At 36.1% G+C, this 1127143-nt stretch overlaps 3 protein-coding genes across 3 annotated transcripts; 1 reads left to right on the forward strand and 2 right to left on the reverse strand.

The window, feature by feature from the left end:
- Positions 1 to 32329: 32329 nt before the first annotated feature.
- LOC145669841 (uncharacterized) lies at positions 32330 to 32872 on the reverse strand. The gene has a single exon (XM_081738188.1). The coding sequence runs from the start codon at positions 32870 to 32872 to the stop codon at positions 32330 to 32332; it is 543 nt and encodes a 180-aa protein (XP_081594314.1).
- Positions 32873 to 156459: 123587 nt separating this feature from the next.
- CARPA (Carbonic anhydrase-related protein A) lies at positions 156460 to 955818 on the reverse strand. Its single transcript, XM_081737978.1, has 10 exons — positions 955087 to 955818; positions 895413 to 895460; positions 616374 to 616510; positions 576867 to 577058; positions 515732 to 515827; positions 497808 to 497874; positions 309666 to 309820; positions 252589 to 252720; positions 206963 to 207005; positions 156460 to 159958 (listed from the first exon to the last, which is right to left on the reverse strand). The coding sequence occupies exons 1-10, from the start codon at positions 955142 to 955144 to the stop codon at positions 159912 to 159914; spliced, it is 975 nt and encodes a 324-aa protein (XP_081594104.1). The 5' UTR covers positions 955145 to 955818; the 3' UTR covers positions 156460 to 159911.
- A 67925-nt stretch (positions 955819 to 1023743) lies between these two features.
- Positions 1023744 to 1025546, forward strand: LOC145669843 (uncharacterized). Its single transcript, XM_081738189.1, has one exon. The coding sequence runs from the start codon at positions 1023744 to 1023746 to the stop codon at positions 1025544 to 1025546; it is 1803 nt and encodes a 600-aa protein (XP_081594315.1).
- The last annotated feature ends 101597 nt before the right edge of the window (positions 1025547 to 1127143 follow it).

The following is a 1127143-nucleotide window of genomic DNA, read 5'->3' on the forward strand; positions in this document are numbered from 1 at the left end:
GTTTTATTATTTCAACGTTATCCATCCATATCAAGCGGTATAGTTTGATTTATCGGCGCTCGGGGGAGAGCTAATTTTGTCAAATGCCCCAAAAAGTAGTGAGTTACCTAATCCCAGTACATAATTTTAATTCTACTTGGAAAATGAAGTGAAATCTCTCAGTTAAATGTTCCAGGATTATGATATTTAGGCTAAGGGAGATGGATGATTAAGGCAAGCGAATCATGATGGAAGAAGTGATGGAACCAAATTGTAGAAGGAAACGGAAGTATCCCGAGAAAATCTATGAATACGGTATTGTCCACTGAAAACTTACTTGTCCAGGGACCCAGGGGCGGATCAAGGACGGACTTCTGGGGGGCGGTGTGTTGTAATACTGCTACTTAGAGCTACTTTTAAGAGCTCCAAACTCTGGGATGGGTTTTATTTATATATAAAATTAAAAAAAGGTTCGTTCTCTGGGGAGGGGGGGGGGCGATCGCCCCGATCGTCACCCTGGATCCGCCACTGCGGGGACCGAATCAAGGACCCCATACATCAGAGGTAAGCGCTCTACCACTGAGCCACAGTGCCCCTTTAACGCTATAAGGTGAATTAATTATCAGCTAAGACAAAACCCGACGTATACAGGTAATTAAATCCATTTATTTACTTTTCAATATCCCAGAGTACCTTTTTTATCTATACTTGCAAGTGTAAAGTTTACAGTAGTTCCAAACGAATTTTACGCGCTTCCCGAGCAGAAAGCTGTGAAATCACATCACCAAAATCAATTCCAACTACCAATCCAATTTCAATCTACAAAATTACCAAAATTAGTCAGCCTCGTCTGAGCTACCAGAGATCTTAAGTAATACTTAATTAGCTTTAAATTATAGAACTTGCCTTCACAACTTAACAATCTCAATCGCCAAATAAAGAATTCGTAACATTATGGCAATACGTGGAACAAAAGTACCTATGTTAAACTGTTAGGTAACTTGTAAACATTCAAGAAGACCCTCCTGCATAATATTTCCTTATTATGAGCAGACAGTGAAATTCCGCAAAAGTTTCCCCTTCACTTAAACAATCTTCCTTCTTTACATCATCTAGCACATTACGCTACACGTTAGCACTCGTATTTCAGTATTCAAATACTTTGATGGTGCCAAGAAGCAAAATCGGTTACACATTTCATTAATTTGTTGGGATCATGTAGAGTTGTGTTATCTAGGAGTATACAAATTTGTCTTCAAGTTCCTGTTCGTATGAGAATCCTGTATCTGCAGACTTACTGCCGTGAATTCATTTCTTTTTTCCTGTACTGCGTGGGCTAAGCTCGGTGTCCAGGTCCTCGTTATTACTATTCTTACACTTGAATCTGCCATCTAAAGGTTATCTCTATTCTTCAGTAAGTCTAGTGCATGGATTTTTGACGCACAATCGCAAACACTCAACCGTTTTGTTTGCAAGTGCAGCTGTATATCATTAATTTTCCCAAACACCCCACTCAAAGACCCTATAACACAAAATGCGAATGACTGCATTGTAGTGAGCAATAAGGAGACATGGGACAAATACCACGTTTTCTGTTGCATTTGTTGCCATTTGTTCTAACACTTTCAGAATTTGGGTTCAAGTTGTTCTTTTTCAACTTAACTGCATCGTGTCGTGCACTGCAGCGGGTTTCAATCAAGCGCTTCAATCCTTGCACTGTAATAGTAGTAATAACAGTCCATCTATGGAATGACAATGAGTAAAGAAAAGCATGCTCCAGTGTTAAAAATGTGTGATAGAATCAACCGCAACAGAGGCAGTATGTACAGCGACCAAATTTTTGGAGCGATTCGTTAAAACTACGAACTGTGCTCTAGGATTCACCTTCCTAATGTGTTGTTGAACTTAAGTGTGCATACCTGCCCTCAACAGCAGCATTCCGCGTGCTTGGTCTCTATGACTCAGAATGTCCAATCCATTTCTTTTCATCTTGTCCAGAATTAATGTCATCAGATCTTCTATATTCCTAATCATTATTACAACAAAATCGACGAAAGATTGCACAACTTCCACTTTTGTGCCATCCATTTTCACATACTGCAAAACTAAACTAATGTAATCCTTGTGGGAAAATCGGGCGTACTGTCAAAAATGATAGAGAAATACTTTGCTCCCTCAACTTGCTGATAATCTTGCTCTGCACTTGCTCCCTCCCCCTAGTAATAAATTCATTCAAATTGTCCGAAGACAAGGAGAAAACTTTCATCTTTTCCATCCTGACCTTTGTAAGTTGTTCACACATGACTAGATCGCAGTTTTCCAAGATACTTAATAGTTTGATAAACGTTTCTGCAAGTGATAGCCTCTCCAACACTTTCACGATAACTCCGAATAGCTAAGTTCTGTTTAGCCTTAATCTGGTTACGTCAAGCACTTGTGTAAGAATATCACTCTACTTTCTCTCTTATGTTGAACTAGTATTTTGTGCTTCACCTTCGGTTTGTCATCTTGACTCGGATTTCCAAGGGGACGCGGTGGCTCAGTGGTAGAGCGTTCACCTCTGGTGCTTGGGGTCCCGGGTTCGATCCCAGCCCCCGCCAAGTGAACTTTGTGGTGGACAAACGCCGTGCTCGTGGGTTTTCTCGGGGTTCTCCCGTTTCTTCCCACTTTCTTCATTCCACCATTTCACTCATCTCTCATCATTACCGTCTCCTTTAACCTAACCGGCATAATCGTGGGACGTAAAACTCAAAGATTTCATTTTTCATTTTTTTCGGATTTCCAAACTTTTCCATCACTCAGAGCCATGGCCTGCCACTTTTATATTAATTTCCACCAGTTACTGAAACCGTCAGTCGAGCTAAACGGAGATTGGTGATGCTTACGAGCGATAACAAATTGCAATAAAAGCAGGACAGAACAAATTTTGAAGAAGAGTAAACCAATAACGAGCTCAGAAATTGCCTTTGGCTTTGAATCTTCTCGAAGATCACCTATCGGCGAAATCACAATCAAAAGTTGAATTAGGATAGAGTCTTGACGAAAAAGTAGCACTCTCAGGTTATCATTAATTTGTGGTCTATCTTTCACCACATCTTTTAAGTGAACAATAGCTCCTAGTGAGCAGCTTAATGTTCTGAGTCATCTGAGCGTGAGCGACTATCATTTGAGAATAGGGTTCTTTGATAATAGTTCTGAGATTGAAATTCTTCCTTGAGTTCATTTCTTTCTTGCAGTAAGCGTATTTCATCAAGATACTTCTAAGATACTTGAAATTATCGACATGTACAAGTTATTGTTCTACCCTGACATATAATGGCAAATTTCCACGAGATATTCACATGACTTTCGATTTTCCGATGTTGATTTCCATTCCATATAGTTTTCCAATATCAACTATTTTGTCAATCATCTCTTGTAGTACTTCGGTTCTAGCTATAATATCAGTATTATCTCCATACCTGATCTTGTTAGCGATCTTCAGTCCAATCTTGACATCCCCAATTCCCATTAACAATTCATTCATTAAATGTTCACTGTAAGTGTGGAATATTTGGGGCGATATACTACATCCTTGTCTGAGTAGTATATCGACCAATTTCTCACTGTTGGTTTTCCTTCATTCAAAGATAACTTCACTCGTGCCCTATGTACAGGTTTCGAATGAGTCGTCGGTCTCTCCAGTTGACGTCGATTTCTGTAAGTAGTTTCAGAAGTTTGGTCCAATATACCCAGTCGAAAGCTTTTTGTCAATCGATGAAACAGAAATAAAACTCTTCCTTTATGTCAAGAACTCGTTCTGATGTAATTCGCACCAACCTAATATCATCTCTGGTGCCTCTTCCTTTTTGGAATCCAAATTGATCTTATTCCAACATCTCTTTTATCTTACTTTCCTTTCAGTACATTCACAATAATCTTTCCAGTGTGGGAAATGGGGTTAATGGTTCTATGATCGCTGCACTTCTTTCTTCTTGGGTAATGCAATCATTGTAACATTAAGAAAATTCTTTGGCCATTTTCCACTCAGGTAGATCTTGTTAATAATGGAAGTCAGTACTTTCCTTGCATTGTTTCCTAATTCCTTGAGCAGATCTACTGGTATGTCGTCATCTCCAGTAGCCTTCGTACTTTGCATGTATTTGATGGCTTGTATTACTTCACTTTTCAATATACTGGATTCGTTTTCTTCATCATCCACTTCTTCCTCTGCTTGGATCGCAATATCTTTTGATCATACAGATCTTTTATGTATTCGATCCAAAGTCTAAGGATTCTTTGATAGCCATTGACTACATGACTTTGATGATCTTATATTCTAAGCGTTAATATAAGTTTGTTAGTTTTCCCTCCTAATTCTTCTGGTTTCTGATACATCAGATCATATCTGCCGCACCGTTTAAGTTCCATTATTTCTTCATATACAAAGTATTTGTCCCATGTACTTTTTTGTCTTTGTTCGTCTCTCTTCTCAATTCCTCATTCAATATTCTGTATTCTTTGATGTCCGTACTTTTCGTCTTTCTGCGTTCCTTCATATTCTTAAGCATCGCTTCAGTTATCCATGTTTTTCTCGGTACTCTTTACATCCTGTCAATGTTAATGAAAGTACCGAAAAGATTGTAATATAAGCTGATGGAGATGCGAGATGAAGTGAGGTGCACATGACCACACTAAACAACACAAAGGACTGTCAGAAAGATGAATGCGGTTATCTTCTGCCTAGGGGCTACTCAAGGTTAATGAGGACGGGTTGGATCCAGTTACTAAAGCATGGAATCACTGTTCACAATATGATGAAAAATCATGAGGAACATAAACATGCAATTGATATTCGTCGAAGAGTTGAAGATTCAGGTCTGGTAGTACAGTGTAGCAGTATAATGTAAATAGAATGTGAAGTGGGGTATAATGGTATCATACGGGAGACGAGTGAAGTGCAGGATGATACATCGTTTCATAGAGAAGTAGTTGATGCTTCGTGTAGCGTTGAGTGGTAAATTTTGCATGGAGCAAAACATGAAATCAAAGACTATAGGTCAGGGGTCGGACTTAGAAAAGAGATATGGAAGGCAACCTGAAAAGCTTCATATTATTTGCAAGTTATGCTGTTTTGCTTTGTAATATTTCATAATAAATGTGAGAATTGGGAAGTCTATACTAAGAAATCATCAGACATAACTATATGGAAAGGAAAAAATCATGTCCATATAAAAAACTTTCAGTAAAATAAATGAAGTAGCATATAATTGAATTATTGCTCTTTTTAAGTAATAAAGAACACCAAGACCTTATATTTATTTCCTCAAGGGCAACATAATATGATGAATGTGTCCCCGTTGAAATTTCTAGGTGTAGTAAATACCATGAAATAAGTCTTTTAGTTGAAGACAAACATCCATATATATTGTAACCTCCATTTAGAACGAAAAACAATCACAAGAAACAAAGCAATGGTCGTTTATTTTCTTTCCTCTTCGTGCATCATTTCCTATATCATGTATTTTTCCCTTTATGTATTGTGCTCACTGTTTATCTGTGGCTTCTTTTCTCTGATTTACGGTTGTTATTTTTTCTCTCTTCCTTTGCCTTTCTTGCAGATGGTTTTATGTCTCGCTGTGTCTTGGTTCTTGGAAAGCAAAGAAACCCACTATATGCTGTCCGCCATTTTGACGTCATTGGTCTCATAACCCAACGTGACACTGTTTACTTTGTTTGTACTCTGTAGCTAAGGAAAACACGGATCACTTATATCTTAACGTTATATAATTATTTTGTTTCGAAAACTTAAGAGAAAGAGTTTGAAAAAAAAAAAAAACATTCTCTCACGAGAAACAAAAACACGCTCGCACATGTACTGCTTCTCGTATTCTTTTGCGTTAAAGAAAAAATATACACACTTTTCAAAACTCTATTACCTCCATTAGAAAATGAATAAACATAATAATTATCTTGTTTCCGGCTATGCTTGACATCAAGCTTTGACATTTTCCACGTAGCACAGTATTCCCTCCATTCAAATATGAAAAAAAAAAACATGATTATTATCTTGTTTCCGGCTATTACTTGACAGCAAGCTTTGAAAGTTTCCATATAGTACAGTATTCCCTCTATTGTAATATGAATAAACATGATTATTATCTTGTTTACGGCTATTACTTGACAGCAAGCTTTGAAAGCTTCCATGTAGCACAGTATTCCCTCCATTAGAATATGAATAAACATTATTATCTTGTTTACGGCTACTAATTGACAGCAAGCTTTCAATGTTTCCCTGTAGCACAGTATTCCCTCCATTGGATTATGAATTAACATGATTATTATCTTGTTTCCGACTATTTTGTTTCGAAAACTTAAGAAAAAGCGTTTGAAAAAAATATTTTCTCACGAGAAACAAAAACACGCACGCATATGTACTGCTTCTCGTATTCTTTTGCGTTAAAGAAAAAATATACACACTTTTCAAAACTCTATTCCCTCCATTAGAAAATGAATAAACATAATAATTATCTTGTTTCCGGCTATGCTTGACAGCAAGCTTTGACATTTTCCACGTAGCACAGTATTCCCTCCATTCGAATATGAAAAAAAAAAACATGATTATTATCTTGTTTCCGGCTATTACTTGACAGCAAGCTTTGAAAGTTTCCATATAGTACAGTATTCCCTCTATTGTAATATGAATAAACATGATTATTATCTTGTTTACGGCTATTACTTGACAGCAAGCTTTGAAAGCTTCCATGTAGCACAGTATTCCCTCCATTAGAATATGAATAAACATTATTATCTTGTTTACGGCTACTAATTGACAGCAAGCTTTCAATGTTTCCCTGTAGCACAGTATTCCCTCCGTTGGAATATGAATTAACATGATTATTATCTTGTTTCCGATTATTTTGTTTCGAAAACTTAAGAAAAAGCGTTTGAAAAAAAATATTTTCTCACGAGAAACAAAAACACGCACGCACATGTACTGCTTCTCGTATTCTTTTGCGTTAAAGAAAAAATATACACACTTTTCAAAACTCTATTCCCTCCATTGGAAAATGAATAAACATAATAATTATCTTGTTTCGGGCTATGCTTGACAGAAGGCTTTAAAATTTTCCATGTAGCACAGTATTCCCTCCATTGGAATATGAAAACACGTGATTATTATCTTGTTTGCGGCTATTACTTGACAGCAAGCTTTGAAAGCTTCCATGTAGCAGAGTCCCCCCCCCCCCGTTGTAATATGAATAAACATGATTATTATCTTGTTTCTGACTATTAGTTGACAGCAAGCTTTGATAGCTTCCATGTAACACAAACCAAACAGTTTCTCTTTTATATTATTATTCCATTAATTTCAACTTGTACTTTCGATGTAATATATATAAAAATGAAATGTTTTAGTTTTGCATCCCAGAATTATGCCCTTCATGCTAAAGAAGAAGAATTGTTTATGAAAAGAATGATAACGAAAAACTGTTGAGGAAAAACGGGAGAATCTCAAGACAAACTCAAGGACAGGATGATGTTCTTACTTGACATGGGAACCAGGGCCGGATTTCCCAATAGGCCTAGTAGGCTCGGGCCTATGGGCGCAAGCTCCAAGGGGGCGCACGGCCGAGAAAAAAATTAAAAAATATCTAGAAATAAAAATAAATAGCCATAACTTAACATATAGGCCTGATATATTTTTTTAATAAAAGGTTTTAGGAAAGTAACTTTAAGCAGACTAGGGGCCGGAAAATATTATTGGGCCTAGGGGCGCCAAAATGCTAAATCCGGCCCTGATGGGAACAAACCAGGAACCTCTAGCATCGGGGATTAGAGGTCTACCCTTGCGTCACCTACATTCTTAATTCGCTTCAGAAAATGAAATGAAATATTTCAGTTCAACGTACCACGACTATGCCCTTTAGGCTAAGGGAGAAGTTAATTAAAGGAGCAGTTCAAGTTAAAAACAATTTTGGTGCAATAGAAAGAGTAACAAAAAGTAAGACACCCGTATGTTTTATATCTTGATAGGCCGTCTCGTTCAGCTTCTACAGGCATTTGTTTTTGATGAATCGTAAATGCTGACGTCACAGGTGGGATACGCGAGAAACCCAATGTGAGTCAGCAACCTCCCTTGTACGTAGCTGATAAACCTTTAATAGTGCATTGGATTTAATATATTGTGTTTTGTATTTGTTAGTAGTCTTGCTCTGTGTTGAATTCTTGAGGTACGTTTTAGTTAGTTGTTTTTCTTACAGCTTAATATAAAAAAGAGTAGAGAGAGAGAGAGCAGTAATTACGTTTGTTGTGCAAAACAGTGTTTCTTCCAGACATGTTTTTAGGGTGGCACTGTCTCCCAGAGCTCTGAGAGATTCCCCCGGAGGAGACCAAAATAATACGTCTATAATAAATATAATAGTATTGTGTAAAAATAATGTGCCTCTCCGAATACGAAATGTTCCCCCGGATTTTTTTCTGAAAGAAACACGTGTAAAAACACGTGTTAGTACAGCGCGTGCTGTCTGTAAAGTGAAGTAGAAATGCCTAACACCTGCTGTGTTTTCGGTTGTAATTCTTGTGCAATTAAAGCTGAGGACATAAAGTATCTTTGTTTACGTTTCCAAGTCGTGAGAAATCTCCAGATCGATATAAATTATGGCTCAAGAAAATCAACAGCAAAAAAATGTAACAAATAAAATCATTCGTGTTCCAAACATCTTGAAGAGCCTGCCTTTAAGTTTACAGAAGTCAAGTTTACTGAAAGAAAAGTTAATGCCAGTGGTGGATCTAGACTGAAGCCGGGGTCCTAGGCCCCCAGTTTTTGAGTGACAAGATTGATTTAAGCTGTTATTTAGATATTTTTGAAAGTTTTTAGTAAACATGATATACCTATCATAGTCTGGGTTCTGACTCCCCCCCCCTGAATTTTACCGTCTAGATCCACTTCTGGCTAATGCCAGGATAATTATTTACACGCAAACTGAGAAAGAATGCTGTTCCAAGTATATTATTGAAAGGTTTAAAATCCGAGCCATTGAACAAGTATCAATCTATGTCCAGTTATCAACGTACAAATATCGTATAAGACGCAATTGACGGTTGTAGTCAAGGCGAGGCGTTAGAGGGTAATAGAGACGATGTCACTCATGATTCTGAAGATACTGCTTTAGATATAAGCTATAAAATGTGAATTAGGGAGTGAAATATACCGGCTTGTAGAAGGACTCAGTGACGATGACTGTTCCTCAAGAAATTGATTCATCGTTTAATTTCTCTGTATCATGTGACAATGATGATGAAACGGATGATGAGAGTTGTTCCGCGCACAGCTATGCGAATGAAAGAAATTTAACCGGTAAAGTGTTTTTCATATTCTGGCAAACTTTACAGATGTTATTTCAGTTTTGCTTCATATGTTGCGCTCCTGTACATACGTTGAAGCACAAAATTATAAGGTCAGCGTTAAAAATTGCAACAAAACGCGAAAATGAACATACTTATGTTTGGGAATCAGAAGAATGATCAAAGAAAAGGTACTTAGGTGTTGCAGCAATCTCGTCCGCCATCTATTTACATTATATGGGTTTCGATTTTTTTAAAGCTCTGAACTTATGCTTTATAGAATACGTATTATAATATTATAAAAACGTTTGTACAGCCCACCATCAGATATCATTTTCTACATGCAGATGATATTTGTAAGTCTTTGCAATCAGTACTGGAAAAGGAAACCGCACTTACAACGTGCCACCGCACCTCTCACAAACGAAATGCTTGGCACTGTGTAGTATGTAAGCCTGCTCTCGCTCCTTGACCACCAATGACGTCATCACAAATTCTTTCTTCCTCTGTTACTCGCTAACGACTGAACGTATCGCGATCAAATAAACACCATTCCTTTTAGAATTTTCAACTCTACAAATGGAAATAAATTGTAAAAAATGCATTTCTAAGTCGAACTGCTCCTTTAAAGCTGGTAAATGATGATGGAAGAATTGGTGGAACGAGACTATGGGAGGAAACGGGAGTATCCCGAGGGAACTCATGCACGATGTTGTCTACCATTTGTCTGGGGATCGAATCGGGAATCCTCGCCCCCTATCTCTCTACCACAGAGCCACCATGAGCCTTGATTCACTTTAGAGTTTACCACAATTAAAATTTCACATTAGGGAAAAAAAACATTTTAGATGCAGTTAAAAAGAGGAACAGAAATTAGTAAGGACAGTCGCTATGAAGATACTTTATCGTGAGAGATGTGATAGAAGAAACGGTGGAAGTAGAAAGAGCGAAGGGCGGAAGTGGATGGACGATATTAAAACAGGAAATTCCTACGTCAAGACGAAGAGGATAGCTGAGAACCGTGTTGCATAGATGCTTCTAATTTTCTATTAAGACTACATATGATGTGAAACCGTTTTCTAAGAAGTTTGATATATCAAAAATACTTCGTATTTACTATGTTTGTCTGTGTGTCCATGCAGGAGAGACAAAATCGTAAGAACTATGTGATAGATTCCCATCAATTTTGACCAGGATTTACAGGAGAAAAACTTGGAAAGACAGTGCGATAATGTGTAATTCATCCAGGTGATCCCAAGATACAAACAACCAAAAATCGATTCCGAATGTATTGCTACGGAAGTAATTATCAATATGATCCTTGCTTGGTAGATTACCCGCAGTGCAATGCTGATGAGATTAACGGGTTGGTATAAAGCTCAGGATATAAAATACTAATTGTTCTTGAAATACAATGCTAAAATTAAAACTAGATGATTCTCCACTCGACAAATCTAAAGATTTAATTGTTTTCAATTTTCAATATTCATCCATTCTAAAGTATGTTTCATCTAATTTGAGTTAAAACGCTATGCATATTCAAGCCTAGGCTTCGTAAAATTTAACTTATTAAAAAGCCCCATCACGGCGAAATTAAAACACCATTAATTTTACAGTAATTATGTGATATCTTCAAACAAATAAAAGATAATCGAAAAGTGGAACAAGAGCTCGCTAGACAACATTATTTTACATGAGATACCGTTGTCACGACTCACTTATCTTTTTTCAATTTCCAGCCATTTAGAAAATCGGCATTTATTTTCGCGTTTCTAAATGGATGCAAACTGAAAGCTACTAGGTGAGTCGTGATAACGGTACCTCATTCAAAATAATATTGTATAGCTTGCTGGTGTTCCACATTTCGATTATCTTTTATCTATTTGAAGGTATCACGTAATTACTTAAAATTAGCGGTATTTTAATTTTGCACCGATTATATCTCTTAAGGAGTTTGCTTTGCCAAAAACCAAGTCAAACTTCTTGACACTGCTATTTGTTTTCACCCGTACATCTGATTTTCATTACGACACTTTTCCCGGAAATAATATCTTATCTGTTAGTAACGGGTGATTCCTCAAATTTGACGCTGAATATGATTCAGTATAAAAATGACAAATGAAACAATATTTTCTGAAATGTTATTTTATTACAGGCTCTCGTACACAATCAAGTAAAAGAAATAACATAGAAATGAATTCTTGTAATGCGTCGACCCTGATCTAATTTTCTAGGTACACTATTTGCCATCCTCTGTCTGAGATCCAAGTCTACTTTTCAAACAATATTGTTTTTATTTTTGGCTTCCCCCATTCTGGTACCCAAGCCCCTTACGAGTTGACCAAAATGTTTCAACTGACCGAAGCTCCGGAGTACAAGGTGAATTAACTTGCTTAGCAACAAAAGTTATATTTTCATCGGTTAAATATAATGTCACTGATTTCGCTTGAGGCAAGACTGGCCAAAAGACATAATTATCATCGCAATGGTCCATTTCGATAAACGAAAAAAGTCGTTTCTTAATGCAATCATTTTGGTATACTTCTTAATTGATTGTCATTCGCGAGGGTTAGAAAAACGGTTGTAAAATCTCAGCAGATGAAACGGCTACCCATACCAGGATTACTTTTCTCAAATTTGCTATTTCTTTTTACGTTTAACTTCTTCAGGGTTGTGTGCTATAAACGGTCGTGTAAAATCCTACGTTTGCATTATTATTCAAATACTTGAAACTAAAATAACTTCCGTTATCGAGAATAAATTTCTTTCCACTAACTGTTTCCATCAAATGTCTGCATCTTGGTTGAAGTTCTTGCTGCTTCTCACTTCTCCCCGGAACTTGTATTTTTCTCCTGTATTTCATTTGACATTTGTTCTTAAGAATTTTTATTATATAATACTGGCTACATTTCAATGTTTTGTTTAACATTGTTGTCGATTTTCCAGCTTTGTTGTTGACTTATTGCTTCAATCGACGAATGTTGGCTTTGTTCATTACAACTGGTTTCCGACCAGATCCTGATTTCCGATTGGGTGATATTCCCTTTCCCCAACGACGAATATAGCGTTATATAGTTGTTTTAGGCACACTTTCTTGTTTAAAATGATCTACGATAACACATTCCCTATATTAGTATGATTATCACAAAAGTGTACACTTGAGAAATCAATCCTTTATAATTCGTGATGCCATATCCTTCTTATAAATTACTTCACTCCAACCAAAATCCGTGTAATTAAAGATGATGGACTAAGCTAACCATCTGTAACGTAAAAGAGGGCATTCAACTGATATTAGCAAATCATGTAATAGGTAATCATTACTACCACATTTTAGGAATGACTCATTATTGTTTCTCTTTCAACTTTTGCTAACATTTCCTACTAGTCTTTTATATCCTACTCACTACTGTCTACTATACCCGTATATCTAGACATTGAAAACTTCCAATTACTCATATCCATTCTTCAATAACTTCTAAGTTCATTCTCGAAAGTTCATTTCACCTAGAAAGTCAGGAACATTTGGTACGACAAACGAGTTGACGGTTTAGAAGCGTTCATACAGCAAAGTATCTTCACACTGTTCTCTGTTCTACGCGACTTCTCTTTCTGATATAAAGAGAAGTCGTGGATGAACTAATGAATGAATTAATAACAGTAAACAATACAGAAATTTTGTTATTGAAGTAGTGTAAGCCAATAGATGATGTACAAATACTACAAAACTGATTTGTACCATCTTCAATATATAGAACGCTGAAACGCTATCCAGTTGGATCCCATAGGGAAGGTAAGACACACCTAAAAGAGGGTTACTATATGTCAGAATTTATGAGGACATGTCCGCATTTTGAAAGTACAAATTTCCACCCGAATACATTTTTCCGAAATTTCCTGATTTGTCAGAATTTTCTAATCTCAAGTGTATTATATTTCTAAACTAATGTAGTCTATCATCAGCTAGTTAAGGGGTCAACCTCTTCTGACATAAATAGAGTTCCATGTTTTTCCTTGATATATTACTATCCTATTTATTAAATGTATATAAATCTCACTCAGAGGGGGCAATTGTTCCCCTTGAAGCAATAAATGATGCTCCTGTCTATCGTATTGGTAATGAAGAATGAAGAAGTTAGTTAAGTTGGCATTACAATTGTTCTTGAAGTGCACCACGTCGCCTTCTTTATTCCATTCCTTTCGTATTTCTCATTCCAGCTCTTTCTGCTCAGCTTTACACCGTGATTCTATTTCTTATTACTGTGCTTATTATATACTTATAGAATGTCAACCAGTTAAATAAGATAGTACATTCTAAATAGTTACTGTTTATAAGAACGAATGATCCAAATTGAATAGTGTCTGGATTTTGACATTTAATATGGCAACCCTAGCCTGGAAGGATTCATAAAAGTTGCATCCATAGCGTGTTATCGGTTTCCTTGAGAGGGTGAAATGGTGTCAATAGTCTGCATTATTACTCTGGGATGCAACAAATGCCGTACATAAAATTGGGCATTCAAACAACTTATGGTAACTTTTGCACTAATACAACCAGCAACTTATTGAAAATCATATGGAGTTGGTGCTGTTCTATAATGCATTGTCGAATGTGCTCAATGAGATTTAAATCAGGTGAGCAGGCTGATTATATCACCCTACCTGGTTCTCCTAAAGGTAGTCATGTACCATGGCTTCTCGATGAGGACGTTAAGATAAATTCACCCGTGAAAAACCTCCATTTGGTGTAGGATAACTTCTTGATATTTGTGGGCGAAAAGAAATTCCTGTTGAAATACGTGTAATCATGTACAATTTCCAAACATGCTCTCACCCTTTACATGAGTGACCCTTAATTCTTGATCATAATGATCCATTCCCGAATGTCGAGGTGCTGCAGTGAATTACAGATTAGAACATGGCGAGATTCACGTTGTACACTAAACTTGTACTCGTCTCTGAAAAATATATAACTTCACTATTCTTGTGTTCAGCCTTAGTGTGTTGTACACCCGTGTCACCAGATCTGAGAAGCGAGACCCAGGTGTTCGGTAACCGGACCATTACTGGTACCGTGATCAAGAAATGTGGTTATTTTCAAGATGAGCAAGTACCTACTAGCTCCAAGATTGTATGGGATATAGATCTGTTCCTTAAAGTGGGGTCCAAACCACATAGATTCTGTATTACTACAGATTAATTAGATATTAGGTAACCCGCGAGGAGCCTTTCTTTCACACGAGTAGAGAGTCACACTAGCCATTCAATTTTGAATGGACACCATACACTCTCCCTTTCCTGTCATGAAATGCTCTTGGTGATCATGGTTCTGGGTTCGATTCCTGATGAAGTATTGATTTCACAGAGATACATTAGTATCGTCAGGTAGTAGGGAAGCGACTTGATTTAACTTAGGGAAACAGAATTAGCATTAATGACTGGGAAACGGTTTTGCTCACCATACATCTAACTAATAGCCTTCCATGCATTGTGCTATACCACTAAAGACGATGGTACAGTACGCGGCAAAACAAACAGTACTGAAATTCGCGTATGGATGGCGCACAGATGCAACGTGGTATGAGCTGTGAGCGCCACACGTGTGCTCAGTCGTGTGTGGACTAGCGTAGTGTGCAATTGGCGCAAAGATAATGTTACTTACAACAGAGGAGAAGGTGTTCGTTCACGAGCATTATTTCCGCTCATACGGTGTGGATCAGCATCAATCTCTCGGGACACGGGAAATTAAGCGATGTCCAAACTCTCGTGGGCAGAAGGACAAGTAACTCAGTTGTAATGTGGGCTGTAGCCCTCTTCTTGCTCCATCCATCGTTATTGTAACGACAGATTTTTGGTGCGGCAAAAACCACACAAATGATGCAAGAATTGAACAATAATCAACTGTCGATCGATGTAGCGATCAAAGTACACATGGCTTTCATCACTGAACCATATGTTACTGATGAATACTTCATGTTCGTATGCCATAGCTCCAGAGCAATACAGTAGACGTGGGCGCTCATCTCCTCCAGTGAGATGCTGATCCATACCGTATGAGCGGAAATAGTGCTCGTGAATGAACACTTTCTCCTCTGTTGTAAGTAACATTATCTTTGCACCAATTACACACTACGCTAGTCCACACACGACTGAGCACACGTGTGGCGCTCACAGTTTATACCACGTTGCATCTGTGCGCCATCCATACGCGAATTTCAGTACTGTTTGTGTTGCCGCATACTGTATATCTACCATTATTTGTAACGAGTTTAGTTACCAAAACTCCTTTATATCTCCCCTTTCCACATCGATGTGAACCATTTCATGAATCACCATTAATTTTTGTCAGGATCATGGGCGCCCGAAGAGTTTTCTAGGAGGGCTCAAATCCCTGTTTGCTATATTACGTTTGGTATTTGTTTTTATCTGTATTAAGAAAATCTTAAGAAATTTAATACATTTTTGTGAGCAAGGGAAGGGCTGGAGCCCCATCCTTCCCTCCTCTTCGGGCGCCCATCATCAGGATGTAGGGAGTCAAACGTTAGGGGTCGCGTTCATTGATGAAGGTGATATCTCAACTAGAAGTAATAGATAACAGCCATTTCTTGTATTTACACAGACCATTATAGAGCAAAAACGGTAATAGATAGCGAGAATCGGTTTCCTGAAATCTATTCAACGCCCCAAGAATATATATCATCTCTATTCTTAACTGTCTACTTCGTGACGGAAGCAAACAGCCTCGCTGCTGATATTTTCATTAAACTTTAAGTGATATAAATCTACTACAGCTTCCAGCTTCACTCCTACCATATCAGTGCCAAACGTAGTGCTGTCCTTTGTCCAGATGTTACTGGAAGAATCTTCCATTGGTTGTGAAGACGAAACCCTTACTAGCCAAAGTCAGTTCCTACTGTCATCGGTGATCCACATTTATTAACAGTTAACCCTATTTACCCAGCTTCTTGGAGTCCTATAAACGCAGCAACAGACTGGCTTGATTGTGTGTATACAGCAATTACAACTGAAACCGAATCCTCTGATGAGATGATATCATGGGCAGCTTACTACTCCAAAGGACGTTAACCATAGTATGCCAAATTCCCAATTCACATTACTACCTTTACTATAGGTAGCCGTTCATTCTCCAGTGATGGTTCGACATGCCATGGATATTGTTCCGTCAGTAGTTTCACATCTTAATCCTCACCAGACACTAGTTATTACAGGTGATCAGCCAGAATATCCTCTGATGAAATAAGTGCAATGGAAATATTCAGAGAAGTATGGAGAAGACAACATTTTGGTAATGATGGGAAGGCTTCATATTGAAAAGGCTACCACTAGTACTATTGAAACTTAGTTAGAAGGACCAGAATGGGATCAGATATTAGTCAAGGCTGATGTCACTACATCAGGGAGGGCTGAATTTCTCCTGAAAACCTATCATGTTAAAGGAACTAAATATGCTCGTCAAGTGTCAGCAGCTGCTCTATATATTCTTCGGCGAGAAGTGTATAGTCATTACTGTGAAGCCTATCTAGTGATCAAGATATTGCATTTGATGAATAATGTAATAACAGAATAGGCGAATCGTCACAGTTCGAGTTTTGCAATACAATACTAGAACTTGAAATCTTGTTGCTTCAGTTTGTGAATAGTGTACAGCTGGCAAATTTCAGTCTGTTCCTTGACACTCTTCTTCAGGTTTGTCCGGGTTCTTTGCCTGTGACCATGTTCACTATGTCGGTTGGGTTCCAGTATCCATATAGAATCTTCTTGAATTGACAACTAGACATCCACAAGTGTACTCAAAGTTTCAGAGAGGTTATTTCTGAAGTAGAAAAAGGGAGAGAGAGCTTTTCCACATATCGCAGAGATAATGTACATGAATAAAATAATAAAATCGTGAAAACAGATTGTAGTGTTGTAGGTATGTTTGATAAACCTTCTTCCCTTCTGAAATGGATGCTGACTGGCCCAGAAATCGCAGGTTTTATTTATGACTACGAACAAGAGGCTTTTTAATTGATAAGACGGGTGGATACAGAGCACAGGGAAAATACACACGTGTTAGATTTGCGACTCCAAAAGTACTTGTCAGATGTACTAGAGCAATTTCGTGAACATATATCCCCCTAGACCCCCTGGATACGGGCCTAGGTCTAAGATAAGGCAGACCTGGCTATACCTGGAAGACCAGGGTCTAAGAAGGTATATATGAGGATTTTAGGAGAAATTGAATTCAAATTATGTAAAATATTGTATATTCATAAAAAATACATATAATAATACACGTAACAATAAGAAACACATATTCATAAAGATACATGGGGCCCACATGAGCATTAGGGGGCTCTGCGGCCCCCCAGGATCGGCGCCCTTCGTTAAAATCAAAACAGAATGTCGTTAACGTTGACATTTAATATACCAATTCAGTTGTTAGTCTTCGTTGCTGAGCTTGCAAATTCGCGCTGTAAATCGTAACACAGAAAATTCAAGGAAATCGAATAGCAACTTTGAATAGAGAAACAACTTTGAAAGACAGACTAGGTTACTTGTAATTCAACCGTTTGTCAAACTTTTGTTGAAAAAAAAGTTGAAGCCTACTAAGAAAGTGCTGTTTGATGTTGTTTTGTCTTAGAACTGTATCTAACAGAAGACGTCACTAATATTCTCTTGAGGATAACTCAGAGAATATCAAACTGACATACTCTTGTTAGTCGTAGTTTTCACAAGAAAGCTAACTTGTGCATCTTTCTTTTACTTCCAATTCTCTTGCTTTTTTTTTTTCGACTTAATTTATCTACTTCTTTCCTGCTATTTACTAACGTTAAAAGTGTTTTCCCTCCGTGACTGGTGTTGTTCATTCACCTTGATGGGGACTGCCAAGTGAGAGAAATAGCTTTTTCCTCCGCAATGCCAATGTCGGGATCAATTTTGACTGTCACCAGGGCTTTCCCTTGAGGAACGCCTAAACCACGGGCGTGACAGACACTCTCGTTTACCACTAAGGACCTCTGGGAGCTAAAGATCAATGTTGGAACTGACAGATTTGAAAGCCAGCGTTTCGCTTCAATAAAGACACACAAGACACATTGTCTTCGTTTTTTCACAGCCTTTTTTTTAGTGTTTTGTGTCTATTTTTTACAAACTCGGTGGTTGTTTAAGTAGAAGTTTCAAAAATAAGAGTAAATTCTGAAAGAAGAAAATATCGAAGCTATTTGTTAAATCTTATAGTGTATTATACACACACACACACACACACACATACATATATATATATATATATATATATATATATATATATATATATATATATATATATATATATATATATATATATATATATATATATTCGTTTGTAAACATTGTTATACCAAGAAATACCTAGGTACGTGTGCAGAATAAAATTGGTACCACAGATTCTATACAAATATGATTATAATTTCTGAATTGTAAATCACCACTAAACTTTATAAAACAGTATTGGGAGTAGCACTACGTTCACCAATCAGAGTGTTGTTTTATAGAATCAGAGAGAATTCGGGTAGGTTCTCTTGTAAATGCTACCGGAACAACACTTTGTATGCCAGTCCATAAGACTTCGAAATCATAGATAGACACCGTCTTGAGGTCTACCCTCATATCGTTATCCCTCAATTCCACTCACTATGAAAGTAAATGCGTGAGATTGAGGGTAAAGTTGAGGAATTTAAGAAGGCGTGATGTACAGGGGTGCTAAGTTTCCGTGAGGGTGATAGTGAATAGATGTGAGGCTGAGGGCGAGCGAAGTTGAAGGCAAGTTTGTGATTTCAAGCTAGGTTTTGTAAAGTTTAGAGAAAACTCTCATCCAGGAAGAATACTGTTCGCTAAGGACCAGTTATGACCAGCTTCCTAACCAACCATATTTAAAACATGTTGATCCGTTATATGTCAGGTAAACGTGCAGACTAGGGAGCAACCTGTATCCTCTTGTCCTCAAAGAAGGTTGGCACATCTCGAGATACGTGTTGCCGCAGATCACTCTGTTGAAATATTGCGGCCGGAGTTGTCTGAAGGAGGGTTTTTGGACTCGGCCTTAAGTGCTTTCCACCGTAGTAGTTACTGGTGAAGTTACTGAAATGAATAACTTCTAAAACTACGTATTGTAATCACTAGTATGCGCTCTATACCATCGCATCTGCTGCTCACCATGTCATTTAACAATGTACCCTAGCAGACTTTGCCATTATTTGCATGACAGCTATTATGTTCACACGCTCATTTAGCACAAATTCATGCTTACAGTTATTCCAGTATTCAACATATACAATCATATGGTCGACACAGATAAATCTACATCATTACCAATCTCCAGCGTTAAGCTAAGACTCTTTATAGTCCTCTGCATGCCCTTACTTACAAGATATTTGTAATTTCGTTCAGTGAGCACATTTAAGCAAACCTGTTTGAACGTAATTTTTAAACAATAAGTTTGATCTTTGCTTGCCCACACTTCACCACCTCGGAGCGCAGAGAGTTTGTCTTGGAGATCGGGACCATTCCTCTCCCGAAATCCCGACTTCTCTGTAAATTTAGTCTAATTTTAAGAACGTTTTTATATCTTTTAATATAACTTGAGTTGAGTGGATTTTGAGTTTAACGTCCCTTTCAGCAGCGAGACTATATGAGACGGGACCTACTGATTAACGTGGAATCTGAACCACATGAGCTCCCGCCGGGAATCGAACCCCTTCATATAATTTATCCTCATGTTAAATTTGCACCCCTTCCATAATAAATTCTTGTGTACGTCGTACGTGTCTGGCTGCGTGAACAGGCCTCTTGTGGTACTACTCAGAGATTAGTTTAAAAAGAATATGTGAGCTATATATATCTATATATATATATATATCTATATATATCTATATATATCTATATCTATATATATATATATATATATATATATATATATATATATATATATATATATATATATATATATATATATATATAGATATAGATATAGATATATATATATATATATATATATATATATATATATATCAAAATAATATTTTAACAGCAAAGCCCTGCTCTTTTGGCAAGATGAAGTGTGTTTCCATATGTGTCGTAGAGGAGTGTACAGACAAAAGTATCATTATTGTTGTCCACTGACTGGGAAAATGAGTATCAAAATAACCGTAACATGTCCAACAGAAAATCCCGAATCTCTAGTGAGGTTTAGTACCAGGTGTTGACATGTATTTGTCTTAAGTGTCTCCTAGTTAGGACCCCCTTTCTTCTTTCATGTGCACGTTAAAACAATAATATTTTGAAAACATGTCTAGCCCTTAAAGGATCTTATGGTACAATTTGTACCATACGGGTGTATCATGGTACATTGCGTTATATCTCTCCTATTTGAGCTCTTTCCTCCGGTTTTTTGTTTTTGTTTTGTTTTTCAAGTTCAGAGGCATTGTAGAAGACGTTACATATGGTTTCACACCTTCCTGCGTCGAGACATAGAAGGTGATGACGTCCTAAATTTAAACAATATGTTTTCTTTTATTAAGACTATGTTCATCATTTTTTTTGCACGTAGAAGATTGAAATTTTTTACGAATATTCAGTCCACCGAGTAGTATTTACCAGATTTTTTTCGGATTTTTGCGTTAGCAGAATGGGGGTCCAGGGGGCAAAGAGGTAATAAAAGGGATTTTTTTACCCAAAAATCCCTTTTTCACTATTTTTACGCCTCAGATACATGATGGAGACACGTAAATGGTATCTGAAAGGCAGTTCTATTCTGAAGAGAATGATGTGCAAACCATGGTCCTAGGGTAATTACGGATGTCTCAGGGAAATTTTACAAAATATCCTTCTGTATGGGGGAATATGTGACATTGTCGGTATACTTTTTTGGAGGGCTTACTTTTCCACCTAGAAGATTGAAATTGTGCACAAACATTCAATCTAACTAGTGGTATTTATCAGATTTTTTCAGATCTCTGCGTTAAAACAGGGGGTCCAGAGGGGCAAAATTTTGGAAAAAAGAGTATTTCAGCCCCAAAATCCTTTCTTCGAGATTTTCCCGCCTCAGAAACATGATAGAGACAAGTGAGTCTTACCGTCTGAAAGGCAGTTCTATTCTGAAGAGAATAATAGGCGAACCATGATCCTAGGATACTTAGGGATGTCTCAGCGAATTTTTATCAAAATATCCTTCTGTATAGGTGAATATGGGGTATTGTCAGTATATATATATATATATATATATTTTTTTTTTTTTTTTTTTTTTGAGGGCTTAGTTTTGCAGCTAGAAGATTGAAATCGTGCACAAAAATTCAGTCCACCGAGTAGTATTTAACAGAGTTCTTTCAGATCTCTGCGTTAAAACAGAGGGGTTCAGAGGGGCAAAAAGTTGTAAAAATGGATATTTTTACCCAAAAATCCTTTTCTTAGGGATGTTCCCGCCTTAGATACGTGATGGAGACATGTGAATGGTACCGCCTGAAAGGCAGTTCTATTCTGAAGAGAATGATTGGCGGATTATAATCCTAGGGTAAATAGAGGTGTCTCAGGAATTTTTTTTTACCTGAGATCAGGATCTTTTGCGGTAATTTGGGGCATTGTGGGGATTCTTGATAAAATTTCTTCCGCCCTTACTATTGAAGATAGAAACTTGAAATTTGGCACACACATTCAGTCTAGCAAGTAGTATTTGTCAGATTCTTTGAGATCTCCAAGTTCACACAGAGCCGTTCCAGAGGGACGCAAAGTGTGAAAAAAGTGTTTTCCCCGAAATTTTCCCTTTGACTTAACTTTTCCCCTCCTGGTATATGGTATGGGCATATAAGTGATACCATTTGAAAGCTTGCTCCATTCTAAAGAGAATGAGGTGTGAACCATGATCGTAGCATAAATAGCAACGATGCAGTAGCTGCTTGACTGAAAGTCTAAAAAAATGCCCAAAAAACCCAAAATCCTAAAAGGGCTAGCGACAAATAAGGTTCAAGAAGTTAAGTTAAACTTCTAGTTTACCGTGTTATGCACGGAAGCTAAAGGAGATGGTGATGATAATAACGAGTAAAATGGAAGAATAAAGAAACTGCAAGGAAACTGGAAAACTAATAGAAAATCTATTCACGTAATGCTTTTATACAGGGATATACGAAAGAAATTATTCAGACGAAGTTCAAAATTTTGGGGGAAAAGAGTTAAATCAGATATGAGGATGAATTATATTAAAATTTGTACAAACATCCTTAAATTTTCGTCCATGAGCTTCCACGTCGCAAATGGACTCAAACAAGGAGATGCGTTGTCGCCATTATTATTTAACTTTGTGCTGGAATACGCCATAAGGAAAATCAAAGATAGCAACCAGGGCCTAGAGCTGAACGGCATTCACCAGGTTATGGCATATGCTGATGATGTAAATTTAATAGGGGATGATAGGAGAACAGTAGAAATAAATGCAGAGATCTTATTAAACGCTTGCAGGGACATTGGTTTAGAAGTAAATGCAGAGAAAACTAAATACATGGAAGTGTGTCGGGACCGTAATACGGCAAATTGTGGAGGCGTTAAAATATTAAATAATACTTTTGATAAAGTGGATACTTTCAAATATTTAGGATCAATATTAACAGACGAAAATCATATTCACGAAGAAATTAAATGTCGACTAAAAGCAGGGAATTCGTGTTACTATTCGGTTCAAAATCTCTTGTCGTCGCGAATTCTGTCGAGGAATTTGAAGCTTAAAATATATAAAACGATAATCATGCCTGTTGTTCTGTATGGTTGCGAAACATGGTCGCTTACTCTGAGGGAAGAACATAGACTGAAAGTATTTGAGAACAGGATCCTGAGAAGAATATTCGGACCCAAGAGGAACGAGAATGGAGAATGGCGGAAGCTCCATAACGAGGAACTACATAGTTTATACGGTTTACCCAACATTGTTAGGGTCGTCAAGTCTAGGAGGCTTAGGTGGGCAGGTCATGTAGCTAGAATGGAAGAAAGTAGAAACGCTTTCAAAGTCTTGACTGGTAGACCCATAGGAAAACGACCATTAGGAAGACCTAGGCGCAGATGGGAGGACAATATTAAGATGGATCTCGCAGAGATAGGAATACAAAGTAGAAACTGGATGCAATTAGCTAAGGATAGAAGTCAGTGGAGAGCTTTTGTGAACGCGGCACTGAACCTCCGGGTTCCATAGGCCATAGAGTTAGTTAGTTAGTTACAAACATCCTTAAAATTAAACTAAATTTACAATGAAGTCGAGATTTCGGTGGGGTCTGGATCCCCAGAATCCTCTTCCTCCGCACTTCCTTGTTGTCCACCTCAAAGTCTACTTGACAGGAGCTGGGATCAAATACGGGACCCAACGTATCAGATGTGAGCGCTTTAAATCGTTTTTTAAGAAAAAGCTCTGACTCCTGTTATCTCTTCTTATTACTGTTCAGGACTAACAGGCTGAACAGGGACACAAAGACAAAAACATCGAGGACACCCACTGGAACCAGCAGTGGGTTTCACCTCACGATCATCAGCCTAACGTCTCACGTCGTTTGGCTACATCCATCGGATATAACCAATCTACTGAGGCCTCCTGCTCAATAAGTTATAATTCAAATAGCCCGTAAGTCCACATGCAGTAAACACGAGTCTGCCTTTCCTCTTAAAGTTATTATTTTATTTTATTTATTTATTTATCTTGAAACGGGAAAGAATTTTCATCCCATATAAATGCACTGAACTTAATTTGCCTTATTAGTTCTGCGGAAATCGAACACAAGAATAACTAACAAGCAAATGGGTTTCGTTTCACATTACGAAACTACGAGTATTCGCAAGAGACAAAATTTGAGGGTGTAACATCACATCCTTCTAAGTTCTTGGAAGACGAAGTATGGATGTGTACAAGGAGGAAAAATTGTATATAGTTTATTAATATTTCTATTTATATTAATATTGTTAAGATTTGTCATTAGTTAAAATGATTAGTTCACTTTATAAAAAAAGAAGAAAAGATAAAAGTACTTAAAAATTTAAAAGGAGTATGGAAGGAGGAATTGACTTTAAACTTTTGTGCTATGACAACTAGAGAAAAAAAAAGCTTCGCGCGCGATCGTTCGAGGGGCGTGGCTTGTCTCGTCGATTCTACCTGGCTCGGTGACTCCTGGTTACGTTATCTAGTTCCTTGTGGTCAGCGGGAGATGGTGGAGTTGTTGGCTGTTGCATGTTCTCGGCTTAGATTGTGTGTGGAGTAGGCATGTTGTTGAATACGTCTACGTGGGCAAATCAGAGTTCCGTGCCGGAAAAGTTAATATTGATATATATTATTTTTGAATTAAGTGGGTTAAAATATTACGTATTGTGGTGCAAGTTCAAAGTATTTCAAGAAGAAATTGGAATAGAAAAAGGTTGCTTTAGTGCATGTGGAAATTTACATAGTCAGAGAGGGAAAGTGAGTATTGAAAGTAATACCTCATTTCGCTCTATTATGCGAAGTCAGAGAGTGAGTTTAGTATATAATTTGTGTTTATTTCCTCACTCATTATCTTTCTGGAATATTTCTTTTTCAAAAAAAGAAATTTATTGAGGAAAGAGAAAATTTGTAGTGCTGGGCAATTCTTATTAGAGTCTGAAGCGATTGCTGGTTAGACCTCTTTGCTTCTGGCTATCCAAAGATTTGTCCAATAGTGGAACTCTGTAATAACGTGATCCGATGTTTGAATTGGTCAGAACCTCGAAAGTTTGAAGAGCAAAATTTCTGGCACAGAACAAAGAATTGCTAACGTGGTTAGTCTCTCGTTAGTCAAATAGGCCAATTGCCCAACGAGAGGAAGGAAGCCCGTAGGTAAACCATTAAGTATTCTGAAAATTGGGTGAGTGCTACTCTAATTTCTATATATAGTAGTTGTGTTTCGTTGAAAGTGTGGATTGTGCGGTTGTGAGTAGTTTCGTCTCCAAAGGGATTAAACTCGCGGACCTTTGCTTTCCACTAATAATAAAATTCCTCCCAGATTTATGTGGCGATTATTATTTTCTACTTTAGTCGGAAACATCGAACTAAGACTTGAACCACCTGCGGATCCAGTATTTCAGTTAATTAAGTATTTTCTTTACAGCTACTTGACTATATATTCAAAAGGGGTGAGAGATTAGCTATTTTTTCTCGAAACACGAATATACTTGATTTTTTCTCGAAAGTTGTCATTAGCTTTAAATTTAATAATTTTGATCTAGAAATATTAGTTTGCGATCTATCTGATTAATAACAATTTGAAATTGTTGAAAATATTGTCAGAAATTTTATTCAGAAGAAATTTCAATTTTTGAAGGAAATTGAATTTGAGTAGTAGATATTCATAAAAATGAACATGAGATTTATTATCATTAAAAGTCGAGTTTTTTGTGAGAATATTAATTATTGATTATCGATTCTTTGAATAATATAATTGAAAGTTGAATTCAGAAGAAGATTTGATACTGCTATTAAAGTTAAAATTGAATTTTTTGGAAAATACTCAAATTAATTGACGGAGAAATAGTTGTTATGATAGTTATCTATTGCACGTTTAATCCGAGTGTATATGCACTATCCTAACGATTTAGTTCATATACACCACCCTCCATTGTTAATAAAGTTGTTATATTTAAAATTGAAACATTGTGTACATGTTTATTCAGTTTGTGTTTGATATGTTTACCTTCCTTGAAAGAGAAATATTGGATCTGCAATTCCTGCCTGTACTTTCTGAGTAGAATACGCGATACGGCTCGACTCCGCGCTTCCAAGCCCTCTCTGCCAGGCTTTGTTGGAGCCCAGATTGACAGTTTGTTTAATTTTTGTTTTTCTTTTTTAATAAACTCTCAATATGGTTTCGATTAGGCGAGGCTAGGTGGAAGGGGGCGTTACAATTCACAAGGAACTAGATAACGTCTTATGATATTAAGTTTATTTAGTTTTTCCGCCTTAAAAGAGAGTAGGGTTATGGCAGTGTTATACTTAGAGAATATTCTACATTTTCATTCCATTGAGGAATATAAAGTTAAAAGAATAGGAAATATAATTAATTTAGATAATACTAAATTAGATTGTTATAATTTATCTTTAACTTTATTATTCTAGATAAAAACTTTGTTGAGTATTCACTTTCCTTCAACTTTATCATTCCATTGAAATTTATTATTGAATTTAAAGATAAGATTGTAAATGTTTTGGAGTTTTGAATGCTTTAAATTGAATTTGTTAGTAGGTTTTCACCTTTTAAATTGTTGGTTAATACTTTCCTCCAACTTTCGCATTCCACACAAAATTTTGTAATATTGTCAGAATTTAACATATTGAATGTTAGTTAAGTATATTTACTTAGCATTGAACTTCGAAAATAATTTTTCCTATTTGAGGTTAGTTAGTCTTTTCCTCCTACATTCTAATTCCACCAAAACTAATTTTTTATTTGTATTTTTGAACATAATTATGAATGTTATTTAATCATTTGATGATTAATATGAGAGACTTTCTATTTTGTTTGGTTAAATGTTCAAGTTACAATTTTACTCCAACATAGTCATTCTGCTCAGTGTTAATAATAATAACGAACTTCTATAAATTGAATGATTTTGAATTCTTTAGCGTTTTTGGACATAAATTGAAAGGTATTGAGGAATTATTTCCCGAATACTTATAAAAATATATCCCAACTCCGTTTGTGTTGTTTTGAATTGTGGATCATTTGTTGGTCGATCATTATTGTGGTTTATGAATAATTTCAGATCTCTTCCAAGAATTTCGTATCCATTTCTAGTTTATGTTCCTAGTAGTATTAGTAATTTAGTATCTTTGTATGATTATTTATAAGTATTATTTATATATTGTGCTGTTTTGCTTGATTTATTATTGTGATATGGAAAACTTTCGAAGTGAACGTGACTACATTAGCATAGATATACCAGACTCTGAATTTGTTACTATTGATGCAACAGGTCACCCTATTTTAAATTCAAATTTCGGCTCATTAAATATGAGTTTAACGTCGCCAATGCAAAATAATACACGTGTTAGATTTTTCCTACACCAGTTAGGAATAATTTAGATTCGTCAGTAAATAGTTCAGCGTGGACTTATGGTTTTAGTCGGATAGCCAATCCTCCTAGCATGAATTGTTTGAGACCTGACTATAGGGTTACATTTAATAAACCGCCTTTAAGAAGAGAGATGGGGACTTCTCCTCCTAATTTAAATTCTTCTAATGATATTAGATCTCGGAATAGATACCTAGAGTTGGGAAATTATTATAGTAGAGTTTCCAATATACTCAGTTCGACTCCAAGAGTGGGAATGAATAATATACATGCAGGTAATGTCAATTTCGGTCCAAGTTTTAGAAATCTTGATGGTAGAAACATGGATAGGGGAGTGCAATCTAATTAGAATTTAGATGATCATCATTTAGAAGTGAATTCTGAACATGAATTGATGTTAAAACATACCCATGCGAGATCATTAACATATTTGGAAAATAGATTTATGAGTATTAATAACGTAAATAGAAATGATAGCTTACAGATTTTTGAATTATTGTTCAAGAGAGAAGAAATTTTAATGGAAAGCAGCTATTCATTTAATATGATTTTATCAGTTCTTATTCCAAAATGTGATGGAGTTGTATTAAGACCAGTTACATCGGCGTTACATGATCATTTAGATATTAATGTTTTTAAGAATAACTTGTTATCTAGGTTTGTTACTCCAACCATTGTTCATTCTTTAGTGAGTGACAGAGTCTATAGGAAGCAAAGGCTATCGGAATTAATGAATGAATATGTAAAATCAGTAATGATCTCAATGAATGTTCTAGGTTTAAACATGGAAGAATGTGAATTGGTTAGAATAATATTGATGGGAATGAACCCGAATCAGAGAAATAGGATGCTAGGAAGTTACTTTCCTAATAACAGATTAGGAGAAATTAGACATAGCCGAAAGATTTATTATGAGTACTCGCGAAAAATCGAATATAATAGAGCAATGGGATTGAAAAGTAAAAATCAAATGGTGCTGTCAAATAGTAAGTCAAAAGTGGGTGAATATAATCAGAGATATCATAATATTTCCACTAACAATGTAAAACCGAATCGATTGAATGGAAGTTCTGAGGTCTCGATACCCTCAGGATTCTCGAAGTATAGTAATAGAGATCGTTCTGAAGTAATGGGAAAGAAAGTTAACCAGAAAATTCCGTCCGAGATGGATGAATTAGTAGCGACTTTCGTTATTGGCAAGATTAATAATATTTTAACCAGTGTTTGTGTGGACGGTGGTTCTAGTTTTAATCTTGTCACAAGATCTTTGGTTCGTCGAAGTGGTGCCGAACAACATATACGTACTGTTGAAGAAAAACAGTTAATGCCCCTTCGGGATTACATTTCTCTACGGGAGAAGAAATAACGTTGAACGTCAACTTATCCGGATATTTCCAAATTGTGAATTTTCGAGTGGTAGAGCAACTCCCATGTGAATGTTTATTGGAAATGCCATTCCTTAGATCAACATCTGCTGTTTTGGACTATGAGAACCATGTCTTAGTTTTGAACGGTGGAAGGAAAAGAGTGCGATTAACCTTTCAGAAGAACTTGTTTAAAGGTGGATTCAGATCTGTGGATTCGCAAGACCAGCGACAATTTGAAAGAAGATCAGCGGGAAAGAAATCAGTAAATCAGAATTCGGCGAGTGTCTCTTCGATCTTTATTAGAACGGATCACAATTCTTATGGATATTGTGATAGGGGGAATTCAATGTGAACTAGAACTGCATAATTTAGATCTGATTCTTACCATTGAAGTGCCTAATTCATCACAGTTATTAGAACTGAAGAATTGGATTGAATGTGATCTGTTAAGAACTTCTAACACCAAGGAAACTCCAGTGAATATAGTAGTGATAAGTTAAGGTCTCCCAGTGTGAATAGTGAAGAACTTAAACCAGAAATAATTCCAGCTACTCAATCTGAGGAAATTCCTAGTAAATCAACTTGTGTCGACATGGCTATGATTTCGACTGATGGAAATGGTGGGAATTTAATAAAAACTCAACCAGAAGAATTTGAACAGTAGATATCTATAAAAAACAACAAAGTTAAAGAGAAGAGCGACAGGGTTGATCAATCTTCGAGTTTTTCGAAAAAGAAGATTTCCTCAAAGAAATCTAGGAAGAAGAAGATAAAGAAGAAGAAGAGTACAGATCGTGTGAATAAGGATGATAGTCAGAGATCCAAGGTTGATAACATCAATGAAAATATTCCTTCTGCATCTAAGTTAAGGTCAAGACAACATCAAAGTTCATCTGAGGCATCAGATGTGGATATTGAACAAGCGGAAAATTTCTATAAGCTTGTGAATAGGAATAAAAAGTATTTTAATAAGGATACTCAACAGGGGGAAACCATATGTAAACGATCTCTACAGGTTAAAAACCCGTTGAACACACAGGGGGAAAAATCAGATGAAGAAGACTGGAGATATCGCGATCAGGAAGTTATTTCATTCATAGATTCGATTAATAATGAATATTCAGATGTTATCACACAACGAGTAGGGTGCATTAAAGATTTCACTGGTCACATTTATCTAATAGAAAATAAACCCTTTAAACAGAATCCGTTTCCAATCCCTAAAGGAACGGAAAAGATTTTTGATGAACAGATTCGAGAGTTGGTAGATCAGGGAATATTAGAGGAAGTAGACCATTCAAACTACGCTAGTAGTTGCTTCCTGGTTAAGAACAAAAATAATACTTATAGAATTGTCGGGAATTGCGTTAAGGCTAATTCTTTAATTGTTAATGATACTTTTCCTGCTCCAAACCTGGAGGAATGTTTTGCAGGGTTATCAGGGAAGAAATTTTATTCACGCATAGATTTACGCCGTGCGAACAATCAAATTAAATTGGACGATAACTCAAGGGACATAACAACTATAGTTACTCCTAAAGGTTTATATCGTTATACGCGAGTGCCAGTTGGTATTAAAACTGGAAGTAACTTATTAACTCGTGTTATGAAGAAAATGTTGGGAGATTTGGAAAAGGAAGGAGTAAAAACTATTTCGGTGATGTATTAGTATTTTCGGATACTATTGAGGAACATAAAGATACGATAAGAAAGGTTTTTGATAGATTTAGAGAATTCAATGTAACGGTCTCGCCTGACAAATGTTTGTTTTTTATACTAAGATTAATTACTTAGGTTATGTGGTATCAGGGGACCAAATGGAAATTGATCCGAAAAGGGTATAAGCAATCGAGAATATTCCTCCACCAAGGAATCGTATTGGTCTTATGAAAATACTCGGGCTTTTTAGTTACTATTGTAAATTCGCGCCTGAAATGCAAGAACTAATGGGACCATTAAGTGAACTTAAGTCTGTCAATAAGAAATTTGAATGGAATTTAGAACATCAAAAGATTCTTGACAACTTGAAGTGTATACTGGTGGAGAATGTTGTGTTAAAAACTCCTGACCTTAACAAGCATTTTATACTGAATCTGGATGGCTCAGAAAAAGTATTGCTGGGTGTTTGCAACAAGAGAACAGCAACGGGGAGTATCAACCCGTTGCGTTCTTCAGTAAGAAACTGTCTGAAGCTGATAAACACCGCAGCATTTATGAAATTGAGTTTATTAGTTTAGTCAAGACGATTGCTCGATTCCGACATTACTTGGTTAAGGAATTTGATGTACTAACCGACAATAAAGCTCTAACATGGATTCTTAGTAATTCAAAGAGACTATTGAAATATGGGCCATTAGTCGAGACCCTTTGTCAATTTGATTTTAAAATTAAACATGTTAGATCTTACGATAACTTAGTGGCTGATACATTGACAAGGGTGTACGATCCCTTTGAATTTCGCATTATAGATGGGCCTATGGGAATAGCTGCCTTTAACGAAAATTTAAGGTTAGCTCATATGTAGAGACTTCCATTAATAAAAGAACCTATCGATGAATTGCAAAGAGAAGACTCTGAACTCAAATATATTATTGAGAAAATTGAGAAGTCTGAGTCAGTTTCAGGCTATATCCTGAATAAGAGAATTTTGATGAAAAAGACGAATTCAGTAAACAACCCGTATAAGATAGTTATTCCCAAGAATCTAAGAAATGTGCTAATTGAGTATTATCATAATGATAAACTGGTTGGCGGACATTCTGGCATTTTTCGAACTTTAAAGAAACTGTATAAGAAATTTACTTGGGAAAATATGAAACAAGAAGGTACGGAGTTTGTTCGATGCTGTCATCGATGTCAATTGACGAAAGAGGAGAATAAAAAGAAGATGGGGCACTTAATCTCCAAATATAATAAGAGAATAGGTTCTCACTAAATGATTGACATCATAGGAATATTACCCACCTCTAAAGGATTTAAATATTTACTCATTGGAGTAGATAATGCTAGTAGGTTTGTGGTGTTAGAGAAATTAAGAACTTTGACCTCAGCATCAATTACCGAAAGATTAATGTATATGTTTATAAACAAGCCACATTGTCTTGATACTTAGTCTTCCTTTTCAAGCGCTGCTATCGGCTGAAGGAATTCCACTCTCTTTCGTCATCCGTAGAGCAATGTTGCCGCACTTCGGAACGTGAATCTTGCGGTAAGTGCAGAACGTGCGAATTCTGTACGATAGTTTCTTGGTATGTGTTCTTAAGCTTACAAATTGAGCTTTTCTAGTGCATATAAAGGAACAATGATTATAACTCTACAAATCTACATAGAATAGTTTTGAAACGTAGCTCTGAGCATTACCCAGGAAACACCACGTGGAGGTGGCTACGCGTAGTTTCCCTCGCGGATGGTATTTACATATATACATAATATTTACAAAACGAAATATCACGGGGAGTTTTATTTAGGGGCAGGCCCCCTCGCTGACTGCCATCTGAAACCACAGGTTATTTACATAAATAAATACAAACACAATACAATTACTGATTGATAATATGGCTAATGTTAGATTAATGACTTGGTGACGGTGGGAAAGGGATAACGCCACTTACGCCTCCTTCTTCACTGTCTGAGTTATCTCTTTCCGAAGAAGACAAACTATCGTCACTGTCAGTCACTTCGATGACTAGCCTTTCAACTTCCTGCTCCATGAGACCATCTCTTTCCCAATATTCTAGTTCATTCTTTTGTACATGTTCGCAAGATTTTTTCCACTCTTCCACTGTAACGGATGAAACTACATCCCGAGTTATGCCCTCTATTTTCGAAGCAGACTTCTCCAAGTTCCGTTCGGCAATTCTTTTCTTTATTATCCCCCAAATGAGTTCAATGGGTGATAAATCACAATGATATGGCGGAAGCCTCAGAACCTCATGTCCATGTTCTTTCAAAATATTGTCCACAACGTATTCTGGCCCTGAATAGTTACTTTTCACCAAACACAATAACTCACTTTTAGTTAATTCATTATCGAATGGCACATTATTAGCACGCAGCCATTCTTGAATTTCGTGCTTTCGAGAAGCTGTTGTCGGTGGTTTGTTCAAAACCATGCTATGGTACGAGGCATTGTCCATACATACGACACTGTGGGGGGCAAATTTGGTATGAGTTGTTCTCTTAACCACTTAAGAAAATTCTCTCCGTTCATCTCATTGTGATAATCGCCACTTTTGGTTTTAGCTTTAAATATGAGAAACGCGCCTTGAACGAAGCCTGTTTCACCTCCCGCGTGCACAATTATCCACCTTTGGCCAACACTTTCACAGGTAAACACACCATCAACCCCCTCCCCTTGCCAACATTTGGCTACTGCACAGTTCTGATGAACAAAAGTTTCATCAAAATAAAATACTGGTACGTTCGCTTTCCTGTACGCTCTAATTTTTCTGAGATAGTGCGCCCTTTTTGCTTGAATGTCATTCCTTTCGATTAAAAAATGTCTGCGGTTTTTACATTTCACAAATCGAAACCCTATTTCGTGAAGAATTTTTCTAAGCGTTTCGCGCTCCCCATTAAATTTATTTTCACGTTTTAGTACAGCAAGTAATCTTGTTACTGTAGGAAACACCCTTCTTACGGTATAGAACTCGTGAACCAATCGCCGTAAACCACACTTGTCCATATCGTCGAGAGTAATTTTGGGGGGCTTTCCTTGCGTTGTTTTGCCGGGAGTGGACAATTCGCTTTCATTTATTTCTGCATCATGAGATTCTTTCTTTATCCTCTTGATAGTTGCGAGAGATTTTCCAGTAGCAGCAGCTGCTCTCTCCGTTGCTTATTCTATAGGAAACATCCAATGGCCTAATCGTTTCTCCTCTTCACAAAATTTGATCACCTGACTTATTAATTTTCTCCCCTCACTGTGAACAACGGGTTTCTTCTCAGTCATCTTTTTTGACAACTGAGTAAAACTGAAAAGTGACTCTTTTGTTAAATCTGGCAACAGCGTAGACGGCTGTAAGGTTCTCTCGCTCAGCAACAGCTCAACCCTTATTGGCTCAACGCGTGGGTGTGTCGAAGGTGTGAGTTTTAGTTCGCATTTTTGCCACGGCTCAAGACATATTGGCTGCATAATAGTAGGATGGATTTTCCTGAGGCTATATCTACTGACAATGCTTCAGTGTTTATTTCTGAGCATTTCAGGAAGTTTATGTTTGGACTTGGTATAAAGCATATAAAGTTAAGTTCATATCATCCAGAAGGAAACATTGCTGAGCGTTTCATCAAAACCTTGAAGGCCTCAATTCGTGCTTATTTTTCAGATAAGCAACACCTTTGGTCTAGTCTTATTCCCGATTTACAATATACATTAACTATAAGCGAGCATTCTGGCTTAAAGATGGCTCCAATCGAAATCTTTTACGGACGTCCTACTAACAGTCCTTTGGAGAATCGATGGGACATCACAGAGTCAGATATAGGGGGTAAAAAACCCATGAGCTCTGGTTAAATGCCATGCAGAACATGGAGAAATCGTGGAATAAAAGAAAGAAGTTAATGTTTCAAAGGAGAAGGGAAGTATCTTTCGGAATCGGAGAGAAGGTATTAATACGTTCCCATGTTAAATCATCTTTAAAAGATAAAATTGCTAAGTCTCTTAGTGATAAATGGCTTGGTCCATTTCTACTCGGTTCTTAACCCCAAGTACTGTCTTAGAAATGATTTAGATTCATTTCGAAGAAGTCATGTATCGGAATTAAAGGTATATCGAGAACCTAGAAATTTAAATTAATAGTAAGAGAGAAGGAAGAGATATGAAATTAGATAAATTTTTGGTAAGGAAATTATTGAGTAAAAAAACTATTAGTCATTTATTTTATTGTTGTTATTTAATCTTGTATATATTTTGTATATAGTTTTTGTTATTAAGATATTTTCTTTGAAATTACTTTCAGGGCCATGAAAATTTGAAAATAGTAATTATACAGCTAGAGAACTCTACTTTTTGTAAATAGATTGTAAATCGTAATTTGTAAATAATTATATATATTTTTAGATTAAACAATTTGAATTAAAGTCATTGTATATAAGTGTTTAATTAATTCTATTTGTAAATATGTTGTTTGATTAATAGTATGTTTTTTCTATTTTTTAGATTTCCAGCAAAAAATATAGCTTGTTGCATATTTTTTTTATTCAAAGGAGAAGCGGTTGTAACATCACATCCTTCTAAGTTCTTGGAAGACGAAGTATGGATGTGTGCAAGGAGGAAAAATTGTATATAGTTTATTAATATTTCTATTTATATTAATATTATTAAGATTTTTCATTAGTTAAAATGATTAGTTCACTTTATAAAAAAAGAAGAAAAGATAAAAGTACTTAAAAATTTAAAAGCAGTATGGAAGGAGGAATTGACTTTAAACTTTTGTGCTATGACAACTAGAGAGAAAAAAAGAGCTTTGGGCGCGATCGTTTGAGGGGCGTGGCTTGTCTCGTCGATTCTACCTGGCTCGGTGACTCCTGGTTACGTTATCTAGTTCCTTGTTTCAGCCGGAGATGGTGGAGATCTTGGCTGTTGCGTGTTCTCGGCTTAGATTGTGTGTGGAGTAGGACATGTTGTTGAATACGTCTACGTGGGCAAATCAGAGTTCCGTGCCGGAAAAGTTAATATTGATATATATTATTTTTGAATTAAGTGGGTTAAAATATTACGTATTGTGGTGCAAGTTCAAAGTATTTCAAGAAGAAATTGGAATAGAAAAAGGTTGCTTTAGTGCATGTGGAAATTTACAGTCAGAGAGGGAAAGTGAGTATTGAAAGTAGTCCCTCATTTCGCTCTATTATGCGAAGTCAGAGAGTGAGTTTAGTATATAATTTGTGTTTATTTCCTCACTCATTATCTTTCTGGAATATTTCTTTTTTCAAAAAAAGAAATTTATTGAGGAAAGAGAAAATTTGTAGTGCTGGGCAATTCTTATTAGAGTCTGAAGCGATTGCTGGTTAGACCTCTTTGCTTCTGGCTATCCAAAGATTTGTCCAATAGTGAAACTCTGTAATAACGTGATCCGATGTTTGAATTGGTCAGAACCTCGAAAGTTTGAAGAGCAAAATTTCTGGCACAGAACAAAGAATTGCTAACGTGGTTAGTCTTTCGTTAGTCAAAGAGGCCAATTGCCCAACGAGAGGAAGGAAGCCCGTAGGTAAGCCATTAAGTATTCTGAAAATTGGGTGAGTGCTACTCTAATTTCTATATATAGTAGTTGTGTTTCGTTGAAAGTGTGGATTGTGCGGTTGTGAGTAGTTTCGTCTCCAAAGGGATTAAACTCGCGTTAATTAAGTATTTTCTTTACAGCTACTTGACTATATATTCAAAAGGGGTGAGAGATTAGCTATTTTTTCTCGAAACACGAATATACTTGATTTTTTCTCGAAAGTTGTCATTAGCTTTAAATTTAATAATTTTGATCTAGAAATATTAGTTTGCGATCTATTTGATTAATAACAATTTGAAATTGTTGAAAATATTGTCAGAAATTTTATTCAGAAGAAATTTCAATTTATGAAGGAAATTGAATTTGAGTAGTAGATATTCATAAAAATGAACATGAGATTTATTATCATTAAAAGTCGAGTTTTTTTGTGAGAATATTAATTATTGATTATCGATTCTTTGAATAATATAATTGAAAGTTGAATTCAGAAGAAGATTTGATACTGCTATTAAAGTTAAAATTGAATTTTTTGGAAAATACTCAAATTAATTGACGGAGAAATAGTTGTTATGATAGTTGTCTATTGCACGTTTAATCCGAGTGTATATGCGCTATCCTAACGATTTAGTTCATATACACCACCCTCCATTGTTAATAAAGTTGTTATATTTAAAATTGAAACATTGTGTACATGTTTATTCAGTTTGTGTTTGATATGTTTACCTTCCTTGAAAGAGAAATATTGGATCTGCAATTCCTGCCTGTACTTTCTGAGTAGATTACGCGATACGGCTCGACTCCGCGCTCCCAAGACCTCTCTGCCAGGCTTTGTTGTTTGAGCCGAGATTGACAGTTTGTTTAATTTTTGTTTTTCTTTTTTAATAAACTCTCAATATGGTTTCGATTAGGCGAGGCTAGGTGGAAGGGGGCGTTACAGAGGCTGTCTTGTCTCAAAAATCTGCTGTAAAAGTGATATTTCGAGTGGAAAAATGTATATTTCTGTTTTGGAAGAGCATATGGCTCGACTCGATTCGAATTTTGTCAGGAAAATTTGGTCTCGTCTCCTCTCAATTCTTGAAAGAGGGGTAAACTGTGGCTCAGAGATAGTGCTTATCTTATGTACATGGGGTTCCTGGTTGGATTCCTGACCATGTGAGTTTGTGGTGGAGAACATCGTGCCAAGGGTTTTCTCCGGATACTTCAGTTTCCTTACACTTTCTAGTTCCTCTAGCTCTTCCATCAGCATTCATTTGCTTTCATCACCGTTTCCCTTAGAATAAAAGATATAATTGTAGGACGTTAAACTGATCGATTTAATTTGATTTAAATTTGTATCGATTCCCGACAAGCTTTAATTTGGCTCTCTCTTCGATTTTTTCTCCTTCTGTTTCATAAATTTATGTATATAAGTTTGTTCCCTAATTAAAAAGAAATCTAGAAGATATCACAATTCTTTCCTTGTGAAGCGTCTAAGAAAACTTTGGCATAACAACATTTAAATCATATTCATTACATTTGACAATGTTTTTGTTACAGAAGCACTGACACCTAACATATATATATATATATATATATATATATATATATATAGATAGATAGATAGATAGATAGATAGATAGATAGATAGATAGATAGATAGAGATATACATAGATAGCAGTGGCGTATTTACGATTTTGTCCCGGGGGACTTTGCTAACTTTCGAGCAGAGTTTGCCTGAAAATGTGAAAATTCTGCAAGATATTTCATATACTTCACAATAGTAAGTAATATTTCGGGGGAGCTTTTAAGCACGGAAGCCCCCTAAATACGCCACGGATAGATAGATAGATAGATAGATAGGTAGATAGATAGATGGATGGATAGATATATAGGTAGATAGATATATAGATAGATATATAGATTGATTGATTGATTTTGATGTGCTAAATATAAGAGGCCTAATAACTGCGAAATTAAAATACCGCTAATTTTACAGTAATTATATCTACAAATAGATCGAAATGTGGAACAAAAGCGCGCTAGACAATATTATTTTGTATGAGGTACCGTTATCACGAGTTATGTAGTAGCTTTCCTTTCGCAGCCATTTAGAAACGCGCAAAAATAAATGTCGATTTTCTAAATGGCTGCAAATCGGAAACAAATAAGTGAGTCGTGATTACGGTATCTCATGGAAAATAATATTGTCTAGAGAGCTCTTGTTCCACTTTTTGATTACCTTTTATCTATTTGAAGATATCACATAATTACTGTAAAATTAGTGGTATTTTAATTTCGTCGTGATGTGGCGTTTTAAATAATTCGTCAGATTTCTCCCATTGGGCTCCAGTGTTATGTAATTTACATGTTTCACTTGTATGTTTATAACTAATTTTACACAACGCTACAAGTTCCCAGCAGATAACAGGCCAAACAAGGTGTATATGAAAGCAGTTACATCCATACATTATCATAGTACGTAACTTGACTATATCTCGATAAACGCAATATTTAATGTGCTAAATCAGGGTATAAAAGATCTACATCTTTTATAGTAAGTGGTTCGTAATTCATTATTACACAATTTTTGAGAATTTTTCTTAATTCTTTGTGTTCTAGTTTTTATAAAGTGACTGAAGCAATCTTGTTAATTATAATTTGTCTCACTCATTATTTGCACTAGAATCTCGAATAATTAATTACATTGTAAAATTGCGTTATCATTTAAAAAATAACTTCTCGTAGAGCAGTTATTGTACACTCCGCATCAAAACAATTGCGACAGCTAACGCTGTGCAGTTAAGCCACCCAATATACACCTTCTTATCCCATAATCGTATCAGATAAAGAGACCCTCTCTCTCTCCTCCTTCCTTCTCTAAAATAATAAAATTAGCTAACATGAGCGCAATTCTAATTTCAAATACACATGTATTAGCTTTGATAAAATGAAATAACAAAAAAGAGACGAAACAAGATTCATAGGTTGATGTAGATATAAACTAAAACACACAATGAAAACTTGAAACCAATGGATGTCTATTACACAGAGAACAAAAATGAGGCAGAGGGAGTGGGGGAGGGAGAGAGCAGAGAGAAGAAAAAAGAAAACGGAGAATACATAAAACTGTGGAGTTCAAAAGTAGTAAGAAAATAACCTAACATTATAAAGTTCCGTTTCTAGAAATCCAACAGTAATATGGAAATAGTGTTTGTTTTTACATATCTTTTTCAGAACTATTTGAATACATAGAGGATGCTTTAAACAATCATTATGTCATTTTCATAATGGATAGCATGCTCAATTTCCTGTAGAACTGTATATCTCCGAGACACATCTAGGATAATGTCGAAAGTTTAACACATATGCTTTGTTTCCGCGTGGTTTGATTGCAAATTCGGTAGTGTTTATTGGACGTATTCATCCAAAATACATTATCATATACCCATTAGATAGCGTTGGTCATGTCCTCCATTTCAGACTAAAAACGCAAACTGAACAAAAACAAAAAAGAAAAAAAGAAAAAGAAAGAAAGAAAGAAAGAAAGAAAGAAAGAAAGAAAGAAAAAATTGAAGAGTGCTATTTTACTGCTAAATTTCTATCAGAAATACCCTATATAAAAAGTCCAAACTGTATCGTAATGAAACGTTAATGGAAACAAATTTTGTGTCGAACTAGTATAAATAAAATTTTGTTTTAAAATATCGAAAGAGGTTACCATTTTCTATTCTTTTCCGAAGATGTATCTTTTCCGAATACTCAACATCTGTCCCGGATAAAACGTAATTTGCACAGATAGAATAAACACGCAAAGGGCTCAAACGGATCATCGTGTTAGTCGGATGATGTAGACCACCACTGCGTCGAGGATTCAAATCCGTAGTGACCTCGTAATTCGACTCGATAGCCCAGAGGATAAAAAGTGATTTTACTTATTCCCTTGCATTTAAACAGTATTTCTGTCAGAAATGATCAGGACTGGGCATGTTATCCCTAGGGCACAAAAAACACGACGCCGAACAGTTAATTAGATTCTTCAGATCAGGTATATCGAACTCTTGCTCTGTTTTAACTTTGGAACATGAAGTGCATGTGAGAGAGAGAGGGGAACAACTTCAAGAAAGAGAGAGAGGGAGGACGGATATAAATATGAAACATACCTATCATTCTAGTATATGATGTAGAATGCACACACTGTTTACTCGAATTATCGTCAGTGATGCTTTGTAGGTTCTCCATCACAAGATAAATTTCTGTTTGCAGCCATTATTTTATGCGAAAATTCATACTACCTTATGGGGATTTGAACCAAGAATAGAAGCACTCTATCAGTACACCACCAATTGATGTTGCCTAACTTCGTTTAGCAAATGGTGTAGAGTTTCTTTCTGATTACGATATCATGAAAATTGTATACTGCAGACCAATGATGTCTTTGAAATGACCTGGTAATTCCCTTGCCATTTCCCCACCAACATTTGTAAATCGTTTCTATTATAATACATGTGTTTACTTCCACATTCTTACGTATTGTTTGTCCAGTATGATAAACCGATTCTTCACAATCACTTTCAAAAAAAATAATTTTGGTGTGAACAGTATTTGAACCTATGTTAGATAACTGTATTATTCTTAACGCCAATACGTTACCCCTACACAATTCAACCACCTGAAATATCAAGCCAATTATTACTTACTTTAGCCCTGATCTTTGGAACGAACAAAAGTGCACAACGGGGCCGCGGTGGCTCAGTGGTAGAGCGTTCACCTCTGGTGCTAGAGGTCTCGGGTTCAAACCTTGCTCCCGCCAAATGAACTTTGTGGTGGACAAACACCGTGTGCGTGGGTTTTCTCGGGGTTCTCCCGTTTCCTCCCACTTTCTTCATTTCACCATTTTCATTCATTACTCATTATCACCGTCTCCTTTAGCCTAACCGGTATAACCGTGGGACGTAAACTCAAAATTTCATTTCATTTTCAAAAGTGCACAACGAAATTGATTTATTCGACGGCCTAGAGAGAAATTAATGACCACTAATAAAGGAAAAACATACAATCCAGGAGAAAATAGAGAAATAAAACATATTTTGCAGCAATTTCGCCTGCAAATTCAAATTACGTGAATAATAATAATAATGTTTGAAATATGTTTATTGGAAGCAAAAAGTATTACAGCCACAGTTACACCGAAGGAATAAAAAGTAATGTTTCTACAAGCTTAGGGCGCATGCAAATAGAATTAACAACATACAACTGTTTATACAAAAAAAAGATAAAATGGATAAAATACTAGTTCAGTAAAATAACATAAAAACATGCAGTATCTGTTACAAACTGGGAAATACAAAAATAACAATAGTAAAAAAAATAAATAAGCATAATTAACATGCATATGGAAAAGGTATACCATATAGGAAAAGTATAGAGTGCAAAAATTCAAAAACAGATTATTATTGGCCATGTAGTTGTAATAGTTTACAAAATATTAAAAGAAAGAAAAATGTTCAAAAAGACACTATGTAGCTGCTATTACAAATTGGAAATCAATATTTCAAAATTAAACACATCAAGTAAAATACATTGAATCATAAAGCTAGTAATAATGACGAAAATAAAATAAGCATAAAAATTTCTTATGACACAAATAAAAATCCATGACCAAGTTTTTTAAAAAAGGTGCAGTATACGTAGTAAGGAAGGAATTAAGCATAGAAGAAAAGAAAAGATGATAGGAAAATAAAAGACAAGATAATAATTAAAAGAAACCTAACAAAAGATAAAAAGATCCTTAAAATGGCACCTTACAAACTTTACAAAATGACTTCCAGAAATATAATAAAAATAAACATGTGTATCTGTTCAAAATTAAAAAGGTTCTTACAATTTGATTAAAAAATACAATATATATATATAAAACAAATTTATACAGTACTTGGTGAAAATACAAACAAAATTAAGACAATCAGTTCAAGCCTAAAAATATTGAGACATTTCATAGTTTTTTTAATTTAAAAAATAGTTTATGCACCTTCTTGAAACTCTTATGAAAGAAGTCAAGAACCGGAAAAAGTTTTCAGTTGTTTCTATACTTTTACAGATTGAAGATCTAATTAGATACTTAATAATAAATGGAACAAATTTCCTAATGTTTCTGTAAGGAATTTTTAAATGGAAAAAGTTCTTCAGAACAAAACGAGCACGCAGAATAACATGAAAAAAATTCAAGTCAAAGAGCCGACGCCTGTCAGACAGAAGGGTAAGATTAAAATCCACCCTTATGTCTGACCTTATGTTGATAAGTTTTGTAATTAATAATAATAATAATAATAATAATAATAATAATAATAATAATAATAATAATAATAATAATAATAATAATAATAATAATTAATATTTTCATTCAGAATATAGTTGTCTATTATTATTATTATTATTATTATTATTATTTGCGTACTTTTGAACTTGCACGACGAAATTACAGCAAAGTATGCTTTATTTCTCTATTTTGTCCTGAATTGTATGGTTCTCCTTTATCAGTGAGCATCTATCTGTGCAAATTACGTTATATCCGGAAGAGATTAAATGAATGTTGAGTGTTCGGAACAGATACATCTTCGGAAAAGACTAGAAAATGGTAACCTCTTTGGGTATTTGAAAACAAAATTTTATTTATACTAGTTACACAAAATTTGTTTCCGTCCTATAATTCAATGTGTTTTATTCATGTTGAAATTTAAAACATGCTACATCTATGAGGAACATAAACTTTTCCTTTCGAACATTTGTAACTTTTCATTACGAAACAGTTTGGACTTTTTATATAGGGTATTTCTGATAAAATTTAGCAGTAAAATAGCACTCTTCAATTTTCTCTTTCTTTCTTTCTTTCTTTTTCTTTTCTTTCTTTTCTTTTTTTGTTTTTTGTTCAGTTTGCATCTTTAGTCTGAAATGGAGGACATGACCAACGCTATCTAATGGGTATATGATAATGTATTTTGGATGAATACGTCCAATAAACACTACCGAATTTGCAATCAAACCACGCGGAAACAAAGCATGGTGTTAAACTTTCGACATTATCCTAGATGTGTCTCGGAGATGTACAGTTCTACAGGAATTTGAGCATGCTATCCATTATGAAAATGACATAATGATTGTTTAAAGCATCCTCTATGTATTCAAATAGTTCTGAAAAAGATATGTAAAAACAAACATTATTTCCATATTACTGTTGGATTTCTAGAAACGGAACTTTATAATGTTAGGTAATTTTTTTACTACGTTTGAATTCCACAGTTTTATGTATTCTCCGTTTTCTTTTTTCTTCTCTCTGCTCTCTCCCTCCCCCACTCCCTCTGCCTCATTTTTGTTCTCTGTGTAATAGATATCCATTGATTTCAAGTTTTCATTGTGTGTTTTAGTTTATATCTACATCAACCTATGAATCTTGTTTCGTCTCTTTTTTGTTATTTCATTTTATCAAAGCTAATACATGTGTGTTTGAAATTAGAATTGCGTTCATGTTGTTAGCTAATTTTATTATTTTAGAGAAGAAAGGAGAAGAGAGAGAGGGTCTCTTTACCTGACACGATTATGGAATAAGAAGGTGTATGTAGGGTGGCCTAACTGCACTGCGTTATCTGTCGCAATTTTTTTGATGCGGAGTGTACAAACGGTGACGAAGTATAGCACACATTCTTTCGAGAACGGTGCAAGTACTCTCTTTAGAAGATTGACAAATGGATTTTTAGTTCTTTTGGAGGGTTTTGCATATTCTATATTTCTGCTTGACCCACGAAAGGCTTGCTTTTCTGAAGTCACTGACCACGATTCATGCATCGTAAACAGAGACTTTGCATCTGCAAACAAAGAGAAACACTCAGGACCAGCACCAACTGAAATGGAGCCACAACTAGAACCTGTGCCAAGAATCGCAAAACTTCCGGTTCTTCTCAAAATTCCGACGGCTTTCCTCCTCGAGATCGGGACCGTTCACAGTCCTCTGTTCATCCGTCATATGGTCTTCAAAGTCCAAGAAAGGCTGTAGTATCTACAGGCACACGACCAATATCCAGTAAGTCTTCTGTCGCACTTATGGAAGGAGTCGCTTCCTCTTCTGGAATTATCACTCTTCCAGTGCCAGACTGGATATGTTGGCTACTTTGCCATCACCAAGGGTCCGAAGCCCGAGGGGCCCCGCAGGGATCACAAGGCGGAAGACCTGTAGGCCTTGGTTGAATTTTCGCTATCGCAAATGCTTTCTTGAGTCTTCCTACAAAAATGGTTTGCAGAAGCCTAAGTTCGTCTTTCCGAAAAATATTTCTCGGGCCCCCTTACGCATATCAGTATAGCTCCGTGATCCACTAAAACTTCATCGTTAGCAAAGGCCCCCTGTAGTTCGTAATGTTGAGTTTATATACATATGGGTGAAGGACCTTTAAGAACCTTCGCCAAGAGCCCTCAACTTGGCCAGTCTGACACTGCATTCTCTTTACTCAGATCGAATCAAGCTTACATAACGTTAAGCCATTTTATATGAAGCTGCTACAATATTAGGCTCGCCTGGACTTGCACCAACTCATTAAAACTCAAAAAGGCATCATTTTTAAAACTACAAGTCCAAATCTATACCACCATAATTTTTATAAAGTCGGTCCAGCCATGTTTCGCACCAATGGAAAAGTACAATTGCTGTCATTCACGAGTAACAAAACACCACCTCCACCCAAGTGTACGTCGCTGTTTTCAGTCGTGGTCTGTGATGTCGATCCTACGATCATTGAGGAAGAAATGCTAGATGAACTAAAGATAAGCTACCATCACTCAGTTGAATCTTCTCGAACACTAGCACCTCTCTCTTTACGTTGCGAGAATTGCCTAACTTATATCTCCCATCCAACTAATAAGTGTACTCCTCCAAGTGTATGTTCTCTTTCCAAAAAATAGCATAAACTCAAGAACTGTACATTCATTAATCAGCCTTCTGTGTGCAGCACCTTCAATAGCAATCATCCTATTTACTCTTACCATTGTAAAAGTAATCCTAAATTTCTATTTCACAAACCTAAAACAGTTGTTGTACCCCGTCTCCACACGTATCCCTCTTCAACCAATGTGTCAACAGAATTTCAAGTCTCTCTTCTACCTCCTCCCACCGTGGAAAACACATTACAGTTTCTTCCATTAGTACCCCAAAATCTGTTTCCACTTCAGCGTGATTTTATCCTTGCGCATGCTACTAAAGCAGCATATGACATTTTTCAGATTCATATGTCAGTCACATATTCCAACCTTTATTCAGATTTCCATTTTCAGTAGAATCTGCCAGTCAAGAACAAAATGGACAGGAACAGCAACAGAAGAAACATCAATTTGCTATATATTAATATCAGATTGCTTAAAACTAATACGGTTTTGCTCCGTACCATCGCATCACTACATCAAGTCGATTACAGTACACTCAATGAATCCTTAAAAGCATCAGATCGCTTTTATTTTCCAGATTACTATCTATTTCTTTCTGATCTACCTCAAAATAATGTTCGTAGTGGAGCCACTATTGTTATCAAACACTTACTACTTCATAACACAGTATCCTGATCAATATTCTAAACACGTGATCACAACAGTTTATTTTCCGGGCACTTACTTTGACTTTGGCAACTATTTATGTTCGATCCACTCAACTTTTACCATATCGTTTTCTTACATACTTCGATCTCAATTGTAAAACTTACATTATTTTAGGCGACAAAAAGTACCATTCTAGAACAGCATCACAGCAACAGCATTTTCAGGACTTTCTGCAAAACAATCAAACCTCTAGCATACCTCTTTCAAATCATACTCGACGTGAGAGTAATACCACACCGGATGTTGTAATAGACAGTAATAATCTATTAACTAAAACCAATGTAGATGTACTCGGCTCTCTGGGTAGTGATCACTTGCCTATCCTTAGAGGGTACTCGGCTCTGTGCATAGCAGTCACTTCCTATCCTTCTTACAATCTTACCATCTGCCATTCATACAACAGAACCACAATTTTCTAGCGTAATATATAATTTCGTTAAAGCTGACTGGAACAAATATCATCTCTACATCTCCGACCAGCTTCAATCTAGTAACAATACTATCGCATCCTTAGATGACATAGACAGGTTATCTGCATCTTTAAGTAACATTTTCATCGATGCAATCGAATATGCAATTCGAGGGGGAAAACTTTGCACACTACTCGCCTTAGTTTAAATACCCACTCTCTCACACTTCTTCACCACTCTAACAACTATCTAGAAGGATGCATAAGGATGCACGACCTGCCATTTCTTACTGCTTCATCACAAATTCCAATGCATGATTAACCATTACATCATCGTACGGAAATGGTTGGATTGGAGAGCTTCTTGCAGCCAATTATACAATGAAACACTCTACTAAATTCTGGAATTTATTCCAACGTCTTATTCATCAGAAGTGCGGCTCACCACACTGTCGATTTCATGTTGATGGAACTCTATCTACCGCTGATACAGACAAAGCAACAGCTTTCGCTAATCATTTTGAGAATGTCTTCACCCCTCATTATACTCCGCTGTTTATTCACCTGTCTCATCGACACATTAGCAGAATTGGCAATCCTGAACGACCATTATTCACACCATCCATAGATAATCACCATGACCCAACCCAACCGATCACTACTCCAATCATCAGTACTGATACCGTTGAAGCTCTCCGTAATCGCCAAAACACAGCTTCTGAGGTTGGTTCTATCAGTTATAACTAACTTCACCAGGCACTGACAGATTTTTATATTATCCTTGCTATGATATATACGACTATACTTACTACCGGTTTTATTCTATTCCCTGAAAGCTTGCTAAAATCGTACTTTTCTTAAAACCCAATAAAGACCCTACTAACATTGGCTCCTATCAGCCAATCACTCTTAACGATGTATTCTGCAAAATACTGGAACTAATTTTGGTAAAGCGATTCCGTTCTTGCCTCCTTGCTAACTCTACTTTACCTTCAACACAAGCAGGCTTTTAAACGTCATACTACACTATAGACCAATTGTTAAAATTGTCGAGCTATCTTGTTAGCCATTGCCATCTGTCCTTATTTCCTTTGATATTGATAGCGCACTGGACAGTTTGGCACCAAGGATTTCTCTTCAAATTATTTCACATTCTACCATTATCGTAGGTTAGGTTTGTAGCCAACTTTCTTCGTAACCGGTCGGTTCTCATACAAATAAACCAAAAACAATCCCATCAGTTCATTCTACAGGCCGGAGTTCCTAAGGTTCTGTTTCCTCACCATGCTATACATTCTATACGTTGTTGACATGTCAAAACCAGAACGGCCTATTTATGCATTTCAGTTTCCTCATGTTACAGCATATCTTGCTTTATGCTCCTCAGTAAATGAACGCAGTATTACAACAAGCAATAGATAAACTCATCAGTTGGTACTTAAAATGGATACTGAAATTAAATCCATCGGAAACTCAAATTATTTGTACTTAAACGAAAGACATACTGCCTAACACAAAATCCAGACCATTTGCATCTTAAATTCCTAGGTTCGCCAATACCCTTACAAAATAGCATGATCTTCATTGGTATTCAAACTCGAACATTACTCCACGATATCCAACATTTGAAAGTTGCTTGAATATAAAAGAGTTGGTTACATAGTAATATTTCGCCAGCATCGTCAAAACCTTTCTTCGTAACTACAGAGCTGAAAACTGTGAAGTAATTGTAAGAGAACTTCTACAAACCTACAAGGAAATGCCGTACGTCTCTCAAAATTCATTTTTGACACTCTTACCTCGACTTCTATCCTACTAATCTCGGAGCTGTCAGTGTTGAGCATGGGGAAAGTTTTCACCAAGAATTGGCAACCATCGAAAGTCTTTATGTGAGCAGAAATAACTCTAGGAAGCTAACAGATTATTGGTGGAATATAAGAAGGGACCTTCCTAATACAACATACCGCAGAAGTTCAACAAAGAGTACATTTTAGATGAGTATACCTAATATATAATACGCTATATTGCAATCCGATAGGCGTTGTGGATTGAAGTGTGTGTTACTCAAAACTGAGTCCGATAGAAAGAAACTGAAAACAAATTTCAAATGAATGGAAAAAAATCAATAACGAACAGATTTTAATTCTCCTGTTCAAATTTGTTCCCTAGTTTTATTAGAACATGTCGTCTAATGACTTGTGTATTTTTGAACGTTGATAAATGATATTCGTTGTGTTTGTACAATCATTTAATCAATTCATAGTTTTTCTACTATGAATTATGTAACCCTAAAATTGAGTTTGAGATATAAGACTTGAGTAAGTGTTGCCCAGGAGACTCATGAAAGGGCTTATCCGAAATTGCCTAACGACTAGACTGTGTCACGTGATCGGTTCAAGTCATGTTGCGTGCTAAATCGAGATTAGAGATTTCAAATCCAGATGTGAGATATTCCAAGCACGTAACCTCCTCATGGAGCGCCCTGGGTAATTCAGAGAAGATTCATCTACTTTATCATTATTGTTGATTTTACTCAAACAACTTGACTTTTGACAAGGTTCTATCCATATTTTCCAAACGTTGTAATGTGCGTTAAGTATTAAAATTCAAATACCGCAACGTCACTGGCCGAGGAAGTTTCGATTATAATATAACAAAAGCTAAGAATGGTTGAACTTGTCAACTCGAAGGTTCATTTAACTCGAAGTGGCAACACAGCTGTGAGATAGATTGTAGTGAATCATTCATCTCAAGAAGCTTACAATCCTTCGATGTAGTCTCCGTCAGCCTGTTGAACCCTTCGCCAGATGTCTGGTAACGGTTAAATACCTATCAAAGCCCCACTTTGTGAGAGGGTGTTGACAGTGCGCCCTATGACACAAACAATGCTGGGGATATCTCTGAAACGTTTGCCCCTGAAAGGTTCTTTCATTTTTGGAAAAAGATCAAAATCACAGGGACTCATATCCGGGAAGTATGGCGGGTGCTTCAGTACCTCCCAATCCCATCGTCGTTACAGTACAGCCAACCCCCTGTACTGGATTGGCTGTATGGCATCTGGCATTGTAGTGTAGGAGAATTGGCCCAGACTCCAGGATGCGTGGACGTTTTCGCCGAAATGCTGGTCGCAAATGGTGACTGAGGTATGAAGCATAGTATACAGCATTGACGGTAACGCTCGGTGGAACTTGATGTGACAGGATAATGCCTTCGTGGTCGTATGACATTATCATCATCACCTTCACGTTTGCTGGCTCTTGCTTAAGCTTTTTCGGTCGTGGAGTTCCTGGGTGATGGCATTCACTTGACTGACGTTTCAATTCAGACTCGTAGGATCTTCCCCACGTTTCATCACTTGCAATAATACGGTGCAAAAAGTCCACCTTGGAACGTTGAAGGTGTAGACGCGCACGTTTCCACCTATGCCATTTTTGTACCTCGGTCAGAGCATGTTGTTCCCATCTGGCTGCAATTTTCCACATGTCATGATCTTGTGTTATCATGCGGAACACTGATTCGGAAGAAATGTTCAGCTTCTGCGCCAATTCACTACAAGTCCAGTGGCGATCATCGTCAAGCAGTGTCCGTAGTCATGCAAAATGAATTTCGTCAGTAACCGTTCGCATATGCCCTCTAACATGCATTTTGTCTGTTGACTGTCGTCTCGCCTGAAATGCTGCAACCCATCTCACCACTGTCCGATACGATAGAGCAAATTCGTCACAGGCCTCTAATAATCCTCCGTGAATAGTCCTAGCATTTCGCCCTCGTGTTACCTGAAATTTGTTAAACACACGCTGTTCTGCCCGCGTGATCATTGCGTTAGGGTACTTCACACCAATCATTTTAACAATGTCTACTCGTCACATACATCGTATTATGGGCCTGCAGCAGCGTTGAACTGACTCGTACATACACCTATGGCACACAATATGTTCGTAATTTGTCTCCTGCCCACACGATTCTTCAATGGGTGAAATGAGAAAACAAATTTCTAAATAATGCTATATATAATTCTTTCCCCCCCCCCAAAAAAAAAATGCAACAAATTACAATATTCTAGCTAGTGCAAAGATAAGTGGTCGAACATACAACTTCAATTTGATTTTCTAATCATAAACTATATCTTCAGTTATTAATGCCGTTCTAATTATGTGGCTTCTAACTGACTGAAGTTAAGCAAGCTCTCTTAGAATATAAGTTCTATCATGAATTCTGGAATCAACGTACATTTGTTTAAACAACCTATTAAACCACTTATTTCAAGAAAATTATGTAAGCATTAAAACTCATCCAATAGAATTTATAACTGGCACCTACCACATTTTCAAATAGTTGTATTTTTTACATTCTCGAAAAATTGTTTAAACGTAATTGCCTTATACAAAACTTTGAATGTACTTTTCACTAACTCAGTATCACTTTCTTGCGACCAGTTTGATTTCAGCTTCACAAGTGTAGCATAGAACACGTGACGGAAAATTCGAACAACTCCGCTTCCATTTATTGCCACTACGGCGCTGTAATCAGAGTATTTCCCTGATATTTGTACAATTCTATGCGCTTACTTTCTTTTTAATAATTATTTTGACAAACCATTATAACATCCCACACATCGTTTATAAGCGCTTCGTTATATATATGAGATAGCTGGACGACTTCAATTTTTTTCACTGAATTTTCTATTGACTTCACTGTTCTTATCTTGTGATGTTTTACTATGTTCCATCCATTTTAGAACAATTTGCTTTCATAATAAAGAATCTGCATAGTTTCCCCTAATTTCAACTGAATTTTCTCTCCCTCTTTTGGTTTCTGAGGTAAGTGGAGGAACTATTTGTTTTTCATTGATTTTCCGTTGCTGCTTTTTTGACTAGGACAATGTGCTTTTAAAATATAAAAGCCACATAGTTTATTCTACATTTGAGATTAATTTCAGCCATCTCCTACTTTTGGTTTTTGGGACAATAGGGGGCGCAGTGGCCCAGTGGTAGAGCGTTCAGCTCCGGTGCTTGGGGTACCTGGTTCGATCCCAGCTCGCGCCGTGTGGACTTTGTGGTGGACAAACACCGTGCTCGTGGGTTTTCTCGGGGTTCTCCCGTTTCCTCCCACTTTCTACATTCCACCATTTCACTCATCTCTCATCATCACCGTCTTCTTTAGCCTCACCGGCATAACCGTGGGACGTAAAACTTAAAGATTTTTTTGGGGGGGGACAACTGGAGGAATTATTTGTTCTTTTAATGATTTTCTATTGACATTTATGTTAAGATTTAGTACTTCTTTTTGACAATGTTCCATAAATTTCAGGATAATTTGCTTTTGGAATATAGAATCTACATATCTCTTATATACTTAAGCTAAAATTCAGCAATTTTCATCTTTTTGATTTTCAGATAAGTGAAGGAATTATTTGTTTGTCATTGATTTTCGATTGACATTAATGTTACAGTATCTTCTTTTCTTTGGACTATGTTTCATCCATTTTAGGACAATTTACTTTCAAAACAGAGAATCTACATCGTCTCTTCTAAATTTAAGCAGAATTTCAAACATCTCCCCCAAAGTTGGTTCACATCATTGCAACCTGATGGGCCCTTTCTCATCTCGTCTCGATTTCAAAAGTGTACTTTTCGTTTGGTTTCCCAGACGAGACGAGAACGTGAGTAACACTATTGACGATAAATATTGAAATTGGAAGTAGTAAAGTTTCGCTACTTCCGGCTTCTAAGAGAAGAATTAGAGTCGAGATTGAATTTATCATTGAAACACTAAATTCATATAAACAAAAACGTGCCTTCGCGTCTATTTGTGTGTAAGATAGACCGGCATCAATGCTGTGGATACCTACAAACATTTCATGTAATAACAGTAACAATAATTGGGCTAGTAGAGACATCGTCAAGGATTAATCAATTTATAGTAACACGGACTGTTCACTTCAACAACGAACGCAAATATATTTTATTATCAAATGTTCATGTTACTAATTTAATGTGTCAAGACATTATCCTTCTTCATTGTGAAATATTTTCACATGGCCAAATGTACATAGGTTCAAATAGTATAATAGGGGGCATGGTGAGTTAGTGGTACAGTGCTTACCTCTGGCACTTGAAGTCCCTGGTTCCATCCTTGGCCAAATAAGCTTGTGGTGAACAACATCGTACCCGTGGGTTTTCTCGGAGAACTTCCGTTTCCTTCTATATTATCATTCCACCATTTTTTCCAACATCATTCATTTTATTTAATCATCATCTCCCTTACCCTAAAGGGGATAAACTGAATGATTTTCAAATAGCAGGAGAACAATAACAACCTCTGAACACTTATTTACCTCAATGAAACACATGCCAAACCTCAATGAAACACATGCCAAACCTCAATGAAACACATGCCAAACTTTATTGAAACACATGCCAAACTTCAATGAAACACATGCCAAACCTCAATGAAACACATGCCAAACCTCAATGAAACATATGCCAAACCTCAATGAAACATATGCCAAACCTCAATGAAACATATACCAAACTTTAATGAAACACATGCCAAAAATCAATGAAAGAAGAAGAGTATATTCAAATCTCGGTCGGACCCTTCTAAGTTCACTCCGAAGTAGAAAAAAAAATATATCTACTTAAAATTTTTGAATTTGGAACTTTGTGTTATTTCTTGAATAACTTACGTAATGTCTATATCTATGTGAAAACGAATTGTTAAACGTCCTGAAACTTAGTACCCGCCAACTGAAACGACTGTCACTCTGTTTCCCATGCATCTGATTGATTTACCTTCACAGTCCATTCTAATATGTATATACAACTTGTACTTCATACGGCTAGATGTCGAGTTACTGAAAAAAAAAAACATGGCAAATCACTGTAGATATTTGATCAAAAAGAATTCATTGGCTTGAAGTGTAAATGGGGACCGATGAAAAGGGAGTGCGTGTCGCATGGATGAATTTGTAGTAGAGTTTTTATTTTATATAATTGTTACACAATTTACAATATTACATTTGAATGTGTAACTACTAACAGCACTTGCTTTTAATAATGAAAGATACAATTTATTAATAACGAACAAGGAAGTTCCAAGATGGAAACTTCTAGAAGGAGCCAAACGTTGTTTCAATGGAAAGACTATTGAAAGAAATACAAGTTCTACATTAATTACAAATATTATTCCAAATCTGTTCTGTTACAAACATAATCATGCAAGGAACAATTTTAACATTAATTATTTTGTGATGGTGATAAAGTGCTATATTTATGTCATATGTTAATTCTTAAACTCATAACAAATATCATAAAATGACATTCTTATATTATGGACAATAATATTACATGACAGTCGCCATCGTGAACAATTAATTGGGGAGTTCTATGTAATAAGGGCCCATGATGGAAAACCATGTTTTGAGAAAATTGCGTGTGTACATTGTAAACATATATGATATAATTTTTATTTAACGTTTGTATCGTCATCCGCAAAAAAAGTTCACATATACTGTAACTTCCACATTTTCATTAATAACTCAGTTTTCTTAATATATTATCGCTTCTTTGAGCATTCCTTAACAAAGCAGTGTAGTAATGAATAATTACTTATGATTTTTGTGAAAAAATAAAGCAAAATAAGAAAATTATAAGCAAAAAACTGTGATTGTTATGAAACTTTAGTCTGTCAGATAATTACGCGAAGAATATCCCGAGGGAAATTAACTCCATACAGTGCACAGGTATTAGGAGCACTCACAAATACGCAAAATTGAAGGAACAGAAAATAATGTATTTTTGAGATGAGCATACAATTCACACTTCACGTGAGGTTCCAATATGGGAAATCAATCAATATCTTCAGTTGAAATTACTGAAAAAAACAGAAAATGGCTATTTAAAACTCCAAGTGTAAACCTGCGCTTGGAGCGAGTCTATTTCTAATATCAGAACGCGTTATTTCGTAACATGCCTGCGTGGCCAAGCGGGTTTAGCAATGCTGTTGAAATTCTAGAACCGAAGGGTGGCAATTCGAGCCTGAGTGCGGAACGCTTTTTTATTCAATATAGTGAAATATTTTTTAAAATATAAATGTCTAGTTTGAAGTGCTAAAAAACACAAGATCAGATGAACAATCACTTTTCAAAGCTCAGTCACATTTATTCACTATGTTGATCAATTAGGCTATATACGAAGACACTAAAATGTGGAACGTTAACGATCCTTATTAACGTTAATACCACATCCGTTATAATGAGAACAGATTTGTGATCTGAATACCAACCCTAAACCATACGTCCAAATTGAAAATTATTCATGTTCTTGATACCTATTGCAACACTCAGTTGTAATATAGAGAGTGAGAGTGCGAAAGAGAGAGATAAAATACTGTATACAGGGTGCGGAAAAATTCCCGGAACAGTCCAATATCTCGCGAAGTATAAATATCACCAAAACAAAAATAACACATGTTAAATAGTTTTAAAGAAGCTATCCAATGATAGAAAACGCAATCACCTATCCCTACCTCCTTGGGGACTACGGGGGATAACTTTAAAATTTTAAATGGGAACCCCTATTTCTTATTTCATATGTGGATTCTCCAGAAAAAGTGATAGTGATTTGATCAAAAATTGAAAACAGTGTGTGCGAAGATGAAGTTACATGGAAGACAATATCGATGATTGTTTTGCAAAGTAGCTTTATGAAGTAATTCTTAGTAGAAATAGTAGGGTTATTTACAACAAAAATAAGTCATTTTTGTCACCATTTGTATTTTTTTGCAAATTAATAAATATGGACAAATGCATTATTTTATGGAAGTTAAAATGTATGAATTCGTTATGTGGGTAAAAAAATCACATAAAAATTTTACTCTGCGTGGGAATCGAACTCACGACCTTTCATGCCGCAGTCCCTTACGCTAACCGCATGGCCCAGAGCTCGACACTGAGAGGCCACATTTTCATAAAGATTTGCCGCCTCCATTTTTTATGTGTCGATTCAAGTGCTATCCGTGAAGGCACTGTTTTCAATTTTGGGTCAAATCACTGTTACTTATTCTGAAGTATCCAAATGTGCAACAAAATATGGGGATTTCCATTTAAAATTTTAAAGTTACCCCCCGTGTGGGAATGGAGGGTTGCGTTTGGTATCATTGGATAGATTTTTCAAAACTGTTTAACACGTGTTATTTTTGTTTTGCTGATCTGTATATTTCGCGAGATATTGGACCGTTCCGGGACTTTCCCCGCACCCTGTATAAGCTTGTATTTTTAATTAAAACAGTTAGTGTAAATCATCATCTGGATTTTTATAAAGTGAATGAAACAATCATATAGAAAATGTATACAGTTTAAAATTGAATTAAATTGCAATTCCAGAATCTGTAACATTATACATTTCTTATTTATTTACATCGAATGTTAACTTATTGTATAGTTTATAGCATGAGTATCAGCTGATATGTAATACAAAATTATCTATAAATTGAATTTAAATAGGAAATGATATAGTTGCTATAAGAACAAGTTTATGAAAATGAACTGTATAATAATGGTTGTATTTGAAACAGAGTTTGCGTAATGGAGTAAATATTTACACCGCCAGCTTTGCAATACTGTGCGGTTTAAATTGTCAATCTCATCAATATTACTTATTTCGCTTGAATGTTTATGGAATTTAGTATAGCATTATGAAACATTCAACAACTGATCTAGTAGTGAAACATATTTAACCCTTCGTTAGTGAGGCACGGTCTCAGATTCCGGGTGGTGGTCATTTGTTGTTTACTTTTTTTTTCGGGACATGTGTCGGAGTTGAACCTCTTAGTATTTTTAGGGCAATAATTGAAATGATCATAGTTGTATAGTGATAAAGGTGATGGTAATATAATGCAACCATTTTTAGCTTTAATAAGGAGAAAGAATTCATAGGAGAACAAAAGAAAAAAACGGTGTCTGAGACCAGCCTCACTAAAGATGTTTCAGAAATTCACCTCACTTACGAAGGGTTAATAAGATTACCGCACATTACGGTAGATTCCGAGATCGCTCCCAGCTCTCCGAGCACTTGATAATATTTTATTATTATATCAGATAAAATATTATGTGGAAGAGCTAAATTAAATTAGAAAATGAAATGAAATATTTAACATCTCACTATTACGCCCTTTAGGCGGGAAGATTCTAGATTGCTGGTCCTCACATAGAGAAGAATTTGGATTAGTAACCAGTTTGGTTCTTTTCTTTATCAAATCTCAATACACAATTCATATAGTAATGTCGAGCAAGCGATAGCGAGTGAAGGCAGGTTAACCAGATTGATTGCTTTCTTCATCACCACTCAATTGGTATACGGACCAGTGTTCTAGAATCCTGCTATTTTAGGCTAAGGGAGAAGATAATTAAAGTAAGAAAAATGATATAAGAATTGGTGAAATGAGAAAGTGGAAGGAAAAGGAAATGCTTTGAGAAAAGTCACGGACATAATGTTGTCCACCACAAGCTTACTTGGACGGAATAAAACCAGAGACCGCATGCACCAAAGGTAAGCGCTCTACCAGTGAACCATAAATTAAATAAGAAAGATAAGTAGTAGGCATTTTATAATTGAATATTGTATGTAAGAAACTTATTGTCCATAAAGATTCTTTCTCTTCAAGCTTTTGTAATTGATGTTGCAAATTGTCCGATGCTTTGCAATGCGGGTCAAAGGAATAAGTGCATATTTTCGGGATAGTATCGTCTGCCCCTTGCTGCTATTGGCGGTATAAAATTAGTGTTGAGTTGATTTTTAGTTTCTTGTTCCTTTTGTTATGTGAATATAGACTAGACCAAATTTTTTTACTGGTGTTCATTTCAGGATCACTCGGTAGCATGTTTTTAGTGGAGGAATGTTACGTGAATATAGATTACACCAAGTCACAAATATTTTGACAAAGATATACATTTTTATTACACAAATAGTTTCTGCTTTTCCTTTTACTGCAAATGTTTATTTCTAATAGTGATTTTTATTCTTATTGTATCCGTGAATACACATTCAAGATTTTTTTTAAAAAAAATAAGTTGTTTAATAAGGCACTGAAAAGTGTTGGATTTTGTAACACTCTAACACTTAAAAACATAATACTGAGTGATCCTGAAATGGACACCAATAATTAATTTTGGTCTAGTCTATATTCACGTAACACTTTCAACAGCGAGGCTATATGAAACGTGGGCTTACTAATTAACGTGGAATAAAAATAAAAAAGTCTAGTGGCTAGCGTGAGTGTTTTTGGTTCTTGTAGTCTCGGGTTCGATTCCCGGTAAGGGTCGATTCAGGTTAAATTTTCAGGGAAGTTTATGGGAAAAACGTTAAAAAATATAATTGCAAAAGTCTGATGCCAGTGTTTTGTAAGCTATTGACAAAATAATAGAAAGACAGGAAAGAAATTCTCTTGAGAACTGAAAGTGAACAATGTTTTCGCGTTTATGCTTAATTTGCTACTAGCGCTATACACAAAATTATTAGACACAAAATTCGCTACTTCACGGTTGATAACATGGTAAATGCTAGGTATTGTTAAACATTAAACGTAACACCTCAATTTTATATCAATAAATAACTTAAATAAATAAATAACAAGACAGAACAATACTATTAACCTATATTTGCATAGTATATAAATTAAAAACACGTTGTTTATCATAACGAAAAATGGCTGAACAGTTTGAAATGAATTTTATTAACATAGTTAACACCTACCTCGGACTGGGTGGTTGTCACGCCATTTTTATTGAAATGCGTATCCAAACAGAAGAGAGGGGGTTAAAATGTATGCCAAAAATAGAATCTCTCACGTTTGTGAGATGAAATATGATACATAAATTCCTTATTTAAAACGAGTGTGCGCGTGTCCGACCGTGTTTAGAAATTTCGGTACTTCTTTAGAAGAGGGACAATTTGTATCGTTTTTGCTCAATATTTAAGAATGATGACATCGAGATTGTGTCTTGTCTTCACAGCAAAACGGATGAAGCACTTGAAATTATCTTTTAAATATACGGTATTTAGCATTTGGTCCAGTCGGATTCATTAACACATATGTCGTAAGAGGAACAGATGGATATAAACACCTTATTTTAAAATATGTGAGCCCATCTCCCGTTGTCCTTAAAAATCCACTTTTGAGGGGGAAATGGGGCAAGTTCCAAATAAGGCGGTCAATATGTAAAAGTGACGTCGTGTTTGTCTGTCCGATCATCACGGGAAATCAAATCAGCCGTTTGAAATAAATATTTGAATACATTTAGTACTTGGAAGAAAATGGTTAGCTGACGTTCACTAGAAACTTGACAAAACTTCGATACAAATTAGAGGATAGTCAGCTATGCCTAAATCTAATATTGTAGGTGGAAGTGAAAACGACGAACGAAGTAACAGCGGATTAAAATTTAGCATTAGAAATCATTGAAAAACAGAATGTGATGCGCGAAAACGAGAAAAAAAGAAAAGGAAAAACGTAACGTTGCCGACGACAACACACTGGATAGTGCTTATCGAAAAACCCATAAACGCTATTCATTAGCTCATTCTTCACGGTTTGGATTGCAAGAAATAAAACTGTTTCTTCGTGCTAATACGCCTCTCAAAACGAAATGTTATATTTCTGCAAAATTTGTTTTTCTCACATGACTGGATATTTTTTAAAAAAAATTCTATTGTGCTGAAGAAAACAAAACCATATGACAAGCTGTATTTGATCTGAAGACCCCATAATCTTTACTACATGTTGTTATTCATTACATCAGCGAGACGTTGTTTGCAATGACACTGATACATTGAGTGGTTTGTTCGAGAAAGTTGCTTGTCTCGGTTTTGTTTACTCTTTAGGTTTTTCGTAGAATACATGAAAAGGAAATACATTTTTCGCTTAGATATCCAGGAATCCTGTTTTAACTGATCAGAAAACAGCAATCTACTGGTGAAATGATATGGGGTAATGTGTAGCATTTTGTTTTCACGCCATCGATAGCAGCAAGGGGCACATGAATTACATAAAAAGGGAGTGTGTTGTTATGAACTACTAATATCTTTTTCAAAAAAAAATCTACGTGTTACTTCGTAGCTCAGGGGATAAATGAGAGATTACAATACACAAGTTCGCACGATCGAGTCTTGTCCACTGCTATTATGTTTTTTTTTATTTTCATTGTTTAACGGTGAAAGTGACGTAGATACATTTTCATTGGCATTCAAAAAAAAGAATGGAAGGGAATACGTAGCCCTGAAAAGGGCTGTTTATATATAAGTGTCTAATAGGAGGTCCAATGACCTTCTACATCGATGACTGCCTGGAGCCTTCTGGGCATGCTTTCGGTAAGTCTGCGGAGAAAGCGTTCACTACGGGAGACTTTCTCCCAGCTGTTTTCAACGATTTCCCATAGTTGATGGAGGCGGGTTAGGCCAGTTCTCCTTCATCACCCTTTTGACCTCTGCCCATACTGTCTCAATTATGTTCATATTGGCTCCACGCGGTGGCCAATCTAGGACCTCTAAATCAGCCTGCTGCGAGAGCCAATTTTGAACTAATTGACACATATGAACCGGAGACCTGTCGTGCTGAAACTGGACTACTCCATCGGGGTAAATAAAACGCACAGATGGCAACATAACATCCCGAAGGATATGTAAATATTGCTCACCTGTAAGACGCCCCTCTACCCTATGGAGTACTCCAAGACACTGTGATGTCATGAAACCCAAGCAGATACAGATACGCGTCCACAGTGACGTTTGTGGGAAACGTATCTGGGATCATGCCTGGAGCCTCTCGGACGATACATGACTACTGGGCCATTATTTGAGGAAGAAAATGTGCATTCGTCTGTGAAGACAACATGTCTCCAATCACGGTTCACATTTTCTTCCGCAAACTGAAGCCGTCGTCTTATATGCTCTTCCGAAAGGAATTCTTTCACCGCAGCACGACCGGCGTGAAGATTAGCTTCCCTAAGACGCCGTACAGCAGTATCTCGAGAGCCTGGAAAAGCTGATGCGTGTCGAAGTTGTCTGGCGGTCATGTTGGGATCAAGTCGCGCAGCAGCAACAAGCTTCGCATCCTGCTCAGGTATCGTCACACGACGCCTACCACTACCTCGGCGCCGCATAGTTTCTCCAGTCTCTCGAAAACGCTTTATCCACTTCTGTGCTGTTCTTGGTAAAACTCCACACCTTTCAGCGGCTTGTCAAGCGCAATAGCCTTCTTACACTAAAGCAAGAACACGCTCTTTTCTATTCTAAGCCATTTCTGACTTCTACCCTTTTCACGAGTTGCACGTTGAATGAGCACCCCTTTTAGTTGAAGCTATTAAACGACATGCGCAGTTGGTTGCTCCAAGAGCTAGTAAGATCGTAGTTTTTATTTGCTAAGAGGCAGAAAACACGTTATTTCGATATATGTTGTTTGACTACAAGGGAGCACTTCACAACTGATTACTGAGTGATAAGATCTGTGGTATTCTGTTCAACTTTCCTTTAGGCAATTGTAAACGTAATAGACAATATTTGTCTGACCTTGTCAGTGCCTGAGGTAGAAGACAAAATCAATGAAAATGTTTTCAACATAACATTTTCGATTTATGTTTATCTCCTATCCGTTTCTGTTACGATTGCCTCCTTTAGAAATATCAGCTCTCTTTTTTTTGGCCCGTATAAGGAAATGCTATTGCGTTGATATTTTTGGCAAAATTAACACTTTCAAATAAAGCTAAACAAGCATATGTTTCACAGACAAAACAATATGTAAAGTTCTACTTTCCAGTTAGGCAACATTCCTTCAAAAAATTGCAACTATAGTTTGCATTTCAAGTAATAGGGTAAATGTGCCAGTAGTCGACCATTTAAGGAGATTTTCAACTTTCTTAAAGTATAAAAAAATCATTTTTTACTAATAACTTTTACTGCATATGTCATTAGAAAGAACAGTGCTTAAATTTTACGTTTGTGTAACTCGCATAGGAAATCTTTTATAAATAATTACACAAGAAAAACAAAATACCAGAAACCCTGAAAAAAACAGTAGTCGGCCTATGAAAACCAAAGGTCAGCCATTACTTTAACTAGTACTCAGCCACACTATAGAATTGACTTTTTTAATGGAATTTTAGAGATCAATTCCTCAGTAGCAAATTAAGTGACAAATATATTGCACTCAGAGTTCCTACAAAGAAAAACTACGTGGAAAACAGGCCCGCAACTAGAGGGAGCTAGGGGGCCTGGCCCTCCTAAACTTTTCGTAGCCCCTCCAGACCTCAACACAAAAAACACAATTTAGATATGTGTAAGAGATTTTTAATGACTTGCCCCCCCTAACATATCTATGCCCCCCAAACCTCTGTGGCTAGAAGCAGGCCTGGTGGAAAATATATTGCGATACAGGAAAAAATACTTCTTGTATGATATTTACCATAAACTAAGAAAAGTGTGCCTCGGCCTAGACTAGCCTATTTAAAACTAATATATAGGCCTATTTATATTTACATTTATATTTACATTGATATTTATATTTAGCTATGACATTAACCCTTTAATATGAAGTTCATTAAGCACATTCAGGACACATAAGCACTTGTTTAGCAGGTTCCTCGTACGATAATTCACTGAGGCACGTGCATTTTAAGTGGTACCAGTGATCACAAAAGTGACACCCAATATATTTAAGTGATCGTTCTCAATATCACTTATGAATTCTTCTTCAGGCCTTAGACGGCATTTCAACAACTTCTTGCGTCTCGTCTTTTTAACTAATAGTGCTACTTGGCTTGACAGTCGTTTTCTTTTTGTTTGACTTAAAATTTTTCCTTTCTTTTGTATTCTCTCCCTTTTTCATTTTAGACATTCCTCTTTTAGTTTTCTTTTCTTTTCATTCTTTGCCATCTGATAATTTCTCCATGCTTGGGAGGATACTGCACTTTGAACTTTTTCTCTGGGCACATGTTTGGTAGTTTTGTTTTTGATTGAAGCTAGCCAGAAAAGATGCTAATCAAAGCCAGATGATATGGAAGTATTTTACGAAGGTTTTCTTTGAATTTCTTCTGAGATCATATGAAGTTATTTCTGGCTCTACTGACTGTAGAAAAACAGAAGCAGACCTTTCACCTTGCGTCGCTTCAGTACAAGATGCCCTAACGGATATGTTGTTTTCCTGTTTTGAGTCAGACGTAACGTCTATTTCTGATATCGAAGATATATTTGTAGGCTCTAGACGGCCAATTTCTAAACTTTGGTATGTTCCAGGACTAAGACATCGAGCATTTCACTAGCAAGTATCTACTGATAGCAGATCGATCCTCTTCGGACAGAACAATAGCCTTATATGTGTTCATTAGTATAGAATAAGAAGACTCTTTGGATAGAGTATCCTCAACGCACCTGATTGCAAAAACATCTGACACTGAGTCTATTCCAGTAGATGTCTTTGGACTGGTTGAAAGAAACGCTAAATCACGCGTTCTTAAACTGTTAGACATATTTTCCTCACGCTCACAGTGAGTTAGAATGTAAATATTTATGATTATTCTGTATTGTTTCGGCAATCAGGCAACTCTAGGAACAGAGCAGATAAGAACAGATAATAATAATAATAATAATAATAATAATAATAATAATAATAATAATAATAATAATAATAGTTGAAGAGCAATTGCAGTCTTGGAATTAAAAACGTGGAGAAACGCGACATTGTGCGGAGTAATTTTAAAAAATAAATCAATTAGATATGGATAACCCTTACTTCCTCATAGCTACCTTAGATTAAAAGACTAAGCTATGATCAGGGTCAAGGGCGTCGATCCTGCTAGGGCCGGGGGGCCCGGGACCCCAAAGCCTATGTAGGGCGTATGCTTAGGGTAAAATAAATACTCATTACCTGTCCTTTTTAAATTTTAGAGAAATAATTCAGACCAGCCATAAATCCTTAACCTTTTTCCCCTCAGTTCTAGAAAAATACAAGAATTGAAATGGTTACAATACCAGACTGATATTAAAGTACGGGACAAAAATAAACGACCAACATCGTCATAACTTTTAAAGGCATTTTCGATCGTTTAATTTTGTCCCGTACTTTATAACTGTATTATACTTGTATGATGCAATTAGTGACATCATAACAGTTACTTTTTCATTAAATCGTTAGAAAAGTCTTCTACGTATTAGTTAAGTGTCTTAGTTATATGTCATGTGTCATTTAAATTGAATGAATGATAAGTGGATGACTACTGGAGTATATGTATCCAGTAGTCGTCTGTTGAAAGTAATGGGGGGCTGACCATTGGAAATTGAAGTGAAGAGTCATTTCCAGTAGTCAGCCCCTAATGGCTGACTACCGGAAAACGTTATCAAAAATGTAACTTGTAGTCAGCCCCTCTTATTTCTACGCAATATCTTGTTTTGTATCATAAACCACGAATTTTTAATAAGCTACGATACATTCATGCATAGAAGAAAGCAATAACTCGTACTATTTTACAATAATATAATTTTAACTTAACTTTGAAGTAAAGCTTCTTCCTTATTTGTTTATTAACAAAATGCGCACTTTGCTCACTTGCATCAGCAGACCTCAAATGATAATTTTTCTTTTCTGCCACGAGGAGTCACACCAGGCCAGAACAAATGAGGTTGAATACTGGAGCTCTGATTTAAGTTGTAGTTGATTATTTGTTTGATAACACGCTACTGTATGTTTATTTAATATGCTTTTTACTGAAAAATGGCTGACTACTGGAGACGGCTGACTTTAGGCACACTTACCCTCCTAACTAACTAACTAATTCTATGGCCTATGGAACCCGGAGGTTCAATGCCGCATTCACAAAAGCTCTCCACTGACTTCTATCCTTAGCTAACTGGATCCAGTTTCTACTTTGTATTCCTATTTCTGCGAGATCCATCTTAATATTGTCCTCCCATCTGCGCCTAGGTCTTCCTAATTATAAGCTCAAGTAATAAGTAACATAATAATAATAATAATAATAATAATAATAATAATAATAATAATAATAATAATAATAATAATAATAATAATAATAATAATAATAATAATAATATCTTAGTATCAAACTTTAAGCGATTTTTATATGATGCATATATTCATGAAAATAGTCACTACTTGTTATGTACTCATTTTGTGTTCCCCTAGGGTTACTAGGAATTGAAATCAGGATCTCTGACTGTGCAGTCCAGTATGCTAACTGTATGACCACAGAGCACGGATCTGACAAAAAACATTTTCATAACGTTTTGCTACCCCTCCTTTTCCCGTATCGATTAAAGTGCCATTCGTGAAGGAATTGTTCACTTTTTTCTGGAGAATCGAAATGTCCAATAAGAAATGGGGGTCCCACTTTAAAATTTTAAAGTTACCCCTACCGCCAAAGGGAATGAGGATAGCGGATTTTGTTTGGTATAATTGAACTATACATATAAAGCAGAAACATATATTCTCATTTTGGGCGTGTGTTTTCAATTTCATATTAACTTAGAAATCTATTTGAACTTTGGTAGTTCTAGCATTTCCATAGCGTCATCTTCGTATACAAACAGATGGTGAATAAAAGTGCCAGAGGTTTGAAAGCTGGCAGTTTATCTGATTTTGTTTTTATAACCAATTCAAATGTTAAAAATGTAACGTTGTATTTAGAAAAAAATAAAATATCCTTATATTGAAAGAAAACCGGACTGGAACCGAACCGTCAATCATTACTGTAATTTCAAGCGCCTCGCTAAACCCACTTATTTTCTTCTTAATTTACGTCGCGAAAGGCGGCCCCGAAGTTCACTTACCAAAGTCTACTTTCCCCTTATCAGTACTTTCTGTATATTTCCTACTCGGTTATACACGTTTTACAGTAACCTTGAATGATAGGGACACAAACACAGACACGTCGAAAACATTGAAAATTCCAAAAGTTCTCCCACCGGGAATCAAACCCGGTACCCTGTACACCACAGACACACATGCTAGCCACTAGACCACACAGCCAAGTTATAAAGCCAGCGCGTTTTAATAATTCTACTGGAAATGCACGAGATATGCACTTGTAATACATTGAGTGATTTATTCGAGAGAGGCAAAGCACTTTACTTTGAATTCATTTCTTGGTTTCGTTTCTACTGCGTTTATTCTTTGTATTTTTCGTACACTACTTGAAAAAGCAAATACATTTTTCGCTACGGTGTCCAGAAATACTATTTTAACTGATCATAAAACAGAAATCTTTCGGTGAAATAATATGGGGTAATGTGTGCTATTCTAGTTTCATACCAAGTTCCTTCGTAGCTAAGCGGTTAACATACGTACCTTTGACGTAAGAGACCCGGTTCGATTCCCGGTGTGAGCTCATGTGGTTCGATTTCACGCTAATCAGTAGGTAAACGTCTCATATAACCTCGATGCTGAAAGGGATGTTAAAATCAACTCAACATTATTTTATACCATCAATTGAAGCAAAAGGTAGACGATACTATCCTGTTAAAAACATGCATTTATTTCATTGGCACATATTACAAAGCATCGGACTATTTGCGACACTTCAAGAAAAAGATGCTTTATGAATATTAAGTCGCTTCAAGCGTTCAAATCGCTTTATAAAAATCCAGATTATGAATTGCAATAACTTTTTACGTTGTAATTAAAATTACAGCATATATTGTTTTCTATCTCTCTCACATACTTTCTCTCTCTCTCTCTTTCTTTCTCTATATATACACACCTGTATATTACAATAGGTATCAGAACATGAATAATTTTCATTTTGGACGTGTGATTTAAGGTTGGTATTCAAATCAGAAAGTTGTTCCCATTATAACAATGTTAACGTTCCTCATTTTAGTGTCTTCGTATATAAATGATGACAGGGTGAACAAATGTAACAGGCTTTGAAACGTGATAGTTCATCTGATTTTTTTGTCAAGCACTTCAGAGCAGAACTTTATATTTAAAGAAATGTTTCCATATGTTGAAAAAAATCAAAACCGCCGGGAGACAGATTCGAACTGCCACCCTCCGATGCTAGACTTTCAAGAACACTACTAAACACGCTTGACCACCGAGACAATTCATGAAAGATTATGTTGTAATAATGCTCATATATCGCTCCAAGCGCACGTTCACACCTGAAGTTTTAAATAGTCATTTTCTCCCTATATTAGTAATTTCAACTGAAGATATTGACTGATTTTGCATATTGGAACTGTGCATGAATTGTGAATTGCATATTAAACGCAGAAATACGTAGTTGACTCTTCAGTTCATGTTTCTGTTCAATAGCTTCACATGTTAGTGAGTGTTTCCTAATGCCTGTGTCATTTTCCCTCTTTTTTCCCACGGGATATTCTTCGTGTAATTATTTGACACACTAAGGTTTCATAAGATTAAAGGTTTTTTGCTTATAATTTTCTTATTTTGCTTTATTTTTTCCCTAAAATAATAAATAATTATGCATTATTACACTGCTTTGTTAAGGAAAGCACAAAGAAGCGATAATATAGTAAGAAAAGCGAGTTATTAATGAAAATATGAAAGTTACAGTATATGCGAACTTTTTTTTGCGGATGAGGATACATGTGTGCCGTACAAGAGAAACATAGATTTATTTTTTTCTTCTACAAAATACAAAGAAACTAACAGTTTGTTTCAATATAAGATAAATATGAATGTTTTAAAAAGGCTTTTTAGAGCCTTATTAGGGAGAACGACTTTGCAGAATTCTTGTGTATATGTATCGCAATAGTCGTATGATACACTTCGATTTTTGGCGGAAGCTCATGTGGTTTACCAAGCAACAGCATTTGAATACGTCTACAGAAAACGGACGAACTCCGTGCGACTCGTTCTTTAGCTGGATTCGATTGCAATGCTTAACTTCCTAACATTGTATCTGCAAGATTTACGTCACAGTCCGTTCGAGTAAAGTACTTAATCGGCATGTACGCACCAGTGTATGCATCACCAGCTAGAATACTACCTGATAGTTTGAAAGAAAGTCCTACACAGGACTGAATCTTGAAAGGATGTAGAGTTGCTGATGGTTTACGTTTGATTATAGTTGTGAATCCATTCTTCTACTGTTTGATAACAGGTGCCCCATGTTTTACCATAAAAGGATAGGAATGTTTTCGACTTGCTTTCAGCACTTCCATGTACCTGTACTTGTCTAGGGTAAGCACTTTCTGATCCTTGGACACTTTCAGGCAGCACAAACAAACTTTCCTATCACACTGGTTACAAGAGTGATCTCTGACAAGAAATATATGTTCCACTATAACACCAAATTTCATGGTAATCCAGAAGCAAAATGTTTCCATGAGGATATTTGACTGTTTCTTCTGTTTTTTGGGATTATATTCGAAATCGTGCTACACACTGCGACAGTTCAACTCTGTTCAAACAACTACATAACCAACATATCTGAAGCAGATTCTCGCTTTCGCCTCACGACGACCTCTATTCCTTCATTGTAGCAACATCAAGACTTATGGTATCGGAATGAAATTTTGCAGATGTATAGAATTAATAACAAAGAATTAAAAAGTGAAATCACACTAAAAAGTTCTATGTCAGTATGGGTCCCTATTACATAGAACTCTTCAATAATATTATATGCAATTTGTAGTGATATTGTTAACCGGATTTACAGTCAGCAACTGTACCTAAACCTTGTAAAAGTAATAAATAAATAAATAAATAAATAAATAAATAAATATTTGTACTTGCACATAAAACGTGCATTGGTTACCTACAACAGTATTTAAATTAAGTTTATTAAATTGACATTCAGAATTGTTTTTAATGTTTAATAGTAAAAATTGAGGACAAGTTAACATTAGCAAATTGCCAAACATATTAGAATTTGAGACATCTTCCTTTTAGTGGGTTGTAGAACGAGTCCACACTCCTCTTGCCCCTGCACTGAAAACTCTACAGCCAATCAAGAAGTGAAAGTTTTATTGTATATTAACTAACTAACTAACTCTATGGCCTATGGAACCCGGAGGTTCAATGCCGCGTTCACAAAAGCTCTCCACTGATTTCTATCCTTAGCCAATTAGATTCAGTTTCTACTTTGTATTCCTATTTCTGCTAAATCCATCTTAATATTGTCCTCCCATCTGCGCCTAGGTCTTCCTAATGGTCGTCTCCCGGTTGGTATTCCAATTAAGATTTTGAAAGTGCTTCTATTTTCTTCCATCTTGGCTACATGAACTGCCCACCTGAGCCTCCTAGATTTGATGACCCTAACAATGTTGGGTAAGAGGTATAAATTATGTAGTTCCTCGTTATGAAGTTTCCGCCAATTCCCTTCCCGTTCCTCTTGGGTCCGAATATTCGTCTCAGGATCTTGTTCTTAAATACTTTCAATCTACGTTCTTTCTTACGAGTAAGCGACCATATTTCGCATCCATACAAAACAACAGGCATGATTACCGTTTTACATATTTCAAGCTTCAAATTCCTCGACAGAATTCGCGTCGACAGGAGAATTTGAACTGAATATTAACACACATCCCCTTCTTTCAGTCGACATTTAATCTCGTCGTGAATATGGTTTTTGTCTGTTAATACTGATCCTAGACACTTGAAAGTATCCACTTTATCAAAAGTATTATTCGATATTTTAACGCACCCATAATTTGCCGTATTACGATTCCGACGAACTTCCATGTATTATTTAGAATAATTATATTGCAGTTGCTATGTGATTTCAACACACAATAGATCAGATTAATTACAAACTGTTTTCAATATAATTCTATATCTTTGAATAAACAAGAGTCTTATCTCCAATACTCTTTATTTTATTAACCTTTAAAATATGAAAGTTGTAGTGGGTCACTCCGTATTTTCTTGAGACACTGTATCTCTATCAAGAAACCATTTTGCATTACTCAATATCGCTTCTGTCAATGACGATGTACAGTGAAACCGGAAATAGAATATTTCTACCTGAAATAAAAATAGGAAGATGAAAACGGATATGGAACACATTCTTGGGATTCTTAATCTACGTCAGAATAAACAAAATTGAAAAACGTTTGATTTTACTTGAAAATTCAAAAAAAAAAAAATACTTGTAATATGTGTTGTTATAGATGTTACACCTAGGATAAATTTCCTTTTGTAACTGTCGGGAAGTTGGTTTTATTGGTTGATGGGATAAATTGAAGTTTACCGTTCCTTTCAGCAGCGAGTCTGTATGGGACATGGACCTTTAACTTAATGTGAGATCCTTACCTCTGGTGCACGGAGTCCCTGGTTTGATCCCAAAGTAAGTTTGTGGTGGACAACCTCGTGTCCGTGGGTTTTTACATAGTACTCCCGTTTCCTCCCACTTTCTCATTCCATAAATTATTCCATCATCATTAACTTGCCTAAATTTCTCTCCCTTCGGTTAACAGACAAATCGTCCAACTTTAAACTGAAAGATTTCATTTCATCTACATTTTAACGTGAGATCCGTACCACGTGAGGTTTCACAGGGAATCGAACCTGGGTCTTCCACGTAGGCTCTAGTTGCACCTTGTTTCATCTTGTTTATGCTTTTATATAGTTCGAAATGCTTTGCTAGAGACAACAGCTACGACAACAACAATAACAAATGCATTTGCAGTGTAGTGAGTTGACATTTCATGAAACATAAACATGGCTGTATATTGCGATTGGTGAATTGGTTGTTTAGCATTACAAGCGTTTTGATTGAAGGTATTAGTATGACGTAGAGAAAACATATCAGGCAAGAAATGAAACAATAAGTAGAAAAAAAAAACAAATCTCTGAACAGAAAAATGGCACTTGCTACTTCCCCAATACAATTTAAACGAATCGTGTGTTCTTACATTCTGAGAGGTTTTTTTTTTTTCAACTATTTTATATTTTTGGTTTTGCGGTAAATTATGTGAAAGGAACGATAACGAAACGACAAGTGTACAACCATGAGAGAGGAACGTGAGAGAATCTTCATCGTCCTGGATTGAATGACGTTTGGAATCGGTTTATACGTATATGTGTATGTGTTCCTCCTTGAATTCTCTCGACCTCAGTCTCAGTTTAGTTATCTCTATCTTTCTCTGAGCCTCAGGTCGAAACCTTCCCTTCATTCTCCGGTGATAAATTTGATTTTCGTTCGTTCGAAGAAGACGAACGAACAAAACTTGCAGTCCTCTCTGCTCTAGCCGTCGCTCAAACAAGGAGCGAGTCTTTACCTCTTCCAAGAAGGAAAGAAAATAAACTAGAAGAGTAGAGAGAAGAGTTTGTAAGCCTGAAGAGGAAAGAGAAAACGCGAAGGAAGAGCCCCCAAACAACAGGGAAGAGAATTACAAAGATCTGATGCCAAAAAGGAGGAAGATAAATGGGGTATTAGAGAGAAAAAGAAGAAAAATCTAGTGGTCAAGTTGACAGTCATTTGATAACGACTAAAGTTTGGCCTCAGGGCGCCCTAGAAATAAAAATTTCTTCTTTCTTTTCTTCCTAAAAAAAGCAGGATATAAATAACCTCCAAATAACCTCCATGTCAGAACCCTAGAGAAGCCTGTTTGTTTGCAACATTCACATCCATTAAAGTATAGCAGGAAATGTGAAGTTAGTTGAGCTATGTTCACGCACCACCCTTCATGGAAAGCAAACAGTACTTTTCTATCAAATAGCATCCATCATTTATTTTATTTTGTTTTGTTTCAAATACATATTCAAGATAGATGTTCTGAATTGATGTGTGATGAAAGCTAGCTAAGTGGTGGGCGGATACTAAAAAAATTCAACACTCTCATTTCATTTTAAGTTAAATATATCCTGAATATAGCTTCAACCTCCAAGTCAGTAGTCAGAGAGGGATTAGAGAAGAAGAGAGGGATAAGAGGGCGCACCGCCCCATTTTATTTTTTGTCCCCCTACAGGCATCACAGTAATAATTATTTTTATACCGCTTTAATACAGAATACGTATAGTAGAAAATGTTTAAATTCACTCCTGTCAGGACTAGATATAAAATTGTTGAGATTTTATCAACTTAAATTAAATTTACAGTTTTTTTTACTCATTTCTGCATAAAATGACATGGTTGTTGCTAGATGCACCAAATATGTATTATAACACACTAAAAATAGTAATTGAATTAAATTATGTAATATCCTTTTTATGTTGATGAATCTTCGAATTATTATATTTGAGCATTTGTCAGTATTGTATATCGTTTGGAAATCTGTAGCTCTGTTTAAATAGATAATTAAACAATTTAGTAGTGTTTGTTGATACCTTTGCCACTTGAATAAATATGTGTTTATGGCAATGTATTGTTTCGAAGAGACTATAATTAGCTTTCCTGTCCCAAAGTCACTAAAGTAGTTACAAAGTGTAGTATTTCTTTTAGTAGGACTGGTAGACATAACTAAATGATATAAAACTAGTTAATATAGTTTTCGAGTTATCAAGATAACAACTTCATTGGAATTACATTTCGCAAAATATTGATGCTCCCTTTTTACCTACCGAGCAAAGATCTCTTTGGTATTTTATCGTTAACAATAAATACGGAACGCAAGACAGACTATATCAGCTCGGTAATCTGTGTAACTACTGTCATAATATAGATACTCTTGAGCATCGCTTACAATATTGTACAGAGATTCAACATATATGGAACAAATTTAGTACACTCATAAGTAAGATTTGTCATTCTTCCCCATCTCATATTACTGCTACTGATGTTCTGATATATCCAGATTTTAACTATTTTCCTAAAGCGAAAAATAACAGCGTAGTTTGGCATATACGCTTCTTTATGTGCTCACCACACATCGACATTATCATGCGTATTTGTCTTATTTACGGTACCATTTGCAGAAAATGAATGTGCAGTATAAACAACACTTCGCAAATTATTTTGTAGTTTTAGCTTCATAATAATTGTGTAAACTTTTCAGATTTGTTAACAGTTTTTTTTAATCAACTTGTATTGCTTTTATAACTGTTCAATGTACACTCATGTCCAAAATGATTGTCGCATATCTATAATTGCCTTATTGTAAGAATATAATTTGATAATGATTTTGCAGGGTACTTTTAATACTGATACTATGTGTATAATCAGGAAATGTATATTTGTAGTAAATTTCATAGAAAAAGAATTATAAATACGAAAATTAGAATAAGTAAAACAAAATGTTGCTGAATGGATAAGAAAGTTTTATTTTCGTTTTATTGTTCTTATTTACTGCTCTTTTGACATGAAATTTGCCACATACATGACTTTGCTGATTATACACATACTAACATTGTAAGAAATACCGGGAGAATTCGTTATCAAATTATATTCTTACAACAACATATATATATAGACATGCGACAATAATTTTGGTCATGAGTGTACATGTGATAGAACTGTTGATATTTTTTTTTTAAAATAAAGATGGCTCAGCGGCAGAGTACTTACCTGCGGTACGTAGGGTCCTTGGTTTGATCTCCGGCTAAGTAAGTTTGTGGTGCACATTGTGTTCGTGTGCTTTCTGGGATACTATCGTTTCTTCTTACATTCTAGTTCCACCGATTCCTCCATTATCATTCATTCATCTCCCTTAGCCTAAAGAGTATAATCGTGGGACGTTAAACTGAAATATTTCTTTCATTTCAGGAGACCCAGTTCCTTTTTCTTCAGATATTAATACTTTAGAGAAGCTTTTCCAGACTTTTATGGACAAAGTTGATACTCTACTACAGCAAACTGTGAAATCTTTTAGCAGCAAAATGGAAAACATGAAAAATTTGGTGCACAAAGATATAATTTTGCAGTAGTGTTGTAAACAGGAAAAAAAAGTTCGTATTTTTTTTTCAGAAATTCACGTTTTTTTAGAAAAAACATTGCCTCTCGTTTTTTTTCCACCAAATTTCGTTTTTTTTTCGAATACCATATTTTACAGGCTATAAGACGCACTTTTTATCTCGAAGAATTGCCTCCAATATTCATTTTGAATTACCAAGTACTACAAACCCTTTAAATTCCAAAATTAATTTTGAAACACCCTGTATTTCCCAGCACACACTATTGGAAGTAAGATGTGAAAAGGTAAGATTTTTTTTCTTATGAAATTGTTGTTCACAACAACGAGACTATTACTAGGCGAGACTATAACTATTCCTACTAGAGCACAACACGAGTTACTAGTGCAAAAATGTAATCAAATGTTCAATAATCGCACATTTTTGCTCGTATAGTTATAAAGAAACAAAGGATTTGTAAACTACGAGGTCTTCGATTCAAGTTCTGCTGATTATTTCACTTATCTGCAGCATAAATCAATAAATAATATTTACTAGAAAAAACAGACATTTGAAAAAAAAAACATGAAAAAGAACGATGTTTTTATTGAAAAACCTAGACAGAAAAAGAAAGCGTTTTTTTACAACACTACTTCGCAAGCAAATACAGAGCATAGAAAAAGTAAAATTTTCGAATTCCGAATGGAATTAGCTGATCATATCTCTTAAGATAGAGGTTGTAATTCCGAAACCTTTCATGAAGAAGCACCATCAAACTTCCCCAGGTATCATAACACTGAAAATGTATACCCTGTTGTAATTGAAATCAGGTATTGTTGTAGGTGCAATATAAATGCAGTATTGTCATCTCATACGTTGGAAGGTGAATTATCTAGCATTGAGAGAGACAATTATCAAATTGAAATTTCATATAACGTATCTGTTCTACTAAATGGTAATACATTTATAAATAAGAAATTTCAGTTCTGTTCTTAAGATAGGAAGATTCTGGATACCTTAAATTCTCTAGATGTTTCGGATCAGTTTAGCGGAAGGCGGAAAATTATGGAACATGATACACAACTTAATTCTCCTTATCTGGATCAATAAAAAATTGCCACAAGAGTGGAAAGAATCAATCATTGTCCCAATTCACAAGAAAGCCAACAAAACTGGTTATAATAAATATCGGGGCATTTCTCTTCTGTCACCATTCTATAACATCCTCTCAAACATTATATTACCAAGATTTATTCCATATGGAGATGAAACTGTTGGAGATTATCGGTATAGATTTAGGCGAAATCAACTAATTGTCGACCAAATATTTACCATTTGACAAATACTCAAAAGGAATTGGTGTTCAATACATCAGTACTGGTACATCAATTATTTATTGATTTTAAAAGGGCCTACGGCCTATTAGAACGGAAACATGGTACAACATTCTTAAACAATACGAAATACTGAGAAAGGTACTTAGAATTATTAAGATGCATTTAAATAAATCCCAAAGTAATGTACAAGTAGGAAAATTCTTGTTCAAGAGCTTTCACGTCGACAACGGCCTCAAACAATGAAATGCTTTGTCGCCATTATTATCAACTTTGTTCTGGAATACAATATAAAGAATCAAAGATAGCAACCAGACCCAGAGCTGAATGGTGGTGATGGTATAAATATGATATGGAATGATACAAGAACAACAGAAAGAAATACAGAAATCCCTAGAAATGATTCCTAGGATATTGGATTAGAAGTGAATGTAGAGAAAACTAAATACATAAAAGTTTGCCGGGAACGGAATGCTGTAAATTATGGACGCGTCAAAATATCAAAAAATATTTTCGGCAAAATGGACACTTTTAAATATCTAGGGTCAATATTAACATACCATAATCATATCCAAGAGAAAATTAAATATCGACCAAAAGCAGAGAATTCGTGGTATTATTCAGTTCAAAATCTTTTGTCGTCGCAAATTTTGTCAAGAAATTTGTAGCTTAAAATACATAAAACGACAATCATTACTGTTATGCTGTATAGATGCAAACCATGGTCGCTAATTCTGAGGTAAGAAATCAGAGTGAAAGTATCTAAGAATAAAATCTCAGATCGAATATTCGGACGCAAGAGGAACGGGAATGGAAACTGAAGGAAACTTCATAAAGAGGAACTGCATATTTTACACCGTTTACCAAACATTGTTAGGATCATCAAATCTAGGAGGTTCAAGTGGGCAGGTCATGTAGGCAGAATGGAAGAAAGTAGGAACGCTTACAGAGTTTTAACTGGAAGTCTAATGGGAAAACGACCATTAAGAAGAACTAGCGCAGATGGGAGGAAAATATTAAGATGGAGCTCACAGCATAGGCACATAAAGTAGAAACTGGATCCAAATGACTAGGAACAGAAGTCAATGGAGAGCATTTGTGAACACGGCATTGAACCTCTGAGTTCCACAGACCATAGAGTTAGTTAAATGTTAAAATAAGTGCAGTGCCTTATGTACCCTTGCTAGCGAAACTTTTCGATGGCTGTACTTTTGGTGGCTTTCAAATGTAGAACTTTTTGACTTTGGAAATATAGCATGGGGATAAGAAAAAATATCTGACCTGTAATTGATTTTATATTTCAAGAAACTGAAGATGATACTCATAAATGTTATTTATGGGTTTTCCGATGCTCTATAGATGGCAGCTTGAATAATGAATTTATCACAATGTGTCCACTTTGCTATAGAACGAAGAAATTTATACAGGGATGTGTTTTTCCTTATAAAGATTTTATCTCACATAAAATTAGATTTAAACATGAATTTAAGAAGGCAAGAAGTGTTAGCAGTAGCTAATTTACGTGTCGTTCAATTGAAAATCTGCTATGGAGAAAATATATTTACAAGAATGGGTGAACAAGAACTGGATAATAATTCAATAGGATCTATATAAATCTTCCGCATGTTTGTATGGAAGAATTGGAAAGCAATCTATTTCCACGGAGATGACAATAATTTATTAGATATAGTACAAAGACTAAATGCCTTACCGTCTGAAAAGTGGATTAATATGCTACTTTCCCCTGCTGCTATTGCCATTTCGAGTAGAGCATTCAGTTAAATGGTGACGCAATGGTAGATGCTCGAGTTATTCCTTCGAGCATTCCGAGATACAACTCTACCTTAAGTTTCAAGCAACTTTCCTATCCAACGACCTTAACATTTGATTAACTCGATTTACTAGCGAAAGTAATAGTGAAATTAGGATTAGCTTTACTAATTAGATTTCTGCTATTTCGGGAGCTGTGACCATATTGGTCAATCAGCATAAGGGATGACGTCCATCCGCGAGCGCACTACAATGAGGATTTGAGATAAAAGGATATGGCCTGGAAGTATTATGTAAGGTACCATCCTAGGATTTGCCTAGTGTGAATAAGGGAAACCCATGAAAACTTCACTCACGATTGCTGCTCGGAAAAAGATTGTAAACTTTCTCCAGTGGAGAGCCTCTACTTGAAATCGAACCCAGATCCGCTTGCACCAAAAGCGAGAGCATTAGCGGCTACCATACGTGGAGCCACTAATATTGAAATTAAAGGTGTCTACAGTACAGGCAGAGCGTTGTTTCACTTGAAGCAGATAGGTATTGACATTTTGTTATGTGCTTATACCAATGTCTAGCAGGTCTGAAATATTTGTACCTGGAAGTGGCAATCTTGTTAATACTCTGATGGTGGAGCCGCGAGAAATTCTTAGGTCAATTGCTCAGCAACGTCATGTTAGGGTCGTGTCTTTATAAAGCATCGAGTTGTGTTTGCCAGTGGAAGTCATCAATCTGTCTGGCTGTGTTCATTACAGTTAGATAAGTAACAAGTTCAGTGGATGGCATTTTCATTTACCATCAATATAGGATTAACCTCGAATCTTTCGTATATATTATTTAATAATTTAATGTTTTTAATTGTATTTTCACGCATTTTGTAACTTATCGCCGTCAGGATAACTTGTCCATATTTTCTTTGCATTTTCTTATTTTATAGTCACAATTGTAATTAATTTAGATGCGACCGTGTTATATAATGGAAGAAGGTATACAGGGTTTGGTCAAAATCTAAAACGTTTGCAAAAGTGTGAAAACCATACCTAGTATAGTATGGGGCCTCCTTTTGCGTCCAAAACAGGTTGGATCCGACGTGGAATGGACGTATACAGCTCCTGAACCGTGATGTGTCAAATTTTGTACCATTGTTCCTCCAAAGCATGCTCCAGTTCCTTAATGGATGCTGGTGGAGAGTAATGAGACTAAACACGTCTTTCTAACTCAGACCACAATGGCTCAATGATGTTCAGATCTGGTGATTGTGGGACCCAGGGGAGGGGTGATAGCTCCTGGTCATGCTCCTCAAACCATGATTTCACCGTTTTGCAATGTGACAGGGTGCCAAATCATCTTGGTAGATGCCATCACAGTCACGGAACAATATTTGGGTCATGGGTAGAACATAGTCCCCCCAAATGACCTCATATGCCTTAGCATTCATCATTCCATGGAGGGCTATGATGGGACCTACAGAAAACCACGATATCACTGCCCAGACTGTAACAGAACCACCCCCATGCTTAACAGTTGGGAGTAGACAGTCTGTATCATAGGCCTGCGACGGAGTTCTCCATACGTAAAAACGACCGGTTGTTGGAAACAAGGTGAAGGTCGATTCATCGGACCACATTACGTGTTTCCACTGCTCATAAGTCCACACCTTGTGGTCCTTGCACCACTGGATACGCCTCTTCGCATTTACTGCTGTGACCAGGTGTTTGGCGATAGCGGCCCTGCCATAAATTTTCATTTTATGGAGTTCCCGTTGCAGTGTTTTCAATGAAACCGGGTTCTGTAGTCCGTAATCGAGTTCAGACGTAATTTTCATTGCAGTGATCTTCTATTTAGCTGCTACAATCCGTTTTAATGCCCTCCGCTTCCTATCTGAGAGGATTGTCTTTCGACCACTGTTGTGCTTTGCAGACGTCGTTTGCTCATGAATTGTGTATGGCCTCGTGACATTGTACACAGTGCCTTTCGATACCCCCAGAATGTTCGCCACTGTTGCCAGTGAAGCTCCAACCAGACGGGCACCAACGATCATGCCTCTTTGGAAGTCTGTTCGGTTGCCCATTTTACCGCACCACTTTTACACCACGTCACAGGTGAACTGGTTACTGCTGATGGAAGAGGAAAGGTCGACACATTGAAAACAGAAAACGATCGGCAACCGCAACACGTGTTGTACACTGGAGGGCCAAACTTACGTGTCCTGCATGAAGTGTTTTTAGATTTTTTGTCTTTCCCCTGTATGCCATACCCTCATTATGTAATACTTAATAGATATCCTATTCATACGTGTATATTAAATTTGTGAATTAATATATACCTAATAGTAACGCTCTATGCCCACATAATATAATATAATTTAAATATAATTTAATGAATAAAGGCAAAATACTCAACAGAGAAAGTAAGCATAACCATTTATGTATATATAAATATTTATTTTTAAAAAATTGGATAAATATCACAGAGAAATATATTTATTTATATACTTAATACTGTACATTTTGCAACTTGAAATGTGATATCCAAAGTATATTTAGTTTATTTAAACGTTTTTAAAGAATAATGTTATGTAGAGGAATGTTAACTAGGCATTACTGCTGTATCAACGGACCACACGAAACTCGAGAAAATAAAGGAATATTTAGTTTCTTCCCCAACATACCAGGTTGTGACCCTGGACCACTTGGTAGTTATTATGGTACGAAATACAGTGTGGACGTATGGCATAGAAACTAGTGCATGAACACGAACCAACTTGTGCTAGGTGGCCACTAAAAATCACGAATGCTATCTAACAGAGTCAGGGCAGGAACGCAGCAGGAGAGCCTGTAACGAGGGGCGTTCCAAATTTATGTTCGCTTGTTTAGTAGAACATGACATTCAAACAATTTCAACAAATGACATTCCTTACTTTTTTATAACTCGATAAATCTCAAACACGATATAACACAATCTTGTCATTTACGCGCCATTTTCACACTGCCTTTCTCATAAATCATAAGTGTACCTCTCCGTCAAATAGTGCCTTCCTCCTCCACATATATGCCGCTTACATGAAAAACAACTAATAACAAGTATTTTCTTAACTTTAACTATTCCCTTCACCTTACTTTCATATTTTTCCCTCAAAAACCAAAATAAATTCTCCAATTAATTTCATAAGTTTTCTGAAATTGGTACGGCGATACAGCAGTTAACCCTTTAACCATTATTGGTTCTTCACAGAGATTAATGTTAGTATTTTTCTTTCGCACTCCATATACAACGATAATGGTAGATGGCATAGAAGAACGGCGACAACGACACTAATTACAACGTCATCAGATTTTGTCGGTAGTTAAGCAAGGAATAACAATTATTCCGTTGTTTTTAAATATATGAAAATGTATATATAGAATAATATCTGTAAAACAGGAAAACGGCAATAAAATTATTACATGTGTCCTAATATACGTATATATGAAATAAGAATCTTCTAGTGCGTATCAGGTAATTTGTAACGAATCGTAGAATAATAATTGTGTGCAAAACAAAGCAATTTTGTTACATATTGTCGATGCCAAATTTGGTCTCTCCTTTCTTCCCCCCCCTCCCCCCCAAAAAAATCATGGACGAAACCTATGCCTTAAAATCCATCAATGGGAACCCGTGAATCCAGCACCGTGAATCAAATCGGGGGGAGATGTACTTAAATAAAGAGTGTGAGGGTTATGTTTAGCAGAAGGGGTCCAGAAGCACGTAGGAAAATCAAAATTTACAGGATAAATGCAATATGCAAGTACTTAGACCTAACATTACGTAACCAAACCTAACCTAAGCTAACCTGAACTAATTTAAACTAACCTAATATTAGTAGAAATAAGCGAAATTCTATCAGTTTTTTGAAAACAAAAATGTGCTGGATCCCTACACTAACATAATCTAACATAAACTGACCTAACCTGACCTAAACTAACCTAAACTAGCCTAACCTAACTTAAATTAACCTAATGTGAACAGAAATGACCTAACTTGTAACATTCTTTAGAAACAATTGCTGGACCCGTTCTGCTAAATATAAGACAAGTATGAACCCGGACTAATATCCCAAAACCAACAGTACTAGAACGAGTCGCACTGGCACAAGCCGTAACTCGTCTTATCTCTTTGCTGACTGGACAATTCTTTCTCCACTGAGGGCGGGTTGAATATCTTCTTCCAGTGCGATTCAGGAGTAAGTAAAATAAGTAGTTAAGGGAACTTGGAAATGAGGGCGGGTGAGTTGTGAAACTGACTACATCACCTTCGGTATGTTTCGTGGTCGAATAAGCTTTTTTTCTATTATACCCTTCCACCCCTTGGCGAATTTCGAATCTGCAGAACGTTGCGGTGCAAGGATGTTTCTGCGTATAAAATATTTGTTAAGGATTACGTTCGAAGTGCTTGCGTGGTGCGTGTGGTGTGTATTATGTAGACTAATCTAATAGGAGCAATTCTTGCTTTCTTAAATGTAAGTTTTACTATTAGTAATAATGGAAATTACACTATAGACTTTCTTGAAATTTAGTGGAAACCTAGGTTTCATCTCTGGAAAAATTAGTATACAAGAGTCTACGAAATTCTTTCGGGGGGGGGGGAGGAGGAAGACTCTATCTTAGAAAGGGCTCTGGAATTTTTGTTGTTGATGATGTTCATTTGGAGTATTGCGTCTCTTTCAGCTGCGAGGCTATATGAGACATGACCTACTGTTTAAAGTGGTATCGAAACCACACGATTTTCCTTCGGGAATCGAACTCAGGTCTCCCACGAAAAAGGTGTGTAAGCTAACCGCTTAGCCACGAAGGAGCTCTCTGGAATTCTCAAGATATATGAATTCTGTAATTGCCTCTTAAAGCAAGTAACTCAAAAAAGTAGCAATATGAGGAGTGAATTTCTATCTTTTATATTATGAATAGTTATAATTAATATAATAAAAGTAGGATACAATTGTTTCTTAATGTGGTAGAGTTGGTAATTAGTAAAATAATTATAAAAATATTAGTTAGCCGTCAAGTACATTTACCAGCGCTTACGACCAGTTGAAAATGTTAGGTTCGGTGATTGTTACTATCAGTGTCCTATACTATTACTAACAATAATAACAGATATATTACTAATGTAGAAAAGCTACTGTTACTAAAGTTATAGAAATGATAAAAATAATTTTGCATATGAAAACATTATATGTTTGTATTGTGATCAGTAAAACATCAACGTGTATAAAGAAGACTGTTACATAGTGTATGAATAAAAACTAGTTGTAGCTAGAAATAACTGAATAGGAATCTATTAGAGTGTATTTATACAGCTTAACCCGGTACTGCATCTTGTTCCATATGTGGAACATACTAGGTTTTGTTTAATTCCATCTAGAGAGGTAAGCGCTTTTCTTCCTGATTGAATATAATGACATATATGGGTTATTCCTACTGGGCTGTGGTATGTATGTCAACTAGTTGTCAATCATAGAGTTTTCCCTGCACAAAAAGTCCATTGTTCCGCTGTGAGCTCTGTGTCCATATGTATACATGTTTAGTATTTTTTTTAAATTTTGTTAACTGTTGACTGTTACTAAAAGCAAAATTATTAGCTTGAATAGTGAACTCTGCTGAATTAGTTCCGAGTCATTGAGTAATATTCATCACTTAAACTGCTCCTGTGACGTAATTGGTTTGTCCCATTTTTGTCACACTATGCAATTAGCATTTATTTGAAAAACAAACGAATAACATGGACCTACATACATTTTATGGATGTAAAAGTATTTTCCGGAGAACTATGGGAACGATATTTCTACAAACGATAGTTTGCTGGACAATGATCAACTGCAAGGAGACGCAACCAGTGTGGAACCTGTTACAGAACGTAGTGATATGGGCGATTCAGATCATTCCCGATCTGAAGACAGAAGACGCATTTTGTGAAAACACAAAAATCTTTCAGAAACAACCCACTTAAACAGATTTTTCCGGTGCTATACAGTTGTCTGAATCTATTAGTGAACCTAGAAGTTCTTTTGATTTTTTTTTATTTTACACCTGCACTCATCCAACTAATCGTTGGCCAAACCCGCATTTACAGAAAAGACATGAAAAGCCAATTGATTTATCTACATCTGATGTCGAAATGTCTTTGGGTTCTCTTGTTTGGATGTCTATTTTCAAATTGCTACGAACACGTTTGTATTGGAATATTCATCACAACATTCCACAAGTTGCATGCCTAATGCCCTTGAACCGCTGGGAGGAAATAAAAAAAAATAGCATTTCAACGATAATTCCACGCAAGTATCCCTAGTTTATGACAAGAAGCATAAAATAAACCCATTATTAGAATACATCAAAGGACAATGTTTGAAAGTTCCAATGAAGGAGAGTTTATCTGTTGATGAACAAATCTATGCATACAAAGAAAGAAGTTCGCAAAAACAATACAACATAAAAAGCTAAATCGTTCAGGTTATAACTGTACGTCTTTTCTGGTGTAAGTGGTCTTCCTTACAACTTCGAACTTTACAGTAGTAATGAGAATGTGCCCGTTTCTACTCGTCTGGATTGTGGTTCTTCAGGAAATGTGGTGGTCAGACTGAGTTACTATATCTGTTCCGAGAAATGTCAATCATAAGATATATTTTGACAACTATTTCAATAGTATTGATCTACAAAGTTATCTCGCCAAAAACAGCATTCATAGTGTAGGTATAGTTCGAATAAATCGTGTTTCTGTATGCAATCTAATAAGTGAGAACGATAGCAAGTACAAAGGCATGGGTTCGTATAATGAAGCCACTGCAGTGATAGATGGAAAAGGAATATCATGTGTACATTGGTACGACAAGAAGCCAGTAAATTTGATATCTACATTTGTTGGGAGTCAACCCGTAGAAGAGTGTAGAAAATGGTTTTCTTCAGAAAAGACATTCAAAGGGATTGATTGTCCCAGCATAGTTTTGGTTTACAACAAGCATATAGGAATGGGTTGATTTACTGGATTCAGTATTGTCGTTGTACAAAATAAGAATTTGTTCAAGAAAATGATATTTGCGATTTTTCACGCACATGTTACATTTCTCTGTCGTTTCCGGGTGGCTTTTTTTTTTTTTTTTTTTTTTTATCGCCGGGTGATGATTCAGCAAGGCAGACACTTAACTGAAATGCTGAAGTTGCTTCATTTCGTAACAAAAATTGCAGAGTCTCTTGTACTTTATAGGAAGACAAACGGAAAGAAAGGGTCTAGTCGTCCAAAAAAGAGACATGGAAGCACAGTTGGAAGCAAAGAGACACAAAGGATCAGCAGTAAGAGTATCAGTTTCGAGTGTAAAGCTGATACCATTGGACATTGGCTAGAAGTAAGTGATGAACGCCAAAGGATCAAGAAACCAAAATGTTACAGAAAATCAACTGCACAATATATGAAATGCACCGTGCATTTGTGTTTGAACAAAGAGAACAATTTTCTTCTTAGAATTTCACACTACATAGTGATTATTCTGAATTATTTTTCACTAGTGAATGTGTGACTAGTCATTCTTATATTTTGCTATGTAGCATTTACTGTGTATAAACACAATTGGCATATATGGCTAAAATTTTCACACTATTTATTGTTTATGGGAGGTACAAGTTTGTGTTCAATATACAGTAGTTTTAAGGTACTCATTGCATATTGCTCCATATATGGCACATAGTGGTAACGTGAAATCAAAAGTACACAAATTATTTCATTGTAATTTCCTCGATCTCCACTGCAAAAGTGAATAAAATTTCCAAGTAGATTTTTTTTTTTAAATTTCATTTTCGTAATTCATGCAGTATCGGGTTAATATGATGGTCTCAATAGGGTCCTTCATGCAAAATCTTGTAATTGTTTGCACAGGACACTTTTGGGGTGAGGGGGAGTTGTATCAATCACACTGTTTTGGCATTCGGGATATGAGTGGTATGTGGTGCGGATCTTGGAACCTTAGGTGAACGAATAGTTTAGTAAAATGCTTGCAATAATCAGTTCGATGTTTTATAGCTGTTTGTATTAGATATTCTTATTATGTAAGCGTCTGCTTGTCAGCTCGTCGATTTGAAGGGACGAATCTCACTCTCAGTTCTGGGAGCATTTCTCTCTCTCTCTCTCTCTCTCTCTCTCTCTCTCTGTAGGCATATATATACAGAGAGCGGGAGAGAGAGTAACTTTCAAACTGAGGGTGGTTTTCATCTCAGAGGGGGATGATCGGCAAAAGTGCATAGAAATTTTGCGGCATTTCTGATGTGATGGTCTCTGGAATAGGCATATTTGTCAAGAAATTTGCCTATTGTAGGGATTCACATGTGCGAAATTCGGGAAAATTTTGATTTTCCAATCGCCGTCCTTTGATACGTACCCCTGATTAGATATATTTGCTTTCTCGTTTTCATTGTTTCACTTCTCTAATAAATGTCACTGGAACTGTTACCTCGTTTTCACTTAAAAAATTAAATGGGTAATACGCACTCTTTTACCACTTCTCATGTGCTGTATGCATTATTAATAAATAAAAAATACTCCTGTGAGCGGATTCGTACTGATGTCCTTTGGATTTATAATTTAACATCTTAACCACTACACCAATATTGCTGCTTCATAAATGTTCAGTTGTTGGCATATCTTTTCGCATTTGTGTTTTATGTTTCAACTTCGACAACTTTTACTCTTTTTTCTTCGTTTTCTTAAGTGCGCGTTATCAACTCGACTGAAGAGGAGTTCAGTGATATTAATATTAAATAATTAAATTAAAGCTATTTAAAATCTACTTTCTTTTTTCTAATGTTTTCTACTCGCTCACGATTATGGCAAATTTTAATGTATGTGGTACGAAGAAAGCCGTGTAACGTGGTTTCCTGTCACCACGGCATGGCGCGTCCTCAGGTTGCGGATCGAGGAGAAGGCCTCTAGATATAGAGGTTAGCTGCGAATATACTGAATAAGCAGTCGCGGACAGACGACTAGGAGTGGTCCTCCAGCTTGGGGGTTTGGGTAAGGCTAACACCCTCATCCTGTAAAAAAAGGTACTTGCTCAGAAACATTCACAAAAGCCTCGGACAAGGACTGATAACTTGGCACGACATCAGCAAAAGAAAATGGACATGAGATTTGGAACATGGAATATTAGAAGTCTTTATAGGGCAGGCGCGTTAAAATCTGTAACGAGTGAGTTAGAGAAATACAGGATGGACTTAGTAGGAGTTCAGGAAGTTAGGTGGGAAGGAAATGGATCTGAGAATTCCGGAAATTTTACGTTCTTTTACGGGGAAGGAAATAAAAATCACCAGTTAGGAACAGGGTTTTTCGTTCACAAACGAATATTACCAGCAATTAAACGGGTTGAATTTGTTACTGACAGACTTTCTTTTATTACTCTTAAGGGACGGTGGTGTGATATTATTGTTTTAAATGTACATGCTCCAACTGAAGATAAGGGTGACGATATAAAAGATAGTTTTTACGAAGAAGTGGAACGGATATTTGACCAACTCCCGCGATACCATATGAAGATTCTATTAGGGGATTTCAATGCGAAGGTAGGACGAGAGGATATTTTCAAACCGATTATAGGGAACGAAAGTTTGCATAAGGAAAGTAATGACAACGGTGTTAGACTCGTGAACTTTGCAACATCCAAAAACCTAATCGTGAAGAGTACAAAATTCCCACATCGCGACGTTCATAAATACACTTGGACATCACCAGACGGAAAAACACATAATCAAATTGATCACGTTTTAGTAGATAGAAGAAGACAATCTAGCATAATTGACGTCCGATCGTTTAGAGGGGCTGATTGTGACACTGATCACTACCTGGTAGCAGCGATAATACGGGAGAGATTATCGTTGAATAAATGTAATACTCAATGTCCGAAAACGGAGAGATTTAATTTAAAGAAATTAGAAGAGAGCAGGTAAGAGAGGAATACCAGATTGAAGTTTCGAATAGATTCTCGGTTTTACAAGACTCGGAGTGCACTAGTGTTGAGGATACTTGGATTGAAATTAGAGATAGCATTAAAAGTTCAGCAATAGACAAATTGGGACACGCGGAAATACGTAGGAACAAACCATGGTTCGACCAAGAATGCATTAAACTAGTAGAGAAGAGAAAACAGGCAAAATTACGGTGGCTACAAAATGCGAATGAAATAACTACACAAAATTTCGCAGATATCAGGCGGGAAACTTCCAAAACTTTTAGAACAAAGAAACGGGATTTTTTGAAAGCTAAAATTAAGGAACTTGGAGATAATAGTAAAAATAAAAATATTCGGGACATGTATAAGAGGATCAGCGAATTTAAGAAAGGCTATCAACCTCGTGCTTATATATTAAAGAAATCTGACGGAACAGTTCTCACTGATACGGATAGCCTCTTAAATAGATGGAAAGATTTCTTTGACGATTTGCTGAACACGCAGCCAAAAACTAATGTGCGTGGAGAAAAGGAGATACACACCGCAGAACCGTATATTCCAGAACCCAATCGAATAGAAGTGGAAACCGCTATAAAGAAATTAAAGAAACACAAATCTCCGGGTGTAGATGAAATTCCGGCTGAGTTAATTTTAGCTGGAGGCGAAAAATTGTGGAACAAGATACACAAACTCATTCTCCTTATCTGGAACAAGGAAGAATTGCCACAAGAGTGGAAAGAGTCAATCATTGTTCCAATTCACAAGAAAGGCGACAAAACTGACTGTAATAATTATCGAGGCATTTCTCTTCTGTCAACATTCTATAAAATCCTTTCAAATATTCTGTTAGCAAGATTGACCCCATACGCAGATGAAATTATTGGAGATTATCAGTGCGGATTTAGACGAAATCGATCAACTATCGACCAAATATTTACCATTCGCCAAATACTCGAAAAGAAGTGGGAATACAATACCCCGGTACATCAACTATTTATTGATTTTAGAAAGGCTTACGACTCGGTTAGGAGAGAAACATTATACAACGTTCTTACAGAGCTTGGAATACCGAGAAAGCTAATTAGATTAATTAAGATATGTTTAAGTGAATCCGAAAGTAAAGTCCGGGTAGGAAAATTTTTGTCCGCGAGCTTCCACGTCGAAAATGGCCTGAAACAAGGAGATGCGTTGTCGCCATTATTATTTAACTTTGTGCTGGAATACGCCATAAGGAAAATCAAAGATAGCAACCAGGGCCTAGAGTTGAACGGCATTCACCAGGTTATGGCATATGCTGATGATGTAAATTTAATAGGGGATGATAGGAGAACAGTAGAAATAAATGCAGAGATATTATTAAACGCTTGCAGGGACCTGGGTTTAGAAGTAAATGCAGAGAAAACTAAATACATGGAAGTGCGTCGGGACCGTAATACGGCAAATTGTGGAGGCGTTAAAATATTAAATAATACTTTTGATAAAGTGGATACTTTCAAATATTTAGGATCAATATTAACAGACGAAAATCATATTCACGAAGAAATTAAATGTCGACTAAAAGCAGGGAATTCGTGTTACTATTCGGTTCAAAATCTCTTGTCGTCGCGAGTTCTGTCGAGGAATTTGAAGCTTAAAATATATAAAACGATAATCATGCCTGTTGTTCTGTATGGTTGCGAAACATGGTCGCTTACTCTGAGGGAAGAACATAGACTGAAAGTATTTGAGAACAGGATCCTGAGAAGAATATTCGGACCCAAGAGGAACGAGAATGGGGAATGGCGGAAGCTTCATAACGAGGAACTACATAGTTTATACGGTTTACCCAACATTGTTAGGGTCGTCAAGTCTAGGAGGCTTAGGTGGGCAGGTCATGTAGCTAAAATGGAATAAAGTAGAAACGCTTTCAAAGTCTTGACTGGTAGACCCATAGGAAAACGACCATTAGGAAGACCTAGGCGCAGATGGGAGGATAATATTAAGATGGATCTCGCAGAGATAGGAATACAAAGTAGAAACTGGATCCAATTAGCTAAGGATAGAAGTGAGTGGAGAGCTTTTGTGAACGCGGCACTGAACCTCCGGGTTCCATAGGCCATAGAGTTAGTTAGTTAGTTTGGTACGAAGAAAGAACTCGAAAGTATGGAGAATACATTATATAACTTATTTGCTGAACTCTTATGTCGGGTTGAATTTAGAGATTCTGCGAAGATCGTTTCTTTGACAACGACTGTACAATACTTACTTTTTGTAATAAATAATTTTAAAAAGAACTCCGTAATAATAAAATCACAACTGGAGTGAATTTCGTGTGTATATATAAATATAAAAAACATAAATTGGTATTACTGGATTGAAGGTACAAAAGGCTAATGGAGGAGGGATATTTGAGATCTCCTGAGTACGACACTACCCTCGAAAGCTTATAAGACACATATTCGGTTACGTTTCGGTTAGGATCTTCCATTTATCACGCTGTGAAAAATCTCGATAACATTTTAACGGAATCCAACCCCAGTTACATCGTCCCAATAGCTTTTAAATTTGCAAATTTCCTGCATGTAAGTAATATCTATTAGGAGGGTTGCCAATTTAGCCACTTTGTCGCTAAATCTGGTTATTTTGAGAACATGGTAGCCACAAATTTACGAAAAAACCACTATTGGTTTTTCTAAGCATATACTTTCTGCTTTTAACCATTTCTAGACATTTTCTGACTTCAGCCACTGTTTCCTGAAATTGGATTCATTCTTAATGGTAGCATTCTAACCTTTGCTGCTAGAATTGACCCTCTAAAAGATAGCATTAATGATCCCTTTCCATATTTTGGTTACACAGTATACACCGTAGAATGAGCTCAAAAGCTACAAGTTAGCAGTAGACGTTGAGAAAAATCTTTGGAGAAGACTTGTAAGTTTCAGCACAACACTCATTGAAGAAATTCAGAATATACTTGCTGATAATATAGACACCCTTTAGAACATGTCGGTTTTCAGTGTCAATGAGAATTTGAAACCAGTGAAGACAATATCGATAAAATTGGTAATCAGTGGCGAACCTAAATGTCATGAAATGGGTAAATAAATCTTCAACTGAAGAATTTTTGCAAAAGGTAAATCAGTATACAGATACTACAGGAGAAAGTCTATTTTCGTTAGCATTCTTTTTTCATACTAACGCAAGCACATTCAAACGCGAGAGTACGTATTCAATCAAGTGAATATAGTGAAACAGATTCAGGAACAGATTGAAACTAATAATACTTTCTTCAATTTTAAGAGTAAGATTTGGGTCGCTCCGTGTGCGAAACTGTTATTTTTCTATACGAAATTTCAGCCACAGTTTTGCAACTAGTAGGAACAAAAGCAGCCCGGTATAAGTAACGGAGACAAAAGGAGCTTCGCTTCAACCTCAAGATGATGATGATGATATTTAGTGTATTTCTGTTAGCAGGGTTTTCTTTAATTTTAATTTTGTTATTGTAGGAATGGAATTTATTTAGCTTTGTCTCAGCGTAGAAGCTTGGTTTTCTGCCCAACCATTTCTAGCCATTTTTAGCTATTGGCTTTAGCCACTTTTTGTGTGTTGGTAACACTATCTATTAGTGTCAATTAGTGCCGAAGGTAGCGGCATCATTAACATTATAGTTTCCTAGTGGGAATTAGTGTGGTTTACTGAATGTTCTCACTTACAAATAGATTATTTTTCTTACAGTTACAGTAGGCCGTCGATAATCCGAACGCCAAAAATCTGTAACTTCAACATTCCGAACACGGTCCCTAGAAGCTAGTGACAGTACACTAATTCAATTTTCTTTGTATGAAGTCAGTGTTTTTACCAAAGCTGATTCATATGTAATTGTTTGTCATATATATTTTTGTTTTTATTTTTCCTTAGGCCTATACAAGTTAAAAAATGAAATGAAATCTTTAAGTTTTATGTCCCACGATTATGCCGGTTAGGCTAAAGGAGACGGTGTTGATGAGAGATGAGTGAAATGGTGGAATGAAGAAAGTGAAAGGAAACGGAGAACCCCGAGAAAACCCACTAGCACGGTGTTTGTCCATCACAAAGTCCACACGGCGGGAGCTGGGATCGAACCCGCGACCCAAAGCACCGGAGGGGAACACCCTACCACTGAGCCACCGCGCCCCCTATATACAAGTTAAGTTTTAAGTGTGAGTCACAAGAATAGTGTAATTTAGTATACGAGCAGGTTCATCAGAAACATTAAATTAAGTAGCCCTAGGTACGGTATTGTAATTACTGTATGTACTATATAATCATGGTATCGATAAAAGAGCATACCGTACAGTATATTTAAGCGTAAATAGCATTTTCTTGGTCATTTCCGAAAATCCGAACTACCGTGGTCCCAATTAGTTCGGATTTTCAACTTCCTACTGTATTATATTTAGCATTTTGTTCAACTTAAGACTAAGAGTTTTAAAATATCAATAATCTGTTGTATTTTGCAGTATATTAGAACGTGAAGGATCATTCATGGAACAGGGCTCATAGATAAATTTGGTACTTCTATTAACTACTCAGGCATCTTTCGGGAATTTGCCGGGCCTGAAAAGATGCCAATTGATTGCATATAGGCCCTCAGCGCCCATGACCTGCAAATTACAAAGAGGAAAGGAACCTGAGGTAGATACCATTAAGGTAAACAACCTTCAAAGCTTCCTTTTCATAGAGGGTCTTCTTCCAGGGCGCTGTTCCCCTTCCCTCTGTTGCCTCTAAGTAATCTTAACAGCCAAGTTACAAACTAGCATATTACGAAAATTCATACTAGCTCTTAAATATGTGTTATACTCCTATTCCTAGTTACGTTTTTAGCCTCAACGCAACTAGAAAAAAAAAATGGGGAAACAAAAATACCAGTACTTACCCGAATCGAGCGACCACACTGTTTTTGACCGTACCGCACAAATAAAAAGTAACTTAATTAATTCTTAGCAACAGTTTGATTGTTGAATTTTTACAGAAAGAAATAACAATGATAATCTTAAATGTTAAAAAATTAAAATATTGAAAAACTTCCTTCTATTGCCAAATTTTCAATTTAAATAAATTTAATTGTTAATGTTCATTAGGTTTAACCTATATTTGGAAAGTTATTTTCCTAAGTAATTCAATAACATAAAGATAGGTAAATGGAAGGTACAATCACTGATAAAAGTAGTTGAATCACTGACTCCTATAAATCCATTCAGTCGGATCCAATACGTTTGCTAGTATCATAAACGAATAATTACAAACTGTTTTCAACACCATATTATATTTTACAGTAAACAAAGGGAGGCTCGGTGGCTCAGTGATAGAGCGTTCACCTCCGGTGATGGGATCCCTGGTTCGATCCCAGCTTGCGCCGTGTGGATGTTGTGGTGAACAAATACCGTACTCGTGGATTTTCTAGGGTTTCCCCCACTTTCTTCATTTCATTTATTTCTCATCATCACCGTCTTCTTTAGCCTAACCGACATATTCGTGGGACGTAAAACTGAAAGATTTATTTTTTTTTTACAGTAATCAAATTTTTATCTGCAATTCTTTTTGTTTTATAAGCCTTTCAAATGTGAGAGGTTATTGTGGATCAGTCTGTACCTTTTGAAATGACAATATTGTAACTCTTGTAGAAATTAGTGAACAATGTTTACGTCGTTCTTTTATAAATACCGTGTATGATATCAATTTCCGCCGGAGGAAGGTGCCAAACTCTTTCGTATTGCACTTTAGAATCCCCTTTATATAAAAATGGTGTGGAAAGAGAAACTAGATCACAATTAATAAATAGAGCTAGCACAATAACGTGGCATAGTGTGTCGTAGAAAAATGAGAGTAATATGGAGTATAGGTAAAGTTAGAATTAAGTAATAACAGTAATATGAAACATGACATAAAACGTATTGCCCACTTATGGGTCAAAATCATCATCATCATAGATATCCTACAATTATTGTCAGGTCACTTGCTGCAACTGAGAACCTTCCATGCTCCAAAGTCTTCCAATAACCTCTTCGTCTTCACATATGATTTTTCCGTTTTGATATCATTCATCAATTTCAGTCCTCTTCGCTCTCTCACCGTTTAGCATGTCCCTCATGATATAATTTATTCTTAGCCAATGTTCTAACCTCTTTCCTTTCCTCTTTTTCATGATATCTAAATTTATTTTCTCCTCCACCATTTCTAATACCCTCTTATTTGTTTTACGCTCGATCCAGCTAATTATCTTCATTATTCTTCATATCCACATTTAAAGAGTTTCCAGTTGTTTTTCATCATTTTTGCGTAAAGTCCATGGTTTTGCTCCATATAGCACAATACTCTACACAAGGCCTTTTATGAATCTTTTTCTCGACTCTTTATTCAAGATCCTACAAAATAGACTTTTCTTTCTCCTAAAGGCTTCTTTCACCATTCCTATCCTTGCTTTTATTTCACATTCACACTTATATCATCAGTAATAATACTACCCAGGTATAGAAAACGGTTCACTTCTATTTTCTCCCTTTCTACTTCTATATTTCGCACGACTTCTTTCTAATGAACATGGTTCTTGTCCTGATAACCCTTATTTTGCATCCCATATTCTTCACAGCCCTTCCTCGTTTTCTAACCTTTTATTGATTTACTTTTTAGATCCTGCAACATGTATCATGTCATATGCAAATTGCATACACTTAATCATTCTACCTCTTACCGAAATGTCGTCTTCATCATGTAGGCTCTTTTTCACTATCTCTTTTAGATAGATATTAAATATACATCATTTATTGAGTACACATTCATTGATTGATTGATCCTTCAGGTAATAATTCATCCTCTTCTGTTCATGTACTAAAGAATACCAGCAGAAATCTGACTCCTGTAATGAACTTTTTTGCAGCATCTACCAAAGAAATCTTACGGTTTGTTAGTGCTGCGGACAATGTGAATATTGTTATAACGTATATAAGAGATATATTTACCCAGAATAACACTTGTTATTATGTCCTTCCCGTTAGCTCCACTGGAACTTCTTCCGACTCCATGGTCACTGGCGTTGTCTCAGCGGAACATGACATTTTATTCCAGCTCTTTCATGACCTGTGTACGGTGTACGTCGTGAGATGTGTTCTGTGCGACCCGAGTGGTTGTGAAAGAGCACTGACTTCTCTTTGTATTCCCTTTCTAATACCCTTGTTTGGCGATATATTTATTAGAAGTGGAACATCATTGACTTTTTTCTCTCCTTGTGAACGCTACGTTAGTATTTGAATTATTAATCATAGCATTTTTCCGAGTTATCACCATTCGTAATAATTTTCAAAAAGTTATCAATGTTCCTAATTCTCTTCATTCACATGAGCGGATGTGTAAGAATTTAAATTTGAGTTAATTGATGTCTTCAGTGTAGAACTTGACTTTGCCCGAAAGTTTCTGTATATTAAGCTTTCTAATGCATGTCTGTGCGAAATGATCGTCACGGATCGTTACGGTATTGGGTAATAAATGGGCGATGAAGATGCTCCTTACGAATTACCAATCGAATCAGCTTTCCGCATGTTCACACTGGTGAAAATGTAGACACTGGAAATATTAGATAATCAAATACTACAAATGTTCGGCCAGTATAATGAAATTATTTCCATTGAAGAAGGAAAATATGAAACATGACATTTTTACTTGGTTCGAATTGGTCAGAAGCTCTTGAAAATAACCTTCAAATAGAATATCCTTTCATATATAACAATTATTGTCTTTCTGTGACGAATTCTGGGCAATCTGAAACGTGTTCGAAATGAAACAGTGAAAACCATCTTATCTCCAAGTGTCACCAACACCAGGTCAAGCAAGTTCACCCTCTCAGGAATTCATCCTCCATCGTTGATAACGGTTTATGTAAATGCCAGAAGGCATCCCTGAAATTTACGAGGGCACAATATCTAAAAAAAAATATAGCGAATTCATTCTGTTACTACAAAAAACTTTTTTCTGAAGTCTGAGATATCAGTGTTGAGTATGTTTCTTCTGCAACAATTTCACCCCTCACCCTACCTCAAGCAGTATATATTTTTTCCTCAACGGTTGTACATGACTATTCTAATATTCCCATTGCACATTGATTGATTGATTAATCCTTCAGGTAATAATTCATCCTCTTCTGTTCATGTACTAAAGAATACCAACAGAAATCTGACTCCTGTAATGAACTTTTTTGCAGGATCTACCAAAGAAATCTTACGGTTTGTTAGTGCTGCGGACAATGTGAATATTGCTCTAACATATTTAAGAGATATATTTACCCAGGATAACACTTGTTATCATGTTCTTCCCTTTAGCTCCACTGGAACTTCTTCCGACTCCATGGTCATTGGCGTTATATCAGCGGAACCTACTTTCCCGGAAGTTACAAGATCATCTTCTGCACCATCTGATCGAGAATGAAGAAAACGCAAATTGCGACACGATCTTGGTAAGATGTTGTATGCTAATTGGGGTAACATAACTGACAATATATTGTCGAGGATGCAAGTGTCGAGGATGTGTTACACTTGCATCATAGTGACCCAGTCTCTTTTACCGGTCTCCGAAAATCTACAATGAATAGTGTTTGTTTGATTTTGGCTTGTGTTAGTTATTATTCACGCCAAGATGATATATACCTGTATGTTTTTCATTGTCCCTATTGACAGTGTTTTCATAACATTCTATTCGATTCTTTTATGATGTTTCCTGTCAAATTTGCAATATTAATGACGTACCTTCTAAGATAACAAAAGCTGCTTTGGTGGATTTGACATATGCTCATTTGCTAGGTGTAGTATTTTTACAAGAAGTAAAATTTTCTACTCTCTGATTTCAGTGTCAGTACGTATCTGTTGCTAATGCTACTCTTTCCCAACTGAGAATAGTCTCATTTTTTCGAGTGGATTTGGCAATTGGCACTGTATTTTCAGATCTGGAAGGTCGACTGACGACATCGAATTTAGAACAATATACATTTACCAATATATACACACTTTCTCACAATAATGAGAAAGCAATCCGAATCATTTCTTGCTACCGATTTTTCTCGTTGCTTTAGATGATAGTGTTTCGATCTTTTAAAAGTTGTTTGATTTCTTTTGGTATATATATATAATGTTTTAGCCTGTTCACTTAGGCTATTGAATAATTAATTTAATTTAAATGAATTTTGATTTATTGATGGTTGCAATTACAAAATTAACAAATAGTATAGTGGCCACAAGTGAATATATTATCTCCTTACGGGATACCGATTTCGATACCCAATCCACAGCTCATAGAACGGAGAAAAGGGAGAATGAATTACACTATTGTCTCCAGTTCTATGCTTCAAAAAAGGTCTGATCCTTGATCGTTTTGAAGTGAAGTGACGAGATGAGAAGAGGCGCAATGAGAGAGAGAGAGATGACCCCGCTGCTCCCAACCAGCTTCTTTATTTAAAAGTTTATCTTTGCTTTTTTCCTTTTGTTAATTTTTAAAAACCACTTTGATAGTCATTTATCCAAAGGTGAGGTGTTAGCATGCGGGGTCAGGTTTTATTCAGTTGCCTACTGATTTTCGTTTGTTGATAGTCATTTACTATCTTAAAATGTTTTTAACACTTAAATAAAAAAAATCGTTCGTTCTTCCTGGCGGCTACGTAACAATAATATCGATCTTATCATCTGCGTAGAATTTTGATAGATGTCTTATTACGTAAGATTCTGATCCTAATCGTAGTTTCTAGCCTTCTAGATGCCGTTATTATTTGAATGACTGGTAATTAGACTCTCCCTTGATTTTAAGTAAAGCTTTGTTATAAATACACACTTACATTTTACTTCACATTTAGCAAGTTTGTTACATATTAGTATGTGTTTCGCTAATTCTTGTTATTGAATAGGTGGACAAAAGGAATCTTTGATTAGATATCAGAGGACAAGGAGAGACCTAAGAAACGTGTGATTTAATCAAGAAGCATTAGATTAACACGAAAAAGAATTGCCTAAAATAGATGATTGTACAGAAGGGTTCGGGAGACGTCTATTAAACAGTGGATTGACAGTGATTCACTGTTTCCAGAATATAATCCATACTTTGAGTCGCTCTACTTTTTAATTCACCTTTGGCAAACCATCTTTGACACCTTCACCTTGACCAATTTATTAGGAATTATTGTCAGTTTGCTTCATTAATTCTTTCTTATACTTAACATCTCGTGTTTATATTATAGATTGGTTGATTAGTAGGCTTAAAGTTTAACGTCCCCTTCAGCACTGGGGCTCTATGAAATACAGGTCTACAGCTTAATATATGTGAGATAACACCCACATGAGGTCCCAGCGGGAATCGAACACAGTGACCCACAGTCACCATGTAGCCACCAGGAAGTTCTGTAAGGTAAATGGGGAAATCAGAAATAATTATGACAATAATAGTCAATTTACTCGTGTTATACAAACTTCACTTTTAATGTTATATGGGACACGGTGGCTCAGTAGTAGAACCTTAACTCTGGTGCATGGAATCCTTGGTTTGATCCCCGGCAAGTAAGTTTGTGGTGGACAAAATCATGTCCGTGGGTTTTCTGGGGGTACTCCCATCTCCTCCCACATTTCATCCCACCAATTATTCCATCATCATTCCCTTACCTTAATCATCCATCTCCCTTAGCCTAAAGAGTAATCATAAGAAGTTAACCTGAAAGATTTCATTTCATTTGTTTCTTTTAAATCTTTTACCAGATTCTCCCTGAATTTTCTAAAAGAACTTCAGACCTTCGTCAGAGTTAAAAAGCGTATATTGATGACGTCATCGAGCACTTCCCTGATTGGTACTAATTTACACGATGAATTGAAGGCAATGAGACTCAGTAATAAACTGAACATTTAGAAGGAGGAAATATAGGGATATTTTTTATAAGTAAGTAAGTTTGTGGTGGTCAACATCGTGTCCGTGAGTTTTCTGGGGGTACTCCCATCTCCTCCCACATTTCATCCCACCAATTATTCCATCATCATTCCCTTACCTTAATCATCCATTTCCCTTAGCCTAAAGAGTAATCATAAGAAGTTAACCTGAAAGATTTCATTTCATTTGTTTCTTTTAAATCTTTTACCGGATTCTCTCTGAATTTTCTAAATGAACTTCAGAACTTTCTTCAGAGTTAAAAAGCGTATATTGATGACGTCAGGGAGCACTTCCCTGATTGGTACTAATTTACACGATGAATTGAAGGCAATGAGACTCAGTAATAAACTGAACATTTAGATGGAGGAAATATAGGGATATTTTTATCCATGGTGCATATGCAGTTGAGTTCTTATAGAACTGTAATCACTTCGACTATTCTGGGATTTTCTACGCTTCAGGATTTTATTGAACAATGCATAATCTGTTATTTAAATTATAAAAAAAAAGTCAAGAGTATTACTCTGACGGAATCCAGAAATCTGGTATATTGATTCGAAAATCTTGGTTGAACCTTACCTTTAGTTTATATAGGTGAATTTTCGCAGATTTCGAAGCGATTCTTTAAGTTCACACGATATTGCTTATGAAAAAGAATTAAAATGAAATAAACTGAAATATTTCAGTTTAACGTCTTACCATTATGCCCTTTTAGGTTAAGGAAGACGGGTGGTAAAGGCAAGTGAATGATGATGATGGAAAAATTAATCAAATGGGAACATGAGAGGAAAGGGAATCGTACCAGGGATCCTATGCAACAAAGGTAAGCGCTCTACCACTGGCCCACCGTGCTCCCTTCTAGAAAGAACTAAAATGACAGAATTTGAGATGGATCTATTTGAGATGAGAGGTTCGGTGAGACCGAATGATTCGTAAGCATCACAGGTAAATGAACAAATGTGATCGTTTACACATCGTCGTTTGAAGATGTGAACCCTCGTATGACCACATCTTTTGCAGTTTTGAGGTTTTCGCATGAACCTGCTGAGAAAGCAATAACCCATGTTCTAGCAAACCCTCGTGGGTCACAAGACATCGATTGCTGAGAAACAATCGATTACATCGTTCGCTTGCATATCGATGGTTGGCAACTTCAGGTGATACCTCGTATGCCAGTGAATTCAACGTATTATAGCCATATGTCCTGTGATGAGAGCAGCTGTATCAGTGTGTTTTTAAAGGATAAAACATCTTTTATAAGGCCTGAAATGTTAATATTTTGACTTTTTTCCGTCTTCTGAAAAACTAAAAAATTGCTCATACGAGGTATCACATTTTCAACAACGATATGTAAACCAGCCAGGTTACTGAAGAATACGTTTTAATTACTGAAGAATTAAAAAAAATACACAATCGTTTCAAAGTAAGACACTAAAACTATACTTTACTGTAATAATTATTACACAGTTGACGCATATATATATATATATATATATATATATATATATATATATATATATATATATATATATATATATATATATATATGAAATATATTATTCCTTTACTCAAAGAAATCGTAAACAATTCGTTTATTTCGTATTGAAAAAAATAATTATTACATAACAATCTGTTCTTTCGTTTCATGTAATGTATTCTGTCAGAAATCATCACAGAAATGAACAAGTTCCTATTAATTCTAATGTAATAACAGTAAATTCCAGCCCAAATTTTTGTGTGGGATGGAAAAACCTTTGTTCACAGAGTTCCTGTTGCAATGATGCCAGGTCCTAGATCCTCTGTTTCGCTTTACCGCGAGTAAGTAGAGGTACCAACTTATGACAATGACCCGATCGAAGAGTGTAATGATTACATGGGGAAACTGCATGAATTATTGTTAGACTTATGATCATAAATACTTAGTGATTCCAAAAGTTATCAACGAGCTGAAAAGGGATAACACGTAAAACGTTTACTTGTCCTTATATCATCTGAATTATCTAAAATAAAGTTTAGGTTTTCATTTGATATTCTGTTTTCATTTCATAGTACATAGCTTATTTCGAGAAATCGTATACTTCGTATCAGTAATTTTCAATTTAGTTTAACAAAAAAGCACGTATTAACTAAATCTTTTTCCTCATCTTCACAGCGATTAGTGGATTCGAAAGAAAGTCTTGATACAGTAATTTGTTTTAAAATTTTTCCTTTTGACACTACACCGCGGACCTTATTCTAAGAATTGTTATTAATAGGGCCCGGATAATTATTTAATTACATATTTTTGTAGGGGTTATATTTTTATACCAAATCAGTGTAATAATGTCATTTGTGACCCATAGTGCCTAAAAACACCTATTTGAAAGTACATATATTTACATATTTTACACTTATGTACATATAATTACATATTTTACTCATGAGCACATAATTTTACATATTTCTTGATATTTTCATGTTTTGTAGGGATTTTTCATACAAAAGCTGTTCAACAATAGACTTTGAAAAGAAGAAAACAGCCGCCTCTCTTTGAATTTAAAGTGCTTGCTTTATTTTTAATTTTTATTATTTATTTATTTATTGTTTCACTGCGTTACACCCTTTTAAAATAGTATTGAAGCGTAGTTTGGCGGATTGGTAGGGAGAGTTGGACACAACCGTGTTTGATTAGCAATCGTACACTCTCGGTCACGGTAGTAGCGCTCACATCCTTACGTGAGATTAATAATTCAATCGAATTACTATCACGACGCGATTTTACGATTGCCTATCGTGTTGTTGTCGCAAACTCGCCCCACTAATATTTTCCTTCTTCGAAAAATATTAAATCAGATGGGGAAGTTTGCATTCATTGGTAACACTTAACTCTTGATTGACAAAAGTGAAGCGCCTGCCGTCACAACGCATGCTGTAGGGAAAGTGTGAGCTAGGAGTTCGACAGTGGCTGTTACAGTGAGTGCCTCGTGGCTGGTGGTGCTCCGTGAGGAAGGAGATTAAGTGGGCCCTGTGATACACCTACAATAACTTACACTTTCTGTTCCATTTACACGTACATACATTCCCTTCTTTTTTACACTCTTTCTATTTTCATTTTATACTTCCCACTTTCCTCTACTTTTTTGTCCTGTTCACCTTTTCGCCCTCTTTCCCTGTCTGAACTTCTTTCCCGATTTTGACTTTTTCCTGATTTTGACTTTTTCCCCGACTTGTTCCTTTTCCCAATTGTGTCCTGTATTTTATTCTATTTTGCTTTTGAATCATAAATCTTCTGTTTGAGGTACACATTTGACTATTTTGCATTAGTAGAACATATGGCTAGTGAGCCGGTGCACCTAGCTATTTGACCGGTAATGGTATACGACAAGACAAGTGTGAGCTATTTTATCGAATATTTAATCTCCTGTGCTGTCAGCAAATTCTGTTTCCAAGATGCCAAATGACAAAACCCCGTTGTCAATAAGACTTAAGCATTTCACGGAAGAGTTTGAGCATTTTTCCACCGATGGAAAAGTGCTTTATTGCCAGGTTTGTGAGAAGGGTGTCTCATGCGCTCAACGTTCCCAAGTTGTGCAACACATCCACATCACGCCATCAGACCCGAGCTTCAAAACCTAAACCACAAAAGCAGTTGCTAGTAACTGAATATCAAGCTCAAAGTAGTCCAGGGCCACGGAAATCTCAGTTTTCAAGTGATCTGTGCCGTGCTATGGTATGTGCTGATATTCCTATTTGGAAACTAAACAATACAGTACTTCGTGAATTTCTGCAACAATACACACACGAAACAGTTCCAGATGAATCAGAAAGCATTACGTGCCTGATTTATATGTAGAAACAATGAACTCTATTCGTGGGGAAATCGGTGATGGTCCTATTTGGGTGTCAATTGACGAAAGAACTGATGTAGAGGGGCGACATGTTGGTAATGTTGTAATAGGTTTGTTGAAAGATAATGAAGTCAGCAAGCCTATCCTGTTAACTAGTGATTTGTTGCCGCGATGCAACCATCAAGCCATTGCAAAACTCTTTAATGATGCTATGGGACTTATGTGGCCTGATGGTATCAAGCATAACAATGTCTTCCTTCTAGTGACTGATGCAGCACCGTACATGTGCAAAGCCACAGAAGCTTTGCAAGTATTGTATCCGAAACTGTTACATCTAACTTGCCTTGCCCACGCATTTCATCGTGTTGCAGAATTTGTTCGTTCTAGATTTTCACATGTGGATGTATTAATTTCAAATACAAAGAAGGTATTTTTGAAGGCTCCCAGTAGAGTTGAGAAATTTAAAGAACTGTTCCCTGAACTACCTCTTCCTCCTCAGCCGGTACTAACGAGGTGGGGAAGCTGGATTGATGCTGTGTGTTACTATGCTACGAACTTTGATGCAGTGAAACAAGTGTTACAACATTTTGATTCTGAAGATGCATCTTCCATAGAAATAGCGAAACAAATGTTTGATGACGGGAAGTTAAGCATGATATTGCCTACATTCAGAGCAATTTTTCGCGTCTCAGTAGTACTATTGAATCCTTGGAGAAATCATCATCTAGCCTTTCAGACAATCTTAAAATTGTTCGCTCAACAGTTGTTTCTCTGGTAGGTGTGAAAGGATCGGTTCGGGATGCAGTGAATACGAAGATGGCTTTCGTTTTGGAGAAAAATCCAGGCTATAAGACAATCTGTGCTATTAGTGGAGTGTTAATTGAAGCTAAATCCGATGTCGTGGCTATTGAATACACACCTGTTGATTTGTGCAAGTTCCTCTGCACCAATTACTTCGTGTGATGTTGAACGATCGTTTAGTCAATACAAAGCTCTGTTGCGTGATAACAGGAGAGGTTTTGTGTTTGAAAATTTGAAACACATTTCCGTTCCTTACTGTTACGGAGATCGTCTGTTGAAATAGTGAAAAGACTAATTGAGAATGTTTTGTTCTTCACGATATTTTTTACTAAAATGTTTTGAGTGTGTAAGGTACGGGAAGGTCCTATAACGCTGGACGCCCATTAGAAGTACAATGGCACAAAGTTTTCGTAAAAATTCCTTCCTAAATAAGGTTAATTAAGATTAATTAGAGAGGTTAGGCTATGTTAGGTTAGGTTAGTATCCTTGTACAGGTAGGTGGGCCAGTGTTCTAGAATTCTTCAGTAATGTACAGTTGAACGATCTTTGGATGATTCCTGAAAAGTATAAATATGCAGCAAGACTTTGTGTGGAGTGAAACGACCATTTAGTGCATAAAAACTCTTTTTTTTTTTACAAGATAAGTTTTCTGATTGAAATTTTGAAACTCATTCTGTTTCTTTGTGTTGCGGAGATCATGCTGGAAAAGTAACAGGTAGTAAACATTGCAATTGAATAAATATTGTATTTACCACATTAAATGTAGAAAACGTGATAGAAAATGCTGGTATTTTCATTTTACATATTTTGCTCTTTTCGAAGGGTTTTATATTTTTGAGATTTTATGTGCATATATATGTACATATTTTCATTGTTTTTAGTACATAATTATCCGGGCCCTAGTTATTAAAGAATTCTAATTTGCTCTAATACAAAAGCAATTCTAATTGACTTTCATCGTGCTATATCTTCACGCTGCATAGACAATTCGCAAAATCTCTTCTTTATCACTTTCAATTTAGTATAGTAAAATCTCTTATTTTTTCCTTCTTTATGACGGGTAGCTATTTCGAAAAGAAGTGTGCTTTTTTTTCGATTTACACTTCTGTCAATAAAGGTAACCCATTTACATCAACGTCTGTTATTGAGAAAATTTTAAATGGAAATAGGTCTTCGTTTTATTAAGAGTCAAACATTTTATCATGCATATCAATATACTAATTATTGCTCAGTTTAGATCAAGAAATACGTAATAAGCTTTTGGTATATTAGGATCGGTTTTGAATAATTACGTAATATTGTTGATACATTAGAGATTATATACAGAGATAAGAACGGCTCCAGTACTATTGCTGTCACAAATACCTGAACAGATGCATTCCAATTTACACCTAACATTACCCAATGTTACACGTAATATCAGCAATCCAAGTTACACCTACAAAAACGAAAGTTTCGAGACATTTTCCTCGTTGAGAATGGTCTATTTGACCTATTTCTGAGTTCAAGAACAAATCATGACTATCTCAGTTAATGATCGTCTCTTAATACATGTCTTAGTATCTGGACTAGTCTTACCTGAAAGGTTTTCAACTAATGAAATGCAACAGTGACTTGACACCTACTCTACCGTTACAAGCGCTGCTATCGGCTGAAAGAATTCAACTCCCTTTCGTCATCTGCTATCTCGCTTAACAACAGCTGAACCCTTATTGGCTCAACATGTAGGTGTGTCGAGGGACTGGGCTTTAGTTTGCATTTTTACCACGGATCAAGACATTTTGACAGCACTATAGCAAACAAATTTTGGGCAGTATGAAGCTGATGGTCGACGTACAGAAGTGGTTTTCTGCTCAGGTGGTCTCGGTTGAAATTTTTTAACGTGCTTCAATTTCAGTTGCATTCCATACTCAGTGTGATATGGAAGATTTTGGAAAAAAAAAGAGACCTTCGAAGGACTAGAGTTACGGAATTGGAGTTGGTTCATGAATGGAGACAAAGATTTACAAACTTATTTCTTTCAATTGTTCCAGATTTGATATTTTCAGTTAATTTCATCCATTTTCTAACACATTTATTATCAGTGTTTTTCTCCTTTCTTCTTCATATTCCCAATATTTATTGAATGATCATGATTGGAGATTGTTTTTCCAGTGGACGACTTAAGAAATAACGTCACGCGTTGTCTAATATTTTCAGGTAATCGGTTAACATTTATTCCATAGAGTCTCAGAATTTTTTCACACGCATAATTCATTTTTTTACACTTCTGAAAATCATCCCACGGTTTTGGCAACTTGACAAAAACAAAGAAAAAAAACAGCCATGTAATTTGTAGTCTTTAAAATTATATCTGATGTCTGTATACACGGACCGTAAGCGCATCTCATTTTGAGAAAAATTATATACAATTGCATATTCAATAACCCATTGACGTTCGAGCTGGCTTCAATGTTTGTTCAAATAGCTTATTGCCTACCCCCACAATGCTTTGTGCCGCCCGCATCTCGAAATTTTTCCATTCCAACATTCTTGTAAGTTTGGAAGCAGAGCACTACGGTCAGTGTGGCAACATAGCCTGGTACTGTATGATCAGCGGGGATGAAGATTTCCTTGTTATAAAAGTTACTGTGTTCTACTTGTCTCCCTTTTTAATCAACAGAACATGTGTATTAAGTTTAATAAGTTCATTTCGATTTTTTTTTAAACAACTTCAGGTGTACACAATTGGATGGCGAACTGGGTCTAGGGGTACGCGAGAGAAAGGTTAAATAGCACTACTGATACATAGTACTCATTGGACAACACATTCCTAATAACAAAGATTAATCTAAAAATTTAGTAAGTTATTCGTACATTAATTTCACAGCAAAAGTCTGCTTCAGTGCTCCACAGGTTTACCAAATGCCGCCTCTTGGTTGAAATGTTACGTGTAAATTGGGATTGCATCTCACCAGGCTGTGATGAAAACCGTAAAAGTACTGGACATGACCTAATGGATAAATGAAAAATTAAATGAAATCTTTCAGTTTAACGTCCTACGATTATGCCCTTTAGGTTAAGGGAGACGAGTGAATGATGATGGAAGAATTAGTGGAATGAGAAAGTGGAAGGAAACAAGAGTACCCCTGAAAAACTCACGGACACGATGTCGCCCACTACAAACTTATTTGGTCGGGGATCGAACCAAGGAGTCCATACACCAGAGGGGAACGTTCTACCACTGAGCCACCATGGGCCCTCTACCAAATGGAGTTAAAGTAGACAGGAGGAGATATTTTTGCTGCTGTCTGTACTAGTGAACCCAGATGAGTCGTTTGGATGGGTAGATGGGCGAGGTTCGATTCTTAAAGGACACAAATTTGCTCGAAATATTAGGCCTTATGCAGAGTCGTTCTGATGCGTTATTGGAACCATACTAAAGAGTTTGACTAACATATGTTTCCTGCAGTAGTCAGGCCTTTAGTACGATGCTAATCATACTAAAAGCCTGACTACTGAAGGAAACATATGTTAGTCGAACTCTTTCGCATGGCACTAATAACGCGTCAAAAAAACTCTGCATAATGCCCATTGACTTTTAGATGATTTGCTGAGTTTTTGTTTGTAGCTATCATACGATAAATACTATTATCACACCTAATACTAATTAATTAAAATATGGTTCTAAATAGAACAGCAGATCAATAAAAGTAGTAGGATATATCTTACATGTTTCTATCATCTCTATTTACTATGCTAAAATTCTATACAATTGAAAAGAAAAAATAGTTCGAAAACTGTAACGTAAACAAGTAGCAGTGCTGTAGTGTACACTACGTGTAAATGTTTGGTTTGAGACAATGTACTCAGCATGAAAAAATCTTTCAGTTAACATCGCACGCATTTAGTAAACCAAACTTTCTTAAAAATTTCAAAATGCTCCTGACTCATATGCAACCACATTAGCAGCTAAGATACGGGTGTTGCATAACACACAAGGGGAATTTGCTTCATCGATTGGTATAGGCCTGCTATCCCATAGGATACATGAGCAGCCGATTTTTGACTGTCCATCAGGGTACATCGAATTTTATTTTATTTTATTTTTTTAAAAAAACCAGCTTACCCTTAGTGTATATATATTTCAAAATAATCTGACTATAACGTGTGAAAAATCGCAGGTCGTTTGGTCAATTTCTTCAAGTGCCATCATTAGCCTGAAACTTCAAAAAAAAAAAAAAAAAAAAGTTACGCAATATTATTTTTCATTATAATAATACTGTTAGAAATGCCTATATTTTAAATAAAAAACAACTCATCTTGATCGATCAAGTTATTCAGGTACCACGTATGGTTTAAAATTTGAACAAATTCCCCAATAAGTTATGTTTTCTATTCCTTTTTAAAATTAAGTTTCAATGTTTCTGTTTGTTGTGAACGGCTAATTAAAGAAGAAACAAATCTTTTGCATCCTTAACTCTTCGCTCGATGGAAATAACCCAGAACTGGCTACAGATGTTGTAGAGGGGGTTGCACTTTGCGATTCGCTAATTCATATAAACTAATATTGTATGTGGTAGTGCACTTTCATATTAAAATTCTCTGGTCTTGTGCGGTGGCTCAGTGGTAGAGCGTTCACCTCTAGTTCCTGGGACCCTGGTTTTATCGCAGCTCGCGCCGTGTGGATTTTGTGGTGGAAAAACATGGGTTTTCTCGGGTTTCTCCAGTTTCCCCTACTTTCTTCATTCCACCATTTCATTCGTTTCTCATCTTTACCGTCTCCTTTAGCCTCAGCGGCATAACCATGGAACGTAAAGTCAAAGATTTCATTTCATTTCATTTTCTTTTGCCTTGATTTCTTTCTTTTTTGTGGATGTTAAGTTCTAGCATGTTCTCTCTCGATTGTAGTATTCACAGAATAAATCTATGTCGTGCCTCTTGCCCATATACCGCTGATGCCGTCTCTATCACCAACTTTACCATTCTTTTTACAGCATGAGTGCGACAGGGTAATGATGTAAAAGAGTCATCAGTGTATAGAACAGCCTTCACTTTTTTTCTTTTTAGCTTCTCCAAGACCAAGTTTTTAGTCAGTGATGACTCCCTCAGCACGTATGTTAATCAACTAAACACACCAGCATAGTTTGTCGCATCGAAGTTGAAATAATGGGTCGATGGCGCATTCGTCACAAATTAGTTTGACGATACATTCGAATTAGTTCCAATTTCGAGATTCATAATCTGTCAGCCATTTATTACTCTCGTAAAATCAGCTTTCAAATTTCAACTATGTGTGCGTGTTTCATTTTTCTCCTCCTAATACTAGTAAACTTTGTCTTATGAGGTCTAACTTCTTTCTAGTATGTCATGTTTCGTCAACGCACGAAATAATAAACAATATTTTGCAACGGCTCAACATAATTCAGGATTAAAGCTTCTCTATGATTTACCAGTATTGAGAAAGTATTTTCTTAAAAAAAAAAAAGTTAATACTACGAGCTTATATAAGAGGATAGAGTACTGTAAATATTAGCCAACCCATATTTACAAAATGACCAATATACAAAAAAAGCACGCATTCAGTATTGCCACTTTAATTGCACTAAGATCAGCATGTCTCAACATATAAAGTATAATGTCCGAGCTGAAGTACGTTACTCCGAGAAAGCATAATGTTACGCTATAATGCGGGGAGTTAGCTGAACGTGCGTTAAAGCAAATAACAATACTTGTATTTTTTCTATTTTACATATGCTAAAGCAGAATATTGAAATAGGAAAATCGGTTCCGAAGTATTCCTCAGTTCTCATAATACAAAATCTAAGATTAGACTTTTGTAACAATGCTACAAAGTCTGCTAATATTGTCATTAGTTATTCGCTTTTCTCACACATACTCAGTTTATTCGCGCAGGAAAACTGTACCTAGAAAATAAATCAGAGTTCATATTTTATATTTAAAAAAAAAACAGACTTAAATATAAATTTAAATGCAACTTTATGCTGCGTTAACTTGAGAATATCGAAAGAAGAGCTCTAAACTTACACAACCCCTTAGGTACGATATTAGCAAGCTGTACTTAGGTTTTCCCAAGAGTTCATTTCACTTGACACAGTAAGAGATGTAGATAACTGAATGAAAAAAATAATTTATATGTTATATATTCTTTTACCTTTATTGTAGTAGCAAGAGTTTATCCTAAAGTTCTGTCTAAAACGTCACATTACGAGAAATCAGTCACCTCCAGTTTTCAACAAGGCACATTCAAATCCTCTTTCGAACTTCGGGAGACCGCAGTTCCTTTGCCTTGCTTCCCTTATCTATTATATGCAGAATATCTCTTTATTCACAGTCCAGTTGTTAACTTGGTGTAATGATGGAACGTATATAAGCAAAGGGGAAAGCAAGTGGAGATTGCATGTAAAATGTAAGAAACATTTGTGGGATTGTAATATATTACAGAGGAGAAGAAAAAAAAACAAAGAAACGACAGGGTGATATAATACACTAAATATTAAATAAATTAAGGAAAACAATAAATAGTGTACTATACTTGGTAGAGATGGAGTGGGTCGTGGGTCAACAGGACGTAACCCACTGCGATTCATCACACACCATGACCCACTGTAACCCACCAACCCACCATGGCTCACCGAACCATCAACCCACACTGCTTAGTGCATTGTAAAAAGCATCTAGTGAACACTGGTGAATTTGTCTACGTTTTACTTTCGAGGTCTCCATATTTCTTCGTTTTTCATTTGTTTCTTATCTGAGGTAAGTTTATCTAAGTGGAAAAAAACCTTCAGGTACTTTCGATATTGATATTTGAAATTGTAATAATAGCAATAAGACTTACTACTTGGTTTTCGAGACAGTCAAATTTTCCACTTTTTTTTTTTCATACTTTAATCTACTTTACCTTGACTTGAAACATTCAAATTTTATCCTATTTTCCACTCATAAATGTCTGTAATTCAACAAGGAACCAATTATGTATGATAATTAAATTGAAATCCACCGTAATATGGACCATGACAAACACTTTACCATTTTAAGGTAAAAGTCAGATCCACTGCTATTGTAACAGAGCAGTGCTTAAGTAATTGACCATAGAAGTTCAAACTCCGATTAGTGATAATTTCACAGCCTTGTTTTATTACAAATGTAAACTCTTTAGTCAGATTAGAGGAGGGCGTAGATCATGTTGATGACAATGGGTCTTGTTAGGCGTGGGTCAGAGTGCGTCATGGTGGATGGTGTGTCATGGTTTGTCTTCAGTCAGAGTGGGTTACAATCGGTCGTGGGTCCAGTGGGTCGTAGGTCAGGTGGGTAGTGAGTCAGTGGGTGATAGTCAAGTCTCATTCACCCAAGACCCATGAAATTCCATTCCCATCTCTGATACTTGGTGGGTCATCTGCTCTTGTTAACTACATTAGACGCCGCCACTAAAACAAACTTGTGGAATGCAATAATTTGTAACTTAGCCGTTAAAAGCTCTATTTAAAGGCCTCGAAAGAGCACCGAGGTAAATGGAAGTTGTACAAGAGTTGCCAATCCATTCTCTAATCTAGAATAAAATGACCAATGAAAAACGCTGAAACAGATGATTAGCCAATCAGGACATCGGAGCCAATCAGTCCCTATATCATCAGTTATATTAATTTCAATTTACTTTGGAGCCGCGGTGGCTCAGTAGCCATTCTACACGCGTAACGTAGAATATATATAAAATCTAATAACATTCATTGCATGAAAAAGTTCACAAAGAACATGGCTCGCTATAAATAATACCAACTTCCCCTTCACTGCCAGGAGTACGCGGTGGCTCAGTGGTAGAGCGTTCACCTCTGGTGCTTGGGGTCCCGGGTTCGATCCCAGCTCCCGCCAAGTGAACTTTGTGGTGGACAAACACCGGGTGTGTGGGTTTTCTCGTGGTTCTCCCGTTTCCTCTCACTGTCTTCATTCCATCATTTCATTCATTTCTCATAATCACCGTCTCCTTTAGCCTAGCCGGCATAACCGTGGGACGTAAAACAAAGATTTCATTTCATTTCCATTTACTTTGGCCAGCACTGAACAACTGTACCCTCTACTGAATTAATGTTTAATTAACTATGTATATACTCAATCGGAATACGATGTTAATAACTTAATTCATTTTACAGCGAAACGATGAACTATAGTAAAAATTCTGTGAACATATTATATTACCATCCGGTTTATTTATTTTTTCTCTGAAAAAGTTCAGAGCTGTAGATAGGTAGAAGTGCATGAAATTTAGGTTGCGTGTAACCTAACAAACAACACAGAAAGGCATAAGTTCCATTCAAAATATTCTCGTTTCTCTTCATGCCTAACACTTATGTCAAAACAAGTCTGACCAATCAGTTTTATAAAAGGAGTCCTTGTCTTTTTCTTTATGAGGGTTCGTCCATTTCATCTAACCCTTGACTTTCTTGATAGCGCCATCTTTATCTTTGGTTGTGTCACGAAAGAAGACACAGAAAGAGCAGTTGGCGTCTTTTGACTGAGAATACGCCTTTCAAGTGAGCCATTTGTTCCTTTTTAGAACCGCAGCCGGAGAGTACATCAGCACATTAGGGTGACCGGTGGGTGGTAAAAAAAAAAAAAAAAAAAAAATCCTGTGTCGTGTTGTGCAATGGGTGTGGCGGTGGAAAAGATTCTCGTGGCTTGATACATGCTACTCCAAACATAAAACTCTCTCATAAGGTTTCTGTGTAAAAGTGTGTGTGTGCGTTAGGGAATGTCTACTGTGTCTTGAGCTAAGAAGCAGTAGATAGAATGGTGGAACGGGATTAATGTACTTGAGTTCCTGATCCGGATTCATTATTTTGGAGCTACTTCAGATCTCTTTCTGTCCTGTTTATTGTGTACTTAAAAACATCATTCAACACTCTGAATAAAAGAAACTACACAACCAGGGGCGGACCGAGGGTCAGGCGACTGCTCGGGGCGCCACAGTCAGGGGGGGGGTCCAAAACGAGCCTTTAAAAAAATAAACTTTAAAACGTGTTTTCTACTGATTTTTCTGTTTATATTTTTGTAAAGTAGTATCAATTACATCATCTTTTTCCATTTTACAATGGAAGAAGAGAGTTTCATATTTCTAGGGAAGATATATCGACAAATGGAGACATGGCATGTAGAAGAAAAAATGAAATCTTTAAGTTATACGTCCCACGCTTATGATGATGGTGATGATTAGAGATGAGTGAAATGGCGGAATGAAGAAAGTGGAAGGAAACGGAAGAAGAACGAGAAAACCCACGATCACGCTGTTTGTCCACCACAAAGTCCACACGGCGCGAGCTGGGATCGAACTAGGGACCCCAAGCACCGGAGGTGAACGCTCTACCACTGAGCCACCACGACTTCCTGGCAGTGAAGGGGGAGTTGGTATTATTTATAGCGAGCCATGTTCTTTATGAACGTTTTCATGCAATGAATGTTATTAGATTTTATATACGTTACGCTTGTAGAATGGCTCCTGATATTATTGATATAACAAAGCAATTTACAATACAGCAGAATCATGTTACCAATAGTAGTATTCAATATGTGCTGTTCGATATTGTTTTTGTTTATACATGTCGGTACATGAATAATAATAATAAAAACAATATAATTGATACCATATGTATATTTTTAAGTACTAAATATATTTATATGATGTATTTGAGTATTAATTTTTGTTTGGAAAAATGGGTTTTACCCACAAAAACCCAAACATTGTTCAAGTAAGAATTTTTGAACAAAACTTTCATGGTTCACTAAATGAGGGTCTTAGATAACAAAAATGTCCAAAAAAATGTTTTTGAATGAATTGGAAACCCAATGTGACACCTGTGACTCAGCGAGGAACAGACGTAGTTTACAACTTTAATTTAGTAAGTGAACAATTACTATTTTACCAGAGTAATTACTGACCCTTCTAGATACATGAAAAATAAATTATTAGGGAGTTAAATACTTGCTTATCATAGGAATAAATAAAATGTATCCGGAAGCTGAAAGGCGCTCGAGAACTCCATGAGCCACATGCAGCTACTGACAAGAAAAGTTGAATAAAATTGCTAAAACCTGAAGAAAAGGAACGAAACAAAGCTTGCTACAGAGGTTTATGTGTGGCTTATAAAGTAAAATGGGTATTTGAGTAAACGATTGAAACTAACTTTATAAGGTCAACAGGAAATCAATGTGACACCTGTGATACACTGGGGATTTGTGGGTTAAAGTATTAAGATCACTTTAATAAAATGTAAAATATAGGCGAGGACTAAATGAGAACTAAAAGTTATTTGCCCGGGGTGAATATTTTGTCTTGGTCCGCCTCGTACAACAGCCGCTTAAGCTTCCGATAACCCCGGATTTGCATAAGCATATACTTTAAACGTAAACGTAAGTCTAATACAGCCTGTCCCATAATTATGTATGTGATGTTTGAAAGACTGTGGTAAAGAAACTAGCAACATAACCTGAACATAAACACATTACTCTCACACCTTTCCTTACAAGAGTTTTTAATCTCTCTTCTCCATGGCATGGTCCACCAGGCCCGTAGCCAGCCCAAAAATGTAGGGGGGGCCCGATCCAACCATACGATAGTTCATCACCATATTATAGTTCTTTTGCAAGCCTACTATAAAACTTTTAGGGGGCCAGCAAAAATTTAGGGGGGCCCGGCCCCCCTAGACCCCCATTGTATACGGGCCTGCCTACCAATGTGACATCCAAATCGATACATGCCTGGAGACGAAGAGCAACGTTGTCAGAAACAGCTTGAAACACTCATAATGGTATCTTGTGGAACTCTTCTGTGATAGCTTCCCGTAGTTCGACCACATTGCGTATGTGATGTTGATACACTTTGTCCTTTAAAACATTTCATAAGAAAAACGCCAGGTGGTGTCAAATCGGGAGATCGAATACAAACGCACACTCTGTTCCAGAGACAGCCATTGCTCCATTCTGTCTAGCATACTCTAACGGTTATCCCCAGTGACCGTTACTCCCACTCTCAGGCTACACAGTGTTGCCATATCGAAACTTTTTGTCCAGAATTATAAATACTAGAGTCAAACATCATATATGCACATAATTATGGGCCACCCTGTATTTAAACACGACAACTTTGCCGCCATGTGTCAGAGATCCCCTTGCGTGTAAACAGTTTGACCACAGAAGGATGGGAATCTGTGAGATACGGCAAATTATATATATCGAATCATAATTCTTGAAATGGAGACACAAAATGACAATTTGTAATAGATATTGCATAGTATAGAAAAAAAAAGTGTGAAAGATTATGGAAGATGAAATAACATATTAATTTTGTTTGAAAGATACACACATATGAGCAGAGCAGGATCTAGAGGGGTGCACGAGCATCCAGCTTCTTGTAAATATACACTATCTAAAGTGAGAAGCTAGCAGTTGGAAATAGCAACACTTTCCGAAACGTTCTTCATTATGTTCCTGTTTGGGGTTTAAAAGAAAGCATAGTTTTTGTCAAAGCAATAGTTTAAGTCGATTTTCTGAAGATTGAAGGTAAAGAAGTAACCAAGCAAGACAATATTCCCCATTCACACCACAGATACCTAAAGGCATTAACAACAATCAAATCTAATTCAAATGTAGTAGTAATTTATGCACCTCCCGTCAAAAGATCCTGAATTCGGCTCTGCATACGAGTTCAATACAGAGACAGAAATTCATAAGAAAAACAATAGTTTTGTAGTTCTTTTTGCCTTGTTGATATGTTAACATTTTAAGTAGCAAAAATATTTTTGCTTGATCCTTTTGTTTTAAATTTATATTGGATTATATTTTTCATCTATTTTTCGTTATCACTTTAGCATTTCCTCGAAAGTTTCGTGACACACAAGACGAATGTTGCGACACACCGGTTGAGAGCCACTGTTTTAGAGCATATTATGATCGACTTTATTAACTACCAGAGAAGCTACTTCAAACTGAGATCATTATATTACTTCCCTGTACTTTGAAACACAAAATTTGTTTCTGACTTCCAGTGAAAACAGATGGGACGTCTTTTCAAGCACTGCCATATCCTAAGGCCAAAGAGACGAGTTAATAAATTGTCCTTTGCTTATCATGTCGTGAAATCGCAAGAATATTTTTAGTGATAACCTTTTTCCTCATTTCCCTTCAGCTTAGGAACAAATAACATCCTCTCTGAGATGTCAATATATCCTCAAAGAGAAGCAGTAATATTTATTTAAGATTTTTAATAAATCAACTGCAGAAAGAACGGCAAAGAAATAAATGAATAATTTCATTAAGAAAACAGAACTGAGTGTGTTGTCTATATTAAGCGAGATAAGTCTTATTTTGTCAATCGGAGAGAAGACGTATTTTCCTTGAAAATTTTCCTTATATATTTTAGTTCTTTTAATAAGAGGTGTTTTGAGAAATGCTTCGAACTTAAATAAGTTTTCTTAATATTCAGGTCCTCAAAAAGTGCTAAAATGCAGGAACTAATTCATCTACGCTAATAAGTAACTATTAAATTTCAATTATTATAAAGCAAAGAGTTTAAGAATCTGCCTGTGTCTAACTGTACGTAATTGATAAAGTTTCATTACTATTATATACAGTGGTGCCCACCCCCTCTCATGTCCATGATGCACCCCCCTCAATTGTCTATCCGTAGGTGTTCTTCCATGAAAAAATCTTTTCGATTAATTTTTACACCCCCTCAAACATATTTATATAAATTTTTAACCCCCCAATATTTCAATGACGCAGTTTGCGTCATAGCCCCCTTTGTGGGCACCCCTGTTATATACGAGGATGAGTCAGAAAGTCTTACCTGCAAGGTGATATCTTTATTTGTGTTCGACAGATAGCACCAATCAGTAGTATCAGTAGAAAGCTTGCAAGGTTAGCTACAAATGGTGGTATTAGTTTTCAACATGTCCCCATTACGAGCAACACACTTACGAGTAACAAACAAAGTTTTTTATGCCGTCGACGAAGAATTGTGGTAGAATGCTGGCGACACCATTGCTGAACTGGTGCTACCACCTTCGCGTCACAACTGTAGCGTGAGACCTTAAGAGGCTTCATCCCGGCGAAATTAAAGTACCGCTAATTTTACAGTAATTATATGATATCTTCAAATAGATAAAAGATAATCGAAATATGGAACAAGAGCACCCTAGACAATATTATTTTCCGAGAGGTACCGTTATCACATGTCACCTAGTGGCTTTCCGTTTTCAGCCGTTTAGAAACGCGAAAATAAAATGCCGATTTTCAAAATGGCTCGAAATCGAAAGCAGATAAGTGAGTTGTGATAACGGTATCTCATGTAAAATGATATTGTCTAGGGCGCTCTTGTTCCACATTTCGACTATCTTTTATCTATTTGAAGATATCACATAATTACTGTAAAATTATCGGTATTTTAATTTCGCCGGGATGAGGTCTCTTAAGGTTATCCTCAAGTTTGCGAAAGAGCCAAAAGTCGCAGGGCGCAAGATCCGGAACGGCAGGATGAGGCAGAATGTCAACAAACACTTTGTCAGCAGATTGGATACCTTTGAATCTTTTGGAGAAGGAGAGAACATGTGGCGATACTCCACCGACTGACATTTCTTTTCCGGGTTGTAATAGTGTATGCACGACTCGTCGCCGGCGATGAATATCCCTTGGTCAGAAATTCAATGTCATCCCCTGTTTCAACCGGATGTCACCACTAGTTGCCATGAATTGTTTCATTACTCTGGAACGAGAAGAGATAGGAAGGTGAAACAAGTGGCATTCTATAGCTGAAACATCTATACATTAACGATAAACATTTCAGAATGTTTGCAGCATTATTGGCCAAGCAGTGGGCTTGGAGGCATTACTTTCTGAATCACCCTCGTACATTAAAAAAAGTTAAATTTTGTGCGTAGCCAAAACATGTTAAGTTGGTTTTGAGTTTAACGTCCCTTTCTGCAGCTATAGTATATGAGACGGGACGTACTGATTAACGTGGAATCCGAACCACGTGAGCTCCCACCGGGAATCAAACCCGGGTCTCCCACGCCAAAGTCGCATACGTTAACCGTTTAGTCACGAAGAAGCTTAGAATAGAGTAAAGAATATATGTAAAAATTATAATAATTAATTTTTTTTCTAAATTGGATATTTTTCTCATAATGTGTCTGAGGAAGGCTATGTTACATAGCCGAAACTGTAACACAAATATATAATCTTAATATATATGGAGTTCTATTAGCAATTTTCCAAATCTGCAATGAAAAATTTACAAGCCGTGAAACAAACTTTCAGTCTACTTACACCTGCAATACTCCGCAGAATGTCGCACTGAATCTGGCGGCCTATTACCCTTTGCCAGACTGATCCTTTGGCCACTTAATGTTTCCTATCTCAATAAAACTTCTCGCAAGCATTGTTATTCATGTCATTCAGTTCTTTCCGTGTAGTTATTTACGTAACTTTAGTGGTTTGTTTCTTATTTTCAGTTGGTAATGGAACTTTGTTGACACCCTGTACCTGTTTAAGTTGGCCACTTTCCAATGAAATAAATTGTGATCATCCTAGAAATGTTACACTTTCTAAATTTGCGTTCATATTTGTTTCACGTTTGAAAACAAAAGTCATACTAATAAAGGAATGGATTTCCGCAATGTAAAATAAAAATCCTTTGCTCCTTTGCATAGCATTAGGCATAGTAGTTCAAGAACTAAAATCACAGTTCCAATGAGTTCATTGGAATCGGAATTGTAGTCATTACCAAATGAATCAATGCTGTCCAAGACGACGGCTCCCTCTTTCGAACTCGCCACTTGTAATCTGTATCACGGGGAGCTATCCACTTGGTTGAGCAGCGTGAAAAGAGAGAAAATTCTGTCTCGAAACCGAAAAACCTCTCACTAGACCAGTACCGAACACTTTCTTTCCTTCCAAGCTGTTTGGCTTCCCAAAGCGAACGCCGCGTCGCCAACTGACCATCAAGAAGTTTCTCCTCTTCTCTCACACCCTCTGGTGCGTCAGATGAGACTGTATTTTTTCTTCTTCGGTATTGTCCTTTGTCCTTTTCTTTATCGTTTTTTCTTTTGTTTGTCTGTTTCTTTCGGAGGCTAAAAGATTAGACAGAGAAGAGACTGGCTGTTTACTCAATTGATCAGCGCCCCTTACTCGCGTCTTCCAACATTTTGCGTAAGGATTACATAGGCAACTATGTTGTGTATCTTTCTTCACTGTTCTTTTGTTTTTGGTTCTTCGTTTTACGAGGCTCTTTTGTTTTCGTTCTCAACCTTTTTTTCATTTATCTTTCTCCTGTCTCTTTCTTTGTTTTATATTTGCTGTTTCTTCTTATTTGTAATTTGGGTCTTGTTATTTTAGTTGGCTAGTTTCTCAAGCTCTGCTTTGCCATCATAGAAAAAAGTATCACCAGGTTCAGGAATAATACCAAAAGCAAACTACATATATGGTATTTCAATATTTGAACAGTATCCATACATGCAAACATGTACACTAGAACTTTTGTAACAATTTCCCAAAAAATACAACCATAGAAAATGAAATATTTTTAGTTTTACCTCCTTTGGTTGTGCAGTGTAGGCTAAAGGGGACGGTAATAATGAGAAATTAATGAAATAGTGGAATGAAGAAAGTGAGATTAAACGGGAGAACCCCCAGAAAACCCATGTACACGGTGTTTATCCACCATAAAATTCACTTGGAGTGAGCTGGGATCGAACTAAGGACCCTACACAGTTCCAGTAGGAGCTTGTGTCGGAGTCACTGAAGAGATGGTACTTGGTGCCAAGGTTGTTTCTGGGGGTACTAAAGGATTGAATGGGTATATGCCAGTATCTTGAAAAGCAGATATTGCATTCTGAGGTGTGACAGCTTTAACCCAGACAGTAACGCCATTACATCCATCGCGTTCGGCATTATTGCAGCCACACAGCACAAAGAACATACCATCGTTCCACTGCTCTCTACTAACACATTGACCCATGTAAACACAGTTGATATACTTGTTATTAACCATTGTGTTTTATAAAACAAATACAGTTTAAATTCCTATACATTACGAGCTTGTAGTGATATTAATATAAAGGACTTCAAAAACTTTACTTGGGTTTTCTGTTCTCAATTTTCTGGTCTGAATTGATAATATAAAAACTACACAGCACACACGATACACCACAGGAAATCAAATCACGCGCGAAAGCAACAGATATGCCCCCCATGCATTAGGATAGTGCAGAGTGCTACCACGTGCTTAGTTTATGTGCTGTAAACAGTTGAAAAAGAAACGGCGTTATTGTATCCCTGGCGTTATTGTAGCTAGTTACCCTATACTTTATCATTGCAGGCTGAGTTCGCTGTTGCCATGCCACATCAATAGTCTAGACTGGCTTTCTGATATCGTGATTGTCGAGCAGCTCGTCTGGGCCCGTCCGTCACGGCACGATATGGCAAGCGTAGATCAGTTTAGTTGAAAGGTTCGTTATATTTGCACACAAGCGAAAAGCTCCTTCGTCTGGGAATGAATGAATATTGATAACAATGGCTTCTGGTCGGAATAACTTTGAGTACGTAGAATACAGGAAAGATTATCGAGAGTTATCGCAATGGCAGTATTTTTCTGCTGGAGAAACAAGATCCGTCAGCAAAATGTAAAAAGTGTAGTTCCATCATTAAAAGAACTGGTGGATCAACGAAAGGCATACATACTCACTTGAAGTCCAAACACAACATTTCTTTGCTAAAAAGCAAAAGGGACAGAAGAAGAAAGCAACAGTGCGAATAGAGCAGATGGAATATCCAGCCCAAGTACCAGTCAGCAACCAACAAAGAAAAGTAAAATAGAAAATTACTTCATTAGCACAAACGAAAGAAGCCTGTCAGCTACTTTGGCAAGAATGACTGCGCGTGACGGTGTGTCTTTTCGTGTATTCTGTACATCAACGGATCTTCGACTCGCTCTCGTCAATATGAGTTTTCGCAAAGAATTACCTAAAACACCGAACACTATCCAAAAGATAGTCATAACCTACGCCGAAAGAGTTCGTACAGGTGTGATTTCCTAGATTAAAGGAAAAATTGCCCGGAAAGATAAATTTTCTTTGACTTTTGATGAATGAACTTCAACGCGTAATCTGCGTTACGTATTAACGTACATTTTGAAGTGAAGCAGATGTGGAAATTAAGGCTTGTTAGTGTGATGGGTTCATAGCCTTCAGAAAAGTATGTAGCTTTGCTAAGCAAAAAAACTTGAAGAATAGAATCTATCTCTTAACAGAGATACTGAATGCATCACGACTGATGGGGCAAGTTTGATGGTTAAAGTTAGCAAAATAATTAGCACAAAGTAGCAACTGTATTTTTTCCATGGAATACATCTTGGAGTGATGGATGTTTTGTATTTCTCCAAAATACCAAAATTTGAGTCAAGAAAGCAGATGAAGATATTTCCAATCCCCTACGTGGAACTTCAGTAGCAGATGTTGAACCTCAAGCGGATGATGAAATGGAACGTGATGAAACTGAAACTGTAAATGAAGACGGTTTAATTCTATCAGAGGAGCCCCATCCAGCTCTCCAGCAAGTGAACTGTGATTTATTTACCTTACGTGGAAACCTAAATCCATTAATTTAAAAATTTAAAAAAATAGTAAATCTATTCAGGAAGTCACCAGCCAAAAATGATGTGCTTCAAAATCATGTAACCCAACAGTTTGACAAGGAATTTACACTCCTTGTAGACACTAGAACAAGGTGGAAGAATTTGGTTACTATGATTCAACGTTTCTTAGATATATTGCCATGCATCCAGAAAGCTTTAATTGATCTGAAAGCTACGAAGAACATTATACCAATAGAGAGTGACAATTTCAGCGTAACAGAAGAGGATGGACAGCTCCTACGACAGTTACTCTGTGCTTTGGAAACGGTAAAATTTACACTAGAGGCACTATGCAGAGCAGATGCTAACATACTCCCAGCAGATGCAGCTTTGAAGTTAATGCTGAGAAAACTGAAGGACCGGGACTCAGGCATAGCTAATATGCTTTACCAAGCTTTAGGTATTCGCATTATACAGCGTAGATGTATATTTAGTGATGTATTGCAGTGCTTACATAATCCGGAAATCGTCTCAAAGAAAAAGAGTCTATAAGAGGTTGACGGAGTGTTCACAATCTCAACAATGGCATCTACTCGTACCTTCTTGAAATCTTTCCTCAGCTGTATTGTAGCAGGCAAACTGGATGAGGAACAACACCGCTCAGAAACACCACTTGAAATCATTGAAAATGAACTGAAAGACAACGTGGACAATGAATGTGAGGATGAGAAACTTAAACCTGCTTCGTTGTGTGATAAACTTAATTTGTCAATTCAACAGAGCATTCCTTCCATTCCAACAGCAAACGTACAACGTGTGAACATCATGAGCCTACTGAGACGGGTCTCTTTTTAAGACTAGTAGATCACGTGATAAACTTCTGAAGATTACGTATCACAGCTTACTGACTGTCCGTCCTTCAAGCGTGGAATCAGAAAGAACGTTCTCTGTAACAGGTTTATTTTGTACGAAACTCCGTTCTCGTATAAACGATAAAACATTGGATTGTCGCTATTTCCTGCGAGAATTTTACAAAAAATACAGGTGTTTAAGCAAAAGATTCCAGCGATAGTGTTTGAGCGATATTTTAATTGTAACAACTGCTCATTTATTGCTTTTCTTTCTAATGGAAAACATTTCATTTTTGTTACTCTAAAACTGTTGACTTTGACACACTTGGCCTTACAAGAATAAAATCATTTCAAAATTATTTATGTTATTCATATTTTAGTCACGAAAAAATACAATCATTTTCATTGTAGGTATGTGTTTGTTAATACCAACAAAAATGTAAGAATTTTTTTATTTTAAAATTTTAATAAGGTTGTTCGTACAATTAAGTGTATTCTTCTTACTGAAGAGCTTGTCCTTTCTCCGTTCTAATTATTTTTCATTGGATATGCATAACCATTTTTCATCTGTCTATGCGTCACATATAAACCCTGTTTTGTAAGTACGCTGCTGTAAAAGCGAAAGAAGAGACAGAAAAATAAATTATATAATTAGCTTGAAAGATCGGAATGGCGATCCCGGGATTAGAGAACCCAGTCCCGAAATCCCGAGATTGTAAAATCCATTTGGGATTACATTCCCTAGCTGTTAGTTACGGTCAGAATGATGACTGTTGGTTCGAATTAAAGCTAAAATTCTTCCCAGAGGTAATGAGAATGGTGACTAGGTTCGAACGAGAACAAATGATCAAGTAATAGCGACATTTCAGTGATAGGTCAAAATGATGACTACAAGTTCAAATAACTATCTTTAGAGAGTTTCAACGTGATGGAAAAGATCCCGATGAGGATTGAGAAGCTATGCAGTTTCTTTATTTGTTTTAATTTTTTAAAGGAAAATTATTAAAACTATTTTCTTGATTACTCTTACATGACGTTAATGAATAATTATTTAGAGACATATCCTGAGGTATAATTTGCATTATTCGTTATGATCTTCAGTATTTCTTCTGTCTTTAAAACGCTTGTAATAAAATGTTATTTGGTAGCCTAATTGTTTTTCGAATTTATTTATCAATGCAAAACTTTGATGGTATTAGTCATTCATGCAGAAGAAATAATTTATGTAGTGTGATTAGTTTTTTGCATACCCCAAAGTCAAAATCCATTGTTGTAACATATCAACAACCGTGAGATAGTCGGAACATCAGTGAATAAAAGAGTAAAACACTTCGGATATACACCCATCCCCGTACAAGTACGTAAAAAAGTTGGAAACTTGTAAATAATAGCAATAATAACAGAGGGATAGGAAAATTAACTAATTGTAAATGCACTTGAATATGTTCCTTTCTACACGATTATATTAGCAGCGGCCCCACGTGACCTAGTCGCTAACGGTCTCGCCTTTGGTATGAATGTTCTCGCGTTTTCGAGTGAGATATTTTCTGAGTTGTCTTGGTTCGCTCCAGGAAAACACCGAGATGGCAACTAACATGAAGGAAACTTGCTCTCCATCCTTCTCCACTCCCTCGGGGTAATGTGATAACCGAGGAACATCATCCTTTATACGTGACAGGCTAGAATGATAGTCGATGCCAAAAGGCCGAAAATCGAATATTTAACGACACTTTTTGACGTTAGGCATATAGGCAGCACAGCTAACATCTATTAGCAAAACTTCACTATTAGGAATAAGGGTGACGCAATGACAAGTTTGTCTTTTAGTAGAGTTTTTCTATTTCAAGTGTTCCCTGCAGACGCTGCTGTGGATGTGCATTTTCCATACTTCCGTTGATAGAAGGGGGACAAGTTACTGTGGCTGACATGCTTCAATAGTTGGGTGCGGACATGTTTGCAACATTGAGTTGCTTCACAGTCTTGCTGTGCCCTGTCTTGTTAGTCATTGTAAGTAGCTGATAACCCTCTCTCGCCAAGACCAAATGACTGAAAGACAAATTGGCAACACAGCTGAGGTTTTTGACTTCTTTCCCCAAAGGAAAGGGAAGAGCTCCTCCGTAAGAGAGTGGCGTAGGTGAGGACGAAATATATTTCACATATTTTCCAAGGGCACACTTGAAATAGGGAGGCTCTAATAAGAATTACAACCTCTCATTTTCCCCTCCTATTGGTTGAATTTCCAAAAGATCCTTCCTTAGTAGTGCCTTTTGTAACAAAACATAAAACTAACCAAATTTCAAGTCTCTATCTTGAGCAGTTGAGACAAGGCGTTGAGCAGTTAGTCTGTCAGGACTACGTAATCTTGTTTACATCCAAAAGCAGCAGATAATACATGTACAAAATTACTCAACAATTTGTGGTCCCACGGATTAATGTACCACAAGAGAAATGAAAACTCAAGCACGCACTACATGTATTCAGCTCATTTTCTTTCATTATAAAAGAAAACCTAATATTTTTTGAAATTAAAACTTTGTTTTCCTAACTGTCTTGTTGGATATTTACATGATGACTGCAAGTTGTAAGTTTATTTGTCTAGAACAAATATGCAATCGTATGTTTTTGCTCTGGGCTGGAGTTTTTGAAGATTTCCCTAGCCTTACTTTGTTAAAAACCTTTGTGACGAGTCTTGTGCAAATTGCCTCCTACAAAGTTATTAGACCAAAGAGGAAGTAATCAACCACAAACAGTAAAGGCAATGAGAAAATGTTTCCATAGCAACTTCATCTCTTTTGACTTCATCGTTTCAATCTCAGTTCTGTCTTGTTTTATTTACCTGGCGTTATGCTTTCCTGCTTTCTTTCTTTCCATCCTTAAAATGAAAATTATGAAAGATAGACGTCAGTTTCTCAATCAAAATGGTTCTTTCTTTCTTTCTTCCTTTCGTTGCCGTAATTAAGGTCATAAATAAGTCTTCCGCTGATGACGGAGACCTCCAAAGTTTTAATAACGTAACAACCGATTTGTTGTAGGTTTCTTTCTCCAGTTTGAAGTTACCAATAGTAAGTGACGACAAAGATGTGCGTATTCAGCAGATGATTATATCCAGGAGAAAGGTATAAATCAACATCAGTGATCAGAAATTTTGGAAATTGAATTAGAGTAATTTATCTTCTGAAAACTAGTTATTTTCAAAACTTCTGTTTGGCTCACTGTGCATTATTTGCTAAAATCGTGCCTAAGTAAAAATGATAAGGTAAAAGTACCTGTGGTCATCATTGCACCACTAGTCATCGTTTACGCACTAAAATCTTTAAAACAAGAAAAACACATGAGATTAAAATTTCAATTACACGCTGCTAGAGTAAGTTTGTTTTATCGTGGCACACTTCTTGCAAGTGCACTTGGTTGGCTTTTAAAGATTTTCCTCTAACACTCACATAAACGTTTTAATCCAATAGCCATCTTATTGGCTTTGTCGTGTAGGTGATGTTAGTTGCCAGCCAGCTGATCGAATGAGGTCATTGCTATTTAGCGGGTACTTGAAGTACTTAGTTGCCACATGCGAACAAGTGTGTTAACAATGATTTGTGAGTGGTGTGGTGTTTTGCTGTGTTTCCTAGCGTATTGTAACTCACAACTTAACCATGGCATGGCAAAAGCGTGTTGCAGACAGATCCATCCTTTAGGCGGGAAGCGTGCCAAGATAAATCAAACGTACTCTAGCTTCGTTACACACTTTGTCACAATGTCACGTAAGGTGCAACAACAGAATACTTGGTGGAGGAATGCTTTTGGGAAAAGTAGCGAAGTGTGTGATGAAACAACGTATAGGAGAGAGAGTTCACTTGTGTAAAAGCGTAAGCAAATCAGGTATGTTTTTGGTCACTTATCAATTGCGATACTATAGTTTTTATTAATCTGAATGAGTGAAGCTTAGATTCAATATCCGTAGAATACTATGTCGTGCCAGATTTTATATCTATGACCAATTTTATTCGTTAATGGGTGTGGTGACTACTAGATCGCATTTTACTTATATGTACTAGAGTTCGCCGCACCTGACAATTACTGGGTCATACCGTGTATATTAAAAGAACTAATAGCCGTCACGAGAATAAACCACTTTCGCCTGCTTTATTAAAACTGTGAACCTTTCTCTCTCGCTAGTTCAATTTTGGGATGAATATTTTGTTTCTCCTTAAGCGGCTATTCGACTTTCAATTCTAACTTCAATGTCAGATATAGAAAAGATCAATGTGTCTTTCCAACTATGGTACAGATTCGAAAGATTCACGTTGCTCACAGAAGAGACAAAAGAGCAATTTTTCAACCTTGAAACGACGACTACTGATCCTTTTACACTAATTGTTTATATGTAACTTCCGTCTTTTAAAAAGTTTGTTCACCAACTAACTTGCGTTTACGCAAATACTAATAATCAAAACTGGAGGTAAAACTTGCTAAATATGGCACTGTTCGAATGGTAAACGGTAACAACTGTCTGTAGTACATATACTGTGTTCATATTGATTACTTACTAATTGTATTGTAAACTTGTTCGTAGCTAGAGCAAATTATACAAGGGAACATTTTTTACTAATAAATTTTATTTTTTATTAAAAACAATGTAATACAAAATTACTTTAATATAAATAAACTACTAATAACTGATTAAAGAAAGGTATCTCAAGGCCCGAGCAGCCAAGAAAAAGATCTGTATAGAGCTCTGAGGAAGCTAAGTAGAGTGGATTTAAGATCCCCAATATTCCCTGCAAGCAGAGAAAAGTTTAAAAAAGCCACTAAGATCCACACAAACTGGGTGGCTGAAATTAAAAGTCCCACAGAATTCCAAGCAAACTAAGTGAGCAAGATAGGTGAACTCAAACTCCAAGCAAGCTAAAGACTTTGGGTTAAATTCCTCTCAAAGCCCCAGGCAAGCTCAGAAGTGGATTTGACCAGCCAAAAGCTAATCCTCTGGAGTTTTATAGCTGCTGCAGTGTAACGGTGGCACTAGTGGTCTTTCTTCGTTACATAACTAACGGAGTCGCTGGTAATTCCTGTCGTTTGTTACTATAGTAGTTCATAGTAAAACGCACATGGTGTTGTTTGTAAGTATAAACACGTATTAGGTGTTTCTAAATAGACCTACCTGCGGAATATTGCAATATTGTGCTTACCGTGGAATAAAAATTTGTGGATTTTATATAAACTATTTTATATTTTTTTATATATTTTATAAATTTGTGGATGTTACTAGCTGAAATACTAGTACTTCGCACAGGAAGAATAGGTGTATGGGAAACATTGTAATTCCCTTCCCTCTTTAGGATACGCATTTTAATGAAAGTAAAATCTCATAACATACTCTATTTTTGGCATAAATTTTTTGAAACATCCTACTCTCATAAAATTCAAGTTTTAATAAAAGTAACATTATAAAGACTGCGCCAATATTAGAAATATGAATAGAGTTAAGAACTAAATCTTTAGACAATATTAGATTTGTGAGTGGAACGTATAAACTGTAACTGTGCCACAATAATTAACTTACGTTCACAACGGAGTACCTCAACGTTTATAAGAGTATGCTTCAAGTTCTGGGTTTTAACACACTATTTACTCTAGAGATATTTATTACTCACTACTTGCATATTCTACAATAGAGTTTCCCTTATCAATCCTCCGGACATATTAGCTCCAAACAAATCGTTACATATTAACCTAATTTGAGATAGAGATTCCACCAATGAGAGAACATAAGAAATTCTTTGAGTCCTAATCCATCTTGACCCAATACAATCCAATATTTATTACTCCGACAGCGTTATAATTTGTTTGCACAAACTATATCCTAACAACGATTTATCAATATAAATGCATGTGCCAGTGTTCCGTAGCACTTTGTGTCCATAGCCTTGTAGCTTCATTCCAAAAAATTCAGTAAGAGTGAAATTAAGAGGGGATTCCATGGGGCCCAAATCTCCTTGAATTTTTTCCACTCTTAGAGTAAGGAAAATACTGTCTATAATATTAAATAATAAATAATCATTTTCAGATTAATTTTTAAATTTTGGTAAAAGACGGACACTTTCGCCCTGAATAAAATTTTACTCTATGTCTCTGCTTCTGTTCTTCCTTTATACGAATGTTCGATGAAATTAATATACGTAATTCAATCAGAAAATGTATTCAAGTCCCATATTTTCATTTTATTAAACTTTATTGTCTAAAGAGAACATCGATTTCATATTCCAATAGGACTCCAAAAGTATAATTTCATCATACAATCATTTTCTCTGAATGCTATAAGATTTTTCGCTGTCGTATTAACGTGTTTTTTATTCTTTCTTTCAGTTATGCTATTATACGGAGGCTTCTGTATTTTCTCTTTTTTCCTTTTATTGTTGATAAATAGACTAGTATCTTATAAATCTGCGGGGGGAGGGGAGGGGTGGCCGCCAGTAGTAGAGTGCGCTTAAGTCGTGAAAGGCAGTGCCGCTCTGATATCATCTAGAAAATTTATTACTCCGACAGCGTTAACATAAATTCTGGGAAAGATTTCTCATCCACCCAACTGCGAAAGGAGAACCCATCGAAGCTCTTGGAGATAAATTGTTTTTAAGGAACCCCCTCCCCCTTGCTTTACTCTTCCCCTTTTCGTAACCAAGATTTTTTCCCGTTCTTTTTCGTTTTTTTTTTTTTTGTTTCTCTCCCCCGCACGCATTCTTGGTGGCATCAGTGTGGGATGGGGGTGGGGTGGGGTGAAAGGATACCATTACGTAAAAAGGAAGAGCCCTTTTTTAGGTAAGTATATGAGCTATAATGTTTCCAAGGAGGCGAAGCCGTCTCTTCAAGAAAAGTTCGTAAACAATCTTTAAAAAAATATAGAGAGAGTTTCTCTTCTACTTTGCTCCACAAAAATGCGTTACTTATATTTTTAAATTGTCTTGTTACTCGTGCATAGTTTCTTAAAAGCTAGCTCTTTCAGTTAACTATTTTGACACTTGTATCGACGACAGGTTTGGTAACCTTTGTGCTCCACAGATTTTTACCACTTCGTGGAAACACCGAATGCAGTTTTCATATTTCCGTATCTTAGTTCACTATGAGCGGGTGTTAATTTTGGGTCATTTTTTGCTTTTTTACTTTGTACAAGGCACAGTTGGCCTATCAATGTATCTGTTTCTCATGGTGTTAAGTCTGTTAGTTTCAGAGTTGTTGCAGTTCTATAAAGGCGAGTGTCCATTAAGATATTCACATTTTGCTTTCGTTTTTTTCTTCTTCTCAAAAACTATATTTTGTGACATCCGTCCTAGTGAACTAAGTTGTTATGTTTGTTACAACTCTTCCTGTCACTGTTTATTGCCACTATGTTTTGATTTATTGTTCTACAAATTATGTGTAGTTATTTTGGCTCATAACCAATAGTTCTTTCACTGAAAACATCTACAATTCCTTTCTTTTCGTGTAGTAATAATTTGACTGAAAAATCATACAGTGTGGCAAGTAACAATAGATACCGACTTCTCACTGCTGCCAAGGCATATAAGTTGTTCATATTCGTGAGTCTTGTGTGTGACTTTGGGAACATTTATAGGAATTTCTAACTCGACTGGTCTCCAACGTAGTGTGTGACGCGTCTTAGTGTAGACTGGTTTTCTGATATCTCGTCGCAGTCTCAACAATAGAACGTATAGTGAAAATAAAGTTATGTACGTGCTTAGGACAAACTCCAACGAAACGATTAAGATGTTGAAGAAGGCAATTACCAATCTTGTTGCCATGTTTTTAATAACATAGGAGGATCAATGCCGATAGGAAGTCTGGAAAGTGTAATGAGTGTTAATGTTCAAGTTGCTCTGTTAGATTGATTAAAATAATCCTTTTGTACCAACGAAATCCAAATCCCATTATAGTATCAGACCTAGTGGTAATAGACAAGCTGACTTGCCAAATAACAAAGGAAGGCTTAAAGAAACGGAAAACGTTGTGCACGATTTGTGTCATATTTCTTTACCTTAAGAGCAGAAACTGAAAATTGTGCATCCTTGCCAGGGATTGATGGCTGCTGCTGAAGGATAGCCAAATTTCCTCCAGAACATCATTACAGAACGCCTGTCTTCCTCGTACTACACAAAGGAACAAGGCAAAAGCGCTGAATGCAAGATCCCTGATTTTCTCTAACATCCAAAAATTTGCCAATCCAAACTATAAATTAAGATTCGCGTTATCATTTCCTTTACGACAGTAAAGAAATTGTTCACCTGGAAATGTTTTCCTAGAGGTCAAACTTCTATTACGAGGACCTTGTATGTGCAAGTTTTGAAATCTTTGCTGCGAAACATCACACTCGTTGGACCGCAGTACCGGAATGTCCTTTTTTGAGTTTCACGTCCCATGATTATGCATTGAGGCTAACAGAGCCGGTAATGCTGAGATGAATGATAATGGTGCAATGATGAAAGTAGGAGAACTCACACTGTGTTTGTTCAGCACAAGAACCACTAGGCGGAAGCTGGAATCGAACCATGGACTCCACAAAACAAAGATAAACGCTCTACCACTGAGCCATCGTGGCCCCACTGGAAAGTCCTGAACTGGAAATTGTTGCGTAGCAATGCCTCAGTATATAATGAACTGATTACACTGTTCAACAAATTTTGATCGAAAGTGTGTAAATTCTTTGAAATTACGATTTTTACATTCATTTAAGCATAATATGAAAGGAAATGATAATAGAAGAATTTTCTTAGCTCACGTTGTGAAAAAAAAACGCTCTTCTACAACAGTAGCTGTATATATACACATGTATTAATATTTATAGAACATTTAAGCAAAATCCTTGTAAAATCTACATTTCACTTTTTTTTAACCTACTTCACTGTGATGTGATAATCTGGGGAGTTAAGAAGTACCCTAACATATAGCTTTCTATACCCTTGTATTTCCTTTTTCAAAATTGCGCAAATACCACTTTCACAGCGATACAGAAAATAAAGTAACCGTGGTCAAGTTAAACATTAACAATTCCGTAATAAAAATCAGTATTAACATCAAAACATGAAAAATATGTACAAATACCTTTTTGTGCAAGAAGTACACTGCAATGTAGACAAAAGTTTCAAGTGATCCCTTGTACAGGATTATGTTTATTTTATTTTGAGCGTCTTCGCTTGGCTTGCCTTTTGTAGGTTACATCTGGAGCATCCCTTGCAATAGTCCAACAGTAGTCGGCCAATATGTTAGAACTCCACTTTCCCTCATATCTCTTCTCCATGGCTGCAATACCTTGATGGAAACGCTCACCATGTTCGTCACTTACTGCTCCACAATCTTCGGGAAAGAAGTCTAGATGTGAATGAAGAAAGTGGAGTTTCAGAGACATATTGCAACCAAGATTTTCGTAGCACAATAACAACTTTGCTACCAGTTGTTTGTAATTTGTTGCTCGGTGTCTTCCCAAGAACTGTGAACAAACACTCTTCAAGCTTTCCCACGCAGCTTTCTCCTCACCTTGGAGAATTTCGTCGAACTTGTGATCTTTGAATAGTTGCATAATCTGTGGCCCTATGAAAACACCCTCTTTAACTTTGGCATCACTTAATCGAGGGAATTGTCCTCTTAGGTACTTATAGGCCTCATCCTCTTGGTTCATGCTCTTAACAAAACTTTTCATTAGACCTAATTTAATATGTAGAGGGGGAAGCAAAATTCGGTTACGATCTACCAGTGGTTCATGCTGCACATTTTTCACTCCCGACTGAAGAGTTTCTCTGGTACTCCAATAACTTTTGCGGTAATGAGATCCACGATCTCTACTGTTCCATTCACATATAAAGCAACAATACTTTGTATACCCTAACTGCATACCTAGCAACAGTGCTATTACTTTAAGGTCACCACAAATGAGCCACTAAAAATCGTAATATTTAATGGCTTGAAGTAAACGTTTCAAGTTTTCATAAGATTCCTTCATATGAACTGCGTAACCTACAGGAATTGAAGGAAGTTCATTTTCAATATGTAAAAGCACTGACTTTAAACTCACCTTGGACGAATCTATAAAGAGCCTCCACTCCGTAGGTTCGTAATTAATTTTAAGTGCCTTCATAAGACCATTTACATCTGTACATGCCATAAGTGTGTCTTCCATAGTAAAAAATGAAGTGAACATCTTCTCCCTATTCCGATACACTGAAATATTTACTTTTTCGTGCAATAAATTCCATTGCTTTAAGCGTGACGCTAAAATTTCGGCTTTGCTTTTCGAGAGGTCCAAGTCTCTGATTAGATCATTTAGTTCCTCTTGAGTAAGTCTATGTGGTTTCCATGGAGGTTCTTCTACAACAAACGTAGGGTCCTTCGAAGTACTTGATTCAGGAGCTTCAACTTCTTGATCATCATCAGAAAAAAGATCGTGTTCTTTAGGTGGGTCAGGAACAGGTAGTCCTTCTCCATGTGGAACAAGGCGCATTGCAGAAGGAATGTTAGGATAGATCAAGGCCCGCTTCTTCTTCGTGGAAATTCCCTTCTTGACGGAAGGAACCATAAAAAATAACAGTCTCTGATGTGGTCGCTTGGCTCCCTCCAAATCATGGGCACTGCAAAAGGCATTGAGCGCACCTTCCCATTAATCCAATTTCTTAGATTGCTGGCACAAGTGTTACACACAATGTGGGGTGCCCAAGATTTATCTTGGTCTCCAATTTTACAACCAAAGTAATATTGATAGGCTTTTCTTATTAGTGGTGTTATAGTCTGCTTTTGTGAGGAAAATGTCACTTCCCCACACACGTAGCAGAAGCTATACGCACTGTTTACACAATTTCGCGGCATTTTTGTTTATTGAAATCCTCAAAATGTCACTTGAAATAGTTCCGACAACTATTTAAAAATATACATTCGAAATACCAGTATTTTTGCGTACTTGTAGTTGTATTTTTATGTCCTGCACTACACAAACGTCACACCAAAAACGCTGATAACTGCACTAAACCTGTCTTTTCTAACAATAGCAGAACACTACTGAGATAAGGAACACAATGAAACCAAGCGTTCATAAAGTTTCTCTAGTGTTGCCGGATCAGTGTAACATTTTACCCCAAACGAAGCGAATATATTTATTTTTAAAGCGTTATTATTAGACATGCCTGTAAAACGAAAAGTAGAGCTAATATTCGAAAATAACTTTCAAATTCGTGATCAGCACCACAAAATCAATAAGAATTAGCTGATTTTGTTCAATTTACATTTTCGTTGTTGAACAGTGTTATTTGTTCTTGAATTTCTTTCCTAAATATGTTTGTATTATCACAACCCGCATACTCGCTAGACTTGTCCCCCTATGATTACTTTCTTTGCTAAAATTAAAGGCGCTGCTGAAGGAATACTTCCTTGACGATATTTCCAGTATTAAGAAAACAGTGGCAGAAATCTTGAACATCATTATAACCCAGGGCTTACAAAATTCATTGAATGACTTATTGGATACTGAAAAGTTTTGTGAAAAAGGAGGCTTTTACTTTGAATAAACCTAAAAAAATTGATTCCACTTATTAATGGATTTTTTTTACAGATTTAGTCTCTTTTCCTAATTCGCACTGTTTATACGATGTTGTGGGTCGAGTTTGCAGCCACAGTCAATCATGTGATAAGGTATCAAGAGTAGATACACAAGTGCAAATTCAGTTGTTGTTTCATAGGAATGCATGTATCAACCATAGTATAGATGTATATGACAAGTTTTAACATGACTAACTATAATTTTTATTAGATATAAGGCAATCGAATACCTATATGGAGTATGGTAATAGGTGAGAATCATTATGAGAATTCTTTATGAGAATCATTGTACATCTAGCTTGAAACTAACATGATGAGTTGTAGTGTTCTTGTTAACACTTGACTGCACTAGACACAAAAAATGAACAAAAAATAGAATAGAAAAGCTTTACAGACCACTTCAGTTCATAAGTCCTTCCCACTGGTTCTATAACGTTTCAATATTTCAGTGAAAAATAAAACACTATGAAAATATATTCTCTATCACATAACTGGGGGGCGCGGTGGCTCAGTGGTAGAGCGTTCACCTCTGGTGCTTGGGGTCCCGGGTTCGATCCCAGCCCCCGCCAAGTGAACTTTGTGGTGGACAAACACCGTGCTCGTGGGTTTTCTCGGGGTTCTCCCGTTTCCTCCCACTTTCTTCATTCCACCATTTCACTCATCTCTCATCATCACCGTCTCCTTTAGTCTAACCGGCATAACCGTGGGACGTAAAACTCACAGATTTCATTTCATTTCTATCACATAACACACTAAAATGAGTAATTTGCGGGAATTAATATCCTAAAAATGATCGAGATGAAACGTGAGTGCAATATGTTATGTATGATATGTGGTCTCACTCAGACGGTTGTGCTGTGTGAAATGGTTTTTGTGTTAGTAGATTTTATTAATATCGGTTATTTCAATCGGAGAGGAAACTAGGTTAGTTGAAATTTTAAATAACAAGGCACATAGGTACCATTAGCATATTAGCAAGGATATCAGGATATTTGCGGTACAATGAGAAAACAAGTTTTTCTGGGACATTTGTGGTAATGGTCAAAACTTTTCCTTAGACAGTGGGAATTTGCTGTACACACAGTGGAAACGTGTGTACATTCTGAAAACAGGTGACGAGGCAAAATTTCTGCTAGCAGATGACACCACAGAAGAAACAAGAATGTTTGTATTTTACCTGCGAAGAGACGACAGTATGCACCTGATCATGTTTTTGATGGACGAAACTTTTAAGTGTTGTAGTCTCTACCTACCACTACCCAAGTGCCTACTTGGAAAGACACCTGCCAAGAATGACAGAATATCTATTATGAGGATAATGCACTATGTCTTGACATCTTGCCAATATCATAATGAAATGCTTAATGTGGGTATTTCTCAGTATCAGTTTCACGTCAGTAATTAGCACGGTTTTAATACAGCGTTAATGTTTATGTTTACAAATAAATTTGTTTTTTTGTATTTTCTCGAAAACTACACATGAGGTTTTGCACCTACGTATTACAATTTGTTTAGCCTAAGAAGATCTATTGATTGGTAAGAATTATGTGTATTACCTTTGGACACTTTTTCGCTAAATGATAATGATATTGCAGTATTTGTATTAATATGATACTATAAACAAAACTGTGGACAACAAAGGGTTAACATTATGTATGCATACATAACTGAAAGCCTTGTCTAAATATCTGTTGTGAAACACTGAACCACCAACAAAACCATAGGACTCAGAGATTCCATGAATATGATGTGTTTTTCTTTCACAAGATGCAAACACATTAGCTCTTGTTCATCTAACTTATTAACTACATGAAGCTGAATATTTAACGAGGAATTAATTTTCATTTATGCCATTTAATGCATATAAACAAGTATGCGTTTTAGCTAATAGCTGATTCAGATATGGCAACAAAAGTAAAACCTAAAGAGGCGCAAAAAGATCGCAGTGTAAACAAAGTATGGTGTTTCTAGAAGCCTATTTCGCCAACGCTAACGCGATAAACATCGTATCGCTTATGGGATTAATCATGTCTCTCCCAACTAGAACAAAGTTTTTCCAACCCTGCTGTCGTAATCCACTGTGAATTCCGTTATTGAATTGGCCGAACGCTAGAGGGAATGGAAACTCGCTGCTAAAATGAGCGGATGAGTCAATTAAGCACCGACATTGAAAAGAGTCTACGTGACAGCTATGCGATTACTTGTGCATAATGAATTGAACGAGATTATGTAAGTGATGCCACCATTTCGCGGAGACATACAGAGATTTCTGGAATTCTTTTATTCATTTCATGTCAATTTTCAACGATTCTAAAGTAAATTCTATGCCTGTAGGATCTCACATGTTCAACGTTGCAGAAACAAAAATTGTTCATTGTCAATTCTAAAGTAACTTTTGTGGCTTTAAGATCTTACATGTTGAACGTTGCAGAAACCAAATCCTGTTCATTGATAAGCCTAAAGTAACTTTATGGCTTTAATATCTCACATTTGGAACGTTGCAGAAATCAAAGCCTGTTTATTGTCAATTCTAAAGTAACTTTATTCTTTAAGATCTCACATGTTCAATGTGGCAGAAACCAAAGCCTGTTCATTGTCAATTCTAAAGTATATTTATATCTTTAAGATCTCACATGTTGAATGATGCAGAAACCAAAATCTGTTCATTGACAAGCCTAAAGTAACTATATGGCCTTAAGATCTCACATGTTGAACGTTGCAGAAACGAAAGCCTGTTCATTGTCAATTCTAAAGTAACTTTATGGCTTTAAGATCTCACATGTTCAACGTTACAGGAACAAAGGCCTGTTCATTGACGAATCGAATGTAACCTTATGGCTTTAAGATTTCACATGCTAACGTTGCAGAAACCATTTCCTGTTCATTGTCAATTCTAAAGTATCTTTATGGCTTTAAGATCTCACATGTTAACGTTGCAGAAACCAAAGCCTGTTCACTGTCAGTTCTAAAGTATATTTATGGCTTTAAGATCTTACATGTTGAACGTTGCAGAAACCAAAGCCTGTTCATTGTCAATTCCAAAGTAACTTTATGACTTTAAGATCTCACGCGTTGAACGTTGCAGAAACCAAAGCCTGTTCATTGTCAATTCTAAGGTAACTTTATGGCTTTGAGATCTCACGCGTTGAACGTTGCAGAAACCAAAGCCTGTTCATTGTCAATTCTAAGGTAACTTTATGGCTTTGAGATCTCACATATTCACAGTTACAGAAACCAAAGCCTGTTCATTGAGAAGTCCAAAGTAACCTTATGGATTTAAAATCTCACTTGTTCAACTTTGCAGAAACCAAAGCCTGTTCATTGGATATTATCTGTTGGACAATTATGTGTTGATCCAGACAAGTTGTTATTATCCGATATTTGATATTCTGTATTACTATGAGAAATATAGGATTTCGAATTCTTTTGGATATTAATGGACTATGCCAGTTGAGGAAAATTTGAACTTGGCTTAATTTCTTATAAATAATTTCGATTTATTTTTTTCTTCATCTTGTTTTGTCTTCTTCGATGTCTTATCATCATTATCATATTTGTCGTCGTAGGTATTATGTCAATATTGGCAGGTCATTTGCCGCAACTGAGAAGCTTCCATGATCCAAGGACATTAGCTAACCTCTTTGCCTTCACGTACGATTTTTCTGTTTTGATATTGTCCATTGATTGTAGTTTCCTTCGCCCCCTCACTCTCTTTCCTGCCATCATACCCTCTACCATGTCCCTCATTTATGCAGTTCCTTCTTAACCAATGTCTCAGTCAGTTTCTCCTTTTCTTCTTAGTAACGTCTAAAATTGCTCTTTTCTCCTCCACCACTTCTAACACCCTCTCGTTCGTTTCCCGCTCGACCCAACTAATTCTCGCCATTGTTCTCTATACCCATATTCGAAAGCTTGCAGTCCTTTTTCATCATTTGTCTTGTAATTTACCTATATTCTTTGTCTTTTTGTGTATTTATATACTTCTTTACATTTAGAATTGCTAATGTATTATTGTAATTTGTTCTAGGGGAAGGTGTTGTACCTTTGAAACAATGTACCTTTGAACATCTGTGCTTTTCTCGAATTCAGAGCTATCTAGGTGCAGTGATTAAAATTCGTTTGAAAGATTAAATTTTCGAAAAAGCACTACAAACGCGTTTGGCTGTTGTTTACTGAGTGTTGTACCGAGTAATGTTCCTTTTAATTTTTCACCCCCAAAACGAATATTTTTTGTAACTACCTTTTGAGTTTTGTGCTCTTCGGTTTTCGCAACTTGTGATATTTATTTGTCCAAACTTGAGGTAGAATCATTGGTGAATACAGTAATATTTTTAGTTTTAACATCTGTTCAATATTTAAGCTACTGAAGAACTTTTTTTTCGTAGAACTCTTGTACCTATAAACATTAATGCATCGTGTACCTTTGAACGATAAATAATACTGTTTAAAGCTACACAATGTAAGTAGTTAAAACAATTTATATATTTTATATAGGTTAGGTTAGGATATAAAGTTATTAATTATAATTTTAAGTAATTTCTATATATTCGCTTATTGTATAACATAATGTTAAGAGTTGTATATGCTCAACTTTATTGTTCACAAGTTTTTGTTAGAACTTCTCTTCAATTTTTAATTTAATTAATAAAATTTCAATTCTGGGGAACTTTTAATAGCGAAACCTTTTATTGCAATTTATAACTGTTAATATTTACGGCTTCTTTTTATACTATTGCCTCAGAAACGTTGTAATTATCACTTTGTTCAAAGGTACAAGAGGGTCTGTTCAATGGTACACGACCATAATGTACCTGTGAACAAAACGGATATTCTCTTGTTATATTCTATAAAAGCTACTGTAATTATGTAACACGTTTAAAAATCATCCTATCTGATAGCAAAGAGATTGCACTTCAAATATACGACAAAATTGGGGGAAAAGTACTGAATATTAGCACCAACATTTCAAAGTCTCTAAAAGTGTTCACAGGTACAACGCCTTCCCCTACGTTTATTGTATTTTAATCTTCCTTTTCATAAATAATAAATATACCCTACTTTCTATTATCTTCTTCATTCCAATTCCGTCCTTCCTAAAGGTACTTTCCACTAAATTAGACTCCCTGAGTACAGTACTTGAAGACCTATCCATTAGTCTGGTGGTTTTGAGCTTCAGGGATATAACGGAGTGTATATGGAAGTATACAGCTTATTCGTACCTAATATTTGTTTTCTATAGTAAAGGTATATTGACTTTAATTTTATTAGACAACGAGCGTATATATACGATGCATTTAATGAAACGGTTGATGGTATATGTAGTGCCAGTACTTGTGGCTTTTTTGACAGAGTTTTGCTATTTCTTAATTCAGATTGTCCGCTATTTCACATCTGTGGGACAACACCGACAAACGTACATCTTCACTGGAGATTAAAATCGGGAAGGGCGAATAGCAAAAATCATACGCCGCGAAATAATCCACACACACACCACGCACAACGCGCATTCCATCCATATAATCAAATCGGTCCAACTAATTTTGTAGTGCATGGGGTCCCTGGTTCAATCCCAGCTCGGGCCAAGTGAACAAACACCGTGTGCGTGGGTTTTCTCGGGGGTTATCCTCCCATTTTATTCATTCCACCATTCAATTCATTTCTTATCAGCACTGTCTCTTTTAGCCTCGCCAGCATAATCATTGGACGTAAAACTTCATTTCATTTTAATTTTGAAGTAGAGGTAACGGTGGTAATTAAATGTTGTTCTATATAATTGAAGTTTATCCCCGAACCCCACTTTTTTTAGTTTTAGTGAATAATTCAAAAGACAATGAAGATTATCAAAAAATGTGTGAAACAAGCCAGCTACTATTAATGAAACGCTATTAAACAAACTAATAACTGCTTTCCAAAATATTTTCCTTTGTGTCCAAATTTGTGTCCATGGTTTTATGAAGTCATGATTGTTGGGTATACCAAAATTTATACGCTATACGAAACGTTCTTGAAAAACAATTTTTTAAGTTCACATAATAGCGTTTGGAAGGTACGATCTGTCTTACATTCCAGTTTCTTTTTCTTTTAATTCTTCATTGTTTTGTAGTAATAAGCTTAGTCAAGACCAAGGATGTTATAAATAGAGGATCTGCCCATATGTATCTCATCCTATCAAATCGATGAAGCTAAAAACAACCGAGCATCGGAACATCTGATTGGCTACTCTCGTTTCCACCATCAGCTGATTGGATACTTTCGTTTCCGCCATGACTGTTGGCTGAAAACATTGAGATTCTATTGGGACGAGTGGGCAGAGCAGGGGTGGCGAAACTGTGACGTATGGCTTCAGGATTTTGTTGTAAGGGCAGATCCTCTATTTTATAAGATCCTTGGTCAAGACGCTTTACAATGAAACTTATCTTACAAGTAGGGAATACGATATCAGGACTCGAGTTGCCCAATAAGAGTTATATATCCTTAAAGAACAACAAGTAGTTAGTTAATTACCAAGTTACTAGCTGCAGTCCGCCAATAAGGAAAAAGTGATGGGACTTCAAAGGTAACATGAGAGTCCATGACAAATACAAGAGAAAATAGCATTTCTCCCGTTTGTATTTAGGAAGGCGAGATGGCGATTCAAATGACATATTAAAGCCACACAGTGAATGTGGAGAGCAGAAAGGATCCAATGATTCAAACAAAACCAGTTTGTATACACGACTCCAAAATTGCATTACCACCTGCAATTCTCCTTTTTCTGCAATAGTAGGAAACCCAAACAGCAAGATCGTTGGGCTGGTTGAGAATTAGAAAGGCGTTGAGCAAACCCTCAATTTTGTTACAAATATATCAATGTAGCAAACTGCAAACAGGGAGTAAAATAAAGTGTTAAGAAAGACAGTTTTATTATTGTGAGGGAAATGGATGACATAAAAAGTTATAAAATGATCTTCCTTAAGCAGTTCAAACAAGATGAATGGTAAGAAATAGACATCAAAGGAAAGCAGTTTCTTTCCTTTTTGAGAAACAAATTCGTAAAAAAAAGCTACATAATGTAAAGGTTTAATATAAACGCCTAAAAGCACAACAACAGACATCCACAAGAAACGGAAAGAGAGACAAACACAGACTAAGGGACACCATTGGCGTAGCAGACTTGCGGGTCACCCATTCAAGATAAAGAGATGGGACCCTAGTTGTACACCAAATTATAATAATAATAATAATAATAATAATAATAATAATAATAATAATAATAATAATAATAATAATAATAATAATAATAATAATAATAATAATCGCCCCTCAAGATCGATATCGAAAATTTAGAATATGGATACATCCATGTTGATATATTTGCGATATCGAATGTTGATATGTGTCAATATCGACATTGATATATCGACATATTGCAAAAGGCGTAGATCTGAGAAATGATGCTTGAAATATATTGCAATCAATAACCACAATCTAAATTTGTTCTTGCATTTCTGTACCTAAGGCTAAGGGGGAAGAGGATGAACCCGAACAAACGTTTTAAGATAAGAGAAAAGTGTTAAAATAAAAGTAGTTATACTTCCCCCTTAATAGAAATCTATTACTATTTATCTTTTACTTCTGTTTCTGATTGTCATCAGAAATCAGCGACAGTACACATACTTTACATACTATAGAAATATACTCTACTTTTTCACAATTAAGCAAATCGGAAGATGAAATTCCCGTAATATTAAAGTGTAATGTTATACAAAATAATCATAAGTTATTGTTTTTATTCCTGTCAGTAATTTTGACACAGACTCAAAACTACAAGACTAAAAGAACTAGAAATGAGAGATTTAATTCCTTTTTCTCTCACACTAAAAGACTTCTGAATTTTGCAGAGATTGACACTTTTTAAAATATACGTCCCCTATCCGGGCTAATTCTGTCTACCGGGGTCTCGACGTAATCGGTACTGGAAAGATTAAAGTTTGTCGAATCTCAGATCTCGCCAGTTTGTTAAAAGATATTTCACATTTTATGTTGTTATTTCGTCGTTACAAAAACATTTCTGGTTGACTCTATTCATGGCGAATTACTTAACTTATGCACTCCGCATAAAGAAAAGCGATAGCTAACACCTTGCAGCTAGGCCTATCCAATATACATCTTCTTATCCCATAATCGTGTCTGGTAGAGAGACGCCCTCTCTCTACTCCTTTTTTCTCTCCCATATTAAAATCAGCAACAACATGAGCACAATTCTAATTTCAAAATATACATGTGTTATTGTCAATAAAATGAAAGAATAAAATAAGACGAAACGACATTCATAAGTTGATGTAGGGAAAAACTTAAGCATATCTCAATGGAAAATTGAAACCAATAGATATATGTTAGAGGTACGACAGTGAGAGAAAATGAGATAGAAGAAGAAAATGAAAAGAGAGCATAGAAAAAAATTTTGGATTTAAACGTAGTAAGAAAAGAAACTAACATTATAAAGTTCGGTTTCCAGAAATCTAACAGCAGTATGTCAATTAATATTTCATGATATTTAATTCGGTATTTATCTTTTGTGTTGCACGTAATTTAGCAAGTAATATTATTACAAAAACTTAACACAACATTTTTATTTATGGCTATTATTGTCTCTCTTTCCTGGAAGCCCTATTTTAATTCTGAAACAATCACACAGCTTTTCTTTCTAATAAACCAGAAGAGCTTCAAGATTACATTTAGAGTAATTATTTAAAACAAAATATGTTATAAATCTCGTTTCTTGGACTCTTTCAAGACGTAAGCAAGCGATATTTTTACAATAATATACATTTTAAAAATAATAATAAATTATATTATATACTGGCCGTATTTAAAGCAAATGTTTCCTACAAGATAGCAAAGAAGACTAAAAAAATATGCAAATATTTGCAGCAAATCGTCAATGGTAACAGCATTTATGTAGCGAGCCGGCCAGAACTTCAGGGGACTGGACCTGGAGCAGGCCCCACTGGTAGGAATTTTAGAGTTTGATATTAGAAACATAACTTTAATCGCTTGCGTTGAAGAAAATAGCTCTTACTAATAATCGCTTATTCGATCTCACAATTGACTACGATGTCCATAAAGCAAATCACATGTGACAAATACAATAAAAGTGATTTAGATGAGTTCTTTAAGAGACACACCGATTAGATTGGACCTGAACAAAGGAGCGGTGTGATTTATGTTTGTAAGGTCAGAGGTTAATGCCTAGACAATGGTTCTACAGATCAATTTAAGAGCGGCGCTATAGAGTATCGAACCCGGATGTAAGTCAAATACAGAATAACAATAACAGAAGACTTGGAAATTACTTGTTCGCTATATTCATAGGGAATTAAACACATAATATATTGGTATAGCTAATCAGGCCACTCAGGTGGCGATAGGAGTCATCAACGAGTCTCGTGCAAAATAAAGGAGAGGATTTCAAACAGATTCCGCTATCACAGGTCATATCAAAAGGGCGGACGGAACAACAATATATGAATGCGCCTTCGTCATAATAGAGAGGGTTCGAGCAAATGGGCAAGTGATAAAATACGGTAAACTAGGCAAAGGTCAAAGATTAGATTACAACAATATGATTGAAAAAACGCAAGGATAGGGTGACGATAACGTTCAGGTGGAAATCACTATTAGGAAACACATGATACACATTAAGAGGTACTTTCCTACCGAAGCCCTGCTAAACAAATCACTAGTATCGCAGAATACAAGCTGCGAGGAAAATCACAACACGTTATTATCGTAGAAGGAATTAACTCACACACTGACATTCGGTTGTTGAAGAAAGAAGACCGGCTGTGACAATTCGTAGTCCCAGCGGAATGGCTAAATGATTATTAGCTTCTTACCTGAAGATTGATGAGGCGGAGACATCACCTGCAGGCTTCTTAGTCGAGGTAGTACAACGGTGTTAAGTTACCAAGAAGATGTCCTTCTGTCAAAAAAGTTATCTCTGGACATCAACAAAACTCTGACAACACTCGACAGCTTTCCAGAGGCGACTCTCAGGAACGGCCCGAGGAAAGGCGGCTTATTAATAGGCTCGCAGCGTGTAACATAAGATGGAGGCGTCACCAATGATTTTAACATACTATGGTTTGGGATTTGAAGGGCGGTCTGTATGAGGAATGATAAGGTCAACAACAGTAAATGTTTTGCATAAAGATTTAGTCCACAGGTTTCTTGAAATCAACAATTTCGATATAGGTGTGGTATTTGGGTAGACATCAAAATCGACACAGTGAAAATTTATAGACGCTCACAAGTGAACAGTGCAGATATAAATTACTTAATTTGTAAGCTAGTTCAAAGTGCGTAGGGCGACAGTTGACAAAAAAAAAAAAAAAAAAAAAAACGGTCCTCTGAATGGACCAGAGGTAATTAAAGTATTTACAGCCCAGCGAGAATCAGAATTTCAATTAACGTATATTAACATAGTATAAGCTGTCACAATTCTCTAGTATTCACAAAGTAATTCACAGTAATGTCTTGCAGTAATATTCAATCAGTTAATCGCTTGGCGGGCGAGAGGGGTCCAAGAACAAATAAATAAGTCACTATACATTCAGGTCAGACAAAAGAGACAAATTTTACTTCTCCGTCTAGACATAAAAAAATGAAGTATCTTAACTCTGTGAAAATTGCAGATTGCGCGTGGAGGGCTCTAACAAGGGTAGAGAGGGAGATTATAAATCGAAATGGAAGATGGTTTATGTACCAATCAAAACCCCTACTGACGGCTATTACAAAACTGTAATAGAATTTTCGGAATGCATATACTGTGCGAGATATATGAATATACAGGGTGTCCAGAAAATCCGGTTCTACCCCTAGAAATCGCAAACGATGAGGCAGATGCCATAACAGGAAAACAAGTGTATTTTAAATGCGCTAAATAAAGGGTATGTTTTCTCTGATTTATCGATAGCTTTTAACAACTCTGTGACTAAATAACAGTATGTGGAGTTCTCATAGAAAATGCTGTTCATGAAAGGAAAAGAAAATTAAATTTTAGTTTAGGGTCCCACGTTTATGCGCGCTAGACTAAAGGAGACGGGTGATTGATGAAAGAAAATGAGTACAAAAAATGGTTGAAAATGAAAAAGAAATCTTTGAGTTTTACGTCCCACGTTTATGCCGGCTAGGATAAAGGAGACGGTGATGATGAGAAATGAATGAAATGGTGGAATGAAGAAAGTGAGAACCGAGAAAACCCACGCGCACCGTGTATGTCCACCACAAGGTTCACTTGGCGCAAGTTGGGATCGAAATAGAGCCCGCATGCACCAGAGGTGAACACTCTACCACTAAGTCACTGCAGCCCGAAATAATTGGTTGAATGAGAATATGAAGAGAAAGGGAGAACCCAAGAACACGATGTTATCTACAACCAATTCGCATTTCCTGGAATCGAACCAGAGGTTAGTGGTCTACCATCGAACTACTGTAATAGTGATTGATTACGTCGCTTTACCTCATTCGGAAACTTCATCGTATAAAGAGCGCAAAACGCTACTCAAGTGAGTTTCGAATCACTCTAGGAAATAGAATCCGGTGTAGTTGCCCAATATTTAGCATAAGCATCGGGAAATGATATGGCAGTTGACTGCCATCTCAGTTTGAATCTGTAAGTTGTACAACTGAAAGTAAAAAGTGTTTTGCATTCCTGTTTTCTTTGATCTAGTAACAGTTTAAAAAAAACTATCCTTGAATCTTGAATACACAAATACTTAAAATAATAATAATCATCATCATCATAGGCATTCTGCCCTTATTGGCAGTCATTTGCAGCAATTGAGGTCCTCCCCTAACCTCTTTCTCTTCATGTATGATCTTTCTGTTTTTATATCATCCATTAATTGTAGTCTCCTTCGCCTCTCCCTCTCTTTCCCGCCACCAAATCCTCTAGAACGTCCCTCATGATACAATTTCTTCTTAGGCAATCTCCCAACCAGTTTCTCTTCCTCTTCTGAACAATATCTAAAAGTGTTCTTTTCTCACCCACCATTTGAAACACCCACTCATTCGTTTTCCGCTCGACCCAACTAATTCTTTACATTCTTCTCCACACCCACATTTCGAAGACTTCCAGTTGATTTTCATCACTTTTACGTAATGTGCACGTTTCTGCCCCATACAGTGCAAAACTCCACACGAAGCATTTTATGAATCTTTTTTTTCTCAACTCTCTATTCAATGTCTCACAAAACAGACTTTTCTTCCTCCTAAAGGCTTCTTTCGCCATTCCTATTCTTGCTTTTATTTCACGTTCGCATTTCATGTCATCACTAAGAATACTACCCAGATATCTAAAACTATTCACTTGTTCTACTTGCTCCCCTCCCTCTTTTATATTTGACACAGACCTTTTCGTTCCAATCACCATGGTTTTTGTCTTTCTAACATTTATTTTCATCCCATATTCTTCAAATCCCATCTTCAGGTTTTCTAACATTTTATTGATTTTCTTTCCAGATTCTTCAACAAGCGCCATATCGTCTGCAAATCTTATGCATCTAATCATTCTACCTTCTACCGAAATGCCGTCATCATCATGTAAACTCTTTTTCATTATCTCTTCTAGATAGATATTAAATAGTGTTGGCGAGAGGCAGCATCCTTGTCGAACTCCCCTTCCAATTGCACTCTCTTCCGTCAGTTTTTCCCCTATCCTAACACTTAGTTTTTGGTTTATGTATAAGATTCTTATGAGTCTGCGATCTTTCCATTTCAACCCTATCTTTTTTAGAACTCCCAATAACAATTACCAATTCACGCGGTTAAAAGCCTTTTCTAGATCAATAAACACAACATACTCCTCTTTCCCTTTTTCTATAAATCTTTCACCGATGGCCCTTAATAATCCAATAGCATTTCTCCTCAACTTCTTCATTTGTTCTTCCGTATAACCTTCTGTTCAGTATTCGGAGCAAAATTTTAGCTGTATGAGATATTAGATTAAGAGTTTTATAATCCTCACATCTCTTTGGGTTCGATTTCTCAGCCATCGGTATAATGATCATCTTCAGGAAGTCTTTTAGCTACTTCCCTATTTCATGTATTTCATTGCATAGTCGGAACAATTCTTTCTTTACCTTGTCTCCTATATTTTTAATGAATTCGATTGGTATGTTATCTATCCCGGTTGCCTTTCCATTCCTAATCTCGGATATAGCCTTTTCAAACTTATCCCGAAGAATACTAAATCCTTTATCATCCTCGCCTACTTCATTTTCCACTTCAACATTTAGGCTACACGGTCTATCCCTACTCTCATATAAGTCTTCAACGTATTCTTTCCATCTTCCCATGACCTCATTTCTCTCGCTGACTACCTTCCCATTCTTATTTTCTACTGACATCGTAATACTCCCTTTGTTCCTTCGAAATTCCATATATTTCAACTCCTTATACATTTCCTCATATTTCCCAACTCTTTCTAATTCTTCTGTTCCCACATTTTCTTTTGTAAAACTCTTCCCTCGCTCTGTCTGTTTTTCTTCGTAATTCATTATTTAACTTTCTGTACATCTTTCTGCCCTCTTCTGTAGCAACCTGTTTCCATGTCTTCCTTTCCCTCATTTTCTGCAACATCTGCTCTGTAACCCATGGTTTCTTAGCCGTTTTGTGTTCGCGGTAACATACTGCTTCTTCTGCAGCCCGCTGTAAGCAAAGTGTAATCTATTCCCACCGTGCATTACTATCTGCGTCTATTCTTTCCTCGTTTGAATATTTTTCTTCTAATTTTTCACAGAAAAGATTTCTTATTTCCTCGTTTTTCAATTTCTCAGTATTCAACACTTTGTTATCTACTTTTCTTCTGTCTACATTTTTAAGTTGAATATCTACTTCAGCCAGCACAAGATTATGACCAGAGAAAATATCAGCCCCGGGAATGGTCTTTGCGTTCTTTAAGCTATTTCGATACCTGATCTGAGTCATAACATAGTCTATCTGATATCTTCCGCCGTCTGTTGGTGGTTTCCATGTATATCTTCTCTTGTGCTGATTGAACTAAGTGTTCCCAATTACTAGTGCACGGCAAAAGGGGCCCATTTAAGTTTCGTAATTCCGCTTTGCAGGTTTTTATATAATTTCACACTTTTTCCTCAATTTATAAAATGCACACTACTTTAGCATTAGATGAAAAAGAGTGGAACACGCTATAGACTGTGAAGTCTACTCAAATGATTTATCACCTCTTTGCTGCAATAACCTTAAGTTTCGGAACAATAATGAAGGAAAAGATTGCGTGAAATTTCAACTTAGAATGAATTAGCTCAAGTTTGCTAGTAGTGTTGCGTATTTGTTTACATCCCTACTCTGTTATACTATATCTCACTTTTCTTTTTACGAGAGCAATGACTAATCGAGCATTCAAGGTCAATATAAGGACATACTGTACTAAAATGTCGAACATCATCTCTAAAATTAGGTAAAATGTACAAAAAATGACTTCGGGAAGAACAGGAAGGTCTGTATTGCTAAGGTCTACATCATGGTTGTGTCCCTGCTGCTCTGAATTGTCTTTACCTTCTCTTCAAATGTATGATTTAAAATGTAAATAATAAATGTATAACATACAACATAATATAAAGAGAAATATATGTATTTATAACTAAGAAGTAAAAAATAATTAAAACAAAGTTGAATCACAGTTTTTTAAAAAACAATCATATTTGAAAGGAAAATACTTCTAAAACCATTTTCCATTTATACCTGGCTAAAAAGAAGTGAGGAATGCTAATCTAGAGTGCCACTTTTCATTTCTTCGAACCCGAAAACTATGAATTTGACATCAATATTTTTCGCATTCAATTACTTTTACGTGCCACCCGTCCCATTAGACGATAGGTTTCAGTCACTCACCCTCTACCACCGGTATATTGTGCAGATGGTAATTTATTCCTATACTAAATTCATCTGAAATTCCTCCAGGGGTCCATGTTGCATCATACGGTTCACTGTACGTTTTTCTGAGTCAAACTTCCTAATATATATATAACAGTAACAATGGAATATTATATTACCGCTCGACTGTCGTTGTTCAAAAAGTCATAATGATATAACTTAGAGAAATGCATTAAAGGAACGTTGTGGAATTTCATGTCAAAATTTAAACATCTTAAGTTAAAGAAAAGCGTGTAATAACAAATCACGTATTTGAAAATAATTCCGCCATAAACTATCTCCAACTACATTACGATCAAAGATAACTTCTGGAATGCACAGTATGAGCGTAGCTAAAACAAAACAACAACAACAACGGGCGGGATTCGAATCTAGGACCATCCACGAAGGAGTCCTTTACACTAACCGGTCACCTAACAAGCACAAACACCCTACGTTTTAAAGTTATGTGTTTGCACCCAAGTGGCATATTCATGCGAATTTCCATTGTTTTTTTAAACTTTTACTTTTCAAAACTCTAACATGTTTGCGAAGATTTTTTTCATTTTCCATTAGAGCTTCGCACAAGGTGAATTACGTCCGAATATTTGACATTATTTCAACTCAATTAACATAGTAGTACCAAACTTTTATTGCCTTAAAACGTGTTCCTGAACAAGATGAAGTTCGTTATGCAACCTGTAACTAAGCTATATGAAATATCGAATAGAGGTCTCCATGGCTGAATGCATAAAGTGATGGTTTGATACTTAAAAGGTTTGTGGTTCGAAACCTGTCTCGGAAGCTCAAGATTTGTTAAATTCTTAATCCCACAGATCTTAAGACCTTTCTCTGCCTTCACAATCATCCGATGCTCTAAAAAGAGTTCTCCTACGTAATTTGGAACTGATTAATGTGATCCTCCCAGTTTAGAACCTTTCTTTAATCTGTTAAATAAAATGATAATTTTTGTCATAATATGGATGCTGTCCGATAATTTTTTCCCAATTCTAAACTTTCACATGTAATTCATCCCTCTCTGTCTCCATATTTGAATATATCTCTCTCAATGTCGTCCGGTATGGGCTCATATGACTTGAGATCAAACTTTTGACTCTTGAAACCAAGTTTAAGCTCTCTAGCAATGTGTTAGAGTAACTCCATAGGCTTGTTGCTGAAAGCAGTGTCATTGTAGATTTTATATGGGGGGGGGGTTATCCGCCGACATAAGATTTTCACTTTTCTATTACTGTATTACTATACATTTGATCAAACAATACGTATTTATGAAGCTCAAGGGAGGGGGAATTACACCCTCCTATCCTGTCAAAATGACACCCCTGGAACATTTGCTTGCAATTACTGAAAGGAAATGAAATGAATCATTGAGTAACACTCATTTCTATCAGTAGATATTTTAGAGCTGTGTGCGTCCATTACAGACTTTAGGAAGCACAAAACCTACTGCCGTTATTGGCTATTTCCATAGATTTCTTAGGGAGCATCTTACTAGCTTGCAGTCTTTAAAGAAGGGAATTAATGAAGCTAAAGGTCCTTATGAAGCTCTGGGAACACTGTGTGACGTTTTTAAAATTTAGGCTCTTAAAATATTTCAGAACAAACGAATGGAAAAGACTGTTTTAAAGCTATAACGTTGTAAACTTGATTTCTGTTTCTTTTTCAGCTGAATGGAAAGAGTGTACTACGTCTCACACGCTGTTTTGAACAAGGAGAGGTGGAGGAGGAGTTGGATTCAATGCTAGAAGCAACTCATCGATTGAGACAGGTATTTGTAGATGCATAAGAAAACGGGGCAAGAGTTTGTTTTTAATTTGGACTTAGAGTCTATGTAAAGATTTCTATGTCGCGAACTGTACAAACTGACCCCTTAGCAAATAAAGTTTGGTTGATCATTGATGAGTAATACAGTATCAGTATTACTACATGAAAGCCTTGTGTTCACATGCGAGTTTCTGTGTTACTAATAGCGCATGATGTATAGTACTGGGACAACACCGTGGCCTGTTCCTAATTCTGCGTTACCTCGTTCATCTACTTAGTTCTTTAACACTGCTGCGTAGTTATTTTCACATCGTTATATTACACAGTCGTCTAAGTTAATACTGTTCAACATCAAGTCTGTGCCAAAGAGGTAACACCGGACCTATGATAATCGCAGCAACGAATCCTTGGTGATGATATAACATACTAAAATGATAGCCATTCTGGGATCAATGGCTAGTAAAATTCAGTTTTATTAGCAGTCATTTTTGCTATGTAGTTACGCAGATATAAATATTTAAAATAGGGTTGTTCTTTTTGAAATACGCTGTATTTTTGTACGTATAGTTTAACTAACCCGTTGTAGGTAAAAATATAGATATCATGCATCCATTCCAAAAAGAGGGGAATCCCAGGGTATTTTGGCTATTATTCGACAGATGATGTTTCTTCAAAAGCTTTCATATCATTTCTATGTATCTGAAAATATTAGCTGTATCTGAAAGTACACAGCTAAAATTCATCAATGCCGTACTCAGAATTTCTTCAAGAGGGTTTCAAGCTCTCAAGTCCACATATTTTCAGGATCTCTGTATACACAGGGTGCCCATAAAGCTCCTTTACGCCTGCAAATATTACATCTCTTCATTAATAATACATGCAGTTATTTGTCCAAAATATCTGTATGTGCTCCTTCATTGTCCCTGTACAGCTTGATACTCCTCCATATCTTATTAGTCATCCAGTTTAATAGCTTGAGCGTCACATCCTTTCTCAATTTCTTGATTTAAAAAAATATGTTTTTCCTTTGTATATATTGTGTTCCTATTCCTAGAGTTCCGATAAGTAGCATATTCATTTGAGAACGAAACGGACTTCCAAGCAAGAACGGTGAAGAAGACCTCCAGACAGACACTGGATGCTCTCTGCTGAACTTTTAATTATCGTCGATTAGTTCATCGATGGCCATTGGCCAGAATGTGCGCAGGCCTAAGCCCATTTTCATATGTAGCTGCATTGTGTTCCTTGCAATTCCAAGTTGTGCAGAACGTTTTTGGTCGACTTGCAGGATGAGTGCAATAATATCTGCTCATGTTCCCTTGATGGACTGCCAGAACGAGGGCCATCTAAAACACTTCTCACGAGGGGAACCTATCCAACTGTAACTCTGACTTCGAGTCAAGACTATGGCCGTTGGATACCTTGTCCCAAAAGAACATAACAAGAAAAGGGATATATCCTCGATCTCAACCGTTACGGAGATATAAGCGTGAGAAGTTAGAAACTGAGCTCCATATTATACATTACAAATTCACATTCCGAGTCAGATTTTTCAAAAACAGTAGGGTAAGGAAACTCAGCGAATAGATATCAAATTAGTGTGGGGAGCCCAGCACTTTTTGAATGAAAAATTTGTGTTCCCGGTTCACTCGAAGGGATCCAGACGGGGTCCAACTCAAAATTTGCAAATGGAACCGTGGGTCAAGTAGCATATTGTATTAAAGCTATTGTTAAATAAAAGAAAATAGAACAAATCTCAACTCTCTACGATAACCTTATGCAAACGGGCAACTGGTCAAAATGTCAATACAATCTACATCAGAAAATGACACAGGGTTGCGATTGGCAATGCATCCTTTCTCTTCTAGGACACGAAATCCAATGGTCATGGTCATTTTATGGTCCATTGGTCAAACGAAGTCACATTTTTACTTGGATAAGGTCCGTTGTGCGACTCTGAGAGAGACTCTGCAGCAATTTGCTGTACTTCAATACCTTACACTTTTAAACGTGTTTTCTGTTTTGTTATTGTCGTAACTTAACGGATTTAGAAGCGTGGTCATAGATTTTCTGATGTAGGTTGTATTGACATTTTGACTAGTTGCCCGTTTGCGCAGGGTTATCGTAGAGAGTTGAGATTTGTTATATCTTCTTTTATTTAACAATAGCTTTAATACAATATGCTACTTGACCCTCGGTTCCATTTGCAAATTTTGAGTTGGACCCCGCCTGGGACCCTGCGAGTGTCCCGGGGATATAAATTTTTCATTCAAAAGGTCCTGGCTTCCCACACTAATTTGATATGTATTCGCTGAGTTTCCTTACCCGACCGTTTCCGAAAAGTCTGACCTGGAATCTGACTTTGTAATGTATAGTATGGAGCTCAATTTCTAACTTCTCACGCTTATATCTCCGCAACGGTTGAGATCGAGGATGTATCTCTTTTCGTGTTATGTTCTTCCGGAATAAGGTATCCAACGGCCATAGTGTCGACTCGAAGTCAGAGTTACACTTGGATAGGTTACCTCGTCAGACGAACAGCTTTCTTCTCCCACGTGATCGAAGTCTAACGACTTGTTGAGGTTGTCACCATTCACGAAACCTATCCATCACCTGCGGCATATTTTCGTTGTTATGCTTTCGTTCATGGTCCTGCACACTTACCACTAACCGCTCCTTCAAAGTGAAGTAACTAGTATCTGTTGTTGTTCACTAAACACGGAAAGGCGAAACAATGAACTGGTCAATGTTCAGACTTTATTGGCCCTCTCCGCGGACAGTCACGTGGCAGTTACTCAGAAATCACGTGCTATTCACGTGAGGTGCACTGTTGCCATATCAATTATCAGGATGAGAGGTTTAATCCTTGAATGTCTTAATATTTTACATTGTTACTCATATTTAGTTCGCGTCTAAAGGGATTTTCCGGACACACGTTTATCTTAAGGTGCTAATAAAATATTTCTTTTATATTACCTTGTTGAAGGGGCTGAAAACAAACAAACAAACAAAAAAAGACTACGTACACCACTACTTAAGCAAGGTTACGTATTTTTTATGCTGAAAATCTGAAGATTATTAGTACACATTTAAAATCTTACCTGGCATAGACAAGCATGCATTGCTTCTTGAAGGTTAAATGTGTCGTTTATCACCATCACATATAGAATTTATTATTTGTATACCTCACGTTAAACGGAGACACTTGAACAATGTGTGTTTAGTTTTTCCATTCTAAATTCAGAAGTATATGGTGACACCTGTTGCTACAAACAAGAATTACAACCCTATGATACTTTTTTCCCAAATATGAAAACACATTATTCTATTGCATTATTAGTCCTATTCAAGGGCGCCGATTTCTCTGTAAATTTTGGGGGGGCCCATTCAGATGTGGATGTCATATATGAGAATTTTAAAACAAATTGCATTCAAATTATGCCAAATATTGTATATTCATAAATACAATGTGGGGGCCCACATGAGCTTTGAGAGGGGCGGCCCCCCAGGATCGGTGCCCTTGGCCCTATTATGAACAAAGATTATTAGCCCTATAGTTTACATCATGGCCTTCGTGGAATACAAGATAAGAACTGTTAAGTGTTTGCAGGGGAAAGTGGAGTGGGACCACTCACCTCTCTACAGCAGTTACTGTACTTACATCGTGAGTGTAACTAATACTAACAACCAACACCTACCAGTATAAGCCAGCGTGCTGAAATAATCACAAGCAGAGCAAATGTTGTGACTGTGATACACACACCCTCATATACAAATATTTTGTAATTAATTTTTATAAAATTGTGATAAACAAAAGTGAAAGGTTAGAGAAAGGTTTATTAACCTATTTTTTCATATTTGATATTGCCCATCCTTACTCTTCATTTTGAATTTATTATCAGATAAACAATAGCTGTTGTACATGAGATAAAAATGAAAGAACTAAGTATGGTGAGTATTGGGCAATTACGCTCAGTGTGAACGGAATTATTCTACATGTATTCCGGGCACCATTTCTCTATCACTTATGCTGAGTGAAATTAGATAATAAAAATAGGCTTTTCAGAAAAATAAGAGTGTTCAGTTTGGAAATTCATTTGGTGATTGCATCAATGATTATGTTTGTTTATTGTATGGAGAATTCGTAAAATATAACGAGCTTTGGTTCTGATGTGAGAAATGTTTAAAGTGGACACACGCCAAATACATTAGGGTTTTTAATTACTACATATATATATATATATATATATATATATATATATATATATATATATATATATATATATAAAACATACTACATATATATATATATATATATATATATATATATATATATATATATATATATATATATATATATAAAACATACTACATATATATATATATAACTTCTATTTTTGACCAAACTATTGTACTATATAAAGTATTGTGTTAAACCATAGTAATGAATTGTGTAAAATTCATACTTTTATAGTATGTTACCTATTTGTGTGAGAATAGTATTTCAGTTAACTTTTCCTGGTTGATCTTAAAATAAAACTACAAATTTAATGGAGCAGGCCTCGTCAAATATTTCCGCAGCCAGAATAGGAAGTTTTATCTGTCTACTTTCAATTGAAATAAAGATCTTTGTTGGTCAAAAGAAGAGTCAAATTAGGCTAATTTACCTATGGATAATAATACAGGGCTTTTCAAAGAGAAATGCGAAGCTAGTTTCTTTCCATGTACTTTCACGGGATAATACTTCGAGTTTTATATGGGCGAGTAATCACTACGCCTAGGTTTCTAAAAATTCTTTAGACAATGTTTTTCATATAAGGTTATTGTTTGTTTACCAGCAAAGTTACAACATAGTTGTATTAATGTGAGTAACCTGGAATTAAAGTTTCATTAAAACAAGAATGAAATTTGTAAACTGAGGGAAATTTAAACTTAGAAAATTTCCTTCGAGTAATTTCAATTCTTTTCTTACATACTTTATAAATTTCATTTTCCTGATACTTAGAATTTAGCTATACTCTGTCTAATTTTGTATGTATATATTTCTATACATTTGATATTTCTAACGCTAAAATTGTAATTTGAACTGTGTATATTGTAATTTTTCTTACTTCATCAATACAAAAATGAGCAGAATAACACTGTTCTACAAAAAAATAAAAAAACGTTCTATTTCTGGGTAACAAAATAGTGATTCTGAAAGGATTTTCACTCCTGAATTCAAATCTGATTTTAGGTGTTCTGCATCAGGGATAGTTTTGGAGTAGTCAGCACGTAATGTTTGTGTTTGTAAAGCATTACTATATATTGTTGACACTATATATTACATAGAATTGTAGGTATGCGAAACAGCTGTCGACCGTACATAATGGTTTACTTTTTTTCTTTTGTACTGAGTGTCTCTCTTGTCTCTAATGATATACCAGCAATAGTCTGCCAGCATGGTAGGCATCCACTTCCCTTAATAGCGTTTTTCAATGGTGAATATATCTTTATGAAATATTTCTCCGTGTTCATCGGAAATGCCACAGCAATTAATGGAGAAGTAATCCAGATGTGAGTCCATGATATGCACCTTCAAGGACATTTTGCACCCTAAATCCTGATAAGCTGCAAGCATTTCATCCTCCATCTCCTTGTATTTAGAGTCCCGTCTTCTCCCAAGGAAGAAAACTCATCCATGCGTGCTTTTCTTTCTCCGTGAGACATGCCTCAAAACCTCTATATTTCTGCAGTTCTCGTATCTGTGGACCTACAAACACGCCCTCTCTTATTTTTGCAGCTGACAGTCGTGGAAATTTGTCAGCAAGATATGCAAAAACTGGCCCATTTGGATCCATTGCCTTCACAGGCTGTTTAATAAATCCAAGTTTTATATGTAGGGGTGGAACAAGAACATTTCTACGATCTATAAGACTGTCCCGTTGCACATTCTTTTCACCAACTGTCCAATTACTTTTAGGCCACGCCTTTTTCACATAGTGGGAACTTCTTTCCCGACTATCCCATTCACACAAAAAGCATGCATACTTCGTGTAACCTTGTTGCATCCCTAATAATAATGCTATTACCTTGAAGTCACAACACAACTTCCACTCATGTTCACTGTTCTTAATTAAGGTCAATATCTTTCTCAAAATTTCATAACTCTCTTTGGTAAAAGTTGCATATGCAACTGGGATTGAAGGCAGTTTATTCCCGATATGCAGCAATACACCTTTTAAGCTATTCTTCGAAGCATCCAAAAATAATCTCCATTCACCAGCTTCGTATGTTATGTGCAAGGCTGTCATTAATCCATGAACATCATTGCAGAATATCACGGAACTATCACTGGCAAAATAAGACACAAAAGCACGTTCTCTGTTCCTGAAGGATATGTTGGTTGTTTCGTGGAGAAGGTTATATTCCTGTAACCTGGAGCTTAACAATTCTGCTTTTTGTTTACTGAGTCCTAAGTCTCGCACTAAATCATTTAAATTACCCTGCTGTAATACACGTGGCATGGGCGTACTCGTGCTTTGATAGGGGGATCCCTTCTTTTTTCCGGAGAAGATGTAAGTTCTCTAGTGCTACTTCCTTCACTATCACTCATCTCTTCTATATCTGTGGACCTTGAGGGAACTGGTAAAGCTTCAGAATGTGCCACAGGTCGTCTTGCCGACGGCAGATCCGAATAAACAACACGTTTCTTTGGTTTGTTGTTCGTGAATCCCTGAATTTTGGTTAAGCAGAAATAACAGTGTGTCAAATGGTCCCTTGGTTCTCTCCAAACCATCGGTACAGCAAATAATAAAACATTTTTTCCTTGCCACCACTTAATTAATTTACAATAATACGTAACACAACAAATATTAGGTGACCACTTCTTATCAAAATCACTAGCTCCGACGCCAAAATAATGCCCCCTTAATGATGGGTGTGATTTTCTTCCTGTTCCTCACGAAGGTGAACTCGCCACAAACATAACAGAAGTTGTTAGCTGCGTACTTACAACCACGAGTGCGAGGCATTTTTTTCACTTAAACAAAATGAATCCACAGCATTCAGTTTACATACAGTAAGTAGTACTAACGCCCGATAAAACACCAGATTCACACGCTCAGTTTAACTCAAAAACTACTTCCAACATCACATTGCAACAACAAAACACTGTCGGGCAAGTTTTGCCAACCTCTGAAAAATGAAAGCTGTCAATGTTGCAAGGTCTTACTTTCCAAATTCCCTTTTGTCACCATATACTGTGTTTGGCATGTATATGAATATATGTAGTACATGAATGCTTGAATTACTCTTAAACTATCCCTGACGGATCAAATCGGATGTCTCATTTGAACTTCCATGTCACATTCCTTTCATAGTACAAAATTTCATTTCAGAAATACAACCCTTGTAAAGCAATGTAATTATTGAAATCAGAAAATGGTTATGTTACATTTAAAAGTTTATGTATCAGATTTGGTTTTACATTATTTTATTTATATATCAGTGCTCTCTTAGTTAATATTAGTGAGCGTAATTAACTAACTGATGGGACAATTGTACTCAAACGCAAATTTTATGTTATGAAATATGGTAGGTCACCTAATAAAAATAGAACAAGAAGCGAAAAAATAATTTATAGAATTATACTAGCACCACTCTTTGAAAATCAGATTATATTAGTATCTACTGTGTATAACGTTTTAATTGCTTGTTCGCAGTGCCGGATTTAGGTTTGGTGGGGCCCTTTATGTACGTACCCAGATGAACGTAGGCACCCTACATACAGAAATGAAGAAACTAGTGTTACTTTATGAAGCAAAGAGTCTACACAACACAAAGGATTGTTGCTATATTTAGATTTTATTTATTGTTTTCCGTATATTTTGGAAATGTACATCCAGTTTTCGCCTTTAATTTATGGGTCCATGGGTACTATAGCTTGTTTACCTTATACGTAACTCCGGCACTGCTTGTTCTAAAAATAGTACCCATGGGCCCTAAAAGAATCTACTGGTTAAAGTAAAACGAAAGTGTAAAATAATGGTATACTCTCCGGAGTCTTCTACAGATGCTGAGGTCATCCAAAACTTTCACTTCGACTTTCCTACGTAGTCACCTTTTTTCGTTCTCCACAACATGTCAAGAGAGTCCGAGGGATACATAATTGAAAGAAATGAGTGAAATTTATCTAAGATTTGTAAGTACTACAATGTAAATGATTTGTGTCTAGTCTCGCTGACAAATAATAACAGTTGAATGAGGTATACAATATATTGAAAAATAAAGTAAGAGAGCGGCACAGAACGGTTCAGACATGCGGGATAATTAATTATGGAAGGCTCAGGTTTGCATGGAGGAACAATTATTCATTTAGTGAAATTACAGAAAGAATGTTTCAGAAATTCACGAAAGTCTCTTTATATCCCTTCTAGACGACTATAGTGTCATAGTAAAAAAAAAAAACTGTAAATAATGAATTATATATTGTTAACAATGTTTGTTCTTACCTAACCCCTTCATATATATATACGAGGTGTGATAAAAAAATACAGTGAATAATTTTATTAGAAACTAAGTAATAAGCTTACATGGAATTTGATTTAATCACCTGAAAAGTACTGTCCTTCGCTAGCAATGCACTTGAACTCGCAACGTTGAATCCATGACTGAAAGCATTTCTGAAAGGCTTCCTTTAGAAAGGCGTTCAGCTACTCTATCGTGGCCCTCTTAACGTCAGAAATAGTGTCAAAACGTTTCATTAAACACGGTTTTAAATTTTGGAAAGAGCCAGAAGTCGTATGGTGCTACATGTGGAGAGCACAGCAAATGTGGACAGACGGAAATATTTTTTCTGCCCAAAACTCACGGATCAAAAGCAAGATGTGACAAGGTGCGTTTCCGTAGTGAAGAAGGAACACATTTGTCCATTTAATCGGCGGTTAAGTGCTTTTCACGGACACATACGAGATGTTTCGTTCTTCGAAAGCTCTCGAATAGTCATTCGGCTGTTTGAACAAATCGAATAGTCATTCGGCTGTTTGAACAAATCGAATAGTCATTCGGCTGTTTGAACAAATCGAATAGTCATTCGGCTGTTTGAACAAATCGAATAGTCATTCGGCTGTTTGAACAAATCGAATAGTCATTCGGCTGTTTGAACAAATCGAATAGTCATTCGGCTGTTTGAACAAATCATTTGTGCCACGTTTAGCACGTTTTCATCTATTGTTGACGTCGAAGGACGACTCGATTGTTGTTCGTTTTCAACCGACTCCTTGCCGCTTTTGAATCGCTTATACCACTTGCAAACAATCTTCAATGTCACCACTTGATTGTCATACTCTGATTCTGACATTTCTTGAGCTTCTTTGATACTTTGTAGCAGCTTAGATCAAAACTTGGCGCGCGACAGACACTCTTAACACGTCCTCGCTCTTTTGTCTCTGGAAGCCAACCAACATACAGTGTTCGTAGATTTTCTTTAGAAAATTTCCCTCGACTGACACAAAATTTTCCCTTTTCTAATCAAATTTTCCCTAGTATGTTGAGATTCCAATTCCTATGCCACAAGTTATGTGATTAAGATTAATTTTCCTATACTAATGAAAGTGCCAACCTAATTTACCTAATTTCTTTCATTTATTTGATTTTGGCTTGTATCTTTTTACGTTTTCAATTCACTTTTATTAAACAAAAATACACAAATATATCCAACCCACAATAATTTGCATAATTGAGGCAAATTATGATACTCTGAACAAACACACACGAAACTAACACAAACTACTGCTATTGTTTTGCTTTATATCTGAAGAACAAAGAAACATTTACGCATTTATGTTGATCAAGCTGTCAGCGCGAGAATTTCCCTGGATTTTTCGTGTTTTATCTAAAAAATTCCCTTTTTCCCTTTTCTAAATTTACTTATGAAATTTCCCTAGATTAGGGAAATTTCCCTCAAACTACGAACACTGCTAATATATCACAACTCGTTCAAATTCGACACCGACTTTACAAAAGGTTTGGGCTACTGTGCTTACTAGTTGAAATGCATGCAACATCGATAGATGACAATATGCAACTACATTCACCGCACGTTTTGATCACACCTTGTTACTTGATAGGACATAAAAATAAATTTTAAAGAGCCAGAAAGATCAGTTACTTTCCAAACTATTATGCCAATAATGATTATCCAAGCAATGAGTTAAAACATTAATGGCATTTCAGACATGGACTGAAACAGCTGAACCAATCTGGTAGAGCAAAAGGCAAGAAACATTTAATAAAATATCAATCTGAGTTGAGATGATTTTGAGTTTAACGTCCCCTTCAGCAGCGAGGCTAAAAAGAAAAATAACCAAAGGGAACTCGGCAAGAAACATTAATAAAATATAACAATTTGATTGTTTTGAGGTTAAACATCCCCTAGTCTCGCCTTCATTTGCATCCATGAGTAAAAGTGGTAGCACAGGATTAAACTACAGAATAAAAATCAACTGAGGCATTTTTGTATATACCTTTGCAGTTCTATTAAAAATAAACAGAACAGTTACACAATAAATTCATTTAAAAGCACTGGAGAAGGCGACAATCATATTGCTTACTTATGTCTCTTTTTATCTACTAGTTAGTCCTGGTTTAGTTTTCTTCTTTTAATTTTAGTGAACTATCCATATTTTGTTTATCTTCAAAGCTGAAATTGACACAATAGAATATTGTCCACTTTTGCTTTTAAATGTGTAATGGATTTATTACTTAGATATAGCAGGGTATATATTTATTTTTCATAGATATCTAGATATATATGTTGGTCACATGTGCTGGAAGCAAGTTGTATAATCCACTAGAATCAACATTATGTCATGCTTACTGCGTTTTAATTTTATAAAGTGCTTGTGCTCAAAAAATCATATATATATTTTTTTAAACATTTGTTTCGAATTTCCCCTTTTTACAATACAACTACTAAATCTCCGTTTAATTTCGTGTTGGTATATTGGACTACTTTTTCGGGGAGGATTTAAACATAACACTGCAATACACTTTTTTTTTTCAATTTTCTTGTAGTAATAAAACACTTCATACCTTTTTTATCTTATAATTCAACTATCAGTCTATATTAAAACACATTTTTAAATAGATTTTTTTTTACAGTACACACGTTTAGATATACGTACTTTCATTGTTCATGCTTGGTTTTCAACTTTACAGGTGTGGACGTTCAGAGCATATTTATATATCAAGAAGGGTCCACTAGAAAACAAGATAGCACTGAGGCGCCACTAGCGACATCCAATCACATTTGTCACAGCAACATTAGCGATAACCAATAATTTTCTTTGTTTGTGAATCCTGTCACAATACATAAAATTAACGCACAGACACACGCTAGATTTATCATATCTCTCACTCACATAAAGTCACGCAAACATATGCACTAATATCCTATATCATTTTATATATATAACTTTGATATATTTATATACATAGTATGCTAAATGCTCATGTATCCCAAAATAGCAATTATTATTAATAATAATTCGTTACATTTATTATGATTTCTTTTCTTTGCCAAGGAGGAACTGATTTTGTTTCTTTCTAACTTAATTAACAAAAGACAGGAAGTTGTCTTTTTCAGTTATGTTTATTACTATTATTATTATTATTATTTTCTGCCCAGTTTGATCGCTGGAGGGAATGAATGTTAACACTTCTCCGAGTATTGCTTGTGCCACGTGGGGGCGTCCCTGAGTCATGCATGGTTCAAGATGGTCCACCGAAGAAAAGTCACTGTAGTAGGGGTGACTTATCGGCTGCCTCGTTCCACGTGTTTGCTGAAAACAAGAGAGAAAAAACAAGCCATTAAATTACTGATTCAAATAACACAATTACATTCATAATACAAGCCCTATTCAGAAAAAGATGTGTAGAAAATATAAAATAGTTATATGTTGGTTATTTTGTGGTGACATTCTAGAGTTAATCATAGCTGGAGCTGGCACGCATGCATCATGCACACGACGCAAGGAAATAGTGAAACAAGATGACAGAATCCTTATAGAGTTGTTCCAAGCGGTCATAGTGGTCATTAGATTTCTGTTGAATGAAGCGTGGGAACGATAGAAATTCGTCGTCACATGGCAGTTTGTTCAATACCGTGATATCTGTATGAGTAGAACAAAAGTTTATGAGCGGGCTGACAAGTTCAAAGAGGGAATAACAAATAATCTTGAAGATACTCCTAGTCTAGATCGTTCTTTCATTGCATTCACGGAAAGGAAGTTTGCTAAAATATAACACTTGTAACCAAAAAGCTCACGTTCACACTTTACTAAATGTCACTACGTCATGAAAGATATGGTGGCCTATAGGGCTTCGAGTTCGTCTGAAAAACATGAATAAATTTAACCGTTCTCAATCTTAGTGTGTTCGTGTCTCTATTGAATCTAATAGTAATATAAATAAATTACCAATGATCAGATAACTTTCGCTTTGCTGTATATAATGGACTCTGTGTCGTATATACGGTTCTTAAATAGCACATTCCTTCTAAATTGACATTTCAGAACTATCGCGCTCTTGGAACAACATATAAGCTCTTTACAAATTAACCATCATGACTCCTTATAGGTTTGCTGTTGTAGGCTCCAGATATTTAAGCATTTCCAACAGGAAACAAACACAAAAGTCAGTAAATCAGAAATTAAAAATATGCATATATAATAGTCAACGAGATACAACAAACATCAAAAGTACTAGATAACTGTATGAGCATTTGCGTGTAATTACTGAGAAAGAAAGTAAGTTAATTATTGAAAAAACACTAATTTCTTTTAGTGGTTCTTAAGTAAATAAGTTCAACACAGAACCAGAGGCGTAGCTAGGCTTCATATGCTGTCTAGAGATAAAACTCTGATTTTATACTAAAGGTTCGTATTTTTAATGCACGATATGACCATACGAATGTTATTTTGTATGTTTGAGGTTTTGGGTCCGTATTACAAACTTTGGACTCCGGAATACCTAGTTCCGTTATTGACAATTTCTATAAATTTCGCCAAGAGCATCCTTCTTGGTTGATGTGATTTGCAGTCCTTGAAGAAAGGAAACATGCAAAAATAAAGACATTTTTAAAGCTAAGTGAATATTTTGTGGCAAAAGTTTTATTTATTCTTTAAAAATGCATTTACGAGTAAACGAATGAAACAGACATCTTGAGACGAACACAACTGGTAAAAATTGTTGGCTCTTTTAAAAGATTTTTCTGTTCCTTTTCAGCAAGAAGATATGAAAAGGAACCTAGTACCTTTATGTGAAATCTTAACTAGATGCGCACCCAAGAGTAATTGAATCAGGGTCCCTATACCGGAGGCGAGTAAACTAAACTCTACCCACGGTGGAACGAAACATTTTTCTTTAATGACCCAGAACGAATTTGTTACCAAACTGTCTAAGTTTATCACCCTTGATACAAATGAAGCAATTTAGACAAATTTAGAAGCGATTTTTCACTCGTATCTTTGATTATATATATACATTCATTTAGTAACTGTGGACAACAACTTAAGCTTCTTCTTTACTGTACTGTATATTCCAGGTAACATTGTTTTTAGAGAACAAATCTGCTTTGTTCGGAAATAGCTTTTGAATCGTGACAGAATCATTTTACACTTAGTTAAGTGTAAGTCTGATGGACATATTGCAATACTCGATTCAGAAATCGCTCCAGGCGAATTTCTCTTTGAATGGAAGGAGTATAGTACAGCATAGCAAAAATGAACTGATGAAGACTACTTTAGATAAGGTAAGGGGAGAGGGAGAGGAATTGAAACCATACGTAATTATTCACTCGATGACGTAAGTCGGGCTACCTATACACCTGCAAAACAACGTATTTTATTAATTTCTATGACAGTCTTGTATCATTTTTTGTGGCGCACTCTGTACCATGTAAATGCCTAAACATGTTTCATTTGCTCTACAAATTGTGTCTATGGTTGTAGATTTTCTGACAAATACACAAACAAGTTACATACATATCCACGATGTGCAGATTTTTCCCACGGCAAGTGGTTAGGTAACTCATGTCTAGTATGTTTAAGTATGCTTCCACTCTCGATGCTGCCATGTTCTGTGCTTTATATAGTACGTTAATGTAATTATTTATCTTTCTGCATACTATTTTTACTTTCTTTCATTGTTTGCATTCATATTTATCTTCAAATAATATTGGGGGCCACGGTAACTCAGTGGTAGAGTGCTTATCTTTAGTGCGCGGGTCCCTAGTTCGATCGCCTCCGTTTGCGCTTGTGTAAAAAATAGCCAGGAAGAGCGACGTCAGTTCTGTGGCGCTGTGTGCAATAGTTCAATAGATAGTGAGCAGTAGATGGAGATGGTTGTGTTCCAGGCAAGGGCGCCGATTTTTCTGTAAATTGGGGGAGGGGGCATTCAGGTGCAGAAGGCATATATGAGGATTTTAATAGAAATTGCATTCAAGTTATGCCAAATATTATATATATTCATAAATAAAATTAGGGGGGCCCACATGATCTTTGGGGGGACCTGGGCCCTCTTGGCCGCCCTAGAATTGGCGCCCTTGGTTCCAGGACGCTCAAATAGAAAAACCCCGCCAAATATGAAGTGCGTGCAGTAACACAATTTCTAAGTGCGAAGAAACTTTTTGCAGCTGCGATTCATCGGGAATTGTGTGATGTTTACGGACCAAACGTAATGAGTGAGAGTGTCATACGTAGATGGTGTCACCTGTTTAAAGATAGACGAACTGACGTGTACGATGCGGAAAGAAGTGAGTGCCCAGCAATGAAGTCGTGCAGGCAATGAACTCGGCTGCACCTCTCTTGAAGCACATGATACAGTGGTTTTAATCACACTGCTTCGACAGTGAAAATGTGATTCACGATGTTTTAGTATGTGGCTTCATTCCCAGACGGGAGATTTACTTGCAAAAGGAATTTCAAACGTTGTAGAACAATATGACAGGTGCTTCAATTTGAGTGGTGAATATACTGAAAGGTAACGTAATGTTGTACGTTTCTACAGTGTATAATAAAAGTTATGTATCTGCAAGTGTACGTCTTTGACAACGAAACGGCGGCTTTTTCCGCATTGTCCTCGTATTTGCAGAGAGAGAAATACTGTGATAGGAAATTGTTCCTAAAATTTGTCTTATATTAGCCATTTTTCTCTTACATTTCCCTTTCATCCCTTCCGTAAAATGGCCCCTAAATTGTATATCGGCCTCCAATCTCTCTTTTTCGTTCCTTCGTCTTCTTTGGAAATGAAAGCGGTCCTGGGACGACTAGCACACGTGCGAACATAGTACAATCTTTTAATTCTTGCTGCATGATCCTAAAAAGTATTAGGAAGCAAGTTTCTATAGAAGAAAATCTACTTACTTAACCCCAAAGTCTAAATACTATCATTTGACTACCCTTTGCACTATTCAATGGACCTTTGTAAGAGATTAGTAATTTTATAAAAAATCTGGGAACTTTCACTAGCGAAATCAATTTAACACTAATTACTATGATTACATAATTAATGCTATTCAATCTTTGCTAATACTAATCTCCTTTACGTATGAAGGCAATTGCAATACGTATATAATTAATCAATAAATATACTATATACGCGTGTGTATCAGTAATTCGATTTAATTATATAGGTGTAGAAGCCTGAAGTATTAATGATTGACGAATAATCCGAATCACATGCTATATAGTTAATACTTATTCTTACATAGTTACTCGTATATTTTGATGTTGAAGACAAAAGTACGAAATTAAATACAATACGAGGTATGTCCAAAAAGAAACCGAACGTTATAAATATAAGGGTAATTGTCGTTCCTGGAAGTTATTCAGGTTTATTCTTCTCGTCTTAGGATACCCATGGAATAGAATTTGGACTTAATTGCCTTCGTATGTGTCACTATTCATCCCAATGACTATGAAAACTATGAATTAGATACTAATACCGGTCGTTTTCAATTTTTATATAGTAAACCCCCCTTCCCAGCCCCGACAAGTACAGATGGAGGCTGAACTTGGATTTAAGCGTCATCGAAAGTATCACTATTCATCTCAATGACCAATAAACAAATTAATTGCACACTAAAATCGGTCGTTTTCGATTATTTTAAGACATTACTCTATTCCTACCATTACCCTTCCTTCCCCAAACTGAAGGGGGATGAATGTTGACTTCAACAGCAACGGGAGAATAACTATTCATCTCAACGATTCCGAGGGACCGCGGTGGCTGGGTGGTAGAGTGTTCACCTCTGGTGCTTGGAGTCCCTCGTTCGATCCCAGCTCGCGTCAAGTGAATTTTGTGGTGGACAAACACCCTGTGGGTGAGTTTTCTCGGGGTTCTCCCATTTCCTCCCACTTTCTTAATTCCAGCATTTCATTCATTTCTCATCATCACTGTCTCCTTTACCCTCGCCGACATAGCCGTGGGACGTAAAACTCAAAGATTTCAACGCTTCCGAAAACTATCAATGGCACTCTAGCAACGGTCGTTTCAGAATGCTTTTCCAAGTTACACCATTTCTTCTCCGTAACGTAAATGTCCTGGAAACTTAAGCTAGACCAGTTTAGACTCATGTATTAAAAATATTAAAATGCGGGCAACGGTTTAGCAGGAGTTAAATGTCAAACATCTTAACACTCATTTATGTGCATTGAGATTGGTGTAAAAAAAAGAGCGTTTCTCAATAATGTAGTAAATTAATATTTTACGCTACAGTATACTGAAGTTTTGTCAATTATAAAGGGGGTTCTACAAAAAACGCAACTTTTAAAATGCCCGCCATTCCTGTTCTAGTAAGTTGGCAGCACTGAACGTTACATAATTTCATCTCTTGTAATTAGTAGTCACGGAACAGCAAATAGTGCATGATCATCATCTGTTTTCTGTACGGATAGGAACTATATGGACATGTTACGACAGAGGATCTCTGGCCAAGTGAGTTTTCGCAACGGTAACGTGAATTGGCCAGCCACATTTTGTGATTCGATACCATGTGATTTCTTTCTGTGGGAGTGTTTGATATCTCGTGTGTACGCCAACAAACCACGACCACTTCCAGATCTCACGACCAAGATTCAATGTGTAATTTCAGACATAGGGGTGCAAGTATGCCAAAAAGTTATGAAAAAGTTCATCGAAAGAACGAGAGTATGCCTACAGAGTTGTAGAGTGTATTTGAGTAATATCATATTTCATACATAATCACAGGTAGCATACACTGCAAAAATATGTAAATAAGTAATATGTAGTAAATTGCTTAATTTTATCAATAACTAAATGTGTATTCTATTATACACTACTAACTTTAAAAATAATATTAACTGACTTCAACAAAAGTGTTGAAACGTAGAAAATAGTAAAAGTGCTAAGAATCAGAAAACAATAGTAACGCATTGATTAAAAGCAGAAAATACTTCATTGCCTTTATCTATATGTAAGAAAAATAAGCATATGGCAAGACAAACCAATGTCTAATACGGAATTAGTTTCGTTGGTAATTTTATGAAGCATTAATTTACTTGGCATGGCAGAAACTTCAATTCGTTTTTTTATAGATAAAGGTAATCAATTATTTTCTGCTTTTAAGAGCTTTATTATTATTATTTTCTACTTTTAAGTACTTTATCATTTTCTTCCTTTTAATGCTTTTGCTGAAGTCAATTAAAAATTGTTTTTTCTAGTAGAAAATAGTAAAAGCGCTAAAAGGCAGAAAACAATAATAGTAAAGCTATTAAAAGCAGAAAATACTTCATTGCCATTACCTATAGAAAAATTGAAACCTGTGCCAAGCGAAACAAATGTCTAATATGCAATAGAATTAGTCTTGATGGTAATTTTATGAGATATTAATTTGTTTGGCTTGACAAAAACTTCAATTTTTATATAGATAATAGTAATGAATTATATTTTTTTTTGCTTTTAAGCGCATTATTATTATTATTATTATTATTATTATTATTATTATTATTATTATTTTCTACTTTTTAGCATTTTATTTTCTATTTTTTTAGTGCTTTTGCTGAAGTCTGTTAATATTGTTTAGCAGCAGTAGATTAATATTGAAACCGGAAATCGTAGTGGTTTTCTACCACTTCCGATCTTACAAGTAACACTTCGCTCCTTTGAATCTGGAATGGCGGAATGCGACACATATCCTGAAAGAGTCTGTCCTAAATAAGATGCATATGGATTGTCAGTGTCAGTGAGCAATGCGTTTGGGAGTTATGGGCTTGTAAAGTTAACATAAGAATCCACAGGAAATATGTGTAGATATTTTCTTGTTAACTTGAATATAGTGTAACGCTGTAGATGAAGTCGTGTCACAAGAGTCTGAAGTACCAGGGTGATCCCAATATGGATACCAGTTACCTTCGGCCGCATATGGAAAAAAGAAATCAAAAAGAAATAGAACGAAATAAAAATAACCTTAAATCCCCAGATATTGATTTCAAGAAGAAGTTGATTTCTGGAGAATTTACAGGAAAGATTCTACCATTTGATGCACACTTCTTCAGGCAGTACAAGTCATTTACCTGCTACGTAACTGACACACTGGTATTCATAAGTGATGTGAACATCTGCCACCGTGACCACTTCCTGGTATTAAAATCGTTCACGATCCATCAGTTCAGCGCTTCCAGGTTCAGAAACTTGATTAAATATTTCCAACGTGCCTTCAACAACAATCCTTTGATTTAAACAACATTCAGTCTTGATATCTGTTTGAATTCTATCTTCCACTTGCCTCGCGTGTTTTATAGATACTATGGTTACTGTGTAGTATATTACATAAGGTTAGCAGAAAGAGACGTCAAGGAAATGCCTAGACGTTATATTTCCTATGGATTCTTATAACTTTACAGACCCATACTCTCCTGAAATCATTGCTGACTGACGCTGGGAATCTGCATCGTAATTAGGACTAGCTCTTTCAGGATATATGTCGCATTCCGCTATTCCGGAATCATAAGAGGGAAGTGTTTACTTAGTAGAGAATTAAGGATCTGGATTAAACGTATTCTCGGAACGCTTAATACATTCTAGAAAATCACTTCTCGCTATCTACTAACTTTATAACGAGTAGTGGTTGATTTCTAAAACTTCTGGTTTGAATTTTACCTCTATCAACGAATTTGTTACGTAACTTTGAACCATTTACATCTTCACCAGAAGAATTTATGATACACCATCAAGTACTTGTTGAGGTTATTCTTTATTTACTTGACGGACACACAAAAAGACAGGATAAATTTATAAAGTAGTTTTGGAAAACCAAACTGTTTGAAAATAAGAAATAGGAACGTGGAAGTTATAATCGTGTAGTTGACAACATATTTACATTCAAATCGGATTGTACGGTTTCAATCACCAGCATATCTTCTTTTACTTAAGTTGGGGAACGGGTCTATTCACCTTTATTTTCACTCGAGGACTCTTCCCAATATCGAGATACGTTTTACAATAACTATTGCGTTAAGTACATCACGATTTCAAAACGAATAATTAATTAGTTCTTAAACAAATTCTTTAAGTACTTTGAGCTCCTCCGTGGCTAAGCGGTTAGCGTAGGCGCCTTTGGCGCGGGAGACCCGGGTTCGATTTCCGGTGGGAGCTCATGTGGTTCGGATTCCACGTTAATCAGTAGATCCCACGTCTCATATAGCCTCGCTGCTGAAAATGGACGTTAAACTCAAAATCAACTCAACTCTTTAAGTACTTTATCTGCTACAGTGAGACAGTGGTAGAAGCTTACCTCTGGTAATTTGGGGTCTTTGCTTCGATCCCCAGCCAACTACAATTGTGGTGAACAATAGCATGTTCGTGTGTTTTCCCGGGATACTGCTGTTTCCAACCATATTATCATTTCACAAAGTCTTCCATCATCATCCACTTGCCTTAATCATTTGTTTCCCTTAGTCTAAAGGTCATAATCGTGGGACGTTAAACTCAAAGATTATATTTTTCCTTAATACTCCGAATCAAAAATAATAAAGAAAAAATGGCGTTTTGAGTTAAGTTGATCGGTTTGATAAAGTAATATTCTTAAGCCATATTTAATAATACCCTCAACGAAGCAAGTCTTCTATGATCTTTCGAAGAATGGAAGTAATTAGGATTACCAAATGACAGACTCTAAAAAAAAAATAAAAATTAAAAAAAAAACTCGCTGTTGGATTTCAATAAAATATTTATATTGCTCGCTAAATCTGTTAATGGCAAAGCGAGAAGCAGCAGCATCATTTTACAATTTGATTGGGAAGGTGAGAGTTCTCCATGGATAGGAAGTAGCATTTCATGTATTTTCATGAATATAATACAATACTGTTGAATAAAATAGTTTTCCCTTAAAATTAGACAATTGCCACCGAAATAACGCCCATGTCAAGAAAATATTATTTAAAATGAGACATTTCAACTATTCTAGTTAATTTTAATTTTAGTTAAGCCTTCGTTACGAGTTTTTTTCTTTTTTACTGACATTTTAAGTTCATTAATTACTTTTACTAGGATCAATTACCCGCTTCGCTGGGCTAAATTAAGAAAAAATAGTAATTGTTGAGTTAGTTAGTCACTTTTTACTATTACTAAAGCTCTCATTGATATCAGTCACTCTCGATTACTTTTATATATCTCCTTCCCCCCTAAGTTTCGGGTCTGAATTTGGATGTAAACGGGATCGGAAGTGTCACTGTTTTTCTCAGCGACTCCCAAAACTATGGATTCGACACTAATATTGGTCATTTTCGACAATTTGAAATATGTCCTTCCCCTCCTCCTCCCCGAAGTTGCATCGTCAAAGTGCTAAGATAAACACCATATTAGGTCTGAATCTCATCTATGTTGAAAATTTGATCGACATTCTTCAGATGGTTTAAGAGTGATGAAGTCACAAAGACAATCACTTACATTTTCATTTTTTAACTAGCATATATTACCCGCTTCGCTGGGTTGAAATGAAAATTTAAATGCACAACTCCATATCTCATGTGTTTAATACCCGTGAAATATGCTTGCAGTAAATGTTAACATTATATCGCCTGTCATTTATGTTAACCCGCCGAGTGACACGGTCATGCGGGTTGCATATAAATACGTTTATTTTTACCTATGATGAACTAACAAAGGATTTGTACGTTATGGACACTTGAATGGTCAATTATCTCAAGACACTGGTAATTAAAAATTAAAGTGATATGATAAAAACCATCTAGGGTCCAAATCCTAATAACCCCCCAAAAATAAAAGAAATTGGTTCAGCCGTATTAGCGTGATGAGGGAACAAAGGATTTGTACGTTCTCTTTTATATATAAGATACGCCTCCCCCGTCCCCCTCCCTCCCCTACGTTGCACTGTCAAAGTGAAATGATGAAAATCATTCGAGGACCAAACCTCATCTGTGTTGAAAATTTCATTGAGATCGGTCGGATAGTTCAACAAATTCTTAAGTTTTATTTCTTTTTATATCCCTCCCCTCTCCCTAAGTTCTACAAAGTGAAATGATAAAAAAAAAAAATAATAAACTTCGCTGGCTCAAACCTCATCTATGTTGAAAATTTGATCGAAATCGCTCGGGCGATTCAAGAGTTATTAACTCAAAAACATAGTCAATTTCATTTATATATATATATATATATATCGATTTCTAGCTCCCCACCTTCCCCTTCCCTACGTTGCTCTGTCAAAATGAAAAAATAAAAAGACATCCAGGTTCGAACCTCATCTATGTTGAAAATTTGATCAAGATTGGTCGTTTGGTTCAACAGTTATTAAGTTTTGTTTATTTTTTTTATATTTCCTCGTCCTCCCTTTCTCCTAAGTTTTAAAGACAAAGTGAATAGATTGAAAGATTCCCAGGCCAAAAGCCCATCTACGTTAAAAATTTGATCGAGATCGGTCGAGTAGTTCAAGAGTCACAAACATAGTCACTTTCAATTTTATAATATAACATAAGCGTTTACAAAACCAAATCCGGAAATATTAAAAATCTTATTTATTACGAATGTCAAAATTAATACGATCGTCTATGCCCCAGAAAAATAGCCCATTTCCCCACTTTCTGGGAACTCACCCTGACCATTTTTAGGACTCAAAAAAGAGAACGTCTTGGAAGGGCTGAAAATGAAATTGCAGAACTAAGGCAAGGATTATTAATGAACATAATCTGATCAGGCTACATTACTAAGAACACAAGCCCAGGATGGCGGTGGCGTAAGCAAACTTCGGTGCAGAACCGACTAAAGTTCTTCCTATAGTATGTTCACATCTTCATGAGATTGTAATATTTTTTCCTTCTGTTTTCTTTTTCTTCCTTGATATTTTACTGAGGGAACTCCGTCCTCTCGCGTTCTCTTTCATTTCCACCACTGGTTTCTGGTAAACCTAGAAGCAATGTATACAGAGTGGAAGAAGGACTAGTTTGAAGCGAAAGTTTTATTATAGAAGTTAAAACTAATGTAGATATATGCACATCAGGGGTGCATTCACACGATGGATACAAGGAGCCCGGACCCATCAAATCTTTCTAATCTATTATATAAAAGAGAACGCACAAATCCTTTGTTCCCTCATCACGCTAATACGGCTGAACCAATTTCTTTTATTTTTGGGGGGTTATTAGGATTTGGACCCTAGATGGTTTTTATCATATCACTTTAATTTTTAATTACCAGTGTCTTGAGATAATTGACCATTCAAGTGTCCATAACGTACAAATCCTTTGTTAGTTCATCATAGGTAAAAATAAACGTATTTATATGCAACCCGCATTACCGTGTCACTCGGCGGGTTAACATAAATGACAGGCGATATAATGTTAACATTTACTGCAATCTACTATGGTTTTTATCATATCACTTGAAAGCGAAAAAGTAAAAATTATCTAAGTAACAAAGTTTATTGCGTTCCGGGGTGACCGCAGCGAAGCGGGGCGGGTTAACATAAATGACAGGCGATATAATGTTAACATTTACTGCAATCTTCTATGGTTTTTATCATATCACTTGAAAGCGAAAAAGTAAAAATTATCTAAGTAACAAAGTTTATTGCGTTCCGGGGTGACCGCAGCGAAGCGGGGTGAACGCTGCTAGTTTTCTTAATAAAATTATATCTGTTTAACAGGGAAACGATTGATGTAGCGTGAAAATTTAATCTTATACTTCATCTGTACTCATTTTTTTGTAAAATCAACCTAGTTCTGTCATTTTTTCTGAAAACATAGGTGAAAGTATTCTACAATTACTTACCGTCTTTTCGTGTACGTCTTTGTTTAATACTATATAGACGTAGTGACTTCAAGTATTGGACTCGCCCAACAAAAATTCCTTGGTATGCGCCTGATCCATATTAATACATCTTTTTACGGATTTTTAATTTCAAAAAATCTTTGCTAACGGTGGATAAAATTGGAAAAGTTGATGAAAAGAGAACATCTTCCGTAATCGTTCTGCAAAGTGCTGTTAATTGGTGGCTTCCTTCAGGAAAGTATCAAAACCGTTAAGGAACAAATAACTAACTAGGAAAAATTCTGTTTAGTTGATTTTTTATGTATGTTTTATTTTAAAATCTTATAATGAATGTGAAATGTTATTTTATGCTTAAGGACATAGCCCAGTTCTGAGTGAAAGTAGTCATGAATTATTAGTAATAAGACTAAATGAGTAACAAGTCATTTAGTTCCCATTTTAGAGTAGTATTCCACGGACAGACTAGTGCTTTTATCCTGAGCATTATACTAACCAGCTAATCTCAACAGCGTTGCTGGTAGTCTATCAAACAATTATGGTATTCATAGTTAGTTCCATACATAAAGGAGACGGTGATGATGAGAAACTAATGGAATGGTGGAATGAATAAAGTGTGAGGAAACGAGAGAATCCCGTGAAAACCTACGCACACATTGTTTATCCACAAGGTTTACTGGGCGCGAGCTGAGATCGAACCAGGGACTCCATGCACCAGAGGTGAGCGCTCTACCACTGAGCCACCGCGGCCCAATATTTATCTTAAAGGTGATAGATATCAAATCATAGGAATCAGGAATAAAGGATTTACAAATATTACATTAGAAACTATTTTTGAAATCATTTTTATTATATGATAAATATGCTATACCTATATCGGAATTTCTTAATCTGGAGGACGAGATTTTTAGGGAGGTCTTAAGAGGAATACATCGCAGTCGTGAACGGAGGTAGAGACGTAAATGCAATTATCTCTTAGTAGCGGAAATGTATACGATAATCGTGCCAGTTGTGCTGTATGGTTGCGACACATGGTCGCTTTCTTTGAGAGAAGAACGGCAGACTGAATGCAGAGTAAAATCCTGAGACGAAGATTCAGACCCAAGAAGAACGGAAATGGGAATGGTGGAAACTTCATAACGAGGAACTACATACTTTATACCGGTTACCAAACATTGTTAGCGTCACCAAATTTAGGGGGCTCAGGTAGGAAGGTCATATAACGAGAATGGAAGAAAGCAGGAAGTTTTAACCGGAAATAAAATCGGAAAACGACCATTAGGAAGAATTGAGTGCAAATGGGAAGACAATATTAAAATACATCTTGCAGAAATAGGAATACAAACTAGAAAGTGGATTCAGTTGGCCAAGAACAGAAGTCAATGGAGAGGTTTTGTGAACGCGGCATTGAATCTCCGAGTTCCATAGGCCATAGAGTTAGAGGAGAAAAGTATATGTATTTTCTAAGATTATTTTCAATTTCTTATTTTGATAGGCATAAATATTAAACAAATAAAGAAACCAGCAATAATAATAATAATAATAATAATAATAATAATAATAATAATAATAATAATAATAATAATAATAATAATAATAATAATAATAATAATAATAATAATAAAGCTTATTGCAAACTGAAAATTACTTATGTGATCCGCAGGTAAGAGGATGTGGTAAAAGAAGGTCGTGACATGAAGTAAGTTGGGGAAGTGTGTGTTAAATAATTTTATCTACAGATATGATTTGGATCGGATCCTATATTTCATGTCTCCTAACATTTTTATCTGTTAGTTTCAGGAAAAGTTTATATATCGTATATATATAATCTTCAGGAAATTTTCGATGTTTAACTGTGCTAAGATGTTTGGCATTACTGGTTTAAGAGGCCTAATCACTGCGAAATTAAGATACCGCTAATTTTACAGTGATTATGTGATATCTTCAAATAGATAAAATATAATCGAAATGTGGAACAAGAGCGCGCTAGACAATATTATTTTGCATGAGGTACTGTTATCATGAGTCACCTAGTAACTTTTCGTTTGCAGCCATTTAGAAACGCGAAAATAAATGCCGTTTTTCTAAATGGCTGGAAATCGAAAGCAGATAAGTGTGTTGTAATAACGGTATCTCATGTAAAATAATTTTGTTTAGCGAGCTCTTGTTTCATTTTTTGATTATCATTTATCTATTTGAAGATATCACATAATTACTGTAAAATTAGCGGTATTTTAATTTTTCCGTTATGAAACCTCTTAAATGCCAAGCGAGAATTCTAAAACTCCTTTCCCGGCTGCACTGGATACGTGAAAACCGTTTAAAATATGAACACTGAAGTTTTTTTTTTTTTTTTTTTTTTTTTGAAAAGAAAAGCTACACAAGACAGTAACTTCCTATTTCTGGCTAGTTTTTAATTACTAATTTACGTATTTGGTCAATTTTCTTCTTATATTGTTAATTACAGAGTAGTTCTTGGAAAAATTTAAATTTACTACCGTCTACTTAAAAGAAAATCATAATTACTTGTATTTCCCCGAAGGTAAAAGGCCTAGTTGAAGATTTGCATTGAGTAAGCATGTTAGATAATGTTAGATAGCAGTTAGCGTGTACGTTCGCTATATATCACAAGTTTATCGTAGGAGGATTCAAAATGGAGGCATCTTTTGACGTAAAACAACGACCAATAATTACTATGTTCGCATTTTATCTCTCGGCCTTTCTCCTTGTTCTCAATTACGACGATAACAATCAAAATGAGAATTGTTTCGGTGCAACTCCACCAAAACTCTTCTCCACGGTTCAACTACATTTGAAAAGCACACAACAATGGCCTTGCTTTGGTTTTAACAATAGTCGTTACCAGTTAATCGGTCAATTCCAGATTAAGGAGTCTCATATTGTTTAACTATATATTATGTCTCTTGTACCAACTAGTCGGACGGTATTTTCCAATAAAGTCTATTATTGCTTCCTTTTTCGTTTGACCTTATTTCGATTGTTTCTTTTTCAGCTGTAAAATTAATATAATTTCTCGATATTCTGCTTTTAAAATTACATCTCTATGCAATTCATTTTAAATCAACTTTGCAAACCATGTATGGTACTTATACTGAATCCCAACTGCGAATAAACGTTTAAGGCCTTATGCAGAGTCGTTCTGCAGCTTGATTAGTGCCATACTAAAGAGCTCGATTAGCATATGTTTCCAGCAGTAGTCAGGCTTTTAGTATGACGCTAATCATACGTCAAAACGACTCTGTATAACGTCCTTAGTGTTTACTTATAGAATTTATTCTATGTCAGTGTTCGTAGGTTTCCTGAAGAGAATTTCCCTCGTCTGACATAAAATTTTCCCTTTTCTTATCGGACTTTCCCTAGTTTGTTGAGTGTCCAATTCCTATTACAGAAATTATGTGATAAGATTAATTTAGCTACATTAAACGAAGTGCCAACATTTGCTTTTTTGCTCTATTTCTTTTACTCTTACCTTCACTTTTCTATTTTTTACAAAACAACACCCAGTCAAGAATGGGTATAAATTATGCTAATTTGAACACATACACACGTATTATTGCTATTGTATTGATTCATTTATGAAGAACAAAGGAAAGTTTAAACAATTTTGTTGGAGAACCAATATAATAGTACATGCGCGAGAAATTCTCCGGATTTTTACGTTTCATCAAAAAAGATTTTTCCCTTTTTTGCTAAATTTATTTACGAATTTCCCAAGAGTACAGAAATTTCTCTCAAAATATGAACACTACTATGTAAGTAGCTTCATTCGCGAATATTTCTGTCGAAATGATCGAGTTGTGGAAATGCTAATGTGTTCAATATTAATAAATAAAAAAAAACCATTCACATATCATTCCCGCTCGTCTAGTTGGATCACGATCTCCCAGATTGGGTTAAATGTGGGAGAATCTTGAATGCATTACAACAGTGTTTTATCCAGACATGTTAGGGGGGATTTCTCCCTATAAAAATTTGCATATATTTTTTTAGTTCAACGTCCCACGATTAAGCACCGAGTCAAAGGGAGACAGTGATGATGAGATGGAATGACTGAAGTGGGAAGAAAAGGGAGAACTCCGAGAAAATCCACGCACACGCGATGTTTGTTTACTACAAAGATCTCTGGCAGATGTTGAAATTGATCCAGGGACTCCACGGAGTAGAAGTGAGCGCTGTACCACCTAGCCGTGGTGACCCCGAAGATATATGTGTAGCACGTAGGTGATAAATATGGTTTCTCTCCGGAGCTTTAGATTCCCTCCGAAATCAAGAAGACTGGATAAAGGACTGTATTACGGTAGTTTGGATTCCTTTTTAAATTGTAAGAGTACGAGTTCTAAAACCTCCATGCTAAAAACAAGTACGTGTTAAACTACAAGAAATAAAAAGAACAAATACTATTTACCTGACTAAAGTGGAATACCCTAACTTGGTTGATTTTCATGTAGTTTTTCAAAGTTTCTTTATTAAAATAAAATATTCCTTTGATGGTAAAACATTTACAAACCTGAAATCAAGAGTGTGATGACTAAAACTTGTTAACCGAAATGACATAATTACACTGCATTCATATAAATTACAATTTAATTATGTAATTATAAGATCAAAGAAAAACTATTGTCCAGGAACTATTCTTATCAGAGTATATACACCTCATCCAGTTCCTTTCCAGGAGGTAAAGTGCCAAGGACCGACGAGACGTTACCACGTTGGATAGAAACAGATATGCGCTGCATTAGATAAGATGTTTTTCAAAGTATTTTAGGTACAGAGAAGACCAGAGGCAATGAAACTGGAGTCCAGAAGGGAGAAAACTGAAAAACAAGTAAAACATAGTAAGGTTATAGCAGCGGTTCTTAAATTCTGTGATTCTGAATTCCTATTTGGCATGATACACATATGTGACCTCAGCAGTTACGGTGGATTAGGGCAAGAGATACAGCAGGACCCTTCGCCGGATACTCGACATAATATCAAAAAATACTGATGAGGCGACGTATTTTACAGTAATTTAAATCCTGGCTGTGAGAGCCAAACTTGAGGCGAGACATTTTAGAATAATTAGAATTCTGGCTGTGTACGCCAAATTTGAAGCGAAACATCTTAGGCTACGGGAAGCCAGCTTGAAAAAAAACTATTTATCTTAAAACGTATCCGTAGCCGACGTTAAGGGAAAAGGAAAGGAAAGAAAAGAGAGAAAAAAAATTGGGTCGCCGATATTCTTCCTTTCTTTACGCTGTAATTATAGACCAGTAAACACAACGCTACTTAACTCCAGATTCTTGTACACTAATGGCATCGTCGATGTTGAGGAAGAAGAGATAAAAAAAAATCATTCAAGACAACACCATATATCTTGCAACTCTGTTTATTTAACTTTCCTTGTAATAACGTATAATACTAGACTCTCATTAACATTTATGATCATGGATCGCTAGATTCAAATAAAAAAAAAATTCTTTGCATTCCGTTTAAAATTCTCAAACCTTTAATGCCAACACAACTCAAAGATGAGTAACAGTAGGGGTTGAACAGTATTGTAATAACAATGAAAGAGTTGTTTACCATTTAACTAAACATTAGCACAAAATCCTCGGTAGGCTACTTCACCACAGAAAAAAAAAGGAAATTTACCAATTACATTACTGCTCGTAAATATCTTATTGCAGAGAGAGAGTAGACCTACGGCTGTGTCGATTGACCTTCCCCCTTTAAGTTATAACGAAATACTTTGGATAGATTAATAATTACCTGCACCTTGGGCAGAAAGTGCTCATACATAAGCAATATACTTAATAGAATGTTAATTTAATAACAACAAAAGAAGAATGTTTTTAATACATGTAAAAAAATATATTATGGGATAGTGTGTGATGTTTTTAGTTGCTATGTAATTGTTTTATGGATACCTAATCATCACGTCTGTGTGCATGACAGTTTGAATGAAAATATATTAAAAAGTGTATCAACTAATAAACCATTTAGTACCGTTCATCGACTTTATAATTCTTATAGAAAAGGTGAGAATAATAGTATATATAATTATTAAAGATATTTTTACATGCAAACAATTGCTACCACTCGAAATTCATATATCAACGATCGAACCAGGTTGACGACTACCCCTTGGTGAGTCGTTATAAAAATTTTGGTGCCGGAACCCGGGATTAGCTAAAAATTTTGGTTTACCTCACCCGGGAATTGCTGTAAATTCATATCCCGAAGCAAAGTAAGGGTGAATTTACTTTTGTAATAAAGTTAATGAACACAAATTTCACAAGACTGAGAAGTGGTAAAATAATTATAAGAAAAATGAACGGTGAGGCAATAGGAAATGAATCCACTGATGGTGATAACGGTGAAAATAGTGTAGCACCAGGAATGACATTCGAAGAACGAATCTTGCTAGCCTTACAGCGGCAAGAACAATGTCGAAAGGACGATTTTGAAGCCATGAAACAAAATTTGGTCGAATTAAAGCAGACGATAGAACATAAGTCTGAAGAATCTAACAAGCAATACGAGGAGTTAAGGCAGACGATAGAGCGTAAGTCCGAAGAATCTAACAAGCAATATGAGGAATTAAGTAGACGAATGGAACAGAAGTCAGATGAAACGAAACAGTCAATTGTCCAGGCGATGAATGACATCACCTCGCAGTTCGAGGAAAAGTTAAAAAGAATATCCGAGGATTGTCAGGATAAGCACAGCCACCAAATCCAAGAAATCAGTGGTGTAAAAAAGGATTTAGAAGTAATAGAATCTTCTGTTCAACAGCAAAAGATTCAGGTCATCAATAATTCTAACAACATACGTGCAAATACGCAATTGATAGCTACTCTACAGGAAGAAATTAGAACGCTACAAGTTAAGGACAACACATACCACAATAATATGGGTAGTGATCACTTGGAGTTTCCCCACTCACCAGAAATGACTTCGCCTTCACCTGTGTCTGATGAGGATATTATTTTGGAAGAAATTCATCCGAAGAGGACAGATGGGCGGAAAAGGGATGGTGTAACGACACATCACGTCATGGATAGGAATTGTCACCTACTAAGTACACGGAATGATAAAAGAAAGGTAAAGTTAAGTGTTAAGATGAGTGAAATACGGGCTATGAGTAAATTCAGTGGTAAATGTAATGAGAACGCTACTTCTTTCCTGGAAAAATTTCAGGACGAATGCAATATAATGTGTATAGATAGATCACAATATATGAAATTAATCCCTCATGTATTACTCCCACCATGTTCTTTATGGTTTAAAGCCGTACGTGATCACATCAATACTTATGAGGAATTCAAAGCAGCGCTGATTGCGAATTATGAACATGACTTTTTGCTTGCAAATCGAGATGCCACCATTAGAAATCAACATTTCAATCCTCGTTTGCACAAATCTGTTGTTGAGTTTGTTGTAAATACATACAACGAATTAAAAGTCGTTAATCCATTACAATCGGAATCTAGAATAATAGCATCGATTCGAAATTTGCTCCCATTTAAGTTACAACAGATCTTGTTTTCTACACAGTGTATGAGTTTCAACCATTTATTAATGCTTGTCCAATGCTATGAAACTCAATACCATGCTATGAGTCAACAAGCAGGAGTAGGTAAAAATAAGAATAATTCAGATCATTTTGTACCTGTTCGGAATCTAAATATCCGTAGTGTGAACGATTCGGAACATAACCTAAGCCGAGTAAATTCTAGCAATCAAAACGAGCAAAATAGGCAAAGTTACGTAGGGAATACGCCTAACCTAATTAATCGTAGCAATCCTTATGTTAGATCATATAATCAAAATAGGTTTAAAAATAGACGGAATGTATGGCGAAATTCCAGGAATACAACAAACTACGTGGATAGACGTAATTGGAGGTCAAGAGATGGCACTTCGTATCAAAATCAGAATCACGATGAAATACATGTACAACATATTGTGGAACCTAATCATGATTGTGCAGTACAATGTACTTTATTAGAATCATATGCAAGTATGAATGTAAGCTGATTACCGTTAATGAAATTAGGTTAAACCCATATCAGTTATAGATTCTTGTGAACTTTTATTTTTAAGTTTATGTGTTAATATCGATAATGAAAACAATTCTTATAACTTCGCTATACAGACAATATGAGGAATTATAATTCGATTCATAATTGATTAAAAACAAAGATTATTTATATTAGATTGACTTGTGTTGAAAACTTAACTGCCAAAGATTATGTTAAGTATAAGATTCATTCTATTAAATTAATTATTCAACGACTATCTTGAATGAAATTCTTCTATATTTTGATGCCTTATTGATCCAATGTTTATTTTAAAATATCACCTAATATAATTATTATATAATGCGCCCTGGATAATGGTAACTCATGTTTGTTTCTTACGATTTTGACTTCGCACCCTTCAAAGATTAAATAAATGGGCGACGACATTTTAATAATAAAATATAATAATAATGTAATGAATGATAATGAAATAAATATAATTAATGTAATAAAAGATAAGTATTAATGAAGTGAAAGATTTGTTATAAATGTATCTATATCTATGATATGTAATGAAGATACATACGAGGGGCGATCAAAATGTGATGAACATATGTAATGTAAGACCATTATTGTAAACGGACCAGTGATTCTTGAAGATAAAAGCCAAGATCGCTTATGACTTTTATATTCAGTCCAATTGTCGGGCGACATTTTATATAACGAAATACTTTGGATAGATTAATAATTACCTGCACCTTGGGCAGAAAGTGCTCATACATAAGCAATATACTTAATAGAATGTTAATTTAATAATAACAAAAGAAGAATGTTTTTAATACATGTAAAAAAATATATTATGGGATAGTGTGTGATGTTTTTAGTTGCTATGTAATTGTTTTATGGATACCTAATCATCACGTCTGTGTGCATGACAGTTTGAATGAAAATATATTAAAAAGTGTATCAACTAATAAACCATTTAGTACCGTTCATCGACTTTATAATTCTTATAGAAAAGGTGAGAATAATAGTATATATAATTATTAAAGATATTTTTACATGCAAACAATTGCTACCACTCGAAATTCATATATCAACGATCGAACCACGTTGACGACTACCCCTTGGTGAGTCGTTATAAAGTACATAACATCTCCACTTTGTCCGCATCCAACTGTTAAGAGGACATTTCCCTCAACATAATTTACAATTAACAGCGGCGGTAATAACAATACACACTGTAGAACATTACGGGGAATACCTGACCAGCCAGTGAAATTAAACTCAACTCCTGACACTTTCGCATTGAAGTACGAGCGGTATCGTACACCCACCGTCATAGCGCGCCTCACTGAACTAGTGAGCAACATTATAGCTAAAACATGACATGAAGACAACTCGAGGATTTAACACAGATTTTCGTGGTGTGGCGACTTAATACTTGGATTGTAAACTATATATATATTTATGTAAATATTAATAGCCAATACGGAATACCCGCTACTAGACAGACATAAACTAGCCATCGCTAATCAATCTTTACTTTGTCAAATGAAGTACCTGAGAAATAAACAATACGGAATGCCCGCTACTAGACGAACATGAGCTAGATGGTAGCGAGTAATACGTTATACATCTAAACAACTCTAGGAAATGATTTATTCAAAGCAAGAAAGAAACGGTGTTGATATCAGACTACCCCGCCGGCGTATGATTCGACTTACTGGATAGAGACTCACCTTTGTTTACTCGGACATGTTACTGACGAGACTCATTTTAGACAATATTATAGACATTGTGAATTGACGCAAATAATATATGAATACACTGTAAACCGAGAATTATTGAATGTATATTGTTGTTTACTTATAAGCGATCTGTATCAATAGAATGAACACATAAAGATATTAATTGACATTAGATATTGTGATCGAAAACGATTTGGACGGATTATAAACGGTGGACAAATTCCTTTCACAACTTGCTGGACGATGGCAGTTCCTTCACAGGACGGAATAGAGAATAATAGACATGATTACCTAGGTAACAGTGACCAAAGCTCACCCGACTGGTTCCCTGCTTCACAAGTGGACAACACTGGTCCCCCCGGACCAGTACATCGGGCTCCATTCGGGACGACATTCTAGGGTGGCAACCGGTTCAAAGGACTTCTTCGACATCTCTCCATGTAACAAGTGCAACCATAACCTCGGCGCAGGTTGATCAAACGATGACCCCTCCTTGGTTAATAGCAAGGATATACATTCCACTGCTATCTCCACCAGGTAGACAAAAAGGAATCACTGCAAAGCTGCCACAACACTGTTGGTAAGTGAATAGGCGACGAATAACTCAAGAAACTTCAACAAAATTTGAATGAGAACCGTTTGTCCATTGGCAGTCCAGGAACGTTTAAATTCCACAGAAGCAGGTATAACCAATAACTGGTGACATGGGATGGAGTCCCTTATTAAAGAATTCGATGACACAAAATCACTCCACCCGAAGACAAGATTACACGCAATTCAATGCAGTTCAATAAGACAAACTTGAAAGGATCACTAGACTTTAACTCTCATCACAACAGTGATTAACGAGTATTGCACCAATCAAAGTAATACGTCAGACACACACACGCCGAGCAAGTTTTAGATGAATCCTCTATAATTTCGACATATTCATTCCTCCAACATAATGTTTAACCACAGCCATACTTAAGAGGGCACTGACAATAAAAACACAATCGTTTACTGCATAATTCGCAGGAAATTTTATGTCCAAAAACACGGACACTCTCACTCACATGCTTCTCACTACACCTCCGCCATGTTTTCTATTACAAAGCAGCTAAGTAAAAGGGGGGGCACGCTCCACGGCCTGCTCGCTCCTGATTGGTCGCTCCATACTGCGCATCAGAGCGTAGAATGGAAACGACAACTTTAATAATAATGTATATATGACTGAGTGGAAATAAAAATTATCTATGTAAACATTTATATACTTACGTTTATAATTAATCTCTCTGTTTAAACGAAACACGAAAATCAAAAATTATTTCGAACAGTCAGAGCTATTCTCAAAAGCCGCTCAACGCAAAACATAGATATACAAAGAAAAGTAGCACGCTACAACTACACACACTAGTCCAATTGTCGACCATCTTGAATCCTTCACGAGAGCCGAGAATTGAGAAAATATAAAATAAATAACATTAACTAAGAGCTGATTAGACATTTCCGCAAATATTCTCTTTGAGAAAATGTAACGCTCAAAGAGGAACGTTACATCCACCCAGAGGACAGAAAAAAAATTTCCTTTTTTTTAACACCCTATTTATTATTAGTTAGAAGTTATTTATATGGATAATTCCGAAGAAGTTCATCTCTCCGTTCTTTGGAGCAGTTGAATTTCTTCAAGTTATGGAAATTTTGCGTTCCCACACTTTCCCCAGTGAGGGTATGCAAAATCGCTGAGTTTTTCAGGACCTTTCTGGCTAAGAAAGGGCCCGAAAAACATTTCATATATTTAGCAGATTCTCCTTTAATTGAAGAGGAAAGATGGTGAAGTTTTACCATTACTAGGTCTCCTTCTTCTAACTTAACCTCCTTTCCTGTTCGTTTCAAAGATTTCTTAGGTTTATTAGTAACTTTAGGATACAATGTAATATGACGATCTTGGGTAGGTGTCTTCTCTAGAACACCAGGCCAATGAAAATTCTTTTTAAATGCTTCAATAGCAGAATAAGATAAAAATAGCTCTGCAGGCGTACAATCAATACTGCTACATAACGAATAATTAAGGAGTTCCTGACATCGCTTCAGTACAGTACTCCACTTAGAATGATTACTATGACACTCCAAACGAATAATTCGGTTGAGTTCTTTATGGCTCCTTTCCGCCAAGCCATTCGAAGAAGGGGAATAACTAGACGTTAATATTGATTTCATATTATGCTCCTTACAATAGTCCTGCCAGAGGCGCGAAACGAACTGTAAACCTTTGTCCGAGACAATGGCATTAGGATAGGGAAACAAATAGAAATAATTCTTTTCCAACACTGAAATTATACCTTTAACATGAGCAGTCTTTAGAGGAAAGAAACAAACAAACCTAGAATAAATATCAATAATAGATAAAATATAATAATAACCATTACTAACTGGGAGCCTCCCAACGAGGTCTTCCGCTAAGCGGTCGTGAGGTCGGCTCGCTTCTATATGAATTTCTTCTTTAAGTATTACTTGATTGGCGAACTTTGTCTCAGCACAATCAAGACAATCTCTTATATACTGTCGAACTGACAATCTTTGTTTCTTCCAGTAAAATAAAGAACGACATAAAGACATACATTTCCTAGCTCCAAAATGACCACGTGAATGGACTATTCCGATTATTTCTTTTACTAACTCTTGAGGAATAACCAAAAGCCATTGGTTCGAATTCTTATGTTTGAAATATAACAAACCTTGATAACAAGTGACATGTTCTGGAGAACTATCCAATAAAGAAGAATAACTTAAGAGCCCTCACTACTTCTCGAGCATGTCAGATTTCAGTGTTCTGGGAGCGGGGAGAAGGGTAGTGTAGGTGTGGCCATTCGTCTGTCAGTCAAACTCGTCCTGTAGTGTTTCCACTTTGCATTAAATATCGTTATCGGTACTTAAACATTTTCCTCTTGTTTTCTCATTTGTTAGGAAAATTCTACCACATTCTCATAGGTGACGTATTCACACAAAAGATACTACAAATTCCTTACTGTTCTTCTTGCAGATTTCGTACAGAACGTTAACTTTCTTGTCGAATTATTTTTTTTCCTTTAGACAATTCTTTCATATCAGATATGGTAACCTTGAAATTAGTTCTCATCAATAAAACGTGTAAATTTCGGTTATAAGTTTTCTTTAAAACTTTTCACTGCTTGAAAACAATCATAGTGAACCTTCCTGACATCCCTACAGACACTGATCTCAGCATAAACGATGAATCCTATACTTCTGGGACAGTTTACTGCAATACTTCCGCGATGCTTGAATGACAATGAAGTTGCATTGTAGTCGACTTCGAAACTACCCTGTACTCTGCAACAGCGCTAGAGATATGAATAAGCGACATACCACACACACACAAATACACACACACACACTCACAACGTGTGAACACAGGTTCTTCTTAGAAACGCGCGCGCAGACTTTTGATACCTGCCGGACAGATAGTAAAATTATTCCCGCACTCCACAGTCCATTGACACGGTTTCCAGCTGTGGAGGAGACCTTTCAGTTTGTCAAAAAGATGAAGGGACTTCATAATGAGAACTGCTATGTTGCGTTTCCTGAAGATTTGTTTTTTTATACTCCCATTGTAAGAAAGCATATGCCCTATGCAATTTCAGAAACGTATATCACAATACTTCACACGCAAAAAATGCTAATACAGTGGCGTCACTAAAATATTTTGTTTGGGGGGCTGAAGATCTTTTGGGAGGCATACTCTCCAACAACCCAAAAACTCTGTTTAGTATTTTAGAATCATCTTCAATCAAGCACACAATGAAATTCGCTTTTGGGCGAGGGAAGGGGGGGGGAGAATATTGTTGCTGCTCTACGCTTTCATATTTTTGTTATCATAGTCATGTTTATTTGTTTCACTTTTATCGTTGCGGAAATGCACATTCTTGTACTTCATCGATTCATTCAGATACGAGGGTCACTACGAAAGTTTTGAGATACACATTGTTGTGGCACAGTATTTGAATTCCAACAATTGCGTTCGGTAGTGGTATCCAGAGCGAAGAAGCGAAGCAAGTTTCAACTCGCCTCGCTTATCGGCAGGGCCGTATCGCCTTCACTTGTTTGTTGATGTGAGCAGTATTTGGCTGTCTAGAATGAAGCTCGAAAGGGATCATTTTCGGGCAATGATCCTTTACGATTTTAAAAGTGGTTTGAACGAGACACAAAGCCTTGCCCGTTTGCAGGGGGAATTTGGGTACCTTGCTCCTTCCCGTGCTACAATTTTTCGGTGGTTTGGTGAATTCAGAAGAGGCCGGACATCGTTTAAAGATGAAGAGAGAGCTGGACGTCCGGCAACAGCTGTGTCAGATGAAAACATTGCCGGTGTGGAACAAATGATTCGAGAAAATCCTCGAACAACTTTCAAGAACATCGAATCTACAGTGAACACTGGATCGCCAGCAGTAACAAAAATTCTTCATGATCATCTTCGGCTCAGGAAGGTTTCATCTCGTTGGGTACCTCACACTTTGACTGAACACCAGAAGCGCATGCGTGTGGAATGGTGTGAAGAAATGCTTGCAAGATTTGATGGAGGCAATTCTCGACGCGTCTCTGACATTGTTACTGGTGATGAGACTTGGATCTATCAATTGACCCTGAAAATAAACGCCAGTCTACAGTTTGGATCTTTCCAGACAAAAATTCACCCACGAAAGTGAAGCGACCGCGAAGTGTGGGAAAGAAGATGGTCGCAACTTTCTTTTCCAAATCTGGCCATGCTGCAACTGTTCCACTTGAAGAACAAATGACTGTTAATGCTCAGTGGTACACCACTGTTTGCTTAACAAAAGTGTTCCAGAAGCTTCGGGAACGGCGTCCAAGAACTGGATTTCGTGGGATCCTGCTTCATCATGACAACGCGTCCGCACACACGGCCAACATCACAATTCAGTTTTTAGAATCTGCGGAGGTCAAACTTATGACTCATCCACCGTATAGCCCTGACCTGGCCCCGTGTGATTTTTTTCTATTCCCCAGGATCAAAGATCGCATGCGTGGCAAGAGATTTTGCAGCCCTGAAGAAGCTGTAGTGGCTTACGGGAATGAACTTTCAACATTTGAAGAAAAAGACTGGCAACACTGCTTCCAAAAGTGGTTTTCGAGAATGCAAAAGTGTGTACAGTGTAATGGTGAATACTTTGAGAAAATGTAAGTGTTAAATTGATTTTAAGTATGTAAGTTATTTCACATCTCAAAACTTTCGTAGTGACCTTCGTATAATCACGCAATTTTTTTCTTTCTTCATTTCCTTCTTTCCTTGATAGTTATTTTTCTTAAAAATACTTCATGAAAAACTTCTTTCTCAGCAATCTTATTTTTATATTCGACTTCTCACCTGCCTGAAATAGTAATACAATAAGATAAAAATAGGCAATAATAAATAACATATAAAATTTCTTAAAAGTTATCCATCTAAAATTTGCCGCATGAGATAGTTTATAGTTGAGACCTCACCTTGCGGAAACTAAGAAGTAAAGGAATGAGAAGTTCAGTTCACATAATATTTCCAAGTGAGAAATACGATAGAAAAGCATAATTACGTCCAGTGGCGTATTTACGATTTTGTTTCGGAAGGGGCTTTCCTAACTTTCGGGTGGGGCTTTGCCTGGAAATGTGAAAATTCTGCAAGATATTTCAGTTATTTTATTATAGTAAGATTTCAGGGGGGGAGGTTAAGCCCGGAAGTCCCCCTAAATACGCCACTGATTACGTCATAATCATAATAGCTATCGCTTTTCTCAGCTAAATCTAACACATCAACAAGTATCTGTAGTCGCTCGCCGAAGACTGAACTTCACATTGAGAACTCTATACAGAACGCGTTGCTGTTTGTTGAAGCAAAAAGAAGACAACCCAATATATCATGAGTCTACTGATGGCGTGTTAGAATCTTACTTTTGAAATAAATTTCTCAGTATATAACGTATTTTCAGCGTGAGATTTGGGAGGGGAGCTTGGAAGAAATTTCTGGGCTTTAACCCCCCAAATAAGGCCTAGTGACGCCACTGTACATATAGTCGTCTTCTGAAAATCAAAACGAAATTAGGTAAGTAAATATGTATATTTTTAAATAAAGTGCTTACATACTGAACTTGCATATAATAAAAAAGTCTCATATCACAGAAACAGACACTTTGTATTGGGTCCATTATTTCCCTTAAATGACTACATAGTAAACAACAAGATGAAAAAAAAAAGACACATGCTCAAATTGGTTATATTTACATATTATCCATACACTGAATAACTTACGTTTCGATTCTGTTTCTTTTCCCATCCCCTCTCTCTTTTGCAGGTACCGTAAGACACGGTTACTTTGCACAAGATTTAAGGAATTTTAAAGAAAATCGCATGTAACTTAGAAACGTAATGATTTAGAACACTGTATTTTAAACATATTATAGCTAGATATGTGTGGAAAACATTCGTATAAGTTCATTAGTAAACATTCAGTATGACCATAGTTACTAAAGTATAAACTTTGGTGAAAAGTAACCCATAGTTGGGGTCACTTTGCACAACATACAAAAAAAGTATGTTAACATACGAATATAACGTTTCTGTGCAATGTTTTCCCTTCAGAATTTATACATTTTACTTTCTACACAAAAGTGCATACAGTTTACAAATATTGATATTAGAACGAGGGTACTGGTATCGATACTAAGTATGAATTACCAATATTTGTGAAGAACATTATGTATTTTCTGGTACCGGCACAGGGACTACATTCTAATAGTTCAGCATATGTCCCACATAAATGCCAACTCAGGAACAGAAAAAAATCCCCGTGAACTGATTTGCCTGGGTTATTCCTTATACCCAAGAATATCATCCCAACCGTAATTAGTGGAAGATTTACGGAGTTTGAGACTTTCAGGCTGAAGTCCACCCTAATTGCATGATTTCTTTTTCAAAAAATCTAATGCTAATCATCGAGCCGTTGACAACCCTAAACTCGGGCCGAGCAGCTATGAACGTGTTTGGCCGACGCTCTATGAGTTTTAACAATTTTTGGCTCAAGCCCGAATACTTGTTCCTCCGGAACTCAAACCCAGAACCTCGTGACCGATGTCCTTGCCTCCTGAAGACTCCTCGAAGACCGAGATCGACAGTCAACTAGTTTTAAGTATTTCAGTCCAAACAGCCGACCTTTCATGGTTATACACAATGTTATAATAATAATAATAATAATAATAATAATAATAATAATAATAATAATAATAATAACAATAATAATAATAATAATAATAATAATAATAATAATTAGTAATAGTAGTAGTAGTAGTAGTAGTAGTAGTAGTAGTAGTACTAGTAGTAGTAGTAGTAGTATAATCATCATCATCATCATCATTGATAAAACTAGTTAACAAATTTAAACTTTTTGTTTGTTACATGAGAAAAATCACCTGATCTTAGAGGAACTTTTTGCGCTGAATTCGAATATGCACTCGGTTTCTCTCCATCACGTACAGTTTTCCCGTAACAGAGGGATTTTCGGGAAATTCCCTCAAAAATTTCCCTTTTTCAGATATTTTATTCCCCTAGCTCCTGTCCCCTTACATATAGTAACATAGAAATTATACCTAAGTATACCTTGATTTATATTTAATAAACCCTAAAGGTTTCGTAAAAATCGCTTTGTTCTTTCTAGAGAAATAAATATATTTGTATGTATACTGTGTGCACTGTTTATTGCACCTGATAGTAATGCTTTCAGATCTCCTGAGTTGGGGTAAAAACGATTTGCTTTATTACTACAAACACAGACATAAAAATGAATATTTACAATAGTCAACAACACACTTGTGTTGCTCTCTGTAAATTAGAAACGTGTATAAAAATAGAATGTACTTCCAACGTATATTTTTTTAAACGTACAGTATATGTATATCTTAATACATATATATACAATTCTCCAAGTTTTTTTCGTTTTGTCCTGACCTAGTCCGTGATTTGCACCTGACAAAACAAGAGGCGGAACTTCTGGGATCAAGGCTCCAGCAGTGGAACTTATTGGATGCAGAAACGAACATATCAGTGTACAGGAAAAGGCATGTTCAATTTTCAAGCTATTTCTCAATGCAAGATAATGTGTGCGTATGTACGGATATAAATGGGTTGATGGCGGAGCTAGGAATTCCTTACGTTCCAGAAGAATGGGGGTTATTTATCGACGCGTCAAAGGTCAGTCTTAAAGCTGTCCTTTTACATAATGGAAATAAAAAACCTTCTATACCACTTGCGCACTCAGTGAAGATTAAGGAATCCTATGACACCATGTCAACTTTGCTAAATCTTATAAATTACAAGGACCATTGTTGGCAAATATGTTGTGATCTCAAGGTAGTTGGTATTTTATTAGGACTGCAGTGCGGTTACACGAAGTACCAATGTTTTTTATGTTTATGGGATAGCCGAGCTGATGACAAACATTATGAAGTGAAGGAATGGGAACCTAGAGTGAATTACGTACCTGGAGAATGCAACGTCAAATACGCTCCTTTGGTAGATCCTAATAAGATATTACTACCGCCACTTCATATCAAGTTAGGACTTATGAAAAACTTTGTCAAAGCCATGGACACATCTGGTGAAGGTTTCAAGTATTTGCGAGATAAGTTCCCTAACCTGAGTGATGCTAAGATTTCAGCGGGAGTGTTTATTGGTCCCCAAATTAGGAAATTAATGCTTGATGATAGCTTTGACAGCAAGTTAAACAGTGCTGAGCTAGCTGCCTGGACAGCATTTAAGTGTGTTGTGCGCAACTTTCTGGGCAATAACAAAGCTGAGAGTTACACAGAAATCGTACAGGACATGATACAGAAATACAAAGAGTTGGGTTGTAGGATGTCTTTAAAAATCCACTTTTTGCACTCCCACCTCAGCTTCTTTCCTGCTATATAATGGAAGTTTCATATATTGTGATAGTTTTGATTGTCTTTTCATGACCTTTTGGTACATTTGTATTATTGTTTATTGTAAATTGTCACACTTGTAAATTATATTGTATTATATTTTATATATGTTTTTGTGGTAATAAAGCAAAACGTTTTACCTCAACTTAAGAGATCTGAAAGCATTACTATAAGGTGCAATAAACAGTACACACAGTATACATACAAACATATTTATTTCTCTAGAAAGAATAAAGCGATTATTACGAAACTTGGAGGGTTTGTTAAATATAAATCAAGGTATACTTAGGTATAATTTCTATGTTAGTATATGCAAGGGGACAAGATCTTGGGGTGTAAAATAAACGAAAAGGGAAATTTTTGAGGGATTTTCCCGAAAATCCCTCTGTTACGGGAAAATCGTACGTGATGGAGAAAAACCGAGTGCATATTCGAATTCAGCGCAAAAAGTTCCTTTAAGAACAGGTATTTCCTTTAATGTATCAAAACCTTTGTTAACTAGTGTAATTATACTGTCTATGTAGGATATTTGAAGAGAGTACTTGGAACTACACAGGGTGTAGCTCAAATTGGCTCGTTTTGGCTCGACTCGACTCGAAACTTGACCCAAATTCGAGTCGAGTTGGAACAAATTTTTCGAGCCGAGTTTTCGAGTCGACCTCAAAGATATCTGTTTCAAGTTGAGTCGAGTTTCAAAGAAAACTCGCTCGTGCCCATCCCTAAGTATTACAGTCTTCATTGATAAATCAGTGGCCACCCCTAGAAACCTGGAACGGTGAAACGGATGTCAAATCAGGGAGTTTCTGGGGCAAACTTCTAATCTCCATACGTTGTTATTTATCATTATACCCATTATTACAATTTTGGCCTATTATGATTTGAAGCTAATTGAACTTTCATTCTCATTTGTGAAAATTGTATTATATGGAATATGATTACTTATCATCATTAACAGAAGATGGGCAAATATGGTTTTTCAGAGAGAAATGGAAAGTTTCGTCAATAGGGACTGTTGCTGCCCTGATATTTCTGCTTTACTCTAGCAGAATTATAATCATTGATAATATTACCTCTGCCTTATATTAGCATGTTTCATAGTAAAATATATAATACTAAAAATATGCAAAATACAAGTCAATTACATACTATACAGTGACCCTGGTGGAATGAGTGGTTACGCTCGTCGCATTCTAATCAGTGCTTGGGTTCAATTCCCTGTGGGACACAAGTGGCTCGTGTCTCACGTTAAACTATAGATCCCGTCCTTTGGACGTCATCATAATCCCATAGAAGATAATGGCAAACCACCATGGGCTCACCTTGCCAAGAGATATTCGGGTTAAAGACCTACTTTCGGGCAGAACACTCATCATCATATAATGTTCATCGTTAGTTGTCTCCATTTTTTAAGTTCCGTTTTCTTTCTACATCACTTCAAGTGCAAGACTTTTTTTTTTTGCGCTAGTAACCTCACCTTACGATACGTACAAGTAAAGTGAGACATCCACCAAAAACAAACAAAAAAAGAAAGAAAGAAAGAAAGAAAGAAAGGAAAAGAAATAAATAGCTGCAGGCACGTGTAATGTTAGATGCGTGGTATTCGCAAAAAAAAAAAAAAAAAGTTTTTAGTATTTGTTGCCAGGGTAACTCTATTATCACTGGCATGGTACTGTAACTTATCATTTAATATTAGCAATGTCCGTTGACAAATACTAGCCCGGTTTCTGAAATGATGTTCGGGAAGAGAAACCGAAGTCAAATAGCAGTAATAGGTGAAACAATACCAAGAATGTATCTGCAGCACACCAACAAAATGTACTCAAAATTATAGCCTATTTGTGAGGTCCTAGAAAGGATAATGACTCCAGCTTTCTGAATTTCTCGTAACCTTCTTTAGACCACCTGATTTTCTAGTCAGTAAAGTGTTTTTCCTTTGATTTTCCCTCAGTGATTTCGGTTGCTACTTTGCCACAGAACCGAGAATATTCAGGGCCGGCGAGAGGGGAGGGCAGGAGGGGCCAGAGCCCTGGGGCCCGAGGCCCCAAAGGGAGCCCGGCGGCCGAGGATAAAGAATTACTAAATGTTGTATATTTTTACTCAGTTCGCTTCCAATCAGTGCGCTCTTTGTGTAACAATTTTTGTGTACTGTGGTCTTGCAAAGAAATGACAGATGACAGAGCCAAGAACAAGCAGCTTCACTAGTCCAACGATACCCAAAAGATTTAGGAGATGATCTTTCTGATGAACTGCATAGCCTGAAATTGATATATTCGGCCAATTTTGGTGGGAAAACGCTTTCACCATGGGATCTCCTAAATAACATCAAAACTTTGAATCTAGAAACTTTATTTCCAAATCTGACAGTGACCCTTCGTAAATTCGCCACAATCCCTGCTACCGTTGCTAGTGCAGAGCGCTCTTTCCCTCCGTTAAATAGAGTAAAAAATGTTTTACTCCCTACAATGTGTCAAGACAGATTATCAAGCTAAGGCTTGTTGGCAGTGGAGACAGAACTTATCAAGTGTACCAAACTGGATGCTCTCATTGATGAATTCGCCCTGAAAAAGGCCAAAAAGGGAATTTTGTTGTAACTATACGTAGAAAAGAATAAATTGTAACTGTAACAGTTGTCTAGTAGTAATACATATAATAAATTTCTCCTACAGGCAATTACTATTAATATCATATTATTAATCACACTATAATTAACTTGAGCAATATTTCATTGAAGTAACTAAATTAGACCTAATGCCTCATGTCTCTAGTTAAGGAAGACTAACTGCATAGCTTACTTCTATATAATTATTTATAGCAATAATTTGTGCAAAGATTTCATAGTACAGGGTAGGTTGGATGGTTGAGAACATTTACTTTCTCAGCTTTTATTAACTATTTAATATGTTCTTTTTGTATTTCCTTCACAAATTAGTGTGTTTGAGCATTAGGGGAGAACTTTTGCTATTACAAATAGATAAGTTACTTTTTTCTATATTTTGATACCATTATATTTAAATATATAATTTTTTTATTCATTTTAGTTTTGAAGCCTTCAAAAATCTTAGAACCAACAAGTATAGGGTCTAACCAAAATCATAAATAGTGAATTAATTTTTTTTTTTTATTAGCGAACAGTGAACATAGGCTAGGTTCAGAGTTCTTATTATTCACTTATTTGGAGATAGCAATACTGTTTAACATGTAAATTAAACGCATTAATGGCCTAATAAAGAGTTCAAAATAAGTCTTAATGTTCATTTTAGTTTACCTCCGTCCAAAGTGGTAAGTACGTAAAAAGTCATTTAAGGGGCCCGGGATTGCTCAGCCTCTGGGCCCGCGACCGCTCTCGCCGGCCCTCAGAATATTTATAAAACAAGAATGCCCTTCTGATAAGGATTGTGAACAGGGACGTACTCAGGGGGTGGGTCCTGGGGGTCCGGATCCCCCTGAAATTTCGACTTTTGTATAAATTTAGCCTAAGTTTAGGGGCAATTTTAGGAATTTTGATATAAAATACTCTCATTTTGAGTTTGGACCCCCACCCCGAAATAAATTCCTACATACGGTACGCTACTGATTGTGAATTATGCCACCACCCCCGCCTACTTTACAATTTGCTTTCAAGCTCTTTACTTCTTTCGCATAGGCAAAGTATCAAAATACTTATAGTCTTTACTGATGAGTGATAAACATAACAGTGATATACTTGATAAAAGAAAGACAGAATTTTTATGCTGAAGACGTCCAGTTGATAGAAAAGCCATCAACATTTAGGGTATTCGGTGCACTAAATTACAAATCAAAATCTTAAACTAACAACTTATCTAAAAATTTAATTAAAAATCTACCCAAGTAATGAATGAAAAATTAAGAAGAAAATTTTGTCAATAGTTTCAAAATTTACAAATGACATTTAACTTTGTTCGTTCCCTCCAGGCAGCTAAATTTTCGACTCGATTTTTCTTCCTTCTTGCAGAAAGATAAAGGCCGCTCTTCTTCCTTTTCTGAGATGGCATTTTCCTAACGATTACTTTCTTCAAAGCTGCACAAACACAGTGCGGAAGCAAAACAAAAACACACTATGCGTTCGCCCTGGAATTCGGAGATTACAAACCTACCAACAGAGGAAAGGATTCCCTAACGTGACATAAGCAAGCAGCCGATTTCGAACGAACTGAACTCGTATTTCGCGCCTCCAAGAAGTTGAGTGAGGCAGACTGCAAGGAATAGTATCACTCCGCGCTGACGTCAGAAAGTGGGTGGGTCTATGCTTGCAGCAAACACCGCCTATGCTGGCTAGATTTTTTTTAACGTACCATTTTCTTTTTTACGTAATAGTTTTGTTAATATGCATTCAAAATAGATTTTGATTTCAGGAACGTTTAGCAAAAGGTACAATCTACAAATCCCTGTTTTTACTTTTTCTTTTACGCAACAATTTGTTTCTCTGTTGAAGATTAATTGATAGACAAGCTGTCAATTCGATATTTTATTAATACTTTTATTAATTAAAGTTATTTTACCATGCTTATTGGCTTAAAGAACTACAGACAACTGTTACATACAATTTAATCTATCTAACAAAAAAAAGAGCACAACGATATCTCACATGATAAGAGAATTAGAGCGAAAATAGATTACCATGGATTTAAATGGCAATAGCGAACTTGGACAGAATGCAATAACTCCTCTTAATACAGAAGTCGTCATACTGCTGCTTTTCCCTGACTTTCTCCAGGTTGAAAAGAGACGAATCTTGAACAGACAAGAAATTGACATGATACTCTTCTAACTTAGAAGGCACTTCCGGTGGATTCCTACTCAATGTGTCCGCTACAAAATTTAAACTTCCAGGACAATGCTCGAAAACAAGGTCGAACCTTTGTAATTTGAGAAGCATACGAGTCGTCCTAGTATCTAAGTTCTTCATAGAAAAAGAACGAGTGACAGCAGCATTATCTGTATGAATATACGTGGTTCTTCCAACAATATATTGTGAAAAACGTTCACACAGAAACAAAACAGAGCAATTCCAACTGAAAAGAAGACAATGAAAGTTCGTGAGGTTTAACTCTACGACTAGCGTAGGCAATGACATTTGGATGATCGAACCCATCAGGGTACTGTGCCAGAAAACCAGCCAAATTCTCTGAACAAGCATCCGAATGAATGTGGAACGGCAAATTGAAATCTGGTTGCCCCAACGCAGGTGGATTACTGACGATTTCCCGCAATTTATAAAAGAGATCCAAAACTTCAGGAGTGAGTTTGTACTTAACATCCTTCTTAATGAGATCGTACAATGCAGAAGTAAGAGTTGAATAATTGGGAATAAACCGCTGTCGCCATCCCAATAATCCTAGAAATTGACGCATTTTTTCTTGGTTTTTGGGATGGGATAGCATCGGATTGGCTCATTATGACGTGGGTCAACTTTAACAGTCTGACTACTAATGACATGTCCCAGGAAGTTCACTTCCGTCAGAAGGAAGCAACACTTCCGGAAATTTAGGGAAAAATTTCCACGCTCGAAAATTTCGAACACACGCTCCAAATGGGCGAAGTGTTCGTCTAGAGAAGTACTAGATATTAAAATATCATCCAGGAATAAAGTGACAAAATCTTTAGTACTTTGGTCGAAATAGCTATGCATGACGCTCTGGAAAATGGCGGGCGCACTCTTGATTCCTTGAGGCAAGACCAACATTACGTACTGGCGTCCTTTATAAACGAAACTCGTACAGGGGTATGACGAAGGATGGAGACCTACGCCATAGTATCCTGACGAACAGTCAAACTTTGAAAAATATTGCGCTTTCGCCACACGGTTCAATATATCACCTATTGGTTCCACTTGAGCCTTAGGAGCCCGGACACGGTGGTTCAGTAGCCGAAAATCGATTACAGGCCTAACAGCACCAGACGCCTTGCAAACACAATGCATAGGGTTCCGGTACGGTGAGGTCTGTTCACGGGCTATGCCTAATTCAATCCATTTTTGCAATTCTGCCTCAAATTCCATTTCCATGGATTTTGGCACAGAATAATACGGTCCTACAACAGGTTCTTCGTCAGTTAATTCTATCTTGTACAAAGGCGTTCGTATCCTACGAGGATACTCGCAGAAAATATTACGATATCGAAGTAACAAATTATATAAACGTTGTTTAACGTTAGTATCTAAATCTTCTCGAGATGAGATGTAGTCCTGAATTTCAGTTTCCGAAAGGTTAGATTCAGGAACTATATGCACATCTGACACAGAAAGAACGGCTGAATTTTCTACTGGAGGAGGAATCTCTAAAATGTTAACATCAGAACACAAAAGTTCGGAAGGAAGTAATTCCTGCTTATCGAATGGCCATTCAGTCTTCCCGATCTCAACCCTGTTTGAAGACAAAGCTACCATAAGAATACTAGGTCGATTAGTCGGAATTACGACATGACTACCAGCATTATCACGCAATCTGATTTCCTTTCTCTCCCTGTCGATAACAGCTTTAAATTTGTCTAAAAATGGACAACCCAAAATAAGATCAGTTCGAAGATACTTTATAACAAACAACGGAATATCAAACAAATGACCCTGAATATTTAAACTAAATATCTGGACACCTTGAACTGAGAATTTTTCTGTACCGGCAAAGGCACCCAATGACAAACCAGTATATGGTCGCAATTTAGCAGATGAGAATTTTAATTTCAACTGTTTCCAAATATTCCAGTCCAAAAGGCATAAATCTGATCCACAGTCAATAGTACAGGTTAATTGGACTCCGCCAATGTTTCCTTTGACAACAGGGGAAGGAGAAAAATAATAGTCGGGCTTTTCTTTTTCTTCATCCTCCTCAACTACAAAGTTTACGTTAAATGACATAGCATTACTGCTCTCGTTATTGTTTACATCTCCAGATAATGACTCGACTAAGACATAAGTTTTGACGTTAGTTTCTGAATCATTATCTACGGGGACTGGAGAAATACAGCAGTCGTTTCCCCCCGTGTTCGGAAAAGACTGCAACCTTAGTTTTCCGAAGTAGATGAAGGTTGATCTTCCCTCGGATTGGAAGATGCTTCATCTCGTCTCCTATCATTATTTTGATATCTCCCGTTACGTCCTCGATTTCTCCCACGATAACGGTTTCTACCATTTCCTCGATATCGATTATTATACTGATAATTATTACTATTACTATTATTGTTATTGTTTCTATTTTCAGTCTGAGCATAGCTTAAAAATTCAGTTTGACAGCTACTGTCAACATGTTCTGAATTACGATTAATAATTTTAGCTTGCTTAGCGAATACTTTCTTTGTCGGAGGCCTAACTTCATGTATAGAAGTATCCTCAATCCCAGATAATAATGCTACTTTACTCATTAATTCGTCAACACTGTTATATTGCTGAACAGATAGCAAACGCATATCTCTAGGCGGTAAACAATTCAAAATTAATTCCACAAGTTCCGAAGTACTCGGGGTTTCACATATATTATAATAACTTTCAACTACAAACCAAACGTAGTCTAATAATGAAGCGAACTTCGTCTTATCATAGCGCAAAGATTGCAACGACTTCTTCTGTGCACGCTCTATCTGAGGCGAACAATACTGATTCTTAAAAAGACGCACAAAGTCTTGATAAGTTTTGATTTCGGGAGCTACTGAACTATACCAAGCAAACGCGGCTCGCACCATACAATGTTCTACGACCTGTAGTTTGTCTCCATCAGAAAGTGAATACATACTTAAACATTTCTCAAGATCCCTCAAAAACTTCCTTGGGGCTCCAGGTTTGATATCCCCAGAATATGAAGGAAAAGATTGTAAATCTTTCTGCTTAATCGCAAAAGGCAATGAATTTGGTGCTGTACCACTGAAGGTAGCAACACTGTTTCGCGGTACCGGATTATTCGGCACAATGGTAGTGTGAAAGACACTAGGATCATAACTAGGCTTCAAATAGCTAGTATTAAACACCGGTGGGTTATTCCCAACATGAGAAGTGATCCCTCTCGACATTGACCATGTGACAGTGTCAGTAGTACGAGTACTATTACTTACATTATTACTGTAATAAACAGAAGAATTAACATTTGGAAAAGTATTTAAAGCACTGGCAATCACTTTAGTTTCACTAGGACTAGCTGGAAACTCATATCTAATATCTGGTTCTGATTGCACAAACACAGGTTTACTTAAATAACTAACAGAACTAGTAACAGACGCATTGCATTCAGCAGACGTACTAACAATAGTATTAACAGGCAAATTATCCCTTGACTCAGGAAACGACACAAGAGAATTTTCACTAGTACAAGGACGTTTACAGGGGACACCTTCTTTACTCAGGCTCCCGCACTCAACTGACGTAAATTTCGGTTTCTGCAATTTATCCACTTTATTAGTTAGGGTTAACACTTCAGCAAAAAGTTTAGATTGACTAGTATTACACCCCTCTAATTCAATTTTTACTTCCTCATTTTCATTTTCAAGTTTCTTTATTCTATCAAAAACAACCTTTAATGCTTTATGATGAGATTCAGCCTCATTTTCTATAGAATCAACACGAGATTCCACAGAGTCAATACACAACTTATTATTTTCAACTTCCGTTTTCACAGTTTCTAATTGCGCTTGCAAATCCTTTTGATTAACAGTTAAAGAACTACAAAGGTTTTCTACACTACCTATTCTTTCATCAATTTTGTTAATTGTAGTGGAGAGGCTATGTACATTTTCAACAATGCACTCCTGAATTCTAGCATTGTTAGCTTCGTTACTCTCTTTAACTTTCTGCTCAACGCTTTCTAGTTTACTTTCTATTTTGCTGTTAATATTAGCATTGCTTTATTCTATCTTCCTATTAGTATTAGCATTACTTTCTTCTATCTTACTCAATACAAGAGCAAACATTTCAGCAAGTTCAATCATCCGCTCCGTCCCTTTTTCGCTACCTTGCGGGGACTTAGGCGAAGAAAAATGTTTGGGAGGTGATTCATTCTCACGCTCCGACACTTCAGGAGAAGTATGTACGTCACATTTAGGACAAACCCAAACAAAAGAATCTGAGCTAACAGCTTCGAAAACACTAGAAGTATTCTTTAACTTAACACAAACAAAATGTGACCATTCGTGACACCTGTCACAAGATATAGCACGTTTCTTATCAGAGTCAATTTGTTCCGCGGCAGCAAGAGGCTCGCTACAACAAACGCAAATAATATCATCTCCATTAGGAGGAAGATTACTCGACTCAGCCGACATCCTACTTACTTACTTAACTCTTAATAAACATAGACATATGTGAGCTCTATCCAGTATATCTCATCAACACCAACGCGACAGTCCCTATCACTCGTTTCTTCCCGCATAACACAACAACAACCAAATAGTGTAACATTTTTAAATAATAAAATAATCCTACAGCTGGGTCGCCAAACTTGAGGCGACGTATTTTACAGTAATTTAAATCCTGGCTGTGAGAGCCAAACTTGAGGCGAGACATTTTAGAATAATTAGAATTCTGGCTGTGTACGCCAAATTTGAAGCGAAACATCCTAGGCTACGGGAAGCCAGCTTGAAAAAAAAACTATTTATCTTAAAACGTATCCGTAGCCGACGTTAAGGGAAAAGGAAAGGAAAGAAAAGAGAGAAAAAAAATTTGGGTCGCCGATATTCTTCCTTTCTTTACGCTGTAATTATAGACCAGTAAACACAACGCTACTTAACTCCAGATTCTTGTACACTAATGGCATCGTCGATGTTGAGGAAGAAGAGATAAAAAAATAATTCAGGACAACACCATATATCTTGCAACTCTGTTTATTTAACTTTCCTTGTAATAACGTATAATACTAGACTCTCATTAACATTTATGATCATGGATCGCTAGATTCAAATAAAAAAATTCTTTGCATTCCGTTTAAAATTCTCAAACCTTTAATGCCAACACAACTCAAAGATGAGTAATAGTAGGGGTTGAACAGTATAGTAATAACAATGAAAGAGTTGTTTACCATTTAACTAAACATTAGCACAAAATCCTCGGTAGGCTACTTCACCACAGAAAAAAAAAGGAAATTTACCAATTACATTACTGCTCGTAAATATCTTATTGCAGAGAGAGAGTAGACCTACGGCTGTGTCGATTGACCTTCCCCCTTTAAGTACATAACATCTCCACTTTGTCCGCATCCAACTGTTAAGAGGACATTTCCCTCAACATAATTTACAATTAACAGCGGCGGTAATAACAATACACACTGTAGAACATTACGGGGAATACATGACCAGCCAGTGAAATTAAACTCAACTCCTGACACTTTCGCATTGAAGTACGAGCGGTATCGTACACCCACCGTCTTAGCGCGCCTCACTGAACTAGTGAGCAACATTATAGCTAAAACATGACATGAAGACAACTCGAGGATTTAACACAGATTTTCGTGGTGTGGCGACTTAATACTTGGATTGTAAACTATATATATATTTATGTAAATATTAATAGCCAATACGGAATACCCGCTACTAGACAGACATAAACTAGCCATCGCTAATCAATCTTTACTTTGTCAAATGAAGTACCTGAGAAATAAACAATACGGAATGCCCGCTACTAGACGAACATGAGCTAGATGGTAGCGAGTAATACGTTATACATCTAAACAACTCTAGGAAATGATTTATTCAAAGCAAGAAAGAAACGGTGTTGATATCAGACTACCCCGCCGGCGTATGATTCGACTTACTGGATAGAGACTCACCTTTGTTTACTCGGACATGTTACTGACGAGACTCATTTTAGACAATATTATAGACATTGTGAATTGACGCAAATAATATATGAATACACTGAAAACCGAGAATTATTGAATGTATATTGTTGTTTACTTATGAGCGATCTGTATCAATAGAATGAACACATAAAGATATTAATTGACATTAGATATTGTGATCGAAAACGATTTGGACGGATTATAAACGGTGGACAAATTCCTTTCACAACTTCCTGGACGATGTCAGTTCCTTCACAGGACGGAATAGAGAATAATAGACATGATTACCTGGGTAACAGTGACCAAAGCTCACCCGACTGGTTCCCTGCTTCACAAGTGGACAACACTGGTCCCCCCGGACCAGTACATCGGGCTCCATTCGGGACGACATTCTAGGGTGGCAACCGGTTCAAAGGACTTCTTCGACATTTCTCCATGTAACAAGTGCAACCATAACCTCGGCGCAGGTTGATCAAACGATGACCCCTCCTTGGTTAATAGCAAGGACATACATTCCACTACTATCTCCACCAGGTAGACAAAAAGGAATCACTGCAAAGCTGCCACAACACTGTTGGTAAGTGAATAGGCGACGAATCACTCAAGAAACTTCAACAAAATTTGAATGATTTTTTTCGTCATGGATTCTAATCGTTGGCTGAGCAATAATAAAACTGTTTAGGTACAGCTGAAGACTACTTTGGCTAACAAACGTACGGACATTTCAATCGCATTGAACAAACATTTACACACTATATTCATGTATGCTTGTTGATACGCCGCTTGTTGATCTTTTTTATATTCAGTCTTATTTGTGATAAGCCACTCGCTGCCCAAGTTTTTTTTAAAGAAATACATAATTTCACATGCAACTAAACATTTGATTGTTTTCGGAGTTTATAAAGTAACTAAAGATATGCTACATTGACTTGATCTCTAGTCTTCCGTAGCAAGGGCTGCTAACGACTGAAGGAATTCCACTCGCTTTCTCTCGCTTAGCAACAGCTGAATCATTATTGGCTCAACGCGTGGGTGTGTGAGGGTGTGAGCTTTAGTTCGCATTTTTGCCACGGCTCAAGACATTTTGGCAGCACAATAGTAATTGCATTTATATTAAAAATGAACTGCTAGGTTGTGATAATTGAGAACTAAACTTCAAAACTTGCCTTCTGTATAAATTAGATTAAATGTAGGTATTGTGGCATATTATAAATGAGAAAGCTGTTTGTCATAAGCTGAATCTGGATATAGTACGACATTCTATATCGTTCATAATAAGTTATGAAAACAGAACTATATATTTTGGAAAAACACATGCGAGAATGAATTATATATTATTTTTAATTATTTATTTGAAACAATGCAATATCATAATTTCGGTTTCTAAGATGCTACAATGGACAATGAATACTACTCTATAGCTATATGTAACTGGGTCAAGTTAATGATTTTTATACGAAGGTAATTAAACACGCTAATGGGTTTTATACCTATTCCGTGTTCAGCGTAAGCTCTAAACTCCGATAAACAAAATATTTGTATCCTTCCGCTTGTCAGAAATACGATTGGTTAATGATGTATCACTCCCATTCCCCACGGGGAGGAGCAAATTATACACGTGCATTTTGAGAATACTGTCTCGTGTTGTCTACATACTTACAGTAACAACAGAAAAAAAAGATAAAAACTCGAAAGATTAAAAAGTATATATTTTAATTTCGCTGGTAAACAATTGTTGCTTAGTGAGTAAAGGTTTACCTTGTTGATGTTTCACCACAACACTCGCTGAACCGGGATTCATGTCAGCCATCTGTCAGACTTAAAAGCAGAACACGCCTTCGCAGTTGAATTGGCGCCATAATTACTGAGCATGCTTAGTGTTTATTTCTATTGTTTCACTAACCACACTCCATTGCAGTTTTATTAGATAATCCATATTATATTTCTGTCATTTATAATAATGTAGCAGTTTTATATGGAGCTTCATAGCAAAAATAATAATCAAATATGAATTATTTTGCGGAGGAGTAGAAGCGTCGGTAGGCCAAAAGCAAATCAGCGAGTTTTAGTTTCACGTGACTTTGTTTATCGCAGTTTAGAGCTTACGCCGAGCAGGGTTTAGGTGTTGATTTATTTTCTTTCGTTTATGTGTCCGAAAAATTTTCTTGTTACTGAGACTAAGAAGCAATTTTTCGTGAGTAAGTCTTATAAGCCAACTCTCCTAAAGGCTTTCAATATGCTCAAATTACGTTTTCGGTTTTGTTTGTCTCAAATCGCATTTTTAAAAAATATTTCAACATTTTCTTTAAGAGTTTTCATCCCGGCGAAATTAAAGTACAGCTAATTTTACAGTAATTATGTGATATCTTCAAATAGATAAAAGATAATCGAAATGTGGAACAAGAGCGCCCTAGACAATGTTATTGTACATGAGATACCGTTATCACGACTCACTTATCTGCTTTCGATTTCGAGCCATTTTGAAAATCGGCATTTATTTTCGCGTTTCTAAACAGGTGAAAACGGAAAGCCACTAGGTGACTTGTGATAACGGTACCTCACGCAAAATAATATTGTCTAAGGCGCTCTTGTTCCATATTTCAATTATCTTTTATCTATTTGAAGATATCACATAATTACTGTAAAATTAGCGGTATTTTAATTTCGCTGGGATGAAGACTCTTAATATATCCCTCTCTTTTCTTTTTTCTTGTATTTCATAATAATTTGTTGCCTATTTCTGTTATCAAAAGTGATTCTCAGTCATTATACATTTTTTAAATAAGTATATAGTGACAACAAGGAGGTAGCCTATGTACTATGTTGGAGGCAAATATATTGGTAGATAATTATGTTCTAAATAGCATAGAAAACAAAGTTGACTTGTTTCCTGGTAAGGGGACGTTACAGTGCAATTGAAGGGCACCAAAACTCACTAATACACTGAGTATTTATATGGATACAAGGGTAAAAGTTAAGGGGAACACGGGAGGACGCCGTTACCCCACTTCCAAAAACATACAGGGTGTTTCAAAACAACTCCGACAACGTGTGGGAGATGATTCCTGACACCACGATAAGACAAAAAGTATAGACTAACCTGGGTGCACAAATGGTTCCTTTCGGAGTTATAGGCTGCCGAAAACATGAAATACAAAGGTCTATAACTCCAGAACTATGGGACCTACCGTAGTCGGGTCAAGAGTTCACTTAGGAACTAGTATGTGCCTTATCCAAAAATCCATGTTTCAGAATCCTGCAGTACTTCTGCAACAACTTTTATAGAGGTAGTTGGTAAGTACTTCAAATTATATGCCCGTAGCCAAGTTCCGAGGGGCAAATAAATAAGCTTTAGCAATAACAAAATACATAAGTGGGTCGTTTCCGACCCGGGGGAGGTTAAATCGGTAATTTTTTTCTGGGATTTTCTGTAAATGGACAAGAGCCGTTTTGGAACTGGAAGACTCATGTGATCCGATAAAGGGCGAACATCATCATCACTCCGAGGATCTACGAGGACTCATGAGGATAGGATATACGTAAAAGACGCTGCAGCACCTTCGAAGGCATGATTCTCCATTGGGACTGATCACCCTATCTACATTCTCTCGGCTGAACTGGACCTTGGAAATTACCTTACTTTCTCTTGACTTTGACTGAGGCCTGAGAAGTCCTTATCACAGTGTCCTGGGTACATCTGGGCAGTGAGATTTATTACCACTCTCTTGGTTACGTCTGGATCTTGAGAGAAACCTAATCCTTTTTACTTGTCTGCGTCTAGGTCCTAAGAATTCCTATCACTCTCTTGGCTACGTCCGGAACCTGAGAGAAACCTAATCATTTTCTCTTGGTTGCGTCTAAGTCTTGAGAATTCCCACCACACTTTTGGTTGTGTCTGGGCTCAGGGACAACCCTAATCGCCTAGTTCCAAATTAAAGAACTTAATTGTACTACACTATATCATGGTAAAGTTTTATAATAAAACGGCTGTGGGAGAAAGCCCAATTCCCTGATACCATCATTTGTCTCTACCGGCCTGCTTTCCGCAGAAGTTTACAGTATTTTCTATTTTTAAATATTCATTTATCATGAAATATATGCTTCACTTAATTTGAGCTTGGGTTTAATTTAATATGTTACGGAGTTCAGTATACAGAAAGCCTAACCAACACTTTCACGTAGTATACACGTTAGGATTAGGAATTAGATTTCCGGGCTTTCGGCATATATGGCCAAGTTAGCCCGTCACTAGGATTAGGATTAGGAATTAGATTTCCGGGCTTTCAGCATCTATGGCCAAGTTAGCCCGTCACTAGGATTAGGATTAGGAATTAGATTTCCGGGCTTTCGGCATCTTTGGTCATGTTAGCCCGTCACTAGGATTAGGATTAGGAATTAGATTTCCGGGTTTTCGGCATCTATGGCCATGTTACCCCATCACTAGGATTAGGATTAGGAATTAGATTTCCGGGCTTTCGGCATCAATGCCATGTTAGTCTGTCACTAGGATTAGGATTAGGAATTAGATTTCCGGGCTTTCGGCATCTATGGCGATGTTAGCCCGTCACTAGGATTAGGATTAGGAATTAGGTTTCCGGGCTTTCGGCATTTATGGCCATGTTAGCTCGTCACTAGGATTAGGATTAGGAATTAGATTTCCGGGCTTTCGGCATCTATGGCCATGTTAGCCCGTCACGTATAGGGTATGACGTCCCTCGGCAAGCACACTATCCAAGGAAAGGGAAGGAAGAAAAGATCGGGGAAGGAAGAAAAGATCGGGGAAGGAAGGAAGCGACCTGGGACCTGTATGGTAGATACCACCCCGGCATTTGCCTGATGTGAAGGAGGAAAACCCAGGAAAACCTCACTCACTATGGCTGGCCTTACACAAACTGTTACAATGTCACATGTTAGTTTGTACATGATAAAGATTGCTATAACGAGTTTCAGTAGTAAACAAAAAAATATTATAATTTACATGTGTATTGTACAGTGTGACTATTCTACTAATATACTTGATAATGAAATTAAATAAAATTTAGTTTGAAATGTGGATCTCCGGCTATACTAGCAAGGACTACCAGCACAAGGAGAACTCTCAAGGAGAACAGCAACATATGTGACAGAGACTACATAAAATTATCAAAAACATATAACATACGGAAAAGTAGGTCTTTAAAAGGAATTCGTTGTAACCAGTATTTCTTTCAGAAAGAGTGTTCCGGAGGGGCACACTGAGTAGTCGGAGGGACATTTCTGGTATTACTCTATTTATCACTATATTATAGATTTATTATTCTGATCTCTACCGAGGGATACTCTCAGAGCTCCGCGGGACTCTGCCTCCCCCCCCCAAAAAAAAAACGTCTCGAAGAAACACCGGGTGTAACAAAATTCTTTTATACGAGGCGCATCAAGAAAACAACTTTACCAAAGGCCTTGAACAGAAACAAAACACAATTGAATGGAAACATTGTAACAGATACAGGATGTGTTTAGCTATTTTTCAACATTTGTTATACTTGTTTATACCAGCGGGTCCAACTTGTTTATACCTGTGTCACAGAACAGTGTCATGGAACCACTGTTTAACAACCTCCTCGCCTCGTATATTTACCCTATTCGTGCGTGTCCCGGAAGACAAAAAAACATGTGCCCTTTCGTCCTAAAGGCAAAAAACCTTAAGAATTACTTGATGGATAACCACGAATCTTCGTTAGGATGTAGAATTCCAAAAATAAGGAATCGCAGTCGTTGATAGAGGTGATCATCTACCGGAAGTGGTAGAAATAAACCATTTCCATTTCATTAGCATATTGCAGCAATGGTAACAGACAATGAAAATTGGTTTCGTGGAACCGATTAAGCGACCCCAGAATACATTGATTTCCATCCTCAACTCTCTACTAAAACCGGAAATGATAGAAATCAGCTATAATTTCCGGTTTCAATGTTGATTTATTTGGAGCAAAAACGATAAGAAAGAACAAGGAGAGTTATTATTGATTTTGTAATCTAAGTGAAACTTACCTTTATAATACATTTCTTTATACATTCCCGGACAATTTTTCCCCTGAAACGAGAAAAAAGAATATCTTTTTATAAAAACCATAATTCAATAGCAATAATAGATAGTTCACACAGATTTGTAGAATAAAGTCGCTGATAAACAATACTAGGTTCACTATAGCCTATAAACTTATTATCTTTCCTTACTGAATTATAGTCGGTCATTAAGCTGCGTGACACTACGGCACACTGATTTACTGCTTGAGTTCCTGATACAGATACTTTTACAGAAAATTGTACATCATTTGAAATATATGGTAACTTAACTCTAAAACAACAGAGTAAAACTATCTTACTATTGTGGTACAGTATAATGAAAGGTAATAACTAGGTACTTGTTATCTGATAATGATAAATTTAAATAGCCTAACGAAATAATGAAAGAATTGAGTGTTCAGTACTTCAATTGTGTAGTTATGTGTTCTGATTTGAAGATGCAAGATAGCTGATTCCTAGTTCAAAGAACTGTGTGATAAAACAAATGCAACAGAAGTTTCTACATTTTAGTAGAAATCACCACTGCTATAATCATTTGTTGCTTAGCAAATATTAAAAATGACACAAAAGCATTGTTTTACAAAGAACTAACAATATTTTGTTGATTGTTCGTTACATGAGACAGATTCTTGGATAAGAAGCACGTCTGTAATTTGTTTTTTTACTATGTACTTAAGAGATCGAAGTGCCATTAGCCAATCAGGATTATGAATAGCTTGGTGATCACCTCCGTAACTTAGTTTTCTTTCTGGAGGGGGAGGGCAAGCATTAATACGCTTATTTAGGCCTCTTAGAAAAAGTTTTCTAATTCTTGAGCGCCCTTTCCTTCTTTCCCTTACTTTTTGTGAGCCCCCGGAGCCTGTGGACCCAAATGCACGGCAAGGTCTGCCGGGCCGTTAGTTATGCCGCTGGGCTCTTTCCATACATGACATTAATTAAGAGGACAATATTGATAAACCTCAAAACCATACGAATAAATATTATTTCTAGGGCCTCTAATAGTAGACATTTTTTTACGGAAATGGGCTCACGACTCATTTTTGTTTTATTTACCTTTTGAGTTGGGTTGATTGTGAGTTTAATGTCTCGTTCAGCAGCGAGGCTATATGAGACGTGGACCTACTTATTCACGTGGAATCCGAACCACATGAGCTCCCGCCGGATTATTTACCTTTTTGTACAGTTTTGTTTATGTAATGTAGTGAACTTGTTTGATGCTTCATTTATAATTTCATGTTTGTATCGTATATGGAGTAAGAAAATTTAGTCTTCAAATGGGCGCCCCTCGAACGGCGAGGAGCTTCCATGGGGGCAGCTGCCCCCTGCCTCCCGTAAGTTACGGTTTTGTTGGCGATACAAATCTGTTTCATTCGTTTTCGTTAGAAGTGGAATCCGGGAGGGTACGGGAAAATGGTCAGAACGTCCAATAGCCAAAACGACCAGAACATTAAATCACCCACAATCAGAATACACACGACTACATTCAGGATACCTAATTTCCAAGACGATCAGAGCATTCACATAAACAGTCAGAATGCCGAAAGACATAACGGTCAACGCATCCACATAAATAGTCAGAATACAAAAAAGCTAAAACGCTCAATTATCAAAACACACTTTAGGCACTTAAGCACATATTGTTTTAGGAGATGTAAACATTTTGTATACATATTATACTGTAATATGGGCAGTTTATTCTTCCATAATATCTCGTTAAAGTAGGGATTAATACTCAGAAACCTACTTTTGTGTACGACACTTAACCCAGCCCTAACTGTGCAGTTGTCAAGACTATTTAAGGGCATAATGACTTTGATTAGCATCTTCCGATGACTCTTGGCATCCTAATCCTTGCGTACTATTCATTTAGAACTTTTCTATTTCAAGTGTGCACTCGGAAAATGTGTGAAACAGAGTTTGGTCCTACTCCGCCGCCATCTTACTTAGGACACCTTCCTTTGCTATGTGGAAAGAAGTGAGTGACTTCGGCTCTGTTGTCAAATGCCATTCAGTTGTATTGTCTTGGCGAGTGAAGATCGTGGGCTACTTAGAATGGCTAGCAGGTCAGTGCACAGCGAATACGGTGAAATATTTCAATATGGAAATCCTGTCCTCAACCAAGTATTGAAGGATCTCGCCCACAGTAACTTGTTCTTCCTCGTTGGAGGGAGGTACGGGAAAACATAGTGACAGCAGGGCCAGCAGGGGCATATTTAAAATAGAAAGACTCTACCATCGCTCACTAACATTCCCTCTGGGTTAGGAAACAAGCGTTCTCGTGCAAACACACCTAACAAAATGGTAATCCACTAGATCTTTTCTATTTCAAGTGTGCCCTTGCTGGTGCTGCTGTTGATGGGTGTTTTTTTTTTTTTTTTTTGTACGTCTCTCGCAAAACGAGGGATAAGTTGCCGTGGCGGAGATCTTTCAATTGTTGGATGCGAAAGTGTTGCCACAATGATATTGTTTCACAGACTTCGCTGTGCACTGTCTTGGTAGCCATTCTAAATAGCCTACGAACTTCGCTCGTCAAGACCAAACAACAGAATGACAAATTGGAGGCCCAGCCAAGGTCTTTCACTTTTTCCCCCTGAGCAAAAGGAGGGTTTCCTCCGTATGATGAGGGTGGGGCCGAAATATGTTTCACATATTTTCCGAGACCAAACTTGAAGTAAAAATGCTCTAACAATATTGTCAAAAAAAAAGTCATTGATAAACAGATGTTGTAGCGATGTAACGTATATTACTCCGCTCTCAGACCGAAATTGTCTCCATAATATTGATCGTAAACTCGTTTACTTTACAGCGACATTTGTGTTATGAGCAGAATGTAGATAGGTCCGTCCATATTTAGGTCTGAAAGAATACTTTTCATTAGGAAAAAATTGCCAGTCGTAAACTCATCTCATTTTCTTGTCCAATTAAACTGAAACGCATTTTGCTTCTTATTTCCTCATCTTTTCGTTTCTACTGATTCTTAAGGCTCTATCTGTAAAAGTAATCAAGTGAAACCTTTCGATTTCACCCATCATCGTTCTCATGATCATTAGAGGAAACAAATATATATATATATACGTACGAAGATGTCAGGCTTTTCCGAGCCAAAACACGGAGAAAATATACCCAACTTCAAAAAGAAAATGAATGTAGATTTTTTTTTTCTTTTTTGTCAGTTATACTTCCGTTTGGAATTTCTTTCCCGAAAGTTAAAAAGAAACCTTTGGGAACAGATAGACTATTTCGTCTTTTTTTTTTTCTGATTTCCTTTCCTTTTTGTATGGTTGAACCTCAAGAACACTATAAACATCGTCAACTCACAGACTCAAAAAGTTTACTGAAAGATTTGCTTTGAGTTTTACTTAAAAAAAAGAAAGAGAGAGAGAAAGAGAGAGAGAGAGAGATGGAAAGTCCTTTGATATAGAGACAGTTTGCACACGCTTACTTGAGTGGAATAATAACTGATTAGGATCTGCTTTTTTGGAAAACCATACGCATAAAAAGGGGGAAATATAAGGAGTAATATAAGAAGACTACATATGAATGATATAGGAGCTTAAGAAAAAACCGTTTAATGACGCTTGTATGGTATCAAAAACAGCCTATTATGCAGATATGTTACGTCTTCGATGTTTCTCTCGATAATGCAAAGGGCAAGAACAAACAAAAAAGAACCGTGATTCTTTTACAGGAATATGACCGTTATTGCTTACTCTCAATTTCTTGGAGCGAAGGTTCTCTTCACGCAACTTTGGCATTCGTTTATGCGGATATTCCTCCGAGACGCTTGAACTATTCTTAACCTAATTTGACACGGTGATTCGAGAGTGCGCGTAAAGTGTTGCAAAAGGCACATGTCCCAATCGGACATACCGTTGATGAATAATTCTTAAGCACGGCTCACCTGCTGACAGTACACAGTTGCATTGATGCTCTAATCAGCTGGTAGCAGTTCCCGATGCACGATGCCGCGAGCAGTCCACCAAACACAAAGAAGGACCTTCTTTTGGTGCAGTGCTGGTTTCGGCTGTTTTGGAACGGTCCAGGGGATGCTAACTAGTGATGACGGTGCCGTGGAGCTTCGTACAGGACCCACTTCCCATCACATGTCAACATCCTGTCTAGAAATGGCTACTTCCTCGGACGAGACAGCAAAGAAACACAGGTGTCTGCTCGCGTTGCCTTCTGATCCGGAATCAAATCATATGGGACCCATCGACCCAACTTGTAGTGCTTCCCAAGTTGATGGAAGTGATGCTGAATAGTTTCTCCACTCACACTGAATTGTAGTCCCAGTTCCTCACATGTATGGCCACTGCCTGCCTCAATTGCTGCCTGAACTACTTCTTTTTGTACATATGTTGGTCTTCCGGTACGTAGCGCGTCTTCGACTGTTTGGACACCGTCCTTAAACTTGTTAAACCATCGCTGCACTGTCCGCGTAGTCATGACACTCTCACCAAAGGCTTAGCAGATCTTCTGCCCCGCCGCAGCTATGTTTGACCCCAGTTTGAACTCGTACGCCATACATGCCCCCTTATGACGCTGTGTGGAGATCCTTATGTTCACTCCGCCCTTACGTAAGTTCACGGTGTAACTGAACTGTCACAACCAGGTAATATGTTGGATATACCCATACCAACAACTGACCATCGCCTTATCTCCATTCGCATTCAACTCACGGTGTGAGGGCCAATTGAGCCGACCTCCACAAAAAGCGACAGAACTTTCTTGGTTACCTTTATAATATAGACAATGTACGTTTGAATACTATATAAATCTCCATAAGAGAAACACTACATACTTTACATCGGCAGGGGCATCCATAGAACTTCATCAAAGAGACCTACGGCACTCAAGCTCATATCGCTTCAGGATTCGCGCAATTTTTGTACACATATCACAATATGGCCAATGTGGGGCTGTCAAATTATTCGAATATTCCTAATTCGAATAATTTTATTTGTTTTATTCAAATATACGTATATTGATTGTGATGTGTCAATAAATATTAGACTATAGTTATTAGAAACAAATGCAAGACTTTGTGTGAAAACTGTTGGACGTTCTTCCGTATAGGATTTATTACTGAAGTAACAATAATATTCTCCATTATATCAGCTTTGCCTATTTACACTATAATAAAAATAAACTAATCTCTAACGAAAGCAAACCAATTTATTATTATAAAACAAATATATTGTGACAGTTTCGTCAATTATCTACTTGGCTTCATTAGTGAGTGTCTGTTGAAGCTAAGTGATTAGTTGGCGAATGTTTTCTCAGCGTTTAGTTTATTTTTGTTCAAGTAACAGCCTATGATTTCTAAGAGAAAAGTGAAAGAACATAGGGCCATGTTTTTAGATCTTTCCAGGAAGAAGTTGTATAAATATACTGTAGTTAGATACTTCACTAACTGCAAATTTGAGTACATCATCATCATAGGTGTTCTGCCTTTATTGGCAGGTCACTTGTCGCAGCTGAGAAGCTTCCATGCTCCACGGTCCTCCGCTAACTTCTTTGTCTTCGCGTATGATCTTTCTGTTTTTATATCATCCATTAATTGTAGTCTCCTTCGCCCCCTCCCTCTCTTTCCCGACACCATACCCTCTAGGACGTCCCTCATGATACAATCTCTTCTTAGGCAATGTCCCAACCAGTTTCTCTTCCTCTTCCTAATAATATCTAAAAGTGTTCTTTTCTCACCCACCATTTCTAACACTCTCTCATTCGTTTTGCGATCGACCCAACTAATTCTTTCCATTCTTCTCCACACCCACATTTCGAAGGCTTCCAGTCGATTTTCATCATCTTTACGTAATGTAAACGTTTCCGCCCCATACAGTACAACACTCCACACGAAGCATTTTATGAGTCTTTTTCTCAACTCTTTCTTCAAGGTCCCACAAAACACTTTTCTTCCTCCTAAAGGCTTCTTTCGCCATTCCTATCGTTGCTTTTATTTCACGTTCGCACTTCATGTTATTACTAAGAATACTACCCAGATATCGAAAACTATTCACTTGTTCTATTTTCTCCCCTCCTACTTTAATTTGAGTACGGAAATCTAATATTAATATCGTATTTAACACTAATGATAAATTCTTACACCGTGTATTGTTAGGAGCAAAAGGAACAGAAGTTCCAATATGATTCTCGGCAGGAGTAAAAGTAGATCTGAAAAGATTGGGGAACGCAAGACGTCACGCAATCACTCATGCCTATCTTTGCCCATTGTATTTTTTAGTAAATGGAGGGATGCCATAGCTTTTTTTTTTTTTTTTTTTTTTGGAAATGCAGGAACGACATCCCCCTCACTTTTACCTCTGATTCTGGGGCGAAATACGAGACCTCATTTAAAATTTTAGGATTTTCTGCTCATTGTTACTATGAACCAAGACGACAGTTTCTTTTTTCAACTTGAGCTGTTTGTTGCAGTAGCGTCATTTAAGATTTCATCAGGGGCAGGGGCAAGATTGTCCACCGATATAGGAGTTTCTCATTTTTTAAAAAATGTATTATGTGTGTATACAATTTATTATGTGTCTCAAACTCAGCAGGTGGGGGCAATTGCCCCTCCTACTGTTTCCTTTAACTGATGTCCCTTGTATGCTTCTGTGCTTATTGACTTGACAACAATTCCTTACGTTGCTGAAGGAGGAAAGGTTTTTAGTAATTTCTTGTTGTCACAAATTGAATTATTTTGTCGGAAGCAACTGTTGATATATTGTGTTAATACAGTATGATTGCACTTTTACGTACTTTTTGTTTTTTAATGAACATTCAAGATAGTTTTGTCTTCTTCAACCATACATATGTTATATTCATTTGATATAAATCATCTGAATTTATTCGTAACTGATTGATTTGTAACTTTCAGAAGCTTTTAAAATTACACTAAACTATGCTAGATGTTAAACACAATTTTAAATGATTTTGTTTCTATGTCGTACACTAACCCTCACACTACCTACGTACTTTTTAGTAAAGGAATGACAACCAAGGGGGAGTCATTTTGTACTCATTTGTTGACAAATATCTTTCTTAAGAGTCTGTATCACTGCGAAATTAAAATACCGCTAATTTTACAGTAATTATGTGATATCTTCAAATAGATAAAAAAAAAAATAATCGAAAAGTGGATCAAGACCTTCCTAGGCGATGTTATTTTGCATGAGGTACCGTTATCACGAGTCACCTACTAGCTTTTCGTTTGCTGTTATTTAGAAACGCGAAAATAAATGCCGATTTTCTAAATGTCTGGAAATCGAAAGCAGATAAATGAGTCGTGATAACGGTATCTCACGCAAAATAATACTGTCTAGGGAGGTCTTGTTGCACATTTCGATTATATTTTATCTATTTGAAGATATCACATAATTACTGTAAAATTAGCGGTATTTTAATTTCACAGTGATGAAGCCTCTTAAAAGAAACAAATTAGAAACTCTTACAAAAAAATCTACAGTGATTGGAGGGAACAGTACAGGAAATAAGACTCACAGGGCCTTATGCACAGACGTTCTGATGTGTGATTAGTGCCATACTAAAGAGTTCGACTAACATATGTTTGCTGCAGTAGTCGTCACGTCTTTAGTATGACACTAGTCGTTCGTCAAAACGACTCTGCATAAGGTGGACAGCTATTTATTATACTGCCATCTAGGAGTAACTGTTCTAAATGTCAGTCACATTTATCAACGGCGAGGCGGGAGGTACTTTGTGCCCACAGCAACTTAAAATAGCAAATTTATGAGACACATTCCGTCTTATGCAGAGTCGATTTGACGTATGATTAACATTATACTAAAGCTCTGACTACTGCAGGACATATATGTTAGTCGGACTCTTTAGTATGGCGCTAATCACGCGTCAGAACGACTCTGCATAAGGCCCACTAAGTTCAATTCTCACCACCATAAGGCATATGGTTTAGCTAAACATGCTGAGTAATGACATTTTTTTTACAATTTTAAAGAAACGATTAGAAGAGAAACGATTACAAAAAACATACTGCGGTGGGCATAAAGTATATCCTCTACCCCGTTGGAGTGCGAGGGTTAAAGAAAATTCGTATCTCATAATAATTGCATTTGTGAGTAAGAAACTACGAATGTAAGGTGAACTTAAGTTAGCCCTAAACTTATGTTATAAAAGAACATAATATTGTCTTATATTTGTAGCTATTGGCCTGTGTGGGGATCAAAGCTGGATGGCATATGATCATATGTTAACCAGTAGCGGTGCATTTTATATTTTCATGATTATGATTACTCTCAACATAATTATTTACTAAACAACAATAGAAATGATTTTTAAAAAGCTGCTTTGAATCTATAAAGTAACTGCATTTTGGTCTTGGCATATTTTATAAGACTGTCAAATCCTAAAAATGTAAATTTTTGTAAATGTGAAGAATGACGTATGTCTTTCTGAGAGTATAGTGATGACATGTAGCGAAAAATGCACATGAACACGCGTGTCTGTTAAAATTAACGGAAACACTTCCCTGCGGATGACACATATCTTGTCATTGTACAGTTGGAAGAATCAGGATCGCATGAATATTACAGTACTCCCCTGTAGTGGAAGACCAGGGGAGGACATGCGAAGCATATATACATATATATCGGAGATTTTCACCACGAATGTAGGACGTCTTTTTTTTTCTTTCGTATCGTCTCCGCCAACAAAACAATTAATTCCACCATGAAAATCACCACAACAGCAGACAACAGCGAGTCAGCTACACTCAACGTATACCAAATATCCAAGGTACGTACGTATAGCGAGCGATTTTAAACCCAAGCCCATCAGCGGCAGGCGCGACGCGAGCTGTAGCAAGGAAGGATGGTCCCTCCCCGTTTTTCCATTATCTCTTCGAAAAGTACCTTATCATCAAGTCTAGTGCCCCGTAACGAATGAGATAATATATTTGGATAATCTCATTCCATTAGAGGACTTCCATGAGCCCAGAAAGAGAGAAATGAGAGAAGCGGGAAAACGGGAAATAGAAAATTGTATTTGTGTGTGTGTGTGAGTGTGGTTTGTAGGTTGGAACAGGAACCGGAAGTGGTGAGGTAGTTTGTTGGTAGAAGGATGAGGAGGTAGGGGGATTGGATATAGAACAAAATGAACGTGATACACACTACAAAGTACAAGAAGAAAAACTGCATACAATTTCCCGCTATCCCCCTCATCTACGCTACATCTTCTATTCCCCCCCGCCCTCTTTCCAACCACCCTTAGCTCATTTTATTTTAAAAAGAAGAAAACGAAAATTGGTTTTCATTAATGGAAGTTTTCAACTAGCAGGAAGGATATTGCAACAATAGATCATCCAATTGTTCGGAGTTGATCTTATACTAAACATTATCTACGGTAGTAGATTTCAAAATGAAAGAAGAAAAGGAAAAAGCAAATATTTTTGAATCCATTTTGGTATAACGCCGAAAAAATGTTTTTCATTATGAATAACAAACATTTATATTTGTTGCCTGGTTCTCACTTTATAATATTGATATGATACGACGGAAAATTATTTACTCCAACCATTAAAAAAATATGTTTTATATTTCAGCGCACTTTATACACTTAAACATATGTAATACTCTTATTACATCACCAGTAATGGGAATACACTCCTAAACTTGGGTCGAAGAACCCGAATAATTTAGAGCCGCTGTGGCTTATTGATAGAGGTTCATCTCCGGTGTATGGAGTCCCTGGTTCGATCCCAGCTCGCGCCAAGTGAACTTTGTGGTGGACACACACCATGTGCGTGGGTTTCTTCGGGGTTCTCCCGTTTTCTCCCACTTTCTTCATTCCACCATTTTATTCATTTCTCATCATACCGTCTCCTTTAGCATATCCGGCATAACATGGGACGTAAAACTTAAAAAAATTCGTTTCATTTTCCAAATATTTTACTCCTGATATGAGTTACACCAGCATGCAGAATCAATTGTAGGTTAGCGTTCTGAATTACGCCTACATACGATGATGATTTTAGAGGTGGCCTGGGGAAAATATCCTATAACGATACGTGTATTTTTCTACTTGAATTTCAACATCTTTGGGCAGAATGTGCTTCAAATTGATGCACAAGCTATCTAAGAAAAGGAAGAAGAAATATATAGAAAGAAAAGGTCATATAAATGTAATTGTTGTGCTGTTGATATACGTTGAAATGAAATTAAATGAAATCTTTGAGTTTTACGCCCCACGGTTATGCCGGTTAGGCTAAAGGAGACGGTGATGATGAGTAATGAATGAAATGGTGGAATGAAGAAAGTGGGAGGAAACAGGATAACCCTGAGGAAACCCACGCACACGGTGTTTGTCCACCACAAAGGTCACTTGGCTGGGGCTGAGATGAACGCGGGACCCCAAGCACTAGAGGTGAACGCTCTACCACTGTGCCACCGCGGCCCCTTGATATACGTTGGTGTTTTATGTTAAAATAGAGATTCATTGTCATAGCAACGAAATATAACTATAATATAATTCCAGAACCATATTCCTTCAACTACTAAATTCTCACTCAGGTCATATCTGCTATGTATTTTCCCCACTTCGCCTAGTTCTCATTTCGCCTCTTATTAGCTGTGATTTAAAATAAAAGTCGCATTCGTTGTTTTAGAAGAACGTAGACTGAAAGTATTTGAGAAGAAGATTCTGAGACGAATATTCCGACTCGAGAGGAACAGGAATGGAGAATGAAGGAAATTCCATAACAAGGAATTGCATAATTTATATTGTTTACCAAATATTGTTATGGTCATCAAGTTTTGGAGGCTCAGGTGAACAGATCATGTAGCCAGAATGGAAGAAAGTACGAACACTTTCAAAGTTTTAACTGGAAGTTTAATCGGAAAACGAGCATTTGTAAGACCTAGGCGCAGATGGGAGGACAATATTTAGATGGATCTCCTAGAAATAAGAATACAAAGTAGAAACTGGATCCGGTTGGCTAAGGACAGAAATCAATGGAGAGCTATAGTGAAAGCTGTATTGAACCTCCCGCCTCCATAACCATAGAGTTATTACTTAGATAGGCAAAATGCAAATTAGAATTTGGCCTAACTCTCATTCTGCCAAACAATATTTCACACATATATACAGAAATTCTAATAGTGTTTCAAATCAGCACGGAAAATTTAAACTTCAGTTCCTTCCGATGATATATTCAGCTCAGAAATTTTGCGTAGTAACGTTAAGATGTTATAATTGAAAGAAAACGTTAGTCCGTTGCCATAGAAACCGCCGTTTCCAGGGCAACAGATAATGTCACGGTTAGCCAATATTGAAAGAAAACGTAAACGAAAAAAAAGGAAGATAAAAGAGCTAATGTAGAGGAGAGAAGTCGCTAAAAAATTAATTCTCTTTAACGAGGACGATTTACGAAATATCATCTATTAATTGAAGTCATGATTATTTTCCAATACAGTAAATTTCAATAAACTTTCTTGTTATCGTTAATTACTCCATATCGGACTCCCGAAGAAAACTCATCGAAACAACTTATTGACCGTGCAAATAGCGACTACTCTGTCATGACTCCGTTTTCTTTCATTCAGAAATAGGAAAGAAAGAAAAGAAAGTAGAAGGGTAAAAGAAGGAGGTAGGAAAAGAAGAAAGAAAAGAAATAGGGTATTTTAATGAGAAACAGATTACTGGATAATTCCGGAAATATAGTAAAAGGTCGGGAAAGTCGTTGAAAGATGAATCATTCTAAATGTTATTAACGACTAATCAATTTTGGAATGCTTCGGAATAGACACATGTTCCCTCATACCACCCAGACCTAGCTCCAGGCACCACGATCGTGGGGTTGCCCAGACCTAGACCTGGAAATGAGAAAAGTGAAATTTAATTCTTTGTACTGTTATTCCAACCGGTAATTGATTACCATCCAGCATCTGGACTCTGTTCTCTAGGATCGACCACACATATGAATTAGCCAAGAAAAAAAAAATCAAACTTATCAACTCAATATAACTTTATGTATCGTATCAATAAAAGTCTCAACTTCCTGGAAGAAAGATGTCGTATTTAGGCTCATCCTGCTATTTTTGTTTCACTCCTAGAGCCGATTTAAACCATTAGTGACGGTCCTTCATGACCTAGGTTATTTACCTTAACACATATATTAAAACACGACACATATATTATAGATGTTAATACAACAAATGATATCACTAAAATTACTTATATTAAATCTATCATGCATTCACACGCTCACTCACTCAGGACAGTGTATATATGGTTAAAGGAAACCAACTAACTACAAAGATACAAATAATTTATTACATCCATAGTGAAAAGAAAAGACAAACAAATAATTATGAAGAAAATATTAAAAGCACAAGTTCTTGGTTATATATCAATAGAATACAAAGAGTTATATTTTAGTAAATTTTTATATATTCAATCATATTGACAAATGAAAAAGAAAGAAAAAAAAATAATTACATGTATCATATCTTAGGCATGCTAAAGCCAAATTATGATTTGCGACATACGCAAATAAGACACTTATTTCACTTTAAAAAAAAAAATTGGACAAAGAGGAAAGAAAAAAAAACCTTTTGGTGGATTAGAGCTTATATGAGTCTCTACCTCACATTGGGTAATAAGATATTAATGATTCTGAGCGTTCAAATCACAAATCACGCACTACTCGTAGTGTCCAGAACATTTCGCTCCATTTAACTTCGTTCGTGTTTATATATATCTCTATATGTATATATATATCTATTGGTTTACAAAACCATTCGTCGTCTATACTTGGTTTATAACTTTTAACAGTTTATATCTGCAATCGCACACTGCTACGTCTATACCCATTTAGGGATTTCGAAAAATCACTATCGCTAGAGGACGTTTCTCCTCTTAGACGGTCCATTTCCAAACTTATTAATTGAATAGTTTTAAGTTATTTATGCAACACTGGGACATGTCATGAGGCCTTTCCTTAGGATCACTTTCGTATATATTTGTATATGATTCGGATTTTAAAAAACGATCTCCCGCAGGTGTACGGAGTATGAAGGTTTAAATTGAGGAAAAAAAAACTGGTCAAGTCACAGGATACATATGAAGGTGAGAAGGATTCAAGGTACACTTTCCACAATGGTTTTTGGGTTGGTAGTTCAAGGATAATATGCGTTATGAAATGAGTTACGTTTAGACCTGCCGTTACTTTCCAATACATGCCATTACATAATTACATAAGGTATCATTTACATTTATTCAACAGAAAAGGAAAATTACTTGAGTGCACGGCGGTATTCTTAATAAAATCTACATTCTTTACATTCGTCGGAGAACTTACTAGTAAACTATAGCAACCAATACACGTTTAGGGGGACAGACACGAGCGCTCTTACATATATTCATAATACATTTAATATCATACTTTTACTTTAAAATCATATTCACATACTAATTACATATACATCTCGACGTATTCATTTCTCTATATATATATATATTTATTATAAGTGCGCACACATTTAAATTAATCACCCCAATAATAAAATTTTTACAAGGTTGCAAACATTGTCCAAAAACAAATGACTTCCGACATTACATATGAAAAAAGAAAATCGCTTTTCTACCTGATACCGCGCATCTATAAATTTTTCACTTTTATATAATCAATTCGTGTTTAAATCATGAAGGAAAAAAAAACTTTGGAAGGCAGGCACGTAACACAGAGCATTTCTAAAGATATAACTAGATAAACCAAAATACAATTTCTGGGCCCAGGTTAACTACAAAGTAATCGAAAACCAAAACAGAAAGGAAAGTGACCAACGGATTACAAAAAAAAAAACTTAAGAGGAACGACGGTGAAAGAACGTAATCGAAGTGTCGTCAAATACTAAGTCTTTGTTCATTTCAGCGATAGGTCAAAATGTGATGGAAGACCCAATCACTATCTACTTTATCCATGAATCGTGTCTTGCAACGTCTCAGCTGGTAATTTCAGATCAGAGTTGTACGTTAAATAAATCGTAAGTAACAAGTTCAAAATCTTGGGGGGGGGAAGGTTGAAAATTTGAAAAACAAAATCTTGAAGTAATGAAGACAGAGAGAGGGATAGAGAAGAAGGAAGACGAAGAATAGGGGCGCCAAAGACTTAAGTGATAAATAACTAACGCTACAAAGATAGAAGTCGAATTTCGCTCTCAACAAAATCCATAGCCAAAATATTCTTAACATGCCAAAAAGGGTGGTCTACTCAAATACGTAGACTCAATGGGCGCCCTGCTGCCAAGGATGCAAGTTCTGTGTCCATCAGATCCCAATCCCACAAGAGTTTGCTTGTAAGATTGAAATCCGATCCCCGTATCCGGCCCAGACCAGCAGGATAAAAGGAGAGGGGGAAAGGGACCAGGTAACTGCGTCCCCAATTTTGAAATCTCTAAGTAAAAAAATATATATTCGACCCCTTAGAAAAACTAAGAAGGTTCGAGGACAGTAATGAAACTAGAATAGAAGTATTATCTAAGATATCCCTAACTAATGATTTGCCGAAATAAAAAAATTAAATAAACTGAATTTTGGATCGGTGATTTCTATTGCCAAACCTCACCGATAGCTACCCTGCGCAGACACGCCACAGTCTGGGATGTCGTTAATTTCCCTCGTCTAATTAAACTAAGAAAAGAAATGAAAATACTTAAAGGGACTAGGGGTCGACATCCGGGTACGCGAAAATAAATTTCAATAATTAATTGTTTTGATTCTGTAACCCTGTCAGAGCTGTCGCCTCCATGAACATTGTAAGCTAGCCTGAGTAGGTAACGTGAAGGAAAAAAAATCTCACGGAGCAGGATATTCTATTTTAAAACCGACCAGAAGATATGATTCACTACAGCCCTGTTGTATAACTACTATTGTCTTTTCATAATTTATTATTCAATATGTCTAGTCAACGATTATATGATGCTACCCCTTCTATCAGACGGTATTCCTATGGTTGATTACTATTATAACACATAAAACTACAAAGTATTACCGTAGTCCGACTATATATCGCCCTCCGGTCCGCGTGATATCATGGTGCAGGGGTCAGAACCTGAGATGTTTGTAGCTACACGTATCTATTCAATATATATATATATATCAACACGCGGCGAAGTATTCACTGGGCTACTATATCTTTAACTATATGGGTGTTCTATCTTCTATATTCATTTACTACAATATTCATATACTTATTAATATTCATATAATATTCATATAATCATTCTTTTCATTTACTACGACGCTATATTTTACAAACACCCTATTTCCTCTATCTACGCCCAGCCTATTTACACATTTCATCATAACACTTTAAAATCTATAGTCACTACAAACATTTCCCATTCCGATCACCGCACGACAACCTCACTCGAACCCAAGACTCTTTCATCCCACACACAATACTATGTAATACTCGGTAGCTTTATTAAGAAGAAAGAAAAAATATCCTACGTACGTTCACTGAAAATAGAATTATCTGCGATAATGTTTAATGTTTATGAAATTCTGCAGCAACAATGTACTTCTGCAGCCACGAAGAAAAATGAACATCTAATATAATTCCAAAGCGAAGAACTAGCATCATATCGCCCGACTTCTGTTAAGAAATTACGGATAGTTTATTTATTTAAATATTTCGATTTCTAGACTAGGCAGAGTGTTGAAATTTTCAGAATATATTAATTTTGGGGCACTTGACCTAACTGTACATTCATATGAGCTGTGAATTATACCTTCTAGGTTTTATTTCGGAAAGAAAGGTCAATTTCATGAAAACTAAATCACTAAGTACCTCGACAGAAGAATGGCGGTTAGTACTGACTTTTGACACTAGGGCTAGCGACGATATAATCAACCCTTGAACAACGGAATGTGACCTTGTACACGGAATTATTATACTATATTACGTTCACTTAATGACGGAGTAATAAAAATTTATCGCATAGTAAATACTACACTGTCCGTATTTAATTATCTCACACACTCTTTCATCACTTAACTACCACTACCACTGATACTACATTACAAATATACACATACTACTTAAACTACAAGACACATCATGCCAATACACACCAATTATCACTATCATTAATACATGTTGTACTGATAAATACACACAGAAAACATTCATATTTTACCATTTTAAATCGGCTCTATGAAAGGAAAAGGAAAGAAAGGGACAGGGCCAACTGGCCCTTGTTTTCACTGAATCACATTCTTTACTTAACCTGTTTAATCAATGCCCTGAGGGGACATATCGAAGTATTAGCTAACAATAGGACCCCTGCCCTGAAGGGGCAGGAACCCGGAACAAACTACATGTTCAACTCATCCCGCTGGAAGCCGTACTCCCAATTTGGGAGTCAGATAGGAGCCCTTACTGATAATTCACACGTGCATTGTGATTACTATTCTAACTACAAAGAAATTAAATACCGCCATGTTATTACTAAATAAGTACAAAAGAAATCACATTTACTACATACACAAACACAAACGGCAGTGGGGCAGGCCTAACGTAACTCTAAAAGGAGTAATTTTCAGGATGAGAATATTTTAAGGGAGAAACACTACTCTTCCGAAACCGTTTATAGATTTTTTCTTTCTAAGAACAACTAGCAAACTGATGCACTTCACAGAACCTGTCCACCACTAATTATATCAGCAAAACATGGCGTTACCGAGTTGACTTCCTATTTCTGCTCTACAGTTCAGTTTTTACTACGAAATTTAACAGTTCATGGCTCCTCGAGACTTCCAGAGAATTTAGATATTAATAACATCACAATATTACCTTTATTTGTAGTTTCTCTCACTCCTTTCGACTTTTAAGTTAGACGAACAAAAACCAGTGTCTTCAGTAGCACTTTCCGGCGTGGAATGGAATAATTGCGCCCTAATATCATAGCGTGGGTTTATCATCCAATCAAAACTAAGCATTTTGGCGGTGGGGCTTTGAAACGAATAAAATTTGGTAAAATCTGGATCAAACTAGATTTTAGAAGGACCTAGGTATCTAAAAGAGAGGTGAAGGGTGGTCCTGAAAATTCTGTCGAATTTTAGATTGGTTATTTGATCTGGAAAGTTCCGTCCAATAGTGGATCTATATTTTCGGATAGCACTGACACCGTAAGAATTGTAATAATCCATTTACATATACATATGCAAGACTTATAACTAATTTAAAATATAAATAAAGATATTGATTCCCAAAACTATAATTCCTAATAAATTTTTTTTACAGTTTTCCATGTTAATTTGAAATAGAATAATAAACAATATTACGAATTATATGAACAGCCAGAAATTTTTTGTTAAACGTCAGGTACAGTCGGTGCAAAAAATTTCGGGCACCCTCCTATTAAGAACATAATATCATTAGACTGTAATGGCATATTACAGTTCCCCGGCGTCGTTAAAAAAAAATTTTGTTTGAATAACAAAATTTTGTTGAATAGAATTAACATGTATTAATACTAATAAACTAACTACTCACTCATACTCTCATACACTCAAATGAGACAGTGTAACATTCACTTTGGGTATTGAGATAGAAGTTCCCGTTTTTTGTCCTCGGTACAGTTGAAAATCTTAAGATTCTGGAAATTGTGAGTTCCGATACTTTCACCTTTTAGATTGTGTAATACAGCGCAATTTTTCAATAATTTAACTGCTAAAAACGGGCCGGTATAGACTTTCATCCATTTTGCTGACTCATGCTTTATAAGTGAGGATAAGTTATGCAGTTTCAACATTACTAATTGCCCTTCTTGCAGATTTATAGCGTTTGACGACTGTTTAGCATGACTTTTTAATTTTACCTCTACTTCAGCGTATCGGAAACGGTTATCTATGGAATCTAACTCTTTGGGCCATGGGAACACTTTCCTATAGCTATCAACGGCAGAATAACTAAGAAAGCGTTCCGCAGGCGTACAGCCAATACTGGAACAATATGAATTGTTCAGAAGGTCCTGAATTTTAACTAAGTACTTGTGCCAAGTGGTTTGATCCTCATGACACCATAATCTAACTAATCTATTGAGTTCTTTATGGCTACGTTCTGTAATGCCGTTAGCCTGCGGGGAATAACTGGAAGTTTTCTTATGTTTAATTTTATATTTGTTACAAAAGTCCTGCCATAACTTAGATTGGAACTGTGGTCCTTTATCGGATAAGAATTCCTGTGGGTAAGGCAATAGATGAAAGTATCGTCTCTCTAATACTGTGATTATTTCCTTAGTATGAGCCTTTTTCAGTGGAAGGAAAGTAACGAAACGAGAATAGATATCTGTTAGAGATAAAATATAATAATATCCCTGACTGGGTGGCAATTTTCCAATAAGGTCCACCCCCAGAGTCTCATGGGGTACGGTGGCTTGAATATGATATTCCTGCTTAGCTATAGCACGGTTTGTAAACTTTGTTTCGGCACATTCTATGCAATTTCGTATGAAGTTTTTAATCGTGGTTTTTTGATTCTTCCAATAAAATATAGCTCGACAAAAACGATAACACTTCTGAACTCCAAAGTGACCGGTAGAATGGACAACACTGATAATTTGGGGTATACAACTCTGCGATATCACTAAGAGCCATTTCTGAATACGCAAAGGTTTAATATAAATTAACCCACAGTACATTGTTACTCTGTCCAGATTACGGTTGTTTTCATATTGCTTTAACAGGTTCTTACATAATTCGTCTGTTATTTGATTTTCTCGAATAAAGTCTAGATTAATATCAACATCCTGCGTTTTGGTTAAAAAATGAACATAATGTGTTTCGGGCTCAAGCAATACCTCAGGTGGGTATCTACTAATTGTGTCGGCTACAAAATTTTCTCTGCCTGGACAGTGTTGAAAAATTAAATCAAATTTCTGCAGTTTCAATAGAATGCGGGTGGTTCGTGGCTCAAGGTTCTTTTGGGTGAATGCATGTGTGACTGCCGCGTTATCTGTATGGACATAAGTAGTACGACCCATGATATACTGCTCAAAATGTTCACAGAGGAACAGGACTGACAGGAGTTCCAGCTGAGATATTGAAAGAGACAACTCATAGGGTTTCACCCGTCGACTGGCATATCCAATGACGTTAGGATTATCTTTATCTGAAGGATATTGTGCAAGTAGGCCAGCCAAATTTTCCATGCATGCATCACTATGGATGTGAAAAGGCAAGGAGAAATCTGGCTGACTTAATGCAGGTGGATTACTAAGAAGAGTTCTCAGTTTATTGAACGTTTCCAAGGCTTCGTTATTCAGTACGAATTTCTGATCCTTTTTCAGGAGTTGATACAGATTAGCAGTGAGACCAGAAAAGTTTGGGATGAATTTTCGCCTCCATCCTATAAGCCCTAAAAACTTCTGTAATGCTTTCTTGGATTTCGGGACTGGAAAACAACGAATTGGCTCATTGAGTCGAAAGTCAACCCTTATTGTTCTGCCACTAATTATATGTCCTAAAAATTTGATTTCCCGTGCAAAGAACTTACATTTTTTGAAATTTAATGAAAAATTTGCTTGTTTAAAGATTTCGAAAGTTCTCTCTAAATGAGCCAAATGCTCTTCTTCAGTAGTTGATTTTACTAGAACATCGTCTAAGTACAAAATAACAAAAGAACGGGTTGAGTCATTAAAGAATTTTGTCATTACCGATTGAAATACAGCAGGACTACTTTTCAACCCCTGTGGCAGAACAGTAAGGCAATATTGTCTTCCCTTGTACACAAAACTAGTGCATTGGTAAGAGTCTGGGTGTAAACTGATCCCATAATACGCACTTGACGCGTCAAACGACGAAAGCCACATTGCCTGCGAAACACGGTGTAGTAACTCATTGATAGGTTCTACCTGCACCTGTGGAGATATAATTTTTGAGTTGGTAGCCCTCAGATCTAAAACTGGACGTACACCGCCAGAGGCCTTCCGGACGACATGAATAGGATTTCGATATGGAGACATTTGTTCTATTGCTATCCCCAACCGTAACCATTTATTCAACTCTGCTTCAAACTCAGGTTGTATAGCCTGAGGGACGGAATAACATGGTCCAACAACTGGTTCTTCATCCTTCAACTGTATTTTATAGGGAGGCGCGTTAACGCGGCGTGGGTACTCAGAGAAAAGAGAACGGTACTTTATTAATAATTTCCGAAGACCTGATTTAATCGGTGATGGTAAGTCATCCCGAGTGGCAATATATGAATCAATCTCTTGTTCCGAGACATTGCATTCGGTGCCCAGGAGTGGATCCAGCTGATCTCCCCTGTTAACCCCTCCCTTGTGGAGAGGTGTCACTGCACAGGCAGCTTGACAATTTAAACTGGGGTCAAGCATGGGTTGATCCACCACCGGCCATCCTGATTCACCGATCGCAATCTCTTCTACTGGTAATTTCACTAGCATTATGTTTGGTCGATCCGTAGGAACGATAACAGTGTTTCCTAAACTATCTTTCATTCTAATCTCTTTCTTTTCCCGGTCAATGATACAATGAAATTTGTCTAGAAACGGACATCCCAGTATTAGGTCCGTTCGCAAATATTTTATGACGAAGATGGCTATTTCGAATATATGATTTTGTATGTTTAGGTTAAAATTTTGAACGCCCTGAACCGAAAAACTTTCTTTTCCAGCGAAAGCGCCAAGTGTAAGGCCCGTGTATGGTCTCAATTTAGCGGATGGAAACCGTTGCTTTAATTTTTTCCACACCTCCCAGTCCATTAGGCAGAGCTCCGAGCCACTATCTATTGTAGCGACAAGTTCAACGCCGCCGATACTTCCTCGTAGGCTGGGAGAGGTAGAAAAATAGCGTTCTTCATTTGAAGCAAAGGGTTCCTCATCTATAACAAATTTTATAACAAATTGTAACGAGTCCCGAAATGATAAATTTTGTGTCCACAAATTAGATTTACATTCATGGTCAGTCTGATTTTTCAAAATAATGGGGTATATTTTCCCGCAACTATCCTCCCCCATTTCACCAGGTAGTTGCGGAATTAGTTTGTCGATTTGACAGCGGTCTCGCGACTATCAATCCCTCGAGTGGCTAGAATTCCATTTCCGCCATTAGTTGGTATTTGCGAAGGGGCAGAATTCTGAGATCTACTTGCACAGTTATTGTTAACATTGCCGTTTTGACCAGTACCGTTTTCTCTTCTCCGGTACGCCCCGTTAAAGTTCCTCCTATTATCGTCCCTATTCGGGTTCGATTCCCCCATTGTGCGGTCATAGGGGCGATAACCCCGGCGATTGTTAAACATCGGTCGGTTACGAAACAGACGTCGACCGTTATATTGATTGCTTTCTGAGCCATTCCCACTCGGATAGCGAGATCCAGCTTGGGTGTAACTCAGAAAGTCCGTTTGGCAACTAGCCGTTGCCTTGCTTTTCACGGGTTTCACAACTTTTGCTTGTCGGGCGAAATACCTCTTTGGTGGGCCTCCAGTTTCTTTCCCACACAGGGCAGCTAGGCGTGACGTAACTTCTCGCACCGTTTGGCATAAGTGGGAAGCAATAGCCCGCGACTCATCTGGTGGAAGAGCGTTCACTATTATGTCTACTAGCTCGGCTTGCGATGGATTTTCTGCAATCTGATAGTACAGTTCGATGATCTTCCAAGCATAGTCCAAAAGGGACCCATACTTGGCTCGATCATATCTTAAAGATTGGAGGTTGCGTTTCTGAAGCCTCTCTATATGTTCGTTGCAGTATTCTTCCTTAAAAAGGATCAGAAAATCATCAAACGTATGAATTCTATATTTAATAGAAGCAAACCATGCGCCTGATGCTGCAATTAAAAGTTTTTCAACTATTTGTAAACGTTCTCTATCGGTCAGCCGATACATTTCTAAACACTGCTGCAATCTACGCAGAAAAACACGAGGCTGTCCATTGGTAATATTCCCGTCAAAAGTGGGAAAACGTTCGATGTCCCTCAGCGAAACCTTGGAACCCATACTAACATAAGCAGGGGAATAGTTACTGGGAATTAACATATTATCCTGCACAATCGGAGTCGTCACCGGATTTACCACCGACGACGTCGTAGCGGTGTTATAATTACCCATGTAAGTGAAAGGGATTTTGTTGGTCGTATTGAATATGTTGGGCTCCATCCCCGGACCAATCGCACCCATGAACAACGACTCAGAATTGCACCCATCTCCTCTTCCCGGCAATATGCTATGTGATTGTATACCTCCATGTAAGGAGGGAGCACTCACGCTAGTGACCGTAGTCGTCACAACACTCGACTGATTCGGCACACTATTGGAATTGAACCACGACTTTGGTTCTGACCGATGCATGGGGTAGTGCGTCGCAATATCCCGTGCATCAACTGACACTAAATTTTCTTTTCCTGCGCTACAGGTAGTCGTTATAGCAGGTAATATTTCTGAGGAATCGCTACCGGGGAAAGGATAGGTTACCTCTGATTTTTCGCGACTAGATTTTGTCATTTCTTTTTGAATATTTGCTATCTCGTTTTGAATTTTCGAAATTTTCTTGTCAGTTACTTCCAGTTTGGTTTGCAATGATAAGTCTGACAAGGTTGACTTTAAACTATCAATTTCGGCCTGCTGTGTTTCTAATTTATTGTTGATTTTACACAATTTAGTATCCATTTGTTCGATTTCAGAATGTACATGATCTAATTTACCCTCAGTCTCCTGCTGAAATTGCTTTAGGGACTGTTGAGCCTCGCATCTGACCAAATCGATGTCAGTAGACGTTTGCTCCCTCAATTTGTTTATTGAGGAAGCAAAGTCTACACATATATTATCTATTTTGTGAGTTAATACCTCAAATCGAGCTTCTGTTTCTCGGTTCGAGGCATCTATTTTTTCATTCATTTCCCGGCTATTCTTATTCATTTCGCGTCTCATTTCCTGGCTGTTTTCATTTATTTCGCGTCTCATTTCCAGGCTATTTTCGTTCATTTCGCGTCTCATTTCCTGTAGCATTTGTTGCAACGAAAGGAGGAGAGCGTCATTATTAGACGACCCAGTCTTCCTTTGCTTCTCTTTGGGTTTATCACCACTTGGATCCCCATCTCTTTCATCATCATCGAGGTCAGATAACGCCACTGGAGATATTTGGCCTCGGTTCTTCGGGGTACTATACCCTCGCTCACCATCCGAATCGGGATGTTCATTTTCTATTTCAGAGGATAAACTCATGGGTTCACGCGACTGGTGGAGCTTCCCCTCACATTCTTTGCAGTATTTAACTATTTCACCAGCCCGGACCTTTTCTGCGTTTTCAGCAGTATCCTCTAAATTAATACAACTGAAATGGATCCATTTCAGCCCACATTCGTGACACCTCACTAGCCTACGAGAGACGCGAGCTCTTTTCTCACTACTTTCTAAAGTACATTGTGTACATGAGACTTCCGCGTTCTCGTGTGATACTACTTCCCTATTGGTTGCCATAGTTTCCATATAAAAAGACACAATATAAACATATGCAATTATATCCTTATAAACTAACAATACTTATTAATCAAGTACTATTCATAAATTAAGGGACTCCTATCTAATTCCCTCCTTGGGTCAACTTCCAGCATTTTTAAATTTTAGAAGTCACTTTAGCAAATTCCTTCATTTCCCCCTTTCTCCAGAGAGAGACAAAGATAGCAGAACAGCCAATGACTATAATTATTTAATCCCACTGTAACTTTTTAATTATGCACCTTTTGTGGCCAAGTCAATATGTGCTCGATCCTAAACAGTGTTTAATAAATAATTTCAGATTCGTTACCAGGGAAAACAATTGTTTCCATGGTAACTGTCCTGTGTCAACGGTCGCCAATTTTTGAAAGAAAACGTTAGTCCGTTGCCATAGAAACCGCCGTTTCCAGGGCAACAGATAATGTCACGGTTAGCCAATATTGAAAGAAAACGTAAACGAAAAAAAGGAAGATAAAAGAGCTAATGTAGAGGAGAGAAGTCGCTAAAAAATTAATTCTCTTTAACGAGGACGATTTACGAAATATCATCTATTAATTGAAGTCATGATTATTTTCCAATACAGTAAATTTCAATAAACTTTCTTGTTATCGTTAATTACTCCATATCGGACTCCCGAAGAAAACTCATCGAAACAACTTATTGACCGTGCAAATAGCGACTACTCTGTCATGACTCCGTTTTCTTTCATTCAGAAATAGGAAAGAAAGAAAAGAAAGTAGAAGGGTAAAAGAAGGAGGTAGGAAAAGAAGAAAGAAAAGAAATAGGGTATTTTAATGAGAAACAGATTACTGGATAATTCCGGAAATATAGTAAAAGGTCGGGAAAGTCGTTGAAAGATGAATCATTCTAAATGTTATTAACGACTAATCAATTTTGGAATGCTTCGGAATAGACACATGTTCCCTCATACCACCCAGACCTAGCTCCAGGCACCACGATCGTGGGGTTGCCCAGACCTAGACCTGGAAATGAGAAAAGTGAAATTTAATTCTTTGTACTGTTATTCCAACCGGTAATTGATTACCATCCAGCATCTGGACTCTGTTCTCTAGGATCGACCACACATATGAATTAGCCAAGAAAAAAAAATCAAACTTATCAACTCAATATAACTTTATGTATCGTATCAATAAAAGTCTCAACTTCCTGGAAGAAAGATGTCGTATTTAGGCTCATCCTGCTATTTTTGTTTCACTCCTAGAGCCGATTTAAACCATTAGTGACGGTCCTTCATGACCTAGGTTATTTACCTTAACACATATATTAAAACACGACACATATATTATAGATGTTAATACAACAAATGATATCACTAAAATTACTTATATTAAATCTATCATGCATTCACACGCTCACTCACTCAGGACAGTGTATATATGGTTAAAGGAAACCAACTAACTACAAAGATACAAATAATTTATTACATCCATAGTGAAAAGAAAAGACAAACAAATAATTATGAAGAAAATATTAAAAGCACAAGTTCTTGGTTATATATCAATAGAATACAAAGAGTTATATTTTAGTAAATTTTTATATATTCAATCATATTGACAAATGAAAAAGAAAGAAAAAAATAATTACATGTATCATATCTTAGGCATGCTAAAGCCAAATTATGATTTGCGACATACGCAAATAAGACACTTATTTCACTTTAAAAAAAATTGGACAAAGAGGAAAGAAAAAAAAACCTTTTGGTGGATTAGAGCTTATATGAGTCTCTACCTCACATTGGGTAATAAGATATTAATGATTCTGAGCGTTCAAATCACAAATCACGCACTACTCGTAGTGTCCAGAACATTTCGCTCCATTTAACTTCGTTCGTGTTTATATATATCTCTATATGTATATATATATCTATTGGTTTACAAAACCATTCGTCGTCTATACTTGGTTTATAACTTTTAACAGTTTATATCTGCAATCGCACACTGCTACGTCTATACCCATTTAGGGATTTCGAAAAATCACTATCGCTAGAGGACGTTTCTCCTCTTAGACGGTCCATTTCCAAACTTATTAATTGAATAGTTTTAAGTTATTTATGCAACACTGGGACATGTCATGAGGCCTTTCCTTAGGATCACTTTCGTATATATTTGTATATGATTCGGATTTTAAAAAACGATCTCCCGCAGGTGTACGGAGTATGAAGGTTTAAATTGAGGAAAAAAAACTGGTCAAGTCACAGGATACATATGAAGGTGAGAAGGATTCAAGGTACACTTTCCACAATGGTTTTTGGGTTGGTAGTTCAAGGATAATATGCGTTATGAAATGAGTTACGTTTAGACCTGCCGTTACTTTCCAATACATGCCATTACATAATTACATAAGGTATCATTTACATTTATTCAACAGAAAAGGAAAATTACTTGAGTGCACGGCGGTATTCTTAATAAAATCTACATTCTTTACATTCGTCGGAGAACTTACTAGTAAACTATAGCAACCAATACACGTTTAGGGGGACAGACACGAGCGCTCTTACATATATTCATAATACATTTAATATCATACTTTTACTTTAAAATCATATTCACATACTAATTACATATACATCTCGACGTATTCATTTCTCTCTATATATATATATTTATTATAAGTGCGCACACATTTAAATTAATCACCCCAATAATAAAATTTTTACAAGGTTGCAAACATTGTCCAAAAACAAATGACTTCCGACATTACATATGAAAAAAGAAAATCGCTTTTCTACCTGATACCGCGCATCTATAAATTTTTCACTTTTATATAATCAATTCGTGTTTAAATCATGAAGGAAAAAAAAACTTTGGAAGGCAGGCACGTAACACAGAGCATTTCTAAAGATATAACTAGATAAACCAAAATACAATTTCTTGGCCCAGGTTAACTACAAAGTAATCGAAAACCAAAACAGAAAGGAAAGTGACCAACGGATTACAAAAAAAAAAAAAAACTTAAGAGGAACGACGGTGAAAGAACGTAATCGAAGTGTCGTCAAATACTAAGTCTTTGTTCATTTCAGCGATAGGTCAAAATGTGATGGAAGACCCAATCACTATCTACTTTATCCATGAATCGTGTCTTGCAACGTCTCAGCTGGTAATTTCAGATCAGAGTTGTACGTTAAATAAATCGTAAGTAACAAGTTCAAAATCTTGGGGGGGGGAAGGTTGAAAATTTGAAAAAAAAATCTTGAAGTAATGAAGACAGAGAGAGGGATAGAGAAGAAGGAAGACGAAGAATAGGGGCGCCAAAGACTTAAGTGATAAATAACTAACGCTACAAAGATAGAAGTCGAATTTCGCTCTCAACAAAATCCATAGCCAAAATATTCTTAACATGCCAAAAAGGGTGGTCTACTCAAATACGTAGACTCAAGGGGCGCCCTGCTGCCAAGGATGCAAGTTCTGTGTCCATCAGATCCCAATCCCACAAGAGTTTGCTTGTAAGATTGAAATCCGATCCCCGTATCCGGCCCAGACCAGCAGGATAAAAGGAGAGGGGGAAAGGGACCAGGTAACTGCGTCCCCAATTTTGAAATCTCTAAGTAAAAAAATATATATTCGACCCCTTAGAAAAACTAAGAAGGTTCGAGGACAGTAATGAAACTAGAATAGAAGTATTATCTAAGATATCCGTAACTAATGATTTGCCGAAATAAAAAAAATTAAATAAACTGAATTTTGGATCGGTGATTTCTATTGCCAAACCTCACCGATAGCTACCCTGCGCAGACACGCCACAGTCTGGGATGTCGTTAATTTCCCTCGTCTAATTAAACTAAGAAAAGAAATGAAAATACTTAAAGGGACTAGGGGTCGACATCCGGGTACGCGAAAATAAATTTCAATAATTAATTGTTTTGATTCTGTAACCCTGTCAGAGCTGTCGCCTCCATGAACATTGTAAGCTAGCCTGAGTAGGTAACGTGAAGGAAAAAAAAATCTCACGGAGCAGGATATTCTATTTTAAAACCGACCAGAAGATATGATTCACTACAGCCCTGTTGTATAACTACTATTGTCTTTTCATAATTTATTATTCAATATGTCTAGTCAACGATTATATGATGCTACCCCTTCTATCAGACGGTATTCCTATGGTTGATTACTATTATAACACATAAAACTACAAAGTATTACCGTAGTCCGACTATATATCGCCCTCCGGTCCGCGTGATATCATGGTGCAGGGGTCAGAACCTGAGATGTTTGTAGCTACACGTATCTATTCAATATATATATATATATCAACACGCGGCGAAGTATTCACTGGGCTACTATATCTTTAACTATATGGGTGTTCTATCTTCTATATTCATTTACTACAATATTCATATACTTATTAATATTCATATAATATTCATATAATCATTCTTTTCATTTACTACGACGCTATATTTTACAAACACCCTATTTCCTCTATCTACGCCCAGCCTATTTACACATTTCATCATAACACTTTAAAATCTATAGTCACTACAAACATTTCCCATTCCGATCACCGCACGACAACCTCACTCGAACCCAAGACTCTTTCATCCCACACACAATACTATGTAATACTCGGTAGCTTTATTAAGAAGAAAGAAAAAATATCCTACGTACGTTCACTGAAAATAGAATTATCTGCGATAATGTTTAATGTTTATGAAATTCTGCAGCAACAATGTACTTCTGCAGCCACGAAGAAAAATGAACATCTAATATAATTCCAAAGCGAAGAACTAGCATCATATCGCCCGACTTCTGTTAAGAAATTACGGATAGTTTATTTATTTAAATATTTCGATTTCTAGACTAGGCAGAGTGTTGAAATTTTCAGAATATATTAATTTTGGGGCACTTGACCTAACTGTACATTCATATGAGCTGTGAATTATACCTTCTAGGTTTTATTTCGGAAAGAAAGGTCAATTTCATGAAAACTAAATCACTAAGTACCTCGACAGAAGAATGGCGGTTAGTACTGACTTTTGACACTAGGGCTAGCGACGATATAATCAACCCTTGAACAACGGAATGTGACCTTGTACACGGAATTATTATACTATATTACGTTCACTTAATGACGGAGTAATAAAAATTTATCGCATAGTAAATACTACACTGTCCGTATTTAATTATCTCACACACTCTTTCATCACTTAACTACCACTACCACTGATACTACATTACAAATATACACATACTACTTAAACTACAAGACACATCATGCCAATACACACCAATTATCACTATCATTAATACATGTTGTACTGATAAATACACACAGAAAACATTCATATTTTACCATTTTAAATCGGCTCTATGAAAGGAAAAGGAAAGAAAGGGACAGGGCCAACTGGCCCTTGTTTTCACTGAATCACATTCTTTACTTAACCTGTTTAATCAATGCCCTGAGGGGACATATCGAAGTATTAGCTAACAATAGGACCCCTGCCCTGAAGGGGCAGGAACCCGGAACAAACTACATGTTCAACTCATCCCGCTGGAAGCCGTACTCCCAATTTGGGAGTCAGATAGGAGCCCTTACTGATAATTCACACGTGCATTGTGATTACTATTCTAACTACAAAGAAATTAAATACCGCCATGTTATTACTAAATAAGTACAAAAGAAATCACATTTACTACATACACAAACACAAACGGCAGTGGGGCAGGCCTAACGTAACTCTAAAAGGAGTAATTTTCAGGATGAGAATATTTTAAGGGAGAAACACTACTCTTCCGAAACCGTTTATAGATTTTTTCTTTCTAAGAACAACTAGCAAACTGATGCACTTCACAGAACCTGTCCACCACTAATTATATCAGCAAAACATGGCGTTACCGAGTTGACTTCCTATTTCTGCTCTACAGTTCAGTTTTTACTACGAAATTTAACAGTTCATGGCTCCTCGAGACTTCCAGAGAATTTAGATATTAATAACATCACAATATTACCTTTATTTGTAGTTTCTCTCACTCCTTTCGACTTTTAAGTTAGACGAACAAAAACCAGTGTCTTCAGTAGCACTTTCCGGCGTGGAATGGAATAATTGCGCCCTAATATCATAGCGTGGGTTTATCATCCAATCAAAACTAAGCATTTTGGCGGTGGGGCTTTGAAACGAATAAAATTTGGTAAAATCTGGATCAAACTAGATTTTAGAAGGACCTAGGTATCTAAAAGAGAGGTGAAGGGTGGTCCTGAAAATTCTGTCGAATTTTAGATTGGTTATTTGATCTGGAAAGTTCCGTCCAATAGTGGATCTATATTTTCGGATAGCACTGACACCGTAAGAATTGTAATAATCCATTTACATATACATATGCAAGACTTATAACTAATTTAAAATATAAATAAAGATATTGATTCCCAAAACTATAATTCGTAATAATTTTTTTTACAGTTTTCCATGTTAATTTCAAATAGAATAATAAACAACATTACGAATTATATGAACAGCCAGAAATTTTTTGTTAAACGTCAGGTACAGTCGGTGCAAAAAATTTCGGGCACCCTCCTATTAAGAACATAATATCATTAGACTGTAATGGCATATTACATAATAGAGTTATTATATTTTTCAGCTAAAAATTTCATGTTAGAAACTCCTACTTCTCTTTATCTCATAATACTTTTCATGTTACACAACGCTATTCTCCTAATTTTAACTTCGTATATTGTATTACATCTGCAATCATATGTAAATTATGCTTTTGTGAATATGGAAGATTTGGTTATACATCGGAAACCTAAGCTGCAAACATTCTAACAATTATGTCGTATATTTTTCTCCCCTTCATCATAGTCCACTCAATAAAGGTTTTGTGTCGGGACTAATTAGTAACAAGCTGAATTTTTCAGGAACATTAGACCACATAATAAGGGGTATTTTGTGAAAAGTCCCCACTCCTCCCCCTCTTGCTTTCCTCTCTACCCCCTTAACCCGTTTAGACTCTTGCAGTTTTTGAGGAAAATTTTGATTTTCAGTTAGGTAGCTACTACTTCAGTACTATTCGTCCGAGTATCATAGATTATACGTCATTCTTTTCAGAATAAAACATGCTTTCGAATGGTATCATGGGCATGTTTACATAATGTACAAAGGAAGGGAGATTTGAGGTAAAATAGAGAGCTTTCCCTCCAAAAATTCCTTTTTTGAAGTTTAGTGCCCTTTAGAGCAATTCTGGCTACAGGTATCTGAATATAATGTACCCTGCAAAATACTATGGTTTATATGTAATGTGTGTTCCAAGTTTTATTGTAGTATCTAGAATAGTTACGACGGAAAAATATTTCTCAATCCTACTTGACTATACCGTATTTCATATATAAATGAGGAAAAGTGGGACATATATATAAAATAAAAGTTTCCAAACATATTAATATACATCTAAGTATCATGGTTAACGCTTAGTTCTTTTCAGAATGGAACAAGACTTTAAGTAACCATGCGCATGTGTTTATAATGTACAAAAGAAATGTGTTTTGGGATAAATATGAAAATTTCCCTCCAAAAATCCCTTTTTTGAAATTTGAGGACCCCTGAAGCGGTACCGGGTACAGGTGTCTGAATATAATCTACGTTGAAAAATATTATTGTCTATACATAACGTGTATGCCAAATTTCGTTGCAATATCTAGAAGAATTATGAGGAGAAAAAATATTTCTTAATTCTATTTGATAATACAAATTAGATATTTTCAGAGAATCGAATGCAGTAACAACACTCTTACCCTTCTAATATACCACGCAAATATGACAAACGGAACGAAATATAACTTACATTTAAAATATATACATGTATATACATTATTAATATGCATATAATTTAGTATTTTATTTATAACTATTATATACAAATTTATTGTTACTATATTTAATTGCTTTTTACTTGTATTATCTCTAATTAATATGGTCAATTTTGGTTCGGAGAATTGTTTCTAACTTAGGTTAGGGCCGTTCCATTATCCATCACCTATGGACCCGCCATGTCTTGTACTGGCAACAGTCGATAGCTGCTTAACAGTGCGAAATAATGCACTTCATACTGTAATAACACCACTCCACCCAAAACACATCAAATATAGAAAGTAGAACCAAATATTCTACTTTCTACAATATTACTACACATCTTATACAATCAATGTTTACATGTTGACTGATAATATTCAATTCAGCTCTCAGTCCAATCTGGTTAAAACAAAATGCTATACTGTTCACACTCGTCATGATTAAAGTCTATGACATCATCAGAGGCAGCAGAATTATCGTAAGGAAGTCCATTACAGTGTCCACACATGGCGGAACAATCTAACTCTACATTTAGTTGGCGCAAGATTATTCTCAGCTGCGAGAAACGAGACGAAGATCACCAGGTGCAAAAGTCTTAGAGCTTGGTATTGGTATTAAAGATTTCCTTTAACATGTTCCATCTTCACAATAATCGTCAAAAATGACAGTGACATTTCTTCCGTGTGTGTTTTCGAGGTGATTAAATGCCCAGCCTGACGGGTAGTATTGCAGAGAAATAATACACTCGAGGCTATATGTTGACAGATAGCACACTGTTATAATGGGATATGGGCAGAATTTATTCTCATTTTAATAGGACATGATTGTGGGTACCCCAGTAATAGATACGTCAATACGCAGACGCAATACTTGTCGGATGCGCCCGTTCCTGTGTAATGAAGGTGTACAAGGAGTGGGAAGAAAATTGGGTAACGGTCTCCAAGTGATGGAACTAGGGACGTACGAAAGTTTAAAACGTGGAGCGAGTGTCGCGTCAAACGTCTCGTGACAGCCAAACGAACCATCAGTGTCTAGGGGCTACGTGACCAATACAATGGTGGATGCACAACACTCATATCCCACGCAACTATACGGCATACACTGACACGCATGCAGTTCCACAGCAGATTACACAATTCTCACCAGTCCTCACTACTCGTTACCACAGACTTTGTCGTGCCTAGGCACATGAACACGCTAATTGGATCATGAATGATATCAAAAGGGTGTGTTGGTCTGATAAATCACTATTTGTGCTACTCCTTTTGGACAGGTGTGCAAGCTGTAGATTCCTCGTGCATGGTGCGTACTGTACGGGCGGTTGTATGGTTTGGGGATAATTCTGTTGGCATGGACTGGGATCATCGGTGTATATGGACCACGAGACATCCGTTATGTACCTGCAGGTTTTAGAAAATCACGTACACCCTATAATGCAACACTTCTACTTACATGACGACATCTTCCAGGACGGCAATGCAAGGTACCACCAAGCCAGGCCTGCACTTGCTTGGCTTAAGGAACATTTTATGAACATTTTACGGAGCCGTAGCATATGAATTGGCTCCCTATCTCATCGGATCTTAATCCTATAGAACATTTATGGGATGTTGCGGAACGAGCTCTTCGCACTATGACTCCTGCACCAACATCTGTGGGCTCATTGTGGAATGCCATCTGGAATATATGGTACCAGATCCCCGTGACACGTATCAGCAACTACCAGAATCCATGCTACGCCGTGTTCAGTCCGTCCTCTGAGCAAAAGTGGACCAACAAATTAGGTAGGTGGTCGTAATTCAGTGAATACTTAATGTAGTTGCTACAGTTTTGAATAACATTTCCATAAGTACAAGGAACATAATAAATAAAAAATGCTCTATCAATCACTACAACTGATTTCATTTTCTACTTTGATCAACGGCAATACTGCTATAATCTATGTGGTTGGACACTATTTCGAATTTCTCATTATGGTAGTCATAAATCAACTCTATCCTGGCTGCGACTGTAATCCTACAAGCATAAAAGGTTGAGGGAAAATAGATATTGTGAAGATTGGGCTGTAAGAGATCTTGCTTGTTGAAGTTCACTTAAGAAAGATCTGTGTTTCTCTTTTTGGTTGGAAAGTACTCTCGGATAGTTGTGATGTTAATAAGAGACTCAATTGGAATTCTTTTAACTGTTATCCGACACAGATACCTGGCGTGACACAATGAATCCCTCCCATAGAACGAAAAGTGTCTTTGTTATCAAGACTTCACACATTTGCGTCAACACTATCAAAAATATGTTGGTGAAATCCACCTGAATGAATAGCTGGGGAGCCAGCGTTAATGTTTGATATCAGGTAGATTGTGGCTTCATGGTAAGATTTTCAAACTCCCATTGATGAAATATGTTTATGAAGTGTTTCGAACCGTTTAATCGATGTAGATTTAGAACAAGGCTTGTCTACATGGGTGACAGAAACGATCTAGGTCTTACCGCAAATACGAGAGCGTGATTTATAACAACGCAATTACTTTCAGCTTTCTGGAATTCACTTGAAATTGTTATTTTGTAACTTGTGATATAAAAATGTCAAGACTTTTTGAGGTAAGATTTTTCTCCCCTGAATTAATCATGTTCTTAAAATTTGCACTTTTTTAATACTCTTTCTCCTTAACTTTTCGTACACATCGCCTTTTCTTTGTACAATAGCTTCATGAATAGAATGTACACAATTTTTTACAACTACACTGTCTACGTTAAGTTCATTTCCACAAATTACACAAATGAAATCAAAATTATTCTTTGTCTTTTTATATTAATGTTGCTCAAGTAGCTTGGAACAATATGAAATGACTACATTTTTGACAAAGTAATATTATACTGAGTTAAGTTTCATTAATCAAAATGATATGGAAATACAAGTTTAAAATTAGGAGCATTACTTTCTACTTTCTACTTTCTGTTAGTAATTACGGTAAGTGATATTGACAAAAAGAAATAGTAATTTTGACAGCTCGAAAATGATTAAATATTGTATAATCAGAAAACGTTAAATAAAGAGTTACGCATTTTAAGTTCAGTGTTTGAAATCAAACACATTTGTTTTTTTGTCAAGGCATATTATATATTTTATACTTTTTCTAAAAAAAAAAATGACTGAATAATCATGTAGTGATTAAACCTTTCTCAATGTTTGCCTTTCACTTGAAAACTGCTATTTTGCAATTGAACCTAACGTAAAATTGACTGTAGATTTTTTAAACACAAAAATCTAAATTGATTATGAGCATGTAAATAAAATGTTACGCTCTTCTTAAAGAGAACTAATCAATATACTAAAGTAATAGTAATATATGCTTACATTTCAAATTATAAACCAAAAATCTTACACAAAAATGAACCTACTAGTTACTCGTTAAGTATTTCTTACTTTTACTGCACAAAATCACTTGGCATATACAAACTTCATAAATCTCTCACTGTAACTGACGCATGAAGGTAGACAGTATCAAAGCCAGATTATAGCGCGCGCCTAAGAGTCCTGACAGAATGACTTTTCCGCATCTGCAGTCATTTGGTAAGAACTCTCTGGACATCGTTTCCATTCCTATAAACCTATTAATGCGTATATCATTCTGAAGCTAGTAAAACAAGCTAAAAGTTTTATTTGAAACATTTTGTTACAGCGTTATCACGTTTTTTGGTAATATAACAAAAATGTTGAACATTATATTGAAAAATCTACTTTCTCAGGAATTTGTTTCAATAGCGCCATATATACTTACTTTAGCTCAAAGTACATAAGGACATAATTTAAAGAACGTAATGTGAGGAACCTAATTTTAAAAAAATTATATTGATACAAGCTGGCGTAATCGAGTTACTGACATTTTAATGTAGGTATGCAAATTTGCATGTTTAAGGCCATGCGGGGGGGGAAGCAAGAGGGGGAGGGTTGAGGACTTCTGAGGAAATAGTCCCCTTATGATATTGTAATAACTGGCAAAGTTTCAGCTTGTTACTAATTAGTCCCGACAAAAGCTTATATTTTGGTTTTATTGACTGGACTATCATGACAATACATTTACATTTACAATTTTAATAGTTTATGCTATTTATTTGACCAAGTAGGTTAAGAGCTAAAATTGATATTTTCACGATTAAGATCGCTGCTTGTTTGTGGTATAGAAGGCTTTTCGTCATAGATTTTCTTCTATATCAACTGGGATATCTGATTTGCAGATGACTCCAAACAAGAAGATTAAAATCAATACTACTGCAAATAGAGTGAAATTAGTAGCAAAAACTATATTGTGTGTATCGCCGCCGATCATTCACAATTAGCCCTCTGTTGCTGAAGGGCTGTGTGCTTTAATAAACGGGGACTAACCATCATTTCTATGTCTACTGCTGAAAATCTCTCATTAACACACAACTACTTGACATCATTTCTATGTCTGTTGCTGGAGGGCTGTGTGTTTTTAACACATGAACACTAGCCATCTTTGCTATGTCTGTTGCTGAGGGGCTGTGTGTTTATTATACGACGACTGGCCATCATTTCTATGTCTGTTGCAGAAAAGTTGTGTGTTTTTACACAATTATTAGCCATCATTTCTACGTCTGTAACAGAAGAGCTGTGTGTTTATTACATGATCACTAACCAACATTTTTATTATTATTATTATTATTGAACGGCTGCGTATTTATCATATACAACTCACACATATACGTTTTGAGATACGGCTTATTTGTTTATGCTGGAAACTAACTGATACGTTTATAATGGATTCTTTAACGTACTGTTTGTTAGTTCTTGTGTTTGAAATAATTTATTACAATTATTTGAAAAAACATATAAATAAGCCTATATTTAAAATAGTTAATAGTTTCAATTAGCATATTTGATTTCGTCAACAAACCTTCCACTACCGCTTTTTAAGTATAAATGTAAGAACAGAAACTCTGTCAGATTTTCTATGCAGCAAGCATTTTCTCTTCAATACTGTCGTTAAGGAAAGTGATAATATGACCAAATGTAAATAATTCGAATTTCGTCTAAAATGGTGGATTGTGAATGACAACTGATAAAATATTAGGCGAATTGACATGTAAATCATCTCTGATTGTGTTCAACACGGGTTACTAATATGTTTGCAATACTACAAACACTTCCACTTGCCATATTGAAAGTTGCCCCTTCTCCTAGGGGAGAAATCTAAAATTACCACTGCTTGCAAAGGATAGAATCATTGTCATTAAAGCGATAAGTAGTCATTGAATTACAATTAGGAATTATATTTCTGAGGTTTCGGCATACTTGACCATATTAGCCTGTCACGTATATGGGATAACGTCCCTCGGCGATAAAACTACTCGAGAAAGTGAGGAAGGAAAAAATTGCCTGGGTCTTTTATGTTAGGTATCATCCCGGCATTTGTCTGGTGAAAATGAGGAAAATTCTCACTAATGATGGTTGGCACAAAAAGGCTTTTTATAACTTTCCGACCGAGTATCATAACCGGGAATCGAAAACAGGTGTAGTTGTTGAAAATACGCCATTTTGTCACTCATACAGTGGTAGATTTTAAATAAGTGAAACTATGGCATACAACGAGAAGCTTACATGGGCTCGTGAGTTTGGACATCTCTGCTCTAAACTACACCAGAACTTGAATCCAGTGCATTTGGCAGGTGAGCATTCTAAAATGCAGGATAGATCTAGTGCAGTTGATAGATGAGCATTCCAAAATGCAGGGTAGATCTAGTGCAGATGATAGATGAGCATTCCAAAATGCAGGATGGATCTAGTGCACTTGACAGATGAGCAAACCGAAATGCAGAATGGGTCTAGTGTAGTTGACAGATGAGCAAACCGAAATGCAGGATAGATCTAGTGTACTTGCCAGATGAGTATACTGAAATGGAGGATGGATCTAGTACAGTTGGAAGGTGAGCATACCAAAATGTAGGATAGATCTAGTGTATTTGCCAGATGAGCATACTAAAATGCAGGATGGATCTACTGCGTTTACAGATAAAGATACCATCATGTAAGTTGAATCTTGTAAGTTGGCAGATGAACCTGCATCCATAATGAAATTTGAATCTACAGTGCAATTAGCAGGTGAAACCATTATGCATGATTAATCTAATGCAGTGAGGAGATGAACATATCATCCATAATGCAACATTAATTTAGTGCAGTTGGTAGATGAACACACTATGATGCAAGTTGAATCTAGCGCAATTGCCAGATGCATATACTATCATGTAAGATGAACTTAGCGCAGTTGCCAGGTGAATATACTCTTATACAAGATGAACCTAGTGTAATTGACAGATAAACACAATATCACGCAAGATGATTTTAGCGCAGTTGACAGGCAAACATACCGCCATGAAAGATAGTACACAGAAGAGGCCCTTCCATAGCACACTATCTCGAATTAAATAAAAAACTTAATTATTATGGGACCATGCCGACACATCAAAAGGAAAAATGAAAAATGAAATCTTTGAGTTTTACGTCCCACGATTATGCCGGCTAGGCTAAAGGAGACGGTGATGATGAGTAATGAGTGAAATGGTGGAATGAAGAAAGTGGGAGGAAACGGGAGAATCCCGAGAAAACCCACGAGCACGGTGCTTGTCCACCACAAAGTTCACTTGGCGGGAGCAGCGTTTGAACCCGAGACCCCCATGAACCAGAGGTGAACGCTCTACCACTTCTTTTTCTTTTTAAAACTTCCTTACTTATTTTCTACTTCCCCCACTTTTCAGTACTACTAGACTCGACAGGGACACAAACACAGAAAGATCGAGGACAGTTAAAATTCCACCCTTGCTCTTCAGAGGGACTCGAATCTCCAATGGGTTTCACTTCACGATCATCAGCCTAACGCCCCAGACCACTCGGCTACACCCACCGGCCAAACTGAGTCACCGCGGCCCCAACATCAAAAGAAGAAATCAGTAAACATTTAACTATAGGGAAGTCAAGAACTAAATTAATGAATAATCGTATGGACATTTCGTTGAATTGTATTAAAATAATTACCATTCTCGGAGTGCAATAGTTGGAATTTTGATACCAAATCGTGAACCACTATAACTCGAGAATTGCGATTGTAGACATTGATTAAATTTGTGTTCCGGAGCTCAAACACTCATGGGTAATTTTCAATGGAGATTCAAAACTAATTGATTTTCCGTTGAAATTCCATTTTTGAAGAGAAAGTTAGATAAACTAGTGTTACCCTTACCAGTGAATATAAGCTACTTAATTAGAGGATGCAACCTTGAAACTATGCTAACACTCTATCGAGTAGTTTTTTTTTTCAGTCCTGTGCGCTATTAATATTTTCATTGTAATATTTGGCATGGTATTAAATATGCAGCACTGTTATATTAATATTTTTTTCTGTTTCTTTCCTCTGGCCAATATTGCTGAAGAGATTTGAAAGAAAGAAACAAAATCCCAAATGTTTAATTTTGTTCGATACAAATATTAGGTATTTCTCTTTTTTAAAAAAGTGCAATTTCATTTCCATCCGAAAATGGAGGGAGGCAGCAGAAGGATATATATATATATACAGTGGCGGATCCAAGATATGATCATGGGAGGGGTTAAACTATACTTTGCTGCTTTATCCAGTGTAAAACAGGATTGAAGTCCATTTTATCCAGTGTATAACTGAGAGTCAATGGAGGGACTATAGCCCCTATAGACCCCTCTTGGATCCGCCCATATATATATGTTGAAATGAAGCGCAGGTAACAGAACACAAGAATATATGATGTTAGTTGTGACGATAGTGTTAATATTCTGCTATGGAGCTACCCAGAGTAGACTTAAACAGTTGGAGCCCTGTTAGTTAGAAAACAAAGGAGAGCATTCATGAAATTATGTACAATGGATGAATGGATGGCTACAATATAAACAACGGCAAGGATTATAGCGAGCGGTGGACAGATCATATTCATGGATAGCAAGAAATTGATCTAAAAGTGAATAAGTGTAACGTGTTGGAGCTGGAGTCTGATCTAAGAGTTTATGGAGAATTGGATGAACGATTCTTTTTCGTTTCTTTTTTTAATAAATTTAGTTCATTTTTTCAGTAGCCTTTGCCTCCTTTGGTTGTCCTTTATGGTTCTGAGGGGATCCCTAGTTTTGGAACCACTGGTCTATTAGATCGCTAAGAACGCAGAATACGAGACTTTGTTATTTATTTTGTAAGTACCGAATCGTCAGCATGATGCATCAATTTAAAAAAAAAAAAAAACAAATAAGTATCGACACCTACCATTGTGATAATCACGGTATTCGTGCATATTTAGTGAATATAGCATGTGTTGTGTATTCTAAATACTTCTCTACAAGAAAGAGATGATGAAGAACGCGTCGTATCTTGTTATTCAACAGTAGGAAAAAAAAACACAATTTGAAATTCATACAATGTTTGTCATTATAAAGCAACACTTTGTAACCCTAATCCTGCATCCATTGACTTGATGAAACACAAGAAGCGAGGAAAAAGAGAAAAGAAGAAAATGCTGAATGAAGAATAAAGAAGGTGCAGACGGAAAATTTATTCAGAATTTAGTGTGGTTGTGTGTCAGTTGCTTGTTGACTTGTGCATGGGATGGGGTTGTAATGCTTACTTTGCATGCTGAGAATGTGATTAATAGCGAAAGAAGGGTTGGAGAGAAAATCTTTCTCTTCTCTTCATGCTTTTTTCTCTTTTCTCAGGAATAAAAGGAAGGAATTGTTGGCGTTGTAATTGAAACAATGACTACGCGTAAAGCTTTCTCTGCAGTGCTGCCAATTTAATGGTTTTCCCTCCGAATATGCTCGTTTTCAACAAAGAAACCCATTTTAACCTAACACTACACTCATGCCGTTAGTCTGACATCATGCTAACTTGTTCTTACACTCACAATATAATTGCGATATCACGCTGACATCACTCAACTTCATGCTCTCAACACTCTTTCTGTATTACGCTCATTCAACTTCATTCTCACATCATTTCAACATCACGCTCACTCGATCTCACGATCGTATCATTAGCCTGACATCACCATCACTCGATCTAACGCTCACGTAATTATTTGGACGTCACACTCACTCAACTTAAATTCGAAACATCATTACAACATCACGCTCGCGTGACCTCACACTCATATCATTTCAACATTATGCTCACATTGTTTAGACATCATGCTCAGTTAATCTTACCCACACAACACCCTTTCGACATCACGCTCACTCGACTCTATACTCACAACGTCCTTTAAACATCACGCTCACTCGATTTTACTCTCACATTACTAGTTTGACATCAGGTTCAATCGATCTCATGCTGACATCATTAATTTGACATGATGCTGACTACACCTCAGATTCACAATATCCTTTGAACACCACGCTCAACTAATCTCATACTAATAACATCATTTCAATATCACGCTCATATAATTTCAACATCATGTTTACACGACATTTCATTCACAAGATCATTGTGATATATCACTTTATTCGCCCTCAAGCTCACGTCAATATTTCAACATCATGCTCACTTAACCTCATGTTCACAACACTCTTTCGACATTACGCTCACTGGACTTCACGCCTGTATCATCCTTTCAACATCACGCTCCTCGAAATCACGATCCTATCATCAGTCTGATATCACACTCACTGGATTTCATACTCACATTATTATTTCAATACCACACTCACTCGTTCTGATATTCAGAGCATTTCAACATCACGCACACCCGACCTCACAATATCATTGTGATATCACTCAACGGTGCCCACATTGACCTACCCTCACTGATATATGCAGTCTTGTTCACCAATCGTATCCCGATCCTCTCTCTTTTCGAAGAAACAACAGTAAATGAGACGGGACTATTCAAATACTATCCAGAGATATTAAAATACGCGAGATGTCACAGTTACTAATAGAAAACACTCCCACAAACTAAACACACCACAGTTACTAATAGAAAACACTCCCACAAACTAAACACACTGAAGCTGTTATTTCTATTTACCAGAGCTATGAAGATATTATTTCCCGTCAATAATCTTGACGTGCTGTAACTTTTCGTCTTCTTAACGCTACCAATGTGTATTCCAACTGCATTTTTGCAGTGCACCCATGCATCTAACAGCAGTTAATTCTGAACTCTGCACTGCAGTCATGAACTGCAGTCGGGATCCATACTGATGGTGTTAAGAAGACGAAAAGTTACATCAAGGTTAGTGACAAAAAATAGTAAACTTCTTCATAAGACTGGAAAATAGAAATATCAGCTTCAACAGATGTAGTTTATAGGAATACACTGTACACATCAGTTTAGAGGATGCCAATTGACTAGAAAGGGAAATCTTATAAGCCCAAAATAAGTTACTTTGTATGTAATTTGAAATATCCACTGATACTAATAACAATAGGTATGTGAAGATCTTAATGCACATCATGTACGTATTTAAGCCCAATGAATTCTCGTTGAAGGTTACTTGTGTATATAAGTGAAATACTGGAAACTTTACTCTGCATTAAGGAATGATTGAGTATTGTAATTACATTGAGCGGCCGTGGTGGCTCAATGATAGAGCGTTGACCTCTGGTGCATATGGTCCTTGGTGCGATCCGAGCTCACGCCAAGTGAGCTTTGTGGTGGATAAACACCGTATGCGAGGGTTTTCTCGGAGATTTCCCGTTTCCTTCCACTTTCTCCACTCCACCATTTCATTCAGTTCTCATCATCGCCGTCTCCTTTAGCCTAGTTGGCGTAATCGTGGGACATAAAACTCAAAGATTTCATTTCATTTTCATTTTTTAGTTACATTGAGACGTATTCCATACGTTCTATCAGTCAACATATTTATATTGTTTATAATCATGTACTAGAATTTCTAATAAACCAATTTTGCTCTTCATTTTCATAACTAGAAGATCACGTCCGTGGGTTTTCACAGAGAACTCCCGTTTCCTTCCACATGCTCATCCCATCAATTTTTCATCATTATTTAATTGCCTTAATCACGTATCCTTTAGCCTAACGAGCGTAATCATGGAACGTTAAACTAGAATATTTCATTTCATTTTTGTCCTATCTAGAGAGCTTTTTAGTGTATTCTGCTGATTTTTAAGTATTTTAGCTGGGTGAGAAATGTAGTAATGTGTTGGCAACACTGTTCCTCTATTTCGGGAGACAAGAAAGCTTCCCACGGGAAACAGACAATTGACTGACATTTCGTCTGCACGCTATTCTGACTCCTTATAACAAGCTTTCTTCCACTGCATAAATGGTGACACGTGATGTAGGAATCTCTACAATAACATCACTATATATATATATATATATATATATATATATATATATATATATATTATATATATATATATATATATATATATATATATATATATATATATATATATATATATATATATATATATATATATATATATATATGAGCTGAAATATTATAAAATGAGAGCACAATGTTTACACAGAAAATGTAAATGTTCGGTCCTCCTATAAACATACTCTAATAAAGCAATCAGCAACACGTTTATAACAGCATTAATTGTTTAAAGTCCTGTCGGCATCATACATGATCATTTTGCATTGAGATCCCTCGAACTCACATCTTTCAATAAAGCTAGGGTTCACTACCTTCAATGGAGACGTGCACATTAGCTTTGAACTAGTTGAGCTTAATTGCGATCGCGCCTACTTGTGCTTGGGCTTACTGCCCTCGGTGAAGCTCGGGATCATTCGCTAATTCAGTTTGACTCACACCTACTTGGGCTTGAGCTCATTACCCTTAGCGTGGCTTACATTCACTCGGGTTCACTAACGTCAATTTGGCTCAACCTCACTAGAGTTTCTGGCTCATTACACTTAGCATGAATCGCGCTTGTATGGATTCTTTTTCACTAACTTTCATTGGCTTCATGTTCACCTGGATTCGGGTTCATTACCCTAAGCTGAGCTCACGCTTACCTAGGCTCGGGTTCGTTGACCTCAAATACGCTCACGTTGTTTAGGCTTGGGCTAAGGCTTATTAATCTCAATTGCGCTCACGCACACTTGAGCACGGGCTCACTAATATCAATTGGGTTCACGTTCCTTTGGGCTCGAGCTGAGGCTTAAGCTCAATTGGGCTCACGTTCACTTGGGCTTGAGCTAACTAATATCAATTGGACTCACATTTACCTGCCTTCGAGCTCACTAATATCAGTAGAGCTCGGTCTCACTACCCTTAGTGGGGATTGGGCTCACTCAGTACGAGTTCGTTAACTCCAATTTGGTTCACACTCACTCGGGTTCAAGCTCACTGCTCTTGACGAGGATCGCGTTTACTCGTGCTCAAGTTGGATAACTTCAATTGGGATTTGGCGTAACACCATTAGCGGAGCTTGCGCTCATTCGGGCTCGGGATCATTGCCCTTAACAGGGCTGGCGTTCAGTCGGGATCGGGTTTCTATCCTGAATTGGGCTCGCGGTCACTTAAGCTCAGACTCATAACCCTTAGTGGAGCTTGTGTTTACTCTGGCTCGGGTTCACTGACCTCAATTATAGTCGTGCTCAACAAACTCGTTGCGGGGCTTGCGTTTATTCAGGATCAGGTTCACGCTTACTTGCACTCAAGCACTCCCCTTAACAGGGATCCCCGTTTGGACATACTAATGGCAATTAAATTCACGATCACTAAGCATCGTGCTCATTCGGACTGACGATCGCTAATTTCGTTTGGTTTTGAGCTCATTCTAAGGTGGATCACTACCCGCAAGTGAGTACATATTTAAGCTTATTCCCTTAACTACTGCGCAATGAAACGTTATATATTATAAGTATTGTACAATAAGATAGTGTTTCAGCTACAGCACAAGACAATGACTCATTTGGTTGTGTCCCCTGATATCGAAAAATGTAACAAATAAAAGAAAATACTTGATTCGTTTTACAATGAGCGCACAAGATGGCACTTGCTCTTAGATCTTACTAGAAGTGCTCTGTTTTATGAAATATTTATTTGTGCGAGTAAAGTATTTTAAAGTAACAATCTTATTACGAAACAGGTATATTGTTAGACCGTTTTTTGTGTTATGTTTCATGTTTTATTTAAATATTAATTTACATTTAAGGAAATAGATTTTGAGACAAAACTTGCGCAAAACGCCATAATGCGTTATTGCCAAATTTGTACGTTTACTGTAGTAGTCAGAATAAGAATATTCCTGAATTCTCGCGTTGTATTTCGAGAAGCGAGATTGCGGTAAGTGTCGAAAATTAATTTCTCCAGCAAGTATCCAAGTAGAATTCCACGATTACTTCCTTTATTATCTTGGCATCAGTAAACACTCGACACTATCTGGCAACGCCGCACTATTCAATCAGCGTTTAGCATAGCACCGAGAACACCTCGTGATCCACTCGGTCTCATGTTCAGTTACTGAGCCCCAGCCCAGTTAAGTGCGAGTGATCTCTCTCTGGTCGGCACACATAAAACTGTCTTCTGTCTTTTAAGAAGATTTTTCAATTTCCGATTACATAGCCCAAATAAAATTTGAACAGTATACAAATTATTTCTTGCATATCTTTGAATTTTAATGTTTACAAATTCTACTTGTTTTACAAACCATTTTATACCTGAATCTAAAACTGAGCCAAACTAAAATATATCTATATAGAAACAAACAAACCTGAATATGGAAATGTACTGATGAAATAATCAGTTACACATAAAATATGTTTTCTTACGTTGCAAGGACTAACGCAAACGGTTTGATGTGAAGTATGATATCAGTGACTGCAAGCAAAACGGTCATCCAACGGCCAGACTACATTAACAATCAATCGTTTACGATATTTTTTTTTACTCTGTCGTAAAATGATTGATCAAACATGAATCAGTAAAAGTTTTTAAGATAAACATAATCTTCTGTATGTGTTACTTACTCCTTTACTGCTAAAATCTATTACACATAATCTTTTGTATGTGTTACTTACCACTTTACTGCTAAAATCTATTGCACATAATCTTTTGTATGTGTTACTTACCCCTTTACTGCTAAAATCTATTAAACATAATCTTTTGTATGTGTTTCTTACTCCTTTACTGCTAAAATCTATTAAATATAATCTTTTGTATGTGTTACTTACCCCTTTACTGCTAAAATCTATTAAGCATAATCTTTTGTATGTGTTACTTACCCCTTTACTGCTAAAATCTATTAAACATAATCTTTTGTATGTGTTACTTACCCCTTTACTGCTAAAATCTATATTAGTTCGAACTGTTCGATGATAAAGATTTTGAATTGGTCTGGAATTATTTCCTAAAGGCCTCTTCGGAGTGTCCTGTGAACCTTGCATCAGTTTTCTTAGAGCATAAAGCTAAAAATAAAATATATATATATATATAAATCAGACATATTGTTGATCAATATTACTTTAATAATAACAATAGCAATGGCAATGATAATACCACTTTTAAATTTCTGGAATTTGAAGTAAACTTAAAGAAGAATTATTTTTTGGGGAGGGATACACATTTATTTTATACCGAGAAGATTAATTTTATAATATTTTACCCTGTGGTAAAATTGGATCTGACAAGGTAGGAGAACGCATGACGTCACGCTATCCCCGTCCCTATCTTCGCCCGTTGTAATTTGTTTCAGGAAGTAGGGGATGCAATCGATATTTTGTGGAAGTGGGTTAACGACATTTCCCCCGCGATCGCTCTCACTTTTACCCCTGATTTTCACAACATTCAGTGATGTAGTTAAGTTGGATCCATGCGAGGATCGAAACTAAAGGTTAAATTTTAAAAAATCGAAACTTTTGAAAGTAAAATTGCAATTTTCACATCAATTTTTAACACTGACAAAGATTTGTTCTCCCCAGATGATTATAATGTGTCTCGAAGGGCAGGCGTAGCCACCGGAATGAGTTCTCCTGTCTTGAATCCCCTCTGGTATCTTCACTGAGCTATGGTGGTAGCAGTGATAAAACTACAGTATAGTGCAAAAATCCTGTATAAATGGAAAAATTACACGATATCTTCAACATGAGGAGAAAATACACTTTACTTTGGCGAAGGGAGAAGATTTGAACATATTTATTGGGAGATCTCGGTTCTATTCCCAGTGGGATCTTATGTAGTTCGGATGCCACGTTAATCAGTAGGTTAACGTCTCATATAGCGTTGCTGCTGAAAGGGACATTAAACTCAACTCAACTCAAATTCAAATTCAACTTACTCATCTACAATTAGGTGATTTGTCTGCCAACAGCAAAGTTGAAATGTCCCTTGAGAATATGTTTTATATAAAGTGTTTGAACCCCTTCCTTTCTGTAGGATACACATGGGGGATAAATTTTCGATTTAAACACCATCAGAAGCGTCACTATTCATCTCATAAGTTGGAGAGTAACACTGAACATTTTCCATTATCACCCTCTTCCTACCCCAGCTAACATCAGTGGGACTGAACTTAGACTTTGATGACGTTAGGAGTGTTACTAATAGACTTAGCAACCTCAAAAATTATGGATTGTGCACTAATATAGATTGGTTTCTGTTATTTTTAGATGTCACCTCTCATGCCTTTTCCTTCCCTTGCCAAAAAATTTACTAAAACCTAAGTTGAGTTGATTTTGAGTTTAACGTCCCGTTCAGCAGCGAGGCTATATGAGACGTGGACCTACTGATTAACGTGGAATCCGAACCACATGAGCTCCCGCCGAGAATCGAACCCGGGTCTCCCACGCCAAAAACCTAAGTTAGATCAGGGTTCATTTATTCACCGAAAATCATTAAAATTTGTGACGCGGTTTAGAAGGAGTCTGCATTCAAACATATTTTCACGTGTCATACTCCTCACCCTTTACCCATTGCCCAAAAGTGTTAAGAACTCAAAGTAGTCCAAGATACACTCATGTACCAAAAAGAACCGAAATTAGTGTAGCTACGAGGATATCGCGGATAAGTATAGTTAAATTAATTGTATATACATAGAAGATGACCCTTTACCTCTCCTTAAAACGGGATTTAAAAAAAAAACGCTGGGACACGAGTTCTATTCGTTTATAAGAAGAGTTAATGTGCTTAGTTTCCTCTTTCTAAATTGAGAGGATTGTGAGATTCTAAATTTTTTGCATAAATTTTGAAACCCCGCTCCCTCCCTTAGGATACGCATTTTGACCAACGAAATATAACAAAAGCCCAACTCTGGCTAGGGTCTAGTTATATACCGGAAAACATTGAAATCGGTAGAGCAGTATAGGAAGTGTTCGTGGACGAACATCGTTACATTAATTTTTGTATATAGAGAGGATGTTCTCATTACCCCCATTAAAACGGGAATTTTCAGAAACGCGGGTTCTTTTATTTTAAATGAGCATGTATTTACCAAGTTTAATCATTTTAAATTGAGGAGATCGTCAGATGCTTGATTTTTCCCATAAAGTTTGAAGCCCGCTTTCACCTTCCGATGAGCATTTTGATCAAAATAATATGATTTATAAAAAAGGAGTCACAAATCATCAAAATCAGTCCAGCAGTTTATGAGTATTAAGGAATAACCATCGTTACATTCATTATTATATGCATAGGTTTATAAATAGACATAATATATCTGGTCATCATCTCATTCAACTTCATTCATGCATGGTGGTCAATGTCGCCAGGTATTGTAAAATGCAATCTGACATCGTGATACGATTGCAATTAGTTCTGACAATGTCAAGCGCAAAATGAAATAATATTTTATTAGTTTCTCCAATGTTCTTTGAGTTTGGACTATCCGATAGTAGTGCTAGTAATACTAATAGCGACACTAGTGAAAGCCAGTTCAACACTAATCCAACCAACTAATAGACAGTGATTCACTCTGTTCAAAGTACATCCAATATACTAAATTTTGGAGATCTCCGACGAAAATTTCTGGGTGTATGCCTGTTAGTATTTATTGACGTCTAGCAAAGCACGCATTTCCAATTTCACTTATTATATTATTAACTCTTTGGCCCATAGAACCAGAAGATTTAATGTCGTATTCATAAAAAATCTCCAGTGACTTCTGTCCCTAGCCACCTGGATCCATCTTGTATTATGTACTTTCTATTTTTGTAAGATCCATCTCAATATTGTCCCCCCATTTACGCCTAGGCCTTCCTAATGGATTTTTTTTTCGATTGGATTTCTAGTTAAAAGCGTTACTATTTTCTTCCATACAGTCCACATAGCCTGTCCACCTGAGCCTCCTCGACTTAATGACTGTAAGAATATTAGGAAAACGGTATAAATTATGTAATTCCTCGTTATGAAGTTTCCGCCATTCGCCATTACCGTCTCTCTTGGATTCGAATACTTGCTCCAGGGTTTTATTTTTAGTTTCAGTCTGAGTTTGATATCAACTTCTATTGCAAACAAATTGGCAGAGACAACAATGGCAGATGAGATAGTAATTTCTTCCACAACCGTTTCATTATAAAATTTCTCTATGTTGCAGTATGATAACAATTTCTAAAGATAATGTGAAGACTAAGTGAAGTCCCTTAATTTGGTAGTTTATAATTAGGAATGTCCCAGAGTCAATTGCAACCAAGGGATAGGATCGAGAGAACTTCAGATCCCATTCGCAGACAAGAACTGGGTGTATAGTGTCTCTCAGGGCTCAGTTGCAGCCAGGAGGGTGGTAAGAATTCTCAGGGCTCAGACGTATCCAAGAGTGAGGTAGAAAATCTCAGGGCCCAGATGCACCCAAGAGAGAGGTAGAAAATCTTGGGGCTCAGATGCATCCAAGAGAGGGGTAGAAATTCTCAGGACCCAGACGTATCCAAGAGTAAGGTAGGAAATATCTGGGCCCAGACGCATCCAAGAGAGAGGTAGAATATCTCAGGGTCTAGATGCAGCCAAGAGAGAGGTAGGAAATCTCAGGACCCAGACGCATCCAAGTAAGGTATTCTGAGGACCCAGCGTAGCTAAGAGAAGGCAGGTAAGGTGACCAGTTCCAGATTAGACTGATGCCTTTGCAGATTATATCCTTCTTATACATCGAATCCTTGAGAGTCCTCGTAAAACCTTGGGGTGGTGATAACGTTCGACCTTTTTCGGATCATAAGTTCATTGGTGACATCCGTCGTCTGCTTCGTTGTTGTTGTTGTTGAGCAGATGATATTACAATATGTTCTAAGGTTCAAATTGTTCGACAAAATTCACGAAGTTTAAAATATTCTATAGTTAATAACACTGCAAATTCCCTGCTGTCAGTCAACTTTTAATTTCTTTGTGGACACAGTTTTGGTCTGTTATCGCTGTCCCTAATATTTGAAAATATTTACTTTCTCGAAAGTATTATTTGATATTATAAAGAATTCATAAATTGCACTAGTACGGTCATGGAGAATTTTTATTTACAGTAGATCCGGATTCGTGAACACTTTGGCTTATGAACACGTTTTTGGATTTTTTTTTTCTCATTCGGATTACAAACAATACTCGGATTCGCTATACGAGCGTGTACACACGCCTGTACTGGCATGCGCCAAGCAGTGCTTTTTGCTTTGCCGTAAACTACACGTGTACCTAGGTATATCTGTCAGGGCTCGATGTTCAGAAACCAGTTTCTATTCTTTTCTTCAATTTTCGTGATATTTAGCACTCATATTCTTTTTTTAAAAAAATATATAATGCTTCTTATTTGCTTCTTAAAAAAATAGGATTTTTCCTTCTATCCTCCTCATTGCAGTAAAGCGCTTATTTTCTTAAAGAATACATGCAGTATTATGTTCTCGTGGCTAGAATTGGTTTATCTAAACTTCAATCGGAGTAATTCCAGGTTACGAACAGCATTGCAGAACGGATTAAGCTCGTAACTCTACGATCCACTGCACTGAGAAGAATCGGTTATCCGGACAGCGTTATATTGAACAAATATATGGATATCCATATGTTTATTACCGAAATCTGTATTGAACGTACGTTATCCATATACTACATACGTACTCCCTTTTTTTCCCCGCTTAGATGTTACATCATGCCGCTGCAGGAAGTCTGACATCTAACAGTCTTCTGTATAGAAGGGCCCCTGCTAGGAAGAATACGAGGGCCCCTGCTATTTGTCCTGTATATGGACGATCTCTACTCTCACCTATCAGTTAATCCTAATGGCCTTTTGCTTTTTGCTGACGATTGCAATTATATGGAGGAATATCACGTTTCCATGACACAATTGCTCTACAGGAAGACATAAATTATCTTGTAGACTCGTGTGAAATGTGGCAATTGAAACTTAACAGTAAGAAATGAGACGGTATTACAATTACTCTGAAAAAGTCTCCTGTTCCCTCCAAATACCATATTAACGATTCCCCTATAACACATTCTGCCAGTCATAATGATCTTGGTGTCATCTTTGATTCGAAACTCTCGTTCTCTGACCACTTCTCCTCAATAGTTAAGAAATCAATGCGTATGCTGGGGCTTCTTTACCGATTCACTGAACTACGTACTTTGGCATCATTAACAACATTCTATAAAACTCTAATAGCATCCAAGATCGAATACTGCTCTTCCATATGGGCCATGGCCGCACCTACACATCTCTCTAGACTTGAGTCTGTTCTCAATTTCTTTATTGCAATAGTACGTTTTCGTGTTCCCGCACTTCGAATATTACCTAAGGAGGAAATTTTGCGATATCTTAATATCCAGATGCCGGAAGTACGCAGAAATAACTCTGATTTGAAGTTTCTTCATAAGATTGTAAATGGGAACCTGAGATCAGAAACCCTAATTCAACAACTATCCTTACATGTCCCTTCCCGCAAAACCCGGAATACCCACCTATTCCATCTTGCACGCCCTAGGTTGACAATTATACAGAGGTTTTTTTTTTCCACCGAGTACCCAATTATTATAATAATCCAACAAGTGAGGTGGACATTTTTTTCGAGCTACCCAGTGTTTGAAAGAGGAATAAAACGCGTGCTGGCTAAATAATATTACTTGTGCACTCTTTGTTAATACTATTGATGTTACTGTTGTTGTTTATTTTTTTTTAAATTCTTTTTCTTTTTTTCCCGCTTGTTGACATTTCCCTGTGTAAAATGGCAGAATTATGCTGTATCTGGGAATTTCTTCAATAAATAAATAAATATTACATGCGTCTAGGTATGTTACATACGCCAGCTATATGTTAAATACGTCCATCTGTATATGAGATCCTTACCATGTATACACTCATACGGAAAGTACGTATAGATAGAACACATACGGAAAGTATTATAAAACATATTTGCTGCAGGATGTTATGTATAGCAGTAAAGTCCAAAAAGTACAGGATTTACCCATGTAACCTACATTATACGTACGCCACACACGTTTTTTTTCTTTGTATATAATTAGTTTCTTCTGTATTTGCTTGTAATAAGTCTATGTCTCTGCTGGCGTTTAATAAAAATCTCTCAATTTCTTTCTATTTTCCTCATATCTTCTATAAGATGGACATCTTCTGAATAAGTCATATAACCTGGTGAGTGGCATTCAGTTCTAAGCCCTGTATACTATCTTTAATTTTCCTTATAGCGTAACAGGAAGTTCTCCCACGTGTTATTGTGGGCAATATTTTGCTTTCTTCTTTCTGGTCCTTTCACATAGAATTCGTCTTGATTCGAAGTTTCACACAAAATTTCAACCTCTCGTGTGGACTGCTTATGCAAATACTCTCATTCTTTCTTTTTTTTTCATGCTGGGTCAAACTTTAAAAACGTTGAAACCCATGGTAATTTTGAAAACTCTAAACACCAGATGTCATGCCTCTAATAAAGTTAATTTTTGAACTTTTTTTTTCTCCCGGACGGACAGCCACACCAACAGATAAGGTAAATATACAGAGTGACTCAAAAGTAGGTAATACACATCAACATATATAAAGCATACAGTCTTGTATACCTACTTTTGGGCCACTCTGTATAAAAGGGTTTTTGGTAAACTAAACTTTTAATTAAATAAATACGATTTAATTTTCAGGAAGTAATCTAAATGTAAAGAAATCTGAGGGAAAAAAATTAGTAAAATGAAACAACTAAATTACCAATTCATTTGCAAGAAAATTAAGAAATAATCCTCCACATAAATCAAAGATTTGAAAAGCAAACAAACAAACAAAAAAAATGCTTCAGGTATTCAAAATGCAACGTCCTTAAATAAAACAAACAAAATAATTAAACAAGAAAGGTAGAAGCCATCTATTAAACAACACGTCATTGTAGGAAACGTTGGTTGTCAGAAGATGGCTTCCAATTGAACCTATAATTTCTATTTAATACAGGAGAATGTTTCCTGTAAATTTTTCTTTGATCCAGATCTGAGACATTTAAACAGATCCAATAACCGGTTTAATTAACGTTAAAGGAATAAAATATATATAATGTTATGATGTAATGATTCAAACAACAGTTCATTAGCAGACAAATTACCTACTCGTATAAAGGAAGATAAAATTAGAAACAGGAAAATATTACTATGTTGTTATAAATTTTGCTTTGTTTCTTCTAAACACGTGCAGCTAGAAAAAACGAAGTTTAAAATAATTAATGCTTGAAATGTTATTTCCTACAAGATTGCTACATCAATGGGAAACCTAACATTCATACGATCATCTGTCTACCATACGTACATTGCACTGCCTGAAGCTGTAATTACGTTACGTTACATTCACTTGTTATATTTCCCCCGTACAGTTGTAGGCCATATTTCGATTGATGAAAATCCTTTTATAAAACTCCCCAGATTCTCTACCAGTATGTAGTTTGTTTTCAAATGATCATATCGACTTAACTACACACGGACTTGAATCTGTTTTCGTGTTTATTTTTCTTTTTTATAATTATCTAAAACATGTTCATGTTTATTTCTTTTGTTACGTACGGTTCTCTTTGAAGGTACACTTTTAAACCAACATACACACGTATATATGCCTGCGTATAACCTATTTGAGGTCCTTCGTGGCTATATGGTTAAGCTATGCTCCTTTGATACGGGAGCCCCGGATTTGATTCCCGTCGCGGTAGGAATCTAGTTAAGCTATGGGACCACATCTAAAGTCTTTGTGCTGAAAGAGACATTCAACTCCAGTTTACAACGATGATATGTATCTACATGAATCTACTTCCTTTAGCATATTTAATATGTTGGGCAAAAATCCTATTGCTTCTCGTAACAGCTACCAATTCGAAGAAGAAACGTTATAAAATGTCACGAATAATCTTGATTTGAAAATGTTTTATCTTGCTGTCGCTAGAGGTAAATGTTCGATTATTCGTAGTAGTCTGGTTGCTATGGTAACAGCTTTCGTTACCAGGAATTTGTTTGTAAATAATTATTAACACTGCGATAGGCGCATGTGTATGTTGTGCACAATTAGTCGCGTGGGTAATAGGTGTCACCCACCCATTAAAATTTATAATAATAATAACTAAAATCATCTTTAAATGAAGAATCTTCCATTTATTTGATAAAATGTTAATTACAGGTTATAATTTTGGTTGTTTACACCGTTTTACTGAATATAATGGACTTTTGTTTCATGACTATTAGACAGATTTCAAGCATGTTACACAAATGTCTTTGATATGTTCTCCACACATCCGTTTCTTGCATTTCATGCATCACTTCCTTGTAGTTTTCTGGACGGAGCTTGATGATTTCTTAAGGTCGGCCATTCTATCTTCCTCAACACCAAGTAACATTCGGAGTGGTGTTCCTAATTTCAACTTGAACTTGGGAAATACAGTACAGGCGTTGCGTCTCAGGTTTAACAATTTTCCAGGTGACATCCTCCAAAACATGACCTTCGTGACAATTTGAGGTGAACTTGTATTGAATTTCAGGATTCAAAGTGCATTAATTGCACATATCGTTAGAAGATCCAAAAACATCACCATGGACCATCCTGTTCCGACTTCAGTGTTGTGGTCAATTGCACTCATGTGATAAATTTCATAATTACTTTCATGAAAACACTCCTCTTCAAGACACTGCAGAACAATATTGTTATATCTTGTCTACGATTAGCTACTAATAGATTTTGGTCTACACAGAGAAAAATCCGTTCTCCGGACAGCGGTATATTGTACAAATATAAGGAATCCTCTTGCTTACTACAGAAATCAGTATGGGGCATACGTTATACATACGCACTACCCTTGGATGTTACATCATGCCGTTGCAAGGTGTCTGATATCTAATAGTCTTCCTTATACTACATACATATATTCTGAATGTATGTTATCTTCGTCAGCTATATGTTATATACGTCTATTTGTATGTGAGATCCTGACCGCCCATATTGTTTCATACGGAAAATACGTATAGATGGAACACTTATACGGAAAGTATTATAAAACATGCGTTTTCAGACAGGGCCGTCGCGTGGCTTGAAAGCGCCCTGGGCGAGAATTCTCAGGCCCACCCAGTGTGTTATGAAAATAACTAGAGTTCATTCTCTACTCCTACATTTAAATACGGAATGTAAGATTATAATGTATGCTAAAAGAAGTTGGTATTATGTCAATTTTTCAAAAGTGAATGCCTTTTGTATTTGAAAACATAAAAAGTTAATGAAAACATAGTTTTGAATGAGTGAAATCGAGTGCTTTTCTTGTTTATTTTGAACTTGACACACATCAACATAGTAATAGCATAGAATATACAAATACCTAGGTATTAAATTCCAAGATTAAAAAAAAAACTCTCCAAAGAGGGCTGGAGAGGGTTCCAGTTGAATAATTCTAGACGATGTTTTACATTACCGGTAATTCTCAAGTTCGATACTCTATCGGGAGTCCCTCAAGGATCTAATTTAGCTCCTCTGTTGTTTCTTCTTGTTATTAATGATATTCCTCTGTGTATTAAAACCTCCCAACTTCTTGTTTTTGCCGACAATCTCAAATTATACTCCAAAGTAAGCAGTGGCGTAGATAGCACTTCGACAAGGGGGGGGATATGTCAGGAAACTGAGGAAGGGCACACACACACACACACACACACATATATATATATATATATATATATATATATATATATATATATATATATATATATATATATATAAACTAATTAACAATTATTAATTAATTAACAGTTCATAGCTGATTTTATGGGAGAAATATTGATCAATAAATGAAGTTTCTTCCTACGTGTATATCTATAGAAAGACATAAACAATTCAAAGTTTCCAAAAACAAAAAAATATAATTAATTCTTGCTATTACATACTAATATTAAATTTGAACCCAAAAATACAAACCTACATACCTGTATTTGAATCTAGTGGGCTTGTATTTCAGCTCTCGCTGCTCAAATGTCCCGATTCCATGCACACGATAAAATATCAAATTATTTAATAGTCTTGTAAACGTTAAATTTACGACTTTAAAATCTTTGTTTATATTTGTACTGTCTATCAAACGTTTATAATATATATATGATCTATTCATACTATTCGCACAATTATTTACATTGCTTCGAAAAAAAAAAGTAGTCACAATTACACAGAATATCACATCACAAAACAAACTCGAGACGACGCTTTTTCTTTGCTAGTTCATCTATCACTTCAGCACTCGACAGTGGTATGTCATGATGAAGGGAAAGAGCTGCTAGTCCATTTAGCCTTGTCTGAGACGTGGAATTTCTTACGTAGGTTTTCAGGCGCTTGAGAGTGGAAAAGGTTCTTTCCGGGGTGGAAGTAGACACAGGTAGAGTACATAAGATCTGCAGTAGCTTATGTATGTTAGGAAAGCTCCTGCTGTCACATTTTTCCAGTGCTTCAATGGCAGTACGGGGATTACATCCTACATTTGCCAATCTAGTTTTCCAGAGTCTCAGTTCTCCATATGAATCTCTATCCACAAAAGGAGAATAAAATGCAGCCAGATCTTCGAACTTCTCGCACTCAATTTCCATGTCGTCATTACTGAATAGGCACATAAAGGCTCTGAAAATGTTCTCGTGTTTTAAGAATCGTTCTTTTAACTGATTTGAAAAGTGATCCAAGAAAGGAATAAACATATTCACTCTAAAAAAATCTTCAACTGAATTTGTTTTATGGTTTGATCTGTTTCTCTGAAGCATAGAAACCCTCCTCATTTTCTCCTCTACACCCAAACTTTCAGCTACTTTCTGCGCCTTATTGTATATTCTTTTGAACACCTTCTCAGAATCTCCTCTGATTCTATCAAATTCTTCCACAATGTTTTGTGCGTTATTTACGGCTTCCGCAAGATCGATGTTTTCTGACTGCAAAAATTTGCATAACGGCAAGCCATAGCTAAAAACGAAATCAATTGTGTATAAAGACAGAAGAAACTCGAAGTCTAAAGAGTTAACGACAAGCCTTGCGTCCGTACCTGTAGAATCACTCCACGTGGATATCTCCTCCAATGCCTCAAATACAAATTCAATCAATTCTATGAAATCGTGAACTGCTTCGAATTTTCCTGTCCACCTGACAACACTAAGTCTTTTCAATGATTTTGCATTTGGTGGTATATCTGCCTTCTCTATCATTTTGTTTAAAATAGATTTTCTCTTTGGTGAACTGAAAAATTCGTACATTTTCTCCACTACTCCTAAACAGCTTTTTATTGGTAAAATTTCACTACTTTTCGTAACCGCTAAATTTAGAGAATGAGCTGCGCAATGTACATAAACTGCCAAAGGATATTTTTTCCTTATTAACGCTTGAACACCCTTATATTGACCGGACATATTTGCGGCACCGTCATATCCTTGTCCGAGCAAATATTCACAATTTATGCCGAAGTCTTTTAAACTTGTCAAAATTATTTCCGCTAAGTCGTTACCTGTAAGTGATTCAACTTTAACGAATTGGAGAAAATCTTCTCGTACAGATCCATTTTCAACATATCTTGCACAAAGAGCCAACTGCTCTACATTTGTGATATCCGTTGTTTCATCAGCCAATAACGAAAAGCATTTTGCAGCATTAACTCGCGAAACAACTTTCTTCAATATGAGTTGATTGCAGCACTCAATAATTTCATTCTGAATTGTTGGACTTGTGTATTTATTTCTTTCTCCTGGTGCCTCTAAAAATTCTCGAAAATCATTGTCTCCCTGTGCTCGGTATTTTAAAATGGCGCGAAATTTCCCCATTTTAGTATAATCGCTTGTTTCATTTACATCTAATTTGCCATGATCACGATGTCCTCGTAAAGCAATTTCTTCCCTTCCACACAAAATAATAGCATCTACAATAGGTGCGAGACCTTTGCGGTTTTTTTGTACTTTCTTAGTCCTGTCCCTGTTGAAGACTTCAATTACATTCCCCGAATTATTCTTCATTACCTTCAAAAAATCTTCTGCCTTCCCCACACTATCTATATGATATTTCGTGTTTCTATGTTCCCTGAATGTTTCTTTTGCTTTTTTCCAATTATCAAACTTTATTTTGACAAGTTGCCCCAAAGGTTGCCCACCACATCCTCCCAAATGTGAAAATATCACACAGTACTTACAGTATGCTCCTTGATGCACTTCTGAGTAGGCTAACCAATTAAATTCCTCCAGCCACTGATGTCTAAATCGAAGTTTCCTTTCCTTAAATTTCTCCAAAAGAGGAAACTTGTAATCTTTACACGGAACGCACACATTTTCAAGCGCCCGAATTTTCTCTTCATCACTTAACTTCCTATTCACGAAACATGAAATGTCGCTTACAAGTTGTATAGCTTGTGAACCAGGAGCGCTAACACCAGCATTTTGCATATTTTCAATAATATTTGCATTCGCACTCGTTACACGCCTTTTTTTCACATCACTTCTATTCTCTTCTCCATCTTCAATAACTATTCGTTTACGCGTAAAAAAAGTTGTCAATTTGCTTTGCGACATTTTACGTGAACGCAAGATTTCACACTCCGCGCACAACAGCTTGCCCGGCAAACTAAGTTTTCGAGTTTTTACCTCGATTTCAACAAAACCCTTGTCTACCTCGAATAAAAATTGAGTAACAGCTTTCCTTTCCTTTCACCCTTCCGAGTAGGCGAGCGCAATCTCATTGTTGGTGAACGAAGCCAACCACGTCTTTCGACTGACCACCCATTGAAAGTATTTATTGCCTTTGCACATATAAAAAAAAACAACCCTCCTGTCGTTGTAAAAAGAGACGTTTTAACAGAACTTTGGAAAATATTAGTCTCCACAGAAATGAGCAACTGTTTTTGTTCGGTATTTTTTTTATACATAAAGTGTTAAAAAATGAACATTCTTTTCCTCTCGAGGAAAATACTTCGCAGAGAAACATTTGCGTGTTATAATTCTCTGAGATAGAAATGAAGTATATTACCAAATATGATTAGTGATGTCGTTTCATTTATAATAAGATGAATTTATGCCGGGGAAGAAGGATAATTTATGAATCACAAAGAAAGCATCAAAAGTTACCATGATCAAATTTAGCGGCGGTATTTGGAAAAAGTGAAAAGGCTTTGACGCAGTCAATTTCGATTTCAGAAAAGTAGAAATTTGAAATATTTATTTCAAATGCCTATCGACTTGCAAAGAATTTGCTTCTATAAATATCTGACTATGTAATTGATATAGGATTAATTTCACCATCAATTCCTTTCTACAATGTTGTGTGCGTACGGGGTATTTCTTAGAGAACGAAACCCTTCCATTAATTTGAACGCATTTTTGTACTGAGCAACATATATATTGAATTTTTCAAACAAAATGTTAAGATCAGATATAACAATTTTGACTGAGTTAAAGGTTCAAGGGGGGGATATATCCCCCTTATCCCCCCTCCTTATCTACGCCACTGAAAGTAAGTACAATTGATGACTGAGTGAAATTTCAATAGGATCTATAGAGAGTTCAAATATTGTGTGATAAGAATATATTAGTCCTAAATGTGTCCAAATGTAACTCTGTATCTTTCGTGAAGAAAGAAAATCCAATTAACTTTACCTATACAATCAGTGGCACTTCCTTGCCTACTCCGCAAATACTATCAAAGATCTAGGAGTTATATTTGATACTAAATTAATCTTTGCTCAACACGTTGACGCAATAACGAGTATTGCATATAGAAACCTAGGTTTAATTTATAGGATAGTGCATGATTTCTACGAAGAATTAACATTTATAGGTTATATTTTTCGTATGTGAGGTCAAAATTATAATACTGTTGTATTGTTTGGACACCAAATGTCACTAAATACTTTGATGCAATAAAAATATACAGTTTATTTTTTTTAAAAATGCTTGCATACAAGAAAACCGGCTTCTACACAAAGTATGTTCACTATGAAGACTTGGTAACAACTTCTCCTTTCTTCTAATGTTTGAAAATGAAATGTGTTTTTGATTTGTTGTTCTTACATAAATTATTAAATGGTAAAATTGACTGTCCAGAATTAGTTCTTGAAGAAGAGCAAACACTGGAACATTCTATTGAAGAAAAACAAGAACTAACCTATTACATAAGTCTTCTCTGTGGAGAATATGTGCTTCTTATAACAAAACGATTAGATTTCGGGTACATGTATTTAGTAATGTCCGAAAACAAGTTCAAAATAATTGTCAGACAATAACTTCTGCATAATTAAACGACGTATATATGTGTATGTATAATAATGTATGTTAGATAATTATGTAGACGACACTATAACTAGGCATTAAGCTATTGTGTTGTCCTTACGAAATAAATAAATAAATAAATAAATTTTACTTAGCCGTAGCCTGATAATTATTAAAATATCTAAATTAACACTATTTTTTTTAAAAAAAAAATATTTACCAAAATAATCTGAATTCTATGAATTTTCTATATTTGTCTTCCTGGCGCCCCCTTTGGTCGCAGCGCCCGGGGCAATCGCCCCGCCCACGCGACGGCCCTGTTTTAAGTTATACGTCCGCTACACGTTAAGTCCAAAAACTACAGGAATTAACCTACCTTTTTAAGTAGGCCACCTACAATTTTTTTTAGCAGTGTAAATTATTCGTAAGTAATAGTAAGGGGGATTTCCTCTTTGCTTTTATTTTTTATAATATAATTTTTGTGTTAGTGAAAGATGTGGGCTTAGAGGTAGTCATCATTAATAATTTTGTTATAACTTATTTGATTTGTATAATTATATTTTATTACATTTAATTTGATATTGTATTTTTATCTTGAATTATCTTGGATAATTTATAATGGTGTTATTAGTATACTATGTGAGAGTAAGCAGAGGGATTCGGCATTTTTTTTCTCGGACTCGGCGTGAAAAGGCTTAAATGTTTTAAGAGGACGATAAAACCCTGTAGATCTTTATATTTAAATAATAATTTTTATTATTGATGATGATTATATTTATTGATTAACTATTACGTTGGGGCGACGAGAAGATAAATAAACCCTTTTCTCGGTGATTACGTTTATGTACTTTTATCTTTCACTAGTGTTTACTAGACTAGACTTTAAAAAGTCTCGGATAACTTTTTTTTTTTTTTTTTTTTGAAAATTCCTATCGACAAGAGAGATTGCGACCTCGATGTTGGATTAAGATTTTATCTAGGTGCAGAAGCTTAGTATATAGATCTGTTCGACCTTTGAAATCTTACATGATCTGAGTTCAGATCGGTGTGACCCGGATCGGTTTCTATCCTTTAATTAGAATAGTACTTTAGTACGAAATCACCAAGTTCTAATAACATTTATTGTTTAAGAATAAAAATAATTGTGAATTACTTTGCCAGATAAGTGCATTAGATTTAGGATCTAATAATGGGTATATTAACCCAGGTAATAGTATATTAACCTAGGTAATAGTATATTATGATTATTTTATGGATGTTATTTCTTATTTGATTTTGATAATTTATGTTTTGGTTGGTGTTTGATCTTGCTTGAGCGGAGGGTTTTAGGTTGTATTCAGATTCGTCGAGGTCCTAATAAGGTGGGGATTTGTGGTTTACCACAACCTTTTGTGGATGCAATTAAGTTATTTACTAAGGAGCAAGTTTTTCCTACTATATCTAATTATTATCCCTATTATCTAGCTCCTGTTTTTAGATTATTTTTGTCTTTTGTTAGTGTGATTAAAAATTCCTTATTTAAGTATTATGTTGACCTTTTCTTTTGTTTGTTGTTTTTCTTTGGCTGATCTAAGTCCTCGTATTTTTTGTCAGGAGGTTTGCGAGCAGTTGCGCAGACTATTTCTTATGAAGTTAATTTGGCTTTAATTTTATTATCCTTTGTGTTTTTGGCTGAGAGATAGAGATTGTTGAATTTCGGTTGCTTTCAAGAGGAATTATGATTTTTTATGGGTTACATTTCCTTTGGAATTAATATGATTTCCTTCTTGTTTAGCAGAAACTAATCGAACTCCTTTTGATTTTGTTGAGGGGGGGGGGTCTGAACTTGTTTCGGGATTTAATATTGAGTATATAATTCCGTATATAATTCCACACCTTTGGCTTCACATACCGTACGCTACTTGGAATTTGTATGTGGAGCATAACGGAAAGAAGCAGGAATACGTATCCCCTTCAAAGGCTTCGATACAACACCCAAATTTATAATTCATTCCACGAATTTACTATTCTGCCCTAATTTGTCACTCTGCCCTTCAAATGCACTTTTCTCCTCCAAATGTACCATTCTCCTTCAAATTTACCATTCTTCTCTCCAAATATACCTTTCTCCTCCCAAATTTACTATTCTTATCTCCAAATGTACCTTTCTGTCTCCCAATTTATCATTCTGCTCTCCAAATATACCTTTCTCCCCCGAAATTTACCAAGGCTGTTTCATCCTTATGGTAGCAATTTGCAGTCGCCACCAGAGGTGCTAGTTTCGCGTCAGCAACTTGACGCACGCAGTACGGAGTAGCCAGACACTTGTGTACAAGCCGTACAGAGGAGAGACGTGTGTGAGCAGAATGCCGCCGAAAATCGACCCTCTTGGGAGGGCTACATCGTAACACTTTCTGATATAAGCTACAGCTATAGCCGAATGAGAACACATGCAAGAAGAAAGGTTTCACAGTGTCTGATAAGGGAATTAATGCAGCCATCCATGACAATGCAAACCCAGAGTAACCATTGCCATGCGTCGTCAAAAGGGGCAAAAGAAGCAACCGGCTCCACAACGCAGTCAAGATGTCATTGCCAAGGTCCGCCGGTTTGTGACCCAGGAGAATCCACCCACCCAACGTGACATGGCGAGGCGTGTTGGACGGTCAACTGCAACTGTACACCGAATAATACGCGACAATTTGGGACTCAGAAGTGTACACAAGTGGCGGGTCCATGTTCTGAGCCAACGCACATCGCAGAACGGCGGGTGGAATGCAAAAGGCTGTATGAAGGTTATCTGGCAGGTGACAAATGGCGTTATGTGATCACCTTAGATGAAGTATGGGTCTATTTGACAGGATCCCAGCAGATGCGTGCAATTTACTACCGCCGCAGTGATGGAACCGATCATGCAAAGTGGGTTCGCTCCTGCAAGGAGAGTTTTCCAAAGGGATTTATGGTAGTGACGGGTTTCTGTGCAAAAGGGAAGCTTCCGATACACCGGGTGTCATCAAATGTCTAGTTGAATGCAGCGTATTATATCGAGCATGTACTGGAACCCATCTATCGCCAACATATCCCGGCTTTGTATGGGAATGACACTGACAGAGTGTTCATCCACTAGGACAAGGCCAGCAGCCAAACGAACGGTGGCCTACATGACACGTATAGAACAGGAGACAGGTGTAAAGGCTATCTCATTTCGAGAAATCCCCGTCAAGTCACCAGATGCATCCCCTATGGACTTCTGTGCTTTCGGCCTCTTCAAACGGAACATCAATAAGCGGCGTCCGTCCACACTTGTCCTTTGGAAAGTGTGCAAGGAGGAGTGGGCGAAATTGGATCAGGCAGTGCTCAATAGAGGTCTCCTTCTGTGGAAACTACGATGTCGTGTAATCGTTCACCAACGGGGCTCTCACATCGAACATGATCGCTGGTGGAAAGGGGGTTTTATGTCCTAGGGCACGGGTCTGTACTTCACTACCATAAGGCTGAAACAGTCTTCTGTATAATAAGTTTAGTTAATGCAGAGTGTACCTTATATGGAAAATTCTAAGCGTGTAAGTGTCGTAAAACTATATTATCTATATCTTTTACAACCATCTCGTTCATATAAAGCTTAATGTTTATTTTGTTAGTTCCGTATATAATTCAACACCGTTTGCTTCATATAGTAGGCTACTTAGAATTTGTATCTGAACTCTAACGGAAAGGAGCAGGAGTTCGTATCCCCCATCAAAAGCCTGGATACAACTTCTAAATTTAAAATCTCTCCACAAATTTACTATTCTATCCTAAAATGTATTTTCTTCAAGGGCGCCGATCCTGAGGTGGCCTGGGCCTCCTTATTGTATTTATGGGTATACAATATTTGGCATAATTTGAGTGCAATTTGTCCTAAAATCTTCATATATATATCTATCTTCTGCATCTGAATGGACCCCCCTAAATTTACATAGGAATCGGCACCCTTGTTTTTCTTTCCCTAAATTTACCATTCTGCCCTCCAAATGTACCATTATTCTCGATAAATTTACCATTCTCTCCATAAATTACCATTGTGTCCTCGAATTTACTATTCCACCCTCCAAATATACTTTTATTCTTCCTGAATTTGCTATTCTCTCCATAAATTTACCATTGCGCTCCCATATTTACCATTCTGCCCTCCAAATGTATCTTTATTCTCCCTAAAGTTAGTATTTTCTCTATAAATTTACCATTGTACCCCCAAAATGTACCTATCTCCCCGAAATTTACCATTCCACTCTTCAAATATACCTTTATTCTCCCTAAATTTACCATTATTCAGTTTTATTATACCATTTTTAACGAAGAATTGTTTTAAAACACGCTTATGGGCATCCCCTCGGAAGAGCGAGCTTCAAATTTAAAGTTTCTTAGAAGCTCTTTAAGTTAAACAACAGTAACAGCCCAGCTGAATTCCAAGTTGCATATTTCTCAGGCCATATATATTGTTTTCTGTAAATATTCTTCCCGTGCAAGTAACGGATACTTCTGCTAGTTATCTATAAAAACAAATTATTACATGTTAACATAATGTTAGCAATTCATTTTCAGATGTGTGTTCTTTCCCCTCTTTTTCGATATTCAATTTCTATATAGAAACTCTACCACAGATAAAGTACACTTTCCTTTCAAACTCATCCTCTATATTTGTTTGTGACACTTCCTGCTGCAAAAGGGGGATGTAACGAAGAGAGGGAAAAAAAAGAGAAGTTGTCTGGTTGTAAAAATGGGTCGACACAGCGGCGGCGAGAGAGCAGCCGTAAAGTATATCACACTAATGTGACGTCGGGATGCTCCACGAGGGGTAATGTGGAACACCACTAGCACCGCCGTCAGCAGGGCCTCATCTTCTGAAGTGCCTCGTCTCGACGGAACGCTTGTTACAAAGAGTCGACTCGGCTTCACGATGCCAGCGCCAAGTTATGTCCGATGCCACCAGGATTACCACCTACTACGTTCGTCTTGGTTCTTTTGCGTCGGCAGGGTTTCCAATTGCGCCAAAAGTTACCGTAGAAATTAATAGTGATACAGACCGTAAAAGCAAGAGAAGGATGCATAAACTTCCAAGTTGTATTTAAATTTCCTTTACTTTCCTCGGCTAATTTGAACTTTAACCAATAGAAATAATTGGTCAGCGTTATATCTTTAACAAGTAGCGGTGTCACAGTGTACACCACTTGAAAGAGTTGGTTCTATTGGAATATTCTTTCCTTTCCTCAGCTAATTTGAACTTTAACTAGTAGGGATAATTGGTCAGCATTATATCTTTAACAAGGATTGGAAGCAAATCAATGGAATACAGCTAACCTGATACTATCAATGCTTTTCATATTACAAAGGAGCAAAGTGTATTTCTTTCGAAGCGTGTCACGTAAAGATATGTAAAGTGAGTGGTATATGGAGCATTTAAGTACACAGAATATGAGTGTGCACTTAAGAAGATCCTGTTTGGCAAACCATGGAAACAAGAACTTTCAAGTTTCCAGTTTTCACCCACTATCTCCACCCGCACCCCCACACAAATATGTAATAATCTAAGTACAGTTTATATCATACTAATTTTCTAGAAGTTTAACGTCAATTGCGAAGGAGTAATTTGGCGGCTCACCGGCACAGCGCTCACCTCTGGTGTGTAGAATCCCTTGTTTGATCCAAGCTCGCATCTATTTCCTCCAACTTCCTCCCTTTCAACATTTCATTCTTTATCATCATCACCTTCTCCCTTATACGCGAAGCATAAGCGAGGAACATTAACCCCTTCGGGATCCTATGGTACAATTTGTACCATATGCACTTTTCATGGTACATTGCGTTATTTCTCTTCTATTTGAGCTTTTTTGTCCGTTTTTTTTTTTTTTTTGTTTTCCAAGTCCAGAGGCCTTGCAGAAGACATTACGTATGGTTTCAGACCGTCCTGCGTCCAGACATAGGAGGTGATGACGTCATAAGTCAAAAATTTCTTTTCTCATTTTCTAAGCGTATGTTCAATATTTTTTGACGGGCTTATTTTTCTACGTAGAAGATTGAAATTTTGCACAAACATTCAGTCCACGGAGTAGTATGTACCAGATTTTTTGTTCCGATGTCAGTGCTAAAACAGGGGGGAACCATAGGGGCAAAGGGGTAAAAATAGGGATTTTTTAACCCCAAAAATCCCGTTTTTCGTCATTTTCCCGCCTTACATACATGATAGGACCACGTGAGTCATACCGTCTGAAAGGCAGTTCCATTCTGAAGAGAACGACAGTCGAATTATTATCCTAGGGTAATTAGGGATGTCTCAGGGAATTTTTAAAAAATATACTTCTATATAGGGTAATATGGGGCATTGTCGGTGTATATATTTTTGGCGGGCTTATTTTTGAACGTAGAAGATTGAAATTTTGCACAAACATTCAGTCCACGGAGTAGTATTTACCAAATTTTTTGTTCCGATGTCAGGGCTAAAACAGGGGGGAACCAGAAGGGGGAAGGGGTAAAAATAGGGATTTTTTACCCCAAAAATCCCGTTTTTCGTCATTTTCCCGCCTTACATACATGATAGGACCACGTGAGTCATACCGTCTGAAAGGCAGTTCCATTCTGAAGAGAACGCCGGTCCAATTATTATTCTAGGTTAATTAGGGCCGTCTCAGTGAATTTTTATCCAAATATACTTCTGTATAGGGTAAAAGTGGGGCATGGTAGGGAAATTTTTTCTGGCGGGCCTATTTTTTCACGTAGAATATTGAAATTTTGCACAAACATTCAGTCCACCGAGTAGTATTTACCAGAAGTTTTTTTCCGATGTCTGCGTAAAAACAGGGGGGTCCAGAGGGGCAAAATTTGAAAAAAGGGAAAATTTGCCCCCAAAAATCCCTTTTGTCAGGAATTTCCCGCCTTAGATACATGATGGAGACATGTGAATGGTACCGCCTGAAAGACAGTTCTATTCTGAAGAGAATGATTGGCGGATTATAGTCCTAGGGTAATTAGGGATGTCTCAGGATTTTTTCCCCTGAGATCATAGTGTTTTATGCTACTTTGGGGCATTGTGGGAATTTTTGATAAAAATTCTCCCGCCCTTACTATTCAAGATAGAAACTTGAAATTTGGCACACACATTCAGTATACCAAGTACTATTTATCAGATTTTTTTTGATGGCTACGATCACACAGGGGGGTCCAGGGGGGCCAAAGTTCGAGAAAAAAAATTCCCTTCGAAATTTTCACTTTGACATTTTTTTCCCGCTTCTGGCATATGGTATGAGCATGCAAGTGGTACCATTCGAAAGCCAGCTCTATTCTGAAGAGAATGAGGTATGAACCATGATCTTAGGATAAATAGTGACAATAGAGTAGCTGCTTGACTGAAAGTCTAAAAAATAGCCCAAAAAGCCAGGATCCGGAAAGGGTTAAACTCAGAAAAAACAAGCACGAAATAAGCCAATGGAGAAAGGGGAATGACGACTCGGTAGCAAAGTGTTCCCCTATAACGCAAGAATCCTAATTTGATCCTTGTCAATGCGGAATTGGTTCGATTTCAGCCCCAAGGAATGGGTCAACATTCATACAAGTGATGCATTTATTTTCATTTGTGAAATGTGAAAATTTCGAAAATTGCATCATCACTCAAAACTACTCTCTGAATTGAAAGCATTATTCAATATGATTACAGGTTATCCCGTACAGATATACGTATATATTTTATGTCGCTGTCCATTGGATATAATCAAACATTGAACCATTTAGATTGTGGCAGCGATGCCCGCAGGATTTTTTTCCGAAGGTGAGGAGGAGAGCAAACGACGAACATACAAGCATAGTCTCGAACATGTACACACGTTGATCATGCGTGCACGTAATACATTATATAAAACTATGAATATTTTCATGAATAAAACAGTTAATATTTTCATGAATGAGACAATGAATATTTCCATGAATAAAACAATGAATATTTTCATGAATAAAATTGAATATTTTCATGAACAAAACAATGAATATTTTCATAAATAAGACGATGCATATTTTCATGATTTAAAACAATGAATATTTTTCTCACATATCCTTATTAAATACAGAAAAATAAATTATAATACCAAAGTATTTAACATAAATATTAAGTACTATAGTATGTGAGAACAAATCAATATGTTTGAGATAAATTTCCAAGAACTGAACACACTTCAAAGTCCCAGAGGGCAAGTGCGGGCTGCTAACTTAATTGTCGTGTATGAACAAAAAATAAACATGAAAGAAAATTTAATATTATATTCTTCCTCAGAGAGTGTCTGAGGAACGATATGTTAGATATCCGAAACCGTTACATATTATAGTTTAAAATACAGTGGGTTTGAAGCTTTGGTCAATGTTTCTTTTGTTAAAATAATCCCATAAAATAATCCCATGGATAGTCTTGCTAACGTTATTTCTTGCCATATAAAGCACTGGCCACGGCTCAGCTTAGAAAAGAGCAAGGCTACAGTATTATGGTAGTGCAGTATATTTATTATTATTATTATTATTATTATTATTATTATTATTATTATTATTATTATTATTATTATTATTATTATTATTATTAATTTTACATGAGGTTGTTCTGATCTTTTTTGAACAGTAATTTGGGAAAAATTTCAAAGGATATAATTAATTAACGTAATTTAGTAAGTTTTAGAGAAAAGTAGAAAATTAACATTACTCTGTTGCGAAAGCCTCGGAAGCAAAATTAATAACCTCCCTATCTACTAAAACCAGTAAAATATATTTAAAAAATATATATCGTCAAAGTCTATTGCAATGCAAGGACATAAAATCCGCAACAATATCAAGGTGACCTGTATTGACACTGTGAACATTGAGGCAAGCGATTGATGGTAGAACATGCACTAAGAGAGTTATCAAAGCGTCCAATCACCAGAAGAGCAATAGCTTTTGTATGCTATGGACGAAAGCAAATCAATATAAGGCTCAAAGGTCAATGCTATAAAAGATAGTCAAAGATAAAAGCGTCATTGATTACAAGATTCGACCCTATGCAAATACGTCAAGAAATACGCGAGTTTATTAAGACAGTTTAAAAAAAACAAACAATAAGATTTGTTACGATTGCGATTTTTTTTTTTTTTTTTTTTTTTTATGTTTACGTATCCGTATAGGATGTGTGATTACGAGCACGTCACAAAGAAGTGAAAGGATACTGACAGACATACAGTTTAATGGTCTGTTAATAAACAGATAACTGATATGGGGTAATAATGAATTTAATCAGGATGATAGTGACAATTCAACCGTAAAACGAAAACACCACAAAAAGTTAACAGTACTCTAAAAACAAGTAAAATTTATTTTATATCAAGAAACTAATTAGTTAAAAAAGTATAAAAGTTTCATTAGCGACAGTCGATATCCTTATTTATGTTTTCTTTGTTTTCACCATCTCTTTGGATCTTGTTTGTAATGTAACCTTAAAAAAGAATATTATGAAAATAGAGAGTATATTTGAAAGATAGATTATTAATTAAACAGAGCAACTAGTTGCTTAGCTAAACAAAAGTCAGACATTCTTATTAATCATAATTTAAAATTGATACTTATATTTCATTGCGCTAATCGTAACTACACAGATAAACAACGCTATCTCTTAGAGCATATATCGCATGACCCCATTCCCATTTTTAACTTTCTGGGTGAGATTAAAAATGGCGGGCAGCAAGATGGCGGCCGTTCACCATACACGCTCTATAAAAGTTCCCCCTTTGACCTAACATGTCACTACAATTACCAATTCCGGCTTTCATTTATCAGGGGGTGGTAAAGGACTTCTGACTCATCCTGTATTTCTGTTCTATCCATGAAATTAGTATTTAAACCAACAGTAGTAGTAAATTTTAACCACTTTAAGGTTTTCGTGGAGTATTATGGATGGTGATGGCACATTCCCTTGAAATGTTGAATCGATAGCAAAGAAATGCTTGTCACTGACTATTACTATTTCTGTTCTATGGCGATCAACGTTGAAACCGAAAATGGTTGATTTCCTACCACTTCCTGTTTGATTAGAGGTTTAACAGACAGCGATTTTTCTGGGGGGGGGGAGAAAGCATTAATACATGTATTTGGGCCCCCTAGAAAAGTTGTTTTTTTATAATTCTTAGCCCTTCTTTCCACCTCTCTTACTTTATATGGGCACCCTGGAGGCTGTGGGCCCTCCCGCACGGCAAGGTCTGCGGAGCCGTTAGTTACGCCCCTGGGCCCGTCCCATACATGACAAATTAATTAAAGGAACAATATTGACAAATCTCAAAGCCATACGAATATTATTTCTAGGGTCCCCATAGTAGACATTTTTTTACTGAAATAGGCCTACGACTCATTTTTGTGTGCTGTTTTGTTTATGTATTATAGTGAAACTGTTCGATGCTTCATTTATAATTTCATGTTCGTATCGTATATCGAGTAAGAAAATTTTGTTTTAAAATGGACCCCCCTTGAACGGCGGCGAGCTTCCCTGGGAGGCAGTTGCCCCTGCTCCCCCACAAGTTTCGGTCCTGTTAACAGAGGAGATGGATCCTATTCTTGGGGCTCTCAATCGATTCCAAAAATAAACGCTAATCGATGTCTATTACCGTTTTGCTCTATTGATACTAATACTGAAACCGTAGGTAATAGTGAATGGCTGTTGTCTGAGTTACTGAAAAACACACACACACACACACACACACACTTACATAACATTCAATTGTCATTTTTTTTTTTTTACACTAGTTGATCAACAATATATAATTTCTATAGCCAAAGTTTTTATAATTTGTATTTATGGCTTGTGATTGATCATGGCAATGTCGGAAGACCACACCGACATACTATGCGGTCTGAATTTCACCAAGAACATTCACTTAGAGTAAAAGGGTCTAGTACAAAACATCAATGACGTATATGGTCAGGGTGTTACGGATGTGCGGAGGAGGTAGAGATGGTTCATTTCAGCAGGGGGACATCAACCTCACCAACAACCCACGAAAAGGGAGGCAACGATGTCCTGGGAATAGTTGTCTGAGCAAATCCCATGCAAACTTATTAAGAAATAGCCAGCAAACTGCATGACACCCATTCGACCGTTGATGATAATATTCAGGACTTCGGGTACGTGTTAAAACCCGGTAAATGAATACCTTATGCGTTAATACCTCATCAGAAACAACACCGAATGGACGTCTGCAGTTTCTTTGTCACACATCAAAGACGTGAGCCATTCGTAGGCAGAATGATGACAAGGCATAAAAAGGGGGTCCTCTAACATAACATTATACGAAATCATCAATGGACCTAAAGGGGGCCACAGGAACTGCTGAAACACGACCTCCTGTCCCCTGCAAAGTGACGTCGAGTAATGGTAGGACATCCATGGCATAATCTATTTTGAACCCTTGCTACGTAACCAGACAATCGATGCAGATGTCTGTCAGCATCTTGAATACCTATGGACTGTATTGTTGGAGAAACATTCTGCTCTGGTCTTTGCAAGGGTGTGTTCATCTACAGTGATAACGTGTATCCACATATGACAACAAAGACGTGTGCTAAGATCGAGGAATATGACTGTAGAACATTTCCACACTACATTTACCATCAATACCCGTTGAGAGGGAAGAAGTTAAGAAAACGAACTTTGGCGAGTGGCTTTATGAACAAGTTTGCAACATTTAAGGCAAGAGAAAGTACGTAATTTTGTATGAAAAAAATGATAGTAATATTAAAAGGTAAAATAATGCTGAGGTTTATTCAAATCTTTGAAATTTTCAGATGTAAAACTATTGCGCTACACCAAATACAGGGTGGAAGGAAACTCCACTGAGAAATTTTCGAAGGTGGTTCCTTATATGAAATGAAAGAAAAAAGTTCTAATAAATATGGGTCGAAAAACGTCTCCTTTCAGAGTTATGAACTGCCGGAAATTCACGTTTTGGAACACCCTGCTTTAGAAACTATTGGACCTAGCCCAAGTGGTTTAAGGAATTACACAGAGAAACTAGTATGCACTCTATCTAAACATCCATGTTTTACCATCCTCCGTTATCGGTGAAAGGAACTGTAAAAAGGAAGTTGAGGTATAGGGATACTCCTTTAAGTACTAATGGTGCTTTCGTTTCGCTGGTACTCGTGAACTCTGAAACATGGATATTTAGACAGAACGCATACTAGTGCCTGTGTAATTCCTTAAACCGCTTGGGCTAGATCCAATAGTTTCAAAGGGAGGGCGTTTCGAAACGTGATTTTTCGAATTTCCGGCCGTTCATAACTCTGAAAGGAGACGTTTTTTAATCCATGTTCATTAGAACGTCTTTCTTTCATTTCATATAAGGAATCACCTACCAAAGTTTTTCGGTGGAGTTACCTTCCACCCAGTATAACTTTTGAACAATTAAGTTTTCTTTTACAACCAAATTAAAATGGTATTAGCAAAGAAGTACAAAGGAAAGATAGAACTAAAATATAAATTGAGAGTAAAAATAAAATGGGTACAATTTCGATACTTGCCCTAGACGCTATTAATGCTAGATACACCACTGGCTTAATGTTCTATATCTTTTCAAATGTCACGTTTACTGTCCATTCCACCAAGTGTCATGCTCCTTGCACTAGACGGTGAAAGATAAATATATTTCTTTGACTTTTTTAATCCTATATAGTTGGCAATGCTGCGTTAGATCTTCAGTAAAAGGAAGAGAGAGAGAGAGACAGAGGCTTAGAAAGAGACTAATATAAAAGTGGAAACACGCTTATCGATACAGAGGGAAAGAAACGGGACGGGGGTAGAAAGAAAACGAGTGAATATATACTAGGTATATCTTTCTAGATTCTTAGAACTTGATCATCTACTTTTACCCCTGTAGCTACCCGCACCTCACAGACATCACCTCTAAAATCGAAAAGAAGTGAAGAAACTCATTGCATCGATTGCTTTATATATATATATATATATATATATATATATATATATATATATATATATATATATATATATATCCGTACGTTTCAAAGCCACATTTGGAAGCTTCGGTTTTTTTCATTTTAAAAAGAACTAGTCTAAAAGGTAGTGATAAAATAATGTGAAGAACACTAGGCTCTGGAACAGCTATAACACGAGCTCTTCGCGCCATCTGCTAAGCATTAAATAAACTAAATGTATACTACGAGAGAAAACGAACTAGGGTTAGGTTAACCTCTTCACTGATAGAGCGGTGGATTATGGGAAAGAAAAGATGGCGATGACCTTAAGAAATACGTAACGTATATATAATGGAAATCTGTGCAGCGTTCGATGACGTGGATATAAAACACTCCGTTTTGTAGCAGAAAATGTAATAAACAATAAAGTTTTCTTTGTGTTTCAGACATTTTGCTGTATTCTTAAAGAAGGAAAAAGGAGTGAAGTGGAAAGAGTTTTGTACACTGTTCAAAAACTACCAGCAACATAAATTCACAGAAGGATTACTTTTTAAAGGTCCATAAATCAGATCCATAAGGACAAACATTCAGAAAATATATGTAGCAACTAAAATACGTGGACACAATATTGTGTTATTTGAAGAGTCTACCAACGTTACAACGGGACAAAGTCCATATCAGAAAGGTTTGTTCTACATAAACTTGCAACAGAAAACAGAAAAAACGGTATTAACGATATTGTGAAAAGTCGCATGAAGTAAAACATTTTGTTACATAATGTAGCAATTATTTACTACTCATATATATATATATATATATATATATATATATATATATATATATATATATATATATATATATATATATATATATATATATATATATATATATATATATAAGTTTATCATTGTGAAAAATTCACACGAAATGAATTTTCTCGTTGATTAGGGTATAAAATATTTTCACGAAATTAAATTATTGAATTGAAAATATTTTATACGGTCTGTAATTTGAATTAAGACATTTTTTTGTAACAATTCATTTTAAATTAAATATGTTGATAATTATGCATTAGGGTCCTTGGTTCGATCCCAGCTCGCACCAAGTAAGCTTTGTGGTAGACAAACACCGTGTGCGTGGGTTTTCTCGGGCTTCTCCCGTTTCGCTCCACTTTCTTCATTTCACCATTCCATTCATTTCTCATCCTGGCCGTCTCCTTTAGCCTAGCCGGCATAAATGTGGGAGGTAAAACTTAAAGATTTCATTTCAATTATGCATTAAATCATAAAAATTTTAACGTACATGAGTCTGTTGATCATTTACAATTTGCATAAAATCAAAACTATTTGTAACTAAAAAAATATATATTTTGATATTCTATCTATGTTTTATTTATTTAATTTAGAACTTGATTTTAACTCTAGAATTTTATTTTATGTTTCAAACGCACTCCCTGCTTTTTATCCTCAGATTCATGCTAATTTGAGGAATTATAGTATAATTTTGTCACTTTTCTTTTTATAATTTTGTGCTTCAAAATGAAACAATCAAATACTTTCACAATTTACAGTTACATTCAAATTTATAATATATCTATCTTCTTCTTCTTCTTCTTCTTCTTCTTCTTCTTCTTATTATTATTATTATTATTATTATTATTATTATTATTAGTAGTAGTAGTAGTAGTAGTAGTAGTAGTAGTAGTAGTAGTAGTAGTAGTAGTAGTAGTAGTAGTAGTAGTAGTAGTAAGTAGTAGTAGTAGTATAAGTATTGCGGTAAAACATTCCAAATATCACTTCACTTCTAACTTTTCTCTCTGTTCAATCTGCTGTCACGTTCTCGTAATTTTGGTTTCATTATTTCTCTTTACACTCTCTTATACCCATGAGTGGATGTGCATATAACCGATGCATTTTCAAACAAAATATTATGCTATTCTTCTAGTACACTTTACACTAATGCTGACTGTTCCGGTTGCTTTAATCGTATATATCTTCACATTTGGATTTTATTGTTCGTCCTGTTTGTCCAACATAAAATTACATTAGGTCACATTCACATAGGATTGAATAAAGATGTGGGTGTCTAATCTTTCGTGTACTTTTACGAAACATATATGAACAATATTAAGTTTTTGTGTAAGTGTAATTTTCAATTTCGAGAATCATAGAATAATTTGCAAGAAGTTACACTTTTTTTTATAACACTTTGATCATGATCCCTCAATACACGAAATCTTAAGAATGTTAAAAATTATTTAATAATTCATATTAAAATAAACAAGGTAATCAGTGAAATTAATTGTTCTGAGAATGATCCAACAGTGACGACGAGGTTAAAATGTTTTACTGTATGTGAAGGACTAACTGGTATTCATGTAAACTTAATTGGACTTAATTAAAATATAACCAACTCTCATAAATTGAAACTAATGTTGAAATTATGTAACGATTCTCTTTAAGATATTCATTTATCATCTTGATAATGATTTAACAATTCACAAGAATTGAAAGCATGTGAATAAATATATATAGTAATTTGCGCTATGTGAATCATATTAGGCTCATAATATACGTATTGATCACGATGAAAACGATAATCATGCCTGTTGTTCTGTATGGTTGCGCAACATGGTCGCTTACTCTGAGGGAAGAACATAGGCTGAAAGTATTTGACAACAAGATCCTGAGACAAATATTCGGATCCAAGAGGAACGGGAATGGGGAATGGCGGAAATTTCATAACGAGGAATTCCATAATTTATACGGTTTACCAAACATTGTTAGGGTCATCAAGTCTAGGAGGCTCAGGTGAGCACGTCATGTACTCAGGATGGAAAAAAGTAGGAACGCTTTCAAAGTCTTAACTGGAAAACCAATCGGAAAACGACCATTACGAAGACCTAGATGCAGGTAAGAGGACAATATTAAGATGGATCTCGCAGAAATAGGAATACAAAGTAGGAACTGGATTCAGTTGGCTAAGTATAGAAGTCAGCTTTCGTCAACGCGTCATTGAACCCCGGGGTTTCGTAGGCCATAGAGTTAGTTAGTTAGTATATATTATGTATTGAACTGATTTATAGTTTATGTCGACAGTACTGTCCAATTTGAGCGTTCAGTGCACAAGGAAATCTAGTCCACTTTTAGTTATTTTGAATAGATTTCATCATTAATAGCACAATCTGAATCTCCTTTAAACTTAAAAAGAGTCATGTCCAGATTTGAAATTAACTCTTTGAATACGAAAAAAACAGCACAAACTTTTCAATGTTCTTAACTAATTTTCAACGATTCCAAACAGTTTGGGTAATTGGACCTGATTCCCCACCTTAATTATCATTATTTTATTTCATTATGTTAAAAATATAAGAATTTAGACAGAAATCTTTCGAACAGAGAGTATACTGTACATAATCATGAAGCTTAATTAAAACTTTTAGAATAGTATAATCATTAAGGTTTGGATTTTCGGATACTTGTATATTTTATTTTAACATGATATTGATATGTGTCATAATATGTATCCGTCACAGCTATTTTAGAACTGAAATAACCAAGTTTTATAGTGCATATAACGTTTATTGTGAAGGTATAGTGCATGTTTGGAGGTTACTGTCACTGCATATAAAAAAACATAAGTTATAGAATTAGTACACTTGCCACTTTATAAAACCATTCATAAAATAAAGTCATAGTGTTAGGATTGTGATACCAAAAATGGAGTCTTTCCAAAGCAAAAGTCCTCCTCAAACCAGGGGCGGATCCAGGACCGACTTCTGGGGGGGGGGGGGCGGTGGGCTGTCATACTGCTACTTTAAAAGCTCCAAACGCTTGGATGGGTTCACTCGCGATGAAACTTTGTCAATTGATAGGGTATATGTGAACTGAAAAGATGTGTTAAAGAAGTATTTAAACTTTTGTTTCTCAGTACGGAAAGTTATTTGGATCTCTCTCTCTCTCTCTCTCTCTCTCTCTCTCTCTCTCTATATATATATATATATATATATATATATATATATATATATATATATTAGATATAAATAGATAGATAGATCCTAATAACTCACTGAAAGATGTTTGTCAGCCGTCTCTCTGAGATCAAATAATAATGAAAGCTGATGATAAAGTTGCATCAATGTGTGCTGATAAGTAACAATCAGAACAAATTGACTCTAGAGATAGGATAAAGTGACAGGTTATTGTGGGCCATACCAGTATAACAGCGTTATGCACTCGCCTCTATGCAAATGCCTACTGTAAGTACAACGTTGAAATTTCCACTCAATTTCCACCACTAATGATTGAACCAGTACATTCGATAAATGAATAATTATTTGGAGAGCGTGTACTTTGACTTTATATTCAACTTCTGCATCTTTTGTCTTTCTCATTAAAATTTCGACGAGCGTGTGCCCTTAAGAACGTTGCGACAGTTAGCAAAGGCATAGTAGTAAATCTGGCCATGGCCAAGAACAGGCTCACCTCGCCATAGCTAGGGTCAGTTTGTATTTATATAGATTCTTCTGATTTACTCATGTCGTAATTAAATTTTGTCAGTGTTACCTCCAATTTACATTGGAATATTCTCCATTGGGCTATTGTCGGGAATTTGCACAATTAAAACAAACATAAATACAGGTAGTTTATTGTTCTTTAATGTCACTCATAAATAGCTTTGATGTGACCCTTTCCAGCTGTATTAACAAATTACAGGAAATGGTGCATGTATGTTTATATGTAGTCATAATAATCGATACAATTGTCTATGGAATAAGTTCCATCAGAAAAAATGATTAAACAGATCTAAAGTGAAATTCAACAGTTATGTGCAGAACAACTGAACGTCTAACATCTTCAAAAATTCTGAAAATAAGAATAAATCTTGTGTCTCACAACTATGCCCTGCAGACTAAGTGAGTTGAATAATTAATGAAAGTGGCTGATTATGAAAAATAGTGGAATGAAAATGCGGAAGAAAAGGTAACACCGAGAAAATCCACGAATGCAATATTGAGTACTAGAACAAGGAATCCCTTGTACCAGAAATGGGTGCTCTGCCTCCCCTTACTTTTTTAAAAATAAAAACTTCCTTAATTCAGTGCATGCCTGTGTCCACGGGGGGGACTAGGATGCTGGGTTTCCTAAATTTTTAATACCCCCCAAAATTTTCAAGATAGGCATGCAAAATATGGTGTTGAACTATAATATGGTTGGATCTCTCCCCTATCTTCTACCGGCCCCCCTCCTACCTTTCTGGGGGTTACTACGGGCCTGATTCGATGTTTTCTTATTTATTTTCAGACGACAATAGGAGAGAACAAAGTATGGTGCACATGAAAAAAATCAAATGTGGGATTTCATTATTCCTACACTACATGCCAAGAAAAAGTAATTTTTGAGCGTCTGTCCGTCTGTTCGTCTGTCCAGTCTGTGCGTACGAAATTTTTAACTTACGGCTCTCATTAATTCTCTAGGGCTGTTTTCTTTTAATTTTCTTCCTAGCCCCGTACTGAAGGGTGAATATGAAAAATTGTTATTTTCTTAAAAATGTGTCAAACGATATTTTGTTTGTTTGATTGTTTTTAATATTTCACATTTCAATATTGCATTAATACCCCAATACTGTAGTGTAAGTCATTTCTTTGGGCAAAACGCAGAAAAAGAATTTTCTTTCGGGTGTGATTTATGCTCCCGACTTTTTTCAGAAAAAACTTAATCGATTTGTTCATGTTTCATTAATAACACGACAATACGAGATAAGTGATTTCTCATGAAACAATCCATAAAGGGTACTTTACTCTTAGAGTGAGGGGCCGCGGTGGCTCAGCAGTACAGCGTTCACCTCTGGTGCTTGAGGTCCCGGGTTCGATTCCAGCCCCCGCCAAGTGAACTTTGTGGTGGACAAACACCGTGTGTATGGGTTTTCTCGGGTTCTCCCGTTTCCTCCCACTTTCATCATTCCACCATACATTCATTACTCATCATCACCGTCTCCTTTAGCCTAACCGGCATAACCATGGGACGTAAAACTCAAAGATTCCATTCCATACTCTTAGGATGAGTTTCTTTTCGGACGTTTTTCTGGTCATATTTTGAACAAGGACTCATCATATTTTCATAAAGAACCCATTTTCATCATAACGTTTCGTGCATTACTTGTTGTGAAAATATTCATAAGGTTCTGTTTTCTTTTGTGGGTCAGCTTTTTTTTTTCGGAAGAAGTTTCGTGAAAACGGTTTATAATTTTGTGTTTGTTTCACAAATGAATAATTCCGTAATAATATTGTGATTTAGTTTAAGGAATGTGTGCGTGAAAGTTTAGTGAGGTGGCGGTGATCTGTACCTTTTATTACACTTTTAGGGCTATCGGACTCGACAGAGACTCAAACACAGAAATTTCGAGAACAGTTAAAGATTCGACCTAGGTCTTCAGAGGGACTCAAACTACCAATACATGTTCAACTTATGATTATTAGCCTAAGACTCACTCAGACTGATTGACTACACTATTGCGTTACCGAAGTCCCTCTTCGAAATCTCTGTTCACACACACTTAACATAGTATGTTTGGACACATATGCTTAGAAAAGAGCTTCGGAAGGAACGGTGCAATTCTACCCTACAACACGTGTATAGAGATTCTGAAGAGGAATTAGTATTAAAACAAATTCGTCGAACTGAATGACAACTACAATTTGCTCAAGTAAAGATTCTACGAGTATCCTGAAACGTCCAATATTAATACCCATATTTTGGAGTGGCTCCGTAACAATCTTCGGGTTACACATCTATTACCGATTAGGTTTAAATCTATGTCCTTAGTGGTTCCATTCTAAAGTTCCACAATATCATTAACCGTTTTGGGAATTTAAATTTTTAAGGTATATTGCAGACTTTTATTCAAACAGCTACTGCAGCATCACTATTAGGGGGGCGCGGTGGCTCAGTGGTAGAGCGTTCAACTCCGGTGCTTAGGGTCCCTGGTTCGATCCCAGCTCGCGCCGTGTGGACTTTGTGGTGGCCAACACTGCGCTCGTGGGGTTTCTCGGGGTTCTCCCGTTTCCTCCCACTTTCTTCATTCCACCATTTCATTCATTTCTCATTATCATAGTCTCCTTTAGCCTAACCGGCATAACCGTGGGACGTAAAACTTAAAGCTTTCATTTCAGTTTTTCACTATTAGGGCTCGGGCCTAAATGCTAAAATGTATTTCTGACTCAGGTCGGATTTCACAGTATAAATTTAAGGGCCGGGCCGGGCCCGGGCTAAAAATTCCGACCCATGCAGACCTCTATTATAATATACAGAAAAGAATCAAAACAGTGTTTAACTTTCCTAGTGCAGTGTAATACCTAACACTCCGATATGAACAATTCTTGCATATTACAGCAACCGAGACTACTCGCTTAGCTGAGATCATGCTAAGAAATGTACCCAGTAACTATCAAATATAAAATCAAGCAACGAACAAAAATGTTGATACTAACTAACTAATGCAATGGTCTATAAAATTTGGAGGTTCATTTACAAAAACTCAAGACTAACCTCTTTCCTTAGACGATTGGATCAGTATCTACTTTGTAGTCCTGCTTCTGCGATGTCAATCTTAATATTGATCTCCAATTTGCTCTCAGGTCTTCATAATGGACATTTTCCTTTGGGTTTCCAGTCAAAATTTGGAAAGCGTATTTATTTTTTTTTCCATTCTGGCTACATGACCTGCCCTCAAAAGTCTTCTGCAGTGGAGGACCCTAACAAGGTTTAGTAAACAGCAGGCCCGAAACCAGCCACAGAGTTTTTTTTGGGGGGGGCATGAATATGTTAGGGGGGCCAAGTCATCAAAAATTCTCTTGCAAATATCTAAATTATGTTTTTGTGTTGGGGTCTGGAGAGGCCACGAAAAGTTTAGGGGGACCAGGCCCCCTCTAGTTGCGGGCCTGGTAAATAGTATAAGTTATGCACTTCCTTCATCATGAAGTTTCCACTAATCTCCATTCCAGTCTGTCTTGGTTTTTTTAAATAAAAATCGTTGATTTAAATCGAATTCCTAAATAAATTAATTTAAAATGAAAATAAGTAAAATCCCGTTTCTGTTCTGTTATTTCGATTATGGAAGTTAATAATCATAATACAATGAGACTCAAATGTACAGTATAGTATGAAAACAAGTGTCATGCAGAGGATGATTACGGAAAATCCCGTTTTGAACAGGTAACGGAGCAATCCTTCCTTCTTCTTTTCGTAAAATTGGGTTTGGGCTTTAAAATCGTTAACTATTCCAACGGGGAAATCACCATTGACATTTAAGACGAAAATTCTTTTTTGTGCGTGTCTGTTTGTTTGTCCTCAGATAATAGGGCGTATTTAGAAGGGTCCTATCCCCCTTTTTTTGTTAATTTTATAACTTTAGGCGAAATTTATGTATTTCATGCCACAAGCTGGTTCTGAGTTTTTAAAAATAGACCCCTGCCAAATATCAGTAACTTTTGTGAAAAAAAAAAGTGTCTTTTTGATAAACGTTGCTGTACTTTTTCCTTAATGCTTGACCTTTTAAATTATATCACCTATTTTTAGGTGATATGGTAGAATCTTCATTATTCAATTTAAAAAGTACCAATAAGGCATTTTACTTCGTTTTCTGTAAGGCTGGAGGCATTTTAGAACACGTTACATATGCTTTCACGCAGGGTTGGCTGGTTTAAACCATGCAAAAAACGAAAAATGTTTGTAAAAGTGTAAGTTTTTGAAAATCTTCAACACACACATTAGTGGGTTATCGCATGTCACTCCCGCATATTATTCCTATTATATTCAAATTTAAATTCCCCATTCATTACTCAAAGAAATTAGCCCTATACTACAAAAGCAACTTTTTTGTAAGGTTATGAATGTTTCTTTTGTCATTTTTTTAATAGTTTGTTATTATTGTTATGCAATTGCAATCAAAGGAAAATTCTAAATATTGTATCGTTTTAGTAATGTTTACTATTGATAATATACATCAAAATATCGTACTTTGGGGAAGGGGGGTCATACAAACCCCCCGAGAGGCATTTACTGAAATCAGAAATATCTTTGGTATCTATTTATGTATAAATGGGTCAGAGCCAAAGTCGACTCAAATAATTCTTATTTTTATTAACTTTTCTTACTGATATGAAAATTACGTCGTTGTATTTCTTTAACTTGGACTAATCAAAGTCGTAGTGAACTAATTTGGAATAAATTAGTTCTGTACTCTGCAGTATTTTGAAACTGTCCATATGTAATTCTGTATAATGGTTTCAATTGTGCAACTGTTTATCTTTTTGTCCTTCTGAAATGACTCTTGACAATTAGACAATTATATTAAAAGTATGTAAAGATCAGTACAACGTATCAGGAGTCCTTCGTGAGTGAGTCGACAGACGTATCGCATTTGTGGCCAATTAGTCAAGTTTTCAAGTTCAAATGGAGGACAATTTGTTTCGGGTGTAAGAGACGAGAAACGGTTTGGACTCCGCTTTAAGCTTATGTGATCCGTTCCAGCACAACCCGGTTGTTGCATAATAACACCAAAGTGAAACAAACTTATTTCTGTTCATATGTGTTATAAATACATAGAGTAAATTATTTAATTAAAAAAAACTGGTTTAAACCAAAAAAACAGGTTTAAACAAAAAAAAATGATTTTTTTTCAATAAAAACCATGGTTTTTACCTACCCTGCCACGCCTTTCTGCGTTGAGGCATAGTGTGTGATGATGTCATAAATTTAAAAAGATATTTTTTGTTATGGGTGTTATTATTATTATTATTATTTGGCGGGTTATATTTTGCATTCAGAAGACTGAAATTTTGCACACTCGTTCAGTGCACCCCTTAATAATTTTCAGATGTTTTCAGATCTCTGCGTGGAAACAGCGGGGTCCAGAGGGGCAAAAATGTTTAAAAAAGGATATTTTTAACAAAAAATAGCTTTTTTCGTGATTTTCCCGTCTCAGATGAAGACATATGAATTGTTCCGTTTGAAAGGCTGTTCTATTCTGAAGAAAATGATGTACGTACTATGCTCCTAGGATAAATAGGGATGTCTCAGGAAACTGTTACCTGAGATCCTGTTTTATACGGAAATCTGGGGTATTTGGGGAATATTATTTTTCACGGGCTTACTTTTGCACCTGCAAGATTGAAATTTTGCACATTTACTCAGTGCACCCCTCAGTATTTTTCAGATTTGTTTCAGATCTCTGCCTTAAAACAGGGGAAGGGGGCCACAGAGGTATTTTTTTTAAAGACATTTTTAACAGAAAATTCCTTTTTTCGTGATTTACCCGCCCCAGATACATGATGGAGACATTTGAAGGGTACTGTTTGAAAATTTGTTTTATTCTGAAGAGAATAATGTACAAATCATGATCTTAGAATAAATAGAGATGTCTGAGGAAATTTTTATATTAAATCCGGGTCATCTGGGGAATGTTCTTAGCTCATCTGGGGGTCATTGTGGGAATGTTCTTAGCTCATTGTTAAATAGTTTCCTCACTCTTACTACTCAAAAGAGAAGCTTGAAATTTTGTACACACATTTAGTACACCCCTTAGCATTTCCCAGTTGATTTTGAGATCCGTGCTGTAACACAGGGGTATCCAGAGAGGACCAAATTTAAAAAAAAAAAGTTTAAAAAAATGCCGATTACTCTCAAAATTTCCCGCTTCAGGGACATGATAAGGAAATGTGAATGCTACCGTTTAGATAGCTGTTCTATTCTAAAGAGAGTGATGCATGTACCATGATCCCAGGATAAATAGGGATGGTGATGTAGCTGCTTGACTGAAAGTCTATAATTTACCTTTAAAAAGAGCCATAATTTAAAAGAGTTAAGAACCATTGTTTGGGATTGATATAGGTTAACGATTGGGAATAATTCAAAATTCAACCCCAATACTTTCACTTAAATGGCATAATTAGCATTTAATACTAATTCCTAATGCTTTATCTTCAATTCGCGACTTGTATTATACCAGGAGAAAGATTTGATTTAAATCAAAAAAATCGATTTAAATCAAAAAAATCAACAAAAATGATTTTTATTTAAAAAATCATGATTTTTTCCCACCCTGGTTCAAATATTCGCCTCGCTAGTTTTATCTCCAATACTTTCAGGCTGGGTTTTTCAATGAAAGTACGAAAATTCTCGCGACCATATAAGCTTAATAATCGTTTTTTATATACCGGTATATTTAAATATATTTAAATCTTTAAATACTTCGTCAAAATTCGCGAAGGTAAAATATTTTAGATTTAGTAATAACACTAACATCCTGCTTTCAGTCGACATTTAATTTCTTGGTGGATATGGTTTTGATCTGGTGATTTTGATACCAGATATTCGAAAGTAAACACAGAACATATAGAATCCAAATAGCTTGCACGAATTTAGTAAAGAATGAAGGAAATAGGAATGTCATTATTATTGCATGTATCTTTTCAATCGTATCACATAAAATTTGGTATGTGGGGTTTTCTCATATACAGAATACGAGTATGTCATTGATTTCAACCTGGAGGGATTGAAAACAAACTCGGCATTTGGAATCAGAGATTGTACGATAATAGACGAAATAAAGTACAAAATTCACTCGTACAAACTTAGGAATTGAGCTCCTCGTGGCTAAGTACCGGTAGTTAGAATACGTACCTTTGGCGTGGAAGACCCGGGTTCGATTCCCAGCAGGAACTCATACTTTTCGGATTCCACATTAGTCAGTACGTTCCGTATCATACAGCCTCGCTGCTGAAAGAGACGTCAAACTCAACTCAACCCAAAATTAGGAATTTCCCTCTCCGAAGTGATGAGAAAAGTAGAATTTACCTATAGTTACATGTTTTTCTCTACGAGCCGTTTGGAGCGTTCAATAAGTACTAAGCCTAACATATGACATAAGAAGTAGATGAATGTTTGAAAGTGTTAACTCAGATTTCTACGTAATTCCCCTGATCTCAAACCACATTAGACTTCGAGTGTTGCCAGGATCCGTAAAGATTGCATAAAGTTACAAGGGTCAGTGATCTTAATCTCTGGATTCAAAGTTCAGTACTAAATACACATCAGCAGCAACGAAAATAATAAACTCGAATTCTTATAAATGCATACAGTGAATTACAAATAAACTGATAAAACTTTACAAATTAAGTTTCACATCCTCGTCGGATAAGTATAATTTTCTTCTTTTTCTTTGTTACGCTTCTGGATTAGGTGAAATAACAGGAGTTAAAATTCTTTTTCCTGATACTTCAACGCCCTCTCTGATGTAATAAGATATCGATATCAACTGCTAAATCACAGCCAGCATTTATTTAAGATAGAATGAAAAAAGAAAAGAAAAAGAAACAGTTGAGAATGCTCCGAGAGCATTACCAGAACGAACTTTAAAACAAAATTCTTATTAACTTCTACAGGCTTCATACCAACTATTCTAATACTTTATTATTATACACCTTAAACAATTCTTGTAATATATCTATCCATTTGTAATAGCCTTTAGTACTAAACTTTTTCCACATGTTTTGTTGAAGAGTTCTGTTAAAACGTTCTATAATATGTTGTTTTACGAAGACAACAAACATTACAAATGGATTTAGCAGATATGCAAAATATTGCAGAGTATAATATTATTTAATTATTACAAGTATGTATAATGTTTTGTTGACATTTTTTTACGTTGTACATATTGTGTTCAGTTAAAAAACAAAGATTCTAAAATTGTAAAGCAATAATCAAAATTTAATAATAATAATAATAATAATAAGATGCCTTGTTTTACATACACATTCAGGAAGTGGATTTTATAATCAACATGTTAAACGGCTGTTTAAAGAATATGAAATTAATCATTATAGTTCCTAAAATGGAGAGTTTAAAAATTTTAAAATCTACAAAATATAATCTCCCCCATGACTTTTGGTTCCCGAGATATGGCTCCTTAAATTTCGCGAAATCCGAACTTTTTTGTCCAGTATCTCCGGCACGGTGGCCAGTTTGCTAGTGGTCACCGGTGCTATTTGGTATCAAAATGTTCACCACTCTCTTAGGTATTGATCAAAGCCAATATGACCTCTCTATGACTTACGGTTCCCGAGATATAGCTCCTTAAATCTCCTGAAATCGGAACTTTTTTGGCCAGTATCTCGGGAATGGTAAAAGTTATGCAAAAAGTTCCAATACTTTCTCAGATAGTTTTTGGTGCCCTATACAATGGAAGGTTCAAAATTTGAAAAATTCGTAAATAATAGACAGACAGACAGACACACACACACACACACACACAGAGAGAGAGAGAGAGAGACAGAGAGAGAGAGAGAGAGAGAGAGAGAGAGAGAGAATGCAGTATCGAACTTTTTAAGTTCGTTGGAAACCAAAGGGAAATAATAGCATTGACTGTACAGAAGCCTATTGGGTTGAATAGCGACTAAAAGAAAGAAAGAAAGAAAAAGGGAAAAAACAACAATCGATATTGAATGGCGACTTTTAAATGAGTATATGTGTGTTAGTAGAAGTTAATAATCGTTTGCGATTAGCGGCGAAGAATTCGCTATTAATTTTCTTTGAGAATCATAACTATTCAGAACTTGCTATAAATTTACCACCATCACCACCACCATCATTAATATAATAATAATAATAATAATAATAATAATAATAATAATAATAATAATAATAATAATAATAATAATAATAATAATAATAATAATAATAATATAATCTTTTTACCATATACCTAGTACACTATGTGATCAAAAGTATCCGGACACCCCCCAAAACATACGTTTTTCATATTAGGTGCATTGTGCTGTCACCTACTACCAGGTACGCATTATTAGCGATCTCAGGAAGCGAGTCCACAAGGTTTTGCAGGTATGTCACATCCAGTTGAAACCACTCGTTCAGGATTTGATCGCGCAAATCCACCAAACTGCTTGGATGCCGATTTCGGTTTTACCCGCTGTTCCAACATGTCCCACAGATTCTCGATGGGGTTCAAGTCTGGTGACTTTGCAGGTCAATCTAGATGGAAGAGGGTTCGGGAGTGTTCATCATACCACGCACAAATTGTTCCAGTCCTATGAACGTTGCTGTTGTCGTCTTGAAAAATAGGAGTCTCCACAGCATACTCATCATGAAGATGTTGACTGAAAGACAACACTTACTAATCCAGAATGTTAAAATACACATGCTGGTTCATTGTAGTGGTGACCTCAGTAAGTGGGCCCAATTCATGATAAGAAAAACACCCCTAAAACATCACAGACCCACCTCCGGCTTGAACATGCCGTTGCACACATTCAGGATGAAAGGCTTCGTGTGGTCTTCGGTGCACTCGACTACGTGCGTCATTGGAATACAAGCAAAAACGTGATTCGTCAGACCACATTACCTTCCGCCAGTCAGCTACTGTCTACGTTTGGTGATTTCTGGCCCATTGAAGACGCGCAGCTTTATGTGCCTGTGTGAGCAATGGCCCCTTGCGAGGTGCCCGACTCCAAATGTTCAATGCATGCAGTTCCCGTCGTAATGTTCTTTCGCTAACAGGTTGGGATGGACCTGCATTCACTGTCTGCAGCAATTCCTGTCGGGTTTGGAACCGATTTTCATTCACAAGCCGAGAAACGCGTCTCTGGTCCCTTTCAGTCATGATATTCTTCCGACTACAATTCTGACGCCGTGTTTCGTGGCCACGTGTATGACACCACTGCTTGTACACGCGTTGAACAGTTCGCTGCGAAACACCAACAAATCCAGCAACTTCCCTCACCGTATGGCCATGGGCACGGCTAAACACGATTGCCCTTTTTGCCACTTTGCTACATCCTTACTTTTACCCATTTTGACGGACACTGTCCACTTGCAACACACTTGTCTCACTGACTGAAGCTGCCTTATGGTTCCGTAGAGGCAATGCGCACACAGTTGTGCACGTGACTCGACTGCTGCGCCATCTGTACAGGCTTTACGATTCATCTTTCCTTCTGCACAAGGGTGACTAATTTTTTGTCCAGTGAGTGTACTTTTCACGTTGATTTATCTTTTTTTCGTTTCTTTTTGTTTCATCCTTCCTTAATATTTTTCATTTCTGGATCCGAAGGGGGGGGTCCGGACCCACCCCTTGGCTACGTGCCTGATCACAGTAAGCTTACTCCAGATACTTTTATTACATACAGGCACCAAGACCATATTAAAAAAATCGATAGGTGGAAGTAGAATCACTATTAAATGTATTGATTCCAAATGCCACTAAAATGATTTTGCGTTAATTGAGGTAAGCTTATCACTAGAGAGCGGATTTTAACGTGCAGCACCTTTTCAAAAAATGTAGTTGTTAAACAACCAAAGTTCAAAATATGTATTTCTGGGCATAAAACGAATTGAAATGAACCCACTTTGTTACACCTTTTTCGCGAATGTTGCTCCTTTTTTTGCTAAATTAATAAAATTTCCCCCCTTTTAAATTTCTTTTAGTCTTCAGCACTTTTGTTGTCCCTCTTTTTTATTTATTTTTTTTAATTTGAACATAACAATATGTTTTATTTTCAATCTGGTTTGCACATAATGTTCCATAAATTTAGACGCAATCTTGACGGATTTGCTAGGGACAAATTTGAACTGAATTTGCGAAACAATCAGGACGTAGAAACCTTTGCAACGTCAATTGAACTTCTCGCCCATGTGCTTACAAGATATGCAACACAGGTTTTCGTTGATGTCGAGAGAGGGTTCTCCTCATACAAGGATCTCCTGAGCTCCAAGCACCAGTAACTAATATTGGAAAACATAGAAATGTTGTGCATATTCAAGTATAACCAGTTTCTGAAAACCCAGTAGTATGTAACAGTCTCTCAAACCACAATATTGGTAAATTAATGTTTTTTTAAACACCTAGTTGGTTTTCACCACAATTTTATTACAAGAATATTCAATGTTGTACGAGTGTGAGATTAAATAAAACAGTTTTGTAATTTATGTCAAATGTTTAACCCTTAAGGGATCCGATGGTACAATTTGTACCATACTGGTGTTTCATGGTACATTGCGTTATAACTCTTCTATTTGAGCTTTTTCGTCCGTTTTTTTTATTGTTGATGTTTTTCAAGTCTAATGACATTGTAGAAGACCTTACGTATGGTTTCACACCTTCCTGCGTCCCGACATAGGAGGCGATTACGTCATAATTTTACAATGTATATTTTCTCTTATTAAGCCTATGTTCATTATTTTTTGGCGGGCTTATTTTGACGTAGAAGATTGAAATTTTGCATAAAAATTCAGTCCACACAGTAGTATTTACAAGATTTTTCAGATTTCTGCGTTAAAACAGGGGGGATCCAGAGGGGCAAAGAGTTGAAAAAAAGGATATTTTTAACAAAAAAATCGCTTTCTTCAGGATTTTCCCGCCTTAGATACTTGAGGAAGACAAGTGAGTCATACCATCTGAAAGGCAGTTCTATTCTGAAGAGAATGATGGGCGAAACATGACCCTAGGATAATAGGGATGTCTCAGGGAATTTTTAACAAAATATACTTCTGTATAGGAGAATATTGGACATTTTCGGTATTATTTTTTTGGCGAGCTTATTTTTGCACGTAGAAGATTGAAATTGTGCACAAACATTCAGTCCATCGAGTAGTATTTACCAGATTTTTTCAGATTTTTCCGTTAAAACACGGGGGTTCAGAGGGGAAAAAGTTGAAAAAAGGGATATTTAGACTAAAAATTCCTTTCTTTGGGATTTTCCCACCTTAGATACATGATGGAGACACGTGAGTCATACCGTCTGAAAGGCAGTTCTATTCTGAAGAGAATGATGGGCGAAACATGACCCTAGGGTAATTAGGGATGTCTCAGGAATTTTTTTACCTGAGATCTTGGTCTTTTGCGGTAATTTGGGGCATTGTGCGGATTCTCGATAAAATTTCTCCCGCCCTAAGTATTCAAGATAGAAACTTGAATTTTGGCACACTCATTTAGTCTACCAAGTACTATTTATCAGATATTTGTGAGATCTCTACGTTCACACAGGGCCGCTCGAGAGTGGCCCAAAGTGTGAAAAAATTCCCTCCAAAATTTTCCCTTTGACATCAATTTTCCCTCTTGTGATATATGATATGGGCATGCAAATAGTACCATTTCAAAACCAGCTTCATTCTGAAAAGAATGAGATAAGAATTATGATCCTAAGATAAATAGTGACGATGCACTAGCTGCTTGACTGAAAGTCTAAAAAATACCTCAAAAACCCCGGATCCCTTAAGGGTTAAAGCCAAGTTTTTAAAACAATATTTGCTGGGGTAACGAATAAAGAATGTTCAAGTAACTGTACACTATAGCACTTAATAAAGATATCCTATTAGCACTGTTTTTGCACCTTTTTGAATGATTTTCAGCGCCTTTTATTTTCTTTTTCCTACCACATTTATGCACCTTAAAATCCGGTCTCTACTTATTACATTTATAATTAAAAAAATCTTGGAGTGACCAGTATGGTTCCTCGAAAGTGGCCTTGCCCTCTGCCTATGCCTCCAGGTGATGCAACTGCAGCCAATAATATAGAAGAATATTGCAATTAAGTTACATTTTATGTCTGTTAGAAATCATAAGCTTTGAAGTAGAAATGATATTGAACGGAAAATTTAATACAGTCTGTGGAGTAATAAACTTGCAAAATTCATTACCACCACTAATGCCAGTAGCGGTTTCATTATTACCTTTTTTCCCTGTACTTATTTCTTTCCATTACAACCATAACAAAAACTGCTAGAAGGAATTTTTTAAAAAAATAAATAAAAATATATACTTTTTTCATCTTTCTAAAAAATTAAATCACTTGTCCCTAAAAATAATATCTCCAAGCACATATTCCTAGTTACCGTGTATCCTAGTATCATCACAAGAGTTTCATAAATACAGCACAGAATGGGTGTTAGATTTTTAGTTCTACACAAGTCATTGATTACTTTTGTTATCATTCCACTTTATTTTTAAACTCAAATTCCTTTATTTTTTTTACAAAGGTGAGTCACAAATCTTGCTATATTCTGGTATACAGCATACCTATATTTATTATAGTAACCGGTGCGGCAGTCAAACGAGCGATTTGGCAACTCTAGAAATAGAAAGTTACGTTAGGGATAAGAAAACGAGAGTGGTGCCATCTGAACAATAAACCTTTGCTATTGACCCTAATATTATCATTATTTAGAATCATCGGGCCTTATTTATTTATTTATTTATTTATTTATTTATTTTTTTGAAGACTATCACAACAATACTGGTACTGTGAATACAGAACGTTATGTTCACATGTTGAACCATCTCCTAGTGCCATAACTTGCTGATCTTCCTGTAACTGCAAACACATTCTTCCAACAAGACGGGGCCACATGCCATATCTGCGCTACAAAACATCTTTCCTGGTCATCTCATTCTCCAAGAACGGGGACATTTGATGGACTCCAGGATCCCCTGGTCTTTCAGCGTGTGAGTTCTTCCTTTGGAGTCATTTGAAATCCGAGATCTTCTGGTGTGTCCTACCACACACCATCCAGGAATGAAAGTATCGAATTCCAATGACAGTATTGCAAGATGTGATGTTTAACTTCCGTAAAATACCTGGATTGAGTGTGAAGGAAAATGGGGCGTGATATCATTTTTAAGTGATGGACATTTTGTACCGTTACAAGTCTGTGCAAGATGTACATATTGTTCAGAAACATTCCTTACAAATTGCAAGCCTTGTAAATTCATGTTGTATTTCTTTTATATCACTGTGAATAAATTTGTGTCGCTGGTAGAGGTTTCAAAATCGCCCGTTTCACTGCCGCACCTGTTACAATGAAAGCAAGGTGAAAGCAGATTAACATTCTAAACCCCTCGTGTTGGACTGTCTGCAGCTATCTTCCTGCCAGTTGCTCGATTGCACGTTTTGTCCTTAGACACAGAAAAATCCATTATCCGGACAGTGGTATATTGTACAAATACACGGAATCCTTACATTTACTACAGAAATCAATACGGAGTATACGTTATCCACATTATACGTCATCTTTTCTGCTTAGATATTACATCATGCCGTTGCAGGATGTCTGACATCTAACAGTCTTCCATCTATCACATACCTATATAAATGTTACAAACGTCAGCTATATGTTACATACGTCCATCTGTATGTGAGATTCTGCCCGCCTATATACAGGTCTCCCGTACGTTCAAAAAGTACGTTTATTCAGAACACTTACACGGAAAGTACTGTACGTTAAATCCAAAAATTACAGAATTTACGCATGTAATCTACGTTTTTACGTACGCCACATGTGTTTTTTTCTCAGTGGATGCAAATAAGCCAGTGAATCCTGTTTACAGGTCCTGCTGGTTCGTGAAGCAATGTGATATCAGGAAGTGCGCCATGGAACAAAGTCCAAAGTCCGAAATAGGTAGTAATCCAAAGGGACAAGGTCAGGATTATATGACAGATGTGCATCAGTTGGACGTCATCAATTTCCGGAATTTTTGGTTGCGTTTCTCGAACCGAATGTAGTTTTGCGTTATCCTATTGCAACAGGGTGCGCTTTCGGTTCAACAATGAATAATATATTTTGACTTACTATGACTGTTCAGAATAAAGGCCGACATTGATGATACGATCATTAGGAACAAACTAATACTGAATTATGCCCTCGTAGTTCCATCATACACGGAATACAACTTTATGCTTGAAAACCACCCTGTTTGACGACCGGCAATTGATATGTAAACCCAACTAGATAGAGACAATAAATACATAATTGTATATTAAGACCGTCTGACTAAATTTTGTATTGCTCCTTTCCTCAAAATTAAAATGTGATGGAGAGGTCGCGTAAATTGGCTTGATATATTTTCCGACATTTGGACCATTATGGTCAACGATAATGGTAGGGAGTTGGTTAATAATTTTCTTGAAGAAACTTTTACATTACTTTTAGATATATTATCTAATTTGCAGCAAGAGAAAGATTTAGAAGAAATTATAAATGTAATCACATACAGCAATTTTACAATTATGTATCAGTACAGTTCAAAGCAATTATATCAACGATTCAAAAAAATCCGATTCAACCTGCTCTGGGAAATTTCAGAAAAGGTTTTACAAGAGAGATAAATAAACCAAAATTATCTTTTTTTCCGCCTCAACCATTGGTTGGTGGGCAACATGTAAACTTTAAAACTTTTTTCTCTCTTGGGAGAACTGTTTTATATTCTGATGAAGTCCCTTCTTCATAACTGAATCTAGATATTCTATCCTTGGTCTTCCTCTTCCTGGTTTTCTTTCTGCCTTTCCCTCTATCAGCACGGTGATCCAATCAGAGTGCCGAATAAAATGGCCAAGTATGTTGTTTCTTCTTTTTCCTAATATCTTCATGATCTGTCGTCCTTCATTAACTTCTTTTAGTACGTCTTCGCTCCTTTTCCTTTCGGTTCGTGGTATGAGCAGCATTTTGCGCCAACACCACATTTCAAATGCTTCCAGCTGGATATTTCAGCTTTTCTCAATGTCCACGTCTGTGATCCGTACAGCACCACGCTCCATACCAGTGGCTTAATAAATCGTTTACGAACGTCCAGCGACACATTTCTTGATGTTAGTAGTCCTCTTTTCTTATTGAATGCTTGTTTAGCCTGCGCTATTCTGTAACTTACGTCTTTTTCACTTCTTCCGTCCAATGATATTACACTACCTAGATAGGGGAACGTCTTAGTAACAACAAAACTTCTAGCGAACATTAGTCTAGTGCAGCAGACATAGAAAAAGAAGAAAATGAATAATGAAACTCGTGTACCAGCTGACTTTGGACAAAATATAACTACTCCCATTCGAGGGTTGATAAGGCCAAAGGTTATTTCCATAATGTACTAGTTGTTGTTTAAGCAGGAGCGAAGATAGCTTATACAAACTTTGGACAAAGAAAGGTATCTTTGCTGCATTCAATATCGGGATTTGATCTATGTTAAGTACATTTCATCAGCACCTCTAATGTACATATTCAATATGTGTTGTCATTCACATCTTCAGCTACTCTTTCTGCAGTTGGATCTGAGCAAAGATTGTTAAATGCAACTCCACAAGATACTGTGGAGGAAAAATGTGTTTTTACAAAACATTTAAGTTGCGTGATGTATACAAAATGTCATAAGAGCAGGGGTAAAAGTGGACCTGAAAAAGTAGGAGGATGCTTGACATTATTTTGGAAGCAGGGGAACGACATTCGTCAGCGTTGCCCCTCGATTTTACTCCTGCATAAGAGTATTTCATACGAAAATAAATAATTAACTACAATTATCTTTGCCTCTCAAATTCCAAATGTAGTGGCTAATTGTCATTTCAAATTTGTTCTTTTCTAGTACTTATAAATACTATTGTGAAAAATACTCTTACAAATTGAAAAGTTTTATCGACTTTTGTATCATACAAATATTGAAACATACGATACACTCATAATTTGTCAGAATTAAAAAATAAAAGCCCATCAGAGCAGAAGGTTTATTTATTGAGCTGAGCGAAGCGAAGCTCTTATACTCGGGTTAGCCGTTTGGTTGTCCGCGAACCCCTTCTAGACCGTTTGGCCGATCTCAACCAAACTTAGCACGCTGATAGAGTATTTCGTGCTGAGTGACAACATAGGTCGAAATCAAAAATCCGATGTACCATCGAGGAATAATGACCGAAAAACGCTTCCTTCTAGACCGTTTGGCCGATCTCAACCAAACTTAGCACGCTGATAGAGTATGTCGTGCTGAGTGACAACATAGGTCGAAATCAAAAATCCGATGTACCATCGAGGAATAATGAACGAAAAACGCTTCCTACTAGACCGTTTGGCCGATCTGAAGAAAACTTAGCACGCTGATAGAGTATGTCGTGTTGAGTGACAACATAGGTCGAAATCAAAAATCCGATGTACCATCGAGGAATAATCACCGAAAAACGCTTGCATAGACTTAACATGGGGAAAAAGTTTTCACGCGATTTTTTTTGTCAACAATTAAAAATGGCATTTATTATTGCATAATGGCCAGGAATGATTACGTAGTTTAAGCTCGCTCAGCTCATTTCATTGCAATCGGGTACATCCATTGCATTCCTAGTATACACTCTGATTAACTGTATCTATTTTTTACTTTCGAGTGACGAAAGAAGAGAAGAAAAATGAAATATTTGAGTTTTACGTCCCACAATTATGCCAGCTTTACTAAAGGAGGCGGTGATGTTGAGAAATGAAGGAAATGGTAAAATAAAGAAAATGGGAGGAAATGGGAGAGCCCCGAGCAAACCCATGTACACGGTGTTTGTCCACCAGAAAGTTCATATAGTGCGAGCTGGGATCGAACCAAGCAACCCATGTATTAGAGGTGAATACTCTACCACTGAGCCGGAGCTCCTTCGTGGATAAGCGGTAAGCGTACGCGCCTCTGGCGTGGGAGACCTGGGTTCGACTCCCGGCGGGAGCTCATGTGGTTCGGATTCCAAATTAATCAGTAGGTCCCGTCTCATATAGCCTCGCTGCTTAAAGGGATGTTAAACTCAAACTCAACTCAACTCTACCTCTGAGCCACCGCGGCCCAGGAGAGAAGAAAATATGGTGATCGTAGGAAAAAAATCAATTTCAAGATTTCAACGAGTTTACACTTTCATGACCCATAGTTTCAAAAAAAAAAAAAAAAAAAAAATCTGACATCTTAGGGCGCTGAATCATATTAAAAACTGATTTCCCGTTATTTTCTAGCTTTTAATCTATGTTGATTAATGTTCAATCAGGAAATTGTAGTTTCGTCCACGTCCAACTGCAATGTAAAGGTTAGAAAAGATATCGTAACTAAACTTGGGGATATCAAAATTCACTTTCGTCATTTGCATACTTTGAGATACAGCTCATCGTAATGTTTGACAATGTAGTGACAATAATTATGTCGGTCATTCAGTGTAATATTACGGAATAAAATTGTAAGGTGTACAATCCCATTTTATCTTATTTATACTCTGCAGGCTTTGGTAATAATTTAAATTTTAAGTATAGTGATATGAGTGTCAGTGTGTCCGTGACACACTGATATGAGTGAGAGAGTATGTCCGTCTCTAGCAACGAAGAACGACATATGATTTAGTGTATTAATATTTTGTTGATTTTCACAAAAACTGCGCATCAATCTTTCCTCTCAAGGATCACAGTTTGTTCAGTTTTATGTCACCTGTCAATTGATATAACTTACATGTATGTTTGAACAATGCCATTTTAAGATTGGAATTTGAAAATTAGTCGTAAGTTTGGACTAATATCTAATTAACCATTCTATGTAATGTAGTCCTAATAGTGTCAGAATGAATAGTTTACTTCAGTACCTGTTGTGTCTTAACGGGTGGCATGGTTAACGTTCAGGTCAAGAATGCCATAGCCAAAGAAGCATTCAAAAAAAAAAAATCACTCGTAACTACCAGGCTTAAGATTGGGCTTAGGAAGAAGTTGGTCGAGTGCTATACATGAAGTATTGAACTATAGCGTTCAGAATCTTGGAGGAAGATAAATTTGGATTCCGGAAAGGAAAAAGCACCATAGATGCTATTGGGCTGTTGAGAATTATGTATATCAGAATGAATTCTTGACGAAATGAAAGAGTTGAGTTTGTGTTTCATCGGCTGGTAGAAAGCCTTCGATCAGGTTAATTCGGCAAAACTTCTGAAAGTACTGAAAGAAGTATTGGTTAACTGGAGAAGATAGACGACTTATTCACAACGTTACATAGAACATTGAGTGAAGTTGTGCTTGACTGAATGAGAAACCAATAGTGTGGAGATCGGAGGAGAGTCAGACAAAGATGTAGTATGTCGCCCCAATTATTCAACATTTACAGTGAATGTTTAATGAAGGAAGCATTAATGGGAACTGGAGACTTCAAGAGTGGAGGGCAGATCATTAACAAGATCATGTATGCAGATGATACGGTTATAATAGCTAAGACCGAAGAAGGACTACAGGAGATGATTGACAAAATAGTTGACACTGGAAAACTATATGGAACGGAAATTAACATCGAAAAGTCGAAAGTCATGAGAATGTCCCGTGGAAACACGCCCTTACGGATCAGAGTAAAACAAAGAGAACTTGAAGAGGTCGATCTGGGAAGTATTTTGACGAGAGACGCTTACTGCACCAAAGAGATCAGGTCAAGAATTGCCATAGCTGAAGCATTCAACAAAAAAAGATCACTCTTCAGTAGCAGGCTCAATATTGGACTTAAGAAGAAGTTGGTCAAGTGCTATATATGGAGCATTGGACTTTATGGTTCAGAGACTTGGGTATTACGGAAGTTAGAGAAGAAATATTTACAGAGCTTCAAAATGTGGTATTGAAGGAAAATGAAGAAGATAAAATGGACAGAGACAGGAACAAATGAAGATGTTTTAAAACTGATAGGAGAGAAGAGGACGTTTTTAGCCAATATCCGTTGTAGGAAGGACAATTGGATTGAACACATCTTGCAAAAACATTGTCTTCTTCATACCGTTATAGAAGAAAAGATGGAAGGAAAGCGAGGAATAGGCAGAAGAAGGACATGATTGATAACTTAAAAAATATAAGGAATATTGGGAGTTAAAAGAGGAAGATAAAGATCGAGAAAAGTGAAAGAAAGATCTACAGGTTCAAACGTAGATGAAAAAGACTCAGTAGTTGCACGACCTATTAAAAGACAGAATAATTAGTAATAATAATAATAATGTTTACCATACAGCATTAACTTTCGGCTATATGATATACATATTGTAGAATTGTTAGTAAATCTTAAGGAAGCAAACATAATAGCGGTTTATTATTATTATTATTATTATTATTATTATTATTATTATTATTATTATTATTATTATTATTATTATTATTATTATTATTATTATGCATTTTTAAATTTCTAATGTACATGTAGCCTAAAGTAGAATGCAGTTTTAATTTTTACTTGAGAGATTAAAATCCCACATGCACCTGCTATTTACCTTCATGACATATATCGAAAACAGTTGCTGAAAACTGACTTTGCGTGGCTAGTAAATGACACATTGAAACCCCAACTCTATGGTTCTCTGCACAAACCAAATAAACCGTTAAGTTTTATTCCGAAAAAAAAATCATGGAGCAGTTCAATAGCTGTGACCACTTTTTCTTCAATAGTTTATTACGCTGAAATTTCGGTTTTTCCCTACCGCACATGATTGTGGTTGTTTGTGAATGTAGTTTTAAAAAGTCAAGGATATGTGACAGAAATCGCTGTCCTTTACTCTCAAACCACCCATTCTAACAAACTAGACCATTTAACAACTGATTGCAAAGGGCGATTTTACTCGTAAAGCACGAGGTATTAACACTTTTTTTTTTTGACTAATAAGTTTTTCTTACTTACTGAAAGCATGGTTCATTAGTAGTATAAGGATTCTAAACATTTGGATTGGTTTTCTAAAGCGGTTTGTTTACTAATGTATAAAGTGTGATTATACAGGGTGTTGCAAGATAATGGCAAATTGAGTTGTGCAAGCTCACCAGCAATTCGTGGGAAATTCACAAACTGCAAATTAATGTTAAGTGCATTTGAATGTCAATATGTTCATATTGATTTTGTCGTACATCTTTCTGAGTTAGAAAGCCATTTAATTCTACACAAGCAGTAGTATGTAGTTGATGGAGGGATATTTTTTGACAAGATTTTTCAAAAATGCGGATATGTACACTCATGTCTAAAATGATTGCCGCATATCTATAATTGTCTTCTTGTAAGAATATTTATTGTTCTTATTTACGGTTCTTTTGACATGAAATTTGCCACATACATGTCTTCGCCGATTATAGACATACTAACATTATAAGAAATACCAGGCACATTCGTTACCAAATTATATTCCTACAACAACATATTCAAAGACATGCGACAATAATTTTGGACATGAGTGTACACATACACGCAGAAAAAAATACCTTTTACTCTAGATGTGTGCTACGTTAAACTGGTAACTTGCAGATCAACTATGAGATAGTATTAAATACCATGCAGTGGACGTAAAGAACAACCGTCTACTGGACACGTGCCTACACACGACCATAGGAAATATACTGCCATCTTGAGAGTATGGAGATTTACTTATTAACTGTACTTACAGCAGAACAATAAGTATAAGAGAAAAAATCAGTATTGGGAGGTGGGATCGAACCAGGGACCCCACTGAGCCATCGCGGCTCACAATTATGGAAGTGAAGAAGCAAGTAGTTATAAGCGAACAGTTTATTTGTCGTAGGATAGAATAAAAATTACTTTCTAAGGAAACTCGGTGCTGTAAAGTGTATAATTCATATCTAAAACGCCAATAGCCTTATAATAGAACTGTGAATATCAAGAAAGAAAGAAAAAAAAAAGGCAACAGGTAAATATCAAAGGTGACCGCAGTGCCTAAGTCAATCACACAACCACAGTTGAAAGTGGCATATTCTGTACTGATAACAGCCAGAAAGAGTGGGAGCAGAGGCAACTGCCTATAGGCTACTGATGTTAAAAATACCACACACGTCACAATAGGGGTTTATGTAAAGAACAGGTGTTTCCCACGTTTTTCTGCCGAATCACGTTTTCTCGTCCCTTATAAATCTATCTGTATGTGTCAAGTTTTGTAGTAAGATCCATTCTCCGTAGATAAGTCCTCCTCGTAAGTATATCCTCTGTACGAATAGAATACAGTAAAGTACCGCAAACTCGGCACTCGATAATACGGTCAGAGACCCGACAACTCAGCACTCGATAACCCTTCTTTAGCCTCCATGCCTTCATAAAGCACGTACTTTTCCTTTGTTAAGGGTAATTGGGCAGTTCATTCTCTGTTCTATTCTCAAGGAACCAATACAGACAATAACAGTACTGTATTTTCTGAGAAAACATCCGTACTTATTCTTTTTTAATCAAAGGTGCGATAGTTTTCAGGACTCAAGTGTACTGCTTAAAAAAACTCGCATATAGTGCATCAGTATGTTGGGAGGTCCTAGGGTGTTGGATACATAAAACGTACGATTCAAAGTGATTTCAGCAAAAGATTCTACGTAAAACACTCGTGTAAAACTATTTTCGTCAGTCAATCAGGAGACACGATTTCCCTCCGTTTATATTGAGCCAGTGAGAACAATTTTCATCTTGTTGTAAAATATACTAACGTAATAAAAATAAGGAAACTAGGGGGATCAGCGGTTCAGTACTCACCTCTGGTGCAGGGATCCCTAGTTCGATTCTAGATCATAATAACTTGTGGTGGGCAACATTATATCCATAAGATTTCTCCGGGTTCTCCTATTTCCTCCTACATTCTCATTGTACTAATTATTTCATATCACTTTCATGTACTATCGTATCTTTTCCTAAACGGCATAAACATAATACTTGAAACTTGGAATTTCATTTCATTGCATTCATTTGTAATAAAATAATTACAACCTTTAAAAGACATTCAAACAAGTGTTTTAGAAAACAAGAGTAAACTTTAGCACAAAAGAATACTGCGCACATTTTCTTTCGATGATCTTTGTAAATATCACTATTTTGGAACGAAAAAATGAAATGAAATCTTTGAGTTTTACGTCCCACGATTATGCTGGTTAGGCTAAAGGAGACGGTGGTGATGAGTAATGAATGAAAAATGGTGGAATGAAGAAAGTGGGAGGAAACGGGAGAACCCCGAGAAAACCCCACGCACACGTTGTTTGTCCACAACAAAGTTCACTTGGCGAGGGCTAGGATCGAACCCGGGACCCCAAGCACCAGAGGTGAACGCTCTACCACTGAGCCACCGCGGTCCTCGTATTTTGGAACGAATATTCAGGCATTGCAACTACATACACCTATATCAACCTTGGAAAAACATGTAGGAGAATATTTTGTTACTTACTATTGTATTATTGTAATATATTATAAATAAGATGGCATTATATATATGTGCATAAATGTGCAAGAAATAACTAAAAATCAATAAAACCTTTTTTCTTTTCTTTCTTGGCGGGAGCTTATGTGGTTCGGATTCCACGGTAAGTTTTAGGTCCACGTTTCATATAGCCTCGCTGGTGAACGGGACGATATGCTCAAATCCATTCTTTTTCCTCTTTACATGCAGTAGATAGTATTATAGGACTTTGCACTATGTCATACGGAGGTGAAGTTCATTTTTTCTGTAAAAAACATAACAAAGGTATGTTAAAACTTAATGTAAAGCTTGGCGTTTGCTTCTATTTGCTATAAAAGAATGCAAAATACCACCACGGCTTATTGAATACTTTTCGTGGCATGGTCTTGCATTCGGTTCCTGATGGAGTACACTCACTTTTTTAAAAAAATAAAATTAAAACTGTAGATACTCTCTTATATAGACTGGGCTCTAGAAAAGGAAGTTAGAGTATAAATGACTATTTATGTACACAACTGACATCAATTTCCGGTAGGTAAATGAAGCTATCATTACTATTGGCTAATAATTATTATTGTGATTAGGATTTGAGAAAGAAATGTTATAGGGATTGAGAATGAGCTAGTCTAATCTCTAGATTGAATAATAAGTAGTTTCATGAAATTTCTGATATATTTGTCTCTTATATGTATAAATACTATAATATAAAGGCCTACGGCTCTGGTGGCCTAATATATTATATGAGCATTTGTGTACTATATAAATAAAAATATTATGATGGCAGTTAATAAAACCTAATTTTTATTGGAATGTGCTAGGCTAATAGTCTATATATTTATGATATCTATATATTAAAATGCTGAGTTTATATGTTTGTGGACGTTTATTTATTTGTAACCAATTATTTTGCAACGATATCTCGGAAACCATAAACTCTAGAAAGATGATGTTTTCACTGATCGATTGAAAATTTTGTGTAGATTGTCCAGTTCTAACTGAATATTTTTTTAAATGTCGTTATCTCTTTATTACATTTTAAGATGTACATTGCAAGTATTGTTTTTTTTTTTTTTTTAAATAAAGCATCATATTCTACGAGTTATACATTCCAACACCACACATTTGAATACGGGATTAATATTTCTCTCCGGCGTTAATTATGTAGCCAAATGATAATGAAAAACGAAGGACAACCGTTTCTCCAGTCTAAGACGAATCTTTATTGTTTGGAGTGTTTTGCGCAATGAACACCATATATCACTGACATTAGAATTAATTGTGTGTGTAATGTATTTTCTTATTACATACTGCACGCAAGAAGAAAGAAAACAGTGATCATACATGCATGAGAACTCTAGTCGCAAGTAGGCTCAAATCTCGCAAACAGTGCGAGATATTGAAAAAATCTCCCCTTTATGATACCCCCTTGCCAGTTTCTATGCTCTGTGTCTGTAAAGAGACATGTACAGATGTTGTGAGGAATGGCAAGAAGACTCATGTTCATATGTGAATGATGTACTGTATAGAGAGCACAGGTTCAGCTAGTCCTAAATATTAAATTACATATTCACTGTGGATTTTATTTTATCTTTAAATTGGAAGACTATGATTGAGTACATACTCTGAGATAGGGTACATTAAACAATATTACCACAACGAACATTTGGATCTTTTTAAATAAACTAACAGTTACTTTTCAATGAGTCCTCGTACTTCCAAATTATACGAAACGGGTATTAAGATTTGTGAATACAAAAAGATGTACATAAGAAAACCATAACTTACCTCTTGGTAGCTAATGTATATAGGTTTATTCATTATAATCCAGACAGTACTTTCCCAGCATCCTGGATGCGTTGTTGACCCTTCATACGTCATGTAATAAGACGTATCAGGAAACAAGGTACTTAGGGATAGATGGCGGACTGGAGTGGATAAACCTAAAACAGAACGAGAAGGCACCATATATTAGAAGAAAAGTCTCATTTAATGTAAACAGTTTAGAGAAATCTGATATTAATAACATAGTCTACCAATACACTTATATGATTGAAAGTGCATAAATTTTATACAGGGTGGAACACAAGCAAATAGACGATTTAAATTTGGCGCCAGACCGGTATCTTTGTAGACGGTACGGTAATACACACATCACTGGGTAAAGCAGTCTTAAGTTGTTATGCAGCGTTGGTCGGAAGAGCATCGAGCCTTCCCTGTGGAAACGTTCTTCAAAAACGAAGTTTCCGCTACTATAACGCAGCGAGTGTTTCGACGACATTTTGAGCTTGGAAATAATGGGAAGATCTCAATACACCAAGCAATATTGAATCGTATCCTACAACTGAGGTTTAGTGCAGCGTTTATCAATCGCTGTGTCTCGACACATTGGTATGTTGCAAATACATGTCAGGTGTCTCACGAGATTTTTAATGTCTCCTAAGATCTGTGGCAAAGAAATTATATTTGTAAGAAAATAAAAATTTATCGCCAATCGGCTTGATTTCACACTTGTCTTCCAAGTTTGTAAAACTTGTATTTCACAGTCGTTCCATAATAACAAAAATGTATTATATATACATTTATATGTTTGCATTTTGCATCTAGTAAAAAAAAATTCACACATAGGGGTTTCGTGAAAGTTTGAAACGTGCTTTGGTTATCCCAAAGGAAAAAAAAATGTTGAGAAACGCTGATCGAGTATATCCATTGCCAACAAGAAGTCTCCTATCAAAATCGAACTGTACGACGTAGAATGGTGCAAGCTTTTCAATGTACGGTCCCCATCTTTTCTTTGCTGGAGATTTTCACATGTTCCGGAAATCACGAAGTTTATTTATTTATTTTCGGTCTTTGCTGGAGATTTTCACATGTTCCGGAAATCACGAAGTTTATTTATTTATTTTTGGTCTTTTGCAATAATTTCCTGCAAAATTCATTCCGTTGTTTCGAAGCATAAGGAAGGAATTATTGCATCATTTAAATATTAAACGTGTGTTATTTTGAATTATCATATAAGATGTGTCGAATTGTTCTAGGGATTATCTTCATCCCGGAGAAATTAAAATACCGCTAATTTTACAGTAATTATGTGATATCTTCAAATAGATAAAAGATAATCGAAATGTGGAACAAGAGCGCCCTAGACAATATTATTTTACATGAGACACCGTTATCACGCACTTATCTGCTTTCGATTTCGAGCCATTTTGAAAATCGGAATTTATTTTCACGTTTCTAAACACCTGAAAACGGAAAGCCACTAGGTGACTTGTGATAACGGTCCCTCACGCAAAATAATATTGTCTAGGGCGCTCTTGTTCCATATTTCAATTATCTTTTATCTATTTGAAGATATCACATAATTACTGTAAAATTACCGGTATTTTAATTTCGCCGGGATGAAGACACTTAAGAATAAGGTGGTTGAGTTGCAAAAGCATAATGCATATAGATTTCCAAATAGCGTATTTTTTAGTACGAGGTAAGAAAGATTGTGTAGCAAAAAAAAAAAAAAAAATCTAGGTTACGGGTTAAGTTATACAATGCTTCCATAATTTGAAACTTTAGTGTAGAGAAATACTTATGCCAATTAGAGTCAATTGAAGTGAAATTTGTGCGTTATTAACAGTTTGAATTGTGGCACCTTACTATATCAAATGTCCTCTGATCTTGGGTGTATTTGTTAGTTTTTTTTATTTTTAATTTTGAGCTCTTATTTGTTAAAGTTCCGTAATGAAATTTTGTCCGTCATTTCTTTTCATTTTGACAAGCAGCTTTCAACAAATATAAATGTATTTATTGAATAGCATTTTAAAAAATTAAAATATTGTGTAGGTAATCAAAATATGAATTAAGTATAAATTTATATTCTTACGAGATAGTTGAATTACCAATTAATCTTATATTGATGCTTGTGATTATTTGTATACTTAACAGTGTGTGTTCCTTTAGGTGGCAACAGTGTCCAAGTTGCTTAACGTTTCTCAGCTGTTTTTGACAGGGTGTGTGGCATATATTTTAATCACGCTTGATCGTAGCCATAGGAGCTAGAGACACGGTTCTGATTGGTTGAAGTTAACCGTTTTTTGCCACGTAGCAAACATATAGCACAAATCAAACGCCAGCTACTGTCGGCAGTCCTGAACGAGCATGCTAGTACATGGGCTAATAATTAAAATCGCTTCTGTCGTGGGTTCGAACCCGGGCCTAGGAAAGATTTTTATTTTTTTTTTAAATATTCATACTTTTATCATTAAAATAAGATATAAATAATACTCATTTGCTCTTATACGTAATATGGAATGCATAAAAAGTTATTTACTCCGTTACGAAACAAAGCTGAGCGTTAGCGAGCGAATAAGGTTAGAAGCCCCGCAGGGCTTGTTTTGTTCCATCTTTACCCCCAAGATAATAACACGTGACATTACCACGTACTCGTTGGTGCAACTTTCATGTAAATCTAACCTCACCCGCTTCCAAGTGACCAACTTAAGACAGGTAACGCGTGGAAAGATATATGTGGGTGTGTAGAGACTACAATTATAGTTTTTGGTGGACCATAAATCATGGTCGAAGATCATACAATATACATCGAACAATCAGCCATCGTATCGCAAACAGTTACAACTAAAGACCTAGTGAATACGTTCATTTTTTTGTAATATTATTGTGTGCAAATTGAACTTATAATTACCTAAATATATTACATTTTACATTAGCTGCACTCGTGTGGTGATACGAATCAAACATCATTACAATTCATTACGAATATTGTTTCTAGCATTTTCATTTTATTTAGTCAAAATATTTCAAATATACACATTTAAATTGTACAATTGGTATAGGGCAGGATCGACGTGTAAATATGTAAATGTTCTAACATTGTTTAAAAGTCGTTTCTGTGTCGAAATACTCATTGGACACATCAGAAGGCCAGGTACATTTTAAACACTCTTAGGACAGTTTCTGTTTACTACTGTTAGGAGATATTCTAAACATTTTTTGTCCAGTGATAGAACATTTCAGGATAGTTTTGGACATGCTAAACCGTGACTAAAATTATTTTGTTAAAATTGCCCAAATTACGTTCAAACACTGATTTAGTTTTTGGTAGTATAATACATTACACTACTAAATATTTGAGAACGACTTTCAGACACAGTTATGACACTTTAGACATTGCCGACTCTCTTTGAACTTCCTCGGATGACACATATTCACCTCCTTTTGGATACTGTATTTTCCAAATATGTCCAAATTTATTTGCAGAATGTGACCTAACTTTGTATTCGAAGTGTTTTCCGAGAAGTGTTTTAAATATGTCAAACTAGTCAATGTTTTCTTTAAGAATTAACGCTTTCTGGACACCCGAATCATATTTTTAAACACTATTTTATCAATTTTCTTCTCAAACAAACTGTTCTAAAAGTGTTTAAATAATGGTTTATATTTTACAGTGAAATCGCGTTCAATCACTGGTTTATTTTATGACAGTGTAATAGAGTACTAGCTGTAATCAGTACTTTAAACGGGTAAATTTTAGAAAGTAGAAATCTTACGTTATGTTTTAGTCTAAGGTTAAATAAACACGTACAGTCTACTGATCTAGGCAATGTACTAGGATGTTGTAAAGTAGGATAATGTTTAAAAATATGAATTTGACCACGTAAAAGTATGCCATAAACCGCATTTCATTCAAACATTAAGCATTGGAAGAAGTCGTCCTACAAGAATTAAAAAAATCTATTCTAAAACTCTGGAAAATAGGAAGCTTATATTATGTTTTAATCTAAGGGTAAATAAACACGTATATCCTACTTATCTAGGCAATGTACTGGCATGTTGTAAAGTAAGATAATGTTTAAAAATGTGAATTTGACCACGTAAAAGTATGCCATAAACCGCATTCCATTCAAACATTGAGCATTGGAAGAAATCGTCCTACAAGAATAGGAAATTTCTATTCCAAAACTGGAATCGTTTGTGAAGAAGACAATTGAATGAATAAATGCTCTATTTTCTTCTGTTAAATGAACGCTGCAAAGTACAAAGACTTCATCAACACAGATGTTATCTCGCTGCCTCTTGTTCTCCTTTTCTCATTATTTCTCCTTTCCCTCTCTCATTTTCTCTTGTTTTGCCTCTCGAGATATTTCTCACTCTGTTTGAAGGATAGAACGAAACCAAAGAAAGCAAAAATATGCTTCCTCATTTCTCTCTCCCTGTATATGTTGACTTCTCTCATCTGTTTTCGTCTTTGTATTAAGACTTAACATTCCAATTAACAATGGTCGTATTTCTTAATGAGTCAAATATAAAAGCAACTTTAATGGAGTAATGTTATCTGGTTTCTTACTATGGTGCTGTAAATTTTCTCACTAACGTGTTATGCGTGCGCACATTCAGATTAAGGAGCCCTCCTTCCCTCATCCTCCACAAAGATTCGTCAGATCTGACCCGTTTTAAACTATGGCTTTTTAAAAGTAAATTATACACTTTCAGTTAAGCAGCTACAGCATCACCTCTCTTTATCATAGGATCATGATATGTACCTCATTCTTTTCAAAATAGAACAGCCTTTCAAACGAGTACCATTTGCGTTTCCCTATGATGTTTCTAAAACGGAAAATGTTTAGAGAAAGTGGGATTTTTTCTGAAATTCTTTTTATCAAATTTTGAGCCCCTCTGAATCTCCACTGTGTTAAATCACATATCTCAAAATCAACTACAAAATACTAAGGGTTACATTAACTGCGTGTACAAAATTTAAAGCTTCTATTTTGAATAGTAAGAGCGGAAAAATATTTACAAATGAGCTAAGAACATCCCCACAATGCCCCAGATGACCAAGATGTAATATAAAAATTTCCTGAGACATTCCTATTCATTCTAGGATCATGGTTAATACATCATTTCTTTGGAATAGAACAGCCTTTTAAATAGTACCACTCGCATGTCTTCATCATATATCTGAGGCGGGAAAATCGCGAAAGAGGGATTTTTGTTAAATATATCCTTTTTTCTACCGTTTTGTCCCTCTGAACCCCTGTCTTAACGCAGATCTGAAACAAATCTGGAAAACACTAAGGGTGCACTGAATGAGTGCAAAATTTCCATCTTCTAGTTCAAAAGTAAGCCCGCCAAAAACTAAAAATAGGCATAACAATGATTTAAGTTATGAAGTCATCATACTCTATTGCTTGACGCAGAAACCCGTGAAAGCATGCGTAACGTATTCTAGTATGTCTCCAGGCTTGAGAAAACAAAAAACGGTTGAGAGCCTTAATGGTACATTTTTAATCGAATAGTAAAGACTCTACCCTATCACCTAAAAATAGGAGATATAATTTTAAAAGGTTTCTTAAGAAACTATATACTTATCACTATGATTTTAGTCCTTTCACTAAACTAGTAGCTAGGACTCACCTTTAGTGCACAGGATTAACGGTTCCATTTCATCTAAAAAAAATCTTCAAATTAAAAAGTACAGTATTATGGTGGTTCGGATTCCACATTAAACTAGGTGCACATCTCATATGGTCTCGGTGCCGAAAGTGATGAATGAACTTCAATCTAAAAGACCAATTATCAATAGTGAACTGTGAAAAACAGGAAAATCTTACGTGGATTATTTTTTTTTTTCAAGATACATTCACGCTATGCAAAACCACATTGATTAAAGTTTATTTGTAATGAGTTTAAATTGAATTTACTTATCAGAAAAATGTAGAATAATACTCGTATACAAGTTTAAATATCTATATACTAAAAGGTTAGGTTTATATGTTTGTCTCCAAAGAAACGTTTATATATTTGTCTCCAATTTTTCAACAATGAGATCTCGAAAGCCACAAGTGCTAGAAACGTACCGTTTTCGCTGATCGATTCAAAAGTTTTTGTAGATTGTGCAGTTCTAATTGAATATTTAAAATAAACGTGGCCTTTATTTTTTTAATTACATTTTTAGGGTTACAGTGCAAGTATTGGAATTTTATAAAAAGGATCATATAGCTGTATACAGGGATTATATATCTCTCAGGCGTTTGTTTCATGGCCAAATGATATTGAAAAGCAAAGGATAAGGACCCTCTGCAATAAGAAGGTAATTGAAAAATGAGGTTTTGAGTTAAAAAGCTTATAAACTTAAAGTGCAACCTGCAAGATGCAAATGAATTGTGTTTTTCTCACTACAGATGCTTTGTATACGCACTACAGGCGACGGAGAAGGAACGTAAATTTTCTCTTTTATGCCTCTACTGCCTCTTTTATGTTTTACCAGAAATCGAGGTAACTCGACTTACCTTGTTATTGCAGCGGACCCTTCAATTTCTCAAGGCAAAGATGAATCTTTATTGTTTGGAGTGTTCTGCTTAAGGAACACTATATATTACTGACATTATAATTAATTATTTATGTGATATATTTGCTTATTATATACTGCATGTAAGAAGAAAGAAAGCACTGATCATACATGAATTAGAAACTCCAACCGAAAGAAGGCTCAATCTTGCAAACGGTGCGAGATATTGAAAAATTAATCGAAAAAATCTCAACTTTATGGTATTCCTTGTCGATTTGTATCAAGACATCTTTCACTTGTGTCTGTAAAGGGACATGTAGAGATGTTGTGGTGACAAGAAGATTCATTCTCATATGTGAATGATGCGCTACCGGTATGTAGAGAGCGCAAGTTCAGCTACTGATGCAAAAAAAAATTAATAAACTATTAGATATATGCATATGACTTGCGGGATTTTTGGACAAATGAAACACTTTTGGATTATCTATTAAACGAACAAACATCACACAAAATATTGTCTATTGTTGGCTACAACCTTTGTCCATGTTTCAGATAAACTACAGTTCAAATCGAGTAGTTGTTCTTGGGAGTGGCTTGCAAAAAGTGTCTGACCAGGTTTCAATAGCTCTTGATCCCGTCAGATGTAGAGTAAAGCCTTCGAAACAAGGATATTGCATTTCGGTTGAGATATAATAACTGGACTGCATCAATTAATGATCATCTCGGTTTTAGATTGTCAAAATAAACCTGCTTTTCATCGCCAGTAACAACGCTGTAACTTACAAGGCAGGGTAACCAGGTGTAACACGCCGATTGTAATAAGATTGCACAGACATAGAGAATATCGAAAAAGAAGAGACACGTATATATACCGGCCAACAAGCGCATTGAAGGGGTCAAATAGGGGCATAAAAATGTGGTCAAAATGAGATTATGTGGAATATAGCGAGAACAAAGAAATATTGGAAAAGGTTAAATGTCCTAAATACTACCCATAGTCGAAGCAAGGCAATGAAGTAGAATACACCCATGCGAAGAAAGCAGAACATCCGGAATGGACCAATCGCGTGTACAACATTGTCGCAATGTGTTACGGAAATGAGTGAAAAGGGTGGTAAGGAGCAGAAAGAAAGAAGGAACAAAAACAGAAGATACGTGGGTTTGCTTTGGGTGCATATGTTGCCCCTATAGGAAAGAGACGCAGATTCATCTCAATGCACGAAGATGGGATAACACGCAGGAAGGATGCTAACGCCGTTCGTATAGACAGCCAGCGAGACAGTACTGCGTAGTGGGTTGCATATATCGCATAATGGAAAGAATGATGACATGGATGTTGGAAACGAAAATGTGTGTAAACACAAGTAACACAAAAACAAAAATGCTGCTATTACTGTTATGGTGTAGGTGTATTTACGTAGTGATGTAATGTTAATACTCATGCGTGGTACTGATATTACTGTTACTGTTTATCTTAGTATGTAGACCATCTGCTATTACATTCTACTGTGCAATGAATTACTGTTCCCATTACGCGAATATGCAACCCACTGCGCGGTACTGTCTCGCTGGCTGCCTATTCGAGTGGCGTTTGCATCCTGTCTGCGTGTTATCGTATCTTCGTACATTGAGATGAATCTGCGTCTCTTTCGCATACGGGCAACATATGCACCCAAAACAAAAACACGGATGTTCTGCTTTCTTCGCATGGGCGTATTCTACTTCACTGCCTTGCTTCGACTTCTTTCCGTTAACTAATATGGGACTCATTTTTCTTCCTCTTGGATTTTTCTTAAGACATATAGACAATTGTCTACTGGATTATCTCGTAACGATTCTGTAAATTATTTTTGCATTTGAGACGACTCTTCATTCAGTAAGACATCCAATTCGACATCTTCGGACGGGGATTTCCCATTTTCTTTGTTCTTAACACTGTTCTCGCCATCTATGGATCGTTTAAACCAGCGTTCATATATTTGCTGACTGATGGAACATGTTTGCTGAAGGTTTCCACAAGCGTATGATTGGCTTCAGTAGAACTTATAAAATAGAAAGAAAATAGAAATAGAAAGAAAAGATATAGTAAAGTAAAAACTTTCCGTAAATGACGTTTCTCCCGAACAAACGTGAACATTCTCACAGCGAAAACAAAACACGTTTTTGATATCCTAGTCAAATGACTTATATAGCGTGATTTGAAGCTGGTATCTCTGCCTCTTTACTACAAGTGTTACCAAATTAAACAAAAATGATCGTGTAAGAAATAAAGCCATTTAACAGCAATTCCGCAAGTCATATACAAACATCAAATCAATACTCGTGTAAATAAAAATGAAAGTGACTATGTTTGTGATTTAATAACTCTTGAACCATTCGATCGCTCTCGCTCAAATTTTCAACATAGATGAGGTTCAGGACTGGGATGGATTTCATCATTTTGCTTTGACGGTGCAACTTAGGAGAGGCGGAAATATATAAAAGTGACCGAAAATGACCGATATTAGTGCCAAATTCATAGTTTTCGGGGTCGCTGAGATTAGTAGTGACACTTCCGGTGCTGTTTATATCCAAATTCAGCCCCGCAACATGAGGGAAGGGTGATATATATATATACAGGGCTGGATTTAGGGGGGTGCAAAGATGCACGTGCACTCCCCGCCTTCGTTGTAAATATACACTACCTAAAATAAGAAGCTTAGTTGTGAGTTTTCCAAAATCAATACAGTAGTTTAAGTCAATTTTCTGAAGGTTGAAGGTAAAAAAATTCATCGAGAGCAAACACACAGCATTTCTAAAGAAATTCTTCATTCACATCACAGATGTCTAAAAGAATTTTAAAAACTCCAATTTAATTCAAATGCACTGGTAGTTATTGGTGCACCCCACCTCAGAGAATCCTGGATCTAGCCCTGTATATATATAAATGATGGAAAACGACCGATATCAGGGAGAGCTTCAGTAATAGTAAAAAGAGACTGAATAACGGAACATATTACTATTTTTTCTTATTTTAATTCAGCAAAAAGGGCAATTGACATTAGCAAATAATAAAGAAAATGCTGGTTTAAACATACTCATACATAAATTTAGAAAACTTGAATTGTAAATTAATAAAGAAATATTTCAGTTTTACGTCCTACGTATATGTCAAATAAGTGAAAGAAGACGGATGATCAGTGAGAATAAACCATTATGAAAGAGAGTGAGAAACAAGAATGTGGGAGAAAACGGGAGATCCACCACAAACACAAGGATTCCTCGCACCAGGTGTGAACAAGGTATATAAAATAACAGATAGCTCAAGTTCGCGTTTAGTGTTGTCATTGGCTCCCTGTCCGTGACGTCTTGTGGAGGAACTTTTGCCCATCTTGAAACAGTGTAATTGCGTATCTATGCAGTGTTTCAGTTGTTCTCTTGAGAGATGCCAAGCGACACCCAAGGATGTTATAAAATAGAGGATCTGCTCATATGTATCTTCATCCTATTAAGTGATGAATGACCGTCATTTATGTTGGCTCAAAACATTGCGATCCTCATATGTAGACATGTAGTATGTCTGTTGTTTATTTTTATTTAAGTCGTTGCTTTAGATGGATATTGTACAATGATTACATGTTGCACGTATGGGTGTACAAATAGGAGTGAGAAGAAATTACCCGAAATAACCTTCCACAACTAAGAAAATCACCAATCATAGGATACGTACGGCGGTGACGTATGGCTTCGCGTTTTGTAGTACGGGCAGATCTTCTATTTTATAATATCTTTGGCAATACGTCCACGTGACGTCACCGACCGCAAAGTATCCTGGGAAAATGAGAACAGAAAGGCTGAATCGGGAGTCCATTTGAGATGTGAACGCACTTGCACTGAGTCAACGTGCCCTTTTGAATATTTTGAGACTTGGAAAATCCTTAGAATATTAGTCGCTACGAATATAGCAAATGTTTCTTTTTTCGCTAAGCATTAAAACATCAAATAAGAAACAAAAGTTTATAAAGATCTTTTGAATCTACAAAATACCTTTTTATGTTTTAGACATTTAGTAGAGAAACGATCAAGGTATAAATAAGGAAACGAAGATACAAGAAAAAAAGAAGAAAAACAAGGAATAATAAACAAAAAAATAATATGAAGAAAAGAAAGAAAGTAAAATAGTTTGTTTTTATTTGGCTTTTTCACAGCCGTGTGAGAGCAAAGCACGATTCTTCAGTTTTTTGAAGTGACTGACTGAATGAAGGCAAGAAAGATGAAATAAGATCATTTGTAGTCTAGTCTAGAGAAGAAGAGACACAACACGCTGTTGTAAAAGGGGCGTCGCTACATTTCTATTATCAACTGACAGTATGAAGCTGAATCTCGTAACGCTGAAGAAGAAGGGGTTGCAAAGGTTTCTCCCCTATCTCCCCTTCACCTTTTAGAAATCCCTTAAGTTTTCCTTCATCATTCTCTTAACCCTCTAACTTCTTCCCATTTCTCTCTTCGTTTCTAGAAAAAAGAGAAAAACAAGAAGAAGAAAAGAAATGCAGAAGAAGTACAGGGAATAAGTATTCTGCGGAGAACGATATTTTTTGAGTGGAGACAAACAGCTACTGAACTTCAGACGGGTTATTATTTTCTCATGTCGCTATATTTTATGTGTTTTAAATTACTCAAAGCGATTTTTTCCCTCTTTTCCGCCTACCTCCACTTTTTTTATTAACCGTATGTTTTTTTTACCGCTGTTTAAAAAAAAGTGGAAAAGGTAAACCTGGAGAAGGAAAAAAGTATGGGCAGATAAAAAGAAAGGGAAGTTACTAAATTCAGCATTTATATTTACTCTTACAGAGATAAAAGAACCGAACTGAAGTATATTTTACGAAAAAGATACGGTACGTTATGTACGAGAGCGTTTATTTATTGACAAAGTTGAGGAAATGTTTCCTGATAAAAAAAAAGAACTAAGCGACCTTTATTTCTTTTTAAATTATAAATATTCGTGTAATGTTAATATATACTCAACACTGTATTTAACCAGTAAATACTGCCTCTTATATATATAAATTCCCATTGGATAATATACAGAAGTTTTATAATAGAATAAACAGTTAATTCTGCTGTAAAATGTAAAGCCTAAATATGCTGATGTTAATTAGATATGCAAGTAAACGTAAACGCAAAATATGTAAATGATTATGAACAACTAATGTAAGTAGTTACTTTGTGTCTTTTATTGCCATAAATGATAATACAGGCTGTTTCTAAGTTACGTAAAGAACTGTTCTATATATACATACAGTATGCGGCAAAACAAACAGTACTGAAGTCACATGGTTGACATTTAAATATATCAACATCGTTGTACAACATAAAGAAGTATAAGAAACGTTCTCAAATGGGTATCCATGAAACGTTACTCAACACATATTATAAATTTAAGAGGAATCGCGTCTGTACATCATGTGTTTAAAATGTTGGTCATTGCGTCAGATATATTCTTCCTGTAGATTGATGAACATGTTAATGAAAACTGGAGTTGCTAGAAGAACAAAACAAACCACTGAATCTTCTTTCTTAAGAGCCTTCATCCCGGCGGAATTAAAATACCGCTAATTTTAAAGTAATCATGCGATATCTTCAAATAGATAAAAGATAATCAAAATGTGGAACAAGAGCGCCCTAGACAATATTATTTTACATGAGAAACCGTTATCACGAGACTCACTTATCTGCTTTCGATTTCGAGACATTTTGAAAATCGGCATTTATTTTCGTGTTTCGAAACAGCTGAAAACGGAAAGCCACTAGGTGACTTGTGATAACGGTACCTCACGCAAAATAATATTGTCTAGGGCGCTCTTGTTCCATATTTCAATTATCTTTTATCTATTTGAAAATATCACATAATTACTGTAAAATTAGCGGTATTTTAATTTCGCCGGAATGAAGACTCTTAACTCCGGTATAGTCGCAATCTGTTCGGAAAATTGCTTCCTTCTGCATACCTCACATGTAGGCGTCTGATGTCGTGAGGTAAGGCGAGTGGGAAGGATATGGAAAATCAGATTCACGGGAAATCAACCGATGTCCAAACTATTGGGAACAAACGGACAGGTGACTCACTTGCAGTGTGAACAGTAGATCCGCCTTGGTGCATCCATTGTTGTTATAACGACAGATTTTTGGAACGGCAAAAACCACGCAAACCATGCAAGAATGGGTCAATCAACCAGGGCCGTAAATTGTGGGAGAGCAGGGGGGAAACTGCCCTCCACGGAAGCTCCCCGCCATTGGAGGGAGCCCACTTTAAGACAAAATTGTCTTATTCTATATACGATACAAACATGAAATTATAAATGAAGCATCAAACAGGTTCACTGCATTACTTAATAATAAACGATACAGCACATAAAAGGTGAATAAAACAAAAATAAGTCGTAGCCCATTTCAGTCTACTATTAGGGGTCCTAAAAACGATATTTACTTGCATGGCTTTGAGATTTTTCGATATTGTCACCTTAATTAACTTGTCATATATAGAACGAGCCTAGGGGCGTGCGGGAGGGCCCACAAGCTCGGAGGGCCCAAAAAAGTAAGAGAAAGATGGAAAGAAGGAGCATTTTTTCGAATTTTGCGGAGGGTCTAAAACAACATTTTCCAGGAGGCCCAAATATTAATGCTTGCTCTTCCAGGAAAAATCAAAGTTATGGCGCTATAATCAACTGTTCATTGATGTAGCACTTAGGGTACACAGCTGAATTCTACGCCAAGCTCTCGCAGATGTTTTGCGGAGATACTCCGGAGTCAAGAGGGTGAAGGCGTGTTTCACAGCTGCTGGTAATTCCTGCGTTGTGTGATATCGAGTGTTTCTTACTTGTTGCTTTATGAAATCCCAGAGAGCATTGTCTGGTGTCCTCAAATCGGGACTTCTTGGAGACCAGGCAAAGGGAGCTGGTGAACATCAATTAAGGGTACGCCCACTTCCGGATCACCCTGTATTTGATTGTACATTAGGCCGAAATCGGTAAAACTGAATTTCAATATTGTATGTGAATCGTTGGATTGATATATATCTTAAAGACAAGGAGTATCCATGGAAAAACACACTTAAAGTGTGCTCGAAGCCTTCCAGCTTATAACGCCGCAGGAGCTGAAACTCCGTGAGTAGGAAGACACGGAGGCGTATCGAGCCCTACAAAAATAATGGAGGTGCTCATACGGACGCATTGAACACGTAACTATATTATTAAGTATTATTAATGTAGTGATGAAATAAGAGCAGGTGTAAAGAGACTTTCTGGTCACTGTATAATGGTACTAGCACTGGTCATTGCTGCTACCTCTGAAGAAGTTGGCTGGCCCACTGTCTCGAAATTAATTATTAAATAGATCATGATTTTTTAAAATCCTAAAATTCCGCGATACACCGGTTGGGAACCAATGATACAATGGCAAATTAGTTCGTTTGTTTCATAAGATTGAGATACGTTTTCAACAAGCTCTGTGCACATACAAAATATGGTTTATGTACGGGACTTATTTGTTCTGTATTGACGAAAAATCCTCTTCTCCTATATAAGAAAAATGTTACCAGTACTGAAGAACAATTGTGAACAGCACTGTTAATGAATTTGTGGCCCCTTGTGACTGTGGCTTAAGGGAAGTCGAATACCGGCAAAGGCTTATGTGACCACATGAAGCATTAGAAGTATTACAGTTGTTGACATTTCCTTGCAAAACACAGGCATTAACACTGTAGTTCTGCCTCCATGGGAGTAAAAGGCAAGGGGAGGGGGACAAGGAGGTGATAGTGATTTCTCTCCCCCTCTGTCTCTCATATCACCTTCTCTCAACTGCCTTCCTTGTCTTTCGGTTGCCTTTCCATTCTATCTCTAAAGCATCGACAAAAGACTACCTTTATTGTCAGTATATATATATATATATATATATATATATATATATATATATATATATATATACTGAAACGTGAAGTTAACTATGTTTCTACCCTTTTCTACTCCATTGAAACTTTTTGGAGACATCCACGATCAAGGTGGCTTCGTTTACAGAACCAACTTATACCTTAATTAAAGTTAATCCGGATTAGATTGTACATTACCAACGATAAGTTCAGCGTTTGTGTATGTGTGCTGTTCCATTGAGTGTATTCGGGTCTTGGTTTCATTCTGTTCAGAATATTCTGATCCTCTTGTTCATAATATAATACAAAACCACAAGATTTGAAGAATGGTTTGATTTGTTTAAATAATAACGAGAATGTTTTGAAATATTATATTGAATTATGCATAGAGTATGAACACATCGGCAGGTTGATTCGATTATATTTTTAATAAAACATATCGATAATCTCCGAAATGGTTTGGTATCACGTATATATATATATATATATATATATATATATATATATATATATATTCGTATAGACTATTTTTTGTCCCTTGCCCTTGAAGAAATCACCTTCTGAAGTGTGGACATACTTTTAGCAAACTATCTTGTATTAAAGCAGTGATCACCAAACCATCAGTCGCGAGCAACTAGTAGCTCACGCGGACATTTTCGGTAGATCGTGTTAACGTTCCGGTTGGCTAACCTTGATTCCTCCATTGAGCTGACGCTAACAACAGGAGGCGCTGACAATAACTGTTTCTTTCTTCCGCGCAACTGGCATTGCCAGCTTCATCTCACAGTTGATTGTAAACGCGTGGGATTGCGTACGTGATGTTTTTCGTATGTACATTAGACATTTGCTATGTTTTTCGTGTGTATATTAAACATTTGCTATGTTTTTCGTATGTATATTAGACATTTGCTATGTTTTTCGTGTGTATATTAGACATTTGCTATGTTTTTCGTGTGTATATTAGACATTTGCTATGTTTTTTGTGTGTATATTAGACATTTGCTAACTTGGATAGTTTGATTTCATATTCACTAGAAATTTAAGCTTATATTCAATAAACAAATGTAAGATTTTTTTAAAAAAAGTTGGCAGTTCATTTGGTTGGTAGCTCACAATAGGATTTAAAAATTATATGGTAGCTCAGATGCTTTTTAAGTTGGCGACCACTGTAATAAAGCATTATATTTAGCTATTTTTAAGCAAAATGTTGGAGTAACAGCGGTTTGTACAGGCTTGCATACCAGTCAATAGTATTATATCAACTATTAATTAATCATTTTCAGGTAAAAGTTAAAACTCGATTTTATTTTCACCAGTGGCGGATGTAGGCCAGGGCCGGAGGGGCCTAGACTCCACAGTGTTTTGAGTAACAAAAATAACTTAAGCTAATATTTATATATTTTTGAAAGTTTATAATAAACTCATGATATACCTACCATAATCTGGGTTCTGGCTGCCCGACCCCTTCCTCAGGTTTTTACCTTGTAGCTCCGCCACTGTTTTTCATCTTGTTTTGAAGGATATGGAAAGAATAGTTTTCTGTCAGAGAATTTGTAATAAAACTTATAATATTCTCATGTAATGATGAGTGCGAATTGGCCTGATGTGATGACGACAAAGTTTCTTTTCTTATCTAAGAAACTATCTAACGGCGTAGAGTGTACGTCGGATCACTCGTGGAAATAAATCCCTTTGTGGGTTACTCGATCTGAACAATCTCAGCGAAATTCCTAGTAGAAAACATTCACTAATTTTAAAGAAGTCAGTTGTTACGGATTCGTCACGCTTCACGTTGATCGGTCACTAAGAGCTCTTGAAAGTCTCATAAGTCCCAGGACCCCGACCTACATACCGGTAGTCAACCCAAAAATGTAAGGGGGGTGTTTGGGGCCCGATCCAACCATATTATAGTTCATTACCATATTATAGTACATTTGCAAGCCAACTGTGAAAAGTTTAGGGGTAGCAGAAATTTAGGGGACCCGGCCCCTTAGACCCCTATGGATACGGGCCTGCCGAACCAGTGTTAGTACTTTTCCATAAGATTCCCTCAAATTACTCAGAATTTTCCCTATTTTATCAAATTTTTCCTAATTTTTTGAGTGTCCAATTTCTAAGACAGATGTTATGTGATAATATTAATTTAGCTATATTGAAAGACGTGCCAACCACATTTGTTTTATTCATATTTTGATTCTATTTTTTATAACTTTATCCTTCCCTTCTACAAAAAAAAAAAAAAAAAAAACACAAAAATACACAATCCAAAAATGGGTATAAATTATGATACTTTGAAAACACACACACACACACACACACACACATGGTAAAATTGGATCTGAAAAGATAGGGAGATGCATGACGTCAAGAATTCCCCGAGCCTATCTTTGCCCATTGTAATTTTTTTTGAACGTGGGTGACGGCACAGATATTTTCTGGAAGTGGGGGACGACGTCACTTTTAACCGTGCACACACAAAAAATATTGCTATTGTATTGGTTTATTTATGAAAAAGAAGGAAAATATTAAGGACATATTGGTCAATCAATCAGCGTGAGAATTTCTCTGGGATTTTAACTTTTTATTGAAAAATTCCTCTTCCCCCCCCCTTTTTTTTTTTTTTTGCAAAATTTACCTACGAAATTTCCCTAGATTAGGGAAATTTTCTTTAAACTACGAACACTGCTCCGAACAAGTAGTGAGGCTCATGATTTATAATCATCGTAAAGTTGAGAGACAGTGGGTCTACACTCTAAGTTTGGCTTGGGTATTATTCACTTACTTAATAATAGTTAATTACCAACTTTATCATTTGTCGAAAAAACGTCATATACAAGAACTCGCAGATATATGAACTGAATTTCTGAATTGATAAGGAACCGAGAACTCGTATTAAGTTGTTATAAGTGCCCACAAAGGAGATAATCATGTTCACTTCATAAAAAGTTAGTTAGAGAATGTCACCTAAAATACTTAAGGCAGTACAGAGACAAACACACATCTACACAGAGATACTTTAAATTAACGCGTTAAACAAACACTCAAAATAGAAGCTTGTGTACCTATTCATGTGTATGCTTTCCTTCATATTTGGTTTACAAACAGTCAATTGATAAAATTCAGTTGTCTCTACGCTACAGCTATTTCAAATCTTTCGGAAAACTTACGCAACAACACCTCAGAACGTACGCTACCACATGGGATGAATTTCACAACACTTTAGAAGTTTCTACTCGAAGAAATCTAATGAACCTAAGACCGGTGACCGTACTGCCCAAAGATTATCGTTTCCGCATTCTGTAAACTCTTAAGGGAAATTTGAAGCAAGGAAACTATGTAGTATATGATATCATTTAACTGAGTACTAATAAATTAGATTTTGTTCGAGGATTCTTACAGACCTCTGCTGGAATTGCCAACTAAGTTTTTTTTTCCAAGTTGATTAAGAATCACAGTGTTATCCCTAATAGACGTAAGTGTGTAAGTAACAATTGTCAGTTAGATCCATGGGTAGCACATTTACCAATATTCCATTAAACTGATGGGGAAAAAGATTTATTAGAGCACATATGTAAACATCTTACATTGATTCCATAAATCACTTTAAAGTTCGAATTTGTCAAGTAGTGTCACTGATCACATCATCTCTTTTGGAAAATGCATTCCGTGTTCAAAAGTACTGATGGAACATATGCCGATGGGTATATATAACGCTATTAATCACGACAAAAAAAGTACTTGATTTGATTTGATTTAATTTTCAGTTTAGCATCCCTTTCAGCAGCGAGGCTGTATGAAACTGGAGCTACAACTTAACGTTACTCCGAATCATATGAGCTCTGACGGGAATCGAACGCGGGTCAACCACGCCAAAGGCGCATCCGCTAAGAGGGTCTGCTTGACCTGGGCCCCCATTTTGTTTCGCTAATTTTTAATAATCCAAGACGATACAAATGAAACAAATTACGGTACAATCCGGTACAAAAAAGGTCTTTCAAATGAGTCAATTAAATCGATCCTAGGACATTGTGGGGGGGAATCTGCATGAACTTGGCCCTAACTTTGTTTTCTTAATTTCTCATACTGCAGTACAGTACAAGCAAAAATATTTGCGGTACAAACCAGTACAAACGAAGTACTTTCTATTGATATACGGAAATCGTTTGTACCGAGAGATGGGGGGCCTGGTTCACAAGGGCCTAGGAAAGTTATAATTTTACTAAGAGCTATAGCCTCCCCCCTTGACGCTCAGGTATACACTGGATAAAATGGGCTTCAATCCTGCTTTACACTGGATAAAACGGTAAAATATGGTTTAGCCCCTCCCTTGATCATATCCTGGATCCGCCCCTATATATATATATATATATATATATATATATATATATATAGGGTGACTGGTAATTCGATGCATTCCTTGCAAGGGGATATTCTACAATTATTTTGGAATACTGGAATATTTTCACCTGTATGAACTAGGGATCGAAAATCAATAGTTTCTGAGTAATTTGCACATGTGTGATTTCTTTGAAATTTGCCGGCTAACGAGAGGTGCACGAGAAAGTTCTATCCTGACCCACTTCTACATATCGTAGAGCATTGAAACTTGTCGTGTGTTATTCTGTTTACCTATGTTGGTCATGTGGTAATCTACAGGTCGTAACTCTGCACCATTGCTGTGTTATAGGTCCGAACGTGAAGTAAGGTGTAGTGGTCCAAAATCCATTACTGCACCTCAGAAAGCAGCGTGACAACTTCGCAGAAGTACTTGCCCCTAGGAAATGACTGCATAGTTGGGAAGAAGTGGGATGAAAATAGTGTGTGGTCAAGAGAAAACGCGAACTATGGCGGATATCATACGCAGGTTCGTGCATCTGTCAGGCCAAGATTTTCGAGCAGTGAACGGGTGCGTTGTTTTCTAGGAGGTGAATATCTTTTCCTAGCATGCCACGCTCTGGGATTTCATAGAATCCAGCAACGCACGCAGAAGTGAGGCATAATATATCCTGGTAATTGTGGTATACTTTGCTTGCAATGCACGTAGTAATACCCCATGCTGATCCCAATGAACGTGATCATTTTGGTCGCTCAGTTTTGAACACGGGCTTAATTTGGTGTTGGCACGTTGGCACGCTTACACTGGTTTGACTAGGTTTTCCCTGGATTTCTTCACTCCTATCAGACCAAGGCCAAGATGATATCTTCTAGAAGGACAGCGCCATTCCTTCCGAAATCCTAGACCCACCTAAAGGACCGATGTGACCACAAAGTTGGAGGTCCGAACCCTTTCTTGAGACATTTTCTTGCATAAATACATAAAAAAGAAAGAAAGAGAGATATAGCAATCTAATACACCGACGTACCACTACCAAAGGAAGTCCGTGTTCAACTCTGGCCGACCAAAAATGATAATCACTTTTATTTGGGATCAGCATGGGGTATTACTGCTTCTTTCCAAGCAAACGGTGCCACAATTACCAGGAAATACTAAGCCTTACTTCTGCATGCGTTGCAGGATTCTATGAAATCCCAGAGCGTGGCATCCTGACGAAAGGTGTCCGCCTCCTAGAAAACAACGCACCCGTTCACTGCTCGAAAACGTTGGCCGGACCACACAGCATTTTCATCCCACTTCTTCCCAACTATGCAGTCATTTCCTAGGAGCAAGTACGTCTGCGATGTTGCCACGCTGCTTTCTGAGGTGCAGTAATGGATTTTAGACCACTACACCTTACTTCACGTTCGGACCTATAACACAGCAACGGTGCAGAGTTACGAGCTGTACATTACCACATGACCTACATAGGTCCACAGGATTACACATGCAAAATTTTAGCGCTCTACGATATGTAGAAGTGGATCAGGATAAAACTTTCTCGCGCACCTCTCGTTAGCCGGCGAACTTCAAAGAAATCATGTATGTGCAAATTACTCAGAAACTATTGATTTTCGACCCCCTGTTCATATAGGTAAAAAGGTTCCAAAATACTTGTAGAATATCCCCTTGGAAGGAATGCATCGAATTACTAGTCACCCTGTATATATATATATATATATATATATATATATATATATATATATATATATATATATATATATATATATATATGAAGAAAAAGACCGATACTAGTATCGAATCCATAGTTTTCGGGGTTGCTGAGATGAACAGTAACATTTCCGATGCCGTTTATATCCAAATGTAGCCTCCATTAGTATTCCTAAAGAGAAATGATGACACGTAAACATAATTGAAAAAAAAAACGATATTAGTTCCGTATTCATGGTTTTTGAGGTTCCTAAGTAGATTGGTGACAGGTTTGGTATCCTAAATGCCCAAAATGAAACTTATTCCCCCCGTGGGAAGAACAGGTATTGTTCAGTAGTGTATAAACACGTATTCTAGCAGAAATTGTTTAGCAAACCATCCAAATTCGTTGGTGGACAATGATTCAAGTCTTACTAATTATATATAAGGATTGAGATGTATATAGGGTCTACATAAAACTATAGTAAATGAGAGAAAATGAAAGTCAATTCTCAAGAAAAAGGAATTTTGTTTCTGAAAAAAATTAAGTTTGGAAGGAAGAGAAACGGAAACATTTGTATGAAAAGTAGTGTCCTTAATTTCCCGTTTTAATTAATTTATACACGTGTTAATTTACTATTTAGCCAAAATTCACTAGTGAAATCCTCACACTTAAACAATAATAAAAAAAAGTCCATATCAACATAAGGCGAAAAGCGCGTTATTTCGAAGTTACGAGATGCCGAAATCGAAAAAATTGTAATTTTGAGGCTGCCTAGCTTTAAAACTATGGGAGATATCAAATTATGTCAAAGAACTATTAGATAAAGTAGTACATTCTCTATGTACATACCTAAGTTTGAGAGTTGGGTTGTATCGGCGCACATGATTTTAGGGAGAGAGGTGGAAGAGCGGAACCTATATAGCAGTCTCTCTATAATAAGTCCGTTTCGCCGATACTTCCCAACTCTGAAACATGGTTATTTAGATACACACTGTACTAGTTCCTGTCAGCGGCGTAGCGTAAGGGAACGCCTGTATGCCCGGCATCCCCTGTTAATAAGAAAAAACTACGTATTTCATTATATTTATAAATTGTTTGCTTATAATTATCACAATTATTTCCACTGTAATCTTGTGGATGCGCTCTCTCGCTTTACTTTGGCAAGCGGAACCTACGCATGCGCATCACTCAGATGCACATTTTCTGTCTTTCCTCTTGTTGTATGCTATGTTCCTCGGGCATCCAGGCCTACTGCAAGCATCGGGGTTTTCGTCTGCTTTCTGTCGAATGCGCATGCCCAACTACTCCCCGCCATCCCTTTGCAACCCAACATTTGCTTTAGATATAAGCTGGCGTATGCTCAAGTACTGCCAACTCTATATATTTTGAACTAAGCTATGGTTTCTGTATAGAACGTACGAGCGCTGTCAAGGAAATAGAACAAAACATAAATAGTTAGTTCAACGCCATTATGAAGCATGTCACTTATGTAAGTGATAGTATAAAAATAGTTATGCTTTAATCGTAATTAAATGCATCGTAATTGTAATAGTAGGCTAATTAAAGGCAAACTAATAATCTACATCATAAATACATATCATGTCCCAGAATGTAGCCAGATATTCTTTGAGAGGACTCACATACACAAGCGTAACTATAATGCATTCTGTAGAATCACGGTCACCGATTCGGTAGGCCACCCTCTGCCCTTCACAAAGTTTACTTGTGCTTTTTCGTATCTGGATATCTGACAATGAAGTAGATACACAGAAATAGGCCCCCAGAGTTGCTTTAAGTGCTTTCTATTTGTATCTTCATGTGGTATAAACACTCAGGCCCATATTCACGAACGGGCACCTGAGGTCCGGACCCAAGATGACAAATTTCTAGGGATGACATTAAAAAAAAAAAGAAGAAGAAGAAAGAAAGAAAGAAAGAAAGAAAGAAAGAAAGAAAGAAAGAAAGAAAGAGATTGAGGTATGGTATGCGGAGAAAGAAGCTGCCCACGAGAAATAAATAAAGGGGATTATACTGAAAACAATATTTATACAAAAGTGGAGCCGGTTTTTCTCGTCACAATGCTAGTGGCAGAAAAGGAGCTGAGACAAGTGCTTATTGGCGTCTAACGTAAACTACTCATTTGCTACTGTATGCCCCACCAGGCGTACAATTACGAGAGCCTGGGCCCCTAAATGTTTTGGCCTCCTAATTATTAAGAGTAGTTATTGATAAAAGAGATCCAGAATTGTGACGATTGGACCCCCTAGCATATTTGTGCCTCTCTCCTAAACTTTAATGGCTGGGTGCGGGCCTTAATGAGCAGACTCAGCCTGTTAATCTTCTATTTGTGTTGTGTAATCGTATGGGATGGTTGCAAATTATGCCGTGCTAAATATAAAACTTCTGCAAGTTGTTTAATGAACATGGCTTTACACTCCTTTCTTGTGATAAATTATTGGCTCACCTCTCCCTGGCTATGCCCTTGTCTTCTGTACTAGATTTATGCTTTTGATTAGCAACATTGATCGTTGGTGGTCAAGAAAAATTGGCGGTATATATATATATATATATATATATATATATATATATATATATATATATATATATATATATATATATATATATATATATATATATATTTGCGTTGTGATTTGAAATGAATATTTGTTTTATTTTTTTACTGTAGTATGAAGAAAATTACATTTATAACTAAGAGACAAAGCTGTGGAAAGTGTTCGGCTGCTACAAGGTATAGTACCTTACTAACTTTTAGCAAATGATGACTACGATAACAGTACCAGACACAAATTTAATTAATTTTTTTGTTAACAACTACCATATCTCGGTTGACTTACGAGCAGCGCTGCTCTCTGAAAGGGATACGACCTACCCCAAAGCTTTCCATAAAAACGACAACTGGCAATCAGTCGCAAATATTTCAGTCTTCGTGGTATGATGATAGGTTTTCTTGGCTTTCTGGATGTTCTGTAGGGAATAAAATGTTATGTTTCGTCTGCATTATGTTTGGGGCAAAGGTGTCGGAGTGGTGTTCAAACCGTATTTCTGATTTGGGTAATTTCATGAAGAAAGCTCTAAAACATGAGTCATCGAAACAACATTTGCTGCATAGTGAATATTTTCACTTGTTAAGGAAAATACACATTGAACATGCATTGCATTGTATTGTATTATATCAGACAAGTGACTAACTTTGGCATCCCCATTTCGGAATAACACGCTACGCTACTGGTTCCTCTAATATTTCTTTAGCCGCCTTTGATATATCTCATAGTTTTCGAGCTAGGCATCCTCAAAGTTACAATTTTCTCGATTTCGGCATCCCGTAACTTTGAAACAACGCGTTTTTCGCCCTATCTTCATATGGACTTCTTTTACTGTTTAGGTGTAAGGATTACACCAAAGAATTTTGGCTACATAATAAATGAACACCCTGTATAAAGGGATAGCACCTGTTAAGGCAGTACTATAGGGTCTATACATGTAAGTTCTAGTATTAATAACAATGGCGAAGAATTGCTTTCATTTAACTTCAGTGTTACTAGTCAGAAGGTAAAGGAATGACCGCCTGGGGCACAGTTCACATCGACATGAAAATCCGCGGTAAAATCTGGATTAAATTGCTTTAACGTAGTGTTATAATGTGTCACTCGAGAGAGTGTGGGAGAATGGCATTCTGGGACGCACGAGAAACTTTAGAGCTAAACTTAGAATTGCTAAAACTAGTAAAAGATATCGAGTTAATGAAAAACATACAAGTTGCTGCAATTGTAATAATTAATTATGTAGTCTTAAGCGTTTCAACAGTTTGTGTTTCTTTTCTCTCCTTGCTGTTTACATATTGTTGTTTGTATGTTAGAGAAACGTTTTACAAGTTTTCTTTTAGATTGGTATCTACTTTATTATTCAGAATGTAGCTACTATGCAGTCATCCTACTCTCATTCCCTTCGAAAGTAAGTTTATCATGTTTTCGTTTTAAACATATAGTGATACTAGTACCTTCTCATACCTAAGAAAAAGGGACCGCGGTGGCTCAGTGGTAGAGCGTTCGCCTCTGGTGTATGGGGTCCCTGATTTGATTCCACTTCGCGCCAAGTAAACTTTGTGATGGACTAACACTGTGTGTGGGTTTTCTTGGGGTTCTCCCGTTTCCTTCCACTATCTTCATTGCACTATTAGATTCATTTCTCATCATCACCATCTCCTTTAGTCTAGCCGGCATAACCGTAGGACGTAAAACTCAAAGATTTCATTATTTTCATACTTAAAAAAACAGTAATGATTAAAATTGCCTTAATTTTATATTGATAGAAGAAAGTATACGCATATACCAGCTTTTGAATAATGTAGGTCAACGAGATTTTTTAAAAAGTAATACAACTATATATACACTTTTAGCATTTGTATAATCTATTATTCTATTAAATTTTATCATCTACTGGCACCGGTTTAATTTGATGCTTACTACTACGGATGTTGTAATGCTCCTATACTTCAACGGACTTTAACGATATCATCTATGGACTTGGCAACCGCCACTATACTAAGTACTGTTGTTCTAAACTTATTCGCTATAGCTACTCTACATTTTTGTACACTCATGCTCAAAATTATTGTCTAATGTCTATAAATATGTTGTTGTAGGAATATAATTTGATAACGAATTCGCTCGGTATTTCTTATAATGTTAGTATGTGTATAATCGGCAAAGACATATATGTGGCAAAGTTCATGTCAATAGAGCATCAAATAAGAACAATAAAACGAAAATAAAACTTTCTTGTTTATTTAGCAACATTTTGTTTTACTCATTCTAATTTTCGTATTTATAATTCTTTTCCCATGACATTTACCACAAATATACGTTTCTCGATTATACACATAATATCAGCTTTAAAAGTACCTGCAAAATCATTATAAAATTATATTCTTACAAGAAGACAGTTATAGATATGCGACAATCATTTTGGACATGGGTGTACAACGAATATTCCCATTCATAATTTGGTCGGAATTTATAACTATTTGCCAACTCAATTAGCTAGGCTACAAAATAACCAGATTGTGTTTTTCTGGAGTTGAGAAAGGAATCATTGATGTTTTTCCATATAGCGAACTAAAAGTGCTTTAAGGCGATATGGTGATGTTGTAATGAAGAAGCGAAAATATCGTCAGTCAACGTTGTTGACCAAGCCAATTTCAATCGGATCCTTTGCTAACAAGGCATACAGTATATCACTGAAGTGAGTGTATTTGTAACCCCATGGAAACACGTGTATTGGCATCTCCAGGTCTAAGCAGTAGAAATAGGCATTAATGATAGCGGCTGTGATCGAAATTTCTGTTCATAGAAAAGCTTGGTACAAAAAGAGTGAACGTGCTTATACCTCTAAATGTAACAAGGCTATATCACCTTCACGTGCTGGCAGGTACAGTTGATTATCGGCCACAACGCTTGACTGGTTAATTGTTTACTTTTTAAATGACAAACATGTAGAAAGCCAAGTGCTTTAGAAATAAATTTCTACTAAGAATGGCCATGTTTCTCTGTTTATGAGTTATAAGAAATGTGTCAATTTTATTAGCTGTAATATATTAAAAATGCTCTACGAAATGGTTATTATTGAACACCATTTACCAAGAATTTTGACAGACTGTACTACGCCATAGTAACTACTACATTAGGGCGTGTAGATTTCTTCAATTTTCAAAATCCTAAAATGAGGGGTGATAAAAAGTTGAGACCTGACATTGTATTTCGAAGCATATATTTACAAATTCGATATAATGTTGTTTTGCTAGGTAAATATCAGTCCAAACTTTTGTCATTTTCGTTCTTTCTTTTTTTCTTTTTCTTTTACAAATTTACTTTTGTTGTTCATAGATGGCGCAAGCGTTTTTTTTATTTATTGAGCAGTAATACATGCTTGTTAAGATTAGTTTTATCTATTTGCACATTGCTGAATTACAGTTTTAACATTATGTCAGATTTATATTCTACAATCATTAAATTAGATACATTTTCAATTTTAAACGGGTGCTAAATTTTCACATTTATTATATAATAACTCCAAGGGTATAAGATTGAGAGCTTCAAATTTGAGTGTGTAAACTTTTTCAACTAGTCCTTATATTAGTGCTTATAGTCAACTAGGGTGGTTTCTTCATGTTTCTTTACAATGACTTCTAAGTTAAAAACAAAACGTAATACATTTACACATAGGAGTAATTTGATTGGAACCGACAGAGAATTGTTACCCTCTGAACTTCCCGTCATTAAGCTATGTTGTCATGCAGAGCATTTGGTATGGTGTCGGCTTGCGTGCCACAGCTGCCATATCTACCGCCGCCCTTATGGATGTTGGCTTGATGACCGACAAAGACCAAAGGCTTGTGATTGATCACAATAAAGTGAAGAGAGCACAAGAAAAAATAATGAAATCCGTGGACCAAGAATTTGATGAGTTCTGACAGCAAGGTATAATCGACTGCATCTTTGACGGCCGTGAAGATATTACGAACGTTATGTTGGTAGCAGAAAATTCAAATCACCAGTTCCCTGGGATTATATGAGAACAACACTATTCTGTTTACAGCGAGCCAGTTGGACGCTACCTTTTTCATTTCACTTCTCAGAAAGATTGTGACAATAAAAAGCAAGCTGAAACTTTAATCTTGAAGATTTTAGAAGGGCATTAATAAGATCTTACAAGCAATTAGAGGTGATTTTACTAACGTCAACACTGGTTGGGAAGGTCGTACTATGCATTGGGTAGAAGTCAAACTCAGTCGTAAGCTAAATTGGTTAGTGTGTGCTCTTCACACCAGCGTGTTGGTTACCTTTGCGACACTTGATCACAACACTGGATGGCATAATTTTGTCTAGCAATCAGTGGAAAGGTACTATTGGAGATATGCTAGACGCAGTTACTGAACTTGAAATCGATCCTTCATAGCAAAAAATCCCAATTGGAGAGTCTCTTATTGAACTGAGAGAAAATATCGTAAAAGATTTATCTACAGATCAAACATACGGATATCAGATTACACAAGCCATTCTCACTGGAAAACGTCCATGGGATCTGGCGCTTCTTGAAATTGGTCCAGTCAGTCATTCTAGATGGTTGACTACAGGAAATAGACTGCGTCGTTTGTGGGTCTTTAAACACGAACTTAACGTCAAATATCTCATAAATCTTAGGCGGATAGTGAAATACTTTGTTGGTGTCTATTACCCTGCTGGTTCAACATCAAAGTAAGCATTGCTGGGAAAAAGGGCCACGCTACATCTTATTTCAACTGCTGTGACTTAATATGCGGAAGAAGATTGTTGTGGATTCTGTACTTCAAAAGATATTTATTTAACTTGAGAAATGAGGCAGTACAAGGAAATCTCTCTGTACGTCCAAGGAAAACAACTACCCCAATGCCTCCTTCGTGCTAGAGATGATCGAGTGGTCTAAAGGTGTTTATGAACCTCCCTTGACATGCAAACTTTCAACAGTAGTAGTAGTAGTAGTAGTAGTAGTAGTAGTAGTAGTAGTAGTAGTAGTAGTAGTAAAGAAATTTGTAGTCCACAGTGGCCAAATCACGCTCAATCTATAGCAAGGTGTATGAAACAAGTCACAGAGGCAGCAGCAAAAGTCTATACGCATGAGAAACGTGAGGGGTACATGATAGTTTAAGAAGCAAGTCCACAGATGATGTCCGAAAATGAATCAAAACAGGACATAATGAAACTTGTTTTGTGAATAATTTGTGCGTTAATAGTATTCCTTACTTGTTGATGTTCCTTAAATACATCTGTATTAAGTAAAACAAGGATAGCTTTATCCCAAAATGTAACACAACTGTAGCATATATAGACCTATAGTTATACTATAGTAGTACGTAAGAAGTATATTAACTGTATAATGCAGCAGTTACAAAATAATTCATTATAATTGAAAATTAGTAGTTTGTCAATGTGGTTGAGTAAGGTATTTTTAAAAATCAATGAAAAATGTGTTTTTCAAGATTTGTAACAGAAGCTACACACTTCAAACATGGAGAATGTTACATGTTTTTACTAAAACAATTATAAAGTACAATAGTACGTAATCAAAATAATGCTTTCTGTTTTTAGTAACTGCAATGCGATAATATAAAGTCTAAATACAGTATTTCAGTACGTATGTCTATGTATGCAGAAATTTTATTGATATGTTTGATGATTATTAGTTGATGATTATCTAGCATTATTAATATGTTTGATGATTAGTAAAATGTTTGATACGGAAAAATAATTTATTTTATAGCATTGCATGGCATTTTCGAAAGTATTTCAGTATGAAATTCCGAAAACTGCTCTTGTGTTATATTCAAATTTTGATTTACCTAGCCAGAATTTCTTTAATCACAAAACTAAGTACGGATTTGAATTTTTCATACCTAAAAACATACTTTTGAGACCCCTCATCATGAAAAATTGCAAAAAGTATATTTCACCCTAAAAAGTGACACACCCTACTACTACATGAAGGAGTGTATTATTGGTGAATACACAAATTTTTATTTTGCTCTCATTGAGATGCTTGTTGATATAAGGTTAACAAACGTTGTAAACGATTCATGTTTGCAGGATTTTGTATAATAATAATAATAATAATAATAATAATAATAATAATAATAATAATAATAATAATAATAATAATAATAATAATAATAATAACGTGAGTCATCCAGGTATGATTGTAAAGCTATTTTGGTATTGTAGACACCGAGACTAAACTTTGAGCCGCCTAAATAAGTAGGGAGAGTGACAAGCAGAATGATAGATTTTACATTCAGTCATCTTGCAAAAGTACCATTATTGCTTACTTGGTTACTTAAGCTACCATCAAATTTTTGTCAATCTATGCGCGTAACTTCCTCGTACAAACATTTCTCTACGACTTTGAATCAGTGTTTCTTCCAGACACGTTTTTTTTTCTTTTGGGAGGGGGCTCACTGCCCCCTCGAGCTTTGAGAGTGCCCTCCTGGAGGAGACCAAAACAATACGTTTATAATATAATAATTAATAGAATAGTATCAGCAGTGTCCCCTTCCCCCCCCCCCCTCGCGAACATTGTTTCTGAAAGAAACACTGCACTGAGAAAAAAAATTGTAGGTGGCGTACTTAAAAAGATAGGTTACATGCGTAATTCCTGTAGTTTTTGGACTTAACGTACAACAGACGTATAACTGAAAACGCATGTTTTATAATACTTTCTATATAAGTGTTCCATCTATACGTACTTTCCGTATGAAACAATGTAGGCAGTCAGGATCTCACATACAAATGGATGTATATAACATATAGCTGACGATGGTAACATAAGTATATGCATGTGATATACGGAAAACTGTTAGATGTCAGACATCCTGCAACGGCGTGATGTAACATCTAAGGGCAGTGCCTATGTAGCATACGGATAACGTATGCTCCGTTCTGATTTCTATAGTAAGCAAGAGGATACCGTATATTTGTACAATATACCGCTGTCCGGAGAACGGATTTTTCTCTGTGTGCTTTAAATAGATATTGATCTTAATTCTATCAAAGGTTTTAAAGTAGTTAGTGGCTAAAAAAGCAGTAGTTTCGTGTTTTTAGAAATGAAATCCTTAAGATTTGTTAAAGTCGTTTAGATAGAATTGTTTTGGCTAATACGATATTGATGGTAAGTTAACAGTTTGTCACTAAATACTTTCATTCTTCTAATAACACAGCGCATTATATTTTTTTCGAAAATCTGTACGCAGGAGCGAAATAGACATTAAATCATTAACACTAGAAATGCGAGAATATTTAGATACTAAAATTATAATATATGAGCGGAGTGATTCGCCTAGAACAAGATTCTGCCAATACTCGTTGAAAATGTTTTTAAGAAAATGTGCTTACAAGTATATACAAAGTAATGTATAATTTTAAAGGAAGGAAGTTAATCCCTACCTTTACTGTACTACTCTCGTGACAATGATGAGTTTACTAGACTTGAGCGCAACTTGCACATGACATTCTGCCCTCTCCCCCCCCCCCCAAAAAGAAAAGAATATTAAGTACTGGCGAAGAATCCACCCAATGAAGCGCCTGGCAAAGCAATGAAAATATAACATTTCAAGCAGTATGAAGAAATTATATTGACTGCGCTTTCGAACATTTTTTCTTTACCGATTTGGGATCGGAATATTCTCTTGCGATTGGTTAACAAAAATCGTTCGTTTTCTATATTATCTACACTAGTATACACATGAAAAACAGAACGAAAAAGTACGGAAAGAACATATATATATATATATATATTTATTATCATAAAACGTATATGTATACTGTATATGCAATCATCGGATATTCAGCAATATATTTGGAGAAAAACGAAAGAGAGGAAAAAATTGGAGGTTTGTTCAGCATGAAAAGAGTGGGAGCGATTTTGCATGAACATACGAGCAAATATTTGCCATGTCAACATATACTTGTTTGAAAACTTCCTGAGGTATTTTTTTTTTTTTTTATCCTGTTGAACGTTTGGGGTGGGATGAAGGGCAGTGAATTTAAGAGCAGGATGTAGTGGTTACAAAATTGTCATCTACTTTTCCCCTAGAGTTACGTATTCATCAGAAGTTGCTTAATATAGAATAAATGTTGGCTGTAATCGATTACTGATGGAAGTATGTCAGTATATACATTTATATACATATACACATAAATATATATTGGAGGATATTTTTTCTTTAACATTTATTTAATGCCCAGAAAGGTCTATGTTATTACGTGTACGAGTACTACTAATACTCGGGAAAATTATCTGATAAAAAAGTCCAAAGATCTATAAATTTGAACGTATACCAGTGGCGGGTGGGAATAAAATTGCCTAGAGAGGAGCATTGGAGAGAAAAGAAGTGCTTAGAACTAATAGAACTAAGACAGAATATTTACATTGTCCTTTCAAGAAAAATGTAATAGAGAATACAAGAATACGACTGGACGAGAAAGAAATGGTAATGAGGAAGAAATTCAAGTACTTGGGATCAAGTTTGCAGGAAAATGCAGGAATGGAAGCAGATGTAAACAGCAGAATTGGCAGCGGTTGGATGAAGTGGAGACAAGCGGCAGGAATGTTGTGTGACCGTAAGGTACCAATACGCCTTAAAGAAAAAGTTTACGAAACGGTAGTGAGACCTGCTTTATTATACGAAGCTGAATGTTAGACGAAGAAGAAAAGAGGGGGAACAGAAGTAGCACGTTGCGGAGGAGAAGATGCTGTAGTGGATGTGTGAAGTGACACAGAAGGACAAATTTAAGAACGAAGAGATTCGGGGAACAGTAAAGGTAAGACCGGTAGTAGAAAAACTGCAAGAAAATAGACTGAGATGGTTTCGGCATGTAAGAAGACCTTTGGAATACGTAGCTCACCGAGTACATGCTGTAGAAGTGAGTGGAGAACGTGACCCAAGGCCGGCCAAAGAAGTAGTGAGAAGATTGTGTAAAGGACGATATGGTACAATGTGGTGTCACAGTGGATATGACACAAGATAGAAACAGGTGGAGGACATAAATCCGAAAAGGCGACCCCAGCTAACTGGGAAATAGATTTAGAAGAAGAAGAAACAGTAGGAAAAGGAGATAACTGTATATAAAGGGAGAAGTTCTGACTGATCCATGCCATGGCCAATCTCTTAAGCTACAAACTTAAAATTTTGACAGAGATAATGAAATCATTTGTGATGTAAATTGATCTAAAATACCATTAAGAGAAGATTTAAAAAAAAAAAAAAAAAAAAAAACGAGAAAAAGGAGAGAAATAAGCGTGGCAATTATTGCGATAAAATATCCATATCTCCGAATCTATGGAAGGTAGGAATATGAAATTTTGTATATGGACTTCCCATTTAAAGTAATTAGACATGTTGAATATAGTTGTTACCGAGCAATCAGCCAAGTGAATTCTACGTCGTCCTACGTTTCGAGAACCAACAACATTGTTCTCATCTTCAGGGTAGGCTGTCAGAAGCCTTTACTATATAGGTGCTGGCAGGGAGGGAGCGGAATTTGATTGGTCAATGATGACGTCGAATCAACCATAGCCCAATCAAATTCCGATCGTTTTCCTGCCAACATCTATATAATAAAGGCTTCTGTTTTCGGTATCTTATTTTTTATCCTGAAGACGAGAACAATGTTGTCGATTCTCTTAACGTTGGACGACGTAGAATTCACCTGGCTGATTACCCGAGAATAGCTATATTCATCACGACACCAGGAAAGCTTCAATTCTTATTTCAATTAGACATATTGTTCAGAGTATTTTGTATGTGTCTTCTTGGAGGGAATGGGAAAGGGTACGGTGACAATTATTATGATAAGATGGAAATATCTCAAAGTCTGTTAAGGTTACAGACATGAAATTTAGTATATAGACTTTTCGTTCGAGATAATCGAGGAGCGTTATTTGATATGTTCTCTAGAAGAGACGAAAATAATAAGAGGAATAAGGGACGGAAGTTACTGTTGTAATAAGATAGCAATATCACGAAACTGGTTAAGATTAGGGACATGAAAATAGGTATTTAGGCATTGCTTTTAAAATAACTAAAGACGAGTTTAAGCGTTTTTGATGCTTTCCTTAGAAGGGAAGAAAAACACAAAGACAAAAGGCAGGGATTACAATTGTTGTAATAAGATGGTCATATCACGAAATCCCCTACAATTAGACACACGTTAGGGATATTAAAGTTGGTATATAAACTCATCATTTAAAACAAGTGATCATTCGTTACAGCGTCTACAGAAATTCGGTTTTAACGAAAGTAGTTAGCAATTTCTATTTTTTTCTCTCAATGTATAAAAATGACTTCGAGATCGTCACTCTCAACATCACGCAAAAATGGGTGAATAATTTGTAGTAAGTTTTATAACCCAGTTAGATCATAGCTCGAAAACGTTGCTTTTTATCATTTCACTTTGACATGCTTATTGTAAGGTGAAAATGGGTTTAAATTTTTCGCAAAGATTAATGCCATAAATGCATTCTTGTCGTGCAAAGAACATAAGCAAAGACTGAAATACTAGGTGCGAGGTCGTACGCTGATCAAACGAGTTGGTATACTTCCGAGAGAAAAGTAGCACAGAAACCATACAGGGTCAATCCATGCAAAGTGATCGAGAAAAAAGAAAAATTGCCACTCAACCATCTCCAAAAAATCTATTTTTTTCATGTATGTTTATACTATAACAGCGTACTTCAAAAACACAATTAATTATTTTTCAAAACATCTCGTAGCGACGCAGCTTCTGCCGCCATTTTGCGTTTTCTCGATTTCAGGCACTTACGTTGTTTTGAATATCTCATCATGTATTTGTCCTAGTAAATTGAAAATTGCTGGGCGTGTCCAATTTGTGCAGAGCTAAAACTGTCCTCTTAACAATTTTTTTTTTTTTTTGCCTAAAAGCACTTGAAAGGGGTGAAATCCGGACCTACAATAGCAACATTTTTGGACATTGAAGACATGTTTGGGAAGAGGAAGAAACTGATGTAGAGGTCTAAAATTTTGTATACGTGTAGTTCGGGTTCATAAGTTTATACTCAAAAATTTGCAGACCTGTAGCTGCTCGCAAAGGCCAGAAAAAATATCGTAAAATTGGGAAATTATGTCAATTTGCCATACTTCACTGTCCAATATCTCCAATGAGCCTGGATAATAAAATCTGAAATTTTGAGAATCATTACTCCTTTCACATACCATAACACACAATAAAGCGCGTTTTGTGTTTTTGAGCAGAAGGGGGTCAAAGTATTAAGGAATGACGTGTTTTGTTCACAAATTCAACTGGAAATTTACTATTGTGAAGTAAAATAATGTAGAATGAATGGCTAGTCCAGCTAAGGCTCTCAAGCTCCTTTCTTTCCTCTAGGTGTGACTCACTGTGTTATCACCCACAGGAACACTGGTGAAGAATGCCGCAGTAGAAGTATTCACCTAAAATCTCCGCAGATGTTCTGAAGGCTGCAATGAGCTGAAGGGCACCGTGTAAAACACCTTTCTCTTTCATCTTGGTCGATTATAAAGAAAGACATTGGCTCTATCTACAAGAAATTACACTATATATGATTCGAGTATATTTCCAATGACTCCAATACTGATAAATTTTCTTCATCATGTTCCTACAATCAGTTTTCCCAGTTTTTATACTATAAATCATGTCACGCTAAAACATATTTGAGATTTAAGATTTTGGTGAACCAGTGCTGCCCAGAGGATTCGTGAAATTTCTCATAGTAAGACGAGAAATTTCTCCTCACCTGGGTAACACTTGTTACATGAAAGTGGGAAACCTTAACTTATAATCTGATCCACTTCTCGATTTTTTTTTTAAATAACAAGTGCCTTTCACTGAAGGTTGAAACCGAGACCACGCGCACATAGAAAACACCTTGGCTATTGAGTAAATTAATTAGTTTTGGATGTACTTTACCATTCCTTTTCAGTACGGTACTTAAATCTACGGTTTACAGTGGAAATTTAATGCGTTTAAATTTTAAGGCTTTCCCACTGGGAATGGAACCCAGGACCCCTTGCACCAAAGTCGTGCGTCATAACCTAGTATGGTAATACGTGGAACAGTCGCATCAAGTGGTATGTGTGTAAGTTTGTGTAGAGGAAACAATTTGCAATACGGAATAATTAAACGTTACATACTGTATAATTAGGGCCGGCGCTAGGCAATTTGTCGCCCCGTGGAATAGCATTATTTGCCGCACTGTTCGATAGCATCGTTTGAAATCCCCTCCTTCTGTAGAAAGAACACATTTTAAAAGCCACAATTTTAAGTAACATTAACTTGTCATAATTTTGGGAACTTGAATAAATATAATAATATTTTTCGGCCAGGTCTATAATGGTTTATTCGAAGCTTTGTAGCATTAACACTTCTGGGGAAAAACAAAACCAGTACCTGGCCTCTTTGGAAGACATTTAATTATTATTTACCATGTATTTACCACCTTGTATTTACTCAAGCTAGCATCTGCTTTGTAGTTTCGCATTGCATTGTATGATATTAATTGTCCACGCAACCATAAACTAATGCAACGTAAACATAATTTAGAATTAATAGATGGGTCATATTAGTAAACTTAACATAATCAGGAAATCAGATTCCAACAAGAGATACTGTATTTATTTTAAATACTATATTTTTAGTATATTTCAATTGTATAAGAATATAATTTATGCCTTTCTTTAGGCCCTATAAAACTTGGCGCCCTGTCCAAATGCACGTGCTGAATACGTGATAGAGCTGTCCCTGCATATAATTAAATTAATAGAATAAATAGGGAATGTAAGAGAGAGGATAACTCATTGCATTTTTGGGAGGTGGGGACAAATACCTAGGTATACTTCGAAAGTACTTGTTATGTGTCTCCCCAAATCACAAAAGTTCATGTTTAAATAGCTTTCGATGTTGTGTTTATGTCACTATTAGAAGAATGAAGTACCAGCCTTACAAGAAAACAATAAAAAATACATACGGTCTTTCTACTTAACAATCGCTTTTTACATACACAGTAAAAAATAGACAATCCTTTCCAGTAAATAGACGATTTATTAAATTAGCAACGAACAATGCATTCAACTTCTAGCGCTAGGAAAATTTGATTTTCTAGATTTCTCGAAAACTATGCAACATATTATACTCTAAATAATATCTCATTTTATTCCGGCCGATAACATGTATCGATTTAATACATGCCCCATGGTTTGACAGTCTTATATAAAGGTAACCAAGAAAGTTCTGTTCTTTTTGTGGAGGTCTGTGTTCAACTAGCCCTCACACCGTGAGTTGAATGCGAATGGAGATAAGACGAAGGTTATTTGTTGATGTGGGTATATCCAACATACTACCTGGTTGTGACAGTTCAGTTACACCGTGAACTTGCGTAAGGACATATTGAACATGGGACCTCCACAAAGTGTAATAAGGGCATGTATGCTATACAAATTCAAACTGGAGTCAAACGCCGATGCACCGGGGCGGAATATATGCCAGGCCTTTGGTGAGGGTGTGGTGACTACACGGACAATGCAGCAAGTGGTTTAACAAGTTTAAGGACGGTGACAAAACACTCGAAGACGCACCGTGTGCCGGAAGACCAATACATGTACAAGATGAAGTTCTTCAGGCAGCGTTTGAGGCGAACAGTGACCAGGATGAACAAGGAGTTGTCATGTGATGAGAATTGGATCGTGTACGTCTCCGGCGCCGTCATCATTGGTTAGCATCCCATGAACCGGCTCCAAAATAGCCGAAACCAGCACTGCACCAGATGAAGGTCCTCCTGTGTGTTTGATGGACTACTCGCGGCTTTAGGGATGGGCACGAGTCGAGATAATTGTGTCGAGTCGAGACGAGTTTGAAAAATGGCTCGCTTGTTTAGCTCATTTTAACTCCTTTTGAAATCATTGCCTGATTAGATTGGAAAGCGAAAGCTATGAGAAATGTAAGTAGTAATGTGGAATATTTTAGTGTTGCTCACGAGGTAAGACATTGTTCCCCTCGCCTCGTCTCGATTAACAAGACGACAATGGATTTTTATAACGAGACAGCCTCAAATGTCGTGAGCACTAACATAAGTATATACTGTGGTTCTCACCACTAAGGCTGAGACCTGCACAGTGAAAGTTTTGAGCCGAAGCAGAAGCCCAACCCGTGTACGGATGTTAAACGTCTTAGCTCGGTTCAACTGAGCGAACAGCTCGAGCCGGCTTGGTTGAGATGAGGCACCAACTCGGCTCAGTTGAGCAATCGTCTCGAGCCGGCTCGGTTGGGGTGAGCCATCAGCTCGGTTTGTTACGGCTCGTGTCGGTTTGGGTAGGTGAGCTGTTGGGTCGGCTCGATAGGGAATGAGCTGTGAGCCGAGCCGCTCGAGCCGTTAAGAACTCTGAACCCGGACCAAGCAGTTTTGAACATGTATGACCGGCGCCCTCTAACTTTTAACGATGTCTGGTTCGAGTCCGGATATTTGATACTTCGGAACTCAAACCCAGAACCTCGTGAGCGATGTCCTTGCCTCCTAGACTTCACGACTACCGAGGTCAGCAGTCAACTAGTTTTTAGTATTCAGATACACACCACCCATCTTTTATGTTTATAGGGCCGCGGTGTTAGAGCGTTCACCTCTGGTGCTTGGGGTCCAGGGTTCGATCCCAGCCCCCACCAAGTGAACTTTGTGGTGGACCGTGTACATGGGTTTTCTCGGGGTTCTCCTGTTTCCTTCCACTTTCTTCATTCCACCATTTCATTTATTACTCATCATCACCGTCTCCTTTAGCCTAACCGGCATAACCGTGGAACGTAAAACTCAAAGATTTCATTTTTATGTTTATACACAGTGTTGTTATAATAATAATAATAATAATAATAATAATAATAATAATAATAATAATAATAATAATAATAATAATAATAATGTTATAGTTGTAGCAGTTGTATCATTGATAATAATTATATTGTCTATGTAGGATACTTGAAGAAAGTACTTGAAACTACACACAGCATTTGCTCATTTTGGCTCGACTCGACTCGAAATTCGAGTCTAGTTTCGAGTCGAGTTGGAGGTAATTTTTCGAGCTGAGTTCTCGAGTCGAACTCAAAGATGTCTGTTTCTAGTAGAGTCAAGTTCCAATGAAAACTCGCTCAAACTCGCTCGTGTCCATTCCTATGCGGCTGTTTGCATCGGAAGCTGCTATCAGCTGGTCAGAGCATAAATGCAGCCGTGTTTAAGAAAAACAAAACTCTGGAGCCACCACTTCTGAAACGCAAAGGGGTTCTCTTACAGGACAACGCTAAGCCCCACGTGGCCTGATAGACCCGGAACACCATTCTACGCCTTGGATGGGAAACATTATTGTATCCGCCATATTCCCAGGACATTGCACCGTCCGATTATTACCTGTTCCATTCCTTGAACAATCACCTTAAAGGACCCCAGTTCAAATCTCTTGTAGAGGTGCAAAATGCACTTGATGCCTTCTTCGCTTCACGGCATTCCAGTTCTACCGCGATGGAATCCATGGCCTTCAAGAACGTTGGCAGAAGATCGTCGACACTGATATCGGTGATTTTCGATCATTCTTAAATATCTTCCTCTCCTCTTCCCCTAAGTTGCAGGGTCAAACTGGTATGATAAAACCATCCCAGACCTGAACCTCATCAATATTGAAAATTTGTGAGATTGGTATGGTGGTTCAAGAGTTATTAAATCACAAACATAGTTACTTTCATTTTTATTTATCGTAGATAGAAATGAAAGCTTTAAGTGTTACGTCGCATTGTTATGATGACTAAGGTAATGAAATGGTGATGATAGTAATGAATGCAATGGGGGAATGAATAAATTGGGAGGAAATTGGAGAACCCCGAGAAAACCCATGAACACGTTGTTTGTCCACCACAAAGTCCACTTGGCGCGGGCTGGGATCGAACCAGGGACCCCAAGTACCATAGCTGAACTCTCTACCATTGAGCCCCCGCGGTCCCAGAAGATGGATCGATTACTGAATACAGGTGATTATTGAAATTGAAAAAAAAAATCTCAATTTAATGAGAAAGAGAAAAGGAAAATTCACGTATACATAATACGAGATATTAGCAAGCCTACATGTAATTATGTCTTAGCGTGTTTTAACTTTTTTTGCCTGAGAAAGAGCTTAAGAAAATCTAAATGAAAGAAGAAAACGAAATTAAACTTCCGTTTCAAATGAACACGTGACACATTCTCTCTCTCTCTCTCTCTCTCTTTACGTCTTTCTTTCCAATCAAGCCGATATTTTGGTCGACAGAACATGACATCTTCAGGCAAAAAAATACATACTTTTTTTTTTTTTTTGCATAATTTCGCAACAGAACCCTAGTTAACGCATATTACTGAAACATTGATTCTTGCGATTTTTGACGGCCGATTTTCTGTAGTGTATACACACACTGGTTTGTTTCGAAACAGAAACCCCCAAAAAAACATGAGACACACTTTTGCATGACATAACAAACAAATATTTGCCGTGTCAACATGCACTTGTTTTCAACTTTTGCAAACCGTTTGAAGGGAAAGAGAGAGAGAGAGAGAGAGAGAGAGAGGAAAAAAGTTACGGGGAAGAGGGAAGCAGAGCAGGGAGAGAAATTTTGCGGTCATGAAATCGTCCTCATACCGATTCTCTCTCACCGTGTCGGTTTCTCGTAACACTGACGGGTTCTATATCTGACATTGCTTAAAATGTGGATTATGCCTCGTAGCTACTGACAGTAAAGAGATTCCTATTTTTGTGATACACACAGAATGGTATTGGGGGGGAAGGTTCCACCCCATCCTCCCTACTCATTGTCTGACTGACTACCCTTTCTCCTCCTTCCCACCCTCTATTTGGCTTTGAATTATTCATGTGTGCTAGATCGATCAAAAGCTTTTTATAATCATGAATGCTTGTCATTAATATCAGATTCAATATCGAACGGCAAAGTTTCATTAATAGTTTGACGGGTCCCTATACAATACATGGATTGTTTTCTTCTCACATTCTCATATAATTCCACTAGTTTTTTTCAAAATACGCACTCGTACGTACAAATACTTGTCAACAATAATTAATATCAGTTTCACCTGAAATGTATTTCAAGTTACACGAGCTGTTTCGACTATTGGTTCTGTCACGCTGTCTGAAAAGTATAACACAGGACATAGCATAATAGCTCAAGTGGCACAGGTATAAGAATTGAGAAGTGTTGCGCAGGAGATAAGAGTCACGCAAAAGCGTAGTGAAAGTGAGGCCTCGTCTCAGAAAATACCTTTCTTTCTATTTGAAGATGTGTCTCTCTCGTCTCATATGTAGTGTTGCCCATGAGGCGAAAAATTTCACGAGAGTGCACGACAATCTCAGATCTCTAACTGTTTTAATGTCACATGATTCATAGCATCATAGCAACATAGGTTGGTGGGCAACATGGAAATTTTAAAACTTTTCTCTCCCTTGGGAGAGCTTTTTTTTTTTTTTTTTTACTTTGATAAGGTCTCTTCTTTGTAACTGCGTCTAGATATTCTATCCTTAGTCTTCCTCTTCCTGGTTTTCCTTTTTCCTTCCACATGGTGATCCAATCGGAATGCTGAATAAGATGGCCAAGCATGTTGTTTCTTCTTTTTCCTATTATCTTCATGATCTATCGTCGTTCATTAGCTTCCTTTAGTACGTCTTTGCTCCTTTTCCTTTCGGTCCATGATCTGGGTAGCATTCTCCGCCAACACCACATTTCAAATGGTTCCAGCTTGGATATTTCAGCTTTTCTCAATGTCTATGTCTTTGATCCAGCCAGCTCCATACCAGGGCCTTAATAAATCGTTTTCGAACGCCAAAGACACTTTTTATTGTGTTAGGAGTCCTCTTTTCCTATTGAATGCTTGCTTAATCAGTTCAAGGACAATCATAGCATAAAAATTATAAATTCACGAAATGATTGTAGGAACACAATGAAAGGGCCTCTATCAACATTTATAGATACGTAAGTCATCACAGATATACTTAAATATGATTTGCATGTTGTTATATCACACCATGACTACTTCTTCTTATGACGCGGAAGATTCTATTAACTTCTAGATAAAATGAAGAAACAGTTAGGGCATAAATTGTGTGCCCAAAACTTAGGAAACGAGAAAAAAAATTCGAAGCGAAACGAGGAGAGCTTTCGTCGAGAGTCATCATCATCACAGGTATTCTGCCCTTACTGGCAGGTCACTTGCAGCAGCCAAGAAGCTTTCATGCTCCACGGTCCTCTGCTAACCTCTTCGTCTTCACGTATGATCTTTCTGTTTTTATATCATCCATTAATTTTAGTCTCCTTCGCCCTCTGCCTCTCTTTCCCGCCACCATACCCTCTATGACGTCCCTCATGATGCAATTTCTTCTTAGGCAATGTCCCAACCAGTTTCTCTTCCTCTTCTTAATATTATCTATAAGTGTTCTTTTCTCCCCCACCATTTCTAACACCCTCTCATTCGTTTTCCGCTCGACCCAACTAATTCTTTCCATTCTTCTGCACACCCACATTTCGAAGGCTTCCAGTCGTTTTTCATCACTTTTACGTAATGTCCACGTTTGCGCCCCATACAGTATAACACTCCATACGAAGCATTTTGTGAGTCTTTTTCTGAACTCTTTCTTCAAGATCCCAAAAAACAGACTTTTCTTCCTCCTAAAGGCTTCTTTCGCCATTCCTATCTTTGCTTTTATTTCACGTACGCACTTCATGTCATTACTAAGAATACTACCCAGATATCAAAAACTATTCACTTGTTCTATTTTCTCCCCTCCCACTTTTATATTTGACACAGACCTCTTCGTTCCAATCACCATGGCTTTTGTCGAGAGTCGAGATGACATTAAGAATGATTCTTCGAGAATCGAGACGAGACAAAACTTATGAAAAAACAATCCATGACAAGGCGAGAAAACCTTATTTGTCATCTCGCCTATCTTCGTGGGCAACGCTGGTTTGAACATACAGCACTATATTGGACAACATGCTCATGGGACACGCAAAGGTCCCATAGCGTTCTGGGAAAATCAGGCTAGCAGTAAGAATTTTAAGGATTCCGGAAACGTCCGCGTAGTTTTCTTTGGTTTTCAATTACATTTTTTTTGGCGTTCGAAAGCTTCACTGCTAATATCTTGCAAAGATCCCAGAAATGTCTCACAGCGATCTGGCTGAAAATTCCATTTCCGGGACATAAGCTAACATCTGGATTTCCACAGCAAAATTGAGCCTTCCTATGGTTATCCGAAATTCCGATAACCTGGGGTTTTACGTCCTTTAGACAGATAAAGGATGTTTTTGGCAGTGAACATATTTAACCCTTCAAAGGTTAATGAAGGGGCATTGGACAGCATAATTCTATGTAGCTTTTCTGTTTGAAGACCACCTAGGACGTGAACCTTTAAGTTAATGAGGTTTCAAATCAGAAGTATTTTCACTACGAATCGAACCCTTACAGAGGACACAAATGATAATCTTTATGTTATAAAGAATTCATAGATCTTTTAAATTAGATTTATAGCATTCAGAGATATTATATCGTCGCATGAGAACAAGAAGAACGTAACTCCAATTTCGTAGGTTCACAGGCAAGAGGACAAAAATATTATTTTCTTAGATTTTTTTTTTAAGATGGTAATTGAGCTACATTACAACAGATGATCGACAAAGAGAACAGATGGCGTTACGTTTCATTTATACCAAGTGAGTCTTTCAATATTATGTCCAAACACTAAGAAAACGAAAACTAAATTTTTGGAGTTACGTTCTTCTCGTTCTCATGCGACGATATATGGTGTGTTCAGTGCAAAACGGATTCAAGTCTACTTTTTTCCTTATTTTGGACATACTTCATATTTAAGATCCCTGTCTGAAGCTTCTTTAAAAGCTTTAAAATATTATTGTCAAGGTAATGTAGTAGACGCAGAACATAGATAATGCAGATACCTTTTATAATGTTTTTTTTTTTTTAATGTTAACTTTCCCATGTTCCTAAGCATATCGCACAAATGATATAACGTAACTTTTATGCTTTGAATGCTCCATACGAGATAACAAAATTTACGTCTAAGGACAGACGTCGACACTCACAAGAAACGTCGAGACTCAACAAGGATCGGCTTAAGTGATGTCGAGCTGCGTTTGCGATAGATCTTTTAAGTTGAAAACATTAAAAGAATGAAATTTACAATATATATTTCCCACTTTCCTAATAGCATGAAAGTTAAAAAAAAATCAGAATGGACTGCTTTAAGCACGTTGTATATTCATGATCTACATATTTCTATGGAAATTGAAATGAAATATTTCAGTTTAACGTCCCACGATTATCCCCCTTTAGGCTAAGGGAGGTGGATGATTAAGGCAAGTGAATGATGGTAGAATAATTGGTGGAATGAAAAGTGGGAGGAAACGGGAGTACCCCAAGAAAACCCATGGGCACGATGTTGTCCGCCACAAACTTACTTGGACAGGATCGAATTATTTCTATAGAGTTAGTTTATCATATCAGCTGTACTTAGCCTGTCCGTCAGTCCAGAAGATAAAAAAAAGTCTCGAAAATTAGTACTTAATGGATCACCATTAGGTTTGGCCAGGATATAGAGGACCAATCGAGTTCGTTCGTGATCTATCACTCGGAAGTGGTAGAAATGAACCATTTCCGGTTTTACCATTGGTCACTGTAGAGTAAACACTGTGATTGGTAGTGAAAAGCGGTTTCGTGTAACCGATTAAACTTCTATAGACTACAACTCATCTTTATCCTTAACTTTCTACTAAAACTGGAAGGTATAGAAATCAACTACAACTTCCGGTTTTAATATTGATCTACACTGAGAGAAAAAAATGCATGTGACGTACGTAAAATCGTATATTACATTTGTAAATCCTGTAGTTTTTGGACTTAACGTACAGCAAACGTATAACTGAAAACGCATGTTTTATAATACTTTCTGCATAAGTATTCCAATTCCATCTGTACGTACTTTCCGTATGAAACAATATAGGCTATCAGGATCTCACATGCAAATGGACGTATTTTCTATATAACATATAGCTTAAGAAGGTAACACACAGGGCCGGATTTAGGGGGTGCACCGATTCACGTGCACCCTCCTCCCCCCTCTTCGTTGTAAGTATGCACTATCTAAAATGATAAGTTAGCAGTGAAAATAACAACACTTTCCGAAATTTTCTTCCGTCATGTTTCCTTTTGGGGCTTAAAAGTAAGCAGAGCTATGCAAAAGCAATAGTTTAAGTCGATTTTCTAGAGGTTGAAGCAAGAGGATTCACCAAGCAAAACAATATTACTTATTCACCATAGATGCCTAAAGTCATTAAAAAAAATCAAATTTAATTCAAATGTAGTAGTAGTAATTTCTTTTTAGCCATTGTATCCTACCGAGTACCTCACCTCCGAACACTTCCAAAAAATGACGTTTTAACATTTCTCAATATCAAACCTCCCCTAGTGAGAAACAAAATTTCTGACCTAATATTTTTGCATAAAATTGTTAATGGCCATATATCATGTGAACAGTTATTGAGTCAGATCAATTTTCGCGTACTCGCTAGTACAACACGGTCTAGTAATCTCTTTTACACTCGAGCTGCAAGAGTTAATATTGTCCAAAGGTCATTTCTAAATCGAATTGTTAGCACGTATAATCAGTTACCAGAAAGTGTAGACGTTTTTTCAAATGAGCATACCTTCAGATCATCTATAAATAAACTATCTTTGTAATGTTGCCATTGTACTGTACCATCTTGATTTCAAATTGTTCTTCTATTGCTGTTACAAATTGTTAAAATGTTTCAGTGTAAAATGGCCTAGTGCTGTATCTGAAACCTGTTATAAATAAATAAATAAAAAGTATGTCAGTTGTTATTTTTTTTTTCTCAAAAATGACTCGAAAGATTCTTTTTCATATTTAGTAACTAAATATTTCATTCATAACCTTTTAATGTTGCATAATATCCACAATTGGTAGTTTATTTTTGGGGTGAATTTTCTTCTTACGAAGTTTCTCAAAAAGGTCATAATTTTTGCCAGTGTTTCAAAAATAAATGTTTCAGTAGTAACTATAGTACACCTTGATTGTTTCAAGTAATTGGAGTAAGAAAATTTAATACAGTGTCCCATACCTTTTATTTATACCGGTGGAATAGATTATCTAATTATTTATATATTTATATGTAAAAAATACACTGCTATATAGCAGAGTGTATCGTGGGTATTTATACGTAAAAACAGACTGTTATATATCAGACTGTTGTATCTATTCTTATTATCTATTTATTTATATCTTTATATGCAAATACACCCAGATCGTATTTATGTATTTATTTGTAAAAATACATTGTAATATTCCAGATTGTATGTATGTATTTATATGTAAAAATACAGTGTTGTATACCAGATTTTATTCATATATTTATACTATCTAAAACATAGGCCGATATATATATGATTGTACTTATATATTATTATTTGTCTTCTATTAACAGGGAAGCACATACTGCTAAAAATGACTCCATACTTCTTATTACGACGCACATACTATTTGTAAAATTAATTTTGGTTTAAATAATTGATACTTTAAAAAAATCATCTGATTTAAATACTGATTGAGACATATTTGGTCCTAATTATTCAATTATATTGAAATAATTATATATTATGTATTCCTCCTACGGATGAAACGAAAACAAATACTCTCTCGTAAAGACAGTATTAAGGATGAAGCGATTTAATATCCTTCAATAATAGGCAACCAACATTTCTTTGTTGCTTCGTGGGTTGTATAGATGCTAGGATGTTTATATTTTAAACGGTTGATTGATTAGTTACTTTTGGGATTTAGTGTCCCGTACAACAGCGAGGCTATATGAGACGTAGACTGGTCTGAAGATGTTAACAGGTTGTCTACATTAACAAACTCAGCCGAGATAATAGCTCCAGATATCTATTTAAAAAAAATAGAATTCAAAAATTTGTTCATTCAAGAGTTATCGTGCGGAGTAACATGTATAACAACGTACTACTATCAGTACAATATAATAAATTAAATTAATTGTAAATTAACGTTCTATGGTTATACCCTGTATGCTGAAGAAGAAGGATGTTACAATTGAAAGGGGAATGCTTGTGGAATTATTTTTCTGTGTGATTCCACCGGGAATCGAACCCAGAACCAGTGTACTAAAGGCGTATATGCAAGTCACTAAACCAGTGAGGACGGTTTACAGTCTTACAAGCTCCACTGCGTGAAACTAATAAAGAAACAACGAAAACAAAGAAAAGAGCCTTTAGGAAGAAGGGTGTATTTCAACTAACGTTAAATAAAGAATTATGAGAGAATAAGGAATTGTTATTTATTATGGAGGATTGTAGTATAGAATCAGAAAATTGGTTACTATACAATCATCATCCTGATCATAGATATTGCTCGATTGTTGGAAGATCATTTGGTACAAACTTCCATGCAACATTGTAATCAGCTAACTTTGTCTTCACACAAGACTTTTCTGTTTTAATGCCGTCCACCATGTGTTGCCTCTTCAGAAAGCCTATCGACAAGATTTTGTCGTATTAAGTTTGTGTGTCCCACTATAGAGCCCAATGGAAAATTTACATTTTGATTTGCGTAAAGTTCTTTTTATGGGGGGGGGGGTAAAGTTCCTGTGGCTGCCTCCTGTATGTATTGCTAATCGAACTACAATGATCTTGCGCACCACAAATTAGGACTCCATTATCGAATCATGAATTGAGAATTAAGGAGCTCGGATTACCAAAACGTCCTTTAAATATAGAGCTCTGTGTATCCATGTGTCCATGTGTAGATTCAGCGTCCGTAAAACAGGTTTCATCGCTGACCGTATCCCTCTCTTACAACCGGGAGTTCTTCTACTACTTCCGGTTTTACACTGAGAAAGATTCGTTATCCGACCAGGAATATAGTATACAAATATACGGAATCTTTATGTTTACTACGGCAATCAATACGGAGTACACGTTATCCATATGCTACATACTTTTTCCGCTTGGATGTTATATCATGCCTTTGCAGGATGTATGACATCTTACAGTCATTCGTATATTACATACCGGTACATATGTCACGTACGTATGTTACATACGTCAGCTATATGTTACATGCGTCCATCTGTATATAAGATCCTGACCACCTATATACAGTTCCTTCGTTTGTACGCAAAGTATGTTTATTCAGAACACTTATACGGAAAGTACGTAAAAAATATACTTTTTCAATTATACGTTTGCTGTACGTTAAGTCCAAAAACTACAAGATTTACACATGTAACCTACACTTTTACTTACGCCACATATGCTTTTTTTTCTCTCAGTGTAGTATCGAATTCGCATAGTTGCAAAGTCTACCGTAGTTTCGCAATAAGAAACGAAACGATTAGTTGTTCTAATTTCCGTCAACCAAGATTATAAACTCTGTCACTGCCTCTGTACCGTATCATCTATCCATTATACAAAGTCAGAAAACAGTTTTTTAAGAGTATAGTGTCCGCACTACAAAGAAGTTTGAGAACCATTAACCTAAACCATTATGTATATGGAAACTTCAAAAGAAAAAAAGCATAATAAATATTACAAACCGTACTCCATAAACTTTTTTTTTTTTGTGCCTTTACTTCTTGTCCTTTCTCCCTTGTTTCCAATTTGCGCGCGTGGACCAAATCTCCCTAATAGTTCTCTGATGGCTCACAATATCCCGAATTATACGAGGAGATCAATAAACGGAAGGTAGGGGGCTTATTCCCTCTATCCATATGCAGTCCCAAAGCGTACACAACAGTTATAAATGTTTTACTAAATCCAGCCTCACAACCACACAACCAACAAGATTAACTGCTCGATATTAAACACTCAATTGCTGAACAAATAATTGGATGCGCTTGAATCAGTCAAGAACCTCCATAACAGGTGCACGGTTGTTTATTTTTTTTTAAAGTAAATTAGAACACAGTATATAATTTAAACAAATTAATAATGCAACAGATTGTTTATTGTTGAAATACGCAGGGGTTTTACGAGCCTAAAATAACTTCTATTCTGCAAAAGCCAAGCATAGGATCACACGATAAAAATTGCTTTAAAAGTACTCTAAATGTTTTATTTGTCCTTTCTTTCCTGTCATTCAAAGGTTTTCAACCTAGAGCACGTGTATCCTTATGGGTATTCGCCGGACAGTCCAGATCACTGTTTCTTTCAGAATGCATGTGTCAGGGGTCACTATAAAACTATGTATTAGCAAACCCTACAGCTATAGTGCTGCCAAAATGTCTTGAGCCGTGGCAAAAATGCGAACTAAAGCTCACACACACACGTTAAGCCAATAAGGCTTCAGCTGTTGCTAAGCGAGAGAGCCATGCAGACGTCTACGCCAAAGGGAGTGGAATTCTTTCGCAGCCGATAGCAGCGCTTAGAACGGAAGACTAGGTGTCAAGTCAATGTGGCATATCTATAGTTGTCTTACAGTTTTCTGAAGTACGCGTTATAAGACGTTGAATTGTCACTTATCTGTTAAAGCTTGGCATTTACTGACACAAGGTACCACCTAATCCCTAAATATATATGTATAGAAAAAGTAATATTTTCAGCACGACCTTTAGAACACTTGTAAAGTAGCAATATTATAATGTTTATTTATTTTATTGTATTCTGAAACTATTTAGCTCCCATTGCTGGTACTATTTTGGTACGTATTAACCTTATCTCCTCCAGGAGGGGCACTCTCAGAGCTCCGGGGATGTACTGTAGCCAAAAAGCATGCTTGAAAGAAACATTGGTTCAGATGTATGCAGAAAATAATTGGTTAACGATAAGAGAAAGGAATTTTCACCTTTGCTTTACTGTATAAACAGTTTTTGATAAAACAATTTTAATGGTAAATAATTTAGTACTGATATACAGTAACTAAATCAGAAACAGTTTACATCTGGTATTATCAACTTGTCCACCAATTATCATACATGGATTAATTCACCAACTACTTCTAACATTTTAAAAACATTTATTTATAGCTGTTTTGGTGGGTTGGGTGAATTAAGACTGAAGATACATAATTTTGATTTATCTAAAGATGATTACTATCTATGAATAGATTTATCAATGGGTGCAAAAAGAGAAAAGATTGCGAACCATTGGTATAGGTACACTGAGAAAAACCGGTGTCCAGACACTGGTATATTGTTCAAGTACACGGAAGCCATACGTTTACTACGGAAATCTGTACGGAGCATACGTTATCCATATGCTATATACGCACTGCCTTTTTTTCCGCTTAGATGTCACATCATGCTGCTGCAGGATATCTGACATCTAACAGTCTTCCGTATATTACATACGTATACGTATGTCACTTACGTCAGCTATATGTTATATACGTCCATTTGTATGTGAGATCCTGACTGCTTATACACATTTCTTTGTTTCATACAGAAAGTACATATAGATGGAACACTTATATGGAAAGTATTATAAAACATACGTTTCCAGTTATGTGTTTGCTGAAGGATGTTACGTAGGGTTATACGTTAAGTCCAAAAACTACAGGATTTACGCATGTAACCTACGTTTCTATGTACGTCACACACGTTTTTCTTTCTCTGTGTAATATTAAATATTTATACACTCACCTACCATGTTAACCAACTAAAAGAAGACATTAACGGTCCGATGTTGCCGATTGTCAATAATTTCCTTTACTATATCTGTAATCGCTAATATTAACAAATATATTACGAAAGAGAAAGTAACAATATAGTACTGAACTTATAATCAAACACGCTATCCAATCTGACAGTATAAAATACCTGGTATACTGTAAATATACTGTATACCATAGTACAATAAATCCAACACTATTATTTTAAAGCAAATCAGCTGCTCCGGATTCGTCCGTTGCTTTCGAAGTCTGTCAAATCGAAGGTCGTAAAATCAAGGAATTAGTGTATAGAGTTACATTTGAATATTCCGATTTAAGAAGGAAATGAGTCCAAAATTCAAAGACTTGAGAAATCGAAAAAACTGTACAGGAGGTAGAGTTTTCATTTAATAACCACCAAATTTGTAAAGGAACTTGAAAAATTCCTGTTAAGGTATATATTAGTACTTGAGGTACAATATAATGTATATCTACCAAGAACGTGTCTGTATAGGGTTAAAAAAAAGAGTACTGGATTTATTTATTTCTTAAACCTTAGGGAGTGTTTCCAGGGTAAACATAATAAATAATGTCTACAATGAGATATAAACTTATATTGTCGTTGTTTACAACACGAAAGTGAAAAACGGAATGAATAAGACAAAATGTGAAAATAAGATGAAACTGAAACAGCAAAGAAAGTCAGTCATTTTCACCGGTTGACCTTCATCGTGGTGAAAAGTTGTAGGCCAAGTAACCAATGAACTTGCAACAAATTGCGTAACCTGTAGTGACAGACTCATACTGTTTATGTTAGTATTTTGAAACGGAAAAGATTTCAGATTTATCAATTGATTTCGTGCATTTTTTGAAATAGTTGGCGCACCAGTTCTTAAAGTCCAATTTGTTTTCGGACTATATACCCGTTACAGAGTAACAGCTATTTTCCGTACTTCTGATTATCTGATTATATTCCTCAGGTGAGTATATTATCCTTCGTCCTGTATTATTATTATTATTATTATTATTATTATTATTATTATTATTATTATTATTATTATTATTATTATTATTATTATTATTATTATTATTGTTGTTGTTGTTGTTGTTGTTGTTATTGTGCAGTGCCAAAGTTAATGTCACACTACAAGAATGTATGTTCATGAATGGGGACGTAACCTACTGTGTATTATCTGAAAGCGTCCAGTTGATACTGAAGTTATGAGAAGAGGCATCCACGTACTATTCTGATCTTGGATGCTTCATGCGTTGCTCAAAACATGTAACTCTTTCACAATAGGGTTGATCTGATGCATTTTTTATCCACGAAAGAATGCAAACTTCATTAGGCCCCCGCTCTCGAAGACTTTCGTGATATGTGTGAAATTCGGCTGAATCAGTTTTCAGAAGTACTCAAATTGGCTTCGATTCTATCGGGCTTTGGCAATACTGTGGAATTTGATACTTTAGAGTGTTTCGGTATCAAAGGAAGAAGATGAGCTTGCTTTAACGGTTGGGCACCGACAATGTAGAGGAGTTGCTCCCATCCCTAGGTGTAACTGGGAGATCGGCTTCGGCCTTTCGCAAATTTGGGTATTTCATTCATTACCATTGGTTAGGAGACTTATGAGATACATTTTCAGACTATCAATCTTCCGAATGAACAACTACCTTAAGATTGTGTTTCTACGGGTCGGTCTAAAGGTATTGGGTACCAATCTCCAAGGGAAGCTATTGTCCCTCCACAAGAGAGAGTAAATGTAGTGGACACTTCATTAAATATATCACCGCCATCCTTGGGTGGGAAGCTATAAAGTCATAAACTACAAGGTATCTACAACAGTAAAGTTCGGGTTCAATACGCGGAAGTAGTATGGAAATCATTCATTGCATCGCATTTGCACTCGTGTTGAGCTAAAAGCAAGACTTAATGAGGCATATATTTAATAGTTTTAAAGTCTACCGTATACTTACCTTAAAAAATGAAATGAAATCTTTAAATTTTACGTCCCATGGTTATGCCGGCTAGGCTAAAGGAGACGGTCATGATGAGATATGAATGAAATGGTGGAATTAAGAAAGTGGAAGGAAACGGAAGAACCCCTAGGAAACCCACGCACACGGTGTTTGTCCACCGCAACGTTCACTTGGGGCGAGCTGGGATGGAACTAAGGTTCACATGCACCAGAAGTAAGCGTCCTACCACTGAGCCACCGCGGCCCTATGCTCACCTTAAATTTACGAACGAACGAGCGTATATTGGGATAGATACACTATATTTTTTTAAAAGGTCGAACGTACGCCTACCAAAAATTCTAGTATTACATTAGGAGTTAAGAGTAAACCAGACTGAGCGAGAATAGATAAGATTGTTAACGGTAACGGAAGCAAAATTGTTTAAGTTTCCATTCAGAAACCTAAATACACGTTTCAATTTAGTATACTGTATTTTGAGAAAAATTTTGAAATACATTTCGATATATCGGTTCTACTCACAAAACCGAAAACAAATATGATATTACATTTTCAAAAGATGTCATCGTCATGGTTTGAAAACATCTTTCGCTCAAGATCGTTACAAATTGCGAACGATGTCGAGAAATTGTGAGGTAATAGGTCAAGGAAACCATCTACAGCAACAAAAGGTCGGTTTTGTCAAAGATGTTATAAAATAGAGAATCTGCCCATAGGTATCTTCATCCTATTAACTCAATGAAGCCAAAAGCCAATAGAGCATCGGCACATATACACTCGTTGATTGGATACTCTCGTTTCCGCCACGCGATATTATTGGGCGGAATAGAAGTGGCGAAACTGTGATGTATTGCTTTACGATTTTGTTGTATAAACAGATCCTCTATTTTATAACATCTTTTGGTTTTGTAACAAAAGATTTCAGTTTTGTCTGATATTTCTTCTCCATTTCGGTTCCTTCCTGTTCTGCTTAATGACCTTCCAGCACTTTGTAACACAATTTTTATCTAATATTATCTTTAGGCAGAAGATGAATTAATCTTCTGCCTAATTCCTGTTCTGCGTAACGTCCCCTCCAGCACTTTGTAACGCATTTCCGATTTAATCTTATATTTAGGCAGAACAGGAATTCCTGTTCTGCCTAATTCACGCAAAAAGAGATATTTAGATTTAAGGGAAATTTAATACTAATTATTTTCCCGACAATTCAGTTGCTTTCGGGACCTCTTGACTTTCTTATATCGTTTCAGCTTCTTTGAAATTAAATTAGCAATCATAGATCGCTAGGTAGGTTCGGATAAAGGATCTAATAAATATTATACTGTTCCTCGCTAATTTTTTATCAGAAATTAGTTTATAATTGCGTGCTCGGAATACTTTATCTACGGAAAATCAGTTCCGGTTCCGAAATCGAAACTCACGTCAGTGAAATAAATTTATCCTTATCGGTTCCGTTCCGCTAATAATCCTGGTAAAGATTATAGTATCTTTGCTTCTCAGTCAGGAGGTTTCGGATTCACATCCCGTAGACAGCAACCTCTGCTGTGGTTTCTCCAAAGTTTTACTATCAATTGCATACTATGATAGTAACTTGATAGAAAATATATAGATGATGACTAACATTCTTCAGAGATTTCCTTCCTGTTCCCAATCTTTATGTTTTCAGTGTAAAATATCAGAGATTTCTTTCCTGGTTCCAATCTTTATGTTTTCAGTGTAAAATACCTTTTGATGACTGTATCAGGAACTATCTTAAATGTTATACGCTTCAGAACTAACAGTCTCTCCCATAAAGCAAGGAAAGAATCTTGACTTCAGTAAAAGGATGTAGACAACAAAAAGGAACGAAAGATAAAAAAGGAAAGTCTAAATTAATCTTAGTGACGTTATGGTCTTTCAGGAAAGAAGTAATAAAGTCCCTGGGAGCCATAAATATTTGACAGAGACAAGCAGCCTTATATTTTATTCGTCTAGAAATGCTGACAAACTTTCCGACGATCAAAAGCCATACTTGGAAGCTCAAGATCGTATTTTACTTTCCTCTTAAGGACAAATATATATATATGAAGTGATGCTTTCTTATCCACAGTTCAAGTTCACTTCTTTTCTTCCTTTAAGGGATTTGTGGAAACTTGGTTGCGGTTTTGAAAGACAAAACTCTATTTTCCTTTACTTCTTGAATTTCGGGATGGAAAAATTAAAACAGCCTGACTGAAAAATAAACAAAATATCTAGTTTTAGTTGCCATTATTATGACCTATAGGCGGAAGGGAACTCATAATTATTAAAAGTGATTGCTTAAATGAGAATGTAGAAGAAATTCGGAAAACCGGATACGTACCGGTTATTGCCAATTTTCTTCACTATCGCTCAGCATTTATACAAATTAATCAAGCACAGTCCCACAGCCAGAGTTCCGCAAGGCTCTGTTCTGTCTCCACTACTCTATATTTCTACACGTAGCTGATATGCCCCAACCTCCACCACCAATCTATTCTTTACAGTTTGCAGATTACACCTCGCTCATTACCTGTACGAACTTCAACACAAGAAGTATATCGGCGTACAACTATCCCTACTCTTTTACAGCGTATCTACCGCCACTGCTGTCGCTACATTCAACACCGTATCAACGCCACTTACCCGATCCTTCATGAACTATTAGATGAGACTCTAACTGTACCATTTTACGCATATTCACCAGTCGATCATCTTGCACTCCATGAACCTGATTAGGCCATTATTTCTCTACAACCCAGATCGTATCGTTTATCATCAGCATCCATATATCTATTGCGCATATTGTACTATTCTCACTAACAGAGCTCCCATTGTCTCAACCAGCCCTGACTAGCCTCAGAGCAGAAGATTAACACCCTGTCTCAGATAACATCATGTGTCTTTATGTTATGTGAACAGCACTTCATTGTTACCATTACATCTCTCACCGCATTCTTATGCATTAATGGCAATAAATAAATAATTCCTGATACCCACTCCTAATACCCTTTTACTACACTTAAATTGATATCACTGGCCCAAGGGAAGGTGTTACCTTTTGTGTCCCACTGTCTATTAATGGAAATGAATCTGCATTATAAAAAGGAGAAAAACCGGGAAACAACAAGAAACCACGAAAACAGTGGTGTTCACCACAAACTCACATCGCACCAGCGGCGCAAATCTGTCTTCTTTATTGGGAGGGGGGTAAGAGTGTTCTCATAATCTTTTTTTTTTTGTTTGTTTGTTTTTCGATGTCCAAAATATTTATGAAGTTGATAAACAATGTTGTGGAGGATCAGAGGAGAAGAGGTGTCTTGAACGTTGAGAGGCGGGAAAATTTGAGGCTTATTCTGGGGGACATCAATTTCATCTCACGTTCCTTTGTGGCAATCGGACAAAAATCATCAAATGTCTCCCCCAAAACACATTTCAAATCAGGTTATTGGGGGGACAGTCCCCCTCAGTTCCAAGATTGGAGGAGACATGTCCCCCTCATCCGATTGGAGGGATTTGCGGTAGTGTATCACACCAGGGGTCTCTAGCACATGAGATAATAATTTCAAAAATGACAAACCGTGTCCTATTTCACAATTAAGTTTATTTTAGAATTGCATGATTTATAGCTTTTATTTTCCTTAATAACCTTGATTCTTTATTGAAACAGGGCCCTCAGACTAATACTTTTTCTTCACTGGAGTTTCACTTCCCTTTCCAGTCCCGCGAAAGGCTATTTTGAGACATGGACCTCAGTTTATGATGGAAACCTAACCACCGTAATACTTTCATTTTTTAAATGGTCTACCAGAACTCGAACCCGGGACAAAGTGTTCAAAAGACGAATGTGTTGACCAACAAAGGCTATAGAACCGTTAGAATTTAGAGGGCATTTAAACTAAGGAAATAGTAGCTTTGCACTAATTGAAGAAATACCTGAAAGGCCCGAGCCTCACACGGGAGAAATAGGTTTGTGGGAAGAATTTGAAAGTTATATTGAACCCTCTTTTCCATCATATGAAACGTATTTGAATAAAAATCCCAACTTGACACAAATGTTATGTTCAAAAATGCATTTCGAACGGTGCAGCACTTATACTTTGTAAAAAAGAAAACACTTCGTCTTCCTCTTAGGGTAGGAATATGAATCAAAATTAAATAAAAACCCAGGTCGACCTAAGTGTTAACTATTTCATTTTAAATGGTTCAAACATTTCCTCACTTTCACTATTTTATGGATACTAAATGGGAGATTAAGAAATAGTAAAAAAAAAAAAAAAAAAAAAAATAGACCCGCTTACCATCTGGATGCGGAAGTTCCCAAAGCGTTGGAAAACCTTACAACTTATTTTAATAATGCCTTTATATACAGCGTTTCATCTTCCTTATATGAGAAGCTTGTGAGATACTATATTTTTTGTGTATATTTTTCATAGGCTTGGTCCTTTCTTCCTTTAGGATACATGTCTTAACGAAAATGACTATATATATATATACACGAGGGTTGGGGCAAAAGTCATGGCAACTATTTTTTTTTTTCTTGCAGATATGTGAGCGGATCACAAACTTCTATGTGTCGTGTGGAAGTTCTGCAGGCATAGTGTGTATTCAGAACAACAGATGGCTCTGTGATAACTGGTAGTAGCACAACGAGGGCTGTGAAATCAGTCAGTTGGTGAGTGTGATGCGAGATGGAAGTAACCCGTGTTGAGCAGCGCGCTTACATCAAAATAGCTATTCTCAGAGGGAAAAATGCGATGGAATGTCACAGTGAATTAGTGGAAGTCCTTGGGAATAATGATCTACTATACCGGACAGTAGCACGGTGGGTAGGAAAGTTTCAGCAAGGACGTGTGTCAACCAGTGATGAGCAACGTTCGGGACGACTTGTCAGTGTGGGGACCGACGTGGCACATGCCGTCATCGAGCAGCTCCTGGATGAAGACGATGGACGCTACTGGGGTTGGCGGAGGCAAGTGCCATCGAGAAACGCACCATCCACAGGATATTGCGTAATGAGCTCCAACTGCGCAAAATCGCACCCAATGGTACCGCATGCAATGACGAAAGTTCAAAGGTGGATGCGCTATGCAATATGTTCCGACCACCTTGGACGCTGGCAACAGGACGGCGATCAATTCCTGTCACGAATTAGCGCCATCGATGAATTTTGGGCCAGGGCATACGAACCAGAACTGAAACGTCAGTCCGCGGTTTGGCGACATGCTGGATCACCGAGGACGCAGAAGTTCCGTCAGAATCCGTCCCCAGTCAAATTGATGGTGATCGTTGCGTATGACGTCAGGGGTGTCATTGTTTGCACTTTGTTCCACATGGCAGAAAAGTGACCGCACAGTACTACAGGGACTTCCTGGTGCGACAGGCACGACATGTCGTTCGGGAAAACGTCCGAATCTTGTGGACAGTGCAATAATTCTGCACGACAATGCAAAACCACATAAAGCAGAGTGTGTAGGGCAGCTACTGTGACGTTGGGGATGGGAAGAATTGGAGCACCCACTGTACTCTCCTGACATTTCGCCCTGTGACTTTGATCTCATTCGAAAGATTAAGGAACCACTACGTGGTAGGCGGTTTGCAACACGCGAGGACATTGTTAATGCTGTGTGCGAACAGGTGACAGATTCACACAGGATGCGGCAAATGATGAGACGGATGATATTCAGCGCCTCCCACATCGTTAGCAGCGAGTGGTGCAAGTAGCAGGGGACTACTTTGAGGGTTTTTAGGCCCAGGTTTGTCATGTCAACTGTATGCGTACTTTGTTGTCATTTTTTTGCACCGTGAAGGTCATATTGCCCTGTATACTACCGTAATAAATTAGTGAATTATGATATTTCAGTGCTATAAATTATTCACAAATGTAGTTAACACTTTGTTCTTTCGTCTGTATATGTCACATTTTCCAACCGGACTGGTATCTTCAAGAAAAAAAAAATAGTTGCCATGACTTTTGCCCCAACCCTTGTATATATATATATATATATATATATATATATATATAACGATTGGACTCCAGTACTAACTAACTACAGTATCTTCAAAAATTCATTTCTAGCGGTTTAATGGTATTCCCGTGATAAGGAAATGTACAACTTTAATGTCAATTTCACATATTGAAAATAAAGAGAATTGAGTTGAGTTGATTTTAGTTTAGCGTTGCTTTCAGTAGCGAGGCTATATGAGACAGGACCTACTGATTAACGTGGAATCCGAACCACATGAGCTCCCGCCGGGAATCGAACCCGGATCTTCCACGCCAAAGGCGTGTACGCTAATCGCTTAGCCACGAGGGAGCTCGAAAATAAAAGAAAATTGCCTCCTTCCACACCTTAAAAGAGATCCCAGAAGCGATTCAGCAAGTATTCACTTGTTTTAAATGAGAAATTTATATAGCAACTTTCATCTTAAAAGCACGAAGACATCTATTTTAAACAGTCCTTCCCTTGGCATATGTGTTTTAATTAAAGTGACGTGATAAAAGTCCGCATCAAGAACTCTGTTATTTTCAAAAGTTCATTTTAAACGGTTCAGACGTTATGCTGTGACGATGAGATAAACTACGTTGATTTGAAAGTGGAGGGAAAAAAATTGGAAATGGCCTCAATTGTTCCCTTTAAAAGCGAGACTTTTGAAAACCCTAGGAAACATTTCCGATTATTTTTAATGAGGAGTTTGTATAGCAAGTGTAATTTTCATGGCCTGAGGAGTTCCCATAAGATGCTTCTATTTTTAACATAAATTTTGAAATCCTCTTTCCTTTCCTTGAGATACGCATTGTAATTAAAAATGACATGATAAAAGCTCAGTTCATCATCATCATAAGTATTCTGCCATTATTGGCAGGTTACTTGCCATAACTGAGAAGCTTCCATGTTTCACGGTCTTCAGCTAACCTCTTCGTCTTCACGTATGATTCTTCTGTTGTGATATCGTCTATTAATTGTAACCTCCTTCGCCCCCTCCCTCTCTTTCCTGTCACCATCCCTTCTAGCACGTCCCTATGGTACAGTTCCTTCTCAGCCAATGTGCTAATCAGTTTCTCTTCCTCTTTTTAATGATATTATATGTTCAAAAATTCAATTCAAACCATTTAGTCTTTTTCTTCCTTTTCGTCATAATGTAACAGACAAGATATTTATCATTTTTATAAAATGTTAAATAGCATACGTTTCGTTCTACGCATGCGAAGAATAAGGTCTAATGAATGCTACATTTATGCTGTTTTCTGTGCGGCTTTTAATGGTATACTTCGTTAATTATCGGCAAACTTCTTTCGGGTCGAGCGATTAAAGATAGAGAGGCGGCGGGAGCTTGTCTTGTTCTTCATCAGTTCCTCTTTCTGTGTCAAATATTAAGAAATACATAAACGTGTACTCTGTATTTTAAAAAGAAAATCTAAACACCAAATGTCATTTTCTTAAAGCATTGGGACTCCAAGATATGGACATCTTAATACAGTCCGTGTGTACACCATGTTTCAAAAAGAATTTCCTGATTTTGGACGGTAATAATTACGGAACCTGGGGCGTGCCGGCAAGGAAATGAATGTTGTTTGAATGGGCCTAGAGTTCGATAAATAGCCATTAGAGGTTAGTCAATGCGTCTTCTCAGTTTGCAGTCAGTCAGAAGTATGATGGCATCCGCTCAAAAGAAGGCGTTTTCTGTGTTGCAGTTTGCAAAGATTGAGTTAATGATTTCGGTCCAGTGTGCTTTTCGTCGGCGTTTTAGCGTTGATCAGCTTGTGTTCATCCGCCCTTTACCTCATGACATACAAGAAGTGAAGAACAGAATAACAGCCGCCATAACTGCTGTATACACAGATACATTGAGTAAAGTTTATGACAAATTTAGCTATCGTCTAGATGTTGTTCGTCCTGCTGCTCGTGGTCACATGGAGCATTTGTAATAATATAGCTAAAAACGTGAAGATTCTGTGAGTATTTTGCAATTTATTCCGTTTTTGCTTTTATCAATAAATATGGACTTTTAAAATCAGGTCATTCTTTTTGAAACACCCTGTAAATGCAATCCTTACCCTTTTTCTTCCCGTTCCTCTTCTTCCTTTCTAGTTCAAATATCGAGAAACACTGAAATACGTGTTTAATTTTAAATGAAAAATCAGAATACCTAATCGATTGCATTATTGTGAAATAAATACGTCTCCTTAAGAAGGTTTTTAGTTATTATTTTCGTTTCAAATTATGTTACAAGGCCAATAGTATGCTTCAAGAATAGACTTGGTATTTAAAACGGGTTCTTAACCACTTTTTTTTTCAACGTACTGTTACTAGATTCCATCCTACGACTACCACACAGACATGATTCGCTACTGAACGATATTTTTAATTTTGAGCTTTGACAACACTGCAACTTGGAAATTCAGTGAACGTCCATCAACTAAATACTGGGTGGCGTAATGTGGGTTTACGAATTAAGTTGCATTGGTCAATTTTCCACAATTCTCAATTTGTGTTGAGGAAGGTTGCGCTCACATGTTTATCGTGGTTAAATAGCACTCAAATAGGTTTTCTTAGTTAATTAGTCATGAAATCTAACAGACAACAAACAAGAGTACAGCTTAAATTAATAACTAATTTTGTAAGTTTAGTAGTCTCTTTTTCTTTCAGCTATAATATTCATACAATTACAACTTACGAAATATTATGACCGTGAAATGGAAAATATATTTAATTCAATGCAGTATGAGTAATTCAATAAAGACTCATTTTACGCTAAACGTTATTAATGAGCTCAATTTTAAGGTGGATCACTAGGTGCTCTCGGTGCTATGATAAACACTGCTTGAATAGTGCGGCGTTGCAAGGTAGTGTCGAGTGTTTACTGCTGCCAGATAATAAAGAAAGTAATCATGGAATTCTGCGTGGATACTTACTGAAGAAATTAGTTTTCGACCCTTACCGCAATTCACAGCTAAGTTCCGCTTCTCGAACTGCAACGCTAGAATCCAGGAATTAAATGTACAAATTTGGCAACAACGCATTGTGGCGTTCTGCGCAAGTTTCGTCTCAAAATCTATTTCCTTAAATGTAAATTAATATTTAAATAAAATGTGAAACATAACACGAAAAACGGTCAAACAATATATCTATTTCATCATAAGATCGTTACTTTAAAATACTTTACACATACAAATAAACATTTCATAAAACTGAGCACTTCTAGTCAGATCTAACAGCAAGTGACATCTTGTGTGCTCATTGTGAAACGAATCAAGTATTTTCTTTTATTTGTTACTTTTTTCGACATCAGAAGCCGCAACCAAATGAATCAGTGTCTTGTATTGTAGCTGAAACGTAACTCTATCTTATAGTACAAGAATTATAATATGTAACATTTCATTGCGCAATAATTAAGGGAATGGGCTAAAATATGTAATGACTTCCGGATAGTGATCCACCTTAAAGGTCAGTAAGTCATAAATCATGATTTGCGTGAAATTGTTCTTCGTTTTCGATTTGACGCCTGATTACTTTATATTCCTTTATTACCATATACGAGGTGTGTTAGAAAAATAATGAAATGACAGTGAATTTAATTATGTTTATTAAACAAGGTCACCCCTTTCAGAATAGTCACTTTGGGCAGTTATATGGTGATGGAGGCGTTGTTCCCATTCTTCATAACAGTGCTGGAAGCCTTCTGCTGGAATATTTTCCATCTCGTTGGTTATGCTCTTCTGGATAATACCCAAAGTATGGAAATGGCGCCCTTTTAAGTGTTTTTGAGCAAGTGGGATAAAAAGAAGGGACAAGGACTAAGATCCGGCAACTAAAAAATTCTGATTACTTCTCATCCCTCACACAGGATAGCTGGCCTTAGAAAGCTCTTTTTCGACGGAGTGTCTCCACCAGGAATTGAACCCGAGACTGCTCGCATTAAAGGCGAGAGCGTTAGTAACTACGATACGTGGGACCACTCCATCAAATACTTCTTGAGGTATTGGGTCCTAGACAAACACATGGACACACAGAATAAATATGATCTATTCATTATAAAGGAGCTTTTGGTAAACCAATTCCTTAAAAAATAATTCATTTTAACAATCCAGATTAGAACTCATTGCTCATTACCCGTATACTAAGAAGCTCTACTATCTGAGAAGCACTTAATCCTGTACTCCTCAAAGTTACTTTAAACTTTACACAGACGTAGTTACTGAGGTGTCTTTCCGTACCCAAAAGGGATTAAAGTGTCCCTACGCGTAGTTAAAATGGAATTGTTATACATTGAAGTTTTTCTTATCCGTATGGTAAAGTTTCAACGATATTTTACGACTGTAAAAAGATATTAATTCTACAGACATAAGTATAAGATTTAGAATTCTATTTGAACTTAAATAAAATATAAACAGAAAGCTTAAGTACCGTCATTTCAATTTAACAAGCAAAAAGACCGATGTGTTGCTTGTAAACTAATTTACTGGAAACTGTAACTTAAATGTATATTTTTGAAACATCTGGCTATGTTTTTCTCAAAACAAATTAAAACGCTGCACAAGTTTGTGTTAGATTTAATACTTTTGTTGAAGTACCGTATGTTTAGTTATTCTGAGCAAGCTTAGGATTAACAATACAACTTCTACATGCAATGGAAGCTTTAAACTGAAACTTATGTACTTTTCTAGTTACGACCTTGTGCAATTGCTAGTTTTAAAATTATTTTTCCCTTCTTTGCTTTTAACATATGTGCTTGAGAGAGTAGAGTAGGAAAAGTACTATAAATGCATGTGTAGGACAAGAGAAAAGGCTGCTTTTGTATATCTAAATGTATACATTCATATAATTTAGTATAAATAAACTCTGCGAAGTATTTTTTCCGTACCCAGAAAAACATTGCTTAAAAACGAGAGACAGATAGAAGCAAAAACGTTAATAGATTGAGGTTCTGTAAATCAATGTTGCCAGCAGAACAAAAGAATTTTCCACCAAAATAGCAATTAAAGTTTAAAAAAATCAAATAAAGACAAAGCGAAAGGACTACAATTAAATTATTTATTATTATTATTATAATCATCATCACAACTCGAATACTAAACAGAACTCAGTCGTGGCCAAGCGGTTAGTGTACGCGCCTTTGGCGTGGGAGACCCGGGTTCGATTCCCGGCGAGAGCTCATCTGGTTCAGATTCTACGTTAATCAGTAAGTTCCGCCTTATATAGCCTAGCTGCTGAGAGGAAGGTTAAACTCAAAATCAACTCAACTCAACTCGAACACTAAACAGAAGGTTACATGGAAAGATAAAAAAAATCTTTAAGTTTTACGTCCTACGGTCATGCCGGTTAGGCTAAAGGAGACGGTGATGATGAGAGATGAGTGAAATGGTGGAATGAAAAAAGTGGGAGTAAACGGGAAAACCCCGAGAAAACCTATGAGCACGGTGTTTGTCCGCCACAAAGTCCACACGTCGCAAGATGGGATCGAACCAGGGACCCCAAGCACCGGAGGTGAACGCTCTCCCACTGAGCCACCGCGCCCCCCATGAAATTAAGAAGTTGAGGAGGAACAGTTGGGTTTAGTTTTAGGAGGGGCAAGGGTACAAGAGATACTATTGGCCTATTAATAGTAATCTGTGAAACATTTGTAGAAGAAAAGAATAGAATGTATATTTTGCTCATTGATCTAAAAAAAATACTTCTGACCAGCAAAGATAGGGATATGGAAAAAAGGACAGGTAGAATGTAATTAGAAAGAGGAATACGTCCAGAATTCGCTTATCAACGTTATTTAATATATACAAGGTGTTTCAAAACAACACTGACAACGTTTGGGAAGTGACACCTGACACCAAGATAAGACGAAAAGTATAGACCAACCTGAGTGCACTTCCTTTCGGAGTTATAGGCTACCGAAAACATGAAAAAATGAACTTTAAAGGTCCGTTGCTCCGAAACTATAGGACCTCCCGTGGTCGGGTCAAAATTTCATTTAGGAACTAATATGTGCTATCCAAAAATACATGTTTCAGAATCCTAAGGTACTCACGCAACAATTCTTATGGAGGCAGTTTTGCTACGACCATATAACTGAAGTACTCACCAACTACCTTTATAAAAATTGTTGCGAAAGAACAGCAGGATTCTGAAACATGGATATTTGGATAGGGCACATACTAGTTCCTAAGGGAAGTCTTGAGCCGACTACAATAAGTCCCATAGTTTTGGAGCTATGAACCTCAAAGTTCATTTGTTCATGTTTTTGAAAGCCTATAACTCCGAAAGGAAGTATTTGTGCACCCAGGTTGGACTATACTTTTTGTCTTACCTTGGTGTCAGGAATCACTTCCCAAACGTTGTCGGTGTTGTTTTGAAACACCCTGTATCTTGAGAAGATTATGATAGATGGTCTTCATAACGAAGACACTATATAGGTACGAATAAAATGATTAGGTGTATGCTGTTTTCAGATTGCATTGCTTGTTGCGAAATTTGAAAAGAAGATTAATAGAACGTTTTTTAAAAATTTGGAAAAGCTACGAAGCATATGGGATGAAAATAAACATTAAAAAAGGCAACAGCAATGCAGATTTGAACGAAACTACTACGGTTTACTTTTGATCGGTATTCAATATAAAAGTAGGAGGGAAGGAATGAGAACAAGTAACTAGTTTTCGATATCTAGGTAGTATAATTATTGGGGGCATAAATGCGATGGAAATAAGTACAAGGATAGGAATGATGTAAGAAGTTACTAAGAAGAAGAAAAGTCTATTTTGTGCAGTAAATCGTTAAGAAAAAGTCATATAATATTTTGTAGAGAGTATCGTATGGGGCAGGAACAGGAACATCAAACAAAAGCAATGACAAAAGACGGAGGTTTTTGAAATGTGGGTGAGGAAAATGAAACTAAATGAAGTGAAATCTTTAAATTTTACGTCCCACACTTATGCCGGCTAGTCTAAAGAAGACGATGATGATGAGAAATCAAGTGGAATGAAGAAAGTGGGAGGAAAGTGAGAACGCCGAGAAAATCCACGTACACGGTGCTTGTCCGTCACAAAATTCACTTGGCGCGACATGGGATCGAACCAAGAACCGCAAGCACCAGAGGTGAACGCTCTACCACTGAACCACCGCGGCCTCGAGATAATTGGTCGGATTGAACAGATATCAAAACAGGAAGTGTTAGAAATAGTATGTGAGAAATAAACAAAGTTAGATATAATTGAAAAGAAGATGAAGAGATATTGCTTGAAGCGTTGGTTGATCAGGAAACATATCATGAAAGGATGTACTTGAAGGTGTGAGAACAGGAAAAATATTTGAGGGAAACAGAAAGAAGGTACAACGATTGATTGATGATATTAAAACAGAAAATTCCCACGTGAAAACGAAGAGGTTAGGTGAAGAGCGAGTTTCTAAGTTTGCGACAAGTGGCCTACCAAACCATTGGTTTTACTAATGGTAAAATACCTATGATGATAATATTTTCTTCTTTTCTGTTGCCGCTCGACAGTAAAAATGCGGAAAATTTATTCAATCTGTCTTAGGCAAAATTATGGAACAATTTACTGTCAAGTTTCAACACAACACTCGTACTTTATCATGTTAAAACACACTAACGAAGCGAGCAATTCCTGGTTGTTTTCTTCAAGATCGATCATATGCCCCTCTAAAGTATGAAACCAGTTCTACTTCAAAGTGAAACGGGTTGACTAAGATGGCTGTTGAAGATAGTTTAAAACGTGTTGAAGCAAAATAATATTGATTTTTTGCGGAAAAAAGGAATTGCAGTGTCCACAAATTTCATCCCAAGACATAAGTTTGTGGTGGACAGCATCATGTCCGAGGGTTTCTCGGATTTCTTTCCTTTAATCCAACATTCTTATTCAATCTATCCTTCTTTAGTCTAAACAGCGTAACAGACTGGAAGGTTAAAATAACGATTTCACTTCCCTTATTTTTCTTTTAGATGTTTCCCTGTCAAGTTACTGTATACGTTATATCCTGATACTATAGAAAGTTATGTACTATTACTCACAACCTATACACGGTACTGTCGTTATGATTATTATTATTATTATGAGTGGCGTATTTAAGGGAGGCTTTCGGGCTTAAGCCCCCCCCCGAAATCTTACTTACTATAGTAAAGGAAATGAAATATCTTGCAGAATTTTCACATTTCCAGGCAAAGCCCCTCCAGAAAGTTACCAAAGCCCCCCCGAAACAAATCGTAAATACGCCACTGATTATTATAATTATCATTATTTTAATAATAAAATGTATGAACCTCTATTCTGGAAGATGGATGTCCATATTCTTATTTCAAGTAGAATTACGAAATATAAAAATGAATACTATTTGTTTATGTGAACTCTTTCCTGTAAAAACTAAGAATAAGAACATAGCCTATATGGTACTTACGAGTTTCATATTGAATTTGCATTAGTAATTATATTTCTGGGAATTTTGCATATATGACCTTTTAAGCCCGTCACGTATAAGAGATAACGACCCTTGATGATCTCACTACTCGAGAAAGTCTGAAAGGAAGAATGTGGCATAGTATATTTATACAAAGTATTAAGTACCATCGTGGTTTTTGGCTGATGCGAATGAAGGAAACTCAGGAATAAAAGACTCACTCAGGATGGAAGACCTAATAAAAGCTTTTTACATTATTTTTACAGAGTGTCCCTACCGAGAATCGAATCTAGAACAGCTCACATCAAAGGTGAGACCATTATCGACTAGCTACACGGATTCACAATGTGAAACGAAAAATCACTTATTTAAAGAAAGGCACTGTCGTGTATAGCCAATTATTCGATGTATGTGACAATGTTAAGCTTAGATTCTAAGATACAAGATTTTTCTTTTAAATTGCATCTCAAGAGACATGATTTTCTTTTTCGTTAAAAATCGAAGTTCCTGCTTCACGAATACGAATCTACGGAAACCATTGTAACGAAGAGGAAGAAGACGTTAAAATAAAGAATATGAGAGCGCTAAGATGCAGAAAATAATAATGATAAAAATAATGCACTAAAGTAGGAAATAAGGACTTAAAAGTCACTATTATTATTTATTTATTTATTTATTTATTTATTTTTTAAAGTCTGTCTCAAGTTAAACCAATGAGTGTCACTATAGTCTCACAACTAGTCACTGACTGGCTCCGCTAGGAAGATGGATGATTAAGTCAAGTGAATAATGATGGAAAAATTGGTGGAATGAGAATATAGGAGGAAATGGGAGTATCTTGAGAAACTCCACGGACATGATGTCTACCACAAGCTTACTTGGTCGGGGGCCGAACCAGTAAGCTCACACACCAGACGTAAACGCACTATCACTGATTCACCATGCCCCCAACCATGAGAAAGCATAGTTTTTCAAATAAGCAAAATCGATGTACCTATATCGAAATTATTCGTGAACATATGTACAGTATATTTGAGTACGAGCCGAGTTGATTGGTTAGATTCAGGCCTATCAAACGAGCAAGCTTGATTCACCTACCTCGAAGTTATTTGTGAATCTATCTACAATATATTTAAATACGAATCGAGTTGATGGGTGAGATTGAGGCTTATCAAACAAACAAAATCGATGTAACTTTTTCGAAGTCATTCGTGAACATACCGACAATATATTTAAATACGAGCCAAGTTGATTGGTTAGATTGGAGCTTATCAAACAAGCAAAATTGACTCCAACTATCTCGAAGTTATTCGTGAACATACGTACAATATGAGAAATATGAGTCAAGTTGATTGGTTGGGTTCGGGCGTATCAAACAAGCAAAATCGATGCACCTATCTTGAACTTATTCAAGCACATACCTACAATATATATATTAAAATACGAGTCAAAGTTGATTGGTTGAATTGATGCTTATTATCACTTTCAGCACTGCTGCTATATACAGATCAGTATCTACGCACGGAGCACAGGAGATCCGGATCCAGGGTGGCAAATTTCCAGGGACGGCATATTAAACGGAACTCGAGGAAGAAATAGCCTATCCACAAAAGAGAAATTAAAGATATATTTATACTGAAAACAATGTTAGTACGATAGCGCGAACGAGTTTGTTGTTACGACGCTATTGGCGATAGAAGGAGCTGACGTTGTTGCTTGTTGGCTGACAGTGTAATTAGTAGATTAGTTTTGTAGCCAATATAAGTGGACGCGGATGTATTGTTTAGGCTATGTTGAATACGATCAAAAGAAAGGAGAGGTGTAAACCTTTCTTGGACCCAGGAGCGTAGAGTACCTAAATACTAGACTGGCTACATTAACATCAAATTAGCATTGTGAGCTGTCCCAAATTAGGCAGGACATTACGAATTTAAAGAAAAATTTTCAGCGTGCCTAATCATGCCTAAGAGGGTGCATCTATGACTGTACGCTAAACTATTCAAAACACTTATAAAAGATGTGACAGAAATTCCTAATTTCGTTTATACGTTTTGATTCACGTTATGTACCTATAAATATCGAGATAACGACATGAGTTTTACGCTAAAATATTCTGTTGTCGGGAGTGAAGTCAGTGCTAATGATATTATTCTTTGACCGGTTCAATGGTTCATAATTCCTACTCAACAAGTGCCAATGATGTTATTCTTTCACCGGTTCAATGGTTCTTAGTGTCTGTTTAACTAACTTAAATGATGTTACACTTTGACCGGTTCAATGGTTCATAATGCCTGTTGAACTAACGGCCAATGATGTTATTCTTTGGCCGGTTTAATGGTTACTAATGCCTGTTCAACTAACTGCTTTTGATGTTATTTTTTGACCGGTTCAGTGGTTTATAATGCCTGTTCATCGAACTGTCAATGATGTTATTCTTTGACCTGTTCAATGGTTTATAATGTTTGTTAATCTGTCAATGATGTTATTCTTTGAACGGTTCAGTGGTTTATAATTCCTGTTCATCTGTCAATTATGTTATTCTTTGACGGGTTCAGTGGTTTATAATGTCTGTTCATCTAAATGTCAATAATGTTATTCTTTGACCGGTTCAGTGGTTTATAATTCCTGTTCATCTAACTGTCAATGATGCTATTCTTTGACCGGTTCAGTGATTTATAATGCCTGTTAATGAAAATGTCAATGATGTTATTCTTTCACCGGTTCAATGGTTCTTAGTGTCTGTTTAACTAACTTAAATGATGTTACACTTTGACCGGTTCAATAGTTCATAATGCCTGTTGAACTAACGGCCAATGATGTTATTCTTTGGCCGGTTTAATGGTTACTAATGCCTGCTCAACTAACTGCTTTTGATGTTATTTTTTGACCGGTTCAGTGGTTTATAATGCCTGTTCATCGAACTGTCAATGATGTTATTCTTTGACCTGTTCAATGGTTTATAATGTTTGTTAATCTGTCAATGATGTTATTCTTTGAACGGTTCAGTGGTTTATAATTCCTGTTCATCTGTCAATTATGTTATTCTTTGACGGGTTCAGTGGTTTATAATGTCTGTTCATCTAAATGTCAATAATGTTATTCTTTGACCGGTTCAGTGGTTTATAATTCCTGTTCATCTAACTGTCAATGATGCTATTCTTTGACCGGTTCAGTGATTTATAATGCCTGTTAATGAAAATGTCAATGATGTTATTCTTTGATCGGTTCAGTGGTTTATAATGTCTGTTTATCTATATGGCAATGATGTTATTCTTTGACCGGTTTAGTAGTTTATAATGTCTGTTCATCTAAATGTCAATGATGTTATTCTTTGGCTGGTTTAATGGTTAGTAATGCCTATTCAACAAACTGCTAATTATGTTATTTTTTGACCGGTTCAATGGTTTATAATGTCTATTAATCTAAATGCCACTGATGTTATTCTTTGAACGGTTCAATGGTTTATAATGCCTGTTCATCAAACTGTCAATGATGTTATTCTTGGACCGGTTCAGTGGTTTATAATTCCTGTTCATCTAACTACCAATGACGTTATTCTTTGACCGGTTCAGTGATTTATAATGTCTATTAATCTAAATGTCAATGATGTTATTCTTTGACCGATTCAATGGTTTATAATGCCTGTTCATCTAAATGTCAATGATGTTATTCTTTGACCGGTTCAATGGTTTATAATGTTTGTTCATCTGTCAATGATGTTATTCTTTGAACGGTTCAATGGTTTATAATGCCTGTTCATCAAACTGTCAATGATGCTATTCTTGGACCGGTTCAGTGGTTTATAATTCCTGTTCATCTAACTACCAATGACGTTATTCTTTGACCGGTTCAGTGATTTATAATGTCTATTAATCTAAATGTCAATGACGTTATTCTTTGACCGGTTCAGTGATTTATAATGTCTATTAATCTAAATGTCAATGATGTTATTCTTTGCCCGATTCAATGGTTTGTAATGCTTGTTTAAGAAACAGCTCTAACGCGACAAGTTTCCTGTTTCTTGTGTTTTTTGTTTAAAATTTCATTGTAATGTTCATTCATGAATGTATATATTTCTCGCTATTATTTGTCTACACGTACACATTTGAGTACAAAGAACCGGCAAGCTCGACATGTTCGATTTATGTGTTCTGTTTAAGGATTGACAAAAAATGGGAACCCTACGTGGGATTCGAATGAGTTCCTACTGGAAATTGAACCTGGGTCTTCCACACACAAAACACGTAAGCTAACTATATAGCCACGAGGGAGCAAGAGTTGAATTGAGAACAACAATTTTTTTTTAATCAGTTAAAAATCACCAGATTTTGGTGGGAAAAGTAGTCAATTGGTAATCTTGATGTTTGATTACAAAACCAGGAAAATCGAAAATAAAACAGAAACAAAGCAAAAAGAAATAAAAAAGAGTGTGAGAACGGTGCAATGGAGGCGGAGAAGTATAGCAGGGATAGAAAATGCGAAAACGGGAACTGTTAAACCACGTTGTTTTCAAGAGAAGCATACGACAATAACATTTCTACCTAATTGTGGTGTTCGTTAATCACGGAGCGGTAGACGAAGAATTACCAGACAAAGAGAGAGAGGGGAGAAAAAAGTAGAAAGAAAATCAAAACGAAAAACAGAATAAATATACGGGAAAAGGAAACAAAAAGAAAAGATTAAACAAACAATAGGGTAGCTTGTTGATATGCAAAAGCTATTTCTTTTTTTTTCTTTCCTTTGTTGTTTTGTTCCGCAAAGGTTAACTAATCGATTAAATGTAGTTCTTTCTTTGTCATTGTTCATTGGCTGAAAAATTGCTCTACATTTAAACTTAATGAATCTTTAAAAAAAAAAAAATGTTTTCATTTTAAATCTAGGTATTGATCCAGATAATAGTTTTGCTATTTGAAGTATAAATGTAATGTTTTTTAGAGGATTTTTTATTTCATTCGCGGCTGATTGCTTATATATATAATATTGGCTGTCTTGAGAAAATTTTCGTTTACTGGACATCAAAGCTAACTGGCATAGTCTCGCTTCTTAGGGTTGATGTTGCCTCAAAAAGTGGACAACCTGAACGTGGTTAGTTCACATAAAATTGAGCGATTCGGAGTTCGAATTGAATAATTTTGGTTACTTTTAAGCATTTATTAAGCTTAGTTATTCAAGTTTTGGTTGCGTCGGTACATGTAATTTTTGTAGTCTAACATCAGTAATACATCACATTTAAAACAAAAAAAATCAAATATAATTGTCAATATAATTATGGCATACACAAAATATACTTGAAAAATAAGTCTTACCAGCTTTGAGGAGGCTGGTAATGTATCGTAATGCCTATATACTTTTACCGGACCTAGATGTATTATTTAGTTGGAAGATATAGCTGAGGATAAAGCACTGTTAGCTGTGATCTTGAAAATATACTTTTGTGGGCCTTCAGCAGTTATGATAAGTTCAGTAAATTTTCCTGCCTTCAAGTCTTCAGCAAATTCCGCGCACGACAGATCGATATCAAAGCGAATTATAAACTCTGTTTTAACCATGTTCACCGACAAAAGATTCCTTCCGTCACTCGAAAATAATCTGAATAGAACAGAGAATAGGACCAGTAAGAGGATAAAATACCGGAAATTGAATGTCAGGTTTTTGAGGTCGTACCGGATACTGGACAAGGAGGTCAAAACCGAATTGTACGGTAAAATATCAGACGGTTTGCAAACCCAATTCTGACTTCTATCTAAAAGACATGTACTTTAACTGTGTTTTATTTGTTTCTTTGAATTGGGAGTTTTGCGTCCCTTTCAGAACCTTGTCTACGTGAGATATAGACTTACACTTAGATCCACCATAATGAGTTCAAATGCCTAAGTTCTCTGACAAATCCAGGTGAGTCCTTTAGCCACTAGACTGGGAGCGCACCCACGGAAGGGTCCAACCGGGCCCGAACCCCTCCCTAAAAACTTAACAACTCAACATCCATTAGTACAGTTTCTCAATAAAACTATATTTGTTTAACAAGGAAATATTTGACGTAGTACGAAAATTTGATATTACACGTCATTTTTGCTCCTTCTCTTACAAAAATAATCTAGTTCTGTCATTTCCTTCTGAAAATATTTTACAACTATTTATAATCCTTTCGAGTGCAGAAAAATAGCTGTTCAATACTATATAAACGTAGTAGCTTCCAGCTTTGTCCCCCTTAGAATCAATCCTTTGCCTTCTTTGGAATCGCTCTTTCTTCCCCTTAGAATCAGTCGGTTGCCCTTCTTAGAATCGGCCTTTTGTCCCCTTTAGAATCGGTCTTTTGCCCCTTAGAATCGATCCTTTCCTCGTCTCATAATCGATTTTTTACTCGCCTTAGAATCAGTCTTTTGCCCCTTAGAATCGATCCTTTTCTCGTCTCATAATCGATCGAACGAGGGCTCTCCTTCTTTTGTCCCCTTAGAATCGATCATTTTCTCCAATTAGAATGGATCTTTTTTCCCCTTAGAAAGGGTCTTTTGTTCCCTTAGAGTCGGTCGTTTGCCCTCTTTAGAATCAGTCTTTTGCCCTTTAAAAATTGATATTTTGCTTCCCTTTAGAATCAGTCTTTGGCTTTCTTGAAATTGTAATTTTGCACCCATCAGAATTGATCATTTGCTTCCAGTAGAATCGATTTTTCCCTCCTTACATTCTGTCTTTTACCCTACAATTGGTCTTTTGCCCTCCTTACAATCGGTCTTTGCTCCTCTTAGAATTGTTTTTTATCTTCTTTGAGTTGATCTCTTGCCCCCTTGGAATTGGTCTCTTGTCTCCCTTAGAAACAATTTTTTTGCCCTCCTTAGAATCGATCTTTTGCCCTTCTCAGAATCAGTCTTTTGCTCCCTTTATAATTGGTCTTTGACCCTCCGTGAAATTGGTCTTTTGCTCCCTTTAGAATCGATCTTTGGCCCTCCTTAGAATTGATTTACCCCCTTACAATCCGTCTTTTGCCTCTCTTAGAATCGGTTTTTTGCTCCCCTTTAGAATCGGTCTTTTGCCCTCCTTAGAATCGATATTTTGCCCTCCTGGGAATCGTTCTTTTGTGCTCCTGAGAATTGGTATTTTGCTTCCCTTAAGCCAGGTTGTCATTTTACAAAAATGTAGCAGTCATTAAAAATCTTGATACCCGATCTTTCTATTTACTGTTTACACATTACAACTTCCTGAAAGCAAGAAAGTTATCTCCATCCACGCTGCCCTGCACCCTAGTGAACAAATAGTGAACCTCCTCATTAAAAACGTGTATTTTGGCGCACTTCCCTCCCTGTCCAAAAGAATCCGTTGTTTCCGAAGCGACGAAACTTTTTTTTTTTTTTAATGTCAGCGGGAGGTCAATAGCAGGTGGCAAGCAAGACAGGCGCAGAAAGTTGCACATGGTTTGACTTCTTGCAATGTCCCTTTCAAGACTATGTTTACATGGAGAAATATAGTCTGGTTGCAAGATTTTTTTTTTTACGACAGCTACAAGATTCTTGTAAAATGACAACCTGGCTTTAGAGTCAGATTTTTGCTCTTCTTGGAATCAAGTTTTAGCCCCCATTAGAATCTATCTTTTCTTCTCCTCAGAATCGGTCTTTTGCCCTCCTTGGAATCGGTCTATTTCTACTTGAAATCGATGTTTTCCATCCTCAGAATCAGTGTTTTGCCCGTGTTCCCCGTAGAATCTGTATTTTGCTCCCTTGGAAAAAAATCCTACGGGGGTCCATGTCTATTATTAACCGCAACGTGTTTTGTGATCTTAATAATATCATAATTAAAACCTAGACAATGGTATATTTTAGTATCAGTTTCATCTTGATAGGTGGCGCAGTCGCAGTTTAGGGACGGATAAAGGGGGACCGATCGGGGCGATCGTCCCCTCAGAAGAGGAAACTTTCTTATTTTATATAAAAATGAAACCCATCCCCGAGTGTGGAGCTCTTAACAGTAGCTCTAAGTAGCAGTATTACAACTCACTACCCTCCCTCCCCCCCAGAAGTCAGTTCTGGATACGTCCCTGGCGTAGCTAACGTTCACTATCAATTTTCTTGTTAAATACCAAAAATATTATAGTATTTAAGAAACAACTCACGAAATAGGTGCAAAGCGTAGTAGAAGCCCTTAATTTGAATTTTTCAAATTCATTCCTGATCTTTGTTTACATCATGACGTTTTAACTAAAGAATTTTATAGAGTATGGTAATAGTTATAACACTGGCAACGCTGCACGACACCGAAAATGCACTGCTGAGTACCATGTTAATTTTACTCAGCAAACAAAGAATCATCGTGTGAGAATTACAGAGAAGAGATCGCGGAACAGAGGAAGCAAAAGAGAGAGAGAGATGGAACGCGCGAACAAAAGACTCATTGCGGGAGCTTTGCCAACAAAGCAATAGAACTAATGGATGGAGGGGTTAAATGGTAGTTGAATAATAGGGTGTCTCATTGTTGCAATGTGTCAGTCAATTGTCAAAGCAGCATACACTTGTTTTTAGAGTCTACGCGGATAGAATAGGGAGTGGTAGAGTCGTTAATGCACAACTGGACAAGTAGATCTCAACTCTTGTCAGCTTTTCATCATTCCCGTTAAACACCTGTCAGCCCCATTTACTCCCAACACAACAATAATCACTCGCCTTTTAAAATGATTTCTCCCGAATGCTAAAACGATCATTATCAGGCTCCATCAACGAGAAAACATATCCATGTGTATATAGCTAATAAAAACACAATAGACAATGCATGCGAATTAAACATAAAGCTGATTTTATCTGCCAATTTTATGAGATAATCATTACTGTCTACCGGGACAAATTATAGGGGAAATAATTTATTAGCGTCACAAATACAAAAAAAAAATGTATTAATTTAATTTATTTCCTGAAAATTAGGTAAGATCTCCGAAGGTAAAATATCTTCTAGTTAATATTCAAGCAATTAAATTGTACCAAAATTACACTAAGAAAAATACGTTCTCCGGACAGCGGCATATTGTACAAATATACGGGATCCTCTTGCGTACTACAGAAATCAGTACGGTGCATACGTTATCCGTATGCTACATAGGCACTGCCCTTAGATTTTACATCATGCCCTTGCGGAAAACTGTTGGATGTATGACATCTAACAGTTTTCCGTATATCACATACTTATACTTATGTTACATTCCTTAGCTTTATCTTATATACGTCCTGAGATCCTGGCCGTCTATGTTGTTTCATACGAAAAGTACGTATAGATGGAACACTTATTCAGAAAGTATTATAAAACATGCATTTTCAGTTATACGTCTGCTGTACGTTAAGTCCAAAAACTACAGGAATTACACATGTAACCTACCTTTTTAGGTACGCCACCTACAATATTTTTCTCACTGTAATAAGCCACAAATTATTGTAATATTCAATTTTCGTATTTCCTGAATGTGCCTAGGACACTTGCAGTGTTGCGATCCGCGGTGGCTTAGTGGGCCGCGGTGTACGTCTCTGATGCTTACGATCCTTCGTTTGACTCTACTTCTGGGCAAGCAGGCTCTGTGGTAGACAAACACCATGTGTGTGACTTTTCTCGTGATTTTCTCATTTTTCCTACTTTCTTCATTCCACCATTTCTTTTGTTATCATCACCACCGTTTCCCTTAATCTTGAAGAATAATCATAGAAATGAAATCTTTCAGCCCGGGACAGCTCGCACCTATATCGGCTAGACTAAAGTAGACGTTGACGAGAAATGAAAGCAATGGTGGAATGAAGAAATTGGAAGGAAACGGTAGAATCCCGAGAAAACAACGCAGACGGTGTTTGTCCACCACAAATCTCACTTGACGCGAACTGGGATCGAACCAGAAACCCCAGGCACCAGAGATGAACGCTCTACTAGTGAGTCACCGTGCCCCTAGAATATCAGTACTTTACAAAGGATTTCTATACTATATTAAAAGAATAATACGGGACACTTTTCCATCACAATTAGATGGCATAATGAAGGGGTACTTAGACCTTAAATTTTCTTTAGCATTTTGAAAGCATATGGAATAATAAAAGTAATTTTGACTCATACTAAATCAGTGCCGTATCAAGTAAGCGGTGGTTAGTTATGACCGTGTCACGAGTGTCACTAATCTCGCAACGTGAGATAAGTGCAAATTGGTATGTCATTTTTATGAAGATAGTTAACGATCTTGACAATTACGTTATTTTAGATTTAAGAATGAGAACTCTTCCACAAATCCACAAATTATGAGACAATCCAGGGTCCTGACAAAATTGTCCAGGACGCAGGACTGTCCCGTAATTTGTGGATCTGAGTTTAGCGTTCTCATTCTCAAACTCGTAAGAAAGGATTACATCGTAAAACACGGGATATATACATATGAAGAGGGGCGCAATTACGAGGAGTCCACCAGACCGAACACCTCAAAACTTCCTAACTCAACATATATTTCTACACTTTCCCAATAAAAGTATATTTGTTTAACAGGAAAATGATTGACGTAGCGCGAAAATTTGATTTTACACTTCATTTATACTCTTTCTCTTATAAAAACAATCTGGTTCTATCATTTTGTTTTGAAAATATAGGTGGAAGTATTTTACGGAGCAGGACGTTTCGGCGCAGACATTTAGGCGCAAGACATTTGGGCTCAAATCCGCATACCTGAATAGTTAATCTACTTAAATAGGTTTTAATGTATTTCGTAAGTAGAACTCGGACGTCTATGCACTAAAACCCTTGAAAATAGGCAGTAATATCACAAACATGAACGAATAGCTGCACAACTTATAATTTAAATAAAATTAAAAAGGTGAAATTTGATCCAGATTTTCTTTAAAAAAAAGGTATCTTCAAAAACTTGTTTCTAGACTACATACAGAACTATCGTAACTAACAAATTCAAAATAAAAAAGGTCATTATTTTAGACTAAATGCAAATTGTCATTAATAAATGAAGACTGCAGGGGAACAAGAACGCAAATCATTTTTGTATAACTTTACACAATTGACCCGTTTTCAATTGACTTACTCTTTCTTCTCTTGTGAGAAAAATCTTTAGAACTAAATGTCTTAGTTATTAACCTTCTTCTTACTGAAATATTTAGTGCATGCAAACGACACCTTTCAGGTTACATAATTCTGCTGTTAACACATTTTCGATCATTTCTTGACTTATTTAATTTTTTCTCCTGCGGTCTTCACATGTAAAAAAACAACAGAATGCAAACAACAAAAATTCTAGGCCGTATGCAAATTATTAACACGTGCAAAATATACAATTCAAAAACATTGCAACTTTAGATCAAATGCAAATTATTGTGAAACAGTATTTGGCAGTTTTTTTCTCTCCCAAAGAACCATACATGATTCCCGAAGAACCATCACTCATTTCTAGTGACCTGTGGTTCACTCGCTCATTCAAAAGAACCGTTCAGAAGATTCGGCTCATTCGCGAATGGCATAATCACTGCTTGGGCTGCCATTTTTCGAAAGCAAAATGTACATACACCTCATACAGCTAATCCAAAGGAAATGTAGGAGTGGAAATGTACCAAAAGTTTACTTTAATAATGTAAATTTTTCCAATGAAGAGGGAGTTCATATTTCTCTAGTTGATAAATAAGAATTTAAAGCATGTAGACTGTGTATCATTATAATACATATGATAAAATGTCTATTCAAGTTTTTCTATATAGTTTTTTTCTTATAGTGATCGATGGAATTTTCCAGAGCCTTGTGTCGGTTGGTCGCATTCAAAAGACTCTTTTTGTGGATTTCTAAGTGAAAATAAAATTAAGTAAACTAAAAAGGAGAAGGGTCTTCGACCATATAAAAGGATGCCTCTAGGAGCATAGGGGGCTGAATGACTATCCCTGTTAGAACCGTTCTACGTTGTTGAAAAATCCTGCTCACTTTTAATTTTCCTATCTGTAGGGAAAGGTCTGAATGATGACCGACGATAGAGAATAAATAATTTGTCTGGGGCCTGAGTGATGGCCTTACAATTTCTGATTTTATAAGGATATAAGTAATGACTGGCCTCAGTGATGGCGAGAGCAAGCTATGAGTGATTTATTTAGGTCTGATTGATGACTGAGTTTGATAACATTTAGCTAGCCAGGTGATAAGCTTGAATGTTAGCTTATTAGGATAAGTGATTCCCATTATCTTCTAGTTAAGAGAAGTAGGTTATATTATTTTTAAAACTCACAGACAGAAAACACTTTGCTTCTTATAGGTTATGTTAGGCTAGAGAAGCCTGAGTGATGATCTTCTCTTTAGAGAAAGAGAATCACTCTTTGGGCTAAGTGATGTTCATTGACAACAGGGTCTCTTGCATTTGTAGACTAAAAGGTGTAGTTAGGGTTTCGTGATAGCAGTAGGCGTCAGACAAAACTGTGAGAGAGTGACGGATCGATGGAGAAATGAAATGAAATCTGTGAGTTTTACGTCCCACGATAATGCCGGTTAGGATAAAGGACACGGTGATGATAAGTAATGAATGAACTGGTGGAATGAAGAAAGTGGGAGGAAACGGGAGAACCCAGAGAAAACCCACGCACACGGTGTTTGTCCACCACAAAGTTCATTTGGCGGGGGCTGGGGTCGAATCCAGGACCCCTAGCACCAGAGGTGAACGCTCGGGAGCCACCACGGCCCCCGGATCGATGGAGTCTGACTAAATACATTTGTAGGAGTCTGTTGGTCTGAGTGATGATCATCGGACTTAAGGGATAGGGCTCTGAAGTGATCGATTTCCGGATTTATTTTATTTTTACCTTAAGAAAATTCGTCGAATCACTTCTATTTAATTTATTTCCTGAATAAATATTTATTTACTAGGATACGACTAATTTTTCATTGAGAATAAGACAACCCATAATATTGTTGTAAATTTTATTATTTGTTTGTGTTTTATTATGATTGGATTCCCTTAGAGAGCCGATACAGTCAGGAAGGTGCGAATCACAACAAAGCAATACCTGAACTTCTTTTTGATTCACAGAGTACCATACACCGAAATGAAAATGAAAAATGAAATGAAATCTTGAGTTTTACGTCCCACGGTTATGTCGGTTAGGCTAAAGGAGACGGTGATTATGAGAGATGAGTGAAATGGTGGAATGAAGAAAGTGGGAGGAAACGGGAGAACCCCGAGAAAACCCACGAGCACGGTGTTTGTCCACCACAAAGTTCACTTGGCGGAGGCTGGGATCGAACCCGGGACCACAAGCACCAGAGGTGAACGCTCTACCACTGAGCCACCGCGCCCCCTACCATACACCGAGGACTCGAAAACAAACTACTTGTACAGTAGTGATCCCGTGCCGAATGCTGTAACAGACACTTCAATTAAGCATTGCTTTCCGTTTATCCTTATTTCTTAATATAAAAAATAGAGTTAATTTTTAGTCCCATTTAAAATTCTAAATCAAACCATTTAGATATAATCCTCTTGTAAATCCTCTTCTTTTACATGCTTTGAATATAATGTGAGAAGTAATAAGTGTGAATAAGTAGAAGTGTGAAGAAGAAGTGTGAATAAGTAAGAAGCAATCCTTAATATTTTTTAATTCAGTTCACCGCATTGCTAAGTGTTCTGGGGTACTCCAAAACTAACTACTTGTACAGTAGTGATCCCGTGCCGAATGATGTAACAGACACTTCAGTTAAGCATTGTTTTCCGTTTATCCTTATTTCTTAATATAAAAATTATAGTTATTTTTTAGTTCCGTTTGTCTCCTCACTACAAAATTCTAAATTAAACTATTTAAATGTAGTCCTTTGTCAATCAACCCTTTTTTATACGTTTTCGAAATAATGTGAAGGCAAGCAAGAAGCAATCCTTAACTTTTTTTATTCACAGTTCACCGCATTGCTAGCTGCTTGTGGAGTAACCATGTGCCAAATGCTTCAAAGGATAATTCACTTAAGTATTGTTTTCCGCTTACCCTTATTTTTATAAAACAATCTAGTTCATTTTTTAGTTTAATTTATTAATACACCCTTTTTGTCATTAACAGTAATGATTGTAAAGTAAAACAGTTTCTTCATAGGTGTTCGTAATAAGATGAGACTATTCTTCAAACGGTTATGGATTATACGGGATGTTATCAACATAGCTTATCAAAATACGCTGCTGTCCAAAAAGATAGCAGAATCCAAGTCCACATTGACCACGTGAAAAAGGTGTGCAAGGGAAGAAGAAAACACACAACACACAGTCCCAACACGAAGCTAAAAAAAAAAAAAAAAAAAAACGAAGCCTTTTTGAGTGAAGCCCTCTCAAACTACTTTTCTGGATTCGCCACTGTTCATAATTTCGTATTGTTTCCAATAAGAAATTCATTCCGGTCTCTACCTAAATTGAGAATCCAAAATGTTCCAGTAGTAATAATTTCCTATCTAAGCGGTATTTTGAACCTGTGCAAAGTAACCCCGAATAGAGGCTGAAACCGCCTTCTCCCAGTTTTACTTTCTTATGACTAAAACGTTTCAAATTTCAATTTCAACTATTGCATCAAAGTCCCATTATACACTGAAATGTTCTACGAAACTGACTTAACTTTGACGCAAATTCTTGTCCGTGATATCTTTCAAATTTTGTCGGCCTTTACAGAGATTGCTTCTCATACCTTCACAACAACGAACCCTCCCGGTAATTAGAACTGATGATAATGACCAACATTATAGCCAAAATACAGTTAGATGTTCTATCTTACGGTGGCAGTTGAAACTTTCTCTTTAGTGTTCATGGTTTGACCAACAGAGGACTGTGAAACTCTTTTCATATTTTGTGCAAAGTAGCCCCTGATGTCTTACGGTATACCAAATTTCATGTCTCTAACGTTAAAGGATTTCGAGACGTGATCTTCCTTTTACATAGCAATTATAACCCCACCATTTTTCTTCTTGCTTTCTTTTTCCCTTTTAGAGGAAATGTTTTTTAAAAAGTAAACTATGAATCTAGTATTTTAAATAGAAAGTCGATATACCAAATTTCATTTCTCTAACTTCACAGATTCAGAGATATGGACGTTTTACTAAATACTTGACACTCTTATTTCCCTCCTTCCCGTGCCGAATTTCCAAAAGTCCTTTTTAAGTGGTATTTTAACTCACGGATTCTATGCACTTTCAAAATGTCAAATTTCTAGCTTAAGCGGTTTGGCCTGAGCGCTGATTAGTCAGAGAGAACTTTTTTTAATCAGTGGCGGATCTAGAAGTTAAAAACTGGGGATAGACGGAACCCAGACTAATAATATCGTAAATTTACTATAAATGTTCAAAAATACATATATAATTAATGACTAAAATTATTTGTGTCATTCAAAAAACTGGGGGGACCTAGGCCCCCTGGCCTCGGACTAGGTTCGCCTCTGTCTTTTACATACCAAGGTTTAATCGTTCAAATACAATTATTCTTCGTCTGTTTTAAAGATTATGAACAGGTGCTGGTACTTTTATCTTTTGGACTAGTCAACCGAACCAGAAAGGCAGGCATATATGTAACAAATAAACATATATATAGGCTATACATATATAATTTACATTGGACACATTTTATCATATTATGTATTACATGATACAGAGTCTACATGTTTTAAATTGCCACTTTATTTTTAGCAAGTAGAGAAATATGAACTCCTTCTTCACTAACTAACTCACTAACTCTATGGCCTATGGAACCCGAAGGTTCAATGCCGCATTCACAAAAGCTCTCCACTGACTTCTATCCTTAGTCAACTGGACCCAGTTTCTACTTTGTATTCCAATCTCTGCGAGATCCATCTTAATATTGTCCTCCCATCTGCACCTAGGTCTTCCTAATGGTCGTTTTCCGATTGGTCTTCCAGTCAAGACTTTGAAAGCGTTTCTACTTTCTTCCATTCTAGCTACATGACCTGCCCATCTAAGCTTCCTAGACTTGACGACCCTAACAACGTTGGGTAAACCATATAACTTATGTAGTTCCTCGTTATGAAGTTTCCGCCATTCCCCATTCCCGTTCCTCTTGGGTCCGAATATTCGTGTCAGGATCTTGTTCTCAAATACTTTCAGTCTATATTCTTCCCTCAGAGTAAGCGACCATGTTTCGCAACCATACAGAACAACAGGCATGATTATCGTTTTGTATTTTAAGCTTCAAATTCCCCGACAGTATTCGCGACGACAAGAGATTTTGAACCGAATAGTAACCCGAATTTCCTGCTTTTAATCGACATTTAATTTCTTCGTGAATATGATTTTCCTCTGTTAATATTGTTAAACCTGTACTAGTAACTGTTTAATATGTATAAGACTTTACTTCCATAATAACTTTTATTACGACACTATTCATACATATTAATTCCACATAACATAATATTTGACCAATACTTTACTCAGTACTCTTTTTTATATAAGTAACCTCCTTACAACTCAATCATCTACAAACCTCTACGACAAGATCCTTGTTTAAAAATCACCAACCAAAACATTCACCTAACAACGACTTTTTCTTTCTTTACAACTAGTATCTTATTATTCTTTAAACACTTTTATCCCGAGCTACTCCCAACAATCCTCCCGCGTAGGATAAAATTCTGTTTATGTAAAATTCTGTAACATAAAAAAATATGAATCTGAAGAATTTTCAGTGTTGCTATCCATAGAAATTACAGTGTTGTCAGAAAAAAACAACACCCCTAAAAAAAGTTAATACCGACTAGAGGAATAATCTCAACTGCATTTGGTTCCATATCATGTTTTGGTTTCTTGTGAACTACTTTTTAAATAATAGGTGTATTTAGTTAGTAATAAACAAAATAGTTTTAACATAGAGTTATTGAAACTAAATAATAATGTTATTTAAAAAGTAGTTCACAAGAAACCAAAACAACATGATACGTAACCAAATGCAGTTGAGATCGTTCCTCTAGTCGCTGTCTTAAAATAGATTTTAGGGGCGTTGTTTTTTCTGGCAACACTGTAATTTCTATGGATGGCAACACTGGCAATCCTTTAGGTTCATATTTTCTGTTATAGGATAACATTATCTATGATTATAGTAAGTTGCAATGCATTATCTACTTTCACTTAGGAATAAACAAGCAAAAGGAAAATGATAAATTTTATACTATTTTTAGTAAGTCAGGTTCTTAAGGAAAATGAACTTTTGGTACATTTCCACTTCTACATTTCCTTTGGATTAGCTGTATGAGGTGTATGTACATTTTGCTTTCGAAAGATGGAAGCCCAAGTAGTGATTATGCCATTCACGAATAAGCCGAATCTTCGAACGGCTCTTTTGAATGGTCAAGTGAACCGAAGTTCACTAGAAATAAGTGATGGTTCTTCGGGAATCATGTATGGTTCTTTGGGAGAACAAAATCTGCCAAATACTCTTTCACAATAATTTGCATTTGATCCAGAGGTAAAAGTGAGGGACAACGCGGGGTACGTCGTCCCCCCCACTTCCAAAAAATTATCTATGGTGTCCAGTGATGAGCAAATGCAAGACCAAGACCAAGACCCGGGTGGTCTTGGTCTTGGTCTTGCACTGGAACTCTTGGTCTTGCACACACAGTCTTGGTTTTGGTCTTGGTCTTGCTTGCAAGAGTCTTGCAAGTCTTGCATTTAAGAAATCTTGTCCTTCTCATAGGCAAATTTTACTCTGGATATAAGGAATAATAAATTCTACAATGCGCCAATAGTAACATAAATACAATGTACGTTTCTAAAACTAATATGGTTTACCTTCACGTAAGTATGATGATAGTGTACAACATAGGCGATTTTTTTTTGAACGGGTACCCATGCTTCACTACTTATAAGATAAATCAAAACGTTCCGTAATCTTTTTATATTTTTTAACAGATCCAATACTCCACTGGTTCCCAAACTGAGGAGGCTACCCTAAGATGCTTGAAAGAAAATTAAGATGGCAAAGATTACTGAGAAACCATGAATTGCAAAATTACTTTTACACTCAGATTTTTTTCTTTTCAACCACGATTAGTTAATCCTTGTATTGAACAAACTTCCAATTAAATATTGAGATTTTGTTTTACTGATTCCAATATGTACTCTATGGGGCAGAAACATTACTCAAAAGCGATGAAAAAATTGGAGGCTTTCTAAACGTGGGCATGGAGTAAAAAGGAGAGAATTAGTTGGGTTGAACAAAAAACGAATAAGGTGTTAGAAACAGTCACAGTAGGGGAAAAAAGAAGACTTTTAGATGTAATTAGGAGGAGGAAGAGGAACTGGTTGGGATATTGGCTGAGGAGAAAATGTATTATGAGGGACGAGCTAGAGGGTATGGTGGAAGGAAAGAGAGGGAGGGGGCGAAGGAGACTATAATTGAAGCAAGGTATTAAAACAGAAAATCGCTACGTCATGACGAAGAGACTAGCTGAGGACCACCGTACATCGAAGCATCTCAGTTGCAGCAAGTGACCAGCTAATAATTGCAGAATAGCTATGATGATGATGATGATTATATGTTTAGTAATATTGGCCAAAAAGAGAGAAAAAATTAAAAGAATAATGATTATAATCAAACCTCTTAATATTTTAGAATAATGTGAGTAAAAACTGAAAACGACTAAAGTGTCTATGTCTATTGTGTAATCTCAATTTATATAATAACTTTTGACCTATATTAGAAATACAAAATAGCGGCATCAAACTCCAAGTTATTTGAAATAACTGTATAAAAAATCACTCGAACTTGTGAATATGAATTATTTATTGTAGTATTATGTTATATCGTTCAATCCCCGATGTGCTGTATACCTAGAAGGCTAAAAAGTTTTATTGATAAACAATTATTCGGTCTATAAGCTTCCGTCCTTCAAATGAAGCTTGCGGTCACATGCACGAATTTTTTTTTATCAATGTCATGAAAATGTTATTTCGATATTAATTTTATAAGCACACATTATGTAAAATTTCCAACAGATGCTTGAGCTTCGGAGCCAAGGCCATACCGATGTAGTCTTCACCTATCGTGTACGGAATTACCGATGTTCAGTACTACATTTCCCCTTAGTTTTGAAAGAAGAACACCATTAATAGCTATGTTTTGAAATGAAATGAAATATCTAGTTTAACGTTCCACGTCTATGCATCGAGGCTAAGCGAGACGGCGATGGTGATAATGAGCGAAATGGTGGAATGAAGAAAATAGGACGAAATGGAAAAATCTCGAGATAACCCACGCACATGGTGTTTGTCCAACAAGAAAGCTCTCATGGCCTAAGCTGGGATCGAACCAGGAACCCCATGCACCAGAGGTGAACGATTTACCACTGAGCTACTAGTTTTATTGTTCCTGTGCTTGTCTTTATACAAAAAGTGTACAAGAACCAGACTGACTCCTAGGAGTACAATATAATACAATACAATACAATATGTCTTACATACAAGAAAAGGAAATTGTAAAGTATAACAATAATCGCGAAAAATAAAAAAAATAAAATAAAAACGAAAAGATAAACCTACATCATGAGTTGTAGCTTTTTTTTTTTTTTTAACGAGAAGGAAGGAGATTACTGCAACACCACTTCTAAAAACCTACTAAAATACTGCCTGTCCAACTCGGGGGAAAAGAGCTTTCGGCGAGTGCGTTTTAAAAAATCCAAGTAGGTGCGAGCATCCAGCAAAGATACATGGCGATGGATATACACAATTGTACACACCAGTAGAAAAAGCACAGCGTGGTGTTTGGTCTGTGGAAAATAACGAAAATCCGGAAACAAAACATAGGATACTGTGAACTGGTGTGGAGGTCGACGACAAATTCGTCCTAAGAAGGACGTGAGACAGTTCCAGATAGCTGGAGCACCCACACACTGATCGAACCGGTGGGATAGTGTATCTTCTTTGGCGCATCGAGAACACAGTGGGTCAGGAACACGTTTCAGCTCAAATAAACGAGCGCGCGTAGGCACCAACTGATGCACCACTTGAAACCATTCAACCTGAAGGTATGAAGGTAATACCGGGGCAGAGATATTGGCCCATACCTGTGACCACGTAGTCTGAGGATATCGGTGAGGAATTCGGAGAATAATCTGATCGTTAGTCAACGAGAGAAGGAAGTTATACAAAGTGCGAGAATTGTATCCCGTAGGGCAGAGAACCACACCACTGTATGTCCAATAACGTATTAGTGAAGTAATGTACGCCGGACAACAATCAGCAAAGTTAATAAACGGGGGGCTCACAGGTAATTCATAACTAGGCCAAAAACATCGTATCCATTGCTGTGTGAAGGATTCGTTAATAGCAACTGCAGCATAGAAATCGAGCATAAACAGAGTTTGACATTTCAATCTGAGATGTACTAGACCCAGCCCTCCCTGTGAACGGGGAAGATAGAGTCCTGCACGTGGGATACGAAAATAGAAGCCACGCCATATATTCCATAGGAATAAGGAGTCGAACCGCTTAGCGAACAATTCCGGTAAGGGAAAAATTCGAGCCCGATACCACAGCTTAGGTGCAATGTAAATATTGATAGAGTGAATACGATGAATTAAATGAAGGCGACGGAAACGCTGAGAAAACAAAAGCTGGCGAATTTGTAACAACAACGGGGACCAAATCTCCTCGAAAAGGGGAGTAGGTTGTGACGTAAACGGGATACCTAAGATCTTCAAGGAAGTGACGTGGGGTACACACGGCACCCCAGGCTTGTTAGCAGGTAAATGAAAACCATTGAACTGTAATAGGTTAGTTTTCTGTACATTATACTGTAATCCGGAACAAAGTGCAAAACGTTGCAACACTGCAAAAACCCGCGCCATACGAACAGGATCCACGCCGGTGATGGTGACGTCATCCGCATACCCGAATATATTTTGATGCAAGAAACGGGAGGGTCCAGGGGGGTGCAGGGTGGCCAACTGTCGAAGTAAAGGATCTAATGCGAGTGCAAAAAGTATTGTTGACAAAGAACATCCTTGCCTTAATCCACGTTTCAGCGGAATAAGAGGGGACAGGTGTCCGTTAATCTGTATACGGAAATTGGCCGTGGTATATAAATTGTTAATGACTGTGCGGAAGGCTAAAGGAAACCTCCAGGCTTCCAGCACCTGCAACAAAAAACTGTGATCTAAACTGTCGTACGCTTTTTCTAAATCTACAGCTAATGCGCCCACAGGCACCTGCCGAAAATGAAAATAAGCAAAAATATCGCGCAAAGAGCGAAGAGTATAGGAAAGGTTATGCGTAGCATGGAGTGCTGCCTGATAAGGACTAATGTAGTGACGGATGATTGGTCGAAGTCGGGCTGTAAGCACTTTAGTGAACAACTTCAGATCGACGGGCAATAAAGAAATAGGTCGATAGTCCTGAACATAATGCGCTGCGCGGGATTTCGGAATGACGACTAAGATAGCGGTATTACGACCCACTGCTTCGCCTCGTAACCAAGCATTGAATAAAGCGGTAAGAGAGGGACTGAGGTGAGACCAATACTGTTTATAAAACTGGATATTTAATCCGTCTTCTCCGGGGGCACTACGGCCCTTTGCCCGCCTGAGGACTGCGAAAATTTCTTCCGCACTAATGGGATTGATCAATGTCTGACACTCGTCATCCGTGAGATGGTGAGATAACGTGGACAAAAACTCCGGGGCATATGAGTAGTCTATGGGACGCGCACGTGCAAAGTCTGTATAGTAACGAATTCTTGTAAAATTTGCGAACAATTAGTAGTAGTAGTGCCATCTCCCAGAATGAGAGAATGAATGGCGGTGGAACGCCGTTGTCGCAAAATCCTATCAACATGATAAATAGTTATAGTCTCCTCCGGAAAGCGATGATAAAAGTCTTCCGACAAATACGCACTAATCGACGTGTGGGAGTAAATAGTTTTCAATCGGTGTTTGATACCGTTAATACAAGCCAGGTTCTCCAGCGAAGGCGGAGCATTCCAAAAGTCACAGAGAGCTGGATATAAAAATTCATGTAAATAGTGGTCGTCTTTCCTCGCGACCCGCCCTTGCCATTGAAAAAAACTGCGTAATTTAGGTTTACAATACAAATTCCACCAGGAAATAACAGAGGGGTAGTACCGCTGCATGCTGCACCAATAAGGTAAGCGACGCGAGAATTCCTCTACAACCTGCGGGCGAGACATGATGTCATTATTAATCTTCCAATAGGAAGGGCCCCGGGCCGGTGGTAGCAAGAAAGGCATTTTAAAGGCTATTTCAATCGCGGCATGATCGGACAGCGCCACCGGAATTGTATTTTGTTGTTTCACCGCAGTGCATAAACTCTCTGAAATGTAAGCTCGGTCGATTCTACTCTTCGTCGTAGTAGTGCAGTGGGTGAATACATGCTTAGAGTTTGACACAACTAAAGCGTCTTTTAACTTTAGGACACGAATAAGCTCTGACAGAGTAGGACAAGGTGTGGTAGGCGTCAGAGAATCTCGGGGATCAAAAATGGCATTGAAATCTCCGGCAATTATACAATGAGGAATTCCCGGAGGAAGTAAAGAAGGAATGGTAGTTGCATAAAACTCATTCCTCTCTTTTGCACGTGTAAAGCCAGAATGACCATATAATGCTATAAAACAAATGTTCTGAATATAACAACGTATAGTCCTTCCTTCAGGGGCTAACACAACACGATCATAACTCAGACCCTTTCGCACCAAAATCGCAACCCCAGTCTCTTGGTCGCGGTTAATAATAACTTGATAATTGGTAAGAAAATCCAAAGATATAAACAGAGAACTTATTTCTTGTAGAAAACAAACGTCTGGTCGGCGGCTTTCGATGAACTGTTTTAGAAGGGCCTTATTATGATCGGAACTGATTCTATGAATATTGAGTGATATTAACTTAAATGAATTTACTGTTAACATTAGAAAATCACTTAAAAAGAAAACTATAACAAAAAGAAAAAAGTACTTACAAAGGTGAAAGGGATTCTTTCCCATGAACACTAGTAAAGTGACGCATTTTGAGACGAATAGAAAACAAACCGAGTGAACTTTCCTGTACGAACACAAACACTATCACTGCCAAATACATCATAACATACAATGTGGACGAAGCCCTGGAAAGCAGGTGTGAAGGTCAATAGCGAAGAGTAAACACACCACGCCTCAGGGCAATTCTGAATCAGATATTGCCCGATGTTGTGATCGTAATTCTCGTGGCTCAGCTTGGTCTATCCCTCGTGTAACATCAAGGGCACACTGTTCTTTCTTTCGTGTAGACGTTCGAGTAACTTTCCTTCTTTTTTGTTGTGAAGAAAAATCAGCTTGCACAGAAGTAACAGTATGTTCAGCTGAAGACGGGACATTATTGTCTTGCACTTCAGACGAAGAACCAGACGGAACTGTTAACACTTCCTGCTCCGACGGACGAGTCGAGTCAAGTTCCATGACATTCACCGGCGTATTCTGTAAAGGCGGGGGTCGCAGTTTCACTTCAGAATCTTCCATAACTAGGGCATTATTTGTTAGAGATGAATTCACTTGGGGTGTTCGTACTAACACTAGAAACTCGTTGGTATCAGTCAATGACGGCAAGCCTGAGGAACTCTGATCAGGGGCCCGGGGGGCAGTGACAGAGAGCGAAGGCGAGCCAGAAGAGGGAAAAGAGCGATGCACTTTGCCAATCTCCGTCATGTGTAGAGACGTCTGTTCAGGGGCGGCCGTAGTTGGTTTTGCGTTCTTCAAAGGGCACGTGGCAATCGTGTGAAAATTACTCTGACATCTGAAACAAGTAATAGGCTGCCCTTCATAAGACACACTCACCTTACAACCGTGCACTATGATACGGGACGGTATATGCTTATGTATTTCCATATGAACAATACGTACGCCACTGTCTATGCCTGGGGGAAAAGGGGCACTCCATAGTTGTGGTTCCACTTTGCGCACTTTACCATAACTTTTGAAATGATCTTCTAGGAATGATAACGGTAATTCAAGAGGAAAGTCATATATACGCACCAACCGAATGGGGTCATCAGCGGGGACGATCCTTACTGTGCTTGTTTCCCCAGACACATGCGTGAAATCTACAGACGAAGGAGCTGTTGCTGCGAAATGTTCATAGGCTTGTAAATCTTTAAACTTAATATATATGCTATATGATTCCGCATGTAACTGGAGCGCACAAATGTTGTCGAAGATACGAGGAAACTTATTTTCCAACCACTGATATACTTGACTAGCATTAGGTTTGACATTTCTATATCTTCGGTCAAATATTAATTGAAATTGTAAGTCCTTCTTATATTCCATACTACCACAAGCTATTTAAACTGCAAAACACTGTACACACAGGGTGAGATTCACCGAGCACACTAAAGCACAAAACTTGTGGAAGAAGCACAAGTCTTCTCAACTAACGTATGAGTAGCGATATCAGGCACTCCAATGGGACCAATACTACTCACGATGTGAACAGCTCGAGACAACGAGCTCAACGAGCTACCGCGGACATAACATATTTTAGTTTACTTTTCGATTATCCGCTCCTTATGGACACAACTATTCTTCGTATTTTTGCATAGTTTGCACAACCCATAGGGATGCTCCCCACTTCGCGCAACAACTTCGAAGTACGCATGAAATTTACTTTTTGCGTTCACCACTTGCGTTTTTGATTTTGCAACTTTATTCTTACGCTTTACGAAAACTTTATGTATAGTACTATCATTGCTACTATCGTCTTGTGGTACAAAACTACTACCATCACTTAATGACACATTTGTTAAATCATTATCAGTATTTTTTTGAGAACACAATCTTGGAATCCAAGATGTTAATTATAAAAATCAATGCACTTGTTTCGAAGCTAAAAAGGATTAGGTATGTCTGTTCAGTATTGAATGAGAAAGACTTTCAATTTCACATTCAGTTCCTTACTTGGAAGGGCGGCTTTAGGATTTTAGTTTTGGGTAGGCCCGCTCCCTCATTTATGGATACATATACATATTTGATTGATTAATGACAGTAAGAAGTCACTTTTACAGTAGTGGTTGATGCTATTTGTTAAATATTTACCATTAGTATAAATAGTGGAAAATATTTTTATTCTTTATTGTATCTGCCTACCCGCTAAAGCCGCCACTGGTTACTCGACGTTTGTGGCGTTTCCTGAGCAGACTGCCTGAAACAACTGAAGGGTGAAAAACAAATCCTTGTTTTGCTATATTTATCCCAGGATGAGCCGACAAACTTTACCAGCTCGAAGGTCAAAGGTATAAGTTTACCCCAGATAACACACACCCGTAGAATAGTGTCTAATTTTCCAGTAAGTAATCCTCATTGTTTAAAAACGCGGAAATGCGTCGTAATCCAGCACCAATGACACATTTCTTAGATTAGAATGACACCAGTGTGGCTTCAAAACGAGTAATAACTACAGAAAACGCGACCAACCGATTCAGAAAACGACATACTGTAGTTATATGGTACAAGAGCAGATCGACTCACACGGATTGCATAAACTATGTACTGGGAACACATTACTCCAACGGCATTCTTTCTGAAGCCAAGAAATTCAAGTGAAAGATGTCAGTGGCGTATTAAAGGGGGTGGCTTCCGGGCTTAACCCCCCCCCCCGAAACCTCACTTAGTATAGTGGATAAATGAAATATCTTGCAGAATTTTCACATTTCCAGGCAAAGCCCCCCACCGAAAGTTGGCAAAGCCCCTCCCGAAACAAATTGGGAAATACGCCACTGAAAGATGTAATGATTTCTCCCCTTCCTTTTTACATTCTATACATAAAATAATGTAGTACCGGTACTTGTGCAAGACTTGTGCAAGAGACTTGGTCTTGGTCTTGCATCGGGGGGATTCGCGCTCTTGGTCTTGCATCGGGGGGATTCGCGGTCTTGGTCTTGGTCTTGCATGAAAGACTCTTGCAAAAACTGCAAGACCAAGACTCTTGCGCTCATCACTAATGGCGTCCATCCAATTCCTAATAAAATTAAAGTGGGAAAAGATAGGCACAGGGAACGGTGTGACGTCATGCGTCCGACCTTTTCAGATCCACTGCTACCTCTGATTTGATCTAAAGTTGCAATCTTTTTGAATTGTATATGTTGCATGTGTTAAGAATTCGCATACGGCCTAAAATTTTTTTGTTTGCCTTATGCTCTTCTTTTACATGGGAAAACGGCAGCCTAAAAGGTGTAATTTCCATGGACTAAATTCCACAGTAAGAAGAAGGTTAATAACTAAGAAATTTGATGCTTAAGATTTTGCCTACAAGGGAAGAAGGAGGTAAGTCAGTTGAAAACAGAGCAATTGTGTAAAGTTACAAAAAAAAAAAGAAAAAAGAAAAAAAAGAAAACTGATTTGCGTCCTTGTTCCCCTGTAGTCTACATTTATTAATCACAATTTGCATTTAGTCTAAAATATTGACCTTCTTTTTTATTTTGAATTTGTTAGTTACGATAGTTCTGTATGTTGTTTCCAAACTCATACCCCGTCTCCCGGTTGTAAACAGATACGTGAACCATTAATGTGTTGGTATGAACGGATTCTTAATAGTGAGCAAACCGCTCAATGATGCTTAAAGAAGTGAACCGTTTTGAACCCTAGTATAGAAACTGAATGCATTACTTTGACAGAAATCCTAATTTGTGGTTCCTATCCCACATTAGGTTCGAAATCATATGGTCTCAATGCTTTAAAACGAAGTGAAAAATTTAATGAATTACTAATCAAGAAGCTAGGATCTTCTCCGTACTTCCTTAACCTGTAATAATAATAATAATAATATATTTTTAAAAAAATCTGAACAATGAACAATGAACTGACAACCATTGTTGTTATTAGCAACACCAACATTGTTGTTCGTTTCCAGGAAAAAGAATCCACTTTTTTAAGGGCTGTGTTAAAGAACCAACGTAATAGCTTATATCAGTTTGTATCCTAACTTCACATTGGTAGCTTGTTATATAAATGGTGGCCTGGATAATATGTAAAATGTCCCACTTTTGCACTTCAGAAAATTACCAAAGAACAGTTTGTTTAAAAAAATTAGAAATTTCTTAAATATCAGTTCGATTAGACAAAATATTTTGATAGCTATGTAGATAACATCCTCAATAATACATGACCGCTAGAAGGCTAGTCTTATCTTATTTCGAACACCTATGAATTAACTGTTTTATTTTAAAATCATTACTGTTAGTGAGAAGAAGGGTGTATTAATAAATAAAACTAAAAAATGAACTAGATTGTTTTATAAAAATAAAGATAAGCGGAAAACAATAATTAAGTGAAATATCCTTTGAAGCATTTGCACGGGTTACTCCGCAAGTAGTTCGTTTTGGAGTACGTCGGAACAGCTAGCAATGCGGTGAATTGTGAATTTAAAAAAAAAATAAGGATTGCTTCTTGCTTGTCTTCAAATCATGTAAAAAAAAAAAGGGATTGACAAATGACTATATTTAATTTTAAAGTAAGGAGACAAATGGGACTAAAAATTAACTATATTTCTTTTATAAAATGTAGGATAAGCGGAAAACATTGCTTAAGTATTCTTTGAAGCATTTGGCACGGGGTGTCTCTACAAGCAGTTTGTTTTAGAGTGCCTCGGAACAGCTAGCAAGGCGGTGAATTGTGAATAAAAAGTTAAGGTTTGTTTCTTGCTTGTCCTCACATTGTTTCGAAAGCATTTTAAAAACAACAACAACAACAACAACAGTATTTACAAGAGACTATATCTAAATGGTTTAATTTAGAATTTTAAAGTAAGGAGACAAATTGGACTAAAAATTAACTATATTTGTTTTATAAAATGAAGGATAAGCGGAAAACATTGCTTATGTATCCTTTGAAGCATTTGGCACGGGGTGTCTCTACAAGCAGTTTGTTTTAGAGTGCCTCGGAACAGCTAGCAAGGCGGTGAATTGTGAATAAAAAGTTAAGGTTTGTTTCTTGCTTGTCCTCACATTGTTTCGAAAGCATTTTAAAAAAAAAACAACAACAACAACAACAGTATTTACAAGAGACTATATCTAAATAGTTTAATTTAGAATTTTAAAGTAAGGACACAAATGGGACTAAAAAGTAACTATATTTGTTTTATAAAATGAAGGATAAGCGGGAAACATTGCTTAAGTATCCTTTGAAGCATTTGGCACGAGGTGCCTCTACAAGCAGTTTAGAGGTGTTTTAGAGTGATTCGGAACCACTAGCAAGGCGGTGAATTGTGAATAAAAAGTTAAGGTTTGTTTCTTGCTTGTCCTCACATTGTTTCGAAAGCATGTAAAAAACAAGAACAACAGGATTTACAAGAGACTATATCTAAATGGTTTAATTTAGAATTTTAAAGTAAGGACACAAATGGGACTAAAAAGTAACTATATTTGTTTTATAAAATGAAGGATAAGCGGAAAACATTGCTTAAGTATCCTTTGAAGCATTTGGCACGGGGTGTCTCTACAAGCAGTTTAGAGGTGTTTTAGAGTGCCTCGGAACAGCTAGCAAGGCGGTGAATTGTGAATAAAAAGTTAAGGTTTGTTTCTTGCTTGTCCTCATATTGTTTCGAAAGAATGTAAAAAAACAACAACAGGATTTACAAGACACTATATCTACATGGTTTAATTTAGAATTTTAAAGTAAGGACACAAATGGGACTAAAATTTAACTATATTTGTTTTATAAAATGAAGGATAAGCGGAGAACATTGCTTAAGTATCCTTTGAAGCATTTGGCACGGGGTGTCTCTACAAGCAGTTTAGAGGTGTTTTAGAGTGCCTCGGAATAGCTAGCAAGGCGGTGAATTGTGAATAAAAAGTTAAAGTTTGTTTCTTGCTTGTCCTCACATTGTTTGGAAAGCATGCAAAAAAAAAAAAAAAAAAACAACAACAACAACAACAGGATTTAAAAGAGACTATATTTAAATGGTTTAATTTAGAATTTTAAAGTAAGGACACAAATGGGACTAAAAAGTAACTATATTTGTTTTATAAAATGAAGGATAAGCGGAAAACATTGCTTAAGTATCCTTTGAAGCATTTGGCACGAGGTGCCTCTACAAGCAGTTTAGAGGTGTTTTAGAGTGATTCGGAACCACTAGCAAGGCGGTGAATTGTGAATAAAAAGTTAAGGTTTGTTTCTTGCTTGTCCTCACATTGTTCCGAAAGCATGTAAAAAAACAACAACAACAGGATTTACAAGAGACTATATCTAAATGGTTTAATTTAGAATTTTAAAGTAAGGACACAAATGGGACTAAAAAGTAACTATATTTGTTTTATAAAATGAAGGATAAGCGGAAAACATTGCTTAAGTATCCTTTGAAGCATTTGGCACGAGGTGCCTCTACAAGCAGTTTAGAGGTGTTTTAGAGTGATTCGGAACCACTAGCAAGGCGGTGAATTGTGAATAAAAAGTTAAGGTTTGTTTCTTGCTTGTCCTCACATTGTTCCGAAAGCATGTAAAAAAACAACAACAACAGGATTTACAAGAGACTATATCTAAATGGTTTAATTTAGAATTTTAAAGTAAGGACACAAATGGGACTAAAATTTAACTATATTTGTTTTATAAAATGAAGGATAAGCGGAAAATATTGCTTAAGTATCCTTTGAAGCATTTGGCACGGGGTGTCTCTACAAGCAGTTTAGAGGTGTTTTATAGTGCCTTGGAACAGCTAGCAAGGCGGTGAACTGTGAATAAAAAGTTAAGGTTTGTTTCTTGCTTGTCCTCACATTGTTTCGAAAGCATGTAAAAAAAAACAACAATAGGATTTACAAGAGACTATATCTAAGTGGTTTAATTTAGAATTTTAAAGTAAGGAGACAAATGGGACTAAAAATTAACTAGATCGTTTTATAAAAATAAGGATAAATAGAAAACAATGATTAAGTGAAGTGTCCTACACGGCATTCAGCACGAGGTTGCTCTATAAGCGTGATGTTTAAAGAAGTGAACCGTCTCGAATCCTAGTATAGGATATGTACTTCTCTGACAGAAATCCTAATTTGTGGTTCTTATCCCGCATTAGGTTAGAACTCATATGGCCTCAATGCTTTAAGAAAAAGTGTAAAATTTAATAAATTACTAATCAAAAAGCTAGGATCTTCTCCGTGCTGCATAACATGTAATAATAATAATTAAATTATTTAAGAAAAACTATATGAAAAATGAATAGACAGCCATTGTTGCTATATTAGCAATACCAACATTGTTGTTCGTTACCAGCGAAAAGAATCCACTTTTTTAAGAGCTGTGTTAAAGAACCAACATGATAGCTTATATCAGTTTGTATCCGACCTTCATATTGGTAGCTTGTTATATCAATGGTGGCCTAGATAATATGTAAGCTTTCCCAAATTTGCACTTTGAAAAATTACAGAAGGACAGTTTTCTTTTTTTTAAAAAAAAAAAAATAGAAATGGTTTCTAAAAATCAGTTCGTTTAGACAAAATATTTTGATAAGCTATGTTGATAACATTCTGAATAATACTTAACCGTTTAAAGACTAGTCTCATCCTATTACGAACACCTATGAAGGAACTGTTTTATTTTAGAATCATTACTATTAATGAGAAGAAAAGTGTATAAATAAAACTAAAAAATGAACTAGATTGTTTTATAAAAATAGGGATAAGCGGAAAACAATGCTTAAATGAAGTATCCTCTGAAGCATTTGGCACGGGGTTACTCCACAAGGAGTTCGTTTTGGAGTGCCTCGGAACAGCTAGCAATGCGGTGAACTGTGAGTAAAAAGAAGTTAAGGATTGCTTCTTGCTTGCCCTCACGTTATTTCGAAAGCATGTAAAAAAGAGGATTTACAAGAGACTATATTTAAATGGTTTAATTTAGAATTTTAAAATAAGGAGGCAAAGGGAAGTAAAAAATAAAATAATATATAGAAAATCAGGATGAGTGGTAAACAAGTAGGCAACAACAAGCAAGCTTAAGTGAAGAGTGTGTTACAGTATTCGGCACGAAGTTACTCCACAAGCAGTATGTTTTGGAGTACTTCGGTGCAGCTACTAATGCGGTGAACTGAATTAAAAAATATTAAGGATTGCTTCTTGCTTGCCCTCACAGTATTTCGAAAGGATGTACAAAAGGATTGACAAAAGACTATATTTAAATAGTTTAATTTAGAATTTTACGAGTAATGAGACAATTCGAGAATTAATAAATAAAACTAAAAATTAACTGGATTAACTTATAAGTATTGTAAATGTCTTAGACAGCCAGTGATGAAACGGCCTGGCCAACCTGGACAAATCCGTGACCCTGTGTCACTCGGAGACTACGAAACATCTTCATAAACATGAAAAGTATGTATGAGACTGGAACTGTAATTCGAAAAACACGATTCTTTCCCTAGGAAATCGATACCGCGCTTTAAACTGTGTATCACAACATTGCACTGAAAGATAACAACAACGTGTCTGAGAGTAAACACATGGGAGTAACGAAAGAAAATCTACAGGATTTGTTACACTGTAAAATTTGTCCTGTAGAATATGAGAGAAAAGGCTGAGTCCAAACAGTATCTATTGAATATTTGTGCAGATGTCTTCAAAACCACTTCTGGTGATGGTTCAAAACGACTTTGTTGTCAGGTCAGTCAACCATGCCTGACTTTGCCCATAAATCAAATTTCAAAGTACGTTCACTTAAAATTGAGATTTGACTAGAGACATTACATTTAAATATCGACAAATTAAGATAAAAATTATCGTAGAAACGTGAATTTTTCCACATTCCGGCAAATTTTAGAGCACATGCGCAACTGGAAGACATAAACCGATTTTATATCCATAGACTCTTAAATAAGACTACTTCAAAAGGTAGCGAACCCAGTACTTTGAATCCGAGATCACAGGAAACGTCATTGATCCATCACTGATGGACCCAGAGAGAGTTTACATTCTCTCTCTTAACAATTTCCCTCCTAGACCGAACACGGCTTAGAATAATTTAATCGGTAAGTCTAAAATACCTATTTCCAGGGAAGGGCTTGTAAAACATTTAAAAAATAAAAAAAAACACTTATGGACGAATACAATGATGTCGTTCTCTGGTAATCTGATGCAGTTGCTATTTTGTATTCTGCTAGAATATGTTATATATATATTTTCTATATATATATATATATATATATATATATATATATATATATATATATATATATATATATATATATATATATATATATATATATATATATATATATATATTTGCACTGTTTTATACGTCGAAGTTAAGGTTACATGAAGCGTTATCTACCACCTAAACACGATACAAAATTCAAAGACTATAGTTTGCAGTATGAGTTAGTACTTATAAAATATGAGTTTGATTTGCGTCAAAATATCCCTTGTTAATGACAAAAGCTTTGAAGCTCGGATGGTCACAAAGTTCCGGTTCTAGGGGAACCAGTTCGAACCTGGATCCGAAAACCCGGTTCCAGACGCGGATCTTAGGAAATGGTTCCAGACCTAGATACGAAAACCCGGTTTCGAAACCGGACATTTGGAACCGGTTCCTGACCTGGATCCAAAAGTCCCTTAAAGACCCGTAAAGGAAACACAAAGTTCACCTTCAAAATACTGCAAAGAGGACCATGCGCTTGTGTCCTCCACGCCCAGACACGCTTGTGCCCCCAGAAAGAAATTTTTGGTCCATCTGTTGGTGTTTAGCGAATGAGTTTGCCAGTTATCCAGTTTGTTTAGCTAAATGAGACAAGCGGCCGCCGCCTGGACGCCTGCCTGTCGCTTCCACCATTTATATCTTGCACACTGTTCACAGCCTACCAGCAGCTCGGGTTTAGCGTAGGGATGATGGCCACAAAGTTCCGGTTCCAGCGGCGGTTCTTGGATATCCAATTTCCAGAACCGGTTCCAGACCTGGATCCGAAAAACCCGGTTTCGGGACCGGATCCCTTCAGAGGTGAAAACCGGTTGCACCAGGAACTGGTTCCGGTCATCCCTAATTTGAAGTTCCGGAACGCACCTACTCAAAACATTTGTGGTTTTTCGCCGTTGTCAATTGCGTTTCTACATACTTTCACAGTACCATTTTCAAGCCAATTCTGTACAAAACTAGTCGTTGTGTCACTTGAAAATATCTCTGAAATCGTAATCTGTTTTAGGTAGCAGCTAGTATCTATTGTTGTATTCTGGACCCCTTATAAACTTTCAATTACGGTTTTATCAATATGTATAAATTAGCAAATGTTCACACGTGATGCTTGGAGAAAATTTTTTGAGTTCTTTCTTATAAATTTTTCATGTACAATTTGTCTGTATTCGAGGCTTCGGACGGAATTTAAAAGTCTTCTATGACCATATCTTAGTGAAGCACCCAAATCACTTTTTTCTTTCACTCTACCTCAGACATCTAAAGCTGGTGAAACACGTGCTTCATTATTTCAAATTAAAAGACCAAATTTTAAATTGTATGTCGCTAACCTTAAGGGATTCCGAGACACAGACATTTTAATAATTTCTACTCCCATTAAGTTTCGTTCTCCTCTAGAACAGATATCAGAGAACGCTGAATAAATTATTTTAGATGAAACGCCTAACAAGAAAATTCATCTCTCTAACCTTTCGGAATTCAGAGATACGGACATTTGGGCGAAATGAACGGCTAGCACATCTTCCATGTCCGCGTAGTGTTATCATAATCTTACCAGCTGATGGTTGACTATATTTCTTAACTTATGGTGATCGTAGGTGTTTCCAAACCATGCTCGCAGCCATACTCTCTGGTTCGTGATGATGTACCCAAGTTTCATTTACAGTAACGATTTATTGTAAAAATCCATTTTCTTTGCGGCGATAACGGTCCAAATGTTTTACGAGAGATGTCCAACCTTTGTGCCCTTTGCTGCACTGACAATTCTTTCGGGACTCACCTTGCCCATATTTTCCGAAATTTTAGCCTGTCACGTAAGATGGAATACGCTGAACCATGATTGATATGTAAATTATGGGCGATTTCATCCGATGTGATTCCTCTGTTTTACATTACCACACCCTCAACGACTTTCAAATTGTTCTCAGTCGTTGACGTCGATGGCCTGCCCGATCTTTCCTCGAAACATAAAGAAGTTCTTCCCTGTTTGAAATGCTCTATCTTGCTTCGCGATAAACAGCTGTCACCATACTGCGCTTGCATTCGACGAATAATTTCCATAGGTTTAACACCTTCTGCAAACAAACAGCGAATCTGCCTTTGATTCCACTGGTAAAGCAAAAATTCATGGCGCAGGTTGACAATGGAGTTGCCATGTTTAACAGTCTGCTACACTCCAACGAAGTTGCATAGGAGTATTGCAGACGACACTAACTTAGTGCTGTATATTAGCAGTGTTACAAAACCCTAGTGCGAGAAATAGCGTCTCTTTACTTTTTGCTAGCCTCATCTCGTATTTCTTCCCACTGCTTTTATTCCCTTCCAGAACAGCTATCGAAAACCGCTGAAACTAATTTTTAAGTATTTCAAATGAAAAGTCAAAATAACAAATTCAATGTCTTTAGTCTTAAGGGATTTTAAGATATGGACACATTTCTTATAATGATTTCTACCGTTATCCTCCACATTGATTTTCAGAAAAAAAAATCTTTCCTTAGTGGTAACCATACATCACAAATCCTATGTAGTGTCCAAATCTTAAGTTCCCAGCTTCCTAGCTTAAGCAGTTCGGTCTGGACGTTGATCAGTCAGTTTTTGAATACGTAATTAACATCGGCGCAAATCTGTCTTCAACATTTGGGGGGACGGATAAGACCGTTCCCATATTATATATATATATATATATATATATATATACAGTGGTCGAAGAGTGAGACGGTATGCGGTGGTATGCCACACCGCCTCTGGTTTTTCAGTAATGAGGACATATCGTCTCTAGTTTTTCAGTGATCAAGACAATATTTAAATAGTCGGTATGTTGAGTCAAAATCATAATGAAACATACCGCCTCTGTTTTTTTCCACTTCGAACACTGTATATATATATATATATATATATATATATATATATATATATATATATATATATATATATATATATATATATATATATATATATATATATATATATGTGTGTGTGTGTGTGTGTGTGTGTGTATGTATGTATGTATGTAAGCGATGTTCAAAATATGTATGAAGTTGAAAAACAATGCTGTGAAGAATCAGGGGACAGAATTGTCTTCAGTGGCGTATTCAGGAGGCTATCGGGCTCAAGCTCCCCCTGAAATAAATCTGTTAGGTTTTCGCATTCCACGTACAACAATAATCCTTCTAACCATTTCTAAGAATGTCATTAACTTTACATTTTCTTATGCTATTTATTCAGAAATAACACTGTATTTCCCAAATTTCATTCAAGTAAGAACTGCGTCCTTTTGTTCTTTCTTTCGTCCTTTCTACTTTTCTGTTCCTTTTTCTTAACGTTACTTTCGTTCATTTCGTCTATCATACTTTATCGACCATTGTCAGTTGTGATTCAAGTCGGCCGTCATCAGTAACACCAAAACTAAGAGGAGTTGATAAGCGAAACTGGTGTTCCACACCAACTTGCGCGGATATCAACATGACAGGACTTTAGTTATTATGGCAAAGGAAAAATTATATCGTTTAATTATTTTTAAAAGAAGGAAATGTTTGAATTTAAAAAAAATCAAAACGGGGGAATAATTAGCCGTGAAATTAGGAAGGCCAAGAGGATGCTTCCTTTTTCTTGTATGAATAGAATAAAGTGTTAGATTCACTTCTAAATTTTTGTATCATATCACATAGGATTTATCGGTCTGCAATTCTTGCCATTATAACTTCAATTTATGATAAATTAAAATATATTTAATTCTCAAACTTAGGTGGGCAATTGCCCACTTCCTTCCTTGTGTTGGGCACAGCCCCTCGAAACAAAATCCTAAATACGCCATTGGTTGTCTTCAATATTGGGAGCTGGGCACATTTGAGGCTTATTCTAGAGAAGGGAGATGAAATTCATATTACGGTTGATGAATCTGATCAACTGTTGTAGAGTATATTATATATTAGGCGATGTAGATGAAGTAGTAGTACATATCAGTATTACAAATCACTGCCGTGAACACATTCTGAAACCTGAATACATGCATATTTATAATTGGTATGTTTCTAATTAGGCATCCACAAAGATCCACGTTAAAATTGTTTTATAATAATATAAATAATGACTTCCCCAAAACTATGAAGAAAGAATATCAATTATGTATGACGCAACAATACTCTTTGAGCAAAATGATGATAATCTCAATCAAGGACGCCGATTTCTCTGTAACTTTGTGGGGGGGGGGCATTCATAAAAAAAATGCATAAAACAATACATATAACAAGAGAAAATACATATAAAAATACATATTCATAAAAATACAGGGGGTCCACGTGAGCTTTTGGGGGGGCCTCCGACTTCCCAGGATCGGCCCCCTTGAGCTCAATAACATTAAAGGAATCGTTACAGAAATCTAACGCATGTCATATACTCTTTAGTTAACAGATGTAACCTTAAGATTTGGGAGAAAATATTCCAGCAATTGAATTCTTTTCTTTGCTTACGAAGCATCCAATCTCAAAAGAAAAATTGGGACACGCGGAAATACGTAGCAACAAACCATGGTCCGAACGAACAGAAAAGAGAAAACAAGCAAAATTACGTTGGCTACAAAATCCGAATGAAATAACCACACAAAATTTCGTAGACATCAGGCGGGAAACTTCCAAAACTTTTAGAACAAAGAAAAGCGATTTTTTGAAAACTAAAATTTAGGAACTTGAAGATAATAGAAAAATAAAAACATTCGGGACATGTATAAAGGGATCAATGAATTTTAGAAAGGCTATCAACCTTGTGCTTATATTAAAGAAAGCTGATGGAACAGTTCTTACTGATACAGATAGCATTTTTAAAAGATGGAAAGATTTCTTTAACGATTTGCTTAACACTCAGCAAAAACTAATGTGCGTGGAGAAAGGGAGATACACACCGCAGAAACGTATATTCCAGAACCGAAATGAATAGAAGTAGAAATCGCTATAAAGAAATTAAAGAAACACAAATATCCGGGTGTAAACGAAATTCCGGCTGAGTTAATTTTAGCTGGAGGCGAAAAATTGTGGAACAAGATGCACAAACTCATTCCCATTATCTACAACAAGGAAGAATTGCCACAAGAGTGGAAAGAATCAATCATTGTTCCAATTCACAAGAAAGGCGACAAAACTGACTTATCGAGGCATCTTTCCTCTGTCAACATCCTATAAAATCCTTTCAAACATTCTATTAGCATGATTGACCCCATACGCAGATGAAATGATTGAAGATTATCAGTGTGGATTTAGACGAAATCGATCAACTATCGACCAAATATTTACCATTCGCCAAATACTCGAAAAGAAGTGGGAATACAGTAGCCCGGTACATCAACTATTTATTGATTTTAGAAAGGCTTACGACTCGGTTAGGAGAGAAACATTGTACAACGTTCTTACAGAATTTGGAATACCGAAAAAGCTAATTAGATCTATTAAGCCATGTTTAAATGAATCCCAAAGTAAAGTCCGGGTAGGAAAATTTTTGGCCACGAGCTTTCACGTCGAGAATGGCCTGAAACAAGGAGATGCGTTGTCGCTATTATTAATTTTGTGCTGGAATACGCTATAAGGAAAATCGAAGATAGCAACCAGGGCCTAGAATTGAACGGTATTCACCAGGTTATGGCATATGCTGATGATGTAAATTTAATAGGGAATGACAGAAGAATAATAGAAAGAAATGCACAGATCTTATTAAACGCTTGCAGGGGCATGGGTTTAGAAGCAAATGCAGAGAAAACTAAATACATGGAAGTGCGTCGGAACCGTAATACGATAAATTATGGATGGGTTAAAATATTAAATAATTCTTTTGATAAAGTAGATACTTTCAAATATCTAGGATCAATATTAACAGACGAAAATCATATTCACGAAGAAATTAAATGTCGACTAAAAGCAGGGAATTCGTGTTACTATTCGGTTCAAATCTCATGTCGTCGCAAATTCTGTCGAGGCATTTGAAGCCTAAAATATAGAAAACGATAATCATACCTGTTGTTCTGTATGGTTGCGAAACATGGTCACTTAGTCTAAAGGAAGAACATAGACTGAAAGTATTTGAGAACAAGATCGTGAGACGAATATTTGGACGACCCAAGAGGAACGGGAATGGAGAATGGCGGAACTTCATAACGAGGAACTACATAATTTATACGGTTTACCAAACATTGTTAGGGTCATCAAGTCTAGGAGGCTTAGGTGGGCAGGTCATGTAGCCAGGATGGAAGAAAGTAGGATCGCTTTCAAAGTGTTAGCGGTAAGACCAATCGGAAAACGACCATTAGGAAGACCTAGGCGCATATGGGAAGACAATATTAAGATGGACCTCCCAAAAATAGGAATACAAAGTAGAAACTGGATCCAGTTGACTAAGGATAGAAGTCAGTGAAGAGCTTTTGTGAACGCGGCATTAAACCTCCGGGTTCCATAGGCTATAGAGTTAGTTAGCTTACGAAGCATGAGTAAATGCCTAGGCTGATACTGCAAATAGATTAAATTCCCATTTACTGAAAAGATGGGTTCTACTGACATTGAATAGCCTGTATATTCTTTGTGTGCTAGGGCCTAGGGGAGAAAAGGAGAGAAGATTTAATATCAGGTTACGTCACGCACAGTCGCACGCCTTCATTTTTATTAAAAATGAAAAAGTCAAGAGAAACAAATTTCATCTCACTTTCCTTTGTTGCAATCGGACACAAATCATCACACTTTTCTGCAAAAAGCACTTTTCAAATCGGATTATTGGGAGAACATCCAGTTCCAATGTTGGGGGGACATGTCTCCCCATTTCCCCGGAAATTGTGCCCGTACCTACAGCTGAGACAATTTTTCAGCATGAGGAGAGGGGTATATCCTCCTCTGGCATCACAGGCGTGCGCAACGTGGGTGCCATGGGTGCCTTGGCACCCCCATTAGACAAACTTTTTTTTATGTAGAATTATTACAAACTGAGAAGAGATTACGTGTTAATTACTTCCCGTCTGCATGTGTGCCGTGCGTCGCCGACGTAGCGTCGGATGCAATGATGCTATCTTTTCTTAGGGGAAAGGGGGGGGGAGGACGACATTCCATATGGTAGTACGGTACTTTAGATCTGGCACCCACATTCCCAATGTCCTGCGCACGCTAGTGTCTGGCATTATTGCAATTTGTGCCCAAGTAGTGGAAGTGGAATTAATACATATTGATGAGACTACTAAACGCACTACAGCACGAAGTTCAGTTTGAAATACTACAGATTACGATTCTTTTTTAAAAATGGAAAAGCCAAGAGAAATCAATTTCATCTTACATTCCTTTGTGGCAGTAGGACACAAATCATCAAGCTAATCCCAAAAAGCACTTTTTAAGTCAGATTATTGGGGGGGACTGTCCCCCCAGGTCCAACATTGGGGGGACATGTCCCCCTCGTCCCCCCGGGATTTGCGCCAGTGGTAATTAACTAAAGATAACATGGGAAAATAATAAGGCAATATGAGTGAGAAATGAATAGCATCAAGTACCTTTGCATTATCAACGGAGTTGTAAACAAAGTATTTGCACCTTTATTATTACGCATTTTGAAATGTCCTTGTTTGTTCTTTATTTCACCTCAGAACAAAGGGAAAACGTATATTTTCAAGTTTTAATAGAAGCACTGTAAACCTTAATATTATTGTATAAAATAACCAAGATCAAAATTGGTTCTAGGTTAGAAAGAATGATTGGTAAGCTTTTTTATTATAAAACAATCTAAACAAGTGTAAGTGCTTTCAAACTGTTGAAGGGAAGAAAAAGAACGCTGTTTTGTGAGTCCACAATGTTGTTTACCGCAAAGCAATTTTTAGGGATTCAGTTTATCCTAGTTAAATGTTATCACTTTTCTTTTTCCACAAAGAACCTTTGTAGATTCAACTTTAAAGTTTCATGTCATGTTTTAAATTCTACATGAAAAAAAAGTGTTTTTCTAAGTAATTGAATTTGTTTTATTTTTCATATCTTTATTCAAATACTGTTCTTTGATTTTTGGCAGAAAGAAAATTTTACGGTCATTATTTTAGAATCTTAATTGTGCACAGATTATAACGTCAGAGAGAAAGAGAGAGAGAATCTTCACCTTCACTGTCAGAAGAACGTGTCCATTTAGAAGTTACTTACTTTAAGTTACTACCTTTCATCTGAAGAAATCACGGGCATATCGAGAATTGCAATTAAGTTAAAAGATAGTCATGAAAACTAGTAATAATGCATCCCTTCAAATGCAAGAGTAAAAGTGTCAATATTAAAAACATATTTGTTATTAGCGTAACAATGTGAAAGAGAAATAAGTGAGAAATTGTACTTTTAAAGAGAGAAATCCTCTACATTTACTTTAAAAGTCTTTACGTATTCTTCTTTGTGACTCCAGTTTATCGAAATTAAACATGTACATGAAATGAAATTCAGTTACGTTAGACATACACGTTGTATGAAACATTACTAAAATACTTACCTAGTAACTTCAAATATGATCTCAAAGCTCATATTAGTACTTATAAACTGCCATGTAAGTTTGCTTATATTTGAATAAATACTTTCTGTTACTTTTCAAAGTTTCAAGAAGTTAGGGTTTTATCATTAAATAGTCATAAAATTCTGATCAGTTCTGAGAAAAATTAACTTGACACTGTCTCTCTGCTTTCACAACATTGTCTAGGCGATTCCAACTATCGGATAAAATACTTCCCACAATAGAAAAGACACGTTCGGTAAAAGCATTACTTACGAGAATATATAATATGAACTGAACGAACTTATGCAAGTTTGGCATATTTTCATTTCCACAGTTCTGAAACAAGAGATTTCACTTCGTTTCACATGGACTATCTTTCTCCCTGCAGATGATATTAACAAGACAATTTTTTAAAACCAAAACAAATTCAAAGTACAGCGCATCCACATTTATCTGTTCGGTTTAAATTAATTTAGTCACTGCTTCTAGATATGAAATGTAGATTTATAAATTTTCATATTCCCACACATTTGGCGTCCGGAGTAGATGTAGCTCCGGACTCGGGACGAATTGTTTAATTCTCGGAATATCCGAGTAAAACCCGGACGGGTGGTAATTCTATTCAATAAAGAAGTAGCATCAATTCCAGTCAACATAGTGCTACTTATTGCTGACGATACCGTATGCAGAAAAAATTAGTGTCTTTACCAGAAAGCCGGTATTCCATATTCAGTATGGGTTGGGCTTGTTTTCACGTGAAGATAACCCCCTCCCCCATTTTTAATAACGGAGCACTAATTTTTGGAAACTTGTAAACAAATAGTGCAACAATGGTGCTGACGAAATCGCATAGAAAGAAAATTAGTGCTCTTAATCTTATCATGAGAATGAGGGATCAATTATTTCTTGATGATGCCGCAATTAGAGATTTCTCGTGTCTTTTGGCTTTCAGCAAAGAACACTGATTTCCTTTGGATGCGATATCGTCAGTACTAATTTTTAGACTACTTGCCAAAATTAGTGCTGTATTACTCAAAAAGGGGTGCGGCTGTCTTCCGTTGATGACAGCTTCACCAAAATGAATGTTGCAATACTAGCTTTATGATAAGAGCACTCATTTTCTTTCTATGAGGTACCGTCGGCACTAATTCGTAGGGTATATGTTCTAATTAGTGCCCATATAGGTATCACTGTCCTCATAGAAGTGCATATACCGATTCTTATGAATCTCGAAAGTGTTTCGAGAATTACCGTGGAACAGACCTACAAACAAATGCCGTTTGAATCGAATGGTACAAACTTCGCTAAGTTTCCTTCAGTTAACCCAATAGTGCATTTAGAAAAAAAAATTACAACGTTTCTATTTCAAGTGTGCCTCTGCTGACGCTGCTGTCAATGTGTGTTTCCCGCATCCCCCTCGAAAGGGGAAGGACAAGTTACTATGGCCGATATCCTTCAATAGTTGAATGAGGACAGGATTGCCACATTAAATTATTTCACGGACTTTGCTGTGCACTGTCTTGTTAGCCATTTTAAGTAGCCTACGATCCTCAATCGCCAAGATCACATGAGTGAATGACAAATTGGCAATACAGCCGATGTCATTAACTTCTTTCCCCCAAAGCAAAGAGAATGTTTTCTCCGTAAGAGGGCGGCGAGGGTGGGCCGAAGTATGTTTCACATATTTTCCGAGGGCACAGTTGAAATAGAAAGGCTCTAATAAGATCATGTGCATTAGACCAAGTATTCACTAATAATTCAGGCGTTTATATTTTAGTCCATCAAATGAGTTTTTTTCTTACTTTCCCCTTAGGTATTGATAAAACGCTTTCATTTGATTGTATTGTATGCATGTAGAGACCAATAGTGTGATGAATCCATCAATAGCATCTGCAATTGAACTGAACATTACGAGACCTCATCACGGTGAAATTAAAATGCCGCAAATTTTACGGTAATTATATGATATCTTCAAATAGATAAAAGATAATCGAAAAGTGGAACAAGAGCTTCCTATACAAAATTATTTTACATGAGATACCGTTATCACGACTCACTTATCTGCTGTTGATTTCCAGCCAGTTAGAAAATCAGCATTTATTTTCGCGTTTCTAAATAGCTGCAAACGGAAAGCTACTAGGTGACTTATGATAACAGTACCTCACGCAAAATAATATTGTCTAGCACGCTCTTGTTCCACATTTCGAATATCTTTTATCTATTTGAAGATATCACATAATTACTGCAAAATTAGCGGTATTTTAATTTCGCAGTGATTAGGCCTGTTAATGACTTCTTTTACACATTTGTGATAATATAAAACTAGAGTAATACAGAAAAGAAGAAATTGGAAAATTTTCTGATTATTTCCCGACTTTCTGGAAGACTTTTACCAGTTACTTATAATTTATAGCTCTTATTGAAAGACCGTACATAAAATCAAATTAGATTATAAGAAAATACATCACGAAATCAACGATAATTTTTCATTCTTTCCCGATACTAGAGAGTTATTTTTAACAGTTAAAGGATCTACAAGGTTATTCAATAAATCTGCCCGTTTCGCATTCCCGTTTGTTTCGGCCACTTGACAGATTTGCAGTAATTTTTATCAATAAAGCGTCCCACTTTTTATCTCTCCGTCTCTATGTTGCTCGCCTTGCCTTCCCTCGCGCGCTCTGATCTACACCAATGAAGCAGCCAGAAACCGTGGATGAGCACACAAAAATTCAGGAAACGAAGCTGCTACCCCCACACCCCCACCCACCCTCCATACCTTAATTCTACTATTTCTCCTCGCCTCATCATCATTTGTCTCTCGTCAAAACGGTGGCGTGCTCGTTACAAATCACACTCGTTCGTTCTTCTTTCCTGACGCGCGCTTTTTTTTCCCTAACTCCACGCACACACACACACACACACCTTTATCGCATCACAAGCCTCTACTTCTACTCCTTTCTACTCTTACCTTGCAACCTTCAACTTTTACTCTGCTTCGAAAATTCCCACGACACCATTTTAACGTGGCAGTGACGGATAGGCGTAAGAGTTGGCTCTATATTGATCCCCTTCTATTTTTTCCCACTTTTCCCTCACTTCTATGTCTGTCTATCTCTCTCTGACGCATTCTTTGCCCCTCTCGCGCGCGTTCTCACTGCTCGCCACTATTACTTCCCCCCCACTCTAATATATATATATATATATATATATATATATATATATATATATATATATATATTATATATATATATATATATATATATATATATATATATATATATATATATATATATATATAGTACTCTACTTTCTATTTCACTCAGAATCCATCACTTATTTTTAATGTGATCTTTCACACACACACACACAAACCAACCAAAACATTGCGTTTTTGTTTGCTTTTGTTTATAATCTGTCCACCGTCTCAGGTAGGATTTTCTTATTTGTATTCCTTATTTCATAACATATCAGTGTCAGCAAATCAAGGAGGAGATTATGTTTAGATTAAAAATCAGGCTTACTTTCGCTGCTAATATACGGCTCTACACGAAATATGTCATGAGCGATTTTTTAAATTGTTTTTTAATAAGCACAAAACACGTTTCCCTTCTTTCTCATGTCTTTTCTGTAATCGTATTCTTGCTCTCTTTTCTTCACTATGAATTTCGCACTTTATAATTCCACTAAACTTACTGCCTAGGTATGATAACTACTCACTTGTTCGACATCCAAACTGTGCTATATTTTGCATATGGGAAATCTTATAGAACGACTATGTCCGTCTGTCTATCTACCAGGAGCGCACCCAGGGGGGGAGACATCTGGTACGGACCCCCCAAAATTTCCTAACTCAACATAACGTGTACACTTTCTCAATAAAACACATGTTTAACAAGGAAATGGCCGATGTACCATGAAAATTTGATCTTACACTTCATTCGTACTTTTTCTCTTATAAAAACAATCTAGTACTTTCATTTTTCTAAAATACATGGTTTTCAAAACAAACACCGACAACATTTGCGATGTGATTACTGGCACCTAAAGAAGACAAAAAGTATAGACCAACTTAAGTGCACAAATGCTTCCTTTAGGAGTTAAAAACTGCCGAAAATAAGAAAAAAAATGAACTTTAAAGGTCCATAGCTCGGAAACTATGTGACTTATCGTAGTCGGATCAAGACTTGACTTACGAACTAATATGTGTGCTATCCAAAAATACATGTTTCAGAATCCTAATGTACTCAACAATTTTTATAGACGGAGTTTGGCTACGAGCACACAATTTGAAGTGCTCACCTCTATAAAAATTGTTGCGGAAGTGCCTCAGAGTTCTGAAACACGGACATTTAGATAGGGAACAAACTAGTTCCTAAGTGAAGTCTTGACCTGACTACGGTATGTTCCATAGTTTTGGAGCTACGGGAATATAAAGTTCATTTTTCCATGTTTTTGGCAACCCATAACTCAGAAACGAAGCGTTTGTTTACCCAGGCTGGTCTATACTTTTTGTATTATCTTGGTGTCGGGAATAATTCCCAAACGTTGTCGGTGTTGTTTTGAAATACCCTGTATAGGTGGAAGTATTTTACACTTAACTTCTTTAGAGTGAAGAATAATACTCGTTCAGTACTGCACAGACATAATTGCTTGTCGTATTGGATCCTCTGCTTCAAAGCTTAGACTTCTCCTTACAAAAACTTCTGGGTGCGTGCCTGCTGTCTACTGGCAGGTATCAAAATAAAACTGGAAAAAGATGTAGAGAAGCAGTTTCTTTGAAATCAATTCAGCGTCCCAAGAATGGATTCCTCTTTACAGATTAAGACTAACCCCCTATTCAAACCGAAAGTGATAGAAATTAAAACATTTTCAATTTCAACGTTGATCTTCAAAGAACATAAAACGCTTAAAAGATAATGACAACCAATTTTCTGAAATCTATTCAACATTAACATTCCATCATTCCATTCATTAACATACATTCAAATCCGAAGTGGTAGCAATTAAGCATTGCCAGTTTTAATGTTGATCACCGTACAACAAAAATGGTCATAGATACCGAGGTCCAGTTTTCTGTTATCGCTTAAGTAATCCAAGAATATATCCCATCTCCAACATATTCTCTCAATTAACACCGGAAGTGGTAGAAATTTACTACTACTTCCGGTTTCAACCTAAATATTCACACAGACAGAACCGAAAGAGATAGCGAGAAGCGGTTTTTTTGGAAACGTTCCTTAGCCGTCTCAAACTGAAAGGGGTGACAGCAACATTTTCTTTTATAGCGCTGATCGCTATAGAACAAAAGGTTTAACAGATACCAAGAAGTAGCTTCTTAATGTAGATTCAGTACCGCAAGAATATGTTTCATCTCCAACTTTATTCTTCTAAAGCAAATGGAAATTGTAAAATCTACACCCACTTCCGGTTTCAATATTAATTTTCATATAACAAAAAAAAAAAAAAAAAAAAACTAAAAGAGGTGGCAAGAAATCGCTTTCTCATATAGTTACATGGCAAGAAATTGCTTTCTCACATAGCTTCATGGCAAGAAATTGCTTTCTCACATAGCTTCATGGCAAGAAATTGCTTTCTCACATAGCATCATGGCAAGAAATTGCTTTTTCACATAGCTTCATGGCAAGAAATTGCTTTCTCACATAGCTTCATGGCAAGAAATTGCTTTCTCACATAGCTTCATGGCAAGAAATTGCTTTTTCATATATCTTCATGGCAAGAAATCGGTTTCTCACATAGCTTCATGGCAAGAAATTGCTTTCTCACATAGCATCATGGCAAGAAATTGCTTTTTCATATATCTTCATGGCAAGAAATTGCTTTCTCACATAGCTTCATGGCAAGAAATTGCTTTCTCACATAGCTTCATGGCAAGAAATTGCTTTCTCACATAGCTTCATGGCAAGAAATTGCTTTCTCACATAGCTTCATGGCAAGAAATTGCTTTCTCACATAGCTTCATGGCAAGAAATCGGTTTCTCATATAGCTTCAGCGTTGCAAGTATGAAAGAGCTGAAGAATGAGAGTATGGAAAGAATCCAGCAACTCACGAAGACTATATTGTCCACCACAGGCTTGCACAACATGGGATCGAACCACTGGTCCCTTGTACCAAACTTGAGCGCTTTACTATTTATCTACCATTCCTCCTTTTCAGGGATGCCTATCCCCGCAACGGCTTCGGTACAGACCCCAAATCTACCATTGTTACCCTAAAATTTACTATTTTCCTAAATTTACTATTCTTCCCACCAAATTTACTATTCTTCCCCAAATTCATTATTCTTCCCATAAAATTTATTATTATTCCCCAAAATTTACTATTCTCCCCAAATTTACTATTCTTTTCAAATTTACTATTCTCCCGAAATTGACTATTCTTCTCCCCAAATTTATTATTCAAAAGAACATGATTCCTAACGTTTGACCCGATTCAAAAGAAGGTCATTCCTAACGTTTGATCTGATTCAAAAGAACCTGATTCCTAACGTTTAACCCGATTCAAAGGAACCTGATTCCTAACGCTTGTTCCGATTCAAAAGAACCTGATTCCTAACGTTTGACCATCTACATACTGGTCAAAATAGATGGTAATTCATCAAGTAGTTATTGAAATTTCGTTTCTCCTAGAGAGACATACGAAAAAGACAAAGTAAATGTGTAAAAGAGTTTTCGGTAAAAAAAAAAAAAAAAAAAAAAGGACAAATTCCTCCGTTGCAACACTTCTCATCTTACAAACATTATAGCGTTAGTATATTACAATATTGAAAAATTTAGTTTTAGAAGTCACAAATCTCGACATACCGTGAACTTTTAATATACTTTAAAGCTTTTACATTTACTTAGTGATTCCATCCTCCACACTTATTTATGAGGGATAAAAAGTTTGGGACAGTAATAATACAAGTCACTACGTTTATGTCATATTGAGCCAGTAATATTCTACATCCGAAAATATATTTATTTATTTATACACATTTCTGGGTATTGCCGACAACAATGGCCTTATGTTCGTCACGTATAAGGGATGACGTCACCCGGCAAACATACTATTGGAAGAAAAGAAGACGGAAAAAAGTGGCCTGGGCTTGGATGTTAGGTACTATTCCAGCGTTTACCTGGTGAAATAAGGAAAAATTAAACAAAATCTCACTCAGTATAGATTTTGTACCTTTTTGACTGAGTGACCCACCTGCAATCGAATTTGGGACCGCTTGTAACAAAGATTAAAAGTGTTAGCGACTAAGTACGTGGAGCCATTACCAAGGATCTTATAAAATAGTAGCATCGGCACGTCTGATTGGCTACTCTCGTTTCCGCCATCGTCTGATTGGCTACTTTCGTTTCCGCCATGTTTGTTGGCTCAAAACATTGCGATCCTAGTGGGTGGAGTGGGCAGAGTAGGGGTGGCAAAACTGTGACGTATGGCTTCAATATTTTGTTGTAAGGGCAGATCCTCTATTTTATAAGATCCTTGGCCATTACATCCGAAAACACGATAAGTAATTGATAAGTGCTGCCACCTATATTCTCAGAGAAAAATATATAAAGGACTATATTGTTTTTTTTTTTTTTTTTTTTTTTGTATAAGAAAGACAATAGATGAAATCTTTATGCTACATAAATTAATTCTCTGCTGAACAAGTATGATATTATTAAGGTTGTCCACAAATGTATTTCGAGCTGTGAAGTTTTCTCCGGTGGCGGGGGTCTGGATTTTTTAAAGCCCCACGTGAGTGCGCCCCTCCCGTTTTCTAATACGTATTACTTCTTGGTCAGCGCGTTGAATAAAGCGTCAAGCGTGCTGTTCTTGTATTTTAAAAAAAACGGAAAAATGAGGGGAATGCGGGGAGATGTTATTACCCTACCTCCAAAAATATCTACGACATCCCATCACTTCCTGAAAAAATTGCAATGGGCAAAGATAGTCACGGGAAACCGCGAGACGTCATGGGTCCCCCTACTAGAGACCTGCACGGGCCGAATTTTTCGGCCCGAGCCCAATCCAGCCCGAACGTACTTAGGCCCGGCCCAGCCCGGGCCGGAAAAGCTTTGAAGATTTTCGGCCCGAGCCCGGCCCGGCCCGATAAGTTTTTCAAAATTCTTGGCCCATGCCCGGCCCGGGCCCGATAAATTTTAAAAGTTTTTGGCCCGACCCCGGCCCGATAATTTTTTTAAAAAATTAGCTCGATCCCCAATCTTTCTCGAAATTTAGTACTAAATTTGACCTAACCCTCAGAAATATTTTCTAAACTTTGGTTCACAACCTGACGCTTGCCTCCCGAATTGTACCATTGCCTTCCAGAACTTTGCCTGTCATCGAGAGAACAAAAACTCCATTCCCTGTAACAAAAATCTAACTTAATTGATTTTTTAGCATAAAGTGAAGATGGCAATATTGTTTAGCGACAGGCAAAACATTCCCACGCCTTCTTTTTATATTTTGAGTTCAGTGAAGGTCAAGGTCAGAGCTCAATTTACTGCATAATGCCTGCAATCGTCTATTGTGAAAGAGGAGCCACTAAGCAACACAAACTGTAAATAGGTATTGCATTCTTTGTAACATTTTTCATGGACACACTTCTTCAACGTTTGGCTTTATTCCAACTATCGTTTAACGAAAGTCAATAATTATTAAAGAATTGCAATTGATCGGCCCCAGCCCGGCCCGACCTCAAGAGAAATCAGTGTCAACCAGCCCAAGCCCGGCCCGGCCCAAAGAAATAACAGAGTCGGCCCGCCCAAGACCGGCCCGCGGCCCGGGCCGGGCCCGGCCCGTGCAGGTCTCTACCCCCTACATCCATTTTACCTAAGCTGCAGGGGTAAAAGTGAAGGGGAACACGGGCGCACGCCGTCCCCCTACATCCAGAAAATATTTGTGGCGTCCCCCACTTTCTAAGAAAATTACAATGGGCATAGATAGGCACGGGAGACGGTGGGATATAATGCGTCCCCCCCTACCTTTTCAGATCCACTTTTACCCCTGGTTAGCTGCATATTAATTTCAAGTTTTCAATTAACATCGCGACAACCTTAAATTTCAATGTTACATTTGGAGTCATCTTACAGGCATATAATTGCACCTGCAAACGAGTGACAAAACGAACAAGTTGTTAAAATGTTTGTGAACGGATGAAACATATGTTTGACGTATGTGATTTTCACATTTATTTCTCTCTCTCTCTCTCTCTCTCTCTCTCTCTCTCACACACACACACACACACACACACTCTACCTCACACAAGCATTTGAGTTAGATTCGTGTAGGTATATGGAAATGGATTGCTCAGTTCCTTTGCGTACATATATCACACGATATGCTTCCCAAAGTGACAACAAAGTCATTTGTCACTGTCAAATCCATACAGAAAAACAACGTTTCTTTCAATAAAAATCGCAGGACATAATAATGTAACATGCCAAAAAAAAAAAAAAAATCACAGATTTATTATTAATTCTTGTTTGTGTTTAACTAAACAGGAAAATTATATCATTGTGAATTTGATAATAAATCGTTTGTGTCTTACTGGTGCTGTAGGTCAGTCAAGTTTGTTTTCACTAATCAGGAAGCAATATGCTTACACAAAATTATTCATATATAAAGAGGGCCGGATTAAGGGAGGCTTAGGGGAGCTATAGCCCTGAGCTTCCAGGTGAACAAAGACCTTCACTGTGATCAAAATCTCAACTGGCTATCTAAAAATTATCATCAAGATACAGTCATCATCATAAAATAAAATATGACCAAAAGTATGAAACATGCCTTTAACTTTCCTACTCTACTTACACAAAAACGTATTAGGTGATGTCAGCAGAGACCACATATGTTTTCTAGCCCCGGCCCTCCAGATGCGTTAATCCAGTCCTGTATACAAGATATTCCTTAACTCCCTTATTCATATGTAAGGTATTCCTTAACCAGGGAAGCAATCCCTGGTATTCACAGATTGCTAAGTCAGAGAAATTAAGCTGTCCTTCCATAAGACTCAAAATCGGAAAGACCGCGGTGGCTTAGTGGTAGATCGTTCACCTCTGGTGCTTGGGGTCCCTGGTTCGATCCTATCTCGCGCCAAGTGAACTTTGTGGTGAACATACGCGGTGGGTATGTGGGTTTTCTCGGGGTTCTCCCATTTCATTCACTCCACAATTTCATTCATTTCTCATCATCACCGTCTGCTTTAGCCTAGCTGGCATAACCGTGAAATCGTAAAACTGAACGATTTCATTTCAAAATGGGAAATAAAGACTGCAAATAAGGCGGGAAAAGACAAGCAGGTTAACGAAACGTAAAGAAAATACTTTTGAGAGAGACTATGGACAGTAATTAAATTAATGGAAAGGGCATCACTGATCTCATCCAGTTCACCATCTCTTAAAATTGACGGTGAGTACTAATTTCCATTTAGTATGTCAAGATACGAAAGACTCAACGCCTGACTTATCCCTTGATTTATGTTATTTTTATCAATTTATACGTAAATGTATTACCGGCCTTCTAAGGTCTTAAGACCGTCGCGTATAAGGGATGGCGTCCCTTGGCTACCCGAGGAAGGAGAAAGGCAGAAACGAATGGGGAAGTGGCCTGGGACCTGTAACTTGGGTATCATTCCGGAATTTACCAAGTGTAAAGGACGAAAAACTCATAAGAAACCTCACTCAGGCCGGTATATATATAAAAAAAAAAAACTTTTAACATCTTTTCGACTGAGTTCCTTACCGGGAATTATTCCCAGATTACTTGTTTCCATATTTAAATTACTATTTACATACAATCCACATGTCAAGAAACCACACTACTAACTTGATCCCTCAGTTAATAAAATATTTAATGTGAAGCAAAGTAATCTATATATTAACTAGCAGCGTTCACCCCGCTTCGCTGCGGTCACCCCGGAACGCAATAAACTTTGTTACTTAGATAATTTTTACTTTTTCGCTTTCAAATTGCAAGCGCCTGTCATTTATGTTAACCCGCCGAGTCACGTGGTCATGCGGGTTGCATATACATACGTTTATTTTTACCTATGATGAACTATGGAGACTTGAATGGTCCATTATCTCAAGACACTGGTAATTAAAAATTAAAGTGATATGATAAAAACCATCTAGGGTCCAAATCCTAACAACCCCCCAAAAATGAAAGAAATCGGTTCAGCCGTATTAGCGTGATGAGTTCACAAAGGATTTGTACGTTCTCTTTTATATATATAGATAGCGGTGTCTATGGAAAAAAAACTTTAGATCCAAATTTAAAGTGACTATGTTCATGTCTCTTAATCTCTTGAACCACCCGACCGATCTCGATCAAATTTTTGACGTACATTCAGTTCTGGCCTGAAAGTGTGTATAGCTATTCACTTTGACGGTAGAACTTAGGGGAGGGGTTGGAGGGGGAGATAGAAAAAATAAATAAAAAACTTAATAACTCTTGAACCAAACGACCAATTTCGATCAAATTTTCAACATAGATGACGTTCGATCCTGGAACGTTTTTTCTTCTTTTTCTTTTTAATATTTTCACTTTCACAGTAGAACCTAGGGGAGGGGTAGAAGGGGAGATTAATATATAAAAATAAATAGAACTTAACTCTTGAACCCCCAACCGCTCTCGATCAAATTTTCAACATACATGACGTTCGGGCCTGGGATAATTTTTATCATGCCATCCCCGCAACAAGGGGACAGGAGAGGGATATAGAAAAATCACCGAAAATGAGCAATATCAAAGAGCGCTTTAATAATAGTAAAAACGGAACATATTACAATTTTTCTTAATTTAACCCAGCGAAATCGGGGTTCGTCTTAGATTCGAGGAATCAAGTGTGTCCTGCGCTGGCGCAGGACGTGCGGGATTGCTAGTAAAAATTAATCTGAGCTTGTTTGTGATTACATCACGGCTAAATAGCTGAAGAGGATTACATGCATTATTAAATACAGTAATATAGTTAATACCTAGGTACCTACCTCGAATTAGATTTTTATTATCTAATTTTGTTTAAAAATATGTTTTGAGTAGGGGAGGGCAAGTACAAAATTTATACGATAAACATAATATTTGATGCTGCAACAATTAATTCACTAATCTATATAAATAAAAAATGAAAGTGAATATCTGTTTGATTTAAGGGCTCTTGAACCACCCGACCGATCTCAATCAAATTGGCAACATAGATCAGATTCGGGCCTGGGATGGATTTTATCATTTCACTTTGAGGCTGACACTTAGGGGAAGGGAAAGGAATTCTATATATATAAATGATCGAAAACGACCGATATCAGAGGTCGGTTCAGTAATATAAAAAAGTGACTAACGAAACATATTGAAAATTTTTCTTATTTTAATCCAGTAAAGTGGATAATTGACGCTAGTTATTTTACATTTTAGTATCGAGTTTTATCGGTTTTTCATTGCTAAACTTTATTTAAAAAAATCCATTGTTTTTAACGTAGAATTTCAACAGCACAAACCACACAACAACAGCAACAACAACAACGAGGAAATGAACAAACTTAAGAAGGAAAATCTGCCATGTAGTGTCAACGACAGACTTAGAACTGCCCAGGAAGAGGAAGTGGTACCGAAGCGACGGAAGTAGACGGACAGAAATCAGAGGAAAAGAAACTAGAGATAATCATAATAGATAATTGGATGAGCAAAGGTATGTCCTTTAGGGTAAAAGAGGCGGGTGATTTGATGATGGAATAATTGGTGGAATGAAAATGTGGGAGGACAGGGAGTACCCCACGAAAACCCACGGACACAATGGTGTCCACCACAAACTTACTCGTCCGGACATCAAACCAGGGACCCACGCACCAGACGTAAGCACTCTACCACTGACCACCGTTCCCCAGGAACATTAACGATTGGGATGTGCACGACAATATGTAATACTATTTATTTAAATGAAAATTACTGTATATTTCAACTTTTTTAAATCGGGGAAAAGGTGGATTAATTTTTCCTTGGTTGGAAGCTAAATTCATTGTTTATTCCTGACTGATTTTAATCAAAGCTGTGAGAACTGTGCCAACCTTCAAATAATATATACTTAAAATTTTAACAAAAATCTAATAATATTTATGAAAGTATGAAATAATATATGAGTTTTTACGACGTCCCTTGTTTATGTCCTGTAGGTTAAAGGAGACGTAGATGAGCAGGATGAAGGATATGATCGAATAAAGAAAGTGGGAGGAAACGGGAATAACTCGAGAAAGCCCACGCACACGATGTTTTGTATCTTCTTCTTCTTCTTCTTCTTCTTCTTCTTATTATTATTATTATTATTATTATTATTATTATTATTATTATTATTATTATTATTATTATTATTATTATTATTATTATTATTATTATTATTATTATTATTTGTAATGTGGAATTGCATATTAAGAAACTCATTGGGTAAATTTTAAAGAAAAGTTTCATTCCGCAAGGTTTTGGCCAACCAAAATTTTGGTTCGCGAGGTTTTGGATGGCGAGGTTTTGACAGGCGAGATTTTGGCCCGGCGAGATTTTGGGCGGCGAGGTTTTGGCAACGCGAGGTTTTGGCCCAGCGAGATTTTGTCCCGCGAGGTTTTGGGCGGCGAGGTTTTGGCAACGCAAGACATTGGGCGGCGAGGTTTCGGCCGCGAGATTTTGTCCGTATCCCGGACTTGACCCAACAACAGTTTTACAGCTGAATGAATGAGTTGAAAAGGTACACATTACAATCAAATAGACAAGCTAAACTGAGATATCTATACTCTCAGTTTATATCAGTGTAGCTGTCTAAACTGAAATATAGATAGCTACAGTGATATATCTGTGTTCTTTACATATACCTACTTCATTGAGAAGAACAAGAAACGCATTTCTTTGTTTAAGTCCTATACACACAGGTGTCTGCTGAAATGTATGAGTTGGAAAAGGAACATATTCCTGGAACGTATTCATTTTTTCGGAATCGGAAAGTTAAGGTTTTATGGGAATGCATCCCTTTTTCAACTAACTCATTGAATTATTCCTAGAATGAAATGCGTATATTGTGCGAGGAGGAAGGGTGTTTCATGTTTTCGCAAGGAAAATGAAATGAAATCTCTAAGTTTTACGTCCCATGGTTATTCCGGCTAGTCTAAAGGAGACAGTAATGATGAGAAATAAAGGAAGTGGGAAGAAACAGGAGAACCCCGAGAAAACCCCCACACACAGTGTTTCGTCATCCCAGAGTTCATTTGGCGCGAACTGGGATCGAACCAAGGACCCCATGCACCAGAGGTGAACGTTCTACAATTGAGCCACCGCGGCCTCCGTTTCCGCAAAGAATAGCGGCTGTTGAATATTTAATTCCTAGAAGAAAATAATATATTTTTTTAATGTACAGTAGACTCACGGATTACGAACCCCTCGATTCACTAAAAATAAAAATGGATTACAAATACGTTTCGGGAACAATTTTCTCCCTTGGTCTTAGCAACAATATTTCGCGATTCCAATACACACATACACACATGTGTACACACAATTTCAAACTCTCATTGGAGCTTTTGCGTATTTGTCGTAAATATTATATTCCCGGGAGAAGCTTATATGGTTCGGATCTCACGTTAAGCTTAAGATTCACGTCTCATATAGCATCGCTGCTGCAAAAGACGCTAAACTGGAAATCAAATCGTAAACATTATATTTTGAAGAGCAGTGATCTAAAACTGCTTCTTCTTTTTGTCTGTTTTTGGGTCCTCATAGTTTTTTATTCTTTTACAAATAGTAATATTTTCATTCTCTATTCATCACAGAAACAACATCGGCATTGCCGCCAGGACACCTATATAAACAGACATTAATCCAGTATTTACATTAATTCCATAAAGAAAAAAACATTTTTGCTTATGAATATTTCGGTTCACAAACTGCATTCAAGACTGATTAAGTTTGTAACTCGTGAGTTGACGTATATTCTAAGTTTATTTCATTTGAGATTTAATAAATAAAATTTGTTAATTTGCACGATTTTGCTGCATATTTGCAGCTGTTTGTTTAACTCGATTTTACCACCTCATGTTTTCCTCATAAATTGATTTTGATACTCCCATCTAGTGTACAATTATTACATTTCAACTTTGCTCGTAATTTACAGTACTTTGGGATATTTCAAGTGGTGGAATTCTTAACAAACTTTTTCTTTTCACGGTAATCCCCCCAACATTGTTGTTGCTATTGTTCTGTTTGTTAGCTTTCTCTAGCCCCGATTTTTGTTAGTTTTGTTGTTGTTTTTGGTAAGAAAACATCTCTCCACCATGTATCCATCTACAGTGTTAAAGCTGAGTGGCTCGCAATGGCCTTTCGTTCCCCGTTCCTCCTCTCAACTTCCCCCGTTCAAATCCGATTTGGGTAATCTGTGCGGTTTGGTTTTGAGGCATCTGCTGAGAAATCCTCCACTAACAAACATGCTGGCTAACCGAGCGTCGATTTGTCACTCCTCCCTTCTTCTTTCTTTCCGTTCGGAAGACAGGAAAAAAGGAAACGAAGGAACGAAAATCTCCTCAGACCTTCACCTTTTACATCACACAGTGTTCCCACTAGCTACTAGTAGCGTCATCTTCTAACCTTTACTTGGTAGTTTGTTTGTTTGTTTCTACTCAGAAATATGAATGTTCAATAATGCATGTGAGAACAAGATATCTATCTATATAGATAGATATAGATATTAAAATTGTATATCTTTCAACAGAAGCGGATTTTGGGGGTTGCCAAGCCCTGAGTTCTGAGCATGTCTCGTCCAAGAAGGAGATACAAAAACACATCGCACACACACACACACACACACACACACACACACACACACACACACACACACACACACACACACACACACACACACACACACACACACACACACACACACACACACACACACACTAGATAAATGGTACATACATAGATATAGATAGCCTATATATCGTAGATAAATTTTGAATTCGACGCTCGGCGATTTTTACCAATACCCTGTTCCCGCGGGGCCATTATTAGCACTACGTCCCGCGCACACCTAACGCCACCTTTCCCTCTCAGATCCCTGATTGCATACGCGAATTGCATTATGTGGCAACGTCGCACAAAAATAACCATAAGGTAGAACTTCCAATTTATCAAATGCTTGCATCGATTCTTTCTAGATGACAATTAAAGTCAATAATTTTTCAGTACAGGGCGTTTGTCGTTAATAATAATAAATTAATATGAGTCTCTCTGTGTGTCTATCTGTCACCAGTTTTCGTATGGAAGGAGATTACCTGGAGCCATGAAATGTTGTCAGAAAGTTTCATCAGATGTAATCGCATAGGAGTTTTTCTTCTATTTTTCGCGTCGTCCAATTTATCCATGAAAATATTTTGTTTGTCTACGGGTATTGTAACTTTACTGATACGCCTCGTAGAATTTAATCTTATATGAGTGGTATCCGGTCAAAACAGCGCAAAGACAAAACCAGCGCATGGACAAAAACCGCACAAGGACAAAAACAGCGCATTCAAATACCGTGTGGACAAAAACAGCGCATGAACAAAAACCGCGCAAGGACAAAAACAGCACATGAAAATACCGCGTGGACAAAAGCAGCGCGGTTTTCTCCCATCGCTGTTATTGTTTGCGCTGTTTTGACCTAGAACCATATGAGTGATAGCCATCCCAACGCATTGTCACTCACAAAAAGCTATAGCATTCGAGCACTTAAAAACCTTACCGTATACATAAAAAAGAATTAGCAGTACTTGCTAAGTACAATTACACAAAGCCAGTAAATATTGAGTATCTTACAAAATATTTTTAATCAACTTTAAATGCAAAACCTCACTTTTTCTATTAAAACAAAATAGTATTAAAACAATCTATTTTATTAGATCGAGGGGGTTCACCTAAATTTGGCACCTGGTGTACTGCAGGTAGGCCACACATAGTATTAGGATAACCAAAATAAAGAGCAATTCGAATGAAGACCAGAAAGACGTTTGGAAAAATCGTGTAAGTAACTGAAGAACTATTCAATCCAAGACCTTCCAATTATGAGGCGAGAATTAACTGACTCTCGCACTACTAACGGAAAAGGGGGGGGTACTTTGTGCCCTAGCACAGTATATTTTTTGTAATTACTCTTCTAATCGTTTCTCTAAAATTGTATATATATATATATATATATATATATATATAGATGGTAGTCAGAAAAATGGAAACACTTGAACGAAATTGCAACTGCACCAGATTAATATGGTGTCGGGCCACCTTTCGCCTTCAGAACAGCCTTGATGCATCGTGGGATGGAGGCATAGAGGTCGTGAATGGTAGCAAGTGGAATTTTACACCATTCCTCGTGCAGGGCATCGGCCAGTTCTGTGAGAGAGGATGGAGGTGGAAATCGTCGCCGTAGACGTGTTTCCAAGACGAACCACAGATGTTCAATTATGTTGAGATCTGGGAATTGGGTGGGCCAGGGGAGGTGTTGAACTTCATCCTGATGTTCCTCAAACCACGCTGCAACAACGCCAGCTGTGTGAATGGGTGCATTATCATCCTGGAAGATCGCGTCATTGTCCGGGAACAACATCCGGGCCATAGGATGCAAGTGGTCTACTAAAATTGCGACATAATCGTTGGCCGTGATTCGTCCGCGAAGTGTGACCACAGGACCCAATGAAAACCATGATATGGCGGCCCACAGCATCACCGAGCCGCCGCGATGTTTCACAGTTGGGCTGATATACTGCAGATCATAAGCTTCTTTGGGCGTTCTCCACACATAAACATGGCCCGTGGTTGGGAATAGGGTGAAGGATGACTTATCCGACCATATTACACGTTTCCAGTCCTCAACGGTCCAAGTTGCATGGTCGCGGCACCATTTGCGGCGTGCGAAAGCGTTATTGTCCTGATGAGTGGTTTGGCCCGTGCAACACGACCCCGTAAGTTCATGTCATGTAATTCGCGGCCGACTGTGATTATCGAAACAGGATGGGGGAGGTGCTGATTGAGTTTCTCCGTCACTTGCTCCGCAGTGGCACGACAGTTCTGCGTGACAATGCGCTTTAATACCCGGCGTGACCTGTCACTCATGATTTTCTTCCGCCCACTGTTTCGCTTCCCCGATGTAGTTTTCCCGTGTGTTGTGTATGCCGTCATCACCTTCGACACTGTCCCACGCGACACAGCTAACACAGTAGCCACTGCCGTCACACTCAGTCCACATAACCGCGCACCAACAATTTGCCCCCTTTGAAAATCTGAGAGGTCTCCTATTTTACACTACCTCCGTCTGCTACAACCACTGGACACTGCTGTTCCACTGCGCCTGACGTAGTATGGAGACCGACCTAACAAACCACCACCAGCGGTTCTGCGCTGCGGGCGCCACGACACCACTGCCAACCCATACATCTGACGTGTTGCCAACTACAGGTGTTTCCATTTTTCTGATCACCATCTGTATATATATATATATATATATATATATATATATATATATATATATGTGTGTGTGTGTGTGTGTGTGTGTGTGTTATTGCTTAACATGTTTAGCTAAAGCGTAAATCTTAGGGTGGTTCAAATTGAATGTTAGTGTGTCTCACAAATTTGCTATTTTAAGTTGGTGGGCACAAAGTACCCCTTTTCATTGGTGTGACACGTGATTGACATTTAGAAGCGTCGCTCTTAAATGGCAGTATAATAAATAGCTGTATTTCTCCTTTTCTGAATTTGGCTGTTAGTCTTATCCCTTGAACTGTTAATTTTTAGAGTTTAACGTTAGTGTGTCTCATAAATTTGAAATTTTAAGTTGATGGGCACAAAGTACCTCCCTCCGTTGGTAGGATACGTGACTGACATTTAGCAGTGTAACCCCTAGATGGCAGTATAATAAATAGCTGTTAGTCTTATCCTGTGTACTGTTCACTTCAGTTCCTATAGATTTATGTGAGAGTAATTTGTTTCTTTTGCGAGAAATATTTAATATTAATAGATGGCTACAAAATGACCTCCCTTGGTGGTCTGCGTTACAAAAAATTCCTAGGTAGTGCGAGGGTTAATTATAATATTCTTCATAAATTTAGAAGGAAAATCAGTGATTATTAAATTATGAGATTCTGTGTCCTCTGAGGGCAGCGGTGCCTCAGTGGTAGAGCGTTCATCTCTAGTGCTTGTGGTCTCGGGTTCTATCCCAGCCCCTGCCCAGTAAACTTTGTGGTGGACAAACACTATGTGCGTGGGTTTTCTCGGGATCCTTCCGTTTCCTCCCACTTTCTTCATTCTTGGCTACACTGTATGTAGTTCTCTAGTTATAGGGCGTACAAGAAAAATTTTGATTAAAATTTATTGGATCTTTTGATGTATTTTTGGATTAGGGACCACAAAAGTTTTGAACGGCCCCTAAATCGACTATTTGTATCTTTTACGGAATAAGAACATCATACTGTGTTAAGTGACAGTTTGGGTTTGGCTACACTATACGTAGTCTCTCCAGATATAGGGCGTACAAGAAAATTTTTGATTGAAATTTATTGGATCTTTTGATATATTTTTGGCTTACGGGCCACAAAATTTTTGAACGGCCCCTAAATCGAGTTTCTGTATCTTTCACGGAATAAATATATCATAATGAGTTAACTAATAGTTCGTGTTTGGCTACACTATATGTAGTTCTCCATATAAGGCATAAAAGAAATATTTTGTCTGAAATATATTGGATCTTTGATCCAAAAATATACTATTTCAGAAACGATGAGCATTGTTAAATTTACCTTCTTGCACTCTTCTTTCACTGTATATATGTAAATTTTAATAGAACAAACTTTTGGATATCAGGAACATAGTATAAGAAATATTAAAAAGCCAGTTGATTTATCTTACTACAAGTTCAGTAAATGCTTGTTCCAAATATGCTGCTTTTTTATTACATTTTCTCCCATCCTTAATTTTGTAGCGTTCGCAAATTTTGCTGGAACTGTTCCGTCTGTGTGTGACGTACTATTATTGTTTCGCTCCTCGTTATATATATATATATATATATATATATATATATATATATATATATATATATATATATATATATATATATAGTAATGTGCGGGTGTTTGTATGTATTTGTGTACAAAGAGGAAAAACTAAGTTCGTTGGTTAAAAAAAGAAACACAACAAAAAATTACATGGAGACTAAAGGGGTTATCGCAATAAATGTAGAGGACCAAGTAGCGTTAGGACATTTACGAAAATAGCAATAAATGTTTTTCCCTCTGTTCTCCCTCTTTTCCCCCTTCGACGAACTCTCTGCTTCTGTGAACTCAGTCTGATGCATCGCCATCAGATAAAAGAGGGGCGCGCATTATGTCATGAGGCTGTGATAACGTCAGCCTCGACTAAAACGTTGCCACTTGCAGCTTTCATGGTTCGCAGCAGACATTGCACGCAAAACGTTGGTTGGTGAGAAGCGAATAGGAAAAAAAAGTCAAATGTGTGGGAAAAATGTACGCCTACTAAAATTTTTTTCCCTCTTGGTTCTTTCTGAATGTTGAAAGATATGGTGAGAGACGTAAAATTCTCTTCAGAACAATTGAATGCACAGCAATTATCGTTGTACAATCACATCATTATTGAAGTTCTCTCCTATTCCAAAATATTTTTCAAAGCAGAATTAAGTTGTTTAGCTACAACAGACTGATTTTTGTTTATCGTATAGGTATTGATTTAACTATAATATATATACAAAACAGTTTTACGAGGATAAGTCAAAAATTATACGCAATTTTGGCATAACTCGTTTTACATTATTCGTACTGACTTCTTTCCTCGTTTATTTTATTATTATGCTGTTGTGGTTATGCTATGAAAGTTTGATCCTAATTTCTCAATTTGTCTTCCTTTTGTTGCAGATAGATCATGGCCGGTCCATTAAAAATTTGCACCAAAGAGGAACAACGAGCATTTTTATGCGGCTTTTCCCGTCGGAAGGTGTATCAGAGGCCGCAATCCATCAAAGACTTTCGGCACAATATGGGAACCGTGTCTTGGCGCAACGGAGTTTCTACGAATGGATTGGAAAATTCAAAAATGGTGGCACAAGTGTTACGCACCAGAAAGGAGCCAGATGACCATCTACGGCCACAAATGATGACAACATTGAGCATGCACATGACATGGTACTGTTAGACAGACGAGTGAGTATTGATGAAATAGCAGATCGTCTGGGAATTAGTCATGATTCCTGATACACTTTCCGACTACAAAAATTGGATCGCTGCTCGTTGTTTCTCTTTGGTGCAAACTTCTAATGAAGTTGCCATGTATACCTGCAACAAAAGGAAGACAAGTAGAAAAATTAAGATCAAACTTGCATAGCATGACCACAACAGCATAACAATAAAACAAACGCGGACAGAGATCAATATGAACGATGTAAGACGAGTTATGTGAAAATTGAAGATAATTTTTGATTTATCTTCGTAAATTCGTAAGGCAGATCGAGAAATATTTCAGTACAGCAAAGAAACAACATGTTTCGCTGGAGAGGATAAATTGAAAGAAAGAGCAGGTTACATATGAACAGAATAAGCCATCAGAAGTGTTCTAGGTCAGTACCTCGCGTAACACGGCACACATCAACAAGGATGTTATAAATAGAGGATCTGCCCGTATGTATCTTCATCCTATTAAATCTATGAAGCCAAAAAAAGCATCCGAGCTTCGGCACGTCTGATTGGCTACTCTCGTTTCTGCCATCGTCTGATTGGCTACTTTCGTTTCCGCAATGATTGTTGGCTCAAAACATTGCGATCTTATTGGGCGGACTGGGCAGAGTACGGGGGGGGGGCGAAACTGTGACGTATGGCTTCAAGATTTTGTTGTAAGGGCAGATCCTCTATTTTATAAGATCCTAGCACATCAAGCCGATAGTTTATCTGCTGCCAAACGTTCTATAGCATATTGCGAACTCGTTCCACTGTCTCGTTCCCCAGTCGATGGACGGCCAGTCAACTTTCGTTTACAGATGCAGCCCGAAGCTCTGAAATGTTCATACGACTAAAACGTTCGATATTTGGTACAGAAATGCCGTTGCACACTAATCACAGACTTGTTTACTCAAACACACAAAGAGATCTATGAAATCAGTCAACGCGCTTTTCCTTACTTGTTCGCTGCTTACTCTTAGAAGTAGGAAGTAGTCAACACTGTGTGGAAACTAAACTTTGTAAGTTACCCTTTCGAATCACATGTCTCTCACAATAATATATGTTTATTAGACTTCACAGAACAGATTTCTAAAATCGGATCCATCATTTTGACATTGCCCTGTATAACTATGCTGTGTGGGTTACCTAACATTTCAGGGGTTGACGTACCTATTTCGTCATTCTATTCAGTGAAGTATCTTAACTTGTGGATCATTTATTATTATTAATGTAAAATGATACAATTGTAGCATGACCCAAGTGCTAAACACGTTCAAAAATTCATTTCAAACGCTTCAGGCATTCGTCGTAGAAAGGTGACTTACAACTTCGATTTGATATATAAACTTTGTACGTAAGACATTTCAAGCCTAAAAGAAGAATTGTTACAGCGCATTTATTGGGGATAGAATAGGTAAAATTCAAGTTATTATCTTTAGAAATAAAATTGAAGGATTAAAAGAAAATTATGCATATATCTTCTGTGGTAATGATATCACATTTACCTAACTGCGGAAGTAGAGAATAAGTTTTGATGTAGCTGGTGAACTCAAATAATATTTGCAATATTTGCTGTTTATACTTCTAAAAATCGCTAAACTTTAAGCTTGATAGACATGGTTAAACGTTTGTGTCATATATATTATCTAGTTTTTCTTATAAGCAAATTTGAAACTATACATTAGAGACCTGCAGATTTGGAACATGGAATATTAGAAGTCTTTATAGGGCAGGGACGTTAAAATCCGTAACGAGTGAGTTAGAGAAATACAAGATGGACCTAGTAGGAGTTCAGGAAGTTAGATGGGAAGGAAATGGATCTGTGAATTCCAGAAATTTTACTTCTTTTACGGGAAAGGAAATAAATATCACTAGTTAGGAACAGGGTTTCTCGTTCACAAACGAATATTACCAGCAATTAAACGCACTGAATTTGATACTGACATGACTGAATTTGACATTCTTTTATTACTCTTAAGGGACGGTGGTGTGATATTATTGTTTTAAATGTACATGCCCTAACAGAAGATAAAGATATCGATATAAAAGACAGTTTTTACGAAGAAGTGGAACGGATATTTGACCAACTTCCGCGATACCATATGAAAATTCTATTAGAGGATTTCAATGCGAAGGTAGGACGAGAGGATATTTTCAAACCGATTATAGGGAACGAAAGTCTGCATAAGGAAAGTAATGAGAACGGTGTTAGACTTATGAACTTTGCAACATCCAAAAACCTAACCGTGAAGAGTACAAAATTCCCACATCGCGACGTTCATAAATACACTTCGACATCACCAGACGGAAAAAACACATAATTAAATTGATCACGTTTTAGTAGATAGAAGAAGGCAATCTAGCATAATTGATGTCCAGTCGTTTAGAGGGGCTGATTATGACACTGATCACTACCTGGTAGCAGCAATAATACGTGAGAGGTTATCGTTGAATAACGGTAATATTCACTGTCCGAAAACGGAGAGATTCAATTTAAAGAAATTAGAAGAGAGCCAGGTAAGAGAGGAATACCAGATTAAAGTTTCGAATAGATTCTCGGCTTTAGAAGATTCGGAGTGCACTAGTATTGAGGATACATGGGTTGAAATTAGAGATAGCATTAAAATTTCAGCAAAAGAAAAATTGGGACACTCGGACATACGTAGGAACAAACCATGGGTCGACCAGGAATGCATAAAACTAACAGAGAAGAGAAAAAAGGCAAAATTACGCTGGCTACAAAATCCGAGTGAAATAACTACATAAAATTTCGTAGATATCAGGCGGGAAACTTCCAAAACTTTTAGAACAAAGAAACGAGATTTTTTGAAAGCTAACATTTAGGAAGTTAAAGATAATAGTAAAAATAAAAACATTCAGAACATATATAAAGGAATCAACGGATTTAAGAAAGGCTATCAACCTCGTGCTTATATATTAAAGAAATCTGATGGTACAGTTCTCACTGACACGGATAACATCTTAAATAGATGGAAAGATTTCTTTGACGATTTGCTTAACACGCAACAAAAAACTAGTGTGCGTGGAGAGAAGGTGATACACACCGCAGAACCGTATATTCCAGAACCCAACCGAATAGAAGTAGAAACCGCTATAAAGAAATTAAAGAAACACAAATCTCCGGGTGTAGATGAAATTCCGTCTGAGTTAATTTTAGCTGGAGGCGAAAAATTGTGGAACAGAATACACAAACTCATTCTCCTTATCTGGAACAAGGAAGAATTGCCACAAGAGTGGAAAGAATCAATCATTGTTCCAATTCACAAGAAAGGCGACAAAACTGACTGTAATAATTATCGAGGCAACATCCAACATCTCTTCTGTCAACATCCTATAAAATACTTTTAAATATTCTATTAGCAAAATTCACCCCATACACAGATGAAATTATTGGAGATTATCAGTGCGGATTTAGACGAAATCGATCAACTATCGACCAAATATTTACCATTTGCCAAATACTCAAAAAAAAAAAAAAGTGGGAATACATACCCCGGTACATCAACTATTTATTGATTTTAGAAAGGCGTACGACTCAGTTAGGAGAGAAACATTATACAACGTTCTTACAGAACTTGAAATACAGAGGAAGCTAATTAGATTCATTAAGATATGTTTAAATGAATCCCAAAGTAAAGTCCGGGTAGGAATATTTTTGTCCACGAGCTTTTACGTCGAAAGTGGCCTGAAACGAGGAGATGCGTTGTCGCCATTATTATATAACTTTGTTCTGGAATACGCTATAAGGAAAATCAAAGATAGCAACCAGGGCCTAGAGTTGAACGGTATTCACCAGGTTATGGCATATGTTGATGATGTAAATTTAATAGGGGGTGATAGGAGAAAAATAGAAAGAAATGCAGAGATCTTGTTAAACGCTTGCAGGGACATAGGTTTAGAAGTAAATGCAGAGAAAACTAAATACATGGAAGTACGTCGGGATCGTAATACAGCAAATTATAGATGCGTTAAAATATTAAATAATGCTTTTGATAAAGTGGATAGTTTCAAATATTTAGAATCAATAACTAACAGACGAAAATCATATTCACGAAGAAATTAAATGTCGACTGAAAGCAGGGAATTCGTGTTACTATTCGGTTCAAAATCTCTTGTCGTCGCGAATTCTGTCGAGGAATTTGAAGCTTAAAATATACAAAACGATAATCATGTCTGTTGTTCTGTATGGTTGCGAAACATGTTCGCTTACTCTGAGGGAAGAACATAGACTGAAAGTATTTGAAAACAAGATCCTGAGACGAATATTCGGACCCAAGAGGAACGGGAATAGGGAATGGCGGAAACTTCATAACGAGGAACTACATAATTTATATGGTTTACCCAACACTGTTAGGGTCGCCAAGTCTAGGAGGCTTAGGTGGCAGAGTCATGTAGCTAGAATGGAAGAAAGTAGAAACGCTTTCAAAGTCTTGACTGGAAGAGCAATCGGAAAAGGACCATTAGGGAGACCTGGGCACAGATGGGAGGGCAATATTAAGATGGATCTCGCAGAAATAGAAATACAAAGTAGAAACTGGATGCAGTTAGCTAAAGATAGAAGTCAGTGGAGAGCTTTGTGAACGCGGCATTGAACCTCTGGGTTCCATAGGCCATAGAGTTAGTTAGTTAGAGTTAGAGTTATAATAATAATAATAATAATAATAATAATAATAATAATAATAATAATAATAATAATAATAATAATAATAATGCATATTAATAGTATCATTTCATGGTTTTTATATTTGTTACGTAACAGCTATCACCCAGATAATTTTATTTAGCAGTAAAATAATATTTTAATCCAAAAGTAATACTTAAGATTTTTACACTATCTCACAGTGTTTTTTCAGTTGGTTTCTTTGAAACATTGTGATACGGGAAAATAACAGGGCACCACATGTTGTACGTAACTCCAAAATTACATGTACCTAAGCATCGAGCGTTCAATCTTTAGTTTGATATAATCTTGGATCTACTGTACCGGTATATAAATACACGTGTTTGTCATTAAATTGCTCATAGGTCGCTGCACCGATCTGGATAATTTTTGGCATATTAGCAAATCCTAGCCTCATTTAGGTTAGCGTATTTTCAGCAAGAGGAAGAAGTGACGGGGTGGCATATAAAATAATCAGAAATGGTCAATATTAGTGTCCAATCCATAGTTTTTAGGGTCAATAATGATATAAATAGTAGAGATGGCCAGAACCGCTTCCTGGTGGAACCGGTTTTCGGGTCTGAACGGATCCGGTGCCGGAATCGGTTTTTCGGATACATGTCTGGAACCGGTTTTTTGGATCCAGGTCTGGAACCTGTTCTTTGGATCCAGGTCTGGAACCGGTTGTTTGGATCCAAGTCTGGAACTGGTTCCCAAGATCCGGTTCTGGAACCGGGCTTTCGGATCCAGGTCCGGAACCTGTTTCAGAACCGGTTCTGAAAACCGGGTCTCCGAGAACTAGTTCCTCTCGGAACCGGTTCCGCCGGAACCGGAACTTTGTGGCCATCCCTAATAAATAGTGACACTTTCAATGTCGTTCAAGTCCAAATTCATCCCCATACGTGTCCTAAAGTGAGAAGGACTTCAGATACTTCCCATTAACTTACTTGTTCCCCTCGAGTGAAGAAGTAGAATTTCAACTATTTATAATATATGATGGAAAATGTAGTCGTATCAGGTAAAAAATTTTAAAAATTGATAGAAAAAATTAAGTCGTATAAAATAGTAAAGAAAACTCGGATTGTATTTAATCGAACCTATCATGATCACAAACTGAAGAAATGATATGGAAGACAGAAAATCGAATGCATGATTCATGAAGCTTTGAAATATAATTCAACTAATATATGTAATGAATATTTAATATTCAGTAGAGTAACACTACACAAACGTTTTGTCCTTTACTTTTATTATGAAAATGTCTGTATGGTTTATACAAAGTATTACAAATAAGCAATTTTTATTTGTCACTAAAGTTATTTCCTGTAAATCAAGTACAACTGCTCATCCTGACAATTGCAGACAGAGATTTGCTGGTTAAGAATGACCCTATGCCATGTAGATAGGTCTAATGAACCCCTTGTCTGTAGCAGTACAGACTCAGGTTAAAATCTCCTGCCCGTTGCAGCTCGGCGATAGATGGGGATACCTCTCGTCCGTTGCAGCACAGAGGTAGGGTTAAGATCTCTTGTGCATTACAGCTCGGAGATAGGACGGATAACTCTTGCCCGTTGTAGTACAGAGGATTAGAGAAGTCTCTTCCGGCCGTTGCAGTTTGGAGAAAAGGGAGTATCTCTTGCCCCTTGCAGCTAGAGATAAATGGGAAATGACCACTGACCAGTTAACAACTACATTTTCTGATATATTGAGTCTTTCAAGATGGAGCTTATGGAGGAGTCGAAGGGGTCTACTTCGTATCTCTTCGTGTTCCATCGGTGATAATGACGTCCGTCTTAGGCTTGCTGGAGTTTGTGCAGAAGCACATAGTTTCGTTCACTAGTACGTATAGGATGCTTCCAATATAAGGGGATATTGCAATATATTTACAGTTCTATGCATATATTCACAATTCTAATACTATATTCTCTTATATGTACACTGTAAGAGATAATTTAGCTTTTTATTTCAGAGTATTCATGCTTTGAAGCAGCGAGCAATTGGTTAGAAACCTGACGGATATTAAGAAGAAGCAAAATGTTATTTCTTACATTTTGGTGCAATCGGTGGAATCGAAAACTCACTGTCTTCTTTCCGTAAATATTACAGTTTGAAAGTAAATAAAAGTAATGAGATGAAATCAGAAAGAAGGTGATACTAAGTTGATTAGATCCTCTGCTTAAATGTGATTGTAAAGTAAGGTATAAATAATTAAAATTTGTTTTAATCTTTAGACTTATCAGTTGAAACTTTATCTATAAAGTCTAATAAAATTAACATATTGTTCGATATACACGTATATATATTTGAAAAATAACTGAGCGAATATATGTAATGCATATATGCATGATTACAGCTCTGAAGTTATTTTTCCAATATATTACAAGAGGTAATTTATCTGTTCCTATCATAACTTTAAACATTTCAAGCAGTGAATAATTGCTTTATTTTCTTAAGTTAAGTAAGGAACAGCTTATTACCTCATATATTGCTAATCCCGGAACTTATTATTCCACAGTAATATCCAACTATATGACAAAAAAAAAAAAAAAAAAAAAAGGACATGAGGTTGCACACATAGTGGTATTGAAGAGTCGAATCCACCATATTTTGTAACTTATGTACACTTGAAGTATTTGATGATAGAATGCAGGATATTACTGCCCGAACGTCAGCTTAAGTAATGAATCTGAACATTCATTTGACATATTTTCCATCAAGTAATTATAAACTAAAGTAAAAGTAATATTGTTACTTTATCAAAATATAACTACAAACACTTTGAACTGCGTTAAATGGTAAAAATACTTTTATATTTTACATTTAGTGGGTATAATTTCATATTTATTTGAAATAATGGTAGTTGATGTTTCTATTATATACATTAGGAAAGTTAGGATACTCAATATAAATAGCTGGGTTTTAAAAGAAAAAAAAAATACTTACAACTGCATCCATTTTCTAAAAGTAAGAGAATTCCAATGTGCAAGGGATTGTTTGCACTTCTATACCCGAGAGTTGTACTCACCTGAAAACAAATAATAAATACATCATTAAACTATAGTGAATCAATAAAATAAATAACGGAATGTTTGTTAGTAGTTTGTATACAAGGGGTACATGTATCATCATGAGGAACAGGCAAATATATGTTAGTTAACAATTTTATATTGTGTTACATATACGGTTCATAAATGAGGCGCCTAGTATGCGCTACATTCATTTCGCTTAGTATCGAGTAATCTCGCAAAACGTGTAGTGAAGCTCCATATACACGCGTACAAAGTCCCATATTTGAACTAGTTTTTTTAGTATGAAATATTAAGATCTTAAACAAAATTCTGTTTCCATGGAATTCCTTTAGATCAAATATATAACAAGCGATATATATATGTATATATATAACTCAATTTGGCGGCTAAAAAGGAAAAAATGATTTGGCGGATTTTGATACTAGACGGCCCAAATAAATAACAATTTCTTCCACCAAAGTAACGAACACTACCAATTAATATTGGTTGCGAACGACTTACTTTTTTAGCGCCACAAAATTTCGTTATTTTTCCTTTAATTTTCGCGAAAACTATAAATGAGAGTCTAGGGCAGTGATGTTAACTCAGGGGAAAATTCCTTTTTGTGGAATTTTCTTTGACATTAAATTCTTCGAAAGGGATAAAGGGAATTTTCGTAGAAATTTGTAACATAATAATGGGATTTTTTCGTACATTTACTTCATCAATGCCAACAAACTACTCTATGGGCGGAAAGTAAATTAATGAGTATTCAATAAATGTGAAATTAGTGCTAATTGTCAAATTCTGTTACTGTAAAACGCATTCTAGTATGGAAAAATTAAATGAAATCTTTGAGTTTTACGTCCCACGGTTATGCCGGTTAGGCTAAAGGAGACGGTGATGGTGAGTAATGAATGAAATGATGGAATGAAGAAAATGGGAGGAAACGGGAGAGCCCTGAGAAAACCCATGCACACGGTGTTTGTCCACCACAAAGTTCACTTGGCGGGGGCTAGGATCGAACCCGGGCCCCCAAGCACCAGGGGTGAACGCTCTACCACTGAGCCACCGCGGCCCCCAGATTCTAGTATGGAAGTGACGTATACAGTGCTTCAGAATCTAAAAAAAAAAAAAAGAGAACAATGGAATGTATTAATTAAGAATATTATTTAAAAAATAATTCCAAACAGAAAACAACTATCTTCCAAAACATTTCACACGAAATTACTGTAGAATGAAGCTTGCCTTATCAAGTTTCGTTGCGTTCCATCGAAGATTACGACACAGATGAGTGATGCAAATACTAATTTCTAACAACAAATAGTACTGTTTTGTGTCCATATTTTGAATTTTCTCTCTTAATTACGTATTCATAAACTGTTTAATTAAGATAGAAGATCTAAATTCATTCATATGTTGAAGAAAGTGAATAACATGCAGTAGCTTCACTTTTCATTTTTTGAAAAATAAATTTTGAAAATTTTGTGGGGCGTGGGAAATTCAAGACCAAATTGGGAGTTTTTCTGTCTCTCGAGATGAAATTGTATAACGTTTCAGGTTGGCATCACTGATCTAGGGGAAGGAAGATGGCGTCGAGGTGAATAAGAGTGTTTGTTTTGTGTGCTTGGTTTTTAGATTTACTGTATTTACCAATGTTTTATAGCCCTTGATTATTTTGTTTGGACCAATTCTCAGTTAAATTCAATTCTCTATGTTGAAACACCCAAGAACAACAGTGAACAGCGGCAGAAGTGCAATAATATTACCAAAATAATACATTTCAACTAACAAATTACCGCCATCTTAATTAATAACTAAACTTTCTATTTATTATCAATTCAACTTATTATTACTTGCATACTTGTTAATACTTCAAGCAATACGACAATTCGTTCGTGCCAGTATTTTAATTAAAAGCAACATAATAATGTGCTAATTCAATTTCAATATTTATCATTGGACTCTACAATACAAATGGCAGCAGACTACTTTATATATCGTCAATAGTACAACAAATATAGGGAATTATACAATGGGAATACAATTACAGTTTATAACAATTTTTGCTTAAGGACAATTTATTATTACAAATTCTGGTTTTGACAAGTCCTGGACTACTGGGTTCTTTTTTCAGTTTTAGATTTGGGCCTGGAAATGTTTCTTCCACATTTCTTTACCTTCACCTTCCTCTTTTAACTCTCAATATTTTCTTCTTTTTTTCAAATCATCGATCATTTGTGTTCTTCCTATTCCTCGCTTTCCTTCCATCTTTCCTTCTATGGCAGTACAAAGAAGACAATTTCTTCCCAAGATGTATCCCATCCAATTGGCCTTTCTGCAAAGGGAGCTGACTAGAAGCGTCCTCTTCTCTCCTATCCATTTCAAAACATATTCATTTGTTACTCTCTCTGTCTATTTTATGTCCTCCATATTCCTCCAACACCACATTTCGAATCTCTCTAAATATTTCTTCTCTAATTTCCATAACGTCCAAGTCTCTAAACCATACAGTCCAATACTGCATATATAGTACTTGACCAACTTCTTGTTTAGTCCAATACTAAGCTTGTTAGTTGAGACTGATCTTTCCTTGTAGAATGCTTCTTTAGCTATGACAATTCTTGATCTGATCTCTTTAGTACAGTAAGTGTCTATCGTCAAAATACTTCCCAGATACTTGAAATTATCGACCTCTTGAAGTACTCTTTGTTATGCTCGGACCCTTAAGGGCGTGTTTCCACGGATGTTCTCATGACTTTCGATTGTTCGATGTTGATTTCCATTTCATGAAGACAATTTAAAGAATTATAATCATCTCCGTCATATTATCATAATTTCACCTATTATTTGTATAAAACTATTTATAAACATAATGCAATTATACATTTGTAGCACATAGGGACGACATGTATAGTGCATCTACCCTTATCACCAATAAAGATGTTGATTATTGAATATACTAACCAAGGATGTTATAAATAGATCTACCCATATGTATCGTCATCCTATTAAATCGATGAAGCCAAAAAAAAAAAAAAAAAAAACGAGCATCGGCACGTCTGATTGGCTACTCTCGTTTCCGCCATCGTCTGATTGGCTAATTTTCGTTTCCGCCATGATTGTTGGCTCAAAACATTGCGATCCTATTGGGCGGAGTGGGCAGAGTAGGGGTGGCGAAACTGTGACGTATGGCTTCAAGATTTTGTTGTAAGGGCAGATCCTCTATTTTATAAGATCCTTGATACTAACCGTACTATGTTATTTTGTTTTTCAGCTCGGTGTGGTCTATCGGCTCATTTATTGCTTATATTCGGATAATATTTTGGTTAAATAGAAGTTTTAGGTTATATCTTATTAATCATCCAAAGCACTTTCTTCTTGCTTGTATCATAATGAAGAGCTCAATGAGAGAATGTTTCATCATTAGTTTTTACCTCAATAAGTGTCATGGTTCTCGTACAGCAACGTTTTCCTTTTTTACTTTTACAAATTAATTGCTTTTTCTTTTTTAATTTTCCTGAGCTTTTAGACTCACACGTATCATTTGCTGAGCTCAATAAGATCAATCAAATGATATGTCTCATCTTTGGACATTAATTTTGTTAAATATTTTTAATAATATTGAAGATTTTTATTGTAGTACTAATACATACAGATGTATAATAGATAGGCAGGAAGAAGCACTCTTAAAATCAAATTCCGCTTTCTCAGTGTTTAATTTTTATCAGTTAGCGATTCGAAGTTTGCATATCAAAAACATAATATATCCACTTTAGAAGAGCACTCACTTTTAGAAATCACAATCTACGATCTCTTTATAAAACTTTTGTTCTAATAGTATATTTTTCAACTTTTCATCCTAACAGAGACAGGGACGTCATTTGGGGGGCAGAGAGGGGCGTGCCCCCCTGCGTTTGAGATTTATATAGATTTTATCAATAAAATAGTAGTAAATCAGTGAAAAACGCGAAATTTCACTTATATCAAGGGGTCTCGCTCCCCCAAGCAAAATCTGAACTGACGCTCCTGAACCGAAAGTGTGCGAGTTAGTTAAGTAAAATTTATAATAACATTGCTGCTTAGAGAATGTACGAGTGGAACTATGGCATTCAGTAAAATACAACACAATAAGAATGTGTTGGATTATGCTTGATACGTTTTGTAAGTTAGATGTTGAGATATGTTTTAACACAAATTTGGTAATAAATAATTACAATAAGCAGTGCTGGATTTAATGCTTTGCCTCCCATAGTCCGAAAGCTGTTTGTTGGCCTTCACCTTGACGTATGAAATTCTAACATAGTAAAAAATCAAACATTAAATTTATATTATGCACACCTTTGACGCAAAGTTTTTTTTTTTTAATTTTAATGAATTTGCATTCTGAAACTGCTTGAGAGACTAGAATTGTTGCAAATTTAAAAGTAATTTCTCAAAAGTAAAATTACGGAGAATGACTGGTTTCGTTTTTATGATACATACTGGTGCAATAAATCTCATGCGGAATAGTGTGAATATTCAACCCCTCTTCCCCCCAAAAAAAATTACTGAAACGAGCATAATAATTGTTTAGATTCTGCAATTTATGTTTCTACTCTTTACTCTGATATAAAATAATTATATTGATTATAAGAAATAGAACTTTTTTCAATGTTATTCTTTTTTTAAAAAAAAATACAGTAAACTTACAAAAGGATATAAAACAGAACGAAAGGTTATTATGAAACAATAAAAGGAAATCTGTTGCCATTGCTTAAAAAAATAGATTTTTACTAGCTGAACCTGCGCTCTCTACGCAGCGCATCATTCGCATGTGAGCATGAACCTCCTTGTAATTTCTCGCAACAGATATACCGGTACATGTTCTTCTACAGACGTCTTGATAAAAAGTGAAAGACGTCTTGATAAAAAAAAAATCGGCAAGAGGTACCATAAAGGGAAGATGTTTTCGATTATTTTTTCAATATCTCGCACCGTTTGCAAGATTTGAGCCTGCTTCCAGTTGGAGTTTCTAATTCATGTATGATCAGTGTAAGCAAATACATTACACACACAATTAATTATAATGTCAGTGATATATGGTGTTCATTGGGAAAACCACTCCAAACAACAAAGATTCATCTTAGACTGGAGAAACGGTTACCCTTCGTTTTTCATTATCATTTGGACATGACAGAAACGCTGGAGAGAGATACTAACCCCGTATACAAGTGTGTGGTGTTGGAATGTATAACTCGTAGCATATGATACTTTACTTTTAAAAAATTTCAAACTTCCAGTGTACCCCTAAAAAATATAATAACGAAATACCGGACATTTAAAAAAAAATATACTCAATTAAAACTGGAGAATCTACACAAAATTTGCAATCGATCAATGGAAATGGCATGTTTCTAGAGCATATGGTTCCAGAGAACTCACTATCGAAAGAACTGGCCACAAACATATAAACTTTTCTTCACCAGAAACATATAAACCTAGTATTTTAATATATAGATGAATATTCATCTTTACAATGAATTAAAGGTGAATTTTTAAATTTTCTCGTAACGTGCGCCCGTAATCCTGGGAATAGTGGCCCTTTTGTCAAATCTAACAAATGTGTGAACAATAAAAGAACTTTAACTGGATTAAGTACACATGCTATTAAAACAGGATGTAAGTAACAGCTTATGCTATATTGTTTGAAAATTGATGTTATAGGCCATTATATATTTGAAAATTGATATGATCATATATTGAATGCTCCTCATGAAGTACTCGTGTGACATGCAAAAAAAGGCCCTGATATATGAAACAAAAAAGAACGAAATATTAACAGAATTAGAGAAAATTAAATGAAACACATTTAAAAAAAAAACATTATTTCATTAAAATTATATGTATAACTGGCACCATATTAGTCCACCCAGAAGTTTTCAATTATTTTAATTAACAGTGTCATATTCTTATGTATTACGATGTGATTTCTGACATGCTTATAGATTTTTTATGATTTTATATTGATTAGGTCTTCAAAGTGTTATAAATGCGTTGTCATCAATCAAAAAGGATAGTGTAATGACTACGAAAAGAGGTTTTTTTTTTTTATAAAAATTTACTTTTTCTCTTCTATAAATATAAAAAAAATAAAATCCAACCCTCCGAGATCACTTGGAACAAATGATTACTTTTTTTTTTTTTTTTGAATGTGAAAAAAAAGTAGAAGGGACAGGGTGAAAAAAAGAATGCTTAGCAAGCCACTGGACGGCAATCCTCACGTGTGCTGTCAGCGGTCATAGTCATAGGGTGGTGGACCTTACATCTAATATTTCACCTCCATCAATCTTCCACGGTCGCCTTTTTAGTAGAATCGTCGCCAAGCGCGGCGACAGTCAAGAGAAAAAGAGGGTACGGGAGATGGCGCGAAGAGAGGCAGACGACACATACTGAGAATCAAAAGCTTGCTGGTATATAAATGTGTGGTATGGTACGAGACGCGCTGACATGGTAAAAAAAAGAAGAAGAAGAAAGAAAATGACGCGTTACATAGATAAGCGGCGGGTGTCGAAAAGTAACATTCTATCAAAAAGCTGTGAGTTGAATTGCGCTATTAATAAGCCAGGGTATTACACATCGTACCACATATATATATATATATATATATATATATATATATATATATATATATATGAGATGTCAATCATGAATAGATACATTCGTTTTTACTTGGTTTGTATTGCCTTTCCCCTACTGCAGAGAATTATTCACTTTCTGCTAAGCTTATACAAGATATATATATATACGTGTGCGTGGCTTTCTATAGTTCGTGTTGCAGTGACGGACTGACCGTACCCCCCCCCCAAAAAAAAAAGGATAGCTAAAGTGGGTAAAATTAAAAATCTCACACCCACACATATACACTACACGTCCATTTCTATTACCTCTTCTTTCTTCTTATCCTGTTTCCTGTGTCCCCCCCCCCCAATCCTTCGTGCATGAGTATGAGACAATGAAAATTAGAGTAGGGCGGATGGCGCGGAGAAAAAAGGGGAGCGAATGTTAAGGGGTTTAGCACTTAGTTGATGGATTGCTCCACAGATGGTGCCGATAATATCAACTCTTACCCAACATGCTGTGCTAACATGGACAAATGAATGGTAGATTGTTGTCCAAGGACAGCGCCGTACCCCCACACTCCGTCATGTTCAATTTTTTTTTATTTAAGAATTTCCTTTGATCTACAATTTAACGTTGTTCTTAATTACAATGTAAGAATATGTAAAGATAATATCACTACACTTTATAACAGCTATTACAGAGTGAGATTACGTATAGCGTGTTGTTAATGATTTTATTAAGTTAAATTAGGAGATCGTTAACACAGTATTCAGCAGTTAATGTAATATTTGACAAAAACACACAGAAGAATTGATTTCATGATACATTTCAATATAAATACAACAGAACAAGAGGATTTTTCTGGTATGGACTTAAATAAATGAAGTGAATATCTTACAAATTGAGTGTTTATCCCTATAAAATATGAAAACAATACCTGTTCAAGGCAGTAGATGATTCTGAAGTGTCATTCCTGGGAGGAGGAGGAGGAGTTTGCTTCCTAAACGACAAACTTATGCTTAAGGCAACGAATACAAGCTCTTCATCAAAATGGAATGAAGTACTAATATAAGGATGTTTCAAAATAACACTGACAACGTTTGAGAGGTGATTCATGATACCAAGATAAGACAAAAGTATAGACCAACTTGGGTGCACAAATTCTTCCTTTCTGAGTTGTAGGCCACCGAAAACAAAAAAAATGAACTTTAAAAGTACATAGCTCCAAAACTATGGGACCTACCATAGTCAGGTCAAGACTTCATTCACGAACTAATACGTGCGCTATTCAAAAATACATTTTTCAGATTCCTAAGATAGTCACGCAACACTTTTCATGAAGGGAGTTTGGCTACGGGCATATAATTTAAAGTACTGATCAACTACCTCTCTAAACATTGTTGCGGAAGTATTGCAGGACTGTGAAACTTGGATATTTGGATAGAGCAGATATTAATTCCTAAGTGCAGTCTTGACACGGCCACAGTAGGTCCCATATGTTTGGAGCTATGGACCTTTAAAGTTCATTTTTTCATGTTTTCGGCAGCTTATAACTCCGAAAGGAAGCATTTGTGCATCCAGGTTGGTCTATACTTTTTGTCTTATCTTGGTGTCAGGAATCAGTTCCCAAACGTAGTCGGTGTAAACACCGTATGTATAACCACAACTTTATTTTGTTTTGATGAAAGACTTGTATTTGTTATCGTTCAGCAGGAACCCTCCTTCTCCCTTCCAATGATCCTTCTGGATCAGTTCAGTTACTACCTTGAACCGGGCTTATTTTTAGATTTTGGTGAATATAACTTCAAATCCTTATCATCAAGCAAAAAACATACCAGTGCGTGGTTAATACTAATACGCAAACTTCAAAACATGGAAGAGGTTTGGGTTGCATAAGCATCTAGGCGAAATCATTTACCAATATATTCCATACCATAAACGCACAATGACTGACACGTCACACTAGTTCCTAACTGTAGCGACGGCTAATAGGTGTCGCTAGTCGCACTGCACCCTACGTGACGCCACGAGATATCGCTAGCATGCATGCAATTTTTAAAGAAGGCATGGGCTCGAGGAGACTGCTAGTTATAATCAAAATTTAGCCTAAAAGCAAACTGAATTTGAAAGGAAAAAAAGGCAGCTTTTGGAAGAAAGTGTGTCATCCCCCCTTCGGACATCTCCAAAGATCTATCATTAGCTAAAGAAATTGCTATTTTTAATATTCGGCTACTTATTATTAAATTATCGTATTTAAAGTTGCTTAAAATTCGCTATCAACTGATGATAGCTTCCGTAAATGCTATTCGACTTTTACAGAATATGGTGGGATTTTTTTTTTGGGGGGGGGGATTGATAATAAATTCCAATTCTTGCAGTTAAAGCCAATCTAATATCAAAATTCACTCACTTAACCATCCGCTCCGAGGACTTAAATAAAAGTTCTACGATTACTTTGGTAAAACTATTATAATTTTGTCGAATATGGTGTATGTTTTCTGAGATTTCTCAGTTGTTTGCAGTTGAGATGAGTCAGTAATATTGAAGCATATTCTTCCTAATTTAATGTAACACATTTTCCTAAATAGTTATTAAAACACGCAGATTTTTATGTGTGTTTTAATGTATGATTTGTCGGGTATTAGATATTTACATCTACAGCTTGGGGTTGAAATTAGTGAGAGGATGGATAGTTCGCTTCAACAACTCACAGCATCTTTAGCTATTATTGCTATTTCTAATGTATGTTATCTACGGACGGTGAGATGGTCCAGTACTTCAGCTCTCTTAGAGGCAAAAATATGTAATGAGAAGTTGCCTATATTGTAAGGGTTGATCTGATATGGTGGTGTATGCTGCTGCCACCCCCGGTCATGATTCGGAGCCTACGTTAATAGAGTAGGTTCTGCCCTTCATAATCTCGTTGTTGCTGAATCGCAAAACGAAGCTTCAAACTCAAAGTATAAAGTTTGTTGTACTTATTCAATGGTTAGCATATTGAGTTAGAGTAATGATTCATAAAATTTTTGTTCCCATTTCCACCACTGTGAGATAATTAATGCCTACTTGAACTAACGGATGCATTAACTGAAATTGAGAAAGAGGTCCCTCGTAACTATCAGGTTAAGATACGGAACTTCGGCGTCGGAGACATTAGTTCCGTTACCGGTAACAGCTCAATTGGTTCTAATTTCACATATTGTATACCCTCGCTGCAGTTCTACTTGTTGTATACCCTCGCTGCTGAAAGGGAGGTAAAATTCCGAATTAAACCAATGAATTTAAATTTAGAAATCCTTGAGTAATGGTCATCTGATATGATGGCCACATATTACTTTAATGATGCCGTGCGTTGGTCATAGCCTTTCATAGTCTCTAACATCGCAAACTTGACTATATAACAGGATACATAATGATTCAGTGATAAAACACTCACTACTTGTGCAAGAGAAGTCTCTGGTTCAATCTCCGGCCATGTTAGCTTGTGGTGGACAACATCATGACCGTTAGTTCTCCCATTTTCTCCCACATTGTCATTCCGCCAATTATTTCATAATTATTCATTTTCATTAACCATCTGTCGTCTTCAACCTAAAGGGTATGGTAATATCCCGCATATGGTTCTATTTATAAACAATTAACATCTTTTAATTATATAAAAAATACCACGTGCATTTACTACAAGTTATTGTGAGAAGCAGACGACAGGAATCAGTGCCATCCCTCATCACGTGATGGAAGAGGAACTCCAGCGCCATTTCTATACAGGAGCAGATACAAAATTCCGAGGATTACCACAACGGGTATCAGTCAGTTCTGGCTGGTCAACTCCCTCTCGTAGCTTGCAATTGAGTTCTGAGAGAATTTTAACCTAACATAAGCCTCTTAGCTTGCAGTGAAGCTCTAAGGTTTCCTTTCTGACTTAGCTTACATCGGAACTCTGTCGGGAACTTGACCTTCTCCTTCGCTTGCAGTAGACCACTGAGATAATCTTACCCCGCCTCACTCAGCTTGTAGCAAAGCTTTGTAAGGAATCCTTCCCTTGGCTGTCTGGGCCTTGCGACACCTACTTACCCTAATTATTAGTGGACCTATTCAGTGGAACTGTATTATACCGTTTTATATCAGGAAGCTTATATAATAAAACTGACTGTGGGGGGGGGGACGATTCCCGCGTGTATTTGTTCTACCTTCTACCTGTTTTAGCAGAATTTTACACTGATCGTGAGGTGTTAAACTAGAAATTCCACAATCAACTTGAGTATAATACTAAATGCAGTGAAAGTCGACTTATAGAAAAGGAAAATAGAAGACTATCACTATCTAGTAATAGATCCTCTAAAAACACCACAAACAAGAATTAAAATTAGAATTCTGGGCTCTCGGCATCTATGGCCATTTAACCTTTCACATATATCAGGGATGACATCCTTCAACGAGCACACCGTCTGATGAAAGGGAAGGAAGAAAGGACTGGGGAAGGAAGGAAGCGGTCTGGGGCCATTATGTTAGGTCCCATCTCGTCATTTGCCTGGTGTGAATGAGGAAAACCTCAATCAGGACAGCTGGCTTGTAAAACCTTCTTTATTTTTATCAACCTAGTGTCTCCACCGGGATTCGAACCTGGAACCGCTTGCACCAAACACGAATGCATTAACAACTACGATACCCGGAGTCACTACCACAAACAAGATTCCTGTTATACTTATCTCGTTACTTTCATACATTCTTCCTTTCTCTATACGTTAATAGACATTTTCAGTGTTATTAGCATATTTATGTGTACTTTACATATAAATACTATATAATCTTCACATACCTCTCAACTTTGAAGTTGTTTACTTTGAAACGTATGATTTCTTTTTTCAAGATATATCCGGATCTCACTAAAATATTTTTCAGGAATATGGAAAAAAGGGAGAAAAGGAATATTTAAATGACTAAGGGAAAGAAGAAGAGAAGAACCAACAGAAAAAAAATGTCAAATGCAAAATAGACAGAGGAGACATACAAAAAACTTGTCAGCATATTCATAGATGGCTCTTTTCATGACAGTTATAAAAGTGGACACATAATGGAAAAGTGATCGTAAAGGGATCTTGTTACCTCCGCATTGAACCAGTAACCTGTTAGAAAGACGTATAAAAGTTTTAGAGAACTGCGCTTGTAAGCATGGTTATTCTGCTTGTAGATTATATTGCATATGCATAAGGATATTTCAGTTAATACGTAGACCTTTCTTTTTATCATCATTGCTTTCTTGACGATCAGAAACAACCGGCATAGGACGGAAAAATGGCTTTGTTTATCTTCTAAACGCTATTTGATATTACTAAAATGTACTAAGAAGAACATATTTATGCTGAGTTAATACATAATAATAACAACTTTTTACGCAATATTTCAAGATAATGAATTCTTGATTTCTATTCGATGTAGTCCAAAATTTTCAACTATAAGTACTTTCTTGACATTTCTCAGTGCAGACGGTTTCGCCAAATTTTCATCAAATCACGTTTAATGGAGCTTCACTATAATAACATACTAATTATACAACTATTCGAAATGTAGATCCTAAATAACTTACACTAAAAATATAAATTGCTGAGCAAAGTGACGTTTACTTAAAAATTATAAATGTGTGACAGTTTCGCCAACTAACTAAACATATTGGCTTCATCAGACATTGATTGGTCACTGATTGGTCATATCAGAAGACAGTGTCTGGTGAAGCCAGTATGTTTAGTTAGTTGGCGAAACTGTCACACATTTATAATTTTTAAGTAAACGTTACTTTGCTCAGCAATTTATATTTTTAGTGTAAGTTATTTAATACAGCAAAGCTAGTATGAACCAGTTGTAGATCCTAAAGTTGTATGTTCCTCTAACGATAACACTAATATATGTACCATGTTGTGCAAAAACAAAGCGCCAAAGTCTGGAAATTCTTCTAAATACGACACTTAGCTTCATATATGTACAGATTAGAATGCTATATAAATATTTAAAATATGTGTAAAAGGTCTAAATCTCATTTAAAAAAAGATAATTTTACTCTTACTGGCGGCTATATTAGTGCCGGACATAAACTTTTATACTTAATTTTCATACAATCATGAAAGTAGCGCTTAGTTCGTTTTCGCATATCATGATGCATTATGTATTATCAATGTAGTTACGTATATTCATCTTTCATTTTAGTGTAACTTCAAACTTTCGATCTGGCCTCTTAGTCAGCATACAACATTTAAATGTGGTAATGAATAGGGTCTACTTTTTTTAAAATTAGAAACTGTATCTATTTCATTCAATCCATGATTTATTTTATGCCTAAATCAAAATAAGTGCGTATTTGAGGGGGAGAAGCCATGACGTCATTTTTCTTAAAGACAAAGACCTTCTTGCATTTAATGCCATTGTGAATGGATAAACATTACAGAGAGGGAAAGCTATAGCACCCCATAGTAAAGTAAATGCATGTATTTTCTATGTCTACAGTGAATTATCCACATATGTGACGGTACAGTTTGATTCACAGAACGACTATGGAGTGATATAGTACTCGGTATAGTACTAAACTGACCAATTCTCGTCCCATGGAAACTGTTATTTTTTTTATAACTAGTCAAAGTACGGAGTAATAAAAGGAAATATCTATTCAAATGGCCTAATTCCGAAATTCATCCGAATCCAATTCCAGAAGCTTATGGTCAAACAGAAAGAAACATAGTCAACACGTAGAACTGGCCAACTTAGTAAATACGTAGGTCAGTCAAAAAGTTAGTTGCACACACTTCGTAAAAACCATTAGTACAAGGGTATTTTGTTGGAGCTTGGTGGCAACACTGCGGACGTTTATCTGCAGCTCATGACTTAACGGCGTTGACGCGGCAGTTGTAGTTTCCTTGCTAATCAGTTGAGAACATCTCGGCTGTTTTATTTTCTCAAGCAATGCGACTAACTTTTTGGCTGAGCTACGTATTATTGTTTAATGTGAAAATAGTTCGTATGTAATAATGTGAGCTCATATAACCGCAAAATTTTAAGAGAAGAGTAGTTCATATGCAACTGTTCGTTCAATGGTCTTTTTAAAATAGTGTTCTTAATTGATCTTTGTATAACGAATACCTAGGTTCTGGAAAGTTTTGCTAATCTCTAGTTTCATTTTATGATTTACGAGAAATGAAAAATTTACATTTCGAAAATAAGCTGTTCAAAATATACGTTCAGAACTATATGCTATTAGCTGCTCTCACCCTTAAGCAATCTTATGCGTATATCCTATTACTGTCATAAATTATCTCTCATATACAAGATCGAATTTACCAGGGACGAATACAAGATGGACTCCTTTGGAAGGGGGGATGAAAGATTCTCAGTTTTCTTTTTCTCGTTGGGCTTTTACAGCACTGGCGGCTATGCCTTTGAGGGAACGAGTAGCCCTTCTTTCCTTTCCGGATCAGCCTGTATCTACAAAAAATAATAATGCTAAAGAAATGAACTTCGCTATATTTATTCATCAAAATACAACAATATGAGAAACACTACCAATGTTGAAATTGGCTTCCCTCATTCTTAATAGAGAGTCACAAACAGCGAAGCCACGTGTCTATAACATCACGCACCATTTTTCATAGGGAATTGCTTGATAGGTTGACCGTTCTAGAGATTACAAATAGGAATAAAGTCAACAGAACGTTTTGTCCAATTTATGTCACAAGTGCCATCTTCCAGCGAATTCAAGTCTGGACTCCGTATTTTGCAGCCGGACACTTCGCACTATTTAATGAACTCGGGTACAATGTCGTGTGCAACTCTTGTATTATTCCGGCCTTGAGTGTGTTGAAAACTCAATGTCTATATTTGCAGAGATTACTGTTGAAATGGGTGTCACTTCACTGTTTGATACATGTTGTTAATACACCTTTGTCAGTGTTTTTATTTCTTGTTCATAAAAATGACTACATTTGACCCCATCAGAACTTACTCAAACCATACCATTACCGAAGCATCATGAATACTAGGAGCGACTACAAAAGCTTAAATCCTATTATACCCTGGCCGACGAACGATGATTTCTGACAGCTCAGCTCGCGAGGACGACTGAGGAGTGCGGTGTTGCCATGTGCTTCTCGCGCAGGGGGAGAAGCGTCTGCTTCCTCGATGAAGGTGGGAGGGGGTGAATGAAAGTTTGGCAATGTGCGGTGGTTACCATGGAGACGAGACAGGTTCTGAGCCTAAGGTTGGTTGACCTGCTGTCTTCTGCTCGCTCGCCGTAGCCTTGTGCAAAGCTGTCAGAAATCATCGTTCACCGGCCAGGGTATAGTTTTGGAATTTGTAGGATCCCTGTATAGAGAAATACGTATAAAAGCAGGTCTGTCTGTGGCACTTTGTAGCGTACCGGACCAACTAAGGTCAGTATTCGATCCCGAAATATCCTTGTTGCTAATAAAATACTGTGACTGTTCAGTAACGAACCGCTAGAAAAAAGTACGTTTGTTTTATCTTGGAACACTTGCGCTAGCGCACTTGGTTGGCTTTTAAAGTATTTTCTGCTAGCCAATCCAAGTGGAAACTGTAAAATCGAACTTAGAATCCTTATCAGTAAATATAAGAGCAGTGGTAGTTCTTAAGATAAGACACATCGGTGAAAATTGAAGTATTATTGATGCATGCTAAAGGAGAACGATTCGCCTAGTGTATTAGCTCTGGTATATAAGAATTTGCATATGGGGTGGGTTTTCTTTTCTTAGCTTGTGGCAATGCAATATTGTGACCTCCTTCAAAAGCCGCCACTGTATAAGACTTCTACCAATTAAAGATCACGTCTCCTTGTGTCTGCTTTAGAAATGAACCATCCATATGCATTACCATTCCAAAGCGTACACAACAAGAAAAAATGATGTTAACAAATGTTTCCACTTATACTTACATAACGTTTCCGTGCAGTCAGTCCAAAGGGGTTGAAACAGATTCACGAATTGCGTGCCACTTTAGGCGTGAACACTGCCAAGACGAGGCGTCAACTACTGTTCCCTATCAACGAATACCTCCCCTCTTCCTGTAAGAACCATTCTCTTGATGGCAGGTGGTCCCTTGTGATCACGTGATTTGATAAGCTCGTTCGCTAGCTCTGTACAGAATAGTGTTGATTATGAAGAAAAGGTATTGTGTGCGCTAAGACTCTTAACATTTTAACCCAGCATGATATGTCTCACTTACTATTATTATTATTATTATTATTATTATTTAGCATTTCGTGAGCCAAAGGAAATTATCTGCTGCTTCATTAAGGCCTTGGGGCTGTGATTGATAACAAGCTGTCCGCATTCGTGCTCATGAACAAAAATTCTTCATTTCTTGATGGTAGTGGGGACCTTCCTTTCCTCATAAGCTAGGAACGGGGAGAAGTCATTATTTCTAACTTGTCACTCTCCCTTACACAGTAATTATCTTAAAAGGTTTCTTCTTTCCTTAAGACGTTAACGATACGACAGACATTGTCCTGTACGGGATAAGGATCTACATTCATAATATTTCATACTGCTAGATTCAAATCCTAATACGGATCATAGGTAATACAAGTCTTAATAAGCGACTTAAAAAAATGTAATGACTAAAATTAAGTTTCTCTTCTTTATTTTTCTTGACCGCCGACTCTTTTAAAATATGACTTCGATAACATAACGGGTATGGGTACTTTACAGTACATTTGGCAGAGTCAAGTTTCTTTCCACATTAAGGAATGATTGACATAAACACCTACATACATAATGCATAAGGTCACTACGTATTATTCAGAGCTATGTATGACACGCACAATCTATATATATAAAAGAGAACGCACAAAATCCTTTGTCCGCTCATCACGCTAATACGGCTGAACCGATTTCTTTCATTTTTGGGGGGTTGTTAGGATTTGGACCCTAGATGGTTTTTATCATATCACTTTAATTTTCAATTACCAGTGTCTTGAGATAATTGACCAATCAGGTGTCAATACGTACAAAAAATCCTTTGTCCGCTCATCACGCTAATACGGCTGAACCGATTTCTTTCATTTTTGGGGGGTTGTTAGGATGTGGACCCTAGATGGTTTTTATCATATCACTTTAATTTTCAATTACCAGTGTCTTGAGATAATTGACCATTCAGGTGTCCATACGTACAAATCCTTTGTTATTAGTTCATCATAGGTATAAAAATAAACGTATTTATATGCAACCCGCATGACCCTGTGACTCGGCGGGTTAACATAACTGACAGGCGCTATAAATCACTTGAAAGCGAAAAAGTAAAAATTATCTAAGTAACAAAGTTTATTGCGTTCCGGGATGACCGCAGCGAAGCGGGGCGGGTTGGGGTGACCGCAGCGAAGCGGGGCGGGTTAACATAAATGACAGGCAATATAATGTTAACATTAGTGCAATCTTCTATGGTTTTTATCATATCACTTGAAAGCGAAAAAGTAAAAATTATCTAAGTAACAAAGTTTATTGCGTTCCGGGGTGACCGCAGCGAAGCGGGGTGAACGCTGCTAGTACGTACTATTGTGCCCCTGGTGTTTCAAGTCTATATCTAAAAATTTGTTTATAAGACTTGTAGTAATTTATGTTATTTCCTTTTCTAAAGATATCTCTGCATTTAACACGTTAGATGTCAACTTTGAATTTCGTTTCGTTCACCGGTAGAGTGTCAAACGTAGTTATTTACGTTATTCTTATTTTGTTCATATTTTTGAAAACATGTTATTAAGGGTCTTCACTATAGCGAAATTAAACTATCGTTAATTTTAGAGTTTTTCTATAATGTCTTCATAACAAATAAAAGTATTCGAAAAGCAGAAACGTAGTGAACTACACAATACGATTTTGCATGTGTATCTTTACCACAATTTACCTATTTGATTTTGGTATGCCGCTATTTACAAAATCCGCAAAAATGCTAAATCTATCTACAGCAAGGATGTTATAAAATAGAGGATCTGCCCCTACAACAAAATTGTGAAGCTTCGCCACACCTACTCTGCCCACTCCGCCACTAAGATCGCAATGTTTCGAGCCAATAATCATGGCGGAAACGACAGTAGCCAATCAGACGTGCCGGCTCACACGATGCTCGATTGTTTTTCGGCTTCATTGAGTTCATATGATGAAAATACGTATGGGCAGATCCTCTATTTTATAACATTCTTGATCTACAGTTGCAAATTGAAAGCAGATAGATGAGTTGTGATAACGGTATCACATGCAAAATCATATTGTCTAGTTCACTACGTTTCTGTATTTCGAATATTTTTATTCGTTTGAAGATATTACAGAAAACTCTAAAATTAGCGATAGTTTAATTTCGCTATAGTGAAGACCCTTGATATAGAAACATAATCTAAGGTGAGATATTGAATCCGTGCGCATGACAGTTCGGAGTCCAATCGGACATACATGTCTGTGTTTTTTGTTTATAGGCAAAGAGACAAAATTGCAATTGAATTGGCAACTCTGTTTGAAAGTTATTTGTTTATTATAACATGTTCAAGCTAGCTTTGTATGATAAGTGTCGATGAATTCTTTTTGCTTTTAGTGCTAATAAGTAATTTCTTTGTGCAATGAAAAACGAAGAAATATTCGCAGAACTTGATCTCTTGAGTAACAACAGTATAGTGATCTGGACCTTTCTGAAAATTTAGTAAATGACGGAGACAAGGACTTCTCAACACTGTTATCTTCTCAAAAGAAATTAGAATAAATAATGAATCAACTGATAAACTTTTAACATGTCATTCAAAAAGCAACACGTATGTCCGATTGGTCCTACAAACACATCAAACACTTGTTATTTGAAATTCAGCGCCCCTAGCGGCGTTAATCAGCAACACTTAACGACAAATCTACAGTGCAAATCTCTCCTATATTATATGTGATACAAACACTACAGTTCATTAACACTAGAGGCAGCACTCTACAATACAAGTACTCTAACGATAACTTTACGAATTTGAAATAGTGAGTCCGATCGGACCTAAAAGGACATATTCTTAGACTACTTCAGTAGTAGGTCCGATTGGACTCACATGATAGTTAACGAGTTCAGATCGAATATTCCACTTTATTGTGTATTTTAACATTCCGTTTTGGCTCTTCATTTGTCTATTTTTCTAAAACAAAATGAAGGATGAGCTTTAATCGAATAAGGCAAAGTTGTTTGTTATTGCCAATGACAAAATTTTTATTAGCTTTGTCAAATTTTCATCGAATTTCCATTTTTTCTACTTTAATATTTTTATTGCAAGAATTTGCTATGGCATGGAAAATTTCCCACAATTTACCATTAAATTTACCATCACCATGGTAAATTTAACCATTTTTGTACGGTGTTTAGCCAGTATAAATGTAATTCAGCTATTAGCTATAAATTTGGCCAAACTGTACACTCATAACTGCTGCTAATTTCTATCTATTTGCTTTTACCAGCAATTAAAAATTCATATCAACCAAAATTTCTGTAAAAAGTATAAATAAAAATAAAGTAAACTGCTATTTCTTTATGCTTGAAGTAGTGATTACGTAAGTATAATAATACTCTACAATGTATCTAACTTGTGTACACAGTGGTTAAGCTGAGATTTTTTTTTTTTTTTTTTTGCCGGAACGGCTATAAAGCACACGGCTTACGAGCAAATTTGTTTCTCAACTGGAAAATATTAAAGACAAATATTTCCCAGTTCAACTAAACCACTGCTTGTATCATAATCGCTTCTGTGACACAATGTATTGGCAAATTGTGATTTCGGATACTTCAACCCTTGGTTAAGTTGCGCATTTGTGCTTTGATGATATTTTGACTAGGGCTGTGTATTTTTTGTGTTGTGCTATATGAATAGTGCTTAAAATGTATATTAGTGTTTCCAGGGTATTTTTGGCTAGGGCTGTGTACTTTTTTTTAGTGCTGTGATAGATCAATAGTAGTTAGATTGCATATTACAGCTTTGAGGACATTTTGGCTAGGATTGTGTACTTTTTATGTTGTGCTATATGAATAGTTGTTAAAATGCATAGTAATGCTTCGAGCGTATTTTTAGCTAGGGCTGTGTACTTGTAGTGGTGTGGTATATGAATAGTGGTTAAAATGCATATTCTAGAGCATTTTAGCTAGGGTTGTATACCTTTAGTATTGTGTTAAATAAATAAAGGTTAAATTTCATATTAGTAGAGGCTTTGCTTTGTATATAATTACATACATACTAATTGTTTCCTGAGCAAAACTTATATTTTCATTAAAAATTAAATATGTGTTACAGTTTCACCAACTAACTCTTTGGCTTTATCAGACTATGTTAGTTGGTAAAACATATTTAATTTTTAATGAAAATATAAGTTTTGCTCAGGAAACAATTAGTGTGTATACATATTAGTCTTTTGAGAACATTTTGGCTACGGCTGTGTACTTTTAGTGTTCTGTCAGACCAGTAGTGCAACCATATATAACCAGTATTACGGTAAGAGTTGAGAATGGAAAAAGAAAATCAAGAGATTTTCCGTATGTCTAGTGAATGATACGACGGATGCCGCCTCCGATGAGATACGAGGAGGACACAAAGAAATACGAGGAAAACACGAAAAAATACGAGAAGGGCACGAAGAGTCACGAAGAGGACACCTTCAACCCCTCCACAAACTCCCCTAGAAAACTGGCTATAAAAGAGAACCTCCAGGCACAGAGAACAAGAGTCACCAACTGAACATATCTTGCCTATCTCTCCAAGCTGCTCTGGGAGGAAAAGACCCCCTAACCTTACCAATCTTCACTGTACTAGACAGGAGATATTCCACCTTTGCGCTGCATCGGGTAAAGAGATTCTTATCAAACAATATAAACCTGCGCACTGCTCTGGGCAGGAGGTCCAACTTATAGATAAAACGATTGTTAGAGACATTTCTTATTTTATAATTCAGTGTATAAACTGTACAGAAATTTTATAATAAAAAATGTGAGGAAAAGAACATGTATCGCTTCTCTACCATACATTACAGAAGGTTTCTGTAAATACTTCAAACATGAATTAAAAGTAAAAGTTTTTGATTTGAGAAAAATCAAAGAAAATATTACATTATGTTTTACGTATGCACAGTAATATTATGAAATGTTATTGCTTTTTCGATAAATTCTGGTAGCTATAAATTTACCCATAATTTTAGAATAATTCATTTAAAAAAGGCTATATGCTATATGTCATTTAGGTACGTAATTGGTAACATTGACACTTATATTCAATTTTCTGTTTAGGAATTTTCGTAAATTTGTTGCAAATATATATATACAGGGCCGGATTTAGGGGAGTGCAAAGGTGCACGTACACCCCCGACTCTTCGTTGTAAATATACGCTACCTAAAGTGAGAAGTTAGCAGTGAGTTTTGCAAAATTACTAGTTTTAGTCAATTTTCTAAAAGTTGAAAGAAAAGGATTCATCGAGAGCAGATATTTAGCATTTCCATGGCAACTCCTCATTCCCACCACAGATGCTTAAAGCATTTAAAAAACTCAAATTTAATTCAAATGTACTGGCTGTTATTTGGTGCACCCCCCTCAGAAAATCCTGGGTCCTAAAGTATTAGGACAAACAATGGGTTTTGTAAAACAACTGTTACATCTGTCACTTCCGGTTCGAATATAGGGATAAGTTCGCACATCCGGTTTCAGTACAGGAATAGGTACGAAGTTGAAATCAGCTCTTAAGACGCTGATATCAAAACCTGTTTGGCAGTATCTCTGGTCTTTGTTCTATTGTAATCAACATTGAAACCTAGAATTTTAGAATATTTTTATCAATTCGTTTTCAATAAAAGTATAACTGCTGAGATGGTATCCGTTCTTAGGATTTTGAATCTAAATGCAGTAAACTTCATTCATAAGCATGATTTAGCTTAATCCGGACAGAGAGAGTCTTAAAAAAAAAACAGCTATGTAAGTTAGTCTGGCTCTCTGTCTATTGACAGATGTGAGAGCATAAACGGTTATAGATAGCGAGAAACAACCTTTAAGAAGTTAGGTTTACCAATGAAGACTACTGTAATTTCTGAAATTGGGTCCATCATTTTGATTTGCCCTGTATATAAAGTAGTCTTGATTGGCTATCTGTAGAGACGAAACTTTCTCGCAACAATTTTGATTTTTTGTAGCATTAATTATAACAATTTTCGCATTTATGTCGCATTTATTTTCTAAATATAGCACAAGTTTTTTTCTAATAATGGAACTTGTAAACAGTATATGTTTGGTAGTAAGATGTATATCTAATACAAAAATTAGGATAACCTTGATTAGATGCACATTCTAGCTAATGTATTCACTGAAATATAGAAATTAATACAAAAATTTAAACACGTCCTCTAATGTCATCCTTAGTTAAAGGATAACATAGAGCAAGACATTACTAATTCTTCTTTTGAGTTTGTTCTCCTGTCAGTTACAATCATATTATACTTGGAAGAGAATATCTCGGCATCAGCACTCGAGACTGGCAACCATATTGAACATAACGAGCTGACAGCAAAAGACCTGAGGTTAATTTTTAAACTGTTTAACAGTGACATAGTGTCAACTTTCTTACTTTTAAATTCACGGTAAGCAACCAACAGATCATGAACATTTTAACCACAAAACACAATCAAGGATTTAAACAACTGTTCTGTTTTGTTGATGTCTACATCTTTAAGAAGTGAAACAGTTTCTGGATCAAATAACTCGCAGAGTTTTTTGTTTTTAAATGCAGGGATTTTCAAGTTAAATAATAGCTATTGGAAATGCGTATTTTTAGTTATTATTATAAATAATTAACAAGAATTCCACTTTTTCGTTTTTATTCGCATTTATCGCAAGGAATGACGAATTTTGCAAAAATTCGCGATAACCTAAACGTGATTTCTGGCTCTCACACGAGTTTTCCTGAAACATATACTTATTTTTCTTAACGTTTCGCACATATCGCCTCTCTAGCTGTCTCTTGCCTTTTTCTCCTCTCAAATCTGTCAATAGATAGAGAGCTAGACTAACTGACATAGCTGTTTTCTAAGACGTGGGTAGAGTGGGGGGGGGCGCCGTTCCGACACTTCCAGAAAATATCTATGTCATCCCACCACTTCTTAAAAAACGCAGTAGGCAAAGATAGGCACGGGGTACTTCGTGACGTCATGCATCTCCCTACCTTTTCAGATCCACTTTTACCCCTGCTCTAAGACTTCTTATATTTATGGATACCATGGTTTAGAAGTCTAAATAATTCTAATAGAAGTATTATATGTGCACTGTATATGAACAGTGATCAATGCAATACAGCTTACTCAAATAAATAATCAATGTCCATTGTTCAAAATGATACTTAGTTTAATGAAATGAGAAATACACAGCTGGCGGCTATCAATTGTCAAATCCATTAAAACAACAGCCGTGTTAACAGCAGTTTTATTTGTTTCTGTTTGTCCCCTCCTCCACTCCCTCCCACTTTCCCCCGTTGATACAGAGTGATTGTTTATCCACGCTGAGGTAGTGAGGTTACTAATTTTATTTTTCCTTTCTTCTTATTTAACAGAACAATTTGCATTTTAAATGATGATCCAAAGGTTTTGTTTTGTTTCCGTTAATTGTACTTAACGAATGATTAGAGATAAATTTGGAATCTATTTACTGTTAAATGCAATAATGTTATCACACGTACATGAAAAAAAAAATATAACAAAACTAAATTTCTATATTGTTAGCGTGTAAGGAATAAAAATGTCCAAAAATGGGACAAACACACACACACTGATCGATAAATATCATTCAGTTGAACAATATTATATGCGTCAATGGAAATCCTCATGCGTAGATTTCGAGAAAATTAAAAAAAATTATTGTGAATCTTAAAAACATGATTCTGTACGATAGCAGCGTCACCTTTCAAGATGAATCAAATTCTGATGTATACACTAATTAAGACCTTTTGTTACTAGATGATAGGACTTCCTACATAGTATGTTCAGTAAGATATAAACTACAATTATAATCAATTAGCGTCATTTGCCTGCTTCGCTGGTTTAAAATAAGAAAAATACTATGATCCGTTAGTCAGTCACTTTTTACTATTATTACTGAAGCGCTTTTCCCTCCCTCGACTTGCGGGGTTGAATTTGGATTTAAACGATATCGGAAGTGTCACTGTTCATCTCAGCGACTCCGAAAACTATGGATTTGACAATAATGTCAGTCGTTTTTTGATGATTTATATATATCAAATAAATCAAATAAATATTGTATATATCAAATTAATATTGTATAAATTAATAACATAATTAATATTGTATTATGTTGTACCGGCGCACATGATTATAGAGAGAGAGGTGGAAGAGCGGAACCTATAAAGCAGCTCCTTCTATAAAATCCATTGCGCTGATACGTCCCAACTCTGACACATGGTTATTTAGATAGACAGTGTACTATTTCCTCTAATATTTCTTTAACCGCTTTTCATATCTCTCGTAATTTTTGAGCTAGGCAGCCTCAAAGTTAAAATTTTATCGATTTCGGCATCTCGTAATTTTCAAACAACGTATTTTTTTGCCCTATGTTCATATGGACTTTTTTATTGTTTAGGTGTGAGGATTTCACTAGCGAATTTTGGCTTCATAATAAATGAACACGCTGTATAACTGACATAATTTGGTAATCCACTTAGTGTTATGTCGTTAGTAGCCCAAAAGTCGTTAAACAGTCCCGTGCTGATCTGTCATGACATTTTATATCACTTGCTTATTGTTATCCATACAGGTATTGACTTAGTTTCTTCCTTATCTGCTCTTAATTTATTTTCATTTATACCTTAAGCTCGGAACAAACGAAAGCAAATAAATTCATTTTCTTAAGAAATTAAAATGTCATATTTGATTGATGCTGGTCTGTATACCTACTTTTGGGCCACCCTGTATATATAAGTGGACAACAGGTATCTATCTTTCCGAACAACAGATTTTTATTTATTTAACCTTATTCAGTTTTAATTTTTGTACTATCTTTTAACATTTAACAGGTATCAGGATTACGGACAACGAATGCCTCTTGAATATCAATTTCATTTTTTGTTAACTGGATTCCTTTTAGAAAAATAGATCCCTCTTTCGTAAAACTGTAGAACATTACACAAGGACTTACTAATACACTTTTTTCTTCTTTTAAAGATATTTTGCGTCCCGTTTGCATTCTTTTCGAGACACCAGACTATGTAAAAAAAATAATAATAAAAGAACAATGCCATCAAAAACTGGATGTCTGGTTAATCTGTTATATACACAAGTAAAAAGCTACTTCAATGCTTTGACATTGGAACAAAGCAGAAATCTCATGACTTAGTACTTCTTCATAAAATTATAAACAATAACATCGATTGTATTTAGTTGAATTCAAATATAGTAGTGCACGTTTCAATATGTAAAAATTGAATTAGGAATAAGTAACTAGCTATATGATCTATGTAACCCGGAGATTCAATGCCGCGTTCACAAAACCTCTCCATTAACTTCTGGTCTTAGCCAACTGGATCCAATTTCTACAATTGTACTTGGTATTCCTACTTCTGCGATATCTATCTTAATATTGTTCTCCCATTTGCGCCTAGGTTTTCCTAATAGTCGCTTTCCAATTCCATTTCAAGTTAAAACTTTGAAAGTGTTCCTATTTTCTTCCACTCTGGCTACATGATCTGCCTACCTTCTAGACTTGATGATCCTAATAATATTTGGTAAACAGTGCAAATTATGCAGTTCCTCGTTACGAAGTTTCTACCATTTTCTATTTCCATTCATCTTTGGTCAGAATATTCATCTAAGGATTTAATTCTCAAATATTTTCAGTCTGTTTTCTTCCCTCAGAATAAGCGATCATGTTACACAACCAATGTTGGGAAGTACTTAGGTACTTTGTACCTAGGTACAAAACGCGTACCTAAGGCCCATACCTAGGTACATATAGTATTTAGTACCTAGTACCTGTACCTAGGCACGATTTGCTGTACCTAGTACCTATTTTTAGGTACATTTCTTAGGTACATTTTTAGGTAGGTCGCACACAAAACAAATATTGCAGATTTTCTTGTTTCTTTAAAAGAAATTTTTTGATCCATCTCGCACACATTGATTTTCAGTGAATCATAATTTGTTACCTGCTTCACCAATGATCCAAGTTCGGCTATAACATTATTTATTAGCTCATGTTATTCTTGATTCTAATTTGAGCTAGTATTGAATCCAAAGCACAAATAAATCGAGACTTGATGTAATTTTATTTGGTTCGGTTGCTTGCGATCGCGTGGCTTCAAACCACTCAATTTCTGTGCTTCAAATGTCGGACGACGAGAAGAAAGAAAGCCATATTTACGAAGGAGAGTTTTTTTTAAGTTGTTGAAAGAAAAGGAGACTCGGCATTGTTAAGTGCAAACATTGCGTAGGAATCTCCAAAATAAAAACTACAGCAAATTCAACAAGGAGTATTTACAAGCCTGCTAGGGTAAGTTCGACATTCCGTTTATCAAAGACTTTTATTAATATGAATTATTTGCTAACTGCAGAATTTTCGGGGCAAATACTGATGGTAAAAGTGGGTTACTTAATAGCCAACTTGGCGCCAATTTTTGTGTAATTAGGAATAGCATTTTCTTAGGTACAAGAGCCAAATTGTGAAACTCATTACCAAAACGTACCAAGTCCAACCAGGCCGCTCAGTTAGCATAGTTGTGATGTTTGGTTTATTTCTCAAACTCCTATCGACATATTACAATACAAATATTCTGACAGAGCAACCCGGATCGACTTGGTACGTTTTAGAAATGAACTTTACAATTGTTCCTAAGGCAATGATGTTGGTAACTGGTCCACCACATGTGTAACATTTATAATTCTACTGTTATATTTTCAAGTACATGGGGCAAAATGTTACTAAATGTCAATCCTTGGTAACTCTTGACTTTGAGTCTGCCACCAGCATAGGTAGATTTGAGGTTAGGTAAACTCAAGTTATTTTGTTTTTCTCCAGAAAATCAGAAACGCTAGCGTGCAGATGAATTAAGTTCTCACACACATATCTAGAAAACACGAAGCTACTTTCCTCCATTCATGTGGAATATGATATTCCGCTTTCAAAGTTAGCAGGAACAGTGACTGACAAGGCGTCAAACTTTGGAAAAAAAGCGTTCAAGATTTTTTAGGTAGCTGAAAACGTACCTGATTATCAGTACGTAAAAGATGAAACACAGTCTACCTCCACAATGCAAAATGATGCAGATTTATCTTCCACGCTAGAAGAAGAGTTGGATCTCGATGATTTCGTTCTGCCCCCACAGTTTAAGTGTTGTGCACATATCTTAAATCTCGTGTCTACAAAGAACCCCGGAAGAGCTCTCCTGGACTGCAGTATAAAAAAGTGTACAATCCTACATTAGGTAAGTGTTATGCTCTATGAAAAACTATCAGCAGATCTACAAAATCAGCGGATATTTGCGAGGACATATGTGGCTTTTGTCTTCCAGTCCCATGTCCCAAAGAGGGAATTCTTCATAAGACTCGATCAAAAAGATTATTTACATCAAAAGTCATCTAGGGGACTTATGCAAGCGATTGAACATAGAAAGATTCAAAACATCTGACATTGATTTTTTGAGTGAATATTATCACAGTTATGAATCCTTTAGCGTCAGCGCTGGACAAACTGCATTGCGACAACTGTTATTTGGGATTTGTTGTACCTGTAGTATATAAAGTGAAATTGAAACTTCACTCTTTCACACATTTGGAACTGTGTTCTCCTCTTGTAAGCTCTATCTTGGATGGCTTGGAGAGTCGCTATGCGTCATTGTTGACATAAGGTCTTTCTTGAGCAAGGCGTACGTTCCCGAACTTGCACTATCGCGAAGTTCAAACTAAATGGATCGAATCTTATCCCGAGAACATGTGCAAGCAGTTATTGTGTAACGAAGCTGCAAAGTTGTCAGAACTTAAAACCAGTGGTCTAAAAGGAATGTCAGAGCCTTCCGACTGCGATTCTGATGACTTTTTTTGATTTTCTGAATCAAAAAGCCTTTTCTCAGACACGCTTTCATCGGCAGGTAATGCAAGTACTGTCTTATTTGGAGGACAGAAGTAAATATCTGTCAGCATTGCATTCGTTCCCAATTATGAAACAGATGTATAATACAATTTTGCTCTCATCTGCCCCAGTTGAGCGGCTTTTCAACACAGAAGGACAAATTTTAACGGAGAGAAGAAACCATCTAATTGACGATGGGTTTGAAACCTTACTACTTTTAAAACCAGGTTACGCTAAGGAGAAGAAATGAAAAATCTGAAATGTTGCTACTGGTGAAACTCAAATTGCTTCATTTAACCTCGCAGTATATTAGTAAAAGCTGCAGTGGGAGACAAGTGTGATAAGAGCTTGTGTTTTTGAACCATGGAAAGAAACTGCTCACTATTTATTAATGTAAATTGCGTTTATTGTAGTCATTTTCAAAAAATATAAAATAGATCGCTTCTTAAACAGTGACCTAGTACAAATTATTTGTGTTTACTGTTCGCTGTCAGTGTTGTACTTAAGGTTTCAAGAGCACGGGAAATCCTGGAATAGAATTTCTATTAAGGAAATGCATTGGGTTTTTATGAAAATTGTGTAGTCTCATCACGTGGACTTTCCTTCGAGATTATTCGTCATTTCTCGACAAATTGGTAAGTACTCAGCAAAAATTGTATCCATTAAATGCTAGTATTTCAGTTACATGTATTAACTGATAATTGTTATTGTGAAAATAATATTCAGCAATACAAAATCAAAGAAAAATCCAGAAATTTTAGATTTAAGTGCGAGAAACAACTGGAGCAAAAGGAAATGGATAAATGTTGCTCGGTTAGTGAGCACATTTGTGTTTTCTGGTTGATTTGCAATACTTTTCTTTGGATAAGGTTTGCTACAAACCTCAACACACATTTTCCAAAGAAAATATTTTATATATCGAAAGACGTTTGAGAAATGAATCAGAAAATACAAATATGTTCACTGAGCGCCAAAATGGATATGCATTCTTAATCTACAAACCTCAACTCTCCTTATCTAATGTACAATAAATCCCCCCTTAAGGTCTATTACTATAATTAAATAACATATTCTAACTTCATTTGACAGACGACTGTTAATTTATGTATATGAAAATTCTTGGGTAGCAACTTGTACCTAGAAAAGTACCCTAGGTAATTTAATCAATACCTGTACCTGTACCTCGGTATTGATTAAAGTTCTGGCCAGTGTACTACCTAATACCTGTTCCTAGGTACAATTTTGGTCAGTACCTTGTACCTGTAACTAGGTACAAAAATGAGTACCTAACCCAACACTGAACATAACATGCATGATTATCGTTCTATATATTTTAAACTTCACATTGGTCGTTAGAACTCACGAGAGCTAGGAATAGCAGTGCATTTTACTGCCATCGTGTCAGTCTGTAATACAATTCTTTCGAAACAACCCTCTTCTTCTTTTCATTTGTTAGATTAGAAATCGTGGCGATCCGGGTAGGATCTTTCAGAGAGCCACATTTGGCCCGCGAGTCGTAGTTTGCTCATCACTGATCTATACCTTACAAGAACATGTAATCAGTAAGAAAAAACCGAAAGGAATGCACATATTAAGTTGCTTCCTTTCCATGTTTGCTGACAGTTCACTTTTAGTCTTTGGCCGTGAAATCGAGAAGCAAAAGACGTGAACGTAAGGTGGTGGGTATTTCAAAAGACGATGTTCATTAAGCGCATACCAAAGCCCTCCATAGAGTTCATAATTCCGAATGAGATCTGATGAACACACAAAGAAGAAGAAGAAGAAGAAGATGTTTAACGAATAGAAATGCGGACTACCACATGCTGAGTCATCTGACAACATTACGACAAGTTACAGTTGACGAGGATACTTTTTTTCTCTTCTGTTCTTTGTCACAAAATCACTTCAAACTGTACACAAGTTCTAAGGACGACAGGCTTTAAATGCAGAAACAGTTAGAAATTACAGGAGCGCAACACAAAAGAACTAAAGAATGAATCGGAGCTTAGCTGTTCCAGAAGTGAAGAACTTCTAGAATTATGTTGCTGGAGACGTTATGACTTTTATCCTTTGGTTTCTTGATGATGTTCTTTTAAAATAATTTAAAGTTAAGAGGTCCTAATCTAAGATTATGAAGTAAAAAAGGTCCAACATTATCTTAACTATAGTTAAAACAAAAGAAATACAATATCGTTAGCATTTAAAGAAAAATAAATGATCAAGGATAAGACACATACAGGCGCACACTCAGAAATTTTTTGTTTGGTGGAATTCAAGGTTTGGAGGGGAAGGTTTCAATACTACAAACCACTACGTCTATGTACTATTGAAAGGGCAATATCCTGCACCCGGAAAGACGGTAAATATATTTTAATACACTGCCAAAATGATGCCTAAAAATTTTGCCAAGATTTTTGAAGCATGAGTAATTAAGCTCATCAGTCTCACGATCTTGCGTTTCTTACTTCTTACTATTTTTGATATTGCCACTATCTTGCCCTTTTGGAAGCTTCGACTCGGTTTTTTTTCTTTATAAATGGAGTCAACTAATTTACACAACCTATTCTCAACTTTCTATTTCACACTTTGTATGATTCCTGCTGTTCTCTCATCTACTAATATAGGGCTCCCCTATGTTTTATATCAATTGTTTTGTTGCATTCTAATCTGCGTATGAAGTTTCCTCTAGAATTTCCTTCTACTTCGTCTATGTTTTCCAATTTCTCTAATTGCCTGTCACTTCCACAGAGCCTATCGAAAAATTGATTCCATGTTTTCACAGCATTTTCAGCTTCAGTTATGGATCTTCCTTCAGTGCGAGTAGTCCTGGGTTCGATTCCCCGTGGGGGCACTCGGTCGAAAAAGTGTAAAACGTCTTTTCAGTCCAGCCACCCTGAATGAGGTTTACCTCATTTACACCAGGCAAATGCCGGTAACTTATAGGTCCCAGGCCGCTTCCTTCCTTCCCCGGATAGTGTACTCGTCGAGGGATGTCATTCCTCAAACGTGGTGGGCTAAATGGAAAGTCCAGAAATCTAAATTCTAAATCCTTTCTTCATTATAATTTACTATCTTGCTCTTTCCTCTTCATGGTTTGAAGTTCCTCTAAATCTTCTTGTAATCCATACATATATTCTTCCATATTCATATCCTTTTTTTATTTCTTCACATTGCCTGATCCACGACTCATTGGTAATAATATGTCTACAATATAGAATCTTCTTCTATAAAAAATTTCAATACTTTACATAGCCCTATAGTTTTTTTTAGTATTGGGCCACATTACTTTCTTCCATAATTTCTCTGACACTACTAGCTCTTCAAACCATATGAATGGTTTATAATATCAAAAAAAAAAAAAAACTCAGAAATGGAAATAAGGTATAATGTCTGTTAATGCTCTTATATTTCGGTAACCCCTGAAGTGATGCAGAAAATCACTCATACTTCTCCTCCGTCACTCAAGAACATCACGTAAACATAAGAACAGTGACTCCACAAACCAAATGCAGTAAATCATCACATGTGTAGTACATGTATCAGTATGACAAATATAAAATGAGATTATGGTCGAGATGTCGAAATCAGCTTAGGCTGTCTATCATGTTGGTGATTTTTTTCCAAATGTTTCCAGGTACCTCTCGAACTTAGAAAAAGACATATCATAGCGAACACGGGGCGCAATTTGGAAAAACTTGCTAAACGATATTGTTCTGTTAAAGGAACAAAAAGAATATGTAGAAGGTTTTCTAATATGTTGTTACTTGCGAAATATAAAGTTCTACAGTTTTATTAGCGTTTAACAAAAGAAAAAGGTTTAAAAAAGAGAGATATTCCAATACGTAGGTCTCATTGACCTGAACAAATTATGTGTGTGAGTGTAAGTTCTTATGCTGAATTTTCGAGAAAAACGAGATAAAAAGAATTTCCTTTTATACCTAAAAAAAATGATCTTGCACCTTAACGACGCCCTCTATTAAGATGTCACTGCTATTAAAATATACACTAAGCTTTTGATTACAACACTAACAAGATAGCAGTACACAGTATGGTAATTGAGATATACGAACTAAAAATTATTAACTCTAAACTTAAATTTTGTTTAACTATAACATTGTCCTAAGATAAGAGAAGCATATCAATCAGAAAAGACTAAAGTGGATCATGCAAGAATAAGGAATACTGATTTTCTTTTTCAGTTGAGAAGCTGTATATCCCTTTAACATATGCAACCAGAAATGATTTGTTGTTGTTTAGGTTGCATAGAAGCTAGGGAGTGTCGTGAATTTTAAACGATAGAGTGCGTTAAAGTCACCATAACAAGCAGGGCCGAATCTTGAATCCTGCCAACCATGCGTTTGCAGGAGGCGCCACGTGAAGAGGGCGCCAAATTATAAAATGATTTTTTTAAAATGTGGATATTTATTAGAGAAAATGTGATGAAAAAATCCAAATAGGTTCAAATAAATATTATACAGACTGAGATACAGATAAAATACATCAAAAGAACAATAAACTCAAATCTTTGTGTTGCTGACTGTAAAACAATCCTTTATAATTTAAATAGACTCGTACATCAATTGGCGCCAATGCCACACTCACAAGTGATGCTAGTTTGAGGAAAATTTCCCATGGAGCAGGGAGATTTAGGAAAGATTTTTTAAAGAAGGAAAAAGAGAGATTTTACGAATTTGAGACAATATGTAGGAAAATTTAACTTTTCAATAGATATTATATTAAGTACAAACAGCAGTGCGATTAAAGAGGGCGGTATTTATTCCACAATACCATCATATGCACAAAATACAAATATAACAGAATCTTCATTCCTCACCAACAACCCTTCCGCGACTTTGCTAGAGAATATCATTGTTAAATACGCCTTTGAAATGGGAATGGATCAACAAACAAAAGGAAGTCAACTTCTCGTATTGCTTATGGATTGGGTGGCATTATCACAGTAAAAAGAAATGTATTCAAGGTTGTTCCGCCTTGTCATAAACAGTGTCCCTTCGATTCAATGGCCACAGTTAAGGGTTCAGAAAGGTCAGCGCAAATGAAATACACATTATCGAAGTTCAAGCGATAAGATTTTTGTCGTTCATTGGTTCAGGATGGGGGAGAATATTAAGAAAAGACGGGCGGTACAAGTGGAATTTTTGATAATTTCTGAGGGAAATTTTAATTTAAGTTCCTAATATCGGTTGCTGCCCACTGCTCAATGCTCTCTCTGTTAATTAGTTCATTTGTCATTTCTCAACATTTTCGTTTCTATCCTGAGTTGTTTTTTTTAAATTTATAATGATTATGTTTTCACTTTTCAATAGTACTTTGTTTTTCATGTAATAATAATGGCCAACGATAAAAAAAGCAAGTGAACATTTTATCGGAAAAGAAATCTACGAAAGAAGATGCGAGACAAGCGAAGGCTCTAAAAAAGTTTCTTTCGACTTCTGGACAAAATTTCGAAAGTAATAATGATATAAATGTTGAGGCGGGAAGTTTCGATACCAGTAACTGTTAATGAAGCGTTTGCAATTCGACAAACTTTTGAAACTGTATGTTTATTTTACTTGATTCCAGTAATCTAATAGTTAATTTAAAATTGAATGGATATGGTCTCATCGGTTATGAACCTGAGCTAAATTTAATATATTTCAAAATTTGTTTGAACACAATTAGTTTTCACGCAGTATATGCGAAAGGGTAACTGTAATCGAAATCGAAACTGTAATCGAAAGATCATTAGGATTATAAGTAACACATTTTCCGCCCGGAACTCTCACTGCCAATCACAGCAGCGTATATGTATGTTCGTTGTATTGAAAAAGAGTAACAATCATTATCAATCTATTTTCTAGTATTAAATTTAGATGTAGCAATAGTTTTAAACATTTAGTAATAGTCCTAATGCAAAGTAGAGTTTTGATTATTATTTACTTGTGTTCAGAGATGCACCAACGGAGGTGGTCTGAGAATCAGAATTCATCAGAACGTTTAATTTTCAAGACAATTAGCACAATTTTAGGGGTCAAATACACAAATTATTTTCATTTTGTAGGCTACTCCCAAAACTCTTCGGACTCCGAAGAGAAATCTTGAATGCACCACTGCCTGAGTTTACATTGTGTTACTTATTGTCTGATTTCGAACGTCTATGTTGGAATGAGACATGAATTGACTGAGTTGTTTTATAGGCCTAAGGAGCCCTGAAAATAATTTTTGCGGGAGGAAACTGATTTTGACATTCCGCCACTGGATTGATGACAAATTAAATATCAATTAAGGCACACACTTTTGTCATTTGTTGTGTATTAATGAAGTTTAGCTAAAATTAGTAAAAAATTATTAGAGATCAACTATATCTCAAGAATGGTTAAATGGACTAGCTTTGATGGCCATTGAAAATGACATACTCAATAAAATGGATACGAATGCAATAAGCGATTTTGCTAAATTGAAAGCCAGAAAGATGTCTTTATAACACGAACTTCTCACAAGCAGATTTACAGAAGTGTCACTCACTGAATTGAATGAAAGTTTCCATACTTGTAGAACATCGAAAAATAATCGACCCGTATTTTTTTTATTTCGGCAATGGTGGAGGTTTAAGGGTAGAAACCACCCTTTGAACGGTAGAGATGGTCTCCAAGCATAGACAGAAAACAATCATTTAATGTAGAAGAAAAAATATTGCCAGAGGTGGGTTAGAACAGCTGATGCAGAATCTGATGTCAAAATTACAAAATTCAAAATGGCGGATCCAATGGGGTGATTACAATTACAAAAAATCTTCTGATTTGAAATGGTCTGTAGTTAAGGAAGAACAATCATAGTTGGTAAAGGTTACTGCGAGAAGGTTGCTGACCGATTTGAAACCCCATTCTGTACGTATTTTTAACAGGATGTTTGATTAAAGTGCGTCTCTGCGTCTCTCACTTTTAGGGTTGCTTATTTAAAGTGAGTCCTCTCGCCTCTCACTATCAGGGGTGCTTATTGAAGGGAGCTCTCACTATAGTCCAAAACAATCTCTTTAAATCTGCAAATGTCCTTGTGAAAGTATCAAATTAGTGAGAATTAACAAGAAGTCTTGTGAGATCATAATTTCGAGAGGTTTTTCTCCCAGCGTCTAATGCCAAGTCCATGTTGTTATTTGATTCGTAGAATGATCACAATTCATCAACTTTTGAACCTATTTTAAGAAAAAAAGAGTACCTCAAAATAGAAACCATTCCTGCAGGAATAACTGGTAGGATTCAGCCTCTTGATTTGTTCTTCTTTAGGTTGTAAGAAAACTTCTTGAGACATTTTTATGACATTGTCCTTCTCTACAACTATAACACAAATTTACATCTCCGTAATAATATAATAAATATTCAATTACTGATTCATAATCAGTTTTCTTCTCCCAGATTTGCAAATCTTATTAGGTATGCGTGGTACAAAATTGGTTATTTGGAAGAAAAACTGCCTGCGTTTGAAAATCCCGTAACATTTTGTATCAAAGATTCTGCACCCCTAATAGTGAGAGGTGCAGAGATACACTTTAATAAAGCATCCTGCTAAAGTACGTGCAGAAAGGGATTTCAAATCGGTCAGCAACCTTCTTGCAGTAACCTCTGCCAACTATGATTGTTCTTGCCTAACTGGAGAGCATTTCAAATCAGAAGACGTTTTGTAATTGTAATCACCATATTGGATCCGTCATTTTGAATTTTGTATAATTTTGACATCAGATTCTGCATCAGCTGTTCTATCCTCCGTTGCAGTATGCTTTCCTCTACATTAAATGATTGTTTTCTGTCTTTGCTTGGAGACCGTCCCCACCGGCAACGATATTGTCAGGGTTTCCACCGACATTGTCGGCGACGTGTGCACAGTACGCCGGCACCGACACCGATATTATCGAGGCTTTCGCCGACTTTGTCGGTATCGTCTGCACACACACTAAGGGTGACATAATACTCCTCACAGTTTATAACAGTCCTAACTGTAACAAAATATTCGTAAGAGTGACATACTACTCCTCACAGTGATATAATACTGCTTACAGTGACATAATAACCCTAACAATAACGAAACAGTCCCTACAATCACATAATACTCCTAAAAGCAATAAAAATACTACTAACATTGACACACATAATTCTGAAACTGACACACATAATTCTGACAGTGACATATAATACTAACAGTGACACAGATACTTCAAACAGACACATACTACTCCTAATAGTGACGTACACACTCCTACCAATGACGAAAATTCTACTTTTAATAATTTAGGAAATTATTGAAGTGAGCTTTCAGTGTAGTCTGTGTTCCGTTTGTCTTTCCAAGATATTTTTCATGTGATGCACCCGATTGTATTGCAAATTGTTGTGTGTTGTATTCCACTCTTACGAAACTCCGTAAGGTATCTTTCTTGTCCTTAAGCTCAGTCAAGAATGAACTCTGGTAACGGAAAACGTGGAAATGAATACGCAAAACTAAAGACTGCTTTCTTTTTATTTTTTCTTTTCTTTTTTGCACTAAGAAAAGCTACATAGCGTTTTCAGTGTAGGCAAATTAGACAAAAATAATGAAGATGGCGGAAAAAATCATAAAGAGATAAAAATTGGCAGAGATGTGTGGTATAGTGGTCCAATCAATATCCTAAAAGTCCCGGGAAATCAGAGTGAAGCTTCAGCTGCCATACTGGAAAATGGTCGCCTCCGATATCGTAAAACTTCTTTTTTCGTTATATCGCACACAAAACTCTAGAAAATCGTCAGAGAGAGATAAAAGTCGGTACAGGTGTGTGGAATAGTGGTCCAATCAACATACTAAAAGCTATGGGAAATCCAAGTGGAGCTTCGGGCACTGGAAAATGGCAGCCGCCAGTACCGTAAAACGACTTTTTTTCGAAACGATTATGGTATATTTTATTCCAGAGCAAGTAATAAAAACCTAGTCAATTAACCTTAACAGACGTATGCGTTGTACTCTCAGTTATTACAATATGTACACTGTTACACTACAAAGTTTTGACCAGCAGCAATGTATGGAAACGAACAAAAATTTTATAACATATAATTATTTATTGATTTTGAAAATGTTAATACAAAAATGTGAAAATAGAAAATAATTTCGTCTATCTAGAAAGGTAAATACACCTGCCTCACTGATATATTCAAATTACAACGTTCATCTTTTTGCTATCCATGTATCCATACATTCATCTTCGAATTCATGAGGGTAGTCTACAGGCCCGAAGTATCCAGTATCTAGCAGTAGATCATCATTTACGTAATCCTTATCTTTATATAAACTGTTAATGCAACCAGTGCCATAGCAGTATCCACATAGGACAGAATACGAGATGCCCAGTTTTCTGTAGCTGCAGCCTTTTTCGCAACCAGATTTGCAGTTGCAGAAAAGAAGCTTCAGCAGGCGATCAGGAGCTGGCACTTCTAGGTCATTCCTGAAATTAGATTGTCTCCTAGTAGTTGTCATCCACATTCTGTTGCCGGTAGGTCATTGCACAGCCGTTGTTGCACTTGGTGATATACTCACAAAGAATATTGGAGAGCAGCCGCGCTTGTTGCTGGTATAGATTCCAGCTTTACTCTTCCATGGATAAAAGTCTTTGCGATAGCTTTCATGAAGTTATGATGTTGCGGAACATCCAGAGTGCAAACAGAATTCGGCGACCCCATACAAAGGAAGGATATATTTTCCTCCAGCTGCAGCAATCGAAGATTTAGATTCATTATGGGCTGCAAATACGCATACATTCTCTCGCAATCTTTGCGGCTCTGTAAAGTTTTGAAAGATTTATTCTTTCCTTGCTGATAGGGTGAAGTGGTATCGCAACCACTTACGCGTGCATGAAAAGAAGATATTCATTCATTTCTCCTAGATTGGACTGCAGTACCGCGTGCTGCTGTAGTTTTAGTGCTCAATTTCTCAGAGGCTTGTTTCATGAATGAAATATCCACATGTTGACCCTCAAATGTCAGGAGAAGGATAAGCAAATCGACATCCTGCCCGACAACAATTACGTGCTCAGATCTGGAAACGGACAATTCAACAGCAGTCTTTACTATGAGCGTATCTGAGTCAGCTGGTGCTGTCAGCACAGAGAATCCAGCTGTGGAAACGTGAGAAAACTGGACAATTTTCTTGGGGCGTTACCACTGGTGTTGAAGCTGTGGATATGGCATCTGCTGATCGAATGGATCACGATGGTCGTTTGTTATTAATTTTTTGGTGGTTTGCTTGTTATAACCGTCAAATATAGTAATTGTTTGCCGCCCATAATATCGATTGAGGTAAGCGCTGTAAAATATCACTAAACATTCCTTCCTGAATCCATATAACTCGATGTAAAAGATATCCACCATCTATGACAGTGATACCTTGTTCGGGATGATTGTCACTTCCTGAATTTGCTTCATCGATGGAATCAAAAACTTCGAACAATGCCGACTTCTTCGGTTTTCTTAAAGAAATATAATCAAACAGAGACAATTGTCTTTTTGCAAATCTTCCAAATCTTCGTAATATTTAACGATTCCAACTATTCGATGAAATAGTATGTAGTGTTTACAGGTACAGTCATATCATGTATCTGCACACACTTATCACTTCTGCGAAGAGACTTACCTTACCGCGTCGCTTTAGTTTTACATCTTTAAAATTGCTTCGAATATTACTTACTATTGCTATCATCCCAATCTCGAAAGACCCATGACAGTTGATTGTATCATGTGTAATACCGGTAGCAATCGACACAAGATCGTTCTGTTCAGGAAGGGGATTAGAGCTTTAAAGCCAGCATATTAACATCAGCATCATCAGGAGCTTTCCTTGAATGTTTAAGTATTACTTGTTACTAATCCGATCTGTATTTGACATCACAAAAGTTTTCGAGCCTGTCGCTAACTCCAGCTGTGGCTGGGATTCTCAAAATCGATTTAGTCACAACATTATCTGACACTCCGCAGCCGTGAGACAGAGCTTCAATACTGTTAACTAACTGCATGAGATATTGCTCTACAGTCAAGTCAGTCCACAAGCCACCCCAGAACTTATCAGTTCTTCTGATGGTAAAATGTTCACTATCACAGTATTTCCGTACTTATCAGTGGACATTTTGCTTTGGAGAACATACATTTCTTGAAGGTACAAGCGGTACTTTGCATAATATCCTGCAGAGTGGAAGTAGGCAAGCATGCCATTAACACACTGAAGATGTAACGCCCAGTTTCCACTTCTTTCAATATGTATAAATGCTCGGTAGAGTTGAACTTGACGAAAATACTGAATCCATAAGTAGGCCGTTAGCTTGACCTTCTGTACTGAATCTAGAAACTGGACGAATCTCTCGTACAGCGTCATTCGGTGAAGTTCATTCTCAATATCCTCGGCTTTTATGCCGACTCTGAGTAGTTCCTCTTGAAGATTGCTGATCGCTGAGTCCGAGTCTGGGTCCAACAGCGTGAACTGGATTGGATCTTTAAAGATGTGAATGGATAATGCTAGTTTTGCCAGCAAATGAGCCCGCACTGCTCAGACAGCCGTGAATACATGGATAGTAAAAAGACAAAACTTGAAATTCGAATATATCAGAGAGACAGGTACATTTATCTGTTTAGAGAGACGAAATCGATACCCATTTTCAAATTTTTTTACTAACATTTTCAAAATCAATAAATAATTATATGTTATAAAATTATTGTTCCTTTCCATACTGTAAAGGAATCAATGTGTCTTTGCTTCGATTCACAAAGACTGTTATTAATAATGCATTGAGTTATGCAGACAATGATGTTGGTGACAGGTTTCTATTAATTTTTTGTGTTTTATGGAGTTTCTGTGTAGAGTGCTTGCGTCCTGAACTGTCAACAGTCAACTGGTTGTTGTTTTGCTACATCAGCAATTTATGAATGTTATGTATTTATTGTAATAAAGTTACGAGAGACACCTTCCTGACTCCTCCCAACACCTACAACCACACCTCCTATGACGTCTGGGACTCGCTTTCGATATCAACCAGAATAGTCACCGAGCCTGGGGGCCCTCCTTAAATAGCCCCGGTTACTTCCGTCTCGAGGAGTAGCGATATAGATTTGAAGCCGGGAGTAACGGTGCGGAGTGGAAGCTAATCTCGGACACTTCTCCTACGAACTGGCGGATGCCCGCGATATCCCGCCAATAGTCCAGGACCAGATCCATAGTAAGATACCAGGAGACCAGAGAGGGACCAACGCACGCCCGGACGTCATGAAGGTACACCTTCCCTAACCGATAAACCTAACCCTAACTCAGTCTCTCTTCTTTCATAGAATATCTTCGTTATTAACTCTAATATCCCAATGATCTTTTACTTCAAAGGACAGCCGTCCGAATCCAGTGCCTGTGAACTGAGCTAAATTCCCCACTTTAGTTCTTCTGACGGCTTGTGTGTAGGTGGAGTTTCCTTTCATTTTTCCTCCCCCACACACTCTTTATATGGTGGAGATGTGGCTTTTTACTCTTTCTTTTTACTCCTGCTAGTGTCCTACTTGGTGGAGAATTGTTTTTGCCTTGTTAGTTCTATCTCTGCATGCTTTTAGGTCAATCTTCTAGTAGTGCATGTTTTCCTTGTTTTTTCTGGCCAATAGCTGTTGTTGGAGCAGGCATTTCAGTGCCGAGTCTAGACTGGTTCTCTTGCGGGAGTGTAGCACACGCACCCCGATCGAGACCAGTTATTGGGCGTATTTCCGCAACAGACGGATGGTTTCACCAGAGTGGAGGCCAATAACTCTCTTGTCTATTGGGTCTTTCGCATTTCACTACTTTTGCAGTGAGGCATTTTTGCCGAGTCTGTGCGAGGTTTATTGCGGAGGTATGGACGTACCCCGAGCAGAACCTTGCTAAGGGCGTAGCACTGTACGAGGAGGGTTTCACCCTATTGTGAATGCTCTTTTGGTGTGCGTCTTACTTTCGAGCAAAATGTACTACTTCAGCGTCGAGGCCTTTTGGTCGAGTCCGCACACGGAGGTCATTGCGTTCAGATGGAACTTCTGATCGATCACAGCTTTATAGTGTAAAAGTGAACATGGTGTAATAACTGAGGATATAACGCATACTCTATTAAGGTTAATTGACTAGATCTTTATTACGTGAGCTGGAACAAAATCTACCATACTCGTTTCGACAAGTCGTTTCACGGTACAGGCGGTCGCCATTTTCCAAGATGGTGCCGAAGTTCCACTCGGATTCCCAGGGCTTTCAGTATTTGATTGGACTACTATTCCATACATCTGTACCGACTTTTATCTCTCTCTAACGATTTTTTAGAGATTTGTGTTCGGAATAATAAAAACGTCGTTTTACGGCATCAGCGGTGGGCATTTTCTAAGATGATGGCTGAAGCTCCACTAGGATTTTAAGTATGTTGACTGGACCACTATTTCACACACTTCTACCAGGTTTTATCTCTGATGATTTTATGGCGTATTGTGTACGACATAACGAAAAAAGTAGTTTTACGATATCGGTGGCGGCCATTTTCCAATATGGCGGCTGAAGCTCCACTAGGATTTCCCGGGACTTTTAGTATGTTGATTTGACCATTATTCCACACATCTCTGCAAATTTTTATCTCTTTATGAATTTTTCCCACCATTTTGTTTAATTTGCCTTTACTATTTAGCATAGGCAACCAGGAATGATTTGCCGTTGTACAGGTTGTATTAAGCTAAGGGATTAATGAATTTCAACCGATACAATCACCATTATCCGTGTAGATATTAAAGGAATGGAGCTACATATCCTTTTCACATAGACAACTATGAACAATTTACTGCTATACAGGTTGCATAGAAGCTAGGGAATATGAATTTTAACCTACTCAGTCACCGTTATCCGTGAAGGTGATAAAAGCTACATATCCTTTTATCATAGGCAACCAGGAATAATTTTCTGTTGCGCAAGTTGCATAAGTGATAAGGAATGTTATGCCTTTTAAACGTTACAGTCACCGTTATCCGTGAAAGTGACTCCATTAACGAGCTCGATCGAGATAGTTATTCTAGCTATCTATTGAAGAATAAACAGAAAGAAATTCGTTTTTGTTAAGAGTTATCGCATAACGGATGGAGGTATGTACTAACGATAAATTCCCACTGTGTGATCCTAATAAAAGAGTAGAAATTGATAAAATTATCCCCGAGGTGGAGGTTAGGGCCTTCCGCACACGTTTTTTTAAATACTAAATACTTCAATAACGTTTGTACAAATTGTTTCAATTACCTGCAATAGGACTGTTTGTCTGAAGTCAACCCGAACATTACCATTGCTTGTGACTGAAATTGGTACAGTATAAGAGCATAAAAACCGTAATAAATCCATCTTCAAGTACAGAAACTATGATTAAATAAAATTGTCACTTTCCGAAACATTATCTGTTTCATTTTGGTGCACTGATGCAAATAGTTTATTATAAGATTCTGAATCATTCCTATTGGCTGAAGTTCAAGATGATCAAGAAGAAATAGTGTGACCTCAAAGTTACTCATACGACATCCCCAGTTTCAAAAGGGGATCCATTTAGTTCATAAATCTACAGTAACTATGCAATGTTAAGCATAAGCTTGAAGTTGTACAATTACTGGGGGACATTTTTCGTTTCTTCACTGCCCTATGGGATCCAGCATTTCGAAGGAACATCAAAACCAAAAATCGAGATTACTAGTTGGATACACAATTTATATCACTGATCTTGCGGGACGTTTTTAACGATCACAAGGTAAACGACCATTCTTTTATTGTCAGTTTCTCCTCTATGTGTGTTAGGGAACGTATTCACTAACGTTCCCGTTTTCGGTGAGAACGGTCCCGGATTTGATCTCCGATGGAGACGCCTGGTCGAAAAATTGCAAAAGTTTTTTCAGGCCAGTCATCCTGACTGAAATTTTCCTGTTTTTTTTTTTTTTCATCCACACAAGGCAAATAAATGCTGGCATGGTACCTAGGGTATCAGGCCGACTCTTTCCTTCCCTTTCCTCGGATAGTGTGATCGCCGTGGGGCGTCAGCCCTCATACGTAACGGGCTAACATGGACATAAATGTCGAAAGCTCATAAATCTAATTTCTAATCCTAATCTATGTGTGTTTAATACGTAGATATATTTAATTATTAGAGATAGATTTAAAGGAGTTTTAGCTTATCATAAATCCTTCATATATTCATCCAGTCTAGCCCCACATCCACCCAGGAGACAAAAAGTTTCAAGAACTATTCAAGTGAACCACCACCAGTTTTATTCAGGATCTAGAAGATCAAATCAAGCGTGATTATCAAACCGAAAGTAGCCGAGATATATAATTTTTGATTTTTATATTGATCAGTATTGAGCAAAAATGGTAACAGACAAAAATGTCTATTACTACTTTCGGTTTCAATTTATTTCGTAATACTTCCCTTTCTTTTACCTTGAATTTATCAAAGGATTATTATCTGTGAAACTTTTTCCCACTTCTCAACAGCTTATTTTCTCTTCTTTTATCTCTAATAGCTTTTTTCTTTTATTTTCTATTTCTGAATTTATCAAACAATTCTCAGTGAGCATATTCTCCTTGCCACTAGCATATTTTCTTCTCTTGTACCTGAAACAATTTTTCTCCTGTTTTCTACCCCCAAATTTAATAAATGATTCTCAGTGAAAATTTCCTCACTTCATCATACCACATGTTCTCTTCTTGCATCTCACAATTTTTTTCCTTTATCTCTGTTGTATGCTGGAAATTATTACACCCTTGGTACCGTATATAATGGGAGCGAAATTTGTGTTGTCAAACGAGTAACCTAGAGAGATTCAAAATTAAAACGCTTTATAATATGTTTCTAAACATTGTAGTGTAACGTGCGAAGCGAACCTATTCTTTAATTTGATAACATGATCCGCTGATTTGAGGAAAATATCACACCATAGAAACCAAATTTTTACACGTGGTGTACATGTGATACTTCAACTTGCTCTTTTATTCACTGCACAATATGAGGAGCAGCATTTCGAAGACATAACCAAAAATTCAGATTACTAGTTAGGTACACAATTTATATTATTAATCTTACAGAACGCATTTTACGACCAAAAGACAGAGGACCATTCTCTTATTGTAACATTTTTCTCTTCTCTCTATATATGTATTTAGTACGTACTTTTGTTTAATTATTACACATACTTTTGTTACATTTCTACAAATGACTTCCATGAATATCATTAGAATTTAAAAATTACGCCTGTCATTCCATTTACATCAAAAACTGTTTTTGAAAAAAAATATTATTACGCCAGCTTTTTTCGTTTTTTTAAATCCTCATTTAAGTTGTATAAATGGTCTATATACATTTTAAAATTGCTCGAGAGTCTGACGGAAATGTTTATTTTTCCAGACAGGATTAATTCTCCAAAGCAATGTAACGGAAGATTGATATTTTGAACAAGCATAAACTTCAATGAAACAAAAAAATGCATATATTCATTTATATTCATGTTTTTCATGAAATCATATTGTTCTCTGTCAACTCAGGTTCTTCGTTTATATATATATATATATATATATATATATATATATATATATGCGATGTATGATACAGTTTTTACTTTACTGGCACCTTTCATGGATATTTCATACCAAAAAGAGAAGGAAAAACGAGAACAAACTTCAAAAACAAGAGACGATCGTAATGCGTTTATGTATCAGTTGTCACCAAATCACTGTATAAATGTAAGAGACATTTTGTCCATTTACATAGGACACTACAATTGCACACGGTGCATATTCATGGCTTTTTAGGTATATCAATACACCGTTAGTACGGTACAACTAGCATATGACTTTCCCCACTTGAGACACCAGATGTCATAGTGAACATTCGTGCGGTTTATGAGCACAGAAACCTTTCTGACCCCCTTTCACCCTCTCATCTCCCTCCCCTTAGTTTCAATAATCCATCAAAACAATGGGGTCGTGGGAGCAAGTCCCAACAGAGAAAATGTCATTAGTCGTAAACCATGTTACATGTGAGATGCAAATCAAATTATCTTGCAGACAAATACACACACATACACAGTCATACACACCATCACCACTGAGCCACAAAAAACATTTCGCACATTTGTCTTTATATTCAGTATATATGCATTGTGCACTTGAAGAGAGAACCTTGTAAAATTTACTATGGAACGGATTTTTTAATACCCGCTGGATTTCATTATTAATTTGTAGGAATTTATCAAGTGATTCTTAGCAAATTTTCTCTTCTTATATATCTTTCAGTATTCCTCTCCTTTTCTTTCTTTGTACTTATCAAACGATTCACAGTGTAACTTTTATTCTTTCTCTGTAACGTATGTATTTTCTTTTCTTTCTTTATTTTTGGTACAATTTTTGAACTATTTTCTAACTGAATTTATCAAACGATTCTCACTGAAAATTTTCTCACTTCACCGTACCATACTTTCTATTGGATTTGTCCCTTTTCTTTCTCTGAATTTATCAAAAAATTCTCCGTGTAATTTTTCTCATTTTCGGTAACATATTTTCCCTTCTTGTATCTCTAACAGTCTTGTCTCTTGTTTTCAATCTCTAAATTTATAAAATGATTCTCACCGGAAAATTTCTCACTTCTCTGTAACATACGCATTTCCTTCTCTTGTAACTTTAACCGTTTTCTGAATTAATTTTTAACTCTTAATTTATTAAACAATTCTAAACGAAAACTTTCTCACTTGGCCACACCAGGGGGCGATCGCCCCGATCGCCCTCCAGAATAGTAAAATTTTCTTATTTTAATATATATATATATATATATAAAACCCATTACAAAGTTTGGAGCCCTTAAAAGTAACAGTATGACAACCCACCGCTCCCTCCCAGAAGTCGGTCCTGTATCCGTCCTGGGTCACACCATATTTTCCCTTCTTCTATCTCTTACATCACTTCCCTTGCTTTTCCTTTGAATTTATCAAATCATTATCTGTGAAAATTTTCCCACCTTTCCCTAGCATATATTCTCTTTTTGTATCTCTAATAGTTTTCTTTTATTTTCTATCTCTGACTTTGTCAAACAATTCTCTGTGAAACTTTTCTCACCTCTTCCTAGTATACTCTCTTTTCTTGTAACTTTAACCGTTTTCCCCTTGTTTTTCTTATCTCTGAATTTATTAAAAGATTCTCAGTGAAAATTTTCTTACTTTATCATACTACATATTCTCTTCTTGCATCTCTCATAATTTTCTTCCTTGTTTTCTTTCTCTTTCTCTCTGTTGCTTGCAAGATATTATTACACTCATGGTACCGCATATAATAAGGGCGAAATTAGTTGTGCCAAATGAGTAAGTTAGAGAGATGACCAATTAAAACGCTTTATATCTTTGTAAATATTGTAGGGTAATCTGTGAAGCGAACCTATTCTTGATAACATGATTTGATAACAGGATCCATTGTATTTGCAAGACAAAAATTTGAAAACTGGTAGATATGAAAAATATGAAATTTGTTTTTAGCATTTCAGAATTGTTGTTTCGCAAAATTAAAAGTAGAATGTGCTCTACTTTTGTAGGATATGTATCACTGTTAGGATTATGTGCGTCACGGTTAGGGTTAAATGTATCACTGTTAGGATAATGTGTTTCACGGTTATGGTAATATATGTTACCGTTAGGATTATGTATCACTATTAGAATTACGTGCGCAAGGTTAGGATTATATGCATTAGTATTACGATTATGTGTGTCACTGTTAGAATCATGTGTGTCACAGTTAGAATTATGTGTGTCACAGAATAAGACATCGTACATAGTATGAAACATATAATTAAAATTGGGATCAACAAGCTACATAGGATGCAACCTAAACTTTAATTGTCAACAGCAAAGTTACATAGTATGATATCTACACATTACACTGAAATTAGCATAGGTGCACTCATGACCAAAATTATTGTCGCATCTCTATAAATATGTTATTTTAGGAATATAATTTGATAACGAAATCGCCCGGTATTTCTTATAATGCTTGTATGTGTATAATCGGCAAAGACATGTATGTGGCAAATTTCATGTCGAAAGAGCAGTAAAAATAACAATAAAACGAAAATAAAACTTTCTTGTCCATTTAGCAAAATTTTGTTTTATTCATTCTAATTTTCGTATTTATAATTCTTTCCCTATGAAATTTACCACAAATATACATTTCTCGATTATACACATAGTATCAGTATTAAAAGTACCCTGATAAATCTTTATCAAATGATATTCTTACAAGAAGACAGTTATAGATATGCGACAATCATTTTGGACATGAGTGTACATAAAATGAGATCTATAGGTTAAAATGGAATCAACAAATCTAAATAGGATGAGGTCTGCAATCTAAATTGTGATTATTGAAACTACACAGATTGAGATTGAAATTTAAATTTGGATCAGTAAATTTATATAGGATGATATCTACATTTTAAATTTAGATCAGCAGAGCTACATAGGATCAGACCTAGAGTTTAAATTGAAATTAGCGATGCTACCTAGAATTAGATCTGCAATTTAAATTGAGATCACTGAAGCTACATGGGATGAGATCTACATTTTCAATTGTGATCAGCGAAGCTACGTAGAATAAGACCTATATTTTAAGTTGGAATTAACGCAGATACATAGAATTGGAATCAACCTATGGTAAATCTGAAATCAACAAAGCTAAATCCGATGATATTTGCAATCTAAATTGTGATCATCGAAGCTACACAGATTGAGATCTACAGTTTAAATTAGGAACAGCGAAGCTACATAGAATGATACCTATATATGGAATCAGCGATGCTATCTAGGATAAGACCTACAGTTTAAATTGGGGTAACAGATGCTACATAGTATGGGATATATGCAGTGGCGTAGCAGCTGCCCCCGCAACCCCCGCAGTGCGGGGGGGCCCCGATGTATAGGGGCCCCGAAGTCTTGCCATGAATAAAGTTTTAAAGAAGTAGAACTTCCACCTTACTTGTGTCGGCTTTACAAGTGGGGCCCCTTCTCTATACTTTGCGGGGGGCCCCGCAAAAGTGTGCTACGCCACTGGATATATGATTTAAATTGGGATCAACAAGCTACATAGGATGAGACCTAGAGTTTAAATTAAAATCAGCGAAGCTACATAAGAAGAGACCTACATTTTAATTTGGGATCAGCAAAGTTACACAGAATGAAACATAGTTTAAATTGGGATATGAGCCGCTAAAGTAAGTTCCATACAGTTCCATAAAGCATTAAACCCGATACCTTATCCATCAAAGGCACGCATGCTAGCTATAAGACCAGTGAGGCAGGCACAAGCCATGTTGTTTTGGGCACTTAGAAAAAGTAAAAAAAGAGAGAAGAATAAGACGAAAAGAAAAGAAAATATGTTAAAGTAATGTTATCCTAGATATGGACAAATATTTGATGTTACTCTTCGCTTGAAATGAATGTAAATATATTACGTAAACAATGCAACATTGAGACAAAGAAACATTCATAAAACTGCGTCTACAAATCACAAAGTCAATTCAAATTTGTCGTCTTCACTTTGTGCAGCAATATACCAGTTGTTCTTTGTTTGAAGGAGAGGAAGATGTGGGTGGGTAGTCACTATAGCAACATATTGACTTCAACGACAACGCCGTTGTATAGAATACAAAACTTGTTTCTAAGTAATCATTCTGCGCCAGCTAACAACGACAATCTCTTAAACTATGCGACCTGTGGGATTACACAATAAAGTTGATGCGATATATTATACATGCCACGACAACTTTATTCTATGCTAAGTTCGCAACAGGCAATAAAGATGAAAATACAATGTGACATTATTCAATATTTTGTACATGTTATGATACGTAAGAGCTTGGGCGGACTAAGAGAAACCAGGTTGAAGATAAAGGATAAAAGAATGCAAATTACAAATATAGGTGTGGATACAAGGTTTGATTAATGGGACTGGACATACGAGATGTGATAACAATACGGAGAATAATTTTATTAGAAATAAAATAATAAGTTTACATGGAATTTGATTTAATCTCCTTCAAAGTACTGTCCTTGGCTATCAAGGCACTTATTCCAATGTTGAATCCATGACTGGAAACATTTCTGGAAGGCTTCTTTTGGAAGGACGTTAAGTTGCTCTGTCCTCTCCTTTTTAATATCGGGAATGGTGTCTACACGTTTTCCTCTAAGCAGATTTTTAGTTTTTGGGAAAAGCCAGAAGTAGCACAATGTTATGTCCGGAGAGTACGGTGGATGTGGACAGACAGGAATATGTTTTTTCTCCAAAAACTTCAGTTCTTCAGTCAAAAGTCAGGGAACGAATTTCGCACTCACTCATCTCATTTCCAAATCGGTGGTTAAAATTGTACGGACTGGGTACGAGATGTTTAGTTCTTTGAAAAGCTTTCGAATAGTTATTAGCCTGTTTGAACGAACACTTTTTGCACGTTTTCTTCTGTGTTTGAGGTTAACGGACGTCCCGAACATTGCTCATCTTCTACCAACTCATTTCTGCTTTTAAATTGCTCATACCACTTGTAAACAGTCTTCAGAGTTACAGTGTTATCACCATACACCAATTTCGAATTCTATTGGCATTTCTTTTGCAATTTGAAATAGAACTTGGAGCCGCGGTGGCTCTGTGCTAGAGCGTTTACCACTGGTGGATGGGGTCTTTGGTTCGATACCAGCTCAAGCCAAGTGAGCTTTGTGGTGGACAAACAACGCGTGCGTGGATTTTCTCGGCTTTCTTCCGTTTCCTCCCACTTTCTTCATTCCATAATCCGGTTCATTTATCATAATCACTGTTTCCTTTAGCCTAGCCGGCATAACCGTAGGACTAAAACTTAAATAATTAATTTAATTTTTTGAAACATAACTTAATGTTCACGCGTTGTTCATGTACGACGACAGACACGGTAAATACAACCTCACTCTAGTGGCTCTGGACTCTGACTGAAAAGTCAGAACGTGTTCCAACTTGAAGCTACCTGTCTCAACGAATCAGGATATCGGATAAATTACGTGAAATGGTTGTAGAGTTAGCAGTTACTGCTAAGAAATTCATTTACCGCATTTTTTGATCGCATCTTGTATATTTCCTATTGTCCTCTACATTATCTCCCAGTTAGTTTAAATCCAATTTTCATTATATTATATATGGATAATTTGTACTATTTTCTATACAATTTCTCGTCTGACAAAATTTACAACAATTTTTGCATGTATAAGCTGTACTATTTGCTATGCAATTTCTCTAGCGATCCAATTTTCATTAAAATTTCCATCTTTAACTTGAACTATTTTCTACACAAGTTTCCCAACCGCTGGAGAAAGGACCCATAGTTTCAATAGTGCTGCATACTTGTGGGAAAAGTCCTATTTTGGGTATTAACGCCAATAAAATTATCTTAGGGTGGGAGTTAGACATAATGAGTTACCAATAAACATGGAATCTCTTGTTAATTGTCAAATTATGGTTCCAAATATTCTGTGCTATCAGAATAGTATGTGGTATAACGCAATTGGTTTGTTGAGTGACTTAATCATGTATAATTCTAAAAAATTAAGCGCCAACGAAAACAAAGTGTTCTCTGATATTTGACAGAAGAGAAAAAAGGAAACAAAATAAATAAATTCATGTAAAGAGAATAAAGAAGAGCAAGTGAAACGCTCGTACATTTATGAATCAAAGACCTTTCGTTTATTATATATATACATGGTGAACGGTAACTATGTTGACAAACTTCAGCAAGTGATTCCGGACACCTGTACGTGAAAAAAAGTCTTTGGAACATATGCACGCTGTCAATAGTTTGGGAGACACAGGACGCCGAAAGCGTGAAAAGATTAATTTTAGAGCTCCATAGCTCCTCTATCCTGAATGACAGAGTTAAGGCGGCAAGGTCACGTCAAAGAAACCGAACCTGCTCTATCCAAAAATGCCTATGCTGAAATCGTGACATTCGTGTGCAAGAGATTCCCCAAAGGAAGTGGGGAATCCCCGGATATTGTCTGTCGAAATGTTTGTCTAAAGTTGCACGGTTCGAAGGTTGTACGTACAGTAAGCAATGATTTGTTGTCGGAAATGCCATATCGCCAACATTGTCAATATGGCGCAGGAGTATACATTTACTATGTGGAGTTGCATACCTGCTACATCAGGCATGAGTTAGAACAGAGAAGAATGTGCTCTTGATTTACCATACATGAGAGGGGGAGTCGTTTGGAATGCATTGTTTACATAATATTGCAGTTGTTTACAAAATGTGCTATTTCTTTTCACGCACTTCATGTGCTACTTCTGTGCAAACGACTTCCCATCTCATATATGGTAACTCAAGACCACATTCTTCCCTGTTCTAATTCATGCCTGCACGAATGTCACAATTTCAGCATCCGCACTTTTGGATAGAGGAGGTTCTATTTTTTTGACGTGACCTTGCCGCCTTAACTCTGTCATTCAGGATAGTGGAGCTATGGAGCTCTAAAATTAATTTTTTCACGCTTTCGGTGTCCTGTATCTCCCAAACTATTGATCAGCGTGCATATGTTCCAAACATTTTCTTTATTTTTTTTTTCCGTTTAGATGTCCGGAATCATTTGCTGCAGTTTGTCCACATAGGCTAGTTGCATTTCACCCTGTATAGTTTATGTAAATATTGCGCCTAGATGTATATGCAACCTGTAACGTTTCGATGCTTCGCGTGTTGCATTTAAGTGATATCCTGATTTTTTTTTTTTTTTTTTTTTAATAAATGATTGTAATATGGATAAGCAAGTTTACAGTCATGGTTACCCATGGGTAGGTTACCTGATTAGCTCCGTTAATGAATTCCGCCGAGATATTGCTATTGCTATTTATTGCAAAAAATTAGATTCAAAAAATCGCTTTTGTTCAAGAGTTATCGTGTGCACTAACGGACCGACTGACGTACTAGTGTTATAATCAACACCACTCCTTAGCGTGATCGTAATAAGAGGAACGATTGGCCAAAACATTATGTTCGTGTTTCTTTTTCTTCAATAGTACATATACGCTATTGAAGAGCGTCGCTAGCATTATTAATGGAATGCTGGATAAAGTTATTTCAAAGAACAGAGCGTCTCAACTCTAATGTATACTGTACTCTCTCCAGGCGAGCACCCAGAATTTTTTGTTCGAAGGGTTCCAAGTTTGGGGAGTATGGGTTCAATACTACAAACCATTACGTGTATGTAGTGTTGAATGGGTATTATTCTGCACTGGAAAACACAATAAGTGATTGTAAAATACTTCCACCTATATTTTCAGAAAATAACGATAGAACTAGATTGTTTTTATAAGAGAAAGAGTACAGATAAAGTGTAAGATCAGATAAAGTGTATGCTATATCAATCATTCCCCTGTTAAATAAGTATAGTTCTTTGAGAAAGTATACAAATGTAAGTTGAGTTAGGAAGTTTTTTGGGGTGTCCGAACCCGGTGGACCCCTGCGGCCCCTGTGGACCCATGTGAGTGCGTCCCTGACTCTCTGGCAGAAAGATATGTATAATTTGAATATACAAGAATTTTGTAGCTGTTCCTGTTATTAATATGCTGGGTAAACTATAAATTCCCAGATGGATGCACTGTACAGAAAATTTAGATTTAATTCTGATTCAGCTTAAAAATAAAAAAAAAAAAAAAACTTTCTTATGTTTAGAATGTATGATGATTAAATAAGTGCACAGCAAAAATAGAATTCAAAAATCAAGAATTTCACATTATCTATCTCTCTATATTAATTGTACTTACCTCTATAAGTGACTTCTCCAAATTTACTTGTTATTATTCTTAGTTCAGGATTAGGCGAATCTCCGATCTGTAAGTACAAAATAAGTTTCAAATAGTATTGTTTCTTTTTTCACAAAAATACATAAAAAGAATGACTTATTATTATTACTTTAATACGTAAAAAAACTGTTATTCGCGCAGTTATTCTTTGAAGAAATTAAAACTAAAAATCCAAAAAAGAAAGTCGAACCTTGTTCTCAGAGAAGACCAGAAGCAAACCAATAGATTAACAACAGAAATTAAATGCGAGCTCGCATCTCCAATTTTCCCACTCTAATTTAAAATTTAAAATAAATTTTCTGGTAAAGACTACATGTGTGGGGATACCTTATTAGCTCTATAATTTTGCAATACATTTTGAATATTTAGAGAAACTGAATACCACACTTTTCATCTCTCCAGAACTGGTAGTTTATGGTTGAATGGGCTTTCTCTTTTTCTTCACATCAGATGATGAAGAGATGCTTGATGCTTTGTGATGCTTGAAGAGATTCCTGAATTTCGTGCTTTTTATTAGCTTACAAAATAATATCTGTAAATAATTTCCTAGCATCTGAGGTTAAGGGATTGATTCTTTTTTATAACACATATGCTTGTAACTGAAAAATAATTGTTCATATAACTTCTTGAAAATCTGTAATATACGTTATAAATTCTGATTTCGTTGTATTGCTGTTCCCAAGTTTTTTTTTTTTTTTTCTGATTTTCTCAAGTTTGTGTCTCACTTTCCTATCATCATGCTCACGAACTGTGTAATTAAGTGACTGCCTTATGAGAGTACGGGCAAGGATCTGCAACATGAAAATACATTGAATCTCAGCCAACGGAACACGTTCCACTCACATGATTCTCGAACATAGTTGATGGATAAACAGATCAAGCATACAAATTAGTGACACTGATTTTTATGACGGCTACCGATTTTAGTGATGCCTATGGAAAGCACTGTGAGAGCTTACAAGTTTACATTAGTCGTGTGTTGAGTGTGCTGGAAGTAAAGTACGCAATATATTTGTTCGTTCATTAGAAATGCAAGCGAGCAAAGAAGACCGTTTTCCTGACTGCTGAGGGAGTTGCCTTTTGTGTACGGTGAGCAACATTCACGTATGCTGGAATACCATAATAGTCCAGTGAAAGATGTTAGGTCAGATTAATCGTGCCGTTACTCCTAATGTTAGTGGTCGGGGGAAGCTTTGAACTGGGAAAACCTGGATCATTGTAGAAGCATTTGGTTTACATCGATTCGCATCGGTCGATGACGTGTGTAATTGAGACGAGGTATGGTTCCTTTGGCAGCCCAAATCTTCCTCAAGGACGAGATTGACTACATCATCTCCAGGGGAATCATGATATTAACATTTGTAAGAATTACTTTCCAAATAATAAATATTTAATGTCACTTCTTGAGGAGTAACTTGTTTCATTTTACTCCTCTCACTGAACCCAAGAGCTTTAGATATATTAACGTTAAGTGAAAATTTTACTTTGATTCTTGAAATCTCCAATCCTTTTAAAAACAAAGATCAGATGTTCCTGTAGAGTCTATAGTTAAGAGTGTTACAATCACATTGAAAAGCGTGATTGTGGGTGCGTTGATATTCATGCTTTACAACCGACTGGAAATTTTAACTGATTCATTAAACATGGCAAGCAGACGCTCATATTCTGGAAGTTAACGAACATGTCCGTCATTCATGACTCTTTTCGTCGCCAATATTTAGGATTGTCGCTTTAGATGTGCTAACGTCGGGAGAAAATTTGTGTGCTTTTAGTACGTTGCATTGTAATCATGTAAAGATTTTTTTAAAATTAATTTTTTTAAAAAATATTAAATATCACTCAGTAAATAATAAAATCACAATTTCTGTATTTTATTACCTACTTTCTTTTAACTTCTAACTCTTGAGGTTTGTCCTCACACTTTAAATCTTAATTTAATTTAATTATAAATGTCTTACAATGATGAAATTTTGACAGCAACATAAGTCGGATTAAAAGACAATTCCATTCTTGTGATCATATATTTCTATAAATTTGTGAATATTTTACATATTAGTAATATATAGTTGGACCATATGAGAAATAAAATGTCAATAATAAATGTATGACACAGAATAAAATGTAAATAAAAATATATTTATTTATGCTTCAAAAGTAGAAAATAAAAAATATGTTTTTTAAAAAACGTTTTTTTTTCTTGAAAAAGAAACAAATCGTACTAAAAAGTAAAAATTAATTCTGTTTCCAAGGAAATTCAGTTTTAAAATTCAGAAGAAAAGCATAAATAAATTGATTGTTTACAAGTGTTTCCCATGCCTTTTTTTAAAAAACAGGCGTGTAAATAGAAAATATTTCAAATTAATTTTTCTTCAAAACAGAAGTAGTTTTTACATTTTAGCATGATTTCATTTCTTTTAACTTCAAGTACGATTTCTTTTTTTTCTTAACTTCTCAGTACGGTATTTTTTTCCTTTTCTACTTTTCTAGTATAATTTGTTTTATTTTTGAAGAAACCATGTTTTCAAAATAAATATTTATATTTCATTTTCTTTAATAATTTTGCAGTCTCTCTGCCTACATGCAGAACTGTAGATCTAGCAACCTATAATGTGTTTCCGTGCAGGTAGAACACACGTACATTGAAGATTGACCCATTAAACAACATGCAATCATTTTGTATAAAAGTAGTGTCAGTTAAGATTCTTTTTACTTTCGATTTTGGGGACAACTGTCATAGTTTCCATTGAAAATGTAATATCTAATATTTGTTACTATAATTATTTCTAATTAACTGTCTCTCTTTGAGATACAAACTTGAACTTCCCTGAAAGTTCTAAAAACAGTTTTAGTGTTACACTTTATTATTATCAAAGTGCCATGGCTAAATCAATTTGCATGTTAAGCAAGCAGAGTATGAAAGAACATTGATTCAAGTTTGTGTAAGTAAAATCTCTTTCTTTCCTTAAATGGAAGTGATGTTTATGTCTCATCTTAGTGTGTGCCTACAACTTTGAGGTTAAGTTCCAAAGTTAGGCGTCCGTTTCTAGGAAAATTTTGAAAATTTACCGGAAAGAAATGAATAATTTGGTTGTTTGTAAGCTTGATAATGTATAAGGAGAGCGAAAGTTGTGTTTATTTTCTTACATAGAAACATGGTTCTAAACATGGAACTATTTGGCAAGCGGAGGGAACTACTTGGCGCAAGGTTACTTCATGGTAGGATTATGGAACTGTAATACGCATTTGTTTTGTAAACATGGCTGGTGATAATCAGGGAAATCTATTAAAAGTAAGGAAAAGTCATGGCTTAATAAATCTAAAAATAGATTGTAGAAAATACGGTAAGCAGATAACTGTAAAGAAACGTGGAGAAAGTTATATTTGTCAATGTAACGGTAAGTAACATAACCAACATGGCGGCAGAGTTCTAGAACACAGGTTCCTCTTTCCTTTTAGCTGTAATAAAGATAGAAAACAACATGTCCTGTGGGGCTCTAACCCGCCTTATCTCGCTAATTTTCGCAAATTAATACTATTTGAATTAAATATTAAAATTTGGTACACAAAGGAACCAATTATTACGCTTTTAGCCAAAAAGTAGGCGGACGATCAACTTCGGAATAAATGCCCAACTTTCAGATGGTCTTAATGTTATTACTTGTTGTATTAAGATCCGCGTGGCAGCTTGTGAAAGGGATTACGGTAATTCGAATCCGGCATAAATAAACATAAATGCCATCTGGTTTGGGAAATATTTATTTTCAATTGGTACACTATCAACTTCTCACGTATTTCTCATATTTATAGTGCCTATTAGGTATATTCAAAAACGAATTCTATTTAAACAAAAAAAAAAAAAAAAAAAAAAAAACGAAAAGCGATTTCAAGGAAAACAAAAAACCTCCATTTCGGCTTTCTTCCAAAACCAATTTATGCTTTCTACAAAAAAATTGCTTCTTTCCTTTTTACTGGAAGCAGTGTGATTTTCGGCGAAGCTGGTATATGTTCTTGTCCTTCTAGTAAGTAATTCCAAACAAGTTAACAAAGAAGCAAGAAGGTTTTGATAGAAATCAGAACAGGTTTGACAGAAAACCTAAACCGGTTTTATAATAGAAAACCTCAACCATTTTTCTAATTGAAAACTTATACCTCTTTTCTAATTGAAAACTTATACCTCTTTTCTAATAGAAAACTTAAAACGATTTCTCTAATAGAAAACCTAAATCAGTTTTCTAGTAGAAAACTGAATACGTTTTGTTCTCCTTTTTCATAAACCGGTTTCGGGTTTTCTATAAACCGACAAATAAACTATTTTGTATCCATCATTAATGCCAATTTTCGTTAAGTACATGATAATATCTAACTATACTACTCGTTAAATTGTATGTAGAAGTACGATTGTCCACACGTTTTTTATTCGTGTTTCATAAATAATTGCAAATGTCACTAATGATTATGCGTAACATGAAAATGCCGATTCTTGCAAACATCAACTTCCAACTGGAATTTTATAAACGTTTATCAATTATGATTATTTTGCACCAATATTCAACTTTATCGCTTTAATTGTGTCGAACTTGGGAAACAAATCATGCGCACGTAGTATGTATATAAGAATTATTACAACCATGCTTGCGTTAATATGGTGTACAGTCGATTGAAAATACCGGATTTGCTTTAATATGGCTGCGAGACGTCGATACTTACAAAAATCACTTTGCAACTGGAATTTCACAAAAAAATGTAGCATTTATGACTTTTCTCGCCAATATTTAGCTATTGCTTTAGGTTATGTGTCAACTATGGTACACCGTTTATGCTGTCATATAGCTTAAGGTTCATAGAGTATAAAATAATATAATTAGGTACTTACAAAAAATTATTGCATATATACTGATATTTACTGGAAAACATTGGTGTACTGTTCAAATAATTCGACTGTTTCCAAGAATATAACATGTACCCACGTACGTATAAGCTTGTTTTTCCGCAAAATTTAAGGTGAGTATACGCTGGAATATAAAAAGTGTTAGGTAAGTATACGCTTTACTATATAAAATATTAGGAGTATATACTGGAGTATAAAAATTTTAGGTGAGTATACGCTGGGTGCAAAAATATTAGGTCAATATACGCTGGAGTATAAAACTATTAGGTGAGTATATGCTGCAAAACAATATATTATATTAGTATATGCTGGAGTATAAAATATTAGGTGAGTGTACGTTGGAGTGTGAAATATATTAGAAGAGTATACGCTGAAGTATAAAAATATTAGATGAGTATACGCTGATAAAGTATAAAAATATTAGTTGAGTATACGCTGGAGTAAAAAATATTAGATAAGTATACTCTGGAGTATAAAAAATATTAGGTAACTTTACGCTGAAGTATAAAAATATTAGGTGAGTACACGCTCTAGTATAAAAATATTAGCTGAGTAAACGCTGGAGTATAAAATATTGGATAAGTATACGCTGGGGTATATAAAATATTAGGTAACTATACGCTAGAGTATAAAAAATATTCTGTGAGTATACGCTGGATATAAAAATTATTAGATGAGTATAAGCTGGAGTATAAAAATATTAGGTGAGTATATGCTGCAAAACAATATATTGTATGAGTTTACGCTGGATTATAAAAAATATTAGATAAGTATACGCTGGAGTATAAAAATATTCGTTAACTATACGCAGAAGTATAAAAATATTAGGTGAGTATACGGTCTAGTATAAAAATATTAGCTGAGTAAACGCTGAAGTATAAAATATTGGATAAGTATACGCTGGGGTATATAAAATATTAGGTGACTATACGCTGGAGTATAAAAAATATTAGGTGAGTATACGCTGGATATAAAGATTATTAGATGAGTATAAGCTGGAGTATAAAAATATTAGGTGAGTATATGCTGCAAAACAATATATTGTATGAGTTTACGCTGGATTATAAAAAATATTAGATAAGTATACGCTGGAGTATAAAAAAATATTAGGTAACTATACGCTGAAGTATAAAAATATTAGGTGAGTATACGCTCTAGTATAAAAATATTAGCTGAGTAAACGTCGGAGTATAAAAATATTGGGTAAGTATACGCTGGAGTATAAAATATATTAGTTTAGTATATGCTGGAGTATAAAAACTATTAGGTGAGTATACGCTGGGTATAAAAACTATTAGGTGAGTATATGCTGGAGTATATAACTATTAGGTGTGTAAGGGAGACCAGGGACAATTGTAACAAATTTTACATTTTACTTTTTTTCTCACACTTTTATGCTCCAATAAGACTGAAAATTATACAATATCTTAAGTGAAGCTTAATTTTCTTCATACATGACAATTTCTAATATAGAAAGTTATGAAGCATTTGATGACAGCATCTGTCGTGTTACAAACGTCCCCGTGCCCGGGTCAATTGTAACAGAGCTTTGGGACAATTGTCACATAATGCTTTTAATGAAAAGTGCAATATATGGGGCATAACTAGTGCTGTGCGATATCCGGTTTTGAATATCGAACTTCGATATCGACCAAATATCGAAAGTCGATCGATATATCGAATATCGAAATATCGAAGGTTTGATAATATATCGGTCGATAATATCGAAAAATATCGAAGTATCGAAATATCGAAAAATATCGAAATATCGAAAAATATCGAAGTATCGAAATATCGAAGTATCGAAGTGTCGAAATATCGAAAAATATCGAAGTATCGAAATATCGATGTATCGAAAATATCGAAGTATCGAAATATCGAAGTATCGAAAAATATCGAAGAAAAAAATGCTATGGATATTAGAAAGTAGGGCATGACAGTGCTTGCTTCTAAGCTTTCCAGCCACTTTCAGGGCCAGTTCTAATAAAATGTCTCGATAACTCTTAACCGTCAGATAAGGCAAACCGTCAGATGTGAGGTGAAAAATTTTCTTCTATATTTTTCCGGAAAATTTTCCGTTCTTAACAAATATCAGTGATCAAGTAACAGTTCCTCAGTATTCATAAAATTAATTGAAATCATGTATAAAAATGTTAAAAAGTGAAAGATCGTTTAAAGAATCTGAAAATTTTCATGGCTCACACAATTTTCAGTACTATGTAGGAACAAGTGAAATAATGTTTCATAAATCGAAATATTTTGTGTCTTGTATGCAAAAATTGAAGAATTTTTTATGGGTCGGAAAATTTTCGTCATTTTGAAGCAAAAAGTAAAACAACTTTTTGTGAATCGGAAAGTTTTATTGCTCTGTAGAAACAAATGTAAGGAATTTTCATGAATCGGGAAAGTTTTCATCACGATGTAGAAACAAGTGAAAACACTTTTCATAATCCGGACAGTTTTGGCTATTATGTATAGTGATATTAGGTGGGAAATTTTCCACTATATTTAACTGCACATTGAGATATACGATTCCTGTAGAGGAAAATTAGACTGCAACAAATTATAATTTTCCAATTAGGTTTCGGGAACCAGAAAATTTTCTAATATTTCAAGTTGGGAAGTAAAAATTTACGTAGTGTTTCTCTCTCTCTCTCTCTTTCTCTCTCTATTATATCTACTTATTTATAAATGTTGCAGAATGTAAATCTATAAAAGTAGTAAAGCTATGAGAAAACAGTCTTATGCGTATTAAACTGACGAAATTTAATATTGTAAGATCAAAGGTGGATTCTGAGTGAAGAACGCATTCAAGTTTTTGAAACATTCTTGAAATGAAGAATCGTTAGATTTTCACTTCATGAAACTTTTTAAGACAATATTTATTACCAATAAATTTTATGGCTAAACAACGATATATGAATAAGTGGAGTATGTTTTTATGAATCGGAAAACATTCATGACTTTTAATAAATTGAAATTTTAAATAATAGAATGGGATATTTGTACTTTACGAAGTCATGTTCTCTGCACTTGGCATACACACACACACACACAGAGAGAGAGTGAGAGAGAGAGAGAGGAGTTGAATTGAGTTGATTTTGAGTTAACGTCCCTTTCAGCAGCGAGACCATATAAGACGGGACCAACTGATTAACGTGAACCGAACTACATGAGCTCCTGCTGGAAATCGAAGCCAGGTCTTCCATGCCAAAGGCGCGTATGCTAACCGCTTAGCAACGAAGGAGCTCGCAGATGAAAAGAGAGAGAGAAACACTGTGTAAAATTTTACTTCCCAACTTGAAATATTGGAAACTTTTCCGGTTCCCGAAAGCTAATTGGAAAATTATAATTTGTTGCTGACTAACTTTCCTCTACAGAAATTCAATTTCGTAGCTGAATGTGCAGTTAAATATAGTGGAAAATTTTCCACTTAACATCACTATACATAATATCCAAAATTGTCCGGCTTATGAAAAGTTTTTCCACTTGTTTCTACATCGTGATGAAAATTTTCCGATCTATGAAAATTCCTTTCACTTGTTTCTGCAGAGCAATAAAACTTTCCGATTCACAAAAAGTTGTTTTACTCTTTGCTTCAAAATGACGAAAATTTTGCGACTCAAAAAAAGTTCTTCAATTTTTCCATATAAGACAGAAAATATTTCTATTGATGAAAAATGGTTTAACTTGTTCCTACATAGTACTGAAAATTATCTGAGCCATGAAAATTTTCAGATTCTTTAAACGATCTTTCACTTTTTTACATTTCTGTACATGAATTCAACCAATTTTATGATCACTGATGAATTGTTACTTGATTACTGATATTTTTTAGAACGGAAAATTTTCCGGAAAAATATAGCGGAAAATTTTCCACCTCACATTACTAATGGTATACTGACATGCAAGTCTATTTGTCTATATTACATCACTAATTTCTTTAAGCAGAACTGATTGAATTATTTGGTATATAGTAAAATGTAGCTATCATTTTTATAAATATTAAAATATTTGTTTTTTGAAGTTGTAAACACGTCATAACATATTTTGAATATGACAAATATGATAATTGTATGATGCTTTACAAAATAAAAATTGGTAAGGTTTTATTACCTATTCTTAAAAAAGAATTGAAATATTGTCAGGTTTACAAAAACATGTTAGATTTCAGAAGAGTACTGTGCAATTTTTAAAGATAGCACTGTAACATTTAAGTAAGACTTCGCTTATCCAGTCCGGTGGTATAACATTATTGTTTTTTTTTCTTTTTTAATGAGATTTGCGTAAGGAAGAGAAAGTTTATCTTAATTCCTATTTAGTGCAAGTTTTGAGCATTTACTTAAATTCTTATTACTATCAAGATGGTGAGAATTATTTTTACGAAAATCTCATTTTCTCTTGTATATTCACTTCAATAAGTTTCCTGTTCACCAGTTATACTCAATTGTAAGAAACAAAGATTCGTAGTATGTATACTATAAAAGTTTGTGTGCAAGTTTAGTTGTAGTTCACGCAGTGGTGCCCACCCCCCTTATGTCCATGACGCACCCCCCAATTGTCTATCCGTAGGTGTTCTTCCATGAAAAAATCTACTTTTTGATTAATTTTTACACCCCTTCAAACATATTCATATAGATTTTTACCCCCCCAATATTTCAATGACGCAGTTTGCGTCATAGCCCCCCTCTGTGGGCACCCTGGTTCACGTAATTTTTGCGTTTCCGACAACATAAGAGGAGTAGTATGTAGAAATTGTATAAATATATCTGGAATATTGTATAAATATATCTATTCTATCCAATTATACCAGAGTTTATAAACACAGCAGGTACTCATTATTCAGCTCTTTTCCTGTTACACAATGTCGTGTTTGAACGGCTCAGCGCCACAGATGACTGACTAACATCAAGGAAGTTTCGAGAAAACTAAGGATAAGGCTTGCAGATTATATGCGTCCTTATGGATCGCCACATTTTCTCGATTCTGGCATCATGTTGACTGTATTGTTTGGGCTTTGATCATGTTTGGCACACAGAATATGTTACAGCCATTTCAGTATAGAACTCAAAATATGCCTTGATATCAGTTATTGATCTGCGGCGCTCAGCCATCTATTTACGGGCAAACTGCACACAACATTTTTATATTTACTTTTTGTAATTAAAACGTTTTCTAGTAATTATGGGGACCACCTCCATTATCAAAATATCGAATGGTATCGAAGTATCGAAATATCGAAGTATATCGAAATATAGAAAAATATCGAAGAATATCGAAATATCGAAGTATCGAAAAATATCGAAGTATCGAAATATCGAAAAATATCGAAATATCGAAAAATATCGAAGTATCGAAATATCGAAAATATCGAAGTATCGATATATCGATTTTGATATTTACAAAACATCGAAATTTCGATATTCACAAAATATCGATCGATCGATCGATATATCGAAGTATCGCACATCCCTAGGCATAACAAAACAATATATATGGTTTAATAATAGTGATACTACTAGTAATAGTACTGATAGGTTTAACAACGGATGGGGACAACAAATTAAAAGTATAGACTTAGACGCACTGCGCCCCTAGATTATGCCTACCCTGCCTACCGTATTGTTATACCACAGTTTCAAGTCCTAATGATATTGTACTACTAGACACCCACACTGCTTTTGTAACCTCTATACACATCCCTCACACAACGATGCGAACAGATAATGCGCTACTGTGCGAGAGAGATTAAGTGAAAAGTTACATTGTTGATTATTTCTGATAAATCGGAAAGGGAGCCTATTTGACAAATGAGTCTTTAAAAACGTATAGGCTATTTAAAGACATCTGAAGGAAGCAACATATTGAAGCATTAGCCTATTCTAATACAACATTGAAAAGTAGTGATCCGGTCAGCCATAAAAGTTTGTGAGGTTATATAAAAAAATTAGGGGAAGCCCCATAATGAAATATGGGGTGAAAGTCTTTTCTTTCCTTACAGTAACCTTAATGACATATTATACACTAAGGCCTCAAATGATTATTTTTGGGGAGACTCGGCCCTCCCCTACGTACTTGTGGCCCCAGAAAAGCATACTTAATACATACATAGTTTTATTAATTACATCAATTGTATTATCTTCGGTGATATCTAGTTTATTTTCATAACGTTCAGTACAACTTTGTCTGGGACGATTGTAAGGTGTTACATTCGTCCCCGATCGCCATGTTACATTTGTACCCGTTCAACGGTCAGCGATAAATACCATGATTTCTCATAATTTCATTGAGTCAAAGCATCAAACACAATATCCACGTTGTCAAGGAAAGAACATAGATTACACACACACAGGGTATTTGTTTACAGTAATCGCATATCTATCAAGAAAAAATTAAAATAAGTCAATTAAAAATTTACTTACGTCTGTCAAAATCGCGTTTCTTCTTGTCTACTCTTCCACACTTTACTAACGACGCTCTTTTTTCATCCCACATACACCTTGCATTGTGATTCCAATGACATGTACAAATGATATTCCGAAGCTCACTTCTATGAGTAATGGCCAATGTTACAATTGACCCGCGTTACAATTGTCCCCGATTTCCCCTATATGCTGCAAAACAATATATTGTATGAGTTTACGCAGGATTTTTTAAAAAAAATATTAGGTAACTATACGCTGAAGTATAAAATATATTAGTTGGGTATATGCTGGAATATAAAAATATTGGGTGAGTATGCGCTCTAGTATAAACATATTAGCTGAATAAATGCTGAAGTATAAAAATATTGGATAAGTATATGCTGGAGTATATAGAATATTAGGTAACTATACGCTGGAGTATAAAAAATATTAGGTGAATATACGCTGGGTATAAAAATTATTAGGTGAATATATGCTGCAAAACAATATATTGTATGAGTTTACGCTGGATTATAAAAAATATTAGATAAGTATACGATAGACTATAAAAATATTAGATAACTATACGCTGAAGTATAAAAGTATTAGGTGAGTACACGCTCTAGTATAAACATATTAGCTGAATAAACGCCGGTTTATAAAAATACTGGATAAGTATACGCTGGAGTATATAAAATATTAGGTGGGTATACGCCGTATAGACACATACACGTTCAATTACATTCCTGCTGTGAAGAATACAAAATAACTGGCCTTTGCGAGAAATACTGAAATTAATCCTGAATTTGTCAACCTAATGCACAACTGGAATTTTTCACTAATACTAACACATACTAGTGAAACTGGCCGACTACCTATTAAACCTCTGCAATTAGATTCTCTAGAACTATAAGACATCAGGTGATAGAGGAATGAGTTAGAAAACCACTCGCTCTAATCTCTAATTGCGTTTCACGTTCCAACTTGGGTGACGAACATTAGAAAAAAGAAAAGTAGTTCTTCTGAAAACTTTTCTGATTGGAAAACCTCCTTGATTACTCTTGGCTAACAATGTGCTTCTCCATCAGATATATGACCGTATGTGCGGTTGAAAGTAAGAACAGTGGCTACGCAATTTTCGGAAAGACAAGGCAAGATTGTTCCTTTCACCCAAATGAAATACAAGCGGCCGTTTCCTTTTAACGAATGGTACAGTACAAATCCTTGTAAATACTTTGGGATTGTCTTGTAACTTCCGGCGTGTTAAATTGTCTCATAAAAGAGCCTAATGATAGGATGTTTTCCACAGAACAATCAATTTTGAGAAACCAAAAGAAAGGAAACAGGTCCGGATATTCTTGCCAAGACAATGGAAAAATTACAACGATAGTAATATTACCTCTAAGAGTCTGATAAGTATTCGGAGAATTTGATTATAATTTTTTTAAAGAAAAAAACTCTCAGATTTAGTATCATAGACTATTACTAGATTCTATATAGGGAAAGCACAGCACTTATGCCATCACAGCTAAAAGGGTTGAACGGGAAGGAGGGAAATGATGTTGAACGGAACCTAAAATGGGAGTAGAACTATTATTGTGATGAGTATCCCTTTGCAATTCCAGCTCACATGGCGATGTGCCAAACCCCAAAGCTTGATAACGAGCACTCGATAACTGCCTGCCCGCTGGCAGGTACAACCACATAGTGCATCGAATTTGTCCAAGATCCCAATGAGTGGAATTGGCCACCACACACACACACACTCATACCGCGTAGAGACACGCATACAGAGACGGAGAGAGAAAGCATAGGTAGTTAATTGTCGCTCTTCCTTGTGTGTGCTAGAGCCCTGAATTACATTTGAGTATCTGTGAATTTGGCACAGACAACTTAAACTTTCTATACCGTGCTGCAATTCTGTATTAATTGAATTGATCGTTTTTATTATTTTTTCTTAATTGTTAAATATTGATTTCTGTGTGTATAGAGAAACTAAGTTACGAATTCGCCTGTTGAGATAAAATCTAGTTATGTTTAAGTCTTCAGCTCACTTGTATCGTTACAATAGTTTTAAATAAACAAACTGGCTGCACATTAGCGTCATCTATTGACGCACTCGTTAACTATTAGGAATAAATGTTGCATACAGACTGACTTCTTTTGTTTTTATAATAAGAATTTAATTAGAAGAGAAATCTTAATGGATATATATTTTTAAATGGGTTGTTTATGAACATAGTACCTGCCTAAGTTTTGTTGTTAATCTTGTTTTGAATTTAGAGATTTTGTAAACCCATTTTATTACAATACATCAAAGAACGATATAACCATTAATCCCGCTACAGTTACATATCTTAGTGCAGAACGACTTGATAGGATGGACAAATGAATATACGCTATCTGTCCATCCAAATTATAACTTGGTCTTTACAAGAGATTTTGATACTACATAATATTTTTCGAAACGAAGTAACTAAAATAAATGAAGTTCGTTATGCTCTATTATCACGTAATATCTATACAATATACAATATTATTCGTTTTATTGCTGAAACTGAACTCTTGATGTAAACACAGGTGTTCCTCAGGGATCAAACCTAGATCATCCCTTTTATTCTTATTTGTTTTAAATAAGGCTGCTGAAACTTTGGAAAATTATGAGCTCATAAATACTCAATATGAGAGAGCCCTAAGTGACTAATTCTATGGCCTATAGAGCCCGAAGGTTCAACGCCGCGTTCACAAAAGCTCTCCACTGACTTCTGTCCTTAGCCAACTGGATCTAGTTTCTACTTTGTATTCCTATTTCTGCGAGATCTATTTTAATATTGTCCTCCCATCTGCGCCTTGGTCTTCCTAATGGTCGTTTTCCGGTTGGTCTTCCAGTTAATGCGTTTCTACTTTCTTCCATCCTGGCTACATGACCTGCCCACCTGAGCCTCCTACATTTGATGACCCGAACAATGTTCGGTACAAGGCATAAATTATGTATTTCCTCGTTATGAAAATTCCTCCAGTCCCCATTCCAATTTCTCTTGGGGCTGAGGATCTTGTTCTCAAATACATTCAGTCTACGTTCTTCCCTCAGAGTAAGCGACCATGTTTCGCGACCATTCAAAACAACAGGCATGATTATCGTTTTAAATCTTTTAATCTTCAAATTCCTCGACAGAATTTGTGACAAGAGATTTTGAACTGAATAATAACACGAGCTCCCTGCTATTAGCCGACATTTAATTTCTTCATGAAAATGGTTTTCGTCTGTTAATATCGAACCTAGATATTTGAAAGTATCCACTGTATCAACTAATGTTAATACGACAACTTGAGTCAGGCAAGACCATTTTCAACATGTTCTCATCAATCAATGACTTGCATTGCAGTGTTAAATGCAATCCTGCAGTTCATACATATCTTGTGGTAGTGGTGATTTGTAAGTTTTGTTCCTTATATAACCGCACAAAAAATAATTCTTTAGTGCTGAGGACTAGGTTGAAAGTAAATCTATTTGTCTCCACATTCGCCTGGACAAGTCAAAGCCTAGATGATGATATAACGTTACAAAGGGCATCTGTTTACTACCCTAAGAAAAAATGTGAATTCCAGTCGGCAGGTCACCTGCTGACGTGCAACATCATATTAAATACGAATGTTTTACGCAGTGATGTAAACCTGTGGGGGAAAATCCCATTTCGTGGGACTTTTTAAAGGATTAGAATTGGGAATTAGATTTCTAGCTTTCGGCATTTATGTCCATGTTAGGCCGTCAGGTATGACGGATGATGTCCCTCGGCGATCACACTATCCGAGGAAAGGGAAGGAAGAAAGCGGCCTGGGACCTATAAGTTAAGTACCAGCCTGGCATTTGCCTGGTGTGAATGAGGTAAACCTCATTCAGCATGGTTTGCCCCGAAAAGCTTTTTACAATTTTTCGACCGAGTGCCTCCACTGGGAATCTAGCCCGGGACCGCTTGCACCGATGGCGAGAGCCTTAGCGACTGCGCTACACGGGGCCCACTAGGACTTTTTTTGACATTAATTTCTTGAAAAGAGATAAAGAGAATCTCTATCGAAATTGGTAACATGGTATGGGATTCTTCACTTATATCAAATCCACGCCAACATTTTTTTTTTTAAAGTGGGAAATATACATAATGTGTCATTAATAAGTGTAAAATTAGCGTTGTCAAACCGATTCATTTTTAAAATCAGAAAAGTTAATGCTACTGAGAAAGTGGTTCGTGGAATGTCCGATACTCTGAAATCAACAGCCAAAGAACGAAAATTGTACTCTGGCACTTAAAGAATGAAGATAATAAAATAATGAATAAATGAAAAGAAAATATCAAATGATAAACAATCAACTTCCAAAATGTTCCTCACAAAATATATCAGGAACGAATTTAGTATCCTTAAGCTCAGTATGATAGGATCGCACCAAGGCGGGATGAAGACACTGCTCTTCTGACAAAGAAAAAGTTTTCGATTAAGGAAATACCTATTCACAAACCATCTTGTATACATGGAATATCGAATAGTTTTAAGTTCGTATTTTATATTATTATTATTATTATTATTATTATTATTATTATTATTATTATTATATCATGGGAAATTCAAAAGCAAAATGGGACTTCCTCTTTCTCGAGATAGGATTTTATAACTTCTTAGGTTGACATCACTGGTTTTATGCATAGTATACACTACCATCCAAGAGCGTCCAAGTTGAGTCCTGACACGGTGCTCCCAGTGGGACACACGCTATCTAGGAATTCCGCGTATTTGCGCTGCATCCAGGAATAAATCTAGAATTATTTTTTTCTAAATGTTGGAATTTAACATACTAACTTTGAATACAGTTCTACACTGATTGTTCTGATGAACGTAATTTACGCTGGATACTCAAAACCGACCTATTCATGGTAAATTCTAATACGCAAAGTGTCTACTTCTTATCACTGGCAACAGAAGCGACGATTAAAGTGGTAAGAGGGAGAAGTTGCCTCCTCCCACTTTTCTGAAGTGATCTCTTATTGTATATAGTTTCACTTGGAAATGTAAAGTTTTTGTATGTATTACTGGTTCATAGAAAAAATGGTGCCATATAATATTTGCCGTTGGGTGAATACATATTGGTTATTTGTCTTCCCGTGGAGTTAAGAAAACTACAAGAATTAAGTTTCAATTGTCACGTAAAATGGTCCAGATATATCTATTGGAGCGCAACAATTCCAGCATACTTTCATTTCTTCTTAGAAGGGCTCGATATGTTAGTCAGCCGCTTTGAAACTAATTGAGAGCACATTTCGCCAAAAAAGAAAAGTCTTTCACAAGTTCTTCTTTAATTGCACAAAAATCGACAGTTCATTAAATGCCATTCTTCATTAGTATGATTAATCTTGTAATTTCTATTTATTTGTTTTGAAAATTTGTTATTAATTAATCTGATCACAATTTTTCAGACGGAATTATAAGATATTCATGAGCAAGGAATCAAATCTGTTTTTACACCTTCGTTCTTTAAGACTACGAAGGGCCAGTACCCACTTGCGTTGCTCTTGTCGATTTACTTATTAAAATACGAAATACGATATACAGTATTTTAAGTTTAAAAGAGCATCCTATTAGTTATACAACCTTTCGCCAAACAGTTTGTTAGTAACAATCAGGAAAACTAACATTGATATACAAATATTCAGATCATGTCTTGCCCCCCTCCCCCCCACATACACACTTTTAACGTCCAATCGCCACCACTGACTGGCAGCCATTTTGCAACTGGATGACCTACAATGAGTGCAATCTAGTTTTAGTATTACAAAGCACTTTTGACATGTTTCAAATAACTTTGAGGATGTGTTCGAATGTATTACAGGCATGCTAATATAACATTACACAAACATTTACATTACATTACATTTTTTGTTTACTCGTTCAAATTATTTTGAAATGCTCTTAGCAAAAATTTAATTCTGTAGAAATGAAATCGAACTATTTTATTCATGCGTAATAGTTATTAATTTATTAACATAATTTTATAATTTCACACTTCAGATATAATAATCTTAATAAGAATGTAATTGTAAGTCATTAAAAACTTTTAATTTGTTATTGGAATTTTAAGTCATAAAATGAACGTAATTTCTTAGGGTATCTGGAAATTTGTGTGAAAATTTTAGGTCTGTAGTTGTCTCACATTTTACTGAGAAATCTTCTTAAATATTTTAATGTATATTTTCTGTTATTATAGTTACGTATTAACGTGATCTCGCAACCAATTCTTTAAGAACATGGGGCCGCGGTGGCTCAGTGGTAGAGCGTTCACCTCTGGTGCTTGGGGTCCCGGGTTCGATCCCAGCTCCCGCCAAGTGAACTTTGTGGTGGACAAACACCGTGTGCGTGGGTTTTCTCGGGGTTCTCCCGTTTCCTCCCACTTTCTTCATTCCACCATTTCATTCATTTCTCATAATCACCGTCTCCTTTAGCCTAACCGGCATAACCGTGGGACGTAAAACTCAAAGTTTTTTTTTCTTTAAGAACATGGCAGTATATTTTTATACTACTTAAAAACAATAACAATTATAATTTACCTGCACCATTAATGAAATCCCCACGATGCCCTGTGACTTGTGCTGAGCTTCAGACATGTTATGGTACAATTCGGCATTGTAACCGTACAATTGGAGCTGAAAGTAAAGAGAAGAAAAATAAATAAATAATATATCAAAATGTAATGCAGGATTATTTAAGTATAGCAATAATAAAAACAATACAGGTAATACATTTTAGTGTAGACAAACTTTGTAATAAAAAATACGTATAGAAGAAACTATTGCTTCTACTAAAAATGTATGGTGGTTGGCTATTCTATTTATGTTAAGACCATAGTAGCTGTAATTCTTACCTAGTAGTGTGAAGAACTGAATAATTTACAACGGTATGTTGTATACGTGTATTGTATAACTTGTATTGTATACTTGTATTCGAGCAATAGTTGGTTTATAAATAGGTACAAGCCAGTTCATTTTATAGAGGAAGAAAAAGAAGAAAATAATAAAAAGATTAATATATGTTTTTCCAAGGATGTTATAAATAGAGGATCTGCCCATATGTATCTTCATCCTATTAAATCGATGAAGCCAAAAAACAACCGAGCATCGACACGTCTGATTGGCTACTCTCGTTTCTGCCATTGTCTAATTGGATACTTTCGTTTCCGCCATGATTGTTGGCTCAAAACATTGCGATCCTATTGGGCGGAGTGGGCAGAGTAGGGGTGGCGAAACTGTGACGTATTGCTTCAAGATTTTGTTGTAAGGGCATATCCTCTATTTTATAAGATCCTTGAGTTTTTCGAATATATAATTGGAATGTGGATATGTAACCAGAACAACGAAACGATGTTTGTCATAGTAACAAAACAAGATTATACTGTTATGTAATGATATAGTTTCGATGTTACATTGTAAAGTGAGTTAATGTTTTACGAAGCATCTAAAGATAATAAAAGATTTAATAAGGTAATTTAAAAATCGGTCAATTTACGAATCAGCGAGTTATATTTGTGATAGATATGTATAGTTTGTTACAAATTATATAAATTAAAATTCAAATATTACACTCGATAAACGAGATAAATTAACTGCCATTCCATTTAGTAGATCACGAACTACGTGGGTTGTTTAATATGTAAGTTTCTTTAAGCTGAAAAAAAAAGATATATTTGTGAACCATACATACATGTGTAGGTGGGTCCTTCCTCACCTCTTTATATAATCCCCATTGGAATTCACACATTTGTCTAACCGTTTCATTAATTTGTCCAAACTATTTTCAAATAATCAAGTCTCTGCCTATATAGCACTCTTTTTACGTTCCGCTTGACGTCTTCATTACCAGCTGATAGAACACCAGGTAGCTGACAGGTAATTTATAGCGAGGGAAACGCAATTCGACATGAGCAACCTGGCCTTTACTTGATGTTGATGCTCACCCCAACTCAGTACAAAAACGAAACACAACACTGAAGAATTAGAGTAGGAACTTTTGCCCCTTTCTCCACACAATCTCAGTTTAGAGCCAAGTTACTTTCATCTTTTTCCGGTGTTAAGGTCTGCATAGCTAGGTGAACGTTTTGAAAGAGGTGAAGAAATAAAGCAGAATGGAAGGGCCCTGATTTTTTTTTTTTTTTTTGCAAAGGGTTTGGACAAATTGATGCAACGCTGACACAAATGGCTGTTGTTTTTAACTAATTAATAATCATTCTATTTGAGTTCTATTTACGAAACCAAAGGCAGTTTTTGTACACTACATTTTTTTTTCAAACTTACAATGGAGCTCCCTCATGACTAAGCGATTAGCGAACGTATCTCTGACGGATTCTCGGAAAGAGCTCATGTGATTCGAATCCCACGTTAAATTGTAGGTTCACGTCTCATATAGCCTCACTGCCCAAAGGGACGCTAAACTGAACATCCAATCAATCAATCAAATCTTTAACTTACAATAGTTCAACCGTATTCTCAAATTTTGCAGCAACCATGGCCGTCGACAGCAGGAAACAAGAGGTGAGTTGCATGGATTTTCAAAGGGCGTTCAGTTCTTGCAAATAATATTAAAACATACCAATTTGTTCTCCCATACCATACTAGTTAATATGTTGATATTAATACTCTAGAATTATAGATTATTTATTGTAGTTGATAAAGATAAATGTGCGTAAATGATTGTTCTTTTATATGATTTATTACGTGCACATGTTCATCAAAGTGTGTATGTGTACGTCATTGGGTTCCAGTCTATTGTCCTTCTTGGAATCAGTCCTTTGTCTGCTTTCGAAAAATTCTGGGGACGTCTTTGCACTGAGAAAATCCGTTATCCCGACAGCAGTATATTGTAACAAAATATGGGATATTTGTGTTTACTACGGAAATCTGTACTGAGCATACGTTATCCATATGCTACGAACGTACTGCCCTTTTCCCGCTCAGATGTTACATCATGTAACTGTGTGATGACTGACATCTAAGAATCTTCTGTATATTACATGCGTACCTATGCTACATATGTCAGCTATATGTTATATGTGTCCACCTGTATGTGTCCACCTGACCGCCTACATAAAATTCTTCCTTTCATACGGAAAGTACGTACACTGAGAAAAATTCGTTCTCCGGACAGTGTTATATTATACAAATATACGGAACCCTCTTGCTTACTACAGAAATCAGTACGTCGCATACGTTGTCCGTATGCTACATACGCACTTCCCTTAGATGTTACATCATGCCGTTGCAGGATGTCTGACATCTAATAGTTTTCCGTGTATCACATGCATATACTTATGCAAGATTCCTCAACTATATGTTATATACGTCCATTTGTATGTGAGATCCTGACCGCCAATATAGTTTCATACGGAAAGTACGTATAGATGGAACACTTATACGGAAAGTATTATACAACATAAGTTTTCAGTTACACGTTAGCTGCAGATTGTCACCCGTACTTGTATGTTTAATCCAAAAATTATAGAATTTACGGATGTAACCTACGTTTTTACGTGCTCCACATACTTTTTCCTCTGTGTGCTTACTATGTAATTTAATAACTCATTTTTTAACATTATATTATACAATGCTGAAATTTTACCCAGTGACAAACTTAAGTCGGCTGTCAATACAGCATTTCATTGCTACTTTCATATACAGTAGAACCCTTCTCGTCCGCCTTCGGCTTGTCCGCCACTCTGGTTCTTGTTTGGAAAATTAATTTTAAACGGCAATTTATACAGTATCGGATCTAGAAGGCAAAAACTAGTGGAGGGAGATAGGCAGGACACAGATTATGTAGATATATCATGAGTTTACTATAAACTTTAAAAATATATATATAAATACATAGCTTAAATTATTTTTGTCACTCAAAAAAACTAAGGGCTAGGCTCTCCCGGCCTCGGGTTAAATCCGCCACTGAATTTATGTAATTTAATTGTTACATTATATGACCAAATAAGTAAATAAATAAACAGTAAGTTGACATCTAGTATAAAAATGTATGTACGTATGTTCCAGCATTCAGTCTGGAGCGATTTCAACCAAAATTGATGAATATACTGTATGACTTACAATCTAAAAACAAATGTAATTACTGGGAGGATAAGATACTTCTACGGATGGGAAGGGGATACATGTAAATATAATAGAAAATGGCCGGTATTACTTTCCAATTCATAGATTTCTGGATCGCTGGAATAAACAATGACACTCCTGATGCCGTTTTATATCCAGGTCCAGTCCCATAACCAAGGCGGTAACAAGGAGTAAACGGTGATTGTGGAAAGAAGGATAACATATAAAGAGAGGGTATACGGAAGTTAAATATATACAAATAATTGGAAATGACTGTTATTAGTGCCCAATCTATAGTTTTGGAAGTCACTGAAGTGAATAATGACACTTACGATGCCATGTAAGTCCAAATTTACTCCCCATCAGCAAGGGGGGCCCATTTAGATGCAGAAAGCATATATGAGGATTTTAAGACAAATTGCATTCAAATTATGCCAAATATTGTATATTCGTAAATACAATGCGGGGTCTACATGAGCTTTTGGGGAGTCCCATGGACCCCCCAGGATCGGCACCCTTGCCCATCAGCAATGGAAGTGAGAAGGGGTGAAAAATAAATGACCAAATTCGACGTTATGTTTGTAATCGCGTCACAAGAAAACAAGAGAACTATTTGAAATTAGCTTTGGAACACAGCTAGTACCTACCTCAAGCTGGATTCTTTTTTTCGTGTCGATTCGATTAAAGGGCATCTCTTTAATAGGTATGAAGGATTCAAACACTTATCCCAAAAATATATTGTCTTACAAAGCTTTATCATTACATTTTTTCATTGAAACTAGCTGAACCTGCACTCTCTACACAGCACATCACTCATATATGCGCATGAATCTCCTTGTCATTCCTCACAACATCTGTACATATCCCTTTATAGACACAAATGAAAGACGTCTTGACAAAAATCTGCAAGGGGTGTCATAAGGGGGAGATTTTTTCGATTATTTTTTTCAACATCTAGCACCGTTTGCAAGATTTGAGCCTACTTCCTGTTGGAGTTTCTAATTCATGTATGTTTTCTTTCTTCTTACATGTAGTATGTAATAAGCAAATATATTACGCACACAAATAATTATAATGTAAGTGATATATGGTGTTCATTGTGAAAAACACTCCTAACAATAAAGAAAAATGAAATGAAATTTTTGAGTTTTACGTCCCACGATTATGCCGGTTAGACTAAAGGAGACGGTGATTATGAGAAATGAATGAAATGGTGAAATGAAGAAAGTGGGAGGAAACGGGAGAACCCCGTGGAAAACCACGCACACGGTGTTTGTCCACTACAAAGTTCACTTGGTAGGAGCAGGGTTTGAACCCGCGACCCCTTGCACCAGAGGTGAACGCTCTATCACTGAGCCACCGCGGCCCCCCTAACAATAAAGATTTATCTTAGACTGGAGAAATGGTTATCCTTTGTTTTTAGTAATCATTTGGCCATGAAGTAAACGCTTGAAAGATACACTACCTCCGTATACAATTGTGTCGTGTTGGAATGTATAACTCGTAGGATATAATGCTTTATTTCTAAGATATCAATACTTAGAGTGCACCCCTAAAAATGTAATAAAGAAATATTCAATTAGAACTGAACAATATACAGAAAATTTGCAATCGACCAGTGGAAACGGCATCTTTCTGTAGCTTGTAGTTTGCGAGATATCATTGTTAAACTAATTGGACACAAACATACGTCCATAAACATATAAACCTAGCATTTTCATATACAATATAGACTAGCTGAACCTGCGCTCTCTACATAGCGCATCATTCGCATATGAGCATAAGTATCCTTCTCGTTCCTCACTCGGTACATGTCCCTTTACAGACACAAGTGAAAGACATCTTGATTAAAAAAAAATCGGCAAGGGGTATCATAAAGGGGAGATTTTTCGATTTTTTTTCTCAATATCTCGCACCGTTTGGAAGAATTGAGCCTACTTCCGATTGGAGTTTCTAATTCATGCATGACCAGTGTTTTCTTTCTTCTTGCATGCAGTATGTAATAAGCAAATACGTTACGTAACTTACGCTATTATTTATAATGACAGTTATATATGGTGTTCATTGGGCAAAACACTCCAAACAATAAAGATTTATGTTGGACTGGAGAAATAGTTATCCTTCCTTTTTCGTTATTATTTGGCCATGAAACAAACGCCTAAGACATATGCAACCCCTATATACAACATTGTGTTGTTGGAATGTATAAAGCGTAGGATATGATGCTTTAGCTTTTTTTAATTTCAACGCTTCCAGTGTACCCTAAAAAGTGTAATAAAGAAGTAATGACCATGTTTCTTAAATATTCAATTAGAACTAGACAATCTACGGAAAATTTCCAATCGATCAGTGAAAACGTCATCTTTCTAGAGCCTGTAGTTTCTGAGATCTCATTGTCGAAAGGATTGACCACAAATATATAAACGTCCACACTATATAGTTTAAAAGAACTCGGAAAATGGAAGCACAATTCACGTGCATTGATTTTAGAGTAGACTTATTAAAATACAACGGCTTTAAACAATAATTTTATATCATAAACTTTGTGAAAAAGTTCTAGTTAACTGATTTATTTAAAGTACACACACTTAAAATGTTTGTCTCTGTTAAACGTGAAATCATACATAACCGTAAATGAAAGATTTAAAAATCAAAGTTATATATTGGAGCTCAGGCACTTTTAGTTGCTATTGTAGTATTTTAATAGATAGATGCTTATCCTAAAGGGGGTAAAGGATTGAAATACTTTCCACAAGCCTATTTTTGCGGTGGAAACAAGAGACTTTTCAGCTGACAGAAAATATATATATTATGATGAAGAAATGACAAAATTTACATAACAATTGTTTTCTCTGAACGTAATGAAACTACAATCGCAAATAGTAATAACAGTGGGCGGTAATTACATATTACCAGACTAATAAATAACTAAAAAGCTAGCTGTATCCTGATTTCTTGTTATATGTTGTTTCCTTTTATTTTTTTCTAAAACATCCAGAGCGGCGTTTACTGATTTTAGCAAATCATCATCAACAATGCGTTAATCAATATATTTATTCACAGAGTCATTTGGTGTAAGGGCATTGAATATTAATATTTGCTCTTTGGTTGTTGTTTTTCTAGTATTTTTTTCATCTTTTATTTTGTTTTCCGATGTGACAAAAAATAATAATAAAACTTACATGCATATTTAATTAGATCTATTCAGCAGAAACAACATATATATATGTATTTCCATGTAAGCATATACAATACAATTGCACGTTACAAGTCAAAAATTGACAACTTCATAATTCTGTTTTCGGTTCATAATTTTTCTTTGTAATTCACAAAATTATAACTTCCAACTGGAACTGAATGACAGTGTACAGCTATCTATAGGTTTGAATGAAAAAATGTCAGAAGAATTAAACAGCATATATCGATTTTGAAAATTAAAAAAGTTTTATAATGTCTCTTTATTTTATGTTATTTATTGTACTACAGTGATTGTGTAGGTGACAGAAAGAAAAAAAGTGTTCGTTGCAAAATGGCAACCGAAGCGTGTCTTTATGGATTGTTCTATTCTTCCTGAACATCCAAACGTAAATCATTTTTTAACCCTTCAGTGACGCTAGGGTTTTTAAATCACCAGACTCTGCGGGCAGAGGGGTACTAAAATTTTGTAACCGTAAGGCCACATTCGCTAAGCACTTTCTTTAAGATGCAAAAAAAGACCTGAATATCTTAAATAAGTTGGAAGTTATTCCATTTCAAAGATTACATTGCGAAAGTGTACCACATCGGTAGGTCGAAATTATGTGAAGAAGTGGATGCCAATACCACGTAGGTAAGTTGGGAACATTGAACAAGAAGACGTTATTACTACGTAGGTAGGTCGTAAGTTTGAACAAGAAGATACCATTACAACATAGATAGGTTGGAAGCATGTGAAGAAGATGATGTTACTATCACGTAGGTAAATCGGAATCATGGAAGGAGTAGATACCACTACCACGTAGGTAAGTCGGAAGTATTGAACAAGAATACGACATTACTACGTAGGTAGGTCGTAAACTTGAACAAGAAGATACCATTACAACATAGACAGGTTGGAACCATGTGAAGAAGATGATGTTACTACCACGTAGGTAAATCGGAATCTTGGAAGAAAAAGATACTACCACATAGGTAAGTCGGAAGTATTGAACAAGAAGACAACATTACCGCATTAGGTTGGAAGTATGAAGGAAATATTATTACCACGTAGATAGGTCGGAATCATGTGAAGAAGTGAATGCCACTACCACGTAGGTAAGTCGGAAGTATTGAACAAGAAGACGTTATTATCAAGTAGGTAGGTCGGAAGTATGAAAGAAATATCATTACCACGTAGATAGGTCGGAATCATGTGAAGAAGTGGATGCCACTACCACGTATGTAAGTAGAAAGTATTAAAGACGATGTCATCGCCACGTAGGTAGGTCGGAAGAATGACAGACGCTTGGTTAGTAACGATTTTGACTGGTTTCGCTTTACAAACTTTTTTGTTTCTGGGCAATAAACCCTGTAGTTCCTTAAACCGTTGCGTGCCTTTTGACTTTCGTGGAGTTTTTCCGTCGTGGCTTTTGCCAATAATAATTTATACTTGTGGCTAATACCATAAAGTCATGAGTCAGAATGTAATGGGGATGAACTTCTTGTTTCTATCTGGATCGAGAACAAAGACAAAAACCAAACAAAATAAAAAAAGCTTTCAATTTTTTTTCTTAATCTTCAAGTGAAATAAAGCAATACTCCATAATTTAATTTTAAAAATGTATGCATTATACTTAGAAAAAGAGATCTGTTATATCTTGTTTTGATATGTTTGGGATAAAGCATATATAAATTTTCTTGTTCCTGATGTTTGTGTGTCATAGTCAGGGGCGGATCCAGAACGGACTTCTGGGGAGCGGTGGGTAGTAATACTGCTACTTAGAGCTACTTTTAAGAGCTCCAAACTCTGGGATGGGTTTTATTTATATATAAAATAAGAAAATTTCCTCTTATGGGGGCGATTGTCCCGATTGCCCCCCATGGATCCGCCCCTGGTCGTAGTATATTCCGTATTTTTTGTATAGCATCCTTAGATACTTCTTAATTCCCTTTTAAAATGTCAAACTTTGTTATTTGTTTCCAAATATTTGTTTATTTATTTATTTCTAGACACAATAGGCTATATAACCCAATTACAGTGTCCGTTACATGTATTAAGCAATTATAACACATTAATACATTCATATTATAATACACTTATAGTTATAACGCGGTTGGAATAGCATTAATGTTCTTTCATCTACAATACATTACAAAGAATTGTCTGGAATTGATTTATGCTGCTAATATTAATATCCAAATCTATTCTGTATTTTGTTAACCTGTTGTAAGTTGTACTCAATCTGCAGACTGGTGACCTTTTTGTTTGCATTCGTGTGTAATTTGCCGCAGTAAAAGAAATTGAAAAGTTCAAGACGAGTTACATTTGTAAGCAGGGGCGTCATTTAGAGGAGGCAGGAGGGGGCAATTACCCTTCCCCCCCAAAGAGTTTGAGGAATACACATATTTTAATGGATTGACTACAAATATACCAGTACAAAACCTGAGAGTCTTATGTTAGTGGTGCTCTTGTCCCCCCCCCCCCCACAATACAGACACAAGCAGAGTCTGAAATGACGCCCCTGATATGTAGGAGTGCATATTTTAAATTCTTGAAGTAAATCGGTACCGTCGATTTTATTATTAAATAACTTTTATAGAAATAACATATTTTGCATTATTTGTCGTTGTTCTACCTGAAACCTGAATATCTTAATGTATTAAATTTTAAATTTAAAGATTGACTGTTGCATGTCTTTGGATATAATTGTGTCGTCCTTATATACCAAGTACCATAAATATTTATTCTGAACTTTTTAAATATTATTTATGTTTGTTTTGTGTGAGCGTTCCATCGTAGTGGCTGCGTATTCAAGCTTGGTACGAAAGTAGAGCTCATATAGTTTTTGGATAGCGGTAATACTGGTAAACTCTTTCCTAATGTTAATAATGAATCCAAGGTTTCTGTACGTCTGGTCAATCATGTGGTTTATGCGTGTTAAATGTTAAATTTCTATCATATACTCAAATATCACAAAATTCTCTAATGATTGCTGGTTGTTTCGTTTAAGGAAATATACCCTTAATTTGTGTCGAGTATGAACGGAATTGTTATTTGATTTTTCTCTCTCTCTGTATGTATCTCTGGGTCCAGTTCTTTTTATTGTGACTTTTACTGATCTTTCTGGGACTTTAATTTCAGTTTCAATGATTTTTGGTACTGTTTATGCATGACAAAGATTTTCTATTGCTATTCTACGTAATTTTAATTCATATCTGTAAATTTCGAGTCAGACCTGGCACAATAATCCACTACATATGCTCATGCATATCCACAAGTAATATTGAAATGAGTGATTTTGTATCAAAGCGTTCATACTGGGAAATTGCTGCAGTACTTTACCTGCAAACTATATCAATCTAATAGTTTAAGAACTAAATGCAGCAAAGTTTGATATTTTGCATCTACACTTAATGCTCACTGAATTGCAAACACCTACCCAATACTTTGTTGGTCCACCTTTTACCCAGAGGACGGCCTAGACATACCATGGCAAGGATTCTGATAGTTGTGCCGTCTTCATGTGGGTAGAAGTGTTGCATTTTAGGGTGCACGTGACTATTTTACACCTGTAGGTTCACAAGATGTCTCACTGTGATCCATGCATACTAATAGTCTCAGTCTATGCCAACAGAAGCATCCCCAAGCCATATATCCACCCTAACCGGCCTGTACAGCACGCATCATGCACGAGAGATTCATAGCTTCTTGCTGTTGGCGCCACACATGCATACGCCCTTCCGAGAGGAGTAGCACAAACCATGATTTTTTAGATCAACACTTCCTTTTCCAATTATCCATGGTCCAATTAGCGTGTTCCTGTGCCCGAGCGCGACAAAGTCACCGGTGACGAATCGTAAGGAGTCGGTGACGAGTGTGTCGTCTGCTATGGAACTCCATGCGTGCCAGTGTACGCCGTATAGTTGCGTGGGATATATATGTTGTGCATCCATCATCGAATTGGTCACGTAGTTCCTGGACACTGATGATTCGTTTGCTTGTCACGAGCTGCTTGACGCGATGCTAGTCCTTTTTTTGAACTTTCGTACATCACTGTAGTTCCGTCTCTTGGAGATTGTTACCCCATTTTTTCGCACTCCTTTATTAAAGACCTGCACGGGCTTGGGCGGGCCGACACTGATTTCTCTTCAGGTCGGGCCGAGCTGGGGCCAATTAATTGCAATTCTTTAATAATTATTGACTTTCGTTAAACAATAATTGGAATAAATAAAACCAAACGTTGAAGTGTGCCCGTGAAAAATGTTACAAAGAATGCAATAGCTATTTAGAGTTTGTATTGCTTAGCGGCTCCACTTTCAGTATAGAGGATTGCAGGCATTGCGCGGTAAATTGAGCTCTGACGACCTTCACTGAACCCAAAATATGACAAGAAGGGGTGGGAAAATTTTGCCTGTCGCTAAACAATATTGGCAGCTTCACTTTATGCTAAAAATGAATTAAGTTAGATTTTTGTTATAGGAAATGGAGTTTTTGTTCTCTCGATGACAGGCGAAGTTCTAGGAGGCAATGGTACCATTCGGGAGGCAAGCGTCAGGTTGTGAACCAGAGTTTAGAAAAAGTTTCTGAGGGTTAGGTCAAGTTTAATACTAAATTTTAAGAAAGATTGGGGCTCGAGCTAAATTTTTTAAAAATTTATCGGGCCGGGGTCGGGCCAAAAACTTTTAAAATTTATCGGGCCCGGGCCGGGCTTGGGCCAAGAATTTTTTAAAAAAACTTATCGGGCCGGGATGGAACGGGCCTAGGTACATTCGGGATTGGGCTCGGGCCGAAAAATTCTACCCGTGCAGGTCTCTATCCTTTATTTACCGTCACTACACAGGAGTGGGCGTATCCGAAGAGTATTGCTATCTAGATTATTGATTCACCTATTACACGGGTATCCACAATCATGTCTTGTTAAAATGCGAATAAATCTTACTCTTCTGTCATTATAACAGTGTGCTGTCTGCTAACATGTAGCCTCGAGAGTGTTCTTTCTCTGCAATAATATCAGTTGTACTGCTTATATAAAGAGCTCGGCTGATGGCCCCACTTTTTTGTGGAGAAGTGGTCGCCAACTCAGTGTACTTCATTCACCCGCAACTGATTATGTGTCCCTGAAGGAAATTAGTTTTGTTATAGGGGGGTGAAAATCCACGAAGACACTGTTCTTGCGGGAAAGAGCCACGAAATAATCTATACGAAGAGAGAAACGCCACGACGGGAAATAGTCACCGAGCCTCCTAAACCAGAACAATCGACATGATAGGATGATAATTTTATCCACATAGATAAGGAGAGAGAAAGAGAGAAAAAGAGGGAGGGAGAGAGAAAGATTTTAAAAACAAAAAAGGAAACTACTTTCTCTCAGTAGAGGAAAAAAATATAAGAAAGAACCACTCTGAGAATCTTTTTAAAAATTCATTGGATTCGACAGAGACGAAAGGGATAAGAAAGAAAGGGAATGATAATAGAAAATTGGCGAAAAGACAAAAAGATTTCTTCGAAAGTATTCAATACAAAAGCGAAAAACTTTCTCTGGACTCTCTCTTTCTCTCTCTCTCTCTCTTTGTATACATACATATATTCTCACGTAAAAGTTAGTGCTCAAAGAAACTGGAATTCGTATAACGCGCTGTAAATTGGAAATAGTGGAAAGAATGCAAAAGGGGGATGACTTGTAAAGTTCTAAAAAAATCTCTCCTTTAATTTTTTCTCTTTTTTAAATAAAAAAATTAAAAACAACTTTCAGCTTTTTCTTTTCTTGTGCAAATAAGAACAGAAGAATAAAATTGAATTTTTACTTAATTTGAATTTCGAACGTGCCATTCATGTTCTCGAGGCTCATTACCGAGTAACAATCCAAAAGTTTCGTATCTAAACGCAAAATTGCTTGGAATTCCATTAAATTTCTCGCTTACGCACTAATTACCTTATTCAATGTTCCATTTTCCACTATGGCACTTGGCTTCTTCTTCATCATCATCTTTTCCCTCATCCAGCATCAGGATGGAAAGACAGTCAGAGTTGAGAAAGATGAAGATATGGAGGAATTTATTAAGAAAGGGAGAAAAAAATATATAAAGCATTTGTAACCTAAGGGTGAAAGCTCTCAGAACTGTAGTTTGTTTTTACTTTTATTGGAGAAAACACATTTTTTTGAATGGGAAGAAACAATTACGAAAGCAGGTAAATATCTATTCCGTGAAACTAATAGGTTGATGGCCTCAAAATTAGACAGAATAAATTTTATTAAGCTAAGAACTTGAGGTTATTTGAGATTTTTGGTCTCTTACCTACAAATTATTTATTCTCTTTACGACAAGAGTAAATTACTGTAGGAAATGAATGTTATTTTTGGAGGCAAAGGGGGGTTCAGTGGAAGAGCCCTCACTTTTGATGTAAGAGATCCCTGGGTTCGTCCCAATCCATGTGAATTTGCAGTGGACAACATTGTGTCAATGACTTTTCTGGGTTCTCCCATTTACTACTTTAACATTCTATCAACTCTTTTAAGAATTTAAAATCATTAACTTTTAGGGGGCACGGTGGCTCAGTGGTAGAGCGCTTTCCTTGGTGCGTAGAATCTCCGGTTCGATCCCCGGCGAAATAATTTTGTGGTGGATAACATCCTGCTCATGGGTTTTCTCAGGGTATCCCCGTGTACTTCTGCTTTCTCATAACGGGCATAATCGTGGGACTTAAAAAAGTACATATTCATTTCATTTGTCATTAACTTCTATGAATGAGCCCCTTCTTTTAGCATACAGAGCATAATCGTGGGGCGTAAAACTGTAGATTACATATTCATTTCATTAATATAGTTGATGAGTAAGGTTCAGTTTTAAAGTAACATATCCTAGGAATTTAGACGGTGTTATGGTTATTATGAGTGTGTTAATTTTCGTGAGAGAAGTGGAATGGAGATTGAAAAAAAAATCTGTATTTCTAGTATGTACTTGAATTTCTAGAGTTTTTACAAGATTCTCGATAAAATGTATTTTAAATCTCTACTTTCACAACTTTATTTACAATTCCGATGAAAAACGACATGCCGAGGCTAGCGTTTTAGTGTTCTTGTATTAGTCTGTTGATTGTATTATAGATGAAATACTCGTATTTAATATGGTGATGCACTTCAGTAGGTGAAAATTTACCTGCCGGCTGTAAAGTATTATTGTCGGTCTGCTGATGTATGTCATAATATTAAATATAGGTGTTTCATCGATCGACACAGTCATGTCAGGGGGGGAGGGCACGATGGCTCAGTAGTAGACTACTTATCTTTGGTATGTGAGGTCCCTGGTTCGATCTCCGGCCACGTAACTTTGTGATGGACAACCTCTTGATCAACGTCAGTTTGAGCCCCATACACTGATTTATTTTCTTTTATGTCTATACTTCCTTACGAAGTATACACTAGTAATAACTCCATACATTGATTACACCATTATCTTACTGTTGTTTACCTTCTTTTACTAATCACTCAAGATTAGAACCAACAAATCTTTAAATTAAACATAGTATCCCGTTATGACTGTTCTTTGCACGGGCAAAATAGGTTTTTGGAAAGTGTTTGAATCCCTTCCCCCTTAGGATACGCATTTCAATGAAAGTTTAGTGACTAAAGATCCTAATGTCACTCCTTTAACACCCTATTTTTCACCCCCTATGCGAATGGGGCTGAACTTGGACTTAAATGACATCGGAAGAGCTGTCATTTATCTTATCGACCTCGAAAACCATCGGATTGAACACCTCGAAAACTATCGAATTTATCCCCTCGAAAACTATCGGATTGAACACTTCGAAAACTATCGGATTGAACACCTCAAAAACTATCGGATTAAACACCTCGAAAACTATTGGATTGAACACCTCGAAAATTATTGGTTTGAACACCCCAAAAACTATCGGATTGAACACCTCAAAAACTTTCGGAATGAACACCTCAAAAACCATCGGATTGAACACCCCTCATTCGGAATGAATACCTCAAAAACTTTTGGATTGAACATCCCGAAAACTATCGGATGGACAGCCTGAAAATTCTCGGATTGAACATCCCAAAAACTATCGGATTTAACACCTCGAATACTATCGGATTGAACACTCCGACAACTATCCGAATGAACATTAATGTCGGTCATTTTAGATTATATTTTTTCATCTCATTTCCTTCACCTTTTCCTTCCCTTACCAAAAATGTGATAAAAACCTAAGTTAGGCCTCATGTGATAAAAAAAAATTATCAAAATCAGTGCAGTGGTTTACGTGTAATTACCCGTCATTCATTTTTACTTATACAGATTAATCATGTAAACATTATATCAAAAATAAATGTAACCATGTTTGACGGGTGACTCCTAGATTTGATAATTTTTACATGAGGCCTAAATTAGGTATTCATCCCATTTTTGGTGAGGGGGGAAAAGTTAAGGGAATGAGAAGTAAAAATAATCTAAAATGCTCAATATTAATGTTCAGTCCGATAGTTTTCGCGGTTGCTGAGATTATTTTAAAATTGCATTCCCTTAATCTTTTCCCTCCCTCATCAAAAATGGAAATTATTATGTGATTGAGAGTACTATGTTTGGACAAAGATATATTTCTTTTTTAAAAAAGTGGTTTTCCTGTCGCATAATCCGTTACATCAAATTTCATCTGCAAAGGATTGATTTTTAATAATGTAAACACTCATAAACAATTATTTTGCGCAATCAGCATATCTTGCATATCTTGCATAAGCCCCAAAAAAATAACAACAGATTTTTAGTAGTGTAACCAGTACAAAAAAAACAAAGATTTTAGTAGTGTAACCAGTACAAATAAAAACAAAGATTTTTAGTAGTGTAATCAATACAACGATGAATTATCTCTAAAAAGAGATATCTTGTTTTTTTTGTAATGTAACCAGTAATACATCAAACATTATTTCAACAAGAAAAGTTTTGCGCAATATTACTAGTGTGTCAAGCATTAACTAGTACTAAATGTTAGTCATTGAATTTCCACATCATACTTTCAATGTAAGTAAAATTTTACAATATATCATTTTAATACCTACTAGCAGAATACCCATTCTTCACACGGAGAGAATACGTTTCATTTTGGACATAAAGGGCTAAATTTGGATTTAAACGGATTAAACGGGATCTATTCATCTCAGCGACCCCGAAACCTATGGATTCGACTCTAATATCGGTCATTTGCGATCATTTTTTTAAAAATATCCATCCCGTTCCCCCGTCTCTGAAGTTGTACTGTTAAAGTGAAGTGATAGAACCCATCCCAGGCTCGAACCTCAACCTCAGGTTGAAAATTTGATCGAGATCGGTCTAGTGGTTCAAGAGGTATAAAATCACAAACATAGTTACTTTCATTTCTTCAGGAAAATTCCCATTGTTGAGAACATAGTGCCAAAGTATAAGGTCTATCACGTCACAATTAATTTACTGATATACTGATTAACGTGCAGAAATTCACTTTTAAGAAAAATATTTCTATCGTTAAGTATAGCATTTTGTAATATTTTGAAAGTCAAGTTGAGATAATATCGTCCCTCTAGAGACAAAGGGGCGTATCTCATTTTCTTAGTTTCTCCAGGAGACAATTTTAAGACTTTTCTCATTGTTTATTCTATCGTCTTCTTTTAAAATTAAGTTTGATTTCTTTCGTTTAACGGTATATAACTTACGAAATCAAATTAAAATTGAACAGAACACGATACAATAAATTATGATAAGATCTTTAAACTTGTCTCCTGGAGAAGTTATAAAAGTGAGATACGCCCCTTTGTCTCGAGAGGGACGATCCTGTGTCTAACAGATGCAACGTAGTCAGTCTTAACCATATACTTTGTAATATCATGTAGAAAGCTTGCTCAATAAAATAAGATGAATTCTTAGCTCTGCCATTCAGATATTTGCAAAAGGAAATGTTCTCAAATTCATGAACTGCGCTGGAGATAAAGTGGTTGCTTTTAAAAAAAATATCGTAGTGTAAGCAAGATATGCCAATCTGTGAAAAGCAGTGTGATTTTGTTTAGTTGTTCCCTGCTGAATCCTCCGCGATTCTCGTACGAAGCAACCACGACGTTTCAAATAACACTGCTATTTAAGGGACTTACCATGGGATCTACGATGTAGTAACAGCGCCGATTCTTCGCGTGAAAAGCAGCAGCTTCTTAGCATCAAATATAGCTGGGAAAATTGATGTTGCCAAACTGAATGGGGGTGTTAAGAGTGGTGGTGGTGGTGGGGATTTTAGCTCCCAACTTCGACATCCTGGCGTCGCACTCCGGTGGGATTTACTGATTGAGAAGACATTCCCCAAACCAAAGCGTCTTCTTCTTTTCTTTTCCTCTGAGATATTTCGCGACGCTTTCATTCACAGCTTCCCTCATCCCAACACTAGTAGAAAGCAAAGACACATATCCAAAGGCGTCACCGACCCGATGACTAGATTTTTTCTACTTCTTTTTTTCTTCTCTTCCTTTTATTTTTTCTCACAGTTCCCAAAGGGATAGATCGCTTTCAATGAGGAGAACCAGCGAAGCCGGGCTTATCCCTGATAGTCGCCAAGGCTTCTTTTACTTTTTCTTCTCTTACTCGTATCCTTTCTATATCTTTCGGTAAACCAAACGCATTTCATCCCCCAAAGGCGTCAAGGAAAGGAGCGTCTCTTTCTTAAGACTCACACTTCTAAGGCCGCTCCCCGCTACCGCACGTACGTGCAGAAAGAAAGTTTTGAAAAAGGAAAGAAAAAATAACACAGAATGGACGACGCTGAAAGACAGGAAGCGCTAGATAGTAGCTACAGAGACGAGGAAACTATGTTGCTGGCAGATGAGAGATTCGAAAGGTAGGCCCATCAGTGCTTCCCATAGGGAAAGGCTCCTGCAGAAAAATCTGACGGATATCGCTCAAGAGGATGAGTCCGAAGAGGACGTAAATGAGCGAAACGTCTCCCGAGGTGAGTGTGTGTTGTGTGTGGCTGCCTAGTTACAGGATACTCTTTCGAGAAAACGGGAGACACTGAAGAGTGAAACAAGATCTTGATTTATCGTTAATCAATACCCTCAATCTTCATGCTGACAAGCTACAGGAAACCGCAATCCCGCAGTAATTATGAAATGAATATGAGTTCTCTTCCTCCTCTCCCCCCGTCGTGTTAGGTCATGACTCCATCAGCCCTTCCCCGCACTTAATTACCGAAGTAGCGTAACAGTAAGGGGAGAGCGACTGAACAGAAGAAGATTGAAATACAAGTAATTCTTCGGAAACAGCACAGAAAAGTCTCGACCTATTCATTAAGGTTCCTGTAAAGTAAAAAAGAAAGGAGGAACTTGTTGTTCCAAGTTAAATAGATATGTATTAATCCTTACTTTTGCTTTCTCAATAGCTAATGGGTAACCCATTCACTTACTTTTATGTAAATGACATCAAAGAACGGGCGAACATAATAGTATGTCATATTTTTAAACTTTCGAGTAACCTACAAAAATGTTCATCATTCCCTTGCAATTCAATGCAATAACACATACCAAACAAGCTTGCCCTGCCTTTTGTCAAGTGCATTTCTGAAATTAGACTACCTAGATACTGTTCTGTGGTTCGATCAGAACCCATTCCATTTACTGACTCAATTTTACTACGAGTGGCGCATATCATTATCTTCGACCGAGCCGCTCGTTTGTAAATGATCATATATTTATTTTTTCTTACATAAGATTATCTTATTGCTTTTATTTCAAATGATTAATGACAATGCTTGTTTAATATCTCAATTTCTTTGAAATTAATCAGTAGAGTGATTTGTTTTGACAATTATTATTGCTTGATAATTAGTTTGCATGGATCCATTATGTGCTATTTAATTAACCATGTAAGGTCATTTGGACTTTCTTCTGATGATCGATATGTTCCCTTCATCAAAAACCGGTTTAAAGTTTTGCAAATACTATATCAGGATCTTTGTTGTCAATTTTGCAAATAATGCATCAGGATCTTCGTTACCAATTTTGTAAATACTGTATCAAAATCTTTGTGATTAATTTTACAAATACTGTATCAGGATCTTTGTTAGCAATTTTGTAAATACTGTATCAGGATCTTTGTTATCAATTTTGCAAATACTATATCAGGATCTTTGTTGTTAATTTTGCAAATAACGCATCAGGATCTTCGTTACCAATTTTGTAAATACTGTATCAAAATCTTTGTGATCAATTTTGCAAATACCATATCAGGATCTTTGTTACCAATTTTGTAAATACAGTATCAGGATCTTTATCAATTTTGCAAATACTGTATCAGGATCTTTGTTATCAATTTTACAAATACTGTATCGCGGCCTTTGTTATCAATTTTACAAATATTGTACCAGAATCTTCGATATCAATTTTGCAAATATTGTATCATGATTTTTGTTATCAATTTTAAAAATACTATATCAGGATCTTTGTTATCAATTTTGCAAATATTGTATCAGGATTTTTTTGTTATCAATTTTTGCAGATATTGTATCAAGATATTTGTTATCAATTTTGCAAATACTGTATCAGGATCTTTGTTATCAATTTTGCAAATGCTGTAACAGGATTTTTACCAATTAAGTAAATGATAAAGGAAATGGTACGATGTATATAATATTTCCTGATTAAAGTTCCTCGCGAGAGGAGAGATAGACTTTCGGTGAGGGAAAGCAGGGTTCGATTCCAGGCGGAGATTCGTCAGATTTCAATTACCATGTTAACCTATAGATCCATGTCCAATATAGCATCGGTGCTGAAATGAACTCTAAATTCCAATCCACTCAAACCAACGAGCTAGATAAAATTGTCTGTATGAGATAAGGTGTCAGACAGATTTCTTTCAAAGGAATAGATATAGTTTCCAAGACGAGACTTTCACGACCTGTTACAATATTCGTAGGAATTGGGTGTTCTACATTCGGCATTACAAAAACATATGAAAAAGGGTTTGCAGTTAAAGGCTGATAAATAGATTGGACCTGGTTCTGCCCATTTGCCTGCATCATTGGATGGTCACCCCGAAGTCCTGATCTATCATCTTGCGACAATGCATTATAGGGGTTCATTAAACAAAAGACTGCTGCCACACGTTACGAGATAGTAAACGAATTTAAGAATGCTGTTCGATGTGCATTTACTGCCATCCATCATGCAGGCAACGTTCAGGAGAATTTCACATCATACATCTAGGAGAATCATACTCTGTTATGAAAACGATGATGTACACACAGACACTGTGGTATAAAGAGTAAAGAATAGTCACACTACCTAAATCATCTTCTGCCATGATTTCACATTAACATAATGCGACCATCTATGAATATACATATGGATACGCAATATGGAATAACGGGACTTTGTGATCACTCTGTACAGTCTGTTTGTCAAACGTATGTTAGGGTACATTCCCATGGGATTGAATAACTACCCGGGGTATCTAATTTTTCCTGATCTGTCACAGGTCCGATCTTTAAAGATATGTGAATTGTTGTTAATCCATATTTATCCAATAAACGACTTATTTTAAGACAGGTTGAGAAATAAAGTTATAAATACCACTTTTTTTCTTTTGAAGTCTTGCCTGAAGTATGTTTCTTGTTAGATATTAGGTTTCTTGTTAATTATTTATTAATATACTTTTTATTGTAACTATTTTTCAGAAAATACTTTAAATGACTTATTTCTTCTTGAAGATGATCGTGATCAGATATTGTTTTTCCTCGGCGTAACAATGTTTGTAAGATCGTATTTTTCTGTGATGGATGATGACATAAATTAGCTCTTAAGTAAAGATCAGTATAAGTAGTTTTCTGTATACGCTGAATCAACAGGGGCGGTTCGAGGACGGATTCTGGGGGGGGGGGGAGCGGTGGGTTGTAATACTGTTACTTAGAACTACTTTTAAGAGCTTCAAATGCTGGGATGGGTTTTATTTATATATAAAATAAGAAAGTTTCCTCTTCTGGGGGAAGGGGATCGTCCCGATCAGCTTTCCTGGATCCGCCCCTGCTGTCCCAAGAGTTTCTTCATCATTAATGTGTCCAGAAGTGACATCTTCAATTAATTTTGGATCTCCATTGTTAATTTAATATTGGGATAAATGTTACTTACCTAGTATAATTTTAAACTCTAACAATGCATCCTTTCCATGCGGCTAAACAATAAACGTATCATCTACATATCAAAACCAAAATTTTGATTGTAGTTTAGCAGTTTCTAGTACTTTCTTTTCGCAGCGCCCTATATAAAAGTTAGCAATGAGTTTGTTTAGTAAAATATATTTATTAGGTTCGTTTGTAACTGCTGCACTATGTCTGCGATATTTATTTTTATTCCACCTCTTAATATACTACTATCATATTGACAAGAATATAAGCTATATCTAACGTAAGTGCGTTTATACACTAAATCTTACGTTTTGATGCTGTCTGTACAACTGGACAAGATCTATGTTAAAACGGATCTGGAGAGCAGAAAAAAAATTTTCCTTGCTTGGCATGTTTAGATCAGAAGGTCGAAGATCGGATGGATAGGGAGAGAGCTATAGACTCCTGATGCGATGGTGGGAGTCTGATCGGTTCACCCATGCTTGGAGAATACAAGATGGATGAAAGGGCCTGGAAGGGGGAAGCTTTAGTCGTAAATATAAATTCCATTCCTCTGCCCGTATTGGAATTTTTATTTCGACATTACAACCTTTTATTGCTCCTCGTATTTCGCTGCCACTCGCGTACGTTTTCACGGAGGCTCAGCTGATGTTGAGGCAGGAAGAAGAAAGCATCTGCTCTGCTTTGCACTCGTCAATCCTTCATCCAACTTCCGACGTTTCCATCTCCGTGCTTTTTCCTCTTCTATTTTCATATCTTCGCTCTTACATTTTGTCCTCTGTCCTAGTTTACACTGTCCTACATTTCCTCTGTCCAAAAGCGCACACAGACATTTTTTAATAGGGCAAGCTCATAGTTGGATATACAATTTTTAAATGAACGCGTTTTGTAACATGATCTATTGTAACACAATCCTAATTATAAAAGGTAACTATGTATGTATGTATGAATGTACGTCACACTATCCTGAAATGTTATACAACTTGCTTAAGAGATGAGTAATGTTAGTTGCATAAAGACAAGAAGCACACTGATAACTTATTATAAACAAATGGCAAACATATTAATGTATCGTTACAAGCGCTATCATTTGCCTGCTTGGCGCTAATAGATATCTCTACCTACGAGATTGTTTCCTATAACGAAGTTCTGGAATAATTACATAAAAATTCGGGCCGACGGCTTCGGCGTAACTAGTTACACAATAATACAATAGTACGTATTATTGTACTATTCTATACAAACTATTTGTACTATTTTATACAATAGTTTATATCATCTTACGTATATCATTGAAACGAAATTTTTTTCAGTTCTACGTCACATTATTATGCCCTTTCGGTTAAGGGAGACGATAAGTAAGGAAGTGAATGATTATGGAAAAATGGTGAAATGAAAATGTGGGAGAAAACTGGGGCAACTCGTGAAAACTCACGGACACGATGTTGTTCACCATAAATTGGTACGTATAAAGGTGAATAATTGTACGTATGTATGTCCTCTGATCCGTGGAATCCCTAATCTTTACCCAGCTCGCACCAAGAGGGTTTCCTGCTGGATAAAAACCGTGTTTGCGTGAATTTGCTCGATGTTCTTTCTCTATGAAAACTTATAGTTTACAAATCAAAATCTCATATCCATATAATTTTTGTTTCAAATATGATTATGATTTCACAATTTCGTAGTACTGATGGTTATAAATGTAGTACAAAAATTCAATACTCACTATTTTAGGCGAGATGGGATTAAGCAAGACTCGAATTCCCATCTTACCTAAAATGGAAATTTTTGATCTTGGAGAAATCAGTTGTTGATAAACCGTTAGACGAGCTAAAGATCTTTACTAATACGCCCAACGGTAATAAGTCCCTGCAACTTTACTTAATCTGAAGATGTGGTGTGAAGTATGTTTCTTCTGGCTACATCAAAATATTGCATTATATAGGTTGTGAATGTGAATATGACACATTACGAATTATATCTCCTTAAACGGTTACTCTTTCAGCTTTGGAATATTAACTTATTGTCCGTATATAAAATTCCTACACAACCAACAATGAATGATTATGAGTTTCCTTTATGATTTCACAATTTCTTAGTGCTGACGGTTAATAATGTAATACAGACATTCCATCTTTAATACAGAAAGTCACTATTTACCATTTTAGGCGAGATGGAATTAGGAAAGACGAAGATTTCTATCTCGCCTAAAATGACAAAAATTCTTATCTTAAGCAAATCAGTGGTTAATAAGTCTTTAGGCGAGATGGGATTAGGCAAGATGAGAATTCCTATCTCGCCTAAAATGAAAATTTTTAATCTTGGAGAAATCAGTTGTTGATAAACCGTTAGGCGAGCTAAAGATCTTTACTAATACGCCCAACGGTAATAAGTCCCTGCAACTTTACTTAATCTGAAGATGTGGTGTGAAGTATGTTTCTTCTGGTTACATCAAAATATTGCATTATATAGGTTTTGATTGTGAATATGACACATTACGAAGTATATATTCTTAAACGGTTACTCTTTCAGGTTTGAAATATTAACTTATTGTCCGTATATAAAATTTCTACACAATCAACAATGATTGATTATGAGTTTCCTTTATGACTTCACAATTTCTTAGTGCTGACGGTTAATAATCTAGTACAGACATTCCATCTTTAATACAGAAAGTCACTATTTACCATTTTAGGCGAGATGGAATTAGGAAAGACGAAGATTTCTATCTCGCCTAAAATGACAAAAATTCTTATCTTAAGCAAATCAGTGGTTAATAAGTCTTTAGGCGAGATGGGATTAGGCAAGATGAGGATTCCTATCTCGCCTAAAATGACGGAAATTCTAATCTTAGAGAAATCATTGGCTAATAAAGCGTTAGGCGAAATGGAATTAGCAAGATGAATATTCCTATCTCGCCTAAAATGACAGAAATTCTAATATGAGGGAAATCACTGGCTAATAAGCCTTTAGGCGAGATGGGATCAGGGAAGATGGGAGGACACAACTAAGGCGAGAAGTGCATTAAAATGAATGCCAAAAATAGAGTACGAACTGCTGTATAAAAGAGCTAGAACTTGTTTATTTTACCAGAATAACGTCGGATTGTTCACCAGCTATTCTTTCATACAAGCTGAATGTTTGTTTGCCTCGTATACAAATCCACACTCTTGACTCGGAATACTTCTTTGTAAGTGCAGGGAAGGACCTTACGCTACTAAGAACACTTGAAGCACGTTTCCTAAGGCGGAGAAGTGGCTCTAAAATTTTTCGTATATCAAAAATCCTTCAAGCTAGGCAACCGAAAAAGCTCTAATGATTTTCATGTTGCATACCGTACAGGGTATTTCTGCTGTATAACTGAAATCAAGTATAAATTTGTATGTTATCCCTAGATACATTACAATATAATTTCTCATGAGATAGCGAAGTCAAGCAATATCAGCCCTGGTCACAGGAATGAAGGGTGACCTTCGAAAGTGACTGGAATTGGTGTTTGCAATTGAGGTCTCCACTCAGCGGCGTGAGGACAATTAAGACGCTACTTGAAAGAAAGAAGTAGCGAATTCTAGTCTAGAAAGACAGCATTAACAGTGAGGGTAGCCGATGTGCTGACCACACAATATCCCAAAGGTATGAGTGCCACAAATTGGCTGGTACGAAATTGTACCCTAAGAGTTGTTGCACCATTAGTTTAAATTCATTTAAAAAAAATAGTTGTTTTTACATCATCATGCTTGAACGTTTGAATCGATTGTGATGAAAATTCAGCACAAAGACAAACTTCGGGCCGGGGAAATGATTGTATCATTTCACTTTGATAACCTATTATCATGACTATCAGAATGTGTATGTTGTTGCAACATGGTCCCAATATAAGAAATAATCAGCTCATTGTTGATTTTGATCTTCTAGTGTTTTGGTTAATACTATAAAGCTATTTTTATGAAATGAAATGAAATCTCTGAGTTTTACGTCCCACGGTTATGCCGGTTAGGCTAAAGGAGACGGTGATTATGTGTAATGAATGAAATGATGGAATGAAGAATGTGGGAGGAAACGGGAGAACCCCGAGAAAACCCACGCACACGGTGTTTGTCCACCATAAAGTTCACTTGGCGGGGGCTGGGATCGAACCCAGGACCTCAAGCACCACAGGTGAACGCTCTACCACTGAACCACCGCGGCCCCAAGCTGTTTTTAGTTTATTTTGATTTCTTGTATAGGAGACATTGTGTCTTGGTGTTAGTGCGTTCATCTCAGTTGCAAGATGTTCTTGATTCAGTTCCAGATCGTATGGGTTTGTGACGAATAATATGCTTAGGGTATCTCGGAGTCCTGAGTTTTCTGCCACATTCCTATACCATCAATTTTAACAACCTTTCACATTCACCTTGGGGTCCGGTCAGGCCGGTAGCCAGCCCAAAAATTTAGGGGGGCCGGCTGAAGTTAGGGGGGCCCGATCCAACAATATTATAGTTCATCACCATATTATATTTCATTTGCAAGCCTACCGTGAAAATTTTAGAGGGGGCCAGCAAAATTTTAGGGGGTGCCCGGCCCTCCTAGACCCCCCCTGTATACGGACCTGGGTCCGGTGTACAGAATTTTTATTTTTTGTGTGTGTGTGGCTGTGTTATTATGAATTTTTAAACGAAATCGCTGTTGTTCAACTTTGAGGGGCGTAGAGGTAAGCGGAAGGGGGAAGGGTGTGGACTTCCAATCCTGAATACTACATTCATAGTACTAAAGAATGGGATAGGATTCGTTTTGTAATTATTTTATCTTCTAATCACCTCTCCTTTTAAGGTTTCGTTGACCAGCCTCTAAGTGCTTTCCTCGTCGTAGTAAATAGAATTTAAACGTTAAAGTAAAGTGCTAATAAACAAATTAAACGTTAAAACACATTTATAAATATTCAATTGCATGATTTACACAATTTTTCCTTTTGATGTCTAACAAAACTAGTTCAAACACTTTTAGATGGTGAGAACATTTCCCAGGCTAATTCGGTGCTGAATTTAAGATCAGCATTATTTCCACATGAAGAAATTTAAGTGGCCTTCTCGTTTGAAGCATTCGAATGAAAAGAAAAAGAAAAAAAGAACTACATTTTGATGAAGAAATATCCTCTCCAATGCGTCACAAGAAGAAGTCCGTGGAGAGATCTATCTCTTTCTTCTTTTTCCCTCTCGAAATGTCATTATTTTACTCAATAATAGTCTCTGTGGTTTTGTTCAAAATGTCAGCAGTTGTTTGAATGCTACAACATTAGTTTTCACAAAAGACAGGAAAACCATATCATTAAAATTTTTTATGAGTACAGATTTTTTTTTAAAGTTTCCTGCTGGAGATTTCGTGGGTAATACAATCCAATAAGGACTATGGCCGTCCGCACCAGAGATAGACACCCTGACTCATTTTTGTCCTCTAGAAAGACGCCCTCACCCTCACTGCTCCTTATTTTGGTAGATGAGGGCGCGAGGGTGAGTGAGTGTAAGTGTGGCCAGTTGATTTGAGGGTGGGTGTGAGTGAGTATGAGCTATCACGGAGAAATTAAATGTCGACTAAAAGCAGGGAATTCGTGTTACTATTCGGTTCAAAATCTCTTGTCGTCGCGAATTCTGTGGAGGAATTTGAAGCTTAAAATATACAAAACGATAATCATGCCTGTTGTTCTGTATGGCTGCGAAACATGGTCACTTACTCTGAGGGAAGAACATAGGCTGAAAGTATTTGAGAACAAGATCCTGAGACGAATATTCGGACCGAAGAGGAACGGGAATGGGGAATGGCGAAAACTTCATAACGAGGAACTACATAATTTATATGGTTTACCCAACATTGTTAGGGTCATCAAGTCTAGGAGGCTTAGGTGGGCGGGTCATGTAGCTAGCATGGAAGAAAGTAGAAACGCTTTCAAAGTCTTGACTGGAAGACCAATCGGAAAACGACCATTAGGAAGACCTAGGCGCAGATGGGAGGACAATATTAAGATGGATCTCGCAGAGATTGGAATATAAAGTAGAAACTGGATGCAGTTAGCTAAGGATAGAAGTCAGTGGAGAGCTTTTGTGAACGCGGCATTGAACCTCCGGGTTCCATAGGCCATAGTTAGTTAGTTAGTTAGTTAGTTAGTTAGAGGGCGAGTGAGTGAGAGTTGATTGAGGATGAGTGTGAGTGAGTGTGACGGCGAGGGATTGATTGATGGTGAGTGTGGCTTAGGGTTATGGCATCAACAATATTTGAGTATGAGGGCGACTGAGTGTGAATGTAAGGGATTCGATTCAGAATGAGTGGGGCTGAGGGTAAGGGAATCAACAATGTTTGAGTGTGAGTGTAAGCGAGTTGATTGAGTGTGAGTATGTGTGTGGGTGTGGATTAGGTAAAATGCCCATCTCTAGTCTATACATCAAATTCACGTTGGGGGCGCGGTGGCTCAGTGGTAGAGCGTTCACTTCTGGTGCTTGGGGCCCCTGGGTTGATCCCAGCTCGCGCCGTGTGGAGTTTGTGGTGGACAAGCACCGTGCTCGTGGGTTTTCTCGGGGTTCTCCCGTTTCCTCCCACTTTCTTCATTCCATCATTTCACTCATCTCTCATCATCACCGTCACCTTTAGCCTAACCGGCATAACCGTGGGACGTAAAACTTAAAGATTTCACTTCATTTTTCAAATTCACGTTGGCGTTGTTTCTGAGATTTTATTCACCGAAGTGCATAACTTATTAATATTAGTAGCTTCTCGATTTCTCACGGTCACCAAAACCTAAAATTATTGTGGTAATTGAATTCGAGTCCGCAGATATCAGAGACATGTTTGCCAACTATTAGAAGTATGCAGTATCTACTCTATTTATACAAAAATGTCGAAGTTTGAAACATTTTTATGTCATTTTCATTGTCAGTCTAAATCGAGTTTATTTATATCTTACATATACATGTTTCGAGTATCAAAATCTTTTTAAAATTTATCTAACTTTAATATGATAGTGTTACATATTTAAACGCTTATATCTTTTAAATTATAAACTAAATGACAAGTAGAACAAGTACATCATGTGAAGAAATTTTGTTTGTACTTTATTAAACCAAACTTCTTAACAAGCTCAATTGTATCAAGCAAAGGCTTAAAACTTTGCTCCAGATTAAATGAAGTGTACTTCAAGACGAAGGAATATTTAAAAGTAGAAGACATTTAAAATGAATGAATATTTGAAAGTAGAAAATATTTAAAATGAATGAATATTTGAAAGTAGAAAATATTTAAGATGAATGAATATTTGAGAGTAGAAAATATTTAAGATGAATGAATATTTGAAAGTAAAAAAATATTTAATATGAATGAGTATTTGAAAGTAGAAAATATTTAAGATGAATGAATATTTGAAAGTAGAAAATATTTAAGATGAATGAATATTTGAAAGTAGAAAATATTTAAGATGAATGAATATTTGAAAGTAGAAAATATTTAAGATGAATGAATATTTGAAAGTAGAAAATATTTAAGATGAATGAATATTTGAAAGTAGAAAATATTTAAGATGAATGAATATTTGAAAGTAGAAAATATTTAAAATGAATGAATATTTGAAAGTAGAACCATAACAGTATTGCATGTAGTCTGTCAAGGAAGTATGATATTCATAATTACTTTAGCTGGATAGGATCACTCCACCAAGGAACTCGATTCCTACCTTTTGATCCTCTACACCCTGGTCAAATTTGATGGTGATCCATTAAGTAATTCTTGAAACTGTGTCTATCAAGCGGACACAGGGGCAGATACAGAAATATACAAATGAGTATTTGGTAAACCAAGCTCCTTAGCAACATGGACATTGCGGTTACCTTTTTTTTTATCAAATAGCACTGTTTTATAGAAACAAATTATGAGAAAAATTTTATCTACATTATTAATGGGTATCACATAACAAATACCAGGCACCCGAGTTTTGGATGATAGGACGCAGTAGATACCAGGGAGATGGAATTCTCCACTTTAAACATAACATTCTCTTAGAGTCCAAAGCACATCCTGGTACGACACGTCTGGAATTACTGACTTCTGTAGGTTTGTTAGAAGATGGTTTTTATTTATCTAATACGATATTATCACAATGCATTTAAGAATAATATCTGTAACTGACATAATGATTGGACTGTAATTCTTTATTTGCATGCTTTCAGGTCTTTATACTTGCTAATTTTTGTACTAAATATTGTAGTATATTGAAACTTAGTGACATTGTAATATCTCTGAGAATCGCTTCTTGGTTCATTTGATTGATAGTAATGTCCGGTTTGTTAACAGGTACCATTTCATCCGTTCTGAGTTTTCGAACCCAATATGGTTTGTAATTATTGTTCCCAGCTAGTAGGTTTGACTGATATTTTTAGTATAGTTTAGTGTTGGTGAATAGTTTTATGTTTTGTGCCAGAAACGAGTGAACAGATTTTGATTTTGTATATTGTGTTTTTTTGTTTCTTTTTTGTTTTTTTTTTGTTTTTTTTTATGAAATCCGTGAGAGCCATTATACGGCTTAACTTGTCTTATGTTCTATTATTTCTGATATTCGCCATATTCTTCAAAACTTAAGCATATTCCGTGAATCTATAAGATCTGTCAAAACACTTTAATTTACTCAAATTATAAAAACGATAGATATCTTTCTTGCATCTATAAATAAGAAGCAATAACTGCTCTTCCTACGCTATTGATAGCACCGACTAGCGACTGTAAGATGTCCATAACGATCTTTTATCGCCAAGTTTTGAACCATGGTATCATACTGTCAAATCCTCGCTGGTATCCTTATTTAACAAATCAGTTTTATATACGAAAAGAATTAGAATTAACAAAATTTTCGTACTTGCATAATACTTGTGCTCGAAATATGAAATCTAATGTAAGTGATACAGCAATATTTAAACTGTGATTAAAATAAAAAGAAAGTGAAATTACTCACTCAACCTGTTTTTAAAGAGGATAAAGCTTGGCCGAAAGATCTCAGGCGCCGTACTGTTTTATTGGAGAGGGAAGGGGCAAGAATTTATAGCATATTCCAGACGCGTCCCAGTTCCGTAAAGTTGAACTCCTAACAGTAGGGTAGGTTACCAACGGTAGTGGTGGAGCTTCCAGCGATTACGTATGGTCCATTTAGCAAGTCCCGTTTATTTTTTTTAACTCCATTTCTTCGTGAAGGAAGAGCAACTATCCAAGCGAGCCTATCTCTTTTCCTTCTGATATCGGTCAGTGCAATTAATTTGAAAGAAAACATACAAACAGACACTGCAGCCGTGACCAGCATTCTAATGATGCATCCATGCAGAGAGCTTTTTTTTTTTATCTCAGTACTCGTTGTCCCCGTAACTTTTCCCCGGTTCGCCCTCTTGATATGTGTAGTCTCTCTTCCATATCAGGTCACATGAGCAAATACTTTTTCGTCTTTTATGAGTGTGTGTGTGGATGAGAAATAGAAAAAATAACTCTCTACTAGGTCCAGCAGTAAGATCACCGTAAAACTGTTCCAGCACAGCACGCACACACAGACACTTGTCATATCTGGAAATATGCCGAGCACTGGCCGACCGGCAGAGAATCATAAAATAACGTGCGTAGAAACCACTGTTTGTGCTGACCACATAGAAAAAATGCAAGGAGAATATATACTATAAGTTACACACACACACACACACACACACACACATATATATATAGGGTTATAGGGTCTGTCTAAAAGTATCAGTACCATGTTCACGAGAAAGCATATAGCGCATAAACTTAAGATGGATTAAAATTCTTCAAAATAAGATCAATACACTGTTGTCAGCGGTTCTAGGACGCTTAAAATGCCCTATGGAATCCGTAACCTCAATCTCATTTCAGGCAGTGTGCCGATGCTGCTTGCTCACTTTTTAAGATCCATTTTGGTTCCCTTTCAGGCTCCATTTCATCCGAAAAAATGAGAAAGAAATTGAATGGTTTCAGCTCTAGACCGGATTGCCACGTTGTGCTGCTGCAGAAGTTTATTTTCGATTAGCGACAAGTGACTCAGCGCATTAAGATGAAGGAGAATCGAAATATTTGGCGATTTCTTTTCGGACAGATCCTTAGCCTTTCAGTTTTACATAAAACGTGATCGCATGCCGCTGTTGAACCCTGTGTTGCATCGGGATCTCTGATGACACCACAAAAGAACTATTCACTCCATGCACCATCCACACTCTGGAAAGGCTGAGAGGCAACCGAGTCAAGTCGCGTCGTATACTTGACATCCCCACTAACATCCCTGCCCATCGAGACCACTCTTCACCCCTTCACCTTTGCTAGAAAAAATAAGTCTTGCTACATTTTGAACAGTCTTTGTATTATGTTTGTATGTATTTAATATTCCAAACGACTGTGAAAGAAAATGTAATAATGAAAGAAAAAAGTGTTTCCGGTATTCAAGAGATTTTAAAAGTTTTCTAAATGTTTAGATGCTACAGTTTTGAATATCCGCTCACCCGTATATGCAAAGTGAAGTAAGACACTTACAAGGGCCTAGTTCATGTGATGTGACTTGTACTTTAGTAATCACTAACCTTCAGTATACGGACAAAATCTCGCGGCCGAAACATCGCCGCCCAAAATCTCGCCGGCCAAAACCTCGCGGGACAAAATCTCGCCAGGCCAAAACTTCGCGTGGCCAAAACCTCGCCGCCCAAAACCTCGCGGGACAAAATCTCGCCGGGCCAAAACCTCGCGTGGCCAAAACCTCGCCGCCCAAAATCTCGCGGGGCCAAAACCTCGCGTGGCCAAAACCTCGCCGTCCAAAACCTCGCGTGGCCAAAACCTCGCGGGACAAAATCTCGCCGGGCCAAAACCTCGCCGCCCAAAATCTCGCCGTGCCAAAACCTCGCAGCGAATGAAACTTTTCTTTAAAATTTACCCAATCTGTTTCCTAATATGCAATTCCACATTACAAATAATAATAATAATAATAATAATAATAATAATAATAATAATAATAATAATAATAATAATAATAATAATAATAATAATAATGTACAAAACATCGTGTGCGTCCCACTTTCTTTATTCGATCATTTCCTTCATTCTGGTCATCTACGTCTTCTTTAACCTATAGGACATAATCAAGGGACGTCGTAAAAACTCATATATTGTTTCATATTTTCATAAATATTATTAGATTTTTGTTAAAATTTTAAGTTTTTGGATGTTCCAAAGTTCACGAAACTAACCTCGTTAGTTGTCATTACTTTCCTTATGCAGACTTTCTTTCCCTATAACCAGTTTAAAGACATCCTGTCGCCCTACCTTCACATTGAAATCCTCTAATACAGAAATAGAATTTTCATATGGTATCGCGGGACTTGGTCAAATACCCGTGATACTTCTTCTGAAACAGCGTCTTTTATACCGTCATCCTTATCATCTGTTGGAAGATTTACATTTTGGTCAGGCGAGATTTTGGGTATGGCGATACTTTGGGGCGCGAGGTTTTGGCCCGGCGAGATTTTGGCCCGCGAGGTTTTGGGTGGCGAGGTTTTGGCCCCGCGAGATTTTGGCCCGCGACGTTTTGGGCGGCGAGGTTTTGGCCAGGCGGGGTTTTGGCCCGGCGAGATTTTGTCCCGCGAGGTTTTAGGCGGCGAGGTTTTGGCCAGGCGAGGTTTCGGCCTGGCGAGATTTTGGGCCGCGAGGTTTTGGGAGGCGAAGTTTTGGCCAGGCGAGGTTTTGGTCGCGAGGTTTTGTACCCAAACCGATATTGGGAACATGCTTGAGTTTGAGGTTATGTAAAGGCGAGGAAGTGCTTGAATCAATTCTACAATATCTGCTGACAGGTGAGGTCATACCACAGGATAGAACTTTGGTCAAGAGTTTTTTTTTTTTTAATTGAAACCTTTCAAGACCAAAAATCCAAATAAATAAACCTGGACATCATCATATTAGCATTCAAATATCCAGTCATTATTTGCAGATTACTTACAAACTGATAATCTTTCATGCGCAACGGTCTCTAAGCTAAACTCTTCATCTTCACCTCTTTTAATGCTGTAATCAACTGTAGTTTTGTTCGCCCCTTCTTCTTTTTCCTTCCGCCCAATAATGGATTGACCCACTGGGGAAACTGTCAAATGCCTGGTGTGCTCTTCTCTTTACTAAACCCTCAAATAATATTTTTAATAACAAAAGCAAAGCGAAAAAAATCTGAATGATTATTTTTTTTCTAATAATACACCAAGTAATTCGCAAATCTTGTTACTCGTTTGGTAATAAAGTTTCCAGGTGCACATAAGATTGGCTAATTCGAAGTATAACGTTTCATGGCGCATATAAGGTTGGCTAATTCGAGGATACAGCTATATTTCAAGGACACCGCGGCTGTCTTCTGTAATCAAATATCAAACTTAAATAGGCCTTTTATTTGAAGAATCTTCCTTTCAAAAATTTTCTACGCCTCATGTTATAATTAAAATCAGACTATTGTGGACATACAGGGGTTGGACAAAAAAATCTAAAACATTTGTAAAAGTGCGAAAATCATACCTTGTATGGTGTGGGACCTCCTTTTGCGACCAAAACAGCTTGGATCCGACGTAGAATGGACGTATACAGCTCCTGAATCGTGGTGTGTGGAAATTTGAACCAGTGTTCCTCCAAAACATGCTCCAGTTCCTTGAGGGATGCTGGTGGAAGGTAATGAGACCCAACACGCCTTTTCAACTCAGACCACAATGACTCAATGATCTTCAGATCTGGTGATTGTGGGACCCTGGGGAGGTGTGATAGCTCCTGGTCATGTTCCTCAAACCATGATTTCACCGTTTTGCAGCGTGACAGGGTGCCAAATCATCTTGGTAGATACCATCACCATCAGGGAACAATATTTGGATCATGGGTAGAATCTGGTCCCCCAAAATGATCTCATACTCCTTAGCATTCATCATTCCATGCAGGGTATGATGGGACCTGCAGGAAACCACGATATCATTGCCCATACTGTAACAGAACCACCCAAATGCATTACAGTTGGGAGCAGACAGTCTGTATCATAGGCCTGCGACGGTGTTCTCCATACGGAAACATGACCGGTTGTTGGGAACAAGGTGAAGGTCGATTCATCGCACCACATCACGTGTTTACGCTGCTTATGAGTCTACGCCTTGTGATCATTGCACCACTGGATACACCTTTTCACATTTACTGCTGTGACCAGGGGTTTGGCGATAGCGGCCCTGCCATGAATTTTCATTTTATGAAGTTTCCGTCGCACTATTTTCGATGAAACCGGGTTCGGTAGGCCGGAATTGAGTTCAGGCGTAGTTTTCATTGCAGTGGTCTTCTTTTTAGCTACAATCCGTTTTAATACCCTCCGGTCCCTATCTGATAGGATTGCCTTTCGACCACTGTTGTGATTTTCAGACGTCGTTTGCCCATGAATTGTGTATGCCCTCGTAACATTGGACACAGTGCCTTTCGATACCCTCATAATGTTCGCCACTGTTGCCACTGAAGCTCCAACCAGACGGGCACCAACGATCATGCCTCTTTGGAAGTCTGTCAGGTCACCCATTTTACCGCACCACTTTCACACCATGACACTCACAGGTGAACTGGTTACTGCTGACGAAAGAGGAAGGTCCACATGGCACATTGAAAACAAAAAGCAATCGGCAACCGCAACACGCGTTGTACAGGGCCAAACTTACGTGTCCTGTATGAAGTGTTTTTACATTTTTTGTCTATCCCCTGTATTATCAGATGTCTATAGTAACTGACATCAATAAATGGCGTAATATCCCCTTTTCTATAAATTAGTATAGTACTCTACTATTACGCTTTTCATAGAACCACTACACCCGTTGCTTCCTCGATACCTTCTAGAACGTCCCTTATGATACAGTTCTTTCTCACCTATTATCCCACCCAGTTTCTCTTCCTCATGCATCTAAAATTATTATTTTCTCTCTTACTACTTCCAACACTTATTCATTTTCCATTCGATCCAGCCAATTATCTCAATTCTTCTTCACACCCACATTTTGAGAATATTGTTTAATCGCTTTCGCGTAATGTTCATGTTTTTGTCATTAGAAGTTTAGTATTCCACACGAACTATAGTCAGGTAAATAAAAAAAAAACTGTAGTTCTAGTTTAATTTAATTATTTTTCGTTTCATGGAGCCCTGAGGTTATACGGCCATAAATACTCAGCTTTTTTTAATTCTGAACCTATCCCTTCACTCAATTTCGTAATCTATAGGTTTTCCAGATAAGTTTGGAACCAAATAAAAAATAACTCTTTTTCAGTGGCGGCTCTCAAGGGAGATTTCATAGTTAAAAATCTAAGTTTAATCGCTTCAACCTAAGAAAACAAAGTTTACCTGACATACTAATTCTTGACAACTTTCTGAATTTGTATAAAATCTTATTTATTTAGCTATTAACAACACAAATTAAATTTTACTGTTGTGACTTCCCTCAGAACCGCCATTGATCCCTCCTTATTCTGCTTGATAGTTCTCTCTGCCTATGTTAGATAAAGAATTGGTACCTCTGGTGCGTGGAGTTCTTGTGCTCCCGCCAAGTGTGCTCCAGATCCCGCCAAGCGGGCTTTCTTGTGGGTTTCCTCGGGGTTCTCCAGATTTCTCCCGATTTTCTTAATACCACCATAATCATCCAACTCATTATCACCGTCTCCCTTAGCTTCGATGCAGAAACGTAGGACATTTAACTAAATACATATAGAAATAGATAAATGGATTTGGGTCAGATATGGGAGCCGAATAAAGCAGACCATCAAGGATTATTTCAGAATAGCTCTGAAAGGCAATAATGATTTGCAAACAGTAACGTAACAAAGTAAATTTTTAGATTTTCTCATCGGAAATATTTAAACTTTCAAAGTATGAAGGTTGATAAAAACCGAATCTTGGCCTATGACACAATATGCAGGCTACTACAAATGATGTCCCTGATTTCGCTCTCATCTTATGCTAAAAGTATAAGGTGCTGAATATTGAACGTTACAACACTCACCAAGTTTCTTGTGAAAGGCCTAATACATCGATTTTATCGTTATTCGCTCTTAAGCGTAGAGCGAATGTTGAGTGCGTGGAAGAAACTCACCTGAGAAGCCGCAGCAAACTGGCTTTTAAAAGCAGGCGGAGAGTTTGGTATACCACAAAAACAGCGTGGAAAGTGCTGCGGAAACCACGCCTATCACCTAATCTTGATGATTTGAAGAATTGGATCAGAGTGGCTGAGGGAAGCGTTGATGCGGATATACTCCGACATGCGTGAAGTTGGGATAACCATGTGGACACATTTGTAACATTTGTAGCTAAAACTTGTGTTTTTTTCTTTTCATATTGCATGCTTCAATACTCCATACCTTATATTTCTAACACAAGATGTGACCGAAATCAGGGAAATCATCTGTAGTAACGCTGTATATAAATGCTGATCAAAAAGAATTCAACGTTGAATGGTTTTTCGCGTTCATGGAACACGATCAGCACGGGGTAAAGTTTCTTGGGTTAGAAAGTTACAGTTATAAAAGCACGTGTTGAATGTATTGTTGTCACTTTTCTGGCTTGATTTGTGTTTAACATCCCTTGGATCAGAGAGGATGCGGACCTAAGACGTGGACCTAAAGTTTAACATGGGATCCGAACCTCATGAGCTCCTACTGGAAATCGAAATCGCTTCTTCAGTGCCGATGCCCTTGAGCCTTGAACCTTGAAGCTGCCACAGATTTGCTGGAATGTTCGAATTAAGAACTTCCCTTCCTGAAATGATCACTCGAGACGAAACTTCGGTTTATGGCTATGATCCAGAGACAGAAGTCCAATCTTCTGTATGGCGGGCCAAGAGCAAAATCAAGGTTTTTGACTACAACGATGGCGCATCACGAGTTCACTCCAGAGGGCCAAATAATCATCCAACATTACTACCCCAAAAGCATGCGTCATCTTCGGAAGTCAGTTCGTCACAAGAGACCAGAAATATGGTGTTCTGCACCTTAGAGGATCTATCCTGAATATACTCCAGCACATAATGCCCATAGTTCAAGAGATTTTGGCCAAACATTAAATCCCCCAGGTACGTCAAACTTTCTGCTCGCCTGACCTGGCTTCCTGTAACTTCTGGCTCTTCTTCAGGCTTAATTTCCACTGAAAAGTTTATCTTTTCAGAGCAGACAAGATCATATCTAACCTGCTGTCAATGCAACAAGAGGGCTTCCAACAATGGAAGAACCGAAGTAGCTAGTATGTGTACTTCTAAGGGGCCTATTTTGAAGAGAATTAAAAGCTGAATTTCAAAGGTACGATCATTCATCAGTATCTTCATTAATTGTCTGTTTCATTTAACCTAAACGGCATAACCTTGGACTTTAAACAAACAAAAAAAAAGTCAATTTGTAGATCAAGCATCATAATAATACAAATTCAATTTTTGATCAATTTACATGTTTTGATCTTAAATTGTAGAATTTAGATTTTTGGGCTTTGGACATCTATTGTCATTTAGCGTGTCACGTGTGAGGGATGACGTCCCTCGGCGAGCACACTATCCGGGAAAGGAGAAGGAAGAAAACGGCCTGGGATCTATAGGTTAGGTACTATCCCGGCATCTGCCTGGCATGAATGAGTAAATCCGGATCTTAAATTGTAGTTACTGGTATGAAGAATACAAGCTTATTTCAGTCTACAGCCCAGTGGCGGGTCTAGCTCGGGGTCGGGGGGCCTAAACCTCCAAGTTTTCTGACTAACAAAAATAATTTAAGCTATTATTTGTATATTTTTGAAAGTGTATAGTAAACATGATGTATCTATCATAGTCTGAGTTGTGAATGCTCCTCCGCAGTTTTTACGTTCTATATCCTCCTCTGCTACAGACTATCCCTCAAAAATAACTGAAGGAAATATAAGTGAAATTTTCCAAAGCAGCAGTGTGTGTGTTTTACGTTCATGTATATGGTGGTTTGTGTTCTGAAATATCAATTGTCCACTTTTCTGGATGGATGAAAATCCAAGGTGTGCAGTGCATAAAGTTTATGGCGAAGTTCTTATGTATACTCTTGACATAAATTGTCGCTCATTCCATGGCCTCTGTGGCCAAGTCGAAAGAACACACTAGTCACTCATTCAGAGACTCAAACTGTTTAAAAGTGATGTGCTAAATAGACTACGTCTAACCTTCTTAGAAACGGTGTCCAATATATTACACATCCTAAAACTTGTGTCCATAGAGACCACGATATTACATAAATAAAATTCGCATATAATCAGGGGGTAAAAATGAAATGGAACACAGGAAGACGCCGTTACCTCACTTGCAAAAATATCTATGGCGTCCTCCACTTCCTAAAAAACTTAGAATGGGCTAAGATAGACATGGGTGATGGCATGACGTCATGCGTCCCCCTACCTTATAAGTTCCGCTTTTACTCCTGCATATAATCATATGCATATTCTGAACCACGAACGCAAAGATAAATGGAATATAACACAGAGACACAAAAGAATAAAAGTTCTATGCACAGAATCCCAGGACATGGATTCGTTGTATTTTGGTACACAGAATCCATATTTCGAAACCTCAGGACGATTGACCGTGTCAATTTTGTTTTAAGGCTGGAAAACGTATGCTGCCTTACGTTCCAAACTTTGCTGAAGTTTTTCGCCCACGAAACAAAATTGACACTGTCGATCGTCTTGGGGATTCGAAATTTGGATTCTGTGTACCAAAATACATCGAATCCATACCCTGGGAACTGTTTTTTTTTTTTTTGTATGTCTGTCTTACATGTTTTCTCCCTACGCACAATCGCTAAAGTTTTTCGCCCATAAAAAATTGACAGTATCGATTGTCTTGGAGTTTCGAAATTTGGATTCTGCGTAAAAAAAAAAAAAAAAAAACATCCAATCCATACCCTGGGTTCAGTGCACAGAGCTTTCAACTTTCTTTATGTGGCTGTGAACTAAATAAATAATACCCCATCAGGATCCTGCCGCCTACAGTCGGACAATTTGTCCATGCCAACCAGATGCCGCTGTCGGATTGCCGGTGCCGGGAACAGACGTCTTTCCGCGCGATTTTCGACCGTGACGAATACTTGCCTTGCCGAGCAGTCGGCAAACAGACGGAAATGAGCATTAAATGCACCGGCGCAGCCATCGAAAAAAGGCCGGTATAAGGAGTTGGCAGAATGTCGGATATAGGTCTTTCCGACTGCTTTGCCGACTCTGACGTTCGGCTACAGTCGGCAAAGGGTTGGCAAATGACATTTTATTTTACGATTTTCGACCGCTTGCCGCTTTGGCAAAAGGTCGGCAACTTTGAACAAGTAGATCATCGTGCCGCCGCGGATGGGTGCCGGATCTCTCCGGCGGCAATCCCTCTTTCCGACCGCGACTTCCTGATGGGGTAATAACAAGAACAGCTATAAGATCTTTACTTATAACCATGCGATACACAGCTAAACTAAAAAAAAACTGCTTATTATTATTATTATTATTATTATTATTATTATTATTATTATTATTATTATTATTATTATTATTATTATTATTATTATTTATTTTTTTTAATATATCTGAGAACCTGAAGAGGTTGATCATTTCAAGTATCTGTTTAGCATTTTGACAAAAGACGCTTACTGCACTAAAGAAATCAGATGAAGAATTGCCATAGCCAAAGAAGCATTCAACAAGAAAAGGTCACTCTTAACTACCAGGCTTAATATCGGAGGATGGAAGAAGTTGGTCAAGTGCTATATATGGAATATTAGACTGTACGGATCAGAGACTTGAACATTACGGAAGAGCTACGAAATATGGTGTTGGAGGAAAATGGAAAAAGATAAAATGGACAGAGAGAGTAACAAACGAGGATGTGTTAATACGGATAGGAGAGAAGAGGACACTTTTATCCACCATCCTTCTTGGGAAGGCCAATTGGATTGGACGCAACTTGCGAAGAAATTGTCTTCTTCATACCGCCATAGAAGGAAGAATGGAAGGAAGGCGAGGGATAGGAAGAAGAACACAACTGTTCGATGATTTGAAGAACAGAAGAAAATATTGAAATTTAAACGAGGAAGCCGAAAATCGAGAAACGTGGATGGAACATTTCCAGGCCCAAAACTAAAATTAAAAAAAAAGGACCTCATTAATCCCAGGACCTGCCTATAGGCAGAATAGTAAATAATAATAATAATAATAATAATAATAATAATAATAATAATAATAATAATAATAATAATAATAATAATAATAATAATAATCGGTGCAATTAGTCAAGAATGAACCGAGTGGCAATGTCAAGTGCACAACACGGGAAGGAGTTTGGTTTTATGACGTAATATTTTCTCAATAAATATTGGAACCGGAAGTGGAGGTTTATTCCTACCACTTACGGGTTCAGTATAGAGATTAGAGCAGAAATGGAATATATTCTTGGGATCCTTCGTTGATTGCAAAAAACGGTTCGGGTCATCTATTATCATTTTCACTTTATGGTGATCAACGTTAAACTCGGAAGTGCTTATTTTTGCCAGTTCCGGTTTGAATAGAGGTTTAATAGAGAAAGTTGGTACCAATTGTAAGGAAATTAAATCGATTCATTATAAAAAGAGGGAAAGAAAATAAACCGCTTCTCACTATCTCGAATTTTTTTATCACTTTTAATATTGAAACCGGAAGTTAGTATGTAGTGGATTTCTATCACTTCCGGTCTTAGTAGAGAGTAACGGATTGAGATCAAATGCATTCTTGAGACGGTTAATCTATTGCAAGAAACCGTTTCACGCTATCTATTTACCATAGTAGAGTAATTGTGACCAACGTTAAAACCGGAAATGATCAATTTCTACCATTTTCAGTGGATGGACCACCTCCATCAACGAACTAAATTGCTAATTTTTAATTTTTTTTTTTTTTTTTTTTTTTACACCGTGGTCATGCCACCTTATTCGAAACTAGTTGCCAACCTCGCTTTCAAAAAACATCTATCACAGACTATAAACTAACCCAATCTGGCTTTTCCAACATTTTCTAGCCCTTACCTGCTTATCAACACCGAAGTTGGCAATATTTAAAACATCATGCAATTAATAAACAGAAATGATGGTGAAGAAGGCAACTAATAAAATTGATGCTGATCCACCAAATAGTTATTGAGATTGATTGTTTCCCGGGCAGACGGTAAAAATATAAAGGAGCTTTTGCGAAACCACATTTCTTATGAAGAACTAAGAACTAATTGAAGGTAGCTGCTATGTACTAGGAATGGGCAAAACAGTTTTTTTTTATAAAAACCGGAAATCCGTTTCTAGAAAAAACAAAACTCGAAAAACCGACATTTCGGTTTTATTCAAAAACCGGCTCGGTTTTTTCACCAAAACCAGTTTCGGTGAAAACTGTTTTCGAAAATACATAAAACTATTTCTGTGGAAACGGAATCGATTTACGGAGAACAACGCAGTACTATTCTGGTCAGAAATAGAAAAGGTTTTTGATAAAAAAAAAATGAAGCCGGTTTTAAAGAAAACTGGAACGGGTTTTGAAGAAAACTGAACTAGATCCGGTGAAGAAAACGTACCGGTTTTGGAGAAAACTGATAACCAGTTTCGGTGAAAATCGATCCGTTTTTGGAGAAAACCGAAACCATTTTCGGCGAAAAATCATTTTTTTGAAAATTTTCGAAAACCGATTTCGGTTTTTATGAAAACCGGAAACCGAAAAACCGGTTTTTGTGCCCACCACTACCATATACGTGAAAGTGTGTCACTGTTTACGACTGAAGTGCCACTGCAAGGAGAATATATGTCATCGCTAGAAGACACTGAAATATATGTAGTTACAATTTGTAACTGGCAGTGTATGTTTCACGTGCAGAAACTATCAATAATCAATATACGGCCACGACGGTATATTTTAAAGTATAACGTACCAATGAAGATAAAAATCAATCAAGAATGAAATTTTTCTTTCAGAACATTGTTACATCATATGTGGAGGGGAATAGACAAGACCTATTTGTGTAGAAATGTAGCAGCTTCTTACAAGATTTTATGTGGACATACAGTGGCGTATTTAGGGGGTTCTTCCGGGCTTAAGCTCCCCCCCCCGAAACCTTACTTACTATAGTCAAGTATATGAAATGTCTTGCAGAATTTTCACATTTTCAGTCAAAGCTCCCCCCCGAAAGTTAGCAAAGCCCCTCCCGAAACAAAATCGTAAATACGCCACTGTAAACATAGCATCTTCCGTATAAATCATGGACAGAGCAGGTTCTTTCCTTTTATGGGATTTCTTTTAGTAGTTTAGCAAATGGGATCAAACAGTTACTTTCCCATTATTATTGTACTATTGGAAAGATACCCCATTTACCTGTCTAAAGAGATAGATATCTCAAAATCATGTAATTTGAACTTAGCGTGTTTTTTGACTATACACTTCAATTATTATTAGTTACGAAGAACACATCTTTCAGAGCTATGATAATTAATATTTTGCTCGAAAAATAGTAATGAGAATTCAACTTCAGACTCATAATAACGACCTAAAGATTGCTGTATATGTTTCATCTTTGAATACAATTAAGAATTAATAATAATTATCTGCTATCCCAACAACCAGATTATATACTGCCGTTTTCCTAATGATGTTATATACTTCAAGATCAATTTCATCTTTGAAGATGATGTGGTTATCATTACTGATTATCCTGATGAAACACTCCTCATATTCATAATGGAAATTCAAATCGTTCCCACAATGCAACGAAAGTTACTCGGCGACACTACCGGCTAGAGATGTAACTAACTGTATCATCAGCTGCTACTGGCAGTAGCTAAGTGCATCATTGGCTAATTCTATCAGACTCACATGCTCTGAATGATCTGATTCGTTCTTGCTTTTAGTAGTTTGTAGTATGCAACTCCCTTGAGTGGTGGCGCCACAGTCTCCATAGTTTCAGCGGGAAGAGCAGCTGAAACCTCTTTTACTATATTCTTACTCTATGACTAATTGCATCGTCTGCTATTGGCAGTAGTTAAGTGTATCATTGGCTAATTCTATCAGACTCACGCGCTCTGAATGATCTCATTCGTTCTTGCTTTTAGTAGTTCGTGGTGCGCAACTCCCTTGACTGGCGGCGCCACAGTCTCCACAGTTTCAGCGGGAAGAGCAACTGAAACCTCTTGTACTATATTATTATTCTATGGATATCATACTACTCCAATTTATAGGTTTAAGTATTTGCTCGAAATATATGCATCTGAACTAACTCATCCATATCAGTTTCGTTTGCTCATCGAGATTTATCGATTGACATCTCCTGTAATAGATACAACTTCCAATGAACAATCAGTGGCTCTTGCCGCTTTTATAGTGCTTATAGTTAATCTTTTGAAAGTGAACATAGTTATAAAATGGTAGTTCTTGTTACTGTAAGGGAGGCCATGTTTCTTGCTCATGCACCGTAAACAAAGTCAGTTTCACTCATTTTTAAACAACATATCACAATGTCCTGCTTTTATCATAGTTTAAGCTATTCCGCTTTTTCAATGTGTGGGTAATAGTGCACTCTATGGGAAATATTTTTTTTTTTTTTTTAAAAATAAGAAATCCGCTCTTTCTACCCATTTCTTCTGAAGGCAGTGTTTGTTTGATCAAAGATTGACAAATTTATGAGGAAGGGAAATTTCAGCCTGTTTATTTAATAGACGATTCGGAGAGAGTGACACACGGAAACAGAACAGAATCCAGTTATAATTAATTTAAATAGCTTCTCTGTCCTTCTCTCGCTCGCTCGTTCGCTTTTGATGCTTGCTTACTTAAAACAGCTCGACGAACTCTACGTGAAGACGCGTTTTATTTCTCTTTTCGGTTATATCACAAAGCAGTGGCACAATATCCAGAAATAAATCAGAACACAAGCTAAAGCAATCTCTTTCTATCATTTGATTCAAGAGGGCTCTAGTATTTAAAACTTATTAAACATTTCTATTACTTTAGAGACGCTGGAATAGGGCATAGACAAGGGAGCCCATCAGAGGAGGCAAGTTGGGGCGCTCGCCCCCCTCTAGAGGAAATTGTACTTCCGAAGATCAAAAATCCAATAGACTTTTTAGAATAGTTGCCGCCAGGGGCGGATCCAGGCGGGGCGATCGGGACCCAGAAGAGAAAACTTTCTTATTTTATATATATAAATAAAACCCATCCCAAAGTTTGGAGTCCTTAAAAGGAGCAGTATGACAACCCACCTCCCCCCCCCCCAGAAGTCGGTCCTGGATTCGCCCTGGTTGCCGCAAAATTTGAGACTACATTTAAAATATCACTTACACTTGACCCCCCTGGAAACCACTCCATGGGCGCCCTTGGGCATAGATTACATTTATGCTTTATCTTAGGGACACATAATTGATCAGATGATTAGTTTGACACAATATTTTAAATTATTATCGGTAGTTTTGGAAATGGTACGATAGGCTCAATCCGTGCTTCACAAGTTAAATTGAGGGAACAATAGTTGACACAACTTAAAAATAAGAAATATTTCTGAGAGTCTTGGTCTTACTGAAATGGCCGCAGATCATATTTTTGTTTTCATTAAGAGATTCGTGTGTGTGTGTGTCGTTTTTGGTTGTGTGGTGAACCGATTTCATACGTCATTTATACATTCAAGTTCTTATGTGTCACAGAGTAAGAAAGTTTTACCTTAAATTGGAATCTTTGAACGGCGGAAGCTCAAATGGGAATACAGTTACCGCTATCTCCCTTCACAAGCTACGGCCCTGATAGCAAGCCCATTTAAAATTAGAGCCTATTGAAAATATCATCATCATCATCATCATCATCATAGGTATTCTGCCATTATTGGTAGATCACTTGAGGCGACTGAGAAGATTCCATTCTCCACGCTCTCAACGGTTTTCAAGAAGTAACCCTCTTCGTCTTCAAGCACGAATTTCTTGTTTTGGTACCATCCATCAATTGTAAACTCCTTTGCCCTTTCCCCCTCTTTCCTAATATCATACCCTCTGGCACCTCGCTCATGATACAGTTTCTTCCTAGCCAATGTCCCAACCAAGGCGCCCATTAGGGGGTGCAAGGTGGGGCGCTCGCCCCCCTTGAAGAAATTGTACTTCGGAATATCGAAAACTCAATTGAATTTTTAGAATAGTTACAGCAAAATTTGAAACTATATTTGAAATGTCGCTTATACTTGCCCCCCTTGGAAACCACAATATGGGCGCCCTTGGTCCTAACTATCTTCTCTTCCTCTTCTTAATAATATCTAAAATTGTTCATTTCTCTCTCACAATTCCTAACACTCTCTCATTCATTTTCCGCTCTACCAAACTAATTCTCTCCATTTTTCTCTACACTCACGTTTTGAAAGCTTTTAATCATTTTTCATCATTTTGGCGTAACGTCCATGTTTCTGCCAAATACAATACAATACTCCACATGAAGCATTTTATGAGTCTGAGCAAATAAATTACTATCAAAAACCTATGAACCTAACAAATTATCCCAATTTTAATAGAATAGTATAATGAAATACATACATTAACTGTACACGTTTAAAAATACTTCCTTAAATGTGAGAAACTATTTTTTTTTTCTGTTCGGAGTACATCGTTTCTTAGAAACGATAGTTTGAAATTCTCATTAATGAAAATGAAGAAAAGTGAAGGAAGTTGTATAAACGGAACGAGACGCTATACTGCTAGCTTACTTACGGCGACTGACAAACAGATTTGATGTTAGAAGGTGTTTACGTGAAAAAATCTAACATTTTGTCTTCTACTGCAAAAATTGGTAAATCTGACAACCGACCTAACAATTCTGAGGTACAGATATAAAGGCATAACACTTCTGGGATACAGATATACAGAGATACGGAGATATCCTTGATTTTTCAAGTGCCTTCATGAATTTGAAAAAGGTGAAAAAGTTTCCATTAGCAAATGTCTGAATTCATAATTTATGTAGGCTATCCGTATATATGAAATAATATATAAAAATTTGCTTCATTTCTCTTTCTGTGTTATATAATTCCATGGAAATCATTGGTTTCCTCACAGTCTCCAGTAATGTTTTGCACACACATACATACACACACACACAAACACACATTGAAATTAAATGGAAAGTTCATAAGACAATCTCACTAGTAAAACAATTGCATCTACCCAACATATACCTACCAATAAGTAGTCATTAACATAAATGTAAATGGCTGCTGGTGTATAACCACATTATTTATTGTAGATTTAGACATTTAGGGTCTTATGCAGCGTCGTTCTGATGCGTGATTAGTACCATATTAAAGAGTATGACTAACATACCTTTCCTGCAGTAGTCAGGCCTTTAGTATGACGCTAATCATACATCAAAACGGCACTGTATAAGGCGGTTAGAATCTTTGTTACAATAAAAGTCACTTCAAAATAGTTATTTTACAGCAAAATAAGAAATCATTACCAAACACTATAAAATTATCTTTTAATACCGAACATATAATTTGGTTCAAAAATTGTTCATCCCACCTTATCCAAAAATAGTTCCTAACCTCGCTATCAATAAACACCTATCACAGACTATAAACTACCCCAATCTGGGTTTTCCAACATTTTCTAGCCCTTATCTGCTTATCAACACCCAAGTTGGCAAAATACGTTTTGGGTACTAAAACTTCATGCAATTTATAAACAGAAATGGTGGTGAAAAAGGCAATTAATAAAAATGACCTCAAAATATCATGGAAAGAGATAACCTAAGACCTCGATAAAAAAAAAATCTCAAAGACGAAATACTTACACATAAACATCGATGAAGTCAGTGTGTATTCCAAGTTGCCTTCATAAGATTAATGCACCTCAAGTACAGAATTAGATTTTTCTCTTTCTTTTCTTTCTTTTCTTTTTTTTTTTTTTGAACTGTCTGTTAGTTTGAGTTTAACACCCCCTTCAGCACCCAGGCTATATAAAACTTGGACCTATAGTTTATGGTGGCACTGAACCACTGTCGGCTAATGGGTTTAAATTTTAAGGCTCTCCTACTGGAAATCGAATCGTGGTTTCCGTTCACTAAGGACGCACGCACTAGCCACTAGATTACCGAGATGACTCATATATTTTTAGAGTTCCTGTTAGTTTTGCTGTCTACTGTTTTGTTTTTGTCAATGATTGTAAAATCTCAATCATTTTATATTGTCCTTGTGTTTCGTATTTACAACAATTCCTACGAAGGAATTGATAATTTGGTATTGATAATTCACTTGTTTCTTCAAAAGCTCAGGCACATCGCCAAGGCGGCCGGCCCAGGGGCTCCGGACACCCTTTCGAAACCAGAAATGAAACAAATTAAGGAAGGATGAAACGAAAAGTAATAATAATAAAAAAGAAATCAGTGTTTAAAACAAGAAACTACAATTAACTTTTGGTTACTGTTTCTTATGAGAAGATTTGAATTACTTACAATACACGGTGGCGAATGAGCGGGATATCCTGGAAAAGTCGGGGAATTTGAAATTTCTTGAAAAGTTACGGAATTCTCAGAATTTCTGCTACTAGTTATGGAAATTCCAAGCTTCCGAAAGCATAGTGCCATTCTGTAATAGTGTGGACATTTTTTATCCTAATTTTTCGTCATTGTTTCTCTGTAGTATCAAGCACGTTATTTCAGAAACAATTTTCTACTACTCCTTTAACCTGTCATTTGGAACAGACAGTAGTAAAAGGAATAATGAAAACAAAAAAGTTATGTGGAAAGAACGTTCTGTTAACATTTGATCCAACAGAGAAAAGATCCCAGATATTGTAAAGTATTTTACAAGATATTATTGGATATGTACTTTTTATAATAGTTGAGGTCATAATGAAGGGAAAATTGTTATATTCTATTTGAATGAACAGAGGAAGGAACGTAGATATTGTAAAATCTTTTCCATTTTTTAAAATTTTTTACTCGTGATTTCTTCATAATTTGTTATTAAAGTACTTACTAACATATCACCATTTTATTGTCCTGACAAACCAATATATGATGCCAGTAAAGTAGTTTAGATTGATCGAGCTCCTGGGCCTGCAGTATTTTTTGTCACCCCTGCCCCATTACAAAATCCTGGCTAAACAAACCAATATATGTTCCAGTGAAATAGTTTAGAATGATCGAGCCCCTGGTGTGATGACCATAGTATTTCATGTTACGGACCGCCCTCTCTTTAAAAAATCCTGCCTACGACGTGCCTGATAAAGCTTCACCTCCTTTCATTTCAACGTGGGATTCGAATGGTATGAGCTGTGATCGCGCATATAATGGTTGTTAGAAATAGATAATTTGCCATTTAGTAACGAATGACTTGCCATAAATTAAGAAAAAATTATATCCCATGGTCTTCCACCTATCTCTTCAATTTTGAACAATAAGGTTTTTCTGTTAATAACTCTTCCCTTAACTACAATCTTCTTCTTTCCCTCTTTCTTTTACTTTCTATGACATCCTGAATTTGATAGTGATTCTTATCTTTTCGCTGGCAAACTTGGAGAAAAGTACCATAATCTATCGGAAATATAGATTAATTTACTTTAATTTCTTGTAGTTTAGCGTCCCATATTTATGCTCCGAGGCTGTGATAAATTGTAATGATGAACGAAATGGCAGGATGAAAAAATGAGAAGAAAAGGGAGAATTCCTAGTAAACCCACTCACACTTTTAGTTCGCCTCAAAGCCTACTTGACGTGAGTTTGGTTCGTACTAGACTCCAGCTAAGCACCAGATATGAATGCTCTATCACAGAGCCACTACGACATCCGCCAGGAAACATAAGAGAAAGTTATAATTTTAAATCACTTTCAATAAAAAATGGTAAACTAATGATTTTCCTGATTACGAAAGAAAGGTCGATCTTCATCGATTTTACTAAACCTTTATTATAAATATAAAACTAAAGAAAAAAGTTCTGTCGCTTTTTCACCCACCACCTTCGAACATCGATATCTTATGTAAGACATACCTGAAAGATCAAACATAGTTCCTTCCCATCAGCATCGACCACCTTCTGATAACGTTCTGGAAGGCCATTGATTTCATAGCGGTAGGGCTTGGTGGGTCGTGAAGCAAAGAAGGTATCAAGTGCAATTTGCACCTCTACTAAGGATTTGAACTGGCGTCCTCTAAGGTGATATTCCAAGGAATGGAACAGGTAATAATCGGACGCTGCAATGTCCGAAGAGTATATCGGATGCAATAGTGTTTCTCATTTAAGGCGTAGAATGGTGTCTTGAGTCATCCTAGCCACGTGGGGCTTATCTTTGTCCTGTAACAGAAGAACCCCTTGCGATTCAGAAGTACTGGCTTCAGAGTTTTAAGTTTTTATTGAACACGACTCAACTGCTGACAATACACAGTTGCATTGATGCTCTGACCAGCTGGTAATAGTTCTCGATGCACGACACCGCGAGCAATCCATTAAACACAAAAAGGAACCATCTTCTGGTGCAGTGCTGGTTTCGGCTGTTTTGGAACCGGTTCATGGGATGCTAACCAATGATGACAGCGCCGTGGAGCTTCATACAGAACTCACTTCTCATCACATGACAACATCCTGTCCAGAAATGGCTCCTTCCTCAAACGAGACAGCAAAGAAACACAGGTACCTGCTCGAGTTGCCTTCTGGCCGAGTCAAACCATGTGGGACCTGTCGACCCAACTTGTAGTGCATCCCAAGTTGATGAAGGTGCTGCCGAATGGTTCCATTCACACTGAATTGAAGTCCCAGTTCCTCACATGTCTGGCCACTTTTCGCCTTAATTGCTGCCTGAAGGTCTTCATTTTATACATGCGTTGGTCTTTCAGCAAGTGGTGCGTCTTCGAGTGTTTCGTTACGGTCCTTAAACTTGTTAAACCACCACTGCATTGTCCGCATAGTCACGATACCCTCACCAAAGGCCCATCATATTCTTCCCGCCGCTGCAGCGGCATTTGATTCCAGTTAGAACTCGCACAGCATACACGCCCTTACGCTATGTGGACGTCCCATATTCATTCTGTCCTTATGCAAATTCACGGTGTGACTGGACTGCCACAGCCAGGTAGTATGTTGAATACATATATCCATACCAAGAACTGACCTTCGCCTTATCTCCATTCGCATTCAACTCATGGTGTGAGGGCCAATTGAACACAGACTTCCACAAAAAGCGACAGAACTTTTTTGGTTTCCTTTATAAAAGTTAATAGTTTCTTTTAAATTATTGAGTTATTTAAATTCACATAAATAACAATTTATTTAGGAAAACTTTTACTACGTCCAGACGCTAATTCTACTAACTTTATAGACAATAAATCGATGAACAAAGGTCTGCAAAGGGAAATGTTTCACATGCTTACTAAGTAACTGAACTTGTGCCACCATGCTACGAGTGGTCACGACCTAAAAGTTCTCTAGATCTTAGCGGTTAGTGAAATATCCTACTAATATTTAACTAAAGATCCTTAAGTCGAAAATCCAAAACTTGATGATACATAACTCGTGAGACAGAAAATCTACGTAGAAAAATATTTCACATAAATCACGTGCTTACTGAAAACCTTCAACTTTCATGCCAGGTTTGGTCAAGCTCCAATGAGTTTTTGGATCACGTACAATATACACTTTCCATAGAATTGATTGTTGTTAGAAAAGTCAATTGAAGAACGAGAAAATAATAGAGTACGAATTTGGTACAGTTTGCACGAAGACTATATTTTTAATCTAGGTATCTGGCAACACTGCTGAAGAGCGCGCTGTTCTTTCTCGCTCTGTTTTCCAATAGCACCCGTTTATTTATGACCAATCACAGAAGCTGAAGTTTCTCGCATTCCAATTCTCTCCTTTTCCTCCAGTTCGAGACGTCTTAAATGAGACTTTTGTTCTAAGATCCTTATTAGCTTCCCTTGCAGCAAGGAAAGACTAGAAATCGCTTCGCTTTTTATCGAAAGAAAACTCCGTACGGATTCCTTTCTCCTTTAGCTGCTGTAGTTTTCAAACATTAACAAGAGCTGCCTGCAAGTTTGCCCCCCTGAGGAATAATTGATATAAATAAGTCAGTCGGGAGAACCCTACTTTCTTTTTCAATCTATCATTATTTAAGAATTAAATTAATAAATAAATCCTTCCCAATGGACGAAAGTAGAACTTGCAACCTCTGGATCGTAAAATATAGAAAGAAAAATATGAGAAATACGTCATCTAAATTGTTATTGATTTGTTTTCCTTTTGTATAAAAGAAAAAAACATTTTACTAATTCATTTACAGATCATTTTATTCTTGCGTTTTTCTTCAGCGATGGAGCTCTAATCTCTTTCTAGAAGGATTCATAGTTCTATCTCAGGCCGTATAAATTCCATATCATACTAGCCCTATCTGTGTATTTCCACAGATTTCTCTCTAAGATTTTAAATTGCCAAACTGTGCTACTATTTAACTACCATAGAAAGGAAGTCCTGTAGAAGGGTTATGTACGAGTGTTTTCCGACAGATAGTCCATCCGTTTGTCTGTCTGTCAACAGGCATCTGAGCAGAAAGTGTAAGACATAACGAAAACCGCTTTTTAATTGACTCAGCGTCTCAAAAATATATTCCATATTCTCCTTTAACCCTTTTGTTGAACCGGAATTGGTACCATAGAAGGGAAGTCCTGTAGAAGGGTTATGTACGAGTGTCCATCCGTTTGTCTGTCTGTCAACAGGCATCTGAGCAGAAAGTGTAAGACATAAAGAGAACAGTTTTTTAATTGACTCAGCGTCTCAAAAATATATTCCATATCCTCCTTTAACCCTTTTGTTGAACCGGAATTGGTACCATAGAAGGGAAGTCCTGTAGAAGGGTTATGTACGAGTGTTTTCCGACAGATAGTCCATCCGTTTGTCTGTCTGTCAACAGGCATCTGAGTAGAAAGTGTAAGACATAACGAGAACCGTTTTTTAATTGACTCAGCGTCTCAAAAATATATTCCATATCCTCCTTTAACCCTTTTGTTGAACCGGAATTGGTACCATAGAAGGGAAGTCCTGTAGAAGGGTTATGTACGAGTGTTTTCCGACAGATAGTCCATCCGTTTGTCTGTCTGTCAACAGGCATCTGAGTAGAAAGTGTAAGACATAACGAGAACCGTTTTTCAATTGACTCAGCGTCTCAAAAATATATTCCATATCCTCCTTTAACCCTTTTGTTGAACCGGAATTGGTACCATAGAAGGGAAGTCCTGTAGAAGGGTTATGTACGAGTGTTTTCCGACAGATAGTCCATCCGTTTGTCTGTCTGTCAACAGGCATCTGAGCAGAAAGTGTAAGACATAATGAGAACCGTTTTTAATTGACTCAGCGTCTCAAAAATATATTCCATATCCTCCTTTAACCCTTTTGTTGAACCGGAATTGGTACCATAGAAGGGAAGTCCTGTAGAAGGGTTATGCACGAGTGTTTTCCGACAGATAGTCCATCTGTTTGTCTGTCTGTCAACAGGCATCTGAGCAGAAAGTATAAGATAACGAGAACCGTTTTTTAATTGACTCAGCGTCTCAAAAATATATTCCATATCCTCCTTTAACCCTTTTGTTGAACCGGAATTGGTACCATAGAAGGGAAGTCCTGTAGAAGGGTTATGTACGAGTGTTTTCCGACAGATAGTCCATCCGTTTGTCTGTCTGTCAACAGGCATCTGAGTAGAAAGTGTAATACATAACGAGAACCGTTTTTTAATTGACTCAACGTCTCAAAAATATATTCCATATCCTCCTTTAACCCTTTTGTTGAACCGGAATTGGTACCATAGAAGGGAAGTCCTGTAGAAGGGTTATGTACGAGTGTTTTCCGACTGATAGTCCATCTGTTTGTCTGTCTGTCAACAGGCATCTGAGAAGAAACGGTAAGACATAATGAGAACAGTTTTTTTTTTAATTTACTCAGCATCTCAAAAATATATTCCATATCCTCCTTTAACCCTTTTGTTGAACCGGAATTGGTACCATAGAAGGGAAGTCCTGTAGAAGGGTTATGTACGAGTGTTTTCCGACAGATAATCCATCCGTTTGTCTGTCTGTCAACAGGCATCTGAGCAGAAAGTGTAAGACATAACGAAAACCGCTTTTTAATTGACTCAGCGTCTCAAAAATATATTCCATATTCTCCTTTAACCCTTTTGTTGAACCGGAATTGGTACCATAGAAGGGAAGTCCTGTAGAAGGGTTATGTACGAGTGTCCATCCGTTTGTCTGTCTGTCAACAGGCATCTGAGCAGAAAGTGTAAGACATAAAGAGAACAGTTTTTTAATTGACTCAGCGTCTCAAAAATATATTCCATATCCTCCTTTAACCCTTTTGTTGAACCGGAATTGGTACCATAGAAGGGAAGTCCTGTAGAAGGGTTATGTACGAGTGTTTTCCGACAGATAGTCCATCCGTTTGTCTGTCTGTCAACAGGCATCTGAGTAGAAAGTGTAAGACATAACGAGAACCGTTTTTTAATTGACTCAGCGTCTCAAAAATATATTCCATATCCTCCTTTAACCCTTTTGTTGAACCGGAATTGGTACCATAGAAGGGAAGTCCTGTAGAAGGGTTATGTACGAGTGTTTTCCGACAGATAGTCCATCCGTTTGTCTGTCTGTCAACAGGCATCTGAGCAGAAAGTGTAAGACATAATGAGAACCGTTTTTAATTGACTCAGCGTCTCAAAAATATATTCCATATCCTCCTTTAACCCTTTTGTTGAACCGGAATTGGTACCATAGAAGGGAAGTCCTGTAGAAGGGTTATGCACGAGTGTTTTCCGACAGATAGTCCATCTGTTTGTCTGTCTGTCAACAGGCATCTGAGCAGAAAGTATAAGATAACGAGAACCGTTTTTTAATTGACTCAGCGTCTCAAAAATATATTCCATATCCTCCTTTAACCCTTTTGTTGAACCGGAATTGGTACCATAGAAGGGAAGTCCTGTAGAAGGGTTATGTACGAGTGTTTTCCGACAGATAGTCCATCCGTTTGTCTGTCTGTCAACAGGCATCTGAGTAGAAAGTGTAAGACATAACGAGAACCGTTTTTTAATTGACTCAACGTCTCAAAAATATATTCCATATCCTCCTTTAACCCTTTTGTTGAACCGGAATTGGTACCATAGAAGGGAAGTCCTGTAGAAGGGTTATGTACGAGTGTTTTCCGACTGATAGTCCATCTGTTTGTCTGTCTGTCAACAGGCATCTGAGAAGAAACGGTAAGACATAATGAGAACAGTTTTTTTTTTAATTTACTCAGCATCTCAAAAATATATTCCATATCCTCATTTAACCTTTTTGTTGAACCGGTATTGGTAAAAACCAACAATGTTCAGTTTCATCGCTAATCAACATAGATCAAAAGACGGCAATAGATAGCGAAAATTGCTACTAAGAAATCGATTCAGCGTTTGAAGAATATTATAATATCCTACACGCTGTCTGTATTTGTAAACAGTAACACTGCTTTTATTTGGTAAACAACACAACGTACTCCTTACCACAACTACTACAAGAAGCAGACGACAGGCATTATCAACATTCCAGGTCAGGTGACAGAAGAGAAACATTAACACCACTGTTTTCCAGGAGAAAGAATAAAACTCCACGTAATGTCTCAATCGACATTAGTTTCGGCTAGCCAAATCTCTTCTCTTAGCTTGACTGGAGCTCTAAGAGATCTAGTCTAACCCAAACCTCTTAGCTTGCCTGAAGCCAAGAGGTCTCCTACCCACCTAGCTTGCCTGGAATTTTGTGGATCTCAACCACTCTCTTAAGCCACATTGCCACCTTAAATGAATCTTGTAGCTGTCATAAAAAAAAACAACTTTCAACCCGATCTTTCTATTTACTCTTTACATGTTACAACTTCTTGAAGGCAAGAAAAGTTTCTCCACACATGCAGCACTGCACTCTAGTGAACAACAGTGAACCTCCTCATTAAAAGAGTGTATTTTGGCGCACTTCCCCCCCCCCTGTCCAAAAGAATCCGTTGTTTCGGAAGCGGCGAAACTTGTTCTTCTTTTTATGTCAGCGGGGGGGCGATAGCAGGTAGCAAGCAAGACGTCCCAGAAAGTTGCGCATCGTTCAACTCCTTGCAAGATGGAAAAAATGTTTTATGACCCTTCAAAACTATGTGTACACGGTGAAATATGGTAGGGTTTCAAGATTTTTAAAAAAATGATAGCTACAAGTTCTTCTAACGTGACAATGTGGCTTTAGTCTGGCTGGGGCTCTGCGGTTTCCCTGCCTGCCTAGCTTTCCTGGAGCTCTGCGGAACACCGAATTCTCTGCTTGCCTGGAGCACTAAAAATTCCTAAACCACTTCCACTAAGCTTGCCTGGAGCTTTGTGGGAATCCTTCCCTTGGCTGCCTGGGTCTTGGATCCAAACTAATTAGATAACTTTGTATTTGTCTTTGGATCATACTTAAAGTGACTTTGTGCTATATTGTATATAACAGGAATTTTCTAATAAAAAGGTTGTGAAAGAAAACCGAATTTTGAGTGTTCAATTGTTTTACATACTAACTAATCGAAGTAAGTTTACAATATATTCCATCTACACCTTTATCTCATTATTTAAGCCGGAAGTGGAACAAATCTACTTCGATATGCTATTTCATTGTTGATCTTCATCGAGCAAAAATAATAAATGATAGCGAGAAATGACTTTAGTTTGAAATGAATTCAGATGCCAAGAGTAATTTTCACCTAGAAATTTATGCTTCCATTGGAACCAGAAGTGGCAGAAACTTACAATTTTCAGTTTTTATCCTGACCGCCATAATGTATGAATAGTAATAGAGAGCGAGAAGCAGTATTTGATATGAATTCCATATCGAGTACGGCAAAGATAGATTCCGTGTCTGTTTGTAGAATAGAAATGAAAATGAAATGAAATCTTTGAGTTTTACGTCCCACGGTTATGCCGGTTAGGCCAAAGGAGACGGTGATGATGAGTAATGAATGAAATGGTGGAATGAAGAAAGTGGGAGGAAACGGGAGAACCCCGAGGAAACCCACGCACACGGTGTTTGTCCACCACAAAGTTCACTTGGCGCGGGCTGGGATCGAACCCGGGACCCCTAGCACCAGAGGTGAACGCTCTACCACTGATGTTTGTAGAATAGACTTTATTTCTCTGTTGTAATCGGAAGTGAAGGTGGATGTCTATAGGGATGCGCACGAGACACCCTATATTTGAGTCGAAACAGAATTTTCCGGACAAAATTCGAGTCGAGACATAGCTCTTCCAATAGAAAGATATACACTTTTCGAGACGAGACAGCCTCAAATCTTGTCTCGTGGGCATCACTAGATGTCTATTTCCAATTTCAGTATTCATTCCCAAAGAGCGAAAATGGCAAAAGAAGATGAAAAACTATTCACAAACTTCGTTTTCAATATTGATTTTTATGTAGTAAAAACTGTATACGTAGCGAGAAACATTTTTTTGAAATGAATTCAGTTTCCGAAAAACAAGGTGCATCTGTGACTTTGACCCTGTATTGCAGCCGGAAAGTAAACATCTACTAATTCTGGTTCATGTCCTGAATCCATATACTTTGGAAAGATTCAGTAGTTTCACATATATGAAACATAACCCTGTTCTCTATTTCACTAAATACTTTAATAATTGGGATTCACTTTCATTTAATATCTGTTTACTTTCGACATGTTGCAGTGAAATTCAAGGTTTTGTTTGCAACCTCACTCCGCAAAAAAAAAATAATAATAATAATAATAATAAAAAAATAAAAAAAAATAAAAATAAAAATAATAAATATCAACGTGATCATGATGATACATGCAACTGAATTAGAGTTATGATCACGAGAATAGAAAGAAAGTTGTTTACAATGTTCTTTCTGTTTTAACCCCTTTCTGCATGATTTGTTTCTTTTAGCGAAAAAAAAAAATAATCAGAATTGGAAATCCTCATATGGAAACATGAAAAATGAATTAAAACTTGAATTTTAGATTCTTCACTTATTTCCGACGAGAAATAAGTAAGTGCCATATATATGACACACTAGAACTCACAAAGAACATGGGGCCGCGGTGGCTCAGTGGTAGAGCGTTCACCTCTGGTGCTAGGGGTCCCGGGTTCGATCCCAGCCCCCGCCAAGTGAACTTTGTGGTGGACAAACACCGTGTGCGTGGGTTTTCTCGGGGTTCTCCCGTTTCCTCCCACTTTCTTCATTCCACCATTTCATTCATTACTCATCTTCACCGTCTCCTTTAGCCTTACCGGCATAACCGTGGGACGTAAAACTTAAAGATTTCATTTCATTTCACAAAGAACATGCCAGATGACACCAAAATCTCTTATTCATACACGTCAATATCTCACACAGCAGACAAAACAGTCATTTGATGCCTTTGATAAATCACGAAAAAGCTAAAGTGAAAAAAGGGCATGTGCCATATATGGCACGGCATGCGGTAAAGGGTTAATCTTCCTATAAAAAGTAAAATAACATTCATTTTCGTCTTATTTTATTTTATATATGCTTCTGGAATGTAGTACAGTTTGTTTATAGAGTAGAAATAATACAAACGTAACGTGTACAGCGCATGTCTGAAAACAACCAAACCTCCTGTCCAGGGGCGTCATTTAGGGGAAAGGAGGGGCAATTTCACCCTCCAAGAGCTTGAGGAATACATATACTTGAATCGATTCTCTACTAATATACTAGTACAAAACGTGAAAGTCTTGTCAGTGATGCTCCTGTCGCTCCTGCCTTCCTTTTTGTGCGCCTGGTTTGAAAACAATTAACAAGAGCAAGAATCGAAAAAGAAATGAAACTTACTCCGCATACTGAAACATTACAATCTCCTCTCTTTTATAAAGTTCATATTCTTTTCTCCCCCACCAAAACCAACTCTTCAATAGCTTATGAGTTAGTAAAAGTGGCTTGACTATTTGACTGAAACGGAGAATCATATTGGAGAACCGTACGGGAACTTTAAATTACTAAATTCATCGGACATATTCTTATTTAGAGGAATGAAATAGGAAAACCAAAGAATTCAGAATCATGCAACTTACCAGAACCAAAGGGTTCGATCTGCAGAAACGAATCCTTGTTTAGAATGGATTGAAAGGAACCGATTCCGTAGAAAGAATCAAACTGCCCATCACTACAGTCGGAGCAGGAAGCACACCGACTTGTGACACATGAATTTGCTACCATGCGCGCCGACTACGTGGGTGCTCCGGGACTCCGGCGCCCACACAAATAATCCTGTGGCTGCGGCCCAACTACAAGATTTTTAGTTTGGACTCGAATTTGAATCCGTTTTTTTTTTTTTTTTTTTGCGTTTAAGTCAGCCGTGTTATCAACTGAGTCAGGGCAGCCTCAACTTATCCTTATAGTACTGCATATTTTACTTTATCACAGAACAGCCCTTTATGACAGGTTCATAAAAGATTTTAACTAAAAATAAATAAATCAAATACAGAGAACTTCCTGAAAGCATATAAGCTAACATGTCCCACCATTGATATGCACCCACATATATTTTGGAAAGTAGACGCCGTTGTTTGGTACTTAATATTGCAACCCCAGATCACACTCCGTTTCTGGCTTTTCAGGTAGAATTTTGTCATTTCATATCATCGACATATTTTTCTTTAACTGTTAACTAAACATAACCTACTCATGAGATTCTCAACCTCCAATCTATAAAGGAATAGTTTAACTCTTTAGCTCTCCATTTATTCCTCAGTGTGTTTAAAGAAGAGATACATTTTCTAAACTCCGAAAGAATACAGATGTTCTATTGTGTAATTTAAAAAAATATGATAAATACTATTTTTAATCTAACAAAAGTAAGCTGTAAAAAAAAAAAAAAAAAAAAAAAAAAAACACCAGAAAATGTGCGAGAAATAACTTACATCATACAGATCCAGTCCTTTGGGAACTGAATTTATCATGTACAAACTCTGTTTATTCGATACTGCCGAACACCATGATTAGTCTTGTATGGAATTAGCCGTATTGCGTATGAATAGTTTAGCTAATCCTGTATAACATATGTCATCATTTCTTTGCCCCACCCTCCGCAATTGCTACTAAGTAAATTAGAAGGGCAGTGATTGAATATTAGCTCATTCACTATGTAGAGCTAGAATGACTTTCCCTTCCTCGTCTGCGCATATATATACACACACAGTAGCATAACATACCACCCTCCAACATCTGCAATCAAGTTAGCTATTAAGGTATCAGGCTGTGCATTGCGGTAGTGGTCAATGGTTACTAACCAATCCCCATTACACCCAGCGATAATTGTGGATTCCAAACGTAGTAGGCTAATAAATTTACAACCATTTGTTGTTGCCTCCTACGCGTTTATATAGTAAACCTAACTAACCTTTCAAAATACCAAAAACTGTTATTATTCACAGTTTCCAAAAACTAACAAAGAAATATTTTAATTATTTGTTTCCAAAAAATTTGAAATTGGAATGTGCAGTTGTAAGGGTTATCATAATTTTCGGCGTCTAATGCTAGAACTTCGTAATTTTATTCAGACAAAATACCATTTAACACTTAAACATTAACAGTGCCAGTTTGATTCAGTGAAATGTGGTACCGCGTAGCGTAGTTTCTAACGCTCTTGTCTTTGGTGCGAGCTGTCCCGGATTCGATTCCCGGTGAGGGCACTCGGTCGAAAAAGTGTAAAAAAAAAATTCAGGCCAGCCATTCTCAATGAGGCTTTCCTCATTCACATCAAGCAAATGCAGGGATGGTACTTAACATATAGGTCTCAGGCCTCTTTCTTCCTTCCCTTTCCTCAGATAGTGTGATTGTCGAGGGATGTCATCTCACATATACGTGACGGGCTAACAGGGCCTTAGATGCTGAAAGCCAAGAAATCGAATTCCTGGTCCTAATCCCAGATTCAGTAAACACACATCACTTTCTAAAGAACTCACATAAGTGACATTAAGAGAAGAAAGCAATTTGTATCATTTTACTTCTTTGAGCTCCATCGCGTCTATGGTTACCATATGTTCCTTTGACCTGGGTAATCCAGGTTCGATTCCCATTATGAGTTGATATCGTTTGTCACGGACCAATTGTGGTCTTGCTCCATTCCAGATAAATAAAGAAAGAATCTCTTATGTCTCTTTAAGTAGCTGTCCCGGAGAAATAATTAAAAACTTTCGATTTATAGTAAGGATGTTATAAAATACAGGATGTGCCTATATAACAAAATCGTGAAGCCATATGTCACAGTTTCGCCACCCCAACTCTGCCCGCTCCTTCCAAAAATATCGCAATATTTTGGTCCAACATTCATGGCGGAAACGAGAGTAGCCAATCAGACTCGGTTATTGTACCTATGCTTGGTTGTTTTTTGGCTTCATCGAGCTAATAGTGAGAAGACGCATATGAACAGATCCTCTATTTTATAACATCCCTGATTTAAAGTTTGTTGTAAAAAGTTATTTATGATAAGAAAGGGATTGAAAGCTTCGATTTAATGGGGGTCATAAACACTTTTCAGGGTGGCCCAAAAGTAGGTACACACCCCTTGCATTAATCAAGTATAACATTTTAGTTTATGGGTTTATTTGCTTCGGCTCTTCTGAGCTTAAAATGTAAGTAATAAAAAATAATAAAGAAACTAAGTCTACTTGATGGATAACAATAAGAAATGATATAAAATGCAATGAGCTAATTAGTACGGTACTGTATCCCGACTTTTGGGCCATCCTGTATTTTGCAGAACTATGATTTTTGTTTAAAGAAAAAATGTTCACAATAGTTCAACGCAAATAGTGTTATGTCTTTCATTTTGAGGGCGAGAACGAGAGCAAATACATATTTTGAGGTCGAGGGTGAGATCGGTTGCAAAAAAGATCGGTTGCAAAAAAACGAACTTTACCCTCCTCCGTCTCTAACCGTGGTACCCCCACATATTGGCGGTAAGCTTCATCCTTCAGGAACACATTGATATCAAAATTGTCTTACTAGCTTAACTAGGGGCTCAGCTATTAAGGTTTAAAGCCTTGATACAGCAGTTGCGTCGTTCCGCATTTAAAGGTTAAAGGCACTTGTGTACTAATTTTTCTTCCTTTTCTCACTTGCTATTACGTTCCTCTCACTTTGTCTACAAATACATAGTACTAGCTTTAAACTTAATTATAAGAATCAGCATATGATATAACAGTAAAAAAGGGGGAAAAATGAACTCACTTACCTCAGCAGGAAATGAGTAGGACTGAATCTTGTGTTCGGAGCCCGTATCATTCTGCTGACCGTAGTGGATGTATATCTCCTCGAATTGATAACGGTATGCGAGAGGGCCACCTGAAATATTCACGTGATGTTTTGTATCCTTATTCACACGGAACACCAACGATTGCCCCGTATTGTGTAGTTGTCCGCTCACCTGAAAGAACAAAGAAATACGTAAACTTTGTAAACATTTCTTACGATGTTAAATAAATATACGCTTAATGATATGATCAAAGGTAGGGTGATCCAATTCATGAAACGAAAATTCCGGAACACCCGTTCAAATTCTCAAAATGATTGCATTCACTCATGGAATAAATTTTAATAGACTAAATACACATAAGAAAATTGTAAGCCCCAATATTACAAAGATGGTGTAAACCTAGTTATAACGTAAGTAATTACATTAAGTTATTGTAAAGAAAAAGGAGAAGCAGGTGCACTAGTTAATGGTGCTAAGAGCCAAAAATATTTTCCTGGACTTATTCCCTTATTGATCATATCACAGATTTCTCAAGGGTAGTGATAACAGTGCACACAGTTCATACTGTAACTGTACATAACCTGAAGTATTGAGGGTAAAGCAGACGTGCATTTAAGTTTCAAAAGGCTCCAAGCAATTAAATGCAATATGACCCTATATATGTGTCCATCTGTCCTTTGTCACTGACAAATTGTTGTTTTGTGTGTGTGTGTGTGTTTAACATACGAGGGGGAGTCCGAAAATAAATTTTTCCAGCCGGCTGTGGACAGAGGTGGGGATGCAACACCAAAAATAGCATGTGGCATTCAAGATCAGACGTACTTTTTTTTAATCCACATAAGTACCATATACATTGAGATATTTTCCTACCGGTCTATAAGCTTCAAAAACCTTTCCAGGAAAAAAATCAGGGCTCTGCATACAGAAGAAGGGTCGAACAGTTTCTGTGACTTCAGCATTGCTTCCAAAGAGTCTGCCGCTGAGAATCTTCTTCAAAGCCGGAAACAGATATAAGTTACTGGGTGCGAGATAAGGACTGTATGGCGAATGGGCAAGGCACTCCCACAAAATAGTTGCAATATGGGAAAACGAGAGGGGAAACTAATTTGCGAAGTATATGGTAATTTATGGACCTTATAGGGAATCTAGTGATATTTTAAGTAGCAGGCCAGCAGATTGAGACCCATTACGTACATCAAAGGAGCATACACGACACAGTCTACTGTTACTATACGTAGATTTTATTTTATTAGTTTTATCTTAATATTGTATTTTGGAAATATACATCAAGCTTTCTTTCCTAAATTTTTACGGCCTTCAAAGAATGGGGTCTTAAGCTATGGCTTGTTTAGTTTATATTATAAACTAGCATATATTACCCGCTTCGCTGGGTTGAAATGAAAATTTAAATTCACAACTACGTTTCTCATGTGTTTAGTACCCGTGTAATATGCTGTTTTTATTTTAAATGGCATCGATTTAAACAGCATCAGAAAGGTCATTGAACATCTCGGCAACCCCGAAAACCATGAATTCGACACTAATATTGGTAATTTTCGATCATTTTATTTTCTCCCTCTCTCACAAGTTGCGAGACTGAATTTAGTTTTAAACGGAATCGGAAGTGTCACTCTTCATCTCAGCGAACCTAAAAAGTACGGATGAGACACTAATATCGGCCATTTTTGATCATTTTTATATATTTTCCCCTCGTCCTCTTCCTTGTTGCGTGGCTCAGCATAAGAAGTGTCCCCGGTCATCTCAGCAACCCCGGGAACTATGGATTCGACACTAATATGGGTTATTTTTGATCAGTTTTATATATATTTCCCTTTCCCCTTCACCCAAGGGGCTGAATTAGGATTTAAACAGCATCAGAAGTGTCACTGTTTATCTCGGCGACCCCAAGAACTATAGATTCAGCACTAATGTCGGTCATTTTCGACCATTTATATATATATATATATATATATATATATATATATATATATATATATATATATATATATATTTCCCCCTCCCCCATGTTGCGGGCCATGGCATAGTAAATGTCGCCGTTCATCTCACAGCTTCCAAAAAATGTGAATTCAGCACTAATATCGGTCATTTTTGATCATTTTTAAATATCTCTTCCTCCCCCTTCTCCAAGTTGCGGGGTTGAATTCGAATTTAAACGGCATCTAAAGTATCACTGTTCATCTAAGTGACCCAGAAAACTATGAATTCGACATTTATAGTAGCCACTTTCTATCATTTATATATATACATATACATACAGGATACAGGATACATATATATATAGGGCCAGATCCTGGATTGTCTGAGGAGGTGCACAGATAACTACCAAAAAGACCAATCATACTGAAACTCTTCAAAGTGACATGTGACAATATTCATTATCCCTGACAACACTGAAACGTAAAACGGAAGGGGGGGGGATTTTAAAGAGGGTCGGAAGTGATATGCAAGAAAAAAAATGTTTTTCTCTCCTCCTGGATTCTGTTTTCTTCCCTATTTGACAAATGTTATATTGTTTTGCTTGGTGAATCCTTTTCCTTCAACCTTTCGAAAATCAACTTAAACTATTTCTTTTGCAAAGCTCTGCTTTCTTTTAAGCTCCAAACGGAAATATGAAGGCAGAAAGTGTTGCTATTTTCACTGCTAGCTTCTAATTTTAGATAGTGTATATGTATTACGAAGGGGGTGCACGTGCACCTTTGCACCCCCTAAATCCGACCCTATATATATATATCCCTCCCCGACATGCCGGGACTGATTTTGAATTTAAACCGGATCGGAAATGTCACTGTTCATCTGAATGATCCCGAAAACTATGGATTTGACACTAACATTGGTCATTTTCGATTATTAGTATTATATATAGCTCCCCCTCTCCCTCCTCCATGCTGCAACACACAGCATTAGAATTGTCACTGTTAATCTCAGCTACTCCTAAAACTATGGATTCGACACTAATATTAGCCAATTTCGATCATTTTTAAATGTTATCCCCCTTCCCTACGTTGTACCCTCCTCCTCCCCAACTATCAGGGCTGAACTTGGATTGAAACGGCATCAGAAGTGTCACTGTTTCTCTCATCGACCCCGAAAACTATGGATTCAATAATAATATCGGTCATTTTTCATCATTTTTAAATTTCTCTTCCTTCCCCCTCCCCTACGTTGCATCGTCAAAGTGAGTAGCCTAAGGTAATTTCTGCTCCTAAACTCATGTATGTTGAAAATTTGATTGAGATCGGTCGAGTGGTTCAGAGGGATGAAGTCATAAAGGTAGTCATTTTAATTTTTTTACATATATCTCCCCCTCCCCCTCCCCTAGGTTGGCTTGTCAAAGTGAAACAATAAAAAACACCCAAAGCCTCGACCTGCATATATGTTGAAAATTTGATCGAGATTGCCTGGGTGGTTCAAAAGTTATTAGGTTTCATTAGTTTTTATTTATACCTCGTTCCTCTCCTCCCCCTCTCCTAGGATCTACCGTTAAAGTGAAATTACAAAAATGTTTCCAGATCCGAACCTCATGTATCTTGAGATCGGTCGGATAGTTCAAGAGTTATTAAGTTACAAAAATAGTCACTTTCAGTCTTATATAAATTGATTTTTATATATCTCCCTCTTCTTCTCCTCCCCTACGTTACTCCGACAATTTAAATCATAAAAACGATCTCAGGCCTAAACCTCATCTATGTTGAAAATTTGATCAAGATCGGCCTAGTGGTTCAGGAGTTATTAAGTTTTATTTCTTTTATACCCCCTCCCCCACCCCTCAGTTCTATCATCAAAGTGAATAGCCTAAAACCAGCTCAGCTTGAAACCTCATCCATGTTACAAATTTGATCGAGTTCGGTCGGGCGGTTCAGGAGATTTAGAGTCACAAACATAGTGATATTCAATTTTTATATATTGTCAACCCGCTCAATTCGTGCCTAAATTTGGGGATGCTAAATTGAATTGAGCAGATCACCTTCCACTCACCATCTAGAATGAGTGGGCAAGTTCTCTGATTCATATGCGATTGGTTTATAGTTTAACACATAACAATTGGGGATTAAGTTTGAATGATAACACATTGATTTCAATGATTAGATAACAACTGTATTTCTTATTGAATGAAATGTAATTAGTGTGAATGTCGTGAATTTAGAACGGATATTTGGAAACTTTGCCAGACGAGTATCGTGTATCGAGCATTGAGCGATTGAATCCTGAATTGGAGAAACACATACCTTTTGGTTGTTTTCGAACGACGCTTTCTGATGACCTCGGTGTTGATGTGTTGATTCCAGTATCGCCAGGTTGATACTTCTATGGACAGGTCGCTGGTCAATTGGTGCTTAGCATTGAATCCGGCCTCACTCTCAATGCTCTGGATAAACTAACGTTGGTTGTTAGTCTTTCTCCGTTGTCGTGGTTAAATTCATACGGTGAATAACAAAAACTCAAACTACTTTGATAAATCGTAAAACTTCTCTGACGAAAAGACTATCGGTTTTCCATCCAACGAACCACAGTTCTTCATCCAAAGAATGCTCAGTTCTCCCTCCAAAGACCTCCTGTCTCTCGGTTTTGTTCAAATCTTCAGTTCTGGAATTCTCCGGCGTCGTCTGCTGCTAGGCACGTGTGACCTCCTTTCATTCGGAAAAACAAGTTCTTTCCTCGTGTCAAGACTCAAAAACTGCAACACTCGACACGCTCCGATTTCCCGATTCTAGGCAATTTCCTCATATCCGTGAATGTGTGAAATGTTCACAAATACGGTGTATATTACAATTACACTTCATGATATTTCAGAATGTCATTAATGTTGGAGTTAACGCATTACAAGCATTTTCTTCCTGCATTCGCAGACTATCCATTGTGCATTTTTGTTTACTAGATCTTGCTGACAATTAAATGATACAAATCTACCAGCTTGCGTTAACCTCGATTTTAGTAGTTGTTTACCTTCACCACATGATTTCTAATCTTTTATAAAAACCCAATATCCATAAAATAAATAAAAATTGATCATTAAAATAAAAATCCGATATATAAAATTCGGGCTCTGCCACAATATAGATAAGGGAGATAAAAATATCAATTTTCAGTCTGTTTCTCTTGTCTGTCCGGTGAAACATCATAAACGAAAACATTCTTGCACAGTTGCAAACTACCGCTAAACTAATAAAGACAAGTGAATAAAAACAATGTCCTGTAACTTTAAATAAGGCAGTACTGCCAAAAGTTGTTTTGTAAGAAACAAGTATTAGAATACGTTAACTCATTGAAACATTTTTACAAAAAGGATTCAGGTGGGGGTCAAAATTATTTACAATGATGCAGTTGAAGAAATTGGGACAAAAATTCCGTTCCGAAAGCTTATTCCCAGGACTTTTCGAAGTAGAGTAAAAACAGGGCAATCGTAAATTTCTGTAACATTTCGTTCACAGTACAAACTCAGTTATTCAACGTTCTGTCTTATAAGTGTCTCAGGCGTTTTAAAATTAAGGGGAACAAGTAGAATACAACGCTAACTAAATTTACACCAGCGTCTTGAGGATGAAAGATATTTCAAGTAAGAGGTAGATGTGGTATACTTCTACATCTAATTCATCATAATTTTCCTCCGTCACTTGCAAGTCACTTGCTACAAATTTAGAAGTTTTCATGCACCAGGATCCTTAGAAAAGTCGTCTTGATGTGTAGAAATCGTTTCTCTAACCACTCAGTTTTCTTTCTACCATATATTTCACAATGTCATTCAGAATACAGTTTCTTCTTCAGCAACGTTCTAATATCTTTCTAACTATAATTATTATACTCCTCCTCCTTGGTTTATCGCTCCAAGTTTTAATGGCCTCTTCAAGACATAAATTTCCGAGAATCCAAGATTTCTTTATCATCTTCTAGTAAAGATCATGTTTCTGCTCTACATATTATAATATTCTAATCTGAGTCCTTATGTAACTCTTCATTTAGTGACTGATACAGTATGCTTCACATGATTGTCATCACAATCATATTAAGAAAGTATTTCACGATTTCTTCCGTTGCTTCCTATTTATCGTCCATGTATTAAAAGCTAGGCTCTTGTTCTACTTTCTTACTCTATTATGGTGGTTCGGATTCCAGCTTTAACTGTAGCTCCATGTCTCGTATAACTTTGGTGCAAAACAGGGACGCTAAAATTCAACAAACAACAACTACTGCTAGGTCAAACTTGGATAAGAGGGACCTGGATAACTGAGAAATCATTATTAACGGGGATCTTGGTCTAAAACATACTCCTATAAATGAGACATCTATTTTTTCAATCTGCACTGTAAAAAAATATAGATCACATTTACTGACTGATTACCGTCAATTCGGACTGCCAAACGATTCTCTAAAACTTACAGTATTATTGTAAAATTGACGGTTATAGGCCATAAAAAGGCCGTATTTATGCCCTATTACCATACCTTTAACGCTAATACCGTAAATTTTACGGTAATCGGTTGGCAGTCAGAATTGACGGTGATCGGTCAGTAAATATGACCATACTTATTTACAGCGTACTATGGAAAATACTTGATTAGTGAAGCGCTATGTAAGATCTCTATAACTGAAGTGAAGTTGGTAGTCTCTTGCGGTCCCACGTATCCAAATTTGACTGAATATCTGTCACAGCCTCAATCATCGTGTTCACCATTGCTTTCATATTTATTTCCATCTCGTATTATTTTTATTGTCCTCTTTATATTTTCTGGTGTCATGTTAACTTTCGAGTCAAATTCAGGTACAGCCATGTCAATTGAAAACATAATATACTAGTTCTTCTGTTTCCTATGAAATCAATCTGTTCTCAAATCGAAATCTTCTATGTAAACGATGTTACTGTGAGATAAATTTTTTTGTATAGTGTTAATAAATTTTAAATAACTCCGAATATATCACAAGATTCGAGCGGACACTGTACAGTGACAGTATTTTGTAGAGGGTTGATCAGACAAGACTACCGTAGTCAAGTGTGAATCACATTTATGCCCCTAACAGCACAATCACATAGCAGGCATATGCCTATCATGTTCCCTCAGGTACATGGGAATGTGTCCAGTATGTGCCTTATATACCTCTGAGAGAGAAAGCACATGGATGGCAAGTGATAGTCACAGTCTATGTCCGCCCCTAGGCACATGCCTGACGTGTACCTGGGGAACGTGCCTAGTATGTTTTAGTTATGTTCCCCATGCCGTAAGAGTCAATGGACCACAAAATTACTCCCCCAAAATATGTTAAATCGCCTATATGTGTAATGTGTTTACATTAAGGTGAGGCTAAAAAACATTTTAAAGAAGTTAAAAAATGCACTGCAGGATGGGCGCGAACCACCAACCTTTGGATTACTAGCCGCGTGCTCTACCGACTTGACCACGCAGGCGACGAAGACAACGTAGCTTGTAGAGTAATAAATTATTGAGGTCTTTTGAATTTGGCTAATCAGAGTGCTCCTTTAACTGCGTATATTCGACGATAATCGTTTGGGATCAGATAAAATTTACTCGCCATATCATTTTATAACAAAATGACAAGCGTCTATTTACTTTATTTCATAGTTCTTCCATATTCACTTTCAAATAATCGGCGACAATTGCCATCTAATAAAGTTGATGCGTTTGTTGCTTCTAGTACACAGTTGCTTAGAAATAGAAGCAACAAATGTGAGAGATGAATTTAGAACACCTAAATGTAGCATGCCTAGCATATCTTGTGCTGTTAGAGTATCTGAAACAGTATGTACCTAAAGGACGTACCTAGAACATGACAGATATATGTCCCAAGTGATGACAAAGAAACAAATGATTGTTAGAGTGCGAAACTGAGCCAGATATATAAATGCTATATTTTTGGTACATAGTTGCAAATATCAATTAGATGTAACAAGTACCTAAAACTGTAGATAGGTGAAGTACATACTCTGCACATGAATATCATATGTGCCAAGTGTTGGGTACTTAAAAAGTAGCTGGGACATGTAAGTAGCACACACCTAGCACATTCTGTGCTGTTAGGGGCGTTGTGCAATCCCAGGATGAAAACGCCGACAAACGCCTATTGTACAATTAAGTGTTTTCGAAAATCGCTAATCTAAACTGAGTCTAAGAGAGTCAGAGTGGTCTTTCTGTTTAACTCCCGCTACGTGGGTCATGACGTGTCAGTGCTCTATGAGAGCTATACTTTATGGGAAGCAGAAGGTTCGCACTTCCTACGTTCACCCTTCAGGTCCACAGCGACGTACTGAGAACTTCTAGGAAAGAAGAAACTTTTGGACAGTCCTAATTGACAGAACGGAGACTACCAGTGAGCCAATTTTATTGTGGTTCTCTATATGAATGTATGAACATTAAAAAAAAAAAAAAAAAACGATTGTTGAAGATTGATCTTCCATCCTATGTCTTTTCGTACGATTACTTCTGACACCTGCTTATTGGTAAAATGCTCTGAACCCTTATTGAACCCTATGGAGCGCTGTGAGACGACACCTGACCGCTAGTCGGGCTCCGCTATGATCACCTATTAGACACTTTACTACCGACTGTGCATCAGAACCGTTATTTGTGTCGCCATTAGTAGTAGTTATACATTCTATTATGGCGAAAAGACAATAAACTATACAACTTACTCGGCTCTGGTCTTCGTTCAGTAGAATATCATTCGTACGTTGTACCTTAGTGATGCTGTCAATCCTATCCTCCCGAAATTACCTAGACACCTTACATCTCAGTAGCAAACCGAGCGTAACCATACAGCCATGTGAGCTAATCGTGCTCTACCCAGTATATGATACATCTTCTAGTCTGGTCTGCTTGGTCTTTGAACCTAAGCCTTATTGAACACTGTGGAGCATAGTGGGCACGGCATTTGATATCGAGCTGAGTTCCGTAATGATCATCCCATTGTCACTGAACAATTGTTTGCGTGACTGCACGGAGTAGTTGGACTTGGTAATAAGGCAAAGAAGTCATATTTTCTTGTTGAATGCCTTTTTGGATACAGTTATTCTTGACCTAACCTTTTCGGTGCAGTAAGTCTCTTTCCTCAATAGACTTCGCTGGATCTTTAATATGTTGTATGGTCCATATATTTCAATCATGCTCTTTCTCTGGGAATTTTTCCTTGTTTCATTACCTACGTAGTCAATAACACAATTCCTCAATTCCTCATAATATGTCCAATCATCCTTTCCTCTTCTTCTCGAAATAATAGTCAATATTCTTCTTATCCCTCCCTCCATTTCCATTACTCTTTCACTCGACACCTCACTCATCCATCTATGTTTCAACATTCTTTCTAATAGAAATGATTAATGAGAAGATAGTAAATATTGCAGAAGGAAAATTAATTACAAAAGATTATTTTAGTTTATCTTGTATTGTTATTCTTCTTGAAAAAGCTTTGTTTAAAAAGTACTATCGTTCTTCCATCATGTTTACAGAATGTTCCCCTTCCTGTATTTAATTTTTATTCGTCTGTCAAGATTTAAACTGCTGTAAATAATAATATGTGAAAAAAAAAGTATTTTCCCTATTATAGTATCGTTTAACGAAAAATAAATCAAAAGATGAAATATACATCAATCGATAGATTACGTCGAGCTAAACAAAATAACAAGATTGTGGGTTAATTCTGATGAGTAGTTTTTGAGAAAAACTGAAAAAAGCGAATTTTTATGAAGCTAAAATATTATCTTGTTCGTTACCAATAATAACCAACAGAACTAAAATATATTTTATGTTACCAATAATAACCAAAAGAGCTAAAATTTATCTTGTTCGTTACCAATAATAACCAAACAGAGCTAAAAATGTTATCTTGTTCGTTGCCAATAATAACCAACAGAACTAGAAATGTTATCTTGATCGTTGCCAATAATAACCAACAGAACTAAAAATATTATCTTGTTCATTACCGTTAATCACCAACAGAGCTAAAAACGTTATCTTGTTCGTTACCAATAATAACCGACAGAGGTAAAAATGTTATCTTATTCGTTACCAATAATAACCGACAGAGGTAAAAATGTTATCTTGTTCGTTACCAATAATAACCAAACAGAGCTAAAAATGTCATCTTGTTCGTTACCAAAAATAACCAACAGAGCTAATAGTATTATCTTGTTCGTTACCAATAATAACCAACAGAGCTAAAAATGTTATCTTGTTCGTTACCAATAATAACCGACAGAGATAAAAAAGTCATCTTGTTCGTTACCAATAATAACCAGAGCTGAAAATGTTACCTCGTTCGTTGCCAATAATAACCGACAATTTTCGTTCTGTTGGAACAGATTGTGTTTATTTAGAGTACATGTATATAAATGTTTTTTTTAATATTTTTGTTGTTCTTATTCTTCTAACGGTGACACACTTCTAACTGTAACGTACATACAACGAACATTATCGTATATAATCCTAGTAAAAACAAGAGTTCCAATTTTATTCAGATTTTTAGTTAGAATGACACAAGCACACAAGCCAACATTCATTTCTTTTTAGTTGCTCTGATGATGAACATAGCAAGCTAATAGTCACTGAATTTGAGAATCATCTCATTAAAATTAGTGCATTGAACAAGCGAGTTTGTGGATACTCAATCGATCAAAGAGTCTGTTACAAAATATAAATTTAGAATTGATAATAGAATTCTTTAGATAGTAATAAACTGAAAATTGTTTCTTTAATCCTTTCAAACCTAATTTTCTTTTAAACATTAACAGACATTTCTGCATTTGAGGGAGCAAAAAGGGCTCTAAATAGAGCAATTCTAGTTACAGTATTCTATTTACCATCTAGGGCCTATTTCTCGAAGCTACTAATGTTTATTACAAGTCATAAACATCACGAAGCAGAAACAATAGATAAATAGTAGAAGTCATTTTTAAATACGAATGCTGATCACTAATTTGTCATAATATTATGGAATATGCAATTGTAAAATGTATGAGTTTGAAAAGTTTGACTCTAGTATTAAAATATTAGTAGTTTTGAGAAATAGATGTCTAGTGTTCACCTTGGGTGCCAGAAGCAGGTGCACCCACGTGTTGATACACCGGGTCTGGACTCCTCAAAGCTTCCTAGCTCAACATACATTTGTACACTTTCTCAATAAAACTATATTTGTTTAACAGAAATGATTCATGTAAGCCTGAAAACTTGATCTTACATTTAATCTGTATTCTTCCTCTTATAAAACCAACCTAGTTGTATCATTTATTTTCGGAAAATATAGGTGGCGGTATTTTTAATTACTTATCGTCCATTCGGATGCTAAATAATACCCGTTCAATAGTACGTAGTGGATTACAGTATTGGATCCCTCCCAATAAAAATTTGTTGGTGCGCACCTGATACCAGGGGCGGATCCATGGGGTCGATTGGGGCAATCTCCTCCTCCTCCGAGAAGAGGAAACTTTCTTATTTTATATATAAATAAAACCCATCCCAGAGTTTGGAGCTCTTAAAAGTAGTTCTAAGTAGCAGTATTACAACCCACCGAAGTAGTAGTAAAATGCGGGTTCTGCGCCACTGACCCTCTACCCACTTTCCCAGTCCCGCCTGAAGCAGACAACGAGTTTCCCAGTGCCGCCTGACACACTATGCCGGGGGACATATGGGGGATACGAGAAAGCGAGCATCGTGAACCGTGAGCCCACGGTCTTTTACGACCTCCATTTTAGGGGTGAACTCGTTCCCTTTTACGAGCACATTTTAGGGGGTGTACTCGTTCTCTTTTATGAGCACATTTTAGGGGGTGAACTCGTTCCCTTTTATGAGCATATTTTCCAACTCCTATTTTAATTACGAACACATAGAAGAGAAGATAACACATAACACTACGTAACATACAGCAGAGCAGATAATACATAAGAGTACGTAACATAACAAGGGTGTATTCATTCCCTTTTATGAGCATATTTTTTCAACCCTTATTTTAACATAGCAGAAATTACACTGAGATTATGAACACACAGAAGAGAAGATAACACATAGCACTATTGTAACATAACAGATAACATATAAGATTACGAACACATAACATAGCAAGGGTGTACTCGTTCCCTTTTATGAGCATATTTTCCAACCCCTATTCTGAACATAGCAGATAACACATAGAAGAGCAGATAACACATAGCACTATTTTAACATAAAAGAGCAGAAGACTACATAACATAGCAGGGTGAACTCGTTCTCTTTTATGAGCACTTTTTAAAGGGTGTACTAGTTCTCTTTTACGACCTCCATTTTAAGGGGTGAACTCGTTCCCTTTTATGAGCATATATTTTAACCCAGGGGTGAACTCGTTCCCTTTTATGAGCATATTTTTCAACCCCTATTTTAACATAACAGAAATGACATAAGAATACGTAACATAGCAGATAACTCATTTCAACACTTATTTTAACATAACGAGCAAAGATTACAATCGAACACCCACGGTCTACAGATAATCATTTTAGAGGGTGCTTTGAAGACCATTTTTTCCACCCCTAATTGAAATTACATAGCAGAGCAGATAATACCAAACTACTGACCATCGTGAACAAAGGTCAAACTCAAAAACAAAACAACATATCGAGGTGCTGTTTCCACATTTAGTAATTGGTCATCAACTACTGCAAGTTCCAAAATAGTGGTCATCAAGGTCAAAGGTCACAGTACTTAAAACCTAATTACTCGAAAACGGAGCCACATATTGAGGTGGTGTTTCCACATTTAGCAATTGGTCATCAGGTACTACAAGTTCCAAAAATAATGGTCATCGAGGTCAAAGGCCAAAAATACTTAAAACCTAATAACTCGAAAACTGAGCAAAATATTGAGGTGCTGTTTCCAAATCTAGTAATTGGGCATCAACTACTACTAGTTCCAAAATACTGATCATCGAGGTCAAAGGTCAACATACTTAAAACCTAATAACTCGACAACTGAGACACATATTGAAGTGCTGTTTCCAAATCTAGTAACTGGTCATCAACTACTACAAGTTCCAAAAATAATGATCATTGAGGTCAAAGGTCAAAATACTTAAAACCTAATAACACGAAAACTGAGCCACATATTGAGATGCTGTTTCCAAATCTAGTAACTGGTCATCAACTACTACAAGTTCCAAATAGTGACCATCGAGGTCAAAGGTTAACATACTTAAAACCTAATAACACGAAAACTGAGCCACATATTGAGATGCTGTTTTCAAATCTAGTAACTGGTCATCATCTACTACAAGTTCCAAAATAGTGGTCATCGAGGTCAAAGGTCACAGTACTTAAAACCTAATTACTCGAAAACGGAGCCACATACTCAGGTGCTGTTTCCACATTTAGTAATCGGTCACCAACTACTACATGTCCCAAAATTAGTGGTCATCGAGGTCAAAGGCCAAAATACTTAAAACCAAATAACTCGAAAACGGAACCAAATATTGAGGTGCTGTTTCCAAATCTAGTAACTGGTCATCAACTACTACAAGTTCCAAAATAGTGGTCATCGAGGTCAAAGGTCAACATACTTAAAACCTAATAACTCGACAACTGAGCCATATATTGAGGTGCTGTTTCCAAATCTAGTAACTGGTCATCAGGTACCACATGTCTCAAAATAATGTCCACCAAGGTCAAAGGTCAACATACTTAAAACCTAATTACTCGACAACTGAGCCATATATTGAGGTGCTGTTTCCAAATCTAGTAACTGGTCATCAACTACTACAAGTTCCAAAATAATGACCATCGAGGTCAAAGGTCAACATACTTAAAACCTAATAACACGAAAACTGAGCCACATATTGAGATGCTCTTTCCACATTTAGCAATTGGTCATCAGGTACTACAAGTTCCAAAATAATGACCATCGAGGTCAAAGGTCAAAATACTTAAAACCTAATATCTCGAAAACGGATCCACATATTGAGATGCTGTTTCCAAATCTAGTAATAGATCATCAACTACTACAAGTTTCAAAAATAATGGTCATCGAGGTCAAAGGTCAATCTCGTAAATGAAACAACATATTGAGATAACGTTGTGTGATCTATTCAATTTTGTACAAAGCAGAAAAAAAGTGAAGAAGGAATAAATTTGAGAACACAATTTTAACTAGCGCAGACTTTCTGTACCTTTCTGGGCTATTCAAATGGATTAACAAGAAAGCAAGCAAAGATATGCCATATTAACTAGCTATGTATTATTTAAGCAAAACGAAGGGCTACATTTGAAAAAGCGAACATGGACCATTTTACTCAAATTTGGATGGAGTATTCATCTTTGTATGAACCCCAAAAAAAATGAAGAAGAAGGTTCAATATTTCTATACAATTTTGTACTACACAAATAAACGAAATTTTATTTTTGTATCAATCACAAGAAAATCAAAGAAGGGTCATTTTATACCTTTTTTTGTGCTATTCAAATAATAGAGGGAACAAATTTTAGTGGTCTATTTTATTTTTTGTACCAATCAGAAGAAAAGCAAAGATATGCCATTTTAACTATTTAAACAAACGAAAGGATACATTTGAGTGACCTATTCAATTTTGTACCAACGAGAAATGTCATTTTTTCTAGACCATGTTCTAATATTTAAACAAACGAAGGGTGAATTTGAGTGACCTATTCAATTTTGCATCAACGAGAAATAATTGCGTATTTTAAACAAACAATCGGATAAATTTAACCGGCTCAGAAGTTCAATACTATTTTGTACTCTTGAGTGAGCTTTCCAATTTTGTAGCAAGAAGGACCATTTTAACTCACTCAGACTTTTATACCATTTTGTACTACTCCAATAAACGAAGGAATACCAGTAAAAAAAGAAGTGAAGATTAGGTGGATTATTTTCTTTTGTACCAACTAGAAAAGAGAAGAAGAGCTACATTAACTAGCTCATTATGTACTGTTTAAACAAACGAAAATTGACCATTATGTAACTTTTGAAATACTGAAATGTTCTATTTTTGTATCAATCAGAAAAACCTGAAGAAGGATCATTTTAACAACTTCATAATTTCGATGTTCTACTTTTTATACCAACGAGAAAAAATGAACTAGCTGAATATACGAAAGAATAAATTTAAGTGACCTATTCAATTTTGTACCCATGAGAAATGGCTCAGCAAAAGGCGAAGAAGGACTATTTTAAACAATGGAGTATTTAGTTTTGCACCATTTTGGAGTATTCAAATAAACAAAGGACTTACAATTTGTGTCAACTCTAAAATCAATTAAACGAAGTAATGCATTTGAAAAACCGAAGTTGAGTATTTTATACCATTTTGTATTATTTCAACAAACAAAGGAATAAGCAAAATAAAGGATCATTTTATATCATTTTAAACTAGTCTATTTAATTTTGTAGCAACCAAAGGATTTTCACGAAAGAACAAAATTGTACTAACTGAGAATTTCTGTACCTTTTTGTACTATTTAAACAAACGATGGGATAAATTTGAGTGACCTGTTTTTTGTACTAACCAGAAAAATCGAAGAAGGTACCTTTATACTAGCTCAATGAACGAAAGAACAAATTTGAGTGTTCTACTTGTTATACCAAACAAAGAAGAACCATTTTGTACTAATCAAATAAACGAAAGAAAAAAGTAAAAAAAAAGACCAATTTAACTAGCTCAGAATTTATATATGTTTTGTACCAGCGTGAAATGTCTTTTTAACCAGCTCAGTAGTATTCAAATAAACAACTAGTTCAGAATTTCTGTACTTTTGTGTCATTCAAACAAATGAAAAAACCAAGCAGGAAAAGAAAAGAATTTGTACTGACCAGAAAGGCAAAGAAGGATCATTTTATACCTTTATGTGCTATTTAAAGAAACGAAGGAATAAATTTGAGTGATCTATTCAATTTTATACCAATCAGAAGAAAAGCAAAGAAGGGCCATTTTAATTAGTTGAGTATTTTTGTGCTACACAAATCAACAAATGAATAAATTTGAGTGACCTATTCAATTTGGTATCAACAAGAAATACCATTTTAAATAACTCAGCATTTTATATCTTTTTGTGCTATTTAAATAAACGAAGAAAGCGAAAGAGATCCAATTTAGCTAATCAAATAAACGAAGGAATAAATTTTTGTAACCTATTCAGTTTTGAAAAACAAGCAGGAAAAGGAAAGAATTAACATTTTGTACTAATCAAATAAACGAAAGAATAAATTTTGAGTGGCTTAAGCAAAGAAGGTCAATTTGTACCTTTTGTGCTATTAAAACTGAGTGAGGTCTATTTCATTTTGTTTGCAATTAAAAAAAACGGAGAAGGTCTATTTTATGTACATTTTGTACTACTCAAATAAACAAAGAATTACCATATTCTGCTACTCAAACAAACGACGGAATAAGCTCAGAATTTCTATACCTTTTTGTGTTATTCAAATAAACGAAGGAATAAATTTGTGTGACTTATACCAACCATGAAGGTCCATTATACCATTTTGTATTACTCTATTTCATTTTTGTAACAATTAGAAGAAAACAGCTCAGAATTGTATACCTTTGTGGTGTTACATTTTGTATATTTTTGTGTCATCCAGAGAACAATTTAAATTGACTCTCCCTGACAATTCAGTTGCCAGAGTCCAATGTTACTTATCTATTAAATTCTTAATATTACAGTACTACAAATTGATCCAGTTAAGAGTTCAAGTTCTTCTATTCTTACACAATCAAATGCATATGCTACAGTGGGCTCAGTGTTCATTTACAGAATTAAATAATTGTTTATCTTTCTCTAAAAACATTTCTACTATTTTGTTGATATAATAATCACACTCTGTAATGTATTCATATACCAGATTAAATTTTTTCTCCAAAGTATAAGTGTTCTTAATATTACAACTTTTAAAATGCTTCTCTATATAAAGTTTATAGATTTTTTCTCTCATTTCACGTTTAATTAAGATCGTCCACACCTTTTGCAATAATTCGTAATCATACTGCAGCAAACAGTTGTGATCTTTTTCATTCTCATTATGTTTAGAGCATGCTTCACATAATAATACTGAATTTGGTGTATACTCATTAAATAATTGTATAACACATCTATCACTAATAGTTTCACTAGTACAGTCACACTCATTAGCTTCCAGTTCAAAACAGGATATATTTGAAACACTGTCATCATCACTTTCCGGGAGTATTTCATCATTATATCTATTATAGCGTCTAAAATAATACACTTCTTCTATTTCTTGTGTTGGATATATGATTCTCACTTTATCACGTAATTCATCTGGCAAATCGGGGTCAGACGGCTCGATTAACAGTATAGGTTTCTCGTTTTCACGCTGCATTTCTTTTTCTCTAGGTGAAACATAAACAATCTCCTTGCTAGTCATTTTTTCTGCTCTTCAGCAAAAACAAATCAAATAAATAATTTTATATATCTACAATACAAGCATTCTATGCATTCTCCGTGTTTAATAATATGTTTCAAGGCAATATAACATCATGATGTATGTTCTATTATTTCCACATATACTCCATAAACTTATATTCCATTATAATAAAATACATAAATGCAAAAATATATATTTGTCTTTTTTGACTTAGACGAGGAAAGAAAGTCTATAAATAATTCAATCGTTGAGCAATAGGCAATACACCTGTTAGGTAACGCATTCGTAACGTTGCTTAAATATCTGCTCTTCTTCTGTTGTGATCAAAAATGGCCATGCATGATGTTACGCAAATTGCTATGGAGTCTGTTCTACACAATTATGACACAATTCTGGTTTGTTAAATCTTACGTTGAAATATTTTATAAGCCTTTCTTAGTGACGGGAGAGTCAATTTAAATTGTTCTCTGGATGACACAAAAATATAACATCACAAAGGTATAACATTCTGATTGGTACAAAAATGAAATAGACCACCCGTAATACAAAATGGTATAAAAATACCTAGCTTGTTATAATGAACCTTCTTCCCTTTTTTTTCATGCTTTTTCTGCTTGCTATAAAAGTGAATAGCTCAAACAAATTTGTTTTTCTATGCTTGGTACAGAAAGTAGACCTTCTCCGCTTTTTTAATTGCAAACAAAATTTATTCACTCTTCAATAGGCTAGTTACCATTGACCTTCTTTGCTTAAGCCACTCAAATTTTTCTTTCCTTTTTCTGCTTGCTAGAAAAGTGAATAGGTCACACAAATTTATTCTTTTGTTTGTTTAAATTGGGTAGACTAAAAAACACAAAAAGCTATAACATGCTGAGCTATTTAAAATGGTATTTCCTTGCTTTTTTCGATTTGATACAAATTTTTCAAAAAGGTATAAAATTCTAAGTCAATTAAAAATGGTTCTCGTTGGTAAAAAAGATATAGGACACCCGAATAAATGGCATAAAAAGTATAGAATGCTGATCCTTCTTCTCCTTTTCTGGTTAGTACAAAGTGTTAATTCTTTCCTTTTTTCTGCTTGGCTAGTTAAAATAACCCTTCTTTGATTTTCTTCTGATTGGTACAAAAAATAGTACAGAATGGTATAAAGATCTGAGTTAGTTAAAATGGTTCTTCTTTACATTTTTTTCTGGTTCATACAAAGCTAAATACTCCATCCAAATTTTGAGTAAAATGGTTCACGTTCGCTTTCTCAAATTTAGCCCTTCGTTTTGTTTAAATAATACAACATGCACTAGAAATTCTAAGTTAGATAAAAATGACATTTCTCCTTGGTACAAAATGGAATAGATCACTTATATTTATCCCTTCGTTTATTTAAATAGTTAATATGGCATATATTTGCTTTCTTTCTTGTTACAGAAATTCTGCGCTAGTTAAAAAGGTCTTTTTTTCGCTTTTTCTTTCGTTTATTTAAGTAGTACAAAATGGTATAAAATACTCAGCAAGTTAAAATGGAAAAGTAGAACACCCAAATTTGTTCTTTCGTTCATTGAGCTAGTATAAAGGTATCTTCTTCGATTTTTCTGGTTAGTACAAAAAAACAGGTCACTCAAATTTATCCCTTCGTTTGTTTAAATAGTACAAAAAGGTACAGAAATTCTCAGCAGTTAGTTAAAATGGGCCTTCTTCGGTTTTTTCTAGTTAGTACAATTTTGTTCTTTCGTTAAAATACTCAGCTAGAAAATTAAATAGCTCACTCATATTTATGCCTTCGTTTATTTAAATAGTTTAAAATGGTCCTTTTTGCTTTTTCTTTTGTTTGTTGAAATAATACAAAATGGCCGTTTTTAGAGTTGACACAAATTATAAGTTCTTTGTTAATTTGAATACTCCAAAATGGTGCAAAACTAAATACTCCATTGCTTATTTGAGTAGTAAAATTATAAAATAGTCCTTCTTCGCCCTTCTTCTTACGTTGGTACAAAACTAAATAGACAACTCAATTCTGAGCCAGTTAAATGCTTTTTCTCATTGGTACAAAATTGAATAGGTCACTTAAATTTATTCCATCGTTTGTTTAAATAGTACAAAAAGGTACAGAAATTCTCAGCAGTTAGTTAAAATGGCCCTTCTTCGGTTTTTTCTAGTTAGTACAATTTTGTTCTTTCGTTAAATTAAATAGCTCACTCATATTTATGCCTTCGTGTATTAGACTAGTTTAAAATGATATAAAATAATCCTTTTTTTGCTTATTCCTTTGGTTGTTGAAATAATACAAAATGGTATAAAATACTCAACTTCAGTTTTTCAAATGCATTACTTCGTTTAATTGATTTTAGAGTTGACACAAATTATAAGTCCTTTGTTTATTTGAATACTCCAAAATGGTACAAAACTAAATACTCCATTGTTTAAAATAGTCCTTCTTTGCCTTTTGCTGAGCCATTTCTCATTGGTACAAAATTGAATAGGTCACTTAAATTTATTCTTTCGTATATTCAGCTAGTTCATTTTTTCTCGTTGGTATAAAAAGTAGAACATCGAAATTATGAACTTGTTAAAATGATCCTTCTTCGGGTTTTTCTGATTGATACAAAAATAGAACATTTCAGTATTTCAAAAGTTACATAATGGTCAATTTTCGTTTGTTTAAACAGTACATAATGAGCTAGTTAATGTAGCTCTTCTTCTCTTTTCCCGTTGGTACAAAAGAAAATAATCCACCTAATCTTCACTTCTTTTTTTCTGGTATTCCTTCGTTTATTGGAGTAATACAAAATGGTATAAAATGGCATTTCTCATTGGTATAAAATTTATCCTTTCGTTTGTTTAAATAATACAAGATGATTTAAAATTCTCAGCTAGTTAAAAATGAAATACCTTTGCTTTCTTTCTCGAAGTAAGACAGTCATATTTATTCATTCTTCACTTCTCTCTGCTTGGTACAAAACTGAATAGGTCACACAGGTTTTGTTTAAAGTTATTAAGGCTTAAATATTTGACCATTGACCTCGATAGTGAGTACTTTTGGAACATGTAATAGTTGATGACCTATTACTAGATTTGGAAACAGCATCTCAATATGTGGCTCAGTTTTCGTGTTATTAAGTTTTAAGTATGTTGGACCTTTGACCTCGGTGGACATTATTTTGGGACATGTGGTACCTGATGACCAGTTACTAGATTTGGAAACAGCATCTCAATATATGGCTCAGTTGTCGAGTTATTAGGTTTTAAGTATGTTGACCTTTGACCTCGATGATCATTATTTTGGAACTTGTAGTAGTTGATGACCAGTTACGAGATTTGGAAACAGCACCTCAAAACGTTGCTCTGTTTAAGAGTTATTTGGTTTTAAGTATTTTGGCCTTTGACCTCGATGATCATTATTTTGGAACTTGTAGTAGTTGATGACCAGTTACTAGATTTGGAAACAGCACCTCAATATATGGCTCAGTTGTCGAGTAATTAGGTTTTAAGTATGTTGACCTTTGACCTCGGTGGACATTATTTTGGGACATGTGGTACCTGATGACCAGTTACTAGATTTGGAAACAGCACCTCAATATATGGCTCAGTTGTCGAGTTATTAGGTTTTAAGTATGTTGACCTTTGACCTCGATGACCACTTTTTTGGAACTTGTATTAGTTGATGACCAGTTACTAGATTTGGAAACAGCACCTCAATATTTGGTTCCGTTTTCGAGTTATTTGGTTTTAAGTATTTTGGCCTTTGACCTCGATGACCACTAATTTTGGGACATGTAGTAGTTGGTGACCGATTACTAAATGTGGAAACAGCACCTGAGTATGTGGCTCCGTTTTCGAGTAATTAGGTTTTAAGTACTGTGAACTTTGACCTCGATGACCACTATTTTGGAACTTGTAGTAGATGATGACCAGTTACTAGATTTGAAAACAGCATCTCAATATGTGGCTCAGTTTTCGTGTTATTAGGTTTTAAGTATGTTAACCTTTGACCTCGATGGTCACTATTTGGAACTTGTAGTACCTGATGACCAACTACTAAATGTGGAAACACGACCTCAATATATGGTTCAGTTTTCGAGTGATTAGGTTTTAAGTATTTTGACCTTTGACCTCAATGATCATTATTTTTGGAACTTGTAGTAGTTGATGACCAGTTACTAGATTTGGAAACAGCACTTCAATATGTGTCTCAGTTGTCGAGTTATTAGGTTTTAAGTATGTTGACCTTTGACCTCGATGATCAGTATTTTGGAACTAGTAGTAGTTGATGCCCAATTACTAGATTTGGAAACAGCACCTCAATATTTTGCTCAGTTTTCGAGTTATTAGGTTTTAAGTATTTTTGGCCTTTGACCCCGATGACCATTATTTTTGGAACTTGTAGTACCTGATGACCAATTGCTAAATGTGGAAACACCACCTCAATATGTGGCTCCGTTTTCGAGTAATTAGGTTTTAAGTACTGTGACCTTTGACCTTGATGACCACTATTTTGGAACTTGCACTAGTTGATGACCAATTACTAAATGTGGAAACAGCACCTCGATATGTTGTTTTGTTTTTGAGTTTGACCTTTGTTCACGATGGTCAGTAGTTTGGTATTATCTGCTCTGCTATGTAATTTCAATTAGGGGTGGAAAAAATGGTCTTCAAAGCACCCTCTAAAATGATTATCTGTAGACCGTGGGTGTTCGATTGTAATCTTTGCTCGTTATGTTAAAATAAGTGTTGAAATGAGTTATCTGCTATGTTACGTATTCTTATGTCATTTCTGTTATGTTAAAATAGGGGTTGAAAAATATGCTCATAAAAGGGAACGAGTTCACCTCTGGGTTAAAATATATGCTCATAAAAGGGAACGAGTTCACCCCTTAAAATGGAGGTCGTAAAAGAGAACTAGTACACCCTTTAAAAAGTGCTCATAGAAGAGAACGAGTTCACCCTGCTATGTTATGTAGTCTTCTGCTCTTTTATGTTAAAATAGTGCTATGTGTTATCTGCTCTTCTATGTGTTATCTGCTATGTTCAGAATAGGGGTTGGAAAATATGCTCATAAAAGGGAACGAGTACACCCTTGCTATGTTATGTGTTCGTAATCTTATATGTTATCTGTTATGTTACAATAGTGCTATGTGTTATCTTCTCTTCTGTGTGTTCATAATCTCAGTGTAATTTCTGCTATGTTAAAATAAGGGTTGAAAAAATATGCTCATAAAAGGGAATGAATACACCCTTGTTATGTTACGTACTCTTATGTATTATCTGCTCTGCTGTATGTTACGTAGTGTTATGTGTTATCTTCTCTTCTATGTGTTCGTAATTAAAATAGGAGTTGGAAAATATGCTCATAAAAGGGAACGAGTTCACCCCCTAAAATGTGCTCATAAAAGAGAACGAGTACACCCCCTAAAATGTGCTCGTAAAAGGGAACGAGTTCACCCCTAAAATGGAGGTCGTAAAAGACCGTGGGCTCACGGTTCACGATGCTCGCTTTCTCGTATCCCCCATATGTCCCCCGGCATAGTGTGTCAGGCGGCACTGGGAAACTCGTTGTCTGCTTCAGGCGGGACTGGGAAAGTGGGTAGAGGGTCAGTGCTCGTTATGTTTGTTAAAATAAGGGTTGGAATGAGTTATGTATTCTTATGTCATTTCTGCTATGTTAAAATATGCTCATAAAAGAGAACGAGTTAACCCCTAAAATGGAGGCCTGCTATGTTATGTAGTTTTCTGCTCTTATATGTGTTCGTAATCTTATGTTACCTGCTATGTTAAAATAGTGCTATGTGTTATCTTCTTTTCTGTGTGTTATCTGCTATGTTCAGAATAGGGGTTGGAAAATATGCTCATAAAAGAGAATGAATACACCCTTGTTATGTTATGTGTTCGTAATCTTATATGTTATCTGCTATGTTAAAATAGTGCTATGTGTTATCTTCTCTTCTGTGTGTTATCTGCTATGTTCAGAATAGGGGTTGGAAACGAGTACACCCTTGCTATGTTATGTGTTCGTAATCTTATATGTTATCTGTTATGTTGCAATAGTGCTATGTGTTATCTTCTCTTCTGTGTGTTCATAATCTCAGTGTAATTTCTGCTATGTTAAAATAAGGGTTGAAAAATATGCTCATAAAAGGGAATGAATACACCCTTGTTATGTTACGTACTCTTATGTATTATCTGCTCTGCTGTATGTTACGTAGTGTTATGTGTTATCTTCTCTTCTATGTGTTCGTAATTAACATATGGGTTGGAATTGTGCTCATAAAAGGGAACGAGTTCACCCCCTAAAATGTGCTCATAAAAGAGAACGAGTACACCCCCTGCTCATAAAAGGGAACGAATTCACCCCTAAAATGGAGGTCGTAAAAGAGCGTGGGCTCACGGTGCACGATGCTCGATTTCTCGTATCCCCCATATGTCCCCCGGCATAGTGTGTCAGGCGGCACTGTTGAAATAGGGGTGGAAAACGAGTTCACCCTTGTTATGTTATCTGCTCTGCTATGTGTTCGTAGGGGTTAGAAAACGAGTTCACCCCCTTAAAATGTACTCATAAAAGGGAATGAATCTTACGTATTCACTGTTCTGCTGTATGTTCATAATTTCTGCTATGTTAAAATACGGGTTGAAACGAGTACACCCCCCCCCCTCATGTATTATCTGTTCTATTGTATGTTCATATTCTGCTATGTTCAAATAGGGATTGGAAAACGAGTTCACCCCCTATAATGTGCTCGTAAAAGGGAACGAATACACCCCCCCCCTAAAATGTGGTCATAAAAGGGAACGAATTCACCCCTAAAATGGAGGTCGTAAAAGGGAACGAGTTCAATCTGCTCTGCTGCTGATGTTCTGTTGTATGTTCATAGGGGTTGGAAAATATGCTCATAAAAGGGAACGAGTACACCCTTTAAAATGTGCTCGTAAAAGAGAACGAGTACACCCCCTAAAATGTGCTCGTAAAAGGGAACGAGTTCACCCCTAAAATGGAGGTCGTAAAAGACCGTGGGTTGACGGTTCACGATGCTCGATTTCTCGTATCCCCCATATGTCCCCCGGCATAGTGTGTCAGGCGGCACTGGGAAACTCGTTGTCTGCTTCAGGCGGGACCGAGAAAGTGGGTACAGGGTCAGTGGCGCAGAACCCGCATTTTACTACTACTCACCGACTAACCTTCAGAAGTCCATCCTGAACCCGCCCCTGCATAATACATGTTCTCAACTGAAATAGTTTATTTCGTTATAAGAATGAAAAACAACATGATACATTACATAAAATTTATTGGATTTATGTTCCGCGGTAATGTCCTTTAATCTTAAAAATACATACGAGTAATCAGTGACGTATTTATGATTTTGTTTCGGGAGGGCTATGCACAACACTTGAAGAAGCACTTATATTTTTTTTTTTTGTTTGCCGACAAATTGTAATGAAGTTGTGCATATACCAAATTTATTTCGGGGGGTACGCCCCTAAATACGCAACTGCGAGTAATCGATGAAAGTGAATGACTGTGAAATTAAATTTTTAAATTCTCCCACAGAGAATTGAACCTGGGACCACGCTGCACCAAAGTCACATGTTCTAACTATTAGACCCCCGCGTGCAGGGGGGACATAGTAAACTACATGTCCATTGGACATAGAGATTGAGAGAGTTAAGCTAGAATTCCCATTTGTGACAGTTTTTCATCAGAAGTTGGTAAGTGTAACGGAGCCAAACGGGGGTAGGTTTGGAGAATGAAACTTGAATCACTTTGTGGTCAAAAGCGATGGGGTGCCAGAAAACCTAATACCTCCACTGATATGTAAGACCGTAAGACCTTGCTAGCTATAAACTGGTAGGATTTAGTTTATGTAATAATTGTCAGATTATTTTTTTATTAATCATTAATTAGTCAATGTTTATTTCAATCTCTTGGCAATCACAATTGTTTATTTCAATCCCTTGACAACAACGTGCCGATAGCAAGACTATTCTAAGCATATAACAGATAACAGTTAAATCCATTATATTAGAATAAACGTTTGTCATTATATTGTTGTCTTTACATTACACTTTTAATTAGCCTACGTAATTTGTACACTTCACATCAATAAAATTGCGACAGCAAACACCTTGCAGCTAGGCCACTCAAATGACACCTTCGTATTCCATAATCGTGTTTGGTAAAGAGAGCCCGCCTCTCTCCGTCCTTCGTCTTCTCTCCCATAATAAAATCAGCAAACAACATGTGCACAATTCTAATTTCAAAACAGACATGTATTAGTATCGATAAAATGAAAGAATTAAAAGAAAGACTAAACAAGTTTCATAAGATGATGGAGAGAAAAACTTAAATACACATACACAATAAAAAATTGAAACCATTGAACGTTTATTAGACAGAGAGAAAAGGGAGGGAAGAAGACAACGAAGAATAATAATAAAAGGGAGCGCAAATAAAAATATGTAATTTAAATGTAGTAAAAAGAAAGAATCTAATATTATAAAGTTCCGTTTCCAGAAATCCAACAACACCAATATAGAAATAACGTTATTTCGATTTTGTTTTGTTTTAAGCTTATTTGAATATATAGAGAATTCTTGATTAATTTATTAAGTCGTGTTTAAAATGAAGGCCAAATTTGGTGGTCAAATTAAAAACTTAATTTCCATTAGAACTGTAGAATTCTGAGACACATATAGGATAATGTCGAAAGGTAATAAACATAAAAAAACTAATAAAATATTTTCTTATATAGCAGCTATGATCGTAATGTACAGTCTTAGACTCTTACAACTACGAGTACTACAGGAACCTTTTCAATTGTCTATTGTAATAAAAGTAAGAGACTCATAAATTACACATAAATTCTGATAAAGAGAAATATAAGATACTTTATCATATGAAAATATACAAGTTTACGAATACGTAAGAATTCGTAACAATATAAGACCCTCGTATTTAATGTGAATTCTAATTTCTATTCAATAATTGATGTACTGTTACGGAATGCAGCGTAAATCTATAAGTGACTTTTGGCGTGGGAGACCCCCGGCGGGAGCTCATGGGATTCGGATTCCACGTTAATCAGTAGGTCCACGTCTCATATAGCCTCGCTGCTGAACTAGACGTTAAACTCAAAATCAATTTAACTCAACTATAAGTGACGTTACAAAGTCATAACTTGGTCAAATTTGGCCGCTGACCTTGCTTTGTCTTAACTAAATTTGGCAAATCACTCAAGTAATTCATGAATGATCTTCATGATTAGTCTGCTCAAGTCGATGAAAATTTCTTGAGAACAAATGTGTGTTTTTTTTAAGTCATTGAATATGGCCAAGCTTAGCTTGTACGCTTTGATTGTATCGGACCATAACTGACTAACTCTATGGCCTATGGAACCCTGAGGGTCATTGCCGCGTTCACAAATGCTCTCCACTGACTTCTAACCTTAGCCAATTATATTCAATTTCCACTTTGTATTCTTATTTCTGCGAGATCCATCTTAATATTGTCCTCCCATCTGCGCCTAGGTCTTCCTAATAGTCATTTTCCGACTGGTCTTCTAACCTTAGCCAACTATATTCAGTTTCCACTTTGTATTCCTATTTCTGCGAGATCCATCTTAATATTGTCCTCCCATCTGCGCCTAGGTCTTCCTAACGGTCATTTTCCGATTGGTCTTCCAGTTAAAACTTTGAAAGCCTTTCTACTTTCTACTTTTAAAGCCTGGCTACATGACCAGCCCACCTGAGCCTTCTAGACTTGATGACACTAACAATGCAGTTTCTCGTTAAGAAGTTTCTGCCATTTCGCATTCTCGCTCTCGTTGCGTCCGAATCTTGTTCTAAAATACTTTCAGTTTACGTTCTTCCCTCGGAGTAAGTGACCATGTTGCACAATGATACAAAACAACAGGCATGATTATCGTTGTATATCTTCTAAGCTTGAAATTCCTCGACAGAATTCGCGACGACAAGAGATTTTGAACTGAGTAATAACACGAATTCCCTGCTTACAGTTGACATTTAATTTCTTCGTTAATATGGTTTTCGGCAGTTAATATTGATTCTAGATATTTGAAAGTATCAACTTTATTTGATATTTTAACGCATCCATAATAATTAACTCTAAAGCTAAATACGTCATTTACCATAATCATATAAATTTTGTAGCAAATTGGTCAATTCAGTCCAGAGAAATAAAGAATTCATGTTGTGTTGAAGTTTCAGATACTCATTAGAATTATAATCAGGATTTGTATAAATAAGTTGATAAAATATGAAATTTGAGGTTTATTTTTAAGAAGAAAAATAAAAGATGTGTCAAGTAAGTTAACTATTACTGTTTAGTTTTACAACAACTGAAGAAAATAATTTCAAAATTTGAAAACGTATTAAAAAAAGGCACAGATAATAATAACGCATGAGAGAAAGGGGAATCATTCCTCTGGAGGAGGGAAAACGCTGAGGTACAGTACGTGACTAACAGAGAAATTGATTAGGAAACCCAGACATGGCTCTTTCACAGGCATTTCAATTAATCAGAGCAAGTGTGTTGAGAATTTTAGCTACTGGGCACGGGTTCCCGCAAGCATCATTGGTGGATGCCCTCATAAACTTTCGTTCCAATATGATTATATATATATATATATATATATATATATATATATATATATATATATATATATATATATATATATATATGTGTGTGTGTGTGTGTGTGTGTGTGGGATGAAGAGAGATGGCACAGGCAGGTGAACAGAAAATACTAACACACACACACACACACGAACAAAAAATGAAGAATGAAACACGTCAGTTAGGAAGATGAGTTTAACCTCGTAATGAGCTGTCGTCCAATTTTCTCTATCTGACTAAATACTAGGGAATGAGTGAAATATAATTGAAGAGAAAACACGTGACCTCAGTTTGTGCTACAATTACGTCTCTTTAATTCGGGTACTCTGAACACCTGGCAGCGCAAGTGCTTTTCATAATCAACTTTCACAAGTCATCAATTTAATGACGTACTCCAAAACAGCAATTCAGATACAAGTGTTCTTGTTCTTTCTTTAAAAAAATAAAAAAAAAAACGTTTCAAACAATCTTTCTTTGGTTTGTTAAATGTTTGATGGTTGCAGGAAACCTAACAGATGAATCAACTAAATTTTTTATTACGTTACTAGACATTATGAATGCTAAGCAGATTAGTTGCTAGATAAAGATAATTATGTTTCACTTTAGTGGGTATAAGCAAATGGTTACGTTCTTGTTTCATAACGGGAAATACAGGGTTTGTCCAAGAAGTAGTGAGACTGAATCTATCAACAGGAATTTATTCATCCGATTTTAAGAACTCCTCAAAAATTCTTCAAAAAATTCCCTTTGGGTGCCGATGCACCGCTGCCAGTGTGATTTCCATGATTCATACTCTCCCTGGAAGTCAGCTTCCGAAATAATTTTTAAACATTTGGTTACGGCCTTCTGGATGACGCAATGTTATCGAAACGGCTACTTTTTAGTGCGATTTTCACTTTGGGGAACAGAATAAAGTCTGCTGGGCATAGGTGAGGGCTATACGGAGGCTGTGACAAAGTTACAACGACGTCACATGGAAGGCGGTGTGGCTCGGAGCGTTGTCATGGTGCACTTGACCGTTGACTTGCTATTGTTAAGTTCTTCCGCTATTAATCGCAGATTCAACCGACAGTCAGAAACCAAGAGTTCTTTCTTCCGCGCTGTGAGATGCTTAGGTAAGACCCGCACCACCGATACCACCCATTCAGATCGCTCTGGTGGTGACTGGAGTGTTGCACGGCGGCGAGTCTCATTACTGCTTGGACAAACTCTGTACCGTGTTCAAATTCCGAAGTCATGCATCTTAAATGACGGTTTTCCTAAGTTTCTTGTAAGTTCTCAGGTTAAGAATGGTACTATATAAATATAAAAATCTAAACTAATTGCGCAACATTACTGAGGAACACTAGCCTAACAGTCGGCTTAAGCCATTCGTCTCTTTGAGGTGTTGTTTGGTCAGTACATCGGCTCCCCTCAGCGTTAATGCTGACTTTCTAGCCGGGAGTTCGCCAGTTCTTTCTTTCAAGTAGTACCTCTATTGACCTCACGACACTAGGTGGACGCCGCAATGCTAATACCACTTGCTGGTGGATACGAACGGTTGTCATTCATTTTTCCATAGACCCAAATCCGACACTGCTTGACCTTGCTGGTCTAACGGGAAGTGGCATTCCAATGTAGTTAGAGCATTAGCCCCTTTCAAATATAGAACCCAGCCAAATTTCTTCCACTTTTTTAAAATTGTTATTGCTAATGATTATTAGTCCTGTGCTCTGTAGGTCCCCAACCACGTTTTTAAATTTACTAGCTGAACCTGCACTCTCTACACAGCGCATCATTCCCATATGAGCATGAATCTCATTGTCATTCCACGCAACATCTGTACATGTCCCTTTACAGACATCGGGTTCGATTCCTGGTGGGAGCTCATGTGGTTCGGATTCCACATTAATCAGGTCCCGTCTCATATAGCCTCGCTGCTGAAACGGACGTTAGACTCAACTCATCTCAACCATTTACAGATATAAATGGAAGACGTCTTGATAAAAATTGACAAGCGGTACCATAAAGGGGAGATTTTTTCAATTTTTTTCAATATCCCGCACCGTTTGCAAAATTGAGTCTACATCCCGTTAGAGTTTCTAATTCACGTATGGTCAGTGTTTTCTTTCTTCTTGCATGCAGTATGTAATAAGCAAATACATTATATACATAATTAATTATTATGCCAGTGATATATGTTATTCATTGGGCAAAATACTTCAAAAAATAAAGATTCATCTTAGCCTGGAGCAATGGTTACCCTTCGGTTTTCATTATCATTTAGCTGTGAAACAAACGCCTAGGAGATATACATCCCCTATATACAACTATGTTGTATGGGAATGTATAACTCAATGGACACGATACTTCAATTCTTTTTAATTACAACACTTTCAGTATACCCATAAAAATGTAATAAAGAAATTACTACCACATTTTTTTTAAAAATATTCAATTAGAACTGAACAATCTACATAAAATTTGGAATCGACCAGCGAAAACGGCACGTTTCTAGCACTTGTGGTTTTTGAGATCTCATTGTCGAAAAAATTGGAGACAAACATACAAACTTTTCTTTGAAGACAAACATATCGACCCCAGAAAGCAGAAATATACTAAGCGCCCAAAAGTAAATTTCTCAGGATATGAATAAAACAAATGAAACACTAATTAATTCCGATTCTTTCTTTCTTCTAGAATTCAGTTTTTACTGCAGACCTTTCATATTGTCTCCTGCCAGTTGTTTCTTTTCTGCACAACATTAAACATGAAATGGGTAGTCAGGATATGACTTAGTTAGAAATGAAGGAGAATGGCGCATAACACCTTTCTGCTTTCTGGGGGCGATATAAACCTAACATTTTAATATATAAATATTGTGAATCAAGTTTATCAGACTGGTGGGAGAGACTTAATGTAAATTTAATCCACGGGTTCAGCTTTCGAATACATCACTCATAATTTATGTATATGCTAAGACTGGGGGGAGAGATTTAATGTAAATTTAATCCACAGCCTCAGCTTCCGAATACGTTACTCATAATGTATGTATATTTTAAGATTGGTGGGAGAGACTTAATGTAAATTAATCAATAGCCTCAGCTTCCGAATACGTTACTCATAATTTATGTATTTTTTAAGACTGGTGGGAGAGACTTAATCTAAATTTAATCCACAGCCTCAGCTTCCGAATACGTTACTCATAATGTATGTATATTTTAAGATTGGTTGGAGAGACTTAATGTAAATTAATCCATAGCCTCAGCTTCCGAATACGTTACTCATAATTTATGTATATTTTAAGACTGGTGGGAGAGACTTAATCTAAATTTAATCCACAGCCTCAGCTTCCGAATACGTTACTCATAACGTATGTATATTTTAAGATTGGTGGGAGAGACTTAATGTAAATTAATCCATAGCCTCAGCTTCCGAATACGTTACTAATAATTTATGTATATTTTAAGACTGGTGGGAGAGACTTAATCTAAATTTAATCCACAGCCTCAGCTTCCGAATACGTTACTCATAATGTATGTATATTTTAAGATTGGTGGGAGAGACTTAATGTAAATTAATCAATAGCCTCAGCTTCCGAATACGTTACTCATAATTTATGTATATTTTAAGACTGGTGGGAGAGACTTAATGTAAATTTAATCCACAGCCTCAGCTTCCGAATACGTTACTCATAATGTATGTATATTTTAAGATTGGTGGGAGAGACTTAATGTAAATTAATCCATAGCCTCAGCTTCCGAATACGTTACTCATAATTTATGTATATTTTAAGACTGGTGGGAGAGACTTAATCTAAATTTAATCCACAGCCTCAGCTTCCGAATACGTTACTCATAATGTATGTATATTTTAAGATTGGTGGGAGAGACTTAATGTAAATTAATCAATAGCCTCAGCTTCCGAATACGTTACTCATAATTTATGTATATTTTAAGATTGGTGGGAGAGACTTAATGTAAATTAATCCACAGCCTCAGCTTCCGAATACGTTACTCATAATTTATGTATATGATAAGACTGGTGGGAGAGACTTAATGTAAATTAATCCACAGCCTCAGCTTCCGAATACGTTACTCATAATGTATGTATATTTTAAGATTGGTGGGAGAGACTTAATGTAAATTAATCAATAGCCTCAGCTTCCGAATACGTTACTCATAATTTATGTATTTTTTAAGACTGGTGGGAGAGACTTAATGTAAATTAATCCACAGCCTCAGCTTCCGAATACGTTACTCATAATGTATGTATATTTTAAGATTGGTGGGAGAGACTTAATGTAAATTAATCCATAGCCTCAGCTTCCGAATACGTTACTCATAATTTATGTATATTTTAAGACTGGTGGGAGAGACTTAATGTAAATTAATCCACAGCCTCAGCTTCCGAATACGTTACTCATAATTTATGTATATGATAAGACTGGTGGGAGAGACTTAATGTAAATTGAATCCACAGCCTCAGCTTCCGAATACGTTACTCATAATTTATGGATATGCTAAATCCTTTCAAAAGTATGTTATAATGTTGTGAGCAGCGCCGTAGTCTGTTTACATATGTCTCCTCTCCAGAACAAAAATGACAAAAGTGTTCATTTTGTGTGCCAAAAGAATAATAATAAATGTGTATTTGCACGGATAATTACTCCAGTCTAAATTTTCTTTGTAGGCTATCAGGAAGATAGTGTAAAAGAAAATATTAGAAAACAATAAACTTATTCAAGCAATCACTGATTCGCTTATCATCAGATCACAGAAACTTAATAGGACTCTAAGACTTAAAATGTTGGCCTCCTTAAACATACAGTGAAAACTGTCGATAAATTGGAATTTGCGAAATAATTCCTCTAATGTGAAGGAAAAAGGGACCTTGATAAAGATTTCTTTATTCATCAGATTTATGAAAGTGTTGGGTATAGGAACTTGAAATGTTATACAAATGTTCTACATTAAACTTAAAATTGTAGATAATAAACGTAAAGTGTAGCGTTTTACTAAACACACACCTGAGATGAAAGGAGAACTTGAATATATATTTGACGTTAACAAGATTTCATACAAATGTTATCCTTGCACTATCATCATCACCATCATAAGTATTCTGCCGTTATTGGTAGGTCACTTGCCGCAACTGAAAAGTTTCCATGCTCCAAGGTCTTCCGCTAACTTCTTCGTCTTCACGTACGATTTTTATGTTTTGATATCGTCCATTAACTTTCTTATCACAAAGGCTAGCGAGTTACGTTAAGCCTCAAGGAGGGATTTAGGTGCAAACCATATGGAAATATTTTAATACTTATGTAACACTGTGCTTTTCTCTATAATTACGTTTGAAATTAACAAACAAATGCATTGAATGTATAAATATCTACACGGAAAAATACGGGAACAATACATAAAAAAATTGAAGTTGGGGTGCATGTGCACCCGGCTTTGGTGCTACGAGGGTTAATTGTAGTCTCTTTCGCCACTCTTTCTCTTTCTTGCCATCATACCCTCTAGTAAGTTCCTCATAATACAATTTCTTCTTAGGCAATGTCCCAACCAGTTTATCTTCCACTTCTTAATAATATCTAAAATTGTTCTTTTCTCCTCACCATTTCTAACACCTTCTCATTCGTTTTCCGCTCGACTCATCTAATTCTCTCCGTTCTCTTTTACACCCATAGTTCGAAGCTTCCAGTCTTTTTCATCATTACCGTCTCCTTTAGCCTAACCGGCATAACCATGGAACGTAAAACTCAAAGATTTCATTTACTTTTTCATCATTTTCCCGTAATGTCCATGTTTCTGCCCCATACAGTACAATACGCCACACGAAACATTTTATGAATCTCTTTCTGAAGACTGCAGATAAAAGAGGTTTAGCTAAATGTGACTCCTAAGGTGAGAAAGGTAAAGAATTTAGAGACTTCCGTGGGTTCAGAAAGAGTATAACGAGGAGGTATTAGCATAAGTTTGAAAAAGAAGAACAATACTGAAGATAGTTGAAAGGAAGGACATACCGGTATATGAAAATGGACAGGCAACTATCTGACAAGAAATTGTCTTATTCAAGATAGAGTAGAAAGTGTGGTAGGAAGTAATAGAGCCAGAAAAACAAAAATGTGGTATTTACTTAACGAAGAAACTTCCGGATGCAGTTTGTAATGTTCGTTTTACACTGGAATAATCAATAACTAATAAAAATCAACAAACGTGGGAGAGAAAGTGGAAGGAAATCGACCAAGAGCTATATTTAAAGGCACAATTCCAGCATTTGCCTGATATAACTAAGAAAAAAACTCACTTGGGTCACCGATTTTGAATCACCAAGTTTCCCAATCGCAAAGCAAAACGCTAACCGGTAGTCTGATGGCACTATTAAACGCAATTCTTATCCATTCTTTATTCACCTACACATTAAAAAGAAAAATGTCGCTCTTCAACATCCAGTACACAATACTACATATACAGCACTAACATGAAAGTTGGACAGAATTTTCTTTTAGTCATGAAAGCAAGAGATAATAAAAGGATTTTATACATAACAGAGGACGTAAGCTACAAGACCAAGTCTCCACCATATTATAAATGAAATTATTTTTAATTTGGGGGTGTTTTGGAGTTTATTTTGGGGTGTTTTGTGAGAGGTACAATAATGGAATTTTATAAATTAATTTTAAAAAAGTTTTGATAAATTTTTAATTTTGAATATGAATTCATGTGTTTGTTCATGAATTATCTTGTGCACTTAGAAATCCTAGCACAAACAGATTCTTTTGACACATACCTGATTGATCTTGATGCTAATGAATGCTTAGTTTTACGCTTTTGATTGTTATTTTAACTTTGATCTTGTTATAGTTTTGATTGGCGGCAGGTTCTTATTCTGGGAACGAAGTACTGATGACTAGTATTTTTATTTACTAGTTCTGCAACTATTATGCCAAATATCCTACTTTTGGCGGCGTTATACTTAGGATGAGTATTGTTTTAAATTGAAGTTAGATAAATGAAAATTACAGAACTTAGGCTATGTCCATGATGACAATGGGCATAGATTTTTAAGTTGCTTATCTTTTGAGATGTTCTAAACTGCCACAAATTAAAAAAAAATACCTAATATTTTGTATCAAGATCTTTGCTGAGGTTGATAGTCTAAAAGCTCGTGGACGTGACGTAAAGCCACGTGCAGTAATAAAAGTATTTTGAGTCTGAATTCTAGAAGTTTTAGAACAAATTTCGGAATTTAGAAAGAAAGAAGTATGGCTGCGCCAGCTTTTCGTAATTATGTAAGTAAAGCTGTCACAAGCACATAAGACAAATTCACAGACATGATTGTATAACAGAATTTACACCGTGATTTATTTTATTTTTTTTTACATACAATTATTTACAAGTGAACTTAGTTCCGTATTTCCCTATGTTTCATTTACTAAAATGAAAATGAGATTTGATTTGAAATAAAATTTAAGATTGGTACTACCAGAATATATATTCTAAGGAAAAGGTAAGGCATATTAAAATTTCTTGAAACGAATAGAAAATCTTACAAAATCTTCAAGTTGGGGAGATTATATTGGAGACCTAAGGCTTTCATTAAAAACAACAGAATATATGTTTCAGCATTTTCAAAAATTTCACTTATAAAGGGGGGGATTTCTATAATATTTTGATTTTATATTTTATATTCATAAAATGCAGAATATGCAAGGATTCGCTTAAATTGGAGGTATAAAATTCCATATATAAAAATCGTAAATAAAACAAAAGGGAAATGTGTTTCAGCGTTTCAAAACTTCCACTTGTAAGGATGGAGAAAAAGAGAAAATTTCTACAACATTAAAATATTCCATTATTTATTCAGAAAGTGTCCAATGTGAGGATTTGCGTAAGTGGAGATGCAAAATTCGGTGTATACATTCTTAATTAAAAGTATCAGCATTTATGAACAGTTTTCTTCTAAACGGAAAAGGAGAAAGGGAGAAACTTGTATAACACTCCATTTGCTGGTTTTATACTAGTTGAACTTTATTCTCTTGATCAGGCACTTTTGCTAGTTTATGTATTATGTCATAACGTTGTATATACAAACGGATTTAAAATAATGAAAGAAAATTTGAAAAATTGCTATAAGGGATTCGGCAGTGATAGGATACTTGGTGGTGATGATGACGATGACTATTTCACAAATCATTAGTTCAATTAAGTATACACAATTTACCGATGTGAAAATTTATAATTGATATACTGACTTTCTCCTGTGTAGAACTCTTCGTTCTTGTTAGAATAAATCAAAACCTGCTTTTAACCAGTGTTCAACGCATTAGAACTGACTGTTGGAGTGTTATTGTGACAACACCTAGTTTGTTCCTTGAACAGATTGCGTGGCTGCTAGCGTTTGCGTGCATGTAAGCTATATACTGTTATATGTCTGTGTGTGTGTGTTAAAACAGAGAAAGTTGAGGGAATGTGGTATTAGCTGGAACCCTTGTAAAAAGGGGCTTCAAGTCGGAAACGCTTCTGTAACTTCTTTGGTCACGAAACAACCAACTTCCGCCCTAAAAGTCTTCTTTGCAAAAGGAGGAAAAGAGCGGGAAAAAATACTTTTATGTTTTTTTTTTTTTTTTTTTTTTTTTGGTTTGGTTGGCCTCGTGCAGAAAAAGTATTCGTCAGACTCGCTGGCACTTATATTGCAGCTTTTGTTTTCTGTTAAGTTTTTTTTTTCACTTACACCAGTAGTAAATGAAACTTGTCTTTCAGTTACTGAAAATAAATTTTAAAAAAAGTAAACGATTCGTCACGACGAATCTCAAACAGAACATGATTTTAAGACATCGCATCACAGTATTTAAAGAAAGTCAAAATGATGACTTCTCATTCTTCGAAATGCCTCATCCAGTTGAGTTAGAATTGCGTGAAAAGCAACATTTACTAGCAATTGATATTTTGCTACATCGTGAGAGATGCTGATAAATACAGAAACTTTACTTTAAAGGAATTGAGCTACGAAACTGAATTTTTTGTGGCAGACTTGTCACTTCTTTTACGCTTAACGGTAAGAAAACCAACTTACTATGGTTTTTGACTTCTCGTTTCCTTTAGATCAAAGTGGAAATGGCAGCAAAGAAAAATTCAATGAAGAAGAGCACAGAATCATAATAATTTTCCTGTTCCTTGCGAAAGAAAAGTGCGAAGCAGATTCAGGGGGAAAAAATCACATATTTTGAGTGATAATGGCCCTTCAAATTCAATAATCAAACAGATGAGTTACCAAACTTAATACTACTATTAAAGTATTGAAAGTCAAAAAGAAACAATGAAAGGCCCGAAAAAAGAATTGAGTTTTTCCTGGCGACGTGGTTTTAGTAAGTCTTCTCGGACTATCTGCCAGGTGAAGACATTGACATCTGACGTTTCGAATTCAGATATCGTATTCATCTTCAAGGATTATAATGATGAATGCTTTACAAACCCTTAAGATGAATGCGACGTCTATATTCGAAAAGTCGGATGCCAATGCCTTCACCTGGCAGATAACCCGAGAAGATTTATTAAAATGAAAGACCTATTTCTGTCTTTGTGCCCCAAAATTGTAAAAGCCATCCGTGACATGACCACCGAAAAGCAACCAAAAATATTACTACATATTTGAGCATATCACGCTGGAAAGTTGGCGCTATTGTCCAAAATGACCTGGGTATGAAAAAAATGCAGCAATGCGAATCCCAAAACTGTAAACAAGAGAAGAAAAGAAGAAACGTGTGTATACGTTTCAGTAGTTGTTTTGGAACATTTTACAGAGGAGTGAGTACGAGTTCTGGAGTAACTGGTAACTAGTAATGAAACGTGGATATGCTTTTACGATTCTGGGGCCGAGGCTATGAAAGACAGAGCTACAATTAACGTGGACTTCGAATCACGATCAAAAATTTAATCAAGTGTAGTTGTATGTGTTGCACTTGATCATGCAAGATTAACCCTCAGAGTATACGCAGTGCCCCACCGCACCATTCCGCCTTTGAGGAAGTTGGATAACGGGACAAACTTTCGAATTTTCTACTATACATTCTTTCTATTACAGTGGCGTATATTGGTTTGACGGCTTGGGCTACCATTACCCTTGATAATTCATTATTATTCGAATTATTATTATTATTATTATTATTATTTAGTTTAACATTCCATGATTATACACTGATTCTAAGGGACACGATAATGATGAATTCCCAATCGGTTGCTTGATGGTTCCAAATCGGTCACACTCTATCATTCATATCACTTCCGAAGAGAAAGGAAGAATATTTTTATCCACACCCATGGAAACTGATGAGCTCAGAGGCAACTAGACCTGCCGTTCAGCCAGCCAAGCAGTCACTTTTAATAATACACTGTTACGACGGAATAAAGGGGACTACGTGCAGTGATATTTTAGTACGTATTCACGTTTGCGTAAAATTTAGAGGATTTTGTACTATTAAAAGAAGTTTCAAAAACTGTTAACTTATTAATATAAAGGGGCCGCAGTGGCTCAGTGGTAGAGCGTTCACCTCTGGTGCTTGGGGTCCCGGGTTCGATCCCAGCCTTCGCCAAGTGAACTTTGTGGTGGACAAACACCGTGTGCGTGGGTTTTATCGAGGTTCTCCCGTTTCCTCCCACTTTCTTCATTCCACCATTTTATTCATTACTCATCATCACCGTCTCCTTTAGCTTAACCGGCATAATCGTGGGACGTAAAACTCAAAGATTTCATTTCATTTTTTATTAATGTAAATTAGTTTATACAAGCTATAATAATATTTTATAACGTTGTAGAGCTATTTCCGGTAGCCTAAAATATGCGCTACTGCCCTAGTTGTAGCAACGGAGACATAGAATATATGTAATAGATGGTAAGAACTCCTGTTAATCCGTGTTGGTTGAGAAAATCTTATTCTGTAACGATATATCAAATCGTCGGTGAAGGTTACGAAGATGCGTATTTCAATCACATGATTTTTCAGTTTATGATCACAATTCATTTTCTATGAGCCATTAAAAATTTCATTCCTGAATTCCTTGTATTAACGACGAAGATATGAACATTCAGAAAATGGTGTTTCTTGAAGGGAATAGTACGACATAACGTTAAAGAAGACATTTTAATTTCATCTTCTGTAAAATTATTTATAAAAATAAGATACAGTACATCGCGTAGCGTCTTCACCGATGAAGTAAGCTTCCTTATACGTAAGGACATCTATGAGATACTGTGAAAACGATTGGAGTGATTTGCCTTTAGTGGAGAAATGATACCAACAAAAAATTACTTTCAGTGCTTTTATGCTTTCCTAAAGCACGCAAGGAAATTATAAACAAAAGAATGCATGTTATGAAAAACTTTGCATTTTAAGACTCTCGAGGCTACACAACTTGAAAGAGTTACACACTTTATTGAAGTAGTATGCTATCCTACAAAGTTAATATGAGATAAGTAAATGTTCGTAAAGAAATAAACTTACCTTGTGTTTATCGACATGTATGTGTCGTAGGAGAGGATCGAATAATAACTTAGTAGGGTCTATGTTTATAGGGGATTGTCGGCGGCCCTTGTTGCATAGGCTCCATTCAGGGTTTATCAGTCCCCAAAACCTAGGACCTGAAAGATAAGATATAGTGCATAAGAAACTGCGAGAAAAGTATTGTCAAAAACAATTCCTTAATACTATATACATATTCAATGACTTTTCAAGAGTTTAGTTTACTTTATGGTGCTTGAAGGGGAGTTGATCCGACTCAAGTTCAATTGCTCGTATCTAAAATATAACAATAGGCAGTAGTTTGTCAAATTTACACTTTAGAGATGGGTGTGGCATATAAACATAAATATGCTAGTTTCGACGAGAATTAGTGTGGTATATCAACACATATATGATGACTGTTAATAGTCTAACAAATGTGGTATATAAACACAAATGAGAATTTCGTTGAAAACGTATGTGGTTTATGAACATACATATGAGTTTCTTTGAGAACGAGTGTAGTATATGAACATATATATGATTGTTTCGTTGAGAACGAATGTGGTATATAAACACAACATTTCTATGGAGAATACGGATGTAGTCTATAAGTCTTATTTGTGTTTAATTTGTGAAATTAACTCAACCAATACCCAATCATAGGCTTAGAAACTGCACCGTATCTAATAAATATTATCGTGTGTTTCATATATGGAAACATTTCTAATATATTCAAGTTTCTTAAACTTTAATTAGAGCCAGAAAGATAGAAATTTCTTTTAGACATATTGTTCTTTTTTTTAATTTACGTAATTTTTTGTAATAAAAATTAAGTTTGAACATAGTTTATTTGTTCATTTTAATGTTGTTTTCGTTTCTGAATAAGGTTTGTTTCAAATAGTCGTCCTTATTTTTTCTAATTTTTCAAGAATATCGTTAAATATTAAGAAAATTTTTTGAAGTGTTAGAAATAGTAAGTAATAAATAAAAAGTAATTAAATACTAATCATAAATAAACAAATAAATTGGCAATTGTTTCACCTTGTTTTTTTTCACAGTTCATCGATTTGTACTTCCGTGAAATAAATGGTGATTTCAATAACAGGATTTTACGGATCCTTTATTTAATCCTTTATTTGGGACTGTTGCTCTCAAGCAACATTGCATTCTATTGCGTTATCCGCAGGAAATATAACTTCAGTGATAATTTAATTGGCATTATTGCTTTCATACAATATTCATATACATGATTTGCGTGTCGCTTCTTTAGATACTTCGAATCTTCGTCAACAGGGGACAGTCAAATTTAGTATTGCAGAAGCTTTATCTCCTACGTTCCGTGAGTTTTTTATTTTTTATTTGTGATTTCTTGCTTTGTAGGTAAATATTTCAATGAAACTGTTGCTAATTACTGAGAGTATTCTTATGATATTTGACCACAATAGGGCAATTTGCTCAGTAGCTACACATAAGACCTATTTTATGGTAATGTTGGTTTGAAATGAACACCTTGTATTTTGTAACCAAAGTACAAAAATACTTTAAACATTACGAAATTATGACCAGGAAGGTAATGGTTCAACCATAAAAGCAAACTAAATATTTTAAATGTAAGGCTATCAATGCTTGCCAATTAAAGGGTTAAACCTAGTTAAACGTCTGTTGATAGTTTTAAGAAGTAAATTAACGTTATACATAAAATTGATGCTACTTCAATTAAAAAAAAAATAAAAGTTATTTCTAAATACTAAAACTAGTGGTACTGTGTATTTTAGAAGCAAGCGCAAGTATTTCTTTATTATTATATTTTCATCCACCATTAACCAATTACCAACATATATAAATCGGAAGGAATGTTAACGCACCTCCTCTTATTGAATGATTTTAACCTCAACTAGTAGAGATTGTGGAAGAACCTACATTATTTAAACTATGTTCTATCAAAATCGAATACTTATTACAAACGCTATCATAGAACATATTTACGGAGGGAAGAAGAAGTTAAATTCCCTTCTTCAGTTTTTACCGAATTTAAAACCAAAGTTATTCTGATGACTGAAAAACTACAGAAACATATCGGTAGCTTAGTTCACTATGGGCAGGTGTCCATTTTTGACACTTTTTACTTTTTATTTTATTTTATTTTTTTTACCATACCCTTTAAATGACAAGCATTGATGGCATTACCATTAAAATATTTAGTTTGCTTTTAGGGTTGAACCATGTCTCCCTGATCATAATTTCGTAATTTTTAAAATATTTTTGTACTTTGTTTTCAAAATACAGGATGTTTATTTCAAACCAACATTGCCATAAAATAGGTCTTATGTGTAGATACTAAACAGTATTCAGTAGAAAAAGTTATTTGGATCTCTCTCTCTCTCTCTCTTTACATACATACATACATACATACATACATACATATATAGATAGATAGATAGATATATAGATATTACTTTGGTAGTCAGGAAATTCGCCCTTGCGATATTGTTTCTGATAGACATTCTGCTTCTGAAGAGTCCACCGCTGATTCCATCATTCAATCGCAAGCTGATATTATAGGTCTACTGCTTCCGGTTTCAGTATCGAATTCGCAGAATTTGGAAGTCATTGCTTCACAATCTTAAAACAAACTCACTTTTTTTGAAGTGTATTTCTTGCTTTCTTTCTTTCTTCTTTTAATGAAAGCATTTCATACCACAATGCCAGTTGTTTAGATACCTTTTTACTAATTAACGTTAAACGTAACCTTCGACGAATTTGTTTTCTTCTTATTCTTGGTCGTTTCTCCATATTGCCTTTTTCTTGCAACGAACTTATTAAACAATTGCGTTTCAACCTGAGGAGATAAAAGTTTATGGTAAAAATGCTTCCCAGTTATTATTCTCTAAACGCAAAGAATGTTTATAGCGTATTTTGTAAACTGAGTGCAAAAACAGTATGTTTACTACCGAGGATCGTTTTTTCTAAAAATAGAAACGTTTGAACTTAATGTTAAAACTTGAAACAAGCAAAGATAAGCCCTCATCTGTTTACAAATTAGCCTCTTGTTGCTCTCAAGACTAAGTTATTAGCTAACATGAATATGGAAATGAGGAGATGCCTACATATAACCTTGTTAAACTGATGATAACTTGTGTTCTGTTTGCAGAGGATAAAAATAAATATGATGGAAGAGTTGAGAATTTATGGAAGCAAGAGTAGCCAAGGTTCTATCTTTTCCATTCGATCGGCATTCTTGTGTCCATCTGTATGTTGGACGATAACTCTCATGAAACTTTATCCAATTTTAATGAAACTTGATATCTTTTCTTCGACTCAAAGAAATAATTCTGTTGTTTGAGGATGCAATCCGTCATGTATCCGTGGTCAAATCTACCTCATGTTGTAAGTTCGAATATATGCATGCAACATAATTTTCCAATATATCATCATCATAGGTATTCTTGCCATTATAGGCAGGTCATTTGCTGCAGCTGAAAAGCTTCCATACCCCACGGTCTTCCGCTAATCTCTTCGTCTTCACGTACCATTTTTCTGTTTTGATATCGTCCATTAATTGTAGTCTCTTTCTTCCCCTCCCTATCTTTCCTGCCACCGTATCCTCTAGTACGTCCAATATAAACGAAGTAAAAATTGTTTAATTATGGCAAAATTTAGTATATATGAAGTTTCTTTTCGTCTAAGGACAAAAATAAATGGAGAGCTTTCGCGAACGCGACATTAAACCTCCATACACCATACAGTTAATTAGTTATAATTCCTTAAGGCCATTGTGATAATCTCCAAAGACTTGGGGTTAAATCTATCAAGAATAAAAAGGTAAATATCATCATCATCATATGTATTCTGCCATTGTTGACATGTTACTTATCGTAACTGAGAAGCTTTCGTGCTGCACGATCTTCCACTAACCTTTTCGTCTTCACGTACGATTTTTCTGTTTTAATAACGTCCATCAATTGTACTCTCCTTAGCCATTTTCTCCATTACCTGCTACCATACCCCATAGCATGTCTCCAGCACTTCTAACACCTTTCATTTGTTTTCCACTCGACCCAGCTGCTTTTTTCCATTCTTCTCCACACTCGTATTTTGAAAGCTTCTAGTCATTTTTCATCATTTTTGCGTAATGTCCATGTTTCTGTTCCGTACAGTACAATACCCACACGAAGCATTTTATGAGTCTTTTAGGGTGAATATACCCAACCCTAATTTTAAAAATTGTCCCACGATAATTTTTGTGAAAAATTGTTCAATCTTAATATAACATATCGTACATTTCTTTGAGGCATCCCAATCATTCAGTCTTCATAGAATTAAAATCAGTAAAATTGTGGGTTTATCCTCCCCTGATTTTTTTTATTTAGAATTACCGATAGTTTTTGTAAAATTCATTCAGTTTTGATACAATCTCATGAATATTTTCTTACCCTTTTTTCCGTTATCCACAGTGCTTGAGACCAAAATCAAAGTACATATGGTGAAATTCGCTCCTTAATATGAAATAGAAAACTTCCTCGCTTTAAAAAGTATTGTCAACGATATCATTCATAAGCATATTATGTTTTCGTGTAATATTGTTACTTGGTAATCATATTTACTACTTTGATTTAAAATCAATCCAGAACGAGAGACGGAACTCAGGCGACATTTTTAAGGCTTGACAATCATCTTCACTACTTTGATTCAAATCAATCGAGAACGAGACAGTAAACTTAGGCGACATTTTTAGGCTTGACAATCATCTTCACAACTTTGATTTAAAATCAATCGAGAACGAGAGTGAACTTAGGATATTTAGGCTTATTGACAATCATCTTCACTACTTTGATGTAAAATCAATCGAGAAAGAGAGAGTGAACTTAAGAGACATTTTTTGGTTTGTTGACAATCATCTTCACTACTTTGATTTAAAAGCAATCAAGAACGAGAGACTGATCTTAGGCGACATTTTTAGAGTTATTGACAATCAACTTCACTACTTTGATTTAAATCAATTGAGAGCGAGAGAGTAAACTTAGGAGACATTTTTAGGCTTATTGACAATCATCTTCACTACTTTGATTTAAAATTTATTGAGAATGAAACAGTGATCTTAGGCGACATTTTTTAGACTTGACAATCTTCTTCACTATTTTGATTTAAAATCAATCTAGAATGAAAGAGTGAACTTAGGTGACATTTTTTTTAAGACTTGACAATCATTTCCATTACTGTGATTTAAAATCAATTGAGAACGAGAGAGTGAACTTATTCCCTAGCCTGCGCTTAAATAAATATATTGTATGATAACTTTCTTAAAAATTATTCCATTTTTATATAATATGCACATGTATGTGTTTGTTTATAGTTTCATTTAATCCTCACTCGTTGGAGTTCAAGTAAGTCACATGTAAGGGCTCACCTAACCTCCCCAGGATTTAGAAGAATGAACTACAACAACTTTCGTGAAATGAAAGTAAGTTTTATCGGATATGGTGTAATGGTTTTTGATGATTTCTAATTGACTCAATTGCTTGGAATTGAAATGAGTCCATAATGAGGGAGTGCATTCTCTCCAATTTTGGATATTTTCAGAGAATGTATTTAAAACAGTTTTAGAAAAATAGGCTATAATGAGTTTTATATTACAATTTTTCTTCTTATAGCTTAGGGTTAAAAATACCGACAGAATACATTTAGTATCGCTCGCGTCAACAATAAACATCAAAAGTTAATTCCAAAATCACTTATTATAATTGATTTCAAACAGAACGGCACCCTTGTTGAAATAATATTACGGACATATAAAATTAATTGAAGTGAGCGTTGCGAACTTTCTTCCATTCCACTCGATTGGAATTTATGTATCTGTCTCTCTGCCTATCTATCCGTCTATCTGTACCATGATAACACTTGGAAAACTATTTCAGTGTTAATGTATATTGCTATGTGCCTTTCTTCATTAGGAAGTGATCCTACTGCATGTGGTTGACATCTATCAAGCATAAGGAGGTAAAATCCATCTCATGTTGCAAATTTTTGCACATATCTGTGTGGTATTACTGAAATGGTGCTCATTGACTATAGAGCAGTTCTGGAGACGCTGGCGAAATTAGGGGCACACCCACAAGGGATACGCCTGGTCCAGACCCTATATAAATAAAGCACATAATTCGGAGAGTATTTGCACGCTTTTTAAATAAAACTATACTTTTTCAGCAGAGAACTGATTGATGTAGCATAAAAATTTGAATGTACCCTTGATCTATACTCTTCCTTATAACGACAATCTTGTTCTATATTTTGTTCTCAGCATATATATACTTGGTGGCAATCTTCAGTGGGATGTGGAATAACAACGGTACAATACTATATGGATGTAGTGCCTTGTGGTATTGGACACCTTCCAACAACAACAACAACAACAACAACAATCTGGATTTCGACTGTACCAAAGTTCCAAATAAAGAATATCGATTCTTTCCAGATGGCAGTTAAAATTGATAAACATTGACACTTACATCACTTTTTTTTAACATAACAATCGATGTAACTGTCTGATGAATTCTTAGAGCAATGTCAAAGGTTCAAAGTTAATCTACGACGTTGCCACGGTGAGAAGAAAGTTTAATAAAAGGTAGGAAGAAAGTTTAATAAAAGCTAAGAAGAAAGTTTAATAAAAGGTAGGAAGATAGTTTAATAAAAGGTAAGAAGGAAGTTTAATAAAAGGTAAGAAGAAAGTTTAATAAATGGTAAAAAGAAAGTTTAAAAAACGGTAAGAAGGAAGTTTAATAAAAGATAGGAAGAACATTTAATAAAAGGTAAGAAGAAAGTTTAATAAAAGGTAAGAAGAAAGTTTAATAAAAGGTAGGAAGAAAGTTTAATAAATGGTAGGAAGAAAGTTTAATGAAAGTTAAGAAGAAAGTTTAATAGAAGGTAAGAACTATAACATAGTTCGATCGAGCCCCGCCCCCTTAAATTTTACCGGCCAATCCTACATTTTTGGGCTGGCTACCGGCCTATATAGAACGACCAGACGATAGATATAAACTAAATACTTTTTCGGTATGTAGGGGATATGAAACGTTTGAATCTGTTTAAATCTCGAATTCAGTTCTTTTCTCGATTCCCATACTTTCTTTGTTCCAATCGTCACTCGAAAATTAAATAAAAAATAGAAATGGTTCAAAAATGGATCAAATATTGCAATCTTGGCCAATAACTAGTTTTTGGATCAAGGGGACACAAAATTTTTGAACGGTCCCAAAATTGAGTTTTTGTGTTTTCTACGGAATAAGGACATCATACTGTGTTAAGTCCTAGTTTTAGTTTGGCTACACTATAGGTAGTTCTCCGGACATAGGCCTACAAGAAAATTTTTGCTTGAAATCTGTTGGATCTTTTCGGCCAATTGGATCAGGAACCACAAAATTTTTGAACGACACCTAAATCGAGTTTTCGTATTTTCTACGGACTAAACACATCACACTGAGTTAAGTGATAGTTTGGGTTTGGCCAAACTATATGTAATTCTCCAGATATAAGGCATAAAAGAAAATTTTTCATTCAAATATACTGGATCTTCTGATAACAAAAAAGTTCCAACTAGAAAGATTGAATGTATACATAACGAAATATCGAAACAATTTTCAACATTAACTTTCACAAAATTGTTCGATTCTGATTAAATATGGCTTCATTCGTTTAATATTTTCTTTGGAACATTAAAGTTATTAATATTTAAAGCTGAAATGAGTCAACAAAAGGAGGCAATTTATCTCGTAGTAAAAATATATTTCACGATAAAGTTCGTAATATAATTTTTTATAAAAAAAATATAAAAATTCATGAAACACAATATGTTTTCTGTGAGATTTAAACTATTTCAAGAGTTTGGAATTTAAGTTAGTCATAATACGGGGTTAATTCTTTGAGGGTTGCCAACAGGACAATAACAAATTGCTTTAGATTGAACCACTTAGGGGCAATGCAATATAGAATATGTTATATTTTTGACTTCCCTATGAAAGGTAAGTTTGGAGTTGAAATTGATGTTTAAATGGGTGAATTCTTCTCCAACCTTAAGAAAGTGTTTCAGAACGTATACTGTAAATAATAATAATAATAATAATAAGGGTCCGCGGTGGTTCAGTGGTAAAGCGTTCACCTCTGGTGCATGGGGTCCAAGGTTCAATCCCAGCTCCCGCAAGTGAACTTTGTGGTGGACAAACACCGTGTGCGTGGGTTTCCTCCGTGGTTCTCCCGTTTCCTCCCAATTTCATCATTGGACTATTTTCATTCATTTCTCATCATCACCATCTTCTTTAGCCTAATCGGCATAACCGTGGGACGCTAAACTAAAAAATTTCATTGTAAAATTGTAAAAAAAATATGTTCTTCAACATAATTTGAACATTTTTTTTAGAAATAACATGTGGTCATTGTTTAGCATATTGAAAAAGTGTTTTGAAGTACTCCATCAGTAAAGAAAAAGAAAAAAGAAAAAGAAAGAAAGAAAAAAGTCTGGATTATCTCCTAAGAGTGGTTAATAAGAGTGGTTAATGCAGTATGCTAGTTGCACAGTATCTGATTGAAAGGCTACATCCAATGAAGTGATGCAGCTAGAGAGTTTAAACTGATAGATACACTAGTTATTCAATACAAGATAGAAGATGCTATAATCTATTTAGTATTAGGACGGAAACGTTTTGAAATGTCCTCATATACAGGGCCGTAACTTGTGATTGGGCAAGGGGGCAACTGCCTCCCAGGGAATCTCTCAACCATTTCGAGGGGGGCCCATTTTAAGACAAAATTTTCTTACTCGATGTACGATACGAATATGAAATTATAAACGAACCATCAAGCAGGTGCACTACATTACATAAACAAAACAGCACACAAAAGGTCAAAAATGAGTCGTGGGCCCATTTCAGCAAAAATGTCTACTGCTAGCAGTATTAAGGGCTCTAGAAATAATATTTATTCGCATGACTTTGAGATTTTTCAATATTGTCCCCTAAATTAATTTGTCATGTATGGAACGGGCCCAAAGGTGTTACTAACGGCCTCGCAGACGTTGCCTTGCAGAAAGACCCATAGGCTCTGGGGGCTTATAAAGAGTAAGAGATAAGATGGAAAAGAGGGCCAAAAATTAGAAAAAAAAACAACTTTTCTAGGGGGCCCAAATACGCGTATTAATGCTTGCTCCCTTCTCTCAGAAAAAAAAAAAATTAAGTTACAGCGCTGCTCATATAGTATCAGTGGCCATGTTGTGTTATATGGTTATCTTTTGCAACCGGCTTATGGTAAAAGGAGAAATCAAGAATCTAAAGAAACACTGCTTTTTCTGAAAAAAGTAATCATAGTATTAAAAAAATAAAGTCATACAATTATGTTCTAAAGGAAATTATGATAATGAATCTTTGGTTAATTTGTTAATTAGTTTAGTGTCCCTATCAGCAACGAGGCTATATGAAACAGACTGCAGCTTAACATGCTATCCATTCCACATGAGTTCCCATCGGAAGTTGAACTCTGGTCGTATGCTAGCCAAATACCCACAAGGAATTTCTAATGGTTATGTACGAAATTATGTAATGAAGAAAGTGCGAGGAAAGAGTAGAACTTTGGGAAAATCTACGCACTCGGCGGTTGCTCACCATAAAGTCCACAAATTCCACAAGGGACCTCATGCATCAGAGCCATTAGGCACCAGCCACTAACATTGAACCAAAGCGGCCAATAGTCAAAATACTCAATTACAATGAATAATACAATGATGATTTAAGAATAATTGATTTAAAATAAATGTTTCTATCAAGTAGAAAATTATTCTAAGCCACTGGGGTGAATCCTTTCAACTTTCAAAAATAAATAAACCCTTATTCTCTGTTTTCTGCTGTACATAGCACTAACTTAATGCAAGGGTAGTCAACAAGTTCCCGGACTGTTGTAGTTTTCCCTTTGTATTGCAGTCACAATGAATCTTGTACAGCGCAGTAATTAGGTTGCCTAAGGCCCCTTTGGAACACACACACACACATACACGTTTCCGCCATCGCTTCTGCCTTTGCTGGAAATACCGACAAAAATCCTCTTTTGGTATCTTCCAAAGTTCGCCGTCGTGTCGGTATCGATATCCTCTACAGTGACAAAACGGGTACAGATGCTATTTTCCTTAAAGCATTGTCACCGTAAACTGATTTTAAGGCTGTCAAAGCAAGTATCTGAAGCATACTGAGGAAAATTTGTTCTCCGGACAGTGGTATATTGTACAAATATACGGAATCCTTTTGCTTAGTACAGAAATCAGTACGGAACATACGTTATCCTAATGCTACATAGGCACTGCCCTTAGATGTTACATCATACCGTTCCAGGATGTCTGATATCTAACAGTCTTCCTTATATTACATAAATATAGGTATGTTACCTTCCTCAGTTATATGATATATACATCCATTTGTATGTGAGATCCTGACCGCCTATATTGTTTCATACGGAAAGTACGTTCAGATGGAACACTTATACAGAAAGTATTATAAAATATATGTTTTCAGTTATACGTTTGCTGTACGTTAAGTCCAAAAACTACAGGATTTATAAATGTAACATACGATTTTACGTACGTCACATAAATTTTTTTCTCAGTGCAGATTTCCCCAATTTGCTCATTAATTTAATGTTTGAGCATTGCTCGAACTGCGCAATTGCAGCAACTAATCACTACATACTTCTCAGTTTAGCTTTACTACTCCTAAACTGACTGTTATGACTAGTGCTGGGCAGTGATATTATTCCCGGTGGGAAGGAAAATAAGAAAATGGGAATATTCCCGTTTTTTTTTTTTTACTGGCATATAAATTCCCGGGAAAGGAATTTATTTCTATTTTTTTTATTTTATCTTCCAGATTATAAGAACCGTACGACTAATTATTTTATTTTCATTTCTTATGATTTACTTCTTGGTTTTAAATAATTTGGACATTTAAATAAATTAAAATATGTCATCTGTACTTTGTATAACTAATAATATGATTTTTAAAGTTCCGTTTCCATTTGCACTAAAAAGTAGTAAAGCACTAATTTACAAACCATGAAAAGCAACCAGTTTATAAAGTAATGGACAAATTATGTAGAAATAGAGATGAAGTACTATTAATACACCCCGAATCACCGTTAGTAAGAGACGTCGGTCTGTTTTCTGTCTCTGACTTTAATTTCTAAAGAGGTGCTCGTACTTCTCTTACCTGTGAATTAACGCATGAAATTTCGGGAAATAGGTAGGAAGAATGGTTGTGTGTGGCAATGTTACGTGAAAAGTTATAAAGATAAGTCAGTCTCTTGCTAATATTATGAACATAAATATGTATGCGCAAATGTTGATAAAATGGTGTGACATATGTCTTTTGCCAGTTACCAACCTAATTTGTTTATAACATTTAAACATTTAATATGTTTCTAGTATCGGTAGTAGAGTCAAGTTTAGAAAATCCACTTTCATATCAATTTAAACTGTTTAGTGGTGTAAAAGTATGTGGAACTACTATACTATTTTGTACATATATTTACTTGCATAGAACATATCGTAAATAAATATACATTTATGCGTACTCTCTAAATATAATAAAATATTAATAAAATAACATAATACCGTACAGAATATACGTTTTAGATTATTTTCTTGAAGAACAGTAATAATATACTGTGATGCGAAACGAATTTAACTTTGAAATCATAATATAGTAATAGAATGTAATTTTATTTGTGATTGTACATAAATTCCCGGAAAATTCCCATTTTGGGGAATCTTCCCGGGAATATTACCAGGGAATATTCCCAAAAAATATCTTCCCGGGAATTTACCCATCACTAGTTATGACCTGCTTACACTTGTCACATTCATAACTAGGCAACCTAAGGACTGAACTGCACAAGATTCGCTGCGATTACATCAAAAATGGCAAAAGTACAACATTCCAGGAAGTTTTTGACTGCTCCTCGTATATAGTTGATTATCGAGAAACTTCTAAGCCAAATTCCAATTACAGTCAATTTTCCTGTTTATTACGTGTAGTCATTTTTTTGTTCTTTTAATTGTTTACCTGTTCTATTTTGAGCTTTGTTACGAAAAGATTTCGCATTGCACCATTCATCTTGTTGGATCGTAAACAATCCTTAAAGTCCATTTAATTGACGTGAAGACACCTCCCCCATGTCAACATATTTCCTCTCCCCTTTCCCTCCCCTTTCCGCGCCCCCTGCAGTTCGATCTATTGCATCTTTCATTGGCTTGACACACACACACACACACATACATACACAAATGCTCAACATTCCCCGGGACTTACCCCGCTCGCTTGAAACTGCGAAACCATGCGCTTGTAGTAGCAATGTTAAACTGTCGGATTCCATGACACACAATGCGCCCCTGCAGCACCAGGTGGAACAATAGAGTATTGTCCACAATACCCCCCTGCGAGTTACCCGGAAATGACAGGAAATCGCTATTCATAGTTTATTGTTGAGTATCGTATAAAAGGGAAAATTCAATGTTCATAGACACGGGGTTTGGGAGGATGGGGGGATATGAACACGAGGCCTCCTTGTTGAAAAGTCAATCTGAATTTAAAAAATACAACAACGGACAACCACGTCATTGCTGTGAGCGAGATTTACTTTCAATAAGTTCATTTTTTTTATTATTCTTATTTTATTTTTCGGGAATAAAAAAAAAAAAAACATAGGTCGCTCCCACCAGGTGCTGATTTAAATTTTCATTTTAACTCCCAACAGAAAATTACGGCCAGGTATTCACCGCATTGTACACGACCCAAGATCATTTCTATTATACCGCACGATTGTGTTGTGGTTTTTCAAAACGAGAACACTGAATGAATTCTGATCACACACATACACACACATACACATAAAAAAAGTTTTCATCGAATTCCTGTCATTTGCTTATGTTTATTAATATCGTTTGAACACCATTTCTACTTATATCCTGATTCACTCCAACAAACATATTTGTAAACATGAGCGCTGAGGACACGAGATATAAAGGCACAAGGAAATGTCTGTTCTCTTTTGAATATTAAGAGCAATACGTGTAAATAATTATACAGTTTCGTCCCAAAGAATATCTCACAAACATCTCTTTCCAAGTATATATGACGCTTTAATATCAGGTAGTCTAAAAAGTATTGAACCTTTTTCACACTAGAAGGAGTCAGTATACTAAATCTGTATATATCAGGCTTGCCAACCATATTATAATTTATCATGATATACGATAATTTAAACCTTAATGCTATATACCACAATGCCCTTGCGATATGATTATTTTAGAACGGACACTGTTTTTTCTTGCAGTTTATTAATGTGCAAATAAATTGAAAATGTGTATAAAATAATTATAAAATACACATACTGAAGGTTTTAACAGTCATTCCCGCTAAAGTAAATCAGCAACGATTTGAGAGTTGACAAATGGTAACCCTGCATCCATTCTTTAAATTCAGTTACTTTTAGAAGGGAATGGAAATGTTGTTCAGAATAGCGTTCATAAGGATTGAAAACAATATGGTGAGGAGAGTGACGCCGATTTGGAGTTCGAAACTAAGAACTGTAGATAAGTTTATTAATATATTATTACTATTATTAGTAGTATTGTGTTTGTTTCTGTAATTATCACATGCATAACGAATATACGGTATTTTTTCTAATATACGATAATTTTAATCGATAATTTTGTTCTCTGAGGTTGGCTACTCTGGTGGGTATACAGTCGCAGCAGTTCAGACCTAACTTCACTTGACAACTGACAATTGAAGCTTGAAGATGTACAAAAAGGTGTTCTAATACTTATATTCAAACATAAGGTATTCCGATGTGAAGACAGGTGAACTTCACACAAACCTGAACTAAAGAATGAGTCAGAAAAAACTTGGCCAGTAACTTTGACCAAAAAAGTAGGTAAAGAAATGAAGAAGAAAGGTCGTTTGCATATTTTAGTTGACTATAAAGTTTAAAAAAATAAACACACAAAATATATTATAAAGAACTAATTATGGAAAAATGCTCGTACATTACTCTTAATCCGCTTCATAAGAGTTCGCACATCTTCTTCTGTTATTTGATTGGCAGCTGCAGTCCACTTGCGACGAAAAGTTTTCAAGTCAGCCGCCTTCCCTTTTGATGTTTTCAATGTTCTTTTAATGTGGGCCCAATATTTTTCAATTGGCCTAAGTTCAGGGCAATTTGGTGAATTTGCCTCTCTTCGAACTGCGACGATACCCTTTTCTTTATAACAATCAGTGGCTGCTTTAGAGTAGTGAGAGGTAGCAAGATCTGGCCAAAAGAAAACAGAGTTACTGTATGACATCACAAATGGATACAAGCGTTTTTGTAAACACTCCTTCGTATAAATTTCGCCGTTAATTGTCCCTGTTGTGATGAACGCTTTGCTTTTTTTACCGCATGAACAAATAGCTTGCCAAATCAAATATTGTTTGGGATATTTGGATGCCTTCCGTTGTTTAAATTTATCCTGCAAATCTCCCCTCTTCAGTGCCACGTACTACTCCTTTCCGGGAATTTGACTGAAATGAGCGACACAATAGGTTTCGTCGTCCATAATGCAACATCCATATTGAGTAAGGTACTGATCATAGAGTTTTCTTGCTCTGGATTTTGCCGTCACTTTTTGCTTTTCGTCTCGGTTAGGTACCTTTTGGACTTTGAAAGATCGTAAACTTTTCCTTGCTTAAATCTGTGCACTGTAGATTGGGACGCTTTGACCACACCAGCAACTGCTCTTTCCGATAAATAAGGATTTTGACGCAGCAATGCAGTAACCCTTTTCTCCAGCTTCGGTTGGCTAGTCCCCGGTTTTCTACCTGAGCCAGGTTTTCTTTCAACAGTTAAATCTTGTGCGTACTTTTTAATTACATTTTGCACAGTAGACCGAGGGTATTTTACGAGTTTGCTTAATTTATTTAAGGACATACCTGGATTTTCGAGGCATTTGTTCACAATTAGTTTTCGTTTTTCTAACTGACTCATCGTTCTTTACCACAGTATGCACACTTCACAACTGACAATCTATTCGTGAGTAAGATCGACAGTCTGCCCTTGCTTATGCACAGTGCTGCCAATGTTCATCTTATATACTAGAAAATATGGAGGGAGGAAAGTGGCCAGGTTTTTTCTGACTCATTCTTTATATTTAACAATTTTATTTCCATAAAGAAGCAAATGATGTGCAAGAACGGGAAGAAATTTGTGCTGTTTAGGGGAAATATATGTTACCAAAAGCAATAGACAACATTTAGTTCAGTCATGTTCGTTCTGAAAATTTTGATTTCCAAGGTGCTCCTCACAGTGGCGGCCGATCACATCAAAAATGGATCATATTTTGGCAAAAAGTCGAGCAAGATCGGAATGTAAACAGTCATAATATGACCTAAACACCCATCGCCAAACAGTGTTAAGAGTCTTCATCCCGGCGAAATTAAAATACCGCTAATTTTACAGTAATTATGTGATATCTTCAAATAGATAAAAGATAATTGAAATATGGAACAAGAGCGCCCTAGACAATATTATTTTGCGTGAGGTACCGTTATCACAAGTCACCTAGTGGCTTTCCGTTTTCAGTTGTTTAGAAATAAATGCCGATTTTCAAAATGGCTCGAAATCGAAAGCAGGTAAGTGAGTCGTGATAACGGTTTCTTATGTAAAATAATATTGTCTAGGGCGCTCTTGTTCCACATTTCGATTATCTTTTATCTATTTGAAGATATCACATAATTACTGTAAAATTAGCGGTATTTTAATTTCGCCGGGATGAAGACTCTTAAACCATTTGAAGAAAGCTGGCTACAAAAACAAGCTCGATGTTTGGGTACCCCATGATCTAACTCAAAAATATTTACTTGATTCAATTTCTACCTGCGAATCTCTTCTAAACTCGAGTCATTTCTGAAGCGGTTGATCGCGAGTGATGAAAAGTGGATAACTTATGACACCTATGTGCGAGGAAAATCATGATTGAAGAGAGAAGTTTCACAGCTTGTTGCAAAGCTCACTCTGACACCCAGGAAGGTTATGATGTGCATTTGGTGGGATTGGAAGCGCATCGTGCATCACGAACTGTTTCGTCAGGCAGAATAATAGATTCGAATCTGTACTATTAACACAAGTGTACCTCACAATTCAAAATGAACTGCTAGAACAACCTAAAGGGTGTCGTATATCATGCTCATAACGCCAGATCCCATTCATCTTTAACGATCCGTCAGAAATAGAGAAAACTTGACCGGAAGGTTTCAATTCATCCATCGTATTGCTCGAACCTAACACCATTAGATCATTTGTTTCGATCTCTGTAGGGACTAGGGACTTGTTTCCATTTCTGTTGAAACAGCTCATTACATCATTCACGAGAAACTGCAATACCGAAAAGTGTGTGCACGAAGGGTTCCTCGACAACTGAATGGAGATAATTGGCAGATGAGAATGGGTTGCAGTCTTGAAGATTTTATGCGATACCAGCAAGATGACAATGCATTACTAATGCGCATTATAACAGGGGATTAGATAGTTGTTCATCATTACACTTTCGATGGACTATGAACGTTTCGGAACATATGACAAAGAGTAGTGAAATGTGAGCAGAGTGCTAAGTAACCAGAGCCCTGATTTTTTTGCAAAGCGTTTCGAAATATTGATATAACGGCGAGACAAATGCCTGAACTCAATGGGAATTATGTGGAAAAGTCAGGAAGAACCCACCTACACAAGTACAGTGTGTCCACAAAAGCATTCCTCCATTTAATTTGGTTACAAAATGAAAACTTTGGGGAACATTGTGTTCATTTTTTAGGGTAGACGTATATCAACTCATAAAGTTTCATGTGATATATGTTCACTACAGGCACTCAAAGTGTGCCCTACCTGTCACACGGCAAACATCCAGTAACTGCTGAAGATGCGAACAGAACTGCTGTCGCTTTGGAAGCTCTTCAGGTTTTAACTTCTGCACCAATTGCAGTTTATATGGATGAAAGTTCGTAACACCTTGCTAATCATGCTTTTTGGGATTTGCAGTTCTCGACTCGCTCTGCGCACGGACTTTTTGAGGCTCCGGAGAAAGGTTTTCCTCACACGATCAACAACTTGCAACGGAACTGTTGGTCGGCCAGAGTGCCCTTTCCGCTTGACACAGATGCACCCTTCTTCGACGAAATCCTTGTACTACTTCAACATTGACTTGTTCGAAGGTGGTTCACATCAAATTTGTGCCTGAATGCAGGTTGAACAGACACAACACTCTTCGTTGTGTTGAATTGTAACACAAACTAGTTGCGTTACTGTTTGGATAGCGCCATTATGAATTTACTTCCCTTTAGCAAAATAATTAGTAAATGTTACAACTTGTAAAAAAGAAAAAAATATTTTAAGTTACTACACTTTCTGACATCTTAGTTACAAAGATATTGCAAAAAGTTTTCATTGTTTAGTTAGTTTAAATCAGGGAGTACTTGTGTAGACACACGGTATATGTAGTTTACACATGTATGTTAAAAATTTTTTTTTCAACTTAGGGAAACTAATATATTGAACGACACATGTAATCTTGAGAGCTCATAAGTCATAGAGTATGTTAATTTTATGTAACAGTACAATCAGCTTTCAGATACTTGGATAATTCTTTCATACATAATGACAGGAATACCTAAGAATCATAACAGCGTGGTAATCCAATCTTATAAACTATTGCCTATTATAAAGGAAAACACCGTAGTTCCTTTAAATTCCATTTTCAGGTCACAATACATAAAGAAAGGTTGTTTACTTTTCTATTCCGGCATATTTTTCTTGTTAAGGCATTTTCCTGTTACATACATCTATACAATGGTTCTTTTGTGACAATACCACTCCATTTCACTCTCTGTCTAGAAGCTTTATCCATTCTTCCATTGCTTCTATCCCATCCCATATAAAACCCCCATTTTCTTTTTTTTTCCTTTCTTTTTTCATCTTTAAGACATATATAAGTTGAAGATCTCTGAATGTTGAGTGGGTAGGAAGGTGCAAGGTCTTTTGGTCTCCTAGGACGCAGTGTGATATGAATCTCTGGGCGCCGTGGGGTCGCTTCTTCTTTACCCTCCCTCCATCTATTTCCTTTCTAGATACGAGAGTTGCCATTTCTGTCGCCTAGGAAACAATCCTTAGGATGAGTCAGTCATATACAGAAGAAAATAGAAAGGAAAGATTCATAAGCAATATCGATTTCGTCTCCTTTTTTTGTCTTGTCTTTCCTGGCTCCCACTGTTAAAAAAAGAAAGACGTCCCTCAGCTGCCTCTGTACAATACTACACATAAAATAGGATACAAGAGATACTCATGGAGCTTTTAAACTTCTTACAATGATATATTGACTAGACTAAGCAGTCTTGTATGCTTAATTGTAACCTTTAACATGTGTTATAGCAAAGATTACTTTCAAGGAAAGGATATTGGAGGCATCTATAACGAAATACTTTGGATAGATTATTAATTACCTGTACCTTGGGCAGAAAGTGCTCATACATGTGCACTATACTTAATAGAATGTTAATTTAATAATAACAAAAGAAGAATGTTTTTAATATATGTAAAAAATTATATTATGGGATAGTGTTATGTAGTTAGTTGCTATGTAGTTGTTTATGGATACACAATCATCTTGTATGTGTGCATGACAATTTGAATGAAAATACATAAAAGTGTATCAACTAATAAACCATTTGATACCGTTCATCGACTTTATAATTTTGATAGAAAAGGTGAGAATAATAATAATATGTATAATTATTAAAGATATTTTTACATGCAAACTATTACTACCACTCGAGATTCATATATCATCGATCGAACCAGGTTGACGACTACCCTTGGTGAGTCGTTATAAAAATTTTGGTGCCGAAACCCGGGACCTTTTCATAAATTCATATCCCGAAGCAAAGTAAGGGTGAATTTACTTTTGTAATAAAGTTAATGAATACAAATTTCACAAGATTGAGAAGTGGTAAAATAATTATAAGAAAAATGAACGGTGAGGCAATAGAAAATGAATCCAATGATGGTGGCAACGGTGAACATAGTGTAGCACCAGGAATGACATCAGAAGACCGAATCTTGCTAGCCTTACAGCGACAATTGATTCAGATGTCTACCGAGTTAAAGCAGACGATAGAACAGAAGATAGAACAGAAGTCCGAAGAATCTAACAAGCAATACGAGGAGTTAAAGCAGACGATAGAGCTTAAGTCCGAAGAATCTAACAAGCAATATGAGGAATTAAGTAGACGAATGGAACAGAAGTCAGATGAAACGAAACAGTCAATTGTCCAGGCGATGAATGACATCACCTCGCAGTTCGAGGAAAAGTTAAAAAGAATATCCGAGGATTGTTAGGATAAGCACAACCACCAAATCCAAGAAATCAGTGGTGTAAAAAAGGATTTAGAAGTAATAGAATCTTCTGTTCAACAGCAAAAGATTCAGGTCATCAATAATTCTAACAACATACGTGCAAATACGCAATTGATAGCTACTCTACAGGAAGAAATTAGAACGCTACAGGTTAAGGACAACACATACCACAATAATATGGGTAGTGATCGCTTGGAGTTTCCCCACTCACCAGAGATGACTTCGCCTTCACCTGTGTCTGATGAGGATATTATTTTGGAAGAAATTCATCCGAAGAGGACAGATGGGCGTGAAAGGGATGGTGCAACGACACATCACGTCATGGATAGGAATTGTCACCCAATAAGTACACGGAATGATAAAAGGAAGGTAAAGTTAAGTGTTAAGATGAGTGAAATACGGGCTATGAGTAAATTCAGTGGTAAATGTAATGAGAACGCTACTTCTTTCCTGGAAAAATTTCAGGACGAATGCAATATAATGTGTATAGATAGATCACAATATATGAAATTAATCCCTCATGTATTACTCCCACCATGTTCTTTATGGTTTAAAGCAGTACGTGATCACATCAATACATATGAGGAATTTAAGGCAGCACTGATCGCGAATTATGAAAATGACTTTTTGCTTGCAAATCGAGATGCCACCATTAGAAATCAACATTTCAATCCTCGTTTGCACAAATCTGTTGTTGAGTTTGTTGTAAATACATACAACGAATTAAAAGTCGTTAATCCATTGCAATCAGAATCTAGAATAATAGCATCGATTCGAAATTTGCTCCCATTTAAGTTACAACAGATCTTGTTTTCTACACAATGTATGAGTTTCAATCATTTATTAATGCTTGTCCAATGCTATGAAACTCAATACCATGCTATGAATCAACAAGCAGGAGTAGGTAAAAATAAGAATAATTCAGATCATTTTGTACCTGTTCGGAATCTAAATATCCGAAGTGTGAATGATACGGAACACAACCTAAGCCGAGTAAATTCTAGCAATCAAAACGAGCGAAATAGGCAAAGTTATGTAGGGAATCAGCCTAACCTAATTAATCGTGATTATCCTGATGTCAAATCACCCAACAGAAGTAGACTTAAAAACAATCGAAATATAGGGCTAAATTACAGGAATACAACAAGCTACATGGATAGACGTAATTGGAGGTCAAGAGATGGCACTTCGTATCAAAATCAGAATCACGATGAAATACATGTACAACATATTGTGGAACCTAATCATGATTGTGCAGTACAATGTACTTTATTAGAATCATATGCAAGTATGAATGTAAGCTGATTACCGTTAATGAAATTAGGTTAAACCCATATCAGTTATAAATTCTTGTGAACTTTTATTTTTAAGTTTATGTGTTAATATCAATAATAAAAACAATTCTTATGACTTTGAAAGTACAACACATTAAAGGAGTAGTTAAATATTTTATCACATTATGTTTCAACGAATGATAATTTTCAAATGATTTTAATTCTTTCTTGTTAATGTGAGGAATTATAATTCGATTCATAATTGATTAAAAACAAAGATTATTTATATTAGATTGACTTGTGTTGAAAAATTAACTGCCAAAGATTATGTTAAGTATAAGATTCATTCTATTAAGTTAATTATTCAACGACTGTCTTGAATGAGATTCTTCTATATGTTGATGCCTTGTTGATCCAATGTTTATTTTAAAATATCACCTAATATAATTATTATATAATGCGCCCTGGATAATGGTAACTCATGTTTTAACTGTAATTGCTTCTTACGATTTTGACTTCGCACCCTTCAAGGATTAAATAAATAGGCGACGACGTTTTAATAATAAAATATAATAATAATGTAATGAATGATAATGAAATAAATATAATTAATGTAATAAAAGATAAGTATTAATGAAATGAAAGATTTGTTATAAATGTATCTATATCTATGATATGTAATGAAGATACATACGAGGGGCGATCAAAATGTGATGAACATATGTAATGTAAGACCATTATTGTAATCGGACCAGTGGTTCTTGAAGATAAAAGCCAAGCTCGCTTATGACTTTTATATTCAGTCCAATTGTCGGGCGACATTTTATATAACGAAATACTTTGGATAGTTTAATAATTACCTGTACCTTGGGCAGAAAAGGCTCATACATGTGCACTATACTTAATAGAATGTTAATTTAATAATAACAAAAGAAGAATGTTTTTAATATATGTAAAAAAATATATTATGGGATAGTGTTATGTAATGAGTTGCTATGTAATTATTGTTTATGGATACCTAGTCATCTTGTATGTGTGCATGACAATTTGAATGAAAATACATAAAAGTGTATCAACTAATAAACCATTAGATACCGTTCATCGAATTTATAATTTGGATAAAAAAAGGTGAGAATAATAATATGTATAATTATTAAAGATATTTTTACATGCAAACTATTACTACCACTCGAGATTCATATATCATCGATCGAACCAGGTTGACGACTACCCTTGGTGAGTCGTTATACATCACTAAAATCCTGAGGCAGCCATTCGTGTTTAGAAAGCTTTACAACAAAGAAAATAAAAAAAATAAAGTGGACACTATATATAGCCTATATCCAGCGACCGCGGTTTAGTTGATACATCATTTAACATTAGTGGGGTCCTGGATTTGAAACCCAGCCACCATTCTGACTGAGCGGGTAAAAATACAGGGTGTTAGTAAACTAAATTAATCCTAAGAAAATAGGCAGGTTGCGCGCCCAACAAAAAGTGGGCGGAGAAAGAAAGAGCCAACGAGCATCCTATGCACTTGCCACGTTAAAATTTGTCTCGCTCAGTCACTGTCAAAGTTTCATCTTTCGCGCGTGTGATAAGGGAGGCTCTGGAACAGCGAGCTGTAAAGTGCATGCGTAAGCTGCCTATTTTCTTGAAGTTCACTAGATTGACAAACTATAAAATGTGGTTCCTAATATCAAAATAAGAAAAAAGGTACGTATGGATGCGTGAGAAGAAGTGTATGACAGATTAAAGGAGGTCACACACGTTATTCAAAACTGTAAATTTCACCAATGTGTAATGGATACGCAACGAATTTCCCATAAGGCATGAAGAATTCGCAGATATGTTCGGACCTAAAAGTAGGTTCAATGATGGAGATAAAAAGCAAACCTTTAGAGCAGTGAACATGGAATGTGCCAACGTGAAATCTGATTTGTTATGGACTGCCAGCACCTACCGTGTGTAAAATTTCACGCTTTTGGATGGTCTTAGCTCAGAAACTATGCACTTTTGCTTCACTGGTCCATACGAACTTCTTCTTCATTTCGATGTGAGGAATTACCTCTTACACTTTTTCGGTCTGGTTCATTAACATTCCATATAGTCAGATTTCTTTAATCCTGAAATGTAAAATCTGAAATGATATATAATTTATAAAATTATTAAAAAAGAAATATATAAATAAATGAACCACAAAATAATTTCATAACGAACGTTATACTTTTTTCTAGTGGTTAACTCATAAGTTGACACAGTAATTTAGGACTTATCCATAGTAGTGATTACAGTTAAAGTAGTTAGAATGTTGAAAGCTTGAAGATTTTATCATCTAGTACTACGTTCTTTAATAATTTAGTCAGTAAGAACATGGACGCTCCTGAGGAAGGGGGTGACGTTTTCGAGAAGGAGGTCTAGCATCCCAGGAGCACAATAGCTCTGCCACTGTTTTAAATTTTGGTTTTAGCAAACAGGAGAAAACTAAGGTAACATTTGCATTAACCTCATTAACTCAGTAATTAACTTCATATGTCTAATTTAAATGTCTATAAACGTTTCAAGATTGTAAAGAGTTACACAAACTGCCAAATGTTAGTGCTCTAAATTTATCTTATATTTGGATTTTAATGCTCTAGATCAAAGGTACCCAGTATAAACTAACTAAGGTCAATCCCGCATTCATGACATCAAGTCGACATCGACCTCACTCGACCTCAAACTTAATGTCATTTCAATCTTATACATCATCAACCCAATATAATGCTCACATTATCACTCAACCACACGTTCACACCATCAATACGACATCGTAGTTATTCGATCTGACGCTCATATCATTTCAACTTCGACCACACTCTCACGCCAGATCAACGTGACATTTGCTCGATCTTACACCCAAATCTTCAATCCAACTCGCTCACATCATCATTTCTACATTACGCTTATCAATTTAGCATCACACTCACTCGACCTCACACTCGCGTTATCAGTTCAATATCACGCTCACTCGAGCTCATGTTCAAATAATAATTTCAATATCACTCTGACTGAACCTCATGCTCACATTATCAATACATCATTCATTCGACTTCATGTTCTCGCAACTACATTTCGACCTCACGTTTACATCATGATTTGGTACTCAAGCTCACTTCGGGTTCGAATTGGTGAAGTACACTTGCACTGGATACGGGGGTGGATCAATTATTTTGAAGTCTGACTAACTTCATTTTCTTCAATACAAGCAAATATTTGTCTGCACAAGAGATATCGTGAACTCGCAAGCCTGTATCTCAGCCTTAATCGGTGTCGAAACCAACGAGTGAGTGAGCCCGAGTACCTCTAAAGCCGAGAGCTTTAAGTAGATAACAAGCCAAAGCCTAAACCATTCCTTAATGAGTTTAGTGGCCACGAGCATAGATAAAGTTAGTGAGCGCAAGTACGGACACTGCATCCTTCATTGAGCATAATGTGTCGGAACCCTTAGCGAGTGCAATCTTTATTAAGGTTAGCGTGCCCAACATCAAAAGAGTGCGAGACTGAGGTGGCGTGAATCTCAGTTGAGATTAGTGAATGTGAGTCTCATTGAGGTTAGTGAGTGTGAATCTCATGGAGATTAGTGAGTGTGACTTTTATATTAGTGTGTGCGACTTCGTTTGAGCCCAGTCTAAGTAAGAAACCATAGGCTATCCAAGGCTCACTTATTTGAGCAATACAGCAAAGCCTTAGACCACAGATTCACTTGAACACTTGCTAAATAAAGACTGTTCTCAACTTCATGACTCAGATTCACAGTAAATCCATTGAGGGATATCACTCCGGACCTTCTCCTGCCTCCCTCTGCCTTTACTCGACTAGACCTGGCGGTCAGTCTAAGAAAGAGACCATAGGCTATCTAAGGCTTAGTTCTTTTAGCAATGCAGCAAAGCCTAGTACCACAGATTCACTCGAGTACTTGTTAGGCAAAGGCCTATTCAACATTATGACTGAGACTAATCCACTCAGGCATATCCCTTCGCATCTTCTCCTGCCTCCCTCTGTCTTTATTTGGCTAGACTTGGAGGTCAATCTAAGGTAGAGACCATAGGCTATTTAGAATTAGGGCTATTACAATGCCTACACTTACATTAGAACCTATTTCATAACAAAGCCCCCTTTTATCACACCCTCTTGCCGGCGCCTCCTATAAGTAATTTTCGGTTTATAATAAGCTTTTTATCATTATTTCTGCTTATCGCTTACAGTTCTATATATGTGTGTAAACCTTATATACTGTGTATGTTTATAAGGTTTAGGGGGCTTCCGGGCTTAAGCCCCCCGAAATCTTACTTACTATCTTGCAGAATTCTCACATTTTCAGGCAAAGCCCCTCCCCCCGAAAGTTAGCAAAGCCCCTCCCGAAACAAAATTGTAAATACGCCACTGCATACACAGCTCTGGAAAGAATAACAGCAGATCTCAAAACAAAGCCAATCTCTTTCTAATTATGACACGGTCGAGAAAATGATTATTTTCATAGCTGCTGTATCTCCGAAACTGTCAAATTTTTTCCATTGACAAATATCGTAGTTTTTTTTTCATTTCCGTTTCAAAATTTTAAACTATTCTTCATGTATAATTAAAAAAATCAATGAATTTTATTTAAACTTAGGTTTCAAATGCCCTAACTTTGATTATGAATGCAGTCAGTACGATTGAAACGTAACTCGAAATAATGAACTTTTTAAATTACAGATAGCTCTGTGAACATTAAGTGGAATATATGAATCTTTATTCTTTTAATATACTTGTATTTGACAATAAGTGTGGCTATAAAAATATGTATATCAAAATAATCTTTAAAAATATATTTATTTCCAATTTTTGATCACAATTACTTATATATATTTACTTTCTTTCGTAGGTCTCATGTATTCCTATTGTGACGTGCATGTTGAAAAGCCCACCCAGTGTCTATTGACCTACATTCTTGGTTGCATACCAGACAGTTTATGAGAAGGATTATCTCTATCACTCGCTAAAAACTTGGCGACAGTAGCGCCTCTAACACATGACGACGGAACTAAGCAGTTGATCTGACGTCACCGACGTGGAAATTTCGAAAGTAACTATTACTCGCTCGCTCCTTTAGTTGCATTTGGGGAACAGCTTTTTCTGTTGACGTACTTCGTGGAACTTAGATATTTTCAAAGTGAACTCTTTAAAAGAAAGAAAGATATGTTAATATAAAAAAAAAAGCTGGAAAGGACCATCCAGTAGAGACAGTACAAGAAGAAGTTGAACATTAGTTTACCTTATCTTTCTGCACTACATCTAACATTGACATGTGAAACAGACAAAAGCAATTCGCCGGTTACTATAACAACCCATGACATCACGTTCCAAGACGGATGGCAACGCCATCCACACACGACGACACTGATCCCGCCGACCGAGAGCGTTGATTGATTCTTTCGCTGTGCAGACGATCCAAACTGATTTCAATAGCGCATATAGGAAGTTGCTCGTCTGTATGTATTCTAGTCGGTGATTTCTATTGTAATACAATACAATGTATCTTCAATGTACTGTATACTGTTTGTATAGAAGAGATTACAGTAGAGCGTTGATTATCCGAAGTAATTGGGGGACATGGGTGTTCGGAAAACTGGTTTGTTCGGATAATCGAACTGTACATGTTTATTTGCCAAAAAGAAGTACTGTACAGTAAATTGATTCATAAAAACAGGCATCTCTTTAAGTATTACAAAGTAACGTACAAAGGCAACTTTAGTAGGCTGATTGTTGACAGACCGACAGAAGTGTGCTGATTGGTGAAACAGAGCGACTGGCGGCTTGGCCGGTCAGCAGCGCCTTATGAAGGCCCCATTAGAAGCAATGTTCCGCCAGCGGTGGCTCAGTGCGGCGACTACTGTGGGAAACTTGGTTTGGGAGTGAGGGGGATGATGGACGGTAGGGTGGGAGAGTAACAGGTGCGAGCGAGTACACAGTCGTTCGGTTGACCGCACAGTGCGTCGACCAATGGACAAAAATGAGAAAAGAAACAATTTTCTTCGAACTTGCAAATAGCACGGATTGAAGCACAAATGATTCACAAGACAGAAATCCGCAGCCAAAAATTGATGACAACCCGTCAGCCCACAGAGGGCCCGCGTAAAGTTACCACACTAGACCGACCCGAGTCGAGATGACACTCTTACAGATAACAATTCGCATGCATAACTACTATACTAGACCGACCTGAGTCATTATCTCCACAGCGATCGCACTGTGTTTCAGACCAAAGCGAAAGTTGAGACCTTTTGTCACTAGTGGGCAATTATAGCACAGGTGCGTCCTTTCCTTTACGACGAACGATTGGTAATCATTTTTTACTGGTATATTTGGAATATCTCAAAAAAGCCTAAACATGTCTTGAGATCTCTGCAGGAATATCTTCCTTTAATGATTTCCTTTGGATTCAGCAATAGTGTGTGTGCAAGTGTCCGCAATAATGACTGTAATTAGTGAAATTGCGAAAGAAAAACACCATGAAAAACAAGGACATTTTTGAAAGATGGATAACAACCATCAGTGCTAGTCGGAAGAAAACGGAAACTATGCAGGCTATTTGTAGTCGTTATAAAGTTGAAGACGCCACGGAAGATGTGTACAACAGTTTAGAGAAATTTAGTAAATTATTAATATGACATTGAGCAAAAAAAAAAAAAAAAAAAAAAATGGAGGATGTCGCAAAGAGTTTCGTCGGTTTTCCTAGCTAAAAATAAAGAGTGGTTTGATCGTGCATATACAATTCCGAACTATGTCTCAACAGTGATAACTGCTCGGTATCACAGCAACGTGAAGACCGATGTAGCTTGCTCTACTCGCGGTAGAACCAGTAAACAGTTCGCTGAGTGTTCAATAAAAACAAAGAAAAGGCGCTTAGATCCTCTTGTAGCGACTAAATCGGCAGAGGAGCTTGCCTTTTCTGCCAAAGAATCTTCAGTGAAAGTAAATACACCAAGAAATGACGAATAGTCCAAAGGATTGTCGGTTATGCGGAATAAGCTTTAGAAGCCCTCCACAAAGTCTTCCGTCATTCTAGGCTACATCTTATAACTTCTCTCTTCAATACTTATTTAGACCTAATGAAGCATATGCTTTTTCTATCTGACCCTATTGTCTCCTCCAAGATACAGATTCACGCAAAGTAAAGGAGGACAGATACGGATCTGGAAAGTTATTTCAAAACTGATGCTGCTAATGCTGTGCAGCTTCATAATTCCGTCGCTATGGACCTTGATAACTTAGACAGTGATGGTACTGGCTGATCTTAAAACAAAAAAAAAAAAAAAACAAAAACAAAAAAAAGGAACTCATTCAGTCATTTTAACTATTTCAGTCATTTCATGCACTGCTTTTCATTATATTTTAGTGTTGTGTAGTTTTGAGTCGTATGGGTTCGTGTTTACAAGTGCCGTAAAGAGGAAGGGCCTTATGCAGAGTCGTTTTGACGTATGTTTAGGGTCATACTAAAGGCCTGACTACTGCAGGAAACATATGTTAGGCGAACTCTTTAGTATGACTCTAATCACAAGTCAGAACTACTCTGCATAAGACCTTAAGGGCCATATGCAGATTTCTTCTGATGTGTGATTAGTGCCATACTAAAGCATTCGATTTACATATGCTTGCTGCAGAAATCGGGCGTTTAGCATGACGCTAATGATTTGTCAAAACGTCTCTGCATAAGGCGGTAAAAGTCTAACTTAGTTTTTTTACGTCCCTGAACGGGATATTATTTTCTTACATCAGTACAGTTGTCAAGTTCGATAACTTCAAGAACAACTTTGCTTCAGTCTAAGTGAGCAAAGAACGCCTTGCGACACAATAAACATGTAATAAAAGCTTCAGTATGATTTGTTTTATTTTTGTCCATTACTCCCATATGCTCGACGCACTGTGCGACGTTCGGATAATCGACGCTCTACTGTATTCTTTGCATGAACTGAATGATATGCAACCCAGAATACAGTTCAGTCCTTTGGGTTGTCAACTTTTAGCAACTTCTAAGATATGTAGGCCTACACATGCATAGATGAATTCACAAGTTTAATACTTCTCTGCTTTTCCAAATTTTGACTCAACTACAACAAACTTAGCACAATTTTAGCACAACTTATGCCAATTCTTTTAACTTTCAAAAAGAATAATTTTGTCTTCTGTAGCAACTGTTATACGATGTACTGTGCGAAGTTTCAAATAAATCAGTGTTCACTAGACTGCATATGAGAAGACTAAAATAAATTCCTTCAATTTTACATGCTGACATCTTCAATTCGTCAGATAAGATACAATACCATTCCTCAATAGCTGTTTGGATCAGTAGAGATAGTAATCACCATATTATCTGTGGGTTTCTGGGTCTTCAGTTTTCTTTTAGCAGTGAATAACCTAAAGACACGTTATTGTGAGAGTTTGATTCCTGGATCATAATTATGTAATAATATTTCATCAAAAGATACTAATCGTTTGAACTATTTTTATTGCTCTACTGTAGGACAAGTTGCAAAATAAGGTGGAAGTTCTCTCACGTTTTAATTTTCTTAAAAGAAATTCTTCAGAAATTGAATACAATAAATGTTATTTGCTTTTGGGCACTCTTTCTTTAAATTTACATTGTATCACAATCCAAATTAAAAGCTCAATTATTGTAGTTTTAAGTAAATAGAAAGATTAGTCGATTGAACTGGAATTTAGCGCCCCTAACAGCACTGAGGTCATATGTGACGTTGGCCTACAGCTTAATATGGGACACGAACATGTTGAATTCTCTCTGGGAAATGAATTTGGGTCCTCTGCCCAAACATTCCGTACGGTACCCATATAGCCAAGAGGAAATTAAAGCAAGAACGAAGAAGAACTAATGTACCCTGTAACGTATATTGGAACCACCGTTTAAAATGTAATGATTCATTTATATTATACCTATATTTTACGTTACATTCCAGCCCACAGTCCGTGTAATTCTTAAAATATATAAAAACGATCAAATCACATTAAATAAGGCACGAAAAATTATATCACTATTACCTTTATTCTGCAAAACTGCATTAATTGTTCTTTTCTTTTTCGGTTGTCATAGTAACGTTTAAATAAACGATTATCTGCTGTTATGATAACTATAAATGCAGATTACACCTACAAAACCAACATATATTTCAACTATTGAGATTAAATCTTATTTCTTTCTATTTAGAATCAACAACATATATACGCTTTTCTTCTTCTCCTTCTACACGACAAATTGTGTCCTTTTATGCACCGTTGTCCAAAACCAAGATATAAAAATAGAAGAAATTAGATAATAGATATACAATATCGTTGTAACCCGGCCAATTATACATTTTATTTTCATTTCACGTTGATTTCAAATTTAATACCACTTGTCCAAGAAAATAAACAAACAAACAAACAAAAAAGATTGCTACACATAATTTGATGTTACAAATTCATTGTAAAATGTTAAAACAATAGTTATATAATCCTGTCTGTACATTCCCTTGAAGCGCTTAAGACAGCTTAATTTGCATAATAAACTTTTTCATCATGTAACTCATTAATAGGTTTCACCGTCTAAACCAAATTCCGATTAGTATAGTCTATACATTAACACAGATTTTTCTGGTCAGTCTTTCGAGCGCGTGTCTCTACATTATAACCGCAGGCACTTTGAGTAACAACCTCAGCAAAAGTAATAGTATGAAACATTAAAATACTTTCGAGATAGTATGGTATGTAGTCGGAGTTTTTTTTTTATCGTACATTGTGCCTCTGTCGCTCTGAAGCTAAAATTGTATCTTGACTTCAAACTCCAAACATCTTCATCAATATCTTGAAAGTTAAAAAAAAAGTAACAATTACTATCAAATAGTAGTCATTTCTGTATACTTCTACTAAATCAAGTACTTGTGCTCAGGGGTAAAAGTAGATCTGAAAAGGTAGGGGGACGGTAGGTAGCGGAATGGCGTCACGCTGTTCCCCCAGCCTATCTTTGACCATTGTAATTTTTTTAGGAACTGGACGGACGTCGTACATATTTTTTTTCGAGGTGGGGGAACGGCGTCCCCCGCGTTCACCTCACTTTTACCCCTGCTTCTGCTGAGATTGTACTCTAAGTGGGCAAGTGATCAAGCAATCATTTCAATTAAAAATAAACAGGTCTGTGCTTAATTGAAATCTATCAACTGCCATGCATGTCACACCACATAAGTACTTCACAGATGCCACATAGCAACAAATAATCAAAATTATTAATCTAATTATATATTGAGACTTGTATCTTTTATTCACAACTAAAACTATCATATTTAATCTAAATATTTTTAAGGTTTACGTCCCACGGGTATGCCATCTAGGCTAAAGAAGACGACGATGATGAGAAATGAATGAAATGGTGTAATGAAGAAAGTGTGAGGAAACGGGAGAACCCGAGAAAACCCACGCAAACGATGTTTGACAACCAGAAAGTTCACTTCACGTAAGCTGGAATCGAACCAAGGACTCCCCATGCTCCAGAGGTGAACGCTCTACCACTGAGCCACCGTGCCCTAAATATCATATTTTAATTCATGTCATAAAACTTTACTATAAAGAGTATAATAAAAAGTTTAGTTATATCTAGGTTAAGCAAAACCTTTCGCGATGCACCCCAAATAAAATTACATAGATAAATCAAAAATATAACCACGCTAATAACAAGCAACCAATGTAAATTTACTATTTTTAAATAGAAATGCATAAAGAGATATGCAAGTTTTGAATTGGAGCTACAAGTATCCAAAAACAAAGAAAAATGGATTTGCATTTGTATAGAAGTGCAGTACAAAATATAAAGAATCTGATAATGCAGAGCAGCAACCATATTCAACGAACAGACAGGACACTATTATTGTTCTTCTGAAACCTTTCCAGAGATACAAATAGGTTCACCATTTTCTTAAAGTGCTTGTTGACAGCTTCAGTTAAAGCATAGAGCTCTTTTCTCACGCTGTAAAAGTACCCATTTGTCATCAAAACATTCCTTCGCATTTCCAAATCCATAAACATTAATATCTGCTATTGTTATAGTTGGTATATTTCTTATACAAAACTAAAAAATGAAACAGTATGTGCATAATGTTTACAGTATCAGTGGCTTTAATAGAAAGAAAAATCTTATGCGTTTCTCCTCAACTTTCTTGGCTTCATCATGAGTATTTTACTGTTTCTGGTAGACAGGTCCAAGTGCGCCCATCAGGAAGGACAAGGTGGGGCGCTTGCCCCCTCTAGAAGAAATTGTACTTCGGAAAATCAAAAACCCAATAGTTTTTTTAGAATAGTTGCCGTAGAATTTGAGGTTACATTTGAAATGTCGCATATACTTGCCCCCCCTGGAAACCATAACATGGGCGCCCTTGGGCAGGTCCGTAGTTAAGGAATGTTCAGGGGGTCGAGTCACTCTAACATCACTTTCACCTCCCTTGTACTTTAAGTTGTTTGTTTAAGTAAATATATGTTCAAAAATATTGTCCAAATATTCTTAAAACTATTTATTGTAGTTGAAAAAATCGATTTGGTTCTAAAGTAGAAGAGAGATCTTAATTTCAGATACTGTATTAGTATCATATTGTTATTGAGCTCTTGAGATCAAAATTGAATAATATATTTATACTTTGAATACAATGTATATACTTTGAAATTAAGATAATGAAACCGCGTATGAAACTTTGTTTTGATGACCTTCTGTCATTTTTCCGACAACACCACAATTCCGTCGCTACAGAACTTCTGTAATTCATGATCAAAAATTTGTGGCACGTGGTTTTTCACAGGGATCTTCTTTGAAACTATCTTAACATAATTCAGGGTGTTCTGCAGAGACCGAAAGAAGTGATAATCTTACAGTACCAGATCCGAGCAATACAGTCGATCTATAAAAATCCCCAAGCGAAGTTCTCTGAAATTCTGACAAGTCGTTAAAGGCGTATATGGTCTGCTAATGTCACCGTGGTATACGACATCCTTTCAGTTGACCAATTTCAGTCGTTCCCTCTGAATCGTTAGGTGCACTTGCGTTAATTGTCGATGGTACAGGTGCGTGTCTATCGTTCTGACTTAGGAAGCAATTCATGGTGCACAATGCCCTTCCAATTCCACCAAACACACAGTATAACCTTCCTGGATGTCAATGAATGTTTAGTACCAGCAGAGGCGGATCCAGGAAGGACGTCTCGGGGCGGTGGGTTGTAATATTGCTACTTAGAGCTATTTTTTTAAGAGCTTCAAACTCTGAGATGGGTTTTTATTTATATACGTATAAAATAAGAAAGTTTTTCTCGTCTGGGGGAGGGCGATAGCCCCTGAGTCACAGACTGTGGAGCTTCTTATCGCTTCGACCACGATCTATTTTCGCATATTGTTATCTTAGGTTATCCACTTTTTATCATTCGTGATAAACCATTTTAGAAATGATTCGAGTTCGTTACGTTTCAGTCGACATTCGCAAATAGAAATTCGATGAAGTAAAGGTTTTAGTTTCAGATCATGTGGCATCCAAGCATCGAGCTTCTTCTTGTAGTTAGCTTTCTACAAATGATTTGACATTGTTTAATGATGAATGTTTAAGTCATTTGCAACGTCACGACTGCTAACATGCCGGGATTGCTAGAATATCATCCACTTTTGCGAAGATTGGTCATCCATTGTAAGAAACATTTTGGACATTGAAATTCCCAGAACGAAAGCGACTGACCCATCTTTTGGTTGTTGATTTTGACACCGTATCTTGCCCATAAATAGCTCAAATTTATCCACGGATCCGCATTGCCTGAACTTTTTGTCGCAATAAAATTCTAACAAAATTTGGCGTAAAGTTCACTCATATTTATGGCGCAACACCTTACATTTTATTATAAAAATTACATTTTTTTTTTTTTTTTTTTTTTGCACATCCGCTACCTTCGACTGTCATCTGTGAAATGACATTAGGCCTGATCCGTTGCAACTCATATATATCTTGAGATTAGGACACTAACCCATCTCATGTGCAAAAGACTAATAGTTATTTTTTTTTACCCTACCTGACATTTCCGGCCCAATGCTTCCTCGAGAGCGTCAAAGGATTTTAGTTGGGAAAAGTTTCTGTTATGTTCGTAGAATAATCTGATCGTTCCTCCTTTTTTTATTTTTTATTTTAAAAAAATCATTAAGGTTTTACACACAGTCAGTTGTACGTCTCGCATACAGTACACTAGCATAAAACGTTAAGTATAATTTTAATTTCAGTATTTTCTTGCACTGATCCTATATAATCTCAGGTCTAGTCATATTCCTAGTATTTTATACAGCGCGGTTCGGAAGTGGGCGTACCCCTAATTGGTGTTTTCTGACGGTTTTAGGTTTTACCCATATTTGTTTGGTAACATTGCTTGGCATTGTCTGGTAACATTGCTTGTCACTGTCTGGCAACATTGCTATCCATGTTCATTTTTTCTGCTGTTTTCTGCTTGATAACAGTTATTTTCAGTGAAGTTGGAGTATTCAGCAATGTGTGATCACCTCCCTTTGCCTGGCCTCCAAGAAATCCCGATCTGATGACACTAGACAATGCTCTCTGGAATTTCATAAAGCAACAAGTAAGAAACACTCGATATCACACAACGCAGGAATTATCAGCAGCTGTGGAACAAGCCTTCACCCTCGTGACTCCGGAGTATCATCGCGAAATATCTGGGAGAACTTGGCGCAGAATTCAGCTGTGTTATGACATGAATGGTGATCATACCGATGTTTATGACTTTTAAGACTTCAATGTAACAGTGTACAGACATTCTACCATAACTAACACTATACTGTTGAAACTAAAGGGAGAGTACGCCCACTTCTGAACCACCCTGTACTTAACATTCATTTCTTTCTTTAATTTTTCTTTTAGTACTCAATATTACTATACTTCGTTCTCCCGGTAAATAAGTTTTCCCTGCTTGGTACGCATGTGAAATATTTTTCTGAGTAGATTTCTGGGTCTCTAAACTGTAAAGAAAACAAAAAGATCCGTGTGATTCAACACAGTGGCTCTGGGTTACCATCGTTTTGTTAAACCTTGACACATATCTGGAGGTATTTTACCTGCATCAGATTTCGGAGTAAATTGTTAAAATGCAAGTGGTTAAATGAACTATTTCTCATTATAAAAAGTAGTATGGAGTTATTTTAGCAACGCACCATTGATGTTGTTCTTTATATAAATAATAACTACCAAACAAATACGTTTATAGTTTCTTTCTTATTAAACGGACACGACTATTATGAGGTATAATGAAGTGTCCCACATAGCACAAGTAAGTCCACGGGATGTCCGAGACTGAGCCCGCAACGGACGACGGGACATCCCGGGATATCCGAATGTGCTCCCAGGACATCCACAGGATATCCGCGGGAGATCCAGATGTCCGCTAATATCCCGGGATACGGGATATTCAACGGGACAACGAAGGGACGTCTATTTGTTTTCCCTCGGATCTCCTGTCCCATCTGGGACGTCCCGTGGACATCTTACATGGGAATCCTTCAGGACGTCCCATGCAGGACGTCCATGGGATGTCTTCTCATTGTCCCGATAATCCTGGGAACCGAATGGGATGATTGGGATCAAAATGGGACATCCAGGGACGTAGTGTGCTATGTGGGGTGGCATAAACTATTTATAGGTGGTCTCGGGGAACGAAAAATAGTGTGGGAGGAAGAGAAATATATTAGACTTCAATGTTGTGATTTGGCAACTACGTATTCTAATTGAAAGAAGATCGTCGCTAAATGGCCAACAAAGTAAACAAATGCGGTGTCAAATGTTCTTGGTCTAGTGCCAATTTTAAGTCTTTATGGGTTGAATTACACGTGCATATTATGGGGAATCTAGGAACCCACAGATGGATCACGATGAACTAATAGGGACAGTGTTGAGTTTTATGTCCTGTCTAAAGAATTTTCTACATAGCCTCCGAGCAGAGTTACACATTTCTCCGAACGCTTTTTGACCTGTGGAATGCTGTCATTGAAGAACTCTACAGATTGCATCAAAAACCACTGTTCCACCACCATTATGATGTCATCTCTGTTGTCAAAATGCCGATCGCGAAATGTATTCTTCATCTGTGGGTCCACCAAAAAGTCACTTGGTGCCAGACCAGGAAAATAAGGTGAATGCTGCAATATTTCAAAGCTATATCTAGCAGCTTCTACTGACATGCTTGGGATGTTATGGCGAGTGCATTGTTTGCAAGAAGACAGAAGTCTTTGGTGAACATACCATGATGTTCGTGCCAATCATCATGTTGTAATTTAGTCAGAAATGAGCAATAGTACGTCCCAGTGATAGCATCACCCTTATGAAGGTTGACTCAACGGCAGTATCGAAAAACCGAGAGCATGACATTACCGGCAAATTCCTGCAGCTTTGGTTCTTAATTGGAGATGAAGAGAAGCGCTTTCACTCCTTGCTCATTTCTTGTCTCAGGGTCATATAGATAGATACAACATATCCATAGTTATAAGCTGGGCAAAACACTCCTTCCTCATCTTGCTCTTAAAGGGTCAACCAGTAACTCGACATATCACAGTGTGTTTGTCTCTAAAGAGAAGTCAGCAAAAGCTTAACCCATCGTGCTGTCTCTTTAGACATGCATTTCTTCATGAATTATTTTCCACACATTAATATAACTGAGACTATTTTGCTGCATGATGTTGCGGATGGTTCTTTATCGGTCTTCCAGAATCAATTCTTAGATCTTCACCGTTTCAGTGACTGACGGAAGTCCAAGTCTTGGTTCATCTGCAAGGAACATGTGATCTGTTCGAAATTTCCTCTTCCATCTCACGACAGTGTCATAGGATGGGCAAAGACAACCATACAAAAATTTCATTTCGTTATGAATTTGCCCGGTGCTGTACAGGCCCGTAGCCAACCCAAAAATTTAGGGGGGGCCCGGTCGAAGTTATTGGGGGCCGACCCAATCATATTATACTTCATCACCATATTATAGTTCATTTGCAAGCCTACCGTGAAATTTTATGGGGGCCAGCCAAAGTTTAGGGGGAGGCCGGCTCCCCCTTGCCCCCCGTGGATACGGGCCTGGTGCTGTATCCCTTCAAATGCAGAAACTTGATTATAGTATAAGATGAGCCTCTATTCTTCAATATTGCACCTTACAACTAGCACACCCTGGCAGAAAATAAATGACATATATGAATAATTTTCATCAAATCATACAAGTAAAGTCTAATGTCTGCATAGGCTAAATTACATCAAAATCACTCAATAACTTCTGAAGACAATTAAACATTTAAAAATACACAATCGTAAATGAAATAACATCGAAAAGAGATGGCAGAACATCTGTTATTGTTCAGTTTGTCAAAAAATTCCTAAGCTCACAAAATCATTATCACAAAGGAATACAGAAAATATAATAAGTTATTCCTTACTTGGCATAAATTCCGAATATACCACAGACAGCTTTACTCTCAGAAAAAAATAAAAAGTAAAACAAATTCTTGAGTTATTTAAATTTTTAAAGTATTTTAGCATGGCAATGTATACACTCAAACATTCAACATTGCCTTAAGGTTAGTAAATTAGTTAACAAATGAAAGATTGCGATAATCACACTAGTCGAGGTTAGTAAATTAGTTAACAAATGAAAGATTGCGATAATCACACTAGTCGAGGTTAGTAAATTAGTTAACAAATGAAAGATTGCGATAATCACACTAGTCGAGGTTAGTAAATTAGTTAACAAATGAAAGATTGCGATAATCACACTAGTCGAGGTTAGTAAATTAGTTAACAAATGAAAGATTGCGATAATCACACTAGTCGAGGTTAGTAAATTAGTTAACAAATGAAAGATTGCGATAATCACACTAGTCGAGGTTAGTAAATTAGTTAACAAATGAAAGATTGCGATAATCACACTAGTCGAGGTTAGTAAATTAGTTAACAAATGAAAGATTGCGATAATCACACTAGTCGAGGTTAGTAAATTAGTTAACAAATGAAAGATTGCGATAATCACACTAGTCGAGGTTAGTAAATTAGTTAACAAATGAAAGATTGCGATAATCACACTAGTCGAGGTTAGTAAATTAGTTAACAAATGAAAGATTGCGATAATCACACTAGTCGAGGTTAGTAAATTAGTTAACAAATGAAAGATTGCGATAATCATACTAGTCGAGGTTAGTAAATTAGTTAACAAATGAAAGATTGCGATAATCACACTAGTCGACAAAAAGTACTTTTTCTCCGACATACGGAAGAAAATACCTGATTCTAATAGAACTTTTCACGTAGAACTCGAATCAGCAATCCGTTTTTCTCCACCACCCTCAGTTTTCCCGTGACAGAGGGATTTTCGGGAAATTTCCACTCAAATCCCCCCCTTTTTTTATCATTTTCATACCTGTAACTCGGGTACCCTCAGGTATTTTCTTCTTAAGACGTAGTGTTAACACAGAAATATTCTTAACATAAAAATTTAACAAAGAAGTGTTCTTAACGGTGTTCATACAGAAGTATGCTTAACACAAAATTTTTGCACGAAAGTGTTCTTAACACATACTCTTAACAGGGAAGTATTCTTAACATTAATACAATTTTCATATTTTCTTTGCTAATATCTTCCGACTTACTAAATGCTCTATTCCAACATATGGTATTACTATTGTTATTTAGTTAGTGATAGATTTCTTGCTAATGTATAGTATAGCGAAATCCCAAACTAGTTTGACCTGTCTTCTCTTTGATAATACATTCTAAAAAACTGTACTTGTATTTTGATAGATGAGGAACCATTACACTTTCTCAACAGGTAATTTTCTTAAAAGTAACCCCTACTAAATGACTGGTATAACCAAATAAAAACGGTACAATAATCTTCTGAAAATTTCTCTACTTATTTTTAATTAACTCACAGCGACAACTTCACTAGAATGCTGTAACACTACTGCATCGTACAAAACTTTACGAATCAGTAATGCCAATCTAAAACTGTATAAAATTCCATCTCAAGAGGAAGGAATTCCCATTTAGCTCTTGAATTTCCCACTCTATAGTTATTATGATTGATATATATATGTATGTATGTATGTATGTAAATAGATATAAATAAATACTAGATACCTAAATTAGTGGTTCTCAACCGATGTGTCGCGCGACGCACTGGTGTATCACACAGTCCTCTAATATGTGTCGCGAAATTTTAGAATTTAAAAATCATAAAGAATTTAATAACAATTAGTTAAAAAATAGAAACAGACTTTACCAGTCAACACCTCGAGTGGTAATAATAATGCTCATACGTGAAGATCCCACAAGTTGTCTCTCAAATCTGATTACCAAATAGCACATCTGATATAGCATCATGACAAATGAAAATAAGCAAAGTTTAAGGTGCTATGGACCAGAAGGATAGGAGCTACGGGGCTTCAAAATTTGAATATCCTACAAATTATATCATGGAATTACAGGTGTGTAAGTTGAAAGTAAATATCTTGAAAACCGTTAAAGCAATCAAACCAAAAGGTGCACACTATAATAAGACCAAAATGCCCTATCGAAAACCAAGAAACATTGTTGCTATAGGTTAAGCAGTGTTGCCAACTTAGCATAAAATTATTTTGTTTGAAATAACACCTTATACAAATGTACACAGTTTTAAAATGCACTATTATCACTAAAAACAGTGGAGTGTAGAGCTACAGTATTGTACACTGTTGAAGCTAAGTGTGCTGAAAATGTATAACGGAGAAGTCTGATATGTGACAACAGATGATAATAAAGGAATGGATTTGAAAAAAAAAGTGAGGGTTTTGCATTATACTTCTGTAGCCCCGGTGAATAAGCAGACAACAAAATGATTCACGCGAGGAAGGGAACACGTATTTTCTAATTCTGTAAACTGGTTCTCCTGATTATCTTATCAATATTTGGAAGAGTACTTTCATGGTTTATATCTTTCGTGTTAAGTGACATATTCTTTTACTTCGTCTTTTACATATCATAGAATTATGTTTGTACACTGTAATATTACTATATTCACATTGGAAATATAATTATTTTAATACTACATCATTTCGTGTTTAGTCGGCTCAGATAGCCGTGTGGTTTAAGAGGCTAGACAACTGCCATATTAGGGATCACGGATTCCAATCCCTCGTCGGACATGTTTTTGTTGTACTTTTCACCTTATATTTCATTGTTATATTTCTTTTTCGTAGTGGTTTGGATCCCGCTTTACACTATAGGTCCCGTCCTATATTACTTCGGAGCTGACACACGACGTAAAAATGGCATCATTCAATTTCGTTTTTCAAATGCATCAATATTTTGTGACACTGCTGACATTTTGCTATGTTATACTATCGGTGTTATGCATTTAAACTAAATTCATAGTATGAGACCCAGATTCCTTTAGTACCATCTGTTGCCACATATGAGACTTCTCCATTATACATTTTCAGCACACGTAGCTCCAACAGTGTGCAGCACTGTACCATTACACTTCACTGTTATATTTAGTGATAATAGTGCATTTTAAATCTGTGCTATGGTGCTATTTCAAACAAATTATTTTTATGTGGAGTTGGTAATACTTCATCACGTATGGCAACACTGTTTGTGGTTTTCGATAGGGCATTTTGTTATTACATTGTGCAACTTTTGTTTTGATTGTTTTAATGGTTTTCGAGATATTTACTATAATTCCATGATATAATATTTTGGATATTCAAATTCTGAACCCCCGTAGCTCCTATCCTTCTTGTCCATAGGACCTTAAGTTTTGCTCACTTTCATTTCTCATGATGCTCTATCAGATGAGCTATGTGGAAATCAGGTTTGAGCTACACTTGCCTGACCTTCCCGTGTCAGTGCTATATAGTCATTATAAAAACTAATTGGTTTCACTATTATAATAAATATTATTATTATTATTATTATTATGTATAATAAAAATATCAAACAAGTGTGTCGCGATCCTGGACATGAATAAAGTGTGTTGTTAATCAAAACAGATTGAGCACCAGGGGCGTCATTTAGGGAGGGCAGAAGGGGGCAATTGCCCCCCCCTAAGGGTTTGAAAAATACATATACTTTAATCGATGTCTACTAATATACTAGTACAAAACGTGAAAATGAAATGAAATGAAATTTTTGAGTTTTACGTCCCACGGTTATGCCGGTTAGGCTAAAGGAGACGGTGATGATGAGTAATGAATGAAATGGTGGAATGAAGAAAGTGGGAGGCAACGGGAGAACCCCGAGAAAACCCACGCACACGGTGTTTGTCCACCACAAAGTTCACTTGGCGGGGGCTGGGATCGAACCCGGGACCCCCTACAAAACGTGAAAGTCTAATATCGATGGTGCTCTTGCCCCCCTCAAGCGAAGTCTGAAATGACGCCCCTGTTGAAAACTACTGACCTAGATAAAGAAAGGAACTTGTTCTACAATAATCAAATAGTTTGTGAACTAGCATTTTACTTAATTGAAAGAGATATTGAAAAGTTCACGAAAGAAACACATTTTGTTTTCAAAATTTAGTATTTTCTTCACACCTTTTATAGATATGCTCAATTGTAACTAACACCTCATATAATCAAACTTGAACAGTTCATAAGCTCAAACGCCCATTACTCTTACTAATAATTTAAAACTGACACATTTATCCGCACAGTTTAACACGTACGATAGAGTGTGGGGCGATTTCTTTTTGAGTTAGGCAGGTAAGCAGTAGCTCAGGGAACATGTATTAACGTGACTTTATTATTAGAATTTGTGTTTGCGGATTGATTGACACTTTTGCCGTTTATGATTAAAATAACAAACTGTCAGTTTGACATCTATATTTACAAAATGGCATAAATATTATACAAGAAGTTAGTTAATGAATCAATCTCAGTCTATTAATTGCATAGTCGGCGCCACAGCGGGTGCAGTGGGTGCAGCTGCACCCATATTAACTTCAATTTTTCAGATTTCCTACAATAATTCTATTTTTATAGTTCTTGTTTACTATGTTTGGATATATTTGAGTAACTTCTTGAGTCTCTCACAAGTTACTTGTTATTACACCGAGTTTTTTAAAGTTTTTTTTAATACATACAAAGTAAAACTTAGAGATTATTTTTGAGATCTTAAGGCTCAATAGTGCAGAGCGCTCTGGCAACAATGTTAGGGCGTGTTGTCCTATCCTAGCCTGCACCCACATTACCAAACTCCTAGCGCCGCCTATGATTAATTGTATACTTGAAATCTTAAAATGGCATTAACGTTTAATGTGCAAAAATTGTCCAGAGACAGGGCTGCACCCATGGGGGTCTACCGTATCCGGACCCACCTCTCAAAACTTTGTAACTCGACAAATATTTTTTTTAGTAAAACTATCCAGGGGCGCCGATGTTGTGGTCTCCAAGGGGGAGCAAGTATACCCTATAAGCGACATTTCAAAGGTAGTCTCAAATTTTGCGGTAACTATTCTAAAATATCTATTGGGTTTTCGATCTTCCGAAGCACAATTTCCTCTAAAGGGGGTGGGCGGGCGAGCTCCCCACCTTGCCTTCCCTGATGGGCGCCCTTGAAACTATCTATACTTATCTAACAGAGAAATCATTGATATAGACTAAAGATTTGACCGCATTCATCATCTGATAAAAGCAATTTAGTTTCATCATTTTTCGTGTGAAGATAGGTGCTAGTACATGAAAAAAACTATTTATAATTCTTTTCGGCTGTAGAATAGTACCTGTTCTATACTACATAAACGTAGTGTATTATATTATTAGAACCCTCTCAACAAAAAATTCTGAGTGTGCGCCTATTTTACAGATAAGAGTACACAAATCCTTAAGCTGAACGAAACGAAGTCCTCATGTTCAGTTTTAGGGGAAATCGATAAAATATATTATTATTTGTAAGAGTGTTTGATCGGTTCACGGCCGTACCTATTCCCAATTCCGTTAACTGGAAATGTATGTGACAATAATTAGTTGGAAAGAATCGTTTACCTATCCCGTTACTTTAGACAATATTTACTGAAGTCTCAACAACGTTCGAAACGCATTGGTTAGAACCTAGCACTCATTGTCAACTCTATTAGGTTCCTCCAACTTATGGTCTGCCTGTGCACACCAATCAATGCAACAAGTAATTACTGTATTAATTGTTAGGAGTCGTAACTTGTAAAAGTGGAGACGCCCCCAAATATTAACTGCACAGTTCGTAGCCTTCCATTATACTCCTGCCAGAATTTAGGAGAGTATTGCACAGAATTCGGTCTTCCGCTTCCCTCTACAAAAAATCCTGTGGGCGTTCCTGACTGGCATGATTAATTATATATATAGCTAGGGATATCCGTGTGTACCTGTTCCGCAGAACGGGGTTCAAACTAGTTTTACTCGCTCAGCGCTGCCATATTTCAAAGAACAGAAAAATATCACAATCGTGAACTCCTGTTTCACAGAATGGGATTTTATTTTTCACGTAAGTTTATGGAAAATTTGTATTCCACCGGAAGTATACCAATATTTGTGTTGTATGTTGAGAAATTGATTACATCATTTGGTAGTTAATTCCGCTGTATTGATATATACAAATTGCAAGTAACAAAGTAATTAAATCATAAATTATTGAGAAAGTCAAGATGGCTGGTATACCAGCATACCTTAAAGTGAAAGGGAATTTCTAAAGAGGGAAGTGAAATTTCACAATATAATGTGATTTTTTTGGTTCTTGTACGTGATTGACTATGAGAGAACCAATCAGAGAGCTGTTTCACTCCTCATTGGATAGCCAAACGTTAAAACGGCTCGGATAAGAAGCCGTAACGGGCTCATCTGTCTCATTAAATTGTTTTTGATACAACTATTACCAATGCGGCTGCTGGAAACAGGCAACTTAACTTTGCAAAGAAGATTGTGGAGACATTTAGACAGTCGTATTCGGGTTCTTAAAGAGTAGATTTAGATCTGGAGAGGTTGGTCTTATTCCGTAGTTTTATAGAGTATCTCATTGCATTCATTTGGATAGTTGAAATGCATAATCAGTTGAAGAAAAGGTGATATTGAGAATCGAACCTGTATCTACATTTATTAAGGTTGATGACACGATTGTTCAATGCAAATGATTGTTTTTCATTTATATATGTGTAAGTTGTTCTCATTGCAGCATATTGTGATTGGACTTGTGTGATAAGGGTCGTTCTTAGATTTATGTTGGTGTTTTTGTTTATCAATTTCCCAAACATTTCTAATATTGAGGTGTTACTAAAACACTTCATGAGATTCTGCAAAACAGGAGGTAATTGAAGGTGAATAACTCGTTGATATTTAGCCACTACAACACTCATTCTGCGAAACAGGAGGTAATTGAGGTGAATTACTCGTCGATATTTAGCCACTACGACACTCATTCTGCGAAACAGGAGGTAATTGAGGTGAATTACTCGTCGATATTTAGCCACTACGACACTCATTCTGCGAAACAGGAGGTAATTGAGGTGAATTACTCGTCGATATTTATCCATTACAACACTTTTCCATAATATGAATGAATAAACTTGGCAACGCTGCACACTGATAACTCATTCTGCGAAACAGGAGATAACCATGGATCTCAGACGTCTTGGATTAGCCTGGAGAAACCCCGATTTGCGTAATCTGTCCTCCTTTCCAAAAGAAAGTAATTCAAAACTCCAAATGTCAGTTAATATCACTCGTGTAGTAGTAAGAAAAACGCATTTATTAGTTATTAATATTTAACTGATAGGAATAATTTTCTCTCTATCATTCATTTCTGTTCAATGTTGACGTATTATTATTTAATTATTTCTGATATTTCAGCAAAGAAGCAAGTGCATAATTATAAATAAAGTGTACATTTTTCACGGAAGTCTCTGTTTTTATAGTCTAGAACAGGGTTCTCAACCGGGATGTCGCGACTCCCTAAGGGGTCGCGAGAGGGTTTCATGGGGTCGCGAAGATAAGCGGAAGAGACAAATATAATTAGAATATAATACCGGAAAATATTTTTAAATATTATTTTTAATTTTTTTCTGATAGGCATACTTTTATTTTTACGTAGTGTTAAGAACAACAAAGTAATAGGTCTACTAAACATTTTTGACATGTGCGGAGTTGTTTAAAAAATCAATTTAAATGAAAGAGGTACGATATGAAACTAATGAGAACTGCATGTTGAAATACCAGAAAAATACAAACTCAACAAAGCCTGCATATTGAACTACAAACATAATTGAAAGCTAATGAGTTACCTGAGCATGGTGTGGTTTCACTAGTGCGGCAATGTCCGATTCCATCTTGGTGAAGCACATTATCAAGTCATTTTCAACTGATAAGCGATTTCTTGCCTTTGTTTTAAAGGTTACCATGGAAGAAAAACCACTCCGGCCAATGGTATTCATTTTGAAACTGTATGACTGATCAGATTCGATATTTGTAATATGAATGAACTCACCAAAGATGGTTTTAATCCATTCGCTTTTAAGGAAGTTACTGTATCCACTATGTGTACTCATGTCCAAAATAATTATCGCATATCTATAACTGTCTTCTTGTAAGAGCATAATTTGATAATGATTTTGCAGGGACTTTTAATACTGATACTATGTGTATAATCGGGAAATGTATATTTGTGGTAACTTTCATAGGAAAATTATTATAAATACGAAAATTAGAATGCATTTAAAAAAATTGCTAAATGGACAAAGTTTTATTTTCGTTTTATTGTTCTTATTTACTGCTCTTTTGACATGAAATTTGTCACATACATGTCTACCGATTATACATATACTAACATTATAAGAAATACCGGGCGAATTCGTTATCAAATTATATTCTTACAACAACAAATTTATAGACATGCGACAATAATTTTGGGCATGACTGTACAAAAAATGGATTCTACTATTATAGAAATAGATGGATATCGTGATATGTGCGAAATAGTGTAATAAAAGTACCACATAAGCTTATTACAAACCAGAAATTATAAGTGGGTTACTGGCAAGAAGGTGTCCCCGTGTAGCGTAGTCGCTAACGCTCTCACCTTCGGTACGAGCGGTCTCGGGTTCGATTCCCGGTGGGGGCACTTGGTCGAAAAAGTGTAAAAATGCTTTTTAAGGCCAGTCGCCCTGAATGAGGTTTTCCTGGGTTTTCCTCATTCACACCAGGCAAATGCCGGGGTGGTACCTAACTTATAGGTCCCAGGCCGCTTCCTTCCTCCCCCAATCCCTTCTTCCTTCCCTTTCCTCGGATAGTGAGCTCGCCGAGGGACGTCATCCCTTACAACGTGACGGGCTAACATGGCCATAGACGCCGAAAACCCAGGAATCTTAATCCTACATCCTGCTGGAAAGATGAATTGATAAAATGGGGTCGTGATAGGAATTATGTTGAGAACCACTGGTCTAGAAATACGGAATCCCTAGATATAAATAATAATCCAAGATTATGATCAGCACTTTAACTTCATTTTTTTGTTTTATTTAGGGTCTATAACATTGTTCAAAAATGACGCATATTTAAATTATTAAATGACATGGAACTGTACAAAATTACAGTGCTTAAGGATGAATTCTCATGAGTAATTCTCAAAAAAAAAACTTAAAAAAAGGAATTTTTGTGGTGGTAAAAGGATTGTCGTTCTTTGCCAAGTTTTATTCTACTATATAAGATTATTTATTTTTTTATGGGGCTCTCTCGTAGCTAAGCGCTTAGCGTACGCGCCTATGAAGTGGCTGAGAGGTAAAGTAGTATAAGTCATAAAATACTAATTTCACAGGAAAAGCAAAAAATTGTTGGAAGACAATATTTTGTTGAATTGTGTCGATTGTTTATTAACGAAAAACTTGTTCACTTCCTGTGTTCCAGTTGTCCACATCTCAAAACTTTCCTAGTGTCCCTCGTGCTAATGTAAGTAAAGAAAAATATGATAACTCAATTTCGGCCAAAAAGTGACTTGACATAGTTTACCTCTCAGCCCCGGATATATGCGCTGTATTTGTAAAACACAAAATCAGTATTAAGTAGTAGAGATTGTATAAATGGTTACTTGTGTTCTCCTAGCAATGAAACACATAGTCCTAAAAAGTGAAGCGCGTATGTCTAACAGTAAAACAATAATCCTAACAATGATATACTTTCTTATTCGAAAAGAGAGAGAGAGAGAGAGAAGAAAACCTGGCCACGTACCTGTCTTTGCAAATCCCTGCACAGTTGCGAATTAAATCAATCAAATATATATCTTCTTTTGAAGAATTAACATAATCACTTTAGTGCCAAAAGTATTGGAATTTCATACGCACGGTTGCCGAAGTGTGGCCTTCTAAAGCTAAGTGGATTGCCGCGATTTTTCATGAACAGGACTGTACATACTTCTGTCATATTAGGTTTATGACTCCCGACAATTATTTATCACTTCCTTTCGTGAAGAATGAGTCTTTATTACTACTACTATTAAAAATACCCGTTCTTCCCACGGGGAAAATACGTTTTATTTTTGACATAATGGTCACTAAATAGGCCACCAATCAACTTAGGGATCCCAAAAACTATGAATTCAACACTAATATCAGTCATTTTCGATTGTTATTATATATACATATATATCTTACGAGCGGTTTACAAGTTAAGAGTCTTCATCCCGGCGAAATTAAAATACCGCTAATTTTACAGTAATTATGTGATATCTTCAAATAGATGAAAGATAATTGAAATATGGAACAAGAGCGCCCTAGACAATATTATCTTGCGTGAGGTACCGTTATCACAAGTCACCTAGTGGCTTTCCGTTTTCAGCTGTTTAGAAACGCGAAAATAAATGCCGATTTTCAAAATGGCTCGAAATCGAAAGCAGATAAGTGAGTCGTGATAATGGTTTCTCATGTAAAATAATATTGTCTAGGGCGCTCTTGTTCCACATTTCGATTATGTTTTTTATCTATTTGAAGATATCACATAATTACTGTAAAATTAGCGGTATTTTAATTTCGCCGGGATGAAGACTCTTAAGTTACAAACATAGTCACTTTCATTTTTATATCTTATATATAAAAGAGAACGCACAAATCCTTTGTTCCCTCATCACGCTAATACGGCTGAACCAATTTCTTTCATTTTTGGGGGGTTATTAGGATTTGGACCCTAGATGGTTTTTATCATATCACTTTAATTTTTAATTACCAGTGTCTTGAGATAATTGACCATTCAAGTGTCCATAACGTACAAATCCTTTGTTAGTTCATCATAGGTAAAAATAAACGTATTTATATGCAACCCGCATGACCGTGTCACTCGGCGGGTTAACATAAATGACAGGCGATATAATGTTAACATTTACTGCAATCTTCTATGGTTTTTATCATATCACTTGAAAGCGAAAAAGTAAAAATTATCTAAGTAACAAAGTTTATTGCGTTCCGGGGTGACCGCAGCGAAGCGGGGTGAACGCTGCTAGTACTGTATATAGATAAAAGTCAAAGTGACTCTGTACCAGAAAAATATCTATTTGTATACGTACCATCAATTGTCCTAATTATTTCATCAATGCATTTCTCCATTTCACCTGCTTTGGTGTTTAGTTTTCCATTGTAATTACTATTTTGAAAAACAGTGGAAAAAACTGATTCCTATACCATTTTGTTTTCTGGTCTAATACTCCTAGCTAGTTATGTTAATGTAACTGCGTTAAAACTTGTATACTGACATGAACACTCAGTAAACAGTCACTTTAAATGAAAAATGAAATGGAATGTCTAGATTTTACGTCCATTATGTAAAACGAAACAAACAATTAATGAAAATTAAAGGTTATTAAAAAATTTGGTTGGACAACAATTTGTGAGAAAATGTGAGATACTAAGAAAAATACAGTCACAATTGTGTCCACCACAAACTCACATGGACTAGCATCTAACCAGGAACACTTCGCACCAGAGGTGAGCACTTACTACTGTGCCACTATGCACCTAAAAGAATTAATACAGTAGTTTAAATACTTGAAATACTGAGGCATTACAATGGAAGGTATACAAACGAGGAATTAACGTTTAAAGCCTTTATACAATATATTTTAAAAAGGGATCGTATTGCCAAAATTATTGGGCAAGCTTAAGATGTTTATGCCTTCTTTCAAGCCAGTGATCTCAAATATTAATATTATTAGATCTTTATAAGAATATTTAAATGGTTGGGCAAGTTCTCTTGAAAAATCCGAACAAGGAAGCTGTTAGTCATTGATGGTTCTAATACAAACTAAGAAGAACACAAAACAAAAACTAATTTCGAGTAAAAAGAGAAAATATATATACACCCCACTTTGTCCCGATTTCCTCTAACGAGAATTTTCCTTTCATGTTATAACTCATAAGTGCCTTTTAACCTTGCTATTCCCCGTATTAATATTTTACCTTATACTGAGAGAAGCGAGCTCTTCTTCTCCCCTCTAGCGTGCATTATGTAAATTTGGTTCCTGCTTTATAACAACCTTTTTAGGCGTACAGAATCGAAGAATTGCTTTAATTGGCGATTCCCGGCAGATGGTGTTTGTCATAAAAACAAAAGAAGGTCAGGAAAGCGTGTCGAATTCAATTAAGAGCGTCGCGGCAACCAACCTGACAGAAGACAAAGTTTTCGAAAAGATGAGAGCCAAAGAGACGCTAAGAGATCTCTTAATAAACCATTATACTTTATGATTTTTCTTTCTGTTCTCAAATGAAACGTTATTTTTCTTTCTTTATTAGATTGGAAAATCCTACCAATATTTTGAATAAGTATCAATTAAATTAATAATGACTAAAGTTTCAAAGAAAATATGATAATATTATAGAGCAAGAATTTTATACCTTCTTTTATAATATTAAGTAAAAAAAAAAAAAAAAAAAAAAACACGATTTGAAAAATAAACAAAGTCGGTCAGAGGTACAACTACGAAGGTCCACTGACTCTGGACCCCCCAAAACTTCTTAACTCAACAAATATTCGTACATTTTCTCAATAAAACTATATTTGTTTAACAGGGAAATGGGGTTCACTCGAGGAGACGGTTCTACCAAATAGAAAATTTATAGGTAAAATACGATGTGAAATATTTTTCATGAAGGAATAAGAGTGTGAATATAAGTAATTACCGTCAGTGTACAGCATACTGTAATTAATTTTGAGGGAAAGTGAAATTTTTGTGTGTTTAAGAGTGCTCTTCCACTAGCCTCATTTATGCGTATACCCCCGTCGCCGACGCCCTGCTCTCTACGGATGCATACTCTCGCTACCGCTCGGATCTCTCTGCTGCGCTCCTGCCCTGACTCAGTTAGATAACATTCGTGTTTTTTAGTGGTCCCCTAGCACAAGTTGGTTCCTGTTTTATCCACTGTAGTTTTTATGCCATACTGAATTTACGAGGGAGAATCACATGAAAACCTTAAGAGTTTATTATACATTTCAAATGTTGTGCTATTGCTTTGAAAGTTGGCAATATTGTTTCTAACAGCATTCTCTTTCTTCAGTAGTTGGCAGAAGAGTCTAGTCAAACAAGCGCCAGCACAGGAGTAGTTTCAAGATGACCGCCTCACTGTCCACATACACCGCATTAGAATAGCGTTCAGTGATCCGGTTTTTAAGTAGTGAAGGTGTGAAACCAATTGAAACTCATCGCAGGATGGCAGCAAAGTATGATGATTTATGTTTGTCTCTGCAGCAAGTATAAGAGTGGTGTAGGAAGTTTAAAAGTGGCGTAACATCTGTGGAGGATGCTCCTCGACCTGGACAGGCTCACCGCATAATGACCGACGACAACATTGCGCTAGTGGAACAGCTTGTAAAGGACAACAGGCGTATTACCCTGAAATAAATCGCAACAATAATGTAGATTAACTTTGGTTCAGCTCAACACATTGTGCATAATGTTCTGCATTTCAATAAGGTATCAGCAAGATGGGTCCCACATCAGTTGACTGCTGAATTGAAAGATTGTCTCGTCGACGCCTGTGAAGAACTTTTGCGTCGTTTCAATGCCCAGGGTGATCCATTTGTGGACAGGATTGTTACAGGCGATGAAACCTGGGTTGACTATGATCAACCAGAAACCAAGAATGCGAGCAAGGAATGGCGGCATAGCTCTTCGCCGAAACAAAAAAAAAAAAAAAAAAAAAAAAATCCGCACTGAACCATAAGCAGGAAAGGTCATGCTCACTCTCTTCGGGGATTCAAATGGAATAATTTTGGAACTGTACATGGAAAAAAGAGTGACAGTAACCAGTGCCTCGTATTCAAACATGCTGAAAAATCAACTTCTCTCTGCAATCAGGCGTAAACGGCGAGGACTTTTGTCGTCAGGAGTACTCCTACAGCATGACAACGCCCGACCGCATACTGCCCGTTTGACCGTTGAGACTATCAATGACATCAAATTTAAGTGTCTTATTCATCCACCCTATTCACCAGACCTTGACCCCAGGGACTTTCATTTGTTTCGACCACTCAAAGAAGTTATGGGCGGCACACATTTCAATAGTGATGAAGAGGTGAAAAATGCGGTGCACGAGTGGCTACAATCTCGATCAAAATAATTCTGCCACCGAAGTATCCATGCACTTCCGAAACGGTGGAATACTTGTATTGAACGTCAAGGGGACTACGTTGAAAAGTAAGAGGTAAGATTTCCTTTTCATTGTTACATTCTAACATTTATTGCACTTTTAAGGTTTTCATTTGATCCTCGCTCTTATATTGAGACCTCCTGAAGTCAATCTACAACTTGTAATGGGTCTCCTCATTTAATGCATGCTCTGCTAAAACAAATACAGAACTCTAATCTAACCTGAAAATGTAAGAAATTTACGAAAATTTTGTATAACCGTCTGATCAAGTAATGCCGGAAAATGATTGCTGCTTCTCAAATTCAGAGGGAATAATTCTTTCCGTCCTCCTCTTTAAATAACGACTCTGCCAGAGCACCCCAAATAAAATTTTCTAGAGGGTGGCCAATTCCATGGCTGCCATATTACGTCTGGTATTTCATATACATGGTTTGCTATATTACGTATACATTTTCGTGAGCCAATGTGAGATGAAAATTTCATGCTACTTTCACATGCCTCTTAATAAATTGCATAGTAATATACGGATGTCCCAAAATTCACACAAGAAATAATTTTAATGGAAAATATAGGTTTTTAATTAAAAATTGTAAATTTCTTTATTGATTCACAAAGTATACAGTATAGGATTATGTATACGACTCTGGCCTCCATGACTTTGCTGGGACATGCATACTCTTTTATTGAGATTTTTCATGGCCGTTTTGCACAAATATGATTGAATTTCGTTGCTACAGCACTCAATTTCTTTCTTCAAGGCATGGATGGTTGTGCGCTTCTTGGCATAATGCTAAGTTTCAAACAAACTTGAAATAGCCAATCAGTCACAAATTTTCTGAACCCCAAATCCGTTAATTTTTCTTGATTAACAAAGCTATCAAGATGAAAATTAGTTCCATCGCTGAAGATGATTTTATTCGAAAAATCAGCATCAACTTGTTGTTCCAGACTGTGCGTGATCAGCAGGCTTCAGATCTTGAATCATTGTAACTTTGTAAGCATGATAATACAAATCTTTCGTGAGAATATTCTGTAGAGAGGTTTACGAAATGTCCAATTCTTGTCCATGGTGACGAATTGATGTTCCTAGATTCTCAGCATCACTCTGACGAACTGCGTCGGAAGGAAGACCAGAGTGTTTAATTGATCAAGTCCCCTTAATTTTTTAAAATTTTTTGGTTCATGATCTATGTGTGAAGTAACGAACTAACACTACGAACAATCATTACAATATTAAGTCCCACTTAGCGTGATTCTAAATAAAAGCAACAGTTATGACGGAAATTTGGATTGATATATATACTGTTTCCCTCAACGAATACGAAGAAAAGTTAATTCTTAACAGAAATAAAAAATAATGTTGAAAGTTGAAACATATCCTAATTCATAGATCTGATTGAGCTGTACAAAGCGATACCGTTGATTGTAGTCCTAAATTCTGATGCATAGTCTACTTTTCGAGAACGTTGAGACAAAATATCTTCGTAAATTAAAAAAAAAAATAACGCTGTACGATAAAAATCTATTAAGAGGCCTCATCACTGCGAAATTAAAATACCGCTAATTTTACAGTAATTATGTAATATCTTCGAATAGATAAAAGAATCGAAAAGTGGAACAAGACCTCCCTAGACAGTATTATTTTGCGTGAGATACCGTTATCACGACTCATTTATCTGCTTTCGATTTCCAGCCATTTTGAAAATCGTCATTTATTTTCGCGTTTCTAAATAACAGCAAACAAAAAGCTACTAGGTGACTCGTGATAACAGTACCTCATGCAAAATAACATCGTCTAGGGAGGTCTTGATCCACTTTCCGATTATCTTTTATCTATTTGAAGATATCACATAATTACTGTAAAATTAGCGGTATTTTAATTTCGCAGTGATACAGACTCTTAAGATGAGACTGATAATCTCATCAAGTTTCTTCTCTATGTCACTAGTGAAATGACAGTACAAAGTATAGCTAAAGAGATATGGCCCAAGTATATAATTAACTCTGAAACTTTATTTATTTATTACTTTTAATTTTTTTTTTTTTTTTTTGAAGTAGTCACACTGTAAAAAATGAGGTGTTGAAACAACACAAAATGACTACCACTTTAGCGTATTACTTGTGTGTTAATTCAGCACCAAGCACGTCGCTTTCCGAGCATATCAGCAATAACTCGTTACTACCTGAGAGAATTTGCATTGGTATTTATCGTTTAATATAAGCAAAGCTTTGCGAATATATATTTGTCCCTTATGTCAAGTAACGAATAATGTTCTATGTTTTCTGTAATCGGTTATAATAATATTGTAAGGCTCTTGTCAGATGATTCACAGGTTTGCAACAATATTAGGGGAGAGAGGGGTAGTCCCGGTCAGTTCGATATAGCGTGAAAAACTTGTCGTAAATAGAAGCAGATGATGGTGCCTTACTGGCAGCTGTCAGATAAAGTAATTTTGAGAATGACGCCACTGTAGAAGTGATAGGTATTAAATGAAGGCGTGTTGTTTCTTTCGCAGCGTTTTATATAATATTAGGCAAAATATTCGACACTGTAAGTACTGTTCCATTTGATATTTTTATTAAGTGACTTTTTAGGTAGACACTATGCTTACATAGTTCTAAAGCAATCTATAAATTAATGCGTTCATTTGTTTGTATGTTGGTGTTGACCGAGTTTTACTCAAAACATGCGTTTTGGGTAGCCTCGGTCAAACGGATGGAGTGATGGCAGTCAGTGACCGGGGCTCCCCGACATTGAAATAAACGATAATAAATAAGTCTTGACAGTCAACCCCCAAACAAAAGATCATCATGTGTAATCTAACTCAGAGGCCAGAGATGATGAAGTTGAAAAGGAACTTCTACTGGATCCAGACATTTATTCATTTGATGATTTTTTGCCAATACCAATTCAAATATATTAAGGTGTTGACGAAAAATATATGTAACTTCAATGAATAAGTAGTTTTTTTTAAATCTTCTTTACACAAAACTGCGGTTTATTATCTGTCCCTGTAGATACCCAATATTCTAACGTTAATGAATAAATTTGAAATCTTCATGATGTTAAGTTTTTTTTTTTTTTTTCATATGTAAAGCATGGGGAAATCTCTGACTGCCATTGCCCAACCGTGTGGGAAATAACGGTCAATTGAGTAGCCTATGTTCATATTTTCGTTTTCAGCTTGGCAATGAAATAAGAGTTGTATTTTGAAATTGGTGACAAAAAAACTAGACAGAATTACCTATAGGATCGACTTATCGCGGAAACTTTTCGTGCTTTACGAGCTAGATTATAACGATTTTTGCTCAGGTGACCGCCATTCCCCCATTCTCCCCTATTGTGCCCGATTAAAGAAACTATAGAACGTTATTAGTTACTTGCCACAATTGCGAAATATATTTCGCAAAGCTTTGCTCATACCAAACAGTAAAAAACGATGCAAATACTCACAGTCAGTAACGAGATATTTCTGATATGCTCTGAAGGCGATGTGCTTGGTGTTGAATTGACACACAAGTAACACGCCAAAGTGGTAGTCATTTTGTGTAGTTTCAACACCTCATTTTTTTACAGTGCATGATGTTCATCAAAGATGATGTGACATTTTCTTCGAAGTTATTCAATAGGATTAGTATTTAGATTTCTGAGCTTCCGGCATATATGGCCATGTTAGCTCGTTACACACATGAGGATGACGCCCATCGGTGAAAACAAAGCCTGGGGAACCGGAGAGGGAAAAAACATTATGTTAGAACTATCTCAGAAAAACCCAGGAAAAAACCACTTAAGATGGCTGACCTGTAAACGCTGTTAACTCTTTTAAACCAAATGTCCCCACTAGGAATCAAACCCGGTATCGGTCGCACGGAAAACGCGAGAGCGTCAGCGACTATGCTGCGCGGGATCACACTCGAACTTCCTACAATATGAGCAGAAAGTTACATTGCATCTTCCTTAACATTCTTCTTATACGTAAATTCTTAATCGTAATAAGGAGATATAAAAAAGACACTTGTTGATAATGTAAACTGTAGACAATAAGTAAAGAGGCCTTATCACGGCGAAATTAAAATACAGCTAATTTTACATTAATTGTGTAATATCTTGAAATACATGGAAGATAATCGAAAAGTGGAACAAGATCTTCCTAGACAATATTACTTTACGTGATATACCGTTATCACGACTCACTTATCTGATTTCGATTTCCAACGATTTAGAAAATCGCTATTTATTTTCGCGTTTCTAAGTGGCAGCAAACTGAAATCTACTATATGACTTGTGATAACGGTACCTCATGCAAAATTATATTGTCTAGGGCGTTCTTGTTCCACATTTCGATTATCTTTTATCTGTTTGAAGATATCACATAATTACTGTTAAATTAGCGGTATTTTAATTTAGCAGTGATAAGACCTCTTAACACGTTTTTCTGCTTGTTCTCCTGGAAAGTTGCCAGTTCTGTACATAGCGGTTATTTTTGAGGCGCAGTGACAATTCAATAGATTACGTCGTGCTGAACAAATAGAGATACGACTTTTAATGCGTAATTTTCGAAAGAAAAACATATAAAATGACTTTGAAGTAGTGTTCTGAAAAAAAAAGTATCTCTTTCACTGCAAGTAAAAACCGATATTTTTTATTCTGATACAACAATTTGAAGCATTATTTATTTATTTATTTATTTATTTACTGTAAATGTACAAACATACAGTGTTACGTAGTAGATTCTATCTATTCTTTATTCCTGCTTCTAACAAGTCACGCAAATATATCCCTAATACACCCCTAACAATTTTTAAGTTGTAGTTAATAAAATCGATCTAAAAATTTTAAATCGACTAATTGCTTGCACGCTAGCGACATCTATTAGAGTGAGTCTTAGCTAGTATAAATTAGCGTTGTACACTGAGAGGTTTGCCGTTTATAAATAGGACACGATGATTGTAACTATCGCAACAAAACACGAAACTCTGAAATGCTTCGTCTAATTCTAATTGATCTTATTGTAAACATAATCAGTATACAACTCATTTCCCATTCTTCACCACTTCAAAATAAGTCTCGCTCAATCTTTGGGTTAAAATAGAGTTACCATGGCGCCATATTTTTAACTTTTCAGGTTTAAAATGTAGATTTCGATGAGCTATGTCCAATGGCACCACTTTTGATTTCGGGAACCGACCGCTTTTATTTTTGGTCCCAAGGTCAAATTAGGGACCAAAACTTAAAAAGTGAGACCATTTGAACTATGTAGACCAGTAACCGACTGAGATGAAATGTGTGCACACTCGATTCGTATTCATATGTACATAAATAATTGATATGACATTTTCCAGAAAACTCAATTTTGATCCGGAAAATTAAATCCAAGATCCAAAATTCCAGATTTTCGTCAAAATAAAATTTTCGGGAAAATAGAACATAAGTTATCCATGTACGTGTGAATACGAATCGAATGGTACCCATTTCGTCTCAGTCGGTCTCTGGTCAGCTTTGCCCAAATGGTTCCACATATTATTTTTGACCTCTAATTTGACCTTGAAGCGTTCGGTTCCAGAAATCAAAAGTGCTGCCATTCGACACAGCTCATCAAAATCTACATTTAAGCCCACGGGGCAATGGTAACTCCCTTTTAACTCAACCTTTGTTCCTCATAGTCAAATATTCTAGCGCCGCCCATTATAATGGACGGGAAAACTGATTAAAAAAGTAGGCGTATGTATGACAACGGAAGAATGTCGCTTCAAGACAATATTCCATGATTATACTCTTTCGAATGGTGCTTGTCATTACTTTTTATACTAACTTCGATCGTCTGTTACAAAGTAGTTGCAGTTACATTTCCCTAACAAGCTAGAATTTACGACAATCCATTCAAAGTATTAATCCCAAGGGAGAATTTTAGATTCTTGTGAAGAGAACAAATTGACGAAACTCTTGTCCAGAGATGACTCTTTGCAAGCCGCACACAGAACTAGAAGTAAAGTAATGAACATAATTTAGTATTATTAAATTTGGAAATACTATGACAGAAATATATTGAGCACTTCAGATTTTTATTGAAATTAAATGTTTAATGATATATACATTTTTATAACTATGTATTTCCTTATAAGTCACATACAAGAAATGAAGATTCCATTATTATATATATTGTAGTTTATGATACATGTCGAACAAAAGAAAGATAGGTGATAAAGCCCAAACAAATAATTGAAAAGGACAGAAATAGAAAAAAATTTAATTGAATTGGTGAATGGAAAATCACTTCTAGTCCACAAAACGCATTCTCAAATATTTGAAGAAAGAACTTTCGTTTGTTAATGCAACAAATGTACAGTCGACATTATAGCATTCTGCTATAACGTGCGAGGTCTTGTAAATTGTACTGCTCTTCATTACAACTTGTAGTTCTACATCTTTAGTGTTATTTTTGCCTTTACCTCAAAATGGCTCATTTTGAACTCACATTGTTTTCCCGCTCGCCGATTCAATTTTAACGTTGAGTTATTCCCAACAAGTTCTTTTGTCATTTGGATATGTACAATCCGCGGCAAAAAATCTGCAACATGAGGATGTAAGTTTATTCTGAAACTACGCCTAATAGCTCAGGGAATGAACATAACATCTAAGTGGAACGTATCACGCCAGGATAAACCTCGGCCTCCCCCCGTGCACACTTATTTTGGAGCAAAAGACTTCGTCATTTCACAATAAACTTATATGCTCATGTTGCAGGTTTTTTGCCGCGGATTGTACAACCAGAGTTCTAAATACACATAAATTCCCATGAATAAACACACAATACTTATTAATGGGCATGGAAAAAGTACGCATTATGGTGTCTATCATGCGTACAAGATAACCCCCAAATGTCATCCCCTCTTTCTCGAAAACTATCAGGGTACAAGCAAAGCTTTTTTCGGTGGTACAAACGATTTCCTTTTGAATAGTGAATTCTGCCCATATGTATCTTCATCCTATTAGGTAACTGAATGACCGGTATATATGTTGGCTCAAAACATTGCGATCTTAATATGTAGACATGTAGATCGCAATGTATTTATATATTTAGACTTGTCTGTCGTTTATTTTTATTTAAGTCGTTGCTCCAGATTTATACATGATTACATGCTGCACGTATGGATGTACAAATAAGAGTAAGAAGAAATTACCCGAAGAAACCTTTCACAGGTAAGAAAATCATCAATCATAGGGCACCTATGTGTGGCCACGACACGTATGGGTTCACGATTTTGTGGTATGAGCAGATCCTTTATTATTTTGTAACATCCTTGGCAATACCTCCAAGTGACGTCACGGACCGCAAAGGATTCTGGGAAAAATGAGAGCAGAAAAGTTGAATCGAGCGTTTCCTGAAAATAGCACCTGGCGCGAGCAAACGAAAGAACAATGAACTCTTGTACAGTGATCCGAACTTGAAGCATTATAAAATCTCGTTTCGAGAGACAAAGAGTTCCATTTTACATCTGAATTTCTCACGATGTACTAATTACAACCCAAGTAGCAAGAAAGCTTTTAGACAGTTAGCGCTTGCTTCGCTTTTGGTTTCAACGCGTGCTTTCATACAATTTGCCTTTTAGCGATAGTTTAGATCCTTCGCAGAGCGGTATAGCATCACTAGCCGTTCATTGGCTATTGACTTGATACACCGAATGTAACTTCGTTACTGGAATCCAACTTGAAGCATGCTTGCATTGCACGCTTTCCAATCAAGCTGGATGCAAGCTTGCCGACTTACAAGAAGTTTGTAAGTTGTCTCTGTTACTAGAGAAGTGATATGTAATTTGAAAATATAACTCTTGCCAGTTGCTCATAATATGTAAATGAATCATCCATAAATTTCGATCTTTATAAAATAATTTATGAATAAATGCTTTCCGTAATCAAATAGGAAAATGTTGTCAGAAATACAGTGTTTACTATATCACGATTTTCTATCATCAGCTTCTACTGACCATAACGATGCTGGAAAATAAAGTGTTCTCCACTTGTTTTGTGAGGAAATCTTGAACGTTGATATTTGCATTTCTTATTCCTTCTTTTCCTTTCATTCATTTGTGCATGTTGTATTTTCCACTTCATTTCTTAAATGCTTGAGCACATTTATTTTTCTTTTGTACTATCATTTATACTACTGTATTTTTCTTCTTTTTCTTTTATATTTCTTTTTATCACTTAGTAATATAGTACCGGCAATTGTTTCTTTGTGTATATAATAGATTGTAAGAGCCTTCTGTAAATGGAGAATTTTTCTCTGTTGAAGGAAAAAATAAATAAATAAATCGTGTTTCTTGATACTTGGATTTTTAGCATCGCATCTGATAACTCACTTCACACATTAGCATGGACCTTTCCGACAGCAAACGGAAGATTTCGTAGAAAGACTTCGAAATTGACAATCAACATTAATTTTGCGCTTATTGGTGTTTTATTGCGTCTACTTACCCTCTGTAGTGAGTTTTGTTCACATATATTTCATACATACAGGGTGTCTCAAAAGCTCCCTGACATAGGGTAACTCTGTTATTGTCAGAGTTACAATAAAATGTAAGAGGGGAAACCGTCTCAAAATATGATGTTTTCAATCTAAAGGGAAGGAATTTTTAAAATTGGACGAGCCGTCTGGGCTGTACACTCTTTATGCGTCCAATGTTAAATGAAAATGCAACTTTGCCATTTACCAGGCGCTGGGGGTAGAAAGGACAGGACGGGAGATGAACAAATTTTCTAAGAGTATGATGAATGGGGGATGACACAGGTTGTGGATCCAGCCAAATAGCAACGCTTCATTTTCATTTAACATTGGGCGCATAAAGAGTGTACAGCCCAAACTACTCGTCCGATTTAAAAAAAAAAAAAACTTCATTTTAGATTGAAAACGTCATATTTGGAGACGGTTTCTCATCTTATATTTTGTTGTGGCTCTAATAATAAAAGAGTTACCCTATGTCAGGGACTTTTGAGACACCCTGTATACAGCGTGGTAAAAAACTATTTGAACAAACTTTGGGAGCTGATTCCTGACACCGAAACAAACAAAAGAAAAGTTTTCTGGAACTTTGGTCAGTGAGGGATAGTTTAGGCGATATAAGGTGCCGAAAGCGTGGGAAAATGAACTTGAAAGGGCTGTAATTCAAAAACAACGCAACGCAGAGGGTGCAGTTTAGAAAATGACACTTGAAGTTATACCTGCTTGATTGAAAAATGTATGCTTCAAATCTCCGCAAGATGTGTGAGAGGGATTCCTCAAAGGAACGTAGAGATTGCTTGCGGGCTTATAGGGGATCCCTATGTTCCTTTGTGGAATTTCTCACTCACATCTTGCAGATGTTCGAAACACATTTTCAATCGAGTGTCATGTGCTAAACCGTCCTCTCTAAGTATTGTTGTTTTAGATTTACAGCCCTCTGAAGTTCATTTTCCCACGCTTTCGGTACCTTATATCGCCGAAACTATCCCTCACAAACCAAAGTTCCACAGGATTTTTTTTTTTTTTTGCTTGTTTTGGTGTCAGCACAGCTCCCGTACTTGGTTCAAATAGTTTCTTACCACACTGTATATGTGTGCATAGTATATGGAATCACATCTGTAATGTCTTTTATCCATTTTCGAAACATTAGCGTCGAAAAATCCCACAAACCGGATTTTTCCCACAAGTTGTCATCACTAATCCGGTAGACATTAAGAAATGATTATGCACCAGAAGTTTAATTTCGTCCGGTAGATGTCAACCACTAAAGGATGTTCCCTGTCATCATTTAACGGCGAGATGTATAACACTTCCCATCTTTTTTTGCATTGGTATGGACTGCTGACTTTAATGTCAACCTTACCCATGAAGGTGTTAAGGGATTGACGAAATTAGCAAACTCGGCCGAAATAATCACTTCAGCAATCTATTTTAAAAAGTAAATTAAAAACTCGCTTTCTTTCAAAAGTTATTGTGTAAATCAGCGATGGACAAACAACGGCCTGCGGTCCAAATGCGGTCCCCTGAAAGGTTCTGTCCGATCCGCATCATAATTTCTAATTTGACAAATTAAAAGGAAGAATAGGATTACTTGGAAAGGAGGGGGACGATACTTAGTGTTCAGAGGCAGATTTAGAAAGGAAAACTTGGGGGCAGTCAAAACTAAGACTATGACAGGTATATCATGGATTTTCTATAAACAATTAAAAGTATATAAATAATAGTTTAAATTATTTTTGTTGCTCAAAACACTGGGAGGCATAGGCTCCCGGTCCCGGCCTAGACCAGACATTCTTTGTGTCTATCTTTATACATATCAGTTTTAACCTAAATACCTATAAAAGTTTTTTCCTCCTTGCCTATAATTCTTATGGTCATGAAGAGTTCCTTCGTGGCTAAGCGGTTTGGCGTGGGAGATCCAGGTTCGATTCCCGTGGGGAACTCATGTGGTTCAGATTCCACGTTTATCAGTAGGTCCTGTCTCATATAGCCTCGCTGTTGAAAGAGACGTTAAACTTACAATCAACTCAACTTTTATGGTCATCAAGTTATTAAATAAAGAAATGAAATGAAATGAAATCTTTGAGATTTACGTCCCACGGTTATGCCGGCAAGGCTAAAGGATACGTTCATGATGAGAAATGAATGGAATGGTGGAATGAAGAAGGTGGGAGGAAACGGGAGAATCCCGAGGAAACTCACGCACACGGTGTTTGTCCAGCTCAAAGCTTACTTGGTGCCAGCTGGGATCGAACTAGGGACTCCATGCACCAGAGGTGAACCCCTTACCACTTAGCCACTGAGGCCTCCTTATAAAATAAAGAACTATATGTGTATACTTAGAACCATAACAAAAAAGAGAAAGAAATCAACTAACACACCGTGATACACATAGAATTCAAGTGTTCTGGGATCGAATTACAGACCTGAGCTGAGTGTTCTATACTCATCCATTGTTCCTTCCAGATATATTGACATTTAGCACACTACTGGTACATTTTTCAATTTTCACTCTAGTGCAGTGGGGAAAAGGCAGAATAAAAGCTGAAGAAATTTTATTACTTAAAATGAAAAGGAATCGGGAGTAAGATATTCTATTTTTTTAAAAAGAAGTTAAACAGCTAGAATTTATAGTTAGATTTTGATCTTCCTTCGTTAAAAGAATAAGAAAAAAGAGAATAAATCTGAATTTTAGAGACAATCCAAGCCGTTGACGTTTTACAGTTTCAAACTGTATTTGATTTAAAGCCTATAACGAATCTTTCTTGAAAGAGGATATGACCCTAGTAAAAACAAAAAGGATAATTTCTTGAGTTAAGAAATTATTGAATAACAAAGAGACGGGAAGGGCCCATTCATTTTTATCGCTTGTCATTAAACGACAGTGCTGAAAGAAAGATGGCTAATTATTTCTATTCTCAAGAGAGAAAGAGAGAGAGCTATAAATGATAATAAAAAAAATAAAATAAAAAGGAAGTTAAAATGACAATACGCTGAAAACCCTTATTCATTGATTATTGTTGCAAAGACAACTTAAGCTCAATTTTAAAACAACCAAAAGGGAAAATTGTCAGATTGCTTCGTAAATTTTCATATTGTAAGTAGTATACGCGTCACAGTTAGAACTAAGTGTCAGGCTTGCCAACCATACCATAATTTATCGTGATATATGATAAGTTAAGCTTCAATACTACGTGAGTCAGTCAGAAAGTTAGTTGCACTCCTTCGTAAATATTTTCGGTCAAAGACAATTTTGATGAAAGTGTATTTCAATACTGTAGATACGTAGCTGTATCGTGTGACGTAGCGGCTTTCACGACGCAAGTGAAGGTATTTTGATAATCAGTGGTAAACATGTCTCGACAGCTGCAATTGGCGTCTAAATGCGTCCAGTGATTCGCTTTTTGTGGGCGAAAAGGTGTAAGTGCACTGAAATTTATCGGCAGTTGCATTAGATGTGTGCTGAAAATGCAATGTCACGTCAAGCTATTGCGAAGTGGTGCCACATGTTTGAGAACAGATATTGACAATGCTGAGCACTAAGCGGGAAGTGTGGTATCACCTTCCTTATAGCCCAGACCTTTCACCGTGTCACTTCCATGTGTTTGGTCCCATGAAAGACGAACTTTCAAAGCGACGATACCACTCGGATGACGAGGTGAAAGCTGCAGCCGAAGAATTGTTATCGGGCATTGGACGGGATCTCTTTGCAGAGGGCATAGGAAAACTTATACCACGCGTCGACAAGTGCTTAAAAAACGGAAGTAATTATGTTGAAAAGTAGATTGTGAATGGAATTTTACGATACAAATAAAGTTATTATAAAATTTATCTCTTGTTTTATTTTCTTAAGCAGTGCAACAAACTTTTTGACTCATTCTCGTATATACGATAATACGCTTGCGATAATAGGTTAATATACGATCATTTTAGAATGAACATTTTTTTTTTTGCAGTTTTTTGGATGTGCACGTCAATTGTAAATGTGCCAATTATAATAATAATAAAAAAACACAAACTACTGGGGTTTGTAACAGTTACTCTTGTTCAAATAAATCAATAACTATTTGACAATTGGCAACCCTGCATACATTTTTTTAAAAAAATTCAGTTACGTTTACGAGGGGCTGGAAATATTGCTGTTGTTCAAAGTACTGTTAATAAGGATTTTTAACAAAACTAGTGAGGACAGTCATGCTGGTTTCAAGTTCGAAATTTAAGATTATTACATACGTTTTTTAATATATATTATTCCTATTAGTAATAGTCTTCTTTCTACAATTATTACGTAGATAATGAATATAAGATAATTTTTTGTAACACGATAATTTTAAAGAAGAAAATCGATAATTTTGTTCTCTGAATTTGACAACTCTGTTAAGTGTCAATATTACGGAAAAATCAGAGTACAATTCGCTACTTAACAGTAGGTGTTTTTTTTTTTTTTTTTTTTTTTAGATACACACATTAACTAAGTAAATAATTTATTTATCACAATAGAAAAATATCAACATTAGGAACAAAAAACTTAGTATTTACTGCAATAAAAAGTTCATCTTTCTCGAAAATCTATACATGAAAATATATTCGCAACAAGTGCGCACCCACGCAAGATGAACCGGATCAGGCCGGTAGCCAGCCCAAAAATGAAGGGGGGCCGGCTGCAGTTAGGGAGGGCCCGGTCCAACCATATTATAGTTCATCACCATATTATAAATCATTTGTGAGGCTACGTGAAAATTTTAGGGGGGCAGCAAAAATTGCGGCCCCCTAGACCCCCCTGGATAGGGGTGTGAACCGGATCTGAGCCCCACAAAAAAATTCCTAACTCAACATGCATTTGCGCACTTTTTAATAAACCTGTATTTATTTACAGAGAGGTAGTATAAATAGTATTTGATCTTACACTCTATCTGTACTCTTTCTTTTATAAAAATAACCTAGTTCGATCATTGCCCCCTGAAAATATAGGTGGAAGTATTTTACCATTATTACTTATCGTCTTTTTGGGTGCAGAATAATATTCATTTTATACTACATAGATGTAGCGGTTTGTAATATTGGATTTCTTCCAACAAGAGATTCTGGATACTTGCCTAAACTCGCAAGCATATCGATGTGATCTGTTCATGTCTAATATGTTTTCTTTATATGATATCATAATTAAACTAAAAATGTTAAACTTTGACACTGGATTTTAGTTTTGGACTATCTCGTGTTACTGTTACTGTGTTATGTCTTCTTTTTAGTGTAATAATAATAATAATTAATAATACTTATTTTACATACTAATAAAAATTGAAATGCAGCAACAATAAAACAGTTTCTCATATGCTCTAACATTGTTTCAAAACTCTACTGAGCAGTTTATGTCAATTCCTAAAACACGGAGACGTCAAAAAGTAAAAATTTTAAAAAAACTACTAAATTATATTAAAAATTCTAAAATAAAGTCAAATTTTAAGATATGCGTCTCTGTGTTAAAAGTCTAGAAATAAGAATAATAAAATGTTTACCCTTGTACCGTATATTGGAACTTCAAAATCCACATTTAAAAAAAATATATATATATAGTCCAAGATACATTGATTGTCAAGTATCTTTTCTACAAATACAGAGTCAATCATATTTCTCCTGTCAGCCAGTGATTCCAATTTCAAGTAAGTTTCCCAGTATTCGCAATAATAGTGCTAGTGTAATAATTCAGTCCTACCTTAAAACAAAGTATCCAAAGAAATCACTGTTGGACCATGAATTATTATTATTATTATTATTATTATTATTATTAATAATAATAATAATAATAATTTGATCAGTGTAAACTTTAGTATTAGTTTTATTGTTATTTAGATGCCACAGTTATCGAAAAGCATCCATTATCATATCTACTAAACGACTGTTTTTTTCTCTCGTTTTCTCGGAAATTACACATGAGGATTTACTCTCTACCATATAGTTTTATTAACCTCGATGAAACTTATCGATTGGCAACGCAGGAACTACTCAGGGGGGGGGGGGGCTTGGTATCCGAACACCCCTCGAAATCTCAAGTTTTCTGTAAATTTAGACCAATAGTTTAAGAGGTGATTTTAAAAGCTTTATTCTAATTTGTCCTCATATTGAATTTAGACCCCGCGAGATAAATTCCTATGTACGCCCCTGGTTATATGTATCATCTTTGGACTATGTTTCATTCTTAAATTCTGTAAATGTTGAAGAATTTGAAATTAAAAATATTCAATTAATTAAACAATATTACCAGGAATGTTTTATAAGTTCGGAACTTCACGAAATGGCACCCCGATCTGAAGGTTTTATTTTGTAAATGAAGCTGACTGTCTTCAATAAATAAACTTTTGAGAATTTTAATTGTGTTTTGTTCGTTATACTCTTGTTGGCAGCGTTCTAAATTGGATAAATACATATTTAGTACGGATTCCAAATAGGAAAGCTAATTTTGCGTGCTGATTAGGAATTCTTACTTACGATAAAATACTATCACAAAAACAACAGAAAAGATTGAAATCTGTTATGAAAATCCTTCTCCTTGTCATACAAAGATTCAATGTAATTCACAAACTTCCATTCAATGATGCCAATTTAGCTTATTTTTAGGCTAAATCTAGCCTATTTGCAGAGGCATTTAGCCATACAAATTTACGAAATGCTTATAGCCTTAAATATAGCTTATTTTATGATTTTTTTTGCCATTTTTGCCTTTTTTATTAGCCGTTAAGTTAATTGTAAAAATTATTTTTCTTTGAAAATAAAGTATTTTTTTAAACAATAGCCTATTTGTCATTATATATAATCGTATTAATTGATTTCTCTAGACAGAGGGTATTTTATTACGCAATAAACATGTTTTTCATTCTTCTCTCTCCCCACCTATAGATTTACAACTATTTAACAATATTTATCGACTCAGAATTTCAATGTCGCTCCCGTAATGGCCCCATTATTTGCTACGTTTTAATTATTTTAATTTTTACATTTCATTAGAAGAATGAAAGTTTTTTAATACTGTACAAATTTAGTAAGCTGTTCATTTCTTCAAGCTAGAAAGTTTGTTTTTGTTTATTAGGAAAACAAATAGGATAATTAGCTTCAAAGCTCTCAATGCAACCAACATTATTCATGTGGATGTACAGAGAAATAAGAAGTATTTATAAGAACTATGACCTGCTGAAGAAAGAAGTACTACTGAAAATTCGGACAATGGCAGGCTACATAAACATAACCAATCCACAATCCAATGATGGTGCATCCAGTTCCAGCGCCTCGGCTAGCTGCGATGTCATCGGTGATGACTTATTTCAATTCAACTGATAATTATGGCTGTTGATTTTCACAAGTCAGATGAGTTGATGAATCTTACTGTAATTTAATCATGTGTGTTGCTTGTTATTCTTCTTCGAATAAAATTCAAAATTTCATATTTTGCTATAACTCACTTATAATCCTACACAGAAAAGGGGGGTTTAAAATCTACAATGTGGGTTATAGATTAGCAGTTCAAAATCTAGCCACTTTTACGTAAAAAACACTTATTTCTGAAGACCATCTAGCCTAATTTCTTCAGAGGTAGTTGGCAACACTGCTTCCGTTGTTATCGTACAAGCAAAAACGTTATTGAGCGTTTGGGGATGTGTCCAAAGGAGGCCACATATGAAGCAATGCTGCATAATATTCATGTTTTAGCGTTGAAGGACTGTTCAGTGAAGATAACATGAGATAACTTTGATGTAGACATCTCAATCAAAAGTGTTTCTAATATCATTGTTATAAATATTTTGGTTTGAAGCAGTGGCGGTCTTATTTTAGTGCGATTGATTTAGCCAGTCACATAATTTCTGAAAAAAAAAAACGAAGTTGTTTACATATAGTTTTTAAATTGTGAAATCTTATGGATTTCAAAACTTATGATATTTTTATGTTCATTTCCAGCCATCCCTTCGTCACCCAATACTCTTACATAAAATTAAGCACTCCCATGTTAAAATCTCGACTACTGGCTCCATTGCTTCTTCCACAGCTTTAGTTCCAAACGACCTTCCCAAGTACATAATAAGTGATTCATTTTAGACTTTGCGCGGACTTAGAAAGCGGAACATTTAGAACTAGTTATAATGGTAATGGAAACAATATGAGTTGTCATTTCGTAGATTTGACGATTCTGGAGTTTGGATTTCATTATAAAGGATCTTGTACTTCTATTCAAAAGGCAGTTTTGTCAGTTCAAATCTCGCTATTATCATAAGAAAATTCCCAGTGAAATTGTCGTTTAGACACTATATGTATATAAATTTAGTCTTTCAAGCTATTTTGTCACTTGTCAACCATTACATTATGTTCCATATCACGGACTCCCTTAAATATGGACCTTATCGTACCGTTTAACAGTCAAAAGAATACAGAAAAATTAAAATTAAAGAAAAAGCTGGATTAATTGGTTACATGCGTGTAAGTGAAACCACTTGATGTAAATGGAAGGCAAGTGTGCGTAATTTTAAAGTTGAATTTCACTTATAGAGGTTAAACTTTAACTCGTAGAGGTTCGTAGATAAAGAAGTTGAACTTATCAAGGTTTTAAAATATGTTTATGAAACACTTAAAATTTTACTTACCGAGGTTGTAAGTTTTAAACACTCGACTTAACACATGCTATTTTAACATTAACTGTTATGGAGAGTTCAAGGAAATCTGAAAAAAAAATCGAGTTATCGAGATCTAACTATAGTAATGTCCTGTATTACTTGCAGATCTGAAAACAATGTTGCTGCTATTTCAGTTCTTAAGAGAATTTTTAATAATAATAATAATAATAATAATAATAATAATAATAATAATAATAATAATAATAATAATAATAATAATAATAATAATAATAATAATAAGAAGAAGAAGAAGAAGAGGAAGAGGAAGTGAGTTTCGTATTACATTGTGGCAAACTTTGAGTTCCACTTCTGGTTTCAATACGTGGATAACAGGAAGAGATGAAACCTGCTCTTATGACACTGAATCTACTATATCAAAATACAATTCTTCCTACTTCTTTACTTTTTTTTTGTTATATGAAACCAGTGTATTAAATCGGAAACATAAGAATCTCTAAAACTTCTGGCTGCAATATAGAAATTGAAGCCGAGATTGTCTCTTCTACTCTTGGACACAAAATTCATATCAAAGAAACAAGTTTTCGCAATTCTTTTTACCGTGCTTGCTTTATTGGTACTAATATTGTAAGATTCCACACTCTCACGTGTAAGCACCTACTATAAACACACGCTTTTATCACGAGCACGTGTTACTGTGTTTAAAACATTACCAGAAGGAGACGGTGGAAGACGGACACGAAGAAGGATCGGAAGAAAACCGAAGATGGCCGACCTTCCCTCACGGAACTCCTCTTCAGAAGACGTCTATAAGAGAAGACTTCAAGAGAACGGAAGCATCAGTCCACAGCTGATATATAACCTATCTATACCTATCTCCTGGGGCCGCAATGGGCTACGGAGAGTTCCTTTAAAACCGTATATCTGGAGGCTGGAATGAGGAAAGGAGATATCCTCTAATCATTTTTCTGCCGAGGCTGCAATGAGCTACTGAGAAATTTTATAAATGCCTCCAGAGGTTGCAATGGATAAAGGACAAATCCTAAATTTCCTACGGAGGTTGCAACAAGCAAAGGAGACTCCCTCTAATCACTTACATTAGAGGCTGCAACGAGCACAGGAGTTACCGTCATAACCTAAGACAAATTGAATATTTATTCTGAAGTCACTATTGTGTGTGCAGAGGACTCACAGGAAACATTGAGAGATTTACAAACAAACTGTAAGACTGTTATAAAGATTTATTTTGTACTTAAATAGGTGAAGGGCTTTATATCCCGGACTTCTATTGGACTCTACTGAACAAATTATTGCATGGTGTAGGCGCCGGGTATCGATTTTGGTACTTCTCCACGTCATATTAAAACCGGAAGCAATGGTAGATTTATATTATCTCCGGTTTCAAAATAATTACAACCAAGATAGATCCAATGCTTGGGAAAGTAAATAACTTTCATGTTATTCATTACCGTTTTGTGATACTATGGAGATCAATATAGGTATCGGAAGTTGAAGTAAAATTTCCTGGTCACAGTAGATGTTAATTGGATGGAGATGATAAAAGAAAATAATCTAACAGTTCATTTACCTGAGCGTAATATGACATTGATTTCAGTTCGAGTGAAAGTTAATTGCAAAATAACGGGAGTTTCAGTTAATAGGCGATTTAACAATTTCTCTCTCTATTTTTACGCTTTGTTAATGTTACATTTAAAAAACACTTCCTTTATGACCTACAAAACTCAGAGGTTCAATGTCTCATTCAAAAAATCTCTTCATTGACTTCTATCCTTAGCAAATTGGATCCAGTTTCCACTTTGTATTCCTATTTCTGCGAGATCCATCTTAATATTGTCCTCTCACCTGCGCCTAGGCCTTTCTAATAATCTTTTCCCGATTGGATTTCCAGTTTGAACTGTGAAAGCGTTCCTACTTTCTTCCACTCTGCCTACATGCCCTATCCACCTGAGTCTCTTACAGTTGATGACCCTGACACGGTATAAATTATACAGTTTCTCGTTATGAAGTTTCCGCCTTCCTCCATTCTCGTAACTCTTGAGTCCGAATATTTGTCTCCGGACTTTATCCCCAAATGCTTTCAATCTACGTTCTTCTCTCAGAGTAAAGGGCCATGTTTTGCAACCATACAGAACAACAGATGTATATTTTATATATTTGAAGATTCAAAGTCCTCCATAGTATTCGCGACTACAAAAGATTTTGAACTGAATAATAACATGAATTCCCTGCTTTTAGTCGATATTTAATTTCTTCGTGAATATAGTTTTTATCTGTTAATATTGATTCTAGATTTTAGAAAGTCTGCACTTTGTCGAAAGTATCATTAGATATTTTAAAGCATCCATCCTACCATTACCATCCTAAAGGACTTCCAAGTGTTAAATTTTCTCTGCATTTACTTCTAAACCCATATCCCTGCAAGCGTTTAATAAGACCTCTTCATTCCTTTGTACTTGTTCTCCTATCATCCCCTATTAAATTTACATCAGCATACGTCATAACCTGGTGAATACCATTCAGCTATAGCTCTGGTTGCTATCTTTGATTTTTTTATAACCTACTCCAGAACCTTGTTTCAGGCCATTCTTGATGTGAAAGCTCGTGGATATGATCTTCCTACTCGAACTTACAACAAATAAAAAAAATCGCCTACATTTGGAAAATAATAGTAAAGTAAAGACTGTTATCCTACAATCATTGAGCTGAGCGAAGCGAAGCTCTTATACTCGGGTTAGCCGTTTGGTTGTCCGCGAACTCCTCCTAGACCGTTTGGCCGATCTCAACCAAACTTAGCACGCTGATAGAGTATGTCGTGCTGAGTGACAACATAGGTCGAAATCAAAAATCCGATGTACCATCGAGGAATAATCACCGAAAAACGCTTACTCCTAGACCGTTTGGCCGATCTCAACCAAACTTAGCACGCTGATAGAGTATGTCGTGCTGAGTGACAACATAGGTCGAAATCAAAAATCCGATGTACCATCGAGGAATAATCACCGAAAAACGCTTCCTGATTACGTAGTTTAAGCTCGCTCAGCTCATTTCATTGCAATCGGGTATATCCATTGCATTCCTAGTTATGTTTGAAGTTTTATTTCCTCAGCAGAAGATAATTAGGTATATCTAGAAACCATAACTAGAAAAGAAAAAAGTTTCTTTGTTAATATTACTAAGACTGATGATAATTCAAAATTTTCTGATTATTATTACCTTTAATATTTTCGTGTTCTACATTACAGAGAAAATAGTGAATTAAACTTATCTGAAATTTCTCTTTATGTAATATTCTGGGCTTTTTAATAAGTACGTGCTTCGAAGGATGAAACTACTATATTTTTGTCACAGTGAAATTAATTACAAACAATTATGTTTCCTGATTGCAATTAATTTGCAGATCTATTTTCTTACTCTATTACTTTTTATCTCTTAATACATCATTCAATTTTCTATTAATTGTTTATAAGGTTGGCAAAAAGTGAATTGCAATGGTTTAATTGAATCAAGCACTGTTTATATCAAATTATATATATGTTTTTATAATATTAAAACAATTAATTTTGTTCCCAAAAGTAATGGGATAGATAATTGTGTTTTAGTATTATTTTTGTGTATGTGTGTGTGTGTGTGTTTAACATAGCAACAACTGTTCCAGTAAATCATTTTCCGTTTGGAAGGAGAAACTGGATTTAAATTCTGAATGTGAAGCAGTCATAGAACCTGTTATGTTTGCAGAATTTCATCTAAGGAGGGGGAGTTCGAACTTCCAAGCTGACATATAGTACCTTAATATGGTGCATGTTTATTTTTGCATTAGATATTCTTCAATGGTGAGTGGGGTGAAGAGGTGGAATCCCGAATCTTCCCTTGCATAATCCACTAAATACATTTTTTTTTTTTTTTTTGTATTATGGCCTGACACCTAGATAACACATAGTGGACAAAAGGTATAAAACTCTGCACCCATACAATTCTCTTGGCAATAAAATTCTTTCCGCCTTATGCAGAGTCGTTTTGACGCATTATTAGCGTCATACTAAAGTCTTGACTACTGCAGGAAACATATGTTAGTCGTACTATTTAGTATGTCACTAATCACGTTACAAAACGACTCTGCATAAGGCCCTTTGAAACTAGCACGAGTTTACCGATTACAAAAAGAAAAAAAAAGAAAAGAAAGAAAGAAAAGGTCGTCTGTCTTTGATTCTTGAGAACTTTAATTATAGCACTTTTCAAATGATAAGTTATATGACCTTGACTGGCCTGTCTGCTTACTTCAAGCGTAGCTACGCGGTGTTGTCAATTTGTGACGGGGAATAGTGTATGCTGACTTTTCGTACCGCTGCAAATATTGTGAATACCAAACGCGCAACCTTGAAATATTATATTAATACATTAATTTCTGTCTTTATCAAGTAGAAAAATGAATTATAAGCACGTGCGTGCAAACTACATGTTTCTATATTAACTGGTTGTCATGATACAGACTTTTAAATATCCCCGTACATAAGACAATTATGAAAAAATTCGAATACATTGTCTCTAATAACTGGTAGTACATTTTGATCGAAGCTTTTGTTAAATATTTCTCTGTTATATAAAATTGAACCCTTAACCTATCACAGAATAGTAAAACAAAATAACTTTCTAACCCTACCTGAACTCTTTCTGCTGGAAATACATATGTAACTGCTTATTTCTAACCAGGGGCGTCATTTCAGACTTCATTTCAGGGGGGACCAAGAGCATCATCGACATAAGTCTTTCACGTTTTGGACTAGTATACTAATAGACCATTGATTAAAGCATATGTATTCCCCAAACTGTTGGGGGAACAATATTGCCTCCTCCCTTCCCCCTAAATGGCGCCCATGTTTCTAAAACATATTCTAAAACATATTTTTATATGTAAAATACGTGTAAATAATGAATGTGCACTCTATTTCTTTCCAAAACTAATTTTAAAACAAGCATTTCCTTATTCTGTATAGGTAATGGGATTTCTCTTCTTTTACATTGACTATTTCATCCTGCATTTCCCCTTCTCTCTTTTTTTCTACTCAATTTATGAACTCATGGTTGCTGAACAAATACTCAAGTCTAAGACTCAAATCTATCGTCTATACTCAAATCTAAGACACACACCCATTTCTAAACTTCAAAACTTGTGCCAATTTCTTGTATTCAATTCCAAGACGTATTCTGGATATTTAATGAAGCAACTCAGAATTTGACGGTACAAATTAAATCATACGAGTTTATTTGTTCAAACTAAACATCGAAATGTCAAGATTAGAAAGAGAACAAAGCTACTATCGTACAAATGTGACGTCAGTCAGTGACGTCACACAAATAACCACAGAGGCTGTGTGTTTTCCGGGAAATGAGCAGTGACACATATTTTAATCAACCCCATTGCCGGAGCGGTTTTGTATGCGATTCCAAGACGCATCCTACCATTCTATACCTGAAATTTTGATAGAAAAAGTGCGACTTAGATTCGGGTATATACAGTATTCTCAGTTTTTAAAGTGGTTCCAAGGATTAATTTTAGAGTATATATTAAAAAAAACTAAAAAAAGAAATTCCCACGAGAGAAAGAAAAGGAAAAACTTAATTTCTAAAACTACAAAAATGGCGGCTAGAGAATTTATTTCGTTTGTGTGATTTATATATTCTGAGACAAAGAAGTCCTCCGTCCCTAAACGAATGAGGAGGTTAATCTCGTAACAGAAAGATTGAAAATGATCCTTTGCACAACATATAGAAACCTTACATGAAATGATGATTAACAAAATTTGTAACATGTTACAATAAATTTACACATTAGGTTAGCACAGCGACAAAATACGAACTATGATACACGATGGTAATAGAAGGATGAAATAGAGAACCAGCTTTTAGCAGTTCTAATGGAGTAAATTAAAAGATAATTAAGTTAGTTCATGTATATATAGTACTAGAGGTTATTACCCGCTTCGTTGGATTAAAATAAGAAAAATTAGTAACATGTTCCGTTAGTCAGTCTCTTTTTACTATTAGTGAAGCGCTATCAAATCAATAGAAACAAAGAAAATATAATGAAAAATCAGAAAATACTGGTAATCTATATAAATAAAAAATAAATATTAACTTGTGGGCTGAATTTGGATTTAAACTGCATCGGAAGAGTCACTGTTCATTTCAGTGACCCCAGAAACTATGGATTTGACAATAATATCGGTCATTTTCTACCCGGTCATTTTCCATTTTAAATCCAAATTCAGCGCACAATAGTAATATTTATTCTTTATTTATATAGATTATCAATTATTTTCTGATTTTTTATTATATTTTCTTTGTTTCTATTGATTTGATAGCACTTCAGTAATAGTAAAAAGAGACTGACTAACGGAACATGTTACTAATTTTTCTTATTGTAATCCAACGAAGTGGGTAATAAACGCTAGTACTATATACACATGAACTAACTTAATTATCTTTTAATTTACTTCATTAGAACTGCTAAAAGCTTGTTCTTTTCAGCCCTGTAACTTGGGATATATACTGTATATCCCCCAAGTTACAGGGCTGAATTTGAATTTTGGCATCGGAAGTGTCACTGCTGATCCCAGTGACCTCGAAAACTAGTATGAAGATAGGAATGTGCCTGTTTTGCAGTTCCTTATCTATCTGTTTAAATACTCAGAGAATCTCATAAATATCCCATCTCTCCTCTTTCCTTTTACACGTCTGCCTACACCTTAATAAAATCTAGAATCAAAATAAGCACCATGTACTTTTACCCGACGCTCATTCGACATTTTGTAGTCGAGTTATGGTCGTTTATATTGTTTCCTACCACTTTTCGGCGGGTGACACCTGCATGACATATTTGGTCTACAGTTGTTTCTCATGTGATGACTCATTTCCTAAAATTTTTCGGCGTTACTTCCGAACACACTGTATAATAGTTTCAATTAATGAGAAAACAAGTTTCGGAAGAAGATTCATTAAATACCTCAAATATATTTTTTTAAAGTATTTTTTCTAGAGCCATACGATACTGAAAGTATAACAAATTCAACTCTTCCAAGCAACTTAATTCTACAATTATGGTGGTTAAAAGTATGATGAGAAGCTAAACTAGTATAAGTTCTAGTTACATTTTGCTAAAATAAAATTAACGCTGTAAAATGTTTGGTTCCATCACAATCTACAGCCACATTATCAGTGTTTACCCTTAATAGATAACGAATTTGCTGTGAAACAGGTGTGAACTTCAAATATTTACTTCGTATTTTAAAGTACCCGGCGCCTCCACCATGTAAACTTCTTGTGCAGGTATAGGTAGAGCAAATTAGTCTGGAATCGTTTTCCCAGTACCTGTTATTATTACAAAATTCACTGTAAACAGTAAATTACAAATATCATTATAATGTAAATTCTCTAATACTGGATAAAGAGAGAGGACCCAAGGCCCGAGCCGTCGAGGGTGGGATCTCCACAGAGTTCCGAAGGAAGCTAGGTGGAGTGGAATTTAATATCTCCAATGCTACGTAAAGTAAAAGCCACAGAGCTCCGAAGCAAGCTAGGTGACTGAAGTTAGAATACCCAGCAGACCTCCGAGATGGCTAAGAGGGAAGCCTAAAGTGCCGAAGCAAACTAGACGCTTTGAGATAGGTATCTTCTAGAGAGCTTGATAAAAAGCTAGAGGAGAAATGATCAGTCACAGACTGATATCTTTCCTTGTTATCCTCTCGATTATAACAGGTGAGACGGTGAATCTGTTGTTCCCATGTCGTCAAGTGACCACTAATGTCGCTGTAGTCTCTGTCGTCTGCAGCCATAGTAATCCAAAGTAAGACGCACGTGGTTGATATTTGTAAATAAAAACAGACGTTGGATGTTTGTTAACACAACCGTGCAGGATATTACAGTAGACCCTATTCAAAAGTTTCACTACAAGAAAAAGTGTTCCACAAAGTTCTGCATTAGAACCTCTGTTATATGGAATATGTCGTAAATTATTTGATTGTAAGTGCGGAATAAAGTTTTCAGACTGAATAGAATGTAAGCTACTGATAAAGCTCTGAGTTATGATATCGACTGTGGCGTAAAGATTGTATACTCCGAACACATTAGGAGAAAAGTTTTTTTTTAACAAATGCAGTTAAATGTTTCTTTCTTTTCTTTTCTCTCGTAAAAAGAAACTTCAGTTAAAATGTTGCAATTAACTTTCTTTAATTTTTTCTTTCCTTAAAATTTTCCCTTTCTGTCTTTTATGTTAAGGGGAAAAAATCTATTGTCTCTGCTTTGAACGCTACGTTAATTCAAGAAATAATTAACACTTTCTCCTCTGCGTAGACTACGACGACCAACAGTAGTTGCTAATGAAGCAATTTATTTTTCATTTTCGTCTTTCTTTTATTTTTCTGAATTCTGTAGTTGTCGTATTCGTGCAGGGTTTTTTTTTTTCGTCCCAGATTCTTAACCAACAAAAATAAGAACAAAAGCTCTCTGAGAAGAAGAAAGACGGGGTAAGTCAAAATGAAAGAAAGAAAACATTGTTACGGTTTTTAAGAATGGATTTTGCGTTAAAAACAAAAATAATACAAATAAAACATTTAGAAAATCAGTTAAACAGAGACGAAATAACCATTAAGTCAAGACAAGTTTTAACGACACACGCAAGGGTAGATGTAATTTTGTTTTAAAAAATGTGACAATCATTTTCAGGAACAGGTTAAAACCAGATAGGTAGTCAGACTGGGCGACAAACAATTAAAAACGTTTTCTTAGTTATACATTTTCAAAACAATAAAAAATAATTATACGAGTATTAAACTCATATATTGTAGACAGGTATATCCATCGGTGCACAAGTTATAACAGAAGTTTATTATTATTATTATTTTTTTTTAACAAAATCCGTCGCTCAAAGCACTCAACAAATTCATGTCATTACAGCATGTTATTTAAGTCTTAAATAGAGGAACCATTTTCTTAAAATGTGAACACAATACGTGTTAAAAGGCTAGAAATCATCTGCGTTTGTCCTGTAATTATCTTTTTGTTTTCGGCGTGAGTCAACTACAATACTATTGTTGATAACTAAGCGTCTTGAAAAAAGAATAAATTATAAAATTGTAATTTTTTGAGATTCAAGAGAAGACATACTTTGTTCCTCTTGCAGTGATGAAGCTAGGAGGGCTGGGAGAAATGTCCTTAAGGTTAGTGTAAAGGGACAAGTTATGTCGATAATGTCACTACGGTCTTCGTATCTCTCTCATGTATTTTTTTACCTTTTACGAAAATTCACGATTTCTCTTACAAATTTCAACCTAATGACTTCAAATTTTTAGAGAATGAACTTCATAACCTATCAAAAGACAACAATCCGTGCTGATATTTGCATTTAGAATTTTCTTCATTGTTGAAACAGTTCCATTGTTAAAGGTTTGAATATCCATCTAAACAATGAAGACATTTCAACAATGAAGAAAATTCTAAATAAAAAAATCCGCACAGATTGTTGCCTTCAATAGGTTATGAAGTTCCTTCTCTAAAAATTTTAAGTCTGTAGGTTGAAATTTGTAAGAGAAATCGCGAATTTTCGTAAAAGGTAAAAAATACATGAGAGAGATACGACGATTGTAATGACATCTATCGACAAAACTCCCAGAAGATGGTCACTTTTCTTCTTATGTTTTAAAAATTAAATGAAGTCTTTTAGTTTACCTACCCACTACTATACTGTTAAGATCAAGTAGACGGATGATCAAGGTAAAAGAATGATGACCAAAGAAATGGTAGAATGGTAATGTGGGAGGAAATGGGAGTACCCCGAGAAAATCCACAGACACGATGTTGTCCATCACAAGCTTACTTGGCCGGGGATCGAAGTCTGTACTGCATTAATCAGAGGTAAGCGCGCTACCACTGAGCCACCACACCCCCTTCCGATATAGCGATAGTTTTTGTGTATAAAACAAGTGAAACAAATCCGTCTCCTGTATGACTATGGTTACAAAGTTATAAATTCTTACTCTTAACTGGTCGTAGACAGTTAATTTGTAGCTATTGCCATATAGAGTAAGGAATCAATTACTGCAAAGTCAAAAGTATCTATATATATAGTATTTATATAATAAAACCACTTACAATTTTCACTGAATAATTGTTTGTGCTTTTAACATAAAATTATCTACCGGTACTAATCGGGTAGAATTTACAAAGATTGTGGACAAAAAATTCAATTAACTTAGCAGTGTCCACAATTGACCAGTTCAGAGAAACATAATGCTATGTCATAGTTTCTATCTTTCCAGTAAACTAGAAAATAAGAGCATGCAATTCAATGCAATGACACATATCAAACAAGTTCCCTTGCTATCTGCAGGTGCATTTCCAACATTAAACTACTTACATACTCTTCTGTGGTTTGATCCCAACCCAATCCACCTAATAACTTAATTTTACCATAAGTGGAGCTTACCATTATGTTCCCTCCAGCCGCTTAATTTTGGAATATCGATCTATCGAAGCTATCTTAAAAACGAGATATAATCCATTGCTCTATGATAATTGCTGTGGGAGCTATATTCAAAACGATACCTAATTTACTGAGCTATGGTAACATTTCCTATGGTAATTAACCTAGATATTAATTTCAAAATTTTATATATAATTGGTTGAGGAATGATAATTAAAGTTGAAGCTCTCTCCAAAATGATACATAACTTACGGATGTGTGCTTATTAACGTTAGAGCTAGTTCTAAACAAGCTGTAATTCACTCTACTATGATAATTATTGTAGAAGCTATATTGAAAATTACGTATTATTTATAGTGGTGTGGTGCGAGCGGTCCCGGGTTTGATATGAGCTTTCCCTCATTCACACCAGACAAATGCCCCCGGATAGTGTGCTCGCCGTGTGACGTCATTCCTCCTACGTGACGGGCTAACGTGACCATAGATGCCGAAAGCCTAGAAACCTAATTCCAAATTCTAATTATTTATTGTTTTATGATAATTGCTATGGAAGTTACCATCGAAATGATACATAATTTATTGAGCTGTGATAATTAATATTTCACCCTAATAATCATCTTATTGTTGTTGTATCCGTTAAAGTTTTAAAGAAATATCTTGCAATTTCAAGAAGAGTACAGATTTTGTTTTTTAGAAACAAGTAAATATCACAGAATATATGCATTTTCGTAAATAACCTATATAGATAAAAATGAAAGTACTATGTTCGTGACCTAATAACTCTTGAATCACCCGACACCGTGCTCGTGGGTTTTCTCGGGGTTCTCCCGTTTCCTCCCACTTTCTTCATTCCACCATTTCACTCATCTCTCATAATCACCGTCTCCTTTAGCCTAACCGGCATAACCGTGGGACGTAAAACTGAAAGATTTCATTTCATTTTCTTAAATCACCCGACCGATCTCGATCAAATTTTCAACATAGATTAGGTTCGGGCCTGGAAGTGATGTTATCATTTCACTTTGACGGTATAACGTAGGGGAGGGGAAGGGAGACACACACACACACACACACACACACACACGTAACTTAATTACCCTGGAACAACGAAACTGATTTTTTTACCAAATTTGCCACATGGATGAGATTTGGTCCTGGGATGGTTTTTATTGTTTCACTTTAACGGAGAGGGAAATAGGGAGATATTTGAAAATGATCGAAAATGACCGATATTTTTGTCGAATCCATAGTTTTCGGGGTCGCTGAGATGAACAGTGACACTTCCGACGCCATTTAAATAAAATTCAACCCCTATTAGTGCTTTATTTTCAAAATGAAACGTATTCTCGCCGTGCGAAGAACGGGTATTCTGTCTTCATCGAAACCCAGTTATCATGAAAAAAATAAAGGGAAGAGAAATGTAGGGAGCCCATATATTAATACGACCTCTCTTACCTTGAGAGAGAATAGCCTACAGCAGACACTGTAGAAGGTGGGAAAAGATACAGAAGTTGCCTACAGATGGCATTGGCTACGCTATTGGCTACATAGAAACCTTGGCCTTTTCTTTTATTTTTTTTTCTGTCTCGTAGCTGGGTTTCCTCTGCTGCCACTTCCGTAACGAGTGGCGGGGAAAACTCTGGATTTATTCCCGGCGTTCACAAAGCTAAAGGGACCGTTAACAAGACTTTGGCCGGGAAAAAGGGACAGGGTTGGAGAAGGATTTAGGGAAAAAAGAGAAAAGCTAAAAGAAGAAACAAGAAGAAATAGGATCTTCTTAACCGAAGACAGAAAGAAAGGAAAAAGAAAGGAGATTGTCTGTAGAGCAGTGATTTACATACGAGAACAAAGGAAATCATGAAATACCACAGAAAAAGAACATAAATACTGGGTGATAAAACCAAAGCAATTGAAGCGAGATATTTCTCTGCTATTCTAGAATTCTTGAATTTATTAAGAAAACTGAATTAGTTTGACGTAAAATATGAAATTTCCTGATAAAGAAAACAATTATAGAAATAAGATATTTATTGATTGATTGATTCATTATCAGTTTAGCGACCCTTTCAGAAATAAAGGTATATCAGACGTGGACCTACATCTTAACGCGGGATCAGAACCACATGAGCTTCCGCCTGGAATCGAATCCGGGTCTCCCATTCCAAAGACTCATACACTAACTATTTAGCCACGAAGGGGCTTATGAGTTGAGTTGAGTTGATTTTAGTTTAGCATCCCTTTCAGCAGCGAGGCTATATGAGACGTATACCTACTGATTAACGTGGAATCCGAACCACATGAGCTCCCGCCGGGAATCGAACCCGGCTCTCTCACGCCAAAGGCGTGTACGCTAACCGCTTAGCCACGAGGGAGCTCTTGTGCAGGAATAAGTAGAGTAAATTACAGTCCAGAATCTTTTTCCCAGTACCGGCTTTTATTACAAAATCCACTATAAAGAGTATATTGCAAATAGCACTATAATGTTAAGAGAGGTGACCCAAGAACCGAGCAGACTAAGGTAGAATTCCCAAAGAGCTCCGAATCAAGCTAAGTGGAGTAGATTTAGGATTTCCAATGCTCCACGCAAGCAGACAGGATGTTGGGAGTCACAGAGCTCTTAAGAAAACTACGTGACTTAGGTTAGGAGTCCCAACAAAGCTCCAAACAAGCTGAGTGGGAAGAAGCGTAAAGTTCGAGCAAACTGCAGGCTTTGGTTTAGGTGTCTCCTAGAGCTTCATATAAGCTAGAGGAGGACTGAGTAATATGTTGCTGCTGTCTACAACTGTAGTAATCCGTAGTAAGACGGTCATGGTTGATGTTTGTAAACATAATCACATATTGGTTGTTTGTAAACATAAGCATGCGAGATATTACAATTCGCTTATACGTAGTAGTAGTTCAAAACATACAAAGAATACCTGAAGAATAAACCATAGCTTTAGTGGTAATTTCTGTTAAATACATATTTACAAAAAGGTGTAAATTTTATTGTATTGTGGTGGTTACTATCAAAGCTGTATTCAAAACTAAATAAAATTTCTCACTCTGTGGTAATTACTGCAGGAACTGAATTTACTATAAAACATAATCTATTGAACTGTGCCAATTACCGTAGAAGCTGCATTTCAAATAAAATATAATTTATTCCTTTATGGTAATTACCTAGGTATTATGGGAACTTCATTTAAAAAGTGGTATAATTTATGACCCTGTTTTAATTAATGAGAGCTACATTCAAAAGAAGGAAATATAATTTATTACCCTGTGGTAATTACTTTGAGAACTCTATAAAAGTAGGATAAAATTTATTCCTTGTATTGATTGCCCTCAAAACTATATTCAAAAGAATAATATATAACTTATTCTCTTATAGTGATTACTATGAGAGCTATATTGAAAAGAAATAGGTACATTTTATTGTCTGTGTTAATTGTTGTGGAAGCTATATTAAAAAGAAGCAAGTTTATCAGTCATTGGTAATTAATGTTGGAGCTATATTCAAAACAACAAAGTAGTATAATTGGTTTTACTGTGCTAATTACTGTAAAAGTCATATTCAAAAGAAGATATGTAATTTATTACCCAGTAGTAACTACTGCCTTAATTATATTCAAAACTAGTGCTCTCAAACGGGTCGGGTCAGGTCAACTCGGGTCGGGTTAGTCGGGTCAGCTCGGGTCGGGTCAATCGGGTCAGCTCGGGTCGGGTTGTCGGGTCGGGTCAGCTCGGGTCGGGTGGTCGGGGCGGGTCAATCGGATCAGCTTGGTTCGGGTTATCGGGTCGGGTTGTCGGGTCGGGTCAATCGGGTCAGCTCGGGTCGAGTTGTAGGGTCGGGTTATTCGGGTCAGGTTGTCGGGTCGGGTCAACCGGGTCAGCTCGGGTCGGGTTATCGGGTCAGGTCAATCAGATTGGATCACGGTTCGGGTCAGTCAATTCGGGTCACGGGTCGGTCTTCAACCCGAGCCGACCCGACCCGACCCGTTGAGAGCACTATTCAAAACTAAGGGGTGTAACTCATTGCATTGCAGTAATTACTTTACTAATTATGTTCCAAAGATGGTTGCATAATTTATTACCCTGAGGTAATCATTGAGAGAGCACTGTATATGCAAAAGATGATACAGTAGAGCGTCGATTATCCGAACGTCGGTCAACCGAACGACCGCTTAACCGAACTGTGTACTCGCTCGCACCTGTTACTCTCTCACCCTACCGTCCATCATCCCCCTCGCTCCCAAATCAAGTTTCCCACAGTAGTCGCCGCACTGAGCCACCGCTGGCGGAACATTGCTTCTAATGGGGCCTTCATAAGGCGCTGCTGACCGGCCAAGCCGCCAGTCGCTGTGTTTCAGCAATCAGCACACTTCTGTCGGTTTGGCACTGGCTGTAGAAGTAGCGGCAGTATCAAATCTGTTCACAGCAACAGCTGCGCCAGCTTAGAGTTGGGGCGTGCCGCTCCGCGCATGGCAAATAAACATGTACAGTTCGATTGTCCGAACAAACCAGTTTTCCGAACAAACCAGTTTTCCGAACACCCATGTCCCCCAATTACTTCGGATAATCGACGCTCTACTGTATATGTCATTATTCTGTGATAATTATTGTGAGACCTATATTCAACAGAAGGAGGTATAACTTATTATCTTTTAGTAAGTACCAGACAATCTGTAAATTATTGTACAAAATTGATTTACATCATCTAAAGTTTGTTATATATGACTTGATCTGGTTCATGCACACTCGTTTCGTGTAGGGTATTCTGATATCGTATATGAAGGGGAAGCTATTACATTATTCAAGGAAAATGCAAAACGACTAAATATCTTCACAATGTGAATATTGGTAAAGAATAGTAGGGAGAAGGAAAAACTTGTTTGGATTTTGGGAAACTGTACGTGACGAGAAAACGGAACTGATTTGGGCACTGGAAAGAACATTGCGTACTACGTACGTAAGGGAAAGTATGCTGGAAGGTAAATAAGGAAGAGGTAGACAACGGCTAAAATTCATTAGCAACATTAAAATGGATCTTTAATATCATGACCAAGAGGTTAGTTCAGGACCATAGTATAAGAAAGCTTCACACTTTGTGAGCTACCAAGTGGCTTCATCCTATGATCACATAATTTATGATAATGATTTGTTGCTCAAAAAACATTACCTATAGCCTATATGTGCTGTTGCCACGTCATTTACAAAGGAGTTCAAATGCTGTAAATTCTGCTAAAGTTTAACATACCATTCAAACTCGCTGGTTACTTGAAACTACTTTGGCAATTAAGCATTGGAACTTCTCACAAAGCAAAAAAAGATTGGTTTTTAATTGGATATCTGTCATCTACGTAACATCAGTTTGGCAATTAAGTATTGGAATTTCTCACGAAACAAGAAAAGATTGGTTTTTGATTAGATAACTGTAATCTACACAAAATCAGCTCTCAAAAATGTACTGGAGTTGAGTTTTGAGTTTGACGTCCCTTTCACTAGCGAGGCTATCTGAAACGTGGATCTACTGATTAACGTGGAATCAAAACTACATTCCCTCCTGCCAGGATTCGCACCCGGGTCTCCCACGCCAAAGGGGAGTACGCTAACCGCTTAACCACAAAGAAACTCAAAAATGTCTTGGATTATGAAGGTAACAAGTGTATCTGCAGAAGCGATATGCTGGAACAAACAAATACCTTTTAAAAAAGGGATCATGTTTCTGCAACTTTAGAAAGGCAAGTTAAAGAGCAATGAATCGTTTGGTTCTCTTTAATTCAACGCTAAAGCTACATGTGAACAATATTAATACAGTGCTTTATTGACTTTTAATGGTGAATTGAAGTGAACAAAACCATAGCACAATAACTTAATTATTGATCCCGTAGTTTCATTTTCCCATTGAACTTTCCACAACCCTTTTCGTAAATATTGCCGATAGATTTAACTGGTAGATGTAATACTATTAATGAATTATCTCTATTTACCATACCTTTATAATTCTCTTCCATTAAGAGTTTGTCTTTTTTTCGCTCTAGACTAGGCTGCGAGGGACCTAAGCTCGATCTCCATCTCATATAGCGTACCAATGTGACACAGAGAACCTTAAATTCTTGATAAACTTCATCTTTAATTGCAATTACTGCTTAAGCACTAAGTAAAATACGAAATCATAGGACTGTTGGCAATGTTGATACAGGTATTACTCTGAATTCCACGCAAAAACACTGAATAATGTAGCTATTCTGTGGGCATAATACAGGTAATAAACTAGCTGTTGATATTCGATGGAAAACCGTTTCGTTGTTTTCTTTCAAGTTTAGCGACCATTTGTAGTACAGGATCTACAGCAGACGTAGGACAAGTCCCTACCTGATTAGGATCTAGCGAAGAGGACTACTGGGTATGGATTCCTCAGGTAAATGCTAGACACTTTTAACTTTCTTCAAATACATCTTGAAACATTATTTGTCACATCGTTACGGTAAAACATGCATCTTGCTTGTTTATAATACCAGCGTTAACAGCTTAACAACTTCCTTTTAAATGAAGACATTTGGATTTTAAAGGATCATCTATTTTCGAGCCAATACTCTATAGTATAGAAGAAGAGTTGAAAAAATTCCAATCCTAAAAGTTACCCGAGAAAATTCTACCTGTTTTTAGTATTGATAAAAACCCGTTAGAGTGGACAGTCCGATTCTGCGATTATCTACATAGCACGTCCAGAAAGTACGGTAAGTTTCGTTTCAATTTATCTCCGCTGCAGCGCTGCGATCGCAGTTCCGCACATGCGCGATAGACGCTCTGTATCAAGGAGAAGCAACATGCGCTTTGTTGTGCTTGTTTACAATGTCGGTGTTGATTGAAAATCCCGCCGCTTGTGAAATCAGAGCGGTGATTCTGAATGCGAGGAAAGTGAAACCAAGTGAAATTTATCGGCAAATTTGCGATGTTGACTCGCTCTCGGTATGGAATATGGTATGTTTGGCGGTCAACACTTCAACAATGACGACGAGCTGAAAGAAACTGTTTCCAACTGGTTGAAGACATAGGCGGCAAACTTCTATGAAGAAGGTATAAAAAGCCTTGTGCCACGCTATGACAAATGCCTGCAAAATTTCGGCAGTTATGTGGAAAAGTAGTTTAAGAGTTGTAGAATTTTGTATAATTGTGTATCTGTACACAATTTAATTTTATTACCAAACGGAACTTACTTTCTGGACGTGCCTCGTATTCGTTTTCACTAGAGCGGAAAGAAATATGACAACGTGGTGCCTAATAAGAGCTGTACAGCAATAAAGTTCTTAGACAGTGCGCAGACAATAAACATGTTTCGCGTGTTGTCTAACCATTCTCAATAGACGTACTCAAGTGTTCGTCCATGTTCGTTTGAATCCTCTTCGGCAGTGAGAATCAAGATCAACTGCTGCTACCCTTCCCGCTAGTCTAGTTTATAGCGTGCTTGCCTCTTGGTGGGGTCTCGAGTTCGATTCGCAGTGGCAGAGCATTGGATTTTAGTGGTTCGAATTTCACCATTTATCATGGACTTTTCAAAAACTAATAGCTTAAAGATTTGACTCTTATTTTCTTAGGCCTCCGTTTTCACATTTGAGTAATAGTCTATGGACCAAAAGTAAAACAAGTGTAAAGAACTTCATTTTATTTTTAAAAATAGAGCTAAGTTTTACGTTATTATTATCTTTATTTTAAAATTGTATATATGTATAGTTGTTTCCTACAATCAAGTTAGATGTTATAAAATTCATCTTCAGATATATGCAGTCAAAACTTGCAGTTTTTGGTGTTGGGAAAATCCTTGATAGATGGTGGAATCCGAACAACCAAAATTCAAAGCCCTCCCACCTAGAATCGAACTAAAGATCCCACCAAAGGAAAACGCGCTACCTACTAGACCAGCGTGGAGGATTGTAGCAATTAGACTTTATTCTCACTACAGAAGAGGATTCAAATGAACTTAGACTAGCACTTGAGAAAGTGTAATGAGAATGGTTAGACAACATGTGAAACATGTTTATTGTCTGCGCGTTATCTAATGTCTGTTCAAGAACTTAAATGCAATACAACTCTTATTGGCTAGAGCGTTGCCACATTTCTTTCCGCTCAAGTGAATGCGGATATGTAACCGGATTTTGAATAAATAGTGTGTTTTTAGTAGTATGAATGGAGCAGAAAATGACAATTGTTTCGTGCTCTGCGTGGCCTTTTTATTACCTGATCTGCTCTTCCGCCTTATTATAATCGGTTACTTGAAATTCTACTGTACTTCCTTTATCAGTGAGGCTATGTAAAACAAGATATGCAGATTAAATTAAATCTGAACCATTGAAGTGTGTTTGATGCTTTCGTAACAGTAACCGAACCTTATGCACTAAAAATGCACGTGTTTGCGTACTCAAATAACGAAAGGGTTGACAAACAATTTCAAAATTTTCCAAATTGTCTAGCAGCAAGATAGAGTTTCCGAGACAAGACGTACATTTCAGGAAAGCTTATCGGGAAAAGATATGCGCAGTGGCATACCTGTCACCTCTGATGCGAAGATTTCGTAATTAAATAAACGTAACCAGGCGCGCACCTAGAAATTTTTATTGGGAGTTGTCCGAACTTTGGGGAGGAACCAATACTAGAGCATTTCTATTTCAAGTGTGCCCTCGGAAAATATGCGAAACACACTTCAGCCCCAACCCTGCCGCCCTTTTACAGAGAAAACCTTTCGTTTGTTGTTGGGGAAAGAAGTGAATCACCTTGGCTGTTTTGTCAATTTGTCATTCAGTCATATGGTCTTGGCGAGTGAAGATCGTACGCTACTCAGAATGGCTAATAAGACAGTGCCCAGCGAAATCCGTGAAATAATTCAATGTGGCAACCCTGTTCTCAGTCAACTATTAAAGTACCTCTGTTACAGCAATTTCTCCCTCCTCTCTCGAGGGAGATACGGAAAAACACACATCGACAGAAGTGCCAGCAGGGTCATATTTGAAATAGGAAGACTACAAGCCACTACGTCTAATTGCAGCATTGTACGGATATTATTCTGTACCAAAAAGACGTGTAAAATATTTCCATGTATATTTTGAAAAAAGAAAAAGAACTAGCTTGTTTTTTATAAGAGAAAGAGTACAGATGAAGTGTAAGATGAAATTTTCATGCTACATCAAACATTTCCCTATTATACGAATTTTATTGAGAAAGTGTACAAATGGATGTTCAATTACGAAGTTTTTTTGGAAGGGGGAGGGGCTGGACCCGGTGGAACTCACGTAGGTTGGTCCTGAAGGTAACTAAAGGTTCCGTAAACATACTTATCCGTAATTCAGTAAATTATATACTTGAACTTGAGAGTTATGCAGTGCATAAGATGTGTTATCCAAACTTGGAAAAGTGCTGAAATATTCAAAAGTTATATTCATAATGGGATAAGAGATTTGAAATAATATAAAATTACTTGTATTATTTTTTTTTACTGACATTAACACTGATTTTTTTCTTTTTTGTTCCTTTCATTTAAAACATAATAAAAACAAGAAACGTAGTTACAGGATAGAAATGGTTACATATGAAATTAGCCAGAAGTTGGAAAATAATTCATAGTACGTAAACAAATTCTAACTTTAAAAGACAAGGGAGAAAATATGACACAGTGTTTTCGCTGGCAAACACACGTGAAACTGTATTATCTCGGAAACAAAAGTGGAGTCATGAAAAATTAATATTACTTCGTAGCCTGTAGTAATGAAAAGAACATCATTCTTCTATTTGCATTTTCTCACTTTATGAGCTTTTATTTTAGCTTTCCGTAATTTACTTTTTGCTGTTCTTACAACAAAGAGAATGGGTACTGGTGAAAATGAACTCATATTTACTAGCACGTTTATACACTACATATGTGTACATATGTGTACGTGTGTGTATTTCCGAGGGTACATACAGATAAGGCACAAAAAAAAACTCTTTTGGAAAGCTTTGCTTTCATCAGCGATTATATTCTTACATTTCTTCACGGATTGGGTTGCCAACTTTTGAAAGTTAAATTTTACAATATTATTATTTAAATAATATTAATTTTCTTTCAAATATGAGACATGTGCAAAATCAGTGCTTCTCAGTCAGTGTCGCGAACATACTGATGTGTCGCGATATTTTAGAATTTAAAAGTCATGAAGCATTAATTACACTGAGAAAAATCCGTTATTCGGAGTCCGGACAGCGGTATATTGTACTAATATACGAAATCCATAAGATTACTATGGAAATCTGTACGGAGCATATGTTATCCAATGCTACATACGCACTGCCTTTTCCCCCGCTTAGATGTTACATCATGGCGCTGTGGGCTGTCTGACGTCTAAGAGTCTTTCGTATGTTACATACGTCAGCTATATGTTACAAAAGTCCACCTGTATGCGAGATCTTTCCTGCGTATATACACAATTCTTTCTTTCATATCGAAAGTAGGTATAGATGGAACACTTATACGGAAAGTATTATAAAAAATACTTTTTCAGTTATACGTTCGCTAGAGGATGTTACATGCGTTGCACAGTGCGGCGAAAACGCAAAAAGCTGGCCAAAATCACAGTGCGGCGAAAACGCAAAAAGCTGGCCAAAATATGATAACTATATTCAGATTCAATGAAGTTTAGTATTAAGGAGTTATTGAGGTTGCTAATTACGATTCTGCAAGTAACGTTGAAAAAAATGGCGGATCCTAAATGGCCGAATAAAATTTGCAAAAGTCGAAAAAGTCGTAGAAATGTTCTCAAAAGTGGCGATAAAGGGGTTATTGAGGTTGCTGATTACGATTCTGCAACTAAAGTTGAAAAAACAAAATGGCAGATCCAAAATGGCGGAATAACAAGAATGTCAACATACTTCGTAATTTTCACAATGTATCTTTAACAATTCACTTTTTTCACATATTTTGATGGACAATTACTTGTTACTTACGTTCTTATTTATTAGAAATGTATTATTACTTAAATGACACAAATTATTGGTATTTGATTCGGTTATGATAACTGCAACGAGTTGTCACTGTAACATTAATGAGCAATAATTAACATTAACACACTTCGTAATTGACACGTTTTGGCAGCTACTTTTTTGTCGACAGCATTAATTAATATTCCGACTACCATTCTACAAAATATCAACGTGGTGCACGAGGGTGCACATAATGTTTTCAACACTTTAAGTTAATAAAATATATAAACAATGTGAAACTTTTGCCTGACTTGCGATTCAAATTATAAATTATTACATCATTATTATTATTATTTTACTTCATACACTTATTCTACTTACCAGTACGATATAGGAAAACTTTACAGATGTGAACGCGTTCGAAAGTTACAACCGTTTCAACGGACGCGTCACAATTCTTCTATTGTTCTCTACGCATTTGATCTGCTGAAGGGTCTACTTAAGAGTGGCTCAGGTAGTCGGAATAAAGTAAAAACTCTATTCTATTTATGGATTTGGGCCTTTCTAACATCACTCTAGAAAACTACATTAAAAAAATCCTATATTACTAACTTTCGTTTTTTTACTTTTGGCCAGCTTTTTGCGTTTTCGCCCCACTGTGCGTCGTCCAGTTCCAGAACAGTTCTTGTCCATTTATAGCAAATTCCAGAAAACTTAGAAAAAATGTAGGATTTGCATGTTTTCTAGAACTGGAAATACTTATATTTGTTCCTGTGAAAAACTTGAACATCCTCAAGTATTTCCAGCTCTTCAAAACTCAGCGAGCCTAAAGGTTTTCTCGGTTTTCTGGAATTTCATGTAAGTGAGCAAGAGCCGTTTGGGAAATAAACGACTCACATATAGTCGTACGTTAAGTCCAAAGACTACATTTTACATACGCCACAATCAGTGGTGTATTTAGGTGGGTGGCTACGGGCTCAAGCCACCCCTCTCCGAAATAAATTTTATTTATGCAAAATTTCATTAACATTTGTCGACACCCAAAAGGAAAAATATGTGTTGATTCACGTGTTGTATATAGTCCCCCCGAAATAAAATCCTAAATACGCCACTGGCCACAATGTTTTCTGTGTAATTAGGTAAAAAAGCAATTTTTGAGACAGAATGTAACTAGCCGAAGCCTCCAATAGAAGCAACAATTCTCAGAACTACGAAAGGATCAATTACTTTACAGGAACTTATTTCCTTACATTGTTAAAATTTAAATCATTATTTATTTAAAAATGTAACAAGTTTGTCATGATGTCGTAGTGTCAAGTGTGTTGTTACTCAGAAAAATGGTTTGGAATTACGGTAACAATCAATAGATTTCATTAGGGTAAACAAAATCGTGGGTTTGAGTGCAAATTTGTATAATTTCGAGACATTCGAGATTCGAGATTCCTGAAAAAAATGTTGTAGTATAACTGCATCATCTGTTAGGATGGAACAAATATTGACGTATACAGTAATTAAATTTTCGGTAGGATGGAAGATAAACGGGCCCTCGGATTTTCGGTTCAAAATTGATCACAAAGTCTTCCTTTGATCCCAAATAGTGATTCCTGAAAATTTCAGACCGTGGAAACTTCAAAAAGGTGCCCAAAATTACGATAGAATTTACCATGTATGGGCAGGGTAGATAAACGGGTCCTCGGAGTTTCGGTTCAACGTTAATGACAATGTGATCTTTAAGTCCCAAATAGTATTTCCAGAAAATTTCAGAGCGCAGAAATTTCAAAAGGTACCCAAAATTACTATACAATTTACCCTCTATAACCTCGTATAGACAGGTTAGATAAAGGGGCTAGCAGATTTGGGGTTCAAATTTGATCACAATATGTTCTTGAAGTCCCAAATAGTGTTTGCAGAAAATTTCAGATCGCGGAAACCCCATTTGGGACCTAAGGAAGCCATTGTGATCAATTTTTGAACCGAAAATCCGAGGGTCCGTTTATCTTCCCTGCGCATATCTGGTAAATTCTATACTAATTTTGGGCACTTTTTTTAAGTTTCCGCGGTCTGAAATTTTCAGGAAACACTATTTGGGACCTAAGGAAGACGTTGTTATCAATTTTGAACCTAAAATCCGAGGGCCCGTTTATCTTCCCTCCTACCAAATTTTCTATTATCACTAGCGAGATAACAGTACAGAAATATAGTTAATGAAATATAATCCAAAATAATGATATACTCTATTGTTTTTATTTAACTACAGTGATCGCGAGAAGTTATGAAGCTTAACCAAGTTTTACCAATTTCGCCATCTAATAGAAGGCAAGAATGTGTTCCAGCCTTCAACTTCCACCCATAAGATTTTGCCAGGATAATATCTCGGGCTATACTGAGAACATTTCCTGATGGTACAGTGTTGTCGAATTGTCGCTAAGTTAGTTTTGTTCTTATTGTTTAATACTTTTGTTATTATTGTTGCTACCATTTAATTCGAATAATTATTAGTGTTCGTGTTACAGTTCTTTAATTGCTTTTATTTTGTTTTTGTTCCTTGTTTGTATAACGACTCACCAAGGGTAGTCGTCAACCTGGTTCGATCGTTGATATATGAATCTCGAGTGGTAGCAATTGTTTGCATGTAAAAAATATCTTTAATAATTACATATACTATTCTCACCTTTTCTATCAGAATTATAAAGTCGATGAACGGTACTAAATGGTTTATTAGTTGATACACTTTATAATATATTTTCGTTCAAACTGTCATGCACACAGACATGATGATTAGGTATCCATAAACAACTACCTAGCAACTAATTACATAACACTATCCCATAATATATTTTTTTTACATATATTAAAAACATTCTTCTTTTGTTATTATTAAATTAACATTCTATTAAGTATATTGCTTATGTATGAACACTTTCTGCCCAAAGTGCAGGTAATTATTAATCTATCCAAAGTATTTCGTTATATAAAATGTCGCCCGACAATTGGACTGAATATAAAAGTCATAAGCAAGCTTGGCTTTTATCTTCAAGAACCACTGGTCCGTTTACACTAATGGTCTTACACTACTTATGCATTTCACATTTTGATCGCCCCTCGTATGTATCTTCATTACATATCATAGATATAGATACATTTATAACAAATCTTTCATTTCATTAATACTTATTTTTAACAATAAGATTTCAACACAAATTAATATAATGAAAACAATTTTTGTGTTTAATCAATCATGAATTAAATTGTAATCCTTCACGTTAATCAGAAAGAATTAAAATCATTGGAAACTTATCGTTGGTTAATGAAAATCAAAGAAAATAAAATTGGCTAAAAATCAAAAATTAAACATAACCTACGTTCGAATGACCAAAAGGAAGAAAATAAATCTATTTTTACATAAACAGTAGACACCCTTTTGTTATTATTTTTTTTAGTCTTCTTCATTCCTATTTATTTGAGCAAGAATGTCAGGCGCAACTAACTCTTTCACTAGATGCATCCATTTTTCCTTTGTATACTGAGTAGGTTTCCAAACCTTTAACTCATCTATATTACGAAGTCCAATTGACGTACCCGTTTTAGCGTTCAACAATTCAAAAACTTTAGGATTTATTTCCTTAAAACATAAATAAGGGCCTGAGAAAATGTCACAAAATTTATAAATCTTCCTTAACAACATATTACTTTGTGGATGTTGTTTAACAAAAACTAAGTCATTGACCTTGATCCGATATTTTCCTTCTTGGAAAGACTCTACTTGAGAATTACGTTTCAAAAATTTGTTATGTCTTCGGATTTTTACCATATTCACTAAACTGGAAGAATCTATAATTGTTGAATCTTCTAACTTGACATCAAAATGTTGTTCCACAGGGAAAACCAAATCAGAACCATTATGCACATTAGCAGGAGACACGCCTAAAGTATCTGATATAGAATGATTCAAAAGGTACGTGATTGGATTGACATGCTTGATCCATTCGGCATGTTTATCTTTACAAAAGTGTCGAAACAACATACCAAAATTGCGATGTACATTTTCTACAACAGAGCTACTAGGATGGTACGGAGTTACAAAATGAATTTTAATGTTAGCCTTGTTCATGGCTTTGATGAACACATCACTTTTGAACTGTGAACCATTATCACATAATATATGTTCGATAGGGCCACAATGTGGAATATATACATTCAAGATTTTATTTATGATAGCAGCGGAAGTTGCTCTACGCAGAGGATAAGCTACAACATAACGTGAAAAGATATCCATAGTTGTTAGTAAATAAGTTTCTCCAGTAGCTGCTCTTGGTAAAGGTCCATATAAATCGATTGACAGAAACGAATGAGGTCTCTCAGGCGTTATTGAGAGCATTGGTTTTTGTACAGCCTGGTAATTATGTTTAATTCGCATGCACTCAATACAGTCCTTGATATAATTTTTGATTTGAGCTCTCATTCCCCTCCAGTAAAAAGATTTATTAATCAAGGCACATACCTTTACATAACCAAAATGACCGAAATCGTCATGATAGGCCTTTAATATGCGTGTTGTTAGCATAGGCGGAATGCAAATTTTATTTCTAGATTTGAATTTAAAATCTTTAATAAGTAGAATTCCGTTAGATAATTTAAATCGGGAATTCCAATGCTTGGGACACTTACATCCCTCACTACATGAAGACAAATGTTCCATGATTTGTTTATATTCATGATACTTCATTTGATGTTCTCGCAAATCTTCTATTGAAATGGTAGCTATTTCATCCTGTAAGATTTTAAATTCGTTGATGGACAAGATATGTTGTTCTTCTCCAGGAAACAGACGTGATAATGTATCTACGGGTCCATTATCTACCCCTTTAATGTGTCGTACTTCGAAATCATAAGCTTGAAGATCTAACGACCAGCGAAGTAGTCTGTTATTATATCCCTGTACGCTGTTAAGGTATCGCAATGAATTATGATCGGTAAGTACTATGAAATGACATCCGCTAAGATATGGAGCAAATTTTTGTATCGCAAAACGTACAGCCAAAAGTTCAATTTCTGTCGTGGTGTATCCTTTTTCAGCTTTCTTTAAAGTACGGCTAGCGCAATGAATAACAGCCGGTTCCTGAATAGTTGGATTAGGTTGCCAGAGTACTGCAGAGATCCCAAGTTGGGAACCGTCACACTGAACATAGAAAGGAACGTCATATCGGGGGTGATTCAAATGGATGTTTCGTTTTACGCACTCCTTCAACTTATTAAAACTGTGTTCTTGAATCGGACCCCATTGCCATGGTACTCCTTTCTTTATGATCATAAATAAAGGCTGGGCTATCTCAGCGAATCGTGGGATGGCTTTGCGAAACCAATTGAAAAGCCCTAATATTTGCCGTGTCTGTTTCACATTTAATGGGGCAGGCAGATCTTCTATGGCTTGTACTTTAGATTGACTGAATTGTAAACCAGAGGCATCAATTTGGTATCCAAGAAATTCTATGGAGTTCTGCAGAAATTTCGATTTCTGTAGATTGATAGTAAGGCCCGAACTTTCCAATCTGTCTAAAACTATATCTAAGTATTTCAAATATTCATGTGGATTTTTTCCCATTATTAAGATGTCATCAGCGTAAGTTATCACGTTGCTACGTAAGTCTTGACCCAAGACTTTATTCAAGCAGGATGCTAAAGCCGCGCTACCATTGATAAGCCCAAAAACTACACGGTTGTATTCGTATAAGTGACCTTCAAAACTAAATGCTGTGTACGGTTTCGAATCTTCATGTAGTTCGACCTGATTATATGCCATTACTAGGTCTAAATTTCCGAAGACAGCATTCCCTTGTAAAGAAGCTAGTATTTCTTCCACTGGAGGATACCTCACTTGTTCCAGATCAATGTGACAATTTGTGCGTCTCAAATCTAATACCACACGTAGAGAACCATTTTTCTTTGGAACAACATGTAATGGATTAAGATGCACGCTTCGTGAAGGCCTAATGATCCCATCTCTTAACATATCTGTAATTTGCTGACGTACATTTTCCCTGTATCTATATGGAATTATATAAGGCTTGGTTACTATGGGTTTGTCTGTTTTAACTTTAAAAGAATAAACAAAATCCTTGCAACGCCCTGGACGTTCTGAAAATACATTTTTATGTTTATATAGGATATTCTTAAAGTCAGCTTTTACTGTATTATCTGTAAAATCAAGATTGCTTTCGAGTGATTTAACACGTTCTGAAAACAATACGTCGTCTTTTAAATTCACCAAATTTTGTGTGTCTTCCATTCGTTGATCATTTAATTTACCACTTTCTGCACTAACAGAAACATTATTCACTACATGAGAAATATTATTATATTGACAAGCAATATTATCTAATTTTGGAAGCAGTTTCTGAACGATTTCCTGAGGTATACCAGGTATAGTCAACGTTTGGTTTTTAAAATCAAGCATGACACGTAATTGAGATAATAAATCTAAACCCATAATTAATTTCTCGTTCAGTTCCTTTATTACCAGAATAGGGATTGATATTTCAAAATCTTGAATAGTTATTGTCACACGAGTAATTCCAGCTACTCTCTTTTTATGTTTACCGGTAAAATCAACTATAATAAGGTTCTCAGCCTTTTGTAGCTTAGGATTCGAATAATTACTAGTAATTGCTTTCCACAATGAATACGATAATAGAGAGGCATTTGCTCCTGTATCAAGTAAAGCTTCAGTACTTAACCCATTGACTTTAATAGGTATTTTAGCTGTACTATATGATTTTAAAAATACAAAATTTTTTCAATATCAAAACCATCATTGACAGTATCATCTTCGAACCAACAACGATTTACTACAGGTATAAATTGGTACTGACATCTATTAATTGCTATTTCCGAATAATTATTTACAGAGACGTCATGTGAAAGATCATTTTCATCATTAACATGAACATGTAAATTGGAAGATAAATGTTCATAAGAATTATCACTTAAATTTGTAGACAAATGTTCATGAGAATCTACAGCTGATATGGGTTTAACCCCTACCGCATCAGCCGCAATTAGTTTAAATTCATACTCGTGTATGGTTCCAATAAAGTACACTGTACAGCACAATCATGATTATGTCCCGTATTACTTTTCTGTACAGGAATTACTTCGATACCTGGATCTTGATGCGAAGTGCCATCTCTTGTTCTCCAATTACGTCTATCCACGTAGTTTGTTGTATTCCTGGAATTTCGCCATACATTATGTCTATTTTTAAACCTGTTTTGATTATATGATCTAACATGAGGATTGCTACGATTAATTAGGTTAGGCGTATTCCCTACGTAACTTTGCCTATTTTGCTCGTTTTGATTGCTAGAATTTACTCGGCTTAGGTTGTGTTCCGTATCATTCACACTTCGGATATTTAGATTCCGAACAGGTACAAAATGATCTGAATTATTTTTACTTTTACCTACTCCTGCTTGTTGACTCATAGCATGGTATTGAGTTTCATAGCATTGGACAAGCATTAATAAATGGTTGAAACTCATACACTGTGTAGAAAACAAGATCTGTTGTAACTTAAATGGGAGCAAATTTCGAATCGATGCTATTATTCTAGATTCCGAATGCAAAGGATTAACGACTTTTAATTCGTTGTATGTATTTACAACAAATTTAACAACAGATTTGTGAAAACGAGGATTGAAATGTTGATTTCTAATGGTGGCATCTCTATTTGCAAGCAAAAAGTCATTTTCATAATTCGCGATCAGTGCTGCCTTAAATTCCTCATATGTATTGATGTGATCACGTACTGCTTTAAACCATAAAGAACATGGTAGGAGTAATACATGAGGGATTAATTTCATATATTGTGATCTATCTATACACATTATATTGCATTCGTCCTGAAATTTTTCCAGGAAAGAAGTAGCGTTCTCATTACATTTACCACTGAATTTACTCATAGCCCGTATTTCACTCATCTTAACACTTAATTTTACCTTCCTTTTATCATTCCATGTACTTATTGGGTGACAATTCTTATCCATGACGTGATGTGTCGTTGCACCATCCCTTTTTCGCCCATCTGTCCTCTTCGGATGAATTTCTTCCAAAATAATATCCTCATCAGACACAGGTGAAGGCGACGTCATCTCTGGTGAGTGGGGAAAATTCAAGCGATCACTACCCATATTATCGTGGTATGTGTTGTCCTTAATCTGTAGCGTTCTAATTTCTTCCTGTAGATTAGCTATCAATTGCGTATTTGCACGTATGTTGTTAGAATTATTGATGACCTGAATCTTTTGCTGTTGAACAGAAGATTCTATTACTTCTAAATTCTTTTTTACACCACTGATTTCTTGGATTTGGTGGTTGTGCTTATCCTGACAATCCTAGGATATTCTTTTCAACTTTTCCTCGAAGTGCGAGGTGATGTCATTCATCGCCTGGACAATTGACTGTTTCGTTTCATCTGACTTCTGTTCCATTCGTCTACTTAATTCCTCGTATTGCTTGTTGAATTCTTCAGACTTCTGTTCTATCTTCTGTTCTATCGTCTGCTTCAATTCCTCGTATTGCTTATTGGATTCTTCAGACTTATGTTCTATCGTCTGCTTTAATTCGACCAAATTTTGTTTCATGGCTTCAAAATCGTCCTTTCGACATTGTTCTTGCCGCTGTAAGGCTAGCAAGATTCGTTCTTCGAATGTCATTCCTGGTGCTACACTATGTTCACCGTTATCACCATCATTGGATTCATTTCCTATTGCCTCACCGTTCATTTTTCTTATAATTATTTTACCACTTCTCAGTCTTGTGAAATTTGTATTCATTAACTTTATTACAAAAGTAAACTCACCCTTACTTTGCTTCGGGATATGAATTTACAGCAAATCCCGGGTGAGGTAAACCAAAATTTTTATAACGACTCACCAAGGGTAGTCGTCAACCTGGTTCGATCGTTGATATATGAATCTCGAGTGGTAGCAATTGTTTGCATGTAAAAAATATCTTTAATAATTACATATACTATTCTCACCTTTTCTATCAGAATTATAAAGTCGATGAACGGTACTAAATGGTTTATTAGTTGATACACTTTATAATATATTTTCGTTCAAACTGTCATGCACACAGACATGATGATTAGGTATCCATAAACAACTACCTAGCAACTAATTACATAACACTATCCCATAATATATTTTTTTACATATATTAAAAACATTCTTCTTTTGTTATTATTAAATTAACATTCTATTAAGTATATTGCTTATGTATGAACACTTTCTGCCCAAAGTGCAGGTAATTATTAATCTATCCAAAGTATTTCGTTATATTTGCTATGTCTTATAAGTTTAGCAGAGTTCTTGATACCCTTCTATTTTTTCACTTTTTCCCAAGTGTGCATTCGGAAGGCAGCTCTACGAATCATACCAAATTCTTTCGATGCATCACACGTGAGAAAAAGCAGTTCTATGATTCGTGATAGAGCCCGGCTTCACGACTCATCGCGGTCACTTACTGACAAGGAACGGACATGAACATGTCAACGGCACTTGTGAATCAAACCTAGTCCATTGGATAAACATAACTTCATGCACAAAAAATTAGGTGCAATGGACAAAGGAGTAAGTCCCTGGGACCCGTTAACCCTACTAGTATAAAGAAAATCGTAGACTTGGAGTGAAATAGCTATTGCATCAACACTTTTCATTGGAAAGTCATTTTTATAGTGAATTCCCTTAAGCATCAAACAATATTTCCGGAGGTGCTATGTATTGGGGCTCATAACGTACTTGAACATGAAAAATTGGGAGAATGTCGGGAAAATTCCCTCCAGAAATCCCTCCCATCAACTTTGGACCTCTCTGGAGTGGCCCTGAGCAAAAGCACACAATCGAAATGTATCTCGAAAAATACTACAGGGGATAAGAAATGTGTATACCAAGTTTTGTATTGATACACAGAATAGGTATGAGGAGAAAGTGTATTGGAATACAAGTTTAAATGTTTAAAAAGAAAAAAGGGAAATATGATTACAATGCAATTCAAATAGACAGAATAAACTCTTGTCATTAAGATTTACCCTGTATGTTGATATTGGAATGCTGTTGCTAGGAGCGTTTTCTCCCTCTACGGAACCCACTCGGGATAGAAACACAACTATGGCCATGGTCCACTCATGTACCAGAAATCATCTATATCGGTACGGTGGTCCCCAAACATCGTTACAATGATTTTTATTTTTATATATGATAATGGTAAGAGGGATAAGGTTTCTACTTCCGGTGAAATTGAGTTACTAAGCAGAATGAGTTGAGATGATATCACAGGACAGTATGTAGGTAGTTTAACTATGACGACGCCAACTTTATTTTCTCTTAGGAGTCAAGCGGAGAGTCTGTCGAATGGAAGACAACTCTGTTCAACGACACATTACATTCTGGTTGACTAGGCACCACAACTTGTTTTCTTCAACAAGAGTTTCATTCCCACCCGAAGATGGACCATAGAAGCCAATACCTTCTCTTTTGCCAGAGATATTTTCCATGTTATGGTACTTAAATTTGTAGAATAGTTACAAGCTGTATGAGACTATCAGGTGAAGTTACAAAATGTAAAGGCTGAAGAGGTTCTCGTAAGACAATATAATGATGAATTGTTAGAGTTGAGAACAGTGGCAAAGCCCCGCCTTGGAGCCATGAGGTCTGCAGTAATAAACTGAGGTTATGTGTAATATATATTTGGATGACGGTGGTAAATACAGCAGTCTGGATAATGTTGATCTATGGCGTCGGTGCGTTCCTATATAGCTATAAGATGACCCAGTGGTGAATCTAGAAGCTCATGTACAAATGAATGGGCCAGATCATTATGACTTAAGCATATCCATTGCGGGTTGCGTTGTAGAGGGTGTTTCCCACCAGACAGAAAATCTTATATTTGAATCACACTAACGTAATACGTAAGAAACAATAATAAAAATATTCATGCTCAAATCAAAGCAGGACTCAAATTATTCTTAATGCCAAGATAACGTGATATTTAACGCATAAACGCGTTCCATCTATCTATAAGTAATATATGTATTCGTGATGGAATTTATAGTATCTCAAAATGAAGCATGAGTGGAGGAAAATCGATCCGATCATTCTTTAAACAAATTCAGCTGCATAGCCTAATTCGATATGTGAAAAGTAAGACATGATAGCCTAAATTTTGGAGGCCCTTATACAATTCCATAAGATATGGACGAAGGAAAGCTTTCTAAGTCTAATTAAGATATTAGTATGTAATCTTCAGGTAGCTAATATCTTAAATAGATTGAATCTTTTAGTTAGCTTTCATTAATATAAAGAGTATGAAATTTCCATTCGAATCGAAGATAACTTCTAAATATGTTTCATTAGTGCTTGGATGAATTTGAACTTCGTGATTCTGAATAATGAATAAGAATTGATAAGATAGATTCGTTATCGATTCTTATGGTTGATTGACTAATGCTTGTATATAGCATTATTTGTATTAAGCTTCCATTAATTGGAACGGAAACAATAACAAGCAGCAGACGAGGAATGTCATCATTCAACATGTGACCCGAAGAAGACTAAGTCATGATCATCAACGAGCTTCAACGAGGACTCATAAATATAGGATATAAAAGACGCTTCCGCACCTTGGACAGTGTCAATTGGCATTTAAGTGACTGACTAAACAACCTCACTTCCGCTTCTCCAGCTGCAACGGGCATGAAGAATCGTTTACCCTCTCCAGTTGCTACGGGCAAGAGAAATTCCTACCTTCTCAGTCGTCAAACTGGAAATTCTTGTCAAGGCTGCTGTGGACCTGGACGTCCTACATAAGTGTAACCATTCTCCATCTACTACTGGCAGGAGAAATCCCGAACACCTATTTTACAGCATATTATTAAGAGATGTCATTGGTCTTCGGCGGAATTTTATACTCTGGCAAAGCATTGGTCAATCTGCTCAGAATTACGTACTGCTAATACTACTACTACTACTGCTGAAGAAACAAGCTGACCAATGTAATATTTGGTACAAGCTGACCAATAAGAAAAGAAGCATTAGTCAAATTGTTTATGGAAATGTCACTGAACCTTCTTGAGATAAGCTCTAGGGGACATCGGAGTTGACGATGTCGAAAGCCATCGACATTATCAATCAACTCTAAGTTCTGGAGAAAGAAATATTTATATTTTATGGGAAGGATGGCTATGTGGTTTACCTACCCGCTGCACAAAACAGCAATTGATCAAGGTATAACCACTGTTATCCGGATTCTACTGATCCATAATTTCCAACTGGTGGACGGCCACACAGATGTAAGCTCTGGTTCGCTAATGGTGTCCACTGTAAAAATATGTGGTAACTTCAATACTTTTCTTCCTTATTGTAAGCAAAAAACAAAGTATGATTCAGGTGACAATACAAAAAAGCTAAATGAATTACCTGAAGATGAACTTAACGTGACAAATCACTAACCAAAAGTGGTTTCTCAAGATTTCAAGCAAGCTTTGGACAACTTAGGTGCGTGTTTCCTGGAGGAAGAATATACCCTGTTACCTGCAAATAAATTTGTAATTTAGTAAAGTCGTCAAGGTTACTAAATAATCTGATTATGAATTATTATTAAGTATTCTGCTTGTTGATATGTCCTGAAACTAATCAGTTCCTTTCTAATGTTTCTTGCCCTTCAATTTCCAGTTTTTACCTCCAATATTTTCTTGTATGTTTCAAATCTTGAACAGTTGTGTTCTTCTTCCTATTCCTTGCTTTCCTTCCATCCTTCTTTCTATAGCAGTCTGAAGAAGGCAGTTTCTTTGCAAGACGTATGCAGTCCAACTGGTTTATCAACCAACGATATTTGCTAAAAGAGTCCTCTTCTCGACTACTTGTTTTAAAGCATCTTCATTTATTATTTTATCAGTCCATTTTATCTTCTCCGTCTTCTTACAACACTAAATATCGAAGCTTTTTAAATATTTTTTTTCTCTAAGTTCCGTACGGCTACCGAAGATTCGGAAATTGAATAACAGGACTAAAGAAGATCTGAATTTCGAAATTAGTAATCCTGCGCCGGATGATCAATTATGGAATGCATTGACCTTGGAAGAGTTGATGGTTTAACTTGTACAATCCGCGGCAAAAAACCTGCAACATGAGCATATAATTTTATTGTGAAATGACGAAGTCTTTTGCTCCAAAATAAGTGTGCACGAGAGGAGGCCGAGGTTTATCCTGGCGTGATTCGTTCCACTTAGACGTTATGTTCATTCCCTGTGCTGTTAGGTGTAGTTTCACAATAAACTTATATTCTCATGTTGCAGGTTTTTTGCCGCGGATTGTACATGGAGATATCTTGCCACTTATAACGAATAAGAATATTGAAAATTCCATCATATCTTTGATAAATTACGTTGGAATGACCATCATATGATAATGATAACATAATGTTGTACAAAGTATGAATCTATGGTAATAATGGTAAGAGAAGTAGGCTCCTAACCGAAATTCTGAAAATTTTCCTTTTTGAAATCCATGATTTTGAAAGGGTTCTGGGTTGTCGTTTCTGAGACAATTGTTATTGTTTGCTTATGAATACCTATTATGGAATCTCACGTCGGCATAACTGCGCTCCGTGCCGACAAATTGGCTCAGGAATGATTGTGTATCGTAAAACCTTACTGAATTAGAAAATATATTTGTTTTCTGTATTTGAAGTAGGTGTAACGTTATGACCAATAAGTGAGTAGTGAAATTGTTTGCTACTACTACACTGTACTATTGAAATAATCAAATTGTCTAGTGTTATAATAATTTTTTCATAGCCGCTTTTAATCTATAGGATACACTTTCACGACATACGTAAAACTCAAGAGTAAACGAGTAAATACGGCACTTGGACCATTCTATGGAAAATGTAAAAGGTGGCTACCCTATTCGCGGAGGTGTAAAGCAAGTATTTGTGTGTGAGTGTTTGTACGTATGCTTTCTTCTGTCGTATTCGTTTGTAGTTTGTAGGTGCCTTTTCCATATATACGTACACATATATATAATGTTGTTTGCCTTTGCTCTTTGCTGTTCATGTGTACTTAAGCATGAGAGCTGGACGCTACAGTTTACTCACACGACTGACTCTGTGTGTGTGTGTGTGTGTGTGCTGTTTTTTCGTACATATTTTAATTCTTTGACATAGCAACTCTGTAGCGAGAAATGTAGAAATGTAAGGTTAACTGTCGCTTTAGCTATGTTTGTGGCGGTAAAATAAGTGAAACTCAAAATCCCATTAGCTGCTCTGTTACAAATTCATTTCTAACTGAAAGACTTTGTTTTTTTGGTAACAGAAAGTTATAGATTTATTCAAGTGTTTCATAAACCTCAAGAAAACCTTGATGATAAAGTTGCGTTTGATGTTATAGTTGATTGCAGATTGAACTTCACTTTGATATCTTCTGTGCCTTTCGTTTCTATAGTCTTTTTCTACTTCAATATATTTTTCATTCCGTTGCTTGTCTCAAATGATGTACTGCAACATTACTTTTGTTGGCATTTCAATGGGCACTCAACGATGAAATCATCATCATCATCATTATAAATATTCTGTCGCTATTGGCAGGTCACTTGCTGTAACTGAGAAGCTTCCATGCTCCACGGTCTTCCGCTAACCTCTTCGTCTTTACGGTATGATTTTTCTATTTTGGTATCGTTCATAAATTGTACTCTCCTTTGCCCCTCCCTCTCTTTTCTGCCACCACACCCTCTAACACGTCCTTCATGATATAGTTCTTTCTTAGCCAATATCCCAACCAATTTTTCTTCCTCTTCTTAATAATATCTAGGATTATTCATGTCTTCCCCACAATTACTCACAGCATCTCATTCGTTTCCCGCTTAACCCAGCTAATTCTTTCCATTCTTCCCCACACCTACATTCCGAATGCTTCTTGTCGTTTTTCATCATTTTTTGGGGTAATGTCCATGTTTCTGACCCATTCAGTACAATACTCCATTCGAAACACTTTATGAGTCTTTTCCTCAACTCTTTGTTCAAATTCCCACAAAATAGCATTTTCTTTCCCCGTAAACGCTTCTTTCGCCATTTATTTGATTTTATTTCACGTTCACGCTTCATATCATAACTAATAATACTACCCAGATATCGAAAACTAGTCACATGCTCTATTTTCTCTCCTCCTGCTTCTATATTTGACATATCAACCGCTTTGTTCCAGTCACCACCGATTTGTCTTTCTAACATCTATTTTCATATGATATTCTTAACAATATTTCCTCAAGCTTTCTAATATCTTATTGATTCTCTCTTCAGATCCTGCAACAAGCGTCATATCATCTGCAAACTCTATACACCTAATCATTCTACCTTGATGAAATAATTCTATGATAAATATAGTCTACCTAGACAATCTAGAAAAAATGGTGCTATTCTTTTCTGATGGTATAGTTGTAACATGACATGTTCCGCAGAGATAAACAAACTTGTGAAATAGACATCGTGGTCAAGACACATCAAGTTCGTGAATAGGGTTGCCTATGAAATAGGAGTTGAACTGAAAGTGAATGGTTGTTGAATCAAAAGATCCAAAATATTTCAGTCAAAAATTTTCTTGTACGTCTTATATCTGGAGAACTACAATAGAATGTAGCCGAACCCAAACTATCACTTAACTCAGTATGATGTGCTTATTCCGTAGAAAATACGAAAACTGGATTTAAGGGCCTTTCAAAAATTTTAAGCACCTGATCCAAAAACTAGTTATTGGCCAAGATCGTAATCTTTTGATGCATTTTTTAAAATCGTTTCTAAAATTCTTGGTCAATATTTCAATCGTTTGATCTATTTCTTGGATAATTCCTAAAATTCTTGTTTTGAAGTAGTTAGTGAAATAATAATGTGGGAGATAACGGAAGAACTCTGCAAAATTCCATGGATTGTGTGATCGGTAATCAAACTGTGGCGTGATTACGTTTTAGGTCTTTTAGGTCAAGTAGTAACTTATCCAAAAGGACAACCCTTTCTCAGGCATAATTTTAAATAGTTTCAACTATTTTCATATTAAATCCTCCATAATTATTAAAGTATAACAGAGAATATGTCCAACGAGAGATAAGTATATATATATATATATATATATATATATAATATATATATATATATATATATAGAGGGTGTTTCAAAACAACACCGATAACGTTTGAGAGGTGATTCCTGACACCAAGATAACGCAAAAAGTATAGACCAAGCTGGGTGCACTATGTGACAACGTCGAAGATAAAGAACTATATAATCTGATTTTCACGAAGCTTTGCACCCCTTGTAAACAATGCAGACTGCAGTGGAGAAATGTTGCCAACTAATTAAATAAAAAATGTTGTATGCAATTTTGTGCTAAGAAATGAATAAACAAACTGAAGGGGGGAAAACAATTAGATTAAAAATAAAATGGCATGGGTTTGTGATAGGAGAATCAGGAACCATTTTCTCTCGTTTGCAGTGGCGTAAGCACTGCTCTCCTGAATCTTTGAACTACTATGTAAACGCAGACACGCACCAGGAGGAAAAAGGCAGAACATTGAATTTCTTCTACCAGTGTAAATTACAACTAAAACTTACTATCCCCATTCCTAACGTTTCCTCTAGCTGAGAATCTACCTAAAATGTTAGGACAAGGGAACCTTCCGAAAATGATAGTTGCAGTGAAAGATGTGGCCTATGCCAATTGAAAGAGCTGTAACAGAGATGAGCATTCCCAAAAAAATAGCTGCCCATAGCAATAAGTTCAAGAAATATAAGGAGTGGAAGTTTGGAAAACAGTAAGATTGGACAAGGGAGGGAAAGTGCAAATTCCGCAAAAAAGGGGGTCACGGCAAAATACAATGCTGACAAGTGATGTATAGAAAGAGATTTGCCACAATAGGGAACAAATGAAGGCCACCAGTGGAGTTAACAGTGTTTCCAACTGCAATGAAAAGTACATGTTTTGCAAAGAGCACTATTTGAAGTGAGTACAATATTTAGTGTCAACCTGTCATGTAGAACATAAGATATGACGTGTATAATTAGTGGTACAATCTAACAAAAGAAAATAGAAAAAAACAGAAGTACGAAAAATACGGAAAAGACGGGGTTGGCCATAATGCGCCACATTTGATCACGAGCTGTGCATATTAGAATGAACAAAACAAGAAGCACCGACTATGCAGGACACCGACGTACCTAGAGCCGAAAAGAAAAACGAGTTCCAAAGTTGGCAACACTGGCCATGAACATCCAGACAAGTCTAATATAGTTAGGCCACTCGCTTCACAAAAAGAAAATTCCGGCAACAGGCATCACTCGGAATGCATCAATGCTAGAGTGATTGAGGCAATGTCAAGTCGGGGAACATGAAATGGTTGGGTTAAGTCAACAACCAATAATAGAAGTAGCGAACATTATGTCATGGTTGGGTCGTATGTGGGAATATACAGGGTGTCCCACAAAACATTATGACCTGAAAGATTTGCGAAACGAACAAAAATGTGACGGATCCAGTTGTGCAGGAATGTACCAATGTCAGGGAGTAATAAAAGTCTGTGAGATGCAAGTGCCCCCAGGATCCCCATCATAGGGCCCCAGGAGCCAAAATCAAACTTTCAAATGGCACCATGGACCGAGTGGTATCTCTCTGGATAGATCGTGGAATGTGCAACAATACCGATAGGAAACATTTGCTATATGAAGCATGTTTTTTCAAAATGGCCGCCACAATATATGTTGTGTCTTAACATGGCATCGAACATTGTGATCTCAAATTGCTGCGAAGCGAAAAGAGATGTTGCAAATCCAATTGCACAAGAATGTACTCATGTCGAGGGCCAAGAAAACTTTGTAAGAAGCAAGTCCCCCCAGGGCTCCCATCATAAGGCTCGAGGGGTCAACCGCAATATTTCAAATGGAAACAGGGGGCGGATGATATTTCTCTGGATAGATACAACACCGCCTATAAGAAACATTTGCTATATGAAGCACTGGTTTCAAAATGGCCGCCAAAATGCACGCTGTTCTTGTCACCGTGCAGATATTTTGGCGGCCATTTTGAAATCCCATATAGTAAATATTTCTGATATACCAGTGGTGCCCACCCCCCCTTATGTCTATGACGCACCCCCCCCAATTGTCTATCCGTAGGTATTCTTCCATGAAAAAATCTTCTTTTCGATTAATTTTACCCCTCCTCATCAAACATATTTATATAGATTTAACCCCCCCCAAATATTTCAATGACGCAGTTTGCGTCATAGCCCCCCCTTGTGGGCACCCCTGGATATACGTTGTTGCATATTCCAAGATTTATCGAAAGAAATATAACTCGACCGAAGGTGCTATTTGAAATTTTGAAGTTGGCCCCTGGGACCCTATGATGGGGAACTTGGGGGCACTTGCGTCTCACAGAAGTTTGTCGCCCGCTGACATGGGTACATTCCTGCACAACTGGATGTGTCAAATTTTTTTCGCTTTGAAACTATTTCAGTCGCAGAGTTAGGTGGGACACTCTGGATATATCATATAGGCGGTGATAGTACTGCAGACAGCAACATACAGCTGATCAAGCCTTTGATTATGTTTGCTTTATACAGGTGTGGATATGTGATAGAAAGACCACCAAAGGTTCCGACACCTCTAGAGTACTGTTTCGAGACATTCACAGGCGATCATTGTACCATGTGTGATGGATTGGCAGTATTCCGCTGTGCTCACTGCAAATGTATCTTCTGTTTGGACCATTGTCTCGTCGAACAATTGCACGTACAATGTTGACGAGCATGTACAAATGATGCGAAGGCTAATGCCTGTTGCCAGAATTTTCTATTTGTGAAGCGAATGGCCTACCTATATTAGAATTGTCTGGATGTTCATGGCCAGTGCTGCCAACTTTGGAACTCGTTTTTCTTTTCGACTCTAAGTACGTCAGTTTCCTGCATAGTTGGTGCTTTCTTGTTTTGTTCATTCTAATATGCACAGCTCGTGATCAGATGTGGCGCATTATGGCCAAATTCGTCTTTTCCGTATTTTTCGTACTTCTGTTTTTTCTATTCTCTTCTGTTAGATTGTACCACTGATTATACACGTCATATCTTATGTTCTACTTTACAGATTGACACTGAATATTGCACTCACTTCATATAGTGCTCTTTGCAAAACATGTACTTTTCATTGCAGTTGGCAACACTGTTAACCCCACTGGTGGCCTTCATTTGTTCCCAATTGTGGCAAGTCTCTTTCTATACATCACTTGTCAGCATTGTATTTTGCCGTGACCCCGTTTTTTTTTTCGGAATTTGCACTTTTCCCCCCTTGTCCAACCTTACTGTTTCCCGAACTTCCACCCCTTATATTTCTTGAACCTATTGCTATGGGCAGCTAATTTTGGGGGAATGAACATCTCTTTTACAGCTCTTTCAATTGGCATAGGTCACATCTTTCACTGCAACTATCATTTTCGGAAGGTTCCCTTGTGAGTCACTATTACATGATGACTTAGTGTTCCTACTAGCAGATCTATGGTTGGATGGTTGGATTAAAGTTTATCGTCCCCTTCAACAACAAGGTTCTATGAGATTTGGACCTACAGCCGAACAAGTGATCCCAACTACATGCATTTCTTCCGGAAATCGAACGCGGGTCTCCAGCCCGACGACGAGTATGCGGATCATATAGCCACAAAGGAGTTAATTATCAGATCTAGAAACATGTGCAGTTGTACTCACGACATCTATTCAAAATTGAATTGTTGTGGGGCCGCGGTGGCTCAGTGGTAGAGCGTTCACCTCTGGCACATGGGGTTCCTGGTTCGATCCCAGCTCGCGCCAGTGAACCTGGTGATGGACAAACACCGTGTGCGTGGGTTTCCTCTGGGTCCTTCAGTTTCTTCCCACTTTCTTCATTCCACCATTTCATTCATGTTTTCATCATCACCGTTTCCTTTAGCCTAGCCTGCATAATCGTGGGACATAAAACTCAAAAGATTTTATTCCATTTCATTTCAAAATTGAGCTCCTTGTACGTTTCCATTACAGGCGAGCGAGTGTTTGGAACAAGCAATTATTCATTCTACAAGAACTTGAAAACTACTGAGTTTACTTATTTATTGAATAGAGAATTTATTATTTTATTTCCTTTGTTATATGTAATAAAATACCTATAAAATATATTTTGAATCCTCGTGACATCCTTTCATTTGATATCTAACAGAAAAGCTACGCCATAAACTAATACCAGTCATGAGAGTATGAAGACTCTATCGACATCTTATTCAACAAATTCCAAGAAACTTTTTAGATTATACATAGGAATAAAGACACATTATTTAACATGCACATAGTACCTCCTCTTAATTTCACTGCAGCCAGAAAAAAATAAGACTCAAAAGCTATGGACATTCCTATCCAATATTATAAAAATTCTTCAATGTTGAAGATTTCTTTGTACATTGTTTCATTTCTGGCACCGAATATTCGGTTTTTGCATCTTTAAAATGGTCATTTATTCTGATCGCATTTTAAAAGGCGATATACAAATTATAACTGAAAAAAATAGCCTCATATTACTTCGTAACGAATAACTAAGACAGGTTTTATCCTCTTTAACTTCTCTCTATCCCCCTCACTCTCTTTCTCTCTCTCTTTCTTTTTTTTAATGACTCTTTCCTCATCTCTAATGAAAGATCAAACAAAGATCTGAAATACTACAAGGAACTTATTATCTTCAATAATAACAGCGAGTTCACTTGATTTCTCTTTTTCATTTTCTTAGCCCATTTTCATGAAATGACACAACTGTTTGCCAACCATTCTTTGTGAAAAACTGAAAAATAACCATGAGTTAGCAACATTGAAAATGAGACTAATAACAGTTTATTCTTCCATGAGCAAATAGTACACAACAAATGCAACGTATTATGATAATTAATATATTGTTAAGGCAAAGTAAGAACATTTAGGATCCGACTCAAAGTATGTATCTATATGGGATCGAAATCTTGAACCAAAATCGAATTTATAAGAGAAAACTGTTACAACAAATGAGAAAACACACGAAGTGCGCGCCACAATTTAAAGATGTCGTTCAAGGAAGCCAGCAGGTTACCTGCTGCTCCTTGTTATTCCGCTAAACATAAACAAGGCAAACCCGTAAGTGCAGAAGAAAAGCAAATCTTTATCAAAAGATATCAACGTTGTTCAATTCACTTGAAGAAAATTAAGACCTATAATAGCTAATTGCCATGTTCTCATAGAATATTTATTTATTTACTTTGTAGTACTGAAGATTGTATTTGTACATTCGCATGCTATGCAATGTAAGAAAACACATCAATAAATTGAACTTAAAGGGGGGAAAGTACCATCTGTTTTTCATGGATATGCGTAATGATTTAGGTACTAGATGAAAAGGAAATAATCTCCCATAATTATAAATATGCTTGCTGTTACATACCAGCGCCATCTCTTTATCGTTCAGTTGATAATTTGACATAACTCATTGTAATTTCATCTATAATTACAGTTTGGAGAAAAATAACAATGTTCAGTTGCTCTTAAAGGAGGAGGGATTATATAGTATTGGGAATTTTGCCCTATATCACAGCAATAGTGTGAGAGTGAGACGAGTAATGCACATCGCAGTAGCAGAAATACATGCACGTGCTGCAGCAGAAATATTGCGGGAAACAGACGAAACAATTTCCTCTTCACCAATCAGCAAATAGTCGTGCGCACAGTGATACAACATCAAGTTACGCGGTTTGTTTTTGAAAGGTGCAAAGGACTGTGAAAAACGCTTTAGTGACCTACCAGTCTATCAAATAGTTACATCGATTCTTTCCAGATGGCAGCTAAAGTCAATATAGATTGACACTAGCATTACTTATTAGTGTAGCAATCTATTTAACTACTTGATAGATTAGTAGAGTAATGCAAATGTTCCTCCAAGTTAATCTGCGACGTTGCCGCATAGTGAAATTTTGATTCTTCATAGCGGCTGAAGAAGACCTTGGGAGAGTATATAATTATATAACATTTTCGATTTATTTTGACCTGTAGAATAGTGCTCTATTGTCTGATTGAGTCATTTTTGAACACCCAATGTATATATGAATAGTAAACAACATGCTATTGGTGACTGTAAATTTCCATGAGTAGTTGTGGAGGAAATTAAAAAGAGAAAAGAATTTTAATTATTAACCATGCCACCAATTCAAATGAAACTGATACTGAAACATACCTTAATCATGGTTTTCATAATGACAACATAACACTACCAAGCAAGGCTAATAAAGCATAGCATTACTAATAAAACATTGCCATAAAATATAAATGAGATAGAAATGAATCATCATATCACACGGACCTGACCAAAATGAAATGATTTAAGGTAATTTCTCATGTGCAGCTTTCGATAAAATCGAGGAAAATGCGAACTACCACTTTCTAAACTATTGCTTTGAAACACTCTGTATACTAACTAAATATTGACGTTTCACGGAGTGTAATGTTGGTCACAAGGGATACTGGCCCCCAGGGCCGGATTAACCCTATCTGAAGGCCCAGAGCTAGAAAAAAATATGCGTTCCCTGCTGACTTCACCTAATACATTTCTGTGAAAGTATAGTAGGAAAGTTAAGGGAATACAAGCAGTTACATGACATCAACCACGCAATGTATTAGATGATATTATACCTAATGGAACTTTCCAAATGAAGACGGTGAAGGTAACAAACAAACAAATTTGTTTCATATTTTGGTCATATCTTTTATCTTATGATGATGATTGTGTCTTGTATGATTCTTTTTAGACAGCCAGCTAAGATTTTAATCAGAGTGGAGGTGCACATCCACCTGGAGACCCGAGTCTACAGCCTCCTAAATCCCCTTAATTAGGCCCTGCTGGTTCCCTGGTTACCTGTAGCTACGAGCCTGTTGTTGGTTATGTTGAACACTTATTTGAGCTCGAACCTAAAAGAAGATTTTATTTTCTTGACATCTAGTGATTAAATTGTGAAGGCCCTGTATGCTGAAAACTGTCAATTATGATTTGCTCACGAATATAGACGAATGTTTTGTGCTCAGGTTTTTCTGTTTTTATCTTGTAGCAATATACGAAATAATATAAGTATGTAGATTAAGAACAAATAGCGAAAAAAAAATGAAGCAGTTTCACCTAATGGTAACACTAATAAACTAACATAGCACCGTTTCTAAATTACTACATTTCTGTTGTAAAAACACTTTTATGTAAGTAAAACAGCATCTGTTTGAAGTAAATTCTAAACAACGACACTAAGGAGCGCGGTCGCTCAGTGGTAGAGCGTTCACCTCCGGTGTTTGGGGACCTGGTTCGATTCCAGCTCGCGCCATGTGGACTTTGGGGTGGACAAACACCGTGCTCTTGGGTTTTCTCGGGGTTCTCCCGTTTCCTCCCACTTTCTTCATTCCACCATTTCATTCATTTCTCTTCATCGTAATTTCCTTTAGCTTAACCGGCATAATCGTAGGACGTAAAACTCGAAGATTTCATTTCATTTCATTTACAACGATACTAATAAACGCTGTATTAATCGTAAATATATTGTCGAAATATTTATTTTCTATGTATTTTGAATGCTTACCTCTCCTTACTAATCATATACTAACTAAGTGGATGGACTATAAGACCCGGAGGGTCAATGTCTCATTCACAAAAGCTCTCCATTGACTTCTGTCCTTAGGCAACTGAATCCAGTTTCTACTTTGTATTCCTATTTCTTCGATATCCATCTTAACATTACCTTTCCATCTGAGGCTAGGTTTTCCTAATGAATGTTTTCCGAATGGATTTCCAGTCAAAACTTTCGAAGAGTTTCAACTTTCTTCCATTCTGTCTAAGTCACCTGTCCACCTATGAGCCTCCGAGATTTATATCTCTAACAATGTTTGGTAAATGGTATAAATTATGTAGTTCCTCGGTATTAAGTTTCCTCCATTCCCCATTTCCGTTCCTCTTGGGTCCGAATATCTGTCTGACAAGTAAACCTTGCGTTTGGATGAATCGAGTTGCTGACTAGACACATATGAAAACGTAGTACTAAATGTGGTCAGTATTTCAGTGAAGTTTTAGGTGCGAAGCTCCAGGGGTTTAGGAGATACAGCTACCAGAACATCACATGGAAGTACAGAATAGTCTTCATACAGTTGGAGGTAAAAGCTCTGTAAGACCTCTTGTAACGATAAAAGGTGAATAAAAAATATATGGGTACATATTAGGACTAGGGGGAAGTCATATATAGTAAGGGTATACCTGACGGCGGCCATCTTGAAATCCGCCATTTTGTATTAAGGTTAAATTTTTAAAATAGGAATAGGGTCATGTGATACATGATTTAAGGCGAAAATTTTATCAGAAGAACAATGGTGACATTAATTTTGAATTCCGCGCAATTGGTAAAAATTTACAGGGAAATTAAATATTGTTGCAGCATATGTATTAGTCCTTTACCCCACCTTGTAAATTATGTTTTAATGATAATAATTAAAAAAAAAGCAGATGGATAAATATTAGGTCTATGGTAAGAGTTGCCTTGATGGCGGCCATGTTCAAATCCGCCATTTTGAATCAGACAAAAGTTTTAAACAAAACGCATAACAGTGACACCTTATTAATAGCAAATTTTACCATAACTCCAACGGTATAACCATTTTTGCTTTATCATTAACCAGCACAAAATTAAATGGATCGCTCCTTAAGACTACTGCTTTGATGGAATTGTTAACGACAAATGTGTCAAGTGTAACTCGATTGCCTTTGTCAGGTGTGCTCACTGTGAGCAGAGCATTTGTGCAAGTCATGCACTCTTTTCTGAACTACATATTGATTGTACTAATTGAGGACTTTTCTGGAAGAAAGACCCAAGTTCAATTATGACTCAATTCCACTTTGGTCATTTTTCTTAAATTAGCAACTTGTTTATGGGATAACAAGTCCTGGTTAATGATAAAGCAAAAATGGTTATACCGTTGGATTTATGGTAAAAATTGCTTTAATAAGGTGTCACTGTTATGCGTTTTGTTTAAAACTTTTGTCTGATTCAAAATGGCGGATTTGAACATGGCCGCCATCAAGGCAACTCTTACCATAGACCTAATATTTATCCATCTGCTTTTTATTTAATTATTATCATTAAAACATAATTTACAAGGTGGGGTAAAGGACTAATACATATGCTGCAACAATATTTAATTTCCCTGTAACTTTTTACCAATTGCGCGTAAATCAAAATTAACGTCACCATTGTTCTTCTGATTAAATTTGCGCCTTAAATCATGTATCACATGACCCTATTCCTATTTTAAAAATTTAACCTTAATACAAAATGGCGGATTTCAAGATGGCCGCCGTCAGGTATACCCTTACTATATGACTTCCCCCTAGTCCTAATATGTACCCATATGTTTGTTATTCATCTTTTGTTGTTACAAGAGGTCTTACAGAGCGTTTACCTCCAACTGTATGAAGACTATTCTGTACTTCCATGTGATGTTCTGGTAGCTGTATCTCCTAAACCCCTGGAGCTTCGCACCTAAAACTTCACTGAAATACTGACCACATTTAGTACTAGTTTCTCATATGTGTCTCAGTCAGCAACTCGATTCACCCAAACGTAAGGTTTACTTGTAAGTATCTTATTCTCAAATACTTTCAGTCTGTGTTTTGCCCTTAAAGTAAGTGACCATGTTTCACAATCATACAGCACAACAGGCATGATTATGGTTTGATTTATTTTAAGCTTGAAATTCATTGGCAGAATTCGCGTCGACAAAAGATTTTGATCTGAAAAATAACATGAATTCTCAACTTTCAGTCGACGTTTAATTTTTTCGTTAATATGATTTTGGTCTGTTAATAGTGATCCTAGATATTTGAATGTATCCACTTTATCGAAAGTATTATTTGATACTTTGACGCATCTATAACTTATTAAGATCCCGGCAAACTTCCATCCCGGCGAACTTCCACAAATTCACTATTCATATATATTTAAATAAAAGCTCTTGCACTTAACTAGCATAGAGCTGTTATTTAAAGCCAGGAACAAAAAGTTAAAAATACGATCGGTATGCCGCCCGTCAAGGTGTCAATATGGTAGAAATGTTGAAGTTTATTACGTAATTTATAAGAGAAGATTGCAGAAGTGTATACCATCATATCTTCATAGTATACCATAGTATGACAGACACAGTATACCATCATAAATTGATTTACCCTGGAACCGAACCGCAGACTTCTCATACCACAATTGAGTGGTTCATTACTGAGCAATTAGATACTGTACATGAAAACCTGTATTTGTGAGTGGACATTTGATCAATTTGTCGACGTTGAAACAAAGAGAAACTTTGAATGTTTCGTATGCGTAGAATGATTTACAAAACTATGCTTTGAATATCATTTGTTATAACATTGGTTAGAAATAGCAGGGAATAGTGTACAGTATTATTGAACCAAACCTGTAGGCTAGAAAATTGTGTTTCTTTGTTGATTCAGTTTGTTTCTCTATTGTTCGATAACTGTTTTCAAATGAATCAGAAACAACATAAATGTTGTTTTATGAACAGTGATGTTGTTGTCCTATTGAAAGAAAGGGTGACAAATTCTATTCTGTTGTATATAGCAATGTTGTCAACGAAAATTCATGAAGTAATGCTCTTAACACCATAGCTATTGCAAACGTTATATAAATTTTGTGGCAATTGAGTAAAACTGAAGGTTGTCATTTGATCCGGCTCCTTTTCATTGAGATGAGGCCTTTTTAGGATAAACTGTGCCGTCATGACTTAGTATTCATATAGCTGGTGTACTGAAACACCTTGGCTTGAAAATCAGTTGGGGTTTGCTCTAATTTACAGTCTACAACTGGGGAAGTGGGGTTACGGAATATTCCCAGGCTTAACAGGGTATCCGGAGGCAGGTCCGTAGCCAGCCCAAAAATTTAGGGGGGGTCCGCTCGAAGTTTGGGGGGGGGGCGATCTAACAATATTATACTTCATCACCATATTATAGTTCACTTGTAAGCCTACCGTGAAAATTTTAGGAGGGGTCAATAAAAATTTAGGGGGGCCCGGCCCCCTAGACCCCCTGGATACGGGCCTGTCCGGAGGTCTCCTGGCAAAAGAGTTTGAAACTTGACTCTCCTAAAAAATGCAGTTTTAGGTTTTCTTGAATGAAAATGAAATTTCCTTTTGTACGGTGGAAAATATCTTTGAATTAGAGTACGGCGGCATAACCAGCAGTATTCTACACTGAAAAAAAAATCGTATGTAGCGTACGCAAAAACGTATGTTACATGTGTAAATCCTGTAGTTTTTGGACTTAACGTACAGCGAACGTATAACTGAAAACGCATGTTTTATAATACTTTCTGTATAAGTGTTTCATCTGTACGTACGTTCCATATAAAACAATATAGGCGGTCAGGATCTCACATACAAATGGACGTATATAACATATAGCTGACGAAGATAATATACATACATGTATGTAATATAAGGAAGACTGCTAGATATCAGACATCCTGCAACGGCATGATGTAACATCTAAGGGAAGTGCGTATGTAGCATATGGATAATGTATGCTCTGTACTGATTTTTGTTGTAAGCAAGAGGATTTCGTATATTTGTACAATGTACCGCTGTCCTGATTTTTCTCACTAGTCAGTGTAGAGTTCTAACTTTCTATCTTAATTCTCGTCGCGCTATTATTAAAGCTAATCTTTGATTTTTTAGTTTTTTTTTTCGCACAGCGGAAAATATTCTTGAATGACAGTATGGCGGCGTAATCAGGAACATTGTAGAGTTCAAACCTTCTATTTTAATTCTCGTGCTGCCATTTTGAATGCTAATCCTCGAATTTACAGTTTTTAAAACGAAAGAAACCAAATAAACTCGTTTAAAAATGAATCGTCACCTTGCCGAGAAACAAAATTAACGTGAAAAGGTTTTCGATACTTTTGTTTCATAAGCCACAATTCTGGAATTTTATTATGCGCTTTCATCTATAGGAAAGTCTCTGTATAAACTTTATATCCTCCCTCTCTCCGCTCTGTAAAAGGAGGTCCTATTATCATTTAAGAAAACATCATCTCCGTTTTCCTTTCTTTCCTTTTCTTCTTTTCTTTTGTCCGTATCAATGTCCAGGATGATTAATACGAAAAACTAATTATGGAGAAAAGTAAAAATTAATTTGAGTCTTCAAGACACTGTCTGCTGCGATAACCACTAAGAAGAACACTAATTATCATTTTCAAGATTGAAATAGTGTTTCAGAAATCAAAGTATTAAGAGTTGTGTTATGGTTCATATTTTATGCAAACACACACAGTTATATTTTTTCTATTGACAATATAAGTTAAACCTAAAGTTGTTAATGTAATTCTGGTACATCCTGTATCTACTATAATACCTAGGTATATATGAATATAAGAGCTACCCTCGATAAGGCTTATGCTTACAAACCGCACGGTCCAAGTTCAATTTTCTTTTCTGTTCTTTCCTTGTTCTTAATATTAACTAGAAATTGCTCATATCTCGATTATCGTTCCGAAAATGAAACGCGATTTGATACAAAGAGAACATTTCAAAATCCGAAACAAAACGAGAAATAGTACATACAATTCTCATCTCATTTGCAAGGAGTGACATTTCACAAATCTCGTATGCAACACTAGGTCTTCCAAGTTTTAGATCTTAAAACACAGTCTGTTTTATTTTTTACACGGTTCACATAGTATACAAATATAAATTCTTAAAATGATTGTAGATATCTTTAAGTTTTACGTCCCACGATTATACCGGCTAGGCTAAAGGAGACGGTGATGATGAGAAATGAATTAAATGGTGGAATGAAGAAAGTGAGACAAAACGGGAGAACCCCGAGAAAACCCACGAGCACCCAAGCACCGGAAGTGAACGCTCTACCACTGAGCCACCGCGCTCCCAAAATGATTGTGTGAACACAACGAAGAGTATTTATGAACGTTTAATGATACATAACTCATTACACAATATATTTCAAAAATAAGTATCGTTTAAATGTTATACCAGTCCGTTCGTTCTTTGAACAATTTGAACTATTGCAAGTACGGTAGAAAAAGTTAGACAAGTGAGTTCAGTTTAATATTGTGAAACTACGGCAAAATTTACAAAATGCTGAGGGATTGAAAACTAAAACATGAAATGATAGATCTGTAACTTTTGCTCGGAATAAAAGATAAGGTCAGAAATAGAACCTATTCTTCAGATGGTGAATTCAAGCCACAAAAATAGTTTTCTACTTTCTCTTGCTACCTGTAGGAGTTAAATAATGAAAGCGGAAGTTGTACTAATGTGTTTACTATCTTCGATTTCAATAAAAGAGTAAACACTCAAAAGAATTGTTCGATTATCTATATATAGTCACTGCATGGTTCGCTTTAATATAGTCTACACACTGTTGTCAATTCAATGTAAAAAAAATTAGCTGTGTCAATGATAAGGCATAGAATTGAAAATGATTTGGTGGCACCAATAGTACCTCTATAAATAATAACAACATTACAGTACATGTATCATAAACACACCTTGAAACGGTACATTCTGAGTTTTCATCTGTTTTGTGTGTGTGTGTGTGTGCGATACCACTTTTGATTTCCTTTGTTAGTGTTTAAAGTCGTATTTTTATACGAAAGTTCCTGAATTCATTAATAAATAAATAAAATATTTCGCCTCTCTCGTTACCATTTCCGTTATATCACAATTAATATTAGAACTGAAAATGGTATTAGATTTCTAACACTTTCGGTTGTAATAGAAGAACATAGTAGAAGATGGTACCTATTCATATGGTATAGAATCCATAGAAAATATTATTTTTCCCAATGTGTTACCGTTCTCCTTACTATGACGATCAGTGTTGAAAACGGAAATTATAGATTTCCACCATTTCCGGCTTCAATAGAAGGATAATAGTAAGATGAAATTCAAATGGAATCTTTGAATTTTACGTCCCACCTTTATACCGGTTAGGCTAAAGGAGACGGTAATGATAAGAAATGAATGAAACTGTGGAATGACGAAAGTGGGGAGAAACGGGAGAACCACGAGGAAACCCAAGCACACGGTATTTGTCCACCACAAAGTTCACTTTGCGTAAAATGGGATCGAACCAGGGACCCCATGCACCAGAGGTGAGCGCTCTATCACTGAGCCACCGCGACCCAAGATGCAATTCAATCTTGGGACACTGAACCAACGTTAAAAAGGTATTTGTAGCTATCTTGTAACGTTTTCGCTCTCCTATTTTTCAATGGACAAACACACAGGCATAATTATTCTATAAAACGTCTTATTTATGCAGAGCATAATAGAAAAGTCTAAGAAGAATTATGTAACATGAGAAAAAGTTCTAGAGAAACAAACTGATAATAAATATCCCTATAATATATTCCACTAACAACAATAAAAATATTGTATTACTTTTAAAAGCATAATAAAATCATAACAGCGAAAGTAGGAGAAAGCAAAAGGAGATAGAATGGAAGATTTCTATTGAGTTTCTATGAATAAAGAATTCTTTTCTTTTGGATCAATGCCATGCATTTTGTTTTTCCTCTTTTCCCATGCGTTTGCCAAGATTCCTAGTTTATGTAAATGGTTTCTGCACATTGCTTGAACAACGCAAAAAGTTATCTCGATTATCTGTATAGATAGTTATTGTATGGCTTGCTTTAATATTGTACTATCTACATGCTGTTTTAAATTTAATGTAAAAATTAGTTGTCTCAATGATAAGTCATAGACATTATAAATGATTCGGTGGTACAAATTGCACCTCTATAAACTACAACAAAAATACAGTACATATATCAGAATTACACCCTGAAAAGATACATTCTGAGTTCTTACCTCTTTGTTTTGTGATGCTACTTTTGATTTCCTTTGTTGGTGTTTTGACGTCCTATTGTTGTATAAAGATTACATAAGACCTGAATATATTTTACGAGGTCTTATCAAAATGTTTCGACACTAGCGCTGTGACACACCAAGAGATGGCTGCGCAAGGCTGCAAGCACCGGTGCAGAGAATACCAATATTCATAAATCAGAGTGCCAAGAGACTTCGTCCTGCATACATCAGAAGCTATGCAGCTGGTGCTATTCTGACCACGTAGGTTATCACGTCTGCTATTTCATCATGGACAGAAAATTAGTACAACATGTAAACGTGAAATTCTGTGTGGAACTGGACAAATTTGCCACAGACACACTTGACACATTGACTTATAAATGTCGGTGCTCTCTCAGCCTTTGCTTGCAGACTGGCGATACTATCTGACGTCTTTTCTAAAGTCCGATTTTTTTTCGTAGAACTAGCATCAATAATCACATCCAATCAAATGTACCTTTTCCAATTAGTGGTCCACCAAACCCTATGGGACGCTGGAACAAATTTCGGTTCTCCGTGGCATTATTTACATTTCATAATTTATTAAAAGATTTAAATAATGTCATGGACTCCCTGTATATATAAAAAAGTATTGTAGAGTTGATTTTGAGTTTAACGTCCCGTTCAGCAGCGAGGCTATATGAGACGTGGACCTACTGAATAACGTGGAATCCGAACCATATGAGCTCCCGCCGGGAATCAAACCCGGGCCTACCATGCCAAAGGCGCGTATGCTAACCCCTTATCCACGGAGGAGCTCTATATAAAAGTATGTTATAAGCTTATAACATAGATAAAGGTTTGTAATTTAATTGTCACTAATATTGCTATCTATGTACCTCCCAGCTACTATTACTACACAGTTATCAAAATTTAAAGGATGGGGGTTTACCTTGCCTTAACAAAATAAAGAGAAAGAACGCAACTCTGAAGTAATAGGGAACCACTAAAATCAACCATTTTCTGTAGACTTAAATATAATAATGCCGTTTACAGCAATTTCATAGCTCAAGTCTTTCCAGAAATATTTATAATAAAATTGTTAAACTTTACAAATACTTCTTATAATGATATTATTGTCAGAACTTGTTGTAGTTACTATAACTACCAAAGCCTATTGTTGTAATGCTATAGAAACAGAGGAAAGCAACATTTAAAAATTTCCCACAAGCTTAAGTAATTTTAAGCAGTAGAATAATCTATTTTATTTAATGGCAAGGAAAAATAAGTGTGTACTGAGAATTATTTTTCTAAAATAAGAAATAGGATTATTATTAGACATTGTAGACATAGACAGATGATTATAGAAATAGGAGAAATGAAGAAATCATCCAATGAGTTATTGAGAAATGACAGAAAAGAAATATCTAGGCGAAGACCGTATGTGAAATATACGGACCAAATAATACAAGGCGTACAGAAGAAAAAGTACATCGAAATGAAAAGCCAGAATCAAGATAGGAAAATGTGAAAAGCTGTGTCAAACCAATCGAAAACAAGAATTATTTGACAACGATAACTCACTTTACCTGCATTATTTATCCCAATCATCGCGAAATTCGATTATTGCGTCATTTTTTCATGGAAATATTAATTGAAATAATCAAAGTTTTGCAGATGATGTGGTCCGGATTCTATGTTAAGCTGTATACCCACATAGCCTTGCTACTGAAAGAGACGCTAAACTCTCATTCAGCGTATAAACTTAAATTTACCTTCAATGTTATGCAACCAAAACCTCGACTTTGTATTGTGGGTTGTCTACTTGACAGTTATTAATAGTGAAATAACAATAACCATGCAGGCAAAGAAAGGCCGTAAGTCGTCTTCATAAATATCATAATGAAAAGTGTCAAGTCTGAATTGACAATCAGTTTCATCTTAATAGGTAATATGGCTAATTGCACACCTTAAATTTTTAGTTTCACACAAAAAAGTTTTTCTTTGATTTTTGTCGAAACTTATGCATAAGGGTTTAAGCTTTTTTATACCATTTCGTTAAGATGAATAATGTAATCTAACGATTGGTATCTGTGTCATCTTTGGATTTTATCGGTTAACACTGAAAATGTAGCAGAAATATATTTTATATCCTGCAGAAGGACTAAGTTTCATTTCTGTTCCAATTTGTTATATAAATTTAATTTGCGATCTGAATTCAGAAAGTTGAGGGAAATATAACAACAACAATAACATCCCTGAAACATTAAGAATACCCTTCTATGAAGTTTAAACAGGTCAACAAGAATTCTGATTTCATTGCTCATTTTAGTCAAAACCTGTACGTAACAGCTCCATCTGCGTGAACTTGAGCATTGTTGTCTTAAAAAATGGCATGGAATGACATCGTTCCCCGGAAACAACCATAGGATGCACATGGTTCCCTAAGGTGGCGATATAATTACACTCGGTGAGGCAGACCGATAAGCGTCAGAACAGAACCCACTAAACATCAGAATATTATGGCCCACAATATCGCAGAGCCGTCACCATGTTAACTGTTGGCTAGCCTATTTAATATATAAAGTTTATTTGATTCTAAACAAAGAGATCATATTAATGAAATAGGCAATTTAATACTTGTGGAGACAGTGCAGATCATACGTTTTTTCGGTCGTCCGACGCACATAAACATGGTCTGTAGTTTGAAGTAAGGTGTGAATAATGTCTCATGGGACCAAATAAAGGTATTCAGTCATCATTGGTGCACACTACATGTTCGCGGGACCATTAGCATCGCGCTAAAGCTCTACGGTCATATAGAGGCGGTTTCGCCCTTGCAACTCGCTCCTTTACCTTAATGTCATGCAATGTAGTGGACCGTGATTGTCAACCGAGCCCGTGGAAGATTTTGCTTGAATTCCTTCTCACTAGCACCGCAATCGCGAGACAGTAACAGTTAACAAGTTCGGCGGGACTTGTCACTAAGATTCTTCTCCGACCATTTTTAATCTTCGACGATGTGGTTTTGCTGTGAGTTTTCCATCCTGTCATCATTATAAACATTATTTCTTACGACGCACCCAATACACCTACCACTTTCTTGATCAACATAACAGATCACCAATAAGTTTTCTCGGTCGGCGTCTGACCGTTGTCAATCGAAGCATGACGTGTCGTGTTTCAAACTCCAGGTAGAGCTCCCTCATAGCTAAGCTGTTAGTGTACGTGGCTTTGGCATGGGAGACCCCGGTTCGATTCTCGGTAAGAGCTTATGTGCTTCGGATTCCACTCTAAGTTGTAGGTCCACGTCTCACATAGCCTTAATGCTGAAAGGGACTTTAAATTTAAACGAAGTCAATGTAAGTCTAGGTGTTTTTGTTGTTTCGTTAACTCTCTGTACAAATAATATAGGCGTAACATCTAGTAAATATGAATATCCGTGAGAATGTTTCCAGTAAAACATTAAAGAAGAGCGCGTCATGACACTAATGACTCCCTGAAATTTTACGGGGATCGGGAAATTATTTTTTTTATATTTAGAGCATTCACCACTTTTACAAAATTGTATAATGTATAATTTGCACAAGAAAAATAAAGTTTACTTAACCAAGGAGAGAGATACTGTGCCAGTTCATAGGCACTAAATAAGTTTACAAGTGTTATTCGTTTTATAAAGAAAACGCATCTGAATGAATATAGTGAGTCAATGTGTTCCTCTTATTGCGAGGAAAAGGATACCTAAGGGAAAGACAACGGCTATTTCATTCAGGGTGTGTATATTTTGTGTTAGAATGAAGAAGAAATACGTAAGTGTATGATCACAGTAGTGTTTATGTGTGTGTATGGAATGATTGTGATTGTGTGGAATACTGTATAAGGAAAATTGACATCTCTTGACTGGCTCGTTATTCCTAAGTGAGGTATGCGCAGTTATCCAAGAAAGTCCTCACCAGCATCGCTCAAGATGTATTTGGAATAAACTGTAAAGTTTTTGGGTGTTTGTTTCGCAATGAAATAGCTATAGAGAGCTTATAATATGTTATTGACAATAATAGAAGTTTTTTTAAAACCTTTCCTCATAATAGTTTGAGTTGAGGAATCTTGTTGCAAATTTGGTACTAAAATTGTTAATACAACTCCGTAATAGTTTGCTCTTACGAGTATTATAAGAGATTGGATTCGTAAGGCAAAGCTACATCTGTTCTACTTTTGAAATCACTTCTCTTGCTATGGCAAGCAACATAAAAAAATCTAAACAATAACTTCTAAACAGTAAGTATATGTAAAACATTAATTAAAACTTGAACCTTGAAGTTTTGTGTTATAAGTATAAAAAAACAATTTTAAAACTAATTTAATGCAATTTTCACTGTTAAAATGGACAATAGTTTATTATTTTGTAAAATATTTATTACAGTTGACACGTTTATGTCAAAATTTACTAGAAGTAAGTAATTTTACATAGGAGTTGAGCATCTGCGTCATCTATTAGTTTTAGCGGATTTATATAGGAAAGTAAGTATTGTTTTTCCTTTAGGGTTCTAATTGTGTAATTGCATGATTTAGTCTCCAAGTATAGGGTACGTAGCATATTAATTATCAGGCGGGTATACAGGAATTTATTTCTGGATTTCAGTAGGGGTTCAAAGCTTTTGAAAGTTGGTGGGTTCTGCGTTTCAGGATCGTCTGAAATTCGAACTTCTCTGTAGATTTAATCTAATTCTAAGGATGATTTTACACATTTTTGTATAATTTATTTTCATATCGAATTTGGACACCCTGAAAATCATTCGACTTTCCCCCCAAAATAAATTTCTGCGTACGTGCCCGGTGATAGCAATCTGGAAACTAGTTTATCTTTCTGTAGCAAAAGATCATTTCCATTTATCGAATTTTCCTCAAGTCTATACAATCTTATTATTTGTTATTGACCTTTCTGTTACAACTACGAGTGTCACGTATTTATTTTTCAAAATTAAAATGATTTTAAAGAAAACTATCTGAGGAACATCAGGGATCAAGAAGGATAAAAAGAAATATCACATGTTTCTTTCGATCAGTCTCTAGCTGAAAGCTGAACTTCAAACGCTGAAGTCAATGCCGAAGTCAAAGCAAGAGGGAAAGAATGGTAAGATACTAGAAATATACAACATATTTGTTTAGCACAGTGGTAAAAGTGGGGGGAACGCGGGGGAACGACGCTTCCCCTCTTCCAAAAAACACGTTAGGCGTCCCCTCAGTTTATAAAAAATTACAATGGGCAAAGATAGGCTGGAGGTACGCCGTGACGTCATGCAGCTATCTACCGTCCACCTACCTTTTCAGATCCACCTTTACCTCTGTTGCATATCTTCTATATATATAAAAGAGAACGTACAAATCCTTTGTCCGCTCATCACGCTAATACGGCTGAACCAATTTCTTTTATTTTTGGGGGGTTATTAGGATTTGGACCCTAGATGGTTTTTATCATATCACTTTAATTTTCAATTACCAGTGTCTTGAGATAATTGACCATTCAGGTGTCCATTACGTACAAATCCTTTGTTAGTTCATCATAGGTATAAAAATAAACGTATTTATATGCAACCCGCATGACCGTGTCACTCGGCGGGTTAACATACATGACAGGCGTTATAATGGTTTTTATCATATCACTTGAAAGCGAAAAAGTAAAAATTATCTAAGTAACAAAGTTTATTGCGTTCGGGGGTGACCGCAGCGAAGCGGGGCGGGTTATCATAAATGACAGGTGATATAATGTTAACATTTACTGCAATCTTCTATGGTTTTTATCATATCACTTGAAAGCGAAAAAGTAAAAATTATCTAAGTAACAAAGTTTATTGCGTTCCGGGGTGACCGCAGCGAAACGGGGTGAACGCTGCTAGTGCATTATGCATGTGTTTAAGCATTTTGCATTTCTAAGAAGGGACATAAAACTAACTCAGTTGTTATAAAATTTGTAGAATTTAGGATTTAGATTTCTGGGTTTTCGGCATCTATGGCCATTTAGCCCATCATGTTTGAGGGATGACGTCCCTCGGCGAGAACACTATCCGGGGAAAGGGAAGGAAGAAAGCGGTCTGGCACCTATAGGTACCACCTCGGCATTTGCCTGATGTGAATGAGGAGAACTCACGAAAATTCTCAGTGCTGCTAGCCTGAGAAAGCTTTTTATATTTTTCTACCGAGTGCCCCACCGGGAATCGAAGCCGGTACCCCTCGCGTCGAAGGCGTGAGCGTTAGCGACTACGCTACGCGAGCCGTGTATAAAATTTGTAAGGATGTCAATTGTCAGTTCTATGCGTAATATTAATTAGTTAAAGTTGGTATATGAATTAACGGCACGAAGATTCAGTACTTAAAACGTTATAAGGTAAAAGTAAAATTGTGGTACGTATTTATGGAAAAGTGACGGAAAAATGTGATATGATTTCCACACACTTCAGAGCAATGAAATTTTACAAACGAATTTACATCACCGATCTATGTGTGTGTGTATTCAAAGAATGAAACCGTTTAGAATTTCCCGTTGCTTTGCGGTAAATGCGTCTTTCGAATGAACGGATACCAGGGCTCGTTCCTCAGGAAGTTCATATGGTTTGTATCTCACGGTAAATTCAGGTTCACGTTCCACATGGTCTCCGTGTTGAAAGGGACGTTAAACTTCTCGTATGCAACGAACTTCAGACAAGTATTTGGTAAATAAATTTCAAAAACATGATAGTGGTTTATAACTAAATGCACAGTTTGTCAGAAACAATGCATACACAATTCAACAGATGGTGTTCGCGTAATACTTTTGAAATTAAAAACTACTGGTATTGTAAAAACAAGAACACTGTAATTTTACTGAAGAAATACCTTTCTTACTATTGTCTGAAAATAATTGTTCACCTTTGCTTCTATGTAAGATTTTTCTTTTATATATTATTCTGCTTCTTCATCAAATACATCCTAAACAATCACAGAAGATTATATTATCTGCTATGGAACTCGTAACAGAGATGTAAAAGATTCTTACATGTAGTTGTTTGCCCTGTACCCGAGTTAATTAATTAGAAGACTATGAAAAGAAGATCGTGAATACCACCAAATGCGTTTCCATAAAAAAAAATAAGGAAACAAGTGTGCCGAATAGAATATTCAATATGAATAATTAGAATACAATGTAAACAAGAGCTCCGAATAGAATTAAATGTTCTTATTTAGAAGACTATGAAACAAATGTTCCAAATAGAATATTGAATACGATTAATTAGAAGCCTCTGAAACCAAATGTCCCGAATACATTTAAATGCGACTATTAAAATAATATAAAAACAAGTGTTCCGAATACAATATTGAACACGAGGAAATGTCTCGAAAATGATATGAATACGATTAACTAGAAGAGCACGAATAGAATATTCAATGTGGTTAATCAGAAAAACTTGTAAACAAGTGTCTCGAAGAGAATATCGAATACTATTAATTAGAAGACTCTGGAAACAAGTGTCCAGAACAGAACATTCAGTGCAATTGATGTGAATAGAATAAAATATAGCGTTCCGAACACAATTAAATGCGATTACTTAGAATAATATTCAAACAAATATTCCGAATAGAATATTGAACACGATTCATTATAAAATAATGAAACTTAATGTCCCGAATAGAATATTCAATATGATTAATCAGAAAATCATGGAAACAAATGTCTCGAACAAGATATCAAATACAATTAACAAGAAGACCCTGAATAGAATATTCAATGTGGTTAATCAGAAGAACTTGTAAACAAGTGTCTCGAAGAGAATATTGAATACTATTAATTAGAAGGCTCTGGAAACAAGTATCCCGAACAGAATATTCAGTGCAATTAATGTGAATAGAATAAAATCGAGCGTTCCGAACACAATTAAATGCGATTATTTTGAATAATATGAAAACAAGTGTTCCGAATAGAATATTGAACACGATTCATTATAAAATTATGAAATCAAGTGTCCCGAATAGAATATTCAATATGATTAATCAGAAAATCATGTAAACAATTGTCTCGAACAGGATATGAACAAGATTAATTAGAAGAGTATGCTAACAAGTGTCTGAATAAAATATTCAGTGCGATTAATTGGAAGACTATTGAAAATAAGCGTTCCGAACATAATTAAATGTGATGAGCTAGAATACTATGGAAACAAATGATTCAAATAGAATATTGAACACAATTAATTTAAAAATTACGGAAACAGGTGTCCCGAATGGAATATTGAATGTAATTAATTAAAAGATCATGTAAGCAAGTGTCCCGAGTGGAATATTGAATACGATTAATTAGAAGACTACGGAAACAAGTGTTTCGAATAGAATATTAAATGCGTTTAATTTGAAGAGTAGGGAAACAAGTGCAATTCTAAGAAAAATGTAAAAGCGCTCATCTCTGGTAAAAGGGGTCCTTGATTCGATTTCAGACCATAAGAGTTTATAATGGGTAACATCGTGTCCTAAAGCTTTTTCAGGGACTTCCTATTTTATCTCACATTTTCATTCCATTAGCAATCTTTCATAATAATTTCCTTTTGTTAATTATAAATCTCTTTCAGCCTAAAGGACACAACGTGGGACATTTAACTAAATATTTAATTTTATTTTTCGTAAATTAAAATCATTTATTGTAAACGTATTCCATGGCTCTTATTCAATAAATGTAAGAACAGTAAAACAATTATACTTTTTAGAAAATAGGATAATAAGAATATTTTGTTGAAGCAGATTGTAATTATTTATTTATTTATTTATTTCATAAGGACAACACAACAGGCTTAATGCCCAGTTATGTTGTTTATAATAAAGATTGGGATTGACTCACAACACTACAAAATAAACGGAGAGATTGACTCTTTCTTTTCTTTTCATTCATTTTACGTGTGAAATATTTTATCATTTTCCTTTGTTAGTTGCTCCTTTGTATCTGGTTCCTACATTCTTTATTTTTATTTATTTCTTTTTTCTTCTTTCATCTAATGATTGTGGATACAGATTTCTTTTTTAAAAGCCAGACCGTCGTGGTGTTCTTTGCAACCTTCTACTCGTACTTGACTCGCATAAATTCCTCCACTACAGCTCGACGCTCACATACATAAGAAAATAAATCATAAAAGGCAGAAAAAGAAAAGAAAAGAAAAGAAAGAAAGAAAAGCCCATTCTTACCTCACCTTACGTACACTTCTTGCTTTTTTGTAACAGCTACAAATCTTTATCGACGGAAATGAAAAAGATCATAAACGCGATACGTTGAAAAGCGAAGAATCAAAAGAGCAAAGGAGAAGAGAAGTGGAACGAAAAAGAATAAAAAAAATATAGAAGAAAACTGAAGAAATGGGCGTCTCTACTTTACTGTGGATTTTTATTTTGTGTGGGTGAGGAACGTTTCATTTCTTACTACGAAGTTCTTACTCACATTTCTAGTGTAACATGAAAAGAAATACGGTAAAAAGGCTATATGATTCTTTTCTTCTTTTCTCATTGTTGTTTTCGGAACGGTTCATTTTTTTTTATTAATTCCGATTCAGTCACTGAAACAAACGTACGTCACTGAAATATCTAGGGACGTAACTTATTATTGGGTAGTTGACAAGTAATGCTGCTTAAATTTGACAGATTTATAATTTATGAGCACATATGTTAACATTTTTTTCTTATTTTGCAGATTTATACTGTAACTTTAAGCCTTTTGTGTATTTTCTGTCTTTGTTCAGAGATGCACAAAAATGGACGCCCTAAAAGCCACTCTAACCTATGATTGGGTACTAAATGAATTATTCGACAAATTAAACGCAAATAAAGATGAAGAATCAGGCATGTCCTCTCCGTCAATATGCTGGGTTCATATGTCACGGAAGACACGGTGGCTTAGTGGTAAGGCGCTTACCTCTGGTGCGTGGAGTCGCTGATTCGATCCCTTGGAAAGTAAGTTTGTGTTGAACATCATCGTGTTCGTGAGTTTGCTCGGGGCACTCCTGTTTCTTCCCAGTTTCCCATTCCACCAATTCTTCCATAAACATTCACTTGCCTTAATCATCGTCTTTCTTAGCCTCAGGATGTAATGGTGGGACGTTAAACACAAAGAAATTTGAGTTTTTATGTCACGCCTGTCTCTAAAACGTAAAAGGATATTATTCGTTACTTAATATATCCAGAGACGACATCGTAACTAGAATGCAATAACGTAAATCTATCATTGCAACTGTCCGATATCAGCGCACTTACATTATCGGAGCCAGAACAGAGAGAATATTTTGAGCCAAGTAGGGAGGGGACGAAGTAGTTGGGATAGATTAAAGCATGAATACGGTTAGTCATGTACTCATAGGTAATGTAATTGCAAAACCATCTAGCACTCCAATGTTTGTTTGTCACCATTGTCTTTTATCAACGCAAAGTTTGATGTTTTTCTCTTATTGTTTACTTTATCGTTTACTGTGAATACATCTGTGTAGTACACTTTTCAGCAAGTAGCAAACTGGGACATCAAAAGTAGCATCCTAGTTGAAAGCAAGTGACGAAAAGTAATGCTTTTTGGTGGAAGTTCAAATTCTCCTTTAGACACTATATACAGGATATAAAGAAAAGGTCATTACAAACCTAGAAAGGTGATTCCTGAGATCAAAACAAGAGAAAAAGTCCTCTTGCAGTTTATCGAATTTAGCTTCGGTTTAGAGATACAGGGTTGCCAACATGGAATCCAAAATCGACTCTAAAAAAGAGTGTTTTGGAAAAAAGACAGCAATAAGTCTCTAACTAGTTTTGCTACAGATTTCACGCTCAGAGGATCGAAAGTGTTGGGATCCGGCTTGAAATCTCCTTTGCCGTATGTCTGTAATACTGTGAAGATATATGAATTTGTTATGTATTTACATAGTTTATGAGTTATTTTATTTTGAACATTGGGACATTTAATTTTAAATTCAAATCAATCACAAGCATCATCGTCTGATTAATGTTGAAGTCGCATTACAATTTTTCTTTTTTTTTCTAAAGTTCATTTACTTTACAAACAAGGGAAGTTTTCTTTCTGCCTGTCGTCTTATTCTTACATATGTAATGTCTTAACCAATAAAACAACAGATTTGTTTCCCTGTCCGCATTTTTCACCTCACTTATGGTTAATCTATGTAGTCTTCACTTTTCAATGTCACGGAAGAACAAGAAATAATTCAGAAGGGACGTTTAGCAACAAACATTGGAAGAGTTTTAGAAGAGGTAGTCAAAGTTAGATTTCGAGCCAAGAAACATGTAACAGCACGAATTACGAATTTTAGTTTTCTAGAAATTATTTCTTGCTCTAGCTCTGAGAGCATTTACTATCTTTAACGTTGTTACGTTGTTAATGATAATGTTTCATCGATTGCAATGTAATTTTAATCTTGGTTGAGTTAATCACCGCATATACACTGGCTTCTCTGCTCGAGTCGTGCTGCATCTTTCCATCCGCTTCATCGTTTACTTGAAAGGAGAGATCAAGGAGACTTACAAATGAACGAATGTCTACGCACCAAAGGAACCATGGGGGAAAGAACACCGAAACCTGCGAGTAAGTACAAGCAGATTAACCTATGCTAATAGCTATTTTCCTTCTTACCAATTGCTGCCCTTTCAACATCACAATCTGCTTCATTTTTTCAGTTTTATTTAAACGCAACCCAGGTCAGATCCGAATTTTACGTTTTATTATCATGTTATCTGAGCTTTTGAGCTGACGAAGGGTGGCTGCACAATACTTAGGTGTCTAATAGTATGACAGTGTAATATGCAAACCAAAGTCGATATACCAGAATGGCAGCATTGACAACCTGATGTCATCACTTGTTTTCTCCTAATCTCCAGCGTATTGCTGCACATTACCTTCTAACAAGCAGCTTTTCTGGTAATGTTTCGCTCCTGATTTATAGTACAGTATTCCGTGTATTTTCACTGAACAGACTTACTTATGGAGTCCAAGTTGGACACTTTTTATCTCGCAAAAGAATCTGAAATTGAGAAACTCCAAGAGGGCTTCATCGCTTGTTTTGATCTCGGGAGTCACCTTCCGAAGTTTGTAACGACCTTTACTTTACACCGTGTATATCAGGTTGTTCAAAAAAAGCAGTGCTGCTCTACGTAAGAGGCAACGATGTGTGGTTAAGTCTGTCAGCTCAGGAAATGCATTCCTTAGGTGAGGTCTTTTTATACAAGAGCGTACTTACATCTCCTAGACATAAGAATTGTCTCCTCCCATAGTTGGGTTCGGGGCTCGAGAGTACGCGTATCTATAGAAATGAACAACATTCAGTCATCCCTCCTCCTTCTGATCTCATAGTCTTGTAAGTAACTTTGCTGTGTTTTATTGGTTCTTCAGTACTCTACACCTGAAGAATATTAATTGACTTCTATAAGCAAATGTCTGTGTGATGAAGTCATAAACATCCACTTGTAGCAGACGTGGTACAGATTTGGGATCTGAATGATAGATTTATTCCTTCTTTTCCAAATTCCTAATTTCTAATTCGTCACACGGCTCTAAAATCATTGTAGAAAGGAACTGGAAACTATACTACTAAACTCTACCTGATATTGTTACTGCAGGGATGCGCGGAATACAGTAAACTTGAAAATAATTAGTAGCAATATAAAGATGGGAGGAATTATAGAAAAGCCCAAATCAAGTCCTATGTTATTTACTTGCTTCAAGTATGTATCTTTACTGTATATTATTTGTTTGCGTTACTTTACTAAAATTATACTTTTTATCCTTTTCATCCAATGCTGAAATCAACTTGCAAGATTTGTCCAGAAAGAAAGGGGATTTTCTAGATATGGTATTTACCGTTTGAAGAAGTTAATCAAAATACATAGTTCTCTCAACTAATAAACGAATCATTATCAGAGCGCTTTCCTTTGCTGGAAAACATCCCTGAAACGTGGTTTTAGAAATAGCCTGGAGGTCTAGTAGCGAAATATTTGTTATCTCTTCGATGGATTGGAAATAATGACCTTTAAGGTTGGATTTTAATTTGAAGAATAAGTCTTCAGGTGCCAAGTCAAGCGATTTAGATTTTAGGATTTAGATTTCTGGGCTTTCGGCATCTATGGTCATTTAGCCAATCACGTATAAGGAATGACATCCCTCGGCGAGCATACTATTCGGGGAAAGGAAAGGAAGAAAGGATTTCGGAAGGAAGGAAGGAGCCTGGGACCTATAAGTTAGGTACTACCCCGGCATTTGCCTGGTAGGAATGAGGAAACCCAGAAAAACCTCATGTCTAGCCTGATAAAGCTTTTTACACATTTTCAACCGAGTGCTTCCGTCGGGAATCGACTACGCTACGCGGGGCCACGCCAAGTTAAGAGAATACGATGGTATACGTACTATAGTGAGTTTGTTCTTCGCCGAAAACTCACCAATAAGAAGCGCTAAATGGGTAAAAACATTGATATGATGCAGCATGCATGTTCCATTTTCTAAGTTTTCGGTCTCCTCTTTCTAAAGCCTCTCTCAAACGAAACATCACTTCTAAACAATATTGTTTGTTGATAGTTTGACTACGTGGAACATATTTATAATGAACAACACCACAAAAATCAAAGAAAACAATAAGCATTATTTTAACGTGCCCTTATGGGTTTTCGTGAATATTTCCCACCTATTGGGATGATTGTAACTTTGTTTCAAGGTTATAGCCATAGAAACAAGTCTCGCAATTTGTTATGACATTTTTTCAAGAAGCTATCGTCTTTTCAGTGATTTCCACATTTGTTTTTCTTTGCTCATTTATTAACAACTGTAGACAACTATTTTTGGAGCAACTTGATGTATGTTTGGTTTTTGTTTCAATTAAGATCCCGTGACAGCACGATTTACTGGTTTGTAATCCTCAACTATTTCTCGGACGATCAGAGTGCTACTTTTACGTACCATACAACATCGCGTACTTTCTGAAAGGGTACGTTGTCACTTGATGTTGTTTTTGTGTCCCATTTCAAATAGCCCTATCGTTATGACTCTTGCTAGTACTACCTGGTAGTATAATGTAAATGAGTAACTTCGTTTAGAATTACTTATTGTTGTAATTAAGTATTTCGTTTTCGATTTGACGTTTCATGGTAATGTCTTTTAGGCTAAAGAGGACTTGTGGTTATTAAAAGTGAAGATTTTAAAAGAATAGATGGAACAAAAATGTAGTAGGAAAACGGAAGAACGTTATGAAAACATGCCGACACAATGTTATCTTAATTCTCATTGTCTGGAAAGGAAATCAGAAATCTCTCACACCAGAGGAGTACTCTATCACTATTCGGACTCATACTTTCGTTTTTTCACACTTTTCAGGACTATTACCCTGGACATGGACGCGAATACAGAAACATTGAAGATAGTTCGATATCCATCCATGGTACTACAAAGAGACTCGAATACTCCATGGGTTCCCCCTCATGATCGTCGGACCTGTCAATTACGCCAATCCGACACCACTGGGCTACTGTCCCCGCTTTAAGCATTACTATTTATATTGGGTTTCCTATTGCGAAACAAAGGGAACTCAGCTTAGTCATAAGTTTACTGTGGTAAGAAAATCATCTTCAGTGGCCAGTTTTATAAATAAATCATTTAATTGTTCTTTTGCATTAAAATGGAAGACAGAGAGAAAAGCGTCGTTTATAATGATTAGTGTATTTTCTCCCGGAATCATTTAACGCCTCTTCTTTCTTTTTCTGGGAAGAAATAAAATTCACTGGAACTGACCCATTATATGAATTTCTTCCATCTTACGTTATGTTCTGTTTTCCAAGAACGGACAGGGTCCACGTAATGGGTAACGGGGCGCCTGTCACATGAGGTGGTCACTGACGAAGAGGAAAAGTACAAATGAATCGTTCATTTCTTCTGAACAATTCGTTCGTTCCTTTTCGAACGAATCGTTCATTCTTAAGGAATGAATCGTTTTTCAGAAAGGTGATCCGTTCAAATGTTTCCTCTTTGTTTGGTTTTCTTTCTTTGTCATTTTTATCTTCTTTCCTTCCCCTTTCTTTCTTTGTTGTATCGATCCGAAAGAAAGAGAGTGACTGCTCGGTCTTTTTCTCTTCTGTTCCCGCGTAACTCCCCGGGAGAATGTGGTTTATCTCCATTTACCACAACGCGACATATAACCGGCCTCTTGATCTTCTTTACCGTTTATCTCATTTAGACGATGGGTAGGTGTCCATACAGCTATCTCGAGTTTTGTGCTGTGAAAAAGCAAACCACTTTTTCCTTCTTTTTTTTTAAAGTACTTCTCGCCTTTGTACAAAATATACCTTTTAACATTTAATTCGTAAATGGTTCATTATGAAGAAAAGTGGAAAATGTGGTAAAAGAATATACGTTTATGATAAGTAAATAGAGTTGGGATACAGTGGCATTTAGTATTTTCCTCATTAGGAATAACGAAATATTTTCACGCTCCATTTCTTACATATGCCTTCAACTTATGCTAGCAAAAATCCATGTTCTTCGCACGGGAAGTATAAGGTTAAATTAACATAAAACAAGCAATTTGAATATTACTTAAATGATTTTCATTTTCACTTCTAGAAGCTGAATTTATAAAAGCGCTTAAACATACATTCCCTTATTTCTAATGAAGAGTTTATATACGGAAATTCACACTTCTAAACAGTGGTGCTGAATTCTTTATAATTTTGAGTCCGCGGACCTGTTAAGAGATGTGCATTTTGTTGCCGTATATCCAAGGAAAGAAATCTATATTGTGGAGGAAATGAAAGGTTTGGGAGATATGGAATTTCTCTTCTTCTTCTTCTCCCATGATCGACGTCGATGCTTTCTATATATATATATATATATATATATATATATATATATATATATATATAGAGCGAGAGAGAGAGAGAGAGAGAGAGAGATCACTTGAAAATGAAATGAAATCTTTGAGTTTTACGTCCCACGGTTATGCCGATTACACTAAAGGAGACGGTGATGATGAGTAATGAATGAAATGGTGGAATGAAGAAAGTGAGAGGAAACGGGAGAACACCGAGAAAACCCACGCACACGGTGTTTGTCCACCACAAAGTTCACTGGCGGGGGCTGGGATCGAACCCGGGACCCCTAGCACCAGAGGTGAACGCTCTACCACTGAGCCACCGCGGCCCCTATACATATCACTTGTTTTAGTAGAAAAGAATGAAACACAATAGTTTAGATAAGAGTGGATATTAATGAATTTTATTTAACATGTTCTGAAATGTTGTTAACCGCAAAATATTTTTCAACTTGCAGAATCTTAGTTCAAACTATCCCCTTTAGAAATTGCTGAACATTATTCGTGTTTATGGTACGTAACGAGACAAGAGTGATATGTGATAATCTAGCGTTGAGACTGTCCTCCAAACAACCTTAATCTCTTTCTTCCTTATATGAACCCCATATTTCATTCCGAATTTTGTTTGTCAACAAACAGATCTTAACAAAATGCTGAGCTTATTTCAGGAACAAATTTTCAGGTGTCATATATATGTATATATATATATATAATAGGACATTAGGCAAGTACATTGAAATATTTCCTTTATTACTTTCGTTTTCCAACTTTTATTCAAAAGTTTTGAATACAGGGTTACTCAAAAAAGAATGCATCGATTTTGGAAACTTATTTCCTAGTCCTCAATCTTCTATATGGAATGAATCACTGACCGTTTGAAAGCGTATGTTTCTACTTTTGAGTAGCTCTCGGCAGGGTGCTCGGGATACGTTTTCCGCAACACTCAGTTGCTTGTTTACACTCGGAATATCGACACAACAGAAACAAGTGTTAATGGGTTCTCGACTTCTCAAAAACCGGATTGGTTATCAGCATCAGTGGTGCCATCCTGAAACGTTATAAAATCCCATTTCTAGCGTCAGACTTTCCCACCTTATACTAATTATAAAATTGAAAACAAAACCTTTAATACATGAAAAATGAAACTATTGTTTGTAACTTAATTTCTTTAATATATCTGTGAACTATACGTAAGTTTTGATCTTCCACTAGTTTATGAATAAGTATTTTCCGCAAATTGAAAGAGTTAATTGAGAAACATAATCAATCTCATTATCTTTGTCGCCTTCAGGAAGTCTTTGGGCCACTCTCCTATTTCATATATTTCATTGCAGTGTCGGAACAATTCTTTCTTGCTCTTGTCACCAATATTCTTAACGAATTCAATTTATACGTTACCTATCCCCGTTGCCTTTCCATTCCTAATCTCGGATACAGATTTTCCAAACTCATTCCAAAGAATGCTACACTGTTTATCTTCCTCGTTTACTTTAGTTTCTACTTACACATCTAGGCCACATGGCAGGCACGAAGCCAGGATTTCGTGAAGAGGGGGGCTCCGTGACATAAAATACTGTGGTCATCAAACCACGGGCTCGATCATTCTAAACTATTTTACTGGAACATATATTGGTTCGTTTAGCTAAGATTTCGTAACGGGAAAGGCGGGGGGACATGAAATTCTGAATGCCCAGGAGCTCGATCAATCTAAAATACTTTACTATCAACATATATTAGTTTGTTAGGACGATAAAATAAAAATATGTTGATAAGTATTTTAATAACAAACTATGAAGAAATCTCGAGTAAAAGAATAAAAAAAGTATTGAAAAGATTTTATAATATTTACGTCCTTCATCTGTTCATTCAAATATAACAATGTTCCTTTCATTATGACCTCAACTATTATAAAAAGTACATATTCACTATTACAAAAAGTACATACTCAATAATGTCTTGTAAAATATTTTACAATATCTGCGTTCCTTTCTCTGTTGAATCAAATGTTAACAGAACTTTCTTTCCACATAAATTTTTGTTTTTATTATTCCGTCAACTACTGTCTGTTCCAAATGACAGGTTAAAGGAACAGTAGAAAATTGTTTCTGAAATAACATGTTTGGAGGATGCGATAAGGAAAATTATGATAGAAGATGTCCACGCTGTTACACAACGGTACTATCTTTCAGAAGCTTGAAATCTCCCGGACTAGTAGCAGAAAATCTGAGAATTCCGTAACTTTTCTAGAAATTCTGAGAATTCCGTAATTTTTTTAGAAATTTCAAATTCCCTGACCCTTTCAGGATATCTCGCTTACCTCACCATTATGTATTGCAAGTAATAGAAATCTCCTCATAACAAAGAGTAACCAAAAGCCTCCTGATTTTTTTTTTAATTTTTAACTCAATCCTTCTTTTTCTCATTTCATTTTATTTCTTCCTTCCTTATTTTTTTCATTTCTGGTCTCGAAGGGGGTACAGAACCCCCGGACTTCCCCTAGCTACGTGCCTACACATGGTCTATCACTACTCCCATATACGTCCTCAACATATTCTTTCCATCTTCCTAAGACTTCACTTCTCTCGCTGGCTATTTTCCCACTCTTATTTTCTACTACCATCTCAATATCCGCTTGTTTCCTTTGAAGTTGCATAGATTTCACCTTCTAATATATTTTCTCATATTTTGAAACTCTTTCTAATTCTTGTATGTCCTCGCACTTCCTTTTGTAAAACTCTTCCTTTTCTCCTTCTGTTTCCCTTCGTAATTCGATATGTAACTTCCTGTACACTTTTCTGCTGTATTCTGTGTTTTCACGTCTTCCTTTCTATGTTCTGTTCAATTGAATTCAACACAAAATATTAGAATTTGTGATTGAACACGACACTAATAATAGTAATAATTGTTTTTTATCGAAAATTCTCTTGATATCTCTAAATAACAAACACTGAAAGATTCTCCAAATTTAATAATTAAATGAAATAGGAGTAGTTTAATTTGAAGCATAAATAAATCTACTAGTTTTTCTTCATGTCACAACCGCAAGAAATAAATTCAGTAATTAACAATCAATGAAATACATAGAGGATGAAGACAAAATAATTAAAGTTCAGAAAAATGTACACAATGTTTAATTTGATTCAATAATAATAAAAGCTTCATCAATTATGATTTTTTTAAAAGTGTGTTTTGTGACAAAACTGAAATGTATAAGGAAATTGTACAGTTATGTAGAGTTTAGCAATTTGCATATGTAGAATGCACATCAAATATATTCTTTTTTCATTCGAAGCTTATTCAGTCTCAAGAGTTATAGGTATAATTAGGGGGAACAATGACTCCCTAAATTTTCTTTAATTCCTAAATTTGATTAAATAGGTATATAACACCAATGTCATGTGTACACCACGTGAAAAAGTGTGGTTTGCACGGTGTGATAGTTTCTCAATCGTTATTGAAACCGGAAATGATAGTAAATATCAACCAAGTCTGGGTTTAGTACAGAGATTATGTTTATTTTACGAATGTTTAACTGATTGCAGACAACCGTTTCTCCCTATATATTGCCGTTTTTACTCTATACTGATGAACGTTGAAATCGGAAACGATTCATTTCTGCCATTTCTGGTTTGAAAAGAGGGTTAGGAGCGAAGTAATTACCAATTCTTATAAAGAAAAGAAGTTACCTATTCTTAGGACGTTAAATCGATTCCCAAAAAGAATACACTTCAAGCTATTTCTTATCGCTTTTTTACTTCATGAAGACCAATATTGAAACAGGAAGTTCTAGAAAATGTCTATCACTTCCGGTTTAAGTAGAGAATGAGGGACGGAGATTAAATGTATTATTGAAACGCTTAATCCATTACAGAAAACCACTTCTCAGTATCTGATATCATGTTCATTAAAACCGGAAATGGTTGGTTTTTATCACTTCCGGTGGATGGATTAGCTCCTTCGACGAAGTCGATTCGTAGCTTATTAGCCTTTACTTCCTGGTCAAAATCGATGGTGATTTATCAAGTACCGTACTTCTTGAGATTTGGTGTCTCCCTTATGAACGGACATACAGACAGATAGCGTATATATTTAAAATCGTTTTGGTTCGTAAGTCAAACTCTCTAAAATATAGTTCAAATACACGAAGTATACTTGGACAAAGCTAGAACGAACTAACCAATCTCAAAATTGACTTCCAAAATATAACCAGAATTCAGGAGGGAAATGGCCCTCTTCCACTTGTCAGACTATTCTCCAAGAACTCAAAACAAATGAATACACTCATTTTAACTGGCATCCAACTGTTCCACAACAGCAGAAGCTTCAAGAAGAATAGCAAGACCAAGATCATGATCGCGCTGCACATGTTACCAGTATGTCTTTCCCACCCATCTCTACATCAACAAGAAGTTCTACTATAGATGTGGAAAGACAGCCATGACGTCCAATGCAATGTGCCCATCCACCCAAAGTATTGTACCATCCACAAAGCTATAGGACACCGGACCGTAGCAGTTGCCCTCGCTATTCAATATAGATTGACTACAACTCCTACAAATGGCTACCAAACATAATAAAACCAACGACAATACCAGCCCAAAGCCCACCTTTAACTATTATGAGGACCACCAACAGATATTGCACAACCAGTAGTTACCGAACAGCCAATCAGAGGAGAGTATGACGAAGGCACACTACCAATAAAAAAAATCATCAGGGAAGCTATACACAATGCCATCCAGGAAATCGTGAATTGGGCAGGCTCAATACTCATTATGACTACGGAACCCGCCAAACAACCACTACTATATAAAGCCATCCAAAAAGCCTCAAATCAAATTCTTCAAGAACATCTCAATATCATGACCACTACAAATGGTGACATCTCTCTATCTCACATACAAACTGAAAACAGCCAACACCACCCAAGAAAAGTACACATGAATCAAATAAATCTAAAACAAATGAACGGCTAGTACACACGGCCACTTAACTCAAAAAAAGATAACGCACACAAGCAGAACAAGTTTAACCCCACAAAAGTGGGTTCGAACTTGGACTCTGGAAAAGAAAGACAACCCATAGAAGTCCAGCCCTTTCAAGAGGCAATAAAAAAAAGAATTCCCATTCGAGCAAATAGTTTATGGAAAATATAAAACAGACACAGAAGAACTAGACATTTGAGTCCTCCGTATCCCCCTGCTCTATATCCTTCCTCAATCAGAGCTAAACATAAAACACGGAAACGAGAACATACCGTCCTTTTCTTCAAAACAAGTACCAAAGAATAAAAGAGAAAACATCTCCACTGGGTCAAGCAGCAAAATTGCTGACGATGATGATGCGCCTCAGCGTAAGTCTGCTCTGGGATTGAGTACACCTAACTTCTCCCACTCTCCTCGGTTGGTGGGTTGCACTGGGTCAAGCAGTATTCTAATACAAAACCCTTGCTCTGGTCGACTGCACTGGTCGTGGAGAATCCTAATAAATCTAACTCATGCAAATAAGAAAAGGAATTAGAAACTCAGCCACGTCTCCAGTGGATGAAACCACAAAAAATTTAGTATATTAACTGCTTTACCATCCAGTACGACAGAGCATTGCAATATGCAGAATACAAATTTGTTACAAATGATTCCTTTCGGCAATCAGTAATCTCTTTATTACTTGAATATGTCATTCGAAGGAAGAATCCGTCCCTCCCTCCACCCCCCAAAAAAGGGAGATTTTGGTAAAAGTTAGAAGGTTAGATGTATTCATTTTGTACATTTTGTACAAATCATGAAACTTTAATTGAAAAACACCATAACGTTGGAAAGCTGGTGAAAAGTGTGAGTTGATTAAATCCAAGAAGCACATAAGGATTGCTTGTTTGAACGAAGGGAACTTTGATAACTGAAGAAACCGGATTTTCTTTTTTACAGACAGAGATGGATCTAGTAATGCAACAGAACTATTGCGCATTGGCACTTCTAGCCTGACCGGATGCAATTTTTGGTTTTCCAACTCACAGTTGAAACAATTTTACCCTATGATTGTATTTAAAACAAGGATCTTATAAAATAGAGGATTTGCCCTTACAACAAAATCTTGAAGCCATGCGTCACAGTTTCGATACCTTGTGTGGGAGACCCGGGTTCGATTCCCGGCGGGAGCTCATGTGGTTCGGATTCCACGTTAATCAGTAGGTCCACGTCTCATATAGCCTCGCTGCTGAACGGGACGTTCAACTCAAAATCAACTCAACAGTTTCGATACCCCTACTCTGCCCACTCCGCCCAATAGGATCGCAATGTTTTGAGCCAACAATCATGGCGGAAACGAAAGTAGCCAATCAGACGATGGCAGAAACGAGAGTAGCCAATCAGACGTGCCGATGCTCGGTTGTTTTTTGGCTTCATCGATTTAATAGGATGAAGATACATAGGGGTAGATCCTCTATTTATACCATCCTTGATTTAAAACAAGACAAATGAAAATAAGAATTGATAATAGTATGATAAACTAGTGTTGTTGGAATTTTCGTTTTATAATTATTTTGCTGGAGTACAATAGAATTTGCAATAATCTGTTTTGAAATTAAATGTATTTTTTTATAAATATAATGTTTCTCGGTACATAACCTGTAAACGATGCGACACAGAGTCGTGTGTCACTGTTTCGCAAAAAGGGGTTCAAGCTGTTTTTTTTTTTCAAGCTCAGCGTTGCCATATTTCGAGGAACAGAAAAATAATCCAATGCGTGTGTTCTAATTTCGCAGAATGAGAGATTTTATTCTTTACATAACTTTGTGAGAAGCCCGTACTGTCCCAGAAGTAGCCGGTATTTGTATTACATATTGAGAAATTGATTCCAACGTAATATTGTTATCACATATACAAATTGTAAGTACAAACGAATTATTACATACAGTATTGAGAAAGCCAAGATGGCTGGCATATCAGCATACTGTAAAGTGAAAGGGAATTTCTGTAAAGTAAAAGGAACGAAAATATAGTGACGGATAGAACATTTAAAGTTTGTTCACGTCTATTTTCATAGTTAGGTATTTGAATGGAAAGTATTTCGGGCATTTTTTCAATTCTTCTTCTGCTTATTGCAAAGCAAAAGTCCGTCACAGTACACACCCATGCTTTAGCAAATCTAGAAATAAAAATCTAGATTTCTGCTTCTAGTTTCGTGTGCAAGAATTTATGACTGACTTTGAACAAGCGGCAATAAACACTACAAGAGACACATTTCAGTAATCGACATTATACATTTCTTTCATTTTACTCAATTTATATGGAAAAAGGTACAAGATATTGGTTTGGATCCACTTTACAAGGCTGATAATGATTTGAGAAAACATGATAGGTGAGCAGATACATTTCCACTCGTTCCTCTTAAACACATTCCTGATGCATTTCCATTTCCTGATGCATTTCCTGATGCATATACAAGACGATGCACTGAACATACCGGAGGCCCACATTTTCATAGACTACTTGGCGGACACCTATGTTGACCAACTGAATGCAACCTTCCAACCGTAAATACATAAATATTTAAAAGTATACATTTTTATTGGATTTTAATGTTTCAGAGCAGTAAGAAACAAATTTGATAACAACAGCGAAAAAAAAAGCAAGAATAAAGCTGAAGTTTAGCATTTCAAGTTTAATAGGAAGTAGACATAAACCATCCCTATATATACAGATTCATTCTACTTTAAAAGCAAGAACAGTCAGGCGGCTGCTGGATCACTAGGTGTTCTCGGTGCTATGCTAAAATACTGCATAGTGCGCTTGAATAGTGCGGCGTTGCAAGATAATGTCGAGTGTTTACTGATGCCAGATAATAAAAGAAGTAATCATGGAATTACGCTTGGATACTTACTGGAGAAATTAGTTTTCGACCCTCACCGCAATTCCTCTTCTCTTACTTCAACGCTAGAATCCAGGATTTTTTTTACTGTCACTACTACAGTAAACGTACAAATTTGGCAACAGCGCATTATGGCGTTCTGCGCAAGTTTCGTCTCAAAATCTATTTCCTTAAATGTAAATTAATGTTTAAATAAAATATGAAATATAACACGAGAAACAGTCAAACAATATATTTATTTCGTGATAAGATTGTTACTTCAAAATACTTTACACACACAAATAAACATTCTACGAAACGGAGTACTTCTAGTAAGATCTAACAGGAAGTGCCATCTTGTGAACTCATTGTAAAACGAATCAAATATTTTATTTTATTTGAACATTTTTCGTTATCAGGAGACATAACCAAATCAATCAGTATCTTGTGTTGTAGCAGAAACACTACTCTATCTTATACAATATTAATAATATGTAACGTTTCATAGCGCAGTAGTTAAGGGAATGAGCTAAAATATGTACTGTTTTCCGGGTGATGATCCACCTTAACTCTGCGAAGAAGATTGTGGAGACGTTTAGACAGTCGTACTCGGGTTCTTAAGAGTAGGTTTAGGTGTGACAAAGTTGGCCTTATTCCATACTTTAATGCCGTATCTCATTGCATTCATTAGGATAGTTGAAATTACAATCCAATGAAGATAAGGTGATATTAAGAATCTTACCCGCATGCTAAATTTATTAAGGTTCATGCAATTATTGCACAATGAAAATTATTTTTTAAATTAATTTATGTGTCGGTATGTTTGTAATTTGTTCTTTTTGCAGTAAATCACAACTGCACTTGTGCGACAAGGTTCTATTGTGAGCCACACCTCTTCAGATTTATGTTTTGTTTCTTTCGGAAAAATATTTCTAATTTTGAAGTGTTACCAATATTTTCCATGCAATTCTGCGAAACAGGAATGGATAAACTTGGCAACGTTGCACATTGATGAGGCATTCTGCGAAACAGAAAATCCGGAGAAAGCGATAAATGAAGTTGAACAAAACCAGAAAAAGTTGTGGAATTATGACACGGATAATTCTGAGAAAACTTACTAACACCATCTTATCCATCAGTAACTCGCCTAGTCAAGAGCCAAACAACAGACATTTTACACTACAGATGAACGTTGTTCACTATACCATAACTTACCTTATTTTCTATTTTAAAATACACTGGTTTTCGAAAGATTTATTTCAAAAGTATACGAGTTCATAATAATTTAAAATTACATTCCATTGCGCATACATAAAGCTGAATTGTTTGTAAGATTTCTCGCTATACAAATTTACTATCTTGAATCTTTTGAAATGAATTTTGTAATGTAACTAGAACCTACCTCGAACTCAGGCTTTGTCACGTCACTTTGATTAAAATGGGTTAATCAAATAGAGGGAGTTCAAAATTTGCGCCACAACTAGGGTGCCTCAGGAGCTCCTCAAGTTAGAGAGAAGAAACTCGTTACATGAACTCCGCAACAAAAATAATTGGACATGAGTTCCAGCGTTTGCGAAAATTACGCTCCTAACGAAGGCAGTTTCTATAATACGTATTTTAATTTTTAATTTTCTATTTATATAATGGCAAGAAGTAACAAAACAATTGAAGCGTTTATTTTTTTAAAAAAATCCTTACTCTTTGAAATTTATAGCCTAAGTGGGTTATTCATATCCTAAATTTTTCAAATAGAATGACAGGTGTACTGTTTTAGATGAATTTTTGAATTTGTATTTAACATTTGGGTGGAGCTAAAGTTCTGTAATTTCATTTTGGTTTAAGAATTTATTCTAAGGGGAGAAAGTAGGCTCAAATATAATTATATGTCAAAACGTTTTCTACAAGCCTATTCTTCCCGTGAGAAGAACGGACATTTCAGTATAAATAAAGTTTTTTTTTAATGAATCTTCTTTTCCTAAAAGCTCTAACGTGACAAATGTTCATCGTATGTAATATTCGTCTTCCCCACGAACGGATCACATCATACTCATTAACGTTTTCTTCATATGCAATAATTGTACGTACATAATCCAGTTTATTGCCTCACTACTACTGTAATCTAACGAAGTACTTCCTCTTTTCTCATATCTTTCTTGACATGTCAAACATATTTTTTTAACCAATTATTGTATCACTAATACTTTGTAGAGAGACTTCATAATTGTGTGAGCAAGACAGATAGACAAATAATCATATATATATATATATATGGTACTCTACAACTAGTACTTACGAACGTTTTCTTTGCAGTAGCAATAGAGAAGAGACACTCACCTGGAAAAATGAAAAGTCAATCAATTAGTTAAACGTAGTAGCTGATTTTCTATTAGTTTTCATTTTAATTAAGGATTATCGCTACTTGTACAAGCTGGATAAGAAGAAATGGCAACATTGTTATATTTCGTACTTTGCTTTACGCATAGGCCACCTGTCACTTTCATTTCTGTATCACCTTCTGCTTCATAAGTGGTAAACGTATACCGTCAGCGCGTCAGTCTGTGCTGATGGCCCTAGAAACTGGCATATGGAAGGGATGATGGCTTCTCTTGTGTCGTAATGCTTCCTGCGAAGTGCTCTTTCACTTTGGCAAAATATTCGTCACGAAGTCCCTAAAACCACAGTTGTGCTCAGTACCCATGTACCACTTCAATCTTGGTCCACTCGTGCTCACCATCTTTCCGATGACGCTTCCACTTTCCTCCTCTACTTTACAGCACTGCTCTTTTGACTGAATAAAACACAGTCGTTATCGTTACCACTTGCCACACTTCATCGCTTGACTGAATAAAACTACTGTCGTTATCACTCGCCACACTTCATCGCCTCACATTTCCTTATCAGCTACGGAATCCTTGTACAGCTGAGACTCAATCCTTTGACGTGAGAACGATGTTGTCACTTCTTTTTATCTAACATAAGTACACTCATGTCCAAAATGATTGTCGCATATCTATAACTGCTTTCTTGTAAGAACATAATTCGATAATGATTTTGAAGGGTACTTTTAATACTGATACTATGTGTATAATCGGGAAATGTTTCTTTGTGATAAAGTTCATAGGAAAAGAATTATAAATACGGAAATTAGAGTGAGTAAAACAATATGTTTCTAAATGGACAAGAAAGTTTTATTTTCGTTTTATTGTTCTTATTTACTGATCTTTTGACATGAAATTTGCAACATACATGTCTTTGCCGATTATACACATAGTAACATTATAAGAAATACCGGGCGAATTCGTTATCAAATTATATTCCTACAACAACATATTTATAGATATGCGACAATAATTTTTGACATGAGTGTACATGCAAAAATTGATTAAAAAAAGAATTTCACGCCTTTCTCTCTCTCTTTCTCCCTTACGTACGAACTTTAAGTGTGTGAACCTTAGAAATATAAGCATTATCTACAGTAAAAGATGTATAGATACTTAGAAAATCAAATGGGCAAGTTAAATCCACTCACTGAAGAAATGTCGTTAGTAAAAAAGACAATAATAATGTCTACATTTTCTAAAGGAAGAGAAGGAAAACTCTCGCAAGTTATCAAGAACATTCCGTTTTCTTCTCACCTAGTTAATACTGAAGAATCAGTTATATAATATTCCAGTGCGACTTTTTTCAGAAAGGGAAAATCATGCAAAAATATTAAGTTGATCTTTTCATAACATCCCGCGTAAAATGAGCTTCGTGGTGGACAAACTGTGTGCATGTGTTTCTCAAGGGTTCTATCGTTTCCTTTCACTTTCGCAGTTCTACTATTACCATAAATCTCATTATCACCGTCTCCCCTTAGTTTCGGCGCATGATTGCGGGACGTTAAACTAAACAAATCCTTTCACTGTTTATTATCTATGAGCTCCCAACTTGACTCTTTTCTACGCCAATCAGATATACTTTCTTAAAGTTCAGACAAAGAATATTCAGGGTGATCTCCCATAATATATTTCTGTATCTAGTGTAGCAGCCGAGATCACAACGCTTTAATATATTTCTGTATTTAGTATACATATCGATAGTTGAGCGCCAAAAGGGCGTAACTGACGAATTTTCATATTTTCAGTTAATAGTATGAAGACATGTATAATGGATTGAATTTTCTTGTGCCAAGACGCCTTAATGAAAATCTCTATCATTGGAACGTTATTCGAAAATGATATAAAGGTATAACTGAGTTATTAGCATTTGGTTGTGTGCCAGAGGCACATATCACTTAAGCCTTTTTGGCTCACAGATAATGCTCATAGTATTGCGTGCAAAAGGGAGCTAAATTAATTTCCAACACTCAACAATGCTGTGTAATGTTGTTTTCATTGTTAAGAAAATTTAGTTATACAGTAGTACCGATAGTTAGGGTACAGTTGCACTTGTGCAGTGTGTTTTTGATCGCCGAGGAGCAAACACAACAAAAATAATGTCTCTGTCAGACAAACCAAACTTAACAGAAGTTGATATAGCTGAGATTTTGGAAGAATCAGACGATTCTGTTAAGGATCCAAATTATATATTAACTGGTAAGTAAAGTTTTAAAAATATATTTTAACTTCTGTTTCACATGAAGCAGTTACAAACAAGGATATATTATCTATTTTTATGTCCGATCTAAAATGATGATGCTCATGTTTGTTCTGCCCTAAGGCTAGTCTTTGACCCGAAGGTCTCTGGACAGGATAAATCCATGGCGGTTTGCCATTGTCTTGCATGGGATAATAATGATGTTCTAAGGGGGACTACAGTTTAGCATGGGATCCAAACCACCGGGAATTGAACTCGGGGCCCTTTGATTACAAGGCGACGAGCTTAACTATTCATCCACGGGAAAGTGAGTACTTTCTTTTGGCATTTTCTGTGACATTTTTTTTTTTTTTTGAAATCTATATAGGATGATGTACGTGCATATACGCATATCTTGAAAATTGAAATACTATGTAAATGTTAGCAAATATTGCAAATTTTCTCCCTGTTGTTTTTCTAACGGAAACTTAATGTAATTGTTATTTACATTGTTGGAGAAATTGGTCTCTTATTTAATCGAGAATCCATAATATATTCAAATGTTCTCATATTATATATATGATATCAGGGCCGTAGCAACAGGACTCATCGGGCTTACGCCAGCCCTATCTAAAATTGACAGAGCTCAACTTGTTGACATTCTCATTGTACTGAATATTTAATAACATAATCAATAAAGGAAAGGATTTGCACGGAATCGGTCTCAACCTTATTAAATGAAGCCTAGCCCCAGCTATTAATTTACTATTGAAATCGGTGAGAAATCAAATCGGGGACATTTGTATTATATCTGGGACAAATGATCACAAGCTAGAAAAAATATTAGATATTGCTTTCAAATAATAATGAAAATGTCAGATGGAAACCTGAGCCCTGTGTCTCAGATAGCTTGATGCAAATTGCAACCCATGAAGCTTCTTCACAAAGCTGCAAATTAAGAGTTCTTGCATGTTTTGAAATTCAAGGGTACAACTTACATTTTGTGCATCAAAAGTCACTAAGAAACTTAGTTACCTGAATTCAAAAATTTACGAGTGAGTAACAGATCTTTCTCCGAAAGCAAGAGTATTTTAAGTTCTAGAAGTTGCCCGTGTTAGTTGAAATTAGGTTTGTTTAAGTTTGTAGTGACGTTTGATGTGGAAATGGAATTTGTTCCATACAACATACTTAGTATTAGAATATAACAAAAAATCCTGAATATATTGAATAATTGGGGATATAGATTAAACATGTGAGCACAGAATTCTACTACGGCTTATACCATCTTACTTTTCATTACCACCTATCACCAGTCAATTGACAAATCTTGACAGCTTTTTATTATTGTTTTGGTACTTTTGCGGGTGCGGTGGCTCAGTGGTAGAGCGTTCACCTCCGATGCTTGGGGTCCCTGGCTCGATCCCAGTTCGCGCCATGTGAACTTTATGGTGGACAAACACCGTGCTCGTGAGTTTTCTCGGGGTTATCCCGTTTCCTCTCACTTTCTTCATTCCAACTTTTTATTCATTTCTCATCATCACCGTCTCCTTTAGCCTAACCGGCTAAAACGTGGGACGTAAAACAGATTTCATTTTCTTTTGGTACTTTTGTACTTTTATTGCCTTTACTTGAAACATTAAACTACTTTCGACTGTAGTTCCACTACTATATTATCCTATGTTCCACCAACATTCAGAATGATACCTTCCTTGCTTTGGTAGCAGCGAAAATCTGAACTGTATTATTAGAATCCAGTGGATGCTATTTCATTTTCGATACAAAGAATGGCCAGATTCGTGGATCTTTGCTGACTCATTGTGGAACGCAAGTATGATTTTATCAATTTCGTTTTGGTGAAAACACTTTCACATGATGCGACAGATACGGGCAGTGTTATCAAAATTTGAAGAGCGGTTGCCAAACTTTAGTAAGTTTCAAGCCCCATTGAAGACACATATTTCAGGATACCTTGTGGTGAAAAGTCAAGTTGTTCTTTAGCTTTCTGAACACACCTTAGTAAACGGATTAAATCCTTACAATCCTGAAATAATAATAAGCCATCCAGGTCATTCGAGTAGAATAAAGCCAAATCAAAGCAACATGCTTTTAGCCTTTCCTCGCTCTCATCATCTAGTTGCTGCATAAAGTTGGCCATAGAACACAGGAATCCAAATCTGTTGTTCAGGTCATGCATCTGAGTAAAATGATCATTTGTTGTCTCATCTCATCTAGAATTTCATTGATAGAGCGTTTCACTTCGGCCTGTGCAGTCAGGTTTCATTCTTTGCTTCTCTAGGCATGCATCTCCTTCTACTGTGTGTACCCACAGTTATGTTCCATGCCCTGCAACTTCTTTCAGCTGTGGATATGATTTCCTTGTCCAGCTCAAGTCTCCAGATATTAATGGTGTTAAGCAGGCTCTGTAACTGAATAAGAGTTTGACTAAAACTCATATCCTGAGATTGAAGGCATTTTTGGATCCGATCAACATATGAGAGATTTGCAGACCAGAAATATAGTAAAGAGATGAAGTTAAATGACTGGATGTTTGCAAGAAGAAGACCAGCATCTCCTGTAGTATCAAGCGTTTCAATCGAAGTGTCACGCAGAACTTCCAACGGATCAATTGCTTCATTCAATTGACTAGACAGTGCCTTTAAAGCTTCTGCTTTTGATCTCCATCTAGTGTCATTTTCACGTTTCAGACCAAGCTTTACGTGATTTTGCAGCGCATTCCATCGGTGAGTAGATCTAGAGAAGAATACCAACAAACGTTCCATTGCTTCCAACAAAGTCAGCGCCAGAACGTTAACGTGCACAGCATGTAAGCCACAAGGTTCAATGAATTATTGTTACAAGGAACGAAAATGGCCAAAGGACTTATATTCCGTATGAAACTTTGAACTCCAGAATATTGCCCGGCCATTGTAGCCTGATTATTACAAGACTGGCCTCTGGAATCTTAATACCAAGCCTATCACATCGAAGTTTCTTCAGTATTTCAGCAGAAATATTCTCAGCAGTCTTTCCTTCGACAGAGATGAAATCAATAAATGCTTCCCGAACTTGAACAGAATCACGTTGTATATCAACAAATCGAATGGTTTGTGACAAGTGTTCCACATGAGAACAATCAGAAGTTGAATTAAATATAATGCTGAAGTATTTTGATTATTTGAACACTTGTTTTCTTATTGAACATTTTCTTCACTCTAAATTTGTAGGCTGATTTGTAAATCATACGCCAAAAAACAGGAGCAGAAATGGGGAAACCGGCTAAGCAAAAGGGTTTCGCTCGCTGAAAATTCGACTTGTAAAGGACAAAAGAATAAAGACAGAAGAAAAAGAAGTGAATCAGCGACTATAGCGTCTGCACCAAAGAACTTTTAATTAGGAACAGAATGCTAGTACCCTAATAAAGCATTATACGTTGATCCCTTCTTTATACCCTTCTCTTGAACTGATATATGAATAAATAAATAAATAAATAAATAAATAAATAAATAAATAAATAAATAGTGATAGTTTAGGAAGCAGGCTAGCAGACGGGGCCTCATTACTTGCATCATAAGACCTTAGAATGTAAATAACACAATATACTTTGATTTTCATTATATTTTAATCTACACTCAACTTTTCTTTTAAAGTTCTCTGAGGTCATTGAACAGGGTGAAACTTTTATTTTATTTATATTTTAATCCACATACATTTTTTCCTTTAAATTTCTTTGGGGCCCCAAAACAGTAAAACTTTTATTTTATTTATTTTCACCTACATACAACTTTAAAAAAAATTCTTCAGGGCCCCAAGAAAGTGAAACGTCTGTTTTATTTTTTCGCCTGCATTCAGCCTTTTCCTTTAAAATTCTTTGGGGGGCCCCAAGAGCATGAAACATTTACTTTATTTTTCACCTATATTCAGAGCTTTTTCCTTTAAATTTCTTTGGGAGCCTCAACATATTGAAACTTTATTTTATTCATTTTAAATCTATATCCATTTTTTTCTTTAAATTTCTTTCTTGTCCTCAAGAGTGAGGCCCGAAACTTATAGTTTTTTTTTTTTTTAGCTTATACGGAAATCCAGCACTGATTAGCATTAATAGACAGATATTTTTGTTGTTTCATCCGTTATTTGGTATAATATTGATTGACAATTAATTGTGTTTACATTTAGGGAAGGTGTGGATTATAAACATTGACGGCCCTTGTGTCGGGTCCCCCCCACAAAGTGGGGCCCGGGGCGGGGGCACCGATCGCCCCGCCCTTACGCTGCCACTGTGAGTTAATATCTATGCTGTTCTAAAAATGTTCTATAATTGTGTCCATCAACCTCTTTCCCGCCCAAAATAAATAACAGCTAAATAATTTGCAGCAATTAGAGACATTGGATTGGAACAGGTTAGTAATATTAATTAGAAAGTTACTCGAAATAATATTTCGAATACCCGAATATAACTATTCAAATATAAATATGATATTTTTAAAAAGCTATTGACCAGACCTGTTTTTCCCTCGTCTTTCTAGAGACGTGAATTGTGAATGCGAAATAAAAGCAAGAATAGAAATTCGAAAGAAGCCTTTAGGAGGAAGAAAATATAATTCTGTGGAACCTTGAACAAAGAGTTGAGAAAAAGACTCATAACATGATTCGTGTGGAGTATTGTTCTGTATGGGTCAGAAACACGGACATTACGCAAAAATGATTAGAAACGACCAAAAGCTTTAGAAATGTGGGTATGGGGAAGAATGGAGAGAATTAACTAAGTCGAGAGGAAAATGGGAGGATGTTAGAAAGGGTGGGGAAGAGAAGAACAATTTTAGATATTATTAAGAAGAGGAAGAGAAACTGGTTGGGACATTGGCTAAGAAGGAATTGTATTCTCATGAGGGACGAGCTAGAGGGTATGGTAGCAGGAAACAGAGAGAGAGGGCAAAATGGACGATGTCAAAACAGAAAAACTGTCCGTAAAAAAGAAAAGAGGTTAACGGTAGATCGTGGAGCATGGAAGGTTCTCAGTTGCGGCAACTGATCTATCAATAATTTCAAAATACCTATGATGACTCTAGAGATGTCAAGGATATCATTGTTTCAAACACTTTTACTTGTCATTTGTGAGTTATAACCTTGTTATACAAATATTACACAATTATATATATATATGTACTAAAAAGTAGGAAACCAGAAAAATAAACATTAGTAATAATTTTTATATTTAGAGAAGTTTTGTTGTTCTAAAATGTTGAACATATATGAGAAGAGGGTAGAACTATTCGGCATACAATTTAATGCTAGATAACAGGAAATAAATTGTAGTATGTAGCTGATGATCACACAGAGAAAAAGAACGTATGCGGCGTACGTATAAACGTAAGGTACATGTGTAAATCCTGTAGTTTTTGGACTTAAAGTGCGACTACTGTATATATAAAATCCTGCAGCAAACGTATGTTTTATAATACTTTCCGTATAAGTGTTCCATCTATACGTACTTTCCGTATGACTGTATATAGGCGGTAAGGACCTCATATACAGATGGACGTATTTAACATATAGCTGACATATAAATTACGTACGTGTATGTAATATAGACTGTTAAAACCCTAGGTACACCAAGGTATTTGGCTTCCAATAATCGCTGTGGACCTCAGAGGTCCCCTCTTGGTGTTCCTAGGGTTAAATGCCAGACATCCTGCAGCAACATGATGTAATGTCTAAGTGAGAAAAAGGTAGTAGGTATGTAGTATATGGATAATGTATGTTCGTAAAGATTTCCGTATTAAATATATAGATTCCGTATATTTGTACAATATGCTGGTATCCGGATAACGAATGTTTCTTAGTGCAAGTCACGATGTAATTTCTTATCATTTACCGAGGAATAAACATACTTCTTTAATACTAAAGTAGATGGTTTATATATTTTAAAAAAAAGATAATACAAGTAATAAATATCAAACCATTTTCAATTTGAAAGTGCTCTCACAAGGTAAAAGTCACATTTTTCTCATCGTAAATCCTACAGAAAAATTAGAAAAAGAAAGAAAAAATAATGCAAAGGAAAACCTCTTATGTATATAATAGAGTTTTATACTCGAGCTCAACTTTACCACGAGAGTTGTCAACCATGAATTTCTTTGTGGATAACGAAAAGAAACGAAAAAAAAAAAATAAACGAGAACCATACTTTCTGAAGAAGTACGAAACGCTCAATTGTTATTGACTTTTTAAGGTTCATTTTGATCCCTCAATCGACGAAGAAGATTTAACAATGGCCTTACATTTCTGCGTTTCCCCTTAGATTGTATTCGCCCCATGACGGTCCTTCCAAACGAATTGGAAAATCCAAAATAATTTGATGTGTAGAACCTTGTCACGCGTGAGTGTACGACGGGGCTGGCTGAGGTCCAACAGTCCACCCTTCCACTATATATATATATATATATATATATAAGAATATAAACTGGTAAATCCACGCTTTCTCCCTACCAGATTGGCTCTGCCCGTTGTTGGGCACAGCGAGTACCCCATAACTGCGCCCATAACTTACAGAGAGGGCAGTTCATGGGAGGGATATCATATCCACCTCCCGCAGAGACTCTGGAAGACATAAAAGTAAAGGGAAAAAACGAAAGAATCGAAATCAAGAGAAAGTGATCAGCAAATACATAAAAAGAAAGCATGGATAACGGATTTCAGAACAAGAAATTAAGAGAAAAGAAAGAGAAATATTGGAATTAAACATAAGAAAAAACATATGACCATTGGTATACCATATAAATGATGATGGATCTTCCTTTATCTTAACTAAATATGTATATGGATATACATAAAAAGCGAAAACCAAATATTTGATAAAAATTTACTGTTCATGCTTGGAAAAACCTTGATATACGAAATCAGAAGCAAGATGAATATGCTTCCAAACACAAGCATAAACAGGACGAAAGAAAAGTTTATGTTATCCGAAATTTTGGGTCGTAAAACGAAATTGAGTTAATCTGTCTAAAAGAAATATATATGTATACTTTCCAGTCAGGTTTATTTTAAGTATTACTTTTATTATTCCGTACATAAACAAAGTTACACTAGAATAGTCAGCAGACGAGATATCTATAACAATTCAGCTTTCGGTTATTTTTTGAAAAAACAAAGAAAAAATACGTAACAAGACACGAATAAAATGTAATTGCTCAGAGGTAGAAGAAGCATTGTTTCTGTATAACCTTCTTATCTATATTGTAAAAGTTTGCGCTACACACTGTGTTTCTACATAAATGTTTTTTTGTAATAATAACGTCCTCAAGTTTAGAAAAAACACTAGTAGTTAATAACAATGGTGGTTCTTCAGGGAAATCAAATCGGTTATATATATATATATATATATATATATATATATGTGTGTGTGTGTGTGTGTGTGTGTGTCTGTGTGTGTGTATAGGGTGTTTCAAAACGACACCGACAACGTTTGGGAGGTGATTCCTGACACCAAAATAAGACGAAAAGTATTGACCAACCTGGGTGCACAAATGTTTCCTTTTGAAGTTATAGGCTGCGGAAAACATGAAAAAATGAATTTTAAGGTCCATAGCTTCAAAACTATGGGAACTAGCGTTGTCGGGTCAAGACTTCAATTAGGAACTAATATATGATCTATCCAAAAATTCATGTTTCAGAATGCTAAAGTACACACGCAACAATTTTTGTAGAGGCAGCTTGGTTACGGGTATATAATCTGAAGCACTCACTAACTACCTCTATAAAAATTGTTGCGGAAGTACTGCAGGATTCTGAAGCATATATTTTTGAGTAGAGCATATATTAGTACCTTAGTAAAGTCTTGACCTGACTACGGTAGGCCCCATAGTTTTAGAGCTATGGACCCTTAAAGTTCATTTTTTCACGTTTTCGGTAGCCTATAACTCCGAATTAAGCATTTGTGCACCCAGGTTGGTCTATACTTTTTGTCTTATATTGGTGTCAGGAATCACCTCCCAAATGTTGTCAGCGTTGTTTTGAAACACCCTGTATATATAGCTACAAGCAAGTTAAAGGATGGTTGTTCACGTAATGTGCAATTGCTGCAACCAACTTTCAATAACTATATGAATCTTTCTTTCCATCGCTAGTAGCGAGAAAAGTTTAATTTTTACCGATGTGGTTACTCTCAAGAGCTGCCAGGAGTATCAAATATCCAAAGAATAGAAAGTATTGTGTTATATTTATTTATCGACTAAACAGGTATTACTGCCCAATTACAGTTTCTACATATGAAACTTGAACACATAATATTAAAACTAATACTTTTATTCAAAATACGAATGATACTGTTACATGAATATAGAATATTAAATTAAAATAACATATTTTCTGAGAAACCTTTTCTGCTTTTTTACAAAATATTCAATATTAGTTTTTTGAACAACTTTTCAGAACAATTCAATATGTCTACATCTTTATAACCTTTACTGATTTTATTGTATGTAGCACTAATTCACCATGTAGGTGACATATGGAGTTTATTTGTACGTGTCTTCGTACACTAGATCATCTTGCGTGTTTTGAAGGACGAAACAAGGATTTTTCTTTGCAATTATGATTGTATAATCTATTTTGTTGTGCAAAAGTCTGTATAAGAAAAGGAGTTCATTCGATGTCTGTCTTTGTTCAAGTATCTGAAATGTAAAGTTACCAAGTAAATTACCATATGATTTATATTTTCGGTAAAATACTGTCTTTTTATATTTGAGCATTAAGATTTTGCTTTGTATCTGCTCGATTTTTTTTGATTTTGTGTTTTCACAAAAGTGTTTCAAATAAGCTAGGTATATTCAAATTTGGATCTTACGTAATAAAAGTAAAGCGCTTCTAAAGTGTTATGATTCGTAATTTCTTTGGTTGTTCTAATAAGAAACCCAAGGTTGTCATATGCATCCTTGGAGATATTGCCACATGAAGCGAAAAGATTTATTTTTTGTCAAATATCACACCTAGATCTTTAATTGTATCTAATTTTTCTAAACTTATGTCATTGATTAAGTGAAGTCATCCGTTTTTTTTTTTCACGTCTGCTGTATGTCATGGTTTTACACTTATTAAGATGTACTTCGAGTCTATATCTAGTACACTATTTCAGTATATTGGTCAGATCGTGTTGCAAGTGTAGACAGTTATCTATAGATTTCACATTTACGAACATTTGCAAATCATCTGAAAAGTGTACTTTATGAGACTAATGAATATAAAGCGGCAGATCATTAATAAACAGTAAAAACAAAAGGGATCCAAGATTAGATCCCTGAGGGACTCCAGAATTTACACAAAAGCTTTTGGTTTTATACAGAACAGATTGTCTTCATTCACGTAAGTAAGATTTAAAAAATATGTGATAGGGGAACTAAAATTAAACGTGGCAAGTTTTTGAATGAGCATATCATGATCCACAATGTCAAAAGCATTATCAAAGTCCATATTATATATAACATCCTCCTGACCATTATTACCCAAGGAGGAAATTATGAAATCTGAAATGATAGTCAAGTTAGTCACCGTGGATCTCTTCTGTAGAAAGCCATATTGATACATTGAAATTGCAAGTTTAACATGATGCAAGACTTGATCATAAATAACAATTTCAAATACCTTTACAATTGTTGGTAACATGCATAGCTACTGAGCGGTAGTTTTCTATACTATTTTTATTTCCGTGTTTTGAGACCGGATCGTGCAGCTCAATGTGACAGGTACAAATACAGGGTTTCACAGTAGTTTCTAACGAATTTCGAAATCACACAAATATTAGGTTGTAATGTTCTTACTCTGTTCCTTCAACGTTGTAACATAAAACAAGTTGCGCTGTGGTCAATTTGTAATTTTTTCAGAATAATGGTAAGGAACATGTCTACAGATACAGATAACAAATTAACAATAATATCGATATCTATGCCCGATATCGCAGCACTAATAACGATGAAAGTTATCAAAATTGCTAACTCCACCACTTACTGAAGTTAACATGATTATCAAGCTCACGAACTAATCCGATCACGTACGTTAGTTGTCCTAGTTTACTCACAACTTACCAAAGTACTGTTTATCAACGTCATCACTTATATGAGGTGAGATCGTAAATACCATAACTTATAGGAATTGCGATGGCCGCCAGCACGACACTTACGTAATAAAATGAAATAAACTCTCTAGTTTTTCGTACCATGATTATGCGTGTTAAAGGAAACAACATAAATTGATGATTTTATGAAAGAATTCATTTAATGAAAATGTGGGAGGAAACGGAAAAATCGTAATAGAGCTGAGTGCTCTTTCAATGTGTCATTATGCTCTACTCACAACGCTTAACAAATGTCGCTACAAGTTACAGAAGTTAGAATGACTATCAACTCTAACCGGTACGTACGTTACCTGCCGCAGTTTCACCACCACTTAACTGAACTTGATATTTTTGTTGTCACCATTTAAATAACCTTAGGTGACAAAAACCGTAAATTAGAGAAATATCAATGCTTGGCAACCTTACCGTTTGCGAAAGTTGTCATTGTTGCCAACATTTAGGGACGTCATTTGGGGAGGGTAGCACGACAATTGCCCCCTGTGAGTTTGAAAAACATTCATATTTTAAGAAATACTAATATACTTATAAAACACATTGAACTCCTATATTGATGGACAACCTTGTCCCTTCTAGTAAAATCTGAAATAACGCTATTTCCTAAATTACGAGTTAGTTGAAGCTGGAATAGCTGCCAACCCCGTAACTTAACGTTATCTGGCATAGTTTTACCATCACTTACAGGAGTCATCATAGATACCAACACCACCACTTACATAAGGTCAAATGAGAAATACCACAATTTAGAGAAGATGTCATGGTTGCCAACTCCAATACTTGCAGAAGTTGTCATACTTACCAACACCATCAATAACAGATGCTTTTAAGTTTGCGAGAACTATCGTTTGCAGAAAGAAGTTTCTACAGTTGCGAAATCTAGCATTTGTAAAATATTGCCAACATCAACAAGTACGAAAACTGTGAATTAATGTGTGTGTTGGGTGGAGGGATATTTTATCTCTTCTGCAGAAGATTCAAGTTGACAGCTGAATAATATGTGCAAAATAAGAGTTCCAGCGGAAGTCTTACATTCCACTTGAAGTTAAATCCCAGTTTAGATAGCAAACGATAGAAGGCTGAGGTCAGAAGTGTGGATTGTGAGGTGAGATAGAATAGAAACGAGAAAAATATGTTACGTTAAAAGATAAACACATTTACATATCACTAAAAACCAAACACATGTTCGACATTAACACACCAACATCAGCACTTGTAAAAGATATGCGCGAAGCTAATGAAACTGGCATTAATATGAGGAAGTGCAAAACTACACTTTGCTATTACCTTATGTCAAGTATATTTTAGATATTTTAAAGTGAAAAGTTTTCCTTCCTGGTAATTCACTTCTTTGTTTTTCCTCTTTACCGTCACTTCCTGTCCGCAGTTGTTTTATGAGGATAACTGACTCATAAAGAGATACGATTCATGTCTCAGCGCTGTCACAGCTATCAACGGTAACGATTCTCTTTCATCTCGCTTTTAAATGTGCACGGTCATGTTCTGTTCTCATTTTGTCTCTATTTTTAATTTCGTCACAACGTAATCTCCATATCTCCAGCTAAAAAGAGTGTGCATGAGTATATATATTCTATAGACATTATATGTGTATATATATTCATGTCATGCCATCATAAACTGGCAGAGAGTCAGTTTTAGTATGTGCTTAGTTCTCAATAGTAGCAACAAGAACGTACGTTTCATTTGTATGAGGAACATTTAATATATTATCTGTAAACTACAGGTGTTGAACTTTGACATGCGAAATCCTTTGTAAGACTGCTACATTTTGAGATGTACTGGCGTCAGAAAATGCTGAAAGGATTCAGCGGTTTTTCCACTTAAAGGTTCAAAAATTTACAAGTGTTTGCTTTGGACTCAAGCAGACACTAAGAAATGAATAATAATAATGGCATGAATGATACAATGATATTGCAAAACAGAACGTCCTGACCGGGATTCGAAGCGTGACAGACAAGTTTTGCTATTGTTGATGTAATGCCTTGGAGCTGAATTTCTCAACCTGGGGTAAGGACCTTTAGTGGAATCGTGAGAAGCGGGACAATATAAATCTATATCTATCTATCTAACTATCTTCCTATCTAACTATATATATATATATATATATATGTGTGTGTGTGTGTGTGTGTGTATGTATGTATGCACTTTGGGAAACCAGAAAGAATGTATCTACCATATTCCTTACAAATTAAATATGTTATTTAAATTATCTTACAGTATATTTTAATGGGGGAAGGTAAAATTCGTCCGTCGATTCCTTGAAAACTGTAAACTTAAACAGTGGAGGTGATTAAGAAGCCTCAAAGAGAATATACACCACATTGCATGAAAATATGTTCTTGTCATACTTTTTAAATAAGGAAACATTGAAGTTTGAGGAAATTTAATAATTTTTTACGTAATACTGATTTCAACACTTGTAAATTTTTAGGGTTGAAATTAGGTTCTAAGTTAACATGGAATGATCACGTGAATGATTTGTTGAGAAAACTAAGCGAGAAAATATATCTTATACGTAAAGTTAGTAAGATTCTAACTACAGAAACATTGAAAACAATTTATTTCGGATTGATCCAGTCAATTCTATCGTATGGAATCATTTTCTGGGGTAATACCTGTTATGCAAAGAAAGTATTTACAATGAAGAAGAAAATGTTACGAATAATGTTATCAGTTCCGTTTTATACACCAAGTAGACCACTGTTTCAGAAGCTTAAAATATTACCATTGCCGTGTATATACATTCTCGAAACAACATCATTCATACATTTGAATAAAAGAAACTTTCAACTCAATTCGGACCTACACCAATACAACACAAGAACAACGAATCATATTCATATACAAAATTTCCGTCTAACAAGAACTCAAAATTCGTTACACCACATAGGAATAAAACTTTATAATAAATTACCAGATCATGTCAAACGAATGCCAGGCTTGCAGTTTAAAAGACACCTCAAGTTACTGTTACTTAAACATCTTTTCTATGGTTTAGATGAATATCTTCAGTGTGATCTTTCTTTGTAATGTAAATATTACGATTTATTTGAATTTTGAAATATATAAAATATGGTACAATTTATATTTTCTCTAAAAATACACTTTTAGTTTTATTGTTACGTATATATTTTGTATTATTATTATATATATTGCATTATTATATATATATTTTTAATAATTGTATTATTAATTATAGCGTTTCTCTTGTAATTATTATTATTAATAATTGTAATAGTAACTGTATTTCTTGACGAAGCCATGAACGCTAAGTTCTTACGGCGAAAAATGAAATAAATAAATAAATAAACAACAACCAATGATAGCAATCGAAATGTCATAAGGAAGATATACAATATTCTTTTGTCAAAGTCGGATAATATTATGTAGTGTTTAGTGAAAAATTCTTTCTTTCATGCATATGTACAAACTTGTACATATATTGTAATATTCTACTCGCGGTTTACATTTGTAAATATCAACATGTGCTTTTTATTTGTAAACAAACCACGTTCTCCTCTACTTCAAGTCACTATATGAAGCAGACGACAGGAATCTTCGTTACCACTTGGTCATGTGATAGAAGAGGAACAGCAGCGCCACCGCTGATTAGAAGGACGTATAAAATTCCATGCATCACTTCAATCGACATCAGTTTTGTCTGGTTAACTTCCCTCTCTTAGCCTACCTGGATCTATGAGAGAATCTAAACCTAGTCTAAACCACCTAGCTTGCCTGGAGCTTTGAAGCCTCTTACCAACCAAGCTTGCCTAGAGCTCTGAGAGATTCTAACCTAACCCAAGTCTCCTACCTTGCTTGGAATTTGAAGCCTCTTGCCCACAAAGCCTGACTGGAGCTTTGCGGGACTCTAACCTCTCTTTGTTTGCCTGAATCATTAAGTCTTAGCCCACTTCCACTCAGTTTGCCAGGAGCTTTGTGAGGATCCTTGCATTCGCTGCTTGCGCTTTGATACACCTATTTGCCTTATCTACTTAGTGGATTTTGTATTGATCTTAGTGATTCTATGTTATATTGTTTTATAACAGAAACATTTATAATAAAAGCTTGTGGAAGATAATCAAATCTCATGTATAACTTGCTCTACCGTCTACCTTCACATGGTAATTTTAGAATATGGTGAATTTTATTCCTTTTATACCAGTTATTCTGAATGGATTTCGATCCTAAACAATAGGGTTATTTACAAAAAAATGGACAAAGCCACATACAAGGCTACATTAAAATCAAATAAGTTTTACTAGAGTTATTGTTGTCGCTTCGAATGGTAGCTTCACTACGATGGATTCTATTAAATGGAAAACAAATCAAATATTCTATGAGATTTTCTATAATAGATCTCTGAGTGTTTCTATGATACAAAGGAACACTATCATTTTACTTTGTCGGATGTTCCCATTAGTTATTGAAAGATAATCACTGTTATGGTGTATAGCGACAGAAGGAAGCAATTAGGAAGATGACCAAGTTCCCCTTTCAATTGTTAACAATACTTTGTCCACATTGGCGACAGTGAATAAGCCATTTGTATTGTTTCTATCTATTACGAAGCACTATATTCGTTCTCTTTGGCTGCAATGCAAATTGTTACTCCCCAGCTTAATTAGTAAAGTAGCGCATATATTCACTAATCCACCTAATGATCTCCCTTATTTTAATACTCTCTCTCTATATATAATATATATATACAGGGTGTTAATGAATTATACTGAGATGGTTCCTCCTCACATCAAAATAAGAGAAATACCTCATATGGATATGTGGGGGGGAAATGCATAGTTTCAGGGCTACCAGTACTAAAGATGATTACCGAAGATACTAAATCCAGCCAGGCGATGTACATGCATCTTCAGTGTTACCATTCTACTCATTTTATGTGTTGCAAAAAGGCAGGTGTTCCCATACGTTGATACCATATATACGAGTCTAAGTCAATAAGTAACTGCAGTATTTTTCTATTCCTTTTCAGGTTGGCTCTACGACATTGTGTGCTTACCAGACGCTATGTGTCACCTGTAGTAGATTGAAGGTTATCATATCAGTCTGCTTTGAGCTCTTGCAAAGTACAGATGGACTGTGCCACTCTCTGTGTGCACCAAAGAAGAACAGTGTTCTGCAATCCGTTTTTTGTGGTCTGAAGGTGTACCCGGAAATTCATAGAAGGCTTTTAGTATGATACGGGGAAATGTGTTGTCAGAGCGAAGTGTTTACCACTGGGTTGAACAGTTGAAATGTGGTAGAACAAGCGCGAAGGATGGGGAAAGAGCAGGATGTCCAGCTACAGTAACACTGATTCTGAATACCGTGCAAAATAGGCTCAACTTTCACTAAGTCTGTGCAAGACGGGTTAAGAAAAACTCGTTGAAGAGCACAAGCAAAACCGTGTGATAATTAGTTAGCACCTACTGGACCGTTATGTTAACGAAGATGAAGCGTTTCTTGGACTAATCATCACTGGAGATGAAACATGGATTCATCACTGAGGATGAAACTTGGATTCATCTTTTAGAACCAGGAAGCAAACGCCAGAGCATGCAATGGAAGCATCCCAGATCTACCGCCAGAAACAAATTCAAGATTCAACCTCCTGTAGAAAAGGTTATGCTCACAGTGTTTCGAGACTCATAGGGGCAAATTCTGGAATATTACCTGGAAAAGAGGTGAACAATAAACAGTAAATGGTAAAGTGAAATACTGGTAAGAAAGTTAAAGCTTGTAATTCGTAATAAACGCCCGGGTCGATTGTCGGAAGGCATTGTTTTTGTTGCATGACAACCGATGCCCACACTGCTCAAGCTCTTTAAACGCTGCGTTTCGAAGTGTTGGATCTCTTGCATATAGTCAATTTCTAACCCTATCGGATTATCATCTGTTTGATCCACTTAAAGATGCTTTCAGAGGCCGTCGATTTAGTTCCCGTCAACAGCTGAAGGAAACGGTGCATTCGTAGCTTGCTGGGCAACCAAAAGCATTTTTGCTGAGGGTATTGGAAAGCTTGTGCAAAGGTGGACCAAATGCATTGAAAAGCAGGGTGATTATCTTAAAAAATGATATGAATAAAAACATTGTACTCCTGTGGTAATAAATAATAAGAATTGATTCCAGATAGTTATTAACTTATTCTCGTATATCCAATCCATTAACGAATGCAAAGATGTAACTCCCCAATTCAGATTTGCACTCAAGTTTAACAGCCCATGGTTCACTAAAGAATTCAATCCATTAGCGAATACAAAAAACAAAGATTTTGAAGTCATCATTTTCTATTGGCAATAACTTAGTTATCTTTTAATGTATCGAAATAAAACATATTTTAAATTAATGCAAATTAAGCATTGCCGTTCACCCAACAGAGCAATATTAAAGACTCCTTCTCCACCAGAATAAGCCTACTCTTGTGGGGCCTAGCTCCCGTTAGAACTGGCCTTATGACTACCCACAAAAGCATATTAGACTCCTGCTCCAGTCGGAATAAGTCGACATGAATGTGAGATTAAAGTGTGATTCCAATGTACAAGATGATGTTAAATTAACGAGTAACGGTAACGTAACCGAACCTAATTACAATAGGAATAGAAACTGTGGTAGGACAGATTACCGTGAATATTGTAGAAAGAATAGGTGATCTTAATTTTTCCCCACACGTTTTACGATTATTTTAGCAGTTTGTTTCTGATATTGTAATATACACGAATGATTGAAAAGCTGTTCGAAAAAATTAAATTCAATGATTTTTCTCGTTACTAATTTTGATATGATTAACAATAGATGATACTATAATTTATATTGTTATCTTCTACACGATTTAATGTTAGAATGATAAAGATTTTCCTACTAGTTCAGAAAATACAAGCATTCAAAGCAAAGAGTACGCTTAGCCTCTAGCCGTCATATTGGATAGTCGTCATATTGGATGACCGCCATTTTGAATTTTGTATGTATCACAAGGTGCCATCTTTCAGTTTTTAACTTAGGATGGTTCATGAATGTTTTAAAATAACGCTATAAAAATGTTTTTTTTTTTAAATGTGGAAACTACAGAGCAACGTTTACCTAAATTTTGACCGTATGCCACAGTACTATTTAGTAAATATGTTTGTAGAATACGCACATCATTACATCTTACTCAGTATTGTAGGTTTAATCGTGTTTTATATGTTTTCGTCTCATCAATACATGTACACTGTAAATAACTGTGTGGAATATGAGATAGTCCAGTGTGCCTTACTCAATATACAGTATTTCGCTAAACTGAATGTCACAGGAATGAGCTTGGGGTTGAAATTTCTGATTTTAATAACTAAAATTTATTGAACTTTATAATTTTGTACAATTTATTCAAGAAAAGACTATTTTGTGGAATCTTGAAGAAAAAGTTGAGGAAAAGACGCTATAAAATGCTTCATGTGGAGTATTGTGTTGTATGGGTTGGAGACATGGACATTACGCAAAATTGATGAAAAACAACTGGAAGCTTTCGAAATGCGGACGTGGACAAAAACAGAAAGAATTAGTTAGGTTGAGCGGAAAACCAATGAGAGTGTGTTACAAATGGTGGAGGAGGAAAGAACAATTTTAGATATTAAGAAGAGGAAGAGAAACTGGTTGAGACATTGGATAAGAAGGAACTGTATCATGAGAGAGACGCTAGAGGGTATGGTGGCAAGAGAAAGAGGGAGATGGAGAAGAAGACTACAATTAATGAACAGATATGAAAACAGAGAAATCATGCGTGAAGACGAAGAGGTTAGCGGAAGACCTTGGGAGCATAGAAGCTCGTTAGTTGCAGCAAGAACAATCAATGCTGGCAGAATACCTATGATGATGATGATGATAATGATAATACTGTAAGTCTTTTTCTAACCATTATCTACGGATGGTATACCGTACAATTAGGGGCTATAGTGATTTTCGTTATTTGACAAGGTCTGGTCCTGTCGTGGTCGGTTAACAGATAGCCTACTGCAATTTTTATTTTCTAAAACAATTTTACCAAACATGTAACTTCCTATCTTACTGAATTTCTGCAAATTTTTAATACCATATACAGGATTTACATGTTAGGATATTAATTTCGTAAAACCCTTACAAATGCGTAAGTAGAGAATGAGATGAAAGATTTAAAAAAAAATAATAAGCTAAGAAAACAAGATAGAAAGAAACAACTATAAGCATTTTTTCTAAATGTGTAGTTTGTACTTTTCCATTCTTTTGCATGAAAAAAGAACAGGAATTAAACCGGAAAGAGGATTAAAATATAAATCTAATTTTATTCCGCCTCTTCAAATCTCGTCACAGGAGAAAAAAGAAATTAAGAATAACGGACATTTCTGAGATTCTAATAAATGGGATTGCCCTCTAGTTTGGTTTTTTTTTTTCTTAATTTTAGAAACGTAATCCTGTACTTACACAACATGAATATGGTTACTCAAAAAGGCTTTATTGTTCTCGAATAATTAGACCTGTGTAATCAGAGGGGACTTAATATAATAAAGTTTATTTTCCTGCTTTTTTTATTTTATTTTATTTTCAGTTTTCTCTTTCCTGTGCGCTTTCTTGGTCTCTAACAATTTTTGTTTGAAAAAAAAGGGAATCATTTCTTGCCTTTTCCCAACGGTTTTGCTTTATGGATATACATGTTGAAACCGGAAGTCGTAATAAATTTTTACCACTTCCGGTTGCAACACATGAATAAAGTCAGAAATGGAACATATTGTTGGAAGGCAGAATCGATTTAAAAACTCGCAATATCGATTTTCGATTATAGGATAAACGTAGATTTCTGCAACTTCCAATGTAAATAGGGGGATGAAATCAATGATGAGACAAGTTGTCAGACTGAATCCAAATCAAAAATAGTTCCTTTATACATACATATATATATATATATATATATATATATATATATATATATATATATATATATATATATATATATAGATAGATAGATAGATAGATAGATAGATAGATAGATATAGATATATTAGGGTGTCCTTTATTTAGGGTAATTTCGTGTTCCGATACGCACACCCGCTAAATGTATTCTATGTGTCCGTAAACACGCATTAGTGAAATAGTAACTTTCTACGAGGACGTTAACCCGTGCTGACTTGACAACAGTCATGAAATGACGTTTCCATATCATCATATAATTTACGAATGCCCAACCCTGATCATGGACAAACTAAAAGAGACAGAGAAACGAAACTTTGCAAGAAGTAACTAGAAAAAGGAGAATATCTGCTCGTGTATTGACGAACATCTCCGGATTAACAGTGTGGCCAACTCAAGAGGAAGTTTTGTTTTTGTAAATCTAATAACCTAAATAGTATATCATCATTGGAAGCAACAATGAAAGTAAAGACAAAAGAGATGGTAAACGCAGATGACTGTTGCAAACTTTTCGAGAAATAAAGTGAAACATGTGTTAAATGCAAACACCGTGGCGCACGCAGGGAGTGAGATAGTAGACCCTAATGTTTCGTTCACCTTAATCTAAATATTTACAAGAGCTGTTTACGCTGACTCCAAGTCTAGGAGGATCCGTTGAACAGTATTGCCATCAACAGAAGAGAAAAGCTGAGTTTGGGAAAGGTTCAGGAAAAAGTCACTAGTGCAGTATGGTTTAAAACCTATAATGCAAGGTAGTTGAGCATGAGGAGCAGTACCGTGGTTATGTGAGATCGATAAGTCACGTATTGACCAAGATATTCTGTATTTTGTTAAAGCTGAGAAGTAAGGTTTGTAAAAGACGACAACGTTGCACAGTGGGTTGGAATCCTAACAACCTGGTCAAAATATGAAAACAGAACAAATTTGCATGGGTTTATGTACTCGTGGGTTTTCGAGGTCACTGATAGCAATGATGACGTCAAAAGTGGCCTATCGTTTACCTCTTTTGCATGGGGTCCTTGGTTCAATCCCAGCTGGCGCTAGTGATGGACAATGGGAATGTTCCCGGTGGGAAGGAAAATAAAACTTGGGAATATTCCCGGTTTTTTCCCTGGCATTCCCGGGAAGAAATTTATTTTATTTTCTAAATTATAAAAACTATGGGCCTTATTCAGAGTCGTTCTGATGCTTGATTAGTGAAATACTAAACAAATCGACTAACATATGTTTTCTGTAGTAGTCAGGCCTTTAGTATGACGCTAATCATATGTCAAAACGACTCTGCATAAGGCGGTATTTGACTAATTACTTTATTTTCATTTATCATCATTTACTACCAGGTTTCAAATAATTTAGAGGTTAAAACATTGAAATTTGTTGACTGTACTTTTTATAATAGTTAATAATATGAGTTTTAAATTTCCATTTCCATTTGTACTATAAAGTAGTAAAACACTAAGTTATAAATGAAAAGAAACAACTCAGTAAAGTAATCTAGAAATTCTGTGGGGGTAGAGTTGAAGTACTATCAATACACCCCGAATCACCGTTAGTAATAGACGTGTCTGTCTGCTGTCTGACTCAGAGCTTCTCAATAGGTACTCAGGCTTCTCTTACATGTGAATTAACGCATGAAATTTCGAGATATGGGTAGGAAGTAAGGTCGTGTGTGGCAATGTTACGTCCAAAATTCTAAAGATAAGTCAGTATCTTGCAAATATCGTGGACAAATTTGTATGCGCGAATGTTGATAAAATGGTGAGACACATGTTTTTTTTGGCAGTTGTCCAACTTAATTTGTTTATAACATTTAAAAATTTAATATATTTATAACATCAGTAGTAGGATCAACTTGTAAGTAAATATACATTTGTGCGTACTCTCTAAACATAATAAAATAACATAATACCGTTCAGAATATACATTTTAAAGATTCCTCTGGAGACAACACTAATAAATAGGTCTATACTATGATTAAAAAAAGGAATTTGATTTTTAAATCAATATAGTAATAGAATGCAAGTTTCTTTCGTATACACATAAAATCCCGGAATGTTCCCATTTTTGGGAATCTTCCCGGGAATTTTCCTGGGAATATTCCTAAAAATATATATATTCCCGTGAATTTATCCATCACTAGCTCGCGCCCAGTGAGCTTTATGTTAGTCAACACCGTGTGCGTGAATTTTCTCGGGGTTCTCCCGTTTCTTCCCACTTTCTTGATTACATGCTTTCATTCCTTCCTCATCATCACTATCTCCCTTAGCCTAGCAGGCATACCAATGGGACGTAAAACTTAAAGATATATAATATTTAAGTTTTACGTCCCATGGACTGTGTATCAGCGTATTACAAATCGTGCAACGAAGATGAGTAATTGTAGGTTAATGAGACGTCTTACTATTTAATAGGAAGAATAGAACTCTGTTGTGAAGCTAGATAAAATTGATCAGATAAGTGGTTAATAGCATAGTAGAATTATAAACTAAACCAACTTTTGCTATCAATAGTAAAACTATCCAAACAACTATGAAATGTCAGTAAGTCAAATACTATCACCATTATATAGTGTCGTTTCTATGCCATTATCACCTGTAACCTCTTGTCAGAGCTCAAGAAAATTAATCTTTTTTTTTTTTTTTTTTTTAATAATGCTATCTGTAAATCCTTAACTTTAAGGGAAAAAAGTTGGTTTTGCTCATGTGCAAACTATTAAAATACGAATGGCTTAAAAGTATACAGTCTTACTTAATAGGTATACCGTCTTACAAGGTATGACATTTTAGTTTATTAAGATAATTAGTTTATTTGCTTCTGTCTCTTCCAAACTTAAGGTATGAATGAAGAGTGATAAGAATATAGAATATAGAATAAGAATTAAGAACAAATAATATAGAAACTAAGTCACTACCTGAATGGGTGACAATAAGAAAATTATATAAAAGTCAATACGGACTGTTTACCTGCTTTTGGGCCACCCTGTAAGTATAAACAATTAAAGTACAGAAATATGAGTGAAAAGTGAATGTATACTAGCCATTGATGTTTTCAACACTGTGTTCTCGTTTATAAGTGATCAACTAGAATTTACATTATATAGGATGAAAATCGAGATTATAAACACAAACAAATTTATAATAAATGTATTTTGGGCTAAAAACAGTGAATATTTCGATACGAAAATTAGTGCTATGTGCATCACTGCTAGAAGTATGCGTGTCATTGTTAGAAGTATATATGCCATTATTAGGAGTATATTTGTCACTGTTAAGGTGTGTATGTTACTGTTAGAAGTATACGCAACACTGCTAAGAATGTGTGTGTCACTGGTCGAGTGATGTTGCGTCACTGTTAGGAGTTGTGTCACTGTGAGAAGTGTGTGGGCCACTGGTAAGAGTATTGTGTCACTGTTAAAAGTATGTGTATCACTGTTAGGAGAGTGTGTGTCGCCGTTAGAAGTATGTGTGTCACTTTTAACACTATGTGTGTCACTGCTAGAAGTATGAGTGTCACTGTTAGAAGTATGTATGCCACTGTTAGGAGTGTATGTATCTCTGTTAGAAGAATATGTGTCAGGAGTATGAGTGATAGATAAATGTTAGGAGTATTGTGTCACTCTTAACAATATGTGTGTCACTGATAGAAGGGTGTGTGTCACTGTTAGAAGTATATGTGTCACTTTTAACACTATGTGTGTCACTGGTAGAAGTATGTGTGTCACTGGTAGAAGTATGAGTGTCACTGTTAGAAGTATGTATGTCACAATCAGCATAATCTTTTAGTTAGTCGTGTACTTCTTTACAGGCACAATACATAACTAAACCTCATACATAATACAAATCTATCAATTATTATTACTACTGGTAGCCAGCGATACCTTTTCTTGCACCACAGAAATTTGTATTCCTCGATTTTCGGAAAGTACACCAAATTGAGTTTACCCTAAAGAATTTCATGTAGTTCAACTCGATATTATCTCTGACGGTTAATATATATCTCACATTTGGAGTATTAAAACAAAAATTAAGCCCTAATTTTGTGGTTGTATCTGATATACAGTACTTTGTTCTGCCGTTTTACTTGTCACAACAACAACAACAACAACAAAAACATGATTAGCATACACATTAGTATCAGTTTCACTTTAATAGGTAGTGTGATTATCGTACAGCAACAATTTTTGGGTTTTACAAAATAATTTTTTTTGTGTCGATCTTCTCAAAAATTACACATAAGAATTTACATCCACCAATATTACTTCGTTTAGTTCAATGAAAATATCGATTTGCTATACAATTTGTGATTAAAAAAATATGGTGAGTTTTCTTTTGTTTACAGCATCTACTGACGCTACAACCATTTGATGTAATTTGTCCGATATCCTGATTCGTTGAGACCTGCAGCGTCAAGTTGAAACACGTTCTGACTTGACAGTCAGCCTCCAGAGCTACTAGAGTGAGGTTGTGTTTACCGTGTCTGTCGCGCGTCACGGATTTCGAACAACGCGTGTACATTAATTTATGTTTCAAGTTGCAAAATAGTGCCAAAGAAAGTCATCAAATGTTGAAATTGGTCTATTACGATAATGCTGTAACTCTGAAGACTGTTTAGAAGTGGTGTGAGCGATTTAAAAGCAAAAATGTGTCGGTTAATTTACATCCCGGAACGTAAATTAACTTCAAATACAGAAGATTTCGTGCAAAAAAAGTGGCGAAAATTGTTCGCTTAAACAGGCGACTAACTATTTAAGAGTTTACTGAACAACTTAACATGTCGTACGGGTCCGTCTAAAGCATTTTAACCGATACTTTGCAGGTAAGAAGAGTGAGCGCAAAATTCGTTTCCCACAACTCGCTTTTGATCCGCGAGTTTTGAGCAAAAAAAAAAAAAAAAAAAAATCCTGTCTCTCCATATCCACCGTACTCTTCGAATATAGCGCTATGTGATTTCTGACTCTTCCACAAAATTAAACCCGTTCTTAAAGGAAAACGTTTTGATACCAGTTCTGACGTTGAGAAGGTTACGAGAGAGTAGCTGGACGCCTTTGTAAAAGAAGCCTTCCAAGAGTATTTCCAGCCATGGATTCAACGTTGGTATAAGTGCATTGTTCGACAAGGACTGTACTTTGAAGACAAGTTAAATCAAATTCTGTGTAAGCTTATTTCTTTGTTCCTTACAAAATTATTGACCGTACTTTTTGATCATACCTCGTGTGTGTCATCTATCGATATTTTCTATTTATTTAAACGCAAATAATATTGTTGAATTCTTTTTTCATTTTCTTCCTTTCTCTCTCTACCATTTCTTCTTGCTGTGTTTCTTATTTGTCTCTGTCTTCAATCTTTTTTTCTTTTCACAGTTCTCAGTTTTCTCCCTTTCACTAGCCTTTCTTTTTCTCACGTTTTCTTTTCTTCTTCCCCTTGTGTTTTCTTTACCACTATTTCTGTGCTTCTTTTTTGTGCTACCAAGAAACTCAAATATGACACCAAAATGAAGCGGTAAAGAAGTGCCTGAGCATCCGCTGTATTTGAGTGGAAGGCTGAGGCTCCTAGCAACAACACAACTTTGATAAATTCCGAACCAATAACCCACAAATTCCACGCATTCCTATGGCCACCAACCGAAAGCGGTTTCTGTGGTGAAAACAATAACAACAAGGATGTCAACCGTAGAGACATCTTTCTCTTTTCTTCCCTTTATCTTTCTCCATTCTTCATCCTCTTCCATCTTCCCTCTCACACACAAATTAGTTTCACAAAAACAAACAGCGCTTTTTCTCCTTTCTCAACGGATATGTTCATAGTAAACAGTCTTTGGTTAAACTCTACCGAGATATTAATATTGCCACGTGTCAGCTACTTAACGAAGAAAACTTAATTTAAAACAAACATTGTTCCTTAATATTTATTGTTCTGGGTTCATTAAACAACAAACAAGAAACAAACTAAAAGTTAAGTTCAGTGTCTAACATATAATAAGATTTAAGTTTGATACAACTATTTATTCACTATAATAAATAAAGGCGCAGATATTGTTAAGTTAAGTAAGGCGGGAGATGAGTTCAAAGGAAATGTACTTCGTTACGTACTGAAGTAATACTTGTTAAGCTGCTTATAAATATATATCTTTTTTTTGAAAACTTAGTTACCACTGTTATTAATAAGTGTTATGCGCGTAAGAGTTAAAATAAAATTTCTTTGATTTTCAAGGCGTCTGACAACTAACGCTAAAAAAAAGAAAAAAATTCTTTGCTAAAAACAGAAAATAAGGAATGAAATAAGTTATATCCTTAGGTAAAACATAAAATAACGAATGAAACCATATATATTTTTTGGTTAAACATTAAGTAAGGACTGTAACAAGTCATATTCTTTGGTAAAACATAAAATAAGTAACGCAACCAGTTATATTCTTTAGTGAAACATAACGAATGAAACCAATTACATTCTTTGGTAAGACAGAAAATAACGAATTAAACCAGTTATATTCTTTGATAAAACATAAAATAACCAACGAAACCAATTATATTCTTTGGTAAAACATTAAGTAAGGAATGAAGCCAGTCATATTCGTTTGTAAAACATAAAACACTAATGCAACCAGTTATATTCTTTAGTGAAACATAAAATAACGAATGAAACCAAATACATTCTTTAGTAAAACATAAAATTACGAATGAAACCAGTTATATTCTTTGGTAAAACATTAAGTAAGGAATGAAACCAGTCATACTCTTTGGTAAAACATAAAATATGTAATGAAACTAGTTATATTCTTTAGTGAAACATAAAATAACGAATGAAACCAATTATATTCTTTGGAAAAGCATAAAATAATGAAATTAGTTACATTTTTTGGTAAAAAAAAAACAGAAAAACGAATGAAATCAGTTATATTCTTTGGTAATACATAAAACAATGAATGGAACCAATCATATTCTTTAGTAAAGCATGAAATAACGAATGCAACCAGTTATATTCTTTACTGAAACCTAAAAAAACGAATGAAACCATATATATTCATTGGTGAAACATAAAATAACTAATGCAACCAGTTATATCCTTTGGTAAAACAAAATAACGAACGAAACCAGTTATATTCTTTGGTAAAACATAAAATAACGCATGAAACCAATTATATTCTTTGATAAAATGTAAAATAAGGACAGAAACCAGTTACACAGACTGTTCAGTAGCAACACTATCAATTAAAAAGAATCTATAACTCAGTAAGTATTCAGCGTATTTCAATGCATTGTAAAAAAAAGTGCAAAGAAAGTTAACAAGTTTTTACGCTGAGCAGTAAATCTCCACGTGTTGTCCTACCAAAATCCAAACAAAGGTCTATCTCACGCCATGTGTTTCGCAGCATTTGAGAGTAGTAAGGATTTCACCAGGATCAACAACCCTCCGAAGCAAATCAACCAAACCTCGAATTGAATAAATATTGTCTTTTCCATATTACTAAGGAAAAATATCTAATGGATCTTGAAGGGTAAGATATAGGTCCGCCACGTCCAATACAAAGATCGTTAAAGACCTCATTAAAGCGATCCTTAATGCAACCTTCATAATGTTGGGAAGTCACATCTTGCACCATTAAAAAAAGAAAAGAAAAAAACTTATTGAGTTAACAGAAAATATAGGTAAAATTAGTTATATTCTTTGATAAAACATAAAACAACATATGAAGCTAGTTATATTCTTTGGTAGAACAGGAGCTCCTTCGTGGCTAACCGGATAGCGTACGCGTCTTTCCCGTGGGAGACCCTGGTTCGATTCCTGACCGGAGCACACATGGTTCGGATTCCATGTTAATCAGTAGGTCCTGTCTCATATAGCCCCGTTGCCGAATTGGACGTTAAACTCAAAATCAACTCAAATGAACTCTTTGGTAAAACATAAAACAACATATGAAATTAATTATATTCTTTTGTAAAATAAAATACAACATATGAAACTATTTGTATTCTTTGGTGAAACAAAATAAGGTGTGAAACTAGTAAAACATCTTTGGTAAAACATAAAACAACATATGCAACTAGTTATATTCTTCAGTGAAACATAAAATAAAATGTGAAACTAGTTATATTCTTTGTGAAAATATAAAACAACATATAAAACTAGTTGTATTCTTTGGTGAAACATGAAATATAGTGTAAAACTAGTTACATTCTTTGGTAAAACATAAAACAACATATGAAACTAGTTATACTCTTCGGTAAAACATAAAATAAAATTTGAAACTAATATTCTTCGAGAAAACATAAGACAACATATGAAACTAGTGACATCTTCGGTAAAAACAACAACGTGTGAAACGAATTCTGTAGCTAAGTAAAAACAATATTACCTACTTAGATAGGGATTAACTTTCTAGAGCTAAAATACAAGTTTTAAGCGGAATTGCACGGTGGTTCAGTGTAGAGCGGTCGCATCTTGTGTAAAGAGTCCCTAGTTGGATACCAGGCAATGTCACTGTTGTAGTTATGTACGTAGCATTAAGTGCATCACTGTTAGCAATCTCTATCACTGTCACTGTCAAAAGTACGTGTTTCCGAAACAAAAGCTATTAAGCCAGAATGCAAACGCTGATGAGAATGTACTTCAGTATCAGTTTCGTATTTTAATTGGAAGCATGGTTATTGCCACCAATGAATTTTGGGGATTTAGGTAAATCAATTTCTTTCGAAAGTAAGCATACACTCAGTCTTACACTCACATTGAGTCTTATCTTTCGTTTAATGCAATGCTATATATTGATAAGTTTGTGTCTCATCTTTGGACATTTTCCGTTATTACTAGTACGTATTGCAATATTTTATTGTTTGTTATTATCCATCATTATACAAGGAGTGGCTTAGTGTGTAGGGTCTCTTGTTCGATCCCACTTCACGTCATGTGAGCTCTGTGGTAGACAAACACCATATCCATGGGTTTTCTGGGGGTTCTGCCGTTTCATCTCACCATTTCATTCATTTCTCATCATTTCCGTATTCCTTAGCCTTGATGCATAACCGTGGGACGTTAAACTAAATGTTTCATTTCATTTTTACGTAGTTATTTAGTTAATTGGTAATTTAAAAGAATATAATATTTTTAGTAATGACCTATTTTACGTAAAATCATGAGTAAATTATCGTGTTTCTTTCCAGACGTGTTGCTTACGGTTGTTTAGCAAAAAGACGGAATAGACAATAGGTTGGTGAAAGAAAAATAACTTCATACAGGCAAGATCTTTTGTGACCTGCTCTAGCTCCCTCATTTATTCAATATAGAAAAGACACAAGCCCCTTCATAGCCCGTTCCATAGCCCCTTCAATGTTATCGTATATTATTATTATTATTATTATAGCTATTATTTATTTATATTTCTATCCAACATTTAAGAATACAGAGCAGTCGTTAAATGAGTATGCTTTCCCAAACTGGCCTAGTTTCCAGATTCTGACATTACACATATACAAGGTGTTTCAAAACAGCACTGACAACGTTTGGGTGGTGATTCATGACACCAAGATAAGACAAAAGCATAGACCATCCTGGATGCACAAATGCTTCCTTTCGGAGTTATAGGCTGTCGAAAACATAAAAAATGAATTTTAAAGATTCATAGCTCCAAAGCTATGGAACCTACCGTAGTCGCTTCACTTAGGAACTAGTATATGCCCTATCCAAATATCCAAGTTCAGAATCCTGAGGTATTTTCGCAACAATTTTTATTGAGGTAGTTGGAGAGTACTTCAAATTATATGCTCATAGCCAAACTCCCTCTATAAAAATTGCTTCGTGAGCGCCTTAGAATTCCGAAACATGTATTTTCGGATAGTGCATATACGAGTTCTTATATGAAGTCTTGACCCGACTACGATAGCTCCCATATCTTTTAAGCTATGGACATTCAAAGTTCATTTTTTCATGTTTTCGGCAGCCTATAAGTCCGAAAGGAAGCATTTGTGCACCCAGGATGGCCTATAGTTTTTGTGTTATCTTGGTGTCAGTAATCACTTTCCAAACATTGTCGGTAGTTTTGAAACACCCTGTATATACACCTCATACTTCTAAATCCCTCATGTGGTGGTAAAGTACATACACTTAGTTGAAGAAAAATAAACGGTGGTAAGATATACTATGTACTTTGTATATTTGGCCATATACTTCAAACAAAACAAACAAAAAGAAACTAAGACACACATCCCACTAACGTTCTCGTCATTAAAGTGAAGACGATCTGAATTATAAATATAACCAAGAAACTTCTGTCGCTCTTTCACTCACCACCTTCGAACGACGATATATCACCTAAGATGTACCTGAAAGATCAAAAATATTCCCATCAGCATCGACGACCTTCTAATAACGTTCTGAAAGGCCATGGATTCCATTGCGGTAGAATCTGGTGGCCGTAAAGAAAAGAAGGTATGATGTGTATTTTGCACTTCTAGGGATCTGAACTGGCGTTCTCTTAGGTGATTGTCCAAGGAATGGAACAGGTGATAATCGGACGGCGCAATGTTTTGGAGTATGGTGAATTCAATAGTGTTTCCAATCCAAGGTGTAGAATGGTGTCCCGAGTATCCTACCCACGTGGGGCTTAGCGTTGTCTTGTAACAGAAGAACCAATTTGTGATTAAGACGTGCTGGCTCCAGAGTTTTGAGTTTTTCTTCAACACAACTCAACTGCTGACAGTACACAGTTGCATTGATGCTCTGACCAGCTGGTAACAGTTCCTGATGCACGATAACGCAAGCAGTCCTTCAAACACACATGAGGACCTTCTTCTGGTGCAGTGCTGGTCTCGGCTGTTTTGGGACCGATTCATCGGATGCTAACCAATGATGACGGCGCCTTGGAGCTTTGTAGAGGACCCACTTCTCATCACATGTCAACACCCTGTCCAGAAATGGGTCCTTCCTCAGATGAGACAGCAAAGAATTCCAGGTGTCTGCTCGCGTTGCCTTCTGGCCCGGAGTCAAATCATGTGGAATCCACCTACAGAACTTGTAGTGTTTCCCAAGTTCATGGAAGTGCTACCGAATGGTTTGTCCATTCACACTGAATTGAAGTCCCAGTTTCTCACATGTCTGGCCACTTTGAGCCTCTATTGCTGCCTGAAAAGTTTCATTTTGTACATGTGTTGGTTTTCCGGCACGTGGTGCGTCTTCGAGTATTTCGTCACCGTCCTTAAACTTGCAAAACCACCGCTGCACTGTCCGCGTAGTCACGACACCCTTACCAAAGGCCGGGCATATCTTCCACCCAGATGTAGTGGCGTTTTCACGCCAGTTTGAACTCGTAGAACATACACCTCCTTATCGCGCTCTGAGGTCCCATGTTCACTCTGTCCTTACGCAAGTTCACAGTGTAACTGAACTGCTAGAACCAAGTAGTATGTTGGATATACCCACACCAACAACTGACCTTCGCCTTATCTCCATTCGCATTCAACTCGCGGTGTGAGGGCCAATTGAACACAGACCTCCACAAAAAGCGACGGAATTTTCTTGGTTATGTTTATAAATTGCATCTCCCAACTTAGATGTGTTTCGCTGCTGAACCTAAGGATACAAAAACTCAAATCAAATCCCAACTCAGATTAAATTGGTTATGCATTCTGTTTCAGTTCTCATTTACCAGCAAGGGACCCGAGTTCTCTTCGCGGCTCTAGCTCATGTAGTTCGGATCATACAATAAGCTGTAAATCACGATCTCATAAAGCCTTGGTGTTGAGATTGACGTTAATCTTGAAGGCAACCAACCATCCGTTTTCTTTTTATCATTTCCGAATCCCGAAAGAAAGAAAAAAGGTGAGACAAACAGAGAAACATAACATACGAGTATATGTAAATGTCAACAATTGAATCACAAACAAAATAATCCATTTCTAGCAATGCACAAGTTTACCTACATTGATTCCTTTTTAATTAATTCCATGTTCCTGTAACATTTTTTTATTTTTTAAATTTGAATAAGAACAATCCGGCGGACATTAACTTTATTGTCAGTAGAGATAATGATAGTCTCTTAAAAAGTTTACCACCACTGGAAATAGAAATCGACTTTTATGTTTATTTTAGTATTTTTACAGTGAGTCAATCATAAAGCTAATATTGTAATGTGACATTTTTCTTGAGTTTTATCTGCTCATGTGAGTTATTTTTCGGTTTAACGTCCCAAGGATATGCCATGAGGCTACGAGAGACGGTGAGAATAAAAAAGGGGAAGAAAGCGGTACGTTATCTCTGAGAAATTCCCCACACACACGGTGATTGTGCACCACAAAGCCCACTTGACAAAACTGGGATCGAATCTTGACTTCACAATCTAGAGGTGAACGCTCTAACGCTGAGTCACTGGAACTTCCCTCGTGTGAGGTCGTGGTGGATAATATTCTGTTAATGGATTCCCATGAGTTTCCTAATTTTTTGAATCCACGAAATATTCCCACTATCCGGTGCGTGCGGTCGGGTGTTCGATTCTCGTTGGGGCCACTCGGTAGCAAAAGTGTAAAAAGCTTTTTAAGGCCAGTCATTTTGAATGAGGTTTTCCTGGATTTTTCTCATTCATAAAAGGCAAATGCTAGGTAGTATTGTCTGTCTCATAAGTAAATGCATGTTTTCCACGGGATAGTATCTTTTGCCCCTTGAAAAGATGGAAGATATGAGAAAATCAGTTCGCTTAATGTAATTGACCTTAAAAACTTTTAAAGCTGTGGATCCTGGTAAAACAACAAAACATATTACGTTTGCAAATGCAATTTAACAACAAATAACACGAATAGTGTGACAATCAGGGAAAACAGAGAAACTTTTATACTGTTATACGGTTATACGACAGAAACAAAAATCATAAACTCAATGTTTAAAGTGTAGAGCAAGAAAATGAGCACCTGAGTGTGTGTTGTAGTGGGTAACGTTCTATCCTACCAATCAGATAATCCATGTTCGAATCTTCGTCAAGTGCCTTTTTCCTTTTCGTCCAAGGAACAGCCATTACTTATAATATTTACTTTCTTTTTACTTTTCTTCAAAGAAACAGCCATTACTTGTAGTATTTTTTTTCTTTTCGTCGAAGGAATATCCATTTCTTGTAGTATTAGAGTTTTATATATGGTGTCATTCTGTTAGATTTGTTCTTATTTTTGTCTAAGGTAATAATATAAGGCTGCTAGTATGATTCTACCTAGGTAAATCAAAAGTAACGATGTTCTAGATTTCTTTCCATTAATAAAATTTAAAAATAAGCTTACATCCGAAACTAAATATGCAAGTAATTGAAATGAAAGGAGCAGGTTGGTGCAATATAACCTGAGGGCAGAAGAGCAAACCACTAGGCAGAAGAGCAAAGTAATATAACCTGAGGCGCTTTCAAGTGGCTGTCTTATCTCTGTCTTAACTGTGAACTGAACACACCTTCTTTAAAACACAATGTTATCAATGAAATACTGATCTGTGTGAAAACATAAAGACAAGAGAAAAGAAACAATATTAGTATATTTTGTTTTTATTATTAGATGTTACAGTATGTTTAAAAAGTCATGTCCACTATTAAATGAGAATAGGATTAATAAGCTAGTGTTCATACCGAGTGGAATGACAGTATATATTCTGGAAGGTCATATTCCATTTGGGAATACTCACGTAAGAATGAAAAGAATGTAACATTTATGGAATCAACCATATCAATAGATTGATTTCTGATGGGAGTTCATTTAGTTAGGGATCCCAAGTTAAGTTGTAGAACCACGTCTCATTAAGTCTCGGTGCTGAAAGGGATGTTACACTCACAATGGAAAACTGGATCAGTCTTAGAACTATCAGTTTCAGGAAAGATGATTGGTTTGTGAACTGTGAAAGGTCTATATTAATCTACAAGCCAAGCTTGAAGCGATTTCCACATGACCCAAAATAGATTAAAGTCACAAATCTGCGTGTAAAAATTGATCGCTCGCTGAACTATTGTGACCCATAATTAAACTTGATTTTTAGCTTCTTAAAATTTTGCTTCTAGGTCACTGCAGCAAATCCTGGGAGAATAAGAGGGACATGTCCCCTCTAATCTTGGAACTGAGGGGGACTGTCTCCCCAATAATCCGATTTAAAATGTGACTTTTTTGGGCAGAAAAGTGATGATTTGTGTCCGATTGCCACAAAGGAAAGTGAGATGAAATCGATGTCCTCAGAATAAGCCCCAAATCTGCCTTCCTCCCAATGGTGAAGACAATTCTGCTCCCTTTATCCTCCACAGCATTGTTTTTCAACTTCATAAATATTTTGTACATCGCTTTAAAAAATATATGTGAACGGTCTTACCCGTCCCCCCTCCCAACGTTGAAGACAGATTTGCGCCGCTGTCTAGATTCCTAATATGGGTTCAAAAGACTTGTAAATATAATTTTAAAAAAAAACCAAAAAATAGAATACTCCGTTCGTTTAAAAATATAAGCTGGAGCAATGCTTAAAAGTCAGACACGAACTAGTTGAAATGCTCATTCTTTAACGAGAAGAATACCTTTATGGAAATATTAATTGCGAAATATTTAAACCTTTTCTCCAATAGAATAGCATATCAATCGAAGTGAAATGAAAAAGATCCAAGTTAATCCAACTGCTAAATATCTTCTAGATTTATTTTAAACAGCTAAAATGCTTACTCACTTTGGTCAGTTTATGAACACAAAACGGGAAATTAAGATATTGTAGCAGTTGCCTTGCTTTCTTTGCTAGAGTTGGAATTTCCGAAAACGATACACCACGTGGTCACAGATTTGTAAGGAGGAGTTTAAATGCCGAGTTTCATCTTCCTATGATAAGAGATTCGTCAGAAATTCTCTTTCTTTATATTTTTAATACTTCCTTCCTCGCTTAGAACATGTACTGTATGAAAGTAACGTTAGAAAGGCCCGGCGAGGGTTAACTAACAAGGGGAAAGCAGACTTTTGTAAATAAGCTTCGGGGCCATCCTTTTCTAGCTCGACACATGTATGAGACAAAGCGTAAAGTCATCAAGTGACGGCGTGGCAGAGTTAGAAAGATCTACTACTCACATGCAAAGGGTCCTGGGTTCGATTCCTACTTGAGTCTTTTTTGTGTTTTCCTTTAACCAATAAAGTAGCCATTTTTAACTACGAGAAAACTATTAATTCATCATATGTTTGTGAAGTTTCCAGTAGATGTCAGCTAAAGATCTTCTTCCAATTACTAAATGTATTCTAATATTGATTTCAAACGGTTCATTCGATTTCCCGTGATGATCGGACATACAATCACGATGTCACTTTTACATATTGACCGCGTATTTAGAGCTTGTCCCCTTTTCCTCTCAAAAGCGGATTTTTAAGGACAACGGAAGATGGGCTCACATATTTGAAAATAACGTGTTTATGTTAATCTCATCCTCTTATGGTATATGCGTTAATGAATTATAGAAGCCCGATTGGACCAAATACTAAATACAGTATATTAAAAAGATAATATCAAGTGCTTCATCCGTTTTGCTATGATGACAAGACACAACCTCGATGTCTTCGTTCTTAAATATTGAGCAAAAATGATACAAATTACCCCTATTTTTCACTTAATACCGACAGTTTTAAACACAGTCGGACACATGCCCACTCATTTTAAATAAGGTTTTTATATATCAAGTTTCATCTCACAAACGTTAGATATTCGATTTCTGGCATAAATTTTTAACCCCTTCTCTTCTGTTACAATAAGCAATTTAATAAAAATGACGTGACAACAACCCAGTCCGAGGTAGATGTTAACTATGTTAATAAAATTCATTTCAAACGGTTCAACCATTTTTCGTTATGATAGACATCGTATTTTTCATTTATATACTATGTAGATATAGATTAATAGTATTGTTACTGTCTTGTTATTTATTTATTTAAGTTATTAATTGATATAAAAATGAGGTGTTATGTTTAACGTTTAACAATATCTATCATTTTTCATGTTATCAACTGTCAAGTAGGAAATTTTGTGTAATATTTATATTACATTGAATTTAATATGTCACACTAATAGCAAATTAAACTGAATGCTAAAACATTGTTCAGTTTCAGTTCTCAAGAGATTTTCTTTCCTATCTTTCTGTTATTTTGTCAATAGCTTACAAAACACTACAGCAGACATTTTTCACGTGGAGTCTTTAACAGTTTTTCCTATATACTTTTCTCAACGTTTAATTCCTTTAGGCTAAAGGAGACGGATAATTAATGAAAGTAAATTCTAGTTAAAGTAAAATTTTAATTGACCCTTAACGGAAATCGAATACGAGACTACAAGAATCAGCGCTAAACACTAGACCAGCAGAAAGCAAGGGTAGTATCATATCAATTCTCCGTGTGTATGACGACGTATCATCGTCTCCAGGTCTGTTCCGGTCATACCAGAATACGAGTGTTACTGCTTCCAGGTCACGAAATTGTTAACCAGTTTCATCACTGCTTCCCAATACTAGTATAATAATATTGTGTGTTTCAACCCCAACGGGTAAGAACTGACTGTGGCAAGTAGATACTTTTTTTATCTAAAAAAAAACGGTGTTCGAGTCTCGGCGGGGGCTCATGTATTTCGAATCCCACGTTAAGCTGTAAGTCCATGTTGTGAGCGTCCACGCTCACAGAAGGATCAGGATGATGTCCTTAACTCATCAACTCACTTGAGGGTAACTGGAAGGCCAGTTGGAAGTTGGCGAGCCTAGCGCGACGAAGCCTAAGAGCGAGCCACCCAGCGGGAAGAAAAAGAGAAGACACCCACGCCTCGCTCTCATTTTTTTTGGTGATTCAGCTCATTCGACTCTCATTTTCGACTCGGATTCGTCTCTCAAGAACCAGTGGGAAGCTCCAACTCTTCATAGTATCAGTGATATATAAAGCTATTAGTTTAATCAGTCCAAGGCAGTCTCCAGTTGAAGAGCCAATCATCCGAAGAAGAAGCTGAGGAAACTATCCGGGAGAAGACAGCTTCCAAGAAGGAATCCACCACGTGGGCTAAGAAGGGGCAGACATAATTGCGGTCCTTGAGCGTCTTCCAGCAACTATAAGTTAAGTAAAACGATTTCTTGGGAACGGTGGACGAATACCTTAAATTACCTTTTTTTTTAATTCATTCATAATTTTATCACCCTCCATTCTCTTTGCATTCTGTCCATTTTATTATTTCATTAAGTCAGTCGACATCAGTATTGCAGACAGAATTTAACTTCCACTTGAGTCTAACTTACCTTAGTTCAAATAAATAGTTTATAATACCTAAACAGTTCTCTTGTTTAGTTATTGAAACAGTGTGCCTTTTATGTCTAAGTAGCCGCTTCACGGCCTATGTCTCTGTATGGTATTTCTCTCTGCCATCGCGTGTATCCTCTGTTGCTATCGAGACCGACAATAAACTTGTTTATTGTTAAGGGTTTGTGTTTCCCTGGTTTTATTGATTGGATAATTTTCCAAATTATCACAATCAATCAAATCGGCGTGCACAAATAAGAAGATTATGAGACTCAGGTGCAGTTTTACTATAAGGAGGCAGGTTTAGGGCCGTGCTCGATAAAAAAAAATAAGCTTTAATTTGGCACACAGTGTGGGATTTTGCAGGGACCCATCAGATAAAGAGAACAACCATTTCACGCTTTGTTATAGAGAGAGGGAACCGATACAGTATAGTTTTAACGTCTTTTGATTCACCTTCTATATTTACTGCGAACATCTCAAAATTTCTATACTGTTTTCTGCATTTTGTTTCCGTATTTCAGGTAATTCATTCACATTCGTCCATTTTTCCATCCATTTTAGTAGTTGTAGAGCATTATTTTCATGTTATGGTGTTTCATTCAGAAGTCAAATGTATGTATGTGTATGGAATATGTTAGAGTCGTGAGTGAAGTGCATTCTATGTCCGCTGATTTAGGCACAGAGAGAAAGTCTTTGTTAAGGAAAGTTTTCGACCACGTGGCTAGCATCATCGCCTTGTTTGTTTCCACAAGCATCACGTTCATAAGTTCATTTCATTCCTAACTCATTTTTCTCAGTGTTACTTTCGTGGTATTACTAAGTCATTTCATAATTCTTCGAGTAGCCCTCCCAAATAGAGAAAGATCGTATTCTCATTCATTAGTGTATGATATTACGTTGTGGGAAAATGGCGATGAACATCGACACTTTTAAAGAAGCAATGAAGTCCCTTATGGATGATCAGTCAAAAGGATTGACAGAAAAATTGCAATCCAATAAAGAAGAGCTCACAGACCAGCTCAATAAAAGCAAGAAAGAGCTCACGGAAGAATTCAATGAACAGCTACAAGCCACAGAACGAAAACTTTCCGGAACAATGACAGCTATTGAGAACCATATGCGCTCAGAATTTAGTGACGCGAACGAGGAAATTAAAAGCGAACTATCGACGATGTGCGACGTCGTCATTTCAATCATGCAACACACTGAGCAAGCTCTGGAAGAAACGCGGAAGAGTATCCAATCCCTTGATAACCGGTGTTCTAGCCTAGAAACTGTAGTTGCTAACAATAAAAGTGCTATTCTTAATTTGGAGCACAACACGGGTGTCATTTTTAAAGCCACACAATCAGTACAATCTGACTGCGCGAACGCCTACAGTCATATCTCTTCCAGAGTTATTGAAGTTGACCATTCCCTTACAAATTTCGCCCAGAACTTTAACGACTGCATATCGAATCTTACAAGCGAGATGGAGAGAAACCGTGATGCTAGCACCCGCCAATCTCAATCTGTGCTAGCACAAGTCCAGGCACTACGCCAGGAAACTTTTACCGGTCAATTCGAGCTGCATCAGCGTTTACTAGCTCTAGAAAATAGACAAGAACGGCACTGTCGTTCTTCGGAACACGTTCAAATGCAGGGTCAAGGGGACAACTTTTCCCAAAACCAGCATTTTCTGAATGTAAGGGAACCCGCCACTGTGCCCTTGTTCGGTGCCAGGCAACGTCGCACACCCTCTCGATCCGCCCAGTTTTCACAGGCGACATCCGCATGCGAAGGTGACCTTAGCCCAAAATTTCAGGATGAGGCATATGAAAGTGAATCCTCAGGGTCAGAAAGTGAAAGTTACCGTCACCCTACACCTCGCGTCAATGTCCGTTTTTCTGATTTGGCCCACCTCACGAAGTTTTCGGGAACTGGTGCTTCTCTATTACCTGACACGTTTTTGGCCAAATTTGAGAGCGAGATGTCATTTCTTCGAGTTCCTCGTTCACAGTATCTAGAATTGTTGCAGTTCTGCCTCGAAGGTGACGCCCTTTCATGGTTTCAGTTAAACAGAACGAACATTCGAAACTACCAGGAATTCCGAACTGAGTTAAGAGCACACTACCAGAATAGCTTCGTAGTCGCAAATAAACTGACTTCATTGCGAACGCAACATTTTTCGCCATCTCGTCACACCTCCGTTGAATCGTTCGTAGTGAGTCGTTTTCAAGACATTAGAGCTTTGTGTCCTTCTATTTCAGACACGGAAATCATTTCCACTCTGATTCCTTTGTTGCCTACGCGATTTCAGACCTACCTGGTAGCAACACAACACGAGAGATTTCATGACTTTGTTTCGTGCGTTCAGAGGCTTGAAGCGTTACAGGGATCAGTGACAGACACCCGTTCCGCTGCGCCCGGTTCCAGTAGATATTCAGTGCCTCGCCTCAGCAACAACACTCGTCCTGCATATTCGTCTCAATTTCCCCGTAATAATAACACACAGAATTTTCCAGCATCAAATAGTCACGTTCCTCCCCGCACGTTCCAGAGGCAAGTTAATCACGTTGCGCTTGAGAATGACGAAACCTCTCGCAGGAACCGTGATCACTTAATTGAATCACAGCCTTCTCGTACTTCCCTCAGACGTCCAGCACGGGCTGCACGTAATAGACGCCGTAACCGTAACCATAGCTTACAACCACGTGATACACAGGAATCTTCCCGTTCCCGACAACCGCAGGTTCGATTTCAGTCTCCTGCATCGGAACCGGAAATCGATTCCCAGTACGAGAATCGCAGGCCATCCCCACGACGCCCTATAAGTGACGATGAAATGTACTACCAACAAGAGCAGCATTTAAACTGACTCGCAGCTTTCTTGGTACGGAGGTCAAGAATAGCTTAGACACCGTGAATCTTGGTAGTGAACCCTCCAGTGAAGGAACTAGTTTCCAATGTAAAACTGAACATAAGACCTTTTACGTCAGGCAGTCACTGCTATGTGTAGACCCGCGAAGTGATACTTCTCAGTTTGTTAACCTTAGTGACGATGACAACGAAAGCGAGGATGAAATAGAGGCCCTTTCGAATAAGCAGTTAGACCTTCTCGAATGCACGTGCAGCTCGAAAGTCGTAGTAAATATTCTAGGTAAAGAATATACGTGCTTGTTGGACGGAGGAAGTGAATGTTCCCTCATAAGCAAAGACATGTGGTCTAAAATAAGCACTATTGTCTCGTCACCGCGACTTGAACCAGTTCCTCACGTATCACTCGTCGGATTCCACGGAGGCAAACGCGCCCATGTAAAGGGTAGAATTTCTATTCCCGTGAAGCTTGGTCAACTAGAAATTATCATACCATTTCTTGTAGTGCCTAATATTAACGAGCAAATTATTCTCGGACTAGATGCACTTTCACAGCTGCGTACTATACTTGATTATGGTAATTGCACGGCTACTTTTCATCATTCCGACTTTTGCGCTATTTTAAATATTTTGCCGGTGGTCAGTGCGAAAGAAAAACACAAAAGTAGTGATAATACTCAGTTTTATAGTAACAACATATGTGTTAGTATGTCTGTCGACTCTCAGTCAAATTCTAACCACGAACACCGTTTTGACGAGAGCTACGAGTTGCATTACGATCCTGACGATGTCACTCTTGAGGGTGACGAAACTTTTTTTAATGTAAATTCCCAGAAGTTAGTAGCATTAGGTCGTACTTGCGTAGAAGAAAGTAATAACATTTTTAATGGACGGGGTATATCTCCAGAACAGCATCCAGAATTATTTGCTACTGATGCTGAAATACTTCAAGCGGTTGAATCTTCCCATGTCCCACCCGAATACAAACAGGATCTCACCGATATACTAATCAAACATCGTCACGTTTTCGCCAAGTTTCCCGGTTTGTGTCGAGACTTCCAATATGACTTTGGTATCACACATACTGAACCGATAGTACGAAAACCTTATCCCATTGCTTACAAATATAGGGAAGCTGTTAACCGTGAGATAGATAAATTGCTTTTCCTTGGGGTGATCGAAAAGGCCTCTTCCCCACATTTAAATCCGCTTCACGTGGTGCTGAAGAAATCAGCGGAAGAAGATGGACTGCCATCCATCCGTTTAGTAACGGATTTAAGAGGTGCTAACGCCGTTACACCGTTACATCACCAAAGGCCAGTGAAAATAGACGAGCTTCTCGCCAAGTTCAGTGGCAAAAATCTCTTCAGTACTTTAGATTTCTCTCAGTCCTACCTACAATGCGAAATTTCTCCCCAGTCCCGACCGTATACTGCATTTTTATATGCCGGAACGCAGTACCAGTACACTGTAGTACCTAACGGTCAGAAGAACGGCTCCACTGCCCTGAACATGTGTTTGAACCATGTGCTAGGTGACGAGTTATCACGTCAAACCATAAGATACATCGACGATGTATGTTTAGCGAATTCTAGTCCCACTGAGCATCTTTCTTTGTTGGATAAAGTGTTGGGAAAAATCAAATGTTCAGGGATGACACTGAACTTGTCGAAGTGTGATTTCTTTAAAAATGAAACACAGTTTTTAAGCTTCAATATCACCTCCCAAGGATACAAGAAGAATCCCCAGGCTGCAGACGCCATTAAGCGCCTCCCCAAGCCTCACAATATGAAATCTCTTAGGAGATGGTTAGGCATTATTGGATGGCACCGCCGTTACATTCCCAGTTTTTCAGTCTTAGCAGCACCTCTGTTTAATTTATTGAAAAAGGACTCACGTTGGCAGTGGACTGAACCCTGTGAAATCGCTTTGAATAAGCTTGTCAATCTCGTCATTGAAGACGTTATGCTGTCCTTTCAGACCATAACAGACAGTTCTTCATCCAAACGGACGGCAATCTACAAGCCGTCGCTGCAGCCTTATTTCAATTTGATGAGAACGGCAATAAACGTGTCATAGAATATTTCTCGAAAATGTTATCCCCCGCTCAGTCCAAATATACCATAATGGAAATTGAGGCTTACGCAATAGTGTGCGCTGTAAAGAAGTGGGAAGCATATCTACTTGGCACGCATTTCACGGTCCTTTCAGACCACAAGGCCCTCACGTCGCTGAACAATGTTTGTTCATGGAACCCTAGGTTATCACGTTGGTTCATCCAACTTCAACGTTTTGATTTTTCAATAGAATACGTCCCGGGAAGACAGAACGAATGTATTGATGCATTCACACGCTTGCTTCCTTCATTGGAACACAAAATTGTGAGAACTCACGCTCTCAATGTGCTGAACGATGACGTCACACGTGTCACCAGACAGGAACTTATTGACATGCAACGCAGTGAATCTGATTACCATCCCATCATTCAGTATATTGAAGCAAAGTCTGCGTTTCAAACAGCGTCACCTGAAATGCCTTCTGCGTCAAGCGACACCCAACAGAACGCAGCGACCCCCCGTGGTAAAAGGTCTTGGGACACCCTATATAAACTGCAAGATGGCATTCTCACAATAAAAGACTTTCGCTTCCCAGATCGTTTTCGCATCTGCCTCCCACGCCAGTTACGATCCAAAGTCATAGAGTCGTACCACAACATGGGTCACTTCGGCAGAGACAAAGTTCTTTCCAGCATATCGCGAGCGTTTCACTGGCCACAAATGCGCAAGGATGTTGCAAAATACATTCATGATTGTGTCACATGCATGCGCACGAAACACCAAAAGATCCCCACCGCACCTTCCATGGGATCCATTATTCCTAGCTCTAAAGGCGAATTAATTTCTATAGACTTATATGGTCCTCTCCAACGTGGCAGGCAAGGCGAAACATTTCTGCTCACTGTCATGGATTGCTACTCACGATTAGTCCAGGCATATTGTCTGAGGAGTGCAACCACTCAGAGCATAGTAAAGTGTTTAGAGAGCAGATATTTTCAACACCTAGGAGTACCATTAAAGGTGTTAACGGATAATGGTCCACAGTTTGTTTCTAATCATTTTAAGAGCTTCTTATCTCGATATAACATTAGACATCTGCGGACAACTCCTTACCATCCGGCTTCGTCACCGGTAGAACGCATTCATCAAGACATGTCACGCTTGTTTCGCCTATTTTGTTCACAGAAACATCAAGACTGGACGCTTTTTGTATCTCAAATAATTATACTGCTGAATCACTCCATTTCCTCGTCCACTGGAATGTCAGCAGTAGAGATACATTTTAACGACGACCCTAGTATAGCCATCGCTCAAATATGGCAAACCACATTAAAAGAAAAAGACTCCAATGATAACGCTTCCTTTTGGCGTAAACGTTTACTTATGGCCGATCTCAAGAGACGACGTAAGATCGAGCGTCGCAACGACAAATTGCAGCAAAAGGGCGAAAAGCTGCCCACAATCAAAGAAGGTGATCTTGTTTTCTTACGCTCACATCCAGCGAGTAGCGCCATTAATAAACAAATTTACAAATTTTTCGACGTGTATCTGGGGCCCCTCCTCTGTTACAAACGCGTGGGAAATAAGGCTTTCGAGTTGTTAGACTTAAGAGATGGTTCCTTGCATGGCACTCACTCTGTTGACAATCTGAAGCTTTGGAAGCCATCAGCGGAGATGAGAGAGAAATGGTTGCAGGGCGTGGGACCGACGAATACGGCTGACAGAGACGATTAGGACACGCATTTTGTTTGAGCGAGGTTAGATAGTAAACTCAACCCCCCTCCTTCAATTTTCCACCTCTGTCACCTTCCCTTGTATAACATTCACATTTAATAACTAATTTTTAAGCGCATACCCCCCATTCTCCTCCACTGCTTCTTTGCATAACGTCCAAACCAACCCAACAAAAATGTAATACTGTGCCTCGAACCGTGCTCAACAAAACGTCAGTGTCATCTTTCACTAAAGTGTCGTGCAGCACAAACTGCCAATGTGCTCAGAACTCCTCAGTGCATCGTCATGTCACTCCGAACAGTGCTTCATACGCTACTCTGCTACAACCGCAAATGTGTCCAGTTCAAAGTGCGTCGAGTTTTGTCGAACTCACATTTTGTCACGGAACTGCAGCCCAAACATTCCCAATAGTGCATCATGTTAGTGCGTCAGAAACGGTGCCAGCCGTCAGTGAAAAAAAAAAACCACGATAGAAAGAGTAAGACAAACCTGCATCTACGTGCATAAATAACAAAAATTATAAGAGTAGATCTAATTAGTGTTGTTTCTATCTCCAAGTTTATCGTATATTACTATATAATCATTTCATTGAATTCCATTCATAAACTGCATACTATATTAACCACATATTTATGAATGTATGAAATAATGTGTAACTGGAGAGGAATCACATAATTTATTCTCCAAAATGCACTGCAGCATACAACATATATATATTGTAAAGTGTGTAAATCTATATGTATAAGTGTAAATAGTCACCTGTTTTTACCCCCCCCCCCCATCAGTGTACAGTGCAGCGAACTCAAAACTTCGTTTTCGTTCTGATCTTATTCACAGCTTCAACTCCATCAAGAGAACAAGATCATCCATCACACAAGACAAGACACGAGCCAGCACCGACAGATGTCCACAATCAACACCAATTAAATTAAAAATCATATAATGTAAAATATTTTTTGAAGGCTCAAGCCATTATGTAAGGGTGGTGCCCATTAACCAAAATTCAATTTGTAAGAGGGTGACCTTTGTAATTAACTTTTTCTTTACATTCAAATTCATTGTAATATTTTAATTCATTAGTTTCAAACCGTACACTGTGACCAAGAAATCTTCACCCACATCTTGTCAAGTATACCAGAATCTTCTTCATCGTGAGTTCTTCCTCTCGGAGCACCAATCTGTGAGCGTCCACGCTCACAGAAGGATCAGGATGATGTCCTTAACTCATCAACTCACTTGAGGGTAACTGGAAGGCCAGTTGGAAGTTGGCGAGCCTAGCGCGACGAAGCCTAAGAGCGAGCCACCCAGCGGGAAGAAAAAGAGAAGACACCCACGCCTCGCTCTCATTTTTTTGGCGATTCAGCTCATTCGACTCTCATTTTCGACTCGGATTCGTCTCTCAAGAACCAGTGAGAAGCTCCAACTCTTCATAGCATCAGTGATATATAAAGCCATTAGTTTAATCAGTCCAAGGCAGTCTCCAGTTGAAGAGCCAATCATCCGAAGAAGAAGCTGAGGAAACTATCCGGGAGAAGACAGCTTCCAAGAAGGAATCCACCACGTGGGCTAAGAAGGGGCAGACATAATTGCGGTCCTTGAGCGTCTTCCAGCAACTATAAGTTAAGTAAAACGATTTCTTGGAAACGGTGGACGAATACCTTAAATTACCTTTTTTTTTTTTAATTCATTCATAATTTTATCACCCTCCATTCTCTTTGCATTCTGTCCATTTTATTATTTCATTAAGTCAGCCGACATCAGTATTGCAGACAGAATTTAACTTCCACTTGAGTCTAACTTACCTTAGTTCAAATAAATAGTTTATAATACCTAAACAGTTCTCTTGTTTAGTTATTGAAACAGTGTGCCTTTTATGTCTAAGTAGCCGCTTCACGGCCTATGTCTCTGTATGGTATTTCTCTCTGCCATCGCGTGTATCCTCTGTTGCTATCGAGACCGACAATAAACTTGTTTATTGTTAAGGGTTTGTGTTTCCCTGGTTTTATTGATTGGATAATTTTCCAAATTATCACAATCAATCAAATCGGCGTGCACAATGTCTCATAAAGCCTTGCCGCTGAATGGGACGCTAAAATCAAATCAACTACAACTAATAATAGACATTCTAGAAAGAACTCTGCAGGCCATTTTCTTCATAATATTTTTTTGTACCAAACAGAACATATAAGTATAATACCAAGCATTTTGTTAAACCTTCAGAAGTATTCAAGCATTTTTTTAAAAATTATGTAGAAACTTCCACCAAAAATAGGTTCTAGCAAGCAAAGTAGGCTATTTTTGGCATCATTCAATTTGATCAGTTGCTACATTTGCTAATGAAATGTTGACGATACATGTTCTCCCTGAAATATTTATAAAGGAAAAAATATCTTTTGACCAAAAATCCGGCGTTAAATACGTTAATTTATATATAAAAAAACCGGAAAACATGAGCTGATTTAGTGAGCTGCTCCCTGTATTTATCGCTAGTTTAGTCAGTTTGTAATGACAATATTATAACCATGGGACGTCACAACTTGTGTTGCGTTCTTTAAGGTTTAAAGTTCTTAATATATTTCAGATTCTATCGAGAGCCAAATTCATGGTGTATATTTCAAGGTGAAGTTTCCCTATCTATTCAAGAAACTTGTATTTCAGCATATCAGAGCAAATAGTTTTGCTAACTTCAAACACCCTGCATTTCATTGCAGTTGATTTTATTATAAACCATTGCTTAATTCTATTATAGATTGTTCATAATTTTTGTCATATTACCTTCGACATTTTCAAGTATAAATGTATCATTTTTCATTTCTTTATGTAACGAAAAGCAATGCCATAGTGACATTTTGCTCTATGCCCTCTGTTTCGTTTAGAACTAAAGGTGAGTATTTTATATCTAAAATAAAAATAAAATTAGTTATATTTAGTTTCAGAAATAAAGATGATGGAAGTCAATGTGCTGACCACACACAAAACAACTGAAATCCATCTCCTTGACCATAGCTAATTATCGATTACAATTGAAGAGCATTCAATTTATTTTTGAGCTGTAAGCTTATTCATAGTTTTTATTGAGCTGTAAGCTTATTCATAGATTTTATTAACAATAAAATCTAGAACAGTTTTACGCTTGTAAAATTCTACTTCATCTTGTTCGTTTGACAATAAATAAATACATAAATACTTACAGAATATCAAATCGCACCTTAAACTGTAACCATATGTTTCTTTTTACTGGAGTTCTACCTGATCAATGATAAAATAAAAATAAAAATAAATTGTAGGACGAAGATTCGAAAGCGGGTCGTGGAAATGGAAATTCTGCACAGATCCAATGAGCTACGGAACAAGGTACACAAGACCTCTACTCTAGAAATATATGGCGACAACCGTAAACTTCTCGCTGTGAAAGAACGTTTTGTTTTCCTTTTGTTGAAGTTTTACGATATTTCTATAGTGTCTTGTATGAACTGCAAAGAGAGAGATCGTGCAGTTATCGATTTAGTTAGGGATTGAGCTTTTAAAACCTTTAAAACATTTAATTAACTTGCGAGGTGGTAGCAAGGAATGTGTATCGATTTCATTCTCATAGTAAGGGGCAAAAGATACTCTCCTGCGGAAAACATGGATTTACTTATGAAACAGACAATACATAACTTATATGTCCCATGCCACTTCCTTCCTTCCCTTTTCTTGGATAGTGTGCTCGTCGAGGGACGTGATCCCTCATATGTAACGGGCTAAATGTCCGTAGACGCCGAAAACCCAGAAATCTAATTCCTAAATCCTAATTTTCCCTCATTCATACCAGGTGAATGCCGGGGTGGTACCTAACTTATAGGTCCCAAGCCGCTTCTCTCCTTCCCCAATCCTTTCTTCCTTCCCTTTTCTCGGATAGTGTGCTCGTAGAGGGACGTCATCATTCACACGTAACGGGCTTAATGACCTTAGACGCCGAAAGCCCAGAAATCTAACTCCTAAATCCTAATTTTCCCACTATCACTTACTTATAGTTAGCAGTTCATAACAGCCAATTTTGTTAGTAGTTTCTTGTAGGGCCTTACTGTATATACATTAAGTGTGATAACACTGCAATATACTATGTAGTTACATTTTAACAAAATGCTTTCTTTTCCTCTTTCGCTGTATACGATATGGATAAAGATAAATACACACTAACTACCTCATGCCTTGAGAAATGACATGGGTCAGTTCTCAAAAATGGAACCCTTTTTTCCTCCCTTTCCCTTCATTGTTTTTCTCTACAACAAGCTCATTATAAATGTTTAATTCTACACAAACCACCTGGAGCGAGCAGTCGATGTAACAGTCTCATTTTACGCCTATCGCTCCGTCACTCGTCTTCTCTCTTCTTCTTTTCTCTCTCTTTCTCTTCCCACCACGTACTACCCACGGAAAGAGAAACACAAGAGTTAATGAGCGTAGGCAGTGTCACCGTACCTTTCATTGTAAAGGGAGAGAGAATGGGAAAACTCATGATAGTTTTAGAAAAAGTTTCTTTCTCTATCTTAGTCTTGTTAAAAAAACTTAAAACGGAAAAATATTTGCAGTTTTTCTTTCGTTGAAACAGAAATAGCAAAGGGAAATACCATTAAATAGTGCTGGTAAAATTTGCAGTAACTCAGAATGGAATCGTCGAACAATACCTTTGAAAATTTATTCTCAAAATTATCAGGTACAATCAACTATTAATCATTACTTAAGAAATTATTCCGGAAAATTGTTCGTTTCATAAAGAATTGTTCAAATAAGTATTTATTATTTAAAGGGTTCAATATTCCAACGAATTTATTTTGAACAATTTATTCGAATAAATTAACTAAGGAATTATTCTTCTAGTAATTCTTCATGCAACAAATAATTGTTCGAAAAATTTTTGATGATCGCGATGATTCAGTGATAGAGCGTTCATCTATGATTTGTGGTGCCGCAGGTTCAATCCCAGCTCATAGCAAATGGGTTTTGTGAATAAACATCGTATGCGTGGGTTTTCTCGGGATTCTTCTGTTTCTTATCACTTTCATCCATTTTCATCATCACCGTTTCCTTTAGCCTAAACGACATAACCGTGCGATTTATAATTGAAAGATTTCATTTCCTAAAAAATTCTTTGAGTAATTCTTTAGGCGACGAACCATTGATTTTTTTTTTTTTTTTTTTTTGTGAAACAACACATGTCAGAAAAAACAAGTTTTGTGAAAAATGAGAAAACCTATACTACACACTCCAAAGACGTCTATTTATTTATAGTATACCAAGCGTAGGCAACAGCTGACAGATGTAGATATCTCACATAATGTGTATCTACGGGTAGCAAATACAATATTGTTGTTAAGTTCGTGTCTAACAAAACTTGACAAGTGTCGTTTTACAAAAACAAAACGATTCAATTGTTAAAATAATTCTTTTTTAAGTATCGAAATATTGTTTCAATAATTTTGTAAACAATGAACAATTGTTTGAATATTTTTGTAAACAATGAACAATTGTTTGAATAATTTTGTAAACAGTGAACAATTGTTTGAATAATTTTGTAAACAGCGAACAATTGTTTGAATAATTTTGTAAACGTTGAACATTTGTTTGAATAATTTTGTAAACAGTGAACAATGGTTTGAAAAATTTTGTAAACAATGAACAATTGTTTGAATAATTTTGTAAACAATGAACAATAGTTTGAATAATTTTGTAAACAATGAACAATTGTTTGAATAATTTTGTAAACAGTGAACAATTGTTTGAATAATTTTTGTAAACAAGAAACAGTTGTTTGAATAATTTTGTAAACAATGAACAATTGTTTGAATAATTTTGTAAACAATGAACAATTGTTTGAATTATTTTTGTAAACAAGGAACAGTTGTTTGACTAATCTTGTAAACAATGAACAATTGTTTGCATAATTCTTGTTCGAACAATTCTTTAAGTAGCCAACAATAGTTCCACATAATTCTTTAAGTAATAAATCCAATTGTTGTAATAATTCTTCACGTGACTAATACTTGTCAGAATAAATCTCTAAGCAACATGTAATTCTTCTAATCACTTTTCAAACAACGAAATTCTTCGAACAATTATCCAAGTGACGTATAATTTTTCGAATAGCTCTCCAAATAATGAACAATTGTTTGGATAAAACTTTGAGTAATCAGTAATTGTTCTAATAATCATTTAAATAATGAGCAATGATTTAAATTAATTATTTAAGCAAAAGAGCAATTATTCTAATAACTATTCAATTAATGAATACTGTTTAAATAAATCATCAAGTAATGATCATTTGTTTGAATAATTCTTAAAGTAGCAATTAATTATTCAAATCACTATTGACGTAAATTATTGGAATAGTTCTTCAAATAATGAACAATTGATTCAATAGCTCCGGTCTAACAAATCCTTCAAGTCACAAACAATTGTTCAAATACAGCGGACTTCTTTTAATTTGAAATCCAAGGGCTACACAAAAAGATCTTCAGTTATCCAAAATTCGAGATATTCAAAACTATCCATTTAAAAAAAAACTAAAATTGAACGAACCTACTGTACATGAAAAAAATAGTACAGCTGTATGCAATAAACTTTACCTTAAGGCAGTATACTGGAATATTTTGTTTGGTAGAGCCTTACATAACAAATCCGAGATATAAACCATTTATTTTTTATTATAAAAAAAATAACGTCTTATAACTGTAGTTGAGTTTGAATTTAGCGTCCTTTTCAGGCGCGAGGCTATATGAGACATAAATCTAATGATTAATGTGGAATACAAACCACATAATTTCCCGCCTGGAATCGAACCCGGGTCCTCCACGCCAAACGCGCGACGCTAGCCGCTTATCCACAAGGATCTTAAGTATTATAACAGTTTTCAAAAGTTTTTGTAAGTCTCTAAATGTTCTCAGAGTTCAATATATGACCTCGGGACACACAAGTGGTCTCGAAATAAAGTTTAAATTGTTTTGAACTCGTAATGACCTTAGGCTGGTATCGTGAATATCTCCTTTGCTCATAGCAGCCTCGGGAGATTGTTAACGGAATTCTCCGTATCTCATGTCAGCCTCTGGAATGGTTGATTAAAGGATGTCCCTTTCGTGCATAGCATGCTTGAGAAACAGTTAAAGGAGTTCTTTGTATCTCACAGTAACCCCAAGAGAAAGGTGATTAAAGGATATCTCCTTTCTCATAGCAGCCTCAGGAGATAGATTTGTAAAGGAATTCTCCATAACCCTCGGCGGCTCCAGGAGAAGATTTTGATAGGTGAATGATCAACTGTTAAGTGTAGATTTCTCCCCTTGAGATCTCCTTTTATAGGCATTTTCTTGGAGAAAAGTACATGTAGGGGCAGTCAGCCTTCTTTGTAGGTTTCTCCAAATCCTTCTTTGTGTCTTCCTGGAGGAGGGTTAATTTTATGATGCTTACTATTGTTTATTTATGAGCGTAAAACTATGTGCTCGTAGTAAAGACATGTAGTTACCGTGTGTGCTTGAATGGAATTATTCACCACAAATTAAGCCACAATTCCTTGGAAAACAGATTTACGTAAAGTACCACATACATGCTTAGTTTATTAAAATAAAATCAAGGTTCATATTTTTACGTTGATACCAGCCATATAATGAAGAGTTATACATATTTATTATTTACATATATTTCATATTTAAGTACATATATTTCATAAATACAAAGCAAACCAATTAAGTTTGTCATTTCGTAGTAAATCTTTAAGAAAATGAGAAAAACCGAGGCTCTAATGCAGAATCTTGTGGAACTCAATTTTTATTTATAGGCTAAATTAAGATATACAAGTTTGATTTTGAATGTTTGACTATATATATATATATATATATATATATATATATATATAGTGTGTGTGAGAGAGAGAGAGAGAGAATCAAAGGCTTTTAATATATCAAAATTAATAGCTTCAACCTACAATCTGCGTTTCGTATCTGGACGAGTAAAACTAGTCTGAATAAAATTAATTATTATTGACTTTCCTTTTTAGAATCTATATAAAAATAAGAATATAGTAATATGTTTGTTCTCTTTATAGCAATTAACATTTCATTGAGTGTTTTCGGAACGTATGTTAGTGAAATAGGATTGAAACAAAGGATATAAAGCTGATACACAAACTCTCAAATCATAAATACCGAACAAAGGAAAACAAGTCCGTTTCATGCGCTAGACACTCCAGTTCATCTATTGTTAAACCGTTTCTTCATTTCTTCGTCTTGTGAAAATGAAAAAAAGAAAAGAAATAAAAATACAGAAGAAAATAATGAAGAAATATCAAAAAGAGAAAATATAGTATGAAAAAAAAAAGAGTATTTTTGTAATATCCACTGGGATTGAAGGAAGTTACAAGTGAAGGAATTGGCTATAAGATATTTACAACGAAAGTGAATTGTGGGTCTAAAGGTGCAGACATCATTCTTCAAAAAGAAAATGATTTCTTGACAGAAGAAAAGAATGAAATTGCTTTCCATCGTCGTGTGATATTATAAAATTTATAGAGCCTCCTTTTTTTTTAAGGTTATTATTTAATGTGCTTGTTTCGTCTATTCTTTAGTTTTTCTTTCTTTCCATTTTATGATGTTATATTTTATTTGAAAAAGATTACTTTGCTTCAGTCGTCAGTATTACTTGTCTGTTATATCTTTTATGGGTGTTAAGTTGAATAATATGGTGGAAGGGTAGAAAAAGAAACAGTTACTCATATTGCCATTTTCTTGTATTTTTCTGTGTGTTGTGTTTTGTATTATTACGGTACACTTTGTAAAGTTTTTACAAGGAGACACAGAACTTTAATCTTTGAAAAACAAATGAAAAATGCCTATTCTATTTTTTCCTTTTATGGCTAACTTCATTTTCTTGACCGTAGGTTATAGAAGCACCATTCTTCTATTACTTTGCACAACACGTTTTCTTATAAATTGTTCAATCCTCTTTGCATAACTAAGAGAATTTATTAAATATCATATTAAAGATACTATTACTACTATTCGTTCATGAAATGAAATGAAATATCTATTTCTACCTTCTACGATTATGCGCTCTTTAAGCACAACCAGGCGGGTAATTAATGAAAAGTGAATGATGACGAGTTAATTAGTGAAATAAAAATGTAGGATAAGACATTAATACATAAGAGCGAGATAATTCAATGGAACTATTTGGTTCACCACGAACTCGCGTGGTCAGGGAACTACTTGTTAATGGTTATGATTCATTTTCAAAATATGTAAGTCATAAAATACTGTAATTCAATTCGATAATTGGTACTAAGTTGCTTAAGAAAAATAAAAGTAGCTCTAATGTATAAAGGTAACCAAGGAAGTTCTGCGGCTTTTTGTGGACGTCTATGTGCAATTGGAATTGAGTTGAATGCGAATAGAGATAAGGCGAAGATCAGTAGTTGGTGTGGGTATATACAACATAATACCTGTTTGTAGCAGTTCAGTTACACCGTGAACTTGCTTAAGGACAGAGTGAAGAAGGGACCTCCACAGAGTGTATGCTGTACGAGTTTAAACTGACTTCATCGGGGTGAAAGATATGCCAGGCCTTTGGTAACGGTGTCGTGACTATGCGGATAGTGCAGCGGTGGTTTGGCAAGTTTAAGGATGGTGATGACGAAACACTCGAAGACGCACTACGTGCCGGAAGACTAACATATTTACAAAATGAAGATATTCAGGCAGCAATTCAGACGAACAGTGGTCAGACATGTGAGGAACTGGGACTATAATTAAGTGTGCAGCACCTCCATCAACTTGAAAAGCACTACAACTTGAGTCGATGGGTCCCACACGATTTGATTCTGGACCAGAAAGCAACGCGAGCAGACACCTGTGTTTCTTTGCTGTCTCGTCTGAGGAAGGAGCTATTTCTGGACAGGGTGTTGACATGTGATGAGAAGTGGGTCCTGTACGAATCTCCACAGCGCCGTCATCATTGGTTAGCATCCCATGAACCGGTTCCAAAACTGCCGAAAGCAGCGGTACATCAGAAGATTCTTCTGTGTGTTTGGAAAATTGCTCGGGCATCGGGAGCTGCTTCCAGCTGGTCAGGACATAAATGCAACTGTGTACTGTCAGCAGTTGAGTCGTGTTCAAGAAAAACTCAAAACTCTGGAGCGAGCACTTCTGAATCGCAAAGGACTGCCCCGGTTAAATGAGAACGCTAAGCCCCACGTGGCTAGAATAACCCTACGCTTTCGATAGGAAACACTATTGTATGGCCATACTGCCCGAACATTGCACCGTCTGATTATCGCCTGTTTTGTTCCTTGGAAAATCACCTTAGATGACGACAGTCCAAAACCCTAGTACAGGTACAAAATGCAATTGATACCCTCTGCGCTTCACAGCCCAACAATTTTTACCGCGATGGAATCGATGGCCTTGCAGAACGTTAGCAGAAGGTCGTCGATGCTGATGTGGATTATTTTTGATCTTCCAGGTACGTCTTAGGTGCATCGGAGTGGGTAAGACCGTTCCCATATTATATACATATATATATATATATATATATATATATATATATATATATATATATATATATATATATATATATATATATAAGGACACGTGAGTTAGGTCCTCCACTGTACAACGCGTGTTGCGGTTGCCGATCGTTTTTTGCTTTCAATGTGTCGTATGGACCTTCCTCTTCCGTCAGCATTAACCCGTTCACCTGTGAGTGTCGTGGTGTGAAAGTCGTGCGGTAAAATGGGCGACCTGACAGACTTCCAAAGAGGCATGATCGTTGGTGCCCGTCTGGTTGGAGCTTCAGTGGCAACAGTGTTGAACATTGTGGGGTATCGAAAGACACTGTATCCAATGTCACGAGGCACACACAGTTCATTGGCAAACGACGTCTCTAAAGCACAACAATGGTCGAAAGACAATCTTATCAGATAGGGACCGGAGGGCATTAAAACAAATTGTAGCAGCTAAAAAGAAGACCACTGCAATGAAAATTACGTCTAAACTCAATTCCGACCTACAGAACCCGGTTTCATCGAAAACAGTGCGACGGGAACTTCATAAAATGAAAATTCATGACAGAGCCGCTATCGCCAAACCCCTGGTCACAGCAGTAAATGCGAAGAGGCGTATCCAGTGGCGCAAGGGCCACAAAGCGTGGACTCATGAGCAGTGGAAACCGATGAATCGACCTTCACCTTGTTTCCAACAACCGGTCGTGTTTACGTATGGAGAACACCGTCACAGGCCTATGATATAGACTGTCTGCTCCCAACTGTAAAGCATGGGGGTGGTTCTGTTACAGTATGGGCAGTGATATAGTGGTTTTCACCAGGTCCCATCATGGCTCTGATTGGAATGATGAATGCTAAGGCGTATGAGGCCATTTTGGGGGACCAGGTTCTACCCATGGTCCAAATATTGTTCCCTGATGGTGATGACATCTACCAAGATGATTTGGCACCCTATTACGCTGCAAAAACGGTGAAACGGTTTGAGGAGCATGACCAGGAGCTATCACACCTCCCCTGGGTCCCACAATCACCAGATCTGAACATCATTGAGTCATTGTGGACTGAGTTAGAAAGGCGTGTTCGGTCTCATTACCCTCCATCAACATCCCTTAAGGAACTGGAGCATGTTTTGGAAGAACAATGGTACAAAATTCCACACACCAGCAGAGAAGAGAAAATAGGCAAAATTGCGTTGGCTACAAAATCCGAATTAAATAACTACACAAAATTTCTTAGACATCAGGTGGGAAACTTCCAAAACTTTTAGAACAAAGAAACGCGATTTTCTGAAAGCTAAAATTTAGGAACTTGAAGATAATAGTAAAAGTAAAAACATATATAAACTTCGTGCTTATATTAAAGAAAGCTGATGGAACAGTTTTCACTGATACAGATAGCATTTTAAATAGATGGAAGGATTTCTTTGGCGATTTGCTTAACACGTAGTCAAAGACTAATGTGCGTGGGGAAAGGGAGATACTCACCGCAGAACCGTATGTTCCAGAACGTAACCGAATAGAAGTAGAAATCGCTATAAAGAAATTAAAGAAACACAAATCTCCGGGTGTAAACGAAATTCCGGCTGAGTTAATTTCAGCTGGAGGCGAAAAATTGTGGAACAAGATACATAAATAATTTCTACTTATCTACAACAAGGAAGAATTGCCACAAGAGTGGAAAGAATCAATCATTGTTCCAATCCACTAGAAAGGCGACAAAACTGATTAACAATTATCGAGGCATCTCTCTTCTGTCAACATCCTATAAAATCCTTTCAAACATTCTATTAAATCCTTTCAAGATTGACCCCATACGCAGATGAAATTATTGGAGATTATCAGTGCGGATTTAGACGAAATCGATCAACTATCGACCAAATATTTACCATTCGCCAAATACTCGAAAAAAAGTGGGAATACAATACCCCGGTACATCAACTATTTATTGATTTTAGAAAGGCTTACGACTCGGTTAGGAGAGAAACATTGTACAAGCTTTTACAGAATTTGGAATACCAAAAAACTAATTAGATCAATTAAGACATGCTTAAATGAATCCCAAAGTAAAGTCCGGGTAGGAAAATTTTGGTCACGAGCCTTCATGTCGAGAATGGCCTGAAACAAGGAGATGCGTTCTCGCCATTATTATTCAACTTTGTCCTGGAATACGCTATAAGAAAAATCAAAGATAGCAACCAGGGCCTAGAGCTGAACGGTGTTCACCAGGTTATTCGTTGCAGGGACAAGGGTTTAGAAGTAAATGCAGAGAAAACTAAATACGTGGAAGTGCGTCGGGACCGTAATACGGCAAATTATGAATGCGTTAAAATATTAAATAATACTTTTGATAGAGTGGATACTTTCAAATATCTAGGATCAATATTAACATACGAAAATCATGTTCACGAAGAAATTAAATGTCGACTAAAAACAGGGAACTCGTGTTATTATTCAGTTCAAAATCTCTTGTCGTCGCGAATTATGTTGAAGAATTTAAAGCTTAAAATATATAAAACTATAATCATGCCTGTTGTTCTGTATGGTTTCGAAACATGGTTGCTTAGTCTGAGGGAAGAACATAGGCTGAAAGTATTTGAGAACAAGATGCCCAGACGAATATTCGGACCCAAGAGGAATAGGAATGGGGAATGTCGGAAACTTCATAACGAGGAACTACGTAAATTATATGGCTTATCAAACATTGTTAAGGTCATCAAGTCTATGAGGCTTAGGTGGGCAGGACATATAGCCACGATGGAACAAAGTAGGAACGCGTTCAAAGTGTTAGCGGTAAGACCAATCTGAAAACGACCATTAGGAAGACCTAAGCGCAGATGGGAAGACAATATTAAGATGGGTTTTGCAAAAATAGAAATACAAAGTAGAAACTGGATGCAGTTAGCTAAGGATAGAAGTCAGTGGAGAGCTTTTTGAACGCAGCATTGAACCTCCGGGTTCCATAGGCTATAGAGTTAGTTAGCTTACGGAGCGTGAATAGATGCCTAGGCTGATACTACAAATAGATTAAATAAGCATTTACTGAAAAGATGGGTTCTACTGACATTGGATAATCTATATACTCTTCGTGTGCTAGAACCTAGCCAAGAGAAACAAATTTCATCGCACTTTCCTTTGTGGGAGTCGGACACAAATCATCACACTTATCTGCAAAGAGCACTTTTCAAATCGGATTATTGAGAGAGCCTCCAGTTGCAATGTTGGGGGGGGGGACATGTCTCCCCATTTGCCCGGAATTTGTGCCCGTACCTACAGCTGAGACAACTTTCCAGCATGTGGAGAGGGGCGTATCCTCCTCTGGCATTTATTGCAATTTGTGCCCAAGTAGTGGAAGTGGAATTAATACATATTGATGAGACTACTAAACGCAGTACAACACGAAGTTCAGTTTTAAATACTACAGAATACGATTCTTCTTAAAAATGGAAAAGTCAAGAGAAATCAATTTCATCTTACATTCCTTTGTGGCAGTCGGACACAAATCATCACACTTATCCCAAAAAGCACTTTTTAAGTCAGATTATTGGGGGAGACAGTCCCCCCAGGTCCAGGATTGGGGAACATGTCCCCCCTCGTCCCCCTAGGATTTGCGCCAGTGCTTAGGTGGCATATCTTCATTCGAAGGTGGTAGGTGAAAAAGCGACAGAACTTTATTGGTTACCTGTATAAAACCCTTGGAAACTCCATTTTTAATCATAGGTTAAATTCATATATAAAGACATAGATAGAGAATCTACACTAGATACATAATTTTGAAGCAATTTTAAGTAACAAAAATACATAATTAAATTTAGTAATTATACACAAATATGTTTTGTTACTTTAAGACAGAAATAATCATGAGTAAAGCATTTTCTATAAGAAAGAAATAGAATTGAAAATATTAACATATTTACGCGTTAGGATACTTAGAATAAAAAGTCTGAAGATAGATAATATCTAAATACATAAATGAATAGGTTTCCGTTTGAATGATTGGTTAGTATTCTTTACTAGATGCCGCTTCATCTCCGTTGTATTTTTTTACCTCAGCAATAGAGTCTAAGAACGGATTACAAAATAAAAATTATATATCTCTATATACTTATCCAGTGTAGTGATTAGTTAACGCCCTTGTTTACTCACTACCCAAGTTTAGACATTACCTCTATCAACACACTTCAAAGATGGATTTACAGAAACAACAGGTGGAGTTAGGTAATATCCAAACATAAGCACACCAGGCAGAAAAAAAGTTACCCCTCGGTGTTGGTTTAGTTATCCAACACATTATATACGTACTATTGTGCTCGTAGCTTCTAGTCAGTTACAAATTTGTACTTTTCTCGTTCCAAAATTGACTGGTTACAGTGAATAAGTCGGGAAATTACAGTGAATAGCTAAGTCGGGAAAAGCAAATTTTACAGGAGAGCACTTTAAAGGTAAATTTTACAGCAGTTATGTAGTTAATTTTGACATAACTGGTTATGCAAAATGCTGTAATTCCTCAATTTTAAGAATTCACTTTAGCCGCTTCTACACAATGTAAAACCCACCAAAAGAAGCTTATACCTGTAAAATCTCAATTTTCAAAAAAAAAAAAAAAAAAAAAAGACTTAGCCGCTTATTTACTGGAACCGGCCAATTTTTCACATTTGTCTTTTCTGGGTCACTCTAGTCCAGATTAGTGTGTATAACATATCTATACTATTTTACGCTAAATTCAAAATGGCGGATTTCAAGATGGCGCTGAAGATATGTAACAACCTATCTCATGTTAAATGCTCCTTACTACTCTATCAATCAATGATTTCACGATTCCTACGTTTCCTTTGAACATTGGAATAGCACTGGCTTGCTCTCGTCCTACCATATCTTAAGCCGTTCTTCGATTTCAGCTTGAGCTAAGCAGTCTTTGTAGTGAACAAATACTGTGTCCATTAGTTTTCTCAGGTTCTCCCGTTTTATCAAATTTTCTTCATTGTAACATTTTCATTCATTCTCATTGTCATCGTCTCCTTTAGCCTACAGGGCGTAATAGTGTAACGTAAAACGAAAAGATTGCATTTCATTTTTTCTACCTTCACTCTAGCCGCTCAATCGCTACGTACCATCTCCCAACACGATCACTTAATTGAGATCCATTACTTGTCAGTCGCTGTTCTGACGTCATCCGTAGTCCATTTGAAAGTGGCTGCTTTTAGAAGATTAGTACGGTGAACCTGTACTGTTTCATATGTGAAATTCTTTTCTTAGAACTATTTTATCAGTAAAAGCATTACAAAATTCTTTTCGACCACTTTTTTCTTTTTTTCATTAAGTACATGTTGTGCCGCGGAGGACATATTTCACACATTGACCATCCGTTTTGTTTTGGTTAAGCCTCGTATAAAACAGAAAACATATTTACGCGTACCTTCACATTCACACCAAGCGAGGAGTAAAATAAAAATTCAGAATCAGAGACATGAAGAAAATAGAACACGAGGGAAGGGAGGCAAGAAGGAAAGAGGACACGAAAAGTATTTTTGAAGAATGCTGGGAAGACCGTGTTGATGCCCTGTTTCCATAGTGTCTCATGCTAAAAGAAATCTGTAACATCACAGTACGGTTGGTACTACTAAAAGTAATGTGGAGTAGAATTGGTAGAGGGGATGATTCCATAAGGAGACAGACAGGATAGCTAGCAGTAGCAGTTTTCCCGTGAAATCTAGGTATTTTCTGCTCAGATCGTCTTGTTGTATTAGTTCAGATTTTGGTCACCTTTTTCAGCCACTTTATGTGCTTCTGCATAACTAGAGTTGTCAAGACAGAAGTCAGAGTTTTCGTAAAAAATATATGAGACGAGACAGAGCCCTTTCAATAGAAACAGATACACTTTTCGAGATGAGATATTATTTTCAAGACAACTATTCTAGTTGAGACATTACTTTCACGATAAGTATTCCAGGTGAGACATTACTTTCAAGATAACTATCCGAGATGAGACATTGGTTTCACGATAAGTATTCCAGATAAGTCGGTGCTTTCATGGCAACTATTAGAGATGAGACATTTCTTTCACCAAAAGTATTCTTTCACAACAACTAATTTAGATGAGACATTACATTCACGATAAGTATTTCAGATGAGACATTAGTTTCACAATAAATATTCGAGATAAAACATTTCTTTCACGATAAATATTCCAGATGAAACATTACTTCCACGACAACTATTCAAGATGAGACATTACTCCTCGATAAATATTCAAGATGAGACATTACTTTCAAGACAACTATTCGAGGTGAGACATTACTTTCAGAATAAGTATTAGAGAGAAGACATTACTTTTACGTTAAGTATTTATTTGAGATGAGACATTACTTTCACAATTAGTATTTCAGATGAGCCATTACTTTTACAATAAGTATTCCAGTTAAGACATTATTTGACAATAAATATTCGAGATGAAATATTACTTTCACAGTAACTGTCCGAGATAAGACATTCGAGTTCCAAAATACTTTTCCCCTGTAAAATAAGAGAAACAATAAGTCCGTTTATGGGTTCCACTGACTTGAATTTTCAAAATGTTATTTCAACAACAAATACATTGAAATATAATGTAAAATATTAATTACTGATACGTAATAGTACTTGATTAGAAATGTAAATTAATGAAATTAAAAAACATAAAATTAACAATATGACAATGGAAATCTTACTTTTTTTTTTTTTTTTTTTGCTACATCTTCCGACAACGAACTGAACGATGATGAATATAGGTGATCCCGAGCGCTGAGGAAACATGCGAAAAAGAACAACGACGAAGAAGAACGTGTTTGCGCGTTCAGATTCTAAAGCAGCGTTCGGTTTCCGGGACAAAATATGCTCAAATTCTTCATTCGAATTTCAAGTTATTTGAATTCTGGAGCATTTGAGTTCAAAAAGCAATACTGTACTCTGCAGATCAAGAAAATCAGTTGCGGTTCTAGAAGGTAAAAACTGGGAGGTGAAGCAGGCAGTACCCAGACTATAACAGGTATATCATAAGTTTAATGTATAAATACGAGTATTATTTTCGAAAGTAGTTAAACTTTCAAAAATATATAAATACGAATAATGGCTTCAATTATTTTTAATAGTCAAAAAACTGGAGGGGGCTATTTCCACCACTGAAAAAAGTATACAATTTTTACTAAAAAATCATACTGTAATAGAATATTCTGCTTTCGGTTGATGCTTCTATATTCAGAACAGAATTTCTCAAAAGAGACACAAAATTTTAGGTCGGATTGTTTTGCAGTAATTTTACAACGAACAAACCTAAACATAGATTAGAAGAAATTATTTTGAGAAGCGTTGGACTGTGTTTAACGTCCCTTTCAGCAGCGAGGCTATATGAGACGGAACCTGCTGATTTACGTAGAACCCAAACCACATGAACTCCTACCTGGAACCGAACCCCGGTTAGTTCCCTACAAAGTGAGTGTTGAAGTTGTCTCTTCCTCCGAAAAGTGTTATAAAACTGACATTTCTTCTCGGAAAGTGAGTGTTTCTGTCGGAAGATCTCTGTCTCTCACTCGTCTGATAGGTAAACCTAGTTTCATAAAGCAAGAAGATTAACTAATACATTACGTGATGTGTAAATTTAATTCACTTGAAATCTTAACGCATTTTACTGTACTATAAGCATTTCCTGTAAAACAATATGGAATTAGTGGCAAATACATTGCAATAATGTCGTTAAATCACATGGTACCGTGACACTGAAATAGAATTAATACTATAATAATAATTAATAATAATCAAATAACAATCAGTAATAATAATCATTATTTTAATTTTCGAGAGACGATAGCAGAGAAGACATTATTGTAATCATTTAAAAAAAAAGTTTCGTAACCCATACATGTCGAAAAAGTGAACTTTTAATTTTTGTCCGCTTCTCTTTCATCATGTATATGTATTTATATTTGCTTAAAGGCTATAGTGTTCAACGTGTTCAAAAATAAATTTTAAACTCAAGAGGACTCATCACGCAGAAATTAAAATAACGCTAACTTTACGGTTCTTATGTGGTGCCTTCAAATAGAAAAAGATAAAAGTTACAACAAGAATGTCCTAGACAACATTATTTTACATGAGAGACCATTATCACAACTTACTTATCTGCTTTCGATTTCGAGCCATTTAGAAAATCGACATTTATTTTCGCTTTAAGAAACGGTTTCAAACGAAAAGCTACAGATAACGGTACCTCATGCAATATAATATTGTCTAGGGCGTTCTTGTTCCACATTTAATTTTTTTTTCTCTAATTGCAAATAGCACATAATTACTGTCAAATTAGCGATATTTTAATTTCGAAATTCTCCAGGGGGGACATTTTTAGTATTTCTTTCTTATTTTCAAAAGTAAGGATAGTTCAGTGAAGAGTGAGTACCAAAAAATTGGAAATTTCTTCTAGGAAACGGTTCTAAAATGTGATTATATTTAATATTAATTATAAAAGGATTTGTGGTTATCGTCAGTTTTTCTACATAATAGAAAGAAGTCATTCAGCCCTCAAATTTTATGTACACTCATGTCCAAAATGATTGTCGCATATCTATAACTGTCTTCTTGTAAGAATATAAGTTGATAATGATTTTGCAGGCTACTTTTAATACTGATACTATGTGTAAAATCGGAAAGTGTATATTTGTGATAAATTTCATAGGAAAAGAATTACAAATACGATAATTAGAATGAGTAAAACAAAATGTTGCTAAATGGACAAGAAAGTTTTATTTTCGTTTCATTGTTATTATTTATAGCTTCTTTGCCGATTATATACATACTAACATTGTAAGAAATACCGGGCGAATTCGTTATCAAATTATATTACTACAACAACAAATTTATAGATATGCGACAATAATTTTGGACATGAGTGTACATATAGATTTTCAGTAAATAGAAGCACGTACGAAACCTTATTTTGATTTTCGGCTCTTAGAGAATTTGCAGGAAAGTATGAAAATGTATGAACGCTTTCGAAGCGGTTTCTAACAACACCTTGCCTATCTTTGCAACCTGCATTACATATCTGCTATACAGGTTTACATAGGAGAGAAAACATTAGTACAAAGGCAAAACGATCTTCGTCTCTTCTTATCCATAGGTTCTGAATTAATACCAGAATCCAATAGATAACAACGAATGGTTGCAGTTAGTAAATTATTTCATAAAATAAATTTCAATACTGCCCCATAATTATTTTTCTCTTTAAAAAACGTCTGGAACGGGTAGTTTGCTGTTGCGTGTAAATTCTTTTCGGACAGTTTTCTTGAAAATTTATCAAGCTATTTTGTTTAAACTTCAGTCAAAAACGATTAGTTCAGCAATAGCTGCAACATGACATGGTAATAGAATGCACACGTCTGCATTTAAGAAATTACAGAAGCATGCACGCATCTCCATTTAAGAAAAGGTACCAGCATGCATGAATCTGTATTTAAGAAATTATGTAAGCACCTGCATTTAAGAAATAGTAGCAGCATGCACGCACCTGTATTTACGAAATGGTAGCAGCATGCACACATCTGCATTTAAGAAATGGTAGCAGAATACACACATCTGCATTTTAAAAAATTGTAGCAGCATGCATGAATCTGTATTTAAGAAATAATAACAGCATGCATGCACCTGTATTTAAAAGATTGTAGCAGTATACACACATCTGCATTTAATACATGGTAGCAGAATGTATACTACCGCATTTAAGAAATAGTAGCAGAATGCACGTATCTGCATTTAAGAAATGGTAGCAGAATACACACATCTGCATTTTAAAAAAATTGTAGCAGCATGCACACAGCTACATTTACAAAATGGTAGCAGCATGCACGAATTTGCATTTAAGAAACGATAGCAACAGACATGCATCTGCATTTTAAAAATGGAAGCCAGAAATTTTAATGAAGTACCCCGTATCTTTTATTGTTTTAACTTCAACTATTTTCATAGCGTTAAACTTAATTGCCCCTTAACAACGATACACAGTAGCATATTTACTGGAGATTTGTAGCGAATTTACGAATAATTTTACGACTCGATACGATGCTATAAGAGCAATCCGACCTATTGTCGATACTCTAGCACGGGGAATCGAAATCAAGACCTTGTACACCAAAGACATACGACGTAATCACTAGATCACTAAGAAAGAGATATATCTTTCAAAAATATTATCCTAGAATAACTTCTAGTACCAGCTTAATGATACATATAGATTTTTATAATTTTTAAAAATAATAAATTTTTAGTCTTAGCAACCCTGCACAGAAAGAGACAGACAGAAAAAGGAGATATGAGGAAGGCAACAGTCCAGATGAATTTCCGTGTATGAATTTTCCGTTGCTTTTTCCGTCGCCGGTTCTACGACTCCGAGTTCAGAATAATGCATGAGGAAGACCCCAAGCCTCTCGATTGTTTATGCATATTGGATGACTTCTGGACGCACTGTTGACAAGTTGCCGGGTTCGAAAAAGCTTTTGGTTACCAGTAGAAGCATCCAGATCAACTTGCCATATATATATATAAACATTGATGCTGCAGCAGAGATTTTTGGCGTTAAGATTCTGTCTCGTGTCTAGACATAAAAAGGACGGAAGTATTCTGACAAAACGATTCACATCAGATAAAATTCAACGCAACTGCTACAAATTTTCACTCACTTTTCACCTCTGCTTCCCTCCCCCCTCCCCTCCCCTTTCTGTGAATTTCTGCACTTTGTGAAATATTCAATACTCCTGCTGGAGTTTCTGCTCCTCCTTCTCCTCCCAACTTTCTCTTTTATCCGAAATAGCTTCCGTGAAATGTAAAAGGTCCTTTCCGCTCATCTTGTGATATCCTTGTTTTGTATACCTATATATATATATATGTACACAAGATCATGTTTATACGATCTGTTAACGTGTCAAAAGAGTCCTAACGCTATATAAGTACAATTTATTCTATTTGTTATGTAAATTTTTGTTTACACGTTTTGTTTCTATCTCTTTTTCTTTTTCTTTCTTTCTTTCTTTTCTTTTCTTTTTTTACTTTGTTAATGAACGCCTGACGTTTTGCAAAATTTGAGACTTCCAATTAAAGCTATGCTAGAATGACTGTGTTCTGTCTGTGGACAGTGGGCAGGTATCAGGGAATCACGAAGTGACTTTATTGAATCGATTCAACGTCCCAATAATATATTTTGGTCTCTCTGTTAATCCTCTATTCAACCCGGAAGTGGTAAAAAAAATCTACCATTCCTGGCTATACTCCTTGCGTACCGCTATTACATCCATGTGGATGTCATGAAAATGTATCCCCTTATTATGGGTTGTATTAATCCTAGAGATGCTGAAATTTGTTAGTAGATGCTAGGCAAGAGTTAGTTCTACAGTTTGTCCTTAGGTGACAGCACTTGCTGATAGAAAAGAAAAAATATATTGTCTCAGGAAAAATGTAGATGAAGGGCCTAAGGGTGGATTTAATTACAACATATATATGTGTTTGTTTTGACAATACACAATTAGCAACTTCGAGAACTATTTGAAGATCGGAAAAGGGAAACATTTGTCTTTGACCTCCCTTCAATGTTGCCAACCAGAAGTAACAAAAGTCCCTTTAGAAATCAAAATTTCCCTTTTTCAGTCCAAATGTGCCACAATGCAAATAATTGTTTTTATTAGTAATGTGAATGCTCTCCTCACAATAACTATGCCCTATACAACGGTATAGACAGTCTTTTAATAAAAAAAGAAACCGGTATTATAGCACGCACATAGAAAACTGATACCTGGAACGCAAGAGGTTAAAGGCAATCGCCATACAAGACAAGTGCGTTTCGTTTTACAATATCACGGGAGACTTCCAAACATTGGGAATTCAATACACAAAATTGTACTTGTATCTAGTACCTGTATAATTACTGGTTGCAATAGATTAATAAGATCAAAGATAGACGCTGAATCACATCAAAAAGCTGAATCCACTTGCTATATGTTAAGAGTTGTTGTCCTGTTACGATAAAGGTTGAAATTGGAAATCGTTAATTAGAACCAATTCCGAATTGAATAGGTGGTTAAGGAAAAGGAGATAAAACCTACTTTTTGAGAAGTTGAATCGATTGTAAAAAATCGAATTTCGATATACCATACCGTTTCTGCTCTATGAAAATTGGTATTAAAACCAGAAGTGGTAGTAAATATCAACCACTTCAGGTTTTGGTAGAATGCCATGAGTTGTGATAACATAGTTTCTTGAGACATTGAATCGATTGCCAAAACTGCTTACCATTTTTGTTATATGCCGATAAATGTTGAAGCCATAACTGGCTAATCTGAACCATTTCCGGTTTGAATAGAGGGTTAATGGAACCTATTCTTGGGATAATGAACCGTTTCTATTCTGTGGAAATTAGTATTAAAACCATAAATAATAATCAAATTGAACCACTTGAGGTTTCGGTAGAGTGTTCAGGATAATCCTGGTACGTTGTTTTGAGTCACTGAATCGTTTGCAAAAAGCCGCTTCTCGCTATTTGTTACAGTTTTCGTTCTATGGCGATATACGTTGAAAGTGGAAATGACTAGTTTGAACCACTTCCGGTATGAAGAGAGTGTTAGCAGAGGAGATAGAACCTATACTTGGAACACTGAATTGATTGTAAAGAGTCATACCTCCATATCTCTTATCATTCTTGTTCTGATGTCTGTCGACAGACTGACAAAGCCGTTATTTAAGACTTCCAACACTTATGCGTACTTGACGATATATCTGTTTCTCTTGAACAAGTGGCCATTTCTATTTCTACCATGTGACCATTTTGAGTTTTTAACGATGTGACCGTTTGACGAAGTGTCCTAGTCCCGTCAGGTAGATAAAAATGGATTAAATGGTAAAATTAAAGACCAAAAGAAATACATTTTGGAGCAATTTAAAATCTTGACTGAGAAAAGTGATTGTGTGAATGACATGAGTGATTTTCCATTTGAGAACCAAGAGATGTGTGTTTGGGCAAATCTTTGAAATTTTCTTTGCTTGAATATGATGTAAATTGGATTATGTCCTATGCATAGGGACCAGAATACATTTGAAAATTCCAATAGTTGTGTACGGCGAAATCAAATTATTAGTTTTATGTCCCACGATTATGCCTTCACGCTAAAGGAGAAGAACGGTTAAGAAATTGAATAATTATGAAAGAGCTGATGAAATAATATGGGGCGAAACAGGAGAACAAAGACAAGATTCACGGAGATGCTGTCTATAACAAATTTGCATGATCGAGGATCGAAGCAGGAACCCCTGGCAATAGAGGTGAACATTCTATCACTAAACCCTCCACAGCAGATATGAATAACACTTGTTAAGAACATGAATAGAAAAGGGGCCGCGGTGGCTCAGTGGTAGAAAGTTAACCTCTGATGTATGGGTCCGTGGTTCGATCCCAGCTTGCACTAAGTGGGATTTGTTATGGACAAACATCGTGTGCGTGGGTTTTCTCTGGGTTCTCCCGTTTCCTCCCATATTCCTTCAATTCCACTATTTCGTTCATTTCTTATCATCACCGTCTCTTTTAGCGTAGCCAGCATAACCGTGGGACGTAAAGCTTAAAAGTCTTATATTTGACTTTTAAAGGCCATTGTCCCATCGGAAATTCGTGCTTTAATTTATATATCAGATTCATGATACATGTAAGACGATTTTGTTAGACACGAAAAATTCTATTCTTAATAACAAAAAAGAAATTACTTTAGCAAAAAAAAAGTGTTTGCATGATATTTTTTTTTAAAAAAAAGTTTCACGTTAATATACAAAACATAAAGAAACCTATAGATAGATTTCAGGATAAGCCAGGTTAGAGATATTGCGAGATACTCTGAGTGGCATCATGCAGATCTTCTTGGTTTAAAACAAGATACACTGATAAATAAAGGAAGACACGGTAATACTCATTCTACTTACGAAGTGCTATCTCGATTGCGTGAAACATTCAAATTGGAAAAGAAGTGAAAAAATTGGAAGCAAGTGGGAGGAATCCAGCTAATCGTGATTAGAAAGCGTGTGGTAGTAGTACTTTGAAGCGTGTTCAGCATTAGAAACGAAAAGTGTTCTTGCATCACTGGAACTATTAGAAGAAAGAAAAAAAAAAGGAAAGAAAATACAAAGTGGGAAGAAAACAAAACGGAAGTTACGGTCAAATGGAAACACGCATGGCAGGAGTTATTTTAACCTAGTAAAATAAATTGTCTTCCCATGATTCTTTTCTTCTCATTCAACCTCCTTTTTTCTTTTTTGCTTCGTTTTTCGGTTATTTTTTCCCCTAAGAAAGTAACTAGAGTTGCCAAGTAACGAAATGTTTCAGAGAGGGACAAAATGTCCATGGAAAAAAATGTCATTTTTAACTCTTTTGGGGTTTATGGTATGAATTTGTAGCATGGAGTAATGTTGTGTTTAAATGCTTATTAACCCTAGACACACCAAGGAATTTCACATACAGAAATACAAAAGGTGGGTCCGTTGGACCCATGCTTATCAATACATATCAACACATGATATTAACTTATTTTAACCCTTATCCGGGCAAGACATTTTTGTAACGCAAACAGGCAACCGGGGCCTGTGAGGCCCAGTATATATTTTAAGTGCAGAATACACAAAATCAATGCCTATTGTCACTTACTGTTCAGACTAGTCTAGAATGTACCAGTATATATTTTTTGTCAAGTAGCGAAACTTCGTGTCACGCTTTTGTAAGCCGACCAAGCAGAATAGCAAATCAGGTCCAGACATTTTTGTAACGTAAACGGGCAACCGGGGCCTGTCAGGCCCAGTATATATTTTAAGTGCAGAACACTCAAAATTCAATGTCTGTTGCCGCATACTGTTCCGACTAAAGGTTACAATAGTCACGTGTTCAATATATAATTATGTGACAATTTGATCTAATATTTGACAGGAATTTCACTAAAGTTATACGGGGCCTCCTAGGCCCCGGTTGCCCGGTTACGTCAGGAAAAGATTTTCAAATTAAAAAGAAAAAAAGCTTTACCAACTCGATATGTTCATGATTTTAACTTCGACGAAAGATAGAAGAATTCAGTATTTTATGTCTTCGAAATATGTATGGTTATTGAGAAATTTTAGAAAAATGAAGCTACTGGGCCTGGGATGCCCTGGTTGCCCGGATAAGGGTTAAAGAATTTTGTTATAGAATATTAGTGCTTTGCAATGTTTAGGTTAGGTTAGGTTAGTTTCGGTTAGGTTAATTTTAGTTTACACTAATAAAAAAGCTCCGTTAATGTAAGAGCCCGTTGGACCCACCCTGGTGTTTGTAGGGTTAAGCTCATATAACACGTATTGAACCCTGTTTTTTTATTGATCAAGTCAAGCATGGATCAAAGAATATCCCAGATGCGTTTTGGAACCAGATGGTCAACTTGGCAGCTCAAAGTGGGGGCGGAGATCGTGACTTTTTTTCTTAAGGCAACTTCAAAAAAAATCCCGCCCTTAGTTTTAAGATATCAGATTGAAATTTTACTTATTTTTTACACATTTTGGTATTTTTAAATATTTTTTAAATCAGTAAGTGAGCCCGGATCCGAACCCTAGGGGCACATATGCTCCGAGGGGGTGATTTTTTCTGAAAAGAAAATCGGTTTCTCGTGGTACCGTAGGAAAGGGCGCGTAATATTGAAGAAAATGACGTTTGAACTATGATACTAGGCCAAATAGTAATGTTGTTGGATTTTTTTTAGAAATATATATATATATATATATATATATATATATATATATATATATATATATATATATATATATATATATATATATATATATACAGTGCGATCCACGAATAACACTAAGGCCGTCTCCTGAAGAAACCAAGGCACATAGAAACATGAAACTTTTTGTAACCTTCAAAGGACATAAGAGACAACATTATGCTGATATGGAGAATCCCCCAAGGGAAGGGTCTAAGGGAGTTACGGGGGGTAACTACAAAATTTTAAATAGGAACCCCCACCGTGTGGTAACTCGTTTGAAACCAGTAGAGACCAGTTTTGGAAACTACATGTCGCTAGATTGTCTCTATCCAACATGGCGGCCATCCGTAAGTATGGTCGAAGTACGTTCCACGTATAACACTAAGGCTCGCGTCCTGAAGAAACCAAGGCAGATAGAAACTTGAAACCATATGTAACCTTGAAGGGACATAAAATACAACATCATGCTGATAAGGAAAATCCACCATGAGGGAGCCTAAGGGGGTTACGAGGGGTAAATACGAGTACTTCGATCATACTTACAGATGGCTGCCATGATGGATAGAAATACGATAGCGACAAGCAGTTTCCAGAACTGGTCCCTACGTGTCATTAACTTTCAAACGAGGTACTACACGAAGGAGGTTGCTGTTTAAAATTTTATAGTTATCCCCCGTAACCCCTTTGAGCGCACCTCATGGAGGTTTTCCATATCAACATAATGTTGTCTTTTATATCCCCTGAAGGATAGGAAAGAATCCATGCTTCTATCTGTCTTGGTTTCTTCAGGAGATGGGCCTTAGTGATATTCGTGGAACGCACTATATATATATATATATACACACACACACACACACACATATATATATATATATATATATATATATATATATATATATATATATATGGTGATCAGAAAAATGGAAACACCTGTAGTTGGCAACACGTTAGATGTATGGGTTGGCAGTGGTGTTGTGGCGCCCGCAGCGCCCGACCGCTGGTGGTGGTGTGTTAGGTCGGTCTCCATACTACGTCAGGCGCAGTGGAACAGCAGTATCCAGTGGCTGCAGCAGACGGAGGTATTGTAAAATGGGAGATCTCTCAGATTTTCAAAGAGGGCATATTGTTGCTGCGCGGTTATGTGAAGTGAGTGTGACGGCAGTGGCTACTGTGTTAGGTGTGTCGCGTTGGACAGTGTCGAAGGTGATGACGGCCTACACAACACACGCGAAAACCACATCGGGAAAGCGGAACAGTGGGCGGAAGAAAATCATGAGTGACAGGTCACGCCGGGTATTAAAGCGGTCACGTAGAACCGTCGTGCCACTGCGGAGTAAGTGACGGAGGAACTCAATCAGCACCTCCCCCACCCTGTTTCGACAATCACAGTCCGCCGCGAGTTACATGACATGAACTTACATGACATGACATGGGGTCGTGTTGCACGGGCCAAACCGCTCATGAGGGACCATAACGCTTTCGCACGCCGCAAATGGTGCCGCGACCATGCAACTTGGACCGTTGAGGACTGGAAACGTGTGATATGGTCGGGTGAGTCATTCTTCACCCTATTCCCAACCACGGGCCGTGTTTATGTGTGGAGAACGCCCAAAGAAGCTTATGATCTGCAGTGTCTCCGCCCAACTGTGAAACATGTCGGCGGCTCGGTAATGCTGTAGGCCGCCATATCATGGTTTTCATTGGGTCATGTGGTCACACTTAGCGGACTAATCACTGCCAACGATTATGTCGCAATTTTAGGAGACCACTTGCATCCTATGGTCCGGATGTTGTTCCCGGACAATAACGCTATCTTCCAGGATGATAATGCGCCCATTCACACAGCTGGCGTTGTTGCAGCGTGGTTTGAGGAAAATCAGGATGAAGTTCAACACCTATCCTGTCCCGCCCAATCCCCAGATCTCAACATAATTGAACATCTGTGGTCCGTCTTGGAAACACGACTCCGGCGACGATTTCCACCTCCATCCTCTCTCACAAAACTGGCCGATGCCCTGCACGAGGAATGGTGTAAAATTCCACTTGCTACCATTCACGACCTCTATGTTTCCATCCCACGTCGCATCAAGGCTGTTCTGAAGGCAAAAGGTGGCCCGACACCATATTAATCTGGTAAGTTGCAATTTCGTTCAGGTGATTCCATTTTTCTGATCACCATCTGTATATATATATATATATATATATATATCATCACAATCCGACTTCTTCCTCGGCCTACTATGTTACTACATGGTTGTTGTTCACTATTTTCCACGAACACGGATTTTACAAGGGGTGGTAAGGGACTTATGGCCCACTCTGTATATATATATATATATATATATATATATATATATATATATATATATAGAGAGAGAGAGAGAGAGAGAGAGAGAGAGAGAGTGGGCCATAAGTCCCTTACCACCCCTTGTAAAATCCGTGTTCGTGGAAAATAGTGAACAACAACCATGTAGTAACATAGTAGGCCGAGGAAGAAGTCGGATTGTGATGATGACCAAGATGGCGGCCATCTTGAAAGCTGCAATCTTGAATTCACTTCAAGATTTTTAAATGGGAACATGATCATGCGGCACATCATTTTAGGCTAGAATTTAAAGGAAAATACAATGGTGAAATCGGTTTGTTGATATCTTTATTTGCCCAAAAGTTTATTTGCCCAAAGGGGCTACAGGCATTTAAAATTGCTAATTTTACCTGTCACGTATGGCGGAGCACGTGCTCTACGTGGCCCCTATCCTGAGTTATGCACAAGGAAAGTCGTTCAACCCAATTGTCCATGACCCTCAAAAGAGTTTCTGGTTAAATATCGGCACAGGCTGCAAATCTGCGTTCTTCCAGGTGTTCAAGATCCCGGATCTTTCCGCGGTATACCTTTGCCTTCAGATGACCCCACAGATAAAAATCCAAGGGCGTCAGATCTGGTGATCGTGCTGGTCATTCAATGGGACCACGGCGCCCAATCCAACGTCCAGGAAATTGTTCATCCAGATAGGTACGGACCTGTAATCCGTAATGCGGAGGGTCACTATCCTGCTGGAAAAAGAATGGAAATGTGCCGTCCTCGGACAATATGGGAGGGAGGATGAGATCCCGTAACATATCCAAAAACCGTTCAGCAGTGAGGGTACCAGGAATGATGAATGGATGAATTAATTTGGTGCCCCATAGACCACACCACACCATTAATTTACATATACCTACCATTTTGCGAGAGTCAACCCACTGAGGATTTGTCGGGGACCAATAGTGACAGTTTTGCTTATTCACTTTCCCAGTGACATAAAAATTGGCCTCATCGGAAAATAAAATTTGTGTGTGGAATGTGGGATCCGTTTGCAACTGTGCAAGGGCCCAGTCTCAAAATTCCACACGACGATCAGGGTCATCTTCAGATAGATGATGTTGGAGTTGCAATTTGTACGGATACCACTTGCTTTTCTGTAAGATACGTCTTATGGATGTACGGCTGACACCACATTCCATGGACAGACGACGGGTACTGCGACGTGATGATGTAGCAAATTATGCCAGCACTGCTACTGATGTGGCTTCATCTGTTTCGGTCGTGGGCCTTCCACACCTGGGTTTATCTGCTATGGAGCCACTATCCATGAACTTCTGGAAGAGTTGGGCGACACTAACAAGGGGCACAGGATGTCGATCTGGGTGCCTGGCATTGAATTGAGCTGCTACAGTCCTTGCACTCCTTCCTCCCCATGTCCTGATCAACTCCTTCCTCTCTGCTGTTGTTAGCGGCATAATTATTCACCTGCAACAACAGAAACAGTACGGTAAAATTAGCAATTTGAAATGCCTTTAACTTTTGAACACATTAAGATATCAACAAACCAATTTCACTATTGTGTTTGTCTTTAAATTCTAGCCTAAAATGATGTGCCGCATGACAATGTTTGCATTTAAAAATCTTCACGTGAATTCAAGATGGCGGCTTTCAAGATGGCCACCATCTTGGTCATCATCACAATCCGACTTCTTCCTCGGCCTACGATGTTACTACATGGTTGTTGTTCACTATTTTCCATGAACAGGGGTTTTACAAGGGGTGGTAAGGGACAAGGGTATATATATGGGTGACCTTCAGATTTTCAAAAAAAAAAAAATTCTGACAGGATATCAGATTGAAATTTTGCACAGCATTGTGTACATACATATTTTTTCAAGATATTTTTACATCCCTACGTGAACTCAGGCCAAAGAGGCACAAAAGGTTTGAATTTTTTTCCGAAAAAATTCCAGGTTTTCCCCGATCTTCGATTTTCTTGTTTCTGGTGTATAGTACGGCAAGCAAGTAACACTGTTGGAAAGGTTGTTCTATTCTGAAAAAAAAAAGGTATGAATCGTGATTCTACGATAAATAGTAAGGAAGCAGTAGCTCTTTGACTGAAAGTCTAAATTTTACCCCAAAAAGTGGAAATCCCTAATGGGGTGATACGTTATGTACTCTTGACACCATAAGAATGCGATATACCTAACCAATATATATTAATATATACAGGCAACAGTTCTCAAATTATTAGAACACTTGTAGTTTAACACACGTAAAATGTGTGTAATAGTAATAGTGTGGTTGGTATTTGTTCATGATGTGCTAAATAGTCACCTATAGTAGGTCAGACAGGGTAGGACGGCGGAGTTTGTTGAGGAAGGTAAACAGCGGTGACTCAAAATAGCAGATCTCTCTGAATTTGAAAGAAGCTAAATTGTAACGTACGATTAACTAGCAAAGTGTGGTAAAGGTAGCCAGTGATGGCAAACAGAACTTAGATATGTAAAAACAATACCGACGAAAGTAACTGTAGATGAAAGAGAAAACTTAGTGACAGGGTTCATCGACGATTAAGGAGAATTATTACATTGACTATAGAGCGAATGTAGCAACAGTGGCAGCTTAAATCAATCAGCACATGGAGCAACATTGACCCTGCTCTACCGCAAATGACGCCCCTGTCTCAAACTTTGTTCCATCAGATTGAAAAGAGTGTCATTTATAAAGGGAAAAAGAATATTGATGTTTCTTCTAAAAAAAAAAAAAAAAAACTATTTTTGATAAGAAAACTCATCAAAATCATTCTTGTTCGTGGGTTAGTAGCACCTCCCAATGGGATTCTAACGTAAACATTTGGCAACACTGTTCACAGGGAAAGGTAATAAGAAAGGAATAGTAGGCGTGACTCGTGAGAATCAGACGGGACAACAGAAATTCAAAAAAATAGAAGAAAAAATGACAAAAGAAAAAATAGTAAAAATTCGACTTGCAAATATGGCTGCAGCCGAAACAGTTTTAAATAAGATTAGGACGTGCTTTTCAAAGAAAACGAGGCGACAAGAAGAGGGGAATAACGAATGAGAAAGAAGGAGAGAGAGGAGATAATAAGGGCATAAAAGGAAGAGGTACAGGAGAGGAGTGGGGTTGCAAAAGAAGAATGGAGGAAATATTACGAGATGGCCAACCCATTGCTGTCCCGATTATTGAAATTAAAGATGATAAATCAAACACGAAAAATGAAATTGAGGATTTTGGAGCACGCAAAGAATGAATATATATTGGAGACTGTTACAGATAAACGCCCTTTTATTTTCCCCTTATAGTCTGCCTTTCGTTAAAGTGCAATATTTATTTTTAGCTTTCACTCGTTTAAAACTGTAACACTTTGTGGCCTAAATTTCATTTATAGGAGGCCTCATCAAGGTGAAATTAAGAATACCGCCTACTTTACAGTAATTATATGATATCTTCAAATAGATAAAATCGAAATGTGGAACAAGAGCTCTCTGGACAATATTATTTTACATGAGATAACGTTATCACGACTTACTTATCTGCTTTCGATTTGCAGCCATTTAGAAAAACGGCATTTATTTTTGCGTTTCTAAATGTTTGGAAAGCAGACTCGTGATAACGGTAGGTCATGTAAAAGTAATATTGTTTAGCCCGCTCTTGTTCCACATTTCGGTTTTCTTTTTATCTATTTGAAGATATTATATAATTACTGTAAAATTAGCGATATTTTAATTTAGCAGTGACTAGGCCTCTTAAGACGATAAAAGATATCAACAAAACTTTCCAAGAGTATTTGAGGAAAGAGAACCGTTTTATACGGTATATTTGGTAGATTTCCAATCTATGTGAATTCAAACCTGGATTTGCAAGCAACATATTCAGCAATATATTCTACAGCTTCTGGTAGCAATAGAGAAATAAAATCGGGGATTGCTTCTCGCTCTCTGTTACCGCTGTTACACAATGCTGATCAGTGTTGAAAAAAGAAATCGTCAATTTTTACAATGCCGATTTGAATTGACGACAATTGCAGAGATGGAACTTCCTTTTGGGGTGCTGAACTCAAATCAAAATGCCATTTCTCGCTAGCTGTTACCATACTTCCTTCACGGAGATCAATATTGAAACCAGAAGTAACAGTAAATTTCTACTGCTTCCGGTTTTAATTGTGAATATTGTATCTATCATTCTCTGGACGCTGAATCGATTGTTGAAAAAAAACTTCTCGAAATTATTATCGTTTTTGGTCTGTGAAGATCAACGTTCAGACTGGAAATGTTCTTTATGTGTACCACTTCCGGTTTCAATTCATTTTTCATAATCTTTCCTACAAGCGTGTATGTGTCAACGCAAACCAGTCGACAAGGACTAATGCAGGTATCCTCGTCAACAGGTTTGGTCAGCTGCAAATATACTAGTATGTATGTTTGCTTGTTAGCAGGTATGCTTATCTACTTAATCTTCTTGGCTTTACATATTCTTCTCATTTTACTTTCTCTCTTTTTTCTTCTGTTCTTTTCGAAATTCATTCCCATTCCTTGCTGACCTGTAAACCTTCAATTACATTTGAATTGTTATTTTCTCCCTATTATTCCTTACACATCCTCATAAGTTTTCCGTTTGACTCCAGCTTATTTTCTTCATTCTTCTCAACACCAACATTTAGAAAATCGTTAGTTCTTTCTTTTAAATCGGTTTTGTATATTGTTCATCCTCGTACTTCATAAAATATAATACTCTATACGAAACACTTTCTGAGTATTTTCTAATAGTGAATATAGTGTTTGTGTTGTGTTAACTAACGTTAGCATCGTTTTATAATTTTTTGAAATATTAAAAACTGTTATTTCAGTTTAGAAACATACAAAACTTTTGTACATATTTGTACTGAACTCAAAATCATTTTCAACGCCTATAAATAGCATTTATTTTAAAAAGAAATAGGAACTAGTACATGGTAGCTTGGAACTAGTACATGGTAGTACATGGTAAAATACTCCATATAGGATATAATATATGATATGCTTGTTTGTTTTTAAATTTATGTCAGTGAAACTGTTTATAACGTGTATAAATACTTCACGGAAATGGCAGTAAGAGAGAGAAAAAGGAAAAGAACAGAACGAAACAAGACGTCAACTCAGAAGAGACAGATTACTGAATCTTCGAGAAATGAGAATTTTTCGCTGACTTAAAATTTCACGTAAGTTAACCTTTTATTATAATTAAATTTGTCTTGTGTAAGAGAATGTATTTTCAATACTTGTCAAGGAAGTCTTTCGACAGGCCCACTTGTAATCAGTACATTCAAATATTTGTTCTTCATTAAAGTAATTTTCAAATAGTCATTTTAATATGTTTGAAATAGCAGACTAAAAGAATGTTCTTTTAGTTAATATTCATTTAGAATATGTCTGCTGCGATTGTAAGCTTTTGTTTTTTTTTTCTTATGAATTTTTATTGATCCAATAAATGTATATCAGTTTGAATTACAAATAACCTTGATTCAAATTAAATATAATAAGATATTACCATTATACTACCACTGATGTCAAATCTAAAGATTAATATTTATATTCAAAATATGGTTATTTTAGAGTAGAGTAAATCATTACATATCTTCTACCAATATTCAGAGAATCCCCAATCATTATTTAGAGAGCTATCAATATTTAGAGAGATAACTATCATTATTTAGAGACAAAACACTATAGTACTCCAAGGACCTACGTTATTCTATGTCAATGACAATAATACATACTTTTGTTTGTATCAGTAAAACATAAAATTTTGTTTATGTCTATAAAAGACAATGCCATGTTGTTCTATAACTGATAAAAATCAAAGTTTTTAATTTAAATTGTACTATATGATTTTTCCCTCTTTTTATGCCAGCCAAGAGCCAGTAGCTGTAAGAAGGTTGTGTCTTCTATGTGGTAAAAGATTGAAATTAGTGTATGAAGCTCAATGATACTCGATGGTCTAGGGGATGTTCGGAAAGCCAGATACTATACGACTAAACAATATTATTTGTATTTTTATATTTTTCTTCTTCTTGTGTGAATAATATACTTTTATTCTTCCGATATTTTTTCCCATTCTTATTCTTGATTGTTCTATGCTCTCGGTAGGAAGGTTTTTGTTTCGTCCGGCATTATAAGGAATTTGCATTGGTTGCTTAGAGTTTAGCTTTCCTTTTCAATTCTGAGGCTATGTGAGATGTGGTCCTACAGTTTGAGGTAGAGTCGTTTTAACACTATTATACGTTCTGAGCAAACCAGCGATCTGAGGTCCCTACATGTAATGCATGAAATTCTGCTTGTGCATCCCTCCGGTTAAATGACTATCAGATCATTGCGTTAAGGAGAGATGGCGTGGGTCAATGAAAACTTGATCCATGATCCACTGACCCACCGCCCACAATGACTCACGACCAACTGTGACCCACGACCTACCGTGATCCACTCTGAACCACATCCACTATGACCCACTATGAGACACCACCGAACATGACTCACTCTACCCCATTGTGACCCATCACCCACTATGACCCATCACCCACCAAAACTCATTATCATCCAGTAGACCCACGTTTTGCTGACCCAGGATCCATTCACGAATCTTGGCCAACGACCCACTACCTCACTCCTCTGGCATAAAGTCAACCCTGGATAAAGTTAGAGAATAAACTACAATAATTCAAATTTTAAGACTCTCTCACAGAGAATCAAACCAGTGATCCAGTGACCAAAAGGTGCACACACGGTAGTCACAAGATCAGCGTTCAGGATTAATGAGTAATTTTGGAATTATTCGGATTTAGCTAATACAAAAATTCCAATCTTTAGAAATTCAAAAGTTACGTCGCGTCACTTGAATTGGAGGTGCTGACCACGTATTACCCTCTCATCTAGTTTCAATGCCATTTTGCAGGCTGTATCTCCAGACAGTTTAGTTTTGTGACCCATCATCCACTGTGACCCATCACCCACCACTACTGCTACTTGATATTTTATACATCCGTTTGTGATTTTTAATTTATACTTTAAGATTTATATTGACAGCGTAATATTTACAATCATTTGGGAGACTCTTTTGTGAGTTGTCCAGTGCGAAATAGTCCGTAATACTATCAATCCGTTCCACGGCGGTGTGCTGATTGCTTTAGTGCCAGGGAAACAGTCAGTGCAAAGCTATAATTTCCTTGTTCATTGCGCACGGGAAGGGAAAGCGGTAGGTGGAGAGAAAAAGAGGAAATAAAACAGAGATAGCTCAACATGTGAGCAGTTTTGCCTTTCCCAGTGGCGCTGAATAGAGTGCCGATTTTTTTTTCTCTCTCTCTCTGAATTATGCATAAAAGCGCTACGGTGGCGCTCCATAGCTGCGAGCGGCTGGCTGTTGTAGTAGTTTGTTGGACAAAGCGGAACTCTCAGCTGGTTAAAGGGGGGAAATACTCGACACACATACACAATATGTAGAAGATCACCTCTTTTATACATAAGTATGTGTTTTGTGTTCACACTGTCTTCTCCAGTGACGCACGTAAACGGTGACTATAAGAGATATCAAAGCATACGTGACAGATTTCACTTTTCCTGCATATACAGAGAATTTCGGTACAACCAGAAAGAAAACACAAAATGTTCTTGTAAAGATGGTAGAACACTTTAAAGTGACAAGAACAAAGAAAAATGTTTTCAGTGGTGATTCTTGAGGGAAGTCGCCACAGTAAAAATCTTTTTTCTCTCTCTCTCTACAAATTAGGAGAAGGAAATCAACTTAAGTACTCATTTTAAGATTGGTTTGAGGCTTGGGGTCCCTATCAACACGATGGCTGTATGAGATATGTATCTACAGCTGAACCTGCTGGTCCAAACCACGTGTTTTCCCACTGAGAATCATAATCAGATCTTTTGTGCCAAAGGCTCATAATCTAACAATATAGCTACGAGGCAACTCCATACTAATTTTTAAAATTCTTGTATACAATAGATACTGCATTAGCCAAATTTTCTTCCCTTAGTTTGCACCTATAAATTCTCACCAATGTGTGTCTCGCCAATTCATGAAGTCTCACCAATCTATAAAGTCTCGTGAATCTCACCAATCTCTGAAGTCCCACTAATGCGATTCTCATCAATCTTCTCACCAATGTGAGTCTCACCAATCTACGAAGTATCACTAATGTGATTTCTCTCAAGAATCGCTACCAAAGAGTAGCTTACTGAAGTGAGAAGGCACTTACAGCACTTCTTTGTTTGTTTTATGTCCCACGATTATCCTCTCAGCCCACATAAATAGTGATGATGATAAACATGAAAGAATTAGACCAATGAAGAAGCTAATGTAAACGAGAGAAGCCGAAGAACACCCATGCACATGGTACTTGTGTAATTAACATCCCAATTGGTGCAAGCTGTAATCGAACCGAGACCCCTCACACAAAAAGTGAGCACATTACCACTGAGCATAGCGATATCAATTCCTTCATAAATTGAGGCTATACTACCTACTTTCATTCGATGATTGTTTGAAATTAACGCTCTTTTTCGGAGGATAAATATGATTAAAATATATAGTTTAACTTTGGAAATGATCCACATGTTATCCTGCTGAGAAGCAAAAGCAGGTTCTCCACATTCAATTTTTCTTTTAAAAAATTAACAATTTACCTTGAAACAGCTTAATAAGATTCCTGGTTGCTGATGAAATTGTCCTTCCGTAATTTTATTTAACTTAATTATAAGTAGATGTTGCATTTCCTTCTAACTCTTCTTCTAAATAGCAAGTCACAAATTTATTTTATTTCGGACTTTGGAACATTTTATTTTAAAATTCTATGCAGTAAAAAGCATCATTGTTTATTTAAAGTTGAATCACTTTACATTTTGTTTTCTAAGTTCATTTACTTTTCTTACAAGGACGTTTTCTTACTGTTTGTTAATTCCTTCAACACATATAATTTCTTAATCAATAAAAACGACAGATTGTTTCTCTGTCAGCATTCCTATCATCACCGCACCTTTGGTAATTCTATGAGCACGCATTTTTCATCGAGACTGAAAAAGTAGTCAACGACCCAGGGTATTAACCCGGAAAAGACACGGAACAAAAACGAGACTTTTGGAAGAGGTAGTCCAGATTGAATGAGAGACGAGTCAACATGTAGGAGCACTAGCTACAATTCCGAGTTTAAGAGAAGTTTATCTTGCTCTAGCCTAGAGAGCACTTTGTCTTAGCTAACGTTATAAGCTATTAGGTATGATGGACAATTCGTGAAAGAGCGATTTTGATTTTGATTAAATTTACTGTTTTCGCAACGCTAGTTTTCCGGCCCGGGTTTCGCTGACCCTTAACACACGACTACCTGGATGCCCAGTAGACCGGAGAGAAGGATGGACGGACATCAATCCATTGGAAGAATCGTTGAGGAGGAAACACCGAGATTTACATGTAAGTGCGAGTAGATTAACCAATTCTAAAAATTACTCCCTTCTCACCCTTTTCAACCCCTTCGACATACAATCTGTTTCTTTTGTACATGCTTGATTTTGTTTGTATGCAACCCAGGTGAGATCCCGTACTTTATACTCTACCAAATTCATTGTTTACAAAATCCTGGACGCAACTTGTCAGTTCTGACATCTCCAATTACACCATTAATTAGTGAGTTATCTGAGCTTTCAGACTGACAAGGTGCGAATGCACAGTATTTTACATGTGTATGAAACAAGTCAATTCCAGATTCATGCCGAGATTGGATAAGTTCTGTAGATTCTTTAGTTCAAACACATAATTTGACCTCCTTCAACATGGAAACCAAAGCTCTTTAAAGGAAAATATTTTACATGCGTACGGAGGAAGTCAAGATCTACATCCATGTCAAGATGGGATGAGCTCTGTAGATCCTTTACGAAATACACCCAAAGTCCAAATACATATTTTGATCTCCCTCAACTCGGAAATCAAAGCTCTTTAGAGAAAAATATTTCACATGCGTACGAAGCATGTCAAGATCCCGATCCATGCCAAAGTTGGATTAGCTTTGTACATCACATACAACATATACTCGAAGACCAAACACCTATAATGATGTCTCTTAACAGGGAACCAATAGTCTCCAGAGAAAAACATTTCACATTCGCACAAAGTAATTCAAGGTTTATATCCATTGCGGTACTAGATGAGCTCTGAAGAACCTTCATGAAATACATTCAAAGTCCAAACATGTATTTTGGTCTTCCTTAACTCTGAAACCAAAGTTCTCGAGAGGAAAATGTTTCACATGAGTAAAAGGGAAGCAAATGTCTAGATCCATGCCAAGATTGGATGACCTCTATATATCACGTATAACATATACTCCAAGTCCAAACACCTATAATGATGTATCTTAACTACGAAACCAAACGTCTCCAGAGGGAAACATTTCACATTCGTACGATATAATTCAAGTTTTATATCCATGGCGGTACTAGATCCTTTACGAAATATATGATAAATTCAAAATAATGAATTTAATCTGGAAAATAGTACCGTAAAATGTCAAAATTTACATAATTTCATGGCTTTTTATAATATGAAATCTTTTAATCAAATACAAAACAATAATAATCGTACTCTAGATTTAGATTTATCAACACTAGAATCTGTTGAAATTATCAGGGAATTACTCTCATTAGTGCCAGAAGATCAACATCATCCCGCTATAGTAATAAATGTGCATCATGAAAGTCGTTCAAAAGTAGGTCATAATTCTAACATTTTTGGCTACAATTTCAGAAAGGCTAATTTTATGAAATTATATACTAGTTTAATGTATGTCGACCTGGAATGCCTAAGGGATTACAATAATGTTAATGACCTAGTGAGTAGGCTATATGATATTATCTATGAAGTATTTGATAGTTGCGCCCCTCGCAGGAAAAACTCTGCCTCGAAATTTCCGTGCTGGTTCACTAAGGATATAATTACTAAATTGAAGGCTAAGGCAAGTTATCGTAGGAAATTTCAATTAAAAACTAGTAATAGTACCTCCTATTACATGGAATTTGCTCGTTTGAGAAGAAAAGTTAAAAATGGCATCAAATTAGCCTATGAAACATTCTTACATAATATTGAAAATATTATTACTAAGAATTCAAGTGAATTGTGAAATTTTATTAAAAATAGGAAAATATATCTACTGTCGAAATCATTAAAGTTTCATGGTCATAATCTGTGTAGTAACGAGGAAATAGCCAATACTTTTGCGAAGTATTTTAGATCAGTGTATGTTCCCTCTTCAGAAACAATAATTGATCTCAACATAGATCTGGGAGATAACAGATATGGTAGCATAGGATCAGTAAATATTTGCCAGAAATATTTGAAGGAAATAGAAATGGCTATTAAGAACCTTAAGTCCAAAACGGCAGTTGGTTTTGACTGACTTCCCTCCTACATTGTGAAGGGTTGTGCTGATATATTTAAATATCCCCTATTAATTGCATTCAATTTATCACTAAGAACAAGCACTTTCCCAGACAAATGGAAAACAGCTTTAATTTGTCCAATTCCGAAGTCCAACAATAGTCAAGATATTACCAACTTTCGACCCATAGCAATATTACCTGCTTTTGCCAAAGTATTTGAACATATCTTGTATCGACGAATCCTTAATCATGTCAAACTGGTTATTTCAATTAAACAACATGGTTTTATTTCACAAAGATCCACAATGACGAATCTTGCAATTAGAAAATATTACAGATTTTATAGCTAATTCATTAGATGTAGGCAGCCAAGTAGATGTGATTTATATTGACTTTGAAAAAGCTTTTGATAAAGTTAATCATAACATATTACTAGAAAAATTAAAGCTTTTCCACTTTTTTCCGTTCCTGATTAAATTCTTCTCATCATACCTATCTAATCGTAAACAATCCGTTCTTTTTAATGCATACGAATCTAACGAATATATTGCATCCTCAGGACTCCCTCAGGGTTCAAATTTAGGACCATTGTTATTTCTCTTGTTTATTAATGATTTACCTGACCGTATTCCTGACCATGAAAAATTATTATATGCCAATGATCTAAAAATATATGCTAAAATCAGTTCTGTGGACGACAACATAAAACTGCAGCAAGATCTAGATCATATTGGTAACTGGTGTTCTTCGAATCCACTTGGGGTCAACGCAAGCAAGTGCAAAGTATTATCATTCACTAGGAGCAAATCACCTCGTCACTTTGATTATGAAATTAATAAACATATAGTAAATAGGCATGATTCAGTTAAAGATCTTGGTGTTACGTTTGATGCTAAGTTAACGTTTGACAGTCACATTGTAAATATAAGAAGTGAAGCATTCAAGCTATTAGGATTCATACTTAGAACGGAAAAAGAATTTAAGAACTGTTCAACATTACAGAAGTTGTACAATGCATATGTTCGCTCAAAGTTAGAGTATGCCTCTACTATTTGGAATCCGACTCACATAAAACATAGTAAGCAGTTAGAAAGAATACAGACATTTTTTTTAAATTTCTAACATATAAAGAAACTCACATTTATCCAACTTACAACAGCTGTAAAATCATACTTGCTAACTTTCATCTTCCTACACTAGAACAAAGGCGACATATGATTGATTTATTATTCATTCAAAAAGAAACGCAAAATATTTTGGATTGTCCTGATTTAGTTTCTTTATAGACTATTCATGTCCCCACATTAAAAATACGTAGAAACACTGGTCTTTATTACTGCAAGAAATCAAGTACTAATATAATGATGAAATCGCCAATCTGGAGGACAACAGCTTTGTATAATAGGATATGTTCAAATAACAATGAATTTGATATATGTGATATGTCGCCTAAGACATTTAGAAATGCCATTATCATGAATTATCAAGAGTTATGAACTCAAGTTATGTTATCAAGAGTTATGAACATGTAATTGCGTAATTTACAACACTGTAATTGGGCTATAGCTTGTTGTGTTGACAATAAATAAATAAATAAATAAATAAATAAATAAAACCCCTATTATGATCTCCCGTAACTAGGAAACGAAAATTCCATCGAGGGAAATATTTCACATGTGTACGAAGTATGTCAACGTAGTGAAAATGTCCCCTAACTTGAGAACCAGTACCATCAGAGGTTTTACAAAGAAAGATTCAACATGTTTGCTAAGAAAGTCCAGGTCCACCTTGACGCTAAGTATGGTCAAGATCATATGAGCTCTGTAGATCACGTCTCACATATACTCCAATCAAAACTTCAACTTCCATAGTCAAGAAATTTGGGAACTAAATGTTTGTCCTGGAAGCTTTTAAACATATGTACCAAGCAGGCTAAAGTCTACCACTATGATAAGTTTAGTGAAAATCAAATAAGTTTTGTAGATCGAGTACGTCTAGTTCAAAACTCAAGCTGGGTAGTTAATCAATCGGGAACTAAATATTTGTGTACATGAAAACGTTTGACATGCATACTAAGCAAGTCAAGATAGATCTTCGTTCCAAGTTGTCAAAATCGTTAAATTCTGTAGATGCCGTATGATATACACTTTTTTCTTTAACGGAATCAAATGAAGGATGAGAACCAAATATACTGGAAAAAATATATGAAAAGGGAAACGGAAGCTAGTTAGAACGTTGTTTAAGAAGATATTTTAAAGATAATTTACCAAAACACTAGTGGCGGAACTAGGCCGGGGCCGGGAAGGGGCCTAGCCCCCCAGTTTTCAGGCTGACGAAAATAATTTAAGATGTTATTTATACATTTTTGAAACTTTATAGCAAACTTATGATATACTCTCACAGTTTTGGGTCTGGCAGCAGCCCCCTCCCCCCCTCAGTTTTACATCCGCCAATACGAAAACACCTTTATATATTTACTCTGTCTATCATATGTGTGTGTACGTGCGGGGGACAAAATAATCTGAAGATTTACTTTATGGATTACCATCAATACCAGGAAGTAGAGAATCAAATATTAGAAAAGATGATCCATCCATCTTTTCATTGATAAAAATGATCCATCTACTGGAAACTAGTACAAGTAAGCAGGGCCGAATCCAAGATTTTCTGAGCGGGGATGCACAAAACAACTGCCAGTACATTTCAGTTTTAGTTTTTAAAATGCCTTGAGGCATCTGCGGTGTGAATGAGGAATTTCCCTGGAAATTCTTTTCCTTCAACCTTCAGAAAATTGACTGAAACTACTGATTTTTTTGCAGAACTCACTACCAGCTTCTTACTTTAGGACCTTTAGGTAGTGTATATTTACAACGAAGGGGGGTGCAAGCGCACCTTTGCACCCCCCCTAAATCCTGCCCTGCAAGTCAACCATTTCCAGTTTGAATATTGTTCACTATAGAGCGATAGGCAGGGGCGGATTCATGACGGACTTCTGGAGGGGGGGGGTTTGAAATACTGCTACTTCGAGCTCCTTGTAAGAACTTCAAACTCTGGGATGGATTTATTTATATATAAAAAATAAGAAAGTTTCCTCTTCTTGGGGGGGGAAGCGATCGCCCCCCTGGATCCGCCCGTGACAGGAGGCGGTTTCCTGAACTCGGTTAAGCGTCCTAATAATACGTTTCGTTTCCATCCTTAACTCTCTACCAATACCGGAAGTGATAGAAATCCACTGCAAGCAGAAGTATTACTTGCATCCTCACTGCAATTTCTCTACTCAATCCAGAAGTGGTAGAAATCTACTATCACTTCCGGTTGCAACAGGAGTGTAGCCAAGGGAGGCCATCGGAGACAGGCCACCCAAACGGTTTCCTGGTCCCTCAAGTGACTAGCTTAGAAACATTATTATAAGATTACCTCCCTTCAGTCATTTAAAAATAACAGTTTACATATAATTAATAATTTAGTGTAAAGTGCATTTTCTTTTATATGTTGTAACTAGTATTTTAAAAACTACATTTTTAGCAGATGGAAAGTTTGATGAAGAACAACGGCTTTATTCAGTTTTTCAGTTTGGATTTCATTCTCTTTTGTGATATTTGGTGACAAACAACAAGTGAGATATAGCTGTTAAGAAAATAATTATGATGTTTTTTAGTCATAAATAATAAATAAAACTTTTGGCGAATTCTTAAAGAAATTAAGTGAAATTTCAAAGAAAATCAATCTTATGTAGATAGTTTCTGTGTACAACCGCTTAAATTGAAATAGTTATGCACAAATGTATAACGTTTGGGCCAGTGCAGTAGTTCTTGGTCAAGCATAACAAAAACTACCTGGTATATAATATTTATGGAAGAAAAAGCTAAGGAACAATGTTTTTACTTATCCCGACGAAAACCAAAATATTCCGGTTTTTCAGGCCTCAAAATCACTAGCTGTAACACTTTTTGTGGCTTTGTATTTTGGAGCTGCCCTCCCTAACAAACGATAGGTCCCTACTAGATAAACCGGCTGACTACACCCTTGGATTGCAATAATAAGTTTGAGTAATTATCACGCCATACACGCCAAATTCAGTCACGTGGTGTACAAGTTACACTTGTACTTGTTTATTTAGAAAAAATGAGATGTTTCAGATTAACTTGACCTGAGTTGAGTTCAGTTTAACGCCCCTTTCAGCAGTGAGGCTGTATGAAACTGGACCTACTGATTAACGTGGAATCCGAACCACATGACCTCCCGCCGGGAATTGGACCCTGGTCTCCCACGCCAAAAGCTCGTACGCTAACCGTTTAGCCAGCAAGGAACTCGTTGCAGTTTAACGTTCCATGGTTATGCTGTTGAGGCTAAGGGAAATGATGATTAAGGCACGTGAAAGAAGTATTTGTGAAATAAGGAAGTTAGAGTAAACAAGAGTAAATTGAAAAAAAAAACATGGGTACGATGCTGTCCTCCACATCCTTGCTTCACCAGGGATCGAACAGGGACCCTACACTCCAGAAGTAAGGGCACTATTACTGAGCCACCGTGCCCCCTTCCCCAAAGACAAAAGATAAGCTAAATTTTGATTAAAGGTTACTACTGTACTTTAGGAAATAAGTCATTAGACCAATCGAAGCAAATATTAAGTTGCAGAGTTTTATGCTTTTTTTTTTTTTTTTAATGGAACCAGGTATCAACACTTCTTCTCCAATAAACAGCATGAACATCACCACAGTTCCATCTAAAGGAACATTCAGTTCCATCTCCTTGATGAAAGTGACAAAATCACTGAACTCCACGATGATAACATATTAAGCTGTCAGCCGAGGCGAGAGTTCTGTAGAGATGCAAGTGTCACAGGACTCATCTTCCCCATTATACAGTCCATTATGACGAAACACGTAAAGTGGTTAAAGGTAGGAGAAAAAGGAAAATACAAAAAAAAAAAAAATCTATGAGGATTTAAAGAAGAAAAAAAAGCAAGGCAGAAAGAAAAGGACTATATTGTCCAGCTAACTGCCTGTTTTCAGATGAGCAGGAATTAGCTATTGTTATATCGAGGATTAACTTCTTTTATTTCACGTTTTACAGCTGAAGACAGTAAGGAAAACGAATGTTATTTGTAAAATTTGAATTTTTGTTTTTTCTACCTCCCTCTCACTTGTGTTAATGTTAACAAGTTTCTATAGAAAAGAGTTTTCTGTTTTCAACTTTTATATTACACTCGATGTATTATTGTTAGCAAGTCTCTTTGAACATTTCTCGTTAAAAACTGCATATATGTGTTTCCTGATTTTTCTTTTGAATCCTTCAGAATGGACACTGTACTAACTAACGCCTCATCGGGGACTTTTTTTCATCACTAGAAATTTTCGTAAATAATGATACCTGTACAAATTTATTTTAATTCGTATTTTATTATACAGGGTGACACAGAATAACGGGAATTTTTGAAATGTGTATTGGCAGCCGTGAGTAAGTGGCAGCACTGCTGGACAGTGACCTTGAGCAAGTAAACACTATACCATTGTAGTAACAATGGCTTATTACTATAATGTTGTACGCGAGTCTGTCTCACGGAGGCTACGGTGTTCAATTCGAGACATTCGGTTGAAATGTCCCGGAAGAGTGTTCGCAGAATTCTTCATTTAGATTTGAAATATCATCCATAGAAGCTGCAGATAGTGCAACAACTGAAGGAAAACGATTACCAGTTGTGATTAGAATTATGTCAACAAATGATAACAAACATAAACAATGATGATGAATTTCTAAGCAAGTTGTGGATGTCAAATGAAGCTTATTTTGAAGCTCATGAGGACGGCATCTAAAGGATGTTATTTTTAATAAATGATAAATTCCACGAATGTTTCTTAAATGGCAAATTTTAATGTTTCTATTACTATGAATAAACTAATTTTCTGCCGTCACTCTTGGTATTATTCGATTGTTTAAAAAAATACCGTTTCTTTGTGTCACCCTGTATATGTTTCAACGTTACAGACATTTATTTGTTATACTTAGGTTTTTCCTCGCCTTACGCTCTGTTCAGTGATGCAAACCTAATACATTTTAAAATCCCATCTTGAGAGGTAGAAATTCCCATTTAGTTCTTGAATTTCCCACATCAAATTATTGTCGCACATTTTCTTCAATGAGGAAACTATCAGTAAAGTTAGAGCTTCTATTTTTATCTAGTAGTTGATGAATAACTTTTTCTTAATTGTAAGAGACAATTGAAAATAACGAAAACAAGTACATTTCGGCATCAAGATTTAGCATTTACACAATTCCTTTGTGTCATAAAATTGTAATGAACGTAAGGATACTAGAACAATTTAATTCTTTAATCGTTTTCTGTAAAGCATTTTACAAGTTAGTTGTTTTTCATTTTTCATTTTACTTTTTTTCCATACTAATTGTATTCTTTGCATTTAAAAAGCACCAGAACACCACAATTTACATTTCTTGGAGCTTATTATTTATTTATTTTTATTTATTTATTTATTTATTTTATTATTATTATTATTATTATTTTTTTTTTTTTTTTTTTTTTTTGAGAATCACAAGTTACTTCTACTAACTAACTAACTAACTAACTCTATGGTCTATGGAACCTGAAATTTCAATGCCGCGTTCACAAAAGCTCTCCACTGACTTCTATCCTTAGCTAACTGCATCCACTTTCTACTTTGTATTCCTATTTTTGCAAGATCCATCTTAATATTGTCTTCCCATCTGCGCCTAGGTCTTCCTAATGGTCACTTTCAGATTGGTCTTACCGCTAACACTTTGAAAGCGTTCCTAATTTGTTCCTTCCTGGCTATAAGTACTGCCCACCTAAGCCTCCTAGAGTTGATGACCCTAACAATGTTTGATAAACAGTATAATTTACGTAGTTCCTCGTTATGAAGTTTCCGCCATTCCCCATTCCCGTTCCTCTTGGGTCCGAATATTCGTCTCAGGATCTTGTTCTCAAATATTTCCTCAGAGTAAGCGACCATGTTTCGCAACTATACAGAACAACATGCATGATAATCGTTTTGTATATTTTAAGCTTCAAATTCATCGACAGAATTCGCGACGACAAGAGATTTTGAACCAAATAGTAACACGAATTCCCTGCTTTCAGCCGACATTTAATTTCTTCGTGAACATGATTTTCGTATGTTAACACTGATCCTAGATATTTGAAACTATCCACTTTATCAAAACTATGATTTAATATTTTAACGCATCCATAATTTGCGATATTACTGTCCCGACGCACTTCCATGCATTTAGTTTTCTCTGTATTTACTTCTAAATCCATGTCCCTGCAAACGTTTGATAAGATCTCTGCATTTCTTTCTATTGCTCTCCTATCATCCCCTATTAAATTTACATCATCAGCATATACCATAATCTGGTGAATGCCGTTCAACTCTACGTGGTTGCTATCTTTGATTTTCCTTATAGCGTATTCTAGAAAAAAGTTAAATAATAATCTCGACGGCGACAACGCATCTCCTTGTTCCAGGCCATTTTCGACGTGAAAGCTCGTGGACAGAAATTTTCCTGCCCGGACTTTACTTTGGGATTCATTTAAACATATTGTAATTAATCTAATTAGCTTTCTCGATATTCCAAGTTCTGTAAGAACGTTGTATAATGTTTCTCTCCTGACCGAGTCGTACGTCTTTCTAAAATCAATAGATAGTTGATGTACCGGGGTATTGTATTCCCACTTTTTTTCGAGTATTTGGCGAATGGTAATTATTTGGTCGATAGTTGATCGATTTTGTCTAAATCCGCACTGATAATCTCCAATAATTTCATCTGTGTATGGGGTCAATCTTGCTAATAGAATTTTTGAAAGTACTTTATAGGATGTTGACAGAAGAGAAATGCCTCGATAATTATTACAGTCAGTTTTGTCGCCTTTCTTGTGAATTGGAACAATGATTGATTCGTTCTACTCTTGTGGCAATTCTTCCTTGTTCCAGATAAGGAGAATGAGTTTGTGTATCTTGTTCCACAATTTTTCGCCCCCAGCTAAAATAACTCAGCCGGAATTTCATCTTCACCCGGAGATTTGTGTTTCTTTAATTTCTTTATAGCGATTTCTACTTCTATTCAGTTGGGTTCTGGAATATACGGTTCTGCGGTATGTATCTCCTTTTCTCCACGTACACTAGTTTTTGGTTGCGTGTCAAGCAAATCGTCAAAGAAATCCTTCCATATATTTAAGATGCTATCCGTATCAGTGAGAACTGGACCGTCAAATTTCTATAATATATAAGACGAGGTTGATAGCCTTTCTTAAATTCAATGATCCCCTTATACATGTCCCGGATGTTTTTTACTTTTACTATTATATTTAAGTTCCCTAATTTTAGCTTTTAAAAATTGCGTATCTTTGTTCTAAAAGTTTTGGAAGTTTCCCGGCTAATATCTGCGAAATTTTGTGTAGTTATTTCATTCGGATTTTGTAGCCAGCGTAATTTTGCCTGTTTTCTCTACTAGTTTAATGCATTTCTGGTCGAACCATGGTTTGTTCCTACGTATTTCCACGTGTTCCAACTTTTCTTTTGCTGGAATTTTAATGCTATCTCTAATTTCAATCCAGGTATCCTCAACACTAGTGCACTCCGAATCTTCTAAAGCCGAGAATCTATTCGAAACTTCAATCTGGTATTCCTCTCTTACCTGGCTTTTTTCTAATTTCTTTAAATTGAATCTCTCCGTTTTCGGAAATTGAATATTACCTTTATTCAACGATAATCTCTCTCGTATTATTGCTGCTACCAGGTAGTGATCAGTGTCACAATCAGCCCCTCTAAACGACCGGACATCAATTAGGCTAGATTGCCTTCTTCTATCTACTAAAACGTCATCAATTTGATTATGTGTTTTTCCGTCCAAGTATATTTATGAACATCGCGATGTGGGAATTTTGCACTCTTCACGATTAGGTTTTCGAATGTTGCAAAATTCACGAGTCTAACACCGTTGTCATTACTTTCCATATGTAGACTTTCGTTCCCTATAATCGGTTTGAAAATATCCTCTCTTCCTACCTTCGCATTGAAATCCCCTAATAGAATTTTCATATGGTATCGCGGGAGTTGGTCAAATATCCGTTCCACTTCTTCGTAAAACTGTCTTTTATATCATCATTCTTATCTTCACTTGGGGCATGTACATTTAAAACAATAATATCACACCACCGTCCCCTAAGAGTAATAAAAGAATGTCTGTCAGTAACAAATTCAACCCGTTTAACTGCTGGTGTATTCGTTTGTGAACGAAAAACCCTTTTCCTTACTAGTGATTTTTATTTCCTTCCCCGTAAAAGAACGTAAAATTTCCGGAATTCACAGATCCATTTCCTTCCCACCTAACTTCCTGAACTCCTACTAGGTCCATCCTGTATTTCTCCAACTCATTCGTTACGGATTTTAACGCGCCTGCCATATAAAGACTTCTAATATTCCATGTTCCAAATCTCATGTCCATTTTCTTTTGCTGAGGTCTTGCCAAGTTATCAGTCCTTGTCCGAGGCTTTTGTAAATATTTCTGAACAAGTTTTTTTTTTTTTTTTTTTTTTTTTTAACAGGATGAGGTTGTTAGCCTTACCAAACCCCCAAGCTGGAGGACCACTCCTAGTCGGTTGTCCGCGACTGCTTATTCAGTATATTCGCAGCTAACCTTTATATCTAGAGGCCTTCTCCTTGATCCGCAACCTGGGGACGCGCCATGCCGTGGTGACAGGAAGCCACGTTACACGGAAATTACTTCTACACTAGCATATATTTATAATATAATCTACTAATAAAAATATGTGAAATTCTTAAGTAGGAATTTCCTGCAAGTTTATGACATCTATTGGCGTCAGACGGCAAGCTGCAGAGATAGAGACATCTATTAATGGGACTGTGAACTATTAGAAACGTTACACACAGACTGAAATGTTTTTGTATTATAATAAGGAGTACTCTGTTTTAACCATGTCGGTCCCGGCGTTCCCTACAGGGGACATAAAATATGACGACATTATTCTTTCTTTACAACTTTAAAATCAGACTAACAACATTGAAAACTGTTTACAAGGGATGATTCATCTATGATCATAACTGTAAACAGTTTTCAATGTTGTCATTCTGATTGTAAAATTGTAAAGAAATAATGCTGTCGTCATATTTTATGTTCCCTATGGGGGACGCCTGGACCGACATGGTTAAGGACAGTAGCGGCACCAATAGTATAGACAAGGGCGGTAGGCTGTGGTAATCCGGCACTGTTTAAATATATAAAGAAACTTCCGCCATTTAAACACTCCATCAACTCCTTGCTTACGTGGTACGCTGTGGCTTAGTGGTAGAGAGTTCACCTCTGGTACATGGAGTCCGGGGCTTGATCCCAGCTCGCGCTAAGTAAGCTTTGTGGTGGACAAACACCGTGTGTGTGGGTATTTTCTGGGATCTCCCTTTTCTACCACTATTTTCATCTCACAATTTCATTCATTTCTCATCATCACCGTCTCCTTTAGCGTAGCCGGCATATTCGTGGGACGTAAAAACCAAAGATTTCATTTCCCTTTAGCTTAACAGGTATAAAACGTGGGACATAAAACCTAATAATTTAATTCCATTTTTTCCTTGCTCATGTGCAGTGGCGTATTTACGATTTTCTTTCGGGGGGGGGGGCTTTGCTAACTTTCGGGGAGGGCTTTGCCTGAAAATGTGAAAATTCTGCAAGATATTTCATATACTTTACTATAGTAAGTCAGATTTCGGGGGGGCTTAAGCCCGGAAGCCCCCCCTAAATACGCCACTGCTCATGTGTATCTCTGCTACACATTTTGCATCATAACAGCTGAATTTACGTCATTTTGTGCGTTCATTGGAGAAAGGTTCTATTTGATGCTTTTATTGCGATCAGTAAATGACGCTACTAGGTACACCAATAGAGTATTGAATCCTAAAATTTATAAACCGTACTGTATAACTAACAGCGGAAAAGAACATGAAATCTCCCCCATTTCCCTTCAAAGTTTAAAACACAAGTTTAAAGACAGAAGCATTGCATTCAACAGAATAATAACTATCGTAGCGAAAAAAAATACGTAGTTCAGAAAGGTTTTTTCTTTTCTTTCTTTTTTTTTTTTTTTTTTTTTTTTTTTACTGAAACACTTAACATATTTAGCATTTAGTCTCTCTTTTTAACCTTATATTACAAACAATCAGTAGCATCGTCATACAACGAAATACCACATATACAAAAACGTTTACAACAACATATACTTTATTTTTTTCTCTATTTCCTCTGTTTTTCAACTTTTTTATACGCTCCTAATGGAGTAGGCAGGAAGAAAAGTAGTGTTGCATAGTAGCTGGGAACGTTTTGAAACTCTGGAGTATTGTCGTTATGTAGGTTGCTACAACGGCATGCCAACGGAGTGAGTGTAATTGGCGCTTCCTGTGGAAAGTATACCTCCCTCTCCTCCCCCCCCTCTCTCTCTCTCTCTTACCCATTCTCATTTTTCTCTCCTTATTTCAAGTGGTACATTATATTCTCAGAAACGTTTGTTTATCGCAAAATACGTACAAACAACATTGTTCCTCTGTATTTTTAAAAATGTTTTCCTCCTCCTTCTACTTATTTCTGTTAAAAATGTTTACTTATGCAGGGTGATCCTAAAGTTCTGTCTCAAAATGAATATTGAAATCTTGTAGACAGAATATGCATAGTTGAAAACAAGTAAAAAAAAAAATAAATAAATTAAGTTTCACGGCCCACGGTTATGCCGGCTAGACTAAAGGAGACGGTGATGACAAATGAATGAAACGGTGGAATGAAGGAAGTCGGAGGAAACGGGAGAACTCCGAGAAAATCCACACACACATTGTTTGTCCACCACTAAGTTCACTTGGCGTGAGCTGGAATCGAAGCGAGGACCCCATATACCAGAGGTGGACACAATACCACTGAGCCCGCTGCCCCCTTGAAAAAAGTATAATATACCTATTTACAATCGTTGTTCTAGATGTGAAAATAGCGACCGTGATGGATAAGTGACAAAGCGCTCACTTACGGTGCGTGTGGTTCCTGGTTCGATTCCAATACGCCCTAACTGGGTATTGTAGTTGACAAACAGCAGTGTGTGGGGAGGTTTCTTGGAGTTATCGCATTTCCTCCTATTTCTTCATTCTACCATTTTGTCCATTAGGATCATCTTACAAGTAAACCTTACGTTTGGGTGAATCGAGTTGCTGACTGAGACACATATGAAAAAGTAGTACTAAATGTGATTAGTATTTCAGTGAAGTTTTAGGTGCGAAGCTCCAGGGGTTTAGGAGATACAGCTACCAGAACATCACATGGAAGTACAGAATAGTCTTCATACAGTTGGAGGTAAAAGCTCTGTAAGACCTCTTGTAACGACAAAAGGTGCATAACAAATATATGGGTACATATTAGGACTAGGGGGAAGTCATATAGTAAGGGTATACCTGACGGCGGCCATCTTGAAATCCGCCATTTTGAATTAAGGTTAAGTTTTTAAAATAGGAATAGGGTCATGTGATACATGATTTAAGACTCAAATTTAATCAGAAGAACAATGGTGACGTTAATTTTGATTTACGCGCAATTGGTAAAAAGTTACAGGGAAATTAAATATTGTTGCTGCATATGTATTAGTCCTTTACCCCACCTTGTAAATTTTGTTTTAATGATAATAATTAAATAAAAAGCAGATGGATAAATATTAGGTCTATGGTAAGAGTTGCCTTGATGGCGGCCATGTTCAAATCCGCCATTTTGAATCAGACAAAAGTTTTAAACAAAACGCATAACAGTGACACCTTATTAATAGCAAATTTTACCATAAATCCAACGGTATAACCATTTTTGCTTTATCATTAACCAGCATTTGTTATCGCATAAACAAATTGCTAATTTAAATAAAAATGACCAAAGTGGAACTGAGTCATAATTGAACTTGGGTCTTTGGTGTTTTCCAGAAAAGTCCTCAATTAGTACAATCAATATGTAGTTCAGAAAAGAGTGCATGACTTGCACAAATGCTCTGCTCACAGTGAGCACACCTGACACAGGCAATCGAGTTACACTTGACACATTTGTGGTTAACAATTCCGTCAAAGCAGTAGTCGTAAGAAGCGATCCATTTAACTTTGTGCTGGTTAATGATAAAGCAAAAATTGTTAAAAATGGTTATGGTAAAATTTGCTATTAATAAGGTCTCACTGTTATGCGTTTAAAACTTTTGTCTGATTCAAAATGGCGGATTTGAACATGGCCGCCATCAAGGCAACTCTTACCATAGACCTAATATTTATCCACCTGCTTTTTATTTAATTATTATCATTAAAACAAAATTTACAAGGTGGGGTAAAGAACTAATACATATGCTGCAACAATATTTAATTTCCCTGTAACTTTTTACCAATTGCGCGTAAATCAAAATTAACGTCACCATTGTTCTTCTGATTAAATTTGAGTCTTAAATCATGTATCACATGACCCTATTCCTATTTTAAAAACTTAACCTTAATTCAAAATGGCGGATTTCAAGATGGCCGCCGTCAGATATACCCTTACTATATGACTTCCCCCTAGTCCTAATATGTACCCATATATTTGTTATGCACCTTTTGTCGTTACAAGAGGTCTTACAGAGCTTTTACCTCCAACTGTATGAAGACTATTCTGTACTTCCATGTGATGTTCTGGTAGCTGTATCTCCTAAACCCCTGGAGCTTCGCACCTAAAACTTCACTGAAATACTAATCACATTTAGTACTACTTTTTCATGTGTGTCTCAGTCAGCAACTCGATTCACCCAAACGTAAGGTTTACTTGTTAGCTGCCTCGGAAAGCTCCCTTCGTGGCTAAGCGGTTAGCGTACACGCCTTTGCCGTGGGAGACCGGAGTTCGATTCCCGGCGGGAGCTCATGTGGTTCGGATTCCACGATAATCAGTAGGTACCGTCTCATATAGCCTCGCTGCTGAAAGGGATATTAAACTCAACCTCAACTCAACTCATATTAGCCGCCTCCGAGCATTATCATTGAACGTCAAGCTTACAAATTATGACAACTATTATGGCATTAGATGTTCAACTTGATTGTTCTTTCAACAGTATATGAGATATAAATGCCAAATCTGCAATATTTCAATATTCCCTACGAGGCTAGACTTTTGGAGCATCTTGAATATTTTTGTTGTTATCAGTGGTGTGTCTACAGTGAAGTCATATCGGTAAAATAATAATAATAATTTATCACTACAAGCTGATATGATAATTCTTGTGTAAATCTTTCTTATGGTTGATTGAATTTAAGTTCAGCGTTCCTTTGAGCACTGAGCCTATATGAAATGTTAATCTACAGCTTAATGTGGGATTCGAACCACATGAATCAGCACCAGGAGTCGAAGCTGTATTTTCTGCAAAGAAAGAACATAGACTAACCATATAACCACAAGTTAGCTCCGTTTCTTAAGCTGTATGAAATTTTTTTCCAATATAAAATAGTTGTAAACTTGGCGCCACGCGAAGTAAGAACAGTGCGAAGCAACATAGGTCTGTTGCCACCAAAGGGCACTGACTCTGTGAAAAAGAATGCGGATAACACTTTCATGACTGTAGTGAATCCAAGTTCTTGGTGTCGTCATCCTCAAGTCACATTTTCCAAAACATAAAATCTCCCATGCAAACTTACACATATAACAAACAGGGAAATGTTTCTACTAACATGTTCTGTAATTTGGCTGAAATACACCAAAGTCTATACATTATCTGATCAAAATAATATTAGGATTAACAAGGTATAGGGGACATAATAAAACAACACATAACACGAGTAATAAATTATTCAACTACATACTTTGTTCGGATTTCAACTACAGCGATATTGTATATCTATTTTTGCGAATTTCTTCTATTTTTATATCATAGTTTTGGGCAACGGTGCATAAAAGTACACAATCTGTTGGGTAGAAGAAGAAGAAGAAGAAGAAGGGAATATATTGTTGTTGATTCTAAATAGAAAGAAATAAGATTTAATCTTAGTAGCTGAAGATGTATGTTGATTTTATGTGTATAATCGATGATCTTAGTTACCGCACAACAGACAGTTGTTTATTTAAACGTTGCTATGACAACTAACAAGCAAAATTATTATTATTATTATTATTATTATTAATGAAGTTAAGTGAAAAGGAATTAAAGGTAATGATCACACAAGGTGACGTGTCTTATTCAATGCAATTTTTGATCGTGTTGGTATAGCTAAAAGTTACGCGAACTGTGGGCTGGAATGTAACATAAATATACCGTTACACGATTATATAATATATTAAACTCTTTTCTCTTTCTTTGACCTCCTTTTTTAACCTCCTTTCTCTCGCAGTCTTCTCCGAACATACCAGCTCACTATCATTCGCACCAGTGATCAGTGTTGCCACACTTGGTACAATTGTACCAAATTCAGCCCTTTTTGTCATTCATCGGCCCGTTGGTACCACGCTGGCATTTTCAGCCCCTTTTGTGAAAAAGTTGGTACAATTCTACCCGATTCAGCACCATTTAACAAATACTTGTCACATTTTCAAAAGTGTCAATAAGAACCGGACTCTGGACCGGTTTCACACTATTTACAAATGTCAGTTTACTTGCCTTATATTCTTCTTACGTCTATTCTCCCCCTTCGGCAGTGATATAAGCGAGAATATGGTGCAATAATTTACATTTTAATACTTTATTATAACGTACTGTTTACACACGAATTCGAAGATGATTGATTTGTTCCTCGTTTTATATATTTTTTATATATGGCCATAAACGTTTTGGTTTATTAGTCACTTTGAAACAGAGGCGCGTTTGGTTTTCTTACAATATATACCGAAGATGACAACTTTTTTCTCTTTTAATTTGCAGCCTTTGTTATACTTCCTATGTGCGAGAAAAGTTTCATCTACTTCCATGGATCTTCGGGGTCCTCCTATTTGGATATTTTTAAAGAGAGCACTTTCTTGATTTGAATTCTTGGAAGAGGGGGGGAGTGTTCTAGAACCTGACCTCTTTTAGTTTTATGTTATTGAGCCATGCATAGGCGCCGATTTGAAGAAAACATTGGGGGGGGATCTCAAACAGTGAGTAAATATATAATCATATTCAGCCATTTTCTCTATCAACTGCTTGATGAAGGTCTCCTTCCACCCAGGTCTCGGTCCGCTGCGAAATTCACGACCTAACTTATAAGTAAAATTTTCCTAAAGGCATTAAAAAAAATTAAAAATCAAAATTTGGGAACTTCACTGCATGTTTGCGCACCACATTGATCTTCACTTGTGATATCAGTGCTTCCAGAGTGTTGGTTGAAGCTTCAGTGCTCTAGTAAACACCGTTTTGAAAACGTCTTTTTCTATCGAAAGATTGTTGTTTCTAATATTGAGTTAAAGGCACGGCAAACTTTACGATAGTAATTCTTACTCCTCTTTGTTAATTCTTCCTCGACTGGATTATATTGGTGGGGCGGGATCCCACCTTTAAATATTGGGGTGGGGGAAAAGTGCCCTGCCCTCCCCCAAAGTCGGCGCCTATGAAGCCATGTATTATACTGGTATAAAATAATGAATTCAGCCCTTTTTGTTTCAATTTGGTACTATTTTTCAGCCCACTCCAGAGCTTGGACTGTGGCAACAGTGCCAGTGATGGTATTGCATGCTCAAGACGAACCACCAAAGTTAAGTATCAAGTAAGTATGTTTAGGTGTAAGTAGGTTAAGTTAGATTAAGTTTTGTTACGCTTCAGATAAGTATCCCTTTAAAGGTAGGTTAGAACTAGTAAGTAAAATAGACGGATTTTGACAATATTATACATATAAGAATATGAACACTTGATTTTACGACTTATAAACAAATACAGTAGTGGCAAACTACAGAAGAAAACTGTGCTTTCAAGGAGAAACGAAGAGAACACGGGCAATCACGAAGAAATCGGATAACATCTCTATAGGTTATCCCTTCAAAAGGACAGCTAACAAACGAATAACGGGACCAAAAATGTATGAAATAGTTCCAGTGGCGTATTTAGGTGGGCTTTCGGGCTCAAGCTCCCCCACGAAATCTTACTTACTATAGTAAAGTATATGAAATATCTTGCTGAATTTTCACATTTTCAGGCAAAGCCCTTTCCCCGAAAGTTAGCAAAGCCCTCCCGAAACAAAATCGTAAATACGCCACTGGATAATGCTGACCGTCACCTACAATACCTTCTACCTAGGCCGCTATGAACTACGGAATATACAAGGTTTGTCCAAGAAGTAATGAGACTCGCCGCCGTGCAACGCTCCAGTCGCCACCAGAGCGCTCTGAATGGGTGGTATCGGTGGTGGGGGTCTTACCTAAGCATCTCACCGCGCGGCAGTCGCTTCTGAGCGGTGAGAGAATGAAGATCGATAGTTGCGCAAAGTGTGTTTTTTCATTTTGGTCACGGGGTAAAAAGCGAAAAATGAAGTGTACGATAGAGCAGCGATACGTCATCAAATTCTGCGTTCGCTTGGGGAAAACTGCTTCAGAGACTGTTGCCTTGATTGAGTAGGCCTACGGAGCTATTGTAAAACCATGTCGAAACCCCAGGTTTTTCGCTGGCATAAGGCCTTCAAAGACGGGCGGAAGGAGTTGGGGACAAAGATCGATCTGGAGGCCCTTCGGCGAGTTCTTCGGATGAAAATGTGTCAAAGGTGGAAGAACTCTTGGACGCTGACCGTCGGTTGAGTCTGCGATTATAGTGGAAGAACCTAACATATGCAAGTCAACGGTACACAACATTATAACCGAGAATTAGAACATGAGAAAAGTTTGTGCAATATTGGTACCAAATGTGTTGAATGATGAACAAAAACAACGACGAGTTGACGTGTGCCATGCAGTGTGGAGATTGTGGAAGCTAAAGCATACTTTTTCTTGTTCCTCAAAATGAAAATCGTCCTGAAAGGTCGTCGTTTTGATGACGCTGCCGCCATCCAGAAGCCCGTAACTAAATCTTTAAAAGTTATTTCGAAAGCTGACTTCCAGGGAGCGTATGAATCATGGAAATGGCGCTGGCAGCTGTGTATTGACGCCCAAGGGGACTATTTTGAGGAGTTGTTAAAATCGGATGAATAAATTCCTGTTTATAGACTCAGTTTCATTACTTCTTGCACAAACCCTGTACACCTTAAGTACCTCCTCCCGAACCTGCTATGAGATACGGGGTATAACTTATCCTGTCTGAGGTTGCTGTGGGCTAAAACAAACTTCCTTCCTACCTAAGACAACATAGTATGGCGAAGGGGACTATTCAAAACCAACACTGAAAACATTTATTGAGAGTATTTAACCACTTGCCTTACATATTTTAGTCACAAAGATTTTACCTATTTTACACATTTTTTATTTGCTTTTTGGAATGTACACTTGATACCAGTAACAGCGGTTGAAACAAAATATATAATTGACGGTGCTATGACGTCATAAATAATTTAACAAAAACCTTAACGTTATTATCCCGAGTTAACTTTGTATCAAGTATACTCGGGTTCGCAGAAAAATGCAAACTTTTGTTACAGATCCTACGAGTAAACTCGGGTTAATATATTATACATAACAGGATTCCGAGTATACTCGGGTTAATAAGGCAAATGGTTAAAGACTTGGAAAGAGACTTATGGAAACTGTACAAAAACTATATACGACATTTATAATAAAATGGCAAAAGATTAAGAGATTCCCTTGTACGTCATTTGACTCTTCCAACAGAATATTACAATATTTATATTGTATCTTTCATATTTTATTAATTAATTTCACAATTTAATATTTCACTTATTTACCATTACTGTCAATTTCTGCATATTATTTTCCATACAATTCTATTATTTTGAAGGGAACATATCTATACGAACTATTAAGTATAACTGTGTATTAATTTCATGAAGAGTATTCCGAAGTCGGTAGTAAACCCTCTGCTCAACTTCGAAACCGAAACTATAACCAAAGGTAGGTAGATTGCTCCGTGTTCTGCTATGATATATATTAAGTTACTGGAAATTTGCTTATTACTTATATCATTGAAATCATTTCATTGTCCTATTACTGATATCGGGTCCTGACGGGAAAAATACAAAACCCGAATAGGTCCTAACGCGATTACTTTGGATATTTATTATGACTTCCATGATGTGAAAGTAATAAATTTTCATAGATAAACAGTTTGCTTCAAAGCATTTGGTATCCATAGAAGTAGCTACAATGTGATAACATTAGTGAATGTGGACAATGTCTTTTAGTTCTAAATTTAAAATTATATGTTATCATGAGACATTTACTTTATTCTTGGTACTTGGGATTCTTTACAAACATATTATACGTTCACTTTGTTTATTTCTTAACATATATAGTTTTGCAACTTTTATGCCATTGCTTTATTTGTTTTATGTTTATATATTATGTTAGTTGTATATATATCTAATTTTTTGTTACTTTTCTTTCAGGTAAAAGATGGCACCAAATTCTACAATATCATTGCCAAATTTATAATGAGCGTTCATATGAATGATTTACAAGAATTTGGAGGACAATACTTAAAATAAACTGAACATTGTTGACGAATAACAATAGCAAGGACAAACAAACAAAATTATAACAGAAAAAATAGTAGGCCTAAGTGAACAAGTTATACTACATTAATAGAAACTTGCGTAACTTGTAACCAGTTGTAATGACACGCTCTGTGCGGTGTATTGCAATTACACCATTTCGCATGCTGCGCAGTATGCTGTTTCGTCAGCGACAACGAAAAATATCTACTCGAGATTCAGAGCTCCCGGGCCTACAACATATGTTCAATAATGTTGAAATCTGGAGATCAGGCCGGCCAGAGAAAGTGTAGTATATCCTAATGTTTATGAAATCACACCTCAATAGCTACAGCTATGAAAATTGGCGGACTGTTATATTGGAAAATTGTCACATTGGCCGAAAAAAAAAAAACATGAATCATATTGTTCACGTAATCCCTAAACTGTCAATGTAATCGCTGACAGAAATAAATCCTTTAAACGTAATTATAGATCTAACTTATTACCAAGATATTGTAGCCGCACTGCTGTATTTCAAGATGTCAAAGGGGATAATTTGAACCATGAACTACTTTGGACACCAGGCATATATAAAATGAAATCTTTGAGTTTTACGTCCCACGGTTATGCCGGTTAGGAGACGGGGATGAAGAGAGAAATGAACAAAATGGTGGAATGAGGAAAGTGGGAGGAAACGGCAGAGTCCCGAGAAAACCTATGAGCACGCTGTTTGTCCAGCACAAGGTCCACATGGCGCGAGCTGGGATCAAACCAAGGATCCCAAGCACCAGAGGTGAACGTTCTACCACTGAGCCACCTACATATATAAACATAGATAAACATGACCTGTTGTTCGCAATAAGGTAAGAGATGACTCATACATAAGACAAGAAATATTTATGAAATTAAAATAATGATGACGATATTAAAATAACAATTAAAAACAATAATGTTCCACTATTACTTATTTTACTATTAAAGAAATTTTACGGGTTATCGTTCGCCGAATGTCTGCGGTGGCTCAGTGGTGCCCTCCCCGCTGGTCTAGTGGCTAGCACGTGCGCCTTTGCTGTACGGGGTCCCGGGTTCAATTTCCGGTGGGAGGACCTTTGGAATTTTAACTGTCCTCCATGTTTGTATGTTCGATGTCCCTGTCGTTCTAGGTTACTGCTAAAGAGAGTGAAACAAGTAAAAAATAAAAAAAAATGAAATGAAATCTTTAAGTTTTACGTCCCACGGTTATACCAATTAGGCTAAAGGAGACGGTGATGATGAGAGGTGAGTGAAGTGGTGGAATGAAGAACGTGGGAGGAAACGGGAGAACCCCGAGAAAACCCACGAACACGGTGTTTGTCCACAACAATGTCCACACGGTGTTTGTCCACAACAATGTCCACACGGCGCGAGCTGGGATCGAACCAGGGACACCAAGCACCGGAGGCGAACGCTCTACCACTGAGCCACCGTGCCCCCAAGTAAAAAACCAAGTAAAATTAAGTAAAAACTAACAATAAGTAGGTAAGCAGGTTAATGAGGCACGTTCGGTGAATTAGTTAACTTTTTTAAAAAAAAGTGCTAGAGCGTTCACCTCTGGTGTATCGGGTTTTTGGTTCGGCCCCAGCTCGCGCCAAGTGAACTTTGTGGTGAATAAACACCGTGTGCTGAGATTTTCTAAGAGTTCTCCCGTTTCCTCCCAATTTCTTCATTCCACCATTTCCTTCATTTCTCCTTTAGCCTCTCCGGCATAACTGTGTGACGTAAAACTTAAAAAATTTCAATTTTGTCATATATTGGATCTAATGTTTATTAAAACAACTTACAGTGCACATAAATAAACTTAAAATCAAGTTTAAATAAGTTGTTAATACAGGTAAACAGTATTTTATACTATAATTGAATTTACAAAAAAAGTACATTTTACTGAACAAGTAACAACAATTTACTGTTAGCAAATGTATTAACATACTTATTTATGACTGGCCATTATTAACGGACAGATGTATGTAAAACCAAAATCGTTTGCAGAAGTGCTTGAATATTAAGAAAATAATGTAAAGGGGAAATACAGTCGGGGTAGAAAAAAATTAAATTAATCTTCTCGGATAAATGTAAATGCTGTTTGAAACGACCAAAGTCTCTTCGGTTTGCTTTGCTGAGGGAAATCGATCTGTTTGCTATTCACGTGACAATAACCACTGTATAATCATCTTATCCTCGAATTTATACGTTTTGTAGTTTCCGTCGAAGATTAAACACATTCATGGCGATAGAGCTTAGCCGCAATTCACAAAGCAATTAAAAGAAGAATAAATTTTAATTTCAACAAACATTACAATTCTCCTTTTTAATATAAATGAAACCAAGTAAGAGTACAATACAATGTTTCTCAAACAATGACCCATGGAAACCTGAGTGCATATCTTTTAATGAAAATTATTTAGAAGTACTAAAATTACGAGTGGGAGACTGTTGTACCTTGAAACATTCCAATTTTCTCCCAAGTTCTTCAACCTGGCAATCCTGCGTTCAGCCGCGTACTAGATCGTTGTTAGCAAAGTCGACAGTTTGAACAACAGTGTGTCTGAGTAAGGTGGGCTCGTGTTATACGTGAAAGAATAGTTACATATTCCCGAACATTATTTTCGCTTTCGAACAAAAAGGTGCAAAAGTTCGTGTGTTCGTGACAACTGAACTTGGATAAATTCACAATCGAAGCTGTGTTTTTGGGTAAGTATAAGCAATCTTGTGTTTAATTGCAACTTATGCTAGGGTAGGGGATGGTTAATTTTAGTGACGTAGGGCACCTCGTATATCTTGGAACATACATTAGATTTATAAGTTACATCAATGATTTATGTACACGATGCTACTTGTTCCGTTTTCTTGATTTACATGAACCCTACACGATGCCTAGGAGCAAAAGTGGACACAAAATGAATAAAATCGCCCCTACAACAATGAAAGAGGCCTTGGATGCAGTTCACACAGCAGGCCAGAACAAGAGACTGTCATATAGAGAAGCTACGAAAATGTATAATATAAGATTGGCTACTTTGTCGAGAGAAGCAAAGAAATATAAAAGTTGTGGGGCAAATATTATCAATATATGGTTAACTACGCCGTAGGACACGTACTTAGTGAGTCCAAAGAAGCTGCTTTGGAGAACTATATACGAAAAATGTCCAGAATGCAATACAATTTAACGAAACAAAACGTAAGAAACTTAGCGTCTAAGTATGCAGTAGCAAACCAGAAAGAAGTCCCTGGAACTTGGAAAACAGACAAAATGGCAGGTGAAGAATAGATATGGCACTTCCTGAAGAGACACTCATTGCAAGGAAAGAAAATAATAAAAAGGAACTCTTTGTGGAAAAATCAGAGTTTGTCTTCTGAGGATGAAGGAGTTAAAGCTGTTCCACTGAGGAAAACCCTGGAAAACTTTAGTAAGGATGGTCGGCAGCGAGCATTGATTATACAACCTCCTGAATGCGAAGCCAACACTCTACCACTTGAGCTACTCAGAATTAAAATTGGAAATGGTAACAAATTTCAACCACTTACCAGTTTTGGTAGAGTGTTGCGGGTGCGGATTGTAATGATGTGAATTCTTGATACTCTGAATCGATTACAGAAAACCATTTGTCTTTATCCAATACAATTTTTGTTCTTTGGTGATAAGTATTGAAACCAGAAGTTGTTAATTTGACCGCTGGTTTCAGAAGATTGTTGTGGGTTGTAATGATATTTTTCCTTTGAGACATTGAATCGATTAAGAAAAAAAAAACACCATATCTATTACCATATTTGTTCTCTGGTGATACGTGTTAATGAATGACTAATTCGAACACTTCTTGTTTGAACAAAGGAGATGGAACATATTCTTGAGACACTGAACCGAATGCAAGAAAATCTTTGTCTCGTCTCATGCAAAGCCTAAGAAGGCACATTTAGGATAATAGACACAAGAAATTTCATTTAGGATAATAGACTCGTTGGACACTCCTGTACTAGTTTAGCAGGGGACTAGTAACAAGTATACGGGGACTAGTAGAATACGGTAAAGAAGAAAACGAAAAATACAGTAAAGAAGAAAACGGAAAATACGCTAAAGAAGAATACGAAATATACAGTAAAGAAGAAAACGGAAAATACGCTAAAGAAGAATACGAAATATACAGTAAAGAAGAAAACGGAAAATTTGGTAAAGAAGAAAACGATATAGTAAAAGAAGAAAACTGAAAATACAGTAAAGAAGAAAACGAAAGATACAGTAAAGAAAACGGAAAATACAATAAAAAAGAAAATTAAAGATACAGTGAAGAAGAAAATTGAAGATGCAGTAAAGAAGAAAACGGAAGACTGCAAGCAAGATTGCATCGGTGCGTATGAGGACTACATGATGTTGAAAAAGACAAGCATTAGAATTGTTATACGACATATAAAATATATTTACTGTCAGTCTGGTAATTTATTACACAAACTTTCGCGAATAATACACATATGTAATATACTGAATCACATTATTATGATTATTATTAGTTTCAAAAATGTTTATATTTCAAATCACAGTTTTCATCCTTCTCGGGACCAGTGGCTTAGTCGTGTAATTCAGCACTCTTAAAGGTTAGATAATGTAGTGGGCTACGACGTATGGTGTGAAGGTTTATCTTACGTGATGATTTTGCAACCACCAACGAGTAGAATACGGTAAAGAAGAAAACGAAAAATACAGTAAAGAAGAAAACGGAAAATACGCTAAAGAAGAATACGAAATATACAGTAAAGAAGAAAACGGAAAATACGCTAAAGAAGAATACGAAATATACAGTAAAGAAGAAAACGGAAAATTTGGTAAAGAAGAAAACGATATAGTAAAAGAAGAAAACTGAAAATACAGTAAAGAAGAAAACGAAAGATACAGTAAAGAAAACGGAAAATACAATAAAAAAGAAAATTAAAGATACAGTGAAGAAGAAAATTGAAGATGCAGTAAAGAAGAAAACGGAAGACTGCAAGCAAGATTGCATCGGTGCGTATGAGGACTACATGATGTTGAAAAAGACAAGCATTAGAATTGTTATACGACATATAAAATATATTTACTGTCAGTCTGGTAATTTATTACACAAACTTTCGCGAATAATACACATATGTAATATACTGAATCACATTATTATGATTATTATTAGTTTCAAAAATGTTTATATTTCAAATCACAGTTTTCATCCTTCTCGGGACCAGTGGCTTAGTCGTGTAATTCAGCACTCTTAAAGGTTAGATAATGTAGTGGGCTACGACGTATGGTGTGAAGGTTTATCTTACGTGATGATTTTGCAACCACCAACTACATCGAAGTCAAATCTCGTACGGAATTCGAGCTAGAGCCCATGTTAATAGTAGGTCATGTCTATCATAACCTAGGTGTTGTATGAGGATTGTAAAACTCAGAAACTCAAAATCTCAACCTCAAAAGTACTTCTTCATTAAGCAAAAAAAAAAAAAAAAAAAATCCTGCCTTCAGTCGATACTTCATAGTTATCTCATAGTGATTCTGAGAGGACGATGACTGTACATGGTCTTTTCAACCAGAGCCGTAGCTTTTGGGGGGCAGGGGGACAACTATAGGCCCAATGGAGCTCCCAGTCGTTCGAGGGGGCCCACTTTAAGACAAAAGTTTCTTACTCCATATGCGATAGGAACATGAAATTATAAATGAAGTATCAGACAGATTCACTATATTACATAAACAAAACAGCACACAAAAGGTAAATAAAACAAAAATGAGTCATGGACCCATTTCAGTAAAAAGAATGTCTACTATTAGGGCAACTGGAAATAATATTTATTCGTATGGCTTTGAGATTTGTCAATATTGTCCCTTAATTAATTTGTCACTTATGGAACGAGCGCAGGGTCGTGTGGGAGGGCCCATAGGCTCCGGAGGGCTACAAAGAGTAAGAGAAAGAAGGAACCAATTTTCGAATTTTTGAGGAGGGACCGAAACAACTTTTTCTAGGGGTCCCAAATATTAATGCTTGCCTCTCAGAAAAAAAAAAAATCTGAGTTACGGCGTTGTTTTGAACAAAACATGGTAAGACAACAAATAACAAGGGAATTATACAAGAAAAACCGCGAAAAGAAAATACAATACACGGCTATAGTGTTTGACATCTCTAGTAGAAAGGAGAACTGTTGAAGGAAGATGTAACATTACAAAGTGATACACACACCCAAAGACAGTGAAATAGTGTAGTATATGTAGTCTCAACGGGAGGCAAAAGAGAAGGATATTTTTTTCCAAACCATTAGCTGGTAACATTAAGGTAAGATCTATAATGTTTGTTTTTCTCATTTTTCTAACTCTCGTGGCCCTTTTTGCCTCGAGAAAATGGATGAATCGTGTACGAAAGACCGTAAAATCCTGAGTGAGATGGCATTTTCGACCACTGAGACACAGACACAAACACATACGCATACTATCTTCCATAATATACACACAAATATACGTAGAGTATGTTGCGTAAAAGGATGTGTATCTGTATATATATAATATTCATTCGTATGTATGCATTTAGAATATCTTCAGTATTTCATCCGTAACAAAAAATCATTACGATCATAACTATATATTTTTGTCATCTGAAACAACATGTTACTCCCTCTGATTCAGCTTTAAAAACGGGAAGAAATGATATTATTTCGATGTCTTATACCAGAAGAATGTGTTTCTTTGTTACAATCATGCATTTCCTTTCATGAGGTAAATTGAATATAATATCTTACGTTGTGCTAAGAGAAACGAATGTTTTATTGTGTTTACAAAATCAATACTTAAAGGCAAAATCTTTTGAATTTTGTTTTTCTTAAAAGTGTAGCTGGAATACAATTTTATAAGCACACTCTTGACTATCGGCGTCAGCAATAAAGAAATATACTTAATAGATAATGATTATTTAAAAAAAAAACAATAAAACTGATTTCCAAATTTTCATTTTTTATATATTGTTAGAAATCATTGTGTGGTATTAAATCAGTGGTTGCTAAACTTACGAAGGTTCTGTACCACGGTACCGTTTTTAAATCCTACTTTGAGCTACCAACAAAAAGAACTACTATTAAAAAAAAATCTTACATTTTTTATTGCCTATAAGCTTACATTTCTAGGAAATATGAAATCAAACTGTCTAAATTAGGAAATGTCTAATATACACACGAAAAACATAACGTTTAGCAAATGTCTAATATGTACATGAAAAACAACGTTTAGCAAATATCTAATATACATACGAAAAACATAACGTTTAGCAAATGTCTAATATACACACGAAAAACATAAAGTTTAGCAAATGTCTAATATACGCACGAAAAACATAACGTTTAGCAAATGTCTAATATACACACGAAAAACATAAGGTTTAGCAAATGTCTAATATACACACGAAAAACATAACGTTTAGCAAATGTCTAATATACACACGAAAATCATAACGTGCACAACGCCACGCGTATACAATCAACTTTGAGATGAGGCTGACAATGGCAGTTGCGCGGAAAAACAAACAGTTATTGTTGTCAGCGTCCCCTGTCGTTAGCGTCAGCTCAGTGGGCGAATCAAGTTTAAGCAACCGGAACGTTAACGCGATCTTCCGAAAATATCCCCGCGAGCTACTAGTAGCTCGCGATCGACTTTTTGACGATTGCTGTATTAAATTATCTGATCTTTGGATGCTGGAATTTATTCAGGAAGAATGTTGCAATTTTTCGACAATAAAATTTATTTATTTATTTATTTATTTATTTACTCCATCTAACCACTACATGGTATTTAGAGGGTTCCGTTCACACGTCCAATGTACATGTACACTCATGTCCAAAATTATTGTCCTATGTCTATAAATATGTTGTTGTAGGAATATGATTTGATAACGAATTTACCCGGTATTTCTTATAATGTTAGTATGTGTATAATCGGCAAAGACATGTATGTGGTAAATTTCATGTCAAAAGAGTAGTAAATAAGAACAATAAAACGAAAATAACTTTCTTGTCCATTTAGCAACATTTTATTTTACTCCTTATAATTTTCGTATTTATAACTCTATTCCTATGAAATTTACCACAAATATACATTTCCCGATTATATACATAGTATCAGTATTAAAAGTACCCTGCAAAATCATTATCAAATTATATTCTTACAAGAAGACAGTTATAGATATGCGACAATCATTTTGGACATGAATGTACATAGTATTTATGCAAGATTATAAAACAAACATAATATGATTTGCAGAAATGATTATTTCCATTACTTCATCTATTGAAGGTTAAATTGTCTGATCTCTAAATGTTGGATTTATTAGAAAATAATAATGTGATTGTATTGCTATATACCTAGGTACTGTTTGTTTATTATGAGAGAGTGAAAACCTTAGTTACAATGTAATGGAATATTTTGTTGGAGACAAGCTTGTTTTAATGGTAAAGAATCCCTAAGAAACCATATTTTGGTTTAACTGTTATGCCCGTGGAAACACAATTCAACAAAAAACAAAATCTAAGAAACAAGATGGTTTTGATACCGACTAAACCTATCTAGCATTATATAATAAGAATATTATTCAGCACACTTACCTGTATTGTATTTCTTGGTGCTGAAGGGAGTCAGACAAGAAGAAAAGTGAACAGAATAATGTGAACATAGGGTCAAAAGAAATAAAAATAATGTACATACAATAGCCGAAGAAAGAATGGTTAATATGTTGGATAATACTAAGGAAGAAAACAATATAAAAGAATTTAAGAACTGCTTATGAAAAGAATTAACGAAAAGATACGTTATTTTGTACCAGAAATTAGAAATTATCGGGAGAAGTTGAGAAACTTACAGAATTAGTGATCTAATGTACAAAGAAGAAATTTGTTTTTGTAGAGGGACCAAGAAATCCCTTTATTTGTTATACAGGGTGCGGCACGTAAAACCGGCCCGTAAAGTGAACACATAAAATGAAATGTAATGTATTGAATATGATTAACTACAACACATAAATGAAATGTAATATATTGAATATGACTACTCACCTTCACAGCAGGTGCTGAAAGTGTCCTCCGCCCACTTCAACACACATGTGAGCACGATTGAGGAGTTTGGTATGCCTATCCTTTCGATATAGGTTTCTTAAGCGGCCATCTTGGATTCAATTTGGCCATAGATTTTAAATTAAGCTTTTGTTTACATTTTGACCCACCCCAAATTTTAGACAGGGTTGTCGTAGAAAGTCAAGACATGCTTCATCTTCTTACATTTAACAAGATCTTTCAAACGATAAGCTACTTAACCCCCCTTGCCGTTTGAAACTTTTAAGTTGGACTCCACCTGAGACCCTGTGGGGACCCTGGGACAAGACGTTTTAACTTAAATCGTTGTACTTTGAAAATAATGCCCCACTTTCTTTCCTGTTTTCACATTTGTTTCACCGTTTCCGATTTATAGGGGTGACCATGAACTTTTCAATTAAGTTTCTCTTTACGTTTTGACCCGTCACCATCTTGCACAGGTTTGTTGTACAGAGTCAAGACTTGCTGCATTTTCTTTCATTTTACAACAGCTTTCAAACGAAGTCCTACTTAACCCCCCCCTTGCCATTTGAAAATTTTGAGTTGGACCCCGTCTGGGACCCTGCGGGGAACCCTGGATCAAAGTGTTTTACCCAAAAAAAGTTTGTCGTTGAAAATGGTGGGATACGTGTTGGCCGAGTTTTCCACTTACCCAACTGTTTCCTAACAAATGACTCGGTTCAAACTATTCTGCCAGGTAAAATTTTTTGTACTTCTTACGTTACAAAATATGTTGTAACTCACGATATTCCGCCCGGTGGCACGTATAAGTTTGGGATTCATCTAGTTATAATATATCAAATGCAAACAGAATTGTCTCGTTCGGATCTTAGCGAAGTCACTGCGTGACCTTCCCTTGTAAGTGTTTGAACTTTCTCACGTACTAGTATAAACTTACTCTCCATGAAGGGTCTTTTCTCTGGACGATACAGGAAGTCAGAGTTCAATATATCGGATGTATAGAAGTCTGTTTAATGAAGCTGTAATTACTCACTTTTTGTATAGTACGATCTATAATCCTAATTCTCAAAACATCTCAACAATCTCGTTCATTTCCAATTATCTTTATATTTCTTTAAACCACATGGTACAAAAAAATTGACCATCCTTTCCCAGGTGGTGTTAGTGGCCCCCCGTTTATCTACGTTACAACATGTCTTTAAGAAGAACACTCGAAGAATAAACTTCGGTTGAGTATTTTGAAAATAATGTTATTTTCTGGTTCTGTGTTGTTTCTCAAATTGATTTGGTACTTAGGAGCGAAATATTCAATGAAAGTAGTTGCTGAGATTTTTGTCTCTCAAGCGGACAGATACACACAAGGACAGATACACACACGGACGGAACACACAATTACAGATATACACACACGGACGGACACACAAAGACAGATACACACACAGGAACGGATACACAGAATGACAGATACATACACGGACGGATACACACAATTACACATACACACGGACGGATACATATAAGGACAGATACACATACACAGACGGATACAGACACGGACACCCGGACACGTTAAATATATAAAGAAGTTTTGAGAAACCAAACTACTTAGAAATCTTTAATTTAATGTAAATTAAATCGGGAATTTCGTGCGAGAAGGAAACGAGAATGAACACAATTTAAATAGAAAGAGCATTTAAGAGGTCTAATCAGTGCGAAATTAAATTATCGCTAATTTTACAGTAATTATGTAATATCTTCAAATAGATAAAAGTTAATCGGAATGTAGAACAAGAGCGCCCTACCTAGCAGCTTTCCGTTTGCAGCCATTTATAAACGCGAAAATAAATGCCGATTTTCTAAATGGCTGGAAATCGAAAGCAGATAAGTAAGTCGTGATAACGATATCTCATGTAAAATAATATTGTCTAGGGCGCTCTTGTTCCACATTTCGATTATCTTTCATCTTTTTGAAGATATCACATAATTATAGTAAAATTAGCGTGATTTAAATTTCTCCGTGATGGGGCCTCTTAAAAAGATCTTTTAAATTATTCGTTATCTTCTCATTTGGATTATTTTGCTATAATTCAGTTATAATTACTTTCACCCGTATCGGGGATTAACGCGTTTTATTGTCTATAATTGATGTTATTAAAACCACTGTGGAGTGAATGAAAAATGCAATAAACTATTTAAAAACAACACACATACACAAGCGGTGGAATACACGAACAGACACAGGAAAGGGGAGGATGAGGTGAGAAATGAAGGAGAGGCAACGATACTGCAACCTATGTTTAAACTACATAACATGCAAACGTGGTTTTCAATATTAATTGTTTGTGTAACCATTACTAGACATTAACCCCGATGATCGTGTTTCCCGCAAATCCATGTAAAACAGGGCGTTGACACCTTTTTCTAGTGACTTCCTCTAATCTCTATGTTATGTGTGGTTATATTAATACAAAATTGTATTTAAAAAGTAAAGTAACTAATTGAAAATATTTAACTCGTAACATTAAGTAAGAGTATTGTATCGGACATAACTTAACTCGTTAAAGTGTAATATTAACTTATTCTTTTAGACCTTCTGTATGGCAGAAAGATAAATTTTACCGCTTCGGTACGAAAGGCACAGGTCCAATTTCTGTTGCTAGCTCTTTAAATTCAAATTTAACGCTAAGCTGTAGATTAGACAGTGGTGAAAGTAGAGGTTAAACCTGGGGAGGGGCAACCAGAACCCAGAGTATGATAGGTATATCATAAGTTTACAATTTTTCATGGGTCCTACAGAAGTTCTCAAATTAATTCTCTCCCCATGGATAATGAATAGGTTGGGCATTGACATTGTGGATGAAACTATGTCTAATGTTTCACAAATTTAGACAAAGATAAGCATGGGGACGGCGGGATGTCATGCCGCTACCGATCGTCTCCCTACCTTTTCAGATCCACTTTTACCCCTGCGTCTAAAGAAAAAGTTCTATATCTCAGATCGTATCCTGTTACTGGAAACGGAATTTAGAGATCTACACTTCCTGTTCCAGCACTGAATTCTCATAGTTTGAAAGTATACAGTAGATTGAGAATGTAAAACGAATCTTACTTAGTTGTAATATATACGTGTATAGAATATATAAAAAATTAAAGTGACTCTGTTTGTGACTTAATAACTCTTGAACAAAACAATCGATCTCTATCAAATTTTCAACATAGACCAGAATCGAATTTGGGATGATTTTTTATCATTTCACTTTGATGGTGCAAATTAGGGGACGGGGAGGGGGAGTATATAAAAATAAATAGAAATGATAGTGACTATGTGTGTGACTTAATAACTATTGAACCACCAAACCGATCTCAATCAAATATTTAACATAGATTAGGTTCAGGCCTGGCATGGCTCTTGTCATTTCACTTTGACGGTGCAACTTAGGAGAGGGGGAGACATTTAGAAATGGTCGAAAATGGCTGATATTAGTGCCGAATCAATAGTTTTCTTGTCGCAGAAGAACAGTGACACTTCTGATGCCTTTTAAATCCAAATTCAGCTTTATGTCCAAAATGAAACGTATTCTCCCCGTGCGAACAACGAGTATTCTGCTAGTTATAAATAAAATCAACCACTTCACTTACTAGAACAAAACGCTCATTTTTCTTCAGCTCCCAAGAAACAAGAAAAAAATTGTCACACTCTTTGCTTGTTTCTACATTATATTTCTTTAAAAAAAGGGGGGGGGGTAAAGTAGAATCGTTATATTAAATTACTCAATATGCATCTCGTGTTGATATTACAAATATTCAATCGTTTGACAGTATTCTATTTCAGTAGGTTTTGACGTCATTCCATCCATCAGTCAATGATGTAAGAGAGGGGGAAGAAGCACTCTGTTCTTGTTAAATAAGAAAATAATGATAATTTGCGTCAAGAAAGATAAAATGTTTACCACACTTTCTCTTAGATTTTTCAGTAGATTCTTCATAGTTTTATTTTTTTCCCTGAAGAGTTTACAAGAGCTATTTTTGTTCTCCTGCCACAACTCATCATGGACACTTGTGAAACCTAAAAGGTTTGTTCAGAAACGATGAGAAATAATTCATGAAATTGTCGACAACTGAACAAACAAATTTCATCCTTCAGACACTTAACCACAACAACAAACACATACACACGTGAGCCATGTGAAATAAAATACCTGTCACCAAAGTTATTTTCTTCTTTTCCCAATATCTGTTCTCTATTCCTTCTTTCTTTCCCTTTTTCTTGCGTTCCTTATGCTTTACAGTAGTAATGATTTCTTTTCAGGTAGAAAAAAAGGAAGAAAAATTGTAAGAAGAAAACAATGTTGCTAGATCTGAAGATTAAAAAGTAACGAGCTTGTGCACCAAAAGTAGCGGATTTGAACTATTTGTAGCTTAAATATGCTATGGTTGGCAATGGTCAGATGGTGACCGCAGTTTTGGGCTGTTGGTGGTGGGTGATGTGTTAGTACAAACTCTGTACTACGTCAGCTGGGCGATTGGACGTTTAAACTGGGGGGCAAGACATGATCTGAATATTTGTATATCAATTTTAGTTTCCACAGTTGTTTCTAACACTTTGTTTGACGAAAGGTTGTATAACTAATAGGATACCGTATAACTAATAGGTTGTATAACTAATATAATACCGTATATCGTATTTCATATTCTATTAAGTAAATTGACAAACCAAAGGAAGTAGGTACTAGACCTTTGTACTCTTAAACAACGAAGGTGTAAGAAGAGGTTCATGAACTATTCCTTGCTCATTAACATCTTAAAATTCTGTCCGAAAAATTGTGTGATCAGATTATTTAATACCAAATATACAAAATAAATAAATAAATAAATAAATAGAAAGGTTAATATTAATCATAGTAATGAATAATAAGGCATGTTTTATAAAAGTTATGTTGAACTGGGGATTAATGAACAGCTTAATTTTTAATTCCACACATCCTATTAAATGTATGTTTCTATTAGAAAATGATAGACAGTAAATACTAAAGGCATATGCGACAACATTTAAAGAAATACTCATTTTTACAGCTTCCCGAGACATGATCCTTGCCGTTAGATGCAGTGCTCAATTTCTTGGGACATATCAAAAGACAACAATACTTAGAATCACTGGAAACTCCAGTTATACAAAATAATCCTAAAACCTAGAATTATGTTGAATTCACTAAATTTGATTGCATATACATTCGTACACCTCTAAACACACCACTTCACTCGCACATTACACTGCAAAATAATGGAAAAGGTTGTTGTTTCTTATTACTCTCATTTTAATCAATATTCCTTCCTGTTAGAAAGAAGACATTTTAGGAACTGTCAATTTTTGAACAGTTAAAGAATAACTTGTGACTTTTTTTTCTTGTGCGAAATGTGCTCTCAATTGGTTTCAAAGCAGCTGACTAATATATCGAGCCCTTGTAAGAAGAAGTGAAAGTATGCTTGAATTGTTATACTTCAAATTTTAATTTTTGGGTTATTTTCCGTGACAATTAAAACGCAATTCGTGTAGCTTTCTTAACTCCATGGGAAAACAACCAATACGAACTCACGCAATGGCAAATATTATATGGCACCATTTTTTTCTATGAACCAGTAATACATACAAAAACTTTACATTTCCAAATGAAATTATATACATTCCCTCCTCCCAGGGGCGGATCCAGGACCGACTTCTGGCGGGAGGCGGGGGGTTGTCATACTGCTACTTTTAAGGGCTTCAAACTTTGGGATGAGATTTATTTATATATATAAAATAAGAAAGCTTCCTCTTCTGGGGGGGGGCGATCGCCCCCCTCTGGATCCGCCCCTGCTCCCTCCTAATCACCGCCCATGGTTACAATAGTACTGCAGTGTGCAATGAACTGGGCAGACAGAATTAGTACAAAATGGACGATTTTTAGAATTTTCAAGGAGACATGTTTGCTTAAGTCAGTTATGGTGGCTATGAAATATATTTTACAACCTTTGTGGTATATTTGTTCACTGTTATTCCTCACTTGTTTAGTTCATTTGTTAAATTCTTTATCTGAGAGCCATGAATTTTCGTAGATTTATTGTAACTCTACTTATGCATTATGCTACAATTCAGTAACCAGTGGCGTATTTACAATTTTGTTTCGGGGGGGCTTTGCTAACTTTGGGGAGAGGAGCTTTGCCTGAAAAAGTGGGAATTCTGCAAGACATTTTATATACTTTACTATAGTAAATAAGATTTCGGGGGGGGGGGCTTAAGTCCGGAAGCCTCCCTAAATACGCCACTGGTAGTAACACAATTAAATTTGCGACGTTCATGTTTACACAGCTCTCCATGACTATTAGGAGCAGGAATTAACCAAGGATCTTATAAAATAGAGGATCTACCCTTACAATAAAATCTTGAAGCCATACGTCACAGTTTCGTCCACCCCTACTCTGCCCACTCCGCCCAATAGGATCGCAATGTTTTGAGCCAACAATTATGGCAGAAACGAAAGTATCAATCAGACGTTCCGATGGCAGAAGCGAGAGTAGCCAATCAGACGTTCCGATGCTTGGTTGTTTTTTTGGCTTCATCGATTAAATAGGATGAAGATACATATGGGCGGATCCTCTATTTATAACATCCTTGGAATTACTGACGCAGCACCACAGTCAATGATATTGCAATAGCGCAAACTTAACAGAAGTCTAATGTTAGATCAGGAGATTTAGAAAGTACTAAAACAAGAACTGAACTAGTATGGAACATGTTAGTTTCACTAAAATTATTGTTCATTGTTAATAGCTTACTCAACAAACAAAACTTGTATTGTATTATGTAAAACTAATAACTCGTGATTTCATATGTAAAAATAAAAAGTTACGCATTCTTAAGATGTATAGCCTGCACATAATTAAAAGTAGCACAAAAAGTAGTGCGTAATCCGACTTGAAGTTTTGGTAGGGAGGACACTTAAAAATTGCCCAATCGGCTACTTGTAGCCCAATCTGGCAACACTGAGTTTTCTATTTCTATTTCTCAACGAATTTAGAGGTTATGGAAGGAGAGAATGTTTTTTCTCATGTCAACATGAATTGATTTTATATATGGTCTGGCAATATTGCTCTGTGAGTCTGTTATAAGAAAAAGTGTAAAGTATATTGATTTTATTAGTCTTTTATGTGATAAGAATATTTTCCTGCTGTTTTAAAACGATAAATGAAGCCACTATTTGGATTTCTTCTAAAGTAGGCCTATTTAATGACAAGAGTTATGTAACTATATTTCTGTAAGTTAAATTGTATTTTCTTGCTTGTTATAAAGTATGAAAGTAAACTTTTATCATAAATTAAAAAAAAAAAAAAAAAAGGAAGAGCTGAAACTAAGTAGAAAAGATCGTATAGATAATGTCTTAAAAGAAGAATGGCTTGCATATATTGGAAATTGTACAAAAATGAAATTTTCCAGTTTAACTTCCCACAATTATGCCCTTAAGGTTAAGGAATACGGATGAGTAAGGCAAGTGAATGATGATGGAAGAATTGATAGAATGCGAATGTAGAAGGAAACGAGAGTATCCCGAGAAAACCTACGGACACGATGTTGTTCACCACATAATTACTTGGCCGGAGATCAAACCAGAGACCCCCACACACCAGAGGTAAGCACTCTATCACTAAGCCACCGTGCCCAGGGGCGCCCGAAGAAAGTTTTTTAGAGGGGGGCCCATCTTCACGGTTGCTATATTACGCCTAGTATATCTGGTATTTAATATATGTGGTTTGCTATATTACGTATACATTTTCGTGAGCCAGAGAGGGGCCCGGGTTCCACCATGCCCCCACCTTCGGGAGCCTATGACCGTATCCCATAGAATTTGTACCGATTTAACTTCCGTCCAAATTTGTGTTAAACAAGCTCTTATACAGAACGTTATTTGAGACAAATTGGAGTGATTTTAAAGGATTATTACATAATAAGGAACCCTGCCACCACCATTGATAGTATTATGTTGTAACCTCAGCACTATGGGGTATCTGTAGACATTGAAGTTTCCGTAAGAGCGAACTCCAGCGAAGCAGAGGCAAGAGAATCTGGTCTCCATTTCTCGGCAAGCTTTCCAGAGACCAGCGAAAGTGTGCGTGCGCCAATGTTGAAGACGTTTCTTCAACACGCTAAAGTAGCAGAAATTCATTGAACTGGTTTCAGAGCTCTTCAGCCGGAATGTCTTGAAACGGAATAAAACAAATTCCTAATTTTATTGTTCTATTTCCGGATAAAAATGCAGAAATGTTCCAGTGGTATGACGTGAAGCCTTGGTGTCCACATCGTACCATTGTGGGATGTCGATCCTAACGATAGGTATTATAATGGATTCCTGGAAGTATTCGCATTCACTTCCACGTTTCTATCAACCTTGGGTATCAACAACTGAATCCACCAACAACTGCAAACCCATGCGGAAAACTTTCCAGGCAGTAAGGAACAAAGTTGCAGAATCCCTTGACATTGCTGTTATGGAATGTCAGTGCTTGAATGCTACAACCAGCAAGGAAGTGGATGTATGTTTCAACCACTGTGACGACTGTCTGCTATTCTGATTCTATCAGGTGCTTTTCATATTTTCCTGAACTTTGTTTTTCGTTCTGCAATGCGTCACGGGGCAGGTGGTGTACGGACGAGAGCCTTTACGGACGAACGTGCCTCATCCGAAACCGCTTACAAATGGCTGAGTTCAATGTTGAAGGTTTAAAATACGTTGACCTACTGCACGTTGGGTCGGTAATTTTCTTGGTATTCGAATCTGAAGCATTACAGGTGTCCCTTTCGTTGAAGCGCTTTTTATGGTGCTTTCAGTGGAAAACAGTATCACCATGGGTTCCTGGTTTGTGTATACCTAATGGGCCAAAATGGCTTTGACAATAGTCACTCCGAGTGTGAACTCCCTATACTCTTTCATTAGGTGTGTGGGTGTAAATCAGCCATGTACAACGACCGGCCCCCGTATCAGTCCCGACCCACTGAACCCTTTCATCTGCCCCGCCTGACTTCTAATTTAAAATATAATCTTGAACTGAATTGAAAATATTTCCTGGATAACTGATGTCCATCTTGAAAAATATCACCCACGTTGTAACATCCAGTGTACCACAGAACATTGAAAGACCAGTTCAGAACATGAAGATCACTAATGATAAATTTCCCACTAAACTTAATAAAATAAAATTAAATTTCCCACTAAAAATTAAATAAATAGATTTTTCTGCCTTACTTCAGTAAATAAATATTTTGGTTATCATTAAACAGTTACTGTGTTTCTGTGACGTTAATGTACGATGGCCGAGTTTCTCCCTTCAATATGGCTATTTAATGGTTATGATAATGTGTCATACGGTCCTCAACGCCAGTAACTCCTCTGTGATTGGCGCACTGCCTGTTCCAATTTGCGCATACCTAGTATAGATTAAATAACCATGATATAACCATCACATTAACAATTTAATTTAGGCATCATTTGATTACACTCGCCCATCTACAACTTACACAGCTGTTCACGACAACGGACACGTCGATCTAGCATTTCTATGATGGCAGTGGCGATTCTAATTTGGTCCGATATAAATCGAAATAAATTATGTACACTATTCACTCTGAATGTGTATATAAAAGTAAATATCATATTTGATATGTCATATGTAATATAAAATATATTTTGTTCTGTCCAAGACTGTACAAAAAGGAGCAGAAGGGGATATACACACAATACATGCTACTTTGTTAACACTTTACGAAAAAATTATTCGATTGAAAAAGTTTTTATTACCGAACGCAGATGCAAATAGTTCTTTTCGTTGCAAAGCAAAATAAATTAATTAACGCGACGTATTCCTACGTTTCTTACGAAAGTGTACATAAGTAAGGATATTCATCTTTCTTGGCGAGCGTACCGTACATACTTATGAATTTGACACACATAATTAACCATTTGCTCTCATATGTTGACTGTGAGCCAACCTTGTAAATTTGCCCTCTCATTTCTATGTCAGGGGACTCCCGACACTGCAATTGGCCATCGTTTGAGCTTTTGTTTTCATTCTTTGTTGTCAGAAATGTGTAGTCTTAAAGTTGGCCCTCTTCTTTTTCTGGTTGGTACGTCTGTTTTACGATGGCAGGAAGAAAGAAGTTTGAAGGGGGATGAGATAGATCTTCTAAATCTAAATGACTTTGATAAAACAATCAGGGAGTAATCTACACCCCCCCAACACTCCCCTAACACCCCTCCAAATTTCTCTACACACACCCCTGGATGGAAAAGGAATACTCCCCCAAATCCAATTGTATCAATCAGTATCATATAGGTTATTTATTACATCAAGTTAAAAAAGGTTTAGCGTTTAGGAAAGAAGGCAATATTCTTATTTATTTATTTCACTTCAAACTACGAAGCGATCTCGTTTTCATGTACCGCTTCGAGAACTACATGATCTCATTGTTTCGGGCGATGTTTCGATCGAAACAATTGACAAAACAGACCCGCTCATACCTACCCTCCTGAGCTCCGCGGTCGTTTTCGAGAAAAGAGATTGATGGACAGATGCAGATGACTGAAATTGGCAACGTCTTGAGCGGTCATTCACCTACCTCCTCCTCAATAAGGAAATATGTGACAATATAGTAATAAGCCTATACCAGATTCAGTTGGTAAGTGCTACTCTGCAACAGGCTCGCAACTAGACGGGGGCTAGGGAGGGCCAGGCCCCCTTAATTTTTGATGTCCCCTTCAGACCTCAATACAAAATGCATAATTTAGATATTTGTAAGAGAATTTTTAATGACTTGGCCCCTCCTAACATAGTCATGGCCCCCCAAAGCTCTGAGGTTGGTTTCGAGCCTGCTCTGCAAGTAGTGTATCAACGGACGAATGTTAGAAGGGTGTAGTCAAAACGTTTTTAGAAATGAAGAGATCGATCGAAGTAAGAGTTATATTTTAGACTGAGTCTAGTGTTATGCAGGAACGCATTTGGCGCTAGCTTAATTTTTTGTAAAGTACATTTTTATTCACGTAAGTTCATTGAGTGGAATAGGGTTCAGCGAGTTAATTTTAACAAAAATTTACTTTTTTTTTTTTTTTCAAGTTGGTCACTAAAAGTTACTTTTTTGAGACGTAAAGTGACTTTTCGTGTGATTTATGTTTTGCATTGGCAATTTTATAAGAAAAATATAAAAACAAATGGAAAAAGGCAGAAACTTGTTACTCATTACTCTTCTGAAAGCTTCAATACTTGTTGTCACATGTAAAACAGTCAGCTTTATTCTCACTTCAGCGTTTATTCTTTCTAAAGCACAGTGGACGGTTGGTGGATGCTTAAGCTCTCAAGGTGGAACCCTTCTGTGTCTATTCTTTCATCTATCATAATAATCTTTTAGTTTTCTCTCGTAATAGTTAACGCTCCGTTGAACGTTTTGTGTGTGTGTGTGTGTGTGGTTCATCATGTTCGTCTTGTTTTATGCTTCTTGTATGTTCTTCTTAAGAGTATGTATGTGATGAATTTGAATATTTCACATGCGAACTCTTAATGCGAAGTTAAATATAATGTCTGGGATGAAGAAATTCAGAAATAGGCCAGAACTGGTTCCACTTACTCAGAAGCTTTTTACATCTGCTAAGTCTGCTTATCGTTACTACAAAACTTATTTTGAAAACCTAAGAAAGGAGGAAGCTCAAAAAGAAGTAAAGAAGAAACAAAACAACAAAGAGAGAGGTAATGGAGAAATTGGCAACGAAAAAAAGGGGCATATTGAGATTTTGGTCACTTTTTCGTGTGCTTTTGGCCAATTTTGGTCACTATTCAACTATTTACAAGAGACCAGACTACTATGAGTCCAGGGATTATTAAAATTAGGGTATATTAAAGAAGACAAAACAGAAAGATACAAAATATTTTTAAATTGAAAAACTGGATTTTTGGAAAATAACTAAATCAATGAATAATTTTCTTATGAAAGATATTCAGTGCCAATAACGTAGCCAGGAAGGGGCAGAAACGGAGATTAAGAGATCAAATAATATTACAACAATTAACGTTAACAACAGAGTTAGAATATTAAAATAATGAAATTGGAACTATGTACAGTATGAATTACTAAACGAATGTGATTTCAGCATGGGACGAGGGATATTTTCCCAATTAATATTTTGCAAAAATATCACCCACTAAAACTTGCTGGGGGTGAATAAATTGAAATAATAGCAGGATTTTGCAAAATAATTACAATAATTCGTATGTAATCAATTCACTGTAATTACTGGGTAAAATAGTGGAGGTTAATTCCTAATACAGTGAATCCACTCTTAACGGGCATCTCTCAATAGTGGACACCTTCATAAGAGGACAAACTTTCTTATTCTTCCATTCCATAAATAAGTGTGGTGTGCTATTATGAGAGAGAACCCTTCCATTTAGGGACACCTCTCATTTACGGACAAATAATCGTGTTCCACCGATGTCCGTTTTGAGAGGTTTCACTGTATTACTTAGTTTCATAATAATAATAATAAATGCTCAAATGTGCGAACTTACTTTATTGAACATAGCTATTATTATCATTATCACTATTACTATTATTATTATTAGTAGTAGTATTTGTTGTTGTTGTTGTAGTTGTTGTAGTTGTAGTAGTAGTAGTAGTAATAGTAGTAGTATTGCAATAGTTAAGTAAAAAATATACTGTTTTCTTGTTTGAGTTTGTTTAAAAATTATATCACTATTCTGAGAGCACATCTCCCCTTTTATTTTGAACACCCCCCAAGTAAAAATTTCTGGCGTACTTACTGAAAACAATTTCAGTGACAAAAGTGATCAGAAAGTTACCATAAATGGTTTTAGAAAATAAATCAAGCAGCAATGAGGAGAATACAAATGAGAAAAGTGAACTATATAAAGACATAAGAGATGGTGGTAGTTTCAAATGCTTCAGCTGTTTCCAAATATTGATGACACAGAGAACCAGTGTTTCTTTCAGAAACAATGTTCTGGCGGGGCACACTTAGTATTCTGGGGGACCACTGCTGTTGCCCGTCCATTTCTATTTATTATTATATTATAGACGTATTATTTTGGTCTTCTCCGGGAGCATTCTCAGAGCTCTGGGATGTAGTGGCCCCCAAAAACGTGTCTGGAAGAAACACTGCAGAGAACGTCAATTTAAATGAAGAGAAAGGCACAGAAATTTCCCACTTCCCGCTTAAAATCTGAATTTTCGAGGATTCTGAACCGGCGAGCTTTTGTCTGTACGAGATTTCGGTCTGCGAGTTCTGGCCCAACGGTTTTTTTTTTTTTTTGGCTGACGAGGTTCTGGCTACGTATTTTTACGTTTATGTTACGCATCACGGAGAAAATCTTATTTTTATGAGTGGGAGAGGGTGATAGTGGAAAAATCAATGAATACTGTTTGTGCAAGGTCCTGTCTAGGCAAGATTTCGTCCTGCGAGGTTTTGTCTAGGCGAAATTTGGCGCAGGAGATTTGTCTACACGAGATTGTGGCCCGCTAAGTTTTGGAAATATAGGAAGGACAAGAACGATATTCGAGAAGAAATGATTTGAGTAGTGTAATAGAAGAAGGTATAATGACAGGAAACAGTGAAATGAATAAAAGAAGAATATTGCAAGAATCCATAGATCGTCACGTACTATAAGCCACATGCTTTCACTATAATTACGTGTTTCTACGATTATAAACAAACAGTGGCAGATGACAAAAGTAAACTGCACCTTTCAGGAAAAAACGAAGAGGAGACGAAAAGCTACGAAGAAATCCGACTACTCCTCCACAGATCCTCCCTCCAAAAGAACGGTCATAAAATCCAACAAAGGGACCAAGAAATTATCAGTGCCTGTGCTGATAGCTCACCCACAGTACCTACTCCCGAGGCCATCATGGGGTACGGAGTGTAAACCTGTAAATACTCGCTCCCGAGACCGCTATGGGTTTAGTGTTCGTAGCTTGAGGGAAATTTTATAGGTAAATTTAGCAAAAGGGAAAAAGGGAATTTTTCGATAAAATGTGAAAAAGCCAGGGAAATTCTGGTGCTAACTGATTAACCAATACAAATGCTTGAATTTCTATTTATTCTTCAGCAACAAACTAATACAATAGCCATGTATGTGTTCAAAGTAGCATAATTTGTACACATTGTTGACCCGGTGTATTTGTGTGTATTTTTTTGTTAAAAATAAAAGTCTTTCAGTTTTACGTTCCATGCTTAAGCCGGCAAGGCTGAACGAGACGGTGATGATGAGAAATGAATGCAATGGTGGAATGAAGAAAGTGGGAGGAAACGTGAGAACGAACCCCATGAAAACCCACGAACACTGCGTTTCTCCATCACAAAGTCTATTTGGTGCGAGTTGGGATGAAACCAGGGACATCACGCAGCAGAGGTGAACGCTCTACCACTGAGTCACCGTGAGCCCCTTGTTAAAAATAAGTAAAGGAAAAAGCAAAACCAAAATAAATAAAACAAACGGCGCTTCCTTTAATGTGGCTAAATTAATCTTATCACATAACTTGTAGCATAGGAATTGGACACACACAACGCATTAGGGAAAATTTGACAAGAAAAGGGAATTTTTTGTGTCAGTCGAGGGAAATTTTCTTCAGGAAACCTACGAGTACTGTTGGGTTATGGAATGTAAACCTATCCCGTCTGAGGCCGCTATGGACTAAGACAAAACCCTATCTAAGACAGCATTGTGTGCCAAAAGAAATTATTCCTATCTTGTATTAAGAACATTTTAAAGTCCTTAAAGACAGACAAAACTAATGGAAATTTTGTACAAAAAATAGATAAGACTTTTTTAATATAATAAATGGGTGAAGGGTTAAAAATCGCATGTACATTATTGACTCTACCTATAGAATATTACAATATAATTAACTGAGAAACCGAATAATTTCCTCGTCAAACGTAAAAAAAAAAAAAAAAAAAAAAAAGTAACAAATGACCACAGTGCACAGAATTTCCTCCGTTTACGAGTGAATGTAGATGACAGAATATGTTAGGAAACTAAAAGCGGAATTGATTCGATAATGAGTGTGAAAACTTTAACATTAAGTTAAATTATCTAGGTCAAATATTGATCTGTGTTTACTTTTTTCTCCTCTTATTGAAATACATATTTTTGGGTTTATTTCAGAAGAAAAATAGAGAAATTTTGCTGCTGAGAAATCTCATCCGAAGCCCCAGTTGGAGTAATGTTTGATTTTAATTAAGAAGAGATTAAATCTCGAAATTCCAAGTGGTAGCTTAGATAAAATACTAGTAACACCAAACATCATAACCTTAATAAAAACACATAAAGAAAGAAAAAAGGAAAGCATGCGTTACCACTAAATTTTATAACAGAACATGTGTTTATAACAATAGTACATGTAATTTGAGGCTGCAATAAATCAACTGTCAACGTAGGTTTATGACAAGAGGTGCTGAACATGAATCATTCTGCTGATAGGTTGGCAAACGGGAAAGGGAATATTAAAATGAAACAAAGGGAATGAAATTATACTATACGTAGTTTTATCAGAAAGATAGCAAAGGAACAAATAAACGGTTAAGTAAAAAGGAGTTCAATTTTTGTTAACTAGACTGAAATGTGTGATAAATAAACCAGTAATTATTTAAATTACTTCAAAAAGATCTTGTAATCAACTAGAAACGTGTATTCAATAACTATTTTATGAAACAAACTACGTATTTAACCCTTAGCTTGTAACAAGCTAACACGTAACACCATCTCGGATTATTTTGTTTCTTAATACTAGAAATAATATACTTAAATTTGCGTGCCTTTAGGTAAACTTCGGAAACAACCGTGTTTATGAGCGAGTATATATATATATATATATATATATATATATATATATATATATATATATATATATATATATATATATATATATATATATATATATATATATATATATATATATATATTCTTAGTTTATATCTCCTATCATTATTGAATTGTGGGAGTATTGGTTTTAAAGGCCACCCCTGTTACCATACACGTTTGCACATTTCGTTTAATTACTGAACATTTTTAAGTAGAATTTCAAATATGAGCGAATCTAATCATAACTTTGAGAAATATATTTCTTCGAAGATTGTGAGAGCACTACTCTAATAAGGAGTTTTAGACTCGCGTTTCTAATAAAGAGCGAATATAACGGTATCAGTTTCAGAAGCTGAAGTAAGTCATTATTCAGGCAATATCGTTAAAAGGTAAAAGTAAATACTGGATTCACCAAGAAAGACAAGAACAGCTATTCGTGTTATTGTACATATAACTTCTGTTAAAAGAACGTGAATGTATGGTGTTGGGGTTATCAGTAACCCATGTTACTTTTCGACGGCATATATATATTATACAGTACATGTTACCAACAAAGGGTTGATATTGTTTGCTGAAAGCGGATTATCGTTCAGACAATTTACTCACTTTCCAGTAATAATTAAGATACTAGGAGATTTTTATCATATTACAACTTTTCACACTATCTAGCAGATATAGTTACCTAGAAAACTTATATTCTCCAGCAAAATCTTCGTTACTAATACAGTACTAAGAACGGTAATTTACATAGGTACTGCATGAATACGTACCAATTTAATTGTGTGAGAAGCCGAGTCAAGCGGAAGGCTGTAAGTGCTTTCGGCATTTACATACTTCACTTTATTGTAAAATTTATTAATAGTCTGTTCACGCAACTGTTAATTAATTTGATATATCAGAGTTTACAAATAAAGTCAATTTCGATACTAAGGACTGCATCTTGTGCAAGTTCAAAAGTGTTTCGGATCCAATCGTGAAGCGAAATCGAATTGGGAGCTTTTGAAACATTTTGAAAACTAATCCTAAGTGTGTTAAGCCTAATATTGGCCATCGTATTGAGTTGTAATTTTGCACTGCACTTAACAAAAACGGACGGAAATTACTCAAATCAAGTCGTAAGCTCACGTCGCTGAAACCCAAAAAGTACAGCAGAATCAGTACCAAAGCGCGAGGAATACAGAACGTGTTGTCTCTACGAAAACTCATTGGAAACTGACCACTACGTCACAAATTCCTCATACAAAGATAAGAAAGCAAACTAGTAGTAACGGAAGATAAACAAAAAACGTTCTATTTCTACACGTGTTGATAAAATTAAAATAATGCAAAAATAGTCTATCGCCTTTCCTTCTTTGGAAATTAGAAGTTAAAGTGAAGGAGAATTGTAATGTAAATCGAGACTATCGTTAAAAACGATGAGGTAGTCTCACCTTGAAGAACATTTCATGATATTTTCCTCACTGAGGAAGATCTATAACTTGTTTTTTTTTTTTTTTTTGAGTTAAAGAAGGAAATTTCGAATAAGTCATTGTGACGCTCACATAAGAAACGTCTCCTTATTCGAGCATTAGTATTGTGTGTAGTCTTACATGAAACGATTTTAACTAGCTAATAGTTTGGGTGACAGATGAAGTGATGCAGTAGATAAGTAGTTAGCACATTGAACTTCTATTCGGGGGAGTCAGGTTCAAATTTCCGCCAGGTTCAAACTTTTTCAAATGTTTCAATTTCAATTTCAGTTCATACTCAGTGTGACAATCAAGATCTTCTCCTCTCCAGAAAGAACAAGATGTTGGAATGAGAATTGGAGAAGATCTGTCAATGGAGGCAATGATTTACAAACTTATTTCCTGCAGTTGTTCTAGGTTTGATATTTTCATCTACTTTCAAGCATTTTCTGATTCATGATTGCTGCATGATCAGTGTTTGTATTTCTTTGAACACACAGTATAGTGAGCGCGTTGGGCAACACGCTCCGTACCATAGAAATTTATCTCAGAATGGAGAACTGTTTCATCTACTCATAATTTTACTTGCATAAAGATCTGATCCAGTGCTACCAACTGCTGTCAGTGCCAAGAAAATTTAAGTATGATATGGACCCCAAATAATGGGATCAGAGCACTCATGGGGGAGATACTTATGCTGGTTACTGAACGTTAAACTTTACTCAATTCAATCCTATTCATCAAAGTTATGTAGATATCCTTTAGCTGCTCGAGCAACAACAATTTCGCCACTAAAATTTCAAAAATTAGAACTTACCTGAAATTCCATCGTACGTCCACCATTCCTCCCAGCTGCCACATATTTCTGAAATATAAACAACATAATGACGAATTAGTTTTATTATTTTTTTAAAAATAAAATTTATCAATATATATTTCTTAAATCATTGTGCATGGTAGAATAAAATCTGACATTTAGGTTAATGGTAAATAATCGTGTGGATAATTACGGTTAATAATCATGTCTACACAAATAAAATAGCTTTCTGCAAGATTTGATACGCGTGTTCTAAAAATGGCGCCCACGAACAACAGAGCGCTATTCTTCAGGTTGAAATAAAGCGAAAATGCTGTATAGTGGAAAGCCCTCCAGAACATCCTTCAGCTGCTATGAGGAATCAAAAATTTCACTATGTGGCAACGTTGTAGATTAACATTGCTTTACGAATCCTTCAAGCAGTTGAATCGATTGTTAAGCTAATAGATGGTCAATGTCTATCAACTTTAACTGTCATCTGGAAAGAATAGATGTAAGTATTTGATAGATTGGTAGAACTTCTCTGTGATTCTTTATCTGTGACGTTGCCACATAATACAATTGACATCTTAAGACCAGGACCCGAAAGGTATACAATTATAAAATACTTACCGCTTTGACTTGTAGAACAGTAGGTCTACTCTGTAGTATTTTTGCGGCAGCAATATATATTGGACTGTTAGTAATTTGACATTAGTCACTAGCGCAAATTCCAGGGGGATGAGGGAAACATGTCCCCTCCAATCTCGAAATTGGGAAGATTGTCCCTACCCAATAATTTTATTTTAAATGTGTTTTTTTGGGGAGAAATGTAATGATTTGTGTCCGATTGAAACTAAAGAAAGTGAGATGAAATTGATATCCTCTCCCTCCCCCCAGAATAAGCTTCACATCTGCCTGTCTCCCAAAGTTGAACACAACTCTGCTCACTTGATCCCCCACGGCACTGTTTTTCAACTTCATAAATATTTTGAACCGCTGAAAAAAAAGAAAGAGATGGGAACAGTCTTACCCGTCCCCCAAATGTTGAAGACAGATTTGCGCCGCTGACATTAGTACCCCGTGAACCTCAATTAGTCATTTGATTATACGTAGTTTGCTGAAGCTACAGTGTGATATGTTATGCGTATTTCTAAATTTAAATAATGCACTACAGAACGTAAAGATTGGCAAAACGATTTCCAGAAAGAAAGCGCCGTATGAAATGAAATCTTTAAGTTTTACGTCCCACGGTTATGCCAGCTAGGTTAATGGAGACGGCGATGATGAGAAATGAATGAAAATGGTGGAATGAAGAAAGTGGGAGAACCCCGAGAAAACCCACGCACACGGTGTTTGTCCACCACAAAGTTCACTTGGCGTGAGCTGGGATCGAACTACCGACCCCTAGCATCAGAGGTGGACGCTCTACTACTGAGCCACGGCGGGGCCCTTCCGGAGGACAGGAAAAGCAGAACAGTATTTTAAGAATTTCTACGAAATTGGAAATGTTGCGGTTTTCGGTTGCCTCTGCTCATGTAGTTGGTAAGTGGTATGAGTATGTGTATCACTGCTAGAAGTGTGTGTTGTGTCAATGTTAGGAAAACGTAAGATCTGATAGTTAACAGCATACTTTTCACTTTTACAGTACATAAATATACGTATATAAACTAACTGTTTCAGGATAACAATTTACTATTTTAGTAACGAATAATTAGTTATTTTAATTATTTTAATATTAGCACAATAAGGTTTGCTGATGACATAGCACTGCTAGCGGAGAACGAAAAGAACTTGCAAGAAGCACTATCAAACTTGAAAGATCTACTGGAAAAAAACATCCAAAATGAAGATAAATAAGAAGAAAACCAAAGTGCACAAGAGCAGGACAGGAAGTGGTAAACGTATGGCTAATTGGAGAGGAAATCGAAGACGTTAAAACATTCCCCTACTTAGGAAGTCTAATATCCTCGGACGGAAGAAGTGATAAAGACGTAAGTTCCAGAATAGCGTAGGATAAACAAGCATTCAGTAAGAAAAGAGGACTGCTAACATTAAGAAATGTGTCGTTGATCGTACGGTCTCAGAGACGTGGACATTGAGAAAAGCTGAAATATCCAAGCTGGAAGCATTTTAAATGTGGTGTTGACGGAGAATGCTGCGCATATAATGGATAAAGAGGAAAAGGAATGAAGACGTACTAAAGGAAGCTAATGAAGGACGACAGATCATGAAGGTAATAGGAAAAAGAAGAAACAGCATGCTTTGCCATCTTATTCGGCACCCCGGTTGAATCACCGTGTTGATAGACGGAAATAAAGCAGGAAAACCAGGAAGAAGAAAACCAAGGATATAATATTTAGATGCAGTTACGAAGAAGAGACCTTATCAAATTATAAAACAGCTCTCCCGAGAGAGAGAGAGAGAGGTTTTAAAATTTCCATGTTGCCTACCAACCTATGGTTGAGGAGAACAAGAAGAATTAACGAACGACATTATTTTATGTATGGCAACAAGCTCTATGAAAGTTGGCCCTTTATTGATTTTCTCAAAAACTGCGCATCATAATTTACCCTTAAGCATCTCATTTTGTTAATTTCAATATGATCTACCAATTGATATCTGTCTTATCTTTGGATCATATTTTAGTTAAATTTAAAGTTTGAGAATCCTTCATAGTTTTGGGCAATAACTCATTACTGTAATTATATTGCATACTGTTATGTTACTGATGTCATAATGAAGAGTGTCAATATCAACCCTTCTTTAATAGATGAACTGGTTGTCGTTCAGCATCAATTTCTAAATTTGCAAAATAATTTGTTTTTTCTCAATTTTCTCAAAAACAAAACAATGCATGAGTCTTTATACTGACGCATATAATTTTCTTTTACTCAGTAAGCTATTGATACATATTGATTGGTGTGTATGTCTCCTCATTGAACATTTGTTTTCGTTTAACGCTCATAATATTGTATAATTGAACTCACATTCGATCGGAATCGAGCCCTGGCTCGCTATTCACCGTACAGAGCTCGTGCTCAACTAGTCAGCTCCAGACTGAAAGCCGGACTCTCGAGTTCAAACATCTCTGGACTTACTGTATTAGTAATGTTACTAGCTGTGTTGATTGATTCAGTTGATTTTGAGTTTAACGTCCCTTTCAGTAGCGAGGCTATATAAGACGGGACCTACTGATTAACGTGGAATCCGAACCACATGAGCTCAGGCCGGGAATCGAACCCAAAGGCACGTACGCTAACCGCTTAGCCACCAATGAGCTCAACTGTTACTAGCCTCTATAAAGAGCTCAATGTAGCACTATTGTCCTACCGTCATAATAAGAGACTTCTTTTGAACTATCCCACATATGTTCGCGCTTTTGCTAATCATTCTTCCAACTTCGTCTCTGTAAATGTCGCCATTATTACCTTTATGAAATACGTCTCTGACGTTCCAAAAGGCTTTGAATTTGGAGTACCAAATATCAAGTAAAACATCAAAATTCCGGAGTACCAACAGGAATTCGAAGGTTTTTCAAGCATAAAATTCCTGTTACTTCCTAATGAAGTAAGCTCAGAATCTAATCTGCGTTGCATGTGCTATTTTCATCACCGAATTAACAACTTGTCCTCCATCATGTGCTGGCATCATATGTTTGTCTACACCGAGTCGCAAGTACTGTTGCAAACCTCCAGAATGCATTTGCAAAACGAGTCTTCGTTCAATCCATTGTGGCCAGTTACCACCAATATGGCCGTATAATCGTTATCTGTTAGGTTGCCAACTGTTCATTACCTGCTAGATTCCAAATCGTGTCAATAATAAGAAAACCATCGCACTAATAGCGAATCACGCCGCGTTGGCAGATGTCACTTTGCAGCACACAGAACCTTGCTCCGATCTAGAGTAATTCTTCTTTCAACATATACACTTTCATTGGAAGACGATTTGAAATCAGGGAAATGATAATAACACTGTGCTGTAAATCTGACTCTGATGTTTGGAAAACGTCATGGAACAATAAGGTTGTATCCAGGACATGAGACGAGACATTAATTTCGTGACGAGTTACGATACAGGACAATAGACACAAATACACTTTCCTAGACGAGACATCACTTTCAAGAAACGAAAGGAGACATTCTCAATTCTACGGTCTCGTAGGCCAACCGCCTAGAGAAAATAATCCTGACGAGTTTGTGTATCTCACACTGTTATATAACTCACTTTTGTTTGTTACGTAGATACCACCGTCCGTATTATATTTTCCTTCTGAGTCTTTGACTTATTGTACTAAAATGTCTCGTACAATGATTTCAACCATGTTTACGGGACAACACCAAATTTAAATGATGTGTTCTTGACTGTATTCATGTAATTGATCGCGTCAATGTTCTCTAAAGATTTTATTTGTAGTGTTTCATCATGGACTTATTTATCTTACACCTTTTTCTTTTTAATGTTATAACACGATTTTAATCCCTCTTAAATATTTTCACTTTTCAATTATGATTTTACACTCCTGATTGTGTAAATTTAATGAATCTGTAGTTTTAATTGTAGATTTTTAATTTTTCTTTTCTTTTCTTTTCTCTCTTCGTTTCTTTTTGTTTTTTCTGTTATCTACAGTTCTTGATTGCTTTACTGTAAGAACTACAGACCAAACACGTGATTAGCGCAATTAGTTCTAGGCTTACTTATCTCACAGCCCACAATTAAATCAATCAATAAGTATATTTATTAACAAAAAATGTCCCATTTCTTCATTGAAGTTGTTTTCCCATGCTAATGTCTTGCCTGATTTCGAAGTTATTGGCAAACAAATATTAACTTGCTAAAAAAAAAAAAAAAAAAAAAAAAATATTATCAAAGATTCATTTTACATTGATTCAGTAGAAAATGAGGATCATTTGTTTGCAGAATGCAACGTTCTGCAGAACCAGGGCCGTGTCGTGGGGCGGGGGGCTAGCGGGGCGACGACCCCGGCCGCCGAAGTAAGGAGGAGAAAAAAGGAAAAAAGATAGGAAAAATTGCTTGGAATATATGTATGGGGGCGCCGTCGTATACTTTCGCCCCGGGCGCTGATTTTCCACGGCACGGCCCTGTGCAGAACAACTCATAAAATATTCGTATAGTATCACATGATATATTACTTACTTTCTGTTCCCTTTGTTATTTTCAATTTTATAGGCATAATAAAAAATGTAAAAGGATATATGCATATGGATTCCCTCATAGCTATATAGTTAGCGTAGTAGACTTTATCGTAGAAGGTTCTAGTTCGATTACTGGCGGAAGTTCATGTCGTTGGGATTCCATGTTCAGTTGTAACTCCACGTCTGGTAAGCCTCATTCCTGAAAGAGACGCTGAACTCTCTCTCTTTCTCTCTCTCTCTCTTTCTCTCTCTCTCTCTTTCTTTCTTTCTTTCTATATAACTTATCGAAACAAGAAAAAAATCAACAAAACATTTTCTAGTTATCGCTTTTGTTTCGGACATGCAAGTAGCCGAAAGTATGCAAAAATGAACTTCAAAGCTGAATGTCTCAAAAAGTACCAGCGATAAAGACAAGGCAACATGTTACCGTCTTGGACTTCAAATTTGCTCTACCCCCTCCCTCCCCAATAAAAGTATAATCCAGAATCTTTTAGAGGCGGTGCAAAGGCTTTTACAAACGGAATTGTAGCTCCGACGCGTTACGAAATTTGAGTCTGATTCATGTAGCAAGTAACAAAAATTCATTGATGGAACATCGATATCTCGAACTAAATCAAGATGGTGAAACATTAACGAGTGAAACATCCATGTTTTAAATATATATATTTGACCGGATCCAGGATTGTCTCAGGAGGGTGCACCAATAATTCCCAAAATAACCAATAACACTGAAACTCTTCAAAGTGAGATGTGACAATATTCTTTACCCCTGACGACGCTGATGCATAGAACGAAGGGATTTTAAAGATTGTCGCAAGTGGTATGCAGGAAAAAAATGTTCTCTCCTCCTGCCTTCTGTTTTCTTCCATACTTGACAAATGTTAAATATTGTTTTGCTTGATGAATCCTTTTCCCTCTACCTTCAGAAAATCGACTTAAGCTATAGCTTTTACAAAGTTTTGCTTTCTTTTAAGCCCAAGCGGAAACATGATAGTTTCAGAAAGTGTTGCTATTTTCACTGCTAGTTTCTCATTTTAAATAGTATAGATTTACAATGAAGTGTGTGTATGTGTATGTATGTATACATTTGTGTCATCATATTAAAAACAAGCGTTTCACCTACTGATACAATAGACCTTACCGTCCGGGAATATGTCTTGGTATGTTGTCCCCACCAGTAAGTATGTTCTACAAGAAATTCTTCGTAAATGGTGAGTTTTCCTTAATGTCAACAAAAACGAAACCCAAGCTTTTAGGTTTCCCCACGAGAATCCGTGTCTCGTCTCGATAAAGTAACATGAAAGAGATATCTAGTCTCAGAAAACGCGTCTCCTTCTATTTGGAAAAGCCCCGTCTCGTTACGAAAATTCTGTCTGGTCTCGTTTTTGGGCAACTTCTTTAAGCTTTTACTATTTTTTAACCAACATCATATATTGGTTTAAAACACGGAACAGACTGGTCTTGAGTTAACATAAAGTAAGAATCTTGAACTTAGGCCATTATTGTAGAGCAGTATTTGCCGGATTTGGCGCGCTGACGAGAAAATATTATACATTTAAAGAAAGAGGAATGGAACAGACATTTCTAGAGGAAATACCTTAAACTTCATATGTTTCTTCGGCGTTTACTAGCACTAAAGTACTCTTTTTCTGGACGAACTGAGATTTTATCGATACAGATAGTAAATCGTTTTTTTAAAGTGATAATAGTAATAAAGTACTAAATGTTTCGAGACTGCAACCTACTAGTAATATATATGTAATCAATGGTGGGGAAAAGAGGTCAAAATTTTGAAATGCATATTAAATGATGCAGAAAATTCGAATTTTGCATTTTTGCTTTTGCTTGTGCAACGCAACATTTCATTGTTGTCATTACAGCTGAACATATCACAACGAACTACGTAACCATAGCATTGAATATGAATTACCGACAGTGGCGCCACTCGGCGACAAGAGACAGACAGTCTGGCGACCATTTAACACTACTACCACAAAAGCAAATCGGCGGCCATGTTGTTTTCATTCGAATGACATTTTTCGGTAGCCAGAGTTTTGTCTGATGTGGAAAGGGCCATTTCTGGGTGAATTTCTCCAGCTCATCTCACCTCCTCCCTTTTCTCCTCAGTTTATCTCTCATCCTCTGCGCGGAGGAGAGGGAGTAGATAAAAGAGGAGGGGAGAAGAAGATTCAAAACATTGATGCAGTTGCCAGACGTACAAAAAACTATCTCCCCGTGTTCCGAAAAAGGCGCCACCAAGCTTTTCCCGACGTAATGGCGCCAGATCAGTTACCGCGCGCAATTTCAGCCATATTCCATTTCTAGTCATTTTTTATCTTTCTACCAGATTTTTTTTCCTCTTATGTTTGTACAACGCGTAGACGCAGTTTTGTGTGTGTATATACGCACCGAATCAAGTCCTTCCTGAATTATTATAACCTCTGTTTTTTTCTTTCTTCCTTCCTTTTAGAAAAATCCGTTGTTACAATACCATGAAATAATGTATACAGTGGCCCAGTAATAAATAAAGAATGAAACTTCCTTCCACTATAAATAAAATTCAATACACTGTCCACTCTCTCAGAAAGAACAACAAGAAGAAAATGTTAATAAATAATCCCTTGATCTTACAGTTTTCTGGCTTCTTTTGTATCAAATATTTATAAAGAAACAAACAAAATGGTTCAAGCAATATTTTGGTGTTTTTCGTGTTATAGCCCAGGAAAATTAACCAAACAAAGGGGAGCAAAACTTACGAAAAGGCATCCAAACACTATATTTTTGTGGAGATCGTTATTATGTAGACCTCAGTATATAATGGGAACTTTCCTTGATTTGCGTCATACCCTCTTTTTCTCAGGGAGAAAGGTGGAATTCTAGTTTTCTTTCAGTTAAGTTTTTGAAGAAAATTGTAGTTTATAAAATTCTATACACAAAATGTTCTTACACGTTTTTTTCCGTAAAATCGATCATTCGACAGATTGAATTATTTCTGATCAGAAATAGGGTGAGATATTAACCTGCAACCGCAAAATGTCTGGAAATATGAGCACCGAACAGAAAAAAATGTTCGAAATAAAAGTTAACACTTTGCAGGAGGAAATTCACCTTAGTAAAATATCCCGCTCCTCCTGCCCTTTGGGGTGAGATAAATGGAACTTGGAAAACTCAAATAGGAACCCCATTTTTTAAAATTGCATTTCGGATTCTACGAGGAAAGAGAAGTAAATATTATTCGACTTTTTTCTCGATTCACGATAGACAGTGACGATTTCTTCATGTTATCGCGTTTAGGGTCGGTAAACTGACAATTAAAGCATAATTTATTATGGAAGTTCCTCAAAATATAACATTAAAATATCTCTCTTGCTTTCACAATATCCTCTGTCCTTCAGCCAAAAACAGAAAGCACCAGCATCTTCAAACGGACAAAAAAAAAAAAAAAAAAAAAAAATCATTCAAGTATATCTCTACAGTCCGGTGAGCAACCATCCTACACGTATTAATATTACTGGAGTAATGAGATAGGTTAGAAGAAGGTAGGCAATATTAGTTTAGAAGAAAAAGACGAATATATTTATTTATAAATGGAATTACATATATGATAGCTTCAACTACGCAGTTTCTGTATATCATCTATGCGTACCGAACTTACCTTTCATATGTCTTGAGTACCGACAGTGTTTTATATTTTTTATGACATATGGATACGTTTATATTTAAAATTAATTGTGTACATGTTTGGAGTTATCTTAATATATGGTATACAGAAGATAACTTGGCGTGGCCGTGATTTTACATTAGCTAAAGCTACGAGTCGCTGAAGAGTGTTGTGGAAATGCTACGCGTCCCAAATAGCAATTAAGTTCATCGTTCTGCAAAGGAGAAAGTGATTTTAGTGATCGCCTGGAAAACGTTTGGAATTTAAGCAGACGAAGTAAATCTATTGGTTCTGTGAATACGAAAGTAATTATATTTAGTACATTTTATATCAAGCAGAAGTTGGATTTTTTCCAGTATCTGCTTTCAAAAATCCAAAGAAAAGAATATAATTCTTAAATTGCAACATTTTACTTTTTCCATACGTAGTTTTGATAATACTTTAGACCCCTTTTGGGTATTGCAATCTAAAATAGAATGGATAAGGTACAGTAAGGCGAAACGAAGTAAATGATTTATTCCTATTTGCTCCTTAGCATTAAGCTATAGAAGATGATACCTTCACTTTAAAATGGGATTTGATGTTGTAGTGCGTTCGATTCGAGACAGTTAAACTAACTGTAAGGACTATGGCCACTAGACTAAGAAGAGGGGTGAAATGAAAGAAACTATCGTCGAATTTCTGACTAACATTGTGTTGATTATGTATTGTGGTGGTAGAGCTCTTTTGTGCTGATAAATGACGAATTCAAGCGTTTCTCCGTCAGCATCCCTCTTCAAAATGTAACGTTAATCCTGATATGTTATTCAGAAGATGGACGACAAGAAGGGTTTAGAGAATCAAAGGCCAATCTAGAGAGGATGTTGTGAGAGGAACGCAACAAAAATAACCTCAAATTTACATTATATAAAAATACATTCTAAGTCAGTTTCAAGTTGCTTTCTTAAAAAAAAAAACAAGTAAATACGTAAATAAATAAATAAATAAATAAATCTCTTCGGAATTTATTTTCTGAGTTCGGTCTTGATAGTTTAAGATAAGATACTTAATTTACAACTTATAGTAGACAGAATATCACATTATTACAAGATAGTATTTATGAATGAGTTATAAAATATCAAGATATAATATGTAGGCTATAGAGAAATGTAAATGTTGGAATGTAAACATTTTCAGATATATACTATTATATATGAGCTGTGATTAATACGTTCAGATTTTCAAGATACACCACTAGTGAAAGATGCGTTGAAGTCAGCAGGAACTAGTAAAACTAATAATGTGTGTTACAAATTTCAAACTGAAATAACTTAGTATCTTAGAAGATGGTTGGAGGCAGAGCGTAGCTCATCAGAAATTTGTAACACCGTATAGTAAGACAACTCAAGGATGAATTTTAAGAAATTCTTAGGATGAGAAATGAAATAATACAAATCAATTTCTTGGTTAATTTTCGACATCACACCACAAACTATCAGGACTCAAAATGGTCTTAATTACAAAATTCTACTAAATTGCAATAGCACCAAAACTATTATGACTGCAACATTGCAAATACATGTAATACTAACTAACTAACTCTATGGCCTATGGAACCCGGAGGTTCAATGCCGCGTTCACAAATGCTCTCCACTGACTTCTATCCTTAGCTAACTGCATCCAGTTTCTACTTTGTATTCCAATCTCTGCGAGATCCATCTTTATATTGTCCTCCCATCTGCGCCTAGGTCTTCCTAATGGTCGTTTTCCGATTGGTCTTCCAGTCAAGACTTTAAAAGCGTTTCTACTTTCTTCCATTCTAGCTACATGACGCGCCCACCTAAGCCTCCTAGACTTCACGACCCTAACAATGTTGGGTAAACCATATAAATTATGTAGTTCCTCGTTATGAAGTTTCCGCCATTCCCCATTCCCGTTCCTCTTGGGTCCGAATATTCGTCTCAGGATCTTGTTCTCAAATACTTTCAGTCTATGTTCTTCCCTCAGAGTAAGTGACCATGTTTCGCAGCCATACAAAACAACAGGCATGATTATCGTTTTGTATATTTTAAGCTTCAAATTCATCGACAGAATTCGCGACGACAAGAGATTTTGAACCGAATGGTAACATGAATTCCCTGCTTTCAGTCGACATTTAATTTCTCCGTGAATATGATTTTAATCTGTTAATATTGATCCTAGATATTTGAAACTATCCACTTTATCAAAAGTATTATTTAATATTTTAACGCATCCATAATTTGCCGTATTACGGTTCCGACACACTTCTATGTATTTAGTTTTCTCTGCATTTACTTCTAAACCCATGTCCCTGCAATCGTTTAATAAGATCTCTGCATTTCTTTCTATTGTTCTCCTATCATCACCTATTAAATTTACGTCATCAGCATATGCCATAACCTGGTGAATACCGTTCAATTGTAGGCCCTGGTTGCTATCTTTGATTTTCTTTATAGCGTATTCCAGAACGAAGTTAAATAATAATGGCGACAATGGATCTCCTTGTTTCAGGCTATTTTCGACGTGAAAGCTCGTGGACAAAAATTTTCCTACCTGGACTTTACTTTGGGATTCATTTAAACATATCTTAATTAATCTAATTAGCTTTCTCGGTATTCCAAATTCTGTGAGAACGATGTATAATGTTTCTCTCCTAACCGAGTCGTACGCCTTTCTAAAATCAATAAATAGTTGATGTACCGGGATATTGAATTCCCACTTTCTTTTCGAGTATTTGGCGAATGGTAAATATTTGGTCGATAGTTGATCGATTTCGTCTAAATCCGCACTGATAATCTCCAATAATTTCATCTGCGTACGGGGTCAATTTTGCTAATAGAATATTTGAAAGGATTTTATAGGATGTTGACAGAAGAAAAATGCCTCGATAATTATTACACTCACAAGGGAACCTTCCGAAAATGATAGTTGCAGTGAAAGATGTGGCCTATGCCAATTGAAAGAGCTGTAACAGAGATGTTCATTCCCAAAAAAACTAGCTGCCCATAGCAATAGGTTCAAGAAATATAAGGGGTGGAAATTCGGGAAACAGCAAAGTTGGACAAGGGGGGAAAAGTGCAAATTCCGCAAAAAGACGGGGGGCACGGCAAAATACAATGCTGACAAGTGATGTATAGAAAGAGACTTGCCACAATAGGGAACAATTGAGGGCCACCAGTGGGGTTAACAGTGTTGCCAACTGCAATGAAAAGTACATGTTTTGCAAAGAGCACTATATGAAGTGAGTGCAATATTCAGTGTCAACCTGTCATGTAGAACATAAGATATGGCGTGTATAATCAGTGGTACAATCTAACAAAAGAAAATAGAAAAACAGAAGTACGAAAAATACGGAAAAGACGGAGTTGGCCATAATGCGCCACATTTGGTCACGGGCTGTGCATTTTAGAATGAACAAAACAAGAAGCACCGAATATGCAGGAAACCGACGTACCTAGAGTCGAAAAAAAACGAGTTCCAAAGTTGGCAACACTGGCCATGAACATCCAGACAAGTCTAATATAGTTAAGCCACTCGCTTCACAAAAACAAAATTCCAGCAACAGGCATCACTCGGAATGCATCAATGCTAGAGTGGTTGAGGCAATGTCAAGCCGGGAAACATGAAATGGTTGGGTTGAACCAACAACCGATAATAGAAGTAGTGAACATTATGTCATGTTTGGATCGTATGTGGGAATATGCAGGGTGTACCACCAAACTTTGTGACCTGAAAGGTTTGCGAAACGAACAAAAATGTGACGGATCCAGTTGTGCAGGATTGTACCATGTCAGGGGGTGATAAAAGTCTGTGTGAAGCGAGTGCCCCCAGGATCCCATCATAAGGCCCCAGGAGCCAACTTCAAATTTTTAAATGGCAACAGGGACCGACTGGTACCTCTCTCGATAGATCATGGAATGTGCAACAACATCTATAGGGAACATTTGCTATATGAAGCACATTTTTCAAAATGGCCGCCACAAATATATGTTGTCTTAACATGGCATCAAACATTGTGATCTCAAATTGCTGCGAAGCGAAAAGAGATGTTGCAAATCCAATTGCACAGGAATGTACTCATGTCGAGGGCCAAGAGAACTTTGTAAGAAGGAAGTCCCTCAGGGCCCCCATCATAAGGCTCGAGGAGTCAATCGCAACATTTCAAATCGGAACAGGGGGCGGATGATATTTCTCTGGATAGATGCAACACCGCATATAAGAAACATTTGCTATATGAAGCACGGGTTTCAAATTTTCCGCCAATTTTTTTTTGTGAAGCGAGTGGCTTAACTATATTAGAATTGTCTGGATGTTCATGGCCAGTGCTGCCAACTTCGGAACTCGTTTTTCTTTTCGACTCTAGGTACGTCGGTTTCCTGCATAGTTGGTGCTTTCTTGTTTTGTTCATCCTAATATATACAGCTCGTGATCAAATGTGGCGCATTATGGCCAACTCCGTCTTTTCCGTATTTTTCGTACTTCTGTTTTTTCTATTTTCTTTTGTTAGATTGTACCACTGATTATACACGTCATATCTTATGTTCTACATGACACTGAATATTGCACTCACTTCATATAGTGCTCTTTGCAAAACATGTACTTTTCATTGCAGTTGGCAACACTGTTAACCCCACTGGTGGTCCTCAATTGTTCCCTATTGTGGCAAGTCTCTTTCTATACATCACTTGTTAGCATTGTATTTTGCCGTGCCCCCCGTCTTTTTGCGGAATTTGCACTTTTCCCCCCTGTCCAACCTTCCTGTTTCCCAAATTTCCACCCCTTATATTTCTTGAACATATTGCTATGGGCAGCTAGTTTTTTGGGAATGAACATCTCTGTTACAGCTCTTTCAATTGGCATAGGCCACATCTTTCACTGCAACTATCATTTTCGGAAGGTTCCCTTGTCAGTTTTGTCGCCTTTCTTGTGAATTGGAACAATGATTGATTCTTTCCACTCTTGTGGCAATTTTTCCTTGTTCCAGATAAGAAAAATGAGTTTGTGTATCTTGTTCCACAATTTTTCGCCTCCAGCTAAAATTAACTCAGCCGGAATTTCATCTACACCCGGAGATTTGTGTTTCTTTAATTTCTTTATAGCGGTTTCTACTTCTATTCGGTCGGGTTCTGGAATATACGGTTCTGCGGTGTGTATCTCCTTTTCTCCACGCACACTAGTTTTTGGTTGCGTGTTAAGCAAATCGTCAAAGAAATCTTTCCATCTATTTAAGATGCTATCAGTGTCAGTGAGAACTGTACCGTCAGATTTCTTTAATATATAAGCACGAGGTTGATAGTCTTTCTTAAATTCGTTGATTCTCTTATACATGTCCCTTATACGGATGTTTTTATATTTACTATTATCTTCAAGTTCCTTAATTTTAGCTTTCAGAAAATCGCGTTTCTTTGTTCTAAGAGTTTTGGAAGTTTCCCGCCTGATATCTGCGAAATTTTGTGTAGTTATTTCATTCGGATTTTGTAGCCAGCGTAATTTTGCCTGTTTTCTCTTCTCTGCTAGTTTTATGCATTCCTGGTCGAACCAGGGTTTGCTTCTACGTATTTCCACGTGTCCCAATTTTTATTTTGCTGAAACTTTAATGCTATCTCTAATTTCAATCCAGGTATCCTCAACACTAGTGCACACCGAATCTTCTAAAGCCGAGAATCTATTCGAAACTTCAATCTGGTATTCCTCTCTTACCTGGCTCTCTTCTAATTTCTTTAAATTGAATCTCTTCGTTTTCGGACAATGAATATTACCTTTATTCAACGATAACCTCTGTCGTATTATCGCTGCTACCAGATAGTGGTCAGTGTCACAATCGGCCCCTCTAAACGACCGGACATCAATTATGCTAGATTGCCTTCTTCTATCTACTAAAACGTGATCAATTTGATTATGTGTTTTCCCGTCTGGTGATGTCCAAGTGTATTTATGAATGTCGCGATGTGGGAATTTTGTACTCTTCACGATTAGGTTTTTGGATGTTGCAAAGTTCACGAGTCTAACACCGTTGTCATTACTTTCCTTATGCAGACTTTCGTTCCCTATAATCGGTTTGAAAATACCCTCTCGTCCTACCTTCGCATTGAAATCCCCTAATAGAATTTTCATATGGTATCGCGGAAGTTGGTCAAATATCCGTTCCACTTCTTCGTAAAAACTGTCTTTTATCGTCATCCTTATCTTCAGTTGGGGCATGTACATTTAAAACAATAATATCACACCACCGTCCCTTAAGAGTAATAAAAGAAAGTCTGTCAGAACAAATTGAACCCGTTTAATTGCTGGTAATATACGTTTATGAACGAAAAACCCTGTTCCTAACTGGTGATTTTTATTTCCTTCCCCGTAAAAGAACGTAAAATTTCCGGAATTCACAGATCCATTTCCATCCCACCTAACTTCCTGAACTCCTACTACGTCCATCCTGTATTTCTCTAACTCACTCGTTACGGAATATAATGCGCCTGCCCTATAAAGACTCCTAATATTCCATGTTCCAAATCTCATGTCCATTTTCTTTTGCTGAGGTCGTGCCAAGTTATCAGTCCTTGTCCGAGGCTTTTGTGAATATTTCTGAACAAGTGCTTTTTTTCACAGGATGAGGTTGTTAGCCCGACCCAAACCCCCAAGCTGGAGGACCACTCCTAGTCGGCTGTCCGTGACTGCTTATTCAGTATATTCGCAGCTAACCTCTATATCTAAAGGCCTTCTCCTCGATCCGCAACCTGAGGACGCGCCATGCCGTGGTGACAGGAACCCATGGCTAATTCAGCTTTGATTATCTCCTATCATTGTCTCTTCACTCAGATCTCAATTAAAACTCCCCGAGTTAACTCTCCGTACCAGTTCTCTTCCGGGATTCAGACGCTTCCTTGTTGTAGCGTAGAGTTTAGCTCAGGTCTCCTTATGGAATGTCTTACTTTATTATTTCCTTATAGTCAAAACTTCCTTTAACTGTGGTGTGATGCCTACGTTATCTGTTTTTTTTTTTTTAATTTCCTTAAACAAATAGCTTGATTTTTGCTTCCTTATTTTACAATAGTCAAAATAAATTTCCAAAATACATGTTTGAATTTTCGGTACTTTAAACTAAGGTTTCTTCAATTGTAACTCTTCTACCTCATGAAAATTAGAAAAAAGAACACAACTTGGAAAAACTTACCATATCCAAATAAGAAGAACTGACTAATATTATTAAAAACAAGGTGTTCGTTCCTCTGTCGATTCTCGAGAAGGCCTACATGCACATTCGTTGCTAAACTTGGGCTTCAATGTCACCGAAACTACCACCAATCAGCTTAGCGACCTCGAAATCTATGTTTTGGCATTAATTTCGGTTATTTCGACAGTTTATTTTTCAACCCTTCTTCATCCCCTATGCAGATCGGGCTTAATTTGGATTTAAACGATATCAGGATGGAAATATTTATCTTAGCGATCCGGAAACTATGAATTCGATACTACTGTAATACCAATTGTTACAATTATTTGTAGGTCACACCCTTTCCACTCCCTCAGTGCTGGGAATATATTACCCATAGTGTTTTTTAGATTGTATATCATATCTGTGTGTTCACTTGTTTAAAAAAAATGAGGTTACAAACCGAGTTTCACCTTCCTAACATGAGGAACTTGAGAAATGCTCTACTTTTGGAATAAATCTTGAACCATTTGTTTGAACTCCTTCTGCTTCCTTAAAGTATATACACGCATATATATATATATATATATATATATATATATATATATATATATATATATATATATATATATATATAAATGGTTTACAGTCTCTTCTAGACTATGGTCGCGTCGATACATTTATTTAGAAGTATGTCAAGCAATCGATGCGCGTTTGTATACTGGTACCGTGTGTTGTACCGTAAAAACAATAAATTTACGAGAGTAAAATAAATAATAAAGTCTTGTAAATTTATTATTTATTTTTTACTGCACCAACAGAGCTCCCTCCCATGAAAACATCATGTGATGGTGGGAAGGAAGACGGATGGTCATCCGATATTGTATTTTATTGTACTATGATTAGTTATTCTTGGCATCACCTCCTATAAAATCATACTCTTTACATTTTGGCCAAGGCCATCTAGTTCTCCGTGGTGCTGCTGAGAAAGGTACACTGTTATGAATATTATAGAAGCAAGAACAAGTATAAAAATAAGTCGCATCTGGAATCTTTCTAATTTTTTATATTTATTTTAACTGTAGTTATTTTTAACGGTGTTATTTTTAGGGTAAGGACGTTTTATCAATTTCCCATCTTGATCTTACTTTTTCAGCATGGACAATAACGCCCTCTGGACATATACCAAGTGTGCTTAGTGGTAGTGTGCTTAGTACTTAGTGGTAGAGTGTTCACCTTTGGTGTATAGGATCATTGGTTCTATCTCAGCTCGCGCCAAGTGAAATTTGTCTTGGAAAAACACCTTGTGTGTAGGTTTCCTCGAGGTTCTCCCGTTTCCTCCCACTTTATTCATTCCATTATTTCATTCATTTCTTATCATCACCGTCTCCTTTAGCCTAGCCGGCATAAACGTTGGACGTAAAACTTACAGATTTATTTTCATTTCCGTCACAAACTTCAGTAGTTAGTAATGATAACCTTAGTATAGCTGATACCATGAGTTTGGTGCCCCTCCTATTAAAAAGCTAGATAACAAACAACAAAGTTTAGTACATTCCGTGGAAAGAAAGATTTCTTCTTTTCTATTTTCATTAGGTTTTTGTGGTGTTGCAGAAACATCTTCTTTTCTCTTACCAGTTCCCTATCCATTGTTTTCCACCCTTTCACCTTCTATGCCTTTTTTGGGCTTCAACTCAGGAGAGAAAGTGAGTGTGTTGTGAACGGGGTTAAGGGAGAGGGGTTAAAGGAACGTGAGATGTAAGCCAATAGCTTCATCCTGTCACCTTCGATTCCAGTCTGTCTGCTAAGGAAGAGATCCCGATGGAATTAAAAGATTGTTGCGAGGCTTTCTTTCGTATTTTCCTCATTGTTCAGATATACAACTCACTTCAGTCAACATTTCTTGGGCTGAAAGTACTCGTTTGGGAGTTCGCTTTCTCTCCTTGTATTAATATTTAATCGGACTTTGTTTTCTATAGGTTTTCTCCGAGTAATTGTTCTTCTTTTTATCTCTCTGTACAGACAAAGGGAAAGCTTTACGAAAGAAGTAACCTTTTTCTTCTTGCTCCGAGATTGCTTAATGCTTTCCTCGAACGTACTCAATGTAATTGAAGTACACACAGAGACAAAAAGTATATAAGCTTAAGTTGAAATGTACGCAAAAAAAAAAAAAAAGGGTGGAAGAGAGAGAGAGAGAGAATCTATTTTCATTCGAATCCGACTCATGTGCACATATAGAACAAGGCTACACTAATGTTCACAGAAATACAGCATGGACTAAAAGTCTCTTGATAGTAGCAGTTATTCAGTTCTTAATTGACTAAGGAAGCAGTAGCTGATTGACGTAAATAATATAAGTTGCCCGGGACAATATGTGGGTCTTGAGCAATACATTATAAGACAAAGATGCAAATAACCTACAAAATTTTACTAGCCCAGGAAAAAAAGCTACTAGTCCACATCCCACAATAGAAATCATTTACTTAGCTTCGGTATGATATTAAGTACTGGCCCGCACCGATGAAGCACTAGGGCGAGTGGGCGAGTGGTTATTTGCATCCCTATTATAAGTGGTGATTTTTTAGAAAGCATTAATGGCAATAATAATTATTCACCACCTCATTATTGAAAAACTTTATAAATGACCATTTTAATGGAATAAATTGTGAGAGACATCTTAAGCGACAATTTTAATGAATGAGTCAACTGTGAGAGAGTTCTTAAACTACAATTTTAATTAATAAATTGCGAGAGACATTTTATGCGACAATTTGAATGAATTTATAATTTGTGAGAGACAATTTAAATACCACCGCCTTAGTATAATATAACAAAATGTCCTTTATTATATTCATAACACCTTCATCAATTTCTAGTTTTCATATATGAATCATATAAAACTAAAACCGTTCTCGTAAAATTTATGGTCTTATTTTGAAATACTAAGCACTTCTCGTCTCGATTTTAAGACGGGGCGAGAAATTTTTAGTCTTTTCATTGGATTATTAGAAACTATCTTAAATAGGTCTTAACTCGGAAATGAAATGTTCATAAAGTTTGGATAAAAGAACGTTAGTTATTTTATTATTAGTTTCCATAAAACTGTGCCAGTAATGGCGTATTGTTTGCTAGCTTTCAGTTCCTTATCTATAATTTCTCGTTTGTAAAAGACTTCAGGAATCTCGTATACTTTGAGACTAAGCCTGTCGCCGCACCAGTTCCACATTCACTGGTTCATTTTACGGAGAGAGATTTTATTGAAACCATCAATGGATCCGATTATGACAGAAAAGACCAAATATAAGAGAATTTTGGCTTGAAATAACCACTATGCTCTTCTTTACCCTACCACAATACGATATTTCGTTCCCAATGTATAACCCTTCGTTTTATCGTTCCAACCAATTTTCAGCGAGGTATGGCTCCGAAATGACACTTTTTTTTTTTTGCACCTACGTTGGTCTTTAATTGTTACGTCTTTGTGTGAGGGTTCACTACTTAAACATTTTTTTGGTGTTGTTTCCGGACACCCTATAGAACAACATTTTCGCAAGATTTCCACTTTAGAATGGTTTGATGAACCCCTCACCTGCGTTGGAATGAAGGTAGAAAGTGGGATAAAACTTGCTCCAACGGAGATCTAAATCAGGCTTTCTCGGTTGGTACATAGAGGTCTTGCCGACAACATAACTACATTTCTTTCTTCCTTCCTCTTTCTCTGATTTTTATTTTCTTTTGCTCTTTTCTTTTTTCCCTTTCTTTTTATTACAATTTTTAATTGCTATTTATAGTTTCTGCCCATTTCGTCTAAGTCTCTGATGAAAGTCCTCTAATTTAAAACACACAGTTATGCCATACAGACTAAAAGAGACAGATAATGCTTAATGAAAGTGAATGACTGTGATAAAATTGATAGCATGAAATTGGAGAGAAAACGGAGCAACCTGAAAACAAAACCACAGACACGATATTGTCCTCCACAAACTGAGTTGATCTAGAATTGAAGCACGAACCCTTAAACGAGAAATGAATGCTTTACCAATGATCCACTATGCCCTCCAATTGTAGTCACGGTACTGCGAGATAACCAGTAAACTTTCCGTATGAAATTAATTTATTTTGAACGAATCATTGAAATTAAATGGTTTTAATTGAAATTTCTCTCTTCCGAAACATCCACGTATACTTTTAATCACTAATGAACTGTCACTATTGCATTACATCACGAGCGAAGCCTCTGTGATGAGGGCGTGAGAACCACTAAACCAAACAGGTGTTACCAAGATATAAATACACATCATACAAATAGTCAGTTGGTCGCAGACATAGAGACCGCGCCATAGAGTTCAATAAAACTCGTTGAAAATATCGATCAACTATATAAGTTAAGTTGTACAATTGTGAATTTGTAAGAATGCTGTTAGTGATCTAGTAAGCTTCTTAAATATTAGATTTCAGAATTTAACGCTTGATAACGTTCTTATTTTCCACGGGAATTGATACGTAGAAACTATGTGTGGGCGTTATGAGTAAAAGAACGCTCGTCCATTTCGTACCAGCACTATGAAAAACAGCTAGGAAACTCGTAGGGTTGAGGTACACACGGAAAAGAAAGTATTTGATAGTTGACAACTTTTCTTTTGCCAATAACTCGAGACTAAATGAATTAATGTGGACCTTTTTGTTGTTATCCTTAGAATAGATAACTTACCAAAATAGCTACTGTAAAAGTTTAATTTATTGTTGAGATATCAGGAAAAGAAATTTTGTCAACTCAAGAATACTTTCTTTCGTGACTGTACAATACAGTTGGCTCAATGACAGAACACTCACCTTTAATTCTAGGGAATCCTGGTGTAATCCCAGAATTTGTGATTTGGTTGTAGACTACATTATGTTCACAAGTCCTCTCGGGTTCTCCCGTTTTTCTCCCACATTCTTATTCCACAATTCTTTCATAAGCATTCACCTCCCTTAATCGTCCGCCTTCTTCACCTTATAGGCAATAGCCGCGGAACGTTAAATTGAAATTTTCATTTCATTTCAGAAGAGTTAGGCCAATACAGAAGGAATAGGTTTCGTCAGATCCCTTTTCTCGCACTTTAACACTAGAAGTACCAAAGGGAAGGACGAATTTAGTCCACGTGTTCATTTTTTTAAAAAACAGGAAATAGTGTTTCGTAAGAATTTTGGATTTTTTTACGTAGTTCATTTCAATGTGATGTTCACTTTTGTTTGTCTTCTATTTTATTTTTACAAAAACTATGATTTATTCGACGCGGGCTGATTTGGTACTAGATGAGACTCATCTTTGTTTTCCCCAACATTTCTTTCAATCCAAAACTTAGGTTCTACATTACTTCTCTTTAAGTGTTATATCTTCTCGTATAAGTGTTAAATCTTACATGAGAATTATTTAGTGTTAGTGACTGTCTCCCTTAGGCTAAATAACAAATACCTGGGACGTTAAATTAAAAGATTTCATGTCATTTTTAGTATTAGGACCATTATTAGTTTCGTCCTTGCTTGAATGATGTTTTCATATATATATATATATATATATATATATATATATATATATATATATATATATATATATATATATAATTTGTCCTGTAAGAAAAAAGCCGTATACTATTGCAGCAGACACCAACTCCACGCTTGAAGTACGTTTTATGATCACAATTCTGCATTAAATATTAATTTTCATCTTATACTTTATAATAAACGAACTTGAGTTAAAGAATTAGCTTTCATTTTAAATTACAGAAGGATTTCCTGGTTGTGAAAAAAAAACTAGAATAATAAGATTATACAGCAGTAATTCGTATTTCGTTTTACATACCATGGTTAATAACAGTGAGTCACGATCTGAATTATAAAGACTGTGCTAACACGATGAAGGTGTTAACCTTATAAATCAGCAACAGAGAAATGCGTGCATTCCGATCGTAATTCGTATTCTCTGCAAGTATTATAGACAGACTGGAACGATGCGAACACTTAACACGAAGAACAGAATGACTTTAATTATGTAAAATAATTCAAAAGCATTACTAATTGGACGTGAAATATGTAGGCTATATATTGCAATATGTAATTAATGATTTGTTTTGCAGTTTTAGACTTTGACTGATTGTTCTTTTTTAGTTTCTCATGTGTAGCTTAGTCATGTCTACCAGGTCCATTTCTTGTGATGCGATCCTTCTTTCGAGCTTCCTCGTGGTATGTGGTTAACGTAAGCTTCTTCGGTAGAGGAGGTGCGGGTTCGATTCTGAGTGGGTGTTCATGTGGTTGGTATCCCATGTTAAATTGTAAGATTCACCCTTCATATGATGTAATATAATTCATTCTTACGTGTATCAAAGGGCCTATCCGGTTGCAATGTTGTGAACACACTTTGGGGAAGATGGCTGAAATTCAGATTAAATGTAGAAATGACAATGTATATCCTATATTCTAAAAGCAGTTTGTCCTAAAATGGGTGCAACATAGTCAAAAAGCACGAATCATTAACATTTATATTAATGGAAAATTATTTAAAAAAAAAACAAATAATTCCTTCACTTATTTCAAAAACCAAAAGAGGAAAATGGCTGCAATTCAGTTCAAATGTAGAAGAGACAATATATATCCTATATTCTAAAAGCAGTTTGTTCTAAAATGGATGCAACATAATCAAAAATCACGAAGCATTAATATCAATGGAAAATTTATGAAAAACAAATAATTCCTCCACTTATCTCAAATCCCAAAAGAGGAAAATGGCTGCAATTCAGCTCGAATGTAGAAATGACAATGTATATCCTATATTCTAAAAGCAGTTTCTCCTAAAATGGATGAAACATAGGAAAAAGGATGAATCATTAACATTAATATCAATGGAAAATTAATAAAAAAGCAAATGATTCTTCCACTTATTTCAAAACCCAAAAGAGGAAAATGGCTACAATTCAGCTCGAATGTAGAAGAGACAATATATATCCTATATTCTAAAAGCAGTTTCTCCTAAAATGGATGAATCATAGGAAAAAGGATGAATCATTAACATTAATATCAATGGAAAATTAATAAAAATGCAAATAATTCCTCCACTTATTTCAAAACCCAAAAGAGGAAAATGGCTGCAATTCAGCTCAAATGTAGAAGAGACAATATATATCCTATATTCTAAAAGCAGTTTCTCCTAAAATGGATGCAACATAGTCCAAGAATGCACGAAACATGAACATTAAAATCAATTGAAAATCAATGCACAAGTGAAGTCGTTCACATATCTGAAAAAATGTAATAAGGAGTTGACTAATTAAAAGCTTATTGCAAAGACAAAATGAAAAGCTTAAAAACGATGTGTAGCATGTAAGATAAATGTGGATAGATCATTGTCAAAAGTCAAGTTGTTTGAGTAAAATCAATAAGAGTGATTTACCTAAGGCACCACGCGGAGGTTAAATGCCTGAAATATTTCAGATCTGGATTTGGCATTTTCAGACTCGCTTTAGCACTAACGTGACTTTTGACCTGATTACGTCACAGAGTCTGGTCCTAATGGCAAACTGCATAGGCCCTTATATATATATATTTTTTTTTTCTATAATTGTGTATTTTTATATTTCAAAAGAGAAAAACAGCCAAGTTCTTCTCCTGGAAAGCCTGGAGTACAGAAGGTATAAACAATTAGAGAAAGTCTCAAGTAAAGTAGGGGAAAAGTAGGGGAGGGGGAGAGGGAGGGAAAAGTAGGGAAGTGACTGTCTATGTAACTTCACTCTTGAACCACCTGACCAATCTCGATCAAATTTTCAACATAGATGAGGTTCGGGCCTGGGATGGCATTTATCTATTCACGTTGACGATAGAACTTAGGAGAGGAGGTAGGATGGGGAGATATATAAAAATAAATAAACTCTTGAAACATCGGACCGATCTCGATCAAATTTTCAACGTAGATTAAGTTTGAACATGAGATGATTTTTGTCATATCACTTTGACGATGTAACTTAAAGGAGGGGAAGAACATTTACAAATGTTCGAAAATGACCGATATTAGTCGAATCTATAGTTTTTTTAGGTTGCTAAGATATACAGTGACACTTCTGATGCCATTTAAATCCAAATTGAGCCCCGCAAAAATTGTGGTAGAGGAGGGGGATATATAATAATCATCGAAAATGACCAATGTCAAGGAGCGCTTTAGTAATAGTAAAAAGTGACTGACTAACGAAACATATTACTATTTTTTTCTTAGTTTAACCAAGTGTAGCGGGTAATTGATGCTAATTAACTATATTAGGTAACTTAGTACACTGAAACATCGGTGCTGAAAGAGACGTTAAACTTTAAATCAAGCTCAGATTCTCCTGCTCTAAAAGATATGCAAATAAGTAAAATGAAAATGAAGTTAAATTTACATTTTTGTGTACCATGTTTATTTCGTTTAAGCTAAAGGAAACAAATCAATAATGGAAGCTAACGACTAAAATACGGAAGAATGAGAATGTAGTATAGGGAACGGGAAAAACTCGAGAAAACCCACAAACATAATACTGTCCATCGCGAACTCGCGTGGTTGGGGACGATCAAACAGGGACACCCCCACACAATGGAAAAGTGCTGTATCAGTGAGTTACCATGGCCTCTATGAAAAGACGTATCCTTAAGAGTGAAGCAGTAAGACTAACTTAATCCGACAAATTTGTGTACAATTTTGTCAGGTATTCGTAAAGGAATTCTCAGTTTTTAGAGTTACAACTAACGTCATATTTAGAGAGGGAACTTTAAGGTGCAGCACCTTTTCTAAAAATGTAGCTGTTATAACAAAAAAGTTCAAAATATATATTTCCGGACATAAAACGAACTCAAATGAACGCACTTTGTTGCACCTTTTTGCAGATGTTGCACCTTTTTGCAAGATTAATAAAATTTCCCCCTTTCTTTAATTTCTTTTAACCTTCAGCACCTTTATTGCCCCTTTTTTCTATCTTTCTTTTTTTGTAAAAAATGGATAGAGCAATATGTTTTATTTTCAATCTAGTTTACACATAATATCTCATAAATTTAGACGCAATCTTGACGGATTTGCTAGGGACAAATTTGAACTGAATTTGCGAAACAATCCGGGTCTAATAAAACTTTGCAACGTCAACTGAACTTCCTGTCCATGAGCTCACAAAATATGCACCACTGGTTTCCGTTGATGCCGAGTAAAGTTTCTCCACATACAAAGATCTCGTGAACTCCAAGCGAGAGAAACTAGCATTCGAAAACATAGAAAAGTTGTTCATAATCAAGTATAACCAGTTTCTGAAAACCCAGTAATATATAATGTTTTTTTTAAAAAAAAAAAATACCGAGTTGGTTTTTACAACAATTTTATTACAAGAATGTTGAATGTTGTACAAGTTTATGAGATTAAATAAAACATTTTTTGAAGTTTATATCAAATGTTCAAAACCAAGATTTTAACAATATTTGCAGGTGTTTTGAATAAAGAATGTTCATGTAACTGTTTACTATAGCAGTTAATAAAAATATCCTATTATCACCTTTTTGCATGTTTTTTAATGATTTTTCAGCGCCTATTATTCCCCTTTTTCTACCATATTTTTGCACCTTAAAATCCGGTCCCTATTTATAACTATGGAAAGGCTTATAGTTCAATATTGTGCGTCGATTCGTCACTATGTTGACAGGTGTCAAAGCAAAAACGTTTAAATATAGCGAGAAATGTTTCTTTAATGTGAATTCAGCGTCCCAAGTACAAACTATTTCCGTCTGGATGCTTCTATTAAAACCAAATATCGATATTAAAGCTCCCGATTTCAACATCGATTTTACACAATAGAGTTAATATGATTAGCTCTTGAACTCTAAATTTTGTTAACTCTGATCTTGTTCAAAGATAAGGCATCGATATAGACCACATCGAGTTGGTTAGAAACAAGCGGTCCGTCCTACTATCAAGGGGCGTAAATAAGGGCTCCATACATCCCGCATTGCGGGGCCCAAGCCATCAAGGGGCCCCAACTCATGAAGTCGGACATAGAGAAGGAGCCCCACTCCACGCTGTTTGCTGGGTGACTGCCAAGCTTTTAGTTACGCCACTGCTACTATCCACAGAACGAATTGCATATTGAATTGTACCGGGTTATTACAAATGATTGACTCGATTTCATAAATTCACTGTAGCTTCATTATTGGACATCTTATCACCTAAAGCTTTGCAGACGTATTGATAAACTCAAAAAGTTTGTACGTGTGTTGCAGGTTTGCTTTCGATTTCATTCACAAGAGCGCATCAGTGAGAATTTTATTCAAGATGGCGACAGGTGTATAGAAAGTTTATGTTGTACTCGAAAGTTTCAGTCACATCAGTCTGTCCTAAGAGTGCAACGACACTTCCGATCGAAGTTCAACAAACTTCAATAACTGCCAAGTCTAGTCGGCGATTCTATGCATATGCCTCTATAAACTATAATCAAGTGGTTTGCCTACCGTTCTCGATAGATTGGTCGTGGTGGGGACGATCATCAGGAATTTCTGTCATGCCCTCCACGCTCTCTGGGCCTAACCCTATGCGATTTTTTGTGGGGGGTTATTTGAAAGATACAGTGTTTACGCCTCCTCTACCAATAAACCTAACACAACTGACAAGTGAGTTTGCATCAACAGTACTTTCCAAAGGATTGATAGAGAAATGCTGCACCGAATGTAGTAAGAACTTGATTATCGACTTAATATTTGCAGAATTGCTAGCGGAGCACATATAGAGCACTTGTAATATGCCACTAAAAACCTTTTGAGTTTTTCAATACGTCTGCAAAGTTTTGTGATAATTCTGTCCAATGATAAAGCTATAGTGAATTTATGAAATCGGGTCAATTATTTGTAATAACTCTGAATATCATTAACAGAATAGTTTATAATTTATCAAACTGTGCCATGGTAATAATAGTAATAAGACATTTATTGTCATAGTAAAGATAGCAACAATACTTTAGAAGCCGCAACTCAGTCAAAATTAGCTACAAGGGAAATTGTAAGAAATTCCCATGTATAATAATCCAGGTAATACTAGAATATCATGCCTACATTTTCGGCGCACGGAACTTCGTATCACAGATAGACATGAATGCCAAACAGTAGAAGGAGCTATTTTGGGATCAAAAGATCGAATATATTTCAGGCAAAAATTTTCTTGTACGCCTTATATCTGGTGAACTACATATAGTGTATGTAAATCCAAACTATCACTTAACTTAATGTGATGTGCTAATAAAAGAAAAGAAAAATACGAAAACTCGATTTAGGGGCCGTTCAAAAATTTTGTGGCTCCTGATCCAAAAACTAATTATTGGTCAAGATCTCAATCTTCTGAGGCATTTTTTTTGGATCATTTCTAAAATTCTTGGCTACGATCTCAATCTTTTGATCCATATTTTGGATCATTCTTAAAATTCTTGTTTCAAATTCGCTCCTTAAAAATACTTGAAGATAAACTGTCATGTGTAATTTTCGAGAAAATCCAAAGAAACGAATTTATGTGGCACTAAAAGGTATAAAATTTCGTTGCCAGTAACAATTCACAGTTTTTGTTGTGCTAGAACTGATCATTTGTTTTGTGTAGAGTACATGTAAAAATAGACTACTGAACATCACCTATCAATGACACATACTGCTTGTGATAGTAGTTACGCATAAAGCTAGCTGGGGGAATAGTAATATACCATTTATATAAAGATGTAATAGTAATTTTTTTTGCATGCATATACCTACTTCGAAAATGTTTCAAGTTCCATTCTTTTCATGAATAATACCACCTGACGACCCAGTAGCTGAGACACACAAGTACAGTGAACCTAACGTGTCGGAGTCCAAGTTATCATCGCAACTTTCAGCTGGACCTTTTCCAAACTCAATTTCTCATCTGCTGACCCACATTTATCCACTGCCACTCTCTCCCCCTCTTTCTCTTTTCTACATTCACAAAGGAAAAGACGAAGAAGCAAAGTTTTATATACGTATATGTAATAAAAAGAACAAGAGTGCTGTGGATTGATACTTTTTTTCTTTTTGGACTGGAGAAGTGCAGAGAACCACTGTGTTCGTAAAAGGGTCAGAAATGTTCATCGAAAACCGTGGACAGAGGGAAATGGCTCCTCGTTTCCTGCCGAGATTGGTATGTGCAAATGCATTCTCGTAGAAGTTTCTTTTCCTAAAATTTTAAAGAAGAAAAGACTATGGAATAGCTACAACTTATGTGTAACATTCCAAAGGAAGACTCTATTATTATATCTTTGAGCAATCTAAAGTGATTTTTATTTTTACTTTCAGAAATTGCTTGTAGAAAGCTTTCACAAATAGCAATATTGAGGTTATGACATATGGTTGAGATTTCGCATGTTGACTACCACGCTAGGAAACGTGGATCAACACTATTCGATCAAGTATGTTCTTCATCAATCCTTACCCTCTGAGATCGAACTAAGGATCTTTAATTGGTTGTTTGGAGTTTATTCTTCCTTTTTTCAGCACTGAACCTTTATCAGACTAGACTTACTGCTAGAAATTCAATCCAAATAACTACTCGGATATGTATGCGAAGCAAACACCCTCCATTACGCCACCACATGTATAAAAAGTAATGGTACTGGCTAGATGGCAATCTTTCTGAAGTATCAAAATATTGAGTCAGAACATGTGGTTGAAACTTGACAAATTGATTGCCACACTATGAAATAAGGAATATCATTGTGTTCTTCATTAAACCTTGCACAGCCTGAGATGGAGCCAAGGATCTTAAATTGATCAATTTATTATAGTTTAATGCCCCTTATTTCTACTGAACCTATATGAGACTTCTTAACAACATTATTGGACTCTGGGAAAAGCATTGTCAGGCTATATTTTACACATAATCGACGTAAATCGTTCATGGGACAGTTGGTCAAGGTATCATTTGGTTCGTGCCTTAACACCGTGTGCGTGGGTTTTCTCGGGGTTCTCCCGTTTCCTCCCACTTCCTTCATTCCACCATTTCATTCATTACTCATTATCACCGTCTCCTTTAGCCTAACCGGCATAACCGTGGGACGTAAAACTCAAAGATTTCATTTCATTTCATTTCGTGCCTTAAGACGGCCCTATGAGACTGAACCTACTGCTACAAGTTCAATTCGAATAGCTTTGAAGTTGTATCCGAGCCTAATACACTCCATCGGGTATCGAAATCACATGCACAAATATTAATTCTATTATTTACTTGGCCACAGAAGGGTTCAATTATTTTGAGAAATCATCGTCATCATTATGATCAGAAATATTTTGTTATTGCTCATGAGTCACTTGACACACATTTTGAGCTATCACATATTTCTAATTCTCCTCTAATCCGTTCATCATGACGTAAAAATTATCTTATTTAGTACTTTCTATCAACTGCAGTCTTTTTTTTCCTCCTTTACCATTTACATTTTCCCTGAAGCTGAGAAATAGTTCGTCCCACTCCCAGTGCATGAATTATATCTTCCCTTTGGTCCGATGATATGCGTGATGCCTGTGGTGTAAGAGAAATGACGCAGTACCAATACACGAGCCACGTCCTGGTTTAAGGAAGCTCCCAGACTAGTTGGACCTGCTGGATTGTGGAAAACCATAGAATTTGGGACTTAGTGGTGTTACAAGACCTCCTGATGCTGTTGCAATATGTGAGCTGGTCTTACACGCTCAGGTTCTGAAACTAGTCACGTCTAAGGCTTCCAGACGGTGCCCGATTTAGTTCTTTTTGGGCCTCGTCCTGAATGTCCGGTATCAGAGAGCACTTTAGTAATAGTAAAAAGTTACTGATTAACGGAACAAATTACTTATGTTCTTATTTTATCCCAGGTAATTGCAGGTAATTGACGCTAGTACACTAAAAAAAGGTGTAAGTCTTATGTCGGTGAACAAACTTGTTCCCCCCTACTCCATGGAATAAATTGAAATGACACTGCAGTTCTAAATATTTTTTCAGTATTTATCAACTTCAAAAGTTTCGGCGGGAAAACCCAAATAAAAAATTTTCATTACTCAATCTATCGGTTTCAAAAATATGAAGTTTTTTCCTGAAACGTTCTATATACAAGGATAAAATTGAAGGGGAACGCGGGTGGACACCGTCTCCCCACTTCCAGAAAATTTCTGTTTCGTCTCCCCACTTTCTACAAATATTACAATGAGGAAAGATAGGCAAGGGGACGGCATGACATCATTTCCCCCCCCCCTACCTTTTCAGATCCACTTTCAACCCTGAGTATGTACGTATATATTCGACGATCTCTCGCTTTTCGAATTTACTAACATAAACGTTTTCTCTTTTGCCCCCTGTGTTGCACTCTAAAAATTCGATTGCTAGCGACGCCACGTGTTTTGTTTCTTTCTTTTCCCCACAATATTACGTATATATATAAAAACATAACATGAGAGAAAGCAAAACAAAAGAATTGGTGGAAATAGCCAAAGACGTCAACAATCGTCAAGTCACGTCACCTTCTGGCGCTTTGGATGGCCACTGACAAGATAGCGGTACCTGAATTCCTAAACAGTCTACGCGGACGGACTTTATCTCTCAGAAGGGAAAGAAAGAGGATAAGAAAAGAGGAACATAAAGATGAAGGAAAAACAATTGTAGTCTACAATTCAGTACACATACCCTAAAACGGAAGAATGTTTCCTTTTCCTCACATTTCTACAAAGTTATTATATACATCTTGGAATTTTTTCTATAACAAATTTACTGGGGATATGATTTAATCATATGCACTATTACAGATTTTTTGTTAAACAAAAGTGCAGTTTCTTGAAGTTGTCATTGATAATATTTTTCAAACGTGAAAGCTTTAGGAAAGAAAATATGACCACAAATATAAGAAATAGTATGTGTGTGTCAATGTTAAAACTTTGTGTGTCACTGTTAACAGAATACAAGTAACAATAAATATCTCATTTAACCGTGTATTTTTGAGGATATTGGTTTACAAAAAACTTTTTCATATGTTCACGTTGTCTGTGTGTTCATCCGTCCGTCCGTCAGACAAATAATTTCAAGAGCTACCTCATAGGTAGACATCGAATTTTTATGCACTTAAAATTCATGAATTATGCATGCAACTATGCGGTTGAATGTGTTAAAAATATGCACTCAATATGCACTAACAGTACAATTAAAGAGAGTATTTTCAGACATGCAGCAAAGTTAAGACTGATGTTTTGTAAATGAAATAATACATTGAAAATGTACTTTATCTTTCAGGGGCTCTTCTTCAAAACTTATTGTTGTTGTATTTAGTTTATATGTTCCAGAATATTTTAAAACACACAGATTACGAGACTAAAATATACACAGTGAGTGGTGTGGGAACACATATCTCTAGTATTTTTTTCATGGATATAATTTAAAGTGCATTTACTTCACACAAAATCACACGAGCCTGAATTTTCTACATGTTTCCACTGTACAAAAAAAAAAAAAAAAAAAAAGTGTTTGAAAATTTAATCCCCGTAATTAGTCTTGCATAAATTACGAGATGCTTCTCTACATTGTCTAATGTCCGTTTGTAACGTTTGTCCGTTAGAATAAGTTCGCAACCAGAAAATGACTTCTCAACGTCAACAGATGATACTGGACAATATTTATAAAGAGGAGCAAGTTTGGAACGTACAATTTCTGACAGGTTGGAATCTAACCCTTGAAGATACTTTCTTACGGGTCCAATAATTTTGTAGTCTGAGTTTCTTGCAAGAATATCCCTCAATTTATTTTCCACAGAACGTCCGAGCTCACCAGGAACTGACTAGAGCTCGTGCTAAACTTTATCAACTAGAGCTAAGCATTCACTGAGTAGCATCCCTCGCGTCTCTTGTTTCTGAATTGATGTCGACACGATCTTAAAATGGATCTTTATCATTACTAGATTTCTACAAACTTCTTAGAAGTTGAAAGCGTATTTGCTCTGCTGGATGACTTTCGCATCAGAGTCAAATTCTTGAACAACGCTGCTTACTTCGTCAAAGTGTTCTCAATAAAACATTGCAGCCTCAAACCAAGTTCTCCAGCGGATAATAATTGGTTCTGAGGGAAGGGGAAGTGCTTCTCGATACACTTGTAAACGAAGGTGTCCTTTCACAAACAGTTTCTTTGTATCAGATATGAAAGAATTGACGTCCGGAAACAGAGATCGAATTTCTTCTGCTACCCTATGAAGTCCATGAACCAAGCAGGTAACGTGGATCATCTGGGGATAGAAAAAGAACTTTCAATGTTGTCCCCGCCTTCAGCATGTAACTTGCAGCATCTGATACCAAGACAAGAAACTTTTCGTTCCTATCGCCTGTTGGCCACAATATTTGCAAAGGTTGGTTGATAAAACGCGCTACTGTTGAGTGGTTCACTTTATCAACAACTTTCGACGCAATAAGAAAAGGCGTGCCGTGCTCATCTTCGCAGAGCTTCCCAACGACCATGTTTGCAACATATCAACCGCAAGCGTCTGTGGTTATATCCACTGCCCCCCATATATAGTAATCGCAAAATTCCTTCCGAATTTCTTCGATTGTCATATTATAGCATTCGTCGAAATAGCATTTACGGAGAGTCGACTATTGTGGAATGCTCTGTTTACAACATTACTGAAGAAAACCACGAAAATTTACATTACTTAATTTATTCCATGGTAGGTTCGCAGCTACCATGACATGACATAAATCATGTATAAATTGATCTCGGTCATTTGAATGTGCTTACAACGTTAACAACGTTTTATTTAGTACATGCTTGTCTACTAGCTGCATCGATATGTGCCTTTGTGTTGGAATGCTGGACCAGTTGGTAGTTTTTTAACACACAATTTGCTTGTTACCTGGTTGACAAAAATTATTTTACCATCTGTGACTTAGTTTGTATCGGTTTGTATACACTGCTTAAGCAGTGAGCTTCTTGACGACTTATCTTTGGCCATTGTTCACACTCACTCAATCACGCAGTAATACCGTAGTAAAAGTCAACACTCACATGCACAGCAAACTAGAGTAAATGCAAGGACGATGTGAACACTACTTCACGACGAAGTAAACTCACAACAGTGCGTTCAGTCAACACGAAAGTAATTCGGCAATTTTTTTTCAGGTTCCATGCTGGTTTTTACAACAGCATCCCTTTCTTTCTCCATCCCTCTTTTGCCTGCATTTGCGGGGTGGCATCGTCTTAACGCCCACTGTGTCCCTCCTTTCTTTCCAATACTATGGCTAATATGAATATGAAACAAATGTCAGGAAATGTAAGAAGAACTAACTGAAAAGACAGCAGTGTTCTCCATAAGATCAGACGATGACTTATTATTGCACGAGCCACCATACGTACAAGGCGGCATAGTTGAAGAAACTATACCTTCTCGTAGCCTAAATTTCACGAAAATTTCCAAAACAGATTCATTAACCTGAGTACCGCATCTTGCCCACTTTGCCCAAGGGTGGGTGGTTTGCTTCTAACTTCTCTACCGAAAAGCATTTGTCTGGAATAGTGTTTCAGAGACAATAAAATAAAGAAAATATACTAGCAAGGGAGCGAGTGGTAGAGAAGAAGAAAGAAGGGAGGAAGAGGTGTACCAATTATTACTTCCTCTAAACTTTTCTTCGGCTTCTACAAGGGAATGACCGTGCATTTTTTTAATTTCCATTTTCTGCCTAGCTTTCTGAGAAAAAAAAAACTTGTAGGATTTTGGAACAAGTTTATCTCTTGTTTTCTTGGTTGCTAACAATATTCTTTCCCCATAAACCAGGCATTCCTCATGCTCCCATGCAGTGTTCGAAGTGGGAAAAAAAGCAGAGCCAGTATGTTTTATTACAATTTTGACTCTGCATACCTAAATGTTGAAATACAGTGAGGGTATGTTGCCTAAAAGAATGCATTTTATTTGCTTAATGAAAGAAAACCATTGGAGAGCTTCTCTGTAGTTACAGGGGAGGGCATGGAGAGACTTTGATCCCCTGCCAACAACTTTCTGGAAAAAAAGTAAAAAAAATATCCCCTTATGTTATATCAATACAGAATTACACACGAAAATGTTCAAGAACCTAGTTTTTATATTAGTAATTTCCTGCGGGAAAACTCCCGGACCCGCCACTTGATTGAGGGGTATTCCAAACCCCGGAAGATCCGCCCCCACAGCAGACAGCCCTTAAATCCGCCCATGCTCAAAACACAATATTTATATGCATTAAGGCAAGAAGACATACACACATACACATAAGCAAGAAACAATTCAATATGGCATATCAAAATATAAACTAAATGAACTTCTTTGAAAACTCTCATTTTAAGAACAAAAGGTAGAAAAAAACAAAAATGTCGGTGTTGTCAACTTAGAAATTATTTCTAAATACATGGAAATCTATTGCTGTGTATAACTGTGTATAACAATGGATTTATTAAAGTTATTGTAGCATCCACTCTCCAATGACGGTATATCTTGATCGGTGAAAAACCAGAAGTGGTGTGCCTTCATCACTGAAAAACCAGAGGCGGTATGGCATACCACCGCATACCGCCTCACTTTGACCACTGCTCCCATGCAAAAAGCCATTCTGTTACATACACACTTTTGCATGCTATAAGCATACATCTTAAATAAAACCATATAATATGCTGAAAATGTTCTTAAGCACTAATATATACATTAACCTTTGAAATATGCATTTATATGAACTATAAAACTTCAAGTTCGAGCTGTATTATTGTTGTTTGAAACCCCTACCAAGTTTAACACAGATGCATATAACAAATAAAATATGCATTTGCATAAAAATCTGATGTCTGCTGATGGGTTACAATCAATTCTTACCAGCATTTAGAGCAGTGGTCGCCAACTTACGAAGCTTCTGAGCTAACGTACCCTTTTTTAAATCCTATTGTGAGCTACCAACCAAAAGAACTGCCAACTGTAAAAAAATCTTACATTGTTTTATTGTCTATAAACTTACATGTCTCGTAAATATGAAGTCAAACTATCCAAATTAGTAAATGTCTAATATCCATACGAAAAACATAACGTGCGCAACTTCACGCGTATACAATCACCTATGAGATAAGGCTGGCAATAACAGTTGCGCGGGAAAAACAAGGAGTTGTTGTCACTAGTGCCTTCTGTCGTTAGCGTCAGTTCAGTGGACGAATCAAGGTTAGTCAAACGGAGCATTAGCACAATCTCCGAAAGTGTCCCCGCGAGCTACTAGTAGCTTGCGATCGACGGTTTGGCGATCACTGATTTAGAAGGTTAAAAGTTAGTAAACGAGTTCACTGATGAAGGCGATAGTCAAACCGGAAGCGGTAGAAATCAACTACTTCCGGTTTAAGATTAATTACAAGCAAAAACGGTAGATTTAATAGATAGCGAGAAGCGGTGTTCCTGCAGTTGTTTTAAGTCCCAAAAATACACACATTTGTACCTCAATTCTTAATTTTCTACTCAAACAGGAAGTAGTACAAATCCACTACAACTTCCGGTTTAAATATTGATCTACATAAAGCAAAAGAAACGACAAGAGGAAACGAGATGCGATTTCTTGGAAACTATTTAGCTTCTACGTAAGTAAAGGTACCATCTTTTCCTTTAACCCTGGGGACATGGTGGCTCAATGGTAGAGTGCTTACCTCTGGTGCGTAGGGTTTGTAGTTGGATCCAAGCCGAAGTAAGTTTATGGTGGACAACATCGTGTATCTACTCCTGTTTCCTCCTACTTTATCATTCCATCAATTCTTTCATCATTATTACTTGCCTTAATCATCGTCTCCCTTAACCTAAAAGCAGCGCCATAACTTTGATTTTTTTCTGGGGAGGGGCAAACATTAGTACGCGTATTTGGGCTCCCTAGAAAAAGTTTTTTAAATTCTTGGGCCCCCTCTTTCCATCTTTCTCTTACCCTTTATGGGCCCCGGAGCATGTGAGCCCTCGCACACGGCAAGGTCTACGGGCCCGTTAGTTACACCCGACTTTTTTTTTGTTTTATTTACCTTTATGGTCCTGCCTAAAAGGACATAAAAGTAGGACGTAAAACTGAAATATTTAATTTAATTTTCATTTTTACCTTAACCATCAATTGAAACCAGGAGTGGCTGAAATGAACTATTTCCGGTTTCAACGATGGTTGTTATAGGTTAAAATCTATAATAGATAACGAGAAACGATTTACTGCTATCGATTAAGCGTCCCAAGAATACATTTCGTTTACATCCTTACTGCTCTACTAAGATTAAAAGTGGCAGAAACCCGCTACAACTTCTAGTTTCAATATTAACGTACATAGAGTAAAAGTGAGAACCGATTGCGAAAAGCATTTTCCCAAAAAATCCATTTACCGTTTCAAGAATAAGTACCATGCTCTCTCTTAATCTACTATTCAAGCCTTAAGTAACAGCCATGTCTGATTTTAACGTTGGCGGTCGCGGCGGCTCAGTGGTAGAGCGTTCACCTCTGGTGCTTGGGGTCCCGGGTTCGATCCCAGACCCCGCCAAGTAAACTTTGTGGTGGACAAACACCGTGTGCGTGGGTGTTCTCCCGTTTCCTCCCACTTTCTTCATTCCACCATTTCATTCATTTCTCATAATCACCGTCTCTTTAGCCTAACCGGCATAACCGTGGGATGTAAAACTCAAATATTTCATTTCATTTTTTTTTTAACGTTGGCCTTTCTAGTTCAGGCTGGTAGTCAGCCCAAAAATGTAAGGGGGCCGGTAGAAGTTAGGGGGGCGATCCAACCATATCGGATCCACAAAATATATATATATTTCCTCACCATATTATGGTTCATTTGGAAGCCTATCGTGAAAATTTTAGAGGACCCGGCCCCCTAGACTCTCCTGGATACGGATCTGCTCTAGAGTAAAGACGGTAACAGATAGGGAGAAGGAGTTGACGCGAGATCCTCAGTCTGTGCCAAAATCCACACTGACGCTCATTGGAATTTCAGTTGAGGAAATCTCTCTCTCTCTCTCTCTCTATATATATATATATATATATATATATATATATATATATATATATATTGTGTCAGATGTTATTTCCTAAATACGAAAATCATTGTTTTCATTCCTTTTCTGTCCTCTCCATTAATCTACTGACTAGTAGTTGTACCTTTGGTGCACATCATTCTGGATTCGATTCCTGTAGGCAGTAGCGTACCCAGGAATTTATTTCGGGGGGGTCCAAACTAAATATGAAGCTATTTTATATTAAAATTGCTAAAATTGCCCCTAAAATTAGGCTAAATTTTTAAAAAGTCGAAATTTCGGGGGGGGGTCCGGACCCCCGTGTCCCCCCCCCTCCGTACGTCCCTGCCTGTAGGGAAAACATTATGGTAGCTACGACCTTACATTAAACTGTAGGTCTAAGTCTCGTACAGCTTACAAATTGAAAAGGGACGACAAACTTCAACAAACAAAACAAACACGACAAATCAAATAAACAATAGAAACACAATGAAACAAGCATAACAAAGTAAAAAAACAGAACAATATATTTTAATGAGAAATGTATAGTCCCGACATTTTAAGTTAATGTGTTTGATATTTTGTTTCTGTTACACTATGAGGCTTACAGACGTGTTCATATTATTAGACTCAACAGTCAGTTTCTGAATATTTTACTGTTCTTACAATATTACGTGAGAAAATACGTTCGAACTTAGTCCAAATTTCTACTTTGTAACTCTGTCTTAATTTCTAGTGGGTGTGGCATACGGTTTTCAATATCAATAAAACAAATGCGTACGTAATATTCAAATATAATTACTATCAAGTGTGTATATCCAAATTGGAAACAAAATATGAAATGGAATACTTACAAGAAAATTATCTCTCACTCAAATATTAATATTTCTTATGAAATCCCTTATGTTTTAGGCCTATTAAGTCTTTTATCCTTTGTGGCATCCTATGTACGAGTTTAGCACATTTTGCCTTCAATTCAGCGTCGTGATACCACAAATTGTTGATCTCCTTGATCAATTGAAGTTTGGTTCTAATGTGCTTTTTTTTTTAGCTTTTCTTTCATAACGCTCCAAAAGTTTTCAATCGGGTTCATATCAGGACTAGTGCCTGGCCACGGAAAAATACTAATTTCGTTGTCCTCGAAGAATTTTGTCACAGCTTTGGCCCGGTGGCATGACGCTCCATCATGCATAAAGATGAATTGTACGTCATCAAACCAGAGTGCAGTCTGGGAAAGCAATTCTTCTTGAACAACTTGTAGGTATTGGTCGTGCTTCATTGTCTTCTCTAATATATACAGTCTTTCAGGCCCGAAGACAAGAGGTCATACCCCAGACCATGACTGAAGTAAGATGTTTCACGGTTTATTAAAGACATTCAAACTTGAATTCCTCTCAGGTCAACGTTGGACATATTATGAACATTCATCAGACACAAAGATACGTGATTCATCACTGAAATACGCTATTTTCCAATCGTCAGCAGTTCAATATTCTAGGCCTCGTGCCCATTCAAGGCGCTTCTTTGCTATGATTGGAGTAGACTAATTTTTGTTTTCTTTATTGATCGTGTGCTTTAATTCTCTCGGCACAAAGAATCCTTCGAACTCTTTTAGGCCAAATGTCTGCGCCATACTCAGCCATTTTTATGCTTAAGTCTATTAGAAGTTGCACTTCTGTTTTCCAGAGTCATCTTTTTAGTATTCTGACACTTCATAGCGATAGGTTTGATTTTCGCCCACACTTCCCAACCTTATTTTGGCTCTTGTTCATTTCAACAGAGATTCTTCTCACATATTTTTGTTCTATACCAGCTCTACTAGCAATGTATTGCCATGTATATCTTATTTCCACCAGAAGTATTTTGTTAATTTCCATTTTAAGCGGAGAAAAGCCTTTTGCTTTTCCCATTATGCTGCAATTACAGGACTACACAGAATAAAAGATTGGTACACGAAACACGTCACGATCATTTTAAACTGGCCCATTTGAACTGTTGAACACTTTGAATGTCATTAACTTCTTACGACAGCAACAACAACACTTCAGATTATAACTTGTTTATAGGAACCACAATAGCTATCTACAACTGAAACACCACTTTCAGAATTTTCCCCCTCACTAACCATCTGCTGTTCAACGTTGATATCACCACTTCAACTGTACAGTAAACAAATGAAAGATCCTATATTGGTGGTTTAACCATTAAATTAAATGTTCCTACATCAATTTTGCATTTTTCGAGTGTGAGTCTAATAGTTTGAACACATCTGTATTTTCACTTCAAGAAGTTTCCACACTCTACGATCCTCAGCCAGCCTCATGATGTGGAACTTATTTCTTTTAATATTGTCCATTCACTGTAACTCCACCATAGCCGTTTCTAGCCCGTGTTGAGAAAGGGGGAGGTGCTCGAGCCAAACATGCTGGCCACCCTGCCAAACTCTGAAAGTTTGAACATAATTCCCAGGTTCGAGAGAATTAAAACATTGCCTTCTGTTTTGATTAATTCTCATAGAATGCGAGATGACAAACAGTCCCATAGGTTGAGATAGTGATGGCTCTCCTATCGGAGGAGGTAAGAAGTCTAAAGAGGTTGCCATCCTCCTTAACAGGTCAATGAGACGCACCATTGGGCCCGAGAGTGTATGTGGTAGCTCACAACGGTTAATTGTGATGGGGGAACGACTGATTCCTGGAGAATATCTGTTTGCTGCAGATGGATTATTTCACCACTCATTAGTATCGGTAATGCACGGGGTACGTCTTCTGTAAAATTTCATCCATAATTTTTTAAAAGTCAAATTAAAATCAATGTTTTTATTGTTTGTAACTGCATTACGGGAAAACAGATAAACAGTTTGAAATGAATTTCAGAGGATAGTGTCTACCCTGAACTGGTATTTATTTTATTGTGTCACTTTAATTAATATGCATATTCTAAGAGGGAGAAAGTGTTAAAAATTAAAGCCAAAAATGCAGTACTTCACATACCTCTGAAGTTAGGAAGCTTAAAAATCAGACCATAAACTCCTTATTAAAAACAAGTAGACAAGTGTCACGACGTTTTTCAAAATTATGTTTTTAAGAGGGAAGGGACAATTTCTATACTGTTATTATTTTCCATTTTGTATTGATAAAATAGAGAAAATGAGAAATGAATTTTTGATTAAGTTAGCACTTTGATTGACCTAGGTTCTTATCATTACGCTTTGATTGAAATTTGTATCATAAAGGGGAAAGAGGGATACAAATACACAATTCAAACATTTTTCCATAAACCTATTCTTGCTCTTCTGAAGAACAGGACATTGTAGCTAATGTGCAACAACTAATTAAATATTTCGAAATCTAGAAGCTTACTGACCTATATTTATAAGAATTTCTAAAATTATTTGGTCAAGGAAAAACAAGTTTAAAAAAATTTTCGTATATATATGGCGAATAATTTGGCTAAAAGAGCATACGTGTGAGAGGAAATTCATATACGCATAGCTACGGAACTCTGTTTTGCTTTACTCGCTCCACGAAAAAAAAAATAAAAATGAAAGGCAAGAGAGAAGAGACATTTCGGTGTACCACAGGGATCAACTCTATCTCCGCATTTTGGGTTCGTTAACCAACATTGCATTGATAAAATTAGGTCTGTCGTTCCTTCTTGAAAGGCACGCACAAACACACACACACTACCTCTCACGTGTACAGTAAACTAATACATGGAGAGCACATACCATCTCCTACTCTTGTCACTATCCCCTCTACTACAAATCCTACTTCTATCTTCGACTCTCAACTCGAAGGCGCGGTACGTACACGAATGCGCAAATAGAATTTCCGTTTTTTAAAAACAAAATCGAATAAAAGCTGCAAATTCTTCCCTCTCAATAAAATAGTTTATCTAGTCTGTAGACGAAAAGAGTAAAATTTAGGTTCTATATACTTATGTATTTAGTTTAAATGAAGGTTTCACAATGTGAGACTTGTAATTATATTCTTTCAAATACTGCACGCATGGCGTGAGAATATTTTTTTCTTCGGCTCTAAATCACTAGCGCAAATTCCAGGGGTTTGAGGGGGACATGTCCCTTCTAATCTTCAAGTTGGGGGAGGACTGTCTCCCAATAATACGATTTGTAATGGTTTTTTGGGGGGAGAAATATGATGATTTGTGTCCGATTGCCACAAAAGAAAGCGAGATGAAATTGATCTTCTCCCAGAATAAGCCTCAAATCTGCCAGCCTCCCAATGTTGAAGACAACTGTGCTCCCCTGATCCTCCACAGCATTGTTTTTCTACTTTATAAATATTTAGAACATCGTTTAAAAAATATGTGGACTTCTTATCCGTCCTCCCCAATGTTGAAGCACCGTTGCTTCAAATCTTATACTTTCTTTATTTGTTTATACTAGAACGATAATCACAGCAAAAAATACGATACATCAGAGTGAAATAGAAGTTTGTAGCTCTTTTGGTACTTGTTCTGCTGAATAGAACATAATTTTTACCTTTATATTTAATTTGTCTGATATGGAAGTGATTTAGTTTGTACGGAATTTCTTGGTTTTCTTTATCCATGAATAAGTGAAATCTAATTGGTCTATATGAAATTTGTCGAAGTGTCCCTTCTTTATCCTTAAGAGACGGGATAAATGGAAAATATATGTTAGTTATATGAGGTGGCATCAAAATGTTTCAAAACTAGTTCTGTAACTAGCCGTCAGATGGCAACACAGGGCTACAAACACAGTTACTGGAAGCAAGGATCTTCATAAATACTGAGAATAATCCATTATCCGGACAGCAGTATATTGTAAAGAATGCGGGATAAATATGTTTACAACGGAAATCTGTTTGGAGCATAAGTTATGCATAATACATACTACCCTTTTCCCACTTAGATGTCGCTGCAGGATATTTGACATCTAGCAGTCTTCCATATATTATGTATGTATACGTATGTTGCATATGTCAGCTATATGTTATATACGTACATCTGTATGTGAGATCCTGACCGCCTATATATAGTTCTTTCGTTCGAACGGAGAGTACGTATATGTGGAGAATTTATATGGAAAGTTCGTATAAAACATACATTTTGTGTTGTACGTTTGCTGAAGGATGTTACATTCGGCTGTGCGTTAAGTCTACAAACTACAGGATTTACTATAATTTTCTTAAGAGAGAAACAATGGAGCCAGAGTTGCGGAATTATTATTATTATTATTATTATTATTATTATTATTATTATTATTTAAGGTTTCTTCTACATTTCTCAATGTTAAGCTTCCTCTTTTAACTCCCAATATTTTCTTCTATTTTCCAAATTATCGATCAGTTGTGTTCTTCTTCTTCCAATTCTTCGTTTTCCTTCCATCTTTCCTTCTATAGCTGTATGAAGAAGACATTTCTTTGCAAGATATGTCTGATCCAATTGGTCTTTCTAAGTGGGATACTGAGTCCTCTTCTCTCCTATCCGTTTCAAAACATCTTTGTGTGTTACTTTTTCTCTTTCCATTTTATTTTTCCCGTCTTCCTCCAACACCACACGTTGAAACTCTCCAAATATTTCTTCTCTAATTTCCGTAATGTCCAAGTGTCTGAAGTATACAATCCAGTACTCCATATATAGGACTTGACCAACATCTTCCTTAGTCCAGTATTAAGTCTTGCTAAGTGTTCTTTTCTTGTTGATTTTTTTTTTTTTTTTGGCTATGGCAGTTCTTGACATGATCTCTAGTACAGTAAGCGTCTTTCGTCAAAATACTTTACAGATACTTAAAATGATCGACCTCTTCAAGTTCTCTTCGTTTTACTCTGAACCGTAAGGGCGCGTTTTCACGGGATATTCTCATGGCCTTCAATTTCTCTATTTGATTTCCATTCCACATAGTTTCCCAGTGTCAAGCATTTTGTCAATTATCTCTTGTAATCCTTCGGTTTCAGCTTTAATATCCGTATCATCTGCATACCTGATCTTGCTAATGATCTGGCCTCCAATCTTGAAATCTCCAATTTCCATTAATACTTCCTTCATTAAACATTCACTGTAAATGTTGAATAATTGGGGAGACATACTACATACTTGTCTGACTACTCTTCCAATCTCCACACTATTGGTTTCTTCTCCATTCAAGCGCAATTCACTCGTAGTCCTTTGTACAGATTGCGAATGAGTCGTTGGTGTCTCCACCGGTGGGAGCTCATGTGGTTCGGATTCCACGTTAATCAGTAGATCCACGTCTCATATAGCGTCGCTGCTGCACTGAACGTTAAACTCAAAATCAACTCAACTCGTTAGTGTCTCCAGTTGATCCCGATTTATTTAAGTATTTTCAATTGACCCTGTCGAAAGCTTTCTACCAGTCGATGAAGCATAAACATAATTCTTCCTTTACGTCAAGAATTCGTTCTGTTATAATTTTAATCAACCCAATTGCATCTCTCGTCCCTCTTTCTTTCCGGAATTCAAATTTATCTTCCTCCAAGATCACTTTTACCTTACTTTCCTGCCGCCTGTTCAATTTGCGCGCAATAATCTTTCCAGTATGGTAAATAAGGTTAATGGTTTTGTGATAGTTGAACTTTTTAGCTTGCTTTTTCTTGGAAAATGCAATCATTGTAACATCAAGAAAATCCTTTGGCCATTCTCCACTGAAGTAGATATTGTTAATGAGTCAAGTCAGTATTATCTCCTAATCACTTGAGCAAATCAGCTGGTATGTCATCGTTTTCAATGACCTTCTTCCTTCGCATGTCTGTGGATTGCTTGCACTACTTCATTTTTCAATATACTGGATCCTTTCCCATCAATATCTACTCCTCCCTCTGCTTCGATGGCAATATCTTTGGGGAAATTCTTCTAACCATACAGATCTTTTATGTATTCCGCCCAAATTCTATGGATTCTTTGATGGTCAGTGATTACAAGACTGTTGACATTCGATTCTAAACGTGTGCATATTTTTGTTAGCTTTTCGTCCTAATTCTTGTACTTTTTGATACATCAAATCATATCTGCCGTGCCGTTCAAGTTCCATTATTTCTTCACATATGTCTTCCATATACTTTTCTTTGGCTTTCTTCATTTCTCTTCTCAATTCATTATTCAGCTTTTTGTATTGAGCTGTATCAATATCTTATTCTGCTTTGATATCTGTGATTCTTGCCCTTCTGTGTTCCTCCATCTTCTTAAGCATTGCTTCGGTTATCCATGTTTTTTCTCGAGAAAATCGCTTATTTTGATTTTCTCGGTGTTCTTTCAAACCTGCCGGTGTTATTGTAGAGTGCGTCTCGTAGAATCTGTTTAACTTTTCCTCAACTATTTTCCACATTGCATACCATATTGCCCATTGCACAGATTTTTCTTCAATATTTTCTTACACATCATTGTCCATACTTTTTAGTGGCTCTAATTTCCATTTTCTATTTTTCCTCCCTGATGTACAGAGCGAGGAGCAAGTTCGCATATGACTGTATTGGTTCGAGACCCGTAAAGATATACGACTGATCCGATAGATCTCCAGTGTATGCCGTGAGGGAGTTATCCAACCTCCTCTGTTCAAAGAAATAACTTATAGAATGAACTAGGTAATTGACAACACATGATTTTAAGCCTATCTCAGAGAGAAAGAACTAAAAAAACGTAACAATTTGGTCGTATCTACGAGAAGAGATGAGAAAACCACCAACAGACGGTCCATTGTGATTCGCAGAATATGTTAATGGCGTAAGCTACAAGAAACTACGGGATGGGTGGGACAACACAGAGAACCGAAAAAGGGTGTTCGGTAATCCCTATACAGTGGTGTCTTAAGTAACAACACAGTGTATGTAATAAACAAAAAAATGGAGGGAGAAAGGGGAAGACAGGTCCATAATGTAATGCAACGGAAAAGCTCGGAAAAACGAGACTCCATGTTTCGTAGAATATAAGTTTGATTCAATACATTCCGTAGATTATACTTTATGGTAGCCACTATCTCTGAAGCGTCTTGGATTATGTTTATGATTTTGTCATACGATTTCGAGTATGTTACCCTCAAGAGTAAAATTTTTTTGTGAACTTTTAGGACTAAGTTGTTAGACCATAACATTCGATAGAATGAAATATTTTTTCATGAAATAGGAACAAAATCGCTTGAGTCATTTTTGAGGAAATCCTCCGAAAAAAAAGCTCACCTCCAAAAGTGAACTACATCTTGTGAGTTTCTTCAGTATACGTGAGTCATGTCATATTGTCATTAATGAAATGTTTATTTGAGGCGCCTAGCATCAAAAGCCACCAAATCCACTTTTTTTTTTTTTTTTTTTTAAATTGAGTTATATATCGCTTGTTATATGTTTGATCTAAAGGAATTCCATGGAAACAAGAATTTTCTTTAAAAGCTTAATATTCATACTAAAAGAAACTATTTCAAATATGGGACTTTGTACGTGTGTATGGAGCTTCACTGCACGTTTGTCGAGATTACTCGAAACTAAGCGAAATGGATGTGGCGGATTTTGATACTAGACGCCTCATTTATGAAATGCGAACAAAATCATCGTGAACTCATCTCCTCTCCAAGAACAAAGTTCCCTTGCAGACTATTCCGGGAAAAGATTACTTATATGACAGTATAGGATTGTCAATAAAATATTAATATATGAAATATAAACAAAAGTCGTCAGAGCTGTTCTCGAGAAAATCGCTTATTTTGATTTTCACCCTTAAGGGTCTTTACTACAGGGAAATTAAACTACCGCTAATTTTAGAGTTTTTCTGTAATACCTTCAAAATAATAAAAAAAAAGTATTTGAAAAGCAGAAACGTAGTGAACTAGAAAATACAATTGTGCATGTGATACATTTACCACAATTCGCCTATCTGCTTTTGGTATGCCGCTATTTACAGAACCCTCAAAAATACTAAATCTATCTACAGTTGCAAATCGACAGCAGATAGATAAGTTATGACAACGTTATCACACGCAAAATTATATTGTCTAGTTCACTGCGTTTCTGCTTTTCGAATATTTTTATTTGTTTTGAAGATATTACAGAAAAACTCTAAAATTAGCGGTAGTTAAATTTCGCAGTAGTGAAGACCCTTAAGTGCACTACCTTTGTTTCTGGGAGTAGAAATAATATCATTAATGAAACTAGAGAATCTTTTTTTAAAAAAAAAAAAAAAAAAAAAAACTTTGAGTTTAAAATGTGGTCTTGATATGTTGAACGGCATGGCTTCTAGGCGCGTACAAACATTTAAATTGGGACGAACAGAAGACAAGACAAACATGCGAACAGACAACCAAAAAGCAGTATTTTATAAATTGGGACTATGGATCTTCAGTGTCTGTAAAATGGTTAGGATTAGAAATAGGAATTAGATTTCCGGGCTTTTGGGATCTATGGTTACGTTAGTCCATTACGTATAAGGAATGATGTCCCTCGGTGATTACAATATCCGAGGAAAGGAAAGGAGGAAATGATTGGGGAATAAAAGAAGCGGCCTATAACCAGTATGTTAGGTATCATCACGGTATTTTTCGGGTTAGATTGAGCAAACCCCAGAGAAACTTCACTCATGATGGCTAGTCTGAAAAATCTTTTAACTTTTTCGACCGAGTGTCTCCACCGGAAATTCAACCTGGGACTCCTCGCATCTGAAAAATGGTTTTATATGATGTGCGAATAGGTCATACTAAACAAATTAAGCTTCTAACAAAATTTAGAAAACATTAGTAACATTGTTTATTTAGGGTAATGAAAGATGTTTGTAAAACAAAGAAAAATTTGTTAGTTTTAAAGTGCATTAGAAAATGAAGTTATATATATAAAAGACTCAACACATTGAAATAGTAATCACTAGTATTTTCATACAACACTAGCGTCAATTACCCGCTTCACTGGGTTAAAATAAGAGAAATTAGTAATCTACTCCATTAGTCAGTCACTTTTTATTATTACTGAATCGCTCTCTGACAGACAATGTTTTTTTTTGTCTTGCAATTTTCAACCAAATTTGGATTTAAACGGTATTGGAAGTGTCACTATTCATCTCAGCGGAAACGAAAACTATAGAATTTGGCACTAATCTCGGTCATTTTTGATCATTTATATATATATATATATATTCCACCCAAGTTGTGGGCTGAATTTGGATTTAAACGGCATCAAAAGTGTCACTGTTCAACTCAGCGTTCCCGAAAATCTATGGGTTCGACACTAATATCAGTCATTTTTTACATCTCCCCTTCACTCTCCCCTAAGTTACACCGTCAAAGCGAAATGATACCTCATCTATGTTGAAAATTTGATCCAGATCGGTCGGGTGATTCAAGAGTTATTAAGTCACAAATATAGTCACTTTCAGTTTTATATAGATAGATATATAAAATCTTAAAAACAAATTCTTATAACTTTAGCAACTTGATGTAATTAGGTAATCCTTGAAAACAAAAACGTGAAGAATTAGAATTTCTACGTTAAAGATATAAATATGTTAATGTACCACATAAAATACTTTGATTGACGTTCGAAATAGCTGGAACATCGCTAAAAACTATTATTGGTGCTATATATTCATACTAGCTGAACCTGCGTTGTCTACTCAGCACATCGTTCTGTTATGACCATGAATCTACTACAAACCTTGCATGTCTCGTTACTCACACAAGTAAAGCATAGGAGACTCACAAAGGAAGTGAATTGCTATGTATAGATGTTGGAGTGAGTTTAGCAAATTTGTAGAAGTAACACGGTATCAAGTGGAAATATTTTTTCTAATAAATCCATTTCCGTCCGAATACCCCTCATTACGTCTCTTAAGGCCTTTGAAGTTGCCAGCATGCAATAGGTTTTGCCATTCCGATTTAAGCAGAAACGCCTACAATGTCCGTCAATCCGCCATATGTAACTTCTCTATTAGTTGCCTAACACCTGCAACAATGTTAATCTTATTGGCTCAAAACGGCCCCTAAAATGTTAAATAGAACAATAACGATACGGTTTTTGAACATTTGAATGAGAACTGGACAATCTACACAAAATTTTGAATTGATCAGCGAAAACGGCATGTTTCTAGCACATGTGATTTTCGAGATCTCATTGTCGAAAGGATTGGGAGAAACATATAAAACTAGCATTTTAATATGTAGATATATTGTTACGTCTTATATGGAGTGAATTCAAATGAATGTGTAGACCATTTCAAACTTAATGTTACTAGAAAATATTTATTTATTAAATATTAACAAAATCACATTACCTGTTTTTGAGATATTCATTCGAAAATAACTCACCTCCTCCCCAAGAATAACCCACCTTCCCGGACTATTCCGAGAAAAATTACTCGTATGGCAGTTTTGAGTTATTAATGAAATATTGATGTATAAAGTACAAACAAAAATCGTCGGTGCCGTTTTCGAGAAAAATATGAAGAATGGAACAGAGCTAATGAAAATAAATTACATAACTTTACTAAATTACATAAATTACATTACTTTAAATTATTAATAAAGTCACATATCAAGGACTTTTCCAAAAATCAAAAACTGTAAGTTTTGACTGTTTTTTCTCAGACTTATCTCTACTGTATTTTATGTTCATTAGAAATATATATTTTTTAAGTATGAAAATGAGTTAGGTATGCACAGTCTTAAAACGAATACTTGAGTTTACCGAATTCTGAGTTTTCGTGATGAACATAGAATGAAATAATTCAAGCTTGAGGAAAAGAGGAACTTACTGCATAATTATCCATATTTTACAACGAAACAATTCGGTGAATATTTCCATTTTCATTAATCCTAGAATTATAATGCATGAACTAGTTATATTCCTAATCTGTATGTCATTTTCTTTATTTAAGTTGTCAAATCCGTTTGATATTCCGCTACATATATATGAACTTATTTCTCCGTATTCAGAATGAGTAAACCATTTTATTTCCTTTTAATTTACTTTTGTCACAAGTGTATATTATCTCCCTTGTGATATGAATGTAGGTGTGATGATAAATTCCAGTAAATATTATAATATAGTAAGCACTAGTAAGCAAAAATTAAGTATTAAATATCTACACCGTGCTATTAGTACAACATATTTGCACAATGTTATATATATAAGCTTTAGTAGCACCAATTAACACATTTATACTTGTTTAACAAATAAGATATATTTTTTTCTAAATTGAAATGAAAGCAGAAAGCGAAACGGTTCACACATCTTCAACACAGTGAAAAAAGTTCATGTACATAGCATAGCATAGCATCCATAATTTGCAACTAAAATGAAGAAATTAAATCAATATATAAATTAGAAATATGATCAACCCCATTTGCACAAAGACTCGGCAATTGATGAAGATGAAAGTAGTCATAGAAACAATTTCGGTGAAAACTAAGGATAATATTGCAATAAGGTAAATAATAATAATAATAATAATAATAATAATAATAATAATAATAATAATAATAATAATAATAATAATATGTTTTATTTACGTAATATTACTAAATTTATAATTCAAATTTGATAAACTAGCTGAAACTTCGCTCTCTACACAGCGCATCATTTACATATGAGCACGAGTCTCCTCGTCATTCCTCACAACATCTGTACATGTCCCTTTACAGACACAAGTGAAGGACGTCTTAATAAATATCGGCAAGTGATATCATAAACGGGAGATTGGTTTTCGATTATTTTTTCAATATCTCGCACCATTTGCAAGATTTGAGCCTACTTCCGGTTGGAGTTTCTAATTTATATATGATCAGTGTTTTCTTTCTTCTTGCATGAAGTATATAATAAGCAAATACATTACATACACAATGTCAGTGATATATGGTGTTCATTGGACAAAACATTTCAAACAATGAAAATTCATCTTAGACTAGAGAAATTATTATCCTCCGTTTTTCATTATCATTTAGCCATGAAACAAACGCCGGAGAGATATACTAAAAATAAATGTGTGGTGTTGGAATGTATAACTCGTAGGATATGATGCTTTACAACTTTTTAACATTTCAATACTTCCAGTGTACCCTTACAAAGTGTAATAAAGAAATAACGGCCATATTTTTTAAATATTCAATTGGAACTGAACAATGTTCACAAAATTTGCAATCGATCAGTGAAAAAGGCATCTTTCTAGAGGTTGTAACTTCCGAGATATAATTGTCAAAAAAATTGGCCATAAACATAGAAATGTCAAAAATATATGAACTTATCTTGACCACAAACATAAACGTAGCATTTTAATATATAGATAGATTCTATTAATTAAAAAATTGGATATCTACGTGATTAATTTCCTCAGTAATGAGTCCTATAATTTTAGCAAAGTTTAACGTTTCTTAACACAAGACAAAAGTTCGTCCTGTTGCTACATAATTCAGTGAAGATTACTTTTATCCTCTTTCTCAAGATCCTACTTCATATTATCCTCCCATTTTCTCATTATAAACTGCAATTAAATGCTTGCCAATAAAAGGAAAAAAGTAGAAAAGTAATCAATACATAGTAGGGAAGAAAATAAAAATTTATCAGACATCATAAATCATATATATGAAGATACCACGTACTTAGATCTATGCGCCAGAAATCTTAAGTTTTATTAAAGTTTAAGTGAAGTTACATGAATGATTTAATATGACTTTCTTTATTATTATTATTATTATTATTATTATTATTATTATTATTATTATTATTATTATTAAACACGTGGTGTAGAGACAATTTTCTAAAAACTAATGGTAAGAAAACAAAATTTATGACATACACTAATAAAACTGAATATTATGTCAGTAAATATGAGGTTAATGGTGTACAAAGAGAAAGTAAGTATTATTAAAATCTTAGGTATAACATTTGACGGTTAGTTAAGATTTTCTTACCACATAAATTGTGTTGCACAAGGTGCCAAAAGGATAATATGTTTTATTTTTAAACAGTGGATTGTATTTCAAAGAGATAAAACATATGTATTTTTATATAAATTACTTGTAAGACTAAAACTAGAACTTGGTTCCGTAATTTGGAACAGAATTTCAAAAAACTTTGACAAACAAGATAGCATGTTGTATTCGACTGCTATGTTTTAAGATGAAAATGATCTACTATTCATATAGCTATGAATGTTAGAATGATCATTGGGGTTTGGAGAGTCTTAAGAAAGAAGCAATAATTTCGATAGAATATGAGTACAAAAGTACTAGATAAATGTTTATTATCAGTGAATAGTGTTTACGAAACTTAGATTTTAAAATACCCAATCATAACATAAGAAAGAGTACGATTTTAGTTCTTCTGAATTGGAAATGTGAAATTTTAAAGAGATTGACAGATTTCTTAAGTTCGTAAATTTAGACTTACCGTATTAAACCAGTAAAAAATTTATGAGATCTGACTGATAGTTTTTTAAACAATGACATTTAGGAAACATTAAGCTAAAATGTAATTTGAATACTGCTGTTCTCAGCATTTCTTTGCTTGTTTTACATAGATAGAGAGCTTGAAAATTTTTACAGCGTTGACAAGGAATTATTTCTTCTTAATTGACTTTTATCTACATTGTGTTTTATAGTAGTGCTCCTCTTTTCACCGTTTTCTTATTTATAATTATTACTATTATTATCATCATTAGTATTATTATTCGTAGTGTAGTGAGACACAATAATAATAATAATAATATGTGCCACACAATGTGTTGTATTTTTTGTCAAAAACCTGCTCGTGAGAGTGAAATGAAGATGATGATGATGATGATGATTATTATTATTATTATTATTATTGCCTGTTTTCTATTAATAATAATAATAATAATAATAATAATAATAATAATAATAATAATAATAATAATAATAGAAAACAGGCAAAATTACGCTGTCTACAAAATCCGAATGAAATAACTACACAAAATTTCGTAGATATCAGGCGGGAAACTTCCAAATCATTTAGAACAAAGAAACGCGATTTTTTGAAAGCTAAAATTAAGGAACTTGAAGATAAAAGTAAAAATAAAAACATTTAGGACATGTATAGGGGAATCAGCGAATTTAAGAAAGGCTACCAACCTCGTGCTTACATATTCAAGAAAGCGGAGGGTACAGTTCTCACAGATACGGATAGCATCTTAAATAGATTGAAAGATTTCTTTGGCGATTTGCTGAACACGCAGCCAAAAACTATCGTGCGTGGAGAAAAAGATATACACACCGCAGAACCGTATATTCCAGAACCCAACCGAATAGAAATAGAAACCGCTATAAAGAAATTAAAGAAACACAAATCTTCGGGTGTAAACGAAATTCGGGCTGAGTTAATTTTAGCTGCTGGCAAAAAATTGTGGAACAAGATACACAAACTCATTCTCCTTACCTGGAACAAGGAAGAATTGCCACAAGAGTAGAATGAATCAATCATTGTTCCAATTCATAAGAAAGGTGACAAAACTGACTGTAATAATTATCGAGGCATTTCTCTTCTGTCAACATCCTATAAAATCCTTTCAAATATTATATTAGCTGGATTGACCCCTTACGCAGGTGAAGTTATTGGAGATTATCAGTGCGGATTTAGACGAAGTCGAGCAACTATTGACCAAATATTTATCAATCGCCAAATACTCGGAAAAAAAAGTGCGAATACAATATCCCGGTACATCAACTATTTATTGATTTTAGAAAGGCGTACGACTCGGTTAGTAAAGAAACATTATGCATCGTTCTTACAGAACTTGGAATACCGAAAAAGCTAATTAGATTAATTAAGATATGTTTAAATGAATCCCAAAGTAAAGTCCAGTTAGGAACATATTTATCCACGAGCTTTCACGTCGAAAATGGCCTGAAACAAGAAGATGCGTTGTTGCCATTATTATTTAACTTCGTTCTGGAATACGCTATAAGGTAAATCAAAGATAGCAACCAGGGCCTAGAGTTGAACCGTATTCACCAGGTTATGGCATATGCTGATGTAAATTTAATAGGAGATGATAGAAGAACAATAGGAAGAAATGCAGAGATCTTATTAAACGCTTGCAGGGATATGGGTTTAGAAGTAAATGCAGAGAAAACTAAATACATGGAAGTGCGTCGGGACCGTAATACGGCAAATTATGGATGCGTTAAAATATAAAATAATACCTTTGATAAAGTGGATAATTTCAAATATCTAGGGTCAATATTAACAGACGAAAATCATATTAAAGAAGAAATTAAATGTCGACTAAGAGCAGGGAATTCGTGTTACTATTCGGTTCAAAATCTCTTGTTGTCGCGATTTCTGTCGAGAAATTTGAAGCTTAAAATATACAAAACGATAATCATACCTGTTGTTTTGTATGGTTACGAAACATGGTCGCTTACTCTGTGGGAAGAACATAGACTGAAAGTATTTGAGAACAAGATCCTGAGACGAATATTCGGACCCAAGAAGAACGGGAAGGGGGAATGGCGGAAACTTCATAACGAGGAACTACATAATTTATATAGTTTACCCAAGATTGTTAGGGTCATGTAGCTAGAATGGAAGAAAGTAGAAACGCTTTTAAAGTCTTGACTGGAAGACCAATCGGAAAACGACCATTAGGAAGACCTAGGCGCAGATGGGAGGACAATATTAAGATGGATCTCGCAGAGATAGGAATACAAAGTAGAAACTGGATGCAGTTAGCTAAGGATAGAAGTCAATGGAGAGCTTTTGTGAACGCAGCATTGAACTTCCGGGTTCCATAGGCCATAGTATTATTATTATTATTATTATTATTATTATTATTATTATTATTATTATTATTATTATTATTATTATTATTATTATTATAGTAATTCGAGTTAGAGGTTACGAGTACGGGGTTTTCTCGGGTTCTCCCATTTCCTTCTACTTTCATCATTTCACCATTTGCATTAATTTCTCATCATCACCGTCTCCTTTAGACTAGCCGGCATAATCCAGGGACGTAAAACTTAAAGATTTCGACAGACCGGTAGCCAGCCCAAAAATGTAGAAGGGGGAAAAAGTTAGGGGGGCCCGATCCAACCATATTATGGTTCATTTGCTAGCCTACCGTGAAAATTTTAGGGGGCCAGCAAAAATTTAGTTGGGCCCAACCTCCTAGACCCCCAGTGGATACAGGCCTGGATTTCGAGCTAGAAGTTAGAATCGGTAAATACCTCCGACTTTATAAATGTTTAACAAAAAAAATGTTTTCACACACACACACACACACACACACACACACACACACACATATATATATATATATATATATATATATATATATATATATATATATATATATATATATATATATATATAACAGATCTTATTGATCTCTGCCTCGTTTTCCAGAGAAAGAAGAAAAAATAAATACTTTATTTGTACATCTAAAAATGCTTTTGAGAACGATGCCAATCATTGTGTTTAAACTGATCCTGAAACATATTTTCATTAAGCTCTTCATTAACGACACAAGCTACGTGACAATACATATACTAGTATATTTAATGAGATATAGCCGAAAATATAATTAACTTTTACATTTTATTTTCTGTTTATCTAAATTATTGTCTAAATATAGGGTATGTCATATCTAGCTCAACAAAATAACATGCTACGCAGAATTCTGATGCGTAGATTCCGAGAAAATCGTCAAAAACTAACTTTTATGGCACTAAAAGAATATTATTCTTTGTCAATAATATATAATTCAAAGTTCCTAAATGTTATTTTCTAATTTAACTAAAATATTGCCCAAACATAAGATAAATTTCAGTCGATAGGTTACATGAAAATTAACAAAATGACTTTGAATATATTCTCGTGTGCAGTTTACGAGAAAATCGTCAAAAATTAACTTTCATGACGACAAAAGTATGTTGCTTCTTGCCAATAATATACAAGGTGTTTCAAACCGACACCAACAACGTTTGGGAAGTGATTCCTGACACCAAGATAAAACAAAAAGTATAGACCATTCTGGGTGCAGAAATGCTTCCTTTCGGAGTTATAGGCTCCCGAAAACATGAAAAAAAAATGAATTCTACAGGTTCATAGTTCCAAAACTATTTGACCTACCGTACTCAGGTCAAGACTTCACTTATGGAACTAATATGTGCACTATCCAAATATCCAAGTTTCAGAATCCTGTGGTACTTCCGCAACAATTTGTGTAGAGGTAGTTGGAGATTACTTCAAACTATCAGCCCATAGCCAAACTTCCTCTAGAAAAATTGCTTCGTGAGTACCTCGGGATTCTGATAAACATGTATTTTTGAATAGCGCACATATTAGTTCCTAAGTGAAGTCTTGATCCGCCTATGGTAGGTCCCATAGCTTTGGAACTACGGACCTTTAAAGTTCATTTTTCCATGTTTTAGGCAGTCTATAACTCTAAAAAGAAGCATTTGTGCAGCCAGATTGGTCTATACTTTTTGTCTTATCTTGGTGTAAGGAATCACTTCTCAAACGTTGTCGGTGTTGTTTTGAAACACCCTGTATAATTCACTATTATTTTGTATGTAACTAACATATTGTCCAAACATAAGACATATATTAGTTGATAGATTACATCGAGATCAACAAAATTACATGCTTGAAGATAAATTCACATACAGTACGTAGATTCCGAAAAAAAAATCAGGAAAACGTACATTTTTGGCACCGAAAAGTATGTCGTTCTTTCTTTTAGTGAAAAAGAAATGTTATTTATTTACACACTGCATATGTGCCAAAACACACGGATAACTAGCAGATTGTTATTTGTTTTTTCCTAACTGCGGCACATATACGTTTCTACGCACATTCAATTTGCAATATTTATGTTTTAAGAGTACGGTGCCATATTTTAAAATTGGAGAAGCAAGGGATTCTAAACCGTAAGTACTGATGTGAGCTTGTGTATTACAAATACTGACCTGGGATCCTTCAGACCATTTTCTTTTAGTGATTTCTTTGTTAAGTGACACTTTCAATGTACTTTTCTAACGAAACTAAATTAAATCAAATTTTGTTTCTGCCGTCAATGTTTTATTAAGTTCAACAAATGTGAGTCTCAAATTGTAAAGTAAGTATTACAGTAAGATATCTGTAATTGTAGGGATGTCTGTAAGGCAAGTTCTCCTCCAAAAAAAGCAAGTGATATATCGCAGACATTGTTTATACGGCTTTCTGTATAAGAAACAAAATAATTTCTAAATTTTCATCATAAGAAACGTAAGACATATTTAGGAGTCTTGCTCTTTAAATATTGTTATTTGAAATCGTACTACAAAATACAAAATTACAACGGTTTCACAATATCTGCCACACACACTGAGCAAATAACTCACAACCTGAGCCTTAGTCCAAATTTAGCACCGTAACACCGTAACCGTCACTCCGTAACAAGATCGTAATCGCGATTGAGATTGACACAGAAATGTAGGAGTTTACGTTGAATACAAGAACACTTTATCAACAAAGTCGTCTTAGATTTTTCTCCAATCCAAAAAAAGGGGGTGGTTTTTCGTGATTAAAAGACGATTAAGCGGAGGACGAATATAGGATCTGAAAATCGGGTAACGTGGCAACCCTATTTACGAGCGAATAATACAGATCAAGTATGATTAAATATAATTCAACGTTTGTTGCCCGTTACACACTTAGTGGTACCGTGAGTGGTATTGATATAAACTATATAGTAATTTATCTACGTTGAGGAGATACGACTAGACAGCGTTTTCTTAATAATTCGGGATCCACGGAGTGTAGTATTTGACACCGTAATAAGAAAATGACCTATACTAACAGGGATCACCATTGTCAAGCACTATGAATGCCTAATGAAATACCAAGTTTCGTATGATAGCTCGTATATAATATAGCTGACAATTGCGTAATGTAAAAAAAATGCCACAGGAATTTATTGTTAATTTTAATGGTCAGGTTGCAACAGATATAACATTGACTTGGATAGTCTCAACAACAGAATAAACAATCCCAATAAATTGTCAAGAATAAATTAGATTAATTTTAGTGCTATTTAGGACAGAAAGTTCACAAAAGTAGAATGATTTTCGTCGTAAACACTACTCGGACTCCTGATTTTGCATGAAACATTACTAACATGTTTTATTATTATTATTATTATTATTATTATTATTATTATTATTATTATTATTATTATTATTATTATTATTATTATTATTATTATTATTATTATTATTATTATTACATTTGGCATTAACAAACTAGATATTCCAATCAAAAAACTTGTCAATGACTGTCATTGCTTGGAGGTTACTACATCATTAAAAATATTTTTCGCCTTTATCATTTGTTACATTACTCACTTGTTTCTACTAATAACTCTACGAATCACGCAAGTATCGTTCAACTATGCGTGTAACATGTCCCGCTCAACTGCCAGGAGTTTCGTTTCTGTCCGTGTGACATTCAATAGTTTGTGACCATTGTGAGTTTTACACTGTGTAAATTCATTCATTCATCTGTTTCATAAATCTGTTTTTGTGTCGATTTTTTGTTTTGAATCCCTCTAATATTGAAACATTCTCTGAAATAATTCGTTACTATGAACAATTATAAATTCCTAGACTGAGAAAGCAAAGAATTGTATGAAACACATATCTCCTAATCATAAGAGAGATGCGGCACGATCAACTATTAGATGTTTCGATCGTATTTCTCCGTATAATACTCGGTAATTTGTGATTGTTTTGAGATTTTGCATTGTCGAGCTACCTTTGTTTACCCGTTTGATAATTTATTTTTGCATCAAAATTATTTTGAGAGTGTGTCTAGCTAATTATAAATTCCTAAACTGAGAAAGAAATACTTTTTTTTGAACCATACAACTATCTTCTACCTTTCAGACCAACGTGTTCCACTCAACTGTAAAACGTTTATATCTTATTACCCGTTAATATTCGATAATATGTACCAAGCTTTATATCAAACAACGTAAGGCTTTCCTTTCTGTAACTTCCTTCGTTCACCCTCTTGATAATCTATTTTGTACTACATTTTTGTTTAAATCATTTATAATCTTTCAAAAATTTAACACATATTTTGAACATTTTTCTGAAAACAAAAAACTAAACTAATTTCATTTTTCTATAGTACATTGACGATAAAATGTTTCTGTAACCTCACAAAAAGTATGTAGAAACTAATTCGACAGAACTTCAACTGATACACATCATTATTAACGTATATTTTTAATACATGATAATGTTAACAATTTGATGGAAGCAACTGTATAATTTCTGAAGTTCAGTGTTTATTACATACATATCTATACAAGTTAAAACAGTATAAATTTATTTTTAATCCAATTTACGTGCCTTTACCTGAAAGCAACATAGAAATTTGTTATAGTCATAATTGTAAAATATACCAAGTACTATCGAAAGCCATATTCTATATTTCTGCTTTGGAATCTAAATTTCAGTATAAATGGATGATTGAAATATAGAATAAGATTAACACCGCCAATCTTTGGAGATCATACACATTTTATTTTGTTTTTATTTTAGATATATTTCATTACCTCTATTAGAATGAAAAATAACACCTACTTTAAATAATCAGTTTTAGAGCTCTAAAAAGCATAACTATCTTAACAAAAAAAAAAGAAGAAGACGGTTTACCCGTCATTAGATAGTAGTAAAATTATCATTACTATTATTATAAAGGGCTTGTTTCAGGCTGTGCAATTGTATACCGCGATCTTGCAATTACGAAGTACTGTTAAAATTTTCTTTTTTTCCTATTTATTCCAGTTCAAATTTCATTCATTTCAGGTTTATCTAAGCGCAAATGTAACATCATATATGGAACGTCACAAGGAAAAGCTCAAAATCTCTTTCTCTCCGAATACTCCAAATACTCTTTTTAAAGTCGTGTAGGTGAACTAAGCTAACCTTCCTACTCCATTCATTCTATCACTCTACTAATTTCGGTGAACTGGATTTTTAGTTACGTTAGAGCTAGAATCTGACCTTTGTAAGAATATTGAGTAAAAAGCAAGAAAATTTGGGAGAGATGTTCTTACAAGTGGCAACATGTCTACTATTAAACTTTGTAAATACATTTCAAAACTACTGACAGCCCTGAAAACGAATTTCTAATAATCCTACTGTCTGTAAATCATGAATAATGCTGGTCAATTTTAGAAAGACTCACAAATATCTATTTAGAGTTTCCATTAACAATCCAGCACATGGTAAAATTAAGGGAAAAAGTAGTTTCAAAGAATAGTGTATGACAAAGGATGGTATTATTTTTAAAAGTATATAATTTGGCAAAGTAGCTTTTCAGCATGGAAGTAATTCTGGAGCTCCTTAGCTACAGTATAATATAGTAAAGTTAGGTAAAGTTATCTAGTTAAAGATTTAAATGTTTTTGTTTTCTCCACTACTACTGAGGAGTTTATAAACAAATTAATGACACTTAAAATGTCATTCACGTTTGTTTAAAAAGAAATAACGGAATATCCTAAAAATCTGTGCGAAGTGGTCTTATTTTACAGTGGGATTTCAAAGAGCAAAATATTTGTAATATTTCTAGTCAAAATGTCAACAAATAAATTTTGAATTCATTATCAATCTTTTATAATGTTGTGCGCATGGGTACAGGGGTCACAACAAAGATCTAACCTGAATTATAACTAGGATTACTACTAGGTGTTGATGTCAAAGTAATTTTAATAAATAATTTTTTACTTACCTTGTGCTGAAATGATGAGACCCAGCAACAATGTAACAAGTTCTAAAGAACTACTCATATTTGACCACTCTTTTCTAAGGAGGCCGTAATTGAATATGGAAAACTATAGTTTGGCTGTTTAATAATCTTTTTTTAAAAAAATCTACATAGACAATAAATATATATATATGGAGAACTTTTCACGGTTATTACAATAATTATAATATTTCAATGTTGAAATCTTACAATATAGTATTTAGAAATTCAGGTTAGTATAATTGTAATTTTAGTGGCAAACCGCATAGGGTTGTCTCGGTCCAAGAAACAAAATTCGCATATGTCAAACATCAGAATATTTACTTATAATTTATTCCTAAATTAGCGTGATCTTATAGAACCTTGGAAGATTCTTTTAATGTAAAATCTCAAAAAAAAAAAAAAAAACTTTTAGTTTGTTTTGATAAACGAAATACGTCAGAGGAAGTTTTGATTTAGTTTTCTTTGTTAAGAATTGTTAGCGAGCGGTCCGCGGTTCTGTACCTGGCGGAGTCAATGTGTCGTTGTCTGGATATTCCGCGCTGTCGACGTGAAACACGCTATCAAGACAAGAGCACGCTTTCCGTTACGCCGGGCGCAAACGCGTAGCGTCCCGTTCCCGTCACTTTGCTGACAGAAACTGAGTTGTCACAGCGAAAAAGCGTACCATTAACCCTCAGCATCACGGAGGGAGACGAAACATCTACAACAACCGCCCTTCCCCCCTTTCAGTCTCTCTGTCTCACTCTAATATACTCCCTCCCTTACGTATATTTCCAACTTGGGCCAAAGTCCACCCCAAACCCCTTTCCTCTCCGCGCACTCACCTGCTTACGTCATCCGATCGATTCGATTCACGCTGTGTCATCCGATTGGCCTCTCTCTTGCCAAGTCAAGTCTTATTGACCAATAGAAAAGAAGTTTTCACCATGCGCGGAATTAGTTCTTATAACTTCAGTTTTCGAAAATCGGCTTCAAGACGGTCGTAAGACACAATACAATCAAACACACATACATGTCTTTTAAAACTAATAGTATAACTAGTTAAATAATAACATTAATATTTTATAATTTGATGGGATACATATTATAGTGGAATGACTATGTTCCCTATAAAGTCTATTTCCAAATAGTAATAATAATATGCAACTCATGCTCCTCCCGACCCCTCTTCACTTTCAGGAGGGAATAAAATAATATTGCTTGATTATTATTTACAGTGGCTGCTAAATGAAGACGACAGACTTAATCTCAGATGGATTTCCAATATAATGATTCCCATGGAATTCATGGAATTATTTCCAAGCTAATGAATGCTGACTTTCGAAAACCAATTATATGCTGTAAATAAAGAAAAAAAATGTGAGAAAGCCCTAGGGCAATATTGGGATTTTGAAAGCAAATAAAGTTCTTAATTATATTGGTTAAGATTATATAAGTCCTTAAAATAATTATATATTACTATATTGTGATGTCTGACCCTAATCTCGCGATCTTAAAAAAAAAAACTGACCCTAATCCCATGATCTTAAAAAAAAATTAAATCTATGTTTTACTTCCCATGCTTGTTTTTCAGATTATGGAGGTTATCTGTATATACAGTGTTAATAAGTAAGGTCTATTGGATCGAATTCTTTCTAAAGATATGTCCTGCGTGAATTTTATTTTCAAAATTCAAATTTTTCGAATTCTTGAAAGTGAGGGAAGGCTAGGCTAAAGAAGACGGTGATGATGACAAATGAATGGAATGAATAAAGTGGGAGGAAACAAAGAACCCCGAGAAAGTCCACCCATATGGTGTTTGTCCACCTCAAAGCTCACTTGGCGCGAGCTAGGATCCAACCAAGAACCCCATGCACCAAAGGTGAACGCTCTACCACTGACCCACCTTGAAATTGTAAGAAAACTCTAGGGAAATACTGAGTTTCTGAAAGCAAATAAAGATTTAGGATTTACATTTCTGGGCTTTCGGCATCTAAGACCATTTAGCCCGTCACGTTTTGAGGGATGACGTCCCTCGGCGAGCACACTATCCGGGGAAAGGGAAGGAAGAAAGAATTGGGAAAGGAAGGAAGCGGCCTGGGACCTATAACTTAGGTACCTCATTGGCATTTGCCTGGTATGAATGAGGAAAACCCAGGAAAATATCATTCAGGATGGCTGGCCTGAAAGAGCTTCTAACACTTTTTCGACCGAATGTCCCCACCAGGAATCGAACCCGGGACTGCTCGCACCGAAGTCGAGAGCGTTAGCGACTACGCTACTCGGGAGCAAATAAAGATCTTAATTATATTAAGATTATCAAGATTAAGATTATATTAAGATTATTAAGATTAAGATCTTAAGATTATGTAAGCCCTTAAAATAAGTATATATTCTTGTCTGTAAGGATGTCTGATTGAGCATTCGTGTGATCGCTCCATTTTCTAAAGGTTTTTTAGGGTATTCTCTCAGTCCTACAACACGAATGGTGTAAAACCACTTTTCATTATGGGTCCTGTCCTACCTATCCTTTAAGATACCATTCCCATTTTCCATTTATAATGTTTTCACAGAAAGTGACCTCATATCTGTATTTAAACCTTCTTTAAACACATAAATAAAAAAAAAATGAGATGACACTCTTGACGGGAGTCCAATCAGAGAAAATAAATTAAACTTTCGTTAAGTAAGAAAATAAAGGAAAGAAACCTTAATGAAAGTTTAATTCTTGTATACACCAATTAATGCTTAAAATAAGTTTCCTTTCCTTAGTTTGCTCCGATAAAATTTTAATTTCTAATAACATGACTTCCCTCAAGAGCATCCACTGTAAATAATGATCATGTAATATGATGAGGAGGTAGCGGCATAGAGGTATAGAGTTGTCTCTCGTCTTAAGGGATGTTTTGGAGAATGTAAGTGTGATGTACAATGATTGGCTTACGTTAATGTTACAATCATAACAGAGTAATTTAATAGGGGAAAATCTGAAAGAAGTTGAGAGAGTATGACGTGGTAAATAGTTTACATATTGGCAGTGGCGGATCTTATGTGTAGTCATATTAAAAAAGTATAGCTACAAGCTAAGAAAATTAATACCTATACATATTTTGTAGCGACTTGATGTACACAAATTAGTACATATTTAAATTTTCTTTCCCTTCCATCTTTAGTTTGTCGATGTGACTTCCCTCAACAGCCGCCTCTGGGAGTAGAATAATATTTTAGTTTTCTATAAATATACACGGAGTTTTGAATTACCAGGATAAAGTACATGTTTAGAATTGATTCTTGCTGAAACAAGTTTCGAGCATTTTTATCGGAATTGAGTAATTTGTATTTTCCTCCTTTTGTAAGCAGCGATGTTATTTAGTGCGAGACTTGCAGTTTAAAGTGGGATCTGATCAATTGCATCTGAGATGATACCCTCATTTATTTTATCCTCATTGATAGCACAATTTTCTAAAGGTGATCGAAGGTATTCTTTGAGGTTGAGGACAAAAAGATTTTTTTTTTTCGTTCGTGGACAAGAGTGAAAATATGTTTTGTGTGTGAGAGCGACTACGGAGAGGTCGACAATACATTTTGAGTGCGAGTGAGGGTGAGGAAGACAATACACTTTTAGGACGAAATCAAGTAAGGATGAGGGCATCAATACATTTTGAGGATAAGGAAGACACTCCATTTTGAGGGCGAGGACGATAATGCATTTCGAGGATGAGGGCGAGTGAGCGTGATGTCAACAATACAATTTGGTACTAGGGCTAGTAACATTGCGGGCGACAATACAACTTTAGGGTAAGAGCGAGTAAGGATGAGGGTGTCAATACTTTTGAACGTGAGGGAGATGACAAGTGAGGGTGTGGGAGACAATGCATTTTGAGGGCGAGTATGGGAAAGGAGGACAACGCACTTTTAGGACGAGGGTGAGTAACGATGAGGATGTCAATATATTTTGAGGTTGAGGACGATAATGCATTTCGAAGGTGAGGGCAAGTGAAGGTGATGGCTACAATACAGTTTGGTTCTAGGACGAGTAAGAATGAGGGCGACAATATTTTTGGGGGGTAAGCGGTACGGGCAAGTAAGGATGAAGACGACAATACATTTTAATGGCTAGAGCAAGTGAGGGTGAAACGACAATACAGTTTTATGGCGAGGGCAAATAAGGATGACGGTTTCAGTATATTTCGAACGTGAGTGCGATGGGAAGTGAGGTTGAGGGGGACAATATATTTTGAGATATAGGGCAAGTGAGGGTGAGAACGACAATACATTTTTAGAGTGAGAGCGACAACATATTTTGAACATGAGGGCGAGGAAGTGTGAGAGTGAGGATAACAATACATTTTGAGGCAAGGAAAGATGAGTACGAGGGCGAGTGGAGGTTAGGTCAATAATGAATTTTGAAGGCAAAGGCGAGTGAGAGTGAGGACAACAATGTATTTGAGGGATAGAACAAATGAGGATGAGGGGAACAATAAACTTCTATGGCGAGGGAGGAAGACACTATACACTTGTAAGGAGGGACAATACATTTTGAGCGTCAGGGCGAGGAAGAACGAGAGTAAGGGCGATAACACATTTAGAAGGGAAGCAAGGATGAGGATGAGGACGAGTGAGGTTGAGAACAATGATGAATTTTGAAGACAAAGGCGATTGAGAGTGAGTGTAACAATACGTTTGAGGGTAGAAGTATTGAGGATGAGAACAACAGTATACTTCTATGGCTAGGGCGAGTAAGGATGAGGGCGACAACAATACATTTCGAGCGAGAGAGCGTAGACAAATGAGGTTGAGGCCGACAATATATTTTGAGGAATAAAGCATGTGAGGGTGAGAACGACAATACACTTTTAGGGTGAGGGCGACAACATATTTTGAACATGAGGGCGAGGAAGAGTGAAGATGAGGATAACAATACATTTTGAGGCAAGGAAAGATGAGTACGAGGGCGAGTGGAGGTAAGGTTAATAATGAATTTTATAGGCAAAGGCGAGTGAGGGTGAGGGCAACAATGTATTTGAGGGATAGAACAAGTGAGGATGAGGGAAAGAATAAACTTCTATGGCGAGGAGGGAGACACTATACACTTGTAAGGAGGGACAATACACTTGTAAGGAAAGATCAAGTAAGAATAAGGATGACAATAAGGATGACAATATATTTTGAAGGGGAGGGCGAACGAGGATTAGGAAAAATTTGCACGGTAATGTATTGGATGTTTTTTCACACAATACCTTGTGCACCAAAGGTACACCTCATCGCTACGATAAAAAAGCAGTTTCAGACATAAGGAGAAAGAGTCAGACCGTGATAAATTCAGTACTGTTAGAACGAACGAGTAGTATTAGTAATCAGAAATCAAACGGGTAAGGACTTTTAAGCTTACTACCCAGCAAGTAATTCCATAGTAACTGCTAAATAAAACGCCAGGTTCAACCCCAGACCATGTATATGTTCAACAACATAATTTCTTTGGGTTTTAATACGGTTCGATATGTATTTATCACTTAACCTCATTCTTATTACGGAGCACGGTGGATCATTAATAGAGAACTCTTCTCAAATGTGAGGGGTTCGTGATTCAATCCCAGGTCATGTTAAATTATGATAAACAACTTCGTATCAGTGGGTTTTCATGAGATTTTCTGCTTTCCACCTACATTATCAATATAAGTCAATTTTATTAATTATCTCTCTCCCGTAGCCTAAGGGATATAATCAAAGAACGTAAAACTAAAAATATCGTTTTAGTTTTCTACCATTCTTTAACTGTTTTGCAGTCATTCACTCACATTACTATTTTGCCTCTCCAACTAAATAATGTAACAGCTAGAAGTTGAACTAATAAGTTTTTAATAATTCCGTGCATACTATTTCGTCTTTAGTGCATGCGGTTTCACTTCTTTTTCAATACGTACTATCTGACTCAACAAGAAACATATAATGCATCTTCTTTCCATGTTTCATAATTACAAAAGATTTTCCTTATCACTACCGATTCGCTTGTCACATAAGAAGAGTCCTTCGAATACTTCAGATAATTTCTTCGTCCTGACATAGAACTTAACAGATTTTCTACAGTTCATAAATTTTAGTTTTCTTCCCGTTTGCATATAGTTTATAAATTATAGTTTTCTATATGTTTCTGTGCTGTTTCATAAATTGTAGCTTTTATCATCATTTCTATACAGTACATAAATTTTAGTTTTCTTCCCGCTTTAATAGAGTCCATACATCATATATTTTTCCTGTTTTATATAGTCCATAAACCATACGTTTCTGCTCGTTTTATATAGTCCACAAATTATAGCTTTCTTCCTGTTTAAATAATCAATATAGTATAGTTTTCTTCTCGATTTTAAATAGACTCATGGCGTAAATTATAGTTACTTCTCTATTTTTAATAAGTCCCTTAATTGTAGTATTCTTCTATTAATTTATAATCCATAAATTATAATTTTCTTCCAATTTTGAATAGTCAGTAATTCACAGTTTTCTTCCTTTTTTATATACCCCATAGCTTATAGTTTTCTTTTCGTTTTTAATAGTCCATAAATTAAAATTATCTTCCCGTATTGTATAGTCCCTTTTCTGTATAGTCCATGAATGTAGCTTTTTTTACTTCCCTATATAAACCATAAATCTTAGTGTTCTCGTTTCAATATAGTCCATAAGTTACAGTTGTCTTCCCTTGCTATGTAATCCATAATTTCCAGTTTTCTTTTCCTTTCCTTGTAGTTTGCATATCATAGTTTTCTCTCCGTTTCTATATAGTTCTTATATTATAATTTTCTCTCCATGTTTATGTAGAATATGAAATGTAATTTTTTCCAGTTTTACATAGTCCATAAATTCTAGTTTTCTTCCCATTTATATTGCTCAAACATTTGTATTTTTCAAATTTCTATATAATACATAAATTGTAATTTTCTTCTCGTTTTGTATAGCCCAAGATAGTTCTTTTTTCTCCTTCTGCATAGTCCATTAATTGTAGTTTTCTGCCCATTTCTACGTAGTCCATAAATTCAGATCGTTTCGCTATTTTTATCTTCGTCTTTTTTATAATCGTCTTTTTTTATCTCTAGGAGTAATGATGTAACTCGACATAAGACGCATATATTTGGAGGAATTTAAAAGTTAATCTGTTAGCCCCCATGGAACCAAAATTGATGGAAATTGGGACAGATCGTCGATCGTCATTTGATTGCGTTTGATCGCCAGTCATAGTGACGTACTACGCATAATTTACACAACGTATGAAGTTATTTTCGACCTTATGCAAACAAAATGGATTGAAATCAGTTCACATCGTTTCGTGATTAATCGCCATCTTTTAATCTGTATGGGGAGTGACGTAATATACATATTTTGTAGGGAAATTAACAAGTTAACCTTTACATCCAATGAAAGCAAAATAGATTGACATTGAGCCAGATCGTTTGATCGCCTTTGATTACCAACAATTAGTGTTTGATTGCCACATGTAGTGATTTAATAAGCACAATTTTTGAAGATTAACAAAATTAACCCATTAGTCCTCATGTGAGCGTAATTAATTGAAATTGAGCCAAATTATTTTAACATCGTTAAACCACATTCGATAGCCAGCAATCATCATTTGACCATTACGTTTAGTGACGTAATAAGAATAAGTTTCTTGGGGATTGAAGATCCCCTGTAAGTCCCCATGGACTCAAAACTGATCGGAAGTGGGCCTGATCGTTTGATCGTTGTTTGATTCCGTTCGATCGTCAACAACTATTGTTTGATTGTCAGGTGTAGTGACATAATACACATATTTTTAGACGAGATTAACATGTTAACCTGTTAGCCCGCCGTGTAAATAAAATTGAGTTAATACGCGCCAGATCGTTTGATCGTGATTCATTGATAACAACCATCGCTTGATTACCACACCACGCGTAGTGACTTAGTACTCATACTTTGTACGGACAGTTAACAACTTAGCCTGTTCACCCCATAAAAGCGAAATTGGTCAGAACTGGACTAGATCGTTTGATCGTAGTTTGATAGCGTTTGTTCGACAACAATCAGTGTAGGTATCGCCACGTGTGATGATGTAATACGCATAATTTGTAGGGAGTTAACCGACTAGCGTTCCATAAGCACAATTGATGGAAATTGAGCCAGATCCTTTGATCATTGATGGATCATCAACAATTAGGGTTGGATTGTCTTGGATGGTGACGTCATACGCATAATTTGTAGTGAGTTAACAAGTTAACCTATTAACCTTGTATGTATGCGTAATTGATCAGGATTGAGCTCGGGTGTTTGATCGTCATTTGATCGCGTACGGTCGCCGACAACCGTCATTTAATAACCACTCTAATGACGTAATACATATAATTTTGTAGCTGTTAACAAGTTAACCTGTAAGCCTCTATGAAAACAAAATTTATCGGAAATTTGCTAGATCGTTTGTCTGTTGTTTGATTGCATTTGATCACCACGTGTAGTAACGTAATATTCATATTTTGAGAGGGAGTTAACAAGTTTACTTTTTCGTCCTATGTAAGCAAACGTGATCGGAATTGATCTATATCGTTTGACCCTCATTTGATCGCTAATAATCAGCGTTAAATCGGCACGTGTACCAGCGTAATACGCATAATTTGTAGAAAGTTAACAATTTAATCTAATAGTCCTTTATGTAAGTGTAATTGAACTCAACTGAGTCAGATTGTTTTGTCGTCGTTGATTGTGTTTCGTCGACAACAACCATCGCTTGATCGCCACACGTAGTGACGAATTACTCTGAATTTGTAGGGAGGTAACAAGTTATCTGGTTCGCCCTCATGGAAACGACATTTGGTGTGAATTGTCCAGATCGTTTCATCGTCATTCAATGTGCTGACAATATGTCACTGTACAGAATAACAGAACAGAACGTCATTCAAGGGTCAGCCTTCTGTATCCATAATATTATGTAGCTTCATTAATAGGACATTCCTGTTGGGTTTCCTTTTCTTAGAAGTATGATAATGTACGCGTGTGTACATCGCATAGTGAGAGGCTGGTTCACTCAGTTCGTTTCCAAGTCTATTATGATAAGTCTCAACTTGTATCCACTTGTCGACTAAAATTCATTATAAGATGATCTTTGCTTCGTCAATAGTTTAACATACTAGTTGGAATACAAGGTGCCAGGAAAAGCTCTTTCAAGTGTGTTAAGTCTCATTTTAATTTACTAAGACTGTATTTGGACAGTATCTGGAAATAACTAGACAATCAACACGCGAAACTTTTTTTTCTGAATAAATGAAGAGAAATTTAAATATTATAGAAATAGCTCGCTTTTTCTCTTACGAAAGGAATTTTCGAGAACACTTAAAACACATATTTCCTTGCACTTAATTAAGAGTTTTATATACCGAATTTCAAATCTCTATATACAAGGTGGACTATTTATCTCGATATGTCCTCGAAACTTTTATAATTGGTACAAAAAAGGATCAAATTTCGTAGCATGTAAATATCGGCAGAGGAACATCGTTTTACATAACGTTAATCTTACAGAACTTTATATATCAACTCTTCATATTAACTAAAAACTACGTAAGCTTTTATTAAACCCAGAACCATTAGGAAAGATATATATATATATATATATATATATATATATATATATATATATATATATATATATATATATATATATATATATATATATATATATATATATATTATCCCGAGCCCTTATGTAAAACAATGTACATCACAACGCAACCAAATTAGCAATGCTGCCAACCTAATATTTTTTCAAATGTCACTACAAGTTAGGTTATTATCTCTATACCCTGGGTTTATGCTATATCAACCCCTAAAATATGTACAGTATATGAACATAATAAAAATGTGTGGAATATGTAAAAATGTAAATTCGTAATGAAATATGTACTATAAATATTTATTTTTAACGTTAGTTCTTACTTTCTTTTAAATTTCTTTCCTCACAAAAGGATATGTTTATTTTAAAAGGACTTACAAAAATTCAAGTTACAATATTAGAATGATTACATGAAGTGTTCTTCATCTTCTGCAATGTACATTCAGATATTAAACACAATTTGAATATATTTGAATCAATAGTTTTGAAGCGGTCATGAGTTGGAAAATGACAATTTTGCTTTAGTCCAACTTGTTATTCATAGTATTTATTTTGTAACACCAATTGTTCACAACAAATTGTTCATTCCATACACTAACAAAAAAACTCAACTTTCTCGAACAGAAGTCAAACATTTCATATCTATCAGAATTTTAAAAAAATAAACACTTTTCTTTCGATAATCTCATAACTTTTCTTTTCTGACTCATAACCGTTTCAAACTACTGATTCACTTAATTATTTAATTTACAATACGTCATCATCAGGTACATTTCAAAATGTTCAGAAGTAAATGTTCGTTGCCCAGATTTTGTCATTCGGAAAGCACTTACAAAAATTCAAATTACTTTTAATCTTGGGACCAGCACTGCATGAATAAGTTCAATTATTTAACTTAAGAATATGTCACTATCCACATATCGAAATGTTCATAAGTAAATGTCTGTCGCCGATCAGACAATATGTTCTTGACGCAGAGAAACTTCTCTCTACGTCGCAAAACGTAACCGGAAGATACGTACTTCAGGAGGTATATATGGTTAGGAGAAATATCGTTGGGAGGGTTAACTGTTTTATCATTGAGAATGTGGCTCACTGTCAATAAGTTATTGTAACCTGGGTTCCTTTCAGTCACTGCGTCAAATTTTCTTCAAACTGTCTCTCCCACATCTCTGACAGCAGAAAATTTCCTTCCTGAATCCTTATATATGTCCATGGCTTCCAGGAGAGGAAGTTCAACAGTTTCAAGTTTGTTGATTCTTGTACCAATCCAACCAAAATTGCTGTTTATGTATGCTACATTGCAAGCAAATTTTGCGTTCTTGAAGAGATTTAGAGCATTGCGTACCGATACAGATGAGTGTGCCGAAAATGAGTCAAGAACAGATTTTACTTCTTCAAAATATTAAAACTGAAGTGCCCCATCTAATAAAAATAGATTCCTTAGGAAGTTGTACACCTGGTAATTGTTCCTTGTAAACATACACACGATGTGGTATCTACAAAAATACCTATTTCGTGGAAGAAACAAGTTCTTTGACCTCCGCAAACTGCTCTCACGTCCTCAGGAACGTGTTGGAGAGCATGTCCAAAGCAAGGATAAAAAAAATTAAACGCCATAGCAACTTTTAACATATATGAGGCACTGTTTGTGTGTACATAAGAACTCTCTCCTCTTGTACGTCATCATGAAAAAACACTTTAAAACTATCATTCACAAATCATGCTATGGCAGAATAATTTGTACGCTCCAGAACTTTACATGGAACGAGATGTGGTATAGATGGAAAATCATCAGTAGTTAGCTTCCCAACTATGGAATTAGCTATATACTGTCCCAAAGCATCAGTTGTATAGTCGACAAAAAAATCATACATAGGAACTGCCTAATTCTGCCCTAATTGATTCTAAATCTTCTTTCTAGAAAACTAGAATATATCCCTTTCGAAAGGTTGATTAGTCAGTAACTTTAAGGCTACAATATTTTCAACGAAATCCTGGAACTTCGGAACTTGAATTTTATTCTAAAGGATGTTTGCTGCAATCAATACTTATCACGTTTCCTTATAAACCTCACCGAATGAAGGATTCTATTGCATCTGAGTCAGTAGAACTTGCTTGTTTTCACTTCGTAATTGCTTGATTTTCACATGAAGTGAAGTGCGAATACGCTGTTCTCACTGAGACTTCCTAGTACACCCAACTTTTTTATTGCACAATCGACCAAACACAACTTGACCATCGATGGTAAATAAACCATCGACTACTATCCAAGATCGCACCTTCTGAAATAACGAAGAGAAAGGCGTAATTCGTCAACATGTTTTAAATTTCAGGCATGTACATATACAATATAGGAAAACTATGTAATTACATAGAAATCCGGGCTCTAGTTATCACAAATTTCAAATCCACCTGTTAAATTAAAACTTACAATGCTATTCTTATTATTCAGTGTTTCAAACTAAGGACGATACAGTATCATAAATATCGAAAAACAACCTAATTATAAAGGCTTCTACAACAGTAATAACACATTGTACATCGTAAGTTCCAACACTGCGGTCATCATATGACTTATTTCGAACAAGTTAAAACGAAGTCATAGGGAATTGAAAATTTGACTTTTTCAAATACTTTTTATGTCTAAAAAGTGCGTAATTAAGTACCACATCCAATTACGTAGATTGTTTACAATAGGCGTAAAGATGATAATACTGTTTATAGCAATTAGATATCTCAAACCGTCTCGGAGATATGAAAAAATTGTTAAAATTGTTACAGTACTCAAACTAGCTCATTTGTGGAAGCTACTTATAAAGTAATTAATTTCTGTTGTTTCTATAACATTACAGCAAAACTTTTTGGTGTGTTTCCAATAAGTTCTCGAAATTACATAATTTTAAACAAGCTTCCAACTTTATCAATGTTTACCAAATCTCCAGAATAGTTTGAGATATCGAATTAGTGTAAACGGCATTATGATCTTTACGTGTATTGAAAATCAACTAAGTGATTATATGATATAATAATCTAAGCAGTTTTCCAAAAAAAAAGATTTTTTTTTAAAAAAAAAGGTCTCATTTCCAATCCCTTGTAACCTTGAGCATGTTTATTTTAAATCCGTCGTATCATAATCTTTAAACACTAAGGGACTTTGGATATGTATTAGCCCATACGTCTTAATTGCGTTATTACTACTGTAGAGGTCTCCAAACTTTGAATGTTTATGATGTTGTGGCGTCTGCAGTTGGCAACATTGAATTATACGTGTCATATTGAATGTTCTTGTTTGAGATGTGAATTTGAAATATGTAATAATCAAAGTACTATTTGAAAAGTGTAATTTAATGTTGGGTTGGTAACACTGTTATCCTGTTGGTGTTGTCAGAGGTATATCAAACAATGTTCATCTGCTAATACTAGTATGGTATAAGATTTCAGCGTTTTGTATTTATTAGTTAAAAAACTTACAAAGGTGAAATTAAAATAAATGATCCACCCTGTATACAACAAACCTTTCTACACTGAGAAAAATGCGTTCTCAGCGGGTTATTGTACAAATATACGGTATCCTCTTGCTTACTACAGAAATCAGTACGGGGCATACGTTATCCGTATCCTACATAGGCATTGAACTTAGATGTTACATCATGCCGTTGTAGGATATCTGACATCTAACAGTTTTCCGTATACACATGCATATACTTATGTTACATTCCTCAGCTATATGTTATATACGTCCATTTCTATTTGAGATCTTGGCTGCCTATATTGTTTCATACGGAAAATACTATAGATGGAACACTTATGCGGAAAATATTATAAAACATGCGTTTTCAGTTATACGTCTGCTGTACATTAAGTCAAAAACTACAGGAATTACACATGTAACCTACCTTTTTAAGTACTTGTACGCCTCCTATATTTTTTCTCAGTTTAGTCTGTATAAAGAAATCCCCGTTTTCCGCATTGTAATAACGTGTATAAATATAACAATAGAAATTTGAATATTTTAGAAATTGACCCTGTTTTCCCCTTTGGAGTCGGAGCTTAAGAAAGCAACGAAACATATGTTCACGATAGATATAATGATAAAGAAATTACAATAATACAGAAATATCCCCTTTCCCGCTCAGGAGCAATATTTTCGAAAAGAATAAAACTACTCCCATGTCTTTAATTTAGTGTTCATGTACTGAATTTTACTCCTTGGATTTACGGGGATGCTGAAATTCTTCTGAAATTTCAATATTATGAAAATAGCTCCCTTTTCTTGTTAAAAATGGGATTTTGGGAAACACTAGAACTCATATATCCTTACTGTTGATTTTGAGTTTATGTAAAAAAAAAAAATCCACATTTACAACGAAAGTCAATTCTAACATTGGACATTTTGTCAATAAAGAAAGCGATGTTTAAATACGATACACTGGGAAAAAACTTGATGGTGGCGTACTTAAAAAGGTAGGTTACATGCATAATTCCTGTAGTTTTTGGACTTCGTACAGCAAACGTATAACTGAAAACACGTGTTTTATAATACTTTCCGTATAAGTGTTCCATCTATACCTAGGTACGTACTTTCCGTATGAAACAATATAGGCGGTCAGGATCTCACATACAAATGGACGTATATAACATATAGCTGAGGAATGTAATATAAGTATATACATGTGATATACGGAAAATTGTTAGATGTCAGACATTCTGCAACGGTATGATGTATTATCAGAGAGAAGTGCGTATGTAGCATATAGATAACCTATGCTTCATAATAATTTCTGCAGTAAGCAAGAGGATTCCGTATATTTGTACAATATACCGCTGTCCGGAGAACGGATTTTTCTCAGTGCAGAAAAGGCTCGCTTTCCCATTTAAAAGCTGATTTCCTGAAAATGCAATTTCTTTATCTTCAAAAATTACCAATTACTCGCTTCACTGGGTTATATTAAGAAAACAATACTAATATGTTCCGTTAATCAGTTACTTTTTACTATTACTAAAGCGCTCTTTGATATTGGTCATTTTCGATTATTTTTATATATCCCCTCCCCTCCCCATGTAGCGGGGCGCGCCATCGGAAGTGCCAATGTTCATCTCAGCGACCCCGAAAATTATGAATTCCACATTTATCTCCCAGTCCTCTTGCCCCAAGTTGCCGGGTGAATTTGGATTTAAACGGTATCAGGACTGTCACTGTTCATCTGAAGGACCCAAACAACTATGGATTCGACACTAATATCGGTCATTTTCGATCATTTTAAAAGCTCCTCCCTTAAGTTAGACCGTGAAAGTGATAAGACAAAAACGATCTTAAGTTTGAGCTTCATCTAGGTTGAAAATTTGATTCGATATCTATCCGGTGGTTCAAAAGGTATTAAGTTTAATTTATTTTTATACATCTCCTCCTCTCATCTCCCTTCCCTAAGTTCTACCGTCAAAGTGAAATGACAAAAAAATATCTCAGACCTGAACCTCATGTATATTAAAAATTTGATCGAGATTAATCGTTTGGTTCAAGAGTTATTATGTTTTATTTTTTTTCTCTTTCCTCCCTCTAACCTAAGCTCTATTGTCAAAGTGAATTGATAAATACCATCTCAGGCCCGAACATCATCTATGTTGAAAATTTGATCGAGATTGGTCGTTTGGTTCACGAGGTATTAAGTTTTATTTATTTTCTATAATTCTCCTCCTCCCCTCCCCAAAGCTTTATCGTCAAAGTGAAATGACAAAAACACTCCCATGTCCGAACCTAATCTATGTTGAAAGTTTGATTGAGATCAGTTCCTTGGTTCAAGAGTTATTAAATTTTATTCATTTTCATTTATTTCCTCTCCTGTCCTCCCCATCTCCTAATAACTACCATCAAAGTGAAATGATAAAAGACTTTCCAGGTTCAAACCTAATCTACGTTGAAAATTTGTTTGCGATCGGTCGGCTGGTTCATGAGTTATTAACTCTTTAACTTAGTCACTTTTATATATATATATATATATATATATATATATATATATATATATATATATATATATATACTGATTTTTGCATATCTTCCCCTCCTCCCCCCTCTCCTACGTTTATTGTCAAGATGAAATGATAAAAAGCATCCCATTAACAAACCTAGTCTATGTTGAAAATTTGATCGCGATTGGTCGTTTGGTTCAAGAGGTATTAAGATTTATTTATTTTTTATAATTCCCCTGCTCCCCCTCCCCGATGCTCTACCGTCAAAGTGAAATGACAAAAACACTTCCAGTTCCAAACATAGTCTATGTTGAAAATTTGATCGAGATCGGTCGGGTGGTTCAAGAGATAAAGAATCATAAACATAGTCAGTTTCAATTTTGTAATATAGATTAGGAGTTTATATACTGAAATTGGCATTTCCTAATTAAATGAATCCTTAAATTGTCCACATTCTACAGCAAATAAATAAAGGGAATTTTGAATATTGTAGAAACGACCCCCTCTCTTTCTACTTTAAAGCAGATTTTTTAAATTGTATTTATTTATTTAATTTTATTTTGATGTGCTGAAATTCTCATCACCGACCGACTTAAGCGAATCTTCACATTATACGCTTCCCAAGTAAGGAAGAAAAATTTGAATACGATGGTCCCCTTCTCTTGAGAGCAGAATCTTTGAAAATAATGAAGCGCATGTTTTTTTTTTTTACTTTTAATTAATGGCTGCCGATTATGATAGATGATTAACATATTTGAACGGTATCTGGTCAACAATTAAGTTGATATTCCTGCCACGCGAGAAAAAGTATTGCCATTTCTTCTGCATGATATGTCGCATAGGTTGATGACTAATAAGCCCAACTTTTACAGATAACTATTTGGCAGTCAGCATTGATAAATTAGGAGATTTCGCGCTAACACACAGATACTTACAACGAGTCAATTAGCTGAGTTAGCTAGAATTGTCGTGCAGCTACACGATACGATTGGGCTTCGTTCTCATGCGGTTCTTACAACTCTTTAAAATGGATAATATCAGTACAAGAATTGACAGTGTAAGCTTTTGTAAGCATTTGTCAATTTATTTGTCATTTACAAAGTGAGCAATCTCGCTAATTCAGATTGCTGTCTTTAGGTGCGGATTTAATGTTTTGCCGCCCCCCAGCCCAACGTACAAATTTTGACACAATAGAAAACAAAGGAACAAATTTAAATAATATTATACATACCGTTATTTCACCGTTTTTTGTATAGATTTTAATGAATTTTTATTTTGAATCTGCTGCAAAGAAAGATTTAAATTGTTACAAATTTACACTTGAAAAAAAAACGAAAAGAACTTATAAAGTATGATTAGTTTTAGTTTTACTTTCGATTGACAATAGAAGAGAAAATATAGTGATTATGAAAATGGTCGAATTTGAAATCTCAACGGGTTTACATGTTTCAAGGTTTACATGTTTACATGATTCAAATTTTAGGCTTTTAAAATATTTTTCAGGAGAACAACGTCGATCTTTCCTCATACTCCTAAAAATAAGGCTAGTTTACTGAAGAGTGAAAATAAAAAAAAAATCTGATTAACTCAAAAACGACTCTAATGATATTGTTTATATTTCTTATATTTCATATATATCACTATTTCATTAGCAATTGTGGTGTAAATAACTTCTCTGGGAAAATTCAAAAAGGTAGTTTACTTTTGGGGAAAATTTCTTCGGACAATTTTTGTGAAAACTATTCAGGTGCGGGTACCGTTTTCCGGACAGCGGTATATTGTACAAATATACGGGATCCTCTTGCTTACTACAGAAATCAGTACGAAGCATACGTTATCCGTATGCTACATAGGCACTGAACTTAGATGTTACATCATGCCGTTGCAGGATGTCTGATATCTAACAGTTTTCCTTATATTACATACATATATGTATGCTACCTTCGTCAGCTATATGTTATATACATCCATTTGTATGTGAGATCCTGACCACCTATATTGTTTCATACGGAAAATACTATAGATGGAACACTTTTACGGAAAGTATTATAAAACAAGCGTTTTCAGATATACATTTCAGTTTTGTTGTACGTAAAATCCAAAAACTACAGGATTTACAAATGTAACCTACGATTTTAAGTACGCCACATACGATTTTTTCTCATTGTGATTTTGTTCGTATTTCGGACAATATCGTGTAATTCATTTGTCCTGAAAAACCGACAAGAGGTAATTTACTCTTGGGGTAAGTTCTATTCCGACAATTTTCTCAAAAACAGCAAACGATTTAGGTAATATTTCTTAACTAAAAATGTCTACAATAATCTGACAATATGTGGTGATTCACTTGTTCTGAGAAATACGGAACGTCATTTTTCTAATATTAGCTTTTTTAGTTTCGGAGATTTTTTTTAAAAAAAAACACTCAGTTGATTTTTTTATGTGTCATAAAAATTATTCATTAATAAACTGACAATATGGCATTACTCGTTTGTTTAGAAGAAATCCACAAGCACTATTTTTTTAAGAATCATTATTATTTTAAAAATTTAAAAATGTATAACAATATATATATATTTCTCATTAAAATAAAAATGATTGTTGTAATAAAAAAAACACTAATTTATTTTTGGGTAGGGTTTTTCAGATCGATTTTCTCGAAAACGACGAAGGCGATTTTATTTATATTCTATAAATATATATTTCACTATCAACTCTACAATATTGTGTAAATCATTTCTCATGAAAATATATCCATGGGTAGTTTACTCTTGGGAGTATTTTTTCTCTTTCATTTAATATAGTTTTTCCAAGAGACTTTTGCTGTTTTCCGTATATTTCATACTAATAATTCATTAAAACACGTTGACCGCCATGTGCACCACCGATGATTCACAGTGGGTGTATTTTGCGGAGTCATGTGCATCATATGTGATTCACAGCTTTGCATCTTTGTTTTTGAAGCTGTGTGAATCACCGGTGATGCACAAGCACATAAGTTTTAAATGGTGAACATATTCTCCAGCCGCAGAAAGATGTTCGGTATTCTTGGTTTTCTGCTTCTGATTTTTTTCAGAAATTATTTGATCATTATAACACAAATTTTCCTCCAATAAAACTGGCCCCAAGGAGCATTTTACCCGATTTTGCCCTGGCAGTCAACGTGTTAAAATTCCTAATATATAAATTAAGTCATTTCTCATGAGAAAAATCCACGAACTTTCTTCGAACGAACTTTCGACTAGTAATGTTTTTTGTATTTCACTAATATATGTTTGACTAATAACTACAGGTTAACATAATTTAGTTTAAGAAATTGAAGTGATAAAATTTTGTGAGGCCCTTTTATTATAATATACGCTACTGTAATAATAAAAGGGGTTTCCTGTTGAATTTTCGGCCGCAATAGTGTGAATTTTCGAACACTTAAAAATTACACCAAAACTAATAGAAAAATTATTATGATTTCTGAAAATTATGTTTTTACTGTAATATACAATAATTATTTCTTATAAAAAATAAAAATAAAAACTTTTTAAAGATTCAATTTTTCTTTATTTACACTAAAATCATAAAAGTAAATAAAAACTTCTTAAATATTCAGTTTTTTCTGTATTTACGCTAAAATCACTAAAGTAACTGAAACAGGGGAAAATATATTATGAAACAGTATGTAAAAAAAGTTAATTATTTTAATCAGATTTTTTCTTATTATTACTATTCAACTTTTGCAATTGTTTTTGATTTGTTTACAAGTAGTTTGTGTGCCACTGTTAGGAGAAATCCAACAACAACAGATACTATATATTACTCAATGGCGCAATATGTAAACGAATAACAGAATAAGAACTATCAAACTACATCATATTGGCAACAAGTGATATATGCATTTTGAGGCTATTAAAATTAGCTTCTCTTGATTTTTGAAAGTTATGCATAATAACTCACTTTCAGGCATGTCGTTTTGATCATCCCGATATAATCCATCGATTGGTGTATCTTATCTTTGAACAAACAACATAGTCAAACCAAAATTGAAGTTTAAGAGCTCATTATAATTTTGAACTATATCTCATTTAACCCTAGTACTCACTGTCCTCGTGTTAGTATCACAATGAAGAGATTCTTGAGAGTATACTTCACTATTACTCACACTTTAATAAGTGGCATGGTTCAAACTCAGCATCAATTTTTGTGTTTTCAAAATGTTTTTAAAAATTTTCTCGAAAACTACGCATGAGAATTTTTAATACTCTAATGCATATCATTTTATTCTACTCATTGAGTTCTACCAAATGGTATAGTCTGATCTTCGAACATTTTTATGCCGTTAAACGTTAATATGTAGAATCAAATTTTCGTCCAACGTGCACCCCTAACGTCATACTTCTTTGTCGTTGCGACTAGTGACAGGTGAACAATCGAATAGGACATTGTCTTGATATTGATGTATGACTGTGAGAGCCAATAAGCCATTTCGCAAAATTTCCGGCCGTCAGGTCGCCATTAGCGACTAGAAATTTATAACTGGCGACCAGTGTTTAGTAGGAATAATTTCTGCCTAAACTCACAGTGCTGCGCAGTTTCTCTTTCACACGAAAATTAATTATCACTTTCACACGTAATTATCACTGAGTGAGGCTAAACACAGAATGTGAAGTCTTCACAACGGACATGGAAAGTGAAGTCCTCACAACGTTGTAATTCGCCCCTCCTTTCATTACCAGATTCCCAAATTTGCTTTCAAATGTCACATTTTATGCAGTTTTGCCTGTGAGTACAGCTTCATGTGAGAGAGGCTTCAGCGGTCAACAGAGCTAAGATTGCCTATAGGAATTCACTGAAAACTAACACACTGGATGATTTACTGATAAATTTCCATCAATGGATCTTCACTTAAGGACTATAATCCGAAAACTGCAATCGACAATTAGTACTTCAGTGCAGAGAGAGATCTTACACAAACGTGAAGTCGTAAGGTAAGATGTTTTTTAACATGTATATGAATTGTCCAATTCAAAATTGATTATCCTGAATCTAATTGTCTGGTTTTAAAATTTTATGCCCTGATATACTCTCTTTCTTTGTCAAACCGAGGGCGCGAGGGAAACCTCTCATAATTTGTACATAAGAGATACTGGCTACCATCATTTCTGTATTGGCGAGTGCGTCTGACTGAAATTTTGTGTCCTGCAATAAGATACAAATTCATTGAGAAAGCGCCTGAGCTCATCACAATTATACTTTTAAGTGGCGCGTGTGAGACTTTGTAAAGCTTGACGAAGCATAGCGGAAGGTGAAAGGCAGGGGCAAAAGATTAAGAAAGTGTACGACAGTTTATTACACAGAAGCAATACAATTACATGGATTTCGTTCTAAGCAGCAAACAGTGAATGGTAAATGAACTTATTTCTTGATTTTACAATATAGCTGTCAGCTAATGACCTCAAAGCTAATGGTCGTTGTTGCTGTCCATTCAGGTATTGAACTGAAGATCAGAAATGCATGAATTTGGTTAGCTCTCGGTGCTAGGAACATGATTCCCTAAAAGTGATTAAAGATGAACGATGAAATCTCGATTAAATTAGTGTCAAACGCTGCTCTGTATTTAGCATCGCTGTTCGGTCGGTCAACACAGAAAATAACTTAAAGACTTTTATTAACAATATGGTGGTGAAGTGACAGTCTATACACATCATTTTCATGATTTGTGAATTAAAATTAGATGAAAATAAGGTAATACATATTAAACTAATGTTTTATTTTTAATAAATTAAAATCATCATTTTCAAAAAAAGAAAATATTTCTGGTAATGAGCACCAAAGTATATTTTGCTGAAATTTGAAAATCAGACAAATCAGACAATCTCCATTGACAATTTCATTTTATTACATGATTCTCGTGTTCTAAGAAAGGTAATGAAAATTGAAACCAACCCTTTGAGATATTCCCATGTATCAAATTGGTGTTGAATATTGAATCAATTTGAAATGAAATCGATGAGTTTTATGTTCCATGATTATGCCGGTTAGGCTAAAGGAGACGGTGATAATGAATAATGAATGAAATGGTGGAAAGAAGAAAGTGGGAGGAAACGGAAGAACCCCCGAGAAAACCCCCACACACGGTGTTTGTCCACCACAAGGTTCACTTGGCGGGGACTGGGATCGAACCCGGGATCCCAAGCACCAGAGGTGAACTACCACTGAGCCATAGTGGCCCTGGACGAATTTTGATGTGGAAAAAAAATATCAACAAAATGGGCACCATCATATGCGGCACATTGCCAATAACTTATTAGTCATTAATCATTACTGCATGATGTATTACTGCATTAATGTGTTTAAAATATTTCAATGTTTCGTGTAAAGAAATTCCTTAAAGATGCCTTTGACAATTATTTAATTTGTAAAAAAAAATATCTTATAAACAAAGATCAAATGATTGAAAATGAGATAAATGATCTGGCGAGCATGGTGGACTTTACATATCGTGATCCAATAAAATTTCATATCTTTTAGCCAATCGTGGCTGCTGAACACATAATTATTGATGTATTTCATATAGGGTGATTTTCTTTAAAGATCACGGATTTCATTTGGGTCTAGAATTTCTAACTGAAGCCCGATATTCAGCCACTTCTTGGGGACGTGCAAAACATTATTCAATAAACTGAAGAGGAACACACTTGCTGACTTTGTAAGAACTTCTTGCGTGACCAAGAAAACTTTGAAGTAATGTATACGCATCAATGCCATGTCCTTTACAGTTTAACAAGCAGAGCAGATTCTAGTAGTGCTTTCAGTGTATAGTTGCCGAGGGCTGCTGATACGCATCTACATTATTCACATTCAGCAGTCAAATCCCCGAACCATAATTTCTTAAGCATGTTATATGGCTTGTTTATTAACAATGTTCTTGTTGATGTTCCTGACTATCTCTGCCCGTGCTGTGGGTTAGGTTTAAATCTGTATAGAAAACAATGATGCATCTATACAATCAGACCAATTGATTGTTTGCTCACTTGTAGGAATAGGACCCGTCACTTTCAATGACTGGAAACATCTAATGTATGTAATCTCCAAATCCGGTATTTAATGTGCAATTATTAGTGTGGTTGCTATTTACCTATATAAAGGTAATTCCTTTGTTAGAGGAATTGTTAATATATCCCATTTGTTAATTTACTGTTGCATATGAAATTAGATGGTTTAAGATACGTGTTTATTTTAAAACTTTAATATATGTTGTCGTCAGGGGTATCCGGAAGCATTGCTAGCAACAGGTAGATTTAGCTTGTAGAAGATGGAAATACATAGGAGAAAGTAACAGTGGAATCAAGAGCTTTGGCACTCAGAGTTCGGGAGATCAAAGTTGTTGGGTGAAAGAGTATATTTATAAAGAAAAAAAGTGAAGAGAAAATTATACTGAAAATGATCCAATACATCATGTTGAATATCGCTATTTATAATTTTCAGCAGCTGTGAGCGTTTATAATATTAATAACGAGTAATAGGTATATATTTAGTAGGAGACTCTGAGAATAGAAGACAACATAGCAAAAGCTGATAAAGTAATAAAAATATCTTGTGAGGCTAGAGAGTTCAATATAATCATCATAAATATTCAATCATTATTGGCAGGTCACTTACCTCACTGAGAAGCTTCCGTGCTCTATCGTCTTCCCCTAACCTTTTGTCTTCACGTACGATTTCTCTGTCTTAATACCACCCATCAATCGTTAACTTCACTCGATCTACCCTCTCTTTCTTGCCACCATACCCCATACCCCGTACCCAATACCCCATACAGCTTCTTCGTAGCCAATGTCCCAACGAGTTTAGTATCTTCCTTTTCTCAATAATATCTAATATTCTTCTTTTTTCCCACAATTTCTAACATCCTCTCATTCGTTTTCCACTTCTCCACTGTCGTTTTAAATTATTTTTCCGTAATATTCATGTTTCTGTCCCGTGGAGTACAATACTTCGCACGAAACATTTTATGATTCGTTTTCTGATCTCTTTATTCAAGTTCCTACAAAATAGACATTTTTCTCCTATAAACTTCTTTCCCCATTCCTATTCTTGCTTTTATTTCACGTTCACATTTCATATCATTACTAATAATATAACAAAGGTATCGAAAATTAGTCACCTGTTCTATTTTATCCCCTTCTACTTCTTCATTTGACACCGAGCCTTCATTTCCATCACCATGGCTTTTGTCTTTTTAACACTTACCTTCATCCCATTTTCTTTACAGATCTTCCTCAAGTTTTCTAACGTCTTATTGATTTTCTTGCTAGATTTCGCAACAAGAGCCATAATCATCTGAAAACCGTACACCCCTAATCATTCTACCTCCTACTGAAATGGTATCCTCCTTGTTGAGTTGCTTATTGGTTTGCGAGCCTTTCCTACTTAAAGGTGGGCTACGTTGCTACGAAATGACCGAATTCGTCCCCTGAAATATTACGGAGACCCCTCAATACCCTCATGTAATACCGGTACCCCGGTGTAATACACCGATTTTGATAAGATTGCACAGACATAGAGAACATCCAAAAAGAAGAGACACGTATTTTTTATATCGGCCAACAAGCACATCGAAAGGGTCAAATAGAGGTATAAAAATGGAGTCAAAATGAGATTATGTGGAATATAACGAGAACGAGAAGAGGTATCGGAAAATGTTAAATGTACGAAATACTACCCATGGTCCTCGCAAGGCAATGAGGTAGAACACACCCATGCGAAGAAAGCAGAACATCCACAAATGGACCATTCACGTGTACAACATTGTCACAATCTACTATGGAAATGAGCGAAAAGGGGGGGTAAGGAGCAGGAAGAAAAAAGAAACGAAAACAGAAAATACATGTTTTGCTTTGGGTGCATACGTCGCCTGTATGCGAAAGATACACAGATTAATCTCAATACACGAAGATGAGAGAACACGCAGCAAGAATGCAAACGCCGTTCATATAGGAAGCCAGCGAGACAGTACTACGCAGTGTGTTGCATATATCGCGTAATGGGAACAACGATGAGATGAATGTTGGAAAGGAAAATGTATGTAGGCAGTAGTAACACAAAAACAAAAATGTTACTGTTACGGTTATGTTGTACGCGCATTTTCGTAGTGATATTACTGTTGCTGTTTATCTTACGTATGTAGACAATCTGCTATTAAATTTTACTGTGCTATGCATTTTTGTTCCCATTACGCGATATATGGAACCCACTGCGCAGTACTGTCTCGCTGGCTGCCTATACGAACGGCGTTTGCATCCTTCCTGCGTCATTTTCGTGCATTAAGATGAATCTGTGCATCTTTCGCATACAGGCGACGTATGCACCCAAAGCAAAAACACGTATTTTCTGTTTTCGTTTCGTTTTTTTTTTTTTTCCTGCTCCTTGCAACCCTCTTCACTCATTTCCATAGCAGATTGTGACAATGTTGTACACGTGAATGGTCCATTTCTCGATGTTCTGCTTTCTTTGCATGGGTGTGTTCTACCTCATCGCCTTGCGAGGACCATTGGTAGTATTTTGTACATTTAACATTTTCCGTTCTCCTATATTCCACATAGTATCATTTTGACCCCATTTTTATGCCCCTATTTGACCCTTTCAATGTGCTTGTTGGCCGATACAAAAAAAATGTGTGTCGCCTCTTTTTGGATGTTCTCTATGTCTGCAGGGGGCACGGTGTCTCAGTGGTAGAGCGTTTACCTCCGGTGCTTGGGGTCCCTGGTTTGATCCCAGCCGTGTGGACTTTGTGGTGGACAAACACCTTGCCCGTGGGTAGGTATGCGCACAAGACGAGTCGAGACAGGGTTTTCATGACAAAATTCGAGTCGAGACACGGCTCTTCCAATAGAGAAATATACATTTTTCGAGTCGAGACATCACTTTTACAGCACATTTTCGAGACGAGACAGCCACTAATCTTGTCTCGTGCGCATCCCTACTGGTGGGTTTTCTCGGAGCTCTCCAGTTTCCTCCCACTTCGTTCATTCCACCATTTCACTCATTTCTTATCATCACCGTCTCCTTTAGCCTAACCGGCATAACTGTGGGACGTAAAACTCAAATATTTCATTCCATTTTTCTGTGTGTGTGCAATCATATCACGATCAGCGTGTTACACCGAGGTACCTTGCCTTGTTAATAAAGAAACAACGCCTGGATTGTTATGCAACCTGACCTACCACAATATCTAAAGGGTTGCCTACGCACCAATTTGAATTATAAAACAAATTACTGACCTTCATTGTTCGTACAGATACTAGATGTTATGACATGAGTCAATGTCCCAGTCCGGAAAGTTGACATTGAAGTTTTTACTTTTAAACTTCTTCTTCTTCTAATTAATACCTGGAGTTGGTTGTTAGTATTGTTTTATAGAAATAATTGATTCCGTTTTTCGTTTATATCTTAAGAAGCACTTGTTCAGATTTCACAGGGTTTTCTTTATCACACATACGAAACATAAATACACATCTCAGTACCATTCGCTACTCAAAAAATGCATTTTTTCCCACAATACCGAGCTCGTTTTCAGGGGTAATAGAAACGCACTTCCTCCCGTTTCTCAATCCAATACTCAAGGTCAACTCTGGGTAATCCATCATTCCAAAATCATAAGACCAAGAGATTAAATCTGACATAATCATAGCCATAACAATCGGCGATGCTTTATACCGGTGTCCACGCATCCGCTGTTTGAAGTTCATATTATTTATTACTACAAAATATTTAAATTAACCTCTTGTTCATTCTTTGTGATTTTTACATTATAAATTTCAAATTAGTAGCAAACTTATTTCGGCCCCTTCAAACCCATCGCTACGATGGAAGTTACTCTCAGAAACTAAATTCAATAAAATACTTAAGAGAGCATGCATTATACAACACACAATATCTTGAGACAGTTACGTCAGGGTAGGCTTCTGAATGCAGAAAAGCCAAAAAAAAAAAAAAAAAGTCACTGAAACGGCACGGCGGGGCAATCGGTTATCAATAATCATTATGGTAATTATAAAACCTTCACGTGTAATATGTTTATTGAAATTTAAAGATCGGAGTTGGCTGATTTGTTTTGTTTTAATGGTGTAATCTGTTCATGACCTCCAGAAGGAGAGAGTCAGCAAGGGGCACAAGGAGAAAATGCCCCACAGAACCAATTGAAATGCCAGATATACAGGCACATATCCGGGGTTTTATTTCATGAAGGGTCCAAGACTTTTGGGCTGGTTCCAAATTCAATATGAAAATATATTATATTAAAATTTGTAAAAATCTCCGGGAAAATTAGTCTAAATTTACAGAAAATTATTATTCCGGGCTCCCAAGACCTAATCCTTGGTACATCTTTGCGTATATAAATTCAAAGGGATCCGTGTTATGGTTTCTGCGAAAGGGATAAAAATTCACCTGCTACATCTTCAAAGATTCAAAATAACCCACGAATAACTTGCTGCACCAGGGTCCCGAAGAGATTTGTCACGGCACTGGGCGTACTCTAGTCTTAACCACATCATTTGCTACAATCTCGACCTGCTATAAGTACATGAAGGCCAGTTCACAACATCCTCCCTCACTACAGTAATGAATGTAAGGCAAATTATTCTAAACAGTACAAAAGATAGTTGTCATATTGGATGAGTACATTTATCTCACATGTAATGTAAACATACATTCACCTGTGGAAAGGACTGTTCTGAGTCTTGTAACTAGTACAGACGAAGTTTTCCGCATTTAATCATAGTACGGTTAAGAGAAAAAGTTAGAGTTACGTAAAGTGGACAATGATGTGAACGTGAATACTGACTACTTTCACGAATCCATCATGACGCCAATCTGTCTTTTGTTTGTACGTACAAAATCAATGATAACAAAGTGTGGATTCACATAGTTCACATGATTCACAAAGCTTCTATTCATACCGCCGGATTATCTAAATGGTTTTATCATGAAGCGAAACATGAAACAGGTGTACGTATTACTGTCTTTTATGATATATTCCTATGAAAAGCTCTGATGCTACACTTTTAGACTTATAAAGCGATGTCTACAACATACCATCTCTAACGTATGGAAAAGTTGCAGAATGAATTTCTTATCCCTATGCTCCAGCGTAATTGCATTGGAAAAAGCAATGCTGGTATGCCGAAAGAACACAGCGAGCCTCGGTGACATGATTTTTAATAGGGTAAGCAATCTGTCAAATATATCATGATCAATCTTGTGTACTTGCATCACATGGCACTTTAATGATAAACTTTTGTACGATATTTCAAATGCAAGGTGCTCCACAATGCTTAACTTTATTTGCAGTCTTATACTTACATTTTATACGCAAGCGACATATAAAAGACAAAACTTGATACCTTTACTATTTCTTTTAAGGTTGACCCTACATCCTTCACCTCCTGTATGCCCAAGGAAGTAATTAACAGTAGTATATTAACCGCACAATAAAGCTGTTCTCTATTGTTTTCTTGAAAGTTTCAGATATATAGCTTTAAAACATGAGAATTAATCACCTAATCGCACAAGACTTGATGTTATGTACGTTGTAATTATACCATTGAATGCTGCGAAGTTCAGAATACCCAGAAACTATATTTCCTCAGTAACTTAATTTCTCAATATGAACTGAGTAGCCCAGCATTTCCACCATGAGATGCGATTCTGGTACTCTGTTGAATGTACTCTTAACTGATTTGAGAGTTCATGCCATGTGTAGAGTTTTCGATTATTGTGCTAATGTAGGTAACACTATTCACGATCGGTTTATACTGTATAAGGATGATAGATTTTAAAAACAACTTTCTATTTTAGCACATAGACTGCCATTTGCATCACCGATGATTCACAGTGGCGGAACCATGTGCATCATATGTGATTCATGGGCTTTGTATTGCATTATTTGAAACATGTGAATCACTAGTGAAGCACAAACATATAGGTTTAAATGGTGAAATATATTTTTACGGTCTCAGAAAGATGCTTGGTATCCATGGTTTCCGGCTTCTGGAAGTTTTTCTTGCCACAAATTGATTAATCATCTTGATATAAATTTCCCTCCGATAAAAAAAAAATGGCCTGACGGTTCATTTTAGTCGATTTCGCTGTGCCAGTCAACGTGTTAATATGATTTCAATGTGAACTATATTGAATGTTGTGTGTATCTAAGTTATCAGAGACAGATGTTAAATTTAGGAATAACACTGACCGTATACACTTAATACAGGTGACAATATGGTCCTAGTGGATGTCGAAGCTAAGTTAACGAGCTAAATTCTGAACTGGTATTTTTGAGCCAATTCGTTTCTTCGGAGTGTTTCACTGTTTACTGTATAAGGATTGAGCTCGCTAGAGTTTCGCTAATGATTGTTAGCATAGACTAACTTAGAAGGTAGATAGAAGTTAACGTTGATCAAACCTAAGTCTGGAAACAACATGAAGTCCTTTTAACTCTTAGTTATTCGCATCTATACGTCTGCTTTACTTCACTACTCCTGCACTTTTAATTTCTAACGATTGCTTTTAATATGAGATTAAATGCTAAGTTGTTAGTCTGTATCAAAGCTATTTGATATATAATTACTACATGTAATGTTGTGTGTGTTCAGATTTTCACATTCTGCACATTTATGTAGAGAAGGAATTTTCATTGTTTGCAGTATCAGCGTCTACAATCTTTCACGCACATGTTATGTAAAACTTGAAATATTACAAATTTAAGAGAGACAGTGACATTTATTTTTATGTCATATAATAATAATAATAATAATAATAATAATAATAATAATAATAATAATAATAATAATAATAATAATAATAATAATAATAATAATAATAATAATACAATAGAACTAATCTAATCAGTAACCTTTAGGACTGAGGATATGGTCGGAATGCAAAAAAGGTCAGATTATCCGAAAATACAGAAAACTACTCATTTACAGTAAAATAAACAATTTGAACTCAAAACTGACTATATTGTTCTCTACACTAAAAACAAAGAACAGTAAGCACTAAAAACTGCACGCTACAGTTCAGAAAAGATGCACAAGGAAAGAAACGAAACAAGAGATGTACTAAAGCAGATATGCGGTAACAGTAAGTAAACAACAATACCGCGACGGTAGTAAACGACAATGGGCCTCGTCAGGCCGGTAGCCAGCCCAAAAATTTAGGGGGGGCCGGCTGAAGTTAGGGGGGGCCCGATCCAAAAATATGAAATTTCATCACCATATTATAGTTCATTTGCAAGCCTACCGTGAAAAATTTAGGGGGCCCGCAAACATTTAGGGTGGGCCTGCCCCCCCCTAGACCCCACCTGGATACGGGCCTAGCCCTCGTGAGTCACCGACGAGTCGGGATCAGTTCGGCTCGAGCACGGTCGGATCAACCGGAGTGGCGGAGCAACCGAGGGCGGACAAGAGGCGTTCTACTGTAATAATAATAATAATAATAATAATAATAATAATTATTATTATTATTATTATTATTATTATTATTATTATTATTATTATTATTATTATTATTATTATTATTATTATTATTATTATTATAAAACAGGATCAAACTATTATGTCCAACGTAATATTGACTACTTGTTTCGTAACGTCGAATTTTTTGCAAACATAAGAATTGGTCCAGCACAATAACCATACTATGTATTAAGATGAAAGTGATCCTTAAGTATGCACTAATCAAGATTTTCAATACAGCACTAGGAAGACAACATCCAATTCTGGTTAATGAGGTAGTTCAAAACTATGGTTAATAATTCTACATTTAAACTATAATTTTTACTTAGCTACAATATTGACCAAAGACTAGATACAGCTATATCAATAATAGGACACATTGCGCTGAATAAACTTAACCTCTTCACGGATATGGTATCAAATGATGCCACATATTTATTGGGGAAAAAAATCCGATTTTTTTTTCACGAAGAAGAGTGTGAACTGAAGGTAACTAAAAACAAGTGCTTCAGAATATTATTTTTACTTACCTTCAGTTTGCACTCTTCGTGAAAAAAAAAAAATTCGGATTATTTTCCCGATAAATATGTGGCATCATTTGATGCCATATCCATGAAGAGGTTAAACGCTTGAGAGTAAATTCTCACGTACGTATAGCTTTGAAAAAGTAGAGGAAAATTATTTTTGAGACATTTAAAAGTAATACACTTTAACGTCAACCTGATCAGTTTCCTCTTATACTCCTAGAACTATTTATTGCGGGTGAATAGATACAAGAAAAATCAGAATATTTGACTTCAGCGTCATGACTTCTCAATATCAAGACGTAACGTAGAGATTAAAATCAATTAATGGATTACAGCATGGTGTGAATTGAAAGTTATCTGTAAATATATATATATATATATATATATATATATATATATATATGTAACAAAGTGTGAAAAGTGTTTGGTTCTAAATCTTCTCTGAAACCTTCCAAAACTATGACAGAAGCGATAGAAAGTTAAGGCCGCAGTTCAATTTCGTTTAACCTCATTGTTAGTAGTAAAATTGAGGTTGCGAGTGACTGATAAAACGTAATATAAAGAACATTCAAAGTATGTTCACGATAGTACCATTGACGCATAGAATTGAAAACTCGAGAGTGGTCGTATCGAGTTACCGCGGCTTACTCTACGAAAGACGAAGCTGCTGTGCATGTGGAGTTAGGTGGTTGCAACTTCACCTACTAAGTCTTACGGAAGACAAAAACATGAAATGCATTACTGTGATTGGCTAAACAAGAAACATATGGTTCAGAATGACGAATGTGAGAAATAAGTCATGGCAATCCTCCCACTGGATAGTACAGAAAAGAATAGTAGTCTCTTTGTTCAAGGTAACAAGCACTTGGGTAATTAATGACGTAGTCTTTGATTAGTGAAGCAAAATTGCGACTTCTAAAGCGAAGTCATTACTTGGCAACAAAAGTGAAAAAATTATAGTATAAAGTAAAGTTAAAATTATTGCAAGTATTCGCAAAAATTCTGGACCATAAATATTGGTTTGATCTTGGGTGACCTGCTGCAACGCATTCCTCAGATTTTGTCCTCTAACAACAATGCAGGTCTCAAGATAAAAATGTATCAATTCACTTAGCCAGAGATCTTCATGTGTAGTTCAGGAATCATCAAGATGATCTAAAAATTATCTCCTGGCCCGCTCAAGTTCTCCAAGCTGAACGTAACGAAGCGTTTTTTTTTTTTTTTTTTTTTTTTTTTTTTTTTTTTTTAGTTTTAGAGCAGTATGTTCTCTCATATCTCTAATTACTGATTCGCTGAGTGCTGCATTGTATAAACAATGGTTCAATGTTTCACCTGAAACTATTTATAAGCGACATGCTTGAATTATCTTACGAATACGAGGAGAAACACAAGATGTCCGAGAAATCCTTATAGATGTGGGTACAATGTCACAGAGAAGAATGTCACGGCAATTTACTTTATTAGACTTCCAAATTTTGCCATACAAAAGTGTCGGAAGTCTTATAGCACAGCTATATCCGTATGCCACTGTATCGACAGTTTTTGGAGAGGCAGGTCTTTGAATCCGATTCAATGTCCCAAGAATATGTTCCATGTCATCCGCTACCCCTCTATTCAAACCATAAATGGTAGACATTAACCATTTCTAGTATCAACCTTCATCGCTATAGGCCAAAACTGGTAAGATATATCAAAAAGTGTTATTTTTTAATCGATTCAGCACTACAGGACAAGATATCATCATCTCCCACGTTTCTCTTCTAAAACAGAAAGTGATAGAAATTTACTACTACTTGCGGTTTCAATACTGCCTTCTACACAATCATAATGATAAAAGAGAACGAGAAAATGTTTTTGAAGTGGATAGAGCGCCCGGTGAGCAAATTCTATCTTCCATATTATCCTCCCATAGCAGCCAGAAGTTATAAAGGTAACCAAGAAAGTTCTGTTGCTTTTTAACACCTTCAAACATCGATTTGTCACCTAAGACGTACCTGGAAGGTCGAAAATAGTCCTCATCAGAATCTACGACCTTCTGCCAACGTTCTGGAAGGCCACGAATTCCATCGCGGTAGAACTTGGTGCGCCGCGAAGCGAAGAAGGTATCAAGTGCATTTTGCACCTCTACTAGGGATGCGAACTGGTGTCCTCTAAGGTGATTGTCCAAGGAATGAAACAGGTGATAATCGGACAGTGCAATATCCGGGAAGTATGGCGGATGCAATAGTGTTTCTCGTTCAAGGCGTAGAATGGTATCCCGAGTCATCTTAGCCACGTGAAGCTTAGCGTTGACTTGTAACAGGAGAACCCCTTTGCAATTCAGAAGCGCTGACTCCAGAGTTTTGAGTTATTCTTAAACACAGCTCAACTCTTGACGGTACACAGTTTCGTTAATGCTCTAACCAGTTGGTAGCAGCTCTCGATGCACGATCCCGCGAGCAGTTACCAAATACACAGGAGAACTTTTTTGGTGCAGTGCAAGTTTCGGCTGTTCTGCAGCCGGTTGATGGGATGCTAACCAATGATGACGGCGCCGTGGAGCTCTGTACAAGACCCACTTCTCATCACATGCCAACACCCTGTCCAGAAATGGCTCCTTCCTCAGACGGGGCAGCAAAGAAACTCAGGTGTCTGCTCACGTTGCCTTCTGGCGCGGAGTCAAATCATGTGGAACCCATCGACCCAATTTGTAGTGCTTCCCAAGTTTCTGGAAGTGCTGCCGAATGGTTTCTCCACTCACACTGAATGTAGTCCTAGTTCCTCACATGTCTGGCCACTGTTTGTCTCAATTGCTACCTGAAGATCTTAATTTTGTGCATGTGTTGGTCTTTCGTCTTCGAATATTTCGTCACTGTCCTTAAACGTTGTTAAACCACCTTGCACTGTCCGCGTAGTCACGACACCCTCACCAAAGCCTTGGCATATCTTCCGCATCGCTGCAGCGGCGTTTGACCCCAGTTTGAACTCGTACAGCATAACCGCTCTTATGTTGCTCTGTAGAGGTTCCATGTTCACTCTGTTTTTACGCAAGTTAACGGTGTAACTGAACTGTCACAACGAGGTAGTACGTTGGATATACCCATAACAACAACTTACCTTCGCTTTATCTTTATTCGCATTCAACTCACGATGTGAGGGCCAATTGAACACATTCCTCCACGAAAAGCGACAGAACTTTCTTGGTTACCTTTATATAAATTTAGTACTTGTGATTTCAAAATTAAAATCGCATAGTTTCGAATTCTACCGTAGTTTGATGATGTGTTTGTATTGTTTGCTTAGTACTTACTATAATTGAATACTTACATATACTATGTATCTAGTGGATCCATATGTGGTCCATTGTAATATATACACACACATATGTATACGTTTGAATGCTCTTCTTTGTTCCTTGACATGTTGTGAATCATTTTATAGTTCTAAAGTCTTTCTCCTCCACATTTTTACGTTGCATTATGAAGTAGGTCCTTGCCAAAGCTAAGTCTAAAGAGAGTAATTGCTTGTGTCATTGTTTGCCCGGTGTGTGTGAGCGTTCGTGAATCCACACTTATGTCAACCGTTTCTTAACTGTATAACTGCAAGCATTCATATCAGCCATGGCTTCACAACTGAAATATTTTACAATTAAAATACTTCATAACTGAAATACTTTATAAATGAAATGTTTCACAACTTAAATGCTTCACAACTTAAATGTTTCACTTAAATGCTTTACAACTGAAATGCTTCATAACTGAAATGCGTCAGAACTGAATGGTTTCACAACTGAAATACTTCACAGCTTAAATGTTTCCAAACTGAAATGTTTCACAACTTAAATGCATCAAAACTAAAATATTTCACAACTTAAATACTTCAGAACTGAAATGTTTCATAATTGAAATACTTTGCGTGACATTGAGCACAGCATACTACACAACCCTATTTCTGACCACGAAACCATTGTCAACATCACAACTAAAATGAAACTAACATTCTTACCTGTGAAACTCAAACCTACGGGTAGAAGTCTTTTCGGACACCTTTTGTGCTCGTTGAGGTTGTGTTCGGACACCATTTGAGGTTAAAGATAATCTGAGAACGTGTTAATCGGGTTAGGTTAGAATGTTTGCATCTTGAGGCGTTTCCATCATTTTGATAACTACCTGTATATTATAGTGATTGACTATTCAAGCTTGTACATTTCAGGTTCAATCGCTTCGGAAGTAATTTATATAAAGTGGGCGACTGATTCTGTATTTTCCGAAAAGCAAATTGTAACGAGGCAACAAATTGGTTAGCTTTCAGTAGTCTGTAAATTGACCTTAATATCGAATCACTTCATGTAAAAATCACCTTCTGGTATGAAGAACTTGTTTTGTTATAGTTTACTTGTTGAAGTTTAGCGTCCCTTTTCAGCAGCGAATACATATGAGACAAGAACCTAAAAAATAAGGTGGAATCTAAGCCACCAAAATGTGTTGAATCTTTCGTACACCATTAAGAAGCGTTCCCGGGTCCACTAGCACCAAAGCTGCGGGTACTAGTAATTAAACTAGTGTGAAGTAGCTGTGTATTAGATGTAAAGTGACCATGTGATAATTGTATAAACTCTTAACTTAAATTCGCTAAATTCAATTACTTTACTAAATTACTTTTATCAGCGACAGAACTATGAACATTTAAAATCCAACGGAACAAAACTTTTATTAAGATAGTACATTGCCAGACAGCTTGAATAAACATGTATTTGTTAATTCTTACTTTTGAAATTGTCAATAAATGCGACTAGTTTCCTTCTTGCTTTTCCGCGTTCCTCTCCGAATAGCTTGACATTTCCAAGTTCACTGAACGTCAGACTCATCGTTTTTCGGTTAAGCAAAACCATGGAGGACACATCGAGAAGGGGTATTCGACACAAGGTTTGGGAAGGTGCAGGATCGTGGTGAGAAGCACAGCGCACCATTGGAGGACGACCGACTTTATGTATCGAGAATACCATTATGTTGGTTCATCGCCACGGATTCAATCAAGTCCAATATCTGACTAGCGGAATGAAAATGTTGGAGAGCATCAGTGAAGACATATCGTGACGAGAGAACTCGGCGCTCCTGATAGTCCAGCAGGATTGAGTTCCAGTTGTTGGCTGACTCAAGTACATCCAGGTTCCTCCAGGGAAAACCTTAAGACACCAATTTAATCGGATCTGTCAGGCTAGTGCTCATCCTTTATCTTTTAATCATAGCCTATCTCTCTCTCTCACTTTCCCCAACTAGTCATTTTTCAAAATAAAAGCATTTGAATTTCATTTAAATTCAACCATAATTTCGCAGTAAAGTACCGTGTTGTGCATCAGTTTCATCCCCAATTGTCACATTTATTCAATGAATATTTTAGAGATTATTCTGAGCTATTAGCTGATGGCACAGCGCCGACACACTAGCAGGGAAGGATTTCGTATGTTCAGAACTGAAAGTTTGAATTAAAGTTAAATGTGGTGGTGTTTTGAGATGTACCCACAGCCACCATTAATAACAATAAAATAATGTGTTCTTCTGTCTGTCTGTCTGCCAGTCTGTCATAGCCTTTTCGCATAGAAAGGAGTGACCTAGAACCACCAGATTTTGAAAATAGATAAATCGTCACTGAATCTAATAACCTAATAACTCCTTTGTTCTAATTTCGGAGGGAAAATTGCAGTGGGACAATTATATGCATAAAAGATTATAAAACAATGAATGCAAATATTAATGTCAAATTCATAGTTTTTGTTGTCGTTGAGATGAATAGTTTAAGACCATGTTAATAGTTTAAGACGATTGGGGTTGTAGTGCCTCAGTGGTAGAGCGTTCACCTTTGGTTCATAGGGTCCTTGAGACGATACCAGCTCGCGCAAGTGAGTTTTGTGGTGGACAAACACCATGCGTGGGTTTTCTCGTGGTTCTCATGTTTCGTCCCCTTTTCTTCATTCCTTCGTTTCCTTCATGTCTCATCATCATCATCTCCTTTAACTTAGGTGGCATATCCGTCTTAAGTAAAACTCAAAGATTTTATTTCATTTTTATGCCCCCATTGCAATGGGGCGTGAAAAGTAACATGTCCAAAATAACCAATATTTGGGTCAAACCCATAATTTCCTGGGTCGTTTAGGTGAATAGTAACACTCCCGAGGCAGTTCAAGTCAAATTTAGCCCCCACCGTCATTGGGGTTGGGAAGTGAAAAATAATATGTCAAAAATAACGAATATCAGTGCTGAATATACCGTTTTTGGATCGTTAAACAGATTGGCGAGATTTCCGATGACATCTAAGCCCAAATTTCGTCTTTGAAGGGGAGTTGAGTTGAGTTGAATTTCAGTTTAGCGTCCCTTTCAGCAGCGAGGCTATATGAGACGTGGACCTACTGATTAACGTGGAATCCGAACCACATGAGCTCCCGCCGGGAATCGAACCCGGGTCTCCCGCGCCGGAGGCGCGTACGCTAACCGCTTAGCCACGGAGGAGCTCTCTTTGAAGGGGAGAAGTGGCCTAACTCGAAAACACGATTTTTAGTTATGATATCACTCATCCTTATTTAACCTGCTGCATCAACCGTAAAAATGTCTTCGGTGAATTCCTGACATAAGGGAGACAGAACCTTTCTGCAAATGATGTATTTCGAAATATATAGTACGGTGTAACCTTAAAGAGATATTTTAAATTGCTCTCTTGAAAAATTATAAAAATCAAGATGCGCCATTTCGTTTCTTCGCCGGCGATTTAGGTATCAAGGAACATGGAAGTTGGTTCGGGAACTAAAGGAGGCAATGACGAAGGCATTGATTTTCGGTATTTATAGCACTGATATTGAAATTTATTTATTAACTCATATTGACAGAGGCAACGCCGAGGGCATTACTCCTTGTTATTTATTTATTTCGCTGATATTGACAAGGGCAGGCGTTGTTCTTCCTTATTTATTTATTTATTGCATTTATTTATCTTGAAATATGATATATTGCATAAACTTTATACATGAAATATGATATATTGCATAATCTTTATCCATGAAATATGATATATTGAAAAACCTTTATCCATGAAATAGGATATATTGCATAAACTTTATCCATGAAATGGGGTATCTTGCATAAACTTTATCCATGAAATGGGATATCTTGCATAAACTTTATCCACGAAGTAGGATCTTGCATAAACTTAATCCATTAAATAGGATATATTATATAAATGTTGTCACATGCTAACAAACAATATTTCAACTAGACGAATAATAAAAGTCTTAACTTCTAAATTTAACCCCTCTCCTGCACTTGCCATGCAATAAGCCAAAATAAATGGACACATGGGAATCCGATGGATTTCCGCAAGAGCGGGCAAATTTTTAATTAGTTTTTTATCTCTTCTTTTTCTTTTTTAGACTTTATGGCATAAAAGTTGGACCAATGGAGGCTCAGTGATAAAGCGTTGATCTCTGGTGCGTAGGCCCATGGTTCGATCCCAACCAACCGCACACGCAGAAAGTTTTGATGGGGGATCCAATACTTGAGGCCACTACGTCTATGTAGTATTGAATGGGTATTATTCTGTACCTGATAAGTAACTGTAAAATACTTCCACCTATATTTTTAGAAACAAAATGGTAGAACTAGATTGTTTTTATAAGTGAAAGAGTATAAATGAAGTGTTAAATTAATGTTCATGCTACATCAGTTATTGCTCTCTTAAACAATTAGACTATAGCTTTAATAAGAAAGTACAAATGTATGTTGAGTTAGGATTTTTGGGAGGGGTCTGGACCCGGTGCCCCCTGATAACAGCTCGCGCCAAATAAGCTTTGTGGTGAACAAATAACATATGCTTTAGTTTCCTCGAGGTTATCGCGTTTCTTCCCACTTTCTTCATTCCACCATTTCATTTCTTTTCGAAATCACCGTTCATTTTAACCTACCTGGCATAACCGTGAAACGTGAAACTGAAAACTGAAATATTTCATTTCATGTAATTCTACGTTCGAGATAGAGGAAGAAGGAAAAGAACTTGGAACGAGTCGCCCAGGTACCGGTTAGACGGTATTATCCTCGTATTCACGGCATAGGTTTCAACTGAAAGTCATGTGTTTTTGAGGTTTGCTGACCGCATAATGCCATGTAACAAGTATTCTTAAAACAGAAGTTAAAATGTAAACTAATAAAGAAAATATTGGACAAGTAAATTTTTAAAAAAATATTGCTAGTGCTCGGAAACTTAATTCAATATATTGATTCATTTGAATTCTTCCTTGTCCCTCTTTCAGACATCCGTGTACGTACACTTACACAAATAAAGAAATGGATCTCCAATTTTATTTTACTTCATTTTTGTATTCTATGTACATGCCAACTTATCTCATCTAAATACATAAGAAAGATAGGAAATATGTGCAAATTTGAAGAGTCAAACTAAACTAAATAAATCCTCGAAATCTGATCAAGAAGAAGGGAAAGAAAAAACATGAATGAAATCTTCAATTTAACATCCAATAGGTTAAAGGAGACGGGTGAATAATGAATGTGCATGATTATGAGAGAATTTTGATGAAGTGTGAATGTAGAAGAAATCCGGAGAGTCCCCTTAGATACGAGGAGGTATCAAAAAGTTCTTGCAATCATGTAGAAAGTAACGAATTACGAACCCTCTCAGACATGCACTTTGTAGTTAACCAAGCAAATTCTGGACTCGTTAGAAGGCAGTGGAAATAGAACATGAAATATTGTCCACTCATCATACTCATCGGATCTAGCACCAGCCGACTTCTTTCCAGAAATGAAGCGTCCACTCAGAGGACATCATTTTGACAAGAGGTATAACGTCATTTCTGGGGTTTAAGTGTGGTTTTATAGCCAAAATGCAGGCTTCCACAAAATGGGCTTACGGAAAGTGAATAACCAGTGGCAAATATAAGTCGCTAGGCATTGTGACTATGAATAAAAGGACTAGTACCATCATGGTGTCAGAAAATCTATAGTGGATTTCTTGAAGATGATTGCACAAAACCTTTTGATACCTTCTTGTACATAAGGGACACGTTATTTTGAGTTGCTAGGAAGCAAGAAAACTAACACTGCTACACTGCTACTCAGTAGCGATGATTGGATGTTAAAAGTAGGGGAGCAAGACGTGATCTAAATATTTGTATATCAGTGTTAGTTTTCTGGTTGTTTCTAACACTTTGTTTGAGAAGAGGTTGTATAACTAATAGGATACTATCTATATTTTTCAGTTAGAATACCGTATATCGTATTTCACATTTTATTAAGAAACTTGACATGAGCAACGCAAATAGGTACTAGCCCTTTGTACTCTTAAAACACGAAACTGTAAGAAGAGATTTGATTCCTTGCTTATGAATATCTTAAAATTATGGCTGGAAAGTTGTGTGATCAAAATTATTTAATAACAAATTTGCAAAACAAATATATGGAAATGATAATATTAAACATAGTAATGAATCATGGACATCATGGAAAGACAGCATGGAAGCAGACACACATGGGCAACTGTGGACAGGTGGCTTCTCTGGAGGGAAGGAGTGAATACTTCAGACATCCACAACAGATTGTTAGCCGTATGCGGGGACACAGCACCAAGTCGCAGATCCGCATTTTAGGAACTGTCTATATTTTCTTGCAATTAAAGAATAACTCGTGAAAGACTTTTTTTTTTTTTTTTTTTGCGAAATGTTCTCTCAATTAGTTTCATAGCGGCTAACATATCAAGCTCTTGTAAGAAGAAATGTAAGTACGCTGGAATAGTTACGCTCCAATAGGCAATTTTTGGATAAATTTCCGTTGTAATTATATAGTTCGTTCAATAATGGTTGACACTCCTTCCTATAACTGGTACCAAGTAGCAATTTGAAATGTTTGTTGATGTATGCAATTAAGATAGACTATAGTACTATCAAACCCCACTAGTTTTGTTTCTTTCCGTAGGTAGTACATTGTAGCAGCAGTTGTTCCAACTTGCCAGGACGCTGGTGGACAGCAAAAAGACAGCATGGAAGCAGACACACATGGGCAACTGTGGACAGGTGACTTCTCTGGAGGGAAGGAGTGAATACTTCAGACATCCAAAACGGATTGTTAGCCGTATGCGGGGACACAGCACCAAGTCGCAGATCCGTGTTTCGTTGGGTATCCGAATTCAAAGAAGGCAAAGACAGTGCTGCAAGAAACAAAAGCACTGGGCGTCCTGCAACTGCACGCAGACCAAGCAATGCCGCGCGAGTGAATGATTTGATAATGGAGCACAGGAGAATCACGTTTGATGAATTAGAGAAAGAAATAGGTCTATCACGGGGTTCCCTCTACCTATCATTCATGAGGATTTGAAGTTGCACAAGGTGTGTGCACAATGGGTGCCTCATGACCTCACCGTTGCACAGAAACAAAAGCGTGTTTAGATTTGCCAGCAGTTAATGCAACAGTACAGTGAAAATCCGACCGAGTTCTTTGAGCGTCTGGTCACCGTCGACGAAACTTGATTCCTCTACGAGACTCCAGAAAAGAAACGCCAGTCCATGGAATGGAGGCGTACTGGAAGACCTCGTCCCAAGAAGGCACGGGTGGGACTATTCGTACGGAAACAAATGGCGACCGTTTTCTGGGATCAGGAAGGGATACTGCTGGTGAAATGGTCCGCTCCCAATACGTCCATCGACAGTGAGAGCTACTGCAGTTCCCTGCATAGACTCCGCCGACGCATCCAACAACGCCGACAAGGAAAATGGGGCCGTGGCGTTCTTCTACAACACGACAATGCACGGCCACATGTTAGTCGCCAGACAATTGCCACAGTGCATGAACTAGGGCTTAGTGTACTGCCGCATCCTCCATATTCGCCAGATCTGGCTCCTAGTGACTATGCTTTATTCGACACAATGAAAGGGGGCATGAGAGGTAAAAAGTTCAACACAAATTATGAACTCCACGCATTTGTCCGCCAGTGGCAGAGAGATACCCCAAAGAATAGTTTGCTACACAAATAAGGAAGCTTCCAGAACGGTGGCAAAGGTGCATAGACATAAAATAATACCTCTAAAATAAACTGTAATCGTTTGTTCAATAAATGGTTCCTGTGAAAACAAATTAATTGTAGTGCCAATCATTTCTGAACGCCCCAATAAAACGCAATTACTGTAGCTTTCTTAACTCCACGGGAGACAAATAAAAAATACGCACTCATGCAACGGCAAATATTATATGCAACCATTTGATTTCTATGAACCAGTAATACATACAAAAGCTTTACATTTCCAAATGAAACTATACATGAAGAGGTCACTTCAAAAAAGTGGGGGCAACTGCCCCCTCTTGCTCCCCCTAATCACCGTCCCTGTTGCCATTTCCTAAATGTTTAAAGCTGTAGTGGGAGTACTGTTCATAGCAACAGCAAAATTTCAAATAAGTGAAGAAGTTTTATTGTAAGTGAAATGACAGATTTTGTCTCTACAAAGACGTCGCAATAATAAAAATTTTCAATTTAATGAACTTCGCTTGTCAATGTTTTCCTAAATATAGAATTTTATCTTCAACTTCTTCAGATAATGATTTCTTACCCAATTAATGCTGGGTAAGAAATCGAAACATCAATTTAACAAATATTAAATTAATGCTGATAAGGATTAGCAGGGATTACTACAAAAAAGAAAAAAAGTATCTCTTATTTTCTTCTTAATTAACAAAGTTTACAAAAATCCATTAGTAAGAATGTTCTACCTTGGCAGCGTACCACGATATTGTGTCTACTTGCGCCATCTATTGAGGATTCTAAGAACGGAATGTTGCACGAGACTACAGCTGCCCTCTGTTACTCGGTTACGTAATTACTTACAGCAGCTGTTTTCACCCAGTGTTGCAGCATCGGAATAGTATTGATAATCTTAAGGTAATTTCAAAAGAAAAGGAGTGAATAAGGAAGGTCAATTGTATTGTATAATCCTTGTCATATTTAAGAGGAGGCAGTATTTAAAAATTATTCGCAGTTTTCAGGTTATCCTTTGTGATTAGGCTTACAGTTTATAACATTCAAAGTAAGCGGCAAATGCGTATTTCCCCCCCCCCCGTGGTGACGCCGGATTTACTTTCTTGAGTGAACAAGCGGAGGGACGGAAATAACTATTTTTTGCTATATCGAAAATAATAGGTTCATATTACTTGACATATACTACAATACAACATATCTGTGGAGCAGTCGGGGAGATGGGCAGTCCACCGACGATTCCCCGCCCTCTTCCCTCCCCCACGGGGGGATAGGGTGGACCGCCTCCCTAAAATTTTACTGCCCCCTAAAATTTTCACGGTAGGCTTGCAAATTAACTATAATATGGGTACATACTGTAATATGGTTGGGTCCCCCACCTAAATTCTGCCGCCCCCCCCCCACATTTTGGGTTGGATACCGGCATGCCTCCTCTACCGTCGTTGCTTGTATTTTCCTTGTATGTACTTGAGGATATGGTCCAGGTAGTAGTGTAACGATAACTATGCGAGCACATCAGCAAAAACAAATTAATGTTCCCTTAAAAAACATAATAAAAGTTCACAGAAACTAAATGAATTATAATACAATTACTGTAGCTATTGCAACAGAGAAAAATGTAAATTAAGCCACAGTTTATCTTCACGGGCAATTATTCAAATACTATGCAATTCAGTTATTAATATTTTTTTATATCAACAGAGATAACATAAATTCAATTTTTAGTGGCACATGTATTTTTATCTGCTGCATGTATTTTAAATACGAGCACATTGTTCTCTAATAAAACTAAGTCATGCGAGGCGATATTTCAACGGATTTGCACGTTTAATGGATCCTAAAAGTGATTTATCCGAGGTCCATTCGTCTATTCGTGTATTTGCCATAATGTATAAGTATATAATCGCCTAGAGACCACACCAGTCAACGTGTCCAGCAAAATTTAAAGTTCCTGGATTGTTTGTCGAATTTTAATGCTATACCTAAAAATAAAGATAATTTACTTGAACGTGCAAAATTATTTTTGTTAATTTTCTAAATATTTTAATTATTATTTCACAAATCCTGTATTATTATTCCTATAATATATTTTAAGTCATTTTCTGAAAATAAATAATAAAAAATAAACGGGACAATATACTTTAAGGAGTGAGTTTTCTTCGGCAACAGTTTTTTTTTTTTTTTTTTTGGTGAAAACGCCTAATTATTATAAATTATTCTATGTTCGTATTTCCTAAATAAATATTTTTTGTAATAACTGCGGCATATTAGGATTCAATTTAAGATATGAGAGCAAGAAAGTTTAGTTGCGGTGGATCATAGCTTTTTATTTGTTGTTCAATAATCTCCTATACGGGAAAGACTAGCAAAAAAAAAAAAAAAAAAAAAACTTGCCAATTCTTGCATCGGTTTTTAATGTTTGAACTTTACCACATGACTAAGTTACCTCATACGGTTATAGGATTGTCATTTTTCTTTTTAAGAGCAAACAAAGGAATATCCAGACCTTTCAGAGCAAACAAAGGAAAATTTTAAGATTTTCCTATTTCTGGGAGCGGAGGGAAGATACATAGTACTCAAAACTTACATATAACAATTACATTTATGGTATTACATAGTAACGTAGATAAATTTTAATTGAAAACTGACTCAGTTACAGGGTCAGACTGGCTACTAGTTGGCCCCGGCGGCTGACATATTGCGTTGGCCCCGAATTCTCAATCTCCCCCCCCAACCACTTACCCCAGCTGCCGACTGTTTTCCCATAACAAAAGCACACTATTATCTTAGATAAAGTACACTATTCTTTAATAGCTAATGTTCATAATATGAAATCAGGGTTCTATATGTTATGTAACAATATCTGTGAGAATACGAAAGTAATCTCTAATCTCTTTCTGTTGGGTTTTAAATTATTTTTCCTGGTCCAGGAAACTTAACTCTCAAGAAGTGCATTATCAGGACACTATACCTTCGGCTATCTTTTATATTCTGCGATAGGGAGCGTGTTGGAATTCACTATTTTTCTGCTTACACCGACATGACTCTGAAGGTGGGATGGCCCATTCTTATTTTATAGGGGACCTGAGTCGCAACAAAATTTTAATGAAACGCTCAAAGAGCTTGATGTATGCAAATTGCGGCCGTGACTGTTCACAAGAATATTAGTTATCGCACACGTTTTCCACATTTTTTTCTCTTCCTCCTGAGCTCCACTTCCCCCTCTTGATATGGCTTCTGACTGGGCGGCAATTGCCACCTACCCACCTGGGCCAGTCCGGGGCTGGGCAGTTATATAATAACATCAATTGCAGAAAAAAAACAGGACTATATTATAATTTCCGGTAGGAGCTCATAAGATTTGGATCCCTCGTTACGCTCTAGACCCTCGTTTCATACAGCCTGGGTGGTGAAACAGACGCTAAATTCCAATCCAACCAATCATATTACACAAATCTTTGTTTCTTTTTTAATTGCATCTCTTGAGGGTATACGAGTACATGTAGGCTATATAAGTTTATATATATCGTCTCTTGAGAACCAGAAGGAGGTGCGGTGGCTCAGTGGTAGAGCGTTCACCTCCGGTGCTTAGAGTCCCTGGTTCGATCCCAGCTAGCGCCGTGTGGACTTTGTAGTGGACAAACACCGTGCTCGTGGGTTTTCGCGAAGTTCTCCTGTTTCTACCACTTTCTTCATTCCACCTTTCACTCATCTCTGATCATCACCGTCTTCTTTAGCCTAACCGGCATAATCGTGGAACGTAAAACTTAAGGATTTCATGTAATTTTTTCTTGAACTAGAGGAACGTAACTCCATTTTCATAGGTTTGCAGGCGAGAGGACAAAAATATTATTTTCTTAGAAAGATGTGTTTTTACTAAGATAGTAATTGATCTACATTACAACAGATGATCGACAAGGAGAACAGATGCCATTATGTTCCATTTATACCAAGTGGAGCTTTCAAATTATGTCCAAACATGAAGAAGCCGAAAACCACATTTTTGGAGTTACGTTCCTCTGGTTTTCATGCGACGATATATACGTTCAAAGTATCTTTGCAGGACACATCGATATTCATAACCACTTGTTGGAGTTCTGGTTTATTAGTTCACAGTAGCTTCTGTTTGGGGAAAAATAATTATTGTAACGTAAAACTTATAGGAAAGTAGGAAAGATCTAAGATATGGCAACCTATGCGATTATTAATGGCAGTTAATGATCGATCCCACGAGCAACTACCAGTTTACACACACACACACACACACACACACACACACACATATATATATATATATATATATATATATATATATATATATATATATATATATATATATATATATATATAATTATACAAATATGACAATGAATGATCAATAAATTCAATCTTTGCGAGACAATTAGTAGGAGCGCATATGTCATCTCGTGACAGGTTTAGTGCAGAAATATTGGCGATAGTTTTATTTTGTCATAAACATAATCTACATGAATAATTTCCATGGTGACACGTCATATTCTGATGCAGGCAGCATTTGTGACGTCATTAAGATGGCCGCCATTAAGAACTGTAGCTTTCGTACTTTTTGTCCGATTTCGATGAAATATGGCTCATTGAAAGGTCTTGCTAAGACAAGTAGAAATGGTTATGTGGACTTTTGCCCCAAAACCAATAGTTTTCGAGAAAAGTGACGAAATGTATTTTTGCGCCATTTTTATACACTCATGTGCAAAACTTAAGAATAATGCTATTTGCATGATTTATTGCACTCAGAGAATCGTGAATCAGCCATATATTATTGGAATGTGGAATTGCAAATGGATACAGTCCGAAAACAGTTGGAAGAGAATGCACAGGATGTGCAACAGAGACGAAAATGCATGGAATGGGAAAATTTGGAAATAGACCAATGTGGTTTTCGAGGGTTAAGCGTAAGATACAGGACATCAATAGTGTGTATGATCGCCCCGCACTGAAACACATGCACCGCAACGTGATTGCATGCTGAGAATGAGATTATCAAGAAGTGGCTGTGGTATGTTTTGCCATTCCTGTACAAGTGCCTCCCGAAGCTCAGGAATGGATCTTGGAGCCATTTAACGACGTGCAATTTTCCTGCCGAGCTGTCCCATGTATGCCAATCATGTATGCCAAGATGGAGTTCAAATGTGGGTCAATCGAATCGCCTGATATTCTGGTGCTTAAGGTACCACTATGGCAGCACGATGGGGACGTATGTTATCATCCATTAGAATGAAATCAGGACAAACTGCGGCCCGAAACAGACGAACGTATTGGTCTAAGATGTCACCCCGATACATTGCACCAGTGACGGTATCCCGTGGGAAGACATGCAGAGGTGTACGGGACCTCAGGATGATCCCACTCCATTCCATAATTCCGCCGCCCTTGTACTGGTGTACAGCAGTCATGTTAGCTGGAAGGAACAGTGTTCCTGGTTCTGACCATATGAACACACGTTGAGAATCACTGGTGAGACTGCACCTGGATTCATCTGTGAACAGGACATGACGCCATTGTTCCGGGATCCATGCGTGATATTCTCTGGATCAATTCAACCGAACTCTTCTTTACTGTGGGGTCAATGGAACAAACCTTGCTGATGCTTTGAAAGACTGCAGGTGAAGTATAAGATAGCAAGAGAGAGGGATGCAAATGAATATGGTGATAGTGGTGATGCTTCAACGTATAGTAACGAACCTCCTCGAACAAGATCGACGACACCTCATTCACAGTTAAGCAATACTGATCGTTTCTTTTGTGACCAACCGGGAACAAGGAATCATGCGGTGCAAAAAAGTATGTACGGAAAGTGTTCAGAAAAAGTTACATGATGCATTGGAAATAGAAACAAATCAAGAATGAAAGATAAAATTGAAAGAGTTTATTGACTCTGAAGATAGTCACGCGTATGATGTTGTACATCATAATGTTTCAATAAACATGTGAGAAACAGACTTCGAAATTCAGAAAAATCAGGTGCAACCGTACCAAATATTGCTGTCTTAGCCAGTCTAATTGAATTCGTGAATTGCCTTTCGGAGGGCCTCTCGGATGGCAAAGTTATTACAATGGCAGACGCAGAGAATTTTTATCAGAAAATATGTTATTCTAAAGGTATGAAAGCGGAAGATATAATGTCAAGAAAATCTCTAGAAACATTTATTGAAAATGCACTTTTTGATCTAGACACAAAATTTATTAAACCCTCCAGAAAGAACCATTTAAAGCGTATTATGTTAGTAAGTGAGGCTATATCATGTAAGTAAAGCTATATGAGAAGGTAGCGGAAGTATAAAGGGGGAGATGGAAGTTCTATATGAAGCTGCAAATATACTCAGGAAAACAATTCTGCAAGGAGAGAAGTGGTCCTTTTCAGGTTCCGTAGAAGAGAACGAAATAAAAAAAATGCAGAAAGTAAGTCATTTGTTAAGTGGGTTATTAGGTGGAAGAAAAGTGTTTCACTCTGGAAATGTTAACCACAAATAACTGGATATAAAAGTAGATAGTCTATCACAATTATGTACCACTCCCTTTCAGAAAGACAAATAGCATACGGTTCAGAGAAGTCAAGGCATTCTCGCGAATTTCCACTCTAAGTTGGTGTTACTTTGACTATTCATTCAAAGGCACGTAGTAAATTTTTGGTGCAACTCATGGGTGGTTTGGATGTTTCTATAGATTACAACAGATTACTAAGATTGGAAATAGCTTTAGAGAATGAAATTCTGAACCGTACCGAACACCATGGAGGTTTGTGTATTCCACCAGAACTTGCGAAGGAGAGATTTATTTACTATGCTGCAGATAATTTGGACTTCTTAGAGGACACTTCAGGTGGAAAAGGTATGCTGCATGCTACTGTTATGGTTTCTTACCAAGAAATGCATGAAAATGACGAATCTCTAGTTATTGACTTGATTGAAGAGAAAAAGGAGGGAAGTCATTCACTAAAATCAGTCCTACATTATACAGAAAATATTAGTCCGTATAATGGACCAGAAACACGGTTTATACTGAATGTAACGCCAACCAGAAACCTGTTCAACTCAGACTCACACATAATATCAATTTAGCTTGGAGCTTATTCCAGGCCAGAATGATACTAAATCCTCCTTCTGTTAATGCAAGATCATGTTTGTATGATGTTGACAGTGACTAACATGACTAAAAAGATAATGACAATTTGGATTCCCAAAGCAATGTAAACTCAACTACCAAATGTGGCCTAACGTGGAACTCTCTTAATGCACAATTGCTTGGTGGTCCTAAAACATTAACTCGAGTGTATGTTTTACCATTAATACCAGCATCTTCAACTGACCGTTCAATACAATTAACCTTCTTCCAGCAATTAGAAGATCTGGGACGGAGATGCAAAATGTATTTTAAGTTTAGATCTGGGTTTGTACAGGCCTGTTCTGCAAATTGTAATGTCTCGACAGAACTTAAAAGATCGATTTGTATTAAGGCTAGAGAAACTGCACATAATAGGGTATAATAACATTTCTTCGAGCTCTTGGAGAATTTTGTGATGGAAATGGTATTCCTGAATTGTAGGAAATGCTATACGACGTCAGTGTTGTGCAACAAATCTTAACAGATAAACACGTTAGACATGCAATTGAAGCTCATAAACGCACACTCGTTGCGCTCTACCACTTTTATTTTGAAGAATTGTTCGACAAAAATATGCCTTGAGCGTTAATAGAAAAGTGTGGAAGGCCGAGTGCCCTCACCTTCATCTGCATATCAAAATGCAGATGAGTGCACATTTCCCTATCAAAATGGTAATTTATGATAATTTGTGAATATATTAATTGCTGGTTAGTTAACATTCATTTGCATATCATGTAACTATTATGCATAATTATTGGGTAAACACAGAGCGTAATACGATATTATTAATATGCTTTTGATATATATTTTATTCATGTATGTACATTTATTCCTTCATAAGTTATGAATATCATTAAATTTTGCGTGCATCTCATTAATAGGAAATAATATGTATATATTACATGCGTTATTGGATTTACATATAATGCATACATATTCTGCATATAAAAGAATATAGAAGAAATCATATTATATTTAATTATTTCATGTATAGAAGTTTTGAGCTTCATGATGCAGAGAGAGCTTGAACAGAGATTTTTTTCTTGGCGACAGCGTTCTGAGCTGAGAGTCTGTGTGAGGTCGTTGACTACTAGTGGGAGGAGAAAACCCTAGATAAACAAGGAAGACAGAAAGATTGTATATAGGAAGTATACTGGTAACTTCCTCTGTATAAAAATGTCTAGGTGGAAACATTGCTTACAGACGCACTCCAGGCTTTGTTGAAAAAGTCATAAAATTTTTAGCGTCGCTACGATAGATTTCCAATTTCTATACGTGTCATTTTCACACATTTGAAAAGAATCTCACAAGTCTCAAGCTCGATGCGTCTCTCGAAGCGTCATCCGTTAACGTCAGCGAACTGGCCTAACTCTCCTTCTCCCAGAATGCACTGCGTATTTGAAAACTTGTATTTTATTTTGACTATTTTTATGTGTAATTTATTAATATTACCGTATTACGCTCACAAGTTCTTGGAAAGACCGTTAAAATTCATGACTTAATTTGTCATCGTGTTTCCCCACGTACAAGACATTTAGATTTTGTGTTATTGTCAAAATTTACTTATAACAACAGATGTTTCCATCTCTCTCTTTCTTGGCATGATGGCTGCCGGATTTAGCAGACGTACATAGGTAGGCCAATGGAAAAAAGATTCCCTACGCGTACAATGAGTGATTTCATCTGTAAATATTGATATAATTACATTCTGTATATATATTGCTACCTTAATGTGTGTATAATTATGTGTTACTATTCTTTGTATAATTACTACAAGTGAAATAAGTTTTGTGTATCATATTCCTGTCATAGACTACTGTTTTGGATAGGAGTTTTCGAAGTTGCCGCTTGTCTCTATGAGGGCAGCACCTATCAGGAGTGGTTGGCTCTTCACAAGAGAACTTTGGCGGTCCCAAGTGTTGCTTACTCGACAGACCACCCACAGTTTAGCCTCCAGCTATCAAAACTCTTTGTGGTTATTCTGGGAAGAGCGAGTCCTTGAATTTCCTGGAATTCACGGAGGTTACAAGGTTTTGGTGGACATTGTGATTTTCAGTTGATTTTAAAGTTCCGAAGTGTTGAGATGTCAAATCCCAGAGCGGTGAAGAATCGTCGTTCTCCCAGGAGCTCTGATGAACAAGTACATGTAGGTACATGTATCGCGAAATCGGGTGTGATAGAAGTATCTTTTGAGAAATAGTTAGTGCTCACAAACGAACAATGTGAAATATTTTAGAAGTGAACAAGAAACTGCTTAATTCGTTTAAATTCTAAATTACTTTGTAGTTCACATCAAATTACTAGCAGTAGACTATCATACACCTGATTGTGGCTATTCTGGCCATGTTTAGTTAAAACTACCAGCATATTGCTGTTCTAGTAACATTCATATAGTGCATTGACACTATAGCCAATTACACGACATGAGTTAATAGTTTTACGGATCTCATTGGAGATCATTCTGCCTGTCACAGTAAAATGACAGAGCACTCCTGAACTTTTAAACAGGAGACTATCAAAGTTTGTTTTAGTTTGTGCTGGTGATTCTAAGTGGCAATTTTGACCAGATTGAACATTCATCATTTTATTACGTCATTGAACTCTAGAAACTGTTCAACATCAGAAACATTAGCACGTCAGAGTAACTTCATATAAACATTTCAAGATCCCTCCTATATTGCAGAGACTATCGAGGCAGTGGACCTGTGTGCGGATAAGCAACAGTGATGGAACTGTGCAATTAAATTCAACATTGATTTTAAAAATTTGTTTTTTTTTATTTTATTACTATTTGTTTTCAAGTTTCTCTACTCCTAACCCCGCTTTTGAGACTGTGAGAGACAATAAACTTTCAAATATGAGGAGCATTTTTCTGTGGGCATATACCTACTGCTTACAATTTTGGAGGTCATACAGATCTCAATGTATATAAATTAATCTGTGTTAAATGTGATATATATATATATATATATCTACATCTATAAGTGTGTGGTTACCTGGTGCACCATCGATTTTAAGTGTGTTCATAAAAATTTCTAAAAGTGTGTATCAATGAAACCAGTGTGTGTGTTTCATCTCCATTTTCTGCTCATCAAGCTGAAAATAAGTTGTTATCATCTACCAGTAGCGAAAGGGTTTCTGTTTTCCTGTGTGGTGAGTACCCTATTGCTAATCCAAATGTTTTCTTCCAGGATTGAGAGTTAAGGAAACATTATTCCTTTTCTCTAGTACTTCTGACCACCTTCCTGAATGGGGCCCAGGAAGGCTTACGCCCAGAGAACCAAAGCGACACAGCTATGAGTGTAAAGGGTATCTAACAGGCTGCTACCTGTTTGTTTGAAATCAATTCTTTTTTATTTTTATTAACCTTGTTGAATTTGTCATCCCTTTACAAGTAGCTGCTGAGACTATAGCTGTCGTCAGAAAATCCCTGAGATATTTTGAAAGTAAACCCTGAGATGATTTAGTTTTGTTTTGTTTTTCTCATGCTCTAAAGATATCAAGTGTGGCAGTGGCGGCTCCAGCAGGAGATCACCTTTAACACTCCAAGTGGGAATTTGCATAATTAGGAGTTTTTTTCAGTAATCTTCATTAATTATTAAATTCTTTTAATCATCCCACGTCACTCCACCACTTTTTATAGTATTTTGTGTTGGTGCTTTTGCCTAGCGTGCATAATTATTATCTATTGCTCCTTGCACCTAGGGCTCAAAATCACGTGCTCTTTGCACCACTCACAAAAGGTGGATAATATAAGAGGGAAATCAATCACAAAAGAGGACATTGAAGAACTTCTCCATCTCATTGAAGCGTGCAAGTTGTAAGTCAAAATAGAAGAATTTGCTTTGGTAAGAAATCAGAACCTACATTTCAAATGTTTCGTGAATACCGGTATATGAGGATGGTGGAATGTTTGCTGAACTTTATTCGATCCAATACCTACTGGAAAATATTTAGTAATGCTGCAGGTGAAATACTCCAGGCAATGACATTTCTAGGTTCAGGTGAGATAATCACTGAGGAAACATTTGATGAACTAGAGGCGTTCTTTTGCCAACTTTATAAACTGGGAAATATTATTTGTAAACTCGCAGACTTACGGTGGTATTTATTTTCGAAGAAGGAAGTTAGTTGGTAAACAAAAAATACCACCTACAAGAAGTGCTTTGGTTCCTGATATAAAAAGAATAAACTACCGAGTAATGATTTGAAATAAAGACGATCAATCTCGACCCACAATCCCATCTTCCATTGGTCATGGATGGCAGTTTGAAGAGGGAATGCTATGTCCTATTCGCTGTGAAATGTCATGTTTTCCAGATTCAGTTTTGCAACTGACTAGATGTTCATACCGAAATACTAGGTGTAATCCACTATGTAAACGTTTCTCATACAATCTACCATGTACTGAAATGTGCGAGTTCAAGGGAGGCGAAGACCTTTGTGATAACTACTCACATATGATACATGAAAATATAGACTCCAACATGGAAGACAATTTCGCATAGGAACGATTTCTTCCAAAATTATGCAGAAATGGCCTTAAGGAAGGTTTTCAACAAAATATCGTGATAACAATAATTAAAATACTAATGTCCATATATACTTGTGTACATATAATTTTCATGACAAAACGTGTCATTCTTCAAGTTAATGGATAGAATTATAATTGTAATGGTTACAAATATACTGTTTTAAAATTTACAAAATCTCTTTATTTCTTTGCTCGATAACTTGATTTTACAACAAAATTTCAAATAACCTCTTTTTTCTTAGTATTATCTTTTATATGAAGTCCAGTACATGAAAGTCAGATGAAAATGAATTGTTCATCAACGAAATATATGAAACCAGAAAAATGGCGCCAAAAATGCATTTCGTCACTTATCTCAGAAACTATTAGTTTTACGTCAAAAGTGTACATAACTATTTCTACTCGGCTCAGCAATATCTTTCAAATAAGCCATGTTTCATCAAAATTGGACAAAAAGTAAGGGAGCTACAGTTTTAATTGGCGGCAATCTTGATGACGTCACCAACCCTACCTGCATCAGAATATGAAGTGCCACCATGAAAATTATTCATATAGACGACGTTTATGACCAAACAAAATTATCGCCAACATTGCTGTACTAAACCTGCCACGGAAGCCCTTTTTCCTACTACATACAGTATGAGTGTATGTATGTTGACCTAGGAGGATTGTCATTAGTTATCTAAATACAAGATCTTTTCTACGGTCACTTTGAATACTAATGTTTATTCCTGGTAGCTCTCTTGCAGCTATTACAAGCGGAATTTTCTGACAACGTAATCGAATTGATAGCGTATAAATAAACTTGGTTAGTGGTTCCCAAGCGGTGTGTTGCCACACACTAGTGAGTCGCGCAATCTCGTAAAGTGTGTCGCGAAACTTTAGAATTTAAAAATCAAGATGTATTTATTAATTAATAAGATTTATTTCTGAGACAGACTATATCATTCTACGCTTTCAGCATCGGCAACAATGCTCGGTATTACATAGTTATTCATAAGTAGCAGCGTACAGCACATAAAAGAGTTTCTTTTGCATGCCATGATATTATTTCAACGATTGTTGAAACTGGAAGTAGAAGTAGAGTTCTACTACTTTCGATTTCAGAACCCACATAGCACAAGAACGTCCACAGGACGTCCGAGATTGATCCGCAATGGACAACGGGACATCCCGCGATTATCCAAATTTGCCCCCGGGATATCCATAGGACCTCCGCGGGATATCCAGATGTCCGCTAATATTTCGGAAACCGGGATATTCAACGGGACCTTAAAGGGATGTCCACTGGTAAATCGTGTAATAATGTGGTCCTAGGTATGTCCGGCGTGGGATTTCCCTCGGATCTCCTGTTTCATCCGGGAAGTCTCGTGGATATCCTACCTGGAAATCATTTAGAATGTTCCATGCAGAGCATACATGGGATGTCTACTCATTGTCCCAATAATTCCAGGAACTACATGGGATAATTGGAATCAAAATGGGATGTCCTAAGGACGTCGTGAGCTATGTGAAAGAGGTTAATGTGGTGATGGAAAGTACTCTTGAGATGATGCTTAATTGTTTGAAGAAAATCATTTTTCTCCATCTATTACTGTTAATACTCTATAACGCTCACTGTTAACACCGGACGTGGTTCTATTCTACCATTTCCTGTTTTAATAATGATATTAGAACGAAGATGTAATATATTTTTGGGACGCTTATTTTATCACAAGGGTAAAAACGCTTCTGGCTATCAATTACCGTTTTTATTCAATTCCGATCAATGTTGAACCCGAAATTGGTTGATATATACCATTTTTGGTTTTATAGTGGGACTAGCCTTTGGCTAGCTGGAGGCTCTATCCCCAGACCGCGTTTGCTCGACCTACTGCCTTGCATCTCTTATGTATCAGCCTTTCCATCAAGAATGGATTTCGTGCATTTATTTTTAATATTTCCTGAATTTAGCCGGCTGAGGACTTCTCCTCCAGATACCCGTGTTTGCTTGGCCTTCGGTCTTGCACATCTTAAACCCACACCTATACCGAATTTTAAGTTTCGTTTCCGATTTCAACTATCTAAAATTCAGATTTTGTATCACAAGAAAACACCCACTTAAGTAACATGGGAATTCCTTCATATCCCTTTATGCATCTTAAAAACTAAAAGTATTAACTTTTAGCAATTTTCTTGTGGATTGGTCCCGGAAAGCAACAATAAAGCCAAATTTCAACATTCTAATCCTGTCGAAAGTGCCTAAACATTTTGGGATGTAGGAGAAATCCCATATAAATAGTATGGGAAAGATATTTCAGTTCCCCATAAAACCAATCTAAAGTTGAAAATTTTTATCTTTTTGTGATTTACTTAGATAACGCTAACGAAAACGTACAAGCATACGAAATTTCTAGTTTGTATTCCAATTCCAAGTGCCTAAAACATGAAATTATAAGTCCACGAAGAGGCCCATTTGAATAACATAGGGAATCTCTTCACTGTCTTTTAAACCTTCTAAAAATTAAAAATATTCACTTTTGGCAATTTTCCAGTGGATTAGTCCCGAAAAGCTACAATCATGCCAAATTCCAACTTTCCACGTCAACTGGAAGTATCCTTTTAATTTATGTCAGTTCATGTAGTGTTGTATATATATATATTAACAAGAAGAAAATTATATTCTTGGGATTCTCAATTTATTATAGGAAAACCGGAAGTGGCTGAGTTTCTGCTATTTCTGGTTTTAGTAGAGTGCAGTTGGAATATATTTTTGGAATTCTTAACTAATATGAAGAAAACCAATTCTCGCTATCTAATACCATTTTTACTCTACTTTCACATTCTCATTCCACCATTCTTCCATCATCATCCACTTGCCTTAATCATCGTCATCCTTAGCTTAACTAGCAGATTAGTGACCGTAATACCATAAACGCTGAAATTAAAGTTTTGGAAGAGGTTTGAAGGTTTTATACGAAAAAGTTTGGTGAATAGAAGCCTTTCTACAACAAATATTTTTGAAACAACAAAATATTTAAAAGTTGGAAATTTTTTTAGACATTTATAAAATTTATAAAATTTGGTTTACTTTACTTACGTAGTTTGTACGTAACGAATAATTCCAACTGTTAAAGTAAATAAATAACTTTATTTATCACACTACTTATAATCTGCAAAAATTGAAGATTATAATGATTATACAATAGTGTTAAAGAAATATTTATCTTTGCGTTATTGCAATTTACATTAATTATATTAAATTTTATTAATCGTTACACATGATATTCTAGTAATACTGTATATGCGTAGGAATTTGTGATGATTTCCATTGTTGGTAACTTTACTGGGTTGCGCGAATAAAAGATATTCTTGATATCGTTACCATGGCAACAAGAGTTAATCTGCTATTGACTATTCTGCGATATGTTTTAGCCACAAAGCTTTTTAAACGTTGTGAATGCAAATTATCGTTTTATTGTATGGAATACAGAGGAACAAGGGCGCCCATGTTGTGGTTTCCAAGGGGAGCAGTATAAGCAACGTTTCAAATATAGTTTCAAATTTTGGTGTAACTAATGTAAAAATTCTATTGGGTTTTCAATATTCCCAAGTACAACTTCCTCTTAGGGGGGCGAGCGCCCCACCTAGCTTCCCCTGATGGGCGCCCTTGCAGAGGAATATCTGGCACTTTCTATTGCAAGGTTCTACACGTGCTCCTAATACCACGTGCTGGCTCTAAATAACTTCAGACGACAACCATGAAGAAGAAATCGTCAACTATCGTCAACGATCCTCAAATGACGAACATTAATGAAGTCAGCAATATTTCTGGATAAAAGGAGCCAGAACACGGTATAAGGCATCAATCTCCATCGATTGATCATTACCTCCATTCTGTAGGATGCCTGGTCTCTGACAAGGAAACATCTTATATTGATAGTAGCATTTAACAATCAAACAATACGCAGTCGATAGAGGAGTAGTGTTGTAAAGGCCTGAAAAAAAAAACGGAAATTTTGGGTAAAAAACAGTTTTTTACCGTTTTTTTCCCGAACTTGGAAAAAAACGGAAAAATTGGGAAAAATTGAAGTTTTCGAATTTTTACTACTTTATGCTTTTAAAATGAAAACTATTTTATATTTACTAGTTTACAGTTAAGATCATTTAGTAGTTATGTTTCTTGTATTAGAATAGGAAAATTTTGTGGCAACAAATATATTTGTACCACTCCTTCAAAGTTAGCACCGTGATAGAATGGAGTTAATGGCTACAAAAGATCCTAAAATATAATCCTAGTTAGACTAATTAATATAGACGCATTTAAATTATCTTAAGTAATCATATAAAGTTACCATTTTATGGCAGGGAAGTGTTAAAATAACAGGGCCAGAATCATTTTAGTTAATACGAGTATGTTAAAATCAAATCATATTTTATGGAGATGCGTATCTTCCTTGTGCTGTGTAAAATTTCCAAAAATTTTGAACCCATTAGAAAAAATCTTCTGTTGGGAAATATTGACAAAACTCGGGAAATATAATTTAGAAACTGCTTCTTCGCCCGTATTAATCTTCTTGCTGTAACGTGTTTGTAGTAGATATATAACGTATTTCGCTAGCAGGAAAAATACTTAAAGCAACAGCTTTTAATTTTACTTTTTAATTTTTCTTATTTCTGATAAAAATCCCTCTTTATTATTTGTAATTATATTTTTCAAACAACTCAAAAAGAGAGATTATCTTATTTACATATACACACATACACTACACAAGTGCGTAAATTTGGCAAATATATTAAAGAATTTAACATGTGAAATTGCCGTTCGTTATTATTAAAGACTAGCAGAATACCCGTTCTTTGCACGAGGAGAATACGTTTAATTTGGGTATAAAGGGCACCAAAACTGTCACCAATGAACTTAGAGACCCCAAAAACTATGCATTCGACACTAGTATTAGTCATTTTCAATTACTTTTACATGTCACTCTCCCCCTTTAGGAGTAACTAATGGCGGCTGAATTTGGATTTAAAGGACATTGGAAGTGTCACTGTTCACCTCAGCCAGCCCGAAAACTATAGATTCAACACTAATATCGGCCATTTTCTATCACTTTTATATATCCACCCCTTCCCCCGCCCCGAAGTTGGGGCGCTGCATTTGGATTTAAACGGCATCGAAGGTGTTAATGTTCATCTCAGGACCCCCAAAACCATGGATTCGACTTTAATATAGGTCATTTTCGATCATTTATATATATATATATATATATATATATATATATATATATATATATATATATATATATATCCCTTCTCCCCCAAGTTACGAGGATGAATTTTGATTTAATCGGCATCGGAAGTGTTACTGTTCATTTCAGCGACCCCAAAAACTATGAATTCAACAGTAATATCGGTCATTTTCGATTATATTTATATACATCTCCGCTCCCAAGTTGCATGGATGAATTTGGATCGGAAATGTCCCTGCTCATCTCAACGACCTCGAAAACTATGGATTGGACACTAATATGAGTCACTTTAAGTAATTTTTATGTGTCTCTTCCTATCCAAATTGCGAGCCTGAATTTGGATTTAAATGGCATCGGAAGTGCTACCCCAAAAACTATGGATTCGACAATATATATTGGTCATTTTCGATCATTTGTATACCTCCTCCAGGATGCGAATTACGGCCAGGGATGAGGAGGAAAATCCCCCTCTAGAAAGCTTTTATCACTAGCTGAAAGTCAGAAAAAAATTCCCAGGGGGGATGCTATTTTCCTCTCCTATCATCAGTTACATTTCTTACATCATTCAAATTCTTCAGTTTAATGTGCTAAACGTAAATCCGTTTGTAAATTGTCAATAGGAAATTCATTGTATAAAGTAGTTTTAACTCATAGCCATCACTTAATTCTAATAGCTTGTGAAGTAGTGTATGAGATTGATAGGATCTGACAATAGTAGTTGAGAACTGACTGTGGACCAGAGCGACACGAATGTAAATACTAAGACTAGTGTACTAACGAATGAAGACTAGTGTACGTTGTATCATTGTACTGTGTGCTTCCGATGCTTTTGTTGTCAGCAGGGTTGGCACGATTATATCAAGTTAATTTAAACGGAATGTTTTTTTTTTTTTAGTTTATCCCTCACTGGAAAAATCCCCTAATTAGCACCCTGATCTTCCCTCTCATTCTCCTCCAGGTCACGAAATGTCACTGCTCATCTCAACGACCTCGAAAACTATGGATTTGACACTAATATCGGTCACTTTCAGTAATTTTTATGTATCTCTTCCTACCCAAATTGCGGGCCTGAATTTGGATTTAAATGGCATCGGAAGTGTTACCCCAAAAACTATGGGTTCGACAATAATATCGGTCATTTGAATTGCATTAGAATGTAATGCTTTGCATTGCTGAATTTGAATTTAAATTGCATTAGAAGTGTCACTGTTAATCTCAGCGACCCCGAAAACTTTGGATTCGATATATATATCACCCCTTTCGCCCTTCCTAAAGTTTTGGGATTGAATTTGAATTTAAACTGCATCAGAAACGTCACTGTTTATCTCAGAGGCCCTAAAAACTATGGAGTCACACTAATATCGATTATTTTGCATCATTTTTTATATCTCCCTCCTCCCCCAGTTTGCGGGGATAAATTTGGATTTAAAAGGCATCGAAAATGTCACTGGTCACCTCAGCGACCTCGAAAACTATGGATTCGACACTAATATCGGCTATCTTCATTTTTATATATCTACCCTTCCCCCTCCCCTAAGTTGCGGGCCTGAATTTTTATTTAAACAGCATCGGAAATATTACTGTTCATCTCAGCAACCACGAAAACTATGGATTTGATACTAATATCGCTCATTTATGATCATTTTATGTATCTTCCCTCCCCCAAGTTGCAGTCCTCAATTTGGATTTAAACTACATCGGAAATGTCACTGTTCATCTCAGCGGCCCTGAAAACTATGGATTCACACTAATATCGATCATTTTGTATCATTTTTATATATATCGCTTCTCCCACAGTTTGCGGGAAGTAAAATGGTAAAATCCATCCCAGGCCCGAACCTGATCTATGTTGAAAATTTTTATCGAGATCAGTCTGGTGGTTCAAAATTTGTTAAGTTACAAATATAGTGTCCTTCATTTTTATATATGTAGATAATTTGTCGCACTAGAAAACAGGTATTTGTTTACATAGAAAATTTTGTACATAAAGTTTATATTAAAGTCTGTATTTGAATATTAAATAATAGTAATTATATGTTTTAGTGCATCAGTATTAGTGAAATTTGCCTACTGCTCTTTCCTTTTAGAAGTAATTTGGTAAAAATTAACAAAATTTTACCAGATCAAAGAGCGCATTAGGAACTAAGTTTCATTCAAGCAGGCACGTAGCCAGGATTTCGTGAAGGGGGGGGGGTCCGTGACATGAAATACTGTGGTCATCACACCAGGGGCACGATCATTCTAAACAATTTTACTGGAACATATATTGGTTCGTTTAGCCAGGATTTCGTAACGGGGGGGGGGGTGACATGCGATTCTGAAGGCCCAGGAGCTTGACCAATCTAAACTACTTTACTATCAACATATATTGGTTTGTTAGGGCAATAAAATGAGGATATGTTGGTAAGTATTTTAATAAACTATGAAGAAGTCTCGAGTAAAATAATAAAAAAAAAAAACGTATTGAAAAAGATTATACAATATTTACATCCTTCCTTTGTTTATTCAAATATAACAAATTTCCTTTCATCATCACCTCAACTATTATAAAGAGTACATATTCACTATTATAAAAAGTACATACTCAATAATGTCTTGTAAAATATTTTGCAATATCTGCGTTAATTTTTCTGTTGAATCAAATATTAACAGAACTTTCTTTCCACATATATTTTTGTTTTTATTATTCCGTCAACTACTGTCTGTTTCAAACGACAGGTTAAAGGAGCTGTAGATAATTGTTTTTGAAATAACATGTTTGATATTGCAAGGATGCGATGACGAAAAATTATGATAAAAAATGTCCACGCTGTTACACAACGTCACAATACTTTCGGAAGCTTGAAATCTCCCTGACTAGTAGCAGAAATTCTGAAAATTCCGTAACTTTCCTAGAAATTTCAAATTCCCTGACTCTTCCACTATATATCGCTCACCTCGCAACCATGTATTACAAGTAATACAAACTCATAAAAAAGAGTAACCAAAAGCTTACTGTAGTTTATTTTTAACGCTGATCCTTCTTTTTGTCATTTCATTTCGTTTCATTCTTCCCTAATTTTTTTTTCATTTCTGGTCTCGAAGGAAGGGGGGGGGTCCGGATCCCCTGGACCCCCCCCCCCTTGGCTACGTGCCTGATTCAAGAGCCCTATTTGTTGCAGCAGAAACGCTTCATGATGGTAGATATGTATGCAATTATAAAAGTTCTGTAATTAATGCACAGCCAGGAGTAAACAACTAAAAGGTACATAAAGGAAATGAGTGCAGACTATTCATTTTCAAGAATAATTACAGCAGTTTTATTTTCTAATGCTTCTTTTCTAAATATTCACAATATTGAAATTTCTCAATTTACATTTTTCACGCGTTCGAAAAAAGGTTCCATTACTAGTAAAACTAAAATAATGCAAAGATTTTTGTTATTATCCCAATTTTTCCGGAAAGAAACCGAAAAAACGGTTTTTTACCAGCCGGTTCAAAATTTCCGGAAATTTTACAACACTATAGAGGAGTGAAGAAAAGTGAGAAATCCAAAGTTTTAGCGGCCGACATCAGAAACACAGGAGATGCAAAGGAAAGATCTAGAAGCATGTGAAGATAGCAATGCAATCTGGGTGTCTGCCCGTAAAATTTTAGATTTCTCACTTTTCTTCACTCCTCTATCGACTGCGAATTGTTTGATTGGGCAATGCTACTATCAATATAATATGTTCTCTTGTGAGAGCTCCTTTGTCATTATCATTCTCTAGGACGCCTGCTCTCTGAGAGCTCCTTTGTCCTTATCATTCTCTACCACGTCTAGTTTCTGAGACCTCCTTTACCCTTATCATTCTCTAGGATGTCTGGCCTCTGAGAGCTCCTTTTTCCTTATAACTCTCTAGGACGCCTAGTCTCTGAGAGCTTCTTTATCCTTGTCATTCTCTAGGTTCCCTGGTCTCTGAGAGCTCTTCTATCTTTATCACTCTCTAAGACATCTGGTCTCTGAGAGTTCTTTTATCCTTACCTCTCTTAAGACGCCTGGTCTCTGAGAGCTCCTTTTGCTAAGACGCCTGATCTCTGAGGTCTCCTTTTTCTAGGACGCCTGTATCTCAGAGTTCCTTTTGCTAGGACACCTGGTCTCTGCAAACACCTCATAACTCTCTAGGACACCTGGTCTCTAAGAGGTGCCTAGACACACTCCTTGGCAACACAGTGCCTTATCCTGCCAGCCCAGGACATATAGTCTCTAAGTTCATACAAACTTACCAACAAACCACCAAATATCCTTAATATTTGCACTGTAATTAATTATTACTGCACATAAGAGGAATTTTATAACAAAAGGTGATTGGTAAATTCCCGTGTATTATTTTTAGCTCTGCCCTAACAAGACAGAATTTTACATTATTATCCGTAACTTTGACTTTATAGCGGCCTTTAAAGATAATCTTTGCATCGTTACCATGATAACGAGAGTTGGTCAGTTATCAACGATTCTGGTAATAATAACGGTATGCAATTCATTGCTTCTTCGATAGTGGCACGTTCCACTTGTATTTTTTATACAAAAATTTGTACTACTTTTATGAACACTGTAGTAAGCACTGTCTTATTTATTATTCCAGTGCAGAAATTAACATACAGCTTTATTTCCGAAAAGCTAACAAGATACAGAAATATTAACATGAGAGATATAAATATTTCTTTCTGGTAATTTACCGTTTGCAGGCAATGATTGTTATAAATGACAAGATATATTTATAACACATGCTTACACAATTGATTGACACGTGTCTAGCCTAATTCTCAAATATATTTACCAAGAAAAATAGCTATAGTAGAACGGTTATTTATTCAACATAAGAAATACTTAATTTGTTTGACATTTCGTGCTGATTGCAATTTATGTTTCGGTATCTTAGGTGAGAAAAATATTTTTGTTTTCTTTTCTCATACAAAGAAATGTTTTATAAACAAAGACAGCGGAGCAAATTGCTGCATGCACTGAATGAAGTGTGACCTGGAGTGGTTTTTAATCAACTGTTGATCTTTGTTTATTTACAAAAGATATAAAAAAAAATATAATCTATACTGTACTGAGTATTAATTAGGAAATATAAAGGCATGTTAATTGTTGTACATATATAGTTTATCGTTCAATATTTTCTTTTAAACAAAAGGGAATGGATATATAGAAAGACTCGTAGGTCTTAGCAGTACTGAAACAAAACGCACAAAGAATACTAATTTTTGAGACCATTAACAAAATAATCAGCATAAAATCATAAATTAATGGCACTAAAAATTTATTTAATAGACTCATGAGTGATGATAGAGTATTAAAAAGCTACAGTTAACAATAGAGGTCTATCAAACTATTTTCTTAACTGCATTTTTGGTAAGTGCATCAACTTTACTTCACTTTTGGTAGGTACATTTCTGTATGCTACTACCTCTGTCATTTTCTAAATTAACCATGTTATTGGTGAAACAAGTATGACAAACATTTTTAGTAGAGGATTGTGTGTCAGTTAACATATCCGTTATATATATATATATATATATATATATATATATATATATATATATATATATATAATACATACTGTATTTCTAGGTATACAGTGTTTGTCCTGAAAGTAGTAGAACTGAATTGTTTTAAATAGAAAAAGTTGTTCACAATTTTGCCATGCCGACTTAATAATACCCCTTCTACATCAACATAACGTTTCTAGAGACTCGGCCAATCATTGAAGGCTCCCCGGAACCCACAAACTGGAATGCTTTTCAGCTCTCTCGTTACGGGCTTTTGAATGGCCTGGACCGAGCCATGGTGCCGTTATTTCATGACCACTTTCAGTCGGGGGAAAAGGAATAAGTCTGCAGGAGTAACATCTGGACTGTAGGGTTGTTGGGGAAGCTATATGGTGGTTGTTTGATCAGGAAGTCAATGACAGCAAAGGTAATGTCGCTCGGCGCATTGTCGTGATGAAGCTTCCATGATCCAACGATTGCTGGACGGACATGGGCGATTCGTTTTCTGGGTGCTTCAAGTACTTCCACGTAGAATGCAGCATTCACAGTGTGACCAGGCGGTACGAAATCTCTCCTATGCAGTCAAGAAAGGTGATCAAAATCAATTTCATTTTCGACTTCCTCATGCAGGCTTTTTTTCGCAATCAGTCCTATAAGCAGTCTTGATCATGTCATTGGTCTCACGCGCAATTTTACCCAATTTGACGCAAAACTTCACCGCGTAATGCTTCTCTAACGAACCATTCATTGTGGAGATGACAAGGCATCTTGAAAGGAGTCCATTTTAAATTCGATCTACACTCCGTGAAGACTTCGACACGACTGGCGACTGGTGCGCTGGTAGCTAAGATCTCCCATCATCCAACTAACGCAGTAACATCTTCCTCCTTCACCATGTTTTGGCGAGGAAAAAATAGTCCTACTACTTCCCGAACAAACCCTGTATGTCACCTTTATTTAATCAGTATTAATTGTAGGAAGTGTAGCTAAAGTTAGAATTGAATCGTATACGTTGTGAACATATAAAATTACGAGGGTCAGCTGCACTACCACCTCCAGGAAAGCTGCAGCAATGCAAATTCACTAGTGATAGGTAACCTCGATACAATTTGTTCCAAAAGAGTGAATCCTTCAGTGGAATAAAAGGATTGGATCTCTGGAAAGGGACCGGATTGACTTAGACAGAAACGAAAGAAGATTTCACTGGGGGGAGAATAAAAAGATGGATTTATTCACTGTAATTGGTGTATTGAGTCAATGGTTTCGATTGCCGAAACCATATGACGGAACTAAACAACACATGAGTAGAGCCAGTTGAATGATTGGATATAGTGAAATTCGAACAAAAGGAATACTTCAGAAGACATTGCATTAGGAATAAGCGAATAATGAAATACTGGCGTGTCTAGAAACAACCAAATCTTTCTTCTTCATCTTCGTGTACACGTGGGAAAGAAAGTATTTGACAGTTAACAAATTTTCATTTGCGAATAACTCGGGAACAAATGAATTAATTTGGATCTTTTTGTTGCTATTCTTAGAATAGTTATAACTTGATAACTTGCCAAAATCGGTACTCTAATAGGTTAATTTGTTGTCGAGTTATTAGGAAAAGAAATGTTGTCAACTGAAGAATACTTTCTTTCGTCACTGTACCTTGTTTAAATATTTCTGGAGCCCGGATTTCTAAGCGAAATCTTATTTCTTTCCACACTTCTGAAGGTATACAGAAATGTTGTACTTCGTAGTACACTTCCTGACAAGCAATTTTAACTATGGTTGGTAATGTTTAAAATCTTTATTCTGGCTAAAAATGACTTTACTTAACTTATTTTACGATTTTCAATTAAAATTGCATATTTTACTTTAAAAAATCACATTAAAAGTATATTGTATTCCTATACACTGCACTTATTATCACTGATTTCATATCTTCCGCCATATATGCAGACGATAAAAGACCAGAGCACGTGACCCTTGTATTAATACGTATGGTAGAAAAATTGTCTTTCTGTACCAATATGGGAAGTGGAAAGAACATTTTCATCATATAAACCATAGACACAGAAGCTTCACGCAAAAATTCTCAGGACGCACATTTCAATCGATAGATAATATTGCCCCTCCCCTGCCAATAGCACTCTCTTCCGTCATTTCTTCCCCTATCCTCACACTTACTTGTTGGTTCATGTATAAGTTTCTTATGAGTCTTCTATCTTTCCATTCCAACCCTATCTTCGTTAGAACTTCCAACAACAAATCACAATTCACGCGGTCAAAAGCCTTTTCTAGATCAATAAATACAACATACACTTCTTTCCCTTTTTCTATAAATCTTTCACCGATCGCTCTTAATAATCCAATTGCATCTCTTGTGCCCTTGCCTTTTCTGAACCCGAACTGCTTCTCCTCAACATCTTTATTTGTTCTTTCATATAACCTTCTGTTCAGTATTCGGGGCCCTTAATAAACAAATACTTATTTTTATATAATTACGTACAGGACGTTTCAGAACAACACGGACAACTTTTTTGAGGAGGTTATTCTTGACACCAAAATATGTTCATATGGACCTATGAAAAAAAAAAAAAAGTTTAGTTTCACTGCTAATGCTGTCCAAAAGCATAGAAAAAGCTACATTGCAATAAGCGTTATTTCAAGCATGGGAAACCATGAAGTGGCGGTTCATATCAGCGCAAAGACAGTCGCATATAGGGTATTCTAAAATTGGCGCTCACAAGCAACAGAGCTCTTCAGGTCAAAATAAAGCGGAAATACCATATAATGTCATACCCTTCAATATGTCCTTCAGCCGCTATAGGGAATCAAAATTTCACTAATGTGACAACGTCGCAGATTAGCTTGGAACCATTAGCATTGCTCTACGAATCCATCAACCTGTTGCATCGATTGTTCCGCTAATAGATGGTGCTAGTGTCAATGCCTGTTGACTTTAACTGCCATCTGGAACGAGTCGATGTACTTAGTTCATAGATTGGTACACCTTCTCTGTGGTTCTTTCTTTTACAACTTTGCCACGTAGTGCAATTCGCGTCTCCAGACGAATATCGAATGGTATACAATTATATATAATTTTAGCTTTATTTAGGTTTGCAGAGTAGTGCTCTGTAGTTCGTGGGCGCCATGTTTGGAACACTAAATATATATATATATATATATATATAATCTAAGAATGCATATTTTAGAAAAGTAGAATGTGTGTAAGGTATTCTCTACACAGTATAATTCCCAAACGTGGTCCCAAATACCTTAGACATGCTCTTATTTAAAGGTGGATCCAGAGTAGACAAGAAGTAAGCCTTGACAGCAGTGAATACGAAATATCAGCGGCAACTCTGAGCTGTTAGGGAGCGCCAGTTCCACAGTTTCTTGTGAACGGAATATCGCTTTTGATGGCACTTATATGTGAAAATATCTTGAAATATATCGTTGAACAACACATCTCAGCACCAGTTATTCCGAACAGAAGGAACCGCGTAGTTGGCGTTCAATAACAATTCAGATTTCCCGCTGACACTTTTCATATTCAGTGATGTCAAGGATTACTTTTTGCCTATTTTAGATCCACTTTAAGCCAGAGTATGTCTTAGAATTCTGTTGGGAACATATCTGAGAATTATGCCTTATAACGAATTCCTTGCACACATGTTGCACATTCCTGAAATATACACACAGAGAAAAATCCGTTCTCCGGACAGCGGTATATTGTACAAATATACGGTATCCTCATGCTTACTATAGAGATCAGTACGGAGCATACGTTATCCGTATACTACACAGGTACTGTCCTTAGATGTTGCATCATGTCGTTGCAGGATGTCTGACATCTAACAGTTTTCCGTATATCACATGCATATACTTATGTTACCTTCGTCAGCTATATGTTATATACGTCCATTTGTATGTGAGATCCTGGCCGCCTACATTGTTTCATATGGAAAGTACGTATAGATGGAACACTTATACAGAAAGTATTATAAAACATGCGTTTTCAGTTATACGTCTGTTGTACGTTAAGTCCAAAAACTACAGGAATTACGCATGTAACCTATCTTTTTAAGTACGCCACCTACAATTTTTTTTCTCAGTGCACTTTGGGTTGACATACGTATGTCTTTCTTTACACCGATATAGTCCACCATTACACAGTTTATCGTGGACGAAATAACGCGTGTTGCAAATGTACCTTTTCCACACTTTAGGGCAGCCCTAACTGTGAAACTTTCCCCAGAAGTTCATATCAACGTTTTTCGTTTTATTACATTAGTGTCAAAAATCATCTTCGAAACGTTTTCAGTGTTGTTTTGAAACATCTTGTATAGTTTGTAAACTGTCATTGCTAACATAATTTACGTGACGTTTTTGCCATAACAGAAGGTATATTTTATATGAATAAAATATGTAATAACAATCTCTAATGGTATAATGTCCATCTTTTCCTTTCAGCACATGCAATGCATCAGGATTGGAAACTTTCATGTTAAATAAAAAATGATTATTCTAGTTGTGTTTTTGCTACAAATGTCTCTTCCCGCAATTGTTACCAACCAGAACCTAACAATAAATGTCACGAGAATGTATCTCGAAGAAGATTTGAATGCTGCCGTCGGTACAGATATTTTTAAAGTGTTCAGAAACCTTCGACATATGACCATTATATCAAAATGGAAAACTACTTTAGATCTTAATACTTTCGTTTGGAACTTGTTCAGATACTGCAAGACAACCGTAAGCATATACAACCTGTATTCTAACTTGTCAATAAATGTGCACTACGATGTAAATTTGAAAAGTACAGGTTTTCTCGTTTTAGCTTATAATATCAATACCTATACAGACTTTGTGAAAGATATTTTCGCATCAGGAGCAAACATTAATCCGAAAACCAAATTCTATGTGACGTTCTGTGAAAGTCCTATTGATATTACAGAGATTAATGCTATTTTTGAAGAGTTCTGGAAACGAAAAATTTTGGATGTTGAAGTTTTTATGCCAAACAAAACATATGATCCTTATGGTTTATCTTGTAAAATTGACTTTGTTATTAGAATGTCATACAATCCATTTACAAACCAAATGGCTGTCAGTAAATGTGATAGTGAATATTGCGACAACCAGAAAACTACAGAAACAGTGGAGGACAAAATGAGAAATGTATATGGGTATCCACTATATATAAGTCTGTTTAATTTTTTACCACACGTTTATATAAATCAAACGTCAAAAGGCACAATGGAGTTTTCAGGCTATGCAGGTAAAATACTTGAAACAATTGTCAGAAATATGAATTTTACACCAATTCTTATTGAGAAGTATCAGCCGAGAATAACTAACGTACTGTTGTCAAATGGATCATGGACAGGACCTTTAGGTGAAGTTGAACAGTACTTGTCGAATATGTGTTCCATGCCAATGATACTGCTTCAAGAGCGATGGGGAGTATTCGAATATACTACACCATTCAATTATGATTCCTTTGTATTCGTATCCCCTAAAGGTCTTCGACTTCCCCCTTGGGTATGTTTCTTCCTGCCATTTAGCATCCATTTATGGTTACTTATTTTATTTGTTTTCGTTTTTAGCCTTTTCTGTGATTTTCTTTGTCGTTGTGTTATGCAAAAGGCCTCAAACATTTCAATGAGAAGCTTCTTGTATATGCTGGCTGTATTTCTACAGATGTCTGTCGCAAAACAACCGAAAGTCAACACATTACGAATAATCTTTTCAGTACTACTAGCCGGATCTCTTGTACTCAATGCACTTTATCAAGGTTCTTTGTTAGGTTCCTTGTTAATCCCGCATTATGAAAAGGATATTGACACACTTGATGATATTGTGAACTCTAGAATGACAATACTAACATTTCGTGTATTTGATAACGTTTTAAAAAGTTTCCATAGAAACTCAGTGGCGGATCCGTTTCTCAAACCTGAATTTGAACGTTCGTACCGCCCTGCAATGGATCGTGTAGCTTACAAAAGAAATGCTATATTATTCGGGGTTAACTTAATTGCCAGGAAATATCAACGGCAGTATTATATTACACCAACTGGAGAACATTTGGTGCACTTCTCAAAATTTCATGCTGCCAGTTTCCCAGGTGCATTTATTCTTAATAAATATTCACCGTATGTGCCTCGAATAAATAGGATTATTGCAAATCTTATTGAGAGTGGCTTTCTTCAGAAATGGATGTCCCAATACATAGATAAGGAGACCTTTAATAAAGTTAGTGTTTCTGTAAGCGACGAAAGGAAACGAGTGACTATGAACCATCTTGAACCAATATTTTTCCTTCTCATTATTGGACTTGCAATAAGCTTTTTTGTGTTTAGTATAGAATGTATTTTACACTGGTATTTCCCATCGAAGTTATGAAAAGCTAGTTTCAACAGACCTTTATAAAACTTCTCTGCTATAAGTATTATGAATTACGTTTATAAGAAAGAGCTACAAAATTATGATTCCATTCCTGGTTTATAAAGGGGATATGGTGGCTCAGCGAGGCTCACCTCTTGTGCGAGGGCTAGCTCTTTCGACACCACGCCATGCGATGTGTTGTCTGTAGTTTTTCTCAAGATTTTACAGTTTTCTCTTACATTCTTATTCCGTTCAAATTCGCTTTCATTATTCATAAGTCTCCTTTAAAGTGGAGAATCGTGGAGAATCGTGAAGACTGGGGGGGGGGGCAGAACCAAGACTGTTATAGGTACATTATAAATATTCAAAAATGTATAAATAATATTGTGTATAATATTATGTATAGTACAGTGAAACCTGTCAACTTGGCCACCTCTCTAAGTTGGCCACCTGCTTATCTTGGCCTGGTTAGTCTTGAACCTGCATTTTCCCATAAGACATTCGTTACTTAGTACTCTATAAGTTGGCCACCTGTCTATCTTGGAAGTTGGCCACACTGAAGCAATGTTTACCCTATGATGATAATGATAAATTTACCTGCGTATCTTGGCCACGAAAAATACAGTTTTGTTATTTTTCTTAACTCTTTCGAATTCCCATATGAGAGGCAGATGTTCTGTATGTGTGACTGGACATAAAGAAGCATAGATTTGCACGATTTGTTCTTGGAGGTCAATGGCCAGAACACTACCCTCATAAAAGGGTGGTGAAGGAAGGTGTGAATAAGAAAAAGCACGTACAGGAATTCAGGAAATAGTTGTACGTATTTGTTTACCCTGTTTTGATAAAACCATTAGCTATATCGGTTCCTTTCACCAGTGGGAAGCTTTAGTAATTCCGGAAAATTCTCAAGGTTAAAGCTCAATTGTCATTTATTGGCATCTGACTGCATGTCAAAAGGTAGCGGAGGTTTTGAGATATGAATTCCCTCAAGATTTTCTCAAAACATCTTTTGCTCCGAGGGAAACACTTCTAGTTCATTAAGAAGAGATAGTTAACTACAATATTAGAATGTGCATATCTGCCAAAAAGAATAAAACAAATATGTCTAGAATGAACCACCATTCAGTAACAACTGAAAAGAAGTCATATAAATTGCATATGAATTTCTCAATTTATAACTTAGCTTTTCTTGTTTTCAATCTGAATAACTCAGTGTGCTATAATATCAATTTCAATAAACTGCGTACATACACGTCTATTTCATGGTTGTTTGTGTTATTGTGTTTTCAATCCGAATAATCTAATGTACCAGACCATTTTTCAGGAAGAGAAAGGTATGCATATATATTAAACATACTATCAAGAGCGCCGATACTGGGGGGTCCGAGGGGGCCCGGGCCCCCCAAAGCTCATGTGGATCCTATTTTATTTATGAGTATACAATATTTGGTATATTTTGAGTGCAATTTGTCTTAAAATCTTCATATATATACCTTTTGCATCTGAATGCCTCCCCCCAAATTTACAGAGAAATCGGCGCTCTTGCATACTATAGTAATATTTTCTAGTACTGTATATTTTTATGATTACTCTATATACATTATTAAGTAGCTGATCACTGCTTATTAAAATTTTACAATCAAGTAGTACTAGAAATCCTATTCTAAAAATACACAAATCACACTTATTTTCTGTAAGTTGGCCACCTGTCTAAGTTGGCCACTTTTCGATGGAACCGATGGTGGCCAACATAGACAGGTTTCACTGTATTATGTATAATAATTATTTTTGTCATCCAGAAAACTGGGGGAGCCAGGTCCCAACGTTCCCGGGCTGGATCTTGCACTGGTCCTTCTTTAGCTTAAAATACAAATCTGCAAAACTGAAAATAGAATCAATTCATTTTATTTCATTATTTTATTACAATCATAGATTCCGATAAATTCATAATAACCTTTTTTCCTTTCATTATATTCAGTATGTCAAAATACGGAGGCTGTTCAATGAGTTTTCCCTCCAACCCTCTAATTTTTTATTGATTCTCGGACGTGAATAATTTTAACCCGGAACAAAGCCCCCACCGGAACAACGCACTTGTGCTAACGGTTCACTAGTTGATGCATGCTCTCGGTGAAGAATAAAACCGGTTTCTCACGACATTAATAACGCACTGCCATAATGACTTCCACTTCGGATGCAAATTGTTGGTCTTTCATGCGTTTCTTAAGCTTTTGGGCACAGCCAAAAGTCACAGAGGACCAGGTCAGTAAGGTGGGTACGGCAAAACATTCTTCTGCAACGCGATGGCGGTTTCCTGTTATGTGTGCGGTCTCGTGTTGTCGTGTTAAAGGATGGCATTTTTATGAAGGCGAACTCTACGTAGTCGAGCATGCAACTTTGTTAGTGTCTGCACGTAACGCTCGGAGTTGACAGTGGTGCTACATTACAAAAATTCAATCAACACCTCACTTTCATTGCCCCACAAGACGGCGACCATAAGTTTTCGGTCATGGCTGCGTTTCGAACTTTCTAGCACGGGAAGACAATGGATGTTCAGGAGATGAGAAAGACATCTTTTTCGGTGTTGAAACGAGCCAAATTTTGCTCTGACGCGTTTTTACGATCTTCTTTCATTTTCACTGTAACCTGGCGGGGAACCAGCGTCTGAAATGGAAAATCAGCGCCCGTGGTGAGGGTATACTACGGGACACCCGTACATATGAGTGAGGTCAAGAGACCAGCCGCGAAGCGCCACCATAGTTGATGCGAACCGTAAGAAAGTATTCAAAAATAAAACCTGCTTTTTCTTGATTCTGAGCACTTTTTATTACTTTTTCCTTCCATTTTTTATATGTGCACTTGCAGTTTCCTAACAGGAGTAACATTATAAGAACCACTTCGGAAGGGTATAAATCTGACCCTGGTCAAATTAAATATTAGATTGAAAAATACTGCTGTTGATCAAAAATATTTCAATTAATCTTTCCTCTTTCTTTTTTCTTTCCTTCTTTTCCTTTCTTTTTGCTTCCGCATTTTGCGCCCCTTTACTTCGGCGCCCGGAGTGATTGCACCGCTCCTCCGCCCCACGGCATGGCACTACGGAGAACCAACGTTGAACACACTTTCTTCAAACCAAGCTAGTTGCGTGTGGTGTGATTCACTGTTCTGAATTATATGCCAGTATGTATGCAACCACAAGCTGCTTAACGCGCCAATCAACGCGAAACAGTGCATCAATTTGTCACCCTTTCTCTGTAAGGAATACAATTGTTGGCCGTCCACTTTGGTCCTTGTCATACAGACACGAATTAGTTGAATTTTCTGTTTGCAGAACCCACCCACCTTCTCCCTGTGCTAATGTTCACACATTCTTTTTCATACACAGCATTCATGCAATGGTGGATGTTCCATACTTAGGAATTCGGTGACCACACGCTGTTTTACGTAACAGGATATTCAAGTAGTGCATCACTAATACTAGGACTGTATCGTTGTCAGAGGGGTGACCTTAAACAGCATATTTGTAAAAAGGAGAAGGATCATACTCTCGGTTAAAAATAAAATTGTGAACGTAGAACAATGGATAGAGAAAATGAAGGACTCGAGGCAAAAGTTATTGAACAATCCTCGTAAGTGTTCATGCAAAATTTTGCAACTCGACCACCATTGGTTTACCAGAATATTGTATTTAACTCTTATCTATCTTATAATTTTTTTTTCTTCTGGTAAAATCATAGCCTTTTTGTAAGATGCACATAACTCAAACCTTAATTAAAGTAGCAGCATAAGGTATCCCTTATTTAAATTGAACTTAAGAGGACTTTCGATCGGTGTATTAGTTTAGTGTAAATATTTCTGAAAACAATGAGATGAGAGAGGAAGGTTTGAAAATTTCTCCATAAAATGTTAGTTTTCCGAGTTTTCTTATGTTACAATGTGGCAACGCCGTCTCAGAGAGAAAGAATATGAGGCTTGAGACATATGCTGACAGGAAAAGTAAAGAATCTCACCACAAGGAGCTGAAGGACTAAGTACAATTTTCTGACAAATTAATTACGTTGGACTTGCCAAATTATGTATTAGTCTTTGTGTATTTTGACATGCTCAATTCAAACAAAATAAATTTTAAGTGTTTTCTTCTGCCTCATTAGGTTTGCTCATGAGCTTTCTAGATTTTGTTATACAAGAATATACTGTAGTTAGATACATTATAAATAGGTCAACTTTGTAATGATGGTTTAATACAAAGGCTTGTGTACTGATTCTTCTGTTAACACTATAAATAAATACACCTATAAATTAGTTATAGTTTATTCTTCAATACGTCCCTATATGTTATTATTTTTCATTACTGAGAAGTATTGAATTAAAGTTACTGCTGAATGTGCTGTAAAGACAAGAGCCTATGAAAAGCAAATATCTTCAAAGAGGTACTTTTGACCTCAATCTTAAAAAGAGTCAATGCTTTAAGTTTTATTTCCATGCTTTTAGTCTTACAGGGAAACTGATTCAAGTGTGACACGAAATTTTGGATGAGTTTATGTGCAATCGAAGTGTTTTTGTGAATAATGAATTTCATTAGAGGGGAAAACCATCGATCTCAATCATTCCGGAGATATAGAGCGGTAAGGGGAAAGCTGGTGTTCTGATATTTTGTAGATTTTCGGCTATGTTTTAGAGTGAATATGTTTGAGAATTGCATTTAAACGTGAAGAAAGTTGCACCAGAGCGAATAACAATGGTATTGAGTATTGAGGTAAGTGGCGTAGCTTTTACCCGGTGCCGGAAAAAGAAGGGGCTATAAGGAATAACGAACGCTATTGACACAAAGAACAAAATTGCATGATATTACTTGCTAATATATCATGTCTTTAGTTCGTAGAAAATCACAATAAGTGGTATGGAAATGTGTTGATTATATTGTCAAAGGACCGAGACGTTATTATAAATATTTGGACAACAATACAAGGTCATATTCCGTGCAAAAGGGCTATAGAAAAACAAATCAAATAATATGAAATATAAACACATATTGTTGCAAACGTAAGTACGACAGTCTGTAGTTGCGTGACATATTAAAACGCAAAGCATGAATCAATAACAAAAACAGCATCTTCCATTTAAAAAACGAAAGTCTGTACCCTGATATATTGTATATCACATAAAGTTGGTGCATGTAAAAAACATAGGCATCACAAAGTAAAGTAGTTCATCATAACGTCGTACGTAAGAATATACATTGTGAAACAATACAAAGCTGTAATTGCTAGATCAATTGAAGCACTCTCTGTTCAAGAGATGTTTGGCACACAATGCTTTACCCCAATAAGCACATAAGAGACATTGTTTGTCCATACAGACTCTCTCTGGCAGTTAACGCCGTCACGGACTTCAGTAAAGCACACTTCATTGACGTTAAAAACGGAATCACTACCTGCGCTAATATTGTAGCCTGACTTTCGCCATGCGTACAGGATCATACGCGAAAAACAAAAACTTGCAATTGATTATGTACCAAAGAATGTAAAATCATTATGAAATTGCGATCACACACTATTCCTATATCGTCAAGAGCGATCCGATCGTACAATTTTGCACAAACACTTTTGGGCCATTTTTCGTAACGATCAGTTAATAATTGTAGAAATTATAAAAGTTTGGAAAGTTCGGACGGTAACGATTTTTCACATTTTTCATTCTATTTGACCTGATAATGCTTTTATTCGATTCATCGTACCAAGACACCTGTACATAGACACCTTACACGCCAATTTCAGGCAAAAATGGAACTCCGTTATTTTCGACTTTCCCCTCCAAAATATTCTTTCCGTAGATTATATACAGACTCTTCGGTTTTGTAACCCTCATATCTAATGCAACGTATAACTAAAGTCTAGTGGATGAAGAATTCTTCATTTTTATAAGTCACTTTTACTTGTACTATCGCTACATGCTCAAAAATTCGCAAAATATCGGAGCACCAGCCTTCCCCTCATCCCTAAATATCTCCGGAACGGTTGAGATCGAGGGTTTGTCTCTCTAATGGGTTTAATTTTACACAAAAGCACTTCGTTTGCTCATAAACTTGTCCACAATTACGTGTTACACTTGAATCGGTTTCCTTGTTATTTCCATTTCTTGATAAATAACATTAAAAGGATTGGACGTGACTTAATTTTAAAGTGACGTTTCTATTATCAACTAAAATCCTTAATATCCATAAAATCTTTAACCCTCGACTTTATGAAGAGCACCCAATGCTTTTAGTCTTAGTTCCATTTCTCGATAAGTAACATTAAAAGGATTGGACGTGACTTAATTTTTATATGACGTTTCAATTATCAACTAAAATCCTTAATATCCATAAAATCTTTAACCCTCGACTTTATGAAGAGCACCCAATGCTTTTAGTCTTAGTTCTATTTCTCGATAAGTAACATTAAAAGGATTGTACGTGACTTAATTTTTATATGACGTTTCTATTATCAACTAAAATCCTTAATATCCATAAAATCTTTAACCCTCGACTTTATGAAGAGCACTCAATGCTTTTAGTCTTAGTTCCATTTCTCGATAAGTAACATTAAAAGGATTGGACGTGACTTAATTTTTATATGACGTTTCAATTATCAACTAAAATCCTCAATATCCATAAAATCTTTAACCCTCGACTTTATGAAGAGCACCCAATGCTTTTAGTCTTAGTTCCATTTCTCGATAAGTAACATTAAAAGGATTGGACGTGACTTAATTTTTATATGACGTTTCTATTATCAACTAAAATTCTTAATATCCATAAAATCTTTAACCCTCGACTTTATGAAGAGCACCCAATGCTTTTAGTCTTAGTTCCATTTCTTGATAAGTAACATTAAAAGGATTGGACGTGACTTAATTTTTATATGATGTTTCAATTATCAACTAAAATCCTCAATATCCATAAAATCTTTAACCCTCGACTTTATGAAGAGCACTCAATGCTTTTAGTCTTAGTTCCATTTCTCGATAAGTAACATTAAAAGGATTGGACGTGACTTAATTTTTATATGACGTTTCAATTATCAACTAAAATCCTCAATATCCATAAAATCTTTAACCCTCGACTTTATGAAGAGCACCCAATGCTTTTAGTCTTAGTTCCATTTCTCGATAAGTAACATTAAAAGGATTGGACGTGACTTAATTTTTATATGACGTTTCTATTATCAACTAAAATTCTTAATATCCATAAAATCTTTAACCCTCGACTTTATGAAGAGCACTCAATGCTTTTAGTCTTAGTTCCATTTCTCGATAAGTAACATTAAAAGGATTGGACGTGACTTAATTTTTATATGACGTTTCAATTATCAACTAAAATCCTCAATATCCATAAAATCTTTAACCCTCGACTTTATGAAGAGCACCCAATGCTTTTAGTCTTAGTTCCATTTCTCGATAAGTAACATTAAAAGGATTGGACGTGACTTAATTTTTATATGACGTTTCTATTATCAACTAAAATTCTTAATATCCATAAAATCTTTAACCCTCGACTTTATGAAGAGCACCCAATGCTTTTAGTCTTAGTTCTATTTCTCGATAAGTAACATTAAAAGGATTGGACGTGACTTAATTTTTATATGACGTTTCTATTATCAACTAAAATTCTTAATATCCATAAAATCTTTAACCCTCGACTTTATGAAGAGCACTCAATGCTTTTAGTCTTAGTTCCATTTCTCGATAAGTAACATTAAAAGGATTGGACGTGACTTAATTTTTATATGACGTTTCTATTATCAACTAAAATTCTTAATATCCATAAAATCTTTAACCCTCGACTTTATGAAGAGCACTCAATGCTTTTAGTCTTAGTTCCATTTCTCGATAAGTAACATTAAAAGGATTGGACGTGACTTAATTTTTATATGACGTTTCAATTATCAACTAAAATCCTCAATATCCATAAAATCTTTAACCCTCGACTTTATGAAGAGCACCCAATGCTTTTAGTCTTAGTTCCATTTCTCGATAAGTAACATTAAAAGGATTGGACGTGACTTAATTTTTATATGACGTTTCTATTATCAACTAAAATTCTTAATATCCATAAAATCTTTAACCCTCGACTTTATGAAGAGCACCCAATGCTTTTAGTCTTAGTTCTATTTCTCGATAAGTAACATTAAAAGGATTGGACGTGACTTAATTTTTATATGACGTTTCTATTATCAACTAAAATTCTTAATATCCATAAAATTTTTAACCCTCGACTTTATGAAGAGCACTCAATGCTTTTAGTCTTAGTTCCATTTCTCGATAAGTAACATTAAAAGGATTGGACGTGACTTAATTTTTATATGACGTTTCTATTATCAACTAAAATTCTTAATATCCATAAAATCTTTAACCCTCGACTTTATGAAGAGCACTCAATGCTTTTAGTCTTAGTTCCATTTCTCGATAAGTAACATTAAAAGGATTGGACGTGACTTAATTTTTATATGACGTTTCAATTATCAACTAAAATCCTCAATATCCATAAAATCTTTAACCCTCGACTTTATGAAGAGCACCCAATGCTTTTAGTCTTAGTTCCATTTCTCGATAAGTAACATTAAAAGGATTGGACGTGACTTAATTTTTATATGACGTTTCTATTATCAACTAAAATTCTTAATATCCATAAAATCTTTAACCCTCGACTTTATGAAGAGCACTCAATGCTTTTAGTCTTAGTTCCATTTCTCGATAAGTAACATTAAAAGGATTGGACGTGACTTAATTTTTATATGACGTTTCAATTATCAACTAAAATCCTCAATATCCATAAAATCTTTAACCCTCGACTTTATGAAGAGCACCCAATGCTTTTAGTCTTAGTTCCATTTCTCGATAAGTAACATTAAAAGGATTGGACGTGACTTAATTTTTATATGACGTTTCTATTATCAACTAAAATTCTTAATATCCATAAAATCTTTAACCCTCGACTTTATGAAGAGCACCCAATGCTTTTAGTCTTAGTTCTATTTCTCGATAAGTAACATTAAAAGGATTGGACGTGACTTAATTTTTATATGACGTTTCTATTATCAACTAAAATTCTTAATATCCATAAAATCTTTAACCCTCGACTTTATGAAGAGCACTCAATGCTTTTAGTCTTAGTTCCATTTCTCGATAAGTAACATTAAAAGGATTGGACGTGACTTAATTTTTATATGACGTTTCTATTATCAACTAAAATTCTTAATATCCATAAAATCTTTAACCCTCGACTTTATGAAGAGCACTCAATGCTTTTAGTCTTAGTTCCATTTCTCGATAAGTAACATTAAAAGGATTGGACGTGACTTAATTTTTATATGACGTTTCAATTATCAACTAAAATCCTCAATATCCATAAAATCTTTAACCCTCGACTTTATGAAGAGCACCCAATGCTTTTAGTCTTAGTTCCATTTCTCGATAAGTAACATTAAAAGGATTGGACGTGACTTAATTTTTATATGACGTTTCTATTATCAACTAAAATTCTTAATATCCATAAAATCTTTAACCCTCGACTTTATGAAGAGCACTCAATGCTTTTAGTCTTAGTTCCATTTCTCGATAAGTAACATTAAAAGGATTGGACGTGACTTAATTTTTATATGACGTTTCAATTATCAACTAAAATCCTCAATATCCATAAAATCTTTAACCCTCGACTTTATGAAGAGCACCGAATGCTTTTAGTCTTAGTTCCATTTCTCGATAAGTAACATTAAAAGGATTGGACGTGACTTAATTTTTATATGACGTTTCTATTATCAACTAAAATTCTTAATATCCATAAAATCTTTAACCCTCGACTTTATGAAGAGCACTCAATGCTTTTAGTCTTAGTTCCATTTCTCGATAAGTAACATTAAAAGGATTGGACGTGACTTAATTTTTATATGACGTTTCAATTATCAACTAAAATCCTCAATATCCATAAAATCTTTAACCCTCGACTTTATGAAGAGCACCCAATGCTTTTAGTCTTAGTTCCATTTCTCGATAAGTAACATTAAAAGGATTGGACGTGACTTAATTTTTATATGACGTTTCTATTATCAACTAAAATTCTTAATATCCATAAAATCTTTAACCCTCGACTTTATGAAGAGCACTCAATGCTTTTAGTCTTAGTTCCATTTCTCGATAAGTAACATTAAAAGGATTGGACGTGACTTAATTTTTATATGACGTTTCAATTATCAACTAAAATCCTCAATATCCATAAAATCTTTAACCCTCGACTTTATGAAGAGCACCCAATGCTTTTAGTCTTAGTTCCATTTCTCGATAAGTAACATTAAAAGGATTGGACGTGACTTAATTTTTATATGACGTTTCTATTATCAACTAAAATTCTTAATATCCATAAAATCTTTAACCCTCGACTTTATGAAGAGCACTCAATGCTTTTAGTCTTAGTTCCATTTCTCGATAAGTAACATTAAAAGGATTGGACGTGACTTAATTTTTATATGACGTTTCAATTATCAACTAAAATCCTCAATATCCATAAAATCTTTAACCCTCGACTTTATGAAGAGCACCCAATGCTTTTAGTCTTAGTTCCATTTCTCGATAAGTAACATTAAAAGGATTGGACGTGACTTAATTTTTATATGACGTTTCTATTATCAACTAAAATTCTTAATATCCATAAAATCTTTAACCCTCGACTTTATGAAGAGCACCCAATGCTTTTAGTCTTAGTTCTATTTCTCGATAAGTAACATTAAAAGGATTGGACGTGACTTAATTTTTATATGACGTTTCTATTATCAACTAAAATTCTTAATATCCATAAAATCTTTAACCCTCGACTTTATGAAGAGCACTCAATGCTTTTAGTCTTAGTTCCATTTCTCGATAAGTAACATTAAAAGGATTGGACGTGACTTAATTTTTATATGACGTTTCTATTATCAACTAAAATTCTTAATATCCATAAAATCTTTAACCCTCGACTTTATGAAGAGCACTCAATGCTTTTAGTCTTAGTTCCATTTCTCGATAAGTAACATTAAAAGGATTGGACGTGACTTAATTTTTATATGACGTTTCAATTATCAACTAAAATCCTCAATATCCATAAAATCTTTAACCCTCGACTTTATGAAGAGCACCCAATGCTTTTAGTCTTAGTTCCATTTCTCGATAAGTAACATTAAAAGGATTGGACGTGACTTAATTTTTATATGACGTTTCTATTATCAACTAAAATTCTTAATATCCATAAAATCTTTAACCCTCGACTTTATGAAGAGCACCCAATGCTTTTAGTCTTAGTTCTATTTCTTCATAGTAGTCTTCTTAGTAACATTAAAAGCATTGGGTGCGATTAATGTTTAAGTGAATTTACTCTTCTATTATCGACTATCAGGAGTCTCTAGTTGTGGAACATATTATAAACAGATTGCATCAAGTAAAAGTCACTTAATAGTTACGCAGGTCCAGTTCTTAGGATTACGCAGGTTAGACTTAAAATATTGAGATGTTAGTATGTATCCTCGTCGCCATAAGTGCCTTTACATCGCAGTGACGGGTATGTGACCGCGCAGTACTCCAAGGAAGGGATGGTTGTATAAGAATTTGTGATTAATTTTGAAGAGTTTTTATTTTGACTAGGGAATTAACATAGGTGAAGGGAGTAAAGACACAGATTTGAAGCATCAGTTCACTGTTATTGAAGCATCAGTGCACGAAAAGATTCGTATTCTCAGTTTTTCTATTTATTGTTTTATATGTTAAGTTAAACGCCACAATATGTATCACTGATATCGCAGATCGTATTATTTTTTACAATCGTGTTTGTAACCTATTGTCAAAACATTCATCTCCAGACATGATGTAGAGAGAAGAGAAAGAGATACGACATGTGTAATATATATATATGTGATTCACTAAGTAACTGTAGAAATTAGTTAAAGGACAGATAAGAGAGCGAAAAGGAGCTCTAGAAGTCGGAACTTTTTAGAAACGTCCTAGATAGGTGAAAATATAGTTAAAAATTGCAAAAGGTATCATGTAATTTACCTCTCTTTTTTATATTCTAGTATACTTTTTCTTTCACATCCAAACATCTCTATTCAGAATTACGAGATAAAGGTGGAGAGAGAAACATTTCCATTTCAAGTATTATATCAGGAAAAAAATCTTTTGACTTAGACTAGATTCGAACTCGCAACCCTTGAATCCATGGCTCAGCGCTCTACCGATTGAGCTAACAACTACAGTTGGAAAAGTCAGATTTCTACAACTACCGGTTGCTGAATGGTGTGTATTAACCAAGTTTGCCGCGACAATTGCTTCATGTAGCTATAATAATAATAACAACAACAATAATAATAATAATAATAATAATAATAATAATAATAATAAAGTAGAAGAAGAACAGAATCTAAAAAGTCACATATGTTAAAAGTTTGACGTGCAGAGTCAGTCCTAATATGAGATTTTATTAATTATATATAATAAATGTAAGCGTGGTTTATTCGTGCGTGCTACTCAAACTGCGCAACTCACTACCTAGTCCCATAAGGGTTGTACGCGTATGGTACAGTAGCCTTGCGTCCTCCAACCGTGAAGAATGTTTCTGTTTGAACCTATGCGTGTCCTAAGAGGAAGGAAGAGATTGAAAGAAAGAAAAGTGGTTTAGAAATTATGCAAACGTAGAATATGTCACGAGGCGAGGTGATATAGAGTTCAGCGTGTCTTTCAGCTACTACTCTATACAAGACGTGCATCTATGACTTAACGTGGAACCCGAACCACACGACTCCTGACGGGAATCGAAACCCGTATCACCTCTAGTTCTATCATGGGAGACACAGAAACATGTAAAAATAATCGAAAATGAACGATATTAATGTTAAATCTATAGCTTTTGAGTGCATGAATTATGTATGATACCCTCTATATCGTTCACATCAAATTTTAGCATTATCTGCATGGAGGTTTAATAGGAGGGGTGAAAATTAAAAATTCCTAATTGAAATATATGAGTGTCTATTCAATAGCTTTCGGGGTCACTGAAATGCATAATTACACTTCCGATACTATTAAAGCCCAAAGCTTTACTCTTTCGTTAGCAGGAAGTTTATTCATTTACTTAACTCAGGACACCTTAAAGTTAAGGATATGAAACTCAATGCATATATTTCTAATTCAAAATTATTAGATACGTATTGTAGCTTAGACTTCTAAGGAGGGGAAGGGACAATTTACGCAATGATTTCCTTCACATTCGAATAAGATACTGCCTCATTATATTGCAAAAACTCATTTCGAGTGGTGTCATTGCTAATAGTTTTCCGTATTTGTTTATATCCCTACTCATTTATAACAGTATCTCACTTTTCCTGTGACGGGAGCAACACCTAAGCGAGCATTCAGTAAAGTAAATGCCATTAAAATCTATATTCATAGCACAGTGGTGAAAATAAAGTTGAGCTCTTTCGCAATCTTTAGCATGGGAAGCGAATAAAGCCACCACATTGGAAAAGCAGCTAATGAATTCCTCTCCGAAAAAGATCACCCGCACATTTATTTTACAGGTGGTGTTTTATAGTTATACTTAAGTTTGTTGCAATTGCTCCAGTGAGGCGAGACACTGAAGTCATTCGTAATAAGGGGAAAGGGGCATGTAAAAGTAGTCAAATATGAACAATATTAGTATCGAAATCATAGTTTTCGTGGTCGAAGATGAATAGTGACGCTGTCGATGTTGCTTAGGTAAAAGTTAAGCCTTGGTAGGCATGGAGGTCAGAGTGGGAGGGTGACAGGTAAAAAATAAATAAAATAAAATCGAAACATCCTATATTTGTGTCGAATATATATTTTTCGGTATCTCTGACATAAATAGTAATATTCCAGATGTGGTATATGACCAAGGTCGGCCCCATTCGCATGTGGTTTCAGAGGAGAGAATCGGTGAAGATTTCAGAACAGTTCCTTTAATTTAAGTTTCAGTACACTGAGAGGGAAGAGTGGTAACACACAAATACTGGTGTCACATCCGGACCTATCAGAGGTATGATTTCTGGGGAACTGTCGTTGCTCCAGGGAGGCATTACCCCCTGATCAGTCCCTAACATTCTTACTGCTTTACAGGGGCGTAGGCAGGAATTTATTTCAGTGATCGAAAGCATTTTTAGGGGTAAATTGTGCACCCTCCAGGAGCCCATGTAGCATCGTACGTTCAACAGTACTTTTTCTGAGTCAAAACTTTGTCTCTCTCTCTCTCTCTCTCTCTCCCCCCCCCTCTCTCTCTCTATATATATATATATATATATATATATGTGTATGTATATATATATATATATAGATAGATAGATAGATAACAGTAACAGGGGCGGTTGTAGACATTTCGTAACTGTAAGCAAATAATATTTAGGCGCCCCGCCTATATGATAATAAAAGAATTGAATGCTGTAATGGACAAAAATTCTGCAGATAATTGTTACAATTACAAATTTCTTCAATATATAATAATTCAGTCTTCCAGTGAGTATTAAAGGAAAATGGCAAAATTAAACCTAATTAACTGTGGATGAATCATGACCAAAGTTCCAGTTTTAATAATTTATATCTTTTATTATTATTATTATTATTATTATTATTATTATTATTAAATAAGCACAGGAAACAACTAAAATGTATACCTAAGATGTATTTTGACAAATACAGTTGAAACATAAAAGTCGAAATAGAATAAAACTAATGAGCTTCAAGTCTAACATTATCACAGGTTTGATTTTGACAAAGAGATAAGCTCTTACACTTCATTAAAAGCATATTTAAATAGTGTTTTCTAGTGATACAAATATGGTAATTAGCTTAATTTCTCGTTTTCTTTGTTACTGTAAAGTTCATGTTATAAAGACACTTTTCTGGCTTTCAATTTGGCAAAATCTCTTATTATTGCATCCATATCAATTTCATTCAGAATGTCATCTTCAATGGCCATCAAAGCTAGTCCATTTAATCGTTCTTGAGATATACTTGATTTCAAATAATTCTTTATTAATTTTAGTTAAACTAGTTCAATAAACAACAAATGACAAAAGTGTGTCTTAATTTATATGTAATTTGTCCCCGATCAGTGGCAGAACTTTAAAATCATGTTTCTCCGCAAAAATTCTTTTCAGGGCCCCTTATACCTATAGAACAATTCAATTCTTTCATGTTTCTTTCCAACATAGACGTTCGAAATCAGGCAGTAACACAATGTAAACACAAGTAATGATGCACCCATTGAGGTCCGAAGATTTTTTCGGAATAGCCTACAAAATGCAAATAATTTTGTGTATTTGCCCCCTGAAATTATGCTAATTGGGGGATCCAGACTCTCAGACTGCCTGTTCAGTGTTTCGTCCACACATATTTTAGGGGGCCACTCGCCCCGGGAGGAGATCAAAATAATACGTCTATAATATAATAATAAATAAAAGAGTACCAGCAGTGGCCCTACTAAGTGTGCCCCCCGGAAGATGTTTTCTGAATAGAAAACTGCACCTATTAGGGATGCGCACAATACAAGATTTGTGGCTGTCTCGTCTCGAAAATGTGCTGTAAAAGTGATGGCTCGACTCGAAAAATGTATATTTCTCTATTGGAAGAGCCGTGTCTCGACTCGAATTTTGTCTGGAAAATTCTGTCTCGACCTGGCCCCTTGCGCATCCGTAGCACCTATGTCGTTACATCCCTGAACACAAGTAACTAATAATCAAAACTCTACTTTGCATTAGAATTATTACTAATTTAAAATATCGCTCCATCTAAATTTATTAGCAGAGAATGGATTAATAATTATTGTTATCTGTCATAATAAAACGAGCATCTGTATACGCTGCTGTGATTGAAAGTGAGAGTACTGAAAAAATACTTGTCATCCAAATGACCTTTCGTCGCTTTCGATTATATCATTTCAAGTTCTATACTTATATGCCACGTGAAAACTAATTGTATTCAAACAAATTTTGAAATACATGAAATTTAATTCAGACCCGTAACCGAAATGACCGTATCGTTCCATTTTAATTCAACAATTAAATTACTGCAATCAGGTTAAAATAAATTTGTCAGCTTCAAAAGAATGTCGACCTGCAAATGCTTCGTTAACATTGACTGATATTGACAACTCACCACCTCAATATTTGTCTAATTTTGTCCAGCACTCGAAAGAAACTTTTTTAGAGCCTTCAGTTGCCTCTTATCTTCTTTCACGTTTTGTAGCTTTCTTTTCCGATAAAATGCTCACTTGGTTTTATATCGTTGGTCATTATTATTACATGAAAAACAAAGTACTATTAAAAAGTGAAAGCACACATCATTATAAATTAAAAATATAAACAAAAACGAAATGACTTAGGATAGAAATGAAAATGTTGACGAATGACAAATGACTAATAGATATTAACAAAGTGAGCATTAAGCACTGGACAGCAATCCCTCAGAAATGATTTTTAAAGAACCCATTTGTACCGCCCGTCTTTTCTTAGTATTCGCTCCACTCCCTGGACGAATGGACAAGAAAGCCTACTTGCTTGCATGGGGGCCCGAAGAATGTTTTTAGGGTGGTCATCTCCCTCGTTACTATATTACGTTTGGTATTTTTATTTGTATTAAAAAATCTTAAGAAATTATACATATACATTATACTTGTCGTAAGCCAGGTGGGACCTGGCCCTTTCGTCCCCTTTTGGGTGCCCATGCTTGCTTCAACTTTGATAATGTGCATTTCATTTACGGTGATCTTTCTCAACCCTTAACTGTTGAGAAAGGAATGAAGAGTCTGTTATATTTGTATTTTGTGCATATGGTGGGATTGTGGAAAGAATACCAGTCTTTAGCTCTACGGTCATAGTGCTTAATACAACATCTATTGGAAAGCTAAATTTACATTGATTTAATCTCATATTCGTAAAATATCCCTTTTCCCTCTTTAAAAGATCTATCCTGTGCCATGGAAATTTTCCTCAAACTAGCATCTCTTGTGAGTGTGGCATTGACATCAATTTCTAGAGGATATCAGGCTTAGCGCCTATTTTGAATTCTCCTTGTATGTTGTTATTGTTCTTCAAACAAGAAATTGTAATAATTAAGTAATAAAGAAGAGACTTCCCTATGTTGTCACCTCATCCCAATACAAATTCATGCTTACCATTCTCTTCCTAGTTTCCGTAACTTCATCAAAACCAGCTCAGCCACGCCGTTTCAGCAATTAACAAACTTCCCTATTGACCAAGATAATTGTGATGAGCTAGTCATCCACGTGCGGAGCACCAGGAAGAAGCGAAAGCAAAGAAGTAGAACAAAACCAGGGGACATGGGACCCTCGAGGTGAGAAGTGTGACAGAAGCCGCCAGAAACACACTTTGGACCCCTATTCAGAGGAGTCGTCGTAGGAGCAATTGAAAGACGGTCGGCACGCCTGGGCCCTCACCAACCATTGCATGACAGAGGTGTCATTCTGAAGAGGCTAGGACATCTGGGAGCTGTTGCCCTGAGGTCGAGAGGTTCTTCACTCTCGAACGTGAGGTCCGGGATCGATACCAGACGGAAACACTCAACGAATTGGAGGATAAGGCTTCACCCGATATTTGAAGAGGCTCATCATATCGAAATGGCTGAGGTACAGTAAAACCCTTTCCTTTCCTAACCTTTGTGTCTCTGTGATTTCTTCTATTAGAAAACATGCAATTCATTTCATTCATCCCCAATTAATTACTTCAGCGCTGTACTGCTCAGATCCCCACGTACTTTCTCTCTTGCCATGCAAAGTGCTATCCCCACATTCTTTCAGTAAAGAACTGATAATTGAGCAAATAACTGTGGTTGTAACTCCACAGTACAGTACAGCAAGAAATTGATGTGCGAGTCCATTTCATTTGTAAAGGGGTGTTTTACAGCCAACCAAGCGAAGATTCGACTTTATTGTCCTTTTGATGTATTTTATCTGTATCTCAGTCTGTACAATATTTATTCGAAGCTATATGAGGAAAATTTTTCATCATAATATTTTTAAAATGAATATTTACATTTAAAACAAAATTCATTTTTCTAATTTGGTGCCCTGTTCACCTGGCGCCTCCTGCGAACGCGTAGTTCGCAGGATTCAAAATCCGGCCCTGCAGTAACAATGGAATTCTGTATTACCGCCCGACTATCGTTGTTGTGAAAACATTCATCATAATATGACGTAGGAAAATGAGTTACATTAAGGTCTAAGATCTAATATCAAAGTTGAAACATCGCAAGTAAAACGAAAACATATAATAGCAAAAAGTTTTGAAAATAATTTCAGTTTAAACTAGCTGCGACTACATTTAATTCAAAATTGAACTTCTGGAGCGCAACATATGAGCGTAACTAAAAGAAAAAATCAATAAGAACAGTCGGGATTTGAACCTAAAGAAAACAAGTAGGAGACCCTTATACTAACCATTCATCTACTATATTTTGTTTACTAAAAATATTTTCCATGCAGCAAAATGCCATTTCACACTGAAACATTAACAACATAAGAACAAAGTTTTCAAGAAAATTTGCCAAAGCTTATGTATTAAAAGTATCCCGGTATTCGCCCAGTGGTACTGCAAAATCACTAGTCAGGATGCCTCGTATCGAAATTTGAACCTGGAGACTTCCAATTACAAAGGTCAACGCTAACCAGTAACCTATGTTCGCTCAGTAAATGTCATGAAATTACTTTTCTGTAATTATTTTTGGAAAATGTTTATTATTTTCATGAAGCAAAGAGTGCATCTTCTACTTGGGTTGAGAACTATATACTATACTTCTAAGAGTCAACTAATAGTTGATGTTTATTATTTCCGTCGATTTTCTACGTTTGCTAAGTTATTTCATTTTTTTAAAAGTTTTCCCTTCCGGTTATGACAATGATTAGAAATGAAGAGTCCTCTTCTTATACAATTCTTGATCATTGTAACATTTTTTAGTCTAAATTCTGAATTATTGAAAATATTTAAATTAGGTAGAATGAAGATGATAATACTAAGAAACATGATTAGAAGAAAAAAGAAACATTGTTGTTTAACGAATTGATGGAATCAAGCTTTTTCAAAACATAAAAAATACTGTATGGTATGGGATGATCATGGAAAAAGTAAAAATAGCCATCGAGGACACACTAACCAACCACTGTACGCAGGTAAGTCAAGGTTCGTTAACTTGAAAATGAAATGAAATGAAATCTTTGAGTTTTACGTCCCGCGGTTATGCCGGTTAGGCTAAAGGAGACGGTGATGATGAATAATGAATGAAATGGTGGAATGAAGAAAGTAGGAGGAAACGGAAGAACTCCGAGAAAACCCATGCACACGGTGTTTATCCACTACAAAGTTCACTTGGCGGGGACTGGGATCGAACCCGTGACCCCAAGCACCAGAGGTGAACGTTCTATCACTGATTCGTTAACTTGGTTATATGAAGAAATCACGAACAGAAAATAGCTGATAGCTTTACGCCTAACCATCTCAGCGACCTCGAAACTATGAACTCTATATGAACATCGGTTGTCGTTTTCGATCATTTTACATGTTAGTTCCTTCCAAGGTCGCAATGTGTCTTGCCCTTTATCCTAATGCATGAAAAGCAAATAATATTTTCGCCAGCCAGGGGCAGGGAAGGAAGAAAGCACACAACTCGCTGTATAGCTTTAGGGCAAATACCTAAAGGCACAAGCAATAAACCACTTGACCAAGAGCAATGTTGCGAAACATAAGGCAGGGTAAGCCCACGCTCAGCCTGTTCGACACAAAATCACTGACCCTTCGAACAAGATAACATTATTGCGCTCTCAGAGTCAGGTTTTAAATGCATTTGTGTTGAAGTACGTTTTCTTTGATTTTTAAACATTTGATGAATTTCTTACACACTGTTGTGTATGATATTTTCTATGTGGAATATTATTGAATATTTTCTACTCTACACATTGTGTAAATAGAACTCATCTGTATTTCTTACATTGACTTTGAAAACTTTAGCAATGCCCTCATGCGCTGTGTACGGCTTTAAAATGAACACACGAAATAGAAAAGTTGGTGAAGCGAATGTCAAGTTCCGTTCATTTCCAAAGCAGGGAGATTTACAGCAATTGTAAAGCAATAGGGGTGTAATTTTGTCATCTGTGGTTGGACCCAAAAAGCCGTAGGTCCACGCTGCTTATGCCCTTAGCAGAGCTGAGCTGATTTTGAGTTTAACATCCCGTTCAGCAGCGAGGCTATATGATATGTAGACCTACTGGTTAACGTGGAATCCGAATCACATGAGCTCCCACCGGGAATCGAACCTGGGTCTCAAACGCCAAACGCGCGTACGCTAAGCTTGTGCCCTTAGTTTTATGAATTTTACCAAATGAATGAATATCTACATATTTTAACACAGTATATGAGTTCTTTGCTATATTGCTTTTGTAGTAATATTTTTGTCATTAATTTGCTTATTATGTATCTTTCGATATAAAATAACAAGTTCTGGCTGGCTGATTGATCAACGCTAGGCCAAACCGCTTAAGCTAGAAACTTGAAGTTTAGAAAGGGCATATGATTTGTAATGTAAGGTCCCACTAAAAGAAGAATATTTGGAAATTTGAAGGGAAAAGGGAGAAAGAGGAGTGGCAATTATCTTAAAATGCCCATACCTTGGAATCTTTGAGTGTTAACGACATGAAATTTGGTATATGGACTTCTCATTTAAAATAATTAGATATGTATGTAAGCGTTTTTATGATATTTGCCCTAGAAAGGAAGAAAATAGGGTAAAGTTACAATTGTTATAATTGGATGGTCATAATTCGAAAATCGTTAAGGTTATTGACGTGAAAATTGGTTGAGTTGATTTTGAGTTTAACGTCCCATTCAGTAGCGAAGCTATATGAAACGTTAACCTACTGATTAATGTGGAATTCGAAATACATGAGCTCCCACCGGGAATGAAAATTGGTGTTTAGGTTTTGCAAGTAAAACAATTAAAGACATGTTTCTGCGTTTTCTCATTTTTCCTTAGAAAAAAAAGGTTTAAATTATAATTGGTAAAATAGAATGGCCATATTCCAAAATCCCTTAAGAGTAGAAACATCTTGATTAAAGATGTATTTCAGCGTGTTTATATATATATATATATATATATATATATATATATATATATATATATGAAGCGTATAGTTTCTAAATCCGCCATCTCCAATTTTCAAAAAAAAATGAGGTAAGTAGATTTACTGGTATTCCTTTCCATGCCCTACATGATGGTGAAAAGAGTTGTTTGAAATGTCGCCACCTCCACCCTCAATTACTGCTTTAAAGTTCAGGGTATTCTTCAAAAGCCGCCATCTACACTCAGCAGTGTGTTTGTAAACCCTATCATCTCGATTCTATTCTATTCTATGCTATGAATTGAAGACCGACGTTAATGAAAAAAAGTTGCAAGATGTTGTTCAACTCCTAACGAAACACTTCGGGGAGAATTGGCGTGCTAATTCAAACTTAGCCATTTATGTTGATGCTGAAAAGAGACTGACTGCTTCAACAGAAGAAAGTGTAGATGAGGATTAGGCTGAATGCCAGTATTTCGAACATGATTCTGATGAGAACTATATCTGAAAACAGTGTAAAGATCACTTTCAATCCTTTTCTTGTTGGTAAAGGTGGCATTTATTCCGAAGTTCCCATCCTGTTATGTCAGGCTATGTTAGGTTAGGTTAGGTCCCAATGGGTTAGATTAGGTTAGTGAGGTGAGGTTAAGTAAGCTTATGTTATGTTAGGAGACGATATTTCTAAACGGGCTGGGAACTTCGGAACTTGACCCGTAAATGTAGCTAACTTACTATGATTATAGCTTCATTTCTTTTTTCCTTGTTTGTGCACATTATAATGTCACCCAACAAGTTAATATCGTTGTTTAGATTCAGTTTATCTCCATCTACTGCTCTGTTCTGAAATAGTTATCAGAAATTATAATAGTAATGACTTGGAAGCAAATAAACCCCAAAAAACTTAAGTACGTTTGTTTCAAAGTCCTCCATCTCCAAAAGTTGTTTTCAAAATCCGCCATCTCCAAACTGCTATCTGCAATAACCGAGAAATGAGATGAGAGAGATTTTTGTCATTTGGTAGTTATAATGAATGTCCAGAAAGCAGTAAAGCATTTATAAAAAGAAAATTTTATCTCACATAATCTCTGAGTTATCAGTTTTTCCTGTTTTTCTCGAAACCGTTTATGAAGGAGATGGCGGATTTAGAAACTATACGCCTCATATATATTACGGTTAGAAGAAAAACAGCAGGAAGTCAAAGTTGCGAGTTGAAATTGTTACAATAAGATAGCCATATCTCGAAACCACTTAAGATCAGAGGTCTTAGGGATATGAGAAGTAAGAGGTCGGAGAAAGAGCAAATGCAAGCGTCTGGGGGCGGACTCCCCGAAAGCAAGTTATGCAATAACAAAATTTCCATCAGTTAGACTTTACACGGCGGTTTCTGGGTGTTGGTTTTTGAAGCTCCAAGTTAATCACATAACTTCAATTTACATGTCTGTATTTTCTGAAATTCAGCAGTTGTTTATAAGTGGGTATTTTGGACTCAAATTTTACATTTAAATTCATATGTTTTTTCGTTATTTATATCTGGTATCAACTTTGTTTTCTTTATCAGAAAGATAGAAGAAATTTTCGATTATTTTTACATGTTCCTGTGTCTCCCATGATAGAACTAGAGGTGATACGGGTTTCGATTCCCGTCAGGAGTCGTGTGGTTCGGGTTCCACGTTAAGTCGTAGATGCACGTCTTCAGGGGCGTCATTTAGGGAGGGCAGGAGGGGGTAATTGCCCCCCCCAAAAGTTTGAGGTTTACATATACTTTAATCGATTGCCTACTAATGTATTAGTACAAAATGTGAAAGTCTTACGTCAGTGGTGCTCTTGCCCCCCTCAAGCGAAGTCTGATATGACGCCCCTGCACGTCTTGTATAGAGTAGTAGCTGAAAGACACGCTGAATTCTATATCACCTCACCTCGTGACATATTCTACGTTTGCATAATTTCTAAACCACTTTTCTTTCTTTCAATCTCCTCCTTCCTCTTAGGACACGCACAGGTTCAAACAGAAACATTCTTCACGGTTGGAGGACGCAAGGCTACTGTACACTCATGTCCAAAATGATTGTCGCATATCTATAACTATTTTCTTGTAAAAATACAATTTGATAATGATTTTGCATTATACTTTTACTACTGATACTATGTTTATAGTCGAGAAATACATATTTGTGGTAAATATCATAGGAAAAGAATTATAAATACTAAAATTAAAATGAGTAAATCAAAATGTTGCTAAATGGGTAAGAAAGTTTTAATTTCGTTTTATTGTTCTTATTTACTGATCTTTTGAGATGAAATTTGCCACATACATGTCTTTGCCAATTATACACATACTAACATTTTAAGAAATACCGAGCGAATTCGTTATCAAATTATATTCCTACAACAACATATTTATAGACATGCGACAATAATTTCGGACATGAGTGTACCATACGCGTACAACCCTTATGGGACTAGGTAGTGAGTTGTGCAGTTTGAGTAGCACGCACGAATAAACCACGCTTATATTTATTATATATAATCAATAAAATCTCATATTAGGACTTACTCTGCACGTCAAACTTTTAACATATGGGACTTTTTAGATTCTGTTCTTCTTCTGCTTTATTATTATTATTATTATTATTATTATTATAGCTATATGAAGCAATTATCTCGGCAAACTTGGTTAATACACACCATTCAGCAACCGGTAGTTGTAGAAATCTGGCTTTTCCGACAGTAGTTGTTATCTCAATCGGTAGAGCGCTGAGCCATGGATTCAAGGGTTGCGAGTTCGAATCTAGTCTAAGTCAAAAGATTTTTTTCCTGATATAATTCTTGAAATGGAAATGTTTCTCTCTTCGCCTTTATCTCGTAATTCAGAATAGAGATGTTTGGATGTGAAAGAAAAAGTATACTAGAATATAAGAAAAGAGAGGTAATTTACATGATTCCTTTCGCAATTTTTAAATATATTTTCACCTATCTAGGACGTTTCTAAAACGTTCCGACTTCTAGAGCTCCTTTTCGCTCTCTTATGTGTCGTTTAATTAATTTCTACAGTTACTTAGTGAATCACATATACATATATTACACATGTCGTATCTCTTTCTCTTCTCTCTACATCATGTCTGGAGATGAATGTTTTGACAATAGGTTACAAACACGATTTTAAAAAAATAATACGATCTGCGATATCAGTGATACATATTGTGGTGTTTAAATTAACATATAAAACAATAAATAGAAAAACTGAGAATACGAATCTTTTCGTGCACTGATGCTTCAATAACAGTGAACTGATGCTTCAAATCTGTGTCTTTACTCCCTTCACCTATGTTAATTCCCTAGTCAAAATAAAAACTCTTCAAAATTAATCACAAATTCTTATACAACCATCCCTTCCTTGGAGTACTGCGCGGTCACATACCCGTCACTGCGATGTAAAGGCACTTATGGCGACGAGGATACATTGCTTCACACGTCAACTATTGAATGGAAGTGAATTTTTGAGTTATTATGTTCGCAATAGATAACTACAGCCATTATCTCGGCTGAGTTTGTTAACAGAGTCAATCTGTTAACATATGTTAACGAGTAACGGCGACTTACGCCAGTCCGTTAGTCCACAATGTAACCCTTGAACAACAGAGAGTTCTCAAATTATATTCTATACACTCTCAAATTCATGTTTATGTAGTATTTGTCATTACTGAGTTACATTATCTGTTGAAGTTATAAATTTTAGTAGATACAGATTACCACTTTAAAATTTAATTTATTGCTGGTTTCGTGCATCTGCACTTATCTCTTGATTTTGCATAATAGACATACTTGCTGCTTTTGCATGTTAGTATCTCCTGATTCCACAGATTGTACGTATGGCAACACTGCAAGAAAGGAAAGCAGTACTGCACGAGAAACAGTCGAAATACTATCGATGATATTTATGGATTTTTCTGACGGGCAGCATTTTTAACAACCGCACCGACCTCTGCACAAAATTAAAATATAAAATTGCTGTATTTGATATTTTTAGAATTCCTCTGTTCTCTCGACATTGAACACTTAGGATTAGGCAGGTCCCTATCCACGGGGGGTCTAGGGGGGCCGACCTCTAAATGTTTGCTACCCCCTAAAATTTTCACGGTAGGCTTGCAAATGAACTCTTATAAGGTGATGAACTATAATATGGTTGGATCGGGCCCCCCTAACTTCTACCGCCTCCCCCATACAGTTTTGGGCTAGCTACCGGCCTGGACTATGGTAGAAGCCTCTTTAAGTAACCATTAAGAAAGGAAAGAATCTGCAGGGCTTCAACCCGTAACGAGCCCGCCCCGTTAGGCCCCAACATTACCGCACTTTTTATGAATTTTTGCAACAGATGTTCGCCAAACTTTTGTTAAAGAGCGTAACTAATGAATGAACTAAATTCACTATTTACTCAATGTAAATTTCCATTATGTAACCATTAAAGGAATTGTGACTATAATTTTACTTATTACAAAATAGGTCTTGTCAGTTACCATTTAACTATTGATGTACACAAACAGAAAATATGGGTGTTCCTAACTATAATTCCTCTAGAGTCTCACCAATTTGGAAAGTTTTTCTTCCGAACTACTCTCTTTCCTACCGTGTTAAATGCGTCAGCTTGGAAAGTGATTATCCATCAAATTCATAAACATGTTATTGAAATTCCTATCTCAACCAGACTTAGACTAATTACATTAATAAATTATTCTTTGTTATCCTAATGGGGGAAGCAAGAAAATTCGCATTAATAGTACAAAACTCCTTTGCGTGTGATGAATTTCAATGTCTGATCATGTGATTGCCAGAGATATGAATACATATAAACAGGAAAACAAAGCCATATATCCATTCTGAGGCGTATAGGAATTCGTTTATTTTCTTATCTTCTGTGCAATTGAATCTACAAAAAACCGAACTTTCATTCTGTTTTGTCTCAATACTATATTATCAGGGTACATTAATTTTAGTTGCATTTAACATAAAACCTTTGCAATATATTGAGCCAGGAAACACAAAATACCATCTGTATTTTACTCAAATATAATAAAGAAAATGGGAAATAGAATTATAAGTATATGGGAAATCGATCTTCTATCTACATATAAATTGTCATATATTGTACTTCGAAAGAAATACAACTAAATTAGTAATACCTGAATGATTCAGAAAGTAATGCTTCCAAGCCCACTCTTGGCCAATAGTACTGCAAACAATCCGAACTTCTCATCATTAATGCACTGATATGTAAGCTGTAGAATATCAGCTGCTTCACCTTCTATCTCTTCTCGTTCCAAAGTAATAGATTACTCCATGACATGCAGTGGTGACGTCCGATTGAAATAGCAGACTGTCATTGAATTTCTCACTGCGAAATGTTGTGCGCCCAGGAACATTCATCGTCGGCGAAAAATCGCCGATACACCATTACGACGCAGAAACGAAGCATCAGTCGATGGAATATACCTCCACACGTCCTCTTCTCCGCCAAAAAAGTTCAAAGTTGTCCCATCTGGTGGCAAAGTGATGTTGACTCTGCCTCATCCGGATCTTGCGCAATTCGACTTTTGGCTCTTCCCCAAACTTAAGGATCACCTTAAGGGCCAACGCTACAGTTGTCACGCGGAGGTGCAGGCAGCAGTTCGTCAATCGTATCGCCAGCAGCCACCACAATTCTTAAGCCGACGACATGAAAAACCTTGTTTCGTCTTGGCGCAAGTGTGTTGCCCATAATGGGGACTATGTTGAAATATGACGCCATTATTTGTAGCTGACATTGCAAGCTTTCCATTGATACCTGTGTCGATGCAATCTGTCAAACAGAAATAAATGAATCACCTTGAGAGCATTACTTTCTGAATTACCCTCGTATGTGGCATTTTAGAATAGATGACATTCATTGCGGATATTTTTGTAATATAAGCATAAGTTATGGAATAACAATGAAGCTTGAATAATGGACATCGATGGGACATGCGTATTTGTTCATAAAAGAGAGATGTCCGTTTCGGAGAAGTTACACAAATCAGAACTCCTTACAACTCATGCCATAATAGTCCAAGTAAGATGTAGTATACACTAAATACATTAACTTGTAAATGTAGATGTGAATCAAACGCTCTATTCGTTGTTCGAATTACTAGGATAAGGAGCAGAGACTTGCTGAAGAAAAGTAATTATCGCTTTCGGAAGGTATATGTGCGGGCGAGTATGTATTGAAATTATTTTTCTAAAGTACAAGGTGATATCAAAAAGTTTCCCAGATTCTGTTTGCAAGAAAGTACTTTATCTATGTTTACACACTATCACCTTCAAAATGGTCACCTTGTACAGCAATACAGCGCTCTCAGCTTTTCTGTAACTGCTGGAATGTGTCCTGAAAATCTTCCTTTCAAGTGTACCAAACACCTTCTGTGATTCGGACTGGATCTCCACAATGGTGTCCAAACGGCGATCTTCGAGCTGGATTCGGTAAAATGGCGAAGTCCGCAGGAGCAAATTTGGTTAGTAGGGTGGGTGAGGAAGTGCAAACACTTTGTTTCTGCTGAGAAACGCAACTGTGAGAAGAGCACGGTTTCAGGGTGCATCGCTGTCGTGAAGCAGGCAGTTTTTTTGCGCGCCACATTTCTAGTCGCTTTCGCTGAATATCCTCTCTTAGACGCCTTAAAATCTGGTACTACAATTCGCTATTGATAGTTTGGCCCCTAGGGACGAATTCGTGATGTACAATGTAACGAATGTCGAAAAAGACGATGAGCATGTCCTGGTCGAGCTGCATACCTGCCTCGCCTTTTTTGGTCGTGAAGATGGTGTGTTCTTGCCCTGTGAAGAGTGTTGTTTATCTCAGGGTCATATCCGTATACCCAAGATCCGTCAACGATTATGATATTCGACATGAAAAACGGGTCTGAAAGAGTACTTGGCAGACATTGACGCGGTGCTCGTTCTGTTCCTGGGTCGCCAGTCTGAGGACGAACTTGGCAGCAACACGGCGCATATTCAAATCACAAGTGAAATCATACCTATACTGTTCCATATGATACCGACAATGGCAGTAATGTGAATTTTTTGATGATCCTCAAGCACAAGTTGCCGAATGGTTTCTATATTTTTTAGTGTTGTGCTCCTTAAACATCATCCTTGTCTCTTGTTGTATTTCAGTGATGTTCTTTTGCTCTCAAAGAGCACGTGCCACTCAAAACACCTCGAAGCTCATTCCAGCATCACTGCAGACTTGTCAAATCATCAAATAAAGCATCTCCTGTGGTGGATTTGCTCAGTTTTATACAGTATTTCAAGTTCTCTCTTTGATCTAACTTGCTACCTATGATGAAATCACAGATGTGGTAACACATGTTGTCAGAATAGTACCACCTGCATAGCTCCCATGTTACAAGTGAGCAGTATAGTATGTGGAAACAAGTGCTAAAGAGGAGCACCATCTTTAGGAATAAATAAGAAAAGAAAGTGCACCCAGGAGCTCCTTCGTGGATAGAAGAAAAATCACATTTAGAACTTTATTAAACTAGCTATAAAACATTATTAAAAGCTATATACATATTAAGAAACAAGAAAAGTTATTGCATTATTATAGTATATGTATATAATTCTGTGCAGTCAAGTGAGTCAAGTGTGTCAGTGGGTTGTGGGGCAACAGTCATTTCTCATTTGTTTCTATTTACTTACGTGAGATGAGTATATCTAAGTGAGAAAAGAACTTCAAATACTTTCTGATATTGATATTTGTAATTGAATAATAGCAAAAGCTTTTACTACTTGACTTTCGAGACACAGTCGAACTTTAATTTTTTTTTTTTACGTTGGCCTACCCCTAACAGCGCAATATGTGCTAGGCATATACCATTTAGGTGTCCCAGCCAGAGATGGAGTGGGTCAGTGGGTCAAGTTTTCTGAGTGGGTCAGTGGGTCGTAGGTCAACATCACTGCCGTGTCGTGACAAAACGCTGTAACTTTGGCGGAGCAGTTTTGCGAAAAAGAGCCGTAAAGTTTTCATCCGAAAATATGATCTGTATCGTGTAGAACCAGTGTACCTTGACTTTGGAAACACGTGGTTCCATGTAATGTTACGTAAATGCATGTTGTGTGATTAAATTTAGTGAAAATTGATTGGTTGACCATTATTGCCTAGTTACACTGGTTCTACACGATACAGATCACATTTTCGGATGGAAACTTTAGGGCTCTTTTTCGCAAAACTGCTGCGCCAAAGTTACAGCGTTTTGTCACGAACGTCAGAGCATGTGACGTACTGTGACCCACCACCCACCGTGACCCACTGGAACCCACCACCCACCATGGCCCACTGTGACACACACCCACCGTGACCCACTGCAACCCATCGACTCAGTGTGATCTATCGACTCACTCTGCTCACTGCATTGTAGACAGTATCTTCTGAAGACGTAAATTTGCCTTCGTTTTACTTTCAAGACCTTCATTTTCCTTCCTTTTCCACTTGTTTCTGTCTACTTACCTGAGGTCAGTAAATTATATCTAAATGAAAAAAGAACTTCAGGCACTTTCGGATATTGATATTTGTAACTGTAATAATAGCAATAGGACTTATACTACTACTTGGCTTTCGAGGCCTGTGAGTTTTTAGAGGAGTTAATTACTGAAAAAAATACATTTTTGAATCACTGTAATATATAAATTATTATATAAAAAATTGAATGTAACTATGTGTGCCTGATCATCACGGTCAAATTGCAAAGTCAAATGAAATTACTTTTGGTATATAGTTAGGCCTTAATCCAAACTACGATGTTATATTGCTTTCATTATAATGCATAATATCCTAAGGAGGTAGTGAGGATCCGAATTTTTGCGAAAAAAATTAGTATCTCGTAAGCCGTTAAACTTACGGAGGTGAAATTCAGTGTATTAACTCTTTATTGAACATAATCAGAATGTGTCCTAGCATTTTTTAAATTCTCCTTTATGGGGGTGGGGACACTTTCTATATATGGAAAATTGGTAGTAAGTTGGTTTGTAAAAATGATCGAAAACGATCTATGTTATTTAAGAATAAAATCAGAAACAAAAAATACAGTGCTTCGCTTCATATATCCATTGCTTTCTACTACAATAATTACTGAATCTTATGTTTATTATATGGGACGCTTACAGCACAGGGCAATCAACCCATAAAGTTGTGAGAAAAATAGGGATAAAATTTGTACTTTAAGCTTAATTACACGTAAATTTTAAGTTTGGATTGTACGCATAATTATATGGAAAATTTTACACTTTTTTCCCTTCACGTTGGTCTACTTACCTTGATTTGGAACTTTCAAATTTCATCCTTTTTTCTACTGAAAAGTATCGATAATTCAACAAGGAAATAATTATACTATGATAATTTAATTGAAATTCATCGTAATTTGGCACATGGCAAACAGCAGTGTGGTAATTGAAGGGGAAGAAGAAGGGACATTCCCATTCACCTCTGAACACTTTCCAGGAACCTCTTTCCCTTTCGCTTTCTAGAGGGGGGAGGGTACTTGGTAATGGCATCAAACCTTCATGTGTAATTACAAAAATTAAATTTATAAACAAATAAGAAATCGTCAGTTTATCAGGCTTTAATTGATAATTTATTCACAAGATTCCCTATCGAAGGCGTGGTAGATGAAGTTTCTGTTCTCCATGAGCCGACATTGCCAACTGACATGGTCAGTATGGAAAAGATGTTGTATGGTGATAGAGAGATGATACTTCTTGCTGAGTATTTCAAAACTGGCCAAGAAAAATAGTTATCAGACTTCAGTCTTACAAGCAGATTGTCGATGAGGAGTTGCAGAATCGGGTAGAAGTATTATCAATTCCCACGACAGAGTGCGAACGGGGATTTCCCCTTATGAATTTACAGATGACTGATATTAGAAATAGACTAAGTGCTCAAACATTGTCTAACTTGTTGTTCATCAATGTTGAAGGCCCACCGCTAGACAAGCTTAAAGTAAACAAGCTAGTTATTTTTTGGCTGAAGGATGGACATCATTCCGCTGTGGATGATTTACCACGAAAAAGTTACCAACAGGAAATAAACCCGATTTCAGATTTGTTTTAAGTTGGAAAATTACGAGTTATGGAAAATGTATACTTGTATTATTAATGGCTTATTTGTGTTATTCAATTTTGTACCTAATTTTTAGTAAGTCTCTTCTTTGCTTTAGGTAAACTACTTTGAATAAATATTAATAATAATTGCAATTATGCATATTTGTAACTTAAATTTAACGTGGTGTTTTAGTGATTACACAAATTACAATAATTACAATTATGAGCTTACTTTATGGAGATGCTCTCACATAGGATACCCGAGCACCTTTATACACTATGAAAAACTGACTTTTCAAGTCTTTTGTGAGAAAAGTACTGTGAACTGAGATATCATAACCTTTTCCATATTGTATAGATGTATTTTCCTGCGAATAGAAGTTTTATTTTTTTTTTTATTTATTTTTTTTATTTATTTTTTTATTTTTTTTTTTTTGGAATGCGTTTAGAAATTAACACTTGCAAGAATACTCTCTTAGTACAAGTATACTTTAGGCACGCACTAATTTCCCCCCATCTCGAACTGTTTCAATTTCCTCACTGACAAAAACTTTACCATTTTATATCGCAAAGGTCAGATCCACCGTTATTGTAACAGAGTGATGCTTGAGCGATTGACTAAAAATTCAAACTCCAATTAGTGACAATTTCACAGTATTGTTTTATTACAAGTGTAAACTCTTTAGTCAGTACAGAAGAGGCCGTGGATCGTGTTCAGAGTTGATGACGATGGATTTTGGTGAGTTAGAGTAGGTCACAGTGGATAAAGTGATTCATGGTGGGTGGTGGGTTATGGTGGGTCATAGTGGGTCATGGTGGGTGGTGGGCCATGGTGGGTTGTGGATCACAGTGGGTCACGGTGGGTGGTGGGTCGTGGGTCAAGCTTTCATTGACCCACGCCAACTCTAGTCCCAGCTACTTTTTAGGTACCCGACACTTGGCACATGATAGTCATGTACTTCAGCTACCTACAGTTTTAGGTGCTTGTTACACCTAATTGGTATTTGCAACTACTGTATGTACCACAAATATAGCATTTATATACCTGGCTCAGTTTCGATCTAACTGTTATTTGTTTTTATGTCGTCACTTGGGACATAAAAAATCGGTCATGTTCTAGGTACGTCCTTTAGGTGCATACTATTTCAGATACCCTAACAGAACAAGATGTGCTAGGCATGCGCCATTTAGGTGTTCTAAATTCATCTCCCACATTTGATGCATTTGTTGCTTCTTTTTTCTAAGCGATTGTGTACCAGAAGCAACAAACACATCAACTTTAGTAGATGGCAACTGTCTCCGATCATTTGAAAGTGAATATGGAAGAACCATGAAATAAACTAAATAGACACTCATCATATTGTTATAAAATTACATGGCGAGCAGATTTTATCTGATCCCAAACGGTTATTGTCGAATATACGAGACCTATTCTGATTAGCCAAATTCAAAAGACCTCAACAATTTATCCCTCTACAAGCGACGTTCTCTTCATCGCCTTGGTGGCTAAGTCGGAAAACACACGGCTAGTAATCCAAAGGTTCATGGTTAGCGCCCACGCTAGGGTACATTTTTTTTACTTGTTTAAAGTGGTTTTTAGACTCACCTTAATGTAAACACATTACGCATATAGGCGATTTAACATATTTTGGGGGAGTAATTTTGTAGTTCATTGATGCTTACGGCATGGAGAACATACCTAGAACATACTAGGCACGTTTCCCATGTACGTGTCAGGCATGTGCCTAGGGACGGACATAGACTGTGAATGTCACTTGCCATAGATGTGATTTCTCTCTCAGAGGTTCATAAGGCACATACCGGACACATTCCCATGTACCTGAGAGAACATGATAGGCATGTGCCTGCTATGTAATTGTGCTATGAGGGACTTTACCTTGATATGAAAATTCTCAAATTTCATCCTATTTTCCACTGAAAAGTATCTGTAATTCAACAAGGAAATAATTATAATGATAATTAAATTGAAATTTATCGTAGTATGGGCCATTGCATTTTATATAGTAAAGGTCCTTGCCCGGTATTCTACAATAACAGAGTGGTGCTTGAACAATTGACCATAGATGTTCCAACTCCGATTAGTAATAATTTCATAAACTTGTTTTATTAGTAGTGTAAACTCTTTAGTCAGTGGAGAGGAGGGTGTGTATCATGGGTCAGAGTTGATGACGATGGATTTTATTGGGTGTTGGGTCAAAATAGGTCACAATGAATGGTGGGTTATGGTTGATCGTGAGTCATAGTGGGTCATTGTGGGTCGTAGGTGAGAGTAGGTTACGATGAGTCGTGAGTCACAGTGGGTGGTGAGTCATGGGTCAAGTTATCATTAACTCAAGCCATCTCTGATTCTGTGTGTGTGTTCTTATGTACAAATATGTATGTCAAATCTATCGTTTAAAGAAACGTGTAAAATAATTAGGAAATTAAGTAGAACTACCGTCTGGTGTCAAGTATAAGGAACTAGACCAAATTTACTAGCTACACCTCAATTGCTGAGGAAGAAAATGTTAAGGAGGGAGATAGCTAGATATCTGGATAGATAGGTAAAAGAAGAGAGATCAACTGTAGAGAGAGAGGTAGTAGCGACTAACGGAAGTAGCTAGCAAAGTGCAATGACAGGGAAATGTGGAGGGTATAAAAAGCACAAATACATTTGACGCTATTTTCAAGTTACCTCTAAGCATTAAATAATTATTGCCTTCATAATGTTTGTGTATTACCTTACAATTATCTTTCAAACTTAAAATATGCCTTTGCTTCATATTACTTATTGTAAAGACATACAAACCTCAAAGTTGCTTGAAGCACTATTTAATACTATTGAATTGAGCTAATTTTTCTCATGGGTTTGTTTGCTCTGATATACAACCATTTTAGGGGATGAGAAATGAGAAAGGTTGGAAGCCGAAATATAAGAATCTCTTGTTGCAGTGAAAGGGAAGTGGGTTGAGAAATAGCATAGGATATTTTAGTACATACCTGATATGATCTAGGCATTAATTTGTGAGGATATTTAGTAGACGCCCTTCGTATTAGCGTATTTCAAATTACGATGTAAAGCGTTTAGTAGCCGTGTTAAGGTCACTTCTATGATATATTACATAGTCAACAACAGTGGACTAGGTTTTATTGATTGCTTCATTAAGCCACAACAACTATTTCGTAATCTGTAAAACATTCTGTGGGAAGTGCGTTAAATTAAGAAGAAATTGGTACAGAAACTAATTGAAGGGTTCTTGACCTTTACATACTTGAGGTCATCAGACACATATTAGAGCATAGAAAGCAGAAACGAATTGCAAAGGAAACGCAGCTTTGAAACAGAGCAACTCCCGGAAATTAAAAGAATGAAATGAAATCTTTTAGTTTCACGCCCCGCAGTTATGCTGTGTGGTCTAAAGGAGACAATGATAATGAAAAATGAATGAAATGGTGTAATGAACAAAATTAGGAAGAAACGGGAGAACTCCGAGAAAACACACGCACACAAGGACCATTTGGCGCGAGCTGGGATCGAATCAGGGATCCCATGTACTAGAGGTGAACGTTCGACCACTGAGCCACCGCGACCTCCAACTTCAAGAATAAGAGGGAAAAATGTAAAGAAACGATGCAATAGAGAAGGCAAAAATGTAATAGAAAATTCAGTAGTTCTTAGATCAGTCATGCATATACACGAAGGATAGTTTTAGTTCTTACAATAAAAAAATGTAAATAGAAATCTTTTAATTTTACGTTCCACGATTATGCTGGCTAGGCTAAAAGAGACGGTGAAGGTGAGAAATAAGTTCAATGGTGGAATAAAGAAAGTAGGAGAAAACGGGAGAACTCCGAAAAAAACATGCACACGGTGTTTGTCCACCACACAGACCACTTGGTGATAGCTGGGATCGAATCACGGACCTCACGCGCCACAGTGGAACGCTCTACCAGTGAGCCACCGCGGCCCCTAAAATGAGAGTATAGTAACTAAAGAATTCTCAATATTTATACTTTCAAAAGCTCCGAAGTCCCACACAACGTGCACATTTCAATATTCCTCGTAAACGGTTCGTCATGTACTAAAAGTTGTGTTCATCAGAATGGCAGTTCTTCCCACGAAAGTGTATTCTACACTAACACAAAGTAGATCTATCAAAGATGTGCACCTCTACTCTTTTCTAATTCTAAGAGCATTCTTCTAATTCAATGTATAGGAAAAGACTTTGTGATGGCCAACCTAACATGTTTTGTTTAGTAACATGCAGGATTTTGCAATGATACTCATTAGAAACTGTGTACATGAAGTAACATATTTCACGTATATGCAACCATAAGAAACAAAGAAAGAAATTTAGTAGATCCAAAGATACTTCAAAGAAACGAAAACAACGCATAGGATGAATCTAAGCCAAGGCCGAGAGGACTAGTCCTCCTTGAAAGTTTATAGTACACTCGATATCCCTATCATACTCTTGGTTCTGGTTGCCACCCTCTTCCCCTCCAGATTTTACCTTCTAGATCCGCGTCTGCATAGGACAACTATTGGAACCATGATCCCATATATAGTCGTGTTCCTAATATAACCGTATCAATGTCTAACGATTTGTCCTGTACTGTGATTAAGGAGAACGAATACAGTGTCTGCAAAAGTAATAAGATATTTATGTCCATTCAGGTCTATTGCATAGCAGCATAATAAAACTGTATTCATTATAATAGAACATACACAACACATTTTGGCGTACAAATTAGGATAAATTGTATAAATTAAGCGAAACATTCGTTTATGTTGAGCTAAATAGAGCCTACAGAAAAGTGACTAACACTAGCTACTACTTAACCATGGCATTTTCAGCTAACATATGCCTATACAAATGTAACTATCTCCGTCTAGATCTAACAGGGACGTATGCGAAGCATGACAGCTAGATATTTATGAAAATTGGTACCTTGACTAATTGTGGATCGCTAATCATCGTGGTGACAGTCACTCGATGCGGAAAAGGTTTGTTTACCCGCAACGTACCAAGCAGTAACCGGATGAGGCTGTGCCAAGTTATACTTCCAAAACGCCGGAAAAAGGCAGAAAATGAAAAATGTGTGCAGATAACCTGATACCTGCGGGAGGGGGAGCGTTACCAAAACTACGGCAGTACTATCACACAAGCAGTGTTGCCATCCCCACACAAACTTATACTTTTTCAAATAGAACGTATATCATTTTCTGGCATTAAAATAATTGGCATAAAACGTGAAAGAAAATAAGCAAAAGATGAGTTATCAGTGTTGTCAAATAACAGAGATATGATGCTGTAAAGTTGAGAAATTATGGGGTCCGTACAGAGAAACGAACAAATGTACTACAACAAAAAGACTGAGGTCAGTGGTGGACGGTGGATTGTGGTTCTGGGTGTTGCAGTACGAACAATCGGAGACAGAAGATATAAACTGCACTCATTGACTAAGCACCTTAACTTTGGATATAAATGCTATGTGACATGTGAAATTAAATAAAATTCTGATTTTAAAAAATAAAAAAATAATGCAGAACATTTTATTCGATTAGTCACTTTATTTAATTAGTAAGTCCTCTCTTTAACTGGAGTAAATTTGTCTAATCTAAGCTGGTTGAAGTCTGGTATTCTCATTATCAGGTCTTTTTCAATGGAAAGTATAACCAATGGTAATAACAATTCTTGGAACATTCAATTCCTTAAAAGTGTCAATTCTTTTCGATGTGGAAAAACGCCTGTCTCCTTTAGCTGACGTCATAAGTACAGTTACCGGTAATATTAATTTCAGAAGCTTTGTAAATTTACTAAATATTTTTTCTAGATTTTTGCGAACAATTCATTCTAGCAAACCCAGTCCCTGACAGTGATCCAAATTCCTCTGTAGCGTAGACTGAAGACAGTTCGTGGCAGAAATTAGTGTTATAAAAACGTAAATTGAACACACTTTATTCACAGTTTATCTAGGAAAGTTTAAAACATATTGTAGGAATATATCTAAGGCAAACAACATTGTTGGCGTAAGATGTCCTGTGAATTTAAACCGTTTTTTTAAATACTCTTCTGCATTGACTTTTGCTGGTTTTGTCTAAGCCTAATTGCGAGTTTTCCCTCAGTGGAGAGCTGAGAAATTTTTTTTCCTGTAAGTTATGTACAGAAATCATGGTATAGAATTCTTTCAGAATTTAAAGGTTATTTACAGAATTAGAACACACACAACTGAAGTAAATCTAATAACTAAAACCCAAAACAGCAGATTCAGGAAAGAGAGCTGATACAAAAGAGGTATATGAATCGCGAATGTCACTTATACACCAACCCACACACGTGCGTAAAAGAAAAACTACATTCCAAATCATTCATCTTGGTTGTAAAGAATGCACGATGAACACAATATACTTGTACTTCCGCACAAGGTGAACAATGTTTACTAGTGATACGTTCTGGAAAGCATACTTTGAAATCCACCATATGTAGGATCAGCATGTAACAGAAACTAAACAGCATTGCCAGTTCTACACTCAGAAATGTTTGCTGGGAGGGGTGCAAAGTATTTGAGCGGGTTCAATACACCTATGTAATATCGTACCTTATATTCTGCACCCGAAAAGAATATAAGTTGATGATTACTATCGCCTATACTTAAAAAAAAAACTAATAGAACGATTATTTTTATAAGAAAAGAAAGAGTACATAATGAGGCGTAAAATAAAATATTTAGCCTACATCGACCATGTCTCTGTTAAACAAGTATAGAAAGTCCACAAATGTTAGTCGAGTTTGAAAATTGTTGGGAGGTCCGGATCCGGTGCCCCCTCTTGGCTACGGCCTTGAGCATTTCTAACTAGTCCCAAATTCAATGTGGCGTTTCCTACCATGCAGTTTTATGTGGAAAGTTATCAAGAGTATAAAATACATTTGTTTTATAAAAAAATATGTATATGCTAAAATACTATCCACAAAGGGGGGGGGGGTTTCTATGTTGACTTATTAATATCTGGTTCACAAATTGCTGTACAAGAAGCCTTCATTATCTATATAAGCTAAGCATTAACTAGTACATGCGTGTTTACTATCATTTGCTTTCTACTATATTATATATTTTCCATCTTATTTTGTAAATCTGCAATCACTTTTTTAAATTGATTTGCTTCAGTATAGTCCCGTAATTTAAAAATATGAATGCATAAAAATAAATTCCATTTGTAATTGGTAGGGAAGTAAGATTCAGAAATCTTATTTAGCGCGAGAAACCTTCTTGTTCACTGGAAACCATGCTGCGTTGTTGCAGAAGCACTGCAACGACCAGAGCCTTTAACTTCTGAGATAGGGGAAAGGAGACTTAACATTCGCTCCAATTGCCGCGCTGAAGAAATCTAGTCGTTGTATGCTTGCTGCAACGCAACATAAATTAGAAACTCTGTGTCGCATTGTTTTTCGCTTTTTAAAACGGATTAATGGATTTTACAGTTATAGAAGTAAAAAAAATGTTATTTAAAGTATATTTTCCTGTTCTTTACTACTACTGCTAATAAAATTTTTTTCTTGAAATACTTCGGTCGTTGCGCAACGCTGCAACACTAACATTAGCCGCCACTGTCTGAGGTAATTGATTTCTGCAAGTGTTGTAATCATTGTAGTATTTTAAAAGACAGTGCAAATTTAAAGTATGACTATATGGATATCTCCTTACTGACTGTGAGTCGCATAATCATCTACTTTATCTAAATTTTTAGGTCCTTTATTACAGAGTAAAACAAATTAATATATATATATATATATATATATATATATATATATATATATATATATATATATATATATATATAGTTTTGATGGACTCTTTACTTGCTACGTCAAACTATGTCTTCTTCGAAAATTATCATCTCAGAAAGTTACTAAATGTCTTGCTACTTATTTTTCACATTTGGATTCTATACGAAGCTCTCTGAATAACCACTCAATTTTCACTGGAGCTCCTCCGGGGCTAAGCGGTTAGCATACGCTGCTATGGCGTGGGAGACGCGGGTTCGATTCCCTGCGGGAGTTCAGGTTGTTCGTATTCCACGTTAATCCGTAGGTCAACGTCTCATATAGCCTCGCTACTGAAAGGGACGTTAAACTCAAAACCAACTCAATTTTCACTAGCAAGTTTAGGGCTCAAATATTAAAAATATTGTTTGTAAAATCTTTCTACTTCAGCAAATATAGGCATAACGTAAGGTTAATGAGCGTCAGCATTTGTAAGCTAGGCGACGAAATTGCTTATCGCTATGCGTGCAAACTAACATCATCAATGGGCAGATGAGCTAAAGTACGTTGATTATGCTTTAAGTAATCGAAAGTATGGATCGATAAGGTATGAGTCAAGGTTTTTTCAATTTGAAAACAAAATTAAGGCTTCCATTTATGTATAAGAGCAATCCGGAAAATCCACATGTCACGCAAACGTAGTACAGAAACGGTTTAAAAAAAAAAATGGAGTGAGATTAACTTTTTTTTTTTAGTTTAACATAACACAGTTATACTATTTAGAGTAAGATAGACGGATGATTAATGAATGTGAATGATCTTGGAAAAAAAATTCTGGGCTCTCTCATCGGGAATCGAACCCAGGACCATGTGCACCAAAGGCACATAAGTTAACCAGCAAACCAGTGGGAAGGGACGGAATCTTCAAAAGATTCACGAAAGAAGGTTGATGTGAACAAGAAATATGTCTGTTATTTAAGGTGCACAAAGCTATGCAGAACCCGCCCTGTACACGGGTATATGTTTTTTTTTTTTTCCTCGAGGTTGCCTTTGGACGAACTGACAAGTGAGGTCTGGCACAGAGTTGAGAAATTTTAATTTTAAAAAGTCACTTTCTTAAACTGAACAAACGGCGAAGTATGGTGCTAAAACTGTATTAAATGTGCACAAAAGCTTGGTACAGTGGACAATCGAGAACGAACTCTTCTGTTTGCGAACAAGTTTTGTGATCAATTTTCTGCCTCGGCATACGGACAATATTTAGGGATATGAACGCACAGATACAGCTGTGATGACAATTCTACACATGTAGGGGTACTTTTGCTTGTTTGCAGGAAATTACCTGTCCGAGTTCTGTGTGCAAGAATTGTATATTTTATCTTTTATACTTTTTGCATCTTTTTTTTTTTTTTTTTTTTTTTTAGCTCGGATAGTTCTTTTGTTAAATTAAAATAATTTTATAATTTAAAATAATTTCGGTTTATGAACAGCGTTACAGAATTGAACTCTTAACTCTTGGGTACACCTTATATATTTTCTTATGGGTCGGTTTCTGATAAACTCGAAGTTAATGGACCTAAAATTAACAGCAGTTATATTTCGAGAATAAAACTTAACAAGACGCATAAATAATAATGACATGAGAGATAAATATTCTTTTATGACATTTCATCATCTGTAAGTAATGATTATTATAAATGATAGATAGGCCTATTTTTAATAAACGCTTGAACATTGATTGACACGTGTGGAGCCTAACTCTCATATCTGTTTACAAAGAAAAATAGAAGAAAAATAGCTAGGTAGGATAGATATTCAATATAAGAAAGATAATTTGTTTGCAATCAAATTGCTGTTTGCAATTTATGATTCGGTATGTTAGCTGAAAAACATACCTATTCCCCCTGCTTGACAGCAGGGGGAATAGGTTTTATGAAGTAAAACGTGGAGTGCTATAATTAACTGCTGACCTTCACTTATTTACAATAGAAAAACGAAAGATATTATCTATAGCGTACTGAGTATTAATTAGGAAATATAAACATACGTTAATTATTGTACATGTATAACGTTTATTGTTTAATTTTTCCCCTGAAAAAGAAAAAACAGGCGTGGAGAAAGATTAAATAGTTCTGCTTAGTGATAAAACAAATCCATGGAATATCTTTGAGTCCATCAACGGAACATTGTGCATAAAAATCCTAAATTAATTGTACTAAAAACTTGTTTAAAAGGCTGTTGATAGAGTGCTAAAGGTAGAATAATAATAGAAACCATATCAGAATGTTTCTTTGCATCATTTTAGTCAGTGCAGAAGAAATGTCTGTAGAAAAGTGTATCGATTAACACATATCTGTTAATGAAAAAGAAATACTATTTGGTGCAACTTTAGTTCATAGGTATGTAAGTTAGAGGAAAGGGTAAGAACACTCACTGAACATCATAAATTATTCTTTTAAATTATATAAACTTACCCTTTAAAAATTCAGTTCAGCACTGCTGCAATCCACTTCAATTAATAGTTTTAGCTGTATTTAAATTAGTAAATTACCATTTCTGTATAGCAATTTATAGTTTGTAAATTATCATTATCAGCATTTTTCATTACGTTTTTGCTATAACATTCAAATCAAATAAATTACAAATGCTTATCAAAGTACTGGAAACACAGTTTGCAATACGTAATACGTGTATCCAAGGGGAGTAATGATTTTGAGAGTGTCAAGGTAGAGAAATTCGGCCGGAACAATAAAATTCTCTTCCCGGGGCCACATCATGCTCAATGTGGAAATCCCAGTATATTAACATTTCCTGCGGGGAAAAGTTTCTGAAATCATTACTCGTTACAGTCTCCAAGTTAGTGACGGCCTACAGACATGGTTCAACTTAACCAGCGAAGAGTAATAAGAGACCTTAAATACGACTCCATATCAGGGATCACTGAACATTAAAAAGAGTTGCCACCAGAGAAGAACCGTAGAGCAAATGCAGGAAGAGTGACTCCAAAAATCAATTAGGACTTACAATAACCCATTGCGACGACCAAAGTCCTATACGTGTTACATACCTTGAATGTCCGTGACCAGGTTGTAATTTTCAAATGGTGTATCACCGCCAACATTGTTTTAGCATGACAACAGTGACGCTGAGAACGTGCAAAGTGAACCATCGATAACTGGAAACGCATAATATGATTCGATGAGTTTTCATTCACCTTATTTCTAACAGCAGGCCATGCTGTCATGCTTATGTATGGTGAACACTCTTAGAAGGATCTGATTCAAACTGTCCCTTTACTACTCTGTAACATGCCAGTGATGTTATGGACCATAATTTCGTGGTGCGATCCATTACTGCCGGCGATAATAGATATTTTAGGCATCCACGTATGTTCTATGGTCCGGGTGTTGTTTTCCAACCAATGAAGCAACTTTCCAAAATGCCCATCTGCAAATTGACACTGCTGGAACTGTTAAGGCCTTGTTTTTTGAATATAAGAATGAACAAAACCTCTCCTATCGTGCTGAATCTCAGACTTCAATATTATTGAATACCTGTGTCAAATTCCACTGCCCAGACCCCGGAGTATATTTCATCCTCCAATCTCGCTATCAGAACTGAATGCTAAATGAGGAAGATGAAAAAATTTTCTTTTAAAAAAAAAAAAGCATTAATGACAATTATTCTTTCATTTCACGAAGAATCAGAGCTATTCTGCAGGCCAACGGTGCCCTCCACGACTTATAATCAAGCAAGTTGCAACTTCTTCAGGTGTTTACATTATTTTGATAGCAATCTGTAAATATTAATAACACTTTTAATTATGTATGGTGTATCTTTTATTTTCAGCAAATGCACTATCTTAGGATTGAACAGTTTTATGTTAAATAAAAATGATTGTTGTAGCTGTGCTATTGTTACAAATGTCCATTCCAACAATTGTTACAAACGAGAACCCAAACTTAGATGTCTCCAATATGAATCTCGAGGAAAATATTAATACAGTTCTGCGTGTAGATCTTACACAAGTGTTCGAAAACCTTGAACATATAACAATTATATCAAAGTGGAAAACGACATTAGATCTTAATAGTTATCTTTGGAACTTATCCAGACACTGTAAGAGAACTGTATCAATCTACAACCTGTCTTCTAACTTGACAATAAATGTAGACCAGCTTGTAAATTTTAAAGGTATGGGATTTCTCCTCTTAGTGTATAGCATCAACAATTGTGCAGACATTATGGAGTATCTATTCACAACAGGGTCAAATATTATTTCGAAAGTTAAAATTTATGTAACATTCTCTGAAGGTTCTATTCATGTTAAAGAAATTAAGGCTGTTTTTGAAGAGTTCTGGAAACAAAAAGTTTTGGATGTTGAAGTTTTAATGCCAAGTAAGAAATGTGTTCTTAATGGTTTCGTTTGTGAAACTAATGGCGTAGTGAAAGTCTCATACAATCCGTTTACAAACCAAATGGCTTTCGGTAGTGCTGATAGTACTGAAAATTGTGGCAACCAGAAAACTACAGAATTGGCTGAGGTCAAAACGAATAATGTGCACGGACACCCATTATATATAAGTGTGTTTAATTTCTTACCATATGTTTGGGTAAATGAAATGAAAGATGGCACAGTTGAGTTTTCAGGCTATGCAGGTAAAATACTTGAGACAGTTGTCACAAATATGAATTTTACACCTTTTCTTGTGGAGAAATACCAACCAAGAATAATCAATGAATTACTACCAAACGGTTCATGGACAGGTCCTTTAGGTGAGGTTGTGCAATCTTTGTCAAATATATGTTCCATGCCAATGATACTGCTTGACGATGCTTGGAGAGCTGTCGAATATACTACACCATTCTATTCCAACTCGCTTTTATTTGTATCTCCTAAAGGACTGAGACTTCCATCATGGATGTGTTACTTCCTGCCATTTAGCGTCCATTTATGGTTGCTTATTTTATCTGTTTTCGTTTTTAGCCTTTTCTGTGATTTTCTTTGTCGTTGTGTTATGCAAAAGGCCTCAAACATTTCAATGAGAAGCTTCTTGTATATGCTGGCTGTATTTCTACAGATGTCTGTCGCAAAACAACCGAAAGTCAACACATTACGAATAATCTTTTCAGTATTAATATCCGGTACTCTTGTACTTAATGCACTTTATCAAGGTTCTTTGTTAGGTTCTTTGCTAATACCACATTACGAAAAGGATATTGACACACTTGATGACATTCGGAATTCTAAAATGACAATATTAACATTACCTGTGTTTGTTGACGTTTTAAAAAGTTTCCATAGAAACTCAGTTGGGGATCAGTTTCTCAAACCTGAATTTGAACGTTCGTACCACGTTGCCTTGGATCGTGTAGCTTATAAAAGAAATGCTATATTATTTGGAGTTGACTTAATTGCCAGAAAATATCAACAGCAGTATTATATTACACCAACTGGAGAACATTTGGTGCACTTCTCAAAATTTCATGCTGCCCGTTTCCCAGGTGCATTTATTCTTAATAAATTTTCACCATATGTGCCTCGAATAAATAGGATTACTGCTAGACTCATTGAAAGTGGCTTTGTTCAGAAGTGGAAGCTTCAATACATTAATACAAAGGCTTCTAATAAGATTAGCGTTTCTGTAAACAGTAGAAGGAAACGAGTGACCATGAACCATCTTGAACCAATATTTTTCCTACTTACCACTGGACTTACAGTTAGTTTTCTTGTGTTTAGTATGGAATGTGTTCTACAAAGATATTTTGCAAAAGAATCCACATCGTCATTAAAGAAAACTAAAATATGGTAGGCTTGGACATGGCCACTAGATCTCCGAATTTGCTCTGCCTATGGCCTTGCACCTCATATTTCATCGTTTGGTTCCGTTCTTCACATTTCAAAAGACTACTTTCATGGCATTTAAACTATTTTCCCCTTTAGAATACGCATTTAAATCCAAGTGAAATGGTAAAAACCCACGTTGGCTCAAGTGCTATCTGTGTTCAAGAAGTTTCAAACCTTTTACCTGTTTTCCCTGATATGAAATTGACATATTCAAAGTCATTTTTATATCTTGGGAAAGAAAAAAATACAAATTGTTCGCGAAATTTAGGAAAACGCTGTGGCATACGCCCACTTGTTTTGAATAAGGAGTTGATATGCCGAGTTTTATATACTTAACAATCTCTTATCATGAGGCATTTCTAAATAAAACCATCTTGTTGCAACAATTAAAACACGCATTCTTTTTTTTTCTTTCCCTTCTATGGAGAAATATTTAAAAACTCTGAAACATATCTTTAATTATTATTTTAATTGGAAAGTTAAAATAGTAAATTTAACGTCTATTCTTAATGGATTTCGAGATATAGGCATCTTATTCTAACAACTGTAATCCCACTTTCATTTTCCTTGTAGGGGAAATATCAAGAAACGCCGGAACACTGATTTAATTATTTGAAACGAAGAATGTAAATACCGTATTTCATGCATTTAACCTTAAAGATTTCGAGATATTTTCATGCTGTTATATCAATCGTAACACACCTTATTTTTTCTCGCTTTCTCCATCTCTTGTAGTAAAAATATCGAAAACGGTGAAACACTTGTCTAATTGTTTTAAATGGGAAATCCATATTCAAATTCCATGTTTCTAACCTTTAGAGATTCGGAGATACCAGGGTAAATAAGAAAAACTCCGTTTGCGCATGTGCAAGAAACGGCCGAGAAGAGCGAGGTCAGTCCTGTGTCGCTGTGCGAAGAAGTTCAGTAAACAGTGAGCAATGGAAGGAGAAGGTTGTGTTGTAGTTCACTTTTCCGCTGTAACAATTGAAAAGAAACATACTAATAGAAAAATCTTCCAAATTCGAAGTTCATGCAATAATACTGTGAAGTTTTACAACAACTCAGACGAACCATCCAGAAGAAGCGTCGGGGTATGCTGACTTCCAGTGTGGTTTTGGTTCACGACAACGCTCGCTTGCATACCGCTAGACGTATTAAAAACTATTGAAGCTGTTCCACTGGAATGTTTTTGATCATCTTCCCTATAGCTCAGATTTGGCATAGATCGACTACCTCCTCTTCAGGCACGTGAAACACTAGCTTTACTTCGCACCGCTTCGACAGTGACAATGAGCTTCACAATGCCATCTTCATTGCGGGTGCCTTCATTCCCAGATGGGAGATTTTTTATGCAGAAGGAATTTCAAACCTTGTTATGATAAGTGCCTCAATTTGAATGGTGAATGTGATGAAAAATAATGTAATGTTGTACTTTCCTAATGTATATAATAAATGTTCTATATCTGCGAGTGTATGCCATTGATAAGGAAACGTCGCTTATTTTCGAATTACCTTCGTATTTACATTTTATTCTAATAATTGCTAACCCTTTTTCTCCCCTTTCTTGCCGAATTAAAGAAAAATCCTTCTTTAGTGTCACTTTAAGTCACAAATCTTATGCACTTTCAAGTTTCAAGTTTCAAGCTTACATAGTTTGGCCTTGATTCTGATCAATCAATCCAGGATTCCTGCATTTTTCTTCCCTTGTAGGTTAAATACACTGTAAAATTTTCATAGGTAAATTTACAGTGGCAATCTGTTTGCCAAGCCTCTATGTAAATCAATTTGCACCCATAAAGTAAAATTACTAATATAAAATGGTGTAAAATTACATTTTTATCAATAAGAATATCATATTTTCTTATAAATTTGCTGTAAATTTGTTAGAAAAATAGCAAATTTTGTAATTTAATCTAAGAAAATGTATATCAACTTACAAAATGAAGGGTAAATGATTACACATTGATATTTGACAAATTAATTAGAAATTTTTCAGTGTATTAAAAGAATCCCTAAAACACATCTGTAATTAATTTAAATAAAAAGTCCAAATTCTAAATTTGATGTCTCTCTCCTTCAAGGATTTCAAAATATAGAATCCTATTATAACAATTGTGACCTCACTCTTTTCTATTGCAGCCTTTCTCTTCCCTTCTAGAAAAAATATCAAAATTCGGTGAAATACATGTCTAATTATTTAAAGTGGGAAGTCCATACCCATATTTCATGTTTCTACTCTTCAGAGATTCGTAGGTACGGACAATTTACTATAATAGTTGCAACCCTACTTCCCTCTCATTCTCCATTGAATTTCTAAAAATCCTTTCATACTGATAAATTACATCACAAATCCTATACTCTATCCAAATTCCATATTTTTAGCCAAAGCGATTTGGCATGGGCGTTGACCAGTTAGTCGGTCAATAGTTAGGGCTATTTCTTTTATTTTTATAGAAATTACTTTCAACCGAGTTTCATGAAATTCCTTTGCTGTAGATACTATGAAGTACATTCACAAGAAAAGAGTTACACAAATACAATCCCATCCCATTTTGTTGTAGTGTTCGTGGTTGTTCAGTTATGAAGCGCTCATTTCTTTCGCGAGAGGTGTTTGGACTTGATACTGGACCATATGAGTTTGTGGTGGACTCTGTGGGTTTTTCCAAATTTTCTTCCGTTTCCTCCCAGATTCTTATTTCATTCTTTCCTTTCAAATCATTAATTTTCGTTTATCATTTTCTGTGTCTTTTTGCTTCTTAAGTTAACTCTATTGGATGTAAAATTGAAAAAAAAATCATTTCGTTTTCTTGTCATATTTTATCCTTTTCGTTTTAATAACAATTGTTTTCAACATGTATTTTAGCATCAGATTACGTGAAAGTCAACAAAAATGCAGCATATATGCCCAACATTAACGATAAATTCATTTCCAATATTTATCATACATAAAAATTGTTAAAATCGTAAGAAACTGAGTGAGTGGTTTCTTCAGTAATAGTGGATCTATATGAAGGTTGTTTTTTTCTTTTTTTTTTTTGTGAGGTTGCATATTTGCTAAAACAAAGTTGTTGGCACAGTAAAAGATATTTCATTGCAAATGATCTGATTTTGACTTCCAATTATTGTTCGTATACATTGCAAAAAAGTACGGAAACTACTTTTAGACACAGTAGGATACTGTACACATTACCGACAGTCTTTGAACATCTCCAGATGACATATAGTCATCCCTTGTAGATACTGTGTAGTCCAAGTATGTCCCAGATGTATGTACAAAATGTGCAAAATGTATGTCATCACGTTGTTTTCGAACTGTTTGACGAGAAGAAGTGTTTTAAATATGTCATACTAGAGACTGTTCTCGGAGAATGAATGCTTTTGGACACGGGAAGCACACTTGATGTATTTCCTCCTCAACATCTGTACTAAAATTATTTAAATGCTGTTTTACATTTTCCAATGTAGTTTTAACTTTCAATTACATTTACGCCCACGCATTATACACGTATAATCTCAAACTTCAAACAAAGTAGACGTTGTTAATTAACTGAGGTATGTCATTATCTTAAAAAGTTCCTAGCAAACGCTTTGGATAGTGTAGCATGTAAGGAAACAGTTAATTATTCCCAGTTTATCTAAAAGCCTGACAATATTAAGTAAATAATTATACTCGAATTACAACCACTTATTTTTATTTTATTCCTCAAAACTAAGTGCTCTAACAGTTTTCATGTTTCAACAAATCATCCTTCACGACATGTGGTCTTGAATAAATATGTCCATCAAACGACGCATACTTGACTGAGAAGTAGACGTATTAGCGTATAAATTTCAACAGTTTTAAGACCAATATCTCTTACTTAAGAACAGGAAAGACTAATATCCATAAGTCAGCATAAACTATTTCGTTAATCTCTTAGAACAGAACTTTAACGTACAAACAAAAGTTCTGACAAAGACAGAAAAATAACTTTTTTTCTGTCAGTGTATTCAACATGTCAAAGTAAGTACTCATACAAATTTTTACAATACAATCGCAATTGATTTGGTAGGAAAAAAGCATTTAGCGCTTCCAGCCGCTAATAAGAATTTTCACTCTGATAAAATCGTATGTTTTTTTTTCTAAAATGAATATAATTTAACTCCTAATTAAAGTAGAAGGAGGACATATACCTCATTTAAAATAGAATTAAGTGATTTGTCTTTCGACGTAAGTTTAATTCGAATGTTCTCCAAAACTAGGAAAACCAGTACGAAGTTTTGAATTTTTTTCTAACAAAATATTCTTACATCATTTAATTCGGTTGAAATTCAGCAATACTGTCACAGAGACAAATAAAATAAGGATTGACGCACACTCAGAATCTATTAGTAAAGCCCCACGATTTTGTCACAAGGAGAAAACTATATAAGGGTAGACTTATTAAATATTTTTTTCGGCAAACTATTTGCGTTCGATTTGACAAAATTTGCAATAACACTTGTTTTGATATGCTGAAAATGAAGAAGTTTATTTATTTATTTATTTATTTATTTATTTATTTATTTATTTATTTTTGTGTGGAGGACATCAGAACGTTGCTCCTTAACTTTCTAGTTTGTTATAGAAAATACTGTTTTAGTTAGATATATTACAAGGTGATCGACATTGTAGATAAGTGTTATTTTGTACAAACCTTATGTACTGATTCTTTTTCTAATAACACCAATAAATATATTTATAAGAAAGTGTTACAATTATAATCTCCAATATCTTCTTATACGTGTATTATTGTTTATTTATTTATTGCTGAGAAGCATCTGAAACAGTGAGACGTACATACTCCTAGCATTGACACAAAAAGCCCTAACTCCGATATATATATACTCCTAACAGTGATACAAAAAGCCGAACTGTGATATACATACTCCTAGCATTGACACAAAAAGCCCTAACTCTGATATATATATACTCCTAACAGTGATACAGAAAGCCGAACTTTGACATACAAACTCCTAACACTGATACAAGAAGCCGAACTGTGATATACATACTCCTAGCATTGACACAAAAAGCCCTAAGTCTGATATATATATATACTCCTAACAGTGATACAAAAAGCCGAACTGTGACATACAAACTCCTAACAGTGATACAAAAAGCCCTAACTGTGATATACATACTCCTAGCATTGACACAAAAAGCCCTAACTATGATATATATATATATATATATATATATATATATATATATATATATACTCCTAACAGTGATGCAAGAAGCCGAACTGTGACATACAAACTCCTAACAGTGATACAAAAAGCCCTAACTGTGATATACATACTCCTAGCATTGACACAAAAAGCCCTAACTCGGATATATATATATATATATATATATATATATATATATATATATATATATATATATATATATATATATACTCCTAACAGTGATACAAAATGCCGAACTGTGACACACAAACTCCCAATAATCATACAAAAAGCCCTAACTGTGAGATACATACCTCTAGCAGTGATGCAAAAAGGTCTAACTCTGATATATATACTACTAACAGTGAAGCAAAAAGCCCTAACAGTGACACATAAACTCGTAACAATGATGCAAAAAGCTCTAACTGTGAAACACGAACTATAACAATGATACAAAAAACCTTAACAGTGACACACAAGCTTGTTACAGTGATTCAGAAAGCTCTAATCGTGATATACATGCTGTTAACAGTGATTCAAAAATCCCTAACAGTGATGCACAAGCTCTCAAGAGCGATAAGAAAAGCCCTTACTGTGATTTACATACTCGTAACAGTGATACAAAAAGCTCTATCTGTAATATATATATTCCTAATAGTGATACAAAAAGCCCTAAGAGTCACAGACAATCTCCTAACAGTGACACAAAAAGCCCTAACGTGATATACATACTCCTAACAGTGATACAGAAAGCCGTAAGAGTGATATACATCTCCTAACAGTGATACAAAAAGCCGTAAGTGACACACAAACTTCTGATAGTGATACAGAAGCTCTAAGAGTGACACACAAACCACTAAAACAATGATACAAAAAGCCCTGTGATATACATACTTCTAACAGTGATACAAAAGCATTAACAGTGACACACAAACTCCTAACAGTGATACAATAAACCCTAACTGTGATATACATACGCCTAACTGTGCTGCAGAAAGCTCTTACAGTGACACATAAACTCGTAACAGTGATACAAAAGCTCTAAGAGTGACACACAAATCACTAACAGTGATACAAAAAAGCCCTAACTATAATATACATACTCCTAACATTGATACAAAATCATTAACAGTGATACACAAACTCCTAACAGTGAAACAAAAAACCATAGAACCACTATTTGTGACCTTCTTTTAGAAAAATAGTAAACTGTTAAGACTAGATACTATGATTGATAGCTTAATAGCTTTCTGCATGAGATTCCATGTTATACTACCACGTATGTGTGGGAGTGTGTATGCGCTTCTATGTACGCCACTTCCATTAGCGAGACAAAGTAAATTATATTTTAATGGAAAAGTATTTTATTCCACACATTTAATGGACTTTTCTAGTAGTCCAGCTGATTTCAGAAACATATTCTACATATACGTTAACTGTGACTGGACAAGTAGTTGACGGGGACAAAATAAATATATATTTCAACATTAAATGCATTTAGAACATTTAATGCTTTGATGGAGGTACTTTTTTCGCTGCGTTACGAATGACTTAAGTTTTTGTCTTCCAGAGGTGCAATTTTACTACGAATATAACTCGCACGGTAAAATGATCACCGATATTTTTATTGTGAAAATAGTGAAAGTATCGCTGTCGACTGAAGAGGAAACATAAGCTTTCTAGCTTCGCCGTATGGAGTCGCCACCGGCAATAGTAAACCTAAATAGTTCAAAGTTCAGAGTTTAAATCCATAGAAGTGATGTAGTATAGCTTATCGAGAATTATGGCTCCACCTCACGTAGTCGCTAACAGTATCGCCTTTGATGCGAGCGATCCTGGGTTCGATTCCCGAGTGGGACACTTGGTCGAAGAATTGTAACAATTTCTTCAGAGCAGATATCGTGAGTGAGGTTTTCCTGAGTTTTCCTCAAACTTACCAGGCAAATAACGGTATAGTATCTTACATAGAGATTCCGAGCCGCCTTCTTTCTTATCCCTTTCTCGGATCATGTGCTCGCGGATTATGTCGCCACGCCAAATGTATGTTAAATAAATAAATAAACAAGAATGTGTACGTAGCATAGTATTTTAAACCGTCTTATAACTGAGTTAAAATCTAGATTTTATTTAGAATTGATTACATATTTCAACAGTGGGATTCTAATATTTCATCCGATCAAGAATTGGATTCATATTAATTTATAATGCACTGAGGCCAGGGCCAGATGAACCCATCTGGAAACCCGGGGCTGGAGAAAATATATGGCCCCTGCTGACTTAGCCTAATATATTTCTATGAAAATACAGTAGAAAAGTTAAGGGAATACATGTAGTTCAACGATATAAATCATTCCATACATTAGATCTGCCATGTGCAACAGCCGGCCCTCGGGCGGTTGCGGCCCACTAAACCCTTTTATCTCGCCCGTCTGATCTGTTATTGGGAATGCATTTCATACGTAATCTCTTAACCTGAATTAATTTCTTTTCGCAGATAACTGATGTCCACCTTAAAAATCTCCTTCGCCTTGGAACATCCAATTTACCACCGAACACTGAGACGTTGGCTGAAAACATAAAGGATCAAGTTTCCCACTAAGTTACTAATAGATTTTTCTGTGTTTCTTTGGCAAGTAAATATTTTGACTAACGTTATAGAGTTTATCTGTTCCTGTGGTGTTACTGCACGATGAACAAGATTTTGCATTGAATATAGCTATTCAATTCTTGTGAAAATATGTTATACATTGTCTCGTACGGCCCTAGACACCAGTAAATCTTTTGTGATTGTCCCACCCTCTGTTTTAACTTGCACATGCCTGCATTAGATGATGTTAAACTTGATTAAACTTTTCGAATGCATAAAAGAACACACAAAGTTGCCCTATTATATAAATGTTACAAATAAAACAATGAGTACCTCAAAAATTTTCTTATAAACAGACCAAGGATCTTATAAAATAGAGGATCTGCCCTTAGAACAAAATCTTGAAGCCATACGTCACAGTTTCGCCACCCCTACTCTGCCCACTCCGCCCAATAAGATCGCAATGTTTTGAGCCAACAATCATGGCGGAAACGAAAGTAGCCAATCAGACGATGGCGGAAACGAGAGTAGCCAATCAGACGTGTCTATGCTCGGTTGTTTTTTGGCTTCATCGATTTAATAGGATTAAGATATATATGGGCAGATCCTCTATTTATAACATCCTTGAAACAGACGGAAGTTGTTGATATAGAAGAAACATAACCTATTGTGCATCTACGTAGTGACTTAATTTTTCTACCCGATTGGGACAGGGAATTCTATAACTACATGAGACTGCATAATACTTCTATTCAAAGGAAAGGTATGAATCATGATGCTCACCCATTATATTCGATTTTCTTTTTTAAAACTGATTTATGGTAATTTATTAAGACGGTGGATGTAACAAACGAAGAAACTTGTTTCATATTTTGGTCATCTTTTTTTTTTTTTTTTTATCTTATGATGATGATTGTACCTTGTATGATTCTTTTTAGACAGCCCGTTGAGATTTTGATCAGAGTGGAAGCCCCCGACCACCTGAAGGCCCGGTTCTACAGCCCCCTTAAGCTCCTCCCTTATTCCGGTCCTGACTGAGGCCTAGTACATAATCTGAATTACACTTGGGGTCCATACATCTGGTGTGTGGGGTCCCTGGTTCAATTCCTGACCAAGTAAGTTTGTAATGGACAACATTGTGTCCGTGGAATCGAGGACGTTGATAGAGGTAATATTAAAACCAGAAATAACAGAAGTAAACTATTTCTGGTTTTAACATTGATCGCTATAGAGCAAAAACGGGAATAAATAGATAGCGAGGAGTAGTTTGCCGAAATCCTTTAAAAGTCCCAGGTACACATTTCATCTCTACTTTTAAGGCTCTATTTAAAAAAAAATCGACTTCAGGATTCGATATTAATTGAGAAAATACCATGTCATACAAAGCAAACCCCTTCACGTGGTGTACACGTGGGTCTGTTACTTGTTTGTTCAACTGAATGCAATATTGTATTATACCCAAATTGATGTATATTGTCGTGTATACCCAACGATGTTATAAAATAGAGAATCTGCCCAAACATATCTTCATCATATGAACTCAATAAAGCCAAAAAAACAACCGAGCATCGTCTAAACAGGCACGTCTGATTGGCAGCTCTCGCTCCCGCCATGATTGTTGGCTTGAAACATTGGAATCTTAGTGGCCAGGAGTGGGCAGAGTAGGCGTGGCAAAGCTGTGACGTATGGCTTCACGATTTTGTTGTATGGGCAGATCCTCTATTTTATAACATCCTTGTGTATACCCGAAGTATATTGCAGCACAGGAATTGACATTTGGCGTGAACCAATGAGCTCGCAATGCGCTATTGGAAATAATGTCGTTCACGATTCCTAACTTTTGTTATTTTCTACATCCTGATCGAGATCGATGGTGATATATCAGGTAATTCTTAAGATTTTTTTGTCTCTTTGACGGACAAATACACCGACAAAGTAAATATATAAAAGAGTATTGGTGAACCAAACTCCTTAGAAAGAGAAAAAATACAACAGATTCATAAATGATATATGTAAATGAATAAAGTACTTACACATTACTGTATTAAATTGCATTTATTTTTTTAAAAAATGAAATCTTTAAGTTTTACGTCCCATGTTTATGCCAGCTAGGCTAAAGGAGACGGTGATTGATGAGAAATGAAGGAAATAGTGGAATGGATAAAGTGGGAGGAAACGGGAGAACCTCGAGAAAACACACGCACACGGTGTTTGTCCACCACAATGTTCATTGGCGCGAGCTGGGATCGAACCAACGACCCCATGCACCAGAGGTGTCATTTAGTTAGAGAAAGGCTCGTTGAACAATATATTGTCTCTAATTGATAGTAATATGTGAGACAAACACATACACACACCAGACAAACGATGTTAAGTATTTTTATTTGGAAAATGAATATGAGAGAGAGAGAGAGAGAGAGAGATCTCAATCATTATGGTTTGAGTACATGCATGATTCTAACAATACACCCTTTCCTTCGTCATATGGCCTTTATACCTATTGGGGGCGAAAAGGTGGTTAATTCGTAACTTTAATACATCAACGAAATAATAAATAGGAATAAATTCTCTGACGGTGTCAAATTGAATCAAGTGCTGAAATCATCTGCAAGTGATAAATGTACGAGAACGTGGATCCGTTCTTTCACATTTATGTTTTTGATAGCATCATATAAATTCCTTTAATATCTTAGTTCCCTTAGCCTGTGAAAGAGCGCTGGCCTCTATGATTGTCAAATGCTCCTGAGATGTCAATAAATATGACTACTACATATTTTGATACGACATTGTCGTTAGCCCTCATAGCATGGGCTAAAGCATCCTCTGTGCTTCTTTTCCCCCTAAAGTTGTACCACGTAGGCACCATCTATATGGCTCGGCGATGTAGTAGAGCCAACATCTGCATTGGTAACCTCCAGAGTATAACACTTAGTAGGTAAACCAACTTATACGACTACGGATCTGCAAGATCCTTTTCCTCATGCTTCTAGAGAACAACCGTCATTTCTTCCTTCCAGATATCCAGTACTCTCCTTTGGGCCAGACATTCGTCAGTTATTCAGCTAGTTCATCTGAACAGTTCTTATAAATATCAGGCTTGATCCCATCTGGACCTGTTGCTCTTCTTTGGCTGACTGTCTTTATTTTATTTTATTTTTTTTACTACTCCTTTAATCTCAGCTGTTGTGAACTGAAATATATCCATCACAGGGTCATAATCTGTATGGACTGAGTACGTTAATTCCCTCTTTTCAAGAAATTCGTTATTTTTGTAGTAAGTTTACATCGTATTTTGGTAAGAAAATGTCATGAAAACGTCAATTAATATGCGATGTTAGAAATTTTATTTAATAGCTACCGCACACACAGGTTCGATTCCTTGCGCCAGAGCATTTGATTCGGATTTCTCTTTAAACTGTAAGTTGATGATACTTATAGCCTTAGTACTAAAAGGGAAGGTAAACAATAATTCTACCAAACAATGTCACTGATTAAATCATAAACTAGGTAATCAATCTTTATATTGAAAGGCAATGTAACACGTGACGAAATTGTATTCAGTGCTTTGTTTAACAGACGTGAAATATAAGGGAGGACCAAGATCCGAAGAATTAGTTACGGAACACTTTTTTCGCGAACTAGTACAGTTTTATTTCAGCTATTGCCTGCTTCGCGTAGGGCTGAGAATGTACAGTTGAACATAATATAATAATAATAATAATAATAATAATAATAATAATAATAATAATAATAATAATAATAATAATAATAATAATAATAATAATAATAATAATAATAATAATAGAAATTTGTTGAAAAGATCAGTGTTTTATAATTACAGGCTAACATTAGTCACGCACACATACATAGAATTTATCTACACTTTTAAATATGTAATTAGTTACACAGAGAAATTGCTTCTCTTGTACAGTTTCTTTAAACATCTTTACAAGGTCTTTTTAAAGCTATCTTACTCATGTGTACTAAATGCTTGCTTGTAGGTCTTAGATCTGAATTGCGACACTAGTGTAGTGTTTCTTGAGGTATGATGTCATGATATAAAGTTATGTTTACTAATTGATTTTATTACATTTGATTAAACTGTGCGCCTATTTAAACTTGTCAGATTAGAATGATCATTGTACGAATACAGGAACGTCACTGCAATAAATCACATTGGACTGCCTTCTTTCACGATTTTAGCGAAGACCTCTGTTACCTGTGACATGTCACATTTGTTTTACGCTGATTTTGCAAGTTTAGTAGCGATTCAATTAAGATGCTTAGTACAGAAGATGAGCAAGATATCACAACTAAAATCAGGATTAGCTCGGGAGAGTAATGCTCCCGGAAGTAGAAACGAGAAGCACAGTTCTGATTGGTTGGCGTTATCCACTTCTTGCCACGTTGCTTTAAAATAGCAGAAATCAAACGCTTGCTGCTGTCGGCCTTCGTGGATGAGTGGGCTAGCGATCTATACTAGTAATAAAAGTCTCTTTTCGCGCGAGTTCAAACCCGGCCCGAGGAAAGTTTTTTTTTACATTTTTTTACATTTTTATAACACTTATTAAATTAAAATAATACTTAAAAAAGTGATTTATTTATTTTTGTACAGATAAGTAGTTGTAGTACTTATGCCCTTGTACTCCATGATATAGGGCTCGTTTTGTTCCCCTTGTACTTCATGATATAAATTTTGTGACCAACTTAAAACAACTGGCTAGGATAGCGCGTAAAATAGCTTGCTAGAGTAGCGCGCAAAAAAACGTACTTCCGGGAGTATTACTCTCCCGAGCGGGTCGTCTAAAATCGAGCTCCAGAGCACATTGTACAAAGACATGTTTCATAAGACGAAATAGTTATTCGTTTATTATACATTGTACATCACTAATAATTGAGTAAGGTTTCATACACAACAACAAGAACAACAAAAACAGGTTTACGACAGCATTGTTTGTACACTAGTGATAAACGGTACACCTGTTTAAATGGAGTATATACTTAAACTTGATAGAATATTAAACTAGAAAAAGACAACTGTATCATTTATGAATTAAATACATTAGAACTAAATTTGGACCCTAGCAGATATAATCTCGTAACGTATCTGTCTCATATCTTCTAACGCACCCGTTTTAAATAGACAGCTTGAAATTGAACCATAGACCACATGAATGTTAATCCTAAAATCCAATGAATACCTACCATGAGCATTCATCGTGAATTCAACTCATTGAAAACTAGTTTCCGTAATGTATAACATACTACAGTCACAGTATTACAGTGTGACATTAGCAGTGAACGATACGGGATCGAAGCAAAAACATTCACAAAATCGTTTGAGCGCTCAGCTACTGTTTCACCACAATTGTATTCTAAGATTTTTTTTTTCCCTTGAACGTATACTTGAATGTTTTTGGATATAACCTTATTACAACACATGCTTTGATTACATTTTACATATAGCAGTTGAATCTGATAGTTATTTCTTAACCATTTGTTTAATACGAAAATAGCACATTTCTATGATAAGAACGAATATTGCTACAATACAGCCTTCTCCTAATAAAGCAAAAGCACACTGAAGATTTTCTAACGTGAGGACTACAGGACTATTACTGATTTTAGGCTTATATTCTAACAATGCCTCCATTCTACGTTCCCTCATATCATTAATAGCTTCCTGTTGCCATTTTCTGATCAGTCCTCCCTGTATCATTCTTTCCAAAATAGAATTGATCTCTAGATGATATGGTGATTTCTTCTGAATAGCCATTCCTACTTCCATAGTAACAGCAGGTTGCTTCATAAGCAACAGTGATTCCCAAACCTCTTCTAAAATGTACTCAGCATCTGCTGCGTAGTCGGTGTCCAAAGCTTCAACGGTAACACTGTATTCACCATTCAGGAGCCAATTATTTACATCTTTAGTTGTAGTAAATGGCCGAAAATTTTTAATAAGTTCTTTAGACTCTGGGTATACATCCAGTGATTGTTTAAGTATCCAAATGATAAAGCTGTTAGATGATCCCCAAGCAAGTCCACTATCGGCTAACTGTGCTGGTGTTAAAATAGGGGTAGAGAACCTTGGTATTGTTAGAAAAGAAATTAGTTTGGTGCAGTAAAACATTGTTATGAGATAGAGAAATAGTGTTGTACCCATAAAATGTAAACGTATTGAGCAGTGTTTGGGATCAGGAATACCATGCAGAGTGACCATGTCTAGTAAATAGAAAATATTTGTGACAAAGTTATCATATTCTCTATTGTAAGTGTTGAATAATAGTTTTTGTCCAAACCACGAAATAATAAATAGCACAAATGCACAAAGAACTAACAACAAAATACTGGCTATCCATACGATAGTTTGAAATGGTGACAGAAAAGCAGTCAATGTAAAAAGTAACTTCGGTTTGGGAACAAGAAAAGAAACTCCTACTCGCACATACGGTATACTGAATGATACATGAGTTAGAAAGTTTTGAGTTATGAAAAGTCCACAAATTCCAATGTCTACCTTTTTCTTAGCAACATCCCCTAATACACCTGTGGGTGGTTCTACATCACCCCATCGTTCTATGTTATGTACACTGACTACTGAAATTGATAAATTCATTAACCGAGCAATTTCGTCAAGTACCTGGTACTCAAAACCTTTGTACAAGAGATTACTTTCTTGCTTTGTAATATTCCAGACGTAAGGTGGATAGTCGAACAAACTGAGTTTTATTCCCCTGTTTGATGCTAAAGAAGGATCCAGAATATTTGTAATTAGAGTGGCGTTCGTGGATACACTTTTTGGAGAGTTTGGTAATCGTCCTCTTTTGACAGTAGGACAATATATAGTAAGAGTGACTTTCAGGTTATTCGCTTTGCTTGACTCAACATTTATAATATAGAAACATTTTGCTTGTTGTAATTTGGGCCAATTGTAAAGCTGGCCTTCAAAAGAGACATTTATCTGAGCCACAATGTAATGTTCTATATCGTTCTTCCAAATATCTGACAATTCATGTTGATTTGTTTGTTCCAAAATATTGGTGTCATTCATGAGCAAAATCACTTCGTAACACGGAAACTCCCGACGCATATTAAGAGGGAATTGTTCCTTATAGCCCTTCCAGATTTGAATGTTAACAACTGGAACAACAGTCACTTGAGCAATAGTCTGAAGTAAAGTTTTGAATAGCAGATTTGACGAATCTGTATTTAAAAGACAGATAGACGTAGGTAAAATAAGAATTGTTTCTATTATTAACTTTCCGATGTCTGTCACATCAGATGCAGATGCACAATCAATATCCCAGGAATGACACGCCATTTGAGAATGCATCTTACACACTATACCTGAAAAAAGTAAACGGAGAAAAATTACATCTATAGTAATGAGTAGATGTCTAGTAATGTACAACGGGATTTATTCTATGACAATGTAATACCGCATAAAGATTTTTTTTTTTTAATTAAACTATGAAAATTTCAATCTTCCGTGCGGAAGGTTTTGGTTCTGTTCATGGTGGAAGTCTTCACGATTACTATCATGATTATTATCAGTGTCTCAAATGGTCCCTGTAGTTAATAATAAATATATTAGTAAACAAAAGAAGCAGACTCGATGTAGGAGCCCAAGCGCAATTTAAAACACCATAGTTCCTTCCAGGCCTGTTATTTTTTGGGGGGGGGGACTTCCCCCCGGAGCTCTGAGAGTGCCACCCTGGAGGACCAAAATAATACGTCTATAGTATATTAAATAGAATAGTATCAGCAGTGCCCCCCCCCCTACGGGTTAACAGGTAGTACATTGGAGGTTAAAATTCCCAAACATTCTCATACTGGAAAAATAGGTTTCAGGGGTTTCCTAACTTGAGTTTTCTTTTTTCTTCAAATGGAATAATCCTCTTCTATTAATTTCGTACTTGGACTAATAACTAACGGGTCTCACTTCTGAAGTATCACCCTAGAGTCGAGATACGATATATCTAACTAGTTTCGTAAGTATTTCGCTCAATCACGCAAACTTTTGTACATTTTAATTCAACTTCAAATTTAAGGCAATTCCAAGAATTAACTACGACGGTAAATATCTTAACGGGTAAAGAGAATAGCCCTCTTTTCTGCTTGATGGCAATAATATCTCCGTTTTTATTGGCGGAGCAGCTAAGAACAGTGCTAGCTGATGTTTCAGTAAGTTTTAGTAAGTTGTAAATAGTCTGATTGATATTTTTAGAAATTAATTGTGCAAAATGGATCATTCCAGCGAAGTGAAACCGTATTTTCTCCTCACATTCATTAGCTTTCTACACGTCTTGGGAACTAAAGAAATTAACATGCTCATTTTTTTGTTGTTGTTGTTGTTGTTGTTGTTGTTGTTGTTTATCGTTCCAGGATTATGTCATTTAGGCTAAGGGAGACAGGTGATTAGGGCTAGTGAATGATGGAAGAATCAGTGGAATGAGGTTGTGGGAGGAACCGGTACTAAGTTAATCCAAGAAAACCCATGGGAACGATGTTGTCCACCACAAACTTATTGGCCGGGGATCCAACTAGGAAGCCCATGCATTACAGGCAAGCGTTTTATGACAGCTAACGTGTCCCCTTTTATTGCTTTGTGATGGCATAGCAAGGAAGAAGAGCAGATGAACATTGGGGGATACAACGACATCAATACATATATGGTCGAGAGTTGTTTTTTCTTCTTTCACTTCTCTTCTTTCTCTCTAAGCTTTCATACGATACTCAACTTGAACCCCTTTCCATTTCAACATTTTGAGTTGGACCCCGTCTGGGACCCTGCAATGGACCTGGAACATTCTTTTTAACTTTGAATCATTATATTTTTGAAATAATGACATATCCGTGCTTTTATTTCTACACCTATTCCACCGTTTCAGATACATACGAGTGGCCATAGACTTTGCAATAAAGATTGTGTTGATAATTTGACCCACCACTATTTTGCACAGGCTTATCGTAGAGAGTGGTGACTTGATTTATCTTCTCTTATTTAACACCAAATTTCATACGATATGCAAATTGACCTCCCGTTCCACTTAAAAATTTTCAGTTGAAAGCCATCTGGGACCCTGCGGTGGACCCTGGGACAGTTTATTTTACTTTGATACGTTATATTTTGAAATGATGAAAGACATGTTTTTCTGTTTTCATATTTGTCCCACCGTTTCAGATTTTTCGGGGTTGCAACGGACTTTTAAGACACGCTTAAAGATGTTAATAAAAATGAGTAGATTTTAGATTTTGATTACCGGGTAGATTTTGAACTGCTAACCTATAACCCATATTGTATAGATAACCCCTATAACCCCTTTTTTGTATGTAGGGTTACAAGTAAGTTAAGAGTTAATAGTAAAATTTAAAATGTTGAATTATATTCGCTGAAGACTAACAAGCAACATACATGACTTTAAATTACAATAAAATCCATCAACAACTCATCTGATTTGTGAAAATCAACAACTATATTATCAGTTGAATTAAAATAAGCTATTATCGATGACGTCACAGCTAGCCAAGGCGCTGGAACTGGATGTATGTACCATCGTTGGATTGCGGATTGATTATTTGTGTAAACTGCCGTTGTCTCAATTTTCAGTAGTCCTTACAAACACTTCTTATTTCTCCCCACACCCACATGAATCATCGTGATTGCACATTCAGAGTTTTCAAGATAACTAGATATCCTATTTATTTCCTTACAAAAACAATCTCTGTGGCTTGAAGAACCGAACAGTTTATTAAATTTGTAGTAAAAACTTTCATCCTTGCAAGGAAATGCGAAAATTAAAATAAGTAAAAAGTAGCAAACGGGGCCGTTACGGGAGGGACATTTAAAATTCTTTCTCAATCGATATTGTTAAAGTTCATTCAACGAACCTTCTGATCCTGATGTAAACATTGCAGAATGGTATTATTCCACCCGTCATCGGATGATTGACTATCGGTCACCGCTTCTTTCGAGAAGCACGTGCTTGTGTCCTGTCAACGTTTCGCATATTCACCGCAAACGGCCATATTGCAAACTGTGATTGGCGCATAAGGTGGGTCAAACCCACTTTCTACGCATGCGTATTCTCTTTTATTGCATTAATTCAATTTAGCTCTTAGATACAGTGTTGTTTCTGTTATTTCATTGTAAGTAAATTGTATTTCTGGTAATGATCCTTATAAGCAACAAAAACATTGAAAAACAGCTTACTTGACAATGAACTATTTTCTTCTGTCGCATGGATGCTCCAAGGCTCTTTAACCAATAAAATGAAACAATCACCACATGTATTTGTTTATATGAGGTACTGAACGTTCCTTGAATGAACTATAAGTAGTTGTAAATCTGTGAGAGAAGAAGAATGGAAAACAAATGTTTTTTGCGTAATAAAACACCCTCTGTCGGGAGAAATCAATTAATACGATAATATATAATGACAAATAGGCTATTTAAAAAAAATACACTTTATTTTCAAAGAAAAAATATTTTGAGAATTAATTTAACGGCTAATTTAAAAAATGGTAAAAGGGTTTCATAAAATAAGCTATATTTAAGGCTATAAGCATTCTGTAGATTTGTATGGCTAAATGCCTCTCCAAATAGGCTAGATTTAGCCAAAAATAGGCCAAATTCGCATCACTGTGAATGAACAATCTTGTGAGCTGTTTTCTATTAATAAATTCTTATACAATCTTGTAACTAATTATGAATTCCACAATGTTGTGATAAGGAGTACAAAATAAGGGGAAATGTAGGGCAACGGCGAAGAGGGAACGTTCAAATATAGATACAACAGGAGAAGGATTTTTGAAATACCGTTGGATGTTTAAACTGGAATTGCTGGAAACTGAAAGGGAAGCAGAAGACGTATGAAAGATAGAAGAAAAATTTTCACAGGTTAACAGAGTAACTACTGAACATTTAACAATCACATAAGGTCAGTATATTGAATAAAAATGAAGGCCATTTTCAGACTCGGTATATCCTAAATGAAACAAAACAATGAAAGAAACTCACGCAGCTGACAATAATAATAATAATAATAATAATAATAATAATAATAATAATAATAATAATAATAATAATAATAATAATAATAATAATAATAATAATCTGTATAATAACGAAAGTGAATGATTATGACAGAACTAGTGCAATGAAAATATGGAAGGAAACGGGATACTCGCGAGAAAACCCACGGATACAGTGTTGTCCGCAGCCTGGCCTGAGAACGAACCAGAGACACCTCATATCAGCACTGAATGCTCTACCACTAAGCCACTGCCCTTCTTCAAATGTGAAAGAACACAGTAACGATATTAATATTTTCGGAATGTAATCCTCCGAAACACTGTAGCACTGACTTTCGATGCTGTGATTCGGTGGACGTCAAAACCTTGTTCCTCTGGCGCCCCTCTTCATAAATCCTGCATACTTCGCGCCCTGAATCCTTGCCGCTCGTTGGTCTGATCGTTTTGCGATTTTAGATGTAGCATTGAATTCTGAATTCTATACTACTACTACTACTACTACTACTACTACTACTACTACTACTACTACTACTACTACTACTAATAATAATAATAATAATAATAATAATAATAATAATAATAATAATAATAATAATAATAATAATAATAATAAATTTACAGCTTTGCATGTTTATATTCAACGAAACTTCTGTATACCATTACAGTGCAGTACTTTGTTTTTGGGTTTTGTTAATAGTTAATACCAGTTTTTACTTAATAGTTGAGTTTCAAGGCATTTAATTAACCTTGTCTTTGTTACGACATTCGTAATATTTGTAATTACTTATGACATTCGTAATATTTGTAATTACTTATGACATTCGTAATATTTGTAATTACTTACAACATTCGTAATATTTGTAATTACTTACGACATTCGTAATATTTGTAATTAGTTACGACATTCGTAATATTTGTAATTACTTACGACATTCGTAATATTTGTAATTAGTTACGACATTCGTAATATTTGTAATTACTTACGACATTCGTAATATTTGTAATTACTTACGACATTCGTAATATTTGTAATTACCACAGCCCGGATTTATATGCAAAATGCATGTTTATATTAACATGCACAAACGTTTATATTAACATGCACAAACAAAAATGGAAAGTACTTTTTTCTTTCGTACAGACTTGTAAGGATATTCTTTTGGGACGTATATGTTAGTGCATATACGTGCATATTTTGAGTGAATTTCGATGTGCATGCATATTTCGAAAACTTTGCAGGATACTGCATATTTCCGAATTTTATTGCTGCATACTAGCATACTTCAGAGTATATCACAAGAAAGTGGGTTATATTTAAAGTGAACTGAATCCCTCAGTGAACGCAGATGTAGATTTTTTTTAAAAAAAAAAAATGGCGTTGAGTTTGTTGCTCACAATTCTAGGTAAATTCACTTTCGATTGCTTTCGTATTCTGTGTCTTCCACATACACCAGTGACTTCTGCTGATGCAGAAAGGAATTTTCGGATCTACAAAAGTTTCTAACTAATAAACGCAGAGGGTTTGCAGAAGAAAACCTAAGGAAGACATTCATAGTTTATTGCAACACAGTCATTAAGATATTGAAATAACTCGAAATTTTATTTTCTTAGTATTTATATATTTTAGTGCAAATGTTAAAATTTTAATAATATTTCAGTTCATATTTTTTAATATTTCTCGTGCATATTTGCATGCATATATCGGGGTTTGTTAGTGCATGAAAATCCGGGTTCTAATAATTACCAATGTTGTTTATTTCTGTCACTAGTTTGCGTCTCGCTGCTTACTCTTCACTCCCTCTCCAACGGGCTGTGCATCCAAAATGGGGAAGAACTGTTGTAGGAAATTTCTCTTGTATACCATCCATCAATTGGAGCATCTTTTGCCCTTTCTCATCTTGCTGTCGCCCAACCAATGTCCAAACTAGTACCACGTTCCAGTGGAGAAAAGGGACGACATCCAGAAAAAATATTTTTCTTTTTTATTCAAAAAAAATCTGAAAGAGAGGCATTAAAAACTTTAATGAACAAAAGAAAGAATACAAAGCAAAAACAATAACTGTCTTTAACACGGAAGAGAATTCTTCGGTAATACTTCGAAATGGTTTGGTTTGGTAATACTATTATTCGGGTAGAGCATGTTCAACAGTATCTTCTGTCGACACTTCTATTGATTGCGCTGTCAGAAGCATATTTATGATTAGTTCTATTTCAACGATACTCACAGACAATAGTATTCACTAAGAAGCATATGTGAAATATGAAAGTAATTGAGCAATTACATTTGAGATTTTTAGTTCAGCTTATTTTGTGATAAAATAAACTTTCTGATAGCATGTTCCTTCGCGCGTTGAGAAAACACTTTCTCATGAATAAGGAATTCTTAACTTGTGGATTTCTAACCGTGTTTTGCTGAACAGGACCAGAATTGCTCAGAATTCTTCTTTGCGCAAGAAACAAATAATTTCCGTGTTACTTAGCACAGTTATCGTAAACGTAAAGTAAGAACATTAGAAATTAAAGTAATTATTATGGATTAGTTTTCAGTGCACTTTAATTTCTCTATGATAACTACAATTTTAAACAGGATAAAGTTATGTTACTAATTACTATCACGAATTAAAGCCACTACACAGTAAAAATTGATTGTGTTAATTCAACTCAAATTTAACACAGGGCAGTGGTTCCAGCGTGACTACCACTATGCAGTGTTAATTCAACACAGACCACGCGGTGTTAGCGTTTAACATAGGCGGTGTGTTACGCTTTTAACACACAACCTGTGTTAAATTCGGATCTGTGTTAGTGTTTTTCGGTGTTGATTCGACACCATGTCAGAGTCGGTAGTGTGGGGAAAAGTGTTGAGTGTTACTTGTGGCGGTGTTGTACCAACACGAAGAAAGTAACACAGTGTGTTAATTATTTTATGTTAAAATTGCACCATGTCAAGTATTAATATAACACAGTCCCTGTGTTATTTCAACATTATTTTCTTGTTATTTCAACACAATCTGTGTCATGATTCAAGGTCAAAGCCGTATAAGTAACTCCATTTTGGTGTTAAATCAACACTCTCTGTGTTAAAATTCAAGGTCAGACCACCAGATTAACACCGTTTTTGGTGTTAGTTCCACTCCAGTTCTGTGTTCTGTTGTTCAACACCCATTTCGGTGTTGAAATAACTCTGTGTGCGGTGTTGATGGAACAGTTATTCTGTGTTGGAAAAGCTTGTGGTGTGCATGTTTACGATTAAGGAAGATTCTACTTTTAAAATAATAATAGTAAACCACAGAACATTTCATTTAGAAAATATTCATAAACTTTTTGTCGTCCTCCTCAACCCTTATTGTGAAGTATTTTTTGATGGTTCGAAACACAACCTTCACCAACAACTTGTTCAAGAGTGATAGGAAACTTTTCCTATATCCTTATATTATGTTTGCCTCTTAATCGTGTTTCCACTGGTTTTCCGCCATTTTTGAAACAGTCCCCGGTGTTTACTAGTGAGTTCTAGTGCAGTGTAGAAGTGACACAGTAATACGGTGTTGTTTCTTGCTGTTGACATATTTCTTCAGAAACATTATGTAAGACAATTGAGAACACATCGTGGAGTTTGCACGTTGAAATTTTGCGAATACCTGGATTTGTTTAAGTATTTCTTTCTACTGCGTTTGATTGTAGCTTCAGAAATAAGCCTTTATAATTAGATATACAGCATATTTGACAATCACGCTGAAAACAACACCGAATATTCTACACTTGTGTTAATTTAACACATAGGCTGTGTGTCATTTCAACTACCGGCATTTGACACACAACTCCAAATGGAGAGTAAGTTGTTCTAACCATCCGTTGGTGTTATATTTTAACACAATTACGTTAACACAGAGGCATGTCGTTGAAATAACACAACGAATTTTTATAATGTATTCCTTCAAATCATGATTGCTTTTGAAGAACCTCTCAGAAATAATTTATAGTGATGAAAATACTTTTTAGATGCTTAGATCTAATATTTATTTTTAGAATTTTAAAACTTGTTAATCTATTCTACGTGAGTAAAGTTTTACAGGAATTAAGTCTTTCAAATTTACTTACAGGTCTGTAATAAGCCACACGCTCGTTGCACCGACTTCGACACGACAAAAATTCCTGGGTTTAACATTTTTGGTATGCTTTTTCCATTGTGAATTAAAACATTTATTGCTTCCGTCTTACATTATATGATCGATTAGTATCTTATGCAGTCCATTACGTACGAATGGGATATTTTTGTGTTAATGTACCACGAAGAACCCACACTTAATGGAGAAGTACAATTTATTGCTTTTACGGTATTATCTTCATCAATATCCCAGACATTAATGGAATGGAAATACAGATCTTTACTATTATGGACAATTTGCAAAAAGCGATACACGTAGACTTAAAAGGATAGGCCAATATAGCTTTTAAACTTTTTCGTTCTTTATTTTTCTCTGACAAATCAAGGATATTATATACCGTATACGTTCAACTAAACTCACTCTATCGAGATAGTATTGTGGTGGTAGACCTTGACCTCATATACAGGGTGTTTCAAAATAACACCGACAACGTTTGGGAGGTGATACCTGACACCAAGATAAGGCAAAAACTATAGACTAACCTGGGTGCACAAATGCTTCCTTTCGGAGTAGGGATGGCCACATTTTCCGGAAAATATTTTTTCCGGAAAAGCGGGTCAGAAAATTTTCCGGAAAAACGGAAGACGGAAAATTTTCCGGAAAAACGGATAACGGAAAATGTGATTTCTGGAAACCGGAAAACTCTTTTTCCGGAAATGGCCATCCCTATTTCGGAGTTATAGGCTGTCGAAAACATGAAAAAATGAACTTTAAAGGTCCATAGTTCCAATACTATGGGACCTACCGTAGTCGGAGCAAGATTCCATTAGAAACTAGTATCTGCCCTATCGAAATATCCATATTTCACAATCCTGCGGTACTTCCGCAACAACTTTTGTAGAAGGAGTTTGACTACGGGCATATAATTTGAAGTTCTCACCAACTCTCTCTACAAAAATTGTTGCGGAAGTACCGCAGGATTCTGAAATATGGATATTTGGATAGGACACATACTACTTCCTAAGTGAAGTCTTGACCCGAATACGGTAGATTCCATAGTATTGAAACTGTGGATCTGTAAAGTTAAATTTTTCATGTTTTCAGCAGCCTATAACTCCGAAAGAAAGCATTTACGCACCCAGGTTTTTCTATACTTTTTGTCTTACCTTGATGTCAGGAATCATCTCCCAAACGTAGTCGTTGTTGTTTCGAAACACATTGTATACGCGTGTGTAATTTATGTTGCTCAGACTGTCAGTTCCCTAGTTACGAAATGTCAATTTAAAAAAAAAAACGCACTGAACTTAATCGATTAAAATCAAACGTGGCACATTGATCTGCTATACAGAGTGTTTCAAAACAAGACCGACAACGTTTGGGAAGTGATTCCTGACACCAAGATAAGACAAAAAGTGTAGACTAACCAGAGTGCACAAATGCTTCCTTTCGGAGTTATAGGCTGCCGAAAACATGAAAAAATGAACTTTAAAGCTCCATAACTCCAAAACAATGGGACCTACCGTAGTCGGGTCAAGACTTCACTTAGGAACTAATATGTGCCTTATCCAAAAATACATTTTTCAGAATTCTAAGGTAATCACGAAGCAACTTTTGTAGAGGGAGTCTCGCTACGGGTAAGTAATATAAAGCACTCATCAACTACCTCTATAAAAATTGTTGCGGAAGTACCACAGGATTCTGGATATTTGGATAGGGCACATACTAGTCCCTAAGTGAATTCTTGACCCGACTGCGGTTGGTCCCATAGTTTTGAAGCTATAGACCTTTGAAGTTCATTTTTCCATATTTTCGGCAGTCTATAACTCCGAAAGGAAGCATTTGTGCACCCAGGATGTTCTATAGTTTTTGTCTTATCTTGGTGTTAGGAATTACCTCCCAAACGTTGTCGGTGTTGTTTTGAAGCACCCTGTATAATAAAAAGTGTTTATGGCCCGTGTTAAATCAAAGCCCGTAATTCATACTAGCTGGATACAGTTCTGGTTCCCTTTAGCCTTGTATATTGATGAAATAATCAGGAATCTTAAATATGTCTTTAAGCAAATCAGATTAATATTAGGCCAGGTATTCTACAGTATATCAGTTATAAGATTATATTAGAAGAGACTCACGCATTTTACGTCACAGATCATTACTTATTCAAAGGAAAACGTATGACTTTGTAGAGAGACAAAGATTTCATGAAGCTTGTCAGGAAAGTAAAAATACAAACGACATAGACAAGAATTGTATTGGATACAAACAAAGCCACACTAATATAGAGGCTACTTTTGCTCCACACAAGTGCTACTATTGTCCAAATATTTGTTCAAACACAGAACAAGTGTCTGTATCGAAGAATTGTAAATATCAGCCACCTGTATCTGGTTTTGTGTTTGTCAGTAAACAGTGTCGGGACTCAGCGTTCACAAATTCCTGTATCCTAATCCAATTACAACTTCATGAATAGTAGTTCTTGAAGTTTATGGAAAATCACATATAAGTCTCTAATTGTCACACCCCTCCTGTTTGGACGAACTTCTGCTTCAATGCGATTGCAAAGGTCATAAGTGATTACGAATGGCCTCCCGATTCTCTCTTCATCGTAAATATCACGCCGACCTTTTGCGATCACTTCTCCACATTTTGCCGATTCATTACATTCCCGTACACATGCACTATTTCTCAATGAAACTTAGATTGACAGTTTCCTTGTGCCTCAAAAACCTGAACATACTGCACACTTCACCCTGCCGGGATTCGGTATTGCTGCTGCCATTTTCAAAGCATGCTCCTACCATAAGACTCAGCTTAGCACTTGTGAATCACTCCTAGTCCTCATCGTTATTATCAGTGTTGTCAACTTTGATAAACATTTTTTTTACTAACGTGCTACCGTGTTCTTGTCCTTATTTTCCTCACAAGCCTCGTATATCACTTTGAAGATATTTTAGAATTCCCTACAATATTGAGGAATCGGTGAAGGACTACCTGAATGAATTCGTTACTAAGATACCGATAGGAAGAGGTTTATCCGAATCATTTGATATTCATAACGACTTAATTTAAGTGTTAACTGATATCACCGTTTCTCTTTGGTTTTGCTTTTAGAATACCCAATCAGGAAAATCGAAAATAACAATAACAGATTAACATTGAGTGGACTCAACTAGATGTTCCTGTAAGTGATGATGTCGATATGGTTTAGGGGATGATATAAGACTATTGAAGGGGACGCGGTGGCTCAGTGGTAGGGCGTTCACCTCCGGTGCTTGGGGTTCCTGGTTCAATCCCAGCTCGCGCCGTGTGGACTTTATGGTGGACAAACACCGTGCTCGTGGGTTTTCTCGGGGTTCTCCCGTTTCCTCCCACTTTCTTCATTCCACCATTTCACTCATTTCTCATCATCACCGTCTCCTTTAGCCTAACCGGTATAACTGTGGGACGTAAAACTTAAAGACTTCATTTCAGTTTTTTCAAGACCACTGAAAGATATTTCTCCATTGAAAATACAGGACACACATTGTCAATGAAACGAAATTAAGCAAGTAAGTAGCTAAATACAAACGGAAAACCGATGTTTAAACATGCATGCGATAAATAAGTTATTTTAGCATTTACAATTAGATTAAGTTAAAATATGTTTACCTGCTTCTACGGGCTTTTACTTCCTATATTTATTTCCTCCTTTTGCAGATTTGTTGCTAATTGTTCGTTAATAGTTTCACGTTTTGTGGGTGAAATATCGATGAGGGTCCAATTACCACATCAAAGTGTCAAACATTAGCTTTCTGGTAATGCTTTTATTGTATTAATACCAGAAGTACAAATACGCAAAGGTTGCGAAAACTTACTGAATTGAACTGAAAAAGCTGCTAGGTGAGAGGTGACAACGAATCACCACGTCGCTCCCGAACAGCAACTGGCTTACTGACTGAACCTAGAACAAGCGATACGGGGAAGCAAAAGAACGGTACACTCGTGTCCAAAATTATTGTCGCAAAACTGTCTTCTTGTAAGAATATTATGATAATGATTTTGCAGGGTACTTTTAATACTGTTACTATGTGTATAATCAGGAAAAGTATATTTGTGGCAAATTCCCTAGGAAAAGAATTATAAATACGAAAATTATAATGAGCAAAATGAAATGTTGCTAAATGGAAAAGAAAGTTTTATTTTTCGTTTTATTGTTTTTATTTACTGCTGTTTTGACATGAAATTTGTCATATACATGTCTTTGCCAATTATACACATACTAACATTATAAGAAATACCGGGCGAATTCGTTATCAAATTATATTCCTACAACAATATATTTATAGACATGCGACAATAGTTTTGGACATGAGTGTACGTTCGTGAGTGACATAAAATTTTTGACGTACCCAAAACAGTCGAAAAAAAAACTGCCGCTTTCTTTTAGAGACCCCAGTCCATTGTCTCATTAAAAAAAAAAAAGCGTCAGAAGATCGAAAGAAACACGTTGTTACAGTCCCTTTATGAAGCTAGAGTTTATGGAATATATGAAGTCAGCCTTTAAAGTATGCACTAATTACAATTATCATAAAACGGAGGTGTCTACAAACGTATCAACTTCTAACGATGTTTTTCTCGTAAATACGAATCAATTGAAAGACAATCTTAATAAAACAAATAATCATATGATTCTTTTAAAATAAATAACTGCTCAAGGATTTCGAAACAATTTGAAAATGCAATAAAGGCGTTGTTTTATATTTGGAGAAGAAGTTAACATTTCATTGCTCCTTGAAGCACAGTGGCTCAGTGGTAGAGCATTCACCTTTGGTGCGTGGAGTCCCTGGTTCGACCTCACTCGCGCTAAGTGGGTTTTATGGTGGACAAACCGTGTTCATAGGTTTCCTCGGGGTTTTCCCGGTTCCTCCCACTTTATTTATTCCAGCACTGCATTCATTTCTCATAATCACCGTCTCCTTTAGCCTAGTCAGTATAAACGTGGGACGTAAAACAAAAATATTTTCATTGCTTCTTATCCATTCATAGGATTGTCTTAACACAAATGTATTTGTGAATCGTTCTCGTATTTTAGCCAGATCCAGTGAAACGAGGATTCACTAAGAAGAATGCCTGGGTTAGGAAAATCAATTGCCTACCTCATTTGACAGTTTTCAGTCCATAACATTTTGTAAGAAAAAAAATTAATTCAGAACAGTATTTAGTTTTTCCTTCCTGTTTTTGGAAAGCTGTTCTGCATGAGTAAGGAATACTTACCTTATAGATTCCTATAGTTGTCCTTAGCTCAATACGAACAGAACTGCTCAGAATTCTTTCATCAGGAAACGAATACTCTTCATGCTATATCAGGGGTGCCCACAAGGGGGGGCTATGACGCAAACTGCGTCATTGAAATATTGGGGGGGTAAAAATCTATATAAATATGTTTGAGGAGGTGTAAAAATTAATCGAAATTTTTTTTCATGGAAGAACACCTACGGATAGACAATTGAGGGGGGTGCGTCATGGACATGAGGGGGGTGGGCACCACTGGCTATATTAACATAATTGTAAACGAAAAGTGAAAATATTAAATATCAAAATCATTCTTAGAGATTCCTTTATGATACACTTTAATTTCTTAATGATAGGTTCTAGATAGAAGAAGTTACATTATTCATTGGTACCATTAGACCTTCAATGCATAATCACTTTTGGAAAACTCAGAAACACTTTCCTGATTGTGAGTTAAACATTATGAAAATAACATCAGAACCAAATAGCATTCGTGTTTATGTTTTTATCAAAACCACACTAGACACGAAAATATCCTAAATGAATGATTGATTGATTATGATGTAAAGAAATGCCAGCAGCGTGGAATATGTCGTGCGTTTGTCAACTTTTCTATGCTGCTTATGCCTTGAGGTTATACAATATATATATTGACTGCATTTATTTTGCATGTGTGATCTGCTGATTTCTTACGTACAAGCAGGATATTTTTTCTGTTAATGCATCGCAAAACGTTAATGGACTATTCCCATATATTGCCTTCAAATTTTCTCTCTCTCTCTCTCTCTCTCTATATATATATATATATATATATATATATATATATATATATATATATATATATATATATATATATATATATATATATATATATATATATATATATATATATATATATATCATCAAAGTCACAAATGGATCAAAAGTGGTTAGACAAAATAGATTCATCTTTTTTATTTTAGTTCGAGTAAATACTGTATATCACTTACTAAAGTTACGCTATCCATTTTATCGTACGCACTATAATATAATATGGATCCATGAGAGACATATTTGTTTTTTTCTGTTACTTTTAAGTTTAGTGTCCTTTTAAGAGAGAGGCCAAAATGTATATGGGATCCAAACGATATATGTTTTCTTCGGAAATTGAACAGGTGCACTCCACATGAAAACTGAGAATCATTTAAATAACAAGAGAGGGTAAAAATGCTTTATTCAGGATTCGAACAAATACTATATTTATGTAACATTAGGAGCCAGGAGGATGCATATATCATAAATCATATGAAAAAGTGGATATACAGGATTGCCCATTTTAATCTTTCCACGGAAATATCTCGAAAACGGTTGAGCATAAATGAACCAAACAAAATATCAAATAGGAAAGCCATGGGACAAATTGAATAATGTTGTCGCGGTGCTCCCAGGGCCGCCTTTCATGAGGACCCAGGTCCAACTTAGCAATTTTAAACGAAAATATGGGTTAAGTGATACCTCGTTCGATAAATCTTCATACACTAAACAGCGTTGTGGCAAAAGTTTGTTCATATGGGTCACTGTTTTCAAAATGGCCGCCAAGACATGATGTCTGTATCAGATAAAACGTCCAGTACAACTAATATGAAAACGGTTGAAGATAATAACGGATGAACAGAATACAATCACAGAGGGTATTTATCATTCCAAGCCTCGATAATATTTCAATGGAGAAAAAGATTATTAAAGTATAGGTGACATAATGATAAAGAGGAATTCTAATTCTTAGAAAATTATCTTTCCGACCTCCCTCCGTAAGTGGGTGAAGCGGAAATGAATGGTAAAATTTCAAATGAGAACTCCACTTTTACTTGCAATAGGTAGGTATGGTTTGTCTGAAACACTTGGAGGTACAAGTGACTGGTACTGTAATGAACCAATATTGTGCAGACGACTTTTGAGCAAAACCAACGTTCTAAAATTGCATTGTTCGACAAATTGGTTTCGCATTTCAGTTGATTAATTTTTGCACAAATCATTGCCTGCAATCAAAACGGAAGGTACCATTTAACAAGAATTTTACCTACTTTTTTCCATTACAGATATCTATCTCTTATAAAAACATATTTCAGATAATTTTGTTGTGTAGATGCAATTTACAAAAACTAAGGTTCTCGTTTGCAATTTCACCGTTCCTTCCCGTCCCGCTTCACCCACTTAACGTTGGACCGATGATTTTCTAGGTATTAGATTTCCTCCTTTGCATTATGGCACTTTTACTCTAATCCTCATCTCCTGTTACAGCATTTTCGAGCCGTGGAATGATAAATACCTTCTGTGTTTTCCTATAGGAGTTTTATTCTGTCCATCCGTTATTATCTTCAATCGTTTCCATATTAGTGGTACTGGACGTTTTATCTGATACAGGCACCATGTCTTGACGGCCATTTTGAAAACAGTGAACATATGAACAATCTTTTGCCACAACGCTGTTTAGTGTATGAAGATCTATCGAACGAAGTATCACTTGATTCATATTTTCGTTTAAAATTTCTAAGTTGGGCCTGGGTCCTCATGAAAAACGGCCCTGAGGGGCACCGCAACAATATTATTCGATTTGCCCCATAGCTTTCCTATTTGATATTTTGTTTGGTTCATTTATGTTCAACCGCTTTCATATTAGTGCTGCTGGACGTTTATCTGATACAGGTAACATATCTTGGCGTCCATTTTGAATACGGTGACTGATATGAAAAATCTTTTGCCACATCACTTTTAAGTTTTTATTTATCCATCAAATGAGGTGTCACTCGCCGCATGTTTTCACTTAAAATTTTAAAGTTGGGCCCGGGTCCCCTTGAAGAATGGCCCTGGGGGCACCGCGACATCACCATTCATTTTGCCCCATGGTATTTCCTATTTGCGTTTTTCTTCAGTTCATTTATGTTCAACCGTTTTCGAGATATTTCCGTGGAAAGATTAAAACGGACCACCCTGTATACTTATCCGAATTGACAGCAGATGAACAATATAAGAAAAGAAAAAAATCGGGATTAAACATAAGGGAAGATAGATTGACCAAGTTGGTGTGTGTATAGGGAAGACACAGCACCAAACAAACACACACATACTAAGGTGGAGCGATAAACATCGAAATAAGATTTTCGGAAATGGGTACTTGTTAGTATTTATGTATTGGGCAGTAGTAGAAAATGGATCGATCTGGCTCATACTAGGCCAACCTAGGCCAACTCAGGAGCCCCGGGGAAATCGAGCACCTTGAACCGTCGACCCACGATCTTTTACGACCTCCATTTTAGGGGTGTATTTGTTCCCTTTTATGAGCACTTTTTAGGGGGTGTACTCGTTCTCTTTTATGAGCACTTTTTTGGGGGTGAACCCGTTCCCTTTTATGAGCATATTTTCCAACCCCTATTTTAATTACAAACACATAGAAGATAATACTTAAGACTACGAAACATAGCAGGGGTGTACTCGTTTTCAACCCCTATTTTAACATAACACATAGGAGACATAAGACTACGGGGGTGTATTCGTTCTCTTTTATGAGCACATTTTCCAAACATAGCATAAGACTTCGAAACATAACGGGAGTGTATTCGTTCAACCCCTATTTAAACATAGCAGAAATTACACAGACTACGAACACACAACTATTTAACATAGTAGAGCTGTATTCGTTCTCTATTTTAACATAACATAGCAGGGGATGTACTCGTTCCAACCCCCTATAGCAAAGATTCTTTTAAGGAGTGAACTTGTTCTAACCTCTATTTGAACATAGCAGAGATTATTTTCTTTTACAAGGAAACAATATTTAAAGATTGCAAAGGAATGCAAACTTCCGTGTTTTATTATCAGTTACATAATAACTTCCGCTATATGTGGATAATTCTCATTACGTCATTCATCCGGATTTTAAAAATATTGTGCTAGTTTTTTCTTTAACAGACAATACTGATTTAATAGTATGTGTTGATCGCTCGCGGTAGACGCATGGCTACGTGACTCGATGATATCATCTCTATTGCGCAATATTACGCAATGCAATCACAAAGGTATATGTTGATCGCTCGCGGTAGACGCATGGCTACATGACTCGATGATATCTCTATTGCGCAATATTAAGCAATGCAATCACAAAGGTATATGTTGATCGCTCGCGATCTGTCCTGTCATTCAAACCTGACCGTGACTCGGTGACATCATTCCTATTGCGCAATATTGCGCAATGCAATTACAAAAGGTCCGTGTAACGTGGGTTCCTGTCACCACGGCATGGCGCGTCCTCAGGTTGCGGATCGAGGAGAAGGCCTCTAGATATAGAGGTTAGCTGCGAATATGCTGAATAAGCAGTCGCGGACAGACGACTAGGAGTGGTCCTCCAGCTTGGGGGTTTGGGTAAGGCTAACACCCTCATCCTGTAAAAAAAGGTACTTGTTCAGAAACATTCACAAAAGCCTCGGACAAGGACTGATAACTTGGCACGACATCAGCAAAAGAAAATGGACATGAGATTTGGAACATGGAATATTAGAAGTCTTTATAGGGCAGGCGCGTTAAAATCTGTAACGAGTGAGTTAGAGAAATACAGGATGGACTTAGTAGGAGTTCAGGAAGTTAGGTGGGAAGGAAATGGATCTGAGAATTCCGGAAATTTTACGTTCTTTTACGGGGAAGGAAATAAAAATCACCAGTTAGGAACAGGGTTTTTCGTTCACAAACGAATATTACCAGCAATTAAACGGGTTGAATTTGTTACTGACAGACTTTCTTTTATTACTCTTAAGGGACGGTGGTGTGATATTATTGTTTTAAATGTACATGCTCCAACTGAAGATAAGGGTGACGATATAAAAGATAGTTTTTACGAAGAAGTGGAACGGATATTTGACCAACTCCCGCGATACCATATGAAGATTCTATTAGGGGATTTCAATGCGAAGGTAGGACGAGAGGATATTTTCAAACCGATTATAGGGAACGAAAGTTTGCATAAGGAAAGTAATGACAACGGTGTTAGACTCGTGAACTTTGCAACATCCAAAAACCTAATCGTGAAGAGTACAAAATTCCCACATCGCGACGTTCATAAATACACTTGGACATCACCAGACGGAAAAACACATAATCAAATTGATCACGTTTTAGTAGATAGAAGAAGACAATCTAGCATAATTGACGTCCGGTCGTTTAGAGGGGCTGATGGTGACACTGATCACTACCTGGTAGTAGCGATAATACGGGAGAGATTATCGTTGAATAAAGGTAATATTCAATGCCCGAAAACGGAGAGATTTAATTTAAAGAAATTAGAAGAGAGCCAGGTAAGAGAGGAATACCAGATTGAAGTTTCGAATAGATTCTCGGTCTTAGAAGACTCGGAGTGCACTAGTGTTGAGGATACTTGGATTGAAATTAGAGATATCATTAAAAGTTCAGCAATAGAAAAATTGGGACACGCGGAAATACGTAGGAACAAACCATGGTTCGACCAAGAATGCATTAAACTAGCAGAGAAGAGAAAACAGGCAAAATTACGGTGGCTACAAAATCCGAATGAAATAACTACACAAAATTTCGCAGATATCAGGCGGGAAACTTCCAAAACTTTTAGAACAAAGAAACGGGATTTTTTGAAAGCTAAAATTAAGGAACTTGAAGATAATAGTAAAAATAAAAATATTCGGTACATGTATAAGGGGATCAGCGAATTTAAGAAAGGCTATCAACCTCGTGCTTATATATTAAAGAAATCTGACGGAACAGTTCTCACTGATACGGATAGCATCTTAAATAGATGGAAAGATTTCTTTGACGATTTGCTGAACACGCAGCCGAAAACTAATGTGCGTGGAGAAAAGGAGATACACACCGCAGAACCGTATATTCCAGAACCCAATCGAATAGAAGTGGAAGCCGCTATAAAGAAATTAAAGAAACACAAATCTCCGGGTGTAGATGAAATTCCGGCTGAGTTAATTTTAGCTGGAGGCGGAAAATTGTGGAACAAGATACACAAACTCATTCTCCTTATCTGGAACAAGGAAGAATTGCCACAAGAGTGGAAAGAGTCAATCATTGTTCCAATTCACAAGAAAGGCGACAAAACTGACTGTAATAATTATCGAGGCATTTCTCTTCTGTCAACATCCTATAAAATCCTTTCAAATATTCTGTTAGCAAGATTGACCCCATACGCGGATGAAATTATTGGAGATTATCAGTGCGGATTTAGACGAAATCGATCAACTATCGACCAAATATTTACCATTCGCCAAATACTCGAAAAGAAGTGGGAATACAATACCCCGGTACATCAACTATTTATTGATTTTAGAAAGGCTTACGACTCGGTTAGGAGAGAAACATTATACAACGTTCTTACAGAACTTGGAATACCGAGAAAGCTAATTAGATTAATTAAGATATGTTTAAGTGAATCCCAAAGTAAAGTCCGGGTGGGAAAATTTTTGTCCACGAGCTTCCACGTCGAAAATGGCCTGAAACAAGGAGATGCGTTGTCGCCATTATTATTTAACTTTGTGCTGGAATACGCCATAAGGAAAATCAAAGATAGCAACCAGGGCCTAGAGTTGAACGGCATTCACCAGGTTATGGCATATGCTGATGATGTAAATTTAATGGGAGAATAGGAGAACAGTAGAAATAAATGCAGAGATTTTATTAAACGCTTGCAGGGACATGGGTTTAGAAGTAAATGCAGAGAAAACTAAATACATGGAAGTGCGTCGGGACCGTAATACGGCAAATTGTGGAGGCGTTAAAATATTAAATAATGCTTTTGATAAAGTGGATACTTTCAAATATTTAGGATCAATGTTAACAGACGAAAATCATATTCACGAAGAAATTAAATGTCGACTAAAAGCAGGGAATTCGTGTTACTACTCGGTTCAAAATCTCTTGTCGTCGCGAATTCTGTCGAGGAATTTGAAGCTTAAAATATATAAAACGATAATCATGCCTGTTGTTCTGTATGGTTGCGAAACATGGTCGCTTACTCTGAGGGAAGAACATAGACTGAAAGTATTTGAGAACAGGATCCTGAGAAGAATATTCGGACCCAAGAGGAACGAGAATGGGGAATGGCGGAAGCTCCACAACGAGGAACTACATAGTTTATACGGTTTACCCAACATTGTTAGGGTCGTCAAGTCTAGGAGGCTTAAGTGGGCAGGTCATGTAGCTAGAATGGAAGAAAGTAGAAACGCTTTCAAAGTCTTGACTGGTAGACCCATAGGAAAACGACCATTAGGAAGACCTAGACGCAGATGGGAGGATAATATTAAGATGGATCTCGCAGAGATAGGAATACAAAGTAGAAACTGGATGCAATTAGCTAAGGATAGAAGTCAGTGGAGAGCTTTTGTGAACGCGGCACTGAACCTCCGGGTTCCATAGGCCATAGAGTTAGTTAGTTAGTTAATTACAAAAGGTATAAAAGACTGACCGAGAAGTTTTTTGTAATCAATTCCTTGTTGGTGTTTAAAGTGTAAAGTTCTTATCATTAAAGCTCTGATTTTTTGTGTGTTTATATCAGTGTGGTTTTGTTTTTTAGTTGTCTTATAGGTAAGACATCTTATAACAATAATATCATATTATAAAAAACTCACTTCTGAACTATTATAGTAACGTTGCGTTATTTAAAAAAATGGCAACGAAAAAGGTTAAACCAAATACTATCAATTTATTAACTGATACTCTATTTAATAATAATTTTTAAAAAAATCATTTTAAAATGTGCTAATGTTTTAAATGAGGATAGTGGGTGCTTTTTAAATAATAAAAGAAGACTGTTTAGATATATTAAAACAGGAACAAGATAATTCATCTTTTAAAGTATTTTTTTCTTTGGCTACAACTTTTGTAAAACCAGTAGATTTAGAAACATGTAGATTCTTTGTAAATAGTGGTAACGAAATTATTTTTCCGAGTACAGATGTGAATGCTATACTTGAAAAACTATTTAATAAAATTTTAGTTGAACAAGAAAACAGAGCAATTAAGAAATCAGGGTGGTCTCTATGCTCTCAACCTAACCATCTCTTAGAAATTAAAATCAGTAAATATGATCCCCTGACCGCATCATCTTTTATAAAATTGCCTTAATGGATTTTATCTAAAAAATGTGTTATAAATATTCAAAATAACGATAATAGATGTTTTATATATTGCATTCTAGCTGCATTACATCCTGTAAAAGAACATCCACATCGTGTAAATAATTATATACAATATAGTAATACTTTATTACCGTTATTTGAAAAAACGAATATAAAATTCCCTGTTGAAGTAGCACACATAAGCAAATTTGAACATATGTATAATTCCGTATTTACTAAGGAACAAATTTCTATTAATATATATGGCATTAATTATGATAATGAAACAATTTGTCCGTTACGTATAAGCGAAAACAACTGTAGGTAAACATTGATTTATTATATTTAAACTCTCATTATTGTTTAATTACAAATTTAAATGGTTTAGTTAGACATCAATTAGGTACTCATCAAGCATTTATTTGTAGACGATGTTTAGTATCTTTTTATAACAAATCAAAATTAGATGAACATGAGAAATTATGTAAAGAACACACTCCAACCAAAATTAACATGCCAAAACAAGATGTTTTAAAATTTCGTAAACTAAAATTGTTATTACAGAATGATGTCATAATAGTTGCAGATTTTGAAAGTTTATTAAAACCTATAAACAAATTGGATCTAATACAAAACAAATTCAGGAATATATACCATGCAGTTTTGGTTATATTGTGTGTTGGAGTAACAAATATATAAAATCAGATCTAGTTATTTATCGTGGAGAAAATGTATCGATTAAGTTTATGTCTGCTATGGAGAAGGAATTAATAAAAATAATAAACATATTAGATCAACAAAAACCAATAATACCATTAAATAGTTCTCAGTTACAGAAGTATAATATATCCACTGAATGCTCTGTTTGCGATAATAAATATATGAGTAACAATAGAAAAGTTAAACATCATAACCATTTAACTGGAAAATATATTGCCACGGTGTGCAATAATTGTAATTTGAAAATTAAACGTCAGAGTAATTTTATCCCTGTATTCTTCCATAATTTATCTGCCTATGATGCACATTTATTTGTGAAAGAACTAGGTTGCACACCTGGCAATATATTTGTAATTGCTGAAAGCACTGAGAAGTACATCACATTCTCCAAACATTTTAATTTTAATGGTAGACCTATCGAGTTACGTTTTGTAGACTTATATAAATTTCTTCCGTACAGTATCGAAAATTTGGTGTCAAAATTAAAACCTGAGCAATTCGTATATACAAAGCAAAATTTTTCCGATGATGTTTCCTTTAATTCTCCGTAAGGGAATTTATTTTTATGAATACATAACAAATTTAGATACATTTAAAGAAACTGAATTACCTGGAAGGGAGGCGTTTAATAGCAAATTGAATGGAACACAAATTTCCGAGACCGACTATCAATATGCAAAACTGATTTGGCGTATGTTTAAGTGTCAAAATTTAAGGGACTACCATGATCTATATTTAAAATGTGATGTACTTCTCACAGCAGATGTATTGAAAAATTTACGAAAGACGTGTTTAAATGCTTTTAGTATTGACCCAATTAATTGTTTTACTGCACCTGGTTTAGCATGGCAAGCCATGTTATATAAAACAAAAGTTGAACTTCAAATTTTATCAGATATCAATATGTATATGTTTGTAGAAAAATCGATTCGTGGAGGCATCACACAAGCTGTATTAAGGTATGCCAAAGCTAATAATCCCTACGTACATGATTTTGATGCGGAAAAAGAAAAATCTTATTTACTGTATATTGACATGAACAATCTGTACGGACTATCAATGATTGATTATTTACCATATGGGGTTTTCGATGGGAGGAAAAATTGACAATTGGCAAGACAAGAATAAAATTATCAATTGGCCTACTGATAGTGAATGTTTTTTTCTAGAAGTGGACTTAGAGTATCCAAATTATTTACACGAATACCATTCTGATTTTCCGTGTGCTCACACTAATGAAATTCCACCGAATAGTAAATACTCAAAATTACTATCAACACTTAAGTCGAAATCGAATTATATCTTGCATTATAGAGTATTACAATTTTATCTAAAACAAGATTTAATATTGGTAAAAGTACATAAAATATTATGGTTTCGTCAATCTAAATGGCTTGCATCTTATATACAAGAAAATACTCAGCGTCGTGCAAATGCTACAATTGAATTTGAAAAAGATTTCTATAAGTTATTAAATAATCCTGTATACGGAAAGACAATGGAGAATGCACGAAAACGCATTGATATAAAATTAATTAATAATGAAAAAGTGTAAAAATTAGTAGCGCAAGATCAGTTTCAAAATTGGGTAAAATTAGGAGACAATCTTGCATTATTCCATATGTTAAAAAAATCTGTAACTTTAAATAAACCGATCTATGTAGGAGCTACAGTTTTAGAATTATCAAAATTAGCAATGTATGAATTCCATTACAATATAATGAAACCTCGATATGGAGATAAGATTAGTATTACTTAAATGGATACTGACTCTTTCATTTACTACATTAAAACCGACGATATTTATAAAGATATAAAAGACATGAATGAGTATTTTGATACTTCTAATTATGCGGAAAATCATGCTTTATATAATACAAAAAATAAACACGTTTTGGGTAAAATGAAAGATGAATTAAGTGGAGTTCCTATCATTGAATATGTTGGTTTACGAGCAAAAAATTATGCAATAAAAACTGATGAAAATAAAGAATTGAAAAAATGTAAAGGGATCAAGAAAAATGTAGTTAAAGAACAAATTACGTTTGACGATTATAAATCATGTCTATTTCAAAACGAAACGATTCATAAAACACAATTTGAAATTAAAAGTAAATATCACAATTTAACAACAAATCAGGTAACAAAATTAGCGTTAGATCCGTATGATGACAAAAGAAAAATTTTAAATTTCACATTCAAAAATTCCTTCCGTTGGAGTGACATTCAAACAGGATTGTCCGTGGCAATTTGCACAAGCAAGAGAGCAGAACAGACCTAGCTTTCGACATCCATACACATTGCCGCATCCTTTAAATCATGAACAAAAAATCATTTTTAACAGGGACGGCGGAGCAGATGGCTGCGTTGATCGAATTGGTACTAGCAAATTGTCTTTCATAACCCAACCCCACTCCTCAGGATTTAGTTGGTTTCCGAGCCATGTTTGCACATGGTCATAAACCCGAAACAAATGATGTGCTGCAGCTGAAGTCGGTGAAGTCGGTAGGACTTTTAAATCGACAGACGTATTTCTCTTCACTGATTTGGTGAAATAATGATAACGGTAATCATTTAGTGAAAAGTCATTTGCAGATGCACCGTATAGCCCCCCCCCCCAAAAAAAAACCTGTATGCCATTTTCAGTTATTTCTGCATGGGAAACATTACCTCGATTAAAAATTTCTACCACATGTTTTAAATCTTGACGTTTTTGTAATAATTTCAAACAAGCTGACTTCCCCTTCTGAAAAACGGCAGATGTTCCATCACAGCCTGAAAAAGCATGTAGAAATAAAATGTGATTTTTGCATACACCTTCTACGCTCCTTGATGGGTAAATCTTCGACTCTGTCTTTCCTTTTCCTAGTTTCAAGAAAAAAGAATTCTAAATTCGGCGGAGTAAGTTTGAACTGTCATGATTACTAACAAATCAATATCCTCACCAACAATAACTGTAGAATTAGAATTAATTTTTGATATCGTGAGTGCGGTTTCTACAATGAGGACATCAGCATCATTCTCTGCTTGTTTGGCAGCCTTGAATTTATCAGTGAGCAAATTAATCAACCTACTTTTGTTGTTTGCATTGGCGAGAAGGTTTTCTTGGCTCGTAGTCGCAACCATGTTTCCATAAAATATAATTGTTGTTGATGCTGCTTTCGAGCACCGTCGAAGTTGCTCCATACCTTTTACATTTCTCTGAGGATTACCATATCCATCAAATACGATGACAGTGTTTTGACCAAAGTGTTTTTCCACATATGCTACATATTTATCACAAATATCCATGAAAGAATCGTTTTGACGCCACACCATTTGATGAAGGAACCCTCCACCAACGATGTAGTTTGCGTTTCCGAGATCAGGATGAACATTGGTCGGGTTGAAGATGTTGAATAAGGATGATTTCTTCGTTTTTCTCATTCCAGTTGCATCAAAAAGAGCCATTGGGTAAGGAGCCAGTTCGAAATTTAAACATGCTCGAAGATCATCATCTGATCTTTTGATTATGCTGAATCGTTGAAACAACAGCAGTGGATCGACAGGCACAGTAACATCATGTACCGTAAGGTGACTGTTCACTGTTTGAAGAGAAAGAACCCTATCAGTACGAGAATATTTTATGTCATGAAAATTGTCACCAACTTTTCTTTCCATCATGGTTGCTCCAATGTTCAGTACATCCTAGCAGTTTATCTTCTCCACATTACATGTAACCCCTGTTGCTATAGACATGATCACTTGTACATTTGGGAAAGGGTTGTGGACACTGAACCACTCTGATACTTTCCTAACATCTTGGTCCCGTTTGATTCGAGATTCTCGTGCATCTACATTCTGTTCTTCACTTGCAAACGAAATCCCACATAAGTTTTCTAGTCCTTCAGAAATGTTGCTCGCACTTAACAAACCAACAACAAACTTAGTTAAAACATTATCTTTTGTACTTCTTCCATGCACAAAGCCTCCTCGTATCTTTGAAGACTTCATGAGTGACTGTTCTATTACAATATCTGTTGGAGTTCCACTAAAAAAATTGTCTGTTCGCTTAATAGTGAAAAAGTCTGCAGTAAATTTTCTATAGATGTATCCATCCATTATGTTCTCCAACTTTACCATGTCTTGTACAAACAAGTTGGCACTTTTAGCGTACAAAAAATGTCCTGCGGCGTAGAAATACGAAATCATCCTCTTCACTACAGACAAATATGTCTTCCAGTCACCCATTCTCTCTGCCCTAATAAACTCTTTGAGGATTAACACCATATCTAAATACTGGTCCCATAATTGTGCAGTTGGACCTCTCTCTTTTAGTTGGTTTTAGTTACAAAAAAATACAGGTACAGGTACCGTTGGAAAGGCTTTATAATGTTCTACAACCTTTATTTGAAGATATATTTTGAAATATTTTATGATTACTGAGTTATTTGCCTTTACACTTAAAACCAGGTACTCAAAAACTAGTTTTTTTTTTTTGTTATTGTATCTCGAAAGAAATTAACAAATGCAGACAGCACGTTTCATTCCGTACATTTGGTAATTAATTATCTTCAATCTGAAACAAAAACGACGGTTTTATCACTATTCTGCGGAAAGTAATAGCCATTCCCACAAAACACTACAAATTCTGGTGTCGGCCATTTTGATGACGCCATATTTCCGAAACCCAACCCGATATTCTTTGGGACTTCCTGTGAAACATTTACGAGCAAATGTGCTAAGCGTTCCCGGTAAATTTTGTTTTTTATTCGGAATATTTAGGTTAACAGGCAAATAAGTTGAATTTGATTGTATTTTAAATTGCGTTTTCCTCCCCTACTTCCACCCCCGAAAAAGGGGAAGCGTACAGCAGAAAGTCGGGGAGTTTTGATGTGTCATTTAGAATGAGCTAATGAACGTTTTTGTGAAGAAAAACCTTGGCTTCTAATTTTTCCGAAGAAATGTCCATTTTTTGACTAAAGTTCCTGGACTAAATGAAGATTCTAAATAAAAAAATCGACACGGATTATTGCCTTTGATAGATAATGAAGTTACTTTTCTTGAAATCTGTAGGTTGAAATTTGTGAGAGAAATCGTGAATTTTCATGAATGGTAAAAAAATATATGGGAGAGATACGAAGACTGTAGTGCCATCTATCGGCAAAACTTGTCCCTTTACACCAACCTTAAGGAAAGCACGTTAAAATCATGACTTTCGTTTTCTTGCTACTCGAATTTGGGATGTTGGTTTCAAGATTATGCAAAATAGAACTGTCTAGTGTGTTACTGTCATCTTCAGAGGACTCTGCATTGACAGACAGGTTACTTTTCAAAGCTGATTGTACTCTACTGCTCTTCTCTCAAATCTCATATCTGGAGAATCTCTTTCATATGTTAACTTTTTCTTCCTTACAAGAAACACGTCCAAATCCAGAAGACAATCATTAAGGTCATGCAGAGCTTGTACTGGAGAAGTAAACACAGTTTCATTATTAGACTCTGATCCTGTAGCATCTACAACCATTAAGGACTGACCCATCTTCTAAGTGTCCTACACTGTTTTCTACAGTTGTCAAATATTTTGGTTATCTTGGATATTATCAGCACAAATATACTCATTAGGGTGGTCCTTAATTTTCAATTTCCTTATTTCTTTGCTCCCACCCCCTAAATTGGTTCCATGTCGGACCAAATTAATCAATGAAAAAAATTGGATCAATTGAAAAATATTTAACCGACCCCCAAGCGACCTAAACTTCCAATTACATTAACAATATATAGTGTATGGCAAAAGTTTGGAACAGATCGTTGTAACTTTGAAGCAACTGAAGAGAAAAGGATCATATTTTGGATAGAGGTAATGGAGGTAGATCCACACTTGAAACTGAAATCTTTTCAGTTTTACGTCCCACCGGTTATGCCGGTTAGGCTAAAGGAGACGGTGATGATGAGAGATGAATGAAATGGTGGAATGAAGGAAGTGGGAGGAAAAGCGAGAACCCCGGGAAAACACACGAGCCACCACGAAGTCCACACGGCGCGAGCTAGGATCGAACCAGGGACCCCAAGCACCGGAGGTGAACGCTCTACCACTGAGCCACCGCGCCCCCATACTTGAAACTGAGTAGTACCATGATGCCGGCCTCATAAAGTCCGCCATCTTGGATTCAGACTCAATATTTTAAACAAATGGGGTCGTGTGACATATCGTTTTGGGGTAACTTTTCACCACAAATGCACATCTGCCTTTATTTTCCACTTATCTCTGATCATGTAATAATTAACATCTTTGGAATATACATGTGGGTCATTTTCCGTAACGATACCTGGAATGCGCTAGTGTTGAAAGTTCTAAGGTGTGGGTACTCCAGCTGCAGGTAGCATAGAAAAGGTTGATGGACTAGCGATATTTGCAACTTTTAAAGGCAAAGTACAATTATTAGGCATCCCTGAAATACCATCATCTACAGGAGAAACACAAGCTACAACTGTTTCCGAAGCAGTGGAGAAATCGGGCATGGAACATAAAATACTAGCGTTATGCTTCGATTCAACTGCAAGCAACTATGATAGAACAAATTGCGCTTGTCTAAACCTTGAGAAATAGTTTGATCGTGATTTACTGTACCTACCGTGCCAACATAAGATATTCGAATTATTTCTTCAAAGTAGTTTTCACGCAGCAATGGATGGTGCTACTGCTGCCAGTGTAAGTTCCGAGCCTGATATGCTTTTGTTTGAAAGATTTAGGCAATCCTGGTCGTCCATCGACAAAAGCAAGTACCGAACTGGAATTGATGATGTTATGGAAGATGTCCGTCTCAGTATGTTGGAATTTATATAACAACACATACACCAGAAACACCATAAAGATAGCTATGATGTTTCTGGTGTATCAGTTGTTGGTCTATGAGATGGCTAGGTCTTCCTAGGCGTCGCCCTTCAACAAGGAGTATCATTTCGCATTCCTCGAGCTGTGAGCCATGCTCGGTGGAGGGCAAAGGCTATCTATGCGTTCAAAATATACTTGTTCTAAGATCAATTTGAATTGACGACAAAAGAAAAGAATTCAATCAAGAGACTATGCGTTTTTCTTGTCCGAATCTATTCAATAAGCTTGGTTTCTTGCACTATTGGCTGTGAAAGCTCCGCATCACTATTACAAGTTTTTACAGAAATTAAACGAATACAAAGAAAAGTAGATTCAGAAATTAGTTATTGTGATGTGAAAAAATTCGCAAACCATTTATGGTATCTGTCACCAGAAACTGCGACATTCGCATTCTTTGATGATGCAGTACCGCAACAAGTGATGAAAAAAAAAAAAAAAAGATTTCTAATATAACGGGGAGTACAGAAGAATACGATGTACCAAACCAAGTAAAGTGATACTCCATAAATAGTGCAAAAGTCAACAGTTTCAAAGAAAAAGAATTTTCGGACTTCGTTTCCGCAGATTCGAAGACATATTTCTCAAGATTTTCTATACATACAAATTTTCTTTTTTTTTAAAAAAAAAAAAATCTACTTGCAAACTAGATGTCAACTTTCAACGTGAGTCGCAGGTATTGAAAGACATTATGTTGGTGAACGATGTGGCAGAGGAAGAGGAGTGAAGCTGATACAAGAATAGGGGAACATTCTAACCATGAACGAGAAAGAGAAACAATACATATAGCAGATCGTCAGTAAACACACGAAAAACTATCCAGGTAATACAAAGATGGGTTTAATCAGGCAGTAAAATTTGGCTAGTTATTTGCAACCTTCAGCTTTTATTATTATTGGGGTCATTCCATATGAAATCACCAAATTTGGAACTAAAATGTAGCTCATATGTTTTAAATTTTATTCAAATTTTGTACATGTGCTGTGGTAGTCAAACATAACAAATCTGTAAAATGTTACAACTCTACCTCAAAGAGAACTGCTGTAGGAGCCATTTGAAATTTGGGGGGTTTGTGCAAAAAACACCTGTCCGCCTTCGACTTAAAGTACTGAAACCGCTAGATCTCTGGAGATATTGAAGCTATTTGAAAATGGTTTTCACTAAAACAATCTTAGAATTTGTAGTATATAAGACATTGTAGTAATAAACTTCCCAAGTTGGGTTAAGCATATGAATTTCACCATCAAAGAGAAAAAAAGAAGAAAAAACAATTTCAAAATTTAGCAAGTATTTTCGGGAAAGGCCCACCTAACACCAACCTCGAATTTTCAAAATAAGTAGCTCTGGTGATCCTCTTTAACATATAAAAAAATTAGGAGGGTGTTTTTTGGTATGTTCAAGAAAAAACAATTATGATACATTGTAAGTTGAGGGCGGGTTTAGGAACTTTTTGCACAAAGCCCCCAAATTTCGAATGACTGTTTCCAATTTTCCGTGTTGAAAATGTTTATACTTGTGAAGACTGAGGTGACTGAATAAATAAAGTGTGCCAGAAATTTGAAACTTCAAGTACCATTGCTGAAAGGACTCAGATTCTGTCATTAATTCCAAAATCATGGTCGACTATGAAAACTTGAAACATTTCAAACAACCGAGTATCTCGTTCGTAAAGCCTAGAAGATCAGAAAGGAGCATTGTATTTTAGCCAAACCTAGTTAGAATAGAATAGAATAGAATACTTTATTAGTCATTAGACAACATAGTTGCAATAGACTTCGTCCAGAATAGTATTTAAATTGTAAAAAATTATTGAAATGTAACAAAAAAAGAAACTATGGCTATTACTAATTGACAGTTAATAACTAATTGAAACTATTACTAACAGTTATAACACAATTTGCATTCTTCATATTTACATATAGACTTCATAATTACTTCATAGAAGTATTACTACATATATACTTCATAGAATGAATATACTTCATATTTACATTGTTGGCACTACCACATATCAATAAACAAAAAGCCCATTATTACCATTATTAGGGTTAAGCCTTCTATTGAATTACATCTTTCAAATTTGGGTGAAGATCCGTAGTAGCAATAGCAAAGGTAACAGTAGCGATAGTAGTAGTAGATTAGATAATGGCAGGTTTAGTTGATTACTGTTACCATGTTTGAATCCTTTAAGGAGATATGTCGTCTACGGAACTTTACCCTCAAATTTTTACCAGCTATTTACATTTTATTGATTACAAATGCATTCCTCAAATTCAGTAATACTATATATACAATACTCTATTAATATATTACTAATGTGTTTAACAAACTGCTTGTTTTCCAAATTACGTATATGTAAAGGTAACAAGTTGAACAGTTTTATTGCATTATATTTAAAATTTTGCTGCGTCTTGCATAATCTGACAGACGGCGTTTCTAAATTATCTGTGTACCTTGTATTATAATCGTGCACGTTAGATCGCAAATTATAACTAGTTTGGTTTTCCTTAATATAAATTAAACTATAATAAATATTTATTGAGGGAACTGTCATGATTCGGTATTCTTTGAAAATATTCCTACAGGACTCCGTATCAGGAATACCTTTAATACAACGTAATGCCTTCTTTTGCCATTTGAATACGTCCTTTGCACCTGCAGAGTTTCCCCATAGTAAATTACCATACAATAAATGAGAGTGAAAAAGAGCATAATATACTGATATAATCATTTCCTTACTTACAGACCTTTTTAATTTCCGCAATACATAAATAACACGAGCGAGTTTTTTTGCATAGTTCCTGAGTGTGAACTGCCCAGTTTAATTTTGTATCTAAATATATGCCTAACAACTTCACATAATTCTGGTTATTCAAGATACAGGGTGGTTTATTTAGGTAAAAGAAATGAGTTTCTGTTTTTGTCGTGTTTAATACCAAGCTATTTGTTTGGAACCATAGAGAAGAAGCCTTTAACATTTCTTTATTTTTAATGTTTACATTGAGTATGCTATGGTCATTTGTAATAAAAGTAGTGTCATCAGCATAGATTGTTGTTTTATACGGTAGACAACTTGGTAGGTCGTTCATGTACACTAAGAATAAAAATGGGCCTAGTACCGAGCCCTGAGGAACACCAGTCAAAACTTCTAACTCATCAGATATCTTATTGTTAAACTTTACTATTTGCCGTCTGTTAGTGAGGAAACTCTTAAGAAGAAATAGTTCAATGTCATTTATTCCATAGAATCGTAATTTTGTAAGTAAGATATCGTGTACAACTGTGTCAAAAGCTTTACTTAAATCAATAAGAGTAGTACACGTATATGAGCCGGATTCAAAACCATTTAGTATTTCGTCTACGACTGTCTCGACAGCATCAATAGTAGATAACCCTGATCTGAAACCAAAATGGGCTACATTAATAAGTGAATTTTGTTCAAAATAAGGAGATAATTGCTTTTTAACGCAATACTCTATTATTTTAGAAAACACTGGAACAAGGGATATAGGGCGGTAGTTACCAGGGTTACCTCTATCACCCTTTTTATATATAGGTACTGTTATTGTTACTTTTAGGCTATCAGGAAAACAGCCGTCGTTTAGTGTCCAATTAATAAGGTACGTGATAGGAAATGCAATTATATCAATTATTTGCTTTATAATAAAGGTAGATAGACCATAAAAATCTTCACTGTACGTATTTTTCATTTTTGACACAATATTTAAAACTTCATCTGCACTAACCTGTGTCCATTTAAAATTTAGGTTGTTAAGTTGTGGTAAACTCTGCCTATTAAGGTACACATTAAGATCATTGTTAAGGTTGTCAGCATTGTTCTTAGAAATATTAGTTACATGTTGATTATTTACAAAGAAGCTATTAAACTCGTTAGGTGTAATGCTAGGCAACTTTGTTCCATGTTCTGTCTTAATTTCTTTTTTTATTATTGACCAGGCAGCTTTGCATTTATTACTTGCTTTGGCTATGTGTTCTTGATGAAGTTTTTGCTTGGCTATTTTAATTTCTTTTCTGTATTTTTTCTTAATCACATTGTACTTTAATTTAACAATATTGTCACCATTTTTAGCTTTAGCGTGTAAATTGACCATTATAGCTCGAAGGTTAGCTAATTTTGGAGTAAACCATGTTAAATGTGTTATAGGTTTCTTATTATTTATGTGAACAGTTTTAGATTTTATTGGACAGCACTCATTATAAATATTGACGATAGTGTTTATAAATGTATTCCATGCTGTAGACAAATCATTACATGTGCTTAACAAATCATAAAAATTTACTTGATATAGGCTATCCCTTAAGCTGCTGATATGTGACAAGCTTAGCAATCTATACCTCTTAAATGTCGTAGTGGGAGGAACGGTATGATTTAAAATAGGTAGGACAAGCCATAGACCACTATGGTCTGATAAACAGGGTTCTATAGTTCCACAAGATATCATACTTCTGTTTACATTAGTGATCACATTATCAATGCAAGAATTCATTCTGGTTGCTTGATCATTAACATAATAATAGTCATACGACCTGAGAGTATCACAAAATGATTTTTTTACAGTGTTATCAATTAGAACATTTATATTTATATCCCCCATGTGCACTACATCAAATCGTTTGTACTTATCAATATATAAAGCAAGTTTTTCCCACTGTAACATAAATATATTAGGATCCGAATTCGGAACACGATAAAAAGAAATAATCACCAATTTTAAACTGTTAAATACGATACCAGTTACTTTGAACACTCCTTCAATACATAGGTGATGCATATCCAACGGTTGATACTCAGTGTTAATATCTAACCGTACATAAACACCAACGCCTCCCTGATTCATTACCTTTCTGGTGAAAACACTAGCTAACTTATAATTTGAGGGGATATACATATCTATTTCGTCATCAACTAACCAGTGTTCGTTGACACAAAGAACATGACAGGGAAATTCTTTTAGAAAAATTTCTAACTCGGGTAATTTATTTCTAATCGATTGTAGATTAATGTGAAAAAATAGTAAATTTGTTGTATTTTCAGGTTGAGGAGTTTGCATATTATCATTATTATTAATAGAACATACTACATTATAAAGACTACATTCAAGCGGCTTCGTTAGACTCGATTGTTTAACCTGGCTCCATATTGTTACCGGTACTGAGTTTTTTATGGAGTCAGGTTCGCAAGAGAGTTTCCCTGTTCATGCCAGCTCATTGGTATTATTCCTTTACACATACTTGCATATATTTTGTTACTTACATTCTGTATTTCGCGACTGACATATTTCTTACCCAGCTTATTAAGGTGAAGTCCGTGACTTGTATAAAATCTTCTTCCAATCGAACTTATGTCAACGACACTGACATTTTTTAGATGTTTGCTGAGTTTGTATATTTCTTGATTTACTCGGTGTATTTCCCTATTTACACATGATGAAGGTAGGAGGTCATACCGATGAGGCACTGTAAACACAAGGACATTGGTATGCAAAAGAAGTTGTAATCGTTTCCTCAGATTACTAAGAAATTCACTAGCTTCATTTCTAGCAACATCATTTGTTCCTGCTAAGAAAACCACAAGATCCCTTGCACTGAGTTGCTGATTTTCTTGAGGCACTTCCGCTGTAACAACCTTGAAAGTAGCGCCAGGTTTCACCGTACTGCATATTTGATTACTTAATTGAGTATGGAGCTCCGTAGCTATATTCCTTCCTTGGCTATCCGCGTACAAGCGTATTTTCCCCTTGCGACTTCTATTGCTCGAAGATTTCTCATCACCGGAATAACCCTTACTGTTATGTGAATTCACCTTGCACTTCGAACTATTTGTTTCTTCTTTTTCAGCAGGGACATGCTGAAGTACCTCGAAACGGTTTCGTAGTTGGATGTTGAAAGACTTGTCCTTCGTAAGACTCTTGGATTTCTTTTTGTTCTTGACTACCGATGTCCATGAGTTGCTTTCATTACTGTTCGACATGTCCGGTAGATTTGGCCAGTCTTTACCTAAACTGTACCTGTGATGGTCCTGAGATTCTTCACCTTTGCTCTCTAATTGTTTTTGGAGAATTTGATTTATTGTTCGCACAGATTCCAATTCCTCCATGAGATTTTTAATAATATTCTCATAGTCTTCTTTCTGTTTGCCATGGACGTCACATTGTGCACTTTCTTTTGTCACTGTTTTTTGGTTGTTTACACAAAGCATACACACCCACACATTTTCCGGTATATTGTCCTCATTTATATTAGAACATTTAGAGAAATGATACCATTTATCGCAGATATCGCACAAAATTCCATTTTTCACTACACGAGTACATTTGCCACATTTATTGTCAAGTAAAAACACTGAAAACTGAGAGCACGAGATACCTATGTCTACCTTGTCAACCGCCATCTTAAATACCCCATCATAGTTCTTAGTTAATAGTTCTTAAAAAGGATGTACTATTCCTGCAAAACACTTTAATTTAGCCACAGAATTTTGCAACAGTGATGTAGTGCCCCTAAAATGCTGGATTCAGTGTCAGTAAGCATATGAATTTCACCATCAAAGAGAAAAGAAAGAAAAAAATGTCATTTTTTTTTAATTATTTCTGAAAAAGGCTCACCTAACATAAACCTCAAATTTTCAAAATAAGTAGCTCTGGTATTTTTGTTTATCATAAAAAAAATTACGAAGATGTTTTTTTTGATATGTTGAAGGAAAAAAATTCAATTCTCATATTTAATTTTCTAATAATACGACTTGCATGGGTAAGTATATTCCTCTAGAATGGTTGATGATTCTTATGAAAAAATAATAATAAAAAAACAAGTAGAAACCCTTCCTTAAATGTAACTTATAAAGTTATTTTAAAACAATATGCGCCTATTACGCAGCCTACAGAGTGCTGTTTGATTTAATAAAAGAAACACTGAACAGTAGTGAAGTATCGCTATATAATACACAAATAACATTTACATGTTTTGTTCATTGTAAGCAATTTGGAATATTGAGCCTAAAATCTCTTATCACCAATTTTAGAGGTCTTCTCAGTAGGTTGAATTTCTTCTTCAGAAATGCTGTAATTTCTGCCAGTACCAGTTGAAATACTGGTTACTCCAATATTAATGATGCGGTTTTCGTATGGAATCCAGCATGTATCTGGTGTTTTTGGTCAGAAAAACATTTTTGTGGGTCCATGGGGGTGAAGGAAATTCACATTAGTCACGATGTTCCTGTGAATTCTCAACTATTTTTCCAATCCACCATTTCTTTTCATCAATGCACGCAATCAATTGATCACATGAAAGATCAATGACTTTCGATTCTGCTCAAGTATTTAGAGTGAATATTGTCTTTGAAGAAGATACACGACTGACTTCAAGTTTCAACATTCTGATGTGTTCATAATGATGAATTTCACGCGTCCCTTGCAACGTTATGGCTTTTCCAGTCTTTTTGAAGCATTGAAGAAAGGTTTCCAACATATTTCAGCATAAAAAAGCGTTTGGTTATAGTTGGTTATAGTTTGACATTGGTTGTAGTTCGAGAAAATTCGAAGTAATTGGCAACAATAACAATCCGGTCATCCAGTGGCCTCTGCAAACTAGTATATCTCGCTAAACATTTCAGCGTCTGAACTGTCATCGTAAATACTTTTGCCGTCACTTGTGGCAAAATAGTTCCACTCAAAGTGTCCTAAATCACTCATGCAGGCATAACTTGACGAAGTTGTTTTTTTTTTTTTTTTTTTTTTTTTTTAACATATATAGTCTTATATCGGGCTGCTGACTCATCTCTAAAGTAGATAACGTGTTTAATTTGAGGAAAAATACCGTTAACATACTTCAAAAGAATAATTTGGAAAGAATAAAATGTAACTGTATCGTGCTTTAACACATCACTGACACAACATAATGAAACATTTAATAACAGATGTTACAGGATCTCTTAGGATGTTGCATTTAAAAAGATCAGAATACAGTTGAGTAGAATGTTGGTCCAGTGCTACTCTTAAACTTCATCTTGAATAATACAGTAGTAGCTTTCAGCAAAATCAACCATAATTAAGCATCATTTGTCATCCAAAGTCTCTATTGTGTGTATTTGAAGTAGTTGTTCTGGGATTTGGCTATGAAGTGATGCTGCGCTAATCTGTCATTTTATTCCTACCAAAATCTCAATGAAGTCGTCTGTGTCTTTAATCATTGTCTCCATTTGGGTTCTGTCAGTTTGAATCCATTATTTGTACTTATATCTTATGAGTGTGCCAATTCTTTTAATGCACGAACGAGATACTCGGTTGTTTGAAATGTTTCAACAGTTTTCATAGTCGTCCATGATTTTGGAACTAATGACAGAAAGTGGGTCCCTTCAGCAATGGTACTTGAAGTTTCAAATTTCTGGCACAATTCAATTATTCAATCACCTCAGTTTTGACAATTATAAACATTTTCAACACGGAGAATTGGAAACAGACATTGGAAATTTGGGGGTTTTGTGCAAAAAGTGCTTAAATCCGCCCTCAACTTACATTGTCATAATTGTTTTTCCTTGAACATACCAAAAAACACCCTCCTAATTTTTTTATATGTTAAAGAGGAACACCAGAGCTACGTATTTGGAAAATTTGAGGTTGATGTTAGGTGGGCCTTTTTCAGAAATACTTGCCAAATTTTGAAATTGTTTTTTTCTTCTTTTTTTCTCTTTGATGGTGAAATTCATATGCTTAACCCCACTTGGGCAGTTCATTAGTATAATGTCTTATATACTACAAATTCTAAGATTATTTTAGTGAAAACCATTTTCAAATAGCTTCAATATCTCCAGAGATCTAGCGGTTTCAGTAGTTTAAGTCGAAGACGGACTTAGGTGCTTTTCGCACAAACCCCCTAAACTTCGAATGGCTCCTACAGCAGTTCCCTTTTAGGTAGAGCTTTAAAATTTTACAGGTGTGCTATGTTTGGAAACCACAACATTTGTCCAAAATTTGAAGAAAATCTAAAACACATGAGCCACTTTGATTTGTTGATTTCATATGGAATGGCCCACTGTCATTTTAAACCATCATCATATTATGTACTTTTACGTACTTCATGTAAATAGTACGATTGGTGTGCATTGTGACGTAATGTGCTATTATATAACAGCATGTATATTTATTGTTACTTTTATGTACCTATTTTTAAATACTTCTGTAAACTATGAAAAAAGACAATATTGAAGGATATTAAACTGTTATTAAAATTTAATAACTATTACATGATAAGAGATAAGTTAAAAATAAAAACAGGTATGTGTTTGTAGTGAATACCCCAAATCGATGTCGCAATACCCCATTTCTATTTAAAATTTTGGGTCCGAATCCAAGATGGCCGGCATCATGGTACTGCTCAGTTTCAGATGTGGATCTATTTCCACTACTTCTATCCAAAATACGATTCCTTTCCCTTCAACCGTTTCAAAGTTACAAGGGTATACTCCAAACTTTTGCCATATACTATATATACACCCTCCATTCCAAAAGAAACCGAACGTTTTAAAAAAACAAAAAAGCAATGTACATTTTGGAACAAATCATTTTTATTAATCAATGTATTCCCCTTCTGCATCGATACACATATTTGCACGCTCCAACAAGTTGTCAAACGACTTCTCCGTGTCCTTTATTGGAATGGTCTTTAGGACGGCGGTCGTCGCCTTCTCAATGGCATCAATCGATGCGTGCCACTTTCCTTTCATCGCCAAATGCAGTTTCGGGAACAGATAGAAATCGCACGGAGCGAGATCTGGTGAATATGGCGGATGATGCAACCGAATAATGTGATTTTTGACCAAAAATTCAGTTACAAGTCGCGAACGATGTGATGGTGCATTATCGTCCAAAAGAGCCCAACTGCCGATTTCGCGATATTCGGGCCGAATACGACGAATTCTTGCCAGCAAACGCTTCATGACGCCCAAGTAAAACTCTCCAGTGACTGTCTGGCCGGGCTGAACAAATTCTTTGTGGATAATTCCTTTTGAATCGTAAAAACAAATCAGCATCACCTTAACTTTTGACTTCACCAAGCGACTTTTTTTGGGTGTTCCTTCATCCGGCGCTCTCCATTCAGCACTTTGCCACTTTGTTTCGGGCTCATATTCAAAACACCACGTCTCGTCACCCGTTACAATCGATTTCAAGAAGTTTCGATCCTGCCGAGCATTTTTAACGATGTCTTTGCAATGCGCAATTCGATCAACTTTTTGGTCTTCGGTGAGTTTGTGTGGTACAAACCGCGAATTAACCTTCTTAAGGCCCAAAACTTCGGTCAAAATGCGGTATGCGGTTGTTTGAGGAATGCCTAATTCCATTTCAATAACTTTCACCGACGATTTTTTGTTATGTTTGATGAATTCACGCACTTTTTCGATGTTTTCTTCCGATAATCCGGTTCTGGGACGGCCTGATCTTTCGTCATCATCCAGCGCCTCTCTACCCGATTTGAATCGCCTGAACCACTCGTAAACTTGCGTACGGGATAGACACTCATCACCATATGCATTTTGTAGCATTTGATGCGTGTCACTAAAAGTTTTACCCAGTTTAACACAAAACTCAATTGCAGCTTGTTGTTTGAAACTCATTTTCCGACCGATGTACACAACACACTGACAGTTGAAACGCAATAACTTTGTTGCCGTGCATCCAAATGTCATGACATTTATACCAGTTGTCAATGAGGGACTACGCCATCTACCGGTAAAATATTACAACAGATGGCACTAGTGGTACTATTTGTTTTCAAAAGTTTGGTTTCTTTTGGAATGGAGGGTGTATTACAAATGCATTCAAAAGTTTAGGTCGCTTGGGGGTCGGTTAAATATTCTTCAATTGAGCCATCCTTTTTTTCTTTCTTTTTTTTCATGGATTAATTTGGTCCGACATGGAACCAATTTAGGGGTTGAGAGCAAAGAAATTCGAAAAATAATTTTTCTCCATGTATTAATTAAGGACCACCCTAATACACATCTATTACAAAATATTTCACAATCCCTTGTTTGGCAGCTGTGATTCACTTTAATAAATGGATTAAAACAATGGAGTGTCTTGTACTTCTCTCCATATCCATTATTAGTCTGTGTTGTTCATACTAACACTAGTTTTTCACGACCTTCAAATTCCATAGATGTACACGTGACAACTTTTTCAAAGCCTTGTACTAGTTACTCGTTCGTACCTAAAACATCTCTGTAATGGTCCAGACATTCAGTCTTTTCCATTTCGGTTAGGCAATTGACTCCAGTACCTCAGTGTAAATAGGTCGATGGATGTCTCTACGTGTCTGCGCAGGCATCTGCATGAACTGCCAATGTGAGTTCTACTCCCATATACAAAACATGCATAACGGTTAACAGTAACATAACCCATCATCTGTCAAAGCACTTGCATACTTACTACAGCTTCTAGAAGAGCAGAAAAAATATTATTTCCATCCATTTTAGTAGAACCTAAACTAACGTGATTTTCAACCTAAAAAGACTCTTTTGATGCAGAAGAAAAGAAACAAATGTATAATCAGTGTTTCTTTTATAGTATTATAGGCCTATACCATCTGAAAGTTTTTTTTCCTAAGCCTTAAAATGACATCTTAACCAATGTCCTCGGTCTTTTAGGTCAGCTGAAATGTCAATCGAACAAATGTTACTCGTACATTTTTTGGTAAATTTTGAGAACTCGGGGAGGAGGGGGTTGTTATTTCGAAACTAGTTCACATATCAACCTACAATAACAGAATTTGCTATTTTACAGTACTACTAAGATCTGTATTAAATTTCATCAAAATCTGGCAAAGTAGTATTTGTCTGAAAATTCCGTTGTGTTGACATCTAATACATCATATATTTAACAGGATCATATAAACTATTCATATATTATTATAAAATATTCTTGATAACTATCAATTACTTTTTTAAAACAGCTGGTTTCTTCAGTTAATGGCAATATAAAGCTAAGTGAATTTTAATTAATACTACTTTAAATTTATACTATATTAACATATGCTAAAAACAAACAAATAAATATATAAATTAAAAAGATAAGGTGGCTTTCGAAGGAGATAAGTGTATGACTGTCCGTTGAATATCCTAATAAAAGACGTCCTGAATTGAAAAAATGTCTTAAGGAATCTATTGATTACAGCCAATCTAACAAGGTTCATTGGCAGTTGACGAATGCTGAGTGAGAGTTTAGCTTAGTAATTAAATTCTGATGAAGAGTGATTCGAATGATGATTCTGATTTAAGTTGTATCAGTTATATATTGCATTACAACACAGTCGGTTGATAATGCATTGCCACCAAAGCCGGTTTTAACACTGTACAAATACATCAGAAATGACCTCGGCCTTTTTCAGCTTCTGCCTTTATATTACAAAGTGATAGATGTCTACCTATCTTGAAGTTGCGTGGTGGCTTGGTGCCTACGTATTTTATACACTGAATAGTCTCATTCGGCCTGACGGAATCGCTACTACAGAAGGTTGATCCACCTGTATGTGTCCGATTTAAAACCTACACCACTGCATGATTCAAACTGCACGAGAAAGCCAAAGGCCTCTAGAATCGCACCACGTTCGCATGTGTGTGAAGCGTGCATTATGGCTCCTAAAGTGAATCCAGTTTTGGAAAGGCTACGTCGTAACATTTTTCCACAGCCAAGATTCAAAAACAATGTAGAGAAAATAGATGTGCACTGGAGTCAACAAACATCAAGAACATAACTAATCGACATAAACACTACGATGGTCATGGACTTCCTTCATCCCGTAAGGGGAGTAAAAAGCGACCTTGTACTGCTGTGACTCCACC

Source organism: Thermobia domestica, chromosome 14 (genome assembly GCF_964235325.1).
Source record: "Thermobia domestica chromosome 14, izTheDome1.hap1.1, whole genome shotgun sequence".
In the NCBI taxonomy this organism is placed as follows: Eukaryota; Metazoa; Arthropoda; class Insecta; order Zygentoma; family Lepismatidae; genus Thermobia; species Thermobia domestica.

What these genes read in the sequence shown, in the direction of transcription:
- LOC145669841 (XM_081738188.1), bottom strand. Translation starts at nt 32,872, where the DNA reads ATGGTTTTGAACAAACCACCGACAACAGCTTCTCGAAAGCACGAAATT.
- LOC145669843 (XM_081738189.1), top strand. Translation starts at nt 1,023,744, where the DNA reads ATGTATCTCGAAGAAGATTTGAATGCTGCCGTCGGTACAGATATTTTT.
- CARPA (XM_081737978.1), bottom strand. Translation starts at nt 955,144, where the DNA reads ATGAGTAGTTCTTTAGAACTTGTTACATTGTTGCTGGGTCTCATCATT. An exon ending in TACATGTCGATAAACACAAG is followed by an intron (nt 577,059 to 616,373) that starts GTAAGTTTATTT and finishes TTGTTCTTTCAG; the next exon opens with GTGAGCGGACAACTACACAA. An exon ending in TGGAGAAGTCACTTATAGAG is followed by an intron (nt 309,821 to 497,807) that starts GTAAGTACAATT and finishes GTTCTGTTTTAG; the next exon opens with GTTTATCCACTCCAGTCCGC.